The sequence below is a fragment of the Ilyonectria robusta genome (genome assembly GCF_021365365.1).
Source record: "Ilyonectria robusta strain PMI_751 chromosome Unknown BGZ61scaffold_11, whole genome shotgun sequence".
Taxonomy (NCBI): domain Eukaryota; kingdom Fungi; phylum Ascomycota; class Sordariomycetes; order Hypocreales; family Nectriaceae; genus Ilyonectria; species Ilyonectria robusta.
Window position 1 is genome coordinate 1 of NW_025764445.1, and position 987646 is coordinate 987646.

The window sequence follows — 987646 nt, forward strand, 5'->3', positions numbered from 1 at the left end:
AGAGTGTCTTGATGAGGCTCGCCCTCCAGGTGGCAATAGCACCTTGGCCATGCGCTGGCCCGGGGCCCAGTTCTCCAAAAGTAGCGTCGAGTATGGCCTTGACCAGTAGTGTGAAGCCAAACAAGACAAACGGGCTTATAAGACATTTTAAGACGAGTGCAAGGTAGTGGTAACCTACTCGCTCTGCTTCTGTGAACCAGTTGACAATGTCACGGATCGGGGTGTGGTTGACGGACGGCCTGTCTATCACCATGCCGAGGAGACCACACATCCAGGGGACAAGCGATAGAAACCCGGCAATAACGCGCAGTGGCAAGGTGAGCAGACACACCAGAGGCCAATGGGGCTTTGCAATCTTGCTCGGCGAGAGATCTCGGTACGCCTCATCCGCATCGTCCGTCTCCCAGCTAGATGAGTTGAGGCCGATGCAAGTGTTAGGTGCCATGGTCGTTCCCGGTGCAATAATGGAAGCCGCTCCAATAGAGCAGTTTTCCCCAATCGCAATCTTATCCAGATACATCGTCGTGTTACCCTCTCCTGCAAATGGTCGGCATATACATCTGTCGAGGACAACATCATCGCCGATATCCAGTAGGTCCCATTCCCCGAGTGCTGCTGCACCAAGACTTACATTCTTGCCAATCTTGGCTCCCATCAAGCGGCAATACAAGCGCTGCGTTGCATCGTTCGAATTGAACATGCCTTTGCCACAAATACTCGTGATCTTTTGGACCATCCACCACCGCGTGTGATAGAGACCCCACATGGGGTACAGACCGCGACGATACCGGCCGATGATGAGCCACTTGCAAAGGATTCCAACAAGGGGGGCAAGACAACGGACGGCAATTCGGGAAATCGTGATGGAGACTATCAGGTTGAGCAACCTGCCGGGAATAGAATCGTTTGTCGGCAGGAGTTGGCTGTATGCGAGCACCACCATAAAAACAGTCCATTGGAATGCCCGTCTCAGTGGGTAGACGATGGCCAGTGGAATCAACTGCACCAACATAAGGCAGGGGTTAGTTGAGCTGTGTGTATTGGTGCATCCAACGACATCGGATTCAGCGTCATCAAACGGCTGCGTCTTGGTCATATTCTCAATGTGAGATGCCACTGCTGCCACAGTGCCATCGTTGAAAACTAAGCCGATCGGTAGGTGGACGTTGAATTGAGCACGCAAAGCAGACATGAGCCGCCCGGCGCGTAGCGAGTCACCACCAAGACTGAAGAAGTCTACATCTTCTGGGATGTCGTTGGGGGGACGCGACAGTGTGTCTGCGAAAGCCTTCTTCACCAATCCCTGAGTGGAGATCCCCAACTTCTCGAGAGATGCAGATAAGAGTTTGTCAAGTTCTTCCTGGAGCCGGTTCTCCATAATATTTCCTGATGTATCTCGCGGAAACGGGTCAGGCATGAGGTGAATCTGGCCGGGCACCATGAAATTATCAATTGACCGTCCGAGCTGGAACCGCAGGTTTCCAATAGCAGTGAGCTCCATAGCCTTCTCAATAACGCTTCCTGGTGCTAGAAAGGCTTCGACTGTGCCGTCTCTGGGGTCCTGTCGACAGTAAACTTGAATGCTAACTGGGACCGAGTTCTGTATTTTCGAAGCCAGGTAGTTGTAGTCGACTGGGCATAGAGAACACCCGATTGAGACAGAGAGGGGCGTATCAGGAGGAGGGCATGATGCCTCCCAATGCCGGCCCAGATACGGTGTCCCATCTGTCAAATCTGGAATCCCGAGCCTTTTCCCGAGTCTGATGCGCAGAACCTTGTTGTTCTTCTTGGGGAGATCGTCCATATAGGTTATCAAGACAGGCCACTTCGCTTGCTGCAAAGACGAACGCAAAGCGCTGTGAAGGGTCTTGAGGTCTACGCGCGGCTTGTTGACTGGTGATACTAAAGCCACTGCTACAACTTCCTGCAAGATGTCGTGGGAAGCTGAGAAGGCTAGAGCTTGGCTGATCCGCCCGCTGATTGGGGAATCAGCCGACATGGACGCTGAGATGATGGCATTCTCAACTTCGAAAGGAGAGATGAGTTCTCCTCCACGGTTGATAACCTCCTTGCTGCGCCCAGTTATATAGAGATATCCATCATCGTCCATATATCCGAGGTCACCAGTATCGAACCAGCCATCCTCATTAAATGGAGATTTGTCAAAGGTGCCATCCGGCTTAAGATATCCTGGGAATACGGGTTCACTGCGTACGCATATTCTTCCGACTTGCCCAGACGATGCCATTGCCTCTGAGCCGTCTAGGATAGCAAGCTCTGGTCCCGTGCTGATGCCGGATGTCCCCTCTCGATCGAGCTGGTAATCCAGAGGTGGGGTAGAAATCGGCATACACCTGGTTCAAAAGTCAGCTGACGAAGAAAAGAGCTATCTCACATCTCTTACTCTGTCATTCCATAGCTGGGGAGAACAACGCAGTCAAATGTATCTCGTAGTTGGCATGCGAGGGACGGCAGGAGACCGCCAGCAGCATTGCATGCTAACCTGATACGGCTATTTTTCAACGCTTCGGGACGTCTAGTAGCCTCACTCAAGATGACTGAGTGCATCGATGGCGAGGCATAGTACCACGTTGGTTTAATGTCTTGGACAGCATCCCAGAAAAGGCTTGGGTCAAAGGCAGAGCAACAAATGGTTGAGCCGCCGGAGAAAATCGGTGCAAATATGTTTCTCACGAGGCCGCCTCTGCATGCAGTTAGAATTTTGAAACCGGGTATCAAGTTTATTCAACTTACATATGATACAGAGGCATCATATTGAGACAGATATCACTTGACGTCAGGCCCCAGGATTCCTTGACAAACACAATGCCAGCTATGATTGAGTGTGTGGTTAATGGGACCACCTTTTTTGTACCGGACGTGCCACTCGTGAACAGAATCATCCCAATATCATCGCCCCGATTGGGCTCTGTCGTGACATTGGAGCCTTCGAGGGTTCCTCCAGCTAGGGTCTGGACGCTGACGTTGTCGCCGCCTGTCCAGTCCACAATAAAGACTTGGATGTTTCGCTCTGAAACCCACGCCTCTCCAAGCTGCAGCTTTTTATAGTCATCGTCCGTAGTGAGAATAAAATCTGCGCCAGCTTGGATAATGTCTGCTTGGAACTGTTCTGGACCCGCCGCTTGATTAATAGGCGCTGCCACATAGTAGCTGGTGACTGCTACACAAGTTGCCGCCAAGAGGGGACCATTCGGAAGTGCGATGCCGACGACTGGCTTCGTTCGACTAGGGCTGACTGGCAACTTAAAGTTGGTTACAAAGTCATGCAACCCACGGTGTGTGATGTAATCCTCCGCAGTCGTAGCTCGCAGGGCAGGCCTCTCATCACAGCCAATAAATTGAGAAAACGAGCCACATGACTGCTTAACTAGTTTCGTCGTAGCATCGATGAGCCAAGCCCACTCAACATTGCGACGTGCCTTGGAATCTTCTGGAAGCAGTTTGAAGAGCCGGGTATGGCACTTGATGAGGTCGAAGGTTGGCCATCGACCAGGAATCTCTGTCAGTAGAAGGTACAGCAGGTGTAGTGGCCGGTGAGAGGATTTCGAGGTTCCTGGAATGGAAGCCAAAATATGGGATTTGTCCAAGCCAGGCTTATGAAGCAATTGGAATTGTTGACTTCCCAGTATTTGTGACGGCGATAGGTCGTAAAGCTGGAGCAAGAGGGGTGAGATACCCTGGATAGGTGGCTCTTGATTCATCTTGACTGGTGATATTGTATTTTGTTCGTTTGGCACGGGTTGATTGCTGTGCGTAATTGAAGAGTAGCCGGTGAACATGTAGCTGATAATGGATAGTAGCACTGGAAAGGGAATATGCCTGACGATATATACTCTTCACCTAGTTCCTGTGGGCCGATATTGCGAGGCCTTATGGAGGATGGAATCGATCGGCGAGCGAGATACTGCGGGTCACTTAAGCACAACACATGCCAGTCTTTGATAAGGAGACTTTTTGTGCTAGGCTTGTGACGTCTTCAATAACCATTAGAGGGAACGGGAAGTGGGAACTCTTCACAGAGCTTCAAGATCGTCCTCTCACTTGCCCACTGACGCCGATCACGATTCCTACGATAGTGTCTGAAGCATAAGGCTTACTCGTGTCCCCAATCTCATAATATTCTGCATTGACGACATGACGCAAAAAGTAATGGCAATCAGGACATGTCTTGGATGAAGTCCACGATCTGCGACTCGAGCTTCCGAGACCAGCGAGTCGATTTCGCCTGTTTGTTAACCTCAAGCCTCACCCCGTCCCGTTGACCCACCTCCCTGGCTCCAAAGAGACCAGTTTCAAATGGGAAAATGTCGATTTTGATGCTGAAGGCAAGACTCTCAAGTTCCAAAATCGAGCTCCAGGAACGATAGGCGGCACTATGTTGCATAGAATTTAAGAGGCATAGTAGACTGTAGCATTAGCTCTTCGGCACTGTTGGCGAGCAAACTGGAAGTAAAAGCAACGCTTCTGAGGGCTCCATGTCTCCCAGATAATGGGTCAGCCACAACAAGCACCAGGTTCCTGGGTTTCGTCGTCCCGGGGAGACGGCGGAACGTGGCCCCACCAACCCAATTACGGGACGTCAGACTCCACAACCGGCTTTGGAATGGGAACGGCCCAGCTTCGCCAGAGAAGCGCCGGCCCTCGGCGTGGTATCGGGTCCACGTTTGCGATGCTCTTTTTACTTGCATTGGGAATGGGATATAACGCGATGATCCATGCCGGCGCTCACCCTGTTGAAGCAACGCGCGTGATTCCATGGCTCCCTGGTGACCAAAGTAGATATGATCGACAATTCAAGCAGAGCCGGAGATAGCAGAGAGCTCCTGGATGCCGATCCAGCGAGATTTGTCGGATATATACGAGGAAAATATCTCCAGGGCGAATCGTAAAAACAGTACACCTCTGTACCAAGGAAGTCGGAGTTCACCCTTGTCTTTTACTCAAAGAATATTCAATCGACAGGGAAAGAGTGAGGTAGTGACACTGCAAGATGACCCAGCACGTTATGCCGTCGGTATTGGTGCTGGTTGGCCGTTGGCTGATATTGATAACTGACCAATGCAGATTCATCCACTTGCCGATGCATTTACCGCGTTCCTGGTGCCCATCACCCTCATCCGAAAATCCCTTGTCCGTAGGCTCCGGACTTAGTTGTCTTAGACCCAGACTTAGTTGTCTTAGACCCAGACTTGGGCTCCCTCTCCCGGAGATTTGCGTCGGCGATGAATGGATTATGATGCGGGATGTCCAAATTTTTACTCTCCGATTGCGATCTGAACTAGGAAACCGAAAAGTTCCCATGATGTCACCAGCTAAACCGCCGAACTTTGAGAAATGCCAACCTACCTACCTGGCCTGGGGTGCAAGATTGGTAAGAGTGGGAACGGCCCTGGGTGAGAATGTGCAAGTTGACAGGATCAATGTCTGATGGGCGTTGAGTTGCATGACTAAATACCAGGTATGTCTGGGTCATGGGAGCTACAGGGTAGCTCGTGCCCAATCTGATGTGCCTCGAAGTGTACTAGACAAATGATCTCCTGATGATTTGGTTGTTATTTCGTACTGTCTTTTGGCGTTCTGATGATATGGTTTGTTTGTTTGTTTGTTTGGAGCTATATGTATTAAATAAATTAATGTGTTTAAACGCATGAGGTATCCATCAATCCCGAGGGCGCGAATGCAGGAGATGGATGCATGGTCCGCTCGAGTGGGTCTTGAGGCTAATGGGGCAAAGTGCTTTCCGTGACTGGCTCGTCGCCTCTTCTTCCACCACCCAAGCACCATCCAACAGAGGTCACTGTCTGCTGCACGCTGAACACCTTCATCAAGATGGCTTCCGCACCACCCATCTCCACGTGCGTGTCATTGCACACCGACACGCTGTGTGAAGATTATTGGCTGACATGCCTATAGTGTCTACGTCCAGAACCTCGAAGAACGCGTCAAGATCGAGACGGTTACCGAGGCCTTGCGAACCATCTTTTCCGAGTTTGGCAATGTTGTCGATATTGTTGCCAAGAAGAACCTCAAGGCTAAGGGTCAAGCTTTTGTCGTCTTTGAGGATGCGGACAGTGCGCTGAAAGCCATTGACGAAGTCCAGGGATTCGAGCTCTTTGACAAGCCCATGAGGTTGGCACTGGCGCGCACCAAGAGCGACAAGACCGTGGCGATGAATGTTGGCGAAGAGGAGTTTGAGACCCACAAGCGACACAGACAGGCGGAGAAAGGTAGGCAATGGTAACAATCCCCAGCGCTTGTAACTGTTACTGACTAGCTACCCTTCTAGACAAGCGGAAGGCCCTCGAGGCAGCCGAGGAACAGAGGCAGCTCAACAAGAGAGGCCCGGGTGCCGCATCAGACATCAGACCGGCCAAGGCTGCCAGACCTTCAGGTTTGAAGTCAACCAGTGCCGCGACCTCGGCCGTTGTCCCCGACGAGTACCTGCCACCCAACAAGATCCTGTTTGTCCAGAATCTTCCGGACGATTACGACATCGAAGCACTGTCTGGTGTATTCGGCCGCTTTGAAGGGTTTAAGGAGATTAGATTGGTGCCGGGACGACGAGGTATTGCCTTTGTGGAGTACGAAGCAGAGCAAGGCGCTATCACGGCGAAGGAGAATACTGCTGGAATGAGTTTGGGCGACAAGCCTATCAAGGTCACCTACCAACGGCAATAATGACCATGAGTTTATAAAAGTGAATACGAAAAGACAGCTTAATCATGCTTACTCCTTTCCTCCTATTGACCCTGTCCCTCCCACACCTGTTGGCGTGGGACATGAAGTGCTGGGTGGATTCATGTTCTACCCATCTGCGTCCATTCAGTCGCTTTGTCCTTCTACTCCTAGGTTCTGATCTGGGGCATCCTCAAAAGATAACATCCTCCTCGTCCTCAGCAGCGAGAATGTCTGATGGCCCAGAATCTTCACTCTGAGGCTTCACGCCTTGAGCCGCCCGCGCTTCTCGCTTGGCCTTCATCTCCGCATCTGCGGCTGCAGTATCGCGCTGTTTTTTGTTTGCAACCTAGGAACAGTTAGCCTGAGGGTATGGAGCGATAAACATGCTCTAGACTCGCCTTCTTCAGTCGGTAAAACTCCTCACGATCCAGCTCGTCAAGCTCTGAGTTGATATACTTGATCGTGTTTTCTGTTCGTGGGATGATGACGTGCTCGATAGCATTGACTTTCCACAATTTCAGTATCTACATTATGAAAGGGCTCAGGCTGGATAACTCACCTCGTCGGTTCACAACTTTGATAACCTCATCGAGAATCACAAAAGCAGTCTGCAAACTTGCCAGCTCAACCAGAGCTTCCACAGCCCGCGCGTAAGTCTCCCTGCATCGCTGAACTTGCTGGCCTCCCTTGCCCAGACCCGTCAGCCCAAAATCGTTGTTGCCTTCGGTGAGGTAGCTCTCAAACGCCGGGAGAAGAACACCCGAAACATTGTCCTGCTTGGTGCGGATTCGGAATCGAGCGGATTTGGCGGACTCCTGGACTTGGTATCCAATGTCGCCGCCCACAGCATAGGTAACTTCGGCGAGTGAGAAAGCAGCAATCTGCATCACACGACCCATCTTGCGCTTGGCTTCGTCGATTCGCCTGGTAATCTCTGTTGCGAGGCACTGTTAGCAAGGAGGCGCGTCTTGGTACCGTTCGTCGCATGGAAACAGACCTCTGAATCGTCTGCGCAGAGAGGACGGATTAGTTTCTCAGAGTCAGACACAGAATTTTGAGGATGCATACTTGGTCAACGCCTCGCTCTTCCTCTTTAGCAAGTTGTGCCCGGTCTCAGCTCCCTTGAGCTTCGCCTTCATGAGGCCCAGCGACTGCCGGGTGGGGAAGACGGCTTCGCGGTCCTGTGCTCAAGGTCAGCTCCTCTCTCGCGCATAGTCGAGGGACGGGAAGTGACAGTACTGCGGCGCCCGACATGTTGACAGTTGAATCACTCGTTGACCAGAGTGTAGCTCGTCCCGGTTATCAAGCGGATGAGGGAGGAATTGGGAGAGCTTCGAGACAACGCTGTGTCGTCACACAGCCAAGGCGCTAAGATAGGTCCCTCGTAGCTATGTAATCAATATCACTGTAAGGGGGCGGGCGCTCCCTGTTGCGCCCAGCCCAGCGCAGTGGAGCTCTGGGCCTTTGGGCCATCTCGGTTGCCGTCCAGCGCGAAACAAATTGGATGGAAAAATAAAACACCCGAAACTTCTTACTCGACTGCCACCGCGTGCACCCGACAACCCCAACAGCGGCAGCGACGGCCACGAACAGTAGTGACAAACCCCAAGATCAAGCCAACGACGGTGAACGGCAACAGCGACGCCCGTGGAACCGAGCGGCGCCTATTCGCGTCTGACCCAGCTCACGACGATGCGCAATTCCGCCTGACCTTGATCCTGTGCCGCCGCTCCCTCGTTGGAGGCCAATGCTGAACTCGCCTACAACCCAACCATCACGATCACAATGGCGCCCATCGCCCTAGCCCTCAACGGGCTGCGCAGGCAGCCTCAACTTCATCTTGTTGTGCGTTCTGTGATAGCGTGTGTTCACTGTACAAATAGCCGCTAACGTCTTCGTGTCCAGTCCAACGAAGACTCCGTTTACGAACAAGACATTCTCCGGGATCCTGGCAGCGTCAAGCCCTGGCTGGCATATATCGACTTTAAGATGCGACATGGCACTGCGGTCGAACAGGCATTCGTCATGGAGCGGGCTTGTGTCCAGCTACCTCGATCCTATAAGCTGTGGAAACTGGTTTGTTTCGCCCTGGCTTATCCTGACTCCAAGGCTATCGCTAATGACTGGTGTAGTATCTCGTATTCCGAGTGAAGCATGTAGCCAAGTTGAACCCCACCATCTTCGCGGCCGAGTACCGCAAGGTCAATGCCCTCTTCGAGCGAGCTCTGATCCTCCTCAATAAAATGCCCCGGATATGGGAAATGTACCTCAAGTTTCTCACTCAGCAGCCACTAGTCACCCTCACCCGCCGAACCTTCGATCGCGCCCTGAGAGCCCTTCCGATCACTCAACACAACCGCATCTGGTCCGTGTACCGACCCTTCGCCAATTCTGCCGCCGGCGAGACTGCCGTGAAGATTTGGAGGCGATATATGCAAGTCCATCCTGAGGATGCCGAGGACTTCATTGAACTTCTTGTTCAGACTGGTCTTTATACAGAAGCGGCAGTGAAGTTCATTGATATCCTCAACAATACCCGCTTTGTCAGCAAGCATGGAAAGGGTCACTTCGAATTATGGAGCGAGATGGTGGACATGCTAGTTGAGCATGCCGCTGAGATCGAAACAGGCTACGAGACGGGAATCGATGCAGAGCGCATTATCAGAAGCGGAATTGCCCGGTTCGCCGATCAAAGAGGCAAGCTTTGGGCTGGTCTTGCAACCTACTGGATCCGACGAGGCAGTTTCGAGCGTGCAAGAGACGTTTTCGAGGAGGGTATTACCACAGTCATGACTGTCCGCGACTTTACCCTCATATTTGAGTCTTACACGGAGTTTGAAGAGTCAATTATTGGCGCCCTCATGGAGGTTGCCTCTGCTCGAGCCGAAAAAGGAGTGGAAGATGAGGAGGCTGATTTCGAGTTGGACATACGGATGATGCGATTCGAACAACTCATGGATCGACGACCCTTTCTTCTTAACGATGTTCTTTTGCGACAGAATCCAAACAGCGTTCCGGAGTGGGAAAAGAGAGTGGCCCTCTGGGGTGAGAATAAGCGGGAGGTGGCCCAAACGTATACCGATGCGATTGCGGCTATCCAACCGAAACGCGCCGTTGGCGCGTTCCACCAGCTCTGGGCCAGTTACGCAAAGTTTTATGAACATGGGGGTGATCTGCGGGACGCCCGAATCATCATGGAAAAGGCTGTTAAGGTTCCCTTCAAGTCTGTTGCGGAATTGGCAGACATGTGGATTGAGTGGGCGGAAATGGAGCTGCGCAATGAGAACTTCGACGATGCTGTGCGAATCATGGCGAAGGCCGTCCAAGCCCCCAAGCGATCCACTGTCGACTACTTTGATGAGACGCTCACGCCTCAACAGAGAGTCCACAAGAGCTGGAAGCTGTGGAGCTTCTATGTTGACCTCGTAGAGAGTGTCTCGACACTGGAAGAGACTAAGAAGGTCTATGAGCGCATATTTGAGCTGCGTATCGCGACTCCCCAAACCGTTGTCAACTATGCGAACCTTCTGGAGGAGCACAAATACTACGAGGAGTCGTTTAAGATTTACGAACGCGGCCTGGACCTCTTCAGCTACCCAGTAGCCTTCGAGTTGTGGAACTTATACCTTACCAAGGCCGTTGACCGCAAGATTGGGATCGAGCGATTGCGCGATCTTTTCGAACAAGCTGTCGAGGATTGCCCGCCCAAGTTCGCCAAGACCATATATCTCATGTATGGTAACCTGGAAGAGGAACGCGGCTTGGCCCGGCATGCAATGAGGATATATGAGCGAGCAACGAGAGCTGTCGCGGACGAAGACCGAGCTGACATGTTCAACTTGTATATCACCAAGTCGGCATCTAACTTTGGTCTACCGTCAACCCGACCAATTTATGAGAGGGCGATTGCAGCTCTTCCGGATAGCGAGGCTAAGGATATGTGCCTTAAGTTTGCAGACATGGAGAAGAGGTTGGGTGAGATCGACCGTGCGCGTGCTATCTATGGACATGCCTCGCAATTCTGCGACCCCCGGACGAACCCTGAGTTTTGGACAAAGTGGGAGCAATTTGAAGTCCAACATGGCAATGAAGATACCTTCAAGGAAATGCTACGGATCAAGCGAAGCGTCCAAGCACAATACAACACAGACGTCAACTTCATTGCATCCCAGGCTTTGGCCCGCAGCCAACGTCGGCCTGGTGCGGACGATGCCGAGGTCTCTGATGCCATGGCAGCACTGGAGAGACAGTCACGGGCACCTCAGGGTTTCGTCGCGGCGAGTACTGGACCCAAAGGGGATCCCTCAGTGCCAACGGCCGTCGTCACGTCGAACCCAGATGCGATTGATATTGACGGTCTTGATGATTAATGCTGCGCACACCAATGGCGGTCGGTTGGGTAGGCGGATAGGTTTCAATAGTACAGGTTCTTTTTCTTTTCAAAATCATTATTCCACGACTTAATCGTCTCCAACGGCCGTGTTACACGCATCCCTCATTTCCCTCCATTCATCTCGGCGATCTTAGCGTGGTACTTCTCATGGTAATTTTTGTCAATATGGCCATCCCGAGAGCTCTGCGTGGCATAGATGGAGCCCTTGCGCTTCTGGAAACGACTTGGGGGCACCTTCGCGGCATCTATATTTCAGATCAGTATCCTGTGAAGTTTTCGGACGTGTGTAGAGGCGGTTACTAACCCCACTCGTCGCTCATCCTTCGGTCCTGTTTGGAGGTCTGCGTAACGGGAGACTCGTTCATGGCGACGGGAGTAGTGTCCGCCACACCCTGCTGTTGGTTGACGGACTGTTCCATGTCTAGAGATGAGGAGTGGTGGATGCGAACTGTACGGACTTGAGTGTAATTATATAAGTGAAGACCGAGTCCCTTCTGGATTACACAAAAGAGCTGTTTGTGGACACGCTCGCAAAGAGCAGTGAGAGCTTGGTATTGGGAAGTTATATATGCATGGCTTGCAGAAACGGATTAGAATAGTGGCATTCAAGGTTTACCCCGCAAAGCTTGAAAGTCGCCCGATGCCTTAGGTTGGTATAGAGGCAAGCACCTCTGCTAGCGGATAAGACTTAGTCGTTGGCTGATGAGGTGGTATCACAGGCCTCGCCAGCGACGAGGTGGCACTGAGCCTCGATCGTCGAGGCGATTGACGTCATTGTGATGGTCACGATGCGGATGTAGCACACCTCCAATGGCGGATGGCGGCAGGTTACTAACCATCCTCTGCCTAGAGGCGAATCGGCAGGTCATGCTTACCTAGGTAGGTCATGTACCGGTAGATGCTAGAGCTATCTATCGGCCGCCGACAAAGCTGCCTGCGCCCCCTTTCTCCAGGCGTGCGTGGTGATATTTATCTACCTTGGGTGCCGTCCCGTTGAGAGATGGTGAACAACATGCTGTACCCCCGCCCGGGGAAGAAAGGAATCACCCTCCTTGGCGGTGTTTGGTGGTATACAGGATGGTCGAAGATGGTGTGTGAGACCAGAGCGTGCTTGATCGAAGAGGTTTGATAATGGCTTCTTATGCGACCCGGGCTGTGAGAGATAAGAGATGGGGAATCTATGGAGGGTCTGTGGTCTCGACGTGGCCCCGATTTGAAGGATACGACGATGGCGGCGAATGGTGAGATGGATTGATGGATGGTTGGACGACGGGTGAGAAGGATGGCAACCATCAACAAAAATGACCTGGGAGTTTGACCCCGGAGGTTCTTCATCTGCCTTGGCACTGCCCGCCACAGGGGAGTGACAACGACGGCCATGGCCGAAGCACGCTGACACAAGTGCGATACGGCTGGCTACTAAGCTACAAGCCTACCTCAGCGTACAACCCAAGCGTTCAAGATGGTAGCGGATGATTGGACCCTACGGAGTCAAGCAATTCGATAGGTCAAAAGACACTGCCGCCGTCGCAATGCGGGGCGTTAAAGAAGGGAGGCCGGCCGAGGGGAAGAGATGTCTTGATGGCAAACGTCAAAGAGATATGGGGCTAAATACTGATGAGAGGTTGAAGGTGAAGGGGTTGTGCCATGTGGCGTGGTTGGCATTGGATGTGATTAGCGATCCTACCTTGGGGGGGGGAAGGGGTCACCACCTAATACTGTTGTCCCAGGGGCCATTCTTGCATATGCTTGATTATCTCGTAGGCATGTTGGCATATTCTTGTTTATACCCTTGAGGAAATGCACACCGAAGGTGCCCAGGTAGGGAACCGGACGAAACCAGACCCGCGCCTTTCTGTAGCAGAGGGGTGTTCGGGAGACGCCCAGTCAATTAGGTGCCGAGCGGCCCCAAGACAAATACATACCGTAAATACCTACCTATGTAAATGTACTAGACATTATTATACTCAGCCTTATTTTTCCCTTTGAGATTTACCATCAGTTACACCGTGTGTAGGCAACACCCACGTTCAAGCATGGTCGGAATGGCCCCATAATTTCCGCGATTCTCCCGCCTATCACTGGCCACACACAGCTTGTGACAAGCAGGAATCTAGGTCTGACTCACACTGTGCTCCTACCTCAACTGACTTCACTGACTTCATCCATCAACCAATCAATCATACCTGCCTGCGTAGGGTAGCTGCGAAATACTGACCTACCTACCTAGCTGACGAGGCACATCGCGGCAACACATAACGTCTTCAACAAGGGGTTTCCCCATTTGAGTCATCTCCAACTTGGGATTTTGAGGCGTTTGAGACTTCCACTTATTCAAGGGGGATGTATGCTTGCTGAGCCTTTATTTTCACCAGCACCACCGACTTGAAATGGACTCGACGAAACGCATTCAGGACTCAGAAACCTTACCGTGAGCAATCACACGGCTGGAACCAACTCAACCATTCTGTCATCAAGAACTGGTGACCACCACAAAACTCTGTCCAAATCTCTCATTTCATGCTCTTGCGCCTGGGTCGCCCGGGTCTGGTCATGAAAAGGAAGCTCGACACTTTCCTCAGAGATAAACCTCTGCAGTCCTCCTTAGCCTCCTCAGCTTCAGCCCCATCCAAGCGGCCAAACAGAGCCCAGTGCCCGCCTATCTCATCAACTATGGCGACTGCTTCGGTTCAGCTAAATCCTCGCGAGCAGCAACTTCGACGCCTGCTTCTCGACGTGGCCAAATCCATTGACGAGGCCGGCCATGCTCCCGAGCCCATCGTGCTGCGCTGGGCTGGCGGCTGGGTCCGTGACAAGCTGCTCAACACTGAAAGCCACGACATCGACGTCGCCATCAACGCTATGACTGGCGTCCCGTTTGCCGAGCACATGTGTGACTACTGTGAAAAGCCCGAGGCCGTCACAAAGCACAGTATCGGGCCTGATGACATTGGTAGCCTGCACAACGTCGCTCGCAACCCAGACAAGTCCAAGCATCTCGAGACTGCTATGGTTAAAATTTTTGGTCTTGATCTGGATTTTGTCAATCTTCGCAGGGAGACGTACACTGAGGATAGCCGCAACCCGCAGATGGAATTCGGAACCGCCCAGCAAGACGCTTTCCGCCGCGATGCCACCGTTAATGCCCTCTTTTACAATCTGCACACCGACCAGGTTGAGGACCTCACTGGAGGTCTCCAGGATATGGCCGCAAAGATTATGAGAACCCCGCTCGACCCTTTCCAGACGTTCATGGACGACCCGCTGAGGGTTTTGCGCCTGGTCCGCTTCGCCAGCCGTCTCCAGTTCACGATTGACCCCGTAACGCGTCAGTTTATGGCCGACCCGAGAGTCCTCGAAGCTCTGCGTGCCAAAATCAGCCGGGAGCGGGTGGGAACAGAGTTGGAAAAGATGCTTAAAGGTAGGTTATCTACGCTCACATATCTAACCGACTATTAGGTAGACTGATGCATGATCAGGTGCCCACCCTCGCGAGTCGCTTCAGCTCATTGATGAACTCGGCTTGTACTATGCTGTGTTTTCCGACCCAACCAAGGAGACCACGGCGTCACCAGATATCTCCAAGTGGCATGTCGCGTACGAGTGCCTGGACAAACTGATTCAGGACAAAACGCCGGATTCTATTGGTCATCTGCTGATCCACAACGAAGATGGCTTCTACTGCTCTTGGAACCTGGCCGCTGTTTCTCCCTGGATGACTGTGGATCATCCGCCAAACCCCAAGAGAAAGGCAAATGCTCCGCCACCTGTCGCAGTAGCCGCTCGAGAAGGCTTTAAGGCCCCTAACAAACTGACCGATATAATCACCGCCTCTTACCGCAACCGCAGCGAGATCTTGTCTCTGAAAAAGGCTGTATGCAGTCGAGAGGCCTTTATTAACGAGCGAGATAGATTTGGCATGGCTATCCGGAGATGGGATGCACAAGTGGGTTCCTGGAGACTTCAGGTCCTGAACGCCATCTTGGTCGAAGTTATGGAAGTTCTTCAGCAATGGTCATCGGAAGACGCAAAGGGTGAGTGGTTGTTATTTTGACACCCGACTGTGGCGATGCAACTAACAGCTCTCTTAGGGCAGACAGAGTTCCTTGCCGGGTGGAAAGATTTCCTGGACCACCTTGCCAAGCTAGATGTGCTTGAGGCTCCTTCGCTAAAGCGCCTACTTGACGGACGGCAGCTGGCAAAGGCGCTGGGAACAAAGCCAGGTATATGGACTGGCAAGGCGCTTGACGTATGTGTCGCATGGCAGCTGCGCCACCCCGAGGAGAATGATCCGGCGGGCGCGATTGAAGAAGTGAGGCAGCGGCGGGAAGAGTTGGGGATACCTTTGCCTTGATCAACTCTGAGGATTTTGATACCATTAAAATGGTCAAATTCTATGTTATCATCTCGCAACCAGGTGTGCTCAGTGTAGGAGTAGGTCGTCTGCTGCCTGAGCGATCATTCACTTTAAAATATACGTTATACCAGTGTAAGCGAGTGAATTGAGAGGTACAAATTAGGAAAGCATTATGCTTCCATGTCGTGTGCTCATTGAAAAGTCGTGGGGTGAGATGCTTGTTGAGTGATTGTGTTTGTCCCGGCTCAGAGGGCACAGTGCAGATACAGTGTTATATACACAGTATGTGTGGGTAAATGCGCGAGACGTCCTAATAATTCGTCTCTGCATGCCTGCCTACCTACCCACCAGTCACCAAACCTGGTTTCCCTCGAGACACACATCAAAGCGAAGCATAGCCTTGACACCTTTTATTCTTTAACCCTAGATATTCTTTCTGGGGATTCCGTCTTCATGCCTAGTTGCGAAGAATGCCCCACGACAGCGGCATCATGTTGGAATCACTGCTGGGTGCGGCCAATCTCAGAAGGGTCCAGTCACTCGCCACCGGTACGTCGCTAGCAAAAGAATGACGCATGAAACCGAAACTAATCATACGCGTCCAAGTACAGAGCGTATAGAGCAACATTCTCTTGACGATATGGCTTCCCGGATACCGGGCTCAATTGCGAACGCGGTACGCAGGAGGCTGCTTTGGCAGGGCCTATGGCCATCCTCAGCCCTCAAGCTCTCTTGTGCCAACATTCAAGTGTACTAAAATTCTGTCATTTTAGGACCTTCATGACGCTGCACTTGAAGTTGTTTTTCATATTTCCCAGCCAAAATTTATTGTTTGGGACAGCGACCAAGCGTCGAATCTGACCAAGGCTGTGAGCGAGAGCCTCCTATCACCAAACACCAGCCTAGGTAGGATCACGTAGTGTCAAGTTGTTCCAAATTCTAACATGTATCTGTAGAACCAGAGACGGTAGCGTTAGTGGCGGAGGCAGGTATTGCGTGCTTACACCTCTTGTCTTTGACATGGTCCTACAGTCTGGACGACTCGACGCTGCTCAAAGTGGTCGCTTTCACTGATCCTCGCGACTCATGGACTACGGTAAAGGCGGCTGGCGTTGCGTCAGGACTGCTCCAGACACAATTATCGAACGTTGGAAAGACAGAATTCATTGTCGGCCCTATCCTGCAAACATTTCTCAAGCCGCTCTTTGCAAAGTCATCATCAAGAGTTACTGCGTCCGGGAGGCCAGCTCACTACCAGGAAACTGCCGAAAGAGGCCGGCAGCCCCCTGCAGCCTCATCATGGAAGGGCCATGCTCCGTGGGCTGTGTCAACCCTGCGCTGGGCTGTCGATGCCTCCGAGGTCGGTCTCCAGCCCTATCTCGCCTAAAACAGTTGCTGACATTTACTACTCAAAAAGTCGAACCTGATGCAAGACCACTGGCATCTCTTCACCCCAGTCTTGCTGACTCTTGCAGAAGACGAGTTGACCGATGTGAAATCCAGGGCCCTGGAGACTTTGGCCGTCTTTGTGGGGAAATGTCCAACTCAAGTACTTCATACGACAGGCATTGGTCTCATTTTCGAAGACGTTGCATTTCCCGCTCTTCTCTATCTCCCCAGTCTCACACCCGAGGAAGAATCCGCAAAACTTCTTGTGCCAGCCTATGATGTTCTGATCAGACTGGCAGAGACTCACCAATCTCCCCAAAGTCTCAATCGTCGACGGCTCTTGGACAAAGCCTTGAGAGAGGGTGTTATTGCAGCGTACTCCCATGCCTCTCAATATGCACGCATCGTCCAAATTCTAATGGACAGTATGGCGTCAATCGTCAAATGTCTTGGTATCTATTCAATCAAGCATCTAAAGGTAAAACCTGTCTCTTTCCAAACATGACGCCCTCTAGTGTCGCTAAAAACGGATGGCTAGAATATTCTCGCGGTCATATCATCAGTCATGGAAGACCCCTTCGCGACAGCATTTCCTCCTGCTATCCTCGCTGCTACTAGGGCTTTGGGTGCAATAATCACTAGTTGCTGGCCGAGAATCAAGGAGGGCGAAAACCTGGAGCAGATCATCCGCGCAATGTCTCTTTGCTGGCTCAACGTGTGTGAAGATGGTACGGGTTCAACACCAGGCACGAATGACGTGAACGCCATATCTCAAGAGCTGATGCAAACATCCGAAATGTTGCAGTCAGTCTGGACCCAAAGCCACTCCAAAACGCCGGAGGGATTGGCGGAGGTTCTGGAAAAAGAACCGCGACTGACTAAACTCTTTCCAAACTTGTCGAGTCAAACTCGAGCAAACGCTTATTGACACAAACGACGAGTCGCGATGCGCGTCCATCATCAATCGAGAGGTTGCTGCTTGAAGAACGACTTTCCGCGCAGCCATTTCCTATAGGCCTTGTATCTTTTCTTCGGCCCGTCCTCTTCAGTTACTGTCAGCGGATTCTCTCCCACCTTGAGCAACTCCGCATATACGTCGATTTCCTCTTCAGTGCCCTTGACGATGAGACCTTCGTCCTGCCAGCCGCCGTTGATGTATTCTTGATACTCCGAAGAATCGATGTCTACGGGGGTGTCGCTAGAGACCACCAGTGGAAGATTCTGAGGATGTTTGATGTACCGTTCATAATCGTCTGCCTCCTGATCCTTGACAGAGGGGTTCAGAGAGTCATGAACCGCCTTGGTAAAGGTCCACTGTGCGGCATTGGACTTTTCTAGGGCAGTAGGCTTTGTCTTGGGGGCGCCCTCGCCGCCTTGCAATGCTTGCGCCGACTCCAACCTGGACGCATCGTCGCCGGCCATTCTCTTTGTCTGAACTGGCTGTAGCCAGCGCAGCGACATGCCTTTCGTCGGAGTTGTGTTGGAAGCCATTGAGGGGGCATCGTCTGCTACCAAGGCTGACCGAGACGAACCCGACGCCACGCCGTTGATCGTCTCCTTCTTTGGTCTCTTCCTGTCACTAGGAACCACGTCACCTTCTGTGCGAACACGAAACGGACTGAGGTCATACCGGCCGTCTTGAGTTGACTTGAGGGGGATGTACTTGATTGTGGAGTTCATCTTGTACGCAAACATTTTGGGGAAGGACGATAGCGTAGCAGGCCGGTAGTACTCAAGCCAGTAGTCGTCAAAGAATTCAATGGGGTGAAAGCGCGCAATGTCCCGGCCAGGGACGTACGGGGGAACCTTTCTCTCATTCAAGTGTGACGGTGTGTACCAATTGATGTAGTTGCGCCTCGTCTTGGCGGACCAGTTCCTGGGGTTAGAGTGGTGCAGATAGTAGTCCGTGGCCAGATCCCAAAGCATGGGCTGCCCCTGAGTGAATATGTAGTTGCCCAGGAACAGGTTATAGGCTTCCTGTCGCTGGCTGTCCAGGAAGGAGTTATTATAGTAGCGCTTGAAGCTCTCAATCATGTCACGGGAGTGACTGGTCCACTGGTTGATCTTGCGATACGTCTCCATAGTGTTGACGAGCTGGGAGCCGCCGTACTGGACCGCAATAGTGTCACCATGGTCGTGCCACATGTGAGTAAAGAGATTGACGGCATCTGTGTCATACTCAACCGATGTATTTTCGAGGATACCGAGGGCGTGCAGCTGGTGGCCCAACGCCCGCTTCCCGATGGCGAACTGAGCCGCGTTGGTGCGATCCAGACAGTCGATGCAATTTGTGCGGGCCACCCCGTTCTGTGCCGTCATGGAGCTCGTGATGCCATCGCCGTTCTGGAAGAAGCCGGTCGTGTTGAGGACTGACTCGGCGATCAGCTCAAGGTTGCCGATGACGTCGCCACCGCGGACCTTGGAAGCTCGACTCATGTCCCATGCCTTGTGGATGATTTTCTTGTCTGCGGGGAGAAACTGATTCAGGTAGTTGATGGCATGCGTATACTCCCCTAAGAGCTTTGACTCTCTGGGCTGTCGTTCTTTGGCCTTGATTAGGTTGACCACGTAGAGTGGAGCGCCATAGCGCTCAAACAGGTTATCAAAATGCAGCGCTGCAACCCCGTAGAATGGATCGACCAAGTTGAGCTCGATCGGAGGCTTTGGGGTAACGCCAGTGTTATCTTGAGTCCAGTAAAGCGGAATGCTGCCTCGGTGTTGGACATAGGAGGTATACTGGGGGCTACAGAAAAGTTGAGGACCAGGAGCATGGAACGAGGTAGTCAGGGACTCAGCGACGATTTGCTCCGTTTCTACATCATTGGCAACATAGCCCTGAAGATAGTTAGCACCATTTGATTAAACACCCCCCCTGCCAGCGTCTTCTATAATAGAACCGCCGTGTAGAAACAAGAAGAGGGGACATACCAGGTCATTAGCTCCTCGCTTCAAAAACCGGGCACCGGCAAAGAACCGAGAGCGTCTCGCAATAACCGTGATGTGAGCGGTACGTCCATATATAGATAGAGCTGTTTCCTGTTAGTAGCCTCGTCTGCACTGTGGCACTGCGGCACAACTCACCGGCCTGGTCAATATATCCATGGATAATAGGGCGACACCAATCGTAGGGGTCTCGGAGGGCCGTTACGGCCGGCTCTAGGAGGTAATTGTTCCACACAAACATTGAGTTGAAGTCGTCATCTGAGGGCGGCAGAATGCCCTGAGCGAGGGCTTCTCGCTCGCGGATGACGTTATGCTGCAGGGTACGGGTGACGTCGTACGAGTAGCTGTAGTAAAAAGACCTAGTCAGATCGAGGTTATTGAGGATACCGAGGAAGCGCTGTTCCTCGGTGTTGCGTGAGTCAGGCTTGAACTTTCCCGGGGTCAAGGGAACCAACTCAGTGCCCTCGATTTGATAAATATAGTGCCCCCCAACCATGGCAACGGTGCTCTTCTTGGTGATGAGGAGCATGTAGTAGGGCCCGGTGAACTTGATGAAGCCAAGCAGGCCCCAGGTGGTGCAGCGTAGCTTGATGCCACCGGTCCCGCGGTTGCCGTCGTCGATAGTGTCCAACAACCGGTTCATCTCTTTGAGGCTGTACACAATTTTGTCATCCGTCATGTTCAGCTCGGCGCCCTCGGTGGTCCGGTCGATCTTGAGAATGCGGTACCGCTTCTCGCTTACATCCACACCGACAATGTAATACCGACTAGCCGTTTCGTAGAGGCTGAACTTGTGCATCTTGTAGATGAGGCGATCGGGCACGCGATCGTCGTCAAAGGTATCTTCGACGGTGCGGGCGGAGGGATCTGGGCTGGTGGTGCGGACAAAGGGCTTGGCTACGGCGGGCTCGTCGTCATTGTCGTCTTCGCCGGCGCGGTTCGCGCCTCCCGCAGCATCTGACGACAGCGGGCTCGCAGCTCCATTGTTTTGTAGCAGAGGAAAGACTGGCGCGTCGCCGTTCGGGTCTGGTGTGGTCGGGATGATAACGGAGGGCGCTGGGCTGAGCGAGTCTGGGACACCAAACTCAGACATGCTGGAGAATGATGACGCATATCCTGCCGCCAAGGGCGGGCTGCGCGACTGTTACCGGAAGCTCTGGAACATACAGGATTTGCACGAGATTCGTGGACAGCGGGCGAAGCTCGTGTGGTGAAGGAGGAGGGAGGTTGGCTCTGGGTTGGCCTTGTCAAGATACTTTGTGAGAGTGAGCTCCAGGTAACTTATCACATGGAGCTCCAGGTATATCACATGCACCCAGTACGTACCTCAACTGGCCCGCATTCAGATGACGTCGCTACAGAGACCCGCCCCGCCAACCAAGCAGCTGCTAAGAGAGACCCCAGTACCTTGACCAACTACCTACCTTATGTAAGCCATTTGCTAGAACGAGGGTTCAATCCTCCAGGTCAATCTAATAATGGATCACGACGTGCACGCCAAACTAAGCCAGGGCCAGTCACCTTTATACCGACATGATCTATATTATTTCATTTGTACAGTCGACTGACGTCTCTCTCTCTCTAATCTGATAGTAGACGACAATGTCTCAGGGCTAGATACTGCCGATGCCATCATTCGCATCATCCAGGCGCATCTGGTGCTCTTTCTATTCGCTCTATGCCATCATCTCGGCCTCCTTTGCCTCCTTCTTCACTTCATCTTTCTCCCTTCCACTCTCTTCTTCCTCATTTTCTTCTTAGTCTTCTTCTTCTTCGTCGTCGTCGTCCTCTTCTTCTTCCTCTTCTGCTTCTTTCTGCTTCTCTGTCGATTCCTCTTTCGCATTCACTTGTGTAGCATCCTTGCGCTCGGATTCGCTCTGCCTGTGCGTCTTTGCGATCTTCTCCTCCTCGGTCAGGGGCTCCTCTAATGCAAGGTCGCTCCGTAAATCTGGCAGGAAACGGTCAATTCGCTTCCAAGTCTCTGACCACAGCTTCTCCTTGGACCCATCTTTCTTCGGCGATACTAGGTATCCACTGCTAGCCATAAACAAGACAACGTTTTTCAAGTTCTCGCGGACTGCTTCCTCCTGCAATGAGTCCCGTTAGTTACTTGAATTATGGAACAAGGGTTGTCGCGCATATTGACTTACCAAGCTGTCGCCTTGACCGCTATTCATGAGACGATCCATAATATCAACAATCTTGACCCAAAGGTCCAACATTCCATCCCACTCAGATAGAAGCACGAGGTATTGCAGGAATACTTTGCACAGGAGTGATGCGGACTGGACCCTCATCTCACTCATTCCATCCCGGTCCGACGAAAATACCTCGGGCTTGAGCAGTCGCAGAATCAAAGGAAACAGAACCTTGCCAAAGATGGCGGTCCACTCCTTGGGATCACTGCAAGTGAGTTCCGGCGAGAGTAGAGATCGCTGCAGGGCTGAGAAGGCGAGTTGTCGCACCTCCCGGCAGGGGTTCGCGCATTGGTTCGTCAACGCTTGGAAGATGGGTAGCCAATAGGCTGACCAGGCTGGAAGCGATACTTTAGCTATTGCAATCACGTCGATGAGAAACATGCAAACCTTCACTGCTCTCAAGTTGAGACTGTTGCATGAGATGGGGGATCCGAGCCGTAAGACTGTACAGAATATCTACAGCCTTAGATCCTCTTGTAACGACCTCGGAATGACTGGCACTAATTAGCTCACATAATCCTAAGCTGGCGGCTGCAGTGAATTTACCGTTTTCCTTCTTGCTTCTTCTGGGGCGTCCTCTGTTGCTGAGAACCCGACCTCTGCAAGGTAGGCTGTTTGGGGTTTGCAGCAGTGGCAAAGTCATTCAGAAGTGAGATGGCTGCCTCATAGTTATCAGCCAAGATAGCCTGAGGGTCACCAGTGATTCCCCTCTCGAGGATTCCAAACACCAATGCGGCCGACTCAGGCCTTCCAGCCAAAGTTCGGAGGATTGCCCAGAAGTCTGGAGACGTCATAATCTCCCGTCTCAACGGGCCAGGTTCATCGATACAGATCGCTAGGCCTGCCAGAGTAAGATCCGAGGTTTTACCCAGCGCATCTTGGGGGAGACTCGAGATTGTGTGGAGGAGAAATGGCACATTGACGAAATCGTGTTCCTTCTCGGTTGTATTAGCATGCTGGTAGCTCAAGTTCCTGGAAAATCATACATAGCTGGTTTTCAAGAGTTTCAGAGCGTAGAAAGTTGCTCTTGAGATGGTGATGGCATGATACTGGCTGGAATCACGGAGAACACCCTGCAGGGTATCAAACACCACCTTGCCCATACTTTCGATAGCTGCGGCGTCTCTCGTCGCGAGCAGAGTACAGAACTCTAGGATATAGGTCACACTGGGGTCGTACTTCGGCAGTCCTTCCGATGGGAGTTGGCTGCTTGTAGGAGATGCAGGCATGTTCTCTTGCTTGACGGTGATTACCGTCGTGTTGTTATCTTCAGGAAGCTGGTCGATCAGCGTTTGTACCACAATTGTGGCAGTCGCCGCATCAAGCTTGCTGCGGTATCGTCAGAGATTGGAATTTAAAATGAAGGAGTTTGACTCACGCAATGTTTTCGAAAACATCCGTCATCTTGCACGAGTTTACGCAATCGATAGTGCACAGAGTACTCTCAAGCTCTTCGTCAGATGGCTCAGGAGGGTCATCGGCAGCATAGCTCGAGATATACGACGTGAAGGCAGAGAAGAACCCAGTTTCCGATGTCCGGGAGACACGATCGATAACTTGGGATGGGGTCTGAAGCGGGATGGCTGGGACGGGTAGAGAGGGGATGGTGCTTGGGGAAAAGGAGGAGATCAGTGAGTTGGTAAAGAGGTTGAGCCATATGCGGATGATCTGAGAGAATTAGTGCCGTACGAAGATGGAGAAGACACGAACTTACATATTTCCAACTGTCATGCAACAAGCTTTCACTGCCGGTGACGACGCGGAAGAGTACCAGTGTTGCAAGTTGGGCGCGGAAGTCCCTACCCAGCTTCACAGCAAGTTCGCTCACCATGACACTACCCTCACCGGCCTGAACCTCAGTATTTAAGGACGTATTGAAGGACGACTCCGTGGCTAGAGTGGACATGTGACTGAGGCAGAAGACGATCTGGTCAAGTGCTTCGGTGTTCTGATACTTGGTGGCGATGCGTGCGCATTCGTCAAAGCCAGTGACAATTCTAGCAAAGACTGCGTCATCGGTAGCGGACATGAAGACATATGACAAAGTTGAGATGATGGGTTTCCAGGTAGTGGCAAACATGTCGGCATCATAAATGTTGGTGTCGCAGAGAATCAGGTTACCCGCAGACTCGGATTTGAGGAGAAGCTCTCTCCAAGCATAGTCAAAGGCATGCTTATTGTCGTGTTCGTCAGGCAAGATAATCTCGTTAGACTTGATCGAATCGAAAATGGTTTGCAGATACTCTGGTGTAAAGTTCTGGCCATTGTTCACGCCTCGAAGGTTTCTGGAGAAATCTTCGAAAGTCATCCGCTTCGAGGCGTTCATGTTCGGATTGTGCTGATCCGTGTTTAGCAAGATGATTGCGTATGTCAGAACATAAACAGCATCATTGTTGGCAACTTCTTCGACGGATTCATCACTGGAGTATTTTTCCGCGAAACGCTCTACAATGGTGGAAATCAGAGGCGACTCGCCAGGTAATCTGAAGGACTCGAGTAGCAATCTCAGAGCCTCGTCAACGCGCTTCCCGGAGAATTCGAAAACGTCCATAAATGCCTTCAAGATCTCCTCATTGCCCCTTTTGGAAAGAAAATCACCCAGGACCTTTTTGGACACACGGGAGGTTCCCTTAAGGAACTTGGCAACAGCAACAGGATCAGCGGCATTTTCGATAATACCCTGCGCTTCTAGGTAGCCCAGGCCGGCCTTGGGCTTCTCATTGAACATGTTCGCTCCCTTGGTGATAATTTTCTTTCGGCGTCTTTGCTCCTTGAGAGCGTCGGGGCTAGGATAGCCATCACGCACAGGTTCTTCGTGAAGTCTCTCAGCGATGAACTGAATGTACCGTAACAAGGCATCGAGACACAGGGGGGGGACACTCGTTGTGCTCCAGGTTGCCGAGTCGGGCAGAGCATTCCTCGACAACAGTCCAATCATGTCCTCACACAAATCGGCTCGGTCCGGGTCGCAGTCATAATTCACAAAGAGCTCAGCCATGAATGTTGGCATCCTGGACAGTACGCCAATACTCTCTACCATGGCCTGGCGGGCATCGGGCTTCCTAGCACCACCTTCAAGGCCCAGCTTTTGGCGGTCCTTGACTTGGACTGGAGTCGCCCGTCCACTACCCGGCTGTGAGGATTGAGGAGGCTTCACAAGCTTAGGCGTCTGAGGGATGCCAGCATACAAGGCGGGCTCGATTCCAGGCTCTCGGGGAATCTCCACTTTGGGGTGCAGACACGCTACCAAGTAAGACAGAAACAGCTCTTGCTGCAGCTTGAGGACACCTCGGCATGTTGCCAGCAGAGTCCCAGCAACAATGAGTGATTCCTGAAGGATGGCCATGTTATCAGACCTGACAAGCTGGAAAAGGTAGCTGCAAAGTCGGTCCTCTGCGATGACAGCAAGAGCAGGGTGTCGAGCGATGAATGGTCCAGAGACCTCGAGTGCAACGTGGATTATCCGCAGAGCCATGACTCTCATAGTATCGGTATGGTGGCGATCTTGAGGATCCAAAAAGTTAACGAGAACCCGAAAGAGCTCCCGTACAGAAGGGAGGGAGTAAGGCCTCAGGTCTAGAGACTCCGTCTCTTCGCTCGGATCGCTGACCGTGACTCCTCCCGCCTCCGTATCGGCCGCGGTGTCTCTGCTAGTTCGCTCCGAGTCTGACACCTCCGCCTTAACGACATCGAGGGCTTTGGGCTCGGCGGATAGAGTGTCGGTATCAGCGGGCGTGGCATCCATTTTGACACTATCAAGATCCTCGTCCACTTGCTGATCTAGAGCTTCAGCATCATCACCAGCTTCGAACTCGAGGTGCTTGACATCTTCGAATATAATCTGGCACATTCGGACCATGGAGGCCTCGGCGGTTCTGCGTAGGACAGGGGAGAAGCGAGGTTGGGAGCAGATGGCAAGACCACGGCCCATCATGTCGCAAACACTCTCATCGCTGAGGATGTCTCCTCCAGGGCCTGACATCATGTCCTCCATCAGGTTTAGAATCATGAGAAGCACAACCTCCACCTGCCCCGAGTCGCTAATATCGAACTGACAATGTGTGACGGCAGCGGAAAGAGACTGCATGGCCAAGGCAAAGCGAGGCGACTCGGGGCAGATGAAACCGTAGGCCAAGAATTTTCTCAGGGCGCCCAAGGCGAGGATCGTAATCGGAGCGGCGGTGCCTTTGGCCTGAATAACGTGGAGGAAAGGCGCAAGGATTGACGGGGCATCGAAGGACCGGATGTCTATACACACAGGTTAGCTTTACCATAGGGCATTTGCGGAACACTGCCAGGGATGCGCACCTTTGACACCAGCGAGCTCATGCCTCAGCTTCCCAAAGCCTGTAATCATAGGGTTGTCCTGCATGCTCTTCCCCTTCTGGCCGCGAAGCCCCCAGCGGTTGGCCAGGCCAATGTCTTTGGCGCTGTCGCCGCTGATGCTGCCGGAGGGGCTCTTGCTCCTCCCACCCAGAGCTGGGCTGGGAGGTCCCAGGTGGACAGGATTCGGGCTGCCTCCAAGAATGGCCGAGACGGACGAGTGTGGGGAGCGGGCATGTTTCTGGATGACGGAGGTGATGGAGATGCACTCAGAGATCACCAGCGAGACGGGGTCGACGGCGACGGAGACGGGGCGGCTTCGGTACTGCATCCTCGGGGGAATAGTGCGGTTCTCGAAGGTCGAGAGCCCGGAAGACTGAGGGCTCTCCATGGTTGTGGGGGGCTGCGCATCGCGACTCATGGTCTGCGGATGCGGCGTGCAGCGCTCAAGGACAGATGTCGGTGTCAAGCGGCCGTGCGACTCGCCTGGGCTCGGAATCGGAGGAGGTTGCGCGAGGAGAGGTGAGGTCTGAGCGGAGGCCGTAATGGACCAGCCTGGCTATTAATGATGGATGGCAAGGGGACAGATACGTCCAGACGACCTGAATACTGTGTCCAGTCGGCCGATGCCAAAGTCAGCTGCTGGTAACGGACTTGGGGTGCTGCCAGTGGTTGAGGTAGCTATCACAGGAAGCTTGGGTCTTTCTCGAAGGTGTCGTCCCAGCCGCGCCCTAATTGGCTGCGTGTCATCGGATCGGCCTGGGAGCCTCGCCGACGCCCCTGCCTGGGAAGGTTGTTCGCCCCTGGATTGTGCTGCACGTCCAGCGGCCACGGGGAGTCGGATACTTTATTCCGGCGCAGTTTAGTGGGGGACATGTAATAGGTGGTGGACCTGCAAGTTCAGCCCAGAGTGGTGGACGAACATGCTCACGCCATCATGTTGCAGAGCACCACTTGCTAACTGGACAAAACTAACTCCATTGAATCAAACATACGCTCCTGTGACCGTTATGAATATAAACCCCATCTCGAGATATGTGATTTGTACTGTTCATTTTCTGTAACCAGTTCCTTGTACCAGACGCCTTGTACGTTGCGAGACAGTGAGTGTTCATCATGTCTCCCGCAAGCCAGCCAGCCGACATTCCTGACAGTAAAAGCCCTCTTCCCAAATCTACCTCCGTCAATCTCCATGCCTTGTATTGTACAAATAGACGCTGCAAAAGGGTAGCCAACCATGACACGAGGAGATCGACTCCTCGTCGGGACCCAGAATCCCTTTAAGCTGCCACCTTGTTTTCCTTTGGTGCATTCACCTTCACCTTCTCATCATTTTGCGCATTTCCTTCCACTTTGTCGGCCTTCTGCGCATTCACTTCTGCCTTGGCTGCTTCCACGGGAGCATCAGGCTTCGCGGCGGCGCCTCCGGGAGCTCTTTCCACCTCTTTTTTACCCTCGGGGGCCTTGTCAAAAGCCTTCTCTCCCACAGGCAGAGCTTTGGCCTGGTCTGCATCCGCCGCCCGTTGCTGGGCTTTGAGATCATTCATCTCTTGCTTGTCCTTTTCCCACTCACCCCTCGTATCGCTGAATTCTTCTTTGATCTTTTGTTCCTTTTTCTTCCTTTCCTCCTCTTCCTTCTCGCGGGCAAGCCTCTCTCGCTCCATCTCCTAGGTCGAGAGTCAATAAACAAGTACATCTCAGGGGGTCATGGTATATCGGAAGCATCAAAGTTGAAACGTACCTCCATGTGTTTGACATCATCCACACTGGGCTCGTATAAATGCCAGATAGTGTAGTGCGGCAGGCCTACGACGGAGTAGCGCATTCTCTTGGCCATCTGTAGTGTGGGTGTCAGTACTGTTGAGCTTCACGAAACCGAAACATGGCATATCGTACCTTTCCAAATCCCTCCGTCTCAGCGTGCTTCTCGAAACTGAAGGCTGGGAAGTGAACACCAGATCGAAAGACCTTAGCTTTTGCCAGGATGCTGACACCTCCAACACCGTCGATCTCCATCTCCATGTCGGGGTCGCCATAGGGATCGCGAAGGTACGCAAGATGGGGTCGCCAAGTAGCGTACTCGGCGTAACCTTCAACGATAACTGCGTCCTCGTCTAGCGTATCGGCCAGGGCCAGGGCCGTCTCTGATTCTTGCCACGAGTTCAAGTCATATGGCTGTTCGCCGCCAAGCCAGTCGGGCAATGGTCGCCACACATCTATAATCGGATTAATACTTCCATAAATACCATGGCGATCATTTAGACTTACTGGGAACAATAACGTCCTTGTTATGCCGCATAAGGTCCTCCAGGATGGTAAATGGGGCCGTCTCTACGTCCACATCTCGCCAGTACACCCAGGAGTGGTAGGGTCGTAGGGCAGCGCTGAGTAGCCAGTTGCGAGCCTGAGCCATCAGCTTTCTTCGGCTAGCTTGTGCAGCAAAGCCATGGCGACTCTCAACGTCCTGGTTGACCTTTTGTCCAAAGTCCTTTTCGATGATGGAAATCTCGCCGTATGGCTGCTTCGGGTCGGGGTCTGCCTGGATCGCTTCCAGGTTTTCTGACAACACCTCCAGGGTTCGGTCTTTGGAGTCGGAGACGAGGAAAGCCAGATCGATCAGATGATGGGGGTAGGTAAAATTATGGAGATGGGAGAAGAACATGGCGAGGTGTGGCTCCGCATCGCGAAGAGGAACGCACAGCAAGATGCGCTCCTCGCGCTCCCAACCACGGGCGGTGCCCTGGACATTAGTCAAGTCATAGTATCGGACCGTCTCGAGCTCGAGGCCGTCGCCGGTGGAGAGAAGGCCGAAGGAAACGAGGGAGGCGACGGGGCTAGACGGCCACAGCCACAGGCTGAAGACGAGGAGGATAACGAAGACTACCCCGAGGCGGGCGAGGAGCTTCTGGCGCCGTCTCTGGGCCGGAGTCGACGCTCGAGGCTGGAATCTATTTGGGAAGTCGAGAGTCAGCAAAGGGCACGGGAACGGAATATACAGCTGGCGGCGGAGTTACCTATGAGGGGACATGTCGAAGGTGTTCCCGCGCGGATAGCCGTTGGAGTAGGCACCAGCATGATGCCGAGGAATCATCTTGGCGTCGGTGGGCAAGGCATAGGAAGGCATTGAACAACCTTTGCGCGGTGACGCCCCAGCGCGTCGTTGGACCACACTCGGCCTTGAACTGGACGAGGGATGAGCTGCGTGCTGCGAGCCTACGTCGTCACAAGGCCAGAGGCCGAAGAAGGAGGGTCGTCGAGACTGGCGACGAATACAGGGGCTGCGCGGCCGGTGGCGATGGGGACGGATCGGTATGTGCGACGGCTTTATTTATTGACGTCGCTGTGTCTGTATCACCGGCGGTATTATCGTCGCAAGTCGTCGGTCGTGGATGGATGTGCTGTCGACCAAGGGCTTGCGAAGCCGAGCAACGGACCGAAGGAGGGTTGGTGGAAGAAAGGTGGCTCTAAGGCGGCGTACCTACCAGGAGTGAGGAACCTCAGCGAATTGACGAAGTGAAAGTGATCCCTGAAACGAAGGTACCTCCCAGGGCGATACGACGGCGCCCTTAGCACGGACTGCTAGGCTCGTCCAGGACATGGCGGTTTTAATTGGATTTCCAGAAGTAGCTTATCCGAAAATGGACCTCCAGTGTGACGTGCGCAACTCCTGACAGTGCAACCGCTCCCTGTGAATTTAAGTAGCACGCTTGGTGCAGACGTCACAACGGATGTATGCTGCATGAAGATCTCGAAGGGAGCCGTTGGCGGTCAGGAGACAGCCCAGGGCTGCCAATTCGTCTTCATGTCCGTACGAATTTGGATGCAAAACGTTCCAGTTGCGCGCAAGTAGCAATTCACTGAAACAGATCTCGCAGGAGACCCGAAACTTGATCTCCCGCCAAACGCGCGACTTTCCATTACTCTCAAACAAAGTCACAGACACCAAGTGAAGAGAGCAAAAGATTTATGAACGAATTTTCTTTTTTGGACTATCGAGAGCGGCGCCCACGGACGAAGTGCCACGCAGACTGAAAAGGCCATGCCCAAGTTGGGTTACAATGTGTCACTACGGGGTCATCAGTATTACCGGTACTTACATCGACGTCCCTTCACGATCCGTTAGCTAATGCCTTGTGTGATTGAGAAAAGAGACGAGCCAAATGGGGTACGTGGATGCGATCAGATAAGCCGTTATACTCAGTCAGCTCGGCCGGCCGCGTCTGTCTACAACCCAAAACGGATTGCAGACAGCCGCAACACGGGAGTCAGAATCACGCGAATTAAGCAACTCCACAACCAGTCATCATCTCTCTTGCGAGAAACTACGGTGCGGGAGGGTGACTTGGCCGAGATGAAGTCGTTGAATGGATAGAACTTGTATCATCATATAGGACCACGTCGGATGAACATCAATATCACATCACGTACTTACATATTGGCTGAATCGTAAAACGAGGGCCGTCAAGCTCAGAAACACGAAGGTGGGTGAATCTATTTCCATGATTAGCCGCAGGCACAGCTAGAAATAAGAAACAAGTGTATGGATGTGATGTGGTATCAGAGATCTTGGTATGGTATATTGGGATCATCACAATGGTTCAGTAGCAGAACTGATTGAAAAGGTTTCTCATCATCGACGTGGGGAGTAGTAGGGAAATTGAATCTGCAATGAGCCACTTACCAAAATGGACGGGCCTTAGCCATGAGTATATGCCGGGATCGCGTTACGATCAACTGTTCCAAGTTAGTCACTGGTCGAGGCGGCAGATGATACTGCTAGAGCAAGACAAGATGCGGTGTTGGAGAAACCTCAGATGGTAGTGCATGTTGTTCAGGCGCTCAGGGATCGCGGGAACAGTGGTGTGAAAGATCATCATAGGAGATGGCGGAAAGGACAGGAGCGGAAAACATACCCGAAGAAGTGCCATGCCAAATCTCAACTATTAGCAAAGGGTTGAGGCCGCACGCGACGAAAGGCCACTTGGAGTTTGCACGAATGTAGTCCTCAACCCAAGTGATGAGCAAGTTGGCGATGAGAGAAGAAAAAAAAGCTGGCTTGTTGTACTTCGCGAAGAAAATTTAAACCATTGAGAGATGGGGCGGACGGCTGACTAATGCAGCTAGGGTAAAGCGGTATACTCGCAATATTGCATCTTTTGCGGACCACCAAGCGAGCTAAGCTGGGACGGCAACCAGCCTCCACTCTACGTAGTGAAAACCATTCTGAAAAGGCTGGATGAGAGCGAGGACTACCAAACAATCGGTAATCATCCAACAATGGCTGATCGTCGACGAGTCAATGGCCCTGGGGGCATAACCATGCCGCCTGTATTTGAGTCAGAAGATCTACCACTCCCAGATCGCTCCCGCCAGGCAAATGGCATTCGGGCTCAATGTAAGAGCCCCCCATCTCACCTCCACGCCTCGAGGACGCTTTTGCGCAGACTAAATAAATACATCAGATCTCAAGACCGGGGTCACACCTTCGGCATCTGGGTCAGCATACCTAGAGATTGAGCCTCGAAATGGTTCTGCCAGCAAAGGCATGAAACTGACCTGTACCGTTCATGGCCCGAGATCTCTGCCGCGATCAGCTCCATTCTCACCACACATGGTCCTCTCAACCCACGTCAAGTTCGCCCCTTTCGCAACCCGACAACGGAGGGGCTACCTTCGAGACTCCAGCGAGCGGGATCTAAGCACTCATCTTGAGACAGCCCTCCGAGGCGCCCTGATTGCGGACCGATGGCCCAAGAGCGGCGTGGATGTGGTTGTGACCATCATCGAAGGCGACCAAGCCCGGCAAGCGGCCGTGGAGCAGGGCATCGAGGAATGGGACATGATGAACGTGTTGGGTGGGTGTATCACAGTTGCAGCGGCGGCTCTCGCCGACGCCGGCATTGACTGTGTGGACACCGTTTCGGGGGGAGTCGCTGCCCTCGTACCAGGGAAGGATGGTGAAGAACCGGTCATGGTGCTTGATCCAGTTCCTTCAGAGCACCATGAGATTTTGGCGGCTTGTTGTGTGGCATATCTCCCATCCCGAGACGAGATCACCAATTTGTGGCTAAAGGGTAGTTTATCGTCAGACGCCAACCTCCAGCGAATGCTTATCGCCCGCGCAGTGCACGCGAGCAAGGGTGGCAGCCAAGCGGTGGCAGCATCTCTTACGGAAGCGGCATTGGCGGGTTGATGAGTGAAGTGGGTTGCTTCAGTTGGCAGTATTGATGCATCACAGGGGCTGGATCAAAGGTGTATAGAGGGACAAGTCAGTATCAGTCTTCCGGGCCTTAGCCTTGAGCACGCAAGACAGCCAAGGAAGCTACTTACGACAATGGCATCAGAGGAGGAAGTAAACCTGGTCACTCCCACGATTGCATCCTGAGCATTAGAGCTACGGCAGAACCTTTCTCGCTGCTGACAAGGCTTCCCGGTCCAGGGTAAAGCCCATTATGGGTTCCACAATACTTGATAGCACGGGGGAAGACCCAGGAGACTGTTTTGTCTATTTGACAACAACAAAAACAACACCGGGGAATAAGAGCAGCAGGAGGAAGGCCGACGATGATGGTGTTATGAGAAAACCCGTGTGATGGTTAGTAGTAGCTTAGAACTCGTCATTCCTTGAAGAGACGTTTGAGAAGGAGACCCAAGCCCGTGGCCGCACTGTGAACGTCTAGAAGTGATTATGACGATGAACAAGTGCAATTAAAAATACAACTGAAGACGACAACACGGGCAACACACACCCATTATGGCCGCGTTAAACGAAATGTGTCGATACGAAGCGGGCATCTGAAGCGTACACTGAACTCAGGTAGAATCTCATCTCCAAGGTCCCATTGTCTGCTGTATGCGGCTTAACGCATGGCCGCCACTAACGGTCATGGGCAAAGCGGCCCAAACCTCCACTCCGCTCCACTGGCGGACAACCACTACGGCAAGGTACCTCAGCTCGCTCAGACTCCTAATAGCGACGCTACAGCAGGTCACCAGTGATACTAATCACTAATTAGGTACCTACCCCAGGCCTGACGTGTTAGCACGTTACTGCGCACGCTACCACCTCTCCCTATCAACAACAAACCCACTCCTCATCGTTCCCCGTCCTCGACTCTATCCGGCATCGCAGGCGGCACGACGCTTCACGATGCCTTCTCCCCAATCCATCGCCCACACCTCGTGAACCATCCAACGATTGCCACGGCCCCAGACATCGCCTCCGGCTCGTCCATCTGCCTGCCTCCCTACCGCAGGCAATCAGCCCGACATCTCATATTCTCTAATTCCCAGCTCCCCACCTCGCCGCCGAAGATCCGAACCAACCCCGTCCAACAGGGCCATGGCCGTCGGGCTCGTGCCGTCAACACCGCCCTCGCCGAGCTTCGCCAACGCCCACGTCAACGCCAGCTCTATTGCCATCTCCAGCTCGTGGTACAATCTCTCCGCCTGGTCCGTCAACGTGACCCGCTATGCGCCGCTTCTCGAAGACCTTGTCTGGGCCGGCCCCCGAATCGTCAAGAAGCTAGGCTCCTACATCGCCCTGCCCGATACTCTCGACTCCCCCGTCAACCACTACGCCCCCGAGGCTACGGAAGCCGCTGCCCTCCTACTCGATCCTGCCCCCGGCTTGCAGAATATCATGGAACCCCTCATCGCCTCAACTGGCGGTAACAGCGGCGGCCTCGACGATCTGGCTGCCGACGTCGCCGAGCGCATTGCCCCCACATCACGCCTGTCTGTAGACGGTGCCCGCGGCCTGGGCAGCGTCTTTGGCTATGCCACAAGCAAATGGGCTCTATGCTGCATTGCCATGGCTGTCATCCTCAACCGGACTCACATCTTCGCTGCTACCCGAAGACGCCTCCGTCTTCGATGGCCTACCCGGCTTCTTCTCCGATTCATCCCTCTCATCATGCTCGTCTGGCAAGCTCGTCAGCTCCTTCAGTCCATTCAGTGCCAGACTTCGTCAGACTTTGCCGAACTACGTTGGGGGAATGCTAGCAAGAGCTCGGATCTCATGTTCTCGCAGACCAGCGTCTTCCTGAACACTCTCAGCTCCACTCTCCTGTTTTCCTCCACCGACGAGCAATCTTGTCTTGCTGTTCACATGATACCTCCCGAAGAGACCGGCTCTGCCCGTGACCTATCGGGCTCGTTATCCCTCCTCTGGCCCCTTTTCGGGACTTTCTGCCTGAGCCAGTTTTTCGAGACTGTCTCTTGTGCAGTCCAGGGTCGGCCTGTTGCCCCCGAGACTGGCATGACACTGTTTGAACAGTCCCTCGCATTTGCCGAAGCCGACGCTGCCATTAGTAACCAGCTGGGTTGGGGTCTGTTCTCGAAGACCCGGCCTGCCGACGAAGGATCATCAGCTCTTGGGAGCGCCATCGCCTTGAGCCGGTCCATGATCATGAAGCGAGTCAACACACCCCCAGAGGTTCTTCTGGTGGCCTTTCTTTCAGCCATGACCCACATAACCAGTCACATCATGGGCATCCTCGACCTGCAAGCCAAGTATCGACTTGTTAGCACTGGGTTTTGGGGACTCTGCTTCATGGGTAGCATCGTGTGGAGCGCCATTTCTTTTGATCTCGACGATCCCTCCTCGCAAGGACTCCTGAGGTTCCCGACAGTCTGCATTGTTGGCTTTGTGCCACATGTTCTCGTCCTTATTGGTATCGCTATGTGTCTGTCTATTTACGGCCTGGCTTTACTCCTCTCTGCTCTGGCCCCTCCGGCAAACCAAGATTCGGCGTCCCTGACCTTCCGTCAACGACTCGCCATTGCCCATGAAAATATGCAGGCCAATGTATCACTGTCGGAGATCCGCATCACTAGGGAGATGGATTTCTATACGGCACTGCTCCGAACTGGCTTCGGCGCTATCACCATGGCAAGCGAGGCTGTCTACCTCAACGAAGATCGAGGTGTGGGCCTGAAACGGCGCACTTGGCTCGAGGAGGAGCGATTCAGAGAGGTTGAGGAGTTGCAAAGAAAGTTCCTCGGAAGTGGCTTACCAGACTCACGGTATGACCAAGTTGGTGCTATTGGCTTGATCCCAGTGAAAGGGGGCCCGGCCATTGCATCTAATGGGTACGCACGAGAACGTGCAGCACAGAAGATTCCCAAGGGACGTAGCGAACGAGGCCTCCGCGTGGGTATTGGGGCTTCCGAGAGGAGTTCACGGTGGCTCATGGCATTGGAGTTCCTACTGAGTATCAACAAGCTCCTGGCCAGATTGGGTGCTAAATCCCTACTATGGTGTCTTGGTGCCATGCGCATTCGATACCAGCCAGCCTGGCTTCTCTGGCTTGCCCGGCACCCTAAGAGTATGAAGAACCAGAAGAAGACCTCGACTCGGAGAGAGAGGCGAGACCAGAGTGGCCCACAGTTTGCATATAATGACAACGGCCGAATTCCGAGAACGGATGGCACAGATGTAGAGGCCGAGTTCAGACGAGTTGGTCGGAACCAGGACGAAGCAGAGCTAGAAAAAGACTTGTACTCATACTGGTTGAAGGGAGGTTGGTGGGGTTCGACTGACACCAGCGGCGACTTTGAGCCCCATCCAGATGATGATGATTTCGATACGACAAGCGTTATCTCTATGTCGACGACGGCCGGTGATACTGACGAGGAGGATGGATGGGAGTCGGATGATGACGATGGGCAAAGAACCCCGACGCAGCGGTCACCACGAACGACTCGCGACAATACACCATTCGTCGATAGCCCGATGCAGATATCGGATCTTGCTCGGCTGCTGCATCCCACCAGCCCAGAAGAACGCGAAGAGGCCAGGACGCTCTCCGCCCATCTCCAGAATGACGGTATTATGACGCGGTCTAGGTTCCGACGGATGGAGCAGCTACAGCGCACTCAGATTCTGACGACGCCTGGGTCCGACCTGCTCCAGCCAGGGCGTCCCTCGGCGCTGCAGAGTCGCACCACCAAGTTGAGCCCGGACGAGGAAGAGCGGCTCTTGGAGCAGCTGCTCCTCTCGCAGCGGCGAGCAGTGCCTCCAGATTCGGGGAACTCGACATCGTGGGAGGACGGCGGCTCTGGATTCGGGAGCGACGGGCCCCAGTGTGTTGTGTGCCAGAGTTCGCCGCGGACCATCATTGTCTGGCCTTGCCGCTGTCTCAGTCTTTGCGATGACTGCCGCGTGTCCTTGGCCATGAACAACTTTGACAAATGCGTCTGTTGCCGCCGAGAGGTCATCAGCTTCAGCCGCATTTTCGTGCCCTAGCTAATACGCAGCCAGCTAGGGAGTACTGCATTTGGGGACGCTGGGGGTACGCTTGGGACGGGTAGTGAAACGATATCGGAACGATGCAATGGGGCCGTTTTTAATTTATTATTTTCCATTTCTTCACTTAAGGAGTTTGGTGGCACATGTCCCCATGAGAACTAGGATGGCGAAGTGTTGATGATGGTCTGTCATGACGCGCAAACACATTGTTGATAGTAGCATTAATCGGGGTTTTACATAGCAGCCCATTCCAGACTGAACGTCCGCACCTGACCGTCCTGTGATGCTTCTGACCCCGGCTCCTGGCCTCCTATCAGAAACGCCTTCTTGACAGCCGTTGCCAGCCTGCCTCCCGCTACGATGTCCAGGATGGGAATCTCCTCGTCCCAGTCGTACTGCGATGCCATATAGTGAGCGTGGAACCTCAGAGGATCTCCGGGGTAGACACTGTATTTGGCCCCGAAGCGGAGGCCGGGCGTCATGTGGTAGCCAGAACTCAACAAGAATCTGCACAGAGGGCCTTCATCAGGCTTGTCGGCCCCGAACATGCGTTCCGTCTCCCGGGAAATGAGAGACCCGCTGGAAGTGGGCGTGACGCCGAAAGATTTGGCTGCACTGTCTTGCTGACGGCTGGAAAACTCTGACGGATTACTGGAAAAAAGGGCATCGTCATCTGCATTGGTGGGAGGCGGTTTCTTTGACCGAGAGGCAGAGACGCCATGACGCTCTGCAAGTTCAGCAGCCTTTTTGGCCTTCTGCTCAGCAAAGACCCTTTGGGCCGTCTGCTTCCGCGTCTTCAGCGAGTCCAGGTAGGCCTTCCTCGCGTCGGGGTCGGGATTCCGCAGCACAGATTGATGAGCGGCTACATCGTCTACGAGATAGGCCACCTTCCGCCTCACGAGCGCCTCAGCCTCCTCTGGGCGTAGCTCCACGGGCAGACCGAGGAAGATGTTTTGTGTGGGCTGCTGGGGAGCAGTCCCTGTGAGGGTGCCGTTGACGCTTTCATTGCGGCGAAGAAATGCGGCAGTGTCCGCGTCAAAAACGAGATATCGCCCGGCGATCTTGGAGATGCGCGCTGGGCCGGGAGCTGGTGCTGTGGCCATTGATTCCTATCAAGAGCGACGCGGGTTAGCTGATGCTCAAGAAATCGCGAGTAGAGAGGTAAGATTGCAGTAGAGACAGAATCATAAGTCGTCTTCGTAATTTATTATGTGTCGTCACAGAAAATCAGGGGATTGACAGATTAATAAGAGTATAATCATTGTGTCATTGTGTCATTGTGCGTACGCCTTTGAGGGGCAACGCGAGGAGAGCGAGCAAGAAAAATATCGGTGACTTACCATTTCGGTTGATGTTGTTGATCGGAGGAAAGAAAGAGAGAAGAGTTGGAGTTCGAGCTGGTCGAGGTATTGGTGAAATTTTCAGCCTGGTGGAGCTTGCTAAGGCACCAAGTTTGAGAGGGGCCGATAAGATAAGGTAAGTAGAGCTCCAGTGTACCATTTCGCCGTTGGTCCTCAGCTGTGGTGGGGTAGCAAAAGTAGGTACCAAATAGGTGCAATGACTGCGCAGCAATTCTGTTGAAGAGACCAGGCATAGATACCACAATCCATGCTTTTTGAGATTGTGGATTGTGGATTGTGGTCTAACATATTCCAATGTGTTTGACAACGTCTCGCCTTTAGAAGTCAAGGCTCTCTTTTTGGGGTTCTTTTGGTTTGGATGCCTTTGCAGCCTCTTCCTCGTCGCCAATGGGTGGGAGGCTGAATGGCTCAATCACCAACCCACTTGAGCTGCTGAGTCTGAACGAAAGGTTCTCCCGAGCCCAAGTGCCCTCCAGGCCACCTCCTTTTTCGTGGAACACCGGGAGGCTATGTGCCCGGAGCATGCCTTGACCTTTGTCTTCATTCCCGGGCTCTCGAGTCACGGGCGCCTGGTGCTGGAGAGGAACGAGCTCAAGCACCCCGTCCGACAGCAACTCCATCCACCTCGTCAGTCCCGTAGACCTCGGAAAGAGGGTTATGGGCAGGGTCACCAGCGCTGTGACCTGTGTGGAAAACTGGCGCAAAAGAGCCCTCAATGCATGCAGGAACTGCAAGACCTCGCGTGGCTGGCTGGCCACAGAGGTATAGAGAGTTGGGGATAGGAGACTCGGAACAATGATCCTGTGGATAGTTGAGGGTGCAGAACTCTTGATCCTTGAGATGACGTCGGCAATGAACTTCTTGAAAGGGGCTTGCGTGGGTGATGACAATGGACCATCCACGGCCGAAGCGTGAAATTGGCCTTTGATGGCGCTGTTTTCGAGGCGTTTGGAGAGATCAAAGGTATGGCAGAAGGGGGTTGCACCTTGACCAGGTCCCCATGAAGCTTGAGGATCTGCCGAAAGCATGGTTAGTTGACAGTAGTGAATTTCGGAATGCGACAAAGAATCGCCATGCACTTGCCTCGGACTGGCACATTGCGCTGTCCCAGGGTCTCGTAGCGCCAGGCAATCTTCATCTTGTCGTCTGAAGATGTCGTGGCTTTGCTGCTCTTCGAGTTGCCCGGTTTTCCGATACCGGGCAGCTCTCGCCGCCACGCATCGCCGAAACCCAAGAGATGGACCTGGTGCCCCTGGACGAGCCCCTCGGCGGCGTAGTAGCGCAGGAGGACACCCCCGAAATCAGTGGTCCCTGTCTCCTCGACAAGCAGGGAAGTTCCCATGGGCATTCCAGCGTGGCCAGCCAGGAGCTGATCCAGAGACTGGGTTCCCGTCGAGGTCGTAAGTCTTCCATCTAGAGGAGATGGTCTCGTACCCGGCGCAAGAGACTTCTCTTGTCTGGTGATGGGCGCAGAGGCCCCGGATGACCCAATTACGACATTGCGCTTGCGGAAGGACATGACGGGTTGTCTCGAAGTCTTCTCAGTCCTCCAACCTATAGCAAGAAACCGAAAGAAAATAAAGATGTGCAACGTAAAGGACTATGTTGGTTATAAGAGGTTTTATCGCAGTTCCATCCTCGATGACTAGAGTGTGGTGTGCGTGCCCCGCTTACACAATACGTCGAGGCCCGAACCTGAACATTATTTTTATGCACATAACCCCACTACCAAATTTTGGGGCGACTCGCGCCAGCCTCTCGAACATTTTCTCCGCCGCCGAGACTGGATCGACTCTCCTTTCATCTCTAATCAACAGCCCTGTCTCCGACGACGACGAAATCGAACAGCTCGCCGTTGCCTCCTCCAGCGGCGTAACCTAAACTCACAGGCTCATCCATAACCACCAGCATCCCAATCGCCCATCATGTCCGGCGGCGGCGACGCTACCCTCTTTGAGGAGTCCTTCACGGTCACCGACTATGACCAATCCAAGTACGACCGTGTGGCTCGTATCTCGTGCACATCAAGCGACTCGCAGACGGTCATGACGCTCGACATCAACATGGAGCTGTTCCCCTGCGCCGTCTCCGACACCCTCCACGTCGTCCTGTCCACTACGCTCTCGCTCGACGGAACAAAGGACGATGACAAGGGCTGGCGAGACGTCGGCAAGGCCGGCGATGCGCCTGCCACCATTGCCGACCTGTACGACTACGTGTGCTACGGCAAGATCTACAAGTTTGAGGAGACATACGACGGAAACACCATGTGCGTTGCCTGGTGGCTGTTTTCCCTTTTGGGTTGACGGCACAGCCTTCCTTTCAACTTTGTTCATGTGCTAACATGGCGATCCCAAACACAGCAACACCTACGTCTCATTTGGCGGACTCCTGATGTCGCTCCAAGGCCCCATCAAGAAGCTCACGCCCCTCCGCGTCGACAACGTCTACCTGCTCATCAAGAAATAAGCGACGGCGCAAACCGTCCACCTTTCGAGGCTCTGCGGCGCCGGGGGTGGGGAAGTGTAGTTTCTACCAGGTCTAGGTCGTGCCAATGATACCCAGCGAGTCAAAACTCGAATCCAACAAAGCATTTTGTTTGAAGAAACTTCCTGTTCCTTACCCCCCTCCCACCAAGCACCGCCGCCGTGCCGAGACCTGTTCCGTCAAGTTGGACGCCAATTGCTCTGGTGCGGGCCGGGAAACGGGATGTCGCGGCGCACCCTCGTCTTGATTTGGTCCAAGTCGGGCTCGTTGTCTTCAGTCATGATGCCGTGGCGGATGAAGAAGTCGAGCGTAACGACGGCGCAGTTGGGCTTGTAGCGGCCCTGGGCGAGGTCACGCTTGATGTGGTCGATGTCGCAGAGCTCAAACTTGGCGACTTCGCCGTCCTTGGGCTGGGGGACGACGTCGGCAGGTAGTTCGAGATCATAAACCCATTGGCACTCGGGGTAAATAAAGCCTCCCTCGCCGATCTTCTCCGCGTCTGTGATGTAGACGTAGGTGACGTTGCCGACGAACTTGGCGCGGCTACGGACGATGGCATCGGGCAAGCTCGCTTCCTCGTCGGCCTCACGGATGACGCACTCAAAGGGATCCTCGGCGGTCATGAGGCCGCCGGCGACGGTGTTGTCGAGCATGCCCGGGAAGGTCGACTTGTCAGCGGCGCGCGTAGGGATCCAGAGCCGGAGGCCATACGGCGCCGACTCGTCCCGGACGTAGGCGATCATGTGGACGCCGTAGCGCATGGTGCCGATGAGGCCCATGGCGGCGCGTTCCATGCTAAAGAGCAACTCGCCCTTGCGGCTGTAGACAGGCCACAGCTCGTTGCGCCAGCCGCGCAGCAGCGGGAACGTCTGGTTCTCGCGCCAGTATGCGGAAACGGCGGCGACGCAGGCAGATCGCTCTTCTTCGGTGGGCTGCTGGAACAGCTTCAAGGTGCGATGCTTGTCGTCAACATCGAGGCTACCCCGGATGTTGACGGGCACCTTGAGCAACTCCTGAACGACACGGTCAAGCACGTAGCCAATGGGGTAGTGGCCGGCCTCATCTTCCCATAGGAGCGTGTAGAGACCTTCATGCATCTGCTTGAAGGCTTCTGGTTTGGTTTCCAGATATGGGAACCTATGGTCATGTTTTAGTTGCATGTCGCGACCGAGGAGCGGGAGAGTAGGTGAGACGCACATGTCAACATCGTCGACGAGGTCGATGCTTGTTTTTACCATCTTGTCCAAAGGCGTGATTTGCTTGTGATTCGTAAAGGTGGTGAACCCCCGTGTAAGTGAAGCACCCGCCAAGGTTGGACGACTGGCTGTAGGGTAGGTGAACTGCAATCGGGGAGTAGGGTGAAAGAATCGAGTGGGAAGAAACGTGCGGCCTTTTCGTTGCAGCTCTGGAGTTTTATAGACAACGAGTTGCAAAAGGCATAATGGAATTGCTTTGGGCGGTCAGTCCAATTTCGGAGACAGGGCAATGGGGGCCGGCTCGCCAGGACAATGACGGAAGTTCTTCTCGGTGAGGACGGATTAGGCAGAAGATCACTTGAAGGGAGGGACATGCAAAGAAACCAAGGGAACTAGTAGAACCGTCATGACTGTTCCATGACCAGAGACCCACGCCCGCGATTGACCCCCAAAAAATAAATACTAGTAGCCCGTCACTCGCAGCCAAGCAGCACTTAATTGATTACCTCGCAAGACGGCGTCTCTTGATGTCTCACCATTTAATTACGTTTACCTGCTGTACTCCGACAGCGCAAAAACCTCAGCCCTATCTACCCTGTAGTGCAAGAGGCAAACCGCTCACCCAATCGTCTCACACCAACCGCAATTGCCGAAACACCAAAAGAACACACGGAAGCAACATCGCCAGGCCTCACCCGTCTTCTCAGCCGCCATGTCCTCGTCTCCCCTCTTTGGCATCGTCCCGGCCGGCCAACCGCTCATCACTGAGCCGGCCTCCTCGCCCTCCCCCACCTCGCTCCTCTACAGCCTCCCCACCACGAAACCCTTCTCGCACATTGTCGTCTTCATGCTCCCCGGCGTCGCCCTGCCGCCAGGCACCGCCGCTGCCATCTACCTGGCCACTGCCTCAGACGCTGCTGGCTCTGCCTCCGGCCCCAACTTCAAGTTCCTCGGCGCCATCGGTCCCGGCAAGGAGAGCGCCATGTTCAAGGTCACGGCCGGCGAGAGCGGCCTGATGATCGGCGTCTCCGTCGAGGCCGAGGAAGTCATCGCCCCCCAGCTGCAGATTCTGGCCGCTAACAAGGCTTCCAACCCCGGCGCCAGCTCCTCGTCCCAGCCCAGCACCGCGGTTCTCGCCCAGCGCATCATCCAGAACGCCTTCAACTTCCTCTCCAGCTTCAGCGGTGCCGCAGGACCCGGCGGCGTCGAGGTCGTGCCACTCAAGGCATTTGAGGACTGGTGGCGCAAGTTTGAGTCTCGCGTTCGCTCAGATCCCAGTTTCCTCGAGAAGCAATCCGATTGACCAGTCTGCCATCCGGATCTGGTGGATGGTCGAGCTGTAATGATAGCGATGCGATGAGGCGTTTGTTTTCACTGGGAGGCATCTATATGCTTGGATAATCTCACAATGTTTTGGCTAGTATTAAAAACTCCGTTGCCTATTGCACATGGCACATGACACATGACAGCGGGACGATGCGTGAAAGAACACCCCCAATAATGTAATAATAGCCCGTATAATGCCCACGGAAGGCTCAAATGCCCGTACATCCTCATGTGTTCAAATAAAGACGTGCTAAGAAATGAACGCCCACCAGAAGGATCCTGGTACATGCGTTCTCACAGGACGCCAATAATCCTTTAGCCCCCGTCACCCAACGCCAAACAAATAGCAAGCACGCCGGCTTGTTCCATTTCAGATCCCATCCAATTTTCAGACCACCTCTTTGGCCGACTCCTGACCAGATCCGATACCATTAGTATCCTAACTGGTCTAGTCCTCTGCCAACGGCGTCATAAATGGGCTCTTTGATCGGATCGGGCTCACGTTCCGACTCCGTCGCCCAGCGTTGATTGTTTGAAGTGATAGCCTCTCCCGGCTCTCGGTTCGCACAACCAGGCCAGAACGGTCCATGGCAGACGGCGGAGGTCGGAGCTCATCCACTCGGCCACTGAACTGGGGAGTCGCCAGCCCTGACGCTCGTCCTTGTCGGGAAGCCTCCTCACTGCTGTCCGAATGCTCATCCTCGTCCGAGTCTACGTCGCCCAGCTCAAAGTCGGACAAGTCACCCTCCTCCATGACCCTCTCGTACGCCGGCGTATTTCGGCCAAAGATCTTGTTAGCCAGCGAGAAACCTCGGCTGGATTTGCGTCCGCCGCTGGAGCGATGGCGACGACGAGCCAGGCTGAACAACCTTCTCCTTCGCTCGGGTTTGCGAAGGATAAATGCCAACACGAGCAGAATGAAAATGAAAGCGAAAACGCCGGACGTGGAGCTTGATGGCTTTTCCAAAAGATCATCCCAATCATCGTCATCGTCGTCGTCGTGGCTGCCCAGGTTCGCAGGAATTGGAACTGATCCAGCAAGCTCGAAATCTTCTGGTTTGCCCGACTCCACGTTGCTTCCGAATCCCACGGGCAGAGCGTCGTTTGACGACGGAGGCACTTGGCCGGCGGCGTACAAAACCATCTTTCCCAAGGTCCAGCTCAGTTCAACACCATCAATCTTGTCCATTGGCCTGAATGGATCGGCGAATCCCTTCTCGTGGTCTGAATCGTCCTTGGTGGAGTTGGACGCGACACCACCTTCCAGCCCAACTCGAGGAATGCCGATTCCGTCGTAGAGCATGTTGATGAGCCATGAAGCCTTGAAGCATGCTTGTCGAGCTTCCTGGGCCTTTTCCTCTGGTGATTTCTTGCGTTTTTCCAAGTCCATGTCATCCTCGATATCCTCCCACTCGCGACTACAAAACTCCATGACATTATTCTGATAAGTGGCGAGATCGTATGCCTTGTGCTTCTTACCAAATACACCATGGGTCGTGTGCCAATACTCGGAGACACCGACGAAATGATTGATGTCGAAGTCAATAGCAGGTACATGTTGGCCGTTGATGAGACACGGTTGATCTTCGCAGGGGAGCTCCTTGTTCAGCAGCGGGTGTGTCTTGCGCAGACACTCATCAAACAAACCGGTTCCGACTAGAATGGGTTCCTTACTCTTGCCGTCGACGGGGTCACCGGTGAGAGTGGTACGCAGGCCCTTGGGCATGCAAGGGTCGGGGAGTTCTTTCTCGCCGGAGTAGGCTTCTTGCAGGCTCTCGACAAAGCGATCGCGAGCCTTGTTGGCGCCAAAACCCAGCCACGTCGAGGTGAAGACTTTGTACTCGGCCGGGGAGCCATCGAGGTTGCGCATACGGACTAGCTTCAGGTCGTTTGCGTGCTTCACTGACTCGGTCGAGTTGGGAGCAAAGGCGATCTGGGCAGAGGCACCACCCATGTCGAGGAAGCCATAAGTATGGTGGTCTTTGCCGTGGTCGTGGTCTTTGGGAGTATCGAAGCCACCGAGCAGGTAGTTTGCGGCGATCCAGCCGTAGAGACCCTCGGTTTCACCAGAGATAACCTGGATATGAGCGTCGCAGTCGGGCAGGATGAACTTGGAGTTCGCGCGGAGGTATGTGCACATGGTCTGGAGCAGGGCGTTCTGCTGGTGGTCGGGGAGGAGTCGCATGCCGGCGGTGGCCATCAGGTAGATGGGAGTCTCGGGGACTTTGTGGTGAGGGACCTCATCGAGGGCCAAGTCGATAAGCTCTTGGAGATGGTCGGGGCCGATCTTGGTGACACTGTCGGCGAAGGAGGAGACGCCGGGGTGGATCTTCTTGCTCTTCTCAAGCTTGATCTCGGGCAGACTCTTCAGCTTTGTGGTGGAGGCATCTTTGGCGGCGGCGGCGTGGTTCTTCCACTTGTAGACATATAGACGTGTTCCAGAGGAACCAGCGTCGAGTATGACGCCATATTGGGCTGTGCGACGAAGAGTCGTCAGTTAGGATATCAGGGAGAAGGGAGGTTGAGAGGCGACTGACATGATTTACCCATGAGGGCAAGTGTTTGGGGGATTCGATCGGGGCGCGGTTGGAAGCTGACGGGAGCTGACGGGATCGATTGATGGCTGTATCGCGGCTGCAGATTGCAGAGAGAAGATGGGAAGATGCCGTCAGGGACTGCGAAAGTAAAGCAACGAACGGCAAGGGTCGGGTTCAAGGTTGAAGGAGTCGGCCAAGGGCGATCTGTTTCGTAACGCGACGAGGGGTGGGTCTCAAGCGCAGTCTCAGGAGTTGACGCCCAGACTTGTTCGAGATGCTAAAATTGGACGTGGGGGGAGAGAAGGAGGAATGTAGCGAGCGAGCAATGGGTGTGGCACGAGCTTGAGCGGATGAGCGAGAGCAAGGGAGGAAGCGATAAAGAAAATTAAGATGAATAGCAGGGGCACGAAAAACGGAGAGATTAGGTGAAGCGAGTGTGAGGCATCGGCCGAGGAGCGAAGGGAATTTGAGTTCGTTACCCAAAACGAAAGTTGGAGGCGGTACTAATTACGGGAGAGGAAAGAGAGGAATCCAAGGTGCAAGTTGGCCGAGTTGGCCAAGTTGGAGGGAAGGACGGGAAGGAACACGAGTCAGCCAAGCCACCGACCAGGCTGAGGGATCGTGGTGTCGAATAGATTTGCCGCATGGAACAGGGGGCACGCAGTCGGTACCAGGTACAGTAGCTCTGTACGGAGTGCTACTCTGCTTTTGTACGGGTACGGGAATGGGTGGGCGATGTGGTCATGGTGATTGATCGACAGCCCGTGTGGGTGGGGAAGGCGAGAAAGCCAGCTCCAAAAGCAGCAGCCGCACCAGCACCAACAGATAAGAAACGCAGACACGGCCAGTCAGAGCCAGACGAGGCCAGCAGGGGGAGGGTTCGTCGTGAAGAAAGGGAAGGTACCGGATTGAGGAGGGATGGGTTCGATTGATTGAGTCACTTTCGTGTCACTGGAGCAATCATTCGAGAGCCGGAGTGGTATGGATGGAGGATTCCATAAATGGAAATATGGCGTGGCTCCGCTCGCTGATGGCGTGGCCCTGTCGTCTTAGTACTAGCAGTACTTCGTACAGTACACTCAGTGCATTCACAGTGCTTCGCGTTGTCTTTTAGGCGGTTTCGCTCGCATGCACTGTCACGTGAATCGCCGCCTCTTACTGGCTGCACCGACAACACGCTGCTTGCAGTCAGCGATGGCGGAGCTTGGGAGCAGCCAATCATTGGCCACACGCGCCAGGGTTCTATTCTTGGCACTCCGCGCCCAGTCGAACCCTCTGCCGCAAACGCCTTCCAGGTGTATGCATGATATCGTCATCATCCGGCCGCGATATCCGCTCCAGCAACAAAACATTCCTGTTGACCCCAGCAACGACGTTAGGTAAGGCTGGGCTGGGCTGGGCTGGTCTCGGCTCGCCTTCGGTGCTCGAAGCAAGTGGCATTTAGCTTCATACCCCACTTCTTCTGTCCCTTGCGGAATTTATTGAACCTATAGCCGCTTCCCGTCGCTGACCGTGTGTTGAAAGTTATGATGTATGATGCATGATGTGTGATGCGTGATGCTATATAGTATATTCGTCGAAATAACATTCCCCCATCTCGCTGTCAATGAATGGACCCCTCAGGAAAAACACAGAAATACAAAGGAAAATGGAAAGAAAAAGAGAAGACTTACAAAAGAAAGAACAAAAGGAAAATAAAACGTGGGAAGAGAAATCGAGAAAATACAACTGGCACCCCTCAATATATACGGGCCCTCCTTTGTCTGGCCCTTATCCGTGAAACATCCCCGGCCTCAGCCATGCCCTCAGAAATAGTCCTTCGGCCGATCTCAGAGTTAATCTTATGGTTGACCCTGGGACTGGTCATTGGCTTGACCATGGGATTGATCTTTAGCTTGATCTTCGGCCTGATTCTGGACCCGATCCTTGGCTTGACCTTTGGCCCATTTTTTGGCTCGAGCCACCATCTTAAGCTTGACCTCACGCTTGATCTCGGCCGTTGCTTCTAAGTTCTGCTTTTCAACAGTGTCATACTCATCCCGGAGCTGAGGGCATTTTTTTTCATACCAACGCAACCGCTCCTTCATCTCCTCCGCCAGAAAGGCCGCCTGTGCTCCTGTCACGCGGTTGTTTGGACCCAGCTCTAGGTAATCCTCGCACACCCACCGCATTCCGTCCACCAGCCGCTGAAGATCTGAATTTTCTCCTCGTAGCGTGTCGCATTTTGTCCGCCAGGTTGATACCTGAGTCTTCATATCCTCCAGCTGCTGCTCCGTCGTCTTAGGAGGGAGGCTGGCAGACTTTGGCTTGATTGCGACATCTGTATTTTCCGTCATGGGCTCAATCATGTCCGATTCCCAGTTTGACTTTCCAGTATAGTCCGGCTCCAAGCACAGCTCCGAAGCCAAGCACTTCCCTTCACTCAAGTCCGGCCATGAACTCAAGCCAAGCCCTGAACCCAAGTCCGACCATGAACTCCAGTCCAGCCATGAACTTGAACTCTCCTCTTGAGTAGAGTCTGGCTCTGAGTCCGGCTCTGAGTCCGAGCTCTCCTCTGAATCAAAGTCCTGCTCTGATGAATCGGAGTTGTAACTGCCGCCGGTATCCAAGTTCGCCATTGTCGACCAGTTGTCTTCCTCCACTTCCGTGTTGTCGACAAGCCCTCTACCCGCGAGGTCCTTGAAGCGATCCCTTCTCCGGAGGCTCGGGTGCGCAGTAGGGCGAGGCCCCAAGGCCTCGCTACGCCTCCCAAGCTGCGTAAAGCTATAGCTTTTTAAGGGACTGGGTTGTTTTACTGGGTGAGACCCCAGGGCTTCATTGCTCCTCCCAAGCCTCGCATGGATCATTCTTTCTCGAAAAGATTGCTGTGCGACTGGAGCGGTTGCCAGCGCTCCACGCATATAGTACTCGGGCACCGTCAGTTGTTGAGGTCGCGATGTGACGGGTTTTGATACTTCTCTGGTCCAGTCTGCGGCCCTGAAACGCCTTCCTAATTCTCCCTTCTCCATCTTGGGGGGCTTCCCGAATCTTCCCGTATTGATGTGTGGGCGCGTCTTTCTCCCCCGCCTTGCGCTTCTAATGGAGAGCAGCCATCCTACTTTGCTAAAACACCTCCTAAACACCGAAAATTCATTTTGAAGCGTCATGTTGTCTCGTGTTGCCTGTCAGATCATTCCTTAGTCGTTTCGTTTCGTTTCGTTTAGGTTTCCGAACCGGTCGGTATGTGCCCTGTTTTAATCGAGGCGCGTGAGCAACGATGGCCGTAACAGTTACTAAGATAAAAGCTACTTGGATAAACAATCACTCTGCAGCCTGCATATTCGCTCTTAAGTACCAAATGTGTAAAACAAATGCCCTTGATTTCGAAGACGGAAGTATTTGAACACTATCGGAGTTCTTTGTTACATTGCCCTTGTGTCACCAACACCACTGTATCTTGGCACGAACAACAAGTCTTTTTAGTTAGCTGTCAAAGGCGTGGTAACACATTACTACTTCTTTCAGCCAGGGTGCTTCATCCCTTGACCCAAATTCTCCATCTCGTGTCCCGAAAGAATACTGCAGAGATTTTTAGGGATCTTGTAGGCCATTCTGGTGACAAACAAACAATAATGATCCTGCCAGATAATATTTTGTTTGCGGGCCATGTCTCCTTGTAGGCCATTCTGGTGACGAACAAACAATAATGATCCTGACAAATAATATTTTGTTTGCGGAACGTGCCTCCTTGTAGGCTCAGAGATGCCGGGTGGAAACATCTAATCCCGGGTTGCTAGTCGACTGACTGACTTTAAGTCCAGAGGTGAGGCCAACTCCTGTCAAACCAACTCGATTGTTCGCAAAACTCGGCGCAGTCGTTCCTCGCACTGCCTCAGACTCTGGGGCCGGCGTTCCGACGAGGGCTGGTAGACTGGAAGTTCTGTTAAGAAGCGACGAACTCGCAAACCCACGACGCCCGGGCTCTCCCATCAGAGCAGAGGATGGATCCGCTGTTACTTGTTAGTCGGGCTCCTTGGAGTATCATTGGGACTACCCACAACGGGAGGCGCCTCCTATCCTGGGCCAATGACTGTCATCCCTGAAAAAAGAGGCATGGGACCGAGGCTGACCGGTGTTCATGCCTGCCATCTCAAGTCTGTGGCTTTGACCAAAAGCAGACGTGGTGTTGCTTCTGTCCACATTAGAATCTCCCACGACGCCAAATACGTGGCTCAGTTGTGGTGTGGCCCGGTGGCTTGAATCCACGGCGTCAGATGCGGCTTGTTGAATGGATCCTATTTCTGCCCTTCTCTTGACCTTGTCGTAGAGCTCCTGCGTATGTAGGAGCTTCCGATTCTTCTCCTTAAACGCTTGGGTAAGGTCCAAATGTTTGCGTTTCAAAGTGACTTGGTCCGCGGCTAGGCCTGCCATCATTAGTTTGGCTCTGGTTAAATCGTGGACGATCGGCTCTCAAGCTCTCAAATGGCACTGACTTGTTATTTTGTGCTGAAGCGACTCTATTTCCGAGTTGGCCTCATTGACAGTCTTTTCGAGATGAAGAGAGAGGTTATTGTACTTGTCATTGAGCGCCTTAGAGACGTGCTGCTCGAAGGAGATACTTGCAGATGTTTGGTAAGTCCAAAAACCAAGCGCTCGTCCAGCACATTCCATTATGGCGCTGGGAGAGAGACCGCACAACACGATTGACTTGTAGTCCTCACTGGGGTTGAGATTTGTAAACATGACGTCGTCGGGGTTGTTGAGTTGGAACTTGCAGACTGGGCATATGCGTTGATCACTCTCTTGATCCTTGATGCCCGCTAGTTGGACGCAATCGAGGCAGAGGATGTGACTGCGAAGGATGGATTAGCAAAGAGAAAAGATGCATCAATAAGCAACACAAACGAGCAGCTAGTCACAAGGACGCGATCGCCCAACTCTTGCCGGCACTGGAGGACGTTGCACGTCAGAGAGTAATCCATGATGCCTGATGTAGCGTGGCCGTGGGCATCGAGTTCGGAACACGGGGATGATGCTCGAGGCTGGATGCTCGAGGCTGGTCCCTCGGTGGCACGAATGCCGATGAAGGTTGCAAAAAAGAGGACAATTCACCAGACCAGGGGATCGGTGGCATTGGTTTGGTCGTGTTAGAGTTTTGTGTGGTCGTGAGGAAGGAGTGCTCGACCTTTGTGCCTGCGTCACCGGGTTGAGCCCCCTTCTCCTGAGCCTGTCTTGGAGATTCTCCGATGGGCGAAGCAGGATATTGCAAGAAACACCATTAAAATCAAGAGACGTTAGTCTTATCATACATTCGTTTTCGCATCATGCACCGAAACCCATTCCTCGGGGAACGGCCTCCCAAGAGGTTGAAATTAATGTACAACCCGAGCCATCCTGCGCGGCATACACCGCCGCGTTATTGAACCAAAAATGTGCTGTCCATGCTAGACCCATCCAAGGAAATTGAACCATGGCCCACCTGCATCATACCATCGTTGCCCATATTGTACATCTCGCTATCTACTGGTAATGTGTCTTGGGACTCTCCCCAGTACATCCCGTCAAGGTCCCATATGCCCTGCTGGTCAAGCATTCCTACCATATCGTCAAGGTCCAATTCTATGGGGGACATGTGCAGACCCGTATCGCCTAGCATCATGCTTGGATCAGTCCCGGCCGAGGACAGGGGACTTTGGTAACAGCACTGGTGTCGGGCCTCGTAAAGTCGCCGGACAACTTCGCGGCTGCGACGAGCTGCCAGCGACCAGTCCTCCATGGCATCGAACAAAGTGAGGGTAGCTTCGATTTGCATTTGCCACTCCGACACGAATGGACTGTTCCATTGCCAATATATGCTTACCAGTGGCACCATGACGGCCTGGTAAAGGAACCAGACGGCGTTCCAGCCGGACATCTGGTTCCGTGCCCACTCACGGGATATTTCATCGATCGTCGCTTTTGCCAGCTCCCGGCAGGTCTCCACAGCCGCGATCTCATGTTCTCCAGCCTGGCTATTGACACCGTTGGAAGCCATGCTGAGGAGGATTGGACGGTGCAGGAGCATGCGTAGATTCTGGTATCGCCACTTCATGACACACCGAGAAAGGTAAAGGGGCTCGGCACAGGGGTCGTTGCTGCGGAGAAGCCATGGGAGATTGTTGTACCAGTTGATAAGCTGACCGTCCATGTTCTTGCGATCTTCAATTTTAAGAAGGGGGGCAACAGCAAGAATATCCTGGACCTGTGTAGCAATCTGGCAGAATTTAATGTTCTCGACAAGGGGGAGGATGCCGACATGCTGTGCAGAATCATGGCCCTAGGCAAATGTGGTTAGCAATGGCAAGGGTATTAGGGGTGTTGCAATATCTACCTCATCAATTCCAACCTCAGGTGGGCGAATGTTGACCTCAGGACCCCATCGACCCAAGGAAGGTCGACCTAGTGTCGTGGTAGCCCATGTATCTAGGCAGATCAAAGACCACCAAGTGCGCCGTCGAACCTCTACCGTCGAACCATCAGTGGATCCAGGGGTCTGGAACTGACGGTGTAGACCCAAAGCGCTGGCGGTTCTGAGTGCAGCACCGAGGACTGCATTCGCCATATTTGGTCGGTTAACATAGTGCAAGTAGTAGCCTCCAAGGAGGGCGAGTGCTTGAACAATTTCAATATGGCTGCTCCCTAAGGAGTCAATGGTGAGATGTTCCATTGCTTTGTGATAGTACTCGATGTGACTGAAGTCATCCGACTTCATGGCCGCAATACTACCCATGGCAAATACCATGTTGAGAAGACCGAGCCAAGGGGAGTCACATCTCTGTCCCCCGAGGCAGTCGGCCCGGAATGAGGGTTCGTCAAGCATTGGTACGAAGACATGCACTCGCTTGAAATATGCATCAATGAGAGTTTGTCCCTTCCACGACCATGGAACTCGGCAGTTCTCTGTGGTGCGAACGATTCGTTGTTGTAAACATGGAAGATTATTCATCGTTTCAAAATTCGTCAGGGGTTGGGATAGGGAGTCTCTTAGTTGCGGCTGAACCTTGAGCATGACGAGTAGAGCTGCTTTAATGGACGATGCGCCAAGATATGATGATGTTTGTCGGTCCATGTTGAGGGAAAGAGCGTTGACATCGTCGGCTTCGACAGGAATGTGGTCTCTGCCACGTCGCTCTTCGTCTGATTCGGAGCCATGGGAAGGCACCTGCTCAAGGAGAGCTAGCCCTGTTTCCGGGCGCAAGGGAATCTCTTGTTTCAATGGGGCAGAGTTGAGAGGAGGTGAAGGCAAGGCAATGGTTGATTCGGTTGTAGGGGGCCCCAATAGGTCAAGTAGTTCCTGACGGGATAGAGGGATAAGAGCGGATGGCTCATGATTGGGATACAGGCGCTTTAGGATAGAGCGACACTCCTCCCGAGATTGGGATAGAGCTTCGAGAGTCCTTTGAATTGTTAGATACATGGAATCCTCAATATGAAGGCGTATGAGCTCACTTTCTCGAGGGAATAACTCGCTGGCGATGCTTGTCGTAGAAACACCGCTTGGGAGCGCGGCTGGAGAGGCATTGGCCGCAGGGTTGCTTGCCATCGCAACGGATTTTGCGCCTTTTACACTCGGCACAGGCATGAGGAGTGGTAATACGCTTGTTACCCGAGCTGCAAGTTTTTGGGCTGTCCGGCGATCCTACTGATGGCCTTTGAGGGGTGATGCCTTGGACTAAAATCGTTTGTCAGTCTTGTTGAATGTCAGGGAGACATCAGAGACTACGGACAGGTGTGGAACATCCCATTACGGGGAGGGATTGAAATCGTCGGAGGCATGGTAGGTGATGAGGGGTGGGTGAGTATTGGTCCCGTGGTAGGAGGCGAAGCATATACAAGGAGAACGTCTTGAGACTCGAGTGTAGAGAAGCAAAAATGAGGAGACAATACATGCTTGGGCCAAGACGTTTCCAAGAAAGGAGCGGCTGGCGGTCCAAAGCTTGGAGCGGCACAAGGCCGAGGGGGGAGTTAGGGGTCACGGGAAATATATAGAGGCAGACTTGATGGTGTTGACGGGGGCTTGGATCGATTTAGGGCCCGAGTGAGAGCCGGAATGCGGAGAAGCGGGAGTGGGCCAGGCCAGGGTCGACGGATGAATTGGAGTTGGGCGCTTGTAGAAAAGATCAATGCCATGTGGGTGGGAGGGTGGTGGACAAGGGGTATGATGAGGAGGACCGTCGAAGGAGGAGACGGGGTGTGTGGAGTAGAAGCTACCCGAGATGGACGGATGTAAGATGAAGCAGGTCGCGGCTAGCGAGCCCGGGCGGGACAGAGCTGGGTGGCAGTTGAAGTCAAGATCGGTCGAGGGTGGCAGGGTGAATCGTATCATCTAGTTACGAGTGCTGAGGCCCCGGTAGCTTCCGTTGCGTGCTGTGGTGATGGTGGGGAGCTCAAAGAAACGTGGGCGACTCGCGAGAGTGGTGGAGGCGAAGTTCAAGGCACAGGCACAGGAACAGTCGGCAAGCCGGCGGGAGAAGGCATCGAAAGGGTGTTGGAAGCCCATGCAGGAGGGATGGCGAGCGTCGAGTTGGCGATTTGAGAGGGGGGGGGAGGGGGAGGGGGAGGGGGAGGGGGGCAGAAGTCGAGAGGGAGGGTCGACAGCTTCGAAGGCCTGGGGAACGTCGATCGACTCTGCGTTGACGGCCCGATGAACGATGAACGGGTCGAATGATGGCTCGAGGGGCCTGATCCATGGCGTTGGCCTGCCGAGAGTAGAATGGAGGAATGACCACTGCCGCTCGACTTGGTCAGGGGGGCCGGGTTAGGAGGAACCCCGGTCTTGGAGGGTCCGGTTCAGGAACTGCCTCCCGGACGTGCTGTTGTTCATCCATGGAAGCGTCAATTCCTGTGCCTGTATCTATACACGTGCGCAGGTTGTTTTTATGCTTGAACGCATCTGCACGTGTATGGACGGCGTGACAATGGCTTACTGTGAGCCGACTCAACGTGGCGATGCGGTGCCGTTGCGTTGTGCGGGCGGTGGGTACAGGTTTAAGTTCTGCGTGTGAGTGGCATCCAATGGGACTGGGCAGGGCGAGTGACGACACTGTCAGATTCGGGCAGGCACCTTCTCTGGAAAGAGGTAGCTTGCCCTGGGAGGCGCATTTCCCAACGTAGCAAGCCTCGGCACCTTGGGGAGGGATAAGGCAGGAACCATCAAGCGCTTCCTTCCTCAGGTGCATGGTTCCTCACGCAGGACGACATGCCTCCTCGCCTCGCGTCTGCGTACCCCAAAACCCCAGATTTACATCCCCGGACTCGCACGCGGTGTGGCGTCAAGCTTCTCCAGACTCCATCGGCGACGATACCCACCGAAGAAATGGACCTCAAGTCCACAACCCCGTCTACTGGCGTCCACTGCCGCCACACCTTATGTTTCAACCCAAGCTTCTGCCGTCTTTGCTGCGTACAAAATCTCGCGACAGGCCCCCGATATTAGCTAGTGTCGGACATTGGGATTTCCGCCAGTGAGGTCCCTGCCTCTTCTGCAACCCGGCAAATGCTGGCATCTTTTGACCCTGGATGGTCGCCGTCCCTGGCATCCTCACCCCGATCATGTTTGTGTCAATCGAAATTGAATAAGCCCTCAACTCTGAGGCGGCATTGCCTTCAAGCCTTCCGGTTAATATTGGATGCAAAGACGCGCCCTTAGTCCCATGATCGAAATCACAAACGGCCACCACGTCACAACTAGCGACTCGGCCCCTCACAACCACAACCACAACGCTCGCCGTCGTCGGCTCGAAATCCACATGTGATCAAGCAAAAGTCTTGGACGATCGGCCCACTCCTGGTTTCCGACCGACTTTCTTCACCCGCATCCCAGGATCTTCGGTCCGTACCAGGCACACTAGAATGCACCCCAGCTTTCGTGCTGCCAATCATCAGCTTTATCCGTGGCCCCCTCTCGTCCGCCCACCCTCAACCTTCTCGTGCTGCTTGACCTGCTCAATCTTCTCCGCATTCTCCACGCTTCCATGTCCATTTGACCGACTCTCTGGGGCCTTTTTACCCACAGCCTCGTATCGGAACTTCTGCCCGGCACAAACCTCATTTACCATCTGGAAGCAGCTATACCGATGCTGCCGAGAGCCAGCCCATCTTTGCTTCGCCCCCGGGCCATCCCGTTGCATTCCCTGCCCAACCTGGTCCAATGCATGTAGTTGAAGGCCATCGTGCCTTGCCTCTGCTTAGCCTTACTGACCTTGAAGCTAGCGTACCGAATCCCGCCGGTTGGCGGCAATTGAGGGCGGTATACCGTGCCCCCTACGTCGATCACCATATGGCATCTCGGGTTCCTTATAATACCACGTAGTCACTTAGCAAAGGCGAATCACACTTCCGCCGCTTCGGCTCCTCGCCGAAATGCCGCTTCTTAACGCCGGCACTCGACCGCCTTTATTCATCCTATACTTGATCGAAGCGGACCCAAAATCTCTCCAGTCAGCCGCACCGCAAGAACCAATATGTGGAGGATGGACCAGCCCCTCGATCCAGATACAGCAACTGGGCCGTCGCCACCTGAGTTGTCGGCCCATCTCGTCATCCATGCGTCCTGCCAGGTGGTGATGATGACCCACATAACAACTTGTAGGTAGACACGTCTGAGTGGTGAGGCCTTGCCGCCGACCTGCACCTCCGAATATTGGCTTCCAAGAACTATTTACTACAATAATTCTTCCGGTGTGATTCTGTGGCACTGCTAGAAATCCCGTCACTGATCATCAGCCACGGCCCATCGCTGCGCCATGGAGTATTCACGCATGTATGTCCGCATCATGTCTCTTCAAAGTGTCCGTTCCTCTCATAATGATATGGCGATTTGTACTTTGCCAGATAGTAATTCCTCAAGATATTCTCATCGAAAGATCGGCGTTCGGTTGGATCTCAGCGTCCACCCTGAATGAACGTATGAGTCATTTCTATTTGCTGTGCGCTCGGCTTCAATTTCGATCCCAAGGTGCCTCGCCCTGCTAAGCGTCTTGGCTTTCTCCCCTGTAAAGTATTCATTGTCGGATGAGGTCTCCGTCCAGAGGAAATCCGCGCACTTTCAGTTGTGGCAGCAGCTAGACTCGTCCGGATATTGCTGCCATCCCACCACATTAGATTTTGCGTTCTGGCGTCAAGATACGACTTGCCCTCCAGGGCCTTGGATCAACAGTGGGACTCGCATGCCGCCATGTCCCAAAGTGATAGACCTCCCGAGGAACCCCCCCTGCATGTCATCCGCCTCCAAGCACGATGACCCCTATGACCGGCACCCCACCTCTTGACACAGTCCCTGGCCTATAAGCGAAGCACCTGGCATCGACTTTCAATGCCGTCGAAGATACAAGTGTTGTCGATTGGGACGTATTGTTTTGTGATGACCTTGATCATCTCCTGGGCTACCATTCCACCAGTGACAGCAGAGATGTTGTGCAGTTCACCACCACCAGCCCGTGAGACCTCCTGAGCCGTCTTGAGGAATCGTTCGCTGCTTTCGGCCCTTGGTGCTTGTTGACTAATGCGTTCCATTATTGCCTGGGGGGAGGCAGTCGTAACATGAGAGGTGGATGCGAGAGCGAGGTAGATGGGAAGAAGAGACAGGGGCATTTCCGGGCCGGCCATGGCGGCAATCTCATCGTTTGCTAGCTCTTGATCTGCAATGACGTGGAAGGTCAGTCGCCGTTGATTTTCGGAACTTCGGGAGGCGCAATTATCGACTCACCCACGACCTGATCCACCCGGACCGCATTTCCTTCCTCGCTGTTGATGAGCTTAATGAAGCGGGCGTTCTTGCAGAACAGCTCAACCTCGGATGAGTCAATTTCTTCGCCGCCTGGAATGCCGTGGGCTGAATCTAGAACCTGTCTGACGTCCTGACGTGCCTTTTCTTTGTAAATATTCTGAAGCTTGATGTAAACACTTGACTGGGCCTTCATATCTGGCAAGCCGCCCGGGACGGGGAGACACCCGTGTTCTTTGTGGAACCGCTTCACAGCCTCGGCGATGATCCAGAAGCTGGATTTTACTTTTGCCTAGCGGAAATGTTAGGGAGCTGCGGTCAAGGGGGTGTTTGTGGGAACACCCACGGGATCCTGATGTTGGTAATCGAAGACCTGCTGGAGGGAGCCGGGGATGGAAGGGACCGTGACGTGCTTCATAACAGCCGCCACCGCCTCCTCAAAGTTCTCCTCTCCTCCTTCCGGGTTGTCTTTTCTCATTGCATCGGATATCGTCTGGCGGAAGGCAGTCTTCTCGGCATATTTTGTCGGATAGGCACCACCATGACTCTGTTGCCACTGATCAAGATGATGGAGCAGAATGACAACAAGAGGCAAATGACCATGCTCATGGTTGTCTAGACTGTCGATATTTTTGGTCATGTCATTTGCAAAGTCAACAAGCTCAGGCCAAGGGGTAAGCAGCCTCAGGTCGGTGGTGGCAGTTTCCTCGGGGTGGGTATCGACGACCGGGAAGGTCCCGGGTAGTGTGGTCTTGAAGTAAGAATAGAAGCCGACGGAGTGAACTGCCATGATCGGAGTGCTGTGTTGACGAGCGTAGTCATGGAGGAGTTGAACTTGGTCCAGGGGCAGAGGTAGCGCGTAGAGGATTATGGTGAATGTCGGGGAAGTGGAGAGCAGCTCTTGGAGGCTGAAGGAGTCCTTGGTGGTAGTCAGCCTTGGAGGGCTTTGAGGATTATATCATCGATGGGGTATGTGATGACATGCCTTGGACTTGGGGTACCAGTTTCCCTGGACCTCGGGGTTGAGTTCGATGAGGAAGTTGGTACATGCCTCGGCCCTCAACTCGCCGAGAGAGGACTCGTCAAGGAAGAAGTTGACGCCGAGATCCTCATGGCGGACCGTGGCTTGGTCGGCAATTGTAAAACTACCGATACCTAGGTATTTTGGGTAAGTATCGAGATGGGTACGGCGGCGGGAGGTGGAGCGGACCTGGGAGAACAAGGTTCTTCAGCGTCTCAACACCAACAGTGCCGGAGCCGGAGTTGACGAGGAGGATGTTGGCAGATTCGAGGGCGGCCTGGCCAGAAGCAGCCCAGAGCCTCAGTTGGCGATCGTATTTCCTCTCTTTCTCGGAGGGGCCTTGGAGGACCGGGGGGGTTTGGACCATGACGTCGGCCATGGTAGCGTCAGGTACGTTGGGATTCCGGAGTAGCGGGGTGATTGAGTTCCGGTGAGTGACTTCCAGTAGGGCTGACAACCCGACGGAGAATTATCGAAGTTGGGGAAGCAGGAAGAAAAGCACTAGACGCACTAGACGCACTGCACAAACAACGTGGGACGCCGTGGAGATTAGGGATTGGAGGATTGCGATGATGGGTTGCTTTCCATAAGTTGACGGGCGTTACAGTAGGCGAACGGCACAGTTTACGAGCAGTGACGGCTGGGAGCTGGGAGCTGAAGTGGAGCTGTGACGTTAGGCAGGCACATCAGGTAGCTCCGTACCGCGCTTTGGTGCGAACCTGGCAGCAAAAGAGGAAAGCGGGTAATTAGCGGGCGTACCGTATGAGAAAACTGGGAAGGACGGTGAATTAGTCAGTCCGTGTCCCGCTGTCTGCAGGGCAGGACGGATAGAACGGTTCAAATGTGGTCCGTGCGAGCGAATGCGAGAGGCGAGACAGCCTCAGTGAAGGAACGCACCAGAGGCGCCAAACGGCAAGAAACGGGTGCTTTCGGTGGGGCGTTCGCTCAAGCACCGCTGCATCGGCTTTGGATTCCTCCATCAACCCAGGGTTTGCCGACATTTCTACATCCTCTTGTTGATCGCCAAGAAGCCCATTGACTCTGTCACACGCTGTTTCATTTCACTGGGAATGTACATGTACATGCCTGCCTCCACTATGACTACACGCACAGTCGATCATTGGCATCAAACACCACCGCCCTTTGTTAACTGCAATTCACTAACACGCCAACGCCAACGCCAACACGCCAACACACGCCAACATGCTCATCCAACACCACACAACCCACTATAACCCACCAGACCAGGATGGTAAGATTTCCCCCAGATGCGACCCACGCTGCAGCCGAATGCGAGCGCCCGCCCACCTCCACAACCTCATTAAGTACCTCCGCGCCCTGCGAATCACTGCAGGTGTCGGAAGTCGATTGCTTGTCGTCTTGGTCGAATCGCGCAAGCGCATGCATGGCTAGCAAGAATCATGCTATCTCCGTCGGAGTTTTTTCATCCTTTCTCGCTCTCTTTCTTTTTCGCTTGTCTTTATTCCGCGGACTTGCCAAATATGCGTTGCGAAACGCAGTCACAGGCGCAACTGTGCAAACAAGACTGGGTTGGGGTCTGATCATTCACTGACTTCGTTCTCGCACTTCCCGTTGTGCCGCATTGCCCGGTCACGGTCATTACTTATAAGACCTCGCCCAGACCTGCTTGAGTTGTTGTTTCTTAAACCTCACACTTCACCACCGAGAATATCAAGAACACAAGCATCGCATCTCTCCTGAATCGCAGTCATGACCTTGGAGCAAGACCAAGGCCCTCTTGGGGATGAGCTCTCCGAGAAGGATCGCTCTACTCCTTCTCCTCCCGTAAACAGCGAAGTCCAAGAGTCGGCAATCCCTGCATTGCGATTCTGGATGTTGAGTGTTGGGTAACTATCTATTGCCTGCCAACACCCTGTTGCTCGATACTAATAGAAACCATATAGCGTCTTACTCGGCTTGTTCCTCTCCATGATCGACACATCCATCGTTGCTACCAGCCTCTACACCATCGGCCTCGAGTTTGAGGCGCTCGAAACTGTCAACTGGGTCGCCCTCGCCTACACCCTATCTTACCTCGGGTGTGCCGTCGTCTTTGCCCGCATCTCCGACATTATTGGGAGACGCAATGCATTCATTGCAGCATATGTTCTCTTCTTTGCCTTCTCGCTTGCTTGCGGCTTTGCTCAGAGTCTAGATCAGCTCATCGCCTTCCGCGTCCTCCAAGGGGTTGGCGGATCTGGTGGGTCTTCCCAGTCTTGGTCCATCTAGATATTCGGTACTAACAACCCAGGTCTGTACTCACTTACCATGATAATGCTTCCCGAAATGAGCCCAAACAATTTGCGACATCACATTGCCGCCCTCGTGGGCATGATTGTGGCCCTTGCTGGGGTCTTGGGTCCAGTGCTTGGCGGCCTTCTCACCCATTACACTAGCTGGAGATGGGTCTTCTGGATCAAGTAAGTCATATATGATTTGGCTCTTGAATTTCACTAATTCTTGGTAGTGGGCCTATATGCCTGGTTTCTCTGGTCATCTTCCTTCTCACCTGGCCCCGCGCAGAATACCTTCCATCACTCGAGCGGCGTGCCTGGAAAGAACTCGATTACGCCGGCTCCTTTCTCGCAATTTCCGCTGCCGTTTTAGTCGTCTTTTCATTTCAGAATGCCGGGTCATCTCCTGACGATGAGTGGCACAAGGCAATCTTTCTTGCTCCCCTGCTTTGTGGGCTATTCGCTTGGGCGTTGCTTGCTGCTTGGCAGTACCTTATCCATTGCCGATTTGAGGACCGTCTCGCTCCCGCTTTCCCATTCACCATCTTCAAAAACCGAGTATACACAGCAGCTGTACTAAACACCATGTTGTTGGGGTACCCTTATCTTCAGCTCATCTACGCTATCCCGGTCCGGATTCAAGTCGTCGGTGGAAAGTCGGCGCTTATGGCGGGTTTGATGCTACTCCCGATGCTAGGAAGCGCTGCCATAGGAAGCGCTCTCAGTGGAAGAATTAATGCGATCAAAAACTATGTGTTTGAGACGCTGCTGGTGGGCTCTTGCTTGATGACGGTAGGGTGCGGTCTTTTGACGACATTATCGCACGAGCTGGATAGCGGAAAACAGCTCGGATTCGTCACATTTTGCGGTCTTGGATTCGGGCTCACTATTGCGGCCTCAACGATGATGTCGACAATTGAGGTACCCATTCGCAACTATGGTATAGTACAAGTCAAATAAACTAGATGAGCCGATGTACTAACCAGCGCTACAGCACCTGCACAAGGGATCCTTTCCCAAGTCCGTCTCCTCGGTGGTAGTTTGGGAATCGCTACGTCGACAGCCGTGCTGCATCAAAAAGTTACCGAATACCTTACGGGTATGCTATCGCCATCGGAGCTGGCTGCAGTCGGCGGGCCCGACTCGCATCTCTCCGACACACAGCTAGAAAGGGTCCACTACGCGTATGCGGAGTCGTTCCGGATGGACATGAAGGTGGCGGCAGGCATTTCGGCAATTGGAGTGATTTCGACTCTGGGTGCGTATCGCCGTCGCCGCTTCCTAATCCAAGAGCAACGGCAAGCTCTAGTAGCCGAGGAGGTTGCTAGACGACGAGGACAATCCGGCGCGGCCACTGTGGACACGCAAATAGGGACCGAAAAAGTCTGATATGACTAAGAGACCTGAAGGTCGGAGAGAGCAGGCCGGAAGGGTTGATGGAGGGTGGAGAGAAAACAGAGTGCGGGCATGGTGACCATCAGATGATTCCAGAGAACCCCGATGAACAGTGGCGCCAAACATTTAGCGTCCCAGGTAGCCATGGCATACCCTGATGAACAATGTGTAAAAGGAATGTAGAACATAGAACATAGAAATAGAGCTGGATTTATATTAGGTTAGAGTTGGATGAGGTGGAACGGTGGCAATGGAAACCTGTTGTACATAGCACGCCAAGGTATTTCCTAAAATATATAAGCAATAGACCGCCGAGAATTTGTTCAAATTGAACACAACAGTTCCGCACCCACGCTTTGCCTTGACCCTCTATTTTCTTGCATTTCGGAGACACTGCCGAGAATGGTGACAGGCAAAGTACTCGTCGGAGCGTTGTTGGCAGCCTCTACAGCTCTGGGGGCACCGACAACTGGCAGGGCGACGGGAGAGATGTCCCAGATTTCAACGAACAAGGACTTGCCCCAAGTCATTTCGGATTTTGATCACTTTCAGATTCATACAAGAAATGAGGGCGAGCCGCAAAAACCGCGACCCAAGGCCGAGTCTGAAGGAAATGCAAAGGCGGGGGATGACAATGCCAAGGATAGGACGAATGATGAAATGGACGACAAGCGGAACCGCAATCCAAAGGATAGGACGACTAACAAGGTCGATGGCCATACGGAGGATAGGAAGAATGACGAAACAAGTGATAAATTGGACGACAAGCTGAACACCAATCCAAAGGATATGACGACTGGCAAGGCGGATAACAAAACGGAAGACAAGCAGAACGACAGTCCAATCCTTATCTCACTCGACACTTTAAGGGATCTTGTGAAGGAAATGGCAGCTGCCAAGATGGATGACAAGACGAACAACCCGACAAGTGGTACGGCAAATGACGTGCAGAACATCAATCTAAACAACGCCACACTTGCCACTTTAAATGATGTGGTCAAAAAGATGTCACAGGGGACGGTGAATGTCACGATGGATGACAAGACGAACAACACGATAGAGGACCCGGCAAATGACGGGCAGAACAGCGATGCAGATTACGCCATGGTCAACGCCTTGGCGGATTTGCTAAAAGAAATGTCAAAGACGAACGATACGGCAGACAGCACGGCAAAAGACAAGAAGGGCAGCAAGGAAGACTACGACAAGGAGCTGGACAAGAAGCTGAAACAAATGTCAACTGACATGATAAGGGACATGGTAAAGAAGAAGCTGGAAGAGGCGGAGGGCAGGATAAACGGCCTCCCAAAGGACCACCCAGACAACAGACCCACGAACTACATTCCCAAGAAACATGTAGGCAGCGGGGCAAAACGCAACCTCACGGAGCTCCTCTTCAACCGGCCGCTCACGTACTCGGAATACACGGCGCGCAACTGGATGTGGCTGCGGTGCCGCACATTCACCAGCAACCAGTTCGACGTGGGCGGCAACTGGCCGGGCCACTTCGGGAGCTGGTTCCTGGGGAAGCTGCACGAGACGAAATGCGCGCCCATCAACTGGCAGTTCGAGTACGTCAACGGCCAGCGCTGGGGCGACGCCTACGTGGCCTTCGACTGGTGGTCGACCGGGTGCGACCAGATCCGCGCCGTCAAGGCGGCCATCAAGGCGGCGGCCAAGTCGGCGACCGAGATGCGGCGCGAGCTGTACATCTACAACTGCGTCGGCTTCAACGACTACCCGTGGTCGTTTGTCGAGATGCGCAAGGGCGAGCCCTTGATGATGCAACGCAACAAGGGCCTGGGCATGGACCCGGCCGCCACGGCGCAGCAGAAGTGGGAGAACGGCGAGAAAGTGCCCGGCTTCCACCCGCTTGTCTCGAATGCGGATGATGATCAGGCGAAGAAGGCGGAGGAGGAGGAGGAGGCCGCGAAGGAGAAGAAGGAGGCCGCCGCCGCGAAGGCTGCCGCGGATGCTGTTAGGGCGGCCACCGCCAATGCCGATGATCCATATTGATGCGCTTGTTGTGTTGTGTTGTATTCTTTTCTATCGTTTCTCTTTCGTCCCAAGTTAATCTAGTCTATTCTACATCGAACCTAAGTTACAAGTTGCACGTCAGTCCAACCGCGGATAAGGCAAGATGCCGGCGCTGTGATAGGGCAATCCCCCGTTGATCCGGAGGGGCAAAACGGGGAATTCAAAGTGCGGGAGCTTCCTCCGCCTGTCGTGCCCCGCCTTGTTCGGCTGGTCACAGTCATTTCTTGAGTAGTCATGGGCCATTTGTCCATTTGTCAACCATTTGCGTATTATCGTCCAGCTCTCATCTCTAATATCTGATCCAATCCCATCTCATCCCTCTCATCCCCTCTCATCCCCGTTCTCCACCTCTCCGTATGAGTCGCCATCTGCTCGCAACCACCCCCACCTTCATCACCACCATCACTCATAACCTCCTCCGCCGTCCACGCCAATCCTTCTCCTCCATCAATTCTCTCACCACCGCTCTCTTTCCCTCGGTTGCAATCGTCTCCTCCATCCGCAAAATGTCATCCTCCGCCGCCGCAAAGCGCCTCACCGGCAAGACCATCGTCGTCACCGGCGCTTCCTCCGGCATCGGCCGTTCCACGGCTCTGGAGTTCGCCCGCACCGCGCCGCAGAATGGCCTGCGCCTTATCCTCACGGCCCGCCGCATCGACACCCTCAAGGAGCTTGCCGCGGAGATTACCAAGGAGGTCGGCGAGGGCGTCAAGGTCCTGCCCTTTAAGCTCGACGTGAGCAGCTCCGCCGAGGTCAAGGCCTTTGTCGGGAACCTGCCCGAGGAGTGGAGGAACATTGATGTTCTTGTGAATAATGCGTATGTCTTCGCACCATCTCAATATCCCGAGATGCAAATACATTTCCAAACCCAACCAGAACGAGTCAAGCACTTACAAGATTCAACTATTACAGCGGTCTCGTCAAGGGCGTGGCTCGTGCCCCCGAAATCGACGAGGATGACATCAACGTCATGTTCCAAACCAACGTTACTGGCCTCGTCAACATGACCCAGGTCGTCCTCCCCATCTTCCTCGCCCGTCCTGATGGTGGCCACGGCGACATCATCAACGTCGGTTCCATTGCCGGTCGCGAACCCTACGCCGGCGGATCCATCTACTGCGCTACCAAGGCCGCTGTTCGGAGTTTCTCTGAGTCCCTGCGCAAGGAGCTCATCGCCAGCCGCGTCCGTGTCATTGAGGTTGATCCCGGCCAAGTTGAGACTGTAACCAGCACCATTCCCCAGCCTATATTTTGCCTACCTAGTCTGACCCTCGTCCCTAGGAGTTCTCCGTTGTCCGCTTCTATGGCGACAAGTCCAAGGCTGATGCTGTCTACGCGTATGTTTCCCATTAACCTATGGTGCTCAGCACAGAAATTTCGCATCTTACTTACAGCCCTCACAGTGGAGTCGAGCCCCTCACCCCCGATGACATCGCCGAGGTTATCGTCTTCAATGCCACCCGCCGAGAAAACGTCGTCGTCGCTGACACTCTTATCTACCCCAACCACCAGGTAAGACTCAATAGCTATCGAGACTCACTCCGTAACTGACAATGGTATCCTCCTAGGCTGGTGCTGGCACTATGCACCGAAAGGTTTAGAATATACAAATGATAATATAGACAAGGAATGCGAATCGTGTACGCACACCAAGCATAGAATCAGAGGAAACGTCAAGAGCCCACACGACCCAACTAAATGTATACTTCAACACCACACGTCCCAAAGGACTCAGAAAATGACGAAAGGCCACGGGATACTCCCCATTAAGGGACAATTGCATTCTCTTGAGATTACCTCAACTCAACACCACCCACCGGCAGTCATGTGCTCGACCTAACTACTGTCTACTCCAGTGCCTCATGCTTGGCAATCAACAAAGAAATGTTCGAAAAATTCTCTTGCCCCCAACCCACTCGCCCAAAAGAGGGCATAGACCAAGCGGTCTGAATTGGGGGCCTTCTAAGAACGAATATTTGATCTACCAACGTTCCGTTAAGAACCCATTCTGAGATGAATCGGGCCCTTGCCGTCAACAAGTGACAGCACCGCTGGGAAGTAGAATCAGAAATTGCTAAAGGCAACTCTGTGTGGGGTAAAGGGGGAAAAGGAATGGAACATAGTCGACTTCACAGACCAGGGCGAGGCTGCAAAAACCAGGACTAACAATCGTAATTCGTCACCTACTTTGCCACGTGTGGTTGTAAACCTTAAGAAATGAATGGTCCGGGCCTTGCCCCTTAAAACCAACCTTTCCTCCGCCAGACGCCTCGCTAAAAAAACCCAAAAAAGGACGGCCATGTAAATCGTCATCAAAAAAGGTAGCACACACATAGACACAAAGTACAGCAGAGAGGGGCTCTCAATCGAACAAGCATCCTCATCCTCTACTCGTAGTGCTGGAACAGTGGGGAGATTGACTCTCCATAGTGGTTCCGTCGGATAGCCTCCGCCAGCAGGAATGACAGATCGAGGATGACGAGCTTCGGAATATTGCGTGCCCTTTCCTTGTCGATGGGGAAGCTGTTTGTAACGACGATGGTGTGGATGCACTCGCATGCTTGCAGCTGCTCAAGACAATCTCCGCCAAAAACACCGTGCGTAGCCATGCAATAGACCTTCTTTGCGCCGCCCCTCTTGACCACAGTCTCAGCGGCGGCGATCCAAGATCCGGCCTTGTCAATCATGTCGTCGACGATGAAGACGGTTCGGTTTTTGACGTCTCCCACCAGGGTGATCATGTGCTCGGCCCCAGTGTTCTCGAAAGCATTGTCCTCTTCGTCAGAGCTGTCAGCAGCGTCACCGGATCCTCCAAGGGACTGGGGCTCTGGGGCGAAGAAGGACGATGCGTGCGACATGACCATGGGGTCATCCTCGGTTACACTAGCGTCGGCAGCAGATTGTGTGGGCGAAGGGAAATCATCCTCGACGATACGGCCATGGACCAGGCGACCATGAGTCACCTCCTGGACCTTGTGGTCATCGTAATCGGCCTCGCCGTTGATTGAAGGGTCGGGTGACCTTGCTGGGGGGGTAATGTTGGGGTCCTCTGCAGACTCAGAAAGACTGAGGTTTGACATGCGAGCAGTAGAGCCTGGGATCGCGCGTCTTGGCGAACCCTGAGAATCTGTCACGATTCGGGAAGGTCTTGTCAGTGTGGCCGCGCTGTTGACCACATCAACTTCGCCAGGGGCCCTTCGAGACATGGGGCGATTGGAATCCAACGCCGGGTGTCGCTCGTTACCATCGAAGTGACTCATAATCATGCTGGCCGTCATGTTACCGCCGCGCCTCCGGTCTGTGGTAACGATGCCAAAGTTGAGCTTGAGGGCATCGGCAAGTGAGGTGACTCGCTTGGTTCCGCCAGCATTCTTGGAGACAACAACAGCCTCGCGCCAGTTGGAGACGTTGTGGCGAATCCATTTGGCGAGGATAGGCTCGGCGTGGAGATTATCGACGGGGCATTTGAAGAAGCCCTGCATCTGAGAGGCGTGGAGGTCGACGGTAATGACGTGCTTAACGCCAGCAACACCCATGAGGTTGGCCAGCATGCGGGCTGTGATGGCACCGCGGTGCGACTTCTTCTTGGACTGGCGGCTGTAGGGAAAGTATGGGAGGACAGCTGCGAACAATGGGTAAGCCGATGGTGTCTCAATTACAGGACGGGCGAGGAGAGCCACGAACCAGTGACTTTGTTGGCAGAGCCGCCCTTGCAGGCAGATATCATGATAAGAAGCTCCATGATGGAGTCGTTGATCCGGGGACTCCCGGACTGGACGACGAAGACATCCTTCTCTCGCACACTGGTCATGATCCTGACGCTTGTCTCGCCCTTGGGAGGTGGTTAGTCTGTCTCTGGATTTGGGACACGAGACTCAATCAAGGCTTGCGACAAGAAGCGCGAGAAGTGAGAAATGCAGGAGAAGCAGCAAAGCAAAGCCGAGGTGGCGGCGGCAGGAAGCTCACATTGGAGAATTGGGTCAGCTCCGCGTTAGCAGGAGTCATGCCCAGGTTCTCACATATTTGGCCGGTGAGAGCTGGGCACGAGTTGCCGGCGAAGATCAGCGTGTTGCGCATCTTGGCCAACCCATGAATCGAGAGCTGGAGAGAAGAGGAAGAAAGGGGAAGGGAAGTGGAAGAGAAGAGTTTGGAAGAAAAAGCTGGGAGTGCTCAGGTGCGGAAGCTATTTTTTTTTCTTACGACTTCGGCAGGGGGCGGGTACATGATACTGTGCAAGCCACAGGTACAAGACACGGTGCACATGGGGACTTCTTTGCTTTTTCTTAGCGGCCGCATTGGGCAGGTCGCAGCCTGGAAGTGAGGGATCTTCGCTGAGCGCGCTGAAGTACACTGTGGCTGGGTCGCACGGGGCTTATCAACGCCGCCTGTCCAGTCAGCGACCGGGTGATACACCGTGCGAAAAGTAATAGCATCAGGTCAGAGCGTGTCACGGCGGGGTTGTCCCGCAAGCGGGGCAAGTCGGAAACTGTGTTGCAGCCTCGCGTTCGTTGATGGGAGGAAGGAACCATTGTGACGGGCGAGCCTTGCCACGCATCAGAACGTGCCTGCCGATGCCAATGGGGTGGCAATCATCGAGCGGAGGCCCAATCGGCATGCGAAAAAGGCGTAGAGCGTGAGAAAAACACTACATTTCTATTCACACTTGACCAGATCAGAAGTCGTTTTGCATCCGCCGTTCCCAACCCCACAATGCTCAATTGATCAATCACAATGCGGTAACCACACCAGTACACATTCAATTTGTGCGCCTAATTGCAACATCTCCAGCGTTTCAACTCGACTTGAACCGAGCGACACCAGGAGATCATGGGGATCCCCCATCTCATCACTACCCTAGAGCCCTACGCCGTCCATGACGTCCTCGACAATAAGTCGGTCGTCATCGACGGCCCTGCCCTCGCCTACCACATCCTCTACATCTGCAACCGAAATGGCGTAGTTCTCCCGTCCTACCGGCTTCTTGGTGACACTGCTGTTACTTGGCTAGACGAGCTCACCAGCCGCGGTGTAACTGTGTAAGTGTAGTGCTTCATGCAGCGCCAACTCACCAACTAACCCTTACGACAGCGAAGCCATCTACTTCGATGGCCACCTCCCGCTCGCCAAGCGTCCTGTTCGCATGGAGAGAATGACCAAGAGCTTTCGCCAGTTAAAGCTTGCACACTCCGCAGACCCAAGAGGACGCTCCCGAAATTACCTCTCCCCTCCCAAATACAAATGCGAAACTTCTGCTCTCTTCTCGCCCAAACCGCCTCCAGGAAGGCCGTTCTTGCCACCCAGTTTTCATGTCCCTGCAGTAATCGACGCTCTCAGGCTCTCCTTACAGTACCGTTCGCAGGTTCGTTTGGTGCCGGGTGAGGCTGATACCTACTGCGCACAACATTTGCTGAACTTAGGTGGTACCGTCCTCACATCAGATTCTGACCTACTTGTCCATGATCTGGGACGTGGCTGTGTGGTGTTCCTCAGAGACATCTACCTTGACGGAGGCTCGAGACTTGCCTGTGCGAGGTTCTCTCCGAGTCACATTTGTGAGAGGCTTGGACTTCCTTCAGACCAAATCTGTCGGTTGGCCTATGAGCGGAAACGTGATTCCCATCTCTCACTTCCCCAGATCTTGCAGGAATGTTCCAAGCCAGTTAGAGATGGTGCCATCTATGATGAATTCCGTCAAGAGTATCTGCATCACGAAACTGCACCCTTGCCTGCTTCTCTCTCTGGAACCACCCTCAAAATCGACTTCTTGGATCCCAGGATATCTGAACTGGTTCTACAATTTGGCACATCGTACAGTACAGAAGTCACCCAACAACACAAAATCTTCCTTCCCATACTGATCGAAGACCCAACCCGTGGAAGCGCTTGGGAACAGAGCACGTCAATTCGACAGCTGGCCTACACTGTCCTCGGATGGATCATTCCCAGCCAATCTTCCTCGGTCCAGGAATACCGAAGAGTGAACAACACGGGGCAAAAGGGGCGGCAGGTACCTCTCATTCCTAAAGGTCCCGCCCACGACTTTGCTCAGGATCTCTTTCGCCTAATGACGGGAATACTGAAAGAGACCCGAGCCGATGTGGAATTGTCGTGGCACATATTTTGTGTTTCGCTCGATATTCGCCACTGCTTCGAGGAAGATAAGCAATCCCATATTCTACAAACCCTCCAGAAGGCTTCGCAAGTCAACTCTAGTAAAGTCTCTTGGGAAACCATCCATTTCGTGGCGCAAGTGCAGGCGGCTTACTATTCTTTCCGCATCCTCCACCAAGTTCTATCACTTGTACCGGCAAAAGAAACTCTACCCGATCTTTACAAGATGCTGGATTCCTTACCACCATTATCCGACTTCCCGGATATTGACACTGTCATCGCGTTCCTGCTCAAGGCAAGCGAGCTCCAAACCCTGAAGCTGGTCACCAAGTTTGTGCCCTTGCCTAAACCTGATGCCCAGGAGTCGAAACGAGCTGCGCCTAAGAAACGTAAAGCTTCTAAGGACAGTGTACCTAGAGTGAAAGCCTCGACAGGTGTAAAATCCCCAGCAGCGAAGAATCCCTTCGCTGTTTTATCCCAAGATGAATAATTTGACAAAATCTGCGTCCTTGGCAAGGCCTAGAAATAGTAGTTAGGAATACAAACCCGATCCTTGATCATCACATCGTTGAAATCTCACTGTGCGTATGCGTGCCCACCATTGAGTGAGACTAACACATGGACTCGCCGGGGGCATAAACAAGACACATGGCAGATCTACAGAGTCTTGCTTTTTACACAAAACTACATGCCCTGATCCAAAAGACAATTTTAACACTCCTCGGATCTAGCAGTTTAGACGAGTGATCTTTTAAGGCTGGTTCTCAGCATCCGTCTCTCATAAAACAAGCTTCGTTTGTTTATAATTTTAGATTTGGAACTTAAAGGTGAGCAGTTGACATCTGAATGTGACCTTTGCTTGCGTGCATGGCAGACACATTGAATTAGGTGAGATCTGGATACAGGAGCTTGTAACTGTGTGCGAGTAACAAAGTTCAATTTGTGTCCCAGTAATGCATAACCTAGCAGTAAACTACTCTACAATACTTTGTCTCTTCCATCCTGGCGTCCTTTTCTGAATCCTGACCGGATACCCCCTGTGCGCCGCCGCCAACCAGCCCAACCCTTGTGGAGACATCACTCAATGGGCACCTGCTAAACCATCCCAACTCCATGAATAGTGTCCAACAGTCGTAAGAAGGGGTCTTTCTCTACCTCACCCTCATTCACATCTCGGAACAAGTTCTCCTGCCAGCTGCCGTTGCCCGTTGCCCTGATGATCCTCCACGCCCGGCGGAACTCATCCCGTACTGATACAATACCATTGTGAGTGACAGTCCGCGCAACATTGTGATCCAACTCGAATGGATCTTCGATGGCAAAGAGGTATCGGTGACGAACTTCCTTGACCTCGGCGCTCTTATTCGCTGAAGCCGCCGGCTTGGGTTGTGTTCCATTTCCGGCACTGCTTGTGGCGGCGGGATTCTGAAGAGGCGCCACCGTTTGGTCTGGTGCAACATTAGCACCCGCACCCTGAAGGACGAGAACCGTCTTGGCACCGGTCCAGCCCTTCTCTTGCTTGGATAAAAGTCCACCCGGAGTTCGTAAGCTAAGCACGTCCCTGCCCCAGTCAAATCCCTTTCCGGAGAAAGAAGTCATCGGTCCCATGAAGGCATAGTACTCGAAGAAGCCACGGAGGAGGTGACCAACACTCTCTGTGTTGTGATTGATTCGGTTCCCACGAGCGAGGTGCAAAATCTCGTCTTCGTTCCGCCAGAATTCGATATTGTGACCTCGACACACGACCGTATTTTCTATCGCAGCTGGGGATAGGTTGGGAGGTCGATGGGGAGCCAACTGTTGAAGATTGGGACACACAAATGGCTTGGCGACATTGACAAGATAGTGGAGAACCATCAAGACGTAGCCATAACTACTCAAGGTTCCGCGGTATCCCGAGTTGATCCCACGAATCTTTGCCCAAACCTTCACGAACAACACCATTGGTCGAACTCGTGGGTCAGTGTGGGAGTAACATCGCAGGAGCAGAGTGTTTTGGAGAGCGAGGTGAGCCGAGAAGTTGATATCGCACTGCACACCAGCACCTGTCTTGGGAAATTCCAAGCGATCTCGGTATCGGTCTCGAGGCTGGTTGGGGGCCATTTTGTGAGGGTCTGGGATCATGCGAATCCTGTCAGCGAGGGCAGCTGTTTCAGTGTTGAGCACAATTATGTATTCTTGAAGATAAGGCGGACCAGGGGCTCTCGTAATGGGGGACCGGAGCAGTTTGATATACTCCTTAATGTCTTCAATGTGGCGTGCTTCGTATAGGTCTTTCTCAAGGGCTCTCTCAAGCTCCCATATCAAATGAAGAATCGCATGTTTTCGTACCATGACAGTGAATGGCATCCAATGGCTCCAGGAATCAATGTACTCTTGCACGCCACGCCGAAGATCCTCTTGATAAATTCCAGCAACATATCGTTTCATAACTGCTTCCAGCAATTCCGGCTTATTGAGGACAGGGAATTCTTCTTCGACGGCCGCGGGGCGTGCAAAGTATGGGGTGCTGTCATCGTCGGCAAGCTCGATATGTTGAGAAATTCCATGGGTGCGGTCGCCGTATTCGTAAGGGGTTTCATGCTGCCCCTGCTCCAAGGTCAAGAACTGAAGTACTGGCAGTCTCTTGAGTTTATCCAAAGCCAACTGGAGTTGTTTCGTAAAGTAAACAGGGTCGTCGCCAAAGCTTGTGGTCATCTGCGCCCCCTCCCAAGTGTTCATGACGTCTTCGGCGTGTGGATTCGCCCTTTTACTTCGAACGCCTCCCTTCTTCCAGAGTTGGACAAGTTCTTCACCCTCAATCTGCGAGAAGACACCTAGGAGAGATCGGTTGCCGGGCGTGTCGTCGAATGAAAGAGACGGGTAGCCGGATAAGCGCTTTCGAAGTTGCGGGTCAGCAAGGCCGAAAAAAAAAGCCCGACATACACGATTCAGAATGTCCCAATCTTGATCAGTGAAGTCGCGACAGTTGGAAATCGTAACATCACGTCCGCCAGCTCTTCGAAGAATCCGCTTGGCTAGGCCATAATAGGATGAAAGAGAGCTCTTGGGTCCTTGCTTGAGTTGGAAGCTTTGCGTCAGCCCGGTGGCTTGGTCGGGCACTGTGAACTCTGTGGGAGATGGTTCACCATCTCCAGCAGATGCTACCTGGGTTTGGTCTTCGTGATCATGAGAAGCGGCGTTATCATGCTCATCATCTTCATGAGTGTCATGGGGTTCGTTATCAAGTCCATTCTCCCATTTGTAACGTTCGTCAAGAAGGTCTTGGCGAAGCTTCTCGGGTGGGTTCCCACACAGCTTGATAATTGGGACCCTAGTTCGTGTCAGAAGCCTCGCACCAAGTCCAGCATTCAGAAATGCTTTTTCAAGAAGACGCGGGATCTGAGAACCGGCGGCATCGGGCGGAGGTGCGGACATGGGAGAGAGAAGGCCGAGGTCCATGTCTGATGCCTTGGTGGCGAAGCCGGACGATAGACTGCCGAAGCATTTAAGCTCGACGGAGGCGGGATGAAACTCAAGAGACGCATCCCGTTCTTGCTCAAACTTGGTAATGGCTTCGCGGCTGATGGCCTCGATATGGCAACGGAAGGCCTCCTTTTCAGCGATCTCTGATAACTCAATCTCGGAGTTGGAGACGACTTGGAAACAAAGGCTATCGAGGAGAGCGGCTTGGGCAGCGACATCTTCTGGCGTGAAATGAGGCTGACGTTTGGAGTTGTAAACCTGTCCGGAGACTGGGTGGTAGATGTGGGCCTGATTCCGAGGGAACGCAATTTGAGGACCGCCGTGATGCGGAGGAGGGCCATTCCATGGTCCTTGGTAATGGGACGGATTCGGGTGACCTTGCTGGGGCAGAGACCGAGGGTGAGAGTTTGTGTACATGTGCCGCTGGTAAGACTGGGATGGCCGCGAATGATGCGAAGTCGGACTGTAGTGCTGACGAGGTTGGGGGGGCTGCTGAGGGCGAGGGTCAATGGGGATAGAGAATTGAGAGTTCATCTGACGTCTCTGAGCCTGGTTGGGCCGTTTGCGCCCCTGTTTGGACTGTTGCGAAGGGCCCTTGGTGTGATCTTCCTTGATGATGCCATCGTCGGACGGACCATTTTGAGGCTGGCAAACGTTTGCAGCAGCGGCCGGCCAAGAGTTTCGAATGGCTTGAGAAGGTCCGGGCGAGGGAGCTTCTTGTCCATCCGAACCGTTTGACAGGTTGAGGTTGCGAAGATGGCCCTCAAGACCAGAGGGCGCGCCGCCTGAGGCAGCTGCCGAGCCTCTCTGGAGGTTGGACGACATGGGAGGCTGGAGAAATGGCAGTAGGCAGACTTCTTGGTGCCGTGGTAACTGAAGCGTTGTGGCTTATGGGCCCTGGTTGCGTCCTCACTGGCTTGCGTTTGATGAGCTCAGTTAAAGTAAATCGATTGCAAGTAGATGCATGCCTTGAGTGTCTAATGGTAGCGACAAGATTGAGGTCTAGCTCGAGAGGCAAAGAAACTGATGCAAGAGGAAGGTCCTAGGACGAAAAATGGTTCGAAGGAGAAATAAAAAGCCTGTTGGGGGACAGGCTGGGGTCGATGCTGCAATATGTCTGAGGCTCCATGTGAGGGAGAGAAACTGGGCTTGACTGAGACACTTGATACCTGTCGGGCGCATCACCTCACTTGCCGCAGGCAGTGAGACTGTTGGTGGGGTGAGTCCAGGTGGAAAGAGAGGCAAGAACCGGAAGGGAATAAGGGCGAGGAAGAAGAAGAAGAAGACGAGGAGGAAAGAGGGAAATCAAACAGAGGGACAGGGCAGGTCCTGGTCAGAGTCAAGCGCGGATGCGAGTGATCGAGGCTGGATGGTTGTTTGCAGATGTCCCGTCATCCCCACACGATGCTATTGCAAACAATGGGATGCTGGCGATGATACTGTGCCGATTCGACCTGGCAAACGGTATGTCGCAACCTGAGCTTGCCAGCTGTTGCGCTGGAATCAGTGAGCAAATACCCCGCAGCGACGGCTCGACGTCACTATGCACGACTGGATTGCGTGCGCAGACAGTCACGCATACTGTGCATCATTTTTGGCGCCCCGTTTTCTTGCAGCTTTCATTTGCTCGCTGCTTGTTGGACAGTGTGGACAAGGGCGGGAAGCGGCCGGCAACAGTAAGCACTTTGGGGCTCGTGCAGAAAGCCACAAGCAAAGTGCCAGTATTCGTACCGGGAGCAAGCATGCGGCGGCTCCCTACCTAAGGTAGTTATTCATAGCCCATTACCCCCTGCTGTTTGTGTTCTGATCGTGATTCCTCCCGCAGCAACCCTCGCCCGGCAAATAGAGCTGCAAGGCAAGCCAAGGCACCAGGCTTAGGCGCCGCATGTACCCATGACCCTCTGAAGCTATCCCCTGCCACCTTTTCCCAAGGCATTTTTTACCTCTGAGGCTGAAGCTCCCCGTACCTGGTACCTCCACAGCCGAAGCACAACCTAGCCATCAGCCACAGTCTCCGCTGGCTTGCTTTCCTTTGTCATCGTCATCCCAGGAGCACCTCTCGCTTTCTTAACTCTGTTTCCTTCAACAAACATCCCCTACAATAGCGATACGACCACCCTCTCCCAGGCCCCCGACGCGCCTGCTCAATTACCGCCTCCGAAGGACGACTGCGATCAGATTGCCCTCGACGAAACCGCCGCGCTCATCCGTCTGCCGCGTCTCCATTCCGTTTCCCACGGCCTTCCAAGGCTCCAGGCGCACCGCTGCTGCCTCACCCTTCGGTTCGGGCGCCTCCTTTCAACACCATCTCGCCAACCAACGGGGTCGCCGTCGACATGAGCGCACCGCCGGCCGGAAACCCCAATGGCGTCCCCAGCCGCCCAAAGGCGAATCCCCTGAGGCCGATGCGCAAGAAGCCTCCCCGTGGTAACCCGCTCGTTGCTTCGCGAAAGCCCGCCCCCAAACCCGCGTTGAAGTCCAAGCCAGGTTCTCAGAATGGCCCAAAGCCCAACCTCGAAGAGAATCGCAAGAAATATGGTGGATGGTCCGAGGCGCCACCTCCTGATTTTACCGATATCCCAATCATGACCACCAAGAAGGCGCTGCTCGATGGCATCCGCTATCACTTGATGAAGTTTTCCCAGGCGAAGCTAGGCGACAAACCCATTGACCCTGCCGACCAGGACGATTTCGCCCGACCCGTTACTCTGCATCGACGTGATGCCCGACAACCCCCACCTGGCAGGGCTGTCAAAGTAGAGGTTCCCGAGCAACCCGCAGTGGACGAACTAGAAGCAGAGAGGATGGCTCAGGCCAAGGCAGATCGAGAGGCCCAACGGGCGGTTGACCAGGCCAAGATTGCCCCTGTTGCCAAGGATCTCAACCCCAAGCGACCGAAGAAGCAAAAGGAAGAGAAGACGAACTTCAACCGAGCACCAAAGACTGTAGCAGCCAAGAAGGAGTCTGACCTAAGATACGAGGAAGCACTTCCATGGCATCTTGAGGATGCGGATGGAAAGAACGTGTGGGTTGGTAGCTATGTCGCCGCCCTTTCCGAGGCAAACGTCGCCTTCATGATTGACACGTCCGTGTTCCGCATGGTCCCTCTTGAGAAGTGGTATCGATTCACATCGAAGCCTCCATTTCAGCCATTCACCATCGATGAGGCAGAAGCGCTCATGAACAAGAAGGTGGACGTTGGCCGCTGGGTCATGAAGGATGAAGAGCGGAGGGCAGGCCAGCAAGACGTGGAAGCGACTCGCCAGGCGCTGTACGGACGTGGGTCGATGATCAAGACGGAAAGTGACACGTTCCGAGCAGCCTCGCGACTGGAGAAGATGGACCATGACGAGATCGACATGTCAGGGGATGAGTTCCAAGACGATGACGAGACTCCCAATTTTGAGCGTAACGTCGATGACGAGGATACCAAGGAATCTAAGGATCGTATCCGTCGCGAGCAACTTGGTGCGAACCTGTTTGGCGACGGTGACGAACAAGAAGTAGACAGGGATTTGAAGGAGCAGCTGAAAGAGGAGCTGGAGCGGGAAAAGTATGGCAAGGCGACCAAGAAGGCCCTCATCAAGCGAGACCGCGAGTTTGTCTACGAAAGCGACAAATCCCAGGATAACCCTTGGAGCAGTTCGGTAAGACTGACTGATGCCAACACGCGCTATGTTGAGATCGTGCTGACTCTATCTAGTCCGAAGACAATTCATCTGATGACGAAGATGAGGACAAGGACAAGGATAAGGAAGATGACAAGAAGGAAGATGATGACAAGAAAGAAGGAAAGGACGGCGAGGGCAAGGACAAGGCCAAGGGCTCAAAGGGCACCTCAACACCACAGGGGAAGAACAAATCTGATCCCACTAAGAAGGGCAAATCTCTCAAGCGACAAGGCTCCCCAGCTCTCTCGGAATCGAGCGGCAACGAGTCTTCGAGAAAGAAGTTGAAGAAGACGGCTACGCCTGCTACAGGGAGTCGTGCGGGCACACCTCTCCCGCAGGGCGCTGCTATGCGGCGGTCTAAGATGGGTGCTGGTTCCGGTAGCGACGGCGAAGCTACTGGTGGTGAAATGTCGGACGGCGCTGGCCCCAAGAAGAAGAAGCTGAAGCTCGTGAGCAGCAGCGCTCGAGGCACCCCCTCAGCGTCGAGAGCTGGTAGTCCTATCCCAACCCAAGGTGGTAAGTGCTTAAATCAGAGAACTTCTGCTGGCGATTTTCTAGACCACATAGCTAACGTTGACTGGTTAGGTGCTTCCCCTGGCCCGTCCGGCTCTGGAATTGAGTCGTGGGAGATTCTGGAAAAGATCCCTGCGGAGGGTATTGTCATAGGTGACTTAATCAAACAATTCCAGGGACGTGTGGGTGAGAAGCCAGGGCAGATGCCCAAGGGAGAGTGGATCAAGCTCGTCAAGCAAATCTGTGAGTATGGCCCGGATAAGCGACTGCGACGCAGAAGATGAGCGGACGATGTATGAGTCGTTCTGGTGTAGAGACAGGTTGCCTTCTTACGTTTCGGCTCTCGAATGGCCCGGCATAGGACAAAGTCCCCGTCGCCCAGAGACGCAATGGGGGATTGAGCGGTATGGAGAGGATGGGCCACGTGAACAGGCCCCAAGCCCATTGTTTTAATACACTTTATTATCTTGCACAAGGAGTTGTCACGACTAGAAGCCCTGTCACACGCGTAGTCAACGTGACATTGTATGCTCCGATGTTCCAAGCGAAGTTCAATAATGGGGTATAACCGTGTCCTACTGTAATCATTCTCCTACTCGTCCATTTGCCATGAATAGTCTAGCCCCTTATTCCTCTCCCGTCGGTTGATGGCCTTGAACCTCTCCCCTTCGAACCCATTGGCGCGGTCAACTCCATCCCACCGGTACCCGGGCTTGATGCCATAGCGGTTGGGCGGAGCTGCGCCTGCGTATACAGGCTTCCGCTTCGATTTCTTGCCCTTGCCGCCCGTGTCCTTTTTCTCGGCCATGAACTGCATCATCGGGTCGTTCCACCGTTCCTTTTCCTTGAGCTCGTCGTTCATCTCTTCGTCGTCGACGGTCCGCGCAAACTTCATCAGCTTGGCGTCCTCTAGCTTCTCACGTCGCTTCCGGGCTTCTTCGAGCTGCACGTCGCCCTTGAGCGCCTCGACGGCCGCCCGTTCCTTCTCTTCTGCCTCGGCGGCTGCGCGGCGAGCCTCGGCGCGTTTCATGGAGATGTCGATGCGTCGGCCGGTGGCGTCTCGGTATACTGTCTCCTCCTCCTTTGCTGATTTGCGGTGGCGCTCGAAGTCCTCGCGTTCTTCTCGTTGCCGTCGTTTTAGCTGGGCGGACACGGCCGCGGCGCTCTGCAGTCCGGCGTGGGTTCCGTCGCTCATCTTTGTCACGCCCCCTCCGTCTTCCACCACTGGCATTTCGTCTTCCGCGTCCTTTGTCGCATCGTTCTCGGCCGCTGCAGACGCGAGGATCGCATCGGCCGCGGCGCTGTCGTCTTTTTCTGCTCCATCTGCGCCTTTGCCGACCGACGTCCAGTTGTTCTTCTTGGCCTTCCGGAACTCTGCGGATCTACCCGTTACTGTTACAGGACCATCTTCAGCTGCATCGTCTCCCTGGGTGTTGGTACCCCAAGCCGAGTCGTCGTCGTCGTTGATGACCAGACCAGCTGGCTCGGCGCCGCGCTTGCGCTTGCGCTTCTTGGAGGGTTTTGGGTCGGCGACCAGGTACCGCGTGGCGAGATAGTCTGCGAGATCCGAGGGCATCGTGGTGGTGTGTGTGACAATGGCGAAGCGTGACCTTGCCGATGATACAAGACTTCAAGATGCTGAAGCTCCTGGCTCACATGCAGTTTATGCAGGTACCGGAATGCGACGTCGGTCGCCCCGGTAGAGCAATGTGGGGGCCCTTGATGGCGCCTTGCTGCACTGGGCAAAGTCGACTACGTCTACGGCCTTATGAGGGAAGACGCGCACCCAAGCTCTCTCGTAGTTGAGGTACGTACCGAATCATCAGCGACGGTCTTGAGTCCACATTGTCGCCCGACTCCTCTGAGAATGATAATTGAGCGCGACCTCTTTCCTTTCCGCTGAGACACAGACCTGCCTGGGCTACGACTTCAGTAATAATATCATGCAGAGCCGGATCTTGGCCTCGTCAGTCAGCTACCTCCCGCCCTCTCCCGCGTGCGCATCGTGAATCCGCTCTGCCCTCAGCGGCATCGCAAACAACCCCCCACGACTCGACCCTCCCCGAAGTCGCCTTCATGCCACAGCCTTTCGAAGATGAAAACCCGCCGACGGAACCGCTCCAGGCATTGCCCATGGCAGCCTCGACCATGAAGTTCCCTAAGACGCGGCACTCAACGTCCACCATTGAGTCGTTGCCCAGCTCCGAGACCTCCCTGCCCTTCCGCCGTTCTAACCCCTCGAGGGCTTCGCTGTACGCATCGACGCTGTCACCCCCTGGCTCGAGGTCCATCTCCCCAGCCGGTCGCGGGTCCCCGTCGCGGGTTCTCTCCAACACCGTTTTCGATTCCCGGCCGCCCCGATCCCCCGCCTCCAATGCCGGAGACAGCCCGGCCGAGCCGCTCAACCTCATTCTCAAAGCGTACGTCCCACACGTATCCATCTACGCCTCTGAGGATACCGAGGCTTTGATGAGCGACAAGGGATTTCAAAATGGTCTATGGGAGCTACTGCGCCCTTTTGGCGAGGATCTACAGGGCAAGGTTACGATTCGAGATAGTAATGGGATGAGCCGGACCACCGAGGACTTCTCGATCCGATTCACGAGATTCGGCCACGATGTTGAGCACCCAGACCCCAAGGTCTCAGGTTTCAAGAATGCTCCGCCACCACAAGGTCAAACTGGGAACCAGGCAAGCACAGCCCGAGATAAGCAGCTTCTAGCCAACGTCGAAGCAGTGGTGGAGCGGCACCTGTCCTACGCCGAGGAGTCGTTTGCAACTGTGCCGCAGGGCCCCTTTTCCGGACAAGGCTCGGATGACGATACGTCGCCATACTACGCACTTTATCTACGGCGACTATTATCGGGATTCCAGATTTCGCCTCATGAGACCTTTGCACACCCTGTGGCTTGTGTCATCGCCATCAGCTCCCGAAACAAGAACCCCATTGAAGAACTTAGAAGGCTATACTCGGAGACTAGTCAGGGAGAGAAGAGGCTTCCCGTATGGGTGGATGGCGATTATCTCCGATACTATGTCCTGATTCACGATGAAGAGAAGGATGATATTACGCGCTCGATGGGACTTTTTGACCAAATGAAGCGTAATCTTGGTCTCCACTGCCACCTCCTGAGACTGAGAAGCAGCGCGAGCGCCGAGACGGATGATGACAGTATACCACTTCCTCGCAGTGATTGGATGTCGGCCACTGAGGAACTGGAAGATATTCGACGAAGTCAGGATGACGAAGACTTTGAGGACCCTACGATGCATATCTTCGAATCTGATGCCACGGCGATCCGGACTTTCGTACGTGAGATGGTGACACAGTCTATCGTTCCTACGATGGAACGACACGTATCCATCTGGAATGATCAGGTTGCTTCAAGACGTAGAGGCATTACGGGGCGGTTCATGAACCTTTCAAGGAAATGGACATTTGGAAGCAGCTCACGTTCCTCTTCGGGCAACTCAAGCAGCTCAAAGGATACCTATAACATGGCGGGATTTTACCAAGCTGAAGCCCCCGAGGCTATCATGAGGAAACTAGCCGACTATGCGTTTATGCTGCGCGATTGGAAGCTGGCCCACTCGACGTATGACCTATTGCGATCCGACTTTAGCGATTCCAAGGCATGGAAGCACCACGCCGCCGCAAACGAGATGGCAGCCGCAAGTCTCCTCATTCTGCCACAGCACTTGTCATCTAAAAACCGTGCGGAGACGATCGACCAGATGCTAGAGGCTGCATTCTATTCCTACAACACTCGCTGCGTTGCTCCGTACGGTGCACTGCGGAGCTTGACGCTTGGTCTAGAATTGCTGCGCCTGCGAGGCGGAACAAGTATTGATGATGCTGGGCGATGGGGAATCCGACTCCTAGAGTCGAAGATCCCTGGAAGCATTGGTGACGCCTTCATGAAGGAACGGCTGGGCATATGCTACGCTTCTAAGCAAGGTGTAGGAAGTTGGCACTGGGGTTCTCGCCGCCGCAAGTCGGCAGCGTGGCACGTTCTAGCCGCCGATGCCTGGCTTCAACAGTCCAAGCACATCCAAGCGCGGCAATGCCTAGACGAAGCCCACCGGCGGTATGCGACTCTACCGCACAAAGCGGCGATCTATAAGTTTGCTGCGGCAGGTGACTTTATGTCGTCTCTCCAGAACAGCCTTGCCGAGTCTCCGGACACGTCAGACAACGAGGAGGGCCCAGCGGACGACGACGATGCCGACATCGACGAGGAGAGCGAGGCGTTGACTGATCTGCGCGCGCGACGGGTTAGCACCGTGGGCATGGTCGGTTTGGAGACGGCGCCTCTACACCGAGACGCCTCTGCAGAAGAGGAAGCGTCCGAGCCCAGCGCACAGAAGGATTTTGATTAATAGGTAACAGATCGCAGCTGGAAGGGCTGAGTGAGAGGGTTTACGAACGCATCATGACAACTTTTGGTAGGATGACGGGAGCCATATAGACAGAGACAGCACTGTAAAGGGAAGGTTTCGGGGCGCTCCAAAAGAGCGTATGTGGCTTGGAGAATACACTATTATTATTGACATATTTCTTCCATCTTTGCCTGGTGTCATCAAGTCGCCGAGCTGTTCAATCTATTGAACATGAACTGGCTTGAACTTGACCCCCGGAATTCTCGGCGCCTGCAGGGGGCTTAGCGGTCTGGCTCTCATCTACTCCACTGATAACCAGCGGATGACGCGCCGTCAAGGCCTAAATTCGCTGCCATATTGTCCCTGACGACAGCCACCCCACCAAAGGTTCGTTTACTTCCGTCCCTTTGTTCACCACCATTTCACCATCTGCCGTTTGGCCATCGCTTTCTACACGTGGACAACCGACTTCAACGCGTCGCCGGAACCAACTCGTTTCTGTTGCTTTCGGTTTGCCGCAGGGAAGCACCGTATTTGTCAAGTTCGGGCCCTGCGCGACTGTGCTGCTTCAACTCCACTACGCATCATGGGCGAGCTTGCCGACTACCTCGTGAATAACGACCCCAGCTTCCGCAAGTAGGCACACGCCCTTCGAACGGCCAAACCATAGCCCGCTGACATCTTCATCTAGGTCTCGATTGCCAGCGCTCTACTCCGACTTCCGACCGCAGCGAACGCTCAACCCCGATGGCTACGCTGCAAACGTCTCGGCCTGGCGGCAGGCGCTCTCTCACATCGCGGCACGCGGCCTCGTCTCACATCGCGGGTCCAGCCCGAATCTCTTCGCCCTTTCGCTCGACGATTCGCTCCTCCGATCACTAGGGAACAAGGAATTCGGTCAGCCGCTCGCGCTCGGCACGGTGGTGCGGGAGGCGACCGCGGAACGGGAGTTCATTCCCCTGCAGGACTTCAACAAGTCGCAGCAGAGTATCTATACCCGCACCTGGGCGGGGGTGCCGTGGGCTGTCATGGGCTGGACCCTTCGCCAGCTAGGTGTCGTGGATCCGTCGAGGGGGGACGACAAGTTGCCCATTGGCCAGTTCGTGGTTGTCAAAAATCTCGAGGACGCAGCTAAGGAGCTGGGCGATCTGACGGCTGACAAGAGCTCCCGATTCGACCGCATATTCACCAAGATGCAGTTCCAAAAGGCATTTACATCCACTCTCGTCAAGGGCCAGCGCCTATCAGAGACAGATTTAGAGGTACTATTAAAGTTTCTCTCGAGGGACAAAGGCGTAATAGAGTACGATGGCCAGACTATCCGGATCAAGGGCTCTGGGGACCAGGGAGGCATCACCGAGGGGGACTCCGCCATAGCTTCCCTCAAGGAACTAACCGAGAGCCTCAAGCATCAAACCGATATCCTGAATACGCGCATCGACGAGCTTGCTCAGGCCGCCAAGGACGCTGTCCGTCGCAAAAACCGTGTCGCCGCTCTGGCTGCCCTCAAATCCAAGAAGACAGCCGAGGCTTCCCTTGCGACACGCTACACCACCCTTAACCAACTTGAGGAAGTCGCCGCCAAGATTGAGCAGGCCGCCGACAATGTCCAGCTTGTCAAGGTTATGGAAGCGTCGGGTGGCGTGCTCAAGAGCTTGAACGCGCAAGTCGGAGGTGCAGATCGCGTTGATGCTGTCATGGATCGTGTCCGCGAGCAGATGAGCGCGGCGGACGAGGTCGGCGCTATCCTGGCCGAGGCGACTGGCGCTGTTGTGGACGAGGGCGAGATCGACGACGAGCTCGAGGCCATGATGGCGCAGGAGCGCGAGAAGGATGTCGAGGTGCTACGCCAGAAGCAAGCCGTCGAGGAGAAGGCCCGAAAGGAGCAGGAAGCCAAGGAGGCGGCCGAGCTACAGAAGAGGCTCGACGAGCTGCCCAAGGTGCCTACCGAGCTACCAGTCGGGGAAAAGGAGGCGACACCGACATCGCGAACGAGCATTGCGAACTTGTCGAACGAGAATGATACACAGGCAGAGAAGGAGGCACAACTTTTGCCAGCAGTATGATCACGCATCTGATGTTCATTATGGGTTAGGATATACGTCGGCGTTTCAGCGGTTTGTGTCATTGGCACGTCATTAGAGTGTACATATATATACATAATCACCTTGACTTGGTATCATTTAATAATCCCATCTTCGTCTGCCCGATCAAAGTGCGCCCCGGACCAGAAGCATCATGGCAACCCATTCGGTCCCTCCGGCGGCCGGACATGCGAGTTACCTTGATAAGAAAACTCTTCAGTTGCAGCGTACGAAGATGGGTCCGTATGCTGAACACTATTGTTCCACGACGAGGCTGGCTGCTGCTGGTGCGTCATGTATGTGTTCGGGTTCGCCTGGTAGGCATAGCTCTCCGCATTGTAACGCGAGGGATAGGCAACCGGGGCAATAGGCTGCCAGGCTGCCTGGGTTGAGGGTTGTATCTGATGATGCGGATCCCAGTGGTTATTTGGAATAGCCTGAGGATATGACAGGCCCTCGAAGACTTGCGGTGGAGGGGCGGGTGCTTCGTAGACCTGGCTCTGTGGAGGCGGCTGTGATATCGCTGGTTGTGATATCACCGGCACAACTGTCGTCTCGACGTTGTTGGCCAACACTTCTGAAGGCGCCGGTGCTGACACCGGGGCTGGCAGTGATGGCTCGGCATTGGAAACCTTCTTCGCTTCTTCCTCTTTAGCTTCTTCCATCTTCTTCTTCGCCTCTAGCCTGCTCTTCCTCGCACTCGCAATCAAATCCTTGAAAGACGAATCGTGCTTCGTCGCCCAGGCAGCGCCATCAAAGTCTTTGTCCTTGATAACTGCCGCACTCTGCGCCGCTCTCCCCGTAACAGGCGCACGCCCACCCTGAGTGCGCTCCCAGATGTCCAGGTCTTGGAGTAGTTCGCCGCGCTTCTTGGGTCGCGCGGCGTCGCAGTTGGCGTTCCAAAGCGTGACCCACTCCTTGTGACGGCGCTCCAGCAGCGCGCGGCTGCCCTGGTTGGAAATGCCGATCTCCGCCATCTTCTTCCGCAGGGCCTGCTCCTTGAACATCGAGTAGCTGAGCGCGGGGAGTCGGTCGGGGGGCTTGGTCTGTTGCCGTTGTAGTTGACTGAAGCCGACGCTGGCGCTAGAACTGCTTTCGGCTGCTGCTCTTCGTGGTTTTGGTGGGGTTGGGCCTGGACAAGACTCGAGGTGCTTAAAGACTTGCCAGTCTTTCATTCGGCTTTGGCATACGGGACAGGGGACGAGGCCGTCTTCTAGAGCCTGTGTTAGCGGATGATTCATGTGTGACGTTCTCTAAGGTTGTCCTACCGGGCCCAGGGACATATTCGTCATCATCTGGAATCTCAACGATTTCGTCGTCTTCAAAAGCTGTCGCATCTGCAACGGGCATGTCTGCCTGCGGTTTCCTCAATCGAGACGATGTCCGTAGTCGCTTGCCCTCTGGTGCATCGTTGGTCTCGTCGTTGTCATCTTCAGCCTTCCGCTTGGCTAGGGAGTTTTCCCCACCGCTCCTGGCTAATTCCAAAGCCACAGTCCTCGCCCTGACAAAAGCGTCGACTGTCTCCTCTATTGACCAGTTACTCCGGAGCTTGAGCTCTTGGTCTGGTGCGCGGCAGAGCGGGCACTTGCTGTCGTTGGACAGCGCCCGTCGGATGCATAACGAGCAGAATGTGTGAGAACACGAGGTGATCATGGGAGTCTTGTAAAAATCCTTGCAGACCTGGCAGCGCAGAGCACTCTCAACGGCAGCGAAGCCGGAGAGCGGCGTTAAAAGCCAGTCGGTCGAATCGGGGACATCGTTTTCGGACATTGGGGCTGTTGAGGATGGAGGATTGGAGGTGGAACGTTGAGGATTATAGACGCCAGAACATGGAATTCGAATTTCCCATGCGTTATCCAACGGCGGAGAGTTGTCGAACTGTGGTGGTAGAGCCGCCGGGAAACCGCTTCATCCAGAGTCAAAACCCGACCCTCGACTCTTTGAGGACGACATCGCGCCGAGACGCGACCCTAGAATGACGCTTGAACTTTCAGCTGAATTCGTTATAGGGATGGCCCCGCTTTTTAGAATGTCACCCGGGGGGAGTCCGAGACAGAGTGTGTCTATATGCATCTAAAGATGCCATTTTATACCCGCTTGGAAGAATAACACGTGAGACCGCGTCCACTCTACGCGTCTCTCTCAAGCTTTCATCGTAATCACTATTTCTCGAGACTTGACTCGCGATCCTCCGCCAAGCTACCTTCTTGTTGCTTAACTTTAGTTCGACCCCGGAAAACCAAGAGGCTCGTTTTGACTTGGTCTATCATGGATGAACACAAGAAATTTCTTACAGATCGTCTGCTCAGTGAGGAGCGGCCGGTATGCATATTCTACACCCCGGACAGACCCTGAACTCATGCAATTGCAGATCACATATCGCCTTCTCAGCAGAGCATTGGATGTCCACGTCAACACTGCCAAAGAGTGAGTTTTTCCGACACACCAACGCACTATGAGTCGGTTTCTGACAGCCGCTGCCTTAGGATGCTATATGACTTCCACAAGTACCAGAATGCTCTGCGCTCTGACTCTGTGTATGCCACCTATCTCGTTTATGGCGCCAAAACCTCGGATAATGCTCAAGCCGATGGGGATGTGGAGATGACCAGCTCCTTGCCCGACAATGATGCCCTCTCCGAGGACGTAGCCACTACGACTCTAACCCTGGCTAGAGAGGAAGAACTCAAAGGTAGACCACACCTTGGCCCCGTGGTCATGACACCATCACTAGCATTTTTCGATATTAACCAAACAAACCCTAGATGTCTTGGCAGATTACAAACAAGTCACTGCTATTCATGTCTACAGCCTGGCGCCTCATCCCCAAAAGGATCTATCCCTTCTCTCCGATGTCTCAACACAACTATCCGAGTACTCGATAAACGAAGACACGGCTGCAGCAGCGAAGAAATACGGAACCATTCCTAACACCCAGATGCGTCGGAGAGACCGAAAGGAATGTTCCAAGGCTACTGCGCCACCATCCAAGCCTGTGAAGCAGGAGCCCGTAGTTCCCAAGCCAACTCCTGCAGCGAAAACCAAACAAAATCCCTTCGCTCCAAAGCCTTCACCTACCGACACCAAACCCGTCAAGCAGGAGGAACCAGAGCCGTCCTCTAAGAATGCAACGCCATCGTCAAGTGCTGGAAAGAAGCCGCCAGCTCTGAAGAAGGGCGGCTCAGGGGGAATCATGCAATCGTTTGCCAGGGCAGCTGCGCTGCCGCCTAGGCCCAAGCCCGCTCCTAAGAAGGAGGAGGATACAGCAATGGCCCTCTCTGACGATGGTGAAGCAGATGACTCTGATCTTCCCGCCAAAAAAGAGACTGCCGATCCCGAGGCTGTGAGAGCGGCGAGGAAAGAACGCGAGGATGCTTTGAGGCGCATGATGGAGGATGACGATGATGAGGAGGACGCCGAAGCGTCTGAGAAGGACGATGAACCAGCCGACGAGGAGATGGAGGAGGCGCCGGAGCCCGAACCCGAACCCGAGCCAGAGGCCAAGAAGGAGGAACAGGAGTCAACCGAGGTGGTATCAAGTAGCGGGGACGGACGGCGCAGGGGAAGGCGGCGGGTGATGAAGAAGAAGCGCATCCTGGACGATCAGGGATACATGGGTAAGTCAACGAGAGGCACTCCCCTAAGCACTCCCCTTCCCCTAATGATGGTTAAATGTTCGGTTTTGCTAACCCTTTTACAGTGACGATTCAAGAACAGGGCTGGGAATCATTCTCGGAGGATGATGCCGCACCACCCGCGAAGAAGCAGGCGGTGGCGGTGACGCAGACGCAGACGCAATCATCAACACCGTCGTCGTCGGCAGGCAAGGCAAAGAAGCCCGCCGGCAAGGGACAGGGGAACATCATGTCCTTCTTTGCCAAGAAGTAGGCGCCAGAGTAGAAAACGTCCAGCGTAGATAGACAATAGCCCCCATTCATCCCCCATATTTACTTGCTGGAGTCTATCATAGCCGCGTCCGACACCGTGTTGGCTAGCTTCTCGTACTTGGCTGGATCGGCCTTGACTCTCTGCACCACGGCACCTAGTCGCCGGATACCCTCGACGAGGTCGTCCTCGGGGACGTAGGCAAAGGTAACTCGGATGGCGCCGTCAAGGTCAACCGTCTTCTCGTCGCCGTGCACCTGGAACATGTTGCCGTTGCCCACAATCAGGTTCTCCTCAACCAAGGAGACATCAGCGATCAGCTTCGCCGACAGGCCCTGAGGGAGCTTCAGCCACACAAAGTAGCCTCCATAAGTGCTGCCGCCAACGAGACCAGCCTCGCGGATAGTGATGCCCTGCGGGGAGAGGTGCTCGTGGATAGCGTCCACGAGGAGTCGGTGGCGGCGCTGCAGGCCAGGGCGCACCGTGGTGGCGAGATAGTCCTGGAGGGCGCCCGACTCGACGAGATCAGACATCATCGCAGCGCAAAACTGGCTGGGCGCGCCGCCGGACTTGGACGAGGCAGTCTGGGCGAGGCCAAAGGAAAAGGCGGGCGAACCCTCGAGCCAGCCAGTTCGCACACCAGGGCCGGCCATCTTGCTAAAGGAACCGTTGCTGACGGCGAAGCCAAAGCCCTTGGGATCTTTGGGGTCACGATCCATGGCAAGATCGATGTCACAGAGTCGCGGGAGCGTCATCTCGGGCGATTCGTCTGAGCGCAGGGAGCCGCTGCTGGTCTCGTTGTTCAGGGGCCATTGGAGGAGGTCGTAGACGTCGTCGCAGATGACTAGGGCGTCGTACTTGCGCGCCAGACGCACGAGGCCTTCGCGCCGGCGGACGGACATGGTCTTGCCGGAGGGGTTGGAGCAGGTGGGCACGACGTATATGACATGGCGGTAGAACTTGCGGTGCTCTCCAGCGTCTTTGAACGGCTGATGTTGGTGTTAGCTGGAGAGGCCATGCAGCAGGTTTACTGCCGTTATTCTTACCTGGGCCTGGGGCTCGTTCACTTCCTCGTCCTCCAGCTTCCGAATCTTGGCTTCGAGCACCTCCAGATCAATGCCTTCCTCGTCCTCGGGAAACGCCCTCAGCCGCCCCGCGAAGCCGGCGTCGTCGAAGATGCCGCAGGCGAGGTGGTAGGTGGGCGCGACCATCCACACGGCCCTTGTGACGGCCGGGTCGGTGAAGCTCTGGAGGATGCAGGCGACGTTCTGGCTGGCGCCGCCGGTGATGCAGATGCGCTCCGGGTCCGCGGCGAGGCCGTAGTGGCCGGCGAGCCAGCGCGCCAGGGCCTCGCGGAGCGGCTGGTAGCCCGGGTCCGGCCCGTACTGCAGCGCCGGCACGTAGACGGCCGGGTCGGCGAGGATGCGCTGCGCGGCCGCCGAGAGCAGCGGCGCGGGGAGGAGCTCCGGCGCGGGCCAGCCGCGGATGAAGTTGATGGCGGGCTTGGGGGCTGTCATGGCGGCGGGGTTCGAGGGGGATTGCGGTGCTGGCGATGGTGATGTCAGAGGTTTGGAGACTTTGTAGTGACGGCGAGAAGAGCAGCAGCCAGTGAAAAGAACAGGATTACGTTTCTTTAAAGATCCAATTGCTCCTCTGGCTTTTCTCGCAGTCTGCGGCAATGGGGCGAGGCAAGCCGGCGCAAGTTGAGACAGCTCACGAGAAGCGCAGCGATGTCGGACTGTGTGGAGGAAGCCTTCAAACATGGTCGCTCATGAAGCCGCCGCCGGCCGCTTATTACTACGGGGAAAACCTGCCAAAACCCAGCGCTGGCTTAACTTGCCCTTTGCGGCATTGGGGCATCGAGCCAAAGGCCGGATTGCAATTGCAACGCCCGAGTGACGACAGCACACAAGGTTAATCGCGGATATTTGTGGATCTCTGGTCTCTCCGCATCTCCAACTTCTCCAAGGTCTGGCCGGCGGCGGAGCGGTTAAAAATCTCCAATGTCATTAATCAATCTAAGCTAATGGCTTGTTCCGTTAACAACCCAACGTCAGCGCCGAACCCAATAGTGGGATGAATAAACCCCTTCCCAATGTCGTGCCGCTTGTTGTGCGTGTTATACAGTTCTTCGGTCGTGTCTGTCTTTGGGGTGCTGTCCCTATCTGCCTCTCGTTGTCTGGCTCCTTCGTCCGATTGGGTGGCTCAGCCATCAACCATGAAACACAAGCCCAACACCTCTGATTTTGTCAGTTTTTACAATTCAACCATGTCTAAAATGCGCCAGGTGTCGTTCCCAGTGTCGTGTCATGCTATGCCGTCTCGTTTCTTCCTTCTCACACCTCGTACGGCTCGGCCCCTTCTCCAAAGATCAAGTATGGCTTCCTCTTGGCCAAGTCCAAAATCGTCACCGCAAACACGCCGTTGGCCCACGCGAACCAACTCCTCGTATATTGTGACATGTACTGCACGTCGATACTCTCGTGGACTAGACCAAGCTTCGCCGAGTCCAGCACGAGGTCCAGGCACTCCTTGATCTCGGCGTCGTCATCAGATGTCTGGGCCTGGATCAGCAGACTCATTGGCCAGGCGTTCCTCAAGCCGATGTGTGGCCCTGCATTTAAACGTCAGCTGTGCCGCATCTCGCATAGAACTCCTTATCCCAAACGTACCTCCAATACCCTTAAAGTCCCTTCCTGTCAGGTAATAGGGGTTGCCTGACTTCTCCAGCAACATCTTCCTCGTGTTCTTATATATAGGATCGCTAGCCTCGCAGAATCCCATAAGAGGCAACGCTAACAGTGACGGGTAGTTGGCATCGTCCATTAGGATCGACGACCCGTACCCATCCACCTCAAAGGCAAACACGTCGCCGTACTTTTTGTGCTTGACGACAGCGTGCTCCAAGATGCCATCTCTCAACGTCTTGCTCCAGTCCTCTAGGGTTTGAGCGAGCTGTGCTTTGCCGGCCGCCTTCAACATTGTGGCCGCTCGCTTGAGCTCCACAGACATCATGGCATTGGCAGGGATGAAGAAGCCCAGAATCGTTGCGTCGTCGCTGGGTCGGAACGCCGACCGGACCAACCCGGTTCCGAAGTTCAAGGGGTTGCCCACACCTTGGAGGTTAAGAGTCTCGGTTCCAAGGTTGGTTTGTCGCTGGAAAGTGTACTCATTGCGCTGGTGTCTACCCGTTTCAGGATCAAACGTTGGCTTGGACTGTTGCTCAAGGACCTGCAACAGTGTATCGACAGCAAGATACCATCTCTTGTTGAGGAATTCGGTTGATTCAGAGTGCTCGTAGAAGTCGTTGGCCAGCGCCAAGAAATGGGCTAGGGAATCCAGCTCGTACTTGCACTCGAAGACGGCGCGGGGCTCATAAACTGGGTGAACTTTGTCGTCCTGGCCGTTGTTCGCGGGGGGGAGGTTGCTGATGGGAGGTGGTTGGAAGGCATTGCAGTAAGGAGATTTAATCACATACTCGGCCTGGGTGTTGATGGCGCCGAGAAGCAGCGTATGGATGGCTGGATCTTTCTTGGCCAGAGGTTGGTAGGGCCGCAGCTGGTTCGTCGAGTCTCGCAGCCACTCGGCAATGATGTCGCCGGTGATGATGAAGGACTGTGGCCCTTCCCAGGCGCCTTCGTCCCGAAACCCGAACCCGTTCATTTTGAAGAAGCCTGATTCTTCCTTGCCCTTTGTGTGGAACTTGACCGTCGTGTCCGTCGTTGAGGGGAACGTGTTCTCGAACAGGCGCGCAAGATCCGGGTCCTGAATGAGCCCCGTCACCTCCTCGATGACTCTCTCGATCTCGGCCGACTGGAAGGTTCGACATTGCGGGCTCGGTCGTTGGTACGGTAGCGCTTTGGGGCCGGTGCTAAAGGGACGACTGGGAGGAGGAGTGGTTAGTTGCAATTGAACGTGAAACTCTGTGACGGTAGACGTACTGTGGAAAGGTAGAGTAGAGAGTGTATTCAGGACATGCGCCAGCCCAGTTGGAGAGCGGTTCCTGGCTCTCATAGGCGCTGGTGAGGCGCACGCCCAAGCCAAGCAGGCCTGCCGCTAACAGCCGGAGCGTCATTGCGACGGTGGCGGCAGGGCGACACTGAGTGCACTGAGCAGACTGTCTGGGGGGAATAGAGGCACGGCAGGTGCTGCAGGTGTATCGAGGATGCGAGAGACCAGCTCGAATCGAATAAGCCCTGGTGTTGAGGGGCTATGCACGGGTCCCGAGATGTGGACAGGGAAACGTGGATGTATGATGTAGGGTTGGAGTTGAAGCTGCAGGCGTTTCGCGGAGACGAGCTTCAACATCACGTAGGAATGGAGCTCTGTACCTGAGACAAGGATGTGGCTCTGCCGCTCTGGCCTGTGACGCCACTAGGGACGCGGGGCCGGCGACAGGGGACATCCTCTCTAAAACGGATGCTGTGCTGGGGTAGTCTGCTCGCTTTCCTACAGATGGAAACTGTCAGTTGCCGGAATAAGTGCACCTTCACCTGGATCCGATGTTCACTATTTATTCTTGATCGCTTCGGGTAATGGCAGTCTCACTTCAAAAGGCCTTTAATGATGGTTGAATGGGGTATCACTTTACAACATACTCGCTCTATATAATCTTTCTTACACAGTCGCCCAAGATCGAAACCGACACTCGCGGCGCAAAAGCACATCACCAGCCCCATGTGCGGCTCGAGGCCGTAAATACTGGCGGCTTCCACTGGATCTTTGTCGCGTCCACTGTCCTCCTTTGCTTTAGCTTCGCTTTCTCTCGCTGCTTGATTAGCTTGTCTGGTATAACAATCTTGTGGTCGCTCTTATGATACACCTGCATCCGCATCGCCTGCAGCGTGTGCTCAACGTCCTGCGTTGTCATGACTAGCGCTGCTGAGATTGCCTCGATTGTCGTCTTTTCTTCTCGTTCGCTGTATCCCATAAGCAGATCCAGAATGTTTTCTGACCAGTACTGTCGATAACTGAGCAGTCCCAAATCCGAGAGCGGCTTTTCTGGAGAACCCAACTTTCCTTCAATCCTGGACAGCTCGTACGAAAATTGGATCAAGAGTCGACCATAGCCCTTGCGCTGGTACTGCGGCAGCGTAAGAATACATGCCACGTTGTAGCCATCCGCGCTCTCCTTTTCCTTGGAAAAGTATCCCACCACATGGCACCCCTTTTCCGTACGTGTAGTCATGACGTAGAACAAGAACGGGTCTACATCGTAGTAAAGCGTCTTGTGATCCAGGAACATCTTTGACAACAAACAGAGGTTGCGACACCATGTCCTCTGCCTCCGACCGTCAATCTCGAAAAAGGAAATCAAGCCGTCTCGGTAAATCTCATTTCCAGGTGGATGTTGCAGTGTGCATTTGCGTCGGTGTCTCGTAAACGCCTTCTCATCCCCATAGTAACCCAGGCAGAACTCGCAGAGGAAGATGACGTCCTCCTGACTGAATATCTCGGGATACGGGGAAAAGTACCATGGATAGAGGTCGTGCTTTCCAAACTGGACTTTGGAAATGTTTCGGATTCGGGAAACTTCGGTCGGGTTTTGCGTCATAGATCCAGAGGTCCGCAGCTTCTCGATTTCCACCTCTCGGCTGAAGTCGTTTGGTTCCTTTTTCACATCCTCCTCCTTGTCATCCATGTCCATATCTTCTGCCGCTGCAGGGGTCGCGCCACCCTCGACACTTGGTCTCGTTTGGGATTCTCCATCTGGACCGACAGAGGCCGACTTTTGTCGAGTTTGCGTTTCCACGAAGTCTGCCAAACTTGTTAGATCAACAGTATATCCGTTCCAGCGGGCACTCACCTGTCCAGGGATGTGGGGTGTTCGCCTCCGAAGCCACTGATTGTTCCCTCTTGCTGGGTCGCTTCTGCGCCTTCTTCGACACCTGGTTCTTTTTGGACTGCGCGGTCGTCGTTGTCTTCTTCGTCTTCGTGTCCTTTGGCTTGTCCTTGTCAGGGTTCGGCCACTCGACGTCGCGCGCGAAATCGATCCTTGCTGCGGGAACCCATTCATCCAGTCGCTTGTTGAAGCTGTCGAAATTGCAGTAGAATTGCATGCCGCTCTTTGTTGTCTTGATACTGAGAATCTCGGCTCGTCGCGGTTGTCCTTCCTTCTCTACCCAGGCGATGCATCCTGTCTGAAGGGTTTCGGGGGTCGCTTTCCCCTTGAGTCGGGGTCCGTCAGACCCTACCGTGGGCTCACCGCCAGGCGTACCGCCAGCCATGATGAAAAAGGCCTGCGCGTTGGCGTTGTTGATGAAAGTTGTGTTGTCGCGTGGAGTTGCGAGATGGATAAAGTGATGAATTTTGGAGGGGTTGGCAGAATCTAGAAGCTGCTGGCTTATCGCAAAGGCGGTGAGCTCTGGATATAGCTTATCAGAGCCCCGGCAGTTGCATAAGACCGGTTAGCGCCTCTCCGGAATGGTGGCCCTCACGAAGTATTTTGCTTCTGTTGTTTGACGACTTATACATGATCTCAGCACAGCTTTGAAGGAGATACCTGGGCTCAACTAGCTTCACCTTAAAGAAGATGGCCGAACTTTCCTCCAACTGGAAGAAGCTTCAGGCAAAAATCAAGGCTGAATCCACATCCAAGGCTGAATCCTCAACCAAGCCATCTCTGAAGCGCAAGTCCGCGGCTCCACCAGCCAACCCTCCATCCAAGAAGGCCAGAAAAGTTGGCGAAACTGCGGCAAAGCAGCCAGTCTCGGCGAAGCGGCCACAGGCAACCACCAAGAAGCAAATGGGCGGAGTTCACAGCACCAAAGTGGAAGATGGACCAAGTACTGTCCCTTCGACATCTCTCGCCTTGTGGGCGGAGGACAATGATGTCTCCGCGGAGGCTCTGGCCGAGGCTTACGGCCTGGGAACGAAGAATAACTCAATGATGAGTGCATCAGAAAAAGACAAGATCAACAGCGGACTCATACAAGGCATCGAGATTGGTAAGTACATCGCCATCGACTGCGAAATGGTGGGTGTTGGACCTGGTGGCCATGAGTCTGCTCTTGCTCGCGTCAGCGTCGTCGACTTTCATGGGCGACAGGTCTACGATTCATATGTGAAGCCGAAGGAGAGAGTCACAAATTGGCGGACCGCTGTGAGCGGAATCAGTCAGAAGAGCATGAGATTTGCCAGAGATTTCGAAGTGGTTCAAAAAGACGTGGACAAGCTTCTCCAAGGCCGAATCTTGATCGGGCACGACATTAAGCACGACCTCGAAGCCCTGATCCTAAGCCACCCGGCAAGGGAAATTCGCGACACCGCAAAGTATCCCCCTTTCAGAAAGTATGGGAATGGAAGGAAACCGGCCTTGAGATTGCTTGCACAACAGATCCTCTCGGTGGAGATTCAGGATGGGGCGCATTCAAGCATTGAAGACGCTCGGGTAACAATGCTGCTCTTCAGGAAGCATAAACCTGGGTTCGATGTTGACCACGCGAACCGTTATGCACCTACGGCACCGGTAGGAGGGACGAAGGGAAGCAAGTCTAAGAAGAAACGCAAAGCATGAATGCCAGAAACAGTAAATATCACACGCCAAGCTATAAGTTCGATCTCGATACCCCTTTAGACTTAGAGACATTAATTTGTCCAAAATTGGAAGTTCCAATAGCACAATTCGAAACACCGGTTATTCTCTCTTCCTTAGAGTGGGATACCGTCCATCAACTCCAAAGCGCCCTCTCGCCCAACAGTGATGATGACATCGCCGAGAGTTTTCGTCACAAACCCCGCCTCACAATAAGTGAAGTAATACTGCAAAGAAATTAGCTTCATGTGGCACTTGATTCCGGTAAAGCATCTTGGGCATGTCCTTACCTCCCACTTTCTTCGGAACACCTCGATCCCCTCTTGGGTCATGTCCGGGTGCTCCTTGGCGAGCGCTGGCCTGATCTTTTCGTCAAAGCTCTCCAAGAACTTTTCCTTCCACAGTCTTAGTGTCTTCACATAATGTCCACCGATGTTCTCAACATTCTCGACAACAAGTGTTCCCTGGGATTGTTGACTGATGTGGTTCAGCAACTGGGTGATGGATGGCAAGTACCCACCCGGGAAAATGTAATGATTGATGAAACTGCAGATGTGTAACTCATGGTTAGTCTCTTTCGTAGGATTTCAGGCCGAATAACTTACTCCTCTGACTTGGAATAAGCCTCGTGGCGACCCTCCGGCATTGTAATGCACTGGAAGACAGCGATGCCTCCATCCTTCTTCAGCAGCCGATCGATGCAGTTGAAGTAGGTAGCAAGGTACTCCTGGCCTACTGCTTCCAACATCTCGATGGAGACAATTTTGTCATATGGCTGCTCAGGAACCGGCATCGCTCGGTAATCCATCAACTTTACCTCGATGTGGCCACTGTAACCTGCGGCATCGATTCTCTCCTCCGCCAAGATCTTTTGTTCCTTGGAAAGTGTGAGGCTAGTAACTCGACAACCGGTTCTTTTGACTGCTTCAATTGCAAACGACCCCCAGCCAGTCCCGATTTCCAACACATGGTCAGTCGACTGGATCCTAGCCCCGTCAATGAATCGGCGCAGCTTGGTGATCTGGGCATCCTCTAACGACTCTTCCTCTCCATCATGGCGTTTCCAGATGGGACAGGAGTATGTCATGTCCGGTGAAAGGAAAGCAGCAAACATGTCATTGCTGATATCGTAGTGCGCCGAGATGTTGAGCAGTGCATTGGAGAGCGTGTTCGTTGATCGGGCTACACTTGAGATTGCCGAAGACATGCTGGAAGCCCAAGTGGTCCCATTGTCCATCTGATTGCGATTTATAATGAACAGCTAATATTAGAGTGTGAGCTGGTCTGAATGGCCTACGCAGGGATGTGAATGCTGAACTGACCTGGAAGAAGGATGTTAGGTCCTTGCACTCGAAATCGCCCAACATGTAGGCTTCGGCGAATCCCATATCGGCAAACAAGAACAACCGCATCCAAAACGCATCGTCCTTGACTACAATCTCAAGTCGTGGAATGGTATCCGCTCGGCGGGGCAATCCGTTCTGTTCGATTGTACTCTCGAGCTTTCCTGATAGTTTTTGGCCGTACACATATCTCGTCCCGGCGGGCTCGTCTACTATCAAGAGAGTTCCCGTTTCGATGCGCGAGAGGACGGACAAGATTGCAGGTTTAGCAATGGCTAAAACTGGTCCCCAGGTCCAACTGCCAATGGACCCCCGAACGACTTCTGCTCCACGAGAGATGGGCTTGCTGATGACAGGGGGCAAAGCCGGCAAAGATACGCCCATTCGAACCATGGTTGAGTGACTTGAGCAGCAGTACCGGTTCAAAGTTTGCGGTAGTTAACAGAGAGGAAGGAAAGAGAGCGGAGACCTGGGACAGCTGTGGATTTAAGCAGAACGGAATTACGGGATCTTGCGTTAGGTTGGAAGGCACAGGGGAAGTGGAAAGTCTGGAAAGGTCCAGATTACAGGCACATGCACCAAGAGCATCTCATGAGCTCACCGCGAGTGGAGAATTCGCTTGTAACATGGGAAGCCGATCTGGGCTGGGAGACGGATCATCCAGTCACATCGTGCATCGATTGCCGATGGCGTTGACTAGAGCATGTTAAGTGATTGTCACATCGTGGGACATGGCTTCATGCAGCGGCTAGCACGGGCGGACTCAGACCCTTTTGAAACCCAGGCAACATGGAGTTCCACTCTGGAAGTGTTCCTACTACTTTATAAGTAAATAGTGAGAAAATCGAGCTGTAGCCGGTTACATTTCTTCCGTGAGGCTCCCTTCTGTCCTCATGGAATGAGGCCGGGAGAGCGGACACCATAAACTTGGTCGCAATGACCCGCTGCCGAGCATATGCAAGGGCATGCAGCTAACCCGCGCCCCAAAAATCCTTTGGCGAGTAGCCTCCGATGGAGACCAGAAATCGTGGATTCTCAAGATCGAACCAAGTGTTGATGTCATCGATCCTCGGTGTCCGAAATTGCCGACAAAGAGCGACTAGGCGGGGGCCCGTTCCGTGACCGCTCAGGGCACATCGACGCCAAATCCGATACAGGACGAGGCTGGTTTGACCATCCATCAGGAACATGTATCAAGATCGAGCTACAGCACTCCGTACTATCCAGATCAATTCATCCTTGCGAACGCGTTTCGTGGCGTTCGTAGAGGATGGACCCTGTAATTAGGCCCTCTCTCTGTGTACCTTAGTCTTATCGGTTGCGGTGACTTATCGGACGAGATAAGAATAAGCGAATCTAATCCACTGAACCACTTAGTTAACGCGTCGCAACGCGTCTCCCTCGCCAGGCCTAAAGTCTTGCAAATCATTGAAACCGCACAACATCATGTCCCAACCAATGCTCTCTCTAAAGGCCAGCGACGAGACGCCCAAGGCTGTGGCAAACATTCTGCCATGCCGCGTTCACCACAATGGGCCCGTTGACCCGGTTTCGGCCTACTGGAAACCAACCATAGCCGACGGTAAGTCGTCGCGATGCCCAAACGTTCAGGCCAGCATTGTCAGAACCACAAACTAATGCGGGCTGTAGATGACACCAAGACCGCGTACTTTCGAGGACGAAAACTTCAAGGAAAGACGATCAAATTACCTACCCAGTGTCGAGGCGTCGTCGTAGAGAGGAAGAACAACGAGGCCCCTCCGGCCGAGGCAGTTGTCGATGTCGACGACGGAGATGACACACCCGAGCGAGTTGGATCCATGCTGGTCACGGCAGAGTTTGATGAGATGGTCGTCTGGGAGCATGAAAACATGAATGATTCCACTGGGGACCCGTACATCAGGGGCATGGAAGAGTGGCTTCAGGTCGCTGATCAGGTAAGGTGTGGTCTTTTGGAGTACGCGGCCTTCGTTCTGACATGAACAGATCCATTCTTTCGCGCAAGAGGACGACACTGCCCAAAAATGACGAAATCGAACCAATAAGCACGAGCACATATTAATACTTTATCGGCGTATGACTCCTCATGAGAGGCTTAGATCCGATGTTTCGGCTCCTATGATCAAGACACCATGGAGATAAAAAAGAAATGGAATATGGCGTTTTGGGCATTTGTTATTTGAGACATAGAAGGCTGTTCATTTCAGTTTCTGACTAGTGGCGGCAAAGGAGGGATATCGTTGCGACAGGTCAGGCTCGCAATACGACAACAGCCTAGAGACAGCATCACACACTTCAAGTCAATCCATTCAGGATATTGCAGGGAAGATTATTTGAGTATGGTATTGATGTAGTGCTCGACTTTGTACAATTTACGCAGTTAGAATATCCTTCAGCGTTGCGCAAATGGCATCTCCTACTTGTTGAGTCCCTGCCTCGCCTCCCATATCTCTCGACCTAATCCCCAAGCCTCCATTGTCCTTGGAATCAAAAACGCGTTGGACGGCCTGCTCGATCGCCGAAGCCTCTTCGACGAGCAGACAAGAATATCTCAGCAGCATCGCTAGGCTGAGGATTTGCGCAACCGGGTTCACCAACCCCTTTCCGGCAATATCGGGAGCGCTTCCATGTACCGGCTCGTAGATGCCATTGCATCGTCCTTCGCTTGGGATTCCAGAGATGCTGGCGCTTGGCAAGGTGCCTAAGCTGCCGACAATTCCGCCCGAAATATCTGAGAGAATGTCTCCAAAGGTGTTGTCGGTGTGGATGACGCCATTGAATCCGCGGGGATTCTTGACCATGAGCATGGCCATGCTGTCGGCGAGTTGATGTCGGAGCTCAATGTCAGGGAACTCATCATCAAAGATCTGCTGTGTAACTCGCCGCCAGAGCCTTCCACTGGCAAGGACATTGGCCTTGTCAGCGCTCCACACAACAGCTGGTCCACCGCCGCCTTTGCTATCGCCATCTCTCCCGAGAATGCGTGCGACACTGGCACTAACACGGGCGCATCGTTGGACCTCGGACGGGGTGTACACCCAGAGATCAGAAGCCTCGCCCTGGGTCTCTACCTTTTCGCCAAAGTAGGCACCGCCGCAGTTCTCTCTGACGACGATGAACTTGGTTCCTTTGACGACATCTGGCTTGAGGGGAGACGCATCGATTAACGATGGGACGAGAATCTCGCAAGGGCGAAGGTTCGCAAAAGCGTTGAGTCGTTTTCGAAGGAGGAGGAGTCCCGTCTCCGGTCCCGGTGAGGAGTCCGCCCATTCTGGGCCGCCAACGCTGCCGAAGAGAACGGCATCGCTGTTTGCGGCCTTTTCCAACACTTCTTCAGTGATGGGAACGCCGTGCCTGTCGATGCTGCTCCCACCGGCGAGGTCAAAGGTTCTCTCAAACTTGAGCGTAGGTCGAAGCTCTTCAACAACATCCAGCACCTTTAAGGCTTCGCCCATGACCTCGGGGCCAACATGGTCGCCTGGGAGGACAAGAATTCGAAAATTTGTGGTAGTCATTGTATATCCTTTGTTGCACACCCGAAGCAGCTGAACCGGTATGCCTTGGAGAGCTCTAGATAGCTTCGAGGGTTATGACGGCCGGCTCCAATTGAGATTGTTGCCGATCGGAGGGCGCCAGGTACGCCGCCATCGGACTCCCCACGATGACCCTTGTCCATACGGTCAGCTCCATACAGTCAGCTGTGTGTGATGGCTTCCCGCAATGGAGTGTCCATTTCATGTTTCCCGCTTCCCCGCCGGAGCGTGCCACTTGTGCCGCCGGACGGGATGACCGTGGAAATTGCCCCGCAATGGCGCTCCTAGTCCAGCATGAAGAGCTAGGGACTCTGGGAGTGAAATACAGATGTCACATTGAGCAAATTGATGGTGTGAATAGAGTATCATCGTTTAATTACTACACTCTGAGTTCACCCAGTCGATTCCGCCATCGTCTCATCTTTACAAATCAACGCCATGGCTTCAGGACGTCTCGACGGTAAGGTGGCCATTATCACCGGCGCCGCCTCAGGATTTGGCAAAGGCATCGCCATCAAATTCGTCAAGGAGGGCTGCAAGGTCCTCATTGCAGACCTCTCGGAAGATGCCGGTCAGGCAGCTGCGCAAGAGCTTGGTTGCAACTTCAAGAGAGGCGATGTCACCAAGAAGGCAGACTGGGAAGACCTCCTGAGCGAGGCCCTTCGTTTGTTCGGACAGCTGGACATTGTGGTCAACAATGCCGGCGCGACATACGCCAACAAGCCGACCGAGGATGTGACGGAGAGCGAGTTCGACCTAGTCATGAACGTTAATGTCAAGTCCATCTTCATGTCGACGGCGGTTCTCTTGCCATATTTCCTCAAGGAGGACCGTCCCGGATCCTTCATTCAGGTGGCATCGACCGCGGCGATTCGACCGCGGCCAAGACTGACTTGGTACAACGCATCCAAGGCCGCCGTGGTCAATGCGACAAAGACTCTGGCTGTCGAGTATGGACCAAAACAGATTCGATTCAACGCAGTCTCCCCCGTCGTTGGGAGCACTGGCATGTGAGTATCTCCTGCGACAGTCCTCCTTGGTCGGTCATGACTCGTTAGCTAACATGGTGGTGTTAGGACGCACTTGTTCTTGGGCAAAGCCGACACGCCTGAGAATCGTGAGGCGTTTGTAGCTACGGTCCCTCTTGGGCGACCGTCCACGCCGGCAGATGTTGCGAATACCTGCTGCTATCTCGCAAGTGACGAGGCAGCTTTTATCACAGGGACCAACATTGAGGTTGATGGCGGGCGATGCGTGTAAGAACAGGACACAGGATTGATGACTTTTCAACGCGTGCAGCAGAACCAAAATGGTGGCATCTAAAAGAAGCTCTGATACATCCACATTACAATTATTCAGATTATTAATTCTGCTTTCTTTCGCCACGACTCGTGGATTCAATCTTGAATGCAGGTTTGCGCCTGGGTGCGCCCACCAGTGACAGCAGTGACACCTGTGACCATCGAGCAATAGCGCTAATGCACCCCGTGTTTGAGCCCCCGCACTTCCTCTGGGCTGCTCGGCCTGGACATTCCCCATCCGAGGCCGATTTAGGAGCCAAAATTGCCATCCATCATCCTTCAAGAACCTCCTCACGACTCCATTCGCATCTCTTCCCAGTCCCTCGCGGCCAAGACACAGCCAATTTGAGCAATCACAACCGCACACGACTGGATCCATCCCCAGCGCAGAATGTTAAGCCCGCCTCACAATCCTGACGCGGTACGCAGCGAAACTCAGCCGTGGCAGTCCATTGAAGAGAAGACTGACAAGACATCCAGCATCCCACCCGCACGGCTCTGTCATGCAACCAATGCGATCGAACCTTTTCTCGTCCCAGTCACCTCAATCGCCATCGCCTGACCCATCTCCCTCCGTCTCGACGCAACACAATCCCGTGCATCTACTGCGACCAGACCTTTTCCAGGAAAGACGTGCTCCTCCGGCATCTGCGCGCCGCCCACGATGTCGACCTCCCCTCCAACAGCTCCCAGCAGAAGTCCTGCTATCGATGCGTGCGCAGGAAGCTCAAGTGCGATCGCGCTCTTCCGTGCCGCTCCTGCGCTGTAGCGGCTGCCACCGAGCCCTGCTCATACCCGCCGACCGACCAGGCCTTTGGTGCTGCATCCCAGCTCCTTGACCAGAGTTACGACGCGTCCACCCCGATGCAGTCTACTAGTGATTCAGGGTCCAGGCAAAACGACCAGTCCGATTTCGCCACGGCATCGCCCGAAACATTTTCCAGCCTCAGCCAACCCTTGGATCCTCTTCTTCTTAATGCCGATCAATTTAGCCCGGTCTTTTCTGGAGGGCCAGCTCTTGCTGGGGAAACCGCCATGTTTGGCCCGTCGATGAACACTAGTGTTCAGTTTGACTTCAGGTGTAGTGGGTTTGACTGGCTAGACTTTGACGCACCCGACGTCGAGCTTGCTATTAACTGTGTTGTCGGCGATGTTGCCATCCCTGCATCCACATCGATCTTGCCTGGATCACTGCCCAGTGTCTCCATTCACGCCATCCCAACAGTTCAAGCGAAATCGCCTGTCCTTCCCTGGCCATTCGAGCAAGGACAAGAAACCGCCTCAGCCAGGTGTCCCCTACCTCCATTACGTGAGGTGCTACAAAACTCCTTGCGGTCGAGCTCGGGGACTAAGACGGCGGCGCTGGAAGGTCTCGTTCAGATCCTATCCGAGCAAAAGCTGCCTAAGCCTGAAGATGTGACCGAACCTAATATGGCATTGGGAATTGACTTGCTTAAGCGACTTCTTGACGTCTATTTCTCAGCCTTTCAAATGATCCAACCAATATTTCATACTCCAACATGGAGTATGGGAAATTGTCCAACTATGCTCCTAGCTCCCATGGCCTGTATTGGAGCCGTCCTGTCAAGCGAGCCCAATTCTGCTGAGCTCTCGGCCTCCATCAGCGACTTTTGCGCTCCGATCATTACTTGGCTGGTGCGTTGTGTTCCTGATGCGCAACTCTCCCAAGCGCTAACATGTTGACAGGGCGTGTCCGACAGCGCAAATTATTCCGATATCTCATACCTGGCGTCTCTATGTCTTCATCAAATCTACTCCCTCGGGTCTGGAAACCGCCAGTTGTACCAAAATGCCGATAGAACCCGTGGCGTATTGATTGGAAGCTTACGAGGACTTGGACTATTGAAGTCCCGTCCAAGCGTGCAGGAAGAGGGAGACATGAACAACTCTATGACCTCACATGGGATCAACTTAGACGCAGAGTGGGTCACCTGGGCAGCTCGAGAAAAGGAAATTCGCATTGCATGGGCATCTTTCGAGTATGACTGCAGCCTATGCACCCTCACCAGTCGTCGAGGTGCTGTCGATCTTAGCGAGCTGCCATCGAAACTACCGTGCATGGACTCACTATGGGAAGCCCCTTCAGCAGCTGCCTGGGTTGCTCTCAAGTCCAGAATGCCATCAAATGCACTTGGAGCATCGGTATCGGGTGTGATAGGTGCAGCCATAGCTGGAACGCCTATTCCTGGGCATCTTTCTGCGTGGGCGAAGCGATTGTGCAGCCAAGTCATTGGGCGCCTTCTTTGGGATTTAAAGCAGCTGGAACTTGTTTCAACCACCGAATATTTTGGCCTTTCCTCTCTGTCAACAGGCCAAAAGCAGTCAAAGGCGTCACTTCTGCACGCTTTAGACTGCCTGCTCGAGACCATGAATCACCCCACCTCGACTGGGGACCTCGTGAGCTACAAGTAGGTTCAATGAATCCTATGGATACCAGCTACTAACCGAATTCAGCATCTCGAGTCTACTCTGTCACTACTCCCATTTGTACACGGCAGATGATATAATGGACATGATTCTCTACATCGTGCGAAGCGTCGCATCACGAGGCTCCACTCAAGACAATGGTGTGGATCTGGCACGCCGCCGTCTCATTTCAGCGCTCGGAAACGATCCTCGAAGAGCCCGCACGCTCGCATGGCACGCTGGCCAGATTGTAGCCGTGGCAAACGAATATTTGGTGTCAGCACCATGTGAGATCATGCGTCTGTTCATGAGTTACATTTTTATCATTGCGTTTGCTCAATACTACCCACGCCCACAACAACCTGGTCGAGGGGCTCAAGTTCGATTAGATCTCCCAAATCACCATGCAGACCAAAAGCGAGCCATCGAGGACTGGATTCAAACCGGAGGACCAGCTAGGATTGGCTCCGCCGAGGACATACTCGCCCAGGGGTCGACGAAAGTGATCATTCAGGACGCCCAGGTCATGCTCCAGCGGTTGAGATCTTGGGGGCTTGCCGAGAAGTTTGCCAAGATTCTGCAATGCTTTGAGAACAACGGAGATTAATTACTCTTGAAAATTAAAACTGAGTGAGTACAATTCATGGTACAATATGCCGATATCCCGAAACACCGTGCCTTCCACTAAACACTCAGAAGATTGCCAGACAGTTCGGTGGACTGCTAACACCTCCTGGCATATTGAGAGGAGAGCTGGACACGAAGAACTCCCATCTGCCCAACTCTTGGCATTTGCGACTCAACTCCTCGAGGTCAAACAACTCGCCGATTGGAAGACCCCACCCAGCAATAAGATACTCGTGCATGAACAAGCCCTGTACCTCGCTTCCGTCAGCTCCCTGGTATGACTTCTGAGGAGGGTAAACCTCGAATGACACAGCATCGCCAGCTACTGCGGCGAACCCTTCATCCCAGATCCACCTGAGCATTTCTTCTGTTCCCTCGACGCCGGCGTGCTGGGGATTTGAACTCTGCGCGTATGCAAGTTTATCAGCAGGGCCCATCTGATTGTCCCACTCCTTGGTCAAGCCAATTCGGATGAAGAGTATGTCTCCTCGCTGGAAGTGGACGCCTTGCTCCTGCGCAATCTGTTTCAAGACGCGGAGTGGAACAGCATGATCTGACAAGGCGCTGTAGTCGATGGAGTTTCTCTGGGCATATGCCACATAATCCAACAACACACCGCGTCCACAGATGCCTTCCTTGGCCCAATGTTGAATACCGATCCGATTATTAGACCGGTCTGATATTTCCATCGCCGTTGTTCCGCCATAAAATAACCTTTGGGAAGGGTTTTCGGGCGTGGGAAATGGCGCAGAGAAGTGACGGAGTCCGTCCCATTGAGATGACTGCTGTGGATTGAAAATGTACACGTCGTCAAAGCCGGCGCCTCCAAGGAGAGATGTGATGTGGTGTTGCGTCGGGGCACGGTTGAAGTTGGCAATGTCGAGTTTCGTGAGGTCCCAATTAAGGGAAACGCGTTGGCCGGTTCTGATGCATGATGCCGCAGCTTTGGCAACGACCTCTGGAGTGAGAAGCACGAGCTTTCCGAGGCCCTCTTCCTTTGATCCTGGTTTGGCATGCCATACTCGGTGTTTGTCCGGAAGGCTGTCGAATTTGATACTGTGAATTGATTCCGGCATTGGATCGACCGGTATTGCTGGAATAGATCCCATCTTCGATCAAGAATAAATGTGGTGGTCGAATAACTTCACTGCGAGTGACTGTTTCTGAGAAGGGACGGGCGATGGGCGAGGGGAGAGGAGCAGAGGTGAAAGTACCGCTTTTGACGAATGCCCCCAAAGTAATCCAAGCTACTCCGCACAACGAAGAAATCGACTAAGATAAGACCCTCCGAAAGAGCTTTACGAGCGGGGGAATCTTGGCGAGGATATTCCCCACACGGAGGGTGCCATCCGCCATTGCTTCAGCCCGGTCACTCGACAATGGACGGAACCGGGAATGTGGAACTGTCAAATGACCTAAGCGAGATCATGGAGTGTGTAAGGCACAGAATGCGTGTGAGTTTTCCTCTAGTGGTGCGTTCCGAACCGTCAAGACAGGTGCTTAGAACGTGTTGTTGATGAGTTTAGTCGGTACAAGAGTCCGAGTTGCAATGGTTACGAGATACTAAGATTGGAACACTAAGGTCCAGAGAATTTGGATTATAGAGATGGCGTAGGAGGTAGATCATACGCTCTAACTATTGCTGAAAACTGAAGAAATTTAAGTAGACAGCGACGCCCATTGTAGTTCAGTGTGTTCTATCCAGCTATTGCCATCAGCTCTTATCTGTGGACAATTTGTCCTCCACTGTCTCCAAAAAGGGCCGGTCATCCTTGGCAATCATGGAGACATCTTGATTCTTCAAGAAATCGTCGAGCTCCTTGCGCTGCGCGTCCGTCACGTCGTTGACATGAACCGCAACATCGTCGCCAAACTGAGCAGAAATCTCTTCAAGCGACAGCTGCGCAGTTTCGGGGAAGAAAAAGTAGACGATCGGAATGAAGAAGATGCACCACACGATGATGACCAGGTAGTACTTCCAGCCGACTTGCTCCATGCCGATTGGCGCGGTTTGGAGGAGGATGATGGTCGAGGCAAACTGGCCGAACATGGAGAACCCCATGCCGATGGGTCTAATTTCTGTGGGGAAGATCTCGGACACGTAGAGATACATGGTCGTGTCGCAGAGTGTACTGATATTCGTTAGTGTTTGGTGCTGAATACGTTGCAAGGCATATTCAACTTACCCTTGGAATGCAAGATATAGGAAGACGAAGAACACTCCCGCTGCGTTGCCGGCTCGATTAGTCGTGCCGCCATATTGTGCAATACACCCAACTAGTCCAGATGTTGTGACGAGGCAGCCGAAGAGTCCGACCATAAACATCCATCGTCGCGAGTTGATCTTGTCATGGAGCCAAGCGCCGAGAGGGTTGTAGATGACGCCAGCAGTGGTCAACCACAGAGCAGAGAGGAGCAGAGGCATGGAGCCCGTCTGGCCAAGGTTGGTGTAAAGGAGGACGGAGTAGTTGTTCTGAGTTGAGCAATTAGTATTTTCCCAACGTTAAGTAATTTGACTTGACTTACAATGACGAGTGGCCCAGCAAACTCAGCACCCCACTGGGTGAGGAATCCAATAATCATCCTCTTTCGGTAACTCTTCTTCTTCAACACCGCCGACCATGGCGTACAGCCAATGGCCTTGAGTTTTTCAGTGTCTAGAGCAATCTGCATCTTGACCTGGTAAAGTTCTTCCTTGGCGACCAGATCATCGGGGTCTTCGGGTGACCTTCGAAGGGCTTGAATGACTTTCCACGCTTGTTCGACTTGGCCTTGCTGCAGGAGCCAACGGGGAGATCGCGGGATCCAGATACTTGTGATGAGGAGTACAAGCGGTGACAGGCACTGTACGCAGAGCGGAAAACGCCAGGCGAAGGAGGGATTCTTGTCAGTGGCAAAGTAGCAAGCGAACCCAAGCCATCCAGAGAGCATGTATCCAAAGACGAGGAATATTGCGTGGTGGCCAACCAGCCAGCCTCGTTTGTTGGGAGGCGCCAGCTCTGAGAGATACATGGGACATGCTGTGACGAGAATTCCGATACCAACTCCTGAAATGACTCTCCCGACTTGAAACATGCTACCTGCTCGTTAGCAGGGTCACAAAGTACTGATGTGAGAAGACTTACGCGAGGTTTGCAGCGCCACCTTGAAGTGCGCCGCCGAGAATTGCGCAAGCCGCACCGATCTGGATGGACATCTTTCGGCCTAGAGCAGTGGCTGCCCACATGACGAAGAGACTTCCCACGGCTCCTCCAGAGCTGTACAGACCATTTGCCGTAGCAATGGCTTGGGCGGTGATGTTGCCATAGCCCTCCTCACCCTGTTGAGGAAGGTTGAAGAAGGCGTACCATCCGGGCTGACCAATGGTACTGCCGATGATGGCAGAGCAATATCCATATGTCTGAGGTGAAAGCCATGTTAGATAGAGCCCTGTTATCACATACTAGAAGGGGATGGCATACAAAGGAACCAAAAGCAACCGCGACGGTGACGAGCCTGTTGTATGGAGTTGTCCGGGCGCGACGGCCTTGAATCTTTGGTTTTGGTGACATGTTGAAACCTGACGTGTTAAGCAGTTGACGCATAGATTAACGCATAGATTGACGAGAAGAGGTCAGCGGTGATGGCCGACTGGCATGGTAAATAAAACCACGTCGTCAAGACTAGCAAAATCTATACCAGCCACAATCATACCGTTCCCCACGGGGCCCCGCGCCCTTGGCCAACCTCGAAGACGCTTTGAGCATAGCTGAGGTTCGACTGGACAGGGTGATACAAGCTAATTTGCCCAAGGCCTCACGAGTCAGCGATAGCTCCGGAGCGTGCCACCTGATGCGTGCCACTGGATCCCCGCAGCTTGAGCTCCGAGAGGGCATCTCCACCTCCGGCTGTGGCACGGCGAGGGCGGAATCATCTCACCACTTCTCGGGATTAAATGATCAAGGCTAGCGTCGTTTGTGACGGGCCTCTCCATCGCTTCGTCGTGCGGAAAGACCAATTAATACAGCTCGTAAGCTGTGTCCACGAGGCCGATTCCCTGCCGTTAAGCCAGCTTAAGCAGCCACTACTACACCATGTCAGCCAGCCACACCGGAACGCTCCCATTCAGCTTGGCCGACAAGAGCCTCGCCCAGTTCGACTGCCAGGTGCACGGCAAATCCGTCCTCGCCAAGTCGGGCAAGCGGTTTGACGTTGTCGACCCAGGCTCAGCCAGAGTATGGGCCTCTTGTCCCGACAGCAGTGATGCCGACGTCGACGCCGCCGTGCAATCCTGCCACGAAGCCTTCAAGGAATATTCCAAATGGACTCCGAGACAACGTGCCCAGTGCCTTCTGAAGTGGCACCAGCTGATCGTCGAGAACCGAGATGATCTCGCCAAGGTTCTCGTTTTTGAGACCGGCAAGCCTCTGGTCGAAGCATACGGAGAAATCGACTATGCCACAACCTTCACGTGGTGGTTTGTCGGGGAGGCTGAGAGAGTCCAGGGCACAACCATCACGTCTGCCACGCCTGGCCGGCGATCCTTCACCATCAAGCAGCCCATTGGCGTCGTTGCTGCTCTGGTCCCTTGGAACTTCCCAATCGCCCTCGTGTTGAGAAAAGCCAGCGCGGCCCTGGCTGCTGGTTGCACCATGGTTGTAAAGCCATCTCCAGAAACTCCCGTCTCTACCTTGTCACTTGCTTGTCTGGCTATACGTGCTGGGTTTCCCCCCGGTGCCCTCAATATCCTGACTACAAGTCTCGAGAACACGCCGTCAGTGGCAGAGGCTTTATGTGTACACCCCCTAGTCAAGAAGGTGACCTTTACGGGAAGCACTCGTGTGGGAAAGCTCATCACAGGGCTGTGTGCAAGGAACCTGAAGAAGGCTACCCTAGAACTAGGTGGAAATTGCCCCTTTATTGTATTCGACGATGCCAATCTCGACCAGGCTATGGGACAGCTCATGAACCTCAAATGGAGACACGCTGGCCAAGCTTGTGTTTCATCGAACAGGCTGTATGTCCAACGTGGGGTGTACGACAAATTCATCGCGGACCTGGTGACGAAAACTTCTGCCCTAAAGGTTGGCCATGGTATGGAAGAGGGAACTACCCTGGGTCCTGTCACAACGCCCCGAGGGCTGGACAAAGCAGAAGAGCTTGTTGGCGATGCACTTTCCAAAGGCGCAAAGATTGTTCTTGGAACAGGCCAAAGGCTACACACATCCTCCGATGCTGGAGGTGGGGCTGCGGGATATTTCATGGCTCCAACTATTCTCTCGAACGTTTCCGACGACATGCTCATGTCCCAAGAAGAAATCTTCGCGCCTGTTTTGGGCGTATCGGTCTTTGACACGGAAGATGAAGTAGTTGAGAGAGCCAACAACACAGCTATGGGACTGACAAGTTATGCGTTTACGAAGAATGTAGACCGCTTGTGGAGGCTATTTGAGAAGCTAGAGGCTGGCATGATTGGACTGGTAAGTTGCATAATGCGTATTCAATATTCAAATTTCATGCTAACTCTCCACCAAGAACACAGGCAATAATTCATCAGCTGAGGCTCCGTTTGGAGGTATTAAGGAAAGTGGATGTGGTAAAGAGAGCGGCAAAGATGTCGCTATTGAGGAGTTTATGGTCACCAAAACTGGAACACTGACCGTGGAGGATCATGTATAAGGCACAAGTAATGGGATTCCATGTAGTCTCAAGATTCTTTTATACCTACAAATCCCGACATGATGCACTACAGCTTTACGAGATTGCTGAGCGGTATGTTTAATATTTGGCTGGCAGCCACACTAAATTTGTCCCCTGCTCAGTAGTCTAAGAATCGTATTTACTCATGCCATATGAGGAACGAAGGTTTTGTAGGATTCTGATACAGTCAGGATTGACAATTCGAGGGGGGAGCTTCTGAACCAGGCGCTGGATCATACGTGGCGCCGGTGGGGCATTGAAGGCCTGAATTGGTGCCATGATGATGGCCAAAATTTCCTTCGTTCGATTTGTAACTGATGCATAAACTGCAATGAAGAGATTTATTAGTTTGATCTAAGTATAGACTTACTTACCAAGTAAATATGATATCTGTCCTAAACCTACGCATTCGGCATCTTACAATGACACGATTCTTTTAGCAGTGGCATGCCGGCTTTCCAAAACTGAGATTCTTGGGAACATATGCATTTCGAAAAGCTGTGGCTGGATTAACTAGGCTGAGCATATCAATTACTGCTGGACAGTCTCTCGCAACTCCTAAGATAGCAGATAGTCCTTGTTAAAATCACGCTAGTTTTCGTAAATCCGCAGCCTACCATCGGCCCATTTCTGAGGCTCCACGTGCCCCCAGCCACCCTTGAAGTCAGCGTCAGCGTTGAGGTAAAATCCACTTCTTCCTCACCTCTCCGCCCGAGAAACATCATGTCTTCGCCTAGCGAAAGCCGCATTATACTGCATTTTGAGGGCATTCCTGAACTCCAAGAAGATTTCGGGTCCTTATCAACGGGATCGGAAAAGCCTCACAAGCCGTTACCATACTATCTGCGCGAGGCCCACTACCAATACACACCAGTTGGAGAGGGGTCAACAAGAGTTCTTTTTCTTCTTGAAGCTGAGTTCTTTCATGATGGCCTCCAGGGCGCTCTGTTAGACGTGCAGCTCTCGGAGAACCTACACGATGATTTGGCATATACGGCCTTATCATATGTTTGGGGCACCGAACGAAATACCCACACTATTTCTATTGGCAACGAGACTCTGTATATTGGTGCAAATCTTGACTCGGCCCTACGCCATTTGCGGAGACGCGACCGACCGTTGCTCATGTGGATCGATGCCATATGCATTAATCAGTCCGATGTCCAAGAACGAAGTTCCCAAGTCCACCAGATGCGCCAAATCTACGAGTGCGCACAGGACACCATCATCTACCTAGGGGACCAGACTGGGGAAAGCATTGGTGTTTCGGCCTGGAACTATCTGGAGCGAAATAGCTCATGGGCGCTTAATGAAAACAAGGATAAGGACTATGGCTTGCCCGCAATAAGGAATGGCGAGATTAGTTCTCGTGGCGACCTCCACGATGTCTACCATGATGTCCTCTCTCGCCTGTGGTTTACTCGAGTCTGGGTCTTTCAGGAAGCTGTCGTATCCAAGGATATCTCTATTCAGTGTGGCCACCGTCGAATCTCTTGGGATGACTTTATCAAGACTGTGATCCTGCAATCGGACGCACACGATCCCTACCGCGAGAGCCTCCGACAGCAGGACAATTTCGAGATGGTGCGCCAAATCTGGCAGGCTCGCATAGCCTTCCATCTAGCCAAGGGCCAGGAACAATGTCTCCCAGCCTGGTACACGGACGCTTCGAACCCAAAAGAAACTAAGACCAACATCTTGGATATGCTCGTACGCGCAAGGAATCTGCGAGCTTCGGATCCTCGTGACAAGATTTTCGCTCTCTTGGGTATCAGTACTGGCTTTGACTGGGAGGCGAGCAGCACAATCGACTACAGCATGTCCACATCCCAAGTTTACTCTACCTTTGCGAGACAATTCATGACCGCAGGCGAAGATTACACCCTTCTCAGTTACTTGAGCAAGGGATCGACGATCCAGTGGTTGGATCGAAGTATAGAGGATTGGAAAATGGAGGCAGAGAGGTACCGGTTGATCTTGGAAAAGTTGGAATCGATCAAAAACCAGGAATTCAATCAAATCCATAACACAAGAAGCGCGGTGCTTGAGGCGCGGCTGTGTCAAGCGCTTCATCAGGAGTCCTTTGCAACTGTTGCATTTCACGAGTGCTCCTCTCAAGTGGATCGATTGTCCTCTCAGCGGGCGAAATACGCTGGAATTGAGCGTATGACATTACCGTCGTGGGTGCCTGACTGGCAGTGCATTCCTTTGGAAGCATCTGAGCCCCGGGCTATCATCGAGACTGTTCTACCACCCGATTCCGACCCAGTGTCCGCCACGGCAAACAGTAGACACTTACTTGATGAGATTGAGAGTTTCCGTACATGGCTGCCAAATGGACAGCTTGCGGTTCACGGTCGAGTGATTGGAAAAGTAAGCAATATTATGTCGCCCACCTCGCTCCTAGGTGAGAACGAAGCAGATTTCGACAATCTCAGAAATGACTGGGAGGAGAACGAGACCTACCAGAAAGAACCGCTCGAAGCCCAGATTCTAACACTATGGGCACACTTCCTTGATGCCACCGCCCATAAGGAGGCTGACAATTGCCTGAACACGGTTGGGAGCCGCACAATAGCATCCAGATTTGATCTTCACAAACGCGCCTACAATATCACGCGGGTGCTCGCCAAGCCACCTGGAACTCAATACCCTGGCATGCATGCACCCATTTCGTTTTTGGATTACATCGATACGAAAACGTGCCCCCCTAAGAAGGGTTCTATCGAGTCCCACCTCGTTGCTAGGGCGCGCAAGTCGGCGGCGTGGTACGATGAACATGAGCCTCCTTCAGGAATCATGAAAGATCGGAGTTCCATCATTGACCAACGACTGCTTGGTGTCTACAACACCTTACCTGAGGATTTAGCACCTTACGATGGTGTCGACAGGCCGCAACCAGAGAAGGCTTGTTCCCAACTCGTGCTACTGCCTCCCACAGCCCAGTTCGGTGACTTGGTCGTGTATTTCCCCGGCTCCAAGCTTCCCTTCCTAGTCCGCCCGATCAAGACGTGTGGAATCATGGAGAGTCAGGTCGAGAGTGAGCTGACTAGCGGCGGGTTGCCTCTCATCGATTGCACCGAGAGATATATGGAGTGCATGATGATTGGTGAGTGTTGGATCAATTGCTTCGCCGAGACTGCAAGTGAACCGAAAAAGTTATCGTTTATATTCGGCATCATCTAGCTAGATAGGAAAGTAAAATCCTCGTCGAGGAGGTGCAATGATCACGTTAAGTTCTATTTTGAAACATTGGAGTCTGCACTCTCGGTCTGAGTCTGCGGACCTTGGTGAAAGTCGGCCCCTCTGCACGAACCGGACACACCCGACAGCTGCCTTTATATCAAGTAGAGACCAACCATGTACGGTAATGTGAGGCGATCACTGATTGAAGTTGCACTCGCGAAGAAGTAAAGCACTCGTCCATTTTACTAAAAGAAAGATCGCACCCTAATTTCCAAGATAAATCGCACACTACAGTTTGCAAAGCCCGTCACCACAAGAGCCCTCGCCTATTCATCCATATAAAGAAATTTGCCCTGTAGCATATCCAATCTGGATTTTCTGTCCCTGCTTCCTTGAACTCGTCTCAATGGTAGTTAGATAGTGACCATTTAAGCAAAGTTCCAGTCCCCAAGCTACATGTTACTTCCAACCTAGAAAAGACTTCTCGATTGGTTCCTTTTCCTCAAATTTTCCGAAGTCAATGTCATTCGTGGCTCGGAGAACGGTTTGGATGTGCCCGGTTGTAAGCCTCGTACCCTCTCCTTCCACTAAGAGCAGAGAGATCTTGACAATGTTCTTGATCTGTCGACCGTTGAGGGGCAGCATAGAAAGCCCGGTGAATTGGTCTTCTGTCAGAGAGCTTTCCACGGCCGAAGATTTCACAAACTGCTTCCAAATTTGCTTCCTCGCCGCAGCGTCGAGATCTGGATAGTGGAGGGTTAGGTGAACCCTGCTCTGGAAGGCCGGATCGATTGCCTCAGGACGGTTGGACGTCAAGAAGAGGATCCCAGGGTAGTATTCCACCATCCTATTTTCATTTAGCGACGGTTTTTGGTTTGCGTTCAATAAAACTTACCGCAGAAACACAGACACAATTTCATTGTGAGTCAAGCTGTTGGTGGATCGTTTTTCAAGAAAGACGTCACACTCGTCCAGCAGCAAGACGGCCTCCCATCTTCGAGTGAAATCAAGTGCCGACTGGAGACGGTTCTCAACGGTGGATGCTTTACTCCCCAGTTCACTAGCACTTAGCACATACAACGGTCGTCGGACTTTGTCAGCTATTGCTTCAGCAGTGAGTGTCTTGCCAGTGCCGGGGTTTCCAACCAAGAGCATCGTCAGCCCCAGGCCTTTTCCTTCGATGAAGTCATCGAATTTCCGGATGCTGGTGGTTTGGCGATCCACAAATGTAAGAACAAGGTCCCTGTAGCCTGCTGGTAGCACCAGATTCGGGAACGCCGAATCATTCCACGCTATCTCTTTAATAGGATCGACGTCGAATGTTGCCATGACCTTGGCCTTTAGCGAGAAGCCTCGGACACGTGAGTTACACAATAGCAGCTGCTCATCGGTCAAGTTTTCTAGAGAATATGAATTAAGCCTTGCTTCGTGATCAGGTAACATGGATTCTTACCTTGCTTCGGCTCGAGGCTATATCCATCCAGATTCTTCCTAGGAAACCCTATCCTGGCAGGTTGGCTCTGGCATTTTACACACAGCACGTTCCTCGGGGCGATGGAAGGAGGCGGAGGATAGAAACGAGGCGGAGGGGGGAAGTTTGGAGGGTGGATGCCCATAGGGATGGTGCATCCTGGAGGGGGCGGAGGCGGAGGGACAAGACAGTGCAGGTCGTCCTCAACTCTTAGTTCCAACGAGAACGCATCAAGCGGAACGAGATATAGAGGCTCTTGAGGCCTCATGTAGGAGAACGAGAAAGCATCGACAATCATTCGACCGTCGACCTGTGTTTTTAACGAGTCAGCAGGTTTTGAATAGCAGGGCCGTAGGCTAACATACATTGCGTTCAATCTTGTCCGGACCTTCATGGTATGTGATCATGCCAGAGTACGCCTTGTAGTGTAAGCCACTAAGGCTGCAGAACTTTTTGCCTCTGGTCATGGCAGCTTTTTCGACCTCTTCCTTGTAAGGGTGGAATTTGGCTGGGTATGTAGACAAGTCGGCAATTGCCTTGGTTCCAGAAAACGCGTTGATCTGTAGGGTGGTGGAAGCGTACCCAAACCTGGAGCCATCCCAGTCGATGAACTTGACGTTGATGGCGAGATGTGGAACTACCGGCTCCGCGACGTATTGGCAGCTCTCAACAAGGAAGAAGCGGTCGTGTCCTTCGTAGGAAGAATACACGCGAACTCCAGGTTCGAATATGGCCCACAGGTGCTGGTAGGTAATGACGAGGTTGTTCTTCAGGTCCTCTATCTCGTCCATCGTTTCCCGCAACTCCAATTCGATGATGTTGTAAAGAAGCTGGGCGAATGGAGCTGCATCATGGCCCTTCTTCTTGTATCGATCAATGGTCTCTGCGAATAGCTTCCATCGATAGTAGAAGGGACGGAATGGCGCCCGGAATACCAGTTTGTTAAGGCCGGTTGTTATGCCATTGTAGCCGTGGAAAACCTCGGCGAGCAAATCCTTGATGACTTGGTTCTGGACAACAACTGAATGGAGCATCAAGGGGTTTCCATCGCCATGATTCTTTGCCATCCGGACGATGAGTGCCTTTTTCTTGTTCTCATTAGCTTGCTTAATCGAGCTCTTGAGATCACCGGGATATTCCTCGACCCAATTCTTGCAGCACGGGCACTTTGCGCGTCCTTCATACAACGTTTGCACGTTATATTCAGACCCGCTCTCCACCACTTCCATAAGCTGCTTAATGGCAGTTGAGTCGGTTCCAGAGCTGCCTTCTAATTTGAAGGCCTCCAAAATTTCGGAAAGCAAACGAGGTGTCTTGGCGTTCAAATGAATGCAATCCGAAGCTTGTTCATCATCGCTCGCCTCAAACTCGGAACAGTTGCTGGAAAGGCTGTAGATTTCGGCCATGTTGGCGGTTTGTGTTGCGAAGCGTTTAGGGAAGAATGGATGATGAGGGAGTTTACTACTGTTATTTATGAGGGAAACTAGACGACGTGGGAATTATGTACAAGTGTCCTTTGCTCAGGTAGTACTGTAGGCAGCAATCACCAGTCGCCTTGGGCATCCAGAGCCTGCATTAGATTGCGCAGTTCGCCCAGAGAGCTTCCCAATCAGAAGAAGGGATGGCAGCTGAGACGTATCAACCGTATCTAGCAGCTACTTTACCGTGTAATGCGACTACCAGAAACATGGGCTTTCACGTGTATTGTATGGTGGGAGACACAAGCCAAAGTGCAACACTGCTGACAATCAAATTAGGCAGACCTCAAGGCAACCAGGCTACGTTTACCTAGTCTTACATGCAGCCATGCAACTTGGTCACGTTGGTCGTGCCTCTCTAGCTTAACCGGTTTCTTAGTGGTACGATACATATAACCCCTCACCACCATCATTACGTGTCATGCTGAGGTGGTATTTGAGGTTGAGAGTGAGGCTGTCTCTGACGACAGTGGTGCTATCAGTGCTTTGAAAGCCTCTGAGAGGTGATATTGTGCTCACCAAAGGCGGAGCTGACGTATCAACACCCAAATGCACACTGACATACTAGCACACCCTCACGGTATCACTTCATAATGACATGAGCTAAGACTTTCAAGGCTCGGCATTCACCGGCAGAGATGGCTGGCCCCAGGGCAAACACTATCCGCGTCTTATTCTTTTCCCACCATTGAGTTTCAAGCACTACAAGCCATAAGTAGAGGTATTGATCGCTGGAATTCATATCAAATAGTTTCATCGTCACATTATTCCACTCTTTGGATACGTCCCCAAATATCTTCATCTCTACCCGATGGTCGAAGTAGTCGTCACACTTGCCTGCTGTACAGTGGGGTTGACCGTGGCTTGTTCTGTCAAAATGGGCTGTACTGCTGATGGCGCTGTGTTGCTATTCTGAGCACTCCCAGGCAACACATTCGTATAGCCTCCAGCATTACTACTATTCTCGAGGGCAGTGGTGTTCCCAGTAACTCTCTGTTCCGTTGCTGGGACCTCTGCTATCTCAGGCTGTTGGATTGGTTGAAGTGTGGGTGACAGCACTTGTGAAGCCCCAGGAGTTTGCCCACCCTGTGCCAGTGGCATCGTATTTGGTTCTTGCTGCCCAGCTTGTGCAGGATAGGCTTGTTGTTCCATTGGTGAAACGGTGTCGAAAGCAATGGGTTGTTGGTTTGATGTTGGTTCGTAAATTGGCGGTTGCGGAATTGGCTGTTGTTGCTGGGTCCCATCAGTTTCTACGGGCTGCTGCTCGAAAGATGGCCGCTGGAATACTGGCTGCTGTTCATATGCGGATTGGCCGTAAACGGGCTGTTGCTGGACCATATCAGCTCCAAGCTGCTGTTGTTGTGCGAAGGCCTGTTGCTGTGCGAAAGCCTGCTGCTGCGCGAAAGCCTGCTGTTGTGCAAATGCCTGCTGCTGCTCAAATGCTTGCTGCTGTGCGTATGCTTGCTGCTGTTCAAATGCCTGCTGTTGTTCGAGTGTAGACTGCTGGTCGTAAACAGGCAGTTCGTAACCTGGTTGTTGGAAAGCCTGCTGCTGGAAAGGCTGCGGTTGATCATATGCAGACTGTACGTCAACTGGATACCCTGCCAGCTCCTGACCTCCATTATTTGCAACGCCATCACCACCGCCATTATCACCAGCAGCAACATTCGCACTACCACCGCCAGCCAACTTACCCGCTTGGGTGGCCACAGCACTTGGTTTCGCCGCATTCTGCGGCTTCCCTAATTTACCCATCTTCTTGCTCGCTAGTCTAACTCCTTGGCCCGTGAGTCTAGCTGCAGCTTTTGTCGCGGATACAATTCCCGCCGCCGACATATCTGCCGCGTTCGCTAATGTGTTCATCGAACTTGGTTGATCCCCTGGCCGATCCCACGATAATAACCCCAAGGCCTCCTGAATGTAGAAGGGCACCAAATCCGGAGTTTTCAGCTGTTTCCATCCACTCGGCAGGGGGTATTCCGGCCTCGTCCATGCACTAGTGCGCGTCCTGGTATTGAAGAAGTACGTGCGTCCATCTGGGGTTTTGCGCTCTTCCCAACCAGGTGGCATCATAGCTTGTGCCAGCATAGCCAATGGCCGCGGTTTGATGTGTGTTTTGAGCCCCGTGTCGTTGTGTGTATACCACGTTCTCCCTGAGACATTCTTACGGATAGTCCACAGTTGTGTCGGGACGGATGTGTTAGGAGGGTGCACACGTCGATCAGAGTCGGTCACGTAATATGACTTATCGTGCGGGTGAGATATGCCTCCTGTGGCAGATGTAATACACCTGGCACAGAAAACAGTTTTGATGTGGCCGGTGCTGCAGACAAGACATGTGTAGATAGACATGTGGGTTGGTATGCCTGTTTGATAAACTGTTAGTATCGTGTTCCTCTCAATATGTAGATGATACTGTACCTTTTTTGCATTGACTGCAAACCTGCAAATTAGAGCTATCCAGCACCAAGCTGCTCCGTCTAACATCGCCACCAGGCTGCGAAATAGGACTCGATAGCGTGTTAGGTGGAGTGGTTATTGTGCCAGACGCTGGAACGCCGACACTACTACTGATACTTGCGTGCCTACTAGATGCCGATGCAGCCACCTGAGGGTTGCCACCATAGCTCATTACCTGTTGTGGATGTGGTGCAGGGCTGGGTGAAGGGGCTTGTTGGATATGGGTCGGGATCCCCTGTTGGACGGGCTTCTGATGGATTGGCATGGTTGAGGCTCTCATGAGTGCGGGGGGGTGTTGTTGCTGCTGATGTTGTTGCTGTAGATGCTGCTGTTGCTGTTGATGTTGCAGTTGTTGTTGATAATGTTGCTGCCGTTGCAGTTCATGTTGTTGCTGCTGCTGAAAATGTTGCTGCTGTTGAGTGTATTGTGGCTGCTGCTGAGCATTTGGAGGGTGAGGCTGGGCATAGACTGGGGCCGCGCCTGGCGCCTGGGTGGGGGGTTGCTGCTGGCCATGTTGGGCCTGCTGTATCTGCTGAACCTGAGGCTGTTGATTGTATTGGGCATGTTGCTGGGCATGGTGGTTCTGCTGGATATGCTGATGCTGGACAAGTTGCGGGTTTGGGACAGGATAGCCCGGCTGCTGCGGTTGAGGCTGCGACGACGGAGGCGGAAGCGGAGGCAGAGGCGAGCCCATCACAGATACAGGACGAGAACGAGGCGTTTGTGTTCCAGGCGGATAGCCGACAGCCTTGCCGCCCACGGCTTTGCGCAGTACAGACGGCGTGCGTGTCGCGAAAGCAGGCTGTTGCAGCGGTGGCTGCGTCTGCGTCTGCGGTGGCGGCAGTGGGCTTGCCATGGCTTCAGCTAACGCAAGGTACGGAGTAGACGAGCGGAGGTTCAATTAGACACGATCCTCGTAGTGTCCTAGAGGGAAAAGGTGGCTTGAGGTGGCTGCTCAGGCGAGTTATTAGCCAATTTCTCTCTTCACATTCTTGGCTCTCTTTCTAGTTTCTGGTGAGCGGCAGCCCAAGGAGCAGATAAGTACCATCGTTACGCGCTGTGCCGCTGAAACGTCCAGTCCCAATTCAGGCCGTATCTCCACCGCGGAATGAATACCGCGGAGTAGTAGCCAATGGCGTGTCGCACCGTCGGCTTGCTCGGAGGCATCCTGGTCATCAGCTGAGGCAGATTTCGAGCCTGAACAGTATCATTTGACACGACACAGACCCCGCATGTACGAGGCTTTCTCGAGGCCTACTACGTCGTATGTGTAAAAAGTCCAGGATCCTTCCACGACTCTATTTCATATACTCCGTAGGGCCTGTACATATATATTGCGTCGGTCAAGTCGGCTGTGTGGTTGATGGCAACTCTTCGGCGGCGTGATCGTGCGGGAGGGATGACGAAATGTCGCTTTAATCGGCCAGCAACTAAGCCTAATGCGAAGCACACCCTCAGCCTTCACTTCAATCCATGGCGGTGTGCGACTCTGTCTGCTCTTCAATTTCGTAGCGAGAATCTTTAAATGGAGAGAATCAGAGTATCCATCAACTGACAAAATAGTCAATCACGGCAACCCGACGACAACAAAGCTCGCTATTGCTGCCTCGCCTATCAGCAGTTGCCCCTCGGATACCTACTTCGATCCAGAATTTAACCTCGCGATAGCCTCTTATCTCTTATCTCTTGTTATTGTCACTGCGATAATGCCAATGCCAGGTAAATACAGACCTCTAGTACCACCTGGGGTATATATTAGCTTAGTCCGACAAGAGCAAATTCTCAGGCTCCCTACAAATAACGGTTTGCAGCAGCTACACATTTCTATGCTGTGATATTCTCCGACTCTGATGACTTGATACCCTTGTTAGATACTGGCGAGTTGATTGGCTATGGCTTTCCCGAGCGGATCGAGTCTTCGGCAAGTCTGCAAAAGACATGCTGACGGCGGAATTTCCGGTATCGGGATACTACATTGTTCCCAGAAGCTCGTAGAAATGAAACCTTCCTCCTCTCAACAACTTGGCATTGTTATTTGGTTGCGTCATTAGCATCGGCACCCTTGGAAAATGACGCCCACCGTAGAGAAGTCGCCCGCCAACGTTGAGGCTGGAAATGCCCATGGATCTGAAGGGGCTGATAACGCTCGGCTGGCCGACCATGAGGTAGGATTAAAACCTCATATTTTCTGCCTTTCGCAATAACATCGCTCAACTCCAATACATTGAACTAATGAATCATCTCCCTTATATCAGGTCACATGGGATAGCCCCGATGATCCCGAAAATCCCTACAATTGGCCATCCCATCGGAAAATCACCGTCGCGGTTGTCTGCTCTGCCAGTCAGCTTGTCACGACCATGTCTGCATCTGGCGCAAGCGTGGGTGTCACAGTAAGTTCCCAAAGTGCCAAGTCTTTGCGACTCGACTGACTCTCATAGTTGACTGGCCCGGTAATGGCGGACATGTATCATGCTAAAGATAGGGCCAAGTCTTTGGCTATTGCTGGATTGCTTCCCTATATAGGACCAGCGTTGGGCCCTATTGTCGTGGTCTAGCTGCTCAGCATTTGTGGTGGCCTTGGCTCTTCTGGATCCTCTCCATCTTTAATGCCGTTTGCCTTGTGTTAGGCTTTTTTGTCATCCACGAGTCATACGCCCCGGTTCTCCTTCGACGAAAAGCCAAGAAACTTACGGCTGCGCCAAATTCATCTGGAGTTTCCACCAGAATCAGGGCCAGAGCCTTCTTCAACGACGTATTCGTCCGGCTCCGTCCCGCCATTTCTCGACCTATCAATCTTTTTATACACCGCCCAATTATTCAGCTCATTGCCATGGCCATGGCCATCGAGTTTGGCATCTACACCTTGGTGCTCTCGACCTTTGCTTCTCTTTGGATTACGCGATACGACCAATCTGAAACGGCATCCAGTCTTCACTACATTGCCATAGCCCTTGGTGCGTTTGCTTGCGCCCAAGTTGGTGGGCGGCTAATGGATTTCATGTGGCGCCGGACGACTGCGGCCCAGCCAGATCAAGAGCCAACTCCAGAATATCGCATTCCATACATCGTGACCGGTTTCATCCCCGCGGTTGCCGGATTGTTTTGGTACGCTTGGTCGGCGCAAAGTGGCTCTCATTGGGCAGTGGTGGATGTTGGCATCTTCTGCTTCACTTGTGGAGCGTTTATGTTCGCCCAAGGAATGACGGCATATCTGGTAGACGAGTTCACCAGTACACGAGCCGCTAGCGCCAGTGCGGCGACTCGGCTTTGGACATACATCCTCGGATTTATCTTTCCCATTTTTGCACCACAACTGTATAAAAAACTTGGCTATGGTTGGGGAAACAGTCTATTGGCTTTCTTATTCGTTGCACTTGGAGCTCCAATCGTCTTGATCATTTGGCTCTGAGGTGGTAGGATAAGAGCCATTGGGAGAACAGCAGAGGATGAGAAGTAACAGTTATAATAACTAGACGGATAGAATAGTGGGCTAAAAGTCCCCAAGATACACATACTATAGAAATTAATGATGTCCTTCCCGCAACGGCATCTCCGAGTTATGCCTATTATACCCCAATCGTATGGGAATCTCGGTGCCGTCTAATTGAAGAGTCATGATAATCGAGATAAAAACGAATATCAATGGGGAAAACTAACCGCCCTGGAAGAACAGGAGAAGCAGGAAGTCGTGGCAAGTGTAAGGTAAGAGAAAAGGAGAGAACTTTGGCATTTTTGCGCAGACTACTACTACATATTCATGCATTAGTTATTGGCCACATAGACGTCATCCAATTTAAAGAGTTTTGGGACCAAGGCACAAGAATAGTTGGAAAGAAGATCCATCGCCGCCTTCGAATAATCAGTGGCGAATACCAAATAAGGTGAATTGAGAGAATGGCGGTGGCGACACAATGGGTATGGCAATCCAGCATTTGAGGACATGCCAGGCTAACTGGGGATATGGGAGTCTTCACCCTTTGTTTTTTAGGACCAGAACCCTGAAGGAGGCTGGTGTTGGTGTGGGATATATTTGGGTTTACGTACTCCTCGCCGTCATGTTGACGTTGCTAGCCATGGGCACATTGTCTTACTCTGCTGTATTCCGTCCACAACGAAAATAGACTCTCGTAGAAGCGAAGGTAGTGCTCTCATAGACTCGAAAAAGAAAAGGGAGCCAAGGAAACTTTCAAAGGACACCTTGAATCCACACTGTCTAGCTCCAAAGAATCAGATAGCGAATCGCCACCCGCTAGCCGGCTAGAATCGAACTAACCATCGCGAGGAGACATATTCTAACATATACGATGCAAGTTTCGATGGCGAACCTCAAGATCTGTCTGACACTCTGATGATCGCCCCTTTTGTGGATGCCGCTTCAGCCGCTGTTCATCCAAGCCACGTCACCGACCCTTGTCACCTCGGAGCGCGTGCCCAAAGGTGATCTCTACGCCAGCTCGTGGACCCGTTTCTAGATATTTAGGACTTTAGAAGGTGCTCATCGTGAAGTTACAAGCTGTTACAGTCCATCTGCCTCGCTTCCCCTATTCATTTCTACTAGCGCAATTTCGTACATGTCAATTTGACGCGTTGCTTAACGCCTCATCGTTTCGCACAGCCTCTAGCCGGCCCGAGATCTTATTGGGGGTCCTGGTTGAATCTCACTGCCACAAGAAAAAAGCGATGGTAACATTTCGAAGGGATGTTGTGGTGGGCTTGCCTCGAGTGTATTGTTCTATCGAGTCATTGTTTCGATTGAGCAGAAATAGTACGACAATAAACCCGCTCTGAATGGTACGCGCCGCCTAGCTTTCATCTATCTCGCCCACGGGTGTCCACTTTAGTTATTTTGAAACTCGCCTATTCCTCTCCAGTCGAAACTTGCGAGGAGGTCCCTTCTCATTCTCCCATAAATTTTTCCGTAATATGGGGAAGCATCGGAGGCTCCACAATAGCACCACACCGCGATTCTGTACCCTGGATTATCCACTCCAAAATGTTTCATGTCTACTGCTCGCTCTACCTAAAACATCGTTCCCGGGTGAGCGGCAGCATAGATTCTAGATATAAAGACGTCAAGGACAAGCTCGTTTGGGATAGTAGACCTTGCCTTCTCTCATCAGCCTCACTAGTCTAAAGCCAGCACTCGCCACCACGTTCGTTCTTAGCAAGCATTCAACCCCAAAAGCTATTCTTGTGAAGCTTTTGAAGATGTTCCGCCTCTCCACTTTCGTTTCCCTTCTAGCCACCGCTGCCTCTGTCAGCGCGACGCTTGACCCGGCCACCAGCAACACCAAGGGCAAATACCCTGCCAGCCCGAACTGCTATGGTTCGTAATTTCGCCTTTGCGATTTAATGACCATATATAGTGCATTTTGACTGACCGCCACATCATTGAAACAGCTACCAAGGTCTCCAATGCTATCCAGGCCGCCGAGTGCGCGTATAACACTCGCGTCTCGGGCACCCAGACCTTCGCCGTCTTTGTGACGGACCACCAGTACGACAGCAACAATGGCGCACCCTATGGCACCTGCTCTGCGTACACTTGCACTGCGCCTACTGACGAAGAGCTTACGTCTGATGATGACTACTGGACTTTCTTCTGGAAGTAAGTAATGACGACCCCGTTGTTGAGTCTATGGCGAGAGAGAACCGGACAAAGGCGAAGATGTCAAAATGTACAAGTACAGAGCTGACGACTTGCAGCGACAATGGCGAGTCCTCCGGTGTCGGTACCACTTGCATCAAGGATCCCACCAACGGTGTTTGCGGATGCGAGAACTCGGATGGCACGTTCATCAGTGGCAGCAGCTCATGCGTTTAAATGCGCAAGGCTGACGTGTTTATGAGGCCTTTCTGGGAGGGGCTAGGGAGTCAGAAAAGAGTGTTACGAAGATAAAATCCTAGATGATTGATACAACTGCAGAATAGTCAGTTAATGAAGATATTTTCTTCTTCTTCATTTGCAATGAGGCCATCGGCGTGTCTTAAATTTGTGACCAATAAGTTCTCCAATGAAACCCTGCTCCGGATCGGCGGCAATTTGGATCCGGGGCGCGGAAACGCTGGACACAGCGGAACCAATAACTCCACCTTCTCCTCATGCACCCATTTCCGGAGCACCTCAGCATGAATCCGACGACGGAGCTTCGGAGGATTCCGCGTGCTCGCCCAAATCCTCCGCCATGATTGCCAGCGAATACCAGTGGCCAACCCTCTCCATCCGCGATGAGATGGCCGAGTTCTGGGACGGCTGGCCCGAGGTTATTGCCCGTACCAGAACTCGAGGCTTCATCAGAGCCACCCCGGATCTCCTGCTAGCTGCCTTTGCGACTGCCGGCATGTTTCTCTTCCTTGTATTTGTAAAAATCTATGGCATCGCCCGTTTTGTCTGGCTACGCATTGTCCCATGGGGCCCATATCACCGAGCCCGCCGAGAGCGCAAACGACGTGATGATGGCTTCCGAACCATGTTCCTCAAACCCGCCGCCAAACGACTCTCGCGACATCCTCTCACGCGGCCGCCCTCGCGCACCGCTGTTTCCGACCCACACGAAAATAAACGAGATCTGTTCTTTAGTCTTCCCGCCGAGATCCGGCATTCCATTCAGCTGTGGGCCTTCGGCGAGCGCACAGTTCATATGGACTTGCGCTTTGAACGGCCTTTGAATCTAGTTGACGAGAAGCCGTATCATTCGTGGGCAATCCATGCAAAAATACACTCCAAAACTCTCTCCGTCAACTCTCACCTAGACACTTCCAAGGAGATGAGATGGAGGTGGTTCAGCTGCGTGTGCCATCGGTACCCGCCCGAGGGTACGCATTTGCCACTGGGGAGAAGACGAAACTATCCTTGGGGACATTTTCGGGAGCCAGACATCGATCACTGTCTTCTGGGTTCTGGGCTGTGCAAGGAATGGCCTGGTGAGTGGCCGATGAAGTGTCAGATCGGCATTATGGGGTGGCTGTTATCATGTCGAAATGCGTGAGTACCTGGTTTCTCATTATCACAACCGTAAACAGAAGTGACGGGAATCTCATAAATATACAACAAGGCCGGAGACTAATTGAACTCAACATCAGTTACGTGGAGGGCACGCATATTTTGTACAGCACCAACACTATTCACATCGCGTCTCCTGCCCTCCTCCGCAGTCTCCAGGACGTCATTCCCGAGCAGAGAGTTTCAGAAATGACATCCCTTGAACTTGTGTGGAAGCCAAAGCAATTGCCGCTTAATCTGGCTTTCACCAGCCAACGCAAGCCCAGTTCACAATCTGAACTTACTTCGACAGGACCCGTTTTTCCGGCACTCGTCTACCTGCGCATCACATTTAAGAGACTGGTCTATGGCGATATGGATGAGGCCACTGGGCTCATCTGGCCTTATGAGAGAAAAACTGTCCTCGCGGAAAAAATACATAACCACCTCCTCCCTACTATCGACCGTCTTCTCGACAGGATCGTGCCACCTACCACAGAAGTCACAATATCATGCTCTAAATGGGACTGGTATGAGGCGATTGACCTCAAACTCATTGAAACGCAAGGGATAGAAAAAACTAAACCGGGGAGGGCAGATATCGAGGGATTGAGGTGTTGGAGGGAGATACCCAGAAAAAGCTTGGATCGAGATGCAACAGAAGCGACGCCGACCACTTCTGATGAGGCCCAGGAAGGAGGGTCTGCAACGAAGAGTCTTCGAGAAGGCTACTGGATTCACATGCCTATCGAAGATGTGCATCTCGACCGAGGAAGTAAGTTGTCATCATTTAACACTTCAGAGAATATCTTGACTGACTGAATACGAAGTAGAATATGACTGGCACCGGCATGAGTTGTACAACCTTGGGGAAAAGCGATATCGATATTGTTGAAATAATAGCAAGGTGTGAGAGCCCTGGTACATTTTATACTCCATATAAAGGCCAAAACGAAATGCTAGCAATATTGGAATTTAGACATACAGGTAGGCATCACATTAAACCATTTGTCCAGACAGGAAACAAAATGAGCGCTGACCTGGCTTGGATTTTTGCTCAGTGCAGTATCACGTGACAACCGCACGCGCCAATTGCTTCCCCGCGTGACGTCTGTAGCGATTAACCTGAGTTCTGCTTAGGCTCCAATAACCGGCATCCTACTCGTTCATCATGGCAACTGCAGAGACCGAAGCGGGTGAGTGGAACTCTCTCGAACTAAAAGCACCACAGGGTTCGCCTGGATCCGATACTAATCTTGCCCGGGTAGAAATACGGAACGAGCTCGAAGAGATAATCGAAGTCCTCGAAGCTGGGAAGGAAGCGAGCACAAGCGCAGGTAGGTCATTTCCAACCACCCGTTACCAATTCACCGGTAATTGCCCCTCACACACGGACTAATATTTGCTGTGGTAGAGCGCGAAGAGCTGCTTCAACGGCTTGTTTACCGCACGAAGTCTGCCACCGACAATGTCCTGCACCCGCTTTTCACTAAGCGCGGAGTATGTGCCCTCGGGCGCTGGGCCTTTGAGAACGGCGCGTCCATTGAGTGGCGTACTGCCCTGAGATGCCTCACCAATGTGTTTCTCCGGTCGGCGCCAACGAGGCAGGTGTTTGTCGACGAGGGCTACGTGAAACAGACAATTAGCCTGATGAAGGTACTGTCACCTCGGCGTTGCGCTGTCCGAGTCGATGTAGTGGCTAATCAGGAGTAGAATGGCGACCCCGACGATGAGTTACTCACTACCAGCATTTTGCTTCACTGCTCAACGGGTACTAGTCTGGATCTTGGTCCCAATTTTGAGCAAGATGACCTCGCGGGCATTGTCAATACGGTAGGGTCTCTCCTTTGCGTTTGTCGGTCTCGGGTACCCGCACTGATACTTTGTAGAACGTATCACGTCACGTCAGAGCGACAACCCCTTCATCCAGTGGTCTTTCAGCATCCGGTACTGCGACACTCGCACTGCTGTCTACCCTGTCGCTACATTACGAGTCACAAGCCTATCGATTCCTTGAATCTCTAACCCCAATCCTGGAAATCCTTAATAACGCCCCCATGCTTTCGCCGCCCCTGCAGCCGCCTGTTTCATCACTAGTCGCCTGTCTTGCCTCTATCCCTATTCAGGCGAGTCAATCATTTCCAGAGTCGGCCGTGGACAAGTTGGCAGACATACTAGAATCGGGCATTCTGGCTTATGGTACGGGGGGGGGGAGGGAGCTCATGTCGCTGTTCATTGCTCTACTTCGCTTGGCGCAATCTGAATCAGTGGCAGCTCAATCACAGCTACGTGCACGCCTTCTACCATCTGACCAAGACTGGGCAAAGCCACTTGGCCAGGGCGACTCTCTACCACACAAGCTCATCCACCTTGCGACCACATCGGCGGCGGCCGAGGTGCGCGGCATTTCTATGGTTGTGCTATTTGAGCTGTCCAACAAAAATGAGTCCGAATTTGTGCGCAACGTGGGCCCCAGCAATGCAGCCGAGTTCCTCGCTTCCAGAGGCCCCAGCTCTCAGAGAGAGATTTGAGCGAGGAAAAGAAGACTGAAGATGATTCCGAAGCACATCCGACCACTAGCCAGAGAGAAAACCTGGAGGTCCGGCCCCTTGCACCAGAGACGGCCGATGGGGAGAAGGGGGTCAAAGTGGCGAGATTACTTCTCTGGTTCGAGAGGTTTGTTGCCCTTCCAAGTTTCATATATCTTCTCCATGCTGATGTTTGATACAGGCTGAAGGCGCACAAATCTTTCAATGTTGAGAACCAGTATCTCAGTTTGAACCCCGGTCATTTGAAGAAGCAACAAGGCTGGCAGTAAGTGAGTGCATGGCAGACGTGAGTAGCTAGTACTGGGAATATCACCACTTACGCTCCTATATTTTCAAATATTATTCCTGCCGCGTCCGATGAAGTACATCACGCAATGATCAAATGCGGCCCTGTGGTCACTGCCGCTATCCATCTCGTGTTGTAGGTCTGGTCGACGCAGTTCACGGAGATGGACTCAGAATTTTAGATAAGGCTACCGACACAAATTTTGCACTCTATTCCGAATAGCTAGATGGATAGATTACCAGATCAGAGGATGTAAGCTCATCGGGGGAAGGACACGGTTGCTCATCAGGCTTCGTCGCAACCTTCTTCATGACGTATTTATTCCACGAAAAAACAACAACAGGAGATATCAAAATGGAGCAAAAAAGTTAATAACTCCTAACCTTCAGGACATTTCAAGCTGAAATCTAACTGTATACTTATTATTGCCGCATTCCCTTCTCCTGGAGTTGCTTGGTCAACTTCTCCTCCTCCTCAAGTAAGTGGTTATCCTGCCCAACTGGGCCTACAGTAGGATACAATGCCTCTAAAGGCACTTCACGAACATTGATAGAGGAGTTATCCTTCGTTCCAATCAGTAGCGTTTCAATAATATTGCCATCGCCATATTGTGGCTCGCTTAGGACACGCATCATAACCGAGGCGCATTGCTCAGGTGTTAGGGTCAGGTCATCGGGGTGCACTCTATCGCGGCAGTATTCGGGGTGAAAAATTGGTGTCTAGAAGCAAGAAGACGTACCAGATTAGCAAGTGATCCAACGCAGGAGATTGGACGCTAAGCGACTGGGAACAAACGAAACGAGGGAGGATAAACGCACATAAACAGCGCCAGGGCAAACAGCTGCATTCCTAATACCCAGGCGTTTTCGCAGTTGGCCTAGAGATCGGACAAAGCTCACAATAGCCGCTTTGCTGGAAAAGTAGAGGGGCGTGTGGAGGGAATGGACATAGCCTCCAAGACTGGCGATCCAGAGCAAGTTGCCCTCAACATCCCGGTTTTGCAGCCAGTAATCAATGGCAATCTGAGCGAGTCGGATAGGCCCCATGGTGTTTACTGCGTATGTGTAATAAACACCCGGTGAGGCGTCTACCTTGTCCCCAGCTAGGGGAGAGATGCCAGGCGCGTTCCAGAACGTGCTGGAGGGGGGCTCGTAGACACCAGCACCGTTGACCACAATATCAATGCGGCCAAATGTTTCGAGAGTCTTCTTCCACAGAGCAGCAATTTGTCCCCAGTCACTCATATCCGTTTTGTGAAAATCGATCGAAGGGGTGGTGGTGTCGTTAGTGGCGTACTTGGCCACGAGTGCCTCGGCTTCAGGTCGAAGCTTTACATCTGCGATCATGACTGAGCAGCCTCCGTCAAGAAGCTGCTGCATAAATGCCAGGGAGATGCCTAGATCTCAGTCAGCTCTCAGTTCATGGCCCCTTGCATATGTATCGTATGCGGGGATTATGCATGATCTATCCACAGGGAAAATTTACCAGATCCAGCACCAGTGACAATGGCATATTTGCCCTTGATATCGTAAGTGGACATGGCGTCAGGTTGAGTACAAGGTGCTACTTCGGGGTGTAGAGAAGTGTGGTGGTTGTGAATAGAGGTGGGATTGAATGACGGATATCATGACTCTAATAAGTCTCTCAAACAGCGGTACAGCCCCACAGACTGACTCTTTCTTCTCGACTACCCACGTAATTTGACCATGCTCCGAACACCGTTCAGGACAGCATGGGTATTAAACCTATGCGGCGTACCTTTTTGGGAGATATCAATAACCAACACTAAGCGCTAATGCGACTTGGCGAGAACTACCAGAGCCGAATGCTACTCGAGTGTCGATCCTTGTTTCACTGCCGAACCATTTCCCCTACGATTTATACGACTACACGACGTGGCGTTGGTTGCTAAGTATATTTTCAAGGATTTAATCAGGCCATAGCAAAGTCGGACTTGTTCCCCGGTTCACTAGCAGGGTCCCCCTACAAAGACTTGGCGCGGCAGGTGGTTCCCGGCTTGACGACAGTTACTTGTTGGTTGCTAATACTGCTGGCCTCTGATCAAGTACCTCTTAATCCGCGTAATGGTACGCAAGGCTATGTCTCCATTTGTTTCGCGTCCATGCCAATGGAATCCTCCAAAGCGACAGGTCTAGGGATCATCCTTCGAACATGGTAAGGGTAGGGATCCTTCCGCGCTGGAAGCAACAACGAAATTCCTCTTTTCTCACCAAATCACATGGTTTTGATCCCACGATAATCTTCGCCGAATGGGTAATACACTAGACATGAGGTTCTTTCCTTGTCGTTGCATTGTTCGTAGCATCTTCCCCTGTAGTTATGAGCCAAGGAGTTTGCCAACAATAAGCGACACTTGATAATCACAGCTCCTCGCCGTTATTCCCAATGCCTCCTGTGGCGCTAGATCTCAAATGAAAAAACTTCTTCGAATATCCCAAATTCCCCGCCGTTCTCGACTTCTTGGCTCACCATGGCGGATTCTACGGAATGGAAAATGGTGAAGCCTGACGGTCTGGCAGCAGCAATTCTCAGCGTAACTGTCATCTTCTCTGTACTCTGCATCGCTGTTGTCGGGCTCCGTGTCAGTGCGAGGGTATCATCAGGAGTTCTTGGGCTTGAAGACTGGCTCATGTGCGTTGGATTTGTGAGTATCAGCGCCAACAGCACACATACGAAAAGCAAGACTGATTAAGGCAGACACTTAACATGGTCCATAATGGAGTTGTTATCTGGGGAACCCTTACAGGTATTGGCACCTACGACTCGAAGATGAATACCGCTACGATGATGGAAGGGGCCAAGGTTTGTGCATTCTACAGGTTTAGTGATTCTTGTTTAGCTGATCCTCTCCTCCAGTCCATCGTGTTCTGGCAACTATTTTATGTCAGCGGATCAGTATTCATCAAAGCTAGCATCTGCGCGACATTGGCACGAATTGCTACGAAGCGGCGATATATATACACTCTCTGGGGGCTCGTTGCTGTGTCGGTCATAACAACGGCGGTTGCCATTTCCGCGGTCTTGATCCGCTGCAAACCGGTAGCAGCGTCATGGAATCCTACTCTGGGAACTTGTATCGATCAATCGATTATCATCGCCTTGACGTATGCGGTCTCGGCAGTTAACATCGTGACGGACTGGTCCGTCGCAATCATCCCGGTGTTCATCCTTTGGAATCTCCAGATGCGGAAAACGTTGAAGAAGATGGTCGCCCTGGTCCTAGGCCTTGGCGTGCTGTAAGTTTCTCGTGTCACAACGATGATATCAGTGGTGTCTCGCTAATCCAGTATTTCAGGGCCTCGATTGCGACCATCATCCGAATGCCGTACACTTCCGTCTATTCAAACACCACCAACCTGCTACGTGTGTCGGGCCCTCTTCGAACTATCATACTATAGCTAACATTTTGTCTCCCCTCCAGACGACATCGGAAACATCATCCTGTGGACTGTGGTTGAATGCGACCTAGGGATTATTGCGGGCTGTATGCCAATGCTCCGATCGTACATCAGAAAGTTCGCCAAGGACGAGAGCTCCTATCAAGGTGGCTCAGGGGATTTGAATCTGGTGACAATTGGGAAGGTTAAGGGTAGACACCACCCAATCCCTGATGCTGAATTTTTGGCAACCGCCGTTGGCGGAGATGACCGTGAGAGCGCCAAGGATGACGAAAGTACAAAGCAAATGATTAGGGTTACAAAGAGGATCGATCAGGTTTCAACCAAAGGGTACGAGCAGGTATAATTCTAGGGCATGGTACTGTGACGTGGAAGTGTACCTTTTAGCTCGAAATAGCCATACTCGCCTGCACGTTCTTGACGGCGCTGTGGATGATAAGCGGCATTCGGTACTCGGATTCTAAACTTGGAGGCATAATCCTATAGTATAGATCTGGGGTCTTCAAAGAAATAGGCCGGGAGAAAAAAAAGGATTGTATGCTGCTGCTGCAACTTGACCGTCGCGCCCCGGAGACTCAACAAGAAAATAGTGTAAAGACTACAAGACTGATGCCTCCCCTCAGACCTTCATAGTCCTGTATTGAAGTTTTGTCTGCGCACCGAGATAGTGGCACCACAGGGGCACGACAACTTTCTCGACCCAAGCCGTCCCTTGATCATGGCCAAAGACCTGAAGCCCGTAGTGAGCACGAGGATCTGCGGTACCGACAGCAGTACCAATCGCCTGCGTTATGACGTTATAAGCAACATTCTCTTCACCTTCTAGCATCCGTGTGTGGATCCACGATAAGCTTAAGATAATTAGAGAGTCAGTGCATGGAGAGAGACGTATCCACTGAAACCTGCTGAGGCGGTGATAAAACAAACTTGGACGAAATTTAGCTCTGTCGAGAAAAGGACAAGATGGCCGCATCTTTCTATCCTTGTCCATTGGTACTCCGTACTTTTCGGATTGCTCGGAGGACTAGGAAAGCAAAGGCTCCACCTCAATCACCGTACAAAACAGAGGTGCTTTAAAAGCTCCGACCATGTCGGACTTCCATCGTACCGTCAACCAATCAGATGCCGGTGTATCTTAAGAACCCCCGAACTCCGACAAGCAAATTGTTGCCGACATCCAACATCCCTTGAACTTTGCTTCATTGACAAGACGGACAATCGTCGAGTTAAAACGCGGCGTAAGCTAGTGGCGCTTACTCGGGGCTGAGTCTCGGTACGACCTCTTCGCAACCAACCGAGCAAGAAAACATGCTGCACACGTCATTAGCTAGCTGTACTCTCTGCAGCGAGCATTGGAGATATAAAGCGTCCCTTCTCGTTTTAACAAGGGCTTTGGAATCTGCATCGAAATTCTCATCAACTTCTCGCGCACTCACTCACATCACGATAAACGTCCATCTTGTTTGAACCAATCCGTTTCTACGCCACGCTCGGGATAAAAATGGAGGTCAAATATTATAAATACGACCCATCTCTTGCTGCTGCCGTCATTTTTATCCTTGGATTTTCAGTATCCTCTTTAATGCACGTCTATCAGATCTGGAAGACCAAGACCTGGTTCTTCATCCCTTTCTTAATCGGTTCTCTTTGTACGTATTTCGATACCCCAAGCCACCCTTCGAATCACAACATCGAGGTTTTACGTCGACTATGCACTGACACTAGCATCGATATAGTTGAAACGGTTGGCTTTATCGGACGGGCCATCGGTGCCAAACAGTCGCCAGACTGGACTTTCGGTCCGTACGTGATGCAATCCCTGCTTCTCCTTCTCGGACCTACCTGTTACGCCGCGTCGATCTACATGATTCTGGGCAGACTCATCCGCCTGCTGGGTGCAGAGAAATACTCGTTGATCAGGCCAAGTTGGTTGACCAAGTTTTTCTTGTTCGGCGACGTGCTCTCGATTGCACTACAGGGCATGGGTACGTGATCATCTTTACCAGCTGCACGAATACACCGATGGCCAGGCAACTCATCTCATCATAGGAGGCGGAAAACTAGTCAACGCAGAAACGGATGACGAGAGGTCTACGGGAGAGTCCATCATTATCGGCGGCCTTGTCGTGCAGATGCTCTTTTTCAGCCTTTTTATGATCGTCACATGCCTCTTTCACGCCAGGGCACGGAAGAACCCAACGTCGACAATGGCCAGCATCGACACCCCTTGGCAAAAGTTCCTTGCCGTGTTGTACGTCACGAGCGTCCTCATCTTGATTCGTTCGGGTTTCCGGTTGATCGAGTACGCCATGGGCCACGACTCAGAGCTACAATCCAAGGAGGTTTACATCTATGTCCTGGATGCGGCGTTGATGTTGATTGCTAGTGCACTTTTCAACATCTTCCACCCATCCAAGTATCTCATTGCAGGCAAGAAAATGGTGGATGGTTCGGACGCAGAGATGCAGCTGACGGATTACGACTCGTCCTATCGGGGTCAGTAGTGGTTTTGCCGCATTCACATCCTGACGGACGGGAGTTTGGGCAGTGTTGTTCCGGGATGACCGCAAGATTTTCTACATAAATCCTTATACATGTATTTTATAGTATGGACATTACATCAATATAAGCAAGCCATTTGGTTTTCCGGCAGGGCAAGCAGGGGCTCGAATCAAATGGCTTCAAAAAACATCATCCAAGTATAGAAAAGGAATGGATTTAAATTACTTTCCCCACTAATGATCGTGCTTGAGTTTATGATTCCTGAGATCCACAACGACGCTCCTTTCCGTCACTGCGTGCGGTTGGTGAATCTCATTAAACTGACACTTCAGCAAAGAGACTAGCCAATATTAGTCGAGACCTCATCGTCAAGGCTCCCCTGCACATACCTGTCGCAGCCGCTCGTGCCGGCATAAGCTAAGCCACAATTGCTGTCGTCATGGCCGACTCCTGCGCCTTGACGCCGTGAATCGATTGTTTGTTGATATGCTTATTTGACGGTCGGTACGTTAGATCAGACTTCTCCGGGTCAAGACGTCAACAATTCCCTCTTCCCCCCCTCCCTTTTCCTTGCCACCCCTCCCAAAGGCCTAAAGGCCTCAAGGAATCTCTTTTCCATGATTCCGGACCGAGTTTCCCGACAATCAAATGCCGGCGTCTCCAGGCCGACTGCCGACCGCTCTCCAGCCCGCACAAAAAAAGAGGCTGGATTGCGACGATGGCATCATAAGTCCAGAACAGGCTGCACACCATGCAAAAGCCGCCGAGTCAAGGTAAGAGTTCATGTTCCGCTCATTATAGGGAAGGGAGTTGGATTTATAATTAATTTCTTCTCAAGTGTGATGAGCATCGGCCAAATTGTGGCAATTGCACCAGATTGGGAATTGAGTGTGAATACTTTGACACAAAATGCTCCAAAAAACATCCGAGGCTTCTCCCCAACCATGATCAAACCCAAAACGAGGCCGCCACCTCGCCAGCACATTCAACACAAACAAATGCGTCCATTGTCTCCGGCCGCTTTATCTCGTCACAAGACCTCTTCTCCACTGGTGTCCGAACACGAGTAGAGCGGCTACTTGACCTTCGTCTATTCCATCACTACCTACAGATGACGACTCAATCGACTGACTTTCAAATAACCTGGGCATTCTGGATTGTGGAAGAGGCAGTTCAATCGCCTCATGTCATGGATGCGCTGCTTGGGTTCTCTGCTTTTCACTTGCGACGTTATGCCAAGTCCGACCAAACTCTCCAGGAGGCAGCACATAAGTACATGGATCGCGCAATACGACATCATAGAGAGCAAATCCAAATTGGCTTCGATGAGAAGAACGCCGTTAGTATTGCTGCGACTTGCGCTCTGGTATCTGTTTACTCAAGCGTGAACCGTTCCTACCTGGCTTCCGGAGTTGGTCTTCAGTCGCCTCTTCATTGGTTTCGTTCATTAGAGATGGGCATTCAAGTGCTTGACCAAGCACAAGCCTTCATACATGATTGGAAAATGAGCCAACAATTTCGAGGACTCACTCAGCTACGGCAGGCCACAATGCAGACAATACCTAGCGACAAATTCCAATTCCTACTTGAGTATGCCGACACTCAGGAGACTGGCAACGATGACGCATTATTAGCTTACCGCCAAGTGTTGACTCTTCTTTCATCGCTCTATTCTAACTTACAGCATGCGAGGCCATTCTTCTTCTTCCTTAAAGTACCCTCCAAATTTGTGGACCTTCTGGCAGCAAAGAATTCCAGAGCACTAGCTATTCTGGGGTACTTCTTCATGGTTGCCAAGAAGTGCCGTGCGTTTTGGTGGATGGACGGAGTTCCTGAACAGGAGTTCGCTGCGATCATGGAGCTTTTGCCAAGTCATTGGTGGCCAGCAATGAGCTGGGCCGTGCAAGAATTTGAACAAAGTCAGGCCGAAGGAATGGGACATCCGGAATGTAGGCGAATTGTGGTTGAATAATTGATCTTACGGTTTAGACATTTTAGAAGTAGACACGACCTCGAATATCTAACATATTGCTACACATGTGTTCTTTGTATCTCGTTCCATGTACTTCCGGAGCAAAAAGATGGTGTAGATGATGTTGCTTTATAGTCCAGTAAAATAGCTTAGTGGCCGGTTAGGATCCTCCCAGTCCAGCTTCCTTCCTAGATCTGACTCAGCCTTGGTATATGTAGTTGCCGTAGTCAAGAGATAGAATGTTAGATGATGTCAAAACTCCCTCATATTTGCCATTATAGGCACTGGGGCACCGCTTTTGTCTACCAAGACTTCATCGTTTGCTTCGTGGCTCGTTTTCGGAACCCTCGCAAGGCTCCAGTCTCTACGGTTTAATAGCAACCTAATTATAGATCGGCAGGGCGTTTTCATACCGAAATACGGAGGCTTGGGTACCCGGGTGAATTCAGCGGACAAACTTTTTAAAGAATTGAAATGAAATGCATGACAGATCGAAGAAAAAAAAACGTAGTCGAATGAACCTAGTCTTCACATTTTTGCCAACCCCGTGGCATAAGTTGTCTTGGGGACAAGAGTATTCGAACAAGGGCGATCCCAGATTATAGGCAGCCGATACCGTATCAAAAATATCAACTATCCTAATTCCAACCAGCATGCGGCATCTGAATCTATATTGTAACCACCAATTTCTCTCCACTGACACCTTCACACATTAGCTCTAGGCCCCTTTCCAACCCACCCAATCCGTCACCCACTTTGTGCACGTGGAGTGTAATTTATACTTTCTATGCTCCAGCAGCTCTTGTAAGGTTTGCATTATATTCTCGCCTCCCTGTAGGTTGGGTAGATCCCGACCCCTGAACATAACCGAGTTCACTCCCGTAGGCACCTTGATCTCTTCGTGTCCGGTCCATACCTGGGCATATTTCTTGGGCCCATTAATTTCAAATGTATCAAAAACATCTGGTTGGGTGCCACCAGCGCCAACGGCGTCAATGATTGCGTCCACGCCTCGAGATCCTGGACTTGCTGACCTCACGTCCATAACTAGTGACGCCGAATTTCGATCAAAGGCCCTGTCAGCCCCAAGCGTGTTAATGATGGTACTGTGGTGCTTTGCGGAGCTAGTTGCCAAGATGGTGCAATCAGGTGCTGCAAGACGAAGAAGTTGGATTGTAGCTGCGCCGAGTGCAGAGCTGCCACCAAGGACCAGAACGGAGGCTGGACTGAATTCTGTAGTTGGCCCGTCTTTGAGAAACGGCAGTGAAGTCCGTAAGCCGATTCCGAGCGCTACTATGCCAGTCATGTAACATACTCTGATTATAGGATGGTATTAGCCCTAGATTCAAATTCCCAGCAGAATCATGCAAAGTACAGACGAGACGGGCAGTAAAGGAGAAGGAAATAGAATAACACATACCCTAAGGTTGCTGCATCTTCAAAGGACCATGTTGTTGGTATCTTGGCCACTGTTCTTTCTTGTACCACGGCAAACGTCTGATATGATCCACTCCGATTTCCAGGCGTAAAGAGTGCGAGCACTCTATCTCCCAGCCAAAAGTCCTTCACGTTGGCTCCAACAGCCTCGACAATACCGGCACCATCCAGACCAGGGACGAGAGGCCATGAAGTGATCCTGTGGCCCTGATCAATCATTTTGCAATCGGCCGGATTTATGGCAATGGCTTTGAGGCGGATTAGAATCTCTGTGGGCTCTAGAATAGCCGGCTTTGCAGTGGTTTCCATCACCAATGGACCGCCTTGTCCTTGGACGAGATACTTGGTGTTTTGCGATGCCATGTTGGGGTTTGTTGCTGAGGGCTCATAAGCACGCGAATGTATTCCTCGATAGCTTAAGAAGATATCAACACCAACGAACTCTTAGGAATGATTTCTCTTGGTTAACACGCCTGTGTCCTCTGAATCGATTGCCGCTACTTATTATAGTTGAAAGTGGAAACGAATGATGTCAATGGCACGGAATCGACACGGAGTTAGTCGTTGCAGTCGGATTTAAATTGGCATATCCCCGTGTCATCAATTCTTACATTCACACAGATCCCAACCAGCCTAATTTGGTCCTAATCAAAGTTGCGATGAATTGCATGTGCTTCGGAGTTGATTATGTTCAAAGAGGTCTCATATCATCGGAATGGTCTTCAACTGACCCTCATTTCTAGATGCTTAGGGCAGTCTCCTGAATGTCTCTAACTAATTACTTTTCTAACGCAAGCATGTCTCAAAAGAAGTTGGTCACAGCCGTGGTGAATTCATCCGGGTTCTGCAATGGTGCGAAGTGGCTCACGCCAGGCAGGATTTGCATCTTGCTACCCTTGATGGCGGCGTGCAACTTCGCTGGCACATCCCGGTTGACCGCCTCCTCGTGCTCAGCTCCGACGATCATGACCTTGCTGCCAGTAATCGTCCCCAGCTGTGCGTCTGAAATCTGCGGCAGCGTGCCCTCCATGGTGCCGACCTTGTTTGCGAAAACGGTGAAGTTGGCACTGGGCTGGAGTTGGGCATATTCGGTGCGGCAACGAGTGACAAACTCTGCAAAGATTGCCGTGTCGGAGAAGGTAGCATTGGTTTGCTCCGGGTTTGCAGAAGCGCCAAAAATGAAGGCCTTGTTGATGGGCTTCGCAAGAGTCGGGTTGATGAGGGCAGCGAGAGTGGTGATGCCACCGTCTGACCAGCCAACTACATTGTACTTCGTCACACCAGCGGCAGCAAGCTGGTCATAGATGTCCTTGGCCATCTGATCGTAGGTGAAGAGATCACCGGAGTTGAACGTTGAGCGGCCGTGGCCTCGGCGGTCAACCGCGATCACATAGTAGCCCTTGGCGATGAGGCGAGAAATGACGGATCCGAAGTAGGCCGAGTAGCCAAGGCCACCGTGGTCCATGACAATGGGAGTGGTGTTGGCCTTCTCATTGTACTTTTGCATCCAGAGGTTAACACCGTTGATGGGAGTCGTCTTGGTGCTGATAGGAGACGGAAGTTCTGGCGTAGGGGGGAGAGTGAGCCAGACCGGGGTGTTTTGGCGGATGGCTAGGGCATTGGCGCCGCTGAAGAGAGCGGTCCAGGCTACAAGCGAAGAGAAGATCATCTTGTTATGAGGAATAAGAAACTTGAGTGGCTGAATTATTCCAGTTGATAGACAATAACTCAATGGGCGAGTGGGCGACTATATACGCATTTTCAATATGAGTGCCGAGCCGTGAAATACGAAGAACGGGAATCAAGGATCACGAATCCCACAGACTCGGCAGGTCCGGAAAAGGCCTAGAAAGTTTAAAATGTTCTAAAACTCCCTAAGACTCAAGAACGGCTGGGGTGCCTTGCATGGTAATTTCGAACACGGCCTTTATGTGGGCTGTGCACGACGCTATTCTCGACGACGGACGTGCATCTCATGCTCCCCTTTCGGTCTCTGAACGATGCTACTACGTAGTAATTCTGATACACCCATGCTCCTTGTGTGTCAATGGCAAGAGGATGCTAGACTACCCATGGAGCAATGCGTCCAAGCCACGTCTAGAAGCCTTCGGGCAGGGCGTCCCCTGGCTATACTAAGTGGGCTAAATACGCACAGCAAAAGCACACGGCAAAACAGCCTTGGTCACCCCGGTCAAGCCGAAGATACCGCAAACCGAGCCCCCGGAACCTGGACTTTCGCCCGACTAAACGAGCGGGGACTCCAACGGCTCTGGAGCAAGCGAAACCGGCACCGGCGACGGCGATGAAAAGAAGCTTCAACTAGCAAATCCCTGAAGTAATGTGACAGGCGGTTAGGGACACTTGGGCTAGCTGGTCGCTAGCGGGGATGTCTCTAGGGTGACCCGGATGGGGTTAAAAGGGGAGGTCAGTGCCGTCACTGGGGGAAATCATCGTTTTTCCTTTCATCAGAGATTCTTCCTAGAAGTCAGAGAGGCCGAAAGGGCTCGAGGCTGCTAGGGAGTCTATTAATTGATTGCCTTCATTTTTGAGAGATTTATTTGAGCCTTCTTGCCGTCACTACGTTCCCTGTCCAACTTCCGTCTTCGACCTCCCTCAGATATCGGGCTGCCGCAGGCCCCATTGATGCCTTGCCAGCGAACCTTCCTGCGACCGACCCGATATTCTATCTCATGAGATGCTTCCCTATCAGGAGACATAAGCCTCAGACTGGCCCGACCTCATACGCGTAATCTGGTGCAGCTTCGGGCTGACCGGCCAAGACGCCTGTGTGACGACTCTCTGTGCATTTCCCCTAGGGTAAGTTAATGAGTTGGGTGTTGTTTTCCGTCCCTTCCTGCTGCTAAAGTAAATGAATGGCCTTTTGTTTTGCTTTTATTTCTTTATGGGTCAATTCTCGCTTACCAAGCGCGTCCCCTAAGTGGTGGAATATAGTGATGCTTGACCGAGTCTCGTGGTTGATGGCCGGGTTCGCATTCGTACGCATTGTGGGGAGGCGGTTCCGCTACGGCAAACGACGGGCAGGTCAAACGCCGCTGACGAATCTCCCTCTACTCCTCACATGAACTGGGCTGCGATAGGAAATAATATTAGGTTTGGAGACTTGTTTTATTTGCTCTTGTTTGTCCTGACAGCACGTCAACTGTTCAGTGACATCATGAATGCGGATGTCAACCCTAGGATGAGCAGGTCGATGTAATCCAATTGCATCACCAATAGTTAAATGAATAACATTCTTCGCACTTATTCTCCATTCATTAAACCCGTAAAATTACCATTATATTCCGAAATACGAACCCCTAGGCTGCAGAGAGCTCAGCAAACGTCCGATCTACCGTATCCTTCACCCTCAGAGCAATCTCTTCAATCTCCTCACTGGTGCTGTTATACGCTGGGGCAAGAAGAACATGATCGCCCAAAATTCCGTCTTTGGTACCGTTTCCCGGGTACAAACTGATACCGAGGTCGTTCAAACCCTTCAGATGCACGGTGTTGGCAATGTTGGCTGACAGCGGGAAGGGCTCCTTGGTCGCCTTGTCGGCAACGAACTCGATCTTGAAATCCACTTAGCGAGGTTTCTACTAATTTTCACTGCGTTTTACTTACCCCCCAAAAGAGGCCTTTGCCTCTGATATTGCCCACGTGGGGATGGCTGTCGAGGTGTGCGTGCAAGAGGCTCTCCAGGTACGCTCCAGTGTTGCGAACATTCTCGACCAGGTTTTCTTCTCGGATGATGCGCTGCACTTCTAGTGCGGCAGCACACGCCACGGGATGCCCTTGGTAGGTGTGGCCATGCGAGAAAGTTCTTGGAGATGAGTTAGCATTGTTCTGGTGTTGAGGGTTGCTGCGGTGTAAATAGCATACCCAGTTCCACTCTCTAAAGCGTCAGCTACCCGATGGTTAATAAGCATTCCAGCGATTGGTGCGTAGCCTCCACCCAATCCCTTTGCCATGGTTTGAATATCAGGAACCACGTCCTCTTGCTCCCAAGCGTGGAGCGACCCGCAACGCCCCATCCCAGACATGACCTCTATCTCAAAGTTAGTAAGCGGCCTTCAGATATAAAGGATAATCATATACGAACCGTCAAGGATGAGTAGAGCCCCATATTTGTCGCATACTTTCTTCATGGCCTTGAAATACCTAGGCACTGCCGGGACGCAGCCAAGGGCCTGAAGTATGCGTTAGTCGGGCAACACACGGAACCAATTCTGTGTTAGGAAACGTACCGCTCCAACCACAGGTTCGGCTACAAAGGCACAAACCGTCTCAGGTCCTAGTTCCTGAAACTTGCTATCCAACTCATTGGCCAATTGCTCGACATACTGCTCTACGGTTTGCTCTGGACCCATCCCTCGATATGCGTTGCAGGGCGACACCCGACCGATGTTGGGTAGGAGCATGTCCACGAAGAGGCTGCGCCGTGAAACGTGGCCGCCCATCGATAGGGCGCCCAGCGTTGTACCGTGGTAAGAGCCTTCTCGAGCAATGAAGTTGATTCGCTTGGGCTGCTGTGGGCTTACTTCCATGTAGTATTGACGAGCCATTTTCATAGCCGCTTCCATTGCTTCTGAGCCTAGAGGGGAAAGAACCGTCAGTCAAAATTCAACACGGCATTCAGGCCGAGAGAACGTACCAGAAGACATGATATATGCTTTGGCCATCGCGCCTCCAGTCCCGCGCACCAGTTCAGCCGCCAGTTCCTCGCCCACGGGGTGACTGAAAAACATAGAATTGCAGTAAGAAAACTTGTCGATTTGGTCGATCATGGCCTGTTTGACCCGCTTGTTGTCGTATCCAATGCATGCCACTGCCGCGCCGCAGGTCGTATCCAGAATCGAATGGCCGTTGGAGAAGGTTAGATGTTTCCCTTTCCCGGATACCACCTGGAGCGGTGCGCTCTTCAAGCTGCGATGGAGGACGGCACTCTTCGGCGGCGAGTCCTGCTTCAGGTCACCAAGCATGCCGTCTCGTTCAGACTCTGGAGTCGGAGGGCCCATCTCGGGTGCGGTAGCGGACACCGTCATCGTTGCTTCTGTGGACGCGTATGACTGTTAGTCGTGAGACGAAGGTAAAACAGCAGTCTGTCAATTACTCAAGGGATGTGTACAGAAGATGAGTCTGAAAGGCGATGACAAGAGATCGACTCTCAAGCCTATATACACAGGTAACCCTTGTGGGTCTCAATCAGCGCTGGACGGCATTACCGTCCGGGGTGATACGGCTGATAACGCTAACTACTGTGTATCTGCCGCCTTTCGATACGATGCCGGAGGTAAATCGAGTCACGCGCACCACGCCGGCTACAGCTCCCATCAATCAGACGGTTGCAACCTGCATGGCTTCGTGCCTTAGTCCTATCAAGGAACAGCGAACCTTGTCTATCGCCTCGTGCCGCTGGCTCGATAATTAACGACGGAGTTGTGTTCGGACGCTGCCTTGATAAGGCGGCGTGTTTGGCGTATTTGGCGGTGTTTTTAACTTCCGCTGTCACCACTTTACGCATTCAGTGTCTCCCGATTGGCTCAGCGCTACACATCGTCCCGGCCTGTCACACCCACGAGCGGCGTCGTGTTCAGCGGTCACCGACACCGGGACGTCCTGGTCGTGGACGCTTGGGCTCGGCTTGGTGCACCCGAAATGAGATAATAGGCTATTTGACTGCCGGTCAACGTGTTTTACGGCAGCTAGTAACGCTCCCGCTGAATCCGCTGGCTTAATTACTACGTAGTACGACAAGTAGTGTGCCTCTCTCCTCAGCGCTGTGAGACCTGATTTGTTCGTATAAAAGAGAGCCAGGGTGTTTTGCCACATCTCTTGCTATCCAAAACCGTAACCCCTGTTCCGGCATCATTTTTAGGCTCGTCTGTTGTCCCAGCCCTTCGTTCCATCCAACTCAAATCTCTCCGAGCCTACGCTCAGTCAACAATGCTGCACATCAAGATTCGCAGGTCAAGGATCCGAAGCCAGGGCCAGCTTAAAAAACGAGTTGGTGACACTTAATTAGGAACTTAATCTAAATTCCAGACCACCCTGACTAACGACTGTGGAGTCGAAATCACGAAGGACTACTGTTCAAACAATAATCATAATTTATCCTTGTCAGATCCAAATCATCATTCATCATTGATGTGAGTAAATAATCGCCAATTACTGCGTTCTTGTGCTTAACCACACTAGCGAGCATGTCGCGGGTCATCGCGCTTTAACGGGGCAGAGTGTGGGAATTCAACAGGAAATGTCTGCTGCGATGACTAGGAATCTGATGCATACTAGGAGTGTGATAAGTTACTACCGGTAGCAGATCTCCTCTTTAAGCATCTAGAATATGTGACGAGTCGGTTTGCACTTTATTTTAGGCATGGCGAAACTATCCTAGAGCGCCCCCGGAACCTCTAGGGCTCTCGAGACATTTTGAAATTGCCGTTTCTCCAACGTATTTCGCAGTCGTTTGCGAGCCAGACCAATACGGGCCTGGGCGTTTATTTCACCGCGAGCGATGAACAGAGGGAACAGTGGTGCCCATTTAAGCATATCCAGGCATATTCAGGAGGTTGTGTCGATAAGGATATCTACCACATGATCCGCGCGAGTGTGGATCTTGGGCTCTACAGGGTGAATGAGGCTTGAATTTGAGTGTAGCTAGAAGGATCGTCGAGGTGTAGCCGACTACGTACCCATCAATCATAGACGATGAGAACGGCATTTTCAAGGCGTAGGCCACATCAACAAGTCCGGTAGAATAAGAATTTATTTTCTTCCAATCCCATTAACAACTGTTTACGCAGTAAAATACAGTAGGCCGGCTGCGACGCCCAAATAACTGACCACGACATTAGTGATAATTTCAAGGGAACTGGTATTGGGTAGAGGCTGCTTTCGTAAGGTCACATACCGATGATGTCGTGATAGGTATAATTACGGAGGATTCATTGACATTGCGAACTGGATTTAAAGGCCTCGGGTCTATGCAGGGTTTCCCCGAGCTGTAGAATGCCGCAGCCAGCAGGGAGATGGTTTTCGTCACTTGCAAGTGGTTGTACCACCATTTTCAGTCACCTGTCCCATCTTCGGAACTTACAAAGGTAAAACAAGCCGCTACGTGGGCTCTCATGCCAGGTGATCAGATTTGAAGGCGCACTGATGGCCACGGCTAGGTTACTATCGCACCGGATGGAGTCTCAAAGGCCGTCACTTTGTCGGGGTTGTCGACGAGGGGCAAGTACCCCGAAGGCAAAGTGAGGAGGGTATCTCAGAGGATAATTGATAATTGACTACACAGCCATGAGCAGAAAGGCAGGTGAAACACGAATGAGCAGGATACCAACGCACCCAAGACGCGGCAACGCTGTGCCCAGCTGCAGCTTAGCCGAGGGGATGAGTTGAACTATTCGCTGTGATTTAGGTGACAGGTTAATATAAAGCTAGGTCGTAGAAGAAATGCCGACGCGAATGTCGAGAACACAGCGGCCGTATCAGGGGCCACGATAGGTCAACGACGTCTCGGCGTATCGGGCGTGTAAGAGCTGTGGAGATGAGTGGGATACGGGCTTATCGGGCGGGGTGCAGATAACACGAACACGCCTGATAAGAGAATCCGGTGTTCGGGGTGTTAGGGAACGTTGCATAGATCAAGCCTACAGCGGCTGCCCAGGTAGGCAAGACATCTATTATTCGCAGGGCTCAGGGGGTAGAAAAGATTGGTTTCCTAGATTGGATAGATTCGATAAGAGCTGTTCAGAGACCTGCTGAGACCTGCTGAGACCCGCTAAGACAGCACCCTCCATGTTCTGGGGCAGCGGGAATAGCAGCACCCCGCTTTGTTTGCGGAGGTGGTGGGCTCGGCTTTGCGGGGCCCGACGGTATCCATACCCATACAAGCAATGCCGAACATGTTGTCGTTTGCCCGTATCTGGCGTGGCTACTAATTAGCTTACGGCCGCTCGTCTCGCCAACACTTGCCGTGTCAAACGCTCCCTGTCGGCCCGAGAATTGACGATTCGCTGCTCCACTTACACCTGCACCCGTGACTGCCTGCGTGCAATCCGCGACTCTCCGCGACTCTCTTCACTCACTTTTGGTCGTTCGTAATCATCTCACATCCCACTCTTCTTCACTTGTCTTCTTTACAGCTTCCAGCTTAAAACTTCGCTGCCATATCAAAAAAGAATGACTGCTCTTCAGGATATGAAGTCGTGGGAGGACAAGGCATCGTGGGCCAGAGCCAACCGCGATGCCTCCCTTGCCAAGGTTGAGCCCAAGCTGGAGGGTGTCCCGGACGAGCTGCCCCTCAGTTCCCAAGACTTGGCCAAGTCTGTTCTAACTCCGCGAGAGATTGAAATCACAGAAAACTACTCTGTCAACGAACTTCTCGCCGTTTTACGCGAGAGGAAGATTTCAGTCGAAGAAGTGACCAGGGCTTTCTTGCGACGCGCCGCCCTCGCACAAGCTGCAGTATGATCATCACTCATCCCCCCACCCCCAAAGTAGAAAGGCTGACAACCCCAGACAAACTGCATCGTGGGTCTCATGTGGGATGAAGCCATTGCTCGAGCAAAGCATCTTGACTCCTTGCCTGAACCTAAGGGCATGCTCTTCGGCCTGCCCATTTCCACCAAAGAACACCACGGCATGGTTGGCCCAGACGTCGTAACCACGGCATCATTCGTGGCTTGGATCGGAAAGAAGCATGGATCAAACATTCTCTATGACACCTTCTGGGATGAGGGTTGTGTCTTTTATGCCAGGACAACTCAGCCTCAAACCATCATGCACTTGGAGACCAACAACAACGTCTTTGGCCGCACTGTCAACCCTTACAACCGCGACCTGACGTCTGGAGGAAGCAGTGGTGGAGAATCAGCACTTCTGGGCATGCGTGGAAGCATATTTGTAAGTCCAGTGCCTCTTTGGAATACTAAGCGCATCTAACAAAAACAGGGCGTTGGTGGCGATATCGGTGGTAGCATCCGATGTCCAGCTGCCCATGTTGGTATCTACGGTTTCAAGTACGCCTCTCATCATTCAAACGGAAGTTATACCGATGCTAACACTCTATAGGCCGACCCTTAAGCGCGTCTCAGTAGCGGGCCAAAGGAGCATCATGGCCGGCAAAGAGACCATCGCCTCAACCGCAGGCCCCATGGCTGTTGACCGTGAAGCACTGGAATTGTTCATGAAAGTCGCTCTTTCATCAGAGCCCTGGCGCATAGACCCCTCTCTCACCGCTAAAGAGTGGACGCCATACAAGTTTACGAAGCCTCTCAAAATCGCTATCCAGTGGTGGGACGGTGTTGTGCAGCCTCACCCGCCCATGACCCGAGCGTTGAAGGAGGTCGCAGAGGCATGCCGGAAGGCAGGCATGGAGGTTGTCGACTGGGACTGCGAGCCCCTGGATCACGCCAAGGCCTGGGACATTATCTCGGCTTTATATTGGCCAGACGGTGGTGAAGAGGCCATTGAGGTACTCAAAGAAAGCGGAGAGCCCATCCTGCCTTTGACGAAGTTCATCATTCAGGAGCAGCCAACCGTCAAGAACCACACCCAGCATGAACTTTGGAAGGTGAGAATTACTTTATTCTTTAGACCCAACCACGTACTGACACTTTCTACAGCTTTGCGTCGAGCGAGATGAGTATCGCACAGCCTACTCCCGCGCCTGGAACGAAACCAGCGCGAAGGATGGAAAGGAGGTGGATGTCATCCTCTGCCCCCCCTCATTCGGAGCCGCGACACCACACGACCAGTCACGGTACTGGGGATACACGGCACACTGGAACCTGCTGGACTACCCCGGAGCCGTGTTCCCCGTCACCACCGTCGACCCAGCCAAGGATCCCAAGGACCTCAGCTACGTGCCCAAGAACGACCAGGACAAATTCGTCTACGACATGTACAGTCCTGAGAAGTACACCAATGCCCCAGTGAGTCTACAGCTCATTGGACGAAGGCAGAACGATGAGAAGGTCCTGGCTGCCCTCGTAGAAATTGAGCATGCTATGGGCCGGAAATAGAAGGGGCATGGGGGCGGTTGCAAGGCGGGTGGATAATGACCCCTAGAACTTGATATCTAGATAGACCAATGCTTAATCTAGACCCATTTTCCTAGAAGGCTCGTCCTAGTTCAATTGTGGGTATTGATGCACTCCAAACGAAACTTGCTTGATAAGAGTTGGATAGACAGGGGGTACCGCTCCCAAGACTTGAAGGTGAATAGATACAACTTACATCGCACATGGCCGTTGTACGTAGGCCAAGGACAAGGAATCCATTCACATAAAGGGCCCCAGACATGAACAGTTATAACAAGTTCACTCGCCCATGTTACAGTACGTTCCTTCACAACAGCGCAGATTACATCCGCGTCCTGGTGCATATCCGTCCACTAGTCGACCCTGGCTGGCAACTCCACATCGACATCCATGTCTATACATCAACCGCGGATCTTTGCCACAATGTCCGACGGCCCCGCAAATCCGACCGTGCTATCGAACAGCATAATGGACGAATTAACAGTGCCTGATAGCTGCGATGCCTGTTCGCAAAGCCTCCGACCGTGTGTCTTTCCAAAGAGCGGTTAGCTCCTCGCTGTCAGTAGCCAAAACATGAAGCTCACGGGGGTATCTGCCGTCTTTGCTCTTCAATCGAGCCCCGCTTGTCTATACGTCGGGTATCCTTTGCCTTTCTCGTCATGACTCTGTTCGCATTTCGTCTTCGGTTATCAGTCCATCCTTGTCCTTCCTCTGCGGGCAACGGAGATCAGCACGCCTTATCCAGGAAACACGCCATGGAATGCCAAGCGCCTATCTAAGAAGTCACTGCCGATCAAGGTGATTATGTGTGCTTACGACAGTCTGGTGTTCATAATCCCACTGGTATTTGAGAGACATTGTCCCACACTATATTACAACGATTCCAACCCAGTTTCCCCCTCTTGTCCACCCCTTCCACACCAGACCTAGGCTCCTCTCTTACAAACCTCGCCTTCTATATTCACAATGAGTACTGAAAAGGACGAAGTTAAACAGGCCTCAAGTGACGTCCCTCCCGAGGCGGAACCTCGTGTCTCCGCCGAAGATGCCACGACCGTAGTCTTTATTGACCCCGAGAAGGAGAAGGCTACTGTCAGAAAGTTCGACCGATATGTTCTCCCCCAGTTTGTGATTATCCAAGTATTGTCGTATCTAGATCGAACAAACATCGGTATGTCTACAATCCTCCCATCCCCGGCCAAGTTTTCCAATGGGTTTACTGATAACGCCTTAGGAAACGCTCGTATTTTCGGGTTCGAGGAAGACTTGAAGTTCAAGGGCAATGACTTTGCCAATCTCACATCTTTGTTCTACGTCACGTTTGTGCTATTCGAAATCCCTTGGGTCCTCGCTGTTAAGAAATACGGTGCCAACTCGGTTATTGCCACTGCTATCGTAATGTGGAGTGTGGTGGTTATCGCCACGGGCTTCATCCATAACTACACCCAAGCCGTCGTCCTCCGTCTCATTTTGGGTTTCACTGAGGGGGGCATCTTCCCCGCCTTGAGCTTCTTGATATCGACCATCTATCCCCGCGAGAGTCAAGGCAAGCGCATAGCGGTTCTGTATGGCTCCACGGCGCTCGCCGGCGCGTTTGGCGGTCTGATCGCATACGCCATCCAGCTTATGGGAGACAGACGGGGTATTAAGGCTTGGAGATGGCTTTTCATCATTGAGGGTGCCGTTTCCATCGTGTTTGGCTTGACATGCTGGGCAACTCTTCCTCGTTCAGCGGAAGAGGCTTGGTTCTTGAAGGGGGACGAGAAGAGGTTGATGAAGGATCGTAGAGCACGCGACATCGCCTACACAGGCTCGGATGAATTCTCGTGGTCCTACGTTTGGATGGCAGTTACAGATACTATGGTCTGGGCTGCCGCTCTCAGTTTATTCTGTGCTGGTGTTCCCCTCTTCGGATTTGGTACTTTCTTGCCTACAATCATCAGGGGCTTGGGGTATGTTCTGTCCACGTTAATGAGCTTCATTGCGCGATTTGCTAACACATGATGCAGCTTTGAGTCTCTCCAGGTCAACTACCTCACGATTCCTGTGTATGTCACAGGCTGTCTCATCCTCGCCGCTGTCACCTTCACGTCCGATCGGTTAAAGAAGCGCGCCGCCGTGGCCGTTTTTGTGCCGTTGATTGTCATTGTTGGCTACGCTATCGCCATTGGAACTCCTGTGGCGGGTGCGGGATTCTTTGCCATGTTCCTATGTTCGGGCGGTAAGGAGTTCGAATCAACTGCCACAGGACCTCATATGCTAACGCCATCTCCAGTATACACATACAACACCCTACTAGTTGCCTGGGTATCAAACAACATCAAGCCAGACCACAAGCGAAGTGCAGCCCTGCCATTCTTCGTCTCCATTGCCAACATATCCGGCGTCGTTTCCGGTCAGGTTTACCCCTCAAGCACCGCGCCTCGGTAATCCCTCCCACCAAACATAATTATCTGGCCAATACTGACCTCCACAGTTACATTCTAGGCAACGCCGTCAGTCTCTCCATGGAGTTTCTGGCCGGATGTGGTATTGTGGTTATCTATTTCATTTTGAGGAGGAGGAACCAGATTAAAGCCAAGCAGAGGGCTGACGGAGTGTCTGATAATGGAGAAAAAGGTGACAAGTCTTTGGATTTCAAGTATATCCTTTGATGAGGCACCATCTACTCCCAGCGTTTGGAGATTATTATAGGTTGCAAACAATAAAGGCACACACGTAGACCACACCCAGTGCCGAGAAATACAGCAACTTATTCAACACAGTCCTAGCATATCTTCCTTTGTCCCAAGCTCTCAACTCAATTCTCATGTCCCAACCTTGCTGCCTGTAGGCACCAGACCTGGATATAAAGGGCCGTTTGCCCTCGATCAAATAAATCACACAAGACCTACTCGCAGAACCATTCCATCTTCGCTGCCACTAACCGCCCACCATTGCCTTGATTATATCCAATACAGACAACAAACCCAAAGGATCAGGAGCCGAACGGACGAAGTCGCGGACGCCAGTTCTCAAACCTAGGGCATACTAAAGGTTTACTCGCGTTGAGCATATGAGCAAAAATGCAGCCAAGAAGGGTTTTACCCTGGGCTTCCCTGCCTACGGAGATGCGCTTCATGATCCTGCAGATACTTACACCGGAAAATCGTGGCTTGGCTGTTTTTGCTTCACTCTGTACAGAATGGCAGGCTATCTGAGAGAAGAAGAGATTCCGTCGGCTGAAGTTGCGATCATCATGCTTAAATGATTTCGAACATATGGTCGTTCGGCAGAGTGGAATCGTCAGGCACATCTAGCTAAGTATGGAATTTGGAAAATATACTTGTAAAAGGTGTTATTGGGAGAAACTAGATTCGTGGGGTTCAAGCAACGAAGCTTTCATCTGTAGAGAAATCTCAAAGCTCTTTTCCATTTTAAGCACTTGGAACTCAACCGATGATGGCTTGACACTCGAACTCAACGCGTATTCTCCCAGCAACTCTGAACACTGGTTCCAGAACTGTTGTTCCGGAGCCGATGACGAGGATCGAGAAGCTATTTTCCAATCCGGCGACCATTCACAGGAAACTACCTCCAATTTGCATTGTCTAAAACACGGTTGGGTTGACAATTAACAAGTTGCTTCTCCAAGTCAATCTATTGCTGCATTGTAACTTTACAAAGCGATCCACTTAGGAATTGAGGAACTCTCCAAAATCCACGCAGTTACCAAATTTGTCCTACGTCGACAATTCCGTCGTCAGTTTACTCCTGGCACAATGTGCCATCTATTGGACAAGCTTCCTCGACTAGAGTCCGTGGTATATGAGCCATGGCGGGCATGGTTCAGAATAGCACAGGAAACGGTGAATGATGAGTGAGCGATCGATTTGATAATTAGAATCTTCTTGCTTCTACCACTTTTTTCAAGCGAAATGATATTGCAATAGTCGGGGTTGCCTTCTTTTCAGGCGTACCCTTTTCGACTCCCATCTCCTGCAGTTGGCGCGGCTTTTGCGTATAGAAGCCTCAACCTCGAACAACTTTACCTCTCGTTTATAGTCAATGCTAGAGACTTCTTTCAGGCGTGTCGGCCACTTTAAACTTGAGATTACTTGCAGTCCCTAGTCTTAACATCGCGGCTGTTCTCATACAGAGAACCACTGTAGGAATGTGGATGAACACATTTGAATTACGCCACCAATCGAATTCTAAGTAAATAGGTACATGTAGGTCTAGGGATTTAATTTACGGCTGAGTTATAATTTAAATAATTACTGGCCCAGATTTGTAGACAACATATCAAATAAATATGATACGTAAGCTTCTATCTCTTAGGGCTATTATAAGTCTTATGAGTATTTTAGATAATTAGGTATGCTATCTCGAAAGAAGAGGTAGGATTCCCATTTCCCGCCTGACTTACCTGCCGCGGGGTGTAAGTGCTAAAGATTAGGCATTAGACACGCTAAAGATTCAGGGCTAAGTGCACTGAAAATTAGGCCCTAGGCGTCCTCATGCAATCAATTAAAGTCGCGTCGCGTAGGGAAGCCCCTCGACGCGTTCATGACGCGCCTTCCCTCGCCAATCAATCTAACTACAAACGTGGCCCACGCACCCAATTCCGCCTCCTCCAGCAAAACTTCCCCCCACAACCCACAACCAAGCATCACCACCCTCGTCACCTCGCCAACCTCTCGAGACACGCAGCGTGTAGAGAGAAGAGGGCACCGAGAACCAACCTCATTCCTCTCACACCACCCGCCCGCCCTTATAGTCGCCATGGCTGCCTCAAGCGATGTCGGCTTCATGATGTCCGACGCCCCCTCGCGCGCCGGCGCCGCGACCCCCCGCCGCAACAACTTTGGATTCCCGTCCTCATCGTCGGCCCGGCCACGGGGCCCGCCTTCGGAGAACATGGGCGGCGCTCCCAGCGATGACGAGGGCGACGGCTTCGCCGACGACCAGGTGCCCCGCGGCTCCAGGATCCCCGATTCCGCCACCATCTCGCGCGTTGAGGATCGGATTGGCATGTTGGTCCAGGACCACTTTGAGGCCTTCATCGAGAAGTGAGTATCTGCATGTGAGGCGTCGTACACGGCGCTGGGTTGTCTACACATATCCCTGGCTAACCATTGACCAACAGCTTCATTGAAGATCCCCTCTCGTCGGGCGCCCCCACTTCCAGCGCCGTCACCACCGACAAGTACTATGTCGCCCAGATCAAGGGCATGAAGCACCTCTCGCTCTCCACCTTCTACCTCGACTACAAGCACCTCGCCTCATGGGAGAATGGCAGTTTGGCCGACGGTGTCATGCGCCAGTACTACCGCTTCCTCCCCTTCCTCACCGCCGCCCTCCACAACATGATCGCAAAGTATGAGCCCCAGTACTTCCGCGAGCATCGCCAGCCTACTGCCTCCAGCAACTTGACCACCTCGGCCGCCAGCAACCTCGGCTCCGCCAGCCAGTCTCAGTCGTCGCACCGCAAGAACGAGAACCAGCAGACCGACAAGCTCTTCTCCATCGCCTTCTATAACCTACCCCTAGTCTCCCGGGTGCGTGCTCTGCGAGCCGCCAACATCGGCCAGCTCCTTTCCATCTCCGGTACCGTCACCCGAACTTCCGAGGTCCGGCCTGAGTTATCACAGGCCACCTTTGTCTGCGAAGCCTGCCGTACCGTCATCCCCAACGTCGAGCAGACCTTCCGATACACCGAGCCCACACAATGTCCCAACAACACCTGCCAGAACCGCATGGCCTGGCAACTCGATATTCGCCACAGCACCTTTGTGGATTGGCAAAAGGTTCGCATTCAGGAGAACAGCTCTGAGATTCCTACTGGCAGCATGCCCCGTACCATGGATGTCATTCTCCGTGGTGAGATTGTCGACCGAGCCAAGGCCGGCGAGAAGTGCATCTTCACCGGTGCCTTGATTGTCGTCCCTGATGTCAGCCAACTTGGTCTCCCTGGCCTGCGCCCAACTGCCATGCGTGATGATCGCAACGCGCCCCGTGGAGCCGATGCTGGTGGTACTGGAGTCAGCGGTCTCAAGGCCCTGGGTGTTCGAGACTTGACGTACCGCCTGGCCTTCCTCGCCTGCATGGTCGCCCCAGATACGACTTCCTCTGGCCAGTCTGCTGCAAGCGGTGCTGCCGATATTGTCAACGCCTTGACCCAGGGCAACGTCAATGAGGGAGGCGAGTCCATCGAGGGTGCCCAGGCTGCGGTTCTCTCCTCCATGAACCCTTCTGAGATTGATGACCTCCGAGCTATGGTCCACGGTGACCATATCTACTCCCGTCTCGTTCAGTCCATCGCCCCCATGGTGTACGGCCACGAAGTTGTCAAGAAGGGTCTTCTCCTCCAGCTCATGTCTGGTGTCCACAAGACTACCCCTGAGGGCATGCAGCTCCGAGGAGACATCAACATCTGCATTGTTGGCGATCCCTCAACCTCCAAGTCCCAGTTCCTCAAGTACGTGTGCTCGTTTGCGCCCCGCGCTGTATACACCAGTGGTAAGGCCTCGTCCGCTGCTGGTCTCACTGCGGCTGTGGTCAAGGATGAGGAGACGGGTGAGTTCACCATCGAGGCCGGTGCTCTCATGTTGGCAGACAACGGCATCTGCGCCATCGATGAGTTCGACAAGATGGACATTGTCGACCAGGTCGCCATCCACGAAGCCATGGAACAGCAGACCATCTCGATCGCCAAGGCTGGTATTCAGGCCACTCTCAACGCCAGAACCAGTATTCTGGCTGCTGCCAACCCCGTTGCTGGCCGCTACAATCGCAAGACCACCCTTCGGGCCAACATCAACATGTCCGCCCCTATCATGTCTCGTTTCGATCTCTTTTTCGTCGTCCTTGACGAGTGTAACGAGCAGGTTGATCGCCACCTTGCCGAGCACATTGTCAGCATCCACCAACTTCGAGACGAGGCTGTTGAGCCCGAGTTCAGTACTGAGCAACTTCAGCGGTACATCCGGTTCGCCAAGACTTTCCGCCCAGAATTCAGTGAAGAGGCCAAGGAAGTCCTGGTCGAGAAGTACAAGGAGCTCCGTGCTGATGACGCCCAAGGCGGCGTGGGCAAGAACTCTTACCGTATCACAGTGCGTCAGCTTGAGAGTATGATTCGTCTGTCCGAGGCCATCGCCAAGGTCAACTGCACTGAGGACATCAGCGCCGAAATGGTTATCGAAGCCTCCAACCTCCTCCGGCAAAGTATCATCTCCGTCGAGCACGACGATGTTGAGATGGATGACGAGGAGACGCAGGAGGATAGCGAGACACTTCTTAGAGCTGCTGATGCCGCGGCTGGCCGCGACCAAGAGGGCGATGCGGAGATGGCAGAGGAAGAGCCACGCGCCGCCGATGGCTCCGTGGCACCCGAGAAGCGCAAGCACACCATTACATATGACAACTACATCAAGATGGTCAACATGTTCGTCCAACGCGTCAACGATGACGAGAGTGGCACTGGCGAGGGCGTCAACGGCGAAGTGCTCATCAACTGGTTCCTCGAACAGAAGGAGGATGAGCTCGACGGCGAGGAGGACTACCACCGCGAGAAGGCACTTTGCCACATGGTGCTCAAGAAGATGGTCAAGGTAAGTCACCACTCCCAATCCCAAGTCATCACAGTAAAGAGTATGATACTAACCCTTGCCAGGAAAACATCCTCATGGCTCTCCGTGGCGACGGCTCCACCGAAGACGCCGGCGAGGGCAGTTCTGCCGCCGCCGCTCAGATCGTCTATGTGCTGCACCCCAACTGCGCGGTGGAGGAGTACTAGGCCACCAGCATCGAGTCCTTGGTGACAAGCAATGATGGCAAAAATCCTAGCCGAAGCGGCCAGTATCTAATGTCGGAGTTGAAACGAGAGTAATGAACATGTAACGGTCACGAGCTGTCTGGGACCAGGGGGGGCGGCGTTCTGGAGTCAGTGGAAATATCACGGGGCATTTTGATGTCTGTTTCTGTCATTCGATAGAGATGCTCGAAGCTATGTCGCAGAAGCGCTAGTAAAGATGATTGGATGGTGGATAGATGTATCTGTAGAGCCACCGGAGGTTCGATAGGTGACGAATATGATGAATCGATAAAGATCCGGGAAAGCACCCAGTGCTAGCACTCGTTCACACCATGTAGTCTATCAGGGCATGTCACATCACATAACCAATATCACAAGAGGAAGATACTCATGGGTTTGAAAAACGTTCCGCGTACTTTGTTGTGGTTGCCAGCGCATTAACTATCTTCAACAGCGTCAGGCTGGCCCTCTCCCCTCTCCTCAATCATCATCCATCATCATCCATCCTCCCGAAATTGTGTCCAGTTCCGGTTTGCAAGTTCCAAAAGTGTCTCCCCGGCTCTCCGCGGTTGTTCCCGAAACACTAACCAGCAGTAGGTCATGATTTCAAAAAGAAGGTCATACCAAGCAAAAGCCAAGGCACCTTTCCTTAAAGATTCGTCGTCGCCGGTGGATACGCCCCTCCTCCTCTTCCCGCAAGTTAGGGGGGTTGGTGGCCGTGCGACTTCGTTTCGTTGTTGTTCGTTCGTTCCAAGAATCGATTAGATCTTCAACAGGGTCTCCTCCCCACTCGGAAAGGGGTTCGAGGCCCTTGTCCTTTCCGTAGGTTCCCACGCCGCGAGCTCGATCGAGTAAGAGAAAAGTAGCCCGTCGAGTTAGGGTCGAGAGGACGTCCTGCAGAGGGGGAGGAATTCAAGAGGTTCGCGAAGAAAAGGGGAAATTAAAAACAAGAAACAATGGTAGAGAAATACTCTCAAAGCGTTGCAAGCCCAAGCCTATTGCAGAACCCAAAACGAGCCGTCGCAAACCCGCGATGCCAAATACGTCATGGAATACACGCACGCTCCAAAGTTGTACACGCTCGCCACAGACTCTTCCGAGGCGAGCAGCCTCCCGGGCGCCAAGATCGGCGTAAGGGATTGTTGACAGTGAGGGTTCTTCCCACATGTTGTATGTGGGACAGGGATCTGAGCACCATGGATGCGTCAGATAGTTAGATTGGATAGACACAGAGTACTCTGCTAATATTATGTAGAATCGCTCAAGTTGATACCGCATCCGACGCCATCATCTTGACGTCTGTTTAGGTAGACAACGAAGGGGGTGTCGCTGGGGCACGGCTCCAGTTCTCAGATCCACGGCTGCGGTAGCTACCACGGCTACCACGACCAGAGGATGATGGAACAGCATGCTCGCCACGAGGGCTCGACCCCTCTCTCTTGCCTCCTCGACGTTCGTGTGTCGATCCACGGTGGCGCGGCCCCGACCGAGTATGGGAGCCTCGCCCGCCACGAGTTGCGGAGAAAGGAACAGTGACAATCTTGGGCTCGGACATGCCGGGGAATTGGATCCTCATGGCATTGCCCCCGCCAACAACCTCGGCAGGAAAGTAGTATGGCTCCATGATAGACGATTGGATCAGAAATTTCTTTGGCAGAGGCTTTGTTTGTGCCAGTGCCGGCTGCCACGCCGCCTCGGGGGCCTTGTGTGGCAGTCTGATCTGGGGGAGTGATCCCATCTCCTGCTCCTCGAAGCACTCCTCGGCCATGGGCTTCGTGATGAGGGCCCGCTGGTTCCCAACAGGTCGTGCGGTTCGGGGGGCTCTGGGAAGCGAAACCGTCGCAGAGTCCGGGTGAGTGGCATGGTCCAACGCGCTCTTACTCGCGGGATCTACGCCAATCGACTTCAGCGGTGGAGACTTTGCGCCGTTCAGGAGGCTGTTGATTCGGCTCTGCCACTTCTCTTGGGTAGCCTCGCCAGCACTGAGAGGGACACGACCAGGGCTAAGAGGGGCTCTGGGGTCCTTGAAGGGAGGCGGGTTAGCCCAGCCAAACGACGTCCGAGGTTGCGTTGGCTGAGAAGCGGTCATGGAAGGAGGCAGCTTCACGATCGGCTGAGGCTTAGGCAGAGAGACGTGAGGGCGCATCACATCGCCCTCGTACACCGGGTGTCCCTCCATTGTGGGGGGTGGGGGGGTGGGAGACTTGGATCGCGCGTCAACGGGAGCGGACTCATTCCGAATATCCCTGGACGGGAAGAACCGTGACGAGCGGCTTGAAGGAGTTGTTCCTTTACCGCCCGTAGGTAGAGCGGCAGTGTTGGTACCGCCGACTCCAATAATTCCGGAATTTGCACCAGCGGGAAGCTCGTCCTGAGGAGGGACAGAGGCATTCGCACCTCCAACCCCAACGATACCGTCATGTGCACCAGGGGGGAGGGAACCCTTATTAGGCTGGTTCTTGGCAATTTCATCTCCAGGACCTCTCCAAGCACCAGGTCGGTGTGCCTGAGTGTCAGGTGGGCCAACAGGCCGTCGAGTCCCATCGCCAGGAGCATGGACTGGACGCCAGGTCTCTTTGATCGCGGGTTGAGCATCCTCCATTGTTAGACCTCGTTCCGCAAGCTGGCGTTCTCGCTCAGCCCTCTCAGCTATTCTCGCTGCGCTCATCTTTTTGTCGTTGTCGGACACTGATGCCACCCACTTGCTCGCAAGATCCGAGCCAGTAGCACCGGCAGCACCGGCAGCACCATACCGCGAGACCCGGGATCCGATGGGAGGGGGGGCTGTGGTCGGCCCTGAGAGGGTGCTTGTCGCGAAGAGCCTGGAGGTGCAATCGGCGAGGGACCCTTGCTGCCCTGCGCAGGGGCACTGCCATCAGTAGGGAGGCGTCCAATGTCGGTGTAAAAGGTTCCGTTTCCAAGGCCTCGGTCATTGTTAGGGGAGCCCCAAACATTGCGGGACGATGGTTGGGACGCTGAATTCCATGTGGATGATGCAAATCGCTCCTGTCGCGAGGCCGAGGCGGCACCCCACAGGTCGGCAGGCTTGGCATCTTGACTCTGGGAAACGCGCCTGGCAGAGCCTGCTTTGTTAGAGGGAGGGGTGGTCTTGGTGTCTGGAGATGGCGTCTCCTCATGAGATGATGCAGCAGCCTTGTCGCCGTCTTGTTGAGACTGGGCAGTGGTTTCAGAAGAGGGCACATTAGCATCCCGTTGCTGAATCTGTGTCGGTTTGGCGGAGTCATCATGTTTCGGCGTGCTCTCCTTCTTTTCCGTCTTCTTCTCCGGAGCAGGACCCAAAGCTTCCAGTTTCTTCTGAATGCGCTCCCGGCGTTCGGCCTCTTCACGGGCTTCCTCCTCTTGGCGCCTCTTCCTGGCAAGTTCGATTCGTTCCCGCATCAACTTTTTCTGATACTCAACTTCATCTACCACGGGTTGCACTGGGGGAGGAGGTCCCGAAACTGCCTCTGGAGGGGGGCCAGCTTGGTGAGGGGTTGCAAAGGCCGTACGGGGAGATGCACGAGGCATCCATCCCGACTGCCTTGGAGGGCCGTGGGCTGAAACTGAGAGGTTGCCTGGAGAAACCGGGCTGTCAACGGAACCTGCGAAGGACGGCCGTCGAGCAGCACCGAGAAGCTCAGGGGGCGGCATGGATCCATCATTGCCCTTACCCATCCGCATAAACGATCCGCTCCCACCACTCACATTGGAGGAACCTCGCCTTCTTCCGAAGGGAACCTCCTGGGAAACTCTGTTGGTTTGGAAGGCGAGAGATGGTTCCGCCGGGTAATCGGAAGGTGGGCGCTGTAGCAGCGACGGATGCCTAGGGTGTTGTTCCATTCGCATGGAACCGCGGCGGTCGGGTGCGGGCTCATAGCGCCCAGAGTGGGAGTTGTAGAGTTCCCTATTACCGTGGGAACCTTCTCCCCTCCAAGCGGATCGGTTGAAATCATCAGCAGCAATCTCCTTGGGAGGAGGAGTCATGCCCTTCAGGTGCGAGTACGATCCACGGACGAGCTGGGCGTGCTCGGTGGCGGGGGATGCCTTCTCTACAGGAGGTAGAGTTGCCCAAGGGGACTTGACAGGAGCGGGTGGTGCCGGTGGTTTGGCAACAAGAGTCGGCTTATCCTGGGAGCCGCTCTTAAGGATGAGACCCTTGCCAGATGCGAGACCACTCGATTTTGGGAGAGGAGATCCCACTGATACTTGCGGAGCTGGGGACCTAGGTTTCTCGAGAGCCCTGGCCTTGGAGGCAACAGAACCATTCTCGGATGCGGGGCCGGGAACAGAGGCGGGGACGTGAATGTGAGCGGGGGCGGGTTCGGGGGTAGGATGCTCATCAGGATGCGGTAGAGTCGTCTTGGTACCATCTCCCCATGTGATGGCATCAGGAGCCCAGTCCTCGTCGTCATCGTCGATATCGGCCCATTTGTTCTGTCCCGCAGCATCCTCCTCCTCGAGGCGACTAGCCATGTGAATACCATACTTCTTCAGTTCCTCGTCGGTAAACTTCTTAGGTTCCGGGGCTGGGGGGGCTATAAAGGTCAAGTCAGCAAGGCTGGATTCGACAAGCCTCAACATGTAACATACGGCGGTTTTTATTCCAGACGGCGCTCGCATCAGGTGCAGATCCGGGTTTTCCTCCGTTAGCAGCCGAAAGGCGAGGAGAGGAATCGCGAGCGCTGCTACCGGTCTTGGCTACCAGTCGGGGTCGAGACGAGAGGGTTGCCGAGCCGGTAGGAGGGGTGCTGGATCCGGTAGGCGGTTTATCGGCGGCGGTAGCAGAGGCGCTACTAGCACTTGCCGCCTTGGCCGCGAGGAAGGTCCTGTTGACAGAGACGGACTTGAAAGTGGCAGGCTTTTTGACGGATGAACCGGTGCGGCCGTGCCCCTTGTCGCCATCTTTACTCTTTGCGTCGGCTCTCGAAGCTTCCGTGTCCGAACCTCCACTCGTACTGACATCGGCGGAATGAATCTGATCGTCGACACTGGTGATGCGTTTGTTCTCGATGTCGTCGATGCTAGGAGTAGCATTCACAGATGAACGGTCGAGGTAGACATTGTGGGTGTCGAGTGGCTGTACAGCCTTGGAACGGTCGCATGGTTAGCAAATGTGCAGCTCGGAAAGGAAGCTAGCCTCGTCGGAAAGCAGCCGGGGGCAGTCGGGTTACGGAGCTCCAGCAAAGGACACAAGATCCCAATAAGAGACTTGAGATGCACCGTGGAGGGGAGGACAGGGAAGAGAGGGGGCGAGGGGCGATGGCGGAGACAAGACTGGGGATGCAACAGGCAGACTCACGAGCTGGGATTCGGAGGCAGGGGCATCGACGGCTCTGTCAACGGCAGCCTCTGTTGCCATCATACGTCGTGAATATGCGCCGTTTCGTGGGGGGGAGTAGCGAAAAGAACCCTCGTGGACTATTCACCGGCTCGGTCGCGTGAGAGTTGTTACTGTTCCTGCGCTAGGAGGCTCGAAGGCGATCCGGGGGGGGTGTGGATGGAATCGTTTGCGCCGCGGGGCGGGGAGGGAGTTCGCTGGCGAGAAGGGCGAGACGAGAAAACCGGAGCGGCAGGGGGAGAGGGCTCGCGTGTATCGGTAGCTATTCGCAACGGGACGGAGGAGGGCGTCGTGTGGATGGGAGAGCCGATCGATCGTCGGGAGGGCGCGGGAGCCGTGGGTTTGTTGGCGAGGCGAAAGGAATGAGGTTATGAGGTGTGAGGTAACGTAAGGACGGTGGTTTCGAGGTACCGGAATTACTGCGGCTGACTGTGCCTTGGTGGTGATCACTGATCAGTCACTGAGCAGGAAGGCCCAGGCCGCGCAGCAGAGCCCAAGAGCCGACTCATCCACAGAGGGAGCCACCTGATTCGGGCCTAGCGTGGCGAATGGGATGGCATGCGTGGTTGGGCAGGGGTGCTTGGGTGCTTCGTACCGCAGGTACCTCCCAATTTCTCGCCTCCAGCCGGCCGAATGACTGCGTCGGCGGAGGATCCCCCAGGTACCTGGAACGTCACTCTCCAGTACGACGGGCGTCGCTAATGGCCCACTAACACCAGCCCCGAGGGCCCAAGCACCGAGGTCTAGCGCCTGGTTGCAGTGGCCACTCCCCTGAGGACACAGCACGCTTTGGAGACTGCTGAGCCACCACCGTCCTGCTGCGGCGGAAGCTTGACGGGGACCTGAACTAACAAGTACCCAACAGCTTGGGATACATCTCACCACCACCAGCATCCGATCATCGCAAGCATCCACTACAAACGACGAAGAGACTAAGTACCTATGTTGTGCATGCTAGAAGACTGTTCAGGCAACAAGACAGGTCGGTTCAGTTGTTACTCATCACTGCCCAGTCAAGTACCATGTGTCATAAAATCAGGTCACTCCTCCCCGAATCGGCGTCCTCGTACAGAAGGAGTCGCGGCATGTAAAATGGCTTTGTCAAACCCAAGGGGATCATTATCTGATTAGCTGTTCAGCCGCCCCAGCTATACTGAGTAGCTCCTCAGATCCCAGTCGTTGTCACCATGCATCAAAAAGCTTCTAAAAATATGTTGGAACGCAGGTTGACTGTCCACCACTCCTCGCATTCCGCGTTCGGAGGATCAGATCTTGCGTTTGTCCCGAATCATCAACCAATATTCATTGCGCCACTGCACCTCAAAGCCGCTACATCTTCAGTGTAGCCAATGGCTCAAATACTCATACAATCAAGCACAGGACACAGATGCGAATCACACAAATGAGCCCAGAGGCAAAGTGGGAGAAATGTCGCATCTTTGCGTGTTAGAGATACATAGGGAAGCTAAGGCGTGCTCAACCACACGATTCGGGAGAATATGTACACGACCATTCGCCCCCTCTTAGACAATCATCCGATTAGCCAGGCCTCACTTCATTTAGTGGGCATTGTTCTTGTGGTGGCCTGGTGGTCAAGGTTAGCCGTGTCCTGTTGGTGGGTTTTCGCAAGGTGCCCGCCGCTTTGTCGCCGACGGCTTCGGAGATACGTACGGAGGTGGAAGTAGTAGTTCTGGGCGTAGCCGATGGCAACGAGGAAGACAATGGCGTGGATGATGGCTGCACGCAGTTAGTATCGACGTCGTCCGGGTTCGGAGGGTTTGAAGGGAGTCGGTACGTCGGCCAGTGGGGTTCTTGCCAAAGTGCTTCTCCTGGTATTTGCCGAGGATGCCCTTGGCCTTGACCTCGGGGGCAGCACCTCGGGGGAGTTTCTCGTAGAAGCTGACAACGCGCTGCATGCGGATAGCATCAGGGGCGCCGCCAATGGCCTGTGGTGGTCGATCTCGTCAGCCTCCAATCTTCATCCCGGCAATAGCTCAGCCCGGCGCCAATTCATCGTCGCTCGGCGACCGGATCGTCCAAAGCATCGCATCGTGTGCATCTCGTCCGTGTATTCAAGCAGGTGATCGCGGTTCATCGGGGGTTGCATACCTTGGGAGAGGCGACCTATATTCATGACCGACGTTAGCAACGGAAGCATTCGGAGGACCGGGGCCACTGCGGCCATAACCGAGGACTCCTTCTCACCTTAGGGGGGATGAGCGTCGAGAGCGCTCGGCGGGTAACGAAGCTCATGATGGCGGGTGGTCGGTGACTGGTAACTCGAAGAATTGCTCAATTGCCGCGTTGGTCCGTCGAGGGTCTGCGTGACGCTCAGTTGCAGGGCTGATGGGGTGGGTTTTCTGTCGAGATGTTTAGCAGCGAGGTTTCCTTGCCGAAAAGCACTCGTCCGCGTTGTCGGCAAAACGTCGCTCCGCTCCAGCCAATCAGCGCCCCCGCGTTCAAGCTTGCTCGACTTCGACAATCGCCGCAACCCACCGTCGTCAGGCAAATAAACGACCACGCCCACGTCCGCCAGCCAGTCCAATTGAGCGCTCATCGCTGCACAATGGCCTCTCTCCGAACCCAGAGCGCGGCTCGCATGCTGCGAAGCGTCGCCTCGCCCCGCGTCGCCCTCTCCGCCGCCCCCCGACGCTTCCAGAGCTCCGTCACCACAGCGGCCCCCGGCACCGTCCCCGTTACTCCCAGCACCACCAACCAGCCCGACTACGATATCCAGGCGGACAAGGCGACCTCGTACACGAGCCCGATACCCCATTGATGCACGCACAAGGAAGTGCTAACCTCTGGCCAGCACCTTTACCCCCGTCCCCAAGTCAGTTCAGACTGGCAGCGAGGAGATCCTCCCTGCTTCGATCATCTCGGGCGCTCCCGTTGAACTCCAGGCCCGAACTGTCCGGTTAGTCAAAGCCCGCCCCCTACTACGACCATCGCACCAGCTATCTAGGCGCTGACGGGAACATATAGCATCTACCAGGAGACCAAGCCCGCAACTCAATCCGGCGAGTGGCGCGGCCAGCGCTGGCGCATGGATTGGGATATTCTCCCCAAGGGCCATCGTTGGGAGAACCAGCTGATGGGCTGGCAGTCATCGGGTGACTTCATGCAGGGCACCCACATCAACTTCCAGAGCAAGGAGGACGCCATCCACTTTGCTGAGAAGCAGGGCTACGAGTACTTTGTTCAGGAGCCCAAGTCGAGGAAGATCAGCCCCAAGGCTTACGCCAACAACTTCCTCTACTCGCCCAAGAAGCTCAAGCACATCAGGACGAAATAGATGGAGTGTGTCGGCACGGGACATCATGTTGTAAATAAACTCTTTCAAGACACAATGGTATCGGTTACAATTACTCAAACACATTTCATGGCGTCAAAATGGACAAACACTCATCGGCCGGGGTTCTCTCACATATGTGCATGCATGGACGATAAAGTATGGCTGGGTTCAAATGTGGTTGACATCAAGTATGGTTGGGATATGTGATCAGTGAAGAGTCCGAATGATGAGTTTGATTCACTCCACAGACAGTGCTCTCCACCTGTTGTTCATAATACATCTAGATATCTTTCCGAAACGCCATAGAGTCCCATCTCCATATTTCCTGCCCCCCATGGACGAACCCAAACGCCAAACATGTATCTAAAAGAAAGAATTCCATCGCTAGCTAAACAATTCGTGAATGCATTGACTTGTATCACCATGTCTGGCAGGAAATTAAGTCGTGATCATTGGTTCGTGACCATTCTCCCCATGGACAGATCGTCGGCTTGGACCATCTGCGTCCTCTCCGTTGAGGCCAATGTCGAGACGATCAGGGAGACTCATGCCCTTGTCCCTGACCGTGTTCTCGGCCCATACCCGCATCTTTACGAGTTGTCGGATGGCAGCCTCCCGTCTATGGGATTGCCTTTTCAGTATGGCTCTATTGACTTTGTCCGCTACTTCCCGACGCAAGTCTGGATGTAGTAGCGCAGAAAGACGAGGCTCAAGGGAGTCTGAAGGGAACAGAAGTAAGGCCATGGTTCGCTCCAGATCTTCTAGGAACTTTGGGTTGGTGGGTGCCCTGGGTCCTAGTTGCTCCGTGGCAAACTTCAAGGCCGGGGCGATATCTCCACCGCTAGCATTGCAGGTGCGAATAAGCTCAACCAGCTGAAGTCGTAACAAGGCAAAGTGTAACGCTTTGTCTTCATCCAGAATCTATGCATCTTGTTAGAACTCTGAGGTTTGATATAACAGTGCATCAAATAAAGGTGTAGGTGTAAGATAATCATAAGAAAGTGGTTGTTCCTCATCAAAGGCCCGAAGGCTCTATGAGTGGTGCATGTAAAACTCGAGTTCTAATCATAAAAAGGGGCTGCCATGTGGAGATGGAAAGAAAAGTTGAAGCTTACCTCGGGATCAAAATCATTTAAGGTCTCAATCGCCAGCTGGATATTTCCACCATGTATGGAGTTTTGGATCTCCTGCCTAGCCTGAATGGAACTTGTGTCCTGATGGGGTTGCAGGTTCGCTTCCTTGGAGAAGTTTGCGGCGGCGTTGGGGTAGCCCTCCATGGTCAGGTAGTCTAGGATCAAGGCGTTGATATCGCTATGAACTCATTAGCAATTGCGGTGACATGATGGCAAAGCAAGTAAATGAGCGAGTATGGTGCGAGTTCAGAAGAAAAGAAGAAGATTGATATCGTGTTTTCCGCATAATATGCTAGGAGAGATTCCCATTGATATAGCGTTCATCACATCACAGGTGGAGTTGAAGGGAAACCCCAACGGGTGGGGGCAACGTGTAGCTTACCTCTTGGGCGACTTGACGTCCTCGACACGCCTGTCGAAGGCATGTTTGAGGGGGGTTGCAGTGGACGCAGAGGATGTCTGGAAGCGGGTAAGTGTCTGGACAGGACCAACGCCGGCGGAAGCTGGCGGATGCAGAGATAAACGTACCATGATTCCAGGATTTGCAAGGGTTCTCGACACCAGCTAGCTCTCAGAGCAGCAAGGGAGGGGGAGAGGATGTATGAGGGGAAGAATAGCCGTAGCCGGGAAGCAGGCCGGACGGTGCTGATTCAGCGCATTTGGGACGTCGACAAGAGAGCCAGTCTCTGAGCAAGAGAGAGCTCGAGCCGGGCGAAGCTGTTGGGGGAGGAGGAAGAAAGCTTTGCAAAGGAAGAGAAGGAGAGTGGAATGTAGAGGAGAAAGAAAGCAGAAGTGATTGGGGCAAAGGAAAAGAGCCGCCGGGTTTTCGTGGGTCCAGGCTGGCAGACGACGCTTGAAGGGGGCTGGTGAGCCAATCATGTGACTGGAATGGCGGGCCACCCGGAGCTTCTGCCCTACGTGGTGCCTGAGGATTCAACTGCGAGGCCGCTATTGTTCCGTGCTCCGTGCTCCACGTTCCACAGGGCACCAAGCTTGGCGGCCACTGGACCACTGGAAGCCCAGTGAGCGGTCAGCGCCGTGTCGTGTGGCAGCCTCCATTCAACCCCCGCCCCGCGTCAGGGCCGCGAACCCGTCACACCTCTGCGGTTAGTTACCGTCAGGCGGCCGGGGATGTATCATGTATGCATGAGGATGCAGAGGAGACGGGAAGACCAGGAGGAAGGCAGCTGCTACAGGTCTCAAATAGGAAAACGTAGTCTCCATCTTCTTCCGCCGTAGTCTGGTTCGTGGATCGTCAGGTCTCAAGCCAGCGAGTCGACGCTGGTCCAGCCAAGCCACAGACTCTGGTCTGACGGTGTCATGAGCACTGCCCAGCTGCCCAGCTGCCCAGCTTGGTCATGGGCTGTTTCAGCAGGCCCTGGCACTAGGTATGCTTATCTCTCGAGACCGTCACGGAGAGTCAGTGAGCACTGGGCAGTGAGGCGTCTAGCTCGCCCGCCCCAGACTCGGCTTCCAGGTAGGTACCTTTGCCCTCACCATCCCCATCCGTACATGTAGGTACCTTAACTTAGCTCTCGCCCGCCGGGTGCCGCCGTCCTGCGATCCATCCATGCCCCATGGCCGATGGGACAAGAGGGTCACCAGGCGGCGTCTCCTCCCTTCTCCATCTTTAACCCCCACAACTGTTTGTTGATATCGGTGCCGTGAATCATCTCCTCTTCTTGCTGGATTTGCTTCGCACACGTAATCTCTCTCCCTCTCCCTCTCTTGCTGTATCCAGACTTCAACCGCTCCCGCAAGCATCGCTCTGCTTGTGGATCTCGGTCCGACCTAAGGCTCGTGCTCACCCGCATCCGCAGCGGCTATAGTCCAGTCTTGGTGACAGGGGCGACAGGGCTACCCTGAAGACGATGCAGACTGTTCACTGCTAAAACCAACTGCCAAATTCTACCTACGCCCTAGTCGCTATCTCCTCCACCTTCTCTAGGATCTCATTTTCTTGTATAATCCCTCGCCTGGGAACATCGCCACCTCAGGAGCCATCAACCATAAGCCGAGAGCCACTACTGCCCAGTATGACCGGACTTGAGAGCCATGTCACGGTTCGGAAGCGGGCTTACTACTCGCCTCCCTGGGCCGACGTTAGCATTATTGGCGTCGCTGGCAGTTCTGGCTCGGGCAAGTCTACGCTGGCCCAGGCCATCGTCAAGAAGCTGGACCTGCCTTGGGTCGTTATTTTGTCAATGGCATGACCCTTCTGCCCAGTTGAATCGGCCGTCTTTGCTTATTATCTACCAGGACTCTTTCTACAAGACGTTGACGCCCGACCAATCTAAGCTTGCCTTTGCTAACGAGTATGACTTTGACTCGCCAGATGTACGACCTTACTCTCATGTCTCATTTACCCCACATGAGAATCTAGAATTGACCTCTTGGGTGCCGTAGGCTATTGACTTTGACATCTTGGTTGAGAGGCTGCGAGATCTCAAGGCCGGGTACGTCCATCTCGAAAATGGACATATACATTAGCTGACACTGCCCTGGACAGAAAGCGGGCAGATATCCCCGTCTACTCATTCGCTAAGCACCAGCGGATGGAACAAACGACTTCTATTTACTCGCCACATGTGCTCGTCTTGGAGGGAATTTTTGCCCTCTACGACCCTCGCGTACTGGAGTTGCTAGACATGGGCGTACGTTGACAACGCTTTAATAATCTCCTCGATGAAGCTGACATGAGTATGACCAACGTCAGATTTACTGTGAGGCTGACGGAGACACTTGCTTGTCACGGAGAAGTAAGTACCTGACGAGCAGCCAATCACATTTCTCGTGAACCAAAACTGAAACGTGGTTGCTATTAGTCGTTCGTGATGTACGAGAGCGGGGTCGTGATATCGAAGGTGTCATCAAGCAATGGTTCGGGTTTGTGAAGCCTAATTTTGAAAAGGTTGTGGAGCAGCATGTGCTCGGTTGAGCTGGATAGAAGAGGCTAACACAGGTAACTAGTTCGTTGAGCCTCAGCGAAAGGTGGCCGACCTCATTGTGCCCAGAGGAATCGAGAACCGCGTGGCCCTCGGTGAGTACTACCCATGGCCGTGACGCTGTTGGGATTACCCGGCTGACTCAGGCCAAGATATGATGGTCCAATTCATTGAGAAAAAACTCTTTGAAAAATCACGACACCATCGAGAGGCCCTATCCCAACTTGAGGCTACGTGTAAAGAGTCGCCACTTTCTGATAGGGTTGTAGTTCTCGTCGAGACGCCTCAGCTCAAGTTTATGAACACGATCCTGCAGGACATTGACACTTGTCCGGAAGATTTTATCTTTTACTTTGACCGGCTGGCTAGCCTCATCATAGAATTGTGAGATACTTTTGCATCGAATACTAGGACCGTTGATCAAGAAAGCTGACAAGACGTATCATTTAGGGCCCTCAACAATGTCCAGTTCAAAGAGGCGATCATCGAGACCCCCACGGGACACAAGTACAGTGGTCTCGCACCCAAGGGCGAGGTTTGTGCGGTGCTTGTGCTTCGGGGTGGCTCGGCGTTTGAGCCGGCGTTGCGGAAGACGATCCCGGACTGTCGGACGGGCCGGGTCCTGATCCAGTCCGACTTTTCCACGGGGGAGCCGGAGTTGCACTACCTGCGGCTGCCGGATGACATCAAGAACCAGGAGAGCGTGCTGCTAATCGATACGCAAATGGCGAGCGGAGGAGCCGCGTTGATGGCGGTGCAAGTGCTTGTCGACCATGGGGTCCCACAAGAGCGCATCGTGTTAGCGACGTACTCGGCCGGCAAGATTGGATTGCACCGGCTCACATCAGTGTTTCCGGATATCACAGTCGTGGTTTGCAATATGCTAGACACGCCAGATGAGCGATGGGTGGAGCAAAGATATTTCCGCTGCTGATGAGTTTGTTGGATCTAGACCTGGATATGGGCTGCATATTTGGTGCTTTGGTTGGTGCGGGCATATCGTTCTACGTCTGTCGATCTTCCTGGTGCGACACCTTCATAGATGTTCGTCCTGGGGCATACTTGCATGATAAATCACAATCAACCCGATAGAAACGTAAACTGTTTGGAGCGGCATCGGACAGAGAATGCGTGACGCGGTAGGTGAGCGGTATAAGAACAACTCCGGTCTGTCCGAGGAACCCGTGATTCCGGAACGTGGACGGAGATGTGGTAGCAAACTGAGCGCCAGTCGCCTCAAGGTCCACATTATCCCATCTCTCGGCCGCTTCGTCGGGTCTGGAAGCAAGGATTGAGTGACTAGATGGCGGCCAAGCTACTGTCGACGCGCGAACGAACCCTTACCGTTCCCAGGAGACGGCCCGTTAAGCAGCCGACCGTTCCGGTAAGGCGCGTCACGTAGTCGATCGGGGATTGCCATGCAGTAATCGATCAATCATCGATGACAACGAAGTAGCAGCATTACTTGACCCTTACATAACTACACAAACCAGTGTGCAAGTGTAATGGATTGCAAGGATCGTCCGGAGCAGCTATGTCGCAAAGGTGGAGCCCGCCGATGATCGGTCGCCGAGCCAAGAGTTTGGCGGCCGTGTTTGGTGAACGACAGCTGCCCTGCAATGACGTAGACGTACTGTAGAATGCTGTGGTGGGCGTGCTCTGGGTGGCCGCCTCAGGGAAGGTACGGATGTCCCATGGTACTTCCCGTCACCATCCATATTCATCCACTACAACGCCACCATTCTCAGCTTCTCACATAATCATCATCCCTCTTGGACTTCTATTCCCCCTCCATTCCCCCTTTTCCTTCCGCTCTCCTTGATCGGTTGCAGGCCATTGATCGCCCGCACCACGAGGCCTCCCTTCCTCCTCGCACGACATGTTGAGTTGGCAGTCGTTCTAAGCTTCCTCTCCCCTGCTCTCCTTCGCTGTACTGCATCGTCAATCATTCAGGTCAATCGAACCCGATTCTCCGCGATCTCAACCAAAATTATGTCGGCCTCCTCGCTCACGGCCATGCGCCTGGCGCGCGCCCGCCAATCTTCCACGGCCATGACCGTATCGCGACTTGCCCTCCCTTCCGTCGCTCTCCGGCCACGATGCCCAGCCCAGCTGCGGAGCTTCAGCAAGCTCTCTGGCGCCTCGACAACAAAGCGCACTCAGACCGCGACAGGCACCATCCGACGACTACCCTCTCAGTTCTTCTTGCGAGCGCTCTCCGGGAAGCCGCTCCCCCAGCGGAAGTCGTGGATCCTCAACTTCTGCTACCGCGGCGCTGCCTGGGTCGGCACATCGCTGACCGTTTTTGGCATCGGCGTCTTCGCCTTCTTCGCCTACGACGCCAGCACCTACAAGGAGCACCCCACTAATGGCGACATTGACGTTTCCAAGATTGCCCTCCACCCTCGCCGTGGCGGCTCCAAGAATTTACCTGTCGCCGAGGTCTACATTGATGACAATGACTGTGAAGAGAAGCGTCGCCTAAAGGAGAAGCCCCGACTTGTCATCCTCGGTGGTGGATGGGGCGGAGTGGCTCTCCTGAAAGAGCTCAACCCAGACGACTATCATGTCACCGTTATCTCGCCTACCAACTACTTCCTGTTCACTCCCATGCTTCCTTCCGCAACCGTCGGAACTCTCGAGATGCGATCCCTCGTCGAGCCGATCCGGCGCATTCTGAGCCGTGTTAAAGGTCACTTCATTCGGGCCAGGGCTGAGGACGTTGACTTCTCCCACAAAATGGTTGAAGTATCTCAGTTGGACGCTCAAGGTAAAGAAACCCGGTTCTATGTGCCCTACGATAAGCTTGTTATCGCCGTTGGATCCGTTACGAACCCTCACGGCGTCAAGGGCCTGGAAAATGCCTTCTTCCTCAAGGATATCAACGACGCGCGCATGATTCGCAACAAGGTCATCCAAAACCTGGAGCTTGCTTGCTTACCTACCACCCCTGATGATGAGCGCAAGCGCCTGCTCTCCTTTGTTGTTAGCGGCGGAGGCCCCACTGGTGTCGAGTTTGCCGCTGAACTTGTTGACCTGCTCAACGAGGACCTGACAAGGCACTTCCCGCGACTCCTGCGAAACGAAATTTCCGTCCATCTCATCCAAAGCCGGAGCCATATCCTCAACACCTATGATGAGACCGTCTCCAAGTATGCCGAGGACCGTTTCGCCCGTGATCAAGTCCAGATCATGACGAACTCTCGAGTCAAGGAGGTCCAGGCAGACAAGATCATCTTCAGCCAGAAGATGGAAGACGGCAGCCTCGTCACCAAGGAGATCCCGCATGGCTTCTGTCTGTGGTCCACCGGCGTGTCACAGAACGGCTTCTGCAAGAAGCTCTCTGACGAGCTGGGTGCTTCCCAAACGAACCGACACGCTCTCGAGACAGACACACATCTCCGCGTCAACGGCGCACCTTTGGGTGATGTCTACGCCATCGGTGATTGCTCTACGGTCCAGAATAACGTGGCCGACCACATAATCACCTTCCTCCGCTCTCTCGCTTGGAAGAGGGGCAAGGACCCGGAGACATTGCAGCTCCACTTCAGTGATTGGCGTGAGGTTGCCCAGGATGTCAGGAAGCGCTTCCCTCAAGCTGTCAACCATCTCAAGCGTCTAGACAAACTCTTTAACGAATTCGACAAGGATCAGTCTGGCACCCTTGACTTTGGCGAGCTGCGTGAGCTCCTCCGCCAAATTGACAGCAAACTTACATCGCTGCCTGCCACCGCTCAACGTGCTCACCAGCAGGGCCAGTACCTCGCCCGCAAGTTCAACCGCATGAGTCGCATGTCCGAAGGCCTCCGCGTCAACGAAATCTACGAGGGTGATGTAGATGCGGCTGTCCACAAGGCCTTTGAGTACCGCCACCTCGGTAGCCTGGCGTATGTCGGCAACTCGGCCGTTTTTGATCTTGGCGAGGGCTGGAACTTTGCTGGCGGTCTCTGGGCCGTGTATGCTTGGCGATCCGTCTACTTTGCCCAGAGCGTGAGCTTCCGTACGCGAATCCTCATGGCCATGGACTGGGCTAAGCGAGGACTGTTTGGTCGAGGTACGTTCCTTTCTGCACTAACCAACATTGATTTCAGAGGCTAACGCCCTTGTCCTAGATTTAATGAGCTTCTAAGTGCATAGATGGCCCAAGAAGTTAAGCAATAACTCCCGGGGGCGTGGGTAATATAAGGTCAGGAGTACGACGCTACGAAAACAGCACTGAAAATTGCAGATTTATGATATTTTCTTCATTTGGGTTTCCACCGGCTAGAAATTTGCGGTTCTATTATTGATATCTATTCCCTTGACTCTTCTTCGTGTATATAAGCATAGAACTGAAGGATGGGCCAGACGGGCAACGAGATCCATGACCGGTATAAACAAAATGACAGTTGTATAAATTTCTTCGCTAAACTCCAGCACGGCTTTTGATGTACTCGTTCTATATCGTGAAATCCTTGTACGTCCACTTCTCGGTATACTTTCGGGCAGCCAGTCTGTGGAAGGGGAGATGGCGACGGCTCTCGACCTTGCCGCGGACGAGCATGCTGCGGTACCGGTCCTTGAGCAGGTTGCCCTCGGGCTTGAGCAGGCGGAGCGATTCTTGCAGCTCGTCGGGCAGGACAAACTCGAGGTCGCCCTCCGGCAGCTTGTACTTGCCGAGCTGCTTGCGCCGCAGCTTGTGCTCCTTGAGGTCGGTGGCGACCTCGTCGTCGGACTCAACGGCGAGGATGAGCTGGCGGTTGCGGTCCTCCTCCTCGACCTCGTCGGCAATCTCCTTGATGCGGTGCTCCTGGCGGCGCTGGGCCTTGATGGCGGCCTTGTGCTTGGCCAGGCGCTCCTCTTCCTTCCGGCGCTTGATGCGGTTGCGCTGGGTCTGCGTCTTCCTCTCCGGTCGCTTGGCCGTTAGCTTGTCGTCCTCGGCGCCGCTCTGGAAGCCTTCCCACTCCGAGTCCTCCTCCCATTCTGATAGGTTGGCCCGGGCCTCGGCGGCCTCTGCCTCAGCCGCCGATTTGGCAGCAGCCTCTTGCTTGAGGCGGTCGGCCTCTTCGGCTGCCAATCGTTTGCGCTCAGCCTCGAGGGCCTTCTCACTCTCCTCCGCCAAACGCTCCTCGTAGTCGGTGAACACGGGATTGTAGCTGTAGCCTCCTGACGGGGTTTGGACGGCGGCAACCTGCTTGCCATTCTCGAGCAGGGAGATGGGGGCCTTCTTCATAGTCTTGGGAGCCTTGGCCTTTTCTTGCTCAGGGATGAAGTCGTTAATGTCGGTCTGCGGCACGGCGACGGGCATGTCCCAGACATCGTAGGTGGCATCTTTGACGTCGACGGTGTTGTCGTGTTGGCCATCGGCGACCCGTTTTAGGCGAGAGAGTTCCTTGTGGGAGACCCAGCCGGTTCGCTGGCGCTTCGCGGGGATGAGGCCGTTGGTGGTCTTGTCGCTAGGGCGCTTGCGCATGGAGACGGCGGGGACAGCGGATCGCTGGGCGAGGATCTCGTCAGCCTTGAGGGTCTTCTTGACATGCTTGGACTTTTTGGCGATGCGCGAGTCGCCCTTGAGGTCGACGGTGAACAGATCTTCGGAGGCCTTTTCCTTGATGACACCACTTTAGACCTGTTAGCGCATTGGAGACCAAGTAATGGCGGAGGAGGGCCTTACCCTCGAATGATTTCTTCATTCAATTCTGCGAGGCCATGCTGCACTTCGCTGACATCGACATTCTTCCGCCACGCTTTCTTGCCTTTTCGGGAGGGCTGGTTGGGCTGCTTCGGGGCCTCGCCAGACCCGATGGTCTTTGACTTTATGACGGGCATTCTTGGGACTGGATCGAATTTCAAAAAGGGAATTGAAATGGTGCCAACAAGAGACTCTGGCTCTTCTTGATGGCGGTCGCAGACGAGATGCAGGTTCAGTTGGTGGTGGGGGACTTGAACATTCTCTTAATTTTTTAGTGGGCCCTCCGAACAGAGCCCCGTTATCCCGTTACGTCCCAGCATTGGCATAAACTGTCGGCGGATTAGCAACTAACCCCGATTTGGGGCTCGGGTATTAGACGGATCGCATAACGGATTGCATAATAAACGGAGCGGTGTTCATATCTGCACGTGCCCGGACTGGGTGGGCCGGAAAGAAGTGCTGTCATGGGCGGGCTCCGGTGATGGAGGTATCCTCCTGCCAATTCTAGGTTCCTCCAGACGACGACATTGACCTCCTTTCCTAGGCCCTTCACTCTCGACATTCGCCTCAACACCCGAACTATCACGGTTAAGTCGCATTTTCCAGCCCTCCAACCAGGCTGGTCCGCGCCGCCTTCTTTTCCCATCCGCTTCCCGCAGCGTGCAACCTTCGACGAACGCGGCCGCCTTCGGTTTGGCGTTGACAGCTGTCCCATCTACCTCTCGTCCCGCGCAGTGGAGTAATTCGACACCACCGCAACAATGGCGCAGGCCGGCGGATCCTACAATAACCCCTTGAAGAAGTTCAAGTATGTGTTTTCCCGCGCGGCGTCTTCACTTCGTGTTGATGGCTAACCGCGGGTATAGGCTGGTGTTTCTCGGAGAGCAGAGTGGTACGTCGAGAACCGACCGACCGAGTTCGGCCCGCGTCGGGAAACATGGCTAATGGCGACATTCGACAGTGGGCAAGACGTCTCTAATTACACGGTTCATGTACGATTCATTCGACAACATGTATCAGGCTACGATCGGTATCGACTTCCTGTCCAAGGTGAGGACGCCCGGACTGCTCGACTCGGCACACGACACGACTAACCTATATGGACCTAGACCATGTACCTGGAGGACCGAACCGTGCGGCTTCAGCTGTGGGATACTGCTGGCCAAGAACGTTTCCGAAGTTTGATTCCCTCATACATCCGAGACTCGAGTGTAGCCGTCGTTGTCTATGACATCTCGAGTACGTTTGCCCCTGACATGCCCCCACCTCTCGGCCCCTCCCTCTTCTCCCCCCCCCGTGGGCCTCCAATCACATACTAATGCCATCTGTTCTTGCAGACGCCAAATCTTTCCAAAATACCAAGAAGTGGATCGACGATGTTCGAGCCGAGCGAGGCAACGATGTGATTATTGTGTTGGTCGGTAACAAGACCGATTTGAACGACAAGCGGGAGGTCACCACGCAGCAGGGTGAGGAGGAGGCCAAGAAGAACAACCTGATGTTTGTCGAGACAAGCGCGAAGCTAGGACACAACGTCAAGAACCTGTTCAAGAGGATAGCACAGGCCCTGCCGGGTATGGAGGGCACCGATGCCGCAGCGCAGGCCTCGAGCCAAAGTAGGTTCTTTCCGTCCGGCGCTCCAACGAGTTTGATACTAACAAGTGCGTGCCTTTCCAGTGATTGATGTCAAGACGAACACGACCCAACCCTCACAAGAGGGCTGCGCATGTTAAACACCCCCACAAGCAAGTTTGGGATTGGAGTATAGGAGTATCCGGGGAAGGTCAACCATGCTAGCGACGTAAACGAGGCCCTGTGCCTCGTTGCACGGGACAGGATATCAAGCATAGCGTGTGGATCTGAGCGCGGGAGCTTGTATAATACAACCGGGACTACGAGCCTACGATCGTTATATAAGACACATTAATGCCTTGTCTTCTTTTCTTTTTCCGGTGCATGGCCGACAGCCAGCCAACCTCTGCAGTGGTGGCGTGGCGCATGCCGACAGGGAACAGGGGGTTCCTCTGTTACACCCATCCTCCCGGGTCTTCAGCATCAAGACTCGAGTCAATTCTAGATCTCTAATTTTGGTATTGCCTCGATTTAATGTGACACGGCTTCTCCAGAATTATTATTGCATGATGTGTCCCTGAGGATCCGAGCTTTCTTTGATTTGTTTCAAACGGCGTTCTGCACCTGCACCTCTCCATTGGCCAGACCAAAGTAGGCGGCAACGGGCTTCTGCGCCTGCAATTGCTTTCCGAGCTTGACGGCCTCATCGCCGTTGAAGCCGTGGAACAGGCCAATCTCGACAATGCCGGGCAGCCTGAGGAGCTCGTCGGCGAGCGCCTTGACCTCCCAGACGCCGTCCTTCCCGCGGCCCTCGACCTCGGCGGTGACGTCCTTAGACAGCAGCAGGGGCGAGAAGGGGGCATCGATAATCCACATGCCGTTGTCGGTGACGCACTCGCCGGCTTTGCTGGGGAGACCGGAGCGGACGGCCGGGGAGGGCGAGCCCATCTCGCGGAGGCGGAGGAGGACGTCAGGGGCAGCAAGGGGGAGGACCTCGATGGGGATGGTCTTCCAGGTGGTGCAGAGGCGGGGGGACTGCTTGCGGTAGTCTTTTGGAAGAGAAGTATCTCGTGTTAGCCTCTCTTACGGAATCATGATAAGTCCCTGCACGGACTTGTAGGACAGCAACTCACCAGCGACAGCAATGAATCTCTTGGCAGCAATGGCAACCAGCTTCTCCTGGAACAAACAAGCACCGCCGCCCTTGATGAGATTCAGGTCCTCATCAACCTCGTCAGCGCCGTCAAAGGCGACATCGAGGGCCACGGGCTTGCCATCGACAACAGGACGCTCATCGAGGTTGGCAAGGGTGAGGCCGGCTTTGCGGATGAGACCCTTGGATTGGCTGCCGGTGGGAATAAAGGTCATTCCACCGTAGAACTCGGGGCCCTTGCTGACGATGGCATCGACAACGTAGACGACGGTGCTGCCGGAACCAATCCCGACATACTTGTACTCGGGGAGGAGGTGGTCGTGGACGGCCTGGAAGGCGGCCGACTTCTTGGCCGACTCCACGAGGGCTGCGGCAGACGACATTGTTCTGTTTCTGGTATCTGAACTTGCTCTGGGACGGGAGCTGAGTCTAGGAGAGAGTGTGCGAAGTTCAAGCACCCCACGTTGGTGGATAGTCTGGTGATGAGGGGTGGTGGGGAGATCAAAAGGTGGAGTGTAGGGTAGGCGATGCTGGACCGGCCTGGTGGTGTGGAACAATGCGGTGCCAGAAACGGAAGCTTGTTGGTAGAGGCCTGATGATCTGACCAGGTAATTGAATGTTTTACGGCTGCTGGCGAGAGGATAGAGGGAATGGTCGCACGGCCGAAATGACGCAGGCACGAGGTCCAAAGACTTTTTGGTGGAGAGAGTCGAAAGCCACCTCATGTGGATAATGCGACTTAGTCGGAGTTGGTCGAACTAATAGCTCAACGCAACCTGTTGTAGACGGGGGGGATTGCACGCGGTGGAGAGACGGTTCGGGATAGGTAGACAAGGCAGTGCTATCATACAGGTACAACAGAGTACAGCGGGTAGAGACAGGGCATCGAATTCCGTCTGTCAAATAGGATTTCCGATGTTGCGGAGTGAGCCCCAGCCGCTAAAGAAAAGGTCTCGCTCAAGGTCGCCGTAACTGCATGTCTAGTGACGTGATGGCTGCACAGCTGCAGCGGTTCCTGTCAGTGGTGGAGCTGAGTCATCCGCCCGCTGACCCATGATCCCATTATTCTTAAGTTAGGTGCTGTCATTTGCACCCCATAAATGGCGATCTCGTCATCCTCGTCCTTAGGGAACATCTCTAGACTAGCTCCCTGTCTGTGCCTGCCAAGCGCAGGAAAAACAGGAGCCTGTGTCACGGCACGTCGGATCTTCTTGGTGGCTGGTCGAGTCTTTATGGTGAGTGTTGGGTCTCCAGGCGCAGGAGTCTCATCTCGGCCCCTCTTCTGGGAGCGCGTTCGGGCTTGACCATCTTCACATGAGGCCCCAGCCCAACCAAAAAAAGACGTCAAGCTGGCAGGTCGACTGCCTCCACGCGGAATATCCTCTTGTAGAGTCTGGAGGCGCATGGTGAGAGGTTGGTGGTGAATGTCCAGAAGTCGGTATGAAGAAGTTTGGAGGTTGTGCGCAGAAAGAATGATAAAGGTAAAGGTAGTGTTTCGTGATGAGAATAAGACTTATGTTCTGTCTTATCACCTATTATTGGAGTGGCTCATTCCTCGTTAAAATGTCAATAATCGTGAATCACTGCTAACATATCCCCTCTCCTTTTACCTCTTCACTTCATCCTCCCTATATCCGCATAGAGCCCATCCATCCTCTCTTCCAGCCCATTGAGGCCCGGTGGGCCATCGGCCTCCAAGAAGTCCATACGTCTATTCACCCCCCTGATTGTCTCCTTCTGGGCCTCCTCAAAAATTGATGAAATATGATCTCTTTGTCTCTGGGGTTCTCCGGGTATCCGTCCCTCAATTGATATAGTTTTGGTCCTCATAGAAGTCTGGGTTCCCGGGAGCCAGATAGATGCCATCCGGGTTGATAATACAATGTATGGATCGCCCCAACAGTGGCGTATCTTAAATAGCTCCCTTTATTGTAGCGTCAACTTAGGGGGTTATCCTTCCAAAACCACTATCACAAGGGCTCCCTTCTCAAATATCTTACTGGTCCTCGACTTATGGCGTTACCGTCCCTTACAGAGACACCCGGGAGGATCTCAGTGGGACTGTACCCCAAGCTCTTTATGCGTCGGCTACCTATTCATACTCCTTAGGACCCCCCCCATGCTCTTTTCCCACCGCTCCGGGTTGTGGACAGCCTTGTTGAGTGCGGATTGCACACGGGCAGCACAAGCGTGTAAGCCTCGCAAAGCCGAGTTTAGAGTGATGTCTTATGGCGCCGCGGGAATTGAATGGTTTCTACGGAGCAGCTGCAAAGGCCTGGTGGAGACTTTTGCTTGGCAGGTATTGCCGCCAGGTTTTGCAGGGGGGTGCTGTCTCGTGGAGGGGCACGTGACAGCCTACCAGATTGCGCCTTGCTCTCGGGCTCGGGAGCCACGGAATGGACGGATGTCCGACACTTGGACAGTGGGGCGCAATACAAGGCTTTGAGTGATCAGACCCTTGCCGCATCATTTCCGTCATCACCGCGCGTTTCGTGGTTTCTTGTCTTCTTCCTCCTGATCTGTTGTTCGAATCTCGTGCCCTTCTCCTACAACCTGCTGCTCACGTTCCGAGAGTGAGAGAGGATAGCGTCTACGCGTGCGAAAGTCGAGCCCAGACACCGCCTTCGTCACCGCCACCATGTCGCGATTTACCAGACTGTACCTGCGGGTGCCTCGGCCAAAGGTAAGGCAAACACAACAGGGGAGAGGCCTCATCCCCTTGGATGGCCTCATCGCCCTGCGCATGTTGGAGGATACGCAGAATGCTAACGAGAACCCGTTTCCTAGACTCTCTTTGGCATGATCAGCCTCCAGACCGGCACCGAGGTCATCTCGCTCGCTCTCGTCTTCAACAAGGTGACCGGCGTCTACGGGCTGCTGGCCATCCTTACCGGCTACCAGCTCTCGCTGCTGCAGCTGTCCACCTACGTTTACTCCATCGGCGTCCTCGTGCTGCTCGCCAACCTGATCCCCCACATCCGAAAACAAAGCCCCTTCGAATGCCTAGCGCTGGCATGGATGTACATTCTCGACACGGCCGTCAACGGACTGTACGCGGCAGCATTTGGTCTGGACTGGTACTTCAAGAGCCAGACCACGGATGGCACGGATACCCAGACCTCGGGCCTGCCCAACTTTGTCGTGGAGGGTGTCGAGGGCTTGCGCCAGGAGGCCGCCATCCACGGAAAGGTGGTTCCACAGGAGACGGCTACAAGCATGTTGCTTATTGTCGGCGCGACTCTGATCCGAGTGTACTTTAGCTTCGTGGTGATGGCGTATGCGAAGCAGGTGCTACAGAAGTACATGCAGCTGATGATCCTCGAGGGCCCTGGAGTGGATGACCTCGAAGGCCCGTTCGCGGAGGACCTGCCGGACGGTGAGGGCCGCAAGGGACGGCTGGGCCGGCTGATGGTGTCGTACGGCCGAGGCTACTGGCTGGATCAGCGAGACACCGACGAGTGGGCGAGGGGCGTAGAGCCCAACAAGCCCGGTTCGCTGGGCACGCTCGTGGGTGAGGTGTAGATGTGATGATGCGATACTGCAGGCTATTGACGGGAGTCGAGGGGTGAGGTTTGGCCGAGTTTCGGCGATGCGACAGGGCAATGCGGTGCTGCTTGCTCGAGGTGCATTGTGCGTGACCACACCCCGTCCACGAGGACCCCGCCAGCTCAGGACGAGGAGCTCTGGATGGGTCATAGGCTATTGACTGCTCGTGAATGGCCCGAGCATTTCACGACCATGACAAGACAAGACCAGGAGAACAAGCCAGCAGGGAAGTGAAGCATATCAGCGGGACCCTTGGTTGGGTGTGAGGGGCAAGACGGGGCGGCTCCAAACGGACACCAGTCCGGGCGGCAAGTGCAACGAGGCACTCGGCCGGCCCCGGGGGAATTGCGGCGAGTGCGGCGAAAGCGCGGCAAGTGAACTGGTAGGCTTTGCGGGCTTATAGGCACGTGGCGGGCGGTGAAAGTGGACTGCGGCATTGCGTGATGCGGCATGCGGCAGAAGAATAATGAGAGGAAGAAGAAAGGACTGCGGCATATGATTGAAGACAGGGGCGTGAAAGGAGCATCGGGGGCGTATGCTTTGTCTTTTTGATTCTTTCTACGGCATATGAATTCGAAGAGAAGCGCAGAGAGCCCAAGGATAGAAAGAGGAGGAAGGGACTGTTAATACCGAGCTGGCATAATTCTCATTGTACCTATTAGTTAGCATACTTATGTATCCAACAAGAAATCACTTGTTAACAATTTGTGCGGGGGTGAAGACGATGGCCAATTTCTCCGAGTATTTCCCGTGCTGTGGCACGTCGAGGACTGACTGTGTGTTGGTGGAGATGGCGGCAAAGGTCGACGGAACTAGGTTGACGTGTGCAACCAATAATGGACTACCATTTAATCAATCAGTCATCCAGTCTTTGCTGAAGTCTTTGTTTCAACCTCCGCATTCGGAGTTGATTCGGAAATAGAAGCCAGGGCGAATATGTGCGCCATTATTATTGTTTGCAGCTGGCAGCTTGAAGAGCTTGAATAGCATTGGCGAGGATTGATGAGTCTCTCAAGGGACATCTGAGAGGATCCCAAAGTGCATGCGTGCAGGCTGTGAGCATCCTGCCGTTGCTGTCTGACTTGTCGTGTCTGCAACCCTCGATGGTGTCATCGTCGCACACCCGGCGGCCGGCCGGTAGTCGGAGCTACGGCCACCCCCGCGCCCAGGGCTCGAATTCGACGACACAGAGGCATTTCCTCGCCCGTCAGCGTGTCAGCGTCTCGCGGGCCGTCGGTGGCCGAGCAAGCGGTGCGCAGCAGGAAGTCGGGGTGGAGTCGATGGTGCACTTCCAGCGAAAGGTTGCAGACACACATGCCGGCGCGGCGATTGGCTGCTGGACCCAAGCTGCCGCAGATCCCAGGCAAATGCCAGCGATGCCATTTGTCATCTCTGGTCGCAGAGACGTGCGCCGAGGGTCCCTGGGTCGCTGCGGCGGGTGCTGCTTGGGGCTCCGTCGCCAGCTGCGGTGCGTGCTGGCTGGGCTTTGGGGTCGTGGTGTGGTGTGGGGCCGTGGCCGTCCGGGGCATGGCATCTCCCGCTAACCGATCACGCAATCGAAGATTCATCAAGCGTCAGAGGCCCTTTGGTTTTTTTCTTGTTGTTTTTGGCTGCTGCTCGCTGAGCGCACCGGGTCGCTGGCATGGCGCGGGGAAAATCTCGGTGGCTCGTTCCAGGGTCCCAATGCCCCCCATAGCAGATAGTAGACCATTGTAGAGCCCCGTGGCGAGGGCGACGAGGGGGAAGGCGTGCCCGAGACGGGACCAGCCCAGCCCGGGTCAAGTATACACGGCACTGGGTCCTCGGCGTCGTCCCTTCCTTGGCCGGACTCGAACCGATCCATAGAGAAGATTCGCTTTAGAAACCAGAGCCAAAAAAATCATTCCAACACCCCCCTCCCCGGAGCCCGCGTGAGCGAAGCCGTCTCTCTTCCGGCCCTCTTGGCTTCCTTCTTCTCCTCCCCTCCCCCTCCTTCCTCTCCTTCCTTCCTCTCCCGCCTTCCATTCATCCCTCACTCCCTTTGCCCTCTGCCTCCTTTCTTCCCTTGTCTGTGTCTGCTCCCCCCCTCCACGAACCCAAAAGGTTACTGTGCGGGAGACCACGACGACGGGACACCATGGACGCCTCACAGCACCAGATTCGCACGCCCGAGGAGGCCGGTAAGCAGCTCCCCATTATCCATCTTCATGACACTGGCACCGTGGTTACCGCTCGGCTTGGTGTATGAGTTGTGTGAGACGGCGGGATGCGCTGCGGAATGCGCTGGGCCGTTGTCCGGAGGCTGCCTCCCTCACGCCCGCGCTCCGGGAGCTTTTTGAGACTCAAGACGGCGGCGGACCGACTCAATCCCCAATTCAACCACCAAGCCGAATTCCGGGCCATTGCCGGTGGAAAATTCCGTTAGAAAGCAGCCCAGCTGACAGTGTCTTCCTGCTCACAGTCGCGAGAATCGCCTACCTCTCCAGCGATGTCATCGTCTCCGTCCAGCCCACCATCGGCACCGACTCCGAATTCTCCTCCCACCTGACGCGATATGCCGGTCGCAAAGACCATGGCCTCGTGGCCCAGAGCGCTGATTCGGTCCCTGAAGTAAGCCAACAAGCTCCAGAGCCCCTCATCTTTGCTCGATATGTTCGGTCCCAAATTGCCCCGCCTTCATGACTAGTTGCCGTCCCTGCATCGGTTCGTCGGCCCCTCCACCATCCCTGCTGTGGTTGTGAGCATGACGCAAGCGCATGGGAAGCACATGGAGTGAAGGCGACGGATTGTGACGGCAATTGGGCTGCAATTGAGTAAGGAAACCCACCAGAGCGCAGACAAACTAACCGCCAACCCTCAGATCCTCGCAGTCCGACACAATGCCGACCCTCTGTTGTCCGCTTTTACACCAATTCGAGCCGGCAAGCTCGTCTCCGTCACCACCACATCCACCATCCTCCTTCCTTCCGTCTCTCACCTTTACAAGCTGGCCAACTACCCCATAGTCCTCCACGTCTCACTCCAGCCCCGCACATTTGCCGATTACTCAGTAATCACCGCCATTCGCAACTCAGGATGGACTTTTGTGCATTCCGAGACCCTCCAGGAGGCCCAGGACATGGCCGTGACTGCCCATGCCCTCGCCATCCGCACCGGCAAGGGTGTCGTTCACTTCTTCGCTCCCTCCACTTCTGCCAACGACAAGCCCATCGCCGTCGAGGACGCTTCCGTCATCCGTGAAGTCCTCGATATCGAGAGTGTCCGGCGATTCCAGGCCGGCGCTGGCACCTCGGCCACTGGCATCTACGCCGATGACGGCCACATTGCCGTCTCTTCGGACCACGACGTTGCCGTGAACGGCGCTACCTCCAAGGTCGATTCCCTCGCAGTTGCAAGCTCCAGCACCTCCAAGGCTCCCTCTGTCGACCCCTCAGTCAAGTCTAGCCGCGCCAGCGAGGCCAGCACCCCCCTCGCGCCCTCGTCAGCTGCCACAACCGTCGAGACCGCCCCTCCTCAAGTCAGCTCCGAGGATGTGTACAGGTGCGCCACCCGCATTTGGGCTCAGATCAAGACTGCCCTCGGCCGATCATACAGTGCCTTTGAGTACTCCGGCCCCGCCAATGCCGAGAACTGCCTCTTCATCTTCGGCTCCGATGCTGGCACCTTTGCCGAGGCCATTGACGGCGCTCGCCCCGATGAGGTCTTCACTAACACCGCTATCTTGACCCCCCGCCTCTACCGACCATGGATTGGCTCCAGGCTCGTAGATGCCATCCCCAAGTCGATCAAGAGAATTGCCGTGCTCGAGCAGATCCACCGCAAGACCACCAAGTGGGGACCTCTCCTCATCGATGTGTTGACCTCCATCCGAAGCGGCCCCGGCGGTGTCGAGACCATTGTCGGTCATCAACTCGGCTACATTGCCCCTGAGACCGTCACCCAGGCCCTCCGTGGTGTTCTCCAGAACCTTACGGCTGAGAAGCCTATCCAGAACCTCGAGGTTGGCAAGAAGAGCGCTTACAAGGAGCCCACTGGCTACGACCTCGAGTCTCCTCAACTGGAGACCGCCTACACCAAAATCCTCGACCAGCTGTTTGGCCAGCGCACCTACATCGCCAATGCCATCAAGTCTTCCACTACTGGCCTGTCCGCCACCGTTGCCGCTAGCCCCGAGTTCGGTTTCGGTTCGCTGTTGGCTCGCAAGGAGCGCCGAAACCAGTTTGTCGCCGAGGTCAAGGAGGCCGCCACCAGCGGCAGCTTCATCACTGATACCCCTAAGAGCTGGCTGGCTCGGTGGGCTTTGAACGCCAACGATGCCACAAAGTCAACTGAGATTGCCGACGATGTCATCTCTCGCCTCGAGACTGACGGATCTGCTATTGCCTCCAAGCTTCTCACTGCCAAGGGCCTGTTCCGAAAGGAGTCGCTTTGGCTAACTGGCTCCGATGCCTGGGCCTACGATCTGGGCAACTCTGGTGTTCACCACGTTCTTGCCTCCGGCGAGAACATCAACATGCTCATCATCGACTCGACCCCCTTCTCCGAGAAGGCTGGTGCCGACGCCAACAGGAGGAAGAAGGACATCGGTCTGTACGCCATGAACTTCGGAAACGTCTACGTCGCCTCCACAGCCGTTTACAGCTCGTATACTCAGGTTCTGCAGGCTATGCTCGAGGCCGACAAGTTCGACGGTCCCTCGGTCGTCATGGCTTACCTACCCTACTTCGGCGAGAATGACTCCCCCCTGACTGTTCTCCAGGAGACCAAGAAGGCTGTTGATGCTGGCTACTGGCCCCTGTACCGATGGAACCCCAAGAACGAGGAGAAGGGAGAGCCCAACTTCTCTCTCGACTCTGAGCTTATCAAGCAAGAGCTCAAGAAGTTCTTAGCCCGCGATAACCAGCTCACTCAGCTCATGAACAAGGAGCCCAAGTTTGCTGCTGCCATCGCACAGGACTTTGGCACTGAGGTGCGAGCACAGCAGAAGCGCAAGGCCAAGGATGCCTACAACCAGCTTTTGGAGGGTCTTCTGGGTGCTCCTCTCACCATCCTCTACGCCTCCGACAACGGCAACGCCGGTACCGTGGCGAAGCGTCTCGCCAACCGTGGTCGTGCTCGTGGCCTGAAGACTTCCGTCATGGCCATGGAGGACTACCCTCTGGAGGACCTCCCCACTGAGGAGAACATCGTCTTCATCTCCTCGACTGCTGGTCAGGGTGAGTTCCCCCAAAACGGTCTTCCCTTCTGGGATGCCATCAAGGACAACACCGATCTCGACCTGGCTTCTGTCAACTACTCTATCTTCGGTCTCGGCGACAGCCACTATTGGCCCCGTAAGGAGGACAGGATCTACTACAACAAGCCTGCCAAGGATCTCGACCGCGTGTTGACCAACCTTGGTGCCAAGCATCTGGCTGATACCGGCCTCGGTGATGACCAGGATCCCGATGGTTTCCAGACCGGGTACTCCGACTGGGAGCCCAAGATCTGGCAGGCTCTTGGCGTCGACCTTGTCGACGGTCTCCCTGACGAGCCCCCGCCCATCACCAACGAGGATATCAAGGCCGCGTCCAACTTCCTCCGTGGTACCATTCTGGAGGGTCTGAGGGATACCTCGACCGGTGCCATCTCCGCGTCTGACCAGCAGCTCACCAAGTTCCACGGTACCTACATGCAGGATGATCGCGACGTCCGAGATGAGCGCAAGGCCCAAGGTCTCGAGCCCGCCTACTCCTTCATGATTCGATGCCGACTGCCTGGTGGTGTTTCCACTCCTAAGCAGTGGGTCCAGATGGACGACATCGCCAACGAGCTCGGAAACGAGACCATGAAGCTCACCACCCGACAGACATTCCAGTTCCACGGTGTTATTAAGAGCAAGCTCAAGCCTGCCATGCAGGCTATCAACCGTTCTCTTATGGACACCCTTGCCGCCTGTGGTGATGTGAACCGAAACGTCATGTGCAGCTCTCTCCCCACCCAGTCCAGCTACCACAGACAAGTCTATGCCAAGTCGATTCACATCAGCGAGCATCTACTCCCCTCTACCAACGCTTACCATGAGATTTGGTTGACCGACGACGACGATAAGAAGGTTCAGGTTGCTGGCGATGCCACACAAGACTTCGAGCCTCTGTACGGCCCCACGTACCTGCCCCGAAAGTTCAAGATCACCATTGCCATCCCTCCCCACAACGATACCGACGTGTATGCCCACGATATTGGTCTGATTGCCATCAAGGGTGAAGACGGCAACCTGGCTGGTTTCAACGTTCTCGCTGGTGGTGGTATGGGTACAACTCACAACAACAAGAAGACCTACCCCCAAACCGGTCGCATGTTCGGTTTCGTCAAGGCCGAGGACATCCACCTGGTTTGTGAGAAGATTATGCTCGTCCAGCGTGACAACGGTGACCGAAAGAACCGCAAGCATGCCCGTCTCAAGTACACCATTGACGACATGACCGTCCCCGTCTTCCGTGCCAGAGTTGAGGAGCTTTGGGGCCAGAAGTTTGAGCAGGAGCGCCCATTCGAGTTCAAGAGCAACGTCGATGTCTTCGGCTGGCAGAAGGATGAGACGGGTCTTAACCACTTCACCCTTTTCATCGAGAACGGCCGTATTGAGGACACTCCTGAGTTCCAGATGAAGACTGGCCTGCGTGAAATCGCCAAGGTCCACAAGGGCGAGTTCCGTCTTACCGGAAACCAGCATCTCATCTTGAGCAACGTTGCCGACGAGGACCTGCCCGCTATGAAGGAGATGATGAAAAAGTACAAGCTCGACAACATCCAGTTCTCCGGTCTCCGCCTCAGCTCTTCCGCCTGCGTCGCTTTCCCCACTTGTGGCCTTGCCATGGCCGAGTCGGAGCGATACCTGCCCGTGCTCATCACCAAGCTCGAGTCATGCCTTGAGGAGAATGGTCTGCGCCAGGACTCTATTGTCATGCGTATGACTGGTTGCCCCAACGGCTGCGCTCGTCCCTGGCTGGCAGAAGTGGCCTTCGTCGGTAAGGCTTTCGGCGCATACAACATGTACCTGGGTGGTGGCTACCACGGCCAGCGCCTCAACAAGCTGTTCCGCCAGAGCATCAAGGAGGAAGAGATTCTCTCTATTATGAAGCCTCTGCTCAAGCGGTACGCCCTGGAGCGTGAGGAGGGCGAGCGCTTCGGTGACTTCTGCATCCGCGTTGGTGTCATCACTGCCACTACCGATGGCCAGAACTTCCATGACAACGTAAGTCCTTGGTTTATTACACCTTCTGTATACATGTGCTAACCCCTATTCTAGGTTCCTGATGATGAGGAAGACGAGGAATAAATGATGACGACAATTGGATGAGTTGGATAAATAGAACAAAAATGAAGGAGGGGTAAAACTAGGCGTCTTGTTATGAGATTGGCATCTTTGTGCATGTTTTTTGTGGTTTACTTGGCCAGGCGCACTGGTTGGAACGCATTCATTCCCCATGTAGGAATATCTAGCATGAAGAAGTCTTTTTACATACTACACATTGAACATAAACTGGTGACTCTGTCCGCATTTCATTTCTTGCCCTAAAGCATACAAATGTTGATACACGACCGATCAAATTTGAACAAGCAATTAAGAAGTTGAAGTAGTGTACTAGGGGTATTAACATCCATTTATTTTAATCTGGCTCCAAGCCCCTTAGTATCAAGCAAGACGTGTAAACCACGTATGCTGATTTCTCATGACAGCACTAGGCATTTCCATCATCGAATGCCGTACATCGTCGCATACACAAACAAGCATATCCGCATCTTGTTCCAACCGCATGAATGCAATGCTAGATCCCTTAAACTCCATGCCAAAGACCATTCGGTATATCCCAACGCCCGCAAAATCCGTAACAGATAAACAATATCAAATGACAAGGTAATGACTCAACTCTTCAATGTGGTGCCCACGCTGCTCATCTTCTCGCTGACGCGATCGCTGACACTTCCCCACCACCTCGGTGCCTTGAGGGTCAATCGGACGCGGCCCTCTACAATCATGTTGATGACATTGAGGACTGCGAAGGTGGTGGAGCCGATGGCGCGGAAGACGGCGAGCGAGGCGACACTCCAGAGGATGAATTTCAAGTAGTAGTTTTCACCAATGCCCTTGCTGCTGTAGATCTCGGAGACAGACATACCGAGGATACCGTTGGAGATCATCCAAGATAGCACCATGTAAGTACGGACGCTCTTGTAGTAGTCTTCTTGCATCTGGGCTTCGCTGGCGGGGGGCTCAGGAACCTCGAGACGATCACGGAGGTTCCGCAGCGCTTCATCGTAGCCGCTATCAATGTCGAGCTGCTCGCTGGGCATGTCCAGTTCGACGGTCTGGCCCTTACCTACGGCGCCACCCAGATCAGTCTTCATGACGTTGTCACCCTTGGTACCCCAGGTAACGTCGTGGGTGTTGCAGAAGGCGTAGACCTGCAGAGTGCAGATATAACTTGGCAAGAGGATAAAGTACTGTGCGAAAGAGGTGATCAGGTGCCATGGGTCCAAGTACATGATCGACATGATGAAATACATTCCAATTGTTGACAGGATAGAAACGATGAGGTTTGTAAAGACGTTATTGCCTATCGATATCTTGTTGTGCTCGGATGTAAGTTGTCGGACAATGATGTAGATGGTTGCGAAGGTCGTGTACACCATGATGACACCATAAACGATCATGCTTATCAGATACAGCTTTTTGGCACCCTGCGGGCGATTACCAAGCGATAGGATAAACTGCGTCGCTATCAAAAGCACACATGAGTAGCGTAGGATGTGAAAGATGACAGTTGCGATGTTGTGACCGAATGGATCGACCTTTTTATCGGTCAAACCGCCAGCAACGAAGTAGAAGGTGAGGTAGAAGTTGGCCAGAGAGAAGTACGTGAAGATAAGTTGGATAAACTGGTAGACGAATTCGATGTGCAGCAAAACCTTGCGTGCTATCGTGTGATCCGTCTGCCAGATTTGCTTGAAGTGAACGAGGGAGTAGACGGCAGCGAAGAAGGCACCGTTGAGCCATCGTCGTCGTTGGGAGATGAACTCGGGTACTGTGTCTAGTAATTGTTAGTGAATTGAACTGAGCCAAGGAGTAATCGGGTGATGTTATCAACTTACCAGGGACATCAGTCTCACCAGTGCACCCCTTGACATACTTCAAGACCCATCTCTCGCCTCGTTTGGCGACCAACTCCCAACAGAGGATACGATCCTCCGCAAGGTACATGTTGGCTGTGAAGACATCGGCGTGTTGTCCGTGGAGCGTCTCACCCTTGAAGTACTGGCTCAGCGGACCGTGTCCCGTCTCGTCGTTCTGCAGTGCGTGGAATCGATACGCACTCAGAGCACCGGGAAGCACGGTGATGTAACCAAAGACAGATTCGAGGGGCTTGTCAAGGATGTTGGACATTTTGTACTCAAAGTTCTGGGACGCGACCAAGGGGTTGAGGAGGTTGACGCCCCATTTGCCCTTCATAGCTTTAATCTCTCCACAGGCACCGGCGACGTTGGAGTCGGTATCAAAGGCCTTCCACAAGTGATAGAGAGAGTTTCCACCAGGTTGTGTTCCTACATCCAGTAGGATGCACACGTTGGGGTTGAGAGCCTGGCCAAATGCATTGAAAAACCATCTGTGTGAGTTGAGCTTGCGCTGGTTCTTCTCCTTCAAACAGAAAATCATCTGGCAAGGAACGATGCCCTTCTCAGCTCCCTTGAACTTGAGGTCCGCATCGAGTGAGACCTGAGTTGTATACTCGTAGACGTGGGCCTGCACAGCACGGTTGTTGACGAAATTCTTGGCGATGCCGTCTTGGTAGACGCCCATTGCTGCGAGAGCGTCAAGGGTGCGAGGATGGATCTTTTCACGGCCGTCTGACACGATGCAAACAACAATCTTCTGCCATCCGGTCTCGCCCCAAGTTCGAGAACGGGTGCGTGAGCAGAAATGAGAGATATTCTTCATGACAGCATGCATCGTGCGGGTAAAGCCGATCTCGTCTTCGTTGTACATGGTAATGCAGATGAATAGTTCTGTCTCACGAGTGGTGCGACCAATGGACTGGCGCAACTTGTATCCTTTGTCGACGAAATCATCGGGATCACAAGTTACAGCCGTGTATCTCATGTGGGTAAACTCGACCTCGTTGCGGCGGGGCAAGAAGCTGTAGAGAATCGTGGGGATTTTGCACTCCAACACGAGCTCACCATTGATGAGTTGAACCTCCCTCTTGGACATCTGGGGCGCCCGAACACCTCGGCGTTCCTGAGCTCCATCCGGAGCTGATCCATAGTGTTCCGCCTTATTATCGAAGTACTCGGGATCCTGGCTTAGGGTCTCTTGAGAATCAGCTGAGAGGTATGAGCTGCGGTGGTCTGGTAGAGGTCGTGCTTCGCTAAGATCGGACTCGGGACCAAAGACGTCGTCGTCATCGAGGTCAGTAAGAGGAATCGACACTGTTGCATCGTCTGCGAAAGTCCGCGAGTCGCGATTGGTGTTTGAGAAGAGTGGCGCAGGAGGTAGCGGCCGGCGAGGACTACCGCCGTATCTGGAGGATGGGGTTCCTGGCCGAGGGCTGCCATCGAGGTCGGAGGGCTCGTACGTGCCGTTGACTGGGGGTGGTCTAGAAAAGTCGGATCTTGGCAAGTCAGACCTAGAGAGATCGGACCTGGAGAGATCGGATCTCGGCAAGTCAGACCTGGAGAGATCGGACCTGGTGAATTCGGACCTGGAGAGATCGGACCTTGACAGATCAGACCTGGAGAGATCGGACCTGGGGAATTCGGACCTGGTGAATTCAGACCTGGTAAAGTCGGACAATCGTGATGAAGGTGTCCACGGTCGTTGAGGGGAGCCATCTCGGCCAGCGAAGGGCACATATGTAGAGTCGGGAGGCGGCATTCGGGGATAATCATCAAGTAAAGAGCCGGTTCTGGATGGCGAGGAGCGAAGACTGGACTGGTAATTCAAGTTCTTTCTCGGTGTGCGGATCCTGACACGTTTTTGTGAGCTGCTGGGGTTCTGTGGTGATGTTGGGTACTTGATTTCTGGTGATAGTGGGTATTTGATCTCTGGTGACAACGGGTACGGTGGTGGCGCTGGAGAGAAGTGGTTCATCGCATGCTGCTGGTGATACTCCTTGCGCCGGTCGCTGGCACCCGCCGGGATCTCTGGAAGATCCCGGGGCATATCTGCGAAGGTGACTTCGCTGACTGGTTTCTGGTCCTGGTTCTGCAACTTTGCAGGAGAAGCACCAGAAAGGCACTTGCTGGGTAGTGTGGATGGAGTGTTGGCGATTGAGAGGGTAGGGTCTGGTGAGAGAGATGGAAGAACTGCAGCTTCCTTGCCGTGCCTCTTCTCCAAGCTATCGGAGTGGTCTGCTTTCGAAGTGTCCACAGTCGTTGCTTGAGCGCCTACGTTCGGGGGCGCTTTCGAAGATGGAGACACAGGGGAAACAGGTAGAGGAATCAAGATTGGCGTTTTGACGGGGAAAGACGCTGTCTTGAGGGGAGACGAAGGAACTGAGAGACAAAGTGGAGCTGGGGGTAGGAATGGAGTTGCTACATACGTGTGGGCATCGTAGGGCTCTTCGACCGACGTCAACAGTCTTACGGCGGCGGGATTTTGGCCGGTGGGTGTGTGATGGAGCTCGTCGTCGTCGTACGGTGGCAGACTGTAGTCCGGCGGCCGCAAGGGCGTGTGCTGCCCGTCCATGGCGTTGACTCGGGTGCTGGAATGTGGTCGCGAGTAAAGACAATGGAGGGGGGATTGGCGATCCGAAGCGAACGAGGGGTGTCTGTGACGGTTTGCGCCGGTATTGCAAAGCTAGAAGAAAGACCGGTAGACCGCCTGCGGATGCGAAACGGTGGGATAGTGTTGTTAGTTGCGAGGGCTCCGCGAGAGGAGTTTTGTAGAATTGGCGCTTCGTGGTGTTTGTTGGGGATGGTCTAAAGAGGCAGATTTGGAGTTGCGAAACCGCGGCAAGGTAGGCAGGCACGTGGAGTGATAGACACTTTCCAAGCCGGTGTGGTCAGTGGGGGGAGGTAGCTCCTCTCCCAGGAAGGAGCTTGGAGCAACCAAACAATGAGATTACGTATGACGGTTGACCCGGCAACATCCATTTTAGGCGAAGAGTCGGTCTCACAGCCTCGCATCGACCCCATCGGGTGTTGAAGGTTGTTTCGAAGACAGGGGTATTAGGTACCACTGTGTTGGTTGGGTGATTGTGACTGGTTGGCATTGTTGGGTCTTCGGTGCCGGAGGGAATGATGCATCCGCTCGTGGCATCTTCAACACCGCCCGACACATCCGTGGGTCGTCTTTTTGGTGAGGATGTCTGCGCTGCAGTGCCAACGGTAATTAGGCTACCCTAAACTTAGGTATCTTGCGGACGCGCTCTGGTCGGCTACAACAAGAACATTTATCGCCGCTTAATAATGAGGGCATGAAACGTGTCTTTTTTGGTCATAGTTACGTCAAGGCACCTGGCTCGTCTTGGTGTGACGTCTCCTAGTATCACCTCGTGAACCGGCCAGAGGTGGTGGTGCAATTGGCGCATCTGCCGTGATTCCCATAGCCATACGAAACTCCCCACGACAGCATCGATTCGTGGGCCAATTGGAAGGGCTGACTGAGGCAGACAGAAAATGCCGAGTAATGCTCGCCTAGACAATGGTTTGGAATGAATTAGCTCTGGAATTTAGAATGCAGGGCTCTTCTTTGACGGCACTGAATTGCTTGCCGAGCAGATGAGGTGGTTAAAGCTTGAGATCAAGGGACCAGCTGATTACCGACTTCGGCTAACTGGAGTAACGTAATTAGCGAGGAAATTGGTACCTGCCTAGTTTCAGGCTGCCAGTGCCTGTACCACAATCCTTACAAAGCTCAGTAATTCTCCGGATGGGCTGAGCGGGCAGGGCTTGTTATGACAGGGGGGTGACGCCCTAGCCGGGCGCTCTCAGTAGAGGAGGTGTCAGTAGAACAAGCTCAGCCACGACAGGTACTCGCCACGACACGGCAGTCAGGCTGAATCAATACCGCCAGCTGTACTGATACGCCTTATGACGATGAAGCTGAGCGTTTTCAAAGACGACCAACTTTATTCATCATGAAACAAAGCTCAGACTCACAGTCTGATGACTACTTACAAATCTAGCTGACTTATCATCGACTTGACGAAACCATGAACGGCGCATCACGCCCCTGCCATACCTGCGTTGCAAGCCACAACCACAATGGACGGCCTCATATTGTAGAGTCGGCCATATACAACCCCGAAGACGGGAATTCGTACTGCTCACGGCATCGATGCACCCTTCCCGGCTGCACCAGGCCCCGGGATGGCTTTTCATTGTGGTGGTGCAAGAACGAGGACCACAAGTCGGGGGCGATGGCTCCATCTAAAGATGCGTCCAACGGGACACCCAACGATCCGCCCCAGCCCCAGGACTGGGTTTGCGGAACTTGTACCGTCCGCGTTGAAGATCTAGACATGGCATACTCCACTGACGGACTGATGTTTTACTCGCAGCACCGATGCAGCGTCTTTGGCTGTGGTGAGTCCCGGTATGACCTCACACCATGGTGCAAACTACACCAGGACGCCAAGGGGCGAGAGGCTGCTGATAACCCAGCACCCAGCCAATCTTTGAGTAATGCAGTGCGGAAATGCCAGGTCTGCGACATCCCCTTCACGGACATGACCAACACCGTCCCGCAGGATGGACCGGGTTGTTGCTCACGGCACCGATGCAACCACCAGGGCTGCTACAAGCCGAGGGCTGGAAATGCTGCCATCTTCAACCTCCATCGGTTCAAGCCCTTTGCGAGTGGAAGGCAAATTTCTAACTTGGCCTGCGCGGAGCACAGCCCGCACACTCCGACGCCCAGCGCAACGCAGTCACATTTTCGACGCTGCGAGGCCTGTGGCGCCTCCATCAAGGACATAAACCTGCCTGCCTTCCCGAGCGGAGTGTGTTATTGCGCACCTCACCGATGCACCCACCCCGGTTGTCCCAAGCCGCGAGTGGAAATATTTGGCGAACTCACCTGGTTTTGTGAGGAGGGCCATTTGTCTACGCCATTGTTGCCATCCCAGCCAGGGACCCGAACAGCAACACCTCCACTTGTGTCACCGATATCACCGAAGCCACCAAAGCCCACGACACCTGATCCTCCGCCTTGCGAAGCATGCGTCAATGCCAAAGCCAAAACAGGATTCGATAGCAAGTGCAGTCGACATCGTTGTACATGGCCTGGATGCAGTTCCCCACGGGCTGATTCCTGGCACTGCTCGTCTCATCTGGGATGGGAAGATATCAGGTTTCCTCCCAAGGCTACTCCCGTTGCTCCCACTCCTCCGACAAAGCAGAGGCATTCACGTGTGCGATCACTGCTCAACTGGAAGCCCCTCCTACGAAACCGTAAAGACAGCCGTTCAGACCCAGACACCTTACCTGAACCTCCGCCCCCTACTGAAACTGAGACGAAGGAGCCCCCAATCAAACAGCCTCCAAGATATTCGACAATAATCCAGGAAGAATGTACCACTCTACTCGAAAAGGAGCAGCACGATGCGGGTTGGCATCAGTGCCATGCTACCGCCTGCCAAGACCGCGTTCTCAGCGAAGAAGTCTGGGTCTGCCAAAAGCATCTAGATCAAGGATTTTACGACCCCGATGACCCACCTGGTTTCATGGACAGTCCTGTTTGACGAGACCGATCTTTTGGAGTGGCCGGAAGGTTTATCATTTGTGGATATCAGGTGATCGTATTTTTGGTAGACGGAGAAGGAGTAGCAAGGTTACGACTCAACCGCTCGTCCTGCTTGAAGGAACACTAAAATGCAACCTTCCTCGATATCCCTTGCGAGACCGACAACGGCGACAGAGCCGCCACCCTGCCAACGCGCGAGACCATCGTGAGAACCTCGTTGGGAAGCAGCCACCAAAGTTTGTGCAGGCTTAGAGGCGCTCCTGCTCACAGTGTTGCGGAGAATGGCCGACGTCGGAGAATCAAGGTCGCGATGTCTCCTGGTGTCTTGTTTGAAGAAAGAGCCAGCCAAGGCCAACTGTCCATTCTAAAAAGCCCATCTCTTCGCTCACCCATCTCGGTGCCAAGCACAATCTCCCAATAACACTCCAGCAGTTCCAGCACAATATCTGGTCACCATGGCCATCTCCACCCAGTATTAAGTTTGCAGCATCCAGGTTCTCACAGCCAACCTTTTGGATCGTTCGGCCTTGCATTTGGAGGTATATAAACTACTTCTCTCCACATCCTCAGACCCCAGGTCTTCACCCCAGATCATCAATCCGAACAATATTTCAACAGCATTTGCATCTCCAGTTCCACTCTAGGCACCATGGCGGCCACATCGAAGTCCATAATGGAGTCGGTGGATGAGATCTCGCGTCCTGAGGATGCTGGTGGGAAGACCCCCGGCTCCAAGACGACAACTGCGTTGTTGCAGAACCCCCTCGCACACCTGAACCATGACGATATCACTGCTGACGTCGATGCCTTTGTCGTCGCTAAGGGCCTGCCCGACTACCGCGATGTCTTTCGCAAGGGAGCACTCCTGGCCAAGGTTCACAACTCTCCCGATGGATTCGAGACTCTTCCTGAGCTATCGGAAAACGACAAAGAGATCCTCCGTTACGAGAATGAACACCGTTGGTCTTCTCAGCCCAAGATGCTCTACTTCCTCTGCGCCTTGTGCGCTGGTTGTGCCATTGTGCAGGGCATGGACCAGACCGTCATCAACGGTGCCCAGGTATGACAACGACACCGATATCTGTTATGATAACATACTGACCTTTGCTCAGTACTTCTACTTTAAAGAATTTGATATCGGCGAAGATCAGGCATTGATGCGGGGTCTCGTCAATGGAGCCCCATATGCCTCTGCCGCTCTGATCGGATGCTGGTTGAACGCTCCGCTGAACCACTACTGGGGCCGCCGCGGCACCATTGCCTTCTCATGCTTCTTCGCTTTCGTGACTGCTATCTGGCAGGCGGTTTCTCCTGGCTGGGTTTCACTCCTCATCGCTCGTTTCGTCCTTGGCTTGGCTGTTGGCGCTAAATCGAGTACCACACCTGTCTACGCTGCCGAGTGCGCTCCCCCGAACATCCGTGGCGCTCTCACCATGATGTGGCAAATGTGGACGGCTTTTGGAATCATGATAGGGTTTGCATCTTCTCTCGCCTTCCAGAATGTGGATTTCCTCGGGGAGACTTCTCAATGGCGCTGGATGATAGGATCAACGGCACTCCCACCTCTGGTCGTCGGTTGTCTTGTCTACCTCTTGCCGGAGAGCCCTCGTTGGTACATGGATAAGGGTGACTTTGAGCGAGCTTTTGTGTCCCTGCAAAAACTCCGTAGCAACGATTTACAGGCGGCACGGGACATGTACCTCGCATGGAAGTTCCTTCAGGTCGAGGAGCAGACTAAGGAGGGCCGGAGCGTCCTCAAGGAGTTCTTCACTGTCCGACGAAACTGGAGAGCTGCGCAGTCTTCGTGGTTCTGCATGTTGATGCAACAGTTCTGTGGTGGTAAGTATCCCTTTGAGCTACATGTGATGAAAATGGAGCTGACATATCCTTTAGTGAACGTCATTGCGTACTACAGTACCGAGATTTTTAAGGGCGCTGGATACTCGCGCTCGCAAGCGTTGCTCGTCTCGTTCGGTGGAGGCGTCATCAACTGGCTCTTTGCTCTGCCCGCGATTTGGACGATTGACACATTCGGACGTCGAAACCTCTTGCTGGTGACCTTCCCCATGATGAGCGCTTGTCTCTTCTGGACCGGACTGAACTTCAGCGTTGAGGCCGAACAAGTCCGCCTTGGCTTATTGGCAACCAGCATTTACATCTTCATGGCTGTTTACTCTCCAGGAATGGGCCCCGTTCCATTCACCTACAGCGCGGAGGCGTTCCCACTGCATATCCGATCCTTAGGTATGGCTTCGGCCACATCCATCACGTGGGCCTTCAACTTCCTGATCAGCTTCACCTGGCCAAAAATGAAGGAAACGTTTGGAGGACACAACGCTTTCTACTGGTACGCGACATGGAACCTGGTGGGCTGGGTCTTTGCATACTTCCTCCTGCCCGAGACCAAGGCGCTTACACTTGAGGAACTGGATCTTGTCTTCAGCGTCCGAAACCGTGACCACGCGCGATACTATGCTCAGCGGTTGACTTGGTACTTCAGGCGGATGCTTGGGCAGGACGTCGATCCCATGCCCCCTCTGTACCAGTTGGAAACAGAGTCGTCGGTGATGGTGGCTGACTCAAAGGGCAGCACTGCGGAGTGACAGCTGCGGTATGGTTGACAGGGACAAGGACAAGGACTGGGACATGGAGGGTGTGCTTCGGAACTTGATTGATCGGGCTCTGGAATACCGGTATTCTTGCAATACCGAGGCACAGCTTGGGCGTCTTGGTAGTGACGGTTAGACTTTATTCCTGCTAGTGTTAGTTTGCAGTATTCAATTACGTTTTTAATAGCCACGGTTCCACTCCGTACTCGAGTGACGTATTTTGACTTGAGTCGCTCCTTGCGTCCGGGTTTCGGGGAGGCGGAGAGTTCTAAGAATTCTTCTGTCAACAAGATGGTGCAAGTTGTGCTGTGCAGCCGAGGTTTCATGAGACAAATTGTGCTTTTGACTCCAACTATGCAGAGGCAATACGGCTAAGAAATACAGGCTCTAACCTCCAAGATGCGAGGCACCGGACCGATTGGGAAGTTTATGCATGTACTATGTCGTCTTGAGGTACTAATTTGTGCCATGGTTGCGAGCTACTTGCATAATGGAGATTGTTAATGAGGTTGTGAAGGTTGGTGGGAACTAGAAATGAGCCGAGGCAACTTTCTGGGACCGGTTTGACATGAGACGGGGCTGATGAAGCCGACAATAGCCTTGCAGCCCACAGGAGGGGGGGAATTTGCTTTCTGCTCCGGATGGTTGGCCGACTTGTATGGTGGTTGGCTCGTTGAAGTGGCTTAATTAGGTCAAAGGTCGACAGTAAACGGTGTGTGGTGTGGAGTTTGTCCTGCGTTGGCGGCATTCTTCAACTTTTACGAAGGACCGTACTCGTACAAACCATGCACATGATCGACGCTGTCACAGCAAATCACTACCATCCTGACGGGACCCATTTCGCTTCTGCAAAAGCCACGCCGACACCAGGCTGAAATGGATGGCCATAGCGACACATTTTCATCCGGGTCGTCCAGAGCAGGATCCTTGAAGCAAGGGTTCGGCCCCGCACACGTTCTAGATCCGCAGCCCGATTATGAGCACACGCACACGGCAGTGATGCTGCATGGCCGGGGAAGCGGGGCGGAAGAGTTTGCGGAGGAGTTGATGGTGTCGCTGCTGTCTGATGGGCGAAGTCTGCGTGAGGCGTTGCCGGGGTGGCGGTGGGTGTTTCCGTCGTCGCGGGAGCTCTGGAGCGCGACGTTCGAGGAGTACATGCCGGCCTGGTTCGAGGCGCACTCGCTGACGGACCCTGAAGCGCGGCAGGATCTGCAGACGGCGGGAATTGAGGAGTCGGTCAACTACGTGCGGAGCGTGCTGGAGGAAGAGAGGTCGAGGGTGGGCGGCCGAGCTGAGAGGCTGGTGTTGGGGGGCATTAGCCAAGGAGGAGCTATCGGCATCTGGACGCTGCTATGCGAGGGCGACCTGGGGAGAGGACCAGGTGGCTTTGTGGGTAGCAGCACCTGGGTCCCGTTTGGGGATAACCTGGAGAGAATCTTGGGGTCATCTGCGTCTGCGTCTGTGGCGGCTTCGGCGGGAGGTGTTGGTGTTGTTGAAGAGTTTGTGAAATCATGCGCTGGCGACGACTCTCACACCCTCACGACATCGAAGGATGCCACTGCGTACGACCCATTTGTCCGCAGAATGATTGCCTCGGACGATGGGAAACCGAGAGCTTCCCCTTCTGGAATTGCTGTGCTTCTCGGACACGGACTGGACGATGCGTACGTGGACGTTAAGCTGGGACGGCAAGCGGCGCGGGTTCTATTGCGGGCGGGACATGGCGTTGACTGGAGGGAGTACTCAGGCGCCGAACAGGAGGGTCACTGGTTCCAGGTTCCTAATCAGATGGATCACATTTGCGATTTTCTGCGCGGGTTTGAGGAGCAGTGAATGTGGCATGTTCATCTCATCTCGTCGTTTCAAGTCATGTCAAGTCAAGCTGCCAACGTGACACTTTGACACTGGGTGTTAGAGCGAGCGCCCATGCTAGGGTAAGGGAACGGCGCAGTGACGGCGCATGGCTGGTGTTGCGACGCCGTTGCGGCGACCCAAGGCTGCGGCACAAAGGGGATGGTGGTGCGGGTAGAACCGCTGTTGCATCCACCACTTGTTCAATATCACCGCCGCAGGCTATAATATAATGTAACTTGTCCGGTCATGCCTGGCCCCTAGAGCTTGCATCGATGGCCTGAGGTCTGCGTGTGAGACCCGACATATCAGGTGGAGTTGGGCTGGGAAGCGACTTGATCGAGCGAGATAAATCGATCTGGCGGTGCTCAACAAGGGGGAAAATGACCAGAGCCAGGATGAGATGATGATGCGCACAAGAGATCGTTCCTGGCCGCTTGACGTGACTTCTCGCTGACAGGGGACCCAAGAACCCCCTGGTGGAAATACTCGCTGAAAGGGGGCGATGCGGCTAGGGTGTGTGGGTTTTGCTCCGTCAGGGCCGAGCCAGGGGAGGTTCTTAGACGGGGAACCGGCCCTGGTGGGCAAAGGGTAAAAGCGAGAGAGGGAAAAGCAAAAACCTAAATGAAAATCTGGGGGATTCATCTCATGGAGCAAGATCTATCCATGCTGGCAACGTGTTTTCCCTGCCCAAAAGCCCGACATGTGAGGTGGATGTTGTGGATTTAGATGTGGGCTGTGAGAGCGTGGAGATGTTTCCTGGCGATTATCAATCGCAACCCTACAGAGGCAAGAGTTGGTGGCCGATCAGTCAATGCTTACTTACTTAGCCCCCATAAAAAACCCGAGGCTTCCATTTGGTGCCAGGGCTTCGTCGCACCTTCCTGCCCCGAGTAGAGTAGCCTGTCTAGCAGGAGCGGGACGGCAGTGCCTCAGGCAACGGCCGAGTAACTGGATTCCATTCTTGATACTTACTTAGTGCCAGACACAAATTAAGATCATCTCCACCAAACACCAGCTCAAGTGATATTCAGTTGATCCAAGAAAGCCACAACCGCCTGAGACATGGTCCACCACCGCCGCCGTCGTCGTCGTCATGGTCGTGTGTCAGACGTTTACTTAACAACAGCGTAGCAGTAAACGCCCGAACCCGCTCCGCTGGGTCCCTCCAAAAACTCGCAACAAAATCCCTGGATAGCGTCTCTGTCAAAGACGCCAAAAATGCTACCGTTTCTTCGCCATTGTCTGTCGTCGACGCACGCTCTGGTGATCATGCACACGAGCACCCTGCAACCAGGCCATGCCCAGAGCATGCCCACGAGGACCCGGTACAGACCCGGGCGAATCATGGGCTGCTCCAAGCAGCCACCCCTGAAGCGTTCCGCTCTCCCCTGGGACCTGGGGCGTTCCTGACGGTGATGCAGGTCGTACGGTGGCGTACGCAAGCTGCTTCACCTAGTCTGCTCAAGCCTCCCCGAAGAAGGTTGCATGCAGAAGCAATGATGTGTGTTTTGGAGTTGACAACCCGGACTCTAGCAGGGAACAATGGGTGCTGAGTAGATCCGGACACTTTTCCCATGGAACTATTGACAGTAATTAATTACATGCAGCAGTGACCGGTCAGTTCCGTATTCAGACAAAATTCCCCGAACCAAAAACCGGAGTCAAAACTCCTCCGTGTATCCTGGCTTCGCAATCCGGCCGTCTCCGCCATCGTCCATAACCGGCTGTAAGGGGGGGACAGAAAACCTAGGCAAGCCAAGGCAATATAAGGTAATTTTCTGTGGCTCTGATGTTTCGTGGCCCGTCGTCCCGACGTTGCAGAGCCGGCTATGTCCACTTCGGGCCTTCTGCTCGTCCTCGTCGAAGGTCCCACGTCCTGACACCAACGAAGTCTCGTCTTTTTTGCCTCGTCCCATTCAGCCACCAAGGCCCCCAACAAGCCGGCGCTCGGGGAACGTTTGGCTCGCATGCCCCCCTGCTTGCCCCTCCGCTTGGATCGCCGTCGAAAATCGCCATCGCGAAAGACTGGGACCCGCCCCCTCGACGTCGTCCACAGTGGCCCCGGACCAAGCCCTCTTCGGCCACGCCCCGAACTGCCCGTCCGGCCCCATGGCCTCGAGTCGGCAATCCATTATATCCATCAGTCTATTGCTCCGATGCACCGCGACGCCTCCCGGCGCTAGTCGGCCCCAGGAGGGCCCACTTCAACCGCTCATGGTCTCCTTCTAGCGTTGGTGCTCACGTCCATCATCGCCGCCCAGAAAGTTCCACCATCATGCGACATGGGCATCTAGGTGCAGTTCCCACCAACGCACACTTGTGGCGCGCGTAGACACCCCATCGACTGAGGCTTTTGTGTGTGTTGACTGGCTCCTCGTACTATTATAGTGTGCGTGGAGACGTGGAGACGTGGAGACCTGTAAGGTCCTGGAAGACCGACACCGTTGGCTCTTAGTTATAATGATGCTTCCGCGTCGCCGGCCCCGTTGTGACTGGCAGTTGCCCTCTTTTGCTATGGTCATTATCAAGACCTCGAGACTACGCTGACAACTGTGTCAACATGCGCAACCCGCCGCCCTCTGTGACCGCTTCCTGGCCAACACCCAACTATGTCAACCCAGTCAGTCGAGGGCCTGCCCTCCTCATTGTTGAGTTAACCATTGGGTCCATCGCCATTGTCACCCTACTGGCCCGTCTCTATGTTCGCATTTTCAAGGTCAACAAGAGCGGCCTCGATGACTGGTTGATGTTGGCTGCAATGGTAAGTCCCCTTTCCCAGCCCTCGGTCCAACCTTGTTCGATGCTCCAAACCAGTACCCCGTGGTTATCCCTCATATCTAACACGGCTGTTTGTTCCACTGCAGATATTCGGCATTGGCGTAACAGTTTGCGTTATTCTTTCAGCTCAACTGTACGGCTGGAATATCCATGTGTGGGATCTTCAGAGCGAGCAGGCTGTGAAGGGTAGACAGGTCTCCATCGCTGCTCAGACACTCTTCCTCTTTTCCTCGGGGCTTGCAAAGGACTCCATCCTAGTCTCCTACCTGCGGATTGCACCCAAGGGCTCGTGGCTCCGCCGCGCAACATACGCCTCCATCGTCCTTGTCACGTCACTTATATTCATCTTCCTCATTGTGCTATGGACGCAATGCAAGTAAGTTTTCTCCACGCATTCACGGCCAATATTCGTGGATTTAGACTGACAGATATCTAGTCCCATGAAGTCGTACTGGACCTTGACAGGGCACGAAGACTGTGCTTTGGAAGGCCCACCAGTGCTGTAAGTTTCTGCGCATCCCATTCCGAGTCATCCCGTGCTGACGTTGTATTAGCGGACAAGCCATCACCACAGTCGCCACCGATTTGCTCGTCTGCGCCCTACCCCTGCCGACCCTCCTCAAACTGAAGCTCCCGCTATCCCAACGAATTGCGCTCATTGTCCTCTTCTCGCTCGGAATCGTTGTCGTCTTCGCCGCGTCCATGCGTGCCTACTGGTCCCACTATGTCACCGAAGAGACCTACGACGTTACTTGGGAGGGATTCTACTTATGGATCTGGACCGCAGTAGAAGCAAATTTGGGAGTCATTTGCGGCAGTATACCGGCGCTGCGCCCGCTGTTCAAGACTATCTTCCGCTCCAAGTCCAGCAGCTACTACAACACCTCGACCGCCTACCGCAGTGGTACTGCCGCCCAGGTGGTGAACAACCCGCATAAGAATGGCCGAAGCTGGGCGGATACACTGCAACGCGGCAGCAGAGGGATCAAGATCCAGGATGACCACATCGACATTGAGGGCGGCACCTTTGAGATGAGGCGTCACAAGGACAGTAATAGCCCGGCATCAACGTTGGAGATGGACACTTGGCCGGCTCGAGAGCACAGGCTCCCTGATAATATGCGTGGGCCACTGAGCCATTGAGCTGACGAGTCAAACGAACTTTGGAATTGGTTGGGATCGGCGTTGCGGTTGATTTTGGGCATCACGAATAGCGCGTCATAGACAAGACGGGGATGATTGAGGAAAAAGCATGTATTTTTAGGTCCTTGGTGGTCGTCTACAGCTACGCCCACCAGTCAAATGCACTATTACTCCCTTTGATCCAACCTCAGCGCCACATCTTGAAACCCTTGATTAACAGGCCTAAGAAGAGCGCTTCCTTAGCCTGAGCCCATGGTATCATGTTGGTGAATGATGGACCCAGAGATTGTCGCTTGCTCTATCCGGTAGGTGGCATGGGAAGAGGTAGTCCGGTTCAACTGCCGGATCCTTCGAGGATCCATGTGACCTCCATCCCCAAACGCTCCTAGTCCAGTCCGATGCAACAAAAATCCGGCCTAGCAGACGATGCCCGGCATGCTGGTATGGAGTTGAATTAGACTGCACCACGGCCCGCAGCGGGGGCGTCTAGTTCGCCCCGGACAGGCCGGAGGCGTCTCGCTTGAGTCGCAAGAGGTAAGTCCAATGGAAAACGTCGGGATCGTTGGGCTTGAGCTTGGGTGTTAGGGTCTTATCGAGGACCTCGACGTCAAAGGGGAGGTCGTCGAGGTCGAAGCGCGATTCTGAGTAGCTAAGAGAGACCCAGATGCCACCGGGGGCTAGACAGTCCCGGACTCCGGCAACCATGCGACGCAGCGGGTCCTTGCCGCCACAAGAGACGGCATCGACGGTGCTCTTGTCAATGACAAGGTCGAATTTTTCCCTTTGGCCAATGTCGAGTTGCGTTGCGTCGTGGACGCCGTAGCGCATTTTGACATCGCCAAAGGATTGTTGTTCCAGCTCACGGCCGCGGTCGACGGCGAGGGGTTCGTAGTCGATGTTGAGGACGTTGGAATAGCCTCGAGCGCGGAAGTGGTTCTGCAAATCGCTGGTGCCGATGCCGATGTGGAGGATGCGGGCCTCTGGGCGCATGGAACGCAGCTGCGGCTCGATGATGCGGAAGAAGTCAGCTGAAGGGAGGAGCCACTCGAAGGATTTTTCGGACGTGAAGCGGTCGCGCCAGTAGCTCTGCTTGTCGAAATCGGCGGGCATGATGTCGGCGAAAGAGCTGAGGAGGGGAGAGGACAAGCAGTCGAGCGGCGGGAGTTGGGGCGCTGAGCCTGTCATGACTGCGAAATCTGTTCTGTACTGGTGACGCTAAAGACGATGGATGTGTAGAAGCTGACTGTGAATAATTAGTGCCAACTGGACTCGACGGAATCCCCTTTTCCTTGTTCCTGACTGGGAAAGGGGGTCCACAGGAACCAGGATGTGATGACGGGCCAACATGGAGAAGGCGGCGGTGGTGGCGGCAGCTGCGGGATCGATCATATTCACATGGATCATGGATTTTTTCCGTCACCGAGCGTCTCGATTCTGCCGCGGATTCGATTGACCCGCTCTTTAGATTAACGGACTATGGATGGTATTGTTAATCCGAAGAGACAGGATTCATCATGTACTTGTTCGCTGACCATGATGGGATGACAGGCGCGTCGTGTGGGGGTAAGGCTGAAACATCGGCCATCGGTTGCAGTGCAATAGAGTATTGATACATTGCAGGCCAAAGTTTCGTTTTAGAGACTGCCGTTGAGAGGCGTTTCGACTGCCGCGCGGGTACGCTAGGGAACACTGTTAATACTCCGTAGGTAGTTCTAGCATGGGCCTAGTTGGCTGTAATGGTTGTTGACTTGACTTCCGTTGAAGCATTCGTCGTTGTGGCGACTGGGAAAAAGTCTTCACCGCACGGCACGCAATACTTGCAAAGTGGAGAGAATTGAAGACGGGCGTGGTTTGAGAATAAAGAGAGGAGCAGCAAGCGAAAGATATCTGGAGATTCTGCTCGCGAGGACCCATCGTTCGTCATCCGGCCTCGTCCTTCTACTTGCCTTGATCCGAAAGTAACAAACTGCGCAGCGAGAGGATGACGTCGATTTTGGGCTGATGGGGACATGATTGGCAGGGGCTTGGGTGGGTATGCGCTTGGCCTTACTAAGGCCGAGTTACAGCGGGACCAACCTATTAATATTGGCCAATCACAGCTGCCATGGCCGCTCCAGCCACACAGACACGAGGCGCGGTTTCAGCTCCGCCTCACGAGTGCCGCGTCAACCCACGGCCAAGACCGCGCATCTCCCCTCCAAGGAATTTAATCACAAGGGACGAGATGACGAAGCGCACCGCACCGCAGTGAGGATTTTCCCTCCGTACATTACCTCGACTCGGACCTGCTTCTACGCACCCTACGATACCCTCCAACCCGTGATTCTCCATCCCTACTGCCGCATAGCTCGTCAGGCAGCCAGTTACCTGGAAACCGAATCCGAACTACCTAAATAAACCCACCCACCACACGGCCGGGCGAGTCTCTCCACTCAACCACCACCACTAACCACCACCACCAATGGCTCCCACAGTATCACAGGCGCTCGCCGCGCCCTTCCGCATCGGCGTCGTCCAGATGGCAGCCGAATCCGAATCCAGCCACGGCCTGCTGCGCCGCGATCTCGCGAATCCGAACCACACCCAGCAGGTCACGCTGGGTGTTATCGCAGCCTACGTCGTCGTCATCGCCATTCTCTGGAACGTCCCGTACGTCCGCATGGTCCTCTGGCCGTTCAAGGTGTGTACAGTGTACCCATGTCTGCTGTGTTGTGCGACACAGTTGGCCATCGTCCAGTCGCTAACCGACAAACTAGATGCTTGTCATTGCCTTTCACGAGTTCGGCCATGCTATCACTGCTGTTCTCACTGGTGGCAAGGTCAAGTCCATCAGTCTCGACCCCAACGAAGGCGGCGTCACCCACATGCTCGGCGGAAAAAGCGCCATCACCCTGCCTGCTGGCTACCTGGGCTCCTCCCTTATCGGCGCCCTCCTGATCTTCTGTGGCTTCAACATTGTGGCGAGCAAGGTTGCCAGCTTCGTTCTCGGCGGCTGCTTCCTCCTCACTCTGTGGTGGGGCAAGCGTGATTGGCTTACTATCATGACCGTCCTCCTTGCTGTCGGCTTGTTAATTGCATGCTGGTTCATCTCCCACGCCCAGGCCCTGCGCTTCGTCGTCCTGTTCATCGGCGTCATGTCCTCCCTCTACAGCGTGTGGGATATCTGCGACGATCTCATTCTTCGTAAAGTGAACTCCTCCGACGCCAGCGTCTTCGCTAAGCGCTACGGCGGCTCCTCGCAGTGCTGGGGTGTCATCTGGTCCATCGTCTCCGTCATCTTCATGGCGGCTGGAATCGTCGCTGGCCTGGCCGCCTTTTCCCAGTCCTTCTCCGAGCAGGAGAAGGATTCTCAGAAGTTCATCCCCACCTGATGAGTGGTGCAGCGTTACGAGATGGCTTTGTGTGGATATTTGACTTGCGTGTTTGTGCGAACGGGAATGTTCGGGGCGTACTTGGGAAACACCAGACTCGGCTCTTTGACTTCAAAGACTAGAGACGGCCGGATGGATTGCAGATGACCACGATAATGAATCAGATAAGAGGCCCAAGGGTGGCTGGATTATTCCTTGGAGGGACGATGCTGTGATGGGATGCCAAGGCATTCCTAGACTGAGAGATTGGATGATACCCTCTGTAACTAAACTACATCGCACTCTGTTGTGAGATGCGATAAGAAATTGCTTTGATCCTTCCATTTGCTCACGTCTTGTCAGTCCTACACCGGAGATAATGTCGATTTTGTGAATGGAATCGGAGAGAACTGCCGGAGCGTCGTCGCGCAAGCACGGAAACACCCTCGTCCTTGACGGAGGACTTGCTCAACATGGACGCTCCGAGAACCCGTCACACACGGCTTGGCCTCGTCCCGCCGAAGAGACAAACATTCATCCACAGATCACCTGGCACTTTGGAAGACTCATCATGATACGTGTCGTCCTTCTCACCAACTTCGTTGTCCGACATGACGGGACGTGATTTACAACGTTGCAGTAGGACGGTCTTTGCCCAACTATAAGAACGGCACTTTGTTCTCAAGGAGGGGGTCGTCTTCTCCCTGTCTGTCAACGTTTTTACACACAACTGAGACACTTGGAACAATATCACTATCCAGCCCTCGCCACAACCATGTCGGACTTCCAGGAAGATGAATACCCTAATGAGGGAGCCACTCTCAGCCTCTGCGGAGACTCGTTCTTCTACAGTGGGCCGGCCATGAGCTGCGGGTAAGATGCCCAGGAGAGAGAGGAGTCTTGCCCCTTTCCACACAATACAACTACTAACTTGGAGTTGTTAGTCGTGTCCAAGACACCATCGGGCTTCCGCATGAACAGGAATACGATCATCGTACGGGCACTGACATCACCAACTACGTCGTTCTCGGACCAAGGAACCACTACTTTCGCTGCACTCGTCCCCGCGAGGGGAATGTCGCAGCCATCAGTAAGTCAACCGTCTCGAGCTTCCGAACAGGACTGACCTGAAACTCTCCGATAGACAACAGCGACCTCGAAGACTACGAGGACTTGGTCGTGTTCCTAGACGAACACGACGTCGAACGCCCAGAGATTCTGTCCCTGGGCGTCAACGGTCACTACTTCATCCGAGCGGAGAACGGCGAGGAGAAATGGGACCTCCCCGCGCAGGTCACGCAGAAGCTCTTCACCCCCACGGCGGCCTCGCCCATCGCCAACGTGTGGCTGGGGTGCGGCGACGCCTTCGTCGCGCAGCGCCAGGACGGCACCAAGGTGGTCGAGCTGCACGGCCAGTATCCCGGGCTGAAGGAGACGCTGGAGAACGGCTGCGTTGTCGCCATGGCCATGAACCTGCAGGACGGCCTGGGCTACGCCGTCCTGTGGGCGAACGGCACCGCGCAGTGCGAGGGCGGCATGCTGAGGATGGACTGCGGCAAGGCACTTGAGCGGTGGTGTGCTGCGAATGGCATCGTGTTGGAGGGTGTCCTGGATAGTTGTGGAGCTCATCCGCCGTTTCCTTCTGGAACTGCAGGTCATTCCTAGAGATGTGGTTCTCTTAATGGAGGATGGTGGTGAAAGGCCAGGCGTATATCCCACAATCCATACATCATCAGTATGGGTATCCAACCTTTTGCCGGTGGATTGTGGTTCAACAGATGCTAGATAGGAAATGCTAGAGATTCTTTTTATCCTGTCTTTGGAGTGATTGGGCTTGAGTGAGAAATTCCATGCCGAATGCGCTAGATCTGTAAATAGCATCATTCTCTTTCATCAAAATGCCTGGTGACGCTGTACTCGACCCATCATTGAACAGTGCACATGCCATGTGTGGCGCACTGTGGCCTAGTTTCCCTCACAGTCCCCTCTCTCAGCCTCAGCTTTTCGCTCAGCCCAATTTGCATCGTCAGACCACTCAACGCCCAACCTGACACACCTCTTTCACTCTTACCATGGCTGAGGCGGTCGGGCTGGCGTCGAGCATCATCGCAATCGTCGAGCTCTCGGCAAAGGTTGGCAAGCTCTGCCTCGATTACTCAAACGCCGTTAGCAATGCAAGACAGGACATTGGTCGCCTCCACGACCAAGTAGATGGCCTCAGCAAGACGCTCCAGGAAGCAAGGCGCGTTATTGGTGGCCCCGAAGGTCAATCGCTCACTGCATCACAAAACCTGCTCGATTCTCTGGATGGCTGCACCTCCGAGCTCGTCGAGCTGCACAAACAGCTAGATCTTGGAAAGCGGGCAAGGGCTATGCGTCGATTTGGACTCCGCGCTTTGAAATGGCCATTTGACATGCAAGAAGTTGTCGGTATCATCTCCAGACTTGAGCGATATGAGCGAACCATCCACCTGGGACTACAGGTTGACCAAACGTAGGGTTCTGCCATTCTCCAATGCGGTACCGCAACTAACACCATCACCACTGCAGTGCTCTTCTTCTTGAAATGAGAGAACAGATGAACAATGCGTCTTTTCAACCAGAGAACAGTATTGGGGCAAAGTTCAAGCCCTGCTTTATCGTGCCGTTCGAACAGGATACTCACTTCGTCGACCGGCCGGAGATAATGCAATGGGTCCAGGAGCAATACGAAGGCCATCACAACCGCATGGCGCTCGTAGGAATGGGCGGCTTCGGGTGAGATTGCCATTTTAAACCAAGATAGAAGAATTTGGGCTAATAGAAAAAAGGAAATCACAGATCGCCATTCAATTCGCACATCAAACGCACTCTAAACTACCAGAGACCAGCGTCTTTTGGGTGCACGCGAGTTCGAAACCAAGGTTTCAAGAAGCATATCGGTTAATTGCAGAAAGACTGCAGATACCAGGCAGAAACAAGCCTCAAGTCAACGAGATGGTATTGGTTAGGGACTGGTTACAGAGAGAAGAAGTTGGTTCCTGGTTGATGATCCTTGATAATGCCGACGATGTCAACCTGTTCTATCCGGGTCTCCACGTGAGGGAATCCGAAGCATCCCGTAGCGCACCCGGTTCAAGTTCTCATGATCTGAGCGAGCAACAACCACTCGCGGCTTTCTTACCCAAGGGAAGCAATGGAACCATTCTGGTCACAACGCGCAGCTTGGACGTTGCCGAGAAATTAACGGGCAGCCATGAGACGATCTATAAACTGTCCACCATGAACGACGCCAATTCTCTCCAACTATTCCGAAACAAGTTAAAAGACAATCTCGACCAAGATACTGCTGGCGAACTCCTTCACGCTTTGAACTACATCCCACTTGCGATAACCCAAGCAGCCGCATACATTAACCGCCGCGCACCTCGAGTAACAGTGAGATCATATCTCGATGACTTTCGAAAGAGTGAGAAGAAGAAAGGAAGTCTTCTAAACCGAGACGCCGGAGATCTTCGACGAGATGAAAGCGTATCAAATTCCGTGGTTGCAACTTGGCAAGTGACCTTTGAACAAATACGTCGCGAAAAGCCATCCGCAGCTGATCTTCTTTCCTTTTTGAGTTTCTTCAACTCACAAGGTATTCCCGAGTTCATGGCTCGCCAATATAACACCGCTGCCACGAATCTGAGAGAAGGCAACGGTGAAGACGAATTCGACGACGACTTGGATGTCCTCCGTGGATACTCACTTGTATCTGTGATGGCTTCGACGGATGCATTTGAAATGCATCCCCTGGTACAATTTTGCACACAGTCATGGCTTTCATCGGCTGGCGATATCGAACTATGGAAGAATGCTTATTTTGAGTCCATGGCAACAGCCTTCCCATCCGGAGAAGTTGGGACTTGGCCAACTTGCCGTCTACTACAGCCTCATCTTGAGTCAATAGTAGAGGGCGAGCCACCACAGAACGATCCTATATCCTGGGTATATTTAGTAGGCAGATGTTCCTATTTTATGCGTAGCGTCGGAAACAACAAAGGATCAGAGTACCTGATCAGAAAAGAGTTGGAAGCGAGCCAACGGTACTTGGGGTCTGAGAATATTCACACTGTGGAGTGCATGGGAAAACTCGCCATGACGCTCTTAACACAAGGAAAACTGAAAGAATCCGAGGAATTGCAACTGAAAGTCCTTGAAATATCCATCCGAGAATTTGGAGATGAGCATCCAAACACAGTGAGAAGAAGATCAAGCCTGGCGATGGTATACAAGTATCAAGGCCGATTGGAGGAGTGTGAACAATTGGGGTCACGGATTGTTGAAATAAGAAAAGAAAACCTGGGAAATAGCCACCCTGACACATTGGATGCTATGCATTTCCTAGCAACAGTCTTTGCAGGGAAGGGCCAATTGAAAGAGGCTGAAGAGATTGAATCGCGGGTAGTAGAAACAGCAAAGGACATCCTTGGAGAGGACCACGCAAACACGCTGACTTACACAGGTAACTTGGGATTAATATATGATAAATTGGGGCGATGGAAGGAAGCAGAAGCGATCCATCGGGATCTTGTCGAAAAATGGACAATGAAGCGAGGGGCGGAGCATCCAACCACGATGAGAGCATATACTCAATTGGCAATGGCGCTATGGCGGCAAGGGTTCCAGAATGAAGGGGAGGAGATGCAAGAAATGGTTCTGGAAAACTATAGGAAGACTCTAGGAGACGACAGTCCCACAACTTTGATCTGCATGGGTCATCTGGCCTGGTTCTGGAGCTGTGGAAGTCGACTGTCCGATGCTCTGGCCTTGATAGAGTGCTGCACGGCCGGATTCAAACGCATTTATGGTGCACATCACCGGTACACTATATGGGCGATGGGCATTATGGATGATTTGAGCAGTGCGATGGGGAGAAATAGTGAGGAGTAAATCGTAAGGTGATTTTTTGGTCTGGTGACCGACTTTCGTCGTCAACCTGCGGAAAAGGCGCTTGGATTTTTTGACAATTTGTTTCACGAAGGTGTTGATATAATCCAAGTCGAGTTTGAATCTCCGTTGATGCTAGGGCTCATTATTGCTGATGGCCTCCTCGAAATCACCATGTCATCGGCATAAATTCTTGTTGCCATCGTCAAAAGGACTCAAATCGCGGTCTTGGCTCTGGACACAGCAGAATTGCGATTCAGGAGGTCATTGATGGGAGCAATTATGTCTCGATTTGTTGTTATTGTGAGTACTGTTGTCTCGACGCATTAGATAATGTAAGTTGTGCGGAGGTGAACGTTGACTACCAGAGCAGAAGTTATAGGCTAGGTACACTGATTTGGCTGAGACTTCAAGTAAACGGATTTGTACCTGTTAGTGAATAATGACATTCAATACAGGTAAAGTCATAACAATTACCGAGTATGTTATCTTATTAGCAATGGCAATAAGAAGACACGGGTCAAATACATGATAGCGTTGGATAGGATTATCACTGAAACCGAGCTTTTGAGTGATCCACGACATCTATATTGAGGTATCAAAGCCCATAACCTCATTTCTTTTTGATGAAGGGATCATCCTTTGACTTTCAGCGAATCGCGGAACCGTTTGCTGCTGCTCAAGGAGATCTGATAATGGCATAAGTTAAGTAGTGGATGGCTGGACACAGATCAGTGTGGATATAAGGGCCCAGCAATGCCGGAAATAACAACGGAGTGACGGAGATAATTATAGAGGAAGAATGGAATCAATATCTATCTCCGGAGTTAAGGCCGAACCATAAGTTGCCTGCATGAACCATGGATACCATGGATGCATACAAATATCACTGTAATGGGCCAATGTTAGGAAGGAAAGCTCCTGTGCATCAGCATCTTGCTCATTAATTTTCCAACCGTCCAATAATTCCCGACTACACTACAGACACAAGATGGGTAAAGTGTGGTTCGTTACAGGTTCCTCGCGCGGCCTTGGTCTCGCTCTGGTCGAGTCAATCCTTGCCTCTGGGGACTCAGTTGTCGCAACAGCTCGAAAGGCAGAGACTCTCAAGCACCTTGTCGACAAATATTCATCTGACCGAGTCTTGGCCGTCCCTCTGGATGTCACAAAGAACGACCAAGTCCTTGAAGCCGTGGCTGCAGCCATCAAGGCCTTTGGCCGTATCGATGTTGTTGTCAACAATGCAGGATACGCAGACTGCGCCTCGGTTGAGGACATGAGCCTAGAGTCGTTCCGCGCGCAAATGGAGACGGACTTTTTCGGAGTCGTCCACGTCAGCAAAGCTGTCCTGCCAGTGATGCGCCAACAGGGCTCCGGACATATCATCCAGATCTCTTCAATAGGTGGCCGGGTTGCAACCCCAGGCTTTTCGGCATACCAGAGTGCCAAATGGGCCATCGGCGGCTTCTCGACATCCCTCTCGCAGGAGGTCGCTCCGTTCGGCATCAAAGTGACGGTTTTGGAACCCGGTGGCATGGAAACGGACTGGGCAGGTTCCTCGTTGGGCATGGGCCCGATTAGTGAGCCTTACAAACAGACGGTGGGCGCATTCTTGGAGTTGATTCCTCAGTCGAAGCCGACCTGGTCTTCTGCCGCCGGCGTTGCGAGCATCGTCCTGAAAGTCGCCGAGGTTGACGACCCGCCACTGCGACTTTTGGCTGGACGTGACACCGTGGAATATGCAAAGATGTGTGCTGAAGTATTGGCCGCCTCGGACGAAAAATGGCGAGATCTGACGATGTCTAGTAATTGATGTGGGTAGCTTAGACTGGGGGTTTACATGGAGATTTCACCACCTGTGCTGTTGGACAAGGGCGGATGGATGTATATGACAATAGTGAAAGTAGATGAACATGAATCTTGAAACCCTGCTTTTATGCGATGATCAATGGCGTTTAGATGTGGTCATATCTCAGGAATGTATTCATCGATACGCGAGTATTCGAATGTCCCAAGGCTCCCCTGATTCATGCGTACCTATTTGAATTAGCGCTTCCATAGAGTTCAAGTGGCAGAATCGTGTACCACCAACTAGTGGTGCTTTTACATTGTTAGAGCCAATTAGTTCACAACTTCGGACCTGTGTCGTGTTGTCTGATGTGTCAACAAACCCCCACTGGGATGTAACCTTCTTCGCCCAGACCGAACCACTGCTGACAAAAGGCTGTACAGTAGGAGTTCTCTATCTCACACTAATACGACTCTAACTAAGTTTAAATCCCGGCTCGTTCCCCCAATCGCAAGGCCTGTGGATGCAATTCATACCTACGTCATGAGGGGTCAGCGCTATCACGAGACACACTTACATGGAGTCCACGAATGATAAATATTGCCGTTTCCCATCAATAATGAGGGGAGGAGAGAGGGGAAACCTAAAACTACATGCTCGAATTTACCGATCTGTAGAACCGCCAGAGACAAAATATCATTACACAATATCATTGACAATGCCTCCCGCCTCCGAGAAAGCGAAGGCGAAACTTGACGCCGTCCTCAACCACCCCGACAGACATAATACCTCTGGTAGGCCGGCAAAAAGAAAACCTTAATTTATGCCACCTTCTTACCATTTGAAAGGCATGACAAACCGCATTGCTGCCACGCGGTATCCTTCTGGTGGCAGCGACGTGACCAACGTCGTCAACCGTCGGCCAAGTCAAAGCAGCCAAAGCTCTAATGGGGCTGGTGGGGGCGGCTTCCGAACCAGGATGAAGGATTTCTTTTCTCTCCCAGCTTATTGACCAAGGGTTTTGATTGGATTAGTGGCCTTTTCTTTGTCGACAAAACAAATTGATGGACCGAAGCCGGTGGCCACTGTAGTCTGTAGGCAAATAGTATTGAGAAGAGAATTCCGGAAGGAAATATCTTGTCTACCAGTATCAATGCTAATGGATTGAATCTATTACAATCCAAACGATGAATATGGCGCGTTGGTTTAAATCCAGTGCTTCTTAATAGCCTCGGCCCGATCATCCATCGTCCCGCCACGGAGGTCCACGGCGTTTCGCCTTAGCAATCGGCCCCGCTCCGCAAGATGCCCCACACCTCTACCGAACATGCACATCAAGACCTCCGCAGTACTAGTTTGCAAAGACCGATTTGCGGTGTATTGGGCTTCGGCTCATAATTAAAACATTTTAAGGCGGCTGCCAAGGGGTCGGAATTACTGGCTGTTAAGGCGGCCACAACTCCGCATCGTTCTCCGCATGGGAATGGGAATGGCGAGGAGAGAGTATTTGCTAATGCGTGTCCGTCTTGAGTATATCAGTTGAATAAACACGCAACATATTCCCGTTAGTATCATTGCTCAGTATCCAAGCATATCTTTCATATCATCCCATATCATCCCACTGGTCTATCCACGAACCCCAAGAAATTATCCAATTCTCACACCCAACCAACAATGGCATCCGTTAAAACCATCTTCCAACTCTCCTCCCAACCCACCTGGTTCGAAAACATATCCATCCGACCAAACGGAATAGTCCTGGCGACTCGTCTTGATATCCCCGAGGTCTGGGCCATTGACACTGTCACTTCGACTGGCTCCTCCCTCATTCAACTGTCGCTCGCTAAGGATGACCCAACCAACGCTCTCACGGGCATCTGCGAACTAAGCCCTGATGTATTTGCCATTGGCGCAGGAGTCTACGACATGATTGGAGGGACTGGACCGAAACATGGTAGCTTCAGTATCTGGCTCGTGGACCTAACGAGTGACAAGCCCCGTGTGTCCAAGATCACTGACACGCCAGAGATTGTCATCAACGGAATGGCGACGTGGGACGAACAAACAATTCTGGTCACGGACTGCCTGAATGGAAAGATCTACAGGCTCGATATTTCTTCTGGCTCATACTCGATTGCCCTCGAGGACAAAACCATGACCCTGCCGCCCAACGCCCCATTCCCAATTTGTATCAACGGCCTGAAGGTCCACCGCACCGCCACGCAGGCCTACGTCTACTACACAAACACGACACGTCAGTCCGTATTCCGCCTGTCTGTCACACCGACGCTCGAGCCGGCCGGTCCCGCGGAGACGCTCGCCTCAGGGCTCCTGCCGGACGACCTTGCCGTGGCACAGGACGGGACCGTGTATGTGTGCACCAACACTACGAACACGGTAGTACGCATCCCACCAAGCGGTGGAGAGGCTGTGGCCGTTGCGGGAAAGGCAAATCATATGGCCGTTGTGGGCTCAACGTCGTGCGTGTTTGGGAAAGGCGAGAAGATGCTCTATGCCGCAACATCGGGAGGCATCATGGCGCCTGTGGATGGAAGGTCGGAGCCGGCCAAGATCGCCGAGGTCAGGCTGGACTGAGAGGCGGAAATGCGAGGATAGATAATCTGTGGATATCATTGTGCACCCAAGGTAGTTAGCCATAATTGCAGGCCCGTCTATCGTTACATGCCCGTTCGGCAGTTTCCCCAACGCCAGGTTTTCCCAATCCATAATCGACAAAAGCCCATCATCATCCTTGCGAAGCCGTGGAAGCTTCGACACACGCTCACCATCTCCCCCGTCGTCCTCGGCCTCCGCCAAACCCGCCGCGGCCACCGCCACCTCCTCCTCCTCCTCCAGACATGCTCTGATCATATCCTCCAAACCCGCCTTGGTTCCCGCCAAACCCGCCGCCAAAGTTGCCACCTTGGTGACCGCCCTGGCCTCCTCCACCACTGCCACCGGCGTTCTGCATGCCTGCGAACATGGCGTTCATCTGGCTGGGGTCCATTTGGCTGGGATCCATACCCGAGGCCATCATCTGCTGCATCATGGCCTGCATCTCTGGGGCCATACCATCCATACCGGCCATGCCACTTTGCGCGCCGCCTTGGCCACCGCCTCCTCCCATCCCCATGCCGCCCATCATCATCATGCTGTTGAAGTCCTCCATCATCTTCTTGTTGTTGGTTGCGAAAACGTCGGCACCGAACTCGCCACGGACGGTCTCCTGCTTGGAGGCGTACAGGGCCCATGTGAACTCGTCGAAGCCGTAGTTGAAGTAGTCGCTAATGTCGGTGCCGGGCTTGCGCCACGGCTTGTCGTTTTCAGGGAGGTCTACACCAGATACCATTAGCTACGTCCTGCGCATTTCAGGGAGGAGAGATGACTGACCTTCGTCAATGTTGACCTGGGTAATGGGCTTGCCTGAGCCGGCGTGGATCGGGTTTGCATTAATGTCAATGGTGGACTTGGACGCCGCGGCTGAGGTCTTGTCGGCGCTGGGCGCAGCGACGTTGAGGGTGCTCGATTGCCTCGACTCGTCCTCCTTCTTAGCAGGTGCCGGCTTTACGGTGACATCTGTTGAAGCGGATCGTTGTGGAATGTTTCGGATATCGCTATACTTGGATTGACTATGGAGAAGCCAAACGTTAGCGTTCTGGTTGTTCTGTCGGCTTTGTCGCAAAGCAGGTTCACGTACGGCGGAGGGGCTGGTTTGCTCCCATCTTTGCGCTCGGTGATGATGTCGATATCCTGAATATGGGTTAGCCAAACGAAAACCCTCTCAAAGCGACGCGCAACGCACCGAATCATCATCATCCTCGTCCATGGCAGCACCCTCATCTTCCTCCTCGCCTTCTTCCAGGTCGTCGAACTTGGGCTTCTTTTCCTCCGTGGTCTCGACCTTGGGCTCCTCAGGCACGTAAAGATCGTCGTCCTCGTCGATATCCATAATGGCGATTCTGGCAATTACCAAACTCTCGTGGTCGAGTAAATGTGCGCAATGCTGGTGTTTGAACTGGGAATCTGGATCGACGTCAAGCTCCGAAAGCTCCAAGGTGCAACAGCAACAAGCAGCTCTTCGGCGCCGAGGTTTCTCCGCGCAGCCACTTCCCTGTCACCGAGACTGACCGAGCCTCACCGTCCGCTCACCGTGGTCTCGGTACCTGGCCCAAGCGCAAATCTGGCGCTCTGCCTTCATTCCGGCGCAGCCTCGCGAAAAGTCGACTTTCAAGACAAGTCGTAAACACTTGGTCAAGTTTTGTTTTGGGTCTGGTCATGTCCTTGATTCGATCAGCAAGCGGCCCAGCAGGCGGTCTTTCCATCAACACCGGTGCGGCCAACGCCTTGTAAGCTCTCTCTCTTCCCGCTACACCAATCTCCCCGACAACAAAGAACCTTGCCGAGCTCCACGCGATAGCTTCCGCAGCCGCAACAACACGACCCATCTGCCCATTGCTAACACTCCGGGACTCTCTCCAGTGGCGCCTCTACCGCACAAACTACTTCCTCGGGCGGACTCTTTGGCTCAGGCTCAACGCCATCCACAACTGCGACCGCGACCGGCGGCACAGGCACCAACACGATGGCGACCACTGGGGGACTGTTTGGCGGCGCTGCGAAGCCGGGCGGGCTCTTCGGGCAGTCGACGACGGGCGCTGCAGCGACGGGAACGGGCGGTCTCTTTGGACAAGCTGCGACGCCGGCAGCGGCTACAGGAACCACAGGAGGCGGTCTCTTTGGAAATACTGCGGCCAACCCACAACAAGCCCAGACGGGAGGCGGTCTCTTTGGCAACGCGGCTGCTGGCACCCAACAACAACAGCCGGCTGGCGGCCTATTTGGCAACAAGCCTGCAACCGGCGGTCTGTTCGGAGGCGCGGCCACTGCTCAGCAGACAGCTCCGGCCAGTGGCGGTCTGTTCGGCCAGTCTACGCAGAACCAACAACAGCAACAACAGCAGCCCCAGCAACAGACTGGTGGACTCTTTGGTGCACAAAACACTCAGGCCAATACAGGCGGTGGTCTCTTTGGACAATCACAGGCAAAGCCGACTGGCGGACTCTTGTAAGTAACAAGTCTGACGTCTTGGGTATCTCGATCACTAACAGCCCAACAGCGGCCAGACCCAACCTCAGCAAACTCCAGTGATGGGCCAGATGGGACAAATGGGACAAATGGGTCAGTCAACGAACCAAGTCTCGGCAGTCCAGATCAACTACGACAACATCCGCCCACGCACCCGCTTCGATGACCTCGCCAAGCCCGTGCAGGACGAGATCGCGCTGCTCGACAAGGGCATCATGCGTGTCATCAAGATGAAGGACGAGATCGGCGAGTTCATGCCGCAACACGAGCGCGACATTAACCAGCTCGGCCGCGACGTCAAGTTTGTCGAGTCCAAGTTCCGCACCGTCCAGGTCGCCCTCAACAACGACATCCAAACCGTCAAGGCCCTACAGGACCTCACAAAGAAGAACGCCGCCGACGCCCGTCTTTGCTTCCGAGGCGCCGACAACCTCAAGCTGCCCACGCACTACCACCAGACCGGGTTGTTCGCCAGCACCACCGCCGCGGCCGACTCGAGCAGTGCGGATGCAGCCTCGACCCACGCCGATGCCCAGGACCTCATCACCTACTTCAACCGCATCTGCGACGACATTGAGAAGTACAAGAGGCGCCTGGACGAGTACCGCGGCGAGATTGAGCGCGATATGCCCGGCGTCGAGAACGGCCTGTATGAGCAGATCCGATCAGTGCGTGACCGCAGCGCCGGAAACGCCATCGTCCAGGACCAGCTCGGCGAGGTCTTGGCCGCACTGCGCGAGACGGGCAACGCCATCGTCGCCCAGGCCGGACAGATTGCCGACACGCGCGAGCGACTGTCACGGCTGCAGGCTGGAATCGTCGACAGCGGCGTCTACGCCATGGGCATGGCGGCTTGAGCACGTCATCTACTAAACCAGTTGGTGTCCGTTAATGGGAACTCTGGGCGGATACACTATATGGACGTTGCAAGCGTCCCTTGTCCTTATATAGTGAGAGCCGAGCTCGAAGTGCCTAGGGATGGACAAGACAGCAAGCGTCAGGGGCGAGGGGGCAGCAGAGGAGGACAAAGCCCTTACGACATGTACGAATACAGCAAAACAACAACATCATCATTCCGTAACCACTTGTGAAATTCTATGGTGGAGGGGGGCAGAAAACGGAGACGTCAATGGGGAGCGAGGATCGAAGATTGGTCTGGATTAGAACCCTGTGGTGGTAGATAGATACCCTCGACATCTCGAGACGAAAAAGACTTTGGAAAGCCAGGGATAATACGAAACGCACACCATGTTTAGTTTGATTGAATTTTTCATTAATCCGCATCGCGCCCCGAGTCGTGGGCGTGGGTATCAAGCTGGGTGCAGGACTGCACGCATATATATACAAGTTTTTGTGATGAACGCCATGGGAACAAGTCGCTGATTGTCTCGATGCACCCTTCTCGTACTGCTTCCATCTTTTCCGTTCGTCGGTTCCAGTTGATGTCCTTCCAGCTTGTTGGTGGGTAGCATCCTAATCCTAGAAGGTTCCCTCGCCGTCGCCGTCATCTCCGTAGTCTTCGCCGAATTCATCGCCGTTGTCAAAGTAGTTCTCGGCGTCGTAGTCGCCGGCATCCTCGTCGTCGTAGGCCTCGTCCTGCTCTTCCTCTTCCATGCCTTCTTCGTCCTCCAATTCGCCGCCCTCGCCGCCTTCGTCGTCCTTCATGGCCTCAAGCCGCTCGAGCAAGTTGCGGCCCTGGCCCTCGTCGTCGCCCTCCATGCCGAAGGCCTCCTCAGCGCTGGGCAGCGCGCTGATGCTGCTCAGCTCCAGGCGGCGGCGCTTGTACGTGCCGGGCTTCGTGGACGCCGCGGCGGAAGCGTCGATGGTGTCGAGCAGCTCGGCGGGGAACAGCTCGCGGCACACGGGGCGGTGTGACCAGTCGGGCAGGGCGCGCTCCTCGCGGACGAACTTGGACGAGTAGGTGGGCACGGCGGTGAAGGGGTCGAGCGAGGCCTTGTTCTTGACATCGTAGCGCGCGTTCATCTGGGCCTGGCCGTAGAGCTTGCGCGGGGCGGTCGGGTCGTTGAGCAAGGTGCGCTTCGAGGTGTACAGGGCGCCGCCGTGGATCTGGTGGCGGAGGAGGAGGAGATGTTGGATGCCGCGCTTCTCGGCCATGGAGAGCGCCTTCTGCGTCGGGACGAGGTAAGGCTGTGGGATTTAGTCAGTATTTTGTTCTATATTTGTGCAGAGACGCCAGAACTCACGGGAAACAGCTCTGAGGGCCGCGCATCAGGCTCATCGCCTGTGTCCCACGGCACATTAGGGCGCCCTCCTCGTCCGCCGCCTCTGCCACCGCGGCCACCTCCTCGACCGCCTCGAGACATTGGGGTTCGGCCGGCGCGGCAGACTCAATTAATGAAGCAAAGAGCGGCAGTTGACTGGGCTGCGCGCACGCTGTGAAGGAGACGGTTGAAGCGGGAGTTTTGATGCGCAAGCTGAGCTGACTGTCAAACGACAACAGTCATTCCGCTGGTGACGGATGGGATTTTTTTGCGGGGTGGAATCGAGGGTCCCTGAGGCAGCGGAATTGACTCCGCTGCCATGACGCCTGCCCCGCAGCCGGCGACCATCTACACCTCGCACCTGCAACCAACACCATCACGAATTATTAATCACGTCTTGCGGAGCTTCTGTTGGCGAGCGTGTGTGATGTCTCAGAGGGTCGTCCCCGAATACAACATGACCGGATCCAGCAACGTGCCCATCTCGGGCCTCGAAGAGCTTCAATCCCACGTCGAGCAGCTCGTCGACGATCCCTCGGCCGCCTTCGACGCCAAGCTGTTTGACGATGTCGAGCTCCAACTCAACGGTTCGTTCCTTGATTTTCCCACTTGCTCGCCGCATTTTCTTCTATAACTCTGCTTACTCGGGGCCTCCAACAGAAACCAACATCCCTCCCCTCCTCCCGACTCTCCTCCCACCCCTCACAGCCATCCTCAAGCAAACAACCCAAGATCCCTCGCCGCTGCTCTCCCTCGCCACAAAGCTCCTCTCTCCGCTCTCCTTCACTCGCTGTCTCACCATCGCCGATCCTAATGCTCTGGTCGCCGCCCTTACCTCTCCGGTTCCCGGCGCGATCCTCCTCGCTCTCGTCATCGTCCACAAGGCCGCCCGCACCCCCGCCGATGCCGCTCTGCTGAGCACCCTGCCCGAGGTCGTCGAGGAGGTGCTGCGCAGGTGGCTCGATAGCTCGGATGTCGGCGTGGCAGAGCGTGCCGGAAAGGTGCTGGGCGATCTGCTCGAGACGGACTGCGATGTCGCTATTGACGGTGTGAATGGCCTCTCCAACGGCGACGGCACACACGGCACCGACCTGGTTAAGCGCCGTGTACCCGGCCACGCTCGGCTTTGGCGTCTCATCCTCCTCGACCGCTCGTTCCTTTCCATCATCGTCTCCCTCTGCGCCTTGGAAAAAACGGACCGCCAAACCACGCTCGCCCAAGGCCGTCTCCTGCGCCTAGTCCCTCGCCTCGTCTCCCTCAACCCGCGCGCCCTCACCCAGACGCCCTTCCCTGACCTCCTCCCCGTGCCGGCACCCCTCGCTGAGAAAGTTGGCCATGGTCTACTGCAGTGGGCAGCGCTGAACATGGTGGACACGTCAGATATACTCATGCACCTAAGCCTTATTGACTTCTACGAAACCTTTGTCAGCGTGATGCGGGTGGCCGGGCAGTCGGCGGACAAGGACAAGGCCGTGCGAGACCTGGTGAGGACTGCTGCCCAAAACGATGAGCAACTGAAGGCCGCCTTGAGAGGCCTTCCCGATCGGACAGTTGAGGAGGAATCGGAGCCGTTGGCAAGATACATCAGCCAGATCCTCGACTAAGCCTTGCACTCATGAGACGTGTATGATAGATACCCACGGGCGGAAAAGAGGAACCATCAAATGGCTAGCAACAACTTTTTAGGACCAGACTTAGACACAAAACCTAGCCAGCCATGACATTGACATGATGACATTGAGGGAAAAAATCAAATAGACCAATATATTGTCACATCCGGTTGAAGCAGCTCGTTACACAACCCCCCAGGCCGGCCACCGCCGCACAACGACCTGGGTATTCTAAAGAAGTACCATAAACCCAACACTCTGCCCCGTTCAACGCCCGGCTCGCCGTCAACAGTCAGCCATTAGCAGTCTGCTGCCGATATCTGGTTCCTCTGGCTTGCCTTCAATCTTACAGCATCCTCCTCGCGTCCGCCTCGCGGTCACCCATGGCCCCATCGTTCCCTCGGCTCACCATCGCGGAGGGCCTCCGGTCAGGCACTCTGCCCATGCCCTCAATGCCAAGTCCGACCTCGCCAACTCGTCGGAGCACCAGCAGGAGAGCGCTACGCAGATCCGGCGTCAGGTCCTTAGTAAGGAGCTCAACAGACAGCGGGTAAAAGTCCGGAATGTGCGACTTGAAGGCGTCGATGGGGAACGTCACGAAGCCCTCCAGCACATCGACTACGACCGGTCGCCAGGCCACAATGTTTCGGTGCTGGCTCTCTTCCTCGAGAGCTGAGTAGCCAGCAATGATATCTTTGCACAGTGGCACCAGCGCTGCCTCCACGTCGGGGCGGCTCTCAAGTCTTTCCGGCGCGTTGTCCGCAAACATTCGGAAGAGGATCGAAATGTAGGTCGCCGCCGAGCCACTTTCCTGCTTCAGCAAGTTGGGCGGCTGCTTCATGAAGCCCTCGCGCCACAACCTCATGCGCAGTTCCTTGTCCTCGTTGAATTTGCGAGCAAACTGGAACGATCGCTTCAGAAGACCCATCAGCCGCAAAAGCTCCGATGAGGGAATGTGTGCGTAGACGGTATCATTGCCAAACAGCTCGTTCACAGTCTCAATCATCAGGAGCTGCAGGACACAACGGGAGATGATGCGGTTGAAGAACCGGCGGCGAGCTGCCGTTACTACGACAGGCTGCTGTTGCAGGTTCGACGTCGGCTTGAACTCCTCCAGTTGTGGGGGAGCGCTTGGCGGCAACTCTTCGTCAGTTGGGCGAGGAGACAAGGGTGGAACAAGCGAGTCGTCGTCTGTAGTAAGATGGGTCTCTTCAACACCATTAATCTTCAGAGATTTCTCATCGACAAGCTCATCGCCTTCACCCCGGGCGCCATTCGCACCTGAGAAATCAAGCCCGTTCGGTGGCGGTTCCAGAGAGGCTGTCGAGTTAATTGCCGTAGCAGTGAACAACTGGTACGCTGTAGTTCTCTCGAACAGCTCGCAGAAAGCTCCCACCAGCTTGGTCCAGTGTTGTGGCTGGAACTTGGTCACATTCTTCAAAATCAGCTGTTGTAGGCAGTTGCTTCCGATTCGAGAGATGGTGTCGTTTTCTTGGCAGATGCAAAGGGCCAAGAGCTCTAGAAACCTGTCTAGCATGTACTCGAGCGCATCAAAGTAATGCGTGAACAAAGTAATCATGTTGCGCAGCGCCTGAATCATGGTTGTCGACAGCCACACCGAAAGCTCTTCGTGGTTGAGAACGTTGGACATCTCAGGTCGAGACCTCAACACCATAAAGATAGGGTAGAGTTGCTGGCGCCAAAGAATATCCCAGAATTCCGGGGGGAAGTCACCACCATACTTAAGAAGGGCCTCGAAGAAGTACTCAAGCGCATTGGAGCGTACCTCGAGATCCTCGCCAGTCATGAGCACATCATGGAATGCAAAGAGCACTGGGAACCAGTAGCCCTCTTCAACAGAGGTGTTGTTGGACCTCGTCCGCTTCAGTGTGTCGGCTGACGCGTCTTCTCCATTGAGAGAACCATTCTTGCCATACTTCACCGACAACGGACACTCTGGCGTCTTGAGCATCGTGGGGATCAGCGACTTCAAAAGCTCAAGAGCCGCCAGGCTCTTCTTCTGGAATTTAAGGTTCTTAGAGAACTCTGTGAGGCAGACAATGAGATCTGTGAAGGCACCTTGAGAGATGACGACACCGAACTTGGTCTTGTACACCTGGTTGACGTTCTCGTAGGCCAGGTTAACGATGCTCTCATGCGGCTCTCGCGCCGCCACGGTGAAGACACCGAACATGGTCCTCCAGCCAGAGCGGATATTGTCTCCGCGAGCTTGAATCATCTGGATCAGACATCGCAGCACCAGGTCCTTGACTGTGACGTTGTTGGAATTGGCGAGGACGTGCTCGAATGGCTTTAGGAAGTTCTTCTGGAACTTAAATCCTGCTAGCTCTTCAATCTCCATGAATCGCATAGACAACTGGCGCAGTGAATCGAGGGCAAAGAACACAATGTTCATGTTGTTGTGGCATCCAACTCGGTTGAAATGTTCACCAAAGACATCCCAAATGTTGCTCCACTCAAACCTGACACGATTCATGTTGTAGTAGCTGATCTCAACAATCTTCTGCAAGCTGTAGGTTCGGGGCGAGTCGTTGGAGCCAGAGACCTTGATCTCATCCCAACTAACCTCAGTCAAAGCTTTAGCAAAGTAAACCATGCTCTCACCACTAAGGGTCGCGGTGTTGGTGAAAATGCGGTCAACAGCGCGGATCACCTCATCCGATCGACTCTCCAACGCGATTTCGGTTGAGAATCCCTTGTGCGGGGCGACGGACCTAGGTCGGGGTCTTCGAGACTGGGTTGATGAACGAGAATCCGAGGTTTCCGTCCTCTGAGGGGGCAAAAACCGGGCCTTAGACACGTCAGGAATAGCACTCTCATCCACACCTCCAGAGATGAGCTGAAGTCGATCCAACTGGCTGATACACATCAGGATATCCTTCCATGAATTACGAAGAATGTTGCCCTCCGTCTGCCCGAGCTCAAGAATGACCTTCAAGGCCTCAATGTTCTTGGCCAGAATTTCCTGAGGGTTGTTCAGGTTGGTCGTGTTCTTCAAGGCGGACATGAATGCCTCCCGGGCGGTGGAGAGGTCGAAAAGGCAGGCAATTCTCGTCGCAAGCTTCATACCCTCAAGACACAGCTTGTTGACCTCTATATTGTGAGACTTCTGGATCTGGCTCGACAGCGTGGAGAAGAAGGACATCCAGGTCACATCAAACATGGGTCCGACGTGCTTGAAGGAGGTTGCTGGGATGTACTTGTTACCAGACTTGGTGGCGTTGCGACGTTGGCTCTTGAAGAGGTTCTTGAACAGCTGCTCTGATCGCAAGGCGATCTCTTCGGATTGCTGCACATACGCCTCTCTCTGCAAGTCACGACCAACGTTGGAAAGAGCCTGACCGAGGCCTGCGGCGATGCCAATTGGTGGGGGAGCGCCAGCTAGTGCGGCAGCGTCACGCTCGCTCTTCAGGACAATTTCGTTGGCAGCAATCTCATCGTAGATCCCGAGCAGATACTCGTCGGGCAAATCAGCATTGTCGTTGATGCCCCGATTGTTCTTGATAAACTCCTCCTTGCTCATTCGCTTAGCAACCTTGACGCTGTGCAAATCGGTGTTGAGCAAAATGACAGAGTAAGCCAGGACGTAGGCCGTATCGGCATTGGCGAAGGCATTAGGGTTGCCCATAACGTATCGCTCGGCAAACTTCAGCATGAATCGATCAATCTTCTGAGCCTCGCCAGGCAATCGGAAGGACTGCAGGAACTGTCGAAGGGCATCGACGAAACGTCTCTTGGCAAATTCCATGGAATCGACAAAAGCGTGCATGACGTCGATGTTCTTCTGGTCACCTTCGCCAAGATACTCTCCAATCTGGGCCTTGTCCAGCTTGTCCTCCTTCAAAAGGAACTCTGCGATGTCCTTGGGGGTATCGCTCGCGATGAAACCATCACGGAGGAAGAGCTTCATTCCCTTCTTGGGCTTGAAGTTAAACTGTGCAATCGCATTTGTGAGAGCTGTCTTCCTGGCCTTGTCCTTTTCCAGTTGATCCGGGTCGTCATCCACCACCGGTGTAGCAGGCACGGGCGTTTCAACGCGAGAAGCGCTGTCACTGATTGTTGGATCGATTGAAGGTCGGATGACATCCAGAGAAGCATTGCTTTCCATGTTGTCTGCTCGCGTGCTATCACTGTCGCCTCGAACCGGGGCCGACCAGTTGACCAAAGACCTCAGGGTTTCAACCAGAGCCTCGAGTGAAAGTCGCTTGATCGCGTACTCCTTGGGGTAATCCGGCTCAGGCTCTGAGTGCGGCGCGATTTGGGCCACAGTAAGGGGGGGTGGCAGAGTCGCCTTCAGCTGCCACTCACTCGCGGGAGAGGTTTTTAGTCTCATTTCCTCGTAGACTTGCTCATGGATGGTAGTAATCATGACGGGTGCAGTGGAAAACTTGGACAGATCTTCAATGATGGTCTGGTAGATGTTGTCGACTGTCTGCTCGCAGTCGTAGTTGAGGTAGATCTCCACGAGAGCTCTCGGGTCAGCACAAAGTCGGTTGAGGATGGTCACGAATTGAAGCTTTTGGGATAGTGGCGCCGTCCTCCGGGCAAGGAGGGCCAGATAGATTTCGTTCAGAAAGACCTCGATTTCTTTCTGTTGAACAAGTTAGCACCCTACCTGAATTAAGGAACAAGAGACAATGAAAGCCTTACCTTGAAGGACGCTCGCATGAACTTGATCATCAACCAGAAGATCTCAGACGAGACATTAAATATTCTGTCCACCGAGCTAGCGCCATTGCGGGTGATACTCAGACAGAGGTAGAACTTGACAGCCTGAAGAAAAGTCGTGGGCTCATTGCTTTTTGAATTCTTAATAGTACAGAGGGGAGAAGTGAAGACGCCAATGTTGTTGTTGAGGAGGGTATGGATGAGATGGAGGGAGATGAGTTTGGAGCGCATAGGCTGGCCGCGCACGTCGTATAGCTGATCCGGGGGCAGGACCTTTGTAGACAAGTTGCAAAAGGAGCGGAACACCAAGTAGGCATCCCGGATGTAAACTTCGTCCTCGGCGTCCAGCGCATCGTCGTCTTCTGAGGGAGAGGAATCGGGGCCCGATTGGTCGTTGGTGGACGCGGTGTCGGTATCCTTCTTCGCAGGCTTCAGCTGGGTGACCATGGTAGGTCCGTCTCCGAGGTTGGAGTCATCGAAGCTCTTTCGGTGCTCCAGGTCCTTGAGGGTCAGCTTGACACCACTCTCCGATGGCTCCGTCGTCCCCGCCTCCGATGGGGGCGCTGGGGACTCGTCGCGATCATGTCCATCATGGGCGCCGTTGCCCGAGTCAATCTGCTCAAAGGTGGCATTGCTGGAGCCGTTCTTGAGGTGATCAAGGTTGATGCGAGCCTCTTTCATGTGTAATCTCGTCTTAACACGCTCAAAGACGGTGCCGACCATTTGTGTCAATGTGCCTTGGGCAACCTGTTGATTTGCGGTGCTACGCGACAGCAGGAAGACATTGTAGACTTGGCGCACGGCCTTGAGCAGGCCGGCACCGTGGACGACGATCTTGTCATTGAGAACAGCAGCGAGCAGGGACTTGACGATCTGTAGTTGGACCTCGACGGCAGTAGTCTCGCCCTGGAAGCAGTTGCAGATGGTATCGATGGCCCGTTCGATCAGGGGCGGGGCGGGTTCGGGGGCTTCGGCGCCATCTTCGGGGGCCTCGGGGAGGCTGCTAGGGACAGAGAAGTAGGAGTAGGAGATGAGCTTGCCGATACAATCGAGAGCGGCAGTGGTCAACTGGACATTGTTGGACCTTGAGGCCAGCTGTAGGGGGGCGAAGACGATTTCGGGGCTGGGGAGTTGGTCCTGCTCCTTGATGGCTTCGAGGGCCTTGGTAGCCGACTCGGCAAGCTGCTTATTGCGCTGGGCATCCTTGGACGAGGCAATGGCCTCGAGCGAGGACACTACAAACTTGAGGGAGCTCATGGGGGAGCGGAGCGAGGATCAACAGCCATTCGGCAAGGGAGAGGTTGCAGGTTGTTCCAAGGTCGAAGTCGAGGCCAGGCCGGAGTTTCCACGTAATTAATAAAGGGGACGGCGGCGATGGTGGCGGCGCGGCGGATCGGGATGGAGCTCAGCTCGAGGGCGGAGCAGCGCGCTGTCCTTTTCTTCCGGCGAAAGCGAAACACGAGGTCGGTTCGTTTGGAGGATCCTAGCTTTCTGCTTCCGGGACAAGCTGGAATTAGAAAAAGGAGAGGAGGGAAAGAATGCTGATGCCTTGTCCAGGACTTGTTGCCGGTCAGCTTTCGAGATGGCAGAAGTGGACAGCGTTCCAAAATGAGCTTGGGTCCTGGCCGGTGCGGGACCCCACGGGCCATGCCTGGACTTTTTGGCTTACTCTGGTTGGGCTTTGGCTTCTATTGACGGCCGGCTAACGTTAGCTTGGCATATGAAGAGTGGAGGAGACGCGAAAGGGGTGGCCGTTTTAGACGGCGGCTTTCAGCTGAGCCAGATGAGGAAATGAAGATTACGGTCGATGGATGACTAAGGTCGCAAGGTGTCAGGGGCAGGCATGGCGAAATCCGCTGACATAAGAGGACATTACATAAGGCAACCTGGAAGGCATCGGAGCGGGAAGATGTGATTATCCACATACGGCCCGATCGCGCTGTGTCCCCAAGAGAGGCCGTGGTTATCAAAGCTGGTGGGGTGGTCAATCCAGCCACGACAATGAGGTACTTTATTATCGTTCGTAGGAAATACCAAGAGGCAGCCAGCAAATACGATGGGGACAAAGGAACTAAAGGAACTAAACGACCATGCCTGTTGGATGCGCACATGCTGCGGCACGAGTGAATATGTACTCAACAGTCCCATCAACAATCAACGGGCAGACACATGCTCTGAATCCGATCCATCGCATTGCCCCGGGGTTCGGTTCATGTCGCGCAAATGATGTCCCGAGCGACTTTTTTTTGTTCCCTGCTGGCGCTCATGTGCATGGTGCGAACTTGGGGCCTCCTCCAGCGGGTCTCTTCTCCAGCAGCGGGCTTTCTTGCAGAGGCATGACCCCCCCAAGAGCCCCCCGACGAACCCCCCCAACGACCGCCAAGGCCCTGAAAGGCGCTGTAAGAATAGCCCGCAGCCCTCTACACCCGCCCCTGGACTCCCAGATAGTGGCTTGCTCTGGCAGGGGTTTGCGCTGTCGTCGCCTCACGCTAGGCCTCAATGTGGCTTAGCACCCCCAAAGCTTCCAAGAAGCCCGGAAGCCGCTGGAGCTCAACGCAACGCGAAAAACTCCACGTCCAACCCCAAGAATTTCCCATCCCCGAACCTCTTCCGTCTCTCTCCTTTGCAAGAGCCTCGACCTCATTCCCTCTTCCTCCTTCCCCCTTCGCTCCGACGATCCCGGCGGCATCCGTCTCCTCCTCAATCGACGTCAATTGCCCCTTTTGCTGTAAGTCTGCGTCTTTTCCGGCCTCCGTGGCGTCATCCCAGTGTTATCCCTCACCGCTGACCACTCCCCTGTTCTGCCATCTAGAGAGACATTTATCCCTCCCCCACGACGCCCAAGATGCTCAGCGCCGCTCTCCGAGGGCGCGCTCTCGCCCCGGCCCAGAACATTCTGCGAACTGGCTTCGCCGCGCATGCCGTGCGCTGCTATGCCTCCTTCCCCAGCCATCAGGTTATCAAGATGCCCGCTCTGTCGCCCACCATGACCCAGGGCAACATCGGCTCTTGGCAAAAGAAGGCCGGCGATGTCCTCGCTCCCGGTGACGTCTTGGTAGAGATTGAGACCGACAAGGCTCAGATGGACTTCGAGTTCCAAGAGGAGGGTGTTCTGGCCAAGCTCCTCAAGGAGTCAGGCGAGAAGGATATTCCTGTTGGCACTGTAAGTCGCCCATCATACTCCAGCGACGCCCCTCCCGGGTGTACTCACCACAGGGAACGCCCGCGATTCCGTCGTCGTTCTTATCACTGACTGGTCAACTCTCACAGCCCATCGCCGTTCTCGTCGAGGAAGGCGCCGATATCTCCGCCTTCGAGTCGTTCACCATCGCCGATGCTGGAGGTGACGCCCCTGCCGCCCCCAAGGCTGAGAAGAAGTCCGAGTCTGCTCCCGCCGCTACCGAGTCGACTCCTGAGCCCGAGCAGTACACCTCCACCGAGGGCCGTCTCGAGACTGCTCTTGACCGTGAGCCCAACATTTCCGCTGCTGCCAAGCGCCTGGCCCGTGAGAACGGCGTCAGTGTCGCCGCCCTCAAGGGCACCGGCAAGGGTGGCAAGATCACCGAGGAGGATGTCAAGAAGGCCGTCAGCTCCCCTGCTTCCGCCGCTCCCAGCGCCACCTACGAGGATACCCCCATCTCTGGCATGCGCAAGGTCATTGCCAGCCGTCTGATCGAGTCGACCCAGACCAACCCCCACTTCTACGTCACCAGCTCCATCTCCGTCAGCAAGCTGCTCAAGCTCCGCCAGGCCCTCAACAGCTCCGCCGACGGCAAGTACAAGCTGTCCGTCAACGATTTCCTCATCAAGGCCATGGCCGTCGCCAGCCGCAAGGTGCCCCAGGTCAACTCCAGCTGGCGCGAGGACAGCATCCGCCAGTTCAGCTCCGTCGATGTCTCCGTGGCCGTTTCCACTCCCACTGGCCTCATCACCCCCATCGTCACCGGTGTTGAGGGCCGCGGCCTCGAGTCCATCTCCAGCAAGGTCAAGGAGCTGGCCAAGAAGGCCCGCGACAACAAGCTCAAGCCCGAGGAGTACCAGGGCGGCACCATCTCCATCTCCAACATGGGCATGAACAGCGCTGTCGACCACTTCACGGCCGTCATCAACCCCCCTCAGGCCGCCATCCTCGCTGTTGGCACCACCCGCAAGGTGGCCATCCCCGCCGAGAACGAGGAGGGTCTTGAGTGGGACGAGCAGATCACCGTCACCGGCAGCTTCGACCACAAGGTCGTTGATGGCGCTGTTGGCGCCGAGTGGATCAAGGAGCTGAAGAAGGTCCTTGAGAACCCTCTCGAGCTCCTCCTCTAAAGTGGACTCATTTGACGGCCACCGTCACACCCTCACGTTTCCCACCAAATCCGGGGTACAAATCCTAAGAATAATACTCGACGATATCGACGTGCTTCTCCTCTAGGCTTATCGTATCCGTTTTACGTAAATAGTTAGGGTCTTAATGGTTATTAGGGAGGTTGAATTGGCACTATTTCTCTCACACTTGCGCGGCGGAGCAACCGGGAGTCATAGTCTCCGTCGCGAGCCGGTTCTAACCTACACTAAGCCTGAGGACCCCCGCAATCGGCCTCTCCACATTGACGGGAAACAGGCGTATATGAAGCAAGAGTCGCACTTGCATGACGCAGGAGGAATCGCTGGCCATCTTTCTTCCATGTACTATTATATCATAAGGAGTCGTCAATTGAAAAGAGGCATCGCTGCGAGCCTGTGCACTGGAGTGAAGACTCTCCGCCCAAGACACCAACACTCAATCGCCGGGAACAGAAACTTGACAATGAGCCTGTACGACGGCAAGACGTTCCGCTCGGCCTCCAACACGGCCAACGGCGAAGTCGGCGCCGAGACGCTCTTCCACTACCACCAGGACGGCAACATTGTGTGGGCCGAGTACGGAGGCGGCTCCATCGTCCGCGGCACGCTGATTGCTACCGTGGCGAGCGCCGATAACAGCCTGGATATGCGATATCAGCATGTCAACCGCGAGGGCGAGCTCATGACGGGGCAATGCCGGTCTAAGCCAGAGGTGTTGGAGGATGGACGGTTGAGAATGCATGAGAAGTGGATGTGGACGAGTGGGGATCGGTCTGAGGGAGAGTCTGTTATTGAAGAGGTTAAGAAGGAGTAATGACGGGAAGGGTGAATGTATAGATCTAAAACTCAAGTCTTCGCATGGCATATTCGGAAAAGGAGAGCAAGGCATATTCGTGGTAGAAGTCATTTACATGGGATTCGTCGGGTTGAATCTTGTCTAATTTCTTGCAACTAGAATGGTTTATCTTGTACGAGTTGGGATTCCTCTAACTCCAATGCAAATGTCTCTATCAATCTTCATAACGATACCCGCTTTACAAACCTTCAAAGTCGACCCGATAGAGTCTCTTCAAGTCTTGCCAAACAGTCCCTGAGGGGACTTTGACTTGGCCACCGCGGCCATGACACCTCCGAACATTGTCATGGCACCTCCAAAGTACGTCACCTCCTCGAACCGCCCATATCTGTCCATCATGGCACCGCTCACGGGTGGTCCCACGAGCGCCGCAAACGAAGCCAGGGCCATACCCACGCCCATGTAAGTGCCAATGTTCTTCGGGTCGTCGGGGCACAGCGTAATCGCCACAGACCCGCCGGAGATGATGGCGCCAGAGGTGAAGCCGAACAGCGTGGCGACCGCAATGATGCTTGCGTTAGTCTCCGCCTCGGGCCAGCAGAAAATAATTATAGATGTAGCTACAGACGCACCGATGAGCGTGTTGATGCGGCCGAACTTGTCGCCCAACACACCTGGGATGACTCGTCCGAATATAGACGCCCCATTGATCATGGCCACCAGGTAGGTCGCCAGACTCTCGTCCATGCCCTTGGTGATGGCATACGTCGGCAGCAGGAACATCGGCACGAACATTCCGATCATGCCGAAGAACATGGACGCGATGAGAAGCACGTACATGGGCTCGCGGAACGAGGACCAGAGCAAGAAGCGCGTGCGGCGCGGCGGCAGACGGGAGCGAATACTCAGGGCGGCGAAGGTGAGGAAGGGCAGCATGATGAAGCCGGTGATGCGAACAGACCAGCCGAATCCGATATCCGTCTTCGTGAGTAGGTTGGAGAGCACAATCGGGAAGATGACGGCTCCGAGCGAGGACCCGGCGATGGCGAGACCCATGGCTGCGCCGCGGTTGCGGTTGAACCACTGCGGGACGGCTGAGAGGGCCGGGAACATGAGCAGGCCGTTGGCGAGGCCTGTGAGGATTCCCTGGGCGAGCATGAATTGCCAGTATGACGTGCAGATACTGGTCATCATGATGGCGAAGACGTATAACACTGCGGCTGGACGGACGAGCTACAGAGTTGCGCATTAGCATCAACCCTCCCGGTGAACAAGACAACATACCCACGCGCCAAAGCGATCAAACAGCGGCCCTCCCACAGCCCCCGTCGCAAATATCAGAAACGCTTGAACGGAACCGATCCAGGCAATGTCGTCGGCGCTGCGCTCAGGCATCTGGTTGAACATGTAGTAGGCCTGGAAGATGCCAAAGACGTTGGTGTAGCCGAGGGTGCAGAAGAAGGCGCCCGCGGAACCGGCAGCGACGAGCCATGCTCTGAGGCCGCCGTCGGGAAACGCTTCTTGGTCTGTGGGTTCTGGTTTCTGGTCGCTTGTGGTGATGCTGGCGTCGTTGAGGTTGTCGGGTGTCTCAGTTGGGGGCTTCTCGGTGGCCATGGTGATGCCGGCTCGTGGAGAGAGTTGAAGTGAGAAACGAACCCCGATTAAAGGTGTTTATTTTCTCTTGTAGATGAACCTCGAATGTTGCTGAAGCTCTGCGTATCATACTGAATCCATGGACTCGATGGCAACCACGGCCTCCTTATACCTTGACTCGAACATGTCGAGTCCAGGGCAGACCTTCATCCTGCCGGCCTTTTCCAATCCAGGCCAGACAATCCCGGCATACTTCTGTCAGATTATTACGCCCCGTGCAGCCAAGACGCCTCTACTCGTAGTTGATGCCACGCCGCGACGATGATTTCGAAGCATGAAGGATGTTGGCGCGTGGGTCGTGTAAGTCATGTCGGTGAATTCCCAGTCCATCTCGGTGAATTACACGCATCCAGCCAATCAGCGGGCGAGCCGACGGCGGTCTTTTGAATTTGCCGGTCCGAGCGAGCGGCCGAAGCATCGTCGTCATCCAGGCAAAGCTCGCTCTTCTGCCAAACGGCGACGGCAATTCAAGTAAAACCCTTGTCCGCAGCTGTTTTTTCTGCGTCGTTGTCGATTCACCGTCGCTCTTTTTCTGCCTCCTGCAGCTGCCTCGTCCGGTTGCGCAAGAGCAAGCATCCGGCCGCCATGTCTCCGTCTCCACCCCTGGCGATCGGCCATCCCAGCTTCTACCTCACGGAGCCGGGACTCAGCCTACCCACTGTTCCCAGCCAAGACCGGGCCGCCGCCGAGACATCGGAGGTTGCTCCGGAGTCGTCGGCTCCGTTGGCTGGGGCTCCGTTGGCTGGGGCTCCGTTGGCTGGGGACGCAACAACAACAAAACCTGCGTCACTGGAAGAACATCATCCACTTACAGCCAAGCCGGAAAAGAAACGCCGGCGTCCCGCCCTCTCATGCGAGCAATGTCGCCGTCGCAAGATCCGCTGTGATCGCGGCCTACCCTGTGTCAACTGCATCAAGTCCAAGATCTCTCCGTGTACCTATGCTCCAACTCATATTCCCGCATCCCGGACCAGAAAGAATCTCAACCATGCCCAAGACGTTGATGCCGTCTCGGCATCGTCCCATGTCCCGGCCAGGTCGGCTCCTGTATTTGAAATACAGAAGCCGCTCCCCGTGCACAACCCTGGCCCAAAGGCACTCTCATCGAGCGTTCCTAGCTCCACAATGGGATCTTCCTCGGACACGTCAACAGTGGATGCTTTGGCTGCTAGGGTGCGTGAGCTAGAGCAGAAACTCGCCGACTCTTTCTTCATCTCTCGCAAGACAGAGGATAAACTAGAACACAATGAGGAACAAGAGGAGGCTCATGCACCCATGAAAGGAACCATATCCAAGACTCGCTTCTTCGGACAAAGCCATTGGATGAACGGCGTAGACATGGTAAGTTTCCCGGGCTCACTCGCACTTGTCCTAATTCAAGTTCCAACACTATCCAGTTCCCATCTATCCTCGGCGCCTTAAGACACGCCGAAGCGCTGAAAATAGGACCGCACCGCATGTTCGTCAAGTGCAAGACCTTGGCACGCACCATCAAGGAGAACCGGATCAGGCCCATCACCTCAGCTCACCTGGGCAAGGCGATCCCCATGAGGGACCTCGCCGACCAGTTGGTTGACGCCTACTTCCGCACCTTCGAGGGCGCCATCCGCATCCTCCATGTCCCGACCTTCCGCGCCGAGTACGAGCGGTATTGGCAGAACCCCAGTGCCGCCAACGACGTCTTCGTCATGCAGATGCAGCTGTGTATGGCCCTCGGCGCGACGGTCCACGACGATCTCTTCTCGCTCCGCGCTACGGCCATGCAGTGGGTTCACGAGGCCCAGCTGTGGCTGCTATTGCCCCCTGAGAAGAGCAGGATGACAATTGCAGGCATACAGATCATGTGTATGCTGGCCATCGCCAAGGCCACTTGCGCTATCGGCCAGGACTTGACCTGGGTCACTACGGGTGGGCTGGTCCGCCAGGCCATGTACATGGGACTACACCGCGATCCCAAACATCTGGCCGACATGTCCGTCTACCGCGCTGAGATGCGCCGGCGACTGTGGGCAACAATCCTCGAGCTGAACCTCCAGTCCTCATACGATGCCGGCGGTCCGCCACTGCTCTCATCCAACCACTATGATACTCGACTACCCGCAAACCTCAACGACGATCAGCTCACCGACGAGTCAGAACGGAACAAAGCGCCGGGCAGCAATCCCGATACCCTCACCGACATGTCCGTTCAACTAGCCCTTCACAAGTCTCAGCCCCTACGACTTGGCATTATCAAACACGTCAACGAGCTTCGGTCCAAGGAGTCGTATCACGAAACTCTACGGCTCAACTCGGAACTCACCAAGGCCTGCCGAAGCCTGACAGAGGCTCTAGCTACCCTCACTTACGCCCAGAAACGAATATCTCGGTCTATCATCACGCAGTTCCACTGCTGTCTAGTCCAACTACTCATTTACCGCTGTTTCCTCTCGTTACATCAGCCCATACTGAGGAGGGCAGCCGAGGATCCCACCATGTACTACTCCCGCAAGGTGTCTCTCGACTCCTCGCTCAAAATCGCCCAGATCTGCAATCTCTCCCATCCGCGGTACCCCTCGGCACCTCCGGGCGCCATGGACTCGATGACGGCATTTGACCGCCTCATTACCAACGGCGCGGGACTCTTCCGCGTGATTCCCGTGCAGACGCTCTTCTCCGTCGCGATGGAACTCATCAAGAAAAAGGAGGAGGAACGAGACTCCCTTGGCAATATTCCTTCCATGGGCAGCAGCGAGTTGCGCCGTGTGCTCGATGCCGCGCTCGTGTGGGCGCAGCGCCGGATCCGGTCGGGCGAGACCAATATCAAGGGGTACTGCTTCACCGCGGCGTGCATTGCGCTTGCGGATAGTATCGAAAAGGGCCTGTCTCAAGATCAAGTTGACCGGGCCGTCGTCGACACGGGCGAGAGTATCAGCGTCAAGAGCTGGGAGCTGTTGAAAGAGGTGGCCGAGCGGGAAGGGGCCAAGATGAATGAAGATGGTTCACCGGCTGGGATGGACCAGGCCGTTGAGACGATGGAAGGCATCGTCGAGATGCCGTTTGACTGGATGGGTGATTTCAACTGGGATTCGATGAGTGATTTTTCTTGGGGACGGCAGGTCCCGCGGCCTTTTGGGGATTTTGACTCTGTAGATCCTTCGGTGGTGTCACAGTTCTGATGGTTGAGATGATATCCTGTATAAAAGTGTTTGTTCGCCGGCGTTAAATAACCATAGACGGAGATGGTTCGGCTTGTCACAATTGATTCAGAGGCTGGATCTTGTATCCCGACAATCCACTCAGCGGAAAATAGCCTATTTTCTCTCTGGAAATACAACTCAACTTAATGTAAATCATTCAAAACCTGCTTCCTTTTAACTTGCAGTGTCATATTCGAAGGATCTGTGTCCGCAATTGCGACGACCGTAACTACAGGGTAGCTTGGACTCAAAACTAATTGCGGGGCGGACGTTCCAACATGAGTCAATCCTCTCACTTCACAAATTAGATCATCACTATCAGCTCTATTATGAAGCCAAATGGTGTGTATTTTCTCTTAACTGACGTAGATCTTTGAATACACCTCACACATATCAAAAATGAGACCCAAGTCAGGTTGCTGGACTTGCAAAGGTGAAACTACCAACTCTTCTACACCCTGAATGCTCCAAAAGTTGCTGTTAACGCCTCTCATGCAGGACGCAAGGTTGGCTGTGATAAGGGCTTACCGCATTGCAGCAACTGTATCCGTATGGGAAGGGAATGCCTGGGTTACGGCCTTCGGCTCGTGTGGCCTGATCGTCCGGATGGGCGACGGTCAAAGACTGAGGTCTTGTACGAGGAACCGCCGAGACCTCGTGCCTCCGAGCAGCAGCGACTATCGTATCGCACTATTGAATTTTTAAACGTCACATTTGACGACATTGAGGTGGTGGAATACGGGTATTTATATCGTCCCTTGATAAAAAGACGCCTCCCCAGCCCAGCACGCAGTCTCAGTCTTCACCCCGTCGTGGATCAGGATGCTATGCTCCTGAGTTATTGTAAGTCTGCCAAACTCTAGAATACAAACGAGTTGAGCCTAAACCGGAAGGAAGATGAAAACCGGATCGCAACAATGATATCAACTACACATACCCGCAACGGCTTCCACCACGACCTCCTCCCCATGGCGCTCACCACCTCATGCCTAGCTTCATCAGCCCTCCGCAACGCCATGCTCGCTATTTCCGCATATCACTCCTACGGCACACTTGCAGCCTTGCCGTATAAGACAAACGCAGTCAGTTATTTGTCTCGGGCTCTGGCCTCCAACTTTGGAGGAACAGAGATCCAGATGGCGGCGTCCATGATGCTCTGCGTGTACAATGTAAGTTGCCACACACCACAAATTGCTACTATTTACAATAAAATTTATTCTGGAGATAGGTGTTTGACGAAGCTGAAGGGAACTGGACCGTCCACCTCAACGGAGCCAAGAAGATGTTGCAGAGTCTCTATACTCAACGGAGGCGACGTCGACTTGACTCTGAGTTTACCCTGACCTGGTTTCTCTATCATGAGGTTCTGGGGTGCTTTACACAGCCCCTGAGGGCGGACGAAGATGAAGGAGACATATTACCTCTAGTTCAAGCGTCCGTGTCTGATGTCACTCTTGTGAGTTTCTTTTCACTTTGCTCGGGTTTACATGGCAGTGTTCTGACGAAGGGATAGATCATCGGGTCACTTGGTTGCTCCCTAGAAACCATCTCCATAATCCACAGGATCAACAAAATGCGGTCAATAAGCGCCAATACTGCTCCCTCTAATCCCTACCCAGCTATCGCAAAGCAACGACTCGCCCTCGACCAACAACTCAACAACCTCACTCAAACTCTCCCTTCCCTCGAAACCTCCGAAGACCCCTCAAAGCAAGCTCGGGTCCTTGCTATTGCAGAACTATACCGCCTTGCCTCTATTTTATATCTCCAACGCGTGTGCCCCATGCCAGCAGACGACGGCAGACGTGCTTTATGTCTGAAGCAGGCATTCGACATACTCAGCAGACTTGAAGTCGCCACGAGCCCATGGCCAGTATTTGTTATTGCCTGTGAAAGCGCACCCTCAGATGAATACCGAATTGCAATTCTTGGGGTGTTGAATCGCATGGACGAGGTGCGGGGAATTGGTAATGTCCGGGTCATGAGAAGTCTGGTGGAAGCATTTTGGAATCAATATGATCTCGCGGGGTTCTGTAAAGGGGCGTGGGCGAGCTGGTGGGACGTGAGTGATACTGCAGTTGCCGAACCGTGGTTCATATGAGAGCGGTATCCGAAAGTCAAGGACAAGACATGATTAATAACGGTACTGGTCTGTAGTTGACAAGTCTTAATTGTGACTACGTGGACTCCCATCCTGGAGGATACACTCCGTCTATGCTATGAACCCAGCCGCTACTAATTTATAAATATATACCCATCACTCATTATCGTTATCATCCTCATAAGCTCCACAATCACTCCCTGTGGACTTGTCGTGCCACCCCGGTCTTGGACTCGCATTCTTGGCCAGCAAGTTCCGCGTGACCTGCAGCGTCCATATCAACGGCCCAATGTCGTCTTCCGACCGGGCATTCAACTTGACCCACGCCCGCACCTGTCGACGCACTTCCTTGTTGCTCGTCACCGTCGCTACGCCGGCTGCCCACCCGTATATGAAGATGGACAGCTTGGAGCTCTTGAAGGCACTGGCTTCGGCAACGTCGAGGGCTACGCGAGGAAGGACGCCGCTGGAGACGGCTTGGGAGATGGCGGGCATATCCCACGGCTCGGGGATAATGTCGATGGGGACTTTTACATCATCGGGGAGTTGGTGGATGGAGAGTTGCTGGAAGCGGTCTCGGATGTCCTTGGTCGACATACTCCGCGTCTCGTCGTCCCAGGGCACCAGCAACCTCGCTCTCTCACGCTCCGTCTCCGTGCCCACGTTACGCAGGACATAGTGGAAGTGATCTGCCGCCTCCGACGTGCACACTAGCCTCCGACCTGCCAACACGGGGTACAGCGTGCGGGCCATCAGTCCCCCGTCGTGGCGGTTCTCCTCCTCAATCTGTGCGCGGGTGGTCGGGGCTTGCCAGAGTTGTGGCTCGAGACTTGCATGTGTGAGATCTGAAATGAGATCGATGAGAATAGTATGGTCTAGGTTGAGGGTAGCAGTAAGATCCTCAAGCTCGTCGCCAACGAGGTTGTCGAGGGCGACATCAAGAGGCGGGGGCGCAGTCGACATGAAGGCGCCCTCCTGGTACTCCATGATGACTTCAACCAGAGGGTCTATATGGACTAGCTGGTCGATAAAGATGTCTATCTCGTCATCTGCGCGACTCAGACTCGACAGTATGAGGCGGATCCGGGGGAAGCGGTAATTGTGACGGTTCATCCTCGCCGCAGCAACCAACCTCCTGACGTACTTGGCCAGAGGCACATCGTCCCATTCATCCTCATCCACGCGATCCCCCAGCTCGTGCTCGCCCCACGACCAGCCGCAGTCGGTCAACTGGCGGGCGAGGCGATCCCGCTGGACCGTCTTGACGGCCAGCCACTCGCGGCCCCCCTCGACGACGTCGACTTCGACGCGGCCCTGCTCCTTGAGGATGCGGTGCATCTTCTGCTTCTCGCGGCCCGCCATGTCGAGCTTGGCCACCTCGCTGCGGCGGTCATCGCGCGACGACCCCTGGAAGGCCTGGTTGACGGTGACGATCCTGCGAGACCGCTTGAGTCGCTCCCACTGGGCGACGCCGCGGCTGACGACGTTGACGCTGGCCTCGAGGCGTCGGTCCTGCAGCTTGAGGGACTCGTCGGCGCAGTTTGGGCCCGCAAGTTCCGCGACGAGCTCCCGGAGGAGAACATGTTCGCGCTGCAGCGTGCGAAGATACGTCGGCAGGCCAGTCGACAGCATCGGGTTGCACTTGGGCTGCAGCCGCGCAATGAGGGCATCGACTTCCCGTACGCAAACATCGACAAGTTCGACGTGGCTCCGCGCTGACTCAAGCATCCGACTTTGACGCTCCGCCGGCTCGGCGCCCGCGTCGTGGGCTTCACTCGCGGCCATGTTGTCGCAGTAGCAGTGTGACAGGTCCGCTCGCAGTTCAGGGTCGTGAAAGAGGAAGGTTTGGAAATTCCATCGTCAGCGCTGTGGGCCTCGAGAAAAATTGAAGGATCACCACCAACGCAGCACTTAAATGCCACATCTTACAGTGGATGCGTGCTCGACAAGGCGTCCACCACAGGGCGCAAGGCACCAGTACGATCATGACATCAATAACAAATCACACGGCTTTGCTACAGCCGATACGAAGAGTCGATATTTTATTCTCGAAAATTCCAATTACATCCATCTTCTAGCTACATCCAGTACATTCCTGTTGCAGCCTCCCATGACTCGATCGCCAACCACTCGGCTGGCATCCGCAACTTCTCGTCGAGACTCAGAACACTGCGAAATGCTAACCCGACCAGGAGTCGGATTCTTCATCACTGTCTCGATTGCGCGCTTTTCATCGGATCTTCGCTTTTATTTACACGCCAAACCGACAAGCCCAGTGCCTGGCATTTTGTCGTTGGCGCATCCCCCAGATCGACTTGGACGCAGATCCCTCGACTGCTCTCACCTCGGCCTGCAGGATTGAAGCATCCGCAACAGACTCTGATGAGTTTGTAGTCGTTGGGGTTTTCGACGCTGTTTCTCTAAAATCTAGGGATTGACCACCTCTATATATAGGTGAATTAATTTTGATTTTACGCCAACGTTTAACTTTGATGGCTACCAAAGTCAACTTTTCCTTCATCGTGACTTACACAGCCATTATTTGCAACCTTGGCAGCCCAGCAAATAAATGATCGCGTAACATATATGTCTACAGTAATTAACCAACGACCCGGAAGGATACCATGCAGACGCCTGGCCATCCCCTGTTTTGAAGATGTTGTGTTGGTCCAACCTTATTTTCCTTCCTCCATACGACATCTTTCCGGCGAATAGAGCCTCGAATTTGGGCATCGCATTAACCTTTTGGTATAAGCTGCTGTATTCTACATAAGCGCATAATATGTACATAGAAAATCGTCAGGTGTCTTTGGGGGCAGCGGCATCCATTGTTTGTGTCCTGGTCCAACCAATAATCCTCCCTCTTCAATTCCCAAATCCAAAAACTCCACCGGGCATGTATATCCCCTGGTAGGTAATAATCTAGATTGACGCAGATACTCGCATGACATTACCGCCCATTAACCTTGCGATATTATGATTTCCACCACACCTTAACAACCTCCTTCTTCCCGTCCGTCGTCTGCGTCGAAGCACGCGGGTCGTTGCCAACCACCACGGATCTTCTTTGGACGGGGTCGGCCCCGAGAGTCCCTGTGCCTCTGCGGACCATGCCTAGGCGCTCCAGTGGCGCGGGGGCCATAGGTCTTTGTTCTCTTGGTCTTCTTTCTGAAGCCATGCTGTCGGTGGATGGTTGCGCGGATGGTATCCTTTCCATCGGCGCCCTCCCTATTGATGTCGGTTCCGACGGCCGCCTTTCTGTAGGGATGATATTCCTCATCGGCGTTGGCTCCGAAGGCCTCCTTTCTCCAACCATCCTGGCTATTGATGTTGGTTCGGATGGCCTCATTTCCGTGGGCATCGTCCCCATCGGCATCGGCTCTGACGGCCTCTTCTCCAAATACGACCTCGGAACAGATGACCTGCGTCTCTCTGAAGGAACCCTCCGCATATAACCCATGTCCACGGACGGCATCTGAGCAGGCAGCGGCTTGTAGATGTTCCTCATATCAGTAGATTTCCCTTTAGATCTCCCCTCAGGCCTCTCCGGGGGTGTTGATCTCTCCGGGGGTGTCGACCTCTCAGGTCTTCTCTCGACGGGTGTCATCTCAATCTCCTCATTGGGCCCGTACTCTCCCTCCGCGCGAGCCCAGATGCCAAAATTACCACCCTCCACCTTGACCGTGCGCCCATCTCGCCTTTTTCGTATCCGAGTCGTCTCCCATCCCATCTCGTAGTATTCGGCCAGCTCACTCTCCCGAAGTCCCTGTTCGACTTCCTTCCTGGGCTGCCACTGCGCTCCGCGAGGCAAGATCCTGAGCAGGTTGCCATCCACGAGGAGGGCAGCCACGGAGGCGATGCTTGTGGGCGATCGAGGCAGACGGTTCTTCGGCATAAACATCCAAGATATGATGTGAAGAACCAAGACAGCGCCGACGATACCCTGCAAGATCCTCGTGGCGACGACGCCCTGCCGGAGCCGGATCCGCTGGAAGACCCAGTTGCCGTTCACCAGCGGCACGGTTTCGGAAACAGACGCGTCAGGCTTGACGCCGCTCATGATGTCCTGCCCATTCACAGTCGGAAACGCTCCAGATGAGGACAAGTGTCGCCGGCTCTTGAAGTTCAACGACTGGGCCCGGATGATACCGTGCTGGCTGAGGATGGCGGATCGAACATCACCGGCCAAGGCGGCCGATGAGCCTCCAAGCGCATCATCTGACACAGCAAATTCGGATGCATTCAACATGGCGAAAAATGCGTCGAGGAGCCCGGTATGGGTCACGTTGATCAAAGACGAATAGTCAAGATCTGGGATAGCCACTTCTGTGTCCTCAACCGTCGTTTCATCTGGAACCGGAGGGTCTGACGAGTCGATTTGCAAGCTGGCGCCATGGAGATTTAAGTCCGTTTCGACTGCTTGGATTGTTTCGTTGCACGCCAAGGCGTTGATGCTGCTAACCGAGATATTGTCGCTGTTCGTGTTAGCCAGCCGGCCCCAGACGTAGATCCAGTCGGAGCATTGCGAGGATGCATTCGTCTTGCCCAAGCCCACGCCAAAGAACACGCCGTTGTCTGAACTGCTGCTATCGCTCTCGGCGGAGGCGTCCGATGTTCCAAGAATGGCGTTGCTATCACTCGCTCCGGCTCTGCGGCAAGTCTCGCCATTGAGGTCGATCTGGAGAGGGTTCACAATGTTGTCATCAGTTGTATACTCGAGCGTGATGTTGGTCGATATTTCGTTGGACAGATACAGCCGACACGTCATGTTAGGCCGGATGGCCGTCAACCTGACTGAAATCTTGGAGTCGTCGCCGGCAGAATCCTCACCCTCCAGGGTGACGGAGGGCACGTTGAGGTCGGCAAAGGTAAAGTTGGGAAACGGAGCACCCCCGACAAGGATCAGGGACGCAGCAAGGGTGTCGTTGTTACAGTCGGTACAGATCGGATCATCAGGAGATGAGGCCAGGCTATTTGCAAAGAAGTCCCCAGTGTGGAGAACCACGCCAGTAGTAGCATCAACTGAAACCGGCTCAAACAGGGCTGCAGATGCAACGGTGAACAGGCCTGCAAGGGATACCGCACAAATTGTTGACAGGGCAGCGAACTCCTTGATCTTCAAGGCCCGCCACAAGGCAACGGGCCTCGAAACGTCGACCAAGTTCAGCGCAATCGTATCGTGGAACTCGCCCTGGCGAGTCAAGTGAGCGAAGGGCGCGAGAACTCTCGCCCACCAGTCCACCTCGCTCATATACAGTGCGATCGAGAGCAGCACCAAAGCCGGCGCCGCGGTCCAGGCCATGTAGGCGTCGTCGTTGTCGATAGTCCTCACCCCGTCAAATCGCTCCGATGCCCGCAGCGCCACCTCGAAGCCGATAATGACGCTTGCGAGGACAATGGCGTAGAGAAGCCTGATGAGCCCGTGGAAGAAGACCGGTTGGCGCCATCGCACCGTAGCAGAACGGCGTAAATGAGCATTCCGGGGCGGTTCCTTGCCGCCAAAGATGTGAAAGTATCCCAAGTTGGGGTCTCCCAGCTTCTCGTGCCCTTCTGCACCAGTGGTGTACTCCGAACCTCCCAACCTCACCCGGATAGCTTCCTCGCTCGCAGCACCCATGCCTCGGAGGCACTCAACAAGGGGGTGGCTATGGGCCACGATGGCGGCCATGTCGACGAGCGCGGCTGGATCTCGCGGAAGAAATCCCTTGGTCGGGGTTCCGAATATGGCTGCGGCGGTGATCAAGAGGCAAACGGCCAAAAACCCAGCCATAAGATGCGTAGGAGGAGACCTCACGATGAGTCGACGCTGGGTGGAGCTTGAAACTGCGGTTGCCGAAGTTGAAGTTGGCTCCGTCATCGAATACCTCGCAATCAACGCTGAGAACTGCGCGTAGTAATCCTTCGCAAGCTGCTCCAACGTCGAACTGTTCTCCAAGGAAGCCAGCTCCGGTGGAGACCCTGACTCCTTGGCTCTCATAGCCAGGGCCGCATACATCGGTTTGTTAGCGAAGAAAACTGCCTCATTCTGGTAGAATTCCGTGGCGGCCGCAAAAGAATTGTCTCCAGTGGTCTCGGTGGTGGTATATGAATTGAATTGAGCAGCTGCAATGTTCCAGGGGTCGACTCCATCGAGGGTCGTGTTTTTTGCACCATTGGCTTGTTGGATCGATAAGAGATTTTCCGCTTCCTTGGAAACTTGCATCTTCATGATTGCGTAGTTTGGCGTGCATAGAAAGGCGGTCGAGCTTAAAAGCTTGCCGCTGAGGGTCGTGGTGGTGCTCGACGATTTCTTCTTGGCATTCGTGATGGCGTCAAGGTCCAGATCCACTGTGCCGGCCATCACGACAATCCGCTGGTCCTCCGTCTTGGTAGATTTATCACAGCTCCCGGCTTGAAAGAGTAGAAATTTCCTCGGGAGATTGTCGTCGCTGGTGGTGATGAATCGAGTACTCCATATAAGCTGGCTGGTGGAACAACCGTTTGTCGACGCCGTTACATTGATCCGAATGGAACCCGCTTGGAATCGCATCGTGCTCAAGGTCAGCGCGGCCGTTTCGCAATCCATGCCACCAATAAATCCATCCACAGTCGCATTCAACGTCGTCAAGTCGTCCCTATCGCTGGAAAACGGTAAGTAGGCAGCTCGAGAAGACACCCCGTTGGGGAGGCTCATGTTGTTTGTTTGTAGGCCGGCCATGGCGAAATATGGCAGAGACCCCACGTTCTCTAGCCCGGTGTTGCTCTGGGCAAAGCCCGCCTCCACAGTGATTGCGGTGCTGCGGTTGGAAACTGGAATCAGCCTGGGTGTTATCATGGCAGTGGAGAAGATGATGACGACTTTGAGAAGCAGGCCGACAACAAAGGTCGCTGCAACCAGCCAATCCTTATTCTGCATGGCTTTCACCATTGCCAAAGGCGGAAATCGTGACACATAATCGAGGAGCAAGGACTTGTCGATGTCTGTGGGGGCCTTTGACATGCGTATCCACGGTGCTGTAACCGCGGCTTGATACTCGACCCTCGCCCAAAGGGCAGCAACAACGACAAAGACGAGGACCACGCCATACTGCCAGAGGAGCCTCGAGGCTTCGTTGGATTTCCGTAGTCCGTCGTTTTGATTTGATATAACCAGCACAGCTTCCAGACCTGCGATTAGAGCAGCGAACAAAAGGACAAACAAGGCCAGAACCCGTCTGTGAAGAAACAAAGGACGCCACGGGAGGTGTATCTCGTTGGGGTCGCCGGCGTCAGAATCAGGCGCATGTATTCCAGATACAGGAGACGTGGGAGACGACCGCTGGGACCTGATGCTCCCCAAGAACGGCCATCGCATCCGGTTAGGGCCCTGCGGCGAATAGCTACCCTCGGACTGCACGGCCGAGCGGGCCAGGCGCTCGGAATCGAAGAAGGAGGTGACGTGGGCGAGCGATGACGTCCCGCTGCGGCCGATGTTGGACGAGGCGATGCGGCCCCGCCACGAGTCGGGCCGCGGCTGCGAGCCGGAGGACCGCCCTCCGGAGCCGGACGCCGTGTTGTCGGACGCCGGGTGCTCGATCTGGACGCCGTGGGTCTCGTGCAGCTGGCGATGGTAGGAATCGACGGGCCTCTTAATCCCGGGAGGCGGGATGTGCGCACTTCGCCCCGCGGTCGGGTCCATGACCGCGAGGGTGTTGGTGGGAGGTGCGTGTGTTCGGTGTAAATAGAGCTATCGTCGGCACCGACTCGTTCGCCCGGTGAGGCTGCGGGATCATGATGGTGATCGAGGGTTCGTCGGTAGTCGTGGATTGTGCTTCCACGACATCACGGCGCCATGGCGGGATATCTCGATACGCTGGATGCTGGGTATGTATATACTGGGTATCCGGCAAGTTGGGGGAAGACGAGACGGTGGTGAGGCTCTTTTTGTTTTTTTGGTCCCCTGGGAGCCCCAAACAGGTTTTCTGGAATCGGCGAGGGTGTGTCTGGCGCTGGGTCAGACGGAACGAAGGGGAAACGCGCGACAATCAAGACGGTCGTGTCAAACGAGTGAACTCAGCCAAGGCCAGGGCTGGGGAAGGATCACGGACGGGTGTCTGTCGAGAAGACGCAAAGGAAGGACAGAAGCCGCTGAAGACGACGATGATGTGAGGAGAGGGCCAAGTTTGAAGCCGACGAGACCAACGAGACCAACGCCAAACAGCCCCGGCCAACAGACGACGAGGCTTCCGTTCACATTCAAGGGCTTCCCATGTCGCTGGCGCGCACAGCCCTCACAAGCACACCCTCGTTTCCCTCTCTCCCCTTTGCACCCTGTCCCATCATCCACTATGCCCTGTCCAAGGTTCCCCGGGAAGCCGGGAGGCCAGGGTCCAATACCGACTGTGTATGGATTGAGGCCGGAGGGCTTCAGCGAGGGGGCGCCGAAGAGGGGAGGTTTGCCCAAAAGGGGAATAATCGCGCCGTCTGTTTGAAACGTGCCAACCCGGGGTGCCAGAGTCCAACCGTCAACGGCCCACGAGCGCTGTCATGTTGGATAGGTGCCGGTATTGGGACTCCTGAGACTTCTAGGACTCCCGGGGCGCCTCGGGAGACAATGGCCGTAGCGGCTTCAACTGCGGTTCATTTTGGTCTGTTCTCGTCGAGATGAAACTCTGGCGGACGGTGGCGGCCGTTGGCGACGCGTCGCATATCCTGGTCATATCCCATAAAAAGCCCCGTCCTGTCTTGGCCTGTCTTGGCCTATCCTGGTCCATACTGACCTATCCTGGCTCTGTATCGTCCAAAAAACCAGTTGTTTTATCCAAGCTTGGCCAGGGAGCCGCTCCGAGTGCCATTTTATTAGAGGAGGGAGGGTCCGAGTGGCAGGATCCTCAGCAATCAGTCAATCAATCATCACTCAGTATAGGAGGCGAGCAAAATGCCATGGCCGTGCTGGATGCTGACTGGCGCGTGTCTTATTGCATCCTGTCATTATTTGGCATTTCCGTCTTGTTCCGTTTCGTCGCTTGACTTTCTTTTGTTTTCGACCTCACGGCGCGAGAAACCCACCGCGCTAGCTTGAAGCAAAGGATTCAATGTCGCATTGTTGGAAATGATGCCATGGCGGAGAGGCAAAAGGAAAACCAACACGACAATAATAAAAAGCAACGGGCTTTTGAGAGGAAAGAAAATCTCAAATTAATCTACATCATGCCTTGGTTCATTCCTTCATGCACTGTTGCCTAGCATGCTTAATTGGCAGACCAACACCAGGCGTTCCTGCCCGTAACAGCCCCGTGCGCGCCTTCCGTCCGCGGCCGGCACCGAGTCCGGGCCCCGGTCCTGTCGACTCTTCGGACCGGCGCAGACGCAAGCGGCGACGGGTTTCTTCTATTGGATGCAGTCTCAAAGATGCATCCCTTTTGGAAAGACACGACGGCACTTCAATGTCCATCTCATCTCAAAACTAACCCAAACCAAATAAATTTCATGGCGTGGCGACCTGGCTTGGATCGACAGGTACGGCTAGGATCTCACGTCCATGATCCGTGCCCTCCCGGGGACGGGACCCGGAGCAATTCCTTCATTTCAACAAGGCACCCCAGTCAACTCTCTCTCGCCAAGTTCAAGTCCAGAGGTCTATCTCCATCCCTCGTTCCACGGACCCGGGATAATCATGATTGGCCCTCGTACAAATGATGCACATCCTCGGTGGGAATCCTTTCAGATTCGCCACTCGTTGTCCCCGATCTGACCCTCTTGCGCTGACCATCTCATTTCCACTCTTCGAAACAAAGTGTCGAAACCTTTAGCATTCATAGATATCCGTCGGCGATGGTGATGTACCATGCACATCGTATGGAATGTCATCGGCACCCAACTTTCCGTCATGTCATCTCTCTTGCATTCGTATCCCCTGTCGATAGCGCCGGTGACTAACGGCTGTTACCGTCGCACTCAATACCTGGCCCTTGTCTCGCTGCGAGTCAATATCCTGTGTACTACGTAGTAAGCCAAGTCACAATGCAAGTGTTGTTGTCGTATGTGCTATGCTGTGCCGTAATGTGCTGTGCTGTGCTGTGCCGTGTCGTTTCGCTAGCCACCTCAATGGCAGCACTTGCATGAATCCAACTCACCATACATCGAACACCTCACCGGAAAGCTGTTGAACAATCTGAACCTATCCACTACGGCGATGCAGCGGCACCTGAATCGAACTCGCGACGATGCCAGCTCTCCAGCTCTCCAACGAAGACGTAGCACCACCTGAGTCCGCCCCGCCGTCATCCGAGACGGAATCAGAGCTATTTTACTGTCCCACAAAGTTCGGCATAATGCCACTCATCACTCATGAAACATGCATTCAGTCGACAAAAGTAAAATGCACCCAACTTTCAACCCATGCTGTCCCATCCACCCGGAGAACGGAATGTTCAAACCACCAATTTAACGACGACACAATACTAGATCTAATGATCACTGTAGATTCCAACTGCGAGTATGTAGGAGCAAAGTTGTGAATACACCCTAAAAACACCTCTACCCTCACTCGCCACAACCCCACCCTACAATCACGAAGCCACCTGATGGGAGTGCATCATACCTACGTACTTAGACTCTTGTTCTAGCACACTCCATCATGTCGGCACATCTTCACTTCAATTCATCCAATCATCCCAGCATCCGAGTCGGTCGCCGAAAACCACATCCCGATCTCCACCTCGCTCACGTCGTCCTCTCCACACCACCACGGCCGACAGCAAAAACCCGACGGTCTCAACTGCCGACACCGGGCGGGGAAAATATAGAATTTGCTCCCCGTCCTCCCTCTCCCGGACACCGCGGAACGCACCCGATGCCGCTCCAACGCAGAAGAAACTCTCGCGGGAGTCCCGGATATGTACCTAGGTATGTACGCAACGCCTTTGTTATAGGGTAGCCTGCGGGTCAATGCTGTGGTGACAGCGGGCTGCCGGCCGGTGTGCTATCCACGTGGTGCATGTCAGGCACAAGTGGGCCTAACAAGGTACGAGTCAGGGGCTGCTGGTCTTGATTGGACACCGGGGAGTCCGTGCGGACTTGTGAAGAACGCTGCTTTACAACTACCGAATAGTGTCTGCATAATGACTCGTTAGTTTCTATCCACATCTTGATCTCTGCTAGTTTATGAAGGCCGTTTCGGCATAATAACCTTCTCCGTTAGTCTCCTTTAGCTGCTACCGACCGTCTGTCGCTAACGGCTGTCCCTGTGGCGCGGTGCTTGGACGTTTTGCTTAACCGTAACTCCATTGCCAGGCGCTTGAAGAGTCAGCTGCATGTGTGAGTTTCTGGCAATCAATGCTTCCTGTGTTGAATGTCATGCTGATGTCATGTACTCCTATTCATGCTCTTTCTCACTTTAGCGACTGTACCAATGCATGCATGGTGACTCGTCATAACTGACAAACCATACGGCTCGGTCCCAGCCGCAACCGTCAACGGTCCATTCCCAACTCCACCGTTCTCTCCACCTACGCACAATGCGACACAATTGTCACAAATACCGCACATAAACTAGTTTCCATCTCTCTAAAGCGGCTTCCATTAATGCCCCATACAAAGGCTGCCAGACCTTACCCTACACCGACCGTGCAAACCAGGCAACGCTGCATTAGTTCTTCCCCGCCCCAACCTGTCGTGGACGCATGAGGGCCTATCATATGCGACTCCGACGAGTTTTTTGTTCATCCCGTCCCGAACCACGACAGGGAAAAATGGCAAAAAAGACGCAGCCTGAAATCTTCTCGTTGGGCGAGGTTGGGGAAGCAAGAGAGGCAAGAAAACTCTGATGGAGGGGGGGCGTGTGTATTGAATGGATACTGTGTGTGACTCAACTGCAGGTGAGTGAATGAGGTTGCTGCGTGCTAGTGCTCTCGATCGAAAGAACATTCAGAAACGATCGCTGGCGATGAGGGGAGGAGGATTTACAGTGCAGGATTTACTCCGCGGTAGGATAATTGGGGAAGTGTGACCTTCAATGAGACTGCGAAGGATTCGTTCATGGGGACTTGGCGATCTACCGGGCATATCTGCCATGTGGCACACAAACCAACAGCCAACAACCAACGACCGACGACGACCAACAGCCAAATTTAATATACACAAGGCTACGCATTGACTGACAGGCATACCGTTGGTTTCGTCGAGATTTCGGTTCGGTTCGCAACGACAATGGTTCATGTAAGCCAAGGGACAACCCTTCGGTTCACTTGGTTCACGCAAATGTCAGCTCGTCAAATGCATGCACGAGCAATTGGTTGTGGAGAATTGGTTTTAGGAGTCCATCAAATTGAAAGCAATATATCATAGTACTATGTATATGTAATGGTAAAAAACAAGAGATCCCGAACCAGTATCCAAGGTGGCCTTACGGCTTCTCATCTGGAGAAACCCATCACCCCAGTTGTATTGTGTTGTGTATCCACGCACCAAAGAACACCAGGTATAGAAAACAACCGCCAAATCTATTCAAATAAGCTCGGATTGCTCCGCGCATAAGGAGCCATTTTATGTCATCAAGACGAGCTTACTCGCCGACGGTGAGGGTGAGGCGGACCTTGCCAGCGGCGAGGTTCAGGCCGACACCATCCTCAGCCTCCATGCCGCCGAGGTAGGCGTTCTCGCCCTTGCCACCGGAGTAGATGGTGGAGCAGGTGCCGGAGCCGCAGACCTTGAGGGCGGGGATGTACTTGGAGTTGGCGGCAGAGACCAGGCAAGAGGCATCAGCACCGGACCAGTCGTCGTTGGAGGTGTTACCGAAGTCGAACTCGAGCCAGGTGCTAGCGAACTGACCAGCGTCGGTGAGCTCAACAGCGGTACCGACACTGCAAGCGCAGCCACCCTGGGAGTTGGCCTCGAAAGCGACGACCTTGGTGCCGCTAGCGGGGAGGGTGAAGGAGATGGCCTCGTTACCGCTCCAGAAACCGTTGATGCCACCATCTTCACCGATCTTGTTGAAGCAGACACAAGCCTGGTCCTTGGCGACGTCGTTGTTGAAGGTGGCGGTGTACTTGTACAGGGAGGCGATGCTCTCCTTGACGGTCATCATGTTGCAACCGTAGTCGTCTTCGGTACCGGTGTTGCCCTTGTAGGCGATCTCCGCGAGGGTAGCACGCTTGGCGGTGCTGCCGCTGCAGAACTCGACGTATTCGCTGCTGGAGCTGTCATCCTCGGTGGCGGTGGATGAGGCGGCAGCGGCCGCGGCGGTAGTAGAGACAGCCTCAGCGGCGACGGCAGCGGCGGTCACGTACTCGATGACAGTGGTAGTGGGCTTGTTGGCGACGACGAAGTTGCCGCGCTTGTGGGCGTTCTGGTGGGCATGGCCACTGGGGTGGGCAGAGACGCCGAGGGCGGCGCCCAGGATGATGACGGAGGAGGAGACCTTCATATTGACGGATTGGGAGTATGAATCGGTTTAGAGTATTCCCTGAATACTGCTGATTTGCCTTGAAAAGAGGGTGAGGGAAGACTGTTGGGAGTCTTGCGTTTTAGAGAGCGTTATGTTAAAGAGTGACTTGTTGGCAAATGGCCGGATTCAAGGAAGGTAGGAAGGAATAGAACACGAGATGGGAAAGGAGGGAGATGAGGGTTAATAAGGCGAGTCGGGGGTGTGCCAGTAGGTATGAGTAGGTGTGTGTGGGTGGTCCGGGAGGTGTGGGCGGACTCTCACATACATAATATGTCTCTGTTGTCGTTCTCCCTGTCTCACTGGGTCGGCCAAGATGGAGAACCCATGGCCACACCCTCCTAGACGGCTGCTCTCATCTCTCCTCCGAGTCTGGTGGATCCCGCTTGGAACCTTGGAAGCCTTCTCACAGGGCATGCGGTGCTTGGCCACCCGGACCTAGAGCTAGCGAATGTCACCACCAAGCACCGGGTGTGGGCCGGGCTCAGCGCCACCTTGGCCACCTTAGGCTCGACCTGGCCCAGCGCGTCCAGGACTTCAAGCGGCCTTGCCCAAGGCGGCAGGCTCAAACCCAAGGGCTTGGACAGGAATGTAACATTCGCCCAGGATGACTGACCGGGGTTTGCCAGGTACCATGGGCGCCCGATTGGCCAGTGGGTTGCGTGGTTCTCTCCCGAGTTGCCTTGGCCCTCCGCTCAACGAGTCGACGACTGCGTCGGCTGCTCCACCAGAGAAGTATCCGTACCAGCCCATCCGATCGCCGCGTCAGCGAGGCAGGACGACAGATCCCAGAGAACTAGACCAGATGAAAGCCGGAAGTGGGCATCTCCAGGCACTCGAATCCATCCGGCGGAGTCTCGATCGAAGCATCCATCCGGGCAGCTTCCCGGTATGAGGCTTCGTAACTGCGTGGCGACGGCAAGTGAACACAGGACGAAACACCGGAAAATCTGGCTAAAAAGAAAAACAAGGTCCGCCACCGCTTTGGGGGGGGGTGCTCGTGCTCAGTTGGGCACCTCCCCCAATTCTCGGGTTGCATTAGAATACTCTCCGCTGCACTGCAGGGGTTGGTGGCCGTCAGCATCTGGCCGACATCTGCTCGATACGTGGACCCAAGCATTCGCACGGGACTGGCCTTGTGACAGCTGAGAGACACGACGATAGCATCGCAATTGGTCGTCCGCATGGTATCAATTGCCGCTCATCGAGCTGCTGTAAGGGGCATGTCGCTGACCGCCTAGACGCCAGGCCGACATGAGCAGTTCACGAATGAGCCAGCGCACCCGACCTCCGTCAAGTCGCATTAACCAGTGAGGGCACGTAGTAGTGTAGTGATTAGCCCGCCGAGAAACGACCATCTACGGTAGCCATCAGATGGATCTGCTTCCTCAGAGGTCGCCCCGCCATCTTCATTGCTTGACTGGATGCTTCTTGACCGTCCGGCCCATGAGCTGGCGTGGCCCTGCGTGGCTCTGCGCATTGCGTCGTGGCCCTCACTCTTCTTCCCCACTCTCTGTCAGTCCACGGTATCCTGGGTGCATCCTGGCGCATCCTAGATCGTTGCGGTGTGCTTGTTCGTTCGTCCGGTCAAAAGAGGATTGTGTCAGTAACGCTGTGCCCACTTCGCACACATAGCAAATCACCTAAATCTCCTTCCTCACTCCCGCCGTCTGGACGACGCGGCCAGTGATGAAACAATAAACAGCAAGCCACTGGCGCGCATCGTGTTCGTTGCGCTCCGGAATGATCGACATGGGCTTTCAGGCGAGGCAGCGGTTAGTGCACGACTGGCTCACAGCCCTGGGGAGTGGAAATGAGAGACAAGCCAGCCTTCATCAGCCATTCATCAGCCAACCTCAGCGATTGAAAGGGGGGCCGGGAGGTATGTTGGCCTCAGGCAGCATCGGCCGGGACGTTGGCCATCCGAATAAAGTAGGCGGTCGGGACGGGCAGAAACAATCCAATTCGGGCCCTCGGGCTTGGCATTGTTCTGCTCCGATCTGACTTTGTGATGATGATAAGGCGGTGTTATGCATTCCATGGCGTGACCCCAAGATTCCTGCTGAATAGTCTGAACAAGATACGGTTTATTAGTCTCCGCATCTCAATCGTGTCTCTTCGATTGTGTTGTTTCATCACATTGTGTATTTTAGGTTTGCCTTTCCGTATCATTCCCTCCCTTTAGGTACAGGTGCAGCATTACCTCTTTGGGCAACAAGGCGAACTCACGATGCTTGGCCAAGGGATACAGATGCACAGGCTATTGACTCCTTGCTTATTATGCTCACTAATCAAATGCCCCTATTATACCAAGATGGCTTGAGCCTATTCATTGCTCTCCCTCTCTCCGCATCCTAGCACATGCTCGCACGCAACCTGGATCATCATAGATCCCTATGGCCATCCTCCTCGCAACGCCCCGTCTGACATACCAGCAACCCAATGGCTCCATGTCTCTTCCCATCTGCATAGTACCCGCTCCAAGAGGCTCCGCTCATCTCCAACCTCCTCTTGCATCTCAACCCTGCATTCATGCAAGCCGGTTGAAAACTACCAAGAATTAGGTTCCAGCTGCAAACGACCCTCGACCCGGCGTCTGATGGTTTCATCGTCAGCCATCTCCCAGCCTCAGCCGACGACATCCGGCTCAAGTGGAGATAACCCCAGCTGATCAGCTCCCTTAGTAAGGATGGCAATGGTCTTGTCTATCGGTACCCCGTATTTAGGAAATACGGCGTGGGGCCGCTTACCCGTCCTACATACGAGTCCACGTTGCTATTTCCAGCCGCCTCTTGGAACCATGCCGCCTGAATCGCTTCCAACCACTCTCGGGAACGTGCTGACACCGTCTCCGCTTGCTTCAACCAAATCCCTACCGTTTTTCATGGCTCGTGCACTGCGTTCCGTGTCCAAGCTTGCAGACCCGGAAAAGGGGAGGCCTGCCGTGGCTGTTCGGGTGCTCTGGCGATCAAGGTCTTACACGGACTGCGCTCACCGAGATTGACCGTCTCCATGTGCCGGGGGCAGAAAGGGGCCGTTCCATGGCATCCCGGCCGACCGTCGCGCGGTGGCAATTCATGGAACCTCATGTTCTGTCCAACGAGGATGCTTCTTTTGGCTCCCGGGTTAAGAATTGCGGATCATGCATATCAACCTATTTCTCGCTTCCTTGTTTCGCTCGCTATTACGTAGCAATCATAAAGTACATGGTGAATCCGCAAATTTAATGGTCCATCCGCGTAACCCGAGGCTGATCGCTATCCACCACCGTTGAACCCCAGTTTATCCATCTTCAATCTCCAATGGATTTTCATGCGCCAAAGCCGCTTCGCTTGCGCCTCGCATTCAGGTAGCTGCTCCACCTCACGGTCAACCAGCCTTTCGATCACTCTCCCCCAACTCTCACCTCTCTGGTCAATCTCTCTAGAGTTTGTCCTGCCGAGCATGGCGGTGTGCCACCTCGATTCTAGAAGTAGCTCCTCATGGCCTCCTCATACCCAGTCCCGCCTTTCAGATCCCGCCCAAATTTGGCGTGTACGTTCAGTACTTGTTTGATGTGCTTCATACTCAATGCCTCGCCCTTGTTAACGGCCAGGTCCTGAGCAGAGCCCACCACGTTCTTGATCTCTCGACCGTTGAGGTCTTGCTTCGATAGCAGGACCAGGTCATCTTCCGTCAGTGGCTTCACCTCAATCTTGCCAAGAGTCTTGACTCGGCCGAGGAACATTTCAAAGATTGTCCTCTTCGCCTTGGCATCTAGGTTATCATATCGGAGAGCAATGTGGATTCGTGACTGGAACGCTTCGTCGAAAGTCTGGGACGCAGTAAGTTAGCAATCGAACGCAACATAGAGCAATGGAAAGACATACCTCGACGCGGTTGGTTGTCAGGAACAGGATGCCCTGGAAGTACTCCAACTGTCGGAGGAATATGCTCACGAGGGCATTGCGATGGATGTTGTGCATATCTCGCTTCTCCAAGAACACGTCCGCCTCATCCAGCAACAGGATGGCGCCCCACGCATGACAGATGTCCAAGATCTTTTGAAGCTCTACCTCAAGGAATCGGGAGTCCGTCCCCAACTCTCCTGCAGAGGCCATGTACAGGGGACACTTGAGAAGCTCGCTGATACCCTCGGCTGTCAGGGTTTTGCCAGTGCCCGGAGGTCCATGGAGGACAGCTAAAGAGCTCTGTCAGCACTTGATGTCCCAAATAAATAACCGTTTGTAGGAGGATAAACTTACTGACGAGGCCCTTGCCCTTGCCTTGGATCACATCATCAATCGTGGTTGCCGCGTGGTACTTGCGAGACTCGACCAACGCTTTGATCAAGTCCTTCGTCCCATCCTCGAGGACGAGCGAGTCCCAAGCCTTTTCGTTCCAACTGATGTCTTTGACACCAGATACAGTAAACTCCAACCATTGCTTCTCTGAGAAGGCAAACCCAAGGACTACAGGAGACGCCATCAAGTACTCTTCATCAGTAAACTCGGGTAGCGACTTGACGCCCTCCTCATCGACCCTGTCTTCTTTGACTGAGCCTTGCCTGTTGGGTAACAAATCGAGACTGTCCTGCTCAGGCCCTTCAGGCATCTCTTCTTTGGGGATTCGCGCCATGTGAATTTCGCCCTTGCGGTCCTTGAAGACCTTGGTGATATACTTGATCTTCTCACCGCCTTCAGAGTCTGAAGATTCACAAGAGCAACAGGCTGCTTCAGAACCGGAACCATCGTCGTCGTCGTCAAGAATATCATGATCCTTGGGTTTGACCATAGAGACACTGTAGTTGGGGTTGATCCGCCGGAAGATGGCTGGGTCTACCATGATCCTGCTCTGCGCGACGTTGAACTTGACAATCGCGTTCTTCTTACGCTTTAGGAAAGCCATTCCCTGATAACTCTTGTAGTGAACACCGCTGAGAGACACAAACTTCTTGCCACGTTCGATCAGGCTCTGGCGAACTTGCTCCTCATTCTGATGGTACTTGAGCGGGTAGCATGGGAGGCTGGTGATCTTTCGAGCGCCGTGGAATTCGGGGATGTCCTCTGAGATGTTGCCGTAGCCAAACTTTTTCCCGTCGTACTCAAAGTACTTTCCATCAACATAGTAAAAGTTACCCTTCATGATACTTGCGTGGAGTTGGGCCATTTCGACCTTGAAGGCACGGGGCTCACTCGGAGAGCCATACGTGGTCATACAAGCCATGGTGTTTGGCTTCCACAGCGCCCACAAGAGGTCAAATGTGATCAAACCACTTTCCAGCATGGGGTAGAGGCTCTCCTTGGTTGCAGCATAGTCTTTGTCGAGGTACTTGAGGAGGACTTTGAGATGTTTTTGCTTTTCATTAAGCCGCTTCTGGTTCTTCTTACGTTCCTGCTTGCTGTCTCCAGCAGGCTTAGTATGCTTGAGGAACTTTCTATGGTCGCGCATGTCTTCCAGATACCTAAAGATGACGAAATTAGCATGGTACTCAAAACATAGGTTGGCCAAAGGGAGGAAATGATTGGCTGGCACTTACAGGAATAGAAGGTTCGGGTCGACCTTGGGGGTCTCGTCCACCAAACTCACTCCAGTGACATCTCCCATGATATCCTGGAGGCACTCACGCAGGAGCTTGCTCTTGATGTCTACCACCGTAGACCGGTATTTTCCCTCCCAGTCAAAGGTCCTGCGGACATGGAAGATGAAGTCATTGTACTGAGAGTCACCCGTAGACTCGGTCGTGTCTTGCAGGGTGTAGTTGTGGATTTTGTTGTCCCACACCCAATCGACGCGTTTGAAGTCGACACCAGACTTCTTCGGCGTCTTCGATTCATCTAGCGAATCCTTGTCCTCTTCTCCCAGACCCGACAGGCTGTTGTTGCTCTGCAGTCGTGGATTTCCTCTCGGAGGTGGGGCACCACGCTTGCGGGCGTGAGTGGAAGTCACTTGAGAAGGGATTTGGGGGGTTTGGATGGTAGGTTGCGGCTGGGCCATGGGGAAAGAGAATTGATAGCCAAACCCACCAGGGGCGAATTGTGAGGCATTGTTTTTCTGGGCCAACTGATGCTGCAGCTGGGCAACCTGAATCCTCAAAGCCTGGAACTCATCCTTTAGGCCGTCCTGTTGAGAAGCCAACTTTTTGGTTTCGCTCACTTCCTCGTCGGAGGAATCTGCAGATTCGTCATCAGAGGAAGAATCGGAATCAGAATCGATAGCCGACGCCTTGGCCCTCTTCTTCTTCTTCTGAATCTTTTTGGCTGCCTTGTTCGAACTCGGTTCCTGCTTTGACTTGGCCTTCTTGGTGGACTTTGGCTTGGACTTGGGCACCTTGACGTGCTTCTTTGACACACTGGACTTTGCTTCAACCTCATCGCCATAATCGGACTCTGAATCGGAAGAATCTACGGCGTCGGAGCTTTCACTGTCGTCCTCATTATCGCTCAGGCTGGCGTCGGCGAGGGTCTTATTGGAGGACCGCTTGGAGGTTTTGGACTTGTCGTGGCGATGTTTCTTGCTGGCAGACTTCTTGCTAGTTCGCTTGGCGGGATCGGATCGACCGGCTCCGGCGGGCTTAGAGTCGGGCTCGGTGGAGCTGGGGTTCGTCTCCACGGGCGTCCGGGCGGAGTCGTCAGTGGCCGTTGTGGAACCAATGGGGTTGGCGTCGTCACGGCGATCTGCCGGCGCGATGGTGGCTTCGGTGGACTCCATCCTTGACGACGAAGCTCTGAGTGGCTGCAACGTCACTTAGCGTGCGGCGTGGCGGCAAGAGGTGGGATGAAAGGAGAGCTGGAATGCCGGAGTTGATGAATGAAGAAGAGAGCAAAATATCTTGATCAGAAAAGCTCCGAGGGAATGTCTTTTTTCAAGTGTGCGTGTGCGTTGTGCTGGTGGAATGCAAATGGAACTGGAGGCCAAGAAGGGTTTGTGGGCTGCCAGCTGTACAAGCGGGTGGGTTGCATCCACCAACGCAGCGTCTTGCTAGCTGGAATGGTTGTTTGCCAGCTGTAGCTCGCCTGTAGGTCGGTCGCCTCAGGATATCAGGCTATCAGGCAGCGATGAGTCTGATCTTAGGCAGATAGAAGCCTGGCTCAACCAACTTGACGCGAATACGAGAGCGAGGTTGGTTATTTGGATACTCGAAATGATGGCCGCGTAAGTGTTGCTAGGAGAGATATTAGCAGCGTGTTCTATGGTGCGGATTCCGCGGGGGGAGCTGAGCATACGTCGTTTTTCGAGATGGATTATTTTCCCGCTCGCCGGTCATGGGATGGGAGAGTGGGAGAGTGGGAGAGGAAGATATGTCGTCGAACCAAACGAGCAAGGGGGCACGGAGAAGACGCACAAGGACGCAGCGGATGGTGAGATGCGATTCGACAGGACAGGGATGACGTTTCGCGAACGTCTTGGTCGAGTGGACAGCCAACGTTGTGATCCGAAAGCAAGTGGGACGAAAGGACACAGAGTTGAAGAAAAAATGTGCGGGATGATGATGGTGGTGCGATGTGAGAGCGAGCGAGCAAAAAGTGAGGATGACAGTCAAAGGGTGCCTGCGAGAGCGGGTGACGGCGAGAGGGAGGGGAGGAAAGTGCAAAGAAGGGCCAGATGAGAGGACAGGTGATGGGTCACGTTTAAATAGAGCAGCTGGGAGACTGAATCTCTGCCGATCGATGAAGGAGGGATTGTGATGGATGAATCACTGAGAGCCTCCCGACGGGTGGTGATGGCGACTTGGATGTGAATGGATGTGCCTGCACGCCTGAGGCGTCGGCCGCGAAACAGCCAGATGCAAGCAGTCGGCCAAACGGCCACAACAAAGGTCACGGGGAGACGCAGAAAGGCCGCAGAGACGGCTATGTGGATGGTCAGGGCTCACAATCAGCCTCACAATCACGGCCGGCAGCCAACAGCCAACGACGGACGGATGGGCGCAAGATTCACTGCATCTGCGGCATCGACTGTCAAGTAACAAGTAACAGGCTCCACCAACGGCATCGCATGGCTCACGTCACACCAGGCATCAGTGCGCGGCCACGGAGATACAAACAGAAAACAAAGAGCGCCCACCGGCGACGGACGTATCGCAATCACGGCAGTAGACAAGCTAGGTCGACGCTCCGCCGAATGGCTCATCATTTAGAGTCAAACACGCCGACATCAGGCAGAGGCGGCCATCATCATCTCACGCCGCACAGTCGAGCCCCAATGAGACGCTGGAAGCCGTTTCTGCAGTGCATTGGTTCACTGTGCTGCATCCCGGTAGTGGGGTTGACCCCGGCGTTCTTTCTGTCAGTGGCCAGCCGTCGCCAGCCGTCGCCTGTAGGCGCCTGCAGGCCGCAGTCATATGGCTAGGCGGCTCACCGGGCGACCCACCTACGGATTAGTTGCCTCACCAGCGGGAACCTCTCAACCCGAGCCTCGTGCGAAATGGAAAAACCACTCCCCAGGTTGTTGCCTGGGGCTAGTCGTCCGACAGTATTTCTCTTTCATGCACGTGGAGCTGGAGCAGCCAGAGATGATTCCTTGTATGTGTTGACGTGCCTACTTTTTTCTACCTACCTACCTATTCCGGTATCATTAGCCTCATCTTACGGACCTAGGTAGCCGTGAGACGTGTCTGTACCTCACCACTAGCTTTTGCCTGTCACGCAATCTCGGCCGCTCCCGAATTTCTCTGGAACAACTCAACTTCGCTCCCATTGCTCTTCCTCTTGCCATCCCAGTTATCTTCAGGCCCATTCGTGTTATGCCGGGGGTTTGATCCAACACACCCGACGGTCCGTACGGCCCCTGGTGGCACTGATGAGCCCCACGACTTGGCCTCGCTGTTTGAGCTGCCTCTTTGACTGGACTCTGAATTGTTAAAGTACGGTCGTAAAGCCGGCAAACAAGCAATAACGATCCCGATGTTGACGTCGAGAATGCCCCACAGCGCTGGAACTACTAATTAGTCCATTCCCTAGTCACGGCGATGAAGTCCAAGGGAGGAATTCTACATACCAATTAAACTGATGGACGCCGAATTACCGACCTGTGACGCCTGAATTGGGACAAAGCGCAAGACGTCAAACACAATATTGATGAGACCAAGGAGGAATGTGCAGTACACCCCGATCTTGAGGGTCATTCTCAAGTTCAGCCCCGTCACGACGAGCCATGGTAGAGTAAATACTGTTGGGTTTTAGTGCCAGTCCCCTTGCTTATATCAACCGGTTGTGTTCAACTTACCCAAGAGATCTCCAACGAGGTGCAAGGCCCAGCCCACCAGAAAGACGTTGTAGCCTCGAACAGGTGGGCATGTTGAGTGGGGGTCCATGTCCCTAACCGGGAAGTATTAACAATTGTTCCAGCCTCGGCTATTTCTGTTGAATGAAAGATGTAATTGACTCACCAGTTCTTCTCAACTGGAATGCAGATGAGAAATAACATCAAGATGCTAGCTACGTAGGCCGTGACGACATAGGCAATCGTTGCCCATAGGAAGATTCTCCGTTTTACCATGAATTTTGGGAATATTTGCAAGTACATAGAAAGGAGTGCCGCCTGGGAGAGGTAAAAAGCTGACCAGAGAGGGACATTTCCCAACCAGAAGATCTAGAGTAAGCTCGCGTCAGCAGTCATACTAATTTTATTCAATGTTGCTCTTCCAGTCACCTTGAAAATTTTGGGAATGTCCTCGGGGTCGCCTTTAAAACCCTCCATATTCGTCTTTACTGAGGGTTCAAGTGCTCCCAGTTGCTGAAGGAGAACGTTCAACGACGTGATGGCGACGCCGGCAACCCATGCGCCGCAGATAAACATGTCGCTAGCCAATAATCTCCTCCGTTGGATCTTGAGACGGAGATACAGACGAGCCATGATGGCACCTGCCGCGATGGCAATTAGTGTCCATCCCGTAGCCTAAGGAGTGTGAGCAACGAGACCAGATGACCGTATTGAAATGATCGAACCTGAACTACCACCGGACGTGGACCAGCTATGTTCATTGTTGTCAGGCAAGAGTTGATTGAGACGAGGTAATAATGCAATTGGCGCTGTGATCGTGAGATGTGATGTGGTGCCCGCACTCAAGGCCGCCTAAGTCGGTGTACAAAATATCGCGCCACGGTGATGAGATAAAACAACCACAAGGAAATACAAGGCACAAATTCTCGGGGATAGGGTCTAAGGCATGGAAACCTTTTTGCGAAAAATATGATCCAGTGTGGCTTGCGTAGGTTCACCCACTTCAATTTGTACTGCGTGTTCTTGGCAGTGTCGATGGAGATACCCCGTAGGTTGGCTAAACAACTTTAATTAAGTCCTTGATTACATATTCTAGACTCGCTCAAGGCTTCACAAGAATGCTTGGCTCTCTTAAACCTTCCTGATTTGGCCCCAGCAAAGGAATTGCGCATTCGGACGTCTCTGTACCCTGCGGGTTGCTGCTTGGAGACTTGATCCGCTCACCTCATCACTTTACTGTTGAAAGAGGATAAGCAAATGAAAAAAAAATTAGCTTCCGGATATGTTTTTATTGAGCAGAAAGAGGAATGGGTTTTGAATTATCGAAAACGAAGTTCTCCGCTTTCTTTGACCTCGACTAATGTCGGCCCCATGAGTGTCCCCGCTTCATTTGTAAGATGAGACAAAGTCGCTACAGCAAAATTGCACAGAAATTACCAAAGCTAGTCCTATACTATCCCCTGGGAGGGATTGGGTGACAGGGCTCGTTTTTTATAGTTAGTTTCTCTAAGTTCACGCGTATTTCGAGTCCGTCTCAAGATTCCTAGCTAATAGCTGTCAAGTCTCGAGCCCGTTCATGCTGTATTTCCGTTTATTTTACTGAGGCGCTATATCATCTCGGCGTATCCTCTCCAACACAACTCTATTTTCTTGGGCCTTACGGTTTTTAGGATTATGGTCGACTGTCTTGTCGTTGAGTATCTAGACTTTCCCGGCTTCTCTGTTGCCGATGCATGCAAATCAGATTTAGTTATCTGACTATAGAGATACTGTCGGTGGTACCTTCCTACGTGTTATAGAAAGTGTTGGATTAACCAGCTGAGCTAACAGTATTGGGTACCCCTATACTATAGCTACCTACTTACTGTTAATCACGTCTAGAATCTAACAGAAAGCATGCTGCTAGGACCGACTATACATGCACACATCTGCATGCACATTGCCAACACAAAAGTGAGTTGTTAAAGAACGAGACGTCGTATGGTCCATGCGTAAATGAAGAATGTTTCATCTCCTCTCTACATATGAGCATGAGGTAGTTGTTGCGATTTGCACCTTTGGGTACCTTATGCATTAACCATTGCTTGGCATCTAGACATGAGAAGGATTTGGGTGACGGACCCTTGCCAGCCCGATGCAGGGTTGAAACACGAATCGGGAAGTAAGAATCGAGGGTGTGTTCCGTTGAAAATCCTACGCGGCCCCCACGGCCAGCCTCTTCTTCTTCTTCTGCCTTCAAATACAATTGCACATCCATCTTCTTAAATAAATCACTCAATTTTTTTTTTCAACCTGGTACACACATTTGCGACATTTGAATGAAGTGAACCCCCGCATTTGACCTCTCACTGGTCCATGGCCAGTCAGTACCATGTTTTTGACCCGTTGAACTGAACTGAACTGAGATTGATAACTAAATCCAGCGCGAATTACCCCTCCGCTAAAAAAACACTCTAGAATTCACGACTTCGGGTTTGCAGGCTGTGACTGGGGGAGAGCGCAGCGAGGGCGGCGCCATTAACATGAGTGCGGATTTCCTCAAATATACACACCATCGGCAATTGCACTACATGCCGGATGCCTGGGGCTGTGGCTGACCTGATGGGGATGCTAATATGGTTCGGTTCTGCGCACAATATGTGATCCGTCAAAGGAGCTAGATGGCCATCTGATGGCCCTCTCTGTTATGGCCCAAGCGAGCGTTCCGTTGGCGATACACAGGCGATGTTTCTCACTTATCCAGTGGGAAACATTGATGCCTGTTTTACGATTTTGTCGACCGAGCGATGGTCGCTGGCCACCACGCTGCTACTGTAATTGGCGGCGTACAGTCGCAAAGAGTAACATTGGAGCGAAAATGCGGGTCAGCAAACAAGAAAGCATCGTCATGTCATCCTGGTGGTAGAAATCAGGGAAACATGGCAGCCGCAAGGGCGGCGGGGTTGACGACACAACAGTCAAAACGAACTGGACATGAAAAGTTCCGGGGAAATATGGGTGCGAATGGGCGCGAATGGGCTGCGGCGTGGACGAATGAAAGACGGCTGGTGAGACTTCCCTTTTGCAGGTGGCTGCGTTGGCGATGCATGTCGACAAACACGGCCGAGACGCAGTGCACACGGGAGGGAGAGGGAGAGACAAGACAAAACGACAGGCCAAACACACCAACAATGGCAGCATCGTGGACCGCGAAGTCGTGGGACCCTCGGGGTGGATCTCGTCATTGAACCATCAGCATGCGACATTGCATTCAAGGCGAAACAGGTCAGTCTGTGCGTGTCGATTCGGACCTTGTCACCACGGAATGAGAACGAGCAGGGAAAATGTTGTATCAATCTGAGCCAAGGTGAGCGATCGGCTAAGACGCAAACAGGGCAGCGGGATGATTGATGGGTACGACATATGATTCTTGGAGCAGGGTGACGCTCGTCCAAGATTTGGTCCTGTTCTCCCTGCTTTTCCTCATGGTGGTAAAGCGGTTGGAGTGATTTCTCGCATGCGCGCGTCACTGATCGGCCTCCTCTCATGCAACAATGCCTGCTGCAGCATTGGTTCGCAAGCTAGGATGCCGTCGAGTTTGAAGGGGCGACGTCATTGAAGCCAATGATCAGTGAACCATCCATGCCAGAGGTTGAAGCAATGGCTCCTGATGGAGGAGAGGAACTGTTCTTCTTATCGCTTTCAGCGCAACACCATTCGATTGTCTTCTCGATGGCTGCCTCCATTCCTGTTTGGGGATGGGATGGCCGGGGTTCTCACACAACCCAGAGCAGGAGAAGAGCCTGGACCAGCTGATCGATAAGAGGGGAACCTCGGAGATCGGACTTCCCTGTCCAGCTGGGTACGTTTTTGCTGCATTTGGCCCCCGTACCTGGTATTTTTCAGGGTGTATTGCTGGATACCCCAGGTATGTAACGCTGACTGCAGCACACTGCCGACAGAGGACGTCACTGGAACTGACTTTCGACTTTAGTGGAAATGGTCTGGAAACGAGAGTTGAGAGTTGACGGACGACATGGCACCATATCGTACTGTACATCTTGGTAGTGGAGAGGCCCCTCTGAAGATGCTCCAACTTGATGCAAGAAACCACCGCCCGCACAGGCCAACGACCCACACCTATCCACTACAACCCACCAACTTACAGGGCCTTTCTCCTGCTCTTGCGCGCCATGACCGCCACCACCTGCCGCCAGCAACCTGTTTTGACCAATGACGCCCCATGACCAACGTCATCGGTGCGTGGACTAGTCTCCCGAGGTAGCTCCTTTGGGGGGAGCTTTCAGCTTGCTTGGGCGTCGGTCTCGTTCGTGCTCTCGCAATTCACTTTCTTCTAGAGAAGAGACGAGACAGACACAACCTTCACTCAATTCTTCCCGAGTCAGGCTCACGCGCTCTCTTTCTCTTCCTGAATCCTCCCCCATCCCTAGCGACGACTGTTCGCTAGACCGCGCGCTTCCCGTTGAGTGTTTGTCTGCGCAGCCTGCACCACAGTCAAGCAGCCTACGGAGCGCCGCTGCTCGTTCGTGACCTTGCATCGCAGGGAGGCTGGTAAACAACCACAGAACCACCATCTCGGACTCTGGCTTCACGCACCCATAATCTTCCTCTGCGCACGTCCACAATGCCGAGAAGCTGGAATCCGCTCAAGGGCTTCTTGGGCCATAGCAACGGCGCCAATGGCTCTGGACTCAATGGCTCCGGCGCAACCGATCGCCATGCCTGGCTACACGAGGAAGAGAGAGCTCGTAAGTTGTCTTCCCATGCATCATCGCCGTCGCGATTCCAGCATATTCTCGACGAACTGGAGTAATCAATGGACGGATACTGACCATACTGCTCGTTAACCCAGTCCTTCCCCACTATCGCAATCAGGATATCGAATCGGTCATCGACCCCAACGAAGTCACCAAGATATGTCTGCGCCTCCGACACCTGATCCGCGAGTGCATTCCCTGTGAGCTTGAAGAGTCCCAAATCACTCGCTCTCACAGCACAATCATCACCAAAAAGGTCATCAAGGCTGCCAAGGAGGCTGGTGGCCACCGGAATGGGGCATGTGTGGTATGTTATCGCCGGCAAACCCGTAATCAATGATATTGGCTAATTACGACGTCTAGGTTTACGCGCTGCTCGTCAACCTGCACTGGTTCAAGCGGGAGGCCCAACTTGAGCTGTGGGATGCCGACCTACACGACCTTCGTGCCATTGCCTGCACCGTCATCGCCAAACAGATGTAAGTCTAATTCCTGAAGGTACTCACTCTGCGTTGCTGACACTGGGTCGCCACAACAGTATTGAGACCGAGGAAAATATGGAATATCTGCTGCACAACGTTCTTCTCCGCCGCTACTCGTTCCTCATCGATAATGTCCCTACTGGGCCCGTAAACGTCATCGAAATGGCCGTCGACCTGCACGCCGTTCGTGTCATCGGCTCCTCAGGCTACCAAAAGTGCATCGCCTACCTCTGGCGCGGCTGGCTCGTCCAGGACGAGAACGACCCCTCTGTGTTCGTCGATTACAAGGACAAGGACAACCGCAGTTTCATTGTCCACATGGACCCCGATCGTATGCGTGCCCCTCGCTACCAGAATGCCGCCCAGGTGGTCTTCTCCCTCATCTACCTTGGCCTCTACACGGCCGCCATCAACTCGGTTAATCCCACCGGTGTCCTGGACGGCGCCGAGATCGCCCTCTACATCTTCACCTTCGCTTATGTCGCCGACGAACTGGTCAAGTTCTACAAGGCGGGCTATCACATCCTTGGTTTCTGGAACGCTTTCAATGGAACCCTTTACTCATTCCTGACTGTATCGCTTGTCTTCCGTATTGTTGGCCTGTCGTATACGAACAACAAGGACGCTCACAAGTACTACAACCAACTCAGCTACAACTTATTGTCCTTTATTGCACCATTGTTCTGGGGCCGTCTGCTACTCTACCTCGACAGCTTCAAGTTCTTTGGCGCCATGCTTGTGGTGCTCAAGGTGATGATGAAGGAGTCTGTCATCTTCTTTGCCCTGCTAGTCATCTTGGTCATTGGCTTTCTACAGGCCTTTATCGGTCTGGACATCACCGAGGACAATGTTGCTGGTGATGTTTGGTTCATCATGGAGTCGATGTTGAAAGCAATTATGCAAAGTCCCGAGTTCGAGGGCTTTGAGTCGTTTGCACACCCGTGGGGACTGATCCTTTACTACTGCTTTACCTTTGTGGTCATGGTGAGTCGGCTAGCAGGCGATATCTCGGATTGGATCAAACTTGCGCTAACTACTACAGATCATTCTCCTCAACATTCTCATTGCCCTCTACAACTCAGCCTACGAGGACATTTACCAGAATGCCGACGACGAATACCTCGCCCTCTTCGCCCAGAAGACGATGCAGTTCGTCCGAGCCCCTGATGAGAACGTATACATTGCGCCGTTCAACATCTTGGAGATTGTCATTTCTGGGTTGCTGGAGTGGTGGATGAACAAGAAAACTTACGAGTTTATTAACGACTGTGTCATGGCCGTCCTCTACTCGCCCATTCTGTTGGTAGCAGCATTCTTTGAGACACGCACGGCGCACGCCATCCGCATCAACCGGTCGCGAGGTGAAGAGGATGACGACCAGGTTCACGAGTGGGAACAACTGGCCCACGAGATGGACTTTGAGGGTTCGGGCTGGGCTAAGACGTGTGAGATGGCGAAGCCCAACGTCGAGGATGAGCCGGCTGTGATTGAAGTTCGCAAGCTACGTGCTGAGTTGGACGATCTGAAGTCGATGCTGTCTGAGATGAGCAAGGCCATCCACGCCCAAGCGGAGCAGACTCAAAACCAGAAGACCGAGGCAGCACCAGTGATCCCAGAGACGGCTCCAAAGGTGACTTCAGAGGCAGCTTCAGAAGCTACTCCAGAGGCGGCCCCAAAAGACGAGCTTTCGGACATGCCAGAGACACCCGCGACGCTAGAAGCACTTGAATCTTCAGATGTGCTGTCGGCATCTGAAGCTACCGAGACCCCGGATGCTGCAGAAGGTAGCAAGACTGGAGGTAAGAAGAAGAAGAACAAGAAGAAGAACAAGGGCGGTGCGGGAGCCTCGGGCTCTGGAGGGCCTGCAGAATAAGAGGCCAGGCTGTGGAGTTTACGGCATGAAACAAGATGAGGGATAGGTTCACGATGACTCGACTTGAGAATGAAGGATGCTATGTGAATCGTTTGGACCTTCGGATTGGCACCATTGGTTTTGTTTGCGCGACAGCGCTTTTGTGTATCTTGGTTGCAGTCTTCTGGTTAGGTACGCAGTTGTTGTTTAATGTTGAACGTGAGAGTCAATTAACCTTCATCTATTACGACACTCTCCTGTAGTCTTATCACATGAAGCTCTGCTCGGCGAATCTTGCTGTGGCGCCGTGCCGGCCTAGTCTAGCTACGATACACTGCGCCGGAGCAGGGCTGCCCTTCAGGAGTGCGCTGGACTTGTGCCCATACGAGGACTCGAGGAGGATGGGGATGCCGCCTGCGAGACCCGCCTTTGATGCAAGCGTCGCGGTGATGCCTTTGTGAGCCCGGATGAAGAGGGAGATTCCGTGGGGATTGGGATTAGTGGTGACGGAAGTTGCATCGGAGGATGTCGAACCGGCTTCCTTGACAACAGCGGAGGTGATGCTCGATTTCGACGGTGTAGAGCCATCAACTTCTGAACTGGAGTAGGTTGTCTTGAAGGAGTAACTATTCGTATTTACGACGGCAAAGCGGTGGTTCTCCCAAACGTGCTATGTCAGGCTCGGGAAGTAGGCGTAAACATGCCTTGAGGATGTGCGAGGCATGCTTGCTCCCGAAAAACGATGGGTCGATCATGTATGCGTTGAAGCTCGAGACGAGGCGAGCGGAGAAGGGAAGCAGGCGAATAAGGGAGAGGAAGATGGGGATTACGCCTCCGGAGATTAAAAGAATTAGGATGTGGGCGAAGTTGGCTGTGATCTTTGTTATTGTGGTGATGGTGTTCATGGCGTTGATGCTCGTTCAGGGGCTGCTGCCATGTTACTCACCGATACGTCTCATGATTGACCTCCATCTCTTCAAACACAACATAGATGTTGATGTTGGCCAAGTAAGCCTCTTCACCCACTGTGACGGTCCGATTCAACATATCTTCCTCCCCTAGAACTTCCGTGGGCGCTACTTTGACTTGCGAAAGCGCCTCCTGGTACGACATATTGGGCTCAGGCCGCACGGTCTGACGACCAGTGATATTCAGAACCCGCCCCTTCTTGTATAAAAGAAGAGGCACGGAAAGCTATTTTTCTCTTCAAGTTGGTATAATCGTATAATCAGCGACGAGAGGCCTGGTTCTGCTCAGCAACTGTATATTCATCTATTCTCCTCATCTTCTCGTCTCTCTTACACCCAACTCCAACCCCAACCCTCGCTCAAATTGAGCAAGATACTCCCTAAACCATCACCACACCTTTTTTCTCAACTGGAGACAACTGCTGTAGCCACATCCCAATATCCCCCTCGCGATCGGTGTCTCCGACAGTCGTCGTTCCGCCATGCCTGATAAAGAGCACGATTAAGCAAGTTTCGAAACACCATCCACTTTTGGCGGCCGCATCGTCTCCCCAGACGGAAAAGAAGGCAGCCATTGGGCGATTGGCACATGGATCTAGTATATTCCGGCACGATAAATATGACCACAATGCCGGTAATCGGTATTTTCACTTACCGCGCATATCGGTCACGAACACCTCGATATCGGATGAGCTAATAAGGGTCCCAGTTATGATTGTTATCATGTATGTATTTAGTCAGAATACGCAACGCGCTATCTCATTATCAACTTTCCTGGCAGAGGGGTAACTAATTGACTTATCCTCCGCGTTTCCGCCAGTGCTCATCGTTCTTCTCTCCTCCCGTTGTGAGTACCATCTAGTTAGATGGAAAGAATTTCCTGAGTTCCATCGTTAGCATGTGAAAACAGAACAATGTAGATAAAAGGGGTCAACTTACGGGAGCAGAGTGTTGTACGCATCCACATCCTTTTGTTCAAAGGTGACGAAGACGACACGCTTCAATTTGGGTCCATCGTCACTGTCCAGAAACTTGCGCACAGTCTCGCAAGCCACCTCGGCCGCTTCCAGCGACGGATAGCCATAAACACCCGTGCTAATGGAGCTGAAGGCAAGTGTCTGGACGCCCTCGCGCACCGCTAGCTCTAGACTGTTCTGGTAGCAGCGGCGCAGCAGCACGTCGGGATCCTCGTCGTAGTAGTACTTAGGTCCAACGGTGTGGATGACGCGCTTGGCGGGCAGGTCATAGCCGTCAGTGATGCGAGCCTCGCCAGTGGGACATCCGCCGAGAGTAGCGCACTCCTTCACGAGCTGAGTTCCAGCAGCGCGGTGGATGGCGCCGTCAACACCACCGCCGCCGAGGAGGGACGAGTTGGCTGCGTTGACAATGGCGTCGAGGCGCAGGCGAGTGATGTCGCCACGGATGAGGCCGACGTGGTCGTTTATGCCAGAATTGGCAGGATATCCATCCGAGGAAGTCGAAGCAGAGGACGCAGCATGGAGGAGAGACTTTTGATAGAGGTCCGTGAGGGTTGGGATTTGGGAGAGACCTCTGGCAGCCATCTTGAGTGTGTGGATCGAGATTGTCACAGAGATTTTGGTTGAGTGTTTTGATGGTGTGTTGGGTGGCGGGTTTGGTGATGTGTTTGAGAAAGAGTTTCAAACCAGAGAATTGTTGTGATCTTTATCGTCGTTTGAAGGCACTCGTGTTCGAGGATCATGGGCGATGAACACGGTTGAGAGCCACGGGGGACAGCAACCCTGTTCACAAGTCACCTGCCGATTGAATACAGCCAGTTTATTCAGCGGTATTGTGAGCAGTAGAATCGGGGATGTCGCCGTTTTCGGCAGAACAGTCAATACAAAGGTTTTCGTCTTCTCTGTTCTGCTCGTTTGTGTTTGGTGGAAACGCACCGGACGAGTCAATTCAGTCGAACAATAGTAGGAAGGGACGAGGCAAACGGTGGCCTGACCGTTTCTTATCTTATCGGCGATGACGACATAAACGGTCACAACCACAAGCCATGCTATCGTGTCTTTTTCGTAATTGTCCTTGTGTTCGAGAAAGAAGACTTTGCGAGCAGTCATTAGCTTAATGGAATACAGCACTTCTCTTGAGACGTCATGATACCAAGCGACACAAAGGATTATGTCTTGACTCCCTAGTCCACTGTGTAGCAACACCATCTAGCCTGCATCTCTAACCCACCCCAAATCACCTCAAACGCCAAGCTTCAGCTACCACTTTCCACCATGTTTTGCCTTCTCTCTTATTTCCGTCCAATTTAGCCCTTTTGGTCTCACCTGCAGCGACACAGCTCCGCTTTCTCTTCAACCCTGCTGACTTAACATCGGCAACCTCCGTATCTAACCCAGAGCCTCCGTCCGTCTCGAGTCCGCTTGAACCATCCGACTCAACGGCCGTGGTATCGTTGCTCTCCTGAGTCGCTGGGCTCGAAGCTACCGAACTCGTCGAGACAGTGTCGTCGTCATCCCACATCAACTTTGCGACAAATGCCGCACCCGGTGGGAAGTTCATGCCATTGTGACCCTTGTTCGCATCGCGGTCCCGGGCAGCGGCCTGTTCTTCCTCGTTTCTCTTTTCGCCCTGCAGCCACTTATCCAACACATCACCATTCTCTTCCTGGCCTTCATCGTCATATTCCACTCCCTCCATCTCGACATCCTGCTGCTCCCACGCGTCGTCCATGTTCCCGAGCTCTCCATCTCCCTGAGGCCCAGGCCGCCCAAGAATAGACTCGCCCTCTCGAGGCCCATCTTGTTCAAATGAACCTACAGCTGAAGATTCGAGCTTTTCTGATACCACGTTCAAGAGGTCTTTTGTGATAGTCGATCGGATCGCAAACGGATGAGGCATGATGCTACCAATAGGCTGTGTCTTATATGGTTTGCTTTTATCCCCTTCATTGACCTGAGCGGCCTGATCAGCCGGGTTGTTGGCTGTCCATGGTGCCTTCTCTCCTTCTTTTTGTGACGGGAATAAGCTAGAACCAGACGCGTAGGGCCCAAAACCGTGGCTGGTGGTGCCGAGGCCTGGTGTTGAGCTGGACATCTGGCTTGTCTGCCCGAACTGCGCTGCCTGGAAGCCTCCAAACGGGACAGCAGCGCTTTGGACGTATGGCTGCGTGATCTGTGGTGTGACTTGTGGCACTTGAAGCGCCTGAGACTCGGCTCTTTGTTGAAGTGTTGGTCCTTTTTGCTTCTGCCTTGCCTTCTTGGTGTTTTTTGCTGCCTGCTCGGCTGCACGATCCCATTTGTTCTTCTCGGCTTCCAACTCCTGTTGCTTCAGCTTTCCAGCGAGGCCTTGCACCGGCCGCGTGTCGAATACGCTCGCCAGTTTTGACCCGCTCGATTTCTTCTCCATCACATCATCCAGCAGGCCAGCCCACCTTTGCATGAGTCCCTGTTCATCCACGTCCGTTTCCGGAAGAACAATCTTGTACGATTCCAGGTTCACCATGATATCGAGCTGTTTCTTAAACTCCTTCAGATTCTCAAGATCCTCACCCGTTAGGTTCAGCATCTCCTGCTTGGCAAAGGGAAACAACCGCTGATGGGCCTGCCGCCGGCATTTGCGAAGCATGGGCACCGTCACCAACAGATCGTGCCAGTTTTCGCCAACTTTCTTATTGTCCATCTCGAGGAGCCTTTGGATGTTGGTGAATGCCGTTGCAAGAGACTGCAACCGCGCTCTCCATTCGCCATCCCAAGGCGGAAAGCAGGCGCGGATGTCGTTCGCCATTTGCATGATAGTAGACAGCGACCTTAAGATGAGAGTTGTCTGGTCTTTCCAGAACTTGTAGTGGCTTTCAAACCCGCGTTTGTAGTGTACCCAGAACTGTGAAGGAAGCTTATAAAGCTCGCATAGCATACTTTCTTGGTGCTCACGCTCAGCCTCGAGGTAGTTTACCAGGTCCATCAACTTTGGGATGATGCGGTCGTTGTGGTCGTTTATACTAATGTTAGAGACGGACTGACGAAAGGTGTAGACGCCGCCATGGCACCTCTGAGACCGTTCATCGGGCCAAGCGCCAGCCGAGGTGGCCAGTTGCATCCACCTCGAGTACTCCTTGTTAAAGCTCGCGAGTTTCTTCTCCTCTGAACTGTTCGACAACCCGATCACGTGGCCTCTGAGCTCTAGGACAAGCATGAGGGCGAATTTAGTTGTCTTTAGCCAGAGCCACTCGGTGGCAGTTCGTGTTTTCTTGTCTTTGAGAAAGCGCTTGGTCATCAGGCCAAAATTACATGCTTCTGAAACGAGCGTCCGTAGATATGTGTTGAGCGTGGATTTGCCCTGCTGGTTGAGGGTGTAGAGGTAGTTGACTATCCACTCCCGGACTTCCCTTGGGCCCAGACCGCTCTCACGGAAGAGTGCGGCGCTGGTCCGACAGGTTTCGGGAGCGAAGAAAATCTTGTGTGGTTTCTTCGAGGGATTCCTCATCGCAGCCATGCCGTACTTCTTGACCGAGATTTGCCAAAACTCCTCGGTAAAGTATTGCTGGACATCGTTGATTCGGAGGAAATGGGCATACTGTTCTGAACGAGGCTTGGGCTCAGAAAGAACATGCAGCATGGCATCAGGCGTTCCATCGGGCCAGTTAACGTGGATAGCCAACCCCGAATAGTCTCCTAGGAGGGATGGGCCTGCCCGCAGGCTCATGTTGGAAGACAACGACCACGAACCACCGCCAAGAACCTAAAGATGAATGGTTAGTTATCGTCTTAGATGCTGTGACGCGTAGAGATGTTTCAAGAGTGAGTTAATTACATGTTGTTCATATGCATGGCCAAGCTCTGAAACGGAATCTTCTTCGAAGCTCGGCTCCATGGACATTGACCATTTCCCCCCAGGATACAGTTCCTCGCGTAGTTCATCGCAAATGCCTTGGAGGACTGGGTCTGAGATTCCATACGCGTCTGGACTGTATAGCCACTTGTAGTGAGAGATGCCCCACCCGTGCTATAATCATTTGTTAGCCTTCAACTCCGGAAGGGACTTTGCATGCATTTAGAAGGAGAATCCCCATCTAATAAACTCACCATGAGTTCATGGACAATGGTCGTGGCAAGGATAAAGCTCGCCATCAGTTTCTCGCTCGTGCTGAAATTTGGTTCCAAGAGCGGCCAGACCAGCTCCGCACATATGCTTATCCTGATGGGCGCGTTCGGATCTTCCAAGGCTGAGCCCGCCGTGACGCCGGCGGGCGCGTTCTCAAAAAAGCGAGTACCGAAGTGATAGTGCCCGCTACGTATATTCAGCTGAAGGCACCTCTCGAGTGCAGCTTCGGTGAAAGCCGAGGCGTTGAAATTGGGATATTGTCGCATCCTTTTGGCAGCTGGCACTAAATCGGGGTCATTCATGTCGACAAAACGCCGAAACTGGAATCTCGGGGTCTCCTCCCTCTCTTCAATTGGCCTCCGGTCGAGCGTATCGTCAATACGAAACCTGTTCGTGACGTCCTTTACGGCGGAGAGGAAGGGATCGTCTGCCCGGAGAAGTCGTGAGGCGAGTTGGAGAGCTGGCTGCATGGCGTCCCAGACCCTGTCATTCTTCTAATCCATCATGTGAGTATCCCTAGCGGCGAAATCAAGGATAGAATCTTACTCGTGGATCATACTCCCCTCGCTCGCCATTAATGTTATATGCAGTACGGGGTTCCGTTTCCTCAAACCCAAGCCAACGTGTGTTAACCCAACGGGACCGATCCAGCAACCTTTTGATGTTAGCCAGCGTTGTAACTGAGGATGGGAGACTCACGGATGCAATGGTCCTTTCAGATTCGATTCGGCATCGCCCATAGTGAAGTAGTCTTCAGCACGCAGCTAAAAACATTGTTAGCAACGCCACTCACACAGATGGCGAATCAGTTCCCGTATTTCTCACGTACCTCATCCATTGTTAAATCTCCAAAGATGATTCCTTGCCAATATTCGTCAACCAGTAGCTCTTCATACACTCGAATGCATGCTTCGTCAGTTTCGCGCATATTGCTCGTGTCGATTCCTTTTTGAGCCATGAAGTCGTCCAGAGAATATCCCTTTTCAGCAGCCAACTCCTCAAGCCGAATGAATACTTGCTTTCCGGTTCGGACATCTCCGCTGGGAAATACTTGTCGGCTCTCGGCCCGAGTTGGGGATGTCCTGGAACGACCGTCAACTCGACCAGGAAATATGCCGAATCTCTTGGCATACTGGGTCGGGTTCTGGATCTGATCTTTTGCAAGCAATGCTGGTCTAACTTGACTCATGAGACCGTTTTTAATGGGGTAGTCGAGATCGTCTCGCCCCGGGCCATTGTCTTCCCAGTCTGGGTCCGTCCAAGCGGGTGCATAGCGAACGTGATCCCAACAGCCTTCCTTGGCGTTTTTGGGAGGCATCAGAACCTTTGGCCATTGTATTCGCCGCACATCCGACAGAAATGGGTCGTGTGGAATCCATGGGTCAGGATTGCTCTCTTCTGATTCATCACTACATTCGGAATAATCCGTGTCATCGGGTATAGAGTCTTCATCTCCCAAGAAGCCAGCCATGGGGTCATTCAGAGGTTGCTTGTGGCCCTCATTGGGCTGATTTGAAGACATCGCGGTGAGTTGTACTGGAAATGTCAATACCGGGGTTGTTGGACAGAAAATAATCCAACACGAGAAGGGGAACAGCACCCTTTTGTGCATTTGTCCCTCAAAGGAGGGTCGCGTTGTCTGTCATTGTTAGAACATGACAGTTCTTCAACAAAGAACAATGTCTGGGATCGGACACCATTGTTACTTATGTCTCATGATTCGAGGACAGTATGGAATGAGATGTTCATTGTTAGAGAGCGAGACAAAAGGCGAACAAGATTGGGTATATTCATTGCACGCTCTGTCCCAGCGTTGATCTACATTGCGAAAACGGACTCAAAATAATATATGATATTTAAAAGCTATTTCTCAGACCTGAGCCCAGGCGAGTACGCGAAGAACACGTAGTATTTCACACCCGAGGAAGATTTTCATAGATTCGGACTTGTCCCTTAATTTTAACAGGGCTTTGTGAGTAAAAGCCTGAATGAACAAAGATTCTTTGAAGCTTCAGCTCTATTTTAATGTAAAATACAACACCAACACTCAACCGTCAAGGTAGGATCTGGAACCATTTAAAACTCAAAGGCCCAAACGAGCGAATTGAGTGTCATGTCAAAGAAATCTACCGTCGTAGGAGAGGTCACAGCGATCTATGATATGGAAGGAAATCGGGACAGGCCCTGAAACTGAGGTTGGCTGCGCCGTCTCTTGTTGTCATGGTTATGCGATGCGGGTTGGGCAGGGGGTAGGCGCAATGCAATGCAGGAGGTTCGGGTCTGAGTCCTGAGAAGTTGAGGTGCTGCTGCTTGATCGGCTTAACCCAATTATTTGCAATGTGAAAAATTATCATGTTGATCCTCTAGTTTGGTGGATAAAATGGACAGGACAGACAGATTCCCAGGCTCGATTTACCGACCTGGAAACGTTGCTGCTCCGTCTTCATATCTAGGCTTCGCACAGCTTGATAGCGAGGGTTGACTTGGGCTGTTGACAGCAGCCATGGTCAGGGATTATCTGCACTGACGCCTGTACGCCTTCTGCATGGGATTGGGAGATGGCGTAGGTACCGCCAGAGAAACAGAAGTGGATGCAACTCCAGATTCAGAGCCGGTCCAAACTGTGCCGGTTTGCTAGAGTAGATCACTCGGCGTAGATGACTCTCGACTGTTTCTGCCGTTTCTGGGTTGGCATGTGGACCATGCAATAGTCGGTGAGGGTCTGAGGCCAAGCATTTGGATACTCCGGGGCCCCGCGAAATAGAACCCACGGTCCATTCCATATCGGAGGATAAGCCCAGGATCTGAGCGCATGTACAATGTGTGAAGCATAGGATATTCGAGCAGTCGCTGGGGTGGTCAGCATTGGTATGACTCCTGTGGAACGAAGTGATGCTGACGAGAGCTCAGCCTCAAGGGCACGGCATTGGCTTCAGTTCAGCACCGCTGCAAGCATGGGAAGCCCTGCAATCTGAGATGCCCAAAATGCATCAATACTATCACCATCACGAGTAGTAGCACATGAGAATAGAAACATGCCTCTTCGTCCAGCACCCGGCGTAAACTTATCCAAACACTATTCGCTGCAACAGTATGGGAACACCACAGTGCGAGCTGGACACGCATCGGTGGTAGGTAGCCACTCAAGTAGATGTGCCGTGGCAACGTGGCGGAGGCAATGATTGGGAATGGCGGATCATGGTGGATAAGCCAGGCCCCACCGACCATCAGCCAAGGATAACTCGCCTCCGGTGATTGGGAAATAATTGGGAGGCAACAGAAGCTACATGAGTTGGCTGCTGGTGCTATGTTAGCTGGTGTCGTCCGGAGTGGCCGTTTCGCCTTGTTGGTTGAGGGTTGAGGGTCAAGTATCGGAATAAAGAGAGGTTGTTCCTCGGCTAGATCGATGCCCCAGATCAGATGCCTTAGATCCTGGGACAAAGCCTCAGGCATCTTCACTTTATGCGAACTACGATGTCCTCGGTTTAGGAAACAGGGAAAGACCCCGGACGGCAGGAGGTCCAGCCAGCCACCCAACCAACCAATGCTGAGGGATATCCGAGCAGTAGCATCGGCATCTTAGCTGAACACACCCAGTACAACACAGTATTCGCAGGTCCCGCAGTCTTGGTCGAGGAAAGTAATTTGTTGGTTAAAAGATGTTTATAAAACATACATAATTTTCCCATGAGCTGGTGCGGGATCTGTGACGGCATTCTGACCATCGCTTGAGGTAATGTGGCGGTTTGGCGACGATTCAGTTCACCACCACCACCACCTCGTACGAATACGAAAAGTTCAGTATTGACCCCACTATGTCTCTTTCTCCGGCTCCATCTCAATATCCGGGCCACTTCATCGCTAATCTGCGACACGCAGACAGCACCGCAGGTATAGCTAGGTCGTCATGGAGACGGCAGAGACTGAGAGTGGATAACTCGGTTTGGAAAGAAGAAAGTGGAGTGCTAGAGAACAACCTCCTAATATCCCAACCGACAACATCCGTAACCTCTTGCCTATTGGGGGATGACACTGCGCTCGCGGTTCAAGGGAGAGGGATGCTAGGATAATAAGAAGCAAACATTTTAGAATTTCAAAAATGTGTACAATAAAGAACCAACGGCCCCGTCGGGGGTCGGAGGAAAAAAAACAAGGGACCAGACTAACAGGGCATAGTTCCCAACTCAACCCTCCTCGCTATCGCTGCGGTTGTGGCTGCTGGCAAGGTTCGCCTCCAACTCCCGACTCTTTTCCCTCTCACAGGCAGAGCAGGAACCCGTATCCCAGTCAAGAACCCATCAATCTCGTCGCCAATGAATTGCAGTATTTGTGCATGGGTCTAGCCGCGAAGGGTGGCATCGAGAGGCTTCACCGCCCTCGCCTCACTGGAAAGCAACCATCTCCCACTACCTATTTTAGGATTAGCGCGCGCTGATAAACCCGATAAGCCTGAGTCGCAGTTTGCCGTCACAGGAGGGAAGTGTACAGTGTGGTACAGTGCATTTAGTTTTGGGCTGCCACGGGCACGACGGGCAGGGAAAGAAAGGGAAGGAGGGGTGGAGGGGGCGGTGGAGGGGGCGGGGCGAGGGGCCTGGAGGGGTAAACGGAAGGAGCGAGAATTTTGGCGGCGCCGAATCTTGGGCGCTGTGGCCAGTGCGAGGGCCAGTGTGAGGACCAGTGTGAGCTTGGTGCTCTCACTGCACTGTGGCTCGCTGACGGCTAACCCCAGTAAAAAAAAAAAAAGTTGTGGATTCCGGAGGAGGCGAGGCACATAACATAAAACTTGTCCCAGGCCTCTCCGAGCTTTTCTCCCCTCTCCCTCCCTTCTTCCTTTCGATCTCATCCTCCCCCATCCATCTTTCTCTACGGTCGTCCTCCTCCAGACGAACCTTTCTCTTCGACGCTCGCGCGTTTTGTTCCTTGGATTATCTCCACTGAACGAACCCGGCCCCTCCTCCAGAGGATCACCATATCGTCACCCCGCCGATAACAACAGAGTCGACCCCTCCATCGATCTCTGTGGGCTTCACGACGATCCGACTTTCTCTTCCTAATACCCCTCCAAAAAAAGAAAAAATCCAAACATCCGCCAAGATGCCTACCGAGAACGCTCAGAGCATCAAGGTCCTGGACGAGCTCTTCCAGAAGCTCACCGTGTCCAAGGAAGCCTCCGCCATCAAGGAGTCTGCCAACGAGCTGGCCTCTTTCATCAACGGTCGCATCGAGGACCAGGCTGTCCCCACCAAGTGAGTATCTTTGCCCCGATCCAGCGCCTCCTTTGCATACTTTGGCTTGTCTGCCTCTCCTCGGCTTCAGTCCTGGCATTTTCCCGATGCTGAGGATGGAGCGCGAGAGATGGCGGTTCATGCTTCACATGCTTCATCTCACACATTCGCCACCCTGTCAATTTTTTCTTCTGCCGGTTAATGCCCTGCTCGCTACCTGCAGCAATCGGCAGTCCAACCCAGCGGCGGCATGCCTGTGCTTGCGTGGAAGCGTGGACTGCCTATTGCCGAGCAGGGCGAGTGGCCGGCTTTCTGCCACGCATTGAATTTTTTTTTACCCCTCCCCCTCACTTCACAGAAAAAAAGCCCCGTTGGGCGACCTTGGGCGCTAATTCACATTCCCCTGCTGCGGCCGCTCGGGCGCCCGGTTCAGCGCCCACAAAAAGTTTTTAGTGGCGACTTTTGGCTAACGAACCCAATTTTGCAGGGTCATCGATGGTCTCAAGAAGGACCTCGCCAGCAAGAAGGATGCTGTCGCCCGTGAGCGTGCCGCCATCGCCATCCAGGCCATTGCCTCCCACGCCGAGGTCTCCGCCTCTATCGAGCCCTACCTTGTCGTCCTCCTCCCCAACGTCCTCGCCGCCGTTGGTGACAAGATTACCGCTGTCAAGAATGCCGCCTCCGGTGCCGTTCTCGCCATTGCTGGCGCCCTGAACGCCAACGCCGTCAAGGCTGCCCTTCCCTCCATCATGGAGTCCATCCGCACCGCCCAGAAGTGGCCCGAGAAGATGATTGCCCTCGACTTCATCGATACCCTCGTCAAGACCTCCCCCGCCCAGCTCGCTTACCGCGTCCCCGAGTTGATCCCCGTCATTTCCGAATCCATGTGGGACACCAAGAAGGAGGTCAAGGAGCGCGCCTACAAGACCATGGAGCAGCTCTGCCAGTTGATTGTCAACAGGGATATTGAGCGCTTCATTCCCGAGCTTATCAAGTGTATCGCCAAGCCTGAGAACGTCCCTGAGACCGTTCACTTGCTCGGTGCCACTACCTTCGTCACTGAGGTTCAGGAGCCCACCCTCGCCCTCATGGTCCCTCTTCTGGATCGTGGTCTCGGTGAGCGTGACACTGGTATCAAGCGAAAGGCTGCTGTCATTGTCGACAACATGTGCAAGCTGGTCGACGACCCCAACATTGTCGCTCCTTTCTTGCCCAAGATGATGCCTGGTCTCCAGAAGAACTACGACAACTTGGCTGATCCCGAGGCTCGTGAGAAGACCAAGCAGGCTCTTGACACCCTCACCCGTGTCGGTAACATCAAGGATGGCGTCATCCCCGAGGCCCGCCTGGACGGTGCTCTCAACGTTGTCGTCCCCAAGGTCGAGGCCGTCCTCAAGCCCAAGTTCGCCAACTACGTCGAGAAGATGGGCCCTGTTGTCCAGTACATCGCCGCCATGGCCGGTCAGCTCGTCGATGAGAAGGAGGCCGAGCTCGCCATCTGGAACGAGAACCTCAAGCCCTACGTTGCTGTCATCTCTGGCATCGACAACGCCGAGTCTCTCGTTGAGGCTCTCCGCCGAGCCGCTCTTCCCAGCGCTGCTGCTGAGGCTGACAAGGAGGAGGACGAGGAGGAGGGTGAGGATCTGTGCAACTGCACTTTCTCTCTCGCCTACGGTGCCAAGATTCTTCTCAACCAGACCCATCTCCGTCTCAAGCGTGGCCAGCGCTACGGTCTTTGCGGTCCCAACGGTTCCGGAAAGTCCACCCTCATGCGCGCTATCAACAACGAGCAGGTCGAGGGTTTCCCCAAGCAGGACGAAGTCAAGACTGTCTTCGTCGAGCACGACCTGGACTCTGCCGATACTGAGATGACCACCATTGAGTGGACCATGAAGAAGCTTGCCGAGGCTGGCGTCACCAACACTCAGGATGATGTCGAGAAGCAGCTTCTCGACTTCGGCTTCACCGAGATGATGATCAAGGGTGAGATCAGCGCCCTCTCTGGTGGATGGAAGATGAAGCTGGCCCTGTGCCGTGCCGTCTTCGAGGCCCCCGATATCCTGCTGCTCGATGAGCCTACCAACCATTTGGATGTCAAGAACGTTAAGTGGCTCGAGGAGTACCTCCAGAACTCCCCTTGCACTTCCATCATCGTTTCTCACGACTCCGGCTTCCTCGACAACGTCTGCCAGCACATTGTCCACTACGAGCGCTTCAAGCTCAAGCGCTACCGTGGTAACCTGAAGGCTTTCGTCGAGCGCTGCCCCTCTGCCAAGTCTTACTACGAGCTCGGCGCCTCCGAGATGGAGTTCACCTTCCCTGAGCCCGGTTTCCTCGAGGGTGTCAAGACCAAGGCCAAGGCCATCCTCCGTGCCACCAGAATGTCCTTCCAGTACCCCGGTACCACCAAGCCCCAGATCACCGACATCTCCTTCCAGTGCTCGCTCGGCTCCCGTATTGCCGTCATTGGCCCCAACGGTGCTGGCAAGTCCACCCTGATCAACGTCCTCACTGGTGAGCTCATCCCTACCCAGGGTGAGATCTACCAGCACGAGAACATCCGTATCGCCTACATCAAGCAGCACGCTTTTGCCCATATCGATCACCACCTGGACAAGACCCCCTCTGAGTACATCCAGTGGCGATTCCAGACTGGTGAGGATCGTGAGACCATGGACCGTGCCAACAAGATCATCACCGAGGCTGATGAGAAGGCCATGGACAAGGTCTTCCGCGTCGAGGGTTCCCAGCGTCGCGTCATCGGCATCAACAGCCGAAGAAAGTTCAAGAACAGCTACGAGTACGAGTGTTCATTCGCCCTGGGTGAGAACATTGGCATGAAGAACGAGCGATGGATTCCCATGATGACCGCTGACAACGCCTGGTTGCCCCGTAACGAGCTCCTGGCCTCTCATCAGAAGATGGTTGCCGATGTCGATATGAAGGAGGCCCTCGCCTCTGGTCAGTTCCGACCTCTGGTCCGAAAGGAGATTGAGTCTCACTGCGCCAACTTCGGCCTCGACGCCGAGCTGGTCTCTCACTCTCGCATGCGTGGTCTGTCTGGTGGCCAGCGTGTCAAGACCGTCCTCGCCGCTTGCTCTTGGCAGCGACCCCATCTTATCGTCCTTGACGAGCCCACCAACTACCTCGACCGTGACTCTCTCGGTGCCCTGTCCAAGGCCCTCAAGAAGTTCGAGGGTGGTGTCATCATCATTACCCACTCTGCCGAGTTCACCAAGGACTTGACTGAGGAGGTCTGGGCCGTCGTTGACGGTCAGATGACTCCCTCCGGCCACAACTGGGTCCAGGGCCAGGGTGCTGGTCCCCGTCTCAAGGGTGACGGCGATGATGAGGAGGAGAAGTTCGACGCCATGGGCAACAAGATTGTCTCCACCAAGAAGAAGGTCAAGCTGAGCTCTTCTGAGGCGCGAAAGAAGAAGAAGGGTAAGTCACATCACACCACAATCAATCAAGCACGACAGATGCTAACAGTTTTACAGAGCGTATGGCTCGCCGCAAGCGTGGTGAGGAGGTGTTCAGCGATGAGGATGATCTGTAAAGAAATCATTTTTCCAACGCCGATACTCGACCATGTTCTGACGACAAACTTCTTTTGATGACCACATACCATATTTCCTTTGTCTTGCGTTGATCAAAAGTTAAGGGTGCGTCTTGGTAATGGATGGACTGCACACTTGGGCTCCCGATAGAGATGGGATGCTCTGTTAGACTTACCACCTGGGGAAAATGGATGGAGGCTGTGTCTGGGATTGGAGGATTCCAGATGTGTTGATTCCTTGGCCTTAGGTGGACTTGGAAGTTGGCAATAGATAGAGCCAAAATAGACTTGATAAGATCATTTTTGACGTGCTGCGTAGTGACGATGTTGTATAGCGGCCGGGGAGGGCTGTGTGTCTACGATGCCGAGTGCTGTATCTTGATGTTGCAATGTTGCTTTGCAGCAGCGCACGACCTGGTGCGCATCAAATTAATGAGGACCGAGGATCGAGAGGGTCCAGAGAGAGTCCAAAAGCTGGTCTGGGCTTGTCTCGGTCTTTCTAGTGGTCTATTTTTGTTAAGCGCTGGGCACATAGGATCATGCCAAGCTGTCTCCACTCTAGCTCGCAATACGAGTGTGATCAGTCCAACTATCCCTGCCGGCTGAAGCTGCACCTAGTCGATGAAACGAGAGCGAATAGCCTAATAATCCTTCCTGCAGGCGCTTTCCTTCAGTCTGCCCAACCAGACCCTGGCAGCAAACGCTGGTCAAACGGGCTCCGCATTCAGTGGCAGCTCGAACCAACAACACACATGAAGTGCAGCGATATTAATACCCGCTGCAGGAGTTGATAGGTTTCGAGGTGCGTTTTCTACTGCGTTCTTCTCTGTCGTTTTGCGAGCCCACTGCCTTTGTATTTTTTGTATGAGAAATGCTGTTCTGAGGGCTGATGAAACTGCCCTGACCGTCACCATGGCCGTTGACAAGGACGCTGAGACACCAGCAATGGACACCAGATCGGGCGGCTGGAAGCCCCTGCTTCTATCGACACCAGTTCTCTTGGGTGTCGCAGCGCTGTCACTAATTCTTTTTGCCGTTATTGAGACTCTTGCGCAATTGAGTCAAGTGCGGGGAGGCCTAGCACTATCCTCGTCTCAAGATGAGATAGCGACATACGCCATGCTCAGCTACCTCTACGTGCCCACCGTCGTTGCGGTTCTTTTCAGCATGCTATGGGGCTGGGTCGATCTCGATATCAAGCGAATCCAGCCATGGATCGAACTCTCCAAGTCGACCGGAGCGACCGCCGAGGATTCAATTCTTCTGGATTATCCCTCCGACTTTATTGCCTTGGCACCGATTCGAGCCGCGAAGCGCAGGTAAGACGCTGTGTTGTAGCTTGGCGAGACTTTGCTAAATTCCACAGGCACTGGCCCGTCTTCCTGTCTGGATTTTCCGTGGTGCTCATCTTTTGGGTCATGACGCCTCTGCAGAGTGCGCTGCTCGGTATATCTACTTCGACGCACACAAGATCCGCCTCGGCAATGAACAGGTCAATGCTGCTGCCAGCCGACGAACAAGTCATCAACATGCGCTATCTCAACATGGCATATGCGATCGGGTGGCTGAACCAGTCATATCCCGCCTTCACGGCCCGGGATTACGCACTTCTGCCCTTCTACGTCAACGACGATGTTGATGATTCTGCATTGTCCAACATTGAGAGAAATTGGACCGCCGAGACAACCAAGTTGTGGGCCGAGTTTACTTGCACACCCGCCACAGTCAAGAAAACAAACAACGGGTCCCGCAACAACCCAATGTACGACTTTCAGGGGAGAGGTTGTAGTGCGCTATTAATGCTCTATGGCTCTGACTTCAATATCACCGTGGCCTACATGGACAACATACCTGACCTAATGTACAATATCAGCAGTTATGACTGCGAAAAGCCTTCGGATACCCTCTACTCTGCCTTAGTCTATTGGTACAAGCAGGAAGAGCGCTCGGCCGACGAAGCACCGGAATTCAACATCACAGCACTACATTGCGACCTGTCTTATCATAAGCAGCAAGTTAGAGCCACGGTTACTTCTCGAGATTTACAACCTGTGGATAGCGCTATGGAGCCGCTTTCCAAGCCGACAGAGCTCAGTTCGGAGGAGCTCTCCCTGATGCCGTACCTGAGGTCGCTACCCCTTTTTCAGACAGCCTCGTACTCGAATACCAGAGACTTTGTGAGCATGCATTTTCCTGAAATGCGGACACTGGAGAGCGCGGAAAACATCAGCGTCTCGCTGAATCCCATCTTCCGCTACTCGCTTGCCGAAAAGGGCCAATCCGTTGAGGTGTTGAAGGACCCATCGAAGCTCCAGGGCCTGGTGCAGGATGTCCACAAGCAACTATTCAGCCTTGCCATGATGGATCGACTCACGGAGGAAAAGACATCGACCAATGACTCGGCGAAATCAGTCTTTCAACTGACAGGCATAGTTGTTAGCAGAGTCTTTGCTGCGGTTTTGGAAGCGCTACTGCTGTTGATTGCCATTGCGGCAGGCCTTGTTCTTTATTATTCGCGGACCTCTGCATGCGCCTTATACACAAACCCGTCCTCGATCGGCCAACTGCTGGATATTGCCCACAACAGCCCAGATGGGGCGAAGGTGTTTCGATCCATGGACACGGCCAACGAGAAACTCCTTGCGAGTAGTCTCCAAGGCAAGAGGTTTCAGCTAGGCGGCGACCGACTCTCAAAACGCAACGAACTGATCACGATGGAAGACGCCGATGCAACACCTTCTGACATGCGGCGCGGCATGCCTCCGAGATGCTACTTCAAGCCCATTAAGCCATGGGTAATGAGGACGGGAACTGGATGTGCTTTCGCAGCAGTTCTGGTGGCTAGCATTGTTGTGCTGTCGGTTTTGAAGGCGATGGAGCAGAAGCAAAACGGTTGGTAACCCCTCTACCATTGTTATTTCTTGACATCACAACTAATCGCCCTCTTAGGCTTACGTCTCCCTTCAAATAACTTTGAGGTCCTACAACTACTCGAGAATTACATCCCGACCGTCATTGCTACACTGCTCGAGTCATTCTGGATTTTCCTGACACGAACAATATGCATCTTCCAGCCCTTCATCGATCTCTGTGAGGGGCATTCTCGGCCAGCGAAGTCCATCGAGGCCACGTATGCCTCAGTCCCACCGCAACTGGCACTCTTCAAGGCAATCAAATCTCGGCACATCATGCTAGCCCTGCTCTGTCTTGCTGCTCTCCTCGCGGATGTGCTAGCTGTCAGTCTGAGTGCAACGTTTAATGAAAAGCCCGTGGTGGTCGAATACGCACAGGAATTCCAGCCTTTATACGAGTCACAATTCAACAATGATGTGATTCAAGAAAACACCGGGGTAGGCAGTCAAGGTTACGGAGACTTCCTAGCTATGACACTGGCGAACATGTCTTACAACTCACCATTATCGCCATGGGTATCAACCGACTACTTCTTTCTACCACATTCCATTGTCAAGGCAGACAAGGCGACACCTAGCGACGACTACACAGTGCGAACCAGAGGGCTCGGGGTCGATGCCAATTGCACATCGATACCAGCTTCGACTTATACTATCCACGAGGTTGATGCTGAGGAAGATGATGAGGGCGACACTTCTTCAGTGTGTGCATTTCGCCCTGATAACCTTTTAAAAAATTTCTTTGCAGCCGCCATCCAGTGGCCATCCAGTGAACCAGCTACAATGATGGATGTCGCTCGCACGACTACTGACGACTTGAGCGTACCTTGCACTCCTCCATTCTCCGTGGCTTGGGCCAGAGCACCGAAGGGAGCAAAGAAAAATGCCACCATGTCTTATAGCTACGCTCAGTGCCAACCAATCTTGAAAACGGCCATGTTCGACGTCACCGTTAACGAGGAGGGCTATGTTCTCGATTACCAGCGTGTCGGCAAGATTGAGTCGACTTTGAACTATACCAAGGCGAGCAACCACACGAAATTGCTCTTCCTGATAATGAACAAAAGTTTCTTACTCACGAACTCAAGGTGGAGAAACAATACCAGCACATCGAGCTGGTTGTCCGAGTTCATCGCCTGGGAGACTGGATCCAGAGATTTCCTTGATCCAAATCTCCCGGTTCCAGACGCAAGCAAGCTTACGCCGGTAATAACCAAACTCTACAGCCGAGCCTTTTCCGCCTTCCTTGGTGTTAAGCCGGATTTTTTGGAGGCGGCAAAGCAAAAGTCGTCTATTACAGGGACGAGATCTGCTTCGGAGACTCGCATCGTTTTGGATAATACTGCTTTTATCATATCCATTACCATACTTTGCATCGATCTTGTCATTGCGTTGGCCTACTATCTGCCGAAAAACCTTTACATCTTACCACGAGTCCCGACGACAATTGGGTCAGTTCTGTCCTATATTGTAACAAGTCGAGCGGTTAAAGACGGAACTCCTCCCTCGGGATGGAAAGACCAAACTTTCAGTTTCGGGAGATATGTAGGGTATAACGGGAAAAGCTATGTGGGCATTGAGTTGGATCCATTCGTCCTACATAGGGACACGTCTTTTAAGAAGACAGGGACTTGATATATGTATTTAGTTTTAGATTTTCTTTATTAACAGTATTAGATTAAACCTGTGTCTTTCTCTTGCCTCTGATTTCATCCCCTCATCATCCGCTATTCACGAACGAAGAAACCCAGAACCAAAAACAAAAGGAGGTTCCACACAAGAAGTGTCATGGGTATAGAACGAAAATGCACGAAAAATGCAAAAAGAAATGATGAGACTGGGATTCGAACCCAGGAGGATTGCTCCACCAGGAATGTAGTTGTCAAGGTTAACCTTAACCTGGCGCCATAACCAACTCGGCCATCTCACCAGATGACTTGTTAGTGGCTCCGTTATTATCATATATGAGCCGAGCCACACCTGAATTTGGATGTTGGGTTGGTGGGGTCATCTCACAACGTCTCGCTGAGGCTGAGCGCTTGTCGAATCCGTATTTAGAAGGAACTTCAGAGGTACCATTCTTTCCCTCAAGGCATTTAATCGATTATTTTCCATTAAATAACAAACATAGTTTCCTCCGTCTTCGCAATGCGCCGGTTCAATTCCAGAGGCAACAACAAGAACGAGATGCAAACCTCGACTCAGCGAAGGGCTACTACCCTATACTATCAAGAGACACTCCAAGGAACTGCGTATTGATCTATAGCGAGCGGTCACGGCATTCGTGCTTTAGATGACTCTGAGTCTGTAGCCATGCCATTACGTAAGTTAAAATCTTTCAGCAAATTTCTCGTTTGGCAACTGGTTTGTGGCGTCAGTGAGTGTCTACCTTCCCTTTGAACCACAGGCTTGGCTGTTCTTGAGCGATCCGAATGACCTCGAAAATACAAATGGTTGGAATCCTTAGAAGTCACCGTGCTGGAGTGTTGAATGACCCACGGGTGGAATGCCATGAGTTTCATCGCAAGATTAAGAGATCATACATCGGTAAGTCCTCGACCGCCATAATACGAGGTAGCGGAAGATTTGTAGTGCCCCCATTTGAATAGGTGGTATTAGCCTCTTCTGCAGATATTGTAGTGTTCCTGAATGTAAAATGGATGCTATTGTGGTTAGGTTCAGCTTGGTGATGGAGAGTGCCTTGTTATAAATATTCCGGCGATCGCAGTGAAGTGTTGGGATCTATACATATAGGAGGCCACCAATATTTCCACTGAGACCTAGCCTTCTGACGGGAAAGAGCCTTTTGTGATCAACCGTGGGTCCCAACAAGCGGCAGCCAAACTGGAGAAGGTCGCAGCATAAATGGGGTGACCGGGTTGCTACTGACGATGCTGACACAGTTTCGGAGAGCCTTGTCGATCAAAGGCTGACGGATGGTGAGATGCCGCTGGGACCAGTGTATTTCTGAGCCCCTGTCGGGATCTGGTGGATTGTGCCGAATTGAAATCAGTAGGGTGCTTATACCAGACCGTGGAGGCTCAGACAACTGCCGGTATGAAGCAGTGAGAGAACCTTTGACGTTCATGTCAATCCTTATTGGCAGAACCCTGCCAGTTGACGCTATGATCCACCGCACTGTATATACTCACCATGCCAGATGATTCCAACATCATCACCGCTTGCTCCGGGTAATTTCTATCAGTTCTTCCAAAGCCACGTCGTCCATCATCCGACATATTCGCATAATCCTCCACCAAACTCTCAATGTCCGGCCTCCACCCGGCCCCACCTCCGACCTCACTCCCGTCGCCCCACCCCGTCAGCCGTTCACCGTCGTCCACTATCTACGGTTCACCACCAACCAGGGTCCCATTCTAATGGCCTAAGTAATCATCCTCGATAACCCCATCGGTCTCGCAACCCTTCCGGGAACACCACCGCCAACGGTCCAAGCATGGTATTCATCTCGGGGCTATAGGGACAACCAAATCTCGCGTCCAACATGACACCACTGATAAGTTGTACCCCACCACCCACTCGCTGCAACTCGGGTGTCGCCCCGCTTCCTCTCGGGCTTCAACTCCCCTGCGCCTCGTCCGCCCTGACTCGCAACGTGGAACGTTCGCCCGGTGATTACGGGACGGTTGCGGTCACGTGGTCGGAATAAGAGCCGGCCGGAACCGATCCTGGCTCTAATAGTAGGCAGCCACCAAGGGTTGCCCTGGCGCCGTCGATCATCCTTCCAACCCCGCGCGGGATGTGGACTCGGCGTCGTTCGGTAGTGCCTGGGCGCACTTCGAGATAATGGATTGGCTAGCTTAATTGTTAGGTTTACCATCAGAAGGTGCCCGGGCGATTGGGCTAGTCTGCATGGAGCATTTCGATGAGAGATACCAATGCGGATGCGGGTGCAGTTTACCCCCGGAGCGTGTGACAAGCCTCAAGCTCTTATCAGTTCCGGGGTACACTATCACCCTGCATCGGCGAGACCGTAGTGCGAGAATGATGGCATGGGTCTATCTCCAATCGACAAAGCTATTGCTGACGCTGTTGCATGGGTAGATGTCATGCCTTGTCATAAGACGGATGACTACGACAGACGTCTTTATTCGCTACGTTATGGGGAGACGCTTCACTCACGGGGGAGGCGTTGGAACGGACATTGATGTGCATTGACAAATTGAGAAACGTCGTCTTCTATCTTGGGTATAATCTCATCAACTATCTCACTAGACGCTCCAATAACATTGTCATGACAACATGTGCGTATATTGAGTACATCTCAAGCTATGCAATAAACTATTTCAAGTAAGCGTGCGAATCCACCATCTATGCGCTAATAGACGCCTGCTTCTTTCGCCTTAGTCCAACCAGCTGACCCATCTCAGTCCAGAATCCCACAGCAGGCTCAGTGAAGGTGGCCTCGTAGGCATCAATGAGGGGGCGCTCCCAAACCAGGTCAACGTCAAGGGGCTTCTTCCAGGTAGTGCGCTTGAGAACCTTCCAGGCGACAAAGAGGCAGGGGGCCACGAGCTGCATGGTGTAGTTGGAGAAGAAGTTCTCAACACTCCAGGGAGTGAAGGAGGCGTAACCGTAGAAGATGACCATAATGGTCTGGAAGGCCAGAGCAATGTAAGTGCCGTAAGGCTGGAAGTAACCAAAGTACGGTAGAGTCTTGCGGTCGAAGCCCTGAGCCTGGCAGGCCCTGTAGTACTGGAGGAAGGTGATGGACATGATGAGGTAGTTGATAAGACCACCGGCCGTCATGATGTTGATGAGCCAGGTAAGCACCTTGGCCGAGCTGTTGCTGAGCTGCAGGAAGGACAGGAAGGGGAACAGCATGACGACGCAGAAGCAGTAGATGGGCACACCCTTGGCAGTGCACTTTCGGAGGAAGGCGGGAGCACGGCCCTCGAGAGCCAGTGAGTACAGGGATCGGGTGGCGCAGTAAGTGTAAGTGTTACCGGCTGAGAAGATGGAGGTGAGCATCAGGGCGTTGACAATGTGGGGGAGAACGCCAATGCCCAAGTTCTCCATGGCGATGACATAGGGCGAGGCAGCGGCGGTGCCACCAGCGATTTCGCCGTCACGGTAGATGCCAGTGAGAGTCTTATCATTCCAGGGAACGACGATGCCCACAGCAAGAGATCCGACGATGAAGAAGAAGCAGAAACGGTAGTAGACCGTCTTGAAAGCAGCCTTGATGAAGATGCTGGGGCGCTTGGCCTCGGCAGCCACCATGGAGATGTATTCAGGACCGACAACGGTGAAGCCGGCGCTCCAGAGGGCAGCGAGGAAGCCCTCGAAGCGGCCGAGGTCGCCCGTGTGGTTCCATTCCGCAAACGCACCGGGGGTCTGCCAGTAGCGGAAACCGTATGCGTCCTTGTCGGGGTTGCCACCAACCATGGTGATGAAGGTAAAGCAGAAGAGGATCAGGATCAAAATGACCTTGCCGCCGGAGAGCCAGAACTCGGCCTCACCGTAGCCACGGACAGCCAAGATGTTTAGAGCACTACATTCACACGGACAGAGTTTAGCATGCGATCTTGTCTTTCACAGGGAGGGGAGGAGCAATTCCCAGAGACGACGGCCGGGGGAAGTCGCGGAGAGCACAGCAACGGCACGTCGAAGACAAAGAAAAGGTGGGATGCATCCTGAGATTCAGGTTCTTACGCGTAGCAAATAATGACACCGGCGCAAACGCCAGCCGTGGGGCCAGGGTTGGTAATGTCACTGTTCCAGAAGGAGAGCACCAGGTTCAGGGCCGTGATCTCAAAGGGGATCAGGATAGCCTCGTAGAAGAAGAAGTTCCAGCCAGCAGTGAAGCCAAGCGCCTCGTCGACCCAGTGGCCGGCGAGACGGATGAATCCACCGGAGACGGGCATGAAGGTGCTCATCTCAGCGATGCTGTTGTTGACGAGGGCGAGGACCAGAGAGTACATGGTGTAAGCGATGAACAAGCTTCCAGGACCGCCCTTGGCGAGGCCACCACCGATACTCACGAAGAGCGCGGTACCAATGGAGCCACCAACGGCGATCAGCTGGATCTGTCGGTTGTTGAGAAGGCGATGGAGGCCATCCGCGTTGTCGCGGGCTTGCCCAGCGATGAGGTCGGGACTGCCAGGGGCAGCGTCGAACTTGGGCGACTTCTCCTCGTCGGACGCCATCTTGTCAGGCAAGTGGGGAGGGAATCACTGGTTGTGTGTTGTCGAAGGGCGATTGTCGAGTTGCGACCGAGTTGGAGGGGGAGGAGAAAGCGGGACGCGGCCAACTGGTGGGAATCGAAGCGAATCGAGTCCGGTCAAGAGGCGAAGCTTGAATCAAATCCAATTGAACAGGACGCTGCAAGCAGTCAAGCAAGCAGATCGGACCTGAATTGGAAGAAGGGTGAGGTGAAAGAGAAACAAGGTTGGGGAGGAGGAAAGGGTAGACGGAGAGGAAAGACTGAGCTTTGGGATGGGCGACATCGAGGATAATAAGTAAAATATCGCATGGGTGGACGAGCAAGTGCAACCCAGCCAGTTCCTTCCCACCTTACCTTACCTTACCCTGCCTTGCCATGCTGATCTCCTGTACGTAGTACGCCGTACCACGCCTTCTCGCGCGGAGGCAAGGTAGGTGCTCCGTAGCAGAGCCAGTGCGATTGCGATTGGGGAGAAGTGGGACAGGCAAGAGCAGAGGGCGGGTGTGGAGACACCGCGGTGCCTTTCATTCCCTCGTTTCGGGCTACGTGCGGCAGAGGTACCCACCGGCGGCGACGGCGCTAGACGGGGTACTTTGTCGCAAGGTACTACGTCGTAGTTTGGGGAGGAGCTTCTTTTGCATCCGAATGTGGCTTGTACCCTGGACATGGCCGCGGCGGATTTGCGTTGCTTGCTGCGTTAAGTTGGTATCCAGGTCCACTCTCCGGGGAGGAGAGGCGGGATTGTTCTGGGCCCATGACGGCGATGTGTGTGATATGAGTCTTGGCGCTGGGCCGTTGTCCTTCGGTGTCACTTATCTTTTGCTGACGCTCCAGGGCGTGCCATGGAAGCGAGCCTCGTGCGCTCCGAGCGTCGTCGTCCCTATCAAGAGTTGATGGTCGGGAAGAGAAATGCCAATAGTTGGAGCTTTGACATACACGATGTTGTCCATAAGGTAGTTACGGAGTAGTCCTTCTAGATGCTCTTATCGCTTTGTTATCTGTTTATCTCTGACTAGCCGTCTTCCGCCTCCAACAACAGCTTCGCCAACTCCACTACCAGTAGTTGCAGAATGTGTTCTCGTCAATTCTTTCCATTGCCACAGAATATGCGGTAAAGGGTTCAGCTCAGCTCAGCCCAGTTCAGCCATCTTTTGATTATGACAAACATGTACTGTCATGCTTCAGCTTTCCTGTCCAGTCCTGTCACGACGCTGGGCTCGGCCTGGGCCAACCAATTAAATGTAACGAGTTTTAGCCAAGGGTATTCGTGTTAGAGCCTTGCCGCCCACCCAGCCCATGCCTCTGTACTCCGTAGACGCGACATAGACACGATGTAGCGCTCATTCGTACCATGACACTGGCCGAGAGACCATGATCCATGATGAGATGGAGACCCCCATGGAGATGGAGACAGACCCCTGCTACACACGGAGGCGTCCTGGAGGCCCATGCCCTGGAGGAGGGGTGTAACTTGGCAAGCCCCCCTCACGTTGTCTCTCTTTCTGGTCCCTCTTTCGTCTTGAGTCGTCCTTCCAATCCTCACCGGCTGGTTGGCTGACGATGAACCCCCCTGCTGCTGAGGGCTGTTGGCCCTGTCATGCCGCCTGTCGTGCCCTGGTTGTGGTGGGAGGCAATGGGCCCGAATTGAGTCAGTTCAAGTTGGAGAAGGCTCTTGACCATTCGTCCAGGCTGGAATTATTGCCACAAGAGGCACTTTCTTGAGGCTCCCGCCGCCGGGTGTGGCGAGCTACTGTAGATTCGAGATAGTGATGACGCCACGAGCGGAAGTGGGAGGTATCCATACCAGCTGCTCACTGTGCCTCCTCCACCCGTTGAAAGTGCCCCGTGGAGTCCCCTGAAGAGAGCCCGAGTTCGTCCTGGGATGCAGCAGCTGTCACGGAGCTCCAGTGGCTCCGACCGCTGTTTAATGCCCTGGAGTGCTTTAGCGCAAGCTGGAGGCCCCCTCATCTTTCACTGAAAGGCCGCTGTAGCCTCTGGGGACGACCTGGTACCAGGTACAAAATAACCTCCTCCGTGCGCAGTGGGCTATCTGGGAGCCTAGCCATCCTGGATGTTTGCTTCCCCACTCTGGGCCAACCAGATCCCCCATGGCAAGGGCCAGGCTGGTGATTTAGCCCGGGGAGTGGTACCATGCGCACATGCACATGTTCATGTACGCAAGGGTTCCGGCGTTCGTTTTGTTGGCTGAAAGGACGCCAAGGGATTCGGGCGATGGTTTGTTTGGTTCGTTTTGGAGTTTGGCTCCAGAATGTGCAAGGAGGTGGAAGAGAAAAAAGAGGATGGGAGGTAGTATGACGTCATAGTCGAGCATTTCCACCACCTGCCCGATTCGTCAGAGAAACAACAGGCGGGCTAGGAAAACGACCAGGCCGACGCCAGGAGGACCGGATATTTTTTCCCTTGGAGTGAAGGCCTTGTATGGATACATTGTAAACGTAAGAGAATGCGAGGTGAGCTGGGTACCTCGTACTCGTGAGATCAGGGCAGTCCCGGCGATGCGGTCCTGGGCACAGAGTACCTACCGGCAGGATCTGGCAATGGTGTCGCGTGCCCCCCCGAGTTGGAGTGATCGCCGCCATAAAACACGACGGGTATGGAGTCAATCAACGTTGGAAGAACGGCAGAGATGGAAGGAATTAGGATTGAAGCTAGGTAGGAAAAGGGGCGCAACATTGGGAGGCTCACCGAGATATTCCCGTGCACAGCGAGGTCCGTTCTCGGTCTACAAGTCGTTCGTCTGCTCTTCCTCAACACGGAAATGTTATGCTATCGGCTCCCGCCAACCCCAGACTGACCGGCTCCATTTCCCGTTTCTTGTCTCGCCACCTATATCTGGCAATCCTGGCCAATCAATTATCTCGCTACCGCTGAATAGGTTTCCATACGTCGGCTTTCACCTTCTGCTCGCTTTGAAGCTGCCTCTATTTTGCAATTGTCTTCAACTATCTTTCCTTGCACCGAGGACAATGGGAAGAAGCCACGGGGCCTAGGTAGGTACCAGGCTACGATGTACACTCAGCTGCCAAGCAAAAGTCTCCACCGGGCCCTCACAGCTGCTCCGTAAAAACCATCCAATTCCCGCGGCGCCATAAGCCTTGGCGCAACTCTCGGCGACGTCACTAACTCCCGTCGGCTCTGTGAGACTTACACGCTTGTGCTGCCCGTGTGCAACACTCACATATTCCCCGGCACCTGAATGTAGAGATGTTCGAGAACGGCAGTCTGAGCATTGTGCCGTCCGCCCATCCAACATCCATCCAGGCCCTAAGCCCAACAGAGTCCGTTGACCCGTCTCATGGGTAAGCCATGTCGATCATCAGACACCACCAGGATGTTGGTGTGGTTGTAGTTGGTGTGGCCTTGGGCTTTCGCCGTCCCAAGCGGGTGCCTGAGGCTGGGGAGAGTCTTCTGCTTAGGTATGTTTCCTCAGGCACCAAGTTCACTTTGCTTTCCTGACCTTCAGCATCCACATTACTCCACCTTCCATCCACTAGCACACTTTTACCCATGTTCGTCCACACAACAGCAGCAAAACCGTCCGGCAATGGATCCAATGATCCGTCGTGAACGTCGAGAAATTGCTCGTAGTTTGGGCCAGGATCCAAGACGGGCTCCACTTGACGGAATTTTCATCGTTCCCCGCAGGGTCTAGCTCCATCGGCGTTGTGCCGTGAGCCCCGTGGTACTGCAACCTGTTCCAGTTCCCCGTCCATTACGGCTTCATCATGGAGTTACCCAAAAGACCAGGTCTCCCTCACGTGCTCATCGATGGCACAACAGGGGAGGTAATCCAGCGATACCCGGCGTCTCGAATGTTACGACTCTGTCTCAGGCATGGGGCACCGGACTGGCCTCATACCCTGGTAGGCACGGTTTGGGCAATCAGGTCCCAACTAGACGGCAGAGCCATCAAAGGCCCAGATTGACGATGGCGCCGCAGCCTGGTTGTCTATTGATCCATGCAGCTGCAAAATGGGTTGTTTGCTTGGTCCTTAAGCTTCAAGATCCATGGCCCGTGGGATAGACATTATGCATGGATGAGGCTAGTCTGCAGTTGCGGGCCAGGCTTGCCTAGGTGGTCAGAGACAAAGGCTGAGGGTGAGCAGCCTGTTTTTCGTATCGTAGCTCGCTAACGCGGCGCCATGTTCTGCGACAGACTGACTACTCTACACGGAGTACGAACAGGGCTACGTGCCACTGCAAAAGAGCCAACATGAACGCCACTGGTGGCGAGGCTCTGATGCATGGCGTTTAACGAAGTAATCATGAAGGTAATGAAGTAGCAGATCGACTGTCATGGACGGGAGTCGGAGACGGTCTACTACGTAGTAGGACGTTGGCATTTGTCACGGAATTGTGTCCCAAAAACCGTCCCGCCGCCCCATTGGTACGTTTGAGATGGTTTCTGCAGCCCGTTCCCCTAACGTTGCAACTAATTACCAGTACCTGGGCGGACTGTACTTCGTACGGACTACATCCTCCACTTTGTCGTCAGCGTCCTATCAACTGATGGCGACCCAAGTCGTCAAGCTTACACCCTGTCCGTGGCAATCTACTCAAGTCGATGGTGGTCTAGGCTCAGCGCAGAGTCTGACAGGATAATAAGTGTGATTGGGAGGCCAGAGCCTTGTTCTGCCAGACCAGGCGGACCATGCGGCCGCAGCAGACGACGTTTCTGAACGGACGACGGACCCCAGAGCAGCGCCCCATCTCACCGGACATTGGCCCGCGAGCGAGCGTAGGCGAACACACGGTGCATCAGGCGATTGTCACCCTCGGATCCACAGGGGGGAAACGTAGCATTGGGTTGCTGACGGGGGTCTGAGATGGACCGAGGATTGGGAGAGAAGTCAAAAAAGAGGCGAAAAGTGAGAAACCTTCATCTCAACAGCAAGGTTTAGGAGGCGACCCCGCAAAAGACGTCAATGCCATTTCTGACAGTTGGAGCAGCAGCCGATTTTTAGGTGTTGCAGGGCATATGGGCTTACGAGGAAGGTTGTCTCTCTGCCGAGGGTTGACTCGTGCGTACGCTTTATTGTTCACACTTTCATTTTGATCTTTGTGCTCGGAAGTGCATTGTTGAGAGTCCTTGGTTGTAAGGCCAACCGAGACATATCTGCACTAACAGGCAGAATGAGTTTGGAGGCACCAGAAACAAAGCGTGAATTACTGATGACGAGCGCAGCCCTTGTCGTCTAGCTTATTCGTTAAGCCTGGCAGGGCAGAAGGAGATTTTCTTGGGCGCTAACCGGCCTCTCTGTTCCAGGGCCTAACTTGAGCCACGACGAGCACGTCTTGGATAGAATTCCGTCCCGAAAACGCAATATCGTGACCCACGGCGAGCCATCAACGTCAGCGACGGCCGGATGGACAGTTTTAGACGACATCACCAGGGGACGGGACGGTGAACGGACCAAGCCTAAGCCCACGACACGGATCTAAAGCCAGATCTATGGAGAAGGCGAGAGCCATTACGTGATGAATAAAAGGACGGGCCCCGTCGAGGAAATGCGCCATCCGTCATCCCCCCCCGGGGAGCCGTTCAATAAATCTGACGCCGGAGCCCTGGGCCAGTTTTCGGGACCGGGGGATCCGCTGGCGACGTGGTAGAAGGCGTTGGATTTGGGTGGTCGCCTTCAGCGCTGCCACACGCTTCGGCGCGCGGCGTAGCGGAGACGGGCGTGAAAATCTAGACGAGCCCAACGCACAAGCGCACACTCTCGCACAAAAGAACGCACAACACACATACATACATTACGTGCGCAGACTCTCGCCCGCGACCAGACGCCCAGAGACGGACCGACGCCTGGATCCACGGGGGGACGAGAACTCGAAGACGCAGCCTGCTCCGCACCGGCCCTTGGCCACAGAGCCCAGTGTGTTGTTGGGTTGACGGTTCTAAGAGAAGCAAGTTTTAACAAATTAACCACATTAACACACGCAACATGTCCACACCTCCGGACGCCGCCCGTCGGTGTGGCACAGCCCTGCGCACCGGGCACTACGCCTCCGTCCTCCTCTCGGCCGCCGCCTCCACCCCGGCCGCAGAGGCGACCACAGATGCCCCGGCTCCGGCCCCGACCCCGGCCCCGGTCTCGGCGGGCCTGATGCAGGCCTTTGCTGCGCGTCTTGCTGCCTCTGCGTCTGGCTCTGCTGGTCATGTCGTCGCCGCTGCTGTCGCGGATGTACCGCAGACCTTTGCTGTCGGGCTCGCCGCCCTCAACGCCTTTCTCCAGGTCAACGTCACAGGTCCTGTCCTCACCGACGCCGCCGCCATCAATGCCCGTCTGACACAAGCGTGGTCTGACGCGCAGCCGGGAGTCGCTGATGCCGCCCTCGACCAGCTGCACAAGGCCTGCCTCCGCGACCTCGAAGTCGACGGCGTCTCGCCCTACGCTTACATCCCGCACCTGGAGCTCTTCGCCCTCGCCAAGTTCATCCTCACCCAGGCGCTGGAGGACGTGGCCGCCGACGTGGTGGAGATCCCCTCCGACGAGGGCGCGCTCAAGCACAGCCTTGCCTGGACGCGGCTCCGCGTCTGCGTGTGGCACTACAAGCTCCTGACGCAGCCGAGTCTCGGCCCCGGGTCCAACTTCACCCGCAGTTCCCAGTGGAGCGACGTGCCGACCCTGGCCACGCAGATCCTTGACAGCATCGATGTCGTCCGCTCGCAAGTCCTCAGCGAGGAGGTGTGGGCGGCCAACGGCTCCTGGAGCCGCGAGGACAAGGTCCAGTTCCTCGTGGAGGCTGCCAACAACTACATCCTCCTCGGCCGGGACGACAAGGCCCGGGAAGCCCTGAAGGAGGCCAGCCAGACGAGTGGTCTGGTGTACGCGCTCTCCGGCGCCCTTGGAAAGAGAACCAAGTTCCAGGAGAAGAGCACGAGTCAGCTCGTCGTCCTGGCAAAGAGTGGTGTCGAGTCACCCGCTGAAGGCGAGGACAAAGAGCAGGACGCCAAGCCCGACGCCCTACCGCTAAACAACGACACTCTCCTCGAAGAGATTCACTTTACCAAGGAAAAAGAAGCGAGTGAAGACCCCAAGACAGTTCTCCCCGAGGCCCTAGCCGACCTTGCACCCGATGACCAGCCCCAACTATCCCCCATCGACCAGATCATTCTCCTCACCGAGGCCACGCTCAAGGATGCATTCTCGCCAGCGGACACTCTGACTTCGGAAGAGGTCCTTCCCTTTGCCGTGCGTGTCATAAGCGACAAGTCGACCAACTGGCAAATCTACACCCAGGCGCTGCTCGTCCGCTCGCGGATAGAGATCCATCGCAGCAGGACCATCGAGCGCGGCGTCTTGCAGTTGCAGGCCGTAGCAGACCAGGTCATGTCCGACACGACATCTGAAGCCCAGCCGGAGACAAATGCCGAAGAGGCCAACACTGACACGCCCGTCATCCAGATCAGCGCTCCCGGCCAGACCGTGTCTAAGCCTACATCCTTCCTCCCTGCCCCCAAGGCCTCCGAGTCTGCTCCGGCGCATATCCGCCTCCAGTACATCCACGCCCTCTCGTCTCCTCCCCGATGGCACCTCGAGTCCGAGCTCGCCTACGCCTGGGCTGGCGTTGGCTCTCTCACCTCTGCTCTCGAAATCTTCAAGCGTTTGCGCCTGTGGGCTGAGGTCGCGCTCTGTCTCGCTAGTAGCGAGGCTACCGAGGATGAGGATGGCCGAGGGAGCGGTGGCGAGGCCAAGGCACAGGGTATCGTCCGATGGCGGCTGTTCCAGCGTACTGGGGAAACAGATGCGTCGGCAGATACCGACGACGAGAACATCGGCGAGGACGTCATGTATCTCAAGGCCGATGACTATACCGGCCCCGAGCGTGATCCGCCGCCGCCCAACGCCCCCCGTCTGTTCTGCATCCTGGGCGAGATCGAGAACGAGCCGGCTCACTACGAACGCGCGTGGGAAATCTCCAAGCACCGCTTCGCCCGCGCGCAAAAGTCGCTCGCCGAGCACTACCTCCAGATCAAGGACTTGGAGAAGGCGCGCGACGCCTACAAGAAGGCCACGGCCGTCAACCGACTGAGCCCCGACATGTGGAGCCGACTCGGCGATATCAGCCTGCGGCTTGGCCAGTTCGACGATGCTGCTGCGGCCTTCAACCGCTCCATCAGCTGCGCGAGCGACACGGCCGGAGGAGAGGATGCCCGGACGTGGAGTAACCTGGGCAGTGCGCTGTGGAGTCTGTACGTCGAGGTGACGTCGAAGCCGCAGGAGCAGGAGCCTGAGAAGACGGAGCCCGTTGCTCTCGCGGACGACGAGGAGGATGACATGGCCGCTACGGTCGTGAAGAAGGATGTTGGCCGCGATCCCGCCACGCTCCTCGCCCAAGCCCTGGCAGCGTACAAGAAGGGCGCCTCCATCGCGCACTCCAACTGGCGCATCTGGGACAACGTCCTCACGCTCGCCGCGCGCATGCACCCGCCGGCCATTGCGGAGATGGTCCTCGCCCTGCGCCACATCATCCTCATCCGCAAGTCCGAGGACGCCCTGGACATCGACGTGCTCAGCGCCCTGCTGCAAGACGTGGTGCTGTCCAAGGAGAAGCCCGCCGGCACCGACATCTACGAGCCCCCGCGCGGCTCGCACGAGCGCCTCGTTACGCGCATCGTCGAGGAGCAGATCGTGCCGCTCATCACCAAGCGCTCCGAGCTGTGGGCGCTCGTGTCGCGCCTGCGCGGCTGGCGTCGCGACCACGTCGGCGCCATCGAGGCGGCCGAACGGGCTTGGCGCGCGGCCATCGGGTCTTCGGGCAGCGGACTGCTCCCCGGCGCGGCGGCGACTTCGGCGGACGAGGCGCGGGACTGGACGGCCGACGCCGGCGCGTGGGCCGTTGTCGTCGAGCGCACCGATGCGCTGGTGTCGGTGCTGGAGAACTGGGGCCCGGAAGTCGAGACCATCGGGCCCAGGTGGAAGGGCAAGGCCCGGCTTGCGGTGCGGAGTGTCATGGGCAAGGGCCGGGAGAGCTGGGAGGGCTCCGATGGGTGGACCGTGTTGGAGGGACTGATGGAGAACCTGAAGAGTTCGTGATGTGGGAGACGTTATGACGGATATGGGTTATGGACTTATGCTGAATGATGGACAGGGGAATGGGAATGGCTGCAATGGGATAGATAAAAAGACAGTGAATGTGAATGAATGCATCATGTCTGGAATCCAACACGCGAGTTTATGGACGTATAATTGTAACAAGGAGACGGACGAATCTCTTGGATCCGCATGTATTCACGACTTGGCAGGCTGGTTGTACACACTCGCTTTGGACATGTCTCCTACACGCTATTATAGTAATTGTACATCGCTTCCCAATTTGAACCTGTCCTTGCGAACGCTTTGCAACTTTTGCAACACCATCATCACATCTTCATCGCATCCGATCATGATACAAAACCGTTTCCTTCATCCAACTTCGTTCCATCCTTGCGCAACACGTTCGAGGAGGCCAACTGAGAGCAAACAAGAACCGAGCATACATCCATCATCTCACGCTCGTCTCTCCTTCAATATGTTAAAGGGCAACTGCTTCTATTTCTTGCCCTTCTTACGGCTAGGGACCACCTTAAAGCCAGCAGCCTGCATGCCCGCCTCGCCATCACGGGGCTGAGTGCTGGCGCCGCCCTTCTTGGCCACCTCGTTCCAGCCGCTGCCGGATGCGCTAGCCTTGGCCTCGGCGGCAGTGGGTTGTTTTTCAATGACGCCGCGCTCGGCAAGTCTCTTGCGTCGGACAAACTCCTCAGCAAAGTGACGGCCATCCATAGTGGTTGAGTTGGCGTAAACAGCATCGGCGATTAGGCTAGTGTCCATGGGGAGGACGTCAAGGGTGGCTTGGAAAGTGGCAACTGAGAGCTAGTTAGTCCATGGCGTCTTTCATAAAAACAAATTAAGAGTAAACTTACTGTCATTGACACCGATAATGCCACGGGACAGCTCCCGGTGAACCCACTTGTTGAACTCGTCCATGGCAGTGCTACCACTATCGGCCTTAACGCTGGAGACGAGAGACATAGGCTTCGACATGGCCTTGACAGGCGAAGTCACAGGCTTGATGCCAGCGGCGCTAACAGAGCGGCCTGGTGTCGATGGACCGGTGGGGACCTTGACCTTACCTCCGGCTCCAACGGTGGCCCAGCCGCTGCCAGGGGGGGGACCAGCGGCGGCGGCGGCGGCAGCAGCAGCCGCCGAAGCGGCATTGGTCAGAGGAGATTGACCAGGCTTTCCAGCGAGTATGGCATAGCTTTTGGAAACGCCCATGGGGGCGCCAGACTGGACGACAACATCCTTGGCCTTCTGCTTGCGGAGTTCTTCCTCGCGCTGGATCTCGGCCAGTGTCTTTTTGCTTGCAGACGTCGCGGGGGGAGCCGAGCCAGCGACAGGGCCCTTGGAAGGACCAGGCTTGGCCCAGGGGCTACCAGAAGGGGCTGGAGAGCCGTGTCCCCAGGTGCTAGTAGCGGGGAGACCGGCATTGTTGGCAGCCGCAAACTTCTCCCGCTCTCGAATGGCAGCAGCTTCCTGCTCTAGGACTGCCTTTCGGAGCGTGGCAGCGGCCTCTTCAGCCTTGGCAGCCTTGCGAGCCTCGGCTTCCTGGATCTCCTTCAGGCTGGGGCCCTTGGGTCCGTCGGTGGCAGGATCCTTGGCCCAGGGGGCCAGAGGTGGTGGCCCAGATGCAGCGGTGTCAGGAGTTCCCGTCTGCGATCGGTTAAACTGGTCGGGGAGGTTGGATCGGGCACGCTGAGCGGTAGGGGCGGGTAGAGGAGTGCCCGATGAAGCGGGAGGAGGAGGGAAAGGCATAGGCATGCCGGGCTCCACGATCTGGGCAGCGACAGCAGCGGCCTGGGCCTGGGCCTGGGCCTGCTGGACCTGCTGGGTGAGTGAGAGGGCATCCTCTGCGGCCTTCCTCTTGGCGGCCCTGGCGGCCTTGCTGCTGAGAACAGGTGGCTCGGGGGACTGCTCGATGTCACTAGGAGTGGATTCGGGTGTGCCCTCCTCCTCAAGCTCCGTCCTGGCGGCCTCCTGGGCCGCCTTGGCGGCTTGCTCAGCCTCGTGCTGCGCTCGGAGGTCCTCAAACTCCTTCAGACGGTCCTTGAAGCCCTCGGAGTCCTCCTGGAGCTCCTCGGTCTCGGGAAGTCCGGTGCGAAGGTTGACATCGAGGGCCGGGGCTCCGATGGGCTGGGGAGCGCCCAAGCCAGCGGCGCCCTGGAGAGTCGCAAGCACCTGGCGCTCAGTTGCGGAAAAGTTGGCCAAGTCATCATCTCGGAAAGGGTCCCCGTTTCCCGAAGCGCCCGGCTGAGAACCATCAAAGAATCCGGAAGGGGGCATAGCACCAATGGGCTGCTGATGGGGCATTCCAATGGGATTGGGCGATGTCATGCTGCCGAAGCTGGGCTGACTTTGGAGGCTGTGGGCGCTAGAATGGTGCTGGAGAGATGGGCCGCCCTGCATCTGGAACTTGGACATGGCTTGTTGGCGCATGACGAACTCGCGCTGCTGAACCATGAGATACTGTTCTTCCTGCTTGCGTCGTTCAAGGTTGTTCTGCTCCTCGGCGGTGAGGGTTCGTCCAAAGCTGGGGAACACGCCGCTCAGAGGAGGAACCACACCAGCAGCACTGGTCGGGGAGAAAGGCCCAGCTTGCGTGGGAGGGCCGTGGGGAATGCCAATCTGAGGAACCAGGAACGGCTCACGCGAGTTGCCTATGCGTCGAATGAGCTGTCCCAACGGTTCAAACTCAGGGTCCTCAACCTTCTTCACTCGCAGGTCAGGCGTGAAGAAGTTGGCTTTATACCAGTCATTCATCTCCAGTCCAGTGAAGGGTCCTTGGACCTGTCCCTGGGGGTCGAGGTATACCCATCGCATCCTGTCGGGCATAACCATCTGACGAACCTGGGCAGAAGGTGGCTCCGCACCGCCTTGGCTTCCACCGAAAGGCAGGCCGCCACCGACAGGGGTGAAAGACTGAGGTGCCGTGGAGGTGGCGCCGGGGTGGCCCGGCTCTGCGGTACTGAAGATACCATGAGATTGGCCAGGGTTGCTCGAGGGGAAAAGTTCCTCAAACACGCCGCGATTGGGTCGCATTGGGCTTTCGGTGTCACGAGAGGGAATGCCAAAGGTACCGCGGCCAATGGCTCCGAGGGGGTTGCTCTGTCGAAGATCAGGCAGGGAATCAGACAGATTGTTGTCATGCTCATGGGATTGCATCTGAGCTTGCATGGCGGCGGGGAACAGCGAGCCCAGCTTGCTTCCGCGACTGATGCTGCCGGTTCCCATCCCTCCAGGACCACCAGGACCAAACACATTGTTGAGGCCAGATAAACCAGGGGACTGAAGCTCGCCAATGGGACTGAACAGGGAGCTACCAAAGGCGCTGCCGAGGTTGGGGCGTTCGCGATCCGGGGTACCGATCGACTGACCAGCAGGGGCGGGCCAACCAGAGAGGGTGCTCAACGACGGATATCCCTTGGCCCCAACGCTAGAAGTCTGGCTGCGGTCGCTTCCATCGAAGGGAACGCCACCAAAGCCGCGGGAAATCGAGCCAAAGTTGGACGGTTGGTCATGAGGATTCGTGCCATGGGGCCTATCGCCGCTGCCATCATCATCGTGGTCGTGACGCTCGGCGGGGGGGCTGCGGTAAGGGTTTGTCTCGGACGGGCTGACTGGACCGTCGTCTCCCAAGTTGAGACCCGACATGCCAAAGTCACCGGTAGAACCCTTGACTGGGGTGCCGAGAGCCCCAGGCCGGTTACCGTGCTGAGCACCGGGGTCGGTATCCTGTGCTCCTCCGAGAACCGCGCTTCCAGACAGGTTATCCTCACCAAAGGGGTCGGTGTCGGTACGAGGGCGAGACCTCCAAGACTGCTGGTTGAGCGGGTTAGGGCTATCGGGGCCCTTGGGACCAATATTCTCGGAGCTATCCTTGGGCATCAGATGGGCTAGGCGACTTCCCCCACCCGGTGCACCGACACGCTTGTCGCCAACGGCGGATGAGGAGGGCATGGCGAAGTTTCCGAAGCCACCAGCTGTGCTGGGCGTTGGTGGGCCCTGGGCCGAAGGTGGCCACATAGAACCCCCCATGCTACCGATTCCGCCAGTGTTGGACCGAATCAGGTTGCCAAATGGAGGCAGCTTTGCAGATCCATCACGAGGGCCCAGCTCCGTATCAGAGTCGTCCGGCTCCGTCTCCTTCAGGTCGGTATTCTTGCGCGGGAACCAGTACGCAGGGTCGTCTCGAGAGAATCGGCCAGCGGTGGGCGAGGCCATGGCGCTAGCGCTGAAGGGGTTCGAGTCGAGCGTCTCGCGTCGACGGGTCCCAGGTCTGGTGGCGGATGAAGGTGAGCTCACACCAAAGGCAGCGGGAGCTCCTTGGGAAAGTGAGGCCTTTCGACCGTTGGCATTGCCCTGGTGGGCTTCTTTGTTCTGGGTCGGGGGCTTGAGAGGAGAGTTAATTTCTGTAGAAAATGCCTGCCAGCTGTCAGCAAAGGATTTCAGCTTGAATGTTTGCGAGCGCACCTCTTTCTCCTCTAACGACAAGTCCTGCAGTCCCATCGGGGTGCTATCCCCAATCTGATCCCAGCAGGCGCCAGGTTCCTGCGGGATGTAGTTATCGTTGGTCTTTCCCCAGCCTCTAGGAGGGTGGCCATTGACGTGGCCCGGATTCCAGCCCGGAATAAACAGTCGAGACGAGGTGTCATGGCCTTTTTGCGGGCGGAACATGTCGAGCAGGTCGTCCTTTGTATAGCGTGCAGGGCCTAACTCTTGGGTCAAGGGCTGTGCCATAGACGTCTCGACACCGGCAAGAAATTGAACGGCATGGTCGATCGAAGTAGGCGGCTGTGAGGAGGGTTGACCCAAGGGAGTGGTAGATGATCGGCGGAAGGTAAGGGTACCGTTAGTCGAACGTCCATCTCGTCTCGCCCTGTAAGAGAATACGGGTTAGTACAGGGTATTCTGCAGTCAATGTGTGCACAACGTGAAGAGGACAAAGCAAAGTTGGTGGCCTCGAGTCGGATGCCGAGAGACATGACGTGTAAGCGCTGCCGAGGCCGAGGGCCCGCATCCGTGAACTAACGCATGAAGATCGGCCAGGCACAAAGGGTTGGCGGTAAACGAGTCTCGAGGCTGTCCAAACACGGCATCACGAAAATCCCACCCAACGCTGCACACAACAAAACTCGAGCGCCATACACCGCACAAAGGGAGTACGGAATACGACAGAGCAGCACAGCAGCGGTGGACGAAACGATCCACAAGACATGAAAAAAAGGGAGTGGCCACTCACCAGTCTCCGCTATTAGCTCCCCTCCCATCAGCTCTCCCACCTCTAGAATCGCGGTTGGTGTTCTGGCCAGCGGCAGCCGAGGCGAAGCTCGAAGGAAGATTGGACGGCATAGTGGGCGGACACTCTGAGTAGCTGCAGCAGCGCGAGTGTTAGTGTTGTGGTGATGTCGCGGGCGAGGACGACGTTGGGATACGCGGGGCGGTTTCACGTATCGTCCGGGGCGAAGAGTCGGGTACGAAGAGACGGGATCTTGCGCACTCAATGGATGACGTACAAATGCTCGAAATCGCCTTGGCTATCTGTCTGTCGGTTCTGCGGTTGGCTTGGGGGTTGCGTTGGCGGACGAGGAGAGGGAACTGGACTGACTCGATCGCAAGGCAACCTGGAGACACAAAGGCACAACACAAACGGGCGGATCGTGCGTAGGGTTACTTTCGAATTATGCGAAAGCAAAGCGACGTGTAAGCGTATTGGTTGAAGCTGAGACGAATAATCGGGCTCGGGAGTGCGACGGTGGTCGGTGGAAGGAAGAGTGTTGTCTTGATCGGGGGTCCGGCGAGGAGCGTGGAAAAAGGCTGTTTTGGGCGTGGTGATGTTAAAACGTTGTTCGATTGTGGTGGTGACTTTGACGTGGAAAAAAATCAAAGCATTGGGAAAAGGGAAAATTGGAGTCTTCTCTGACTCTCTCAGTGGTAGGGTACCTAGGCTCAGGTACCTGTCCACGCCTCCAGGTACCTCCTTCCAGAACCGGGAGCGTCTGGTTGGTTGGTTCTAGCCAGTTCCTCCCCTCGTTTGGCCCCAGCTCAGTGGCCACAGCGCCCCGTCCAACCCATTCAGTGGGCGGCGGCGGCCAGTTTCAGCGGCCTCTCCGCTAGGGTCTGTGAGTGTCCCACTGAGGCGGTCATTACGCCCTCTGCTATTGCCATCGATTGTCCCAGACGTGTCCAATGTTTTTAGTGGTCGACCGTGTCTTCAGCGGCTCGTCAGTGGCCAGCTGCCCGTCAGGTGCCGTAGCGCTAGGCCGGAAGGGGCGCATCCCGGGCTTTAGCCGCGCCTGCACCTCCATAATTCTCCCTTGTCGGGACAAGGTTCTTTCCTTGGGACGAGGGCTGAATCCTAACAAAATGGGGACATTTGACTGTCAATGTTGTGTGTGCGTCACTGCGGGTTCGCTCTGACTGTGCCTGTGTATCCAACCCTGGTGTTTGTCTGCCCTTGTAAGGGATGCACATCACACGCATACTTACGTGGTTGACTGGGCTTTCCCTGTTGTTCGGGTATTGTTGAAATTCGTCGAACAACTAAAAGGGCCGGATATGTTTCCCCAGGTTTGACACGTCTCAGCATTCAATCTACATGGAGCTATGTACCGTGCCACTTCGTGACGCTTACTTTAGTCACGTGCCCCAGGAAAAGCAATGCTTCATTGCCTGCCTACCTATCACGACGCGTCGCCATTCAAGGCACTGAGCTCAGAGGAAGGGCTTGGCTTGAATACTTCAGCCACGAAATGCATGTAATCAATAGTTCAGGGGAATCGATCTTCAACTCGAAAAAGCAAACCGCCTACGCAGGCAAACAGACATACGTGTGCATAGAGACACGGTTGTTATTTCATGACTCAGGTGGCCACCGAAACCATCCTAATTGTTGCCCCTATTGTGCTCCTATTGTTGTTCCCATTGTTGGTCTCGACCACCTACAGGAACTGCACCAAGCTGCTCCTCGCTTGCCACCAACCAAACAAGGCCACGCAGGGGCCCATGACGAGGACTACGACTGGGATGGCACCAACGCAGTTGCCACAAACCGCTTGTGTACATCACCCGCTGTGATCATTTCTAGCCATATGCAAGGGACGCAGTCATCTCATCCTCAAACATGTGCAAGCATGCCGTTTTCTAGCGAGGTTCCAGCGAGAGCCTGATGCGCTCCCGAATCCTCCAGTGCTGATACATCCAATCCCAGCTATCCTCTGTCAGCTGGCTGCTTAGTCCAAATACATATTGTTGGTGCTCACCCAGGTACAGATGTTGCGCACATCATCAAAACCAATACCATCCACGAGAACAGTGTCCACTGGGTATCGGATATCCTCATCACAAGCGGAGCGCTTATCACAGAGTTGCCCACGCCAAATAGAGCACAATAATCCAATTTGTCACCCTGGTAGCATCGGCAGATAGCAGTCGTCATAAAGGTGAAATTGATCGCCGCAAGACACCACCAACCGGCCATCATTGTCAAGGCAAACAGGCGCACAGTCGGGTCGTATGCCCCGATGAAGAGGCGAAACTTCCCGACCACACAGATGCAAACCGTAGCAGCTATTATCTTCACCAAATGTTAGCATTCGTGTCCCGTTCCGTAGCCGAGCCTTAGTTAGGAAGCATGTCATACCCAGAGCAAATTGATCGAGAAGAGAAGCCATGACGCGACGGTACCGCCGATATTAAAGATCGGAAACACGATGTTTCCAGTCGATAGAAACATCATTGTAACGAAAGTCCGGACGATGGGCCCCATGAGGTGTTTCGGAATCCTGTAATCTCTTCCAGAGCTGTAGAGGCCCATGCGAGGCCATCCCCATGGATACCAAGGCATTTTGCGCCGTCCGAAGATTGAGAGTATGGCAACCAAATATGCAAAAGAGGGCTCCGGAGGGATCGCATATTTATAGCTGGGTCCGCAGGACCATTTTGGATAGGACACCTTGACTGTCGCAAACCTTATGAGGAGTACTGGAAGATAGCATCTAGGTTCCAGCATTGAGTGCCGCAACCAAACCCCCGCTTTCTTCTGGTTGACGTGAACCTAACATGATTCCAGGTCACACCTCATTGTTGATCTTCCACGTCGAGACCGAAGCTTGTGTGGAGCATGTCGAGTCGATGGTTTCCAGGAATTGCCGGATGTTGAAGATAGGCCAGCCCATTCAAATTGTAGTCAGGTAGTGTGCCTTGAACTTCTTGTTGGCACGATCTGCGGATCGTAGCATCATCTGGTCACCCAGCACGTCAAATACGAACTTTTTGTCGCCCTTGCCCTCGACCTCCGGCTTATCCTCAACCGGTATCTCGACCCGAAAGACGGTGCCCTCCTTTGGTACCATCTTCAGCCCTCTTTTTTTTGTAATCACCTCGATGACGAATTTGCGATCGCGCACCACTATGCCTTGGATGCCAACTCTGCCGGAGCAGCGACTCCTCACGACCTCAACAGCAGCGCCATGGAACTCCGCACTTGTCAGCTTTGCAGCGGCACCCGGGCCACCAATGTAGACATCATTTCCCAGCAGCTCACGAGCGTACCCCAACCAGAGCTGATTCAGCGGCTCGTAGATTTCGTACTTCTGGTCTTCCTTCCGGATGGTATAGAGGCCCAAGTCGCGGCGCTCGCGCGAGGAAAGAGGTTTCGGCCGCTGTTTTTGCTTGGCCTTCTTATCTTGTCGAGTTTTTCTGCGGGCGGCGCGGGCGTTGATGGTTACTGGTGGGGGTGACGTCGGGCGGAGGATGAGCGAGCGGTGCTGGATCTTTTCGGAATAGATGCGGTTGACGCTGTCGGGGGAATGGGCCCTGGCCAGCAGGTCCTGGGTGGTCTTTTGCGCTGAGATAGACATTGTAGGAGCCGGCGTGGGCGAAGGGAATCGTGGTGTTGGTGTTGGTATCGCAGGTAAAAATAAAAATAAAAAGTTGCCGATGATGATTGTGATGCGATTTCTTCGGTGGAGAAATACTGATCCATGCCTGCCTGCGCGCTGCGCAACAGACCGACATGGCTGTTTTTTTACCCCGGAAAGTTGCACGTGGTCCAAGCTCCTTCAGTGTTCACATGCCACTTGCCACTGCCGCGATTATGGAAGGTGACCCGCTCCGCATAACTTGGCCAGCAGCCAGCCCCACCTCGCGATCTCAACTCCATGTCATGTCCTTGTCGCACTCGCCCAGAGGCCCAAACACGCGAAACTTGGACCGTGCCTGGTCATTTCTGACTCGTGATATCTCGTGACGCGCTGTCTTTCCATGCGATTATTGCTATGGTGTTGCTGAGAAGGAGCGAAGCATCTGACTGTCGAACCACCTTCCCTCGGCCCGAGACCCGGACGCATTGAGACCTTCAGATCTTGAGACGCTCAGACGAGGGAACCATCTCCAGTCATGGCGCGAAGCCCAAATGACGACGCCGGCGATTCGTTGCCCCAAGGCTCCGCTCCCGATCTCCAGATTCTAGGCGACGAGGTCACTCTCCAGCCCAGCGGCTATGTCGAGCCACCAGCCAGGGAGGCGCCAGAGGAAAAGGAGGAGGCATTGATGGATAAGTTTGCCTCGTTCCGCGCTGAACCTTTCCAGTGATGTCCCCCTCTTCTCGTGCGAAGTTTCGCGGCCTCCAATTCCCTCGACATGTCCGCTAACAAGACAATTGACTCCAGGTTCCTCCGCGAGGTCTCCCTCTACGTCTCTGGTCAGGGGTGGCGAGCCTACGATCGCGTCATTGGCCAGCCCGTCTTCTACCCAGGTTTCTCAGAAAACATGACGTCCATGGTGTTATCTGCGCCTCTCCTGCAGCAGCGCATTACCCAGCTCGCCGAGCACCGCGTCACCGTTGAGGAAAGAGAGGGCATGCTACCCAAGGACGGCAAAGACTACCTCATCAAGCGGGCGCAGCGACTTAATGCTATCGAGACTGGCCTGCAGCAGCTAGCTGAAAAGATGATTGATGATATGATCTGCAAAATGGAGAGCAAAACATTCATCCGCGGTGCATACTACCTGGCTACGCAGCTGTTGACAAGAGCCTACCACCAGGGAATCCACGTCTCCAGCGAAGAAGTCTTGAGACTGCGAAAGGTAGCCGAGGTCGCGGCCAAGAAGAAGCAAAGTATCATATTTCTGCCGAGCCATCGATCACATGTCGACTACGTCTCATTACAACTCATATGTTACCGGTTAGGCCTAACACTGCCCGTCGTCGTGGCAGGGGATAACCTGAATATCCCGGTCCTAGGCAGCTTTCTTCAACATGCAGGCGCCATGTGGATCCGCAGGGCCTTTGGAGACGATGTCCTGTATACGACGTTAGTGCAGTCGTACATTGATACAATGTTACAGGAAGGATACAATTTCGAGTGCTTCATTGAGGGAGGACGCTCACGAACCGGAAAACTCCTTCCTCCCAAATTCGGCATTCTCAGTTTCGTTCTTGATAGCATCCTGTCGGGCCGGGTTGAGGACGCCATCATCTGCCCCGTCAGCACTCAGTATGACAAGGTCATTGAGACAGAGGGCTACGTGACCGAGCTCCTGGGAATGCCAAAGAAGAAGGAAAACTTGGCCGACTTCCTCACCGGAGGTTCTTCTGTGTTGTCGCTACGACTGGGACGCGTGGATGTCCGTTTTCACGAGCCCTGGAGTCTGAGGCAGTTCATTGATGAGCAGCTGTCGAAACTACCTAGTGTACCTGCGGGTCTCGACACTGAGCATCATCGGCCGGAGATACGAGCCTTGCGTGAGAAGATTCTGCGAACGATGGGTTACAAGGTTCTGAGTGACATCAACGACGTTTCTGTCGTCATGCCCACGGCGCTCATCGGCACGGTTCTCTTAACATTGCGTGGCCGTGGTGTCGGCAAGCAGGAATTAAACCGCCGCGTCTCCTGGCTCACTGAGCGTGTCCGCGCCAAGGGTGGCCGGGTTGCTCACTTCGGCAACGCACCACTTTCCGATATTATCGATCGGGGTCTCGAGGTCCTTGGCAAGGAGCTGGTTGGTGTTGTTGATGGGCTTGCGGAGCCTACATACTATGCTGTCGACCGCTTCCAGCTATCCTTCTACCGCAACATGACGATCCATCTGTTCATCTACGAAGCCCTCGTCAGCGTGGCTATGTATACAAAGGTGAAGCAAGGTGGTGCGCCGCATATGCAAGATATCAAGTTTGAGGAACTCAAGGCACAGGTCCTCTTTTTGTCGTCCTTGTTCCGCGGCGAGTTCATCTTCTCCAGCGAAGGTCTCGATGTCAACCTTGACAAGACATTGCGCGGACTCGAGACGGACAACGTCGTCCGTCTGGACCGTGACAGCGAGGGTAAAATTACCGTGGTTGGGATTTCAGATGAGGAGAGAAAAGCGGGAAGAGAAAACTACGATTTCTACTGCTTCCTCATCTGGCCATTTATCGAATCGAGCTGGCTGGCTGCTGTTTCGCTCATGGGACTGACCCCGCCGGCGGGCCAGAATGGGGAGATATGGATCGAGCAGGGCAAAGCGCACAACAGCGCCCAACTGGTAAGCAGCTCTATTCCGATGGCACTTGTCTTTAATGAAGCTAACACGACTCCCTTCCAGCTTGGCAAAACACTCTACCATCAGGGGGATCTCTCGTACTTCGAGGCCGTCAACAAAGAAACCCTCAAGAACTCATATTTGCGCTTCGAGCAAGATCAACTTCTTCATGTGGTCAAATCCAAGGGTTTCAAGATCCCTCCTCGCATCCAACTCGATGCATCATGGCGACCGTCCCGCGACTCTCAGACCGGTGCCCTCCTAGCTGAGGGCAAACTATGGGACTTTACAGAGAAGATTGCCAAGTCCCGCCGAGAGGGCAAGAACCGTCGTGACGGCGCCACTGTTAGCAGTCGCGTACTGCGGCTTACGGATGAACTGGGCCAGAAGTTGTTCGAGGAGGCGGCTGAGGCAGAGCGGAGTGGCAAAGGCAAGGTGCCCAGCCGGTTGAATCGTGAAGAGAAGGAAGCTCTGGGCAAGAGTGTCAGGGATGCAAAGAGGAAGAGAGAACAGATGGGAGGAAGAGCACGTCTGTGAGGTGGAAAGCAGCGTGGGCTAGAACTTGTACAATTTCTATGCATTTAGCAGCGAGTCTTTTTTTTTTTTTGTACAATGCATGCGGTAGTGGTTCGCCTCCATGGAACCCGTAGAATTGAGTATTGGGGTTGTTCGACACCATGTCTTGCAACGCCATGCCATATACACACATATATGCTATATAGTCCCAGGTATACACGACCTTTTTTTATGACCGGCCCATCTCCTTTTTATATATTGTCTCATTATCCTTAAACAGGTCTATCCTGCTCGGGGTATTTTCTTTTTTTAATTCATCAACCTCGTTTCACTCATCCTTGGCCTCTTGGGGCGGGAGGATGATGTTGTCAATCAACCGCACCGCTGGGCCTCCACTGTGTCCCAGATCCTCGCCTTCACGCGGTTTTTCCACGGGCAACATCTTGACGGCACCGCTCAGCACAGCGCCGCGAGCAGGGTCCACCTCATCTATCTCTTGCATCGTCTCCGGGTCCGCGAGCGAAAGGTAGTCAAGCTCAAACGAAACACGCTCCTCTGGGGGCAGGTCGGCCTGCACCTGTGCCACGGCCGCGACGAAGTTGTGTGCGGCACCCAGGATGCTATCCCGGTCGCGGCGCCCAGCAGACTTATACATGGCCTCGGCGGTGTGCAGCGCGCCGGGCAGGACGACGGCCACGGCCCGGCGCCGCGGGCCGAGGTACACGTTGCGCGAGCTCAGAGCGAGGCCATCGGATCCGCGCGTAGTCGGGCCAATGACGACGGACATGGGGAGGAGGAAGTCGCTCACCATGCGGCGGATGACGACGGTCTGCTGGACGTCCTTCTGGCCGAAGTAGACGCGCTCCGGCTGCACGATGTTGAAGAGCTTCATGCACACGGTTGCGACGCCGCGGAAGAAGGTCGGTCGACTGGCGCCCTCGAGCACCTCGCCGACGGGCGTGATGGTGACGAAGCTGCCCTTGCTGTCGACTTCCTGGCCGGGGAAGCCCGAGGGGTATATCTCCTCTGTCGTGGGCGCAAACACGGCCGAGATGCGGCCCAGGTTGCCGCCATCGTCGGCAAGCTCCCGGTCGAGTTTGGCCAAGGCCCTGGCGTCCTCGTCCCAGGTGACGGGGTACGAGGAGAGGTCCTCACGGATGCCAAACTGCGCGGGGTTGACATAGACGCTGACGACGACGTGGTGGTTCTCGCGGGCGGCGGCGCGGATGAGCGACAAGTGGCCCTCGTGCAGCGCGCCCATGGTGGGCACGAGGCCGACGGAGCGGTGGTTGATGATGTGCGGCTGGCGCCAGCGACGGACGGCCTCGACGGAGCGAAGCACGCGGATCGGCGACTTGGGGAGGGTCTGCGAGGCGGACCCGGACGAGCACGCCGACGCGAGGGTGCGGAGCGAGGCGCCGGAGGTCGACACGGAGCTCACGACGGCGGCTCCGGCGCGCGGCCGGGCCTGGTGGCGGAGGAGCGCGGGGAGCATTGCGGCGGCGGAGAAAGAGATGAAGAGGGGGGAGGAGTGAAGCAGGAGACGGCGAGGGGATTGAGCTATTTAATAGGGCAGCAGCAGAACCATTGAGGCCATGGCGCGGACCGGCGTGGCTCTCGTGATGGTTTCTGCGGCGGATTTTTGGGGACGGGGTGAGGCGTTGGTTGGAGGATGGAAAGCCGGTGGAGGCCGAGTTACGGAGTTTTGGCAGGGGCGGGTGCTTATCTGATAAGAGCTACCCTGCACCGACCGCCGTTGTCTTGGGGGGGGTTGTTTCGATTCTTGTCATCGTCACTGACAGCTTTAGCATATTTGCGGGTTTTGTGAACTCGTCGATCTTGTTACAGCCGTGATGTGGTTGAGGTTTTTTTTTTAGCTCTAGATAATTGATTCGGTTTCAAGGCCGAAATGGCGATGGGACCTTAACCTGCTGGTGTACTTCGAGTTGGAAGGCATGCGTCATGTTGAGCGTTGTGTCCCATGAACTCATCATAAAGTACCCAGCCTCTATTAGAGCAATCATTATATATGTAGTGGGATATTATCTCCAGCCCGTGTTATATACACCCACCGTCTTTATACCTCTCCAATCTAAATGCCTATGTTCTCTCCCACATCCCATCCAGGCACAACCAATGCCCCCTCTATTAAGTCCGTGGAAAATGCACCTCTGGATCCCCTCAAAGTTCAGCAACAAGACCATCTGCTTAGGCCATGCCGCCAGTGAGGTTCGCGGGGTTCAGCTTCTTCCAGCGAGTACCTAGGCCGATCAAGGTAGTGATGCCGGTCGCGGCAATGGCCATGGCGAAGGTCACCTTGAGTCCTTGCATGTAGCCATCAATAACAAAGGGAAGTTGAGCATCCGAGAAGACATTTCGGATCTCAGTGGCGCCAGTCAGAATGAGCTTTCCCTTGTCGATACCGGGTGCGTGCTTCATGACGTCAAGGATCATCTGGTTGATAAAGGCAGCTTGGGCTCCAGATACGAGGTATGCACCGCCAAGACCTTGGAAGACTGCAAAGATGTTAGAACGTGTCTCATATTGGGATTGGTACGTGGATGGATAATGACTTACAGAGAAGAACACCGGTGGCGGCGGCAAGATCCTTAGGCGAGACGGAACCCTGGACGGCGATCATGGGGATTTGGAAGGCAGCACCCCAGCCGAAACCGGCAACGATCTGGTAGCCGATCCACTTGCCAGTGGTAGTGTTAACGTCGAGAAGGTAGAGAAGACCAGCACCGATACAGGCAAGGGCAGATCCGCCAAGCAAGAGATGCTGGTAGTAGCCCGTGGCAGTCACCAAGCCACCGCTGACGATGGTGGCGATGGTGACGGCGATAATCATAGGCAAGTTTCGCACACCACTAGACGTGGGGCTGGTGCCGTGGACGGACTGGAAGTAGACGGGGAGGTAGTAGATGGCAAGGAAGAAAGAACCGGCAAAGAGGAAGGCGAAGGCGCTCATGACAAAGACGGTTCTCTGCTTGATGATGTGCATGGGGATCATACCGCGATCCTTCTGGAACCACTGGAGAAGACCAAAGGAAATGGAGATGAGGACGAAGCCAACGAGGAGACCAATCACTACAGATGAGTCCCAGGGGTCAGCCTGGCCTCCGTACTGCACGCCCAGGATGAAGCAAACAGTAGAGCCCATCACGAGCACGATGCCCAGGGGGTCCATCTGCAAGAACTTCTCCAAGAGCGGCGCGTCCTCGGGCACAGCAGCTGCAGGGGTCTGGAAAAAGAAGAAGATGATGAGGGCCGAAACTCCTCCGATGGGGAGGTTGATGTAGAAGCACCATCGCCACGACACATGGTCAGTGAAGGCACCACCCAGGAGAGGGCCGATGACACTCGCGACTCCGTATGATGCACCGATGATACCAGTAAAGGCAGGGCGGTTCTTGGGAGGTGCCGAGAAGGCGATGATGGTATAGGCACCGGCCGCAATACCGGCAGCACCAACACCAGCGATGGCGCGGCCAGTGATGAGGGCCTCGGCGTTGGGAGCAGCACCGCAAAGGACAGAGCCGACCTCAAAGATGACGATGGCGATGAGGAAGGAAATCTTGAGCGGGAAGTATTTGTAAATTTTGCCCCCTGCGATGATGGTTAGTCTTCCGGTCGAAAAGGGGTATTCAGGGGCGGAGCGTACAAGTCGATTGGAAGGCGCCGACGGTCATGAAGAAGGCTGCGCCGTACCAGCCAACCTTATCGAGACCCTTGAACTCATCGGTGATCTTGGGGATAGCAGTGGCAACGATGGTCTGTTGGGACAAGAGTTAGCAAATAATGTTGCGGGTTAGGGGTATTGGGTAGCGTACCATGTCGAGAGCGACGAGGAAGATGCTGAGCACGAGGGCCAGGACGATGAAGAACATCTTGAGGCCGGTCGGGTATTCGCTGAGGTCGACCTCATCCTCGGTGCCGTCGAGGGTGGCCTCGCCGTCTGTCGTGGTACCGTCATCCTGTTGCTTCTTCTCCTGAGAAAGGTCCTCGCCTCGGAGCGTGGAGGCTGTAGACACGGGTCGTTCCGGTTCTCTGGGAACCCCGAGGGTTGCTGATTGCTTTTCCATGGTGATTGTTATCTGTGTGGCTTCTGGGGTCCGCGAATAGGGGCTCCTGTGGTGAAATAAGCTTGATCTGGGGTTAGACAAGCCAAATGCTTAAATGGGTGTGCAGTGTGCTTGCTGGTAGGAGGCTGTGGGATGATCTGGGATCTGACTTATCAACACCAAGGGGGGCGAGCGGCCTGTAACTTTATATCTTGTGGCTGCAATGGCGTCTCGATGGATGATACAAAGGATCTGACTGCCCTCCGGGGACTTAACGGGCCCATAACGCAAAATCCGGTGTTTAGACATGTCAACGTGTACAATGATAGGGCGTTGAATGGGCATAACGCTCTGCGGAGCGGAGCCAGTGTGTAGTCTCAGACTCCACCCGCACAAGGTCCGCACATTGTGCATACTATCTCATATCTCGTAAGCATAGTCCGCACAAGGGCGGCAAGCGCTGACCTCGACGGGATAAGCCTCCAGCCAGATGCGGATATTGGATGAGCCATCCTGATGGGAGATGACGGACCTGGGTGGATCGCGCCGACTCAACGCTTGCAGCGGGGTGGCTTGACGCCATTTGACGAATCCCGGACAGCTGGTCCGCCGTCCGGACAAAAGAATGTGACAGCTGTATGCTATTCCCTGTCAAATACTCGGTGACGACGACGACATGGTGGTTGTGCCAAGAAAGGCCTTTTGCTGTGTTGGATACGAATGCAACGTGCTATCGAGGCTTATTGGGACTGCCGCAGCAGCAAGATAACAACCCTAACTCGCGTCACGGCCCCCCTCAAGCATAACGCCTTGGCATAACAAGGCGATCTGGTTCACTCTGAAAGCCTCGTTTCAAAAATTTCTCACGATTTGTGTAAAGCAATGCGAGGACCGTCATCTTGGGGGGAATCATGACTCACTCGCCGGGAGGAATCGCGGAGAGGAATCATCTTACTGCAGAGATGCGGGAAATGTCTGATGACGGCTGGAGTTAGAGGAGATATGGTGGAGGCAGACAATGGTGAGCCACCAGATGTGCGGTGTGAAGACCGATCCGACGACGTTCGGAAGATGCGGACTTAAGGCGCACGCCCGCCCGTGTGGCTGCAGAATTCCATGTGCGACGATTGTGGTTTGGAGTACAGCCCACGTCTTACTGCCTTCGATCGAGTTTGCAGGATTTGCAACGTTCGCGCCGCTTGCACATGCTCCTGGGCGTGTACTTGGTGCAGCCTTTCCAGGCTGAGTCTGGGCCTCAATGGACCAGGAAAGCCCAACGACATGGATCTGGTGCCCACTTGCCCACTTCCGAAGATCTTGGTGGGTTGCAGATCCCATGGGTGGCATGTCTGCTGCCGGTAAAAACCGAATCAATCAGACGTTGTCGGGGTGTCGCAAAGTTCCAAAGTCCGCAACGGACGGGCTGCGGAGGAATGGCGAGCGGGGTGTGAGGCCAGCGCCAACCGGCCGACGGCTCGGAGCAACGCTGCTGACCAAGTGTGACACCTCGAGCAGGATTTAACCAGTTGTCGACGATGATTAATGCTCCGAACTCCGACGAAGGGTGCGTTTGGGTGTGAGAGGGTTTCAACGTCTGGAAGCGTGGTTGGCTGCGTCGAGCAGGTAGCTTGACGCTAATCAGGCGAGGCAAGGATGGCATCCGCTGCGTCATCGTGAGTCTGGTACGAATGGGCGCGTCTGCGTGAGATGGGATTCCTGCGACGACGAGCATCAACCCAACGTCGCATGGGTGCGAGTTTGAGATGTCAAATCACGGGCGGCTGGTGCCTGTGATGGAGACGGAGATGGCTTCGCCACATGGCCGGCCACATGCAACTCAGCCACATCTGATCTTACCTAAGGTACGTACCTACTCATCCCACATCAGCATCCGCACAAGAATGGCAAAGTCATTCTGTACAAAGATCGGTGAGCCCGAGACTCTTTCTCTCCTCGTTCCCTCCGAGCCTTTGCATTCTTCCGTCTCATCGTCTCGGCGACCTCGTTTCCCATCATGACTAATCCCGGATCTGACCCGGTTGCCATGTCCGTTCCGCTCCGGCCCTTTGATATTCCACTTTACGTCACGAGAATTCGCCAAAAGGGCTTAGTCGGGCCGCCGGCGGTGAAGTCGCCATTGAGTCGCCGTGAATACTCGGCGACGGCATAGACATGAAACGAGCGAGCTGGGTGCTGATAACGAAGAATACTCGATTCCATGAATTTTACTTTTGTCGAGAATGCCCAAGGTAAGGAGAGGTGGCGGGCTTAACATGTAGCGGTCTCGCTGTAGCTTCCTTTGTGACTCCAGCTGGGTCTTCTGGGTGAGACAACAGAAGATCAGCACGAGTGAAGACGCAATATTATGAGGATGGATGAAACAATTCGCAGAGCCGCATGTGCATATATTTAAGTCAAATTATATTCGCTTCCTCATCCCCCAATAGCCAGCCAAGGTTATTCACTCTTGAAATAAACAAGGCGAATACGTCCTGGAAGTAGCTGCAAAACACAATGGCGACCCGCTATTCCGCTGTCGACCTTTCCCAGAACAGGCAATGCCGTATGAAGAACAAAGCTACCCTGCGTCCGCTTCCTTGTGCCATCCACTCCCGCAGGGTAAATTTCCTATTCTGGACTTAACCTCCTCCCCACGTTAAAGATGCCGCGGGAACTGTCGTTGCGGAGGAGGCGCCGGCGGCCTGGTGCAGTCACTGTTATGTTCTTTGTAGGAACTCTGTGTTTCTCGTGGCTTTTGTTCTATTTTCTATTTATTTTTACTCGTCGCCGGTCTTTAAACTCGTCCTTGATACCCTGGCATATTCATGTTCGCTTTTCGTCCCACTGTAGCCCTCTACCGAAACATCGCCTCCAAACTCCCGGATTTGAACATGGCTGGACTATTCGTCAATCTCGAGGCGCCCAACGGCGTCAAGTACGCCCAGCCCACCGGGCTCTTCATAAACAACGAATTCGTTCCCTCCTCCTCGGGCCAGACTATCGCCTCCATTGATCCAGCGTCAGTGGCTCCACACCATCCCGGCCTGTTTCTAGCATGCGTCGCTAACTTACACCACCCTTGACAGCACTGAAAAGGAGATTGCTGCAGTTCACGCAGCCAACGCTGATGATGTAGACAAGGCTGTCCGCGCTGCGCACGCCGCCCTCGCAAACCCCGAATGGAAGCAAATGCCTGCTGCGCGGAGGGGCCTGTTGATGTACAAGCTTGCCGAGCGCATTGAGCAACAGCAGGAGATTTTTGCGACGTCTGAGGCTTGGGACAATGGTACCCTTCCTAGCGAATTGCTCATCTCCGCGAGATCGTTCTAACTCTTTCCCACAGGCAAGACTTTTGCTGATGCCATCACCCTGGACCTCCCTGAAGTCGTCAACGTCATCCGCTACTATGCTGGTTGGGCAGACAAGACCCACGGCCAGACTGTCACAGCAAACCCTCAGAAACTCGCTTATACCATTCGCCAGCCTATTGGTGTTGTGGGACAAATCATTCCCTGGAACTTTCCCCTTTCGATGGCGAGCTGGAAGATTGGCCCAGCTCTGGCGTGCGGAAACACAATTGTTCTCAAGGCCGCCGAGCAAACGCCTCTCAGCATCCTCCTCCTGGCCGCTGCGGTCAAGGAAGTCGGGTTTCCTCCCGGCGTTTTCAACGTCATCAATGGCTACGGCCGGGAGGCGGGATCGGCTTTGGTAGAGCACCCGCTGGTCGACAAGGTGGCGTTTACTGGGTCTACTGCGACGGGCACTCAAATCATGAAGATGGCTGCGGCAACCCTCAAGAACATCACGTTGGAGACGGGAGGCAAGTCTCCTCTCCTAGTCTTCGCCGATAGCGACCTCGACCAGGCTGCCAGGTGGTCTCACATGGGCATCATGTCCAACCAGGGTCAGATTTGCACCGCCACCTCTCGGATCCTCGTGGAAGACAGTGTCTACGACGACTTTGTCGCCCGCTTCCTCGAGACGACCAAGACAGTCAGCAAGGTCGGCGATCAGTGGGATCCCGACACGTACCAGGGACCCCAGGTTTCCAAGATGCAGTTCGACAAGATTCTGGAATACATCGAGATTGGAAAGGCAGAGGGCGCCAAGCTCCTCGCTGGCGGCAAGCCCAAGGATGTCAGCGGCAAGGGTTTCTTCGTCGAGCCTACCGTCTTTGGCGAGGTCAAGGACACGATGCGCGTCTTCCAAGAAGAGATTTTCGGGCCGGTCGTGGTCATCAGCCGCTTCAGCTCCGAGGCCGAGGCTCTGGGCTTCGCCAACGACTCCGCATACGGCCTGGGCGCAGCTGTCTTCACCAAGGACATTGAGCGTGCGCATCGAGTTGCGGCCGAGATCCAGGCTGGCATGGTCTGGATCAACAGCAGCCAAGACTGCGAGCCCGGGGTTCCCTTTGGCGGAGTCAAGCAGAGCGGTATTGGACGAGAGCTGGGCGAGGCAGGACTCGAGGCGTATAGCAACATCAAGGCGGTGCATGTCAACCTGGGGGCTCGCATTTAATGGGTGCCTCTGTTGAGGCTTTTTCGCAGTGGACTCGGCGCTAGGCGTATGCAGCATTGGGAAATGTCAATAAGATCGAATAAAGGACCATTCGCAGTACAAAAATTAATTGGAATTGTTGTTTCATGTGGCTTGGCTGTCTGCGTGTGTGGTGTGTGTGGTGTGCGTTGGACCGGCTTACGGCCGGATTCCCCCACGTCATACCATTCACGCCGGAATCGCGACGGCACGCGACACTCTAACTTAACGTATAGCCTTACACCACAACACTTTCTTTTTCGCAAAGACGGAAAACAACCACAAAATGGCCGAGCATGAAATACAAGAAGCGGACCTACCGTCCTACGACGATTCTGCTAACACTGAAGTCATCGTCGAGAACCAGATCCTCGGCCCGGCTACCCTGTATATTGCTGGCCGTTTCGTGCACTCAAGTGACCCGGAAGCGCCGCCGCTGTATGAATTCTCACACTCAGTTGGGTTCTTGAGAGATACAGACCGCACCGTGAAGGTTGAGCGGGTTGATCAGACTGTCAGAGACCACAATGGCACGCCCAAAGTGCAGACTCGCAATCGGCATCTGTTCGACCTGAGACACCCCACTGCCGGCGAGTTTCCCACCTTTGAGTACCACGCCGAGTCAACCTCGCGCCGCGCACTCTGCTCCCTGGGGATAACGACATTCCGCCCCAAGAGCGGGCTGCTCGCGAGCATGGGCAAGGGCAAGGGCAAGGGATACCGGGTGCACCGGGCCGTACGGGGCGCGGACCGGCGGCACGAGGCGCGGGAAACGATGTTCACGGCGGCCCCGTCCCGAGACCGGGCGGTGGGCTTCGAATGGAGCGACGCCGAGGGGCGCTTGCTGGCGCGGGAGGTCGAGACGGACGAGCTCATGAGCCTGGTGGTGACGGCCGAGATGGGCGCGGCCTTGCGGGATGCGCTGGTGGCCGCCTGGGTGCTGAGGGTGTGGTGGGAGCTGGCCAAGGGGAACTACCGGTCGAACCGCTGGGAGGACAGTGAGTGCTTGTTCGACCCGCTCGCTCCTGTCAGCAGGCCGAGGGCGGGAGTGAGATGGATGCGCTGATTGCTGACGACTGAACCTTGCAGCGAAACGGATACTCGGGAAGAGGAATGGGGAATTAAGCGGGTTGAGAAGGCAAGTTGCGGATCCAGGATGATGAACCGATGAGGAGATGATGCTAATATTGGGTCTAATAGTGGTAATTTTGGGGTTCCTTGACGGATGTCTGGCTGTCCTTGGTATTGTATTTGTACGAAACCGAAGTAGTCCCTGTCTATCCTCGATGGTGCTGGAATGGCCTGCCAACATCCACGCTGCTTCAGATCCTGTATTCTGGATTCTGTCCCTCGACTTGACATGATAGAAGAGCTTCATTTGAGCCCCTCTCATTTCTCATTTGCGGAGTTGTGGAACACCGGCGAGTTCCCAAACGGGCAACTGACAAGCTTCTCACCCACATGTCCAGGGACCCCGTGGCATGAAGGTCCTCCTCTCGTCGTATCTCTAAACAACACACCGTAAGCATAACTAGCAGGGATTCACCACTGCCAATTATTAGGCTCAATATATGTCCCATAAGCTGACCTTGCCATCCTTGGCGCCTGCCGCGACCCAGTGCGTTGTCTTTGCTTGGGCGATGCGCCGATCCTTGACGCTTGTGGTGCTTTTGACCAGTGTCCCGGCGCTTCGGAGAGAAATGCCCATTCCCGATGTATCCGAGGATGTAGGTTGCTGTGGGAGTTTTGAACGCGAAGCATCTTGAATTGTAGATGACGCGGGGCTGGAGAGATCGTTCGATGCAGTGGGATCCGAGAAGGCAACGGCGTAACATCCCACCTGATGCCACTTGAGGACTGCCAACTCCTTCATGGTTTTGGCAGAGTACACTCTCACCTTGGAGTCCCAACCAGCGGTGGCAAATATCCGGCCGTCGGATCGCATCTTGAGACTCTGTTGGCCCGAGTGTTTTGTGTTGACGACCTTGAGAGGGTTTTCCCACTCCTTCAACACCCGAGGCGCAGCTTGGCCGCTGTGCGAGGATGCTTGCTTCAACCCGGAAGATAAAAGGGACTGAGGCTGGGTTGGCTCTTCGTCAATTATCTCAACCACTCTTGCGTTGCTTTGTGGGATAGTGATGGTTTCTTGGCGGCTAGTCGGGATGGGATGCTTGGCGATGAGGGAATCCGCCGAGGACGAAAGGAAGAACGCGCGTCCCGGATCGACGTCCAGTGATAAAATTGGCTGTGAGTGAGCTTGAGAGCGATATGTTGTGATCCATTCCCCGTCTGCGTTGAGACGGTGAACCGACGCATATCCGTTTTCGAAGGCGGCGACGAGGGTCACGGCGTCCTGCAGATGGAAGAGGGAGAGGCACATGGCCATTCCATTTTTCTCTCCCGGCCTGATGGTGTGGATTCGAGTTTGAGAGGGCAAAGAGTAAATATCGATCTACTCGCAAAATTAGCGACAGGGCCAAGTTGTTCTGAAGGCGTCACCTACGGCTTCAGACGCGAGGGTGTTGGGCACGGCGATGAGGATTTCGGACGAGTCATCCATATGACCTGGGCTACTTGAACTGGCCGCAAAGGAACAAAAGTTCATCGTGTTGACTTCAAGCAGGTGAAGAATCCAGGGTTGGGTCCGCGGCGTCGGCACGTCCTCGACGGGCAGGGTCTTGCTGAGATTCTCCTCGTCATCGAGGCTGAGTTTCCAGACGATGAGCTTGTGGTCGCGGCCATGACTACAGGTAGTTAGCATCTGGACATGGGGGTGGTAAAATGACTTAATTCTTCTTACGATATGATCTTGTCATTGCCCCAACCTTGGACTCCGAGAATTGCACTCTCATGCGCCCGCCAGACGGCCCTCGGCCTCATGATGGTGAGGTCCCACACGACGACGTAGCCCTCCGCATCGCCGGTGACTAGGCGGCTGTTGCCTCTGATGAACGTTGCCGAGTGGACTTGAGCCTTGTGGCCGCGGAGAATGGCCTTTGGCGAGGGCGCGGAGTCGGCCATTTTTGATGGTGTTTCTGTCACTGCGGTTTAGGAACGGGCGCCCGGAGAGGATTGCTGATATCTACGGTGAGGGCATTTTGCCAAAGCACGTGAGAGCTTTGGGACCCTGAAAAGATTTTGATCTGAAGCAGGGATTGGCTGACGTATTTATGATTCCTCGCGGCAACCTGCTCGACAGTTTTTTGGTCATGGGCTTTTGGTGATGGGTTTGTCAAGGCAGCCCGTGATAGCGAAGCTGGTGCTCTTGGTCGTGTTTCCATCCTCGGTCTAGCGCTATGGTTCACCGACCCAACCAGCTTGAGTCAGGTGACCGCGTCTTTCAGCTGGAAAACACCCATCGCCAGCGGGACAAAACGAGGCACAGATTGAATTTAAGCTTAAATGTCGGCGTTGAGATGTGCGTGTTTCATGGCTTCGACGGGAGATTTTATGGTTTGGTCAGAAGTCATGACTCAAACAAAGAGTGCGCAGCTGGTTGCGACATCCTCTATGAGCTCAGATCTGGGGTGGAGATTCTGATGCATGTCTCAATGCTGAGCCCAACAGCATCCTAATGTATCTCACTTCAGCTCGGCTTGGCCTTGATTGTCTGAGACTGTTGGGCGGCGAGTAAGTGATCTCCTCCCTGATCCCCCGAGCGCATAAGCTTACCTACTAGCAGAGCGCTAGGAAACGCCCACGAGAGTCTAGACACGCTGGACCGCGCCGTGGGGATCTTGGAGGCTGGATTCCCTCACCTGGAAGCGAGGCCGTGACCAACGGGCATTCTCCTCCACCCTCCCTACTCAGCGAAGCCAGGATTTAGCGGCCAGCGGCTGAAGTTTTGCGTCCATGTGGCAGCGCATCGTGCAGTCGGGCTGTTAGAGGCTGGGTGGCGCGAAGCCTTTAGTTTAATCGCCGTCGCGCTCATCAAACGATGCGAGACCGGCCCGTGCTATGAAAAGAGAGCTTTTCCGAAGTCTTGAGCCTCGAATTGATTGTCTTTTGTCGACCGTAGCAAACATAGCAGCCGCGCGTACGCAGCTTCGCCAACATGGTGTTACTCCAGTCGCTCGTTTTCCCGCTGCTGGCCCTTCAGCCGCTGGTCTCGGCCAACGAACTCGTCGAGCGCAAGATCGACTGCTCCAACCCCAAGGTCAAGTCGCTGGTCAAATCAGCCAAGTCCGTGGCCGGCAAGCAGATCAAGACCTTCTGTTCGTCATACCTGCACTACAAAACGAAGACCAAGACCGTTGTCGAGACCTTCACTTGGACTAACGTGGTGGATGAGTTTGTCACCGAGGGCATCGACACCTTTCTGACCTTTGCCACCACGACAATCTCGGCCACCACGACCGTCATTCGCACCATTGGCGTTTATGAAGGCGTCGAGAAGCGTGACGTTGCGGCGAGCGCCGCCCCAGCGCTCAATCCGACCGCCGCCTCGTCTCAGATCACCCAAGCCCCGGCGTACGACGATGCGGAAGCCGACCCAGAAGACCTGCGCCGAGATATCCAAGAACGCGCCCTTCCCAAGAAGCTCAAGCCCGACTACCGTGGACGTGTACTTGGATCCTCCCCGAGAATCGTGAGCGAGGCCTGCAGCTGCCTTGTGAAGAAACCGACGCTGACAACCACAACTAGCTATTTTGCCATTGAAGAGACAGCTACAGCCACGTATACCGTGGCCTCGGACTCTACTTGGACGACGGTATGCCTTCTCCTCTCCTCTCCTCTCCCTTTATCCTATCCAATCCCAAGGCTTAGTATTCTGACAAGGCTTTCAATCATAGTCCACATACACGAATCATGACTACTCGACCATAAGCGTGGTTCACACCAGGACTTTTAGCAAGCCAACGAATTGCGGCACCGAGGCACAGCCAACCTTCTTCGTGCAGATGCGGGACGCCGACCGCAGCAGCACGGATCAATGGGACAACAACTACCTCGCCTTGATGAGCAGTTCCAATTATCGAGGTCAGGCCGGCGACGCCGTCCTCATGGCCGAAGCCTCCAAGAGCCGCGCGGTTCTCGTCACCATCGAGCCGGGCACAGGCTACCTGCGCGAGGTGCGGAAGGGGCGGTACCTCAACACCGACTACTTCAACGATTTCCAGATCATGTTCTGGAACACGCAGGCGTGGATCGACCTACGTGGGTACCGGTACATCAAGTGCGCCATTGTCCAGGTCGGCATTCAGAGAGAGCTCCAGTGCGACGTTGCGGAAGCCGCCTGGGATATCCACGTTTGGCAGACTTGCCCTATTTACTGGGAGTGGTTTGCGACGCCCATGGTTTTGGGAGCAGAGTTCAGCAAGACCACCCCTGAATGTTTTGAGAAGAAGATGTATGTTGTGGATGCGTGTGCCTGAGAGTTTTCGTTGGACATAATATCAGCCGGATCAGCGTGGGACCATGGGGTCGGATGTACTAGAGACCTGTGGTCTTTGAGGACGCCAAATGATCATTCTACTGGATGTGAAGTGGTTACAGATATCTGATTGGACATATTGAAGACACATAGAAATGAATGAATAGAACCTAACGATGAATGCACTGAAATAATGAGATATTCCACACTATGGGGTTTTGTCCATCTATCCCTCTTGAATCCATCTTCCACTCTTGTGTATTCGTTCCGAGGAAAACTCTATACTAGATACTCAATTCCTACTGTACCTATTCATGAAACCGTATGGGCGTGAAGAGTATATAGACAAGGAAATGTTTCGGGGCGCAATGTTAGGAAATTGGCATAGCGGGCGAATCGTCGATGTCTAATTGGAAGACTTCGTAATCAGCCCATCCGCCACCGTTACGGTAACCTGACGAGGCCCTTAAGGTAGCACCAACTTAGACTAATATTGTAATACTCTATTCCTGTTATCCTTAGATGGCGTGTTTTATGACAGCGCGCAATGTGACCAAGGCTGTGGAACAAATACATAGCCGACAGGGCGACCTATGAAACCGAAATGTTTAAGCTGAGGACACCTCGCAGAGCATGCTGGCGAAAGGATCTACTGTGCTCCAGAGATTGTGTACCCCCGGGAACGATTTAGTTGTACCTCTGTCAGTACGGCCATGGCTCCCGGGAATAACGCAAATGTACTCTGCACAGTGGCAGGATATGTTTGGGCTCAGCCGAGTTTGCGCACAGCGCCAGACGCCTTCAATAGCCAAGCAATACGAGGATTTGACACCGTTCTCGACAATAAACGACGCCGATGACGCGGATATTGGTGGAATACGAACGAAAGCCCGCTCGACAAGGACTCGAGGATCGGGTTGAAGATGACACGCAGCCTGCTCAGTTCGCCACAGATGTCGTGCATCGATCAGGCTGCATAACCCACCCGGACACAGCAGGGGAGCTGGAAGCAGCCTTTGCGTCCCTCTGTGATCCCGGGCCGAGTGATTCATATTTATTGGCCATGTGGCTTGGTTTTCGTCTCCGCTGCACTTCCGTAACGCCCAGATTCGAGGCAGAGACAGTTCCCAGCGCCACGGCTGTCGGCGTGTGCGTGTGGGAATCCCGCCTCTCGAATCACAGCGGCGGCTTTGTCGACCGGCGTACAAGCCTGAGAGACATATTGGCCGCACGCACGCACACACACGCGCCAGGATTCGGTTGCAGATGAGACAGGCTTTTCGGCTGGCCTGGACGATGGATGAGGCTCGGCTATTGGGAGTGATGACGGTGTCTTTGACGCCCCGGTTCATTCTCTTGTGGCGGTTGGCCCTGTCGCCTGTGCTGCCAAGTCTGGCGGTGGAGCTTCAGCCTGCGAGGTCATCCTTCTCGTCCAGATGCCGCCGCAATCTACGATGTGTGGACTCACAGGTCTTAGATGTGGCGGGCCGAGATCGAGTTCATCGCGTGGCGCCCACGAGCACCGCAAAGTGAAGCACTTTTCCGGGTATAATCATCTCCCTCGCCGATCCACTCGCCAGATCTCGATATTCTCCCTTATATCTGTATACACCTGGCTTCCTTGAACGAGGGCCAGGCCGACGACGGTGGCCGAGTACCAAGTCCCAGAGGGCATCATCGTACCCGGTGTTAGCCTCGGTGCGGTGATGCATCATGACGAGCTTCGGAGCCAGCAGACACCGACATTCTCACAGAACTGGAACGACCACCCACCGCCGCAATATTTCGTCGCAGATTTGCCCGCTCAGCATGACTTCGTGGACGACTCGCCGTCCAAGCGGCAAAACATGGCAGCCATCCAGACACCGTGGGATCAACAGCTACGTGCTTCTCCGGCCGACGTGTTTCCTCCACCAACTGCTTCAACTACCGCCCAAAAGGCAATAGCCGTGCCAAGATCACCCCCGCCCAAAGCCAAACGGGTGCGGACCGGCTGTCTGACGTGCCGTGACAGGCACCTAAAGTGCGACGAGGCTCTGCCGGACTGTCTCAACTGTCGAAAACGTGGCCGCGCCTGCAAACGAGGAGTACGCCTTAACTTCCTCGACATCAACGTGCACAGCTTAACCTGTGTGCCAACTTCGGAAGAATGGGCAGGTTCGTTGTTTGACTACTAAATGAGTTGCAGGTGTGTTGACTCCGAGTTCATTAGTCCAATTCCACGACGAGTCTCGCGAAATTGCGTCGGAGTATCGAGGCGGGCTCAGACGTTATGCCCCATATGACTCGGAACGAGAACTTCCACGCAACCTTGGAGTCAACCGACATAGTCTAAACGAGCGACGCCATTCGGAACATGGGACGCAGTCCATGGTGCACAACTTCAGCTCGCAGGCCGTTGACAACTCGGACGACGCAAAGGCCTCTGGCACACGGGCTGAATTTGGTCCGAAAACCTTACCTTCAGAAAAGTATTGGGCAAACAATCAGAACCCTGCTACTTTAGGTAGTAGCTCACACTCGAGAACCACAAGCGATGCATCTAATATCGCCACTCCGTCATCTTCAAGTCAGTCCAACGTCGCATATGGGGCACATTCGTTTCAACACCTCGTCGCTGTCAGGAGAAAACCATCTTTCCGTCGAAGGAGTGATGTATCGGCTGCGGCATCTATCCTTCCACAAGCAACCATCACAGCGCCAAACGAGACGAAGCTCCCCATCAACAACTTGCCGAGTGAAAACCCCACGACGCCCGGACGCGAGTTTCTTAGCACTCCAGAAGAGATTGGGTACATGCAAGTCTTTGTCGAAGACGTGTGGGTGTGGATGGACTCATTCGACAAAGAAAAACACTTCAGTCGTCTTATTCCCTTCTATGCCCTCAAATCGACGATGCTCCTCAACGCATTTCTCGCTTGTGGCGTGAAGCACCTCTCCCTGAGCTCCCCAGACGAAAATGACAAGGCGCTCTTCTACTATAACACGGCAACCTCCCAACTTCTCCGCAGCCTTCAAAACCCAGACCGAAACATGGCGGAGTGTGCGATAACTGCGGTGATTCTCAACGTATACGAAATCATGTCGGAGAAACCGGCTCATCGCATGCGGCACATCGGTGGCGCCCGTGCCTTGATCCTCGAGTGTCGATGGGATGCGAGGAGTACGGGAATCGGGGCCGCGTGCTTCTGGCAAAACATTACCATGGAGGTGTTGATATGCCTTTCAGAGAACTGGCGGACGACTTGGAGCCCTGATGACTGGGGTCTGGACCTTAGTTTTTTCAAGGAGGGAGAAGACCAGGTGACGATCGAGCCAGACGAAGTCTTTGTGCACAGGATCATATTTGTCATTGCCAAGATCGTCAACTTTCGAGCAGCGGCCCCTGGATTTGAGGAAATTTCTCCTCAGGATGAACAGCTTTGGCTAAGAGAGCGATTGGGCCGCTGGCATGAGCTTAAGCGGCTCTGTGATCGATGGAACCACCGCTGCCCGAGGACGATGCACCCGTATGGCTATATGAAGCCATCCAAGTCTACGGGTGATTCAGTATTCCCTTACATTTGGTAACTTAATTTCCCAGACCAGAGAGATCGCTCCACCTAACTGATGTGCTATAGGATGATTAAAACTGCGGCAACTCTCGGCCGCTTGCTCTATCACACAGCGCAATGCATTCTCAGCCAGAGCCACCCCTCCAAGCAGATAACCGATTCTGAAGGAATGAGAAACTTGCAGCTACACCACGCGCACCAAGTTTGCGGCATCGCGGCGTCTACCAAGGACCGTGGTGTCATTCCAATGACGATTCGATGTTTGGCCATCGCCGCGCTTGTCCTGTCCGAGTTTCACGAACAAGCAGAAGTGTTAGGAATCCTGGACAGATTCAAAAACCAAGGCGGATGGCATCTTGGCTCAGTCGAACCCGAGTTGAAAAGAGCCTGGGGCTGGGAACGGGGAAGATTTCCGGTGGCATTAGCGACGAGCCAGCCTGACGACCAGCCACCAGCTGGTAGCCATGCAATGCCGCCGCCCGTACGCGCGCCTGCGATGATGCCAATGCCCAACTCGGACTCGCCGGTAACTGCGGTAATGAGAGTATTGACACCTCCCGGGGTTGCCAATCCATGTGTGAATCCGTTGAGCTTCGCAGACTTTCGTTTGCCGAACCATCCGTATCAGAACTGGTATGAGCCACCGAATAGGACAAGCCCGGGGGTAGCAAATGAGTAGAAGAGATGGAAAAGTGATTCTTTGGCATATATGCGGTTAGTATGTTGATATTTTTGGTGGCCAATATGCTCGAATCATTTTGGAAGATAAAGGGCACCCGCTAGAGGCACGGGACTTGGGTTTGCAGTTATTATATCGCTGATTGATGTGAGGGTATCAGCCAAGACAGGCTTTGATCGTCTTCTACGGAGAAGTTGTTGTATTTTGATGGAAAAGCTCAATATATCATGAAGAGCTACCGCCACCCTGTCCCTGCTGAAAGTTCATGCTATATCCCCCCGTCTGCTCATCCTTGACCATCTGGAAGTTCTCCGTGCTCAGTCCAAACGGCTTCAAGATGCCATTGCCCAGAGTCTTGAGTTTTCCCCACATCTCTCCCATCTCGTGCTCCTGCGCGGCCTTGGTGCGCGGCGGCAAGTCGCGCAGCTGGGCGCGAACGATGCGCATGTCCGCGGCGGCGAGGCCCGGCGTTGCGGCCAGCGCGCGGTAGTCCTCCTCGGCGCCCGCGAGGTTCTGCCAGCCGCCGGCCTCAGAGCGGGCGCGGGCGCGACGCATGAGAGACTTGGAGCGAATGCGCTGGATATCGGCGAGGAGCGCCGTGCGGGCTTCGTCGGCGGGAGATGGTGGCGGAGGAGCCGATCGGGATGCACCCGAGCTGATGATTTCCTCTTCGACGTCGTCATCGTCGTCTTTGGACTTGGACTCTTCATTCCCCGCCGCCTTAACCTCCTTCTCGCCCTCCTTTTCTTTTCCCTCTGGGTTCAGCCGGGGATCCTCACGCTCGAGCTTCGCGAGCCCATCGAGAGCTTCGGTCGCAGACTTGATGGCGTCCGTCCACTGCTCGACCTTTAGATGACATGCGGCAATGTTGCTCTGGATGACAGCGCGAGGGTACAGTAGATACTTGGGACATGAGGAAATGGCGTCGTCGTACTTGTCGAGGGCGTCCTGGTACTGTTTTGAAGAAAAAAAGGCGTTGGCCTCTGCTTTGGCAGTGTTTGATTCCTCGAGGAGGGCCTAGGAAGGTGTGAGAGTGGGTTGAGATGAGATGAAGTTTTTGGATAGATCCGATGAAATGATGATAAGAAAATGGGTTGAATTTAAGGAAAGGATAGATGTCCCAAGGAAAAGAAACCCGAAAATTGCATTTGAACAGTGTACGAGAAAGATTGAATGTTGAGATCGCTATCACACCACATACCGCTTCCTCCTCTGGGGAGAACTTCAGTTGCTCACCGTCTGCCTCATCCGCGGCAGCATCTTTCTTCTCTTTCCCCTGGACTTCTTCCTTCTTCGGCGACTTGTTCTTTTCACCGTTGACTGAGTCTGTCGTTGCCTGCGGTTGTGAGGCCATCTCTATTCGCTGTCGCTGTCGCTGTCGCTGTCACTGTCCTCTGCTTGGCCAGACCTACGCTCTGTTTCGGCTCACACGGTCCTCGTTTGCCACTGACTGCCTCTCAATTGGGTATTTAGCTAGGGATTTTCTGCGGTAATAGGATTCAGCGGAGCGTGGGTTGTGGTGAGTTGCGATGATGGTGATACGGCTGCGAGGATGAATGAGGACACTTGGAATTTGTTCCCGGAGTGATTTTTGTGATATTCATTGAGGGGGGAGCCAGCCCCTCTACTGGAACCCCCGCACCCACTAAGAGTTAGGGGATGTGGTGGGGTAATTAGAGGGAGCTTTCAGTGAGGGGTCGTCCGCTGTTCCCCAAGAAATTCCACTGGAACAAGTTTGTTTGCTTGCAACCCGACCACTGTAGCCGCTTGACCCCTCCACTAAGTTACTGACGCGGGACTCGCGGAGGGCGAAGGAGGACTTTCAACCACAAGCCGCGTAGACCTCTATCTGGAGTAAGTAAGAAATAGCAGACTTGTGAGGAGGCTTTCCTAGAATTCGAAATAATTCAAGGTAGTCATAAGCTGTGCAAGGAGTTAATAGTCTCCTAAGAGTTATGGCACTTTCATCGCCTGCGTTGGTAGATCGGCCCCCTACGGTTAAGGATAGTGGCCAATGACCTACTGCCGTCCTGATGGAGCACTAGAGTATTCTATTGCCCCAGGATCAGTCTGTTCAAGATGTTGATGGATATCTCGGGTTGTTTAAACAAGCCACCCACAGGGACATAATTGTCTAAGGGTAGTGGTGAACTGATTTGTATGTCTCCTCGTGCATGATGTATAGCAGCAGCAAGTTGTTCCTTAGAAACCACGCCCTGGGCTTCATGGCCATACTTGGAGAATGCTCAAACGGCACCTAGGTTTTGATGTTGGAAGTTGAACTGGAAACCGCGTCCCAAAATGGTTGGATGAGGGGACTTCGGATTGCTTCTCTATGAGTACATCACGGCGTCTGCCATTGTGGCAACGATGAAGCCCAGGTCACCGTGAGCAGGAACAGCTAGAAGATCATCTGGGAGATAATGGGCGACCACTTTCTTCAAGATGTGCTTTCGGAGTTTGTGAGTTTCCAAATATATTTCTTCCAGAGCCAACCCAGGTTGTCTCCGATGGTTATAAGGGCAACAAGGGACTCAGTATTTTTAGTAGAAAACTCAAAATGAAGTTCGAGTCGGGTTCGGTGAAGGCCGCTGGCTTGGCGGCTCCAAATTGACTAGGGAAACCGGAAAGAATCACAATAGATAAGAAGCTGACGCTAAATGGCCCACGGCCAATAGCAACCTAACGTATTCCAACGTGCCTGCATGCTCGTGTTGGAAATGTTGTTCATTGAGTTGAGTCACTGCAGGGCTAGTTGGTGTAACTCGCAACGTATCACATGCTTCGGCGGGTTCTATTAGGGTGCATTTCTGCCCAATGTGGCTTGCGAGGTGCTTATCGCATCGGTGCGAATGGGAAAACTCGGAATGTTTTTATCTATTGTCTCCGATTACAGCTGATAAGGGAGCCGGTGAAGAGAATTCGAAGTGACGGTGAGCTAGAATGGTGAGCTGAAGTTTACGTCGAGGCGGCTTGAGGTTGTTATCTTATCGCTGCGCCGTTCACGCAGCAAAAGTTGCCCCGCGTTCCCCCGCCACTAGCCATATAAATATCGCGGGATCCCTCCACCTCTCACCTTTGTTGCGCTGCGGGCCGGGACCTTTTCTTAACTAATTCGCCACGTCCTCGGTCTCTCGATTGACTCGCCCTTTCGCCGAACGCATCGCCACCTTCGACTTTCGCCTGCTTCGTGTCGCGACTGCACAACGCCGCAATGGCTCCCCGCACCGAGTACGTTCACGGCGCTCCCCTCTCCCCCCGCGAAGCAGCCGGCTGATAACGGTTTTCGCACAGCTTCCCACCCGTTCGGGCCTGCCTGTTCGACATGGACGGCCTCCTGCTCGATACCGAGGATACGTACAGCCTCTGCACCAACATGATCCTCGAGAAGTACGGCAAGGGCGAGCTTCCGTGGTCCATCAAGGCCAAGCTCCAGGGCCGTCCCGGTCCCGTTGCGAACAAGCTCTTCCACGACTGGGCCGGGCTCCCCATCACTCCCGAGGAGTACGTCGCCCAGAACACCGCCCTCCAGAAGCAGCTGTTTCCTAAGACGAAGCCGCTGCCTGGCATTCCCGAGATGCTCGGTCACCTCGGTCGCACTCGATACTGGGAGGTCAAGGAGGGCGCTGCTGCAGACGACGCCAAGACCAACGGCCGCGACCGTGAGGCTCACCGCGTTCATATTGCCCTCGCCACCAGCTCCCACCTGGGCAACTTCTTGGTCAAGACCAGCCACCTCGAGGAGCTTTTCTCCGTCTTCCCCTCGAACCGCCGCGTTCTTGGCGACGACAACCGCCTGCAGCCCGGCCGCGGCAAACCTCTGCCCGACATCTTCCTGCTCGCGCTAAAGACCATCAACGACTCGCTCCCCGCTGGAGAGCCCCCGATCAAGCCCGAGGAGTGCCTTGTCTTCGAGGACTCGGTTCCCGGTGTCGAGGCTGGCCGTCGCGCTGGAATGCGCGTCATCTGGTGCCCTCACCCCATGCTCAAGAAGGAGTATACCGGCCGCGAGGAGGAGGTCCTTGCTGGCCGCACGGGCGAGGCGGGCGATGTGGACCTGCACCAGCTTGGTGAGGTTGACGATGGCTGGGCTGAGTACATTCCCAGTCTGGTCGACTTCTCCTACGAGAAGTTTGGCATGGTGATTCCTCCCATCGCGGTCGAGGAGGAGCCTTGCATGAAGGAGGCGCCCGAGGAGGTGGTGGCCGTCGCCGCGGATGCTTAGGCATTCATTTCACGCCTTCTCCGCCGTTTGGCCGATGCAATTTCCACTGGCCACATCGACCAAGCAGGGGTCGACACTTGGATGCGCCGTTAATTCTGGATCGGATAAACGGAACGGGTTGGACAAATGGGGAGATAGAAATCAAGACAACGCAAGACAAGGCAAGGAATGGCAAGGCAAGACCATTCATCGCAAGGCAAAAAGCAAAGGCATGGCAAACAAGACATAGACGGTTTGGAGCCCACTTGGCTCAGACACAAGACGATAGACGCAGCAATGAGGCCATCAAGGCATGAAACCATGAAACCCAGTCTCGGACTAAAAGCTTAGCCGGCGGAATCTCCCCATCTCCCCATCTCCGATCGATGCGAGTGTGGGGAGATGGTGAGATGGTGAAATGATGCCATTTCGGGCTGCTCCCTCCAGTGCCCAGTGCCTCCACAGCCTCCCACCACGGTGCCAACTTCACGTGCATGGACCAAGCCCGCACCGTACGACTCGTGCCATCTGACGATCCCTTGGACCTCAGGCCATTCCATACATCATGGCTATATCACGGCGGGAGCTGGCCTCCCATCTCCCAGACGAAACGACGACTCGCAACACGAACAATGGCGACAATTTCCTCTCTACCGTTGCACTTGCTGGCTGATATCCTGCGCATGGTGGCCAATGTTCAGCATCTGCCCGCTGTGCTCCTCAGCCATCGCATCTTCTACACGGCTTTCCTGGACGCTCCATCCCTCCCAGCCGATATCCTGCGACTCCAGCTCCCCGACCATCTCCTCCCTCTCGCCCTGGCCGCATACGCCTCGCAAAAGTCCGTCCGTGACAAGAACGGCCTGGATGCGAACCAGTTCCTGACCGAGTGCTACGACAAGCCGTTCAATGCCCTCGGCGGCCATTACATTACCCTCGACCAGGCGCTTCACATCAGCAGGCTCGACGATGCCCTGACGGAGCTGCGCAGCGAGTTCTGTGAATCCACGTTGCAGAAGCTGTACGGGTTGGGCCGGGATGACCCGATATCTGCCGCCCAACAGCGCCTCTCCGCGGGGGAGCTGTACCGCATATCCCGGGCGCTGTATCGCTTCCAGATATACGGCAACCTCTTCCTGGACCAGGAAGAAGGTGCTGAGCCCAACGAGGCCCAGAAAGCCCTCTTTTTCGATCGTCACTCTCCTTGGGTCAATGAGCAGCTGGTCTGTATCTACGATTACCTCGAGACTCGACTGACTGGTGGTGCGTTGACACTTATACATCCCTATAGGCCTGGGCCTTTTAAAGAAGAACCGCGATTTTGACCTGATTCATCTCAATAGTAATGCTGACCATTCTGTCTGCCACTCCAGCCTGTCGGGAAGTCATCGTGAATGGCTTCCAGTGGGGGGGAAACCTGACAGAATGGCTGACGGAGCGAAGCCAGCTGTTCGATGAACAGCGCTGCGTGAGTGCGCCCGGAATCTGTGACAAATCGAGCAGACAAACACCCATGAGCGTTTTACTGACCATGACTGGCAGCTCTCACTCGGGCTCCCCCGCTTACACCGATTGCTGCAAGCCTCCACCTGCGACGAGTGGCAAGACTCCCTCTCCGAGGCGAGCGCCCTTTGCAAGAGTTGTTTGGAGGACGACCTCGACACCTTCAATCGTGGGAAGAAGCCAGACGCCGCCCATGGTATATGGAAGTCAGAGGAGATGGACAAGCTCGCCCAGCAAGTCGACGCTGACGATGAGACTGATGACCAGCCACGGAAGATTTGGAGCAAAGTATATTATGATAGCATCAACGAGCGATTTAGATTCGGCAGGCATGCTTTTTCGCCGATGAGGTTTGTCTATGGTCTGAGAGGAGTCGGATATGTGATGTGGGACGGCGAGCGAATGGAAGATGAGGTGTGTAAGAAGACGGTCGCGAAGGCATACAGAGGGGAACCTGTTTTCTAAGCGCCCTTTCGGAAGCGGCCGGGCTCTGTGTTTGATTCACTTGAGAGATTTTCGGCCACTCAGTGGCACGACTGCTGAGGCGGCTTGTATATTAGACACATCATCACGCATGGATGGGCCGGGACACGGCTCAGGCGCGGCTTGATGCGGGATTGTAACAGGACTTGGCGGGGTTTTGCATGGGGTTGGGATCGTTGGCGAATACCGGTCTATTTTGGGCATCGATTATAGGAAGCCAGGCATTACAGATTGAATGTGTCATTTTAATTGGACGTTATAGCCTGGTTATAAGGTATCGAGCTCCTAAGGGACCGAATGGATGGATTTCAACCTCAATCTTCGGCAACCTGATACCCTCGAGGTTAAGGCTCAGAACTTGGTTCACCATAAGCCACGCCCACAGGAAAACGCCGTTGGCGCGGTTCGTGATCAAATCCCGAATCGTGGACCGACAAAACGCAAGGGATTTTCGGGGCACTACTACTTCGGAGAGTACCTCTCGCAAGGGGCTCTGAAGATCGAAGGTAAGTGCCAGATTGTCTCGGCGCAGACATTGATGGATCGAGGGCTATTCCGTATACGGTCCGAATTTGAACACTTTGCTGGCTGGACACCACGAGCAAAACCGCCATGGACAAAACCTGTCATCAAACTCCGTGAGAGCTTCTACATCAGCAAGACTGAGCGGCCGGGGATCAGCGAAGAGGGACTTCAAGCAACAAAGCACTGTAGTAATAACTGCCTTACCTAGGTAGGTAGATAGGTAGGTACCAACCTGGGGGTAGCAATTGGAGTATACAAGCTACCTACCTACCCGAGAGCATCCATCTATCCATCCACCTTTCTTCATTAAAATTGCCCCGTTTAGCGTGTACCTAGCAAAAGCTGCGCGTATCGTGTGCATATTGAGCACCTTCAGCGTCAACCAGCGCGAATACCACAAGTCCAGGACACTCAGCGTATGCCACGGTAAACTTGGCATCTGATTTGCGACATGCCCGGATATAAATATGCCCGTCCGAGTGATCGAGTTCAGCCGCACGAGCACCAGGCTGGACCGCAGAGAAACCCCGCTCTTGTGGAGTGCTTGCACGACTTCGCATCTTGCCATGTGCCCGCATTCTAGAATAATATTGAGAGACTCACAATTGCTGAACGGCACTTCCCTCGAGAATACGGCATGGAGCCTGCGCGCCCAAGCACCCGCCTCGGCTTCGAAATCGCTATTATCTGCGCCCTCACGCTGGAGGCGGACGCCGTCGAGGCTCTCTTCGACAACTACTGGGATGATGAGAATGGCCCCTGCTACGATAAGGCTCCAGATGACCCCAACGCTTACTCTACAGGGTCTATCGGCCGTCACAATGTGGTACTTGCCTACATGCCAGGCATGGGCAAGGCGAGTTCTGCAGCCGTCGCGGCCAACTGCCGTGCTAGCTTCCCCAATGTTAAGCTGGCTCTTGTTGTTGGCATTTGTGGTGCCGTTCCCTTTATCCCCGGCAGCAATATCGAGGTCGTCCTCGGCGACGTCATTATAAGCAGTGGAATCATCGAATATGACCTCGGTAGACAACTCCCCGAACGTTTCATACGTAAGAGTACGCTTCTAGAATCATTAGGGAGGCCTAATATAGAAATCCGCGCGCTGTTGGCGAAGCTACAGGGACTCCGCGGCCAAGCCGTGTTGAAAAGAAAGATGGCCAAATATCTTAATCAGCTCCAGGATGTGCCCGCCCTAGAAGCCCACTACCCAGGTGTTGCACACGATAAGCTATTCCATGCGGCATACCGCCACATTAGTGATGGCAAGTCTTGTGAAGAGTGCGGGTGTAACGGCGGGCTGATGTTGCGCCGTCGTTTCGATCAAGGCGTACCGCAACCGGCAGTTCACTTCGGCGTAATGGCGTCTGGCGACACGGTGATGAAGTCTGGAAAAGAGCGCGATGACATCGCACGACGAGAGAGTGTTATTGGGTTTGAAATGGAAGGCGCCGGGGTTTGGGATACATTCCCTTGCATTGTGATCAAGGGTGCTTGCGATTATGCCGACAGCCACAAGACAAAAGCGTGGCAGCGGTATGCTGCAGCCACGACGGCGGCATGCACCAAGGCGTTCTTGGAGTACTGGGTGCCTTCTATGACGACCGGTGCGTACTGGTTTCATCATGTTTATGCGAATACACTTTGCTTACTGTTAGCAACAGGCCATGTCCGCGAACAACCAACATCTCCTGGACAAGTGCTACAAAGTGAGTTGATGCCAGACCACGAACATTCATGGATTTCGGTTTCACATTGGCTGCAGTCCCAATTACAATGGAAGTTATGTTTGGATAATATCACCAAAAGGTTGAACCGATTGTGTGACTGGTCAGTAGCTGATACAGGGCATAGGTGATCTCGACGCGATCGAGACATTCTTCAAATCCATGTCGACGTTTTCAGCCAACTTGCGCAATCGTCTCCTCTACCACCAACCCGACAACTCTCTCGATTGGGTTATACATACGTCTGCTTATCACTCCTGGAGCCGCAATCTGTTCAACAACTCGGCCGTTTTATGGTGCAAATCCGATAAAGCGTCTCCAAAGACAGCCAACATGCCCATAGCCTTGGGCCACCTCTTACTTCAGCAAGGTCTCTCAATCATCCACATCACCAAGGAAACTCCGCATCTACCAGACCTTAGCCTTGCCAGATGTCCGCCGTGTTCAGAACATCTCCACTGCAATGGACGCCCCCCCTGCACCCAAGCCTCGCAACCCAAGTGCAGACATCCCCGCTGCACCGAACGCCCCCATCCCCACTGCCTCGACAGGCCACGCTGTACCAGACGAGACGTGTCGGCACAGTTTTCTTTGCTCCAACAGACCTACATGATCAGTCCCGTGGCTGGGAGTTTCTCTTCATTTGTCAGACGCTCTGACATCCTGTCACGCGATCCAGAGGACGCCTTTGAGACTCACCTGCGTAAACGAGTCGTCAAGGTGCTTCGCAAGCTTCTGGACCAGGACAGAGATAGGCGGTGGGTACTCCTTGTCCACGACGCTAGCTCCTTGCACATGGCTACCAGAATGGCCCTTGCGGGACTTGTTGAGAAATTGCTTAAAGGGCCGAGCGAGGAGAGGGTCAAGAATCTCAAAGTTGCCATCATCGGCGATGAGCCGGAGATGATGGCGTCCATTGCTTACGACTCTCTAGTGATTGATAAGAACACCGAGTACAGGGGTGAGATGCCACTACCATAATCTGTGTATTTCCTTTTTTTTTCTTCTAACGGTCCATTAGAATGCCTCGCCAGTCTGAAATTCGACAACATGGACAACCGACGTGGCCGAATCACCACAGCCACGGTCGGCACGAATCACTGGATATGGCAGAACCCATCCTACCTTGGCTGGCAAGACGAGACATCGTCCGTCATATGGATCGCTGGCAAACCAGGGAGCGGCAAATCCGTGCTGGCCAAAACAATACAAGAGCAGTTGCTGACAACATCGGGCTCAGCAAGGTCACTGATTGCCGCTTGGTTCTACAGTGCCAGAGACAATCTTGTCCTGCACCAGCAAATGTTCTCAGCATTGATGCAACAACTGCTTTCTCAAGAACCTAGTCTGTTTGAGTACGTCAAGGACGTGTACAGATCGCTTCTGCAGCGATACATGACGTATCGTGAAATCAGCTGGCCAGTTGCGAGCCTGAAGAGGGGCATGGCATCCATGCTCCCAAATCTCGCAAAGAAAGGGGCGTCTTGTCTTTTCATAGTCGATGGGCTGGATGAGAGTAACTCCGCCGATACGGGCCAGGACTGCTCACGAGCAGATGCGTTGGATTTCTTGGTTCACCTTACAACACAGGGGCTGCCACTGAAGATTATTTTCCTGAGTCGATTCTCCAATGACATCAACCGCTGTCTGAGGAATCAGCATTATATTTCCATGCATGACGTCAACCGTCCAGATATCGTCTTCCTCATCGAGCGCGGCGTTGAAGATTTATCTCGGAAGCTTGACGGCGACGAGTCTGACGTCGATGATGATTATTCGCCAATGATTACGCCAACAATGTCAACTTCGTCCTCGTTCATTTCGGATCCCGCAACGCGCAAGCGCCAAGTCAGTTTTTTCCAGGAATACTCCAAGCAGGTCAGTTCCGAAAAGGAGTCAATGATCCTGGATATCAAAGCCTACCTAAGAGCCAACGCGAATGGGGTTGTGCTCTGGGTTGTTACCGTCATGGATATACTGAGGAGAAAATGCGAGGAGCCATTTTGCGACCTCAAATCACTCAAAGCGCAACTCGAGAGCCTGCCCCTGGAGCTGACCGAGCTCTACTCTCGCATCGCGGTCCTCCTACTACAAAATTTCAAGGGCAGCCGGAGCACGTTGGAAAAATCCCGCCGCATTTTGATGTGGGTTTCGGTGTCGTCCCAGTACAACTTCCAGCTGCAGGACTTGTTGGAAGTCATTTCGAGCGATTTGAGCAGCGACGAAGCCGTGGAAAGGCCGCACGTCTTGGCAGGACGCACAGGGTGGACATCGGTCAGGCGGCAAATTGAGAAGCTGTGCGCCGCATTTGTTGAGGTCATCCCAGCTCTCCCTCGGACGTATGATGCAGCAGATTCGGAGCCAACCCAGTGGGACATTCTGCAACTTGCCCACGAGAGTGTCAGGACGTTCCTCCAGCATGACGAGAACTCGCTGGGTCTGGGCTTCTCGCAATCTGAAGCCGAACGTGTCGTGCGACAGGAACGAAGGAATTACATGAGACGAACACTTCCAAGACTGGAGCCTATCTTCCATCTACCGACGTTTCAGCCTTCAACTGGAACTGGGATCGAGCAGGAGCTTTGCAGTTACATCGAAATCAGGCCCGTTCTATGCTTCATCCTTTCCACCTTGGAGTTTGAGCTGCAACACATCATGTCTCGACCGAATGGCTAGGACCGTGTCGTCAACATCGTCAACGAGTGCAAGCCCAAGAACAAACAAGAGATGGAGTCTCGTCCCGTCCGACTCCCGTTCTCGCCCGCCAGCGCTTTGCTAGCTGCATGCGGCTTTCTCCAACTCTCAAAACCCAAGAACCCGCAACTGAGCCTCGCGGACGTGGCATATTTCGTGGACAACGCAACTTTCCTCGGCCAGCTCTTCTTCGTGGCCTGCGCTGGAGGCCAGCTCAACGCAGCAAATGTCCTGTCCTTGCTGCTGATTTCGCCGACGGCCGGTATGCCCGAGGAGATTATCATCATGGACGCCATGCGAAGGGCAGCCAGAGAGGAGGAACTATTACAAGAGGTCAGGTTTCTCAGATCCGGTAGGGACTGCGTCTACTGCTGTCCAAACGAAACGCGCGGTCGCATCCGCAAGCCCGATCGAGCCGCAGCCGCGATTTCCCAGGTGTACCGCCACCTCAAGTTCGAGGGGACGTCGGTCAGGTTTCGCAGTCTAGATGGCGGCAATGCCGACTACTCGCTCTGGACCGAAAGCCCGCATTGGTACCGGAAGCTTCACGCCCTCTCAAAAGACAAGGGCAACTACCACAGGACCCCGTTTACCCGTTTGTTCTGGACGGGTCCAAATGGCGGCTTCTTGCTTCGGTTCGAGGGCGACAACGACATTTCCTAGTGGGTCTAGAGTAGAGGTACCAAGCACCGCTGCGGTTGGTTGTTTACTGTGCGGTATTGTCGATGGCAGACGGTGAGTCTTCACGACGATAGTGAGCCATTATTCGAGTATGAACGTTCAGCATCAATTGCAGTCATAAGCCAGTCGTCTTAAATCCCATTCCCATGTTCCCGGTGCCTTCCACTATCGATAGAGTGTGGCCCTGTTCGCCAGAAAACCGAACCCATACGATTTCGTATCATACATGCTGTCTTGGAGCGCAACATGCTAAAAAGCGACGCAGGATAGACAAGTCCCAACCCAACTACACCGTCTTAGAGAGCCTGTAAGAGCTCAAGGCAGGGAGTATGTGTCTCCAGTAAAGATCCAGTCCAAGTCAATGCCAATGTCAATATCTACCGGCCCGGTTGGGGCGAGAAATCCAGGTTGTGGCGGCGGTGGCGGCGACATATCCTGGTGATCTTGTCCTCTGGTACGACTTTCGTCAATCGACGACCGCGTGCGTTTTCTTGACAACGGGTAGTCTTGTGAGTCTGGAGGCGATGGCCTCCGGCCTCGAGCAGACCGGCCTCGGAGCTCCCACTGTCGCTGCAATAAGACGAGAAAGTCCTTGGCCCTCTTGGAGCTCTCCCATGTGGAGCCAAATTCGTCGAGAGCCCTGAAACAGGCGCTGAGGTGCAGCCCGACATCGGTATGTGTGTATCGCTTGAAGCTGGTGACATTGGCAAAGATCAGGAGCAAAGCCGCCGAGCAGACGATTCCGACGCCCTGAATGTTCATTCTACGGAGCGCGTATTGTATTTCGTAGATCTGAAGGAGCTTTGCAATTGCGTAAGCCGATTCTATACACATCATTCGGGCGTGCGACGACCCTGGGCCCTGCGGGGGGCTTGGTTGAGTGTATGTCCTAGACATCCAGGGCCGGTGAGCGTGGATGATGTTTTGGTGATATTGCATGCTATCGGAAGGTTAGTATGAGCTGGCAAAATAAACGGGGTACTTACTGAAGCAAGATGACGTGTGGTAAGTATTGTGTCTCACGGTCGTCCAGATCAATCTGGAGTACCGACGGCAGGTTCGCTTGCCAGTTGAGAAGCGCCTCAACAGTTACGACATTCATTTCCTGAAGCGAACTGGAAGAAATCCTCATATTCCCATATCTATACTCAAGTCAGGATCACGCAGCATCAACAAAGTACAGGGAAGCAGACTTACAGGGCGTAGCCCAGCGGGGCCATAATTTCGCCCAACAGGACTCGTTGCCTGTGTAATTCATTTGTATAGTCTGGCAACGGAGTGTGCTCTTCAAACGAGCGAGGGGACGAATAGGGAATCCACTGGCCAGCGGACTCGGGGCGCGTGTCCCCGCAAGGTTTTGAGACGGTTACATCTTCCATGTTGATCCGGAACGGGCGTCCAAGATAGAAGCTCCACATGCTATTTTTTTGTTAGATGAGCGTTCTTGGGGTGAAGCGTGACTTACTGATCGACTGTGTATGCGCCCCAGAATACATCTCGCCGTAGATTGGCCTCGGCTTGAGTGAGAGATTTCTTGGCGACGTATGGTGTAAGATCGACATGGAGGGCCAGGTCAAAAGCTAAGCGCATGGCCATTCCTACACCATGTTAGACCTGATGGACTTGTTGCTTCAGAGATCGCTTACCGCTATAAAGCCAACCCCGAGCGTCCCTCTTGCACCCAATGTCATGGCTGCTTAGCACAACCATGGCCTGCACTGTTGCAACGCAAGGGTTGTCAAGCTCAATCTCCAGCAGCGCTTTTGCCCTGTCCGCAAAGAAGTCGGACAAAGATTTGGGAAAGGTCACGAATGTCGGGTGGTGGCGAGTCTCAAAGGCCGCACCCAAGGAACATCTTGATCATGTTAGTGGGACTCTTGAGGGGTTTAGGGTAAACTGACATTGCGTTCTGAAGAGCCTCTGAGTAATACGGTGTGTCTTCCTGGCTATCCGTCCAGGTAGTCTTCGCTGCTTCGAACATGGCTCGATTCACGACGTGGAAGGCCGGGTCTTGCCACGTAAAATACAGGTTGACCAGGTGTTTCTCTAATTCAAGCGGCACTGGTTTGCCCATCCCAAGGCAATCGAGATATTCCTGGCCATCGTTCCGAATGGTGCGGTGGATGGTGAGATTGTCCGGCGCGGGCATCTGTACGAGGTTGAAGTTTGACGTAGGCCCGTAGTAGCGAACCTGTCCCCCAGGGCCAATCTGCAATGAACCGATTCGCTCCGAGAGCTGGTCGACGAGTGCCTCGGTGCTCTCTGTGTCGCTCGCGCCCTCGTCGGGGTTTACCGGGCCCGTGGGAAGCCGAATGACGTGCTTAATGGCATCTGAATCTGTTGTTGGAAAGCCCATCATATCTCCAAATGCGCCTGCATCAAGCGGGAACTCTTGCGGGAAGTTGAAACCGGGGTCTCCTGCATTGTTCCAGGTCCAATTAGGAGCGGGGATGTTGGATGAAATGTGATCTTCGGGAGTGGGCTGCCCGACTATATGCAAGTCATCCGATTCCACGGCGTGATTCGAAACTGTTTTGGCCGTTTGGCTAGTAGAAGGAACCACGCCTTCGCTCATCTTTTCCCATGTGGAGAGAGGCCCTGAGACGGGCAGTGGCTGTACTGCTCCGCTCTCGTCATTCTTCTCCTGGTCCGCAGGTGAAGGCTCGCCTGCTTGATGGGGCGATTGAGTAGGTGAATTAGTGGTGTTAGATGAGGGTTTGTTAGCCGCATCCTTGCTGGCATATGTGTGAGTGAGCTTCAGATGGCCCAGCACCTTGACCAAGGCCACCTGCTCATCCTCGGGCATGGGCGGAGGCTGGAGGGAGTTGTCATTGATGAAAGTGCATAGTTGCTCGATGCGGCCTGACAGAAGTTCAATGGCGACTCGCAGAGAAAGCCTAGGGCTCGAGGTCAGTCTCACATTGGCTGCAAAGGGTTGGATGTGCTGGTATACTTTCGCTTGTCGTCGCCGGCTTGGTACCGGCACTCTTTGCCCTTGTTCTTGCAATTTGAACAGGTGGGAGACACGCCGTCACACTGTTTGGGTAGTCAGAGACATATCCGACGGCGCAGTACAAGATGGAGTCGAGGGTTAGAGTCATATAGGTAGGGAGCGCAGCGTACCTTGACTTTGCTCTCTCGGCACGACACGCAGGCGGTGGTGACGTGCTTCCTCCGCGACGAGCCTGACGCAGCGGATGACGGCATCTTGTTGCTTCTGCGTGATTCTCTACAGCGCAACTCGACGCAAGTCTCAAGTGTTCGCCGCAAGGGGCAGAATGACGACGGCGAGACGTGGAGAGTGGAGAGATCCAAGGTGGAAGACTGGGCGGCGACTCCACAGTCTGCTTTGTATGTACGATGGAATTTGTGGGGAGCGGCGTGCGGGGGATTGGGGGAGGCGTCTGACTCGTTGAAGCGAGGTCCCGTGAGCCAAACCAAGTATTCACACGTTAACTAGGGCGTCAAGTGATGACTGGTTTTGCTTTGTTCGCTTTGATCGGTGTGGAACACGTTTCTAGAGTATTGTTGCAATCGCTTGACGAGGATTCTAATTGACAAGACCAAACTCGCTACCAAGTGGTTTCCAGGTTCCAACGCCGCCTTCGGCTCATGACTCCATGTACTAACCACCATGTACCGCCTCTAGTAAATCGGGGCCGATCGAGAGCAGCTGGACAGTAGAAAAACCGATCAGATCCGATGTCGCATGCGGCTTTTTCCCTTGACGCATTCAAATAGCAGGGGTGGTTGCGTCGGTGAAGTACACCATTCAATGAAGGATCACAGGGATGTAAAGGCCGTAAGGCGCAACCACGTCGTTTCAAACATCTGAACTTAACGCCAGGAATTCAGCCTTGCTAGTAGCTCAATATCACTTCCCATACTGTCTCCACTCAACTACTGCAATTTATTGTTCATATTCCAGATTCTAGTTTATTTCTTTACAAAAGTCTACCCGCGTGAATACCGCCAGTAATCAAAATATCATCTGATGTGTGATAGGCGCTGGCATTCGAGAGCAGATAGACCACCGGAACCTTGAGATCAGTTCGGTCTCCCATCCTCCGCATAGGCGGCTCGTTTTGCATAATATCGCCCAGCCAGGGGTATTTCTTGCACAAATCCAGCGTCATGTCAGTAGCCATGTATCTGGATTTCCACATATTAGCACATATACTAGGTCACAGATCAAGAGAAACAGTGTGACTCACCCAGGAGAAATGCTGTTCACACGGATCCCCTTACCAGCGAGCTCCACACCAAGAGCCTTCGCCAGAGCAACGACTGCTCCTTTGCTGGCACAATAGTCGCTGGTGGTCTGTCCCTTGCTAGCGACGTGGGCAGCAATAGAGCCAATCAGCACGATAGAGCCTCCGCGGGGATTGAATTCAGTAGGCTCCTGCTTATCCATCTGGGCCGCAGCCAATTGCGCCGCATAGTATGTCCCCAGGACGTTGATGTTCATACAGCGGGCAACGGACTCGGGGGAGCGCTCAAGGAAAGGTTCATCGGGACAAATTCCTGCCGCAGTGATACTGCAATAAGTTAACACCTGTGGCCGTATTGCCGACAGAGGGAGCCTTACAGGCCATCGATACGTCCAAAGTCTCCCACAACCTGATCAAAGCTTGCCTTGAGCACATCGTACTTGGTCACGTCGGTGCTATCATCAGGACCCGCGTTAGCCAATTACGGTTGTAGATGAGGCAACTTATGTCCTGCGTACCGGTAAAACTCCAGCTTGGAGTTAGGGAACTGCTTTTGGATCTTATAAAAGTGCTCATGGGGCTTCTCCGCGGCGTCGAGGACGGCGACGTTACCGCCGACTTCGACGACCGCAAGAGTAAAAGCTAGGCCCAGACCACGGGCGGCTCCAGTAATGACTACTGTGCGACCCTGGAGTGACAGGAGATCCTGCACAGAGTTCTCAAGGTAACGGTCGGGGTTGTACTCTGGGACGGACATTTTGGAGGCGTCGGGGGAGCTTTGTCAAAGTTGTAAATAATGCAAAGAGAAGGAAGGTTGTGATTCCAACATCAAAATGAAACCAAACATGGGTCTATCTTAACGCAATCGCAGTGGCATCGGTCGGACCCTCATCGTCAGAGTCCCCGCACGAAGCATTTGGCTACCCCGGATTTTGCCTTCCGAATCGTGGGGCAGGTTTCCGGAATTCATGTCGCCAACGCGTCAGCCGTTCTAACGGGTGAAAGGACTCGTGGCGAGATTCAGGATATGGAAAAGAATCCACGGAGATTGAGTTTGGAAAAGAGGCTTTCGGAAGTTGTCTGTTCATCGACGGTTAGCGAAAATGACCGTGTCTCGGAATCTCCTCAGTGCGATATCGGGTAGGGAACCCTGGGTGTATCTGCCTCAGATTGGCAACGCCTGAAGCCAGAGTAAAATAATAAAAATGTTCAGGGTATTCTCCGTTTTCTCGTTTCTTTTGGCACAATTGATCCACTCATGAATATTTCGCGATGCCTTCAACTACTGCCTCCGAGACCAACGGTGCTACCCTGCAGAAGGGCGTCGTCAAGGGCTGGAGACAGCATCTTGACGCAGATGACCACGCCGTTCTTGCTTTGCGCAACCTCGTTTTTGATCTTTGTCTTCAAAATGGCGGTGGTCATGGCGGCTCGGCCATTGGCATGGCTGCCATTGGAGTTGCGCTATGGAAGTACGTGATGCGATACAACCCATCCGACCCAGACTGGTTCGATCGCGATCGGTTTGTGCTCTCCAACGGTAAGACACTTGTCCCCAGAAGTTAGTTGGGTTTGGCTAATCTTTTCTGTCAGGCCATACTTCAATGTTCCTCTATGCCCTCAACCACCTGACCGGCTTCGAGAACTGGACCATGGACGAGCTCAAGGGCTACGGAAGCGCGAAGACGGACGGATACAAGACAATCTGCCATTCACACCCCGAAAGAGAAATTCCCGGTATCGAAGTGACGACAGGGCCCCTTGGACAGGGTGTAGCCAACGCCGTCGGACTCGCCATCGCGTCCAAGAACCTCGCTGCCCGATACAACCGCCCCGGGTTTGATATTGTCCAGTCCCGCATCTACTGCATGGTTGGCGATGGATGTCTAATGGAAGGTGTTGCTCTCGAAGCTATCTCGCTGGCAGGAAGCCTTGAGCTGGATAACCTGGTCATCATCTACGACAACAACCAAGTGACCTGTGATGGTCCCCTTGACTGGATCAACACCGAGGATGCCAATGCAAAGATGCGCGCATCCGGCTGGCACGTCATTGACGTTATGGAGGGGAGTTATGACGTCCAAGCAGTGGTTTCAGCACTGAGGCTGTCAAGTACTGTCAAGGGACAACCTGTCTTCATCAATGTGCGCACCATCATTGGCTTGGGCACGCAAGTTGCCGGCACCGCCAAGGCACACCACGGTGTTTTCGACAAGGAAAGCGTTGCAGAATCAAAGCGCCTTGCAGGCCAGGATCCATCCGTCACTCACACCATCCCAGAGGCATCGCTTGCCTTTTTCAGGGAGCGCAAGACCCATGGCGAGTCAATCAATGCATCTTGGGATAGTCTCGTCAGCAAATACAACCACGCGCACCCAGATGTCGCCCAATCGCTGGACCGGGCTCGCAAGGGCGACAACGGAACGGAGTGGCTGGATATCCTCAGCCAAATCGATAGCTCGCAGTTCAAGGGCTATGCTACCCGTGAAGTAAACGGTGCCCTGATCGAGAAGATTTGGAAAATCCACCCTGCCATGTGCGGAGGCGGTGCCGACTTGGTCACTTCCAACAAGGTCTCATATACTGCCGACGATGTCTTCCATCCCTCGGTCAGCTACGCGGGACGCTTTGTACGGTATGGAATCCGAGAGCATGCCATGGCCTCTATCTCGAATGGCATTGCTGCGTACAACCCAGGCACATTCTTGCCCATCACCGCGACCTTCCTCATCTTCTACCTCTATGTATGTTATTCCATTTACTGGAATCACTGGCCTTCACTGACGTCTTATAGGCTGCTCCTGGAGTTCGGATGGGCGCTATCAGCGAACTGCCCGTGATCCATTTCGCAACGCACGATTCTTTCGCCGAAGGCCAGAACGGCCCAACACACCAGGCCGTGGAAGTTGATTCGCTGTACCGCGCGATGCCAAACCTGACCTATATCCGCCCCTCTGATCCAGAGGAGACAATCGGCGCCTGGATCCTTGCGCTGTCAAAGAAACACGGTCCCAGCATGTTGTCCCTCGGCAGAGATCCGGTTGGGCCAATTCCTTCCACCAGCCGCCTTGGTGTCGCGAAGGGAGCATACGTTGTCAAGGACGTGCCAGAAGCCAAGCTTACTCTAACCAGCTGTGGCACAAACCTCCACTATGCTGTCGCCGCTGCCGAGTTGCTCACCGCGGAGGGTATTGCGACTCGTGTCGTAAGCGCTCCTTGTTTCGAGCAATTCGACAAACAGGATAAGTCCTATCGCGATAGCGTGTACCCACGGGACGGAACTCCTATTGTTAGTGTGGAAGAATACGTCGCGACTACTTGGGCGAGATATGTTACAGCCAGCATTGGCATGACTGGGTACGGATACTCAGCCTCGAACCCGAGCAACTACGAGCGCTTTGGGCTGGATACAAAGGGTATTGTGATAAAGGTGAAGAAGTACCTTGGAGAACTTGATGGTGAGAATGCTAGAATCGCTGGTTGGCGCCAGCTTTAAGTCTGCCTCGTGGCTTTAATTACGCTAGTTGTATGAAATACACGAAATACACGATCTTGAACATAACTCTTCGTAATTTCCAATTCTCCTTGGGAATATTGTAAAGTCCGTGTTAACCCTATCTATAACAAATATTCGAAACGCTTGTCTTAGAGAGTGGCATCATGTCTGCTGTGCACGACGCACTTACCTACCGTAGCATGTAATATCGAGTATTTTTCAGAGTCAGGGACTAACTTAGCGAACCGATATCGGAGAGTTATTTTACCAGAACTGAGACGCAGAGGCATTGTAATCATCGTGGGCGCTGTGTTGAGCCGCATGTCACTTTTGGAAGCTTGTTCCCTGACGGCTGACTTGAATCCGGAGTTTGTGGGGTAGCACTCGGCCAGTGATTTCCGCGAGTAAACCACCACCAAAGCGCATCGGAATTAAACAAATCAACGCCACCGGAAACTCTGGATACTCGTAAGAGCGCAATGGATTCGCCACGAGCCAAGGCCCGAGATGGTGGTCACGATGCTTGGGATTCCACAGCTCGGACGGAAACAGCGTGGACTCCAGGAGACCAATTTCCATGAAGACATGACTGGGAAGAAGTCCGTCTTCGCCAACGTATAACATCCAGCTGGCTCGAATTTCCAACTGGAATCTTCAACAGACTCCCTCTCAACATCTTTGATCATTTCCCGCTGGAACATCTGCGCCTGCGAGAGTTCAAGATGCCGGAATACACACGAGAGCTGAATGCCATCATCATCGGCGCGGGCCCGGCCGGTATCACCATGGCCTACCGCCTCCGGGAGTTGGGATTCGAGGACTTCACCATGTACGACAAGCTCGATGGCGTTGGCGGGACATGGCGAACGAACACGTATCCCGGCTGGTAAGATATGCAAACCGAACCTCTTCGGCGAACACATCTGACAAGGAGGCTAGTGGTTGCGATCTCAAGTCTCATTTGTACTCGTTTAGCTTCAACCCGAACCCCAACTGGTCCAAGGAACTCTGCGAGCAACCTGAGATCCTGCAATGTAAGCACAGGGTGACAGCTGGATCTCTTTCTATACCGGGCTAACGATGTGTTCACAGATATGGAAGACACCGTGGACAAGTTTGACCTGCGCAAGCACGTCCACCCCTCGGTCGAATGCATCGGCGCCAAATGGATCAGCGAAGAGACGAAGTGGGAGGTGCACTTGAAAGACCTGAAGACGGGCATCTCATACTCGAGGAAGGCCTCCGTCTTCGTCTCGGCCGTGGGCGCCATCTCGTTCCCCCGCGACGTCAAGTTCCCCGGCATGGACGACTTCCAGGGCGACATGTTTCACACGGCGCGATGGGATCACGGCGTCAGCTGGAAGGGGAAGCGCGTCGCCGTCATCGGCAACGGCTGCAGCGCCGCCCAAGTCGTGCCGGCGCTCGCCAAGGACGCAGCCTTTGTCAAGCAGTATGCCCGCAGCGGCCAGTGGTTCCACGACCGACCCAACCGCGACTACAGCGAGTTGGACAAGTTCCTCTTCCGCTGGGTGCCCCTGTGGCAGCGCTGGCTGCGTCTGAAGATCTTCCTCGTCGCTGATGAGGAGACGACGACGTACTTTCCAACCCCCGCGGGCGTGAAGCTGCGGACCGAAGTTGAGGAAGAGTCCAAGCGATACATCCGATCCAAGGTCCCCGAGAAGTACGCCAAGTCGCTCATCCCCAACTTCCCGCTGGGATGCAAGCGCCGCATCTTCGACCCCGGCTACCTCGACAGCCTGAACCGGGCCAACGTCGATTTCCTGGCCGAGGGCATTAAGGAGATCACCGAGACCGGCATCATCAGCAGCTCCGGGATCGAGGACGACTTCGACATCATTGTGCTGGCGACGGGTTTCCAGGTGTCGCAGTTCTTGACCCCCATGCACATTGTCGGCTCGACTGGAAAGTCGCTCGAGGATCAATGGAAGGAATGTCGCGGTGCTCAGGCGTATCTGGGCACTCATGTGCACAACTTCCCTAACCTGGCGATTCTCTTTGGCCCCAACACGTTCCCTGCCAACAACTCGGCTCTGTTCGCGTGCGAGACACAGGCCGAGTACGCCATCAAGTCACTCCTCAAGCCTCTGATCGACCGCAGAGCGACAGCCATCGAGGTCAAGCAGGCGGCCGAGGACCGCAAGACCAACGCGATCCACGAGGAGCTGCGCAGCACCGTCTTCGCGGGCGACTGCTCCAACTGGTACATTGGAAACTACGGCCGCAACGCCGCGTCGTGGCCGGGCTTTGCGCGCGGATACTGGTTTGCGACCATGTTTCCCGACTGGTCGGCCTTTAACATGACCGGCTCGAGCCCGATGTGGCCAGTGTATGCTGTTCGGCGCCACCTGAGGACCATGTCGATTTACACCAAGATGTTTGTCCTTTTGTGCGCCATCGGGATGACTCGGGGGAGGCAATCCACGTTGGAGAGTGTGGTGGCGGTTGTTTATACGCTGAAGGATGCTCTGGTGTCGCGACTATTTGCATAGATTTGCTGGTTGTCGTTTGAGGTTCTTGATTGTCGGGCGGGACAAGTTTGTTGGAACCCTTGTAGCACTCATTGTTAGTCGTAAAAATGTTGAATTCAGGTTACCTATTTTAAATTTACCCCATCGTCTGGTTGAAGCGGGAATGTAATTGCGTGAATGTGAATGTGGGGTAATGTGCTCATGTCCCTCCTTGGTGTCGATAGCACTCGATCTCTTTCTGGTTGTCACTCAACTGGGCAATACCAAGGCCGATATTTTTGTCTGTCATGCCATTGTGGGATTCTTGGATATTGTTCATAGTCTTCATACAATTGGCCGTGATTGCGCCTCTTACAACCAAAGAAGACATTTGCAGATTCGTTCATCGACGCAAGTTGGACATGCAGCCAACTCCTCCACATGATCAACTAAGTGCAGCTGCGCAACCGGGCACTGCCGACAATTTCTCGGAGCAAGCTACCCCACATGAAAAGAAGCCTGGATGAGCCAATCGAAAAGATGGCCCATCGACGGCTTGGTAAGACCCCGAAACAAGACCGGCATTCATCGGATCAGGAAGACGTTGCGGTTAGATTTCCCAAACAACCAAGCAACCGACGCCGACTACTGTTGCAGCAAGGTAGGAAACGCACACCTTTGCGACCTGGACCTTTCCCGCTTGGGTATAACGCCATTGCTGCTGGTTCGGAGTTGGTTGCTTCATGTCCTGTCGATTTGACCAAATAATTACCCCATCCGGTTGCTCACCCTCCATCATGGGGCGGATTTGCCACTAGGAGGTGGATTTTTCGCCCCGAGCCAGCTTTGTCATGACTTGTTGTGGGGGACGACGGTGCGCGATTCTCGTCCGGTAGTCCGTCAAGGTTGGGGAGAAGAGGATGGAAGAGAGGGCCGAAAGGGGTGGTGCTTGAGGTTGTAGCAACGGAAAGCTCCCACGCTGGAGTGCATCTCGGATAATGTGGTTTCGGCATCATTGCAACCCTCGTCGTGTGTAGAGTGCGGCATCATGCTCGCGGGGGCACTTGACCCGGCCGGGTTGCAGCCGGGATTCACGATGGCTCACCAAATGCACCTTTCGAGGCCATCTGTCGACAATTGGAGCGCAAAACACTGCCAGTTCGCTCAGTTCCGTAGCAATCATGACACATTCGAGGTGGGGGGGAGGCCGCAGTTGCTCGGGTGCTGCATGGGAAGCTTCCAGCACAGCGCGGCAGATGCTCGAACCATTGGCCCACGGATACCACAGCGATCCAAGAGCACCACGCACCACGCACCACGCAAGAACGCAGCCAACTCCGCAAACCCCAGATGCAACGGGTGCCTCGGGAACCAATAGCTGGCCCAGCCCTGGAACTCATGCCGCACGCGCACCGCGCAGCTTGCTCGCAGAAGCCGCGCAGGAGCAGATTCCCGACAGATGCCGGGTCTCGCCTCGCCACCCAAACCGGCAAGCATAGTGGCCTCCTGGCGAGCTCCGGGGGACCGTTTGGGGCCTCTAGGGGCTTCTAGGGGCCGCCTGGGACCTCTTGGGGTAGCTATTATGAGAGCCCGCCCGCTGGAGCCCCGCTGGAGCCTCGGGATGCGTGCCCCACTCCACGCTCGGCCCGGTTCCGGTTCCGGTCCTGCGGCTTTCAAGTCCCGAAGTCTTCTCCATCCAAGGTGGCCGCTTCATCGTCGCCGTGCTCACACCGGACTGGCTGCTCCCCCGACGTCGGGCGTCATGCCAATGGGGCTGGTGGTTGGCATGTTCGATGCACCTTGTCCGGCGGGGTCGAAATTCTCGCGGCCCCATGTGACGTGATGCAGCGGGAGCAAGCTCCGTCTCGCGGGAGCTTTAGAGCAACCGCAGACCCTTTTCACGACTCGGCCTCCATCTTCTTTTCCTCCCCTTTCTTCATCTCTCCTTCTCCGACTCCCTCTCTGTACTCTGGCGATTTCTTCTTCGTTTTTTTGCACAGACACATACACAATGGCTGCTGAGAAGTACCACACCGAGGCCCTGGCCGGCGTAAGTACTCCCCGTTATGCGCAGAGGTGTCGCGTTGCCCCTCCATCGCCAGAACGTCGTAGCTAACCCGCGATTTCCCACCGCCAGCTCAAGGACTCCAGCCTGTTCATTCAGGATGCCTTCATCGACGGCAAGTGGGTTGCCAAGGAGAACAAGTTCGATGTCTTCGGTTCGTTTCCCACTCGCCCTCGTCGCTGCGCCGCCAGAGAACTAACCGCCATATCCCAGAGCCCTCCACTGCCACCGTCCTCGGACGGGTCGCCAACTGCGCCCTCGAGGACTTCCAGACCGCCATCAAGAGCGCCGAGGTCGCCCAGACCAAGTTCTGGGAGAGCACAACTGGCAACAGCCGAGGCGCCCTCCTGAAGAAGTGGTATGAGCTCGTCATTGCCAACAAGGATGACCGTACGTGAAGATTTCACCCAAAGCTCTCTCAGCCTCCCTCTCCGAGCTTCCCAGACTGACAAACTCCGCAGTCGCCAAGATCCTCAGTCTCGAGAACGGAAAGACCCTCGCCGAGGCCACCGGCGAGGTCGTCTACGCCGCCAACTTCATCTCCTGGTTCGCTGAGGAGGCTACGCGAAGCTACGGCGTTACCATCCCCTCCTCCTCTCCGCACACCACTCTGATGACCGTCCGCGAGCCCGTCGGCGTCTGCGGCATCATCACCCCCTGGAACTTCCCCGCCGCCATGATCACTCGCAAGATCGCCCCCGCGCTGGCTGCCGGCTGCTCCGTCGTCATCAAGCCCCCCTCCGAGACTCCCTACTCCTGCCTGGCCTTCACCAAGCTCGCCATCGAGGCCGGCCTCCCTCCTGCCACCATCCAGGTCCTGCCCACCCGCGACCGAGCGGCTGCTACCGAGCTGGCCACCAACCCTCTCGTCAAGAAGATCTCCTTCACCGGCTCTACCGGTGTTGGTAAGATGCTTGCCAAGCTCGCCGCTGGTACCCTGAAGAAGGTCAGCCTGGAGCTCGGCGGTAACGCCCCCTTCATCGTCTTTGACGATGCCGATGTCGACCTCGCAGTCGAGGGTGCCATGTTCTGCAAGTTCCGTTGCTCCGGCCAGACCTGCGTCTGGTAAGTTGCTCTCATCTCCTCTAGTTATAGCTTATACTAATCAATTGCAGCGCCAACCGACTCTACGTCCAGAAGGGCATTGCTCCCGCCTTCACCGCCAAGCTGGTTGAGAAGGTCAAGGCCCTCCAGATGGGCGGTGGCCTGAACGAGACCACCACCCAGGGTCCTCTCGTCAACCAGTCCTCCGTCAACAAGGTCAAGGAGCACGTCGCCGATGCCCTCTCCAAGGGCGCCAAGGTCGCCGCCGGCGGCACCACCCCCGACTCGCCCGGTTTCTTCCACCAGCCCACCGTCCTGACCGGTGTCACCCAGGAGATGGCCGTCGCCAAGGACGAGACCTTCGGCCCCCTGGCCCCCATCTTCGAGTTCGAGACCGAGGAGGAGGCTCTCCGCCTTGCCAACGACACCGAGTTCGGTCTTGCCGGATACTTCTTCTCCAAGGACATCGGCCGTGTCATGCGCGTCGCCAACAAGCTCCAGGTCGGAATGGTCGGTGCCAACACCGGAAAGATCAGCGCCGCCGAGGCTCCCTTCGGTGGCATCAAGGAGAGTGGATACGGAAAGGAGGGCAGTCTGTACGGCCTTGCAGAGTACCAGAACATCAAGAGCATCACCATTGGCAACTACTAAGGAAAATAAGGAAGCGGGGAATATGTATTCGGCTATGATAATGACGAGGATTAAAAAGCCCACGGGAATGACCGATGGGTGTTGACGATGGTATCGTCATCAAAATAAAATAAAATAACTTAAACCATACCTCCCCTTCCTTGTGATGCCTGGCTTATTTAGTTTGAGGGGCTTATGTGCCATTAACCCGCAGTGGTATCCGTATAGAGCAGCATTTCGCAGAGGAACCGAGATTGAAAGCGAACCCAATGTGTGCATATTTAGCACATTTGATGGGAACTTCCATCCATACGAGGTCTCCACCAGCGCCGCAGATGCCAAAGTCGACTTTCAGGATTGCTAATATAATATGCAATCAGCAATGCGCTGAGAATGACCGCGACGCTAATCGGTCCTATGATAATATGTTAGATTGGTTAAAAAAATTTACAGGACTATTGCTGGCTTACCTCCAATCTTCCAGAGATCTGCGCTTCTTGGGTTCTGATCGTCGCCAGTTATCTCCGACACGTTTTGCCCAAAGTACGAGGTGAAAAATGACAGGGGGAGCTGATCTGGTTAGTTTGTAATCGAGACCAAGCGTGGTCCTGTACTGACAAAGATGATGGTGAAGATGGTGAACAGCATGACGGCTCGGCCCTGCTTGGTGGATGAGCGGACTTCTACTAAATTCGCCGACTTTTGTTTTAGGTCTAGCAAATCTAGAACCTGGTGCAAGCTGTTAGTGACCAATTCACGGTGCTTTTTTCTGTGAGGCCAAGAACTCACCATTTTGTGTGTGTACTTGGCATCGCTCTTCATCCCGCCCAATTCTTTCATGATGGTTCCCAACTCTCGCATCGCTTTCTTGGACAGTTTACCGGCAAGCCCTCGTATCTCCTTCGTATGATTTCCGTGATCGGCATTCAGCCTAACAAACCCATCGCCGTCCTGCGTCACTGAAAAGGACCCGGAACCCTGAAGGTCCATGTGGCCATCGCCTCTCTGGTGCACCAACACATTTGGCCGAACTGTGCGGTCCTCAGCGCCGGGGATGAGGTTATGGAGAGCGCTCCGAAGCGACCCGAGCACTTCTTGTTGCTTTTCCATGAGCCTGTAGAGCATGTTGAGTTCGTCAAGAACGTCAGCCACTTCCAAGACGAGTTTGAGCTCCTTTCTGTCGTTGTACGCTGGGCTTGATAAGCTGATATCCGACTGTTCACGATGGAAGTCTTGAAAGTAGATGGTTTGTCGGGCGCTCTGTATGCATTATGATCAGACACAAGTATCGGGGGATATTATCAACAGGAGCCCACCTTGTTTCCAATGGCCCACCGATAGATGCCTAGCAAATCCCCAAACTTCCTGTTTTCCAGGCCGAACAGAGAAGTCATGGCCTGTTCGACAATCAACGAGTTCAAGTCGTAGACATTTTTGCACTGTCCAGAATGAAATTTTATGCTGGAGTAGAGATCTCTAAACTTGGAGGTGCTCGAGGGGGAATCCGCGCTGAATGTAGAGGGGTCATTGAACTGAAAGTCGTGTGAAGGGAAGAAGGACACTATGAAGTCTGCAGTTATTGTTAGAGCAGCTGACGAAGATCATACACCGGTATAGGAACTTACGCTCATTGAGTACCCAGACCCAGAGCTGATCTACCATGACAATGAGACTGTCTCGCTCCGCCTCGTCTCTTCCATCTTCGGCAATTTTGCTCTGTGATCCGGTCCATTTAGACACAGTCTGGTCTGCGTCCCTTTCTCTGGTGTCACTCAGAGAAGAGTAGTAAAACTGGTCTAGTGATCGTCGAGGATGAAGCGGAGGATCGTGGTTCAGATACTTGGACGAAACACTCTGCTGTAGTCCCTCTCTTGTTGACTCGGGGGAATTAGACACAGCCTCAGGCCCCACATTGTACGTATCTCGCAGCCTTGTAAAGTTTTCATACGTGTCCCAGTTCAGATAGGGAAGCTGCGATATTATTAGTGTAAACATGCAACGGCGTGTATTCGGCGGAAGATGACTGACATAGAGCGAGAGCAAGGGGTGGCTTCTCTTCTCACCACAGGTGTCGCCTGGGTCTAGTTAGATCACTTGCAGACATGGGTTCCAGTCAATGCGAAATCATGAACAGAATAATTGATGCGATATACTTACTAGGGTCCTGTAAATCACAGGATGGTTCCATGAACCGGGAATGAGGTGGAACGTCAAGAGACAGGCTGGGCCTCGCCTTGCACAGCCAAATATTGTCATTAACCCCGCAAGAGTTGGCTGACAATTTTTCAACGCAGCGCTTTGTAAATTATAGGTACGTGTCAGGCCTCAAGTAAGATGACGACGAATTGATTTCAAACGGCTTGACGTACCTTGACCCACGCCATGTTGTTGACTGGCACATGGAGCCATCGAAAAGTGAGAGGGGACCAATCCGCTACTCGTGGTAGTTCAGATTTGCCGAGGATGTCGTCCTCGACTGATAACGTGGAGATTGACACGATAGGAGATCCGTCTTCTCCTGGAGGAAAAGTGAAATCGTGTAGATAGCATACACATTGTGGTAGCGAGTCCGAAGTATCGGGACCCAGAGCGGCCGGATCGGGCGGGTCGAGAGCCATATGCAATGTTGTCCGCGGACTGAAATCCGGGGTTGGAAGAATTGGAGATAAGTTCGCAAGGAGCTAGGCGGAAGGGGAATCGGCCATAAATAGTTCGAGGCAGGACTGGATGCTAGTTTGGCATGCAGACGTGTGTAGTGATGGGCGACCAGGGTCTGGAGAAGATCTACGCCGAGCAGCCAAGTGACTCGCTGACAATTGAACTTGATTTGCTACGGGGGTCTTTTTGAGGCAGCCACAAAACGCCATCCGACCCGGATTGAGAATGCCTGCGTCAAGTCACTATGCTGAAGTTTACCAGGGAAAGCTGTCGCAGAACACGTGCAGTGTGCAGTGGACATAGTGACCTGCGCAACAAGTTCGCCTGCCTCGCATTGTTACTTCTTCCCAGCTCATACGGTATTGCCTCGTGCTTTGTGCAATTTATTAACCGCCATAAAGGGTGGCGTAGCAAGGTACACGACCGTTTGTGACAGGTAACCGGCTTCCTCTGGCTGCTAGCCCCGTGCGGCTGAACTGCAGAAGGTGTGGCTGCTCATACGGAGATGTCCAAGGGAGGTGTTGTGAAGCCGGATCCCGCGTTCAAGGATGGTCGGCCGAGTGGGCTACGAAGTGAGCAGTAGGTAATAAAGAGGCTTTACAAGTATCGGGAATCAAAGGCAAGTCGCGTGCCGATCACCAACCAATTCTGCAATCCATGCCGGTATTCCCATTACTCCGCCTTCACTCGAAGCCCGATTCTGCCTTGCAAACGTTGGGCTAATCGCAACCGCCCCAAATTCCAACTGTGGCGGTTGAGTGGCGGCAATATTCACGGCTGAATGGCTCCAGCTTCAGCCATTAGCACGTGAGGAAAGTGAGTACCCGACTTTCATCCAGGCTGCCATCCACAGACCGTTTCTATCGACATCACTCCTCGTCATATCTGCGCGCAACTTGTCCCATCATGTTTCAATCGAGTCTTTGAGCGTCACCCGACTGAAGCAGCATCATTTCGAACCCACCGTTCTCCATGAGATGTCCCTGACCTTCCACTGTCATTGTCATTCCACGGCCAAAAGGATATGGCACAGCGCCACGAACTGCCTGAAATTGTTCGGGACTCGGAATTATCCACCACCTTCCAGTCCAGCATCACGATACACACCAAACCCTCAAGCCGTCGAAATGCTCCCAACCAAGAACGATGGCGTCATGTCAAGATTCTAGGCCATGGGGGATATGGAGAGGTTTGGTTGCAGCGCAGGCAAAGTTCGGGGTCACCGAAGCTCCGTGCCTTGAAACACATCCGCATCTCTGATCGCGACTCTGGTCCTAGAGGATACATGCGTGAATTGGAGGCTCTAGCCAAATTCTCACAAGATCGGGTATGGTGCCGCTCTGTATATATCGAATACTCACTGTGCTGACGCATTCCTGTTAGTACAATGAATTCTTCGTCGAATTCTATGGGTGGTATATATATAATGGATTCCTCCACATCGCTACCGAGTTTTGCGAACACGGCGACTTGAGGGCATATCTCAAGAATGTTGGAAGACTACCGGAAGACCAGGCGCAGGACATTGCCGCTCAAGTCTTGGGAGGCCTCATCATGATGCACGAAGCAAAGTTCGCCCATAGGGACATAAAACCGGCGGTAAGACTCAATAAACTTCGCTCGTGAACGCACTTCTGACTTTCGCCACAGAACATACTCATCAAAAGCAAGCCCCCCGATGAATGGTGGGTCAAAGTCCGTGACCTTGGACTCAGCAAGCGGACTGAGGGTGAACCTGGCTCTACTACTGTGCGAGGGACTCCTGGTTCCATGGCCCCCGAAACAGCTGGATTTCACGATGACCCCAAAAGTGTGGATCCTTGCTTGGCAGATATGTGGTGCTTTGGCGAAACAGTCTCTCAAATGCTCACTGGTTCTGGGACGTTTAGTAACCTCGCTAACCTGGTTCACTACTCCAAAGGCGATGTTGAGTTTCCTGTCGGGGGTATGAAGGAGGCAAATGCAAGCGATGACGCCGTGTATTTCGTCAAATCGCTCATGAAGTTCAATCCAAACGAGAGGCTCGAAGCAGCCAAGGCACAAGATCATCCGTGGATGACCTCGTTCCAAAACCAGGTACAGGACCTGCAAGAATCAGGTCCTTCTGAGCATCGTCACCACCAAGAGACAGGGCCTCCATATCTCTTCTCGCCTGATCAGTCGACCGAAGCTTCTGCCGCATGGACCGATCTCCCGTCATCTGGTTCGGTGACCGAAGCTTCTGTCGCCGGGAATTCGCCATCTGATCAGTTGACCGAAGCCTCGGCCGCGTGGACAACTATGGAAAACCAAACATCATGGCCAACTCCTGTTACCTCCCCAAGTCTAGACACAAACGTCGAGCAAATCAGCAGAAATTCCCCGACCGAAATCGGCATTCCACCGTCCAGAGCATCAGAAAAGGTGACAGATCTCTTTGTAACAGAGCGTGACAGCCGTGAGGCCGATACAGAGACGCTCAAGCCTAAAAGAGATCCAAATTCCACAATACTCCCTACAAGGTCAAGACTGCCAGGTGTGGACTTTCACCAGACACAAAATCAAAGTCATGGTTTAGAAATCTCCAGCGAATCTAAGCCACAGCCGAGGGAGAAGCGGTCGATACCATCGAATCTACCCGAAATTCAATCAGAAGCGACATTAACCTCCGAGAAGAATGTTCTGCCAGTTATAGTCCCTCCAGAAGTGGAGGCTGATGGTTCACATATTCAGCCTGATAAGACTGGGTCCGAAATGCCAACAACCAAGAAACGATATATTTTTACTACGCCCCACGAATTAAGAGTCAAACCACTCAATATTGATCAACTCTGTGAGAGGATGGAGAGTGAAAAGAAAAAGAACCGCCTCTCTGACTTATTGTTCATCGATAAATTCAAGCGCCCTCGACCTCGAGAAACGAGTCGAAGCATCTCTCCTCCTCCCCTTCCTCCTCCTCCCCCGCCCACTCCAATTCAAGTCAAAATCGAACTCAAAGATTACCCTCGACGTAATTCAACCGGTCAACAAATCACTTCTCCTCCTACTCATTCTGCTCCTCCAATCGAAGTCAAAGATAACAGTCGACTTCGTCCAAGGAGTCAAAGAAGATTTCTACCTCCTCCTCTGCCTTCTGCTCCTCAAATTGAAGTCAAAAATCACCCACCAAGTCGTCCAAGGAATCCAAGGAGTCGAAGAAAATTTCTGCCTCCTCCACCAGCCGAAGTAAAAGATGACAGTTAACATCGTCCAAGGAGTGCAGGAAGAGCTCTCCCTCCTTCTTCCCCCCCTCCCCCTCTACCCCTCCGCCGAGAGAAGTTTGACGCATCCGTCCAGCTTGAGACAAATCGTATCAATTTTATTCCAGGTCAAGCGTACATGCTATGATACAGTGGGGACGCGTAGCTCAGCTATCGCCAAAGGCACAACAATGCAGATCGGTAATGCCGTCTAGGTTTATGTTTCCGAGGCAGCGGAGGGCCGACAAAGTCCGCAAGGAATACATTTCTATTAGACAAGTACCACTTAGTTATTAATTGTTTTCAAAATGTCGAGAATGTATACCCTATCGTAACTATTACTAGCTAGGGCGAGGTAATTGGGGCCTGTGTAAGGTCCCGGTTGTCAGAGCCCACGGTCACCGTAGTAGGCTTCCTTTAACAATTGTTAGCCCAAGGTGTTTGACACCCGTCTCAAGATTCGGCAATGTTGTATGAAAGCCAGCCGAAAAACCTGCGGGACAACCGCCGAGATTTATGCTGTCTAAATCTATCAAAGAAGGTTAGAAAGCCCGCCGATTCTAGCTAACGTATGCTCCCAGAACTGGTTGGGCATTCAATGCCATTTTCTGAGAGTATGTACGCGAAAAATCCTCTGGCAAGGGGGGTAGGAACTTCTTCATGTGGAAGAAAATTCCGTAGGCTGAACGAGGAAGAGTAGGTAACTATAGAGCCATTTGTGGAGAGGACGATAGAGGAGTAAGGAATGGATTCCGGGAACCGATAGAGCCAAACCAAACCAAAAGGAAAGAAAAGGAAAAAGAATAAAAAAAAGAGAAAAAGGAATTACCCATCAAAATATTATTCTCCCAAACAGAAATGCATTTTCTATTCTATCACTCAAGGGATTAACACAAGCCACTACGTCTTGCAAATACTTGGTATTCTAAGGCTCTTCTGAGGCCGTAAGTCGAGAGCCCAGTCTATGCCGTATCTGCAATGTCGATGCGAGCCATGGCGGCTAGAAAGGTCTGTCCGCCGTCCTCATTCTGCTCAACCTTTCCATCCAATGCGTCTTGAACAACCACTGCAAGCCGCTGTATGCCTTCAACGATAACCTCTTCCGAGTTCCACGCCCATGATAGACGCGCTCCACGTCCAAAGCTTGTCCTAGAACGGTGGTCGCTCCCCTCATCACCACGCACTGTAAAAATAGACCCAGGTGCAATTGTGAGAGCCTGTGAGGTCTTGGCCCATGTTGCCAACTCATCGGCGGGAGGCAATCCGTCTGGGAATGTGATGTATAGGAAGTAACCGCCCGCAATCTTCGGCGAGTCTTCGTTGAATTGGTAGGACGAACCGGCATTGAGCTTCACGCCAAGTGGGACGAGATATTTGTCGATAGCAGCAAGTAAGGCGTTGTATCGTCTCCGATAAGTTGGAATGAGCACATTTTCAATATGCTTTGTGAACTCGCCAGTCGTAATCATCTGAGATATCAAGGAAGATGAAAAGTGACCAATACAGCCACCCGAGCTTGACGAACCACTGGTCATATAAGCAAAAGCCAAGAGTTGGAGTAGGAGATAAAGGCTTACACTTTTCCCATATTTTCAACAAACTTGGGAGTCCCCTCCAACCACCCCACACGCATTCCAGGTGCTATGATCTTGGAGAATGAACCATTGCTCACGCTGTTCCCCCACTCGGACTGGCCAGGAAGAGCTCGATCCACATCGACAATCCGAGGAGGTAGCGGTCCAACCTTTTCAAGGGGAGCACTCTCCTCGACTGGCCATCGCAAGGCATCGTAGACGTCGTCTGTGATGATCAGGGCGTCGTGTTCGCGTGCGAGTCGTACTATCTCTTCTCTACGACGCAGACTCATAATTTTGCCACTGGGGTTTGAAAAGGTTGGGACGGCATAGACGATGTGTCTGAAAAGTTTTGGGTAAGTCTTGATCGGTTTTGCCTCAGAGTCACCCTCGGCGTCTGCTTTGGAAATGGCATCCCTGAGAAACTCAATGTCAAGACCTTCTTCATCCTCGGGTACGCCCCGTAACTTTCCAGTCAAGCCTGCATCCTCAATCATCGGGCATGCCATAAAATAGGTTGGCTCTACCATCCACACGCGCCGCGTGTAGATTGGATCCGAAAACCGCAACAGGATGTTGGTCAAGTTGACGGATGCTCCGCCAGTGATACCAACGCGGTCAAAAGTGATATCACCGGCAGTGGGGCGATAGATATCAGTGAGCCAAGAGGCAACGCCCTGTCGTAAGGCATCGCGGCCTAGCTGTGGTCCATATCTGAGGGCTGGCGTAGACGTCTCATTGTTAGCGAGAACAACAGTGGCGGCGTTGAGTAAGCTGTGGTCAGGATGAAGCGCTGGAGTTGGCCAGCCGAGCAGCAAGTTGATAGGCTCATTAGAAGTCATCGTGTCTATAACCATCTAATTCTCGGACATAAATGGCTGGTTCGTGTTATCAGTTCAACCTTGGACTTTAGTTGTGCTCGACGTAAATGCCGCTGCATGGCGTCACCTCGGTCTCGGCTTTATTCATAGGCCTCCGCCGCAGATTGACTAAGCTCGGCCGAGACCCCCACCTCATCTCGAGGTGGTATTAGTCTATATTTTACGCATAATTTCTTTATGTGCATGTATACACAGTTCAAAGTATATTTGGTTTTTTTGTAGTCTTACTCAATATCATCAGATAGATCAAAGCCATACAGTAATCTCAAACAGTAGGAATAAACAATAAGGGCTACACCCAGCACCAGAAGAAACAGTAGCTGAACAATAAGGTTGTTGCCCACCGGTCTCTGCCTGAAGCTTCCATTCAACCCCTCTGACTTCAACCCTATTGTCTACAGTCAACGACCTTGCTATCTGCAGTCAACAACCTTGAGATAGTAACCTTATTCCGAGCAAAGGGATATAAGGGAGACTGACGTCTCCCATCATCAAGGGGCCAACTTCCCTTCTAACACTCATCCCTTATCCCATAACAACCAACTTTAAACATGGCAACAGTTCAAAGTATATAGGAAAGTAATTAAAATAGCCGAAGTTCTTAGCTCTAGGATAGTGCAATAACTAGTCATGGTGAGAGGGAGACCAATAGTGTAGGATTCAATCATGTCACAAAGTCACATTGGAAATACGGATCAAGATATAGGGTCTAGAATAATGTCGTATTAAAAACACAACGCTATTAGTTTAAGCTAGAACCTACTTAGAAATGGGCTTAGCATGGCCACCTCCACTCAGCTTGATGGTGCGTCCCTTAAGCCAGCGGCTCTTGGTAGCGCTAGCGTTGTAGTAGAGAGTATGCCCGTTGCTGTGGATGTTCGACAGAGTGCTGTCAGTGTCGGTGAGGTTCTGGACGGTGGTGGACTTAGTCATGGTCCAGTTGCTGGTGCGGTCGAGAGCGACGTCGAACGAGGCAGCTCCGTATCCGGAGTAGGCGGCGCCGGTCCAGGAGCTGTACGACTTCAGAGTCCAGGAGATGGAGCTGCCGTTGTACGCGACGAGGTCACCAGTCAAGGCAGAATCGACAACCTTGACAGTCACCTCAGCAGGCTGCAAGTTGCTGTTCTCCGTGTAGTCGGCATAATGGTTGAATTCCTGGGTGATCTGAGAATAGTTGGCGGAAACCAAGACACCAGAAGTATGGTTGATCTGGCTGTTGTCGATCAAAACATCGGCGATAAGGTTGCCGAACCACAGACCAGGCATGGTCTTGCCGAGGGTGGTGATCTTGGAATCCTTCAGCTTAAGCTTTGCGCCGGAGAGACGGACCGACGAGCTGAACATGGCAACTCCTCCGAGCAGACCAGCAGTGGCATCACAGTTGACAAGAGTAGCGTTCTGGGCACCATCGCTGAAGACGACAGGGCCGTTGTCGGAGTGCGAGATGACATTCTCGGCGTAGATCGTTCCCAGGGCATAGTAGGTAGCAGAGCCAACACCGGCGGTGTGAGAGACAGAGTCGTAGACGTAGACGTATCCAGCGGGGGAGTCTCCGGAGAAGGCCGAGGAGCGGGTGCCGCCTGAGAAGTGCTTGATGTTGCGGCCGATGATGGTTCCGTTGCCCGAAGCATAAAGTCCGTGAGAGACGGGTCCGCTGGAGTAGAGCCAGGCGTGGTTCAGCTTGACAACAGTGCCTGTGCCATAAGCGTAGACATTGGCAGCACCATTGTGGACGGTGATGTTCACATGCTCCAGAGTAGCAGAGGAGTCGTTGGCCTAAGAGTAGAAGTAAGTATTTGGCAAAATACAAGCCGTGGCAGATAATTGATAAGGGAAACACTGGAGGTAATAAAAGGTTCCAACATACTACATTAAGAGCCGCATTAAAGCCGTAGAAACTGGCCTCGTTGAGGTTGCTAGAGTAGCCAGACTTGACAATGTCGACATGAGAGGCCGTGAGATGAGCACCCTTCGACACGACAACGACACAAGTGTCATTCTTGTCCGTTGAGAATTCTTTATGCTCCACCAACTTGCTGCCCTTTTTGAAAGAGTAGGCCGTGGCCACTATCAGAATAATTAGCCAAGCTGCTCGTTTCGTGCAATGTGAGACTTCATACAGTCCCGAGGCTGGCTTGAAATGAAGGGAATGTCGTAATCGGCCAGGATCGCATCATCGGCTGCCCAGTCTTTGGGGAGGATGGTGTCGGACGGGTCGTTGACGGTGATGGTCGCAACTGCGGCGCGCAGAAACGCTGCAACCAGGACAAGGGAAGAGGCCATTGTGAATCTCAAAGGGGGAAGTAAGTCGGAGCTAGAACTGAGTCGCTGAGTTGCCTGCTTGAGTCCTACAGAAAACTCTCTGAAGTCAACATCTTCCTTTCCTTATATATGAATTGTTGAATCCAGCCATCTACATATTGTTGGAGCGTACGTAAACACCAAGCAGGGATCCAGCATCGGGATGTGGCCGCCCTCGATATAATTTCGGCTCCACGCATTCTACCCCGCAAGATCGACTGATGAAGCGGAGTCGCAAAGATCCATAGACCAATGTAGTAATTATTGGGCACTGGGGTAGTCTATACCGTGCGATCATCTCTGTTTCCCCGCGTTCGGCAGCTTGTTGTCGCTGGTTACCCCAGACTTTGTTCGGGTCGGGCCCGCCTAGTGGAGTGGCGAGGAGTAAAAGAGCGATGCCAAAATAGAGCAATACAGCCGAGTCGTTATAGTGTCTTCATTTTATTTCGGCAAGGGCTAGCTGACGTGTAGCTATGCAGCACAGGTGAGGCGTCCCTGTTTATGTTGTATTGCACGGTCCTTCACCTCATGATACCCAATACATCTGCCGTCAGCTACTCCAAATAGGCAACATGGATCCCCGGAGCACTTCCATTGGCCTCCTTTCAGAGCTGAGCCGTGCGGCACTGTTCTGCCGATCTACGACTTAAGCTCGGTTGTTTCCCAGGATGTGTGACACGGACGTCCATTCTCCGAAGTTCGGATGAACCCTCCCCCACCTTGAAGCCGGGACGCCCTGCAGAAGCTTCATTCTCTGGGGTCACCGTGGAGTTGAAGCTCCCTCGGCAGCAAGGCATCAGTGCGGACCACCCGATGGCATCCAGACCGCTTCGACTAACGAGAACGAGGCCTAACAAGCTGGCCAAGTGGCTGCGGTCGGTTATTGCCTCCCGGGATGGTACTGCGCTCTTTTTTCGACCTTCCCCCCGCTTTCATCAAGAGTCGTCGTCATCATCTAAGTCCTTAATTATCTAGCGCTCTGCCGCTCCCATGACCCCGACGCTAATGTAATTTAATTTTCGCTCTCGGACTCTCCTTTGAGATCCATGGCGGTCTTTGTCGAGAGGATGTAACCCACACCTGTTTACTCCAAACCGACTACATGTACCCTGGTTCAAATAGGGTTCATTGGAAAGGGCAAGATGAATACCGTGGTGATTCAAGAGCGGCTTCGAAAGTCTGAACGTTCAACAAACTCCACAAATCTCATTGACACATATAGTAAAGAAGGTCTATCGGGAAGATCGCCTTGGCTGCTTGGCATCTTCTAGCCGCATTCATGGGGCCGAGTCCCAAAATAGTGGGGTTTCCCGCTAATTCACCAACTCCCTCCCTCTTTCATATTTATTACTGAAATGGTCTTTTCCACTGTCATGGCTCCGAGTAGCAGCAACGACTTACGCTAGGGCAGCGATTACAGATCCAATTTCTCTGTTATCAGTACTGCGGCGTTGGCACCTGGACCGCCCATAAGCTACACGGTACAATACATGCGTACAGCCCCAAGACAAGCCAACAGTTCAGGTTGGTAGCAATGAATCCCTGGCAATTGGCTATCGATGCCATATTTTTTCCCTTTAGGAGGCTCTATTCCATAAATAAACCTCCAATCAACACGATCTTAATGATTATTCGTATGAAAGCGATCGTGAAGTCCTCATTGATCGGGGCTCTCCAGCCGTGTCGGTCGGACAGAATCCCGTCTGCCCCACTTCAATCAACTTATATATTTAGAGGCTTCGGAATTCACGTCCCGAAACCAACGTAAACTTGTCATCGTCGTTGAGAAAGGCCATTCTCATTATGCTTTCAAAGGATCCTCAGCAAGCTGCCACGCGCGGCCTCCTGTCAGAACAGGGCCAGTCTCGCCTCTTTACCCTGTCGCCGCCTCCGTCAATAGAAGCCTTCAAAGCCATCTGCGCCCAAACCACCACTAAGGACCAATACCCGCTAGCGGCCGCGATCGAGAAAAATGTCCCGATTTACAAGCTAGCTCCCTACTCTACAATGACGGAGGACCAGAAGAGGGATCTTCAAGATGAATGGTACCGAGTCCTCCTCCACGGTCCGGGAGTATTTGTGACCAGCGGCCTCTTCACCGACGCGCAGGTCATCGACAAAGCTACAGAGACCTTCTACACAATCATTGAGGAGGAAAAGAAATCGCCCAAGACGCACGGCGATCACTTCGCGGGTGCTGGAAAGAACGACCGCATCTGGAACTCGTTCAGCAAGCATTGTCTCGCTGATCCGGCCTCATTCCTAAGCTACTACTCAAACCCGTACCTTGATCTCATCTCCGGCGCATGGCTAGGTCCCGGCTACCGCCTCACGGCCCAGGCCAACAATGTCAAGCCTGGCTCGGCTGCACAAGTCTCCCACCGTGACTATCATCTGGGCTTCATGTCCGCTGACCGATGCGGCGGATATCCGCGAGCCATGCAGGTGGCTAGCCAGTGCTTGACCCTTCAAGGCGCCGTCGCCCATGTCGATGTGCCCCTCGAGAGCGGACCCACGCGATTGCTTCCTTTCAGCCAGACCTTTTCCGCTGGATACATGGCATACCGTCTCCCAGATTTCAACGACTTCTTCCTAAAGAACTACATCGCCCTACCGCTACGCAAGGGTGATGGCATCTTCTTCAACCCCGGCCTGTCTCACGCTGCCGGAGAGAATGTTTCGACCAACATTAATCGCCTGGTGAACCTCCTGCAGGTCAGCAGCGCTTTTGGCAAGCCAATGGAGACGATCGACGCCCTCCCCCTAGTAGAGAGCAGTTGGGACCATCTCATCACCCTGTACAAAGAGAAGGGACTGTGTGACGAGGTAAAAACGTTCGTTTCCATCGTTGGTGAAGGATATCCCTTCCCCACCAACCTGGACAACAACGCTCCAAAGTCGGACAACATGGCTCCAGACTCCGAGCAGGATATAATCTTCAGCGCTCTTTTGGCTGGCAAGAGCAAGGCCGAGGTTGTCTCTGATCTTGACAAATTCCGGGTTAATTCCAGGGCATAATCCCGAGGTTATATAGCCGCGCAATTTGCTCGTCAAGGAATAGACAAAGAAGGGAAATTGAATTCACATCTTTAATACGTTTCAATAACTTGATGAAACATTTCATATTTACTAGTTGATGTTCTCATCAGTCTTTGCCTCCAAAACTGACCGCGTAGTCGACTTTAAGAATCCCTGGAAACTTTCAAACGCAGTCGCATCGTGGCCCTCCACCCACCGGCACCCAACCGTGACCTGTTCCTTTCCCACTCGGATAAACAGTTTGAAGGCAAACACGCACTTTTTCCCCTCCGTATCCTCAGTTTTCTTGTTATCTTTCCCAACTTGCATCTCTCGCTGCTTTCGCCTACGCCAAGCACGAGCCCATACTTTGTCCACTGTGCGTCCCACGCCTTCCATCCGAGTTCGATCCCACTCCCAAGAAATCATTTCCAGCTTCCCTACTGCAGCGCTGAGGTTGTTTGCGAATTCGCCGACCTTTTCTGGGGTGGGAATCTTGGCTACTTCAACCTCTGTGATATCAGGAAGGATGCTCTTCGATACTGCGGTTGTAATACCACGAGCCACTTCCTGGGTTGGTCGCATGGGCCCGAAGCTCCAGGCAATGGCCCACCGCCGGGTCTTGGATCCCTGCACAAACTCGGTAACGGCGTAGTTGTCGATGCCGTTCTTGCGGAGCTTCTCGATGAACTCCACAATGCTGGTGAGGAATCCGAACATGGCCGTATACCACTGCACACGCTCGCGCAGAATGAGCGACTCCCGCAGAATGCGATCAACGAAACCCACTTCGCCACCGTCGGTGACCATTTCGACTTTTGCTCCTGTACATGCGCTCAGTGGAGGTCGAGACTTTTGTGCAGCACTGTTGGCCATGTCCTCTTCGGATTTATAGAATGGGGGGTTATTCATGGTGAAGTCGATAGTGTCGATGCCGAGGTCATCAAGGGGAATGACTGAGTCCTCTGGTTTTCGCTGCACAACATTGATCCGGTCCTGGAGGTTGTTCAGTGCTACATTTTTCCTTGCAAATTCGAGACTCCTCGTATCGATATCTATAGCGGTTAGAAATGTCTTGCGATCAACGTGGGGGCTCTTACCGGTAGCGATAAAGGACCATGGTCTCTGAGCGCAGCCGAGAAGCGGATAAATGCAGCTTGCCCCAGTGCCAATGTCAAGACCAACCATTTTACGGTCTGGCTTTTCGTAGGTGGTAGTGTCCAGGAGACCTTTGAGCCACAGCAAATAGTTGTGTCTGTTCGTAACCTACGAGAACAGGTATAAGCCATCATATTTCCAGTTGGTGCATGGCAACTTACAGGAGGGCACAGCCTATCATCGGGGAGCTCAATCTGCAAGTCAAAATCCAATTTGAGGAGTGTCTTGGTCAGCTGCATGACACACTTTGGATCGTTGAAGAAGTCGGGTTTCCGTTGGTTCCACCTGAGATTCTGCGTGAGAACAAACGTACGTATCATTCATGAAGACAGTGAGGCATACAGGTCAGCAAAATCTGGATCTAGCTGTGCTAGCTCTTTGAAATCTGGAGGCTTTGAGTACAACTCTGCAAAACGACGGTCTCGGACTGCATCGTCATTTGAGAAAGTGAGACGTGACTCAACCGTCCTTGATTCATCAACGCAGGACTGTTCACGCGAGGATAACGATCCGCCTGGGACCTCGTCCTCATTTTTGCGCTTCTCGGCCATATTGCGACGTGACCGATATCGGCAGACTTGGCAACTCCAGGAACGGTTGGTTTGCTGTATAGGGTGGTGTGAATGCAAGCTGAAGGCGAGTGGAGTTGTGCTTCACAAAATTATGTCGGCCCCATGACAAGTCACAAATGCCACGTGGGCGAATCTTCACCGACCAGAAAAATATTTCAACGGCTCGTAAAATCGAGAAGGCTGTAGAAGCTGATAGGGTTCCAGGCTCTATGTCATGCAGGGTAAATTCTTCGTTATTAGCTGAGGTTAAAAAGATCGAGTGAAATAATCCAACTGAAAATGCAATGACCCAGGCAAGCTTCGTTACAATCATGTCCTCATACTACGATATCTCCGTCGCGGCCTCTGCCTCTACCAAAGCAATACCCGCCATCGCCACCCTTCAAGAAGCTTCATGTCCTTTTCATCAATATCCGAGTCGCCTCGCTCAATCCTGGCGCACAGCTTCTTCACGCGCTTCTGAATCGTTCTAGCAACGCGCAGAGATACTTCATTCGAAAAGACGTAGAGTACGGCAAATACGAAGAATGCCAGCTTGGCGAAATAGCCAGTGCCGAAGACGCCGTCCTTGATGTATTCAAGGAGCCCCTTGGACTTGCGGAATGCATACTCAGTGTCATTGGAAGATGTTTGCGACTCCTCATCGTTTGTTCGACGGAAGAACTTGCGGATGAAAGGGATAAAGGTCGCGCTTGAGAAAGTCGGTCAGCTAATGCACACGCCAGAAATGGCAGATGGGGGCAAGGGAGGGATTGGAATTTACATGGCACCACCGATAATCCACCTGCGCCAGCGATGGCTCTCCGCCTCTTTGGCAATGTCGCGCACCTCGCTTTGGAGGACCTTCAAATCGCTCAGAACGGTGCCCGCTTGGGCTCGAATACGAGTGTCCAGCTCATAAGGCGACATGGCCGAGTCGCCCGTCTTCCGCCGACGCTGGAGGCTGAGGTACTCGCGCAGGCCGAACTGGCAATTCGTCTTGAGAGCCTGGAGTTCCCGGAGGTTCGTTGGAGCAAATGTGGTCGCCATCTGGGTGCTGGGCCGAGGGACCTCAGCCATGCTACCGCCCATGTTGCCACCCGGCTTGCCCTGGTAATTGGGCTGGTAATTGGGAGTCTGTGACTCTGACACCGGGATCATCGGGGGAACAGGGTTTCCGGGCACGGGGATTCCAGGATCGAGAGGAGGACCTGTTGCCGCCATAGCAGGGCCATATTCCTGCGGATTGTAGGGCTGCGTGGTGTAGCCCTGGGGATCGTAGCTTTGTGGGTTGTACGATTGGGGGTTGTACGATTGGGTGGTATAGTTGTTCTGGGGGCTGTAGTTCTGGGGATTATAGCTCTGACTGGTGTAGTCCTGGGGATTGTAACGCGGCTGACTGTACGACTCAGGCTTGGCCTTCGACTGCGATTGAGACTGAGCCGGGGGAGGCGGATATGAGTTGCCTCTGGTAGGCGACGGAGTGCGCATCGGCTGAGGATCCACGGGTCGCATGGGCGACTTGGAGTGGGTGGACGACATGGTGATGGCGGCCCGATGGAATGGGAGGAGTGGGTTTAAGGAAAGAAACGAATTAGGTGAAGGAAGGAAGAAGCTAGGCCAATATACACCGGATTACCGGAAACTAAGAGGTTGATATTCAATGCCCAAGGTCACAATACTGGGAGCTCACCACATGTTGGCGATGCGATGGATGGTGAGAGGCTGGTGGAACAGGGTAAGGCGATTGACAGCGGTAATGACGCTGGCGCTCGGCAAAAGGTGGGGGCGTGGAATTCAATGGGGCTGGGGAAATATATGCGATTTACCGGGGTATATTGATTTACGAAGTCAATTATTCTTCAATCTGGGGACTGTCTGATCTCTGACGTATTGGCTCCGAATAAACCCACACTCTGCCTCGTACTCTTCCTTCAATCATCCCAAGACCCTACTGGTGAAGAGTACTGGTGAAGAGTTCGATACACGCGATGTGCTCCTCCCTCAACGTTGCTCCTCCCCACCGCACGCATCATGCCGCACATAAGATGCTCCTGGACGTCGATATCGAACCTGTTCCACAGTCTGTGAAGCTGCTCCACCAAGTCCCAGCGCGTCGCTCGGAAGACACCACTAAAGGCCTCGAAGAGCACCCTTGTCTGCCACCTGCCCAGCAAGTTATGGACGTCCTGGAAAAGGACCTCGAGAAAGGTCATGATGCGGCTTAGTAACTCATCTGAGCACCCGAGTCCCCGGTCTTGGTCAAGGACGACGCACATAGCGTGTGTGCGCGCTGCCCAGAGTGCCACAGTGGGGGCGCGATCAAGGGCGTCTTCGATCTGCTGCTCGGCCGCTCCAAACATGTCCAGATGCCCAGTACGTGAGAGGCGTTCCATGTGACCAAAGATGAAGCGAAGCACCCAACGGATGATGCGTTCTGGATGCCCGTCAGCCACTGCCCTCCGAACGAAGAGATCCAGGTCAAGGATGCCACGTCGGGTCGCATCCTGCGCTCGTGGGAAGTGCGCGAACAGCAAGTCCCTATTGATGTTAAAGGTGCCTTGGTTCGTGAATCTGTCCCCACGCATTCCGGGCGATATATTGGCGGCCACCATGGTTCGTCGCCTTGGGGGCGCGAACGCTGGACCTCCTGCGGATCGGAGCGCGGCGCCTCCTGGACGGCCAAGACGAGGCCCAAATTGCGAATTGCCCCAATCTGCCGGCCAGAGTCCCGGCTGTCTTGGTTCCGGGTAGTCGTTGTACATTCCTTCGAAATGATGCTCGTCTAGTTGGTCCTCGTCTAGTTGGCCCTCGTCTATTATTGTGCGATATCGTTCGCCGTGGCGAGGGCTGCCGGCGCGAAAGCGAGGATGAGAATGGTTGTCCTGTGGTGCATCCATGATGGCGATGAGAAAGACGATGATGATGCATTCGAAAAAGACGAACTGAACTTGGACTTGGCCTGGCCTTTATACCCGCCAGATTTCGAGCATGATTCATTTTGGGCGGCCGGTTTGTCTTCGCCCAGATGTTTGTGGCGGATGGTGTTGGCAAGCTGCGTGTGTGATGCGAAGATTGCCATGTTGTCACGGCCACAAACACCAAATATTTGGGGATAAAGCTGTGCTTTGCACACACAGTTACTCAAACATATACGGTCTACGTGCTGCCTGACATTATCTGGACGTACAATGTTGAATCATCTGATGAGTGTACGAATAGAGAGAGTCACGGCCGTCAGGAAGCCTCTCCAACCTACACGAGGAGGGCCCACTAATTACTTCATCTGATGTAGCACTTTTCCTGAAACAAGCACGATAGCAAGCAGGTATCGTGGGACTCGTCTGGGTTCTGGACTTGCGGATGACGTCTGAATCTCGAGCTGGGATGAATCCAAATGAGTAAACGTTTGTATGTTAGATGAATGCCTTAAAGAAATCCATAATCGAAGCCCAGAAAGATACACCCAGGGCATCTCAAAGATTCAGGTGGACTCGCCCCATAACGAAACCGTTGCGTTGGTTGTAGCGTTGCTACACGCTCCAGCCAATCATGAGACCGGATCTGATGACTTAGCCGTGCTATTCTTGGTTGCCTCAGCCCACCAACGAGCTGCTCTGGTGTTCTGGCAGGCAGCTCCCCCCCAGTCCTTCGCTCTCTCACACTCCCTCGTCCTCTTCATCTCCCACTTTCTCTCGTCGCACTTCTCCCAGCAGGAATCGACAGAAGCTTGCCAAGGACAATTCTTCTTGCTACGCAAATCTTCATCAGGATGTATTTTCACATCTCCAAGCGGAGCTGCTTTTTTTGGTTCTCTATCTCATCCAGCCATATCCACAATTCGATGTGCCCTGCGAGTGCTGGTTCGCGCCCCAAGAAGAGGGCGAGTCTGCCTTTCAAGTGTGCCCATGCCCACTCCTGAAGGATGATGAATCTTGGTACAAGTGACCTTGCCCTCTCTTTACTGCCTGTGTGCTCCCGGTATCTGCTTGGCTCTCGCTCCCGCTCTCTCGGTCTCTCGGTCTCTCGCTGCCTGCCTCCGAGTATAAGTATCTGCTGTTCCCCCCTCTTCTTCAACCTACCTCGACTCGCTCAGTATCCTCTTCACTCTTCACTCTTCTTTCTCCCTCTTCCATATTATACCTGCTTGACCTTACTCGTCTTATTCCTCTTGTCCTCACAAAGCCCAGCACAGTCACAATCACAGTCATCGTCGTCGTCGCTATCGTCGTCGTAGACATCGCTGCCGCGTACGACAGAGTGTCGCTTGTGCATACCCATCCTCTCTTAAGCTCTTCTTTTGCTTCCACCTCAGGATCTCTGCCATTGGGACCTCTGCCATTGAACCCTCTCCTCCACTCTTACCTCTCGACCTTGCTCGTGTTGGTCTCTCGTCTTGTTGCCTTGCCCTCAGGCATCAGTCATGGAGGTCACACACAAAGTCGAATACAAGATCCGTGACCTGGCTACTCGTGCCGTCACTCTCTTCCCCAACCAGGCCCAGGTCCAACGAGACATCAAGGATATCCCTCTGCGAGTAAGCTCTTCCACCTCCGTCTACAACTTCTCCGACTAACATGTTCCTCTCCAGCCAGGTGTCAATGAGATCTCTGTCGTTGGCCTCAGCCCAACCGTGATCAAAGACTCGATCAAAGTCGAGGGCAACGGCGCCGCTACCATCGTCGGTATCACTGTCGAGTCCCTGCCCAACCGGGAGCTGTTCAACGAAGTCTACCCAGACTCTGACTCTGACAAGTCCGACGATGACGATGATCATTCGGATGATGATGAAGAACCTGAGCAACCCGGGCTATTGGAAGTCACAGCAAAGCTTGTTGAGCTTTGCGACAACCTGAAACGGGCCCAGGATTTCATCCAAAATGCCGACGAACGCGTCAAGATCCTCGATTCCTACTGCCAGTCTCTCGACAAGAGGGAAGGTATAGTCATCCAGGACATTCTTGGCACGTACAAGCAAGAGCGTGAGAAGGCACACGCAGACCGCATGACCGGCTCTATCCAAGAGCGCGAGATCAATTCGGCCATCAATAAGGTGTCAAGGGAGCATGCCAGGCTGCAGAAACTTGACGAAAAGCTCAAGAACAAAGCCTGGAAAGTAAAGGTGAAGGTCCAGAAGATTAAACAAAAGAAGCAGCAGAAGCGCATGGCGCATCAGCAGGATCGACTCAAGGAAAAGGCGCGAGTCCGCGAGGAGCGACGACGCGTCTGGCCCAAGGACTGCTGGACTGTCAATATCCAACTCGAGGTGAATGCCTCCTTCACTCCCATGTCCTCGCGTCGTGGCTCCATTTCAAGTGAAGCCGACTTTGGTCGGAGATCACCCAGCGGGACCATGGAGATTGATGAGCCGGCATCATGCGACTTGGTGTTGTCCTATGTCACGATCTCGGCATATTGGACACCAAGCTATGACCTCCAACTCTCCACGACCAATTGTACGGGCTCTCTATGCTTTGATGCCTCTCTTAACAACACCACGTCGGAGACTTGGGAGAACTGCAAGATCACTCTCTCCACCTCTCAAGCAGCCTTCTGCGGTTCCGACGAGTTGGTGCCCATCCTCCAGCCTTGGCGCATCAAGATGGCGGCGCCGATGGGCATTGGTCCCAACGATGGCGACATCACCAACAGCAAACATGAGGTGCGAGAACGAGCGAAATTCCACAACAGAAGTCGAAACAACTTCCAGGTACCCGGTGCAAGGGCCACCATGTTTAGTGGCGATTCACCGCGCCAGCTTCAGGACTACCAGATGCAGATTATGATGTTGGAGCAGACGAACAAGAAGAGGTTCATGATGGCGAGACAGGAACCGCAAAATCCCCAACTGGGTATGCAGCAGCAAGCCCAACAGCAAGCCCAGCAGCGGCAGGCCCAGCAGCAGCAGATGCAACAGCAGCAGATGCAACAGCAACAGATGCAACAACAGCAGATGCAACAACAGCAGATGCAACAGCCGCAGCAGATGATGCAACAACGAGCGGTGCGCCAACAGGCTCAACAGCAACAGCAACAGGGCTTGTCGCCTCAAGGTCAATTTAACGGTACACCGTCGCATGGCCAGATGCTACCTCCCCAGCATCTTCTGCCCGGGGATGGTTCTTTGGATGCCATCGATATGGGTATGGATTTCCAGTCAGGCCCGGATTTCCAGTCGGCCCTGGATTTCCACGAATCTCTCATTGAGGAAACAGGTCTGACTACGACCTACGACCTCCATGGGCTCAAGACCCTGATTCCCAAGTTCACGCCCACAAAGCAGCGCGTTGCCCGCGTCAAGTTTACCAACGTCTTCTTCGGGCACACCATCGTGGCCAAATACCACGCCATGGCATACCTGAAGGCTAGGGTCAAGAACAACAGCAAGTGGGCCCTGTTGAAGGGTCCCGGAAGCTTGACATTGGATGGCAGTTTCATGGGAAATGTCACAATTCCCCGCTGCAGCTCTGGGGATACCTTTAGCCTTAGCTTGGGTACCGACCCAGCGATCAAGGTTCTGTACCCGAAGGCCGAAGTTCAGAGGTCCACAACCGGCATGTTCCACAAGGAGAATAGCTCCGTGTATAAGCGCAGCGTTACGCTACGCAACACTCGAGCATCGGGTAAGGCTGTCAACCTGCTCATCTTGGACCAGGTTCCAGTGTCCGAGGACGACCGTGTTCGGGTCGACCTCGTCTCTCCAAAGGGTCTGACGACCGATGGGCCGCGCGTGCCCTCCGGCGCTCCTGGGAGCGAAACGGTGGCGGGCAAGGACTGGGGAAAGGGTACCGTTCGCCTCAAGAACAGCGGTCATCTCTGCTGGGAGGTCACCCTGAACCCAGGCAAGTCTGCCAAGCTCGACTTGGAGTACACTGTTTCGCTGCCGTCTGGAGAAGCTGCAGAGGATTGCACGAAGGCGGCTTGATATGGAAGCTCTTGATGGAGGGAGGTCTTTGCTGTTTTCCTTGGTGCGGTCTTAATCACAGCTGGTTTCTAATGGTAAGAAGGAAGGACAATTTGATGTACTCTCTGTTTCGTATTTTTCTTGATTGCATTTGGTCTTCGAGGTATTCACTCAATTTTACGTGGAAACAAAATGTATGCTGGAAGTAGGCATATGTTCAACTCTTTTCATAGTGTTCTTCATCTCAAACTCATTACTAAGTTAGTTACAATTCGCCTCCTCAACCGTGGACTTCTCGAGACGGGGTGTCGTAGGATCTGCCCAGTACCATCTTCAAGGTCCGCCACTCGTCAACCCGGCTTCCTCCTGAGTCTCTTCAAGTTCTATTTTCTTGCAAGCGATACGGACTACGCAAGACATTTCCAGCACCTGAAGGTCCCTGCTGCCTCGCCATTTGGTCTTACCGACAGCCTCAGTCCTCGTCTTCGTCTTCGGCTTCTCTCGCTTCGCGACGAGCTTGACTGCGACGTACATTTTCCTCGATCTCCTTGATATTTCTGATGACGCTTTCTACATCGGCTCTATGCTCGGGCGTCTGACCCCTGGCGATCAGGGCATGATCTTCAGCTGTCAGTAGGGCCCATGAGCCAATGCTGGAGGCTGCGTCTGGGCGAGAGCCGCCAGGCCCGCGGGGCACAGGCAGAGGTGGAGGCGGCATCAGTTCCGCATCAGTTCTATATGCATTTCCAGTACTTCTGGAGTCAGTCATTCGCGGCGGAAAACTCGTCGGGCGGCTGGCAGTAGAGCTAGAACCGGTCTGATAAGCATTATATCCATCATAGGAACTGCCTCCGCCAATTGTAGTTCGACGTGCGCCACTGGCGCTGCTTTCACCGGTCGTTTGTGGCTCAAAATTCGGCTCGGCGGTATCTTTAAGAAGCTGGGCGCACGTGGTACAATAGTCGTACGTATCGTGTTCGAGCGGTGTATTGCATATCGTGCAGGCTTTGGGGCCTTTACTTGCCGCTATATCGGGTGGTGTTATGGGGTCTGGGTCGGGCTCATGGCTATAACCAGACCCAGAAGCTGTCGGGAAAGGGTCATATGCGCCTCTGAAACTGCTTTTGCCGGTCTTCGGAGGCATTGAACCTGTGGGAGGGCCGGCGCAAAGAGGGCCGGCGCAAATGCGTTCCACGCATAGTATGCAGAGGACAACGTTGGTGCCTGTCGGTCCACCGCACCTCTCACAAGTCTTGATTGACTTGTCCATTTTCCGAAGTCGTGTTTGCCGTCTTGGCGCGTTATTTTTCGCAAGTGAGTCTTGGATAATGGGGGTGTGTTGTGTCTAGTTTGCAAGCAGACTACGTAGGCTCGTACAGAGGTAGTAGCACATTTGTACACGTGTGGGCAAGACAAGCATTCACGATGACTATACACAGCAATGAACAGAGACAACTGACCAAGTCCGCCATTCACGAAAGAGCTAATGCTCAAAGTGATAGAATGAAGACGAAGCAATAGGTGAACACATAATTTGGTAGCTTAATCATTGACTGCTGAATGTGATTCCATACCACACTCGAGTTACACGGATCTGGGTAGCTTGGAGCGATATTCCTAGACACGAGTAATTCATTGTCCTTGGAGGTCAGTCTGGTGTCGAGGACGTGATATATGCGATTTCTAGATCCGTTAGTCCTGACGCGCGTGCGTCAGAGCTCAAGGTGGCATGCGGGGCGGTGCTAGGAGCTCCATATGAACCAGAGCTTCCATATGGAAGCGCAGAGCCAGAAGCTCCAAGAGAACTAGAGGTCCCATGGGGAGGAGCATTGTTATAAATACCAAGAGGATCAGACGCCCCATAGGGGTAGGCAGAGCTAGAAGACCCGTATGAAGCGGAAGCTCCGTACGGGAGCGCAGTGCCGGTAGATCCATCTAAACCAGAAGTTCCATATGGTGTCGCAGTATCAGAAGATTCAGATGAACTAGGGGTGCCATGGATAAGCGCAGAGATGGGAAATCCGTATGAAGCGGACGTCCTAGGGGGCAGCGTGGCGTGAGCCAGCGACGGCGAGTTGAGCGTCCGCATTGAATCCGGGCTCGCTGATGTATCTACATTTGGAGGAAGAGGCGGAGGTGGCATGAGGGATAAATTAGAGGTCCCAAAGTCAAGCGAAGTTTTCGGCAGTGTCGAAGATCTGGGTGTTGGCGATCTGGGTGCCGGCTGTGATGCTGGAGTATTTGGTCTACTTACATGCGGAGGTAACGGTGGAGGTGGCATAAGATATGAGTCGACCCGAGATTTCAGAGACTTCCCCGTATCCCCAGATTGTTCGGATTCGTTGCTTGAAAGTGCGCACTCGGCGCAGAAGCTGAAGTTAGCCAACACGCCATCTCTCCCGCACAAGATACATAACCGAACAACTTTCCCAGTCGTGCGTACAATCGCGCAATTGGAACAGTACTCATATGTGCTGGATATGAGTTCTTTTCCACACAACTTGCATGCCGGGGGAGGTTTAACAACCAAGCTGCGCCTGGAAGAAGAAGTCTTTGACGGACCCATGCTCCAAGATTGCAGTTGCTTTGCCGAGGTGGCACGATCTGCTTCGCAAGCGAGTCTAGTAAAGGATGTACCACAATGCTTGTATGGCAGTGCTATATTGAGAAATTAATATGCTGCGTTTGTGTTATGTATTCTGGCTGGAAGAGAGCGAACGATGCTTTGTGAGCAGGCAGCCAGGTGTAATATATGTGGGATCACCGCAAGGTGTCACGTTGGCTCAGCTCACCACAACCCTTGCGAACGAAGAGTGAAGGCTGTGTATCGAGTACCCAGTTCAGAAAATACGTTCGCATAGACTACACAGCGTGTACTCAGAATCTCCGAGTCGCCAGATTGGTCGCATGTAGATCGTTGTAGCAGCTATATCTGAAGCCTGGCGACAGTTCGTCGGGGTCTCCGACAGCAGAACAGTGCACGGAATAACATGATACTGGCTACGTACTCTGAGAGTGCAATCAATTACACCCTTCGTTCTCAAGCAGGTCTTGTTTCAAGGCTTTATCGTGTGTGTGTGTGTGTGTGTGTTGCGTAGGACGAAGAGAAATGTTGATTGTGACACACACATGTGGCCAACATTTACGCACGAGCGAGAAAAGGAAAATATTGGAAAGGTGAAAATGTGTGATCGCTTTAAGTTCGAAACTCACCCATTAGGTCGGTGTTTGCGATGTTGGCTTCTGGTTGGTACTCCGTCACGATAATTAGTGGCGAACAAGAGGTGAAACCTCACTCGTTTGTGAGTCACAGGTCTCGGAAATTTGTCTACACATGAGGCGAAGAAACATGAGAGATTGAACAGACAGTCTGGGCGCAGACTGATTCAGTGGCATTGGAAACCAGGCTATCGTGTATCGCCATTTCAATGCCGACGTAATAAACCATCATAGGGCCCGGCCAATCAACAAACTGCAGGCTTCTTGTCATTGTACATGCTCCAGATCTTCACCAATCTGTTTCCGCTTAAGCATTCTTTACATATCTTCGTCACTTACAATCCCTCAGTGCGTCATAGGTCATTCGTCAATGTCCCAGTTTAGTTCCCCAACTCGTCTCGTCGGGCGAATCACCTTGCTGATCAACTTCTGCAGCTGTCTCTTCTTCCTCAGCGCCCGACGTTCATACGCTGTGAAGGGAATCTCTGTCAGGACGTAGTGAAGCGGCACATCCGCAAATAAGAGCGCCAGCGGTGCCAGGAACTCGTAGGCGTCCGACTGAGGTCCAATAGGTCTCAAACCTCGTGCGGGTCGGAGCAAGTCTGGCATGGTATCCGCGTCCGGGCCTCCTGGGTGAGCTCGAGCCCTGGAATCATAGTCCAGTTTCCAGGTCTCGGCTGAGAAACTCCACTTGGCCAGGCTATCCGGCGTTCGTTCTGGAGTAAAGGTTCTCAAAATCGCATCCAGAAACTCCCGAAGTTGTTCTTCTGTCAACTCCACATACTCCTCTGCCGAGGGGAGGGAAACTATATCCGTCACCACATTATCACCACCGTCCACGTCGCCCTCTTCGAGACTCAAGTCGGTCACTGCGCTCCGCGGTCCCTCGGGTGGTGGTTCCACAAACGCATCACGTTCCGAGGTCTTGTTCGGGGATGCTGGCGCCTCGGCTTCATTCCCACCCACCTCAGACACCTCCGCTTCAGACACCTCCGATTCTGAAGCAGGGGCGTCATTGACGTCTTGATCGGATCTCTTTTCTTGGGATCTCGATTCCTCGATTCCCTCTCCTCCGGTCACCTCCTCATCATGGATGACCACCCTAGGATCAGGCTGGTCGATGTGCCCATACTCCTCCTCTTCACTCTCCGATTCCTCTGCAATATCGGAAAGAATATCCAGACGAACGTCCGTAGTATCATCCCCCCCTTTCATACCCCAAATTGGCTTTGGAGGCTCATGCCCAGGTCCAGGAAACACGACCTGATAAAAGACGTGATACTGGCAGGTCCACATGCGGTATCCCAGCTTCGGCAGTCTCATCATGCAGTTCAAACACAGATCTGTGCTGCAGCAGGTCCTGCAGGTATAGCGTACGCCTGAGATCATCTCCAGACACAGGCGACAGTGGACTTGGTGTTCCAGGAACAGCGGCGTCGTCTCCACTACCTCCACGCTACGCTGCAGGGCAATCTGAGCAAAACTGTACGATGAGAGCTGCAGGCAGAACTTTCCAAGTCGCTCCCATCGGAAGTCACGCGCTTCAAAGTTGTCCAGAAGACTCTCAGCGTCATTGCGGATGGTCTCAATGCAGTGTTCCCAGGATGGCTTGCGCTTTATGTCGATCCGGGTCGAGTCGTTGGCGTTGTTCCCAAACATGTCCCGATTTTCGGTCAGAAACGTCTCAAACTCTGGAGTCTTGGCAGCAGCGATAATCATGCTCGGCATGGGATGGCTTCCAGCCTGCTGCGCAATCTGCAATACGCCTCGCCCAAACACATCGAGTTGGGTCAGATCGGTTCCCTTGTGCTCAAGGAGTATTTTGAGAGACTCCCTCTCTCGGTATCGAATGGCCGCCGCGAGTGGGAAATTGCCAGTCTTGGTACGCCGGTTCGGATCTGCACCGCGATCGAGCAGCGTCTTGATGATCTTGGCAGACCCAAGCGTGACGGCGAAGAAAATTGGTGTCTCACCGTCTGTTCTCGGCCTGTCAATTTCCATGTTTGGATGCTTCTCTAGAACTCTGTCCAAAATCTTGGCCGAGCCACCATCGATGATTCCGGCTGTGAGATTCTGGCCTGTTGTCAGTGTCACATCCCATTCCACACCCTTATCTAGTAGGTAGTCGACCATGTCTTCGCGTCCCTCGAAGCAAGCGTAAAAGAGAGGTGTCCGTCGTTTAGAATCGCGGACGTCCAAGTCTGGGTCCTTGGCAACCGCGAGAATGGCCTCCAAGACCTTGATATCACCACCCTCCGCCGCTGCATGAATCACTGTCTTGCCATTGTTGACCTTGCATTTGAGCTTGTAGTCCGGGTTCGCGCCCTTGGCGAGAAGCAGCTCAACGATCTCGAGTCTACCACCAAGCGCAGCTTGAAGCAGCGGCGTTCCATACCAACCCCACTCAAAGTTGACCAGTTCATCCACGTCGTCGACCATTTCGAAGAAGGTCTCAACGACGTTTACATATCCCACTACACATGCGGTATGGAAAGGGCTTGACTCCCTCGGTAGCTCAGGGAATGGATTTGCGCCTCGCTTCAACAGCTCCACCATAACAGTTTCCTTTTTGGCGGAGGCGGCCAGCTGCAGCGGCGTATTTGATGTACGTTGCCCGCTTCGGATGTTGGGGTCGGCGCCGTGATCAATGAGGCAGTTCACCATGTCTAAATCTCCATAGCCGCATGCAATGCCGAGTGCTGTTTCTCCAGCATCACTCTTCGCATCGACGTCTGGGAAATTTCGACCAGCCAAGAGCATTTTGAGCATGGACATGCTTCCAATATCGGCAGCAATCTGAAGGGGTGACTCAAATCCTGTGCCTTCCGGATTCGCTCCATGAGCGACGAGGACTTCGACCGTAGCAGGTCGGTTTGCATCCGCCGCCACATAAAGGGGCGTACGACCTTGCTCGGCCCTTGCTTCGATGTTGCAACCAGCACGAATTAGTTGTCTGCAGCCTTCCACATTGCCTCTCGCAGCTGCGATATGCAAAGGACCGCTCATATCCGGAACAGGGCATTCCATTCTGGCACCAGCAGCCAGAAGGGCCTTCAATATCGAGTTGTGGCTCAACTCTGCAGCCAAGGCTACCGGGATAGCTTTAGGGGTATTAATTGGCGGATCATCCAAGTTTGCGCCAAGTTTGATCAGCTTCTTAACCACAGTCTCTAACCCACGCCAACACGTATTGTGAATGATGCGCTCTCCATCCCACACTTGGTCAACATCGATGTGCGGCAGCAGAAGCTCTAGGACTTCGTGGCTACCGAGCCTGCTTGCTAAGAAAGCCGGTGGCTGTCCCGTGGTCATTCGGGCTGTGACATCTGGTGAGTATTCAAGCAGAATCTTGGCGTACTCTGCATGGTTCTTCCCAACAGTCACCTCGAGGGGCGAGTGGCCAGAATCGGCGGCGATGTTCGGGTTCGCACCATGCTTGAGGAGCATTTCGACTACTTCTGCTGAGTTGGCATGGAGGGCAGAATAGAGGGCAGTCTGGCCCCATTTGTCGACATCGTCGATATTAGCACCTGCTTCAAGGATGAGGGACACTCCTTTGATCCCGCCTGACGCTGCGGCAAGTATGAGCGGTGTTGCACCATCGTCGTCTGGGAGGTCAATGTTCTCAACATATGGCATCATCACTTCCAGTGCCTTCCCGGTCTGCGCCGCTGCATAATGTACGGCAGTTGTCCCATCCCAAACCTCATTGATCATGGCTTTAAAGTCTGCAAGACTATATCCCGTTGATCTTGGAGCAAGGTAGGGCACATTGCTAAGGAGTTTATGAAACAGTTGTCGCGGAGTGGATTCCAGCGCGTCGAAGAACAATTCTCTGAGAATACAATCGACATCCCATTGAGCAAGCAGTACCAAAGGCGGTTTTGGGGTTAATTCCACAAGGGGCATAGGTTCATTAGCCCGAAGACTTGTTGTTGACGAGCTTGCATCGGAGGACTGCTCGTCATCTTCGCTGGCAGATCCGCGGTCTGATCCGCTGGCTGACTCGCTGTCCGACTCGCTGGCTGACACGCTGAGTGATCTTCTGAACTGCCTTCCAAATGGCCTTGGGATTGACCCGCTGCGTGAGCTTTCATCTGAGTCAGACAGATCTGAGTTGTGCCGAGATACCGCACGAACGATTGGCGAGAATCCCAATGAACTAGATCTCGATGCGGATGTGATCTGGGGCAGCCGTAGGCGAGGCCCTATTGTCCGCGTTGGCATCGCATATGTCTGCCATTTTCTGCCATCGTCGGAGCAGATAAAGTTCCAGAGTTCCCATGCTTTAGGAATTGCGGCAGCCCCGGCATGTCTCCAGTGATATCCCATCCAGGGAGAGGCGTAGTCCATCAATGGGTAGCGCTTGTCGACTTGGTATCTGCGATTTCGTTCACTGCGATACTTGGAGGTGAGCTCCAATACCTCATCCCAATTTTGGCCTGACAGATACTGGAGGCAGATTTCCGCAAAGGCCTCGTGGATCAAGCTCACATCGTAGGTGTTCATGATAAAGTCATACAGGGTCTGGTGTAGAAGCTCGAGTGTGCCCTCACTACCAAACTTGACCAGCCGTTGGCACATCCTTGTCAAATCTCCAATGAGGTCGTAGTTCTTTGTGATATCGGGGTTCTGCATGCGCAGGATTTCTCTGGCCTCTGGCACGTAGAGTGCTCGCTTCGAGATGCAGATAATTTGAATCAGCCTGAACAAGTCCGGCCGTTCGGTCTCCAGCCGATCCATGTCCTGCTGATAAATGGCTTCCATAGTCGAAGGACAACTCGTAACCAGCGTGAAGACCGAATTAGCCCCAGTATCTTTGATAAGCCACAACTCTTTCAAGACCGAGGCTGCAAATAGGAAGCTGCCGTTGGAGCGCTCAACAATGACAGCTGAAACAGAGGTTACAGCAATCGTAGCTATTTGGCGTGCCATGATGATGCGGTCGACTTCCTCGTCCACTACTCGTTGAATGTCGACTTCCACGATTTCGGGCGTGACCTCGACGTGGGAGTTTGCGAGCGCGAATCCACGGATCGAGTCTGCCATGCGCGACGTTATTACCACTTTGAGATTAGGCCTCGAGCCTTCGCGACGAAAGATGCTGTCAAATCCGCGAAGAAGTCGGAGAATAAAATCGTCCTCGCATTGATCAAGCCCATCGATGATGAGGCAAGCGGGAATGCCATTTTGATCCATGACCAATGTCTGCACGACTTCCATCAGGTGGTTGAACCGCTTGTCGAAGTCATTTTCCAGGACGGAGTGGGTTTTCTGGCGATCGGGGATAAAATTCTCCAGCAAGGAGCACAACTTCTGCCGAACCGGCCGTGACATAGTCCTCGGTTTGCTGAGAAGCGATCTGACGACTAGATCTAGGATTGGCGGGTTCACACGGGAACTCTCCAAACTGTCGCAGTAAAATGAGACGACAAGATTTGCTTCGGCATCATCGCTGGTCGGCTCTTCCATGACACCCTGGATGTATTTTGCCAAATTCGACTTGCCGCAGCCCGGACTTCCTGTGATGAATAGAAGAGATCCTTCCTCACTCTCTTTCCAGTCGAGAAATTGGGGGTTATTCAATATCCACTGGCAAGTTTGCCAGTGAGGGGCCTCGCGGTCAAGGCCTCGATTCTCGGCGGTAACTGTCCTCAATTGGCGGGTGTAGTCAACAAACTCCCTTGGATCTTTCACAAATTAGCAAGACTACAGGCAGAACATATATAGTACATACCAATGGTTTCAGTAACATCACGAGGTTTTAATTGGGATACGGTGCTTTCTTGCTGCGCTGGAGTTTCGACGGCAATACGGCTCTGTACCTCTTTCAAGATCTGATTCGCACTCGATCGGATTATTGAGGCTCTCGATGGTTTAAGACCCTTCTGCGCCACCTCGTGCCGACGTCGAGATGGCGCAACCTGACGTGCACGGGGAGGTGTTGGTCTTCACAAGTCAGTATGGTCCAAAATGGGTGGGTGAAGTTGCTTACTCGGCAGCCTCATCGTCTGTCCAGGTTGGGGCCTTGAACAGCTTTTGGGGTGGGGCTGTCGCCTTTCTCACCAGTCTTTGCACCTCACCCCAGAAGAGTTCAAAGCGTGGCTCATCTGGGGAACGAAACTTTGGCAAACCGCCGTGGTGGCAATTGAGGTCGATGTTATCGACGCCTTGCAGTACGGCAGACCATTGTGGGACAATCTGGTCAAGTCAGCGCATGTTCAGACACAAAATCACGTTCGGGCGACCCACGATTTCTCTCGATCCGTTGGGTAGGCGCTGCGGGTGAGACTCATAGCAGCATAGAAGCTCAATGGACCTATGAACATCGATTGTAAACTCCATGTTGATATCTTGTACAGCGGTTGAGAAGGTTTTGAGCTCCTTTGTCAGGTTCGTCGCGATTGGGCTCTGGAACTTGATGAGAGATGCTAGTTTCTGGACAACCACGAGATCCTCGGTCTTTTCGGATCCCATGTGAGGGGTGCCCATAAAGATAATGGACTTTGTGGAATTCTTAATGGCGCCCCAATCGTTGTTCGTTGCACATAACAGAATTGCCTACAAGCTCGGGTTGGTGAATGTTGGATTGAACCGGTGATAGGAAACCTTACTCTCTTGACAACAAGGCCGCCCAGACTGTGAGCAATAAAAATGATGGGGCGGTTCTAGAAACTATCAGACCTATTGGAAACATGGCCCAAAGATTGCGAGACTCACTGGGTTATCCAGTCGCTTCAGCACCAGGTTCCGCAGCAGGTCATTGGCGTGGTGGATGATGCGAGTGTTGGCCACATCACCAAATCGATTGGCGTTGTAACCGAACGACAGGACGCGCACTGAGTCCTCGAGGCGTCCGAGGAACTCGGGTTTGTTAAACCACGGCTCAGTCGTGCCATCAACCTTCCATGTTGTGCGCAGGTTCCCGCCCAAGCCATGGACGAAGACGAGGCTAAGATGCGCGTCAGCTTCCGATGTGGGGAGCTCGCAGTGAGGCCGGACTCACTCTACCAGATCTTGTTGCTCAGTTGATGGCCCGTCTGCGAACACCAGAGGGGTATGCATCTCCTTCAGAATGTATTCGGGCTGGTCATCCTCTTGGGTCGGCGCCTGCACAACCCCATCATTTCAGCCACAACGTCCAACGATCATGCGGGGCATTTTGGATGGGCGCTCACATTGGCGTCGCCAGCCGACCCGGCCGAGGACAAGGACATGGTCTGTCGAAGGCGGCCCATTGCGTCCAGCGCGACGGTTTGTCGTCGAGTCGTGAAGTCGTGAAGTCGTCAATCCGTCATCGCACCCAGAGGGCAGTCGTTGAAGAGAGAATGACTGGGGGAAGTTCGACGGCCGTCGCGCGGCTCCTCGTCGCCTTTTTCTGGAGTCAACCTTGTCCCTGGTAGGATGCGCACCATGCACCATGGGGGCCACAGCCAGGGCTAGAGGAGAAGCTGGTGGTGGGCCAATGCAAGGTAGGCGCGACTACCGCAATCCCAAGTGGATGGGCGACGCATCCAGATCCATGTCCAGAGGCTTGAAGCGGTTTGGCGCCCTCACTGGGCTGTCCAGCTCCAGTGCTTGTGGGTGTTGCGCCTCATCGCCTGCGCCTCCCTCGTTGTTCCAGTTCCCAAAGATGCTCGTTCCTGACATGATGTTCCTAGGGCGCGGTTTGCCGCAGGCAGAAGATATTCATGCCACGCAACTGGTGGCCCTCTCTTCTGTCTCTCTGTTCCTGTCGATGACGATGGTTGGGGAGTCGGGTCGTCCAGCTTCTCCATCTTCGCGGGGTTGAAGCCCAAACATTACCGACCGTCTCAAACAGCGGCCCCCAAACCCCGTCATTCGATCACCGCCCTGGTCACGTTAATAATTCTGCTGGCCGTCGAGGGCACATGGAACCTGGATTATGGGGAATGTCACCCACCACCATCTGGCGCAGTAACGGTCAATGGAGCTGCCTCGTTACCTTAGGCACCGACTTTCCGGCGGAGCCACCGTATCAGCCTTACGAACGTCATCATCACATGGGCGGGCACGTGGGAATTGAGTAACGTGAACATCGTCAAAACACTTCAGCAATAGATCACTTCTATCCAAAGACCCAATCCTACAAATTAGATAGAAGAATTTGCAACAACCAGAGTTTACAGTTACACAACCACAAGCCAACAACGCCAGCCAACAACGCCAGGGATGGACCGCAGTGGAGCCAACAAAGGCTTGTTCCCCTCCATTGCCAAGCCTCATCCCCGTGGCCTACCCTACACCCCGCACGACACCAATCGGCGATATCGCAGTCAAAGAGGATGATTGCAAAAGCGATGTTTGAGCATCTTGATAAATAAGAATAATGCTTAGTAGTTACTACTATTTGTAAAGAATTAGATAGATTATACGAATAGAAACACAGACATTTACCCAAGCGCATAAACTATCACCCACAAAGATCAGGGCAAGGTACCAGGATTAAGCTGAGGGCGCGGGTGGACAAAATCATGCCCGAGTGCGAATAGTAGTGCTCATCTACATTAAATAGATCAAGTATTTTTCCGAGTACTAGTAGACTCTCATGTAACATATTCTCCTCTTACCATAAACACAACTTTAGCAACTGATGGCACGTTGAGTGAACAAAACATGACATAATTCCTCCTACTAAGAAAAGTTGAACTGGGATAATAACTTGATCGCTGTTGAGGGTGAATAACATTGAGCTGCCATTCCTTCTTCTAAACACACCTCGTCATAAGCTTTTTATTACTCCGCTCTGCCAAATCCGACGTCGGTCCGGTCACAAGCTCGTCGTTACTCTCCTAGCAAGTCCCTCCAAGACTCTGCTCGTACGCATACGATTCATGAAATATATATCCAGACCTTGGACTCCCCTGTGTAGTTCATCTATCTGAGGGTGAAGAAGGGTTCCTAAGGAACATGTGTGGTAGACAAGGCGCTCCGGGATTTTCGAGGCTTTGTTCTCGATTCCCTGTATGGCTCCGGGTTTTCTCGACTTGAATGTCGATGCGGCGTAAGAATTTTCCGTAAATCGCCACGTCTCTCGAGGTGTCATATTCGAACGTACTTCTTCTGCACAAAAGTAGTCCGGTGACTCGAAGTGCCGTAGGCTCTGGATGGTCGGCGATACACTCAAACCTGGAAATGGTTTCACTGGCCGCGGCGAGTATAGCTGCCCCGAATTCATCTCTTGGATCAATGCACCAAGTAGCATGGACCTGCACCCAAAGTTGCACCCAATTTCCTTGCGGCATAAACCGTTCATCAAGGCATGTGAATGCTCGACCAACTTTTCAAGGGTATCCTGTCTTATTGAATCAATTGTATCTGTTTTGGTTAGTTCTATATCCAGAGTGCCGGGGTCAACGACGAACCAATGATCAAGGGATGAATAGGAAGGTCGAAGTTAGGCATCGGGCCATCGCTGTGTAGGATCGCTTGTTGCGTTGAGAGTCTGAAAGACACCGAGTCCTCAAACACGAAGGAGATCAAAATCCACCTTGCGAGATCTTTACATATTGCGTTCGGAATGTTTTGGGGTATGTGGCTCAGCCATTGTCTCACAATAAACCAAGTAGCATCATGGCATTGCAAGTCATCTACTATAGTAGAGATGCTGGCTAACATTTTGAACGTTACTTTTTGAGGAAGCATTCGAGTCTTTCCATGGATGATCTTCATCACAATCTCAAAAGCCTCCGGATCAAAGATTGGTTCGAAATTCCAGTGACACAGTCCATCATCTTGTGGAATGGATTCCTTGAATCCTCCCGCAAACATGGCTTGTGCTCGAGGTGAAGCTATCGTTAGGTGTTTCTTGGACACTTGGAAATGGGTTTCGGACCGGATTTCTGTCGTCTTTTTTGCAGATGAAGGATTTTCTATGTGAGAGTTAGCACTCCGTGCTTCTATTTCTACTGGATCGCCAAATAAGTGCCTTTGATTGGACTGGGCTCCGGGTAAGCGTTTACCGCACAATCATCCCTCTTTTCTGAGGGAGCGGTCAAGCTGTCGCACTCAATACTGAGTTCAGTTAGGTGCGGAAGGGTGATGAGAGTATCGCCCATTGGGTCGATAATGATGGATGAGATAGACATATTGGGAAAAAGGGTGCATGACAAAGTGAGAGGACATGCGAGCAGGCTTGAAGTTGAACTGGACGATTGATAGTATGAGCAAGAAAAAAGCAAACTTGCCTGGCGGTACGTCGCTTTTTGATCACGTGCACCCACGAGCCATATTCCCCGCTCTCTGCAATCAATCGTGAGAAGATATTGTCAATTTCTCATCGCAACAACTGCATTTAGCTGAATATTCATATTTTTTTGCGACATTTCTGATTGATTCTTTTTTTGCAACCAGATTCAACCATTTTCCTGGCCACGGTAGGAAATTCTTGAGCGAGACAGCAAGGTCATCGCTCTATCACCACCACGCTCCAAGGCAACGTACACTAGGTGCATCGGTAAATATCGCAGACCAATTTTTTACTACTGCACTTGATCCCATCTGGACCCTTCATGCGTTGATTAATTGCCAGATGACTGCGTGGGGGAATTTTAAATATCAACTCGCGGCGGGAGCTCTACAACGGTGGGAAATCCAAGTATTGGGACATTCTCACCAATGGCACGGCCGGGTAGCTGGCGGGTCTTCTTGGAGATTTCTAGCGAGGTGGCTAACATATTAAAATTAAAATGAAGATTTAGGTGGTATGATCTTGAACACTTCTCAATCCCGACTGTAGGGCAGAGTCTCCTCTCATTGCTCTCCCGCAAGAGGTGATCGACTAGGCAGAGTCGATACTTGCAAGTACTGGTGCAGATGATGATCTCATATAGGTACCTATCGAACACCTTCTACTACCATTTCCGCCTCCTCGGTTCGAATTTCCAGTCTCTACTGACCAGAGATATCTCGTGGGCTGGAGACCGCCTCATCTTCGTCAGTGATGATGCTCTTGGTATCCCCCATAGCCCGGACGCATCAGCTCGCACTTATGTGACCTCCTGACGCAGATGATAATGCATGTCCCGCTTAAGGTCAAGAACCCAAGAAGTCCTGCGATCCTTAGAAACTTGACGACCAAAGTAAACGTGGTTGACGAGACTGTTGCTAAGTCAGAGCACACGTTCAGTGGGAGAAGTCGTTGTCACATCCTCACAATAGACTAACGACAATTGGGCGCCTGAATACGGACTGGACTATGAAGGGCGGTGGGCAGGCCATCGATTCGATATCGTTACGGTCGTAGATGCCACGGAGGGGAATGAATGCGAGTAACACAATGTAGACACGTTGGAAATAGCGATACAACTCACGAACAGGAATGGAAGATGGGCCTAGCCACGGTAGGAGTAACCAAAATTGGAGTAAAACAAGGCATTGTTCATCGTTGGATAACTTTAACATAAAATAAAGAAAATAATAGAGAAGTGAATAAACGTCTGATATTCCGTTTCAAATTTCCTTTGAACTTATTTAATTATTTACTGTATGGTCTGAAGACGGACGGGCACCCATGAGTACCCAATTCCGCACTTCCGATGGATTTGCTGGTGGCTTGATGCATATGCATGGCGCTGTCCACTGCCACACAGAGTGTGGCTTTCTCCATAGCACAGCCTGGTGCGGCTGATTGTCGTTCAAGAGGCCACCAGTCACGTCAGTCTGGGACGATCACAAGGTACAATGATATGCACAATGCTACCCGGGCAGTGCCTTAGGCTTAATGGGTGCCACGAAAGGTGAGATAGCTGAGGCATTAAGTAGTGGCCACTTGAAATCTCATCGCTCCCCAACAATTTATCCTCGACCTCGTTAGGGCTCCTAACTGCTTGAAACACGTGTCCCAAATCCAGCTCTGGTTGGATCGCCGAACCTGGAGTACACAGTCCTTGTGACCCCAAAACCGTCCATTCGATGGTCGCTCTCGTTTAAATCGCTCATCAATTGTTCACACACCGTCAAGACACGTACCAGCACCGCCACGAACCGGCCTCATGTCGGATCCGCTCTCCGTCTCAGCCAGCATCGCTGGTCTAATTTCTATTAGCGATCTTATCTTTAGGGCTGTGTTTAAGTATGCGAGAGCTGCAAAGAATGCTAAGAGCGATATTCAATCACTTGCTGACGAGATCAATGGCCTCGCAACCGTCCTGCGATCTCTCCAGGCGCTGGCTTCCGACCTTGAGTCAGAAGGGGATACTTTCGATCCCACCTTGAGGATCCATTGTCTAAGTCATTGTACGAAGACATTTGATAAAATTGAACGAAGAGTTAAAAGGGCTTCTGATAGCCTTGGCCGCTCTAAATTGGAGGGCATTGTCCGTCAACTGAAGTGGCCGTTTTCCGCTTCCGAAACCAAGGAGCTCTTGGGTGAGCTCTCGCGCCACAAAGAAACTATCACCATCGCCTTATCAGCCGATTCAATGCGCAAGCTACAGCTGTGTCTGTCGAAAGTGGACGAATTGGGCGAGCAAGTTTCTCGTATTGCAGTTATCGCCAAAAGGATCGAGATCAACACACAAATCGATATCAACGCCGACAAGCAGCGCGTTCTGAACTACTTCATGCAGATCAGCCCTCAACCCAACCTTGAAATGAGCATCAGACTACGACATGCCATGACAGGGTTATGGTTGACCGAATCTCTTCCCTTCATTGACTGGTTGGAGAAGCCTGGCTCCAGGCTCTGGTTTAGCGGTATCCCTGGTGCTGGCAAGACAGTCTTGGCGGGTGCGGCCATCCAAGAAGCCCTTACGCACGGCCATACCACTGCTAGGGTTGGTGTTGGGTTCTTCTTCTGCGATTACAAAGATCAATCTACTGGCCAACCCACCAACATCCTTGGGGCTGTGGCATCCCAGCTTTCTCGCCAGAACAACGAGGCTTTCAATATCCTCCGGGACTATTACGAGACCCTAAACCCACCAACTGGGCTTCCACAGACACCCGATCCTGATGAGCTCAGGGCAAGAATCAGCAGCATGTCTGAACTTTTCGACCAGACACTGATCATCATTGACGGGCTTGATGAATGTGGCGATAATACCGAGGAGGTCGTCGATGTGCTTTCTGAGCTGGCACAGTATACCACAAGTGTGTCAATAGCACTGTTTAGTCGGGACCATTACAACATTCGAGTTCGCCTAGAGGGCGAATTTGAACACATCCCAATCGCAGCCCATACACAGGACATCAGGTTATATGTGGGCGCAGAACTGGACAAGAGAACGCGGACGCATCGATTAGAACTCACAAGCATCGCCATGAAAGAAGAAATCATGGAAACACTCGTGAGGCGGGCACAGGGAATGTATGAATCCCGAAGCTCCCAAGTAGAGTTTTTGCTAATTCATTCTAGGTTTCGATGGGTTGTTTGCCAACTGGACTACCTCTGCGACTGCGCCCATGATGAAGAAAGACGGGAAGCTTTGAAGAAGCTACCTCCAGATTTACCCGAGAGCTATCGCCGACTTCTGGAGCGTGTGAATCGCTACTCTTCGAGAGTTCGGACCGTTGTGCAATTGTGCCTTCACTTCATAGCTTTCGCATCACCGAGATTGACAATCCTGCAACTGAGACAAGCTGTCTCGACCCCAGAAATCCTAGGCGCGAGTTTAGACGCGAAAAACTCCGTGTCGGAGGGAGAAATCTCCCGCAGATGCAGCAGTCTTATACGAAAGTCGAAAAATGGAGAGTACTTCGAATTCGCCCACTTCTCAGTGTAGGAATTTCTTCAGAACGAGGCGGCGTTATCCGGAGCCGCCAGCCAATCTAATCTTCATTCTTATTGGATTTCCCAGCCTAGAAGCAACGCGCTTTTAGCAACACAGTGTCTTAGATTCCTTCAGCTAAGGAACTTTGACCAACAACCGAGCAAACTACAAGAATGCCTTGTTATAAAACAGGACAGAGATCAGGAATACCCATTCTATAAGTACTCAGCTTTCGGGTGGCTGAAACTTACCAAGGATGGTATCGATGATCCACTTGTGTTGGATCTTTCACGGTCATTATTTCATTTATCCAAGACGGCACAGTTTTCAAACTGGGCTTTTGAACTCTGTCACTTTGTCAACAGGAGAAAATATTCTCACCACTGTCGTAAGGAATTTCCTGGAATTGTTCTCGACAGCAGCTTTCGGCCTCTACATATGGCTTCTGCGTTAAATTTGCCGGAGATATGCACCGCCTTGCTCAACGATGGCGTGGATTGCACCTCTGAATTGAATGGTGCGACACCGCTTGATCTTGCCATAATGACGTTATACTTCCTACCTGGAGTTGGGACTGAATACGATTCATTCGACCGTGCATGGCTGCATCAAAAAAACCAACCTCTCCTTGCTTCTTCGGAACGACGGAACCAGACGATAAGTTGCCTCATGGAAAAGAGTACCCAAACTCCAGATCCCCTGCTTTCCCTTCGGGCCAAATCTAATTTTTCTCTTGCCTGCTTCCAAAGCAGCCAATTCTACGACTTCAGGCCTGTTGTTAAGCTTCTGTCGCTAGGGGTAATTCCGGAAATGCACGAAATGCCTTTGTTCAGTAAATGTTTGGATCGTGTTTCCGCCGGTGCCGCCTATCCTTATTTGGAAGCGTCCATACTTGAACTGATGCAGTATCTTAATGCTGCATCATGCTGTGAACTTGATTGGGGCGTACAGCTTGCCTCAATAGCGTGGAAATGGGCTCTTAACCAAAAGTTGCCTTTCACAGCTGACCCATTTATCATTGGTTCACGGGTTTCATTATCGAAAAACGCCCTGTTCGCGGGGGCTCTAGGTGCCATCAGCTCTAACAAAGTTCAGGTACTCCAACAATGCCTCGCCGATGGGCGCCTTGACCTATCCAAGACAGGACCTGATGGTCCGCCTCTTCTACACAAGGCTGTGGTGATGGGAGATTGTCGTATCATAACAGTGCTTCTGGATGCAGGCTGTGACCCTTGCATGAAAGACAACAGTGGAGACTCGCCATTGCACTTGGCATTGAGATTTGGTGAAAACAATCTGATGGACGTCATTAAAATATTTGCCAGACGAGGAATTTCTCTCCTATCTACAGACGACGAAGGACGCACAACTTGGCATCTCTGGGCCGAATTAAGGCACATGCCAGTTGGCTTGTTAGAAGATCGCCACACACTTGTTTCCGAGACAACAAGGTCAGAGGCACTCTTGACCAGAACGAATAAGGGTGACACTCCTCTTTCGCTCCTCTTAAAAAGAGAAGACAACTATGCGGACACGAGGGAGAAAATCTACAAGCTTTTGGAATTGTGCGCTACAATCCCAAGCTTTTGGCAATGTCATGATCCCGTATTCGGACTTGCGGCAAGTCTTGGCTCCGAGAACGTTATCCGTTGCCTGATTGAAAGTGGCGCCGTGCCGGGTCCTCCACAACCCGGAGAGTGTACGCCACTACACCGGCTAGGTGAAAGTGTATCTATCAACGCCGTCAAGTTGCTGCAAAGCATGTATAGAGATGCCCACAGGCAAAGATTCGAAGGACGCCTGCCGGTGGAACTATACATCGACACCACACTTAGCAGAAACACTCGCCCTGACGCAGAGATTGTTGAAGTCCTGACATCTTCAAGTGTACTTAATGATAGCAATATAGGTGGAGAAACACTCTGGGAGTTTGTGTGTACTCTCCTGGATCGAGCCGCACACTGGAAAGCCGAATTCCATGCCGGACTGGCAAGGGACTTCGATAGCACCATAGCACTGTGCCTGCGGCTTGGTGTCATGACAGCTTTCGAGGACCAAAGCGCGGAGTCCGGAATGACTACCCTCCTGTTGGGTTGCATTAACAACGAGATCTGGCTCCCAACAAGCTACATATCAGCGGATACACTACTTCAAGGGATACGTTTAACTCGATTTTGGGCGTCAGGAAAAGAAACCGATGTGGCACTGCAATTTCTTCAAGCTGCCATCGAAGAAAGATGTCCTGAGGTTGTCAGCCTGCTTCTTGAACATGGCGTTAATGTTCATCAACGCGTAGGAGGTACTTCAGCAATTTAGTTTGCCTGCCAGCGACCTTTGATACTCCAGCTTTGCGCTTCAGACGACGGAGAGGCCATTATCCATAAACTTTTGGACCATTCGACTAAAGAGGGGCTTAATGATACCCAGTCGGATTCGCCAGGCCCAGGGCTTCTGCATAGGCTAGCAACCAAGGAAGATGCAGCCGATATCCTCTGGCTTGTTGAAGAACTCGTCGAAAGGGGAGTCGACATCAATGGACAAACTCGATGTCCCCCATACGATTCAGCCCTTATGTATCATCTATGGTGCGGGTCTTTCCAATGCGCTGAACTACTCTTGGAAATGGGGTCAGATCCGATGCTCGTACCAAGTGACTCCTCACAGGCAGCTTTGGTGGGGAAATGCGCTTCCTTTCTTCAGAAGCTATTCATGCACGCCGAGAAGAACTTACTCACGATCCCATGGGCGGCAACTTTCGGCCTTGCAGTGGAACTTCAAGGGCAACGGAGAGTTCTTCGGGATGCCAATGCCCTTCACCAGGCCTCAACGTATGGCAGAACAGAAAGTCTGGCATTTTACCTTGACAAGAACCTTATCACCAACGTAAACGCAGGTTGCGAAGAATTATACACACCACTTCATCTCGCGGTCGCTTATGACAGACTGGAAATCATTCAACTTCTTCTCTCCAAAGGCGCTGATCTCATGGCAGAAAGCACGGATGGGAGCACACCACTGCATATGGCCGTACAAGCAGGTCACTTATCTGGCACAAAGATGCTGTTGGAGCATGGCGCGTCAGAATCCTTTGACATCTTTGGAAAGAGCCCACGATTGTATGCCCAGGAAAGTGATGACAACAACATCAAGCAGTGTTTAGAAAAGTTTTGGGGAGCGGAAAGGGGTCAGTCGGCCGTCCATGGCCACAAGACCCGGTCCCAAACGCAAACCAATCTCCTGTCAAAGGCATTTCAGCAGGCAATTGAGGCTAGTGATCTGGAAGATTGCAAAAGACTGGTAGCCAGCGGCTGTCCCATCGATTTGTGGCTTTCAGAATGTCACGGGTGCTCCCCATTGATCTTAGCCCTGGCTAAATCCAGGTTGAAGATCGCACAGTGGCTCTTGGACAACGGGGCCAGTACTTTGAAAGCAACATGTTTGATGCACAAGGTTAAGAGCGTCATTGAGATTGTTGCTGGGGACCCAAATCTCATCGTCCTCTTACCGCGACTCTTAGCAACTTATCTCTCCCAAGGAGGGGAATTGGTTCGTGGAGCCGATTACCCTCTACAGAAAGCAGCCATGTGTCAGAATATCGACTGTCTTGCCACATTGTTACGGGAAGTCGAAAAGAATATTGTCATAATTGCGTTAGTAATGTCGGAAGCGATTTACTTGCGGGTTGGCTAACAAGCGCAATAGGAAAAATAGCCAAATGTCCCCACAGCAAGCAATGTCGACACTTCTCAATCGTCGAGAAACCTTTTCTTTCGCCCAATCAACGATGCATCAACTCACAAAAGGCAGTTGCCTGGTTACTTCGTTGCATCTTGCTTCATTTCATGGAAACAAAGCGGCAGCATCTCTTCTCATCGAGAAAGGGGCAAATGTTGACATGACTGATGACAATGGTTGGACGCCTTTGGGGTACGCCAAGAGCAAAGAAATGGCAGCGCACTTGATTAATTTGGGCGCATCTACAGCGGCAGTCTATAGACCGGGGCCATTTCCGTATCTCATCCCGTGGAGGTGGCGCCAGTCGTTTAGCGAGCTCTTTCCACAATCTTGTGGGGACGATTCACAGGCTTATAGGCTGAATAAGTCGACGATGCTGGACATTTCATGTACAAGATGCCCGATAGCTTGCGAGGAAGCTCCTCTCTCTTCCCAATGCCTTCAAGAACTCAGACAACTCGGCTGCGATTTCACGTCTGAAGACGAAAGAAGCAGAAGTTTGATGCACAGCATCATATCCAGAGAAGACTCATTAGATCTTCTTGCTGAGAGTGACTACGGACTTCACAGAACAAGCGCGTTTCCATGGCATCTAGAGTCATGTCACTATGGATGTCTCGCTTTCTTGAGGTCGAAGTTTCGAGGGTTCCAGCTCACTCTACCACGAGAGACCTTTCGACGAATTCTGAACCTGGAACCGGAGCGTGGGTGGAGTCCCCTCTGTCGTGCTGCATCTCTAAATTTAGTTGATGTCATAGAAAACTGCCTATCAATGGGGGCAGAAATCGACTTCGAAGGATGCCCCTTGGGATCGGCCCTCATGGCCGCCAGTGCTTTCGGAAGTCTAGATTCGGTCAAGCTGCTGGTTCAACGCCAGGCTGCTGTTTTTTATATCGGCAAAAGCGGACCCATGGACATACTTTCACTCACCCAATCCGAAGACATTAGGAAATGGCTACTGGTTGGGCGGTTCACTGAACAGAGCCGGATTGGTGCAGAAACTGACTCCTCGCAATCCCAGTCTGGGGCGCAGCCAGTGTTATGGAGCGGGATTGTCCAGGCAAAAGTCAGGCTTGTTGGAAAATGGCAGAGACAGCCGGGTGAGCCTTCGGTTGACTATGCGAGGGTTCTTGGGAGGATACGAAAGCGAGGCCAAGGCGAGGTTGTATCTGCTTGCCCAGACAGTTTGGTGTATCCCTCACAGGTTGCCCCTGCGTAGCTTAGGAGCACTTTGATGGAGTCCCGTTTTGTGTAGGTGTTAGAATATTACCGCATTCGAGATCTTGGAAGGGCTAGGAACTCTCTTTCTTGATTGACAGCCTTTCTCCATGACAATCGAAGAGATTCGGAACCACGTCGTCCCATATAAGGCTCTGTCTATATTCCAGCTCTAGGTTCAAGATTCTTCCGAGAGTTTCTTGTCTTATTGTAAACTAAGCCTACAATGTTTAACAAGAAATTGATACATAGAACGTGTCACAGTTCGAGGTGCAGGGGAAGTACGTTTGCTATATCAAGTCTGTAGTCGCCATAGAGCACAAGATGCAAGATGAAACGAATCGTCCATTCATGTGATGGAATGCATCAAGGCTACCTTTTACGCCTTCGGATGTGAGATCGCAACACAATTGGGTGATTTCAGAATATCCTTATGAAAGACAAGTTCCTCTTCGTTTCTCTCCATCTGTACGTTCCCCCTTCTTGGCGAGCGATATTCTGAGACATTGGCTAGCTGGTGCAGTCGGAACATACCGGCGACAATATCTCGTGAATGACTTGGCTCCGTTTTTGCGAGGCAGCAGCTTGCTCATCAAGGTCTAAGTCGTTTTTATGAAAGTTAAGCACACTCCCTCTAATACTTCTTTTTATTATGTTTATGAAATCGATCTTATTAATACCTAAATTTAGGCCTAGGCCTAACTACCCTCAAGGTCGTTAGTGTGTTGCACCCTCGATTCCCCACTATCCAATCTCTCTCCCTTCTGCATCATTCGAAGCCATCTTAGCCAGATTGACGACGCGAAAAAGCGTCAGAAGAACCCTACAATCTCGCACGGAAGCAAATATGCAGCATCTTCTTGAACCTGTTGCTGCAGACGCTCTCGAGTATGCGCAGGGTGCGCACGATACGCACGATGCTACTAACGAGATCAACGCCCAACTGAAACGGGCGTTGTCCCTCCAGATCATCTCTCCCTCCTCCTCCTTTGCCGAACGAAACGCCTGCGCACCTGTTGTTTTCCGCAAAATTGGAGGCGGCGCGTGTGGTGCAATTCTCGCTCAAGATGGCAAGCCAACTGTTATTAAGCTCGCGAAGTCCCCGACAGACGAGCTTTGGAACGACTTCGTGATGCATCGTCTCATCGCCGAAACATTCGAAAACTGCGGGATTACGCAAATTGAGATCCCCAAGTGTCACGGATTCATTCCAAGGAGTCATAAGCAGTTCTGGGATAACAACCTCGACCTCACCAACGCGGCTAAGGATATTTGCAACCTTCCGGCCCATGCATTATATGCGGAACGCATTCTTCCACTCCCGAAAACGACCCGAACCCTCCTCATCGAGAAATTCTGCCCCAGAAAAGTGAAGACTGAGGCATTCAATGCTGTCTCCAACAAAGACTGCCTAGTGCGAGTGTACCTTGGGTCTCTCAACGGCAGGAGTATCAACAGGTTTTTCAACTTAAGAAACCTAAAACTTTACCTCAATCACATGATCGAATTGAAGATGGCCGTTGCAGGCATAGCCTCTGACATGGCTACTGCTCTTGCTGCCATGCACTGGGCTGCAAAGACAGACGCTAGGGACGTGGAGTTTGTGCTGGGCAGTTCCACCAAACCTCTGTCAGGGATAACTACGTCGGAGATCGCTGCTTTACCACCGAACTCCTTAGCCGGCCCACAAAGCGGTAACCTTGAAGACTTCCACTATCAGAGCACTGCATTGTGGCTCTTGGACTTCAACCAAGTGCGTCGGATCACCATGGACGAAGCTGGTGTTGCAATGGCTGTGGAGTCATTTCTACTTAATGACCCGTACTATCCGCGGCCTTTTCAACAAATCCCAGTCGCCAAGGCTCTCTGGAATATATTCGTCCAAAAATATCTCGAGGAATCATCGGGACATCTGAGAGAAGAAAGCGGCGATGTGCGTCAGCTCCCAGGCTTATTTCTTAGCGGGGTGATGGAGGCCGAGCGAAAGAAGCTTGTCGACGACAGTGCTTAGGGGGATAACTTTGTAGGCTGCACTAGAAAAAGACATTCCTCGACTAGTTTAGGCAACCTAACGTCCCTAATATATGCATTAAAAGAGAGGCGTTAGGGCTTCCGTTATTGATAAGAAAATTTTAATGAAAATAAAAATAATAAATAGAGTATAAATAGCAAGCCTAAGGCTTGTACATATGGGTATTATTTCCTATCTAAACCTGTATATCAGGTATAGTATTATTAAGTGTATTTGAGACCAATGCTTATGTGCGTGAGTAACGACCTGCGCATGTGGGAATAATAAGGCTCGAGAAGAATAATCCCATACTGAACCTTTTATCATAGAGTAGCCTCGAAAACCGCGTGTGGATGCTAAAGTCTAGCATTTCTGTCTGAATTGCCAGCCGAGTAGAACCCCATTTCTGGTAAGCTGCTGATTCAACACTAGGCCATCACGCTTGGCGTAAAATAGAACACGCCGACATGCTGTCACTGACCTAACCCAAAGCTATTGGAGAATTGCTTCGATAAAAATTGGCGAGAATAACGTACTATTGAAGGTCCGAGTGGTCATTGTCGAGATGCTAGTATCTCAAACGCCGGCCTCCGTCAAATACGGAGGCTAAGGATGCTTGGCAGGCCCACTCAATCAGGACATTTCCGGGATCGGCCTCATGAATTGGCGACGTGCAGATGTGACGCGGGCAAAAGCGAAGACCCGAACCCACACCATCGACCGGGCTCCACCCGCCTAGACTGTGTAGCTCAGCCGGGGCCGGGATGACAACCGCCAATGTTGGCCAAACGTGGAAGTTGATGCATCGACCTAAAGGGGAATGTCGATCAACGGCGGCGTGATGATGGACACACGGCCATTGTAGCGCCGGTATCGCGAAATGCCGCGGTTCGGTTCGGCGTCTTGTCCTAGTTTCGTCTCGCGGGAGGACCTAGGAATGGTGTACGGCACAGAGGACGGACGGTGCCGGTGTGGATCCGCATATTTAATATCGCGCGCGGCCTCCAAGCCAACAAGCAACCAGAATGCCGAAGTCGACTCGGTTGGCCTGGCCCGTCTCGACAGAGTGCACTACGCTGGCCCTGGAACACGGGTGATTTCCATCTGTCCACCCCCTCTCCTCCCTCCGACATGAGGCGCTGGATCTTGTGGCCCGTTCCGGATGTCTGCGTGACGGTGTCCGGCGGCACCGGCCTTGCCCGCGCGACTTGGTGTTTCATGTATTTCCCCTTGTGAGTACTTGAATGAGGTGCACAAAACAGTAGTCTATGAAGAAGCAGTCAGACACATCGGAACAATCCAGCCGATTCTGACTCGTCGTGGTTGACTCAACGACAGGACTGGATACGGAGAAACTGGTTCACGCGCGCCTCGGGTGATGAATTGCCCGGGACTAGGATCACTTCCGTGGCCTGCCTGTCTTCAGATTATGTCTTACCGTCACGTAATGTTGCGGCGACCCGGCGCAGCGCCGCTTTAGGAACCATTGTGACCAGGGCGTGTACTCACCGTGAGCGTGTGCCGCAGACGTAGCCCCTCTGTGGCCCAGCTGTGGCTTGTCGTCATGGCGGTGCGATTTCCCATGCGCTGGTGAGTACAACGATCGCAAGAGCTTCGGCGAGTGACTCAAGAACTCAAAATGTTTGCATCGTGCATCTTTATAGGTGAAAAATGTGCATTCTTATTACTGAGGTTGCAAGAGGTTGCAATCAACAATGGCTATGCTCCTGGATGACTCATGTGATTGGGCTTTCACCACAAGTTGACTCGAAACCCAGTCATGTGACCCAGATGATAACCCCTCCCCCTCCTTCATGGGGCTATCACCAACGGATAAAAAAAACACCACATTGCCCAACGACAAGCGTGAATCGTACCACAGCAAATCGCAAACATGTTGGACATTGAAGATTTCATCGAGGAGCGCGGGGGAAACCCCGAGAAGATCAGAGAGAGCCAGCGTCGCCGAAACGAGTCTGTTGAGCTGGTCGACGAGGTTATTGCCCTGTGGCAGGATGCCCGAAAAGGTGAGTCACGATGAACATTGGGAGCTCTTTGTAGTGGTGCCCTTGCTGAGACCTTTTAAGCTCAGTACGAGGTGACGCAAATCGGCACGCAAATCAACGGTGTCCAGAAGGAGATTGGGCTCAAGAAGCGGGCCAAGGAGGATGCGACCGAGCTACTCCAGCAGAAGGAGGAGTTGACCCAGAAGAAGAAGGCCCAGGAGGAGGCTGCCGCCTCCAAGAACGCCGAGCTGAGGGCCAAGGCCCGCACCGTCGGAAACTACGTGCACGATTCCGTCCATGTCAGCGAGAGCGAGGACAACAACCAAATCGTCAAGACCTGGAAGCCCGAGGGCTTTGAGGAGACCAAGAAGGCGGCCCTTTCTCACCACGAGGTGCTCTGGAGACTTGGCGGATACGACCCCATTCGCGGCGTCAAGCTTGTCGGCCACCGAGGTTACTGCCTCACCGGCTACGGCATGTTCTTGTAGGTTTGGAGAGTCTGGTGGGGAAAGTTGCGATCTGACTGTGAATAGGAACATGGCCCTTGTCAACTACGCCACCGAGCACCTGTTCAACAAGGGTGAGTATTAGAACCGATCCGCCCTGTACCCTCACGGGTTACTGACGAATGTCGTGCCACAGGTTTCACTCCTAACCAGCCCCCTTTCATGCTCGACCGCGAACAGATGGCCAAGACGGCCCAGCTGTCCCAGTTTGACGAAGAGCTCTACCGTGTCTCGGAAGGCAGCGAGAATTCCGACGCCGACCGATACCTGATTGCCACCAGCGAACAGCCCCTCTCATGTCTCCACGCCGACGAGTGGCTCCTGCCCAACCAGCTCCCGATCAAATACTGCGGTTACAGCACCTGTTTCCGAAAGGAGGCCGGCAGCCACGGCCGTGATGCTTGGGGTGTCTTCCGTGTGCATCAGTTCGAGAAGGTGGAGCAGTTTGTGCTCTGCAACCCCGACAACAGCTGGGACCACTTCGACGAGATGATGACCAACTCAGAGGAGTTTTACCAGTCTCTGAAGCTCCCCTACCAGGTTGTTGGTATTGTCTCTGGAGCGCTGAACAATGCGGCTGCCAAGAAGTACGATCTTGAGGCCTGGTTCCCGTTCCAGTCTGAGTACAAGGAGCTCGTCTCATGCTCAAACTGCACGGACTACCAGACCCGAGAGCTGGAGATCCGCCACGGCTCAAAGAAGGGCAAGACCGTTGTTGGAGGTGGACGGAAGGAGTATGTGCATGCTCTGAACGCGGTAAGTTGTCCCAGGCGTCTGGATGTTGTTGGTGAAATATTGGTGCTAATTGAAGTGATTGCAGACCCTTTGCGCGACCGAGCGAACCCTATGCTGTGTCTTGGAGAACTACCAGACGGAGGAAGGCTTGGTGGTACCCGAGGTGCTCCGAAAGTACATTCCTGGCCAGCCCGAATTCCTGCCTTTCACCAGGGAAATGCCCGAGAAGTCTGAGCGAACCGAGAAGAAGGACACTACCAAGAAGGAGAAGGCTCTGCCGGTGCGAGAGACCAAGGCTTAGACGAGGTCATGCCGATGACATAGAGGAAGAAAAAAGACAAGATTAGATGGGAGAGTACGTGAGAGTACATGTGTCGTCATGACGGCCGTGTGAACAATGTGATGATGAATTATGGAGAAAAGCGTTCGTCAATGGGGAAACCCCGGTATCTCGGGAATCGAGAACAATCGTGAGATGGCGCCAGATGGGATAAGGGCGACATGGGTCCGCGGCTAGAGGTCCGCGACAGAGGTCATGGCATGTGGATGTATTGGCCATGACAGTTGCATACCGGGGGATAGCCACACCAGGATGACCACGTGATATCGGCGTCCCGGGTTCATGGCGGAATGTTGACGGCAAAAGCAGCCATAGACTAGTACAAATTGAACAGATCCCGCTCTTCCCCGCCCCATGTCCTAGTGCCAGCCCCGGCCGCCTCCGTGACGGTACGGACGTAGGTGAGGAACCGTGCGTAGCTTGTAGCCGTCCCCAACACCGTTTTTCGAGATTGGTGCTGGCTCGCCCCGGAGACCTTGATCCACCGTTGCGCACGGCGCCGCCCCGTAGCCGTCGTCAGAGGACTTGGGAAGCCCGGAGGTCCGCGCAATGCCATCACCGCGACGTCAGCTATAGCGGCGTGGGATGGAGACGATTGGCGACACGTGCAAAGCCCGGAAATCAGGCTGCACGCGGATTTCCTCTTCCTTTTCGAGGCGGGGGCTGCGTTTGTGCGACGTAGTACATTTCATGGACGGGGGTGGGTTTTTTGGGGTTTGGCACTTACCGTACAGTATGTCCGCTTTGGTGGTTGCACGGTGCTGTGGCTCGGAGAGACGGCCCCACCGCAATTCGTACTGCCGAAGAGCGCGCGCCTCCTATCCCACGTCTGTCGGCTCTGCTCGCGGAGAGCGCCGAATCTCGTGGGAACTTGGCTGGGCGCGTGTGTGAGCAGAGATGAAAGGGGGAAGCAGGTGGGCGAACTCCAAAGCGTCAGGGAGCATGAAAGTGAGCGTGTCGCTGTCTGGCATCGTTCCAACCGCCCGAGATTGGGCGCCTCGTCGGTCGGAGGGGGTGAGCTGGAGTGTGGTGGGAGGAGTGTGTTGCGATGCAGCTCAAGCTCAGCTCCGACGAGGGCTGGCCCATGCCCTGGGCCGACACCCCCTGGCCAAATTGCCTTGTCCTGATTCCTGGGGCTTGCTTTCTTTGGCTGCTCCCTCTGGTCCGTATGTACGAAGGTATGCCATGCCCTGTCCTGCGTCCTGCCATGCGGAGCGAAGCGCGTGCTGGCCACCATCTGCTGCGGTTGCTGCTGCGCGGCATGCCATCCCCATCCCGCCCGGCCAGTGGGTAACCAGGCTGCGACGGAGCGTGCAGCGCCGCTGCCGGTTGGGGTCGCGGAATCCGACCATTCTTGGGTGACTTGCTTCCACGGGCGATTTGCTACACGGTACGTATTTGCAGTCCACCCCGTCCGGAGCGTTGGGGATTGACCGGTGTAGGATGAGGAGGAGTGGGCGCGTCGAGTTTATACCTCCTGGCTTGATGCCGACGTCTGGCCAGGTGCTGCGCGGCGGCGCGGGATTAAGAAGCGACCCGTTGGGGGCGGGGAAGCCCGATGCCTCCGGCTGGCTGGAGGAGCGTATGCGCCGGACCGGAAATCGCCACGACCGAGGAAGAGAGCAGATGGTTAGAAATTATCTCTCGTTTTGATTGAGGTTGGGGCTTCGTTATCATGACATCCGGATGCACGCAATGGTCCCCGAGCCGGCGACGTTGAGCGGACGGCCGACTTGCAAGACTTGGCAGCCCTCCTCTGGACATTAACGGCCCCAGCCGTATCGGAAGACTAGAGTTCCTTGCTCCGTCTAGGACCAACCATAAATGACACGATGGATCAGGGATTATTATTGCAACCCCCCTTCTCCTCCAGTACTCCGTAAAGTAGGGGATACAGCAGATCCCAGCCCGCTGGATCAGCGGACTTTGAGCGCGAGTGTGCTGCGAATCTTGGCTCTGGCCGCCCATCGTGGGGCCTGGGCTGTCACGGACGTGGTCAATGGTGGCTTCGGCCGGCGCATAGCTCGCGCCCCGGAGCTAGAGGGGCGGTACCTGTGGCAGCCTTCCCGGGTCGCGACTGAACGTGTTTACTTCAGTTGGACATTTGGACAAATTATAAGGCAGTCTACTTGAGTTCTTTATTCAACTGACACCAGCAATCCCATCCCAAATTTTGTGCAGGCAGAGGAAGGGGCTCTGGAACGCGGGTGCGCTCGATTCCGAAGCGGCCGATGGGGGGTTCCGCCCGTAGATCGAGTGACAGGAGTGGAGTCAATACGTGCTTCCGGTCGGCGGTGAAAGCATAGGTAACTATAGGCTCTAGGATCAAGGGGACTCTGGGAACCTCGGGCGGACTGGGGAAGCAACATAGGCCGGCGGCACGCACGACTCGGCAGATGGGTGGACTGTACGTGCGACCACCTGCTTCTGGCCTGCCGTTTCGAAGGGCCCTTTCGTTCTGAAGTGGACTATATAGTGAGGTATCCATAAGGACGGCGGAGGATATAACGGACGATTGCCAAGTCTGGAAAATGTCGCACCCCTGGGATAGAGAAGAATGGTATATTTGAGTTTGAGGATCGGAGGCCGAGATCCATGGAGGCGTCTGCCCTAACCCCCGGGAATAGCTATATGCTGCTCGGTACAGCACATCTCACGTCACTCTTCCAGCAGCAGCTCCCAAAACCAGCCGACACACATCCTCCGAGGGTTATGGAGGCGGAGTGGCGGAGATGGCGGAAAGGCAGGCGGCAGTAACATCCGTTAGCACCTCCTAGAGGCTGGGGTAAAGACCTGATGGGCGTTAACAATACACATGATAGGTAGGCGCTGGCGGATTGAAGAAGTAGTGGCAGCCAGCCCTGCGAGGTGTTTTTTTATTTATTTTTTATTTTGGTGCTGGCGTCCGCCGCCGCATTTTCGGGGCCCCTCCGCGTCACCCACCACCACCTCGCCTGCTCCTCCTACCTCCCGAGTGCGCCCCATCCCGCGTGTCCAACACGGCTGCACCACGTGCCCGGGGCCTGGCGAAAGAGGGGGGGGGGGAGGCACTTGAAATAGACGCGAGAGGGGCTGCGATGACGACCCCCTCCCGTTTACACCCAGTCAAAGAACCTGCGAGGACGTCAACTTGAAGCCGGCGACGGGCGGCCTTGGGAATGCCTCATCCGATGTCCCCGATCCGCCCGTGCTTGGCGGGCGGGCGCTGCGAAGGGGGCGGTCGGTAGGGAACGACCCCCACTAAAAACGGGCAGCCTTCCCCCAGGGCACAGCGCTCGTCGCCTGGAAGCCCGGGCTGCACGCCTGCGCAGGGCCCAGCCGCGGCCACTACGGGCCACCACGGCCACTATAACGCCGCGGGCCCCGAGGTGTCCTGGCGTCCTGCTCCCTCTTTTACAGCGCGGCCGCCCCGCTCACACGGCCCACGGCCTACGGGCCCACCCCCCGTGCGCTTCCGTTTTCCCCGTTTTCTCGAGTCCTCTTTTGGGGTGGGAGGGGCCTTCGTGGGCGTCTCTCCTGCCTTGCCCCATCTGCCAGACTCCCGCCTCGCCCGCCTCGCTTTCCCCGTCCTCTCCTCCTCCTCCACCATCCATCCTCTCCCTCTCTCCTCTTCCGCCCGAACATATTCCTCACGCATCAGCTGTTGAGGCGAGAGTCGTCCTCGTTCGCGTCCCGCTTGCCTTTGTTTCCGAGCGGTGCCGGCTTTGTCTCTATTTTGAGATTCTTCTTTCACGTCTCCGGCCTCTGCCGTCGCTGCGTTGCCAGCTCATCTTCCGGCTCGCATCCTCCGTGCGCCTCAGCCCTCTCACTCCCGTCCGCACTCCGCGCAATAAGAAAGAGCACCGTCTCCTAGGCATCCTTCTCCGGACCAGAGTGAATCATCGTCAGGACCGGTCTTCTTCTGCTCCGTGGCATCGCATCGACCCGCGCGTGGTGAGGGAGAAGCTGCTCTTCCGCCGGACCGCAAAACCAACCAAGCGCGCGCGCCTTCCGTTCGGTGTCGCTGAATTCCTGCTTCCTCGCGGCCCCCTCCGGCGCATCTTCCGTCTCCTTTGCGACTCACCCTAATCACCCGCACCGAAGCCCCCCGACTTTCTTTGCTCCGGCTATCTCACTACCTCTAGCCTCACCGCGTGCCGTGTCGACGACGCGACTCACCCTCTCCCGTCGTCGCCGTGTGCGCTCATCCGTTGCCGCTGGTGTCATTTCGTCTCGTCTCATCTTCCGGTCCACCTCCGCCGCCGCCGCCGCGCACACTCACCAACCCACCCACCAAACTCACAGCTCACCTTGCCAAGCGATTTTGCGCCTCCGGACATGTCGTCTGGCGTCGTACGCTCGACCGCCCTTAGGGCCGGCGGCGCTTGTGTCCGCTGCCGCAAGGGCAAGACCAAGTGCGTCTACGAGAACGGCCGGGCTCCGTGCAAGAACTGCGCCAAGGGCATGCACGACTGCTACCTCCCGTCGGAGAGCATGGCCCACCACCACGGCCAGAGCCCTGCGCGCCACGCCAATCCCCATCGACCTCCTCGCGACAGCCTACCGGCCGCCGGGCCCGGTGGTGGTGCTGAGGCGCGACAGGCCGTCGTGGGCTCTGGTGCCGCCCGCCACGTTCAGGCCAACTCGGACAAGTAAGTTACAACTGCTCTTTGCTCTGCCATTTGCCCATCACCCCATTTCCCGTCGTCCCCGAGCCTGTCATCCCGTCCTCAAACATCACGACATCCTCAACATCACCGCACTTTGGTCTCGTCGGTCTGCTGCTGCTTCTTTGGGACGCCTCGGGTCTCGGGAGGTGGATCGGCGGTGCGCGCACCCTCTGTCGCCTGTCTTCCTCTTTCTCTCTCGCTCTCGCTCTTCTCGTCAGTCCGTTTCCTTCGCGTCTCCGTCCGAGTGGCCGGGACGCCTCCTCCACTTGCTCGCACCCCCCATGTCCCAAACCCTGGCCTTGCCCTGCCTTGCTCCCCCATTATCCACTTGCCACACGCCCGCCGGCCGCGTCTCGCACCCAAGTCGTGTGTCCCCGAGTCGCACTGGCCTGTCCTTCCAGCCCACCGCCGTCTTTGCTCCTCGGCTCACGGGGTTGCCCCCGAAATTTTTCGTGTCCTCGTCCTCCTCAAGCCCCAGCCCCTAGCCCGTCCAACCCGCCGAGCATCCCCGAGTCGTCCAGCACTCTGCAGCTCCCGACCGGGCCCTGGGCGGTTGGCGGCTGGCCCCACGCCACGACGGTCCCCTGCTGGGCTATGGTTTGCTTGGGTCACTCTGCCTCGCCATGCCGCTGGTTGCTTTGCTTGTGCGCATGAGCCCCAACCGGGCCTCGTGCCACTTACGTCGATTCCCCTCCCCATCTGCCGCCGCCTTGTCGCGCGGCCTCTACTTCTGCTTGCGCCGGACTTGTTCTGCCGGTTGTTGAGAATGCTTGTGCTAACCCTGTCGCCCCGCCTTCCAGACTGACCCCCGAGCTCATCGCCGAATGTGAGCGTGTCGTTTCCAAGACGTTCCCCGCCTGTGTTGCGTTCCACAAGCCCTCGTTTGTGCAACAGCTCAAGAGCGCGTCTCTCGACGCCGCCCTGGTCTACGGTCTTTTGACCTGCGCCGCTCGGTACGTTCCTGTTCCCGGTTCTCCATTTCGCATTCCTTGCCACTGGACAGAGGACGACGCCGCCCCCACATTGTTCATTTCCCCGTCGTGAGCGTATTGCTGTGCGCTCATTTCCCGCACCCTCGCTCAGTCGCCGCCCGCCGGCTTGTGGATCCACACCGATCGGTGCTACCGTCACCGGCGGGGGCGTTGCGCTGGCTCAAACGCTATGCCTCGATTCAGCCCCGTGCCCGGGTGGCCCGGACTTGAGCCGAGCATTCCCGAATTCGCTAGTCTCCGAATCCGCTCCGTCGCCGCTTGTTGCCCATTTTGAAACAGTCTGAGACGTGCTTCAAGTATCCGGCCGCTAACTCCATCTTTTATAGGAGCTCGCCGAGCCTCATCCGCCGGTATGGCGGCCCGACCGCGGCTGCCGAGACATTCGCCGCCAAGGCGATTGCGCTGATCAACCAAAACCTCGACCATCCCAATCTCGTCGATATTCAGGCTTTGTGCTTGATCATCATCCACGAGTGGGGTTCCCGCAATGCCGTTCGCGCCTACATCTACCTTGGCCAGGCTGCTCGCATGGTTCAGATGTACCGGATTCTTAACAGTCATCACTCGTCTCCCGACGCCGACCAGTTCCTGCGTGATGAGTCGCTGCGACGCACCATCTGGCTGATTTACATCCTCGACTGTCTTTTGACTAGCACACCCGGACGCTACCCTGCCTTGAGCGCCCACGATACCTCGGACGTGTCCCTGCCATGCTCTGATATCAACTTTGCCTTTGGCAATGCCGTCTTCGTCAAGACGCTCCGCCAGCAGCTCGACCCCACAGCTATCCCGCCTAGTCAGGCACCTTCCGCTGAGATTGGCGAGTTTGGCTACATCGTTCTCGCCTCTACCATCTGGCGCGATGTCGTCGGCATGCTAACCACGACGTCCCTCGGTAGCTTCCGTGAAGAAGACTGCTCTGACCTCATCACCAAGATCGAAGGTCTGCGAGCGTCGCTCCCTATGCAGTTCATCGACAAGCCTGGTCAGATCAACCTCCACATGACGATGGGATCTGGCTACACCTTTGCCATGCTGCACTGTCTCCTCCACTGCGCTACCGTTTTCGTTCACCGACGACGCCTGTTGCAGGAGGTGACTGCTCCCAACTTCAACCTGGAGAACTTCCGCCTTAACCCGCGCTGCCACGACATCGTCGACCGCCTCTTTACCTCTTGCCATGGCATAATCTCCCTGCTGACTGCTGTCGAAGCTGGTTCCGAGAAGGATCACATTCCCTGTTTCCCAATCTTCATGCTGTTCTCCTCCTTTACCTCGAGCGCCACCGTGGCATACCTGTCGCTCAAGGGTCTTACCCCCCCTAACGCGGTTGAGACAGCGGCCCACATCGTCAAGGACGGTCTCCGCTTCATGAACGATGGCACCGAGAACTGGCCGCTGATGGGCAGCTGGCTCCGACACCTGACTGTGATGCAGCGCGTCTTGAACAACGACGCCGGTACCACAGGCTCAATCCGACACAGCTCGACCTCCCACGGTCCCTCCAGCGGCATCAAGGATGAGATCTCCTCCAACGCCGATACCAACCCTGACGCCATGGACTACGACCAGCAGACCAACGCTGGAGGCAGCGTCTCGGGACAGGCCCCTGTTCGATCTCTCTCTGAGTCGGTCCGCGGGGACAGTGAGCCTCCTGCTGCCCTTCCTCGACGACCCGGCGTCACCACTATCAATGGTAGCTCAGGCGGTGTTTCCACACCAAACGTGTCGCCTCCTCCCGGCAGCGCGCCTCACACCTCGCTGCACGTTCACGAGACGAAGCCGCAGAGCCCAGACATGTCGAACGGCATGGTGGCGTCGCAGGATGGCCAGACTACCAGCCAAGACATGACTGCGCCCGAACTTTGCCAGGCCTTTGAGCGACAGCTTCTTGATCTTGATGATCTCGCAGCTTTCATGGGTGGCGGCGTCTAAGAAGACGTGATTACGCAGAGTAAAAAAGAGATACGGTTTAAGACATGGGCGTCTAGCGAATCTAGCGAGATTAATGAGGAGTAGGGTGCCGTTTTCTGTTTCTGTTTTTTTGGCGAAATAACAAAAACATGAGGGATGACGAAGCGGGGGTAATGTCTTTGCGGAGAGGGATGTGACGACGAAGAAGCATAAGTGAGAGAAGAGAGATGCGATGTGTAGGATTATTTATCACGGGGGATACCGATATACCCTGGGCCGGGGGCGTTGGGGTGGGAATGTTTAGTTTGGTGCAATGGCAATCGGTACAAGAGGGCATCAAGACGATCTTTGCTTCCCCTTTGCGAGGGGCTGTATCAAATACCAATATCATTTGATTGTATACTGTGCTATATTTGTGAGGAATGTTGAAGGGACAATGTTGGATTGAAAGGATCGGCAGGGTTGTGTCGGTCAACACTCTCAGGTCTACTTTCAGAGGTGCTCAACAACGAGCTATCAGCCGTCAGGCACCACCGAATCACTCATACCGACCCGTTGTGGAGACGACGGATAGAGCTCTTGGCTCTAACTTGCACATTCGATTTGGAGTCTCTTTGCTGTGGATTGATGTTTGTCGCCTGAAGAACCGGACGGGCGGCGCAGGCGGCGACGAAGGCATTACCGAGGATATGGGTCAGATAAGAAGGGTCAAAGATCAAATGATATCTTACCAAGATGGAGATAAGCAAGCAAAAGACCGTACGATCTCGCAGGATCTCACAGGGGTTGGAAGAAAAATCGGGGTGGTCGTGAGGCGAATGTGGGTTCGGCGACGAGACAGGGCTGCGATGACGGAGTGACAGTGGGGACAGGGATGCGGTTGTGTTGACACTCGGATTTTCTTTTTCCCCTTTGGACGCGAATTGTTGTTCTGGTTGGCCTTGGATTATCGGAGACTTTTGTGTTTTCTAGAAGCTTGGCAGAAGCCAGAACAGGTACGTTTGGGATGGGTGCTAATGCGCCAAGTACTGTAGGAAAGCGACGCCAAAATTGTAAGTGGTGGGTGGCGGGATGATGACTTGGAAATGGAAGATGACGAAGCTTCCCCAGCTTTGGCTCATGCGGAGATGGTTTCTGGGGATTCAAGGTTTTTTTTTACCAAAGTGTTAAGATTGCATGGTTTAGGGGTTTCTGATGGGTCGTTCGTGGAGACGACGAGGATGGATGCGGATGTGGATGTGGATTCGGAGTGAGGCGACGGCGATTTGAGGAAGGGAAATGATGGATGGCTTGCTGACTCGCGAAAACACGGACAACGAGCTCGATCTGTCAGTGTACCTCTGCTTCAGTGCAATTCCTCCCTTCTGCAATGTCGCGGTGAACCACGCTGCTCGCGCCCGGCTGACCAGCGACGGGTGACACAAAGCTGATGGTCATGTAAGTCGTCGCAGAAAGAGGAGCACCCACACGTGGAGATGCCGCATTGCCGATATATCCTGAGATGGCCCCGCCTCCCGCGCCTCTCTCCTGCCAAGACGGGGATAGTCCCGGCCGCTGGACCCGCTGCGTTCGGAAGCTTGGGTGCCGGGAATGGTGGGCACCTGGGGAAGCGAGGCGGAGAAGGATTCCATGGGTTCGACTAACAACTTCGGCATTTTTTTTTGGCTGCGAGATTAGAGTGTTTGCGGTCGTGTGGGGTCCCCATTGCGGAGAGGGAGAGGAGGGTGAGGTGAGTTCTTTTGGCGTGAGGGGATGCGCGGGAGAGGGGGAGGCGGTTTGTGTGGCGAGGGGAAACGTTGGAGAGATGTGAGAGGCTCCACGATGACAACGTTGGTGGTTGAGACTTCTGTGAACTGGAGTCTATCGAGACATGGCAATAGTTACTCGCCGCCACAGATTGTTCCCGTGACTGCCCTGACCGACCTCAATCTCCCTCGCTTCCCATCTCATCCACGATAACTAACATCCAAGCTTCGACCAGGCCGCCAGAACACGGAAACGAGTCTTCTAGCGTGGCTGACCCAAACCTTGCAAGTTGCCTCCAACTCTCCCCACGAGAGGCTCAAACCTGCCAACCCCTCGCCCGCCATGTGACGACGCGGCGCAGTGGGGATCGGCACTCTGACCGGAGGAGGGTACTCTGACCGGAGGAGGGTACTCTGACCGGAGGGCAGAATCCCCATCTCAGCGGCGACCCAACCCGCATGGCGAACCAGCCGAATCCCTGCCTCCCAATGCGTCAGGAGTCTGGAACGCAACGAAGCACAGAACGTTTTTTTTTTCGCCACGGCTCCATCCATGCCGAACGATCCCGTCTTTTTCTCTTGACCCAGTCCTCTCCGGTGGGACGTCTGTGCGGCGGGTATGTGAACAAGTCGGAGATGCAATGACTCTCTTCGCGCTGTCTCTGCGCCCGCCGCGTGGACTAGACGGCGGGGGAGGGAGCAACGCTACGGGGAAAGCCGTTGGGGAAAGGGGGACCAGGGACGAGGGTGCGTGATTGGCGACGGGCGATGAAATACGGGTTTGACTATTGGGTCCCTGGGCCTTTGGCGTTGGGGAAGTTGGTTCCCTAGGCTGGGCTGGTCGACCTGGGGTTCGGGGCGTTGCGGAGGCGGGTTGGTGATGCGATCGTCGTCGTGTAAGTGGGGATGGGATGGGACGGGGGAGGAGAGGCGAGGGGGAGAAGTATATCTGCCTGGGCCCTCCCGCTGTGTTGGGTGAGTTGCTTCCTCGGATCATCCCTCGACTTCCTTGTCTTGTCCTGGATCAGACTTGTGTTGACTTCTTCTGAGCACTATATCAGTAGCTTGCCTGTCTTGTCTCGTCTCAAGCGTGACATCACCACCCACGACACTCGACTGTGACACGGGGTAGCAGTCACCTCCCAACACACAACCACCTCCTCCAGCCCGCCATGGGTCACCACGAATACGACACCAAGGCGCCGCACGAGGGCATGACGCCCGGCGAGTACGTCTCGTCGCGCATCTCGACCCTCAAGCCGCCCATGACGCACGTGCCGAACCCCATCAAGCTGCTCCGCATGCTGAGCGGCCAGCAGTGGGCCTTTTTCTTCATCGCCTTTGCGGCGTGGGTATGTCTCCTCGCGTTTGTTGACAGTGTGATGAGTGGTGTGCTGACGGCGTGTTGTAGACGTGGGATGCGTTCGACTTCTTCACCGTGTCGTTGACCGTTACGGACTTGGCCGAGGATTTTGGCAAGACGAAGACGGACATTACATGGGGCATCACCCTCGTGCTCATGTTCCGATCTGTTGGCTCCATCGCGTTCGGTATCGCTAGTGATCGGTACGGACGCAAGTGGCCCTTTGTCGTCAACAACCTTCTCTTCATCGTGCTTGAGCTGGTACGGATATATCTCTGCCACCCTCGAACCTCCTCATAGCTGACTTGTCGTGTGCTTCCAGGGAACCGGCTTCTGTCAGACCTACAACCAGTTCCTCGCCTGCCGAGCCCTCTTTGGCGTCGCCATGGGTGGCCTCTACGGCAACGCGGCCGCCACAGCCCTCGAGGATTGTCCTGAAGAAGCCCGAGGTCTCATCAGCGGTATGCTCCAGCAAGGCGTAAGTCCCCTGATACACACACATCTCACCTACCCCCATCGTTACTGACCTTTCACTTCCAGTACGCCTTCGGATACCTCCTCTGTGCCGCCTTCGCCCGCGGCCTCGTCGACACCACCTCGCACGGCTGGCGCCCGCTCTTCTGGTTCGGCGCCGGCCCGCCCGCCATCTTCATCGTCGTCCGCCTCATGCTCCCGGAGACGGTGGCCTACCGCGAGCGCACGCAGCTGCGCCTGGAAGCCAGCACCAACGCCGGGACGGAAAACGACAGCGTCGGCAAGGTCTTCCTCAAGGAGGGCAAGGTCGCGCTGAAGCACCACTGGCTGCTGCTGGGCTACCTCGTGCTCCTCATGGCCGGCTTCAACTTCATGAGCCACGGCAGCCAGGACCTGTACCCGACCATGCTGACGAACCAGCTGGGCTTCAGCAAGACAAAGGTCACCGTCACGCAAGTCGTGGCCAACCTGGGTGCCATGCTGGGCGGCTCCGTCGTGGGTTTCTGCAGCCAGTCGGTTGGTCGTCGGTTCAGCATCATCTGCTGCTGCATCGGCGGCGGCGCGCTGCTGTACCCGTACACGTTCGTCCGCAGCGATGCCGTCATGGCGGCCGCGTTTTTCCAGCAGTTCTGCGTGCAGGGCGCCTGGGGCGTGATTCCCATCCACCTGATGGAGCTGTCCCCCGGCGCGTTCCGCACGTTTGTCGTCGGAACCTCGTACCAGCTGGGTAACCTGGTCTCGTCGGCATCGTCAACCATCGAGGCGCGCCTGGGCGAGAACTTCCCGCTGGCGCCCAGCGCCGAGGGCGTGAGCCGGTACGACTACGGCAAGGTCATCTGCATCTTCATGGGCTGCGTGTACGCGTACGTGATTGTGCTGACGCTCGTCGGCCCCGAGAACCTGCGCGGCAAGTTTGACGTGGCGCACGACTCTGATGCGCGCGAGGTTGTTGGCGCCGAGGCCATGGAGCACGCGAGGGTGGCGAGGGGATATGCCGAGTCTGAGCCGCGACACAGCGATGTTGAGAAGCCCGAGGTTTCTTATACGCAGTGATTTGAAGCGGTGAGGATGGGGATATGAGGAAATGAAGGAAGAATTGCGTCCATGGTGATTCCAAATGGGTGTATTCGTGGTTCTTGAGAGACAACAGCCAAGGCCAGGGGTTCCAAATCATGTATACCAATTAGGATAGCACATTGTTAGTCATTGACTTGATGCATGAGTTTATTCCACCAGTTTATTCCACTTCCAGGATACCGTCTCTTTCACTGAGTAGCCATCATTCCCCCTCCGCTCAAATGATGCCTCAACCTCCCCTTCTACCCCGCCATCTGTGACCCGCCCCCGCAATAATCCATAGCCACTGCTCCCAACTTGGGTGCGAATTGAGTAATTCGGCCCCTTCGCCCACTCTGGCACGCCCTGTGAATGATTTGCATCATCGCCATATTGCGGATCCGCACCGGAGAGGATGACGTGAGGTGTCAAGACACTGATGGGATGGCCCAATGAGCTCGTGACGAGAGGGGAACTTGACCAAACTGGAGTCGGCCACCAACTGGACGACTACAATCGTTCTCGGCCATTGGCTACAACTGCGGATCTAAGTACTGCCCTGATATCCCGGGCCCTCGGAAACCGATCTTATCGCGGCAGCGCGATGCTCCGAAGCACTCGCGGGGGAGGGATAGCGGGGTAGACGGTTTCGAGTTGGGCTGGTGACGCATCATGGCTCTAATGTGAATGGATCCTCCGCAGGACCGGCCACGGGTATATATATACCAGACGTTGAGAACCTTGAGAGTCAATTTATCGCCACTAATGCTCGCATCTCTATTCAATACGTCCAAACCCCACACCCGACTTCCGGACTCGCCCTAGTTCGACTACTTAAACCGTCAAAATGGTCTTTGTTGGCAGCTGCATGTGTGGAGCGATTGCGTACAAGAGCACCAGTGAGGTCAAATCCGACCCTCAAATTGCGAGGGATCACTAATAAAATACAGGCGAGGAGGCGACTGCGGCCCTGTGCCATTGTCTTGATTGCCAAAAGGTCTTATCCAGCTGAAACTCGGGCATTTGAGCCGTGTTAACCATGACGCAGTGGACTGGTGGCGCCTTTACCTCCAACGCCGTGGTCCCCGCGGACTCGTTCTCCGTCACCAAGGGTCATCTTTCCCACCTCCAACTCTCACGAACTGGTGAGTGCTGACCGTCTCGTAGGCACGCCCAAGCAGTGCGACATCATCGCTGCCTCGGGTAAGATCAACCACCACTTCTTCTGCGGCGACTGCGGCTCCAGCCTGTTCACCAAGCTTGACGTGATGGAGGGCAAGGTCATCATCAAGGCCGGCGGCCTGGACGAGGGCAAGGCCAACTTGAACAACAAGATCGACGTCGAGTTCTATTGCAGGGACCGTGTTGGATACTTGGCTGCTATGGAGGGCGCAAAGCAGGAGCACCTCTTTATTTGAGGCGATGGGAAATGAATAATCACGACTCGTGTGGATTGGCTGCCGGGTATATGCACCCAGATCTAGATCTCTAATCGAGATTTACTCAACCTTTTCAGTCGACCCTAGTAAAGCTGTCAATCGAGCTATTTATAGGCTCAACGTCGTATTTTCTCCAGATTTATTCATTGCCACTCCTCAAGTGAATGCTGCTTCGGAGTTTACCCTGTACCTCCAATTATGTCAGCCTTATCATCTGACATGTGAGACACGACATTCCTTGTCCACGTGAACTCCTTCGCTTGAAACCGGTCAATCATTCCCTTCGCCTTTGTTGTCTGTCCTTACACTGCATATACTGTGACTCGCTCAAACTCACACTGGGTTTGTTACAAATCACGGTAGCAAGAGTCCATTACCTCCGCCTTCGGCCCACCAGCAGCACGCCACGTCGCGCTGATTTGACGTTCCACCACGCTACGGAGTACGGTGGACCTTGGGTTTCTCCGCAACTGTTGAGATAGCGAGAACCAGCATCTGACCTCACGAGAGTTTGGGAGCTTGGTTGGCACTGCGGACGATACCAAGTTGCGAACAAGCGTACGCTATCGAGATTGCTGTGAATAGACGAGGCCGATATCCGGGGAGCCATCCCCAGTACGAAGCGATGACGCGCTCTAGCCCATCTTCAAAGCCCGAGGCGGCCGATTTCGCCTTGCCTCCTTACAACCGCAACGTCACCACAAGCAAGCCCGAGGCTAAGAAATGGGTTGAGACCGGGTTCATCTGGAGCTATGGATTCAACCATGCGGAGTCGGCACGCTGCTTTGAGAAGGCAATCTCCATCGATCCCGAGTGTGCCTTGGCATATTGGGGGCTTGCCTTTGCTCTCGGACCCAACTACAACAAGCCGTGGAATCACTTTGACCAGGAGGATCTCAAGATTACCATCGCGCGAGGCCGCGACGCCTTGGCCAAGGCGAAGTCACTATCTTCGGCGGTCGACCCAGTAGAGCGCGCTCTTATCGACGCCCTCCAGCATCGATTCCCCCAGGATGGCGGGATTGGAAGCCGCCTCGAGTACAGAGCCTGGAACAAGGCATATGCTGAAGCCATGAAGCCAGTCTACGATGAGTTCAAAGACGACCTCGACGTGGCTGTTCTGTATGCTGATGCGCTCATGAATCTCACGCCTTGGGGGTTGTGGGATGTGCGTACCGGGAAGCCGGGACCTGGCTCGCGAGTTTTGGAGACCCAGGATGTTCTCGAGAGGGGCCTGGCCCAAGAAGGTGGCTCCGAGCATATTGGACTTCTGCACATGTACGTCCATCTCACTGAGATGTCTACCGAACCTGAACGCGGCCTCCCAGCGGCAGAGAATCTCCGACGGCTATCAGCAGAGGTCGGCCATCTCGCGCACATGCCGTCGCATCTCGACATTCTCATCGGAGACTACCGACGCGCTATCACTGCAAATGCAAAGGCTGTCCGAGCCGATGAGAAATTCGTCTCCCTCCGTGGAGGCAGTGACTTCTACACCATCTACCGCATGCACGATTACCATTCGCTCATTTACGCTGCCATGTTTGCCGGGCAGTTCAAAGTATCCATAGACGCGGTGGACCAGATGGAAGCCGCCCTTCCTGAGAGCCACTTGCGGATCCAGTCACCGCCCATGGCTGACTGGCTGGAGACGTTCCGATCGGTGCGTCCGCACGTGCTGATCCGGTTCGGACGCTGGCAGGACATAATCGATCTTCCAATACCGGAGGATCAGCAGCTGTACTGTGTGACGACAGCTACGATACACTACGCCAAGGGTGTGGCCTGGTCGGCGACTGGAAACGTCCCCGAGGCGGAGAAAGAGCGAGAGCTTTTTATTCAAGCGAAGGGCCGAGTTCCCCCCAGCCGCATCGATTACCCGAACAAATGCTCTAATGTTTTGGCCGTAGCTGAAGCCATGCTCGATGGAGAGCTAGAGTATCGTCGGGGAAACATCGAGCTGGCATTTGAGCATTTGCGAGAGTCTATCAAGCGGGACGATTCCCTCATCTACTCCGAGCCATGGGCCTGGATGCAGCCGGCCCGCCACGCCTACGCCGCCCTCCTCATGGAGCAGGGCCGCATCAAGGAAGCCGCTGAGGTCTATCGCACCGACCTAGGCCTGAACGACACGCTCTTCCGCGCACGACACCACCCGAACAATGTGTGGGCGCTGCATGGATACCACGAGTGTGCGGTGAAGCTTGGCTTAGAAGGGGAGGCACGCATCATAAAGCAGCAGCTTAAGACGGCTATGGCGTTTGTGGATGTGCCAATTGAGTCGTCTTGTTATTGCAGACGGGACACTGCTGAGGCTGCTAACAGTTGCTGTTCAAAGATTTAGAGATGGAGATAATTTAGAAGTATCGAGGAGCATTATCCAAGAGCCTCTGTGCCAAGAGTCTATCGATGAAATATCTGTGAATGACAGGCCAAATGTGCACATTTGCAATCGTACAGCCATTGCACAAATCCAAAACTCTTCAGTGGTTCACCTCCGTCTCTCTATAAGCTATTCAAAGCAGAAGCACGCTCCTGACTTCTCGCGGTCAACGAGCCATTTCTTGGCCTCGCGCCCCCACTCTGAATTGAACTCATTTTCATCATGCAGTAAATGACCCGTACGGAAATTCCTCATGGTAGCAACCTTGAGGCAAATGCGCTGCTCAATCTCAGGGTCCGATTCTTCACCTACACCCTGAAGCTCCCAAAGACGGCTGAGCATATGCCAAGCCTGCTGATCGCACGACTCCGTAGCGCTATTCTCCCACGGCGGTTGTCGATTCCACAGCAACCGGTAGCCAAGAACTGTGCGCATCGCTTCCATCAAATACATGGCCCTAACACGGACCTTGCGCTCCTTCGCCATATCTTCCAAGGAAGGCCCAGATGCAACACCATTAACGATGCGAAATTCGCCGGTCTCGCTGATCCGGATGGTGCCTGGATATGTAGGGCCCTGGGGCAGCTCTGCAAGCCACTCGGAAACCATCCTTTTAACTGCTTCTGCTGTATACTTTGCCAATACAGGCTTGGGTTGACAGTTAGAGCCTTCCGGGCACCGGTGGGGAAGCCGTTGAGGGATGTCTGGACCGGTATCGGGTGTCATTTGTTCATGAGCCTCGCCCGGAGGGCTCTCAGGGTATGAGCCGACCATTTTGAAGTCCATTTCTTCCGTGATGTCCGGTGTTGAATCTGTTGAGTGTGTGGATTGTTAGATCTCCCAGTTATCTGACCACGAATATAGCGAAGGAGGGTATTTGATCTGGTGCTGGTTGCATAGCTTGTGGGTCGATGGTAGCTTTGGTAGGTGAGCCAAAATGATACTACTGGTTCCCGGCGTTGTATTATAGACCAGGGAGAGAATCCATCATCGCATCGCTGCTGTACCAAATGCATGATTCACAAGTACGGAGAGACTTTGTCTGTATTGAATGCTTGTGCCCCTAAAGAATCCAATACGTGATTGCATAATTATCACCGGCGTTATTCGTGATAGACTCCATTTACGTTGCCCGACGGCGATGGAGTCTATCCTTAGATCTGATTCGCATTGACTTACCAGTTGCTACAAAAAAGTTTTAGGGAAGTGTGCAAGGGACGAAAAGATAAAACATACTGCACCGAGGATTCGCTGGTGTTCGCGTTGCTTTGTGTGTGTGAACCTTGCTTTATAACCTAAATGAAACCGACTCGTCAACATAGTACTTGATCTTTCCTATCATCGCTCCATCCTCTTAACCAAATGTGACATATCCGTTTCTATGCTGGCAGGTTTAGTCAACTCGCCACTATATGCAGCGCCTTTGAGCGCACTCAGTGCATCATGGTCGACGCCCGGTAACAATGACATGAGACCGAGATCGCGCGAGATGGCACGCGGAAGAGGGAGGCCACCGCGCAGACAGCCAGAACCATCTTAACCGGTTGGATAGCAGCAATAGAATGGAGATACAACTATCTCGCAGTGGCGGTGTTGACTTCTTGATAGACTTTGTCGGCAATGGGACCGGGGAGTGATTGTAAATCATCCTTTGGCGAAAAGACGGCTAGGCCAGTCAAAGCAAGTCACTTTTTCGTCACTCATTTCCAAACTCTTGTGTTTTTCAGAACACTTTAGCTTAAGAATAAATTCACGCATTGATTCGCTATCTCAATCCGCTCCCAGACGCTCTAAATTCATTTGCCACATACACCCACAGATATATCAACGACCTGCATTCTTCCTCATCCTCCACCTGTCCGTGAACATAGTTGTCACTCCAGCGGTAGTATCGAATCCTCTCAATACAGGAGAAAATAGAATTGGTATCTTGAACATCCACAAAATTGTCAACAAACTACTCCTTTGTTGGCCTGGCCGAGCTCCGCTCAACAACGACCTCGTCTGGATCGCTTGGAGGGGCAGCAAACCCCGGGTCTTTCCTGTGCTTAATATCCGCCAAGCCATAGATGACAATACTAATAATGCCAATAACTGCAGAAATAACCGAAAACACAAGCGCTACGATTCCACGTGTGGTGAAGCCGGCTGGGATCCACGCAGGCTGTTCATTCTGTCCAGACAAGTCAAAGAAATCTTCCGTGTTCGCTGCTGCATTTCCCTTGTAGGCGACTCCCGCTTCTTTGCAAACTTCGTAGTGGTTATCGGGAATGGTGACTCGCTCCTGGATCTTTTCTGGGGCTTCAATCATGAGCATGGCCAGACCTGAAGACAAATGCCAGTCGATGTGACAGTGGAAAATCCAGACTCCAGGGTTGTCAGCCACGAAGCGGATGACCAAGTATCCCTGCGGAGGGAGCACAATCGTGTCTCTTCTTGAAGGGTACTTTGGGAAGCTGGAATGGTTCTTCGGGTCGTATGGGATAGGGTCACCGTTCAAATAGTCATAAAACGTAGGACCGTAGGGCGGCTGGCGGTCGATGACCTGGAACTGATGGCCGTGGAGGTGAAAAGGGTGAGATCCGCTGTCCGCGTTGTTCAACACCAGTTGAACAACGTCATTGTGCTTGAGGACAACAGGGTGAGTAAAGTCGCCGTAGATGGAGGCGTTCCCAGCCGCGTCGCCAGACGACAGGACTGTGTACAATGCTGGAACCTTGGGGGCCGTGTAGCTAATGTTGTTGAGGAACGCATAGTTGAACCCGGTCATGAGGTTCTTCATGTACACAGTGACATCAATTTCCATGTCTGGGTCCGGGAGTAGTTCCATCTTGTCGTATGGAACGAGCTCAAAGTCGTCAAATGGATTCAGAGTGGTGCTGTCATCGGTTTTGACGACGCCCTGAGGATGCGATGCCTTTTTGTCGTACTCGAGCCAATTGGTGTTGTTCAGTTTGAGGGCATCCGGGATGGTATCAAGAAGACTGGAGTCGGCGACCGTAACAATTGGGTAGTTCTTCTCGGTTGAGTTTTTGGTTGTGAGAAGAATGGCGTAGCGTTGCGCGACAGATATGTAGAGCATGCTGGCCTCCTTTGGCTCTGTATAAACGCCATCGACTTCAACAATCTTGAAGGTGTGGTCCTCAATGTAGAAATATTGGCCAACGAAAGCTCCGTAATTGATCAGCCTGATCAGATATGTCGTGTCTGGCTTCACAGATATACTGGAGTTCATGGTGTCGTTGACTAGAAATGAGCCAGGAATAGGCTCTGCTCCAGAAGGGTTGTAAAGCGACATGAATTTAGCTTCGAGATCTTCCACCAGCTCGTGGTACCAGTCGGTCATGGTGAGCACAATCTCTTCGTCGTAGTCCTTCGCAAAAAATGCCTCGTCGTCGTGGACGATCAATGCCTGTCGATAACCATCCGGATAGCAATATTCAGTATGGCAATGGTACCAGTAGGTGCCGCTCTGGTCGACAGTGAAGTTGTAGGTGATGCTTGAGCCCGGATTCACTGGGCATTGAGTGACCATCGAAGGTCCGTCCATCTCATTCGTGCCGTTCTGGAACATGCCATGGAAATGGATGGAAGCTGACTTGTCGCCAAGCTGGTTGTCCATGTTCACAACCAGCCGGTCCCCCTTGTCGACTTCAATTACAGGCAGCGGCCACTGTCCATTGATGCCGACAACCTTTCGCTCCTGTAAGCCATCGGGGTTTGCGGTGACCCAGGTGACATTGAAGTCGTAGGTGACGGTCTTGGCCTCGCAGCCGCATGCTACGAGGACCAGAAGCAAAAAGAAACCAAGGTAAGACAAGCTGGCCATCTTCCTGCCGATTTCAGAGTAGGTGAAGATGGATGTTCCTGGGGAGGAAGCCGTAAGATTGAGGGCCAGACAGTGTATTCTTTCAGTCTGCGGAATGACAAGCCCAATCTTGACATGTGCTCCCGACGGACAGGATTAAGACTTGAAAGATGCTTGTTCTCACGCACCAAGGCACAACCGGGCAATGAGCTCAAGCTTCAATGGTCCCTTTGGACCCAGAAAAAGCCCCATTATTCTACCCGATTAAACGCTCATGATCGTTTCTAACAATCATCTTATTCCCGCAACCACCAATATCATCCCACATGGATCATTAGGGTCGAAGTGAATGTATACGAGGCGTCGATAGCCCATCCGAACAGCCGTGGGCTGATGGTTCGGCACCGAAAATCCGTGATTTTATGGGGATCGTTATCAAAATCTGATAATCTAAGTGGAGGCTCCGGGAGGAGAATGCCGAACTGTACGCGAACGCATTCGGTTAAGACGGCATCGCGGCATCATCGGCATCAAACTCGCACTTCTACAACCAATCCGAGCCGATATCGATAAAACTTCGCCCAGTGAGTTTCAAATGACGGACCTCGAAATGCGGGCCGAAATCTGATCATCTGATAACTTTGCTGGCGCCTTAATCAAAAAGCTTAGTGTTGGCCAGCGGGATTAAGCATGCCACACTTGAAAATGTACCGACGTACCGGGTCAGGACTTATTCCCTCTACCCTCCCGACTTAAGCCAGAATTGCCTTTCTGCGTAACCCAACATTAATTCAATCCTGCTGGAAATTTCTTTGGATTCTTCCTCCGGTTTCTCGGAATACGACTGAAACCATGGCAAAAAACGTGTTTGCCGTCCAGGTATTCTTCATCGTCTTTAGAGAATGCCTGGAGGCCATCATCATCATCTCTGTCCTCCTCTCATTTCTCAAAAAATGTCTCGGAGGGCCTGACCAAGATCAGGCAGTCTATAAGCGCTTGGTAAAACAAGTATGGGCTGGTGCCCTCTCCGGAATCCTTCTCTGCCTAATCATCGGAGGCATCTTTATTGGTGTCTTCTACGGCTTGGGAACCGACATTTGGGCTAAATCCGAGGATCTGTGGGAAGGCATCTTCTATTTGATCGCTTGCATCATCATCACCATCATGGGTCTTGCTCTGTTGAGAATCAACAAGATGCAAGACAAGTGGAGGGTCAAGATTGCGCAAGCCCTCGACGAGAGGACAAAGGAGTCGAAGAAATCGTGGCTTGGCGACTGGTCTCGGAGGCACGTCATGTTTATCCTGCCATTCATTACAACCCTTCGCGAGGGTGTTGAGGCGGTTGTGTTTGTTGGAGGCGTGTCATTGGGATTGCCAGCTACATCATTTCCCCTCCCAGTTGTCTGTGGCGCGCTTGCGGGGGTCGCTGTTGGCCTTTTCATCTACCGAGGCGGAAACATGCTCTCCATTCAAATATTCTTGATTGCTTCAACGAGTGTTTTGTATCTGATCGCTGCGGGAATGTTCTCAAAGGCTGTTTGGAGTCTCCAGTACCACACCTTTGCGGTCAAAGTTGGAAGCGACGTCTCGGAAGCAGGCAATGGACCGGGATCATACAACATCAAAGAAACCGTCTGGCATGTCAACTGCTGCAATCCCGAAACCGACAACGGATGGGATGTCTTCAACGCGATTCTGGGCTGGCAAAACACTGCCACTTACGGTTCAGTCATTTCGTACAACGTGTATTGGATTTGCCTGGTGTTGGCCATTACCTGTCTGCTATATGAGGAGCGGACCGGCTCACTGCCGATGAAGGAGCCCATCTTGTCGACCCTTTCGAAGGTCCCTGGGCTCCGTGGATATATTCAAAAGAAGCGAGCGACCTCGAATCATGATGTCAATGAGGTTTTCAATCGGGTTCAACAGCAACATATGAGCCCGGATGCCATGTAAAATAATCAGGCTGGATCATGTCGTCCATATTTTGACCTTAATGGTACTATATCAATTTGGCAATAAAAGAAATTCAGTGAGATGTTAGATAAGATTGCATAAACTATCGTAGTGTTGCAGATAAACAAATTGGACTATAGTCGTTTCTTATTCATCGTTTCGGAGACATCGAGGACCCTATTCACCGTACTCTTATCCATTGGTCCTTCCAATGCCCCCAGGCAGGATAGTCTGATTCTCAGATATAGTAGGCTTGTGAATCGTTTATTACACAACAGTCTGATAGATCTAAACGGCGAGTGTAGCGCCTTGCTCAAAGCTGGCCGTCGCCAGCTCAACAAGTCTGATCCCATCTCGGCTATCCTCTGGCCTCACCGGCACTTCGCCTTTACCATCAAGAGCGGCTCCAAGAAGGTCATAGAACTTCACATATGTCTGCGGGGCAACGTTTGGGTAGACAGATTTGTTGAGCTTCCCACTCTCGAAGCGATTTTGAGTTGCGTCTGCGTTTTCCGCGCTCACAGTCAAAATACCTACACTGTTTTTAGCACACACCACTTAATGGGGACGGGGAGAGAAACCAACCGAATTTGCTCTCGTCTTCCTTCCCAAATTCCGGGTCATCCAACTTCATCCCCTCATTAATCTGGGGTTCTTGGGGGTCGATGTGACACTAGTCGAAGTCACGTCAGCTCTGTAAAGGACTGGGACATCAAGAAATAGCATAATACCTTTCTGTAACTCCCCTTCTCTCCGCGAATCCAGAATCTCAACTGCTCGGCTTCTGCACTCAACACGCTTGACTTGAGTGTGACTAGCATGCCGTTTGGATAATGGAGCAAGACCGTAAAAGCGTCGTTGATGCCAGCTGTATGCTGTGATTGCAAGACACCGGTGACCTTGGAAGGCAACCCGAAAAGAACTAGCGTTTGATCAATGATGTGAGTTCCAAGCCCGTGAAGGAGGCTTCCTCCAGGCTGTGAGACCATCTCGGGCCAAAACCCGGGTAGATCTTTCAAGTACAAATCGTAGTGCGATGAAAACTCCACAATTCGACCAAGATGCCCCTCAGCGATGACCTTTTGCAGTGTCAAAAACTCAACGTCCCATCGGCGATTTTGGAAAGGAACGAGAAGTTTTCCTTGGGATTTAGCCAGCTGAATCAGTTGGTCACACTCCTCACTAGTGGGACAGAATGGCTTCTCCACAACCACTGTCGATTCCCAGCGTTAATAACTTCTCTGCATCTCTTTCCCGGGATTTCTCACCATGCTTGCCAGCATTCACAGCTTTCTTGGCCATCTCAAAATGAGTTTCGACTGGAGTGCAAAGTATCACAAGATCAACGTCCTTGTCATCAAGTAATTCATCCGTAGATCTATAGATGATGCACTCCGGGTGTGCCTCCTTTGCGGAATCACCAGAGCGTTGCACGATGGAATGCACGCTAAAAGATGGAGAGGCCGTGAGGAACGGAATATGGAACACATTGGCCGACGTGCCGTAGCCGATAATGCCGGCGTTGTAAACTTTCGATGGCATGGTTGTGGTGATGCTTAGGAAATTGAGGGTTATGAGTTTCTAAGCTCCGCTGAGAGCCCGGGGAGGAGAAAGGTCTATTAATGGTAGCGGTACGGATGTTGGGAAAGCCAAGGAACTAAGCATGCCACTATCCCCGCCGCTGCTTATCAATACGGTCTATTCTACCTAGGATACTCCGGTCAACTTCATTCCGGTGCATGATGACATAGAAGGATAGGCAAAGAGGAGGTGCTGGTTGGTAATCTCATAGGGGACACATCGGCAGTTCGGCGAAGATGTCGGGACAAAGACCAGGCTCGATTCGTTCCTCCATGGACCCGCTCTCAAATTAAAGCGGCGAGGGCAAACCAATTGGATGCAAAAGGTTTGGATCCGGAGTAATGTATAGCCATTCCGGCCTGGGCCCATTTGGACGACTTGATGCTGCTTTTGGCCCCTTGTTTTCGACCTTACATCATCAACACAACCGCAACAATGCCGCGTGGCCACGAATTAACGCCCCAGTTACGGTCTCGCATCTGCGAGCTTCGAACACAGGGCTTTTCGCACGCCAAGATTAAAAAGGCGCATCCAGAGATCCCGCTCGGCACGATCAAATCAACCCTCCGCCGTGAGGCCCACCGCGTTGACAACCAAACCAATCCACGGTCAGGGCGGCCGCGAGCAGTTACGGACGAGACCCGCGATTTGATCAATGCCGTCAAGCAGACGAATCCGAATATCAAGCATAGAGAGCTATTAGATTTGATTGGTAACGTCTGCAAAAAGCGGACCCTCCAAATGATCCTACGTGAAATGGGTAAGCAGAAATAGTTCCAACCGAAACCAGTCTCTCTAACAACTCGGCACAATAGCTCTGGGTTCTAATGCCCAGAATAAGACAAAAAAGACAAAAAGGACGAATGGAGCCGTATCAAATGGACCAATAAATGTACAGGCGCCTGCGGCAAAGGAGCCCGGGCCGTCTGAACCGTCCCAAACACTTGCAAGCAGCTCGTAGAGGGAGACGTCACGGGATTTAAGAGGGAAGGGGGTCGGGTAATTGTCTTAAGCTACCTTTGAACCTGGTAAATATACCAGCTTGATGGCGCCTAAGGAAGGCGTTAATGGTTAGCATGTTATTGATCCATATTCCGTTCTCCTGCTGGATTTCCTCTCGCTGAATCTCGCTGAATGATGACTCTTTCCGCCACACTGCACCCACCCATATATACAACCTGAATCATTAGGCGACGGCTATATGAGATGAGCTTGGGGTCAGGATCATTAGCTATCCTCCACTTTACCAGACATTAATTCGATCAAGATCTGATGGCCACCGATGAAAGTTGAGGTCTATCGTGCGCGTCTATTGCAGCGAGAGGGGAAGCCCTGTATACAATCAACTTCATATGTCTCCTAGAGTCTTAAAAGTGGTGGCTGGAGTGATGGCGGACACAAAATTGTAAGCAGAGTTGAAGCGATTCACTTGGGTTTCTTACTTAAAGCAGCATGAGAATACGCGCCAAATAAGGACTAGTCGCTGAGCCACTACGCGTCATGTCTCACCAGAGAAAGCTCGGAAGGACCGCCGAAATTACCGTCAAGTTTAAACTTCCCCACATCAGATGATGCGAGCTTGCTCCGACACAGAGAATAGCGCCTGATGAGGGGACTTGGTACTTGTACAAGCGACACTTATATAGTGTCCGCGGCTCCGGCCTCCCGTAGACGCTGTGGCTATTTAAATATTTATGTGACCCTGCCAAACATACGTATTCTTTTATTCTTTTCCCGGCCTCAATCACGACTTTATCCAAACTCCATCCCATATTTATCATGGCAGGCCCTGAGTTGCGATGGGGAGTTGTTGGCACCGGCTGGATTGCCGGCATGTTCGTCGACGATATCCTTGCTCCCCGAGCGAGTGGTCCTGCGAAGCACATCCTTGGGGCTGCTGGCACTACGAGCAGCGTTGAGAAGGCCGAAAAGTTCATCGACGCGCACTGGAAAGGCGATGGCCAACGCCCCAAGGCCTACGCTTCGTACCAGGAGGTGTACGACTCTCCTGATATCGACATTATTTACATCGCCACCCCTCACAGCCTCCACAAACAGAACTGCCTAGATGCCATCAAGGCAGGAAAGCACGTACTATGTGAAAAGCCTTTTACTATCAACAGCAAAGAGGCTGAAGAAGTTGTCGCCGCCGCGAAGGCCAAGGGCGTCTTCCTGATGGAAGGTGAGAATATCTGAAATGTTTGTTGTAACCAAATAACTAACAAGTAACAGCGGTCTGGACGAGATTCTTCCCCTTGGCCATTGAGCTGGAGAAGAAAATTCAGGCAGGTGCCATTGGTCGTGTATGGCGCTCCATCATCCAAATCGGCTTCGGAGGCGACTGGGATGCCCTCCCTCAAAGCTCACGCCTCAAGGACCCCGCCCTGGGTGGTGGTGCCCTCCTGGATCTTTGCGTCTATCCTATCAGCTACTCTTCTTTGATCATGGGCCGGGGTCAACTCGGCGAGGATCATCCCGAGTTGAAGGTCACGTCGTCAATGGATATCGTCAACGGTGCTGATGAGGCCGATGTCGTTACGCTGCAATACAAAACGCCCGACAACCATTCACAGACTGCCGTCTGCATTGCGACTGTCCTTGCCGACAGCCCGCCGGACTTTGGGCGAATTGAAGGCAAGGAGGGATCAATTACGCTCTACACTGAGCTGGGGCCTAGTTGCCCTACCGGATTCAGGGTGAAAAATGCCAAGGGAGAGGAGGAGGATTTCCCCTTCAAGCATGCCGAAGGCACTTTTGGATTCATCTATGAGGCAGATGCAGTTGCACAGGATATCGCCGCGGGACGAACGGAAAACGAGAGAATGCCTCTCGCAGAGTCGCTGAGAGTGATGCGCCTGATGGATCAGATTCGAGCACAGAATGGCTTGGTCTATCCCCAAGACAAGCAGTAGGGTGTATTTAAACTTTTCTGGTATCAGAATTTAGTGCAGACTAGGATCCAATGTGCCATACTCTGCACACATCATCTCCATGATTTGGCGCGATAATTTGATATCGGGGCTCTCATCCTCCCAATACTTCATGTGATCGATACCCGATCGCAAAAAATAATCTGCCTGCATCTCCACATTCATGCTCTTTATCAAGCCAACTTTCTTCGCCGAAAGTAAGATCAAAGATGCCACCACAGTCTCGCGGCATCCAAACCATGAACCATGGTGACGGTGGAGGCGGCCGACTGTAACAATCGGATCCAGGCAAGAGTGAACGCACTTTTCCGCGTATGACTGTATGACGTCGCGCAATACAGTGTCGTTGTCTTGTGGATGGACAAAGCGATAAAGAAATGGTCGGTAGAGCAGCTTTTTCAGCCTTGTATATCGGCCCCATGTCATTATATGCAGCTCGGTATATTTATCGGGCGAGAGATTTGAGTCCCAGAACCGGATTGATACTGGAAGCGAGCTCTTCCTATTTAGTTTAGCTTATATTTCGTGACCTGTTATGTTCATCATGTAGCTCACCATCCTTCAAGCTGGGTCTCAAATTCCTCAGCTGCATTGATCATATCCAGAACATTTGTCCGAAGCCACGACGAATTTTCTGCTGTGTAGAAGTGCTTGATTATTCTATGGGAAAGTCGGAGGAGAGATATTTCGGTGAGGTAGTAAAACCAAGATTGCTCATGTAGCAGTGCTTGGTCCACCGAGTCGGATGATGTTGTTGAGGTAGATTGAGGCGAGACAGCCGACAAAGTGCCACTACTGAAGGCATCAAAACTATTGGGGAGAGGGACATTTAACATGTCCGCAGAGGGAGGGGACGGGAACATGTGTGGATAGTTGATTGCAGAGAGGCCTGAGGACGGTAATGGAATTTCGCTGAGAATTTCGCTGCATTCAGACATTAGTTGAACCGATTCTTTGCATTCGGAGACTCGGACGCACTGTTCAGACTTCAGACAACTCCAGTAGAGTCTCTGCTCGAGACTTCTGAGGGATGGTTTTTGGGTGTCGTTCCACTGATTCCCCTCCGAGCTAAACCTCCCTTGACTTTTCAAATACACGACGTAGACTGTTGACGCTTGGATGAATGATTGCCAGGCTTGAAGTGGGCGAATCGTGTACATCAAGTAGATTCCCGACAGGAGATGGCATTGGCAAGCTGCGATGCTTCGATCGAGAAGTCCAAACCGACGACGGGCGGAATGGTAGTACGTCTCTCCGCGGAGCCGAGCCTCGAAATCATCGGATGATGAGCCAATCGGCGTGTTTTCCATTGCGGTGCGTGGGATGAATGGCGTTGCTATGGCGCCTAGGGCAGCCGCGAGAAGCTATAACGACAGCGGTCAGAATGAATTGACTGAAATAATTACCCACATGAATTGACTCAAAATTGCCTTCAGCTGCCGGGTTCACTATAAAGGGATTTGAGAGTGTCATGGATTTGGACTGGGCTTTACTCACCACGAGGCAGGATCTTGTATCCCACAAAGGACCCGTTTCTGCGACTATCCTCGCATCGCCAAGCAAAGTCTTGCCATCTAACACCGGGTTCTTAATGTGCACATGCCTAAGAAATTGATGAATGAGATACACAATGTCGTCAAAGTGATTTAATGGCGGTAGTCTCGCTGTGCCATGCGTGTGCATCAGGGCATCATTGTATCCAGGCTCCTGATCAGCAATGAACAAAGTCTGACTGGACCATTTACCCGCAGAACTATCGGCGAAAATAGGCCACCGGAATACAGAGTCCAATGCCATATACTCTGATGGCTCATCGCACCCCGTAGCAGGCCTTCTCTGATACTGCACTTGATTAGCGTCAGGAGTAAGTGCCACATCTGGGTGGTAGCTGGATGTCTGTTGTTGTGCCCTATGGGGAAACTGGGCTCTAGCTTCAGCAGGGGGCCCTGCAGGTCTCTCATCACGAGGGGGAAGCCTCTCCAATATCTCGTTCAAGGTGCGGAGAATCAGCGGAGTACTTGGATCAGGCCTTCCAAGATGGGACATGCCATGTTAGCCAGGAGGCATGTCTGTGCCAAGGCGAATACTCACAGGGGCCGGTAATTCTGTTCAGGGTAGACGCATTCACAGCCCAGTCGCACGCAGCCGTCGCATTGCGGCCTGTCGTTGGAACACTTCACCTTGCGGCTCTTACACGTGTGGCAGGCTATTGGGGCCCGTTTTCGAACCTGGCGGGCCGGAGATTTATCAGCTGCAGGCCGTTTGCGAGATGACGTGGTTGGTAATGAGGCTTCCACGCTCTGATTGCGGCCGTGGTCCTCGTCGGCCGAATCCAGCTGCGGGGCTTCTTCCATTGAGTGAGACCCGAACGAGACGGATTCAGCAAAAGTCGTATACTTGCTGTAGCTTGATACCGAGCTCGACGGGGAGTCAGCCTTGAGAATGGAATACGGCCGCACGGCAAGCAACCGAAGATGCCGTCGAAGAATCACCCAGCGGCAATTTTATGCACCAAGGTGGAGAAGACGTGCCACAACACCATGGACAAATCGCATCGCCAGTTCCGGCAGAAGTGGGGGCACGACTGACTGACGTGGGCGATTGTCCTCGAGCGGGGAACAGAGACACTCGCACTAACCGCAAGCCACGTCGGCTCCATCGTTTGGTCAGCCGAGTGATATTAACGCGGGGATGGCATCTGGACTGGGCCGGACTCGGGCGTGGACGAGTTACATGCTTGCGGAGTGGCTTTATATAAACCCGGCTTGATGTTTATCAGAGCCATTCATATTCTACAGAAAGCCGAAAATACTCAGTTCTGCTTCACAATTACTACTCCTCGTCCCGAATCATCACTTGCAACTCCATTCAACACAAGACCATGTCTGCAGGAAACCGCATCCTCGGGGTTGGTGTCATCGGCTGCGGAGAAGTAGCGCAAGTTATACACATCCCCACGCTAGGCTTCCTATCAGACCGTTTCCGAGTCACCTATCTCTGCGACGTGTCAGATAATGCCCTGGAGCACGCCAAGAGCAAGGTCGTCGGCGGCGTTGCCAAGACCACGAGGGATCCCAAGGAGCTTTGCGCATCGCCCGACGTCGACGTGGTGTTCGTCGTCAACAGCACCGAATACCACGCCGATCACGCTATTCTCGCCCTGCAAAGCAACAAGTACGTCTTGCTTGAAAAGCCGGCGGCTTTCAATGTCCGTGACCTGCAGAGGATCAAGGCGGCCGAGAAGTCCTCGCAGGGAAAAGTAATGGTGGGATACATGCGGAGATACGCTGCAGCCTTCCAAACCGCCATCAAGGAAATCGGAGGGATTGACAAGATTCTATACGCCCGTGTAAGAGGTGAGTGCAACCCGACCTCACAAACAGCGAATTTCAGCAATAAAGTTAACAAACCCAGACATCATTGGACCCAATTCGGCTTTTGTCTCTCAATCAGGCACCTTCCCGAAGAAGTTCTCGGATTTCCAACAGGAAGACTCCGATGACTTGAAAGCCCGCAACACGGAGAGTGTTGGGATCGGCCTCACTGAGTGTGGTGCGGAGACTTCCGAAGGGAACCGGATTTTCTGGCAGTTCCTTGGAAGCCTAGCCTCTCACGATCTCTCTGCAATGCGAGAGGTTTTGGGCATGCCGGAGGGGGTTTTCGGCGCAAGCGTCACAATGCCATTCTGGAAGTAGGTCACAGCACCTCTTGGTATGGTCCATCTGCTGACAAGTACATAGCGTCCTCTTCAAATACCCTGGTTTCAACGTCAGCTACGAATCTGGCATTGACAACGTCCCTAGATTCGATGCGCATATCACAGTCTACGGAAGCGAAAAGACAGTTCGGATTCAGTACGACACACCATATGTCAAAGGGTTGCCGATTACAGTCCACGTTTCGGAGAATGTCGACGGGGTCTTCAAGGAAACCACTGTGCGGACCACGTATGAGGACGCCTACACTCAGGAGATGAGGGAGTTGTACGACTTGGTGACGTTGAACAAGCCTGTCAAGACTACGATCGAGGATTCTGAGGACGATTTCAAGATCTTCAACATGATTATGAAAGCACTCTAGATGTTGTAATAGGCGTTGTAAGTGGGATTGAATAATGATATATTTAATCCCGGTCACTTGGGGATTTGAGCGAACTCTTTGTCCCTGTAGTAGATCTTGACTTCCAGTATTCTCTTTTCACACCGTCCAACGTGTGAATCCAAGCAGCCGATGTCAATATATAAGTTCATGGCTGTAAATGCGTATTGCTCCTGATCGAATTCCCGCACATGAGAAATCCCCCCATTCCATTAAACCTAGTCAAATATTCCATACAACCTCCGACAAGAGACTTTTCTAATAGGTCAACCACAGCAACGATCCATAGCGTGAACATGGCGATCTGACCCGGTCTTCCTTTCCCAGGGTGGTGCAGGGTAGCCGATAAAGCTTAGTGATGCAGGGGTATCGTATCGCGATGGGGCCTCAAACTCGTCACTAAAATCTCATGTTCCGAGGTTCGGATTCTTCGGACATGTGATCCAATTAACGGTCGTGCCTAATTTCGAATTGTCGATGCTTGAGTAGGCATCTAATCTAGCTGAGCCGGCAGATATTTCGAGTAGTATTTTAATTCGTATAATAGGCAACAAGGAGCTGCCGCGTGACGGAGTTGGATGTCTTGCGTTGGCGTCGAGGGGCGCTTCGATTGGCTTTGAAGTGGTCTGATACTCAAAAGGCTGCTGCAACAAAGACTGTCACCCCTCGTCCCCATGTAATTTCTCGTACGACAAAGGCCCCTCAGTGCGTCATTCGGGGCCGAGTTTCTCCATCGAGTTTCTCTATCGAGTTTTCGTACCAGGCTTAAGCCCGGTTTACAGCAGCTCATTGCGCGGCACCGAGGGACACAGCCCAAGCTCCTCCTGTCTTCTCCACTCTGACACCATGGCCAGAACATGGGCTCCATCATCACATGCAATCAATCTCCCTTGTCTCTCACATGTCATCTTCTTTTTCATTTTGGAACTTGGACTTTACCTTCATCTTTTGACATCGCGATCCGCCACGTCGCCCAGATCTCTTGACGCGGAGATTCCTCAACATCCGCTTCTCTCGGCCTAAACCCGTCCAGCACCACCTCCCGCCATGGCCAACTACAGAACGGGCATAATGCCCATGCACCAAGTGCACAAACCGCCCTTCACCATCGATTCTCCGGGCTATGAAAAGGTCCCTGGTGAAACTATCCCTCGTCGCCATCCTTCAGCCAAGGATGGCCTCATTAGCCGCCCTCACGAGGATATCCACACTGTTTACGACATCGTCCGTCGCAGCGCGCGTCTCTACCCCAATCACCGCGCTGTGGGCTCGCGCAAACTCATCAAGCTCCACAAGGAAATGAAAAAGATACAGAAGAACGTCGACGGTCAAGTAAAAGAGGTCGAGAAGGAGTGGAGGTTCTACGAGCTCTCGGAATATTCTTTTCTCACCTTTAAGGAGTACGAAACCCTTGTCCTCCAGGTTGGTTCCGGCTTGCGCAAGCTAGGCTTGACTCCTGAACATAAGCTGCATCTATTCGGCGCCACGAGGTATGTCATCTCCCACTGCGATAGCTACAATTGCTGCTGGAGCCCAGTGGAATCGTGCTCATTAAAATTCTCAGTGCGAACTGGATCGCCATGTCCCACGCTTGCGCCTCTCAATCCATCTCCATAGTCACAGCCTACGATACCCTCGGCGAGAGCGGGCTCGAACACACCCTCGTTCAGACCCAGTCTAACGCCATGTACATCGACCCTCACCTACTGAAAACCGCGATCAAGCCTCTGAAGCAGTCAAGTATCAAAACCGTCATTATTAATGACAGCTGTATTTTTGCTACGGGCGACGAAATAGCGGATTTCAAGACAGCCAACCCGGAGTTCAATGTCATTACCTTTGAGGAGCTGCGCAAGCTGGGAGAGGAAAATATGGTTGAGCCTGTGCCGGCCAAACCTACAGATCTGTACTGCGTCATGTACACATCTGGCTCTACTGGTACACCGAAAGGCGCCTGTATTACTCATGACGCGCTTATTGCAGGAGGTGAGTCCTATAAGCTCCCACTGCACAACGGACGGACGAGATTGCTAACCCATGTTTTCGTTAGTTGCCGGTATGTATAGCTGCGTCGGTGAATGCGTCAGCGATAAGGAGGTAGTGCTCGCCTACCTACCACTTGCTCATATTCTGGAGATGGCCCTTGAAAACGTGGTTCTATTCTTCGGCGGCTCACTAGGGTATGGTAATCCCAAAACCCTAGCCGATACATCAGTCAAGAACTGCGCTGGAGATATGCGAGAGCTGGGGCCTACAGTTTTGGTCGGTGTTCCGCAGGTCTGGGAGACGGTCAAGAAGGGCGTTATTGCCAAGCTAGAGACGTCTAGCCCGATCATCCGAACCCTCTTCTGGAGCGCTCTTAGCTTCAAGGGATTTATGGCCAGAAACAGGCTCCCCGGAGCTACGTTATTCGACGGCATAGTATTTCGCAAAGTTCGGGAGATGGCTGGCGGCCGACTTCGGTTTACTATCAATGGCGCCAGCGGTATTGCTGATAGCACCAAGAGCTTCCTATCCCTCGTACTCGCCCCTATGATGGGAGGCTATGGTCTCACCGAGACCTGTTCGAGCGGCGCTCTTGGCTGCCCCCTCGAGTATACGCTGGATTCCATCGGCCCCACTCCGGCTTCTATCGAGCTGAAGCTGGTTTCTGTCCCCGATCTAGGATACTCTGCCGATGCCCAGGTGCCGCAGGGCGAGATCTGGATCAAGGGTACCGCGGTCATGAAGGGGTACTATGACAACCAGGAGGAGACGGATAAGGCTCTTACTCCTGATGGGTGGTTCAAGACTGGAGATATTGGCGAATTCGATGCTGACGGCCACATTCGCATTATTGACCGTGCGAAGAACCTCGTTAAAATGCAGGGTGGCGAGTATATTGCCCTTGAGAAACTTGAGTCTGTCTATCGAGGCGCCCAGACTGTCGCCAATGTCATGATCCACGCCGACCCGGAGCATTCTCGGCCAATTGCCGTCATCATGCCGAACGAAAAGGTCCTTGTCAGCATCGCCAAGGGCCTTGGCGTGGACGAGCACAGTCAGCACTCCGACGCCAAGGTTCGCGCCGCTGTGCTTCAGGATCTCCAGACCACTGGCAAGCGGGCCGGCCTTTCTGGAATGGAGATTGTTGCTGGCGTTGTCATCACCGACGAGGAGTGGTTACCTCCAAGTGTACGTTTCCCAGTGGGCTTGTGTCTATTTACATGTGATAATTTACTAACGACCTGCAGGGCCTTGTCACTGCTACGCAGAAGCTGGATCGTAGAGTCATTCGCGCTACGTTCAAGAAGGAGATAGATTCGGTTCTCAAGAACACGCCGTGAGTGAATGATATGGTGAAGAGGAGATATACTGAAGACTAGGGTGGGAATGAATGGCGAAAGTGCCACTGAATATCATATCATTGTACCGAGTGTCGTGTTTGTCAATACTGTAAGATCTAGGCGTTGTCTCAACAAGATATCTAATTCATGTTCCGAGTCATTTTAGCATAAAAGACATAGAACTCGAAACGTTGCATCAGGAGTTTGCCTCCCTGCGCATCTCCCCGCCTGGAGTATTTGAAACCGCGACAAGACAGTCCCCATTTATTTCTCGTATTCTCTACTACGTTGTATTCACAGTGAAGTCTGTTTTTGGTGGGGGCTCCAATGGAATGAGTCAAAGCTCTCGGCGAGGCCGCGTTTGGCACGCCATTACGAAAATTACGACGCGGTTGCGCCTGTAAAAGGTTTAGCAGTACTTAGCGGGAGGCCCCCAACTCTATTGCGAATGCATTAATGGGAATCCCCGTCGATCTGGTTTTGCTCTAGGCTTCCGAGCTTTGCTTTGTTTTCATGTCGTTGATAGCTTCCGAGACGTGGCCGGAACCATCGTCATATCGTCGGCCAGCTTGACTTGCCTCCCGATGATGACAAGCCGGTCCGCAAATCCCCCATCTCCTGCCAGGAACAGTGGAAAGAATGAAGAAGTGACCGACCCATTCACTCACCAAGGCGACTTTGACGACACGGAGAATATCGCGATGCTCCGCCCAGGTTCCGAGGTCGTCGGATTCCGAGGCCTTCGCGCTACCAAGCGACCCTTTCGGAAGCTGGCATTTGGCGTGCTCTCGGGATGGCTGGTCACAGTCGTCCTGTCGGTGTCCATATTTGTGGCACTATATCTCTATTCGAACAAGCCCGTCATGTCGAAGAAGGAGAGACGCGAGTTCAACGCCATCATAACCGGATTGGCGATTGCTCTTGGCTTGGCGATTGCTAGCAACCTCAACGGCATGGTTGGTGACTTGCGGTGGTGGATTCTAAGCCGTCGATACAGATCCCGACGCAAGGTATGTGGCCTCGTCTTGGGGCTGGGTTTTGGCTAACGCAGGGACTTGAAATCTTATACAGGTCGAACTGATTATGGAAGCCGACAGTATGCTGCATGTCATCACATTAGCAGCACGATCTCGCCGTCTCTCAATTCACGCAGCAGCTTTGCTTTGGCTGTTTTTAATCATTGTAGGACGCCCTTCTCCCTTCTCCACCCGACACTGGCTGAAACTCACCATTTTCTAGGGAGCACAAGTTGGCGTGGCTTCATTAGGTCTGTGCTATTCAAACAACACGGCCCAGAAACATGCCTTGTTGGTTCCCGGGAACGTGTCGATTCCGGATATGTCTAGCCTTCAGACCGCCAGGCTTGTATCCGACAAGTCTTCATCACTGAGCGCTCAGCAGTACACGGCAAATAGGTATATATTCATTCATGCAATGCCAGTTTCGAGGGCTCATGCTAATATTCAACACAGCTACGGCACAGTTTCCATTGCGTATGACATGGGGACTATGGACCAGGTCCCAGGTGCTGGAATCATCTGGTTTCCTGGCGACTCGCTCGTGTTTTGCGCAGACACAACGTGTCGCTACGTCTTTCACGAAACGGCTACCGAATCGATATTGAACTCGGCATCCAACCCCACCACTGTTACCACATCACGCAGCATTGATGCATCAGCTATGTGCAACAGCTGGCCTGTTAAAAGTGGTGGCGATGGCACCGAGACCAACATCACCGTCATCACTGACGAGGGCCAGGAGACTGTTTTCATACCCGTCGCAGGCGGCATCAACCAGACAACGTTCGTGACCAATACCTCCGAGTCCTGCGGCGTCGGTTGCAGCTCAATATACGCATTTGAAGCCTCGAGTACTTCGCCATGGTACTACGAATGCAACATTACCGTGGGCAGAGTCGCCAACGCCACTCGCTCAGAGCACAACGTAAGCGCCGACTTGACGACGATAATGTCAGGTGCTATCGCGCTGCAAGGCTACGAAGCCTCGTCCTTGATCAACGTTACAGACATTCAGTACCAAGCGTTTCCGGCCGAGTCGATTTTCGGCACACCGGTCAACGGCAGTGAAGAGAGCCTGTCCTTTCTCCTGGCGCGGTTCACAATCGGCGTCGTCGCAGCCACCGCGGACAACAACAACGACCTTAGCATCGACGGGATGGCACCCGAAGTGGGAAGCGAGCTTGATGTCACACACTGGAACCTCGTCACTGTGATTTTGATTTTACTAGCAGGATTGCAACTTATCCTGGGGGTTGCGAGCGCCCTGGTCGCGAACCGTGTCGTGGTGCCCGACGGCGGCGCCGTGGCCGTGACGCAAGTTCTTCGCGCAATGGCGAGCCAGGACACCATCGCGTTGCGCGGGGGGAGCACGGGTGAATCGCTCCAAGGGCCTGGGCGCAAGTGCTTGTGGATTTATAGAGATACAAAAGTCTCAGAGGGTGTGTATGATCTTCATATGGAGGTGGATAGTTTCAGCGTGAGGGAAAACAGCGATCCGGTTGAGAGACCTTCTGCCACGGCGGTTGGGGACGAATCGGTGTTGAAAAGGGCGGTTGGGCATGAAAATACTAAGCAATCTAAAGGGAAATAGGCTGCAGGAAGCAGTAACGCAGGGTGAACTTTGTCATTTTAAAAGTCATGAATTTCAACTACTATCTCGATGTGGTTGAAACTGCTTCTACGAGTGCAAGGTTCTCTTCGTTTTGAATGATGATACACTACGTGCGGAGGACCTGGAAAAAGGCACTCTGATATTCACACCATGAGGTGTCCGCTGCAGTGCCAAGAGGGGCAGACTGGTCTAGACCCCAGTCGGCTGCATGAGTCTCAGCCTTGTCTTGTCGGTGCCTAAGTCTTCAGAACTTTGCATCCCTACAAACTACACATGCTGGCTCAGCTTTCGTCCGATCGTCCATATACACCTTGTCGAGAACATGGACCAAGTTGCTCAACACAATCCTCTTACCCCGGCTGTCAGCCCTCCAGATGTCGCCGTCTCCGACAGAGGAGGGCCGAAGCTCACAGCCCCGAGCCCTGCCATCATGCCTCACCCCATCGAGTCGTCGGTAGAGGACTTCAAGATGTTCATCTCCTTCGTCTTCAGCGTCTCCATCTTTGGCGCGTCGACATTTGCCGTGGTGGTTGGCCAGATGACCGACCCCGCCGACATCTGGAAGCCAGACCCGCCGCCATTTACCCTGTCGACTATTAGAAATTTTATTGCCATCGCGTGGCTCTGCTTTATTCTCTCCATCGCGGTTGCGGGATACAGTTCCAGCCTGCTTACCATTCAGCGGAATAGGGCACGAGGAAATTATGATGACGACTGGGCGAAGAAGTGGGAGAGCATTGGCATTTTGGCGTCTACCGTGCTTCACTTGCTGCTAGTAACGGCGTTTTTGTTTTTATCTCTGAGTATAGTTCCTTATGCATGCGCAGTTGGATGGGTTGCGGTCGGGTTTTCTGGCATTGCGTGCGTCTTTGTGATCAGTCTATCTGGCTATCAGTTTTGGTGAGTACACTGGCATCCTTGAATAACGGTGACTACATGCTGATCACGTGTACAAAGGACACATCTGAACCGATAGTGAATCAGTCAGAGGTTTTGCCGAAGGGGGCTGGTCATGGCAAACATTAGATAAGTGGAATGGATTTGAAGAGAGTCATAGAAGCATGATAATCAACAATTATCTGGCGCGGTATGGCGAAAATAATGAAAACAAAGATCCTAAAACGTATCAAATCCAACCTCCCAAAACTCCCAGTGGCATTATCATATGTCGGTCATTAATCAGAATCGCTGCTGGAGCTGCTGCTAGAGCCGCCACCGCTTCTGCTCTTGTACTTCTTGTTCTTCTTCGGCTTCTTGTGTCTGTGGCATTTGTTAGTAATCGGGCTACGGCATGTATCCGGAAAAACTCACTTCTTCATCTTGTTCTCTAGAACATTGGCGCCGATAGCACCAGCTGCCGCGGCACCGAGACTGCCCATCAGACCGGTTCCGGCAGTATGGGCGGCCCACGCTGCGGCTCCGCCTCCGACGAGGGTGGCGCCGAGGCCTCGCTCGCCATCAGGGCCGACCTGACCGGGCTGGCCTGGCTGGCCGGGATATTGGCCGGGGGGGCCCTGGTAGCCCTGCTGTGCGCCATATTGGGGGTTGTGTCCGCCCTGCTGCGGCGGGTAGCTTCCTCGCTGGTCGTGGCCCTGCTGCTGAGGAGGAGCGCCGTACGCGGGCTGGCCAGGCGGAGGGGAGTTGTAGCTGGGCTGGGGAGAGTGGGAGGCGTAGCTGGGCTGCTGAGGGGGACCCGACTGATAGCCTCCGTGGCCCTGGGGCGGCCCGTTGTAGCCTTGGTGAGGCTGGGAGTATTGTTGCTGGAGGCGCACGTTAGCATGTTGGCGAGGAGAGAGCGGATCGCTCGGGAATGAAGTCATCCGGGTCGACGAACCTGCTGAGGGTAGCCTTGCTGCTGGCCGTAGCCGTGGTCCTGTTGACCGTATTGCGGCTGCTGCTGATTGTAGCCCTGCTGGTTGTAGCCTTGCTGCTGGCCGTATTGCTGCTGCTGGGGGTAGCCGCCGCCGCCGCCGCCTCCACCGTAGTAATCCTGGGACGACATTCTGCTGGGTGTGGTGTGGATGTGCTGGGAGCGTGCGAACCGATGGACGAGCGATGGATGAATGCGTGATGATCGAAGGGAAGAGGGTTGAAAGAGGAGTAAGCTCGGTAGGTATTATAGCAAATAGCTCAAGGTGTGTCTAGTGTGCCTCAGCTGATTAACCTGAATAACCAGGCGGCACGTCATGGGTCCATGCAGGCGCAGTGACTGCGGCGGCATCGTGCTCCAGCCTCCGGCCTCCAGCGCTTCATCAGCCACATGAGAGCCGAATACCCGCGTTTTGAGGTGGCAGCACGGCGTAGGACACCAGCTACACACACACAAACTGATGGCGAGAATGCCTTGCTTGTGGCTGAGGTGCATGGATTCAGCCCGCATGCGTCCTAGGCCCAGGGTCCCCCGCAGGCGGCATCCCCGAGCGCCGGGAAAAGCCAAGACAGTGACATGCTGCTGGGTGCCAAGTCGCTCTTGGCGATCTGGAGCGAGGTTGTTCAATGGAGCAGAAAAGCTTATGTCGGTGAATAGGTGCGCGAGCCCTATTTCTAGGGTTTACTTTTGGTTATTTGGATTCTTATCTGCACCGTCATTCGGGGTTTGTTATTCTCCAACTTGTCGTCTTTGCTCAGCCCTAACGCCCCCCTGCATCATCACGTCCAAGGCAACCTGCCCCTACGTACGTCTGTTGCGCCATATTGCCACTGCCGCGACATCAAGCTCGTTATTATTTCAGAACATGAGCGCCATTACAGTGCCTAGTGTCTCACAGGAGCATCTCGCGCTGTGCAGTAATTAAGAGCGGCTGAAATGCTTTCCATCACTTTCTTCAAGAGAGGGGGTAAGATGTTGTAGCGGGCCCTCGACCCCTCCTTCGCGCAATCCTGCGGCGGGGTAACCGCTCCCTAGCCTCCGCGGCGGCTCCAAACCAAGCGGCCAGGTGGGCAATGTCTAGTGATCTATGCTTCTCGAAGATATAATGTGAACTTTAAAAGGCTTTTTATTAGAAACCAAGACTAGCATTACATATGGGCTTTTAGCAGATAATCTCTTCCATCTCCTCTCTCTCCTCAACGGCTTTGCTGACCAAGGTAATGCGGGGTATCCAAGCTATTTGCACTTTGTTTGCGCCTTAGCCCTAAGGCAGCATGTCTTACTGCGTCGCCTTCGGCTTCATCTCGCTGGCCTCGCGAGTATTCGTCGCCCTTCATGAATACTGATTTGGCACGGATATCACCAAACGTCAATGCCTTATCCTCCTTCGTCTGCATCTGGCGGGTTCAAAATGACCAACCTCCTTGATCTCCCTACCGAGGTCCTCCAGGAAATATGCAAAGCCTTATCTCCAACCCACATCCATGGATCTCTTCAACACATTGAAAACATGCGGTTCAACAGAGTGCTTATCAGCGCACTCTCCGGGCTTTCTCAAACGTGCTGGACCTTCCGAAATCTAGCCCAGCCGATGCTGTACTATTGCCCCCTTACTGCGGGCAGTGGATTCATCTCCCTCGTTCGAACGCTTTGCGAGCGACCGGATCTCGCGCAAATGGTTCGAGTGCTGAGAGTCAACGGGCCTTGGCATTTGAAACGAGGCCATGTTATTTCTGCAAACGATGTGGCGTTTTTCAACATTGCACTGTCAAAGTGCCGAGGAGTCGACGGGCAACCGATCCAAGTTTCTCAGAACTGGCACTTGACAGTCCGACCCCAGCCTTTGATCCACTCTGAAACCGAACTATTCCAGTATGATCCCCGTATGGCTCTATCCGCGCTGGCTCTGGCACAGATAACCAACGTTTTGCGGCTTGAGGTCGGGGCTTATGATGACGAACCGTTATCTTTTATGTTCTGCCGTCCTGGATCTTTCCCACGCCTTCGGGAGTTATATCTTGAGCACGGAGCCGCACGCAGGGGCGAGGATCTCAACGCTGTGGATAGTCTCCTGCAAGCAGCGCCGGCCTTGAGCTCCTTGGAGGCGTGCCGGATTAATTCTGCTTCAGACTTCATCCGCCACGACAATGTGGTCGAAGTGACGCTGAGAAACAACAACCTGGACTTCGGATCGCTTCAGACAATCATGCGCCAATTTAGGAACTTGCAAACTTTCTCATATCGAGCTTGGAACTTCCCCATGTACGATCTCAACCAGGCCACACCACAGGAGATTTCTCAAGCCCTGCTTATAAGAGCAGACACTCTTCGAAACGTGTCGCTCTGGTTCACGTCTGAGGGTATTCCGCCTGAAAACATGACTGAGACATGGCTCGTGTCAAGTCTCAAGGAGATGCAGCTTCTCGAAAGGCTAGAAGTCGATGGCTGTGGCCTGCACAATTCGAGGGGTCGCAATCCAACCACAGGGGACTTACTGACAGACTTTCTCCCGTCTTCTATCCAGAGCTTGACGATCGACAGTATTTTTGACAAGCAGCTCTCGGATATCCTGAACCTGGCTCGAAAAGCCTCCAGCTGCTTTCCGAGCCTCCGGGACGTTTGCTTGGCAGGCTTGTCGGAGGAGAACCACGACACGATTCGGGTAGCGTTTGAAGCCATTGGAGTCAGAACCGATGTAAAAGTTGGCTCTGTCTCAAAGTTTTATTACCGCAGTTAGCCAGCACAAGCATAAAAGTAACCATACACTGTCTGATAAAGTGTCTCAGAATACGTTTGGTTTGAGTGAGTCCATTTGGCAGAGTAACTCGGGCACTGGAAAGGACATAAAATTTAGCGGGATACAATGGGGTTTCCGAATCAAAAAGACTGATGCTACCATCCCACCATCCCACTCGGTTGGAGTCGCCTGCGGATACAAAAGTGAGGTTATACTTAGGCTGTCGGCGTTCCTCAATCACGTTTCTGACCCCACCAGGTTATTATCGCACCAGATGCCCACCATCCCACCGGCTCATGCCACCAGACTGCAGCATCGGCAGGTGCTTTTAATCCCGGATGCAGTCTCAGAGACCAATAGAGATCCCTGCGTTGCGATTCAGCGTCGTCTGCCTGCGTCAGATCCGCGCCGGCGCTGGCCGCGTGCAACCACCTTGTGGATCACTCGCCATCTGACGCCATCGCGGAGCAATCCAAAGAGTCGCATTGGGGCCATAGCTTCAATTGCGGGGTCGTTCGACAGGCCCGTTGGAACCCACAGACGATGGTGCATTACGTCCGGCTCCGAGTTGGAGGGGTTCGGAGTAGAATGGGGGTTAAACGTGTTGAGGGTGATGGCGATATGATGCTCTCGGACCTTCCAATATCTGGTTCGCGAGAAACGGAAACTTGTAGCAGCTCTATACGCCCTCATTGCTTTCTAGTGCAAACTCGAGAAAATACCAGATCCTAATTGAATTTTCAATCGTTTCTCAATTGCACCCGGCGCTGATCTTATCCCGTTCGGCCGACATCGGTAGTGGTGGTAAGGCGTGATCCTTCAGCAGTTGTCGCAATAATTTCGCCATTACGGAGATTAATAATTCGCTAGTGCAGACGCGGGCAACGACACCTCCTCCGTGGCAGGTCAAGATATAAAGCGAGCCTCAAGGAGATGATTTCAGATCGTAGAAGACACCAAAACATCAACAACTTCAGCATTCAAGATGACTACCGAATTTATTAGCGTCACTTTCCCCAACGCCTCGACGGAGCTTGCCCCGATCCCTGGCGCTGGCATTGACCCTGATTATCTCATCCGCTATGCCCGCTCGCTGGACGACCATGAGTTCAACTACACTCTCATTCCTTACGGCTCGCCCTCGTTTGATCCTTTCACGATTGGCGCAACCATTGTTGCCGTGACCAAGAACATCAAGATCATCATCGCCCTGCGCCCCAACACCGTTTATCCCACCGTTGCCGCCAAGGCGCTGGCAACTCTGGACCAGCTGAGCAAGGGCCGAGTCGTTGTTCATTTTATTGCCGGTGGAAATGACGCCGAGCAGGCCCGTGAGGGTGACTTCCTGAACAAGGATGAGCGATACGAGCGCCAAGAGGAGTACATCAAGATCGTTCGCAAGGTGTGGACGTCGACCGAGGCATTCGACTGGGACGGCAAGTACTACAAGTTCAAGGACTTCAAGAGCACCGTCCGACCCACGAATGGCACCATCCCCGTCTCTGTGGGAGGATCTTCAGACGCCGCCTACCGCCAGGGCGGCGCTCTCGCCGACATCTTCGGCCTCTGGGGTGAGCCCCTCAAGGAGACCAAGGAGCAGATCGACCGCATCTACGCCGAGTCTGACAAGGCTGGCCGTCCCAAGGAGGACCGACCTCGCATCTGGGTGACCTTCCGACCCATCGTCGCCGAGACTGATGATCTCGCCTGGGCCAAGGCCCACCGCACCCTGGACATTCTCAAGCAGAACCGCGAGAAGGGCCAGAGCAGAGTTCCCCTCAACGCCCCCCCGCCTCAGAACGTTGGATCCCAGCGACTTCTCGATATCGCTACCCGAGGCGAGGTTCAGGACCGCGCTCTCTGGTACCCGACTGTTACTGCTACCGGCGCACAAGGTGCCTCAACTGCCCTGGTTGGATCTTACCAGACGGCTGCCGACTCTATCCTGGACTACGTCGACCTCGGTGCTACTCTTATTTCCATCCGTGGTTACGACAACTTGAATGATTCCATCGACTACGGACGGTACATTCTTCCCAAGGTGCGAGCAGGTTTGAAGGAGCGCGAGAACGCCAAGAAGGCGGCTTGATCGACTGGCTTGATCGACATGGCTGTATCAGAATCCAGATCAAGGAGCAAAGATGTAAAACCTAGAATGATTAACAACTATACTCCGTTTCATCGGGAGCGATATTATGAATTTAATGAAAGACAATAACCCATTTGTTCGTCCTTAACCCACATCAAACTGTGACAAAAAGGATAAGATGCATTTCAAGTTAGAGAGCGAAGACCTTTGCCGATTGAGCAACTAGTTAAGTAATGACAGAAGAAGCTTAGATCGCTCTGGCTTGGCAAATGGAATCTAGAAGCTCCTTGGATCAACCACAACACAGATGAGAGATAATGTGAACATGCAGGAGTATTATAAAACGTGTCGGTGATTTAGTGACAAGTTGCGAGAGAGAGATTAAGGTAAACTGCAGCCACGAAATGGAGCATGAACCGTAAGCCTAAAATAATCAATAGACGGCTTTGAAATGCACCCAGAAAAGACCGCGTGAGTTCCATGATAATGCTTCTCATGTTGTCGGAAATGATTCAAGACTGTGAAAGCGCTAAGTTCCTATTAGTCATAAATATGATGAAGAGCAACTATCCGTGATCGCCTCTGCGATCAGACTGGCCGGTTTATGTAAGTAGTAGGATCAGGCTGTTTTACCAAACCACACCGATGCTGGAGCTGATAGACATGTGAATATAAGTAGGCTATTATTCATGGTTTGATGCTGGTTGGTAAGGCAAGTTCCTTGATCGATCGTTACAATGGATATAGTGACCATGCTCGGGCTTTTACCAGTTGGGCAACGGCATTTTCATGATGCAAGTCCTTGCGAGGACTAAGAAGGAACTAGATTCATTATATACAACTCTATCAAGTTCTCAACCTAACCTCGCAGCATACCTTAAACAATTGAACGCTCGACTGCTTCAGTGCGCAGAGATGACCTGTAATGATGCACTTTGCCTACGGAGGTGCATTTGTAGTTTCCCGGACGCACCGCTCGTACATCAGGGCGAGTCTCTCCGAGAGCTCGCTACTACCCAGTCGGCTTCGCCCCCAAGGTTCCGTTTGTTCAATTTTTATCATGCTTTGCTGGATAATATCTAGAAACTCGTGAAAGTAAGTGGCCTGCTTACAGAGTGTATGCAGTTCGGCGAAACACTATCCATAATTCAGGTTAGTTAGGTTACTCTGACCTGAGAGAATACAAACTAACCTTGATGACTGATGACTTGACCCTCGGGTACGTCAAATTTGTATCCTCTTCATTAACCAATTCAAAGAAACAGTCGCTTTTAAAATGACGGTCGGGGTCTTGCTCCACCCTTTCGAGGCAGAAGTGTTGCAACAGTCGCTCGCCTCCTAAGAGCCAGGTAGCGAACTCGAGATACACACAGCCAAGCGACCAGATGTCGAAGGACGAGTTAGGTTTGCTACCGAGCATATCGCCATCAGGTGCTCCATACGTCGGTGACATAGCCATACGTGCCGATGGCACAACACGCAAGCTCGCAGTGCCAAAATCAGATATCTTGAGAGTACCCATGTCATTCAGGTATCTCGGTTTGGAAAACCAGAGGATATTTTGCGTTGAGATGTCGCCGTGGTACCCAAAGAATGGGGGACTGGAACTGGTTTGACCCACTTGCTGGTTCTCAGGCAACGACCCAATGTGATGAATAACTGAAAGTCCCTCGGCGATGCCTTGGCATTGTTCGGCCACCCACAGCATCGTTGTCCTATCGAAGGCTGGTTTAGGTTTTACTTTCTCCCAGTATTCCAATAGATTTGCGTCAGCCCAGTGAAATATCACATTGAACTCCCCATGCTGCTCGTAGGATGCCAAGAGAGATATGAGATGTGGATGAGAAGCCCGATTTAGCATTTTTAGCACCTCGACTTCTTTGTCGAAAGACTTTCGGTTCCTACTGTATAGACGCTTGACAGCAAATCCCTGATGCGGCTCCTGGTGATAGTGTTAGAGGCAGATTCCGATGGCAATGTCAGAAATGGCGGATCATACCTCAGCAGAGTCAAGGTTGTTATGATCGGGGTGTATGAAAACCTTGAATACCCGCGAAAATCCTCCTTCGTTTTCACTTCGAGCGGATACATATGGAAGAATGACGTCCGGTGAAAGCACATAGTGCACGGGAATATTGTCAGAAGCTCTCGAAAAAACGGGGGCGATCATCGTCCATTGCCATTCGGCGAATCGAGACATATCGCTCTGCTTCCATCCTCTCAAGCAACGTAAAGGAAGGTCTGCGGCATGTTTGCGGCGAAGATCAAAGGCTTTGCGTCCATGCTCTCCTCGAGTTTCAATAAGTGGTAGATCCGCATCGCAAACACCTTCTCCGACAAAGTCCCAGATCCGAGAGGATTCGTGGATCAAGACCAAGATGGCGAATATCTTTCGGAACGATTTTTTGAGTCGTTTCGGACGGTCTCCCTGCGATCCAGAAAATACGATCCCGCATATCTCTAAGGCGCAAGACTTGATGTCTTTGGCGTTGCGTGCAGCTGCTCCACCCATCGAGAGGTAACTGCGCCATGTTCTTCTTTCGTCTTTTACCAACTGCTTCTGAACAGACTTCTCGTTGATAAGCCGTAACAATCCCCCCCTCGGAAGAAACGCCATTCTCTGTGTTGGGTTAGATACCATCGCTTGGAACAATTGATTTTGCAGACTGCCATGCAATTTATGGTGACTGTTTTGCGAAGCGGTCGGCACCAGAGCATGGTTGTGGGTGTCGATGATATTTTTGGGGTCTGTTGCTTCGCCGGGACGACTCATGCTCCCCATGGATAGCCTATGCTGCAGTTTCTATTATCCCAGTTAGCAAGGAAATGACTTGGGTCTTGATGTAGAAAGCCACCTTGCCCGCAAATTCCGTCTTATCATCGTCCCATTGGACACGGCGTTGGTATGGAATCTTATGTTGCGCTTCTGTCGGAAGGTCGAAGCCACGTAGCCGTATATCCACATCTTTACCAGTTGCCGATAGAGAGTCAGCCCCTCGAGAAACGACCCCAATGTGAATAGCCCTTGTATTTCCGTTCGAAGTAATGCACGTGAAACCAAACGATTTGTTTGACATGTGGTGGAAATGAAGAGACAATAAGTATGGCATCAACACATCTGGACCGGCAGGAGACGAAGCTGTGGACTCCACAACCCAATAGCTGTCGTGACCAGTGTCTCTGGCCAGGATCATTTCCAGATGTTCACATAGTTCCGCGGCCCCGGCCCGGTGAGACCCCGGAACGATCTTAACGGAGCCCGGGAGATTGATTTCGACATGGTCGATTTTGATGTTCGAAACGACATCGCAACCTGGTGAATCGTTCGGTATCGGATTACTCAACGTGGCATCGGGGGTGAGTTGGACCACTAGGAGTTTGTTCCGAACAATCGCTAGAAGGTCACCAAGAGCGGTTTTAACTTCGCCTCCTGCCTGCTTAGCCATGATATCCATCCACCTCACCACTGCCTCCTTAATTCTAGGAACTGTTACTCCGTTTTCGATTCCCAGCTCGTAAAATGGGCCACCATGTGTAGAGTTCCCAATCGTGTCGTGGCTGAAGTTGATTAACCCCTCCCTACCATGAAGAAGCCAAACCGTGAACTCTAGAATGATGCAGCCAATGGCCCACATGTCATACAGGCGAGACCGAGAAGTATTGATTTCCGGTGGCTCATAGCGTAGAGTGCCTTGCCTGGTAGTTGTCGGCTCGGCTCGCAGTTCGGTCACGGTGGTGTGACGCCTTGCAAGTCCCCAATCACCCAGCTTTAGCGTTCCGATGAGATTATCACTCTTACCCATGAATCTCAAGATATTTTCCGGTTTGATATCTCCATGTCGAACTCCATCTGCGTGTGCCACACAAAGAGCACTGGTAAGACCAAGGAGTTGCTGGATGACTAGTTTGATCAACTCAGGGCTGGGAATCGGGTTCGGGTGAGCCATCCACAGCTCTCGAAGATTCCCACCATCGGCCCATTCAAGCATCAGGTAATGATCTTCGGCACCACGAGCGCCCTTTTTGAATGCAGCCATGGCCTGGACGATGTGCGACTGCTGGAGAGAATGTACCCAATGCATAGCGCCCAATTCCCCAGCCCAATTGTCAACGTGACGAATCTGCTTGAGGGCAAAAAGCTCAGGGTATGGAACTGTCTGTAGAACAAGAGTTAGCATTTGTTATTGTATATGGAGTGCCAAGTTGTTTGCTATTCTGCAGATTCTCACCGATTGCTTCTGATCCTTGAAGTGCGCTTCGTGAACCTTGACCTTGAAAACTCGGCTGAAAGCACCCTCCTTATACTGATCGCTTTTTTCGACAACTGGGATGATGGAACGAGGGCCGAAATCATAGAAGAACCGATCGGTCGAAAACACAGGGGCTAAAAACCTCCATTGGGCTTGGCAAAGATTGTAAAAGGTCACTGGAGTCCACAACTCATACCAGCCTTCCAATTTATCTTTGGATGGCATGAAATGCTCATGATCTAGGTCCGTGATTGGGAGGTCGGTATCTTGTAGGTTGTTGACTTCAAACGATCTCATCGCACGGGATAGAGTCTCCCCTTCGAGACCACTATAGATCGCAATCAGGAACAGTTTTCGGGCCTTGTTGACTATGAAATTGACCAATTGGTCGCTCTCAATCATGTTTGCTGTGCCTATGGCGTCAACGACAGATGTGCGGTCAAGAATGCGGTCGATTGAGCCCTCTGGCAAAAAGTGCTCAGGCCGGTTGTCGAATGTACTCTGGACAAAGTGCTCAAGAATTCTCTGGTAGATTGGTTCTCTGATCTCGGGAGTTTCGACAGCGTCTTGTCCACTAGTTTCCCCTGACGGGAGTACTGAGATTGCCGGAGCTATTTCCTTTGACGCTATTGTGATCTTCTTCAAGCGCCAGTCGTCCTGGAGAATAGAATGCTTTTGGTAGAGGTCTATCGTCTGCCGCACAACATCGTTCAGCTTTGAACAATATTGACTATTCTTTTCCCCGTATTTGAGATGCGCAAGGGTAGCTGTCAGCTCAGCCAGAAATTCTATTTGGACTTCCGTATCTGCTTCAATGGTCAATGGGATGACATTTCTCAGACTGTCCCCGAATCGAGTCGTGAATCGGTTTGTCCTCCTCCCAATCTTGTTCAAACGAAGGGTTGTCACGATCTGGATGTATGGGCCGAGATCGGTTACTGACAAGACCTGATTCAGAAGAGTCTCAGCTGTATCATAGTCTGCCAACCCAATGTGGGTGTCTGCCACGGCCATTTTGACGAGGATACTGTCGAAGCGGTCTCCAAGGTGCGCCTCGTTTCTTGACTGAGTCAGACCCAGTCCCCGAGCCTGATGCCGTTTGCTATCTTGAATCACATTGCTGGAGTTGAATAGCTCGGCAGACAAAAGACCGTAAACAACCGACTCTGTTGGCTTGAAGTTGGGTGCATCATCCGAAGCCATGGCTGCCAAGGATCTTTCGAGAAGAGTACTGCCATTACCCTGATACCCTAAGGCATTGAAGGCAATACCGAGCGAACTTTGAATTGACCAAGGGAATTTTTCAAGCAAATCCTCCTTCTTTGCCGTCGCGGCGAAAACGAGACTGTATGCGGCTCTGCCCATGGTGCTCTCCTTCAATCCCCTCAACCTCCCCTGTTCGAGCCACATATTTGAGACGGAGGAATACCAGTCCGGGATGATATATGCTGATTTCGTGTGAGTGCGCGCAATGGCAAATCCAATGAGAGACCAGAGGAAACTGCTTTCTTGCAGCCAAGGAGTTCCCGTAATCATTTTGTCCAACTTGGCCTCCGTGCCAGTTTCCGCAGAAAGTGCACTTAATGCGCCAGGAAGAAGGTTGAACCATGCAGGGAAATCACCAAATAAGGCGTCCCAGTCGATCATGTCAGTCACGAATCCCAAATGCATTAGATGGAATGGGAGTTCCAATAAAGCACTGTTGAATCGCCGGTCAACGGTGAGTTTGATCCTGTAGTACAGATTTAGCCACTGCCATAAGTTTTCCTGTGAATAGCTGTCAAAATACATACATTAGGGACATGGTTTGAAGATATCCAGACTCAGCTCGCACTAAGTAAGGAATGACGGTGGATTTGAGAATATCGCGGCATCGCAGCGAGACCATTTCCCACATGGGTTCAATGTAAGGCTCAGCCAAACTGACAATGACTAGTCTCGCCAATTGCGATCTTGCTTTCAGCAATAAGTTTGTCGGCATTCTAGGTAGGATGCTTCGTAGTTGCTCAGAAAGGCCCAAATAAACGAGACCGTCTTTGACGTTGGCGACCAGCGTCGATTCGGAGAGCAGTCCCTTCAACTCATCCCCCAGATGTAATGTAACCTGTTCAGTGTTGAGTTCATGCGGGGAGCAACAAAACCACGCGAAAATGTCTGAGGGTAACGTTGGTCCATCCCCGGTATCTTTAGCCATCGGGCCAGGTGGCCTATCTTGCCAGAGGCTGAAGAGGTCGAGTGATCTATCTGAGATACCGCAATTTGCGATGACAACTTCACCCGAATCAGTCCACCTAATGCGCGGTACGAAAGGTCTGAGGAAGACAAATGCAGGCACCTCGGGGCTCCTGCTAGCCCCGAGTAAGAGCACCAACATAGTCGCGGCATCGGACAGAGGTATTCCGTTGCGGAACAAGTTCCCATCTCTGGTCGTTATCGCGCTGGTCGTCGCTGTCTCCGTGGTCGTCAACTTGGTTGTGTTCTTAATGTTCGGAAGTGCCATAATACGATCTGCCGATGAAGACGGCGAGACTTCCAAGTTGGTCTTGATGTGTATCGCCGCTAACCTGCCAACTGGGTTGCTGGTATGTTCTTATTTTGTGTCGGTAGTCTGCTCAATCTTGCCGCGGCGTATGGCGTTCCAACAAGCTATCACGTTCTTGAGGCTTTAATTAGGAACTTGTGATGAATACTGCCAAAGAAAACTCGGATCTGGTCAGTGGCTATCCGCCGATAACTCCGCACTTGTTACGTCATTGTGCTGATGGTGGCTGGACTGAAATGGGTCGTGGCAGTTGATGATTCGGTGGATATGGCACAAGTTGCGTTGGCAGAACAGGGCTGAGAAAACCATTGAAAGCCACGTGAGCAGATAACAACCGGCTGTGTTTTAACAATTAAATAAGGCTCCGAATGTGAGCATTCGTTTCTTTGCCAAGTTGACACGCGATTGCTACGTCAAAGTCGTTGAGACTATCGCCCTGGCCTTATCGGCACCACCGCCGTCACTGTTGCTCGCTTTCACCATGAGGAAGAGTACCAGAACGTGCCGCTTGCAAGGGCTCGGGTCGGATGTCACCGAAGATCGCCTGAACCAACTTGCCGAAGACTTATGCGCGAAGCCGCGAGGGCTCAAGACGTCAGTCAAGGCGTCTCTGAATTCAGTCAGCCAAACTTTTGGGCTATCACACGGTGATCAGTCGCCTGTAATTTTGGGCACCAACTTGACGATACGAGACAACGTTCAGACCGCCACTATCACGTACAATTCTCAGACCAAGAAGCAAAGAGCAACGAAATCCTTTCGACCTTCTAATGAGTGCGCAAATGTGGATGACGAGTTTGAAGGAGTGACGGTGCTCTACGGAGGAAATGAAATGCCTATAGATTTAGAGTAAGTGAACCAAATAGCTTTGGCAACACCCAGATGAGTGAGAATCCTTTCCTAGAAGCACCGAGATCATGGGTAGCAGCCTATATCCAAAGCTCCAGCATAATATTTCCTCTCCTCTGTATTTCTTTTCTCGCCGCTCCGCTTTATCTCCCTTCATTATCTCATTGATCACTCGCCCCTAACCCAAATTCATTCCAAAAGAAGTTCCTTCATCTTCAATACATACCATGACATGGCCATTGGGGCATCGGAATACTCACGCATACTCTACACAGCATCTGTGCCGTTCATGGACTCGATGGGCATGCATTCGATACCTGGATGGCAAAAACTAAGATGTGGCTCCGAGACTACTTGCCCCATGAGTTTCCAAAGAGTCGCATAATGACGTTCGGCTACAACTCAAATTTGATGGATGGCAAAAGTATCAACCATGGGTTGAAAGACTTTGCCGATTCGTTAATTGACGGCCTTAAATTTGTCAGAGCTACCGATGACGAGAAACGCCGTCCAGTTTTGTTCATATGTCATTCGATGGGTGGCTTCGTTAGCCGTCTGGCTGTGACTCGCCACTGGCGTTGGAGAGGAGAAGGGATGAAGTACAAATCAGTAAAGTTTGTCAATTATGGCTTTCTGTTTCTGAGTACACCGCACAGCGGTACTAACCTAGCCAACTTTTCTGACTTGGCCCTTGACTTTGCTTCGTTGATGGCAGGTGTGCGCACGAAACTGGTCGAAGAATTAAGAGTATTCAATCCCTCGTTCCAAGAAGTCATCAACGACTGGCAAACCATCAAACCTCAACCCATTGTCCGTTGTCTTTGCGAAACCAACTTGACGAAGACGACAGTTGGAGACAAACAGGTAATTACTGTCACAGAAATCCATGGCTTGAACCAAAATGCAGGAGAAGATTGTATACTAAGTCAACTTCAGATTGTCACTGCTGTGTCTGCTGGCTTCATGGGCATCACGGCTGAGCCCGTTCCAGGGACTGACCACAATAGCGTCTGTCGATTCGAAACCAAATTTGACAAAGGCTATGCCAAGGTCCTTGACACCATCAAAGAACTTAGGAACGAATTGCTGGAGCAAAGTGCTGAAGTTGTCGAGCGCCCTTCAAATGTACAGGAACCGTCTCAGTAATGGGGTGTCATATTATTTTGATGAGCAAGTTTAACCTGCTGTAGGTTTATATGCCTGGTCATATACCTATCTCAGCACCGTCATTTCCTCCCCAAAACAAGCTGTTCTTTTATAACGAGATATCTCGACAACCATCAGCAGGGTTTGTAGGGAGGAACGCCCTCCTAAATGAGATCAGACGTCATTTAGAAGACAACTACAAGGCCAGCAAGATTGCGCTAACTGGAATGGCGGGAGCAGGGTATGTTATAATCATGATGCCATTCTCTTCTGTATTTGATGTCCGCCGATTGACGACAAGCAACCACAGGAAAACAGAAGTGCTACTTCAGCTAGCAGATGAGTACAGCTCTTCTCACAGTGTGTTCATACTGCCCTCATCTGGAGACCAAGACCTCCGAGGTGCAGTGCAAGATGTTGCCATCATGATTGGTCACGACCTAATGGATGGAAACACACGCCAAGGCCTTCAGCTGCAACATTGGAACAGCTTCAGCCCTGAAATAATTGAGCGGATGTTCATGACATGGGTTGATAGGGGAGCTCGATTCCATCCCTGCATCGTTGTGCTCGATGATCTCCACGGCCTCCACGAAGAACAGCATAGGTCCAACATTGCCTTCAAGAACACGACAGTGCTCACTTCAGCAAGAGATCCCATTGAAGCGAAGAAGATGGGCTTTTTGGTCAAACCAGTATCTTCTCTAGACTTGGACGACATGTTGTCGCTGTTTAAACGCAGGGCCAACGAGGCCGGTCTGTCTTCGGTATCCCATACTCAGCACGATGAGCAGCTGAAACTGCTTGCCTACAACCTAGACTGCCATGCCTTTGGAGTCTGCGCTGCCTCGACAGCTCTATATTTCCTGGGACTCGAGAAACCTTTGCTACCAGATGAACACCTTTTGCAGCATCTTATTGACACTCTACAAAGATCGGGGTCGGAGGTTTACGAACGCTTGCTCAGCGTAGAGCTGCCGGAACACGGAAGTCGCTCTATAGTGAAGCTGTACGAGAGCTCGCTGGAGCGCCTGAGAGACTGCTCTGCATCGCAAGCGCCAGACTTGATGGACTTGCTAGAACTCATGGCTTTCTTACAGCCAGCTCCTTTTTTCACGAATATGCGTCAAAAGATTGATATTTTCGACTTCCTTTCTAAAGTCGATGGTCATCTTGATGATATCACAAGGTCTCATCCGGAACTCCGTCTAAGCAATGTGTTCCGGAGGCAGTCAGGGGAAATACTCCACGCATTTGAAAAGGCATCTTTGGGGATCCGAGTCGGCCGACCCATTCTGATACCGGCTCTTTGGCGGACATGTGTATTACAAACCTGCACAGATGAGAGGAGAGAATTTTGGCTCCGACAAATACTCCTTGTGTGTTTTCACATCGGCCGAGCGAGGAATGTCGGAGAATGCGAATCACTGGCTCCATACACAGAAAACTGCCTTCGAATAGCCAACCGATTCAATATCTACCACGCAAGACTACTTCTGGCCGGTCAGGAACAACTGTCCTGGATCAAACAAACTATACAGAGACCTAAGGAAGTGAATTCTCAGGAATTGGATAACTCAAGCCCAGTCACAACAACGCTGCTTCAGTGAAAGGGCATCGGGAGAAATGAATCCTTGTTTTGACTTGCAGAATGACGGGGCTGGCCAAATAACAGGCAGCCATTCTCGATGACAATTCTTGCTAGAATAATATATCCTATTTGTGTACCGCTGATAGGAGAAGATCTGCGTTCATGCGATATGACCCATGTACCCAACACTCTTTCTTAGCTACAGTTATCTCGATCATTAACGATGTGCACACCTATACACGGTGCATTCGAGCAACCCAATACCGAGTTACCGCAGTTACTTCATTACTCCTGGGCTTTTACATCGCGATGGGTTCAATAATTAAGTGTGGAGATATGGATAGCAAGGGTTTTATCAGCTACTACGAGGTGTGAAGGGAAAGAGTATGCAGGTCATGGAGAGATGCTAGCCTTTTTGCAGTTTCTGTACTTCCTTGTTTTCTAGTCTTTACGGCCTATGGGCAAGTTGCATCGATTAATACAACCATTTTCTCTCAACTGCTAATAAGCTTGACTACCTCCCGTATGACCATATGCTCTCGCTGATTGAGAGGCAAAAGGTAATCTAGTAATGATATGGGATCTTCTTGAATCTAGCATTGAACCCAAATAGCAGAACCCTTTATGAAACACGACCAAGACTACAGGCCTACACCCCATCACAAGAGAGTAGTGCGTTTCGCACCCGCGCTTATTGTTATTTGCGCAAACAAATACATATCTCACTCAATCCTGCTGACAATTATCTAATATCTCAGGTAATACAGTTTTTATAAATCTTAATTTACGTATCTATTTCCTAATAACTCCTTGCTTAGACGTAATTCTTTTTAGCTTTATGAAGTTAGATTTACTAATAAAGATAGCCCTGACGCCCACTAATACGTGTATTGAAGAGACCAAGGCGTTGTGTACCCGCCGAATTATTTTGCTCGTTATTCAGTGCAGTTCCCAGTGCTTACCAATTCTCCTAAAGTTATCCCCAGCACCCAGCCATATCTTGACAGCCCTAAATCTTTCTCCTTTTTAGGACTACAGCTATTCTATACTGTACTTCAGCATCATTGAGGTAATTGTAGGCTGGGCTACTTGGGTTAGTCAATAATTTAAGATAAAGCAAGCACAGTTCCAGCTTGCGCATAGTTAAAAGTCCGCTTCTTCTCCTTACAAGTCTAAACGTGAGTATTGTTAGTATGGCCGTTGGGCTAATGATGAAAAGCCGAGCTAATTACCCGTGAGTGAGGAGGTGTGGGCCGCGTGGCAGACCATCTCCGCTCCGGACGATGCAACGCTTGACCAACGAGAACCGAAAGATTACCTGAAGACGCCCTCTCTGCACAAGTCTTGTGCGGGGAACTTCCGCTTCTTCCCATAAACTGAACCGACGTCAGACTCTATAAGAAGCATATTTTCCTGAAGACTGGCTTTTTTTTTTTATAAAAATCCTTTTTATTTTACCCATCAAAATAACCTCCATAGTGCTTTTAGCATGTCGGCCCCAGAACGTACGTATCCACTGCAAAAGCCTAAAAACCATGTTCCTCCGATTCCTCGATACCAACTTGTTCTCGGAACCGAGACAGACCGGGTACAAACGGCATACATAGGCATTCAACAGCATTCGAAATCCGAGGATGCCACGAATGCACGGATCCAGGCAATCAAGATCATTGAGACGTGGCTCCATGGCCAAGATGGCGTGCGCCCTTCCGCGTCAGAGGCATTCACCCTTCTCGATGGAAACGACGGAAAGAATGCCATTATCTGGGTCTGTTACTGGCGAGACGAAGAAAGTTATAAGAAGAGCATGGGATTATTAAATTTGAGGGCTCTTTATTTCAGCTTACCTGCCGCCGGTCGCAAATCCATCGGCATATGGCAGGAGAGTTTCTCTACTCCGGCACCAAGACTGGAGACCAATTACTCTGGCCTCGACTACCTTCCGGGGCTTGCAAGACTACCAGAAACAAGCACGGCTGAGCATTCTCTCTCAGCATACTGGGGAGCAGCAAGAGATCGAATCCCGGACTCTGCCCATGATCTTTTCGACGGGGTAGACGCAGATCGCACTACAACTGTTCCAGCGGGGCTTGGGCAGCATCTTGTTGGAACCAACCATCATAACCTGGTTCACATTCGCTCCGGCCAGTTCTGGGAGAATTGCGACGCGAAAGAGAGTGCCGCATACGAGGAGAAATTAGAGCCCACACTTCGACAAGGTCTGCAGTATCTCTGGGACAACCCCGAGGAAGGCGGCGCAGTTGGACTGCGGTATCTCCAAAACACGGAGAATACCTCGCCTGAGGCGGATGACGATCGGAAGGAATCATGCGTCGCTGGATTCTTTACTAGTCTGGGGCGTTTGGAGGCGTGGGCAAAGACACATCGATCACACCTCGCGATTTATCGGGGAGCGCTGGCGCATGCCAAAATCTTTGGCGATACGAGGAAGTTTCGAACTTGGCATGAGGTTTCAGTGCTCAATGAGGGAGATGCCAGGTTTGAGTACGTCAACTGCGTGCCGAAGACTGGCGTGATTCCCTTCATCCCACTCGCTGCTCAGGATGATGCGCTATAGAGCAGCAGTAAATTATTAGAAGAAACTCGCTAGCTCAAACTAGGGATGAACTATCTCAAGCCTGGTGTCTCTGCCACTGAACCAGAACTGCAGAACCCCCTCCATCGGAGAACAGATCCACTCCAAATTGTCTGTCCCGTCGTGTGTGTGCTCCACGTCTGTGCCGAACTCAAACTTGACGCCAAACTCCTGATGGAGCCTTATACGACGCTGTGCTGGGTCCGGGAGGGTGAAGCAAACACGTGCAGGGCTGACACAGTGTCTAAAGGGGTCCAATCCAACTCGACATTGCCCAAGAGCTCGGCGTGTACCATCCTGATAGGTAATGAGGATTCCCCTGTGGACCTTGGTATCCTTGTCGTAGAAAGCTTGGGTGGACGCTATGCTCTGTAGAGGTGCCGAAGAGAAGCAAGCATGGTTGATGGGGGCACTAGTCATAGGGGCGAAGGGTTTTATCTCAAAATCCGCATCTTCCCGGGGATCGATACCGAATACCGAAAACAGGCACCACTTAGGGGAATCATGAACAAGTATAGAACTAGGTCCTATCAGAGAGACGAAATCCTCGGTGATTCCGGTATGATGTGGGCCAACAGCGAAATCTCCGGAGCGTAACATGCGAAGCTTTTTTGTTAGAATGGTTCTGGGGCTATTATTCACATAGACGTACCAGAAAGCATGGCCTCCTTGCTACCCCGTATCCTCTCAAGTCGTCCGATCGGATACCAAATGCCAAGATGGGGTCCTTGGGGCTGACAGGGACATACACCCAAGCCGGACGCCGTGGATTGGCTGAAAGCCGCGCGGCGGAAATCAGGGCACAGGGGGCTTGTGGTGTATGGACATGAACACCGACCGTGGAGCAGTATCTGATGAAAAATGTGATACCCGTACAGCGGCGTAAATTGGCAGTGGAAAAACGGGTGCTGTCTGAGGGTACTGGGAAGAGAAGAGACCGTTCTAGAGATGGCGGAGTGGGAGTGTCCCAGATTGTCAAGGGCGGAGAGTTGTCAGAGAATCGGAGACGACCGAGGCCGTACTATCTTCATTAGCCTGTGGATCTGTAGACAAGAATGAAGGTGAGTAAGAACCCTGAATTCCGCTTCAACGCCAACACACTGCTCTGGTGTTGCTATGGCGTATGAATACTCGCCCCGTCGGGAGTTGGCTATCGAGGCTTGTGGAGGGGTGCGGCTAATCTCTTTGAGCCCCTGCGCATCTATTGTGAGATGTATGGTACTGCCCTCGGCCAGGGGGGCATTTGCGGATATGGGATCACTCCCACGAGTCCATTGCTGCAGTTCGACGAGTGGCAGGGATGTTCGACGAGTTGGCTGAGAGTCGGACAGGAAGTCAGCCAGCGCCGCCACAGAGCAATATCTCTCCAGCAAAGGTGGTCGCGAATAGTTCCAAATCATCAGCTGCAGTTCAGGCGGGAGCGTTTGAAACCCCGGCAGATTGTATCTTTTCGGAATCTCGTCTATACAGTCCCAGCGATGGGCGACAGGGTTCAGGATCGAGAGTGGAGCCTTGGGCCAGGGATCTCTCCACGTCGATGCAACCCACAGCCTCTGGAGTCTGTTTGGCGCCGTGCATCGCTTCATGAAGAGGACGAAGCAATCGACGTGGATGGTTGCGGTTTCGGCGGATTCTGCGCATAGTTCGCAGCGAACGGTTCGGCAGAATATCACATTGGCATTTCCTTGGTGGCAAAAGTAGTTGGCTGGGAAGAGGGCGGCGTCGATGTATCTGCAGCGGGGCGCCCCATGGCTGCCGAGAACTGTGGTAGTGGAGTATTAGCTTGGGCTTGTCCGTGTGAAGGAATCCAGAATCCAGTTAATACATACGCGCGCCGATTCGTTGGCGTGCGACAAAGGCTCTGCCACAGGCGCCGCAATGGGAACGAAGCCTAACGTGCGGCGGGTTGTCCTGCATTCTGCTGGCGCTGCATTGGATAACACATCTTCTTTGTTGTAACTGAAGGGAGGCTCGGTGATGGTGTCGCGTTGGAAGCTGCTAGGCGGTATGTGATGGCAGAAACACAGACGCGTAGTCGGGCGACTCCTTGCGTCTGATGTCTCAGGCTGTCACTATTAATTAAAATGAATAAAAAAAACAATCATGTTCTTGGCAGAAGTCACATCTCGAGTACCGGCGGATGACATGGCGTCGATCCACAAGCATATGGAATCAGCCCGGTTCAACGCAGTAATTCTAGCCCGCTACCCCTGGCAGTAATCCACCCTAAAAGCGCGCATCTCCGCGGCCTCCAAGCCTCAGATAGGTACAATGCCGAGCGCGGAATTGTGGTTCCTTGACTGTGTGACTGTGTGATTGTGGGGATGCCGCCAAGTCGAGTGCGGGGTGGTCGGGGTTTGATCCGAACGTCTTGATCTGGGCTTCTTCAGATCAGCCGCCACCCTTGTAAGTTCATTCGTTGCAGTTCGGAACAAATGTGTACATTGTAGACTCGTGTTTCTATTTGCAACTCGCGCCGTCAATCCAGCTTCTCGTAAAGACAATCTTCATATACTCTTCGGGTTCCCTCCACTTGGCGTGACTAATACCCTCCTTTCTATACGTGCCCACCTCCAAGCTCGTCTCGAACCGGGAGTGAGCCGGTCGAACCCGCCTGCAACGCGATTGCACCCAAGTGTTACGTTTGCCGGCTCCAATTCCGCTCCTTGGAACTAAGACTCATTACTCACTTCTCTAGCGAGCAGGACACGTGGAAATGGCGGTTGGGTGACTTTATGTTCTCCGTCATTGGCTGCAAGTCCCCGCCTGTGACAAACTCGCCGCCCTTTGACAGACATGCGGGCGGGGCCCCACGAACAAGATTGTTTCTTATCTGACGATGACAACCCGAGTACGGCCCAACATATAAAGAACACCATCCTCTTGGTCTCAATACAGTTTTATCACATTTCAATCTACCAATTCATCTTTACTAAATACGTCACATCCTCCAGCCAGCCATGCATCTCCGATCAGACCACGCCGAGAAGGACCTCCGCGTCCTCCGAAAACTGATCCGGGAGAACCCCCTCGGTCTGATGACCACTGCAATCCCCTCAACAGAACACGCCTTTCTCCAGACTAGCCACATCCCTTTTGTGCTCGACATCGAAGATGAGTCCAGTGAGACAGAACTCGGACGCCTGCGGTGCCATATGGCGAGGCAGAACCCCCAGAGCAAGGCCATGATGCAGAGCTTGACCGACAACCCGGCGCTGGAAAACGTCATCGAGCAGGACGTCCTCATCATCTTCAACTCTCCGGTCCAGCACTACGTCACGTCAAAGTTCTACACCGAGACAAAGCTCGGCAGCGGCAAGGTCGTGCCCACGTGGAACTACGCCGCGGCCCAAGTCTACGGTCGGGCAAAGGTCTACTACGACGGCAAGTCCGACGAGACGGCAGAGTTCCTGCAAACGCAGATGGTCGACCTCAGCCACCAATCCGAGACTCAGATCATGGGGTACACCGGCGGCGACGCGCCCGTGGAATGGAAGGTCTCCGACGCCCCCAGCAAATACGTCGACCTCCTGAGGAAGGCCATTATCGGGGTTGAGATCACCATAACTAGGTTAGAGGGCAAGTTCAAGATGAGCCAGGAGATGGGCGTCGGCGACAGGGAGGGCGTTGTCAAGGGATTCGCAAAGCTGGAGTCAGAGACGGGACAGGCCATGTCGAAGCTGGTTAAGGAACGGTGGGAGATTAAGGATGCCGCCAAGGCGGCGGCCAACTAGACGGAACCTGTGTTCATTCCACACGGGGAGTTGACGATAAGATGGTTTAACTTGTGGTCGATGGGCGTTTGTGATGGGAATTCAACCTCCCAATATATTGGAATGGAGGACACCGCGATACCAGGGTTTTGGGTCGGATGGTAGCAACATAAATGTTTCCAAGCATTGTATTAATACTCCCAAAGAACTATTCCTTGAATATGAACGTCAGGATCTATCTGTTTGATGTGAGAAGGTTGAAACTGAGCTGGCCTCCTAGAATTTGCAATCAATTGGGGCATTGGCTGCTGTATACCAATCGACACCAATAACTATGAATACACATCTCTCCAATTCTAATTCCTTTACTTCCTCGCGAAACATCACAATCACCCCAGGTAAAGCCGCATGACCTGGGCTGGTATTAAATTGCTGTTCCAGAAGCAGTCACCTGCAGCACTCTGTTGATCAATAGAGACCTTCTCACCAGCAATTCGTGGATTGTTATTCGGCGCCACCGTCTACGCGACGCGCACTTGTGACCCCGAGTCAGACTAATTATCGTGCAGGGGTTGAGCTGACGATATTGCCTGGAATGAGCACTCATCCGAAGCACTCATCCGAAGTATTGCGAGAATACAAAGGCATTCCGACCGAGCTCGGTGGGAATTCAGAACGTATTAAGTAAGTTGAGTCGCATTGGCAGAACTTACCCGATGTACAATTCAGCTGAAGGCGGGCTCATACTTGGGTATAGAGGGCACTCGACAAACACCGTCACATTTCTGCCTCCCAGGAAGTTGAAGATGGCGATGTCCCATGCTGAAATGTACAGGACCCGTAATAGGATGCATCCTCAAATGACCCTGGCCGATGGAAACTAGACCGCGAAGGCCAAACCCCAACAACCTACGAGGGACTCTGCTGCTGGGCTATTCAACATATGCGACAGCGCCATCATCACCGGTAGCCACGGAGCCATAGCCATGGCAGTCGCAAGGGCGCTCTTACAGCACGGCCCTCTGATCTGGCTGTGTTTGACATCAACCTCATCCCGTCTCGTGAAAAAATCCTGGCATTGAAGAACGAATTTCCAAGAGCGAGAATCCAATGCTTTGAAGTCGACGTGGTTGACGACCTTGAGACCAGACGAGCCGTCAATGCCACAGCCGCTGCCTTCAGCTCTCCATCGACGCCCAGGTCTGCTGCGCTGGGATTTCGGGCGCGGCCCACGCTATCTCGAGACCGGCGGCGACACATCCTCGACATCAACATCACGGGGACGTTCCTCTGCGCGTAGGTAGTAGCGAAGTAGATGATCCTGCAGGGCATGGTCGGGCACACGGTCTTCACGACGTCCGCGCCGGCTTCCCCTCAGTCGCAGGTGGCGCACAACTTTAGCAAGGCGGCGTTCTTGATGCTCAAGAGCACGCTGGCGGCCGAGTGTACGCGGTGCAACATCAGCGTCAAAGGAATCAGTCCTGGGTACATTGACACGACGCGCAACACTGGAAATGGGCTTGCGCCAGTGCACAAAGTGAACCGCAATCCATCTGGGTGGTTAGGGATGCCGGAGGTGACTGGGGCTGTGGTGATGCTGCTGAGCAGGTCGGGTTCATACATCAACGGGCCTGATATCGTGGTCCATGGAGGCGGCATCGTCTTCGAGTGGTGGGTTATCCGTCTAGTCTGTTTGGCTCGTTGCAATAATCCCACGATCCCGGTTTCTCCCATACATTGCTATCCCGATTTTGGCTTCGGTGAAGAGCAACACCCCAGGCGCTAGATAATGCAAGCAACATCCACCCACTGCAACTAATGTGCGAGGCCGTCCCTATTTGGACATGAGCGACGCTGGCACGGATCAGAGAGTCATTCTGCAATGGATAGCGTTAGTCTTGTGGCCCAAGACTCAAGACTTGCAGGATGTTGGAGAGACTGCATGAGTATCGTGAATGTGTTGCCCAGTTGAGGTTTGAGGTGGAGAATTCGGGCATTTCCCCAGTCAACAATGGCAATCACGAGAATTTTAGGTTTGAAGCAAATGATTTGTTCAATATCCTCGTCCAAGGAGAATCCACGGTAGGACCTCGTGAAGTGTAGATCGGCACCATTCTGCCACCCCGATGGAGATGGACGATTGGCGACTCAAGACCGACGCGATGCGACGGCAAACTCGGGAATCCAGAATTAGCATTTCCGTCAGTCCACAATTCCAGCATTGCAATCAAGTGACTCTCGATGTTCTCGGTCGCATTTGCTGAACCCGGTAGTGTTGCTTCGACGTCGCGACAAACGACGGCCACGAGCCCAACACGTGGAGTGGGCCATTGGACTGGCTTTCGTTTCGACGTCCACCATCAGTCATGACATAACACCCATCTGGGTGTCGTAGGTTTGTTTACGCACGAACCACTGACAAGATGCGAGAGATTTCTGTTTCCATTTTGAGAACCAGTCAGCTGGGAAGAGCCAAGAGGCTGAAGGGATCAGGTGGCGGCTCATATGGCGAAGCTGACAACCACGACACGGAACGTCCGAAGGCTTCCAGACGAAGTCTCAGCCGTCTCACGCAGCTCCGCGACTCCCCACGCTACCTGTATGCGTAGGATTCACGCCTCCCACCGTCTAATACAGTGCAACATGTCTCCATCCGGTCTATGGCCGTAAGAGCGAGGCTAAGAAGCCACAAGCAACGAATCAGAGCCCCCACGTGTCTCAGCAGGCGACCATGTGGAACCCGGTTCGGGATGGGGCACGCAGCGGGTCCAGCGCGAGTTATGAACCAGGGTCGACAAGTCAAGTGCGACGAAGCGGAAATGTGCTTGACATAAGTCGTCTTTGCATTCGCGATTGCCGCCCAACATGCGCTTTGAGGACCGCGAGCGGGAGGGGCAGAAGAGGGGTGGGTGGGGGTTGACGATTGATTCAGGGAATCCACCGACAACGCGGGAGTTATAAACATCGACGACGCCTCTGGATAGCGGGAACATCTGTTGTTGGAGCCGTTGTTAGGGGCCAAAGAATCCAAACATCTTTACTGTCTTCCTTCCTAAGCCTCAGTCGTTATTGATCACTTTGGCTCATTCCGCCCTCCAACACCACCAATATCCCCTCACGATGGACAAGGCTACTCTGCTCACGGCGTCCAAAGTGGAGCTGGGGGTTTCGGTCAATCCCCGCTCTGACATCATCAGGCTACTGGGCCCTGCCGTGGAAATTGCTCTCCGTTTCCAAAGCCTCCTCAGCTCCATCTCCCTCTTCCTCTGCTTGCGCGCATGGTTCCTCGCCAGTGTCACCGTCGCCAACGTCCTATATGCAAGCAAAGTTGTCGCCCTGCAGGCTTTCATCGCAACCAAGTTTGGCGCATTCCACAGCTATACAATGTCAACCAGAGCCGCTCATGGAGTCTGGAACTCTCAAACCATCCAAAAGTTGCGCAAGAAGCTCTTTTACGAATTTGCCGTCTTTATTCTCGGTGGCGGTAACTGCGTCTTCGTCCTGGTATTCTGGCCCGGGTGGTGGGTGATTGGAGGAGCATCTTGGGGTGTTTGGATGCTCATCGGTTGAGCATCCTTCGTCGAGTCCCGAGTGGACTTGGACCATCAATTATACATAAACGAATCCGACTTCCGAAGCGAATCCAAAGGACAACACCGGTGTACCAAATGACACGGATCCAAACTCTTCATCGCGAGAAGAAAAAAGTGTTTCCACCAGCATCCTTCCGGACCTCTGAGGAATAATCCTTCTCCGGGTCGAATTCCTGCCACACACTAGCCGGATATATGTGTTTGTTCTTCTCGAACCACCTCCGGTCAACCACCTTGGTCAGATTCGGGTCATCAGTCGCGCCCTCGAGGGTGTTGATGTCGGGGAGAGCTCGGAGGGCAGCAGCTTTGGAGGCGGGAGTGGTGAGAGGACTGGCAGCAGGGTCGGTCGGTGCTCGATTTTTCGGGGGATCTGCGCTGTACTCGAACAGCGGCTGGCCACCTGGGCCGAGGGCCTTGTTCATGGCAAAGAAGTAGAAGTCGTAATGCTGCGCAAACAGTTAGAAGACGAACAGGACAATACTAAGCAAGCGGTATGCAACTTACGTGTGGTATGATCACCGTTCCACGGACAAACATCAAGTCGTCAACGCCTACTCTCGCCCATTCCCTACGGGCGTTGGCCTTTTCTCCAACTCCAAGTTCCGCGCCGACCTTCCTGCTCTTGTCCAAGAACACCCATGTGTAGTCGCCCTTCTTAACTCGGACCGTGCCGCCGGGGATGTTTGTGCCATCGTAGAAAACAAACGGTATCGCAATCTCGGTCGCTTTGACGGCCTCCTGGAGGGCCAGGAACTCGCGGCGCAATGTGTCTCGCTCGTCGGCTTCTTTTCGCAGCGCTGCCTTCGTCATGGACTTTGGCACAATTCCCACAGCGGCATTGGCCTTGAACTTCGCCTTGCCTTTGGTTTCGCTGTCGCTCCCGTCGGCGGCGGTGTCTCTCAGCTTCGAGGTCGGTCTCGGTGATGGCGCGTCCTGCCCGTCTTCTTCCTCGTCGTCAAACGAGAGCAGCTTCTTGCCCTGCTTCTTCTTCTTCTTCTTCTTCACGGGACGTGCTCCGTCTCCCGCGTCACTGCCAGCGTTGTCAGGAGTGTCTGTCACGGAACGATCCGGTGTGGACGTGCCTGAGAACGCAGCCTCGTGGGCTTCGCGCTCCTGCTGCTCGAGGACTTCGGCACGGCGCTTGCGGAAGTCGGATAGCGCGACGAGGCCGACCGTGTGCGTGGAGAGTCGTTCATTAGTCGTCTTGTTCTGCGGTGTGAACCGCGATGAATTCTTGTCGGACATTGTGGATCGTAGGAGGTGAATTGCTGTCGTGGGTGGTGGATGATGGTAAAAAGTTGAAATATCCATGGATGCGCAGGCAACTGGCAGAAAACTATCCCGTGATCGGATACAGTGGGCCGCGGCCAGTGGCACTGTATGTATAGCGGAGACTGTCTATCAGGGTACAGTGCTAATTCAAGTTGGTCCCGATCTCACCCCATCAAATGGTTTACTTCCAATTGGAGACCATCATGGTGGTCAATAGGCACATTTATGTATGAAAGAAATTTTCATTCTAGAGGAATTAATTAACACTATCATCATCGACTCTCAGAGTCATTGGCGCACCGATGCCGCCACCAAAGTCTTCAAGGGAGTCTCCCACCCTCTCTCGTCGCCTGTCCAACAAGGGAATTCGTCGTGTCATCAGCGTATCTCTTATAAGCCAAGATGTATCGCTCTTCCGAACTCCAAGTTGCCGTAACGCTCTCCCTGTTCGTAGTTGCATCAGCCCATTTCCGCCACCTCGCCCACAGGTCCCCGTCTTCCCCGCTGCCGGACTCAGGAATCCCATGGCCGCCATCCTTGTAGTGGTCAATCAGGAAAAGGCGTTTTGCCCACGGCACCAGACAGATATCCACGAGACTAAAGCTAGTCCCGAGGAAGAAAGGGCCTTGGGGATCCATCTGCTCAACGAAAGACCGGATGTGGCTCTGAAGCTCCTCTCGCGCTTGGTCAAGAGTGTACTTTTTGGCTGGAGTGTGCTGTAGAAGCTTGTAGAACGCCGGGATGATGCGCGTGCTGATGTGGTCAATCCAGAGCCGACATCGCGCGCGTTCGTATGGGTCTGACGGAAGCAACTGAGGACCGTATACCGCCTTGTCCGAATATGCATCGTCCAGGTATTCGCAAATGATGTTACTCTCAAATAGAGGCCTGCGATCCTGGCCCTCAGCATTCGCAGGCACAGCCAGTGTGGGCACCAGGCCTCTAGGGTTCATCGCCACAAACGCCGCCTCCTTCTTATACGGGTTAATCTCGACGTATTGATGGGGGATCTTCTTTTCACGAAGCGTGATCCAGGATCGTTGGACAAACGGGCAGAACCATCCCCCGTAGAGCTTCAGCGGGTGCTCGGCCGAGTGTTCGGCAGCGAGCTGGGCAGCAGCACCCGTTGTCTCGGGAGGAAGCGAGGTATCGATGTTGGCCATATTCCGCTGACCTTCAAGGTAGTTTTCAAGAAACAGAAATAGGTAACAACCCAACTGCGTATGTGCTCTGGAATGAACCTACACGGTAAATTTATGGAGTGAGTGTGCAGGAGCAAAGTGCGGAGAAAGTCTCGGGGCAGCAACTGGCCAACCATGCCAACAGCCAATGTCGACGTCATGCGAGTCACGCCATTGCCTTCCACACGCCTGGGGACACTGAGCCGAGACCCTACCCACACACATCCTACTACCATAAAATGTCACAGAATCTATTCCAATAGGTAGCCCAGTTAATCACCTTAATAATTGATCTGGGTAGCGCGACTCATCGAAGTACCTAACATAGATGTGCTGTGCTAGGATCAAGTTGTGATACGAGAGATATTTTAGACAAAGAAAACAAATAAATTTGTGTCCACGGAGCTTTCCTCTCTGCATACCTGGAGCATACACTACTCGTTTATCCAGTACTACTTGTCGCCTTCCAACATCACCCAACACATCAGCATTCGCTCCTAACTCACCGATCTCCAATGCCAACGCCCTAGACAGATTTGTTCTCTCAAGGATAGGTCATACCTCTTCTGCATGAAGTCTTTAACGTCAAAGGATCAACATGAATGGGCGATTCGAAACGTCAAACCAAGATCCTACGGGACTGGAAAGCATTCAGCCACTGATCGAGGCCATGTGCAACAAAGCCGGTGTTCCAGGTATTGCCGTCGGCATCATTCATCACGGCAACTTCTATGAATTCTACCATGGCCGCCGAGACGTTGAGGCTGACCTGCCAGTCGACCGAAATACCATTTTCCATGTGGCATCTCTCACAAAAGCGATGACTGCCACCGCCCTGGGCATCCTCGTGGACAGAAATAAGCTACAGTGGACCACTCCTGTTCATGACATCCTTCCCGAAATGTCAAAGGAGACTGATATGTATGCCGCCAAGCTGACCGTGCTGGACATCCTCAGCCATCGGACTGGTAAAGCTTGGGCGGATGCGCTCTACCTCGAGTCCAACAACAGAATCCTTCTCGCCAAGGATCAAGCCATCCCTACATTTGACTATTTGCCCCAGGTGGAGCCGGTGCGGAGCAAGTACATGTATAACAACCACGCCTACAACATCGCAGGATTGGTCATTGAGAGAGTTTCCGGTGTCAGCTGGGATACATTCGTGTCAGAAAACCTCTTCTCTCCTTTGGGTATGACGCGCACATTTACGAGTAACCCAGAGGATGACAACGTCGCTGCCCCTTACAACATCTTGACCGATCGAACTCCTCACCGCCTACCATTTTGCAATGTCTCTAATGAGACTATGATGTTCGCCGGGCAGTCTATCAGGACTAGTATGGCGGACTTGCTAAAATATGCTGGAGCCTACCTGGAGGCTCTAGAGTCTATGATGCCAAAGAACGAAGCCCCTGTCTTTACAGGTGAGTGATCTATGAAGTTTAGTTGCTATTGAAACTAACACAATTTCTTTTAAGTACCGTCATCAGCGTTTCAGCCTTCTTCTCCAGCACCGCCTTTCACAATATCGCCGGTAAACCCAATACGGGAAATAGCAACCATCATCCGACCTCATGTTGCGCGTCCTGTAGATAGCCTATGGGAGCAAACCTACGCCCTGGGTTGGAACAGAACCCAACTTCCTGGGAAGCTGGATTTTGGGTGGAACAAGGATATGCTGGAGCCATTTCCGCTGCTTGGTGAGCGATATCCGGGAAAGCTCGTCATCTGGCACGGAGGGAACATGCCAGGAACGACCAGCGCCATTTGCCTTCTTCCAGAGTCTAAAACTGCAGTCGTGGTTTTGCAAAACTCCCTAGGACTTTGTGACATTGCCGATTGGACATGTCAGGCTATAATCGACAAGCTCATGCTTGGCGAGCCTGCCCAAGACTATCTCTCGCTCGTCTCCAAGTGCGTTGATAGCGGTGTTCAACGAATGGAGAAAGTAGAAATGGCGCTCGAGAAGGAACGCATTGTCGGAACGAACCCGCGTCCCCTTGAAAGATATGAAGGAAGATACTTCAACCGAATCAAGAATTGGTTTATTGATATCAAGGTCACGGATGGGCAACTGTATCTCGAATTCCTCGGCCGAGCAGATGAACGATATCAATTGCGGCATTATCACTACGACACTTTTGCTTGGAATATATCCTACGACGACACTGTGAAACGCGCGCAGTACATCCGCGCGCATGAATACTATCGGTTTGAATTTGAGGCCACGAGTGATGGGGGCATTTCTGGGCTGCGGTGGCGGCATGATAAGGCAGTTCCAGGCGGAGAGCTATTCAAGAAAGAGACTGAACTGTGTGATGGATGAAATCACGACATTGAGTCAATGTTTAGGCTGTGGATAAATGTTAAGAAAATCCAGTGGTTTACGGAGAAAAGACCATGACAAGAGCTTATTGCAGGCAGGTTGTTAATAGAGTGTTGTTATTCGCACACTGTCACGGGCTTCTTTAACGTCTCAGCTGGAACAAAGTACCTACCATACATGTAATGGAAGAGTAAACTAGTCTAGATAGCTATTATTGTGGCTCAAACTAGATCTAAGAGAAAAAAAAAAAATTCAAGTGATAAATATTATGACCCTGCTCCGATATATTACCTTCCGTTTCGTCTTGAACAGTCTAGCGCACGTACGCGGTGTGTGCGCGTATAGCAATGCTCAATTATATCCCGGAAGGCTCCTTGCTAAGAAAGTTCGGAATTTACTCTCTCCTCTGAGTTCCGGTGGTTACTAACATGGAGGAAATTTAAGCACCAAGGGGTCCTCTGAGGACAACTAATTCGGGACGACCGAGTAATACTTAAGATTGAATACTCCCCTGGCCTGTTTTGGCAATAATTAAGATGGCTAAGTCTTTCTCCAAACACATTAATCAAGCCCAGCATGTTGAGATCACAAATCCGTTTGATGTACCTGCGTCAATACCAACCACAACGTGTTGGGTCCCACGGCCAGGCTGGCCGGTGTCTGAACCTCCAACCTGGCGATGTGATCTCCCAAAGCACCCAGTTTGAGCTCCACGCTCTCTTCCTTGTCGGTCCGTAGTTCTACCTGGTCAATTATAGACGTACCGACGAGCTGAGAAATCTCATGCGAATCTAGCAAAGTCGCATGAAGGCCGCGGCCATGGAACCAGTCCTTGTTGACAACCGCCAGGTAAGCTGTAGCCCGCTCGCGCGCCGACTCTGGCGAGCTGGTAGCAGCTGACACGGCGGACATGGGGAGCTGGACAGCCGTGCGAGCAGTGCCCAGAGCTGCCGACACGGGGATCGAGATAATGCCGCCGACAACGCCCATGGCGGCACCAATGATATTTCCACGCTTCGCATTGTTGCCTATGCCCTTGCCCACGTCCTTGGCGTGGGAGACGATGCCCTTGACGAGGCTCTTGGGGCCTTCGCCGACCTGCTTGCCCATGTTTGCAGCATGGCGGAGCGCGCGGTCTGACACCTTGGCCGCGAGGAAGGCGGACACGGTATCGAGAAAGGAATGCCACGTCTCCGCCGGGATGCCGTAGCTGAGGAGCAGCGGGGCGTATGCGGCGAGCAGTGGCGAGGCCGGGCTGGGAGTGACCTGCGGAATCGCAATCGGCCGCTGGCTGGCCGACCCCGATGCAGCTGAATACGGGGGAAGAGGAGTGTCTAGCGGAAAGTTGAAGGGCGACTCGGCCGTCGGGCGAGTTGAATCAGAGTGGCCCGACTTGTTGTCCACGGGGTGTGGTAGAGCCGGCTGGAGCGTAGATGACGCAGGGTCCGTCGGCTCATAAGTTGGAGGCGCATCATCGACGAGCTCTTGGCCGGCCTTGGCCTCTCTTTCTTTCTCGGAAGCCATCAGATCGGAGTTTTAACGCGGGATATTTGGTAATAATAAGAAGAAGTTTACCCAGATAATCAGGCCTCCAGCTTTCGCGCGGATATGCGGCATCTGAAGGATTAAGTGCTGACATAAAAGCGGGGATGAGAACGCAAATGCTCGAATTACCCTGGACTAGATGGGATCGACAGTGGCTTGAAGAGGTGGGCAAACTATGTGAAGATGGCTTGATAAAAAATTAATGATCTGTGGCATATTGTTCAATGGTGGTGGGTGGAGAGGGCGAGCACCTTCTTTGCTAATGGTGTGGAAGTTGGTAGCCGTGCTTCCTCAAGAATCTGCCGTCAAACAACAATCCAGACCTTCTCAAGTCCTGCCACAGACAAACAATGAAAAAATTCTCCCTTGCAAATACCCGAAAGATCTGGAATCCCGTCTCTCGCATAGTGTAAGCTGTTTGAAGGATATTCTTCGACATACAATGCGAGAACAGCCGGCTGAGAACAAACAAGAACGACGTTGGGACAGGGAATTTACCCCGCCAAACAAAGACCAAAATACCAGAACACCATCTATGACGCCTCGACATTCTACCCTTTACACAATTATTGAGATAAATTTAGTTCAGTCTTACGAACCTGAGAAACCATTGCTAATACAGCCAGGCATTATCCCGCCGTGGGGAAGGATATATGGTGACGTAACTGGTATCCCGCGACTATCGCGGCGACCTCAGCACCTCCCTAGGCATCCAAGTCAGACATGGCGTCGGGTACCTGGATCCATGTGAGCTATTTCACAAAGCTTCACGATGCAACATCATGCACGCAATACGGTAGAACGCAAGCGGCCGACCGGGCCCTGGCAGGCACGACACCGGAGGTGGTCCCGGAGCACACGGAAGATGCGCAACTAGTACGAGGCACTTCTTCGCCCGGCTGACGCTGGCGCGGCCGAGTCCAACGTTGCATGGGAAAGCTACGATCGGAGAGACATCGGTGTGACCGGGAGAGACCGTCTTAGTTCACATGGGAGACACAAGCATCGCACCGATCGCCCGTCAACGGCCCAGCCTCCCTGCTCCTCCTCTTCCCCCCTCGAGAGCAGACTTCTTCCCTTGCGGAAGTGGCCCGATGCCATGTTTAGCAACGCGGCGAATGCATGTCGTGGTGACGCGCACGGGGATGGTCCCTGCAGTGGCCCGCTCGTAGGGTGGCACAAGGGCCTATTCCCTTGGATCCCATCGGGCGGTCAAGGCCATCGCCCGTCTGCAGAAGCAGGAGGCCGCCCCAGACCGCTCTCTTGGAATTTTGTTGAGGGCCGTGGTGGCGATGTGGACAATTGGGGAGACGGCAACGCAAGGCGTGGAAGTGGCATTCTTTGTCTCGGGTGCCACGGCGCGACTGTGATTGAGCTGCTCGTAACCCCGCAGAACGATGTCGTGGTCGTCTAGCGTGGTGGAGGGCACTTCTTTCATGGGTCTTGACGGTCTGGCCAACAGCGTGGCGAGAGGCTGGGAGGGGGATTGAGGCTGTTGTCCGGCATTCAAGGCTGAACAAACGAGCCGTGATCTAACGCACAAGAGCCGGCCGAGATGGTTCGGTTTCCCCTCGTTTATGCGGGAGGGTGGATTCACTGATCGCCCGCCCAGCCCAGGATAGATCAAACCGGGTTGTTTTGTAGATGGGGTTCCTGGGCTCGGAGGATTGCTTCTGTGCAGTAGTCTGTGTTCTGATGTGCAGCACCCGCTCCGCCCAGCCTTGCAGTTGGCATCATCACGGGAGGGACTTTGGGAGCTGCCAGGGCAAGCCAAGTCTAACTTAGTCCGCTGACCGTGTCCACGAGGTGGTGGTGCAACGACTACTGACCAACGGCGCCGTGTAAGTGCGAGGTGCGTGTGTGGCGGCATCGCACATGGCAAATACGGTAGGTCGCGGGTTGACCGACATGCGTGGCTATGCCGTGAGCCCAACCGTCGTACATTCTCCCAACGACAGCGGACAAGCTGACGACGACGGACACGCTGCTGGCTGATCCTTTGAAGAGGTGAACAGAGGTTTAGTGATTGCCGCATCCGTCAAAGGTTTTGACGACCCTTGGCGCTGCAGATCCGCTTGGTCTCCCGGCTTGGCTCCCGGGGATCTCCAACCACCCGCCGCGGCCTCTTAGTGAGGCCGTGTGCAAGCTCCACCGCACCGCCGATGATATCGCCGAGTAGCCAAGTTCAGCTCAGCGGTGCGGGGGGACGGAAGCTTCACCTCGGGCGGCACGGAGGGAAAGGGAGCAGCTGGATGTGGTGCGTGCTGGAGGATGGATCAGCAAACGTCGGCGAGAATGAATGCAATCCATGCATGGGATTGGAGCTGTGGAGGCGTGTTTGTTACGGCCTGTACATGTCATCCATCGAGTGGTGCGTCGCTTGCTTACGGAGCAACGGTGCCGGCTGATACGATGATTTCACAGTGTTGATTCTTCATGTCAAGACAGACAATAGACAGCCGGCATTATAAACGGAAGATTTGGTGATCTCGCGTGGAAGAATCTCGCGTGGAAGAATGGCCCTGGTTCAGCCAGGCCAAATCCCTTAGTCTGGTCGGTGCGTTCCCGCTATTGACAGCCCCATCACCACTATAGCATAGCGCATATGTGCCCGGTCTCACTCTAGAAAGGGCGAGGCTCTCACCGTCACGCCACTAAAGACGGTACAGAAGCACACCTGCGGTACACGACGGGATGGTGCAAAAACAGCCAGCAAACCACGCCCAGCTGCAAGCCTCTTTCCCCCCTCTCCTCTCACTACCGGCCATACCCTTGTTTCTGTTCCCTTTCGGTCCCTGGTTTGTTCACCTATTTTAGGATATGCATACGCTTAATGCACGCCAAATGGAGACCAGCCGTCCAACTCCGCTCTGCCGGGGCCGCATTGGGCGTGGACTTGGGGAAATACGAGCTGCGTGCTACGTCACGCCGGGCGGTCCCATCACGCTTCTCGGATGGCGGCCTTGTGTGCGCTGAACGGTTGTCCGACGGTGGCTTCACTAAGAATGCTGTTCAATATTCCGGCGAGTGTGCGTGGGAACATGAGCTAGGGCCGATTATTTAAGAAGGCCTGTCGCCCTTTGGGATAAGCATAAGACATCCATCACAACACCACACCGCCATCACCACACTCCATCCACACTTCTTAGCCAGAAGAATCCAGAACATCACCCTTCGCATTCTATTTAAGAACCATTCACACTCAACCATCACTCTCACACCCCTTCAACGCCGCAAACATGCAGATCACCGCCCTTTTCACCACTCTCCTCCTTGCCACCGGCGCCGTCGCCGCTCCCGCCCTCTCCATCGTCTCCCGCAAGACCGAGTCCTGCATGGCCAGGGGCGCCAAGGTCAGCAGCTGGAACATCCACGACTTCACTTACGAGGCCTCGCACACCTACACCAGCCCCAAGAAGTCCGTCTACTCGTCCAAGGCCAGCTTCACCCTCGAGAACTCGGCCCTCTCCTACAAGGCCACGTGCAAGGGCACCAGTCAGTCCAAGGACTTCCTCAACGGCAGCGTGTCCTACAACTGCAAGTCCGAGACCGGTGACTCGGCCAGCTTCACCTTCGATCACAAGACCGGCTTCCTGGCCATCGACCAGTCCTGGTCTTGCGCCGCCGAGGGCGGTCGCTTCGAGGCCAAGGGCTCCAAGACTCTCAAGCTCGCTTGCAAGGACTCGACCTACAAGAACCCCAACTACACCGAGGGCAAGAGCGGCCTCTACTCTCACCGTCTCACCAGCTGCGAGCCCATCACTACCAAGGTTCCCATCACTGAGATCAGCGCTGTTCTGTGAACGATTGACAAAGCGATGATTAACGACGCGTTCTTTCTACTTCTCTTCTTCTGATCCTTTTGGCCCGCATAACGGCCCTTTTTTAATTCTTTTCTTGCATGAGCAAGCTCGGCGGCGTTTGGAGGCACATTAAATGACAACACCGTGACGACGGACGGATCAATGATCATCATGACACTCTTTATTGAGATGGAGATACCAGGGAAAGAGAAGCGTATCTGGAAATAGACGGGCTCGATACACAGAGCATGAATTCAGGGATAGACCTGATGATTTTTAGACTTCATAAAATAATGTGCATTATCTTCCATCATACCTTACTTACTCTTCGTCAATGTGATTGTGTTGTTCCTGAATGAGCCAACTCACCACCTTGAAGCGACGCGCAATGGTTACGCAGTAGGTTATTATGGTTTATTACAAGTTTTTGCGAATGCTGATCAATTAACCGCTGAGCCAAAAGTCTTGTAGGGTCAGACGGATGATGGCCGTCATGATGAAAGTTGAAGAAATTAGATGATTATTGGGAAGAAAGTTGGTTTCTTAACGGCGGGAGTCGTTTCTCTTATATCTTCTTGCTCGGAATGAGGTTCCTTTTCAATGTTGTCACCTAGAGATAGCTAGATCGTTAACTGCAGACATCAGGGTTGAAGTCAGGAGGGTTGAAGTGAAGTTTAAGGCAAATACCAGTATGCAACAGCCTTATCATTCAGCTACTGTTTCTTCTAGTGCTGGGTGTAGCACTTACTGTTTATCTCGACTGTTTGAGAATATAGCATGGCTTTGATCTATCTGATGATATTGAGTAAAGCTAAAAAGAATTATTAAAAAAATACAATTGCTAGACGGTACGTGGATTCGATAGTTGTTGATTAGGCGGGGATGCCCAACCGGTGGCAACAACATCACCCTGTTAACCATCCAGGCCGGAGAGTAGCGTTCGTATCAACTGCCAAATTTTAAAATGTTTCCATAGAGAACATCATCATTATTCTCACGGCGCTTCTGTACTAGGCTTAAATAACAGCAACTCATGCGATGTGTCCATGCACTTGACTCCAAACTCAGTACACTGCAAGCAGAGATCAAAGTTGCTACTGCTGCAGCTATAGCAATGGAAGAAGCTGCAGCCAGCTGGGATGCATAACAAACAAGCGTCGCAATATGGCTGCTCCATGTCGTAGGGCACGATGGTGACAGTTGCTGGAGTATCTTCATAGGTAATTTTGGTGCCCTGCTTCTCGGCATAATGTCGTAAGAGCTTCGTAATTTGGTGGTGTCCATTCCACTCGGTCCACCAGAAGAGTGTCCGACCAAAGCCGTCTGTTTGATCAACTTGGACGTCGTTAGTCGCGAGCAGAAGCTCTACTGTTTTAGCATGTCCGTTCCTCGCTGCAGCGAACAGGGCTGTTGAGCCGTGCCAGTCCTTTGCACTTGCTGATAGTTTGCTGGCCAACATCGTCATGACAACCTGATGATACCCTGCCCTGGCTGCAAGAAATAAGGGCGTGCGACCACAAGAGTCGTTGGTAGTGGCCCCATGATCGCCCAATCCCCCCATTAATTCTTTCACCACCTCAAGATGCCCAAGTGATGCTGCTGCGTGCAATGCCGTGCGTCCATCCTGATTCTTAATCGTGGCATCGGCTCCCCAGTTGAGAAGTAGCTTAACAATGTCACTATATCCGTGGATCGACGATGTGATGATTGGCGTCCATCCGATATGATTCGTAGCGTTCACATCAGCCCCATGTTCTAATAATACCTGGACCACATCAATACATCCGTGCCGTGCTGCTGTGTGTAGTGCTGTATATCCCTGGTGGGATACGATTGAGCTATCAGCCCCCCAGTCGAGAAGTAGCTTGACAATGTCAGCATATCCGTTGATAGACGCCGAGATCATTGGTGTCAATCCGATATTATTCGCACCATTCAAATCAGCCCCATGTTCCAGTAGGATCTTCACCACTTCAAAATATCCTTCGGAGGATGCTCCGTTTATTGGTGTCCACCCAGAATTCGTCTCCACCGTTAGATCGGCCCCCTTTTCAACAAGTAGCTTCACTACCTCAGAGTGTCCATTGGAGGATGCCACGTATATTGGCGTCCATCCCTCGGTATCTGCAACATTCCGATCAGCTCCCTGGTCGAGAAGTAACTCAGCCACTTTGGTGTGTCCCTTTGATGAGGCCGCATGTAATGGCGTCCATCCCTCGGTGTCTGAAACCATCCAGTCAGCTCCATGGCGGAGAAGTAGCTCCACTACTTCAATGTGACCGCTGGACGAAGCCGCATGTAATGGCATCCATCCGTGGATAGTTGGAACCGTCAAGTCGGCTCCTTTGGCCAGAAGTAACTCAACCACCCCAGTGTGCCCATTGAACGAAGCCGTATTCAACGGAGTCCACCCGTTAGTATCTGTGAACGACAAATCGGCCACCTTGTTAATAAGCAGGTTGACAACGTCGACATGACCTGACTCGGATGCTGCGTGTAGTGGCGTGAATCCCGTGCTTGTGGTAGCCATTGCATCGCCGCCGTAGTCTAGAAGCAGATTCACCACCTGCGTATGTCCTCGATCTGAAGCGGAGTGCAGAGGCGTCCATCCGGCGCTGTCTGTGATTGTTGCGTCGGCCCGCGCCTCCAGTAGTAGATCAACCACGTCCACGTTTCCCCTCTCAGAGGCAATCCCCAATGCTGTTCCGCATGCGTGTTTGCCATCCACTCTACTGTTTCCATTCTTTAGTTGATGCCGTACAACTTCGACCAAGCCAAGTTGCGAAGCATAATGCAGGGGGCTCGCCGGGGTTTCATCCGAACTTTCATACAACTGTAGCGTCTCATTGTTCAAGTCGACCCATTTTCTCCATCGATCCCAATTAGGATTGCGTGTGTCAAACAACCCATTCATGAGATTAACCAAAGTAAAGTCTTTTGATCCACTTGCGGTCGCATGTTCATACCAGACACCTGCCGCGTAATCCCGGAATGATCTCTTGACGTTGCCTTCCTCAAGGGGAAGATCACCTTCCCACCCGTCCTGATAATCAACATAGCGTAGGCAAAAAATAGCGAGTCTGGCGTTTTCCAATGATTCATTGGAGTATTGTAAGTTGTGATTGGCGATCAGGAGTTCCCCTTGAGCTGAAGTGTGGCAGAGAAAATATTGTCTAATCGAGAAATGGGCCAGATGGACCGTCTTCAAGGCAGCGCAGGTTTGTGATGTGGAGTTTCTGATCTCTAGAAGAGATCCACACGGACCAAGAATCTCGCTGTCAATGTATTCTTCATCTACAAAGTCAGGAATCTCGTCGAGGTGTAGTTGATCACGTTCGTTCTCGATGAGTACCGCTTCTGCGATCTCGCAGACAGTAAGGGGACGCAGAGCGAAAGCAGCCCATCGTAACAGAGAATAAGCGCGGTTCCTTTCTTCGACAGGAAGTCGAGACATCCTCGTCCAGTTCCGTTCGTAGAGGTGTTCAAGAAGAGCTGGTGTCTTATCAATGGCATCTTCGAGCTGCTTCTTGTTTTTCCAATTGCGTAGGGAGCTCTCTTGCATCTTTACCCATATGAACTGACCATTGCAGCGGTCTGCCATCTTCAGAGAGATGTCACTCTTCGTGATTTCATCCTTCTTAGACAGTTTTCGGTCGACGATACTTCTAGAGAACAAGAGTACATCGTGTCGAACATCTTGAGGGGAAATCTTGAGCTCGACAAACCCTTTGATATCACTCAAAGCCCGTCGGATTTCAGGCTCGTCACGGCTGACGATCATAATTCGACTGGTAGTATCCGCAATCGCCCGCGAAATTGCCTCAATAAACTTGGCGACAGTGTTCTGACCCGTTCGGTCCTCCCCGATCCACGTGCATTCATCTAACCCATCCAGAACGAAGGTGCAACTCGGCACGGCATGCAAAATGTCTCGGAAGAGCGTAATGATGTTCGTTCTCGTCGCAATTTGTTCGTCTTGAGCCAGCCACATCTTACGGGCCAAGTCGAACGCAGTCTGGTCGCGAGAGATCACCTGGGCTATCCACGACCTTATTGCTGAATATGGGTCGTCACGGCCTTCGGAGTTCGACGATAGGAAAAAATATGCAACAGGTGTCTCCAGCGACGATGAGAGGTGTTCGACAACTCTGGCGCATAGTATGGTCTTTCCGAACCCAGCGGGTGCATTCACCCACAGCAGATTGGCAACTTGCCCTTTCTCGTCGGGTAAAAGCCACCTAGTAAACAGAGGGCGATCTAGAATCCAATCGCACGTGTCGTCTACTCTTTTTTGGGTGGAGTCATTGTAGAGATCAGTGGGAGAATGACGACCCAGCCAGGCGTGCAGATCTCGTCGTGTTTCGGCTGTGCCTGTTAACATGGGGTTATGACTTGTAAAGCAGAACAAACCTTACCTTCAATTTCCTCCTCTATCCTAACCAGAGCCTGTTTGAGCTCGACAAGAGTAGTGCTATCTAGGATGCCTATTCCCTTTAGTAAGATAACGTGATGACCAAGTTGGAGCTCCATTCGAACCTTGCATAGGTCCATATGTCGCTAATTCTTTTTGTGCTGGGTCTGGAGGAATGAGCGTGTGTAGATGTTGCACCAAAGACCCAAACTGTTCGACTTGTGCTGTGCGCTTCCGTTTTCCTCTCAAAGCCCAAGCAATTTTTTGTCGCTTCGATGCTGCCAGTGAACCGCGATTAAGCCAGGCCCGGTTTGGGGTAAATCTCGTTTGGGCAGTGAGCTCAGCGTCCAACAAAAGTTCGTGCTGAGTGAGAGCATCATCGGAATCGCCAGAAATCTGCTTAATAAGGGATAGGAGTTCCTTCGCCATTGCCAACTTTCGGGGATCATCAAGAGCGGGATGATGGTCGTCGGAGAGCTTCCCGTGTTCGACACCGACAACTTGACCCCATTGTTCAAAGCGAAGCCTGTCAGCGTCGAACTGGGCAGCCAGAGCCCGAGAATCAAGTCCAAAGTCCCGATAGGAATCAATGTTTTCGATGATTTCCAGACAGGAAGTAAACAGGCCAGCTAGGCCTGATATTCCGACGGCCAAACCCACTGGCTCCATGGTTTCGATGATGTGTGGTTGACAGCGGCTAAAGGCTGAGCCTCGCGAGCGTTTTGAAGTATTTCAACCCCGTTGCCTTGAATCTTGCGGCCAATAGTAAAACCGACGCCTTAATGAGGCAGCTGGATTGGGCTGACAGCTACAGTGGGATGCACAAAGTTTGCATCCAATCCAGGTAGCTTCTCAATACAATATGCACTAGGTAATTCCCAGCATATGAGTTAGGATATTGATCCCGGTAAAGTATTTATATTCACCTTCGTCTTTATGATTTATTTTTCTTGATTCAAAATTATTTTACCAGAGCACCAGAATACTGGGCTGTTTAGTGAAGTTCTCATGGTACAGGCATTTAGATGCAAACCTTCTGCGCCCTACTGTACCAACAGGGATGATTCGAGGCAATTAACCGCTGACATAGACGTGGCACTGCGTCACTAGTCACCTTACCCAAGTTGTTTTATCAGCCGAGGCAGAACGTTAGGCTGACAGGTTATTGTACTTCTGCACCGACCACCATCTTTAGACTAGGGGGGATCGAAGATGGTGAATGATAATATTCAGTGGTGGGCTATTATTATGGCTCGGGATGAAAGAGAACAGAGTGTCAAATTAAAGAATGCTAAGACAATTAAGACAAGGCTTTTTTGTAACCACGGATTCCTAACAGTGTTTCGGACTACACCGACGGGTTCTACCAACGCGTTGTCTTACAAACCAGTTTGTTATCGACTAGCCTTCTTACACGCCTTCTCAAACTCTTTCAAAATCATCTATGAATATCGGTCAGCATCGTGCGCCTCTTGCATAAGGGGGTCTCAACTTACACTGAAGTCTTGATCCGCCATCGACATGAACGCGGGAGTCTTGTCTAGCTTGAGTTTGGTAACTCGCGGGCTTTTGATCCCGAAAGCCACCCGGGCCAGGAATCGCGCGTCGTCCCGTACGTCCGTTGTCGTCAACACCCGCTGAATCGCAGCCTGGCTTACTGCCTTGGGAGGTGACGGTGGAAGGTGCACCGGCATACCGCTGATACAGAATGTGCAGTGGCCGCACTTCTCCTTTCCATCCGGAAGACTCATTCCAAAATGCTCAGCGATAGAGCGGGCGAAGCATTTTGGCGCCGTGACGAAATTGACAACCTGTTGCACTCTTTCTAGAGCCTGCTGCTCTCGCGTCTCTAGAGTCTCATGAAGCTGGTCTGTCAATTTATCGATCTCAGAAGAAGTCGACGGGAGCTTGCCCAGGACCTTGTACTTTTGCTCCACACCACTAACGGTCAGCTTGATGGCGCCAGTCTCGTTGAGCTGGTTGAGGAGTGAGACAATGTCGTGGCGGCGCAAACCTGTGGTCTGGGATACAGAAGTGAGATCAATGGAGTGAAATTTCTTTGCTTTCTTCGCATTGTCGAGAATGGCCTTGGCTTCGGGTGCCTTGCTGTTCTTTAGGCGGGGGAAGTAACTCGGAGTTGCTTCGAACTTGTACGAACTGTATTCCGGGGTGATGGCGCGAATAAGATTGAACCTCAGTTCCAGAGCGGCGTAGATGGTGCCCAGAGTATTTTGCCGCATGTCAAACTCGGAGGCTTGTGCGTAATGGCTGGTCTTGAACGTGTCGTCCGGGGAAAGCCCAACAACTTCATTGTTGAAAATATCCTTGAGAAGAGCCCGGAGCGAGTGTCGAGATGGTAAGTCACCCCGTGCAAAGCTTTCCTTGATGTAAAAGTCTTCTGGGCAAAGGTAGAGCATACATTGACTCGGCTTACCGTCACGGCCAGCACGGCCAACCTGTTGACAGTACTCTTCAACGGTGTTGGGGAAGTCCCAGTGGACAATGTTGCGAATATCTGTGACTGTGAGTGATTTGCTTCCATAGAATTTATACGGATACCATACCTGATTTGTCAATGCCCATGCCAAAAGCAATAGTCGCAACAACCTATACAATTATCAGCCAGGCGAGGCGAGATAAAGAATACCGGTAGGTTCGGCTCACGATTCGGATCCTGGAGGCCATGAAATCGTCCTGGATTCGTTTCTTCTCTTCTACTTTCATGCCGGCGTGGAAGAAATGAGCACCAAATCCCTTCTTGTTTAGGTCGGCTGCCACTTCTTCAGCTTGCTGGCAGAGAAGTCAGTAAAAAAGCACAGCCTTCGATTCGAGACTGTAGCTGAGTGCACCAACCTTTTGGAGAGTGACATAGACGAGAGTTGAGCCAGAATTTTTCTTGAGAAAGTTCAAGAGCAAGGCGTCTTTGTCTGCATTCACTTTTGTGGGTTGGACTTCCAGTCGAAGACTAAAAACAGTGTCAGAAGGCAATGACGGAGCATTCTATCATGTTTTACTCACTTCGGGCGGTACGGGGATGTTCTGAAGACGCCTTCCTTGGAGATATCGAACGCTTTGCAAATATCGTCGGCGACGACAGGCGTCGCTGTGGCTGTCAAGCAGATAACTCGCTCAGCCTTGATCTCTTGGACAAACCGGGCAACTGTTCTTGTTAGCATCTCAATCGATCATCAGCACATCGAGGCAAATGTTACCTTTCAAGTAATCCGGACGAAAAGAGTGACCCCACTGGTGATTCAGTTGTTAGTGGGAGAAGAGATTTGGTAGATAGAAGCAAAGCATACCTCGGAGATACAATGGGCCTCGTCTACGCCAATCAATCGGACGCCTCCCTTAACTCGCTTCATCATCTGTACAAAACCTTCGTTGTTCAACCGCTCAGGCGCGCAATACAAGAGACGAAGCTCTCCTTTGCGAAGAGAATCATTGATCTCCTGCAGCTCAGGCCAGGTCTTGGTGGAGTCCATACATTCTGCAGGGATGCCCTTCTTTTTGAGAGCGTCAACTTGATCTTTCATCAAAGCAATCAGAGGCGACACCACAATGGTGATGCCCGAGTCGCCTTCATCTCTCTGTTTGCTTTGGCGATCAATCTCCTCGAAAGCAACCGCGGGAATCTAGAATAACGGTCAGTCGTCTAAGTTGACATGTAGAGCCAGAGGAGTAGAAGTTTAGGATGAGTCGGTGTTCACCTGGTAACAAAGGGACTTGCCCGCGCCAGTCGGGAAGATGACGAGAGAATTCTGGCCACCAAGGACTCGATTGATTGCACCTTTTTGTTCATGGCGGAAGGCAGGGTAACCGAATTTCTCAACCAGGATTTTCTGCGCAAGGCGAAGCCTTGACTCGTCGGCAGTCGCATCACTGGGGGAGGTATTCGACCCATGTCGCGCCCTTTTGATCGAGTTCAGAGGCGTGTCGTCATCACCATAGCCCTTTGCTCGCTTGATGCCAGATGTGAGGACCTCTGCTTCCTCGACACCGTCAAAGAGGTCGTCTCCAGAGTCGAATTCGTCCTCAATCATGCTGTGGGGTGCCAGCGATAACTGGCAGCGGCTTTGTACTGGTGTGTCGAGAATGATGGTGGAAGAGGTGATTTCCTGTACAGGGGGCACAGGACGCAGACGCCAAACCGAAATAGAACACAGAAACACCACTGGTACAGGACGTAGATACAGAATTGACGTTTTCGAGACGTTTGCAATTACGTCAAGTGAGGCTGCATTCTCAACGTGTTTCGCGCGACGTCGCTTCCCAGGCAGGCAAGTGGGGCGGGAAGCTTCTGTCGCGAAGTCACGTGGACACCGCACCGTGTGTTACTCCGAGAATCACGACAGTGCGAGGTCTTCTTGGCCGTTGTTTCGTCGGGGATGATGCGGATGGAGGCTGATGTATTTGGTTTACCTGCGGGTTGCATTGCCTGGTGACTTTTTTTTCAGCTTTAGCCAACAGGCGCCTATTATTTTATTGGAAGATGCCCTGGCCTCCATCGATTCCTGAACGGATTCAGATGTGGACTTGGTAATACATGTAGGAAGACATAATTAATTGCCATACCTGGTATCAAAATGTATAAATAATCTAAAAAGCTTTTCACTTCCAAGATACAAAAATTTACAGAAGATATCTGTAGGTCGGCGACAGATCTCCCAGGTCTGCTTTCTGCTCTTCTGTCAGGTTCGGGTCCGGGGTGCTCTCATCCCGCTTCTTATTCTCCCTCCAGCAGGCGAAACCATACAGGATGCAAGCGATGATCGATACAATCGTAAATGCGATGCAGATTGAATAGCCAGGAATGTACTTGGGCCCATCCTTCTTGAGAAACGCGAACACGGCGATGATACCGCCAATGTTGCCAAAGCCAACCTGCCACGCGCTGCCGATTGATCGCCGATGGTGTCCACCGAGATTCATGTTGAACCAGCAAACAATGATGGGCATCGCGGTGTATGCGCCACTTGCGACAAGGAACAGGGCCGCGTACTGGAGCTTCGTATTGTCGTGGACGGCAATGAGAATTCCAAAGCCGACAATGGCAACGCAGATGGCGCCGATGGCAAAAGCGAATCGATGCCTCGTCTTGTCCGACAAGAATGCGATGCACATAGAGAAGCCGAACGACACTGCCCATGGAGGGACACTGTGCAGCTGCGTCTGGATGGCAGAGTAGCCGTAGGTCTGGAGGATGCCCGGCGCAAAATAGGCGTATCCGTAAGCAGGGACGATGAGACCAAAGTACATGAAGCCGCCGAGGATGACCTTGTAATCCTTGAAAATGTTGCCGACGTCCTTGATCGTAATGCTCCTTTCAACGCTGGAGCGGCCTTGGTCTGCCTGGAGACGCGCAGAAACGTAGACCTTCTCTTCTGGCGTGAGCCACTTGGTTTCCTCGGGGAAGTCAGGCAGCAAGAAGTAGAAAAAGAAGCTGACGAAAACCGTGAGGCCGCCTTCTATGATGAAGATCCAGCGCCAGCCCTGGTAACCTCTCAATCCGTCCATCTTGCCGATCGCGGCGGCAAGCAGGCCACCAAAAGCACCGGCGAGAGTAGTGCTGTTAAAGAAGAAGGAGTATCGTCGCTGGGCCTCGTGGCGGCGGTACCACATGCCAATGAGGTAGAAAGCTAGCGGTCGGTTGTTAGTCGGACTGGATGAGACCGAGCAATTGAGGAAAGCGACGTACCTCCTGGGAACATTCCAGTTTCGAATACGCCAAGGAAAAATCGGGTCGCGATCAATCCACTGTAGTTCTTGACGAGACCTTGCATCATGGTGGTGAAGCCGAAGAGGAACATGTTGATGCTCAACCAGACGTGGGGTCGGAATTTCTTCAGCAGGATGTTGGATGGGATCTCAAAAAGGATGTATGGTACGAAGAAGACGACCAGCGCATTGTTGTAGAGGGTACCATCCAACTCAAGCTCGTCGGACAGGCCAAATACGTTGGCATTGGCAATGTTGACTCGGTCTGCACGCGCGCACAGTTAGTCAGTCGCTCATCAGGACGTGACGCCATTGAGGCGGGTGGGAGATCGACCACTAACCAAGAAAGGCGAGGAGATACATGATGCAGAGAAACGGCACGACATGAAAGTCAATCTTGGTCACGAGCTTGCGCTCTGTCGTGTGCGGTGGACATTGGACCTCAATGCCATCAGCGTAGATGTCGTCGACGCTGCCGCCAGGGCGTTCTGGATCAACGCCTTCGCGATTCTCCAGCGAAGGCGACGGCGAGTCACCGCTGACCTTTTCGTCGCTGGGTCCGAGTGCCATGTTGTTCCCCTTTGATCTGGCAGCTTCAATTGAGTCCGGTCAAATTTCACAGAGCGCCTCGGGACGAAGCGAGCGACGGGAATGCGAGGAGGTTGAATAAGAGAAAAATGAGGAGAGTGAGGGGGAGTCGCGATGCCTCGGAGAGTCACACATGCACAGAAATACCTTGTACAGAGTCACACACTACTTTTTACTCATCATCCCGCCTCCCGTTGCTAATCTCCCTTTCGCCAGTGGATCGTCTGCAGATCCGAGGTCGGCACCATGATTTCTGCACTGCAACATGACGGGCAATGGATCACAAGGCCCAGCGATCCCATACAAGTTGGGATTAGATTCCCCGAGCCACCCCGCAAGAATGCTTGACCGGGCATAGCCTGGGCAATGGCCTCGGCGAATTGATCGCCGTGTCAGGAACCAGCTTCCTCGGATGCGCTGTGGAGATGGGGCACAAAAGGTCTTTTCTCCAGTAAAACTTTAACGCAAAGCCCATGGCTTCATGGGTATAACTGGGGCTCCCCATGTCGCTGCGACCGACTTCGGATGCGAGACCTTGAGGATGGAGATTTTCGCGAGTGAGTCGAAGGTCAACTTCACCCCTGTCAATCCAGATGAGCTCCGAAAAAACGCCAAGTTTGTGCGGCTGTTCGGGTTTAAATTAGCTGCTAAAGCCGGCGCCACTGCCGAATCCCGAAAACCCAAGTGGCGTTTTTTCGGTCCGGCGATGGAAGATTGAGGCAGCTGAATTGAAGTTGCGGTGGACGATGTTGATGAATTGTCGTATTCTGTCCAAACATCGGGGCCCATGTTACAGCGCTACAAACGTCGCTGGCCTGTCCCTGACGACAAGGTTGTTTCTGTGGACGCAGCAGTCCTCGCACGTTTTTTTTACCCTGTTCAGGTCAGGCGAAGCAGCGCACACAAGGGACATATGCAAATTCGTCCAACCATGGCAGCATGTCGCCCCATGGGGAAAATCGTCGGGCACTCCCTAACGCCGAGTACAATCTTTGGTCGGACGAAAGGATCTGGCCAAGCCATGCAGTTATCGCCTTATGTTCGTGTTTTTTTTCTGCTCAAATGCTCTGACGTGGGTTGAGTACACCCAAGCCCTATAGGTTAGGAACGGCGGGTTTACGGTACCTTCAAACGACATGCCCTAATGGTGCACAGGTGAATTAAATAGATGAATCGGTATCGCTTCCAGTAGCAGTAGCTTAGTGGCGCGCCAGAGGCCGTGGAATGATCCGTCACATATGATCGGCTCATTACTAATTATATAAGGTGATAGTCGAAGTACAAAACGGACTGAATAATATGTGTTCAAATAAATTAAAATAAGGAGTTTCGGCGAAAGGGGCCCGTTTTATACTCGAGCCAGCAAATACATTTAAACGTTTTGTTGTAGCCCAATGACCTAAAGACTTTCCCATAGCTGAATCCGTTAATGGAGAAGATGATCTTAGGCTTTAAATTTATCATAAGAAGGCTACAAGTTTGTGTAAATAAAAACAGTGACTAGAAAAGTAGGGGTGAACACATAGCATAGCGATCGTTGGCCATAGTAGAATTTCATGCACAGCGCTCCTCTGCTGTATTCACAAGCGGGATGGGTCCAAAACCTCTGTACATACAATGTTGGCGTTAGAATATACGCCACCTATGGATTATTTTGGCCCAGAGCTGTGTGATTGACCCAAGCCTCGTGGTTATTTTATCATCTTACTCCTGTGGTGGCTCTCTGGGCTAAGAGTCGCCGCAAACATGCAGGCAACCCGGCTATGACGGAATGAATCGAGTCTACAACTGAGAAACGGAGCCTGACCGTTTTGGGGAATTTTCTCTGTTGATTCCGTGATTTGGCGCGGTCTTGATGAAGCTGAAAATACGCAGAGGAGTCGGTAAGTAGGTATATGGAAGACAACCTTGAGATACCCGCGCTTCACACCTAGGTTCAGTAGATCATGGGATTTTGGCTCCTGCCGTTTAATTATACAGAATAAGCATTAACTGGCACGTTAAATATTCGGACAAGAATTAATAGTATTGCTGGTTTGAATAGACCGACTCTCTCTGGGTCTGAAAATAGAATGTGGGACAAATGTAACTGAGCTGAACTTTGAATGGTCCCATCGTACCACTAGTGGGAGTTGCCTGGCCATGTGAGATGCACATGATCTTCAAACATGTACCTCCGCAAACTCCGGCTTATCTCCATTTATAATTACAGGTCGAATTGAAAGCAGGCACTTCTCTTTCAAAACCATCAAACACCTAGATTTACTATCCCACAATGCCGACAGCAGGACACAACCAGTACGGGCCGGGGTATAGCGCTACGCAGGTAACGCATCACGAGTGGCGAACAGCAGAGAACAGCGCGGGTCATCTTCTCCCAAGACTGCAGTCAATCGCGAAGGAGACCCCGCAATTGAAGTTGCTGGATGTCGGCGCTGGGTCTGGCACCATCTCTGCGTCTCTTGCAAAGTACATACCCGAGGGCCAAGTCACTGCAACGGACATATCAGATGAGATCCTAGGCCGCGCCAAGTTGCATGCAGACTCCGTTGGCGTGAAGAACATCCAGTTCCAACAAGCCAACGTGTATGAGCTGCCATTCCCTGACTCGACCTTCGACGTTACCCATGCTCACCAGGTGCTTTGCCATTTGGATGCCCCCTCCGATGCGATTCGCGAAATGGTTCGCGTGACAAAGCCTGGTGGCGTGGTTGCCCTTCGCGAGAGTGAAATGAAGATGTGGTGCATTTTCCCCGAACTACCTCCGCTCTTGCGCTTTCACGAAATCGCCGCGAAGACTCTTGTCGCAAACGGCGGCCAAGATAAGGGAGGGCGCCAACTCGTGTCCTGGACCATGAAAGCCGGAGTAGCTCGGGAGGATATCACGGCTAGTTTTGGAACGTGGTGCTACAGCGCCCCAGAGGACAGATTGCCATGGGGTAAGCCCACCCAGGAATATTGCCGGCTTTCGACCAATCACTAACGAAATATCTAGCATCATCGATGATGGAGAGACTGAAAAATGGTCAAATGCGAGGGAAAGCTATCGAGCTAGGCATGGCCACTGAGCAGGAAATGGACGATATGGTTGACGCCTGGGACAAATGGAGCAAGACTGAGGATGCTACTCTCGGAATAATGAATGGGGAAGTTTTGGTGGACAAGAAATGATACTAGTCTACGTAAAAGTCTCACAGCATGCAACATCTTAACATGGTTAAATCGAACACAGTGTCTCCCATTCGCATCCCGTTGCAAGTACTACTACTTTCTACTCATGAACACCATCATAATTTCAAGAAGAAACCAAGAGAATTGTAAGATATTACCTCCTTTTCTCAACTTACGCTGCCGTCACTCGCATGCAAGCACCTAGCCTGGTGGAGCTTACGGCCTTAGTCGCCTTCCAAAGTGGCGCCCAGGCTCCCAGGATCGCCGTGACGCCTGTGCAGAGGATCATCGGTCCATACTTGGTCGCATATCCCAGGGCGTCTCCAGAAATAGAGCTCCCGGCAGCAACAAGAGCACCACTCAGAGGCCCGGCGATAATGAAACCAAGACCTCGCCCACCAAGAAGCATGCCAAACACCAGAGACGTATCAATGGATTCGTTATCCCCCTTGATGTCTTGTAAGGCAGCCGACCACGTAGAGCTGAAGCCACCAGCGAAGAACCCGTAAAATATGACGAAGAGTACCATCGTACTGATGTGGCGACTGAGGCCCCAAAGAAGAAAAACAGGAACAGCACTTCCAAGAGATGACACCAATATTACCTTGGAAGCTGAAACTCGGTCGCCAAGCATGCCGTGGATGAGCGAGCCAGGAACCGACGCCAGGGAAAACAAGGCCAGCAGGATCGGGCCAGTGACAGCTGACAACCCAATCGCGCTGGCATAACTGGCTAGATATGTGCTTGGCATGAGATACCCCAAGGACTGGATAATGATTCCAATCTGCAGCATCCAGAACGAAGCAGATCTGAGGAATGAGAATGAGATTGGCCGGGCCCGAGAGTCGCGGCTGAGTTCGACACGAGGCTTGAGAAATAGCAGTGTTGGGGACGTCAGGACCACAGAGGCGATGGCCCATGAGAGAAGCGTGCTCCGAGGACCAAATCGCCGTAGTAAGGCGCTGAATAAGAAGGGCATTACGACGCCGACAGCCGATTTTCCGGCCCACATGACGCCGTAAGCAAAGCCTTTGCGTTCGACGAACCATTCGTCCATGTAGAGTGAGATGGGGCTGAAGATCAAGCTGCAACCCAGCGCGTAAAACACACCCTGGGTTGCAATCAGGGCGCCAATGTTGCTGGCAAAGGCGGAGGCCGTAAGGCTTGCCACTGTGATGAGAAGTCCCAACGGTCCACACCATCGTCGGAGGCGAGGGTATCGGTTCAGGAGGATGAAGGCCAGTGGCATCATTAGGTACATGATACCAGTCTGAGAGGCCCCGATTGAGGCAATGGCGCTTGGGGAGGCTTCGATATCGCTTTGCGCGGTATAGTACTCCTGGAAGATTCCGAATGCGACGGAATACCCTGTGACTTGTTAGTGATCGACTCAATCCAAATGAGTCGCTGACATGCCCCAGATCGGTGCTTGGGCTACAGTGCAGCAAGCGAGAGCGATGTAGGCTCCACGGCCTCGATCGGTTGGAGGAAGAGCATCAATTGACGCTTGATCTTCATCTTGCCCCGTCGGTCGCTGTTCAGTGAGAGGACCTGGAGCGCGGAGCTCGTCCAACTCGTGGATTACCTGAGACGACATCGTAGCATAGATATGTTTGTAGAGGGAAAAGATGATGTCAAGGAGGGATTTCTTAGAATAGCTCTTTTATTTGATGAAATACGATGACTCTTCGCGGAGAATTTCGCCGAACCGCGATAGAGGATTGGTCTATTCGGATCTCGGCGCTTTCAGATGAGGAGGGGGCGGTCATCCTTCGTCATCCCCGTCCTTAGCTTGGCCAATCAGACGCATCATGATTCCGACATCGCAGAACGAGAAAAGCGAGATCATCAATCCAAAGCTCTCCGGCGAAGGGATCTTGTCGCAGGATGGATTAATGCTCAATATCACCAGATCAATTAAAGTCCTTTAGTAGTTACCAACAATACGAGAACATATTTAGTAATACTCCTAGTGCCGAAGATGCCGCAGCTCATAGAGTTCTTCGTGCATGGTCCTCAACCTTCCTCGCTATTGACAATAAGGTCATCCTGAGCCATAGGAGCGCTCAATCTTTATCCTTCTGCCTCGGATTCAGATGCCTTTTCCTTCTCTGCAAGCTCTCGTCCATGAAGATACCGAATAGTAAAGGCAGTTGCGATAAGACTAAATGCGATGCAAGCCATCGTGACATAACCCTTTGGATAGCGCGGAGCTTCGACTTGCTGCCAGATCAGAAGCGGCAACCATGCCTGAAAAACGTAGGCCATTTCGTTCATGGCTCCGGTAACGAGCGCCCTTTCTTCATTGTCGTCCTTGCAGATTTCGTGGGCCCATGCAAAGGTGAGTCCACTGATTCCGCCGGCGAACCCGGCCATGATAAAAGACGCCCACTTGAGGCCATTTGGGATGTTCCAAATCGATAGACTTATGTTCACGAAGAGGTTGACGCAGCCGGAGAAGACAATTGGGGGCCACCGTGCCCCGCGAAAGATGGTGTCTGATGACCAAGCGTAGATCAAAGTGACGACAATGTCGACGGCTGAGGTGATCGTCGGGTAGATGTTGATGTCGCGAACGCTGTGGCCCTCGCTTTTTAGCCAGAGTTGGAAAGCCGGTTGAGACCCTGTTCCGCAGCCATTGTTGAAGAAGATATATAAAACGGGCAGCGCATAGATATGCCAGCTGGAAAATATCTTCTTTATCTTGGCTTTAGTAAAAGGCGCCCTCTTCGCTCTTCCCTCGAATTCCATACGCTTCTTTGCAAATTCTATCTCCTTTTCAGACAGATACCAAGACTTATCAATCTCTGGTACATCGGGGAGAAAGAAGAAGCTAAGGAGGGCGAGGGGAAGAGAAATGACAGTGTCGATGATGAAGAGCCATTGCCAACCGTGGAAGCCATGCTTGCCGCCGAGCTTATACACGGAGGCCATCAGATAACCCGAGAACATTCCCCCGATGCCGCCGCTAGCATGGAAAATGCAAGACCGTTTTGCAAGCTCGTCTTTGCGATACCACGAGCCGATGACGTATTGCATCCCAGGGTAGAATGCACTCTCAGCGAGCCCGATAAAAAAGCGCAAGGCGTACATCTGGTGGTAGTTGGTACATTTGGCGAGAAGAATAGTCAAGACAGACCAAGTGACCTCACAGCATGGGATCCAGATGGATGGCCGTATGCGAGTGAGCATTAGGTTGCTGTCGGACGTTAGTATGATGTCTAAGTCGATTTCGATTGAAGCAACAACTCACCTCGGGATTTCTCCCAGTACATAGCCAATAGTCCAGCAGGTCTGCATATAGTTGAGCTGGTTGCCGTACATCCCAAGATCTTCTTTCATCCCAGAGGCGAATGCATTGTTGATGTTGATTTGGTTGAGGTTCTTGCTAAAATAGCCAATGCTCGCAAAGGTCAAGATGATGGCGTCAAGCTTGAAGAGAAACTTCCGTTCTTCCGGGGATTTATCGAGAGTATCCCAGATGTAGGATCTCCAGGTCTTTTGTGGTACCCTTTGGATAATACCATCATCGTCTTCCTGGACGGTGACTGTTGGCGGGGTAGAGGACTTGGATATTCCAGGACCATGATCGAATTCAGGCTCGTGGCCAAGATCAGGACTCTTCAGGTCGTATGAAGTCGCCATGAGTGCAAGATTTACGGAAGCCCGTGGAGTAAATATTCCGGGACAAATAAGACTACACAGGCGGTCGTAATCCAAGAAAATATCATTCTTCGTGGATCATTATATGGTATTTGAGGATAACCAAACTTCTTGATTCTTGAAGCAACAGTTTGAAACTCGACGGCCATAATCACGTCGTATTCATCCCACCAGATTGCGTGACAAGAAGTGTTGCGTTGATTTCGGTGAATAGAGGTAAGGATTCCGGTGGGATAAATGATGATCTCCCCATTTCGAGCTCAGTTCCCGCCAGATAGTGCAGTGTAAGGAATCAAGACCCCTGCGAGTCTGACAGGTGTTGGGGCTAGAATCGAGTATGTGACCGAAAAAGCCCTGATCGCCTCCCATCATATGCCCATTATCATGGCAGGGTATTTTTACCGGATGATCTGGATTCATCCGGGAGGCTAGATGTCCGGTTTATGTAGCAACAGCGATGGAGTTTTAAGCAGGCCAAGAGTTTGGGAAGGATTCGGCCTATAGATGAGAATCCGATAGGTCATCACGCAATTAGTCGCGCAGGCAGTGGCAGGGCACATCATCATCCATCCAGATCGCGTCACCGGGTTCCCCATGAGCCAAACTTCGAAACCCATGTTCGTCCCCCACACGCAACCCTGCAATAGTGCCTATCTTATGTCGACTTATCGTCGTGCTACATGATAGACAGCGGGATAATCCAGAAGCGGCATCCCCGCTGTGGGATAAGCATATTTAACCATCTCCACACTGATGGGGCCCCGAGAATAAACTATTCATTATGCTTATGGTTAAAATAGCTCACTGAGCTCCATTCTTTTTATTTCAGGATAACCTTGATGTTCTCTAACCCTAATACTTTCACAAAGATTTATCGTAGGACCCATCAACATGGTCTGAGGCTATCCCCTGTACCGCCATCATCAGGAATTACACCAGCAGCTACAGCGGACTCATTGCACCATCGTTAATCACCAGTAACGTCGCAATTCCAAGACCAAAAGATCCAACCATTGGATCGCTCAAAGGACTGAGCCTGGGCAGCCCTGTAGCTGCGGTACCTGCTGGGTCTCTCGGCCATCGATCTTGAACTCATCGGTATTCTTCAAAGCACTGTTGACTGATAGAGACCACTCAACGACAGCGACGTTACGGCCTATATCGTCGTTACATGATGCCTCGATATATCCAGCTTTGGTGATTGTGATGCGCTTGTCAAAACTTAGACATCGATGTGCGTCAAAGAAAGTGTTATTGATACTTGGAAGGTACGTTCGTGGGTTGCCTGAACCCCAAGACTTACTCTGTTTCTTTCAATACTTTAGATACTCCACAGACTTACTATATTTAAGAAATTACGTACCATGAATTGAATGTGTAGGTGGTCGGCATCGGCGATCTCTAGGACAGTTTCCATGTCTTGGATGCGTTCGTATGCGCCGGGTAGAATTTCTCCACCATATCGGCAGCATTATCCATCCAGGCGCTGACATGAACTGGTTCGTTTAGAACCTCAAGCATGACGACTGTGGTATAGTTATCATGGGTGTGGATTCGCTTCGCCATCCACTCGAGAAGCTTGAGAGCTCTCTCGTAGTATTCAGGCGTGTATAATCTAGGCAACGTAGACTGAATCAATGCATTAGCTTCATAACTTAATGAGGTAAAAACCCAAACACCGGGTTGCATATATGGCAGGTGAATTGCTCATTTGGAGATTCCGACCTAGGAGCCGAGTGGAGATCCATAATGACGTAAAGATTGTGATTTTTACACCAACCAACAATTCGGTCAAGATAAGTAAGGCCGCCAGGGGGAAATAGTCATCATCATAAACAAGGTCTTCACAAGTATAGAAGCCAACTAGGGTTCGGACAGTATTTAGCCCAAGGCTGGAAATCTATATAATATCAGACTCCGTCGTCCAGTCAGCCCAGTATCCCTTGAAGGCCTTGTCTGCTCCAGTCGGGCCGATGGCCTCAACACATGGCCACTCATCATTATATTTGCCGCAACCCATTTCCTTCCAGGAACCTTCAGCCTTCCAAAGTTCGACGATGAACTAAGAAGCAAGGTTGACGCCACACTTAAACATGGGTATCAGCTTTTTAAACTTTGAAAATAGATAAGTAAACAAAAACACAACCATGATTCCGAGCCAATATCCTGGGCCCTTGTCATTAACTTGTTTGTCAATGTGAACAAGTTCCTCAGCTACAAGAATAATCAGACAGATTAAATTACGGCGGGAGTAGTGAGGCTGATCCATAGAATAAATAAATAAATAAACTTTTATTTATATAAGAAATAAATCTTAAGCTAGAAACTGAAGTTAGAAAATTTGTATCTTATCTATTTAAGTATCTCTCTCTTTAAATACTCGAAAATATTTCCTAACCTGCTTTCCCCACCTTTTCCGCTCCTGCTCCGCCTCAATTCTAGCCTTTACAGCTTCTTCCACTTCCTGTTCCCTCTTCCTCGCCTCCTCGGCCGCTCTCAATTCAGTCTCGAACCCGAGTCTGGCCTTTTCTTCCGCCTCTCTCATGGCATCAGCATGTTTCCTGGCGCGCTCTTCTTCAGCCTTCCGCTCCGCGTGAATTCGATTTCTAGCGGTATTTTCCGCCTCGATCTTCGCTTTGTCGACTTGTTTTTGTGCTGTTCGCATGGCTTCCATCCGTTGCTGAAATTCTTCTTCTGCATCTTTTCTTATCTGTCTTTCCCGAGCGCTCCACTTCTCAGTCTCTTCGCGCTTGGTTCTTTCAGCTTGAAACGCTTTGAGCTGTTCATTCAACCGCTCGATCTCCCCTTGACATTCCATTAACTCGACCTTTGTTTTCTCCAGTTCAGAATCCAAGTCACTTCTGGTAGACATAGCCGAATTAGGTCTTGGAATTTCATGGCCGTACCGACCTCCATAGCCGTCTTGCCACTCATGACTGCTGCGTCCACGGGCCTCGTCTCCGAATGAATTATCGTGACTTTTGTTTCCGACTCGAGGATACATGACTCTAAGAGCGAAATTCCTGACGAGATTTTGCAGACGAACATGTTCTGCAATTTGTATGAACTCGTCATCGGACATGCTCTCCAGTGAACTCATTGACTCAGCTCTTGAACCGTGGTTAATGAGTTGCATTTGCTTGTTCTCATCGTTGTCAGAGTCAATGGACCTGTCATCAGTTGTTGCTTGAGACGACGCCGTGTCCCCCGCATCGGCTCCTCCAGACGTGAACTCGCCACCTTCAATTTGCAGCACCGCTGCGGACAAGAGCCCCTCGTTTGACCGATGGACCCTTTTCGATTTGCGATCAGCCTGCTCTGCGTTGAGCAACGTGGTCTTTGTGTTTTGGGTTTCCAGTATCAAGGCGTCAACCTCTTCTTCTATATACTCGCTGCACCTATATTAGTATTTGCTTCAGGTTTCAGCAGTTTTGGAAGATTATACTTACTCCATCTCCCCACTTTCAATGAAACTTAGGGTGTGGAGGAAAAGGTTCAGGGTCAACTTCAGAGAGTCCAAGGCTGCTCGCCGCGAGGATACTTTTGCTTTGGCGAAAAGCCACTTGATTTTCTGCTTGGCCCCGACATCCTTGCCGGCTGGAGACATAAAAGGGATGAGAAATCCCTGGATGTCTTCTATATCTGCCCTGCACAGGGCAACAATCTCATGAGCCACACTCCGAACTTCTCGAGTAACTCTCTGTGATTGTTCCAGGCGTTTTTTCAACTCGTGCAGAATTAAGCCTACAGCCCTCATGTCTGTTGCGATCCCGTTGATTTGAGCACCAGCCTCACCTAATTCGTCTGTGATTGTTGAAATCGCCTTTGCAACTTTAAAGCTGGCTGCGGCGATAGCGCCAAGGCTTGCTATGAGACCGACAACCTCCGCCATTGTGGAGAGAGTGTGACTCGTAGAGCCAACCTGGCGCCGGGTCTGGAGGTGAGTAGGTGCAGAATGTATTGCGAAGCGTTTCGGTATCTGCTGGGTGACCTGAATGGTGTTGTGGGCTCATAAAATTCTCACGGCTCATCAAACCTTTCTAGGGGCTCTCTATATCGTCGCTAGCTGGAACGAAAAGATGCTCGAAGGATAGGCATAATGTTAAGACGGGAGAAGGGTAAAACACCCAACGGCGCCTAATGTGGCGGAGCAACGCGTCAAATGGCTGGGCTGATCTCCTCTGAAGACGGATTGAATTGACTCAGCCACCATCAGGTCACTCTCGGAATTCTGCCTGGGGCATTATTGCATCGGAGAAGCCAGTCCCGATTTGGGGTCTGCACACTGTACGGCAACCACTATCTTGAAAAGGAGGGGGCCGCCCTCACCGTGGTGGAGTGTGGGATATGCTGTAAGATGCACAGCAGGGCGTCCATAGAGGGCCAATGTTAAGTGAGTTGGTGAGAATACATGGTGAATGTATCGCAAGGCGTCCGAAGGCAACCGTCGCAGCCTGGCCGAGGGCATTGTGGCACGCATCATAAAACGGGCTCCTCGCCACCCAGCCCTCGGAGCCTCGCCGTCAAGTCCAGTCAACCTTGCACTTGGCTACAGCGGTATTTTACACATTAACTGCGGCCTGTCGTCTCAAAGCCCAGCTGATCCCACCGAAACATGTCGCACCATCAGCACCCGCCAGAACGCCGGGAACCGCGTCGCCGACGCACGCACTCGAGCCAAGCCGGTTCAAGTTCACAATCTGTCTCGCGCAGGTGGACTTTTAACCCGGATGGGACCCAAGCCAAACTCACCGAAGGCGTGGTTCAAGAGTACTTCTCCTGCTATCGGGGTCTTACTTGGGTGAAGCTGAGGGGCTACTTGGAAAATAAGTGGCCGGGCTGGAACTTTACGGAGACAAAGGTACAGCCCGAACATGTGGTTCGCTCCGAGAATCAGGTTCAATGGCCTCCACATGCACAGAACTGACAGTCTGGCCAATAGATAAGGGATTATTGGGTATTTGATGCTCCAGGCCATCTCACAGAGGTGTGTGATTTGTCGCAAAATAGCGTTTGAGATGAAGAACTGCATGCTAAAATACCATCTCTCTTTAGGAAGACCGGTCCAACATTGCCGCGATGAGGGATGCCAACAGGCAACGCAGACCATCAGTTTCCGACTCGGAATGAGAGTACCAGCACACGGACAAGTTTATGTACTCACTACCAGCGGGATATTCCGGGCTGGGCACGGGGTGGCGTTTGGGCGCATGGCTCGGAGCCTGGTCAGACTGGGGTCTAGCACAGTCGGCGCTGTTGACATTGTCAGGCCTGATTTTAGGCAGACTGAGGGAGGGACACTGCCATAGCGTACAGAGTAATAAATTGTAATTTGTTTCATATTCTCGGTCTGGAACTGCGGAAACGTGGCATCCCATTGCTCGTGCTGGCAGCACGCATAGATATATCTGTCAACCTCATGACGGAAGCATTCCCATCCCCCAACCCGTGAGGCAATTGCTCAACTGCCTTGATCACATCAGGCTGGCTACGAGGCAACCAAAGGAGCGGGGCTTATGCAAGCCTTATCGCGCTGTCACGGGCTAATGTGGTGGAGGGGCGACACACCGGCCCACTGCATCAGCTGAATGTCTTGGCCCGTTGAATGGGGGCGAAAGCCATCACCCGGCCCTTTTGCGGCCCCGGTGCCAGAGCCTCGTTTCAGGAAGTAGAAATATTGGATAGGCTTTCCTCTTCGACAGGGCGCGTAACTTTGCTGAGCCTGGCCCACGCTTGTCACGTTGTCTCCTGCGCCTCCCAACTGTTAAACGAGGCGACGTTCGATTAGAAATAGCCGCTGTTTCCACTGCGATTTAAACGAATTCCCTAGTTTCTCTGAGCAGACCTCAATTTCCTCGCATATCAGATCATGACTCCTCCATCTCTACTGCAATTGCCCAATGACTTCCAAGTCTCCTATCGAGATCGGAACTCGTATCCCTGCAATTACACCCATCGGAGCGTCAGCACTTATCCGAGCGCGTTGGCAGAATTTGCGAAGAAACTAGATGCAGCAGCAGAAGATCTCTGTGAGAAAAACCTGAAATATGTGGACGTTTCTTTCCGCGATCTCAAGGCCGACAATGGAGAGGGAAAGGGTACGTCAGGTTGGCGCGCTGCGGGAATTTAACTCACTGATCAACAATAGATGTGGAAAAGCGCAACATCCACTCTCCCGAAGGTCTCACCAAGTGGCTCGGGATTAAGCACACCGAAAGCTCAGATCCAAATGACTCTGAAGATATAATTTCCGTGGAACGCAAAGACCCCAAATGCCGATTCATGTTAGTGGCTTCTGCTTAGAAATACATTGGATAAAGCCCTAATGCTCGGCAGATACATTTTCGGACAACACACACGAGCTCGCCTAAATATCACACGATCGATGCTTACCGAGATTTTGACATTTCATCAAGTGTCGCCGAACTATCTAGACTTCTTATTTGTTTTCGGACTGCAAAGCGAGCAGCATGATCTGCGGTTTAGCAGCTTCCGCGAGCAAAGTTCGCTGAGAAAGGAATGCAAGTCGTTTGGGATCGAAGGTTTGGCACGGTCTGGCAGACAATACCAACTCTGCTACAATCTGAAAGGCGTGACTGCCAAATACAGGAACCATGAGAACCCGTCGAAGGACGAGTTTTCTATTCGACCGGCGGCGTTCTACCACCGGTTTGACATTGAAAATGGCAATGCGCTCTGGATGGTTACCAAAGGCGGGCTGGATATCCAAGGACGGTTTAAAGAACTGACTGGGAGGAATGCACGCCCCCAAGACAAGTCCTTTGGTAATCCGAATGAGTGTTTCAGCTCAAGTCTGTCAGCGCATCTTCTCTTTTGCCATTGGTCTACCGAAGACTGGCGAGCTTACATTAAATGGCTGGAGTATATCGTGGAAAAGGAGGTTAGTTCGTCCATCTCATGAAGCGCTCGCCGACTTGGAATTGGCACTAATGCCTCAATACAGACTAGGATGGCTGTGCTGGGTCCCATTGGCACAGGGCATCACCATCGCATCTACACAGCGGGAGACATTCAGCAACTACTCACACTAGAGGAAAGAATCAGTGTGGTCATTACTGTCCTGGAGTCAAATGTCGAGGTCATGGATTCACTGAAGCGATTCTACGAGAAGCTGGTCGTGAACAAGGACTTTGACCTGAAAGAAGATTGCAGCTATGACATTGACGTCTTCGCCAGTCAATTGAGCCAAATGATGGACGATTTTAGACTGCAAATCGGTCGGGCGAAGGCCCTGGTTAGGGTGATGAGCAACCGGACGGAGCTGGTGAAGCAACACCGGCTGGAGAGGCTGAACGGGAATTTGGAGAAGGAGGCGATTGTGGTTCGGATTGTGACGATCGTGACGCTTATTTACCTCCCCGCAACATTTGTCTCGGTACGTGCTATGAATCCAGCCTTGCAGGGTCGAGAGGTGGTTTTTGGCCGACGCTAATACTCAATGTTGCAGACGCTGTTCAGCACCGACATCATCAAGTACCAGGGCTCACCACAGGGGAACTATTCTGCGGTGGCTATGCAGCGATGGCTGCAGGTCACTCTTCCACTGACTTTCCTGACTCTCTGTGCTGCGTACCTGGGGAAAAAATGGGCTGAGCGACAGTCTCACCCGACCGTCCTGCAAGAAGATGGAGACAAGGACGGGGATGTGGAGGCGCAAGACAAACAGTCTGGAGATAACAGGTCAGGGTCATACCGGCGGGGAAACGATAGCCAGCTGGATGTCAGCGGTCAGCCGGTCGCTCCTCTCAATCAATGGTGGCAGTGGGCGAAACTTGGGGGCGACAAGGCAGCGCCAGCGTCCTCAAACGAGACATCAACGCTAAAGAGATGGGGGCCAAAGGCATTGGCAAAACGGGCTTTCGGGGCTCCAGTCCCCCTGCTGCCCATAAACAATCAGCCTGCCGCCCAAGGAAGTTGAGAGATGTAGGGGTCTGCAGTCTATTGCGGGATTAGGGCTGGGTATAGATAGCCGAAGTTGAACCGTGTATTTCATGTGATAGAATCGCTAGAATGAGAAAAGAGAAATTCAAGTCCTTGGTGAGACGGCAAGTCCGGCAATTCATCACAGGGCTGATTAGGCAAATGGTGCCCTACTTGTTCTGCAGCCGCTCCTGGTAGAGCCTCCTCACCTTCCAAGGCGTCCAATGGAGGCCTCATTCGGCAACCTCTCCGCCTCAATCTCATGTCCATCTGCATGCGAACTGCATGAGTGAGCAGAAGTGGCCCCGTATAAGCGCCGCACTGTGCTAACATGTGGGATGCCAGCCCCACGGTTCCCATCCCCCGGCAGCCTCGATCCAGGGGACAGTTCTCAGCCGAGTGAGGCTGAACGAGTGATCCAGGCTCTCTTTTGCCTTATTATTGCCTTACTGGTTTAAATGACGCTTCTTTCCCCTCTGTAATCTGCCCAGAATCTGCCCTGACACTCTTCCACGAACACACCGAGCGATGCGACTCCTCCGCCTCTGACGAGCGACGAATTATCTTTGCTGTCGCGGTCGACCACGCAAACGTGGCTGTTCTATCCAGCTCGATCCCTCCCTTTCGGCCAACGAATCTTAAAGGTGCGCTTCCTGCGCCTCGTGCTCACCGACCCGAACGACAAGATGGGTCAACCATCATCGCACGATATCCTCAATGAGTTCCGGGCTCATCTCCGGAGCGAAGGAGTTTGTCGACGCAACTTCGAGAACAAGCCCTTCTACCACCCAGAGCCCATAAAGAGTTGGTTAATGCGGACCGCTCGAGAAGGGGAAGCCCCCAATGTAGGCAAACTACTTTGGGCTGTCTTCGCGCCCTACGCACAATTTGCGCCGGTAACGGCAGATCAGATCGGTCACGACTATCCGCTCGTCCTTGCTATTCTCACCGACATGGACTGTGGGCATATGATCCGCGCTTTTATGACGACAATGCAGGATTATTTCCTGAACATCCCGGACTTGTCTGGGCTATACAAATCTGTCATGGATTCCATGGCGAATGATCATGTCAAGTTACCACCCCGGTACAGGATGGGCGGCTATCGAGCCGTTATTGACGCATTCGATGCGCGTCGATGGGCCTTTGTGCCGGCCTCGCTTCAACTGAAGATGGACAAAAGCATTTGCTACGATAAATGCATTTTGCCCTTTTTCCATATGGAGATTATCAACAAAGGAGGAACTGCAACAGTATACCACTGTAAGGTGCAAGTGGACCTGGTTAAGGACGATTTGGCGAACATCTTGGAGTCCTCTAAGAAGACGGACCCAACATACGGGGATGTAAGTCGATACATTGCACTCATCTCATGAACCGTGTACTAATGTACCTATAGTACTACGAACTGGCGATCAAGTCCTACATGAGCGAATACGCCGACGTATACATGATGGAAAGCACTGCATTCACCGGCATGCAGGGCCAGGAAGGATTGGGAGTCGTCAAGTATCTTGGAGCGTATCATACCGATGGCGGAAATCACCGGGATCATATTATGCTGGAGTACGGTGAGCAAGACCTCGACGAGTACCTGGCCGACACCTGCCCACCAGTTTTGAACAAGGAAATAATCGACTTTTGGGAAAGTCTCTTCAAGGTCGCCCATACCCTCGAAGGAATACACATACTCAACCACAAGGGAGAAGATGGAAATATGCACCTACTCAATGGGTAAGTTCAATAGCCTCCTTGCATGCAGTGGCATTTCTAACATGTTTATACCATAGTTGGCATGGAGACATAAAACCCGAGAACATACTCCATGTCCGTCAGGAATTCAAGCTGGCTGATTTTGGCTTCTCCAAGTTTAAGCAAGCCGACTTTGACATCTCCAAGATCGAAAAGCACATAGCTTCAACACGCCTTCTTGGGGGCACTCGGACTTATGGTAAGAGTTTTCCTCTAGGCATGAAGTAACCAAATGCTGACATTTCAGGGGCGCCGGAGCGAGACACAGTGGGACGGAGCTCACAAACCACAGACACTTGGTCATTTGGTTGTGTGCTCTCGGCTGTGGCAACATGGGTTATACTTGGCCCATCATTTTGCCTCGGTTATGATAGGGTACGCGAAGATGCCATCAAGGACTTACACAGGCGTCGCCAACACGACCCAAGCATCAGCGTTCCCGATTGCGACGACGCGTTTCACGACGGCAGCAAGGTACTTAATGCTGTCACCGAGTGGCATGATCATCTTCGAAACTCCACACGAAGAGCCGACACCATTTCTCGCCATGTGCTCGACCTCGTCGACCAAGGGATGCTCGTTGACGATCCTGAGAAAAGATTGACGTCGGCCAAGTTGTGTGAGAGCTTGGACAAGATCGTTTTGCGTGCGAACGACGAATATCAACAATCCGTGGAAAACGGAACGCTGAAGAAAGAATCAGAGGGGACCTTACAAGCCCTTTTAAAACTTGATTTGCACGCGCCGACCATTGCCAAGTCATTCTCCCAAGCGGAGAAGGAATCCGACTCTGCTATCAACCCCAAACTGCTTCATGAGCAGAACACAACTCTGCCACGGCCCCGTCTCTCCAACCGTGTTCGCAAGTCGGAATACTTTGGCAAAATTGTTATTGCAAAGACAGCAAACCGAGAACAGGTGATCCGGTCTGACTCAAGGATCTCCGACCGAAATGAGACAAGCGAGCAAAGCAGTCGTTCAGAAACCATGCCTATCCGCAAGCCACCCAACCCCATTATACAAACAACACACCATGAACTAGATGCAACGCAGTCGAGGGTGACAGGTAAGGGGATCGAGAGGTCAAGGGGTTATCTATCGATTGACCCCAATGCAACCCGCAAAGAGCTGAACGACTCATACCATCCAGCCATTCCATCACCAATATCTGCCGTGTCGGAGCAAGATTCTGGAGAAGAGGCTGTTCCGCCTACTCCGAGACCACAGTCTGGAATTACCGCAGTTGCGATGGAATACTATCGCCTTATGGAACTGTGGGCGAAATCCAAAGGAGTGTCCTCTTTTTTCTCCAAGATTCCCAAAGATGACTATCTCGATCACCACATTTCGAAAAGAGATATTGTACGTACCCTGAATATCTTATCGTATAGGGATGTTTGTTAACCTTGACTGCAGACATTTGTCGTCGATAACGCCCATAGCATGAAGCTTCACTGGACCAACTCAGAAATGACTCTCTTAACACTGGCCATGAAAATTGGGCCTCTTGACAAGGATGGCCTGGACCTTCGTTATACCATTGGTGAGCACCATGAGTTGAACGACATCAAGAGCTGGAGGATCGAACCCCGGTTCCGGCAATCGATGAGTGACACATACGACCGCATAGACGAACGCGATCAGACAGACATGGCAGCAACGTTGTCGGCAATTTTTGACGAGTACTTGAAGGATTTCAGCAAGAAAAAGACCCTCATCATCCTAACCAACGGGCTTTGGGAAGGATCGGCGCTCACCGAGGACGTCGAGAATGTGATACTCGAGTTCATTGCCAAACTTAAGTCGAAGATAGGTTCGTTGAAACGACGTTGGTTCACTATCCAGTTCATTTCCTATGGGAATGATGAAAAGGCACTACGGCGGCTTCAACACCTTGACGACAATCTGAACGCAAAGTAAGTTGGGCTGTACACTTGTTGATAAAAGCCATTTGAACTAATATGATGCTCTCTTCTAGGTATGACATTGTCGACACGAAGCCCTGGGATTTTCCAGACGTGAATTCACTTATCCTGGGGAGCATCTTACAAAGCGGAGACGACGCAAAGGCGAGGACAGTGGTGTCGACACCATCCATGCAAACCAGCCCCCCACAGAGCGCTAGAAAGAGAAGGAATCGATTTTCAGAAATCTTGAAATCATGAATGCGGCATTCTTCTACATTTTGGGATGCCTTTACCTCGCGGGCGGGGTACATTGGTAATTACATGTCTGCTGGTTTGTACTATTACGGCTTGATCTATTTCCATCACTAGAGGGTCTTTTGGGTAGTTTCTGTTTATTGGGTATAGAGGCATTTGTTCCTAATACGGGCATCCCTCGGGCGTTTTCTGTTCGTTCCCATGTTTGACATGATGTATTCACATGATACCCGTTTTATATCTAATAAACATCTCTTGAGTATAGAGTGTAGAGCCGATCTTGATCGAACGAAGCACACTGCTTGTGAACAGGAAGTTTTTATCCGAGCAGGAAGAGTGGAGGCCGAGCCGACACGGTTCAGCCCTATGTTGTAGATACTCTAGGTGTATATATCAGAGAGCCTGATCAGAAAACCAGTGGGCTAGTCCGTTTACTACAGCCTCCAATAACTCCAATGTTTCGTCCTGGGGGAAAAAAAAAAAGCGCGACAGCGACTGAGCCGTGAGCATATGCAGCCTTGACTAAGGCTCGGTTCAGCTCTGGGCTTGGGTGTGGAAGAGGCTTTCCGGAGATTGCGACGCCTTTATTTTGTATCAGTTCAAGCTAGCTTTATTAGGGACCATCCTCAACAGTTCAAGATCACGTTGTCACGACCTTGATTATTGCTCTTTCAAGAACATATTGTTCTGTCGCCGAGCATATAATGTGGTATCATAGCGCCGTGTTTTCCCCCACGTGGGGCAATTATAGGCCTACAAAATGCACCGGAATTCAACCACGAACACCGAAATGCTCGCTTTGAGTGAAGGTGATGCCCATTGGGTTTCGCCGGAGCCTGGTAGAAGACAAATGAATCAGCGCCATGCCAGCGTAGATTGGGTCCCGTTGACTACCTCACACTCGCGGTTTCATGACTGCCAATCACGTGGAAATATCAAGCATGGAGCATTGAGGAGGGCGAAATATGTTTTTCCGGTCGGCACCGAGATTAACGCGAGCAGCGGCCATCTCGCGCCGATAATAATTTACCGACGCCGCGGAACGCGAGCATCGGCGCCGATATCAAACGCGAAGCGCGACAAGCCGATGCGCCAATCGTTTACCGACACCAGAAAGAGCATCCAACGCCAAGATAGAGTCGACACGAGAATGTCCGGTGCGAATAATCTTCTGATACTTGGAAAAGGACAATCCGGCGCACCCCCAAGGTTCTATATACTGAAGAAGCAGATGCATCGCGGACGGAGCCAGCTTGGCCCCCTGTACGAGGTCATGAAGAAGTCCTTCCAGCGAGCGCTACCCCTTCCAAAGGTATTTCTTCAGGGAACATCGCTTCGTTACTGCCATTGCAATTTCCGCAATTTGCTAGCTTCTTGCTGTTCAGTAAGGGGCCAGATGACTCCATGAGTATCCTGACTTGGGGGGGGAAATAGCGCAACCTCATCCAAGAGAACAGGATGCCACCCTCAACCTGGTGCGTTGATCATTGGTCCCACCAGAGGAATTACTGTATTAGGCTACTTACATCACTGATCAGATCATGCATCCATCACCTGTCGTCTCCACATGCAAATCGGTGTTGTCGGCGGCTAAGTTATCCGCGAGATTCCACCCTTCCTCGTCAGCCACAATTATTGCATCAGCAGAATCACCTCCACACATTGACAGAGAATGCAGGACATTCATACTACCGTCGATTCAACCTCACAATGCGAGACGTCATCTATGAATTCTAGTCGTCCACATGCGATCGCAAACTTCACAGGATGGACTTCAGACGGCCATGCCTCCGATGCAAGAGCTTCGACGAGTTCTGCAGACGAAACCCGCGGCGGAAACATCCCACAACGCGAATTGGCACACGAACTGACACACGAACTGACACACGAACCCAATAACCCCAAGCGACGGAGGGCATGCGGAGCCTGTCGAATATCCAAACTCCGATGCGAACCGGACCCCAATATTATGGCAGGGCCATGCAAGCGATGTCGAAAGTCAGGCCAGGATTGTACCGCAGCAGCATCTTTAAAGGGCAGACAGAAGAAAATTCGCAATCGAGTAGAGGCAATGGAGTTGAAGATTGTTGCCTTGAGAGACACTCTACGCACTCAAGAGTCCAATAATGCAATGCTGGCAGTGGAGAAGTCTTGCTCTGCCAGTAGTTCAGAAGACTCAGACACGGCGAGATCGGAGACTGCCGCGGCATGCGTATGTCGAGATTCTCGTGCATTCGGGGGAAACATCAAGTACCCGGAGCTGGTGTTACCACCAATTCAACCGAGGAACAATGTCGCAGATATCATTGATCGTGGTCTCCTCCCCATGGAGACTGCAACAGAATTATTCGCGCGATACAACAACAAGATGATACAGCATCTACCTGCCGTTATCTTACCATCCACAGTATCAGCTGCTGAACTGCGGAAGACGAAGCCCCTTCTCTTTCTCGCCATCATGACCGCTAGTTCCTCGGAGATCCCAAACCTTCAACGGCAGTTAGTCGAGGAATTACGACGTGAACTTGCTCGGAAAACGATCATCGAAGGAGAGAAGAGCTTAGAGATAGTCCAGGCTCTCCAACTGGCGGTAATATGGTACTGGTTACCTCAGATGTTTGAAGAAATGGACTTCTACCAACTCGTGCACATTGGTACAACGATGGCTATCGATATTGGGTTGGGGAGAGAGCCGGCTGTTGCAAGACCTGTGGCACCATCACCCTTCGGATTCCGAGCTGACTCCTTCCGACGAACTGTCCCACCGGATCCAAAGACCATAGAGTCCAGGAGAGCGTGGTTAACGTGCTATTTCTTAGCAACGAGTTCTTCTATGACACTTCATCGACCAAATTTGATTCAGTGGACACCGTTTACAGCTGAATGTTTCAACATCCTCAAGAACTCATTCGATGCTGCGCCGACGGATAAGTATCTGTGCCATCTTGTTTGGACGCATCACGTCGCGGAGGATATTGTAGTACCATTCCCAATGGACGATGCAATAATGACGCCGAACATCAGCGATACGCGGTCGCAGTATACTCTGCGAGCTTTCGAACATCTCTTGGAAGAATATACCAACGCGATCCGCGAAGAAGTGAGACAACGTAGGTCGCACCTTGCTGGGATACGTCAGAATATCATGCTTACTCGCAATCAGCAACCTTAGTGCTCTCATTACACGTAATCACACTTCGAATGCACGATATTTTACTCCGTGCAGGGATGAAGGAGGAAATGAAAACCCCGTTCGATCTCGAGAGTCTGAAGGACGGAATACTGACCCAGCAATCTTACCTCACAACAACCCAAATCAACTCTCTATCTGCCTGCCTGACCGCTATTGAGGGCGCCTTAACAACTTTCCTTGCCATGGAACTTGACAACATCCGCTGTCTTCCAGTATTCACCTTTGCGAGAGTTGGATATGCGGTCGTCATGCTCATCAGGATATATGTCTCTGTCGTGGCACTAAGCACGAATCTTGGGAAGGCCATCGACAAGGACGGATTGAAGGTCGGCTACTATCTGGACAGCCTCCTTGAAAAGCTCCATGCAACAGCCGGAGATAACAAGAGTCGGGCTGCGGCGCAATTTCTAGTCCATTTTGTGCAGCTCCGGTCATGGTTTTTGGAGCAAGATAATGTTCAACACCCAATAAAACGGGAAGAATCTTGAGGGAGAATTTTAGGGCTTGTTCGGCTCCCAGAGGCGAACGATTCTTTTATGTAATATTTCATCTAGCTCAGAGCGCAGTGCCATTGACGAAAGATTTGAGGTATATTTTTTCTTTGGATTCCTGGGCATTGAATCTCGACTACCTGTCGTACGTGTTCAAGCACGTGTGTACTTACATGTCGATATTTTCTGACAATACTCTGTGCTAATACAAAGCACATGGCACGATATGATATCAAGAGGTTAGGGTGCCCTAGTACACACATACCCAGAGGGGGGACTAGAAGCTCAACAGTGAAAAAGAAAATACTAACAATAGTATCAGCAATACAGACTATATACCCAGTCCATTCAAAGATCAACAATACACTCAGACAGACTAAGGTTTCTAGTCCAACTGGTTACCTTTCCCAATACCTTTATAAGCTGCAGGTAACAGCTGTATCTTGAAAAAGCTAGATCTGCTGGAAAAGCTAGATCTTGGAAAAGCTAGATCTACTGGAAAAGCTAGATCTTGGAAAAGGCAAAATCCTGATGGATATAAACGCTTTGCAGTCCCTCGTGCATTCCAGCCATCCTTGTATCCGCTCACACACCTCGACGAACCACTATCCCAACAGAATAAGATGTGGCACGATATGATATGATAGAAGTATTGGCCTACTCACTCGAAATGTCACACTACTCCTCCTTCCTGACTCCCGTGCGTTCACAGTTGTATAAATTTTGATCGTGTTTCATATAATCAAATTATTGTGCGTAAACTGACTATCTGTGGGCGCCATGCGCTCTCTGCGGCATTTTTCGAGGCCTGACGTCTAGTTCTTCCAGCACATCTCTACCATCTCTCTCGCAGATCTCGTCTGAATGTTCGGGAAGATATCATGCAGGGATACTTCCGGCTTCAGGCCAAACTGGCCTTCGTCGAAATTTCGAAAAGGAGTTCGAAATTTGCAAGCATCTTCTGAAGAGTCTCCTTGGGCATGTGTTCGTATGCATATCAATGGCCAGGAAGCTCAGAAATCCCGCCAGATTTCAAGAGATCAACAGAATTATACGAACCGTTGAATTTGATCCCTGCAGCCTGGGTTAGCGTAGCTCAATGCCCTCCTCAGGATGAGGCATACCGCGGACTTCCTCTGCAATCTTGACGAACTCATTCCAAAAGAGCTTTGTCCCGATAATTTAAGATCCCTTCTCCTAACTCTGCAAAGTCAGCGTTGCTGCAGTAAACTTGGCTACATCCCCGCTATATGTCAAGGCAACGGGTGTAGACCGGTAGAATTGCAGCCCCAGGTACGAACACAAAGCAGGGGTAGTCGCGCGTATTGGTTGTCTACTTTAGTAAATATTAATCGCCAAGTTTTTCTCAATCTATATCAAGTTAGCCGATCTTCCGTTAATTTTGGATCCAAATATGCACTGTGCTGTGCCAAACGACCCGGCGAACCGATGGATCCCCGAAACCCGGACATCACGAGCTAAGAACAGGTCTCGGCATCGGCAGCCATCCCGGAAATTCTTCAAACCCCGGATTTACCCCGCCTTTATGAGTGCCATACTTCCAGTCGAGTTCCTTCAATTGAAGATCAACGTCACAGGAAGGTCATGCAGCGGTTTGGCTGCCGCGTAGGCCAATAGGGACGATTTTACCCTGAGAACTCCGGGTGTCCCGGTGTTCGGCACGACTGATCAAGTATAATAGAAATGCTATCTTAAATTCACAGATTGTTTGAACTATTCCATTCTTCCAAATTTTTCTCCTACATTTAATTGTTGTCCTTGCACTGCAAGCCCAGAATCATGCGTACGGCAGACTACTTCGATTATGTCCAGAATTCGTTCCACGCTCGAGGCTGGTCAGCTTACTGCCAGGTATCCCTATGTATCCACTCTCTGATCGATGTACTGTCCCGAGCGTACTGGCAAATTCTTCTTGCTCTCTTCCTAGGTCTCAGTGGCATACTTCTTCAAACCAGATACCGTCGAGGCCTGAGGAACCTCCCAGGGCCCTTTCTAGCAAGTATCTCGTCGCTACCCCGCGTTGTAACAGCTTTCGGCGGTCACCAGTTTCTCAAGCATGCCGAGTATCACAAAACCTATGGACCGATGGTGAGGGTTGGTCCGAATCACGTTTCGATTGCAGACTCGCAGTGCATCAGCCAGATTTATAGCATTACCTCGAAGTTCTACAAGGTACGGACACGGAAATTCCTACCCAATGCAACATCTACTCATCGATTGTGCAGAGTAATTTCTATATTTTGTTTGATGCAGATACGGGTACAGCCAAAGTTCCAACAGTCTTCTCCGTCCGCGACCAGTCAATGCACAAATCAATGAAACGGCCGATTGCAAATGCCTACTCGATGAGCTCCATGATCGAACTTGAACCCGCCGCCAATGCTTGCACAGAGATTTTCGAGCGGAAGCTTCAGGAAAAGCAGGGTGCACCTATCGATTTGGGGGCCTGGCTCCATTGGTACGCCTTCGATCTAATCACATCGATCACCTTTTCCAACCGACTCGGATTCATGGAGAAGGAGACTGACGTCGACGATATTATCGATTCCATCGAGGGCCGGCTTGCTTATAATTCTGTCGTTGGCCAAGCTCCTTGGTTGCATAATCTCTTGCTTGGTAACCGCCTATTCAAATCCATAGGCACACGATTCAAGGCTGTAGCCAAGTTAAACACGGCGCAATATATTGTGAAATTTGCTGCAGAGCAACTTCTCAGATATAACAATTCCGAGAAGCCAAAAGAGATTCGAGACATGTTGTCCCGGTTCAAAACTATGCAAGACGGTGAAAGTTTGATCTCGGATAACCAGTTGTTGGCCCATGCTGCTTCCAACATGTACGTCAAGACAGCCCCTGGCGGTTTCCAGAGCCTTGTTTTACTGACGCCCTTGGCAGTTTTGCTGGGAGCGACACTACCGCCATCTCTTTGCGAGCGATCATCTATTACCTTTGTCGGAACCCTACTTGCTACGAGAAGGTCCTCGCAGAGATCGATGGCATGGATAGCAGGGGCGAATTTTCTAACCCAGTGACCTTCACTGAAGTGTCAAAGATGACATACTACCATGCGTGCATGAAAGAAGCGATGCGACTCCATCCCTCTTGTGGTCAGATGCTTGAGCGTGTGGTTCCTGAGGGCGGTGCAACGCTAGCCGGGACTTTCTTACCCCAGGGCACCATTGTTGGTGTGAATCCATGGGTGATCGGCAGAGACAAGGCTGTCTATGGAGAGAATGCGAACGACTTTGTTCCAGAACGATGGCTGTACAATGACGCAGTCTCTCTTAAAGCGATGGAGAGAAACTTTTTTGCGGTTTGTTGCCCTTCCACCAAATGTATTTGTCAAGGTTTTGCTAATGCTGCCCTCGCGTTCCAGTTCGGAGCCGGATCAAGGTCGTGTCTGGGCAAGAATGTATCGCTGATGGAGATGTCTAAACTCGTCCCTCAACTGCTCCGTAATTTCCATTTTGAGCTTGAGAACCCCGACGTTGAGTGGAAGTTGACCGGTTACTGGTTCGTCAAGCAAACTGGGCTTATATGCCGAGTGAACCAGCGAAAACAGCTCTTATCTTTTTCTTCTTAATCTTTTCTATTTTATTACCTTCTGCTATACTTAATTAAATACTTAACTTTCCCTTCTTGTTAAAATCCCTGAGCTAGTCTTAGCTGCAGGACCTCCTCTTAACCCGAACTGTAAGGTATCGCAGACTCTCACTGTCGCAGGCCCTATCCGCACTAGGTGTTTCTCCCACCAACAAAATACTGATACTGTTCCCGAGACTTAGTTGACAGTTTCTATTACCTTTACTCGATAAGAAGCTTTTGCGATAGGCTAGATGATTTGACGACACTATTTTATGTGCCGTACTAAATTTGGTGTAGAATTTCAGATGTCGACGTTTAGCAGGAAGATCGACTAGGAAGCCAGTTATCACACTGTCTGAGACATCGCCATCCAGAACGAGATCGCCTTAGAAGACCCTGCACGGTGAGTAAATCATGTTCAGGTAAGTTTATATTCTCAAGCAGAATATGGATTAATATATTAGGGTTATGTTGACTTACAACCCTGCCGATTCTAGGGCAGCTCTGACAGCAATGTAGCACTTTTAGCTCACGTATGCAGCATGGCCTGCCATGATTTGACACGCAGACAGAGCTTTGGGATAGTTAGTACGGCAGAAAAATTCTCAGACAACCCTTCCCTCTGTCTGGCCTGACAGTCTGGTTGATTCTGGCTAGAATATGAACAGCCATTGATCGAGAATGAAGAGCTTGGATATTGACATAACATTGGCTTATTCTTTCCTCCGCAGTGCCGGTGTTTCGAACCTTTCGAATTACGCATGACTTGTCGCCGTATTATGAAGAACTAGCTTCGCGTTCTGTAAGGGTACTGTATGCTTGCAATCCGTGTGAACACGTGTGATGTAGGTATTGGCTCGTTAACCAAAATAGCTCTATCACGTGGATTGACTCAGTTGACTACGTGAATAGCGTGAGGGTAACTTGACTTAAGTGGTTGGAAGAACTATTACCCAAATGGAAGGCCTCCCACGGTGCATCGGACCAAGTACAAAGTCACTAATACAAAACGACAACATTCCTTTCGATACATTCAGAAACTACCTTGCATTCATTGAAAACCCCCTTTCGGCTGCGTTCGCCTCCTCTGCCGATTGTTCGTGACGCGAAAGAAACCTCCTTGCACACTCATTCGCGATTCGTCGCCCGTCAATGTCTCTGCAGCTTGTTGAGCTGCTCATTGGAAACTTGCACTGGAGTTGATGGCCGGCGTGTTTCATGCGTAGTAGATCTTGATGCAGAGCGTGGTGTATACGTGGCGAAGCTTGGTCGTAGATTCAGCTTCGATATCGTGTCAGTGGCGTTCTTGCTGAGCTTTGCCCGGATGTTCGGAGGTCCTATATGGGCTTTTTTGCAGGGACACTTCGCCGTGAGGTAAGACCTGTCACATTTGGCCTTTTGTTGCATCTTGGAGATTCTTTTGCACAGCATCTGAGATGTCTGTCTCGTGTGCTTCGGCGACATGACGACAAGCATGTCGACCTGTATCAGCATGAGGAGGTCGTGAATATACTTTGTACATAACTCAGAGTCGTGCAAGTCGCTGATTCGCTTTATCCAAATGAAGTTAGTTCACCCATGTGACACTAGAGTTTAGATGACAAGGAAAAGGAAGAATGGGCCAGGAGAGGGCTGGGACGAGCGGGCTTGATGGGAGGCAAGTGCCTCATTTGGAGGCCGTACCTTCGTGACTGCGTCCTTTACCATGATAATGTATTCTGCAGAATGCGGATCCGAGTTTTCCTCCACCTGTATGTCGAAAAACGTCGCCACTTTCCTATCTTTAGATTGGTCCCCGTACAAAAAGAACGAGGACCGCTTTTTCTCGAATTCCGTCAGTGAGTCGTGCCCCTCGAGCAACCAGCAGACCATCTCGAGGAAGAGACAGCCAATGGTCCAGATGTCCCACAATCTGGAAACGGTACCTCCGTCGAGATCGCACTCTGGAGGACGATAGTCGGGAGTGTGAGGAATACCCTGATTGGGTAAGTTGGATCGGCTCGCGGTGCCATGAAATTCTCCAATGCCCAAGTCGCTGATGACTAGAGTGCGTCGTTCAATACTACCACCATTCGAGCCATCCCGAGGAGTGAAGCATAGGATATTTTCTGGCTTGATATCTCCATGCCTCCCATATCCTATCGGTGGCTCTTCACCCGCGTCTGGCGTGGGATTGAGTTTGGGGTCATGTAGAACACTCAACGCTTGTATGATGCCGAAAACTTGGTGGGAGAACCATTGCATCACACCGGCGTCAATGCTGCCGTTCTTAGTGATCTGAGACTCGTTCTTGAAGAACTCTTCAAGGTTGCAATCTGCCCAAGGAAAGACAAGATAGTAGTCGCGCTTGTCAACGTCGTATGACGTCAGAAGCGAGATGAGATGGTTGTGTTTGATGCCATTGCGGACGAGCCGATCTAGCATGAGTTTTTCCTGCTTGAAGTGTACTTGGTCAAGTTTCTTGACTGCGAAGTATGTGTAGCTTTCAGGAGCGGAAGTCTTTTGAGACGAGCCTCACATGTCAGTCCGTATCATTGAAGATGATTTGTTTGAGTTGAGTGTATTTACCTTGATAGCTCTTAGGCGCATGCCAAGACCGTGACAGTTGTCGTGCATTTTCCGTCGTTCGACCGTGCCAAAGCCTCCCTTCCTCTCAAACACCTCTGCCTCATCGAGCGGGGCCCAGGGCAGCATGGTGTCGACATGCAATGGATAGTGTTTCGGCGCACCTTTCTCATTGAAGCTAAAGAAAGGGACGAGTAGACGCCACTGGTAGATGTAGAAAAGGTGTTCAAGATAGCGCCATTTCCTGCAACAAGCTCGCACAGTCTTTCCCCCGCTCGTTGGGATGGTGAGGCGACCTTCCTTGCCCTTGAACAGCGGTAGATGTGTATCGCAGAGGTCCTGTTTGATAAACTCTCCAATACATTGAGTGTGATCGAACAGAAGGAGAATTGTGAACAGCTTAAGGCACTCCTTACCAGTGTCTGCCTTCTCCGGCATGATGCTGGCAAGATGCTGTTCGACTTCACCACCGTTGACGCCGCGTAAAATCTCCCCAACCTTTTCCTTTGTCATGAAATTCTCAAGGAGACTGGAAGTCCAGAAACATAAGCCCTTCTGGTTGTCGAAGCCTATCTGCTCGAACTGAAGTTCAAGAGTGTTCGATGCATCCATTTTTTCCGAATTTCTTTTCGCACACAAATGTGTGGCTGGCCTTCTTTTGTCAGTCCTTTGACAAGAATGAGGGATAATTTGCTACCTGTGGAGCGAAAAGTACAGCAGAAAGATGCTCACAGTTGAGTAGGAGGCCTAGCAAAGATAATAAGACGTCTAGGGATCTTGGAGCCAACCAGGTCGATTCCCTGCTATTCATACCTACCGCAATACAACTGCCAAGCTCACCCTGCAGGGCGCAGTGCGGGGAAGTGCCAATTCGCAGCTCAAACCAATATTTGAGCCTCAGCTTACTGCCAACCAGTCTGTCTCCCTTTATCAGCGACCACCTTCATCAGTCCCCGGGCCTTCGGATGTTGCAAAACATGGCACCATTGCCCAGCCATAAGCCAATCTGGGCGGAACACGAGTCATGCAACGAAGATTGGTGTGCTCCTGTTGGTGGCCTTACCACACTGGTGAGTCTGTAAGATTTGCCAGACACACAGCCGTATCACATTTGTCGATGCTGCATAGATCACCTGCAGTCAGGGCCAGACATCACAGCAGTTACCAATCACGTCAAATCAAAATTCCAGGGCTGAGGGAGTGGTGTGCGGCATTAATCGGCCAACCTTGCTTACCACCGCTTCTTGTGGTGACAATGTCCCCTACCTACCTAGACAATGTTATGGTTGCTCAGCTCAGCTATCATCGGCGCTCTTGCCCAATCCTTCCCCCCTCCCCTTGCGTCGCATCCTCTGCCATACAAGCCATTTCAGGTTCAAGCATTACCCGGCCAGCCCACTCGCTCCCTGTATCTTCGCTGCGAGCGGATTTCCGATCTCGGCGGCTGTAGAGACCGGGCTTGTTGTCTCCGCAGCCGGCATATGACTGAAAGTGTTGCTCCTCTTCAACAGTCCCGAACTTTCTCTACTTGTTATCTGCACGTGTGACAAATCTCCCTCCTCGCCTAGGAAAGGTAGGTTCGAAAAAGATTGGGATTTCCGGGGCGAAGTAATAATTCCGAGAAGGTCCTTCTGTAACGACACAGTCGATTAGCAAAGGTTGGAATTCCGCGACTGAGCGCACCGAGTCTCTTCGTCGGGCACTAGGAGGAAGGGGCAAGACGAACCATCTCAATTTCCGTGGAAAGCTTGATAATGTAAACACTATGGCGCATCTACTCCGTGGGGGGGTTCCTGAGTCAGTTCATTGTGGGCACAACGGGCTGTGAAAGATGACTCTTGCCTCAATCTCAACTGTGCCTTCCCCGACAGCCATCTGCACAGCTTTCGCCAACTCTTCGATGCTTGGAACATATCTTGTGTGTAGTTTCAGAACCTTGATAGCGCTGCTCTTTTGTCCCGCGGCGGCTTTGTCGGGCTCTTCGCCTGTAGTACCAGTGGTGTTTTGGGGAATGGGAGGAGACATGTTGCTTGACTGAAGGTCTGCTGGGACGGTAGAGCATCTGAGGAAAGTAGAGAAAAAATTCAGGAAAGCGAACATGAGAAATGCTTATCTAGCCTTGCTCAAAATGGAGCGTCTCGGGGTCTTCCAGGGGAGTGGGATGCTTTTTCAAGTAACCCAGCCGTCGAGCTAGGTGGTGAGAAGAGGCGGAGTCTTTTGGGGCGACTAATTGGACCGACACAATGAAGATATGGCCAAGTCACCGGCACAGTAAGGTCTCATCCGGCCATGAGTACTCAATGAACTGATAGCGTGATCACACTCTCCCTGCTATGTCACATGGTGCTATACCGTCAAGTCCAAAAGCCGAACACCCGTGTCCACCACTACAACACTAGGGTGGATAATTTTCAAGCCCAGAGTTTGCGCTTAGAGAAGCAGTGATTGGGTAGTAACAGAAACGGGAGTCTGAATAGTATTAACCCATCTCTGGGTTGCTGGGGCAGACTAGGATCTTCGGCAAGTTGGTGTGAAGTTGGAGGGTCAGATGACTGATGAGCTGAGCTCCACCCCCAAAAGGAGTGTCTACGAAGGGTATAGAGAGTGACGCGTCTCGGAATGGGTGCAGTGAATAAAAGATGTTGGAGGCTGAGACGGCGGGAGTCGGTACCAGGAATCCCGCAAGGGTTCCCAGTTCCGGCTTATCGAATATGTAGAGCCGAGCCGGCCGAAGATTGTGCCGTTATGTCTATAGCTCTCATGAGTCTTTTAGAGTCATTACGCAATCGAATCACCACTATCTATTGAGTCGGAGGCAACTTTCTGCTCTTGCCGGTCGCGAGTTGGTGTTGAGGACGCCACACTTCGCTGCTCTCCACACACACACTTCCTCTTTTAGGAACCCCGAATTGCAAATTGCAAATTGGTGTATTGTGTAAGCTTATTGTCAGCTCTTGGCTATACTCCCACGAGGGTATTGTGAAATCTGGACTTGGACTGAATGAGGAATCGCCCTCCATCTGCAAGCCATGCCCAGCTACCTACACACGCAGACCTATACCATAGTCCACAACGACTGGTACGAAACGTCACACTGACGACAGATCTTTCAACCTTTAGCTTCTTTCCAGGAAAGGAGGTCTTTCCTCCCTAGGATCAACGACGGGGAGGGAAGAACAGACCGGTGAGATAGGGTCGGTATGGGGGGCGCCACTGAGGCTGACATCTTAACATGATGAGTCTGAGCGGGTCAAGTGGTAGAGCGGAAACCAGTAGTTCCGACTTGTAAGAATGAGGGAAAAAATGCGGCTCTTCCAGAGTGGGAACTTGGGAAAAGGCGGAGCATAAGTAGGCGGCCCATGTCACTGTCGTAACCGCTAGGGCAGCAACGGTCTAGCTGGCTTACCTACCTCCCACTAGGCAGTATATCCATATTCCTCTTCAGCATTCAACACCGGGGTCTTCTTCATGAATTATGGCCGAATTATTGACACAGCACTCCAAGCCAGCGCCACATATCTTCGCTAATAGTGGCTCGGAGGAAATGGCAGTATGTCTTACATCTGAGTCGTAACATCTCGAACCGGCGGAAGATATGCTGACACTCCGCGCGTCTTAGTCCATCGTTGGTGCCAAACCAAAGATGTCGAAATTATGGACAGATGTCACTGTCAATGGAAGCCAAGATGACCAACGATTACATGTCCCACAAACTGGCCAATCGCCAGGGAATGGCTCAGATCAAGGAGACCCAGAGTCTCCAGAGTCGTTAGCATCGCGAGCGCGGTCCGTCTGGTCTAAGGAGCCGCACTCCGCCAAGAGCTCTCTGGGAGGCAGTATTTCAGCCAGGCACCCAAGTACAGCATCTACTCAGCGGTCAAGGGCGCTTAACTACGAGATCCAACACTTAATGGAGGATTGCACGTGGGCCTCAAACTCTGGCAGGTTTCTCCCTGAAGACAAGATCGATATGGCCATCAACCATGAGAGTGTCCAACGTGAGCTCGACATCGGCGAGGACAACGAACAAATACTCTCGAACATTTTCCCGCACAGACGAAAGCTCTTGGCTATCCTCTCCATGATGAGAAAGAGCCAGGCAATTTTCAAGCTCATTGACGAATGTATTATGGATGAGCACCTCCCATTCCAACAAGAAAGAACTCCGGCGCGCAGTCTATCATATCACCCATTAGACCAGGACAGATGCCCGGCTGTGGAAACTAGGGCAATCAAGAGCTTCGAGGACTGGGAAAGTTGGGAACAGGATTCCTTCTTCCGATACCAGTGGCAATTAGTGGTCCCTCACTTTGTCTTAGGCTGCGACATCTCGCCCGAGTTTGAGCACTTGAGACTCCAGCACACTTCAACCATCCTCCCATTTGTTGGGGGACCCGGGAAGAAGGATGATGAGTATGGGGACGACGTAAATTCTATTCGTCAGGTCAGTGACTGTGACGACAGCGACGCTGAGTTGCAATTGAATCTCGAATTTCATGGTGGCTTCTCTATTGTTCGTAAGGTCGGCATCCATTCCGCACATCGAAGATGTGGTCATGGAAAGGTTAGTCTATTCTTTTCTTTTCGTATGATATCTTTTGATTGCGTGTCGTCAAACACCATAGCACTTAGAAGCTCCATGATTGACACGCTCTTTCATCTCAAGGTTTCTTCTCCTCAGGGTGGGTGCGAAAAGGCCTTCTACGCAGTCAAGGTTATTCAGAAGAAATACGACTCGACGAGTGAAGCCGCAGTCAACAACGAAGTCAACAACCTAAAGCGCTTCTTTGACACAGACCACGGGGAGCGCTTGATTAGACTCCTGTTTACATTCGAGTTCGGCAACCAGTTTCACATGATCTTTCCGTGGGCTGACGCGAATCTTGGCCAGTTCTGGAAGCACAAGTTTCCCGACGCCGACATCCCCAAGCGCGGACGTGAACTGGCAGGTTGGGTATCCCGCGAGATGCTAGGCATTGCCGAGGGGTTGCATATGATACACGAAACCAGCGACAAGAGTCCCTCTGACAAAGACTTCGGACGGCACGGTGATATCAAACCCGAGAATATCCTTTGGTTCTTTGACGGAACTCACCATGGAAACCCTGACCACCCAACAGGTGTTCTCAAGATCTCCGACTTTGGCCTCACCGACTTCCACAGCAACCTGTCGAAATCCCTTGTCAGAGCCAGCAAGACTGGAAGAAGTGACACTTACCGGGCACCGGAATGTGAATTTGGTAAATTCATCTCGCCGTCATACGACCTCTGGTCTCTGGGTTGCGTTCTACTGCAGTTCATTACGTGGTATGTTGAAGGTTGGCACGGGGTCGACAAATTTTCCGAACGGCGGCGCATGGAAGACTCTCCAAAGCATCTGCTAGGGGGTAATTTTCTCTCAGAGGACACATTCTTCAACTTTAGAGGAGCGGTCTCGGAGAACCCTGTCGTTGTGAACAAGGCTGTCACAGAGGTTTGTAAAGCCCCCCAATCCCTTTCACCAAAGCCCTCCTGCCCATTGTAGGACCAGTGGTACTCACATGCCCGTTTCTCAGCAAATCGAAATGCTTGTCCAACACGAGAGATGCAGCGACCTTTTTGTCGACGTGTTGGACTTCATCGCAAACAGGCTTCTTATCGTCGACCCTAAGCCGAGAGCGACGTCGGCGGAGGCCCGCGAAAAGTTCGCGAAAATCAAGAAGAAATTCGAAAGCGATCCAGCCTACTCCACGACGAAGTCACAGAGCTCGATGTCTGGTGTTAATTCCAAGAAGGAAAACCTGTCCATTGCTGCTGGCCGAACAAATCAGGCCGACACAATCACGTCAGTGGCAAACCAGGATGGCCTCGCCGATCTAGGCCCTACAGAATCAGATAGGCTTGCCAGATCGAGTCCCATCAAAACAAAACGAGGCATATCAATCTCTAAATGGGCTAAGTCGCTTTGTCGAGTATTTGCTAGATTCTTTGGTTCAGTTCGACGACGCTAGCTTGGTTAGTTTCCAGTTGCTGTTTCGCTTGTCTTTCCCACTCTTCCTCCGTATTATCTCTCCTAGTGTACTGTGATATTGCCTGTTGCTCATTTGATTTCAATATCTCGGAATAATATGGGTTTTAAGTGTGTCCGACAAATGTATCGCTAAATGATAATAACATTGTCTACTTTATTCCCAAGCTTTCCCCGCCAGTCAGAAATGGTCGTACTCGTCGTTGATGGCCTGGAGGAAGATAGTACTGGGGGCTGCTCTGCCAGTAGCTCCTATTAAAGATGTAGAATGAGTTGAAGAAGCTCTGTCAGTGCCGACTTGGCTTCGCCGAGCCAACCACCTTGGGACCGCCCTTCTCGTCGTCACCAGCGCCACCCTCCACCCCTAGGGCCCTGTTGAGCCCCCGGGGTGTCCAATCACGTTTGATGCACAAAGTTTTGAGACCGGTTTTAGAAACGCAAACCCAAAGGGCATCCGTCCATGTACCAGCCGCTTCTGCATCGTTGAAAATGAAGGAGAAGCCGCCAAGGGATGGCCGCGCCTCCAGCTTCCTCATCGTTGGAGGAAGTGTCATGTACACGTCACGACCTGAGATATCGGAAACCCCAGCTTTTGCACTCCTCTGAATCATCTTAAAGTATGCTTCAGCCTGCGTCGACTCCTCAAACTTGAGCTGGACCCGAGGGCTAGGGTCGAACTCGAGGAAGACTTGGATCCGGTTTTTCACGACTTCTGACATGTTGCAAGCGCTAAAAAACGAGTCAGTATTGTAATATCGCTTAAACTTCGGTCAAAAATAAAATAGTGACGATACATGATGGTCAAAATAGTGCGCTTAGATGTCCGCGTATGTGTGCGTTTATGTGTATATCGCCGATTGCTTATGACATGGGATAGACGGATACGCAAAGGCTCCAAGCCCTTAAGTATAGCCCTAGAAAATACGAAAGAGAAAGAAATAACTCAGCCACGTAGCCACGCCATCTTTGCTGGCTGACCACACACAAAACGGAGACCTGCAGAAGAATGCACTGCCTCATCACCCCACCACCTTCTGGTTTGGCTAACGGATCACTACGGCTCCCGATAGGACGAATGGGACCGTACAGTACATACTTAGCGACTCGCCCACCCAAAAACTTTGTAGGGGCCATTCCCACGACCCATCGCCAGCATCGCCTCTTGTGCTGTCAGTGAGGCCGAGATTTAATGCCTGTCGACGATTTGGAGAGCGGAGGCTCAACACGGCCGCCCTCCTCCATTGCTGCCGCCGGTTCCTTCGTCGATGCGGATGCGCCAATCCAGTTGAACGACGACAACATCACCGAATGGGTCATCAACCACCACGCTCCGAACCTGATTGAGGAGCTCGATGAGCCAAACCTGAGTAACCTTTCCGCCTCATGGACGAGTCTTTGCCAGGGTCTGCTTGCCCTTCGCAACGGTTCATCCAAAACCAGTCAGCAGAATGGAGGCCCTGACCAGTCTCGGGTCGGCCAGAACAGGAGGAGATTGAGAATCAGCTTTGCCGAGCTGCAAAGAATGCGAATCCGACAGCTCCAGTGTGAGCTCACCAAAGACGTCATCCAAATGCGCTGCGATGGAACCAACGCCCCAGAATGGGAGACGAGGTTAAAAGAGTACAGTGAGTCGCGTACATCTCATCTCCACTCTATCTATCTCGACCACCATGGTAACCCCGAAACACCACGGTCCAGCCCAGGCACTCAAAGACCACGACTACATGACCGAGTGCAGCCAGCGACCGAGGGATCCCTTCCTAGTCACCGGAGAGTACACGGTCGACGACTACGTCCTGACTAGCATGGCATCGTCGAGAAACGGCCTCCAGAGTGAGAAACTAAGGCGGGTCGCATCGCAACACGTTTGGGAGAAGCGCGAGGAATTCTCCACCATATGCGGCACGCGCAACGAGAATGAACGGATGGCTCAGTTGAATGACTTTCAGAGGCGTCTGCTCGCTGCTGCGATAGGCGGCGTCTTCCTGATCGGACCCATGTGGGTGATGGTGCTCGTGAACTCATCGCTCACCTCGCTCCTCGTCACAACATTTTCCGTCACCTTCTTTGGCCTTGTCATGGCTTCGTCGCTGAAAGACCACAAGGATGTCACAGCGAGCACAGCAGCGTATGCGGCGGTACTGGTAGTTTTCGTGGGGACGAATAGTTCCGCCAGCTCGTGAGCCCGCGCGGTGTGGCGACCGTCTAATTCTGCCTCGAAGAATTTACAGTGCCGACGCGGGCTGCAGGATGTGAGCTGGAGGTGGGTAGGTAGGTATGTAGGTAGGTATGTAGGTAGGTATTGAAGGGTACCTACCTACCTACTGTATTTCATACCCATAAAAGTTATCACCTATATCAGACACAAAGAAATTGGTACGTGCGACCGCCTTTCCCACAGGATGGCCCTGCTCCTTCCTGTCATGTATCACATGCCATGGAAGAGCCAATGCTAATCGTCTGTCTGCATGTTGTGTGAGCTGGCAAGAGGAAAGGCTGGACATGTTAGGCAAACTGAGGCACAGTCATATATGACGCTCGCAGCCCAATACTGCACTCGCAAGCCCTGAAAATTAGGCACCACTGCCTTCAGGCTGAAATGATTCACCGCCAGCTTTCTTGCAGGGCAGCGTTGGAGCAAAGATGATTCATGTTGCATAAATGCAGCCTGGGAGGTCAGCTTTTTCCGCGCATCCCAAGAGCCTTGGACAGCACCTTAGCCACAAGCCGAATTTGTCTTTGAGGCCACGCAAGGGACCCAAATTTATTTAGACATTGGGCCTTCGGATCAACACGTTGTCACATCACCATTTCCGCTGGCATACGGGAGACTTTGTGAACACATGACAGCGAACCCTACTTAAAAGATCATCACAAGCCTGAATGAAACTTCTGAAATCTGAAGCAAATTTTAGCTCTAGAGCACGTTAAAAGGTCAATTACATAGCCTTCTGCTGCCTGTCATAACGCCCATAGCGACCTTAGAGCGACGCCTGTAGTTTACTTATCCTGTAAGGCTATTTATAAAATAGTATCAGACAAATGACTGCGGCTAATGGGTCTACCAGGCTGAGTTGAGATGCGCTACGGCACAGGGAAAAGGACAATAGTCTAGGCCAAAGGAGGCTGTTCCAATTGAGGATAGAAGAAGGTTTATTCTGACAGCCATTACACCCGCATTTCCTGCGGAAGTCGATTGCGTGTTTGACTGCTGTAAGCCCTCGTCATAGTGTCCGTGCTTAGGTAGTTGAAAACGAGGCGTACTAGTCTTGTAAACAGATATGGAGATTCTCTTATACAATTGGCACTGGCTGAGTGTAGTTGCGCGTAATCTTGCTGACTTCTTGCTGCCTCTCAGTTGACTAACTGCAGCACAGTTTAATTTTAATATTTATATACACAATAAATAAAATTTAGCAATATTAAAAAAACACTAACATATACTAAGTTATTATTCAGCTACACTAAAGCCTCCTTAAATCTATTTCTATTATTATATAGAGGCTGGTTAAGCGAGAATAGCAAGATTCAGAATATAAAATAGGGATTCTAAAGCAAGAGTAATATAAAACTGTTCAGTAAATGGCCTCCTGGGAGAGCGAGACCTAAGATTACTCTAACAGCAAATTCTTTTTTCAACGCTGGGAGAGTTGATCTTTCTGCCTCTTATTACTAGCGGCAGAGTTGATTCGTGACGCTTGGGCTTTACCTCGGTGCGTATAAGGCGCCGTGGAGAGCAATGCAGATCACTTCTACTAGAGACTCTCGCCTTTGACCAGGTATTTAAGCTATCAATTATTTATTTATTTTATTAACTTATTGCGTGCTGCATTTGAGAATGGTATGTAGCTGCAGTGAACTGTGTGACTATCGTGTCTATTCTGTGGTCTTGTCTAGGGTAGGCGAGATACTTGGGTGTCACGTTGAGCGATGTAAGTCACACCTCGGCCATTCGATCCTGACACGCTAAACCAAGGTTTTTGCCGCAAGAAAAAGGCTGATACTCAACCACTTGACTGAGGACCTTCTATATCAAGGTTTTGGACCTGCTAGGTGTTAGGCAAAATTAAGTTGCCCTCAAAGAGGCCATCCGTACTGACTAAGAAATCGTGCCATGCTACCAGCCGAACCGAACCGAACCGAGCCTGACATCCCTGTACATATTGTTCGTGAAAGTGATCTCATGAAAGATGAACACGACCAAGCATTTTCTTTTCTACAACTTTTGAGATTTGTATTCTAGGTGCGAATTCTCTTCAAGACCGACAAGATTATGTCAAGCCTCCCAAAGACCCAGTCGGTGGAGAAAGACTCAGCAAGCCCTGATCCTGTCGCCAGCATCCACGATGAGGACTCCTCCGGGGCCAGCCTCGCCCTCGAGCCCGTCCAGACCGGCATGTCATACAAGCCTCCACAGATGAAGACATGGCATCGTCGTCTGGTGATGTTATCTCTGTGTCTGACTCTCTTCCTTGGAGCTCTCGACATTACCATCATTGCGACCGCGCTTCCAACCATCGCCGAACAATTACATGTCACCGCCCAGGAATACGCGTGGATTGGAAGCGGTTACACCCTCGCCACCACGGCGTCGACGCCAGTCTGGGCCAAGCTGTCTGACATTTTCGGCCGCAAGGCAACCATCATGACTACTACAACAATCTTCATGATAGGAAGTCTTATTTGCGCACTAGCGAATTCCAGCACTGTACTTATTGCCGGAAGAGTGGTGCAAGGGCTTGGTGGTGGTGGCTCCCTTGTACTTGTCACGATCATTATCGGGGACCTCTTCAGTCTGGCGGACCGAGCCAAGTACTACGGTCTTACTGGTATTGTGTTCGGTATTGCAAGCGCCGTGGGCCCTGTTTTGGGCGGCGTCTTTACGCAAGCTGTAAATTGGAGATGGTGCTGTAAGTCGACTTCTCCTTACCCTTGTTCCGCGTCCAGAATTTGACTTGAGTCTAGTCTATATTAATCTTCCTTTTGACGGTGTCGCCCTAATCGTTCTGTTCTTCGCCCTCAACGTCGACATTCGAAAGGAGCCAATCCTTGAAGGACTACGTGCATTGGACTGGACGGGCTTCGCCTTGATCATCGGGGGGACAATTTGCTTCCTCTATGGTCTTGAGGCTGGCTCCGGCGGCCTCGCCCCGTGGGGTTCGGCTAAGGTCATCTGCCTAATTGTGTTTGGGCTTCTCATTCTCGCCTTGTTCATGGTGTGGGAAGCCAAATTTGCGAAGAACCCCGTCATTCCGATTCGAATCTTCCAAAAGACGACCAACATCGCCTCTTTCACAGTCTCCTGCCTCCACGCCTTCATCTTCATCTCGTACGACTTCTTCCTGCCCCTATACTTCCAAGTAATTCTGGGCTTCAAACCAATTATTTCAGGCATCACTCTTTTCGCGTTGATTCTTCCGCTGTCGTTTCTGACGTTGATTGGGGGTTTGGTTACACGAAAAACAGGACATTTTCTCATCGTTATAATTGCTGGAACAGTTCTCATGACATTGGGAAATGGCTTGTTTATCAGTCTCGGTACCGACACAAACTGGCCGAAGATCATCATCTTTCAGATACTCGCAGGCAGTGGAGCAGGTGTACTCTTCCAGAGTCCGATGATTGCGTTGCAGAGTCACCTGCATCACAAGGATATGGCTGCCGCCATGTCGGCATACAACTTTCTTCGCAGTCTCTTCACATCCATCTCGATTGTTATTGGAACCGTATTGATCCAACGATCGGTTGGCAGTGGCACCTTAACAACGATCCACGGAGGAGGGCAAACAACGGATAAAAAGGAATATGTGAAAGCATTGCATATCATGTGGGGTTTTTACACTGGGATTGCAGGTTTGATGATCATGGCCGCATGCTTCATCAAGCAGACGCCTACCAAAAAGCAGTCGAGCGAAGCTGCAACTAGCTCCAGCCCTCGACTGGAAGCAGGGCACATCGAGTCGGAGGCTGACGCACCGAATTCGAAAACGGGCGAAGTTCTTAAAGAAAAACCAGAGTCTGGCTAGAATAGATGTAGGTTAGATGGCGTATAGACCTGCAAATAGATTCGGATGGTTGAATCAAAGATCCTAAGCGACGTACCTTCATTCACATGTGCTCGCTCCGCAAGCGTGCTGCATCGTCTGACGTGTCCCTCACCCTCCTACCTATTATACAGTGGCCTTTGATGCCAGCTTTATTTCGGCCGCTTAGCAGTCATCTGGACCGAAATGCACGTGCTGGCACTGGTCCCGTGAAAGTGTTCATGTGCCTGGTTCTAGCGTGGCTCAAAACTGGATTAAAACTCACGACGTGGCCGCCGACTAGGATAATGGAAACTAAGCTTTACACGATGGTCCTCAACCTCGTTTAACCGGAGCAATCACACTGTTTCCTTCTTAAAACCACCGAGTACCGCGTTTCTAATCGCGCCGACTCTCGGCGAAACATCGAATAACCAGGGTCTCCTGGTCATTGCCCTATTAAGGCTACGGATGACGCGGGGAGGATTCGCAGGATCGGGAAACAATCTATCACAGGAAGCAAATTCTCCAGAAAGGCTCATGGTTCCCCTTAATTAATCATACGGTTCGGTTATTAAATGGTTCATCGGTCGTCTTCTCTCCGTATGCGCCCTTAGAGACTGTCATCACCACCAACAATGAAGCTTTCCAATATGAAGCTCTCAATACCAGCTGTCCTCGCTGGGGCAACATCCCTTGTCGCTGCACTCTCTGCGGACGAGTGGTCAAAACAAAGCATTTATCAAGTTCTCACCGACCGGTTTGCGCGGACTGACGGAAGTGTCAGCGCGGCATGTGATGCTTCTCAAGCACAATACTGCGGAGGATCCTTCGTAGGACTTACCAAAAAGCTGGACTATATCCAGAATATGGGATTTACGGCCGTTTGGATATCTCCCATCGTTGCCAACATTGAAGTGCCCGCTAACCAAGGCTTGGGGTAAGTCAGATCTTAGCACAGATTTAAGTATTGGTCTTGGTGGTTAACGCAACCTGCTTCAGCCAAGCATACCATGGTTTCTGGGCCCAGAAGATTTGGTCTATCAACGATCGATTTGGCACCGCGGCTGAGCTCAAGGCGTTGTCGAAGGCCCTTCATGACAGAGGAATGGTAAACATCACACAAAGCTAAGACTTGAAGGGCGCTGATATTATCAAGTACCTCATTGTAGATATTGTCACCAACCACATGGGCTACTATGGGTGCGGTAACTGCGTCGACTACAGCAAATACGATGCTTTCCCAGATGTTCGTCATCATACATTGTACCATCGCTTGCTCTTTTGTGCGCTGACCTATCTCTCAGTCTTCGTACTTCCATAACTTCTGCTTGATCGATTACAGCGATGAGTGGTCGACAAATATACAGACGTGTTGGGAAGGTGACAACACCGTCAGCCTCCCTGATCTACGAACAGAGAATGACAACGTTCGCGGCATTTGGTTCAATTGGATCCAACAGATCGTCTCCAATTATTCGATCGACGGTCTACGAATCGACAGCGCCAAACACATTGAGAAGTCCTTCCACGCACCCTTCGAGAAGGCTGCCAGGGTCTATACAATTGGCGAGGTGCTGAACGGCGATCCTGCTTTCACCTTTCCCTACCAACAGGAGATGAGTGGTGTTCTGAACTACCCCATGTACTACTGGCTTAAGAGGGCATTTGGGAGTACGAGTGGTGACTTTACCGAGCTCGCCGCTGGTATTGAAACGGTCAAGAATGACGCTGTAAACTCAAGCCGCCTGGGGACCTTTATGGAGAACCACGATCAGGATCGATTCCCTTCGGTTACTAGCGACACGGCTCTCAACAAGAACGCCATAGCCTTCACCTTTCTTCAAGATGGAATCCCTATCGTTTTCCAAGGCCAGGAACAGTTTTACACTGGAAATGACCAAACTGGCCGTGCTGCTGTGTGGCTATCGGGGTTCAACACCGCTACGGAGTGGTACATTCTCATCGCGAGCCTTAACCAGCTCCGAAATCAGGCAATCTTCAAGGACAGCTCCTACATCACTTACAAGGCCTGGCTCCCATACACCGATTCCTCGACCATTGTGATGCGGAAGGGCTTCGATGGGAATCAGATCATCTCCGTCTTGAGCAAGACGGGCGATTCTGCTGCGGACAAGACGCTGTCTTTGAGCAACTCTGTGACTGGCTTTACTGCTAATCAGGCTATTTTTGAGATTTTGACTTGCAAGGCCGTGAGTACCGACTCGAATGGAAATTTGAGCGTGACTATTACCAAAGGGAGACCACTCATTTTCTACCCAAAGAGCCAGATATCCGGAAGTGGTATTTGCTCTCAGTAGTACTATTGCTCATGAGGGACCTATTTCCGTCTCTCTTCAAAGCAACATGATTGTATTGCATCGAATTTCATCAACATGTTTTTAAACTGGCTTTTTTTTGTCACGAATTCTTCACAGTGCAATATTTCATGGCCTCGAGGGCAACTGAGTACACCATATCACACTTCATTAGGCCTTAAAGAACCCTCCAATGTGTCACTGCATGCATTGTAATCATTGCAACAGATTGCTGTCCTCCATTCGCCAAAGTACGTACTTCAGAGTCAATCCCATGAACAGCCCATGGCGTTTTGGAGCTAACACACAGCCTGGTACATTGATACGGCACCAAAAGCCAATGATCTGCCGCGTTTTAAAACCCAAGTAGGAATACTCTCTTTACCAACAACTATAGCCGATTACCTGCTCGCATTTCAGTAGTCCGTACTGAGTGCGATCTCCCGCCCCTTTTCCACCGTCTCGGTGAGTTGCTGAACCTTGTTCTGGAGCATGCCAAAACAATCAGATCCCAGGGGAACTCTCAGCTGCTTGGCCATAACGGCTCCCATTCCAGTTGTTGTTACAACCTCAAAAATACGCTGCACTCCCTTCTCGGGGTTTCCTGGTTGCTTCCCATGCATGCCACCAAGGATACCGCCAATGTCAAGGTATCCATCCTTTTTCGCGGCAACGTTCTTGCCCTCAGAACTGGGTTTCAAAAACTCAGTTCTGAAGATTCCCGGCTCAATGAGGTGAACTCGTATGCCAAATGGCTTGAGCTCTTCATTCATGCCCTCGCTAAGCCCCTCCACAGCGAACTTGGAGGCTGCGTAAATCGGGGCGCCATGACCCGCCAGTAGGCCAGCACCGCTAGAAATCTGCAGGATGACACCTGAGCCCTGCTTCCTCATGTGAGGAATCACTGCTCTAGTGCAATTGAGCAGGCCGAAGAAGTTGACATCGAACTGGTAGCGGGCTTCTTTGTCCGAGACCTCCTCGACTGCTCCCATGTGCCCAAAGCCCGCGTTGTTGACGAGCACGTCGATTCGACCGTGTTTGGAAACAGCGGAATCAATGGCGGATGTGATGTCAGATGAAGAAGCAGTGATTTGAAGTTCAATCAAGTCCGCGTTGGGGCTCTCCTGGAGAGCTTGGGGGAACTTGGAAAGGCTGCGGGCCGTGGCTACAACGGTGTGGCCATTGGAGAGCGCAAGCTGGGCGAGGAGCAGGCCGAAACCAGAGTTTGCTCCAGTAATAAACCAGACGAGGTTGGAAGAGGCCATTGCTTTAGTGTGTTTGGTTGGTTTTGACTGAGTTTGTAATATGTAGATAGAGTACTTTGTGGATGTTGGTTACTGGCTCTTTTTAATGTCCTGGATGGTTGACCATCAATACACGGTGGCAATGGCTCACTTTAATACCTCTTCGAAGCTACTTCTAATCACCGTCTCCCCACGATTATTCCGATGTGATGACAGTTTCCCGACGGTACAAGGCCCAGGATAGAACCGCAGACCCTTGCAGCTGACAGATGAGTAAGATAAAATTCCCGATTCCCGTCATCTGGCTGCAAGCTTAAGTCCGACAAATGGCCCTTTTCCCCGCGATATTTCGTCTTGGCGCTGACACGGAGGACATGATTCGACAGCACGGCAAGATAACAAAAAAGGATGGGCGACCTCAAGTCCGACAGAATCTGCATTTCCCGACATATATCGCGTTTAACAACTCAATTGTCTGTGCCATCCCCCCACGCCGGTGAGTAAATCACCACCTCGTATGCGCGACGCCGCCCAGAATGGATCACGACGGGGATAGCGCAAACGCCGCAAAGCGCCGGCGCGGCCGCACGGCGACAGCCTGCATTGCGTGTCAGCGCAGGAAGAAGAAATGCAACCGGCAGTGGCCGTGCAATCACTGTCAAGAACGCAGGATTGCTCACTTGTGCGATTTTGGGGGTTCCAAGACGGCACAACGAGCGCAGTAAACACACCTAACAATCATCATCAGATCATCTGCTCACCTTGATGCGGTAGACCAAGGAGCTCCTCGACCATCGCTCATCCAGAACAGCCAGCTTCAAAGGTTGAGACGACGGCGACAGCGACGGCGATATTGGTGACGACAACGACGACGTCGACATCATCAGACGATTCCATCTTGTTCCCAGATGCAGCCTCCGCCGTTCACATCCTCGGATATGTCAAAAGCGGCATGTTTGAAGCGGTCATGGTAATTAATTTAGTTTCTGCCATCATGATCACCTCCTAATTTTGATGTTCTAGGATACGCAACCATCAAATGACTCCCGAGTGCTAGATTTGCCAGCCTCTGTGTTGCAAGCAACTCGTGCCCTGCCTCCACGCCCATACACGGATATTCTTGTCCAGAACTTCTTCGACAGAGTGAATTACCATTACGGTATATTGCACCAGCCATCATTTGTGACTACCTACACAGAATGGTGGTCCCATCGCCGTGAGCCTCAGTACTCACGGAGCATCTCTGGCATTGCGATGGCGTGTCTCCTACTTCGGATATGCGCCAACTCAACTCAGTTCATCTCCTCTACTACAAAATCTCAGCTAGAATCAGACCTTGGGGACTCGGTCGAAAGCATCAGCAAGGACTACCACGGGGCAGCTGATATACTCAGCGACGTCCTCCCAGCTGGTGCCGGCGGCCTGGTCAACGCCCAGCAGCTCTTTCTCGGGGCTACATGGCTCAAAGCAGAAGCAGAGTTTGTCAAGGCCTGGCATCAGCTGGCTGCCTGCGTGAGACAAGGACAGGAAATTGGTGGGTTCACAAAGCCACACGAGGTATCTGGAAACATGGCTGATGATAGAAATGGTAGGTATCCACCTCGATGACCTACCCGGCGGCATGACTGTATTTGAGAGGGATTTGAGAAGGAGACTATGGTGTGCAGCATATACCTGGGACAAGTGAGTGGTTACCGAGTTTCTTTGTCTGTGTCGCTAATAAAATTGATCTAGATTTATGGCTGTTACATTTCACCGACCACCCATCATCCAACCTGGTGACACAGTTCAACCACCCAACCAGAGTCTCGATAGTTCAGCAACAAATCCCGAAATTCCATCTCCTTCTGCAGCCAAGGTATTTGAAAATCAACTTGCAAGGCACTTGGTGGAGTCAGCACCTGCAACAAATAACTATGTCGACATGCTCGCATTTGCCGAGAGATGGATGCTTTCACTACCACCTGTCTTTGGCGTCGCCGACCCAGACAGGCAATGGGATGCGGAGTACCCGTGGCTGGCCTTCCAGCGTCTACAGTTGCACTCAGTTGGCTACATGACACAACTAATACTTCTCCGGCCCCATATTGTATCACAAGTGGATGCTACTCACGACGAGCAGCCGGAAACGGAGCGATCTCGTTCGGTACACCATGCTGTTGATATTAGTCTAAAGGCCATGGCTGTGAGCAAAGAATTCTTCGATTTGTGTTTTCCAGAAGCGGCCAAATATTTCATGGTGTCCTTCTGCCCCTTCGACAATGCGGCGTCGCTGTGTTCTCTGCTGTTGCACGACACTGAGGGAAATAAAGTACCGAGACGCCTGGAAGTAGTGGCGGCCATTGGAACAGCTCTGTATGTGTCTCACTGTCTGCGAGGGTACACAAAGATGTCCGACGTCACATGGAGTATTCTTACCGCGCTCATATCGCATATCGATTTTCAACCAGCTGAGAAAGACGTACTGGACGAAGCTGCTCGGTCCGGTAAGACTCGTATCAATGGCGTCAATACAACGCAAGTCGAACCCGAGACATCCTCCTCTGAAAATCTCAATTTCATGGTGAATGGCCAACCATCTACGAGTGGCCAATTCGATCTCTTGGACGCATCCTTGGCTATGGAAAACGGAGTACAGGGAATCGACTTGGGAATTCTGGACGGGTTGTGGGACTGGCAAAGTTTGCAATTGGACTTCGTTGGAGATTCTCTTGTCTAAGGCAAGAAATTTGGGTCTATTTCTGGGTAATACTCACTGAAGGCCTCTATCGCCGCTTTCATGATTGTTGGGCAGAGTAACACCGTTAACGCCGCCTGCTGTGGTATGGCACCGCGGAGCATCCAGGCGGAGAGAGTGGACCGGGCGGAGAGAGTGGACAAGGCGGAGTGGATTCCGTCAACTACCAGCGACGGGCCGAGGCTAATTGCCGAATGGATCAAGCCAAGCTTGGCTCAGACGCCTGAAGACTGGGGCCATACTCTTCTGGAGGTTAGCTGCTGGTCCTCACCGTCTCAAGTGGTGCGGGAACATCAAAATGCATTGCATCATGGCATCATCATTCATGTTCATTGGTCTCCCCTTGACCCTGCCACATAACCTAAACTCCGATGTTCCAATAATGCAGTTCGTTTAGAGCCCACTCACCGGATCGCAAGACCCGTGCTGTACGTGAGGGAAAGGCTACTCTGGCGTGATGGAGTGCCCCTCGCAACCACTAGCCCGGCGTTTAGGTCCGGAGTTTAGACAAACGACGATAACGACGACGTACAGACGTCAGGGTAAACGTACTTAAATATCCTCTATGAGCAAGTAGAGGAGTAATTAATCAGCCCCCCCAAGAAATCCAAGCAGTTCTACATATAAAGTACCACCCGCTTCTCGCTATATTTCCCCCCACATCAATCCAGTCCTTCGTTGAGATCAAGCTTCGCTCTCTCACCTCTACTAATAACCGAATTTTCGTACCTCTACCCGAAAACCACTAGCACTATGGCTCTCCCATTCGCCCCCCCTCCCAAGAGTGCTCTGGCCCGATACCGACTGTTGTCGCCCTCGGCTGCCGTCCGAGTTAGTCCTTTGTGCCTTGGCACCATGAACTTCGGCGACGCTTGGTAAGACTTCGTTAAAATCGTGCTTTATTTGAGTAACACTAACTCCGGTACAGGAAGGGGTACATGGGTGAATGCGACCAGGCCACGACTGAGTCCATTCTTGACTTTTATTATGATCAGGTAAGGAAATTTATCCAGACCGCGGAGAGCAATGATACTAACGTTTATAAAGGGAGGTCGGTTACACTGTCTCGAATAATTTACTATGGATCCTGACCAGAGTAGGAAACTTCCTTGATACCGCCAACAATTATCAGTTCCAGGAATCTGAGAAACGGATCGGAGAATGGATGAAGAAGCGAGACAACCGCGATGAAATGGGTATGGTGCCCTCTTACATCTAGTCCATCACAACACTAACATCACAACAAGTCATCGCTACCAAGTACACCATTAACTTCAATGGTGGCCCTCATGAGAAGAACATCATGTCGAACTTTACTGGAAACGGCACCAAGAGCATGTTTGTTTCCATTCGCAACAGCTTGAAGAACCTCCAGACCGACTATGTTGACATTGTACGGCATCGTGGCCTTTAATTCATCCTCATTGCTAATTTCTCACAGCTCTACGTCCACTGGTGGGACTACAGCACGTCCATCCCTGAGCTGATGCAGGCACTCAACCAGCTTGTCATCTCTGGCAAGGTCCTGTATCTTGGCATTAGCGACAGCCCTGCTTGGGTCGTGGCGTAAGTAATTGACAGCTCTTTTAGAGTACACCGGCTCACTTATTTAAACACAGTAAGGCAAATGCGTACGCTAGACAGCACGGGCTCCGGCCATTCTCTGTCTACCAGGGTCTCTGGTCTGCATCCAAGCGTGACTTTGAGCGAGAAATCATTCCTATGTGCAAAGACGAGGGCATGGGCATCGCCCCCTGGGGAGCCTTGGGCGGCGGTAAGTTCAAGACCGAAGAACAGCGGAAGGTGAAGGACGGCCGCCAGGTCGAGGCTACCGAGGCCGAGATCAAGGCCAGCAAAGTGCTCGAGTCGATCGCCAACCGCAAAAACACCATCATCACTAGCATCGCTCTCGCCTATGTCATGCACAAGACGCCGTATGTTTTCCCCATCGTCGGCGGACGAAAGGTGGACCATCTCAAGGGCAACATTGAGGCGCTCAACATCAGCCTGAGCGACGAGGACATTCAAGAGATCGACAATGCTGTCGAGTTTGATCTTGGATTCCCTCACAGCTTCCTCGTCCAGCCTGGGCAGAGCAATGGAACTCAGGATGTTTGGTTGTTGAAGATGGGCGGCACATTCGACTATGTGTCCGACAAGAAGGTAAGCTTAAGGAGTATTGAACATTGCAACACGCAGCTGACCGGTATTAGCCTATCTCACCCGCCAAGGAAGTCAAGGAAGAAGTCAAGGAATAAGGGGGCAGAAAGTCCGCCTTTGAGCCATTATCAGCAATGGTTACCAGATCGCTAATCATTATCGGGCTGGAAGACACGGCAAGCACAGCTCACCTCTAAGATTGTATACCGTGCTGCCTGGCAGTCATTCCTCATATTAGTTATCCTGTACGAAGGTTTCAATTCAGCCGTTTTTCCAGCTATAAATGACAGCATTTGCATGAATTATTCCATCCTAGCTTGGGTCGATGCTTACCAGGTCCTCAATACTGTGCTGTGATAGGCCGAAAGTGGAAGTAAGGTCATTTTGTGGACGCGTAACCATGTATCGACCTACTGGGCACTGATGACGGCGATCCCAGTCCACTTGGAATGTCTTGACTCCTTCGGGCCCCGTTCGAACTTTCTTTTATTGACAAAAAAAAGGGCCCTGCAAATAATGTGCTCACAACGCATCATATGACCGGGTTGGAGGGGACGCGGCCATTTAAACTTCCTGTTGAAGCTCCGCGATCCCAGCATCTACATCAGAACGCTCACCTCCACCTGGGCAATGAAGTTCGATCGATGCCGTCATATGGCCTAGGGTAGACAAAGTCAGCATCATTTGTATGAGTCTTGTGAACGAGCAGACGAGGGAGACCCTGTCCACAACCTCGGGCTTGCCTGCCCGGATGCAATCCACAGCCCTGTTATGGATTGCGACGACCCGGGAACTCAAACACGCTCGTAAAAACGGGCAGTAATTGGGCCACATTTATAGAAACCCGAGACCGAAACCGATGGCGAGGGTTGACATGTGAATCCCTTGTTGTTCAAAGCTGGAGACTATCCCACTATTACGCTGGGATCCGCGATTGTTTTTGAACTTATTTACTGGCCTCTCTATTTTGGGTGGCTTTTATGAGTGTCAGCGTGCTGGCTTTCTGGAGAACATGGCGACCTAGCTGAAGGTCCCAAGGTGAAATGAGACAATGCCATGTTCAAACGTCTTCCTCATGTCGTACTACACTAAAGCCGAGAAATGAGTGCTATGTAGACTATGGGTGTCGGCTCTTCCAGTTCTTAGACTGCCTAGCTATTCAGAGTGTGAATGGACTTAATATTGAACAATGATTAATCACTGCGGAAGAAGTTCGTCCAATCGGTGAGTCGTTAGCCGGCTAGGACGGGCGAAAATGCGACACTCCGGCCTTGGCGAAGACTTGGTTGTATTCTAGGGGGCTTGCATTTCCGTGATCAAGGGTGCGTGGGTCATACCGAATTGTGATATACGAGAATGTGATAAAATCGGATCTGATAAAGTCCCCCAGTTTCCTGTGTCCACATGCAAACCCGTAGTACCTCTTCGCAGGGCCAATTCGTATAGACACCTTGTACGATCTCGTGTTGGGATTCTCCTCAACGCGGCAGCGTAGCGACTTAATAAATTCATTCTTGAACCATTTTTGACGACGCAATACCAGAAAGTGGTAGGGAAAATCCCATCGGTATCGAATGGCCGTCGGCGTTTTTGTGTCGCTCCGCTTCCCGTCTTCGATGGGCTTCCTCTCGGCCCGCTTCAGCCCCCTGCTGACGTCTCCAAGGCATCGCCTTTCTGTATGCTCGCCATTTATTCTTGGTTCACTAATTGCGACGTTTACCCACGTACGCAAGGCTTTTAAGTGCCAGGAGTACCTCTGCTGTGGCGAGACTATGGTGGCGTTTCCCACTAGACATGGGACGCTAAGGGCGATGACGACGAGCTCAGCCGGAATCCTTCCCGAACAACGGCTCGAAGATCCGGCGTCTACTCATGCCAACGAACGGGAGCTTAGTATTTTAGTCGTGGTTTTCAGGCAGCGTCGTAAGACGAATTGAATTGCAACCTGGCCGAATCTCGCAAGCTGCAGCAACTTCTGTCCAGGTGCTTACGATGTCGACAGTCCTTCATAGCGCGGCTAATATCTCTGAAGCAATACATTATGCGATTGAAACTGGCGCGTTGCGGTGTCGATCCATGCCCCCCGGTGTCGGATCAAAAATAAACTCGGCTTATTGAGGCTGATGATCGAATTCACCGAGAATCTTCAAGGGCCAGTGCCGTCATAAGGCGATTTGCAGATGGACCAGCACGGACAAGACCCATAAAAGCGTACGCGTATGCGATGAACCGGTCTGGGGGATGCTTGTCTGTTTCTACAATAGAACGGCTTGTGCCGAACCTGGCGATGTATCCCTTCCATACATCTTCGCACCGACGTGCCGCTAAACTGTACATGGGCATCTCCTCCGCGTTGAAGCTTGAACATCGGAGAGGTCTGGGGTAGAACGGTCGTGGCCACGTCCGACGATGACGAGGCCACGCGCATCTTCTTGGCCCCTTCAGTAGTTGGTAATATCGGCGGTACTCGCTCAAGCCCTGGAATTGACGTCGTGGGGTGGAAGTCAAGAGCTCTTGAGCAGATGGGGTAGGTTGGCGGTGGACAGCAGCACGACTTATAAGATGTAGTTACAATCCATCTAATCAATCGATCCCCTTCAGTTCAACGGTATCAGGCACCTCATCTCAGGATCCAATAATGCATCTGCTCTCCAACCTTCTGCTTTCTCTGGCGGCGTCAGGCACCCTGGCCGCCAAAATCCCCAACGCGAACCAGCAAAAGGTCAAGGCCACGACCACATCGACATCCCAGGCCACTCCGACCGTCTCTCTCGACTACTGCGACGTCGCCGCCGTCGCCGGAAACTCGACCGTCGGGTATTGGAAGTACCAGAACATCCGCTTCGCCAAGGCTCCCACCGGTGACCTGCGCTGGGCCAAACCGCAGTGGCCCGCCGTCGAGACGGAGATCAACACCGGATCGCTTGCGGATGCCGATGTCGACTGCAGCTCCGAGGAGGATTGCCTGTTTCTCGATGTCTGGGCTCCCGCGAACTCGGCGGGCAAAAAGCTCCCCGTCATGGTGTGGACTTATGGCGGAGGCTTCACCGGTGGAAGTAAATCGCAGAACACGCCTGAGGGCCTCTTCGACCTGAGCACCGACTTCGTCTACGTCGCCTACAACTACCGACTGGGAATGACTGGTCTTGCCAACGGACCGACTTTCCTCCACGAGGGCGGTACTTCCAACACCGCCATTTGGGATGTCCAGCATGCGTTCGAGTGGGTTCAGAAGTACATTGGCAAGTTCGGTGGCAACCCGGACGAGGTGACTGCCGTCGGCTTCTCTGCTGGGGGATCGCAGACCCTGTTCCAATTCACTGTAGGAAACCCTGAGGGCGTGGAGATGCAAAGTGATTGCTCATTGACTGACTCTGTTTAGCGATTCGCCGGTCGCGCTGAGCAACTCTTCGCTCGTGCCTATGTCATGTCTCCCGGATTTGTTCCTGGAGCAGGCCATCAGCATGCCGAGGTGGGTTTCTTTTAGACACCAACTTTTCATCCTGTGGCTTTTGCGCTAATACAATGCATAGGCCTTTTGGCAGAACGTCTCTACCGCAGTGGGTTGTACCGACGGCCACCTCGACTGCATGCGCGAGGTCGACTTCGCCACCCTCACCAGCGCCGCGGACGATGTCGTCGACGCATATGACTACCAGTTCCAGCCTCGAGTAGATGGCGAAATAGTTGCCGACACCTGTAAGTCTTGTAACATTATATCACCGGTCATCAATTGCTAAATCCCCCAAGACGAGGCCCAGTTCTACCAGAAGCGCTTCAACTTCACCGGCCCCGTGGTCCTGAGCCACGAGCAACACGAGGCCAACAGCCAGGCCTACTCTGGAGTCGACACCGAGGATGACGTGGCCACCTATCTCCGCATCTTCTTCCCGGCCATCGCGGACGAGGTTGTTGACGAAGCCTTGGCGCTTTACCCCGAGGACGATTACACGAGCGCCGGTCTGCGATTCGCGGACATGAAGCAGCACTTTGACTTGACGGCGCATAACCTGGCCGCTACCCAGGCACTCAACAACAAGACATGGAACGCCATGGTTGCCCTTGACCAGGCTACTCATGGAACTGACCAGAGCTACTACTGTGAGTTCGGCCGATAAAAGTGTGGGCTACATTCTAACCATTCGTAGGGTACAGCACGTACACCTTGTCTTCGGCAAGCAGCTCCAGCTCCAACTCCAGCTCCAGCTCCAGCTCCATCTCAACCGCAACTTCATCTTCCAGCGCCGCAGCTACTGGAGTCTCCTCTTCTAACTCCACAACTGGTGGCCCAGGAGGAGGTGGCGGCATGAGCAGCACTTCTGTAAACTCAACCATCGCCATCACCATGCAAAAATACCTGATGTCTTTTGTCCTTACTGGCAACCCCAACAAGAAGTGGGCGGATGATAAGTTGTACTGGCCACAGTACAACGAGGACACCGCGGCTACGGAGCTAGTCTTCAACACCACCATGTACACCCAGACCGATAGCCTCCTGAACGACCAGGCGCTGTTCTGGAACAAGGCCAAGTGGTATTAGGCCATCTTGCGTACATGGAGTTTATTTCCCTGTAGTTATTTTGAGCTCATTCTGTATTTATAAAAACCATTGCATCATTAGCGACAATCAGGCCTATGCTACCTTCAGCCGAATTTGACTGCATCACAACCGCAATAGATACCACTTTCAAGATACTGACATGCCGAGTCTTCTGAGCATACCAGATCTTTTAGATCTCAAGGGGATGTTTACTTAAATTGGGTGATGACTTTCCTCCCCAGCCAAGACTAATAATGCAGGAGTCGAATGTGCCACAGTGGGATTCATCCTTGGTATTTCAGGCAACGTCAAGCAGCATGAACCCGGAAACTGCATACATTAATACTTCGGGACGTATTGAGCAACAACGATAAGACCCTGAACGTGTAATTATTAATACTCTGTACCGAATAATATCTTCACATCTATCCTTTGCCTAACTGTCGGACTCGTAGAGGCTCCGAATGCTTCCCTCCACATGCTCCACCTTGAGTCTCTCCTCCGGAATATGGATACTCAGCAAGTTTATCCTCCATTCCGGATTCAGTGGTGACCCCTCGGGTCCCAAATCTTGCCAGAAATGCAGCGTGGCATGGTCGGCAGTACCATGAAAGGCGAAATCGGTTGGACAGCGAGAGCAACACCCCTGCACTTCCATGCCACCGGCCTCAAATCCCTCCAGCATCGTGCTTGAGAGGGCGAGGTTCGGGTCCGGTGGAGGCGTTGGTTCAATTGCCCGGAGCGCTTCCAATCGGGCGAAGTCGGAGAAGATGAAGTTTTGGTGCGAGCAGACCGTCAAGTAGCTGATGGCCTTCGCCGAGACGTCCACCCTATTCCTGTGATAGTGGAAGACTCCTAGCATCAAGAACCTCCCTCCAACGATCTTGGGGTAGTATGATTGATGGCACCTAAGATCCACGACGCTTGAGACGCAGTTCATGTGACTCGGGGACAGGACGGCCTCGAGGTACTTCCGGTACCTCCTCTGGATCTTTTCCATGCGTGCGTACTTGAGAGCGAGTTGCACGTGGTGGTGGCAGAGTCGTCGGTCGTAGTTCATGGGGTAGTATTCTTCCCGGAGAGGAGCCCGAGGACAAGAGCTTCTCTTTACCTTTTTCGAGTTGTCGAAAACGCGGAGAGGATGGAGTTTCATGCACAGCTCGCATACCCATCGGTCGGGCAGTTCGCGTGCGATGCTGACGAGGAACTCGACGGCCTCGTCACGGGTGAGGTAGTCAACAGAAAGGCGCAGACGACCAACGGCGAAACGCAGTGAGCGGCAGGTCTGGAGCACGACCATGATGTCGTGTTCAGGCAGCATTTCGACAATCGTGAGGAGTATCTCCACGGGAAGTTGGAGAAGAGGGCAGTCCGCGTTCTGCGCCTTCTGCACATGCTGTACTTCCCGACACTCCCCTTGTGCCAGGGTCGCGGCCTTGATCCTGGCGAGGATGTCGACATCTTTGAAGAGACTCATGGCGATTGTTTTTCTTTGAGGACGGGGTCTGGGTTGTTGGTATGTGAGCAAAGTCCATCCTGTGGTAATCGGGGGTCCTGACCTGTCTTTATATTCCAGCAGGAGCCACCAAGGTCGCACAGTTTTCCATCGCCGTGTGCCCAAGAACCCGTTAACTTCGGTGTCGGCACCTTGTAGCTCAGCCGTGACGATTTTACCGGCCCTTGTTGGTCATGGAGTTGATGAGTGTAGTGTCAAAACGTGGTAACCTTGATGGAGACTTGGCCAACTTGAGAATTTTGAAGAGCATGGCCGCCAATTTCTGCATGGTATTGGTGTGTTAGGTGTTAGGCCAGTACGGTGAATCATGTCACGGGCACAGCCCCCAAGGTTGAAATCCGAAAATTCTGCGTGGTGTCTTTGACCATCAACATGCTGTCTGTCAACATGGCCAGAAACTCGCACGACTTTTTTATCCCAAGACTGCAATAGCACTTGGACTGTAGTGGAATCTCAAGTACTTTACAACAACGTAAGTGATGAAGACTTGGAAAAGGGTTTGGCTATAGGCTACAGAAGCGGTCGATCAAGCTTGAAGCCATGGTTAAATCGTTGTCGCTACGACTCCTACTTCGTTCAGCCGATAAGAAGGCAAAGGCCTTGGCAATTGCCTCTTTGGCAAAATAGGTGTGGAGCCAGATACCCAGATAGATGAATCGTTACATGGGTCTTCATTCCCATGCCCTCCTCCAATGCGTCTATGGTCCAACCAAGCACCCTTATCACCAGGAACAGAGCGTTATTTCCGTAGCACAACTACGCCGCACCCGTCCCTTGTGTGCGCCTACGAAGGCATCACCAATGCCGAGCTGCCTCCAGAGAAAAAAAAACTTTGAGCATTGACTGCAAGGAACGGTTTCACGGCCTCGTGAAAACCCCGATGCTCCACCAACTAACAAAAACCAAAACAACACTGTCAAGCTGAACATCGCCAAAAGGGCTCCACGTCTCCATATTAACGGCTCCGCCGCGATGGATCCGTGTCGTCACAGAAGATAGCATGATAGGCAGGGACAGGCAATATCGCCCGGCCAGGAACCAGATTGAGCGAGACGATTGGCCGCTTCGCCATGTTTGCCCCCTATCGGGCGATCATCCCATGTCCACAAGCGCGCCGGTGATACAGTTAAAACCTGGCTCGTTCCCAGGGCATCCTGGCGAGACAGGGAGTCTTCGATTCCCAGTCTTGTTGCAGAGGATCTCGGTCGTTGTTTCATCGTCACAGTCGCTTCTGTCGTCCTTTGCTTGCTTGCTGTCTTTCGCCTCAGACTTCCTCCTCGCTACACCTCGCGACCATGAGACAGGCAATCGCCATCCCGCTGCTCCTCGCGGCCGCCACCGAGGGCCGCGATATCGCCTCGCGCGCCACCGACTGCAAGGACGTGCATGTCTTCCTGGCCCGCGGCAACAACGAGCCGTACCCGGGCCGCCAGGGCAAGCTGGTCACGGCCATCTGCTCGGGCTTGAGCAGCTGCGACTACGAGGACATCCAGTTCTACAACCCGCTAGAGTCAGTGTACTGCGATTCCGTCTTTGAGGGCGCCGCGAACGGCATTAGCCAGATCACGGCGTACAACAAGGCGTGCCCGGACTCGAAGCTCGTCGTCAGCGGATACTCGCAGGGCGGACATGTGGTGGGCGACATTCTGGGTGGTGGAGGCGGCACCTTTTTCCAAGGCTGCGTCCAGGGCAGCAACGAGGGATTGAACGCAGACTCGGCCCCCGGAAACAAGAGTAAGTGAGACGAGACAATGCTTCACCGGGATGCGACTGACGAAGACGGTGCCGTAGTTGTCGCGGCCCTGATCTTTGGTGATACTCGCCACACGGCCAACCAGCCGTACAACGTGCTGAGCGGCGCTGGAGCGGACGGTCTCTTCCCGCGAACGGCTGCCATGCTTACGAATCTCGTCACGTACGGCGATGCGCTCCACAACTACTGCGTCAAGGAGGATCCCATCTGCGCTGGAGGCGACGTCGTGGCTGACCACCTGAACTACTTTGACGTGTACAGCGACATGGCTGCTGCGTGGGTGCATGAGCGGGTGAATGCCACCGAGGATTCGGCTTCCACTTCGACTTCTGCTTCGAGTACCAAGACCACCAAGACGAAGAGCACGACTACCACGGAGGAGGCTACTACCACAGAGGAGGTTACTACCACGGTGGAGGCCACAACCACTGAGTCTGCTTCCGAGGGGACGACTACCGAGTCCAAGTCCAAGACCCAGAGCGCATCTGCCACCAAGACCAAGTCCGAGACCACCGAAGTTTCATCCACCACCAGCGACGCCTCATCGCAAACCACGGCCGTCACTACAGCATCTTCCGCCTCTGGATCCGGATCTTCCGCGTCCGAGACCACGAGCGCCGCCGCGGCGACGACAAGCGACAGCAGTGCCGGGTCGCGCAATTCTCAGCTCGGCGCTGTCCTGTTCGCTCTCGGCGCTGTCCTAGCGTTTTAATCGCGGCAATGCGAAGCTGAGGGGAGATGATGCGACGGGGCAGAAGAGAAAGGGGAATGTGAGACGATCATGCCAGCTAAAGACCTGCCTTGTATATACCCCAGAGAGGATTCAGTCCTCGAGATGATGATAGAGATGTGCATATAATTCAACGACTGGGACATGAGATTTAAGGATTTTTTAGGGTTGATCGAGGCGCCGAGCGCTAATCTACAATGTTAGCGGTAGGGGGAAATTGACAAATGACTGACCAATCGGGTACCCGTCGTATGTGAGTGATACTTGAAGTAAAGATCGATCTGTGGCTCTACCTACCTAGACAAGCAGCCATTGATCGCATTAGATGAATAAACCAATGTCCGTCTTTCCCGGAAAGGCAATCAGGGCTCTGAGTTCAAGCATGAAACGCAACCACCAAGACCCAATCCGGCATCGCCGAAAGAAAGTCCACAGCACCATCCCAAATCCTTCCACTCTCTTCCAATGCTAACCATTGCACTGAAAGACTGGTATACACTAGCACACAACCAACAAAACCCCACTTCCTGTCCCGGACCAGGCGCGCCCTTCCCTTCACACCGCGATTACAGAATTGCCCCACCAACATCGCATCACAAGGCTTATAAACTCCCCGGATTGCCGCTTCTATTTTCCTTCTAGACTATTGTCCGTCTATAATTGGGTTGAGGGTATCTTCGACGCTACAGAACACCAAAGAAAAACGCCTATCATCCACACAATGGCTACAATTCGACACGCACGCCGGGAGGGTAAGCCCCGCTCTCCGGACCGTGTGGGGAGGTCTCAAGAGCTGCCAGATACTGACTGAGACATAGACGCCCCCGTTATCCTGGAGCTCATCCAGGAGCTCGCCGACTACGAGCGTGAGCCAGATGCCGTCAAGGCCACAGTCCAGACCCTGACAGATACCATTGCGTTCGCACCCTCAGACGCCCCCGACTCGCACATGCCCATCACCGAGCCTATATCGTCGACCCGCCCCGCTAGGTGTCTGTTGCTCATTTCGCCCGAGGGCGAGGCCGTGGGCATGGCGCTGTACTTCTACAACTACAGCACCTGGCGGTCGCGGGCGGGCATCTACCTCGAGGACCTGTACGTGCGGCCCAAGGGGCGAGGGATGGGGTACGGCAAGAAGCTGCTGAGCGCGCTGGCCAAGCAGGTGGTCGCCGTGGGCGGCTTCCGTCTTGATTGGGTGGTTCTCAAGTGGAACGAGCCCAGCATCAACTTCTACAAGAGCCTCGGCGCTCAGGCTATGGACGATTGGGTGGGCATGCGGGTGGAGGGCGAAAGCCTGGCCAAGTTGGCCAGTCTGACTGACTAGACAAGCCGTGCGACGTGCAATAAAACGGGGGACCGGGTTAGAATGGCGTTTCAGGAGCTGTTGCTGGGAGGATCCGGTAGCTTTACGCCCTTGTCATTGACGCCTTCAAAAACGTCGAGCTGGGACTTCCTCGCTGGCCTTAGACCAGATCGTGAAGTGCCCCAAGAGAAATTTTGTTTCAACGACCGCGGGTCCTGCTCCATCACCGGTGTGATTTGCCAGAGCCTCGTGTATGCTCGCCTGTACCATCGTGGAGTGATTTCCCGCCGAGCCAGCTGTGCCTGGTATGGCCCGGTATCTTCCTGACCGGTACGCCGGATTCGCTTCGGGGACTTTTCCCGCTCGACTTGATTGACGTTGTAGCTAGCGTAGCCCTCCCAGTCCCAATCTACCGCACTGGACGTTGATTTATCGTCGTGTAGGAGCTTCCCAGGCGCTCGTCGCTCGGAAATCTTCCAATCCTCGTCGACGTCTTGGGCACCGGCGCTCAGTCGGCCAAGCACCTCCCACTCGTTCTTTTCGAGGGGAACCATCATCTTGGCCGCAGCCTTCTTCCACCATGTGCCCTTTTTAGAGTTGACAAGGTCCTCGACGGGCGGCTTGCCCCAGATGGTGGTCTTGGGGACATATTGGTCTTCTTCGAGATTTCTGATTTCGCGGGAGAGCCAGATGAGGGGGTTGGCCTTCTCCATCGTTCGCTGGCTTGAGAGAAGTTTGAGTAGCTTCGGTTTATCCCAGTCGAGGTGGAAGGCGTGTTTGGGTCTCTTGTCGGAGTTTATAGTCGCCGTTCCATCGAGCTGGCTGGTGGGTGGGCTTTTGTCGCCAGACTTGACCTTTGCCCTGGTGTTGTCGGTCGCATGCAGGAAAGCTTCCAAGTCCTCCGAGTTGTTTGGGCCAGTGTCCGGGAAGACGAAACTCTTCATCAGCTTCCGCCGGCGAATCCCTTGTCTGCCAAAGGCCATACGCATAAAGTTTTGCATCGAGGCTCTGTGACCATCGTTGGCCGACCTCAGGGTGTTGAGCAGTTGGAATGCGCGGGCGCGATGCTTCTGTTGTCGGTCGTCATTCTTGCGGTAGTTTCGGTATCGTTCGCGGATGGTGGAGATGATCGGGGATCGCCACGCGGGGGGGAGATAGGTACATTCACGAAGGAGATGGCGGTACACATGGAGCGGCGGGAGGAAGCTGGAGATGGAGTTGTTTGGTCGCGGCATTGTGATCGATTGAGGAGAAGAAAAGAGGAAGAGGGCGGGTTTCAAGTAAGAGGCAAAAGCCCCAGGATGGAAGGGGACAACTGTTAGGGTAGCTTGAATTGACCAATAAGGGAAAGTTGTAAATTGAGCGATGTGCCTTGTTGCTCAAGCTTGTGAATTTTGGTGTTTAGGATTATCCGTGAACAGCGGCGAAACTTCGGCTGATATGCACAAAGTACTATGACTGGATGTGCACCTCACCTTGCATAATGTTTATGTTTGGCGCAACGAATACTACCTTACCTTTGCATGTTTTGTTTGTTTTCATGCAAAGGGATGATCTAGAAGTAGCTTAAATGTATCTCTTGAGTCAATTCTGTCAAGTTCAATCGTCATCGCACATCCCGACTTGTAGCATAGATAATAATGCGTCCATGTTTGCACAATTGGATGCCGAGTCCATGCCCATGTGGCTCCACTCAAAGCTCAGGTCGAGACGAACACGGCCTTTGAGGCCAGCAACAGTGGTTGCATTAGCGGTCTCACCAACGCGTGCAGGTGCTGAAACCAGTGGTCATGGGCGTCGGCTGCCTGTAACACAGGGCCCTATGACGCTGTATCCAGACGCCTCGGGCGATTTATGCATTCACCGCTGTGCTCGAGGCTTAAGCCCCTCTCGCCCGGACGCGGAGATACCTTGGCCGAGGCCGAAAAGGTGGGACTCGAGTCGAGCGGCGCGGCGCGGGGTTGCGTCACGTATGATTTACGCGCGCGACACGGTGGGAGGGACACGAAATCACGAAACCGACACGTCTCGATTAATTGAACGCATTCCACTTTAACGTGCGTGCGTGAGCGTGGACGTGAGCGACCGTGAGCCAGCGTGAGCGACTTGCTGCAAATCAGAGCCCAGGTACACGAGTGAACCAGTGCGTCGGCAACCTGCAGCAGCACATCACGAAAGCACGATAAATGCCGTGCAGTAGCACACTTGGCTTTCTTGATTCTGCACTCGCCGAGTATTTTCTCCCCAATTGCCTTTTGTGACCCTGCTGCTCTGCTGCCCGCAGTACTCCGAGCATCCAGGCCCGCAACCTAGCCATAATTGGCATTTCTACAGGCCGTTTCAGTGCGCAAGGGCGCTAAACCATTGACTCACAACGTCCCCCGTGCGGCGCTTCCAGCACCCGCAGCGCACCCACAGCGCACCCAAGCGCCCCTCCGCCAGGTGTCTGGGGTACCTGGGCTGTACCTGAGACCCTCTGTATCGTAGGTACCTCGCCTCGACGCAGTTCCCTAGGTTCTGTGGCCCGCTGCAGCGAGCGCCATCCCGGGAGAAGCTCATTTCGCCTCGACGCCATACTCCATCCCAACTCTCGCTTTCACCACCGGTTTTTCTGGCGCACCGCACAAATCCATCCCCGTCCCAACCCTCAATCCCGCAACCGGCCACTCTGCGCATGGGCGACTTTGGATTCTCGTTGCGACTCCCACGAGGCGCCCTTCTTTCCATCACACACTCTCTCTCTGTTCCTTCTCCTGAGCCTTTGAGCCTATTGGACCACGCTTGATGCATATCGCGCCCTCGATTCCGAATACCTACTTTACGCCATCCGACCTAGACCTCGAACCTGGCTCTGACGCTGACTTGACGACGACAAACCCTGCGACGACTATATCCACTTTCCTTCCTTTTCTCCTACCGAGAGCCGTTCCCTCCACAACAAGATGCCATCGGCATCGCAAACTTCACAGCAATCTTTCACAATGAGCCAACAATCACAGCCAGGCCTGTCCGCCTCCTTCCACCGTGGCTACAATGGCGGACCCGAGGGCCCCCAAATCTACTCGGTATGTTTTTTCTCCTATCCCTCTCAAAGGATATCCCCACAGAGGTGACGCAAATTGCTGACTCTATCCCTCCTAACAGGCTTCTTATTCGGGCGTCGATGTCTACGAAATGGAGGTCAACAACGTCGCCGTCATGCGCCGTCGCAACGACTCGTGGCTCAATGCCACACAGATCCTCAAGGTCGCCGGCGTCGACAAGGGCAAGCGCACCAAAATCCTCGAAAAGGAGATCCAAACCGGCGAGCACGAAAAGGTTCAGGGCGGTTACGGCAAATATCAGGGAACCTGGATCAAGTTCGATCGCGGAGTCCAGGTGTGCCGCCAGTATGGTGTTGAGGAGCTGCTGCGGCCGCTCCTGACTTACGATATGGGTCAAGATGGAGGTGTAGCTGGCCGCGGCGACTTCAATACCCCGACCAAGGAACAGGCCATGGCCGCCCAGCGGAAGCGTATGTACAACTCGAGCACCGACGGCAAGCCTAACGGGCTCTCCGGCACCTTCTTCAAGAACATCTCCAGCACCGCTTCCCACGCCGTCGCAGCCATCAGCAAGGCCCGCTTCGACTCTCCCGGGCCCCGAAGCCGCAATGGTCCGACCCGAGCTCCAAGCTTCAGCCGCCAGCCCTCGATGCAGAACAGCCAGAATGGTCAGAATGGCGATGACTTCCCCGGAAACTCTCAGCAGAGCTTCGCCTCCGACTATGGCCAACAGGTTGACTCGGCCTACTCAACCCAGCAGCAGAGCAACCCACCTCCGATGCCAGAGAACGAGCCCCCGAGAAAGCGCCAGCGCGTTACTATGACTCCGGCCGATAGCTTCGGCGGATACGGCCAGAACATGGACATGTACGCCACCGCTTTCCCTGGCTCGCCCACTGAACCCAACGAGTCCTTCATCTATACCCAGAACTCCCTACAGGATCGATCACCGGTCGAGGACGTCAATGGTCCCCTGCAGCCTCTCCCTTACGAAATGTCTCCCGATGTCGAAATGAAGCGCAGCATGCTCATGGGTCTGTTTATGGACGCAACCACGACTGATGCCTCCAAGCACGACATGCTCAGAACATTTACCCCTCTCGAGCTCGACATGCCCATCGACCTTCAAAGCCATACTGCGCTTCACTGGGCTGCCACTCTCGCCCGTATGCCCCTTCTCCGCGCCCTCATCGCTGCCGGTGCTTCGCCATATCGGGTCAACGCTTCCGGAGAGACGGCACTAATGCGCGCTTGTCTGGTGACTAATTCGATGGACCACGGCTCTTTCCCCGACCTCTTGGAAGTTCTCGGCGGCACTGTCGAGGCCCGCGACCAAAAGGGACGGACAGTTCTTCACCACATTGCCGTCACAAGCGCCGTCAAGGGCCGCAATGCGGCCAGCCGCTACTATCTCGAAAGTCTACTAGAGTGGGTCGTCCGACAAGGAAGCGCCCCCAACAGCCAAAATACGCAAGTCAACGGCGCTACTCCCTGTGGTTCGCAGTCGATGATTCCTAAGATGGGCATCGCGCGCTTCATGTGTGAGATTGTCAATGCGCAGGACAGCTCGGGCGATACGGCCCTGAATATTGCTGCTCGCATAGGCAACCGAAGTATCATCTCACAGCTGCTCGAAGTCGGCGCTGACCCCAATATCGCCAACCGCGTGGGTTTGAGGCCCCTGGACTTTGGCATCGGAGGCGAGAATGCGGATGACAAGACGAATGGGGAGGCGACAACAGAGAAAAATGGCGTTGTTGGTTCAAGTCAACGAAGCCGGGAAAGCAGCGACGAAATCATTGCTTGTAAGTCAGCTCATAAACCTTGAAAAGCCACCGACTGACCTGAGATAGCCATCACTCACCTCCTGAGCGAAACTGGGTCCACGTTCCAGCAAGAGATGAAGTCCAAGCAGACTTCTCTCGACACCCTCCACAGCACCCTCCGCACAACCTCGACGCAACTCGGCGAGTCCCGCCGCAGCCTCGAGCACCTCTCCGCAGCCCTCAAGAAGCAGCAGCTTGCCCGGCAAAAGGTGGCCAACCTCTCACACGCCCGCGAGGATGAACAGGTCCGCCTCATGCAAGAGCAGTCGCGCACCTCGCAGCCCAACCCGTCATCCTCCTGGGAGACGGAGCTTTCCGCAATGCTCGAGGCCGCCGAAGACTCATCCGCCAGCGGCGAGGGCATGCTCCCTTCTGCCGCCGTGCTCAAGGCCAGGATCCGCGCCCTCGAGGGCCGCCGCGAGATGACGCGCAAGATGGTCTACGCCCTCAAAGGCCGCAGCCGCGACGTCGAGGTCAAGTACCGTCGCGTCGTCGCCCTGTGCACTGGTGTCCAGGAGGCCGAGGTCGATGCTGTCGTCGACGGCCTGCTCAAGGCTGTCGAGAGCGAGCGCGATGAGCTCGAGATCGGCCGCGTGAGGCGCTTCCTCGGCGGCGTCGAGGGCGTCGTGCACTAGTGATGCAGAGCCATCTGCTTCTCCCTTCTTCTCCCACAAAACCCACCCCCCCGGGCCTTGCGTCTTATGCCTTGGCGCTGGCTCTTCCTACCTATATAATGACTCTTGCAACCCGACCCCCCCCCCCCCCCCCCGTCCGGTGAGTTGGGGATGTCCGGCTTTTTCTGGTTCGTCGTGTATGATTCCGGTGTTCTTTTGATACCCTCCCCGAGCTGAGCCCGCTCGCGGTGGAACAGGATAGGCGTTCTTCTTTTTTTTTGTGTGTGGTTTGCGTTGTTCCCCCTTTTTGTCCCGGGATGCATTTTTGTCGAGGAGCCCCCGTTGGTGAGGAGTGGCTGATATCATAAACCAATGTCTGGTTGTGTATTTTTTTTTGTGTTGGCTGGCTTGGAGCTTGCCCAGAGTACGGTACCTTGGGGATACGATGACTTACTATACGGTGTATATAGTGGTACGGGGAGGAACGTCATGGTTTTATTAGGAGAGATGAGTGTCGTGATGTGACGCTGAAACAATTCAGTTTATCATGTTGATGTCTTCAACTCAGATATTACTTCTGCTCGTGCTTCTGCTTCTTGCCTCTTGTCTGTCACCACTTCTGGCCCTGAGACCAACCGTCGACCTATGTTCTTTACAAGCCTTTCCTTCATCCTTCAACGGTATCGAAAATAGTAGTGTAAGTAACAATTGTCACTCGGGAGACTGCTAGCTCCAGCGCATAGGTCCCAAAGAAAAAGAAAGAAAAACGCCCCAAACGCCATGCAATGCCGTGCTGTCATATACTCGATTCACCTCCCTATCCGTCAATCCCCTGTATCGCTTCTCCATGCAACCAATTGAAGCGCATCTCAGACCACACCGTTCCGGTACACGTCCTCCCAGCGCTCTTCGACACCGCCAATCTTGCCCTTGAGCATTTGGATCTCGACGTCCAGTTCGTCGACGTTGCGCGAGAGGGCGCTGACCTCCTCGAAGCGGCGGGCGCCGTGGGCCGACTTGACCATGTCGTGGACCATGAAGCGCTGCTCCTCGAGGACGACGAGGCGCTCGCGGAGCTCCTTCTCCTCCGTCTCGAGCTGGCTGACGACGGTGCTGCCCTCGCTGGGCGCCTGTGAGGCCGTCTCGGATTCGGACACGAGCTCGGAGTGGCGCAGGCTAGACGCCGAGTGCGTGTTGGAGGCGAGGAGGCGGGACGCGGTCGGCGTGGAGAGGGCCGACGAGGCCGAGGACCGTGAGCGGAGGAGCTGCGGGAGGCTCTTGAGCGGCAACATGTTTGTATGGAGGAAGCCGCTGGCGTAAGTGTAGATGGCCATCTGCAGGCGCTTCTGGGTTTGATGATCGGCTCGAAGGTCGCGGAGGCGCTTTGCAGCGGCGCCGTACTTGGCGAAGCTGTCGACGAGTCTCTTGCGAATCTTGGCCGCCTCCTGGATCTGGGCGTGCGTCGGCGGCGGTCTGTCGAGATCAACCTCGCCACTCTCTTGCTTCTCCGGCTGCAGGGCGAGGAGGGTGCGGTGGAACGACGGGAGAAGCTGTCGAATGCCACGCTCGAACTGGCGTAGCGTCTCGTATGCACGTTGGTCCGGGGGTTTATGCTGGAGAGACGCTGTAAAGTCTCTTGAGGAGAAGATGGTGTGCTTGCAGTCCCTGCACATCCTGATGTCTATGCTCATCTGGCCGGGGGTCGCCGCCGTGGGGGGTTTCTCGGTTGCTGGATTTGATGCTGGATGGTGTTAGTGAGACGAAACGGGCTGAATGAAGTGGTGGACTTACAACCTGCAATATTCAATCCAATTTCGGAGGAACAAGAGGTTTGCAGGTCCGCGCAGACGACCCGGCCGCAGATCCGACAATGATGTCTCCTAAAGGTCCAAGAGCCAAAGTCCTGTTGGCAAAACGGGCACTTGGATACGGTCGAATCCTCCTCCCAAGTGACGACGGACTGTTCAATCAGCTTCCGGGGGTTCTTTTGGCCCGACAAAGAGGTGACGGGTGCTAATAACGACGAATTGGACTGCGTGAGTTTCTCGGGTGGGTTCGCCAAGAGCCTCGTCAGCTTCGTCAAGCGCTTCTCCAGCCTCGATATTTCCAGGTTCTGTCGCTCCACCTTTTTCCTCCTCGCCTGGGCGAACGTGTTTGAGTGGTCGATGAGGACTCCGTTGTGATCGTTGTAGCCCTCTCTTGATTTGTAACAAGTCTCGCAGACTCTCGCCCAATAGCCCCTCACAGGTTCGTGATTCGCGCTCCTGCTCAGCTTCATCTGGTACATGGTGTGCTCTCCGCAAAACAACCTGCCGCACTTTCGGCAATTGATGCTTCCGTTTAGGGGGCCGAGGCCTCGTCCGCACGTTGGGTCGGTACAGAAGTCGTAGTTGGTGGATCTCTGCCAGTGATGGCGGGTGATGAGTTCCTCGGGGTCGATGGGGACTTCGAGTGGCAGTTTGCCAGCGGCGGTCGAGGGAGGCGGCAGAATGGGGATGGATTCGTTGGACTCGAAGACGTCGAGTCCTCGCAGTTTTTGGTTGATGAGCGAGAGGGGCTGGAAGCGCTTGGCCTTGAGGACCTGCTTGTCGAACCAGGTCTTGACCTCGTCCTGTTCCTCGACGGCGAGTTCCTGGTGGTTGTCGTCGATGTGTCGGTTGAGTTGGAGGAGCGTCATCTGAATGGATCATTAGCAACTCGATTATTACAGTAACAGTCCAGACTTACCATCTCTTCATTGCAGATGGGACACACGAGCCCCGCGGAGTCGACCGGGCCACCCTTGCCCGGGACGCCGACGGTGATGCTGACGCCAATGTCCTGGCCCAGCGGCGGCAGCCCAGCGCTAGGAGGCGGCGATAGCGACGACGACGCCATGGACACGGTGCTCTCAGATGGCGCAAGCGGGCTGCCAACGCGCGGCGCACTCGGAGGCGTCGGGGGAGCCAGCCCTTTGCCGCTGCCCAGGATGCGCCCACCACCGAGTTTGCGGCTGGACATGATGGCGACGAGTAGGAGGAAGGAGGTGGGGGCTGGGTCGAGGAAAGGCTGAGCACGACCAGCACTTGGTCGAACTCGGCCTCGAGCTGCAAACCGCCGTTGGCTTTGCAGGAGCAGGAATGGAGAAATTGAGTAGTTGGAGGCGGGAAGATGGGGGCGACGACGACGGTCCACGGTCCAGGGTCGGGATGGCTGGATGCCAGTACGTCGTAGTGCGCAGTAGGCTATGACGGGGCGGGTTCTGGAAGGCCTGGCGACTACCGATAAAGAGGTACTTGCGTAAGCGTGTCCCCGCCGAGGGAAACGAGGTCACCATGTATCAGACTGTCTCCAAAAAGCAAGGCCTTATCGCTTCCCGCCAAACTTGCTTATCGTAACCCTGCTAACCCTGAGCGACCAAGAACATGGGACGGGCAAGGGGCCCATCCGTCATGCTAATAATAATTCCATGCTAAACCATGCAGCCGCCGTCTTTGGCTCCGGCTCTGGCTTCTCCTTGAACATTCTCCCCCAACTCCAACACGCCGCAAAAAATATGGCCAAGTCGTATCCGCCCGTCCAGCCCGGAGGCAGCCTGATTCTGGCATGGCAGATCAAGGGCAAGAAGGTGCTCGTCGTGGGCGGCGGTGAGGTACGTCATGAGACATGGTGACTGCATTGCGGTGCATCACGGTGCAGCACGGCACAGCGAATGAATGCCCCTGCGAATGCCTTCACCCATCCGGCAGCTAATCATCTCTCTCTCGCTCTAGGTTGCCGCCGGCCGAATCCTCAACTGCCTCAACGCCGACGCCCGCGTCACTGTCGTGTGCCCCAAGTCCGGCCTCAACGACGAGGTCGCCTTCCGCATCGCCGAACGCCAAGTCGTCCACGTCGACCGCGTCTTCGAGCCCGAGGACCTCACCGGCGCCGACATGGTGCTCGTGGCCATCGACGACCCGGCCGCGTCCAGCGTCATCTGGAAGCTGTGCAAGGAGCGCCGCGTCCCCGCGAACATCGCCGACGTGCCCCCCGAGTGCGACTTCTACTTTGGCAGCATCCACCGTGACGGCCCGCTGCAGATCATGGTCAGCACCAACGGAAAGGGCCCTCGCCTGGCCGCCGCCATCCGCCAGTTCATCGCCAAGCAGCTCCCCAAGAATGCCGGAAACGCCATCGAGACTATCGGACAGCTGCGCGTCAAGCTGCGGAAGGCCGCCCCGAGGCCCGAAGACGGTCCCAAGCGGATGCTGTGGTGAGTAGTCGACGGCTCCCGAAATACTGGCAGAATATCGCACTAATCATCCGTCTGCTCCAGGATGTCCAAGGTCAGCGATACCTACACCTGGGAGGAAATGTGCGGCCTCACCGAAGAGGACATGGACAACGTCCTCCTTTTCTACCCCGCCAACAAGGTCCCCTCCATGGACGTGTTGATGGCCCTTCGCGGAGGCACCGATGTCAAGAAGCTCGACGTTTTCGACGGTTCGTTCGGTTTCAGCGTGGGAGCATAAATCACAGTCGGTCAGAAAGGCAGACCAGAGCAGACCAGAGCGGCACTCTATGCGTGGCAGGTCGAGGGCGTCGATGGGCATTGTACAAATGATGAATGATTTGGGACACGGGAGCATATTAGCGCTTGGAAAATATTGTTGTGGCTATTAAACAGGCGAACAGGGGATATATCTGTTGTTATATCGTGCTGTATCTTATGTGCGAGTCTTTGAGTTGCTGAAGACTGTTGGGATACGGCGAGGGAGACCCCTCAACAAGGAGGACAAGGCGTCATCGCAGATTACAGCCACTTGTACACAACCATTGTCTGGTCAGGATCACCAGGGTAGTTTGAAAAGCGACATTACTCGATTTGGAATTAACATTGGCATTCTCCTCTCGACTCCACGTCAGCTTGTAGGGGGTAATCGCGTATGGACAGGCGTCAACATGGTTCGGCTAAAGTGTTCCAGCGTAATCTTTATCATTATTATCTGCTAATTCGCAGTGGTTCGTGATACTCATATACGAGGCAGGTCTACCGCCATTCTATGCCATGGCTAGTTTATCCCAGTTGTGCTGATTCGTCTTTTTACTCTTTATTTCTGGATGACCTGGTGGGTAGCAGCGCTCTCCTTCTCGTCGCTGAAGACGTTGATATCCCACTTGGGCTTGTCTGCACAATCCATTAGTCTTTGAGAAATCCTCAGTGTACAATATCGACTTACAGTTCAAGGGGATGTTGAAGCGCAAGGGAGTCTCGCCCAGCTTGTCCAGCGCCGCAACGGCATCGGCGTCAAGCTCAACCTCCTGGAAGTTCTCGCGGATGCGGGAGGGCGTGACCGACTTGGGGATGACGGCGTGGCCGCCGATCTGCGACCAGGCGAGGATGACCTGCGCAGGCGTCACGGTCTTGCCCTGGGCGGCCGACAGGCGCTCGGCGATGGCCTTGACCTCGGGCGTGGCGACCAGCAGGGGCAGGCCCAGCGAGTTGTTGCCAAAGGCCGAGTAGGCCGTAAGCACGATGCCCTTCTTGGCGAGGTACTCGACCAGCGGCAGGTTGGGCAGGCGAGGGTGGCGCTCGACCTGGTTGACGGCGGGGACGACGCCAGACTCGGCGATGACGGTCTCGAGCTGTGGCGGGAGTTTAGCATGAGGGTTTGAGGTTGGTGGACGGGCAAAGACTTACGTGCTCAATGGAGAAGTTGGAGACACCGATAGAGCGGGCCTTGGTCTTGGGCAGCTTGGTAACGGCTGTGAGACGGGTTAGAATCCTAGCTGTAGAAGAGAAGATGGTAGAAGAACGTACCCTTCCAAGTGGCACTGATGGAAACATCACGGTTCAACTCGACATCGGGGCTGTCGGCGGTGGCCTTGGGGAACAGGGCGTCACCAGTCTTGAAGGCAACGGGCCAGTGGATAAGGTAAAGCTGGATATAGAGTCAGGATTTTTACTCAGAATCTCAATTGAGGCACCGTAGCACCGCCACTCACGTCAAGGTAGTCCAGACCAAGCTCCTCCAGGGTATCATCCAGCGCGGCCTCAACCTTCTCGGGCTCGTGGCTATTGTTCCACAGCTTAGAGGTGATGAAGATGTCCTCGCGCTTCAGGCCGGGGACCTCGGCGAGGGCCTTCTTGATGCCCTCGCCGACCTCGCGCTGGTTCTGGTAGATCTTGGCCAAGTCCAGGTGGCGGTAGCCGGCCTTGAGGGCCTCGTAGACGCCGGTGCCGACCTCGCCGGGGGCCGACTGCCAGGTGCCGTATCCCAGCAGGGGGAACGTGGCGCCCGAGTTGAGCTTGACGGTTCGTCCGAGAGACATGGCTGCGTGATGTATGTGTGGGGGAGGGTTTTGGGAGTTGGGGGAGGTTATCAGAGGAAGAGAAGAGGGAGGATTCACTGTCAACCCACAGGGAGGAGCTTTCTTATATATCCCCGTTAGCCCCCTTCCCGCACACCAGCCCGTCGGACGATTACGAATTCACCACGTTACAGCACAGCATCCGGTCTTCATTGACCAACAACACCAGCATGGCAGCTAGCCAGTTGCCCAAGCACCTTGCTGTCCCTGTCCCGACTGCACATCTCGGCTGCAACGACCCCTCCCCCACCAACGAGGCGGCGACTCTCGCGGTAGTTATCTCGTTTACCCCTCTTTGGCGTGTGCCAGTTGGCGAATCGTAGAACCCGCAGTGGAGGAGTGGAGGAACAAACCTCCCAGGAAGAGGGCAATCCCGAACATCGAAGAAGGCCTTTCCGACAACAGGAGCCCGCCCACACATGCCCAGACAGGGCAACCCCGCCGGTGCGAACTTGCGAGACGGTTCGGATGAGATCATTGCCCCGTCGAATGAGCTAAAAAGCCGCGTCTTTAGCGGCACTTGGAGGGGGCGGGCTTAGGCTCTAGGGGCCTCGTTGTGGTGGCACTGGTGGTCGCTGTACCAACCTCAGACGAGCTTCAAGGCCCCTTTGTCGCAATCACTAAGTAACGATTAACCCGTTCAGGACCCAAAGATACCATCCGCTTCGGAATCGTGCCATGGCTCGGTTTCAGAGCCGGCCCCGGAGTCCACGCAGCCATCATGATGCATACCAGCCCCACATGGCGACCGATGACAAATACGCCAGCTTGGGACCTTTGCCTACACGTTGTAACGCCGAGAATACTTGCGAGGGAGTCTCGCCGAGTGAGTCAAAGGCAATGACGCTGGTCCGATCTGGAGTTGAAGTCTGGTGTAATTCGTCTAGAGGGTTGGTATATTTCCACACACAAGCAACTTACATGATCCAATCATCCCATCATCTCCGTGGGAGTCCGGACTCGCCCAAGTTATTCGCTCAGCAACTCCCGCGGTATCTCGGCTGTTGTAAATTGGTCATCCCGAGGACAATTGATAAAGACGATTGGGAATCAAGTTGTGGTTGGCCGGTCCGTAAATTTGTAATCCGAAGCCGAGCGAAGCTTAACTTTAACTTGGGAATGTCGTTTCGACCTTCCTCGGCCAACACACTCCAACGGTCCAAGAACGATCTTTATTACGGCAGTGTCGAAATGATTGAGAAAAGGCCTCGGCATGTGAAGCATGGAAACTTCCAGTCGGCAAGTAGCTGTTTTGATCAGCATCACAGCAAGAAATTATAGTCATCGATTAGGAAATTCCAACTCCGATTAGAACCAAGACAACTTAAGTAATACGCCAGCTAACAACTCCAAATCCAATCAAAAAGCATAGTGATCCCATCGCAAAAGTCTACAGTAAAAGTCAAGCCAAACCCATAGTCACCCCGTCAAAGTAAAAGCGTCCAAACCCCCACCAATCACTTCTGTCGATACCACTTCTTGACAAAGTCCCAAGTCATGCCCCTCTGGCCAAGCCTGAATCCCCAGTCCTTGGTCTTCCCCCGCGCAGCTCCCGCCCTGCTCCCCTCGTGGTTCCTCGCGAGCTGGATGTTGCGCCCCTTGGCCAGCGCCTCCTTGGGCCAACGACACCCGCTCGTCCAGAGGAACACGCCGTGGCTCCCGCCGCGCCCCTGCTCGCGGTAGCCCAGCGTGCCCATCGCCTTGACCAGCTCCGTCCACGACACCTTGGAGCTGTCCTTGCCGTACACGGCGCTGAGCGTCGTCCACACCCGCTTGTGGACCGTCCCCTTGGGCTGGTTGTCCGGTGCCGGTGGTCGGGGTGGCTCCGGCTTGGGTGCGCGGGGCGCCGGTGCCGGCGCCGGCGGGAGCGGCTGCTGATCGGCGGGGAGCGGAGGCAAGACGGCCGGCTGGCGCTCCGGTTCAGGTACCGGTTGGGCTTGGACGCCGAGCTGCCGTAAACCTTCAGCAAGTTCTTGCCCCTGGTCGACTTCCATCTCATCGCCCACTGGCTGCTCCCTGCCGGGCTCAGCTTCCTCTTGTCTTCGCTGGTTCCATCTCTGTTTGCGCATTTGCAACCGCTGCCTGCGGTCTTTTTCCTTCTCTTGCCGCGCCTTGAGAAGTTCCCGCCGGCGTATTTCATTCAGCACATGTTCGTTGAAGCCAGCCGTCACAACCTTTCTCGCCCTCCTGTCCAATCGTCTTCTTACAGCCTCCTTCTGACAATTCTTTTTAACCATCCGCCATGTGGTTAGGGCGTGCCGAACAGGAATCTTTTCCAGTCGATCGAGATCTATGGGGACCTCATCCGGGTGGAATTCGTACTGGTCCCTTCTGACTTCCATGATCTCCTCCAGTCGCTCCAATCTCTCATTCTTAGCACCGTGTTGGGTCGCTTTATTTGTCGGGACAATCTGGTTGCTCAACATCGACGCCCCAAGTCGCTTCAGATCACCTCGAGCTTGTCCAATGGTGACGGTCACTTTGGCATCGAACCCTTGTGCCTCGTCTAGGAATTTCCAGATACGGTTGGTCCGCTTTCCCGGCACATGGGCGTCGTATGGAAACGCATCAAATGCAAAAAAGTTGATGGAACTGTCAACGCAAGCCTTCGAAACAAAATGGGCATACTCCGCTTGCGAAATTACAGCAAATGAAGGAAGAAAATCTTCCAAATGCTGGGCAATCTCGGCCAATACGTCCAGGCTATCAATGGTGTCCGCCACGAGGCTCGAAAAGATTTGTGATGTTTGCTCATCTTCGCAGTCATCCAGATACCTCTGCAGCCGTGCCGTCACCCTCCGCACGCCAACATACAACCGCCCGGTGGGGTGCGCAATGAAGTTGTTCATCAGCTCGCCCACAATCTCCTTCAAGTCGTCGTGTTTAAGGTGTAGTGTGGTTCGATTAGGTTTGCAGGTGCGATTAGGTGCATTATATAGTCCCGTTGGGAATGTGGGCGGGTCACCTTTGTTTTTCGGCGGGACCAAATCGCTGTGCTGAGTGATCCTGGAGTAGTGTTGTAGCATGGGCTCGTACGAGGCGTGGATCAGCTTGGACGAAAACTCCTTCATAAACAGAACAGCGCAGTGTCGAACGATGTAATAAAGTTCCTTGAACTCCCCACTCGCCTTAGTCATTGTGAGATCGACAAAGCTAGTAGCTGGCTGTTTTTGATGTTCTTCTTGCAACTTGCTGTCATAAGCCACCAGTCGCGTCTCGACGAGGGGCCAGATGAAGAATCCAAATACGGCGCTCCTCAAGACGCTCCGTAAACAGTCAAGGTACAAAATGTGGCGATGACTCACTCTGTGGTATTCTTCGATGTGTATTGTCTGAGCGTCACTATAGTCAATAAAAAGGTTTGCCCAGTGGTGTCGTTTCTGCTCGAGAACCGCTTCTAAAAAGTAATCCGGCTCATTGAACAACCTTGTCAGGTGTTGATCCGCTGCGTCGGTCTTTGAGTGGAGGGTCGGCAGATATTTATTAACATTGACGCGTTTAGGAAAAGGTTCGTATTGGCGTATCACGGCCAAGTCTTGCCAGTTCTCTACCCCGTTGGTTGTTTTGAACTTGATCTTTTCAATCATCGCGAGAGCATCCGCTTTAATCCTCTGTTGATGTTCTTCACCAGTCCTTTCGGGGGGCATATCCACAGGAAGACGGTTTATTTTCGTGGCGGTCATTAGTTCCTTGCAAAAGTTATGCAAGAACGAGTATGTGATGGCTTGCGTCTGCATCACCAACCAACCCTCCATGTACCCAAACACATTGCCCGACTGGTAATTTTTTCTGTAAGCTTCTTCGTCAGGCTCATGGCATGCTTTGGGTAATAGTTTTTGGGGCATTATATCCATGCCGAATGCATTGTGAAGTTTGAAACCCCATGGATTCCCGGGTTCGGAATTTGGTTCGACGAATGAAATCATTTTCCAAGTGGCGAAGGCTCCGGCGAGAATCCTACAGCTTCTTCCGAGATACGTGAGGTCGTTGTCTAGCCTCGCAAACTCACAGGGTGCCTTCCTTGCGCGATGGTGGATGAAGGTGAGGAGATTCAGCGGGTTGGTCAGGTCGGCCAGGTTGATGTGCGGTACGAGGTAGCTGGCTCTGACGCGTTCAACATGACCTCGAACGTCAACATTATACCGGAAAGTTCCGTTTGTCCTAACTCGGGGTTCCGGCCAGTCTGGAAACGACGGGAACTTATTCCCAGGATCGTATTCATAGTTTGCACCGTTTCGAAAAATTGGAACACGGGTGAAACCGTCCGCATTGTCCGCTTCGCAAAGGAAGTCCAGGCTGAAGTTATCAAGATCACTAGCGTGGGCACCGGCTATTTCTCCGAGGGGATCCAAAGCAAACCCCGGCAGGATGCCTTCCGGCGGGACTGCATGCTTGGTGTTGTGGTTGTCCCTTGCCGTCCTCCACGCTCTTGTTAGCAAAGGCTCAAGACCAAGGGAGCCCTCCTTCTCGCTCAAGTCGATGATTGATTGCTGGATTTCCAGCTCTTTAGTTGCCACCAGTTGGCTCAGTCCTTTCCATTCCTCAAGAGTCGACTGTGATAGCATTTGTAGATCATTGTACAATTCGTGACGAGGCGTGAACGGATGGACGGGAGGAAACATTGTTGTAGACCCGAACCGATGCCGCAGGAGCACCTTCAAAGTGCTACAAGGAAATTGCGGACCCAAAGGAAATTCATGGTCGGCAGCCTCCTGTTGCACGTCATTTTTGAAGCCTTGGGGACACAAGACGTGCCCAATGTCCGCGATCTGTCGATTTTTTCCCAGGTGCGACGCATGGCACATTTCCCACCAACTCCGTTTCAAAGGCCTGATCTCCTCTATTTTTTCAGGATCGATCTTCGTTGGGTCATTTTCAGGATCGGTCTTCGTTGGGTCGTTTTTAGGCTCGGCCTCTGTGTTGTCAGTTCTTAGTGAAGTCATGACTGCTTGACAAACCGCAATTAACTACGGCGATGAACATGCTCTTGCAGTCAACCCCAGCCCTTTATGCAGACCGGGGCTTAACACAGTCTGCTTTGCAGACAAAGCAGTGGGTTGAACAAAGAGCGAGGTGGTCATTAAGTGAGGAAGGCATATGCCATTGGGCTTTGTCAACTGTTAGAAGCTGGGCGACTGTCACTAACAAAGAAGCAAGAGCTGAGTGATGCACCATTTTGGTGCCATGGGGGTCTATGCTTAGTCTAAGTGAGCAACCCTGTAGAAAATAGAATAGACTCGAAGTAAAACCTGGGATTTGGCATTGTGGCGCCGCATTCACTGTGTCTGGTGATGATCGCCTTGAAGGAGTTATGGTGGTATAGGGTAGCCTACTGGACCTCGACTATCACCCTCTGACAGTCGCGACATTCGTAAGTCTTGATGGTTTCTGTATATGATACAAAATATCAGTCTATATAAACCAAAGGCTTTTATAGTAGGGACATGGCCTATGTTTGGTGTGTACCTGTTTCGACTGGTTGATCGATCGCTTGGAGAAGCTTAGGATGGCGCTGCTGAGTCATCCAACTGCACTGTCCCGCCCACTTTGAATCGACCCCACGTTCTTTGAGCATCGAGTCTCCCTGCAGAAGCCATCCAACGGCACAAGATCACGCGCAAGTCGTTGAGTTTTGTTTCTTTGTCGTATTCACGCGTCATTCTCCCTAGGAACTTCGGTGGAAACTCGAGACTGCATCAATTGCGCAATTCCACTTGTTGCGACGCGCCAGAGCACCGACGCACCCCTCTAAAGCCATCGGCACACCACGTTGATCCGCGACCAACGCCACGACTCGAACCCGAAACGAGACTGGAGCCGAGACTGCGAGACGAAACTGAGAGACGGAGAGAGGACCATCGGCGGATACACAGTGGCCAACGAACCTCCGCCTCCTGCGGGCCTCTTCAACCATGGCGCGACTGAGTGGCGTGGGAACCGAGGCGTCTCCTGCCCCGTCCGACGACAATACCCCAGACTCCCCTCCCTTCTTCAACACTACATTCTCGACGCATCGCGTATCGCCTCTACACGTCAACTCTGAAGGTCTTACTCCAGCGAGACTGGAAGCAATCTCGCGCCGCCTCCGAGACACCCTGGTCGGTGATGTTGTCCGCGGCATCCAAGTCGGAATCCAGGCTACCGAGACGCCATCTGGACAAGTGGGACCGTTGAAGACAGTTCGAGTTCAGTGGTTTCAAGCGAGCACAGTCTTGGGCGGAGATGAAGACAACGAGAATCGGCGGGGCCTCTGGATCGAGATACGACACGAAAACGCTGCATACGCAGGGATTCTTCTCCCCGGCATGTCTGCTTCGCCCCAGCTAAGCAACACCGATACGCAGAACAATTTTCTCCACCTGCCGCTTCTTCTGCTGCGGATGCCCATCGCACTTAAAAATGTGGTGACCGATTGGCTCTCTGCCACGTTTGACTGCCGTGTTAGTCGGATGACAATGGGAACAAAGACCATCTTGGGAGTCTGGGAGAGCTGGATCGAGGCTGTTGGGATTAATAACAGCGGGCCTGATTTTGTCCTTACTTTGGCTTTCAACGTGCCTCTGGCAGCAACCGGCGATACCCCGTTGGAAGATTCAAACGACGAGGCTGCTCAAGACTCACCAACGCCTGGCCTGAGGTCCGTTGAGATTACTATATCACACCAAGACCTCCAGCGATTCGCACGTGCGGGAGCCGGGGTCCAACCCCCGCAAAAAGACATTCCCGGCCCGTGGGAGAATGATTCCCGCGAGCGCCGAAGGCTTGCAGGTGGAAATTCCGATGACGGCTGGGCATGGCGAGCGGGCAGGGATGCTAAGGCGCACCCATTCACCGAAGCCCTAGGCAGATACCTTGCTCACCACCTCGCATTGAACCTGTTTCATCCTAGTGTTCGCGTCACGCAGATATCATGCAGTGGATTTGTTCTGGGACAGAGCCGTCTGAAAATATTGCGGCTCGGCGAGATGACCGATGACCTCTCGCGTGCTGCATGGACGTTTGTGGAGCAACTGGGAGACAGGATAAAAGGAGACCAGCTTCCCCAGCTATTTTCGACCAAGTTTAATGGTTGAGGATGGCGCAATTACACAACATGCGGAGGCGAGCGGGCTTGCTAACCCGTGTACAACTCAATGATACCCATTTGCTTGTTTGCTTGCTTGATCACAATGTTCACCCGGGGGATTTCAAGCGAATTGAAGAATCTTGAATGTGACACTCTGGTCAAGGATGCGTTGTCCTCATGCGTGTGCCACGGTCCCTGTTACGGTACATAAGGTACAGCTCTGCACCGTGGAGCGTTCCCTCTTCACCTGACGTGACAGTCCCTGCTTCAGGTTCCAAAGACATCTGGCCCAGCAACACAGGCCGCTACGCAGCCCGTGTCCTGCGAACTGCAGATGCAAAAAGGTGCTGGGGTGGTCATGCCTCGCTTCTTCGTTTTGACCATTGGGCCAGGATGACAGGCCCATGCCTAATCAAAGCTTGGAAGCGATGCAGCAACCTGGGCGATGCAAGGGCGTCATGACCGAATTAGGGTGCTCAATCCCGACAAAGAAGTCGGCCTCTTGCTGATGTGCGTCATTCTGACTGGATCATTTACGAAAATACCCACGAAGCATGGCCTCTGGGCTGGCCACCTCAACAAGGATTGGATTAAGCATGCTTGCTAGGGCGGCTTTTTTAAGATGATGGTCGCCGACCTTATTGATAAACCGGATACGCCATTCACTGGCTAAGCCTTATGATCCCTGCCAGCGGAGCGGTCAAGACCCTCTTGAGAAACTGGGGTTAGCAAGAAGGCTGAGCTTGCAGGACACATCTCCATCGCTCCCCAAAACGGCTGGTTTGAGGGAAATCTAACTGGATCGTCTAAAACAGGGCTGAGAGGCTTGCATCTTCCGCCCTCCATGGCTTCGTCTGATCATTTGCCTTCGAGATGGCTGCCCAGCCCTCGGTCATGAATCATGGTTGCCCGGCCCCTCTTAGATCAGCCCCCAAATTGTTGGCGGAGGTGTACTTTGCACATGTACCTGTCCTGCATGTATGCCAACAAGGCCCCGGGGACCTTGGCTTGGTGGTAAATTGGACAGACGCAAGCCCAGGCTTGAGACCTGAGACCTTTACCACACCACAAGGTGCTTCATTATTTGATCTACAACCCGCAGGATTGACGATAAGTCAGGCCTTGGGAAAACATTGTGGACATCTGCTTTCGGAGCCATTCTTCGAGTGTTACACTAGAACATCCATGAATAGCAGCATTCAACTTGACTGGACTCGCGGTGGTTTGTGGGGAGGGGCTGAGGTCGCCGACCACAGCACGAGACTTGGGCGGAGAGACGCTCTGGCATCATTGAGTCGACATGGATCATGGATAAGACATTTGGCCCCCACAATGGCGTCCGTGGCCAATTGACTAAGTCGACGACCTGAATCAGCCTCACAAGGACTCAGTTGAAGGGAGCGATCCCCTCAACGCTGTCAATTTTCAGCTTTGGACGACCGGGTCTCTTTGCTGCGGAGAAGCCACCTTGTTCCATTTCTTTCACTGCGCTCTTTCAGGGAATGTCCCTCAAGCGATGCTCCGTGGGGGCCGTTGACTGCCCGGGGGGTCTTCGTGTGCTGAAGCCTGAGTGCTTGGCGTAAGCCGGCTGCCAAGATCTCAAAGTACGGCTGTCCCGAACAAAGAAAAGCCAGCTCCGCGCCGCTCGCTCTCATCTCTCCGCCCGTGGCGGTGGGAGAGCCAAGGCCCGAGAAGTTGCGAGTCCCAAGCCACCAACAGCCTGCGCAATTGTGCCTTGAGGCCACCAACCACGTCCCTAGCTGTGGGGAGCAGAGAGCTGCGAGGGCTGAGGTGGCTACGAGACGCTCCGCCTGATTGGCACTGGTTGAGCACAAGTCTTGGATTGTGACTGATCGTCGTGTTGAGGGGGCCGTTCATTGCATATGTCGGCGGTATCTGGACTGTCCCTCTGACGTTGGATTGGGGCGGGCTCGTCGGTGGCTGCTGAATGGTTGGGGCTGGAGCGAGTGGGTGGGACACAGCCCGACTATGCAGCCATCCATCCATCGTATTTCGTCCGCTCTCGAGAGCTGCAAAAGGCCCTTTGAGAGAGAGCTCTTCTGCGAGTTCCAGGAGCGAGCGTTGATCTGGCATACGCACGGGTACAGCATGTACGAGAATGGATGGCAGCCCATGTCGAGGAAACTCTCTCAACCACAGGCCCAAACCAGGCTCCCCAGCTTCCCAGTAACTTGGCATGCTCCCACCCCGGCAACTTCTCAGTCAAGAACATGCATAGGGGCGGAGTGAAGCCGGCGGTAGGCTGCGCCAGAGGCGTGTACTGCCCCCGGGCCCGGACGAGAGACATGGCGCGCTCAGCTATGTACGCAGTCTGTCCCACTAGCACGTCGAAAGTGCAGCGGGCGTGGCACATCACGACCATCTTCCGGAGGTTCCACCCAATTACACCCATGCCGCCCAGGCTCTGCGTCTCCACGCCGCGGCCGCTATTGGCGATGTTCATCTGCAGGCTGGCCTTGGAACTACGGGGCGCTGTCATCCGCCTGCCGGGGGAGTCTTACCGACTGCGCGTCCGCAATCAAACGAAAGAGCCGCAGCCCCGACGGCCTGCGTCTAAGTTATTAGGGCTGATGCTCCTCGTCCCTCTCTGCTCTTCTGTCCGTCACCCCTGTGCTGACAGAACCTACGCTCGTTAACTATTCTCACCAAGCGGCCTCTTCGGGGACTGCGTCGACTCTTCTCGCCATGTCGGACTCCAACTCTACTGCGTTCAAGTACTTCGGCCTCAATTGCCCTAACGGCGGCGAATTCTACATCTGCGAGGGAGATGCGACCGAGTTCATAGGGTGTTGCACCAGCAACCCTTGCGGAGCCAACAAGGGAGTGTGTCCCAGCGGCAACCTGCGGGCCTCTAGCTTCAACCAGGACGTCTACGCGGACTTGCCCCAGCAGAACTGTTCCAACAGCGCTGGAGTGACCAATTGGTACACATGTGCCTACACCAATCCCCCGTTCATGGGGTGCTGCTCCGAGCCTGCATGCAACAGCGGGTGCGCCAGGAGCAACCTGGTGCCGGCTGTCCTCTCCTCGAATGAGAACAACAAGCTCGATTTTCTAACCCCCGACGGCGACTCGTCCCAGACATCAGCGAGTCCATCGGGAAGTGCCACCTCTACGGGTACGTCGTCGGCATCGGCATCGGCCTCGACATCGGCAGCAGCCTCCGACAGCGAAGGTGGCCTGGGAACCGGTGCGGTCGCGGGCATTGCTGCCGGTTCCGCGGCCGTCGGCGTGCTCTTCTTGGGCTTCTTGATCTGGAAGTTCTGGTGGGCGCCGCGCAAGAGAAAGCAGGAGGGCCAGGTGTTTTCGCCCGTCGCCCGTTCGTCGCACATGCCCGACCAGCCTGGCACTCCGGGGACCTTCTATTCCGGACAGTCACCCATGAGCCACTACCAACGTATGTATTCCTCCGGATGATGTGCAAGACGAGATGTCGCTGACACGATGGAATAGAATCTTTTGCTTCGACTCCCACTGCGGTCGCCCACTACCCCAGCGGAGTGTCCATGGACCAGTACGGCAAAATCTCGCCGCAGACGGCCACCTTTGACCGCCCAATCTCGATGAGCACCTACTCGGACGTCAGCTCCGTCCCCCGGGGGTACGGCCAGCAGCAGCCCTATTCGCCCATGCCCATGATTCCCGTGCAGGAGATGGACGGCACGTCTCACGCTCCGCCGCAGGAGCTGGGTACGGGACACGAGCACATGTACAGCCCTGGCCAGAGTCCTGGGTTGAGCTCGGAAATGACGTATGGCGTCAGCCCGAACCAGAGCCCGAACCCGAACCCGCCGTCAAACCAGCTGGGTATTTCAAACAGATGAGCAAGGTGACGGGTCGGTCATGCCTGGTTGGCGGTATATGAGTGAGTTGGAGCATGAGTGAGTTGGAGCAGTGGAAGGTTGTGGTAATAGGAACAAGAGTTTATACTTGTCACGGGTAGCATTGGCGTTCTGGAAGGACATATATTCGATTATTTGAACATCATTAGAGGATCAATTAAAGGTTTTAACCGGTGGGCCTGTTTTTCGCCACTTGCTTCTCCTACAACCGTCGAATGCGTGATAATGTTGAACATTGGACATAACCACCCCCGGCCATGTAGTCAAGCCTAACCTTGAGATAAAAACATGACGGTCCATGCATGCAGCGTCACGGACCTGATTCTATGTCGAGGGGATGTACATGGGATTGTCTAGGGTGTCAAAACTCACATGATGGTTCCCGCGCGAACGAATCACCTCAACAATCCCCCCAACTCGCTCCTCACCGATAATGCAGGCGACTGTCATAGCAAATGACGGATTGGTCCACCCAAGCCAACACGAATAAGAAAAAAAACCGCTCACAAGTTTCCCCCGGTCCCATATCTCACATTCCTCGGGTCCAGATCCGTGGGGACTCGCCAAGTTTTTGTACCCAACTGGAGCTCAGCCGGACGTCACCCGCCATCTCAGCACAGCCCGGCTTGGCCTGCATCAAGATCGTCATATCCAGACTATGTTTATAAGCTTATTCTGTTAGTGGCGAGACTATCTGTACGCGTAGACTGGTCGACCGGGGGCGTCGAGGAGTCTCTGGACGAGGGACACGTCAACAATTTGGTGGCTGGGGTAGGCTGTGTTTGCGGCCCCTGCGGTGCTGCTGTGGAGGACGGGCAGGAGAGTTTGGGCCAATGGACAGTGGCAAGGTTGGAGAAGTAGTGAGATTATTGAGCAGGTATTTCAGTACTTGGCAGAGTACGTAGCGGTCTTGCTGGTGAGGTGATGCCGGAGACGTCATCCCAGATTGGTGGACTAGTTGATGAAGCCGGGTTGCTGCGCCTCGATACTGGGTCTGCGAAGTTGAGGTCATGCACTATATCCCTAGTACGCGCTCCGTATGGCGCACTATGATGGGCGGATAAATAGCCAGCCAATTGTAGCGGGCTTTGGGGACATGGTTTGCGGTCTCGATTAGAGAGAAAGTAGAAATAAGCATTCGGCCATCAGGAGCCTCATGCACGGAACGGAGGCGGTGGTCTAGCCTTCGGTAAAGTATGATGTAGGCCATGAGTGGTGAAACCGGAAGGCCGGAGTGGTTTTCGAGCATTAAGAGATGCTGTTCGCATGAGATCCTGGATAGGGAGAGCGCGGTGCTGTGGTTTATTGGTGATGCCTGTTGGCCGTGTGTGTAAGTAAGCTACAGTGAGGGCAGTCAGGCAGTCAATGAAGCAACTCGACTATCCTGGATGGACCTATGTAAGAACCGAGGTCAGCTAGGAAGGCCTTGCCACGAGGCAGCTAGCCGAACAGGCGAGCGGCCGCATGACGGAAACTCGTCACAGAGTCAAGGATAGGGTTGGAGTGCATCGCATCATGGGACTCGGCAGGCCGGATGATCGGCACCAAGGAAGGCCAAAGTCACGAAGCTTGTTTTTTTTTCTTTCTGTTCCTTTGTTTGTGCTGCCGAATTCCCGTGCGAGATGTGGATGAGGGGAAGAAGATTTGCAACGTGTCGGCGATGCTGACTGATGGGCATCAATGCGACTTTGTATTTCCAGACGAGATGACGAAATGGCCCATTGTCCGGCTTGGCAAAAGGACCAAGGTCGGGGAGTTTCCAGGGTTCTGGTTCTCTCGCTGTCCCGCGGAGCCGACCTCTGCAGTTGCATCTCCACTCCCGGGCCGCGATCCACAGGCGCAGAAAGTTGCAGGTTGTCTAGCAGCATTTTTCCCACTAGGGTCCCTTTTTTTTTTTTTTGCTTCATACGCAGCAGCATCCCGTTGGGCCAATGGAGCCGGGCGAGCAGGTCACTGGGGGATGCTGAGTAAATTGAGGGCTACCGGGGCGGGGGGGGAGTCGGTCTTGGCGCAGATTTGCACCGAGAAGTTGGTTGGGATGTTGATGAGGAAAAAAGCTGAGGAGGGTTTTTTGTTTTTTGTTTTATCTCCGGGGCATAGCCGGGATGAGACTTGCCGGATCCCGAGATTTGGTGGTTTTTGGGGGAGGGGATGGGGAGGGGATGGGGAGGGGATGGGGAGGGGTCTACAAGCCCTATCGCCTATTTGGCGTGCTGTGTATATCCGGGCGATGCTCTGGAGGGAAGCCATCGCGAGTCTACGCGTCTAGGTACCTACGGAGTACCTGTCTACCCGATCGATCGCCCCTTCCCTCCGCCCCCAGGAACCGGCTGCGGGAGAGATTTGCCAAGAGCTGCCAAAGCGCGCGGCCAGCCACTGTCACTACTCGGGCTTGCTTGGCTTGTTTTGGGGGGGGATGGACGCTGCTGCGGCCGAATGCCAAGCCTCGTGGAGCAGGGATGGGCGTAGTGGCGGGCTCGAACCACCAAAAACACACGCCCTGGGGGGGAAAAAGACTATGTAAACCGCACGACTCGGCGTTTGCGCTTTCCACGGGAATCCATCATCATTCAATCATCTCTCCTTCTGTGTCTCTCCCCAAATGTCACTGCTCACATCAATCAACTCCCCGCGGCCGCCCTGTCTGTCCATCCATCCCGCCCACCCACCACCCGCCCACCCTCACTGACGCTGCTCTCACTACCACTGCCACTGCCACTGCCGCCGCCGCCGCCGCACCCTCACTAAAACCAAACCGCTAAACCACTAAACTGACGACGTAATCTCTCCCGCCGGGGGCCGGGGTTTAGGGAGTTGCACACGGGGCACCGGCACGGCACAACTCTTCGCAGGTTCGTGGGTTGCGACCCAAACAACAACCAGCCAAGAAACCCTGGAAACTGGAAACTGGAAACTGGATCACGCAAAAAAAGGATCAAAACTCGGCCACCACCACGGAAAAACCCCCATCGCACCGCCATGAAGGTCATCGTCACCGGCGCCACCGGCCTCGTCGGCAAGGAGATTGTGCGCCAGTGCCTCGCCGACCCGCGCATCACCAAACTGGTCATTCTGACTCGCCGCGCCGTGTCCATGGACGTGGAGAGCCACCCGAAGACTGATATTGTCATGCATCAGGACTTTTCCAAGTACTCGGAGGATCTGATGAGGCGGTTGGCAGGTGCATCGGCGTGTTTATGGTACGTTTCTATGTCTCTTTGCTTTTATTTCCTGGGATTAAATCGGAGTCTTTTCTGGTTCTCGGTTCCCAGCCTCGTCTCGTCTTGTCTCAGGACTCTCATCATCTCATCTCATCTCTCCTCTCCTCTCACCACACAAAAAAAAACACACAAAACTAAACACATCCAACCCCCAGGGCCATCGGCGGAAGAGCCTACCAAGACGACAACGACAAGGAACTCCTCCACAAGGTCACGGTGGAATTCCCCCTCGCCGCCGCCAAGGCCATGAGCGACTCCATCGCCGCCGCCGCGCCGCCCGGCTCCAAGTTCAGCTTCGTCTTCTGCAGCACCAAGAGCGCCGACCGCCACCCGTCCAAGACGCTGCTGTTCCTCAGCGACGCGCGCCGCCAGCGAGGCGAGGCCGAAAAGGGCCTCTGCGAAATCGCCGACGCCAACCCGGACGCCTTTGCCACCTGGATCCTGCGGCCCAGCGGCATCGCCACCGGGGACGCCCCCAAGAAGCGTCGCCTCGTCGGCAGCCGCTCCAGCGCGGGTATCGAGCCGCCGCAGCTCGCCAAGGCCGTCATCAAGGTCGCCTGCGAGGGCTGGAAAGACCGCGTCGTCGACAATGACGCCCTGCTCAAGATGTAGACCATGGCGGTGTGTGTCGGCATCATAAAACTGCCGGGGCCATTTTTGCCCTTTGTGGAGATGACGAGAAAATGGGAACATGGGAGGATAGGAAGCCCAAGGCATCAAACGCCCAAACACCACCCGCCCATGGCCCGAGAGGGGGAAATGTCCAGCTTTGCGGGCGAGGACTGCATCACGACTGTTACGAATTACTTATAGATTGACCCTGCGGCGTTGGAGACGGCACCTGCGCGCTTCGTTCAACCGTTACATATTGCATTTGAACGAGACGCCATCATCACAACATGGCCATGAGGCTGCACATTACGCTATTCGATAGAGTGCAACATGGATCTAATCCCTTCAAACCGGTTCATTATTGCTCTGTTGAAAGATCGTCCACTATCATGTTGCGTGCCAAGCGCTTAGCTGCACGGGCTGGCTGGGGTGCTTTGCTGGTGTTACCAACTACCGCTGCATGCTCCCCTTGTCTCCCGCGTATTGACTGGTACCGATGTATCGATCTCACGTCCATAAGCCGTGCGGAATTGACTCGTCATTCGTTGAGGTTCCCGAGCTAAGCCTCCGTCTCTTCCTCCCCTCCAGGGCCGGACTCCACAATCACAACCCTCCTGTGTGAGGCGCAGTGTCGGAGCGCTGGGCTTGGCGTGCCGGAAAGTTGATTGCGTACCGCGAGACGCTGCAGATTATGTTCAGCGACGGTGGTTCAATCGTGCTTGAAACGCCCCCGTCGTGTTCCTGGGACTGCGATGGCATCTACTCCGCTGCCACCGGTCCGCTGGCGTTTGTTTCCCGGTTCCCAATCGTACTGTGAGGTGTACTTGGCTGGGATGGGAAGAAGTTGGTCAACCATTGTGGCCAACACAGCGGCCAACAGCCCGCATCGTCGTCCTCGTTGCCGGTGTTGTCCGCTCTCCTCCAGCGCTCCAGCGTGCCCTCCAGTGCCCTCCACGTCGCATACTCCATATCATACGACGCGATATGCAAAATGCGATACATGGCTGAAGTTCCCGGGTCTGTCGAATTGCCAGCAGTTACATTGCTCTCGACGTGCGACTGGGCGGGCTCGGGCGTGAAGCTATGCGGCGTGAGATGAGGGCTCGACCTCGGCGCGTGGCTCGTTGCGCAGACGCAATCGGTACCGTCGCAGATGTCGTAGGAGCTGAAATCCGAGTTGGTCGTCGATTCCCAATCGCCCAAGTCGCCGTATTCGATATGGGAAGGCGCATTGCGCGGGATTGCGAACAAGGGTGTGTACTCGTTGGGGAGACCGGCTGGTGTATTCGAGTTGTCCATCTTGAGAACCGAGCGAGAATCAACTAGATCGAACCACAACGACTGCTAGGTGAAGAAAAGATGAAAACTTCAAACGAATGCCAGAGATGTCCCCGCCAGTGGTCGCAGAAATACTTGTGCGCTGTCTTGCCAACCAAGGTGGAATCGCCCCTGGTACCGAGAGCGTCCCGTGATGCCACGGCCACAACTCAGAGGGCAGATTCCGCTCCGCAAAGGTAGATCTATAGCTGTCCGGGTATATCGAAATCGCCACTTGATAAAGGATCAACTATTTCTCGCGGTCCATGAATCAACGGCTTCTCTTCTCTCCTTCGACAAACACATCCAGCTCGTCATACACCCGCCAAACCACCAGTACTTCCGTGACTTCGAATCAGAGCGCCTTTACTCGCGACGTGCCGAGCCCTGCGTACAATACGGTTAGTTCGGGGTTTCTTCATCACCACATTCATCCCATCACCACTGCACCGCATCCACATCGCCCCTACTCGCAGCCAAACATGATGAACAACTGGCTACTCATTTCCACACTCACATATACCCACAACTCCAGCTGGTGGGCCACTCCGACCAGCGCCGGTCCGAAAGCCGTCTACCTCTGCCTCGGGCTCGTGGGCCTTGTTGCCATTGTCGCCTTGCTGCGAGGGTGCTGTCTGGCCCGAGGTGGGCGGCGCAGCGCGAGAGCAAACGCGTGGGATCTGGAGAGAGCAAACGCGCAGGATAGGGTGCTGCGAGTACCGGCCCCGAGGGCGCAGACACCCGCGAGACCGAAGGGAGTTCGCGGGCAGAACAATGTTGGGACGACTCGGATGGATCGTGGAGCAGCCTCGCGGCCAACGCCCGTCGAAGAGCCGCAAGCTGGTGATATCTCCGTCCCACCGCCGACTTACGAAGCTACAATGCGGTGCCAGGGATACGCAAACGGGGGGCGTTGAATTTATATTCCGTATATAATCAAAGTTCTCTAATCACTGCCAGAAAGGCTTTTCCTCCTCATCAAGTGCAAGATTCGCACATCACGGGTGCCTTCGGTCTGGTGACGGTACCGCGTAACAAACCTTCCATCCGGGTTGGTGAAGAGCAAACGCATGTCTTCACTTTAAAAGGATGCCTCTGCTGCCAGAGCCAATTTATACTCAACCATCTACGTAAAATAATCGGCTCGCATACAAACCGACGCGTGAAAAAGTTCTCAACATTAATACGGCGCCGCAAGTCACACCTCGCAGTACCACACTCCCAGCACTACCACAGTCCTCGGCAACACCACATCCCAGGAATACCTCGAGATGGCCAACATCTGGCAGAGCTTTCATCGCTTCTTTGAATTCTCCTCGGACAAGAAAATCGAGACTTGGGACACAGTCGACGATCCCAATCGGCGGCCCGTCATCGTCAAGCTTCACACCCACACGCCTCGGGATATCCCAAACGAGGAGGCCGAGTATTGGCTGACCAGCGGGTCGCAAATCGTCCTTCTCCTCCTCCTGGCTTGCGTCGTAACAGTCGCCATTTTCTCGTCGTGTATGGCCTTGTGGTCCTGCGCGGCCAGGAGGAAAGCCAGGAGAGACGGCTCGTCGTGGAAGACAGCCGCGCGGAGACTCCAGCGAACACCTCCACGAAAGGAGGACAAGCAAGAACTCAGCCCGACGGACCTTGAGATGCGCGCCGGACTGGCCAGGCCTACTCCTGCGCATTTCAAGGAAGATTACGCACGGAGAGACTCTTTTGGCCAAGACGAGGGGATGGAAAATATGCCCGCTACGGTCCCGCGGTCCATGGTCTAAAGGTGGATGGGATTGAGGTAGACAACAAGGTTGATGAAGCCAAGGTTTGACGGGAAAGAAAATGGATAAATGGCCCCGGGTGCTGCATCAATTTTTCAAGCTTTAGTACACCTTTATAACACTTCTCCTCTCTCCTTGAACAACTTCAACACTCATCCATAAAACAAATTCACTCCATTAATATTTTAAATCTCGGAAAATACCCTGTCCACATCAACAACATGCAGGTCCAAAAGCCAGAAAACTACGGCTACGGCCAGGCCAATTCCAGCCTCTCTTCCAAGCTACTACAAACCGGCACCAAAATCCTTCAACGCAGACCTATTTACAACTCGACCCCCGTGACGGCTAGTCTCCTACTTGGCGTGGTATTGGTCTGCTTTCTTTGCGCATTCGTCGTCACCATGCGCAACCGCCGCCTGCGAAAGGTCGATCGCCTGAAGCAGCAGTACGTGGAGCTTGACGAGCTGGACCGAGAGCTGAACGAGCTGGACCGAGAGTTGGAAAGTGCAACTACTAGGGTGTGGCTACCATAAGAGGAAAGGAGGATGGGGTGTTGGTTGGCTTCTAAAATCAGGGCAGATGGTCTTCTGGTTCATCTTTGGGAGGGATTAATAGAATGGGATGACGGGTGGTGAGGGACTGATGATGTTTAAGTCCAAGTTTTTAGCAGCACGACATTTTGCATTCAGACTCGTAGTTTTGAGCCTTTTTTCTCGGAAGCATTTAACGACGAGAATCTCATGTTTTAGACCAACAGCCTTTGTCATGCATGAAATTTTAAAGAATCAGTATGCAAGCGTGCTCTATGTGCCCTTTCTAATGGATCGCGATCCTAAGATAAAGAAGACTCCAATAGCCCCTGCAAATTAGCTAGACCATGTCTCAAGGATGCTTGATGGGTCAACAAACTCCAACTCTTTTAGCGTCTCTCGCCACAGCGTCTCCTGAAGTGATCGGACAGACTCTTCATACATAATAGGGGGGAATCTATGACATTGTTAATATTTACATCATAAACACAGACAACTGGACTTATGGCTTCACCCTGCCATCGCTCACAAACCCACCATGGCTCTCCGCGCCATACGTGGTGACGGCATGTACATATTGCCGCGCCCCGACTTCTACCGGTCGCGCCATCATTCCAATCATGAGGCCGAACAAAAATCGCTTCAGTTCGAACGGGTGGTCGTCCGTAAACTCGGTGCCATTGCATGCCCCCGGATTGGGGACGTTGATCACGACTTGATCAGCGGGCACATGCTGGCTGAGCTTGTCGACAAACATGAGGAGAAGGAGCTTGGAAGTCTTGTATGCGTTGAACGACTCGAACTCGGCTGCGTTATCCGCCACCTCAAAAGCAGACTGGCAGCTTGGGTCCTTCCAATCCACCCAGTACGCCGCGTCAGATCCGATAAGAGACAAGTATGCCGGGGATTCGGTTTCCCGCTTGGACTTGAGGATTGGGAGAAGGAGGAGTGCCAGGAGAGCAGTCGAGAGGTAATTGACCTGGAATGTCACTTCGTGCTTCGTTTCTTCAGAGCGCTCGTATGTGATTCGGTCCAGCGCTGCGTTCAAAATGGCAATGTCCAACCGAGGCAGGGCCTCGCACCGCTTTGCAAACGCCACAATGGACTTGTACGAACTCATGTCCACGAGCGAGACCTCGATCTTGGCGGACGGAAATTGGCCCTGGAGGGTCTTGGCTGCGGCGTCGCCCTTTGACTGTGAGCGAACGGCGAGGATGAGGTGTGAGAGGTTGAGGCCTAGAAGTTGCCGTGCACAATTGAATCCTAGTCCAGCATTGGAGCCAGTGATGAGTGCTGTTTTCCCCGAGAAATTGACCGACTTGGGAATCGGAGGGACTGTTTGGATGAATTGGCGAGATATGAAGGCGAGAAGACCGGCCTCCCAGGCGGCTTCATGTTGTAGTTTGGCAGACATTTTGAGTGACACCCGCTTTATGAAGTTGGAATTGTCAGAAATCTAGTCTGTTTTCTCCTCTCATATTTATACTGCACTCCTATCTTGCATTCGGTGGAGTTTTCGGACATCTATGTTGTCCGATGGCCGTGTAAAGGAGAAGCCGATAGCGCTTGGCCTCTGATGGAAAGCGGAATCCAAGGTTCGACGCGTGGGCAACGGACGCCGAGACGGACGAAATGAATGACCTTACAAATCAACAATGTTGATCAGCTTTCTCTAGTAATTCTCAGGTTAGTTATTGTGGACTTCTCTGACGTTTTTGGATCCTCGGTTCGTTGATTTTGGTACGTTTTGTTGATCGCGATGTTGCTGATGTTTGCTACGATGCGGCTTACGGTCAAGTTGATCCATTGGATAGTGTTCAAGCAATGATAAAATTGATCAATTAGATATGATATTGACCATTGCTTGTGTCGGTTATCCGGGCCGGTCGGAAGAGGGTTATTAGACCCCCTGGCTAAGGTCACGATATCGATCTAGCAGAGGTTTCGTAATGCAGGGTCATCTTCCAACAAAATACATGGAAAACTTCACTGCAGGGATATATTATGGATAAATCGGCCGCCACTCTTGGAAAGGCAGTTTTTGGCAGGTGCTTAAAGTCCCACATGCTCGGCTGAGTGAGCCTCGGAATTCAGGGGTGCAGCTTGGGGAAATCATCAATGCGAAAGCTCAGGTTCCGTAATACTCCCCATGACGCCACACGGATGAGACGGGTAGATGAATGTCGATTAAAATAAACCCGTGGGCTTTTCGTCGCCAGTGAAAGGTCCATCGGAACGCTGACTATTTTAAAGGATTGAAGGAGCGAAACAAGTGTGATTGGTGAAGGTATTGTTTACTAGGTTTCAGTCGCCCACGTGGACAGCGCCATAGAAGACAATCGAGTTTAGCCTTGGCATAGGCAACAAATCCATACGACTAATGAGGCAGGCGGACCAAACGGATATAATATCCATGTGTGCTGTTAAACTTCTTAGTCGGCCGAGCGAAGGATCAGAAGGATTCCCTCCGATTGAACGACGATCCGTCGACGGACAATGCACGGTACTTTTTTCTTACTTCGCATGACTGTGTTTAATAAGAATTCCTAATGCATTGAGAAGACTCTCTGGGTATTTTGTTAATTTGTTTGGAGGATTACACGACAACCCATATGGGACAGCACTACAACGTTGTCGAGATCGTCCGACAACACTTGGCGATGAAACAGGCCCATGCCGTCAGACGGATTGTTTCATCCGACAGGGGGATAGATGCGGGGATATGTTCCCTAAGATTTTTATCAACCTTTTCTTTAGACTATCTATTGTTCATCACAGGCTGAAATAAAAACATGCGCCAGACTTCTTTCCCGTATGCGAACAGAGAACTTCAAGTCTAACAAACTGAGCATTTGACATCAAAGTCCAAGTTAGCATTGACATTGACTTTTACAGCCTTGAAATAGGCCCGGTTCCTCGGCAGGATGGAGCCTCATCCTTGTCTCCCTTTGGAGCTAGCCGTGCGATTAGGCCATCTTGGCTCCTGGCCCCGTACGGCTGAACACGGCAGGCTGGGGTATGGTCGAGTCGCTGGTCTGGGTTAGATTGAGGCGGCCGCCTCGTATGGTCGATGCTGGATGCAAAGCTGACCGGAAGAGGCAGCTTGCAACAGCTTCAATCCTTCACGAGTTGGCCTGCGACGGACCAGTATTGAGGCATCGACTTATAAACCCGAGGTGATGCCCGTTGAGTTGGTGATGGTATCCTGATATCCACAATCCGTCGTTGATACCTTCTGAACACCCTTCCATTCTTTTCACCATGGCCTCTATTCGCACTCCTCTCGTGGCCGCCTCGGTCCTCCTTGGTCTTGCCTCGGCCCGCAGCGTCCCTACCAACGTGAAGAGCTTCTACGACGCCGTTGTTGCCCAGGGCAAGTGCAACAACGTGCTCGCTGGTGGCTTCTACAGCGAAGACGGCGACTCTGGCGGTTAGTTGCACAGCAAGGGATCATTATCGATGGGATGCTAACACCTACAGACTTCGACTACTGTGGTGACCACATCGATGACTACAACGTCGTCTACCTCCAGGGCAAGAACGGCGCTCTTGTCAACATCGATATTGACTGTGACGGCATCCAGGGCAGCTCCGCCGACGACGGCCGGTGCGGAAGCTCCGGTGACACGCAGTCCATGACCTCGTTCATGGACACGGTCGCGGGATACGGCACGGGTCAGAAGGATCTAGACGCCAACATCCACCCTTATGTCGTCTTTGGCAACACCGGCAGCAAGTCCGGCTGGGCCACCTTTGACCCGCAGGAGCACGGCATCGAGCCATTGAGTGTCATGGCCGTCGTGTGCGGTGACAAGCTGGTACGTGCAAAGCTCGGTTCGTAACTGTCCACTAACAGATACGCAGATCTACGGCGTCTGGGGCGATGAGAACGGCGACGACGGCGAATTCCCCATGGTCGGTGAGGCCTCCATCTCGCTGGCCACGGCTTGCTACGGCACCGATATGAACGGCAACAACGGCCACGCCGAGAACGACGTCCTGTTCATCGCCTTCCCCGGCAGCGACGCCGTGCCCGGAGCCGACGGCGCCACGTGGGACGCCTCGGGCTACGAGACGTTCGAGGAGAGCATCTCGTCGCTGGGAGACAAGTTGATTGAGCGTCTCGGCGGGTCGTCCAGCGGTGACGGTAACAGTGGTGGTAATGGCAGCAGCAGCGATGACTGCTCGTGGTCTGGCCACTGCGAAGGTGCGTCGGATGATGAATCCCTGGCCGTGACTCTGTTGCTTATAGATCGACAGGTGCTACTTGCTCTAGCTATGATGACTGCTCTGATGATTTAATCTGCACCAACTCGAAATGCACTTCCACGTGAGGTTTAGGTCGCCACTAAGACAAGGGTTCGGCATACTACGGCGGCGGGAACCCGCATCGGGAATTGACCGGCCCGGCATTCTTCCGTTTCCACAGCTCGATGTTCCTCCTCGGCGACAGCGGCCCGACTTTGTTCCTCGAATGTATCGGCCCGACCTTTCTGCCGCGGCAACGAATCCTACCCTATAGCAATGGACATGCGTGGAATCTTGGATAGCAGCTAACTGGGTGGCCAATTGTGCATCAGCAGTGTATATTAGGTGATGGCAGCTGGTCTGTATTTAAATTCATAGAAGATATGTATACTAGTTCTGTTCTATATGGAGAGGTGTATGTGCACTTTACTTTCTCAGCTTGTGGCTCGTTGAGGTCGACATGTTTCGTGAAACCCAATTTAAAAGATGACAGCCTTGTATATATCGCATTGTATAATTGACAAGCATTAAGGACCGCTAGGTGTTCAAAGCTCCCATGTTTCATTCTCGGGCCATCGGCGATGCAACTGAAACAGGAGAAGAGGCTGTGTTCGCCAGCTTACAAGCACAGACATGCCCTTTTGGTAGCTTTAGACAAAAGTCCTGCATACAGGGTTGTTGACACAAAGAAGCAAACAAATAATCTTATGAGTATTACTTCTTTGCGTCGAGGGTCAGCCACATATGAACTGTCCTGCAAGGTTGACAATGACATTTCACAGGTTGTATTCTGGGAACTCGGATGGAAGAGGAGCAATAAGGGGCAGAATATAGGGCGGGATCAATACCAGGTGGTAACCATTCGCTTGTACTGGTTCAGAAGCCCATCTAGACGTGGTTCATAAAACGACGTAGTTCTTGGGAGGAATTTGGCGTCATATTGCTTTATGGAGTAGATACTCAGAAATACTCTCAGAACAATACCACCAAACCTGCTTTGTAATTGCTCATGACTCTACCATTTTAATCCGCCCATCAACCACCGGCGCAATACACCTCGTCCAGTCGACGGAAAACGCGCCCTCCTTCAGCGGATCGCAGATGCTCGACTTGACGCCCGTCTTCAGCGCCCAGCGCGTCCAGAACTTGCGCATCAGCAGGATCTCAAAGTCGAGCTGGTCGCCGCCGTCGCGCGCGTCCTCGTCCGAGTCGTCGTCCTCGTCGACCTCGCTGTCGACGTTTTCGTGCACCGGCTTGGCGTTGACCATGAAGCGTCGCTTGAGGAACTTGCTCCACGGGTCGGCCGAGTCCTCCGTCACCTTTGCGCGGTCGGGGACCGGGAGGTACGCGGCGAGGTTGTCCATGCTGGGGAAGCCGTAGGCGCCTTCGCGGATGGGCGAGATGGGTGTTTCGCAGTTTTCAACCACGTTGACCCAGTGGTCGGAGAGGTGTTTCCACTGGCCCACGGTGCGCAGCGCCATAAAGTACTGGCGGAGCATGGCGGAGATGAGGATTCCGTTTTCCTCCTCGATGATTTCCTCTGCCTCTCCACCTTCCGACTTGACCAGAAGGCTGGTGAATCCGTCTAAAAAAATGTTAGCAGCACGCTGTCAAGCTGGATGTCAATGCTCACCCTTCCCCCGTCCCATGTATCCTCTAGTAGCAAGGACATACTTCTTCTCGGGGTCATACGTCACTCCGCCAATCTCCATGGAAAGGATCCTCTGCCCCCTTGGCAGCTTGGGATCAAACTCGAAGCGGATGTTGGACACCTGGGGAAACCGTCCCTCGAGAGCAGGATACTGCGAGACGCCGTTCTCCAGCGCGTCCCAGATGGCCTGTCCCGTGACCCTCAGCAGCACGACGGGGTCCTCGAACGGGAAACACGTGGTGATGTCCTTGATCCGGATCGCGCCAGGGGGGTAAATCTGGTCGGCGCGGATTGTGCCCGCCGCCATGATGGTGCAGTCGGCGTGGTGGTGTTGCCGCATGACGTCGCAGACAAAGTTTCCAATGTTGGACTCCTTCAGGCGGACGGTGCTGAACCGAGCATCCAAGGGCGTGGCCGTCCAACCCACCGGCTTGGCGAGAGACTGGTTGAGCTTCGAAGTTAGTTCACCGACTAGCCTCTGCGTGGGCTCGTCTTCCGCGATGGACGAGGTGACGTCCCGCCGCCAGATGTCAAAGTCCCAGCGCTTGGGGTCGTCCGGCTTCCGGCGGGCCTCGATGTAGCTGAGGTTCTTGAAGTCGGTGCCCGATCGCAGGGCGTGGGTGCCGTTGATGAAGCTGTGGGCATAGTAGTGGTCATGGCCGCCCAGAATGATATCGATGATGCCTTCGGTCTGCTGCGCCAGCTTGTTGTCGTTGGGCTCGCGCATGTGGCTGAGACAGATGATGATCTCGGCGCCCTGCTCCCGCAGCTGCGGGACAATCTCCTTGGCGGTAGCCGTGGCGGACTTGTAGATGAGATTCGGAGGCAAGCTGTTGATCGTCTCCAGCCACTCGCGCTCACCGAGGCCGATGAAGCCAACCTTGATGCCGTTGGAAGTGGTCATCATGTGCGTCTTCTTGGCGTTGCCCATGGGCACGTCCTCGCCCAGGGCGGGATCGAGGACGTTGGCGAGCAGCCAGGGAAAGTCGCACTGGCCCGCGAGATGCTCGTACTGCTTGATGCCAAAGTCAAAGTCGTGGTTCTAGAGGCCGTGTTAGTTCTCCGGATCGGGCCGGGGTGGCTCGACTTACCCACCCCTACGCATGCACAGTCGGTCCCAATCATGTTGAGCACCGGAACCATGTGTTGGCCTAGCGAGTGATCAGTATACCATTGCAGCCAGTTACAGGCTTCATACTGACCCTTGGTCACGCTGCTCTCAAGACTTGGGTTGAAGGCATCCCCCGAGAACAGGGTCAAGGCCTCGGGCTGGCCCTCGTACTGCTTGCCCTCCTGGTACTCCCGGCACAGGGTGATGAACCTCGGCAGGCCGCCGACGGGCTCCGCACTGGACGGGTCGAGGTGATAGACGTCGTTGTAGTGAATAATGCGCACATCGGGCGGCGAATCGGCCGATCCTCCGTCGTCAACCCGCCCTGAGGCGAACGTCACCTGGGGCTCAGCCGTGGGCTCCTTCTCGCGAGCCATGATTGAATTTATGGTCGAGCGAAACCGACTCAATCAAGTTGTCTTTAATACCTGTTATCCAAAACCTCGCAGAAATAAAGAAAAAAGAGTCCAAAACGTGGCCTCTGCTTCTCAGGTTTGCGGAACGAAGCTTTCGGCGACGAGGCGCAGCTCAAGCAACAACCAGCACAGCGCTAACGGCAGCTTGCAGGATCCAACGTCAGACAGCTCACGTGACGCAGAGAATGAGGGCGGACAGCAGCCTATGAAGGGCGAATTTGGGCCGTGTTTGGAGGGTTTTTGTGTATCAGGTAGATTGAACGCGAGCCGGTGAAAGACAGTGTTGAACGTTCCCTGGCAAACACGTCTGCTCTAATCAATCAGAAGCCCGGTATTGTGGGACGGATGACCACTGGGCGGCACCAGGTCCCCCGCGGCAGTTGAAGGGAGCATCCGGAGCCCGCAGTCTAGCGAGCGGCGAGCCAGTGAGGGCGAGGACGGTTGTGAGGGGGAATGTTGGACGACGAGTGCCGTGTGGAGGGAATAAGACGCCGATGATGCGTTGGCGCGCTTCCCGTCGTCGACAAGGTCTTGGGTTTAAACTAGTCGCCGAGGCTGCGTTAAGCTATCATTATTATTAATATTATGGTTCTCATAGGTAGGTGAGAGAGCTATCATTCAGGGCATGGCGGGGTGAGACATGGGGAGAATAGTGAGTGAAGGCAATGAGTGCAGGCAATTGAGGCAATAAGTCAAGAGCATCACCCCCAGTCTCACGTCAACACCTCCAACTCCTCTGGCAATCCCCTCCCTTCAATCCACGCCTTGATGCCCTCCGCAAACAGCTCTGGCTTCTGGAGGTTCCACGTGTGCACCGCCCCTCGCACCACGACCCCCAAGGACCCCTCCACCGGCATCTCCCTCCCCATCCGCCTCACCGCCTCGACGTCATCGACGTTGCCGGCCGCAATGGACAGCGTCTTGACGGGCAGCGCTCGCACGTCGTCCCAGGTCAGCTCCAGCAGCCCCAGGTCCACGTCGCGGATCACATCCCACCGACGGTTCTGCCGCATCTCGCCCAGCAGCGCCTCGTGCCTGCGCATGCCGTGGCGGGCCGCGACCGCGAGGTAGAGCCGGCGGGGGACCGCCTCCAGCAGGAACAGCATCACGTAGAACGTCACGCGCGGGTGGCCGACGACCCACGCCCACCGGCCCTCCATGGGATGGCCCGCCGTGACAAACGCCGACCACACCAGCTCGCGATGGCGCTGGCTGAGCCGCAGCGTGACGAAGGCGCCCATGGAGAGCCCGACGACGTGAGCCCGCCCGCCCTTTGCGTGCTTCCGGATGAGGGCAGCAACGCGGTCGGCCGAGGTGCAGAGGTCAGCGGGGAGGATGTCTCGAGAGCGGGAGTGGCCGCTTATATCGGGGGCGAGTATGTGATAGTCCGTCAGGTGAGGAATCACAAACTCCCACTCGAGGTGTGAATTGAGCAGGCCGTGTAGAAGGACGATCGTAGTGGGCTTGTCGTCATTGAGACTGATGTAGAAGAGCTCTGGGTCGTTCTCCGAGGGTTCGCTCGTCGCCATTCTCGAGGCCTAATCTCGAAGGGATCGTTGGAATTTCGACACAAGTGCTATTCACGGTTAGTATTGGAGTTGAAGATGAAAATGGTTTCTTGGTTTATCTGCGAGCTGTAGATGAAGAAATACATCCAGACCATCAGACCACCAACGCAAGTCCATCATCCACGCCACCATTTCAGCTTTCAGCCGTCGTTCGAGCACGCCGTGACGGACTCTTGCATCAGGAGACTACATGGCAGATCGACTAGATGTACGATTTGAGCTTAGAGGAATCTCAAGTGGCATTTTCCCAGATGTGCTCGGCAATCTATATCTAACTTCGTTATGCTCACTCAGTCGCTCGTCGGTAATGAGCATCCCACTCTGCTTCCCAGCCCTCAGCCCGTCTCATCTCTCACAACCACCCGCAGCCGTGATTTGTCGAGCAAATAAGCATACCTCAATAAGGTTAGCCATATTACCCGGCGGGCGATCACGGTCGCGCGGGCTGGGCAAGCTCCCCGTCTCAATCTCGTATCGTCTCAACACCAAGCCCCGATCCCTAGTTTGACACATGTCGCCGAGATTGAGGGCCAAGCCTTGGCCGCCGCCTAACCCCAATGCGCCGGATTTGCCGTCATTGAGCAAGTTCTCGCTTACTTGGCTTGCATATACCGGCGGCCAGGCAAGGGGATGGAAGAGATTCACGTCTGGGGGGGGGAAAGTCTAGACCGCCTCCAAAACACGCCCACAACATTGAGTGCTGCCAGGCAGCCGCTGCATCACCCGGGCGAGATTCAGAATTTCATCCGCGTTCCGTAGAGGCGATCACACTTGGCGAGTTGTGTGAGGGCGCGGGGTGAGAAGAGCGCCGTTGTAGCAGAAGCCGTTTCAGGGATCCCGATACCACCATATCTCTGGGCCCGCGACCGATGTCGTCTCAACAACGAGAATTTCGCTGTGTGACACGCTGCATTGTGTGAAAACAAGAGGAAACAAGACGAGACACAGCTGCGAACGGAAGCCATCGCAGCCGTGCCATGATCGACTCAACGAGTATCACCTCGCGCGCACCAGGATCGCAGCGATTGGCGCCGCGAACGTCAGCATTCAGGGCCGGGCTGTGTTTCGGCCAGGCACAAACCCGCCTGTCGTGCTGACGGTCGGCAGTTTTCCAGGCGGCACGGCCAGTGGAAAAATTAGGCGGACGGAGAAAAAAAGAGCACCGGTTGATACGGGCGGAAAACATGCAACTTGATGAGCAGATGAAGCCATCACGAAGCGGCGGTGGGCTGACGGCGCTGACAGTCCCTGGACGAGGGCCAGGCACAGGCACCAATGGACGGGGTCCGCTGCAGGGAGGCCAGGCGCTCGGCGGCCGTCAGTGGACAGCGGGCCTGTAGGAGGATGGCGTGCAGGGCTCGAGAGGCCTGAAGCAGCGCGCGGGAGGCCCCTCCACACTGGCCTTTTGAGTCCGGCCCTTTTCGCTGCCCAGCGCCACAGGAGGGGCCCGCCCAACGGCCACCAGCTGCAAGGGGAAGACCGCTGAGAGGCCCCTACGGAGGCGGTGGGGGCCCCCCTGTAACTGCTTGCAGGGTGCCTATTCCCGCCTGGCAGTCCGACCGTTTTCAACTGAACGACCGGAGGAGGGCTCCTAGGAGACTATGCAAGTCGAAAGGGTTACGTATGCCCAGCAGTTGCATATCGTCTTTCATTTTGGACCGACTATGCCTTCAACTTGCTTGCCTAGATTGTGCTCCTTCGCTTCGCCGGGTTAATTAGACAAAAGAGGGCTAAACTCATCCCCCCCTCCTTTGTCTGTGTTTGGCCTGGCAGAAACCCTCAACCCGACATCTTGGTCTTTGGCCCTCCCCATGCTCTCAACCTGAAACGAGCCATCCCACTCAACGACTCCGGATTCCCACCCCTTCTCTGCCCATTCCACAACGCAGCAGCCCTGCGCCGTCGTCGCGCAGCCAATGAGGCGGCTTCGCGCGGCGCATCCCCGCTGCGCTCGGCACTCGACGGCAAGGCGCGCCAAGGCCTCGCAGCGACTCAAGCCAGAAACCCTGGACGCACACAGCTGGGCTCCGCGTGTCGGGCTCGCGAACCGATCTCTTACACCACCCTGCTCGCCGCGATGCCGCTTCCCGTATGGCGGGCGACGCTGTGTGGCTGTGAGGTTTGTGTCACGTCTTGGCATGGCCGGTTGTGCTGCTGCCAAGGTGACATGGCCCGGAACGCGGCCGAGACGGGGGGCGTGGGACTGTGAGACTTGGGACGGAGGACTGACACTCGGTGGCTGGAGATGCCGAGTCGTGCGGTGTCATCGAGTGTCACTGAGTGTCACCCGCGGCTTCAGCGGTCGAGAGTCTGTGTCAAGGAGAAACGAGAAACCGGACGAAGATGATGTCAAACTCGTCTGTGGCTAGGCGCCGTTGTAAGAAGTTGCAGCGCAGCCAACCACAACGTGAAGCCAGAGCTTGTTCAATCCCACCCCCTGGCGCTTCCCGGCCACTGAATTGCTGTGCCCTATCGCCCTGTGGCCCTACTGTATTGCCCTATCTGTAATGCTCATGCGCTGTGCTCCGGTGGAGAGCTCCGCTGCCGACCATGCCGAGTTTGCCTCCCCCCCGGCCGGCCACCAGACCACTCCCGTCACATCCTCAGTCGATCCGACGATGGCTTCCCCATCTGCGTCGCCGTCCAAACACCCCCGTCGCAAGTTTCCCGTTCCAGGGTGCATGCTTGCTGGGCACATGGCTTCCTCTCAACGGCCCCTTGCTTCTGCTGGCCGCTCTCACCGTTCGCCTCGCGGGCCCTATTACCCATTTCATCCCCCCCGACCCGGCTCTGCACATGCACCTCCACGGCGGCTCTCTCTATTCTCTTCACTCTCTCGACTGGGCACCGCAACCTAATCTCGCCATCCCTGGCAGCTTGTCGTCTGCTTTTCTGGTCCCTCCGCCTTGGTTCTGGTACGATTCGAGAGCCCCCTCGCCAGTTGCCCACCGGTTCGCTCGCGGGTCCTCAGTTGAAAGTGGGCTGGTCCCTCTCAGGCCCTGGTGGCTTTTTTATCTTCTCTTCTATCCGGACTTCCACCAGCGATCGTTTCCTGATATTCCCTCTTTTAATCCTCCTTCCGCCGTCGGATCCGGTTTTTCTCCCTAGGGCTTAGCTGCTGTTCGTCGTCGGTTGACTTTCCGCCACTTGCGAATCCCTTCCTTTCATTGATACCCCTGGACGAAAGCGAGCTTCTCGAGCTGTTCTCTCACCTCACTCGCACCACGCCTTTTTCGATTCTCGAGTATACTGAATTATCACCGCCGGACGGAATCCACTCGCTTTTAATCATCTCTGGACCCGAATTGGATTGTGGGAGGAAAACGTCGCTAGCCGCACTTGAATCTGGTACCGTGGAGGAAAAGGAATACCTGATATAAATCTCCCGGAGAAGCCCTCGTAGAGGAACTTAAGACAATGGCTCCGGCCATAACCCTCGCCCTCGCGGCTTCTCTTCTCGCTCTCTCAGCACATGCCTCAACGCCTCTCTCCGGCGGCGCCATTCTCCTCCGCGCCGAGGATGTCATCGGCCGCCCCTATGCCACAGTCCTCAGCTCCTCCCTGCACACCCGCGACGACGCAAACGCAACCACCAGCGCAACCGAGGCCGACACCTCGGGCGTCGTCATCAACAAGGACGGCAGCCTGAACATCACCGCCTGGAACGAGGCCACCAACGCCGCCTGCCAGGGCGCCCTCAGCACCCTGATCCAGAGCACGAATCCCTCCGGCGCCTGCGTGTGCTACAACCTGCCCTCGCTGGACACGCAAACGGGCGTGTTCGAGGCCGACCTGCGGCTGTTCAAGGTGTCGGATTCAAGAGGCGACTTTGCGGGCATCTCCCCGGAGGAAGTCAGCGTGGGATTGTCTTATGTGGGCGCGAGCGTCATGCCCGTCAATGAAAGCGAGGTGTCATCCGCTGGTATGGTGGGCACCGTGGCGAGCATCGCGAAGCGGGCAGTGCCTCAGCTTCTTCAAACGTACATGTTTGTTGGTCAGATCGACCAAGACCGCATGGTGAACAACATGACCATGTGAGTATACCCTCATTCACTTACACGTCTCTTGAGCGCATACTGACTGAGATATCTAGGGCTGCTTTTGAAGCACTGGTGCTACCCACCCTCACCCTCACCGGCACAAACAGCAGCGGCAGCACAGTGCAGACCAACGTCTCCATCAACGAAGCCTCGTTCCTCACGGGCGTCTTCTCCGGCGAAGTCATCCAGTCCGACTTTGGCGCCGCCCAGTCCGCCGTGGACGAGCAGCTCGCGGGCCTCAAGAACGGCACCGTGGCCTTTGTGCTCCCCGGCGTGCAGCTGATGATCTACCCGGTCGGCCTCATCATCACCGGCACGTGGCTGCTCATCGGCGCCGCCGTCGTCGGCTTCGGCACCTACGAGCGCTGGAAGTACGCCGAGATGTACAGGCGCAGACAGGCCGTCTTGATCCCCCGAGTCGCCACGATATGAGCGTGCTACCGACGAGGAAGCACGAGACACGGGGGGGAGCGGGGGTTAATGGAAGGGGGAGTGCATTAGAGATTCTCTGGCGACAGGGAGAAGATATCTTATTTTTACAGCGAAGCGTGACACTTACTACTCTACTATTCTCTTTTACGACATCTTCTCTAGTATTCAGCCAATTTCTTACGGCACTCCATGTCACTAGATGACATCTGGCCCTATAGGGTTTTTACACTATACTAAAACTACCATGCCTTCTTTTCTAGACAATATACAAATCAAGTTAAATCAATCTACCCCTCAATACCCTTCGTGAATGACATCAATGTGCGTTCTACTTCCTAATCGGGAGCTCCCTGTTCTGACATGAGCCTGACATGACCGAACGTGGCGTGGTTGCATGGAACTTGAAACACGTATCGTATGCTGGCTGCGAAACCCGGCAACTCGGCCAGCCGGCTTTCTGGGACACGGGAACCGCATGATATCATGGCAATCGTGAATTCAAATATGGTATCATAGGGTTGTCTAATCTTGAGCAAGGAAATAGGAAAATGCCATAGGAAAATGCCAGGACTCAAGGAAATAAGGAAACCCGTTCATCAAAGCACAGTAGCCGTCTGTCCTGCGCCAAACACCATCTTTCAAGTACCCCAGTTTCGTAAATGCAGATGCGTCAACGCCAATGATGAGCCCAACTTTCTTGTCTACGCCGAAATCGAACCCCGCCTAGTGCGCTCCGCTTCCCTCCACCTGCCCTTGGCCCAGAGGAAGCACTCGGTAAACACCATATACCAGCCGGTGACCATCCAGAAGGAGATGATGACGCCCAATCCGCCCATGAGGCGTGCGTCCACGATGCGTCGGGTGATGTTCTCTCGCATGGCATCGTTCATCATGAGCCAGCCGTAGATGGGGATGAGCTGTTGGGCGTCGAGGCCGACCTTGCTCAGCTGCTGGGTCTGAGGACCCGTCATCTCGCGTTGTCTCTCGGCAATGGTGTCGGCCATGCGCCATGCGACCTTGTTGTTGATCTTCTCCCAGGTCGCTTCGCAAGCGGCAGTTCTCGCCGCGTGGCCCATGTTGGTGCGGAGAGCGTGGTCCTGGCCAAGCTTCATGGCTTTGGTAACGAAGCCGTCGAGGTCGTTGGGGGGGATGAGGAAGCCGTTGTCGCCGTGCTGAACAATATCCGACGGGCCACCTTCATCGCGGGCAATGACGGGGACGCCGCTAGCCATAGACTCAAGGACCACCAAGCCAAAGGTCTCGGTCACGGAGCAGTGCAAAAAGACATCGCCGCTGGCATAGGCAGTGGCCAAGTCCTCTCCAACCTTGAATCCCGCAAAAACGACCTTGCCGCTCTCCCTCAGAGGGTCAAACATTTCGTGTACTTCTCGCTCGACGTCGGCATTTCGGTTGCCGCCCACGATGTAAAGCTTGAAGTTCAAGCCCCTCGCGTCAAGCTCCTTGGCAGCCTTGGCGAGGAAATCGAAACCCTTCTCACCTGCGATGCGGGAGACGGTCACAAAGATGATTTCTCCATTCGGCGCCAGTTGTTTTCGCAGTTCCTCGCTTCTCCTCCTCGGGTTGAACATGTCCGTGTTGACACCGCGGGTCAAAACCTCGAGCTTGTCTTCTTGAACGTTTTGGCCGATAAGGTATCGCTTCACGAATGTCGATGGGTAGAAAATGGTCTTGACCGAGGCATGTCGGAACAAGTAGCTTTGCACAGCCGCGAAGGCGAAAACGGCAAAGTAACTCAGCGGGGCGGGGAAGAGGATGGCGCAGTAGCCGGCAAGATCAGTTTGAAAGTTGCAGATGACGGGGATCTGGTTCTCCTTGGGCTGCTGTCGCAACTGGAGCATGACTTGGAATCCCAAGCTCGCGGGCGAAGCGAGATAGATCAGATCCGGTGGCGCATCGTCACCAAAGGTCTTCGCGTATAGCGTCGAGTTGCGCACTGGGTACACAATGGAGAGTTCCGGGTTGAAAGGGAGAGGATAGCCGGTGACGCGGACCTCGGGTTGCTTGTCGGCAGGCGACATCAAGGGCGATGAAGGCGGCGTGAAGGTGTTGTGCTTGGTGTGGTTATGAGGCGCAACGACAGCGACCTGAGCGCCATGATCGCGCAGATGGGTCACCAACATCAGAGTCGTGCGACTAACACCGTTGACAGGGCCGAACGACTCGGTGCAGAGGAGAATGCGCTTGCCCTTGAGGGCCGAGGGGAACTGGGACAAGTCATGCTTGGGGTAGGGCGAGCTGCCCTGCGGCGGTTTGACAACCATGGCGATGTGTTGCGACGAGGTTGCGAGGGGGAGAAGGGATTAACTGGCTTCTCTGTCTCTGCCATCGAGAGACGCTCCCAAGGCCACCCGGGACGAGGGAACCGTCTCTTTTCTCTGTTTGCACATTGTTATCATGGTTTGGGGACCGGAAAAGGCCTCCCCACGTGGATGAAGACGACGGCACGGGAATGGACAGTGGCAGCTGGGGGAGGCACATGAGACCCCGAGCCTCTAGCCAACGAGGCTGCAATGGGCGCCGCAGTAACCACCACGAGGAGGTGCTGCAGAACGCAGTTCGTCGATCGCGGCACCTGGGCTGGTGGGGGAGGGGCAAGTATGGAGGGGTAGATCTTGATCCAGTCCGACCAGCCGTCCGTTTCCATGTCACGGGAGCCATCAAAGGGAACCAGGGCGGTGTATCAACAGGGGACTGGTGCGTTGGTGTCTGCCTCTCAGGGTCCTGTAAGACGGACGACGCGCTCAGCTGGACGGGGAAAGGCCGTGATAACAGGCAGATAGAGGGCTATCTGGTCATGCGCAACAGCGAGTATCCAGGTCAGATACGGCGGCCACTTGCTCGTCCTTTCCGCCTCATCATCACCGTGATGCCCCGGAACTCACTCGAGTTCGTCTGCGCTCCAGCGGCGACTCCGCCTGTGGAACATGGACTTTCTTCCCATAGCCGCCTCAGCCTGAGAGTTCGACGACGTCTTTTCCCGATCAAGATGCCTCCATCGATTGGCAGGTTGTCTGGCTGGTCACATAGCGCAGGCGAACCCCCTGCGAAGGGAGCGTGTGGCTGGCGAATCAGACGGCGCGTCAAAATCACATTGCCCAGTCAGCCAATCACCTCCAAACCGCCCTGTCGCGCCCTGTCGCCGCAAACCTCGAATGGATATCGGAGTCTCAGCCCTCGTGGCCGCGCTGGTCTGGGCCATTGGCGGTCGTTGTCCGGCACCTCTCAACCAGGTTCAGGACGTGCTGCCGCCTTCGATTCAGAAAAGACCCGTGACCGAAAATCCCCAAGATCCCAAATCCGTCAGCGCAGGAGGTTGGAAAAGTCGCAACGGTTCGGGAAGAGACGGAGCGCCCTTCCATTTTCTGAGCTGAACCGACTGGGCGCCGAACTGGCCTGGGGGGATATTATCAGTGGCGCCTTTGCCCGCCTACGGAAAGATCCCACTCTCACTGGAAAGCGTGGAAATGACCCAGACATGGGTCTGCTCTCAAAGTGCAACATGGGTTAGATCCCGGAATGCTATCTGGCTTCGCTAGGCCAAAGACATTGCGATGAGCGTGAAAGTGACACGAGAGAAATTAATTGAGTTCCGAATGGCGCCCATCCTTGTCATTGCTGTCAGTGTCAAATGTACGATGCACGTGGTGGAGTCACGTGTTGGTCAGTGTAATGCCGTACCTGCATCAGACCGACTGCAACTGTAACCACCCTCAACAGCAAACCTCAAGTAATAGAAGAGGTGCATATTTGACCATGAGATCCTACAGTACGGCAATCCTCTCCTCCACCTCCCAATTGTTGATATGGGCGTCTCACCCCGCGGTTCTTTTCGCAACACCCTCAATTGACAGGGCATGGGCCAATATCCCTACTGGGCTTCCTCGATGGCGTCATCGGCCTGCTTGCGCGTCCCTATGTTGCAATCGCCAGGTTTAGGTTGTTGTTCTTCGTACTGTGCTTTTTCAACTATCGACTCCATCAAGCTAAATTGGAAAGCATCAATATTCCTTACGTGATCGGTGACGAAACGCCATGGCGCACGGCAAAATCTTGCACGCAAAGTGCCATGTTAACCGCGGCGTCTCCGCGCGTGAGAGACAGCTCGGGTGACGGGATACGCGGACCGATCGACCGCAGTTTAAACATGGATCTGTCCGTCCGCCGTGTGGAGACTCGATAGACCTTGTCCTGAGTCTGCCGTCCCGTCTTGGCCGACCAGGTTCTTGACGAGGGCAATACTACTACGTAGTATACTCCATGCTGAATCAATTCATTGATAAGCGGATTCGCGTACAACCAGAAGTCCAAAGAAGCAGGTGAGCAAGCATCTTGAAATAAATAATAAATGGCCTATGCAAGTAGGGCCGTACTTGCACTGACTCATTACAGCCGCCCACTAGCGCATTACCCATGCCTCTATCCAAACGGGATGGCATTGGGGCGGTTGGCCCATCAGCAAAATGCCGAAGTCCATTTTCGATGGTTCCATGGCTCTTTGTGGACCGCATCCATGCACAGGAGATTGATTACTTACCTGGGTAGGTGCTAACGCGACCATGATACATGCCCGCTTGTACTATGTAACTAGTGTGGACAATACTACGGACCATAATGCATAGTTGGGTCAGTATGAGAGGATTTGGTAAGGAGGATTCGCGGCCAGACTTGACCCTTGAATGCACGATCAACGCACCGGCCCATCGTAGCCTCGCTAGTATTCGTTAATTGCCATGCGTGGCTGCAAGTGCCGAGCTGAGTACGCCCAATTCGTTTTCTCTCCATAACGCCATTAGCCGATGCGTTGTCCAACGCCACTCACCAGTTAGTTACTGGAGTTTGCGATGCCCCCATTTAACTATTTGCTCTGAGTCGAGTCAAGCCACGTAACAGGACGGAAATTGGTTTAGCTCCAGGGGTTCTCCATAACTCCGGCAGAAGCGCCAAGAAATGGCAAATGTTCAGATCATACTACATAGTAAATATCTTCAGCTTCAAACCAATTTGCCAATTCCTCCGGCTCAGATATCGTATGTTCTGAGGTTTGTAGCGTGTAGATTTGCTGCAGTGCGGATAATTACAGGGAGTCGATAATCAAGTCCGATAACCGATGCCGCCGATCATGATTCGCTAGGCTCGGGCTTTGTCGCTTGGTTTCAGAGGAATGACACTGTGGCTCGCGCGAGAAAAAATGGTCCTGCCATATTCCTTCCTAATTTCCTTGGCTTTCTCTGTGACAAAAGAAAAAAAGTCTGGTGCCAGGTTTAAGCCTCAGCTGTCAGTCGCCGGTCAGCAACTGCGGCTGAGCCAGGGTGGTGGCGTTGATACAGACCACATTCCAGGGCATCTCGAATCCATCCGTTGCGGAGCCGGCCGAGTAATTCAACGCACTCCAGTCTTGACCCACCGTCCTGCCCTTCCAGGCTCCCTTTCCTCGCGCCTCGGCCAGTTGCCGTAAGGATGACGGGCAGAAGCACAGGCAGCGGCTGGCCCCTGGCCTGGTCAGCGTCCAGGACGCGCCAGCCTAAATCGGCCCAGCCGGCATCGGATTAAAATCCAGGGTAATATATAAGTGGGTAAGGTAGGGACAGATAATTGACTTCGTGGGAGTGGCGGATGTTGCTAAATAAATCTGGGGGGCGTTCGCATGCTTTGGTCGACCTCGGGAGGCGTCCACACTGATATGCCATACGTACGTACTGTACGAATGTATGAATGTATAGCTTCTAGACCGGACCCGCAGCCACAGAACTACGCGTCGCCTCAGCTCGCCCAGTCCGAGTTTTACTGCCTCTAGTGTCTCCCCTTGTGAGCAGTCTTCCTAGGGTTCTGCAATTCGTTGTCTCGTCGACTCATGCCATGTGTCTGTTATGCTTGGCACCGAGACACACGTGTTGACAGAACCCCCCTGTCGTTTTGGTTGATGAAGAAATCTCGGTAGTCTCCCCACCGAATATTATTGCTCACATCCGTCATCCTATCCCAGCCTCAGCTTCAGGAATTTAAAACAAGGTGGCGGCATTCAGCCATCAGGAGACGGACGGAGACGGCGTTCCACCTTCAACTCTTGGCTTCGTGTTTCCTCTTGCGGTGGTATTTTTGGCAACATACGAGCCCACCACCAGGGCGTTACCGCCTCTTCGATCGCCGCGTGATGACCGGACATGTCGGAATCCTGACAATGACACCGAGATATCGGCGTGATGGTGATGCTTCCCCAGGGCACAGTGCAATTACCCACCTTGAAAGCCATACGCGGGATGCAAATGACCGCCCGTGCACCGCAGAAGAAAATGGATCCCCCGGCGCTTTGGGCCAGGCTGGTCGTTTCCCCGTGGAGGGGGAGGTTGGCCAATTTGGGTGTCGTTTGGTGGGATAGACGGGTGGTGGGTTACAGTGCGAATCCACAGTGCCTCCCAGTACATCTGGCCATGTACCCGCAACCTTCCAGCCCGGCTTGTTCCTGAGAGCCGTTCCTACGGCTGATGGAGTTTTCCGACCTAGACCAGCTCAGCCGCAGAAACCCAGCCCTTCTAGTGAGAATGCGGCGGCGGGATGCAGCGAACAAGGCTGGGCCGCGGCCACAGGGCAGCTGGGGGTGAGGCCTGGGCCAGGTTCCATGGGTTTGTCCCACTGCGGAGGGGTGATTCCGACTGTCATCAACAAATCGACATGGCCTGGGCTTCTTCTCTTTGGACGTGTCTCGGTATATAGTACGCGCGCCCACTGTACTATTGAAAACTATTGAAAGGGGAAAACTATTGAAAGGGCGGGCTGTTGAACGAAACCCCGCCACAATTTACAGCCCCCCGAACAGCACTCCTAAGAGTGACAATTATCACGGCTGAATCGTCTAGACTCTGGCTCGATCGCCCGCTAAAAATCCAGGCGCGCCCAGCAAGTACTCGCTACAGGATGATGTCGTTGCCAGGAGCCGCAGGACTGGGCCCGCTGGGACGCCACCGTCAGCGACCCCCTGGACGCCTTGGCTGCTAGCCCCCCTGGCCCCTTAAAAGCTCGAGCCCTGTAAGCGCTGTAAGTGAGTGGTGCGCGGTGGAGCCTTGGAGATAAATGGCACAGAGGTAAGCTTAGTGTCCGAAGGGACGCGAGAGTTGGTTGAGGCTTTCAAACCACGGCATTGGAGTTTTGACACGGTGTCTTTGGTGCTGCATTACGTAATTTGCATTTCAACAAGACAGTTTTGTTCCAGTCGCGCTGAGCCAAGAGAGGACTGCACCGGAAGGGCGAGGGGGGAATGGCAAAAGCGTGTGTTGTTGTTGTTGTTAATGTGGCAGAGACAATCAAGAGAGGCAAGGCCAAAGTACCAACGCCGCTGACACTGTAGGGAGCCGGTACCTGAAGCCAAAGTACCCGCTCCTGGCTGCAACGCGTGCCCCACGCGCCAGGGAATCCAATCCCGGCCCTGGAAAGGCTCTTCCAAGTCCTGACAGAGTAAGGTTGGCATCCCTACCTGGGGCCTTGGTGGGAGTGGTCGGGGTGGGACCTGGCATCAACCCGCCATCACAGCATCATCCCTTGGCGCAGTCCGCTGGCCACTGGCGGGCAGAAACTAATCAGCGACAATGGACCTCACCGCCTTAATTTCTTCCGCCTCAGCGCCCTGGAGGTACCTGACGGCGTGGTTACTGTTGGTACTGGGCCTGCACAGTGCCAGCCGCTGTGCGTGCCTCCCGCCCCTCCACTCCGCCCCCCTTTTCTCTGGCTCTGGTACAACGCTGTTGGGATCTGCGCTACGCTACGCTGGTCTTCTTATCCTCTCCTCGAGCCTCGCCCTCCCGTCCCTGCACCACTCCTCTGCCTCCTTTTTTTCCCTTCTTATTCCACTCGCTCCCCCTCCTCTCGCTCACCTGCTCGTTGCTACTTTATACGCGTAGCTTCGTATCTTCGTTTGCGCGTGTTCTTCCCAGCAACAGTGCCCGTGCGAACCTCCCCCTCCACCCCACTACCCAACCTTCATCATGTCCGCCGTCATCTCCAACGGCGCCGAGGCCAACGCCTTCAAGGGCGATATCAAGGTCGAGAAGATCTGCTGTGTTGGTGCTGGTTACGTCGGTATGTTCCCCGGAAGCTCTTTCACCTGCAATACCCCTCCATCTGGCGAGGCGAGACTCGAGACTCTCTTGTGCCAGTCTCGCCTGCGCAACGCCTCAACCCACCCAGAACGAGCGGTGAAGCGCCAATTGACCGCATCTCGACTGACATCCTTCTCTCAGGTGGTCCCACCGCTGCTGTCATCGCCTTCCAGAACCCTCACATCCAGGTGACCGTTGTCGACCGAGACGTGACCCGTATCCGCCGCTGGAACTCGCTCCACCCTCCCATCTACGAGCCCGGTCTGCACGACATCATCAGAATTGCCCGTGACGGTAGCCGCGAGGCCGCTGTCGCCAAGGAGCCCAGCACCGAGGATGCCGTCACCCTTGCTACTCGACAGCCCAACCTCTTCTTCTCTACCGACATTGCCAAGCACATTGGCGAGGCCGACATCGTCCTCGTCGCCGTCAACACCCCCACCAAGTACCGTGGTGTTGGTGCCGGCAGTGCCACCGACATGACCGCCTTCGAGGCCGTTACCGGTGTTGTTGCTCAGCACGCCCGCGAGGGCGCCATCATTGTCGAGAAGAGCACTGTCCCTTGCCGCACTGCTCAGCTTGTCGCTGACACCGTAAGTCTAAATTCCACCTAGAGGAAGCTCGTGGGATTATCCTAGCTCTAGGAACGCTCGCTGGAAATTTCACATGTCTAACTTGCCCGTCTAGCTCAACATGCACCGCCCCGGTGTCCACTTCGAGATTCTCTCCAACCCCGAGTTCCTGGCTGCCGGTACCGCCGTCGCCGATCTGCTGTACCCTGACCGTATTCTGATCGGTTCCAACCCCACCCCCGCTGGTAAGAAGGCCGCCGAGGCCCTTGCCGGCGTTTACGCTGCTTGGGTCCCCCGCGAGCGCATCCTGACCACCAACGTCTGGTCTTCTGAGCTCGCCAAGCTTGTCGCCAACTCTATGCTGGCCCAGCGTATTTCCAGCATCAACTCCATCTCTGCCCTCTGCGAGCAGACCGGTGCCGATGTCGACGAGGTCGCCCGCGCTGTCGGTGTTGACCCCCGTATCGGCAACAAGTTCTTGATGGCCGGTATCGGTTTCGGTGGCAGCTGCTTCAAGAAGGACGTTCTCAACCTGGTCTACCTTGCCGACACTATGGGTCTCCCCGAGGTCGCCGAGTACTGGCGCCAGGTCGTCAAGATGAACGAGTATGCCCGTGACCGCTTCTCCAACCGTGTCATCAAGTGCCTCAACAACACCCTTGTTGGAAAGAAGGTCACCATCCTCGGCTTCGCCTTCAAGAAGAACACTTCCGATACCCGTGAGGCCCCTGCCCTCGAGATGATCAAGACTCTTCTCGAGGAGCGACCCCGCGAGGTTGCTGTTTTCGACCCCTGCTGCAACCCCCTCGTCATCAAGCAGGAGATCAAGGCCCTTCTTGGCCCTCAGGCCGAGGGTGCCAACATCTCCGTCTACGGCAACGCCTACGACGCCTGCGACGCCAGCACTGCCATCATCATCGCCACCGAGTTCGACGAGTTCCGCAACCAGCCCGCTCCCAAGCCCGCGCCTGCCCCCGTCGAGCCCGCTCCTACGAGCCGCAAGCCCAACCCCAAGGCCGACCCTCGCCCCTTCAAGGCTGAGGTCCCCACCGAGAACGAGCTCCTCGCCCTCCACAAGTACCTCGTCCAGCGCGATGATGTCAAGTCGGCCGATCCCCTCGACCGCTTCAACGTCGAGCCCAGCTGTGAGGATGACTGCCCCGACTGCATCCAGGAGCGCGAGAGCAAGGAGACTGGCTTCGCTACTGGCATGGGCAGCGCCGAGGAGTACAAGCCCAAGGAGCGTGTCGACTGGGTCCGCATCTCCGAGAACATGGCCAAGCCTCGCTGGGTCTTCGATGGCCGTGGTGTCATCGACTCGCGCGAGATGGTCAAGCTGGGCGTCCGCGTCGAGAGTGTTGGTCGCCAGCACCGCTTCTAAGCGACCTGAGAAGGGTCCGAGGGGGCAGGTTTTTGACGGCCGACATTTTGGGTTTCTTAGGTGTATGAATGTGTCGTCTGGCAAACAATTATTACTGTTTTAATAGGCATGAAATGAAGATTTGGACGCGGCCGACGAGACATGTGGAGGAGGCTTGTCAACTGGATGGACAAGGGTGCGAGGCGTGGGAGAATGGGTCCTGGATATAGAACTAGATCTCCAAAGCATGAGTTGGCTTGAAAACACTAGATCAATCAATTGAAGTTAAACTAAACATTGGAAATATTTGTTTGCTTGCGCATTGCCTAGGTTGGAAAATGTTAGGAGAAAGGGAGTGCACAACGGAAGAGTTTGGAGAGCAGACTTTGATCACGGGACTAAACTCGTGGCGGATCATGACATCCTCATCCACGTGGGCTCTGCAAGCACTTAACTCCCGCTTCTTCCCTTGCCACGAGGCGTTTTATTCCGGTGGATGATGATCGCCAGTTGCTTCGCAGTCCATGAGACGCAGGCCGGGATGGGGATGGATTCTGTGCTAGAGGACGGGGAGGCTCGAGCCGTGCCTGTTTCAGAAGACGATCGGCAACGTCTCAGCCATGAGGTGCGACTTCAACCAGCCGACATTCCAGACAGCGCCAAGTAACAGCTCCATGTAAACGCTAGCTCGGCCCCTGGATAGCCCTGCTCTCTAAGGGTTGTCTCGATTCTGCAGTGCCAGTCGCATCCCAGGATATGCAGGGTTGCATTGAGGATGTGAACAGACCCTCGCGCACTAACCATCGCCACCGTTTGTCCACTTGCACGGGGCTGCAATGTGACAGCCACTGCGTGGAGTGGCGGCTGTCAACCCCTTCGGGCGTTTCATCGCACGAGATGCCGTGCCATCCCATACAAAGGCCGTTGGACGACGTCTCCGCGCCAGAATGATCCTCGGAGTTCGCAGATCTCTGTGTGGAATTGTCCTTCCCACATCCCTCATTACGCGCTGAGTTGGTGACAACTTGCTTCAGAAACGAGAGTTACTTTCTTTGAATGGTCATCGCCATCCCCTCGATTCATTCCCTTTGAGGGAGGCTTTCGACGCGGCACGAAGCCAGCCATTCGTTTCCTTTGATGATTGGAGGGCGTGCGCTTGGACGAGAGACGTAAACAACTTGACCATCGACAAACGATCCGTGAGCACATTGAGAGTTTGGATGCATGATCGCTCCATCGTGGACCGGACGATAAACAACACACCCACGACGGGACCAGTCGACGCATCCCACGACCTTTATGAAGACGATCTCGGCAGGCTTGGCCTTGATATCGGGCCTGATGGCCGTTGTGACGGCCGATGCCTTGCCGCCAGAGGACATTCCACTGCAGTGTGTGCCAATCTGTGGCCCAATCGTCGAGCTGACAACGGATTGCGATGTTCACTGGCGGCTAAAGAAACGAAACCCCGACGGCCTCGCTCGACGTGAATGGACCCCGAAGTTGGCGGTGGAACCTCAAGTCGGTGGCCCTTTCCAGCCTACAGCGGGAGTCAGGTCAACCGAAGTTGTTGATAGGTTCGGGAGGAGGAGTTTCTCGATCATCGTTGCGGCGCCAACATCCTTTCCAGTCGAGGCCGCCGCCACGACCGATAGCGACCTCGATCTGCGGCCAGAGTCGACTCTGACACGCATCACTCCCACGATCGAGAAAGCGTCTTTCAGGACCACGCTCGCAGTGTCAACGCGTTCCACCTCCACCACCACTACCACTATCACCTCTTTAATAACCTCAATTACAATTCCCCCTGTCTCAAATTCCATGTCCGACGAGGCCGCCGAGAGTTCGACGACGAGCAGCTGGAACTGGGATGACGACATCCAGGAGCCAAAGGGACAATTGTATACCCAGGGCAACGCGGAAAAAGACTGTGTGTGCCTCAATGAGAGCTTTGATGTGGCCAAAATTACCGCGCTCTGTGCCAGTTGCATTGCACAGGCAGGGTTCCCCGATAATAGTGAGTAGACGCCATCCCTCGTGGCTTGAGCCACCTCTATCAGATCTCCAGGGCTAACATTCTTCAGATATCAACGTTATCATGGAGGGGTGTAACTTTACCGCCTTGACTTACACACCCAGCCAAGACAGCGCGGCCAACAACATCAACGTCAAGGCCGTTCGGCCGTCTTCGGTCGCTTCATCGAACGCTGCATTGAACGCGAGACCGGCCAGTTTCGGGCTAGCGGCTGCGGCCTTGGGGTTTGTCTTTGTTCTGCTCTGATGGTGTGAGTGAGTGACGATATTTTGGCGGTTGTAGATATGTTGTATTTGCACGGGTGGTGGCATCTTTGTGCGCGTCTATACTCTGCTATTTCATGCTGGTCAGGTGTTTTCCTTTTGTATATTCATTCAGCTGGCGTAGATATCCGGCGTTTTTTTGTACGCCTTTTCCTTGGTGTGAATAGGGCCATGTACGTTACGACTTGAACGGTTTGGAGAATATTTGTTGAGCGCTTGAACTACTAAAATGCGAATTCAATTTTGGAGACTGGTACTCCTCCGACCTTGGCTGTCGCTGCCAATGGGAACGTGATGCATCGGCAATATCCGAAGACCGATCAGAAGGATGATATCCTCTTCAGTTGATTAGCTGCCCTTCCAGCCCAGCTGCAACCATCAGCCATCGTGGGCCAGCGTTAAGCCCGATACTCCAGGGTAGGTGGCGTCACTTTTCGGCGAATGCTACCACAGCGGATTACGTGTTCGCATCTACCTTGAACTCTTCGTAAACGAACAAGTAGGCGCACGCGCTGCTCCCCTTGCGGAGTTGCGGAGGAACACACTGCTGCGCGGAATCCCACCAAGGTAGCGGGCAATATTGCGACGCAGGTGTGTCGGACCGGTCGTTAAGTCCGCGCCGGACGCCGGGCGATAGGCCCGGATTTTGCTGACGTCCGCTTTGGGCTACTGGGGGACAGCCTCATTGGGCTGACGGCAGTGGCTTATTATGGGCTTATGAGATGAAGAGCCTATATAGAACGGGCCTGGAGCCAGAAAGATGACGCTGATGAGGAGATAGAAACCTAAGGCCTACTTACCGGTGCTCGCTTGAATTCCACACTGAAAACGAGCAAAATCCTCATCCCATCTCATCGCAAACCGTCAGCTCCAGCGACCAGACATCACCATGCACGTCATCCTCACAGGCGCCACAGGCCTCGTCGGCTCTGCAGCCCTCGATGCCATGATCAAGACCAAGGACATTACCAAGATCTCCATCCTCTCGCGGCGGCCCGTCCCAATGGCCGAGGAGGCCAAGGACCCGCGCATCAACGTCATCCTGCAGAGCGAGTTTGACAAGTACGACTCGGAGCTGCTCAAGCAGCTGCAGGGCGCCAAGGGCTGCGTGTGGGCGCTGGGTATCAGCCAGACAAAGGTCGACGCCGACACGTACGTCAAGGTCACCAAGGACTACGCCCTCGAGGCGGCCAAGGCCTTTGCCACGCTGTCCACGGGGGAGGCTGAGCCGTTCCGCTTCGTCTACGTCTCGGGCGCGGGAGCGACTCAGACGCCGGGCCGCTTCTCGCCCATCTTCGCGCGGGTCAAGGGCGAGACGGAAAAGGCGCTCGCCGATCTAACAGCCTCGACGCCCACGCTGCACGTCGACTCGCCGCGGCCGGCGTTTGTCGATGCCGCGCACCACAAGGCCATCCAGCCGTACATCCCGGACCCGGGCGCGGTGCACAACGTCAGCATGTTCTTTCTCGGCCCGCCGATCCGGGCGCTCATGAAGGGCATGCATTCGCCGACGCCGATGCTGGGCGACTTCCTGACGCAGCTGGCCATGGGCAAGATGGATGGGAGGCTGGAGGGGACGCCCGGCGCGTCGAAGCTGGGGCCGTCGTGGATTGTGGAAAATAATGGCATAAGGAAGTTGATGGGTTTGTGAGAGTCGCCAAGTCGCAGGGGAAGAAGGGGGTCATTCCGGACGTAGTGTTTAATGGAAGCTTGAAGGGGGAAGAGTTCTATGGGTTTGCGGAGGTCAGATCGTCTCAGCTGGAATATAGTGAGATACGACAGGCGCCAAGCATGTTTTGTCATCCATCAAGCGCAGTATGTTTGAGTATGAGCTATAGGAATTATCTACACTCCATTTTGGAAACTCTCAGAGTGATCTTGTAAACGTGTTCGACCAACAAAATGATTGAGAAATGTTATAAGTGGTGCAAGACCCTTGACGATCGAAATAAAATGTTTCATTATGCAGTTCCTCGTTGCCCGGCTTACCTGTCTGGAAAAGAGGGAGACACACGATAGAATGGCACGAAAAGGTTCGAAATGTGGCTAGGAATGCTGTGTTGGTGTTGGTTACTGAGACTGGCAGATGCGATCGAGGCGTTGGCGCTGGCTGCGAGCACTATCAGAACGATGGGTGAGAGCTTGTTGCTACAGCGCCCAAGCGATGCATTGCCAATTACGAGATATTATAATTTGGATGGACCGGTTTGTTCAAAAAATTGCGATTGGGTTACGCCCAGCTTGCTGTACGTGAAAACAGAACGTGTGACGCTGAAGTGGCCAGGGGATGGGTTGTGTAGTAGCCGATGTTTGGGGGATCTACGTCCTGCATACACTGCAGCTGATCCTCGGTCCCTCATTTACAAGAGCCATACACCATATCCCACGGCCAACTACTTGATCTTACTCATGGATCGTACTCATGGATCGTCAAACGCATCCTAATGAAAGACACGTGGTGGGTGGATAAGGGGACATCGGCTAACAATGCGAGGACAACGAATTTGGCGGGTTGAATCATGACGAGACAACCTAACGTCAGTATAGAGCCATAACCGCAGAATGAGACACCGCGCAAGTCCGTCCATCGCCAAAGCCTGATTGCTTGTGGCCTAGGAGATGGTATGTTGATAGTGTGTACGCCAGCATAAACCTCGTGTGGAGATGGCGCGAGGACGCTTCTGGATATCTAAGCAGAGAGTCGATGACTTCAAGGTCAGAAAGAAGGAGGATGCCCCCACGAGAGGCATTCCATACTTGTTTCAACTTCCCCGACTAACCTAACCTACTATGTGTCTACAATGAACTTCAGAGAGGGGAGTCGATATTGCGGGACAAGACATCAACAGAGAATCATCATCTCGTTGCTTGTTACGACCCATAATGGTGCTTCTTGGTATGAGATATTATGAGCCCTGGCATTGCCAACAGCGAGCTGGCTCGTCGAGATATGGTCGATCATCTATATGACGCTATACTTAAGTCCCTGTTTGCTGTTCTCCGTTTGTCATCGACATTCGGCAACTGGCATCTCTAATCTATTTGGCAATTATTTAGCAGTTTAATAGGTAAACTGCTGAAACGATCACCTAAACATGGCCAGACCTGGCTTTCCCAGGCATCCTCCCCTGGGTCAAGGCGGCTGCCATGGGATCTCTCCTGGCGTGACAACTATATCCCGCTCCGCATCGGCTGCTACCTCGAGAACGGTTCCGACTGTACCCTTAAGCTTACCACTCCTGATGGAGGAATCCTGTTTGACAACACTCCCGGAGGTGATCCTTGAAACAATGTATTCGCTCATTTTACAAGATGGCCCCAGATGAATACCCTGATTTCTCGCCTTACGGTATGGAGAACCCGAATCTTGAGCCTCCAAAACAATCTTGTTGAGGCACCCTCCGACTCCGATTCGGGCTCAGGTTCTAGCTTAGGGGGCTCAGGGGGCTCCCCCGAAAACAATGAGCCTCCCCTTGACCTCAAAGCTTCGGTGGACGGGTTGAGCGGCTCAGGCGATGCATCTGGAAAAGACTCTTCGTTTGATACAGGCAATGGAACCGGAACCGGACTTGATTCGGATGCAGATGACAATGAAGACCTCATTCATCTCGCGCCTGGTGTTGGCTCCGAAAACCTTTTCGAAATTGCCGCAGGTGCTGGGGCTGGTTCGGACGGTATAAAAACCCCTGATTTATTGGACTTGGTGGAAAGTGTTGGAGGAGCGGAAAATCTCATTGCTCTCATCACAAACCCCGATAGCGACTCCGATGGCGACGGCACGAGCAGTATCTATGAGCTCTTGAAGGCTGCTGGCGGAGCAGAGAACCTCTTCCACATGGTGGAAGGCCTCGGAGGCGACATGGATGGATTGTCGCAGCTGGTGGACCAGTCGGAGGACCGCAGAAACTGCTCGATCTCTTCGCGGGCCTGGGCGATGAAGACGGGGCCTATTTCCATGCTCAGCTAGACAATGAAGGCCTAGAAATCGACATCGAAATCCCGGGGGTTGGTCACATGGGTATTGGGCCTGCTTCTGAGGGTACCTACTTGAGCTCCTTCTGGGAGGCGGAGGTTAGGTTCCGCAAACGGATCCGACTTGGACCTCGAACCACCGGAGAAGGCGGTGACGGGTTCGGGTGTAAGGGTGTGGTTGGAGGCGCGGTTGGCGTCGTGGGGATGATAGTAGCTGGTATCGTGGACGGGCTTGGCCAAACGGTGAAGAAGTTTCTGTCTCGAAGATGCCGGGGATGGTTTATGAACATAGTTCAGACATTTTCGAGGCTTCTTCCATATCTGTATTGAGCTTGCATGATGATACACTGCCATTTCTTTTGTTGCCTCGAGTTAATCAATGCCTTTGCATCAATCAATTAACCGATTAATGTTCTACTCTTTCACAACGCCGTCTTTCCCAGACAGGACCCGAGGAGGCACATTGACGACTTGTCCAATCCCCCTCCGAATAAGAACCTCCCAGCGGTTCTAACCCAAGGGAGTACGTAGTGTTGACGCTATTGTTTAGTGATCCGTGTAGGGATTTGGGAGCGGAGGTCACACTCGAGGAGTTTGCTGAAGTGGGAGAGCAACAGGGGTGCAGCAAGCCATCTGCATGTCAACGGCGCCTAGACTTGACTGGTTAGAGGATAATTGGGATGCTTACTTTGAGTCTCCTCTCCTCAACACCATCAATCCTGGTCGCACTGACAGCGCATCGACAGATAGGCTTATTCAGTCGGGAATGAAGGGCGTGGTGAGGGGATACAAAGTCGTAATTCTGCGCTGAACAAACAACAAACAGTAATAACAACAGATTTCCCCTAAAAGCGCCACTGCCTCGAGTTGCTGTCAACATGAAGCACCGTGTCAACCCTGAATTAATTCTAATTATATCCGCAATGGGCTGACGGCTACGGTACCCAGCAACCGGCTAATATGCATGCTCCCAGCGTCTTGACCTAATTGCTTCCGGCCTAACGATTGCCCCGAATTACTCTGCAGTCGCCCATCAATTGACTGCCGTGTAAGCTTAAACCTACATTTCAGCTCTGTTGGGCTGAAACTAGGCTTGACGCAGGGACGGAGCGAGGGCCCGGTAGGGCTAGGGCGATGAGGTGCAGGAGGGCGACCTGCCGACTTGGGCAGGCGATACTATAATAAGATATATCACAGCAGATATTGTGTGGTTGGCGCTGTCCAATCGCTTAGAGAAAGTGAACGCCAGCTTTTTCGTTTGCGTTGGAAATGGTTTGCGATGGCAACGTTGTGAGGTCAACATTGGACAGTCAAGCGAGGGAGCGGGACCTTCTTTCGGACAAAATTGAAATGACGAAGGGAACAACCTGGTTTCTCAGGACCCGAACGAAGGAAGCATTGGCACCGGATTGGCAGAGCTAAAAAGCTAAAAAAGGAGAGCATTGATGTTTGACGCCGAGGCGCAACCGTGACATTGGGAGACTTGCAAGAAGTGGAGATTCACCTCTTCAGCTGAAAGAGGAATACTCGAGACGGAGCAGCGTGTGACCTGAGCGACGACTTCACTGGCCAAACTGACTGCGGGATCAATTTAGGACGGCGGATTCGAGTCGCACGGCCGATCTATGCGAAACCCCGGGCGGGTTGCACGATGCTGCGCCCCTAGTTGGCGTGGGCTAGAACGTTGAGATGCAGATGATGGGTCATGGGGACGGCGTGGGACGAGAGGAGGGTCTAATGGTCTAGACGGAAACGAGAAACGAGAAACAAGAAATAAGAAGCAGTGATGAAGGACGGGTAAACGAAACAAAGAGGATCAACCCTGGGTTTAGGGGGATATAAAAAGCCCATCGTGTCCTCTATGAATTGAGCCATCAACTCCAGAAGAGCAGACACTCCAAGCTCCCTGACCTACACCCTCAACTCCACCTCTTACACACTCCTCGCCCACCATGCGCTTCTCCATCGCAGCCCTAGTCTCCCTCCTCGCCGTCAGCGCCCAAGCGGCCGTCAACGAGCCCTGCTACGGCAAGAGTGGCTTCGCCGGCGTGTGCGTGACGACGTCGGCGTGCTCCAAGGCCGGCGGCACCACCATCTCGGGCGCCTGCCCCAAGGACCCGGCCAACGTCAAGTGCTGCTCCAAGCCCAAGTGCGGCTCGGGCGGCGCGGGCAACTGCCGCTGGACGTCGGACTGCGCCGGCAGCAAGGCGAGCAACCAGTGCCCCGGCCCCGGCCAGATGAAGTGCTGCAGCTCCGCCGCCCGCGGCTTCGGCGGCTACAAGGCCCCCAGGATCCCGGCCGTCGGCGCCTGCAAGAGGAACGCCGTCACCGGCGCAAAGAAGATCGTTGCCGCCTTCCCCGGCCGCGTCCGCGAGATCGGCTGTGTCCGTGACTGCACCTGCGGCGCCAGTGGCAGCTCCGACCACTGCTGCGGCCGGGCTACCGACATGATGATCTCTGATCACGGTGGTGTAAGTGCCCTCTTTGGACGTCTCTCACAACCCCACGCTGACGTGTATTCCAGGATGCTACTCTCTCCGGCCGCGAGATTGCCGAGTGGGTCATGAACAACCGCAAGGCCCTTGACGTCAAGTATGTCATCTGGGGCCAGAGGATCTGGACCTACTCCGTCGACAAGAAGACCAAGGCTTGGGCTAGCTGGCGCAGCATGGAAGACCGCGGCTCTCTGACCGCGAACCACTGGTAAGCTGCCCCCCGAGAACATCGTGAAATTTGACCAGAAGACTGACCGGCCGTAGGGACCACGTCCACGTTTCTTACAACAGCTAGATTGGTTGCAGGAACTGTTGAGTGGGGAATTGGTTGGGTAGTGATGACGTTGACACGTTGAATGATATTATCTGTTCTTATATGAATGAGCCTGGCGAGGATGTCAGCCAAGGACAGAAAAGAGTGCACATGAATACCTCCTTGTTTGACCGCTCTGGAATTGGGTCATCTCGCTCCCTGATGTTGACACAGAGTGTGGCACGTGAAGTCACAATCGAGTGTCTGAAGTGTCCATGATTAATATGGAATAAATGCCCCGGTTCTCCAACCGCCGCCAAACCCCTGTCTTCATTGCCTATACGTGATATCATTCAATGTCCATGACCAACTCCCAAAGACTATGCCCCATCTAAGCGCCCACCAATACATTTTTCCTATTCCAAATCGGATAAAACTTTTGAGTAATGCCCCAACCATGACATATATCTTTACATCACAAACGCCTCGCTCACAACCTCGCCTTCATCCGGCGTAACCGCCATCTCTAGTAACTCAGCAGCCGCCTCAATTGTGTCCTCGTCAATCCCTGACTCCATTACCAAATCCTCTTCCACAAAGGCCAGCCTTCCGAGAGCAAGTAGGTATCGCTGGTTCCCACCGTGTGCCGAGGTCAGTTTCTGGGTGATGTCGGCCAAGTTTGCAGTGTGTGGGCCGGTGACAAGCACATGGATGAGGTGAACGCATTGGGAAATGATGCGGTAGAGTTCAGAAGAAGAGTCAGAGGCTGAACGTGTCTCTGACTCGCCTTCACTCGAGAGATTTGGTAGGATGCTTGATGGAATAGGCTGGTCATAAAGTTCGTCTATGGATGAACTCAGACAAATGACTAGGCGAGCAAGGGCGGTGCTATGCGATGCGAGCTGTATTGCGCCAAAAGGATATCGGGCGAACGCTATGAGCGTCCGTAAAGCTGCAAGGCGCACGCTGCGTTTCTCGGCTGGTGTGGTTGCCGAGCGAGGATACTCAGTCAACCTGGTCGCGACTTTGTCAATGATCATGCGTGCGACAAAAGGAGGGTCTTTCTCATCCGTGATGGGGCCGATCGAGCTCGGCAGGGATGAGGTGGCCAGAAGGTCCAGCATGCCAAGGATGTCGGCGAGCTCTTGTTTTGGCGTAAGGAGCATGAGAGGCGTATCAAGCGAGATATGCCTCCAGAAGTGAGCCGCCTTGGATTCGAATCCCGTCTCCGTTTCCATTATCGCGGTGGCGCATGTGAGAGAAGTCGTATAGAGCAGAGATAGGATATCGGTAATGTTGATATGCTCCTCAAGCAATTTGAATCGCTCATCCTTGACACGGTCTTCATCGGGAAATCGATGCCTCCATTCAGCTAGAGTGCATATGGTTGCTTGAGCAACAGGGGCGAGATCTGGAAGAATCCAGGGAGCGACCTCGGTTGCTTGAAGTTGGAACGTAAAGGCTATGAGAGCGACGAGGTACTTGATAGGCTCCCAGTACTGCTCGTCCGCGCAGCGGGTCCATATCTGTACAACCAAGTGGACAAAGTCCACTAACAATTGTATGGGACGTTGAGGGTTGCCCATTACGGGGACCTTCTTGAAGATGTAGGCTGCAAATGACGTGTTGGGTTCCGATGAGAACGAGAATCGAGACAGGACCTCAAAGGTTGGAGGCTGATCCAGGAAGGAGCCATGGTCCAGCACCAGTTGTAAGAACTTGGGATCTGTTAGTCAAGCATCAAGAAAAGAGGGCATTCGCACAAACCTCAAAGGGAAGACTAGGTGGTGCAGCAATCACAATGGGAGGTTGCACTGTGGAAGGCTCCGGTTCCTTGTCAATAACCTGGATGTCATCCATGTGCGTTTCCAGCGCCATAATAGGACTGTCCAGGGCTGGTCGCTTTCGTTTGCCTTTGCTTGGCGTCCTCTCGCCTACATTGGCAGCAACCGACCCGGCATTTTTATTACGACCTTGGCCCTTGCTCGGGCTCAAGACAATGTCCATCTCGTCAAAGCCATCGGCAACGCGCCAAGTCTTGGATGTCTTTTTCGGTGTCGTTAAGCCCGACCCTGTAGCCACAGCAGTATCTTTCCTTCGGGTGCGGTCATTAACCTCTTTCATATCCCTTTGTAGAAACTGCAGCTCGGTGTTGGCATTCTTTTCGGCGACGACGGCGGCTTCGGCGATTCGTTCTTGCCGGCTCAACTGTTCGGCATTGAGCTTCTTCAAGCGAGCGACCTCTGCGTCATGCTGCTGCTGGGCTTTGGAGGAGTTGGTTCGGATGATTGACACCTCGCCACGGGCGGCGTTGAGTTCGGTTTCGAGCGCCCGCAGCCGCTGTTGAAGGGCCGAGACAACATCGCCTGGCTGGCTTTGGGAGGGAATGTAGTGGTTCGGTGCGAGTCCTGGTCGAGCAAACTGGCTTGCCTGAGGCCGATGCAGATTTGACGTTTGAGACTGAAATTGCTGCGATGTGTACAAGGGTTGATTCGTAGCCGCAGCACCGGGCATTCGAGGTGGTGGCTGCCCGGCAGGTTGTCTCTTGGAAGGATGGACAATCGGGTCCCATCGTGGGTTGGGGAGCGGGGGGATGGATCGTCGGGATTCTTGGTGTTGGTGTTGTTGCTGGGAATACTGCTGGAGCGTATTGTCCACCACCGGCCTCCCTACAGGCTCCCCAACATCATTGGTCACCTCTGTGGTATCGAGATCATCGTCTTCGACCCAGATTGCATCTGCGTAGGCGGATTCGGGTTGTTGAGATGGGCCTTTTCGGTGGCCTTGGGTAAGCTGGATAGCATTGTTTTCCAGCTCTTGGAGGGCGTTATCGGGAAGGTCGTCAAGTCCATCGTCGGAAAATTCGTCTAGGTCCATGGCTCATGGATTGGAAAGGTTGGAGCAGCTCCATTGAACGAGGCTGTCCAGGAAGATTGTCAGCCGACGCCTCGTTCGAGAGCCTGACATTGTTTCGCGAGTCCGAGACAGGGCCAGAGGAACGCGTCGCGAGGTCACGTGGGTACTCTCAAGCTGTCCAGACAAACTTGTGGCTGAGCTAGGTGGGAAGCTCGAGTGGTTGTGGCGCAGCAGGTGTGTGTGGATCCCCGCTCCCCTTTCTGTGCTGAAGCATGTGAAAGCTCCAAGTGCGTCATCGACGGCACTGTATCAAGTTCTCTTGGTTGTTTCAGCCAGTGCGGGTATCTTATCTCGGAAGTGCTCTTGATGAAGACGCAGTAAAATATCTCCAATTTCCCCTCACCCCTCAGCCACAGTTTAACGCGTAGAAGCAGCGTGGAAGCGAAGCGAAGACAAGAGGTCCAGGCCAAGGTAGAAAAGTTGTGGGGATTTCTTCTGGGGCATGATGCCGGCTTCCGCGGATTCGCAAATTACCTACGGAGTACGCGCTTGGCGTTTTCATGCCCACAGAAGAAGGATGGAAGAAGATGAGTGTTACGCAGACCTGGTCACTATGCGACGTCACTAGAGGAGCTGCAGATCTGGCATGAGAGTTGCAGAGAGCTGGGAGAGAAGGATGTGTTGTCTTCTGAATGCAACGTGATGCAAGGGTGTATTTATCTGAACCTTTGAAGGACACAAACCTAGCCAGACCGCAACCAATTACTGTAAAAATTCGGGGAACCATTTCCCAGCTTCACTTGGCTAGGTATTCCACGACCATATTCGTCGACTCCGCAGATCTCCCTCAACAGATCTCTCTTCTTGGTTCCACCTTGCGCTTGGCGTGGGCAGTTCAACGGTGACCGGGTACTTGTCTTTTCCGAGTCCCACATCTAATCAGCCCCTGCGTCCATGTCCTTCGGCTCGTGCTCCCAAGTAAGGCCTCGATCCATGGCTTAGCACGTACGTAGCTAAGCCATCGCTCTGGCGGACCAGTCTAAGGGCATCCAGTATCTTTGTGTATCTTATCATCGCCCCCGGCCGGTATTTGGCAGCAACGTCTAGCTGCCGAGCCCGAGTCCAAACTCCGTAGACCAAATCCCGACGCAGCCTTGGTGGGCGCTGTTGAAGTCATCAAGACCCTGATTGGCGGGCGGGTGGAATAAGCACCGATGACGCACTGTAGCATCCGCTGTATTTTAACTACCTCCAGTGCATTCCAGTGCCAATTTGCACGCTGAAACCCCCGGAAACGTCAAGCCACAGCCGCGCGCCCACTGGAAAACTCCGCTCCGCCAGTGCTTTTAGGCTGCTTCAGCCAAGCGCAAGCGTCAGCGCCAGCGTCAGCATCTGCGCAAAACCCACCACCCACATTGGGAAACGGCCATCCTCCAACTTTTCCCATCGTCATCAACCATCTTCCCGACCAACCCTCCCTCTCTTCCGAGCCCGACCGCACGCTCGTGGCTCTCTCGCGGACCGCAGCCCGCTCCCGCTCTTGCCGCCTCGACTCCGAGACGCCGCTCGCCCACTCCGAGATCCTTTCAGCTCAGCTCACCCCCGGCCGCAAGCTCCGGAGTTCCCTTCTCCCTCCCTACCTACTTAATCTTCCGACCCTGCCGTAGTCGCGCGACGCTGTGACTACGAGGACGACCGACGACGCATCCTCATACGACCCCCGCCTAGCAGTAACGCGCGAGACCGGTCGAGACAAGTCGCTAAAACCACGCTGTGACAGCGAAATCGCAAAAAACCCGTCGCTCCCTACACAAACCACCCACCACATCTTCGCAATGGCCCGGTCAAAGAGAGGGGTTAGGTTCCCCAACCGCCAAAATGGCTCCGATGGACGACGATCAAGCTTCAGTGACTTGAGCGATGATGGTCAATCTCCCTCCAAGGGCAAGGCTCAGGCCCAGCTTGCCACTGTCAACGAGGTACGTGTCACTGAGCCCGACGACGGGTTGACGTCCAAAACACCAAACTCCAACATGACGACCCACAACCACCGCAACTCGCGAGGAACCAAGCTGACGATGCGCGCCGTTTCCGCCACACAGAAGCCCCCCACTGCAGCTGATAAACAGGCCGATTACGAGAAGAAAAAGGCCAACTTCATTACTCGCACCTTCTGGAGCTTTGTCATGTTTGGCCTCTTCTTCTCCGCGCTCTTTATGGGTCACATCTACATCATCACCATCATCACGGCCGTCCAAATCGTCTCCTTCAAGGAGGTTATCGCTATCGCCAACGTCCCGAGCCGCGCCCGTTCCCTGCGATCCACCAAGAGCCTCAACTGGTACTGGCTCGCGACTACTATGTACTTCCTCTACGGCGAGACTGTCATCTACTACTTCAAGCATATTGTCCTCGTCGACAAGGTGCTGCTACCTCTGGCTACCCACCATCGCTTCATTAGCTTCATTCTCTATGTCTTTGGTCGGTCATCCTTGGATCTCTTCCTTTTCGCCTGGCACTATTAACACATTTGCTTAGGCTTTGTCTGCTTCGTCGCTTCCCTGCAGGCCGGTAATTACAAATTTCAGTTTACCAACTTTGCCTGGACGCACATGGCCCTGTACCTCATTGTCGTTCAGGCCCATTTCGTCATGAACAACGTCTTCGAGGGCATGATCTGGTTCTTCCTACCCGCCGCCCTCGTCATCACCAACGATATTTTTGCCTACATTTGTGGCATTGCCTTTGGTCGCACCCAACTCATCAAGCTCTCCCCCAAGAAGACGGTTGAGGGCTTCGTTGGCGCCTGGATCATGACCGTTTTGTTTGCCATCCTTCTCGTCAACATCATGATGCGCTCCAAGTACTTCATCTGCCCTGTCAATGTGAGACTCCCTCGCCTGCCTTTCCCCTCGTCATGGACGCGGCTCCTAACCTGATCTAGGACCTTGGTGCCACTATTTTCACTGGCCTCGAGTGCGACCCCAACCCAGTGTTCCACCCCAAGACCTACCAGCTACCCGAGTTCTTTTTCCTTCCTCAGAAGACCAGCTTTTCCGTCACTTTTGCTCCCATGCAGCTTCACTCCCTCGTTCTCGCCACTTTCGCCTCTCTTATCGCCCCCTTTGGCGGCTTCTTCGCCTCCGGCCTGAAGCGCACTTTCAAGATCAAGGACTTTGGTGACTCTATTCCCGGCCACGGTGGCATTACCGATCGCATGGATTGCCAGTTTATCATGGGTTTCTTTGCGTACATGTACTACCACACTTTCATCGCCCTGCACAAGGTCAACCTCGGTATTGTTCTTGAGACGGCCATTACCAGCTTGTCTCCTGATGAGCAGATGGAGCTCGTCAAGAGCATGGGCCGCTACCTTGGCAACCAGGGTATCATGCCCGAGGAGGTAAGCGAACTCATTATCCCATTCTCATCGATGCTAACCGATTACTGTAGTTCGTTGAATGCATTGACAAGTTCATGCCCTTGAAGCGGTGAGACATTCAACATCGTTCCACCTTGGGCGTTTTTTTACACCTTGTTCGATAATAAATGACCGGGCACTACCTCTTCTGCTGGCTTGGCCACATTCTCGGCGTTTTCATTATTTCTTTACTCCATCTCGAGTAAATGGTTGAGAGCTGGGTAGTTCTCAGCATTACGTGGTGGATGAAATGTAAACCGGCAGCGGATGGCGGGGTATTTGGTGCCTCAACGAGCACAACAGCGAATTTAACGAGCAAGATTGCTCTCGGCAGACTGGGGGAAATGTATGCCAGGGTAATTATGGTATCCCCTGTAAGGCAAATCGTCCACAGCTTGATGGGGAAAAAATAAAGCGGACGAGAGAACTTAAGCCGATGTGGAATATCCGCATCGCTTTCTACATGTATTTAATGCGTTCGACGCGTGCTCCATGCTTGTAATATGAATCTCTGGATACTGTTCCAGACTCTAGTCTACTCTAACTCAAATATTTACTTTTATTGAAATATGTTTGCTTTTTTCTTGAGCTGGGTATTGCCGACAAGGAAACGCGACCACCCTGCAAAGTAGTGTTCTGCTTTAGCAATAAATCGTCATTGAAGACGACATATTTTCTCAGGTCTGGCACTACACTTCTGTCTATCAAATTCTCTCAATTACGCCGCATTAAGTCATTGCTCTATCGCTCCCTTCTGGCATCATGTTTTTGGCTTCACCTCCCGCGTCAGCCCATTATTCATACGCCTGTCGCTTCCACCCGCCCTCGGCCTCAAAGATCTTGCCGACCGCCTTACTGACTTTCAAGAGATGTCGGTCCCGATACCGTGGAGCAACCAGAGACACTCCGATGGGCATGCCATTGGCTCCCCGAAACCCCGGGACATTGATGACCGGGTTGTGCAGCGCCTGTCTCGACGTAAGCATACATTCGTACCAGTAAGACGGCTCCTACTGGGTCGCCTGGCAGGTAGAACGCAATGATAGGATGCGAGGGAAAGGGATTTCTTACCGTCCACATGCTGCAGAAGACATGGCTTCCCGTGCTCCTGAGGCCCACCGGCGCCTCGTCCGGGACGCTCGGTGTGATGATGGCTGCATATCGCCCTGCAATCTCGTCCATTCGGGGCCGCAGTGCGGCAATGCCGTCGAATGCAGCAAGTTGCGTCTTGTGGCTGAACTGGTCGACGTTCTCGACATGGCTGACGAGGACGTCGTGGATCTGGTCTTTACCCGCGCGGTACTCGGACAGGAACGCCGTGCGGCCTTCGCTATGCAGGACGACGCGGTACCATTCTTCCATGTTAGCAAAGTCGGTGCCGAGGTCGAGCTCTTCAACAATGGCGCCGTGGGCTTTGAGAAGGATGGCGGCGCGGGCCATGGCATGTCGAGTGCCCTCGCCGGCGTGGCCCCAGACGCTAGTCTTGCAGATGGCGAAGCGGGCGCCTTCAACTCCATGAAACGGGTAGGTCTCTTCTTCATCATCCTCAAGGTCAAAGACATCCGCGAGCAGAACGAGGTCGTCAATACAGCGCGCGTAGAGACCGAGGGTATCTAGGATCAAGGCATAGACCTTCTGGCCCTCGCGCGAGATGGAGTTCCAGGTAGGCTTGAAGCCGTAGATGCCGTTGAAGGAGGCCGGGCGGATGGTGGATCCGCCCGTCTGCGTGCCGAGGGCAATCGGGACTTGGAAGTCGCTGACGGCGGCGCCGGAGCCGGCCGAGGAGCCGCCCGGCGTGCGGGTCGGGTCGTGCGGGTTGCGGGTAGCGGGGCCGATGTGGATGGCGGCGAATTCGGTGGTGGTTGTCTTACCTGCGAATGCGGAATTGGTGAGTAGGTCGGTATTCAGAGCGGGTAAGACAATTACCAAGGATGAGAGCCCCGGCGTGGCGGAGAATTCTGACGGAGGCGGCGTCGACTTTGGGGAAACTTCCCTGGTACAAGGGCGAGTTGTGCTGTGTTGGCATGTCTATCTCAATGTGAGCAACTATTCCCGGCCCGAATATGCATCACGTCGTAGATGCATGTACCTTTGGTGTAAATGACATCTTTAACCGCGATTGGCAAACCGTGCAGTGGGCCTCTCTTGTCTACAGGCACCTTGTCCAACTCTTTGGCCTGCTCAAGGATAAAGTCCTCGTCGAGATACGCCCACGCCCGAACGGCGTCGTTGCGCTGTCGAAGACGCTCAAGGATTGACGTGACATATGCCTCTACAGTGAGGTTGCCGGATCGGATCTCGACGAGAGCCTCAGAGGCTGTAAGACTCCACGGCTTCATCATTTCGAAAGTAGGCTGGATGAAGATTACGAGGACGAAGGTTGGGTTGATGGAGGAGTGTTGTGATGGAGTGAGTGTGTGTTGCTTGCTTAAAAGGAGATTCGCATTGTTTAAATACTTCAATCATATCCATTGATGGAGGCAAGGGCTGGAAGGTCTCGGTCCGTGACGCTGGTAGCCGTTGATTCATTGACTCTCGGCTAATCCGGTCTGCTAAGTGATGTTTTTGATAGAACCGCGGGAACATACGTCTGAGAGTCCTTCAAAGATGCGAGAGGCTCAAAGACTGGCGACTTTCTCGGAAACTGTGCTCAATGATAGGGTAGGCGGGTACCGGCGCAATGCCTCACTAGAGGCCGGGCCGGCGGTCACTCATCCAGTAAGTCTTCAGCTTAGTCTGAGAGGCGCTTTGAGGCTCCTTGTACGACGCACTGCTACCCGAGGCACGTCAGGGTGAGGCCAGGATGTACCCAATGGGTTCTGACACCAGTGTGGGTAATGTAGTAGCCCATCGACCGGGCCGCTGTAACGGGAAAGTGCGGGAAGATGGCCAATAAGGTGTAGCAATGGGGTTGAACACACATTCCAGGGGGAAACGGACCGGCTTGAGCACGGACAGGTTGCGTGAGGATCGAAGACGTTGATAGCAGGGCTCGTGACCGGAGTGAAACGGAGGGGAACATGGCGCGGCTCCGCGGCTAATGAATGGGGACGGAGCATGAGATCAGGCATGGAATGGGGCGGATTTAGAGGAACATAGGGACCTGGGACATGCATGGAGACAGGGACAAGGTGGACGGGGAGACCGGTTCCTTGCATCCTAAATAGCGTAGTGAATAATCACCGAGCGGCCGGTACAATACGGGATTGCTCGTGCGTGCGAGGCGGAGGATAACGTCCCGATGCGTTTCATGGTAGTGCAGCGCTTTGTCCAAGGACCTTCCCAATGAGGAAGCCGGTCGAGTTTCTCTACGAGTAGTGGCTGTTATCTGATGTTATGGCGTCTATCAAGGATGTGGTATGTGGTATTCGACTCGGTTGAGTTAGTTTGTGCTGGGTGTGCTAAGATGAAGAGGGAGTGACAATTGGGTTCGTTGAACAGGGGGTGAGCTGGATCCCGCTTGGACGGTCTAGTGTAGAGGGACATGTTTTCACGGGATGTAGCTAGTCCTTAGTTAGGTTACGGAGGGTTGCTAGCCGTCCAGCTGATGTTGCGCAAGGTGTTACCTCTGATGGGTATTGTTCAATGGGACTCTTGGCTTTTGGATGCTCGTTCGTTGGTTGACGACTGTTGTTTGCCGAGGTCTAACGCTAGAAACCGGGGACGTGGAACGCAAAAGCGACTAGGCTTCAAGCGCTTAGGGTGATCTTCAGGGAATGTAAAGGTTAACTTGGCTTGACAGAGCGATTACAAGACCCCTGTTGTCGGGGATCAACGCTTGATGGCGCGGAGCCGCAACCCCAATCTTAACAACCTTTAGCAACAATTCTCAATCATAACATTAACTCGGGTATAGCGACATCGTTTCTGCTTGCTGCTCTCTTTGTATGTGCCGTATTTGCGTCGTCATCGAAATAATTTTCCTTTTACCCCTCCATTGTGTAACAAGCTTCTCGCCCTACATCATATCGTGTTGCACAACCTCATCGCCAGGAGCAAGCACACGCCGAAAGTGACGGACCGAAAGGTGCAATAGCATGGAGAATCGCTTGAGAGTCTTGGAATGTGTGTATGGGGCTTAGAGCCGTGGGTCTCCTCGTCATTGAACGGTGTGGTTGGGCCCTCGTTCAGCTTCCCTGGCGCCTCTACCTGCAGTAATACGGAAGATCCCCAGCCCTGTGATGCATTTACACCAGCGGCCGTGCAGGAACGTGAGATTTTCCTCGCTAAAAATCCCCGAGACCCTTCGTCTGGGTTTGTGACAGGCCCGTAGAGTCGGTGTGCAGGTTGATCATGTGTCGGTGTGGCCGAGGCGTTCAATGTATGGACGGAGAAGCCATCGATCCATTCATGCAAGGAGAGTAGTGAGGCCTCGATGGCTAGTCACCCGCTACTGGCCATTCGGATTGCGCTGGATGACTCTCCGACTGGCCGTAAACGGGTTAGATGTCTCACTGGTCGCTCGTATGCAGGTACTCTGCGCCGTCCTCATGTCCACGCAGCATGCACCTGCGGTACAGGATTTACAACCCGGCGTCCCCGAAGAGTCGCGTATGGCCCCGTCGAGTTTGCAAATCACTTCCTAATCGTCTTGTCCACGGATGTAGATCTTGTCGTTGGCCCTCTTCTCGCGACACCTGTTGACATGGTACCCACGGTGCTGGAACCACAATGCTTTTTGTGCTGAATTGATGGCTAAAAAGGTCCATCTCCTAATGTCCACGAGGAGTCTGAGAGCATCCACATCGCCCCCAATTTAGAGTCCGTGCAAGAGACAGATAGGTCACTATGAAGCTTGACTAGATCATTAGATCGTAGGATCTTCAAGGCCATCTGAGGAATTGACTGGATCTAGGGAGATGGCCCGAAAAGCCTCGGAGCCCGTCCACCCATAAGCCCCGACGTAGATTGAGGTTTGGCGTCAACGTTTTTCCAGCCCGCCTCATCTCGTTATCTGTTTGTCTGTCCAATATCAATCGGCTAGCAGCCACAACAGCCACAACAGTCACTCAAGCGATGGTTTTGTGGCTGACATTGCAAGTTGATTGGAAACCGATAATCCAGGGCTGATACGGCCAAGGCAGTAGAGAATCTTCTCCTACTTTTGGGCTGCCTGCATATAATTGCTGCCTGACGTCCAGTACGCCGCCACGGCGGTTAGGCGTGAAAGGCGGGCAAAGTCCCAGCTCCGACCAGCCATGCATGCTCTTCAATCCTCTTGACTGCCATCCACTGCAAATATCCCCCCGACGTGAATTGCTCCCTTGCGCATGGCAGACCCATTGTCCGTCGCTGGAAGCGCCGTCGGCGTTATATCGCTGGGCATCACAGTTGCTCAGGGATTGTTTGACTACTACGCGGCATTTCAAGACCAGAAATCCGATGTTGCCCACACGACCAAGAAGCTCTCTCGCCTTCTCGAGTTGCTTGAGAGTTTGCGTCAACTCGAACGACCCCAATCCCAAGCCGACGACCGTGTAATACTCGCGAAGATGGAGTCTTGCATGGAAGATTGCAAGGAGCTCATCGGAGACCTCGAGGCAGAGCTGAACAAGTTCAATCAAGCCCCCCACCAAGGCACCATGGCGGGACTTCGCGCCGCTGGCCGCCGCATCGCGTATCCCTTTCGACAGAGCACACTACAGAAGCTGGATGAGGACGTCGATGACTTCGTGTCCTGTTTATCTCTGGCAATGCAATTACTGCAGCAGAGTGACATCTGCAGAGTGCGGGATGACATCGAGGATACCAAAGCGTTGCTCGACCTAGCAAGAGCTACCCAGGTCTCTTCGGGTATCAGAGAATGGCTCAAGGCTCCGGATGCCACGATCGGCTTCAACGAGGCTGTCAAGAAGAAGCATCCCGGCACGGGACTATGGTTTGTCAAAGGTCCGGACTTCACGGCATGGCTCGAGAAGCCTGGTTCTTTCCTCTGGCTCGTTGGCTTCGCAGGATGCGGCAAGTCTGTGTTGTGCTCTACAGCCATTCAGTTCGCCTTTCGACATCGCCGGGCGAACATACGTATTGGCATAGCCTTCTTCTTCTTCACTTTCAATGACAAGAGCAAACAAGATGCGTCTGCTATGCTCCGTGCCCTTGTACTACAGTTGTCAAGCCAACTTGACGACAACCATACCTTTCTCTCGCGGCTGCACGACAGCTACCGCAACGCCTCACCACCAGATCTCGCTCTTATGGACTGCCTCCATCAGCTCGTACGGGCGTTTGAAGATGTGTACATTGTCCTGGACGCTCTGGATGAGAGCCCGAGGGATAAGCACCGCGAGGCCATGCTGCAGTGTTTGGCCGAGCTGCGCGCCTGGTCCGAGCCCGGCCTGCACCTCATTGTCTCGAGTCGAGATGAGGTCGACATTCGCGAGGAACTAGGCGCGCTGCCCGAGGAGACAATCAAGATGAAAAATGATTCTGTTAATCGGGACATTGCATCCTTCATTTCTGAGCATCTTCGCAACAATCGACGGCTTCGGAAATGGGACGAGCATCATGCTCGGATTGAGACCGCACTCACCAAGCGAGCCCAGGGCGTGTAAGGCCAACCTACACTGAGCCTCACAAGCAACCACTGACCAAAGATAGATTTCGCTGGGTAGAGTGTCAATTCAAAGCGCTGGCCAGCTGTCCACAGAGCGAAGACCTCCTCGAACAGTTGCTCGATTCCCTGCCTCAAACGCTGGACGAGACATACGAACGAATGCTCAGCAATGTCCCATCAACTTCCAGGGATTATGCCCGACAAATGCTGACGTTGCTCTGCTGTGCAAGGCGGCCCTTAACGGTAGCGGAGCTCGTCGATGGAGTCGCCGTCCAACTTGGTGACACGCCAAGGTACAATCCGAAGCGACAACTCAAAAACATTGACGCAATTCAACAAGTTTGCCCCGGGTTCACCGAATTGGATGTGGATCCCAATACCTTAGAAGCTACCGTACGCATCGCTCACTTTTCCGTTCGGGAATACTTGGAATCCGAGCGGATACGGGATTCTAAGAATGCCGTCTTGTTCAGCGTGAGACAGCAATACGCTGATGCGCAGATGGCCTGTATTTGCCTGACAGTCTTGCTTGAACCTGGATTGGTGACGTCCGCGTCGACGCCGCTGCGGCAAGACAACATTGCATTGACACGCTATGCTGCTCGGTATTGGCCGGGCCATTTTCGAGACGGCGTTCAAGACTCCCCGACGGACGTTCAAGCCCTCCAGCTTTTCAAAAGCAAGGAGGGCTTATTCGAAAATTGGGTTACCATATGGAATGTTGATGGCTATAATGGTGAGGCACCTCGCGGGAAGATTCCAACGCCGCTCTACTATGCTTCACTTCTTGGGCTTGATTCAATCGTGTCTATGCTTCTAGATGACACAACCCTTGCTGCTTTACCTCCTATTGGAGATAGATGCTACGCAGATAGTTTACGACAGAAACCGGAATCGTTTGGAAGCAATGAGAATACCGTTCAGATGCTGCTGGAGAAGAGTGCAGACATCAACGCCAAAGGTGGAGAGTACAGAAGCGCTCTACAGGCGGCATCAGAAGGAGGACACGAGAAGATTGTCCAGCTGCTGCTGGAGAAGGATGCGGACGTCAACGCGAGGGGTGAGGGGTTCTACGGAAACGCTCTACAAGCGGCATCGGCAAAAGGATATAAGAAGATTGTCCAGCTGCTGCTAGAGAAGGGTGCGGATATTAATGGGAAAGGTGGATACTATAGAAGTGCTCTACAGGCGGCATCAGTAAGAGGATACGAGAAGATTGTCCAGCTGCTGCTGGAGAAGGATGCGGACGTTAATGTGAGGGGTGAGGAGTTCTACGGAAGCGCTCTACAAGCAGCATCAGCAGAAGGACACGAGAAGATTGTCCAGCTGCTGCTGGAGAAGGGTGCGGACGTTAACGCGAGGAGTGAGGAGTTCTACGGAAGCGCTCTACAAGCAGCATCAGCAGGAGGACACGAGAAGATTGTCCAGCTGCTACTAGAGAAGGGTGCGGACGTCAATGGGAAAGGTGGATACTATGGAAGTACTCTACAGGCGGCATTAGCAAGAGGACACGAGACAATTATCCAGCTGCTGCTAGAGAAGGGTGCGGACGTCAACGCGAGGAGTGAAGAGTTCTATGGAAGCGCTCTACAAGCAGCATCAGCAGGAGGATACGAGAAGATTGTTCAGCTACTACTAGAGAAGGATGCGGATGTTAATGCGGAAGGTGGAGAGTATGGAAGCGCTCTCTCGTGGGCTGCTAGGAACGGAAGGGAGAGGCTAGTTAAGATGCTTCTCGATACAAGCAAGGTCGATGTGGACTCGAGAGATACAAAGTACGGCCAGATGCCTCTCTCATGGGCCGCCGAGAATGGATATGAGGCAGTAGTTAAGATACTTCTCGACACGGGCAAGGTCGACATCGACTCGAGAGATAAGAGCGGCCGGACGCCTCTCTTGTGGGCCGCTGAGAACGGACGCGAGGCAGTAGTCAACATGCTTCTCGACACGGGCAAGGTCGATATTGCTGCAGAAGATGCATGCGGGTTGACTGTATTGTAATTAGCTGCCTTCAATCGCCATATAGAGATGGAGGAACTGCTTATAGTACGGAGGGCCCCGATTATCCCAGACTTCTACGGTCTGCAGGCCTTGTTTTAGGAGCTTATAGATACAGTTGAATATGCTGCTGTGGTCTCTGAACGCATCCTCATTTAGTCTCCAGTATCACACGAGCACGAGTCGCCGAAAGTCGCCAATAATGTTTAGCCGTGCATGACTCGAGCGATCAACCTCAGCTCGTGCTACCCATAGATTCTCAATGTATTAGCGTTCCTTCAATATAAGTATTAAGTGTCGAGATGCGAGAAACGCACTGCTTTTGATCTAAACCTGACGTTGGCAAAGTTTTAGTGAAGGAGTACTACGAAGGGCAAAAGATGAAGCTGGGGCAATTGCCATTCCACGCCTGGTATAAAATGCGGACGTACGCATGAATTGTTACATGGTGACGATCATTATCGCGTCAAAGCTGTGAGCCTCGCTCTCCTTCTTGTTCTCTTCGCCCGGCGTTGCAGTCCGGGGGAGGACATACCCTCATTGATTAGCCACCACCTTATACCGTTACATATCAAGTCCGTTAAGTAATGGGTGTGCCCGAAGACCCAAACCCTCACACTATCCCATCCATCCTGACCCGCCAGATTGGTCGCCAAGGCGCATATCCATAGGTTCTCAGTATACTCTGGCCGAGATATGCCCTCCACACTGAGCGCATAGCCCGCCTCACCTCGTTATCTGTCCAATATCAATCGGCTAGCAGCCACAACAGCCACAACAGTCACTCGAGCGATAGTCGACTCATTCCTAACTGATTTCGGCCTCAGGCAAGAGCGGGGCAGCCGCCTTCTGAACAACCGAGGTGTAAGCGTGGATGCGCGAGAATCCACGGTCTCACTACTGTTGGATAGCTGATGTGACCAAATGATGACCTTGAACTTGTGTGTGTATTGTGTATCTGTTCAAATCCGCCCGCCCCTTCAGGGGCCGGCGGGTCTAGGTTTTCCTTCCTTCTGAATACGGTCTAGCCTGAGCTCCCTGCCTCACGTGACATCATGGAGCCCTGGTGTTCCAACCTTCCAATCTAACATCTACATCCCGGCGTTTTGCGAACTCTCTCTTTTCCCCGCCGCTGCACTACTGCAAGCAGAACCATCAACCATCCAAGTCGATGTTTTCCAAGGCGCCAGAAAGCGTCTCACATATTCTTTTTCTCTTGACTTTCCTTTCCAAGTCGTCGTCCAAGTGCTGCAAGAGCCGTCCAGGCACCACGCAATTGTACTTGTAGTCTTGTGCTCCTTTGGCCATATGACTGAAAACCGCAGATATGCCCTCGACGCTCGCCAAATTTCCAACACATCTTATGCATTGTTGGCCATCGATCTGGCGTGAGAAATCAAGGAGTCGTCCAGCAAGGCCAGCGGCAATACTTGTAGCCACAGATGTTCCAGTCAATTGTTGGCCTATTGAAGGCGGAACCATCACCCCTTCGCCTAGGATGGCAAAGTTCTTGGATTTGCTGGTTTGAGGCGCAGGGTTGATGGACGGCGACACTTTGGCGCGGCCATCTGTGCAGTACATGCATACTACGTCCTGCATTCGCGCTGGGAAAGTGACTTGCCTGATATTGCCGTAGTTCGATGCCGCCGCGAAGACCAAAGTCCCATCGCTCGCGACTCTCTTAATGGCTTTCCGCATATTGGCGTGGTCTTTCTCGAATCCCGATGCAATCGTGATGATATCGGCCTTCCAAACATCCTTTGCATGTTGTATTGCCTGGACACCGATTAGTTACAGACTTTAGTGCATTACTGGCACACCTCACCTCCAACATCAAGTCCTGGGTATCATCATTCGCGTGATTACTCTCAAACACCCGGGCCACATAGACTTCGGCTTGAGCGTAGACCTTGAAGATAAGTTTTACGGAATTTGTACCATGTCCAGTCTTGTCTTGCTTAACGCCATCATTTTTGGAGACAAAGTCTTTGTAGTCTCGTACGTGCTTGGCGTAGGGATCCGTCCCATCAATGCCCGTGTCTATGACTACGACGCGAACTCGCTTGTAGGTTTGATCAACCTCATCAGGCATGGACGAGAGGATGGCGTTTAGGTTGTCTAATTCATCGAACCAATCTTCCGACGAGGCCTGCCCGATGCTGGTTTTGTCAGCTTTGGTTGCATTGGCGGTCATCTAAGACTCCTTACCAGCTTGCCACGGAGCCCTTGAAAGTGGCAGTCTCTATTACTTGGCGAACTTCATCAATTTTTGTGTCGCTTCGTGCAAATTCCAATCAGCTGATGCCCGTTTTCAACGTCGCTTTATGCAACTCACCGAGATGGCACCTTTTGATGCTGATAAGTAACCTGTAGGGACTGTGTGGGTGGCATTTGAACAGTCGGGCGAAGCTTAATCTTATCTGGCTGGCCGTAAAGACCTACAATCGTATGAAGAGGGTCAACTACATGATCTTGGAAAACTTTCCGAAGCTCCTCAACACTGTGCCGATGTTGCATGAATTTTGAAGGCCGTAGGCACTCGCCAATTACAGTCTTCAGTAGTGGAAATGAATCCTCCAATATGTCAGGGTCATCATAGAGCTTGAGGGTTACATAAAGATCCGCGTCGGCGTTGGGTTGTCCATCAGGTGCAAAGCAGTCTGGTCCGAAGTGATCCTCAATGACTGTTCCAAGTTCAATTTCCAACAAGAGGATGCCGAGGGCTTTTATCTTGGGGAATTTGTGAGGCCGAAACACTGCGTCATCAATTTTAGCATCCGGGTTGAACCGTGCTAAAATGAAAGGCTCGTTCAGATATATGCCCGCGTTGCTAGCACTCTTGCGGTGCTCAAACATGAAGTGTATGCTGTCCTTTGACCATTCTGTGCCCATCCAGTCAGTGGAGTAGAATTGCCACACTGACTTGGCCAGAAGGTAAGACAGCAAATACTTCATTTTTCGAGACAGCTTGTGGTTCCTCAAAATGGTGTTCAGGGACACCGAGGGGGAGTTTGGCACCCACGACTTGGCCCCTTCACACCATTCGACAAATTCTAGCTGTTTGTCTGAGACCACAAGAGATAGTTGGTATTGCTCTCTTGCACTGATTCTCTCGCAAAAGTCTGTGGTGTGTATTTCGCCACCGATCAACAGTTGCACGTCTTTTTTTTCTTCGCCCTTAAACTTGGGTTTCCTATGTCTGGTTAGCACTTGGAAGGTAATAATGGATACGCATGCTCAAAAGGTTCATGCCTTTTATTGACTCGGATTCGGGTTTCTCGCCACCGGAAAGATTCCTCGCGTAGTTCGTTGTGCGGATGCGCGAGGAACATCATGTCAAACATCGGCGAGTCGGATTCTTGGTCACTCTCCACTGCCAATCGAAGCCTCCCTGCTATTTCTTTCTTCTGACTTCCTGCGTCACAGAACATGTATTCGGACAGAACCTGGTGGAGAGTTCGGATTGAGCCCGTGAAATCATCGCCAGTCCAGATGTCTTTCTTCGTTTTGGGATCAGGGACTTGGTCTTCAGCCACCAGCGCACCACCGAAGGCTTCAAGGATTTTCAGCAGATCATGCTTCCTCTTTGTTGACTCGGGCCTTTGGCCTGAAGACAACTTTCGAATACCGTCCACGGCACTCTTTCGATTGTTATGGCGGAGCAGATCTAGGCCGGGATACCTTTGTGCAAGGTCGAGACCCTCCTTTCCAGGTCTTAACGGACCTGGCTGGCGTTTATAGGAAAGACTAGATTGTGGCTGGATAGGCCCAATTGTCACTCACAAATGGCCTCCACAGATCTCATTTGGTGTTTGCTTACTTTGCAGATTCTTTCGAGATTACTCAGTAATTTGAGTAAGCGAGTATCAAGCCCTGAAGTCGGTATTTCTTGGCCTTGGAGTTGCTGATTGATTAACCAAAGAGCCGCAGAAAATGATGGACAAAATTGGTCCTCTCCGCTTCCTCGTAAGCCCTGTGATATTGTGGCGAGTCGCTCGGTCACGTCGATTGCAAAGCCGACGAGCAAGGTCTCAGGTGCACCCATTCCGACTCAGGCGATTGCACGGCCGACAACAAGCCGATTTGGCGAGTATTCCCGAGCAGTCAAGAAAATGAAAGGTAAGATTGTTTTCTTCCTTCATCAGGCTCAGCCTCACCACAAGTCATGGGGCCATCGGGTCACGGGACTTGTGCTGCATGATGAGTAAGTGTCATTCTTCGCGTTGGGAGTCAAGAAGAGCCCGTACACTGAAATTACATTCTCTCGTTTCGAAATCTTCGGTTATTATTGTCAGCTTGTATCGTAATGGAGTTAGAAAGCTACCTAGCATTGCGTGAATATGGTAGCGATCCTCCAGCCACGGAAGTCGCACCGGACACAATCCCTTGAGCTCGTACTAAAAATAGCGACCCTGAAATAAACTATCTAATGATGGTTTTCTGACACAATTATTATTTCGTCTCCCTCTTCTTCAGAGTCTATCGCATACACCTCGTTGCTAGGTAATCCTTCATCCAGGAGAATATTTTTTATGTTTTCTACGCCTTCAGGACCTTCATCCATGTTGAATGTCGCGCCCTTGGAGAAAGTCTTCTGTGTCCATACCTTGTCAAAGAAACCTTTGGTGATCTTTGAAAGCCTCACGGCCCAGACAAAATCGTGCGCATATGTTGCAGATATCGAAACGGACTGTCCTGACGAGAGACCACCATCTATGGTAACTTCAGCAATGCCGGCAACTCCTCTGAGCCGTATTAGATAAAATTAACGGAATGGCGCCGAGAGCATGTGGGTGCTTACACTCCTGGACCTCCATGGACACCTCGCTCCCGCCCGTGAGAAGTTGTCTGGGTGGATTTACCACGGACGATCTTGAGCCCAGTAATCATAAAGATTGACCATGTCGGACCAAGCTTGACGGATTCCAAGAACTCGACAATTGGCGCGCTAGCCAGACAAATGTTGACATACGCCCTTGTAGGCTGCACAACGAGGGTGTCTAGCTCATCAATCTGCCAGTAGTTGCCAACAGTCTTCTTCAAAGCAAAACCCAGCGAGGCATTAGCAGTAACACCTGCTGCTGCTGCAATAGGCACCGTAGCTGTCGCGTCTATATTAACGCCACTTTCCTTTTTCTCTTCCCAATCGAAATCGATCGGACGGGTGCGATACACAGGCATGTCGAGGGGAAATGGCTCGGGACCGTTCGAGTTGATCACTTGGTCGAGGTGTTTGAGGTCCTTGATGAAATGACCGAGGCATATTGGCCCAGTTTGTTTGGTTGCGCCATTGTCGCAATTCTCCTGGGGGGGAGGGTAGTGTGTTTGAGGGAGAACGAACCAGCACTTTTCCATCTTATCAGTGATGCGTGTACCTGCTATCAGACGTCACAACTCACAACACACACGGCTACACGTTAAATGCGGCAATATTGACCTCAGCATCAGGAGGAACCGAAAGGAATACGCGGGGTTGTCAGGGATCATTAGTTATCCCGAGAGTGATGCCCCATTGGTTGGTGGACGCCTTCGCTCAGCCCCCGACGTCGATATCAACCGGGAAGCCAGAAGATAAATCCCGCGGTGAGAAAGAATGCATGGCCTGAGGCCACTACTGCTGAGGGAAGCTCAAGTAGCCACACTTCCACAGCCGGCTCCAAAACGATACACAGGCTTCACACACATTCACCTTACAGCCTGGAATGGCTTCCAGCACATACGAGAATGGAACATACAGATGAGCTCTGCCGTCTCACTAAGAAATGTGCTTCTTTATTTACGGCCATGGCCGATCATCCAAAGCTATCCGACGATGACTGGCTTGAGGATCGTGCTGCTGACTTTGCATGGTGGTCACACGGTCTCAAGGCCCAGAAGACGGGCCGAAGCTCTCTCGACTTTCGGTTGAGAAACCGTCTGGACATTCAAAAAGTCATATCCGGTCTTCTGCACAGCTTATTTTCGGCTTTAGAAGAATATTTACATAGTTGTAAGTAAAAACACGCACCCAGCCCACACTCGACGCGATTGGAAGCTCAACTTAACGACCTAGGTGCTGATGAGCGCCAAGAGCTGTCATGCGATGATCCGCCTCCCCATAAGAACGAAACGGATGAAGAGTTATCCGACTCCGGTGACAGCGCGAGCGATTCTCCATGGTCTGAGTTTTCGGATGAAGAGACGAAAGGGAAGGCGAATATAACCCTGGTAGCATCCCCCGACTCTGACGACTCTGGACCTAAATTCTTCATCACAACCAACCTCAATCTGCTCGCGAGGATGTCCATCGCAATCAGGAGGTCGGGTACAAAATTAAGATACTTGAAAGCAGATGAGTATCTGAAGACTCACATGGACGATAACGAGTACATCGAGTTGAGGAAGCATCTTTGCTTCCTAATTCAGGTTGGCCCATACGAGCAACGTCTATTCAACGAACTTGGCCGCCAGGTTTCTGCAGGTCAGCTGTCACGAACAGTCGAAATCGTGATCCGTGCATGGATTTTCGATCCATCCCGAATCACTCCTATTCAGCAACAACTCATCGAGACGAATGTCACGAGGAGGAACCGAATTATTCATGCAAGGCGCATGTTCGACAAGGATGCTTTCCCGACGAAACCTAGAGAAGGTCCGCCCATTTCACAAATATCAGAAGCACCGCTTCCGCCAATTATCCAGCCAGAGCAGGTTGATCGCAATATAAAGAAGCCCAACAGAACCAAATCTCCGGGTCAGCCGTCCTCCCAACACGTTGAGTCAACAAGATCCTGGACTGCGACGGAGCTAGGATCTCGATTTGTCCTGCCTAATATCCTGCCATCTAAAGCAAAAGAGACACTGTCCATTGTGACTAAAATGACGCGGACTGGTTTCAAGCAAGATTACCCACCCTGCCCTACTCACCAGGGTAGCTTTCAATGCCCATACTGCGTGCAGGTGCTCCCTGAAGAGTACCTATCGAAATGGAGATGGAGGTATGCTTCTATTGTGTCTCATAACCTGAGATAGAATCTTTTGTCTTCATCTCTAACTTGGTTTTCACAGGGGACATGTTGCACAAGATTTGAACCCATACTCATGTGTATACGGAGATTGCCCAGATCCTCAAGAGCTCTACGCCACAAAAGATGAATGGATCAAGCATATTACAACCCAACACAGCACCCAGCGTTGGGTTTGCGATCAGTGCACCCTTCGGGGCGATTTAAGTGAAGACCTCGTATTTGATGATGAGACAGACTGGGAACAACACATGAGCACCTGCCACGGAGGCGAATTCATCGATTCTCAACGAGCACTGCTTTTGAGCCTAAGCAGGAGACGACTCACTGAACCAATTCAATGCTCCCTCTGCAGTCGTCCTGCCGGCCCCGTAAGGCCGGATCAGGACGACCACATTGCTGAACATCTGCATTCTTGGGCGCTGATAGCGCTTCCTTGGGACTTACATACGAAGGACCAACACTCCTCCGATTCTCCTGACTTGGGCTCTAGCAATGATCTGGCCAGACTTTCGAATATGAGCGAGTTTTCAGAAGACAATCAAGTTGATGGTGACACGGATATTGAAGAGAACCTCAAACACGAGATCATTAGCTGGGTATATGGAAGTCCCAATCTCGATGCTGCTTTTGCGAACCGCTTCAAAGCTTCAGTTGCTGCACTCAGCAGGTGTCTGCAGGACTGGGTCACGGGTGCTCACCCAGATGAGCAGAACGAGACATTGCTACAACATTTGATGACGATCAACCGGACTGTGACCCAGCTCTCTCGACACTTTCCATCAGACATGGACCTGGACAGTCAGCAAAAGGATGACTCGCATCTGAAGAAGGGGGCAGGCGTTGTCAGCAAGAACCCTCAGCAATCACCCCCCGAGCGTGACGCTGAAACAGATCTAGAGATCAAAATAGAGACAGTTTTGGAATACTTGGACACAATATCTGTCGGAGGCCATCAAGAACAGCCTCATCATTTACACTACGATGACACGAATGACTTTAAAGAAGTCTGGGGGCCGCTTTCGAACACTACATTCTCGAAAGTTGATGGTGAAGACGTACCTATCAGCGACACAGAAAGGGAAGAGCTTCTTTTGCATGACCGCATCCGTGTTGTACAGTCTAAGGACTCTAACGAGCGGCTACTATGGGCTCGCGACGTCCTGATGTGGGAAAAGGTTGCTGAAAGAAACTGGCGCATCGGCATCGATGTATACGCTGAAGATCCCCATGATATAGGGCGCGAACTAAGGGTCGACGCTATGGATATCATCTCTTCTCTGTCCGAGCAGGGACACACAGAGGCACTCTATCTGAAGGGAATGTGTCTCGAGTACGGCCAACTTGGCAATTCAATGGATATAGCTGAGGCATCTGTCAGTTATCGTCAAGCAGCGAGTCTTAGGCATGGGCGTTCTGAATTCCAATTAGGTTGGCTACAAGCGGAATCCGGAGACTGGACCATGGCTCTCAATCATTACGACAAAGCTGTAAACCTAGGAGACTCAGCGGCCATGCTCTCCATAGGTTGGATGTATCTCAATGGATATCACGGTCACACGAAAGATCAAGCGCGCGGGCTAGCGCTGATAAAAGAGGCTGCGGATACTGCCGACGAAGATGCACCCCTCAGCGCCTACATATATGGCATGCTGATAGCTAGACGCCTGGAAGGTATTGAGATCACGGAATCTTCATTTGTGATCAACCCAGATCTAGCGAGAAAGTATATCGCAAAGAGCGCCTACCTTGGATGTGCCCTGGGCCAATTTGCGATGGGGACTGCCTACGAGCAGGAAGAATTCGGTTGTACTTTCGACCCGGGTAAATCGCTTCGCTACCTCCAACTTGCGGCCCGGCGAGGATTGCCAGAGGCGGAGGTTAGCTTGAGTCGATGGTTCCTGCTTGGCTACGGCAATCTGGTACCAAGGAATGAGGCGCTTGCGTTCAAGTACGCGCGGTGCGCTGCGTCGAGTAACCTGCCCGACGCAAAGTTCTTGATGGGCTGCTACTTTGAGTTCGGAATATCTGTTGATCGGGATGTGCAATCCGCAGAGAGATGGTACATTGCTGCTCGCGACCTTGGGCACCAAGGGGCTGCTGAACGACTGCGCGGATGATGATAGAGTCACAATGCCCATCGACCCCATCCACGTTACCAAGAGGGACAGTGGGGTTGCCAGAAACACATTGAGCCGGTGATTCTAATCAGCAAAGATTCATCTTGTTGACCCGGATGTAAACCAGGCGACTAATGCAATGGGTTGGTTGTTATCGTATCTAAAATGTGGGGTTGTTCATAACCTCGATGAAGCCAGATTTGTCAAGGGATCGACCGCCCTGAGCCGTGAAGATTATGAAAAGAAATAATTATGTAGATGAGTAATAATTGCCATCATTTTGGCTTCCAATTCAGATAAATAATGTTACCGACTGTCGTTAAATTTTGAGCGGTAGAGACAGGCAGGGCGGCCGACGTGATGAAGAACACTGATCGTTTAGAAAACTTTAGCCTAAGATTCTTTCTAGAGATCAAGATCACTGAAATTAAAGAAGTATGGACGCATTTGTCGCCACTCGCTCATTTCCAGTCGTGAGGTTGAGAATCTCCCAAGGCTAGTGAGGGACTTGTCTAGAGAGTTGTAAGTTAAGCCATCTCGATACACGCAAGCGGACTTAAAAATCCACCTATACCCTATAATAATAAACAAGGCACAGAAGTCAAGAAATAGGTATACTTGGCCCGCAAACAAGAACTTGACGGGATCCCGTAATTTGCAAAGCTTATGGTTGTATGTGATTTAACGAGAAACAGAAGCAACTTCTACACCGAAATGCCTTGTTCTCGATGAGAATGCTTCAGCCAGTAGGCCTTAACTTGTATATAGTTTCATATCTTTCTTCCTCGCAGATCGTGGAGCCCATCCTCACATATCCCAAGTGTGCAGCCGCTCTAAGCTGATCTATTCTTGCTCCATAGTGCACTGAGTTCACCTGTCCCTTTCACAATTTGGTCCATTTCGAGTCTTACATTTTCAAGCTTTTCCATTCCCTCCCGCGACCCGGAAATCCTTTGAGCATGCTCCCCGGTGAGGTTGGCACTGCATTCAACCACCCGCCTACGCAACTCGGCGAGAATCGCATCGCTCTGTGAGATCAGCTGCTGGTGCCGTGATTGTGTACCTTTGTCAGTTGGCATTGCCATAGTCGCTATTTCTCTTTCGGCGTAATGCTAATCTAACTTCTGTCTGCTCCCTCAAGGTGAGCAAGTTGCCGGCATAAGGTTAAAAAAATATAATTTTATTTATAATTTAAATATTTATTACCTAATACTACTATAATACCTAAATATTAAGCTTTTCAACTTAGAAAAATTAAAATTTATATAAATATATAATTAATTAGCTTAAGAAACTAAGCTCTAATCTTTTCCCTCTTTTATATATTATCTTCTCATCTATCTTATATATCGAAGTTATTATACCTGCTTTAATAATAAGAACTGTAGTCAGCCCGGCTAACCCTACGAGTCCCGCTGTATTGCAGTATATCACACAATATCCGATTTTAGAGGCATCGGATTATCGCCTCGGCCTGAACCGAAGTATCCTTTCAGCACTCAAGCACGTTTAATGCTTTAAGAATGCCGCTGAAGCTGAAGCCAAATTGATCTGGCTTAGTGACCTAGACCGAGTCAATCTAGCGCTGTTAGGTTGCCATACGGTCTCCATCCCAGCGGCAGACCCAGATCTTTCGGCGCAATACATTTTCTTCATCAGTACAGTGGTCGGCTCTATGAAGTATTTTGCCTGTAATATGAGCTCGGATGTTTTATCATTTTCACGGGCCTTGCGAAATGGATTATTGCTGGTGGAATTGGAGCCTATTTGAGTGATAGCCTGGGAAGCAAGGCGCGAGGTCAACGGCTGAGTTGTGTGGTCGATGTGATGTTCTAGCGTCGTGTAGGAATTCGGTTCCTCTACTTGTGGAGCACTGGTGATCTTGCCAATTAGGTTCATGTTGCGAAGACCCCCAATCAAGTCATGACCTTGTGTACGATCAACAGAATTTGTAAGATCATTGGGGGTTGTTTGAATGGTTTTGTTCTCTGCTGGCTGCATCTCTTGGGTCGGGTAGTGATTGGGATTCGCTGCCATGGACCTTTGATCTTGGTACGCAGTTTGCCCGATAGATGAGAACATGGCGGTGCTCCATCGAGCTGTATCCTCAAAAGGGGTTACTGCCCCCGTATTTGAAAGCGAGTCGGGCCGGGCGCTCTCCTGGGATGCCTCAGGATCTACGACTGGCTCTTCAAGCAGCGATTGCACCCAGGGATGCGCACTGGCTTCGCGAACTGTTAGGCGACGGCTTGGATCGGCCAACATAGTTTTTGTGACGAATTCGCAGCAGTCCTGGCTCGCACCCGCCTCCGTCAATACTGATGTAGGGAATGCATGTCCACGGACAACATAGCCGAACAGTTCCTGCATGGTCAAGAAAACATGTGGCAGCATGCCAGGTATCGATGTTACCTACAGCCGGCTTGAGATCCCGATGAGTGAACCCGTTGTCATGCATATACCCTAGACCCTCGACGAGCTGAGAAGCGATATCTTTGACCTGGGCCTCAGGAAAGGACCGGTTCAGATACTTTTGAAGATCGCCGTGCTGAAGGTACTCCATTGTGATAAATACCATATCCGCGAACTCGTACCAGCCGGTGCACTCGACGAAACAGTGGACATACTTTCATAAGGGTCAGCTAACATAGGTACAATCAGTAACATGGGTCGGGTCTGAGGCGCACTTTCCCGTGAGAAAACTTTGCCGCAGCCTCTAACTCCCTCGAGTAGTCAATCGCTGACACCTCGGAGTTCTTGTCCATCTCCTTCACGGCCCGAAGTTTGCCGCTAGCAGGCCCGGCGATGCAGCCTTCGAGCCATACCCGACCAAACGTGCCGTTACCAAGCTCTCGTTCCTTGCGCCATGTCTCTTCGATGCGGATAAGGTCAGAGACGTGGGGAAGATGTTGAGCCATGATCGATTCATGCAGGGTGTAATCCGGTGAGGGGAACTCTACGATGCTGCAAAGGCCGGGTGTTACGAGAGGTCAGAAATAGTAGCAGAAGCAGGCGAGAGAAGGGAACAACTGCAAGGAGGCGGCGGAGATGAGGAGTCACCGCCGCTCAGCCGCACAAGGCTTGCGGAAGGCGTTGGGAGATGAATGTGATTGGGCTGAATCAAACGCCAGCTGTGCTCTTTTACACTACCAAGCTACAACTCCCTCTCGCATTTTGCTTGAAAAAGTAGTACTTGATTTTCTATTTTATAGATTCTGCAACTTGATAAATGTTGGCATTGGCGCACATCTAAAGACGTACCCATTTTAGATCAGCTCGCATGTGCTGGAATACTCCCATCTCTCTTTACCACCCTGTTGGTAATTCGCTTGTTCAAGAATATCATGGGCCACGACCTTTGCAAAGGTTCAAGAGTATTTTGAAGGGGTTGATTCCATCATCTCCCAAATCGAATTCAATGGCCGAATGCGGCTGTATTTAGGTTTATATGCCCAACGATGTAGTCAAATGTTCAAGGTGTATATATGTAAATACAAATATCTCACTACAAGGCTCATGAATCCCTGTTGATTTATTTGCCCTTTTCTTCACCTTCTCCCATCTCTATCGAGTCACTCTGCTGCACTTCTACACTTCCTTGCACCACATTGGGGGCATATGCGATCTTGCCTTCGCCACGACGATTCGGGGGAATCAAGACGTCGAACCACCTGGGAAATAGAACGCCGGCACCAATCAACAATAGACAGATGTGAGCGACTCCGAATCCCAGGATGTGGAGCGGGTCCTCGCGGAGCTCATGGAACGATGGGTAGGAGAAGCCAAAAATGATGGCTAGAGTGGGCGCCGAAATGAAACGAAGAAGAGGACCCCATATCACGGGGATCGTCCAGTTCTTACCAGTCCCAACAATCATGTTGAGATCAAGTCTGAGTTGTTGTCCCTAAAATAGTATTAGTACGATTCCCGGATAGAATTAGCAATCATAGACTTACTGAGTAGAAGGCCAAGTACCAGAAGCGACTGATGTAGACGCTCTTGCTAAAGAATTTGGATGGTGGCTCAGAATCGGGCGTCTTGCCGATAAAGAGTGCAATGAGAGTTCCAGCAATGAAGAGACCAAAGCCAACGCCAGCGCCAACAGGAGCGCCAGCCGCATGCGCAATCGCAACGCCAAAGACCATACCGCCGAAGAAACCCGAGTTGAAGGTGATGAATGAAGGGAGTCCGACCTGGCCTACCACGTCCCTCCAGCGGTATAGGGAAGTAGAGGCTGCGCACTCGCAGAAGACCACAAAGACCAGGGCAACGTCGCTAATCCACCGATCGATTCCGGTGAGGAGGGCATACCCGAACTCTGTGCAGTAGGGAAGCGACATCAAAAAGGAGATGATGACGAGACCCGTGACAACCCACTCGCGTCGCGCCTTGATGCCAGAGTCCATGACTAATGTAACCACAGCGTCCAGCATAGCAAAGGCGGAACTGTATCCAAGGACCATGAGGGTAAAGAACAATGCGAATGCCCAGAAGTTGGCTGCGGGTAGCTCAGTGATGGCAGTCGGTAGGGTGAGGAAGCCAATTGTGAAGGCACCGATTCGTTCGCCGTCGACAGGAGACATCCCCATGTAGCCGATGACACCGAAAGCAGCGAAAGCAGCGAAACCCTCAAAGAGAACGTTGCTGGCGACGATCAAGATAGAGTCCATGACCGCATTAGAGTGCTTTTGGTTGTAGGAGGCATAGGAACTGAAGTATCCGAAGCCAACACCGGTTGAAAAGAAGACCTGGCCAGCTGCAGTCTGCCAGATGTCTCCTTTTGCCAATTTCTCGCCATGCCACTCGCCAAAGTACAGCTTGACTCCGCGACCCGCATTCTCCAGCGAGACCGATCGTCCGACCAGCACAACTGTCATGATGATTGGAAGGCCCATGGTGAAGTAAACGACACGGCCAGTCAAGCCCACCCCTCGGAAGATGGAGATCCAGACGAGGAACCAGGTGAAAGCAGTCCAAGCCACCGTCTCTCCCAACAACTTCACACCCGGATACTCGGTGTAATCAATGACGGAATTGCTCGTCTTATTCCCCGGGATCGCGTCGACGTTGGCGACAACAATCTGGTAGAAGAATTCCTCGCTGCGACCCTCCCAGGGAAGTGGGTTCTTGAATGAGTTTCGGAAGTAGATCATGATCCAGGAGAGGTTCACAACGAAATATGGGCCGACGATAAAGCCTATGTATAAGAGACTAGACCCCAGTCCCTTTAGGCGATGGTTGACGTTGTTGAAGGCGACAACAGATCCACCGTGGTAGGCCTGGCCGATGGCGATCTCCAGGACGAGACACGGAATGGCGATGAGGAAGACGCACATTAGGTATGGGATGAACCATTGCAGGCCATTATTATTGTAGACTTGAGATGGGTATCGGATCAGATTTCCCATACCGGCGCAGCCTCCCATCGCAGCGAGGAGGAATGCCGCTCGAGAAGGCCATTGATCGCGTCCATCTTCGGACTTTTTTGGTGGTGGTGCCAGCCAGTTGCCAACCTTCTTCAGGGCTTGAAGGATGGTGACCATGATTAGGAGGAGATGGCCCAGGGTCAATAGCCCGGACGAATTGATGGACAAGGAAGGTTCAGGTCGAGTGTGTCTGTGGACAAGATTTGGGAGAGGGATCTCGAAGAAAACGTAAGCTCATGCTCCGCAGACTTGAACCTTTCAAGGTTCCAGAAGACGTGACTTACATGCGAGAGTATATACACGAACCCGCAGTAATTAGAGTTTTTTCCAGGATTTACTTTACTGTACGCAAAGGCCAGCAAGGCAAAAAGAAAAGAATCCCGAGTCTCTGGCCCGGGCCGCGCTTTGGGGTCGCACCGGGAACCGCCCTCTTTTTATTCATAATAAATCCCACACCAAGCCAAGCAATCCCAATCCTCGAGAGAGATGGGGGCCGACTGCGCTGCTGCATGCTTGGGGATATGATCGACTTGGTAGTATCCTAGGCGCATCCCGACGTGCTTGGCAACGTGAACAGTTCGTATGATAGAACGATGCGAAGGCTCGCCGACTCCGCTGCCAAGGTGCCGAGCATCTTGGCATTCTGACTTTGGGTGGAGAAAGCTGACGATGGAGGCAGCGAGCGGCCGTGTCCACCTCGGACGGTCGGGAGGCGATTGAGTGTGAAGTACTCAGGAGCTCGGTGCAAGACGGAGGTTTTGTTGGAGGTGGTCCTGGACATGGTCGAAAATAGTCAAGTTGCGCGCGCTACAAGATACACTGGAATTAAGCATAATAAATAAACAATTGCCCTTCACAGTCATTGCCCACTTGGTCACAATTGCGGGCTCCAAAGGGGCAAGCGGCTTCCAAGTGTTGTCGAAGGATGACGGAGCCAACGTTACACTCATGACTAGGCAGAACTTGAACTTGGAGGCGGGACATGTGGCGGCAACGGCGTTAGGGCTGGGGGCATTGCGCCATAAACATGGATTCTGATGTTCCTCGAAAACTGACGAATCCTACGAATAATTAGTGGATAAAGCGACCGTCAAGGATGGAGTCGATATCCCTGAGTCGTCCCCTCATCATGCTGGGTCTGGAGGGATTGGGGAGCAAGGAAGTGTCGCCCACGTTCTACGGGGCTCCAGCCGAATGCCGCTTGATGTTGATCCATTGCCAAGAGCCCTGCTGACCCATTGGACTTGGACGTATTCATCACGCAATTCGTCGAGATGCAGAGGTATCACCTGTTGGTCGCGGAGTCGCCGTGCCAAGTCTGAGCCGTCTTCGACATCATCGGTGCGTCATGGATTGGCAGTCGGGTGAAGATGTGGGAGAGCAACAGAAGAAGTCAGAACGGTTCATGCGTATAATAATAATAAAGAGCGAGGGATCCGATATCTTGCAGGTAAAGTTATAGTTATTGTAGAGGTTGGTCTTAGGAAAGGAACAGCTTATGTTTTATACTGTGCTCAGATTCACAACGTCATGTGCGAGACAATTCAGTAAAAGTGCATGTACTACCACTCTATCAGGGATCAATTTCGTGCAAACGACAGTCTACAGCCATCAACGAGAGTAAATTTTTTTAAGTAAACAGTCGATATTTGTCAAGTTCGATTCAAATTTGCGCGTGAATAACTCCTTCTCCTGCTAATCTACACCGACATCGCGGGTCGGGTCAAAGTTATCAGAGCCCCTAGACTTCCCATTTCGAACGAATTCATTGTTCACAATGAGTGCATTGCTGAAGCGAATAAATTTACAGAAATGATCTCCATGGAAATAGCTACATATCTAAATGTTTGCGGAAGTGTCGTTAGTCGCAGAGCGATCGGTTGCGTCGACGACCGTCAGAGAGATGCCCAAATGCTGGGCAAGAGTCTCCTTGACCTGTTTACACTCATTAAGACGCATGGCACCGTTGTTGACGAGCTGCGCGGGATCCCCAGTCAGTTGAAGAGGGGCATTAGAAGGGCACGCATCCGGAATAATAATTTCCTAGTTGGGGGATGTCAAGTCATGATACGCACCACCGCATGGAATCGGTCTCCGATCGCTTCTTCGAGCAGCTTCGCACCAACAGTGGAGTCGACACCACCTTAGCGGGGTTAGCATTGTTTTTGTGTTACCGTCAATTTGTTTCAAGGGATTTCATAATTCGAGTGATGCTTGGCGTGGAATACAACTCTGGACGACTTACACACACGGCTTCGATTAGCTGGGCGGTAGGGCCAACACTCTTTCGGATACGAGCAATCTCTTCGCCATAGAAGCTGGACATGGTCCAGTTGGGGTTGTCCAGGACGGTAGGATTGACTAGAAAGAACGGGACAGTGAAGTCTCAACTCACCACTACGAATGTCGAGAGATGTCACATACGACTTCCGTACCGCCCCCAAGGCCGTTGAAAAGCCTGTCGGCGTGAGTGGCTCACAACAAATGCAACAGGCGAACACATCACCCAGGGTGATGTTGGCTGTCCAGGATTTATACCAGTCGACTGACATCAGTCATGCAGAATTGTGGCTCACTTTAGTCAACTGCCCAGAATTAACTATGATGGAGGTAGGAGCATTGTCTGAAGAATTGCGGCGTCATCGTTCCCGACTTACAGGGTAGCCAGACTGCGGAATGTTCTCGATCCGGGGCCAACACTGAGGAAGCGCATAAACAGTGCAAACACTTGGGGCTGGGATTAAACTGATGAGTGAGATATTGGAAAATCTGTCATAAACACTATTATCATACCAGCCGATTATTTAATTGATGTCTTGTTTATCCGTGTTCGTTCAGAGCTGGTTGATCTCATCGGGTAATTTGGTAAGCCTGCTGCTGCCTTGACATGGCTCGCGCGGGGTCGGACATCATCTGTCGAAGTTATAAATACTCCGCCACTTAACACAAGATCAAAAGACGTATAATTACATATATCACAGAAGTGTTTAAACCTGCAGTCATGCTCTCTAAATCGACAGAGGTCTACGCCGATCATGGCATGCCCATCGAGTGCGACATTTACACCAGCAGCGATTACCCCGAAGACGCACCTGTCTTTCTCTACTTCCACCCTGGAGGATTGGTAGATTGGGGCCGCGACTGTCTCGCGCCCTGGCTGGTTCAAGTAAAGGCTATTGAACTCTGCTCACTGGAACTCTGATGGCTAATGCGTCTCTGATATAGGCATGTGCGCAGAGGAAATGGCCGCTCATCAGTGCGAGCTATCGCCTGATGCCCCAAGTTGGCGCCCGCGGACTGCTCGACGACGTCACGGCAGCGTATAAGTTTGCACGAGAATGGAATGCGCCTGAGGGAAGAGAACGTCGGGTTATAGTCGGCGGTGCTAGTGGTGGTATGCACCTTGAGATCCCAACATGGCAACGAAGAGGACGGGACTAAACCAACGTAGGATTCTTCACCACTGTATTGATCGCGCATCACTGCACTCCGCCGCCTCTCGCTCTCTTTTCCATCTCGGGGATCGCCACGTTTCGACACCCCTTCTTCAACTCGTCCACTCTTCGTACCCCCGAACCCATCCTGGACGCCGACATGGCACCAGTCATCGCGCTCCCTCTTGTCGTTGGCAAGACGCCAATCGGAAGCCCGACAGCCTTTGTTCTCGAAATGCTTCTGGCCGATGCATCCAAGAACCCGGACTACAAGCAACCTGCTGAGCCGGTAGAACAGCCCAGGACCAAGCTCTATCGGGGCAATCTATACGAGTACTACATCTACAAGAACGCATGGCTAGATTTGGTAGGCGAAGTAGACGTGGGGTATGACTGGGCAAAGGACCCTGCGAACAAGCCACGGGTCGAGAGATGGCCACCCACGGTTATCTTCCACGGGGATGTTGACCCAGATGTTCCCTTGAGCGTCAGCCAGCAGATGCAAGAGTCCTTAGGCGACGAAAAGGTCAAGCTCTTCGTGGTAGAGGGTCAGTCGCATCTGTTTGAGTTGATGAACTTTATCGAGGATGATGGGCCCGGGATGAGCGTTGTGCGAGATGCCATGAACTGCTTGGAGGAGATTGTCGCACAAGCCAAGTGAGATTATCACTGCATGAACCCAAAGACAACGTTTTTATTCATTCTCTGTTGGATGGTGTATCTTCCTTGTCAGACCAACCATCCCATGATCAAGGTTTCCCCTCACGTATGGTCAATAATTTTACTTCTGAATGCCGAACTGACTAAGGAGGTTTCCCCTTGTGATACGACGTCACTCTTTGTCCATATCGTCTTAGTCAGAGGCGGCGGGCGCAGTCTCTGGCCTGCGACCAATGACGGTGTGCCTATTTCAAGTGTCAGCATACGAATCGATGGAATAAGAGAAGAAAAGATTGAGGTGGTCTTTGGCGTACACGTTGTAGTAGGGAAGAGCCTTGGGGTCCTTGATGGCAAGACGCATCTTGCTCACAAGGACGGTGACCTCGTCAAAAGTCCATCCCAGAATCTCGCCAATGGGGAACACGGCGAAGCCATCCAGCGACCGGTCGATGAACATGCCGTTGTAGAGGCCAATCTGTTTGAGCTTGGGGTCGCGGGGCCAGCCGCCGATGGGGACTTTCCACTGGTGGTGCTGGATGTCGACGAAGCCGGCCTCGCGCATCTTCTGCTCCATCTGGTTGTCGCGGGCGATCTTGAAGGTGCGGTTGATCTTCTCGCCGGCCTCCCAGAAGAGGTTGCGCCACTTCTTGAAGATGTGGCCCTCGTCGCCCGACACCTTGGGGTTCTCGCTGCGCGTCTCGAGGTCGATCTCGGTGTTCTCGACCCAGCCGCCCGGCTTCACGTGGCGGAAGGCCTGGCGGTACAGTTTGCTCCAGTCGTCGATGCCGCCGTACAGGTAGCGCATGTGGATGAAGTCGAACTCGTCCCCCTTGAAGGTCCAGTCGAGCTGGGCGTCGTCGATCTGGAAGCTGCAGTTGGGAGGGACCCAGCTGGGCTGCACGGCGGAGATGTCAAAGCCCAGGACTTCGGCGGAGGGGTACTCGTCGGCCATATCGCTGGAAACCGTATTAGAAAGGGTCGATCTGGGAATGGAAACGTCATTACGAACATGGCCCAGATACCGGTACCGGTCCCAACATCGAGAATTTTCTGGGACACGTTAGTTGAACGTGAGAGTGGCTAGGCCATGAAATATACCTGTGGGCTCTCAGTAAGGGGAGACAAGAACAGTTTGTCCCCCATAAGCATCAGGGTAAACTGGTGACTGAATGCCATGGATCAGCATCAGACTATTGACGGCGGTTTGGGGAGAAGCGTACGAGACATCAAGACCCTCAATGTGCTTCTCATCGGTAGGAGCCCTAACACAGCTTAGCATTAAGTAGTGCATTGTACGATGGAAGGCTTACCAGTATTCAGTGGTCTTGGAGGACTGATACTTTCGACCATTGATGTTGCGGTATTCGAGAATGCTCGAGGTGATGGATGCGGTAGAGTCACGCAGGCTGCAATTATCCCGTTAATACAATCCCAGGTAGATGGTGGATAACAAAACAAGTCAAATTTTACCTCTCTGCATCGGCAGCGGAGTCATTGTCATCGTCGAGGTCACCAACAACACGAGGGTCCTTTGTTATGAGATGCCAGTTAGCATATCGTTCCTTTCCACCCTAGAACGATCGGGAGGGATCCGGGAAGGCCTCCGGCGCACCCCCGGCGGTGCCGAGTGTCCCAAGCGTCCGGAGCTCCGGAACTGACTATATGGGTGCGGCAGAAATGACCGGAGATGCCGAGAGCTCCTTCAGCAGGAGGTGGAGGGAAGTGTTCAAAAACGGGTCAGCTAACAAATTGAATCGGGGCCTGCTCCGCGGGCGGCGGCGCCGTGGTCTCCGGCTGCACAGGAGGCTGCTGTTCCTCGGTTCCGGCCATGTTCAGATCTATTTCGGTGGCGTGATATTTCTCACGAGCACGGTAGTGAGTCTGGTCTGTGTGTGGTTGGAACGTGGAAGGGGGAGGAGGATGGCCAGGTCGCAAGGAGGAGTGGGTGGTTTGATGGGTTGGGCGGATCGCAGCGGTTCTATGTAGGATGCACTGCCAATCTGGGATGGAACTACAGGACTGTAGAAGAGATGAAACCACTTGGCAAGACGAACGAATGCAGTGAGCCATGCACATGGATCTTTGGATGGTTGGACGAGCGAGGCAAGCCGATGGATGACATGGCGCACAGCGCGCACCCTGGTCTCGTCGAGCTGCCCGCCCCCATGGTTCAGGCATTTATTGACAAATCCGCCCCTCGCGTTCTTTGTCTGCAGAGGAGCATGCGGGCTTCTGTGTGCAGTCTGCAGGCTCCTGTCGAGTGTCGGGCTGGCCTGGCTTGTTCGTGGGGAGTCGTGATGAGCCGGGATCTAAACATGGAGAGGCTGCAAGCCTTATAAAGCCCGCCCTCACTGTATGTATATATATCTTAACATATATCACCACATCCCAAGTACACGGCATATCTTCAAGCCTTCAATAGCAACCCCCAAGAACCCTTCGATGCTTTTCCACCTCCCACCCCCGTCATCAACCCATCGAAATCTCACCATCTCCATTGCAGCGCCTCCCCGCTTTTCCCCTCGCACCTTTGTTTCCTCATCGCCCTAAAATGCACGCTGACTTGTCCCGCTAACGCAGGCAAGGGCGCCATGAATCACTCCGTCGCCGGGGAGGTGGCCCGCCCGCGGGCGAATTGTCCGCGATCGTGGACCCTCTCCTCGCGAGAGAAGCCAACTGGGATGGACCAACCGCTGGCGTTGAAAACAGCCAAGCCATGCAGCCTGGCAGATGGCGGCCCATGAGGGGATTTTCTAGTCTTCACCTGCATTCTTATTTACATAGCAGCTATCACCTACATGGTAAGCGCTTGGGGGGAGCGCAGGTTTGAGCCATGGCGTTCACTCTGCATTGCATTGTCCAAGACCAACACCGCTATCACAAAGATAAGGATCGCGAAGATAAGGATAATACTGTCTGATCTATTTCAAAAGCCCAAAAGCGCCATGCTTCCATGTGTATCTAGATATATTCGTGATTATGCAGTTTGTCCCCCAGCGGGCTCCCTCTCGCCCTTGTCGATGCCCCTCCATGCCATGTCAATGCAACCCAGTATGGTATCTCCTCCACTCTGCAGCATATGAACCATGACGCCAAGCATGCCATGTGTTCTTCTCGTCACCATTTTTATGCACCCCCCACTAGTCCACCGTCTTAATCCCGCGTTCCACTTCGTCTACGCTCTTCGTTGAGCCGTCTAATAACCTCTCAGTCGGCTCTGCTCTCCACTCAGGCTCTCCTCATACTCCGTCAGCCTCAACGCCTCCTCGACGTCGTTCACAAAGTGCGACTCTCCGCCTGCCAGCGCCACGATGCCGCTGCTCACCATGAGCCGCCACACGGGGTGGTCCGGGCTCGTCGGTCCTCGCGAGAAGAAGACGCGCACGTCACGGTCGTGGTAGTTGCGAACAATTTCCTCGAGCACCTGGGTGCCTGATCCGTCCATGGAAATCACACCGTGGATATCGAAGATGACGTTGCGGTTGGAGTCCTGGCTGCGAAGTCGCGGAAGCGCCGGGTGAGCCTTCGACGTACCGTACAGTTCCAACCGACGCAAGCGCGACTTGAGCTCTCCTGTGTTGGCAAACGTTAGAGGCTCGGGGATCTTCACAATGAGGCATCCCTCGACAAACTCGAGGCTGTTGTCTTCTCCCTCAGCATTCTCGAATCGGTTCGTCCCCGGGATGCGACCAAGAATCTGGATTCGCGGCCGGGTGCTGTGCTTAATAACAAGCAAAATCGACAGTCCGACGCCCAGCGCCATGCCTAGAGTCAGCGAGTAGAACATGGTGGCCAAGAAAATCATGGCCATGAGACCCAGCTCGCTCCATCCCCGGATGCGCAGGAAGAATCCAATGTCATGAGGCGCCTCCTCTATCAGCGACCAAGCCACAACAGAAATCATCGATGATAAAACAGGTTTCTAGCAAATACTGTGAGCTTCAACTTCGTCGAAAGATCGGAGGGACTTACGGGAAGGTAATAGAAGTAGGGCATAAGGAACAAGATGGAGAGAAGAGCAATGAGACTCAAGAAGATTGAGCTCATAGGACTCTTGCCACCAGTACTCTTGTTCACCTTACTTCTACCATAACCGCCAAAAGCAGGAACACTCATGAAGCATCCGCCGACAAGATTGGCGACTCCAAGCGCAATCAGCTCTCGGTTGGCACTGAGCTGGATTCCCTGGATCGTCTCGCTAGAACCAAGACTCTTGGCTGCAACGGACGACTCAAAGAAGCCTAGTAGGGCAATCAGGAAAGACGTTGACATGGCAGTCCGGATGTGCGGCATGTTCTCTAGCTTGAATGGCCAATGGACGGCAAAAAGGTTGCCGTTGGCTGCTTTGACCTCGCCGAGGATCTCGACACCTTGATTTTCCCAGTCAAGTTGCCAGCACATTATGGCGGAGACTAAGACCACGAAGAATCGATCGGGGATATAGGCGACTCCAGGGAACCTGGGCTGCAGGCGCTTCTTCAATTCACTGAAGTTTGTTAGCGTACTCGTCTGAAGAGTTGTCTGGGACCGCAACTAACCGGAAGACCATGATGAAGAGGAAACTAATGGCGGCGATAGCAAATGTCAACCCATGAGTCTGATTGACATTGCGAATCATGAACTGAATTTTCTCGACCGGGCTGCCATGGCTGACACCAACCTCGTCAGCCAGGTCGGTGAGACCCAGTTCCGGAATCAACTGGTCCACAGCAATGACAAAGCCAATGGCGCTGATGAAGCCTCGCAGGAAAGGTCGGCTCAGGACGCTATCCAGGAATCCCAGCCGTGTCAAACCAGCTACCAGAACCGTCGCTCCAGCCATGCCCGTTATGATGCCGCAAATCTGGGCATGTACAAGATCGTTGGCCTCCTTGTCGTTGCCCGAGTCGACGTTTGCCTTGATGACGCTGCCCACCAGGAGCGAACCCGCGGCCTCGGGACCAACCACCATTTGGGGGCAGGAACCGAGCAGTGCATATACGAGAGGATTGAAGGCGAAGGCGTAGAGGCCGTGGATCGCGGGGACGTGGGCGAGGTTGGCAGCGAGGGAGAGAGCCATGGGGAGATAGAACGAGGCCATGGTGATGGCGGCCACCATGTCGCCGCGGAGGTACGACATCTTGTACTGGCTCATCCAGGTCAAGCAGGGAATGTAGTAGGCCAAGTACCTAGAAGCTGATTAGCGAATTTATTCCCATTCCGACAGATGTCTGTAGGACACGCACATCGAGGTCGTATCTTTGAAGCCGGCCTGCTCTGCCAGCATGCGGCTGTGGCCCATCTTCTTGGTCCTGATCCTCTTCTTCAGCCACCGCTTCCAGTCGTCATGTCCGACAATGGTGGTGATGGCACTGTCGAGGACGGGAATGTGAGTACCGGAACCGGCCGTCTCACTGCTCTCCTCGTCGGTGCTCCGCATGGTGACGGACGGGCTCGTGGGTCGCGGGCTGAATGTTCCGTGACGGCAGAGGCCCGGGTGGACGCTCGTTCGGCGGGAAGTGGCGGACTGGTCCTGGATCAAGGGCGTCGACTCGCTGGCGAACATGCCGGGGATGGCGGTGCGGGACGCTGGGCCAGGCGAGGAGGGAGGCGAGGAGAAGGAGTCTCCCGCTGCGTTATTGTCACCGCCATTGTTTATTCGGTCGTCGTAGGATCGGTTCTGGGCGGACAGGGCCTGGCGGAGGGAGCTCGGTTGCGCAGGCCGGTGGTCGTTGGCGGACGAGTTTCGACTGTGGGAAGCCATGATGTCGGTGGGAAGACGACGAAGCCGACGCTGAAGTCGAAGCTGACGTCGTCAATCTTAACCGAAGAGTCGAGCGTCGTTAACGACCTGCGTCCGAAGGGCAGCGGATGGTTGCCGATTCGTGGATTCGTGGTGTTGCGGTGTCGGTGTTGCGTGGCACAGAAATGGACGGCGGGAGGTGACGCGAGACGAGGGAGAACGAGAACGACACAGGGGACGACAAAGGCATGATACCTGGGTAACCGTCGCTTCCACTGACTCTAATCCTCCCACGACGGTGAGGCAAAGCGGAGGGGAAAAAACGAAAAACAAGCTAAGAGACAAACAGCGTCAGAGAGTTTGTCATTCCAAGCCCGGATTTACCTGATCATCAGGCATATTCCCCATGGCGAACAATTTTTGGCCGAGCGGCGGGCGGCGGGCGGCCAAACACGGGGCCGCCTGTGAGATTTGGGCGTTAGGGCGCTGGGGGGGCGTTGGAGAGCCGCAGTTAGCGTGCATAGCGTGTGACATCAGGCCGCCTGCGCCTGCAGCGGGAGGCTTCAGGTGACCACACCCGCTGAAGGCCACTGGCCGTTGGCGAGCCCAATGGCTGCCCTGCAGTTTCTCAGCGGATCCCTGCGCGGTGCACCCATCACCAACAGGGGGATGCGAGGGGGTCCACCCGACATCGGCCGGCTGATGGTCCGGTGGTTGCGAGACACCAGCCAACGGCGTCGCGGAGCAAGGCCACACGCTGCGACTCTACGACTTCTAGTGGGTGGGCGTGGGGTTGCCATGATGACATCTCTTACACCGCAGGAGGCGCTGTGCGATGGGTGTGCAGTCAGGTCCCGGGTGCCGTGGTGCTGGAGCGGGTAGTGTAACCGTCGGTAGGGACACCGAAATGAGTATTGCTGGACATTCCCACAAGCGAGACAGTCTGCTCGGCTCATGTTGTCTCTTGTCCCTCGACAACAAATATACATCCGTAAAGTCATCTGTCTGTCAGATTCAAGTTCATGCAGTCCGGCACGTGTGCACGTCATTCTGGATTGCAACTATCGTTACATAGATACATAATACAAGGCTGCTTTTCACCAATCTACACCTGCTCGTTGACGAACAGTCCCGCCATTCCCTGGCCCGTTCCAATGCACATGCTCGTCAGCAGAATCTTCTTCTTCGTCCGCCTCAACTCGCTCAGTCCCGTCACGATCTGTCGCACACCAGTCGCGCCCAGCGGGTGTCCCAGGGCAATGGCTCCGCCGCGGGGGTTCATCTTCTCCGACGTCAGGCCGAGCTTGTTGCGGCAGTAGACGCCCATGGAGGCAAAGGCCTCGTTGACCTCGACGACGTCGATGTCGTCCAGGGAGATGTTGAAGGTCGTCAGGAGCTTGGGGATGGCGACGGTAGGGCCGATGCCCATGATGCGCGGGGCCAGACCGGCGACGGTGGAGCCGACGTACTTGGCCACGATGGGTTGGCCGAGCTTGATGGCTGTGGATCGCTTCATCAAGAGAACGGCGGCGGCTAGTTGAAGAGTCAGCTTAGTTACACTCGTTAGATTTAAAAATTCCAAGGAAACACTCACCTCCGTCTGTGATCTGGCTGGCATTGCCACCAGTGGTGCAGCCACCCCATTGAGGGAACGCTGATCGGATCTTGGACAGGCTCTCCTTGGTGGTGCCGGGTCGGATGCCTTCGTCCTCAGTCAGGGTCACCTCCTTCCACTCGCCATCGGGACCCTGGATCTTGGTCTTGATGGGCACAATCTCGTCCGCAAACCAGCCTGCATTCTTCGCAGCCTCGGCCTTTTGGAAGCTCTCGGCGGCAAACGCGTCCATGAGGTCTCGGGTGATGCCAAAGTCCTTACTCACGTTCTCGCTGGTCCATCCCATGGGCTGCATGCAGTCCTCGGCCTCTTGGCTTGCCGAGGTGACGGCCTCGTCGAAGGGCTGGTCTAGCTTGTCGCCGCCAACAGTCATGTTCTCGGCGCCCATGGCGATTCCAATCGATATCACGTCGTTGGTGATGGAGTTGGCAATGTCGGCCGTGGCCTTGAGGCCAGAGGAGCAGAATCGGTTCACGGACGAGGCGCCGGCGGTGTTGGGGAAGCCGGCGGCCAGAGCAGCGGCGCGGACCTTGTAGGCGGCCTTGCCATCGGAGACCTGGATGCGACTCTTGGTTAGCAATCTTGCGCAAACCTCAGGAGGCGACATCACATACATTGCCCAGGCAGACATCCTCGACGAGGCTAGGATCCAAGTCGGATCGCTCGCGGACCTCCTTGAGCAGCGCATATAGCATGTACTCTAGGGTTGAATCCTTGAAACCACCCTTCTTGGCCTTGGTGAGCGGCGTTCGAATCGCGAGGGTGATGACGATGTCGTCGGCATTTTTGGATGTGCTTTCAGCGCGGTCAATTCAACTTGTTCGCGCATACTTCCTAGCTTCAACCACGTCTCCTAGAATCCGGGGTAACAGCTAGACAGACCCACGTCTTACTTACATGTTGTTCAGCGACGACCCAGGGGCCAGGTGCTTCAGGATAGAACCAATTCTCTCGACAGCCATGGCGACGACGTATGTGGGGGTATCTTTGGTGGATGGAAGGGAATAAACAAAGGGAGATGCTGGATGGTGAACCGATTGCGGAAGACGCGAAAGAAGAGGTTCAAATCATGGCCCTGAACCGAGGCAGCGAGGAGGGGGACGGGAGCTTTGGCCGCCGTTCAACGCTTCATCATAGGCGCCACGGCAACCTGTCGCGGTACTTACTCCGTCCTTGACCGTTCCGCCGCGCTCTAATGAGTTAGTTGATGCAGCGTGTGGGGTTGGGCCGAGGCACATCTGCTGCACGGCTTGTTTCCCGCGGAAGTATCGGTCTGGGGGCGCCGAGGCCCCGACGCATGCTTACCTAAGTCTCGGTAGTGGCCCGGCTTACCTCATCGGGCTAGGCTCGGATGCCGGTGGGGACGGCCTCCGAAGAGTGGGGACGGTCTCCGATGATGAGCAACCCCTCCGGATCGGCCCTGAACTACTCTTGCTAACTTTGTTGTCATAACTAAGATTGGGGATCAATCAACTCTCTCTTTTAGTCTGGCTTTACCAGTAGAGTCATTCTCAGCATCCAGTTTGGTGGGGTGATTGCCAGGTCCTTTGTAACTAGCTTGACAGATCACGCCAAATGCAATCCATGGGACCATGCCCCCTCTTCTGTGTCACGTAATGCTGCATACACTTGTTGGCAAGCACCAGCGAAAAGGCAGGCAACCAAACAAACAAATAAGCATCGCTTCCTGGTTCTACTGGACAACACCCGCAAGCACACAAAGTTTGGCGCTTCTCTTTGCTTCTGTCTGACGCCGCTCAGCTTCCTGCCGACGGCAAAGTCCGAACTGAGAGTCACGCAAGCACTGGGCCTTTGACTATAAATTCCGGATCAGATCGGTGCTTCATCCTCCATCATCCTCCATCATCCTCCATCAACCCTACTTCTCACTCCCAGTACCTACTTTCTATACTAGCAACGTCTTCTGTAACTCGTTTCTTGGCCTTTCACGAACATTCCCACCGCTAGACGGCACGGCACGCTCCAACCTACCCTCGTAAGACTCCATCTACCAAGCCTTGTCATCTCTGCGCAACGCACCCGCAAGTCATCGTCGCCCACCGACAACACCCATGCGACTGGGTCAAGTATGGCGACACCAAGGTCGAGTGTCGCAACTGCGCCAACACTCGTTCCAACACACGGGCCAGTGGTTTGGCCCAGGCCTGACTGCAGAAACAGGCCATGATGTCCGCTATGCTGAGCATCAATTGTGAGTCCACTACCGCCCCTATGCAAGATGTTTTCTGACTGTATAATCCAAGGTCAAACTAAAGAGGGAACGTTGATGAGAGATGTGAGGAGCCGGGACACCCAAGCCGACAGCCAGCTATCAACACAGATCGACTTAAATCGAGCCACCTTTATATACCCGAATGCGGACAGCTTACTACAAGACGATATTTTCAGAGGCTATATATCACCACCTCACCTAGGCTTATCAGCCGTGGTCTTGGGAAACACTGGGACTTCCCGTCCAACAAATGGGATGCATATGCATCTGGGGTAGCGCACGCCCCGGAGACAGACGACATCGCTTTGGCAATAGGCAGCAATACAACAAGGCCAAATGCGGAGCGGGAAATGCTTTTCCTCTTCCAGATCGCCGCAAGCTTCCAGTTTCTGGGAGGCGCCAGGACTTCCTGGACGTCTATCATAAAACTCAAGTAATAAAATGCTTCCTGCTCTACAGAAATCTATTAACAGTCAACAGGTTGTGGTCCTATCCAGTGACGCTGGGTCTGGAAGGACGGCCTGCCTAGATTCCAGAAGAGTTGCGACCAGCTGCTGCTTGGTACTAGAACTACCTGACGCATTCTGCGCAACGCCAAGGCGTTTCTCCCTTCCACCTCCAACAGCCAACGAAGACCGACAGAGGATATATCGCCCTCCTCTGACTATATCTTCACTCTTTTCCATCTTTCGCTTTCAAACAATTGGAATTTCTAGCATTCGACCTTTCGACTATCCGCGAAATGTCTCCCATGTTCGTCTCCGAGGAGTTACAGAACGGCGAAACCAACCATTTGTCAATACAGGTGCAGCATCCTGATACAAGCCAAGCCTTTTGCCCTCAACGGAGACAGAAGCAAGCCCGCCGTCGCCACTATGGCCTTTGCACTCACCCATGCGGTACAAGTTTTGCCTCTGGCATCCGTGTCCTGACGTCCAGAACTTTACCAACGATGGCAAGCCACCTTTCAGTTCTTTTGCCACAATATCTCTGATGCACTCAATCGTCGACAGATTCCCACCACATCGCCAACCTGCTGCAAGGACCGATGCACTTCGCGATGCTCCTCAACGAGTGTGGGACTGGCAAAACGTTTACGGCAGCGCTGGCGCTGTCATTTGTCATACATTCCAATATTATGAGGACGAACGTACACCCGGGGTCCGTACTGAACGGCGAGCAGGTATACAAGCCGTCCATCATGTTCATGCCGGCCGCCACCGTGAACCAGGCATTCAACGAGCTGACGACTCTTTGGAGGGGCGTCTTGGACGTCTACTGCTTGTATCATTCGCGAGACAATTGCACGAATCCGGAACGCAAGCTTCGGACCCTTGACAATGCGAGTGAGATGCAGAATCTCATGGATAAGCTGGCAAATGAGCATCTATCACCGAAGGTAAGTGCCCAACATCCCATTAAACCCCCCTACTGCCTGGAACTGCAGTTCCTAGAGCCGGCAACATCTGACATAACCCCCTTGGACACACCATACTAACAGTGGAATAGACCGCACGAGTCATCATCCTCACCTCCTATGCAACCAGAATCAGCCGGATCTCCAAGGCGAAGAAAGGCATTGCTATCAACAGTTCACAAATCTCCCGGATGTGGGACCCCGATGCTCAAGTTTCGGACGAAGAACTCCTCACGCGAGAAGAGGAACGACTGATCAACGATTCACCTGAAGACGGGATCCCTTACGGATTAGGTTTAGAGTTAGGGACCAAGTCCTGCCTTTCTTTGTCGCGCGCCATGGTTGCCGGCAAGGTCCTACCCCGTCCACTTGTGGAATCCTAAGCCATTCGACACCTACGCGACCATGCAACAACATAGCACGAAAGTCTCGCTTCACGGCGCAAAGAACATTTTCGGCTAATTCTCCAGCCGGGTTTGCCACCAAGAAAAAGGCCGTTGAAGAAAATATAAAGGAGTCTGAAGAGTACCGGCTGCTGTGAACGAAACAGTTATATCGAAGCCGGCAGAGCAGTCTGTTGAGCAACGGCCTTGCCGCAGATTCACACTCAAGACACAAAGAAACCAAGATGAACTCCCGAACCAGTCGCACCCGTCGGCAATCGGAAACCACAGACAACGAGACAGCCGGTCGGATGAATCATCTGGGCCTCCAACCTCGCACTTCTCTCCATCACAAATCTTCCGAACAGCTGGTCCTGCCAATCGACCCATTTTGTCACCTACCCACGATCGTCACCTATTGTAGGTCTCCCGGGTTTACTGTTTTGGCCTTCCAATAACTCAAGGCTTCAAGCCTGTCCCTGTACGATCTCCGGCCAAAGCTGATGTTGCTTCCTTCTCCACCACTAGATCTTCGGATGGTGTTCTCTTGGATAATATCCGCCGCATCGAAAAGGTTGGCATTCGGCCGATGAACGCCACTGCTCAGCACATTCACCTGCCTAAGTGTTTCTTTCACCAGTTCCCTCGTCGCACTGAGGTGAAGGCAACCATCATCGCGCTCATTTGCCGCACTAACTCCATCTACTGCCGCAATTGCATCAAATCGTATAAGAATACCGTCAACCGGAGACTCCAACCGTCTTCACGATCGATGGGGCCAACTTGTTCACCCAGTCCTAGCCGCGCCTTCGGTTTCGCCGAGACCCAAGCACGAGGACAGCACAGCTGAAGCGGCTCCGCATCCTGTGTCATTCGCTCATCATCGGCGACCTCACGTGTGACATCTGGCTCCACGTCGTGCGATGGAGCATGCTGAAGGTAAGTGGACAGCAAATGTTAAATTACCAAGAATACGGTGGCTAACTGCGCTATCAGCACAGCACACAATGCCCTCCCTTGCACTAGTAATCATATATACTCAGGCCGCCTCGCAGCGCAGACTGTGGACGATCATTTACAACGAGCGATGACTACACTCAATACCGCCTCACATAAGACCCAAAACAACACATCTATATATACCTTACCCAGGCGGTAACAATACCAACGACTCGTCCCTAGTATACTGACGTGGGGAACTTCTGCCAGACGTTCCAAATAACTCTGTCGAGACGTTCAAGCGGAGGATGGCAATCGACTTCAATCACCACACAATCATCTCGACCTTGCCCAATCTGCCCATCATGGTCCGAAGACTGGAAGATGAGAGGACCAACTTGTTCCTTCTCCAGGACAAGAAGGATGGTCTGTGCAAGATGATACAACTTCCTCTCTCGCACAGAGACAAGATCGTGTGGTACAGCGAGTGGACAGTTGGCGATGACGCCACTCAGGCCAAGAATCGACAGAACAATTGGGGGAATAAAATGGCAAGTTTCTGCCAGGCCTACGAAGACGAACAACAGCACAACTTGTTGAATGTCCTCACGACTGACGATGCCAAACCTGCCATGGTGTATATTTGACGAGGAACTTGAGGCATCTAGCGAATTCGGGAGATTCGAGCCGATGTCTAATTCGCCAGCTTGAAATATCAACAACAGCGCCTCGAACGGCGAAGATGCCGACGATGATGGCAACGATGGGGGGTTCGGATCGGGTCGGCGCTCGAATTCTGTCCGCGGAGCTATTTCTAAACAATGAGTCCTGGGGACATGTCCCGAATGTTATTGGACCTAGCTATGAGTTTTTCAACTCTGGACATCGTACATTACATACACCAAAAACACATTTGTCGATGTTGATCATATCATTTAATGACAGTCATGTCAGCTAGCTTACCTCACAAAAAAATTGATCATAAAATCCATTCCTTAGTTCATTAATCACAATGTGGAAGAGCACCCTGATGACATTCTCGCAAATTCAATGCTATTTGTACAGCCAGCCCATTCCTGGTAGCTGGCCATTGGGATATCTAAGCCCTTCTGTCGAGGCAAAACTAACAAAGATACAAAACCACGGTATCAACCGTCATCATCAACATCCGTCGGGATGGATCATGTATTTCTCGTCAAACACAAATTTTCTCTTTCATCCTCCCAAAATCTTTCCAGATTCTTATTTCTTCCTCATTAATTTTGTTTCATTGCAAAAATTGAGAACAATCATGCCTCGGTGGCCGCCAGACCCTGAGGAACAATGACGCTCGGGTGCGCAGATCCATGGCCCCGCGAGTTGCTGTGCTTGCCCAACGAATCGCCGGTATCCTTCCGTGAGAACGACGCCCAGGTCTTGAAGCTGGAGAATGACATGGTGCGACCGAACTTGCGACCCTCCTCGTCGGAACCACCCTGGCCCCAAGATCCGCGCTTGATAGGCGCGTCCTCGAGGAGGCGGAAGTGGCGCTTGGTCAACTTCCAAAGCTCAATGCCGGCAACGAAGACGATGGTGAAGCCCACGGACAGAGCCCACTCCCAACTGATGCCAGTGTGCTTGAAGAACTTGTGGTTGAGGAAGGGAATGTAGACGACGGGGAACACGGACAGGCCGCCGATGACGACGGACCAGAACAGGAACTTATTAGCGTAGATATCCTTGAAGACGGGGAATCGGCTATCGTCGTCGGGGTTGAGGCGGAAGATGGAGCGGCGCAGGCTCTTGAACTCCCAAGCGGAGATCAGGATCAACCACGTCAGCTCAGCGAAGGTGGCGGCACGAGCCTTGAAGACGGGGATACAGGCCTCGGAGTAGCGCTGATTGCACTCCTCGCCGAGGTCACCGCCGTTGGCGCCGTAGATGATGATGCAGAAGGTGGACATGGTGCAGGCGCCCATGATGCAGCCGTACACAATCATGTCAACGATAATTTGGTTGGTAAAGACACCGCGCTTCTTGTCTTGCGGCGGCTTGCGCATGACGTCCTGGCCGGCAGCCTCGCGACCAAGTCCAAAGGCGGGGAAAGAGGAAGTAGCCATGTTGATCCAAATAATCTGAAGCGGCGAGACGGGGAAGACGGAGAATCCGCTCTTGTCGATGAAGCCGAGACCAGCGACCAGGAGGATGACTTCGCCGACGTTAGACGTGAGCAGGTGCAGGACGAATTTCTGGATGTTGTCAAACATGCGGCGGCCCTCGCGGATAGCAGAAACGATGGAGTTGAACTTGTCGTCAGTAAGCACGATCTTGGCGGCGGACTTGGCCACATCGGAACCAGAACCCATGGCAATACCGACATCAGCGCGAGACAGGGAGGGAGCATCGTTGACACCATCACCAGTCATGGCCATGAAGGCACCGCGGCGACGGAGGGCGTCGATCATTCGGGTCTTAGTGTCGGGGGCACAGCGGGCAATAACTAGGGGAAGCTCCTCCATGGCATCAATCTGCTCATCGGTCATCTTGTCGAAGTCGGTGGCCTTTTGGACAATCGACTGGGCAACGTGGTCCGGCAGGACACCCAGGTTCTTGGGGATGATACCGACCTCCTTGGCGATGGCCTTGGCAGTCTCGGGGTGGTCACCAGTGAGCATATGGACGCGGATACCAGCCTGCGAGCACTCAGCAATCGAAGGCTTGGTCTCGCGACGGGGAGGGTCGTAGATTCCAGCAAGACCGAGGAGAGTCAAGTCCTGCTCAACACCAGAACGGAGCTTCTCATCCTCGGCGGGAGAAGAGCCCTGCTTGGCAGTCCAGCGACCAATCCAAGGGCGGTAGGCGATGGCAAGGACACGCTGGCCCTGAGAGGCGAGGGCATTCATCTGGTTGAGTACATGCTCCTTGAGCTCACCGGTGACAACCTGTCGGTCCTTGCCAGTGCCCATGTGCGAGCAGAGATCCAGGACACGTTCAACAGCGCCCTTGGTGAAGACCATGCTGTTCTCGGTGTCGATGATGGAGCCGCTGGCGTCACTGGGGGCATCGTAGATGACGGACATGCGCTTGATGGAGCTGTCAAAGGGGAACTCGGCGGTTTGCTTCCAGCCCTGGCCTTCAAGGGTCTTCTTGCCGTAGGTGAAGCGGTGGGCAAAGACTTGAAGGGCAATCTCGGTGGGCTCACCGGTGGTCTGCCACTTCTCCTCCTCATCGTCGAATCGCACAGTAGCCAGGTTGCAGAGAGCAGTGGAGAGGAGGAAAGCGCGGAGCTCGTCAGTCATCTCGCAGTCGACCTCAGGGACAGGAGCCCTGGCAGCCTTGGAGGGGTTGAGCTTCTCGTCAGGAACATCAAACTTGAGGACAGCGGCAGAACGCTCTCGGTCGTAGTCACGAGGAGGCTCCTCGGTCTCTGGCTCCTGGGGGTCCTGCTTGGAGAAGGTAACCTTGCCCTTGGTGGGGTCGTTGGGGCTCTGCGACTCTCGGACGGTGTATAGGTTGGACGACGGGATCCAGGCCTTGCGGACAATCATGGCGCCCTCAGTCAAGGTGCCGGTCTTGTCGGAGCAAATGTTGGTGACACCGCCGAGGGCCTCGAGGGCGGAGAGATCACGGACGACGACGTTGGCCTTTCGCATGACGGTGACGGCAACAACCATGGTGATGGTCAAGACACTATTTCTCACATTAGCTATTTAGTCATGTAGTGTCGAATGACTGGTAGAGACTTACGCAACAAGAGACTCGGGAATAATGGCAATACCGAGAGAGGTGGCATAAATGATAACCTCGTTTCGCATGTCAAAGTGGTTCACGGCAAAGACGATGATGGCGAGGACGATGGCGCAGCCAAAGAGAACGTAAGCCAGGGCAGAGAGCTTCCTCTGCAGAGGAGTACCTTCGGTAAGACCGAGGAACTTTCCAATGACATCGTAGATACGCTTGGAGAGACCGATGACAGGCTGTCGCTTGCCGTACTTGTGCCAGTTCATGGAGCGGCCAGCCTTGCGCGTCTTCTTGGAAGTAGAGGCGGCAATCTTGCCGACCTCGGTAGCCATACCAGTGGCAGTCACAATACCACGACCGCGACCCTTTCGGACGACGGTGGTGGCGTATGCCATGTTGATGCGGTCACCGATACCAATCTCACCCTCGTCGGTGACAATCTTCTCAGTGCCAGGCTCCACAATGTTGTTATCGGTGATCTTTTCGACGGGAATGGACTCGCCAGTCAGCTGGCCTTCCTCGCAGGCGAGGTTCATGGCCTCAAACAGTCGGAGATCGGCGGGGACGGTGTCACCCATCTTGAGAAGAACGATATCGCCGGGAACGACTTCCGGGCTATTGGAAGGTTAGCATCGCAATCGAACAGGCGTAGGGCTCTGGTGGGACAATGGGGAGAGCTTACTTGGAGATGACCTGAGTCTTGCCGTCACGAAGAACCATGGCACTGGGGGATGACAGAGCTCGGAGAGCATCCATGCGCTTCTCGGCGCGATACTCCTGCCAGAAACCAATGGTGACGTTGAGAATAATGACGAATGCCAGGACACCGCCTTCGATGTAATCCTTGATACCAAAGCTGAGGGCCATGGCAAACACAAGAACCTGTGACTAGTGGTTAGCAATTCATCTCGATCCAGTACCAATTGCGAGCAGGAAAAAAACTCACGATAATCATGGCATTGAGAATCTGCTTGGTCATGATGCTGTACCAAGGGATCGTGCCGCCGACATCAAGTTCATTTTTGGGGTACTTTTGCTGAAGCTCGTTGACCTGGATCGACGTCAGGCCCTTGTCAACATCGGTGCCGAGGGCCTGGGCCGTCTCCTCAGTGGTGAGGAGGAAAGGGTGCTTGGGGAAGTCCGCCATGGCTGCGGTTTGTGGTGTTTACCGGAGCCGGGGAGAGAGGAAGGGAGGGGACGGGAGGGGAATTCGTTTCGTTGTGCCCTCGCTGTAGTTTGTGGTGTTTTGACCGTGTTACCGTCTAATCATGTGGTGGAAGGGGTAAAGATGTGGTGCTAAAGTCTACTCAGACGTCATTGACGTGGAGCAAGATGCGATTGAAGCTCGGCAATGCAAGAGAGCGACTACTGGGTATCAAACACAAGTACTAGTTCGGTACTGTATTGAATTGGCCTTTTCCCGTTTGATGATTTACAACTGGAAGAAGAAAGGACCTTGGCGGAGGGGATGCGGGGTCCCGGTCATATATAGACATTGAGCCCGCCATGCTGCCAATGCCGTTGCCAACTCCCCGTCATGATTTCCAGATGAGGAGCCCACCCGGAGGGGCGGTCTTCTCACGCCCCCGGCGGTCTTGGTGGTCTTGGGGCTCTTGGCACGACTCCATCCCGACGGCGACGGCGAGTCAGAGCTAAGAAGCCGCCGCCTCTGCTTTGCTTGTTCCCCACGGCTTCGACGACACCAACCAGGGGGGGCGAGTCTTGGCTCTTGGCTCTCGGCTCTTGGCTCTCTTGCTATCTGTGGTGGCGGTGGTTGGCGTGGTGGAGGAAGGCCGTTCGGGGGGTCCCGTGACGTCAAGCACGCGGCGCCGCGCTGTCGGCGTCGAGCACCGAAGGAAAAGTCACCAGTGTGGGCTCCCCGGCCTCGGTTGGCGGTGGCGCAACCGGGAAAAGTACGTAGTACGCTTTGGCCGGGACCGGTCTGATGTGCGAGAAAGTGTGTGTGAGGAGACAAAGAACGCCTTGGTGGTGGGTGGTGGGTGGTGAGTGGTGTGCTGGGTGGGGTGCACATGGCGCTTGGCGCTTGGCGCTTGACGTCTTGGGCCAAACATGTGCGAAGCCAAGCAACCGCCGACAGGGAAGAAAGCCAGAAGCTCGCGAGAGCTCGGACAGAGCGCGAGGGTGGGTTGAGGGCGCCAAGACTGGGTTGTGAGGTCATTGGTGTAGGTAGTGTTGGTGTATCATGGGATGAGACGGTTGCGGCGAACTGATACGGCGAGGATACCTCCCCTGCCGTTGCCTTTCGTCATGGCCATGACCCATGGCAATTGGCATCGCTGATTCCTCTTCATTGACGTCGATGCACCGCGAACCCAGGCCGGCCCGGGCCTCCATCTCCGTCTTCCCTGTGCCATGTTCGGTCCCGCGTCGATGCTAGAGCAGCTGACGTTACTAGCAGGCTCTTCCTTACAGATGGAACCCCCCGTGATCCTTCCATGTGCAACGAGGAAATATCCATAATATCCCGGGATGAACCATGCTTCGCTATCTCTCCCGATATCTCTTGCATGCTCCGAGACCATTACCAACACTCACCATTGTCAACTAGCGGGTCCTAAAGTCAATCAACTAGCAATACTTGGGCCTCAACAAACCAACGCCTCACCGAGAGCCAAAGCAATCAAGGTTCAGTTGGCGCATCCACCCCCGACGCCACGAGCCGCATGGCACTTTTTCCTTGGTTTGTCAGTTAGGCACGGAGCAACTTTCTGCAAGTCGTCGGGGCGAAATAGGCGTCCCAGCATCTCAGAGTCGCTCGCTTGGCGGCTGCTTGGCGGCTGCTTGGCGCGTATCTTGGCGCCGCATGTCCAATGGAAGGCCGTGAGCGCCGGTTGCACCACCGCAGGCGGACCCCACAGGCGGCCAGGAGTTGTCTCCGGCATGGAATCGGAGGATCCTGCTCGTAGAAGAACAAGTTTGTTGCCTGCTGCGCGACTGGTGGCGGACCCAGGACGCCACGCCTGGGCAGCTCTTGGCGGGATTCTTGGCGGGCCGACTACGTAATACGTACCCTCTATGAACGGCCTAGAGTCCTCTTGGCCCGGGAGATAATTGGTTCCGCCTGCAAACTCATGGTCGGTAAGGTTGTTGCTTGGCACTACTGAGTAAGCTTATCTTGCCTCCACGGGCCCAATCACGATGCCCAATCGCGACGGCGAGTCCCTCATTGGCCAATGATGGGGGTTTGCCTTTACAGAGGAGGGGCACTTACATCCACGGCGTCTTGGCTTTGCGTTGATGAACTCGTGTTGTGGAAGAGGAAGGAGGGGGGAGGAGAGATTGCGGTACTGATGAGTTGGGAGACAACAAGTGAAACAAACCGGGAAAACTCGGTTTCGGTTTATGGTTGTGGTGTGTGCATGTCTCTCTGTGTGTTTGTCTGTCGGAACTGACCGTTTACAGAAGCCGAGAAATGCCTACACAGTCGTCGACTCCTCCCCGCTCCGCCCCGCGAGGCTCGGGGCAACGGGCTTCCCCATGGCCATGTGACTTGCTCCGCCCTCCGCCCTCCGCCGTCGCGGGCTCTTCTCGGCATCTCCGTCGATATTTTTTGCAATGCCTGCGTATTGCGTATTGCGTATCCCGGTGGTGGCGACAGGGGTTCTCCACCTCCGCCCCCGCGCTCCGCCAACAGGATCAGTCACGTGCTCCGCCGCGGGATCCAGAGGCCCCACTCGTCGCGCCCGCCCCGCTCCTGGCTGCCCCACTCCCTCCTCCTTCCTCCGCGGGAATGGCTCACACTCCGGTGTCCGAGGCGCGGTCCCATCTTGGCCAGTGACTCTCGGTGTCTCTTTCAACCATTCCATTGCTCCATTCGTGCCGTAGGAGAGCGGCACAGGCACTGGCACATGGTCTAGAAAGCTTGCTGCACGTTTGGACGCAAGTATCAAATCATGGCCACTCGCAAGGCGTTTTCGATCCGGTTTCTCGAAAGTGTTGAGGCTAAAGTCTGCACCTCATGTGCTGTTGTACGGTTCGTCTCTGCATTGCATATATCACATTACGCATGCGTAGTATGTACTTGTTGTTTTCAAGCCTTAACCATAAGTAGCCATCAGTCGTTGGTTGGTCGCAATCTCACCCACATGTTATCACATCTTGGGTTTCATTCCGTCAAGCCTCCCCCACTAAATGCTATCTTGACGGTATCTAGGCAGTGACAAAGTGATGGCATCGCGCGACTCGGGCCAATTCGGGGTAATGTCTCCCTCGAATATACGCTTCCTCTTGTCTTTCTGCCACTATTCTCATAACGTAACTACCTATGCGCGGCTCTCTTACCCCGTACCTCTCTTACCCCGTACCCCGCGTCCCAGTCGCATGTGCTAGCACTGTGAACGGAGAGAAACCCACAATCCCGGCGGAACAGACAATGACGGTGAGATCGATCTTCCAGAGCATCGATCTTTGCAATTGCCGGAACGTAGATTCCTTGCTGGCAAGTTGGACCCTTCTCGGCGTCGTCACTTTGAGCAAATCCTCTGTGTGGGGTCATCGCCCAACTGACATGGGGCTGTGTCAACTCATTTCTGCATCGGGCCTGTTGCCTTGAGATTGACGTCGCAAATGTAACCCCGGTTCAACTTCTGATCCTTTTCCCATGAGGAATCAGCTTGGATTTTCACGATGCTGCAAGATGATAATCTTGTACCCTCTCGTCCGGATGGGCTGATCAATTGAGGCTTCGTACACAAGATCGGTACAGGGTAAGTTACCGTCCACCAAGAAAATATGCGATCGACACCCATCTCACATTGATCAACACCGTATTCATTCGCTTTAAGCATCATCTGCTCGCTCCCGCAGTTATCTTGACTCATCACATCCACCCCACTGTGTGATAGTCAGAGATTTCATGCCGCATACAATAAGCCAGCCACTTGACACCCAAAGGCTGCCATTCGCTACATGGCACGCTTAGGCTTTGATCTGAACCACCGCATTTCGTTCCCTGCAGAAGAGCTTACTCCGAGCCGCCCGGTGCCCCACTCCGGCGACTTTACCTGTGAACCTAGCCATGCATCGCATCGTACAATTATTTCCCCTTACCGTGGTCGTAATGCGGGATTGCGATGGTTTTGAGTTTACTGAGAGTTAAGAGTCCAAACTGTCTAATACAACCTTCGCCGGATTTGGCTGGTTTTTGTTCGGTCGTTTCGGCAGAACTGAGAACCAAGGCCTTCCCCGTGCCGCCTCCGTTCCCAACTCCCCGCTGCAGGTGTTTCCGTTATCGCGGAGAACAAGCATCGCCCAACCTCCGCCCGCGTCGCTTAACGCCAACTGTGCAGATCCGAAGAATGTGACCCCGGCCTACGCAAGAATCCTGATTCGTGATTTTTTGCCAAGTGGAATCTCCCTCCGTGCAAGGGCAACGTTAAGCCGCCCTTCACCCACCCTAATGCAAGCCAAGACAGCAGTAAAAAGTGACGACTTCCACGAGAGCTATCTCCCGGGGACCCCCGCACGTTGCAAGTGCGCCTAGCCCAAGTTCTAGTACCATTCCAAGTGGTCCGAAAAAAGAAAACATGACGTGATGTTTTGATCCTCGGTGGCAGCTCCTAACGTAGCCGAAATCTCCCGGCCGGCGGAAAGCGACGGCACGACTTGGCATAGTATATCTCGCCTATGAGAAGTCGTCTTCTGTACGTAAGGGTTCTTGGCTCTCGGCTCTTAACTCTTGGCTTCGGCCTAGTGATACAACCTAGCGTTTGAAAGAGTCTGTGGTTGGAACATGGTTTCTCTCATGGTGGATCTCGCAATGCGCACATCACTTAGCCAACCAACGGTGCTGGAAGATGAAAAGTCTTATCTGAGATATGAGGAGTGCTGTCGGGGGAGTATTACGTATGTCTGCTGTAAGGTTTGTTAGTGCGGACCACACCCAAGAGACAGAAGTGGTTATCGCCAACGGCAAGAATGAGGGGGATAACAAAGCCAACTTGAAGCTTGAGTGAAAGAGATGAATCTGACTATTGATTATAAATGCTGACAAGTGATTTCAACCCCCAAGAGTGTAGATACATTAACAAGAACCGCTGTAACAGCTTGGGTCAATGTAATAGAGCGCTACAAAAGGAGTGCCTGGACTTGAAGAAAGGGAACATTAAGCTTTTTCTGTCTTTGGGTATAGCTACTGAGATGAACTCCAATGGCCGAACGGGTTGATATGGCTAGCAAGAGTCTGATCATCCGTTATAGGGTAGCAAGGTCAGGACTACAAGTCAGGGCGAAGGTATTAGTTTTGCAGCCCTGACACTTCTTCTTGTTTCGAGTCTTTAAGACCCCAAACCCTGCTGCTGCTACGTTGACCAACTTCCTCTTCCCCATCTTACGGGTATTCTTAAGTCGTACCCTATCCAGGTGCATGGAAGTCTAGCGTTGCAACTCCAGTGTCTTCACATGTCTATCACAGTAGCAATGATCATCAACATTGGGACCCCCGCTTTGATTGCCAAGTTGAATTCCACGTTTAATTAAGTTAAATTTGCGCTCAAGCTGTCGCTCTTCTTTGACCTTCCTCGGCAGCATGCTCCAGACCTTTAACGACATCCTCGACCTGAGACAAAAATGGAGAGTGTGAAGCCACCGTATGGAACTTGGCTGCGTTGGGACCTAGCAACTCTGCCATCTGACTCTGCACCGGTAATGGTAGAGCTTTATCTTCATCGCAGAAGAAGTACATGCATTCAATATCCTGCCAAGGCTCGTAGGTAACAGTATCGGTGAAGACAGCTGCTGACTGGTGCTTCAGTGCACTTATGGCCTTCTTCTGCGCTTCTGAGTCCATATCGTGATAGAATATAACCTCTGGTGTATCCGGGTATACATAGTTTTCCTGTGTCGTGGGTTAGTCTTGTTTCAATATCCGTGTTATACATCATTCAACAGCATAGCTAGCCCATGCCGACAACAGCATAGCGGACAGGTGTGAAACATACTTGAAAATTCATCCATGGCAAAAATTGACCACCCAGCATCTCCTTGATACTTTTACCCAGCGGGGTTACGAAGGCGGCCAGATAAACAAACATGATTATGCCGCCAGGCAGTCCCTGCTTGAGGCGTTGTTGGTACCCGAGGCCCTGAACAGCGTTGGCGCCAACAAGTCCACCATACGAATGTACAACAAGTACAATCTGCTTTCCCGCACCAACAAGTCGTTCGGCGGCTGTGCGAAGGGCGGCGGCATCATCTGAGAGTCCCTTGTTTGGTGGCTCAGCGCCGACAGATGGATAATCGACGGCCTCTGTCGACCAACCTCGGGCGTGCAGCGCATCCCGGACAACATCGAAGCAGTCAGCAGTATGCCAAGCGCCAGGGGCTAATAGGATCGTGGGCTTGGAGTCGGCCATGCCTGAATAGTATTAAAGTAATATGATGTACCCGCACAGTCGTGGATCGGTGAAATAGTCGAACTGTGAACGAAAACAATAGAGTTCCTATCGACTACTTATATACAACGATCAGACTCTCGCTCTCCCAGAGGAGACAAGCTAGCCTCCTGGCCATGGTAGCAGTTCATGCGAGAGCTAAACCTTCTGAAGTTAGAGAACAGGACTCGGTTCCATTGAAGTTGTCGGATACCGGGTGATCACGAGGGATGGGATGAGAGCTAGTAAGGTAGCGAGCGACTAACGCGCGAATTCTGGGATATATCAAATAGAGGAGAGTAAGTCCGCCCCTAAAATCGCTACCAGCCTCTGTGAAGCCAGTCTTGACTGAAGCTACTCTATTACGGGTATGGTTGTGGTTGTGCTGGAAAGACGTTGATGCAATGCGGGGTTTGCAAAATCCCGTTACAACTGCCGGCTCCGGGGAGTGTCAGGGGAATACTTCTGATATGTTCTTTAGTCTATGATCAGCTTCCAAATTTTCTTCTTTACCCCATATTAGCATGAGTAAATGCGGGGTAGTTATGCTATCCCCATGGGCCTCCGTTAGTCTCTTCCGCAGAACTAGAGAGGGGTTGCATGCGTTGAATCCGCTTGCCACGACTATCTTTCGCAGAAAGTCAACCAGACCACATGATTTATGGAGATATGAGATTAAGAATAGAACAGCCGTTGAGCGACTGAGGGTTGGAGATGTTATTGGTACTGCCTCAGGATCTGTTTTTAGGACCTAGAACGTCGTAGGCTAACCTACAGACGTCATAGCTCATTCAGGTCTTGCTGACGATCCGCACTAATGAATCAGAGTCCTAGTGATCAGAAAGTATGCTGATGCGGGGTAAGAACATTTGTCGGCTCATGGGCTCGACATTGTGGTCGGGAATGGGGTTGACCATACCCGGTATCCGAAGCTTCACAGAGCTAAAAGCACTAGAGCCGCCCTATTGATCCTGGCTTCGGGAACGGGCTTCCCCAATCGGGAGGCACGTAATAAGAGGTACTTATTGTAGTAATTTTGATGGGATAGGATAAGAAGATACTGTAGCCGTTATTGAGCTGTAGTAGATGAAGGGTAGGGAATATGGAGGTAGAATAGAAATAGTAATTAGGCAATATTTCCATATATAGCACAACCAAGGTAGAAGTATTCTGCCATCGTTTGCTATTCAGACTACAGCCTTTGCATCAACCTTTCCAACGACCTTCTCAGATTCCACTTCCTGGGACGCAGAGTCTTCTGTCACCGCCTCCAAGATCCCCGGACCTTCAAACTTGGCAGAAATCTCCTCGAGGCTCAACCCCTTGGTCTCAACAAAGATGAAGTATGCGATTATTAGGAAAACGAGGTTCCATGACGCGTTGATGAAATAGAACTTCCAGCCCAGGTCTGCCATTGCGTAGGCCATGCAGAAGGATGCCAATAGACTAGAATAATGGTTAGCACAGCGCAAGGACAGATATCAAAGAGAACTAACCCAAATCCAGAATCAAGCATGCGGAAGATTGCGATGCCAGTGGCTCGAAGTTTGTACTGAGAGACCTCTGTAGGGTATAAGCTCGTCATTGGCGTGATTGAAAATGCATAGAAGCCCTGGAAGAGGAAGATGACCGCGATGGTGCCATAAATTCCGCTTTGATTCGTGCTCTCACCATAATCTAGCACAGCATTAGTTAATATTTGGGCTGAATATTATCTGAAAGAAGCCGACTTACGCTTGATCAAGCCACCGATGATGTATAGAGTAACAACCATGCCTGAAATGCCGATGAAAGTCTGTATCCGACGACCGAGGATATCAACCATGAAGCTTCCTAAAACAGCGACGGCAAAGGACCAGCAGTTGATGATGACTTGGATCTGGGTCTGCTTGACTGTGTCTGTGATGCCAGCTTGGTCGAGAATCTTGGTGAGGTAAAATCTGCAATCGCTCGTTAGAGATGCTGGTTGGTAGTGAAGTAGAAGAGAGTCTTACGAGATGATGAAGTTTCCGAACATGTTGATCATGGGACCAAAGGTACAGAGAATAGCCAACCTCTTTCGGTTGGCTGGAGTGGCGATAATCTCTCTCCATGGGTTTCGAGGGTACTCTTGCTCCTCTCGCATCATGACTGTCTTGATCTCGCGCAACGACTCCCAGCCCTGCTCGACATTTTCCATCCCCTTCCCTTGCATGATGACGAGGACCTCGTGCGCTTCATCATCTCGTCGGTTGGCGATGAGCCAGCGGGGGGATTCCGGAACAAACGGTACAAGGGCTACAGCGAGAAGACTTGGCACAAACTGTAGCAGCGAGGGCAACCGCCACGACCAAGTGCTTTCAATGTTCTGGCTTCCGTAGTTGACGATGGCCGACGCGAGACTGCCGACGTAGAAACACGAGAAAAACAAGCCAAGCACTCGACCACGCTTGTGCGCTGGGAGCAATTCTCCGAGCAGGGTTGGAGCCGCGCCGTTGCTTATAGCGGAGCCCATACCGACGATAAATCGTGCAATGATGAACATGGCGATGTTCTGGGCTGCAGCCTGGAGGATGATGCCTACTGCCGTGATGACAGATGCTACGAGGATGGCACGTCGGCGGCCAAAGTAGTCCGGGATGGGCTGCATTAGAAACGCACCAACGATGCCGCCCATCCAAGACGCAGCATTGTTGAGTCCTTCGGTTGCCGTGGTGAGATGGAAATATTCCGAGTACGACGGAAGAATCAGAAGGCCGTTCATAACAGACGCGTCATAGCCGAGGGTCTGGCGATGTGAGTACAGAAACATATAGTATTCTGAGTTTGACTTACCGCTGAATTGACAATAGCCACTCCTAAGAGCAGGGGAGACAACACCCGGAGGTCGGATGTGACCAATTTAGAAACATGCTTGCGCTCAAAAGCAGCCATCTTGTTGGAGGGTCTTGAGGGACGATTGAGAGCAGAGTCCGAGTCGTCGGGCAGGCTGCATGATCAAATCCCCGTCATGCATGCTTCCCAGTCATTTCTTATAGCAAAATGATAGTGTGAGAAGTTGCGATTTGTGATGCGGCTGGAGTGATTGGCGGGCGTTCTAGTTCGGTTGAGTTCGGGTGAGCCTATCTTGGTCCCGGTTTAGCGAGTCAGCGGGTCTAATACCACCTAGCAACACGTCTTATCCAGCGTATCATCGGCATCATTTTAGGAGTCTTACTCTTTGCAGTAATGAGATTTGGGTGAATATACGCATTTTGTTCTAGCACTCCGGCTAATCGCGCGAACTAGCGGAGCCGGAGCAGCTTTATCGGCGGATGCTCCCCGCTGCCTCTTGACTAACAATTGTGCAGCTTCCGTGATGCGAAATGGAATCATCTTCTTTCTCACCGCTCGCTCAATCTCAGACGGGTATGGCACGAAACTGGTCCTTGCCCCATGGTATCCAGCCCGTGGCGATTCCCTCCTCCTCGATACCAATCTTGTACATCTCGCCATCTTCAAAGCATCCAGCACCGCACCTCCTCCATACCCTCAGAATTTGACCCAGCTTTTCAAAAAGCTCCTCGACGCTTAGTTTACCTGGTGAATATTGTTCTCCAATCACAGAAGCTGATTCATCATCATCTCCTTTCTGCCGTGCTATACCCGTAGTAGTGTGTGTTTCTGCGCGGGGTAATATCCAAGTTCGTGGTGGACGAAAGTCTAAGACCGAAGACGAAACGGAAATCTCAACGTCAATTGAGGGTGTCGTAGAAGGCATAGTGTAAGGCAGCGCAATGGAACGTGACGAAGTCCACGGGGCAGGGAGATTGATGCCGGGTAGGAAAAGTAACTGAGGCGATCAACAAGAAATTGGCGGGGCTGCTACGCCCATTTAGATTCTTCTTGAGGGCATGCTTGCTGTTACCTACTTCCCAGCGTAGTATTGCGCCACGCAAGCTGCGGAAACATCTATGGATGTTGTTTACAAAAGACCATAAAGCTCGGTGTTGAGAACAGTGGAACACCGGCAAATAGCATGGATCTTTATCTCAGATAAAGCACTGACCATAACACCCCGCGGGGCCCCAGGATTTGGAGTCCCTGGATGCTGAGTTGACGATCCAGGGGATTGACAGCTGAAAACTGAGCATCCATTCACGGCCTGTTGTATCAAGTATAAAACAGCCATCTAGAGTCACGTGATAGACAACAGCGCTGATAAGGATATCCACAACTGATTAATAAGAGCCTATTCTGGATGGCGGAAACTCGCCCGAGCTCGCCCGAGTCGATTTTGATGTGAATGGCCGGCGGCGAATAAGTCTGCCCCGACCTCGGGAATTGTTCAAATACCTGCGCCATTATCCGACTGCAGGAGATGATAAGATATTTAACACTGGCTCTCGCGTCAATTCGGGGTAAATCTACCGTTCTGCATCAACTGACCCAAACTCCATCCTCCTAATCGATATCTTTCTCTCTTCGCTATGCCTGGACAAGTTAGACACTGGCCCGCTTGGCCCGAATACACGAAGCAGAGAAGTGCTGAGGCAGTGGACCCTGACTTCTTGGCTGCGAAAAAGGCCGTCATCGCCCAATATGGAGCGGATGCACTCAGACAGAGCTGGATTGCTGTGTGCGAAGAGCTGAAGACTGTCACGGAGGAGATCGCCACGAAAGGACAAAGCATCATTCCCGTACTTAACGCAACTGAGCTCCTCCAAAGTGGATTCACTGATGAGCAAAAAGCCGAGGTGAAGTCCATTGGTGCCTTTGTTGTACGGGAAGTGCTGCCCGAGTCTGAGGCTACGGCGCATTATGCAGACCTCCGGAAATATGTTTCCGACAACAAAGACAAAATCAACGGCTGGCCGAAAGAAAGCCCCTCTATGCTGATGCTTTACGACTCTCCTACCCAGAATGCCATCCGCGCGCACCCGAACCACCTTCGTCTTCAGCGCATGCTAAATGAGCTTTGGCATGATTCAACCGCGGAGACGTCACCAGAGCCGCTGATATACCTTGACGGAGCCAGAGACCGACCTCCGAAGCAGGCTTTTCTTGGACTTGGTCCTCACATTGATGCTGGGAGCCTGTGTCGTTGGGCGGATCCGACGTATCGCGAATCGTATGGACACATCCTGGCCGGCAAGCCGGAGTTGCATGACCCATATGACCTCGGGGCCCGGAAGAGCGCAAACCAGGAGTTGTATCCTGGACTAGCACATTCCAGTGTCTTTCGATCGTTCCAGGGCTGGACAGCACTGACAAAGGCGGCCCCGCGAGAGGGATCCCTGCTGATCTATCCCAATGTCTCCACTGCTATTGCATATGTCATTCTCCGTCCCTTCTTCAACCCGCCTAGCCAACCCGAGGATATCATGGATGCCAAGAAGTGGACCCTAGATGAGTCCAGCGGCTGGTTCCCCGGCACATTCAAGACTGAGAGTCAACGTCTCAGCCGTTTGTCTCACCCGCATCTGCGATTGGAGGAGTGTCTCATTCACATGCCAAGAGTGAACCCCGGTGACACTGTTTGGTGGCACGCTGATGTAAGGAGCTGAAGCTTCGTCCAATATGAAAAATACTGACCACGTCGTGTAGGCTTGCCATGCTGTGGACCCCGAGCAAGAGGGTGCGGAAAATGCGTCTGTTGTGTACATCGCGGCGTGTCCCACGACCACAAGCAATAAGGCGTACGTGAAGAAACAACTCGAAGCAACTCGAGCTGGACGGCCGGCGCCCGACTACACCGAAGGCAACGATCTGGACGAGACGACACTGAAGGGTTATGTCGGGCTTGATGGATTCAGTTCAGAGGCTAAGAGGGCCTATGGATTTGACTTGTGAGAGTTTGAGTTAGATGTAAACGTTTCTATTTATGTATGAATATCAAAATTCGACATCTATTCCTGATTCCCATAGGCCATCGCCTGCCAAAGCTCTTCGTAGGATCTTGCCCGCCTTATCCGCAACCATGTTTCGTGACTTTGTCTCATCAAGATAGGAAATAGCCATCCTGAATTCTTCATCAAAATTGACCTCATCTGGGAGGGATGCTGCTTTTGATTCCCGCAGTAGAAATGTCGCCGCGACGAACACATGAAGTGATAATGCCCTAGGGAACAGTTATTAGCAGATGTAGAAGACCCAATAATGCCACAGTTCTTACCATTGCCGTCTCATCGCTGCTGGTTGGTCCCAGTTGTGGGCGATCCATATTATATCCCTTGCTGACCGAATGCATACCGCCCTTGCCCCGTCATGTTGACCTGGGGAATCGAGCCAATCTTTGTGAAGGGCTCGGTGGATTCGCAGTCTGTGATGTAGAAGAACTAGGCTGACATCAAACCTTTGCCATTTGATCCACGGATGCTCCATTTCGAGTTGATCCATGTCTGGAATTTTGCCACCGTCGGGTTGAAGGTGTTCAGGGAGTGAGTTTATCACCTCCGCTAGCTCTTGGTCTGCAAGGTGCACTGTTTCTGCAACGGAACGGCCACCTCTTCGCAAGGACTCGCGGAACCTGTGGTAAACCGTGGATGTGCGAGCCATCATGATGTGGTACTGCACAGGTTGTATGTGGTCCCCCATGGGATCTATTGACGGTAGGGGAACATGAAAATCTGCCTCGTCGACCTGCGGAACGTGATATGGGACACAGAGCCTAATTATCAATGAGACGCAACCATTAATAGATTGAAACAAACTTACCATTCACATATCACTAGAGTCCACCACAGCCTTCGTTGGGCCTCTTTACTCAATGGCATACATGCCGAATCCGAACGAGAGCCATCAAGCCCAAGTGCCTGTGCGATTCGGATGGCGCAGCTCCAAAGATGGTTATTAAGCTCCGAATCGCCAAAGTTATATACACACATGCCGAGGATGGCGATTGTTTGGACGGTGCGGACATTGTTTTTGCGCATAAAATCAGCTCGGTTAAGACAGAGCAATGATGCTTCGTACCAGTTTCGAAGTAGTCTTTGAGGGTCGCCTGAGAAGATGTTGGTACATATTCTAGCCCAAATATTGAAGCTATGGTGACGCTTACCTGGTAGGTTTAATTCCAATGCATAGTCTTCATCTGCCATGAGAAGAGCCGCCTAGAAAGAATGAGCATTGACCTGGGTCTTCATAGAACGAGCGGCATAGGGAACAGTAACCTACTGATAAGACACTGAAATAAACCGAAAGCCATGCGGGATCTAAATCTGATAGAGAAGCTCCGTTCTCGATTGATTCCATGAAACTTGTATGCTCATGTTCGAAGGTCGGATACTCCAGCGCATAGTGAACCCAAGAGTTCCATTTCTTGTCAAATGCGACAAGAGCCTCACTGGATTCTCGACTAGGTAGAATAATGTGAGCCCACTCGAGCTTTTTGTTCGACTGGGGTGGTTGAGGCGGTGGCTCGAGAAGCATCTTTTCCAGAACATCGGGACTCTCCAGTAAATGCTGGGGCTTTCTCCGCCGTGTAGGAAGCGGAGGTTCGGGCCGATCGAGAGCTGTGCTGTTGGCTGCACCTAACGCATTGCGCAACCTGCTGTTTTCTTCCAGAAGCTCCTGGTAGCTAGGCATACTGGATGGATCTTTCGCACTGACATACGACGTCAGCGAGATCTCGATAAGGAAGCGGATGGAGCCAGGGTCCCCAGGACATCACAGCATCCAGGGTTGGACAGACCTAGTAATCATGCCCCGCACCATGACCATCTCTCGGGCACAAGATTCGGCGTCTCCGCGTCGGACGCATGTAGAACAGGGTATCAACTTGTCGCACTTGACCTTGCGAGATGCACAAGACCGGCAGCTGCGTGGAGCTCGTTGCGTGTTGCGGAAGGTGGAAGAGGATGTGTCGCCCGGCATGTTTGCGATTCTCTGGCTCGGCCGAGCACGACCGAAGAGATTACAATGTTCCGTGCTGGGTTCGGTATATGCAATCGGATGTCAATCACAACCCTGGGGCAATCGGCTTGATATGACGATGATCTTTCTTAGAGTGCCGGTGCAGAGAACACCATTTGGACGAATTCGAGTAGCCCGAGTGTGGCTGTTTGCGGCCGTCCAAAGAGCGTCCGGGTCTGGTGTTAGTGGTGATGCAGAAGCCAAATCTCAACCGAAGTCGCCCGAGGTTGTTACAGCTCCTAATCACTCACTTATCTAGGAGAACGAACGGCTTAGTCATGGCCCTTTTCGCCCCAATCCGCTATTAGTTAGTTAGCATTCCTCTAGCTCGGTCGTTGTACGAGATATTCCTTTCAGGCTTCATTGACAGAAGAAGAGTCCAACAATTGTTATACACATTAGTAATTGTTGTCGTCTGAGTCCGAGATCTCCAGTTCCCTTGAGGCTTCTGGAGGTTTTCCTGGCCAAAATATCAATGGACCAGGGTGATAAGAGCTACTCGCTGAACGCGGTGCCATTTGTCCATGAAATTATCAGGGTGCCTGTACTGGAGGCAGATGCCCAAGGAGACTAATGTCAATCAATACCCCGAGGGAAAATGCCACCATCTGCTTGGCTAAGTAATCTATGAATGGCGATCACTTCGGGATGTGGGGTGCATCGGAGGCATTGCTACTCTAAGAAATTATCCCGCTTGTCTGGTAGGTTCATCCCGACGTCTCATTGGAGACTCCTCCATCTCCCCGCACATTGGTAAGGAATCAGGATGGCTCAAGTTTCCAACCTCCAGTTAGATTCCAAATATGACGGGAATACCATCATGTGAGCTCATTAGCGACTCCAGCGTTACATCTCAATTGCCGGTCCTCCATCCCGGGCACACCCATTGCCGTGAACAAGGACGTCTGATTGGAAAGTTGCCCCTCATGAAGACTAGGATGTATGACATAGGTTGACGTTGGTGATCTAATTTGGATATGATGCCGACTTTTCCCTTCACTCTCCAATGTCGATGATGCTTGGCTCTGCTAGAGGCGTGATTTGTTTTAGGCTAGAGTGACAGCCAAGCTTTGGTTGCTTAGTCGGCACACCGACGGGCGACTCTGAGTGTTATCTTGGGACTTGGATAGTACTTGTGCGTAGGTATAAGCTCGGGTTGGTTTGCTAAAGAAACCAGTTTCAATATCCAATGCCACTTGTACCAGAGCTAACATGCATCTCCTACCCTATTCGGCGGGGTTTATCTTCTTGCCACACGCTTTCACGTCCTGAGTTCTGACAGCACTTAAAGGTCCAACTTCCACTCGCATTTCTTTCTCCCCTGTCCCTCTCATCACATCTCCAACGAAGGCACAGTACAATCTGCACAACAAAGAAGACGTCGCCTAAAGTATGGATGAGAATCTCGACGAAAACGCCATCCGCGAGATCGAGGATGAGCTCAATACAAAGATTTACCCCGGCACTGAAATTATGCGAGACGTCGGAAATCACCACTTCGTCAAGGCCGGCGATAGAGTTGGCGAAGCCCAAGTGCTGGTCCCTCAGCCTTCGAACGACCCTCACGATCCGCTGAACTGGAATAAGAAATGGAAGACCATCACTATCATCTGTGGAAGCCTTCTGTCGTTCAGTTTGAATCTGGGACCGCTAGCTAATGCTCCTTTATTTGGTTTGTAAATTGTCATGTTCTATCGAGCTGGCCTAATGACTACAGAGGCCTATATCCACGAATGGGGCTGCAGTCTTGCCGAAGCAATCCAATTCACTGGTGCGATTTCCTCATGCACATTCACATATCAAGCTAACCCGCGTTCTAGGTATCGCCATTCTGGTTCTCGGTTTCAGCAATTTCATCTGGGTTCCAATGTCGACCTGCTTCGGCCGCAGGCCCGTGATGATTTTGAGTTCTCTCATCTGCGCGATATCTTCCATCTGGAGGGCTAGGGCAACAAGTTATGGCTCCTTCATGGGAGCGTCAGTGTAAGCTGATTGATTCAAGAATGATCTAACATGTGCTAAATTCTCCAGTTTGAACGGAATCGGAGCTGGACCTTGCGAGACCGTCATGCCTCAGATCATCGCCGACATGATCTTCCTGCATGACCGGGGAAAATACCAGACCCTTTATTTCACTACATACTTCAGCTCTCTGATGGTAGGCCGGCAACCTTCATAGTAGAGCTCGTATCATTGATAAATTTATTAGATTGGTCCAATCATTGCCGGAGCCATGGCAGATCATCACGGCTGGAGGAGCTTCTGGTGGTGGAATACCGCTCTCCTATTTTTCACCTGTGCTGTCAATGCCTTCTTTTTTCCCGAAACTAGATATCACCGGGAGATGCCCGCAGCTCTTCCAAACCAAACAGCTGGCACGGAGATCGAAAAGCAGAAGAGCAATGAGGGGACTGCAAGCATCAAGGAAGAAGGGGAGGCCGAAAGGGCTGCACCCGCCACCATCAATCCAACTGGGGAGCATACGTGGCTCTCTCGCGGAAAGCCATCAAAGAAGCAGTTTGTCCCTTGGGGAAAGTATCAAGGGAATTTGATACGCGAGCTCTGGCTCCCTTGGTACCTTCACTTCTACCCGATCGTCGAATTCGCGTCATTCGCGGTCTCTTTCACTGCATGTGGATTCCTTCTCGCCAACTTGACGCAGCAGCAAGCTCTCTCGCCGCCGCCATACAACTTCTCCCCTCAGTCAGTCGGGTTCACAAACTTTGCCATTCTCGCGGGTGGTTTGATTGGACTGTTCACTTCGGGACCGTTGTCGGACTGGGTCTCGGACTACTTGACGAAACGAAACAACGGCGTTCGCGAACCGGAGATGAGGCTTGTCACAATGATTCCATATGTCTTCATCATGATTCTAGGTTCTGTGGTCGTCGCGGTTGGATATGATTATCACTGGCCCTGGGAAGCAATCGTGGTGATCGGATACACTTGCTTGGGGATCCAGGTCACAAGTCTTCCAAGTATTGCTTCGACATACGCCATCGACAGCTACAAACCGATCACAGGATCCATGTTTGTCACGATCACCATGTAAGCGCACACATCATTTCTTAGCCACGCAATGCTTATACTTCACAGTAATAAGAACGTCTGGGGTTATGGCTTCAGCAAGTACATCACTCCTTGGGCAGAAAAGGACGGCTTTATTCCTCCGATGCTTACCACGATGGCACTCATTGTGTTTTTCTGCAGTTTTGGAATTTTGTTTTGGTATTTTGGAAAGTACTTTCGAGGCTTGACGAAGGACTCGTTTGTGCATAGGTTGTAACTCATGTCGGAGGTGGATGCTCAGCCAAGTTGTGATACGCAATATTCAGGAAGTGGCCGACCTTAGGAGAAATTGTCTGTTCCCGGTAGGCCTTCCATAATAAACTTCCCATACTATAACCAGTGGAGTAAATTGAATGCCCTTTATTTATTGTAACTGAATGCCTTCGGGGTCGAGCGCTTGTACGTCCTGAATGTGTAGCCCATCCATGCTGCAGTAAATTACTAGACACGCTGGTAGTGGAGATCTAGACCATGAGCGCGTCTCGCGTGGGTCTTTGCTTCCCCGACGTGCGCCACCATTAATGCGAATTGATAAAAACCCTGCTCATAAAACCATATGAAGTGACGCGACCGGCACAGATCAAGGGGCTTATTGTGGCTGTTGCAGCGCGCGGAGGCGGCGGGGCTGGCGAGAATGATGGCCGGCCCATCTACGATACATTATCGGGGACTTGGCTAGGGCATTCTAAACCGAGAATTGAAATACATCGGTACGTGTCTGGAACGGTAAATTAAGTGGATCATCCACTGTGGCTTGCCTTCAGGACCGGGCGACAAATATTGCATCCTCCTTGAGCCTTACGACGGACCACAGAAACATAACATGGATTCTTCATTTCACAGCATTCGCCACGAAACCCATATTGACCAAAGCGGTGTTATATTTTTGAAGAATTTCCAGATACGGTTATTACCGTAGACCAAAATAAAAAAAACTCTGCTCAGGTGTTGGATCAACCAGCCAGTCATGCCGGGAGCGTACAGCTCACCTGAGCACACCAGACGACGACCAGCGAAAGGTCACATGCAAACAAGAGAGAATCACTCGCTCCAGCCCCATGGATATTAAAATTCAGCTATGGGTGCAAAAGGGAACGCCCATCATCATCACCTGGGAAAGGCAGCCTGGCTGGGGAGCGTGCCGACGTCAGTACGTAACCGCATCGAATCGCACACCGACAGACCATCACTGAGAGCGAAAGGGCCCACGAAGATGCAGCTGTTACATCTAGACATCACTATTCATATCATCAGAAAGCCGTATCCATGCTGGCCGAGCATCAAAACCGCCACCGTAAGAGCAGCCACCCGCTGGAACGTAGCGCGCCGTCAAACATTCCGGCGAGTGCCTTCACATCATCACATTCAAGACACGAGTCCCCATCTTCCGTGGTCCCAGTGATTATTATTACCTACCTTAAAATTAATTCACAAAGCCCCCATTCCATCGCGCGGCGTGTATACACCAGCCCCGCGAGTCCAACCATTCCCCCACTCCCACCTACCGCCATCCCCCGGGTCTCGCCTTTGCTCAAGAAGACGGACAAGGTAGACCATGCAATATAGCCATAAGAATGCACACGAAGGGTATAATGCCTATTGATAAAAAAAGAGAAAATCATCCAAGAGTAGAAAGAACAGACCCAGCAACTAGAATGCCCGCGAACAAATAAAAAAAAACCCCGCATGCCCTTGTCCTGATAGCCGTCTGACCGACATCCATTCATGCCCGTTACCCAATCCGCCACAATACCCATTCCCATTCCCATACCCATGTATCTCGTACCAAGCAAATCATCTATGATATATTGCCGCCTCCGTAGGCAAGCACAGTCAAGTCCCAACAGTAAAGAAAAAAAATAAAACAAGAGTGTAGAAAGACAAGATGGAAATCTATGACAACGACAACCCGTATCCGTATCCCAAAAGGAAGTAGTCAACCCCAAATAGAAGATGAAGGAACCAAACACACCGCCCTTCCATGTGCGATCCCAAAATGGATCAATGACAACAGGATGACGATAAGCATGCGCCACTAGCCGGATGCACGTTGGGGATTGTGGAGGGTCAGACCCAACGTCGTGGACACATTTGGCAGGGGCGCGTCGCTATCACCGACCAGCCAGGCCAACAACATGCTGCCTCAGCACGGATCTACCCGCCCAGGTGTGGTTGGGTTGAGTCCCATGCTGTTCCCCGCCGAAGGATGCGCTAGCAGATCGTCGACAAGGTTGAAAAGCTCCGGGCGTAATGTCAGGAGAGCTGCGGTTGACGAACTACCGAGACCGCATGACCACCCATGGCCACCCATCAGGGCGGACTAGGACCGATAAGATGGCCCGGAGCGGGAGAGATTAGCGGTCCATGGTCGAATTAGCGGCCCATGGTCGAAATAGGAGTCTGCATGGCCAGGACTTCCCGGCTTCTTTCCAAGGGTCAGACATGCAGAGAGAGGGAGCGGCGCGTATCGCCTACACCCTCTTGCTCGCAGCGTAGCCCGACGCCACCACCACTGCACCCGCGATGGCGCCATCCATGACAAGAGACGGCCGTGGCTTGTGGCCGGATCGCGAGGCCACAGGATGTCCTCCCAAGTCTTTGATCGCTTTGGGCCATGATGGTGTCCCGGATGCTCCTCTGATTGGTGTGCGCCACAACACCTGACTCGCCCCCGCGACCCTCCACCAAGTGTTCACGAGGCTGCCCAATGCGGTCACTCAGACGTTGGATTCAAGGTCTGGGGGCAGGAACACGAGGCGGGAGGCCGTTTGTGAATGGTCACCCGCTGGGGACGACGGGGACGACCGGGGCGCCGGAGGGCATCTTCACGCCCTCGGAGGGGCCTCGCCGTAGGCTCCCGTATTGTACACGGGCTGGGCGGCCTGCGACGTCAGGCTGGGGTAGGGTTCGGGATATGTTGCGGGCGTGGCGGGATCCCATCGTGGGGGAGTCGCGGTAGTCTGATGATGGCTGATGGGCGTGTGCAGGCCTGTCGTCCCATATGCCCCCGAGGTCCCCGTCCGCGTATCATACGTGCTGACGGCGGGAAGCGGCGTCGTGTTGAGACGCAGCGGCGGCTGTGAGGGACTGACATGGCGGATGCTGGGGCTGAGTGTCCTTGAAGTAGCCGTCGAGTAGCCGGGCGCCGCGGTGTAAGGGGTCCAGTTCGGCTGGGATCCTGAGAGCGACCGAGGGGACGGGATCGAGTCGTGATGCGGAGGAAGCGGGTACTGCGAGTGAGGATCGGTCTGCGCCGAAGCGATGGGCTGGCCAGGCGGCGTGGGAAGCGGCGCATAGGCTGCGGTGACCGGGTTCATCATGCTGGCCGGCGGCAGAGTGCTGCTGGGACTGGCGCTGTACTTGCCAATGATCTTCTTGAGCGCGGGCTCCAGGATCTTCCAGGGGAACACCTTGACGTCCTTCTCGATGTTGCGAGGCTTGGGGTTGGGGAACGCCATGATGATCTTGAAGAACTCCTCGCTCTCGGGCTTGGCCTTGGAGACAGTCAGGGGGTGGAATCCCTCCAGGTTGCGACGGATCCGGTTCTTCTCCTCGACACTGAAGCGGTTGGGGGAGGCAACCAGCTGCTCCAGCAGGTGAATCGTGTCGACCGAGGTGACGTAGCATTCGCTCTTCTCAGCCCACCAGATACACGATATGCAGATGCTGTTGGGCGGGCGCTCGTTGACGGCCACGGGCTGGAAGCTGGCCGTGAGCGTTGATCCGCGCTGGTTCCTCTGGAAGCGCACGATGCGGCGGCGGTTGTCCCACTCCTCCTGGCTCCAGTTCTCGGCCATGGTGTCCAGCTTGCCCTGGATCTTCAGCACCGCCTTGTTGCCGTACATCCCGACCGGGTGGTAGTTGTTGGCGCTGTTGCTGCTGATGGTGCTCGTCCGGATGAGCTGCGGCGCTCCGTTGACCGGCGACGATGGCATCGGCAGTGGCGTCAAGCTTGGCCGTCCCCCCATGGACGCATCCATCCCGACGGGACTCCGCCCCGTGCTCCCCAAGGGGCCCGGGTATGCGGCCCACCTCGGCGCCGGCTGGCGGTGGTAGTGAGGGTCCGTATAACTGCTGGTTCTGTACGTGCTGAGCATGTCGTTGTTTCCTGACGGGAAGTTGTTGGCGTATCCGCCCTGTTGCGACGGGTACTCGTAGCTATTTGTAGCAGGCTCTGAGGGCAGTCCGGGCTCTGCCTTGGGTGAGAGACTCGGCTGATCCAGCGCTGTGGCAGGTGCCCCGTCCTCCTGCTTAGACATCTTGGTTGACCTCGTGATGTCATCCCCGGACCCTTCGAGGTAGTGAAAGGTGCCCACGACGGTCCGCGAAATCTCTTCTCCCGAAGGCCCCTCGTGGAGGAGTGACATGGGCACGTTGGTAGTGCCAGTGCCCGTGACCATGATTTGGGGGACATCTGCGCTGTATGTGTAGGCGAAGCCAGAGCTGTCCTGGACGTCTCTGGTCACTTCCGCAGGGCATTTCTCGCTCCCAAACAGCAGGAAGAAGAAGGACGACATGGAGAGCACCTCATATTGCGACGAGACCTTGATAAAGACCTTGGTACCAAATCCGCCGGACGTGGGCTGGAAGGACAGGACGGTCGACCCTGAAGTCATGTATTGGGCAACTGCTCCATTGTTCGAGGCGAACGACTGTTGATTCAGTTGAGCGAACTTCTCGGTTTGCTGCTGTGCAGAGAAGGGCGGCGCCGGATACTGCTCGTAAGCGGGATCCTGGTACCGCGGCGAGTCGTAACCTGTTGCTGAGGTTCCTGTTAGCCTCTTGTCGCTCGTTCTCTCGACTCTCTTGACACTGGTCGACTCTGGCACGTTCGCAATCATCGCCCCAGAGCGTCCACGCGTGACCACTTGTTCACCCGCGCATCACCACCAGTCCAAACGCCTCCAAACCGAGCGCACTAAACAGCGTCCACAGGGTATCAACTCACCATGCATCGAGGGCAGCTGCGCTTTTCTGTAGGCCGCCATCTCTAAGAGCTGAGGCGGGGAGTCCCCGTGTGGGTCTCCCCCGTTGGCTGCTCGTGCAGCTTCTTCGTAACGAAGCGTGAGCGTCTCGGGCGACTCGAGCCTGTCGTCCACACCAACAATGATTGGCTTTTGGGGATGGTAGTCAGGCTGTGAGGGTCCTTGGTGTCAGTCTTGGGGATGTCTCGAAACGATAGTCTTTGAGTAGGGAAGGAAGTCCACACCACGAAAACACACACAACAGATGGAGATGGAGGGAGACGAGGCGAGACGAGGAAGACGTCGGTCTTGTCACGCGAGTGTTGGAACAGGGTCTGGGTTGCGACTCACCTCGAAAAGCTTGTAGGGCAGACACTGGAACTTGACAGCAGACATTCAAGCTGTCGGGAAGGGGGAGTCGGTGGGAAATGTGTTTTTGAGGGAGAGGAGGTGAAGAATGCAAACCACTGTCTTGGACAGAGGCGGTCGAGGTAGTTAAACACTTGTCTCGACGAGGTCTTACTTGGCGGGGATCACTCGGCCAGGAAGAGGGTCCCTTTGGTCGGAAGCTTTGCTTCTCGGAGATTTGATCTAGCAAGGCGCATACACTAACGTGCAAGCTGACGCTCTTGATATGCTGGGCACTCTTGTCAGTCTCCTCCCTTGAATTGCTTCTGCAACTTTGGCGTGGCGTTGTGAAACAGCCGAGCGAACGGCGGGATTCTTACTGGCGAAGAGGGAGGTGCTCAGAGGGGCGCGCGGCGGTTCCGATCCAGAGCAGAGACACTTGCATTCCAAGAAGGGAGAGGTAGATTGCCCTTTACAGCCCGCGTTGCTTTTCAGCGTGGGCTGATGCTTCTCAACTGGGGTAGCGGGCAGTTTGACGCGGCGGATTGGGGGTTCAGAGCTACCGGGGCATATGCGGCCTCATTGGTTAGGCCTGTTGAGGAGGAACAACAAACGGCGATGGTGGTGGGCGGTCAAGTTCCGGCAAGAGGAATCTGACTGGAGACGTGCAGGATTGTGTGCTGAAGAAAGCCGTGCAGTGCAACCCAAAGAAGCCTGGCAGCTCGGTCAGCACTCAACATCAGGAAGCGGAGAGCATCCTCAACGGTGGAACAGGTTGGCCGTGAAGCTCCGAGAGGCGTCCGGAGGCCCGCTCGGGGGTGCAGCAACGGCACGATTTTTCCCCTGCGTCGAGGAGGATCAAGCAAGCAGACGAGACGTACGTGGCAGCTCAAGCTTGGCTCGAGATTTGATCACCAGAAGGGAGATGAAACTAGCTGTCGAGGAAGTTCTAGCACCGGAGCCATCCAAAGCACTGGTCTGCAAATATCCCGAACCTGTAGGCGGGAAATGATGATCAGTTCATGTCCCTTGATCAAAAAGGCCGGATGACGCTGCGGCCCGTTCAGACGGCTGTTTGCCAAAAAAGACGGAAGACGCGTTGCGTTCTGACTATGGCCCGGGGGGTGGGAAGACAAACAGAGACAAAGCGGAGCTTGGGTAGAGGAGTGTTTGGGGCGGGTAGTGTTGGTTGATCCAGGCTGGCGAGATTCGGCAAAGTCAGAGTCTCGCTCGGGAAGGTTCATGGGGGTGTCGGAGGCAGATGAGAGAAGAGAAACATGAGGGGGCATTTCTTTTTGAGGTTGGGACGGCGTGATGCACGATGCTCTGCCCTGCGTCAAAGAGGCGATAGTGGTGATTCAGATGGACGGCGGAGAGGCGGGGAGGACGAGGACGAGGTCAGGGCAAAGACGAGATGGGATCAGGCCAGTGGAGCGGAACAAGGACGGAGTGGAGCCCGGTCGGTGACGTCCAGCCCTTCGCTGGGACGGAAAACAAGTGCAAATGGGTGACAGAGGGTGTAAACGCGAGGAAGCAATGCCAGGGCGGTAGGAAAGGGAGAGAGAGGGCTCTTGTCTAGTTGCTTTTGGGCCTTGATACTGTCAAGCTTGTGGGATCCTTGTCCGTCGAGCCCACCCCACTCGCAACAGCCAGGCCAAAAGCCGATAGACCAGTAGAACAGGAGACCGGTACGAGGGAGAGACGAACAAGCCCCCCGTCCGGCAATGATCGCATCGGCCATAACCCATGGCGGCCAGCCGATTCCCTGGGGCCGGTGCGCGTGGCATCTGGGGGAGGGCGAACTAGGGATCGGAGGGACGGAGGGAGGGGGGAAGGGGAGGGGAGGGGAGGGAAGGGCCAGGGTCGACCACTTTGGCCGTTGAAATGCCAGATTTCGAGGTGTCTCAGAGTCGCCTGCAAGGGTGAAGGGTAAAGGGCGATGGCAGAGAGCAGCACCATGTACTACATAGTATGTATGCCGTAGTGTAGGGGTGGCGGGGAGGGAGGGGGCATGAGCATCCAGGGCTCGGGAATGGTGGACACGGCGAACTTGTGACGGATGAGGATAAGGGAAGAGCCCCCCAACACGGGAGACGGCCGACCTGGAAGCTCACCAAGTTGTTGGCCCCGATGGGGATGTCGGTGTTCGTGGGGTTGCGAGTATCCCTTCTTCCCCCCCCTCGTCATGCCTCAAGCCGCAAGCCCTGGCATCAATGTGATCATGGCACACACCGTGGAGCTGGCGGCTACGAGACACACAAGCATACGCACACACGCACACACACACTCGGGGACCTTGTCCACACACCCCCTTTGGAGGGAACATGTGCTATGACGGGCATGTCCACGGGGGACCGGCGGGGGGAACAGGCTCGCAACACGACGAAGAGGGTGGGTGCCAGAAGAAAGCGTTGGTGGGACGAGCCAGACGAGCCTCAGCCGGCGCCCAACCCAACCAAACGCTCGACAAGAAAAAGAAGAAGAAAAAGCAAAGAAAAGCGAAAAAAGGAAAAGCTAAAAAGGGGACGTGCAAAGACGAAACAAAACGAACAGCTTTAACGTGCCTGGTGCGGTGCGGTGCGGTGCGATGCAAGTGCAGTGCGTAATGCGCGTGTAAGTCGATCGGGGCGGGCGGAGGGGGGTGGCTGTAGGCGGTCAGCGCTGATTGGAGGCCCGCGGCGACGGGGATCGATAGCGGTGCGCAGGGGTGCCGGTAGTGGACTTGGTAGCGGGTGGTAGGGGGGGGGACGCATGGCGGCACACGGCGCAGGCGGGATCAGCTGGCTGGGCCAGGGTGGTCCCAGGTGTGGCCCAGAGCGTCCAGGGCGCTGAAGGGGGCCGCTGGTGCTGGAGCCCAGTGGACCAGAGAGCGCCCTAAGAGCGCCGGAGAGGTCGAAGGGGGCCCGCGAGGCCACTAACGGCCAGTAACCAGCGCGCGGTTCCAACCGTGCTGGGCCCCGTCCCGTCTTCCGTCCTCCCGTCTCCATCTTCGCGTCCAGCAGCTCCAGCAACTGACACCGACGCTGGGCAGAGAGAGAGAGAGAGAGTTTCCACCAACGTTGCGTCCGTCCTTTGCCTTTCTGCCTCTGCCGCCTGCCGCCTGCCGTCCACCGTTTAAGGGAGGGGGAGGAGGGAGGCTGGCCAAGCTCTCGGGCGGTGGAGCACCCGGGCCTAGAGGAAAGGGAGGGAGGGGAAGGGGAGGGAAGGGAAGCCGCCGTGAACTTACCGTGGTTAAAATGACTGCGCAGCGAGGCCGTCGTCGGGTTCGGTCTGCGTGGGAACTTTCTGTTGCATCACCGGAGACGGCGAAATTGCGATGGAGTAGTTCCCGTGTTGACTGATCTGATCTGCTGCGGATGATCGGTGGGCACGAGCGAGCAAGGTGTGCGCGCGAGATGCCAAAACCCGCCAAATTCAGCCAAATCAGCAGACCGCGTCGTCAAGTTCGCCGCTCCTACTAGGGCCCTGTTTCCTGGGCGTCTGCGTCCTGGAGGTCGGCGTCCAGCTTCTCTGGACCACCGCTCGAGATACACACACCACCACCACCCAGAGGAACTAGGGAGCTAGGGGGTGGGTTGACAGACGCTTTGGGTGGACGTCAGCTCGACCGGGAGGGTCTTGGGCTCGGAGAGCTGGGGTTCCGCGTTCGCCCAGCAGGGATCAGGCCTGAAAGGGTAAAGTCGGTTGATCAAGGGGGGTCCTGTACGTCCAGTAGTCCAGTAGTCCAGGGCAAGGGAAGGACGATCGCTGATCACTTCAACCCGGCACTCTTCTGAGTCAAATCTGTCAACTCCATTCCAAATCAGCCACTCGTTGCTTTTCCCCGTCCCATCTGCACGCAACATCTCGGTCAATCATGACCTGGTCCTGACACCCGTTCTGCCGTGCTGCGACAGGGGACACATCCGTTCGGTCCCCCAGTTCACCGTGTGTACAGCCTCCCTCCGCTAGCTGTGCCAAGCAGCTGCAAACCCCGTCCATCCCGCCTGTGCAGCCACTCCCACTTGAGAGGTTCGAGGTACACCCAGCCAAGAACGGAAAAAGGAAAAAAAGGGAAAACAGGAACGGGACGACTAATCAGAGGCCGATCTTCGGATGGTGCAGCACTGGCGTCACCGCACGCACTCTCGAGGGAGGTATGAACTGATCTCGACTGGGCTGGGAGAGAACAGGAGAGGAGAATGAGGGAGCTGGTGTCATAGAACCGATGGATGGATGGATGGATGGATGCTAGAGCGCCGCTCAGGCTAGCCACAAACCCCAGTCTCGGCAACTCTAGTCATCAAAATTTCCAGATTGGCCCATCAACGTCAGTCAATAGACTGCTCGGCAAGGGTGGGACACCAGGACGGCGGATTTCTCCGTGGTGGCTATGTGGTCATCCAGGCCTCTTGAACAGACCTCCTCACCAAAAGAGGCGTAACGCCAGCTAGACGGGACAAGAGAGGTAGGGAAAATGTCATTGAACGGTGGTGGTGATCAGCCTCCCCCATGTGGGTCGGCAGGAGGGGAGATGATGGATGGATGATGACAGAGAGGGGGCACCATGGCCTCGAAAAGGAAATGCATTACTCACGTATCAAACCACGCTGGACTTCTCGTCACCCTCAAGCTCTGCTGTCGTTCGTTTTGCGGTGTCTTGCCCTGCCTCGATTTCCGAACGTGTGGCGCTCGTTCCTTGCCCGCAGCTGTCAGCAACGGACCTAACTCACGCGAGCCATCGCTCATGTCTCACCCTTACAGCTCTCTCAGATGACGCTTGCACCTCGACTCCCTCTAAGTTTGGCCCCCCGGGATCCGCTTCGAACGCTCGCAGAAACGTTGTCGTCGTGAGTCGGGTTGTTTTTTTCTTTGTACTTTTGGTACAAAGGTGCTTGCCGTGTCGCCGTGGTATCTTGTCGAGAATTGGTTGCTATGGCCGTCACGAACTGGTCGCGACTATGGCAATTGAGTGCAGGCTAGCCACCAGGGAGGGAGCATGTTCTTCAGCGTGGGGAACGCCAGTTATTTTATACAACCTGCCCGTCATTGACAAACGCTCATGAGCAGACTGGCTCCGCCAAGGGTCCTCTTCTCTTCGTGAACATCGGCTTCATTATTGGCCCTGCTTGCGGTTCCGTTGCGCGATGCGGCCAGGCCAGGGGCTCGATTTCGTACTGCCCAGGTACCCGACCCGCCAGTTGTCGGCGGCGCGAGAGATCGAGGTGACCTTGGATGCCCCTGGCCCTGTCCCCTGCCGCCCGATTGAGCAAGCGACGCGGCTCGATCTGGCTGTGCGGCCCTCTGTGGCTCGTGGAAGGTGTCCCGGCCGCCTAGCCAAATTGCGTCTGTCGCCGGGGCGCCTGCGTGGGAGACAACGATGCGATACGGTTGAACAAAGCCTCTACGACCACGCCACCTCGGCTCCTGAGGGACCGCCGGGCTCTGGGGAGGCGGCCTCAGGGTCGGGAGGCCATCGTATCGCATCTCGCGCCGCATTCGCATGTCCCTCGGACGCTGTATCTAGTCTCCTACCTGGCGTTCCATCGGGTCGGGGTGCCATGATCGCGGGGAGCAGAGACACTGAAGCTCGAGGGGGGGCGGGTGTGCGATCTACGCAGGGGACCAGGGTCGTCCGTCGCCAGGGTCGACCCCGTCCGGCTTGGGGGGATCGTCAATGCCTGCAGCGCCCAGACTCCTAGCTCGGCTAGCAGGGCCGCTGGATGGAAGACTCGAGCAAGCTCCTGCAGCCTGGCCATGACATCGTAGGTCCATCATGGATGGGGCGCCGCGGGCCGCACTTATGGAGACGACACTACGACTTTGGCGGGCTGGCGACCTTGGCCCCTCGAGCTGCGTCGGCGATTGTACCGACTTGAGTTAACAGTGACACCCCAAGGTCGGCGGATCAACTGCCCAGAGACGGTATCTTGCCTCTAGATCTCCGGACTGACGCGGACCTTGGTGCTTAGCAGTCGCTAGCCCTCTAGCCCCTAGATCGTCCACCACCAGTATGTCATTTCAATTTGCATCTTTCGATCTCCGTGCAAACATGCGACGACACAAATCACGTCTGTCCCAACATGCCTCAGCCGAGTCGTCTCCCAGTTTCGCAGCTCGATCTTCTCTGTGCTCAATCCTGGCCCTCGTACTAGATGGTTTTCTTTCGGCATGGTTCCGGACAAGGATCCAGGGTCTTCCGTCTTGCACTTGGCCAACCAGACTTGCTTGTCGAGAGTGTCACTGGTCAGCGAGCAAGTAAGATCCCAATGCCTAGTCCCAAAGTCTTGAAGAGATAAAGCAGATACCCGAGTCAATCGCAGAGCCGAACTGGGGGGGGGTATTCACCGCCGCTTGCTTGGTTCGCCAAAGCACTGGCAGAAGCGTTGTCCCGCTCCTCGCCAAAATCCCAACCCACCTTGGCCCTCGTGGACGTGAGGCCCAACTCGAGTCTCAATATCAATTCCATGCATCCCTCGTGCGAAGTTTGGTTTTACTCGAGCGGCGGCTTTAGAAACCACACAGAATGCAGCGATCCGTTTCCAATAATCTCGCTTGATCACTGTCCCACGACATGCTTCGTCCAACCTCACTCTTGGTTGCACCCTTCACCCACGCAGCCGTCCGTCGGTTCAGTGGCACACATGCTTCTTCAGCATGCGAAACGCCGTCCCGGCACACAGGTTCGGTCGCGTCACTTGTGTTAGATCCTGCCCTGGATCATGGGCCCGGCACGATGGGGACAGTCCGTTGGAGCTGCGACGAAACGTCCCAAGGTTGTTCATTCCAGTGGCGGACGGAGTTGTCTGTCCTGGACGCACGACACGTGCATGTCTCAACCACAGACGAAGTAAATGGGCGCCGAACTGTGGGATAAGTGCGTTTAAGTCGGTTGCGGGGTGGATGCCATGAGGTCCTGATGAAGGAATGGATTTTGAACCTCCCGGTTGGTCTTGTTTTGATGCCTGTTTCAGCACCCCTCCAAACCAATGTGAGGTCAGGCGAGGCCCACCAACACAATTCCCATCTTTGGAGTCTTCCATCAGGCTTAGGTTCCAGAGGGTTTTGAAGGATCATGCCGACTTCGGGGCTGTCCTGGCCTGGCTCATGGCCCGCTAGCGCTCACTGCTCACTGCGAGCCGCTCTTGAGTTCAGGAAAGTCTCGCGCGTCCATGCGGTTGAAATTCACACAAAGTCCCAGTCGTTTCCCATGGCAGCACAACTGGCTGGGCTGAATTTTTTTTTTTTGCCGAGACCAGTGTCCAAGAACCCACGAGGGCGGGTATGGCAGGATGGTTGCGCAGGCCCTGCAGCCACCGTCGCAGTTCGGATCATGCCGAGCAGCTCTCACGGCTGGTCGTGTGTGCGCCTGTTTCGTTTCGACGAGAGCATTGGTTGTAGCAGTAGCCCACTGAGGAATCGGTGAAGGGTTGTTGAGGCGCATCCGACGGCGAATCAGCGTTCCCGACCGAGATTCGGTGGTGGTGACGGTGTCCATCGAATGATCCCTTCACGGGTCCATTTTGCTTCTGCTTCCCACAGCGGAATCCAGAATTCAGCCAACGACTCTCGTACAGGCCGTGCGTGGCCACCCACACAGGCTGTGGACCTGCAAGAGGTGATACAAGCGAGCAACGACTGGCCACGGCGAGGCTGGTGACTCTTCGAGATCATGCACGTCAGGTGGCACGCACCTCGCACCTCGCAGATCTCGCGCCTTGCCTAACCCTGCTCGCGTTCAGCCAGTTGCCAGAGGCCCAGCCAGAGGCCCAGCCAGAGGCCCAGATCACACCGCGCGAGCGCCCTGTTGCGGTGACACCCGACCGTGCGTTTGTGCGTTCGTCGTCGAGGGTTCCAATGGGACGGGCTGCTTGGTGTCGCACCGCCATGCCGGGTCGGAAGCCCACGCCGCGAGCCCATCTAGATCGGCGCGTCTTGCGTCTTGCGTCTTGCGCCTTGCGTCCCGTCCAGGCCTCGAGTGGGCTGGTGCGACTGTGATGGGAGAGGCAAGCCCGCTGATGCGATGCCGCGAGCATAGCCTGCCCTGGGTACCTTGCGTCTGGCCGGTCGGCTTGCGGTGACGGCTTGCGGTCGGCTTGCATTCTGGCGTTCTGGCGTCCTGCGTCCTGGCGTCTTTGGCGACCTGGATCTCGGGCCCAGAGGCTTCGCGACAAACCCCCGTTTCCGGATTCCTGCAGGATCTCAGGGCGTGGTTCAGATGCACCTCAACGCGTGCTGGGCGTATGCTGCCATTGACGGTGCGTCTGCTCCGTCTGTGCCTTGGACGCGCGTAATGAGATGCAGCTGCAAAAAGGCGGCGAGGGGCAGAAGCATTGAGGCCTAAGGAATGCATCCCACTTCAACACGGAGGAAAGTCCTGCGCCTTCCAGGGAAGATCCGTTTTCGGTCCCGTAGGTAGATTTAGAGTTGTTTCAACTTCTAATGAGGGAGGCACTAAATCTCGTCACACGAGCCAGAATCGGCCTCGCCTCAAATCTGCCTCAAATCTCCATCTACTGTACTTATTCGTATCCCTAGACTGTATGTTTCGAGAAGACTCAGCATCAGCATCGCCTCTGTCCGCCCGCCCTCACAAACGCACCCCCGATGCATCCATCACCACCACGGCCCTACCGCCAAACGATCCCAACCACACACCCTTTTCTGTTTGCCCAATCACCGGGTGAAGATTCCAAACTCCCGGAGCAAACCCAATGCCCCGTGCGGGGCCTGCCTCGACCGCCTCTTGCTTCTACACATACCTCGAGATCTGGCCACTGAGGTTGCAATGATGGACAGGCGGCACGAATGCTCGAGAAAAGAGGATCCCCCGCATCCTACGTTGGTAATTGGTTGGTGGCCTGATTGAGGCCAGTGTAACCACGACCCCTCCGCAACGCACGCTGAAAGACAAGGAGTCCAAGTCCAACGGCTGGACCAGCCGTGTGACGGCCAAGTGGACTGCAACGAAACTCATGGCCAATCGTGACTTTGTTGGGATGCAAAGAGCGATGGGGATGGGCAAGCGCCCTTTTTCCCTCTGGCTGAGCCTTCACCTTGCATGCCAACATCGCTATCAGAGCTGCAGATGGCAGTTCGACGACGTTCTGCGGCATGCCAAATGTCCGCGACGACCAATACGATGCCATCACCATCGTCTTGGCGCCAAACACTCACTTGACCGCTCATCACTCCAGCCGTCGTCGTTTCAGGGCGCATGCACGATGAGAAGCTACCGGGCCCTAGACCGGATCGGCATGCACCAACTTCGTACGTACAAGACCCCGGTGCATGCCTGGTGCATGAGACCTATTCTGCATCGCGAGCGCACGTCGTCGTCAGACCTTCAAGAAACCGCAATGCCAACGTTGTGGTTGCAACTACCGGGCACTTCACGCTACCTCATCTCGTCCCCAACGTTGACCTCGATCCTGCAGCAACAAAAAGGCCCGTATAACAGTGTGCTGGGTGACCAGTCTGAGCCGGAAGCAGTTCGTCTCGCCCCGGTCGGTGCACATCTCACGGCCTCGAGGCAGTGTGACCCATGACAAGGATATGGCTAGATCGAGGCGCAATGGTTTGGTCGTGCAAATCATCATGTATCGTGAGCGAATCCATCCTGTCTACACCGACCTACTACTCAATATGGGTGATGTGTACCGCCAGCCCATCCCCTTCAATGTTCGACAGGAAAGAGTTCCGAAAAAAGCAAGTTGTCGTTACAACGAAACGTAACTTTTGGAAAAATGAAACACTTTACCAGTGTCAAGGGCCAGTTACGCCGCCTTGCGTCATGGGCTTTCGGCCATCCCGACTGCAACTCATTGGTCAAACCATGTCACATCCCGTGCCGGTGAGGCAGAGGGCCAGGTGTGAGATCCAGATCCCGGCTCCGCTGGCCTGACTATATCACTTGGATTAACTGCACACCCCGCCATCCTGCAGCCACCCACTCAGTTCAGCCGAGTCGTCGTTGCACGATATTCCTGAGCTCGGCAGACGAAAGGCAAGGCGGTAGGCACCACGTACAGAGGGCGTGGCTCCAGTTCGGCGATGGATGTCGCTTGGTCTGCTCAACCAGGAGTACCTCACGACGATTGAGCCCACGTGGCAGGCAGAACGATGACGGTAGCATTTAAAATAAAGAAAAGAAACTTCGCGTCAAGATCTGCATCCCGGCCTAGAACAAAAAAGACGATTACGAGGTCAACTGTGCAGCCAAGCAGTCGATGGATCTGGTGCTCCGGTGCCGCCGTCTGCGAATGGAGCGCACGTACATACATGGCGAGGCCCTCCCCCCACTACGCAGCTAGCAAGGGCCAGGAATGCACCTCCACAGATCTGGAGTTGCTAAATAAGATGGCCAGCCCTGGTCCCCTGTCCGCCAGATCTGCAGATTCCCGCCGGCAAGCCCACGGCCAGACAGGGAGGAAGCGTGGCCCCCGACGGGGACAGAGCGATTGTCCCCTTTTTCCACACTAGAGATGGGACGGGACGGGCTCTGACCCGCCGAGGCGTGGAAGCTTCGCCACAGTTGCACGCAGAAACCCGGGCATTGGGGACCACATCCTGGTCGTGAGAGCGTAGAGGGCCTGACCGAACCCGCTTGGACGAACCCGCTTGGTAATTTGGCCGTCCGGTGAGGTTACCCCAAGCGTTTCGATAGTCTTCGAAGCCGTCGGCCTTGGGGGATAGTGACAGCCGACAAGCAAGGGATGGCAACTAGTCCGCCCCGTTCAATCCACCAACCTCTGGGTGCGATATTCTTCGGACGTCGTCTAGTTGCCAACTTGGTAGCGGTTCGTCGATCGCTATATTGTGCGACAGGCCGCACCAAAGTTAGTATTTGGATTAATAGATTCTCACACCGCAACAGTGACCACCCACCCGATGCACCTTTTTGTCGAGTCAGTCCGGCCGATGTCATTCGGAGAGTGCGCGGGTCCTCTTAGCCTAGGAAAAAGCAAATCCTGGACGTCGATGACTGGCCGAGAGCTTTTTCTCGCCGAGTTGAGGTGTGTACACAGTTGAGGTAGCACCCTGGAGTCGCATTCCCCTCCGATTTAGTCACTGTGCATCCGCGTCTGCTACCCTAGACCGATGCCAAGCTGCTTTCGCTCAATTCTATACTACAAAGGACCTCTCTAAATAATAGAGTTCGTACGTTCAGGCTGATGTGATCTCAAACTCGAATGTCCTGTTACGTCTAAGCGTCAGCGTGATTGAAAACAACCCCAAGAGTTTCACTTCTAGCGGTTCGTTGGGTCGAGGAGCTGATCTTGAATGAGCGGGTGTACGCAACCCTGCATGCATTGAAGCCACCCACCCATGCTGATCTGATAACTAGGATTCTTACCGATGCTGACACGTCGTTTACCTCAAGGGTTTTCCATGAGAAACTACTGTAAGGGTCCAAAACTGCCTGGACAGTCATCCCAACTCTGAGACGACACAAGGTGGTAACAGAGGGATAATGTGGAGAGGTCGCGGAGACTTTCTTTCGCCTTCAATACCAAAAAAAAGAAAAACAATTCTAGAATGGAGCCATGATTTCCTGCATATTCTCCGCTGAGATGCCGATATCTGCGAGACTGCCGGGCTCCCCGAGTCGGGATATCCATGCCACCGGCCTGAGGTCCCACCCTGCGGATTTGTACGTTTTCAATTCACCCGGAATGCGGCGACGGGAAATGGGCACAGCACGCAACAAGCCTGGATACGAATCCTTCCAGCTGGGATAACAGACGAACGCATACCGACGATCCCCCGAGAACAGCGGTGCTATGTGTCGTCATCGTGACTACAGAGCCCAGCATTGATTGACAGCCACGGACATACGATGCCGGTGACCAGCAATTGCGACTGCAGTCTGCAAGTGACGGAGCGCTCTCCTGCAAGGTACTCGTACCCGCAAATGGTCATATTTCTCATTCCTTCGATACCCGCTAACACGACGGTGCCCTTGCATGCACCGCGATTGCATTTGCGACAGCCAATCCAGGCCAGGGCGTCGAGGCACCGGGAGAAGGGTCGCGATGGATCCACGGCCACGGACAGGCAAGGGACGCACCGGCGGCTCGTATGATGCAAGCGGTCGAGCCGAGGCTGGGCGCCGGGCCCAACAATTCTGAAATGTGATGGCGGTGATGTGTGCTCTGTACCAGGATTGTCCTCCAGCAGTCCAGCCGACCAGTCCGTCCCTCGACCTGCATCCCCGTGCAGATGTGCAACGTCCAACTCGGCCGCTCTTTGGCTGCTCGCGCTCGTGACTCGGCACCCTGGCTGAGCTACTTCGTACGAGCATCACAAACGGCGGCCTGAGCGCTCCTCGTCCCAGGGTGCGACTACGACGCTTCTGGGCGTCTGGATGCTTCTCAAAAAGCAAGGTGGCTCTGGACAACCAACCCCAAACGGCGACCTTTTGCAAAAGCAACCTGTCGCTCTGAACTCTACTTCCGCGTAGCTCCCTGCACAACAGGTAGCGCCCTATCAGCTTCTTGGCGGGCTTCTGGAGGCAGTCACTGGCCACCGTCGATCCGTAGTGGGCACCCTGGCAATTTCGCATGACGCGCTGATCGCTCACCGGGGGCGGCAGACCCCTGCCCAGCTGTCAAATGTCAAAGGTGCAGCGGTTCAGCGGTTCAGCGGTTCAGCCCCGTTCAGTTAACGCCGACCCGGAGCACCTCCCGGAGGACCGGCGAACTCCCACCGGACACTAACGGCTATAACCTGTCGATGCTGAACCGGAGAGCGGCTGGGCTCAGGGTGCTCAGGTGAGGCGCTACAATAGGCTCCCAGCGGCCATGTGGCTCAGGCCAGGGCCAGGTTTAGCCCCATGCCAGACGGTGGCGGGTAGGATTCCGCGTGGGGGCTATAAGAGCTGTAGGAGCTGTAGGAGAGTCCCAGCGACTCCCAGGGGCCCCGGCGGGATCAGCGCGAGGGTTTTCGGGGCCCGTTGCAGCGGAGACGACACTGTAAGGCCGTGTCTTGCCTTATGGCCGGCAGTGGAGGTTGGTGAGACACGGGAGTGTCAACCGGGGTGCAAGATCTGGGTTTGGAGTGGCTGACCCTTGGCCGACCAGCCACATGAACCTGCGAGTTTACGGCGATAACTCATCGGAAGCCCGAATAAGGCCGTTATTGTCAGGCGTGGCTAAGCGATAGGCGCTGTTCCCCCCCGTGGCGTAAGGCAACTGCGTGATAGTAGGCTCGGTTGCTAACCGCTCTGCGCCTCGGCGGCTTCGGACGAACTAGCCGTGAGACATCGCCAGAGCATTGACTTGCGGCAACGAACAAGACGACATGCCGCGTGATGGACTAGACTCAATCGCTGGCAATCTGGTGGGGGATCGTTGTGCTCAAGGCATCTCGATGTGCCGTGGGCAATCCGTCGATCAGAACCTCTACGCCACCCCACGACTTCACCGAGAGGCACGTTGGGATCATCACCGCCATTCGACGGCCCGCTCAAGAGAGACACAGGAGTGGCGTCAACTTTTGCCAGACGCTTCCATGGCCAGCAACTGAGACAAATCGTCCAGAAACGTCACAACAGCTGATGCGTGGTGCGCGTTACGGTCTGGAACCCGCCCCGGTCGGAGAAATCCCCTCATCAGACACCCGCCGTAGCCCGTCGCCGTGATTGATAGTCGCTGTCGTGCGCTGGTGGTCTCGGGGGCTTTTTTTTCTCGCGTGAGTCGTCGAGTCTAAGACATACCAGCCATTGTGATGCAGGCGGTTCTGTGATTAGTTGGTACCTTTCTGTGGCCCCAAAGGAGAGACTACGCAAGTTTTTGAACTGGATCGACAAAGCCTCTTGTCCCGTGCCATGGCGTTTTGAACCTGACCGGTGTGGATACTCTAGCGAGTCATTGTATCGCTAGTATTCAGAGTATTTGTATTAATCTGGCTCCCGCTTTGACAACTGTGGCGTTCGAGAGCCACGTTTCCCCGAGGATTCAATCGACGATGCTCTCGGCAAGCCAGGGTACGAGGCTTCAGGAAATCAAGCCTACACGTATGTCGGTGTGAGAGAAGCTGCAGATCACTACCGCGCAGGTAGATCAAGGTACTGCGGTCTCAGCCAAAGCTCACCGGTGTCTTACAATTTTCGGCAGGCGGTCTAATTTGCCCAGATAATGGTATTGTTGAGGATCCTTATGATTTGGGATGATGATATTTAGCATATCGATATGATAGGTTCGGTAAGTGATGCCTTTCTGCAAGGACCACCAAAACGGAGAGACTCGGCATAATACAACAGGCAGATGAATCACAGGACGCGAGTTTTCCCAAAGAAGTCTCTGTCATGCGCTTCTTCACCTCAACAGAATTTTCAGAAGTCATCAACGCCTTTGGGTTCTTGGCAGTGTATATAGCAGTCTCCATTTTAAAGCACGATAGGCGAAGCAAAGATACACTTACGTACCTGAAATTACAACATGATATCAAAGGAAAGATGGAACCAGACGAATTTTGTCTCGTTTCACTGCCGTTTATCTTCTTCGGTGTCTGCTCTTGTTATGAAATATCACCTAATATCACCGAAATGGACCGAGTTTCTTTGCTCCGTAGGGAAAGTCGTTCACATAGCATTGATCATCCAGAGTGTAGTATAACCATAAGAGCACACCATCACCAGAAGGCGTAGAGACTTAAGGACTTCGCCCTGTGTGGTCAAAATTGCAGTGACTAATTCGAAAGAAATAGAGACGTTGTTTCTATCAGCTATAGTTTGGAATACACAAAGTACACATGGATTTTCGTGCTATAATCGGGTGTGATACTGCATCCTGGCTAAGAATAACAATATAGTAGATAGAGTCCAGCGGAAAATATCCCCATTGCGTTGGGTCCAAACGTTGATGAAATCTCCAGAACCGGCAAGAACATATATATATTTTCAATAAGTATTGCTATTTGCATATATATCCACATCTTAACCTTACTACTAATTATCTGTTATTTTCATAAATTAATTTAATAAATTAGACTTGTCGAAGGCTAATTTTTTAATTTTTTATAATTTATTTATTTTATCTATGTTATCTAATTTAATAAAAATGATCGGTATGGATTCCACCCTTTAGGTATTTGTACAGTATTACCTTGGTCCTGCTGAGGCTCTACTGAAGGAGCTTATACATGTGTGCGAATAGTAATACTCTTTTAAATATCTGGAGGAATCAATGGCCTGGTTGGATCGATGAAGTCACTGAGGAGCCGTTCCTTGCAAGCATTATGACACGTGGCCATAGAAACGGTGGTACTTGCCCGGTGTCGTGAATATCGTGGTTGAAGTTGACATCTTTCTCTTTTCAGAAGATTTGATCTGTATTATGGACGGTGCCGGGAGCACGGGCTGGTGACACCTTCCATAATGCAAGAGGTGTGATGGTCGAACTAGTTGAACAACAGGAAGTTGCACGAAGGTTTGTCACGACCCAGAGACCGAAAATAAAGGAATGGTTAATTCATAGTGTGGTCATAATCTTCCGGACCAAACAGGACGCAGGGGACTATCCCAGAAGAAAAGAAAAACGCTGCATTGTGTTCAACGCTTGGGGTTTTGCCCTTACATAAAAACATGGGCTAGGAGTCGCCGGCAAAACCTAAAAAGTCATAGTGTAGAGCACAAATATCTCGACAGATTCACAAAGTACGGCTATCGTGGAAACTAATAGCACTGAGGAACATGTTCATTATTGAAAGACTGAGATACTGAGCATGGTAGTCCTGAGAGTAGACTTAGAGGCCCGGTGAATTCTCCCAGCATGATTGCAACTTCATTTTCTCGGGGTTGGCCAACACGACGAGAGTCTGACTCTCAATGAGCGACAAAGAGCCATGTGATAAAAGAGTGACGTGGAATCGGCTCCTAAATTTCGTGCTTATCATCCAATTTGACTGACTTGCCTTCATCGTCGTCAGACTAGAAGGCGTTCTGCTTCTTACGGATGTCAAAGACCTTGAGAGCCTCTTCAGCAGCCTTGACACCACTGAGGACCATGGCACCGAAGGTTGGACCTTTGGTATGTTAGCTACTGGCATTCGTCACTGACAGAACTAATAGTTTCAACTTACCCATGCGGTTGGCTCCATCGACTTCAGAGAGTTCCATACCACCAACGATCAGACCAGGAACAATCTCACGGGTGTTCTTGACAATGGCATCTTCGGCGGTGTTCATGTCGAGGCCACGCATGCCTCCGAGCTTTTCGATGCGCTGCATGCTCACAAGGCGCTTGACAGAGAAAGCTCCCATGGGGCCATCGTGGCCAGTGGTAGAGACGACGAGAGGAGCATTGATGGTGTTGGGATCCATGCAGGACTGGTCGTCGTGGTGCATGGATACGAGAGTCCAGTTGGTCACGACACCAGAGATGCGGACTCCTTCATCAGACGGGCGAGTCATGAGGTCCTCGACGCAGGTGGCGTTGAACAGCTTGACATTGGGAAGCTGGAGGACCTGGGACATGATGGTCGAGGTGAAGAGCGCGGCATGCTTGACCACGACATAGTTGCCCTCATCTTCGTAGGGAACACCGACCTCACGGAGGAAGGCATCAGCAGGCTTTCGCATGATCATGGCCGAGAAGAGCTGTCCGCCCAACCAGGCACCGCCACCAGGGGACACGGAGGCCTCGATTATGGCAATCTTCAGGTCCGGGCGTTTCTTGCCGAGGACATAGGCAGCGCTGAGACCGCAAGAGCCAGCGCCAATGATGACGATGTCAGACTCGGCGTACTGGTCCAGGTCCTGGAAGTAGCGGCGAGTCATGGCCCGCGAGACCTGGCTCTCGCGGATGGGGGCGAACTTGAAGTTGTCCCACTGACCCATCATTTCATCGACCGTCTTGGTCTTGGAGCCAATGTTCAGGGGTAGCTTGGTTGTAGGGGTCGCAAGCTCGGCAGAGCGCGAGGTAGGCGAGGTGGCAGCTGGGGGAGTCATGTTGGACCTAGGTGTGTTAGGGTCTTCAATCCAAAGGGGGAGGAGAGCATGATCCTTTCGCTGGTATTATCCAGATCAAGTTCAGGGCCGTATATTCTCAGCCACACCCTCCCTGTCCTCAGTCAATGCTCCCTGTTCTGCTGGAGCAGGAGGCATTGACCAAGGACAAGAAGAGCGGGCACCGGCTCACGCAAGTTACATTACCTGAATGATTCAGATCATTTTTGGATAACACACCACCGAAAGGCTCCATGATTGCGACTCCTCGACGAGAAACCCGTACCGGTTGGGGATATTGAATCTAGAGGTGTTACAGGCGTCAGCGCCGACACTGCGCTCACCGTCATGGGACAAACCTTTACTTGTTCAAGGTGATTTGGTGGTTTTGATGAGAATTTTCTTGTTTGTGCGATTGTTGCGAGTGATGGAAGAGGAGAAAGAGAAAACCGCGCAGTCTAGAAGATGTGGCAGAGAATATATATGCCGCAGAAGAGGGGTAATCAGTTCATCCCTCATCATTGTGTCATGGCTATGGTCGGCCCTGGCTCGGGTATAATTTCGACTTATTCACATTGTACCTAGAATAATTGTGGGGTCCGGAATTGAACGCTTTGCCAGCCATATTTGGATGATCCAACCGTACACATGATGTCCGTATACAGTACTTCCTCCATTTTATGTTTCCAGAGGACTAGATTGTGTTCTACGAGGATTTATGGCTACATGTGCAGGTACTGCGGTTCCTTTCACGTCGGAAAACGTGAGTGACGGATGTACTGGACTAGCGTGGTTACGCGATGATTTCTCGGGTGTGCATGCGGCATAATTCGTAGAAGGGAATGGAAGAAACTTGCTTTATTGTTCTGCTTTCTATCTTGAGAAATCGAGCATGCCCGTTCTACAGGCCAACATCCCGGTAACCCTTATCAGCCGAGCTCATGTGGCTTCTCCCATTCCCGTAGCATTTCCAGGTTCTTGTAGTACATTTGAGCCCTGGCCACACCTCAGCATCGAAACTGCTCTGTTTCCTGGTAATTGGGTCAGTTCTACTCGAGGAGCTATTTCACCATTGCGGCGCTGTTCGGCTTCTCAGCCAAATAGCAAATCGGAGTTCTACAATGCCGTGCATGGCCCGGAGGCCAGTACCCATGGAATTGGTATCTCTATTAAGCTCGCTGATTAGGTAGATAACAGACAATAGTACAGTACCTACATTCCCAAACTTGCGGTGCAAAATTTCCTCGCTAGGATGGCCTCCTGCTTACGGCGTGAGCATCCCCTAAGCATCCCCTGAGCGTGCCTGAGAAGTCCACACAACAAGAGCAGAGTTAATTGGAGTGCTGTCTACACACAGACGACATTCTAACTCTATTAGAATATAATTTAGCTTTTTTTAGTATAGTTATATTAAAATGTTAATAAAAGCTAATTGAAAACAGCAATCTTTATTCTATTTATCTCGTCATTATTTTAACATAAACCTTTAAATTTTCTATTTTAATTTTAAATTTAACTCAACCTCTCATTAAGTAGTTTACGTTCTGAAATATGTTAAAACCTATTACTAGTTTACACTCTCTTAAACTTTCCCAAGCAATGGAGCAGACAAGAATAATACCTTGTTGTTAGTAATAAGGTCATTTGGTTTAGTTCCAACAAGTCCCGTCATATTGAAAGCCTTCTGCCATATATCCACGGCGGACTGCGGAGCAGGCGAATTCTTCCAGGCTGCCTCGAGAGCCTCCCAGGCGCTTACTTTTGAGTCACGCGGCAGAGGCGCAAAGTCTGGGCTCTCGTCCTCGTTTGGACGAAACTGCGGCTCTTCGTCAGGCTTGTAGATGTTCTGTTTCATGGCCTGGTCGACGCGGTACGCAGGCATCTCGTCCAGGGAGACTTTTGCAACGGGCGCCTCAATGACGACGCCCATCAACAGCCGCGCCATGCTATCTCCGCTATTGAGTAGTTTGGAGAAGTCACTCCCGGGGCGGGCAGCATTGGGGTCTTCAGATTCCTTGTCTGTTTTGTTTGTTAGCTGGACATGGCTCGGGAGTAGAGCACGAATGGAGTCTTTGTCAAACGTACATGGTCCCCAAAGAGCCTTGGGCACATCTTTCCACGCGGCCTTGGCCTTCCACCCTACACTTTTGAAGTTTCCAGCGCCACTGATGAGCACAGAGAGGGTCGAATCTATGGCGTTGCTGAGACGCATCGGTTTGGCGTGGATCTCGTCGATGGCGATACCCTCGGGGAGTTTGGCCGTTCCGTCGTTGACGGTGACCGACTTTATCGCGTACTGACACTCAATGGTAAAGCTGAACACACCACTTCGGACAAGCCAGGGGTCAGAGGCTTTGATGTCTTTCTTGTTCTCTATCACGAGACCCTTTGTGCACGAGAACAAGTGAGCATCCTTTGTCCCGGCGGCAGATTTGCCCTCGGCCTGGGTGACCAAGTCCCAGAACTCAACGGACGAGGCGGGCTCTGGCAGAGCAGCTCCGTCTTTATCTCCAAAGGCGATGTCAAAGCCAAAGACCCAGAAGTCGACGTGGACGATGCCTTGCAGGGGCGGACCCATGAGGGCAAGGCGGGCGGCGACCTCGATGGCGATGTGGACGGTGACGAACCAGACGTTCATCGAGTAGCGCACGCCGACCGAGACCTTGACCTCGGCGGTGAAGTGGAAGGGCGCGTAGTTCATGAGGAAGTCGGCGGCCGCGTCGAACCAAGCGTACAGGGCGCCGACAGAGAGGGCGGCCCTGATGCGAAGCCCACCCATGCATACCTTGGGCGTGATGGCGAAGTAGGCCTCGCCCGAGACGCTGAGGGAGCTGTTAAGGGCCCAGCTGATTCGGAGGCGGTCCGGACGAGGATAGTGCGCCGGCACGGCAAAGGCAGCGTGGTAGCCGCCGATGGTCATGACCCAGTCGGTCTGGCCAGCCCCGAACCAGTAGTACAGGGCGAAGCCGCCGGTGAGGTGGCAGTTCTTGTGGATGATCCACGAGTTGGGCGAGAGCTGGGCCTCGACCTTCATGATGCTCGCGTCCAAGTCGACGGTGGCCAGGATGCCGAGCTCGATGTGGGCGAACTTGACTTCCGACTTGATGGACGGCACGTCGCACTTGGCGAGGCCGAGCAGGGCCAGCTGGACTCGAGGACTCCACTGTAGGGCTATGACGGCCCTCATCTCAAGCATCTGGAAGGCCGTCACGGTGAGGCCGGCCGCGACGAACATGGCGCCGTCGAGGGGGTTGAAGAAGGGCCCGCGTTGGCCATCCCCGGGGATCAAGGTCCTCACCAGATCCTTGGGCTCGAGCCCCTCGTCGGACGGGCTGAGAAGCGGAAAGGTCGATATATTGCTCAAGGTCGGCAGCGTCAGGTCGACGTTGTAGCCAAAGGCACCCGTGAGGCCAGAGATCTCGGCAAAGCCGGCAATGTTCATGATGGGCCCGCGGAGCATGGCATAGGCAAAGAGGCACTTGAAGCGATTCAGATCGCCTTCCTTTCCGATGACGCCGTAGAACCCGGCTGCCTGGAAGAGCCAGGGCGTGAAGCCAACCTGTAGACCCCCCGCGTACAAGTCGTTGTCGCCTGACTTTTCGTGGAGGAACGCTCCCGCTATCGTCAACGGCGCCTTGTCAAACTTGACGCCTACGCCGCTGATGGAGACGTCGACGTCTTGCCAGCTCAGGCTCTTGAGGTTCTTGACAGACCCGTCGGCCGCCTTGAAGCGCAGACCGAGCGTGAAAGCCATGAGGTCCAGGGCCACGGGTCCAAAGGCGATGGTTGCGTCCATCAGGATGGCCAGCGTGTCCCCTTCGTAGCGGAAGCCTATCTGACTGATGCTGAGGCCACCAGCCGTCTTCTTGTAAGCGCTCTTGCTCGACTGGCTGGGCTTTTCGTCGCCCGGGTTGGGCGGCTGAGGCTCAGATGGCTCCACGGCGCCGCCTTCTGGTGCCTTGGGCTCATCGTCTGAGTCTCCAAGCTTCTTCTTCTTGTCGTCTGACTCCGACTTCCCAAGGGGATAGTCCAACACCACCTTGTTCTTTGCAATGATGACGAAATGGAAGCCACCAAGCATGGCTATGGCAGTCTCTTTCTTCGTACCCGAAGCTTCCCCTGACCCCTCTGTTGGTGGGGGGCTCGGCATGTCGAGCTTGTCATCCAAGGCAGCGAGCTGTTCCTTCGTGACGGCCTGGTTTATCCAAAAGAAGCCGAGCTCGTCAAACGGCTGCTCCAAGTGGTCGAGTATGGGAACGCTTTGGGGCATGGGGATCTTGGTCAGCACCGCCTTGAACAGTCTCAAGACCTTGGGTGCCTTTTTCCCTGAAGCTGGTTCCTCCTCCTTGTCGCTCGAGCCACCCGCCGGAGGGACATGTTTCATTTGGACAAACTCGACCTCAAACCCCATGACGCTTGCCGTCACTGTCAGCTTCGGGCTGTCCGTCTTCTCGTCCTTCTTGACGGTAAACTCAAGCTTGGGCTTCGTGTCCTCGCCACCGAGAATCACCGTGTCAGCTAGAAAGTCTGGCAGGCTAGAGCTGAGGCTGGTGTCGGAAGAATCGACGAGGCTGTTCATGATCTGCCCCAGGGTAACCGGCTCGATGATGTCTTCCTCTGACCCGAGGCTCGCGTAAAACTCCCACTCGCCATTGGCGTGGCATGTGTAGCTCAACCCCAGCGACACTACATCTCCTAGCATCAACCTCCCCTCGCATAAGAGCTCGGTCCCCTGACCGGCGCCTTCGGAAGAGTAGGAGACGCCCAGGTTGACAATACGTATGCCCTTGAGCAGCTCAAAGAGAGTGTCCTGGACGCTGACGGGGAAGAAGCCGTACAGCATACCCAAATTCAAATCCAAAACTTCAGCAGAGACACTCCACTTCCCGCCTGATCCGTAAGAGACACTGCCAGTGAGTGCGCTTGCTGCACAGCCCTCGGGAGCGTCGTACCAACTAGGCAGGGTCAAGCTGAGCCAAAAGTAGAGATCGACCTGCACTTTCCCCTGCTTCCAGTTCCAACTTGCTTCCATGGTGAGCTCCTTGAAGGTGAGAGCAGGCGCACTACTTCCACTGACGATATGGCGACAGTCGGTGATGGTGCCGCTGACAAAGAGAGACTCTTTGTCGACGCGGAAGCCGGCTGCGGTGATGGCGTTGGGGATACCCTGGGGAAGATCCGGAATCTTGGAGCCGCCAGCCATGGAGGAAAAGAGAGTCGTGAGCTCCAAGACCGGGACCGGATTTGGCGTGACCGGTTTGAGGCTTCGAAACTCTTCATAGTCGCTGTATAGGGATAGAGGGATGTTCAGTTTGGACTGCAGCCATAGATTCCCAGATAGGGACCACTGGCTATCCCCCCCGGGCGTGTTTACGTACTCTGCCTCGAAGAGGATGGGAAGATTCTTAGCCGGATTGTCCCCCTGGCCTAGCTTGGCATTCACCTCGAGAGCGAGCGATGCCTTGGAGATGGACTTGTCCGGGCTGAGCGCGATGGTCAATCTGCGGAACCAGATGTTCTGGCTAATGTTCTGGTCGCGGAGCGTGTCCATCATGCTGCTGTTGCCCATGGGGAACAGCTTGGATAGCCATCCGCCCACGACGGAGGTAAAGCTGTCGTCGCTCTTGCTCGTCTTGATGGTGAGCTCGAGAGCCCCCGTGCTGGCGAGCTCGATGCTGACGGTTGGCGAGACCTTTGCCCTGGCCATGGCCGGATCATCGGGTTTGGGGCCCAGCAGCGTCATGACGGCGGTCAGAGTGAGGGACTGGACGGTGACCATCTCCGTGTCTCGTCCCTTCTTGGCCCTGAGGGTGCACGTTTTGCGGAGAATCAGCTGGACGTTGGAGACGTCGAACACGGCCTCGTCGTCCTTGTCTCCCGAAGGAAAGAAGTGGCCCAAGAAGCCGCAGAGGGCGGCAGTGCTGTCCTTTTCCGGGACAAAGGCGAGGCGCAGGATCGTGCGGTAGCTCGCGATAGGGGTCACCCAGACAGCGTTGCGTTTCCCGTCCGACGTGGCAAGGTCCAGGGCCCATCTCAGCCCACGCAAGCCGTCGTTGACAATGGCCATGGTTCGCGTCAGGGGGTTGGCGCTGGGATCGGTTGGGAACAGGGACAAAATCTCCCCGATGGACCAGCTGCTGACGCTTGGATGGCTCGCGGAAGAGTCGAGGCCAAATATCATGGTGCCGTTTCGAGTCCACGGCGAGAGCCCGTCACTCGAGACGACAGCATTCGTCCCCAGAGCCTTGGAGGTCGCCTCGGTGTTGAAGATGAGCCCCTGAGCCGTCTCGATGCGAAGCGCAGGTCCTTGGCCGTTGATGGCCATCTGGGAGCCGCCTAGGCCTTTCCGGATCCAGTTCCCCAGGTAGTCATCTTCGTGCAGAAGCGCCCATCCATCCTCGGGGCTCGACTTGAGCCTCATGGTGCTTGGTTTCATCGATAAGAGAAAGTCGTCGAGCCAGTCGTCGACGCCCAAGACGGCATAGTCGAGCGAGTCAGTCCTGGCTTCGACAGTTGCCTCATATGAGCTGCTTAAGATGCTGAAAGCGTATCGGCCGGGCTCAGAATTGGTCGCCTTGGCAGATACGGATGCTTTGGCAGATACCGATGCTCTGGCAGATACCGATGCTCTGGCAGATGTCGAGGCAACTGAAGCGCCCAGAAGAGGAAGCTGGACACTCTGCATCGTGAAGAGATTGTCCATCTCAGGGTAATCCCCCCACTGTTCTTCAGGCTTCTTCTTCGTCTTCTTCTTGTGAGACTTTACTGCACTTGCGGCTGGCCTCTCCTTCTTCTTCTCTGCTTCAACGAACGCCCTCTTCCCGAGCAAATCCCTGGAGTCTTTTATTAAACGCATCTCCCCGCTCTCCATTACCACGTGTACAAACGAAATTTGGTCGCTGCTTAAGCTTTCGACCGGCTTCTTGAGGTTGCTCGGAGGCTTCGCCTCGTCGTCGCCGTCGACTTCCGATCTGAAGTAGACAGTCTCGATCTGGTCGTCATTTTCCAGCGGCCTCGTTTTCCACACATAATTGACCTGGTTATTCTCTTCGTCAATGCTGTCGGTCAGAGACAGCCGCACGTATATGATCTCGGTGGTGGTTTGACCAGCGTTGTTCCACTGCCAAAGATCTCGGAAGAGGCTGTTCCCAATGCTGGCGAAGTTGATGGCGATCTGTTCAAAGATGGCCTCTTCGCCTTTGCTATCGTGTCTTAAGCAGCTCTCGCGGATGGAGAGCTCCATGTTGTCGGCGTCTGCGATGGATTTGAATTGGTGTTTGAACAACAACCTGAGGTGTTCAGCGTGCTTCTGACGCGCTGCCGAGAGTTCCTTGAACGCTGGTTCCTGTAAGAAGACATCCACATTGATCTTGTTCGGGTCCAGGCCTTCAGCCTCGTGAATAGCTTGCAGCCAGTACGGGTAGCAGGTGACAATGCATGGAGGCACTTTCCCCGGGCCGATCATTTTTCGTTCCGTATAGAAGGCGTACAGCATCATCAAGGTCTCCCAGGCTGGATCCAGGGACTGTCAGTGTCGGGAAAGACGGGTTGGAGATGTAGATGACTCACCGGGATGTCCGTAGTGGTCCGCAGAGGAGAAGATGACGTGCCTGGGCTTGGTGACAAGATACAGTTTGGGAGGGTTCGAGTTTCGAGCGCCATGGTGGCTCGACTTGACGCAGGTGATGTTATAGGGCGTTTTGTTGGGCACGAGGTTCTTCTCGAGCCACTCCGCGATGAGACCCTCGCCCCAGAAGTCGAGGTCGCCGGCAAAGTAATGAGAGACGTGCCAGTTTTTCCAGAGAATGATGGCGGCGATGGACTGCTGGTTCGTCTTTGTGGGCAGCTGGTTGAACAGGGTATCTGTGAGTACCAAGCCCGTCCTTCGCTCCCGCTTCACGAGGCCGATGACGTTGAGGTCGCTGGCCACACAGTACATACCCACTTCGCGCTTTGGTTTATCGCCTATCAGGTCTTTGAATTTGCGGATATCAGAATACACCCATTCAGACGGCTTTTCGTTGGTGAAGAAGTCGTATCCGATGATTCTGGAGCCCACCATTGCATTTGCCAACTTCACGCCGTTGAAGGAGAAGAAACATTCCTTATTATTGCCCGTGATGGTAATACCCTCGCCTGACTTCTGCGTCTTTGGTCCAGCCCACGTGGTGGGCGCGTACACGGTTGTTTTAAACCCCTTTGTACCAACTCCATCATAGTAGAAGCGGGGATAGCGGCCATCCTTAAACTTCCCGCCTTCGTCCAGTTCCCGCTGGAGCAGCCGGTTGATGCCCCTCCAGTGATCCGCATCCCAGTGCGTTATGACGATAGAGCGGAACTGGAGCGGATTTGTAGGGCCAAGGTTGCTGTAGGTTTTCTCAATGTCCTCGATTGTCTTGGCAATATTCCGCGCCGCTGCGTCTCGTGCCAGCCCGCCGTCTATCAGTACGGCCGACGTGGCTATTCGCTCGGTTATAGGGTTTCCGACCGCCTGGCACAGGACATGGATGGCACTATCACCAAGTCCAACATTGATGTGGAAGGATTCGACAATCGTCGTGGTTTGGGTAGCCATTGATGCTTACTACTCGTTGACGCTCACCGTGTAACGTATTGCACTGTTGCAACAAGAGCCAGAGGAGACAGACAGTTTAGCAGGTTGGTGGAATCATGCTACTACCCGACTGACTGCCTACACAATGGTATAGCCTACGGGTCTTTGGACGCTATTGGACTCGGGTATCCTATCCGAGTGACTTGACGGTAGAAACCAGGACGGGGAAGACTATGGAGACAGGAGAAAATAGTCCGGGGAGTACCAAGTTGTGGCTGGCTGAACCAGGGCCACTGCATATGAGCCCTGTGCATATGAAGCCCCTGTATATACATGATGCTAGTGGCGAGCTGAACCGGGACCCCTGTGGATGTAACCCCTCTACATATTTAGCCCGGATGCATATACATGTGATGGTACGAATCCGTACGTGATGAACCCGCATCGACCGGTTTGGGCATGTGGAGACAAACACCACACTATTTGATGCGTCTCAACACGCTTTGGGGATGGCCAACCAAGCCTGGGTGTGCGTCTTTCAGATGCCTGTTGTTCTGCGTGACGAGGTCCGGCTCCTCTTGATGACCGCCCCCGAAACCAGGCAAGAGGCAGTCAGTAAGATCAGGCACTCACCGAATCATGGCCTCTCTACAGACTGAAGACACGCTCCCAGGAGGCCTTCGCTTCCTGACGCTTCAACACGCTCACCAAGTCGCAAAGTCGAGGGCTGCAGCAGCCGCTGCAGTCTCGGCGTCGCTGAAGATAGCTAGCCAAGCTGGGCTCACCGCCGCCGCCACGGAAAACGAGGGAGACGAGAAAGACGAAGAAGAAGAGGCTGGGCTGAAACCACTCCACGATGGCTACCAGAAGCTCTATTCATACTTCCCTCCGCGCCTCGACGGTGGGAAGCAAAGCATCACGGCGACGCAGACCATCTATGCCAGCGGCGCGACCGATAAGCAGGGCCAACTGGGTCCTAAGGAGACGACAAAGTCGTTTCTCGTCCAGGCACCGCAATTCTCACTCCCAGAAGGCTGCGTCCTGTCGGTCAACCCCGCGCCGGGCGGTCTCGCTCCCGCAGAGACGCTGCCTCACGTCGTCTTCAAGGATCCTCATTTGCCTTGGGAGAGGCGCATCGAGGAAGGCGACGCGGCTCGACGAGAGCGCATGCCCTGGCTCGCCCTGCTCGTCTTCAGCCAGGACGAGTTGCAGCTCTCGGACGAGGTGCTGGGGGGGAGTAACTCGCCCTTTGCCGTGACGAGCCTGGCTAAGGACGCCGACGGGAAGCCTGCGACGATCAAGCAGAGTCCCGAATTTGCTCTGAACCTCTCGGGACCCGACATCGCGGCCTTGAACGGGCAGGGCTCCATCATCTCGCCCATCCCCCAGCCGGATGACGCAGCCAGCAAGACGGCAGCTGTGTTTCTGAAGCCAAAGCTGTTCCAACAGCTCATCACCACCTACGAACAAAAGAAAGAGCCTATCGAAGACGGGAAGCAGCTTGTCCGGCCGTCTCCAAAGGAAGGGCAAGCAGCTGCCGACATCTCGCGGTTCAAGTACTTTGCCCACGTCCGCCACGTCAAGACCGCCGGCATGACGGCCTCGGCTCAGTACAAGGAAGGCCTTTTCAGCGTCATCATGTCGCACAGGGCAGGGCCGCTCGAAGCGGACCAAAAGGTGCCCGCCGTAGTACATCTTGTCTCGTTGGAAGGGTGGAAGGACATGGCCTTCCCGCTGCCGCCTACAGCGCAGCGCGTTGCCGTGTCTTCGCTGTATAGTTGGACATACACGGCGTTACCAACCGGCGGCACCAGTCTCAAGGCAGAGTTTACGAACCTCGACAAGGACATCGGCCTCCTGAGAGCGCCAGACGCCCTGCTTGCCAAGATGGAGGCGTCAAAGGACGCGAAGCTCGTCGCGAAGCTTGCCAAGAGAGTCAGGGAGGGATACACGATGCAGCGTCATTGGACGAGGACGGGCGAGGAGACGAGCTGCTACTTCAGAGCTGCCCTCGTGCCCGTGATGCCAGCCGAGCCAACATGGACGGCCATGTCGCAGTGCGGAAGCGATCTACAGATCCTGGACCGCGATACGGGCATGATGGACATCACGTACTCAGCCGCGTGGCAGTTGGGAAAGTCGCTGGCCCTTGCCGACGCCGCCTTCACGACGGCTCTGACGCGGCTGTGGAACGGCTTATACGGCATGTGTCTAGACGGTGCCAAGCGGGACAAGCTTAACGAGGAGAATGCCTTCAAGAGCAGAACCGAGGTTTTGCAGTCTCTCAAGACGTCCATGATGACCCTGAGCAAGATCCAGAGACTCTCGACGGAAGACCGTCAGGGTAAAGACGCGCAGCCCCGAGGCATGCCGGCTGCTCGACGCCCGTTGAAGAAACAAGTCATTGCGCTGGCAGTCGACGATGCCGCGATCCTCGAGAAGAGCGAGGAACGAGCCAAGAGGTATATTCGACGGCTTGCCGGGGCCAAAAACGACGACGGCAAGGAATACTCGGACGGTCCAGATGGGCAGCGCTTCTACAACGAGCTCAACGCGTGCGTCTCGACCGAGTGGAAAATTATACTCGGCTGGATCATGGACCGCATGCATCTCTTTGGTGTGCCGCCGCCCTACCTCCTCGCCGACCCGAGCTTCCTGCCCCAGGAGAGCATCCGGTTCTTCCACATTGATGCCAACTGGCTCGATGCTCTCATCGACGGCGCCCTCAGCCTCGGGAGCCACATGGATAAAAAGGACAGCTACATCCGCCGGAGGATCAAAGGGGCCATCAACACGTATCTCCAGACGACAGACCCGGCCACGGGATTCAGGCCCCAGATACCGACGTACGGGATGCTTCTGAGATCCGTCTTGGTCTCCCGCTTCCCCGACCTCAAGATCGAGGCGCCCATTCCGGAAAACGCCCCAGAGGCAGGAAGAGTGGCGATCCTCAGACAAGAGATGATTGGCGACGGGCTGCTCCTGTGTCTCTTCGACAGGGTCCCCGGCAAGGACGACGAGATGCCCGTCCTGGCCATCACGCAGCCGCCGCATCAGCAGACATTTGCGCTGTGCAATACGCTCACGCCCGACTCGCTCAAGACGAAGTATAGGCGCACCTACACGGTCACGAGGGACGAGTACGACTTTCCGGGCAAGCTGCCCGAGAGGACGCTGCCCGAGAGGACAACGGAGCGCCGCCATGAAGCATCTGGATCTTCGGGCGAGGCTGGGCCGCCCATCTTCCTTTGGGGGGACCAAGGCGATGCCCGATTCCTCCTCGTCGACGCCTGGGCCCAGGACGTCCTGGACGTTCTCCGCAACAAGATGCCGGACGACTTCACCGACGGCATCATGACGTCGGCCGTGGCGGCGTTCCAGCTGGGCGAGCCCATCTATCGCTTCTGCATCGGCAAGACGTCCAGTCTCAAGTCCCTTGAGCCAGACCCGAGCCGTCCACCTCGAGTAAAGGCGTTCCAGCTACTGGACCCTATGCGTAGCAGCGACTCGCAGGAGGCAGCCCAGGGAGTCACCTCTAGTTTGGTCATGCTACAGCATCCAGTAGCCCCAGCAGCCCCAGCATTCCCTCTCATTGCGGCGACGAGCCTCGGGTCTGGCCCGTCCCCTCACTTTCACTACGCACCCCCGCTGCTACACATGTCTTCCCTGGCCCCCTCCCTTGTGGAGATGGCGCAAGCGGTGACCATACCGGGAAACGAGGGAGCTACCGGGGTCAAATTCGCCTACAGAGTGCATGCCATCGAGGCTCCGAATAGCCCGCTTCTGACGGGCAGGGGACCCCTGGACCTCATCTTCACGATACGGCGGTCAGATGACGATCTTCTCTTCAAGGACTATTGGCTCAAGAGCATCAAGCTCGCCGTACCCCGCGGCGAGAAGCGAGACTCGCCCTCGACCGCCAACCTGTTGGACAACTACACGGGGCCCGGGCCGTCGATGCTGAGCAATCTGCGGTTCAACGTGCTCTCCGATACGACGGTGGACACCCTATTCCTCGAGATTCGGCCACGTAGCAGAAAGGCCCGCAAAGACGGTGTCTTCATCGACCGGGTCCGAGAGTGCGGCTTCGTGCTGCCGCTGGTCGACGTTCACGACTATGATCGGACGGTGACGGTGCATTACACGGAGGAATGGTACCACCCGCTCCACTCGCCGGGGCCGAGATCCCATTTCTTCGAGATAGACCTCCTGCCGTCAGGGCCTCAGCTTCGGCCGCAGTAGGTATTGCACTTGATGAGGAATAGTTCATCTACTAGTTCCCAGTGTACTAGTTCCCGGCGGCACCAGGATCCTGCATCGGCACATATCCGCCGGTTTTCTCATAGCCCTAGAATAGATTAGCTCCCGGTCATAGTCGAAACTAGCGGCGTCGAGTATGCCGTGATAATCAATAGTTGACCTGGCTACTGTCCAATCTAAGTTCAATAGGGTCTAGCCAAGTCAAGTAGACCGGATGGTGGGGCGTTTTCCCCGAAACATTCATCCCCATCGACGTGTGATGTACGGAGTAAGTTAGACGATCATCTATTCCATAGCTAGCTAACTGACGCGTCACTTCGCGTCACAGCTAGGGATACTCCGTAGTTTGGTTTCCTTTGCGCCTTCAGCGAGTATGAGACGAATCGAACTATTGAAGTTGTGCATAACGCGCTATTGAAGCTGTGCATAAGACCATCGAGTCGTAAAAACCCACCCCACATCAGTCTAGGCAGGTCGCTTGACCTAAACTACCAAGTCGTTTGCTACGCCTCTAGATAGGTGTGTTGCATTGCTTGTGGGATTCCCTCGGGTGATCCAATCATCGCTTGGAGACAGAGGCATCGCGACAATTACAGACGCTCAGCTCGACACTTTCACGTCAGCCGTGTCACGCTCATTCCAAGAGGTTTAGTCTCTGTACGTACCGGAAACGTGACAATGGCAAAGACGTATCGAAACGGTCGACGATAAAAGCCCCAAGAAACAGCCAAAAAAAATCGACAACAGCCACTGTTTCATCGAGTCTTTCTTCTCCCAACAGTAAACCACCACGCATCAACACAATGACCTCCAACGCCCTCATCTGGAACCCTCTGGCCAAGGCGGACCGCATGTTGGTCTACTACAACAGCTCCAAGGGCAACCTTGGCCTGCGGCAGTGGACAGACGGCGAAGAAGGCTGGGGCCCCGTGTGGGCTGAGAAGGAGGAGAGCACCAAGGGCAACGTCTTGGTCGGTGGAGGGCTCACGGCCTTGCAATGGCGTGACTGGGTGAGTTTCTTGCCACTTGAGCCCATTGCTGTTGAGCCTACAGTTCTAACAGTGCTAATCAACGAACAATAGATCCGAGTCTATGGTATCACGACTGTCAAAGATGCCACGGCAGGCAAGGAGGTCAACTACATCTCCCTCCTCAGCCCTGTCGTCCAGTCTCTGAGCATCAAGACCAACTATAACCGCCTGACGGGTTCGAGCGACGGCAAGGTCAAGGCTTACCTGTACTTCTTCACGTAGGTTGATACACCACATCCCCCCCCCCCTCCCCGGAATCATCGACGCAGTGCTCAACAAGAACCCAACAACAGCTCTGACCCTCCTGTCCTCAACGAACGTTCTCTCGACAATTCCAGCACAAAGCCCTTGAACAAAGGACTCACAATCATGAAATCGCCAGCCGGCCTTAGCAGCATCGCTGCCACCTACTCGCTCAAGACGGCTAAACGATGGGTGTTTGTCCAATTAGAAAACAAGGAAATCGTCGCCCTGAACGGGGCGAGCACTGAGAGTACGTGTTATTCCACCAGCGAGACAGACAGACGGACAGACAATACAGGCAATGCCAGAGTAGTAAACGAGGAGGCTAATAATACTTTTCACCTTGCTAGGCCATACCGTCACGAAAGACGCCAAGCCCGGCACGCCTCTGGCGGCCGTCTCGTTTATTGAAGGCGAAAAGGAGGCCGTGGTGGTGTACTACGTTCGCAACACGGACGGTTTTCTAGCCCGCGCCAGTTCGCTCGACGCAGGCGCTACCTGGTCCGATGTGATACTGGAAGGGGCTGGCGTCCCCACGCAAGAGACGCTGAGTGCTGCTTCCAAGGACTCCTTAAAGAAGATCGCCGTGGTGTTTTCGGCCGAGGACAGCACCGAGACGCAGATCCACGTGGATGAGTGGGAAGCCATCCTTAAAGCCCCTGCCTCTGACAAGCCTTGAGAGGCAATTGGAGAAGGAGAACTTTTGTAACAGGATAGAGCCGTGATGGGGGATAAGCAAACATGCCGTCGTAGTGAGCAACAATCGAGGATGGAGTAGCTACTACTATCCAGGAAAGCCCGCCATAATTTGTCTAAGGCTATGATTATATACCGCTCATCCCTAGGTACCTATCAAGTAAGATAGACCCAGAACAAACTAGAACGTGACACGGTGAGCGTACTATGAGTGACATGTTTGGTTACCTTTCTGTCCACGGCCACGGCAAATGGGTATATAAGTCGGCTCCCCCACGACCATTCTTTTCCTCGCACCTCTCTCTCTCTCTCCCTTCTTTCTCACACTATCCCTCCCCGTCCCAGGCTTCCCACTACACCAGTTACCATGAGTTCCCTGCTACTCCCCGTCAAGTTGGAATGCTTCGTCTTCAACGAGGACGTTTGCAGCGGCGCCGACAACGAGGCCAAGATTGCACCGCTAGCTCAGCCAAATTATGCGCTGCTGCAGTACGACAACCACTTCCTCTCCAACGACGTGCTACGCCATGTCGACCTCCACGCGGCCTCGCCAGCGTCTACAAACATGCGCTTCACCGACCTCGGCACCAACCTGCCTCGCCTGAAGCGCCAGGGCGTCTACGTCCACTGGACAATCCCACGGCCGTACCGAGTAGCGGCCACCCAGACGCAGGAAAAGGCCCCAGCAGGCCTGCCGGAAGGTACTGCTGTCCCAGGTGATAAAGACTATGGCAAGCCCAAGACAAGTCATTCCCACGATCCGACTGTGCCCAGCTACTATGACGTTCCCTCGCGCTGGCTTGTCGTTCGCCACATCGCAGACGATAAATCCATCTTCCCCGAGAGCGCAAGAGGCCTCGTGCCCGAGTTCCGTGCGTGGGTCGTCGAGAGTGACGTCTGCAGGTCCATCGACGACCTAGACCAAGATGTAGACGTGCAGACGGACGTGTCACCGTACATAGCGCCAGAGTCTAGAGTCGACGGTAGTGTCGAGGTCGACATAGAGGCACAGGCAGAGGTCTTTATCGGCCAACGCTTCCCGGCTGAGACGTGGTCTGAGAATGCAAAAACGAACCGAGTCCGTGTCAACTTGTTCAACAGCTCCAACCAGCTCTTCGCCGACTACCAGCCGCACAACGGAAACGTCTTTAGCATGCTGGACCGGTTCGAGTACCAGGATGCCGAGAACAAGGAGCAGTGTCTGACGGCAGCCAAAGCTTCCTACTATGCCATCGGGTGGCAGCCAGACATTAATCGAGACCTCTTTGTCCCTCCAGCAAACCAAGGGGACCAAGATGGTTCAACTCGCCCGTCTAAGCTCCGCTTGCTAAACATGGTGCTCGAGGCCGACGGCCATGCCTCTACAGAAGACTGGAGCAAGGATAAGGAGCCCGGGAGAACCCTCTGCCATGGTGCCATGTACGACGTCGAATGGAACGCTCGGGGAAAGCCCTCCAACGTGCCCGCAGACAAGGCGTGCGCGCACCTCATGAGGAATTCTCCCATCGCCGTGGGGACGACGCCCATGGACGCCATCATGGCCTACGTCTCTGGACACAGCAAGTCTTCCGTCGGTGACGTTCGCGACCTTGAGATGGTTCTGCTCAAGCTGCAGACCCTCCTGCTGGATCGTGATGAGGGCGTCGAGCCGCAACGTCGGGCTGCCGACGTCCTCAGTAACCTCAACTTCCAGCGCGAGGAGGGAGGAAAGAGATATTTCCTCTCGGACCCCAAAGATGATTCCGCGGGGACCACCAGCCCTGGGGACACGTACAAACCGACCGCAGACGAGTTGACGGCGCTGTCGGTCCTGAATGAAAAGCAGCGTCAGATGGATACCCTGTCGCGGTCGCTGAGGAAACGCCAGTGGGATCTGTTTTCTCTCTGGTGGAAGGTACTGACAGACAACAACGCCGCCTTCAATAGCAGCAAGTACAAGACGTCCAGGGAGGGCATCACGAAGCACATTGGGGATCTCCACCGCAAGATCAAGGCCATAGAGGACGAGTTGAATCTGAGTGGTGTCAAGGTGCAGAGTGGCACTTGTCAGCCATTCCACCAAGCCGGAGACCCTACAGTCCTCGTTGCCGGGGTCGAGTCAGGTTGGCCAGTCGACTTTCTCGACCCGCTCAAGGTCAGGCTGCGCCATCAGATTCTGGGGGCCATCAAGGACAACGAGCTTGTTACTCCCACTCTGCCTCAAGATCTTGGAGATATCGTCGAGAGGCTCGACGACGCCTGGAAAACCGACGTGCGGCTCCTCCTGTCTGAATTCCTGGCCCTAAAGTCCGACCAGGACCGGGAGCGCAAGTTCGAGAAGCCCGCACTACGCCCTCTCTATCATGACATAGACCTGAGAACTGTTCCTTTCGAAGATGAGAAGCCAAAGGTGGCGGATGTGGTTCGCTGGCGTGACAGGTGGCACAGCACGCAGCCGTGGTCTCCTCTCTACCTCGAATGGGAGGTGGAATTTGTGCACATCCCCTTTGACTTCTGGGAGTTGGATAATGGCGACTTGACTGCCACTCCAGCCGTGGATCCTAAGCTCCGATACCATATCAAGACCCAGTCTCTCGGCGAGGGAGGCGTCAAGGACACGAGGAAGCTTTCTGGTAGAGTCTTGATGTTGCCGCAGCCAACGAAGTCGCTCCAAGACAAGATTGAGCAGCTCTTTGCCGACACGCCGGCTCCCATGCCCAAAGACATGGCATCCGATCGCAAACTCGTGCTGGCCAACATCGACAAGTTGAGCCTCATATCGGCCCCTCTGGCTGGCTTTACCAACCACCTCATCACCAGACAAGGAGGAACACACGTGAAGCCGACATACCGGCAGCCGAACCGCGACGGAGACGGCGGTAGCCTCCCCCAGGTCATTCCCGAAGCCATCAACAAGGCCAGTCATGGAGAATTCAGCGGAGCCGACTTGATACTGATGGGCCTGGAGACGGATCTGACTCCGTACGGGACGGCCGTCTCGTTCTCGGCCAACGGAGAAAACCCATTCAAGCCTGTCACACACGGTCAGTTCTGCTTCTCCAAGCTCAACATTGTGGACAAGTTTGGCCAGGCCGTGCATGCCATCTCACCCAAGGCCCACGGCGACAAGAAGATCCCCAAACTATACACCAGCGAGTATCTGCGAGCTCAGCAGCTGCTACAGCTGCCCGCTTCAGGCCCGCCCCCTGAGGGTGGGCGCGGCGATGCTTCGCTCGTGAGGAGCGAGTTTGCCCAGATTCCTCCGCAGATCAACCAGCTCGCACGCATCAACGCTGAGTTCGTCACGCTGCATCAGCCTGCAGGCTCGGATTATGCGCCCTACTGGAAGCCGGTTGGACAGGCGGGCGAGCCTGTTTGGGGCTGGGTCATGATCAATTATGCCAACTCTGGCTTGCAGTTCTTTGCCAGTGACGGAAGGTTTTACAGAGAGGTCAGGTTCGGAGGGCCCACGGGCAGCATGGCCTCTCCCAACTGGATGCCAGATCGGACAGGCCTCGATCCCAAGACAGATCCCGCGCTGAAGCAACTAGAAGGGTTGCTTGAGACTCTAAAGGACGAGCACTATCTCAAGGCCTTCATCCGTATCATCAACAAAGCCATGGGGCACATGCTTCCGGCCCCAGGGGCATTTTCCGAATTCATGAGCGCCATTGTCGGCCAGCCCCTTGCTCTGGTCAACATGGGTTGGTCCATCGAGCTCGCTACCGAGGCATACACGAGCCACGCCTCCCTTGGGGGCACTTTCATGCGCAAGAGGCTCACGCCAGACCCAGACTTTGAGGAATCCCACACGCCCGAGGATCAACTGTACAAGTTCCAGGTGAAGCTGGGAGATGAGAAAAAGGCCTACGACGGGCTTGTCGCATACTGGAACGCAAAGCGAGACCCAGTTGTGGGTGACGGCCTCGATCTGGGGACGCTATATACGTACTATATAGAAAAGGAAGAGGGCCAAGTCCCCAATGCTGATGATCCCTCAAGACTAATCAGCAATGCAAACTTTCCCAGCTTCGAGCCCTACTACCTCGACCCCACCGAAGGCAAAGCCGCGGATCATGAGATCCGGCACTGCCGGAAACTGCACGGCTTTGGCGCTCTCATTGACCCCTTCACGGCCGTCCACGGGTACAGCAGCATCCTTCCGGTGCGGGAGCTGAAGCTGTCTCCGTGGATGTGGGAAAAGGCGTTCCGCAACATGAAGGCCTTTTTCCACATGGGGCCGCTGATCATCACGACGGACCTAGTGATGCCCAACGCAAAGCCTCCAGCTGCAGACGGAGAGGAGGTTGCGGCTGCAGAAGTAAAGGCTACGGATCCAAAGCCCAAGCCGGAGCCGTCCAAAGTCAAGCTTCCGACCAACAGCCTGGCGGAGTGGGAGTGGCTACAACCGCACAAGGTAGGCGAGGAAGCCTTTCCCGAGTCGGTGCGCGTCGAGAGCTTCGGCGTTGCCCCCGTGGATCAGACACCCCGGTTTGAGCCGAATCCCTACACTGCTGTCGAGGGATACCTGCGTCTCAAAGGTCCTAGCGTGGCAAAGGAAGCCTCTAAGTGAAGTCGAGTCAGGGAGTTAATTGAGAAAGTAATAAAAGAGGTAGCTCATATGAGGTATTATATATTTGCTAGGAAAGAAACTTGTATAAAAATATCAGCATCTTAGCCGTAATTTTCCTAGTATTAAGCATCTACAGTGTGTGGATAACACAGTGACATCTCAGTAAGAGCTGAACGGGGCTTGGCCACCGGTGAGAGCCGTAGGACGAGTACATGGGCAGCGGGCTCGAGGGCACCGACTTGGTGAAGCGCGCACTAGTTAGACTAGGGAGGAAGCGTGCACCCGGGCATACCCACGGCATATGTTATGGCTGATTTGCAGCTCTTTAAGAGCGTGTCTCTATGGTTTAGGGTGGTATTGTGATGGGGCCAACGGTCGACCTGGAGTTTAATACGGTACGGGAGGCCTGTGCTAGCTTAGGCAGTCCCTACTTAAGGCGTTGAGTCTGCTTGAAAAATAAGACGGCACGCTTTTTCTCTTCTTTGATTAACACAGCATCTTTAGTCTTAGCACGCTCCTTCTACTGCAGCTGTTATAGCAGCTCTTGATATTATTTTTCCTTCCTTTCTTTTCTTGGGAACCCAGAAGCTATTGATCAATTGCTCTAGCTATCTCCCGCTCCTAGGAGACAGCTTTGGTGTTGTCTTTTCCGATCTCTCTTCCCCCTTTAGCCCCTACCCCACGGACGGGTGTGTTCTGCACTAAGGACCTCGCCCACCAACAAAATACCGAGTGGCGAAGCGTTCTCTTAACCTGGCTTGTGTCATTAGGTTGGTGATATTTGCACGTGGAAAGACCTAAGAATTGCAGACGTCTCTCGTTTTGGAGCCCGCTGCGAGCAAATTATGTACTTACCCTCATTGGCGCCAACTCGTTCGCTTTGTTGAACCTACTAGACCACGATCTCTTCCTTATCGTGGTTCACACTCTCATTAGTTGATATTCAGGCGTTAGCAACGGAGACCTCTAGAAGAAGGACCAAGATACATGTAGAAACGGTATTTGAGCAGAGTAGCATGGGGCCTTCTAACGCGGCAAGTTGGGGTGGAGTTTTCCTTAGGCGTCCTCAGGATGTGACGATGACGAGCACGGTCCTTTGGGATCATAAGTGATGCCGGCTCCTCTTCCTCAGCATAATCCTACCCAGAAGCAACAACGCAATAATCCCGTACGGAATCCTCATCTAAGATGGAGTCTTTCATCTTCCGCGCAACCAGAGTAGGTACTACAGCGAATAGATAAACAGGGAAGCAAAGGCGCACAGACACCCCGCAGCAATCCGCCATAATCTGCCCAGTTCTCCTTTGCCTATCCCCATAGTTTGATAGCCCCATGGGAGGACAAACTAGCAAGCCATAGCAAGTAGTACAGCTAGTCACAGTTAGCTGACTTGATTATCATTCGTTTGGGATTGACTTGCATCCTGGTCTTTCACATTCTTGGTGAAAGCAAGCCGAGACCTAATTTGACAAGTTCGGGGTCACTGGCTCGTCCCAGGCATTCGAGAGCCAAATATCGTTCATCCTACCTGTTTGATGATGTTCTCCAGATGTTAAGAAGTTCCTTTCAACTTTTCGTCGGTAAACTTCCTAACCGATCGAATTGCTCTGAGATTCCCATAAATTGTTTCCTAAATGACATTCGAGTTCATCGGTCGCATCCCAAGAACGAAATCGAGTAGTGCGCGGTTTCGATTCGTTCTAGCACTTGAGCTTTGGGGTCGCAAGACAACCGATTGCAATCTCGGAAGCTGATCCGATTTCACAAGTTGCATCAATCAGACGTTTCAGTCCCACTGGGGAGTAGGAGTTCCTAAAGAAGTAGGAGTTCCTAAGAACCCATTGTGATTAATGTTGAGCTTGAACGACCCGTTTCCGGGAGCTGGAACAATCAATTCCCGACCGCTCATGTCCCAGTTCTCAATGCCTGATTCGGAGCGGATTGCGATTCGAAAGGGAACGATTGTAACATCAGGCTTGATTTTCTCAGGTCCACTAGTAAAGAATCTTTCTTGCATTAGGTGGCATCCGGCCATGCTCCCCGAGCTGTTCAGTGGCCTTGACAACCGGAAACCTAGTCTCCTTTGTCCAGGAGTGAATTCATGTCTCAATTGAATCGGCTGTGCTAGCTTCCCAGACCTACCAAAGGTCCTGTGATTCTACGTTTCCGAACTAGTGACGGCGGAGGTAGAGTTTCAGTCCTTCGAGGAATTTGATTCCCCCCATTTCATCCAATATCATCTTTAGCACGCAGCAACCCTTTCATAGCAGTCATCGTCAAACATCCGGTTCGCGCGCAGGGCATATTGCACAATGAGCACCACAGGATGGCTACTATCTAGGTTAACGGCTGTTTGGAGGGGGTTAGCGACATATGCGTCTCCAGGATGTCATCCCGGAAAGATCTTGTCAGTGGCCAACAGAACATGAGAGTTGCAAATCCTTCTTTGAGCCACAAGCTATCCTGGTATCGCCTTGCAACGAGGTTTCTGAGTCACGTATGTGAAATCTCGTGCAGTACCATGTCTATGATTCTCTGCTTCGTGTCTAAGGCAGAATCGTCAGGATCCAGTGGTACGCTGGCTGTCCGAAATATGAAGATGGCTCAATTTTCTATTGCGCTGGCTGAGAAGTCCAGACCGGCAACCGGATTAAGCTTGGGAAGTGGATTCCCCGACTGTAGTGGTGATGAATTCGCCAGCCAAGAGATCACCGGCATCATTACTGGCCCGGATGAGCTTGCTAGACTTTCCATAATACTATTACAGGATGTGATGAAGTTCGAGTAAGTTCACGGAAAGGTTTATCACATCTTTTGCATATGAAAACCTAGACAAGGGTGTCTTCGGGGCTTCATGACGCCCGGGGCTTGATCACCGGCGCCGATGCCTTTGCTTGAAGGGCTGACAAAGTAACGGCCAGACTAAAGGAGCCTGCTGCCAGGTAACGAGCATGGCAGAGGGAAAATAGAATAACTCCCGAGTGATCCGCCAGATGAGCCAGCATCAGCACTTGGCACGGAGATAGTGCTGTAATATCCGTATCGGATGTGCTGACAAACGTCTGAATGGGCTCCGTTTTATATGTCTGATAGCGTCAGCCGAGAGAACTTCGCGTCAGCAATGGCGCTAATTCTCATGCTGTCATCTCTGAAGTAGTTTGATTGCTCGCAAAGCTCGGCGGTCTTTCTCGGTCTCAGACTGTCAACCTGCAATTCCCTGCGTACGTTCGTCTCCTGACATTACGTTCCTCAACCCATGGCTTCGAGCACCCACGCAATTGATGACCACTTCGCCACTAATGGCGTTGCGCCAAGCGGCCTACCCTCTGCGAGTAAACCGGTCTCGGCCGAACGGCGCCTGCAGAATCGCAAGGCCCAAAAGACATACCGTAAGCAATTTCCTACCTAAGTGGAGTTTTGTGCAGTTGCTGAAATATCTGGCAGGGGATCGAAGACGGGCGCGATTGCGAGAGTTAGAGGACAAGGTTGCCCGGCTGGATGGCGTCTATCCATCACAGTCTGATCAGTCTGATGGATATCCACTCTTGTCGGCGACCGGAAACTTGGTGCCACTGTTGGGCAACCCTTCCCCAGCGTCTTCACCCCGTGATTGGCACCCCACGGGATTGAACCCGAGTATCATGCCCAGCTCAGATGGTGATCTCTCCCTGGTTGGCCTTACCACGTGGCTCGACCCGGCGAGACCAGGCGGGTACAGCATCCAGACTTCTTCAAACGCTACGCAGTTCGCCGACTCCTTCTTTCCTGGGCAACTACCAATAGCCAATGCGCATCGAGAATCAATGCTTGAGAATCCTAGCAGCCTTATGGACACTCAATCTGAGAAACCACGGAGTCAAAGAGACATTCTGATCTTTCGGCCTGGTGGAAAGACAGTTTCTGCCCAACTGCGACAGCTCCGACAACGCATTCTGGCCTTGCCGCAGGCAGCACGGGATGAGCTCCGGGACTGGGCCAAGAATGGGAATTTCAGCTTTGTAGACACCTTTCATTACCTCGTAGAAGACGGGAACGGTCACGGCTCACCACTAACCCATCTACATCAACACCCTGGAGCCACGGCGTCCTATTCCCCGTACCGGAACGTCTTGCACATGGCGCGAATATCCTACTTCGCCGCTCTCTTCGCCAATTTAGCTCTCTCGGGTTTGACTTTGCTCTCTTCCTCGACGAGAATAGCAAATCTCCATTTCACGGCGGGCCGCTGGATGGTGGCGCTGATGAGGCCAACGTCCCGCCTAGTCTGCGCCCCATATCGTCACAGCTCTCTATTCCACATCATCCCTACATCGACTCGCTGCCATTTCCTACCTTCCGTCGTCGGATATTGGCTGCTTTGTCGACCGACCCTCCATTACTAGACGAAGACGACCTCTGCATCGATCTAATGGTAAGAGATGGGCTTGTGTGTTGGGGCTCCTGTGATCAAGGGGGGATGGACCGCGGGACGCCCTGGGATAGCTACAGCTGGCAGGCCAAGGGATGGTTCCTTCGTAAGTGGTGGTGGCTTATTGGTGGTAAAGACGGCGAGCTCTGGTCCAGCTCTCGGTGGTGGGCGTCACAAAGGGGGGAGCAGATTACCTCTGCAGATTGAGAGAGTACAAGCTCATGAAAGCTATTTGCAGCAAAAGATCCATCCAAGCTACTCTGGATACTCCTAGTTCGACATTTGGACGAAGTGAAGGTGGGTTGCAGTCGTTTGCCGCTCCAGGTTGCTTACGTTTGCTGCGTGGTGCGAATCGCGTCAGCACCTCCACCGGGAGTCACGAGCCGTACTTTCCCGGTACCGTCTCAACGCATATAAATATTTGGCTCTGGTCTGTCCAAGTATCTGGCCTCTCAAGTCAAGCTCATCCAGTATTCATACGAACCCAAGAAAACTCGCTGATCTCGACACCATGGCACCTTTTGATTTTCACACCACATCCGACACCGCTAGCAATGCCCTCAAAGCTGCCATCGTCGGGAAGACAAGTCAGTTGAGATTTTTTAAGAGCAAATTTCTTCATGTACTAAACTTGCTAACTTGCGATCTGACTATAGTCGTCATAACTGGTGTGAGCCCCAATTCGCTGGGAGCTGACACTGCCCGGAGCATCGTCGCTCAGAAACCCGCTCAACTGATCCTGGCCAGCCAGACAGAGGCTAAGCTACAGGAAGTGATCAAGTCTCTTGAAATTCCAGAGGGAACCACCGTGCGTCCTCTCGTGCTCGACCTCGCTTCGTTGGAGTCAGTCCGTCGAGCCGCCAAAGAGGTCTTGGATCGTGTCACCTCTATCAACGCCTTGATCTGCACCGCCGGAATCATGGCAGTTCCATCATACAGTCAATCAAAGGACGGTATTGAGCTTCAGTTTGCTGTCAACCACTTAGGCCACTTCTCCTTTGTCAATCTCTTGATAGAGAAGCTGATCGCCGGCAACGCTACCGTCGTGACTTACAGTAGCGAGGCACACACACGCGCCAACCCAACCTTTCTGGACGACCTGACCTACGACAATGGCAAGGATTACGAAAAGTGGACCGCCTACAGCAACTCCAAACTCTGCAACATTGCTCATGCAGCCGGGTTAGCAAAGCGATATGGTCCACGAGGCCTTCGTGCTTTCAGTGTGGACCCTGGCATCATCGTCACCACGGCGTTAACTCGAAGTGTACCGCAAGAGGACTTCATTGCCATGGGTAAGAGCCTGTTCACTGATGCCCTTGATGTATGTTTACGACCTTGGACTAACCGCGATTATACAGGATGGGCCGATGCGAACGGTAATCTCAGCTCGGCCATCAAAACGAAGACCTCTGCTGAGGGGTCGTCAACTGGCATCATCGCTGCATTTGATCGCTCTCTCTCCAGTTTGTCACCCACGCCACCTTCGCCACGGAAACTATACTAATATGAGACCGACTAGATGACAATGGCGTCTTCCTAGCTGACGGCAACCTGACCGAAGATGGCCTGCTCCCCACCGCTGTTGAACCTGGACTAGTGGACAAGTTGTGGAAGATCAGTGATGAGTTGGCCAACAAGAGCCTCTAGAAAGTAGTTTTCTGTCTTTGAAGTGGAAGTGTCTCGTTCATGCTGAAGGATCAAGGCGTCTAGACTACATCCATACAAGCCATAGGTATGGAGCTCCTCTTTTGCCTTGCTAGCTTAGTGGTTCGACAGTCCATATATAGATAAGTGCGCCTTTATCTTTGATACACCGAGCGGACTAATTTTTGTTTTTCGTCGCTTTCATAATGACTGAATATGTTTTCAATAATATTGCATGCTAATGTATTTGATGGTATAAATATGGCGGCATCAAAGATGCCGAGAGGCTAGGATAACGTAAATATATGCCGTCGCTGAGAGATCATGCTGAAATTTATGCATTCTGATGGGAAATTTTGGTTATTCAAATCACGTTATCGGTAGTAATGTACAAGCAGATTGTCAAAATCCTTGTTGGTCAACGACGACTTGTCTCTCGCTACGCCATGATGCGCACAGTATATCTCCACAGCCTCGTTCTCGTAGTTCTGACTCAATTGATTCATTTCGCCGGCACATTCGTACTGGCTCAAGTAAAACAATGACCTTGCGAGAATTAACTCAGAGTCTGGTAGTTCTCGGAGCATTTCCACCCCCTTCTTTGCGACATTTCTGTACTCAGATGTCAGCTTTTTTGGTATCCCTCTCCTGAGTATAGTCACTGATCAGACCAATGCCAAACGGGCTGCGCAAGGATATCACTAGAAGGGGACGATGATAACGGGGAATCAAAGGAATCAACATAAACTCACATGGCGTCCTCGTCTTTACCTAGCTGTTTTAGAATCCGCGCATAATTATGAAGGGACAAAGCAGTTCGCTCGTGTTGGCCGCAAACATTCATTCGAATTTCCAAAGCCTGTAGGTAAAAGGCTTCAGCTTCGCCTAGTTTGCCTTGGAGGCGTCGAATATTCCCCAATGTCGTGAAACAACTGTTTGGTCAGACTGAAAAAGTTCATCGGAAATGTAACTTTGAACTTACTCTCCCATCATCGCACTTTCTTTGTCGTGGCCCTGCTTCAGGAGCTCAGTCGATTTTGTTGCGGCATCCCAAGCCTCATCAAGCTTCCCCATATCCAGCAGGGCAAAGGAAAGAGAACCATAGTTGAAAGCTAGATCGTCTCTTAATTTATCGCGGTCTGTTGAGGTGGTGAGTTGATCTTCCAGGAGCGAAAGGGAGTGTTGAAAAGCAGCGTATCCTTCATCGACGCGATTTGCGCTGAGATAGGCAATGCCGACATTCCGTTTCATATAAATCGTCTCTCGATCAATTAATCCTAGACCTTCACGCATCGAAACGGCGTCAAGAAAATGATTCAGGGCCTTGTCAAAACGACAGCGGCCAAGCTCGAGCAATCCAATTGAGTTGGTGATAGCAGAGACAAGTTCCCTGAGATCTTGGATAGCAACTGATGTCGACGACCTGGTGGCGGAAGTACTTGTGGATTCCGAATCACCGCCGACTTCTGGATATTTTTGCAAGCCCTGTTGGGCGATTTCCATCGCGTGGTTTAGTAAGCCCATAGCCTGTTTCCGTGCTCCTCGCTCTTGGAGATACCTGATGTGACATTAGCGCTGAGCTGATTCAAACTTTCCATGGGTTTATCTATCTTACCAAGAGGCTCTTTCAACCAGCCCACCCAACTTGACATATGATGAGATATCCTGTAGGATAGTGCTGGAGAAAAGATCAAGAAGTCGAAGAACATGAGGTAGAGCAAGTTTGCATCCTGCCCAGGAGTTGACTAAGAGGTCATTATCGCCATAACTTGGGAAGAAGTCATCAATGGTATCTAAGACCAGCACGAACATATCAGCTCTCCGCATTGGATCCATGCTTCGAAAAATTTTCGCCTGAATCAGGTTGTGCATGGAGAAACTCTTGCTCTTGGGTCCTCGGGAAATCAGAGACCTGTCAAGAAGTACCATCATTTGTGTATTTATGCTAGTATTAAGTCAGTAAAGATTTAGAATAGTTGAGAAATTAGGGTCAACGAATGAAGGCGAGTATCAACGGTAACTTACTCCTCACCAATTCCTAAGCGATCTTCCATGGTCTTCAATGAAGATTTCAACAAATCCTCTGTGATGCCATCCGGGTCGAAGTGAGATAGCAATTGTACGATAGTGGAACAGGCAGGGCTTAGAGACTTGAGAGTTCTGTCCCAAATCACTGGTACCCCCTCCTAGTGATAATAGTCCGGCTGATTAAACTGGCTCAGCTCAGACCTGACAGCGACAAAAGCCTCCGTGGTGGAAAATCGCATGGCAGCATCGGAGAGTGGGAGATTGAAAGAACGGATGAATCGAACAACTTGAGAAAGAGCCAAAGGCAGGCCGCCACAAGCCTTCGAAATTTGTAACGCATTCGCATCATCCGTTCCATCGGTGGCCTTTGATTCTTCCGGGGCGTTTTCAAGTATGAATTGAGTGCCGTCCTTTGAGCTGAAAGCCCTGAGAACTATGGAGGTTGAAATAGGAGGTTGAATAAGATTTTGGTTTCGCGTGGTTATGATGATAGACCCTCGCGCTGCGGTTGGCCAGTAGTCGTCCAAAGAACTCAAGGACTCAACATTGTCAAGAATCAAAAGCCAGGTATGAGCTAAGAGCCATAATTAGTGAGATATTGAGAAGCTATACATGGAAGAGAAAACAGAGACGGACGGACACACCAGTGTTTCTTAGCCACCTCTTGGTAGCTTCTCGAACCATGCCGAGAGATTCTTGGTTACTAGCACCTTGGACTAGGGCGACTTCGACGGCGATTTGCTCGAATCCTTGCGCAATCTTTGATTCGTTATCTGCTGACACCCAAAATATGGCGTTGAATTCGCTGAAGTGACGGTACGCAAATTGGAGGGCCAGCTGGGACTTGCCAACACCACCCTCACCAGCAATGCTGAATACATTCAGCTTGCGTTCCCTTTCTGGGACCAACATTGTTCCATTTGCTTCAATTCTGTCTCTCGGCCGAAGAAGGATGGGTTCTCAACGTGCGGAATAACTCTGTAAGATGTTGTTGTCGGTGATTCCACGCGGATGGCTCGTGGTGACGACATGGCGGAGATTCTGGAAAGGATGTCTTTGCGGCCCTGCCTGGTCAGCTGTTGGGTAATAATATGTAAGCTAGCGTTTGATTCAGCATCTATCTCTTGCGTGGGAGCCGTGATACTCTCGAGGGAGCGGTTGGATTCGTCTTGGAACCGTTGGCGTTTGCCCGAAATTATTGATACACGGGATATAATGCAACAAAGGTGTGTTTACAGAAAGAAGAAAAGAAGGTGGCTCCCAGGGGGGTGGGGGGCGAAGATTATATACCCCAAGGACCGCGAATCACACGCGGAACCCGGGTGCCAATCATCTATACTCATGGGGGACAGATAGGAATCACACGATTCATGTCAAGAGAGATTCGCTGCCTTCCAATCTCAAGCCCACTTGCCATGTGATAAAGCTTGAACCCAACTTTAACCAGGACAACTTCCTGGAGCACGTCTAAATTGGTCGGTGAAGATGATGTTCACCAGCTGTGCCCAAGGCTGACATGGCTGGCTGCGTTGTGGTCGAGACCACTTGGTGCATCCAGTTGCACTCAAACTTCATTGCCATCACCCCAGTAATTGTCTCGTGTCATGGGAATAGCTGGGATGTTGAGGCCCGACGTCTACTTTATCCACCCATTTCCTCTAGCTAATATAGTGTCCAGCTACGATGCAGCCAACGAGACTATACCATTGATTGCAAAGGAAGAGCTTGGTCCAGAGCCTCAGATTCAAAGATCTCCAACATACACTGGAGGATTTAACCGGGGATTGACAGGCTTGTACCAATCCCGGTACGAGACTGCAGGTGGAACTGAGCAGCGACTTGCCGCCACACCTATGGAACTTCATTTACTTATGCCTCGGAAGCGAAAACACAAGCAACTCCCAAGTTAAGAAATCCAATGCGCAAAGTAGGTAAATTGGTTTGCCCTGATGTTTAGCTAAAGATGCTTGTACCTATATGCGAATAAAAATACTCCAAATGATTGCATTCATCTTTGATCGCCTGCCTACTCAATCTGGATTCTCGACACCCCTGAAATGTCATCAAACCGTTGCACAAAGGGGACACCTTCCGCTTCCTTCTGTGGCGGTCGCCTTCTAACCTGAGCCCTCAAGAGCCCTATCCTCTGGAACGACCCCCCTTTATCCTTGTGAGGCTGCAAAACAAGGTAAATAGCGAGGAGTTTCTGCCCTTGCGCCACTTTCCGCGTCATCTCAAGCAAGTGGACATTTGCCCCCTTTGCGCTGTGCTTCCAAAAGTTTTGAGAATCCGCGTTGAAGAACCACCCCTCACGGAATGTCTCCAGTTTTGACCCGGTCCCGATACTCAGCGATTGTTTTACACCACCTTTGGTCTCCTCAATCTTCATGAAGCTCGTTACCATTTTACCCTCTAGCGTTAGGATTCCTCGTGTGAGAGCCCCGATGAACGAGGGTGGATCTGGCTGACAGTCTATCTTGACCACCTTTGCAGCCATCGTGACGTTCGGATCAGAAATGTCGCTTTGGCACCAGAGAGTGGCCAATCCGCCCGAGACAGAGCCCCAAGACCACGAAGGCGCCTTCTTCAGTTCGTCCGGCCGTTCCCCGTTCTCCATGATGGCCCAACAGAGATCTGCCACGAGAGAATCTTCCCATAGGCCAGCGAGATACCGACCTTTGTAACCCTTTGCCAGAAGCGTGGCCACTCCAGCAGTCGCTGCTAATCGATCCGTGGCATAGGTGAAGTCCAGATTCATCATGCTTTCCACATTCTCATACCATAACTGGCGCCGTTTCCGGACGTCTTTCGTCTCTAAGCCATACTTTGCGGCGCTGAGAACTTGGTTGGTGGAATGATCAGAGCGAGGCGCTGCTGGGATCATGCTGCATTGGCAATGCGTGCTAGAGTGGCATTCCCATACGAGCTCTCTCACGCCAAAGTGCAGGAAGCGGCGAGAAAGGATATGCTCTTGGAAGACCCATCCTCTTTTGGTCAGAGGAAAATGGTCAAATTCGTCGTCTTCAACATCAAAAGGGTGGTCGATTGCCGTCCTGGCGACAAGATGGTACGGACGTCCTTGGGCATCTTTCCCGCGCAGTTCGAGTGCTTCGTCAGTTTTCGACCCCCTTGGAAACAGTCCGATTGAGCCATCCTTTGCGGCCGAAGCGGCGATTGTGAGATCAGCGTTGGAATAGTACGAAGCCATCTTTACTGCCTCCTTCTCCCAGTCAGCTGTAGAATCCTGAATAATGCATAGCGAGTCGATCCAGATAAACTCGACACCAATACGGCAAGAAAAGTCAATGGCGTCCTGAAAAGTAGCCGAAAGCTGCCCCCAGAGAATCTCGTCCATGTGCTTAGCGACGTTTCCCTTCTTTGTGACGATGATCTGCTGTTTTCCCCAGCAATGGCTGAGGCAGATGTAGGGAGCCTGTCGAGATGGTGAGGGCTCACACAGTCGCACTCTGCAACTTCCTGGTTTTGAACCCGCTATAATTTGAACGACCCGCCGAGGTAGAATTCCTTGTGTCAACGTTTTGCAATCTTTGTGGCCTTTTTCGCATTCGCTCATCCATGATTTGACCTGTTCAGCGAGGACAGTCAAATTAGAAGAAGGAAGAGTTCCAGGGAGAAAGATCGGCCATGGACATGGTTTTCCTATGTCAAAGTTAGTAAAGAGAGGTATATGGGATCTAAGGTCCATACCTGGCACTGAATAGATGTGAAGTACTCTACTCTTCCAGCCGTCCTTGACCTTTCGAAGTGGATCTTCTTCTGTTTCGGGAAATTCCTTAGGGGACGCCGATAATCCCAGAATCTCGTTGGAAAATTGGTTCTCATCTCCTCCGAAAAAAGAAATAAAAACACGATAGTATGATGTGGCTACAAAGACCTCTGGGTAGCAGTGTTGCACAGCTTGGTACATGATGTTGCATGTGGTGCACGACCGTGCAGATCGAGAGATTTCTTGCAAGCACGGGGCAAAGCCACGAATAGTGGCAGATTCTTTCTTGATATGAGCATAGTCAAGGTCAAGGCAAATGTTGCACATTTTTATTGGCTTTACGCCGGGCTTGCTTTTGGTCTCTGTCGTGGCATGACTCTTTTGCGGTGAGGGTTGAGGCTTCGCTGGGCTTGAGTGAGCCTTTGGTGTCGCAGGCTGGCTCTTTGACAGAGTAGGCTGAGTCTTTGGAATACTTGGTTGAGCCTTCTTCGCACTGGATTGGCTTTTTGAAGAGCTAGCCTCAATCTTCTTAATGATCGGGAGAGTCTTCTCCGTGGCGGGCTTGAGGGTAGGCGTGTGGGGTTTTGGCGACGGGCGGGGGTCTGCCGGCTTGTCTTTATGGGTGCTGTCTTTCTTCGGTGCCATCTCGAAGTTGGCACGAATCAGATCCTGGGTATGGAGCGTTAAGATAAAATATTTGCTCTTGATTATGGAGGCGCTGGAACCCCCATCTGTTGTGTGAACCTCGTAGGCGAGAGCTGAGATGCGTGATTTACTTGTGCTGATGCGTAGGGTGGCCGCATCGAACTTGTCGCAGGATTGCACAGCCCCTGTCCTGTTACCTGCCTGTAGGTAAGCTATGTGTTGTTTGACTGCAATTGACCTGACAGCCACGAAAGCTGGAGGTGGAGGAAACCTGGGATTTTGCAGGCGTAGGTAGTCATGTATTAATAATGTAGTTCAATTTCTCTCCAACAAAGCTGTCCCTGGGGAAACGATCACTAACGAATAAAAGATGCTCATGACCCGTTTCAGTCCCCCCAGCATCTCACGGCTTCTCCCTCTCTGCTGCTGGCGGGAACTTCAATCCTCTCTTCCCGTCATTCGACTCGGCACTGGGTCCTCTACCTCCTTAGCCATCAGCGGCCGCCAGGCCGCCCAGCCCAGACGCCCCGCCCATTGCCATCTTGCCGGAGGGCTGGTTCTTGCCAACGCCTGGCCGTGTGTCGGACCAGGTCTTGAGCTCGTCGCGTGTTTTTCCCGTGTACTTGAGGATGTCCTCGTCGCTCAGGGGTTTGCTCTTTTTCTGGTCTTGCATGCGCTGGAAAAATGACATCTTCTTGTTGCCCTCGGCAGCGGCATCGCCTGAGGCAGGTCCGGATTGTCCGTTTCCCATGGCTTGGGGGACGATGGGAGATCGTGTTTGTAGGGTAGTCAGTCGGATTGGGGCTTCGGACAGGATATATGCTCCTGGCACGTCAAAACTTGGCAGGATGAACTGGGCCTGTACATTATTCCATTCCAGAACACTTCTTAAATCTTGTCTGAAAGCCAGGCTTTCGGCCGCTGGTTCAGCTGACCCCCCGTGCATGGCGCTATACGGCACCCACCAACTCGGTGATCTTGTGAGCTTCCCCGCGACCTGGAGGGGCAGTGCTGTAGCTGCACCAATTGGGACACGTCCGATGATGAAAACATGTCAACTAATAGCGAGGGACGTCGCCCGACTACTTACTTACAAGGCGCCTTTCCACTCAGTTGCCAGATGCACCACCAATGTGAAGTTCCAGTGCGGACCAACCTCGGCCGCTAGAGTGAGGCTGAGCAGCCCAGCCGCATACTTACCTAGGTAGTCCACTAATAAGGAACACATCTCGAATTGCCGATGGCCTTGGAGAGCAAAGGGTGGTGATAAGCCTCATTCATCGATCAATTATTCTACTGGTCGCAGTAGCAAAAGGCCGAGACTCCAAGGAAGAGGGCCGTCTATCGGAGCGAACATTGCGGGCAGCTTTTCGCAAAGCAGGCCCGGTGAAAGCATGTAAAACTTTTAGAAGACTACTTCTTGGTATTTATCCCCTAATGGCTTGTCATTTTTTATTATCTGCGCTTCTACATGTCTACTGATACTCCTTCTTCGCAACCCTTGCGACAATCTCTTGCAGCATCGTGGCCGCCCACTCGTAGTCGACCAACTCCAAGTAGACCTGCGCGCTGATGCGGGCCCAGTAACGATTGCCGTGCACAAACAGCGACAGGAACGTCTTGTAGTCGCCGATCATGGTGTTCAGCATCCAGTGGAACGCCTTGTCCTCGTCCTCCTTCGCCACCACCGTGTCTCCCTCCTTGCCCTCGGGGCCCTTCTCGCCCGTCCAGATGGGCAGCGCGACGTTGGCCATGGCGCAGTTGCGCATCGTGCCCGTGCTGTTCTCCATGTACTCGGTCTGCAGCTTGGAGGCCACAAGCTCGATGCCCTTCTTGTTCAGGTCCCACAGGTACTCCAGCACCTTGTCCTCGCCGCCGAGCACCTCCTTGCGCCACTTGATGGCGTCCTTGACGCACAGGTACGGCGAGTTGTCCAGCGTGCCGACAAAGTTGAAGTTGGTAATGTACGGCGTCTTGGAGCTCGGCGGCAGCGGCACGTTGCGGGTAACCGTCTTGGGCATGTAGCCGTGGCTGGTCGCCAGCGTGGTGGTAATCAGGTGCTGGTTCCGCTTCGGCACGTAGAAGAGCGCGCAGCCTCGCGGCGCGAAGAGCCACTTGTGGCAGTTGGACGTGAAGAAGTCCGGGTCGGCGGCCTCGAGGTCCAGCTTCACCATGCCGACGCCCTGCGCGCCGTCGACCATGCTGAGGACGCCGAGCTCCTTGCAGGTTTTGATCATGGCCTCCCAGGGGAAGACGACGCCGGGCCGGGAAGAGACGACGTCGAAGGTGCACACGCGCGCTCGCTTGCCCTCGGCCTCGATCTGCTTGACAGTGTCACGGAATTTCTGCAGAATCTCCGAATCATCAAGCGGATAAGACAGCTCGATCTCTCTCGTGGTGACGTTGCCCTCGTAGTAGTCGACGAGATAGTCGGCAATCTTGGCGCAAGCCTCGTAGATGGTCGAGAACCAGACGATGACGTCCTTGCCGTCCGGGTTCCACACCAAGTTGCGGAAGACGGTGTTGACGCCGACGGTGGCGTTGGGGACGAACACGAGAGTGTTCTCAGGCGCATTGACAATCTTGGCAACGGCGTCTCGCGACTCGTCCAATAGCATGGGGTAGTCGTAGCGGATGAAGAGGTCAGGCCGGGCCTCGCTGGCATCCTGATACTCGCGGAGCTTGGTCCGAATGGCAGCGGGATAGGTACCAAATGAGCCTGAGGTTGAGGCGTGAGCCAGGACAATTGAACAGTGTAATGAGGAGATATGTATCGAGACTCACTCACCATGGTTGAGATTCCTCCATTCCGGATCAAACAGGAAGTCCTTCTTTATAGCACTCCCAAAGACGTCACCTTGCGGCTTCGCCCTGAGGGGAAGCTCCTGTGACGAGCCCTGGCCAATTGATCCCATGATTGTAAAGTGCTAGAGGATGTAATTTTGTTCTAACAGCACACTCTATCTTCTAGCTGCGGGGAGGACGACCTCATATACCTTTCAAACGGTTGTCGATGAGTCAATTGCGTAGCAGCTTTTATTGAGTGCCCCACTCACGAGATGTGTCAACAACGCCCTTGTACTACTCCGCCATTGTACTACTCCGCCAGACATTGTATCTGGCGGAGCGCCATGCGGAGCTAGATTGCCCAGGCCGGGAGTAGCCGACTTACCCCGAGATGGCGGTATAAGAAGGTTTCTGTGGACCGCTGTGTATAAGATAACCATTCTGGCATGTCTTAGTCACTAATGGGTGACTGCCACGCAATGCCAAGTCAATTGGTCAGTGGGCTGATGATAGTCGAGTCTTCGTGACAATTCAAGGATGCTCTGAGTCACTATACTGGCCGGGCGCCTTCAAACACCATGTCAATTCGCCAATGTGCTGGGTGAAACTCAAGTTTTCATGACAATTCAAGGTCTGATTGCCGGATCCCAAACGCCTCATCAAGTTATCATATCTGTCGGGCGTCTTCGTCTCGCCTTGCCGACGTCTCTGCGTGCGCAAATACACCATTCCCAAGAATGAATCCCATATGCTCCTGGACGCCGAGGTCCCAATGCTCGCTGATTATCGCCATAAATGACTGCTCCCCTCATCCCTTACATGACCATCGCGTGCCCCAACTCCTCAAAGACATTTCTATCCCCCTTGGCGTAGAGCCCGGGGGCTCATGGACCACGGGGCTGCCCTGGCTTAGACCTGCCAGGGCCAGCGCCGCGTTTGCCTCCTCCGGCCTGCTCCCATGCTTCACCACAATGGTCGTCTCACCTTTGGTTGCCTGCCACCAGGTGGGGGCATGCTAGAGGGCCTTGACCAGCGGGTCGTCAATAAAGAACGCGTTCTTCTTCTTAAAAATAGTCGCGCCCCGCATGTTGACAGAGATCGAGGCCAGTGGTCCTGCCGGAGGGCTTCTGGGCTCCAAGGGTATCGGCTTGCCAAAGCGCGAACCTGTTGAGCTGGGCGGCTGGGGTCTTAGTGGAGGCAGTTCCAACTCAGCCGCGGAAGGTCTGTATGCTTCCGCAGCGGTTCGACGCTTACCAACCGTGGGCATCACCACCTCCTCGCCGTCAATCTTCTTCCGCTTCCTAACACGGGGATTCGACTTGACTGAGTCGAGGATGGAGCTCGTCTGCTCAACGACAAGAGGCTTCTTAGGGGTACTGGTTTGCTCCGTGGGACCAGCAGGTTTCGCGGGCTCGGCCTTGTGACGAGACCGACCGTGATTAGGGTTGAGAGTGGATGGAGGTTTCTTCGGCCTTTCGAGAGCGCCAGGGGCGGACTTGCGAGGTCGCCTGGTCCTGGGCTTGGGCCTCAGGGCCTTCACCTCCGAGTTTATTGGAATGTCGTTAAACGTCGTTATCACCGGTACCGATATTGAAGCTCGGCGCTCCGGTTCCTTTGGTCCTGTAATTCTATGAAGTTCGCTCATAATCTTCATCGTCCAATAGGCCCCAGTGACCTTTGTGTCGCGAAGAGCCACTGGGTTGGCGGGAGGGGGTTTCTTCATCTCCGCCTTGTCGCCATCCTCCGATGCCCCATTAGATTCCCGCTTCTTCTTGGGCTTGGGCGGCTCGGGCTCTTGCCATAGTTTGGGGACTTTGTCCTGCAAGTCGGCAACCCAGGCGTCGCAGTCCCACTCGATCCAGTAGTCGATGACATCTCCCCAGGAGCTTTCAGGCGGCTTGGTGAAGTTGACAAATACAACCTTGCCGCCTCTGGTGTGGACTGCCTTTGCAAACTCACGGACCATGACTTTGAGACCATGTACTCGCAAGCTGGTGCCGAGGATAAGGAGCAAGTCAGGGTTGAGTGCCAGGTCGTGAGTGACAATGGGGCTGATTAGGTGCGAGTTGGGGTGTTCCTCGCCGTAAAGCACAATATCGGGTCTCAGCTTGCCAACGCCCAGCGCTCGCTTTCCCTTCTCCTCGCGGGCGGTGGTTGCACCGACGCAGTGAGGGCACTCGGGCTGCTGTCCCGACATTGTCTCCAGTTCTCGATCACCGTCATCCCATGAACAGACGCGGCCACACAGAAAGCATCTCAAGAGCTCCAAGGATCCATGCAGGAAAACACACTCGACGCCCGATCGTGGCAGTTCCCGCCGAGGGTTCTTTGCTGGCGCTTTGGCGTTGTCAGATGACTGCTCAGGCTCAGGAATCACTGGGGTTTCGGTTCCCTCCGATTGACTTGCTTGAGACTGCTGGCTTGGCTCTGAATCGGAAGTCGGCTGAGATTTATCGGACGAGCTTTGGTCGGTGGTGATGCTCGAGGCTTCTTCGACCATTTTGTTAAGCTGGGCCATGTTGGCGGTTGATCTGCGCGAAAATCGGCCACGGCTGCCGGGACCATCTTTGAGCGATGTTGAAAGGCCAACCTTTTCTTCGATTTGATCAATGTTCTGGGTGTAGCAACGGACAAGCTTCCCTCTGTCTCTGAGGTGGCCGATAAAACGATGAGAGCTGGTGGGCTCTATGTCCTTGACCTTTTGTCGCAATGTTGTGGCAAACGTATAGAAGACGGATGTCCGGAGAGGATCCGACCAAATTGCTGCGTCAAACAGGTCCTTCCCTTTCATATTTGGTAGAGTGTTACGACCAGAGGTGGATGTTTGAGATAAGCTGATTGGATTTGTAGGGGGAGAGTCGTCAACCTCAGAGGGCGATGTGCTGCGGCGACTGGAGTTGTCTTCCAAGGGCGATCCTAGCTCAAAGGGATCGAAGAGAACGGGAGGGGGGCTGGAAAGAGGTGAGCTGGGTGGGATTGCAAGGTCGGCCAAACGAGTTGCGTGGCGCTTTCGAAACCCAGTCGGCGGTACAATAAGATCTTCTGGTGGCGGAGAAGACAACGGGGATGTCATGGCTCGTGCAACGGCGATTGAACGCCTGGTTCTCCTAGGCGTGATCAGAGGCAGGGTATCCATGACGCTGGCGCGGGTCTCCTTGTGTTCTGGTAGTTCGTCCTCCTCCTTAGTTCCCACGCTTGAGTCGTCCTTCTGAAAAGCTTCGAGGTCGAGCTTCACTTGGATTTCTTCTTCAGTTTCGTGTGATTTGTTGCTGGGCTCTGAGATGTTATCGCACGACAACCTCCGTCGTTTACTTTCCCGGCCATTGTCTAAACCGCCCGCTTTGTCGTCGTTATCATTTTCGTTGTCGCTTTGGAGCGCCAGCTCAGCTTGACGCGCCTGGCGCGCAGCCGCATCAAATTGGGCCTGGATCAGCGAGTAGAGGCCGTTTTCGGAGCGAAAGTCCTGCGCAAGTCAGCGTGAGTTCTGTCGTGACTCTGCGAGACCCGGAAACCCTGGATTGGGAAGCGGGGAACAGAGTAACATACAGGAATGCCCGAGTTGGTGCTGATGCCGGCGCCGGTGACGACGACGACCTTGCGCGCCTTGAGCAAGGCATTGGCGATCCCCTGGAGCTCCTCGTGCGAGTCTGGCTGGACGTGCGTGGTCGGCATCGTCTGCGGAGGCGGGCGGAGGCGGGCGAGGAGCAACCCGCCGCGTCGCGCGTTAAGTTGAGGGTTGACCGGAGCGAATCCTCACGGCCTTTGCGGTGCAGTGCGGTGCGGATCGGAGTCTCGCGACGAAAGTCGGGGACGGCGTCCACGGGCTCTAAAGTGTTGCAGAAGACACGGACTGCGTCGACATTGCGCGTCTGGAGAAGTCGAGACCCGAGAGTGGGCGTATTGCGAGCGGCGCGGTTGTGGTCCGACGTTCAAAGACCAGCGGCTGGGGTCATGGAATCGCGGGCAGTAGCAGCGCGACGTCGCAGTGGAGCGGAGAGCCGCTGATTGGCAAGCCGAGGCGAGGAAACGAAACGGAAGCAAAGCGGCTTGACTGCGGTTCGAACAAAGCCTCTGTCGCGAGCGGCGGCTGCTTCGGCGTCTGGTCCTGCGGTGTCAGTGTTGGAGCATGAAAGAGAAGAGGCGTTGACGTTGTGCTCGGCCATCTAGGTCCAAGACGCGATAGGCTGGTGGTGAGCCGGGGCCCTTGTTGATCGGGCGCGGTTGGCGGTGGCCTTTTAGCGCACTGACGCGCTGAACCATCGCTATCGATAAGACTACAGGGCGGCGAGTCCACTGGAGAACAGTGGGCTGTTCCAGGCCAAACTGACTCGAGTGCGTGCTCTTGTTCCAGTGGTGGATAATAGGACTCCGCTACACCAAAACATCACTCAATGAATTGTTTCTAGTCGATTCACGAAACAATGCAAACGGACATAGCAATCCATTGTCTATATTTTACTTCCATTTTAATTCTCTTCCAGATCAGTCCCGTATGTCGCCAGGCTACTCTTTTTATTCTTACATTACTACCAAGTACAAACACACACACTGTTTTCCACCTACAAGTTCACCAAAACATCAAAGAACTTCTGAAAGTCATACGGCACGCCCAGGCCTGTGATGGCATCCCAGCCCTTCTTCGCCGGCCACCCACCAACAAGCCCACCCCTGCGGAAGTTGCACGAAAGGCTCTGGCCTGAGGTGATATCCTGAAGCACATCGCGCACCTCTTTCGAATACAGCTTATTATTCAGCCAGCCCAGCACGGGCTTGCCCTGCTGCACCCGCGCCTCGTTGATCAGCGCAATCATGGCCCCGAGGACGGGCGTGCTCGCGCTGGTGCCGCGCAGGAGGATCGACGTCCCTCCTTGCTTCACCAGGAAATTGCTCCCCACGGCCGAGATGTCCGGCACCGCCCGGAACTTGGGGCTGTAATAGCCACTCATGAACCCGTGGAGCTCGCCGACGTAGCCCTCCACAGCAGCATCCTGCCAATCCGGGCGCTGGAAGTACTGCGAGAAGCCGCCGCCGCTGAAGTCGGCGCCATCGGGAGGATCTCTCGTGTTGGTCACGGCCCCGACGGCTGTCACCCACGGACAGGTCGCCGGGAAGACGGACATGGCGACGTCCTTGTCGCTGCCGTCGTTGGTGCGGCAGTTGGAGTTGCTCGAACCCTTCGCTCCTCCATCTCCAGAAGCGACTAGAACGGTTGTGCCGCGGCCTGTGAGGAGTCCAAAAAGATCGCACACTCGCTTGGCATACGGAAGCGGCACCGAGACCTCGTTGTCGGCGTAAGAGATTGAAAGGACGTGGGGAAGCTTGTTGTCGGGCAATCCAAGGAGATACTGAAGAAATTCCAGGTAGGGTTCGTTGTTGGACTCTTCCTCCGGAAGTGGTTTGCCATCGTCATCCAGCTTGATCCCTCTGCCAGCCGCGAGGTAATAAATGATGTTGGTGGGATAGCCGGCGGCCATGGCGTACTGGACATCAAGAGCTGCCTCTCCGCCCGACTTTGAGAGGTCCTGCAAGTTTTCAGCCCCCTTTATGAGTTCAACAGTGTAGTTGTAGCCCTTTGCGTAGAGGTCTGGGGCCAGCGTCTTGAGGAACAAATCGCTGTCCGCGTAGTTGGCGTATTCTTCGAGAAAGCCTGCAAGTCCCAGACGGATCGACGACTTGTTATCCGGCGGGGTGTAGTTGATGTTGTACAGCTTCCTGAGGCAGGCAGGCGTGACGATTTGGTTGCATGCCGCGGCTCGCTTGTCAAGTTCGCTGCGGTTATCGAGCATTTCAGATGTCATGTCTGTGCTGGCCGTGGTCAACTCCCTTGTTGGTCGCATGAAGTTTGCAATGGGGTGGACGAAGCTAATGGCGTCATGGAGAGCTTCCGGCACGGAGTACTCCTGCGTACGAAGCACGGGTTTTTTATCCTCAAACTGAAAGTAGTTCATGGCCATGTTCAAGAGCGACTCGGCTTCATGAACTGTCGTTTTGACGTGGATCCAGTCCCTGTCTGCGGTGGCCTTTCCTGCCAGGCCATGTTTCTCGAGCCATTCAAGCACACTATCGACATCTCCCTGGTCAGGATCTCGAAGCGACTGGGCGTATTCTTGAGAGAGATGGTTTCCGCAGTTTTCTTCTCTCAAGGCAATTTTCTTTTCGACAGAGTCGATGTTTGGTTGGCGCAATGCAAAAGAGAGCGTCAGCTTTTGGTCAGGATCCGGCGTTGCATCAGTCTTTCGCCAACCGGCTGGCAGAACTGGGGCTTCTTCGAGACAGAGGAGGTTGGCAGAGCCTAGGCCAACTAGAGCCAACGCCGAGAACAAATATCTAGGAATCATGGCGAATGCTTAATGTGAATTGTCCAGATCCCCGAAAGCTAACGGGAGGGCGACGTGCTGTTATTTACATGTCAGGTACCGGCGATCTGCACCTCAACCTATCCCGTGTTTAAGACATTGCACCACCACGGTCCAACAGGCAGAACACGGGCGTTCCAGTTCAATCTCAACTTCGGCAATTCGAGGCGGAATTAACCATATTTTCTTTGGATTTAGGTATGATTCCACGGGCCTTGTCACACTCGCCCGGCAGTTCCCTTGAGGCGTCGTCTCCTAGATGACTCTCATTCTGACGCAGCGGATTCTGGGTCCACCAAAATCCCAAGGAATGAGCCGTTGGCGAGAATGGTATTGTTGGAAAGGGGGATCTACAGAGCTTCAGAGTCTATCGAGGAGTGGTTCCCTTCATCTCGGCGGTTGACGCCATGGACGCGCATCGCAATGTCATTCCGCGACAAGATGTCTCTGCCAGGCAAAAGAAGCGTACGGGAGGCCTAACGGGAAGCCCCGGTTTTGATCAATTTCAGACAGCAGCACGAAGGGGGACGGAAAGCTCCATCACCATGTTCTAGGCAGACAGGTGCATGCATGCACATACTTGAGTATGGATGCTTTGTCATAGGGAAACAAAACCCCAGGACTGGCTGAGCTGAATGGTACGCAACGGGGATATGCGACGGGTGTCAGGCCGTTGCATAACCGTGGGTCTGGGCTGCCGAGGTGATGTCAAAGGTCCATCCGGCTTCGTATCCTTGCATTGGCATCTCCATCAGGGCTCTATCCCTTCCATGTTGCCTCCCCCACGTAAGGTGAGAAGTGACACGAGACCACTGTCGATATTGGGGCATCACGAGGCATCACGGGGATGCTTCGCGTGTAGCTGAAGTTTCCTCCCTCCTCGCCAAGGCGCATTGGATTGTTCGACTCGGCCAATTACTGGAGCTGGAATTGGCGACTTTTCACGTCTTCATCACGTTTGCGCAGGTCTAGACACGCCGAGGGAGCGATTTGGGCGCCTCCCCCACCTTGGACCCCACTGGGCTTGCTGTGGCGGTCCGCTAGTTCCGGCCAATCAGCGGCGGGGTTGGTTTTTCGACACCCGTTAAATGCATCTCAGGCTCGCGTGGGCTGCCCGGTCAGTGGCTGCCTCTGACGTATGCGTCTAAACCAAAACGCTCACCTGACTTGGCACGAGACTTATTGACAAACTCCCCGAGCAACTCCCCGAAGAAACGCATGGTAACACGAGCCTCAACCAACGTCAACATCAGCCGCAGCATTACCCACTGCATCACCCACCGCATCGCCAGCCGAACCAAAGGCAAAGTCTACCGATCGCCCTCGCCAGAATAATCAGCGCGGAGCTGACGGTTTCAGGCAGATCCTGACCCCGGGCTTAGGGACCCCTTACTCCCGAAAAGACCGCGCCTATCCCATCCCGTACCTCGCTAGGTACCACTGCCACCACTCCCCGACCAGTCCTGGCCACATGCTTCGCTCAAAGGCCCCCGCCCCCTCAGGCCAGAGGGGCTTGGCCCTCCATCGCGCCCCAGTTGAAGCTCGACAGACACCGTGATTTGTTCTCCGCCGGATCGCAGCAAATGGCTCTTCCGTAGCCACTCACGCCTGCGATACGCCGCCCTCCCCACCATGCCGCTCCACCCGTCACGGTTCCTCACTCCACCACCGAGGGCCCGAAGGACACTACGACGACCCGGACTGCGCTAGGCCTCACCCGTCCTCGCCCTGCAAATCTCTCCACGACATTGGTCCGGCTTGTCTTTGTACGTTCTTCTCGTTGGTCACTGGAATGCCCTGGTATACCGCCGTTTCCTCTTTGCCCGGGACCAGGCAACTACCACCTGCCGCTGCGTGGTTTCTTGGGATCATCTCACCAATTGTAACGACTCGTGTCCCACGGTGCTGTCTGTCACGGCGCAGAGAACGTGGGATGCTGGGTAGGTACTTCGTAATCCGTACATGGGCTGAAAACCCATTTCCGCCACTGTCCCTTCCTGGCTGTGCGCATCATGCTTGCGGGGAAGTGAGAGAAGTGGGAGTGGGAGGATGCAGCTCCAGAAGCTGCCATGTCTCGATGTTTAAATTTTCTCTCCGTCCCTTCTTTTCCTCCCGTCTTTTCTTTCCGTCATCTCCTCCCACCACCTTCCATCTCCCCCCATCTTGCCATCCTCCATCACTCTCCATCACCCTCCATATTGTCGTCTTCCTCCCTTCTCATCCTCTTTCTCATCCTCATCCTCATCTTCATCTATTCCCCGCTACCTAGCATATCTGTAAAGCTCTGAATATCGAGCATCACCAGTTACTCAAGAACTCAAAATGGCGGGCCCGGAACATCTCAATGTTTTCACTGGGCCGGACTCAGTACGCAAGTACTTTGACCCCGAATTTTCCCCTCCGCTCCCTCTCGTCGAGATTCCCGATTCTATCAATCCCTTCCGTCAAGATGGTGTTCGCATCTATGCCAAGATGATGTCAATTCACCCGGCGACCAACGTCAAGGTCATGCCAGGTTGGTCCTCCCATTGCATCGTAGATGATGTCCAAGTAGCTGATCTTGGATGATGTGTGCTCCAGCCATGAACCTCTTGGAAAAGGGCGTCCAACCTGGAACTACAAAGACTGTCGTCGAGAGTAGCTCGGGCTCAACTGTCATCTCAATGGCCATGGTCGCCCGCGCCTTTCACGGCATTGATGATGTCCACGCCTTTCTCAGCAACAAGACCAGCGAAACGAAGTTGCGTCTGATGCAATTTTTTGGATTGGACGTGTAAGAACTTTCTCATCCCTCTAGTGGAAAATTGCTAACTAGGCATTATAAAGCACTCTGATTGGTGGTCCAGCCCAGCCTACACCCATTGATGAGAGGGGTGGCATCCGCGCTGCTGCTCGCAAGGCCGCTGAGTCTGACTCGGTCTGCAGTCCCAACCAGTACATCAACGACGATGTATGTCTATTCTTCAATCTTAGCTGGCTCCTAACTCTGGTTTGAAGTACTAATGCGGTTTTTAGAACTGGAAATCCCATGTCCGATGGACGGGCCCACAAATTCACCGACAGCTTCCAGAGATCAACGTCATCGTTGCGTCCATGGGAACGTCCGGTAAGTACTAATCTCTCAGTTGAATGGCTTCTCTCTGACACACCTCCATAGGCACTATGACTGGTTTGGGCACCTACTTCAAGGAGGCAAAGCCATCAGTCTACCGCATTGCGTAAGCAAAGATTCTCAATTGCAGCTTCTGAGTGTACTAACCTACTCGCCAGTGTCTGCACCAACGCTGGAGAGCGTGTTCCTGGTCCTCGCGAGTACTCACTCATGGAGGAGGTCAAGTTCCCGTACAAGGCCGCCCATGATGCCCTCGAGGAGGTCGGAGCCAAGGACTCCTACTCCCTCTCTTTAGACCTTTCCCGACAAGGAATTGTCTGTGGTCCTTCCTCGGGCATCACCCTCAAGGGTTTGTTTCAGCGAATCGAAAAGATGAAGCAGGAAGGGACTCTTTCCAAGCTTGCTGGGCCAGATGGAGAGATCAACTGCGTTTTCATGTGCAGCGATCTCCCCTACCAGTACTTGAATGAGTACTTTGATCAGCTGGGACCTGAGAAGTTCCGTCCCCTTCGCAACGAGGTATGTTAAGTCATAGGATAAAGTTGTTCAAGGCTAACGATTATACAACAGAGGCTGAGACGGGTTGATCTCTATCGATATGACGACAGCTGGGAGCTCGAGGCACTCTTTGCTCTGTCTACTTACTTCTCTATTCACCCTCTGGGCACCCATGACACTGTCCTCTCGCTGGCAGACCAACTCGACAAGGTCATGACCGCCAGAGGCAACACGCAGATTCTGGACTTCCGCCGCTCATCCGATTTTGATGCCTTCCACCTTCCTAATTCCGTCAACATCCCCCTTGACACCCTCAGAGACGGCGCCTCCAGAGGCAGCCCTTTCGCCAACCCTGCAGATGACTGCACCATGCTCGAGGAGATTTGGCTCGAGCTCGATGACCTCTTCACCGTCAAGGACAAGAACGGCAAGCGCAACGCCAGCGCCGAGGCCTTGATGGCCGTCCTTCGCGGTAAGAAGGTTCTGACTCTATGCTACGACGGCGACAGTGCCAGAGTCGCCAACAGCGTCCTTCGTGCCAAGGGCGTTGAGGCGGAGAGTATCCGCGGTGGCTACAGTGCCTTGGAGAAGTTGCAGATGCCCTGCAATGACACCTGCAAGGTTGCTGCCCTCCCAGTCTCTGTCGAGGTTTAAGCACGTTTTATTTCAGTATGCCATTCAGAAATCGGACTAAAGATCTGATCGCCTGGCCTTTTCTTCCTTTTTTGACATTTTTTCTATTTCCCGGGGCTAGCTTTATCTCAATCCGGAAGTGCAGTGGGCTTCAGGGATCATGCGTTTCCTTCATCATAAAGCGTCAGAGGGAACTTCAAGTCCAGAAGTACAGTAGGTTTCTGGGACTTGAAGGGATTGGATTTCACGACCAAGAACCACAGAAATTACAATTGTGGGATATATTATGGGATTTTAAGACATTTCTTTTTTATGATCAACGAACAACAAAGACGGACGATTGGGTCTAGAAGAGCAGTGGGCTTCTGAGACACCAAGGGCTTCAACACACCCCAACCAACTCCAGGGGGAGATTTCCTCAAGTCCGGAAGTGCAGTGGGTTTCTGGGACTGGGGCAGCGATTTCAACCATCGGAAAAGTTGGAACGATTGCGGGAGTTTGGGAATTTTCATGACACAACACACGCGAGGTATCATCGCTCCCAAGTGCCAACGCGGTACTAAGCCCACAAGGGCAGAGCATGCCAGAAACAGGAGCAGCTCGTGGCCTCCGAATCGGAGAGTATAGTAACAAGAACTTTCTTGGATGCTGCATTAATTTTCTGTTTGTGAATACCCTGTGATTGTTGTTGTGTGTGTGTAGTTGGGATTGAAGCAGTTGTCTCCCAGGTGTTGATACTTTGGGAGGGTCCAACGATAACTTCTGGTCTGAGCAAACAGAGACAGACTCGGGCTTTTCGACCCCATGAGACACTCACTCCAACCGTAACTAATCTCCTAGGCCAAACCCCGTCTCAAGCAACATTGCCCTGATCTCTCCATTGGAGGCGCCAAGCAGAAACTCCACAGTCCCCTAGTCTCGTAAGTTTTGCCATGACTTGGGAATAGAGTGCAACGGCGCTGAAGTTTCCGGTCGCCGGCCCCACTCCAGCCCGAGTCGTAGGGTCGATGCCTCCGGTTCCCGGACACCGGAGCCGCGTTGCAGGAGGCCGGGGTCTTTTTTCCTCAGATGATCTTAGTAGTGCTGTTTTGGGGGGGCATGCGTTGTAAATGAGTGATTATCGAGTGAGAGGGGCAGAAGTCGTCATGTAGTTGGTGGCGTGGTTTGTGTAGTGGCATGGAGGAGGGAATGTGATGCTTTCAGGCCGAGATGAGTAGGTTCATCTTCGGATGAAGAATATGTCTTTCTAGTATGAGCTATTTAGTCTTCCATTCCTGGGATTCTTGGCAGAGGTCTTAAAGACCCTATTGCAGGATGAATTCGGCTCGCGATGCTTGGCATCAGACCACACCTCTCGTCCAAAGCTGCCCCGAGCCAAGTCCAAGAGTCGATTCTCCTCTCGATCAATCTTGGCAAGATGAGTAGAAGAGCAGCCCATGTTCTGCAGAGTTCAGAGCTTAGAGCCGGTGACATTCCACACACACCCGACTCAGGCGCATGACTTCCATGGGGGACTGGGCATGTCAACCGCGGCAGGCGTTTGCCACGGGACAGTTCCCGCGTTTCACCGTGGCAACGAGGTTTCCCGTGTAGAGGGTGTCCAGAGCGTTCCCGAGTTGGTGGGACGGGTTGTAGATGGCGGGGGTGGTGGTGGTGGTGGTGGCGGCAAGCATCGGGGGGAGGATTAAAGATGGCAGGGCTGGTCCTTTGTTTGAGAGGACGACTTAGACGTGCAGACCTTGGGATCTACAGGGCCTGACGCCTGTTTTAGGGTTGTTCATTGCCAACCCTCCATGGGCTTTGTTTCTAGTGGGCATTGAGAAGAACCATAGCAAGAGATTCTCCGCGGTCTCGATTGAAGTCGGCCGTTATGATGACGACTCTTCTGCATCGTGTCATGGGCCCGGATATACCACCCCGAACGAGGCGTCAGGCTCCAACCCTCAAGCGGGCCGCGATGCTCACGACGGTGTCTCATATTGCCCGTGACTGGCCCGTCCCTCGCCCTGACTCTGCGCCGCCGCACATGGGCGGAAAGAGGAGAGGGGGGACCTGAGGGCAGCGTGGAAGAGAGACACGGACATGAAAATGGACACGGCCATTGGATCGTGTTGGAGCTTGGGCTAGCGGAGGGAGGGTTAGCTGGCTTTTTAGGGTCTTCGAGGGCCTCCAATTGCGCCATGGACGGCCGTCAACACGGGGTCTGGACCCGCCAGCAGGATTTGGGGAGCGACGGTGATGTTTATGCGCCGTCGCCATGTTCAAGTCGTCGAGCTGGGACTAGAGTAACGCAGGATGAGATATCGGTTGGTACAGTACATATGTCCTACGCCAACACTTATCAGCCGTGAAATTGGCAACACCACCACCGAGAGGTCATTTCCAGTTCGCATTTCACCCAAGCTCCCTCGACGGCTGTAGCGCTGGCATGAATCCCGCACAGGTCAATACTTTACCACGAGCCGTAGAGGGTAAAAACCCAGTAAATTTAGGCTGGTTGCAGCGCTGGCCTTTGGCCTGAAAGTGAGTGTGCCGGCGCGATGCTTGCTCGGAGCGCTTGACTCGACGCAGGAATGGTTCGATGGGATGGGAGGAAGTTGTGCGCTATGTGCTAACTAATTAATTATGTAGTTTTATTAGTACGTAGGCTATCGAATTCAAGGTTGACGTGGATGCCACCACGCAGACTTGCCAGATCCATAACGTCCGGCCGAGGCTATTGAATCAATTTAGTGTGCAAGACAAGAATTGGGCAACTCTCCGTTGTCGAAGCTCCATTCTCCAGCCAGCCATGAGTCGATGCGTCATTACCATCTGCATCATGAGCCTTCACAAAGCCACTGCTCTTGGCGAATCAAGCCCCCATCGGCTTGGCCCATCGCCAAGGGTTTTGAGGCCCAGACTCTGCTGAGCGCCGTGGCTGCTCACCGCACCGCTGCATGAGCACTGCCGGACAGGGTGTACTAAGAAACACCACAGAAGCAGCCCACTAAAAACCACAATGGCCACTAAAACCCACTAAAACAAACAAGCCTCTTTGCTGTCAGTTCAGCCCAGCCAAGCCACGGAGCGGAGTCATAATAGGTCATGTCTTCTTGCTGCCGCTCTTCATGAAGAGGTAGATAGGGCAGTCGATGATTTCATCAATTGCGTAGCTTGAGTTGCTCTACATCCATCCACATGAACCATTCCCCAGTCTATCCCTCCCTCGACATCGCCCTCTCAATATTAGTCCACCACCACCACGCACAATCTCCTCAAGATCATCACAAGCGGCCGCCTGAGCTTTTACAGCGCCGACCAAGGGCTGACGGAGGGCGTAGACTAACCCCAAACAAACCCCCCCCATGTCGATCCATTCCTGGCCACAGGGGGGGGGAAGAAAGCGTTGACGATTACGGCAGAGCCACACACACACAAGAGGACGAACAAGGGATCCGAGGAGGCTGAGACAATCCATGAGCCAACTTGTTTTTTTATTCCTCTTGCACCCGTCAAATCCCTGTCTGTCCCCTTCTCCCATGCCCATCCAGATCCCCGGGTCCAACCTTTTCTCGCCCTGCTTGCTGCATTAGTCCCCCCGCCCGGGATGCTTCCCTTTATTCTCACCCTCTATTCCCACATCTCTCCCTCGTCTCACTCCCTTGGAACGCCAGGCTATTACATACGTAGAACCACATCCCCGTAGTGTTCTGGAGATCTGCCCTGTTTCTCTGTTCCCCACGACCCGCATACACGTACGCTCTTTCGCCCTCTTGGCCCAAAGCGGCCCCCTAACCCCTCCTCCGCATTCCTGTGCCTCGTCTTCCTCGCCGCCGGCATGGCATCCCTCGTGCTACTGGCTCGTGGCTTACAGTGGCCGCACGCCTCCGAGGGCGTAGGACACGCCCGGGCAATACCCAGGCGGGTACCCGGCATCCATCGCCCACGATGGAATGGAGTTGCGGAGTCTAGGCGCGTGTGCTAGCGAGCGTCCTATCTCAGGCTATCTGCCTAGGCCAGTGAGGGTGAGGTCCGCGATATGGCACTATCGAACAGACAAAGGTCTGGACCTGTCATTATATGTACCCCTGCACCTCCCTCCCTCGTGCAGGCATTGTTCTGGCCGTTCCCTCCCTCATCAGAACACGAGAACTAATACCTGTGTCTTGTTCCTGAACCGGGCCGGGCTAGTCATTCGTTAGCCCGTGGTTCTGTCTTATTTATGTCTCATCCGTGACGAACCCGATATAACCCTGAGCTCATCCCCGCGACTCTCGTCTTATCAGCCTTCTCTCTCGTTGGACCGACACACTAGAAACTCCAACATGTCCGCCAAGACATCCTCCAAGAAGGAGATGGTAGCAAAGGTGCTAGGCCGCCGCCTCTCCCGGGCCCTCCTCCGAAGCCGCGACTCCAACACGGACGACTCGCCCGTTTCCTCCAGGCCGCAGACTGCTCAGCCTCAACCTCGACCGCGTGAAGATGAAGGTGAACATGAATCGCCGCGCTCAAGCTCCAGCTACACCGTCACCAGCCAGCGCCCAGTAAGCGTCGGCTCCCCGGATGCGAAGCGTCTCTCCCGCCGAGTGTCTCTGCGCCAGCGCATCTGGAGCGCCTCGCCGTCCAACCACTTCGAGGACGACGACGACGACGAGGGCGAGCCCGGATCCGCGGTCGTCACGTCCGCCAACCGACGCAGCGCCTACATCCCACGCCACGCCGCCTCCGACTTCTCTAAGAACGCACGGGGGAACAAAAAGGCCGCCCGCAAGCAGCCCAGCGCCGCGCGTCTGGCCGCCGACGAGGCAAACGACCGCATCAGCAAGCGCTTCAGCACCTTCAACACGCCCCGCGACGACGACGAGCGCACGCTGTGCTCGCTGAACGAGGAGCCCAGGACCGCCGGCGCCAGGGCGTCCATTTCCACGGCGACGTCCCCCCAAAACACCGGGGAGCTGGACGACTTGATCTCGACGCTGCACCGCGAACAGGCCCTGCACGCGCTCAACACGGCGACGCCCGGCGAGAAGCCCGCGGCGGCGCGCAGCCGGCAGAGCGGGGCCTTTTACTCGTGGACGGTGGGCCAGCCCCCGGAGCTCGACGCCGCGGCCGACTCGGACGACAGCAGCGACGACGACGAGTACGGCGTGTACCTGGACCACGGCGAGAGCCGGCGCCGGTCCCGGCAGGCCGACAAGCTGTGGGTCGAGGTCGACGCCGCGAAGCGCCAGAACCGAGCGCCGTCGTTTGACGGGCTCAACACCAACCGCAGCAGCGTCTACTCCAACCGTACGAGCGCCCAGTACAGCCTGCAGCCCAGCCGGAACAGCATGCTGTCGACCAGCAGCAGCAGCACGTACTCGACGCGCAACAGCGTCTACTCCAGCCGCAACAGCCTGTACTCCACCAGCCCGGCCCCGGCCCCGGCCCCGGCTCCGGACGCCCAAGACGCCGGCTGCGGCGAGGACCCCGTGCTGCACCGCAACAGCACCTACCTGGACGAGAAGTCGCAGCCCATCCCCGAGCCGCTGGCCGCGGTCGGCACCAAGCGCTCCTCGGGCTTCAGAAACCCCAACCTCTCCGTCTACATCAGCCCGCCCGTGCTCGACGACGTGCGGACCAAGAGCCCGCGGCGCAGGCCGGCCACGGCGCGGACCCCGACGGTCGCCACCGTCATGGAGCTGTGAACCGCGTCTCCTTAATGATTGTGTTTCGGGAAATGAGCGTTTTGCTGGCGTTAGGGCTGTGGGTGGGAGCATCAAACATATATGCATTAGGATGAGCATGAAACCAGGCGCATGGACATGAGTACAAACAGATCCACGACGGACACATGATATAAGTAGTCCGCTGTCGAAGCAGGACTCGTTCCCTATGATAATTCGATTAATCCTGTATATGGACAGAGAGCACTTGATCGACATTGATACCCTCATTAATTACCTCATTAATTCATTTCTTGTAAACCACGAACCCCGGTGATTCGAGCCCCCGTGAATCATGAAACAATTCTTCAAATAACCTCGCGTGAAACTTGCACGCCAAGTCATCAACTAGCCGTCTCCCTCACTCATCACAAGACAGTCCCGCAAGTCGAACATAGGCATTTGGGCATGGCATTTCCGCGTCTCCGCTGTCTCGACACTGCCATATATACAATCAGAATCAAAAAACGCCAACACCCTCCCATGCACCGACAATGGCCCTGCGGCAGGCCCATGCTCCCGTCGTGTTCCTCCATGCGTGAACAAACTGCCGCTTAGGGCATCAGGATCAAAAACCCCCCCGTGACAATGCTCCCCGACACTCGACAATTAGGATATTGCGACATCCCAGGAAAAAGAAATCCTTGTATCCAAGATGCCCAACAAGAAACAAGCAGGCGATGACGCGTAAATGAGCCCAAATCCATAGTCGTCAATCATGATTAAAAGAGGGCAAGGCGCACCCTGCCCCTCAGTATGGGCAGAGGGATAAATGCCCGTCTCCCCAGCCAATCTCATCAGCCAATCCAACATAATTGCCCCAGGTGCGAATCACTGTGACAAATCGCTCAAGAGTGTAGCAAAAAGCAACTTCAAGAGGGAGCAATAAGCTACTCAGCAAACAGGATAAGCGCGGCTCTGTACCACCCCAGTGTACAAGATGTGATGTGATACTGTAGGTGCAGCAGAAGCAAAGAGGCTGCCGGTTTGCGCAAACGCCCACAATCGGGCCTGCACCTACACGTGCATGACGCCCGCGACACCGCTCCTTGGTTGCGGAATCTGAATCTCCTCATCATCGGAGCTGTCCGCCGCCTCTGCCCCCGCTCGATCAAGCATCCTCTCAATATCTTCATCCCGCAACATCTTTCTGGCCGTTCCGTTTCCAACGCCCAACCCACTGGGTAGCGACAAGGCACCCCTCAAGTGGCTGCTGCCATTCATGCGTCGCCGCGGGGTCCCCCGGTTCGGTGTGTGGTAGGGCTGTTGCGGCGAGTCCAGATCCATTGGTGAGCCGGGAGGCGGAGGCATGCCGGGTGACTTTTCAAACCCGAGTTTCCTGCTTTGATACTGTTGCCGTTGAGAAGACGGCAGCGGTTTCCTGGGCCCTGATGGTAGGGCGTGTCGTCCTGGTTGGTTCCTCACAAGCCCCGAATGCGGTCCCGGCGATCCTGTGGGCGAAAAGGCGTGCTTCAAATTGGCCGAGTTGCCTGGGCTACTCATGAACAATAACGACTCAATGGCATCTTGTTCCCTCACGTTTTGGTGTGGTGAGAATAGGATGGGGTCTACTATATTCCTAGACCTTGATCCGGTCTGCACTGTGGGTTGGGCTGGGGTGTGAGGGGAGGCCGAGTGCGAATGTGACAGGAGAGTAGGGGTATAGTGAGGATTTGAGTTGCGACGCGGGTTCGAGCGCGGAGCAGGCATACTCATCGAGGGCTGGATGGAAGCTGGAGGTCCCAGGGTGGGCTTGCCAGACGCTGTCCTTGGAGGTGAGTTGGATCTTCGAAGCTGGCTGACTGGTTCGTACGGGGAGAGTGCTGAAGCTGTGGGAGCAGAACTGATGGCTAGTCGAGGGCTAGCAGAGGAGCCATGGCGGCGATGGACTGTGGAGGTGCTCGAGGTAGGGGAAGCGGCATGAGAAGCAAGAGACTCGACCTCGTCCAGGGAGTTGGACTGCCAGCCGTGGTTGACCTTGATCATGGCATACGAGAGACGCGTCCGCAGCTCGGCCGACAACTGCAGCGTGTTAGTCCTCTGTGGATGCTCGGCCAAGGACGAACGACTGCGGCATCTACTGCCTTTGCTATTGCAATTGCAGGTCTTGCTATCGCGTCCACGACAAGAACAAGGACGGCCTACCTCTCCAATATAACTCCCCGCCGTGGAAGCCTTGCTAACGGTGCTAGTATTCCGAGAGTGTCGCTTGACAGGGCTTTGGCTCTCGGAGCGAGTCTTGACCTCCCCGTCGGCCATGCGCTTTCTTGAGCCCCAGGCGTCAGTAGCCATCTTGTCCTGGGCGGCGGCGATCTGAGACAGTTGAAGCAGCTGGCTCTCCTGGCTGGACAGGCCGGGCGGACAGGTGCCGGACTCGCTGGCGGGAGGCGTAAAGGCCGGGTCGGTAGAGGCGGTCATGGTGGTATCCTGGGAGTCGGTGGTCGAACGGGGATGGCTCTGGGAGGAGCGGTCGTCGCCGTCGGCCGAGTGCTGTCGCAGCAGCGCGGTCGGGAGAGAGGCAGCACCGGAGGACGGAGGGGCAAAGGTCGGGGCAGGAGCGTCGGTGGCGGAGAGCGGCGAGGCAATCGGGCGGTGGGAGGCTCGCGAGGAGGTCGCGTCGACCGGGGACTGCACCGCGAAATCCCCGCCTACAGGCGCGCGGGCGGTGGTGACGGCGTTGGCGTTGGTGTCGGTGGCATCGCCGCCAGCGTCGTCGGTCCTGAACGACGCCGGGAGCGCGACACGGGCGTGATTGAGGGCGACTCCGCCGAGCGGCCGGTCGGAGGTCATGGCGATGGCGCGGCGGCCTGGTGGGAAGGCGAGGCGGAGCGGCGAGCAACAGCAGTGGGCGAGGTTAGACGAGACGAGACGAGTAGACACAAGCGAGCAGCGCGGGTGTGGGCGCGTTCCAGACCGTCTGTACCCTACCGTCTGCAGTCGACGAGCCCCGAGCGATAGAAGCGTGCGTGGCAGTGTCGTGGTGCCGCAGGCGTCGGCTTTGGGTCTCTATCTGCCGGTGTGGATAGCGACGATGGTTGGTGTTTGGTGTGGAGGAAGCCTGGAGTCCAAATCCAAGTCCAAGTCCAAGTCGAGCCAAGACCCGGGTTGTGAGCGAGCACGAGCAAGGCAGTGTCGTAGCAGCACGAGCGCTGTGGATGGTGGTTTACGCGGTCTAGTCGCGACGGCCCCAGCGCCCTGGGATGGTGGCATGCCACCCTGCCGGCCAATCCCGCGCCCAGGCCTCCTCCAGGGGACGGTGCGCGCTGGGCACCGCTGTAGCCAGCCCGCTGAAGATCGCTGGCCGTTCTGCGCTCCAGGCACCCGGGTAGTCCCCCAGCAGCGGCGTCGCCTTCCCCAGCCTCTCCACGCGACCCTAGAATAAACACCCGCCCGGGTGACGTGCTCTACAGCGCCCTAGGGCCTGAAGAAAAACCCACCCGCGCTTGCTACGGCGGTCGCGTGCCCTGAGGGACTTTCTTTTTTTTTTTCCCTCTCATGGAACCTGGATGGCATGGACATTTCCCACGAATAGACGAGAGTCTGTTCTCTCATACCGACTGTGACACTTGAGCATGGCAAATATTGAAGGTGCTCAGCTATGGGCACCTCGCTTCCCCAAAAACGGCCGAGTGGCGCTGCAGAGTTTTGGGCGAGGCTTTTCCCTTTGGCGGCGAAGCGTGACGACGGGGATGCAACGAGACGGAGACGGAGGAGACACAGATGGAGACACAAATGGAGACACACACAGATGGAGACGCAGACCAGACCGACTGACACCAGAGACGAGTCTGGATTAGGCAGACGAGTTAAGTCCAGGCCATATCTTCCCCTCTTTATCCATTACCCATTATCCTTTATCAATCCACAGGACACCGTTTCTAGATAAACCAGCCTCCGATTCTCCCAGGTTTAGACTACCTAATAAATGCTGAAATTGACCAAAGATGCAAATGCACAAGCCCGCCCCAGTATCCCAGCCCACCTCAGTCGTCAGCGGAAACGTGGGATTATTGCCACTTCTTCCTCGTGTTCTGCGCACGTCCCACCACACAGGACGCACGCCTCATGCACGCCGCCGGCTAAAATCACGCTTCCATCCTCTCGTCCATGACACGAAGTCACGTGCTGTTATGCAAGCCCTGTCTCAGATCCGGGGTGTAGGGTAGATCCGAGACTGGGGGGGGCTCTGCTTGGCATTGGCATTGGTGTAAGATTTCTGTTCCTCTTGCATTTATCTCTCCTTTGTATTTGATTGCCTCCGTATAGTAACCTTGAATTTCCTTTCTTCACTTACATCTGGTTGCTTTTCCAATGCCCAAATACCTATTGGCCAATGTGACTCCATGGCTTCCAAGTTTAATTACAAGGAACAACAATCATCACGGTTTCACCAACACATGCTAACTTCAATGAACTAAATCTCAACGGCAGCACTGTCTCGGATATGTTATACTCAACAGGTCTCGCATGAATCCCAATCTAACCCTAAGAGGTGGGTATCTTTCTCGCTGCCCAAATACCAAGTCTACATGGACTGATCGGCCTCTAAGCTCAACTAAAACACCACTTACACCCGCATCTATCCACACTCTGGCTCATCTCCCGCCTTCCCAGTATGCCCGCGTACTCCTCCGTCTAGAATAACGTCTTCGTTGTCCTTTAGGTCATGCTGAACGCGCTGCCACCGGTTCTTCTTTCTCGACTCCCGCCCCTCCGTTTCGGCCCCTTTGCCCTTGGCGTCAAATACTGGCCTAATGAGGGAGCCCAGCAAGGGGTTTCCGCTGAATGCTCCACCAGCCTTGGCCACGTTCTTGTTCCCCGAAGTTGTTCTAAGCACACCGTAGTCTTCCTCTTCGTCCTCTTCTGGAGTTGCGGGTCGTTCTACAGCCGCCATCTCCCGCACCACCTTGCCTCCAACCAGATCGATGCTTAGCACCTGCGTCCGCTTCTCATATTCTGGCCGGGCATTCCACTCCATCTCTCGCAGAATCTTCTGCTGCCGCTTCAGCTCCCGCGCCCGCTCTTCAGGTGTTGACCACATGCTTCCCGTCCCCTGCAAGGCTCCGCTGACATCAAAGTCGGCCGCCTCGTCTCGCACAGTTGTTCGTTGGGCGTTCTCAGCCTGGAAGTTTAGGAGCTTGTCTCGGTGTGCCCTGGCTTTGGCCTCGGCGTCACTCAGGGATGGACCGTCGTTGCCGCGGGGCTTGGTAAAGGCAGCTGGCGTCTTGGCAACGTCTGCCCGGCGATTGGCTTGTCGGTCTGCAGCCATGCGTTCCCGCCCTCGCTCATCCTTCAGCTCTCGCACCATGGCTTGGACATCATCCGGACTCAACAAAGGGCTCCCGCAGAATGTGCATGGGCCTAACCCTTCCTTCATGCAAATCACCTTGCCGCATGAGAGGCAGTTCGGCGCTGCACCTTGTAGAGGGTGCCTAGTGGCAACGCAGTTGCATTTTCTCGCCTTGGGATTATCCAAACTCGGGTTCGTACTAATCTCGAGCGCACGAATAGCAGCATCCAGATCAGCAATTGCTGTTGAAGCACCAGCCATAGGCAACCCTCCCGAAATCGAAATCTTGGTAGCAGTGCCGCTCGGCTTGGGTGTAGAGCTTCGTGACGTTGGGTTCGATTTGGGCTTCGCCTTTGAGGGTCCATCTGCGATCAGATAACCGGCTGATACATGCTGCTTCGGGGGCGGCTTCGCGGCAGGCTTCGGTGCGGGCTTTGGGGTGTTGGATCTTGATACGTCGTTGCTGCCAGGTGCGCTGGGCCGTTGGGGAATGTAGTCTAGGTCCTGATCCTTCTTGCTATATGTCGAACCAGATGGCACCCCGTAATCGCCGACTTGTCTAGCTTGAGGGGTGTGAATCGCAGCTTTCTTCTTCTTGGGACCTCGCTTCGATTTAGGGACCGCGTCTATTGCTCCATTGTCGGATGAGCTCCCCGCCGCCGCCGCAGCAGCACTGAAGGAGGGGCCTACTGGGGCAGGCTTGGAAGTTTGCCGGCGAGCATTAAATGAAGAGATGAACTCGACAGCCTGGGGCGAGTTGCCGAGGAGATTGTTGAGATGCTCTGCGGCCTCGGGTTTGGAGAGAGTGGCGGCGTAATCGAGGACCTGCTTGAGTTCGTCGTCGGGCAATGGTAGCAGCTTTGAGAGCTGCGAGACCGACATGACGGTGACCTAGGAGTCGATGCTTTGAGATAGGCGGATTGGAGGCTGTTGCTGGTCTGCCCTTATTCGAAGACTCGTGGTTGTGTAGTGGTGATGTCGTTCGTCGTAGAGATGATGTCGCTTCTGAGAGCTGTCCCCCACCAAGAAAAGGCGGCCCCGCCCCCTCCAAAGACGGCTACCCTGTAGTCATTTTCTGAGTCACTCGCCGAAGCAAACCACGGAGGGCCAAGCTGAGGTTTCTAGGCCCTGGAATGTAGGGTTTGTAGCCTGGAATAACAAAGAGCTAGGGGAAGATATGTATATCCCGATCGCGTCGTATTTCATCGGCGAGCTACCCCTGGTTGTGTGGACGGTGCCATGGCGTCTGGCCCGTTTGAACATTATTAGTGTGGCATGTTGGAATGAAAAAAAAAAGTTGGGTTTTCACCCCTGCGAACAGACATATCCAATGCGAGATCTTCTCCAGTGGTCGATTATTATTAGTCTGCCGCAATCGGTGTGACCAAATATCGCAAACCCAGACCTGCATCTGCAGATTAAAATATCTGCCACGTCCTCATGATGGGTGCGTTCCGTCCCCATCCGACTGTGCCGCCCACCAACAATGGAGGCCAGGGAGGTGGGCCCTCGTGGGGTAACAGGGCATGGAAACATTGGAGCTGATGAGCGGTCGTTGGGAGGGATGTGATGGATGGGATGGGATAGGTGCGGATACGTGGACAATGGGCAAGTACACCGTAGCTATAACACAGCGAGACGGGACATGGCGGTCGCGGGTGAAGGGATGGGGATGGTTGGATGGTGGGATGGTGTGAGCTAACTTGTTAGCCGATGGAGGGACGTTTTCAGTGTGGGCGGCATGACGCTCATGTCTAATGCCACTGTCTGATCTGTGCAGGAATTACGGGTGCTGGACACAAATCTGATACATAATTGAACAAATCAGAGCCGCTTTATGGGCCATCCCGCTCCCCCAGCTTTTTTATGTCTTGTTTTAGCCGGAATGTAGCATTTCGTCGCCGGAGGTGGGTGGAGGGGAAAGAGGGAGGAATATTATGGAGTGGATGGTTTGTGTGCTCAACGGATCAATTGAAGGTGACGATGGTGGTGTATTACTTGCCCCTGAAAACATATTAAAGGGCAAAGCAACGATTGTATTTAATAATGAATCAATCCATGATACCCATGCAGAATAATGCATCATGGCTGGTAGGTAAACAAAAACGCGAAGCCCTCACCGAGAATCCCCGGATGCCGTATCCCCGGAGACAGTCCGGGGTCATCTGCGGTGCCCTGCGGACTCGCCCGCGATGGCCACCTCCCATGACGAAACCGCCGAGTGTGCCGTGTGCCCTTGCCCGACATTGCCTATTCACCATGGACCGCCTGACCGGTTCTCACCGTGCTGGCTCCTCTCACTGGCCCCTCTGCTGGCTCCCGTTGCTCCGTGTCTTTGTCGAAATTCCGAACAAGCTCCGCTGCCCACCTTGAGCGCGCTAGGCCGTTGCAGGCGTAGCGGGTGCTCCGATGCCCCAGAAGCGGAGACCCCAAACGCAGCTCCTTCCTGCGTTCAGTGCGTTGCCGTTGCCGGTGGGTGGCAGGTGCGAGGGAAGGCGGGTGGTGGGTGGTGGGTGGTGGGCTCCTTCCACCGTGGGCGTCCTGTGTGCGTCCTGGTGGGCTCCGTGGCTTTTTGTACCTCAGGTCGGTATTTAAACTGCTCATCACCAGCCTCATTTTTTGTCTTCCGCCTCTTCCCTCTTTCCAATTGACCCATCCCCCAATTCTACCTCTACTCCACACAAACAACCGCCAGCATGTTCGCCGCTTCCAAGATCCAGCGACGCGCTTTCACCGCTTCGGCGCGCAACGTAAGTTTCCTCCTTCCTCTGTGCTGCTTGCTGCTTCCTCCCTGCTTCACTGCGTCGTCGCATGAGAGCTTGCCTCTGTTGCACCGGCCCGGTCCGCATCCGGCCACGGTCTGCGTCTTCACCATCCGCCGTCAACATCAAATCAAACCCCACCAATTCGATCCGTCATGACTTGTATAGCTTCATCTCGCTAACACGCACAAACCAGCTTTCCAAGGTCACCGTCCTCGGTGCCGCCGGCGGTATCGGCCAACCCCTCTCCCTCCTCCTCAAGCTCAACCCCCGCGTCACTGAGCTGGCCCTCTACGACATCCGTGGCTCCCCCGGTACGTTCTTCAATCCGCAGCTGCGGCGTCTGTAGTGGTTGGATTTTGACGGCATGGGCTTGTTTTGTGGTATTGCGTGTCTATGAATGGCTCGTCTTAGCCAAAACACCAACCCTTGCCCCTCGCCACCCATCGTGCCATTCTTCTGCACCTCGCCCTAACACAAGCCACTCGGCGCTAACTCTCCTCCCTCAGGTGTCGGTGCCGATATCTCCCACGTCAACACCAAGTCCACCGTCAAGGGCTATGACGCCTCCCCCGAGGGCCTCGCCGGTGCCCTGAAGGACTCCGAGGTTGTCCTCATCCCCGCTGGTGTCCCCCGCAAGCCCGGCATGACCCGTGACGATCTCTTCAACACCAACGCCTCCATCGTCCGCGATCTCGCCAAGGCCGCTGCCAAGCACGCCCCCAACGCTAACCTCCTCATCATCTCCAACCCCGTCAACTCTACCGTCCCCATCTGCGCCGAGGTCTTCAAGAAGGCCGGTGTCTACAACCCCAAGAAGCTCTTCGGTGTCACCACCCTCGACGTTGTCCGCGCTAGCCGCTTTGTCTCTGAGCTCAAGGATACCGACCCCAAGGATGAGAACATCACCGTCATTGGTGGCCACTCCGGTGTCACCATCGTCCCTCTCTTCTCCCAGAGCGCCCACCCCGAGCTCTCTTCCAACGCCGAGCTCGTCAAGCGTGTCCAGTTCGGTGGTGACGAGGTCGTCAAGGCCAAGGACGGTGCTGGCTCTGCCACCCTCTCCATGGCCATGGCCGGTGCCCGCATGGCCGACTCCCTCCTCCGCGCCGCTCAGGGCGAGCAGGGTGTCGTCGAGCCCACCTTTGTCGAGTCCCCTCTCTACAAGGACCAGGGCGTTGACTTCTTCAGCAGCAAGGTCGAGCTCGGCCCTGATGGTGTCAAGGAGATCCACCCCATTGGCCCCGTTGACGCCATTGAGGAGAAGCTCATCGAGGCTTGCCTGGGTGACCTCAAGAAGAACATCGAGAAGGGTGTTGCCTTCGTTGCCGAGAACCCCGGCAACTAAATTTCCCCTCCATGTCGAGAGCGGATTCTAATCTGAGGTGAGAGGAAACTCATCCTGATGAAGGTCCTGGGAAAAAATTGGGGTAGAAGAAGAGATGTGGTTAGGGAAGACAGGACGGCATCAGGGGTATGGTAAACAGCGATACCCTTTTCCATTGTTCTACCACTACCATAGACTTGAATCGGGTCTCTGTACCATAGCAATGAAACAAAAAATCTACCCAAACTAGTTCTATGCTGCTGTGAGGGGTTGCAATTTACTGAACTCGGCACATCTATACACTAAGGTTTATGTACTACTCTGCAGAACACTGCCCACGTCATAAATCGTCACGTCACTTCATTAGTGCACCCAGGTCAAGACATTAAACTGTTAACTAGATACTCATGTTCTGACATGTATGGAAAAGCCAGTGTGATCGTACACCCTCACACCCAAGGGATTCCTCCTGTCCCCCCTACCTGCTCTACAATATGTAATAGAGAAAGATGGAGATTTGTCCGTCTAATACTTCCCAAGTCTAGCCGTCCCAAAGAAAAAACAACCCAGACTCTTTCTCTCAATTCTTCCCCTCTCTAAAGCACAGCCCCACTCAGTTGTTGTAGCTGTTCTTCCATTCCTCAATCTTCTTCCGGCGCGCCTCGACCTTGCGCTCAAACTCGGCCACCTTCTCCATGCGCGCGGCCTCCTCTTCCTCCTCCTTCTTGGCGGCGGCGGCCTTGCGGCGGACGTCTTCGCGCTTGAGCTGGTCGGGGCGGCGCTCGGCGATGTCGCGGGGGCGGTAGTCGCTGAAGAGCTTCTTGAGGACGACCTCGATGATGAAGCACAAGCCGTAGTCGAGGACCATGACGGCGGTCATGTTGCTCTTGAACTCGCTGCTGAAGGGCACCAGCTTCATGCCCTGGTTGATCTCGGGGATGAGCTCCATGGCGCAGGCGAAGGCCAGGCCGGTCACGCCCACGATGCCGTAGTACATGCCCTTGTTCTCGGACAGGGACTCGCGGAAGGGGCGGCCCTGGTAGTTGATGGCAAAGGTCGAGATCTGCTGGATGAGCTGGAGGAGGTAGACGGCGGAGTTGAGCAGCGAGGGAGAGAACTCGGCCTCGAGGTCGACGTCATCGGAACGACTGGGATATGTTAGCAAGGGTTTAAAATGACGCGGTGACTGAAAACTTACGGCTCAAGTCTGTCGCAGAGTCGGGCAATGTAGATGAGAGTGACGATGTGGACGGCGAACTGGCCGAGGATGGAACCGATGATGTAGACGTTGAAGATGTTGGGCTGGGGACGCTCCTTGCTGAGACCCTCGACGACGCGGGCGCGGGAGATGCTGAGGAAGCAGACAGACATGAGCATGCCGCTGATGGTGTACTGGGCATCGCCGAACTTGATGCCCTCGAGGTACAGGACGGACAGGGAGTAGGCGCTGATGAGACAGTTGAGGGCGAGAATCTTGTACATCTGGATGGTGGCCACGAGTGTGCAGCGGCCCTGGCGGATGATGTTGGGCACAGCCATGACGTCGCGGAGCTTGGAGGTGAAGGGCGCGGCGACCGAGGCGTCACCCAACTTGAGCGTGGGTGGCTCGTCATCTCCCATCTCGGCTTCCATCATGCCAGAGGCAAGCTTGTCGGCGAATCCGGCGGCCTTCTTGGTGGCCTCGGCCTGGCGGGGGTTTGCGGCGTTGATGAGGCTCTGGGCACCGGGCGACGTGATGGTCTCGAGAGGGCCGTAGTTTTGCTGGGCAGCGTACTCCTCAGGGGTAATGTTCTTCTTCTTGGCCTCACGCTCGATGGCCTTGAGGAACTGCGGGTTGCCGGGGCCGGGAGGGTACAGGTGGGCAATCATGATGGGAACCGGGGGGGCGGGCTGGTTGAAGCGCTTCATCAGGTCGATCTGCTTCTGATACATCTCCTTCATCTTGGTGTTGCGGCTGTGCTCGGCGATGCGCACGAGGTCGTCCTTGGTTCCGTTGAGAAGCGCGATACCGATGTGAGCCTGCTTGAGAGCGCCGACGTCGTTGGTGCCGTCGCCGGCCATCAGAGTGTAGTAGCCCATGTCCTTGAGTCCGAGAAGAATGTCCTCCTTCTGCTTGGGGGACACGCGGGCGTAGACCCAGGTGTATCGAAGCAGGGAGTTCCAGGCAGGCTGGCCCTTGAACTTGGCGAGGGCGTAGCCGGTAACACAGATATCCTTGGTGCGCAGAATCTCGGGGTCGATGGGCTTGGTAGGGTCGACGTCGATACTGATCTTGTCGTCGACGCTCTTCCACACAAGCCTTTCACCCTTGTTGTCCTCAGGGGCGTCCAGAATGAGAACTTCACGGTCGACGATCTCGACCTCGTGGGCGACGTGTACGGCGGTAAGGGGGTTGTCACCAGTAATCATGACCACACGATGGCTGCTCTCGTTCAACATCTGTACAGCCTCCTTGGCGTCTTCCTTGAGAGGGCAGTGCAGGACCAGGAAACCGGCAAAGGTGAGGTCAGACTCGACCTTTTCACGCTTCAAGTCGTTAACCTTGGCAGAGCCAAGCTCGGAGTCGATGGTAAGCTGCTTATAGGCCAGAGCGAGGACACGAGAACCCTTGCGAGTAAAGTACTTGTACGTCTCCTCGTAGTCGTCGGGAACAACCGAAAGCATCTTCATGATGGTCTCGGGCGCGCCCTTGACACCAGCGAACGTACCCTTGATCTTGTGACCAGTCTTGGAGTCGGTACCGTGAACCATGGCGACGGAGCTCTGGCGCTTGAGGGCAGACGAGAACTGGAATCGACGCTTGATCTGGACGTTGCCGTGAGTGCTGCCAGCCTTGTTGGTGCTTGAGAGGAGGTCGTTTTTGCCGAGGGTCCAGCCGAGAGAGCTCAGGGTCGCCTTTTCCATGGGGTCACCGACAATTTCACCTTCGTCGAGCTTGACAAGGGCGTGGGCAGTGGCCAAAACCAGCTTGGTTTCCATGCTAGTCTCCATGACGGGGATGATGGCAGAGTGGGCGCCGTCAGATTCCTTCTTGTCATTGATCTCAGCGTGGCCGAGGCCAAGTCCAGCAATACCCAAGACGACGAGGTCCTCACCGGTAAGGGTACCAGTCTTGTCAAAGCAGGCAACATCAACGCGGCCGGCAAAGGGAATACGGAAAGGCTCAGTACAGAAGATGGCAAGCTTGGCCAGAGCAGCCAAGCTAGTGTTGACAGCGAGACTCAGTTCCATGGGCAGCTCAGGGGGGACGACGCTGGTGACAATCAAGACACAGTCCAGGAGGAGCTTGGAACGCTTGCGGTCCTTGCGGACACCCTCGTCCCAGACATACCAGGAAGCGGCAATTGCGAAGATCAGAAGGAACAGAATGAAGAAGAGGGCCTCGGCGTTGTTGGCCGAGACACGCTCGGTCGAGTAGATCATGGTTCGGACAAGGTTGCCCTGGGAGGTCTCGAATCCAGTCTTGATGACGATGGCCATGGCACCGTTATCGGGGGGAGTGGGAACGCCGGAAGCAAGCTTGGGTTTCTCCACGTCAGGGTTTCCGTGGGTGATCTGGAGGACCTTGGTGCCGCCCCAGAGGAACGAGTTCTTGTCCAAGCCTTCGGGGTCGAGGGGGGCGTCGGCAGGGCGGAGCTGGACGGAATCCTTGAGGAGAGGAGTACTCTCGCCAGAAAGCATGGCTTCGTTGACGATGGCGGTGCCCTCAACGAGAATCATATCACATGCGACGCCGCTGTCCTCCTTGGTGCGGCCAACAGAGACCAAGTCGCCGGGGAGGAGATGGTCGCTCTGAACCTCAGTCCACTTGCCCAGACGGAACGCCCACATGTCGTAGGGCTTGATGCCCATGCCGCGGAACTCGACCAGGGTGCGCTGACGCTGCCAGACGACGGTGCTCTCGAATGCGACGAGCATGAAGAGGGTGAAGAGCGAGTAATACCAGTATTCATCGAGCATCCACAGACCAACACAGAAGATCTGGAAGACGAAGAAGGGCGCCACGGCGTGCTCCTGGAACAACTCGGTGAAGGTGGGGACGGGAATGTCGAAGGTATTGGGGCCATAGTGCTGCTCGATGCGCTCAAGCTCGGCCTGCTTGGCGATACCCTTGGAGGTCTGGAACTGGCCGATGGTGGGCTTGGGCTCGAGGTCGATGTCGTACTGGAGAGTGGCAAAGACCTTGGTCTCGGGGTCGTAGAGGAAACGGCGCTTCTGGAAGAGGAACGAGAGGTTGACCTTGCCGCCGGCCTGTGAGGTTTGGGGGTTAGTGTGTGACATGAGGGGGAGGAGAAGAGGAGAGTATATCCCACCTTGTCGCGAATCAACTTGACAATGGCGGGGGATCCGGCGTTGGCGATGGGGATAATCTTGATCAACTCGGCATCGTCAATGTTCTTGGCCTTGGACGCCCGGAACTTGCCCTCGAGGTTGACGCTCCAGTGGGTGCTCAGCCAGAACAGCGACTGGATGCTGAAGATGGCACCGCACCACACAAAGGTCCACTCCTGGGCGCCAATGTGCTTCTCGTAGAGTTCATCGGAGAGGTAGTAGCGGAAGAAGATGGGCCAGGCGATGGCGAACGGCCACACGTAGGTGTGCAGGTAGAAGGGCAGCGGACGCAGCAGCTCCGACTGCGTGATCTGCGGGTTGTCGACGAGGGGCGCCATGGTGGCCTCAATCTCGCTCGCGGCGGAGGAGTTGTCGGTCACGGCGGAGAGGATGGAGGAGGGGGATGGGGATTAGAGGAGCGCAATCATCTGACGATGGCGAGTGGACAAGGAAAAGAGGTTGCCAGGAACCCGGAAGCGAAGAAGCGAAGAAGCGAAGAAGCAAACAGGAGTGGGTTTGAGTGGGTTGAGCGGGGATGACGCCGTCGACAGCCTGTCTTCTTCGGTTTGCTGCAAGTCGCACGTCGCGATCCAGTGATCTGTACTTTTCGGCGAGCGGCCACTCAAGGTTCCCGGTTCGCGATTAGTGGACAGAACAGTGGGCGGCGGGCGGTGGGCTGCCAGAAACAGTGGCTTACCAGCGGCGCTTTTACTGGATTGGTACGCTACGTCCCCTGTTCCTCAGTCCCTTCAGGCGTCGGCCGATGCGGGCCGGCTGCCCCGGGGGGCGCTGACACCTGTTGCCAGCTGCCACGTGATGCCGGAGCCCAATCTTAGTCCCGCTGTTCCAACACCATCCATCATCTTCTTCGGCGAGTCATTGAGACGACGGTGTAACATGGCACCACTTCATTCATTTCGACTGCTGTGCGCCAACCCAACGGAATACCGCGTGGATGCATGCACAGATATCACGGTAATGAATGGACTCTGCAAAAGGGTGGCGTTAATTTAACATCAACTTTTTATGTCACATTGTTCAATATCTACATAACCCTGGGTTGGCACCCAAGAGTCGTCAGAAAATACTACACAGCCCATATCCAACAAGAGGCTCTCAACCCCTAGCTGCAATACCCATCGTCGACAGATTCGCTAACAAACTGAACCCACTTGTCATCCTCAGCAAACACAGCCAAAGTGTCACGGCCCGGTCGATACTTGGGCCAGGTGATGCCGTGACCGTCCCGGGGATCCTTCTTTGGGTTCGACAAAAACGAGAGCCACAGAGCTAAAAGGGAAGTCTTGGTCAGCGCAGTTCATATCCGGGAAAGACGTGGGAACATACCCTCCATGCCGTAGCTCACTTCCCACTCAAACTCGGTCGAGTTTCCGCGGTATTCGTAATGCGTCCCGAAAAGGAGAGGGAGTTCCGCTAGTAAACAGTGAGTTCATGTGCAAACGACATCATTAGAACCAAAATGCATACCGCTGTGTGTGGCGCCGATCCAAGGGAGTGGCGAAATGTTGGAAAAGTTACCGGCGTAGTGGTAGCGATACGTATCGTACCCAAACTTGACTCGGTTCCTGACCTGTGTTAGTGTTCTATATTGGGTTAAATCCGCCAGTTCAACTTACTGAATCTCCTTGGAAACGGGGCAGACAATGGCTGCGAGTCCGATCTGCCACTGGCCAGGTGTCATTCCACTCTCGCTATAGGTTCCGAATCCAGCACCCTCATTGGCGTTGACTCCCATGATCCAGGGCTAAGGAACCAAGAAGTTAGTATACTGACTCGCGGAAGATGCTACTAAGAACATACCTCTTTCTTAGACACAAGACCTCGGGCAAGGCGATCGGTCGTGTTTGAGAAGGCCGTCACGTTGTCTCCAACTGGCGAGAAGCCCAGACTGCTGCCAGAGTAGGCATCCTGAATCTCAGTGGCATCGACATCCTGCATACAAGCCAGCTCCTTTGCGGCACTGAGATTGCCACATCCCACCAGCTTGGCCAGAGAGCTGAAGCTACTATGGTTTCCAGCCGCGGCCGTCAGCATGCTTGTCGAGCCAGAGTCGAGAATGAGACCCTTGACGATGAGATCGTTCGGGTACGAGTAGCCGTACATGCCAACAGAAGCGGCTCCGGCGGATTGACCCCAGAGAACCATCTGCTTGGGGTTTCCGCCAAAGGCGGCAATGTTGTCGCGCGCCCACTCTACCACGAGTCGCTGATCCAACAAGCCCACGTTCTTGCTGGCATCAGCGGCATTGGGGAAGCCAAAGACATTGACGCGGTAGTTCATGGTGACCACAATGTGTGACTGCGTTCTCTGAATCCACTTGTCGGGGATCTTGTACAGAGAGTCGGCGCCGCCGCCGGTAAATCCACCGCCGGGGATGTAGATGAAGACAGGCAGCTTCTTCTCGGTTGGGTTGAGAGGCGCGTACACATTGAGGTACAGGCAATCCTCAGACTGTCCGCCGTTGATGAGGAATTCCTGCATGTGCTGCGTGTACACGGTAGGAGTGCTGCTGAGTCTCTGCATGCATGACGGAGCATATGTCGTGGCCTTGATGGCCTTGGACGAATGCTTGGGCTTGGGAGCCTTGAACCGCAAGGCGTCGACTGGAGGCTCTGCGAACGGCACGCCGAGGAATTGGCGCACGGCAGGGGCAGTTGAATTGATGAAACCGGTGAGTTGGCCGCTGGTCGTCTTGACTTTCAAGGCCGCGCCATTGCTGGGCTTTGATGCGTCGACGCCCACCGCGGAGAGGCAGGTCGCCAAGCTGAAGACGTTCTTCCAGTTGAGATGCATTGTTCCAGCCAGCGCCTAGGGCCAGAATCCAGTCGAGAAGATGGTATAAGTGCCTGGTGATCTTGGATGAGACGGACTACTACGATGCCAAGCCGACTGGCCGTTTAAATAGTTTCTACGACATTGCGGAGTGAGACATTCGGCAAGAGTTCACGCGGATCGACATGCAGACTCCACCGGTTCCCCAGGTTTGGAAGAATGTTTACCACAGGACCCTTAATATTCTCAACAACACCCATGGCGGTTCGACGGTATGGTTCGACCTAGTCGAACCCGAGGCATGACAGAGCTCATCTCCGGCATGGGGAAGCGGGAAATCTGCAAGGAAGCCGCATGGGCACGATGCTAGATCGAGGCGCCAACCCCGAGATGCGGGGAAAACAACAGGGGGAGGGAAAAGGGTTTATGCCCAGCACCTCGTGGGCGAAATGCGGGGTTGGGGAAACCATGGCGAGAGACAGGAAACGATTAAACGGGACCGAGGGAGAATTGACAATCAGAGGCCATGTGGCCGGTTGCCGGTTATTAGGCGAACTGTGACGGGACTGGGGGAGTTGCACGTTTCGGTTGGACTCCTCTTATTAGCCTTTGACTCCCCTGTACGCAATTGATGTAACAGTAAACCAATACGAGAAGGACAGAGATGCAGTGTGCAGCATATTATGCCCTTGTTACTTCGTGTTCTCCCCACCATGCATTGGAGACAGGACTTGATGAAGAGTCGGCCAACACTGGCACGTGTGCAAGAGGGAAGTTTGACAAAAGGGTTGCCAAAGTGGAATCAGCCCTTATATGTCTTCTATTTTCTTCTTATCTCCTACGAAACTATCCAGTTTTATTTTCCTATTGCGGTGAGTCACGCCGATTCCTCTATTGTCTAGTGTGTAGTCAGCTTGATCCTTCGTGCGCGCCAGGGACATGTACCACCGTGAATTCTCGAAGCGCGCTTTGCAAAGTGGGTTTCTGAAACGCGGGGAAAAGACAAATTGATAGTGATAGTAACTGAGCTTAACGTCATACTCTGTTTGTCATTGCTTTGGCTGTAAATGTGGTCTAGAACCCGTCATTCTCGTCCATCAGCGCCGTCAAGTTGAATTGGCTAGATCAACGAAAATGGAGGGGTGACGTTATCACTAAAGACGAGCTATTCGTAAGGCTCACCATGTATTCTGTGTCACGTTTCCTGTAAACTACTGAATCTGACGTTTTAATTCTCCAACTTAACTCGCCGGGTTTGGCGTGGCAGGATTGCAGCATCTCGCATCACAGAGGAATGCACGGCGGTACATGGTGGACCTCAGATTGTCGACATTATTAATTTGGATCACGAATTGGCCCGGCGCCGACAATGTACGACCGAGGCCGCTTTTGTCGGAAAGATAAGAAGAAACCATTTTCCGGTGGTGATGGAAATGTATCCAGCAAACCAATCCTCCATCTTTACCTTCAAACCATCTCATCACCGCTATCATCATGACCGGCCTTGTCTATGACCCCGAGTACGCCAAGGCCATTGAGCCCTTCGCGAATGCACCCCGGTCAAACCCTACCACAGCGCTGGAAATGCGAGTTGGCACCGACCTCTTCCTCTCAAGTGTCTTGCCAAAGCTCCCGCCTGGCGACAGAATCCAGCAGACCATCTACACTATCCAGAGCTACGACGGCGCAGAGCTTCAGCTGCGCCGCCTTGCTACCCCGGAGCATATTGCTGCGTCAACGCCCCAACCTGCGGTCCTCGCCATTCATGGCGGTGGCTACATCGCTGGCAATGCCGAGATGTGCACGGGGCTGTACGCCCAGGATGCCCTCGACGGCGATCGTCCAGTCTTTGCCATTGGGTATCGCCTTGCGCCGGAGCATCCCGCGCCGACAGGTGCCGAGGACGCGTTCGCAGCCTTCAAGTACATCTCAGAGCACGCCGCGGAACTAAACATTGACCCCGCGAGAATCGCAGTCAAGGGCGAGAGCGCGGGAGGGGGCATCGCGGCTGCGGTTGCGCTCATGGCTCGAGACCGCGAGTTCAGCCCTGGGCCGGCGAAGCTGATCATGGTCTACCCCATGCTGGACGACAGGACCAACCCCCCCGCGGACTCTGGCTTCCTGAAGCTGGCGACGTGGTCGCCGGAGAAGAACAGATTGGGCTGGGGTGCGTATGTCGGCGAGGACAAGGTGGGCAAGCCAGATGCAGACGTCTCCCCGTATGTGGCGCCGGCTAGGGCGAAGTCCCTGAGGGGCCTGCCCTCCACGTATATTGATGTTGGGACTCTGGATATGTTCCGCGATGAAGGCCTTGAGTTTGCGCAGCGATTGATGCGGGATGATGTTGAGGTCGAGTTCCACCTCTTGCCTGGTGTACCGCACGCCTTTGACATCGTCGCGGTGGGTTCTAAGATACAGCTCAGAGCAGCAGAGGCCAGAGCAGCGGCCTTGAGGTCGTTTTAATTGTTGGGATTGGATGCTGGACCTGTAGTTCCTTCGATAGATAATTAATTCATATCATACTGTGGAAGGTTTCGACATCTGTGAACTCGTCTCAATTATTAGCTCTAAGCAGGCTGTCTCTCAATAAAGCGAGCCCTTACGCCCGTCAGCATTGATAAGAAATAGGACGGAATCTCGTCTTCTGGCGGGATAGACACTTCAATCTCAAACGCCTTGACCAACGCAGGAATGGCCTTGAATACCACCAGCTCAGCCAAGTGGCGACCTGGACACGTCCTTGATCCACCGCCCCAACTGAGGCTGAACCGTTCCATGTTACGGGCCGTCCTTGGGTCAGCATCTATCCAGCGATCCATGCGGAAGTCGTTCGAATCAGACCCGAATACCTCGGCGTTGCGATGCAGTGCGATGGGGTTGCATCCAACGGTTGTGCCAGGCGGGAAGAAGGCGTCGTGGACGTGAAGGCCTCCTTGGGGGACCTTGCGTGGTAGAGACATGCTTATGACGGGGTAGAGCCGTTTGGTCTCTTTAATGAGGGCTTGCGTTAAAGGAAGTCGTATCGCTGTCGAATATTCTGTGGCAGTTGTGGCCTCAAGCACCTCTTCGGTTACTCTGGCCCGGACATCCTCGCGAGATCCAATCATGGCGACGATGGAGGTAAGCGTCGAGGCCATTGTTTCATGGCCAGCACCAAAATTTGTCATTGCCATGCGTCGGAGATATGTGTCCGTGAAGCTGGGCTTGCTTTTGTGCAGCTGGATCAAGTCGGCGATGAGATCCTTCCGGTTGTCTTTGGGCGGGTTTGGTCGCGTGGCGGCATTAACTCGTCGCGATATCTTCTTCCCGACTTCCTGAAGATTAGGTTAGGCGGTCTCAACACATGCAAGAAAAGACTGGTGGCTTACTGGAAAGAAGGGGCGGAAGTTCTTCGGCGTCTTGAAGTTTACTCCCCATGCCGTGCTGAAGAGTCGACCAGCCGTCTTGTGCCAGAACTCAAGCTTCGCCATAGTAGGGAAAAGGCCAAACACGCTCTTTCGCCTCCAGCTATGATATGCGTGTGGACCAGATCCCCAATCCGTCCCATTCTTGAGCATACCGGGAGACCATGAAATGACGATGGCGCTTAGGCATTCTACGGCGATGATGTGCATCCACTCGTTCAGTTCGACCTCGGCACCCTTCAAGCCCTTGAGTTTCGCAATCGAATGCTCCAACACTGAGTCTATAGCGGCTTCGTACTGTATCAAGTTGGATGTTTGGTAGACTGGCCCAATCAGTCGGCGCTGGAGCCGATAACGCTGGATGTCTCGCTCAGAAAGCAGATCTAGAACGTCTGGAAAGTGAGGATCTAACTGCCAGTTGAGTTCAGGCTTGCTCAAGGCTGTGGCCACTGTACATTGAGAGTCAGCTTGAATGGCTATAGACGACTCCACAACTTACAGTAAAAGTCCGACTTTTCAAATCCGCTACCGGTGCCTGGGCTTCATTAGTTGGGATATCCGAGAAGTAGTCGCTCCTAGAAGTTACTTACTGTAAATAGCCTGAAAAGCCTGTTTTGTGTTGAACCAGACTTCATTTGGGCCGACGCGGACGACAGGCCCATATCGACGATGCAAAGTTCTCCCCAAGTGCGCCATGCGTCCATTGCGGGCGTGGTATGCGTGCCAAATACTGGAGATGGCTGCGAGCCTGGGGCCTGGGATGGAAGCCAGCGGATGGAAGACGAGGCGGTAGATGATGATGGTGACGAGCAAGGCGACGAGCGAGACGACAGTGGTTGTAAATGCTTGGAGCAACAGCTTTCCGAGGGCTGCTATCCCGGCATAAAAATGAGTGAGAGGCATGTTGATAATGGCCGAAGCATTACAGAGGTCGTTTACTCTGGATGTTACTCTGGATGGCGACTGCGTGGATGGCCTTGTCCCGGGCGTTGGGCCGACTTCACGGACGACAGGTTCTCATACGAGAGACGTAAAGCGCATAGAAACATGCAAGTCAAACTGCCATTTGATCTGGTTTGAGCATGTTCTCGCCGCTTGTTTGGCGCTGCCGAGATGCACTTCTGTTGGTGAAGTGATTGTGGGCAGATCGAGTTTCTGACTTTGCGCCCACGAAAAGATTGCGGTGGTGGACCCCACATTCACATATTCAGCATTTATCACTAACAGCGTCTCACCCGTACTCTCTGTCTGTCCACCAGTGGCTATTTATGATTAAATTTAATACAGATCAATAACTCTAGATTTCTATGAGTATTTCGTTAATACCTCTCCCTTAATGCTTGGTCGTCTTTAGAATTGGACGGCTCAGTAGAGCTCCGCCATGCCGCATATGATGCAAGTAAGCAAGCCTGATACGCACATTCTTCCCTTTTGGGTGGTGATTTCAGTCTCACTCAGGCCTTGTTCTTTGCATCCTCCTTTTGTTGCAATTTTATCTTCAGCTCCCTTCGCCACTTCATGCCCCAGACCATCAACGCAAGAAGTCCCGGGGTGCAGAGCAAAGCAAGACCCCCAACCAAAGTAAACGCCCACCCCGTACCCATGGCGTCCATCATGGGCACGATCGCTGCCGTCGCTCCGGCGCCGACCAAGCACCGTGCTAGATTATTCGCCGCCGTGGCAGTCCCCGCCTTGCCAGGGTGGATGTCCACAAGCAGAGCGTTGGACGTGTTGTTGAGGCCAACGATGCCGACGCCCAAGAGAGCGCTGATGACGCCCGGCGCTGCTGGATGCGCTTTGGCGTCGACCGCCCAGCCCCATGAAACGAGGGTTACCGCCGTTAGCCCGAGAAGCGGGAACGCAATCTCGAGGCGCGCTCGCTCAATGGGAAACTCGGAGAGGTCTTGCTGGCGGCTGCGGTCATAGGGAATGCCTTGCTTGTCGCAGTGCCGCTTGAAGTTGTAGTTGATCAGAGGGCCGACAACAACAGCGGCAAGGATGGACCCCACTGCGAGCGGCACGTACATTAGACCAACTTCAACTTCGCTGAAGCCATAATTATCTTTGAACAAGGTCGGCATGGCAGTGGCGACGCAGTAGAACCCGGCAAAGACGATGCTGCCGACCCCCAACAGCACCCCAGTCTCCTTCTGGAATAGCATCATCAGAGGCTCCAAGACATTGGGAGGCTTGAACTTGTATTGAGACTTGACCTTGGGAGCATCGGCGGACCCCCGGCCTTTAGTTATGTTGGCTGCCCTCCGTCGGCGTTTCATGATTTGCCATAAAGACCGATACATGGCCGGTGGGGTAATAGACCCATCCCCAACAATATGGCGGCAGGTTTCCGGAAAGAAAACGACGACGAGGGCAATGGTGATTCCGGAAAGGATGACAAGAAACCAGAAGATAGATCTCCAGCCGAGGTATTCTGAAAGAAGGCCGCCGATGATGGGTCCCAGCGCCGGAGCGAGGACGACGGGTACGGTGGTGAAGCCGATGTACTGGCCTCGCTCCGCCGAAGTAATGACATCCGCAACGACAGCAACACAAAGAGCAACTGTACTACTCGATCCCGCTGACTGTAGACACCGAAGCCCGAGAAGTGCGCCGTAGTTGGGGGACAACGCCAGCCCGATGTTTGCGGCGATGTAGATGGCGAAGCAGATGACATAGGCGGGCCGTCGTCCGCCGCTATCAGCCAACGATCCAATGAACATGGGCGTGATGCCCTGGAAAACCATGTACGTCGTGACGGTCAAGTTGACTTGGGAGGCAGTGACGTTGAGATCCTTTGCGATGGCCGTCAAGGCTGGGAAGTAGATCTGGGCGGAGAGGGGAGAGAAGAAGGCGGTGCACGCGGCCGCCAGGACAATAAAGCGCTTTTGCCATGTTGTGAAGATTGAGTAGACAGGAGGAGAAGGTTGCTGGTTTGTTTCGAGCTGTTTCTCGACTTGACCTGGATCGACTTGTTTCTCGGGGTTGTCGTCGCTAGGTGGCTCGAGGCTTTGGCTCTGGCTGGAAGGTTCGCTCATGGTCATGTTAGGGAGGAATATGAGCTAGGATGACCTATGATGCTCTCATTCAAAGAATCTGCAACGGGGATTCCGTTTCATTTATTACATCTACAATGGAACAGTTCTGGAGAAGAACTGCTAAAGTCCGTTGTGACCTAACGTGAACATGCCCACATCGGTGCCGAGTTCGGCAAAATGGTTGGGGGCCTTGATACCGGAGCCTTGCAGCGCTAAAGCAAGGCAGCCATACGGCAAATATGTCATAATAGTTGTGGAGAATGGAGATAGCAGTGGTATTCCCGGTATTTAACAAAAAGAGGGTTAACTGACCTGTGCATGGTGCGATGTTTTGGCCGAAGTGTATCAACGGACCTTGACAACACGGATAAGTAGAGACTAGTATGCCGGCAATACGCAGAGAGTGGAAACGAGGTACTGATCGAAAACAATTCCTAGGAACATGGAGGAAAGTTGATTACCGTGACTCGAAAGTGCTGGGCCATTTCCCGGTCGTGACATTTTTCCCGATTGCGACTGCACGAATACGTACCACTCAACTTACATCTCGGGAGGGAGATCAGATGCAGGTTTGGGTGATAATGCACAAGGTACAGGGGTACTGTCGGCGGCCGGGGTTGTTCCGCTTCCGGGCGATCTGGCCACAGCGGCATGTGAAGGCCCCATAACCATTCACACCGGAGCTCGAAACGTATCATGGACGAGAGCATACCGCTGCACACCTGGCAAGGCTGAGCACGCTGCGAAATAATCATGGTAAGCTGGCAGTGATTCATGGACTGGGGTTGCCGACTGACCCGTTTATCTGCTAGAATATTTCCTACAACTCTGCCCTGCGGCAGAGCAAGTCGCTTCGCGCGGAGCTCTCGACGCTCAACTCCAAAGCCCAAGTTTCGCCCGGCGAGATTGGCAACGTGTCGGCGCTGTTCGCCTCCTTCAACAAGACCCTCGACGAGTACCAGAGCATCGCGCGCCAGGAGATTGTCCCCAAGAAGCAGGAGGAGGCGTTTGAGCGCGTCAAGAAGTTCCGCGAAGACCTGTCCGACTTCCGCAACCAGGTCGACGGGCTGAAGAAGACGCGCGAGGACGCCCTGCACCAGTCCAACCGCGCCGAGCTGCTCGGCCGCCGGCCCTACAATGCCACGCCCGAGAACCCGTACGCCAACGCCACCACCACCACCACCACGCACTCGACGTTCCAGCCGCGGCACCAGCCCCAGGCCAATGGCCCGCTGACGATGGGGTCGGGCGAGGAGGCGCGCGAGGCGCACGCCTTCCGCGAGCAGAACTTCTTCTCCACCACCAACCAGGCGCTGGACGAGTACATTGCGCGCGGCCAGGCGGTGCTGGGCGACCTGGGCCAGCAGCGGGAGATGCTCAAGGGCACGCAGAAGCGGCTCTATAACGTGGCCAACACGCTGGGCGTTAGCGGGGACACGATCCGCATGGTTGAGCGGCGGGCGCGAGAGGACAAGTGGATCTTCTTCGCCGGCGTCATCGTCTTCTTCCTGTTTTGTTGGCTGGTCCTCCACTACCTGCGATAAGTCTGGATTTGGCCAGTTTGAGAGGAACGGGAAAGGGGGAGGGCTACAAGCATCTCTGGCAGCAAAGGGGTGGCATCAGCGCGGTGTTCAGGAGTTCTTTTTTTCTCGTTTCTTTCTTCTTTCTTTGCCATACCACGCACATGGGCGTTTATCCCCTGCTCTCTACTTGGGCTGCTGGGCGTCTGAAAACGAGCGAATCAAAAGTCAAAACCAGGCATTATTCATGATCCTCACCGTCAACCTGTCCGAGCGCTATTGTAAAAAGTACATCCTTGTCCGTCTTGATCTGCACGACCTGGGTGTCGGGCAAGACGTGGTTGCTGGTGCTGAGCTGGCCGCCAATCTCAGTCTGCCAGTCGGTGACGTCCCACTCGAGACCACTCGTGGAGATGATGCTGGGCTCCTTGAGCGGGATGATGCCAACGTGCTTTCCAAAGACGTCTTGCTCGCCATCTTCGCGGACCTGGATGTGGTGCACGCCGGCCTTGAGTAGGAAGGTCAGGCTGGAGCCGGAAAGCAGGTAGATGCGACCCTGGGCGTACACCGGGTCGGTCTGAAAGCGGTACAGGTGATGTAGCTGGCTGAGGCCTTGGTCGACGCGGCCGCCGATGCCGCCCAGGGCGACAATGTCGATGCCCTCCGAGTTCTCCTTGCGGATCCAGTTGATGGCCTTGCCGAAGTCGGTGGATTCCTGGTCCGGGTCGTGGATGATGGTTGCGGGGGAGGGCTGGGAGGAGTAGAAGTCGCGGACCGTGGGGGTGAGGGAGTCGAGGTCGCCGATGATGAGTTGCAGGTTGGACTGGGATGGTTAGAGGGTGTGTCTTGAGTATCATGAGTAGTCATGTGAGGGGTAGACGACATGATGGCTTCAGATGAGCTATATGAGAACCCGAGACGCAGAGCAAAATGAGAAACACATACAAACTTGCCATGAAACGACGACAGCGTGTGCAGGCGGTTAGCTCCTCCGTCGGCAGCCACTCTCATCGAAGCTTCGCGAATGGTTCAGTTTCAGCACTCTGTCCACGACGGACCGACGAGCTACGTACAGTTCTTCCACAGCTTGCGCAGGTTGGACCCGAGCCGCAGCGGCTGGTTGAGCACGAGCAGGGCAAAGTCCTGCGGCGCGTTGTAGTCCTGCAGCAGCTTGGCGGGGCGCCATTCGAACTGGTGCAGCGCGGCCATGTTGGGATGTGGTTCGTGGGATGCGATGCGATGCGACGCAGCTGGGGTGGTGAGGTGAGGGGCAGAGGGACGGCGAGGGGCAGCAAAGGGACCCTGGCGACGATGATGCAGAGGGGAGAGAGAGGTCGCCTCGTTTTATCAGCGCGGGCAAAACGTACGTCTTCCGGAGTGCGAAGTGTGCGGTTCTGGGTCCCGTGGTCTGCTCGTGTAGCGATTAAATAGGTCCGTGGGCGAGGGCGTGGGCGCGTCACCGAGCAGAAAAGCCGCCCTTTGGTTTCCCGTGAGACCAGACGAATGCGTCGTTTCGCCCGCTTTGCGTTGTGGCGGGCGTGAGGTGTGTTGTTTCGGGACCAGCTTCTGGCGCTGGCCGTGCCCGTCTTTCTGCTACTTCATTATATATCGCATCTTGACTGGCAGAGCCCAAAGCAAAAAAAAAAAAGCCACAGACTCGGGGCGGCTCCAGCCAATTCTAAGTTCCGCATGGCCTCCCTCGTTCGCATCGTCATTGTCGCCAGTGGTACGTACTGGGCTTGAGCTTGCTTGCATCCTGGGCGATAAGATAAGCCCTTCTCGTACGCCACCGGCTAATCCGCGGCCGCGATTTCGTCTGTTCTTTTTTTTTTCCCTCAGCCCATCCGGAGCGTCGGGCCAGAGATGGTCCATCCCAGGATCAATTGAAGCCCCACTGCTGACCAATTCCCATTCCCAAACCTCTCGATCAAAGAATCGCCCGCTGCGTCGTCGCCGTCCACCTCTCTCGCCGCCGTCCTTTTCCCTTCCTTTTGTTCGTCAGTTAATTCCTTGTCCCTTCGCCATGTACCGCACAACCCTGCGCTCGGCCTCGAGGCCTGTAATTGCCAGCCTGCGCTCCACAGCCCGCGCCGCTCCCCGACGCTTCAACTCGACCGCCGCGGCGCCCAGCAACAGGCCCGGATCATGGAAGGGCTCTGCTGTGCGATGGGGCCTGGCCTTTGGCGCCGTCTACTACTACAACACCAGCCCCGTCTTCGCTGACGACGCCGCCCGTATGGCCCAATTGCCCCTGGCGCAACCCGGGTCTCGACTGACCTCCCGTTCCGCCGCAGCACAAACCGTTCCCGCCCCCGCCGCCTTCTCCAACGACGACCTGCCGACCGTCGACTCGATTATTGAGGAGAAGCGCAAGCAGATCCAGGCCAAGGCTCCGGAGTCCGCCGAGCCCGCCACCGACGCCCAGAACACCGCTGTCGCCGGCTCGCCCCTAGAAGAGCTCGAAGAGGATGCCGGCCAGCAGGGTGCCTTTAACCCCGAGACTGGCGAGATCAACTGGGACTGCCCTTGCTTGGGTGGCATGGCTGACGGCCCTTGCGGAGAGGAGTTCAAGACGGCCTTTAGCTGCTTCGTGTACTCGGAACAGGAGCCCAAGGGCATGGACTGCATTGACAAGTTCCAGTACGTCCACCTCGATTGACTGTAATCCAACTATACTAACCGTCAATTAGGGGCATGCAAGAGTGCTTCAAGAAGTATCCCGAGATTTACGGTGCCGAGCTTGCCGATGACGAGGACGGTGCTCCTACCCCCGACTTTGGCGATGACGAACCTGCCCCCGATGCTCAAAAGGTCCAGGCCGAGGTTGAGAAGCCTGTGGAGGTCGCTGCCCCCGTGTCAACTGCTGAGACTACCGCCGAGGTGAAGGAGGAGGTTAAGCCGGTTGAAAAGGTTGAGGAGCACGATGGGCCGAAAAAGGAGTAAAATGATCACCACCAGGCATGAGGATGGGTGTACGAACTGTAAAATATACTGGGTCCGTGTGGCGTCAGCGAGGATCTCATCTCTGTACCAACGTTGTATAATGAGAGATACAAAAGGCAGTGGGTCATAATAGAAGGCATCACATCTCAAGGTCGGGGTCTCTTGCGAGCTTTGACATTAACCGTTCATTTCAATACTTGACCAGGTCGCGATAAACTAGAGCCCGCCGTGGTACAATTTGGTATTATCGGAGGGAAACCGCCACAATCAAGGTATGAGCGCGTATATTGAGACTGGCAACAAGACGGTATCAATCAACAGAAACAAAAGCGGAGAGGCCACCCATAAACCGTATCAACACAGGTCCCAGATTCATCAAGCAAAGCTGAGCTCATTCATTGCCACCCCGAGACGCCGCGAGGAGAAGAACTGCGCACTGGTATGTCGAGCGAGTGAGGCTCCTAGGACGAGCCACCCTTCTTGCCCTTGTACAAATACCGGCCGATGAAGGTTTCGACGGCCGCCACACCGGCGACGATGCCCACGCCCAGGCCAACCGCCTGCCCGCTCAGACGGCCGTTCTGGTACAGGCCCCAGGCCTTGTAGCCGAGGAATGCACTGACGCCGACGACGGACGCCAGGTTGACGGCCACGACGGCCGACGCCGTGGTGTCGGACAGGTCGGCAAAGTACGTGGTCAGCCAGTCGTCGGTCTGCTTCGCCTTGGAGGCGGCCTTGCTCTTGGCCTGCTTGGCCTTGGACGCCGCCTTGGCCTCTTCCTCGCGGGCGATGCGGTCGGCCTGGGTCTGGGTCTGGACCTCCTGCTCGAGGAAGTCCGAGTGGACAGTGTGCACACTGGGCAGGTCGACGTCGACGAGGGACGCGGTGGACGCGGACTCGGTGTTGATGATCTCCGCGGGTTGGGGAGCGGCAGCCTAGAAGAGACCGGGTCAATTGCTGCTGGGACGCAAAGCGGCATGCCGTGTAAAACTCACCTCCTCGGGCGTCTGCTTGGGGCCGCTGGCAGTGACGTCGGCGTAGGACACTGCAGATAGGGCAATTAGTACCAAAGTGCGGGGGAAGATTCGATGGTACTTACTGGTGGCGGTGGTGTGATGGAGTGATGGAGAGGGCGGGGGGATGGATGGTCGACTCAATCAACAGGACAGCGACGAGATACGTAGAATTGCGAGACTTTGCGACTGAAGAAGAGAAGTTGGCGACGGGAACTCGGGAACTGGCAGAAAGGTGGTGGTGTGATGTGACGGGACAAGGGAAGTGTGATTGCCAATGTGTGAGTGGAAGGGCGAGTTGGTGCTATTATCTTCATGTGACGCAACACCAACAACGCACCAAAAAAACGCCCACCCAAAAACACAACCCACTGACGAGTCACTCCCCCGCCAAGGCAGGGAAAAACCGATGACGTAGGCGGCTCGCCCCGGCCCACTGGCCCGCCCGGGCAGCGTCCCCGGCAATTAATTCCCCAAGAGCAGGGTTTTTGGCTATGACGGAAGCAGCTGGAAGGAAATGTAGATGGTCATTGTGGGTATGACTTGCCGTTAGCTGATGTAGCCTGCGTTTCCCTTTGTGGTGGGAAGCGTGGTTGTCATCGGCCTAGGGTGGTGGCGTCAATTCTCTTCCATCTGCATAATGCGTCAATTCGACCATCCGATTTGCTGGTGTGTACCTGATCATCCGATCCTGAGCTTTCTATTCGCGCGTAGCTATATTTTTGCTCGGACAAAGATGTATGTTTGTCACTCGGGGTGCACTTAGTGCAGGACACATGTGAGAGGCGGAAAAGATCATCGCCAATTGTAACAGAGGAGACAAGTTGAGTCCGAGCAGGCCAATGCCTTTCCTAGATCTAGGAGGCAATGTCGCATTGCTTACTGATGGCGAACCACAATCACTATCTCAACTATCCTAGGTACTCCTCAACAAAAACATCATTCCCGGACTCGCTTGGTTTCCTCCTGTTCCTGGACAGCTGCCACTGCTTCTCGATTGACCCACCAGTGACTGTTGTTCCCCCGTTGACATCAATACATAATCGGGCATCTAGCACCCGAGTAATTTGCTTTAAATACTCCTTTGATCCTAGTGTCCAAGGACGATAAGTCGAGCACAGCAACAGTTGAACTGGGTCTCCTCCTGATACGATGTCGGGTATGAGCGCCTTGCTGTCTCGCCAGTTCTGTAAGCGAAATGTAGTTGCGCACTACATCGATTAGTAAAGAAAACATAGAATGGTTGGTAAGAGCAATTACGAACCTCATTTAGAACCACCTTGACCTCCTTGCCGAGAATCTTGCGGGTGGCTTTATGAGCATCATCGTAGAACTTGGCGTTCCCCTTCTTCGAGTCAGTTATCGGCACGGAAGAAGGCAGATCCCATAGGAAACTGATGCCCATCTGTCGCAGCCAGGGGATTTCTTTCATCCGATCTTGATGCACCAGGATACAGACGACAATGCCCGTCAGCGGAGAGCCGTTGCATCTGTCGTTGAAATCACCCGAAAACGAGTATGTTGTAAGTTCCTCCATGACGCTTCCAAGAGTCGTCGTCAGTTGGCTGTTCAAAACCTCGCGTGTGTAACTTGACTCGCTATACAAATTCACCCCGATGACAAGCTCGGTACGACCGGTTTGGCGAAGAGCGTAGTCCAGCTTTGGCAGGTCCGAGGCCTCGCCTGCCAGTGCAGTGTGTCTGATGTATGAAGATTCGTATTGATCAGATGGGAGTTGCTCATATATGTCAGGTGTGACAGGCATATCTGCTACCCAGCAGACGATTTTCCGCTGACCAGTGTACAAACGGGTATTGCACAATTCTCGTCGCTTTTGTGGAGGAGGCTTGGGACGGTCCTGGATCTTTCCAATACCTTGCTCGGATCTGAAAACGCCCACGGTACAATCCGACTGCATCGTAATAGAAGAACCCCCATCGGAGCGAGGCATACCGAAGGACGAGCTCGCAGTGCTCAATGAAACAGGCCGTCTCGAGGCCACTGTCTGGTAATTAGGCGGCAGTGTGTCTACAGGAGGTGGTCGATCCCACGTTGTCGACTGCAAGTTGTGGTTGACATAGTAAGTCCTTCCGTCCGGCGCCAACATTTGCTCCCACCCAGGTGGAAGGGGAGGGAGGGGAACGGGAGCGGGTCGGTCCCATGTTGTAGCTTGCGTGGTGTGGTTGACATAGTAAGGACGCCCATCAGGAGTGAATCGTTGCTCCCAGCCAGGTGGAAGGGGGGACAGAGGAACGGGAGCGGGTCGGTCCCAGGTTGTAGCTTGCGTGGTGTGGTTGACATAGTAAGGCCTTCCATCAGGCGTGAATCTTTGCTCCCAGTCAGGAGGAAGAGGGGTGAGGGCATCTGAGGATGCAATCGTTGACAACGTACGTGATGAAGGAACATGAGGACTGGTCGGCGTTGACAGTATGGAGGGCTCCGCACGAGGCATTTGGTCTTCTCCGTAAATTTTTATCGGCTCTGAGACTGTCGATGCCTGCGTTGTTTGTGGAGAAATCACCGACAGTGGAGATGTAGGCGTCGGAATGTATGCCCCGGGCGACTGAGGAGATATCACTTCCGAAGAGCTCGGAGACGGCGATGATGGGCCTGCGGAAGCAACTGGCGATTCCTTGGCTTTTATCAATGGTACTGATGTCGATACCATGTGGAGAGTGTCAAGCTGTGCGGTCAACAGCGCCGTGGGGTCGGGGTTTCGTACAATGACATCGGGCACGTTCCTAATTCCATGCTCGCTTCCAGTATGTGCAATCAGGTGCTTCTTTGACGACGACTTGAGCTTGATTTTACTCCAGTCTAGCTCCGAATCCAGGAGAACCTTGAATGTGATTCCGTTCAGCCCCTCGAGCCAAACTGCCAAGGCTGCGATGTGATCCTCGGGCAGCAAAATGGCCTCCCCAGGTCGAAGATCCGCGTGCTCGCCAACGGTCCAGGCGTATAGGAAACGGCCCGGGTCTTGTTGCCAAGCAATTGCTGCTGAAAAGTTATGGCCGTGGTCTGCGTATATAGACGTGCCGCCATAGGTTGCGAATGGCATCCCCCAAGTGCCGATTTTGATGTGTCGTTCGGGGGTAGTGGCTGAGGATACCCGTGCTTCTCGAACTGCTTGAACAGGTCCGCTTGAATGCCCTGGACCAACTTCATCGTTTTCTTTTCGCACTGCTCATAGAAGGGCTCGGTCTTGCCGATCTGAGATGGTGACTTCTTGAGCAATTTCCAGGGGTGTGGAACGCTCTTCAAGTAGGCAATTGCTTGATCGATGTCCATGTTCCAAGCCGACCTGTGCTCGGGATTGGCCCATCTTGTGTCGTTCATGACTCCGCAGCCGTATCCATAGTAAATGGACATGGGATGACACGCGGCGCAGAACACGAAGGCGCAAGCAACAAGATATTGCAGAATCGGATCGAGGCGACCCAGTTCATAAGCAAGATCATCATCGGAAGTCTCCACTGCCACCTTGACAGCTGCGAGGGCCTGCGGCAATGCGTCGTAGTTGACGACATCTAGCGCCATGAGTCGCTGGCCCAAAGAGGAGAAGACCAAGAAGATCTCGTCCAGCGAGGCTCCCGTTCCACTGGAGGCTCCTGGCCCCCCATTGCGTTTGTTTGACTGCCTCACTTCCCACCAAGTCGCGATCGCAGCACCGGCCTTGATGGCTGAGATGCCGATCTCTATTGAGGCTGTGATAGGGTCTGACATGACTTATAACTGAAGAAGTAAATGCATGGCTGTGGGAAAATCTTCGCTCATGCGAATGAATGGCGGGGTTGTCTCGGGGTCTTGTATTTCGACGGTATCAGCTGAACTTTCAGCTCGGCTCGAGGATGCTACGTCGAGCACACCCATTCAATGCAGCATTCGATAGTGCCATTTCTAGGGTGGCTCAAAACGTCCCCCGGAGAACGTTCTTGTACAAAGGAGAGTCGCTAAGTGTGAAATGGGTCGGTCGCGATTGGGAAATTATCGAAGGATACTTTGCCTGCATATAAATTAGTATAAAAGCTGGACTACTTTCATTTCATTAGCTAAAGGGGTGTTCGAGCTTCATACAAGAAAACACTCATATTTGTAACAGGTTGACTCTCAGGATACTTACATACGACCACACTAGCGAACGTTCAGGGAGGGCGACAAGCTTAAACTAGCGCGAGGCAGAAAAATAAAGTGGATCGCTTCTCAGCTCCAAACGTCGATCCTCTATCCCTCATCCCCAGGTTGACGCTTGAAGTAATTCCGGGTCCGCCTCGCACAGACAGGTTCAGGCTTCACTTTTCGAGCTTGCGATTCACACCCACATCACGACCTTATGCGACCTGAGACGTGTCTCCTGCTTCAATCATCAAAATGAATACCCAATAGGGACGTTGAGGATCACGATCATCTCTTGGCTACTATCCTTATGAGTGAGAAAGATACTACAGAAAAATCTCTTTGCAGTCCTCCAGAGAGTGGCATCCGCACCGATATTGCCGAGTGCCTGGGGCCAAAATAACGATATAGGCACTGGAGACATTGGCCATCGGTCGTTAGTAACATTATACAGGAGCCTAAGAAATAAAATTTGCATCCCCGTTAGTCTTGGTATTTATTCCATATGGTCATTTGCGTTATATTTTATGCAAGATGTATGTTGTTTATCAAGTCAAATTTGTTGATACAGGTAGGCGTAACGCCTGATAATGTACTATTTAATTGTATTCCCCCCCAGCTTTTCTCAATATCGTCACATAGATCAAAGCCATACAGTATTCTCAAACAGTAGAAATAAACAGCAAGTCCTACACCCAGCACCAGAAGAAAGAGTAGATAAATAATAAGATAATTTCATACTGGTCTTTGCCTTAAGCTTCAATTCGACCCTTCTGACTTCAACCCTGCTGTCTGCAGTCAACAACCTTGAGATAGGAACTTTATTCCGAGCAATACTATATAAGAGAGATTGATATCTCTCGTCGTAAAGAGACCAACTTTCTTCCAATAATTATCCAATTTTGTTACGTTTTATTATAGCGACTACTATTACCCGACGCTCCAAGATTCTGCTGATGTAAGACCAGGGTATTATGCGGATTTGTAAGGTATTGCCGATACCCTGATCTCATATCAGCAGAATTATTGTTGATACTGTTGGCTTTTTTTTTACTGTTAAGCTTCCAGTCCCCCCTCTGGGTATGTGTACTCAGGCACCCTAGCCTCTTGATATCAGCAGAATTTTGGGGTGTCAGACGGGTGATAGTAGTCGCCATAATGGAACTTTACGATATTAGATGATTATTAGAAGGGACTATTTGATTGTATATCATAGTATGTTAATTTGCCCGAGGGCTTAGCCGAAGGGACTTGAACCTGTGTGCGAATAGCAATGCTATTGTCAACGACACCAGTGAGGATATCATAACATACGCGGAGGACATACTCCACGCCAACAAGCGATAAATTAGTTGAACCTTTACCATTGAGTGAGGGAGGGAGCAGAGGGCACTAAGAATACACAACCCACCCAGAGGTAGAGCTGTGATGACCGCAATAGTGTTGTGACGGAAAGGTCGGATAGGGTCAGGATCAGAATCCGGATAAATAGCTTGACTCAGCAAAATAGGTGACTTTCTCAGCTGATACCATTTGATCAAATGGATCTCTGAGAGGTCTCAAAAGAACAGGCCAAACAATTGTCAATTGAATGAGATGCTAAAAGGGATGATTCTGTCTAATGGATCCTATGCAAGACCTTCCCAATTTATAGTCCCAATAGGTCAAGATACTGGTCCCTACCCAGTACGGTATTTCCTGTTGAAGGAAGCCGCCGATCCTAGCCCTAGTGGCTGCGAGCGTCTGATCAGATGACCTTTATCTCCAAAGACCGGAAAACCCCGACTCACCATTACGGCTTGGCCGAGATAAACTTTGATGCAATCGCGTCGAAGAAGAGGGAATACCAACATTCGCTGTCCTCAACTTACGAGATTTGTTGTTGAACACTAAAGCAATCATTTGGTTCACATAGGTTTCTCTGACCATTCATGAGATATTTTCTCCAACCATAGTGGTATGAAGCAAACTCTGTTAGATATTTCTGCGGACCTCACCGTGATGTTTGATTTAGCTACTGCGCAGATAGGAGAGAGTCGTTATCAATTCTTTTACCCAAAATGGGTTTCAATGGGCTGCGGTAGTGCGCAATCCTTTGATTATAGCTCAAGTTTAAGAAGTCCTATCTGTGAATTGGACAGGGTATCAATGAGAGGGGACCCCTGAATAACAACATAGGTACACCCGCTCTTCATACAGGATGAAGGAAATCATCTTACAGCCGAATTCAAGGCCTGTTCAAGTTTTTGATCATTATGATGGCGAAGTCAATGCTATATACCTCACCCTTGGCAAACTGAAACCTACACTTGCTAGGAAACCCCAATATATACCCGCTATCGAAATGCGTATGGAGGAGATTACGGGCAAGTTTATCAGAAGTTTCAACCTCAGAAATATGTGAACTAGGGTGGGATGGCTAGTGGATTTCGTGGTGAGATCATCGCCGCACTCAGTTAGTTTCTTACGAAACCTAGAGTCATCCCAGTTTCGCGCTCTACGAACAGTCCAATTAAGCTAACGACTCATCTATTCCTTAACCACGCAGTTGGATAATTTTCTTCATCTGCCAAGTCTGTCAGACGAGCAAATCGGCATCGTGGAACACTCTTGGTCTGGTTGTTGCTGGACCTCCTACCATGGCCAAAATTCGAACCTCTCTTGGCGATCTGGCATTGTGAAACGAATGAATTTTGATGGATGCTTTCAAACTAACCTCAGGGCTGTGTTTGATAGATGTTAAGGCGATACCTCTCTACTAAATTCTCTAATCTTTGCCCCTCTCCACGCTCGTGGTTGTGGAAACCGAGTTTAAGCTCGTCGAACACTCATAACCTTATCTGAGGGAACATCGGGTTTGAGACACTCTGTGCCATACTCATCTTCTTTACGACCTCGAAAAATCACAAGGCCTGCTAGAATCGATGCATTCATGTACCTAGACGGCATGGGTCAGAAAATTATCGAGCTTGCTGCCGAGCTCAGTTTACGATCCAAGTTGTTCAAGGTAGCTGATTTCTACGTAGGAGTTTAATTTTGAAAGTTAAGAATGTCACTTTACTGGGCTCTGTTTATGTATAGTAAATGATGCTTCATACCTTACTTCTCCATAGTCCAGCAGGCTCGGCGTATGCAAATCAGAGCTGCCTTTCTAAGGATCCGATTGGGCGATCTTGTTGTGTGATGGCTAGGCTCCGTAGGTGGCTAGCAACAATTTAGCGTACCATAATCGTCTCTTAACATGCTCTGTGACTTGCAACATCCGGTTAAACTAAGTGCCTAACTAACAGAATCAGCACTTGCTGGGCAAATAGAGGAGTAGTGCTCCGGGGCAGAGACCCCTGCTTCTTGGGCCTCATTTGGCTTAAGGGAGATGAGGTCTGACTTATCCGGGTCAAGGGTAAAATTACTTCCGGCAACGCAATCAAGGATCCGACTGATGTCTCGACCCAGAAGGTCGGCGTTACTTTGAGGGATATTTCAGTTGTAAACGGCAGATGTCATCTGCATAACCTAAGCGATATATCTGATCTTCCTAGCAGATGTCTGCTATATAGAGCAGAAAGAGCATTGGAGACGGAGGGAAACTTGAATCACCAGAAAATGGGTTCCATGAAAACGATTATTGAAGATCATCTAGCACACGAAGTAATGGAAACGTAGTCGGAGGAGCTCCTCATAAACATAAAAGACACGTTGGAAGCCTGTGACTTGAGCCCACCCGACAACCCCCCGGAATCAACAACTACGGTGATGAACCTAGAAAATAGTCCATCGAGAAGAATGAAAACAACAACGATCAAAGAACTAGCAAGATGGGTGTCGTTCTTTCCATTGTGCTGCAAATTTATACAACCTTTCACCTTCGCACCGAGAGAAGATTTTCTCAAAAGAAAGCGATCTCACCAACTTCTAATCACTTCAATTGATGCAATGATCCTGAAGTGATTGGTGAGAGTGGCTATTCTAAAAAGTTGTGGACCATGACAAAGGAGGGGGCATTTTGGCCCTGCGACGCTTGACAGGGCTCTCGGGGCCCGAACGGAATGGACTTACTGGCAGTGTAGTGACAAAGGCGACGAAGACGCCTGTCATGACCATTTGCATTCTAAAGAAGCGCAATGCGGTAGCGTCCTGAAATTCGACATAAATTGAACAGAGAAGAAGTTTACTGCGCGTCTGCCCTTGCTGGACCGTATCCATCCATACTAAGACGCCGCGCTGAAATACGGATGAGAAGCTTGTGTGTTGGGGTAAGGGAAAGGTAAATGAAGGGTGGTGAAGACAGATCTCTATGACAGATTGAGATGAGGAGTTCCAAGTCATACTTCAGATAATAGTTAGGTCGCTGAATTTGTCGGTCAGATCCGACAAACAACCTTGGCGGAAATGAGTTCGGGGAACAAATGAGGCTTGGGATTGAGATTAGTGTGTCGTACGTACTCGGTCGACAGTCCCTTCGAACCAGATGCAGCACAGTCACACCGATTGTGCTACGAGGCAAATCTATTCTCTTCCATCACACTTCAACATCTTTGAATTGACAAGTCAATTTGGTTCGCCTTTGCATCCCTGGGGCAGTGCCAAGTCATCATGCAGAATGTCTCAGCCTGACTTGTCATAAACATAATTGACGGAGAAAGATCACCCCGTGCTATGGTCTAGACGGGCTTCTGTAAGGGTGTATATGCATGCGTCACACGGAAGCGACGGGGCTTGCATGCAGTATTGTAAATAGTGCGCAGGAGAGGCGAATTGGGCATCGAAGGATGGAATAAGGCGTGTTGGATCAGGTGTGATTGCTGAATCGTGTGGAGGAGACAAGAGAAAACGGGCGAACGTGTACAGGCGGTGTGACGAGGCGTTATCCCTCGCATGAAGGATGCTGATAGTGCAAAGACGGCTGAACGTGTGTGGCGGTATTGAAGCCTGTGAAGGGGGAGTTTGATAAATATGCAATGCAACAGCGGGAGAGTACTAGGCGTCGGCCCGATGTTCTTATTGGCAGCACTTTGGCTAGAACGGATGCAGATCAATTGTACTAGAACAATTGACCTCCACGAAACGCTTCATGATGCGCCCTTGTGAGGCTTGCAGTAAAAGCCTCGATTCAACGCCAAGGCCGTTGAATCCATCGCTATAGGACAACGTCCAGAGCCTGATAACCCGCTGTGACGCCACTGACACATAGTTTGCCAATCAGCCTCACATCCGACGCATTGGTGCGGGATTGGTTCGGGCTATCACTCTGTATTACAGAAAGATTACCAATTGTGATGGATGTTGGTGAGCCTGACTTTGGTGGCACTTTTCAAGCTAAGGGAATATGTATTCAAGCGACCGAGTAAACCAGGGATCTCGGGACACTAGGCTTGCTTCTGGAAACCTGCTCTGTCTGCCTTTAATATTATGAACATAAAGACAATAGATGCTTCGACTCAGTATTGCCTCGACCACCAGGGCTGTGAAGGAGACACAACTTGCTGTGGATATCGGTCTTATCCTGCCCGACTATTGGCATGATAAATGCCGCGTACGTCGGGACCGCAGCCAATGGCGATTGAGCATTTCATGATTCTTTGTTGGGAGACTCCTAGCGTTGTCTCAGTAGAAGAACAAACTTGAAAAATGATATCTGACTTGTGAGGACTTCCCATGCTTAGTGTCCACCATGTAATCAGCCCAATGCAGCCACATATTTCTTGGCAGTGTAGCTAGCTTAAAACAAGAACAAAGAATTATCTCCAATCCTTATTGGTAGGTTACACCATTTATCTTGTTGGTGGCGTTGGAAGATATGACAACTGACAAGTGAGTAGTCTGCCGAAAGATTAACAGGGAGGCGAGACCCACATGCAACCATTGCGCCATAGGTGATCAATCACATACATTAAAACTACATAAAATATTGTGATGAAGTTGTACATAACTCCCCGAGCTGAAAAGAGGAGGCTTGTATTGGAGCCAATGGGCAAAAGCCATGGTGGATGATCCTGTGCGCCTCCTCAAGCCATGTTTCATGTGGATGTGCACAATGTGCTGACCTCTGACAACTCATCATGCATGACAATGGGATCAGCCATTGGAGACTTTTATTGACCGGAGAGGAAGCAAGGGAGCTTCCTTGCTCCTATTCTTACGACGACGCGTGACGCTTCTCCCATTTGTAAGGGGTGCATAATGCATCTTCTGTTCATGGGGTGCGATACATTATCCCGATATCTAGATTGACTACATAGTAGACACAATCTGGGGAAGGCTGATGTTGGACCCGCCAGGATTTGAGACACGCGGAACCGGGGATACCATTTTCGGATCCCGATGGTTTGTGGCTTGTTATATTGGTACTCACTTAATGGAGCTAAACCATGTGGTTGCGTGTTGCGAATCAGGACCTCAGCCGTTCTTCGCTATTTATGCCGGCAGATGCGTATGGTAAAGTGAAGGGAGGGAATGTGCGATCTATCATATCGCTCGCGACACATTTTCGTCTCACTCTTAGCATTTTACACACCCCTAACGGGTTGTGTTGTGTTGCGGGACAGTGTAGTGAGATATGTCGGCTGGTTCACAGACTAGAAGAAGTTGTAGTCCAACAATGTGGCACCGCAACTAGACTCGTAGTGAAATGTTGGTGAGAAATTGCAACAAGAATCCATGCTTCACAACAATCACTGAATTCCACTGGGAGCAGCTCCAACTTTCTTGGAAGGGATTTTCGCAAAAGAAAAGAAAGAAAAAGCAAACAGACCGTGTCAGGACTACGCAAAGGATCGGGCTCGCATCTCTCTAGCTGCTTGGCGACCCCCACGGTGGTGTATCCGGTAGCAACCGGTCAGTGAAAATGCATCCAATGAAGGATCTTGACAAGATCAAGGCGTTCTTATCAAGGCGAACTAGTGCTTGGTTTCACCGCTTTCTTTTCCGTGCCCCGCGCTCGGCCAGCCGGCCTGGCAAGCCGGTGCATGCATAGCGAGTCACAGGAACTTGATGCTAGGGTCGATGTGTCTGGATGGTTTCGTTTCTGCAAGTCAGCATAGCCTCCCTGCACCCCGCTCCTAGACATCTACTCGCGGACCATGGGACAGTCGTCGGGGAGCCGGATATGCACGCTTGTCTAGGCGTGCCAGATCGTAGGAAGAGGCACCAATTGGCCGTCGTGAGCTTCCGGCGGGGTTGCTAATGGCGGTGAAGGTCCTTTTCACGGTGATTCGTTGCTTTAGATTGAGAGGAGAGGCGTAACTGACCTGTCACATAGTCTCAGCTGGGATGTTGGCAGGATTAGATACGTTGAGAATCGAAACGAAGATAATCGACTCGGGCAAGACCCGGGCTACACACACCGGTAAGCCACAATGACTTGGCGGCTCACCTCGGATAACCCATTTTGTAATTCTCATCAAGCAAGACAGTTGGTGTAAAGCGCACTTTCCGATGTGGTGGAAGCCCGAGCACTGAAACCAGTACCCTGCCAACCCCCAGCATCTGAATCCCTCTGTGGTTCCCTTCCTGATATCATCCAACGCAGAATATATCGTTTCATTACTCAATTCATGCCAAGCTGTCCCACAGGGAAGACAATCAGCCGGAAAACAATCCTCCGGCTTCGCTCACGATGCGAGTGTACACTCCACACAAGACCGCCGCCCACCACAAGGCGAATGCTGCTGTGGCCGAGTCCGTCGACAACCCAATTGAGCTGCCCATTATCGACTTTGCAGATCTCCAGGGCGATGAAAATACACGTCGCAGCGCCGCGGCAGAGCTTGACCAGGGCTTCCAGACTTACGGCTTCGTGTACCTGGCGAATCATGGCATTCCTCAAGAGATGGTTGACGAGGCGTTTTATTGGGTATGTCACGATTGTATTATCTCGCATGCTAGTAGCATTCCTAACATGGGTACTAGGCTGGAAGATACTTTGAGATTCCTCTTGACATCAAGTTGCTGGCTCGGCGTCCAGATAATCGTCCCTCGCTGAAGTACAATCGAGGTTACGTCCCAGAGAAGACCGATTACGACCTATCAGAGTTCTTGGCCACCGAGAGGACTGGAGGGTTCGAATTGAGTCCCCCAGAGCGTAAGGAGACATTTGAGATGGGCAACCCATCCCTGGACGAGGACAGGCCGAACTACTGGGCCACACACCACGAGCTGCCCGGCTTCAAGGAGTTTCAATACCGCTGGTGGAAGATGTGCATCGCGCTCCAACAGAAGCTACTTGGAGTGTTGGGCGAGGCTTTGGGACTACGAGACGCAAAGTTGCTCCGCAAGCAAGAGGCTCACAATGACAGCCACATGACAATCGCGCACTATCCAAACATGCGCCTCACTCCGCTCAAGTCGCGTCAACAACGCTGGTTCAACCCACACACCAACATGGGCGGCCTGACTCTCATGTTCCAGAACGAAGTCGGCGGGCTCGAAGTACACAACGACAACGTCTTCAAGCCCGTCCGCCCCATTCTAGGTACGATCCTTCTCAGTGTTGGTGAAATGCTCGAGCGACAGACCAACGGCCGGTGGAAGTGCGCCCTCCAGCAAGTCGCTCTCCCAGATTTGCACACGCTGGAGCACGGCTTCAAGCCCAACAGCGACGTCGTCGATAGGTTTTCCATCGCATACCATGGCATGCCCGACCCGGGGATCCGCATCTACCCTTTGCCAGAGTGCCCAGATGGCAAATGGATGCCAAACCTGGGCGACTCACCTTGTCCTCATGACTCTCCTACATCTTACGAGCTGCAGGACAAGAGACTCAAAGAGGAACGATATGGTCCAGGAGGTTTCAAACCTAGGGAGCTTTGTGGTTGTGATGGTTATTACATAGTGTAATGGGGCCAACAGTCCACCTGGAGTTTAATACGGTACGGGAGGCCTATGCTAGCTTGGGCTGTCCCTACTTAAAGCGTTAAGTTAGCTTGAAAAATAAGACGGCACGCTTTTTCCTTCGAATTAATATGACAGCTTGAGTCTCAGTACGCTCCTTCCACTATGGCTGTCGCAGCAGCTCTTAATATTATTTTCTTTTTCTTTCTCTTCTTGGGGATTCTAAAGCAATTGATCAATTGCCCTTACTATCCCCAGCTCCCAGAAGACAGCTTGGTGTTGTTCTTTCTTATTTATCTTCTCCCTCTAGCCCCTACCCTACGGACGGGTGTGGTCTGCACTAAAGGCCTCTCCCACCAAGCTACCCAGGTTCTTCTCTATGTAGTACTGTGTTTTATTGATTAAGAATATGATGCAACTCTCACCCCATTCTTACTTGCATCAAGTCCATCATCCACCACTTTACCTCAACCACGGGGTCATAACTCATCTTTCTCTTGCTATGTAAATTTCTCTTGAAACTAAGCTACGAGCTACAGAAAACTACCTTGCGAGGACGTCTTTCTTGGGTGGCCGCATCCCCACTTCGAGAAGTTCAATTATACCAAGTGCACTCTACGTCAAACTTGTACAAAGGTGTCCATGCGGAATCAGAATAGCACGCAGGTTGTTACAGACCAGCGACTGCTGGCACGTCACGTTTAGCAATTATCTACAGCAGGGTAAATGAATCAGACTTGTGTCATTCCAGCATGGCGTGGTTAAATAGCTCATGGTAGAGCAGCACCAGTCATTGCTTCCTGTAAATACTATTCTGCAGTCATTAAAAACTCATCTGCTCAGTTTATCCCAGTGTAGAATTTATTTGAATTGAAAAACAATAATGGCATATTACCAACCCTTCCAGGGAATCCAAGCCTCACGGACAATATTGTTCTCATCAGCAACGAAGTAGACGAAAAAGGCCGCAGCTGTGATGCAGGCATGGTTGCACCACAAGTTCACCCGCTGACCAACCTTGAAGGCCTCATCGATTGTCTGATCCTTGTCCTCGGTTCCCAAAATCCCATGCTCTTGCGACAGCCGCACAACTCTCCACGATGGATGCCCCACAACTTGGCCAAAGCCCGCGAAGGCACTGGATTCTCGGGACAGTGAGATAACACCCGCGTTAACGAGCGCCTCGTTTCGGGCAGGGTAGACGCTGCAGACCTCCGTTGCCACGTATGTTGCTTGGGCAGCTTCGCTCACTAACCCAGTCGAAACCTGCTGAAGGTCGTTGCAGGGGAAGTTGCCTAGTCAAATAATCAGCCTGAGTGCGCCATCGATGAACCCGCGAACTTTGATCCAAATCGTCGGGTTTGATACTCTGGGCACGATTCTACTCACCTGCATGTAACTCGAGCTTAACATTCGCGGGCACAACGGCCTTCAAGTTCGCTGCCACATGTGCAGTGGGTGTCGAGCCGATGGAGACGACAAGCTCGCGATCAGCCGGAAGCAGCTTGGCAGCGTCGAGAACGCTGGATATTTCCACACCAAGAACATCCTCGGCCTCGTTGCGTGAGCGACCGGCGTATGAATGTCCCGCATGGCAATAGAAGCCGTAGATCTGCACCGCCGATGACGCCTCTGCGCGTTCCACCAAGCTGCGGAGTGCGGGGCCGTCGGTTGCGACACCGGCTCGGTGTGAACCGACGTCTAGCTTGATGAAGATATCCCAAGGCGCTTCTTCGCCTGCTTTCTCTAGGTGAGATATCTGCTGCTCATTGTCGACCATCAGGAGGATGCGCAGTGACTTTCGTAGCTCCGTAAGCCTGGGCAGAATGCCTGGGTAGATGGGAAGGCCGTAAAGGCACTGGAATCGACATTTAGCTGACTGAGCGCGCGGGTACGATGTTGTGGTATATATACCTCATCCAAGATACCCTCTTTGACCAAGGGCAGGGCGCCCCTGATTTCGGCCAGGGTTGACGCAATGATGGACCTGTATTTGCCTCCTGCAAGCATCAATCTCGTTACCTCAATGGTCTAGTAGCGCGATTAGCAACCCTTCAGTGAGATATTATCCGACGGAGCGATTTACCTTGAGTGTCTTGACGTGAGGCCTAAACAGGATGCCATGCTTCTCGACATCGCGATGGAGGGTCTCGATGTTCTGTTTCAGCACGGGCAAGCTGATGACGAACGACGGAGTGGGCAGCTCAGAGGTCGGCTTCCCGATGAAAGAGCTGTAGTTTTCCAGTGCGTAGTCCATTGTCGAGGTGAAACAATATGCGTCAATTGTTTACAGAAGAAGATTGCACGCTTCTTTGACGTCCTGTGGCGCCGGGGATAATAAATGACCGCGAGGTGGCGGGGAAAGCGCTAAATGGAGATCCATCGCAAGAGAGCCCCGCGGACCCGCGGTAAACTAACTTATACAAGTCCGTCAATGCTGAGTCCATTTATACCGCGCCGGAGTTAGAAGATGAAGCCGAGGCCAGCCGTAATCGTCGTTATCCAAACTCGCCCGATCAGACTTTGTGGGCCCTCGACTGCTCCACCACAGGAGTTAACGTGGGACATGCCAATCACAACAGTTGCACCAAACATCGCCACCATGCGTTGATTCGAAGCAGATAAGCGACTCTTGGATACACGTAATATTTAGACAATTCTAGGCAGGTTGTGATACTCGAACAGTTGAATATTCGGTCTTCGGCATGTAAATTCCAAGCCGCAGAAAAGGTTGTGCCTCCCAATTAGAATTCCGTCGTTTCCTTCATCTGTTTCCATTTTTTGTCCATTTACTTGTAGCGACTATATGGAAGAGGGCAACGGCAGGGTGTGAGAACCCCCGGGTGTGCCGCGTTTAATGCGACAAGGAGAATGAAATGAACTTCACAGTGAAATAATATTTAAAGTTGAGAGCACCTTTTGTTGTCACCAGTCACAAAGTGGTTGGCGGACCAAATCACAATCATGCGGCGTCTAATAGGCCTCCCAAAGTATGTTAAATTATTCGATGTAAATATTGACATGTCATAAGGTTACTTGAGGCGGTCAGTCCAATCACTCTGTTTTCACGTGGAACCTGCGTGAGCTGCATATCGCAAGAAATCCCGCACCACTGCCTTTGTCATCTGAACACGTACAAGTAATCGCCACTACATTTCATGGTGCCTATACTGACAGAAATTCCTCAATACAATCCCCCAATCCGTGTGTATCACGAACGACTAGTCTCAATATGAACCCAGCTCAGCTCCCTCTCGACTCTCAACTTCGCCATCTTCGCACAACCCTCTCCTCCAATCCCACCTTGCTCCTCGTCCTCTCTCGCGCCGCGAGGCTAAACGTGCCAAACTGGTACCTTGCCGGCGGTGCCGTTTCCCAGACCATCTGGAACTCTGTCACTGGCCAGCCCCCAGAGACGGGCATCTCGGACTACGACCTCGTGTATTTTGACAATTCCGACGTGTCCTGGGAGGCCGAGGATACCGTCATCCAGGCTGGTAAGAAGCTATTCGCAGATGTGCCGGTGGAGGTGGAGATCCGCAACCAAGCACGAGTGCACTTATGGTATAAGTCAAAATTTGGCTCTCCTTGCCCGGCGCACTCCAGCGTGGAGGCCGGCATTGATTCTTGGATATCGACAAGCGCCATGATTGGACTGAGACTGCTCGAGGATGGTAAATGGAGTGTCTATGCCCCGCGTGGCCTGTCGGACTTTTACAGCTTGGTTGTAAGGCCAAACCCAGTCCTCGGAGGGAAGGAGGTCTATGACAAAAAGGCAGCTAGATGGAGGGCAATTTGGAAGGGGCTGACTGTTGAGCCTTGGCCTGAGACTACAACGACCCCGAAGCTTGATGTATCCGAGTCATGAGTAATGAGTCTGCATGCTCCTTCCAAATTAGTGCCTGAAAATTACAAGGGGGAAGAAGATAGCAGGGGATGCTGATGTTCAAACAAACCAAGAGCATATTGGATCGGAAACGAATGTAATAATATCTGCAATCTGGGCCACTATCAGATATTATGCCTCTGAGACCGTAAGTATTCCCTCAGTCACGAGATGAAATTATTTCAACATCATATCTTGAACGCCCGACGACGCAGAGCATTAGTAAAGATTCGTGCAAGAATATTCCTGGGAGCTACACTTGACAATTAATTACAACCTCCCTCTAGACCCTGAGTTGTATAAATATTCCTCGTCCCTCGCCCGTGACATTGCCTCCTTCCTTCCCGTGAGAGGGAGTTGAGGGCTCCCTGAGGTTCCATTTCTGGCTCTTGCACCAGAGCTTCCACTGAGCGGCAGCCTGAGTCTGCCACTGAAGCTCCAGTCTTGACTGACGGAGAGGAGACTGAGGAATACCACCATTAAATGGTACTCCATAATAAGTCTTTTAATGAGGTTTGCATAGTATTAGCATAACATGCCCGATATCACTAGGACACCCTGAAGACGTCGAAATACAGATACACACACTTGTATGGCGGCAGGTCAGTGGCCACTTTGCATCTCCACAGAGCCGTATGAAGGCTCCCATGGATCAAATGGCCCATAAATCAGGTGATAGAGCTATGCAGACGTTATCTCTATATAGATGAATATCGTGTCTGATCAAAGCTGCGATTGAGTCCCTCTGATCCCACAACAGATACCCTCAAACTCTGAAGATCCTTGATAACTAACTAGAAACTAGCCCAGTTAAATTCTTTTCTAACCAAAAGAATAATTCACTAGTATTTTTCTTATAATTTGAGCCTGTAAATTACCTCAGGTATATATAGCTCGAGAAGCAGGTAATATAGCACATAAAAACCATAGTAACTAAGCGGGATAACAAAGTGAGAGAATTATATTCAAGGCATCTATATTACAAAGTCAAATAAAATCTACATCCAATCCTACATTCCAAAACCGGGCTCACGCAAAGGATATCCACACTTGATTGTCCCGCATGACCCGCCAAATTGCCCATGGGCTTTGTTCGCTTGTTGGCAACGCCCAGATGTATTCAAGCAGAGTAGATGTCGCTCGGATGTTCCCAAGCCCAATAATCAGGAACATTATATCCAAACGAGTCCGCAGCTCATTCCTCCTGCCGTCATCTGCAACGCACGATCCAATAACCCCCAGTGCCCAGCAAAGACTTGTGTTGATGCGGGATGTAGACGGTAGGTGCCTGAGATGTTCAAAGACTTGATCAATGGAATTTTCGACAGTGGAATTAAGTGGTCCTCCTTTCTCTTGGCTCCCCGTAAGAGCCGTCAGGAGGTAAAGATGAATGGCTTGTTTGAAGATTTCCCCACAGAGTGCCACATCGCTCCCCAAGAGTGATGAGGGCTGGAAAGAGAGAATCCGCCTTTGCAATATTGAAAATACGACAAAATCATCTGCTGTGGAAATCTTCGGCTCCTTATCGGCATCTCTTAATCGCTGGCCAAACCGAAATATTTGAGGAAGCAGAAGTAAGAGCTCGAGCCAACTACCGCAAAGCTGGCCGACATAGCCGATTTCTACCAACATTTCGCCTTGTCGCTCTAATTCAGGGTTCAGGAGCAGTCTCGAGCCTGATGCCGGATCCATCGATATCATGCTGATGGATGCGGTATATACGTAGTACTCGATGATGAAATTTCTGAGCTCGTTGCTGATGGTGTTGGAGTCGTTCAGTAGGGTCTCTAAAAGCGGCCCTACGCCTTTGATGTGATCAAATACTGTACCATGAGAGTCTCCTTTCGTGGTCTAGTTTAATTGCAAGTGAGGTTAGATGCTTGACAGGATTAAATACTTTGGGAAGGGGTAGAAGACAAACCTCGGTGAAACACATGATCAACGCACCCACCACAATCCACAGTGAGTTGGTTTCCTGGCCATTGATGAAATCCTGTATGGACTTTCGGAACATGCGTAAGGATTTGTTGTAGTGGCCATGTGCAACACACAGCTTGGTGGTATCTTCTATAGCTCGGTGCGCGGCGCTCTGGCAGAGGAGAAGATCCAATATCACCCCGTTGGCAAAGGAGAGCGGGACCAGCTGGGAAATGAAGGGATTTACATCTGTTGACCCGTTCCCCATACTTAAAGCTGTTCGGGATAGATAATGGCTTAATAGTTCCAGCGAACGGGCGTCTTGGCAGGGGAATGGGGAGACAGTCCTGGGGATTGAGGAAGCGTGTGTAGGGACTAATAGGGCAGCTGCCCCTTGGACCTCACCGAGGCCAATTGGAGCTTCAGCGTTGCTTGTATCTTCGCCGTTGTCGTTGTCATTGTCGGGTGGTAACATGTTTGGTACGACTGTAGGCAGACACGTGCTCTGGAAGTCGGTAAGTGGCAATGACGGTGAATCGTGGGTGTTTAAGTGAGAGGGTGTGTCTGGAAGAAGCCCATAACCAACGATGATGGTTGCCATAGCCACACCCGTTGCACCATCTTCGGCATTCTCTGTGAGTGGCATCAGAGATTCTTGCCCGGTGTCCACACCGAATATCGTGTCTGCAGACGGTGTTCCAGCCCTGGAGGTGCTCTCCTGCTGTGGAACTCGCTTGTTTGGAATGTGAGGTCTTCTGATGCCTGGCGCGGACGTTGGCCAGCGACAATTCAACTTGTTTCGTTTGCAGCCGGAGCAAAGCGGCTTGACCTCGTCGCATTTCTTCTTGCGGCCTCGGCAGGTGAAGCAGCCGGTCTTGACTCTGAACAAGGGTGGGCGGCGGGCGGCATAGGGCTTAAAATGAGGCCTGGTACTCATGTTGTCGGATTGGTGACACTCCAAGGAACTGTACACAGCGTAGCCTTTCTCTTTGGAGTAGGAATAGATCAAGATAGCAACGGAGATTAGCGGAGGATAATGGATGGGAGCTACTCAGCGCCTCCGCATGTTGGGATAAGATAAGAGCACAGGATGATCGCGGGTGACGCTAAACCACCTCTCGCTTAGGGCGATATTAAATGCCAATATCTAGCTAGACCCTTATCATCCTCGAGGTTGTCGTCGGCAGCGTAAATTTATTTCAGGAAGTTTGACAATTTCGCGTTGGCTTTGCTCTACAACCTTGTCCCGTGGGTGACAACTCCTGAGTCAAACAACTGCAATCACTACAAGTCTACAGGCCGTATTTTAATCGCCTCCTTCACCTTAATAGTGACCTGGGTGGCAAGTCGTCTTTCTACTGAACGACGGGAATCCAGCTATACCTGTTTTTTAATTACTCGTGCGACTCGATAATCGGCTTCAAAAATCGTGCCCAACCTTTAGGAGTGTCATCTCCGAAAGACGCTTGCCTACAAGCAGAGTTCCAAATCTAAAAAGCACCATCCGAATAGCGAGAACATGGCCAGAGTGGACAGGGCGGATCTTTCGACTGAAGAGCGATCGCAGCTTGAGGCAGTGGCCATCGCCAGACTACGAGATGCCCGCGACACTTTTAGAGTCAACTATCGGGAACCAGGGTTACCTCCTCGATATGTCATCGGATGCTCATGAAATCAACGCCACACGAAAAGGACCAGTCGGTGCACTGACGTTAGGAAAAATAAACAGTCTTCCAATAGAACTATCAAATGCGTTGGATCGGTGCTTCATACAGAACTTGACTCGGTTTCGTCAGAATCTGAATCATCGGAATCATCTGTCTTCGAATCCCGCCGGCCCAATTTGTTTCTCCATCGATCAGAAAATTCACTTATCCACTCCCTCACAGCCCCAGTCTCAGATCCGTGCCATGCTGTAGCGAGGCAGAAAATGCCAATTCCCAGTGCCAGTGGGGCAGAAATCTCCCAAAACAATGCCTGTGTCTTGCCCCAGTGAGCTTCTGAAGGCCCGCCGTTCATGCTCAAGTATGTCGCGATGAAACTCATCGGGAGGAAGATGACTGTCACAACGGTGAAGACAAGAATTGCACGGTTATGATCATCACTCATAATCTCCATGAGTTCGTTGACACTTTCGATGAGATCTTTGCATTGGTCAAGACTCGAGGAAATCATGTCGAACTGCTCCTGGAGCTCCTCGTCTGTCTTGTCCAGAATGTAGTCCTCGATATCAAACGTCTTTTCTCTTACGGCTTTGGCGGATTCAAGATGCGTTTCCGGGGAAAGCACTGTCCGAAGAGAAGAGACGAGTTTCTGTTGCCACTCTGTGACTTCTCTCAGGCGGGCCAACTCATCGGCCATTGCGCCTATGGCTGGAATTTGACGCTTGCTGGGATGACGGAAAACTTGAGATCCCTACCACATAGCCATGTCAGTCTCCACATCGAACCGGTGGGAAATGAAAACCCATTGAGAATTGACTTTATCACTTGCATGTACTCACATAGTCGGTGCAATAGGCCTGGTACAACTCGGCGGCACTTGCATTGTTCTGAATGGGGTGCTTTAGCAGGTTGCAGATGATTTGCGTTGCAACGCAGTGAGATCCCACAGAAGTGAAGAACTTGACCACATCTTCCTTTCTTTTCGAATTGATGGAGGAGACCAGTGCCCGCTCTGCGTCTTTAGTGAGTGTCTCAGCCGCACGCCCAACATCCTTGAGGAGGTGATACTTTGCTCGAATCTTTCCGTCCAGAACCAAATTGCCCAACTTTTGCTCGTCAATTTCGTAGTTGTAAAACCAATACATCTCATCAAGCAGCATCGGAACTGCACAGACAAATGCGACTATCAGCTCCAAGGATTTGAGCAGTGAGAATGGAATACCCTGGGCTGGTTTCTGGAATTGGCCATCAAAGACCATTGCATCCTGGATATCTCGCAATCGCCTTGTGATATGGACCATAGTATCTCGGCACGTGCGTAAAACCTCAGAACATTCTTCCCCGAGTCTTGAGTCTTTTGCTTCCGAGAGAGGGATGAGATACTCCACCAGTCTTGTCCCCGGCGTGGAACCCGCACAGTGTCTTTTGCGGAGATGGTCGATCGCTGACTCGATATTGTCATAGATCTTTTGGGAGTTGCAGTCGGGACATTTGATACCGTCGAGAGTCGTGTTGAGATACTTGAACCCTGCGATAGGTATTGGCTCGCGGGATAGAACCCATCTAACAGGATAGTAGTTCTCCGGGGGCAGTTTGGGGCTCTAAACACATATAAGTAACTTGCCTAGCACAACATTCCCTGGTAGAAGAGGGGCATCCATACCTCCAACCCATTTGAAAGAGCAGTGTAGTAGCTTGAAATAACGGGGGAAGTAAATTCCTTGAAGGTATACGCCTCAAGAGTCCTGATTGAAGCCGAGAGAAAGCCCTTGTATAGAGAGGCAATCTTGTCCTCGCTGAACCTCAATTTCCTTCCACTACCGTTCTTCGAGTCCTTTTTCGCAAGTTGTAGAATCCTCTTGTCGATGGTGCTGAAGCTGACATTGTCCGACGTGGAAGGCAGGTCCAATGTCGAAAAATTATCTTTCAATTTGGCGATGAACGGATGTTGGCTTTCTTTCAGTGCAGTTTCTGCTCGAGATAAGCACACTCTTATGCTTTCTCGAACAGTACTTTCTTCGTCGTTTGTCTTGTCGTCATTGTCGTCATCCTTGCCAATTTCCAAGATACTCCATCCTAAAAATGGAGGAACCTTTGAGTTCAGTTCAGGAATATCCAAGTCGGAATCTATACAATGGGTTAGTCGATGGACGAATGGCCGCGTCAAAACCTAGTTATAGCCTAGATATGAACCCATCCGTGAATTCAGGTCATGCGTATGTTCTAGGTTGGCTCTTGAGAATTTATGTCGGCATACCTTCGTCTTTAGTCGTAGAGGCTTGTTTCTTGATACCAAAGAAGTCGTTATCCGCAAAAGACACAGTCGTTCGTTGCCGGGAAGCACTTCTTGACCTATTCCCACCCAATATGCTGCTCTTGGAGGCTGCGTCTTTCTTATCAGTCTCAATTTCTCCAGAGAGATGCGAGATTTCATCGTCAAGGACTATTGACTTGATGCTATCTCTGTCAGATTCCGACCCATCCGGTTGGACCCATTCCACAAGCAGTTTAATCATCGACTGCTCTGGTTTTTGAACAAGACGGGACCAACTCTTGGCATTAATGGCTTCTCCGCCAGCAATGACTAGTTCGAAGTCAAGAATCGAATCATCGTCTTCCAGGATTAAGAGCTGGTCTCGAATAGCAGACTGCAGTTTCTGTAATATTTCAGTTAGTATTGCAAGCCTCTCTACTTCCTAGAAACTCATTGGCGCGGGTGATTCAACTCACGTAGAATGTCTGGCATGCTTCAAAGGGAATTTGGAACTGTTGGCCATCTGGATGTGTTACATGGATAGTTCGCTCTTCAACCTGACTCGATCGGGGGTCTCTAATCTCAATGTTATCGCTCAGGTAGGTTTGTCGGCGTTTGCTACCATAGGTAAGGATTCCGACTAAAGAAAGAATTAGTGCCGGAGACAACTTGAGCCATCAACTGCATACCAGAGTCAATTATCAATACCCATGTGTCGCCTATCCAGAGGACCTCATCCGACTGTGCGCCTTCGTGGCTTCTGAAGAGTTGGTTTTTGTCCCGTATCAATGAGGTATCATAGGGATGAGACATCTCATGTAGTCTGCGTGGAAGACATATGCCCGACCTGAGTTGCACGTTGGAGGTTCTATTAAAGGAATCCGCCTGAAGTTGTGGAACAGAGACAAAGAGTGCAGAAGCATTGGTCTTTCCATCAGCGTCTACATCGCATCGTATGACCGTCCCGGTCTTGATATACCAGGTGTTGCGGCTTTTCCCTAGTTTCTTGTCATGCAAAGTCTTGAAAATAGACTCCATTGCGAGACGGACATCCGGGTTGACTGCTAGATCCTCACGATTCAGGGCAATATTCTGAAGTATGATGTTAGATGCACTGGCCGCTTGGTATGTGCTTAGAATCAACCTTACCTCGAATTCGTTCAAGTCCATGACATTGCGGGTAACAGTCCTAAGGAATAGAGTTATAGATATGCCTCTGCGGATTGGGGAATTCAGGGTAAACATACAGCCATCTCATCTGTTCAGTATCATTGCTTGCGAAGTTACTTGTGATGCCGGAGCCAGACTTGGTGAGTTCAAGACAGACTGTTCCTTCGGATGCTTCATCTTGGTATAAGCGAGCTGCACTAAAGGCTTGTCGATCTATTGGCAGTGGGTTCTTTTCCAGAATTGGAAATGTCGGATGACGGATCACTCTGTGACCTCGAGTCTCACTCCTCGAGACGATGATCAGGCCCTGTTCGCGGGCATCAACCCGTGCCTTCTTTTGCAGGTTGCTGCGTTCGCTTATAGTGTCGGAGTGACTGCTGCGGCTTCTTCTGTCGTCTTCAGATGGAGCCGGCGGTCTCCGTTTCGACTGAAATGGGCCGCCTCCAAACTTTGGTGGAGGGCGGGGAGCCCGACCTACAGTGCTGGGGGCTCGAGAACTGACTGTTGAAGGACCTGCGGACGGGCTACTTGGGGGCGGCTGAACTTTGTGTTTCTTCTTCTTGGGTGGCACGCCTGCTAGAAAGGACATCAAACCACTGTCGGGCTGTTTCTTCTTCCTGTTCTTCGAGCGCTTAGGCGGGCCAACCTCTATGATGTTAATAGGCCCATTATGACTGCCACTATCCCATTGCGGGACGGGTGGCCCTGGACGTATGGGAGGGCCTGGAGGCATCGGAAAACCCGGCCGCCTGTGGGTTTGGCCGTGAGACCTCGAGCCCTGCGGTGGCTGAGGAGCGCCGTACGTCGGCTGAGGCTGTCCTCCCGGCCGAAAGCTCTGCTGGGGCAGCGGGGCACCGTACGGCATATTAGTTTGGCCAGCAGTTCTGAAGTTCCGAGGCCTGTTGTCAGGGGGAGGGGGGTTGTCGATAGGCCACATCACCATTGAAACCGACCATCCAGGCTGAACCAACCGCTCCCATATCTGGGGAAGGATAATCTCGCCGTCGGGACCTATTATATCATAATGACCGTCCATGACATGCGGCCCTAGTACGTCGACCTGGAGAAAGGCCTGTTTAATGAGATCTTCCATGCCCTACAAATGCAATCAGATCACGGTGTTCCAGGTTACTAGTGACTCCAAATCTCTTACCTGCCAGGTTTTCACCAGGTCAAATGGAAACGAGAACTTCCTGCCAACTGCATCCTTAAATCGAATGAGCTCCAGGGGAGCCTTTGGTGGCGGTTCCGCCATTGCAATTACTGGATAAGAAGAAATCCGACTCAATGAAGACCTCAGCAGCGAAAGTGTGGAGCATGAGTTTATACGCAGCCGAAATATATGTAGGGGCATCAATTAGCACGCGGGATTTAAAAGATATTGTGCCAATCTCTCATGCATGTCAGACGAGGCGGTATGAGTAGGCAGAATCATAACATCCGTACAACACCCTTGTCTGATGGATGGACGGTCTAACTACCCCTGTGTTCAGCTCGTCAGCTTTTATGTACTGCCTATCTCATTCCCATATTATTCCCGCAACAAAGCCAAAGAATTGAACATGTCATTCTTATTGAGATATAAGAATCACGTATAGTTTTGTGGTGAGCTAAGTGTAATAACCTACCAAGGAGGTGAATACATTGATATAGGGAAAGTACCGTAGTCATAGCACAAGTGTTAAGATAGACCAAAGTGACGTGGGTCACATAGATTCAGTATCTACCAAGCATAGTGCGCCCGGCCCACTCTCAGCCACAACGAGTATTGCGAATGAACATGACCCATTGCTAATTTGAGTAGGGATCGGGCGTGATTATATTCATGTCTTTTTTGCGGCAAATCCATTCAATATCATCGATAACTCCGGTCCATCCACCTTTGCTGATTCCAACGGTGCAGCCCGACCCTTTTCAATTGCCCTCTTGACAGCTCCTGACGTGGCGGTTTTAATACTCTTATAGATTCCCTCAGCTGGATATGCCAAGAGCCCAAACATCGCTATCCACAGTTAATTAGAATCATCACGCCCGTTATTGATTAATGTAGAGAGACGTACCGCTTCCTGGCTTGGTGATGAGGCCTAGGGATCCTTTGCCAACTCCCTTCAAGAGTCCAATAGTACCCTCTGCCTTAGCTCCTTCCATTGGTTTAGTTACAACTCCGGTGATTCCGTGGTAGAAGCCAGATCCAAAGCTCTATAGTTGACAATTAGACTCCAAAAATTCAAAGTTGTACGGGTTCGGTTTTAGAAAAAAGGGACATACCTTGGCAGCAACAACGCCTCCACTCTTCCAATCCTTTACTTTCCCGTGGTCCTCAACGTGGTCCCCATATAGTCGAGGAGTATTCCTCAGGCCTTCCGTAAGTGCGAGAGGCACATCTACCAACATTCCCTTTGTGACGGCGCCGCCCATTCCCACAAACCCTTTTCCAGCTGCCCCAGCAGCTGAGAGACCTGCATGGTTGCCGCCAGTTGATCGGACACGTTTGTACTCCTTGTATGGGTCAATAAAAGTACCTCCCAGGGACGCAGTGAAGTTTGTGATAGTTCCGAGTGTGGATGAGGCACCAGCTGTGAGAGGATCCCAACGTTGAACATCCGTGTCGTATTCGCGAGGTCGAAAACTGCAGCTATTGGTTAGTGCAGTGCACATGCGGTAAATGAAGTGCAAGAACTCACGGTTCGATATCCGAGCGCTTCAGCTTTTTCTCACGAAGAAGGACCTTCAATGCTACATCAGAGAGCTTCATGGTCGTCTTCGACTTGCCCGCGTATGTCCAACGCGCCACACGCGTCGGGAGCAGGTCGCAAGTCATAGAGGAGGGGGGTAAATGACTGTGGAAGAAGTTGACTGCAGCTTCCACACCATTTTCTTGCAACATCCTGGAAGCGATTCCCTGCGCGGCCACCTGTGCATCTTTACTCAGGGCGAATTGGATACCAGCCGTGAGATTGTCGACGTTCAGGGATTTGTGCGGAATTGGATTTGGGCCGGCACCATTGGAGGCAACCACGCCACCCCAGAATGGTTGACTTTGGATTGATGTGTCAGTGTCATAATATTTATGAATTAAATACGGAACTTACTCGCCAAAGAACGGGACAATAATTGTTGGCCGAGCATTGCTGAGCCCGCATGCCGTTGTGCCAGCACCGCCGTGATGAACCACAGCAGATACACGCTTAAAGAGCCATTCTAAAATCTTATCAGTTTTCAAATTCCTCTGAATAGAACAAAAGATTCAGAGACGCACCGTGTGGACAGTCTCCAAGATAGAAAACGTCGTCTGTGTTGGGGCTATTTCCGCCAAGCTTGCTCCAACCCCGGGAGATAATGACCCTCACGCCAGCTCGCCGACATGACTCCAAGATTATTTCTGTATACGCCTTCGGATCTTGGATGACGATGCTTCCGAACCCCACATAGATAGGAGGCGGCCCCAACGCAAGGAAGTTGGCTAGATCTTCAGGTGGTTGGAACGCGGGCTCGTCACGCATAAAGAAGCCACAGATGTCTAATTCCTCAGATTTAACATGATTTCGATTCGACATCCCGATTCCTCACTTACCGATATTGGATCCCCAGTCACTTGGCTTTGGAACGAGCGCTGGAGACCAGCAATAGGTGTAAGGCACTTGGAGGATGCTGAGGATATCTGGGCCCATAGTAGCCGAAAGGGGTTCAAGTTGAAGGTCGTGCGCTCTCCAGCCGTTGATGACATCTCCTAACCTGGACGAATAATTAGTTTAGGGCCACTTAAGATTTTAGAAGTTTGAGGACATACCCTTGCCAGGTCATCAAGTCTACGACACCATAGCTCAAGTAGTTGGACGCCTTTGCATTCATTGAATCGACCTTCAGGTTAGCCAGGGGATGGGGGAAAGCCCGCGTAGCCGTCCACGGCATAGTAAACATGATATGAACGGGAATACCCAGGGCCTGAGCGCAATGGACGTGTGCAAAGCTTGGAGGGTTTGCTATAATGGCATCCGCCACGAAGGATTCGCCAGATATCGGGTCAGGCTCGACGCAAGCCTTCCAGCACCCCTGCAGCATTTCGTGGATCATTTTGCGTTTTCGCGAGATATCTCCGCCGCGAAGGCTCTCTAGGGAGGGGATCAGACCCGGGTTTCTGACCATGTACTGTAGCCGTGTTAGAAGGGTTGACTTTCAAGGCGAAAGAGCAACGTGCCGACATCAGGTCTTCTGGGTCTCCTCCAATCGGGTAGAATTCCAGACCGGATTTAGTGACGAAATCGGCAAAGGTATTGTGTGTTGCTATGCGAACACGGTGATTCCGTCGCTGTAGCGCATTTCCAAGGGCGATGAATGGTTGCACGTCTCCTGTAGCTTGATCAGCGTGATTCCCAATTGCGTTTCAACTTGAAATTAGTCTCACCTCGACTCCCAACCACCTGGATGACGATGTTCAACGGTGGGCATTGTGCTGGATCCGCAGGAGACGGTGCTGAAGCGCTTTCTGGGAGCGCGGGCAAGAGGGCGTTCAGCTCGTCGGGGTGCTTGGACGAGAAGCTAATGTCGATGGTTCCAGCGTCTTGAGAACCGTCAATGCATGTCTCATTCGTGTGGACGAGGCCAAAGGGGGCTTACCAGTGATGGCAGCGGAACTTGTGAGGACAGATCCCTCCAGATGCAATTCATAAGGGGGCGGGGCATCCCAAACATTCTTATCGACACTCTTATCGACATCCTTTTCTTCCGATCCCTGGTCGTAGGGCAAGGCTTTCCGGTGGATGTTGTGATCCATGATGAGATGAGTATGTGTTGGAGTGCGCCTTGCAGTTTGAGCGGGCACGACTTGGCAGGGGAACGTCCCATTTATGTCTGCAGCGATTCAAGACAGAGCAATTAAAATAGACGCTCGTTCATGCCTTGCCCTCGATGACGCCAGGCCCTGACGAATCTGCCCGTGGCCGAGTCTAGTTCGCAACGCCACTAATGCTGGATGCTGGCCGTGCGTTCGCTGAGACCGAGAGTTCGGGTTTGAGTGCGAGGTATACGAGAAATGCGAGAAAGCCCGAATACTCGCCTTCGCTGCGGCGGGGCCGAAACGAGAATCAAGCACGTCTGCAATCATATAATACATGTGTGTTTGTCCCAGTGAATTGATAATTAATTCGACCATCACTCTTTACTACTTCTGTCTTTCCTTTTCTCTCGAGTTCGCTTCCTATCGCCGGTCCTTCAACAGTCCGCCTTCATCTCAACCAGCCGCTTGCTCGGACCTTAGTATTCTAGACCCACCTTAGCATCCATCCCAATACGCAAAACACGATGGACGAAATAATGTCAACCACGCAGGGAATGATCTCTCGCGGGGCCGAATCGGAGCTCGGAGACTTCAGGCTTTACAGATATACCCCGTCTCTCCTGGCGGCTGCCATCTCCGCAGGTGTATTTGCCATCTTGACCAGCCTGCACGCGTGGCGCATGATGAGAGCTCGTACGTGGTACTTCGTCGCATTTACCACTGGAGGCGTCTGTGAGTCTCAATTAAGCCCCCCTTTAAAGTTCTGACGGTCTAACAAGCGGTCTTTTTTCTGCTCTAGTCCAAGTTCTCGGTTACTGCGGTCGAATATGGTCACACTACGATGACATGGCTATCGGAGGCTTCGTTATCCAGGCCATCCTCATTCTCGTCGCACCAGCCCTCTACGCTGCATCCATCTACATGATCCTCGGCCGACTTATTCGAGCGCTGCATGCCCAGCACCTTTCCCTTGTCCCCGTCGAGTGGCTCAGCAAAATATTCGTTACAGGCGACGTCATCTCCTTCACGATGCAGGCCGGCGGCGGTGGCGTCCAGTCCGCCGGGAGCCTAGAACTGTACGAAATTGGAGAGAAGCTCATCATTGCGGGTCTTTGGGTTCAGATCATCATCTTTGGCCTATTCATGGTCACCGCAGTCATCTTCCACTACCGCCTGTCCCGGAGCCTTACATCACGAGCGGCGTCTGGGGAGATCACCTGGGAGCGATATCTCTATGTGCTCTACGGCGCCAGCACTCTCATTCTCGTCCGAAGCGCCTTCCGCGTTGTTGAGTACCTGCAGGGAAACGGCGGGTACCTCATCTCGCACGAGATTTTCCTCTATCTCTTTGATGCGGCCCTCATGGCTGCTGTCATGGCGGTCTTTTTGGTCTGGTATGTCGAGGCGCTTGCCCCTGATGTTTCGTACAAGCAGCAAAACGATCAGGACCTCAGCGAGCATCCATTACGCGATTTCTCTTAGACGTTTCATTTGTTGTAGCAACGGATTCATGATAGAAAAAGGTGTGCCGAGCGGCTCCTTGTGTTCAGTTCTCTTGGCATTGGTTATTCCTGGTTATGTAGATTAATAGACATCCAGCTCAACGACATGAATGATTTGTCCTTCAATTCTAGCTATAATATTTCTCCGTTGACTTCCTGATGGTCTTCCATCCGTAGCCATTGTTCACAAAGCCAAGCGATTGTAACAATAGCGCATCTACATTGCGAGCGGAATTACAAACGACTTGGCGCGGAATTCGAGCAATCTTCAATCTTATCTGTTCGCGGGGGTGGGGTTCAGCGCGGTCCACAGCTACGCGCCTGGGCCGTTCCACCCTAGTAAGACTCGGAGCTGACGCTCACGCTCGCATCTTGATCTCGGAATTGCATCAGCAGGTGTAGTTGCAGAGATTGAGAACTTGGATAATTCTTCCCTAATTTTCATAACACAATGCTGGAAATTTCCCATCATGCCTGCCTGCTTACCACAACGAGTGGAAGCATTCCGTGAGGAAACTCGGCTGTGCTGGTCACTTTGCAAAGTAATTGCCTCCTTGTATCCAACTACATACGAAAATACACCCTTCTATCCATGTGTCTATCTGTGCATACCTGGTCAGCTGCGCTCTCGTTGGTCTCTTCAGGTGCCTGTACTTGGGGTCGTACACCGCAATCAACAGCAAGCGCCGTGCGTTATTCTTCTATATGTATCTTACGCTATTCCTATAGTTTGCCTCCTGATCAAAGCAAGATCCAATATGGATCGTCAGCCTTTCTGACTTTGCAATTTTGGGTTGATTTACAATACAGTACAGCTGATTTGGCTTGATTTTGCAATTGTCGTACGGTTTATGTCAAGCCCCTGCACCAGCGCATGTAAATCAGCTCATGATCACCAGATGAGTACGTTTTCTCCCGCAAAGCTCACAACAGGTGATAAGGTTACGCATCAGTGATATGCGCATTGCTTCTGAAATTTTGACATTCTAGTTGGGGTTTGGGCCGGAAAGGAACACAGCCCAAGCATTGTATACAAAGTAGTCAGTCAAGTATCGGTACAGTATTCAACATGGACTTACCCTACATCAATTGCACGGTCGGATTGGCCAACGTAATCCGGTCCGATGGCTGATGCACGAAACACGTCAAATACCTGAAGGAGAAGCTGCTGCAATATCTGGAAGAGTACAGTAATCGTTGATCAACGTGGAAGATTAGGGGTATTATATATATCGATACAAAGACCAAAGGGTCAAGGCTATTCCCAAGTCGCCAGCACCGCCGCTTCACGCGACCAATGTTCCCAAGCAAGCCCTTTGAGATCCTCGCTAAATGCATTGCAGACCCGAAATCCTAACGCCTCTTGGTAAACTGGTATCTCAACATGCGTCACGAACCAACACGCCAGATCGCTCTTTCTTTTTCCCCCGGTGGGCATAAACACGTCTCTCTTCGCACTTGACGCCCCGTAATTTTTTTGGGTTGTGGAGTTTCGTTGGTCCGTTGACCGTCATGATGTCTTTCTTCCTGTCCAGTGTGCATCCGCGGAGTCCATCTTCGGGTATGTGTAGTCCATCTCTTGTCCGTCTCTTGTCCATCTCGTGTGTTCATCTCTCCAATCCACCCCTTGATCTACCTCCTGATCCACCTCTTGATCCACCTCTTGAAATCCTCTCTTAACCCGCCCTATGATGTGGCTCCCTGAATCGTCTCACCCAATGTTGCCGGACCCGGCTCGGCATCTTGCAAAACACCATGGCCTTGCTCTCGTTGACCAACACGCTTTCTGAAATCTTAACCTGCAGGTCCAGGTCCTCGTCGGCAAAGTCCCGGAAGAAGACGTCGAGGGCCTCCTCCTGCCACCGGAGGGAAGTACGTGACTTGACGGCCTCGACAAGCTCCTCGAAAAGCGGGGGATGAGGCAAGGCCTGACCCTCGCCCTGGGAGGGAGAGCTGACGCTGGGGCCGTTGGATATGACAAGCGGGAGCATGGACGAGTTGAGCGTGGCAGCCGAGGCAATGGCGCGCGATCCGTCGTTAGAGGATGTTCGGCGTCGCTTCTCGGGGGACTCGGGGGGTTGCTGGATCATTGGACCGGTGGAAGAGGGCGGCGTCGACTCGAACGCGCTCGGGGTGCTCGTGGTCGGCAGCTGGCGCTTTCGGTTCTGGGTGATGGTCTCGTCCGGGGGAGTAAGGGCGCTGGAGCTCGCGGTCGGGGCGCGAGGGGGGATGGAGGTCGAGGTTGGTCTCTGCGTGGCTCCGTTGGCGGTCGACGGGGTCGCGGTCGGCTGGATCACGGTCGGTCGCTGGTTGGGGCTCTCGAGGCCCGGGGGGCGGGGAGGAGGTTCGCTCTGGAGGTTGAGGATACTCGTGCCGGGCATCTCTGAGTCTTCGGGGATGGGCCCGTCCGTCCGTCTCCGGGGCTTCATGATGCGCTTCGGAGCGCCCCCGGAGCCGATGACGTCGGGATAAAGGATCTCCATGTAGTCTTCGTGATCGAAGGGGCGCCCTCGGAGGGCTCTGGACAGGGGTTCCCTCTGCGGTAATGTTAGTGACGCGATTCCTTGGTGGAGTGGTCCGGTTGGGTGACCCGGTGTGACTCCGGATGGGCTCTCACCTCAATGTGTGCGGTCCAGGCCTCCTCGGTGGCGGTGACGGTTCTCGTGACGGGGTTGTAGAGGAACTCGGGGTCTTCGCGCAGGCCACGCCACAGGCGAAAGCGCTTCCGGGCATTGTCGCTCTTGTTGATCAGGTGGCTTTTGGTGGGATAGGCGCCATGGCTCTCCTGCAGGGCCTGGGCGGCGCGTTCCCAGGCCTCGGCCTTGAAGCTGCTGTTCTCGCGCAGGCCCAGCTGGACGCTCTCGCACAGGCTGCGGAAGAAGGTGGCCTCGTAGGCGGGGGTCCAGCTGAAGCGCGGCGCTCGGCGATCGCGGTCGACACGGGCGGCGGTGGCCTGGCCGTCGGGGCCGAGCACGTCGCCGTCGTCCTCGGACATGGGAGGGAGTCGCAATTGGGGTTGGTGGAGGAGAGGAGAAGGATGGAGATGGAGAGGAGGGAGGAATGCGGAGGAGGACGGAGGAGCTGCAGCTTGTTGCGTGCGAGGCTAGAGTCGTCTGGACGAGAAGGTACCGTAGCAGCGAGGCTGGCCGCTAGCTCGCCGTGGTGCCGTGGTGTGCCGGGTGTTGTTGTGAGGCGATCCGATCTGATACACACGCAGAGACGTCGTCGTCTTTGGCGCAGTCTCTGTCTCTCTCTCTCTCTCTCGCGCAGCCACTCAGTCGTCAATCTCTCACTCGCTCGCTCGCTCAGCTGCACGCTTGGCCAGGCGAGGCGAGGCAAGGCCGTGGATCGTGGAATCCAATCCAATGGACGGCGTCCCGACTGGGAATGGGCCGTTCGGTGGAGACGGAAAAAACAGAGGTCACCTGGACCATTGTGGATTTTTGTCCGTCACGTGCGCCCAATTGAGCTCAGCGCAGCTCAACGCTCCCTCACCTTGAGCAGGCGATGCGCTCGAAACCCTCACCGTTTTTCTTTTTGCGGCACAAAGTCACCAGTCACAAGGTACTATTCGCCAATCAGAGGTGACTGTTCGCCGATTAACCCCTGCCCCTCAAGTGAAGTAACTTGTCTCCATCGCCAATCCTGTCTCGGGGACAGCCGCTGTTGTCCGACAGCAGAGCAGAGCTACTTGCCGTTCACTGAGTGACGCGCCCACGTTGATATTCCGACATTCCACATTCTGACTCCATAATAAGCAACCCTGGGTTTCTCTCTCCCAACTCGTAAACGTAATACTGCCCTCACTCGCCGGACATGGGACTCCCATCTTGGGCAATTCCAAATTGCACCCTCGTGACCACGGCACTTCTTCTCACTTGTCAACGGTGGATCCTGGATCCTCTCCTCATGCCACTGCGCTCAGACCTTCGTATCGTTCTGTTTTGTGCACGAACCGCTCAGAACAAAAACACTTCATCAGTCGCCCTCTATTGTTCTGTGCAGGCGGCTGGTCATTATGCCTGGCTCCCGATTTCGCTTTAAATATTTCTGCCTTCCACATTCATAGCCGCTATTGCCGCCAAAGTTACCGATCGTCTCCGTTTTCTTGCTTTTTCCGCGCCAAAACCCTTCTCTTCCGGATCGCAACCAAGTTCTACCCATGATGCATATTTAAATCTCACGGATGCAGCAACTTGTTGGATTTAGGAGACCTTAGCTGAACTTTATCTAAGATTGCCGTATTGCTGCTCTGCTGTTGTCGGCGCAGATCATTGCTACATCCATCAAGTTGACCCCCGGAATACCCCCTAGTCTAAATTGATAGTTGAGAAATCGGAAGTTAGAGAGACCAAATAGGAGGGAAATCCAACAGTGGCGTTCGTCAATGTTTCTCGTCCCTGCCTCGTGCTTGCATGTTGTTCAAAGGAACGACAACTCAGACTCAAACCACATCATACTTCGGAACAAGGCCCAATGACTCGGCGACCCGTAAGCCGGGCTAATAGTGAGACATAATTATCTTATCAGATCAATCTATCAACAAGGACCAATCAACTGTACTCTCTCCACTCAAACTGCATCGATAGCCTGGTTTTCTTTCCATAGGATGGTCATGACCCCCTTATTTGGTAGTCGGCAACGTACACATAAGATGGAAAAAGTAGAACATGAAGTAGAACATGTAGCTTGCTCAAAACATGCATACATAGAAAATAGCAAAATTGAAATTGGTTTCTGTACCGGGTTTAAGATCTGTCGTGAGTTATGGAGTTGCATTCATAATTCTCCTGACGAAACAAGCTAAATGTTCGTCCCTGGTCGCACCAGTGAGGCAACGAGGGGAAGACACCCGAACAAAACGCTAACCACCCCGATGTTGGATGGACAGTATGCCTCTCCGGCCAGTTGAAGAAATGCTAGATAATCCTTAATTAGTCGTCTTTCACATTCCAGTAGAGGAAGGAGAGTACTTACTCGCCCACAACACCCAGCTCGCAATGAAGGAGATCCATGAAATCACCCACCCCATTTCCACCACACGGCTGGTAAAACCGTCCCAACGACGCTCGCTCTCTGAATACATTTTCGCGTTGCGGACGTAGAACTCTGAAACCAAGAACGCTCCTAAAACAAAGATGTGAGCCACACCTGTAGCGATCAACGCCCACCCTGCGCCGGCCATCATGAAGCGCAAATGCTTCTGCCATGAAGTCATTTCTACTCCATCGCAGAAAGGGTCTGAAGAGCGAGGTGCGCCAACGAATTTAGTGGCAAATAGGAGAACAACAATTTCGAGAATCGCTTCGGCAATGAAATGGTCGAATAATAGCGTGCTGTATGCCTGGTAGTAGGTATCATTCATCCGTATAGTCATGACGGCGCTAAACCGCGGGCGGGTTATCCAGAGGAGACACAACGAGGAAATGCCGGCCTTGAAGCCGCCGTTGATGATGATTTTAGTAGCTGCCATAGCGAAGAAGATGTGCAGAATGGCCGTTGCGACACCCGGCCAAAATGATGGCCGTCTCCTATATCTTCTACGACCCCAGAGGGAAAGAGAGCGACGGGCGTTGTCAGAGCCGAGAATGAGGCTGGTGATGATCGAGATGATGCCATAAATGAGGAACATCAAAAGGACATTCTTGGAAGAGGGACAATGTACGTTAATATGACGTTGGGGGAGGCTGAGGCCAGATGGGATGAAGCAGTAGCCAGTGTTTTCGACTGTAGAAGTGGCCATTGGTGTCACGTCACCCTCGGCATCCAAACCCTGAATCTCAAATTGTACCGACAATATTTCGGAAGATGAGCTGGGCTAGGATTGAAAGGGAGAGCAAGAATATGTATTCCAGTGGCATGAAAATAGGAGATTTCGTTCATTAATAGTTGTTCTGTGTTCATTAGTTCGGCTCGATGCTTACGAAGGAACCCTTAAATTCTGCCTCGGCGGCGCGCTACAGGGCAGCTACCAGCAGCTGAAGGAGCCACACTGGTATTATCCAGTTATGTGTGGATGCATCCATGCGCCAATGATTCAGCTTGGGCCGTGGCGCTTCCTACTATGCACTACGGAGTAGCCTATTGTGTGTTCTATTAATAGTGGCTGGTAAACTCTTCGTCTGCTATCTAGGCATGACGAAGACGCCGTACAAGGTCACCACACTTGAGACTAGCCAGTGCAAGGACAAAGTGGCTGAACTTTACAGCTGGGGCAAGACGAAATAACACAATACAATCCCCAACGTCCAGGGTCCTGAAACCTCAGCATAGATTCATATTTAGATTATAAAACAACATGGCGATCAGTTGCCTGACCATCCGTGTGCGCTACTAACCGAAAATGGTTTCAAGTCCTGCATGGAGAACAAGACCAATCTAAGTTTCACTGGATTGGAAATGATGCATCTGTAGAATTCTGGGAGACAAAAACCTCGACATCACGCTAGTCGTCCTTTTTTCTTCTTTTGACTGTGGGAATCTCCTAAAGTCCCGACGTAGACGCTCGGGGACGCGCCTCATCACCCCAATGGGATGACACTGTCGAAAGACTGGTGCAATTACCCATAGTAGCAAGGTTGGAAACGGGATAGTTGAATTGAGGATCCGAGGCAAATAAGAGCCTGTGCCAATCCTATAATGCATTGTGAGCGCCTCAAGCTCGCAACTACTGTATCGCGCTATCAATCTAACGGTATTTATTGTGGCTAAAGAACAAATACGTACGAACGACACTCATTATTTGATCTCATTTGTCTTGACTATTAATCTAGAAACACGTAACTTGAGTTATCTCGCATCAACTACCCCCACTATCAAAACCCTGGAGCCGGCTCTACAGGGCAGCAACAGCACCCATAACCAGCACGCCCAAGACGCCCATGGTCCCCATAGCGGCGGCAGCATCAGTACTGGCGGTGGTGCTAACGACGGCGCCCGAGTCAGAGCCCGAGCCCGAGGCAGAGGCAGAGTCAGAGGTAGGCGTGGATGCGGATCCGGATGTGGAGGAGCTGGGGGTGGAAGTCGACTCGGTGTCCGAGGTAGTGGTGACAATCGAAATGGTGCTGGTGTTATCGGTATCGTCAATTGATGAGCTGGGCGAACTTTTGCCAGTCTCAGTGCCGCCGAGGGCTGAGGTAGACGAGGAGGCAGCCGAGCAGAACTCGATGGCGGCAGGGAGAACCGACTCTAAAAGTTGAGAGGCGTATCAGTGATACTGTGCCCCATGTGATAAACTGCTTTACTGTAAAAAGGAATAGAGATATACCAGTGGCCTTATCAGCGCCGCACTCCTTCAAGACACAGGCGAGCGCCTGGTTGTAGATGGCCTCGTAGTTGGACTGGACGCACCAGCAGACGGCATCAGTGGCTGAGCAGTCTGTGGCCTTTTCGGTGCCGTCGTTGAGGCAATCGATGGAGCACTCGGGGAAGTAGTCTTCCTTCTTGACCTCGGCTGCGGTGAAGCTAGTGGCAAGCACCGTGAGGATGAACATTGAAGACTTCATGGTTGGATGCCCTCGGCTGTAATATTGGAGGAAGGGGAGTACGTGGATTAGATGACCGAGGGTAGATTGGGTTCTAAGAAATGGGAGCGAGACACGTAAAAAATGTAGAAGACATGGTCTTCTGCTGGCACATGCAGTTTATAGCTGTCTTGACCCAGGGCCGAAATCGCTCAAGAGCTCATTGCTTGGCGTCGGTCCATATCCGAGGCCTCGCATAAGCGTCAGCACCAGCCATCTAGCTGACTCTGGGGCCCTATAGGCTGTAGTGATTTTACTGCAACGGATGCAGACGACAGTGACTTTGGGCTGGGAGGGACGGACTCAACGGAGCAACAAGCGAAGCCGTACCGCAAAAGGGCCCAACGAGAATGACAGGGGAGGAAGCTCTAAACGAGGTCCAGGGGTTGTAGTCAGCCGATTGGCCGACTGGACCCTCCCATGACCAGATCAATAGTTATCTGATCATCAGATAAGATGCTTCATTGGACTGCCAAGGTCCCACGGCGGACGCTTCTCCACGTTGGACATGGCCCCGGCTACCAGGAGCAGCACAACAGCCCCGTTGACCGCTGTCCCATGTCATGGTTCACACCCACTAAACAGACAAATTTAAGCTTGTTTGGGCTTGGCGAAGAGGGCTGCCTCGGCCTCGCATTGTCACCAATGGATGCTCACCTTTGCGTGAGGCGCTTTCTTCTTTCTGTATAGCCTGTGCTTCTACCCACCACGGATTAGATTTCGGTTCCCGGCCGAGCGAGCCATTTTGAGCAAGTCGTGTAGCGGGGCTGAGTGACTCTCCGTGAATCCTTCGTGGCTTCTCGCTCTCCGATGCTGGTGGTGATGATGCTACCCCTTGCTTACTCGAATCCTGGCCCCGACGCCCGCCAGATCGGTAGCAGCCATGCACATGCCAGCTTCTGCTTGCATGGTATCCAGCCCTATGTACTGCGGAACTGAATTCTGAGCAAATCTATCATTCTGTGGTGCCCTTGAATCCTGGGAACTTCCCCACTTCCATCCATCCCACCAGCCTTGCTACGGGCCGATGGCTCCCTACCCATGCCAAGCTAAAGCCACTTGTGAGCCAGGTAGAGGGTGTGGGATCCAGGTTGCTCAGGTTCCGGTAACGGTAGCAGTAGATGTTCACCTGCCTGTTATAATATCCCTCCCTATGTGTCTGATCATCACTGCCTTCCTCCCTTCTAGCGTCGCAAGCTGCGACACCCCAAGTCTCTTAACCACTTGGCTCGCGCTTCCAGTGCCTGCGATCGATTCCAGGTGATTCATTAAGCGCCCATAATGGGCTTCATTTCCAAGGCTGAGTCGGCTTCGAACGACGCCCGGCCTGCGCTCGATATGATCACCGCCGAGAGCAACGCCAAGAACATGGGTGGCTCAGATGCCGTCCACGACGCCGACACAGACCCCAAAGGCATTCCCGATGCCACAAGCAATTACCAGGCCGGTGTGCGCCAAATCGAGGCCATCACCACCGTCTGGACTAAGCGCAACATGATTGCCGCCTATGGGATGTAAGTGGACGTCCGATGTGGCCTACACTGTCGCAAGACTGTCACCGCAAAAGATCAAACATCTCCCAGACCTCAAATAGCGCATCTGAGCTAATTCAAACAGCATTTGGCTCATCTACTTCATCACGTCCACGCAGGAGGTGGTAACACGCAGTCTCAACCCCTTCGTGACCAGCGAGTTCTCGGCCCATTCTCTCACAGCCGTCACCGGCATCATTTCAAGCTTATTTGGTGGTTTGTCCAAGCTCGTATTTGCCAAGATCATGGATACTTGGGGCCGTCCCCATACTCTCGTCATCACCATGCTTATTTGGACCATCGGTTTCATCTTGATGGCCGCCTGCCCCAACGTCGAGGCATACGTTGCCGCACAGGTCTTTTCCGTCACTGGGTATAACTATTTGACTCCTGCCTGCGTCTTCTCGCCTTCTTACTAACATGACTCTACAGAGCCCAAGGAGTGAGCTACTGCATGACCGTCTTCATCTCTGATACCTCATCGCTGGTTAATCGGCCCCTTATGCTGGCCTTCGCCACCTCTCCTTATATCGTCACTACTTGGATCGGTGGCCCCATGGCAGACAGTATAATCCAGGGTGTTGGCTTCCGGTGGGGCTTTGGCATTTGGACCCTCGTTATTCCCATTGTTGTCTCTCCACTTGCTATTCTGTTCTTTATGAACAGTCATAAAGCTGAGAAGCAAGGCCTCATTGACCCTCGCAAACCGACCATTTCCATCAAGGCTGCACTTGATTGGTGCATCGACGCTGACATTTTTGGCATCGCTATTCTCACTGCCGGAATGACTCTGTTTCTCTTACCGATGTCAATCTACTCCCGTCAGTCTGATGGTTGGAAGTCGCCCATGATCATCGCCATGATCGTCGTAGGTGGTCTATTAATCATCGCCTTCGTTATCTGGGAAAAGGTATTCGCCCCAGTTACCTTCATCCCGTACAGCCTCCTTGCCGACCGAACCGTCTTCTTCGGCGGCCTCATGTTCACCTTTGTCTTCTGGAACTCGGCCATCTGGGGAAGCTACTTCACATCTATGCTATTGGTCGTGTGGAATACTGGCGTCACCCAAGCCACCTATATCAGCAACATATACCGTGTGGGATCTTGCTTCTCGGGCCTCGTAATAGGTTTCCTGATGGTTCGGACTGGTCGGTTCAAATGGGTCAACCTCTACTTCGCCATTCCACTGATGGTGTTGGGTGTTGGCCTCATGATCCACTTCCGCCAGCCTGATACACCCATTGGCTATGTTATCATGACCCAAATCTTTGTTGCGTTTGCTGGCGGTCCCGTTGTACTTTCAGGTGAGATGGCTATGATGGCTCCGTCGGATCATCAGCACATTGCTATTCTCATTGCGATTCTCGATCTCTTTGGAAGCATTGGGACCGCTGTGGGCTCGACTGTTGCTGCGGCTGTCTGGACTGGAACGTTCCGAGACCGGCTCATTGTACATCTCCCCCCGGAAGCCGATATCGATTCTATCTACGGCAGCATGTATACCCAGCTAGCATATAGACAGGGTACTGAGATCCGACACGGAATTGCTCTCGCGTACGGTGACAGTCAGAGATATATGCTCATCACCAGTGTGTGCATCCTCGCCCTCGGTTGGGCCTGCGTCTTCTTCTGGAGAGATATCAAGGTTAGGGGCATCAAACAAGTCCGAGGCAACGTTGCCTAAAGGTGTCAGCGGTGGCTTTTTAACGTGCGACCGGCTGTAAGCAATTAGATCAGCCTAGGATGTTGATAAATATGAAATGTACAATCTTCTATGGGCAGTGAATCATCTCAGCGTTATGCATGTACACTATCTCCACAAAAACACAAGCCGTTGGGTGATGGTTCACGACTACTACCATAAATAGATTGGGGATCAACTCTGCCTGATGAATACGGGATTGTCAAGACGATCCGTATGCAGGTTATAGGTACTGATTATGGGTTGTGATTTCTCTTCGCTATAGACGTAATCCACCAATGGAGTTGTATCCTATGAATTCCTCCTACTATCGAGCCCTATAACCTAGAATTTAATGTCTATCGAGAGCACACGAGTACACTATATGCGTTGGTGATTGAGGTAATGTCTCGACATCCGATTAGCGCCTTGACAGATTTACGGGAGCCTGCAAAGTGCTATAGGCACGTACCGAGGTTGATAGTCACAGGCTCAGAGAAACCGTCGCAAATACAGCTAATCCAGGGTCGGGTCACACCTAAAAAGCCGTAGAGGGCATCCTCAAGACCGTAGACGGAGCAGTCGTTGCACACATCCCCAAAGGTACCATCTCCACCAGGCGCCCGTGGACATTGTGAGTATAAGCAATGTGGAGGGAGGGAAAGATAAAATATCGAGATCTTGCCGTTTGTGTACTTGAGGCAGCCGTACAAATACAACTCGGCATCAACAAGAGTACCTTGACCATCACCATTGTTACACCGGGCAGTGAGAATTCCGGGGGTATTGTCTAGGGCCTCGTCTTCGCAAGATTTAGCCTAGTTAGCGGCCATTGCGGAGACTGCGAAGAGAGAAAGTGTGACAAAGAACTTCATGATGAGGGAAATGAGTAAAAGGATTGATCTGTTGGTCGGTGATTTCATGGAGTGGTCAAGCGGATGGATGGGTGAACCTGGCGGTATCGTGCGATTTTTATCCTTCAAATGGGCACGAGGGAATTGATCACGCTTCTCGAATTATTGAATCGCTAACGTGTTCAATTTGCTCAAGGTAACCCGTCGCAGGGCTGTGGCAGGGTGTAGATCCTACGAGGGATGGAGGTGTCCGATCAAGTCGTCGCCTAAAGTTAGAGCCGGTCGATGGTTCAGTCTCAAGTGGATTCATGGCCGGGAAGTAAGATCACAAGTCTTGAGGACCCGCGCAAATGAATGGGCTGGCATGGGCTCATGCAATCCGCCAGTGCGGAGATGCAAACTGGTTGGATCCCCGCAAGGAAAGATTGGACATGGGGGTTTAACCGGAACCGAAGAGCTGGATGCTGGCCATAATCGCGCGCGATAAGAAGCCGAGCCTACTTGTTTAAGACTGCATTGAGGTTAATAATACACGTTAAACCGGCTGGTGGCCCTCTTGCCGACATCCCTAGTTCCTATTAATAGTGGATGTAAGCAGGATAGCGGGGGTAATAGACGGAACGGTGAGCAAGGGAGATGGAACACGACTTTTAGTGGAAGGCGACAAATTAAGTCGGCTTGGAGAGCCGGGACTTGATTATCGTTGTAGACATTGACCGAGAGGGGTCGGTGCGAAGGGGATGCATTGTCGACGAGAAGTTGTGGACAGGAGTACCTGGATACAAATTTGATGAATCATCCTCGTCGTTTAACTGGGCCAAGGGCCCGGAATTTGGGTAGTGATGTACATGTCTAGTCAATTTGGGAGAGGTCTTGCGATGAGGTTGCTCCCAAAGTTTTGCTCTTGCCAATCGCTATATTCACCATGGGGAGCCGGGTTATTTTTCTTAACTGATCCCTCTCATTGACGCCTTATAGATGATTGCGTAGACATTTATTCTGTGAACCTATTATTAGGCACGGTTCGTCAACACATATAGAGAGCATGGTCACTATAACCCACTATCGTATAGCGGGCTCTAGCAGCTGCAGCCGCCTCTCATGTACTTAGCAGGCTGCAGAGCCGCCCTCACTCTTACACTAAGTTATAGCAGCCGCAACCTCCTTCTTAGAGCAGGCTAAAGTAGCTGCAGCCTTCTGTCTTACAGCAAGCTATAGTAGCAATAGACCTATACCTAGTAGAGGGCAGGCTGTTGTAGCTATAGCTTGCTATAAAGCTTGAAGTTTATAGCCACTGTTGCTTGCGAGAAAAGGTGCGGGCTATAGTGGGCTGCAGTAGCTAGAGCACTATATTTTATAGTGGCCTATAGAGGCAGCAGCCCTATATTCGAGGTTGGTGCCTCATAATGTGCGACCGTAGCATTTGGCGGGGGCGTGGAAATTTTCACCCCGAAACTTCTACTAAAGGGAATTTAGCAAAGTGCAAGAAACTCAGGCGTCCGCTGCCTCCGCGATGACCCTTCTTCGAGCCGTACCGGTTCAATGCAATTGCCCGAGCTTCCAGTATCGCCTGAAATACTATGAATTTGACGTATCGTGCTGGTGTGTAGGGCGGAATGTATTTTCCATCTTTGGCCTCGCTGGCATTCTGTTATTAGGTACTCTTGGTGTAGGTATGCGGGGGGAAGGGTCTGCTTGGAGGGCGACTTGATCCGTTGCGAGACTGGCATCACTAACATGACAGCGTCAGTGAAAATGCTTGTGATGATGATGGAGACTTCCAGATGATGGCGTCGGATACATTTACCAGAAGCTTCGCATTTCTAGCACGTCCAAAAACAGCTAACGGGGTCACGCTGAAAAATATAACCCGCGATAGATATGGTTGCCCAGAGGATAGCTAGGATGGCAGTGCTAATTACAATATTTTAAAAATTCTGTATTATAGAGTGTTCTCCCATCACCCTCTAAAGACGGATTCATTGGCCCAAGATGGACACTAAAATCGTCCCCCATAATGTTGGTAATCTACTGAGGGGGGTTGATCAATGCCTAAAAGGTGATGTCGCACTCTGAATATATGGATCGATCTGGCATTTCCCCGCCTGCATCCTAGAAGGGAATGCCCAACCGCCGGAGGGTTGTATGCTGTCGGAAATTTCTCCGCCTCGATCTCCCTCAAAACCAGGGGGTGTACTAATTTCCCCTCAGCTCACCACTGAGCCCTCGGCAATTCTTTCATATTAACGCAATAGCTCCCCTAGAAGAACATTTTCCAAGTATGGAGGATTACGAGCGAAAACGCGACCTTTCTGAGTGAGAGAGGTATTAATATTGAGCCTTGCCGGTAAGTATGACTTCAAAGCTTGGAATGGTCTTCGTTCAATGAGAATGGACCTCCCCAACCGTGGATCTATCCTCCCATGGCCTATTCTGATAGGAGATTCACGCAACTACAGGAATGTTCGACCTTTTGCTGAGACTCCAGATTATATGTTGTGTGGGATGTGTATGATCGTATCGCAAGCGGAAGGACGGAATCGCGTTTCTTGGAGATATTTGGGAGGAAAGGTGGTAAATTATACGGCGGGGTTCTGCTACTGTGTCTTGGTAAGGCTAGGGATGGTGCTTGATCTAGAATCACATGAGACTAACTATGAACTCGGTATATTCTCCACCTCTAGGTTTCTACACCGGACACCGTTCCGTCAATCGGTTCAATGCCATGAACTCAACGAATCATCCCCTAGACCATTTAATTGAGAGTGGTTTAGCTGTTCCCAGTAATTCCGGCTTCCAGCCGATCTGGATGAGTCAGCAATGTCTGTTAAATCGTCACATAATAACCCTCAGCCCACAAAATATGAGCAGCTGCTTGCATTGCAGGCATCGCAACTCGCGCCAGCGAGTCACTGCACACTACAGCAACTCTTTAATTAACAAGCATCATCTAAACTTCGATAATTTTGTTGCTGGCTCGGAGGCTAGAACCCTTCCGAGTTGGTCCAGGTAGCTGGTGACTCCACTGGTTGGTAGAGGCCCCAAGCGTTACAGTATTGGCTTCATTCAATTACCTAGCATATCAAAGCAACCAAAGTGTTCTCTGTAGTGATTAAACAAGGTGGCCTCTTCCGTTGAGGATTTGTTTCAAACTGGCGAGTTCTTGCAAGACGCTCGGGCGACGGTGAAGCCGTTCCACCTAATGGTGTGAACAATGATCACTTCCCCTTCAGACGTAGCTTCATTCTGTATGTAGGCTTCTGATTGGAGAGGTTTGAAAGCACAAAGGTTCAATTCACGCCCACTGTCTTTGACACTGAGATGGTGAGGCGTAGCTGGGATAAGTCCCAACGAAGTCCCATCAAGCACTGATGAAGCAGAAACAAAGAACAAAACCCCCTTGCATGGCTGAAGAAAATGACTCCTCCTCAACGTAATGACTGGATCGTCTCATGCCAAAGGATTGAGTGGCCATCGTAGCATCGCATACTCTGGTGAATATGCGGCTGTTCCACAGTCATCTCGTTAACATGACAATACACTGTCGTTTTCTTTGTATGCCTCCCTATAAATAGTGTGTTTCTTTAAAGGAAACTTGAGCAGTATGGATTGTGGGGCTAGAATGTCATCATGAAATCTTTTAACCATCACTGTAGCGGCTCCCCTTAGAACATGGCGACAATTTCCTAGCTACACGGTGTGTATGTAGAGAGAGAAATTACCAGGGCGATTGAAAATCAGGGAAACTCGGAGTAGGTTCTCCAGTTCCCATGCACTAGCTGCAGTGTGAACCACGTGTGGGATACTTCAAAGGAATCAAACACCTTTCAACCTTCACACCAACCTTGACGTCATTGTCATCTTTCTGGATCTAGGTTGAATTTGAACTAGCTAAGACATTACTGGAACGTTATAAAGGTTTAATGTAACATAGAATCCCTTGGACCAACCTTGCTCGAGTGTTCTGACGTTTTAAGAATCCGGCTCATTGTTGCGAAACAGTGCTCTCCATAGACAATGGTTTTGATTGATTCCTTTCTTTACGGTGTGTACCCTTTGTAGTGATGATTTGCGTCGGTAGGATACTTTTTAATGGCTTTATAAGCTGGGATGACTGTCAAATAATGCCCGAGTATCTTTTGAGTTCTAATCCCCCGAGCCTCACAGCAGACGCAGACCCAAATCCCAAAATCAACAACGAAAGGGGCAAAGCTCAGCCAACAGGTCATTCAGTTTCCACGATTACATCAAAAATATAAACCACAAGCTCTGAGGGAGAGTCTTTACTTGCCTGATGAGGGTTTCGCCACTGAGGATAGGTTCTTTGCGTCGGGATTGGCTATGGAGGTCCTCTCGGCATCTGACCTTCCCTACAGGAACGAAGGGCAGAAATAGACCATCCCCGTGCATCAAAGTCGACCAGACGCCAAGTAAGTATCCACAAAAACATATCTTTATGTTCCATCCTTTTTCTGTTAAGCAGCAGGCATGCCCGACACTCTCTACACATTACACGGACTAACCCTGAAGCAGACCAAGACGTCGTGGATCAAATCTCCCTGGTCCCCAATGAAATACTCCTTATTATCCTTGAGCATCTCGATTCAGCACGGGATATAAAAAATCTGGCAAACGCATCACGGAGATTTCATCGAGCCCTGGGTGTCGAGTTGTACCTCGTGTGCGGTCGGCGTTTCAACTGGCTTCCTCTATTTATCGGGGCAGAAAGAGGTGACATCAGGCTTCTAGAGTACTGTCTGCAGCTCGAGGCACCAGTAGACACATTATGGATCTGTGACGGTTATCCAACTTACCGACCTCTACTCACGGCTGTTCTTGCCGGGCATCCCAGTGCCGTAACCTGTCTTCTTTCTCACAAGGCCAATCCTAACGGACTTGTGTTACAGGGTATAAATCCTGAGTTCCGCACGCCACTCCACGGATGCATTGATTCGCACCCCTATCTACCGGCCCAGCCCCAGATATTTCGTGCGTTGCTAGCTAGTGGTGCGAATCAACACTCAGGAGACCCCTGCATATTGACCAAAGCTTTCTCCCTCGCATACAATGGTTCGGGAGTTCAGTACTTGTCATTACTTTTGGCATATAAAGCCGACTCCAGCCGACTTTGCGAAAGAAAGAATAGGCCCCATTACTGCTATTTACATCCTTCCCGACTTGGTTCCAAAATTGAGGACAAAGAAAGACGTGTGTTTTGCAAGCCGCCCAACACAGGCAGAGGCGTGGAGAAGGTTGATAGAGCTATAAAGCAGATGGAAAATTGCCAGATAACCCGAGAGTTTTTATCTGATTCTGAGTTTGCAGTAGGTCGCAATTGTTTAATAACTGTCCGCCGTCTTATGGAGTTCGATAAAGCGCTACATGACATGATATTAAATCGGAGATATTTGGCTGAGCTATGGGAACGGCCTCGGCTCGGGGGGGGCAACCTTCTCTCTAGACGGCGGTTGGGCGAGTAATAACAGTAGATAACAGGATGAAATTACAGAGAAGATAATACAGTAACAGTAAAGTTCTATAAAAAGAGTAAAATTAAATAAATAAAAAAATACTTAATATAGCTAAGTTACATTAATAGCTAAAAAGATATTTATACTGAATATATACTCTTTAAATAATTATATACCAAGTACTAATTAGTAAACTGATTTAATTACAGCTCAGTTTACAGTAAAACCAGTAAGAACTATTTGCCGTTCCATCAGTCTATTCCAGGTATATAAAATTAGCCAGGATTCTGCCAGGCCTGACTGCCCAGTCCAGCCTGGGTCTCGTTACAAGCCGGGATATATCTGGGAACTTCAAAGAAATCAAGTACCTTCCAACTTTCACGCCACCTTATTAGCGTCATTGTTAGCTTTCTGAAGCTAGATTAGATTTGATCTAGTTGTAGTATTATTAGAACTAGTTCCCATGTACACATCGACTGAATTGTTATTAGCGTAATGTAATGTTGAATCCCTTTAACTCAGCTTCCTTGAGTGTTCTAATGTTTGAAGAGCCCGTCTCATTGTTACGAGATAATGTTCTTAATAGACAATGGTTTGGATCTTTAGCTTTACGATGTATACCCTTTGTGGTAATGCCCGTCGGTGGGATGCGGTACAGTTATTGTACTGCACTAAGCTGGTGTCAGGGTCTATAAAATGGTAGTATAACCTGCGATAATTCCCAAACAATGTCCGAATACCCTTAAAGCTCTAATCCCCCGGGCCTCGCAGCAGACTCGAATCCTAACTCTACAACGAAAGGTCTAAAGCCTAGCCCACAGGTACTTCTGTTTCCACAAATCAGCCAAAAGAAAAACAGTCATGACGGACAGTATTTCCCAGCTCAGCCATCTTGGAGGTGAGCGCTTGATTCCTACAGATGGGTTGGAGGTGTCAAGATGGACCCCTCACGACAAATCGGAAGTTACAGAGTCTTTATCAGTGAAAATTAACCAAATATCAACGAACTACCAAAATCAACGTACGTTTTTCCGTTAAGCATTAAATATTCACAACTGTTATGCACATCAAATATGCTAACTAAGATATAGACCAAGACGGCGTGGATCGAATCTCTTTACTACCCAATGAAATACTCCTCAATATCCTTCGGCATATTAATTTAATATCGGATATTAGAGGCTTTGTAAATATATCGCGGAGATTTCATCAAGCCCTGAATGTTGAACTGTACCTGAGGTGCAGTCGCCTTCATAACTGGCTTCCTCTATTTGTCGGGGCGCAGAGAGGCGATATAAGGCTTCTGGAGGTCTGTTCCGACCTTGAGGCACCACTAAACATAACATGGCAGGGTGATCAAATGTGGTCTCATGTTTCGATTTATCCGTTTTACCAACCCCTCGTCACGGCTGTTGAATACGGGCAAGTTAGTGCTGTAACGTGGCTTCTTTCCAAAAAAGCCGATCCCAACGGAGGTGCGAGTTCATTTGATGTGGACATAACGCCGCTCAAAGCTTGTCTCCAGATCAGTTCAATGGATGCTCCATCACAAGATACAAAACGCAGCAATGAGAGAGAATTGGCCAGGTACCAGATATTTCGGGCGTTGCTAGCTAGTGGTGCGAATGTAAACCCAGGAAATGTTGGAGTTTACTCTCCTTTGAGCGAAGCTCTCCGCCAAGTGCACGAAGGGCGTGGACTTGGAGGAGGCATCCCGTACTTGGCATTGCTTTTGGAAGGTGGAGCCGATCCGAGCCGATTATGCGAGTTGCGGTCTCGTCCCCATGTCTGTTGGCTCGATCCTTCAACCCTTGGGTCTCGATGCGAGCGTCATGAGGAGTACTATTGTATAGAGGACTCCCTAGACCTTCTTCCAGAGCATATTAATATCATTGTACAGAGGATGGAAGAGTGCGAGATAAATCGAGACCTTTTGTCAGATGATCAGTTTCAGAAAGTTCGCCAATTCTTTTTTACGCTTCGGTTTGTGGCCGAGGAGCGTCAAGCGCGGGACCAAATTACCCGCGTAAGAATTTTAGAATTTTGTGACAGTTTATCTAGAATACTTGGGGTAGAGACCAGATAGCTGGGTTGTCTCTAGGGTGGTCCTGACAAGATTAAAAGGGTCAGCCGGAGCCGTACAGTAGGAGAAACATCGATTTTCCCTTCTTTTAAGATACTTTCGGGAGGTCGGAGAGACTTAAGGTCTCAAGATAGGTAGAGGATCTATTAATTTGTTGTTGTAATTTTTGAGAGATTTATTTGAGCCCAATTGTCAATCGTCATGATCCCGGCTAACCTCTGTCTCCGACCTTCCTTTGGCATCGGGTGGCCACAGACCCAATTAAATCCTTGCCAGCAGAATTTCCTGTGACCCTTTCTTATAAAATGCCTCTCTATCTAAAGACATGGGAATTGCTCTGACCTCATACGCGTAATCTGGTGCAGCGTCGGGCTGACTAGCCAAGACGCCTGTGCGACGACTTTCTGTGTGTGTTTTCCCTAGGGTAGGTTAATGAGTGGAGTGTTGTTCTTACCCCTTTCGGCTGCTAAAATGGCTTGACATGTTTTATTAGTAAAGAGGGATACCCGGCCTACAATAGCTCATAGAATCTGGCTCCTGTTACGCTGGATCTGCGTTACAAGGTCCCGAACACATGCAACCGCAGCTGGAAGGAAAGCTTGGTTACAAGAAGGAGTTGGTTCAGATAATTAATGCATAGGATATAACACAATAAAATCACTAGAAAACGATGCAGACGGAAAGCCATGATGTTTCGGCGTTGGCACAAATTCCGTTCTCACCAACCCGGCGCTCTCCAACTGCCTATGGCAAAGACCTCTTGTCCCCCCACCCCCCCACCCCCTCACATGCTCTCAGACACGGTTTCCAGCCGCTCCTTGATGTAATCCAAGTTTTCGCGCCCAATTTGCATGTCCAGGGTTCCATTGTCCACCACCTCTAACTGCTGATGGACTTGCCCGAGCCCTGCTTGGACATTTTCAGCAGCACATACTATCTCTTGGACCCATCCGATCGTGGTGTCAACTTCGCCCATCGCCTGTTCGACCAGAGTTCGGGCAGATTGAATCTTACCCTCGAACTCGCCCAACATCCCTCCAAATGCCTGCTGTCCCGTGCTTGCCTGACGATGTAACGAGGGCGGAGCCACTGGTCCGGAGATTTCAGATAGAATCGAGTAGACATCAAATGCATTGATGATGACCAACGGGGTGATAATCTGCTCTGCGTCGAGATTGGCCCAGCGACCCAAATCTTCAACCACGATGCAAAACACATTGTGAGCCAGGCTGAAGTCCGCTGCAGTGAATGTGGATGCATCGCCTTGGAAATATTCTTTCAAAATTCTGAGGGCTTCCGGCGTGCAGCACAGGGGCGAGATGGCATATGCGCTGCACACGGCGAGTGCAACGCGGAGGGTAGCTTCATCGCATTGCTGGTCGGGGGCTGCAATGAGCTCCGATCTGGGAATCTCGAGCACTCTCATCGCGAGTTCGATCTTTGAGTGGCATCTCCAGTTAGCAAAGACCTCAGTAGCGGTTATAAGGGACGAGAGGGGGTGATATCATTGATTGTTGCCCATTGGGCGGTTGGCGACGAAATGTCTTGCGTAGAGGTTCCTGGCTCAACAGAGCAAGGCGCAGGTCGTCGTCGATGAGTGCGGCAGTGACAGTAGAAATAGCTGACAGGGTATCATCTAACCTCTATCTGCTTTCTTAAGATAAGCAAGTTAGCAGTATAAAATTCAAAAATTCAATTCAATTCTATTTATATTTTAAATATTTATTAACTTAACTTACTTAAAATTACTATAGTAATATAATATTAAGTTTTTTAACTTAAAAGAATTAAAATCTATATAAATATATAAGTTATTAGCTTAAAAGGCTAAATTCTATTTTTTATATATATTATCTTCTTCTTTATTTTATATGACTGTCGGGTCTAACCCAGAGGTATAGGGTAGGTCCGAGACGTGGGTTTATAATCGAGTAGATCAGGCTGTTACAATGAGTAATATGGGTCACGGTCTGGTAATAGTACAATAGTAGATTCAATGTAACCAAGTATGTTGATAGCTGGTGAGGCTATCTCTATGGAAGTGCTATATGACTGTGTCTATATACTGGGTGTCTGGAGTGGTCTCAGTGATCCTGTCATGAGTCTCATTGATGAGACTGTCGGTCGCATTGCTGAGAGTCGCGGGTGGGTCACTGATACTGGATCATCGTGCATGGACTCCTTGGCCAATGAAAGAAAAGTGGGTACCGTCATGGTTCTGCCGGTTGTGACCGCCTGGTCTCAACCTGGGCCGTGACATTACAAGTGCCAAGCACGCCTGGCCAGCAATAGCTCACAGGCCCAGTCACCGTCGTGCTGGATTTAGTCACTAGATACGGAACGCCTGTCGTTGCAGGAACGAGGAGAAATTGGACATAAAAATGTGATAGTTCAGATAAGAAATGCCTCGAAAGTAACCTGAAAGAATAACTAGAAACTGATACAGACAGAAAATGATGATGTTTTGTGATTTGGGCAAACCCCGTCTTCGTAAACCGCCTGCTCTCCAACTGACCCTGGCAAAAGCCTGTCATCTCCGAACCATATTACAGTCCATCAAGGGTGGATTCGATCTTGCCTTCGAGGCTATCCAAGAGCTCATACCCTTCATGCATTTGCTGGACTCCGTTATTGACATGCGTTGACGATTGATCGTAACGCTCCAGTCTTGTTTGGGCATCTTCGAGGGCACGCTTTCCCGTGTCGAGCAAATCCGCCGCGGTCCTCAATTCCTGCCGCAGGATCATTTTCCAGGCCTGGACGTCTTCGATCTTGCCGAACCGGTCCACCATGTCGTTCATCACACGAATCGCCTGGCTTGCCTCGCCAGATGGTTGATCCTGATTTTCTGAACTGGTGACCTCGGACAGAATTTTGCTCGCATTGAATGCGTTCAAAATAGTCGTAGGCCGGATGGATGACCAGAAGCTAGGGGTGCCAAGCCCACAGCGAAACAAAGTATAAGCCATTTCGGCCTGCGCTCGACCCGTGGTGTTCTCGTAGGCTTCAAAACGCTGCTTGACAAGGCTGAAACCGGGCTTAATGTTGGCGAGCGCCCCAGAGACAGCGATTGCAACACGGATTGTCGCCTTGTCGCAAGGCATGTCAGAGGCTGCGGTGAGCTCCGACATCGGAATCTGCAGAACTCGGAGTGCGAAATCCATCTTTAAGTCAGTTAGCGAAGACCTTGACAACGTAAATGTGGGGCGATGGGGGAAGGGAAGGGGGGAAGGTACCATTGGCTGTGTTTGGTTGGATTGTCTAGTAGGAAACATCTGGCCCCCTTCTCCCTCTTGCGACAGGACACGACTCAATTCGTCCAACAGCTGAGCCGTTACGGGACGAGTTTGGCGTCTCTTTGCCTGTGCCTCCTCGCCGTTCAGGATTGGCGAGGTGTGGGGGAGGTGGGGTTGCATGATGAGTAAAAAAGAAAGGGCGTGAGTTAAAGTAAGGGCAAGAAGTGATCCAAGTGAGGGCAAAAAGCGACCCAAGTGAAGGCAAGGAGTGATCCAAGTGAGGGCGAAGAGTGATCCAAGTGAGGGCAAAGAGCAACCCAGGTGAGGACAAGGAGTGATCCAAGTGAGGGCAAGGAGGGATCCAAGTGAGGGCAAGAAGCGACCCAAAAGGAGTGATCCAAGTGAGGACAAGGAGTGATCCAAGTGAGGGCAAGAAGCAAGAAGCGACCCAAATAAAGGCAAGAAGTGATCCAAGTAAGGGCAAGGAGGGATCCAAGTGAGGGCAAGAAGCGACCCAAAAGGAGTGATCCAAGTGAGGGAAGGAGGGATCCGAGTGAGGGCAAAGAGCAACCCAAGTGAGCACAAGGAGTGATCCAAGTGAGGGCAAGAAGTGGTTGGAGATGGGCCTTAACTGCAAGAAAAGTGTGTGGTGTTGATGAGAATTGAAGAGACAAGCTTCGGGCATGGCGGGCTCTTCTTATACCTAGAGACAAGCCGACCACCAGAGCGTAAAAAGGGTCACGTTTGGCCAGCTTCCGATGAATACTGTCCTGTGGATGAGTCCTTGCCGTGCCAATGACCCGCTGTGGAAGGGCACAGACCGTGAGGTTGCCATTTTCAGACGGATGGCGGGATCTAGAACTCTCTCACCGCAATGGCGCACATGGATCAAGCGGGTTCTGGAAGTCAAGAAACCAACCATTTTGTTCTTAATCGCAAAACGAGGGCTGGAGCCTGAAATTGGCGGACGGTGAAGGGCAATTGGAAACTTGGAGGCGGTCTGACCGTTCTTCCAGAACAAAGAGGTCGTTCGCCAATAGGCCCACCAGCTTCACCGGGCGCGCACCATCTCCAGGGGCTAGCTCTTGGGTCTGTTGCTTCAATTCCATTTGAGCTAAGGGGCCGGGGATTGCTACCAGGCTCCGGAGCATAGGCGCTAGTTGGGCGTGGGTAGGGATGGACGAAAGTTGGTCCTAAGATTGTTTCCTGGCGTTGACATTGTCTTGGCATGTGATGAGTGAGAGGAGGAACAGCACTCCAACGAGACAGGGACTCTAACGAAACAGGGACTCAAACGAAGCGGGGACTCCAACGAAGCAGGGACTCCAAGACTAAACTCCTCACCGGCGCTGGAATAACGTCGTGCGGCACGTGTTGATTCCTTGCAGCTGGGCCAGCGATGAGACGACGACGGGAATCATGAAAAGGGGGGCGGGTGGGAGGGGTCGGCAGTCCCGTAGCGCAGGCCAGTTGCATTGCCTCAGACTCATGGTATGTCGCACAGTGGTAATTAGTGACAGGGGACCACGGTATTCACGGTATTCACAGTATTCATGGTGTTTACGCCACGTCAACCAACAAGACCCCACCCCCCCCCAGTTCGCCCTCCGTCTCCAAAAGCCATCTAATGGGCCTGAGCTCTGTCCCTCTACTACGCTAGAGTCTCAACGGGTCTGGACAGCTTGGCACAATGTTGTCCCTCAGTTTTACGCCAGACCTGCAGATGTGAAGAATGCACTTGGCCACCCCGAAATCTCATACAGCGGGAGGTCGCCCGGATACGTCGAGCTTTTACGGCATTTGCTATCCGTTGGTTTGGTGCGGTTCCCGTCCCGCTGGGTCGCACCCTCCACCACAAAAAAGCGCCGACCGCGAACAGATCGTTGGGACTCTTGAGCTATCGGGAGGCCCGGTCCACTAGCCCGCAGCTAATGGGCAGACCCTGTTCGTAGAAGACGGGAGATCTGACAGATGGCAAGCGTGAGTCAAGAGGGAGGGTACGAGCTAATGTGCTCTATCCTCCGGAACAGGAGGAGGAGATTGTTGCTTGGCATGGCAGTGTTGTGAGCACGGCGACCCGGGCTCACCAACTGCGCCCGAGACCTGCCAACTTCACCTAGGTGGAAGAGATGCTTTGAGCGCACACTGATCTGGATCAGTGTGGCGGTGAGTTCGAACTTCAGAGGCAAATGGATCAGGGTAAAATGAAATGCAGACGCCCGAAAGCCACTGTGCCATTGATTGTGACAGCCGTTGTAGAAAGTCATGGTGGGGGGAGGGGGGGGAGGGGGGGGGCACCGTTCGAACCAGGTACGCAGACACCGGGCCAATTGCTAGTACCGTGCCGGCAGGGTCCCTGCGTGGCTCCAGACCTACCAGAAGCTACCTAAACTGGGATCCTCTGTACATTCCCCGGGGCGGCCTGCTGGATGGGCTACGGCTACGGCTACGGCTACGGCTACCACTGTGGCCACCGCTGTAGACGGAGCTGTTCCTGCTGGTTGAGCTGTTGGCTAGGTATCGGGCGGATAGATTACTGACTGACTTACCAGTCTGCTATTCGAGCTGCTGGTTTGCTGATTTACTGGCCTGGGCCTGCTGGTTTGGGCCTACTGGTCTGGGTCTGCTGGTCTGGGTCGGGCGTTTAGGGCGGCCGGGTGTTTGGGCGGCCGGGCGGGTGGCTGCAGGGCTGTGGCTGGCTGAGGGCTGTTTGCTAAAACAACGGGAGGTTCAGGCTGCGTGTGTGTGGATTCAAGGCGCTTGGGGCTTGCCTCTGGAGGCTAGATTACGTAGTAGGTCGGTTGTTGAGATTGATCCCTGATGATGATGATGATGATGACAGCAGAAGAGACAGAATGGCAAACACCTGCTGGCTTGCCCAAGGCAGGATGTCGCCAGCTCTGAGATTGACCCAACCCTTGAGTACCTTTGGCGGCACCAATCTGGCACCTCTGGCACCCCGCCACTACGACTTTCTACTACGGAGAAAGAATGTTAGTTTTTGAGTCGCCACCAAGCCAACATCGCAGGGAGTGTCTCAGAGATTGGGCCATCGGCACGTGCTGCTGATGGTTTGCTTGGCTAAAGCGAGAGCGAACATCTCCTCCCATCCCATGCTCGGCACTCGTCAGGGTGCTGGTATGTCTCACATGGTGCTTGTCCACCAACAGTCATTCCTCGCCCACTCAGGATGAGTAAGCGCCCTTCGCAGAGGGGGAGATCCCCGCAAGCTACACCGCAGATGGTAAAGTGGCACTGAAGCTCTTGCTCAAGAGGAGGCATGATCTACAGTGGAGGCAGGACCCTGAAGATCTCTCTCCTTGCCCACGCGCGCTACCCATGCCCTTACCAGCCAGTGACGGCCCCGGGCAGCGATGCGCCGATGGCTACTCATGCGCCGATGGCTACTCAATCGCCGATGGCTACTCAATCGCCGATGGCTATGCCCAAAAGGCTCGCTGAAGGCGTAAATTGGGATGCCGCTTCAGTGCGGCTTCTCGCATCCGGGACTCCACCAACTGTCTCAGAGATGCTAGGGTCTTGACTCTGAATACGAGGCCCCAGCTATTGACCCAGCCATTGGGCAGCCCCCTGCCACGCCGCTGCCCAATAGCTGGGTCACTCAGGTGCCGGTCCCGTAGGGCTGGGTGCCGTGGGGGCCCCAGAGCCGCCCATAGAATGACGCATGTCCAGGTTTGCGTTGCCTCCGACATGAGAAAACTCTCGACAGACCCAAATGAAATGCACAGCACCACGGCAACTGATCTGCGCTTGGGGAGCATCATTTGAGCAAGTGGCTGGCGAGCTGAAATATAGCGCCCCCCCCTTTGGGCTCCCGGCTTTTTGCCACCGACTCAGGTGCTCTCTGTCGGAAAGTCGCTGGATGAGAAAAGACAGGTCATATCGCTGACGTAGTTAATATAAGGTGTATTCTGCTCCTGGCGCTATCGATAACGAGGCGCTACAAGCGCTGGTCCGTCATTGGACCCATCCCTACTTGCTGGGACTTACCTGAGGTTGAGCAACCCCGCTATGAGGGAGCCCATGCTGGCCTCCAGAGCGACTGGCGACGGGTCTGGACTGATGGAGGCTTCACTGGCGATTGATCAAGACTGAGCTGCACGGCTGGGACAATATTTTAATTCAAGTAGATTAATAATTAAATAATTATTTAGAGAGCTGAATATACCCTTGTGATTTAAGGGATAATTATCAAGATTTTTATTGTATTGCGTTGTGTTTATTTTTAATTATGCACTAGTACTATTAGGGTATATTTAATCTCCTGTCTACTCCGTCGTTTCTATCTTATCCTCTATCTAATCCCTTATCTAGTCCCCATTTCCTGTTATCTGCTCTGGCTCCACTTGTTATTCGGCTAGTTGGGCCCAACCGGAGATATTCCGACATATTCCCGAACTCTCCGCAAGGCTAGCTCATGCCCTGGCCGATTGAAAACTTTCAGTGCATCCTTGGAGGCACGGCTGTGGTTTTCGAACCGGGCGAAGCAGGTTTCGTCTTAGTGTTGCTACTGGAATTAAATTTGGAATAGCAACAAGTCCAGAATCTGTGCAGAAAGGGTGGGTTGTGGCGGGAGCTGTGGCGAAGGTGGCTGGATGTCTCTTTTAATTGGTAGAGAGAGTAGCTCTACTCCCCACTAGAGGAGGCTTAGTTCTGTCCTGAGCTGAGCCGTACCCGTACCACTGGTGGTGGAAAGAGGACCACATGACCGTGCACGTGTCGGATCTCGTGATCCCGTAATTGGGGTGGCTGACGGTCTGAGTTGGTGGCCTTTGGCACAGGGAACTACACGGTCGCATGAGGCAAAATTAACCTGGTTGAATTGGTGAAAATTACGGCCTTCATATCGTCGTTGTGACTGATTGATTGACTGTGTGTTGATCATCTTGACCGGCGAGGGATTCCCTCATCTGCCGTGCCCCAGACTCCGAATTCTTTAGTCATCCGCCGGACCGGATCCCTGCGTCTGAGAGCACCCGGCGGTGCAAATAAGATGCATTATAAGCATATCTGCACGAGCCACAGCGCCACAAGCTTCCAGCAGCCACAGCAGACCCAGCACCTAAAGCTTCCAGCTGCTACAGCTACTAGAAGTTTAGGGCGCCATGGCTGCGGTAAACTTGCGGCGCTGACTCCGCTGCTTGTGCAGATATACTTACCTACACAACGGATCTTAGCCGCACCGCCACGTCACGTGGGTCTTCTTCGCACCGCCAGCGGTGCAGGTGCCATACCTATTTAGGCAGTCGCATCGGAATTCTTTCCGAGAAATTCAGCACAAGCGGGCGAGCACGTGGTGCAGCCGCAACCTCTCCATGGACTTACAAGAATGCCAAGCTCCGTTACGACATAGCCTCCCTCAGCTGAACTGACCCTGGTCTGCCAACTAAATACATACGAGCACTATATCATGTCTGTCTCCCCGCCGCAACCTTAATATTTTGTTTGTTTCTATTTATCATTGCCCACACTAGTTCGACGATTCTAAAACGATGCAGGTGCTACCAATGCAGCAGCAACACTTCACCCTGCCTGATGGGCAAGCAGTACCCGCCAAACATGTCCCATCAGCTGGCATGTGGTGGTCCAGAATGAGCCTTCGCCTCTTGTCCATCATCTTCAGCATTGCAATCATCGGAGTTTCTGCCTTTTACTACGCCCATTGGACCCTTGGTGCGCTGATCATGATGGGCCCTCCAGTGAGTCAACTCGGGCGTGTTTTGGTCTGTCCACTGCTAAATATCTTCACAGGCACTCGTGGCCTTTCTTTGGGACTGTGTGGACGCTGTTTGCCTTTGCGTGCGTAGTCGCTCCGGCGCGCACCCTAGAGCGTGTCTCATCGTCGATTTATTGTTATTCCTCGCCCTTGGGGCTATGTCAAGTGTGATTGCTTTCACTATCTCAAAACTCGACGACTCAGGCTTCTATTTTGCCTTCTTTCAAGATGGGAGAGGCAAAGAGTATTTGTATATTGTCCTTGTCTTTGGTGTCCTGGCGACGTACGTATTTTACCGGCGGAAACTTAACCCATCCATCCCCAAGGCTATAGCGCATGACTAACAGCTCATACTGCATAGCTTGGTGCACTTAGGAACCATTATCATGGCCTGGTATGAGATTAAAGGCCGCCCTGCTGCTAAGCCACAGATCATCTACGTTCAGGGCAACTTCGTACCCCAGGGTAACCAACAGTCTCAAATGGCCCCTTTGTCGACAGATCCCCCGCCAGCCTACGATGTACAATCTCAGCAAGCCTTCCCGCACCAATTTCAAGATCAAATACGCGTTGCAGAACTGGCAACACCACCCTCGATAGCACAGGAGAAGAAAGCTTAATATCATGGCCCATGCGAGATGAACAGCAAGGACAGGAGGAGCAACTTAATCACCCCAGCACTCCCGAGCTAGTTCTGGAAGTCCAACGACTCTAGGTTTGAATTGGGTTTTCAACAACCACATGAAGACAATGTAAGGTAGCCAAGAGAGATGCAGTTGAAGAATCATAGCTACGAAAGTCAGTAGAATCGAGAACACATCTAAAATACACAAATTTCACTACATCGCAACTGACTGATCCAATGTTTTAGGGGATCGAAAGGGATTGATGAAGGCTTAGATGATTATCATAGATCTACAAATGATGGATAAGTTGGTGTTTGACAATCTCTCTCTTGTACGTATTTCTTTTTGCACTACTCTGAGCTCTAGGGATGACCAGTCCTACTCCTTTGACATTCACTGGGTGTACTGCGCCTCGGCTCTTCAGATTCTCATCATTACTTCAACCCATCAATTGGCACTTAGAGGAGCATTCAACAGCCAATAGGGAGAGCAGCAACACTTGTGGCGGTCTGGAACAAGTCCACCTCCGCGGCGCGACGCCTGGTAAGGCCATCAATGACCTGTCCATTTCCCTTGTTCCATCGAGGAAGCTCCTCCTCGGCGACTGTATTAGGATCCTCTCCATTGTTAAGGCGGCTGATCAGAGTGGAGGATCCTGAAGCTCCACATCCAATGTTGAATGCCCAGCTGACAAGGGCGCCATACTGGTTCGCATTGAGGACTGCCTGGGAGGTCGTATCCAAGGCGATGCATTGTTGAGCGACCTGTGCCAAGGACCATATAGTCAGCCATCGAGTTAAGAGATAAACACAAACGCGATCTCATACCTCAATGTCATCACGAAGTAGCTGCTCGGCATCGGCATCCGATAGTGGGATGTCATAAGGGACCTCGGCACAGTTGGACTGTGTGCAAAGGTGGCCATATCCAACGGTGGGGTTGCCGGTAGCGTCAATGTCTCATCCAAGATTAGCTGCGAAATATTTGCAGTGATCACATTCACTTACAAACATCGGCTTCAAAGCCTTCAAAGCTCTCAATTAGGTTGATGGTGGCCTCATTGACCTCGGGTCCGACGCAGGCAGCTTGGACACTGGAAAAGGCTCCAAAGGAGAGGAGAAGGACGGGAGAAAAGAGAATTGGGAGCATGATTGCGGATTCTAGTTTGAAGTGGTCAAATGCTAAGTAAAGGGTTTTATTTCGACAGCTGCGATGTAGTAACTGTTGCTGATGAAACGATTTCACTGTTTAATGACTCGTCGTAGCGTTATGTACCCGACACTTGAGATGATCCTCTCTCCTTATTACTGTCAAAATCGGGGATAGTCCACCATGACGCCCGTTTAGGAGACGAGCTGAAAAGGAAGGAATGCAGAGACCCCTGTAGATCGGCAAGTGGACCCTGATTAGCCAGGGTTGATCTTACCAGCAAGGGATGGTGTTTTGAGCTTGAAGCCGATTAAGGGAATCCCCTTCAAGTCGTTTGGGCGGACTTTTGTGCTTGAAACTAGCTGAACTGGTCTCCCGCAGATTTTGTGCATGCGTGTGTGCTGCCGACTTAAACCACCTGCCTAATTCTCCGGCTAGGAGTAGGATGCAAGCTGCCAAGGAGCGGAACCATTCCACCCACGTAACCGAGAGATGATCGATCTTCACCTAACAAGGGCAATGAGGTGCATGTAGAATGACATGATGGTTAACTTAGCCTGTGTTAATGCGGCACGGCCTAAAATTGTAGTGGCGATACCACAAAGTCTCGATAAATTGAGACAGTCTAGCGCGACGTAAGGCTACTCTGCTACCTGAGCGTATTGGAGTTGAAATCGGCCCTGGCCACAGATCGACGATATCCGCACTTTGGGGATCGGATTCCTTCTATGATGTCATAATTGGGCAGCCTCTTTGACTTCGCCCCGATCGCCTTGTCAGAAACATGGCTACTTGGCAGAAGTACTCGGCTGTGTATTGTCCCGCCATTACCTGTTCCTTTTTGATACAATGAATCTTTCTTTTCCGTCTAAATGGCGTGCGGTGGAAGATATTTGACATGTCGACATTGTCGCAACTCCGGGGATGATCTCCACTCTAACTCCTTAGGCCCTTCAGTATTCCTCAGGCTGCGGAAGATGAACCTACCATCGCTTGTATGTTTGAATAGGCCATCTAATTTGAATCTAAATAGTTTAGATTTAATTTGTATCTGGGTAGTTTAGTCAGGCGCTGTTTGCCTAGAAGGATTGTCTAATTTCTTTCAAGCTCTTGCGCTGCTTTCCTTGTTCATCAAAGTTGTTTTCACTCAGCCAACCCTCCAGTCCCTGTTTAACCACCGGCCACTCTTCATCTGTAATGCTGAACCAAGCTGTGTCTCTACGTCTGCCTTTGATAACCATGTGCTTCCTGTGTCCAATTAGCGGAGTGGGAATAGAAGCCTGGGACATGCAGCGCTCACCTAAAGATGCCCTCAAACACGAATCCAAGTCTCTCAGCGGCTGAAAGACTCGGCTTGTTTAGGTTGTTTGCCTTCCACTCGACTCGGAGGTAGTTCAGATCCTCAAAGGCATGCTTGAGGATGAGGTAGAACGCTTCTGTCGCCCCACGAGTTTGCTGCAACACCTTTCCAAGGATGATGCTACCGATCTCAATTCTGCGGTGGTCCGGGAAGATCGACATGTAGGTCATCAGTCCAACCGGCTCAGAGTTCGGATCAGACTCTAGGCCAGAAAGAACCGTGAAATAGAGCGGATCGGTCGATGCACTCCATTTGTCGATGGTTTCCTGCCACTCCTTCGTGTCCAGGTACGGTCCACCAAACATGTGTGTCCAGCTTTGGGCATTCTCCTCACCACCAAGATGCTTGAAGTTTGCGACGGCGTGAGATGACTGCAAAGGGACGAGAGAGATGTAGCGCCCGTGGAGTGCAACCTTGGACGGCTTGGTGGACGTCCCCGAGACTAGGGGACCGACAGGCAACGACATTGTTGTTTAATGGAGGGAAATGTCCTGAAAAGACAATTAGATGATGGAAAAAAGTTCACGGCTTAGCCGAGAATCTTGAGGGTCTGGTTTGTTGTATTATGATAGCCGTGAGTCAGACATCGCGATCCTTCTGCGATCCTTCTCCGCTCGGAGACAGCTCGGCAGCCGAGTGGAGTCATCGATGGCGGGTCGTCCCAATAGCGCCGAGTTAGCCGGCCCAGCGATAAATAACCCGTAGATTGCCGAAGCTAAACAAATGACCCTGGGAAACTCTTTGAAATGGAAGGAAATGAATTGAGAGAAAATGAGGGGACTTTGGTTCGATCAACAGTAATGTCGTCGAGGATTGTCAAGTATTGAGACACGGGCTGTAGGGTAGGTAAGCTGGCAACAAACTAATCAGCTTCAGAGATTCTTAAAATGTTAACCTATGAAGCCACGAAAATGAGTCAAATTGCAACGCTGTGGCTAGATGATTTGCGGTGACAGACTGAATGGCTTCTTTAGCTTGGAGTTCATTCGAACGTTGGCGCAAGCTCACGATGAAAGTGAGCCTGCCACCTCGTAGCACTCCTTTTGAGGAACCATGAAGACTTCAAGATAAACGACCGTACAGCTTCCCGCTCCTTTGAACCTGGAGGTCACATCTGGACCTGTATTCTGTAATATATAAAAGAGGTGCCCTCCCAAAAGAATTGTCACTGCCCACATCTTGGCACTGACACATTTCTTGTTCGTCAGCCTCTATTCTTAATTGGCTGAGACTTGGTTATGCTGCAGGCAACATAAATTTACCCCGCCATATTTAGCCATGCAAGTCGGAATGCTGACCTTCTCTGTGCCCGATCCGACTGGATTGCGATGCCCAACCCTTCCTCATCTGCTATGCTACACCATTAAATAAGGACAGAGCTCCAAGCACGCCAATCAGGTTCACACCAGATTCTTGTACCAATCTGCCAGGAGACCCATCATGTACTCCGAGTTCACCACCGCGAGCCTTTTGATCATCGAAACTGAGCCAACCATTTCTGAATGGATCCCCTCGGCGCAACTGCGAGCGTCATTGCTGTCCTCCAACTGTCCTCCGAAGTTGTCACATATATCAACTCGGCCGTTAGCGCTACCACCGAGCGGAGACGTCTTCGTGAGGAGGTGCGAGCATGCGGATACATCCTCCAACAGCTCAAAGACGAAGCCGATGATTCGGAGGCGGGCAAGGCGTGGTCGGAGACCATCAAAGCCCTCGAGGCCCCCGGCGCGCCACTCGCTCGATTGTGGATTGCTCTACGTACCGTCAGAGCAAAGTTACAACCCAAAGAGGGACCGAAAAGGCTTTTAGAACACCTGAAATGGCCGTTCAGCGAGAAAGAGGTGGAAAAGATCATCGCAGCCATCGAGCGGGAGAAGTCGCTGTTGGGGTTGGCCTTGGAAAACGAGTGCCGGAAGCTCATCCAGGAAATCAAGAAGAGTTCCAGGGAACATGAGAGACGGCTGGCGGACTTGGTCGACGCAATCGGCAAGGATTCGAAGCACAGCCATGACCAGCTTGCGGAGTTAAAGGACAACTTGGATACATTACGTGTCCGCCAAGATGATCAACACACCGCCGAGGTCCGCAGAACAATTCTGGACTGGCTTGCTCCGATGGATTACGCGCCTCAGCAAAGTGATTTCATCAATCGACGACAAGTCGGAACTGGAAAGTGGCTGCTGGACTCGGCAGAATTCAAGGCATGGATGGAGACGGACAACGAGACAATATTCTGCCCAGGCATTCCAGGAGCCGGCAAGACAATCCTTACGTCGATTATAGTTCAGGAACTTACAACGAATTTTGTCAGCGACGAGAATATCGGTGTTGCGTACATCTATTGCCACTTCCGGCGGCAAAACCAACAGAGTGCCGACGATCTCTTCGCAAACTTGTTGAAGCAGCTAGCTGATGGACGACGATCTCTACCGGAGGGTGTGAGCTTTCTCTACAACAAATACAAGGACCAGCGGAAGCGACCGTCGCTTGATGAGATTTTGACTACTCTCCAGTATGTCGCCGCTCTGTATTCAAGGGTCTTCATAATCGTTGACGCACTCGATGAATGCCAGACAACCAGTCGGAAGAGCTTCCTCCTCGAGATCTTTGCCCTCCAGGCTAAGTGTAGGGCAAACATATTTGCGACGTCAAGACCTATTCCTGAAGTTACGGAAAAATTTATGGGACTCAAGTCTCTTGAAATTCGTGCCAGTAAAGAAGACGTCGAAAGATATCTGGAGGGACATATTGGCCCACTTTCGGCCTTCGATGAGTGGAGTCAACGCTTACGAGATGAGGTCAAGACCAGGATATCGGACGCTGTCGATGGAATGTACGTTCTTCATATAAGTGTAGGAGCATCGAGGTTGACACTTGCAGGTTTCTCTTGGCACAGATATACCTCAACTCGCTTGATGACAAGACCACTGTAACCGCTGTCAGAATGGCGTTAACGCAGTTACAGAGACAAAATTCAGCGTCAAGCGAAGACCAAAGGCGAGAGGTTTTAGATCTCGCCTACAAGGAGGCTATGGCAAGGATTAATGAGCAGAAACCAGGCTTCCGGCGACTTGCTAACAAGGTTTTGTCATGGATCACCTGTGCCAAGCGGCCCCTCACTACATTGGAGCTTCAACATGCGCTTGCCGTCGAGGTTGGCGATACTAAACTCGACGAAGATAATATTGAGCGGATCGAGAGAATAGTGTCCGTATGTGCGGGGTTAGTCACGGTCGACAAAGAGAGCGGCATCATCCGCCTAGTCCATTATACGACACAGGAATTTTTTGAGCAAATGCAAACACAACTTTTCCCGGATGCCAGGACGTATATTACGACAATTTGCGCCACCTACCTCTCATTCATAGTTTTTCAGAGCGGGCCTTGCCTCACAGATAACGAACTTGAAGAAAGGCTGCAAATAAATCGGCTTTACGACTATGCCGCACACAACTGGGGTTATCACGCATGCGAGGCGTCGACTCTAAGTCAGGCTGTCATGAGATTTCTCGAGAACGAGACTCTGGTCGAGGCATCGACCCAAACTCTGATGGCTTTCAAGACCTCTCCACAGGATTCAAACTATAGCCAACGGTTTCCACGGAGAGTAACTGGACTGCACTTAGCGTCGTACTTCGGCATTGAGCAAGCTGTACCACTCTTACTCGGTCGTAACGGCCTCGACTCGGGTGACAGTTACGGAAGGACGCCGCTATCATGGGCTGCAATCAACAACCACGAACACATTGCGAAGCTGCTACTTGAGAATGGAGCTAAACTTGAAGCGAGATCCACAACAGGTGAGACGGCCTTGGCATACGCCGCTCTCAATGGACATGGACCTGTTGTCATGCTGTTGCTTAGCATGGGAGCCCAAGTAGACGCGAGGTCTGACAGCCAGAGCACACCGCTGCTATATGCCGCAAGAAGAGGGCACCACAACGTCGTTAAAATACTGATTTGCCATGGAGCTCAGATTGACTCGAGAGATGAGGAAAATCTAACACCATTGGGATGGGCCGCACTTGGGGGGGATTTAGCGGTCGTCGAACTTCTGCTCCAGAAGGGAGCTGACACTAGCTTAAAAGATGATGATGGCCAGACGCCATTGTCGCGTGCAGCAGCAAACGGGAATCATGAGGTCGTCAGGGTGCTCCTTGCCTCGGAGAGAGGCAGATTAAACTCAACCGATGACTTGAGCCAGACACCCCTTTTCCTGGCAGCAGAAATTGGACACAGTAAAGTGGTCGGGCTATTACTCGCTGCAAAGGCTGATATGGATATTGAGGACTGCCATGGCCAGACACTACTTATGGTTGCTGCGAAGAACGGACAAACCGATGTGGTCAAGATGTTATTGGAGGATGAGGCCGCGGTAGGTGGAGGCAAACAGCAGTGGTATGCCTTTGAGTTGGCGGTATTTGAAGGGCATGCCGAAACGGAGCGATTGCTACAAGAAAAATGTGCTTTCGAGACTGAGGACTTCTATGGAATCAGGGCGCTGTTCTCATCAGATGAGTTGTAGACGCTCCCCATCTTCTCAGGAGCAGGAGCCTCAGCCGGGCTTATATGGCTCAGCTTCGTAGCGCGATCGGCCGGGATACTGAGGAAACATTTGCAATTTTATCTTGATCTTTTGCCAAGGGAATCATGTTTGTGCCCGCCTGAACTGTCTGAGGCGAGTCGCTCGCCCTTTGTATGGATCCATTAATCACGTTCATGAATTATGGCTTATAGCATGGAGTGAATTTGTTGGCCTACTTATGAGAAATTTGGTCTTCCAATCGTCTATCAACGATCCTCTTCTGTCCTTAGTCTCATGGCTGGTGAACTTCTCAGAGATTGTAGCAAGAATAAGAACATAGTTAGGCAGCAAACACCGGTATATCGACATCTTGTAGGCCGCAACACACCGTATATAATGTTCATGCGACGATAAAGAGAGCGTTATGTTCAATAACTACAATTCCCGTGTCGTTGACTACTTAATAGGACCGGACATACTCTCACCAAGCCTGTACCCCAGCCCTGGAAACAACCTTGCCGACATCCTCATCTCTCTCTCCCTCCAGTACTGACCGAACAAACGCCCCTCCTAGCGCCGGATCTTCGGCTCCGAATTTCTTGTTCGCCTCCTGGTTGCCGCCCAAGCCTGTGGCCAAAAACCCAGGACTGATGCACCACACCTTGACCCCGTCCTCTTTCAGCATACGATGCCACTCTCGCATCATCATGTTCATGCCCGTCTTGCTGCTACGGTAAGCTGGCATGTTCCCGATTGATAGGAGCCCTGTCTTTGGCCACCCAGGTGCTGGGAACTTGTTAATCGGTATGTGACGGTTGTCGCTTCCCTCGAGGGTGGAAGTTCCGCTCGTGATGAACAAGAGGCGCGGGTCCGACGACTGCAAGAGGAGGGGCACGAAGGCGTGGGTAATGACATGTGTACTGGTAGTGTTTAATCGCCACGAGGCGTCCCAGACCTCGCGCATTGTCATGTTGCCCGCAGTGAGGTGCTGATCGAATTGGGCTCCGGCATTGTTGACCAGAGCATCTAAGTGGCCATACTTGGCCTCAATGGTCTTGACGGCCGCTGCAATGGAGGCGTCGTCCTCGATGTCGATTTGAATGGGTGTGATGGTGCTCTTGGTCGACGGAAACTCGGCTGCAAGAGATTGAATCGCAGCGTCGGCCTTGGAGAGGGAGCGACTGCCGAGAAGGATTGTGTACGGGGATGTGGATGTAGCAAGGGCGCGGATAATCTGGTAACCCAGGCCCGTGTTGGCGCCTGTGATGAAGATGGTTTTCAGGGTGGTGGCCATTGTGGAAGCGGAGGATTGGTGTTGACTATGGGGCAGTGATGGAAACTGAGCAGGACTAAATGCTTGGAGTTTATGAGAAGGATAAAGATCAGAGAATAGAGATCAAAGTTATGGAAAGGATATATATTATATACACATATTTAGAGTACAGTAGCGGAACTTTAAGGCCATTCTCGGCCGGTAGACTATCTCCACTCGCAGCCACTTCCCCGTCATCCATCTCTCTCGGCCGCTATCTCCGCACCACTAAGTCTAACTCCGCCCAAATCTGGCTCGCCATTCGGCATTTGTACAGCGAATCTGAACTGTCTAGCAACACTGGTTTCTCATTTTTTTACAGTTATACGTCATTGTGGCTCAAGATCTAGCAATTGCTCCATATATCGCCAAGTCGGGTCCTCCAAAGGCCCAGCCGTGACAGAAAAACCACCAAATGCCCAGGTTTCATCCAATTGGACGGATTGTAGAATGGTTTCGACATCCTCCGAGGCCATCTCTACATCAGGAGCCGAAATGGCAGAGCTCTGGGTTGCAGTAACCTCTCGGTTCCAGACATAACGAACTGTCGCGTCGATAACGGCGACAACCCTCATGGTATCTTTTGCCCTCCTTGACGCCTGCTCCGCGAAGATGGCTCTCGCTTTCTGAAGCAACTCGACATCGGCGTCCGGAGCCTCCCCGCCGTCCTTCATCTTACAGAGCGCCAGGCACAGTGCCGTGGCGCCGAATAAGAAGTCGTGCCAGGTAAGACTGCACATAAACCACATCTCCGTCTCCAATAGCCCTCCGGGGGCGAATTCTTTGTACACATCAATCATATGATGCACGATAGCCTTCGAGGACGACCAGCACGCCGACACACTGTCCGCCCTCCCCAGCACCACATACGGTCTGTGTAGAACGCAGAAGCACTTGTTGTATAGATTCGACACGCACAACCGCGTGACAATGGTCGAAGGCGCATCGACCACCGAGTCCGCCATTTGTCTCGGTCGCAAATACTCTGGTACAGCGGCGTACACCTCGCGCATCTCCTGTTCCAGCACGTTAAGCTCCTCATCTTCAGGCTGCCCTTTTTCGTTATTGACAAAGGTTTGAGGCTCCATCGCTAATACGTGTCTCATTATCTTCTCAAACACTCGCATGCACCGATGCTTCACTATGTAAAATAGTGTCTCGGTTGAATATTCCCTCTCCGGAGGCAATTCGGTCATATCCTCCCGCAAATCGGCGTCAATGATGGCCCGCGGCGTCTTGGTATCCCATGTCGGATACTGCACGCTACTAGGGAGGCCCAAATGAAAAGATATGAGCAAGTCAAGCTGCATGGCTACGGACCATGTTCTTCTGCGCATCTCCGCCTCGAACGGCGTGAACTTGCCGGGTCCGTGGACGTCCGGATCCCTGTGATAGCCCATTTGTGTTGCAACCCGAATCAGTGAGCCGAAGAGCGTCCCGAGATCTGAAGGGAGTTCGAGACACGTGAGACATTGAGCCTGGGCGAAGAGAAGGAGGGCTTCCACGGCCAATGGCTGCGGGCGGAAGTAGAAGCCAAGAGCGAGGCAGTGCGCGGAGGCGAGAGAGAAGTGAGTGCTCGGCGATGAGTCTGGGTTATTTGGAGAGGAGCCGCCGTGGCTTTTGGAGGAAATGTGGCATATGGAGAAGAGAAGAGAAGCCCAGAGTGGAGGCGCGCTGGTCGGGGAGACCCAGAAGGATTGGTAGTGGCGCCGGAACTGGGCGGCATGGATGAATGGCGCAGCGGTGGACTTGTGCCTGAAGTAGGAGGCTATCATTCGGTCGGTTTCTTGTCTAGACGGGAGATAATGGGCGAGGACTTCGGAGAAGGTGAGGAGACCGGAGGGGGCGGCCCCGAAGAGAAGACTGATTCCGGTATCCGAGATCTGTTCCGGAGGTTCCACCTCGGTGTCTTCGGCAACCTCGCAAGTCATTGCTGACCGCAGGGCTTGGATATCTTGCAGCATTGCCGACCAGTGGGTTGAGCCGTTGTAGAACAGGTCGTCGACTGCCGAATCTGTTGGTCCTCCCGATAGACCTGTAGATAGTCCCTGACCAGACGAAGCGGGAGTAGCCTCAGACCGCTGGGTAGCCAGCTGATGCACAAGCTTCTCAAGATGCTCCAGGCGTTCCTCAGCGAGCACACGACGCTGACGTCCATCTTCCAAAATACGGCCAGAGCGATGGTACTCGCACGATGACGAGACTCCTCGTCGAACGCAGCTGCTGCAGGGCGTTGATCGGTCGCATTTCAGTTTGCGTCGTCGACATTCGGTGCAGACCAGGCGCTCACGGTTCCGCGTGATGGCGCGTGTTTGGTTGGATGCCATGGCCTGAGAGGATGATGCGATGAAATTCAATATCCTCCCTATTGCTTCAAACTTCTAAGTAGCAACATCTGCATGGGTCATGGATTTCTTGTTTCGCGTCATGATCGATTCGGCCAAGCATCACGTGTGTGCTTATATAATTCATTTATCTAGGCCAGTCTGTGCCCCTATTCCATTCTTAGAACAAGCACAAGAGCCTTCGTCTCGTAACGCTTGAAGTAATCATCTTCCCAGAGCACCTCATTGCAGGGTTTTCACATTCCAGAGACTACCATGAAATATCTTCCACCCGAAATACTTCTCAAAATTGCATTATGCCTCATCGAAAACCCCTGTTGGGAATTTGATGTAGGGCGACTTATCCCGAATACTTCGCTTGCTTCATACGCAACCGTCTCTCGCTTGTGGCAGAGCATCGTGGAGACGATCACATTCCGCTACTTGGTGTTGAGTCCAACAAAGATTGCTGCTCCTGAAGCCAACAGCTGCCTCGTGCCAACCCGCCTTGGCCATCTCCGCTACATCTGGTTCGAATTCGAATTTCCCGCCCATGACCTCGATGTGTCGACGAATCCGGAGGAAGATTATGACGACCAGTTTGTCTTTACCAGAAGCGTCAGACAGTTCTTCGGCATTCTTGCGCAAATTCCGCCTCGCCCAAAACCCTCCGTCTCACTGGAATTCTTCATATCACCTCCGATGAAGTACTTGATTCCCTGGAACTCAGTGGACAGAGTGGCAGAAGCGACCAAGGTCGCTATGGGCGAAGTCGGCACGACGTATCTCGAGCTGGACTCACATTGGGACCAGGGCATCCCAGACTTACCTGCGATCGCCTATTTTCGAGCGGACTTGGATTCGCGAAGTCTTGTTTTCGCACCATCCTCGATCAACTTAATAACTAGCAAGATAACGCGATTGAAAAAGGTGGAGTGGTGGCTCAGCGATGCTGAGAAGGTAGATGCCAACGTACGCATACACCAAAGAACGAGTAAGTCTTTGAACTGGGCAATGAAATATGCGCACTCGAATTTCGTATATCATGCAAAATTACTCATAAGCTCTCTAGTGTTTGCGCACACCTTAGACAAACTACCAAAGTCGCTGGAAGCCTTCAGGCTCGAATATGTCCGGGAACCCCCGAGGGATAGATACTTCCAGGCTCCCAGCATTGTACCTTCTGATGCTCCAGGCGACATTCTAAGCCAAGCATTTTACAAGTTCTCCCAAAGAGAAGGTCTTAAGGAGTTTTTCCTTAACGCTAGCGTCGACTGGACAATCCTCTGGCCGCGGTCGCAGCAGCCTAACGACAACGCGCATTGGCCCACCTTGACACTGTTCCATATTGAACTGAACGACGTGTTACCGACAGGCCAGTGGATTGAAGTTCGAGACCACAACGAATATTTCGAATCGCGAAGTGATGACGATGATCCACGGTGGAGTAGCGAGATTCCAGGTGAGGAGCACGAAAGAACATTCCCATCAACATTTGACCAGGGCGTCATGAATCAGTTCGCCCTGGCTGCGGGTCGCCGTGCGAGCCATATGCCGAATATAAAGGAGTTCTACGTCTTTCATCACGGAAAAGCGCCTATGGGCATCGGGTTCGTCACACGCACCCTCAAGACCCCTTGCCTGGAGTTTTCGGGACAGGGAGGTGCAGGACCGTCGAGGGCGCTGGAACCGAACGACGAGACTCTCGACGTTTGGCACGACGCGGTCAGAGTGCATGGCTTGGAGTGGAAGGTAGACGTTGTGGGTGACGGCCACGCAAACCTTTTCCACTAGGTTAGGAATATAGACCGAAGGTGAGTGGCACACCTCACGCGTGATACAACGCTATGGGAAGAAGCTATAACAGTCGGAAAGGGCGGAGAAAATGAGGGGATGATGAGAAGGGGTTATATTTAGTGAATCTTTCATATCAATCTAGGAGGAGCCATTTTCAGTTATTCCTAAAAACTAGGGCGATTAATAATCCGTTCGCGTGATCATTGGTTCCGCGAGAAGTGACAGTCGCATGCAGCGGCTAACTGAGGCATGTGGCGTTCAATATTGCCACCAGCTGAATGTTAACCCCGCCCAGCTGAAGCAGAAATACAGGGGCATTGCCAGCTTCTGCCTCCCCAGATTTGGAAACCTCCCTCATCCTTTTCAAGTGCCTCGCCTTCGTCCAAGTGCCCATTCGCTGGATTACAACTTGGTCACACGCCATGGCCACTTCAGTGTACCACCCGATTAAGTCTTCCACTGGCGAGATCCGACTTCTCAGTATCCAACCAGCTGGGTCACTTGTCGACCCGATAATATGCCGTCTTCATCCCCAGCTTCTTTCTCAGAACCCGCAATACGAGGCTTTATCTTATACCTGGGATAAAAAGAAGAGCGAGCCGAAGTTCATAACTCTGAATGGAGAATCTTTCACTGTGCAAGAGAACGTAGAGAGGGCTATCCGGCGGTTAAGACAACGGAAGACGCCCCGGACCGTCTGGATCGATGCAATCTGCATAAACCAGAACGACACAGATGAGCGTAATTGCCAGGTTTTGCTGATGAGAGACATCTACAGCAAAGCCCAGCAGGTGTGCATTTGGCTCGGGGAGCCCACGGAAGGCGGCAAGCTTGCCATCGATTTGCTGAATGGCAACAATTTCACCATAGGCTGGCACCAGTGGATGATCGACAGGAAACACGGCAAGCCGGCATTGCCTTGGCTTCAGACTTTGGGGAATTCCGTGAGCGTACAGAACCGAACACATCTGATCCAAGAGCAGAACACTGGAGAAGTGCGAGAGTTCCTCGACCGCCCGTGGTGGAAGCGAGTCTGGATCGTACAGGAGGTGGTGCTGGCTCGAAACATTGTTGTCATGTGCGGCGCAGACATGGTTCCCTGGGATAAAATTGATGAAGCCACGGCTCGTTACACGAGGCGTTTTGGTCGAGCCAGTTCCCCGTTTGGGATCCACTCCATGAGCGACGTCGTCTTCAACGATGATCGATATTGCACGCTGAGATCTCTTCGACAGAGCTGGGCTCTCTCTTCAAACAGCCTTAGCCTATACGACACCTTGTATAGGTTTCGGGAGCTCCAATGCAGCAATCCCCGCGATCGCATCTACGGGTTTTTGGGAATCATCCCTTCGGAAATCGCCCAGTCCATAACGCCCAACTACCATGTATCGACAGCCAAAGTGTACCGGCAGTTCGCCAGAAAAATCATCGAGGTGACGGCAACACTTGATATACTGAACTGCAAGAGGGAGTGGCACTCTGGAGGTGACTCCAAGCTGGCTGACCAAGCTTACAACCTCCTTGACCAGGCCAAGTATCACGATGTCCAGGCTCGACTCGATGACGGGCCAGATCAAAAATTGCGATATGGTTGGGCACGACTGCCCCTTGGGTGGGAGCGGAGAGTCCAGCAGGGGAAGAATTCATGCTATTTTATCGACCATAATACCGAGAAGCCGTCCCAGACTAGCCCTTTAGAGGCTTTAAAGCCAACCAAAGCCCAGAGCATACCTAACCAGAGGCGCTTGCCAAAGGGGTGGGTAAAGGACTGGGATAATCTAGGTCGTGTATCCGTTGAGTACTGCAAACCGTTGGCCGCTGCACCAGCTGCCACTAAAGAGAGAGACGATGACCTGGTAGGCTTGGAACAAAATCCGTCTTGGGTACCGTGCTGGGCTTTTCCCATGGAGAATGACCCTTATCCGCTCTTGGATTGGACAACCAACGAGCCTAGTCATTGGGCAATGGGAAAGAACAAATTCGTAGACTTGGGCAGTGTTGGATTGGACGATAGCGAGCTATGCCTGAGCGGGATCTTGTTTGACGAGATCAAGGTCATCGGTGCAGCCTGGCATCCGACATCTCGCGCGCCACCAATTTCCCGCCGTGGAATACCGATTCTTGAACAGTGGGAGACGCTCGCTCTCGCTCCACGTGCCGACTGCCCCTACAATGGAGAACGGAGTGAAGCCTTGTGGCGTACCATGATTGCGGACTACGCCGGGGACCGCTCTGCACCCGCAGAGGACTGGTCAATGGTTGAAGTCTGGAATGATCGTGTTGGATGGGGGGAAGAACCTCCAGAGACGCATTCGATGGGAATTCATCAGACGACGAAAGCACAGGGAGCCTACGGCGAGCAGGAACTGAAGATGTTTAGGCACCACGAGGAGATCAACCCAGCGACCGACTCACCGACGGGCTTTAGAGATGCGCTGAGATGGGCGGCGGCGAGGCCAGGCGTCCTGCAAAAGAAGTACAGGAAATACCTGCGGAAAATCCACCGGGCCTGCGCCCATCGCGCTCTTTTTGTCACTGCCAGAGGCTACCTGGGCTTGGCGCCTTGGAACGCGCGGGCTGGAGATAAAGTAGCTGTGCTGGAAGGAGGAAAGACTCCCTTCTTGCTGCGTCCGGCGTCGACGGACGCGTACACTCTGATTGGCGAAGCGTTTGTTTATGGCATCATGGGGGGTGAGGCATGGGCGTGGGAACATGGAAAGCTTGCTGCGAGGATGTTTAGAATTGTTTGAGCTGCAGGCATGACCAAGACATTCACAGCAAGGACTTCTGCTCTTTCTTCAAAGATCAAGATAGCTTAAGATTCGAGAGCCCAAGGAGGGAAACAAGTTTAGCATGGTAATTATGTTGCCGGTCACAGAACACACACCAGATCAGCTTGTGTCTTCACTCTGCCGAGGGATACCAGCGTAAAGTCCAACCTGTAGTCCCACTCGATACGAGGATACAGCGCACAACATGAGGAATGAGCTGATCCGAGACAGTCTAACCGCGCAAGAAACCTATACGACAGTGGGCACGCCAATGACTCTCCCTCTCACCGCGATTCTTTTTTTAGAACCTCGGGGAATGATCCACTCGGCGTCTCCCGAGTGGCGTAGGGCTGAAGTTCCAGCGAAGCACCGCCTTTCCACGTCGCACCCAGCGCGGCAATCCAGAGAAAAGCTCCGATAATTAGCTCTTCCCCTAGCAGGAGGCCCTCCTGTGGCTTGTGTCCAAAAAAAGCGAGAGGCTAGAGCGCGCCGTCCAGAAGCCATAAGCGGCCAAGTCTCAGTCTTGGGTCTAGAACGAGAGGCTTAGACCTCATGGGCCCTCGCATCGCCGCCCCATTTTATCGCCTTGTCCTGTTCGAGGTGCGCCACAGGCCTAAATTTCTAACTATTGCTCGTATTCTCCCGTGGCTCCAATCGGGAAGCGCGCTGTTATGTCAGGCTTTGGCACGATTGGCTGGTATTGTTGTCAGGCGCGCATTAGCAGTCGCCGTCGTCGGGAATCAACGAAGTCGGTGGCTTGTGGTTTCCGAGAGAGGTTATTATTTTCATTCCAGAGGTGACATAGGAGCCATGTATATAAGCTGCTGGGTGCCTCAGTGTAACCATTCTCTCATCAATTCACCACTCCTACATCACCACTTCCACACTGCTTCAACTCAACAAACATCAACAATCCACTCAACAGAAATCCTTCAATCTCGCAAACAACACCCCACACACCAAAAACCTTCAAAATGCAGATGAAGAACATCCTCCTCACTCCCCTTGTGGCCGCCGGCCTGGTGTCCGCCGCTCCCGCCACATCCAACACCTTCGAGGTGCTTGCTCTGCGCCCTGCCACCGGCATTCATTTCACTGGCTTCCAGGCCTCCAACAACAACATCATGCTCAAGATGTCTCAGCAGGGGGCCACCTGCAAAACTGCGACGGATAACCTGGCTACGTTCAAGCTGGTTGACGGCAATCTGTTCCTGTACCACGAGGGTTCGACCCCCCAGCAGCTCTTCGTCGACCGCTCCGGAATGGGCCAGGGCAAGCTTGGCTACACCACGAACGTGAAGGATATCCCCGCTCGATGGGAGCGCAAGGGATGGGCCGTTGACAGCAATGGTGACCTGAAGTTCAGTGGCTCTGGCTTCATTGCCTGCCCCGTCGGCGATGGCACTTGGAGTGTCTGGGTCAACGCTGGCGTCAGCCAACCCGGTGGTGGCCAGGGATGCTTGACTTTGACTGCTCGCCCCATCAAGATCAACAAGCCCAACAGCTGCACCTACACCCAGTAAGCAAAGGGTTTCAATCAAGGTCGGATATTCCCAGGATAGACCAGTCGCGCCTAAAGACAGGATACACATTTCAAGCATGCATTCATAGATAATCAGCGTCATTTAATAATATTCTCCTTACTCTAACTGCGCACTCGCCGTCTCACTAACCAATCTAAGAATATCAAAGTAAAATGCCTTCTATGGTTTTTTTGGGATGACACGGTATTTACAAATGGGCTCGCTGTGATGGCCCTGTAGGCCAGTCTGTCCCCAGCACGATGCTATCCCGAGATATCCGAACGCTGCAAATGGGTTCTATAAACTTTTGGGCAAATTTCCTTAGTAATAAAATACCAACATACTCGGGGGCGAGTCCTAAGCTCGCCAAATCCCAGTTCTGTCCCTAAAGCCGAGTTCCTGCTGCTCTAATAAGCGACGAGAGATGAGTGGACCTCGCTTTGGACTGATTGTCCAAGAAGGGCTGAATTTCAGGATCACAGACCCAAGTCAGGCCAAAGCTTGATGCCGGGGACCTGTCTAACGCCAAATCTACCCCCGGACCCTGGACCCAGGTGGAGATTACCCGGTTTTCCCAAATATCCGGACCCGAGCTTAATGAACAAAGTGCTGCGAGCGTCGCGCGTCAGAACGCTTACACCTGCTGCTCTATCCCTTTGTTGACCTTTCCTCAGGTAATATTGACGTTGTAGTTTCTGAAAGTTCAAGACTGCTAGGCTTGTATTAATGCCAAATCTATTGTTTCGTGTATTGCTCTTTTGCCTGTATTCTTTTCCTGTCAGGTATCCCTTCAACCCAAAATCCCATCCTCGAGTCTCCATCCGTAATTCTCTCAAACCCTTCATTCGTTCTCATTTAACTGGTTTGAGCTTAACCACTCTATCCTACTTGTATCGTTAGGACTCCAATACCCCCGACCCCCTTGCCGATATATCTGGGATCTTTCCTCAAAGGACTTCTGCATCTTGCTATACTCCTCTTCATGATGACACATGTGGCTTGGGTCCTCAGGCGCGAACTCATACAAGTCAAGCATTCCGAGATGATCCATGCGGTCATTGTCCCAGAGGACATATGCTCGCTCTCGAAGCCCGGCTTTAAACTCAGCCATGACCCAAGAATTGCGCGAAATGTACTTATACTCGCTGTGCCAGGCAGAAAATGGTCCGTGGTCTGTGTCCTGCCGAATAGAACGCTCAATCAGAAGCTCCATTTCCTCGTCGGAGATTTCCTCCAAGGTTCCTTCCCAGATTCCGAGATTGTCACAGAACTCAGCAGAACACGCAGACAATGCATTGTGAAGCAAAAGATATATATTTCCAAAAAATATTGGCTTTAACAAGGCCATTTTGGAGTCATATGACTTTTCATTCATCACTTGATGAACGAAGCTGAGCCCTCGCGAAATCTATCGTTTGACTGGTTAGACAAATGTAGCGTGTTATTATATTGAGGAAGTTTGCGTACCGAGCATTGCGTCCACTCATTCTCAGAGCCAATACTCAAATAATCTATGTTATATTCCCCAAACTCAACATCGTGCGCCAGAACATCCCGAGCAGCTGCAGGAAGAATTTAGCCACGCTGATCTGCTTAGTCAGGATCAATGCTTACCATGGGAAAACCTCTTGTCGAGGAAATCATACACGCAGCCAAGTTGTTCGTTTTCCCACGGAGCAACCCGCGAGAAGAACAATCGGGCCTCGGCGCCCCCGATTCTTTCAAGAGTCGTTTGATTTGCACCTCGGTAAACCCGAAAGAATAGTTCGGCACGATAGAAAGCACGGCAAAAACGGAGGTATTCGGTGGATGATAAAGAAACGCTTGTCGGGAAATCTTCCGCTTCTTGACAAAGGAGCTTCCAAGCATCTGTTGCAAAGTCGTTTACCAAGGTATCAATGATCACGTGGATGTGCCCCAGTTCAAGCAAGCCGGAGATAGGAAGCGAATGTAGTTTGTTGGCCATTTGGTCGGGGTGTTCGTATAAATCATGGAGAAGTTGAAGCACAGCGCCGACCGCGGGTAGGAAGGGGTGACGCGACGCTTCAATCAAGGCGACAGAGTAGGGTAACAAGGCCGAGGGGATTCGGCGGCGGAGGATCTCGGCTCCAATACTAGGCCTCTCGTTGTAGCATGCGTAGAAGTAGCGACAAGTAAGAAGCACTGAAGAGATACAGCGCACATCGTCCAAGTTCCGGAAAATGGAAACCACTATCTCGCAGGGAAGGCTAGTGATGCCGGTCATTGCGTCGTCGCGTGATGGATTCCGCAGAGATGTTTGCTGACCGACAAGCGTGATGGCGGGGAGACTTGGAATGAAAGAAGGCGCTTCTTCTGTGCGAAGGGCTGGCGGAGGCGGGATTTCTTTTGCCCGCCAACAGCTGTTATCAGCCCAAGGTGTGTTTTGGGTAAGTATGTCTCATTGTCTCATCCCAGAATAGAACTGTTGGGTCTGGGATACAATTACAACCCCAACAATGCCAAGCCTTACGACCCGAAACGTGGCGTAGTATCACACACCTGATTTGTTCGGCGACTATCGATTCACTATTGTGGTGCAACTTGACCGCCATCGTTTTGGGCAGCAGTGAAGCCAGCCATGGACCTCCTGTAGCCGCATTATCTGCCAAGCATGGGTTCATCTAAGAATAAGATCAAGTCTACCAGCCATGCCGGATGCCCAACCTAAAACGCAGATGAGTAGTACACCCATCCTTGGGGATCTGTTGATTTGCTTGTCCAAAAATGACCCCAGAGATAGGCGATTAGCATTTTGGGCGCACAACTTCCCACGTTCCAAAGCATAAAAGGGCAGCCTTCCGGTGGGTAAATAACATTGCTCAACATCTTTCTTTGCTTCAAATTGATTGCTACAGCCTGGAGCAAGGTCTTCATTGTTCAACGTTTCGTATCCAGGTCCTTCTTTTCACAACATTGTCGTTTTTACGGGGAATATCCAGAGCAGCATGTCGTACCCTGAAGGACACCAGGTCATGGCTCCTCGAGCGGGAACGGCCTCTACTGCCGCAGGATTATGAGTCCTCTCGCTCTCGTTCAGCTTAAGGAATCACTAATGCAGTGCCGTTTTTAACACGCAGCCACGCTGATCGCCGTGATTCCTTCAATACGACATATGAACCAGTCCTCAAGGGCAAATGAGAGTATGTTCAGGAGGCATCACAGGCCTGAGGGCCTCAGCGGAAGCATAACGGTTATCGGCAAGCTCATGAGGCGAGAAGTTGAGCAGGATTTTCGATTGCAATTCAGTCCATGTATCACGGGTTTGATAGGTCATGTACACAAGATAAACTGCGGTTTACCAGCTTTAAGCTTTAAGTCAATGTCTGCTACGGTATTTTTTTGCTCGGGATACCCGGTTTCTATTTATCCCCTTCTGAACGTGCGTCGACGCTAAAGCCCTACCTATTTCTTATCGTCCTTCTTATTCTTCTTCTTGTCCTCCTCCTCCTTCCTCTTTCGTTCGACGCAAACATAGCAGCTACTCGCTTTCATCTTGTCTTTGCCACTTACAGGGTTCGGCTGGCACAGCAAGCCACGCCCGAAACGTCCACAAGGCTCGTTCTCGGTTTTACAGCAGATCCATTTGCCACACTCGTCACAGTCATACGTAGTGATTCTCAGCGTACACATGATGGATGGATTTCTGGCAGGCGTGTTGGGGATTTGATAAGGAAAGTTGATGTTTCCTGATGTTTGATCGCGGTACTGAGGTGGCAGGTTTGTACTAAGTCTGGGGGAATTTAGTCGGAGAGGGATGCGATGTGTGAAATATTTATAGATGATATTTTTTCTTGATTCATTTTCTAATAACAGCATATAATTGAACCCTTCTTGAGGTCAAGATAAACGTCACTTTAATTTCAGGCATGAATCATGACTGCACAGAGTAGACCTCAATCTGTGTCTCGAATCTCGGTCACCTGTGTCATTGCTGGCAAAAAAAAACCACCATCACTGAGCAAAGTCAAAAGATACAAATAATCACCCCGGTAAGTACAAAATATCGAGACACTCAAAAATTAGCCACTCAATCCTCCTGCTTGAGAATCCTCCTCCAACTCTTCGGATACCCCCTGGCAATCCTCCAAGCCTCTGCTTCAATCTGAACAGCAGTCACAAGCTTCTCCCTCCATCCTCCAATAACGTCTTGCATACTTCCCACGTCTGATCCGAACCCCCAGGCCAAAAAGCTTTCGGCCCTAGCTCCACTCGGCTCCTCAAGCAGCCCGACGGCTACATCAACGAGCTCCGGACGGTCATCAACGGCATAAAAGACAGAGGCTGAGCAACGTGAGCAGAAATAACGCTGCACGTCTAGAGAGCTTTCGTATATGGAAAGCGTGCCGAGGCGAGGATCCCGATCGTCGCTGCTAACGGCGGATTTTAAATCGTTTGTTGTCCTAGGAAAGCCTGTGGTGGCGGATTGGCCATTGTTGTTGGCGGGAAATTCCAATTGATGCATCAAAGCAAACGTCCAATTGACGACGTCAGCACCAAACATGGTCCGACAGGAGTTGCATGCGTCAAAGGTGGTTAATAATTTGTGAGTTGTCGGCTCCACGAACCAGGGTCGCTGGTCAGGCTGGATATCGGCGAAATCAGCGTCGCCACGACGGAGGACAAAATTGACGCCTCCACAGTGACAACGAAGGGGAATCTCAACGGGTCCAATCTTATGATTAGCACCAGGGAGGTCCTCAACTGGAGGCCAAGTGTGATGCAGTTCTTCACTGTTGTTTCGCCCAGCCATCCAACGGCGCGGGACGCTCCCATCCTCGTTCGGTTTGTGCATCCAAACGGAGGCGCCTCCATCAATGGTATCGCCCACAAAGATGTGGTCAACAATCTTGATGAAGTTGGCAACAGGACTGTTGGCCAGAGCGCCAGTAAATACACCAAATGCATCTTCTCGGCCCACGGAGTGTTTTTGGTAGAACATGGGAGCTGAGCATGTGCCACAGAACCGGATCGTGAGATTGGCGCTGAACTGGTATTTGCACAGAGACGAACCGCGGATTTCGTCAAATGAACCTGGCCACGACGCGTCACAGGTGTACAGGGCGCCTGTTGAATGGCGACATGAGTTGCAGTGGCAGCATGATGCTTTGAGAGGGAGTGAGGCTCGTAGCACTGTGGCCGTGAATCTGTGAGTTTTGCACAGGCACTGCGCCAAAACGTCGACGGTCTCGGTGGCAGCCATCGCGCTTGGCTGCTATTTCTTGGAGTGGACCGGATTCCGAGGTGATTTGATCTTTTTAAGCGAAAAAAGAATATTCTCGTGAAGTCAGCGCGTTCATTTATAATCACGACGATGTGAAGGTTGGGAAGACAGATTCACTCCATCGTGCAAAGCGTGCGTGCGGGGTTGACACCGAAGATCGACACACTTTCACACGACAAGGGACTTCGACAGCCATAACGCACTGTATCATTGGCTGGTGTGCTATCTGGCGATGGTGCAGCTTGAGGGCCGAAAATGTTTCTCCCTTGTGCACATGTCGGACAATAGAAAGTGATATTGAAATAGTGTTGTATCTTGAACTTGGATCAGGCAACCCCATTCTACAGTCGAATCATTCTTCCGCCACCCTCCAAACCAGTCTCTCGCCGCTTGGTGCACGCTCGCGCAACAAGTCCAGCGCCTTTTGGGCACGCTCAAGCAATGTCTCGGCCTCGACAATTCTCTGCTTGTTGGGCTTGATAATGCCCGACTCCAGCAGGGCGGGCATAATGTCGGGTTGCAGGTGCCATTTGAAGAATTCGTTCTAAAGAAGCAGATTTCAATTAGTAAATTGCTCAAGGAATGTTCTAGGATCATCTTACCTGTTCGTAGAAGAACGTCCTAACACCGATGAGCTCAACACCATCCTTCCACTCGCCAACCAAGAGCGAAGACGGATCCATGCTCAACTCAGGTTCTTGATCATCGGTTGCATCTCTGACGATGGCAGGCATCATTATTGCGACCTTGGTGCCTTTCTGTGCGATGCGGGTCAAGGGTCGAAGCGTGCCTTCAAGCTGCCCAATGCAGTCAATGACATAGGGAATATGGTCGGCTTGGGTACGGATAGCATCCGTGACGTCCGTCTTGCGGTAGTCAAAGCATTTTGTCGCACCATATGCCAGTAGCTCGTCATGGTGTTTCTCGCTCGCTACAGCCAAAATGTTCTTGTATCCCCAGTGGTGCAGGACCTGGACGGTAAAGTTACCGACACTACTAGCCGCGCCCCAGATGAGAATAGGCGCGTCCGCCTCAGGTGGGACATAATTCTCTGGGATAGGCCAGGGTAGCTCAAGACCCAAATCCTGGGTGCTTGTGTGAAATGCTGTCACTAGATTCGCGGGCGCTGTGACTGCCGCCTCCATGGTAAGATTTTCGGGGACGCGGCCCATGAGATTCCGAGGTACCGTGACATATGTTTGAAAGCCCTGCTGCTTTTGCATCTTGCTGGTGAATCCAAACACACGGTCACCAACTACAAGTGGCGCCGAGTTGGGTTGCTTTGCTGCTGGATCGGTGGGCCCAACAGCCACAACGATACCTGCAAAACTACAGCCGAGGATGAATGGATGTATTGTAAGCAGACCACCGTCAGCTTGGTGTAGATCCAATGGCGAAGAGGATGTCCACTGAACTCGGACGACGACCTCACCAGGTTCCGGAGCTTCTGTCTGTACTTCCAGGATTGAGAGGGGGGCTCGCTTTGCGGTGGTGACAACCGCTGGGTGGGTTGTAGGGTAAGGGGCTGCCATTTTTAGAGTGTAAGATGGAATGGTTGTTTGATGGAAGAAGCGATGGTTGAAACTATTGGATTTGGGGATTTGAGATAATCGAAGATGGATTTACTACGTATCTAAATAGAAAATAGAAAATGAGGCGTGCTTGGGGAGGAGACGAGCGACCACCTAGCTTAGACATCTCAGTGATAATAAGCCGGCTTCCTCTTCAGTGCATCCCCGATCATATTTTGACCGATTCACAGAAGATCACTAACCAGAGATTATTAATACAACCCTAAATTGGGCTGTGCGGATAGTGGCTACGTTAACACTCCTCTTGCACAGCTGCACAACTCAAAGTCGCTGTGTCGATTCTGGGTTTAGTCGATGGGCTGCAGCCTGGACCTCGACGCCCAAAAAGTGGACCACATTCGTCATTCTACGAATCAGCTTGCCCTGTTCCACCAGGCAGCTGAGTAATGTCACTCAAAAGTCAGCTCGTCCCAACCCAATGAGGCAATTGCCGAACCGCCATGCCCGTGATAGGTAAACGCCGAACACATGATCCTCCCTCCATTTCCCATTGTCATCTCGAAACCTCATCTTGTTTCGTTTTGTCATCCACCGGTATTTCCAACTTTGGCAACATGTTCATTACGCTGAAAGCTGCCAAGAATGGAGCCAAGCAGACGGGCATGGAGCAGGTCGCACTAAGCCATGCAAACCAAGATGGCACGCATAGCCGCTTCGGGTCAAATCGAAGGGAGGCATGTGTTGGATGCCACAACAAGAAGGTGCGTTATACTGCGTTCCATTTTTCGCACTATGATTTATGAGTATAGACCAAATCTAATCCATCTAATCACAGCTTCGTTGTACTGGTAGTAGAATATCATGCGACAGATGCAACGTCCAACAAATTGCTTGCATCTTTCCCCCTTCCCATGGCCGCCGTCGGGCCCGGAGCAACCGAGTAGCTTCGTCCACCATTTGCCACTCAGGGTTGCAGGGAAATTTGGAAAAGAGTCTCCTTCAGTCTGGCGACCATGGCTCAACAGCTCAGTCAACACATGTGGTCAACCAACCCAGCACCTCGCTACCTAATCTTGACTCTGGGGCAAAGCACGCGGTGAACAACGGTTCTAGCAAAAATACTGTTCATGATGGTTGTCAAGAATCGGTACAACCTCAACCTATCAGCGGATCAGGTCACGGTATTGCATCGACTGGCATTCAGATAGGTCAGCCGCACCCAATGTGCTTCCCGACAGATGTAGTGGCGGCCCAAGTCACGGCCTCAGAACAGACAAGTGCAACATTCATAGGCGACCAGTCAGGTATGTCAAAATCTCCACATGATGTTTAAGATTACGGTTATAGGGTGTGCTGACGTCGCGTTAAAAGCAGATCTCATGATGAGCGAACCTATCCAGGCCCAATCTCTCACTGCAGAAAACCTGATAAGCTCATCATCATTGGATATTTCTCAATTCTTCGCCGACTTCCCTGATACGCCTTGTCTATCAGCCACCAGCTTCACTACATCTAAGGTGCATGAAACTGAGAATTCCAATGGCGCGCTTGCATGCTCTTGCCTGGGAGACGCCCTTGATATTGTGCAAAAGCTTGATGACGATGCCTTTCAGCTAAGGACGCTTGCTTTCGACCATGTTCTGAAACTTCAAAAATGGCTGATATTCCATTGCTGCAAACCTCTCGATTGCGACAAGTGTGCCGACTTGCTTCAGACATACACCATCATACTTATCATTTGCGACAGGGTGGCAGAGATGTTTAAATGCCTATCAAGACGCATAAAACTGCCACTGTCCAACCCGACAGAGGTAGATGATCCCAGGTCTATCGAAACACCGGATATGACCACACCATCATCCTCGGGGATTCTCCCGAGGGACAAAGCTCCCTTGCAGGACGAATCCACTGCGCAGCTATTCGATAGCTTCTCTGGTGACGCTGGGCTTACGACGCCTTGCAATCCGGAGATGTTTTCTCCTGAATTTCGGGCCCAGTACTCCTACGATGAACAATTACACATGATCCGCGTCCTTGCCAAGATCCAGGTTCGGAATTTCAACCAACTCCTGGTGCGCATTAGTGAGTTGCAGCAGACTCAACAGAGCCAAGCAAGATTCGGGAAGATCATGTCTTTGATCAAGCGACTTCAAGAGGCTGGGGCTTCAATGGATGCATCTTTTCAGAGTATGTTGCAGGGCCTTGTGGGCTGAGTTTGGTATACTCTCGATGCGGCAGATGGATATTGAAATTTCCTGTTGATGGTTTGATATTGATGATGACGGTGTGAATGTTTGAAGGATAACCATTTGTACATACATGTGCTTAATCTACTCAATCATAGTTGCAATGAATATACCGAAACTGACGGAAATGTTTTTCATAAAATGAGACTGAGAAGTCCAGATTTAATATTGCAAAGCGCGTAACCCTGGCATTATGCGATCCGCAGTAGAGCTTTTGTGAATATTTATGCGTGCATCCAGCGCGCTGTAGTTTGTCATTTTCCACATTGGGTAATTGCCGATGTTCAGTTAGCGTGTGAGCCCGGATGTCGTCCGAGAAATTTTGGAGGCTAGGCTGAGATTGGATATTGTGTCTCCAGTCTAGGATCGTATCATCATCTGCTAGCGAGTCTGGCTTAAGCAGTCCGGAGATAACCCGTTTTAGCTACGATGACCAATTTTTCACATCCAGAGTACTGGATTCCATTCCATGTAGGGGCGATGTGTAATACCTGTGACGGCCTGTTGTAGGAAAGGCGAGTATTTAAGTTGGAGATGAGGCCGCTTCAACACCTCACATATTAAATTCTCTCAACCGATCAAGAACTCCCTATCTTTAAAAAAAACCCGAAGGCGTCGATAAATATCCATCAATCCTTTGTATAAAAATTTCAACATGGCATCCCACCCGCCTGGAAAATGCTGCATCGTTGGCGTACACCATGAGTAAGTTCCTTTCTCCTTACTGCTTTCAGAGATTTTTGATGCACTTGTTGAACGCGGCTCCGTCTTTCGTTGATGGTATCAAAGTCGGTGTTTGTCATGGAGCTGACAAGCTAATCTCACGCAGAGGCACCCCTACTGGCAAGATGATCAAGGTTGGACACCATGACGCCTACCTTGCGACAGCCTCCTCCCAAAATACCCGTCAAGGTGCTGGTCTACTCTACGTCCCTGACGTGCTTGGAATATGGGATAATAGCAAGCTCCTCGCAGACGAATTCGCGGCCAACGGCTACACTACCCTCATTATTGATCTTTTCAACGGCGATGCAATCGACGTAAATCGCTTCAATGAAGTTGACTTGCCAGACTGGGTGCAGAATGGCCGCAACGGAGCAGGTGGCCACACGACCAAGGAGATCGACCCGATTATGGAGGAAGCCCTGGCGTACATGAAGACGGAGCTGGGCTTTTTGCACATCGGCGCGGTCGGGTATTGTTTCGGCGCCAAGTACGTGCTGCGTCATTATCGGAACGGCATCGAAGTCGGGTTCATAGCGCACCCTTCGTTTGTTGAAGAAGATGAGCTCGCTGCTATTACAGGCCCGTTGTCGATTGCAGCTGCGGAGACGGATTCCATTTTCCCGGCGGAGAAGCGCCACCGGAGCGAGGAGATTCTGAAAGAAAATGGTAGTTTGTACCAGGTCAATCTTTTTTCAGGAGTGGTGCATGGATTTGCGGTGCGATGCGATCTTAGCAAGAAGCACGAAAGGTTCGCCAAAGAACAAGCATTTATGCAGGCTGTTGCATTCTTTAACACGTGGCTAGTTTAGTACAAGTATAGGTATTCATAACTCACTTATCTCGTGCATAAGAGATTCGTCAACGTTCATCCAACATTTCGGAGGAGGCCGGTATGTCTGGCTGTGGCTGATTAACAATGTGGCAGATTATGTGACTGATGGTCTGGCCTATACTGACGTTGTACCTTTCCTGAGGACAGAGAGTATCCAGGCCACGGAGGAATGTCGCATAGCTTAAGAACCCGGGATAAGTTAATAAGAACTTGTTGTGCTTGATTATTTGAGGCCATATACGAGTCCAAGGGGCTATGTGCTCTTTCTATTCCACTAGATCATGCGGGATATACTAGATAGAGAAAATATGCCGCGATGAATTATTCCATATTAACTACATACCTAACGAATATACTGCTAATTTTTTAATAAATAAAATTCTGCGCGAGCATTCAGGCAGCGCTTGAAATAGCAGAATGTGGCTAAAGCTGTGGCTAAAGCTGTGGTTAAAGCTGTGGCGAAGTGTGTGGCCAAGGGTGTGGCGGTTATGGTAGGCCTCCCGCAGAAGTGTAAAAAGTAGCAGAGTTCCGGTGCTTTGTCATCATAATATTTGTTCCAATGACAGTCCATGCTCCCCGGCGTCCTCAATTTTCTTGAGACCTGGATGAAGGGCAGTGCAGCTGCAGCCAATGACATTCAAGGCACTAAGAGGGGAGGGCCTCATTGCGCCGGGCGGGCAGTGCAGCTGCAGCCAATGACATTCAAGGCACTAAGAGGGGGGCCTCATTGCGCCGGGCGGGCAGAGCCTCTTTATATTCCGCAACATGTTCACAAATTTATACCTTGAATATAAGGCAGCAAGGAGTATCGGCGGGCCCGCAAATTCGGGAGATTTCGCTCATTTTGCCGGGCAGCAGTACTTTGTATCACCAGGAGCTATTCACAACTTTGGAGGTGTTTCTTGAGGCCACGCTTCAACAATTCCCACCACGGAACTAAAAAGCTCCTGAAACCTCACCTCTTCAGCTTCTCGCCCAGTCTTGGATTCCATTTCGATCATCCGGGCAGCAATGCACCCCCTTCCCGTTGCGCTCCTTAAATGATCTTGCAGCTTGTCGGCTCGTGTGAAGCCCGCGCTGCAACCCCACGGCGTTCCATCGTCCAGTTCCCCCGCGCACAGGTACTTTTTGTCGCCGGCGTGAATAGCCTCGTGTCTCTTACAATCTGACTGGCGTGTAAAAGTCTTGTTGCATGTACCGCAACGAAATGGCTTGGAGTTTTCGTGGGTTCGCATGTGGTTTCGAAGCGTGGACCGCCGTGTAAACAACTTGGGACAGTGTGGGCAGGGAATGTGCCCTTTTGTTGTGCTTCGCTCCTCCTTTGGCGGAGTAGGGAATTCCATCATCCTGTTGCTCCCCGGATCTGCTCCATGAACCTCAACCAGGTGCTTCTGCAAAGCCTTCTCAGTACCATACCCAAATGTATACATGCTGCAGCCCGTGTCGGTGCATCTGTATGGCCTCTCGTGTTTTTCGACATGCAGGGCTCGTTCTGCATCCCTGGCGAACCCAGCATAAAATCTTACGCAGTTGATTCGAGAACACTTGAACCAGTCCGAGTTCTTGCCATAGTAAGTGCGAAGAAGTGCTAGTTCGTCACCGTCAGACACCGCAACCGCGTTCTCTATCGCTTCCCTGACGTCATTTGTGACCTGTCCAAGGTCCAGTGGATCTTTGAGCGACGGTCCGGTACCGTCCGGTCCGAGTTGCTTCCGGGACGACACAATCGCCTGAGCGAGTTTGACAGAGAAATCGGACTCGTGGAATATCTTGATCTTTTCCATAATGGTAGCTGAGACCGTCAATTCCGTCCGAGAGTCTAACCAATGGAACGTCAGAAACGATTCAAGACACTCGCCCAGGTGGCTGATTTCTTCGTCGCTGCTAAGGCCGGGTAGAGCGGATTGCAAATGAAGAGACCAACAAGCAACGGCGTATTCGAAAAAGGAGTAATGCCCCTTCATTAAGTATTGTTTGATGGCAGAGGGATCTTGGCCTCGACCACATTCGTCCGTGCTCAAGAAGAGAAGGCATGTTTGTGCCAAGTCGCATTCCACTTTGGATGGCTGCAAATACTTTGTCCGAATAAGATGACTTATGGAAGTTAGCAATGTTTTATAGGCCGTGGACACAGATGCGATATCTCACGCTTTGGCCGTTGGGTGAACAAGCTCTACCGAATCGTCCTCCTGGTGTTCCACCAGCGACCAGCACAGGTCTTTCGGGTCGACCCTTAGTTTTCGCATTGCGTGATCTACTTGCTCATCTTCTTCAGAGTCAAAGGCAAAGTATCCCTGGATCTCGTGCCAACGAAGGGGCCTCTTTGCCACCGCCAGAAGCCCGAGAAGTCGGCGAATTGTTTTAGATGGTGCACCGGCATTTTCGCCCACGATTCGACCAAGAATCGTATCATACCTTGTACAAGAATTAGTATGCCACAACATATGATTTCAGGGCTTCTTACAAATCTCCAAGCTCGTCTGGGAAATGGTCTGGCTGAATCTGCGCTAGCAGCTCCTCACGAGTAGGCATTCCATACAAGCACTGCACCACAAGTTTGGCGAATAAAAACATGCCTAAATTTGTTAGACTAAAGAATTTCAGAGGGGACGCTAAATTACCTCTCGCAGAAGACATTATAATGTCCGTTAATGGGTGCACAGCTGGATCAAGCTGACCGTGCTTCTCTTCAATCTTGTCGCGCCAAGAGTCAACATATCGCCTAATGTCCTTGTGGACGTGAGAAGGGAGGATCTTGATCGCTGGAACCATGACCAAATCCTTCTTCGCAATCCCGTCTTCTTGGCTCACAAAGAGACATCGAATGTTACCGTGGTCGTCCTTACCGAGCTTATTTACCCGCTCACTAAACCAGGAGCAAATTTCCTTTCTCTCCTCACGCCTGCACTCGTCTATGCCGTCGATTATGATGTATGTCGTCTTATCAGAGTCCAAAGCAACATCGAGCAGCTCCTTCGCCATTGAGACGTCTCGTAGAATCGCTTCACCGCTCTGCAAGTTTCCTTTTTCGTATAGTTGAAGGAGAAGATCCTCGTCGCCTTTGACTAGCTGACTGAGTAGGCCGCGGGCTACGGCCACAAAATTGTTTCGAGTATCATTCGTCCCCTTACAATAGAAGTAGGCGAGTCTGACTTGATCTTTGTCGACAAGTCCTTGGACTGCGTCAACAATAGTGGAGGCTAAGACGGTTTTACCTAATGCTGTTAGCTCTCGTCCTCTCTCATCCTAATGCCTAATGAGATGAATTAGGTATTACACACCTGCTCCAGGGATGCCATTCAACCAGAGCAACGGAGTAGAACAATAAAAAAGGTCAAACCAGTTATTGAAGCCGCGATCCGCCAGCAACCACTCTCCCGATCCGGGGAACTTATCCTTTGTGCACTTGTCATGCTGGAGTTTTGAGTTGTACGGAGAAAGCCACCGCATGACCTCTGGTAGTCTCTGACGGAGATACTCGTTTTGGAGGCCTTGAAACTTTTCCTCGGCCAATCTTCGCAACGTTTGGGTCTCCTCAAATAGTACTATCGACGCCTGTGACTCCACAAGATGTCGATGACGCCTCATGTTATCTTTGAGTTCCTCCAATTTCAGTGCGAAGCCTCTCCAAACTGCCTGGAACATCTGTTTCCACACTAGCAGAGTTGCTTAGTTTTTGGGAATTCTTTCACGTAAAGGTAATAATGATACTGACTCGGTTTTCGAAAGTGCTTCATCGCGCATGAGTGGAATTCAAGGATGTCTTTGTAAATCAAAGCCAAGACTGTTCTCATGTACTCATTAGAAACGCAATGGGCCCGATACGCTGATAATTGGGGAATGAGTTCTCCTAGTTCAAAGTATGCATCGAGCAGTGAACTCAGAGCCTCTGAAAAGTTGGAAGCGATCTGGAAGTGTTGTCAGGAAGATTCCGAGCTAAGAAAGATGACCAATCATATACCTGTAGTATGAACTTCATTGGGCCCTGTACAAGTATGTGATGTCAGTAGATGCAAAAAAAACATGCATAGGGAGCATAGTCTAACCGACCAGAATGCGAGTGTGCTGGACGACACGCAGAACAACGAAAGCTTGCCGTACCCAGATAAAGGCCAGAGCCTCTGACGCATTCAAGAAGACCTCGATGACCTTTCCATACTGTTCCATGCTCGATAGAAATGGCTCCAGCCTGCGGATCCATTGTTGCCGGCCGCTCGATATTTGCTTCTGCTGGATGCTTGCAATGGTGCTCTTGACGTCGTCAACCGTAGTGTTTTGAAATGTGAGCGCTTGCTGGCTCGTGAGTTTGGCTGTTGTCTTGAACTTATCAAGAAACAGATTGAAATCCTGGTTTGCGTCGCCATTAGGTAAAGGCTGAGTTTTTTTAGGATCAGGCTGTTGTTTCCCCGGACCCGGATGGTTGCCAGAGTGAGGCTGTTTGCTTGTGGTGGATGGTGCCATCGCAATCCAGTGGTGGTGAAAGATAAGAAAGAGTGCCACGATGGCATTTTGCTGCCGTCTTGGGCAGATCGCTTTTTTCCCTACCTTTTCAACCTGCTAAGGTCACGGTTTCAGCGGCCGTTGTGGCTGAGCGTGCATTCGCTAGATGAGTCCAGATGCCAGGCTAAGCCCCATTTGCAGCCGCCCTGGAACCAACGCATCTCTCAATTGAGACCAAGCGCATCGGGTTGGAGGCTGGGGAGAGGCTGGGTCGCCTGAGTTGCGCCTAACGGGACGCCTTGCTGGGTGCCTCGAGTCGGTCGGCCGGAGCCTGGTCTTCTTTGCTGGCGGCAGACTCGAGCTTGCGGGAATAACATCGCTCGCTATTGTTCAACACTCTAATCTCTCGATGCTGTTCAATCGTCGGGAGCAGATTCAATCACGACTCCGCTCAAATGAAACCGCTCAAGCGAAAACTGCCCCCTCATGATGAGAATCCAACTCGATTGCTACAGCCTCTCACACCGCGACATAAGCGACCGTCGCCGCTTCTAGCGGTGCGCCGCTCTGCGGAGGTCGTAACAACATCATCACCCGCGACGCCATCCGAAGTGCCCAGCTCACCAGAGAGAGATCCCTACGAGCTGGGCGAGGTTCTCTTCGGTATAGTGGGTTCATCTTGGAAGACAATGCAGGTATATTGTTAACCGTCAATAGCTCAAGGACATTCAGGTGCTTCTAAAATGGGAGCCCAAGTCTACCGACGAACCTACCAAAATTCCGGCCAAGATCGTCCACACTGGAGAGAATGTTCGCGAATTCACTCTTGATTTCAGTGCCGAACATTGTCTTGTCCGACTTAACACCGGTGGTGCTGTGGGAGTGTTAGAAGCTAGGGCATTGAATGCCCTTGGCGCTCTGGTCGAGGATACCTCCCCAGTCAGATTTGAGGCCTCCATGCCAGAGTCAGAATGGCAAGATATCGCATCTTCCATGGCCAACCACATTCGCAAGGCGAAGCCGATTACTATTCAAATCGACGTCATCGGTCCGCGATACAAAGCTGAGGTGGTTTCGCGGACCCTTGGGGTCGCGAAGCTGTTTTTGCAAAGTCCTGCTGGATGGGGTGTCCTGCCTTATGAAAATCCACAGTGCTTGAATTTACCACTTCCAGTCTCTCGGAAGAATTTCCATGACGGGAATGGGATTCTTCATCTGCATCAGGATAATAAACAGGGCGGTTGCGATTCCGATGGGCAAGATGATACTAATGAAGAGACCATCTCGTTAGACCCAGTGAAGATCTTGAACGGGATCAATCAATACGAGTTCTCAGGACTCGTGGATATTGACTCCCGAATAACAACAGAATTACATCTGTATGCGACGATTTCTGACTGTGCCTTACGTTTTGGGTACTAAAATGGCTACAGATATCAGAAGAAAGGTGTTGAGTTTATCTCCAGACGTGAGTCTGGTCAATCGCTACCGAATCAGACATTATGGGAGCCACTTAACCCCGAACAGAACACGATTGGGTAAGTCACTGCGGCAGCTTGACTCGAATTCCGAAACTTCCAGTTCTGATCTTATAGTTACCGGCACGCCATCACCGGTGCAAAAAGTCGAACAGAAGAGGACAGCCCTGGAGGCATTCTTGCCGATGATATGGGCTTGGGGAAGACTTTGATGATGATAGCAGCGATTCTCGGTTCAAAGGATCGTGCTCAAGAATACATGAGCCAAAATGACGCTGGACCTGTTCATGATTTGAAGCACCAACATCGTCCAATCATTCCCACGAAGTCAACATTGATTGTGGTTCTGTCAGAGCGTAATTATCTTACATCTCGAAAAGATGTTACCACATATGGCTAATCAATCACAGTTCTTCTTGCCAATTGGGTAAAACAGATAGAAAGGTAGGTAGAGGTACCGCCTTGAATCCTTTCTCAGCTAATCCAGAAAGTCACACATCCTGGGGTACGATCAAATACTACAAGTATCATGGAAGAGAACGGACTGACGACCCTTCTCTATTTGGAAAGTATGATATTGTTCTAACAACGTATGGGACTGTTGCTGCAGATTTCAGGAAGCGAAGGGGGACACTGAACAGCGCTCGATGGTATCGGACCGTCCTGGATGAAGGTGCACCCCTCTTGGCATCACTCCTCAAGGCCATCTGCTTATGGTTGAATAGCTCACACGATACGTAATTGGTCGACCAAGCAATTCTCCGCAGTTAATGATATCCCAGCTCATATCAGATGGTGCATGACCGGAACACCGATTCAAAACGGACTCGAGGACTTGGGGTCACTAGTACGGTTTCTGAGAGTGCCCGTCCTAGAAGACATTGGCACCTTTAGAAGACACATCTGTGCCGGGCCTGGGTCAACGAGAACACTGAAGCAGAATCTCCCGAATCTTCATCTCCTGCTGCGCTCCATTTGTCTCCAGAGAACACAGGACCTCCTGGGATTACGTTCAACCACGAAAATCTTCAGACTCGACTTCTTGGAAAACGAAAGAAGCGAATACCTAGCTATGGAGGCGGTGTGTAGAACAGCGATTGACATGGCAGTCAACTCCAAGGCATCGCATCAAAACGTACTGGAGAAGCTTCTCCGTCTTCGCGAGTTCTGCAACGGCATTACGGCCATCACCTCGGATGGCCCAGATGCATTGTTTAGCATCATGGAACAGTCGGGTGAAATCCGATGTGCATACTGCACTGCTGAAATAACGAGTCCAGACGCAGTTGATGGGAGACTTGTTCAACTAACCGAGTGTGGTCGATTTATTTGCACTGACATATCTTGCACTCTGGCATACCAAACTGAAACCGAGAGCGTTTGCCTGGTCTGCAAGGTACCGCACAGGAAGTTCAATCTGTTGACCTCAAGTGAGGACCCAATTCCCGTTCGAGAATCACCTCGATCATACCCATCTAAGCTCCTGCACCTCTTAGATGATGTCAAGTTGCACATGGGTCAAGAGAAATGGTACGAGGATCAATGAATGCCCCCACAAAAGGCCAGGGTAGCGAAACTAATACCGTGCAGCATTGTCTTTTCAGTATGGAAGCGAACTCTCAACTTGGTCGAGGCTCTGTTCACCGAGAATGGAATCAAATATTGTCGAGTGGATGGCTCAATATCTACGACAACCAGGCGCAAGAAAATTCTTCTCGACTTTCAGGAGCAAGATGACATACGAGTTTTGTTAATGACTCTTGGAACCGGAGCGGTGGGGTATGTTATTTTTTATCATAAGCAAGGGGTCACTGACTTTATTAGGCTTAATGACCTCTCCGTTGCTAGCCGCGTGCACCTTATTGAGCCACAATGGAACCCGTCTGTAGAGCGCCAGGCAATTGGCCGAGTGATACGACTAGGCCAAGAACGAGAAGTAAACATCCTTCGTTATATTATGAAAGGTTCAATTGAAGAGGTAAGCCTTGTTGTAGTATCACTAGGAAACAAAAGCTTATACTTGTAGCAGTTGGTAGAAAAGAGGCAAATACAAAAGCTTCAATTAGCATCCGGGGGTTTCAACCTCTCCCAGTTGGCCAAGGACATGGATGCTCTATAAAGGATTTGATGGGACACCTATGATAACAATTAAGATATGTTGAATGGAGTCACGGAATGCATGACGGGACGTGTCTTAAAGTGGGCGTGGAACAGGTCCGACAACCCGGCCAGTTTATATTGAGTCAGCTTTAAAAATAATAAAACCCTACCTAATATGAGAATTTATGACATATGAATAAAGCTGATTAAATAAAATAAAGATCTTACTAGTGATAAATTTAGAATTTTCAAGTTGTCGGAACTTTTGCGCGAATCTGTCCATCGCGAGCTATTCTGCGTTTACGGAAAACAAGGCGGCGGGGGGGACAAGACACGTAACCCATATACTCTGTACTAGACGCACACCACAGTGCGATTGTGGCGCTTTCGTGATGACTCGCATAAGAGGTTGGTAAGTGGAATAATGTACTGTGTCGCGTCTTCGTGTAATTATTCATCTACTGCAAGGGTCGAGGCGATAGATCACCAAAGCTAGCTTCGCCTTGGTCAATCCTTTGTCCTATTTTGGTTTACCCTAGCTTGATGTTTGTTTATCGCCTCATCGGCTAAATCATGAGTCGAGCTATTGAAACAGTGGCGTGCCCAGCCGCGCCACCGAGCGCCACCATAGCTCCCTGGCGCATGGGAAATGAGGACATTAGGAAGAAGCAAGAGTGTGTTCTCTCCGGAAGAAACCAGGCGCCACTGGCCTGTATTTACTGCCCGAAAATAGAGGTCCTCATTTAGAGCAGTGGACGAACTTGTAACTTATGGAAGCACAATCTCCGTTGGAAGCGACAATGAGCACGAACTATGGACTAGAATTACGCTTATTCTAGTCTCTAAGATCAAACGCATCTCGGCTATCTAGATGATTGTTAGCTGAAGTGAGGCCTGGCAATTCCATTTCCACTAGTCTGTCAATATTTGTCTTACTAGCGCACGCCATTCATCCTGGTACCTTTCTTCTTTGGCAACATCAATTCCCTAACTTTACTTATTATAGCCTAGGGCAGGCAGGTTACCAGTTCCTTTTCTCTCAACCGTCGCCACCTCGCATCGCAGCACAGCAACAGTGACTCCTTTTCCCTCGGAAGTTTGTTGATCATATACATCATGAAGTTCCAAACAGTTATTTTGTTATTACTGGCTATCCAAGCTGCAGTCGCGTCCCCTTGCAAGGCGCAATGCAAGTCGGACGGCTGTCTAAACGGTACAGTTGGTCTGAGAATTATTGTGTCCTCGGTTACTAACAGTAATAGGCCTTCTTGCAGCGCAGACTTCCGGCAAAGATGACTGCAGATCTATTTTTTCGGCTACAACGACGCCTATCGTGACCGAGACCTCGACCAGCTCCCAAGTCACCGTCATCCAAACATCGCGTGCCCCGGAAAAGCGCCACGAGTTCAACATTCCAGATTACGCTGCTGCTTGTTCCAACCCAGCGCAATACATCTCAGCATGCTCCTGCGTTGGGGTCACGGCACTCGAGACCACGACGACACCCTCTACCGTGACTAGTACTACCACCCCGACCAGCACCACCACCGAGGCGGAATCTTTCCCAATCTACACAATACTTGTCGTTGCCAACTATCCCACAGAGCAGAGCAGCACCAACATCTATGCCTCGAGCATATATACCGCTGGAATGTTTTGGACGATGTCGTTACAGAGCTCAAGAGATAACGCCGTAGTATGGGCCTTGTATACCAAGGACGGGTCCCTACAGGCGCTCACAGGTTTGGGAACTAGCTCGTACAACCTCTACACGAATTATAATACAGCAGCTGGTATTGTGAGCTCAGGAATCAGCTTGGCGCCAGATACTTATCTTGCTGCCTTCAATAGCCCAAAGGGGGTCTGGTCCATGGATGCGGCACACAACTTGAAGTCTCCCTGGAGCGGTGGAGGGGATGCTGCCTTCTGGGCGTGCAATGGTCGTCTCTATCGAACCGAGCCGAACTACGACTTCACTACAGAATGCACCACCGCCGTCAAAATCACACTCTCGGCTATTATTCTTTAGGACATGTCCAGTACGCCGTTTTTAGAGTTACCACCACTCCACGCCCGCATTTAGAATTTCATTCGACTAGAATTGGTGCAAATACAATAGACAAGACAAAACCAGTTCACCACGCTAACATATTCACACCACGCACTGAGAGAGACGCGACGCGATGTCAGTGCCAAAACTGGCCGGGTCATGAAGTGCGATCTCCTCTCCAAGATCCAGACAATCCCTGACAACATCCCCGTAAATGGAGCCCATGATTCTGAATGATTTTGTCAGCTCAACCATCGCATTCAGAGAAACGCACCAACTTACGTATCTATGTTTGACTTCGAAGCAAGCCCACGAAGTGTTCTCTGAGCAACATACGGTTCCTGTCCATACACGTGTTTGTCCACTGTATCCCACAGCCCAAGCTCAAGGAGCACACAGCCAAGACTGTACAGGTCATATAATCGCCTGTAAGGAAGACTGGCGTCAACAAGCTTGGCAGGATGTTGATAGTTGTCAAATGTCATATTAGTTGCTGCAGTTTTGGCCTCAGGGTCTGTACCATAGTAACCATAATCTACGTGGCCCTGAGGTTTGTAATCGCTTCGAGCGCTATTGAACCCTACCAGAAGGGGGTTGTTCAAGTCGAAGCCTTTTGGGCCAACCGAGACCGGAGAAGTAACATCGTCCTGGACTTCTCCTTTTGGGAAAAGGAGAACACTCTCCGAACGAACGTTCCTATATTACGATTAGATTACCAGGTTCAAACACATCCGATCATAAAATACTCACTTATGAACCCATTCAGCAGCATGTATAATGTGGATGGTGTCCACGAGCTGTTTCGCAATCTTGAACCTTATCCCCAAGCTCAACCCCTTTGGGTAGTATCTGGAGGTATTTTGGATGAGCTCTCTGAGGCTAATGGGCATCCGTCGACGGGAGATTGCGCCAGGTGCCAGGGTTGCAGGTATATTCCCCCGAATGTTACTTGGCGGCATCATGACGACACCCAACCTGCCAGAATGAGCAACATCATCGAGGATCCCATAGCATCCAGGAACCAGCATCTCGCTCGGCTTTGGAGTGGACAGTAAGACGGCCAGTTTCTCCGTATCCCTCCTCTTGTCCGCAAGCTGCGGGTTCTGTATCCACTCGATAAGAACGACGCGTCTCTCACCCGGCCATGGGAAATCGGATAGAAGTGCCAAAGTCGACTTTCCGCTACTTTCCACCCTGTAATTCTCGTCAATGTAGAATTCGCTGGCGCGAAACGCCCTAGGTCTTGCGCTCTGAGATATCTCTCGTTGCAAGACTAGAGATCGGAAATTTGCCATCTTTGCCAAGGCATCGTATTTCTTTGCGCTCGCTGGGTTAGTTGTGCTTTCAGCTTCCTTCTTGTAGACAGCAAAGAATGTCTGTAGCTGGTTGGCCATTAATTGGCCAATTTTGTCATAGACTCCCTTGTCCAGTCGAGCCACCTCTACTCCGGGCCCGTATCGCCACAACACCTCATTATACTCACGGAGTCGACTGATCAAGTCTTCAAGCTTCTTGTCCCTGCTCCATAGAACGAATTTCAATCTTTTAGCCAACGAGAGGTTTTCGGTGCATCTAGCGCGGAATCGCTCTATGTTCTGTGGATGGAGATCTTCGTCAGATTCAAACCGAAATGTCTCCACGTCTTGAACAGTCTATTGTGATTGTTAGCACTATCCTTAGACGGAAACTGAAATAGAACCTTGTTTACTGTGCTGGACACCCGAAATCCATATTTCTCGAGCGATTTGAAGTCATAGAACAGACGAGAAAAGAGTGCAAGGTGTCGTAAGACTTCTTTCGCACTGACCGGGCGCTCCTCTTCGTAGGTTCTGAATTTTGCTTCGCGGGTTCTTTCATCGCCCCACACTTCATACCAAGAGACAAAATGCTATTTGTAATGGTGAGTACAAAGTCGATTGGAGGAAGAAAATGGCAAATCTTCCACCCGCTCTCGTTTCCCATCGAGACCCGAATGACTTACACCATGATGGGTTTCAATTCTTGTCAGCAGCTCCGCCATCTTTCCTTTTGCCTCTATCATGTCTGCGATCATAGTGAACCCCTCTACACGAATTAGCATCTGTATCAAAGTGGCTGGGCGCCTGGCCCTCTCGTACCTCTACAAAGTGGAAGTAAACCCAGGATGCCTGTCACAACCCCAAGTGTTTCAGCCATGTTTCTGGACGATGAGAAGGAACTTTGATATTGTGGGGCGTTGAGAAGCCTGTACAAGGCTCAAATGAGTAGGATCTACAATCCAAGACTGTCTGCTGGCATTCGCTTGGTTTTGAGGTTTAACGTCATCAAGTAAGAATTTGGCTGACGAAAAGAGGGGTCATGCGGCACGGACTTCCGAGTAGATCCGAAAAATCCGGCCCAGACCTGTGTACCAGTCTCACTCACATCATTGGTCAAATCACGGTGCAGGCGGAAAATATATGTGCTGAGGCAATCTATTCGAGTTACCGATGTTCAGCTTAGGTACTCTAGTAATACATTCCTGCTATATCCTCTCCCATCCACTGGATTAATTATAACACCGTCCTCGTCCTCCTAGCCTCAACTGTGGATTCCTATAGGCTCAAGGCCGCTTCATCGTTCGAAAGAAGCCTGCTGTTAACATGCTTTTCATTGGCATTTTCCAGGCTGGCAATTTTTGTCTTCGTATAGGAGGCGAACTCCGGTCCCTGGTCTGAATTTGCATAATAGATATATGCTTGTTGGTCCCCATGGGCCGTTTTTGACTTACAGGTGCCGTGCTCACTCAACCTTTGACTAGACGTAACTTGAAAAGGGTCATCGAAGTTTCGGAAAGCATTTGGCCTTTGCGTAGATTTTTGCAGAAAGGCGTCATAACGATCACGTTCTGTTTGACGAATCCTTGGACCCTATCTAGCGATAGCGCGGAAAAAGTTCCTAGAAGATATCAACAGATCCTTTCGAACCTTGCCCAGAACAGCCCGGAATGAACTGCGTTGAGCAAGTCAGAGCGCGTTTAAGAAGACTATCACCAGCCTGCAGATAGCCTCAGACATAGCTATTTCAGGTTACAGCAGATATTCCCAACCCAGGGGTTCAAATGGTCCCCAGAAATCTCGTGGCGTAATTCCCAGTGGAACTGAATAAAATCCTCCCTAAACTTGGAGTTTGGGTAATTCTAAAAATTCCAAGCTAACTAATCTAACTTCTGCCTGCTCCCTCAAGGTGAGCAAGTTGCCGGCACAAGGTCAAAAAACACAGTTTTATCCACAATTCAAGCATTTCTTACCCAATGCTACCACAATGACCAAATATCAAGCTTCTCAACTTGAAAAATTCCAAGCTGGCATTTATTAGAAATAGTCTCCGGTTCTCAGTGAGATTGACAGCCTAAAGGAGTCTATGAAACCTCCTGGTCTCACATCCAAGACCCTTGCGGCTGCTTATGTTCACCAATCAACCTAAATTGAGGATAACTCCCTTGATCTGCGGCATACCAGAGCAATTGATGGCTATCTTCAATATTAATTGTTCGATGGCGTGCAGTACATGTCCTCCAATACTCTCGGAGATCAGTCTTTCCCTGATGTCTCCTCTCTTATGCCTCATGCTAATCAAAACTAAGTTATCGAACAACGAACTATTTTATTGCATCGTACTGGATCTCTGAGGTTTCAATACCGGCCAGAAGTCAAGATACCTCAGGTTTCCACGAAGACGACATCCGTCATCTTTCGGCTGTGACAACGATGAGCTCGGCGCCAGGAGACAACTATGCATGCAATCTTGGATCCACGGTGAAAATAGGGGAATATTGCAAGATACCCCTTTGGGTGACAAACAGTCCAATGAGTCATTTTCCCTACCCTGGCAAGGTTTCTACGTGTATGCAGCGCTTCTTTCCATGGCGGGAAAGGACCGAAACAGAGCAGGAATTTCACCCACTCATCATCGCTTACCAGACTATGGCATATTTCCTCCACATTCATCCTTTCCCAAACGGAAATAAGAGTATCTAGAGGGTTATATTACACGATTACTTGGTACGAATAGTACTCACAGTCTTTCAACCATGAGAACGGCAAGAGTACATTCATATGATCAAAAACGCGCCTACGTGCAACCCTGATGAGATTTTACATCTATCACTGAAGAGTAAACTATAAATAACGCACAGATTCAAGATATGAGGCCCTAGCTATAGACTAGTTTAGTTCAGAAACACCTCGTCGTATCGTGTAGGACCGTGCTCTTGGAGAATAGATCTCATAAGCAATTAATTGTCTAACAACGGAATTCACAACTCATATCCACCTGCTGGTGATCACCTCCGAGAGGAAATAACAGTGGCGTGACTTTGTTGACACTGCGTTTTGTTGTCCGACAACTACTGCTCGTAATGCGGTGAATTGGCCTTGCATCCGCCGTCAACAAATGGCTTGCCGGTGAGTCACTTCCCTGTGGATCAAAATCAACGCACCGTCTGTTTAGTGATGCCGAGTAGGGATGACGCCGGTGAATCTCTCAATTCGTGAGGCGGCTCCATTCTTCTTCCTGGTTATGGATTGCCACTGGACAACAGGACCCAGAATTCCTTTCTGGTCCTCATCAGCGATGTGGGTTGTGACTGGACCGCTGCCACACTCCTCCTGTTCGAGAGGCGTATGCTCGAATTTATTGAGGACATCACTAATAAACCCGACTAATGGGTCAAGTTCAGCGATCAAGAGATCATTGCAAGGTGGAAGAATGAGGCCATTACGATGCCCTGGGCCTAGCACCTCAAAATACCGACTTCACCGAAAATATGGCTGATGCTGTAAGTCACTGTATTGTCCATATCTCTCACAGGTATCATTTACGGGCCTAGTGCATTAGTGAACTCTAGAAAAGGCCAAAATCTGTGAAAATACAGGTTTCACTCCCGTTATGGACTAATCAACCCGTGCCATCAAGTCAGATAAGCCCATTTCAACGACCTCTGAGCGGCCCTCAAGTCCGCTGCGGCTCCTCTCCCATTACTAAGCTTGAAGATTGGCGCGGACCATTTATTCAAGCACTGTATGTAACAAGCTGTCAGACTTTGCAGATAACAACAGAAAAGGGACTTATTTTGGAAGGTAGGCCCTGAACATTCTGGGTTTGGAGTAGCAAGCTCAATTATGAACCGTCTTTTTAACATTTTGTAGCTTGAAGTCAAAATTCCGATGATATCAATGGAGGAGTACGCTAGAAGTGAAGGCTGGTCCCTTGTTCTGAACCCTTGGTCGAGCTTGCTGGTGATCCACTCCCACAGGTATATTTCCCTCTACACAGGGCGATTTCTTCCTCTGCATCAATCCTTTTGTCAAGAGGTGACTTTGTACATCCTAGCTAACATATGATTCTTCAATTGATCAGCACCGTCTTCATTTTGCTGCCCCCAGTTGTACCAGGTATTCTGCAGCTTTACCCCGAGCCCATCAAGTTCCGAGGCTCGCACACTCGGAGAATGACAAACCTCCGGTCAACGCGTATTTACAACCGTCAAACCCAATGTGGTCCGGCAATGATTGGCCTGTAAAAGCTCGTACGTATGGATTCGGCCGAGGGAGGGCCGTTCGGGTCAGCAGTCTGTCTGCTACTTCGGATCTTTCGGCCCCGCCACCACCACTTCTCCGGAGATCAGCGATCAGCCCACGAATCACATGGCCTCTTCCAGAGTCCAGACGTCACCTCCCACAATGCACCTCCAGTTTTGCCTCTTCTCCAGTATTCCCCCATAGACAGATACTCGGGAGCGTCATCGCGGAGTGCACCTGACTGCCGGGGACGGACCGATTCCCAGGTCGTCGCGTGGCCCCAGACAATGCCAGGATGAGCTCCGACCAAGCCGTTGGGATACAACGGGGCCGTTGGATCACCAGTTGCTCAAGCTTGACAGGATCGTTCGCTCACGAGGTAGACTTTCGGCGTAAATCATGGCATCGTCGGATAGTTAGACCAGCTACTTAAAACAAGACGCACCCCGAGCTGCAAATGTCTTGGACTCTCTTCCACCCATCCAAATACAACAATTTGTATTATCAATCACCACTTGAACCCAATTGACAATCCACAAGGCTATAGCCTCGCCGCTCACCATGGCTCCAAAGTTCCTCACAGTGTACTTTGACGAGCACAACCCCGACACGGAGAAGGGGGCAAATGCGCATGCTCGTCGGTCCCTCTCGGGGCTGGACTACTCGCCATTGCCCCGTATCACAGGGAAGTCTCTCCTCCTCGCGACATTTGTATCTATGGGCGGAATTCTGTAAGTACAAATGCACAACACAAATCGAGAAGATGCAATGATCTGACCAAGCTTGATGCGATGCCCAGCTTCGGTTATGATACCGGCCAGATTTCCGGCTTCCTGGAGATGCCAGACTTCCTGGATCGCTTTGCTCAGACAAACAGCCACGGCGAGCACGCCTTCAGTACGGTCCGCTCTGGCCTCATCGTCGGTCTTCTCTCCATCGGCACCCTCATCGGTGCTCTGTGTGCTGCTCCCATTGCCGACCGCTTCGGCCGCAAGTACTGCATCTCCTTGGCAAACCTCATCATCGCCATAGGTTTCATCATCCAGATCTCCGCCGACCGCGAATGGGTCCAGATCATGATGGGTCGTTGGGTATGTCAAGTCCCGGAGCTCTCCAACTGAGTTGCTGTTTCTAACTTGCTCGAACAGGTTGCTGGTCTCGGTGTCGGCGCCTTGTCTCTCCTTGTGCCCATGTTCCAAGCTGAGAGTTCTCCTCCTTGGATCCGAGGCGCCATGGTTTGCACATACCAGCTCTTCATCACCATCGGCATCTTCCTCGCCGCCTGCTTCAACTACGGCACCGTGACGCACCATCCCAACAGCTCAGCTTCGTGGCGCATCATCATTGGCCTGGGCTGGGTATTCACTCTGGTGCTCGGCATTGGCATCCTGTTCTTCCCCGAGACGCCGCGATTCGACTACAGGCAAGGCCATGTCGACCGCGCCCGCAACACCCTCTGCAGCATCTACGGTGCGGCACCAAACCATTGGGCTATCCATACGCAGATGGAGGAGATTGAATCCAAGCTGCGGGCAGAAAAGGCGGTCAAGGGCAATCCCGTTTCCGAGTTTATCGACATGTTCCGCGCCCCGCGGATGGCCTATCGTATCTTCATCGGTGTCTCTCTGCAGATGTTCCAACAACTCACGGGTGCCAACTACTTCTTGTTCGTCCAGTCTTCGAGCGGCCACTGCTTTATTTGTGCTAACTCAATGACAGTTACTACGGTACCACAATCTTCCAGTCTGTCGAGATCGACAGTTACATCACACAGATCATCCTCAACACCATCAACTTTGTCGTCACATTCATCGGTCTCTATATTGTCGAGCACTACGGTCGCCGCAAGTCCTTGATCACAGGCAGCATCTGGATGTTCATATGCTTCCTCATCTTTGCCTCGGTTGGCCACTTTGCCTTGGACCGCACAACGCCGCAGAATACGCGCAGCGCGGGCATCGCCATGATCGTCATGGCCTGCCTCTTCATCCTCGGCTTCGCTACAACCTGGGGACCCATGATCTGGACCATTATGGCTGAGATCTTCCCTTCGCGCTACCGAGCGAAGGGCATGGCTTTATCGACGGCCAGTAACTGGCTGTGGAATTTCCTGCTCGCCTTTTTCACGCCCTTCATTACCAAGGACATCGATTTCCGCTATGGCTATGTCTTTGCGGGCTGCAATATCCTCGGTGGCCTTCTCGTCTACTTCTTCGTCATTGAGGGCCAGGGGCGCACCCTCGAAGAGATCGATACCATGTATCTCGAACGTGTGAACCCCATGAAGAGCACCAAGTGGGTGGCTCCTCCGCCTGACGAGATGAGTAGAATTCGCAAGGAGGCTGGCACTGATCTCGAAACGGCTCTTCCGGCCACAAGCGACGAGGAGATGCTGCAGCGGGATTCAGGTGCTGAGAATAGCCAAAACGCAAGTCGGAGAAAGGAGGAGCACGCAGGTACCACCCACGAGGAGGACGCCTAAGCAACCCGAAGAAGCGATAATAAAGGAAAGTATATACAAGCAAGAAATACGAAGGGGTGAGCTTACTGAGATTGTCCATATAATGAGCTCACCTGTTATGAATTTATGTTGGGAATGTATCAATAAATCCGGCCTTAAGCGGCGACATGATGGCCGCAAAGAAGGTTGTTCAATTCTACAGTATGATATATAGGTGTGGTTTTCTGGAAATAAAGATCTAAATAAAATTAAATAAAGTTATGTATTATCACTAGGATGTAGAGTTAATAGCTAAGAATTCTGACTTATTATCCAGGGCTAACTTTTATTGGGTTTATGTATTTCATAAACTTTAGGCCCAACCAAGCCAGCCAGGAGCAATCTCAGCCGGTTGCCCGTACTTTGATTTCCCTCAGATGTCTTCTATCTTCTTTCCTGATTGAGTACATTCTTCCCATCACCATAAAGTAGGCTTCGAGGCAATGTACCCCACCTTCTCGTCAAAACGCGCTCCTTCAAACTGCTCGGCGAGATTTTGGTAGGATTTGTTCCGCTTTTCTCCCTTGACCCCAAGCGTGTCGATATGAGAAGCCCAAATTGGGTCGTCCACATCCAACCCATATCCAAAGTTCTTCCAAGTAGTAAGTACCACCATGCCGCTTCCATTGGGTCCATCACAGCATGAAACCGTAAGTTCGGTGTGACAATAAACACATCGCAAACGTTTGCCGTTAATTCTGTGCCAGCTTCTCTGGCCTCTCCAACGCCTATGGTTGCACCGGGTCCCGTGGTTCCAAAGGCAATTGTGTGCACTTCGTGTCGTGAGCTCTGCATCTGGATCATACCCTTTCAGAACGTAATCTAGACTTTCCCAAGCAAAGTGTTGACAGGCGTTCGTCAACTCGGGGTTATCCCCCGGAATGTTCCTCAAAACTGGCACCATAACAGAAGAATCACCCTGCGGGAGACATGGCTGAAGGAAGATCTCTGATTTCACAAAGAGCTCGTCTTTGACAATCTCAGTGCGCACTTGTAATTTGGCTCTGGGTGTTGACTCTGCCACGTACTCCCGGTCGTCATCGAGCACGCTTTGATGATAGAATACGGTGTTGTGCCGGTAGCTCCTCAGAATAGCGGCGACCATGTCGAATCATAATGGCAGCCGGCCCCCAAAGGCTTCCATTCTTTCCGTTCTACGATTCAAGCAAGCGCGTTGCCCTTCCGAACCAGACGGCTCCCGTCCTGGGTCAAATCTGGGAAGGTGGAAGTACTGGCACACAGGGCAGAGAATCTCCCGGATCAGGTACCCGTCGCGCTCCAGCCGCTGTAAAAGCAGGAATTTGTCCGAAGAAGACAGCCTAAGGACATTTCGACCAAGAGCGGAGAAGGCTTGGCGACATGAGAGAGATAGAGCGGCGCAGTCGATGTTGCTGAGATACTGGCGGGTCTTGGAGATTATGCGATGTGAAAACAATATTTGAAGACTGTCGGCATTTGTTGGAAATTTTCCCGCCGTTCCAGATTTTCCAGATATTTGAGCTGCCTTGGCCAGTTCATATGCCTCAGATATCTCAGCTGCTTTCACTCTAAGCCTCTGTCTGAGGCGACGGAAATTCTTCATGGCTGGTGCAACCTAAGAAAGTCACATATGAAGACCAAGGAAAGCGATGAAATGAGGGGACTCCCTTGTCGAGAATTCATTGGAGAAGGGAAATTTCGTTTACGATGAGGAATGCTGATCTCGAGAGATGCTTGGGTTTTATATTTAATCAAGCACCTCTTTGTCTAGCTGGAGGGTTTGGCATCTGAACACTATCTACAGAGATTTAACTTTTTATAAGGTTCCGGTCAGCGATTCGGGTTGTTGAATAGAAGCTGCATGCTGTAGAGTTCAGGCGGAGGATCCGCAAACTCTAACAATTAGGTATAGGCCAGCCCAAGTCAGTAATTTCGATCATCTTAGCTAATGATGTGCTGCTAGATGATGATCGAGATTGGGCTTTTCAGAATGAAGGAATTGCCGCCGAGCCTAAAGAGATGAAACGGGATATCAGGGAGATCTAAAACAGGCAAAGGGGCGTGGTTATCTTATGAAGCCAGTATTAATTATTTTCTCGGTTTGCATGTGCTCTGACAACTCGAACAGCTGCGACGTTGCAATTGAGTACTTATGCCTCTACCGCCGAATCGCAATGAGACGTGAGAACGCCATAGGTATTTCCCTCTGAATGCCAGCCCCTTGATAATCAGTGATTCCATGAGACACACCCGTGAAGTATCCCCGATCTCAAAAAGGGTATCGGCGATCTACTACTACGACTCTGATAACATTACTGACTGTCACCTCGATTTCCGTACTGTGATGGATAATGTGGACTTTCCCAGTGTCGAAGTTGAAGCGAAGGGTATACAAACAGAGCCGGTGGCTGAGCAGACAGTGGTAAGGAACGGAACTGATCGTGATTTGAACAGTGTGGCATGAGATGACTGTGAGCATTCAAGCATGTTGAGTAGTTTACAATCGGGAAGGTGACGGCTTAATGATGTAGTCTTAGGTCTTTGACATTTAGTTTAGGTCTTTCACATGCAGTTTAGATCTTTGACATGTTTCAACAAGTTATCATAACAAATAATAAAACGCGTCTTGATAGAAGCTCAAACGAACCGGGCACGCAGTGCCAATATCTGTACAACCCTTCTAAGTTGAATCCCTCAACTTCCTTTTTGAATAGCCAAATGTATGCTCAGAGATAGAGGGTATAGAACAAGCTATTCCCAAAATTTCCCATTGTTCAACCCAAACCCATCATCAAACCTGTTAAGCAATTGCTATTCGCGCCCACCATCCATGTCTAACCTATCTTCGCGAGATGCAGCACATTATTCCAGTCTTGCCCAAGAACCAAAGGAAACCAATGAAGCGAATAATTGACAGCGCCGCTGTCGAGTAAAGTAGAACTCTGAAGTACATTGGCGTTCGGCTCGTGGCAGCCGGCTGGACGTGTGTTAGTGTGAGTAATACGCAAGAATTTGGCGAGTACTTACTGCGACTCCGAGTGCGGCAAAGTCATCGCTTGTGATGAAAATGACAAGGATGATATTAGAAAGAATCCATGAAACAACCAGGCCAGTTCGGAAGGACTTGTAAGAGTCCTCGAGATCCCGCTTCTCGACCTCATCCTCCTCCTTAAAGGGGGCAAGTGCTCTCCACACGGTTTTCTCAAACTGACTGTCGATGTCTTCCTGTTCCTTTTCGACTTCTTCTATGACAGCCACATTTCCTTCGCCCTTTTGGGTATGAGCAGATGGCAGAGCTTCGGCCTTGTCCGAGCCCTTGGTTCCCCAGGACACGTCATGCCAGTTGTTGAAGGCATAGACCATGAGAATGTTGATGTAGGTCGACATGAGAAGCATGTATTGAGGGAAGGAGTGGAACATGTGCCAGGGGTCCAGGTAGAGGAAGGAGGCGAGGTAGTTGAGGCCGTAGATGGTGATAATGGCAATGATGATGACGCCCGCGGCACCGCCTTTGCTGCCGAAAAAGCTGTCGATGACAGCCTGTCCAGATGCGAAAGAAATTTGATCCTGGATGGGTTCACTGAAAGCCTTGACTACCAGGAATACGGTCAAAACAAGGATGTAAGCCTGGATCAAGCCGAAGACGAAAAAAGAGGCAAGGTAAGTGAACTGGGAGCCCTTTGGTCGATTACCCAAAGCCAGGATGAACTGTAAGATCAGGAACGCCAAGTAGACGTACTTGATCAGCACATTGACAATAGGACTTGCAATATCGCCAAATGGCCAACCATGGTAACCGGACGAGACAACCGGATTACCAACAAGATCCATGATGATTGAGGTGGTGAGATAGTAAGATGCCAGGGAGAACCAGGTGAACAAGACGTTGAGGAAATTGTAGACGAGCTGGATGTGGAGGAAGAATAGTCGGATAATGTTATGGCCCGACTGGTAGAGGCGACCGAAATGCATGAGTGAATAAAGAGATGCAGCGAAGGAGCCGTTCAACCATCTTCGGCGTTGTCCGATGAATTCGGCGGCGCCTTCAGGCACATCTGTCTCGCCCTTTGCGGCCTTGATGTAGGTCAAATGCCATTTCTGCCCTGCCTTGGCCACAAGCTCGAAGCAGAGGATACGGTCCTCTGCCAGGAACATGTTCTTCTTGAAGATGTTCATGCCGTCGATTCCTTTCTTGCCCAGAATTTTGGAAAGCGTATGGTCGCCGTGGAAGTACTGTTCCAGAGGACGGCCCATGATAGCGCGAAATCGGTAGGCGGAAAAGGCTCCTGGGAGGACAGTGACGTACCCAAAGGAGGATTCGAGGGGTTTGTCCAAGACGTTTGAGATCTTGTACTCGAAATTCTGGATAGCGACAAGGGGATTGAGAAGCTTCCGACCGCCCTTGCCCAGCATGGCATGGATTTCTCCGCACGCGCCGCCGAGGTTCTTGTCGTTGTAGAAGCCTTCCCAAAGCGCCAGAAGGGAGCGCGGACTTGGCTTCGTGCCGGCGTCGATGAGGATCGCAACTTCGGGGTTTAGGATCCGACCAAAGGCGTTGAAAAGCCAGCGATGCGAGTTGATCTTCTTGGTGTTTTTCTGCTTGAGACAGAAGATGAACTGGACGGGAGGGAGGTTCTTGGGGTTATCGTCGGAGGGCCGGATGAGTTGCTGGTGTGGAGTGACGGAGATCTGGCTGGTATACTCAAAGATATGAGCTACAGTCTCCTTACCATCAACATCCTTCTTGATAACACCGTCCTGGTAGATGCCGATCGTAGCAAGAACGTCGAAGACATTCTTGTCAACCTTGTCGATACCGTCGAATACAAGACAGACGACAATCTTCTGCCAAGCAGGACCACCCTTATTCCAAAAGGTGGACTTCTTCAGGTTGACAATGTCGCGAATATTCTGCATGACGCCGTGCAGCGTTCGAGCGAGGAGGACTTTGTCCTCGTTGTAGTACGTGATGGCGATGAGGAGCTCGGTGTGTCGGTTCAGCATTCGGGCGCGCAAATCGTATCCGTTCTTGAGGGTAAAGTCGTTTGGGTCGCATGTCGCGGCGGTGTATCGCATCTTCTTAAACTCTTCGTTCTCGCCCTCGGGCCCGCGGTACTGCGGTTGGATGGCGTTCTTGACGGCGCTCGGGACGGGATAGTCGATGCTGAGGACAGAGCCCTTGCCCAGCTTGACCTTTCGGGTCTGCCGGCGTCTGAGACCGCCCTCTCCATTCCCGGGAATAAGTTGCTCTTGCTGTCTCTGGAGCCAGCTCTCCTCGGGGTCGTGGAAGGTTGAATCGGGTCGTCGATGAACAAAGTCAGCGTGGGGGTTGTGCGGGTTGTGCGGGTCGTAGGGACCAACGCCAGGAGCGAGCAGACGAGGAGCTTCAGTGGCGTACGTCTCGGTCAGAGAATACGTCGAGACGGGAGACCCAGGAGGGCTTTGAACGCTGAGACGGTCATACCCAGGGGCGCGCGGATCTATGTTAAGCAGGTGCCGGCTGGATTCGGATGCTTGTTCTTGGGGAGTCATTTGGTACTGCAGAGAAAATTAATCAGAAGGTAATTATCGTGAGTTTGACAGTAGCTTCTACTTACGCCAGCAGGCAGATCCTGCATCGGATGTCCTCCAGCATTTTCTTGGCCGTGGCCGTTGTATGCCATCTTCACCAAAACGCCCTCGGAAACCGCGGATGAGGTGACGATCTGGGAATACGGGCGGAGGGGATGTTTGCTCGTACGTTGGGGCAGTATGACGTCGTATGACGCAGGCGAGAAGTGGAAACAGGTAAAAGACTGAGATCCCTTGCCACGGGTTCACGTTGATCTGTAACGCACCTTGGCGAGCTCCACGGGCAATATCACGGGAGTAAGACGACGGTCGCGAGGAAGAGAAGACGGTGCCTGGGAGAAAAACTGCAGACGGGAAAAGGAAACACGGGCGGACGGTGAATTTGTTCATTTTTAGAAATGCGAGAATCTTCTCCTTTTTGCGGACCCGACGGGTTCCGGCCAAGTTATTTGCTGGCCTGCATGAGCGCGTGAAGGACAAGAAACGGGAACCGACGTCTCAGCCAGACAGATCTCGTTGATCTCGCGGTCGTTTCTTCGTATAAGCTCCACCTGCGGATCCCGCGTGGGCCAACTCGCCTTGCCACCGGGACAGCGAGCCTGTTATTTTTAGAATACGCCATGCACACAGCAGCCGATTTTATGGGCCTTTTTTTCACGGGTATCTCCAGGTCCTGAGCTCTTCGTCAAGGCGGGCTCGCCTGTTCTGCAGGGCTGAAAAGACGCCAAGGTCGCGGGAGTGCCCTTGCAAGACAAACCCAGGCCGCTTGATTGATTCGCGTATAGCAGCCGCTTCCGGCAGTACAGCACTCAGTTCCAAACGGGTCTAAGGCCGCTAGAATGCCTCATGTTCAGCAGTGGAGATTCTACGCCCGACGTGCCACCAACCGCTGAATCCGGAGTCTGGGCATCTGCGTCTCGAGCCACATTCGCCCTCCGTCTTGTTCAATCTTAATAATTCGCCTTGGGGAAGCAGCCTATTTTTAGACCCGGTGACGTGTTATTGGCAAATGATGAGGGCAGATGAGCATCATTGCCTGACAGGAATGGCAACGATATACGGGCGCTGACTGCGCCGTTAATTCCTGCCAACTTTTTTATCCTCGTCGGTGCGACGCACCATTACATCTACTCGCCCGTCAACAATCCACCCGCGATGGCTTCTCAAAAAGTGAGCCTGGACAAGCATTCAGACATCGAGCTTCTCGTCGGCGCAAACGACGACGGGCCCGCGACGTCATTTCAGTGCTGCTCCCGCACGCTGGCACGCTCATCACCAGTATTCAGCCGCATCCTGTACGGGAGTTCTGCTGAAGATATTAATCAGATGGGTAGAACGGGAGAGCGGCTTCTGAAACTACCCCACGATGACCCCGTCCCCTTTGCGATTTTTCTCAACATCATCCACGGGCACTTCGACCGGATTCCGAGAGACACGTCCGTCAAGACGCTGTATGATCTCATTACGTTAACCAACTACCACGACGCCACTCGGACGTTAGCTCCTTGGGCTGATTCTTGGATAGCATCTATCAGCCAGCTATCGAACCACGATAGGAGATCCGTGTTTCAGATACTCTGCATCTCTTGGGAGCTCCGATGCACAAGAGGATTCGCAGAAACTGCACAATACATCTTGATACACTCCAGCAAATCAGGGTTGGCAAGTATCCCTGATGACGGCGGCTTAAAGATTCCCCCAGATATTATTGGTATGTAAATCACTTGCCCGAGTCCCATCTCAGGAAGAAAGCTAAGCGAATTCGAGAACGCATCCGGGCAATACGCCTCCAAACCATTCAGCAATTATTGGGCACAATCGAAGATGCCGTGAGTGGGTTGATTGTTGTCGAAGAGAAGCCTCGCTGGAGTCCAAACTCAAGATGGATAGAATCTCGCAGGTGCGAATCAATCGTATTAGGCTCACTGATGTTTGCTCTCATGGGAGCAGGACTCTGGCCTCTCCCAGACGCCCACGATATCCAAGAGAGCCTCGCTGAGCTACGAGCCAAAATTGCAGGCCTCGTCTTCTACGACATCGGCCCGGATGTGGGCGAGGTCGACGTGGACTACGCTGCATGCAACCCAGGGCCCGGGATACTGGACAAGATCGGCAAGATCATGGCTGAGACGGCGGATCCCGTTAGTAGTTTTCACAGAGAACATTTGAATAAACAAGAGTAACTTTAAAAATAGCCGTCGAAACGGTAGGCCGGTTTCAATTCCACTGCGCATACCAGAATCATGGACAATAACAACGGGAACGTGGCAGCCCAGAGAACCACAGCGTGGACGGAGCCCGCGGAAAGATGAGCAGTGCCAAGAGAAGTAGCGGCATCCAATTGAACTGCTATTGAGTGATGCTGACAGTGGGGAGTCACCATAGCGTGAACTGGTCTGTCATGGTGGCTCTCGCTAGTCTCGACCCGCTGCAGGAGGATGTCATCACTGCAGATGGATATCATCACTGCGCTGCCTGTCAGTGTCGGAATGCGGAAAATTAACAAAATTCAAAAATAGCGAGCTCGCATATCGAGCAAAGGGTTCGTCCAGCCTCTTCGAGATGGCCCAAGTGGAGGAGCAGGCTCAGGCTAGTATTGATCACCCTGTTGCTAATCCACTTTCTCAATTCGCATGAGCCCGTAGAGAGACAGTGCTCGCGCACGGAGTCCTGACAAGCAGCATCCATCATGCGAATCTGGGATGTCGTAGAATTTGGTAGCATTTAGTGTCCTCTTGGGTGGCATTTCGCACCCCGCGCGTCCCGTTTCGCCCCCAGCACGTCATCATCCCGCCGCCTTCATTCTTCCCACCCGCGAAAAAATAACGACTAAAGCAGGGGTAATCAGGGGCGGCGAGTGTCAACTGGCTAAGTATAGGCAAGCTAACCTAGCCTCCAAGTAGGGCGGGCACCTGTCGGTCGTGGCCTGGCACGCAAACTGACGCTGGCCGAAGAACGCAGCTGGGCCACCCGCCGCATCTCATCTGAGGCGGTGCCTAGGCAACTGAACGTCGAAGAGGCTGTTGGCTGTCTTTATTTAGATCGACATGTCCGACGGGAGCGCATTCCCGTAGCGGTGGGCCCATACGAAGGGAAATTTATGCCCATCGCCTTAACGTTGGTTCCCAGAGAAGTTGTATCTGCAGAGTCGTCGTGGTCGGACTTGTATTTAATATCTACGCGACAATCCTTCTCTTTCCACACTCAGCAACAACCAACTATCAACATCCGCTCGCTACAAGTTGCCATCGCTCACTATTCCCATCACCATCGACTTCGCAACGAACCCACCGTCAACATGTCCAAGACCGTTTCTAGCGCCGCCGCCACCTCCACGGCATGCCGCAACCTCTACGACACGCCCGTCCAAGATGCCGCCTGCGCCATGCCGTACGGCGGCAACCACACCAAGATCATGCTGGCATGCTGCAACGACGCCGATGTGGTCAGCTACTACAACGACTGCGGCCTCTACTGTCTCGCCGTCGACCAGACCGTTTCCGACCTCTCTGACTGCTTGTACGGAAAGGGTGCGCCTTGGGGCGATGTTTTCTGCAAGGGCAACAACTCGGCTACCGCTACGGCCACGGGCCAGGTGAAGATTCCTGCCAGTGCGTCGGCGAGCGTCATTTCGAGCGACACTGCTAGCAAGAGCAAGGAATCCGAGGAAGCAGCCGCGAGTGCCACGTCTTCCAAGGGCGCTGCGCCGGGCATGGGGCCTCAGTCTGGTGTCAACACTCTGGGTCTCGCCATTGGAGCACTGCTCCTTTCTGCGACTATGTTTGGAGCTCTGCAGGTTTGAGTGTTGACGGTTAGGTGAGAGGGTGAGATTGTATATTCACTCGTTTAGGTTCTTAATATGTACTCAAATCAAACCTGGCGTTCTGATTATCCTATGTCAAAGAAACACAGCCAAGTCTAGGGAAATAACAGTGTGTCCAGACCCATCTCGTGGCTCCTTGAGTATGAGACCAGCTTGGTTGGTCAATGGGACAGAACTGAAATGGAATAATCCCTTGCGAAATCACATACTCCTACATCTCACTCCCTTCAACCCATTTCGCACTCTTGCCCATTTTACTCACCTCTTCTGCTATCGCCGCTTCAATCGCCCATGTCCACCCCGCGGGCTCGGGGCTACTCTGCGGACTATGCACCCCACTAGCGCCATGCGCATCCCGCGGGTCCCTTTCACCTCTGAGTGAAAATGGCGGGATGCAAACTTGAAGATGTAGGTTGAGTTGTGCGTAGGGTTCTGTGGTTCTAATAAAGATTTGTCCAGCAATTGTCTGTTGTAGCTTCATGATCAAGTTTCCCCTGCTCGGTGCTCCCATCCTGTACCCACCCTGTGTTCCTGCTCAGAAGCATAGCGAGCGAAGCATTTGCCTGACATTTTTGGGGAGACCTCTTTCCAGATCAACAGGCCTCAAGGCATCATTTCCTTGAAACAATTGGTAGCCGTTGCCAAGCAACTTGCGATCCCCATGTTGATAATCGTCCGACTGAGGGACATTTTCCTCCCACCTGTTGACGGGGTATGTTCTAATTCAGAGTGAGTGGAGCCAATTTTAAGATGAGGGTCGTGCGCTCCTAAAAATAGGCTTACTGCAATCACGCACTCGACAATCGCCAGATCCAAGATCTATGCCATTTCTGCAGTCAAAGTCGGGTCAAGGCAACTGTGCTCTTCGGCTTAGATGAGTAACCGACCAGAGTAAAAGCTATTAAAGAATACGATAAAGGCCAACGTGTCGAAGAGTCTTAGTCGCTTTCGTCCTATATTTATACAATTGGGTTTAATTAGAGTAGCCAGGTCATGCCCACCAGCAGCATTCCCTATTTGAAGTCTTGTCGGTCTAGGGTAGGTGATATGCCGCCGAATACAATGTCATTAAGCTCTAACACTCCGTTGTGTCTGGAGACATGATGAAGAATTCAGATCGGATTTATTCTATATGGTTAATTTTATTGTACACAAATAAAATAGAAATTTACTATTGCAGCAGCCTTTAGGATTACCAAGAGAATTTACAAGTAAAGTTCTCAATGTCAACGGTATCATATATATAACAAAGCAAATAAGATCCCAGACTGTAAGCCACATGCCCTTGCACAGTATCTTACGCACCAAGTGAGCCACAGATAAGCCACAGGACCCGAATGCTCCGAAAGGCACGCATGGACCTGTCTCACGTGAAGTGGTAGCGTCGTGCCGCCTCACGCGCCGGAAGAGCGGCACGTCTTCCCCTCATAACCTCGCGTCCCCGCGTTATCCCGTCCCTGTGAACAGATCTTTCTTTTCTCTTGCTTCACATCTCAGCACGTTGACGCCGGCAAATAATCAAAGCTACCTCATCATTTCTTGACGTCACACCGATAGTTCATAAAAGGTTCCGTCGTATCATTAGCCATCATCTACCTTATACGACCCTCAATCATGGCGACCCAGCGACCCCTCAACATACCGTTCGCCTACCGCGCCCTCTTTCTCTACTTTGAGCCATTCGCAGCCTTCGGTGGCTCCGTACTTCTTCACTTTTTCCCTACAATCTTTCTCAACACCATGTCCCTGACTGCCAAGTATGCGCCCGATAACCAAGTCATTTACGATCAGCTTGCCGCGACATACGTCCTCTTCGCATTTAATGAGGCCGTGGTCTTGCGCATCACCAACGACATTCGGGTGTGGAGGGGTATTCTGACGGGAATCTTATTATGCGATGCCATACATCTTTATGGAAGCTGGGCAGCTCTCGGTAGCGCGGTATTCTGGGACCCTCGAACTTGGAGGCCCGAGGATTGGGTAAATCTTGGCAGCCTATGGGGACAAGCATTCGTCCGTCTTGCTTTTATGGCAGGTGTTGGAATTAAGCTCGATACAGCGTCCGAGAAGAGTGATTAGGTGTTGGTGTTCCTTCGCGTGAATCTAGTACGAAACAAACAAGGTAGCTGTGGTCTTGGAGTATTATGACTTCACTATCACACTGAATCACGCGGCAGTCTTGGAATGAAGTTCCTTGTGAAGTAGCCCGAAGTTATTTAAGCACTAGGGAGGCATACAGGTTCAAAACGTAGTGAGAAGCGGTGTGTTTGTTCTCTATTATCGGCCATCGCCACCAAGAAGATGTCAGCAGACATTAGTTATTCCCCTACGCCTCGCATAAATCAAGGCATATTATCCAGACCCTGGTGTTCTGTTTGAGGCCGGTTCCATCTATCGCTGGACTACCTCAACTCGACAGCACTGTACCGTCTTAGTGACCGCTTGAGTGTACCCTCCGCAAGCCACCTGACGACTTCAGCTTGGTTTCAAAAGCATGCTCGCCTACCTTCACTTCCCCCTTCAACAAAGATTGTCGAGCCATATCTCGAACTAGGCAGGTCAAATCACCATCAGTATCTAAAAGCAGTATAAGCCCAGGCATCGACAATCTTGTCAGCTTCGATGAAGCACTCACCAACACCGCTCATGAGTGAAATTGCGACCGGCAAAAGCTGCCTGCCTCCTGTGACCTTGGATGGCTGAGATACTTGGTCGACTGTACGAAAATCAGCTTCATCTCCCGTTGGGCTCTTTGCTGTCCAAACTAACCTGGCACCACGATGCATGGAATTCCTGCTAGACTTGCTTGGTGGTCTTCTCTCAGGGTCCGGCCGCAAGAGCCTGGCCTATCGTCGGGCGCCCTATTGAAGAATTTAGTGGCTAGAACCTCCACCAAAGTAGGAGAAAACACCAACTTTCGGTACTCATCTCGATAGAACGGGGCTAGATCCCCAAAGGGGAACACCATGATGGTATTAAAGCCGTCGCCGCTGAACACCTTATCCCTGAGCCACTTAGAGTACACTGCTTTCTGCTGTTGCGCAACTTCCTCATCGCCAGCTGAGACCTGGCTACCGCGCTTCCTAGACATTTGTCAGCTCTCGAGTAAACCCACCCGTTGGGAGTTTGCTATTTTACCAGCAATATTGGATGACTGGATGGACATATGGTGGATGGAAGTATTTGGACTCAAAGTCTCGTCGAAATTTCAGGAAGTGGTCGTAGTAGCCTTTCCAGAGTAGATTCATGAAGGTCTGGAAATACAAATGGTCAGCGGCACGAACCACGGGGTGATTATGGAACGGGATTTCTCTTACATCTTGAAGGTAGGATCTCAGCGCCAAGCCGTTCCCTGCTGGATCATCTTCTAGCCATCGGTCTGCCAGGTTGATGACAGATCTTTTGATTCCTAGAAAGCTCTCAAGCTTCGTTACTGACGCCTCCATAGCGTCTTTGATTGAGTTATCAGGCCACTGACTCCAATAGTCAACAGGGTACAGGAGTTTTGTTGGCCGCTTGAACAAATCAGTTCCGGAGCATGACAGGTTGATGTGGATATGCACATACAAGCGGTACACTCGAAGTCTGTGCCTTGAATAAACACGCAGAGAGTTCATGGAAGAGTTCTGCATTGCGACAGACAACTCCAGGTGTGTCGATGTTCCTCCAAATCGTTAGCAATCTGATTTGAACTAGGGCCTCGCACAATTACCGAATGATGGGGAGGATTTTGTCCATATTCTTGGGGTCCTGGCTTGGCCTGAGGGCAAACAGACCCATCACTGATGCTGGACCGCGTATGCTCCCACCCGCTGCTATCATTAGCCAGACGATATGACCAAAGGCTGTAGTGACACCCACTGTCAGATCCGATGCCCACGTCCACCCAGTCGTAGCCAGCAATGGCAACACAGGTTCCGGTGCTGCTTCCCCGAGGAGAGAGATAACCGTCGCCACGGGGATTCCATGGGCAGTGATAATCAACCCAATCGGCGGTAGGTTGGTCGCTTGAGGCAAACTGGGTGCATTTTGTCTTGCCAACGATCACTGCGCCAAGCTCAACCAGTCTCGTTACTATGGCAGCCGTCTCTGTGCAAGGTCCATAGAGCTTCTCGAAAGACCTAGATTGGCCTGTGGTTTTAACGCCCTTCAGGTCGATAATGTCTTTCACAGTCACGCGCTGGCCGTTGAGTGGTATCTGTTGTGTCCTCTGGAAGTGCAGTCTCGATGGAACTGGAACCATCAGCTTGCCGTCGCACATGAGGGTTACGGCTTTGAATCTGAAGTTGTCAATATAAGTCAGAAGAGGCGGAGAGATTTCATCCTCTACTTACTTGTCCGACTTCGCCTCGTGGATAGTGGGGAGCTGAAACGCCTCGTACACATCCGGGAACAGCCTCCACGTACGGTAGAGGCAATAATCTTTGGTGAAGTACGGACCTTCAGGGAAATTAACAAATGTCCTAGTTGATAAGACAAAAACAGAAGAGCAGCGGAATTCTTCAAGGACTGATATGATGCTTTTCCAAAATGACGATGGATAAGCAGCGCCCGTCGGAATGGCCAGTATGAGAACGCCTAGAAACTGGCGCTCGAACTCAGTGTCGGCGAGAAATTTAAGCATCTTCGACCGCAGATTTTTGGCACCATCCTCGTGTGTTTCGACCGAAACTACAACTGCTGGGCGGAATTGTAGATGGAGGGGGTGAGGTAGTTCGGTAGGAGCATGGCTGCTGGGAGCGTCAATCAATCCGACATATTGAAGTATAAGTGGAAATGGCTGAGGATCAATGAGATATTTGCCATCAAGCATCGCCTACTTATCGTGAGCAACTAGACTAGGTCTCTATAGGGATCAGAACGGACCATGTGCTGGCCGTCGGGACCGGAGCCATTGATATGAAACAAGGACATGATGGTGAGTTTGTAGGGGCGACGACCCTAGACGATGCCAATAGCTAAAGCAGCTTTTGAAGGATTTGGTGTATGAGCGCTGGGTACGATCGAGGCTACACCTTTGGAAGATTGTAGAGAAGTGTCTGTAGTGAGAGCAGTTTTAAGGGTGGGTGGTAGAGGTCTGTTGGTTGTGAATCTGCTCCTGTGACTGATACAAAGCACAGCATCAATGATGAACGAAGCCCTGACTCACATCAGCTCACGGAAGTATTTCACGGCAAACATCTTGTAAGGTTTTCCAAACGGGGATGAAAAATCTTAAAGCGCAAGGAGACCTTTTATACCGAAAAGTATAGTTCTCTCATAATTCTGCAACAATGAGTAAGGGATATTATCAATTGGGGTGCTGGTGAAGATAAACAGTCTTTATCTGTATTCCATCATTATCCCTCTGTAGCCTTCTGAGACTGACTCATTTGGTTGAACCAATAGTCCTAGAGCAAAGTGGAACTTTCTGTTGAAGGCAGCCTGCTATGGGCTTCTTCCTGGCAAAAGTAAAGACTCCAACGTCCCCTGTACTCCCAAGGATCAAATTTCCCTGACGCACTATCTACTGCTATCCCTTACAATTTGTAAATACTGCTAAATGATACTCTTATTACTAGATGTTGATAAATCTTCCTCCTATCTGTCTATCAGCCTAGCTTACTGCTGTCCTCTTAACCGTAGAACACAGAGGCTATGGATTCATAATTATAGCAGTCGCAACAACAGCATCCATCAAGGTCTGCCAGACAACACAAGAACTATTCCATTTTCTGGTCTCAGCAGAAGGGTTTCTTGCTATCAAGACTCGGCCAAACATCCACTGGCAAAGAAGACTGGCACATTTCTCGAGACATAGTCAACCTCTTCAATGCTGACCACTTGCGCTGCGTCAACTCAGCGCCTTCCTGGAGGACAGCCTCACGGCAATTGAAAAATGTGGGAGATTCTATCTTGTATTCCAAATATCGAAGGAGAAGTATAATAGTACAAAGATACGGCTAGTCTGTACCAGTACACTCTCATAACAGCTTGGGAGCCGATCCTGTCCAACTTACCCCACCCGTAGACTTTCGAGGTAGAGATGTTGGATTTCTAACAGACGAGTTTGAGCGAGACTCAACAATTGTGTTGAGAGTCTTGGTGAAAATACAGGGAATGTCGACCTCTGATTTCAACTGCCTAATGCTTGACGACCGGATGACGCTTCCGACCTGGTCCGTGCTCATCTCGCGCTGACTTGCCTCTTGAATGGCTTCCCCACATATCTTGGCCATCTTCGCCGGGTTTCCTCTCCGACCACGGCCCCGCGATTAACGAAAAAAGCCGCCGTTACGAAGTGAGATATCACGTTGAAGTTGAAGATATTCCTCATCATCTTCACCCTGGACGCCTAATTCTCTTTCTTCCGGCTTCTCTCATTCGCCATGGCCTTCACCGTCCTCTCAGACTCGCACATCAAGCAGATCCTGGGCTCCCTCTCGCCCGCCGACGTCTCCGACCTGGTCGCGTCGCTCGAGAACGCCCTGGTGCAGTACTCGTGCCAGGATGAGAAGAAATACCAGCCGCACCGCGCCGTAATGGCCCGGCCGGACGGTCAAACCACGCTGTACATGCCCGCGTCGACGCCGGATCTCGTGGGCTGCAAGATCGTCGGCATCAGCCCGTCCAAGACGCCCGCCCCGGCCGCCGGCTCCGGCATCCCTCCGCCCGCGCTGAAGAGCGTCTTGACCCTGTGCGATGAGACAGGCCAGGCCATTGGTGCGCTGAATGCCGCTGAACTCACGTCCTTCCGTACGGCCCTGGGGTCGATGCTCATGTACAGGTTCCGCCGCAACACCGAGAATATTGTCGTCTTTGGTGCGGGCAAGCAGGCGCTGTGGCACATTCGCCTCGCCGTTTTGCTCAAGGGCAAGGACATTCGCAACATCACCATCGTCAACCGCTCCGCCGCGCGAACCCAGCAGCTCGTGGACACGCTCAGCGGCAGTGGCCAATCTGACTGGCCTTCCCACATCAACCTCAAGGTCTTTGACGAGCAAAAGGACCGCGAGGCCGCCCTGGAGGCGTTGATTGTGGATTCAGATGTTATTTTCTGCACAACACCAAGCACCCATCCTCTATTCCCCGCTTCGTTCCTCACGTCGGAAAAGGCCACAACCAAGACCCGATTCTTGTCGGCCATCGGCTCATACCGATTGGATATGCAAGAGATTGACCCCGAACTGTTGAAATTGGTCGTCGACCCCTCAAGCGTCTTCGCGAGCTCGGCTTACAAGGGCGGCATCATTTCCGTCGACACGCTGGAGGGTTGCCTGCAGGAGGCGGGCGAGCTGGTCAAAGCCGAACTGTCAAATGACAAATTCCTCGAGATTGGGCGGATACTCGACCCTCAGAGCACCGCCGATCAGGCCGAGTTAAAGCAGTGGCTTGCGAACGGACTGGTGATCTACAAGAGCGTGGGTGTTGCCGTCATGGACCTCGCCATTGGCAAGAGTCTGCTTCACCTTGCCAAGTCGAGGAACATTGGTATTACCTTGGACGAATTTTAGAGAGCAAAATCGAACCATAATGCATAAGAAGAAAAGGTTTCTGCTAATATCTTTGGGTTCGCGTGCTAGCGGGTGCGCTATTGGATCTTTCAGCTCCAGCGACAACACAATGCCCTCTCCATTGCCTACTACGTAGTACCATACATGCTGTAAGCTGAACACGCGCGCGTTCTATACGAGATATTTTAGCTCCTTGGAAGCCACATGGAGCAGCCGAGTGCATTGGCGTTGATCACTTATTACTATGGAGCAACCACGAGGCATTGAATTGGGTTATAGTGGATTCGGGCCAAAGGCTGAAGCCCAGCCGGGCATGTTTGCTTTTTGCAATTTCCACGCGCCAGCCCGTGTTGTGCACGGAATCTGCGGTGCTACATTTGTCCATGTTTCGTCCATCAATTAGGCTGTTCTTCTGAAACCTCAAACGCGAAACACACGCTCAGGTCACGCGAGATGTCTAAGTAGCCCCAATCGATGTAAGTGCATCATCATCGCTCTCGCCGGAGATGAATGCCATCCGGCACTGCAGTGACATGCTGCGCGTATAAATAGGTCGCGTCTTGTGACCTCATCGAACTTGGCCTGTGCTGGCGTCCTGTCCGCCTGCATAAAGGGGAGGTCAAGATGGAGCTAGCATAATTACCGATGATGCACTCCACAGCTCCGAGGATCCGACACTGCCGCAGCTTCTCTCTCGTTCCTTGAATGGTCTGGACCGGACCGCTGGACCTACTATCGCTCGTAAGTGCCGTCTTGGTGTGCGCCCCATGGCGTGGTTATCGCCTGTGATGAACTGCTTCACCGTCAGTGGCGCTCTTCACCGATTTGCCGGGCGATGAGGTTTCATTTTGACGCCTGCCAAGAGAGGAGACGAAATTCTCCGCAAAAGGGAACTAGAACACGGGTATCCTGGGTTCTTTATCCAGTAGTTGTGCATGTCACAAGATAGGGATGAGAACACCTTCGCCGTCGGCAGTTCTGGACCCTCGTTCCTGGCCGGTTCCCCTCCCGAAACACCACACAGATAAACAACGCTAACCGTCATTGTTCCATTGCCGGGCGTAGCGCGTCCTGCCCTCAGCTATCGGTCCGTACCTGCATAAGGCGGTACCCCGTATTTGCTGAAGAATCTAGACTGAAGGCCGGGAAATAACGCCCGAACTGAGCTAGAGTCCGGCAGGCCCCTGGCGGTTCTTAGCGTGATCCCTCGCCCTCACCGGAGAATGGCCCCTATTAGTGGCATCCATGGCGTGAGCTAACGACTGCCTCCCCCAAACGGGCGAGCCGATTGCAATTTCATCTGAAGGGGGGTGGGAGGATTTACGCGAGATGAATAAAAGCGCTGCCTATTCCCCTCCCGCCGCCGCCTCCGTCGTTCTGACGGTTTTGACAGCTTAACAGAGGCTCAGCTTCACATCCGACGTGACGGGAGCTAGATGGGGTTAAAGGGTCACACATGGCTCCAACGTCCCACGTCGTCCTCGCGGCGGCGTCATTGCTCCTGACGAGATATCTCGTTGTCGCTGGTGAGTGCCCCCTATCGCGTCGGCCCGGCGGAGGCTCAGCTAATCGAACCGCCAGACTGCAATGTTTCCTCAAACTACACCATCATCGACGGACCCGACGACAGCAGCGGCATCTCCTCCTGCGGCGCCATCGACGGCTCGCTCTCGCTGCTCTTTGACAGCCACCCCGGCGACTGGCCATCTTCCGAGGCCTCGGTCGACCTAGGATCCGTCAGCTCCGTGGACGGCGACCTTGTGATTTACCCAGACGCAGTGCCGAAAAAGACGGTCGTGACGGCAAAGAAGTTGAAGACGGTGACAGGCGAGCTCGACATCATCAACACCGACGCTTCCAGCACGATTGGGTCCTTTACGGTTTCATTTCCCGCAATTGAGGAAATCACCAGCAACTATGTCTTCAGCGGCGGATACTCGGAGGCGTCCTTTACTCACTCGGACAGCTTGCAGGTTGGGGGGATGATGAGGATATACGGCACGTCCGCCCTGGAGACGCTGAGCTTCGGTGGCCTCCAAACCGTAAAGGGCGACTTTTCCGTCGACACGAACGCGGACTTGAAGGACCTGGAGATGGGCACACTTACCACGGCCGAAAAGGCCTTTAGCATCCAGGAGAACTCTGCCCTGGAGTCGGTGTCGTGCCCCAAACTCACGACCGTCAAGGGAGACATGACCATCTACAAGAACACAGCCATGACGTATTTTGAGCTCTCGGCGCTGCAGTATGCCGGGACCATATCCTTTACATCCAACGGCGAGAACCCCATCGTCTATTTCCCGTACCTCTCCTCCCTTGGCACGGGCAACGACTCGGCCACGTCCACCTTTCAGGATGTGAGCGACATTACATTTTCGTCGCTCCGCAAGGTCCAGGGCGCATTCACCTTCCAGTCCACCAACATGAAGGACCTAACTATTCCCCTTATCCAACTATTAAACGGAAGCATCACAGTGCAGGACAACCCCTCGCTGACGACGCTTGCTCTCCCGCGCGTGACGTACGTCGAGAGCATGTTCATCAGCAGCAACGACAAGCTCACCAACATGACGGCGAACGCGCTGAAGAAGGCCGGCACCATCTCCCTGAAGGGGTCGTTTACGGACGTCGAGTTTTTCGGGCTCGAGGAGGTGACGGGCGACTTCAAGGTGGTGGGCGACGACTCGATGGACTGTAGCTGGTTCGACGCCAACGTCAAGCCGATTGTGACGGGCAAGTATACTTGTGTCGGCAGCCACGACAAGACGGAGCGAAAGTCGAGTACCGGCGGCATCGAAAACACCGAGGGCAACCCGAAGGACTACATGAGATCGGACGGCCAGGACGGGAGCAGCAGCGGAAGTGGAAGCGGAAGCGGCAGTGGAAACAGCGGAAGTGGAAGCTCCGGAAGCTCAGACAGTGGATCATCCTCCGGCGACAGCTCCGGCTCCGGAAAGAACGGCCTCTCATCCGGAGCCATGGCCGGGATCGGCGTCGGCGCCGCGGCGGGCGTCATCCTCGCCCTCGCCGGCCTCGCCTGGTTCTTCTGGCGACGGAGGAAGCAATCCGGCCGGGAGCCAAAACGGGGCGAGAGCCGCGGCAGCGACACGAGCAGCCGGCGCAACGTCTTCGACGGGCAGATGCTGGGCGTGCACACCAAGATCGAGGCGCAGAGCCCGTCGCCGTCGCCGAGCGTCGGCACGCTGAGCTTCGGGCGCAACTCGTTCCTCAACGCGGGCGACGCTGCGACCGAGAAGGGCATCAATGCGTGGAAGACGATCCGCCGGGTCAGCGACTCGTCGTCGGGGGATGGGTCGCACACGATGCGGCTATGATTCTATTGTTGTTGCTGTTGTTTTTTGAGGGAAGGTTGATCAAAAGAAGACGGGCAAGCGGGTTTCGCATACAGAGAATTTTTCTTAATTAGATACCTCACGGCAGGCGCAGTCAATCTCATAGAGTAATTTTTAACTGAATTAACTATTGCCTGAATTGGAGTCTTTGGTGACGGCACAGTATTGCTCATGTGGGGGTTGTAGTCGAGACTGATACCCGGCGGTACGCAGGATAGATGCTCAATCGGTCGAAGCAATTAACAAATCTCAATCATCGTAACATCGTTGGAGACGTCTCAACTCAGACAGTATTCAATTCCTGATTCTCGTCTCGTTATAGCAGCTCTTGGTGCCGTAAACCGCAGTAACTTAGGTGTAACTTAAGCTGGGTGACGTAGATGCTACTAATGCGCTGCGTCTAACGCGGCCCCTCTGTTCAAGTGGATGAATTGACTCCCGTTATCGCACCGTTGGCTCATTTTTGAAACCTGTGCCTGTTTCGCCGCCCCAAGCGAAGGAACCGGCGCCACCTTGATCCTAGGACGGGATACCGCTCTTGGAGTTCGAGCATGCGCTTGTGGAGAATGGCTGAAGATCCTCGAAGCTGGCATGCAATCAGATGGCTTATCACGCATCCTTCTGGCTCTTACAGGGCGAGAATGCCCCACTGTGATGACAGAGTGGATGAGCGTGTGGATGGAAGTGTGGACAACCCCTCACCTTGGAGCTACAACACGAGGTGATGCTACGCGTTCGGACCGGTTACTACGATTCCATCGTTGCTGCGAGAGCTCCAAGGTGTCCTCTTTCGTATATTTAGGTGTAGTCTGGTGTTTGGCATATTCAACTTTCTGCATCCTCGTCTTCCCCTCACTCAGCTCGCAATTGAACATCCAGGACCCGTCTCCTCCTGAAAAGCTCCCCAAGTGAACAAGAACAACCACAATGGCGGCCCCCCAAGAAGCCACCTACCCTCGCCCTGACTTCGAGCGCAGTCCCCTACGCTGGGAATCGCTCAATGGGCCGTGGGACTTTCTCTTTGACGACGACGACAGAGGTCTCTCGGCCAACTGGCACCGCATGAGCCTGCCGGACGAGGTCGGCGTCACCACCACGGCGGCGCTGGACAGCGTCATCCCGACCAACGACTCCATCACGCGCAACATCGTAGGCGACACGCTGAGCCTCATCGAGAACAATACCTTTTCCACGGCCGCGCGAGCGTCTAACTTCAAGACCACCATCACCGTGCCCTTCGTCTTCCAGGCCCCCGCGTCCGGCATCAACGACCGCGGCGTCCACGAGGTGCTGTGGTACGAGCGCGCCATCGCCGACCTGCGCTCCGACGACGAGAAGCGCCAGGGCCATCGCCTGCTGCTGCGCTTTGGCGCTGTGGATTACATCGCCACCGTCTGGGTCAACGGGGAGCACGTCGGTGGCCATCGTGGCGGCCATGTTCCCTTTGAGATTGACGTCACCGACGCCCTCGCCGCCAACCCTGGAGGCGCATCTCACCGGCTGACGGTGCGTGTATACGACTCTGCATATGACCTCACGCAGCCGCGAGGGAAGCAGTACTGGGGCGCAAAGCCCGAGAGCATCTTCTATACTCCCTCTGGTGGCATCTGGCAGTCCGTCTGGCTGGAGGTGGTCCCCGCGGCGCGCATCGCCGACAGTAGCTACGGCACCGTCATCAAGTCCAACGACATCGAGTCTGGAACGCTGCGCAGCACCGTCGCCGTCTTGGGCAGACGTGTTGGTCAGAGCTGCAGCGTTGAAATCGAGGCCAGCTTTGCTGGAGTCCCTGTTGGCAAGTCTTCAAAGCAGGCGCTGGCCCGCGAGAGCGATGCGGTCTTGGTGGAGCTGGACCTGCGTCTGACGGAGGCGCAGAGATCCAGCCTCCCCCAGTCGGTACTCCAGGACGCTCCTTTGGCCGACGACTCCTGCTGGCGGGATGGTGTCGCGCTCTGGTCTCCCGAGCACCCCCAGCTGTACGACTTGGTGATCCGGCTCCTGGACGAGTCTGGAAAGACGCTCGACGAGGTCAAGACAACCACCGGGATGCGATCCATCAACTGGACCAAGGGCGACGGCCTGTGGCGCCTCAACGACAAGCCGTACTTCCAGGCGCTCTGCTTGGACCAGGGCTACTGGCCAGAGACGTTCATGACGCCCCCGACGGCCGACAGCCTCAAGGTCGACATCCAGCTGGCCAAGAAGATGGGCTTCAACGGCTGCAGGAAGCACCAAAAGGTCGAGGACCCCATCTTCTACTACTGGGCCGACAAGCTGGGCTACTTGGTCTGGGGCGAGATGGCCAACGCCTACCAGTTTAGCCAGGAGTATGTCGACCGTTTCAACGCCGAGTGGACTGAAGCTGTCAAGCTTGTCATTAACCGACCGTCCATTGTGACGTGGACCCCGGTCAATGAGAGTTGGGGCTACACTTCTCTCAAGGACAATGTCGACCAGCGTAACCACATCCGTCAGCTTTACTACCTGACCAAGTAAGCCCAGCAATGTGCGATTTGAAAAAAATTAGAACAACTAACACGCACAGGTCTCTCGATAACACCAGGAGCATCAACGACAACTGCGGATGGGAGCACGTCATCACTGATCTTTCGACCTTCCACGACTACAGCGACGGCCCGGAACTCGAAAAGACCTGCGCCAGTCTCGAGGCCATTCTTGACAAAAAGGCGGATCGACTCGTCTTTGTAGCTCCCATTGACGGCGTCGATCCCGGCGCCAAGCACCAGCCCGGTGCGCCAGTGATGAACACTGAATTTGGCGGCGTCAACATCGCGCCGGCCAAGCAACCCGAAACCGACGACGAGAAGCGCGACTGGGGATACACGACTGCGACTGACCCCGAGGACTTACTGAAGCGAATTGAGCGCCTGGTCAAGGGCGTGACGAATGGAGGCCACTGCTGTACCTTTGTGTACACTCAGCTGTAAGGACTGTTCCGTTCGTCGTGAAAGAATTTTTGTATTAATAATTTCTGCAGGGCGGATATTGAGCAGGAGGTCAACGGCGTGTATACGTTTGACCGCCAAGAGAAGCTGGACTCGACGAAGGTCAAGGCGATGATTAATGAGGCGGTGCAGGCGTTCTACGACAGGGTTAACAAGCACTAAGTGGCTGAACGGAACTTGGTAGGGACAAGAGCCGGAGGTTTCTGGTCTAGCCGAGTATGATTGAATGATAATATGCAGAGACCGAAATATAGATGGTCTTTTCAGGTGTTGGGTCCATTTCAAATTATTGTGGTTGTCTTTTTCAGGTCCTGAGCTTTCTGAGGTTGTAAACGTGCAGATGCAGCGCTGGACAAAACATGCGATTTTGGGTAGTATCACCGTACGACGTCTAAACGGTTTCAAATACCTTCCAAACACGGCCAACCACTCCAATAGCGCTGCTGCACCATCCAGAGACACTCGGCATGCTCAAATCCATCATATCACCATGATACATCTGGTGGATCAGCACTCTAGGGTATCATGACTGCGGGGAGCGGACCCAACGCGTCACGTGACCTCACATGAGGATCTCGTGTAGCTCCAAATGCAAGCGCTTCAGGCAATCTCCATCATGTGGCTCGCAGCCTCTTGTTTCCGCTTCCGCCCGCCAGCACCGGTCGTGGCCGCGGTTGGGACACGACGACGCAGCACACGCCCGCAGAGTCGCGCAGCTCCGACGACGGAGATTGACTCTGACCGGGCGGGAGACGAGCCTCGGTGCGATTGAATGTGAGAGCTGGCGCACGAGGACGCCTCTCTCCACTTGCGACGCCTCCATCGCGAACGAAACCTCCATCGCGGACGAAACCTCCACCGCCATGCCCCCTCCCAAACCTCTCCTCCCTCAGCTCGACCCCGGCCACGACGGATCCTCCATCCCGGACACCCTCCGCATCCCCGAGCCGTACGGGACCAACCTCCAGGTGCGCGGCTCGCGCGCCGCGCGCCGCATCTTCCGCGCCATGGGCGTGTGGCCGTGGGACATTGTGCCCGAGTCGCCGCCCAAGATCTGGGCCATCAACCTGCTCGAGGACCTCGCCCTGGTCGTCGAGCACGTCGCCAAGGACCCCAGCGACACCCTCGAGGACCTGCGCAACGAGCTGCGCCGCTCGCTGGCCCGCGACCGCAAGCCTTCGTACGCCGGCAAGCTCATGGCCCAGGATGTCCACGCCGCCAAGAAGCGCTTCGTCAAGGCGTCGCAGTCGTCGCCGGCTCCCGACGACCAGGAGGACAGCGCGGAGCAGGAACCCGTGGAGCGACGGTCGGGTCGAAAGCGTCGCCCGGCCCTCAACAACGCGTCCAATTCGCTGGCCGGCACTGCCGCTTCCCGCCGTCTCTCCTCCCCGGAAGGCAGCGACGACTACATGGCGTCATCCATCACCGTCGCCTCCGACCTGCCGCCGTCTCCTCCGATGCCCCGCCCGATGTCCCGCCCCGTCAAGGCCCTCAAACGGCCCGGCAACACCCTGTCCAGCCCGGCCGACAAGCGGGGTCGCCCCAATTCGCCCGAGGGCTCCCGGCTCTCAGCCGCCCAAAGCCTGATGCTCTTCAGCTCCCCAATGGCGGCCTTCCAGATGGCGCCGCCGTTCGGGCCCAGCGGCTTGGTGAGTGTCTTGTCCGTTCTCAACTGGCATGATCTGACTTTGAATAGCCCCTCCGTAACAGCACCGCAAACTCCAACTCCGTCCGCGCTCTCGATCCTGAAAGCCTCCATGATGCCCTCCAGCCAGCAACGGCTGCCTTCGCCTCCGCCATCGATTCCCACCTCCAATCAATACGCGAGTCCCTCGTCATGGCCCAGAAAGACATTTTCCCCCACCGGACGATACACCAAGAAGCCGTGAGCAAGCTGCGTGCCTGCCAGGACGGCGTGCGGGTGATCCAGGACGACATCGACGAGTCTAAGCAGAACCTCGCACGCCTCCACGAGGAAACAGCGGAGCAGGCTGCGCTGGCACCGCAGCTCCAGGCGCTGCAGGATAACAACATGTCGCTGCCGCCGGAAATTGCGCAGGCCATTCGAAGCTACGATTCGCGTAGGGCCGCAAAGAGCGACGAGGTCAAGAAGCAAGAGTCCACCATCAGCGCCAAGACGGACCAGCTGCACCGCGCGAAGCAGGACCTGGACGCGGCGGAGAAGAACACCAACATGCTCGAGGACGAGATCCAGGGCCTCCAGGCGGCCGTCACGCGCGGCACCGAGGCGGCGCGGCTGGCGCACATGTTTGGCGTGGTGGTGCAGCTGGGGCCCGAGGGACTGGCCAGCATCGAGCGAATATACCCCGAGATCGGCTCGCTGCTGGAGTCGCTGCTGGCCGCCAGAGGAAACGTGATGCAGCTGCCTCTGAAGGAAGAAGATCAATGCGGCATATAGACGATGTGTTTTGGGGTGTTATAATGAGAGGGTTTGAGATGGATCATGTTGATGTTGATGTTGATGTTGATGTTGATGTTGGTCGAGTGCGGCGGGATCCTTCGACGGGCATGGGCAGGAGTTCCCTGACGTAGTCTATACTTACCCTGATAGTACTTAATCTACGTGCGGTACCTATTAATTAGATACTGTTACCTACCTGAATGATACAATGGCAGTGATTTACCCAGCAAAACTGAATTGTAATTTTAGACAAGAGTCCAGAGAGTGTATGGCTATCAATACCAGCCCGTCCTTGCATCAAACAAGCTGGTTCCGTGGTCTAGCTGGTTATGGCATCTCGTTAACACCGAGAAGGTCCCCGGTTCGAGCCCGGGCGGAATCACATTTTTGACGGTCCGCTGTCTTTTTGCCCATCATGCACGCATTCACCCTGTCGATGTGCGGTCATCTCGTTGAATTGTTTTGCTCGCTTGGATTCAGGAGCATTTTGGCTCCGCCTTTACTAGCCCAATTTAACCCCATCATAATTTCGTTGTTTGGATATGTGTTGCGAGAGGTCTGCGTCGAGACACCGCCGTAGAGCATGGATGTCCCAGATATACAGTGGGCTGCACCTTTATATCGCTGCGGATCACGCACCCTGGATTCTTGACTGTGCGCGCACCACATTGATCCGGCGCATGCACCGAGCTGAGTGTGACTAGGATTGTTGAGATCGACTCATCTTCATTTATTTGGATCCTTGATGATTTTTAATACCCTTGCACCTAAACCGGTCCATCGACGCATCGCAGTAACGCCCTTGAGGCATAAGTTAGCCACCACAGTAAACGTCATGTTTGCGAAGGCAACAAGTAATAAAATACATGGCATTGCAAGTAACCTAAAATATGTCCAACTCCTAATGCATTTTACATCATATGTAGGGAGATTCAGTCTTGTCCAAATTCCACCTGTCCATCATAAGTTCATACTTAACCATTTCGCTCGTTCCCAAAAACCCAAAATTGCAGCCCCTATCCATGATAAAAAGAAAAAGGCAAAGAAATGGAGACGTTTGAGCGAGGCAACATTCACCAACGGCCCCACTCCTCTCGCCGGGCATACCTCCATAGTTAACTCATCCCTTCTTTTTTTGTAACCAAAAAAACCAAGGTCGGTGATAGCCTCTCTATACCTCAACAACCACCGTCAATCTTTTGGATGGGCCGGGCATTCCCTTAATGCCGAGGTTTGCGAGAAAAATGGACAAATACACTTAGGGAGAGTATGTGCGGGGGGTTGAATCCAGAGGCAGCTTGGATTAATGCAGTTGTCCATGGGGTTCCAGTCAGGAATTGAAGGGGTTTGTGAGGGCGAATAGACGGTTTGGGGGATTTCCCCAGGGAAGAGTGCCGCAAACTCGTGGGAATCGCCGAAAGGAGCCGCAGCGGGCCTGGTGGGGGCATCAGACGGAGTCTGGATTGATTCGGACCTCAAGGATGACGCCCCAAAGTCGCTCGTCCGTGCCAACATTGGAGGCGACAGGAAGGCATCTGACATGGAGCCGGTCTGGGACCTCCTGTGCACCGAGCTCCAGGGATAAGAGTCGCCGAGGGTAGGAGACGAGGGATTGTGCGACAGCGGCCCGGATAATAAGTCGGCTGCTGGGACATCGGATTGCGAGGACAACATGTGCGACACTTCGAAGGAGTCGCCAGTCGGCGCCGGGGCTGGCGGAGAAACATCCGGAATGTTGTCGCTGGGTGGTACAGGTACAAGTAAAGGTGGCGCCTCAGATGATGAACTGGGCGCCTTTTTCTTCTTCCTTTCCGGTTGGCTGCTCACGACACCCGTTTGCGAGCGAAACGTCGGGTTTTGGCCTGGCACCGTCCTTCCATAGGGTCGAGCGAGCAGTACGTCAATGTCAATGGGTGTTTGGGCGTCAGCGTGTGAGAGCTCCCACGGGAGTGCCAGGGGATCCTGTCCAAGGCTGAGAAACTGTTCCGCCTCGTCCGCAATTACGGGCGAACCGGAACCGGCGGATTCCTTGGAGTCTGGCCGCTGCAACCCGAGGGAGCTTTGTTTCTCATTGCACCGAAGGTGGTCCCAAGGGCCATTGTTGTCGTTGAGATGCTCGCTGACCCGGCCACAGCGCCCGTCGACGGACGAGCTTCGACTGCTGCGGGGTGATGGTTCACTGGAAGAATAGGCACTGCCTAGGGCTGGGCATACCGAGCTGGTGTCTGAGGGTTCGGCTTCTTCCATTGCTACCCGCGGAGGCGTTTGTTTTTTTCGGATGTCTGCAAAAAGATAATCTGGTGATAGGGCTCTGGAGTATAAGAAAGAGCTGGGAGAGCTGTCGGGATGGAGGGAAAAGAGCTCCATGGGACCGCCTCCCTCCAAAGTGCGAGGATTGCCCGATTAGGAAATCTACAACAGACTGGAGCACCGCCCCTGACCGCTTGCTCCCCGTCCCCACAGATGCTCGCCCCATTGGGTCCACGAAAGCTGGGCAAAAGGAAGGCCTCGCGAGTGGCCTGTCTTGTACGAGATTGACCAACTAGAATGCCTTACTCGACTGGGGCCGGGGACCATTGTGTCATTGCCGTGCATGCTGCTGATTGCCCCGACGTTTATTACGGAGAGCCCTGGCAAACGGTGACTTTCCTTGAGCATAAGCTCGATACGATAAAATACGGTATCTCATTGGCATTCCGTAGCAGACGCAGCTTCCAACGAGTCCTGGTGGTAGTAATGCGAAATCCTGCCAAGTCCAACAAGCAAGCTGCTGATTTGCCTTCTCCAGAGTAGTCGCAAGCGCTGAAGGCCAAGGCTGGAGAATATTTTGAATAATGGATGTCGCCTTGACAATCCAGCCTTGATGATGCAAAGCTGCAATCGCTGTTGCAGAGCCACCATGGTGCAGATACATCACCTGTAATTTCACTTTGGAGATCACGACTCACGATACTGCAGATGCGGAGATCAGTCATGTCCACATCTAGCTAGCTGAGCGAGTCCATTCAATAGCTGCGCATCATATCCCGCCAAGCCAGCCCCCGCGACTTGCATATTTCCCCACTGAAACCATTTCCGCCGGGAAACTTTTCTCAATTGGTCTTCAAGGTGTGTGAGAACACTGCGGAGATGCGCAATCGAGTCTGTCGTCGCCTTTCTCCATGCCAAGGAAGGTTGATCCATTGCTCTAATCCTGTGGCCTATGCTTAGCCAAACATGCTTATATTCAAGGCAATTGACCTGCCCAAGAGGAGAAACATTTCTCCTCAGTGGCGTTTTCCTGGTGGATCTGACCTCGCCAATAAGTCTGCGATAGCTGTGCGGGCTGTGTGCTGTGTCAGCAATACTGGTGTAGATGCACAGTGGTGGGGGCAGACGGGATGCCACTAAAAGTGATTTCTCAGGCCACATTTTGCACAGCCTTAGTTGATTCTTTCCCGCACAGCCTGAGTTCAGTTCTTATTGTATTTTCACCAACAGCATGGTAAAGAGGGACCAGGGACAAGTTATACTGGGTGGTGGAATGGGCATGCAGTCATCTGGGGACACTACCTAGAAGGTCTACTTGTACTTGACCACGGAGTTTCTCAGGTGTGATAAGTTAGCCTGAGGAGGCATGGGAGGAATCTACGCAGTGTATTTAATGAGATACTTCCTCCGCTTATCTGGAGGTTCAGGATACCAGCCGGAACTGGTTATCGATTCAACCAGCAATCTTCCTCGCAACCCTTCTCCGCAAGTCGGGCGCTAAATTTTCCGATAAAACGAAAGCGGTTCTAGCCTTACTTTTTGCAAAGGCGACATATCGATTTTATGACTTAGACCTGGTAGGAAAAGGTTAACGAAAGATAATGTCCATTTTTTTCTACATGGAGCGAGACAGCACGCCTGGTGTGTATATCAACGAACCTATGCTGCTGACACAAGTCTGTACCAACTGTGGCTGTGTCCAAATATTGGCTGTGAAGCTGCCAAGGCAGTATCGGCATAAGTGCAAGCAATGCCAAAAAATTGGGGTTGCACTGGCGGTTCTATGCACAGCCTCAATCGAGGCATTCTCGCACAGCCCGAATTCACCTACATATATTTCCTCAATCCTCTATAGCGCAACTTTGACAAACAGCAGCAAATGCCCGGCCAAAGCGTCACACTTCAAGATCTGTCCGACAACATGCGTCTCATCAACACAACCACTTTTGAGCTCGAAGAGTACTTCGGGTCTAATATACCCAAATACGCGATTCTTTCACATGCCTGGGGAAATGAGGAGGTCTCGTTCCAAGACTGGGCAAATCCGACCCGCCGAATTGCGAAGGCGGGATACCTCAAAATCGATTCCGCCTGCCGCCAAGCAAGGGGAGATCGGCTTGGCTACCTCTGGGTTGATACGAATTGCATCGACAAATCTAGCTCAGCCGAGCTAACCGAGGCTATCAACTCCATGTTCACTTGGTATCGCGACGCACGCATCTGCTATGTATATTTGGAGGATGTCCCAGAGAAAAATTTTGAGAACAGTCGCTGGTTTACTCGCGGTTGGACTCTACAAGAATTACTGGCCCCCAGCATAGTCAACTTTTACGACGATGGTTGGACGATGCTGGGTACCAAGCAGAACCTGGCCACGAAAATCTCCAATATCACAGGCATCGAGATGAATTATCTTGTTAAACGCAATGATTTTACATATGCCAGCGTCGCTACAAGAATGGACTGGATTTCCCGTCGAAAAACTACCCGGGAAGAAGACATGGCCTACTGTATGCTTGGAATATTTGACATAAATATGCCCCTTCTTTACGGGGAGGGGCGTAAAGCTTTTATGCGCCTGCAAGAGGAAATCATTAGAGTGTCTAATGACCATACAATCTTTTGCTGGACGTGGGATAAAGAAATTCCCGGGTTCTGCGGCACTATACTATCCGTGTCGCCGTTAGCATTCTCAAACTCGGCCAAGTATAATACCCAGCATGGCCGTGGCCGACCCATCCCGTACTCGATCACGAACGTTGGGCTATCGATTCGGCTTCCCATTCTGAGCGCCTGGTCCTACCATATTGCTATACTCGAGGCAAATCAAGGCGGTGCGCGAGTTGGCATAGCTTTATATGGCTCCCTTGACGTCGGCCGTTTACACAGGATGGGAGCCCAAGAGAGCCCGATGTCTTTACCTGGCAAAGTCAAAGCAAAAGAACATGACCTCGTTATTTTGAGCAGACGAACAGGTTTTAGTCATTACATCCCTTGCCAGCCAATTTGCAACGTCGGTTGTTCTTCTTCTCTTTATCGGGAATGTGGAAATGTTTCACGAGTGTCGAAGCTATCCGCCTGAGCAATTTGACGAGACGAGGAGCATCTTCCAATTCAACGACGACCAAGAGATTTCAGTAGGACTTCTTCGATTCTGTTCAAACAGTCAAAGGGCGGACGATTTGATCATTTTCTTTGGATATATTCCAGCGTCCAAGTCCAAATGGCCGAGGCGGTGCAACTTTCTTTGCCACGTCATGCCTAGCTGGTTCTCAAATCTCAACGAGGGTGAACTAGCTGAAGAGTTTGAGTATATCAAAACACAAATGGCAAGCGGTGGGGATTTGCCTGTTAGGTTTACATCTGGAGTGTGTGCAGCAGTTTTGACCCATTCTGAGGTCAAGCCTATTAAGGAGACACGAGACAGTTCAACAGCCATTATTGATTTAACAGTCAACACCACTTCCCCAACAGAAGAATGGGCCAATTATTGAGGAGAGAAGAAACTTTTCAATGCAGCCTGCCTGTATGGACAGATAATTCTTGGTGTTTGGGTCAATTAGGGTTTCCTTCTCTCACTCGTTCATCACGCGTTGCCTAGGTTATTCCTAAGAAAATTGCATTTCTAGTATATTTATTTTGCATCATGATGAGGGTAAGGGAGCGAAGATAAAAACTAGTCCCACTTTGCATTCTCGTCTCGGCCAGAAATGACAATATTCGATCAAATCCATCTGCTGGCTATCGCATCCTATCAGCGCTGCCTGGCTGGACTGATTGGCCGATACCCGATGGGAGCTCCGGAGGGAGTAGAACGATAGCCCAGCAGGTAATCGGCGGCAGCGAATGCGTCCAACTGTATCGCAACCCTGTCTAGAATTTTATTCGCTGTACCATCCAGCCTTATCTTGGCTTCACTAACCCCAGTCCTTCGTTCCCGGGGTTGGATGGTTCAGGGTTGACGTGAGCCATACCATGTCACCTCTGTCAGCCAACTGCCGCTGCACCATGCATACCAAGTAGGCTTAAACAAAACCCGGTGCCTGCCAAGGCGGGTTCTGCTAGCGATCGACCTAACAGCCGGGGCGGGAACGGGTAGACCGAACTGGAGGGCGTCGAAGTGGAGGGCATCTTGCAGGACACGCGACCGCATTGGGAAGCTGGAAAATCCAATCCCTCCACCCTCCAACGAAGCTCGCCAGTGAGACATCGCCAGCTCCAGGCCAGAGTCACAAGACGAGCGAGCTGACGTTTCTTCGGGGCTATCTCCAGAGTCTAAGAGTCGGAGGGTGGGCCCATTACCCAATAGATACATGTACACATGCTCCCACAAGGATTTCGACGGCCCATGCTTATCGTGTGGGGCGTGGTCGATGATGAACGGGTGGTGTGGCACAAGAGACAATCCCGAGAGACGGTGTTGGATTATTTGTTTGAGTGAAGTTCGAGGCCGGCGTTTCACTGAGAATCTTGGCATCAACGCCCGTCTTGAGCCTCCCGTCATACCACAAATATAGCGGGTTGACACACGCGAGACACGTACAGACAAGCTCCTTCAATTGACTGACACATGAGAACTCAGACATCCGCTTGCAGACCTCGGATGATCTAGCTAGATTAGGCCAAACACAATTCTGGGGAACGCCGCCCTCCGCATTTCGCTGTTCTAGCGAGGGTCCGGTTCTTTGGTCTGGTGGCTGGTGGGCGTCTGTCTGTCTCATCTTTTGCGCGTCCAACTCTGATCTGAACCCTCTTTTTATCTCTGCAAGCTGCTGCTCCTCCCCTGTCCCTGGTCTTTACATCTCTTCGTCCTCGGCCAATTCTCCCCAAGAGCAAAGGAGCACCTCCATTCAATCACGCCCTCCAATCCACCATGGCGTCGGAGCAGGGCCACGTCGACGATGCCGACCAGGCCCTCGCCCGTCTGGGCTACAAGGCCGAGCTGCCGCGAAACCTCAGCATGATGAGCATCCTGGGGCTCTCATTCGCCATCATGGCCGTGCCGTTTGGCCTGTCGACGACCTTCTACATCACCCTCACCAACGGCCAGTCCGTCACCATCCTGTACGGCTGGATCCTCGTCTCCCTCATCTCGCTCTGCATCGCCGCGTCGCTCGCCGAGATCTGCGCCGTCTTCCCCACCGCCGGCGGCGTCTACTACTGGTCCGCCATGCTGAGCACGCCCAAGTATGCCCCCATCGTCAGCTTCATCGACGGCTGGCTGACGCTGGTCGGCAACTGGACCGTCACCTTGTCCATCAATTTCTCCGGCGCGCAGCTGATCCTAAGCGCCATCACCATCTTCAATGAGGACTTTGTCGCAAATGAATGGCAGACCATCCTGTGCTTCTGGGCCGTCATGCTCGTGTGCGCCCTCGTCAATGCCTTCTGCTCGCGCTACCTGGACCTCATCAATAAGGTCTGCATCTACTGGACCGCCGCAAGTGTCGTTATCATTCTGGTGACGCTGCTCACAATGGCCGACACCCGTCGCTCCGGCGAGTTTGTCTTTTCTCACTACGACGCATCCGCCAGCGGCTGGCCAGAGGGATGGTCGTTCTTCGTCGGATTGCTCCAAGGTACGTGCCGCCATTTCACTGATTTAATGCAAATGCAATGCTGACCAGTATCAACAGCCGCATACACCCTCACGGGCTACGGCATGGTCGCTTCCATGTGCGAAGAGGTCCAGAACCCTGAGCGCGAAGTTCCCAGAGCCATCGTCCTGTCCGTCATGGCAGCCGGTGTCACCGGAGTCATCTACCTGATCCCCATTCTCTTCGTCCTGCCAGACGTCCAGATGCTGCTCTCGGTCGCCAACTCGCAGCCAATTGGCACGCTCTTCAAGACCGTCACTGGCTCTGCTGCAGGCGGCTTCGGTCTTCTCTTCCTCATCCTCGGCATTCTCATGTTTGCCGGCATCGGTGCCCTTACCGCCGCTTCTCGCTGCACCTACGCTTTTGCTCGCGACAAGGCCATCCCCGGTTACAAGCTGTGGAGCCGTGTGAACCATCGCCTGGACATGCCGCTGTGGGCTCTCTTCCTCTCCACCATTGTCGACTGCGTCCTGGGCTGCATCTACTTTGGATCCTCGGCCGCCTTCAACTCATTCACCGGCGTGGCCACTATCTGCCTGTCGACCTCTTACGGCGTGCCTGTTCTCGTGAGTCTCGTGCGTCGCCGCGAGGCCGTCAAGAACTCGCCATACCCGCTCGGCAAGTTCGGCCCGTTGATCAACATCATCTGCGTCATCTGGATCGTCTTCGCCGTCGTCATCTTCTGCATGCCCGTGTCGCTACCCGTGGACACTAGCACCATGAACTACGCCTCGGTTGTGTTTGCCGGTTTCGCTGCCATCGCCTTCGTGTGGTATCTTGCCTATGCCCGTAAGAACTTCACTGGCCCGCCTTTGGGCAGGAAGGATGACCTTGCACCCGATGTCACTGTGGGAATGACCATAAATGGCCAAGATGAGAGTTCTAATCAGAGGACCGAAGAAAAAGACAGCAACTAGGGCTGTGTGGGTGCGCGTCCGCTCTTCTTTAAGATACCACGTCGATGGAATACATCGTCAATGCTAGTAGAATTCATATTTGCCATTAATTCACTATAGTCTAAATAATCTGCAATTACTCATATAGATTGTTAATGTCATTCACAGCCTTCCATACATGGATTGCATTGGATTTTGCACGTCTAAATTTCCATCTAGTCCTCACTCTTTTCTGATTCATGGAACCTTCGAGTACTCTGTACAGAGTATTAACAATAAGGATCAGTAAATCTCCGAAGGCGGACCTGTGGCGCACTACTTACATCATCAATCGACGTCATAGCCATAAAATTTCTGATCCTCCATCTCGATTTAAGCTTTTGATTGACAAGGGATTCGGGGGAGTGGCATGTGAATGAGAGTGACTGACCTCATCTTGAGACCACCCTTTCAATGGCGGCATCAGCATTATGTCCAAAGCTTCAAGTTATTATGGGGATATTCGTATTGTGTTTACCATAGGATCAGTTTCCGGGCCAAATTTAGCTGCAATTCCAGCAACATAATTATCCTCGGGAGGTCGTTGGACGCTCCAGCTGTGGTCGCATCGGGCACCCGAAATCACACGCCTCATTTAGTGGTAGTGAATTATGATGTAATCCAGTTGGTGCCATCTACCGCACAAAGTATCTATAGAGGTCATCATACCATGAAGAATGTTGTCCGTCTAAATGATAGGTAAACTGAACATATTTTTGAGCATTCGCTGTCGTGTGATTCAGTTCCCCCAAGGAGGAGGGGTCATTTGACCGAGACGTCGACAAATGATCACTGACTCCTGGGACAAAGTAAAGGAGAATAAAATTTTCACATTGGTGAGCTTCTACAGAAAATGTGATATGTGAGAGGATGCTGTTGAGTGCTGGGCATAGAATGCCTACACCCGAAAGATGAATCATGACCTGGCTAGTGGCTACATATCGACTTTTTTTCAACTTGCTTGCTATTGAAGGGCTCCGGAAGCGAGGGGAACTAAGAATGGTATTTCATGGTTCAATACATATCGAATTTGTTGTTATTAAGTTAAGACGTACTACAATTCAAACTCCGTACATTGTTAACGAAGTCAGTCATATCGACATGACGCAGGTCCAAATAATTTACCCGCAACCTTGAAAGTAGAAACGCCCCTCCAACTGTGGAATTAGGTCACCACATCTCCTTGGAGAGATACATCATGTATTCCAGGACACCTACAGCAAAGTCCCCATGCTCCGCCATGACAGGGCGCATCTTCGTTCTGATTTCATCGTTCTTGATTCTGCTGCCGACAAGGCGACAAACAATGTCCCGCATGGCTGTATCGGTTTCTGGGGTGCAGCGATAGAGCTCGTCGACAACTTCTGGAAAACACTCGGCTTCTTCCCAGACAAGTTCGGCTGCCCGATAAAATCGATCTCTGGCCAGGAGTCGTAGGGCTGGCACGTCATATTTGTCTGCCATGACGTATAAGCGAAGAGGCAAGAATAAATCGTCGCGTTCTTTGGCCAATGCTTGAAGGGCTTCTTTTGGTTCCAAGTTCGACAGCTTTGAGACCAGGTCGTCTGGGGGGACTGTGTCATTTTGACCCTCGCCCTTTTCTTCACCCTCATCCTCAGATTCATCTATGCTCTCTTCGTCGAACTCTTCGTATTCCTCTTCGACCTCGGGTTCCGGGATTTCCCCAGGTGCGTACGTCGGATCATTTAGATCATCATATTCTTCTTCATTCGATGCCAAATTCTTGCCGTTGGAGAGGAATCCAGCAGGGTTGTTTAGGTTTTCTTGAACCTCTTCGGGGCTCATCATGGCAGCAGTAGATGGTTTCTCCCAGGTATTTCCGGTACCGTCAGTATAGTTTCCCTTGTAGAGGAACTCAAGAATGCGTTCCAGGACAGCTGGATCGTCTTCTGGCAGATCAATGGTTTGAGAAGTAGCTTCCTAGAAGAAAGGTTATGAGAAGGCAAGATCAAACCCAGCTTCAAACACTCACTCTGAAGTCGCTGCTGAAGGCCCTATCAAAGAATGAGGACTGGGTGCAGATAATGGCGCGATGGGCCTTGAACTCGCGTCCACCGCAGCGAATGGTCATGTCGGAGAACTTTTCGCTGAAGAGAAGCGTCGATAGCGAAGCATGAACCGAGATCACAGAGGCATCGTGGATGAAGTTGTATTCGCTGTCTCTATGCTCGGATCCTGTTGAGGATACCGATGGCTCCCTGTGTGTCCCCATCATGAGGATAGTTTTCTGAGAGACCACGGATGTCGTGAGAGACGCGTTTTGTTGTTGGATGGTGAAGGAATGCCTCTGCTTTGTTTTGATTGCCGCAACGCGGAATAGTGCGGTAGTTTTGGGTTTGGTGATGGATAGTGCTGTATCGAATGGGTATTGCATGAGCAGGAAGGGGCACATTCGCTTACATAAATAAACTGTTTGGAGTACAAGAGGCGGGCAGTTCAATTTCTTCCGTTAAGAGTTGGGGATGGAATGCTTTTATAATTTGAAGATTATAAACTAATCTAACTTCTGTCTGCTCCCTCAAGGTGAGCAAAGTTGCCGGCACAAGGTCAAAAAAACACACTTTTATCCACAATTCAAGCATTTCCTAACCAATGCTACCATGATGACCAAATATCAAGCTTTTCAACTTGGAATATTATAAGCTGAACTCTCATTCTAACAATCGTTCAACCCGTTTACCAATCATATATACCCTTGTCTTGTCCCGATCCATCGTAGTGGGGAATGTTTTGCCACTGGGAACGAGCCATTCATTATCCCAGACCATACTCAAATCTGGCACGATCGCATCGTCAACGACATTGACGGACTGGTTAAAGGATTCTGAAACAAAATTTAAAATGGTAATATTTATTTAATACTCATTTTCGATGAGACGATCCCACGGGCGGTCAAGGCAGTCGCACAACTTGGGCCTAAATGGGAGAATGATCAGAACTCAGGATGTGAGTTGCTTGCTAAACTCTTCCCAGTCTGTCTCAATAACACCCGTAAGAGTGAAGTCATCGAGATAAAAGCTGCTCGGGATATGACCCCCCTCTGCAAAGGACAAGTTGTTTATCATGTCCTGATCTATCGTCATATTCGGTTGCTGGTCAAAAAAGGTGGCCGCAGCTTCAGCCCAGTCGAATTGGGGTGAGTCGTCTTGTGCCGCAGAAGCCTCTGGTTGTCCGGCGGCGTCGATGCTTAGGGCATGCGTAGACAAAGCGCCTTCCTCAGGCTCGGGGACAGCTGTCGTGCAAACAGATTCTTCTCCGACTGGTACACCCTCATCTTGATCTTGTGGATATGTGATACCTAGGAAGTTGCATATTTGCTCCAGGTCTGCGCGTCGCTTTTCTGCCGCTCTGTTACCTTGTGCAGCTAGGTATTGCATGATGCGAGACGCCTTTGGGATACCAGACACACCGACACTCCGAGTTGGAGTTGAATAGAATGCTTCAACTAGAACGAATACGAAAGCAGCGGAAAATGTAGCATCAAGATCGAAGAAGCCGAAATTTGCTGCGACCTGTCAAAAAGGGATGCACCCTCCGAAGGTAAGGGGACCCACCTATAAGCCGTTGCTCTACCATTTCTTGCAAAACCTCGAGGCTTCTGCTGGCTGCTTCAATGCATGTGTCCAATAATTTCTCGAACAGCGGCAAGTCAACATGCTCCGGCTTTCCTGGGCCTGGCTCAAGTCTCAGCTTTGCAACATGCAGCAGTGTAGGCCGTGTAGCGAGAATTATGCCCTATACTGCGCTCAGCATTAACCCCCGCGAGGATAACGGGCAGGGACCAATACTTGGTAAAGCATCAAGTGCAAAGTTGCCGAGGTTCTTGACATGACGAGATGTTTGGAAAAGTCAATGGCATACTCGACTGGAATCGATTTTGCCACTTCAAGAAGACGTGCAAGTATTTTTTTGACGGAACGGAGATAGTAAGCGACAGAGCGGTTTCTGTGGCCATAAATGGCTGAATTGAAGTCAGCAGGAATCGATATGCATGCTATCAAACTCACCACCCATGGTCTCCCCTGTGACCCTTGCAAGTTTAATATTGACATTTAATGCTCCAGGCGTGCTGAAGCCAGGTGAATCTCCCGGGATGCATGTGCCGATCGCATCATCATGGATCGATAGAGGGTTACCAGTAGCTGCAGCGAGTCTCCTGCTGGATGTTAGTACTGACGCCATCATCGTCTGAAGGTTAATACCTTTCTTGCATGTAAATCGTCCACCATAATCTGACTCTGTGAGATTTTTCTGACCTCATGATATTCCTCGAGCCTCTTTCTCTTGCCAAGCCATTTGCGATGGCGAGTCGCAAAGCTATGCCAGCCTGTGACAAATCCATTAGCCTGATAGATAGTATCGAGGAGTACCGTGCCAGACTCACATAGACGTATGCATCGTCTCTGCAATCGGCGCATTGTAGGAAAAATGTCATCATGCCAATAACTTCAACAGCCTGAATGCCATTCTCACGCAGCGACGAAAACTCAGGAAGGTGTTTCTCGGCTTCGAGGTAAAAGTCTGCCCCCGGAAAGATGACTCCGCTCCTCAACCTCCCCTGTAGTAGCTCGCCAAGTGCAAAGACCATAAGGAGTTCTATGTACCACATATCCTTAGCATGTGTCGGTGATGGAGGTTGCGCATAAGTCATGGATAGTCGATCAGAAAGTGCCCGAGGTTCAAAAAGATGTTGAAGCTTTCCAACAGATCTTAACACAGTGTCCAACAGAGCATGGGCCTCTGAGAGAGAGGGCCACTTCAACTCGCCAGATCTCGATTGACGTTTCAAAGCGGCCATATTGTAAACGTCATCAGCCGGCGTAGGCTCAATATCCGGCGTTGTGGCGGAAAATTGACCATTGGCCGGTGACTTGGTGTGAAGTGATTTAATCTGATCGCCAAAGTGAAGACTTGATGACGTGACAGTGTCAGGGAACAGTGCTGCGAGAGCCCCGAGTTAATAGATGGTTCAGACCAGGGAGCACTTCACGAATATGGTACCCACCATTCTCGTCATCATCTGAATCTCGGCCGGCATCAGGGGAATTTGCCCGAGTATGTGAGGACGCTCTAGAGGGGTCAGAAGCTTCTTGGACGACGACTAGCGAGGCCATGCCCGAGTTCGCATTGGACGGCGGCAATTGCGAAGTGACTGGAGGAGGGATCGACAGACCACTGGTGTCTGCGCGAGGGTCCTCAGGGGGGGAGAATGAATGATCTGGTGAGTCGAAAGCCCCAGGCCTGCACACTGCAGCGGCTGCCCTGACTTCAAGCTCCTCGACGTATTCTACCGAGTACAGCTTCTTCTTGACGGACTCGGGGAATGTGCACAAGATGCCCCGCTTCGTACAGTACCGGCAGGGTGTGGTGCCGGAACATTTGATCTTCCTTCCTCGGCAGGGCTTGCATCTGATCAGGTGTGAGGTCCAAGAAATTGGGCAATGGTGGCAGATGGACCTACGCTGTAGAGGTCCGGGCAGCTTCTACCGTTGGTACAGTTAGCCTTGGCCGCTTTTGCGGGTGTGCTGCTGCATCTGAGTCTGCCATTGGGATCCAGGCGTAGGTACGATTCGTTTCAAGAAGGCGTTCGAGAATTGGCAGTGGTGGTGACGCGAATTTAATGAAGGCTGGGTACAACACACCAAATCAGCAAACGTAGCATGCGGGGAAAGTGAGTGAGATGAGAGGCGAAGATTGCCCCTGTAAATAGTTGGCTTGGGCTGGGAATCCACTTCCCCACAGCAACTCGTCCTCGGCCTTGTTGGAAGCTCGTCACTAGCTCGGTAACTCTTAAATGGTCGGATGAACTCTTGACAGTCGCATAGCATATCAAGATCATGCTAGTTACGATATTTTATGGTGCAGCGAGATAAAGAAAGCCATTCAATTCCACATATATGCAAACGTGTTTCATACCAATTTGACTATGCTATCTTCCCCTTTCTACGATGGACTGTTCTATTCACACCAAGATCATTAATTGGCCCCTACTTCATATCAGCTGACTTGAGGTATGCATAGACATTATCCATGGCCGCTGTGGCCGTCCTGATGACGGTTTCCCTAGTCGTCGCGCCAATGTGCGGTGTGCTCATAACCCTGTCCGTTTTCCACAGCCTCTCGTACCTCTGCAAAGTTGGAGGCTCCTCATCGTGGCAGTCCAGTCCCGCTCCAAACAGCCGTCCATTATTTAGTGCCTCAATTAGTGCTTCCTCATCCACAATGCCTCCGCGAGCAACATTGATGAGGATGGCATCTGATTTCATCGCAGCCAGCTGCATCGCACCTATCAAGCCTCTTGTCTGGTTGTTCAGTGGGATGTGCAGCGTAAGCATGTCCACTTGTGGTAGCATCTCTTCCAAGTCTTGTACTCGGGTGTGGGGAATATCTCCCCACGCATTCGCCGGCGCAAACGGATCGTAGGCAAAGATGCGCGCGTCGAAGGCGGCGCGGAACATGCGGGCTACAGCAGAACCGATAGCACCCATACCAATAATGCCAATTGACTTGTGCTTGAGCATGACTCCAGAGCAATGCTCCTTTCTGACCTCCTCTCCAGCCGCCTGACGAACTGAGATGCTCCGGAGCTGGCGTGCTATAGTCATGGTCAAAGCAAGCACCAACTCAGCGACAGATTCGGCGTTCACCCCCGGGGTATTGCAGATGCGAATCCCCCGTTTCTTGCAGGCCTCTTGATCAATGATGTCGATGCCAGTTCCTTGCTTCCCAATGGCCCGAAGCCTGCAAGCAGCCGCAATATCTTGAGCCGAGATGACCTTTTCTCTCACAAGGATGGCGTCGGCGTTCTCGCGCCAATGTTCAACTTCTGGATCGGTCGGGAGGATGGTGTTGAAGAGAGTCTGGCAATAGCGAATAGAGTCCTCGGGGAAGACTTCTAGGAGGTACATGCTGGGCTTCTTGCTTGGCTTGGGACTGGCGACGCTCGAGGCCTCCAGTGAGTCTGTTCTTGAAGGAGCCATGGCGGGGACTGAAAACAGTGCTGTGATGGTGTTTAAAATAATGCTAAGAATTATACGTGCGATGGGCAAAAATTGAGTATTGAAGCTAAATTTCGTCTCACTTCATGGCGCCCGAACTGAAAGACGGATGAGCCCAACAACGACACCGTGCGTCGCCTTTAAGCTTGAACCGTCCACTATGCACTGACCAATCTTGTTTGGTACGCAGCAACCTGATCAGCAATCGGCAATCGGCAACAACAGATCTTGAGCGGGTAACTGTTTCCGTCGCTGGATGGAGGCACAATCAGGCGGGCGGTGCTCCATGCCGCTGGCACTGAAGTATCATTCACCTCGGCACCATGATGAACGAATAGACGGGGTACGACCCAAGTGCTCAATATCTCGTCAGAGTTAGGAGCCAACTCTCGACCCTCGTCTGTCGAATCTCACCCGTGACCGTGACAAGTGCGGCTTCTACAGCCGTGGCCCATCCCCGCACAAGCGGGACGCCATGGGAACAGCTACTTTGTGGGGAAACAGGGGGAACTGGTTGAGTAAAATGGGCCTTGATTGGCCTTCTCTGGCCCCCGCAGCGGATTGTCAACTCATGAGGGTGCGGCCTTAACTCCCGCAGATAGAATTTCGTCTAGGTCTTGGCCGTTCCGAATCCCGGGGAATGCGGGGAGTAAATTGAACATGGCGACCGAGTCTTTCATCCTTTGTCACTTTCGACTGGTGGGTGGCGTGCGAACCGACCGTGTCAAGAATTAGAGCAACATATAAATCAGATGCCTCCCATGGAAAATGAAAGCCCATAACAGACAGGCCTGAAACTTCCAAGCCGTCAATCCCAAAATATTTTTCTTTTTTCAACATTCGTCGAAGATGGAGGGAAAAACAATCCAAAAACCTACCATGGTCGAGGATGAAGTCGTTGGCAAGGTTCTTGCGGGTGTGCCAGCAGAACTGCACATCGATCCTGCCGAGGAAAAAGCGGTTATTAAGAAGCTCGATCGGGTCATCATGCCCATCATGGCTATTGTTTACTTCTTCCAGTGTAATAACAGTCCCATCCAGTCTGATGTTCACCGCTAACTTGGTCCTCAAGATCTTGACAAGCAGAGTATCAATTATGCTGCCGTCTTTGGTCTTTCCGAAGATTTGAACTTGAGTGGTCAAGAGTTCTCTTGGGCAATCTCGCTCTTCTACTTTGGCCAGTTTTGCTCCGAGTACCCTGCTGCCTACCTGATGAGCAGATTGCCGATCACGACCTTTGTCGGCGTTACTATGTGAGTAACAAAGTCCTATCCAAGACTGTGCACATGACTGACTCTTGTCTGCTTTATTCAGTATATTATGGGGTTCGGTAGAGATGTGTCTTGGCGCCTCCCAGGGATTTGCTAGCTTGGGAGCTACGCGATTTCTCCTGGGCTTTACTGAGGGCGCGGTTGCGCCATCTTTCATGATCATCACTAGCAACTGGTATAAGCGCAGTGAACACACGATCCGAATCTCGTAAGGCTAACCTCGCTAACTTGTGTAAAATGCTAATCATGCAATACAGGACTTGGGTTTCCATGTTTGGTGTCTCCCAAATTGCCGGCGCCCTGATGATGTACGGTATCGGCTCGACCGAGCATGCCATTGCCACCTGGCGAGTCATGTTTATGGTCTGCGGCGGTCTCACAGTCGCAGCCGGCATTCTCTTCGTGGCGTGCATGCCGAAAAATACAAACACGGCATGGTTTCTGAACGAGCGGGAGCGGGAAATCGCTACTAACCGCCTGGCTATCGACAGAGCCACCCGTGATCGGGCCAATTTCGACTGGGCTCAGGTTGGAGAGGCGCTCAGAGATCCGAGGACGGCCCTTTTTGCGGCAACGGCTCTCTTCATCACCATTCCTACACCGATTGTCAAGGTGGGATCCAATAGCAGGGAATTGGCCATACGTATACTAACAGTGAGTGTTCTAGTTCTCCTCTCTCGTCATCAGCGGCTTCGGTTACTCCAAGTTCCAGACCATGCTCGTTGGCCTGCCCAGTGGAGCCATAGCATTCGTATTGGTTTGGATTGGCGGCCTGGGCCCTAGCTATTTCCCTAACACACGCTGCTTCTTCGGTGTGTTCCTAGCTATTGTTCCGATGTTTGGAACTCTGCTGCTACTTCTCCTTCCCGCTAGCAACTCCTGGGGCATTGTCGCGAGCACATGGCTGGCGGCTGCTACTGCTCCGCCCCTTGGCCAGGGAGTAGGTCTAATGGCGTCCAACGTCAAGGGAAACACGAAGAAGTCAGTTGTCAGCGCCGTTTTCTTCATCTTCTACTGTGTTGGATGTATCGTGGGCCCGCAACTATGGCAGAAACAGGACGCTCCGCGATACCGAAAGGGCTGCATCGCTAGCATTGTCAGTTTTGGGTGTCTGGTTATCGCATTCCTCGTCCACTACTTTACGGCTAAGAGGTCTAACAAGAAGCGAGACAAGGCTGCCGAGGAGTTGAACGATGTCGATCTGGCTGGCATGGCAACTGACTCTGACTTGACGGAGCGCCAGGACAAGGGTTTTAGATATAGCTACTGATATCTCGAAGGGTGCACTGGTATGAAAGGATGCATGAAATTTTTACCTTTGGAGCTCTATTTGATTCGGCCCCCCATGGATACCGATAAATTGACATACACTCATGCAATCGCAAAATTCTCCATCACTTGTCTACTACGTCGAGATGGGTCAGGAACAGGGGATAGGGCTGAGCGGAAGAGCAATGCCATTTCCCAATGGAAAACAAAATACTTCGGGACGATACATACACCAAGTTAAACCAGTTGTTCAAACACCGGGACATGGTGATTCGCATGCATGACCGCTTCATGGGTGAGCTTATGACAACATTAACCCGTAATCTGCTGGCTAGAAAATCCCGAGTAATGAAGGAAAGGAACACGCCGTCAGAAAGGCGGAAGTGCTCCATGAAGATCAAGCCGTTGTCTGAAACCCTCCTGTACCGTCACCATCACCGTCGCCATCCACTACATCCTATCCGCTCTCAGATCTTGACGCGGCGCAGCGGCATTCCCGCATGTGAGTTGGCGGCGAACCTTTGACGCTCCAGGATTCCCAAACGCCCAACACCTGGCCGGCTCCCGCAGCTGTTTTGTTAACCCGCCGCAGTCTCGTAGCCGAACGGGCCAGACTTCCGCATCCAACCCTCGCGAGGCTTGGGCTTGATTAGAACGTGGGACTTCAGCTCTTGGACCGAGGTTGCGGAGGCTAGCGCAAGTGCGGCTTCGACATCCGTGGTCCCTTACCCTGGAGCATTCAATACCTCAATTAGGCAATCCAGGGTCTGGCAAGGATACGGCCGGCCGGCTGACCATCTTGTTATATATATACTCATAAAATATCTGAGAGATTACTGACACGAACTTGATAGATATCCATCTCATCATTCATCCATCTGTACTTCCTAGTTTGCCATCGACTTATTTCCAACATGGCACCCAGTTCTGATATTGGGCATTCTCCTCCCACTGTCCCAAGCGCTACGCAACACATCGCTCCCAACAACTTGCTGTCGCTGGCATCACAAGGAAAAATATGCACGGCCTTTGGAATCAAGATCATCCCGGGAGGAGAGATAGTCCAGATTGCCAAGTCAGCTGGCTACGACTCTTTGTTCATCGACCTTGAGCATACAACTCTCACTATTCGCGATGCTGGTCAGCTTTGCTTAGTTGCCAATTCAGCTGGAATAACGCCATTTGTTAGAGTGCCACATGAATGCGGCCTGGGCTTCATGCAAAAAGTCCTGGACGCTGGAGCCATGGGAATCATCGTTCCGCACATCCACACTGTTGGTGGGCAATCCCCCACCTAACCCCGAGAACCAAGTGCTTCAGGAGACCACACTCACTAACAGTCTGCGAAGACGATGCTCGTCGTGTTATCAACGTTTCGAAATATCCGCCAATGGGCCATCGCTCCATCAGCGCTGGATTTTCGCAATTTGAATACGCGCCACTGCCTACTTCCATCATCCAAGCCGAAATGAACTCGACCGGATCCACTGTCTTCATCATGATTGAGACAGCCGACGCCCTCGCCGTTGTTGACGATATTGCGGCTCTTCCTGGATCCGATGTCCTCCTCGTAGGATCTAACGATCTGGCTAGTGAAATCGGAACGTTGCCTGACTGGGACCATCCCAAGTTCATTGATGCTCTGCGCAGCGTGGGAGCTGCGGCTAAGAAACATGGGAAAATTATGGGCATCGCTGGCCTTTATCACCGCCCGGATATCTTATCAAAAGTTATCCATGAGTTTGGAGCCAAGTGGATTGTTGGGGCGCAGGATGTAGGACTGCTTTTAAATAGTGGTGCATCAAACTCAAAGTTACTAAAGAGTTTGTAAAGATATTGAAAGATGAGCATTACTACTTTATGTTAACCTTAGATAGCGACGGTCACCATCTGACTGGAGTCTCTTCTGTTCACATTTGCATATCTTGACACCCCATTTGCACGTATATCCAAGTCCCGGCTTTTTGCTTTACCCTAGATAGATCTCCAACGATCAGTAAAGGTTTGGATATTTAGAGGTTAATTAAATGGTGCTTTTTGAGATCATTTAAAGATTTATTTAGTGAACTTTGAAGATTTCCTTGGGGCCTCCCCGTTCTACTCTATCTCAGTCAACAAGTCAAAGCGATGCAGTGGTTGTAATCAACAGGAGCACCCATTTAGTACCACAACTAATGCTGACAGATGTGGAAAGTTAGATAATGATGTTGTTACGCATTTGACTTGACTCAAGCTCTTAACTTGAAAGTCTCACATTTGTATAAACCCGTGTCTCGGCATTTCTAACATCCGGAGTGAAAATGCAGCAGATACAAATATGAAGTTTCCCTAATCGAGAGATCGTTATTTGATATCTAATATTCAATCTTGAAAGATATTTCCTGGGCTATGGCACCGTTTGTTGAGATTAGTTCGTCGACCTCGAAGGCCACCGCTGCCATTAATCTACAAGAACAATAGGACGGCCAGTGGCAGAAATTGTCAAAACATCAGTTTTTGTGAGGACAAGCTGTGTGAATATCCAGAGCTACTCATGCTATTCATTATAGGCTGGACCTGATAGAGTAAACGTAGTGATACATGTGAAGCACAGCAGACTCGATGTTGAGATCGGGTGTGAGCCGTTTCTTCTCTGCACTTGCCGTTGTGGGATATCCGAGATTAGAGATTGCCTGAGCCATTTTGGCTAGGCGCAGGATCATTCAAACAAATCACTTGCAGGCGCCAAATGCAACATGATCAATCGGATGCTTCCTACTGGCAGAGATTGTTTCCGTTCGGCCTAAGGAGGGTGGGGCCGCGATGGTGTAAGAGCGTGGGGCTTGTTCGTGCTCACGGCGCCGTTGATATGGTGACAGAAGCACGCCAATTGCAACACCAAAATGATGTAACAGGGCACTGCACAAACGTGCTCGGTAGAGTCGGGGTCGCGGCGAGGTACGCGTTGGAAGAGTCGAATAAAGGATTGACGTGGCTCGAAATTCTTTCGTTTGCCTTTGCGCACTGCCATCTTAAATCCGCTGCCAATACACCATGACAATCCGGACCGCGAGCCAGAATGGCACGCTCGGCGTTAAAACTGCCGAGAAAGAGAGCCCGTCGCACGAGTCAGGGACTAGTCTCCCGGCACAGACCCAAAACGGCCTACCGGTCCTGAATGGTGCCAAGGGCCATGCCACTTCGCCATACGACAACCCTCGCCTCACCCTGGTGGATAGATATGTTGATGAACCTCGATCCTTGAGGGTCGCTGTTATTGGGGGTGGTCTCGCCGGTATCCTGGCAGGCGTCTTGCTGCCTAAAAAGGTGCCAGGGATTAAACTCACAATTTACGAGAAGAACGCGGACCTTGTACGTGCAACTCTTACCCATTTACCGGCGCTCGCTCACCATGGAATAGGCCGGCACATGGTTTGAGAATGTTTATCCCGGAGTCCGTTGTGATATCCCCTCGCATGTGTATCAAAGCACGTTTGATGCCAAAACAGACTGGTCCGACCAGTTTGCTCCAGGACATGAGATTCGGGACTACTGGCAGGGCATCGCACGGAAATACGATGTTTATCAGTATGCAAAGCTCAATCACCAAGTCGAAGAGACGACGTGGGACAGCGAAGAGGGTGTGTGGGTGACGACGGTAAAGAACGTCGAGACAGGCGAGGTCACCGTGGATAAGGCTGAGTTTGTCTTGTCCTCAATCGGAAGATTCAACGCGTGGAAACTCCCCGACTACCCCGGCATATCCGACTACAAGGGACTCCTCCGACACGCCTCCAATTGGGATCCGTCCTTTGAGCACAAAGACAAAAAAGTGGCCGTCATCGGAAATGGCGCCAGCGGAATCCAGGTCGTTGCCAATTTGCAAAAGTCGGTGGCGAGATTGGATCACTATGCCCGAAACAAGACCTGGATTGCCGCATCGTGGGCGGGAGATGAGCGGACATTTGGGCCTCAGCTGTACTCTGAGGAGCAAAAGAAGAAGTTTGAGGCTGATCCACAGGCCTATCTAGCGTTCAGGAAGAACCTTGAGGACAGCTACTGGCGTCGCTTTGGATCATTCTTCCGAAATACTGAGGATAATCAAGAGCTTCGCAACAAATTCATCGAGATCATGAAGGAGAGGCTGGTCAAAAAGCCTGAACTGCTGGAACACATCATCCCGGACTTCTCGCCGAACTGTCGTCGCCTTACGCCTGGACCGGGATATCTCGAAGCAATCTCGGAACCCAACGTCGAGTACATCAGGACGCACATCAAGAGATTTACAGAGACTGGTATTGAGACCGAAGACGGCGTGCAGCGGGACGTTGATGCTGTAATTTGCGCCACGGGAGCGAACGTCGATATGGTCCCGCGATTTCCCATCCGCGCTCATGGACAAGACCTCCAAAGCGTCTGGAAGCAAGACGGCGAACACGGCTTCCCATACACATACTTGGGCTTGGCAACGCCTGGATTCCCCAACTTTCTCTTCGTCCATGGTCCCCAGGCGACGGGCCCGTCAGGCACCGTGCCGCAGAGCGTCGAGACCCAGCTGACCTACTACGCGAAATTGCTGCGTAAGGCGTCGCGGGAAGGCATCAAATCTATTACTCCAAAGCAAAAAGCCGCTGATGACTTCACCGAGTTTTCGGATGCCTTCTTCGCGAAGACGGTTCTCACGGACAACTGCAGTTCCTGGTACAATGGCGGCCGACCGGGTGCGCGGATCCATGGACTGTGGCCCGGCAGTGCAGCGCATCTCACGGTGATTCGTCGGGATCCCAGATGGGAAGATTGGGAGTATGAGCACCTCTCGGACTCAGGGAACAGGTTCGCGTGGTACTTCGGCAATGGCTGGACTAGGCTGGAAACTGAGCCAGAATCGGACATGACTCCGTATCTGAAACTCCCCGAGGAGGTAGATCTTAGAGACTTGCACGAGAATTGGTGGGTAGTACCGTAGACCATTGCTCGCTTAGGTTAGATCGGCACCCAATGAATCGGTTTTGATGATAACAGTACGAGTAACTTTGCACGTCATTTCTCTGGCGATGTCGCGACACACGTTGTGCATGTTGTGACAGCCACTACTCGTCTAGGTGCGACAGGGATAATAACCACACTAGTTGATCCTTACCACCACGTTTACCCATCCTTGTATCGCTGTGGGTCATATGCTCGCACCGAGTTATCCGCGCAAGACGTTTGCCATTTGATAGCTTCAAAGCGAGTTGGGTTCGGCATGAATAGCCATATCTTGGCAGAGCTAGGGAGAAGGGAGGTCGTCTAGACGGAAAAGACCACCCTACCTCGTTCTAGATGCCATACGCAATCACTTAACGGTAAAACGTTGGCACTAAATGTCCATGCCGGGTTTATCGAAACCTAGGTGTAAGAGCAACCGGGGCTCGATATGGCGTGCTTTCCTATGCCAAGCGGTCGGGACAGAGCAGGACAAAGAGTAGGCATTGGGGTATGGATGCATATAAGGTAGATGAGCGGCACTCAAATGCGCCAAGAAACCCAGGATCATCAGCCTTGCCAACCTTCCAAATTGTCTCGCCTCTCTTGCAAGACATCTGCAGCCCAAAAGAGCTCTACAGAGGAAAGTCACAATGGCGGTTTCTTCTCGGCATAATGAGAGTGAGGTTGCTCCGCCCAAGGAGCAGCAGCATCCAGGTAAGCTTTAGCCATGGAGAGGTGTGAGTCCACCTATTGACCGTGGATAGTGAGATGGCACAAGTCAACATTTTACAACATCACGATTCTGGGCCTGTGCAACTTTGCGGCGCCTGGAATTTGGGGAGCCATGAACTCCCTGGGTGCTGGCGGTGCAGCATCGCCACGACTGATTAACGCTGCCAATGCCTTGACATTCTGTCTCATGGTTGTTTCTTGCTACTTCGGTAGTGCACTCGTCCGATATATCGGCATCAAGGGGGCCCTGATCTTTGGAACGTATGTGATCTCCATACCCTAGCTCGACTGTTATTGACAAAGTGCAGCCTTGGATACGCCCCGTTTGCTGCGGGTCTCTACACAAACAACAGATTCGGAACTGAATGGCTCACCCTTCTCGGCGCAGCCCTGTGTGGCATTTCCGCCGGTGTCTTCTGGATGGCAGAGGCTGCCATTGCAATTGCGTACCCAGAGCCATGGAACCGCGGAAAGGCACTTGGCTACTGGCTCACATATCGACTGGGAGGTCAGGTCCTGGGAGGTGCCATCAACCTTGGCCTGAATGCAGACCGGAGCGAGGCGGGTAAAGTCTCGTACACTGTCTTCCTCATCTTCATTGCCATCCAGGCTACTGGCCCTCTTGTCGCCTTGTTCCTCAACAAGCCCGAGGAAGTCGAGCGCAAGGATGGAAAGAAGGTCGAGCTGAACATTCTCAACAACCCCTGGGTCGAAATTAGGCACACTACGAGACTGTTCTTCACCAAGAAGTTTCTGCTTGTTGTGCTGTTCATCGGACAGGCTGTGTTTGCCGAAGCCGTCTTCTTCACTTATCTAAGTGGTGGGTTTCCTTTTCCACTCAAGGTAGAAACTCTAGCTGACAACATCTAGCTTGGTTCTCCGTGCGATCTCGAGCCTTGGGATCATTCGTCGCTGGTATCATTGCTGTCACTGCAGGAAACCTCCTCGGGGTAAGTTTGCCCCTGATTCCTCCGCTTGTTGCAAGTCTAACCACTTTACAGCTCTGGCTTGATCGAACTGGTGTCCCCCTTAAGACGAGGACCCGAACTTCTTTCTGGTTTATCGTTACCCTTCAGGGAGGATGGTGGACTTGGGCCACTGTCCTAGTTACCAGGTTCCACCACACCAGACCTACCTACGACTGGTCCAGCCCCGGCTTTGGTGTCGCCTTCGCCATCTTCATCTTGCTCACCATTGGCTTCCAGATGAACTACCTGTTCCTGTATGTCAACTTCCCAATGCCGAACGCACGTTATGCTAACCTCGCACAGCTACTTCATTATTCACAACTTTGCCGATACCCAGGACGAGATCATCCGCTACTCGGCTCTGCTCCGTGGAACAGAGTCCGCTTGGCAAGCTGTTAGCTACGGCTTGACCTCTCTGCCTCTCTTTGCCGAAACTGGTGGAGTTTATTTCAACTTCCTTCTGTGGGGCATTGCGATTTTCCCTGCTTGGCTTGTGTTGAGACACTTTGGAACTTCCAAGGCCATTGGGGATGAGGGGGCTACCTCAGACTCGGCCGGTAGTCAACTGGACGTCTCGAACTCCGTTGAGCGTTCGGAGCAGGTAACAAAATCTTAGACATGGTCGACCAGATTTATCTGAGAGATATGCTGTTCGAGATAAAAACGAGGAGGAAGGATAATTACTTTGGGCTCAAATCCAAGACTAGACTTTCAACAATAGAATTAGAATAGTTATATCTGTTGAACGTAACAATGATACCAAGTCAGTTGAGTACAAGCTCACATTAAGTAGTCCGGTCTACCTGGGTACGCTTGGCAAGAGTAGTTAATAAGTTTTGGGCTGGCTCTACGGAAATCAACTTTACATATGTCTGAAAAGTTCACCTGTACTCATCCACCTCCAAGTTTAGGTATGAGTTTATAAATGTGGTAAAGTAGGCACGTTCGGGCTTAATTCAACCCGTACATCTTGAATGCGCAATTGTAGTCTCCCGAGTGAGATTAAAATAAATTAAATCTTCAATACGGAAATATGGTATTAATTGCAAACACATGGCGAAAGCCAAAATAGAGTAACCATCAGGTTCCACGCTGGCGTGTAGTTCACCATTGTGCCCCGTCAAAAAGTCGTGAGGGACCGAATAATTCTCAGTTGCTTAATCAGAATGCCTCAATTAGTTAGTGTTAATTTGTCAACATTGGCATTCAGGGATTATCCGTCTTCGGATATTTGCAACACCCATCGACAATTGCGCCATTCTACTTCCCCTCATGTTGAAGCACTGCCCTCCACGCTTGTTGACCCACACTGAATACCGAGAGCCACTGTATCCAACCTGCAGGTGCATCTCCCCGCTCATTCGGTACGCACTAGCGGATGCAATGAGATTGTCCGAGTGTATCATAACATCAAGAATCACGCAATTCAGATCCCGACGTACTGCCGATGATGCGGCCTAGTAAAACGACCTTGAAGATAAAGACTGCTTTTCACGATGCGAAGTCCTGGCCAATTTGCTAATTTGAAACTGAATTTCAACATTTTTGGAACAGAATTTAGGTCAACAGCAAGCGACCATGGTATCTCAAGAAGTGAAGCCGCAGGGCAAGAAAAGCCTCATTGTCAATGCCTTTGTGATGATGTGTATGTCGTCGTCCGATAGCATTTTGGCAATCATGAGCTGATCCATTTACTTGCGAATTAGGCAGCGGACATCAGTCACCAGGCCTGTGGCGACACCCCGACGATAAATCTTGGCAGTTCAAGGACATTGAACATTGGGTTGAGCTAGCCAAGCTTCTCGAGGAAGCCAAATTCCACGGCATCTTCATTGCAGACGTTCTTGGTAAGAAAGATGCGCATTAATGTGGCTGAAAGAGACATTGACCAATCTCTCACAGGAGGTTATGATGTCTACAAGAAATCCCTCGATCCCGCTGTCATCTCGGGTGCCCAATGGCCTCTCACAGAGCCGCTTGTTGCTGTTCCGGCCATGGCTGCGGCCACCAAGAACATCGGATTTGGTGTCACGGTATCAACAACCTACGAGCAGCCTTACCATTTGGCCAGACGTCTCTCTACCGTAGACCATCTCACTAAAGGAAGGCAAGTACATCTTATCTCTTCCGCACATCTTACACTAACAATAAACAATAGACTTGGTTGGAACGTAAGAAACTCGACATTATTACTCAGCGTTACCATCTAACGTGCATAGATTGTGACCAGTTACCTAGACTCTGCGGCGAGGAACATGGGCCGCAACGAGCAATTAGATGTGAGTCTTCTCCCGGTCTCCAGAAGCATTTATTAACATGCTACAGCATACCGATCGCTACGAACAGGCAGAAGAATACATGAAGGTCATGTACAAGCTTTTGCAGTCTTCTTGGCGCGATGATGCCGTCAAACTTGACCGCGAGAAGGGCGTGTACACTTCGCCGGAACTGGTTCGTCAGATCAACCACGAAGGAAAGTTCTTTACCGTCCCGGGCCCTCATCTCGTGGACCCCAGCCCCCAACGCACGCCTCTTCTTCTCCAGGCGGGCGCTTCGCGTGCAGGCAAGGCCTTTGCAGCACAGCACGCCGAGGCAATCTTCACGTCGGCGCACGCACCTGCCGTTTGCAAGAAGAATATTTCCGAAATTCGGCAAATAGCGCGGGATGAGTTTGGCAGAGATCCCAGCAAAATCAAGGTTCTCGCCCTCGTTACCCCGATTTTGGGCAGAACAGAGGAGGAGGCATTGGCCAAGTACAACGACTACAAGCAGTATGCCTCGCTCGAGGGTGCTCTGTCACTGTTTGGTGGATGGACAGGAATGGACTTGGACAAATATGGGGATGAAGAAGAATTGAGACAGGTCGAGAGCAACGCTGTCAAGTAGGTTTTCCATGCATGAAGTCGAAGTGATTTCTTCGGTCCTAACGGTACAACAGATCAACTGTCGAAGGCTATGCGAAGTTCTCGCCAGCCAATTCAAAGTGGACCAAGCACACCGTGGCCGAGCATGTCAGCCTTGGAGGAAATGGGCCCTTGTTGGTTGGCACGCCTGCTCAGGTGGCTGACGGCCTTGAGACATGGGTGAACGAAGCTGATGTTGATGGATTCAACTTTGTGAGTGTATTTCCATTTCCGCTTAAGTAAACTCCGCTAATATTTTAGGCCTATGCTGTTTTCCCTCAATCCTTCAAGGATATCATTGAGCTTTTGCTACCCGAGCTTCGGGCTCGAGGTTTGTTCTGGGATGACTATGCTGTTCCCGGGGGTACGTATCGAGAGAACTTCTATGGTACAGAAGGCTCCAAATACCCCCCAGAGGAACACACTGCCGCGAAATACAGATGGGCAGAGGGTGTTGATGCGAAGGATCACCCGATTCCGCAGTAAAAAAGTCGAAACACGGTGGATATTCTCAGAATTCATATCCTACGACGAAGTCTGATTAAGAATGTGAAAATAGTATGCTAGATGATGAGAGTTAAATTCTGACATTATGACTAAAACTGCACCTTTGACATGACCTCGATTATTCTCCTCAGTTTATGGAGCTTATTACGTACCAAAGCACGCTACAGTCTGCTCAATGCGCCCTTGTGGTCGAACACCGACAAATGAGCCGTTGAAATGTCTTGAACTTTTGAAACTCTGTTTCATTGTTAGTATCTTCTTCGGACCTCCATTCACAGCCAAGCACTTACCCAGCTAATCCCATGGTCTTTTGGAACTCCCTGTACAGAAGCTTAATTGACAACTCAACGCCCTCAGTCCCGTTCCACTCAAGACTCAATGTTAGCGCATATTATTCCTCACACAATAGTGATACTGTCAAATAAGGTAGACAGGATGGACCTTACCGCAAGGCCCCAAATAGGAATTCTCCCGGCAAAGCAAAAGTCTGCACCTAGGGCTAGTGCCTTGAAAATATCTGTGCCGCGACGGATGCCACTGTCAATTGCGAGAGGTATGCGGCCCTTGGCGACAGGGGCGCATTCTCTGAGTGCGTCGAGGGTAGCCGGAACGCTGTCAAGTTGGCGCCCTCCATGGTTAGAGATGATGACGCCATCTAAGCCATGTTCGATGACCAGCTCAACATCTTCGGGAGTATAAACTGGAGAGAAGTAAGCATTACTGATCCTGAGTTCCAAATCTTTGTCCGCTTTTCATGCACTTACCTCCCTTGATCCAGATTGGAAGCTTGGTCGTTTCTCTCATGAATCTCACGGCCCTTTCCCATGTAACCGAGGGATCTGTGGATATATTTTCAGAATTCTGTTATATACCAACAGTTCGGTCTAAATCATCTTACCATAAGCAAGGGGGTCTTCCTCCTTTGCTAAACTTCTCATGTCCATACCGGGGGCGAGATTGGGGTATTCGATACCGTCTGGCATACCAAAATTGTTACGACCTTCATTCAATCGGATTCCGTACATAGGAGCATCAACGGTCAGCATAATAGCATCATAACCCGCCACTTTGTACCAGATTAGCGACCGTTCAAAAGGTGGAAATCTGGAGGCTTGGCGCAGACCTTCCGCGCGATGTAATAGACTCTTCATAATCTCCTTGTCCATCAAGAAATTGATTTGCATAAAATACGGGTTGCCCTTTCCGACGGAAATGACATCTTCAAGCGACGTGGTTGCATATGCCGACAGCCCCATGGGGATATTTTGGGCAGCAGCTGCCCGCGACGTGCCAACCTCGCCATCCGCGTGTGCGATTTTGTGCGCTGCCGCTGGGGAAAAGCCGAATGGGAAGGCCACCTTCTTTCCGCAAAGAGTGGTTGAAGGATCGATGTTTGAAACATCTCGGAGGATACGGGGTCTGATTTTGAATCGATCAAAAGCTGCCTCATTGTCTTGCAGGCTTATGTTTCTGTTAGCAGTGCCACGGGTAGCCTCAGCCAAGTTTGGAACTACGTACGTGAGCATATCCATGGACCCATGGTTGTAGTACTCTAGAATGGCTAAGTTAGCGACACCTAGGTCATGACGGTACAAATGAAGTCTATGATATCTCTTACCTCGATACATCCGCGGGAGCTTCTTAGATCCCTTCTCTTTCAAATCTTGGATGCAGAATATCTCATTGTGAGGGCACAGCGGCACTCCGCGGTTGGCCATAGTGGTGAATTAGATGGTGGTGTGTGGAGGCGATGTCTAGAACTGTGGGATGGTGGTGAATGAGGAAAATGGCAACGAGCGTTGCCTTCAAGTACTCGAGCCTTGTATCTCGGAAGCCCATCCGATCTCGCCAATGGCGCCGGTGTCGCTCAAGCCTCGCCAAGAGATAAGCCCACAAGCTCTCTCCGCGTGATGCTCTCCAAGTTCTACCTGTCATTTATTGCCGATATTAAGCACTGCGGGGTCATATTTGGATGTAAGATGCCGCAATATCCGGTCAATGTGCAGCTGGAGTTACTATCGCTCGTCTAATTCGGGTTGAGGTCTGTGTTCAGCGTCAGCGGCGATAGGACACGCAGACGACACATATTCGATGCCGAAAGTGACAGAAACAGATGCTGAGAACGACGAGGACACCAATCGGGACATAAAACCGGTAGAAATTAGAAGCCAAGTCCTCAAAGGCATTTGAATCCCTGGTACTAGTACACGGGAGGCAATTGATTTGGCTGAGTAGACGGTTAGATTATCGAGTCGACTTAGCTACCAATATTTCACGCTCTCGGTAGCTACACCAGTGCTGCAGGGATATTGGGCCAAAGATCGTGGGTAGCTTTGGTGGTATGGTCGCGGTAGAATCCCTCCATGACACCTGCTGACGAGATTGCAAGGCCAATCCAACAAAACACATTTGTGGCCAGATGATCAACTAAATAACAGCCCACGCACCCTTTTAAGCATGTCATTTGTGAAGTGTTGCTCAATCTCTCTCCTATCTACTCGTTAATCTAGAGCCAGTGGGGTCTCCGACCTTTCGTCTTCTTCCCCGCATCACCAAAGCCGACGTGTGCCGTCAAGCATCCAACTGAAATCGGGATGGTCTGTAATTCAAGTCGAACGGCTACAGATCCCCATAATCTCCTCCTCGGTTGTGCTCATTAGTTTTCAGATCACTTTTTTACCCAATCAAGGCGCATGCATGGATTCCGCCGCCGCGTTTTCTTTCAAAATACATTCCCCAGCGTGATTCGATCTTAATCAGATACATCAAATCAATGCAAAGGTTACGGCAGCAGGCTGAAAATCTGAGCAGAGCACCTAACTGGGATTTGCAGTAATCAGTACATCAGGGTCGCTGGCCATTTGCCTTTGCCTCGGGTCCTCAATTCAGACCTTCCGTACACAACCTTGCTGCCCTTGAGAAATAATCTTATCTTGAACCAGAGGATATATCACGGGCGTCTGCCTTCCACTCGCAAGGCTAACTTGGAATCCTTCGATCAATTCCACTTGTTTACTGTTGCACCAAGCACGCCTACCAATCAATCCAAGTACTTTACAAGGACTGCCATCCCATGAATTTCGCAACGCAATACCAAAGAGGTAACGTGCAAGCGCCAGAGCATTACGCGTCAAGTGGATAGAAAGATTTCAGGAGTTCGGGCCTTCGAACAAAAACTTCCGCTTCAAGTAAAGTCCGAGCAGCTGTTTCAAGAATTATCAAGGCAAGGTGGACCCAACACGTCACATTATTCCTGCGCCTCTCTAATTTGGGGGCGTCTCGTTACTGCCGCCCCAGACCGCCAAGCTCGCTGGCAGGGCCATCATAGCTACGGTCGCTTTGGTTATTCACTCCCATCCTTGGAGACGAGTCGTTTACTATCGTTAACCATGCTCAATGCTATGGTATCTGTATCCAACGCCCTAATTATCGCGGCTATTCTGGGCAGCAGTCTTGCGACCGACTCCGCGAGCTGTCCAGAGAAGCGTCCCAATATTGTCTTCATCTTCACAGATGACCAAGATCTGCATCTAAACTCTCTAGATTTCATGCCAAGTGTGCAAAGTGAACTCCTACAGAAGGGAACAAACTTCACAAACCATTTCGCCACGATTTCAAACTGTTGCCCGAGTCGAGCGTCGCTTCTTCGCGGCCAGCATGGTCACAATACCAACATAACGCATGTGACGCCTCCTGGGTAAGTAGTTTCATGGATGGATGCGCAAATCAGCCACGGAACTGTTGTTAACAATCTCCTCCAGCGGAAATTATGAGAAATGGCGTCTCTCAGGCCAAGACAACAACTACCTCCCAATGTGGCTTAGCGGGGCCGGATATCGCACAGAGTGTAAGTCCTATGTGTTCAACAGAGATCAAAGCTGATGGCGTTCACGTGTTCCAGATATTGGCAAGTTCTTGAACGGTTATAGTAGAGAACTTTACCAAGACAATCCTAAAGGCTGGGACTTTGTCGACGCCTTGGTACGTTTTCATGGTTCAGCACCTCATGACAGGCAGCAAGCTGATGGCTCATGATAGATTGATCCGTGGATGTACAACTTCAACACGCCCGTCTTCACCCAAAATGGGGAAACGCCTATTCTCTACCGAGGCTATCACCAGACAGACGTGATCCGGGCCAAAGCGTAAGGGTGCCCTTCCAGATATGTACCAGACGTGATGCACAAGACATACTAATTTGTGACTCAGTATCTCGAGGCTTGAATATCTGACGGAGAGTCAAGACAAACCATTTTACCTAACTATAGCTCCCGTATCACCTCATCTTCAGATCGGCGGAGGTGGACTACCAGTCCCTCTGGCAAGACATGCAAACGCTCACCCAGGTCTCAAGGCACCAAAAGACAAAAATTTCAACCCGGCCCAGAATTATACCGACGGGAAGCCATCGTGGCTCAAGCACCTGGACCGCTTGAATGAAACGCAAATTGCACGGATCAATCTTCACTACCGTCGCCGAATTCAGGCCCTGATGGGCGTTGACGAAATTGTACATGACGTCGTCGAGTTTCTCGAAACGAAAGGCGTGCTGGACAACACATATAGTTAGTACGCTTTTCCTTGAATGCGTTGCTTGCTAACGCGTGTTTATCATCACAGTCATATTCTCCTCAGACAACGGGTACCACTTGGGCCAACATCGCGTTGGTGCCGGAAAGACACTGCCCTACTTGGCTGACACGAACGTCCCATTCATCGTGCGCGGCCCCAACGTGCCACATGGGGAAACTTCACGACTACCGGGTACTCATCTAGATCTAGCCCCAACGTTGCTAGATATTGCCTGTGTCGATCAGACGGATCTTCCGGTCTTTCTAGATGGGCGAAGTCTCCTCGGTGACTGGCATAGCCCGCAAAACAGCACTGGCTCCGCTCACCAAGACTTAATCAACATAGAGTTCTGGGGCCACTCGGTTGTGGAGTTGCCGACCCAGAAGGGCAGCATGAATAACAGCTACAAGGCACTGCGCGTTGTAGGCGAGAACTCGGCTTATTTGTTTACGAGGTGGTGCACTGGCGAGACGGAGCTCTACAACACGTTGGTGAGTGAGTTTAAGGCCCCTGGCGATGGCTTACACCAAGCTTCGGAATCTAAGGAGTGTGATTCAAATAGGACGACCCCTTTGAGCTCAATAACCTCGCCTATGAGCCAAACAATCCTAGCAAGGACACCAAACGACTGATAAACCGTCTGAACGCCCTGCTGTTGGTGACCAAGTCCTGCGAACGCGACAACTGCCGAAACCCGTGGACAGTGCTCCAGAGCAGCCTCGAATCTTATGACGACTACCCCGAATCCGGCGAGATCTTTGCCAGTCTGGAGACGGCCATGGATGAAAAATATGACTCATTCTTCAGTAGTTTGCCGAGCGTACAGTTCAAACAGTGTCTCGAAGTTCAGGTGAGAGACAACGAAGAGCCTTTCCTGCCGGAGTCGTCGCGATCGCTAGGCAATACCTCCCGCAAGCACATTGACTACTACAAATCACCCGCAACGCGTGCGAAGAAGATGGTCCCCAGAAACAAGATTAATCAGGGCACCAAGAGCCAACGGAATACCACTATCGAAAAGATGATGAAGACGGCCCGCAATTTAACTCTAGACGAGCTCGGTCCCGGCAATGGTTCTGGTAACGGATCTCAAAACGATGACGAGTCTGGAAGTTATGAGACTTCGCAGCGGAGTGAACTTATCAGTACTATCGCTGGAATCATCACTGCACTTTTGCTCCTGGCATAGTGACTAGTGTAACTTGAAGGGCATGTACTAATGAGAGTAGGTTCGCAGTGAATACGCGGTTTTATCGTTTTGGACACACGAGCGTGTTGCATGAGACTCGATCGCACGACGAGTGACGAAGTGAAGAGATGATGAATGGATGATTAGAGGATCATAGGGGATAAGGATAAGCATGGGTTGTATTCCAGCAAGACAGGCGGAATTTAGTCTTTACTACAACTATGCCTGCTTCCAAAGTCCCACATCTACAGCCCTGATCTGGAGGGCTAAGAGTCGCGAGTTGCTTCGGCAAAGAGCCAACTTAGCGCCCATGAACCAAAAGTTGAGATGACCGATGTTGCGCCACATATAGAGATCTGGTTTCAATCATCCAACACCACTGGCAATGTTGAGTAGCAGCATCAGTCTCGCGCATAGTATGTATTTCTATCATAAGAAGAGAGTTATTTGTAGAAAAGCACGACGCTGAGTTTGTAGGCAAGTCAATGGAGACGGAAGCCAACACGAATTAGTCGCTTACCCACATGCGTGTCTCTGACAGTGCCTGAAATCCCATCAGTCTGCCTAACAACAGGTTCAGTGAATCCCATAGAAGACCTTAAATCTGCCAGTGACTCCACTCGAATCAGAGCGGCTTGGAATGTGCGACAGTGAGGCAGATTTCACTTTGCAGCGGGGGGCACAGCCCAGAAGGATACTACCAAAATGATGAGATATTTTTTATCCGTGTGACCTGTAGCAAGCCACTCCAGGCTGACTTCAAACACGGCGATAACACACGCATTAGCGTTGGGAAGCGACGCATCTAGTTCTCGTAAGGGTTTAGCGACACGCCACGGCTGAGATATCACGGAATATAACTGGAATATCGTAGACTCTGCCAAGACGCTACTATGCTTGCTTTATTTTTACAGCACTCCGAGACGCCCGGCTGCAGTCAGTCTCTTTCACTTGGCATGTTTATAAATACGAAGCGGGGCACCCGTTTATGAAATTAAGCTCCTGCTGCGATTGTTACGCGTTTGTCATTTGCTCCTTTCGCAATCAAAATGGCGAGTTCATACTCACCAGTATCGAACCCCCAAGAGCAAGAGGCAGTCCAACTCATCCACATCCCCGAGCCAGGCTCTCCGAGAAGGAGTTTCGACAATTCTGTATCAAAGAAAATCACCTCCGCTCCAGAGGACTCAGCCATTTCAGAAAGTCCCACGATTGTGGATGCCGTGTCAGCCAACACGACCGCCCGAAAGAAAACGACGCAGTTAACCACCATTTTATCGGGATGTGCAACAATACTTCTGCCTCTGATTCTTTTGACATTCCTTGGTTTCCTAATTTGGATCAACAACGATCCAATCGATGAGTACTACAATAGATATCAGAACGCACTTACCGTCGTAAGTGCCCAGTCCACGTCCTATTTTACACATTTTCTTAACAATACAATTAGCTGGCATCGGCTTTCCCAATTCTCTTTGCTTTTGTATTAGGCCGTCTTTTTTTCCAAATTGCGTGCTGGAAATTAGAGAACGGCGCTACTCTCGGTGTTCTAGAGCAGCTAATGGGCAGCCGAACCTTTGGTGCAACTCTCGCAACTCATTACCAACTGCGAATTTTCAATTTGTCAGGCTTAGCACTGCTTACTATTTGGTCATTGTCTCCACTTGGAGGGCAATCACTTCTACGCATTCTAAACGTCAATTCTCAAAATTTTAATTCGACGGGTTACTATTTCGACAACACAAGGTCCTTCCCATTTAGTGGCGAGCAATTCTTTGTCGATTCTGCTTATGATAATGCCCTCTTTGCGCCCTCATCGGTTATAGAAGGGCCCATGGATATCTGGGGAAACGTCAAAATCCCATTTTTCCAAGGCACCTCTGTTGGTCTTGACGATGAAGATTGGCGTGAGCTAAGTCGTGAGGACACCCACCAATACTCTTCTCTTGTCGGGATCCCAGCTACCAATATTTCCGCAGGGAATACAACCTTCTCTATTCAATCAAGCTACATTGATCTCGTTTGTACACCATATACGGCAGATTTGCTGAATTCATGCGCATCTTCTTTCTTCCCATACGAAATTGCGTTACATGACACAAGCTTCCCCTTCGGAACTGAAACTGGTCAAATACTCAATGGAACGTGGAACGGTTTTCAGCATAATAGCACAGCGGAACACTTTATTGATTGGAATCTTGCTCTCGATCGATTCGTGGACCGTAGATGGTGGAACAACTCTGTTAGCTTGGGCTCTTTTGAGAATGAGACAGGCATAGAGGCCGAACCAACACATCTACTTTTCCAAGCAAGAATCAACATATCTGCTTGTTCTTCTAATGACGCCAATGGTAATAACGACTACGGGAGAGTTCAGATTGGCAGGACAAAATGTCGTGTTCTTCAAAAATATGTTGAATCACGAGTTAAGTGCTCTCGAAACCTTCATGCTTCTCGAGGGGAATGCAGCGTGATTGCTCAACGAAAATCCAAAAAGGAGCACCCATCCGAAAATTTATCAGTCCTTTCGCATCCGTACTCTTTCTACTATTTATCCGACTTTTTCCCAACATCGATTTCAACACGCTTTCCGCCTATAACAAATCCAACTCTGGTATACCTACGTTCTGGTTCGATAGACGACCTCCAGGACAGATGGGGATTATTGCCATTGCTACAAGATGTTGGAAGTGGCGATCTAAGTATGCGACTTAGCCAGGTAATAAACACCTACATTTTATTATCCCAAGTGGGTTTCCAAATATCCTCGGGGTCCTTCGAAGCGCGTTCTCGCAATAGCATAGGAGAAGTGACGAAAATGGAAACACAGACTACCGATCAACTCTACGTCTATAATATCTCCTGGCAATGGATGGTTGCTTCCTTAGTATCCTGTATAGTACTCTTGTTCGGAGGCGTCTTTGGTGTGCACTTTACCCATTTGGTCAGAGGACCGGAGACACTAGGCTATGTCTCTACTATATTGCGCGATTCGATGTATGTTGACATTCCTCTGGGAACGGAACGTATGGAGGGATACAATTTGTCCAAAGCTATCAAGAACGAGCGCTTTCAGTACGGTGGGGTGGGCTTGAGTCAGGGAGGCGTTTATCGGATGGGAATTGCACGCCCCGAAGATATCAAGAAGAATGTATAGACTGAAACAGGACGGGACATTAGTTAATTCACTTCGTTGAGCAACACAATGTAAGAAAAGGGCCACATCTAGTGGTCCCTTAAATATCCCTCCCGCCAGGGGAGATTGCCTGGAGCAGATACGGAACCTCTTGGAACATAGTCCAACGAGAACCGAGCTGCTAAGCCCCCTATTGCTAGCAATTTATCATCGTCCATTGTGAGTTTTCGCTGTGAGTACGATACAGCAATCCGACGCCAATTATCACGATGTTGTTCGTTGGTTAACCTTGTCGAGTGACGACTCCAAAAGTCAGGTGGATAGAGGAGGGATGGAGCAAGAGAAGACTTATCCTCCTCAAACCGCCAACTGAGTCATGATCAGTTTTCGGACCTCGCATGCCATGTGACCTATCTGTGTGAGCCGCAAATTGAATGAGTCATGGATTGGCCCTCCTGTCAATCGTTCTTGTGCCTCGCAGCGAACATGTCAAGTGACTAAGTTGCAACGGCCTTGTGCCACGGCTAGCTATGGTCGGATTTGCAACACACGAAACGTAATTGTCTCACATCACTACTCATAAGTACACCAATCAAAAATTGGATCAAGTCATCATATTTCGTTTCAATCCAACATTCTCCCCTGTTTTATTCCATTCACCTTATAAGATGAGCTTCCTTGGCAACGAAACGTAGCGCTCGTCTTTCGAATCGAAATTCAATTCGATTCAACCATCGCGTCTGCTCGTGGCAAGATGCCCAACGCCCAACGTGCTTGGATGTTCACGGACTTGAAAGGAGCTGCGTACACAACTCGCTATAAACTCCAAGGCAAGACCTAAATACGTGTATAAACACTATTCCATCTAATCTAATCTTTGATACAACAAGATGTTCCATTGGCTCCATTTTCCCCGTTCGTCTTGGTCTCGATGTCACCCTTCCCGTTAGTTCCGTTTATTTCAGCATCTTCATAGAGAGTGCTCTTGTTGAAGGCCTGGTTTGACGGCGGCACATCATTTGTCGGGTTGTATTGGCAGAAGTTATACGGTTTCAGATGAAACTGAGCGATTTCAGCCGGCATAATTGGGAAGTCTTCCACTCTGGGGTTGTGGGTGAATCCGAAGGTGTGCCAGATGACAATATCGTCGTCGACAACGTAGTCTCGATCCTTGACCCACGACTTAATTCCATGGCCGCCCAGAGACTGGTTTGTGTAGTCGCCGGCAGGGAACAGCTGACGATCTTTGTACTTGGTCACCCACATGGGCGACTCCGCAAACTCTGATCGTCGCCAGTGCCAAGATCCGGGCTGGGCAAGAAGCAACTGAGAGCGAATGGGAACCAGTTTGTATCCGGTAGGTGTCTGGGACACTGGGTTCTCGACACTTGGGTTTACAATCTTGAAGACACGGCCGTCGTAGAGACTGTCTTCCACTGGTCCCGCTCGGTTCACTGTAAATTCTTTGGTGACATAGCCAGTGCCGAGGGGGTTCAGCTTCTCGTCCCAAGGCATCTGCACCGAGTCGGAGTAAACGAAAGAGTTCTTGTGGCCATCGATCGCAGGGTCGATGCGGACGTTGAACAAGTGCTGGTGGTACGGGGCCATGACTCCGTCGGCGACTCTGGTACCCCAGGGAACCTTGGAGTCCTTGTCGATGGGCTGGGTCGAGAGAATACCAGTGGCCCGGGTCTCAAATGAAATCTCGCCAGACTGGTCGAAAATCCAGGCAAAGATGTACTCATAGTTGGCCACAGTGATAATCTGCTGCAGCACAAGCTGTCTTTTTCGCACGACGGTGGCTTTGCCGGTTCGGTGGTTGGTGTGCTTCCACTGGATGCCACTGTCGATCTCGTGGATACAGATGGCGTTGGGCCGTGGAGCAGGAGTGCCGTCGGCTGCCACGACATGGCCGCTGATGTATTTGATTGTGCCCAAGCAGTCACATCCAACTGTTTGGGTTGTGTTAGCAAATTATACCGGACGAGAAAAATGGAAGACTTACGCTGAAGGTTATTAGCAGTCACACCAGCTCCAACATTGCCCAGATCAAAAGCACCCTTTCGATAAATGGGGCCGCGGGGGTCTCCGTATGGCACGAACATCTCCGAGAGCGAAAGTCGGTAGAAGGTGCTTCGGCCCATGAAATGCAGATCGTGAAGAGTAATTCCTATGGCTATATGAGCGAAGGTCAAAATGAATAGACAGCAATGTACCTTCACGCCAGTTAAAGCCGACACGGAAGCGCCACTTCTCCCACTCAATGAGATGGCCCTTGACGGTGAACGATGCGCCCTCAGGCTGAATCACATTATAAGGCTTCATGGTGGTTCGTGGGGCGTTCTTCTGAAGACGATGGTCGTACTCAGGCTCTGCGGGGTCCGTATCCTGCAGAGAGACTGCCTTGCCCTCGGTAGTACTCTCATCAGAACCTAGCGGAAGGCGAACAATCTTGGTAACCTTCATCGCGCAAAGGTCTACAAGCACCATAAAGTCCAGGGGGAATGAGTAATGCGAGGAGTCGGGGTCGTTGTTCTTGGGGTTTTTCAAGTACAAGAAAACCTTCTCCCAGTTAGCATAAAATTCGAGTCTTGTATTAATTGGTGGCTTACCTGTGTCATGCGCGTCTGGGTGTCAATACCGTCAACGCCGTAGTCCCAAGGATCCAGAACAACCGAGGACTTCTCCAGGCCCAGTCGCTTGAACTCGATGTCAACACCCGCGTTTGCCATGACAACATCAGCAGCCTCGTTGAGCTCAGTGCGATCACATGGGCCATGGAAATCACGAGGAAGCTCCTGCTGCTGAACAATCTTGCCGTTGGTCACATCGACCACTGCCTCAAAAAGGCGTGGAGTCTTCTTGATGTACCACATTAGGAAGATTCGGCGCGGAAGGTCAGGACGAGGAATGTTCTTGTGCTCGGCCTCCAGATAGGCTACGAGCTCCTTCTTTGGAGGCTCATCGAGACCCCCTGCCTTGAAGTGAAGCTGGACAGGAGCAAACAGCTTCTTGACCATGTCAGTAGCTGCCTGGATCTCGTCGGCCGTGGCCGGGTCGAGCGGGTGGAGGCCAACAATAGTCATGATCAAGGTGGCCCGGGACCTGAATTGAACTGAATGCTCAAGAGAAGGAAAGATGACTATAGATTGAAGGAGGATGATCTGGCCCAAATGCTTTCCAGAGTTGCAGCTTATATCGTCGGCATCTCGAAAGCCGAGTCAGATGGCCCGTCTCACACGGCCCACGCAGGATCCAGAGTCAGATTCCGCATCTGAGCAAGGCATAACTTATCCATGGCGATAGTTAGTGCCAAATTGGTTTGCTACGTAACCATGTACCAAAAGAGAAGCTATCGCTAATCGCTATCGTGGGCCGAGTCAAACGTGGTGAGCTAGCGCATATCGGAGCCAGCCCCGCCAAATGTGCGGGGAGAGGGCATGACTCGCGACAGATCTACGGATATGCGGTGGAGAGACGGAGAGATAAACAATCCCAGTATCAAGCATGATAGCAATCTTGGAAGACGGTCCAGCTTTCACTCCCCTGTACAGTCAACGTCACCTGTCCCATGAGCTCACGAGTACTCTCACAAGATTCCTTCGGCCATCTCTCCGATCTTCTGTCCCAACATCTTCTCATCGCAGACCCTCTCCGTCCCTCATGTCCACTTCAGAGTCATCCGCAAAGTCGCCCTCTGTCAACGGCGGCAAGGCAAGGAGGATCTGGACGCCAGCAGAGGACGCGGTACTAAAAGCACTTGTCGGCCATTACGGTGACGCTCGCGGCCAGGACGGCAGCTGGAAGGAGATTGCAGCATCGCTTCACAACAGAAGCCCCAAAGTAGGCCCCTGCACCAGCCCGTCAACGCCCTAGAGTTCAGGGGTATTTGAGAGGAACAGGAGCTGACAATATTGTAGGACTGCCGAAAACGGTGGTTCCATTCTCTAGATCCGTCCCTTCGGAAAGGTAGATGGACTGCACAGGAAGACGAAATTCTACTCGGAGCTCACGCTCGGCTCGGGCCTTCATGGCGTGAGATCTGTGAGTCGCGTCTCTTCCGATCATAAACCTTCCAACTAACGATTCGCCTACCAGCTCTATTGATCCCTGGAAGAAAAGACGACCAGTGTTCGAAGAGATATAACGACATACTCAACCCATTAGCCAGAGATCGCCTCATTGATTGGACCCCTCACGAGGACGACCTACTCCGACAAGGCGTGTGTGCGCTTGGCCATCGCTGGTCCGCAATATCATCCAGGATCCCTGGACGCCCACCTCTTACTTGTCGAAACAGGTGGCGGACTCTCTCTCGAAAATCGCAGCTGAGACGGAGCATTCCCAAGGATACAGCATCATCAATTCCGTCCCAGATGTCGGCCAGTGAACCGAGCACCTCGCCAGGGTCTCGGAATACGGCCCTCGCGCCGGAGTCGTTAAACGGAGATGGCCCTGATAAACTTGGCCTAAACTCGCTTTCCTGTGACCTTCTTGGAGGCGACATCGGGGATCGAGGTCAATGTAGTGCCAGTTTCCCCGATCCCGCCTTATACAACTCCTTCTCGGACTCGGCCCATCAGTCAGGGATGGAGCTCCAGATTACCAATGCTGATGCACCGCCTTCCCCCATGGTCTTGAATGGAATCGCTCTCAACACCCCTGGTCACACGACATCTACCTCGAGACATGACTGGTCACAGCTGGCTCGATCACCTCACGCAAACCTCCAGCCAAGGCCGCTCAATACGATGGCTGCTCGGAGCTATCTCCCCGAACCAGCCAGTTGGTCCCCCATCAGCTCGACAGACTATGACGCAGCAGCTCCAACAGCGCCTGTAGGTCAGCCTAATAACCTTTGGCCAAGCACGGCGTCGCTTTCTGAAGACCCCCAGCTCTGGGGACTCCTGGAAGATGACTTTACCCCCGCCCCTCGGACAGATTCATCTCGGTTTACTGGGCAACCACAGCAGGTTATCCATGTGCATCATCACTACCACTACCACATAATGAAGGGCGATCCAAGACATCATGTCGAGGGTTCGAGTAAGGAGTCCATTCCAGAACCAACATTGCATAATACAGGAAGCACATACGAGTAGGATGGAGCGAGCGAGCGAGCTCAGGGATATATGTGGAGAGCGCCAGGCTCTTTTTAAACTCATTTAACTTACACTGGGGGTATTTTTTCCCTCGAGGCGAGACATTTCTAGGGCATCGTTGTATATGTCTCGATAGTTGATGATTCTTCTTCTGTTAGCCAGCGTTGTGACTATCCGCCACATTTATTGATATCTTCGAATCGTGAATAATATGTGGATCTAGCAAGAACACTTTATTACAAAATCAACCAAAACCTCGTCAAATACCCTCTAAATTGGTATAAGTAGTATGCAGCGAAATTCTTATCAATTAAATGCGCCCTCCACGTACTATTCGTTATCATCATGGCCATCTTGTCAGATATGACACAGATCTAGGGTAGGCTCGGGGATCCGGATGCCAGGGTCTCAAGTGGAGTAGCCTCCTCAACGCCTAAGCATTTGTGGCCCTTATTGGTGCAGTGATGCTAAGCCCACAAATTGTCGATAGGCAAAGTATTGATATGACTCGGCCCAAAGTCAACTAAAGAGACTGGGCCCACGCTACGCCAGAATCAGACGGCTACAGTGACTCGGCCTGAGTGGCCTTTGCGTCTGGGGAAGCAGCAGCGCCTTATTAAGACCGGTGTAGCTCCTCGAGATGGATCTAATTCATCACATTGAAGTCGGCGTTCACCTCAGATTGCCACGATGAAGGCCGATTCCCTCAAAGACAACACGCTCCAGCACACCACGACAACCGACAATGGAGAAGTCGAAACCACAGCCCCCGAAAACCCGGGTCTTCAGCGAGGCCTAGCCAGTCGGCATCTCGTAAGTCGTGACGCTCCACTCGGTCCGGGACACGGCTCCAGGGACCAGGCTAATAAACCCGGTGCGTGCAGATGATGTTGGCAATTGGCGGAGTCATTGGCCCAGGCTACTTTGTCGGCATGGGCACCGGCCTGTCAACTGCCGGACCCGCCGGCTTGTTGATCTGCTTTTCTATTGTTGGCGTGCTGCTCTGGGCTGTCATGCAGTCTCTCGGCGAACTGGGCGCCTTTATTCCCATGTCCGGTACGTGTTTGCTTGCTTCCAAGTTTCCAGAGCTTCAGCCGGGACTGGCGTTGTACATAGCTGATACACGAACTACATAGGCTCCTTTACGCACTACACGTCCATGTTTGTGGACCCTGCCGTGGGGTTTGCGCTGGGCTGGAATTACTGGTTTCTGTGGGCTGGTATCATCATCGCTGAATACAGTATGTTGTGGCTCACCCGTTAATTTTCAGGTGCTAACGCTCGAGCCCAGACAATCTTGGCCTCGTTTTGACGTACTGGGACACAGGAATTCCTCGGTGGGGATGGCTTCTCATTTTCTGGTAGGTACAACTTACAAACACCCTCACAACCCAGTCTAACGTTCGCAGGGGCCTCTTCCTCGCCTTCACCTTCCTCGGAGTCAAGTCCTTCGGCGAGGCAGAATTCTGGCTGGCGCTGGTCAAGGTCCTCGCCATCCTGGCCTTCTTCCTGTGTGCAATCCTCATCAGCTCGGGCGTCATCGGCGGCGAGAAGATTGGCTTTAAGTTCTATCACGACCCGGGCCCGTTTGCCGACGGCGTCAAGGGCGTCTTTAAGATCTTTGTCTTTGCAGCGCTCCAGTATAGCGGCACTGAGATGATTGGATTGACGGCTGGAGAGTCGGCGAACCCTAGTAAAGATGTGCCCAAGGCCGTCAAGAGTGTTCTCTGGCGCATTGTGGGTATTTTCCTCATGGGCATCTTCTTCTTGACCATCACTGTCCCGTATGACGACCCTAATCTCCTCTCTGCTACGAGCAAGACGGCGAGATCCCCGTTCGTCATCGCCTTTACCCGCGTTGGCGCCTCGGCCGGAGCCCATGTCATCAACGCCATCATTCTCATCACCATGTTCTCAGCCATCAACGGTTCCCTCTACGTGGGTTCACGCACTTTGTACGGCCTGGCAGACGAAGGTCTGGCACCAAAGATCTTTCGCTGGACGAATAAACGCGGTGTCCCGGTGTACTCGCTCGTGTTTATGAACCTGATTGGATTCCTGTCTCTGCTTAACTTGTCCAGCGGAGCAGGTGTTATTTACACCTGGATTGTTTCGATGACTGGTGTCGCCACCTTCATCACCTGTGAGTCAAACCATTTTCCAACCCATTGACCATAACACCTCTGACGCACACAGGGGGCCTCATTTCCTTTAATCACCTTCGTCTCCGAATGGCTCTGGCCGCACAGAACATCAGCACCGACGTCTTGCCGTTCCAGGCACCCGCCTGGCGCTTCTGCGCCTACCTGGGGCTTGTTGGCAACGTTTTTTTCGTCTTCTTCCAAGGCTGGACATCGTTTGCCCCTTGGGACGTGGAGGCCTTCTTCATGAACTACATTATTGTGTTGGTTTTCATCATCCTAGCCGTTGGGTGCAAGATAGTCCGCAACACAAAGTTTGTTTCGCTCAAGGAGATCGATTTTGGCACCGCGAGGATTTGGAATGCTCACATGGAGCTGAATGCAGCTGACTAACCCCCTGGGCAGTGCTGCATGATGGCTTGCGGATAGGCAAGCTGAGTGGCTAGAGAGCGGTAGTCTAGACCAAGTAGTCGGTACACAATCGCATACACGGCGGCCGGGACGCTTGACATCCAGTCCGCTAGAAGACGGCAATTTCAATGCCTCTAAGCCTGGCAGCTTCATGTACATCAAAGTCAGACGTTCCATGCTTCCACGCCTCATCCAGCATCTCAAAAGTAACTTTGACTAGCTTAAACGAGTCTCGTCGCAGAAAGGCCATGCGGACCTCGTCGAGAGTCTTCCTCCACTCGGGGTGTCGTTTAAGTATTTCAACTTCTAGGCTTGCCGTCACCATCGGATACATCAGCCCGTTGTGGACTAGTAAGTGTTCGTTGTGAGGCAGTTCAAAGGCCCGGTTTAGTGCGTCCATGGATGCGATCAATCGACACAGAATGAGTTCGGTTCCTGGAGCGGCAGATGATGCGCCGGATCCTTTATCATGGCTACTCCTGGACCCCCTCCGCTTCCGCTCCATTCTTTTACGGCGCCGGACCTCGAGGATGCCGCTGAACCGCCAGCTGTCCCAGAGATGGCATTGCAAGTACTCGCCTATTTCACCGGGCCAAGTCCAGAAGCGGTTTTCCGTGTACTCGTCATCGTTGTCGAAGATGCTGGCAAAGATGTCAAGGAGAGACCTGGGCAGGCCCGATACAATCTCGATGCCTCCAAGCCGGCCGTCTTTCAAGCTGTCTTGCAGCCTCCGCAGTAGCTTCCAGATGCCGATGGGAGAATTTACGCGGCCTATCGCCATGCATGGAATGTCCATTACCCCCATGACTTCTAAAGTGTGCCGGATGGGCATGTTGTCGATGGCCACGTGCTCTGGAGACAGCAGCCGCGTCCTCAAGCTATAGGCATCGGCTATGAGATCGATGTACGCCGTCCACGGTTGGGCTTGTAGAAGCTGTAATTTACGTCACTACTAATTCCGTGGGTCGAGCTGCCATTATAGGTTTAGGGCAAAGCAGGCGACAGCAGAGATTACGGTGTAGGAGTGGAAGATATGATAGGATGTTGAAGAGACAAATGAAATGAATAAAAAAGAACGTACGCGTAACGTGCATAATAGCAACCCTGCGCAGAGGGTGGCGGCATGCATGACTTCATGACGACTCGCCAGTTCAAGGCGAAACGTCTGCAGCGCGAGGTCAACATGCTCCATTGACTGGACAGACGGAGTCTCATTGCCATCATCGAGATAGGCCTGAATTGCAGCAGAGATTCTAACCAGAGCTGGACTCTGCAGCGCCATCTCCTCAAAGTGCGGCTGGATCCAGCATGAGGCTTCGGTAGTGTACAGGCGGCGAAGGCCAGAGCTGAGGACTAGAACAGGCTTAGCAGGGATCCTACAGCGGCATTTTGCAGGGCAGGGCGGGCCTACACTTTGTAAACAACTCCCGTTCCATGCCAAGGCCCTCGCTGGAGGGCGATGATAGGTCCGACGGGCTGGAGATGGAGCCCCAGGCGGCCGAGGACGGGGAAGACGTGGAGGCGTCCGCGGAGGAGTCGAGCCGCTGATGAGAGAAGCTGGTGGGCTGTGGATATGAGCTGGAGAGTGAATGTGAGCTGGACAGCGGCTGTGACTGTGAGACTGAAGACACTGCAACCGCTGCAGGCGTCTTATTAGCACATGCAGCCACGTCTGGAATCGACACGCCGGCGAAGCGTCCCCGGACAGCAATGCCGCCCGCCCACCGCAGCGGCGTGGCGTAGCCCTCACACTGGATTCCACGGCGCACGCAGGCCTGGCAGCTGGGGCGCTGCTCGTCGCATTTGCGCTTGCGGCGCTTGCAGTTGAGGCAGCCGCTACGGGATCTGGGCATGGCGATGTTTTGGCGGTGGTGGTGTGGGCGTGTGATATCAACCCCCCCCCCTTTCTCGTGTCTCACCCACTCGCGTCCCCTCCGGATCACGATCCGAGCGTGTGCGTGATGGATGGACCGCGTCGTAGATCCCAGTGGGGCCTGTTGCTTCCCGTCGGTATTCAGTCGGTCGCTAGGGGGTTGAATCGAATCGGGGCCAGGGAGCGCTCCGTACGAACGGGCCGGTGGAGAGAGTTGCAAGGTGTTTGGTCCGGCCCACGCATCGAGGGGCCAGCAGGGCATATTATAGACAAAAGAGGAAGATAATGCCGGGCGCATCGAGGTGCTGTTTCCGGCATGGCGCCGATGCCCTTATCGCCACCAGCGCGGCCGCGGACGAGACAATCCGGCAAGGCGTCGTAGCGAAATGCGGGGGGCCGCAGCGCTTGTCGATGAAGCTTCGCATGGGTTTGCGTTGGATTGTGCCTCGGAGTTGCTATCGGACGGCGCTGCAGTTGGTGATTTCCGCTATCAATCCGGTTCTGGGTATGGATGAGAGAAAAGCTATCTGCGGCATCACCAGATATTGCCTGTCCTTTGCGGCCGATGGACCAACGCGGCAGTACGACGCACTCTCTGAACCAAGCTTAGGCCAGCTGGGCTTATCACTGCAGCTACTTAGTGCCTTGCCCTCGACTGAATCGCAAGTATAATTATAGCCTGGTTTCACCCGGTCTCAGGGGCGTCGAGCCAACAGCGCTGCATCATCTCCCGTCGATCAACACTTAAAGGTTAAAGGCGACGGCGTCGATTGACCAATTTCGTCGACAATATTCCTTTTCATCGCCTTCTTCTAGTCTCTGTAGACGGACCACCAACAAGATGCTGGGCAAAGATATTATTGACACGACCCCCGGCGGGGTCATGTTGGTGCAGCGTAAGTCGAACCACAGATCCATCCATGCACGTCATAACATGAAGTGATTTTTATGCTAACTGCGCATCATTCACAGACGAGGATGCCACAGACGCAGGTGTCTTTGTGCTGGCTCCGACTCCATCTTCCGATCCAAATGAGCCGTTGGTGAGCACTCATCTCCACCTCATCTCTGCATCTGGGGAAACCTCTCTAATCCATGTCTTGTCGCCGGCTAGAACTGGAGCCCATGGCGCAAATATCTCAACTTTGGCCTCACCATGGCCGTCAGCATCGCCGCCTTTACGAACCTGTCCATCCAGACTATTTTCTGGCAGCAGATGGTCGTCGACATGAACGTGTCGTACGCCCAGCTGAGCAACGCCCAGTCTGCGCAGCTGGCAGGCCTGGCCATGGGATGCATCTTCTTTATCCCCTTTACCATCAAGTACGGTCGCCGGTCGACGTACATTATCTCGACGGCTCTGATGGCCACCGTCTCGTGGTGGACGTCCAGGATGAACAGCTATCCTGAGCTCATTGCGACTGCTGTTATTACTGGCCTGTCTGGCGCCGTCAACGAGACTGCCGTGCAGATGACTGTGAGTTTTGATTCTCATTTTTCGTGATTTCTTAGCTGGCGGATTGCACCCACCGAAACCACAACTAACGCCTCCGCAAGATCGCCGACCTGTTTTTCGTCCACCAGCGAGCTACCGCCAACGCGTGTTATTTCACAGCCGTGATGATTGGCTCTTTCCTGACGCCCATGGCCGCAGGCTCTCAAGCTGCTGGCCAGGGTTGGCGATGGTCCCAATACACGCTGTCTATCGCCCTCACCATCATATCTGTCCTCTTCCTCTTCCTCTTCGAAGAGACCAAATACGTCCCGGTTACTTTCAGCCAGGGCGAAGATACCATCGATCCTCCTTCCCCTTCTGCGAACGGGGACTCCAAGGACGCCACAGACAGCAAGGGTAGAGATGTCGCTACCATCACCGTCGACAGCAACTCGTCGATTCCCTTGAACACCTGGCGCCAACGCCTCCGCTGGACAACGACGACCCCCGAGTCTCTCCCCAAGCTCTTCATGATGCCTCTGTACGCCATCACGCTCCCGCACGTCATCTTTACCGCCCTCCAGTTCGCCTCCGGAGTCTGCTGGCTTGTTCTGTACATGACCGTGTCATCCATCGTCTTCACCGCGCCACCTTACAATTTTGACACCGCTGGAGTGGGTTACATGACTCTCGGCCCCTTTGTCGGCAACATTTTTGGAAGCATCTACGGCGGACCCTTTTCTGACTGGTTTATTGTCAAGCTGGCCCGGCGAAACGGTGGCAAGTATGAGCCGGAGATGCGACTCCACCCTCTTATTTTCCCCATGTTTTTCATGGCTGGTGGCATTATGATGTTCGGAATCACGGTTGACCGAGTGAGTCTATGCAATAACTCTAAAATATTGCAACATCTAACAGACATAGGGAATGCACTGGATTTACCCGTCTATTGCCGGTGCCTTCTTCGCATTCGGACTCGGTGCCAACGGCGACATCACTTTCACTCTTGTTATTGACACATACCGCGAGGTAAGCCTCCACATTTATGGAAGAATCAAAGAACCATGTACTGACAGCTCGTACAGCTCACGGCCGAGGCCTTTGTTGGAATTGCCTTTTTCCGCAACGCAGTCTCCGTCGCCGTGCCGTTTTCGCTGACCACGTGGATGACCAACATGGGACTCACCAACATGTGGATTCTTGCCGGTTGCATTGCGTTTGCCATCGCACTTCTCTACATCCCCATGATCATCTGGGGAAAGCGGATCCGCACGGCTCTGGGACCCAGGTACTGGCGCATGGTGGACAAGCGTGCCCAGATTTAAGTCTTGGCTCTGGCTTCGAACCAGTGTACTTTGCCAGTGGTGTATGAAGTGGGGGGTTATTGGAATCAGAATAGTCTCTAAATCAAAGTACTTTCGATCTGACGAGTCAACGTTCTGTGCCAATAATCATGTTTTAATACGGCAGTTTTAAATTGATGCCAAATGAAATATCTCTTGCTGCATCTTTTACTATCTCTACACATCTAAGGCTGGTTGCCCCGGAAAGTTTGTCAACCGGTAGCAGTCAATCACTGGTTTCCCCTCCCACATCGTCATGACTCCCATCGCCACAATGCCATTCATCCAACCATATGGACTCCCGCCCGGCGCCTCAAACTTGATGTTTGTAAAATACTCGACGTCATCCTGAGACACCGTCTTCTTGTCCACTACCTCATTCGCGACCCCAGGCCCAGTGCGGAAGATGCCCGTGGCCTGGACGAGGATGTAAAAGCCATCGTCGGTTCGCAGCGTGTAGTTTGCGTTGAGTCGCCAAAAGGTCTTGTGACATGTTAGCTGGAATCTCTTGTTTGCCGAGGCCCCATAGCAACTCAACACTTGCCTTCTGAGGATTAACTACTTGTGCCCAGTCTGCCCCGCTCTTCTCAACGATGATGCCCTGGATCCGAGGTCCGCTGACGGAACCGCCATGAATTGGAAGCACTATTCTGCTAACACTAGTGCCGTCAACACCAGGGATTTCCGAGATTCCTTCCGAGTCCATGTCGGCTACGATGCGATAGACAAACTCCATGTGTGGCATCCTCATGGGTGGAACCTCGGAACCATGGGCGGAGTAGGCATTGCCCGGCGAGGGGACGTGATCATGCTGCGCCTCCATTGATAGCCGGCGAGGCGTTGAAGTATTATGAATAATAAGACTATCGCCTGTTGTTAGTTGCGGGCAAGGTTTTGAGGGCGACGGGATGTCGCATATTTATCCTCCATATGGATGTTGATGGCCCATCCGAAGCTACTAACATCCACCCGAAGCTTCGGAATACGCATTTCCCCAGATGTTAGCTCGAGATAGCTTTCAAATCCATCTGCCCACCCGACCGCGCGGATTGCGCCTCCACCTTCCAGATCGGGGCATTACTCGCGCCGTCTATCGCATTGACATGACAGGGAACACACCGAATTATCCACCGGAGGGTTAAACGATAACAGACAGCTGTTTGGTGGGGCCTCGGGACCGCCAACGGTTCCGACAGATCGGGGTAGCCCATATAATAGCTAGTTCCAAGGCTCTGCCGCTGTCAGGCCTCCTCTATCATCTCTCCTGCGTCCCGTTGAGATATCCCACGCGTGCCCCAATTTATTTCCCACTCTTATTTTCCAATCATGACGACGACTGACAGTTGGGAGGTCGTTGCGGCCGCGCACCGTGCTAAGCAGCAGGAGGCCATCCCGGCCAAGTGGACACTGAGTGCTGAACAACTAAGCGAGTTGAAGAATGCTGGTGCCCCAACAGAGGGGAGGCTTGTCGAGCTTGATGTCGCTCGGAAGTCAGGGCTTTTGTCTGAGAATGAGCTCAACATCACCGAGAAGTTCACAGCCACCGCGCTCTTGGAAAAGCTGGCGGCCCAGGAGCTGAGTTCCGAGGAAGTGGTGGAAGCGTTCTGCAAGCGGGCCGGTCTTGCTCAGCAATTGGTACGTGTTCGTTGAAGCTGTCCTCATACACGCCGACTAACGTTCTAGACATCATGTCTGACCGAAATCTTCTTCGAGGATGGTCTAGAACGGGCTCGGTATCTCGACAAGCAGTTGAAGGAGACTGGAAAGCCCGTTGGTCCCCTGCACGGCCTGCCCATTAGCCTCAAGGTAAAAGGGTCCCAACGAAACCAAATGCGACCTTAAACTAACAATATAGGACTCCTACACTGTGGCAGGGAAGCACGCTACTGTTGGATATATTGAGTTTCTGAGGCGCCCTGTTCCAACCGCCGACGCGCCCCTCGTAAAGATGCTTCTTGACGCGGGTGCGGTTCTCTACTGCAAGACCAACTTGCCTCAAACCATGATGGTAAGTCATTTCCTAGCCTCCACATATCAGATATGTTAATTACTTACGCGTCATTAGACGGCCGACTCTGAGAACAACATCTTTGGACGAACTCTTAACCCCCACAACACCAAACTTACCGCTGGAGGTTCTACCGGAGGCGAGGGTGCTCTGTTGGCCTTCCGAGGATCTGTCCTCGGCGTCGGAAGTGACATTGCCGGCTCCATCCGAATCCCCTCTGTATGCTGTGGCATCTATGGCTTCAAGCCTACCGCAGATCGCATCCCGTTTTCCGGCCAGGCCGAGTACCCTTTTCCCAAGACGACCCTGCCTGGCGTCCCTCCTGTAGCGGGTCCGATGGCCAACTCTGTTGAGGATCTTGCGACCTTCATGAAAGTTGTACTAGGACAGAGGCCGTGGCGGTATGATTCCACCGCTATAGATATCCCCTGGAGGGCAGCGGAGTCTATCAAGGACGGCGCGCTGGTTGTTGGCGTTATGGCCGAGGATCCTGATTATCCTCTCCACCCACCTGTGAAGCGAGCGTTGGCAAACGCAGCTGCAGCGCTCGAAAAGGCCGGCCACAAGATCGTACACCTACCCGCTGACCCGAAGCGAAGCGCTGGATTTGGTGCGAGAATCGGATTTCAATATTTCAGCATGATGGGCCCTCCCCCTGATGTCATCTCCAAGGAAGTCGGCGAGCCGCTCGTGGCATCTGTGGCCAGGCTTGTGCATCCCTTTACCAACGCGCCGCTGCCGGTTTCGCCAGAGCTGGATATCCCGCGTCAGTTCTCCGACCTGAACGAGGTCCGCGACTCTTATGTCGAGTCATGGCGGGAAGTCTGGGTCGAGAACGACCTGGACGTGGTGTTGGCTCCTGGCGCGGCTACCACTGCTGTTCCCCACGATACCTATGGAAACCCCGTTTACACGTTGATGTGGAACGTTCTTAACGTATGTTCTCACCTTTTAAAATATTTAGGACATTACTGACCAGCCCTGCAGTACCCTGCTGGTATTATCCCCTTCGGTAATTCGTCCAAGCATAGCGATCCCGACTTCCAAAAGGCTACGGCTGTTTTCGATGCCGATTGTAAGTCACCGGTCCAAAGATTAATCCGCGAGACATTTTTTAACGTAAAACAGATGACCCAGAAGTGATGCACGGTGCTCCTTGCACCCTTCAAATTATTGCACCTCGGTTTCGCGATGAGGAGTGTCTGAATGCGATGCGTATTATTGACAAGGATATTAGACCCATTGAAGCATCTTCCCACCTATGATTATAGGGAATGGTGGATTTAGTCCCATAGTGTAAAGACACCGTACATTAGAATAGCAAAAATTAAACCAGTACCTAGATGCATTGCCACGTCAAGTTGGAATTAATTCCACATTACAATTATGCCTCTATGTTCTTCGGGCTTAGAGGAGCTAGTCACCATTGTCTCGTCATGAATGGGTGAAAGGTAGAGTACTTGAAAGCAAATATAAAAGAAACTGATCTCTCTAAATCGATAAAGACTTTGAGCATCTACAATGTGCATTTTGAGACGACAGGGCACACTTTCGCTCTCCTGTACTACGACTCTAGATGCCTACCGATTCTGAAGCTCCTGGTGCAGAGGGCATTGTATCTGGGCTATGAAATGCTGAACTCTCGGTTTTACCCTACGTGCTATGTCATTGTTTAAGTATGGAAATTCGTTGTACTGAGAGTGTAGCGTCAGTGGGTTTATATGTGACAGTCTGGTTGGTATGTAATGGCAGCTTGAAGTAGCAAGATAGTGTTAAATTATGCCCGACCAATCTACATTCTAGAAATCTATACTAAGTACTGAAGATTATTAGATCTTGGAAGATGCCTTACTCTCCCGACCCTTGGTTATCCAGTCGAACCCATCATTCAAGTACATATTCGCGCGCAAATCTCCCGATCGCGCATGGCCTTCAAACTGTTCCACCCTGGCAGCGCGGCCACACAGATGACCCAGCTTTCCGGACTCCTCGCCATTGCGAACCTCTTGGTAGGTGACTGTCCTGAGGAACTTGCCTACCCACAGTCCACCGGTGTATCTAGAAGCGCCGCGAGTGGGTAGAACGTGGTTGGTTCCGATGCACTTGCTGGAGATTAGCTGTTGGTCTTCTAAGGGGAGAATTGACTTACCTTGTCACCATATGATACGCAAGTCATGGGACCCAAGAACAAAGCACCGTAGTGCTGCATCTTCTCCAGCGCGTCCCTGGGGTTCTTTGTGAGAATTTGAACATGCTCGGACGCGAACTCGTCGGCGATCTTGTAAGCTTCATCAATGGAATCGGCCACGATCACCTCTCCGAGGTCTCCCCAAGAAACACTTGCGATGGGGGCCGTCACCAGGGTCTTGAGAAGCTCTCCGCAGAGCTCGATGGTCTTCTTTCCGACCTCTGCAGATGTGGTGATGAGGATGGCAGGGCTGTCTGGGCCATGCTCGGCCTGCGAGAGTAGATCCGTGGCGCACATGAAAGGGTCCGCCGTCTCGTCGGCGACGAGCAGCACCTCCGTAGGCCCGGCGAAGAGATCAATGCCAATCTCGCCATATAGTTGCCGTTTCGCCTCGGCCACAAAGGCATTTCCAGGCCCGGCGATGAAGTCAACCTTGCGGATGGTCTCGGTGCCCACGGCCATGGCGGCCACGGCCTGGATACCACCAAGGATGAAGATCTCGTCGGCGCCAGCGAGATGCATGGCGGCGACGGTGGCGTTGGGGATCTTGCCGGCCGCGGGAGGGGTGCAGCCGATGACATTCGGGACTCCGGCGACCTTGGCCGTGAGAATGGTCATGTGCGCCGAGGCGAGCAGAGCGTATCGGCCTCCAGGAATGTATCTGCAAGTACAAATTAGCTGCATATTAGAAACGACGGATACCGGGTTTCTTACGCGCCGACCGACTCAATCGGGTTGTTTCGCTGTCCCAGGATGACGCCCGGGGCCATCTCCAGCTCAAAGTCCTTGATCGAGTCCTTCTGCGCAACAGCAAACTTGCGGACGTTGGACTGGACCGTCTTGATGTCCTCGATGACCTGGGCAGGCACCTGGGAGATGGCATATTGGATCTCCGACTCGGACAGCTTGAACGACTGCGGCGTCCACTTGTCGAACTTTTCGCTGTAGCGGCGCACGGCGGCATCGCCCTCGGCGCGGATGGTGTCGATGGCGCCTTTGACGATAGTAGGCACGTCGGCCGCGGAGCCGCTGGCAGGCTTCACGGGGGGAGTGGCTTTCTTAAGATATGTGCGAGGCATTGTGTTGGTGGTGTGGGTGTTGCTGCTGGGAGATGCGGCGTGGTGGAGTAGTGGAGAGGGATTGAGGCCTGTGTCCCATTGCTGAGACTATATATGCTGCTGTATCGAGACGATTGCTCCACTGGGATCCGATCACGGGACGATTACCGATTGAAAGCGTCACGAGTTGCAGTCTCGGGTGGCAGCAATGACAATTGCCAATGACAATTGCCGGGAGCGAGGTCGGTCGGGAGTGTTGCCAGCCCTCCGCTCTCCGGCCCCACTCGCCCCGATGGGGGCCAACCTCACACAGCGGGTGTCCCGGTACATCATTTGTGAGTAGGGGTTACATACGTGGGGCGGTTTCAAGCCCGCCTGTAGAGTAGAGTCGATTTTTAATTAGCTTAAAATGCAGGAATTGCAGAGCACTCTATAAGTTAAGATATTAAATATATTATAAATACAATGTTAAGCCAATGACAAGTCGACTCCATCCCACAGGCAGGCTTGAAACCACCGCGCTTAGTGACCTCTAGGCACTAACTGATTAGGTGCCGAGCTTGAAATCACCGCGCTTAGTGAGCTGTAGGTACTGACAGATTAGGTACAGGGCACCCCTCGTGTTAGGTGCGTGCCCCGAGACTACCCGTTGGCTTAGGTAGTGAAAGCAGTCGTACTTGGTGATGGATCCGTTACGGTCAAATTGATCAATGGAATAGTGTTCAAATTGATGATGATGATGATCGTGATGATCCTTCCTTCCCGGACCGGTCAGAAGAGGGGTTATCTGACCCTCCCTTCTGGCTGGTCCGGATATCAATCTGCTGAAGGATTCGTCGTGGTTTGGTGGTATTGTGGTATTGTGCTACTGTCCCGATGTGTAGCTATGTGTAACTATCTGTACTACTCCCATTCATCTCCTCGTCTAATCCACGTACAACCCTCCGTTGACGAATATGTGCGTCCCATTCACCCACCCGGCCCGCTCCTCGCACAAAAAGGCCACGGCGTAGGCCACCTCCTCCGGCTTGCCCATGCGCTTCCCGGCTGGCGTCGCATCAATGGTCGGCTGCAGCACCTTCATGGCCTCCTCGCCGGCCGCCAGGAAGCCCTCGGTCATGGTCGGGCCGGGCGACACGGCGTTGACGGTGCAGCCGTATTTCGGCGGCAGCTCCTTGGCCCAGCAGCGCGTGAAGCTGTCGACCATGCCCTTGGTGCCGGCGTAGATGGTCTGCAGCGGCGGCGGCCCGCGGGCGCTCACGGAACAGATGTTGACGATGCGGCCGCTGCCGCGCGTGAGGTGGGGGAGCACGTTCTGCGTCATGAGGAACGGCCCGCGGGCATTGAGGTTCACGAGCGAGTCCCAGTGCGCCAGCGTCTGCTCCTCCAGCGGCAGGTTGACTGCGAGCGCGGCGCTGTTGACCAGGATGTCGACGCGGCCGAAGGTCCGCACCGCAGCATCCACCAGCGCCTTGGGGCCGTCGACGGTGCCCATGTCGGCGCACACGGCGATGCACTTGGTGGGCATGTTGCTCGCCGCGACGTCGGCTTCGGCCGCTAGGGAGGGGAAGGGATAGTTGATGACGGTGTCGGCGCCGCGGGAGGCCAGCTCCTTGGCGATGGCCAGGCCGATACCGCTGTTGCTCCCGGAGACGATGGCGACTTTGCCGGCAAGCGTCTGGGAGACTGCGGGAGCCAGGACGGCGGGGTCGATCATGGCAGCCATTGTGTGAAGTGGTGAAGGATCTGTAGAGTAGGGGGTGTGTAAGTGGGTGTAGGGTGTAGGTGTAAGTGGCTGTGTGGGGTGCTGACTTGGAAACACGTCCAGACAACTCGTGTAAATTATGACTCTTTATAATACGCTTCTCTGTACCAAAACCGCCTCGTCAACGAGCTGAGGCGTCTCTAGAGGGCCCTGGAGATGCACATTGACGCTACGCCGCCCTCCACACTCTCCGCCCGTCCAGCTTGGCATCATCCTGGGGCCGGGATGCGGGGGATGGAGCGTCTGCAGCTTGACCTCCCCGCATTTCGGGTCGCGGGGCCACATCCCGTAGGGGCATGAGACGTACTGTACCGTGTTGCTGTCTTTGCGAGGGGAGTTGGCGCTGGGTATTTGGTGAGGGGGGTTTGGTGCTAGGAGGTTTGCCATCTAGCAGATGACGGGTCCCGTTCAATTGTCGACGCGGTTTTTCGTCGGCTGTTGGTCGCATGGTCGAGACTTGTGAAGCTATCTTCGATATTGGACTCTGGGGACACATAACGAGACGCAATGCGCCATGACCTCACCATTCTGCGCTCATGAGGTTTCTCTTTTTGCACATCAAACCTCACAAGCGACCGAAGTTTCAAATTATGTCAGAGACAATTCAGTCGATTCTACAAAGGGTTGACTCGTACCATCACGCCGAGCTACTCCAATTCCACACCGTCAACGCCACAAATCTCCCGAGTCAAGACATTTCGATTCAAAGCGAGTCAATGCAAATTAAACGAATTTTGGGGATAATTGAATTGAAAAAATCTATTCATATCCGCCTTTATGGATAGTACATCTAAATCCACTTGGTGGTCAAGTGCAGCCACACCAGACCATTATTCGCCAACCTCGCGATCATCGTGCCAGTGCACCAGCTTCTCTACGAAACCCCACTCCCACGTAGCGTGTCTGATGCGCTTGCCGAAGAAGTAGAAGACGACCCAGAACGAAATAACGGCAGCCGAAATGCCTGCCATTGAGCCGAAAGCTGTCACGTAGCCACTCTTGGCGATCCATGGGTTGGTGTAGAAGGAAAGCAGGAAACCAAAGGCAGCTGTGGAAGGAAGTTAGTAAGACGGATGAGTCAATTCATTGAGTAGCGTTCAACTTACACTTGAAGGCAAACTGCGAAACGGTGACTTCACCAGCCACTGGGCGATAGGCGTCGATGGTATAGACAAGACTGATGTTGGTAGCCTGGACAATGGAAAAGTTCACTGAAACAAAGTTAGTCGTATTCGACCTATCACTTGCATATCAGGGAGACTCACAAAGACCCAATCCAATGGTAGGCACAATCCAGTGCAGAGTCTTGCCAATACCCACTCCGTAAAGCACAAGGGCCAGGGGCCCGGTCACTAGAGATATCATCATGGCAGGCAGACGCATCTCGGGTTCTCGGATACCCCCGTTCCGCTTAGTGAAGTAGTCGGCAACCATATCGCCCAGGTGTCCTCCGAAGAAGACACCAATTAACGAGCTGATGATGGAGGCGATGAAGCAGAGCCCCGCCTGGTAAGCCTTGAAGCCATAGACGGTTTGGAAAGCGCTGGAGAAGTTGGAGGTGATGGCCACGAGGAATCCAATGGTCACAGACATGACCAGGGTTGCCCAGAGCACCGGGGGCAGAGCCAGCAACACAACCGGTCGGATAATGAGTTTCAAAACGCTCTCATTAGTGTAGGTACCGGTGAAGATGCGCAGCTCCTGGACCCACGTGCGCCTCTTGGGGATGTCGGCTTCTTGCTGAGACGCAACTTCCGAGTAGGCAACTTCGGCGTCGTCTTCGTTCTTGGCGGGAGCGCTTAGTTTGTCTGAGCGGGCCTCGGCGGCAGCATTGGCAGCGGCACGTCGATATTGGGTCTCGGGGAGGGTAAAGAAGATCAGGATGGTGCAGGCACCGATCAAAGCGGTCGAGATGTAGTAGATGTAGCGCCAGTGCAGGTGGATGGTGATGAGGCCGGCGATGACGATACCGCCACCAACACCTGCGGACAGCGAAGCAGTGTAAAGACTAAAGAACATTGTTAACAAAATAGTAGATGAATGAATAACAAGAACTTACGCCATGATGGTTCCTCTTTCGTGCAGGAAGAAAATGTCGGAGATGGTCAACGGAGCCAAACACTCAGCTGCGCCGTTGGCAAAGCCCATCAGGATGCGAGCAGCCAACACACTCCCATACGAAGTAGGAGCGCCGGCCCATCCTGCCGTGGCAGTGTACAGAGCAAAGGTGAAGATGTAGAGCGGGCGTCGTCCATACTTGATCATGACGGGCATCCAAATCAAATTTCCCATGCCCTGGAGGAGGGCAGTCGTGGTGAAGAAGTACGAGACCTTGGCGATGCTGCCGCTGAGGCCGAGGTCCGAGTCGCCGAAGAAGTCCATGGCAATCTCGACGATGGCGACCGACGGGCCGGCGGCGAGGAAGTTGCTCAGGAAGATGGTGACGGAGACGAGGCCGGCAATGTATAGGCGATAGGCTTTCGACCTGGATGAGAACTAGTTAGTACCGTGTGATGGGAACAATACTGCATAGGAGGAGTTGTACCAATTGAGGGGATCGTTGGGGTCGCTAGTCGGAGTCGGCACGAGAATGATCTCGTTTGTCTCATGATGGCGGAGCTGGACGTTGCCCAACGTCTCCTTCTTGGAGAGCTTGTCAGCGACGGTGGCGGCGGTCTCCTTCTTGGAGAGCCTGTCGCCGTCGAAATCGGCCGTGGCGGACATGGCGCCGACTTGCAATTGAAATCAATTGCAGAGGACAGAGGCCAATGTGCGTTGTGTGGCGAAGGCGTCGATCGAGATGGATAGGATCTTGGTTCCGTTCAGTTGCACGGCTCCGGGATGGAAAATAAGAATAGGAATGAGAATGAGAGTTGAACCAGGATCGAGATTTGGGGTCAGGACCAAGATTGGGGATTGCCACGGAGGGGGAGTGCCAGGGCGGGTTATGTAGAGACGCGGCCACATCCAGGAGACTTGGGCATTGAGGCTTCGTCCCAATGAAACCGGGCATGAGCGAGATTCTGGACGCCGGCAGACCACCTTGTTTCGCTCTGGCTCTTCCCTGCAAGAGGCGTTCAAGGGCTGAGGTTTGGGGAGCAACTAATTGAGGCGCGGAGTCACAACCAGGGGCCTGGCTGCAGGTGTGACAGCCGGGAGCCGGATATTGGACGCGATGTGGCCGCCCGACGTATCCGAGCGGGACTGGCGCGGAATATGGCGGTGGGACTGCGATGTATTGGGTTTAGGCTACGGGTGAGTGTATTCTGGAGGCTTTGTATGGAACAATTGACTAACAATCCACGGCTCAGGTGGAGGAGGGGGCCCGTTTCCCCGTCTTTCCCCACGGGGTCGATCTCTCCGGGAGCGGCCACCCCCAGATTCCATCGTCAGTCTCCATGTCCATGTCGATTGTGAGGCCGTCTCCGTCAGCAATCTGCCCATTTCTCTCCTTCGGCTTGCATCTTCGGTTGCCGGTCCAGCGGCCCAGAGTTGCTTAAAGAGACTCGCGGCCAGGCTACGACGCTCGCCCTCCTCATCTCCTCATCCAGCCTGATTCGTCACTGTCCATCTCCTCCTCCCGTTGCCCTCTCCAGCTCAATTCAGATTCAGTTCAATCGAGATTAGTTTGTTTCTCCGCACGCATCATGACTTCCACCGCCGACAAGGCTGCCTTTGCGGAGCTGGGCCTGCCGCCGTCCCTGCCCATCGTCTGGCAGGACAGCGTCGTGTATGAGCGCGCGCGCGTTGGCCGCGTCTTCAACTACCGCCGGCCGGAGCGCTACCCGCGTGCTGTCGTCGAGGCCACCTGCGAGGACCACATCGTCGCCGCGGTGCGTCTCGCCAACAAGATCGGATGCCGCGTGTCGGTGCGCTCCGGCGGCCACAGCTGGGCGGCGTGGAGCGTCCGCGAGGGCGCTGTGTTGATCGATCTGGGCAAGTTCTTCCACTTTCACCTCGACAAGGAGACGGGCATCTTGGAGGCGTCGCCCAGCATGACGGGCAGAATGGTCAACGGGCTGCTGGCACCGCACAATCGCATGTTCCCCGGCGGACACTGCCCCGACGTTGCTCTGGGAGGCTTCCTCTTGCAGGGCGGCATGGGATGGAACTGCAAGGTCGGTAGAGGACTACCCCAACTGTCTGAACTTACGCTAACGAGTATCAGAATTGGGGTTTTGCCTGTCAGAAGGTCCTAGCCGTCGATGTGGTGACAGCCGATGGAGAGAAGCTGCACTGTGACGACAAGGAAAACAGCGACATATACTGGGCCGCGCGTGGTGCAGGACCAGGTGAGATGCCCAAGAACTCCCCCGAGATTGAGTAAATCCATTCCTGACGCCAAGTTATCAAGGCTTCCCGGCTATTGTCACTCGCTTCTATCTCAAGACACTCCCGTCCTTTACCCATGTCCGCTCTGCTGCCTATATCTACGATAAGAAGGACTACCGAAAGGCCATGGAATGGATCCTCCGCGTAAGCACCCGTGCCATGTTTCTAGTAGACTCGTTGCTGACTTTCAAATAGATTACTCCCACATTCGACGAGGACACTGAAATCGTGGCTGTTGGCAACCACATCCCCGGCCGCACTGGCGGACACACTACAATCTTGTTTGTGACACTGAAGAATAGCGAGGAGGAAGCACGAGCGGCATTGCAGCCAGCTGAAGACTCAGCACCTCCTGGCCACGTTATCACCTGGTTCATGAAGGAGACGTCACTCCTCAAGGAATATGACGACCAGCATGCCGCAAACCCCAACGGCCACAGATATGCCGTCGACAACGGCTATATCAAGAATGACGCAGATGTGATCTCCGTCATGGAAAAGGCATTCACAACCCTGCCCTCCGAAAAGTCCTTTGCATTGTGGTACGCCATGGGCCCCGGGTCGCGCCGCAGCGCCGCAGCCGGCACGATGCCCGACATGGCACTGTCGATGCAAAGCGACCACTACTTCGCCACGTACTCGATCTGGGAGCACGAGGCGCACGACAGGCTGTGCCAGAGCTGGGTCAAGTCCATCTTCGCCGAGGCCCACGAGCACCTGGAGGGCGCGTACCTGGGCGACGCCGACTTCCAGGTGCGCGGCGCCAAGTTCTGGGGCGACGAGCAGGGCAAGAAGCTCATGGAGATCCGCAGGACGCGGGACCCCAGGGGCGTGGTCGCCGGATACCTGGACGAGGGAGACAAGAGCGGCGTTCAGGGCCTGAGCAACGAGAACCAGATCATGGCAGCGCCGAAGATCTGAAGGATGAGAACCAGATCCCGGCGAAGGCTGGGGTTGGGTATCTGAGCATTTCCGTTACTGATTAGCATTTTAGCAAGGATCCCTATCGATATCAATACCTGTAGACCTATGTAAGATCCACGTCATTTATACGAGTTACAATTTTGCGCTTTGCCGTCTATCTGATGTTCACTGTGACCATGACCAACTATCTACTTGTGAGAGTAATAACTATCTTGGCAATGAAGCAATCCATCAGCTGTGCCGTATTTTGTCCAAGGATCATTTGACTTCTTGCAATTCCCGCAGGATAGTCACAGCTACACGTCAAGTTTACTCCCCTCGAGATTGTCATATCATGCATATTCAAATCTCTCCCGGCTGCAACACGGTCGGTTTCCCTTTGCCACCACGGTGGCAATACAACGCGCCTAAACAAGACATAGTCCCGCTCAAACTTTTCGCCATTAGACGCAGGCAAGGCTACACCTTGCACTGACGGGGAACCCCAGCGGAGGCCGAGGCTTCCCGGGCTGGTTGGCAAGCATTCTCTATCCCTGTTGGCATGGGTGGCTGCTAGATTTTGCCCCCGCCTTGCCCGTCGTTTTGGCATGCAGCCCTGGCTTCTGTGCTGCATGGTAATAGGTAGGCTGTCTGGATGGCTTTGGTCAGTCGTGTGTATCGGGACCACCCCCACATTCCGTTGGTGTTGCTGTCCATTTGTGGCACACGACGGCTTTGGTGCATGTAACCTGGGGATCTACCCACCTCCCACAACCCGTGCCCCCTTCAGAGTGCTAGTAAATGCTTAGTTCTGTGCTGGCTTGGGGGCAGGCTAGTCATTGACAGGCGTGGGAATTTCTGTCGCTGGAGACGTTGCTGTATCACCGCTGCTCTGTGAAACGTCGCAAAGGCTCAATCACTGGAAGATTCAAAATGGCGAGCATAATGTCTCACTCAATCCTTCTAAATGCATTGTAGGGACCAACCATGCTTCTAATCTCGACTGATCGGTTCAGATCCGATTGTATCTCGAGCAAATCCCTTCCCCGAACCCATCTCCGCACCGCCCACATTAAAAACCGGACAGCGCATAAGCTACAATACTAGCCATCCTGGGGTAAGGGACGCGTGGACTTTGTAGGGGTCCATCCACATGAGCGTGCCTCTGAGTCTTGCTGTGTGGCCAACGGATGCCCTGGCTTGACGCAGGGTAGCCCGGGCCTCGCAACACCAGGGCTTTCGCGGCCCCAGTGTTCACCAGGTTCTCCGAGATGGATAGATCTCGTCGGGAGAAGTATCCATAACGAGCACGGAGACTCGGGTGAACCCGTCGACACGTAGCCCGGCGTCCCGAGCATCCCATCACGTCAGGAGCCCGGAAAGCCCATGGCCACGCCTGAGCAACGACCAGATCTTGCTGGCCCTTGTCGTTGATATACTCCTGCAAGTGCCGTCGCTCTGGCCGGGCCTCGCCGGGGTCACCTGCGGCCGGTAGCGCGGGGGAGGAGAAGTGGACGCTATAGGCCCATGGACAAAGCCGCCAAGGGACTTGGGAGTAGTGACGCTGCGGATTGGACGCCCCGGGACACAGGCTCCCTAGCTGGATGAGAGGCTGGATCTGCACGGTTAGCCGAACGCGGGGAATGGGAAATGGGGTTGGGGATGCAGATGGGGATGACGGGGATGACGGGGTAGGGCCTGGATCCGTCTACTTCACCATGATACAAAGTCCGCGTATGGCCGGTGCGTTTCCGCAACTGCGTCGCCTCCCGTCTAACAAGAACATTCCGTTTCAGAGCCTTGGCCTCTTCCCATTGTCCATTGAACACCTCCCTCGCCCACGCTGCATGCCCTGGATATCATACACGCCATGGAGACATCGGCTCAGCAACCGCAGAAAGCCCCCGGCCAGGGCCTGTTCCAGTGCTCAGCCTGCCAGCGCACCTTTACCAGAGTCGATCATCTCGCCCGCCACGTTCGCAGTCGTGAGTCCCTCGCCTTTCCTCCAGCCAAGACCCTGGGGCTAACCAAGCGACGCAGACTTACAGGAACGACCCTTTCAGTGCCAGACATGTAACAAGACGTTCGGGCGGCCGTATGTCCACTCTCACCTCGCACAGCACGTTTTGGTTGAGGCCCTATAATCTCTAACTGCGCTCCAAGAGACCTGCTCAAGCGGCACGCCGCCTGCCACGAGGGAGACGAGAAGAGCGGCAAGCGACAGAAGCGGCAGCACCACCAGTCGCTGCGTGTTTCTCAAGCGTGCAAGCCTTGCGCCACGGCCAAGCTCAAGTGCGACGACGAGAAGCCTTGTGGGAGGTGCACGCAGCGAGGCATCACATGCACCTTTGAGGCGCGCGACAGTGTGAAGCTATCGCGAAGCGAGGCTTCGCAATCCGGTAAGACTTTTATTTATTATTTATTCCGTAGCAGTTTATATTGTCGCGTTTCTTTCTAATCACCTTGGTAATAGAAAATGGCACATCCCCAGTCGCTGGCCAGTCGGGCGAGTCGCCAGTTATGGGGGTTCCCATCGACTCCATCGAACAAGTGGCCACGATGCCGACTCCCAACTCCATGATCCGACGTAAGCGTCTTGTTCCTCATAGCCAATCTTTTTACTCATCTCTCCCACCCACAGACCCTTCAGTCGCACCCCTTGGACTTCCCAGTACATCGCCCTTTGACTTTCCCGAGCACAACATCTCGGGATTTCTTAGAGGCGTCATGACGCCCCATCTCCCCGACGGATCGTGCACCTACGGCCCCCCAGCCTGGCATGAAACCAGTTCAGGCTTCAGCGCTCGGGGTCTTCTCGACTTCACCATGGAGACGGGATTCGACTTTGACGACGCCGACTTTGGCTTCATCGACCAGTTATGTAGCGACCCCAATGCCATCGACACCAACCAGCAGCCCATGGCTGAACAAGCCTTTGACGCGCTGGGCATCGAGACTCCACGCAAACACGTTGCCCTCGGAGCCGAGGCCTACAAGCGATCTTCTCTCAGCGTCTGGGAGCCTACATCGCAAGACACTATCGCGGCGGAACTCGAGGACCTTTCGGCGCTTGGGACTGATCACAGTTCTCCTGAAGGCCGATCGACAATTAATCAATATTACCTCAGAGAGCGGCTGAGTCGACCTACGAGGGACAAGTTTCTAGGGATGATACTAAATCACTGTCGTCTGGAAAAGACCCATTTCGCCATCAAGGCCTTCCCCACACCCGAGGTCTTGGACGATCTGTTGGAAGGCTTCTTCTCCCATCATCTTCACCAAACGGACTCCTACATCCACGCGCCATCTTTTCGACCTAATGCACTAAGGCCAGAACTCCTTGGTGCCATCGTCGCTTCCGGCGCTATCCTGACAGACATCACATCGGTGCATAAGCTGGGGTTTGCAATCCAGGAAGCTGTGCGCACAACGCTCCCCAGCAAATTCGAGGAGTCAAATGCAAGGACTCGACAATTATGGGCTGTGCAGTCCTTTATGTGTGAAATTGAGATTGGGCTCTGGAGTGGAATTAAACGGAAGACGGAGATTGCAGAAAGTCACACGCAAACTCTCTACACGGTATGCTTCAGCCTACACTCATATATGATCAGGACTAACATCTAGCAGATGCTTCGGCGCGGCGGGAGATTCCGGAGGCCGAATAGGGTATTGGAAGCTCCTCTTATCGAAGACACCGGCAAAGTTCTGCACAACAAGTGGCTCGAATGGGTCGAGGAAGAAAGCTACAAACGGTTCGTGTTCCATGCCTTTATCATGGACGCACGGGCAAGTATGGCACTGTTCATCAACCCTGTAATATCTTTTGCCGAACTCAGCACTCCACTGCCAGCCCCGCGAGAGTTGTGGTTGGCAGAGGATGCCGAGCAGTGGAAGACCATCTACCTCAGCAGACCCAGATCGACAGACCCGTATCTTAGCCTCATCGACTTTTTGCGCGGGCCTATCGAGCTTCCGGAGGACTGCGATGTACACCTCTTACAGCTGGTCATCTTGCACGGAATTTGGGGTATGATTTGGCAACAGTCGCAATTGCTCTCAACGCTACGGAGACCGGGCTATACGGACCCTGCCCTCGCGCTTCGACATCAGGAACTCCTTAAAATGCTCCATCACTTCCGAATCAACATTTCAGAATGCCGTGATCCGACTTCTGAGGAGACAACCCTTACTCTTGAACTTTTGCACATGCATCTTCACATGTCGTTCGAAGATATCGAGTTCTTTGCTGGAAAGGGAGATCTGGAGGACGCTCGCCGTGTTCTGCCAACTCTTCAAGACTGGGTGGACGGACCGCAATCTCGTCAAGCTATCTGGCACGCTGGTCAGGTTATCAGGGCAGCAAGGAAGTTTCGTCTGAAGCACATCCGTGGTTTTTTTGCCATTGCTGTATACCACGCCAGTCTTGCGCTCTGGGCCTACAGCATTATGTCTCTGGCCAACGGTTCACAGAACGAAGTGCCCCTGCAAAGCACATTCCCAAATGCGGTTTGTCTGGACGGGCCAGAGACATCCACTGTGCAACGATTCATTACGCTTGGGAAGGGAATCCCGAGCCTCTCATATCCTCAAATCACGGACACCACCACCACAACTCTCGTTCCCCTCTCAAATCAGGAAGCCGTCATCAGCGCCGTTCTTGAGATACTACAGGGCAACTTCCCGTGCAGCCTGCAAGTTGAGACAGCGCCCCCGTTGGTGGAAAATTTGAAGCAACTCTTGCAAGATCTGGGGAGGGCAGCGGTGAGCGTTAAATCATGAGCTAGTTTATGAATATACTAAAACGTGTAATTGAACCACATTTCTCAGCTTACAAGCCACGGGTTGTGATATTATCATCGTGCGATGTCGGTATATTTTGTCAAGGTATAGAACGGCTCACAATGGGTCAAGTTTGAAGAGAAATCTCCCCTCATTCATGTTGCAACGGTGTAAGCAGGTATATGCGGTCAAAGGGACGTACGCTTTCGTGACAATTATGGTACTTCGTGAGATTCGTTTTTGCCAGCCGTCACCGCCTATTATCAGCTCGTCAGCACATTTCAGGCAGATGCTTCCCCGCTCCGGATCCTTCAGCAACAGCTGATTCATCTTTTTATTAATATTGTCTTTGCTTTATGATGGACGGCGGTGATCCAAACTGCAGACACGTTGACATTGTCTGTCTAGACACATCTCTCTTGTCTTGTTTAAGTTGTGGTGCAATCGGTTCTATCGGTTCCATCGAGCCCACCACGCCTCCGTCATGGCCCAACCAAGAAAATGTGACCCCAACGTTGACATCCATCCGGCCGCTAACTTGGCCAGCTTCAGTTAGCTACTTGTCTAGCTCAAGTGATGGCCAAGTGGAGGACGCTTTGCTTCGCGCTGAACACAGACCACGATCGATTCAAGCCACAAATGTCCAAAATACCCAGAATGCCCCGGACTTTAAGAGCAACAAGGAAGTAAGTTTGACTAAATATCCATTCTTATATTGTTGATACTATTGTTGGTGTTTTTTTTTACTGTTGAGCTTCTAGTCCCCCCTCTGGGTATGTGTGTACTAGGGCACCCTAACCTCTTGATATCCATTCTTAAGTTTCATAGGCAAATCTAACCGCTAGTAGGCCAAGCCCTTTGTCTACAAACCCCTGGTGCAACTTGAGTGCATCCGGCTCCTCGATCTTTCTCCAGGCAGCCGGACCGAGGCTCTCCGTGGTCAACTGCGAGTGGTTGACTGGGAGGAATCACATTCGTACGGAGCTTTGTCGTATACCTGGGCGGATGCTGAAGGCGATGCCTCGCTCTGTAGGCGCATACTTCTCGACGATACCTACAGCCCACTGCCAATTACTCTCAGTTGCGACCGAGCCTTGCGTTCGTTGCGCAGGAAAGACTCCAAAATCACCATCTGGGTTGATGCTATTTGTATCAATCAATGGTCTCCCACTGAGAGATCACACCAAGTCTCCCTGATGCACCACATCTACTCTATGGCGAAGACGGTACATATCTACGTTGGGGAGGTAGAACATGGCGCCGACAAAACTGGGTACCAATCCATCACCCAGCTTGAGAGCTTTGAGGCATCTGAAGCAGCCGACCTGGGTTCCGATGAAGTTCCTTCAGAGCCGAACTTTACAAGTTTCTTCGCTCGACCATACTTTTCCCGTTTATGGGTCGTTCAAGAAGTCCTGTTAGCGCGCTCCCTCACCTTGCATTGTGGAGAGCTGGCTGTACAGCTCTCGAGGGACACAATTACCCGGATCGAACAAAAGGGCGTCGACGTTCCATCCTGGATCGGCCTCATCGCACGGATGAAACCTGGTTCTAAGATACCCTCTGGCGAATTAATCAGCCTGCTTCTTGCAACTTCGGAGTGTGGTATGAGTGACTTGCGCGACAAGATCTTCGGCCTGCTTGGGCTGGTTGAAGATACTGATGTCGAAATGCTCAATGCTGACTACGATCTGATGGTTCGGGAAGTGTACATTGGCGTGGCCACCTATTTGTTGCAGAACAGGGGTTGCCACCAGATTCTCGAGATTGCAGGTACTGAAGTGGAAACAAACCTTCGAGAGACTTACGGGATACCTTCTTGGGTTCCTCTTTGGAACTCTGAGACTACCATCTACGGCCTCGACGACAGATCACTTCAATTTTCAGCACTCAAAAATGACTTTGACGTGTATTCACCTTCCAGAATGCACATATCTGAATTTCTGAGGATAAAAGGGGCTGGTAGCATACCTGCCAATCCTGGAGCAGGAGTATTGGCACCATCCAGTCTGCAAATGCAGGTTCATGCCGGCAGCGGCTGCCTTGTCACACTCGGTTATACAGTCATCGAACTGGGCAACCCATTACTGCGGCCCATGGATAGCGCAAGAATCGAGGCGAAGATCGAGAGTGATGAGATCGTCACCGACTTTCACGATTTTGACGGAGGTGCTGTGTTAGCCATTCGCGCTCGTCCGTGGGTGTTGACAATGGCAAGATATTTGAACCAGGGCCCTTTTTACATAATAGGGGTCCTAGGCTGCGAAAGTCTATTCCTTGCAACTAAGTCGAAGCAAGTTGACCATCCAATCACCTATGAGCTGTGTTCTTCATGTGTGGTTGCACTCATCCATGATGTTAAGAACAGTTACTTTGGAAGCAACACTGCAATTGATGAGTTACGTTTGATGGAGACGTGCTACCCGTTGTATCAGCATGCCTTTGACTTTCTTGTCCAGTGGAGGTACATTCTCAATGCTGCGGGACAAGAGAAGGCCGTGTCTGAAGACGTCGAAAAGGCGCTGCCAAATGGCCAACAGTGGGACCTCTCTGACGAAATTGAGAAACATACAACAGTGTGGAATGAACATGGCATGGTCCTGAACCGCGATTTCTCTACCCAGGTCGGAGAAGTCGCCGATCGCGTTCAGTCCACGCTGCACACTCTGCTCGAGTTTTGGGACCAGGAGGCTTTGAAAACTGCACGACAGTTGTGTCATGTCGAATATAATCTTACGGGTTACAGGCCTGAGTTCAAACAATGGTGTAGATCCCGCAGCATTCTGAGCTTGTCAGCACAATCGCGTTTCGTGATAAATCGGTTCTCCCGATCGTCTGGCGGCCAGATACAATGGTCGCAGCTCTTTAAATCGGCACTAGAGACCTGGAGAGATAAAACCAATCTGCTGGCCGAGGTATTTGCGAAACTTCCGGGGGTGGATTTCGTCGTCATCGATGAGGGTCACAAGTCGCGCGTGACTCCTGGCATGGCTGACAGAATATATGATGATGTTCAATCCTACCTGAGCGAGGGCAATGATGAAGAAGACATCATAAGGCTGCTTAGCCAGACTCCTCTAATTGCATCCGCCGACTGGGCCCTTTTTGATAAGACTTTTGAGAGCCTTTGTTGGGGAACTACAACTTACGACAAGGCGGAAAGGCTGGTATTGGGAAGGAAGATGGTAGATGACATGTTACTAAGTAAAAGGAAACTGGCTCCGGTTGTCTTTGTCTGACCAGTTTCTAATTTCACTTTAATTGCCTAATTAGACTAGGAGTCTTATCGTACTATATATTTATGAAGACTTGTTCAGGAACGCAATTTGACGATGAAGACAAGTCGCAGTAGTGACCGCATTCTGAACCAAGAACAGTAGCCTCGCTGGCCTAGCGCATCTCAGAGGCCGTGATATTAGATCATGTGGCGCCTCAGAGCGCTTCAATGGTCTGTAATAAAAGCCCATGTCTCTGCTTCAGACCATTCACTTCAACTGCAAGCTGTTTCAGCAGGTTCTCCCTCTCTTCGTCAGACTCCCTCGGCCTCTGCTCAACCCTTGTCTGATGCTGGAACACCATATCGACATCCCTCTTGATGCTTTCTAAGATACCATTGAAGGGTTTCGTCAATTTATTCTCTGTCGACGTAATCAATTCCTCCATGCTGGTAGAAATCGAAATGCCGAGGTTGGGGAAAAGACTTCCGTCCTCGATGTGGCCTTGGACTATTCCCCTTTGCCTCGCAGCCATTCCGCTCCCTGTTTGATATGTTAGCATTCAACAAACAAGATATAAAGCGACAATGCGCATTTGAAAAGTGAGAGAATGACTGGAAGTTTAACATACCTGACTGGCTGCTGGCAGAACGATAGGAGGGGACCATTTCTTTCAGAATATACGAGTTTGAATTCGACTCTGACGCATATCGACGAATAGATCTGTGAATTGGCGAGTAATTAGAATTCGTGTCGTGTCAAAGGTAGTGGGTTAAACACAGATGTTTGGATGATGACGATAACATACTTCACTTCGCCAACAAAGGTTCTCTCTTCCCGCTTGATCAGATACTCGAGGTTTTGGATCTGGAAGTCAATACTGCTGACGAGAGGAGTGACGCAATCAGACGTGGCGTAGCCTTGATTGATGCCAACACGTTATTGATGATCTCATTGAATCTGTACCCCGGTGTTGTGAACATACCTTGAATCGTCATTTTCAGTCTTTCCAATAGACTTTTCGTAGCGTCCAAAAGAACTGAGAAGACCTCGGGGACTTCATCTTCCACGAGGTCCCATTGGTACTCAAGTTCCATGCGCATCTTCCAGATAATCTTGGCATTCCAATCCTCATGGTCCCGCCCGGCCGTTTGGTGGTTGCCGTTATTTCGGCACCACGCTCGGTACTGGGCTGTCGCAGTGCGGTCAGCGGTTGTGCTTGTTGAATCAGGGTCTGGGTTCAAAGTACTCCAATGCCACTATTAGGGCAGGTTAGCTTTCAAGTTTGTTGACTGTTGAACGTCCCTTTACTTACACTATGCCATTTTCTCCCCTCACCGCTGGCGACTTGCTCCCAATGCTGATCTCTCTTGGCTTCACCCAAGACTCGTGTTAATCACACGCACAGAGACCGGAAACTAATAACGTACCTAGCAAATCCATGATTTGTTCTTGGAAGCATGTATTAAAACCCTCTCGGAATGCCGTGACGGATTTAGGAAACTGAATTTTGTGAGCTTCAAGTGACATATTTATCAACTGCCTATCAACAATACCTCGCGTATGACACTGTTCAAATCGTCATAGATGGATTCAGCCAAATCGACTTCCTCTTCAAGTTGGGTATTTTGGTGGCTGTTGGTCCACAATTCAAGTGAATTGATGAGCGTCGACAGCTTCGACCGCAAGAAATGCTTCGATTCGCCCAATTGAGCGTCTGCAGTCATACTGTGACAAAAGTGGCGAAGGTCTGGGATCCCGCTGGCTATTACACTCTCGGTATTTCCTTTCGGGCAGTACTTCTGGTACATCGTATTGGATACACAGAAGACGTTGAGTGCCCCACCTTCCATGTCAGCGGCGTAGGTGCGTTGTAGACCCTCTTTGACATAATCATTTCTCGCCTGCATGAGAATACGCTCTTGTCTGACATATTGTTAGTCTGGAGTTCGCTGTTAAGTATTGGCAATACTTGTAACTCACCTTCTCTTTGCAGTCTTCTTTGCCACTCTGTCACCTGCAGCCTTTGCAGTTTCAATCTCTTTGTCAAGCTTCTCCATGGTCTCTGGGAGAATCCTCTTATTAGGTCCGCAAAACTCTGTTCTCGCCGTTCGTTGATTGATTTCCTTATTAATATATTAGCCAATCAATACGGCAAGACACCAACCTGGTTTATACCTCCGACTTTGTACAGACAACAGCCAACTTGAAGTTTTTGCCACCCGACTTTTCCCACTCCATTGGGACGTGACGAGATATGACCCAAAATAAAGATGATTTTAGAGACTGGTCAGTAATGGCTCGGGAAATCTTGGCGACGATGAAAATGTTGTCACATTTGATGAGGTAGTCTTGTGTTGCTCGGACTCTCGCCATGTTAGTATCCTGAAGACCTTCGGAAGGTGTAAGCAGAGGAGCTAGTATAATGCATCAACTTTTCATATCATACCAGGCAAGTCCGCAAGGACAACGCCAGTCTTCAAGACCTGAGAGTTGAGATAGACACTGATCCCGCAATGTTAGTTCGATCAGATCTTGGAGAGACGACGACTGCTCTTACCGGATAATTTTGGTGAATGGCCAGTACTTGTCCTGCATGAAAACCTTTGTCTTGTTGCAACACTCTTCTGCGGTTTGGGCCGTAGACACCCAGAAACCGTCATTTCCTCCGCTAGGCCACTCAATATCACTGACCCATTGGAGGACCTGGTTCGTGATTTTCTCCAGCGCACCTTCCGACATATCGCGAAGGAATTCTTTGGTGAATTGACGTTGGTGCCGGAATGCAGATTGAAGAGCAGACCAGGCTTGGTCTGATTCTCGCATATATCTTGCGTAATCTTGTTCTGGAGTCTCATCAGACTCAACACCAGGTAGATACAGCTGCCTGTAGCTCCAGAGGAGTTCAGTCACAAGTTCCTTCATTCCAGAAGCAGAGAGATATTCCACTTCTATCGTGATAGGAGCGACATGCTCCGCCTTTTTCTGTCGATACTCGGTTACAACCGAGGTACATGCAGAACCAATATCTCCCTGTGAGGTGAAGACGTCATCAGAATTGTAGTTTCAAGTGCCCCGGGTGTAGTCAGAGGAAACCTACCGTCTGAGCGATCTCTGGAACGTGAAGCAGTGAGTTGATCAGGCTACTCTTGCCTGCGATATAGTAAGTGCCAATCCATCAATACATGAAGACTGGAAGAAGATGTACCTTCTCCAGAGTCACCCAACACAGCAATTGTTCGGGTGTCGGAGCCTTGGAACTTTCTCAAACCCTTTGCGTCTTCCATCAATCTCCTCAGGTCCGCATCAGACTCGGCTAGACCACACGAGCCCAGTTTTTCCATGGAAGCGAAGGCGTCTTTAGCAATCGTGGAACCATTCTTCAGCGCTGTCTGAAAAACCGGGGTAAAAAAAGAATGTGCGGGTGCCGATTCGGCCTGGGCATCATACGGAGGATTCACGGCTGAAGTTTGAGTGATGGGGGTTGAGACTTCAGATGCACTTCTGAAACGTTGCTGTGTGTTTGGCGTTGTGTCTGGTGGCTGTCCAGGAATCGACGACGGAGGTGATGTGAGTGACAGGGCTCGTGACCTTCCAGCCGATGGAGGGGTGGAAGGGACTGTTAGAGAAATCGACGAGCCAAATACCGAGGCGTGCATGTTAGGATTCGATGCAGTCTGAGAGCCGCTCATCGGGGGACTAGAGTCAAAGCGGAATGGCGACTGAAGCGTAGTAGCAGACAGCTGCGGTGACGTTCCACGAGAAGGCGTCGGTGATGGCAGAGGTGTAACATTGTGGAGCGAATGAAAAGAGAACGACTGCGAAGTAGAGGCCCCAAAGTTGAATGCAGGGCTTGGACTCGTGCTCTGATGTTCTGGTGTGTTCACCGTTGGCGGTGGGAACGGAGGAGGCTTCGAACTGGAGGGCCCAAAGTGAAAGACAGGGCTTGGGCTGCCACGCTGTGGACTGGGAGTGCTCGGCGACGGAGAGTCAGAACCCCCAAAGCGAAGCACAGGGCCTGGGCCACTGCTGTGTTGACTAGGAGTGACCAAAGGCTGAGAATCGGAGCCTCCAAAGCGAAACACAGGACCTGGGCTACTGCTTTGTTGGCTGGGAGTATTCGGCGTTGGTGGTGGGGATGAGAACGAGCCAGACGTCCTTGGATGAACACTTGGCCGCGGCGATTGTTGGCCGAATACGAAGACGTTAGATGAGGAACTGGAGTGGGAACTAAAAGAGCCAGAGGATGGATTGGAGGTCCGTGGAGTGGCCTGGTTGACTGTTGCTCGGCTTCTTGGCTTAGCAAAAACGCGCTTGCTGAGCGACATAGCTCCCAGCTGGGCCGAAGGGGGGTCGGTTGGATCGGACATGGTTGAACTTGGCGCAAATTAGATGTAAAGAGTGGCGAGCGAGCGAGGCGAGAAGATGATAAGAGTAGCAATGGGAAATATGAAAGAGTCGTGATATAGCATATGCAAATTGGAGAGGCAGGCGCAATTTCAGATGAGATGCAAACCCTAAGAATTGAAGATACGTAGGTACGGGAGGGTGACAGAGCGGCATTTAACTGTACCCTCAAACACTCCCGGTCCTCAGCTGGGTGTGATGTGCTCCATTTCGCACGTCAACCAACATCCCGCTGCGTCTCAGTGGATCCGTTCTTCTTCAGGTTTGTATCAGCTGTCCTGCGGGCGAACGAATCTGGGCTGGTAAAACAGTTGTTGGTCCAACATGTTGGATCGAATGAGCCAATCCGTGTCCCGGTTTCGCCCCAGGATCTTTGAGTTCTCACTAGCTACTTGTTGGCTTGCCAATTGTGTCGAAGTCGTCTCGA

The 987646-nt window shown here is 53.1% G+C and overlaps 366 protein-coding genes and 2 non-coding genes across 368 annotated transcripts; 189 read left to right on the forward strand and 179 right to left on the reverse strand.

The window, feature by feature from the left end:
* On the reverse strand, positions 1–3805 carry BGZ61DRAFT_452657 (uncharacterized protein; the record flags this gene model as incomplete). The annotated part of the gene is made up of 3 exons (XM_046245980.1): positions 2755–3805; positions 2405–2704; positions 1–2354 (listed from the first exon to the last, which is right to left on the reverse strand). Coding segments are annotated over exons 1-3 (3700 nt in total), but the record flags the coding sequence as incomplete, so codon positions are not given.
* A 1962-nt stretch (positions 3806–5767) lies between these two features.
* Positions 5768–6738, forward strand: BGZ61DRAFT_452660 (uncharacterized protein). Its single transcript, XM_046245981.1, has 3 exons — positions 5768–5876; positions 5935–6248; positions 6308–6738. Exons 1-3 carry the CDS (start codon positions 5851–5853, stop codon positions 6697–6699), a joined length of 732 nt encoding a protein of 243 aa, XP_046103455.1. The 5' UTR covers positions 5768–5850; the 3' UTR covers positions 6700–6738.
* Positions 6739–8096, reverse strand: BGZ61DRAFT_452662 (vacuolar ATP synthase subunit D). The gene is made up of 6 exons (XM_046245982.1): positions 7939–8096; positions 7768–7880; positions 7697–7707; positions 7259–7633; positions 7098–7204; positions 6739–7045 (listed from the first exon to the last, which is right to left on the reverse strand). Exons 1-6 carry the CDS (start codon positions 7951–7953, stop codon positions 6890–6892), a joined length of 777 nt encoding a protein of 258 aa, XP_046103456.1. The 5' UTR covers positions 7954–8096; the 3' UTR covers positions 6739–6889.
* A 388-nt stretch (positions 8097–8484) lies between these two features.
* BGZ61DRAFT_353326 (uncharacterized protein) lies at positions 8485–11069 on the forward strand (the record flags this gene model as incomplete). The annotated part of the gene is made up of 3 exons (XM_046240508.1): positions 8485–8544; positions 8605–8775; positions 8832–11069. 3 exons carry the CDS (start codon positions 8485–8487, stop codon positions 11067–11069), a joined length of 2469 nt encoding a protein of 822 aa, XP_046103457.1.
* Positions 11070–11194: 125 nt separating this feature from the next.
* Positions 11195–11511, reverse strand: BGZ61DRAFT_532875 (uncharacterized protein; the record flags this gene model as incomplete). The annotated part of the gene is made up of 2 exons (XM_046253926.1): positions 11195–11337; positions 11397–11511. 2 exons carry the CDS (start codon positions 11509–11511, stop codon positions 11195–11197), a joined length of 258 nt encoding a protein of 85 aa, XP_046103458.1.
* Positions 11512–13231: 1720 nt separating this feature from the next.
* Positions 13232–15616, forward strand: BGZ61DRAFT_452669 (uncharacterized protein). Its single transcript, XM_046245983.1, has 3 exons — positions 13232–14513; positions 14572–15126; positions 15184–15616. Exons 1-3 carry the CDS (start codon positions 13613–13615, stop codon positions 15444–15446), a joined length of 1719 nt encoding a protein of 572 aa, XP_046103459.1. The 5' UTR covers positions 13232–13612; the 3' UTR covers positions 15447–15616.
* A 286-nt stretch (positions 15617–15902) lies between these two features.
* Positions 15903–17716, forward strand: BGZ61DRAFT_478408 (uncharacterized protein; the record flags this gene model as incomplete). The annotated part of the gene is made up of 7 exons (XM_046249010.1): positions 15903–15998; positions 16291–16355; positions 16406–16438; positions 16482–16809; positions 16867–17316; positions 17377–17553; positions 17648–17716. 7 exons carry the CDS (start codon positions 15903–15905, stop codon positions 17714–17716), a joined length of 1218 nt encoding a protein of 405 aa, XP_046103460.1.
* An 82-nt stretch (positions 17717–17798) lies between these two features.
* On the reverse strand, positions 17799–20874 carry BGZ61DRAFT_353574 (SacI homology domain-containing protein; the record flags this gene model as incomplete). The annotated part of the gene is made up of 3 exons (XM_046240536.1): positions 17799–19673; positions 19767–19867; positions 19920–20874. The coding sequence occupies 3 exons, from the start codon at positions 20872–20874 to the stop codon at positions 17799–17801; spliced, it is 2931 nt and encodes a 976-aa protein (XP_046103461.1).
* A 429-nt stretch (positions 20875–21303) lies between these two features.
* BGZ61DRAFT_452678 (uncharacterized protein) lies at positions 21304–27048 on the reverse strand. The gene is made up of 8 exons (XM_046245984.1): positions 26288–27048; positions 23694–26227; positions 23358–23647; positions 22966–23308; positions 22526–22914; positions 22367–22473; positions 21932–22314; positions 21304–21868 (listed from the first exon to the last, which is right to left on the reverse strand). Exons 1-8 carry the CDS (start codon positions 26721–26723, stop codon positions 21539–21541), a joined length of 4812 nt encoding a protein of 1603 aa, XP_046103462.1. The 5' UTR covers positions 26724–27048; the 3' UTR covers positions 21304–21538.
* Positions 27049–27582: 534 nt separating this feature from the next.
* Positions 27583–29393, reverse strand: BGZ61DRAFT_353502 (Anp1-domain-containing protein; the record flags this gene model as incomplete). The annotated part of the gene is made up of 5 exons (XM_046240527.1): positions 27583–27969; positions 28044–28139; positions 28199–28518; positions 28571–29250; positions 29317–29393. The coding sequence occupies 5 exons, from the start codon at positions 29391–29393 to the stop codon at positions 27583–27585; spliced, it is 1560 nt and encodes a 519-aa protein (XP_046103463.1).
* A 2113-nt stretch (positions 29394–31506) lies between these two features.
* Positions 31507–32990, forward strand: BGZ61DRAFT_452686 (3' exoribonuclease family, domain 1-domain-containing protein). The gene is made up of 2 exons (XM_046245985.1): positions 31507–31697; positions 31765–32990. The coding sequence occupies exons 1-2, from the start codon at positions 31580–31582 to the stop codon at positions 32493–32495; spliced, it is 849 nt and encodes a 282-aa protein (XP_046103464.1). The 5' UTR covers positions 31507–31579; the 3' UTR covers positions 32496–32990.
* Positions 32991–33174: 184 nt separating this feature from the next.
* On the forward strand, positions 33175–36814 carry BGZ61DRAFT_452689 (uncharacterized protein). The gene has a single exon (XM_046245986.1). It carries the CDS (start codon positions 33645–33647, stop codon positions 36549–36551), a length of 2907 nt encoding a protein of 968 aa, XP_046103465.1. The 5' UTR covers positions 33175–33644; the 3' UTR covers positions 36552–36814.
* Positions 36788–37657, reverse strand: BGZ61DRAFT_353187 (uncharacterized protein; the record flags this gene model as incomplete). The annotated part of the gene is made up of 1 exon (XM_046240491.1): positions 36788–37657. One exon carries the CDS (start codon positions 37655–37657, stop codon positions 36788–36790), a length of 870 nt encoding a protein of 289 aa, XP_046103466.1.
* Positions 37658–38054: 397 nt separating this feature from the next.
* On the reverse strand, positions 38055–39570 carry BGZ61DRAFT_38259 (Elongator complex protein 4). The gene is made up of 2 exons (XM_046242666.1): positions 38999–39570; positions 38055–38930 (listed from the first exon to the last, which is right to left on the reverse strand). The coding sequence occupies exons 1-2, from the start codon at positions 39432–39434 to the stop codon at positions 38233–38235; spliced, it is 1134 nt and encodes a 377-aa protein (XP_046103467.1). The 5' UTR covers positions 39435–39570; the 3' UTR covers positions 38055–38232.
* A 270-nt stretch (positions 39571–39840) lies between these two features.
* On the forward strand, positions 39841–40384 carry BGZ61DRAFT_478416 (uncharacterized protein; the record flags this gene model as incomplete). The annotated part of the gene is made up of 2 exons (XM_046249011.1): positions 39841–40184; positions 40279–40384. The coding sequence occupies 2 exons, from the start codon at positions 39841–39843 to the stop codon at positions 40382–40384; spliced, it is 450 nt and encodes a 149-aa protein (XP_046103468.1).
* A 197-nt stretch (positions 40385–40581) lies between these two features.
* BGZ61DRAFT_353524 (NUDIX hydrolase domain-like protein) lies at positions 40582–41640 on the reverse strand (the record flags this gene model as incomplete). Its single annotated transcript, XM_046240531.1, has 2 exons — positions 40582–41539; positions 41600–41640. 2 exons carry the CDS (start codon positions 41638–41640, stop codon positions 40582–40584), a joined length of 999 nt encoding a protein of 332 aa, XP_046103469.1.
* A 670-nt stretch (positions 41641–42310) lies between these two features.
* Positions 42311–42901, forward strand: BGZ61DRAFT_353517 (uncharacterized protein; the record flags this gene model as incomplete). Its single annotated transcript, XM_046240529.1, has 1 exon — positions 42311–42901. The coding sequence occupies one exon, from the start codon at positions 42311–42313 to the stop codon at positions 42899–42901; it is 591 nt and encodes a 196-aa protein (XP_046103470.1).
* Positions 42902–43292: 391 nt separating this feature from the next.
* Positions 43293–45705, reverse strand: BGZ61DRAFT_38279 (nucleoside phosphatase family-domain-containing protein). Its single transcript, XM_046242673.1, has 2 exons — positions 45462–45705; positions 43293–45399 (listed from the first exon to the last, which is right to left on the reverse strand). Exons 1-2 carry the CDS (start codon positions 45472–45474, stop codon positions 43373–43375), a joined length of 2040 nt encoding a protein of 679 aa, XP_046103471.1. The 5' UTR covers positions 45475–45705; the 3' UTR covers positions 43293–43372.
* Positions 45706–46998: 1293 nt separating this feature from the next.
* BGZ61DRAFT_452699 (uncharacterized protein) lies at positions 46999–48749 on the reverse strand. The gene has a single exon (XM_046245987.1). It carries the CDS (start codon positions 48605–48607, stop codon positions 47303–47305), a length of 1305 nt encoding a protein of 434 aa, XP_046103472.1. The 5' UTR covers positions 48608–48749; the 3' UTR covers positions 46999–47302.
* A 447-nt stretch (positions 48750–49196) lies between these two features.
* Positions 49197–50270, reverse strand: BGZ61DRAFT_353867 (uncharacterized protein; the record flags this gene model as incomplete). Its single annotated transcript, XM_046240559.1, has 3 exons — positions 49197–49450; positions 49499–49864; positions 49934–50270. Coding segments are annotated over 3 exons (957 nt in total), but the record flags the coding sequence as incomplete, so codon positions are not given.
* A 586-nt stretch (positions 50271–50856) lies between these two features.
* BGZ61DRAFT_353162 (fungal-specific transcription factor domain-containing protein) lies at positions 50857–53255 on the reverse strand (the record flags this gene model as incomplete). Its single annotated transcript, XM_046240489.1, has 4 exons — positions 50857–51756; positions 51811–52876; positions 52929–53151; positions 53207–53255. The coding sequence occupies 4 exons, from the start codon at positions 53253–53255 to the stop codon at positions 50857–50859; spliced, it is 2238 nt and encodes a 745-aa protein (XP_046103474.1).
* Positions 53256–56762: 3507 nt separating this feature from the next.
* On the reverse strand, positions 56763–58604 carry BGZ61DRAFT_353372 (uncharacterized protein; the record flags this gene model as incomplete). Its single annotated transcript, XM_046240510.1, has 5 exons — positions 56763–57118; positions 57187–57496; positions 57551–58139; positions 58197–58359; positions 58415–58604. The coding sequence occupies 5 exons, from the start codon at positions 58602–58604 to the stop codon at positions 56763–56765; spliced, it is 1608 nt and encodes a 535-aa protein (XP_046103475.1).
* A 979-nt stretch (positions 58605–59583) lies between these two features.
* Positions 59584–62213, forward strand: BGZ61DRAFT_506448 (major facilitator superfamily domain-containing protein). Its single transcript, XM_046251866.1, has 5 exons — positions 59584–60093; positions 60151–60446; positions 60498–60666; positions 60714–61420; positions 61475–62213. Exons 1-5 carry the CDS (start codon positions 59957–59959, stop codon positions 61867–61869), a joined length of 1704 nt encoding a protein of 567 aa, XP_046103476.1. The 5' UTR covers positions 59584–59956; the 3' UTR covers positions 61870–62213.
* A 298-nt stretch (positions 62214–62511) lies between these two features.
* On the forward strand, positions 62512–63920 carry BGZ61DRAFT_452708 (uncharacterized protein). Its single transcript, XM_046245988.1, has one exon. It carries the CDS (start codon positions 62536–62538, stop codon positions 63889–63891), a length of 1356 nt encoding a protein of 451 aa, XP_046103477.1. The 5' UTR covers positions 62512–62535; the 3' UTR covers positions 63892–63920.
* Positions 63921–64418: 498 nt separating this feature from the next.
* Positions 64419–65513, forward strand: BGZ61DRAFT_353818 (uncharacterized protein; the record flags this gene model as incomplete). The annotated part of the gene is made up of 5 exons (XM_046240554.1): positions 64419–64729; positions 64825–65134; positions 65194–65249; positions 65316–65424; positions 65481–65513. The coding sequence occupies 5 exons, from the start codon at positions 64419–64421 to the stop codon at positions 65511–65513; spliced, it is 819 nt and encodes a 272-aa protein (XP_046103478.1).
* A 786-nt stretch (positions 65514–66299) lies between these two features.
* BGZ61DRAFT_478427 (phosphoribosyltransferase-like protein) lies at positions 66300–67989 on the reverse strand (the record flags this gene model as incomplete). Its single annotated transcript, XM_046249012.1, has 3 exons — positions 66300–67534; positions 67597–67744; positions 67879–67989. 3 exons carry the CDS (start codon positions 67987–67989, stop codon positions 66300–66302), a joined length of 1494 nt encoding a protein of 497 aa, XP_046103479.1.
* A 487-nt stretch (positions 67990–68476) lies between these two features.
* Positions 68477–70588, forward strand: BGZ61DRAFT_506450 (XPG domain containing-domain-containing protein). Its single transcript, XM_046251867.1, has 2 exons — positions 68477–68948; positions 69001–70588. The coding sequence occupies exons 1-2, from the start codon at positions 68740–68742 to the stop codon at positions 70511–70513; spliced, it is 1722 nt and encodes a 573-aa protein (XP_046103480.1). The 5' UTR covers positions 68477–68739; the 3' UTR covers positions 70514–70588.
* Positions 70589–70939: 351 nt separating this feature from the next.
* BGZ61DRAFT_38410 (uncharacterized protein) lies at positions 70940–74491 on the reverse strand. Its single transcript, XM_046242695.1, has one exon. It carries the CDS (start codon positions 74311–74313, stop codon positions 71119–71121), a length of 3195 nt encoding a protein of 1064 aa, XP_046103481.1. The 5' UTR covers positions 74314–74491; the 3' UTR covers positions 70940–71118.
* Positions 74492–75824: 1333 nt separating this feature from the next.
* On the forward strand, positions 75825–77956 carry BGZ61DRAFT_353254 (uncharacterized protein; the record flags this gene model as incomplete). Its single annotated transcript, XM_046240498.1, has 3 exons — positions 75825–77135; positions 77192–77675; positions 77745–77956. The coding sequence occupies 3 exons, from the start codon at positions 75825–75827 to the stop codon at positions 77954–77956; spliced, it is 2007 nt and encodes a 668-aa protein (XP_046103482.1).
* Positions 77957–78129: 173 nt separating this feature from the next.
* BGZ61DRAFT_452719 (Pre-mRNA-splicing factor cwc26) lies at positions 78130–79393 on the reverse strand. The gene has a single exon (XM_046245989.1). It carries the CDS (start codon positions 79246–79248, stop codon positions 78265–78267), a length of 984 nt encoding a protein of 327 aa, XP_046103483.1. The 5' UTR covers positions 79249–79393; the 3' UTR covers positions 78130–78264.
* A 76-nt stretch (positions 79394–79469) lies between these two features.
* On the forward strand, positions 79470–82274 carry BGZ61DRAFT_452720 (cis-golgi transport protein particle complex subunit). Its single transcript, XM_046245990.1, has one exon. It carries the CDS (start codon positions 79749–79751, stop codon positions 82050–82052), a length of 2304 nt encoding a protein of 767 aa, XP_046103484.1. The 5' UTR covers positions 79470–79748; the 3' UTR covers positions 82053–82274.
* Positions 82275–82347: 73 nt separating this feature from the next.
* BGZ61DRAFT_588747 (Snf7-domain-containing protein) lies at positions 82348–84216 on the forward strand. Its single transcript, XM_046256541.1, has 2 exons — positions 82348–82688; positions 82744–84216. Exons 1-2 carry the CDS (start codon positions 82639–82641, stop codon positions 84116–84118), a joined length of 1425 nt encoding a protein of 474 aa, XP_046103485.1. The 5' UTR covers positions 82348–82638; the 3' UTR covers positions 84119–84216.
* On the reverse strand, positions 84217–86183 carry BGZ61DRAFT_391133 (uncharacterized protein). The gene is made up of 2 exons (XM_046242822.1): positions 85405–86183; positions 84217–85349 (listed from the first exon to the last, which is right to left on the reverse strand). The coding sequence occupies exons 1-2, from the start codon at positions 85904–85906 to the stop codon at positions 84289–84291; spliced, it is 1563 nt and encodes a 520-aa protein (XP_046103486.1). The 5' UTR covers positions 85907–86183; the 3' UTR covers positions 84217–84288.
* A 221-nt stretch (positions 86184–86404) lies between these two features.
* BGZ61DRAFT_353896 (DNA polymerase subunit Cdc27) lies at positions 86405–88024 on the forward strand (the record flags this gene model as incomplete). The annotated part of the gene is made up of 5 exons (XM_046240565.1): positions 86405–86458; positions 86508–86563; positions 86623–86828; positions 86902–87753; positions 87837–88024. 5 exons carry the CDS (start codon positions 86405–86407, stop codon positions 88022–88024), a joined length of 1356 nt encoding a protein of 451 aa, XP_046103487.1.
* Positions 88025–88083: 59 nt separating this feature from the next.
* On the reverse strand, positions 88084–89538 carry BGZ61DRAFT_353666 (pyridoxal phosphate-dependent transferase; the record flags this gene model as incomplete). The annotated part of the gene is made up of 2 exons (XM_046240543.1): positions 88084–89010; positions 89068–89538. The coding sequence occupies 2 exons, from the start codon at positions 89536–89538 to the stop codon at positions 88084–88086; spliced, it is 1398 nt and encodes a 465-aa protein (XP_046103488.1).
* A 447-nt stretch (positions 89539–89985) lies between these two features.
* Positions 89986–92290, reverse strand: BGZ61DRAFT_421024 (uncharacterized protein). Its single transcript, XM_046243499.1, has 3 exons — positions 91963–92290; positions 90694–91904; positions 89986–90635 (listed from the first exon to the last, which is right to left on the reverse strand). The coding sequence occupies exons 1-3, from the start codon at positions 92094–92096 to the stop codon at positions 90358–90360; spliced, it is 1623 nt and encodes a 540-aa protein (XP_046103489.1). The 5' UTR covers positions 92097–92290; the 3' UTR covers positions 89986–90357.
* A 299-nt stretch (positions 92291–92589) lies between these two features.
* Positions 92590–94331, reverse strand: BGZ61DRAFT_421026 (acyl-CoA N-acyltransferase). Its single transcript, XM_046243500.1, has 2 exons — positions 93828–94331; positions 92590–93778 (listed from the first exon to the last, which is right to left on the reverse strand). Exons 1-2 carry the CDS (start codon positions 94246–94248, stop codon positions 92688–92690), a joined length of 1512 nt encoding a protein of 503 aa, XP_046103490.1. The 5' UTR covers positions 94249–94331; the 3' UTR covers positions 92590–92687.
* A 126-nt stretch (positions 94332–94457) lies between these two features.
* Positions 94458–95537, forward strand: BGZ61DRAFT_421029 (ribonuclease H-like domain-containing protein; the record flags this gene model as incomplete). The annotated part of the gene is made up of 1 exon (XM_046243501.1): positions 94458–95537. The coding sequence occupies exon 1, from the start codon at positions 94554–94556 to the stop codon at positions 95535–95537; it is 984 nt and encodes a 327-aa protein (XP_046103491.1). The 5' UTR covers positions 94458–94553.
* Positions 95538–95671: 134 nt separating this feature from the next.
* On the reverse strand, positions 95672–97282 carry BGZ61DRAFT_353916 (Mycolic acid cyclopropane synthetase-domain-containing protein; the record flags this gene model as incomplete). The annotated part of the gene is made up of 4 exons (XM_046240567.1): positions 95672–95782; positions 95846–96101; positions 96161–96816; positions 96878–97282. 4 exons carry the CDS (start codon positions 97280–97282, stop codon positions 95672–95674), a joined length of 1428 nt encoding a protein of 475 aa, XP_046103492.1.
* A 987-nt stretch (positions 97283–98269) lies between these two features.
* On the forward strand, positions 98270–99098 carry BGZ61DRAFT_38511 (ribonuclease H2 non-catalytic subunit-domain-containing protein). The gene is made up of 3 exons (XM_046242720.1): positions 98270–98480; positions 98549–98835; positions 98885–99098. The coding sequence occupies exons 1-3, from the start codon at positions 98345–98347 to the stop codon at positions 98924–98926; spliced, it is 465 nt and encodes a 154-aa protein (XP_046103493.1). The 5' UTR covers positions 98270–98344; the 3' UTR covers positions 98927–99098.
* Positions 99099–99239: 141 nt separating this feature from the next.
* On the reverse strand, positions 99240–100607 carry BGZ61DRAFT_452732 (3-isopropylmalate dehydrogenase). Its single transcript, XM_046245991.1, has one exon. It carries the CDS (start codon positions 100411–100413, stop codon positions 99271–99273), a length of 1143 nt encoding a protein of 380 aa, XP_046103494.1. The 5' UTR covers positions 100414–100607; the 3' UTR covers positions 99240–99270.
* Positions 100608–100869: 262 nt separating this feature from the next.
* Positions 100870–101691, forward strand: BGZ61DRAFT_353391 (3-oxoacyl-reductase; the record flags this gene model as incomplete). The annotated part of the gene is made up of 2 exons (XM_046240515.1): positions 100870–101441; positions 101508–101691. 2 exons carry the CDS (start codon positions 100870–100872, stop codon positions 101689–101691), a joined length of 756 nt encoding a protein of 251 aa, XP_046103495.1.
* A 314-nt stretch (positions 101692–102005) lies between these two features.
* Positions 102006–104809, forward strand: BGZ61DRAFT_38525 (fungal-specific transcription factor domain-containing protein). Its single transcript, XM_046242724.1, has 4 exons — positions 102006–102153; positions 102213–103388; positions 103440–104161; positions 104208–104809. The coding sequence occupies exons 1-4, from the start codon at positions 102124–102126 to the stop codon at positions 104764–104766; spliced, it is 2487 nt and encodes an 828-aa protein (XP_046103496.1). The 5' UTR covers positions 102006–102123; the 3' UTR covers positions 104767–104809.
* A 42-nt stretch (positions 104810–104851) lies between these two features.
* BGZ61DRAFT_353960 (uncharacterized protein) lies at positions 104852–105862 on the reverse strand (the record flags this gene model as incomplete). Its single annotated transcript, XM_046240569.1, has 1 exon — positions 104852–105862. One exon carries the CDS (start codon positions 105860–105862, stop codon positions 104852–104854), a length of 1011 nt encoding a protein of 336 aa, XP_046103497.1.
* Positions 105863–106500: 638 nt separating this feature from the next.
* BGZ61DRAFT_353725 (putative MFS sugar transporter) lies at positions 106501–108337 on the reverse strand (the record flags this gene model as incomplete). The annotated part of the gene is made up of 5 exons (XM_046240547.1): positions 106501–106918; positions 106973–107259; positions 107313–107862; positions 107912–108186; positions 108248–108337. The coding sequence occupies 5 exons, from the start codon at positions 108335–108337 to the stop codon at positions 106501–106503; spliced, it is 1620 nt and encodes a 539-aa protein (XP_046103498.1).
* A 356-nt stretch (positions 108338–108693) lies between these two features.
* BGZ61DRAFT_391167 (putative succinate-semialdehyde dehydrogenase) lies at positions 108694–110523 on the forward strand. The gene is made up of 2 exons (XM_046242823.1): positions 108694–110245; positions 110301–110523. The coding sequence occupies exons 1-2, from the start codon at positions 108860–108862 to the stop codon at positions 110442–110444; spliced, it is 1530 nt and encodes a 509-aa protein (XP_046103499.1). The 5' UTR covers positions 108694–108859; the 3' UTR covers positions 110445–110523.
* A 644-nt stretch (positions 110524–111167) lies between these two features.
* BGZ61DRAFT_452740 (heterokaryon incompatibility protein-domain-containing protein) lies at positions 111168–113690 on the forward strand. Its single transcript, XM_046245992.1, has one exon. The coding sequence runs from the start codon at positions 111189–111191 to the stop codon at positions 113649–113651; it is 2463 nt and encodes an 820-aa protein (XP_046103500.1). The 5' UTR covers positions 111168–111188; the 3' UTR covers positions 113652–113690.
* Positions 113691–113932: 242 nt separating this feature from the next.
* Positions 113933–116555, reverse strand: BGZ61DRAFT_588762 (P-loop containing nucleoside triphosphate hydrolase protein). Its single transcript, XM_046256542.1, has 4 exons — positions 115488–116555; positions 115105–115432; positions 114547–115051; positions 113933–114498 (listed from the first exon to the last, which is right to left on the reverse strand). Exons 1-4 carry the CDS (start codon positions 116526–116528, stop codon positions 114111–114113), a joined length of 2262 nt encoding a protein of 753 aa, XP_046103501.1. The 5' UTR covers positions 116529–116555; the 3' UTR covers positions 113933–114110.
* Positions 116556–117218: 663 nt separating this feature from the next.
* BGZ61DRAFT_588763 (uncharacterized protein) lies at positions 117219–120056 on the reverse strand. The gene is made up of 2 exons (XM_046256543.1): positions 119022–120056; positions 117219–118966 (listed from the first exon to the last, which is right to left on the reverse strand). The coding sequence occupies exons 1-2, from the start codon at positions 119914–119916 to the stop codon at positions 117405–117407; spliced, it is 2457 nt and encodes an 818-aa protein (XP_046103502.1). The 5' UTR covers positions 119917–120056; the 3' UTR covers positions 117219–117404.
* Positions 120057–121046: 990 nt separating this feature from the next.
* On the forward strand, positions 121047–122472 carry BGZ61DRAFT_588765 (major facilitator superfamily domain-containing protein; the record flags this gene model as incomplete). Its single annotated transcript, XM_046256544.1, has 4 exons — positions 121047–121225; positions 121316–121453; positions 121502–121527; positions 121587–122472. Exons 1-4 carry the CDS (start codon positions 121130–121132, stop codon positions 122470–122472), a joined length of 1146 nt encoding a protein of 381 aa, XP_046103503.1. The 5' UTR covers positions 121047–121129.
* A 1638-nt stretch (positions 122473–124110) lies between these two features.
* Positions 124111–125004, forward strand: BGZ61DRAFT_452746 (small secreted protein). Its single transcript, XM_046245993.1, has 3 exons — positions 124111–124389; positions 124464–124671; positions 124770–125004. The coding sequence occupies exons 1-3, from the start codon at positions 124272–124274 to the stop codon at positions 124885–124887; spliced, it is 444 nt and encodes a 147-aa protein (XP_046103504.1). The 5' UTR covers positions 124111–124271; the 3' UTR covers positions 124888–125004.
* Positions 125005–125184: 180 nt separating this feature from the next.
* BGZ61DRAFT_518270 (uncharacterized protein) lies at positions 125185–127101 on the forward strand. The gene is made up of 3 exons (XM_046252355.1): positions 125185–126048; positions 126147–126820; positions 126876–127101. The coding sequence occupies exons 1-3, from the start codon at positions 125249–125251 to the stop codon at positions 126938–126940; spliced, it is 1539 nt and encodes a 512-aa protein (XP_046103505.1). The 5' UTR covers positions 125185–125248; the 3' UTR covers positions 126941–127101.
* A 14-nt stretch (positions 127102–127115) lies between these two features.
* On the forward strand, positions 127116–128833 carry BGZ61DRAFT_38608 (guanine nucleotide exchange factor). Its single transcript, XM_046242735.1, has 5 exons — positions 127116–127241; positions 127314–127382; positions 127460–127701; positions 127759–127878; positions 127935–128833. Exons 1-5 carry the CDS (start codon positions 127217–127219, stop codon positions 128574–128576), a joined length of 1098 nt encoding a protein of 365 aa, XP_046103506.1. The 5' UTR covers positions 127116–127216; the 3' UTR covers positions 128577–128833.
* A 469-nt stretch (positions 128834–129302) lies between these two features.
* On the reverse strand, positions 129303–130420 carry BGZ61DRAFT_588769 (uncharacterized protein; the record flags this gene model as incomplete). The annotated part of the gene is made up of 3 exons (XM_046256545.1): positions 129303–129599; positions 129699–130276; positions 130366–130420. 3 exons carry the CDS (start codon positions 130418–130420, stop codon positions 129303–129305), a joined length of 930 nt encoding a protein of 309 aa, XP_046103507.1.
* Positions 130421–131371: 951 nt separating this feature from the next.
* On the forward strand, positions 131372–132645 carry BGZ61DRAFT_532924 (uncharacterized protein; the record flags this gene model as incomplete). Its single annotated transcript, XM_046253927.1, has 5 exons — positions 131372–131545; positions 131599–131703; positions 131758–132137; positions 132197–132264; positions 132323–132645. 5 exons carry the CDS (start codon positions 131372–131374, stop codon positions 132643–132645), a joined length of 1050 nt encoding a protein of 349 aa, XP_046103508.1.
* A 1155-nt stretch (positions 132646–133800) lies between these two features.
* BGZ61DRAFT_478455 (RTA1 like protein-domain-containing protein) lies at positions 133801–134803 on the forward strand (the record flags this gene model as incomplete). Its single annotated transcript, XM_046249013.1, has 3 exons — positions 133801–133948; positions 134036–134284; positions 134349–134803. 3 exons carry the CDS (start codon positions 133801–133803, stop codon positions 134801–134803), a joined length of 852 nt encoding a protein of 283 aa, XP_046103509.1.
* Positions 134804–135309: 506 nt separating this feature from the next.
* Positions 135310–136833, forward strand: BGZ61DRAFT_518272 (uncharacterized protein). Its single transcript, XM_046252356.1, has 2 exons — positions 135310–135574; positions 135640–136833. Exons 1-2 carry the CDS (start codon positions 135419–135421, stop codon positions 136771–136773), a joined length of 1290 nt encoding a protein of 429 aa, XP_046103510.1. The 5' UTR covers positions 135310–135418; the 3' UTR covers positions 136774–136833.
* A 658-nt stretch (positions 136834–137491) lies between these two features.
* On the reverse strand, positions 137492–138652 carry BGZ61DRAFT_588770 (chaperonin 10-like protein; the record flags this gene model as incomplete). The annotated part of the gene is made up of 2 exons (XM_046256546.1): positions 138194–138652; positions 137492–138089 (listed from the first exon to the last, which is right to left on the reverse strand). The coding sequence occupies exons 1-2, from the start codon at positions 138571–138573 to the stop codon at positions 137492–137494; spliced, it is 978 nt and encodes a 325-aa protein (XP_046103511.1). The 5' UTR covers positions 138574–138652.
* A 248-nt stretch (positions 138653–138900) lies between these two features.
* On the reverse strand, positions 138901–139914 carry BGZ61DRAFT_452755 (alpha/beta hydrolase). The gene has a single exon (XM_046245994.1). It carries the CDS (start codon positions 139877–139879, stop codon positions 139013–139015), a length of 867 nt encoding a protein of 288 aa, XP_046103512.1. The 5' UTR covers positions 139880–139914; the 3' UTR covers positions 138901–139012.
* A 1613-nt stretch (positions 139915–141527) lies between these two features.
* Positions 141528–143192, reverse strand: BGZ61DRAFT_353776 (aminotransferase; the record flags this gene model as incomplete). Its single annotated transcript, XM_046240551.1, has 6 exons — positions 141528–141782; positions 141835–142033; positions 142093–142258; positions 142313–142400; positions 142458–142804; positions 142865–143192. The coding sequence occupies 6 exons, from the start codon at positions 143190–143192 to the stop codon at positions 141528–141530; spliced, it is 1383 nt and encodes a 460-aa protein (XP_046103513.1).
* Positions 143193–146415: 3223 nt separating this feature from the next.
* On the forward strand, positions 146416–148241 carry BGZ61DRAFT_494284 (amidase signature domain-containing protein; the record flags this gene model as incomplete). The annotated part of the gene is made up of 5 exons (XM_046250751.1): positions 146416–146682; positions 146737–147120; positions 147169–147236; positions 147289–147790; positions 147843–148241. The coding sequence occupies 5 exons, from the start codon at positions 146416–146418 to the stop codon at positions 148239–148241; spliced, it is 1620 nt and encodes a 539-aa protein (XP_046103514.1).
* Positions 148242–149225: 984 nt separating this feature from the next.
* On the forward strand, positions 149226–150913 carry BGZ61DRAFT_478461 (major facilitator superfamily domain-containing protein; the record flags this gene model as incomplete). Its single annotated transcript, XM_046249014.1, has 5 exons — positions 149226–149430; positions 149494–150211; positions 150269–150480; positions 150535–150685; positions 150736–150913. The coding sequence occupies 5 exons, from the start codon at positions 149226–149228 to the stop codon at positions 150911–150913; spliced, it is 1464 nt and encodes a 487-aa protein (XP_046103515.1).
* A 1987-nt stretch (positions 150914–152900) lies between these two features.
* Positions 152901–156430, forward strand: BGZ61DRAFT_588774 (MCM2/3/5 family-domain-containing protein). The gene is made up of 3 exons (XM_046256547.1): positions 152901–153310; positions 153388–155851; positions 155914–156430. The coding sequence occupies exons 1-3, from the start codon at positions 153024–153026 to the stop codon at positions 156034–156036; spliced, it is 2874 nt and encodes a 957-aa protein (XP_046103516.1). The 5' UTR covers positions 152901–153023; the 3' UTR covers positions 156037–156430.
* A 927-nt stretch (positions 156431–157357) lies between these two features.
* Positions 157358–161413, reverse strand: BGZ61DRAFT_532932 (uncharacterized protein; the record flags this gene model as incomplete). The annotated part of the gene is made up of 4 exons (XM_046253928.1): positions 157358–158850; positions 158901–160589; positions 160645–161140; positions 161354–161413. The coding sequence occupies 4 exons, from the start codon at positions 161411–161413 to the stop codon at positions 157358–157360; spliced, it is 3738 nt and encodes a 1245-aa protein (XP_046103517.1).
* A 1538-nt stretch (positions 161414–162951) lies between these two features.
* On the reverse strand, positions 162952–163645 carry BGZ61DRAFT_532933 (mitochondrial F1-F0 ATP synthase subunit F of fungi-domain-containing protein; the record flags this gene model as incomplete). Its single annotated transcript, XM_046253929.1, has 5 exons — positions 162952–162977; positions 163064–163129; positions 163188–163338; positions 163502–163516; positions 163598–163645. The coding sequence occupies 5 exons, from the start codon at positions 163643–163645 to the stop codon at positions 162952–162954; spliced, it is 306 nt and encodes a 101-aa protein (XP_046103518.1).
* Positions 163646–163958: 313 nt separating this feature from the next.
* On the forward strand, positions 163959–164687 carry BGZ61DRAFT_532934 (ETC complex I subunit conserved region-domain-containing protein; the record flags this gene model as incomplete). The annotated part of the gene is made up of 3 exons (XM_046253930.1): positions 163959–164146; positions 164205–164309; positions 164378–164687. The coding sequence occupies 3 exons, from the start codon at positions 163959–163961 to the stop codon at positions 164685–164687; spliced, it is 603 nt and encodes a 200-aa protein (XP_046103519.1).
* Positions 164688–165125: 438 nt separating this feature from the next.
* On the reverse strand, positions 165126–166732 carry BGZ61DRAFT_546147 (CTLH/CRA C-terminal to lish motif domain-containing protein; the record flags this gene model as incomplete). The annotated part of the gene is made up of 4 exons (XM_046255325.1): positions 166349–166732; positions 166203–166279; positions 165803–165998; positions 165126–165608 (listed from the first exon to the last, which is right to left on the reverse strand). The coding sequence occupies exons 1-4, from the start codon at positions 166349–166351 to the stop codon at positions 165126–165128; spliced, it is 759 nt and encodes a 252-aa protein (XP_046103520.1). The 5' UTR covers positions 166352–166732.
* A 716-nt stretch (positions 166733–167448) lies between these two features.
* Positions 167449–169866, forward strand: BGZ61DRAFT_421082 (uridine kinase family-domain-containing protein). Its single transcript, XM_046243502.1, has 9 exons — positions 167449–168027; positions 168080–168157; positions 168227–168276; positions 168330–168474; positions 168537–168579; positions 168646–168731; positions 168791–168860; positions 168918–169149; positions 169216–169866. The coding sequence occupies exons 1-9, from the start codon at positions 167857–167859 to the stop codon at positions 169697–169699; spliced, it is 1359 nt and encodes a 452-aa protein (XP_046103521.1). The 5' UTR covers positions 167449–167856; the 3' UTR covers positions 169700–169866.
* An 891-nt stretch (positions 169867–170757) lies between these two features.
* Positions 170758–172894, forward strand: BGZ61DRAFT_532937 (uncharacterized protein; the record flags this gene model as incomplete). Its single annotated transcript, XM_046253931.1, has 2 exons — positions 170758–172819; positions 172878–172894. The coding sequence occupies 2 exons, from the start codon at positions 170758–170760 to the stop codon at positions 172892–172894; spliced, it is 2079 nt and encodes a 692-aa protein (XP_046103522.1).
* Positions 172895–173203: 309 nt separating this feature from the next.
* On the reverse strand, positions 173204–174573 carry BGZ61DRAFT_478468 (ribosome biogenesis protein Nop53/GLTSCR2; the record flags this gene model as incomplete). The annotated part of the gene is made up of 2 exons (XM_046249015.1): positions 173204–174365; positions 174419–174573. The coding sequence occupies 2 exons, from the start codon at positions 174571–174573 to the stop codon at positions 173204–173206; spliced, it is 1317 nt and encodes a 438-aa protein (XP_046103523.1).
* Positions 174574–174909: 336 nt separating this feature from the next.
* On the forward strand, positions 174910–176343 carry BGZ61DRAFT_38952 (ras family-domain-containing protein). Its single transcript, XM_046242798.1, has 6 exons — positions 174910–175244; positions 175303–175328; positions 175398–175486; positions 175546–175675; positions 175774–176052; positions 176114–176343. Exons 1-6 carry the CDS (start codon positions 175198–175200, stop codon positions 176167–176169), a joined length of 627 nt encoding a protein of 208 aa, XP_046103524.1. The 5' UTR covers positions 174910–175197; the 3' UTR covers positions 176170–176343.
* A 271-nt stretch (positions 176344–176614) lies between these two features.
* BGZ61DRAFT_532940 (ribose 5-phosphate isomerase A-domain-containing protein) lies at positions 176615–177544 on the reverse strand (the record flags this gene model as incomplete). Its single annotated transcript, XM_046253932.1, has 2 exons — positions 176615–177057; positions 177142–177544. The coding sequence occupies 2 exons, from the start codon at positions 177542–177544 to the stop codon at positions 176615–176617; spliced, it is 846 nt and encodes a 281-aa protein (XP_046103525.1).
* A 1163-nt stretch (positions 177545–178707) lies between these two features.
* Positions 178708–179784, forward strand: BGZ61DRAFT_39023 (uncharacterized protein). Its single transcript, XM_046242810.1, has one exon. The coding sequence runs from the start codon at positions 179044–179046 to the stop codon at positions 179605–179607; it is 564 nt and encodes a 187-aa protein (XP_046103526.1). The 5' UTR covers positions 178708–179043; the 3' UTR covers positions 179608–179784.
* Positions 179785–179799: 15 nt separating this feature from the next.
* On the forward strand, positions 179800–180683 carry BGZ61DRAFT_353377 (Inositolphosphorylceramide synthase subunit Kei1-domain-containing protein; the record flags this gene model as incomplete). Its single annotated transcript, XM_046240512.1, has 2 exons — positions 179800–179844; positions 179949–180683. 2 exons carry the CDS (start codon positions 179800–179802, stop codon positions 180681–180683), a joined length of 780 nt encoding a protein of 259 aa, XP_046103527.1.
* A 1700-nt stretch (positions 180684–182383) lies between these two features.
* BGZ61DRAFT_452789 (uncharacterized protein) lies at positions 182384–188190 on the forward strand. The gene is made up of 4 exons (XM_046245995.1): positions 182384–182866; positions 183148–183296; positions 183547–187920; positions 187975–188190. Exons 1-4 carry the CDS (start codon positions 182824–182826, stop codon positions 188002–188004), a joined length of 4596 nt encoding a protein of 1531 aa, XP_046103528.1. The 5' UTR covers positions 182384–182823; the 3' UTR covers positions 188005–188190.
* Positions 188191–188221: 31 nt separating this feature from the next.
* BGZ61DRAFT_452793 (class 2 chitin synthase) lies at positions 188222–192823 on the reverse strand. Its single transcript, XM_046245996.1, has 3 exons — positions 192266–192823; positions 189819–191689; positions 188222–189757 (listed from the first exon to the last, which is right to left on the reverse strand). The coding sequence occupies exons 1-3, from the start codon at positions 192409–192411 to the stop codon at positions 188592–188594; spliced, it is 3183 nt and encodes a 1060-aa protein (XP_046103529.1). The 5' UTR covers positions 192412–192823; the 3' UTR covers positions 188222–188591.
* An 883-nt stretch (positions 192824–193706) lies between these two features.
* On the forward strand, positions 193707–195735 carry BGZ61DRAFT_39075 (uncharacterized protein). The gene has a single exon (XM_046242819.1). The coding sequence runs from the start codon at positions 193880–193882 to the stop codon at positions 195407–195409; it is 1530 nt and encodes a 509-aa protein (XP_046103530.1). The 5' UTR covers positions 193707–193879; the 3' UTR covers positions 195410–195735.
* Positions 195736–196084: 349 nt separating this feature from the next.
* On the forward strand, positions 196085–198014 carry BGZ61DRAFT_353465 (uncharacterized protein; the record flags this gene model as incomplete). Its single annotated transcript, XM_046240523.1, has 3 exons — positions 196085–196471; positions 196524–197250; positions 197305–198014. The coding sequence occupies 3 exons, from the start codon at positions 196085–196087 to the stop codon at positions 198012–198014; spliced, it is 1824 nt and encodes a 607-aa protein (XP_046103531.1).
* Positions 198015–198896: 882 nt separating this feature from the next.
* On the forward strand, positions 198897–199853 carry BGZ61DRAFT_532945 (Alpha/Beta hydrolase protein; the record flags this gene model as incomplete). The annotated part of the gene is made up of 1 exon (XM_046253933.1): positions 198897–199853. One exon carries the CDS (start codon positions 198897–198899, stop codon positions 199851–199853), a length of 957 nt encoding a protein of 318 aa, XP_046103532.1.
* Positions 199854–200936: 1083 nt separating this feature from the next.
* Positions 200937–202103, forward strand: BGZ61DRAFT_478476 (uncharacterized protein; the record flags this gene model as incomplete). Its single annotated transcript, XM_046249016.1, has 3 exons — positions 200937–200973; positions 201006–201375; positions 201485–202103. The coding sequence occupies 3 exons, from the start codon at positions 200937–200939 to the stop codon at positions 202101–202103; spliced, it is 1026 nt and encodes a 341-aa protein (XP_046103533.1).
* A 214-nt stretch (positions 202104–202317) lies between these two features.
* BGZ61DRAFT_452798 (uncharacterized protein) lies at positions 202318–203908 on the forward strand. Its single transcript, XM_046245997.1, has 4 exons — positions 202318–202635; positions 202739–203028; positions 203089–203154; positions 203207–203908. Exons 1-4 carry the CDS (start codon positions 202435–202437, stop codon positions 203793–203795), a joined length of 1146 nt encoding a protein of 381 aa, XP_046103534.1. The 5' UTR covers positions 202318–202434; the 3' UTR covers positions 203796–203908.
* A 373-nt stretch (positions 203909–204281) lies between these two features.
* On the reverse strand, positions 204282–204905 carry BGZ61DRAFT_353048 (S-adenosyl-L-methionine-dependent methyltransferase; the record flags this gene model as incomplete). Its single annotated transcript, XM_046240477.1, has 1 exon — positions 204282–204905. The coding sequence occupies one exon, from the start codon at positions 204903–204905 to the stop codon at positions 204282–204284; it is 624 nt and encodes a 207-aa protein (XP_046103535.1).
* A 1408-nt stretch (positions 204906–206313) lies between these two features.
* BGZ61DRAFT_353663 (peptidase M50B-like-domain-containing protein) lies at positions 206314–207166 on the forward strand (the record flags this gene model as incomplete). The annotated part of the gene is made up of 2 exons (XM_046240541.1): positions 206314–206475; positions 206552–207166. The coding sequence occupies 2 exons, from the start codon at positions 206314–206316 to the stop codon at positions 207164–207166; spliced, it is 777 nt and encodes a 258-aa protein (XP_046103536.1).
* A 754-nt stretch (positions 207167–207920) lies between these two features.
* On the forward strand, positions 207921–208810 carry BGZ61DRAFT_532949 (uncharacterized protein; the record flags this gene model as incomplete). Its single annotated transcript, XM_046253934.1, has 3 exons — positions 207921–208018; positions 208090–208235; positions 208290–208810. The coding sequence occupies 3 exons, from the start codon at positions 207921–207923 to the stop codon at positions 208808–208810; spliced, it is 765 nt and encodes a 254-aa protein (XP_046103537.1).
* Positions 208811–209169: 359 nt separating this feature from the next.
* BGZ61DRAFT_518294 (uncharacterized protein) lies at positions 209170–212059 on the forward strand (the record flags this gene model as incomplete). Its single annotated transcript, XM_046252357.1, has 3 exons — positions 209170–209639; positions 209696–209902; positions 209956–212059. Exons 1-3 carry the CDS (start codon positions 209218–209220, stop codon positions 212057–212059), a joined length of 2733 nt encoding a protein of 910 aa, XP_046103538.1. The 5' UTR covers positions 209170–209217.
* Positions 212060–212896: 837 nt separating this feature from the next.
* On the forward strand, positions 212897–214032 carry BGZ61DRAFT_452806 (uncharacterized protein). Its single transcript, XM_046245998.1, has one exon. It carries the CDS (start codon positions 213048–213050, stop codon positions 213867–213869), a length of 822 nt encoding a protein of 273 aa, XP_046103539.1. The 5' UTR covers positions 212897–213047; the 3' UTR covers positions 213870–214032.
* Positions 214033–214389: 357 nt separating this feature from the next.
* BGZ61DRAFT_452807 (uncharacterized protein) lies at positions 214390–215030 on the forward strand. Its single transcript, XM_046245999.1, has 2 exons — positions 214390–214639; positions 214694–215030. Exons 1-2 carry the CDS (start codon positions 214423–214425, stop codon positions 214855–214857), a joined length of 381 nt encoding a protein of 126 aa, XP_046103540.1. The 5' UTR covers positions 214390–214422; the 3' UTR covers positions 214858–215030.
* A 459-nt stretch (positions 215031–215489) lies between these two features.
* On the forward strand, positions 215490–216353 carry BGZ61DRAFT_391243 (uncharacterized protein; the record flags this gene model as incomplete). The annotated part of the gene is made up of 1 exon (XM_046242824.1): positions 215490–216353. A coding segment is annotated over exon 1 (834 nt), but the record flags the coding sequence as incomplete, so codon positions are not given.
* Positions 216354–216627: 274 nt separating this feature from the next.
* Positions 216628–217794, reverse strand: BGZ61DRAFT_532953 (Fip1 motif-domain-containing protein; the record flags this gene model as incomplete). The annotated part of the gene is made up of 4 exons (XM_046253935.1): positions 216628–217178; positions 217236–217474; positions 217543–217595; positions 217648–217794. The coding sequence occupies 4 exons, from the start codon at positions 217792–217794 to the stop codon at positions 216628–216630; spliced, it is 990 nt and encodes a 329-aa protein (XP_046103542.1).
* A 517-nt stretch (positions 217795–218311) lies between these two features.
* On the forward strand, positions 218312–220014 carry BGZ61DRAFT_39201 (uncharacterized protein). The gene is made up of 2 exons (XM_046242841.1): positions 218312–218909; positions 218962–220014. The coding sequence occupies exons 1-2, from the start codon at positions 218428–218430 to the stop codon at positions 219785–219787; spliced, it is 1308 nt and encodes a 435-aa protein (XP_046103543.1). The 5' UTR covers positions 218312–218427; the 3' UTR covers positions 219788–220014.
* A 395-nt stretch (positions 220015–220409) lies between these two features.
* Positions 220410–221254, reverse strand: BGZ61DRAFT_532955 (DNA-directed RNA polymerase III, subunit Rpc31; the record flags this gene model as incomplete). The annotated part of the gene is made up of 2 exons (XM_046253936.1): positions 220410–221078; positions 221135–221254. 2 exons carry the CDS (start codon positions 221252–221254, stop codon positions 220410–220412), a joined length of 789 nt encoding a protein of 262 aa, XP_046103544.1.
* Positions 221255–221609: 355 nt separating this feature from the next.
* On the forward strand, positions 221610–222756 carry BGZ61DRAFT_353097 (uncharacterized protein; the record flags this gene model as incomplete). The annotated part of the gene is made up of 2 exons (XM_046240482.1): positions 221610–221739; positions 221813–222756. The coding sequence occupies 2 exons, from the start codon at positions 221610–221612 to the stop codon at positions 222754–222756; spliced, it is 1074 nt and encodes a 357-aa protein (XP_046103545.1).
* Positions 222757–223108: 352 nt separating this feature from the next.
* On the reverse strand, positions 223109–228708 carry BGZ61DRAFT_532957 (uncharacterized protein; the record flags this gene model as incomplete). Its single annotated transcript, XM_046253937.1, has 2 exons — positions 223109–227374; positions 227434–228708. The coding sequence occupies 2 exons, from the start codon at positions 228706–228708 to the stop codon at positions 223109–223111; spliced, it is 5541 nt and encodes a 1846-aa protein (XP_046103546.1).
* Positions 228709–230296: 1588 nt separating this feature from the next.
* On the forward strand, positions 230297–231762 carry BGZ61DRAFT_532958 (dihydrolipoamide acetyltransferase component; the record flags this gene model as incomplete). The annotated part of the gene is made up of 2 exons (XM_046253938.1): positions 230297–230614; positions 230722–231762. 2 exons carry the CDS (start codon positions 230297–230299, stop codon positions 231760–231762), a joined length of 1359 nt encoding a protein of 452 aa, XP_046103547.1.
* A 481-nt stretch (positions 231763–232243) lies between these two features.
* Positions 232244–232594, forward strand: BGZ61DRAFT_353318 (uncharacterized protein; the record flags this gene model as incomplete). The annotated part of the gene is made up of 1 exon (XM_046240507.1): positions 232244–232594. One exon carries the CDS (start codon positions 232244–232246, stop codon positions 232592–232594), a length of 351 nt encoding a protein of 116 aa, XP_046103548.1.
* A 255-nt stretch (positions 232595–232849) lies between these two features.
* Positions 232850–234190, reverse strand: BGZ61DRAFT_353872 (major facilitator superfamily domain-containing protein; the record flags this gene model as incomplete). The annotated part of the gene is made up of 2 exons (XM_046240562.1): positions 232850–233809; positions 233861–234190. The coding sequence occupies 2 exons, from the start codon at positions 234188–234190 to the stop codon at positions 232850–232852; spliced, it is 1290 nt and encodes a 429-aa protein (XP_046103549.1).
* Positions 234191–234664: 474 nt separating this feature from the next.
* BGZ61DRAFT_452820 (uncharacterized protein) lies at positions 234665–237551 on the forward strand. The gene is made up of 2 exons (XM_046246001.1): positions 234665–235570; positions 235627–237551. The coding sequence occupies exons 1-2, from the start codon at positions 234815–234817 to the stop codon at positions 237385–237387; spliced, it is 2517 nt and encodes an 838-aa protein (XP_046103550.1). The 5' UTR covers positions 234665–234814; the 3' UTR covers positions 237388–237551.
* Positions 237552–237706: 155 nt separating this feature from the next.
* BGZ61DRAFT_452824 (fungal-specific transcription factor domain-containing protein) lies at positions 237707–239553 on the forward strand. The gene is made up of 5 exons (XM_046246002.1): positions 237707–237841; positions 237907–238251; positions 238306–238577; positions 238637–238864; positions 238922–239553. The coding sequence occupies exons 1-5, from the start codon at positions 237808–237810 to the stop codon at positions 239507–239509; spliced, it is 1467 nt and encodes a 488-aa protein (XP_046103551.1). The 5' UTR covers positions 237707–237807; the 3' UTR covers positions 239510–239553.
* A 112-nt stretch (positions 239554–239665) lies between these two features.
* On the reverse strand, positions 239666–241294 carry BGZ61DRAFT_353664 (uncharacterized protein; the record flags this gene model as incomplete). Its single annotated transcript, XM_046240542.1, has 1 exon — positions 239666–241294. One exon carries the CDS (start codon positions 241292–241294, stop codon positions 239666–239668), a length of 1629 nt encoding a protein of 542 aa, XP_046103552.1.
* Positions 241295–242214: 920 nt separating this feature from the next.
* BGZ61DRAFT_452827 (uncharacterized protein) lies at positions 242215–247065 on the reverse strand. Its single transcript, XM_046246003.1, has one exon. It carries the CDS (start codon positions 246840–246842, stop codon positions 242484–242486), a length of 4359 nt encoding a protein of 1452 aa, XP_046103553.1. The 5' UTR covers positions 246843–247065; the 3' UTR covers positions 242215–242483.
* A 3041-nt stretch (positions 247066–250106) lies between these two features.
* Positions 250107–250680, forward strand: BGZ61DRAFT_478496 (uncharacterized protein; the record flags this gene model as incomplete). Its single annotated transcript, XM_046249017.1, has 3 exons — positions 250107–250375; positions 250407–250597; positions 250631–250680. 3 exons carry the CDS (start codon positions 250107–250109, stop codon positions 250678–250680), a joined length of 510 nt encoding a protein of 169 aa, XP_046103554.1.
* Positions 250681–251713: 1033 nt separating this feature from the next.
* BGZ61DRAFT_39389 (uncharacterized protein) lies at positions 251714–253300 on the reverse strand. Its single transcript, XM_046242882.1, has 2 exons — positions 252765–253300; positions 251714–252725 (listed from the first exon to the last, which is right to left on the reverse strand). The coding sequence occupies exons 1-2, from the start codon at positions 252891–252893 to the stop codon at positions 252033–252035; spliced, it is 822 nt and encodes a 273-aa protein (XP_046103555.1). The 5' UTR covers positions 252894–253300; the 3' UTR covers positions 251714–252032.
* Positions 253301–256377: 3077 nt separating this feature from the next.
* Positions 256378–259601, reverse strand: BGZ61DRAFT_353268 (uncharacterized protein; the record flags this gene model as incomplete). The annotated part of the gene is made up of 4 exons (XM_046240500.1): positions 256378–256725; positions 256781–257091; positions 257156–258354; positions 258430–259601. 4 exons carry the CDS (start codon positions 259599–259601, stop codon positions 256378–256380), a joined length of 3030 nt encoding a protein of 1009 aa, XP_046103556.1.
* A 1808-nt stretch (positions 259602–261409) lies between these two features.
* On the reverse strand, positions 261410–263099 carry BGZ61DRAFT_452838 (uncharacterized protein). Its single transcript, XM_046246004.1, has 6 exons — positions 262841–263099; positions 262545–262790; positions 262282–262484; positions 262119–262210; positions 261891–262061; positions 261410–261824 (listed from the first exon to the last, which is right to left on the reverse strand). Exons 1-6 carry the CDS (start codon positions 262874–262876, stop codon positions 261535–261537), a joined length of 1038 nt encoding a protein of 345 aa, XP_046103557.1. The 5' UTR covers positions 262877–263099; the 3' UTR covers positions 261410–261534.
* A 3640-nt stretch (positions 263100–266739) lies between these two features.
* Positions 266740–269227, forward strand: BGZ61DRAFT_353375 (uncharacterized protein; the record flags this gene model as incomplete). Its single annotated transcript, XM_046240511.1, has 6 exons — positions 266740–266863; positions 266968–267179; positions 267236–267351; positions 267411–268338; positions 268397–268960; positions 269039–269227. The coding sequence occupies 6 exons, from the start codon at positions 266740–266742 to the stop codon at positions 269225–269227; spliced, it is 2133 nt and encodes a 710-aa protein (XP_046103558.1).
* BGZ61DRAFT_588810 (uncharacterized protein) lies at positions 269159–270319 on the reverse strand (the record flags this gene model as incomplete). The annotated part of the gene is made up of 2 exons (XM_046256548.1): positions 269159–269805; positions 270153–270319. 2 exons carry the CDS (start codon positions 270317–270319, stop codon positions 269475–269477), a joined length of 498 nt encoding a protein of 165 aa, XP_046103559.1. The 3' UTR covers positions 269159–269474.
* A 571-nt stretch (positions 270320–270890) lies between these two features.
* On the reverse strand, positions 270891–271853 carry BGZ61DRAFT_39471 (uncharacterized protein). Its single transcript, XM_046242903.1, has 2 exons — positions 271114–271853; positions 270891–271054 (listed from the first exon to the last, which is right to left on the reverse strand). Exons 1-2 carry the CDS (start codon positions 271734–271736, stop codon positions 271033–271035), a joined length of 645 nt encoding a protein of 214 aa, XP_046103560.1. The 5' UTR covers positions 271737–271853; the 3' UTR covers positions 270891–271032.
* Positions 271854–272388: 535 nt separating this feature from the next.
* BGZ61DRAFT_532971 (uncharacterized protein) lies at positions 272389–276775 on the reverse strand (the record flags this gene model as incomplete). The annotated part of the gene is made up of 6 exons (XM_046253940.1): positions 272389–274890; positions 274963–275154; positions 275235–275747; positions 275800–275908; positions 275953–276017; positions 276083–276775. 6 exons carry the CDS (start codon positions 276773–276775, stop codon positions 272389–272391), a joined length of 4074 nt encoding a protein of 1357 aa, XP_046103561.1.
* Positions 276776–280046: 3271 nt separating this feature from the next.
* BGZ61DRAFT_39494 (uncharacterized protein) lies at positions 280047–280923 on the reverse strand. The gene has a single exon (XM_046242908.1). The coding sequence runs from the start codon at positions 280618–280620 to the stop codon at positions 280117–280119; it is 504 nt and encodes a 167-aa protein (XP_046103562.1). The 5' UTR covers positions 280621–280923; the 3' UTR covers positions 280047–280116.
* Positions 280924–281597: 674 nt separating this feature from the next.
* On the forward strand, positions 281598–284337 carry BGZ61DRAFT_452849 (elongation factor 3). Its single transcript, XM_046246005.1, has 2 exons — positions 281598–283922; positions 283979–284337. Exons 1-2 carry the CDS (start codon positions 281645–281647, stop codon positions 284035–284037), a joined length of 2337 nt encoding a protein of 778 aa, XP_046103563.1. The 5' UTR covers positions 281598–281644; the 3' UTR covers positions 284038–284337.
* A 645-nt stretch (positions 284338–284982) lies between these two features.
* Positions 284983–288584, forward strand: BGZ61DRAFT_353025 (uncharacterized protein; the record flags this gene model as incomplete). The annotated part of the gene is made up of 3 exons (XM_046240474.1): positions 284983–285356; positions 285404–286929; positions 286987–288584. 3 exons carry the CDS (start codon positions 284983–284985, stop codon positions 288582–288584), a joined length of 3498 nt encoding a protein of 1165 aa, XP_046103564.1.
* A 194-nt stretch (positions 288585–288778) lies between these two features.
* BGZ61DRAFT_t129 lies at positions 288779–288879 on the reverse strand. Its single transcript has one exon. It is a non-coding gene; the product is annotated as a tRNA-Leu (tRNA).
* Positions 288880–291281: 2402 nt separating this feature from the next.
* BGZ61DRAFT_353051 (amino acid permease/ SLC12A domain-containing protein) lies at positions 291282–293119 on the reverse strand (the record flags this gene model as incomplete). The annotated part of the gene is made up of 2 exons (XM_046240478.1): positions 291282–292464; positions 292626–293119. The coding sequence occupies 2 exons, from the start codon at positions 293117–293119 to the stop codon at positions 291282–291284; spliced, it is 1677 nt and encodes a 558-aa protein (XP_046103565.1).
* A 6145-nt stretch (positions 293120–299264) lies between these two features.
* Positions 299265–302198, forward strand: BGZ61DRAFT_353143 (uncharacterized protein; the record flags this gene model as incomplete). The annotated part of the gene is made up of 1 exon (XM_046240486.1): positions 299265–302198. One exon carries the CDS (start codon positions 299265–299267, stop codon positions 302196–302198), a length of 2934 nt encoding a protein of 977 aa, XP_046103566.1.
* A 495-nt stretch (positions 302199–302693) lies between these two features.
* On the reverse strand, positions 302694–307550 carry BGZ61DRAFT_478508 (uncharacterized protein; the record flags this gene model as incomplete). Its single annotated transcript, XM_046249018.1, has 4 exons — positions 302694–303007; positions 303065–306623; positions 306672–307077; positions 307441–307550. The coding sequence occupies 4 exons, from the start codon at positions 307548–307550 to the stop codon at positions 302694–302696; spliced, it is 4389 nt and encodes a 1462-aa protein (XP_046103567.1).
* A 1758-nt stretch (positions 307551–309308) lies between these two features.
* Positions 309309–310292, reverse strand: BGZ61DRAFT_39635 (uncharacterized protein). Its single transcript, XM_046242955.1, has 3 exons — positions 309841–310292; positions 309461–309774; positions 309309–309408 (listed from the first exon to the last, which is right to left on the reverse strand). The coding sequence occupies exons 1-3, from the start codon at positions 310207–310209 to the stop codon at positions 309342–309344; spliced, it is 750 nt and encodes a 249-aa protein (XP_046103568.1). The 5' UTR covers positions 310210–310292; the 3' UTR covers positions 309309–309341.
* An 83-nt stretch (positions 310293–310375) lies between these two features.
* BGZ61DRAFT_494327 (Rof/RNase P-like protein) lies at positions 310376–311599 on the reverse strand (the record flags this gene model as incomplete). The annotated part of the gene is made up of 2 exons (XM_046250752.1): positions 310376–311046; positions 311587–311599. 2 exons carry the CDS (start codon positions 311597–311599, stop codon positions 310376–310378), a joined length of 684 nt encoding a protein of 227 aa, XP_046103569.1.
* Positions 311600–311694: 95 nt separating this feature from the next.
* On the forward strand, positions 311695–314412 carry BGZ61DRAFT_39644 (acyltransferase-domain-containing protein). The gene is made up of 2 exons (XM_046242958.1): positions 311695–313724; positions 313785–314412. Exons 1-2 carry the CDS (start codon positions 311841–311843, stop codon positions 314256–314258), a joined length of 2358 nt encoding a protein of 785 aa, XP_046103570.1. The 5' UTR covers positions 311695–311840; the 3' UTR covers positions 314259–314412.
* Positions 314413–314565: 153 nt separating this feature from the next.
* On the reverse strand, positions 314566–315732 carry BGZ61DRAFT_478512 (uncharacterized protein; the record flags this gene model as incomplete). Its single annotated transcript, XM_046249019.1, has 1 exon — positions 314566–315732. The coding sequence occupies one exon, from the start codon at positions 315730–315732 to the stop codon at positions 314566–314568; it is 1167 nt and encodes a 388-aa protein (XP_046103571.1).
* Positions 315733–316445: 713 nt separating this feature from the next.
* On the reverse strand, positions 316446–318322 carry BGZ61DRAFT_353053 (major facilitator superfamily domain-containing protein; the record flags this gene model as incomplete). Its single annotated transcript, XM_046240479.1, has 4 exons — positions 316446–316753; positions 316815–317846; positions 317902–318013; positions 318071–318322. The coding sequence occupies 4 exons, from the start codon at positions 318320–318322 to the stop codon at positions 316446–316448; spliced, it is 1704 nt and encodes a 567-aa protein (XP_046103572.1).
* Positions 318323–319194: 872 nt separating this feature from the next.
* BGZ61DRAFT_39667 (uncharacterized protein) lies at positions 319195–320077 on the reverse strand. Its single transcript, XM_046242963.1, has one exon. It carries the CDS (start codon positions 320031–320033, stop codon positions 319557–319559), a length of 477 nt encoding a protein of 158 aa, XP_046103573.1. The 5' UTR covers positions 320034–320077; the 3' UTR covers positions 319195–319556.
* A 1115-nt stretch (positions 320078–321192) lies between these two features.
* Positions 321193–322819, forward strand: BGZ61DRAFT_353100 (aldehyde dehydrogenase domain-containing protein; the record flags this gene model as incomplete). The annotated part of the gene is made up of 3 exons (XM_046240483.1): positions 321193–321320; positions 321388–321587; positions 321645–322819. 3 exons carry the CDS (start codon positions 321193–321195, stop codon positions 322817–322819), a joined length of 1503 nt encoding a protein of 500 aa, XP_046103574.1.
* A 117-nt stretch (positions 322820–322936) lies between these two features.
* On the forward strand, positions 322937–324230 carry BGZ61DRAFT_39676 (uncharacterized protein). Its single transcript, XM_046242964.1, has 3 exons — positions 322937–323835; positions 323927–323975; positions 324038–324230. Exons 1-3 carry the CDS (start codon positions 323124–323126, stop codon positions 324057–324059), a joined length of 783 nt encoding a protein of 260 aa, XP_046103575.1. The 5' UTR covers positions 322937–323123; the 3' UTR covers positions 324060–324230.
* Positions 324231–324401: 171 nt separating this feature from the next.
* BGZ61DRAFT_353163 (WD40-repeat-containing domain protein) lies at positions 324402–325858 on the reverse strand (the record flags this gene model as incomplete). Its single annotated transcript, XM_046240490.1, has 3 exons — positions 324402–325289; positions 325341–325581; positions 325638–325858. The coding sequence occupies 3 exons, from the start codon at positions 325856–325858 to the stop codon at positions 324402–324404; spliced, it is 1350 nt and encodes a 449-aa protein (XP_046103576.1).
* Positions 325859–326891: 1033 nt separating this feature from the next.
* Positions 326892–332444, forward strand: BGZ61DRAFT_532984 (uncharacterized protein; the record flags this gene model as incomplete). Its single annotated transcript, XM_046253941.1, has 5 exons — positions 326892–327548; positions 327631–328187; positions 329848–330368; positions 330424–331777; positions 331832–332444. The coding sequence occupies 5 exons, from the start codon at positions 326892–326894 to the stop codon at positions 332442–332444; spliced, it is 3702 nt and encodes a 1233-aa protein (XP_046103577.1).
* A 225-nt stretch (positions 332445–332669) lies between these two features.
* Positions 332670–333798, reverse strand: BGZ61DRAFT_494335 (uncharacterized protein; the record flags this gene model as incomplete). Its single annotated transcript, XM_046250753.1, has 2 exons — positions 332670–333461; positions 333646–333798. The coding sequence occupies 2 exons, from the start codon at positions 333796–333798 to the stop codon at positions 332670–332672; spliced, it is 945 nt and encodes a 314-aa protein (XP_046103578.1).
* Positions 333799–335658: 1860 nt separating this feature from the next.
* Positions 335659–336669, forward strand: BGZ61DRAFT_494336 (HAD-like domain-containing protein; the record flags this gene model as incomplete). Its single annotated transcript, XM_046250754.1, has 2 exons — positions 335659–335675; positions 335739–336669. 2 exons carry the CDS (start codon positions 335659–335661, stop codon positions 336667–336669), a joined length of 948 nt encoding a protein of 315 aa, XP_046103579.1.
* A 611-nt stretch (positions 336670–337280) lies between these two features.
* BGZ61DRAFT_494337 (uncharacterized protein) lies at positions 337281–338616 on the forward strand (the record flags this gene model as incomplete). The annotated part of the gene is made up of 3 exons (XM_046250755.1): positions 337281–337911; positions 337992–338116; positions 338191–338616. The coding sequence occupies 3 exons, from the start codon at positions 337281–337283 to the stop codon at positions 338614–338616; spliced, it is 1182 nt and encodes a 393-aa protein (XP_046103580.1).
* A 1180-nt stretch (positions 338617–339796) lies between these two features.
* BGZ61DRAFT_546224 (nucleoside phosphorylase domain-containing protein) lies at positions 339797–341014 on the forward strand (the record flags this gene model as incomplete). Its single annotated transcript, XM_046255326.1, has 2 exons — positions 339797–340763; positions 340821–341014. 2 exons carry the CDS (start codon positions 339797–339799, stop codon positions 341012–341014), a joined length of 1161 nt encoding a protein of 386 aa, XP_046103581.1.
* A 3337-nt stretch (positions 341015–344351) lies between these two features.
* Positions 344352–347552, reverse strand: BGZ61DRAFT_452886 (fungal-specific transcription factor domain-containing protein). The gene is made up of 8 exons (XM_046246006.1): positions 347382–347552; positions 347212–347294; positions 346160–347155; positions 345905–346113; positions 345724–345856; positions 345456–345677; positions 345245–345400; positions 344352–345198 (listed from the first exon to the last, which is right to left on the reverse strand). The coding sequence occupies exons 1-8, from the start codon at positions 347463–347465 to the stop codon at positions 344574–344576; spliced, it is 2508 nt and encodes an 835-aa protein (XP_046103582.1). The 5' UTR covers positions 347466–347552; the 3' UTR covers positions 344352–344573.
* A 650-nt stretch (positions 347553–348202) lies between these two features.
* Positions 348203–349226, reverse strand: BGZ61DRAFT_353069 (short chain dehydrogenase; the record flags this gene model as incomplete). The annotated part of the gene is made up of 4 exons (XM_046240480.1): positions 348203–348410; positions 348473–348796; positions 348847–348924; positions 348988–349226. The coding sequence occupies 4 exons, from the start codon at positions 349224–349226 to the stop codon at positions 348203–348205; spliced, it is 849 nt and encodes a 282-aa protein (XP_046103583.1).
* A 515-nt stretch (positions 349227–349741) lies between these two features.
* Positions 349742–352127, forward strand: BGZ61DRAFT_546228 (Transketolase, thiamine diphosphate binding domain-containing protein; the record flags this gene model as incomplete). The annotated part of the gene is made up of 4 exons (XM_046255327.1): positions 349742–349772; positions 349827–350009; positions 350063–351213; positions 351264–352127. The coding sequence occupies 4 exons, from the start codon at positions 349742–349744 to the stop codon at positions 351963–351965; spliced, it is 2067 nt and encodes a 688-aa protein (XP_046103584.1). The 3' UTR covers positions 351966–352127.
* Positions 352128–352687: 560 nt separating this feature from the next.
* On the forward strand, positions 352688–354475 carry BGZ61DRAFT_353547 (monooxygenase; the record flags this gene model as incomplete). The annotated part of the gene is made up of 3 exons (XM_046240535.1): positions 352688–352851; positions 352905–352999; positions 353058–354475. 3 exons carry the CDS (start codon positions 352688–352690, stop codon positions 354473–354475), a joined length of 1677 nt encoding a protein of 558 aa, XP_046103585.1.
* Positions 354476–356135: 1660 nt separating this feature from the next.
* BGZ61DRAFT_452890 (Aldehyde/histidinol dehydrogenase) lies at positions 356136–358322 on the forward strand. Its single transcript, XM_046246007.1, has 5 exons — positions 356136–356483; positions 356571–356652; positions 356712–356888; positions 356960–357563; positions 357614–358322. Exons 1-5 carry the CDS (start codon positions 356445–356447, stop codon positions 358191–358193), a joined length of 1482 nt encoding a protein of 493 aa, XP_046103586.1. The 5' UTR covers positions 356136–356444; the 3' UTR covers positions 358194–358322.
* A 131-nt stretch (positions 358323–358453) lies between these two features.
* Positions 358454–360790, reverse strand: BGZ61DRAFT_532994 (uncharacterized protein; the record flags this gene model as incomplete). Its single annotated transcript, XM_046253942.1, has 7 exons — positions 358454–358587; positions 358643–358742; positions 358791–358901; positions 358962–359432; positions 359489–359742; positions 359798–360143; positions 360542–360790. 7 exons carry the CDS (start codon positions 360788–360790, stop codon positions 358454–358456), a joined length of 1665 nt encoding a protein of 554 aa, XP_046103587.1.
* Positions 360791–361854: 1064 nt separating this feature from the next.
* Positions 361855–362903, forward strand: BGZ61DRAFT_353018 (kinase-like domain-containing protein; the record flags this gene model as incomplete). Its single annotated transcript, XM_046240473.1, has 3 exons — positions 361855–362157; positions 362214–362429; positions 362481–362903. Coding segments are annotated over 3 exons (942 nt in total), but the record flags the coding sequence as incomplete, so codon positions are not given.
* Positions 362904–364896: 1993 nt separating this feature from the next.
* On the reverse strand, positions 364897–366541 carry BGZ61DRAFT_391346 (pyridoxal phosphate-dependent transferase). The gene is made up of 2 exons (XM_046242825.1): positions 365626–366541; positions 364897–365575 (listed from the first exon to the last, which is right to left on the reverse strand). The coding sequence occupies exons 1-2, from the start codon at positions 366477–366479 to the stop codon at positions 365011–365013; spliced, it is 1419 nt and encodes a 472-aa protein (XP_046103589.1). The 5' UTR covers positions 366480–366541; the 3' UTR covers positions 364897–365010.
* Positions 366542–367262: 721 nt separating this feature from the next.
* BGZ61DRAFT_532997 (uncharacterized protein) lies at positions 367263–368786 on the reverse strand (the record flags this gene model as incomplete). The annotated part of the gene is made up of 3 exons (XM_046253943.1): positions 367263–368279; positions 368371–368570; positions 368624–368786. 3 exons carry the CDS (start codon positions 368784–368786, stop codon positions 367263–367265), a joined length of 1380 nt encoding a protein of 459 aa, XP_046103590.1.
* Positions 368787–370575: 1789 nt separating this feature from the next.
* BGZ61DRAFT_452895 (uncharacterized protein) lies at positions 370576–371890 on the forward strand. The gene has a single exon (XM_046246008.1). It carries the CDS (start codon positions 370608–370610, stop codon positions 371820–371822), a length of 1215 nt encoding a protein of 404 aa, XP_046103591.1. The 5' UTR covers positions 370576–370607; the 3' UTR covers positions 371823–371890.
* An 11-nt stretch (positions 371891–371901) lies between these two features.
* On the reverse strand, positions 371902–373790 carry BGZ61DRAFT_452896 (uncharacterized protein). The gene is made up of 4 exons (XM_046246009.1): positions 373323–373790; positions 373142–373265; positions 372923–373088; positions 371902–372877 (listed from the first exon to the last, which is right to left on the reverse strand). Exons 1-4 carry the CDS (start codon positions 373529–373531, stop codon positions 371934–371936), a joined length of 1443 nt encoding a protein of 480 aa, XP_046103592.1. The 5' UTR covers positions 373532–373790; the 3' UTR covers positions 371902–371933.
* Positions 373768–375260, reverse strand: BGZ61DRAFT_452899 (uncharacterized protein). Its single transcript, XM_046246010.1, has 2 exons — positions 374316–375260; positions 373768–374243 (listed from the first exon to the last, which is right to left on the reverse strand). The coding sequence occupies exons 1-2, from the start codon at positions 375071–375073 to the stop codon at positions 373904–373906; spliced, it is 1098 nt and encodes a 365-aa protein (XP_046103593.1). The 5' UTR covers positions 375074–375260; the 3' UTR covers positions 373768–373903.
* A 205-nt stretch (positions 375261–375465) lies between these two features.
* Positions 375466–376296, reverse strand: BGZ61DRAFT_494354 (uncharacterized protein; the record flags this gene model as incomplete). Its single annotated transcript, XM_046250756.1, has 1 exon — positions 375466–376296. The coding sequence occupies one exon, from the start codon at positions 376294–376296 to the stop codon at positions 375466–375468; it is 831 nt and encodes a 276-aa protein (XP_046103594.1).
* A 1658-nt stretch (positions 376297–377954) lies between these two features.
* BGZ61DRAFT_353414 (uncharacterized protein) lies at positions 377955–380456 on the forward strand (the record flags this gene model as incomplete). Its single annotated transcript, XM_046240518.1, has 2 exons — positions 377955–378068; positions 378123–380456. 2 exons carry the CDS (start codon positions 377955–377957, stop codon positions 380454–380456), a joined length of 2448 nt encoding a protein of 815 aa, XP_046103595.1.
* Positions 380457–380907: 451 nt separating this feature from the next.
* BGZ61DRAFT_478536 (uncharacterized protein) lies at positions 380908–381705 on the reverse strand (the record flags this gene model as incomplete). The annotated part of the gene is made up of 1 exon (XM_046249020.1): positions 380908–381705. The coding sequence occupies one exon, from the start codon at positions 381703–381705 to the stop codon at positions 380908–380910; it is 798 nt and encodes a 265-aa protein (XP_046103596.1).
* An 871-nt stretch (positions 381706–382576) lies between these two features.
* BGZ61DRAFT_478537 (uncharacterized protein) lies at positions 382577–383110 on the forward strand (the record flags this gene model as incomplete). The annotated part of the gene is made up of 1 exon (XM_046249021.1): positions 382577–383110. The coding sequence occupies one exon, from the start codon at positions 382577–382579 to the stop codon at positions 383108–383110; it is 534 nt and encodes a 177-aa protein (XP_046103597.1).
* An 812-nt stretch (positions 383111–383922) lies between these two features.
* On the reverse strand, positions 383923–390354 carry BGZ61DRAFT_39965 (ankyrin repeat-containing domain protein). Its single transcript, XM_046243014.1, has 4 exons — positions 389907–390354; positions 389650–389855; positions 389392–389603; positions 383923–389344 (listed from the first exon to the last, which is right to left on the reverse strand). The coding sequence occupies exons 1-4, from the start codon at positions 390144–390146 to the stop codon at positions 384015–384017; spliced, it is 5988 nt and encodes a 1995-aa protein (XP_046103598.1). The 5' UTR covers positions 390147–390354; the 3' UTR covers positions 383923–384014.
* BGZ61DRAFT_306218 (uncharacterized protein) lies at positions 390263–390509 on the reverse strand (the record flags this gene model as incomplete). The annotated part of the gene is made up of 2 exons (XM_046238739.1): positions 390263–390322; positions 390375–390509. Coding segments are annotated over 2 exons (195 nt in total), but the record flags the coding sequence as incomplete, so codon positions are not given.
* Positions 390510–392169: 1660 nt separating this feature from the next.
* On the reverse strand, positions 392170–393822 carry BGZ61DRAFT_421254 (uncharacterized protein). The gene is made up of 3 exons (XM_046243503.1): positions 393604–393822; positions 393041–393547; positions 392170–392993 (listed from the first exon to the last, which is right to left on the reverse strand). Exons 1-3 carry the CDS (start codon positions 393761–393763, stop codon positions 392446–392448), a joined length of 1215 nt encoding a protein of 404 aa, XP_046103600.1. The 5' UTR covers positions 393764–393822; the 3' UTR covers positions 392170–392445.
* Positions 393823–395668: 1846 nt separating this feature from the next.
* On the forward strand, positions 395669–402341 carry BGZ61DRAFT_494356 (ankyrin repeat-containing domain protein; the record flags this gene model as incomplete). Its single annotated transcript, XM_046250757.1, has 7 exons — positions 395669–395912; positions 396165–396870; positions 397033–397306; positions 397400–398185; positions 398294–399686; positions 399747–401037; positions 401090–402341. 7 exons carry the CDS (start codon positions 395669–395671, stop codon positions 402339–402341), a joined length of 5946 nt encoding a protein of 1981 aa, XP_046103601.1.
* A 1112-nt stretch (positions 402342–403453) lies between these two features.
* On the forward strand, positions 403454–404364 carry BGZ61DRAFT_452913 (zinc finger protein-domain-containing protein). Its single transcript, XM_046246011.1, has one exon. The coding sequence runs from the start codon at positions 403473–403475 to the stop codon at positions 404349–404351; it is 879 nt and encodes a 292-aa protein (XP_046103602.1). The 5' UTR covers positions 403454–403472; the 3' UTR covers positions 404352–404364.
* A 1881-nt stretch (positions 404365–406245) lies between these two features.
* Positions 406246–407899, forward strand: BGZ61DRAFT_353837 (uncharacterized protein; the record flags this gene model as incomplete). The annotated part of the gene is made up of 5 exons (XM_046240555.1): positions 406246–406378; positions 406439–406841; positions 406891–406937; positions 407000–407619; positions 407684–407899. The coding sequence occupies 5 exons, from the start codon at positions 406246–406248 to the stop codon at positions 407897–407899; spliced, it is 1419 nt and encodes a 472-aa protein (XP_046103603.1).
* A 492-nt stretch (positions 407900–408391) lies between these two features.
* On the reverse strand, positions 408392–409318 carry BGZ61DRAFT_40095 (uncharacterized protein). Its single transcript, XM_046243045.1, has one exon. The coding sequence runs from the start codon at positions 409173–409175 to the stop codon at positions 408627–408629; it is 549 nt and encodes a 182-aa protein (XP_046103604.1). The 5' UTR covers positions 409176–409318; the 3' UTR covers positions 408392–408626.
* A 2937-nt stretch (positions 409319–412255) lies between these two features.
* Positions 412256–415514, forward strand: BGZ61DRAFT_353288 (uncharacterized protein; the record flags this gene model as incomplete). Its single annotated transcript, XM_046240504.1, has 3 exons — positions 412256–412569; positions 413388–413540; positions 413906–415514. 3 exons carry the CDS (start codon positions 412256–412258, stop codon positions 415512–415514), a joined length of 2076 nt encoding a protein of 691 aa, XP_046103605.1.
* A 1976-nt stretch (positions 415515–417490) lies between these two features.
* On the reverse strand, positions 417491–418325 carry BGZ61DRAFT_40158 (uncharacterized protein). The gene has a single exon (XM_046243060.1). The coding sequence runs from the start codon at positions 418233–418235 to the stop codon at positions 417678–417680; it is 558 nt and encodes a 185-aa protein (XP_046103606.1). The 5' UTR covers positions 418236–418325; the 3' UTR covers positions 417491–417677.
* Positions 418326–418410: 85 nt separating this feature from the next.
* On the forward strand, positions 418411–420128 carry BGZ61DRAFT_533009 (sugar transporter family protein; the record flags this gene model as incomplete). Its single annotated transcript, XM_046253944.1, has 4 exons — positions 418411–418590; positions 418650–418862; positions 418924–419079; positions 419142–420128. The coding sequence occupies 4 exons, from the start codon at positions 418411–418413 to the stop codon at positions 420126–420128; spliced, it is 1536 nt and encodes a 511-aa protein (XP_046103607.1).
* A 704-nt stretch (positions 420129–420832) lies between these two features.
* BGZ61DRAFT_452925 (Mss4-like protein) lies at positions 420833–421703 on the forward strand. The gene is made up of 4 exons (XM_046246012.1): positions 420833–421030; positions 421082–421128; positions 421180–421243; positions 421299–421703. The coding sequence occupies exons 1-4, from the start codon at positions 420979–420981 to the stop codon at positions 421547–421549; spliced, it is 414 nt and encodes a 137-aa protein (XP_046103608.1). The 5' UTR covers positions 420833–420978; the 3' UTR covers positions 421550–421703.
* Positions 421704–422195: 492 nt separating this feature from the next.
* Positions 422196–423914, forward strand: BGZ61DRAFT_478545 (TPR domain protein; the record flags this gene model as incomplete). Its single annotated transcript, XM_046249022.1, has 1 exon — positions 422196–423914. The coding sequence occupies one exon, from the start codon at positions 422196–422198 to the stop codon at positions 423912–423914; it is 1719 nt and encodes a 572-aa protein (XP_046103609.1).
* Positions 423915–423989: 75 nt separating this feature from the next.
* BGZ61DRAFT_40177 (uncharacterized protein) lies at positions 423990–424826 on the reverse strand. Its single transcript, XM_046243067.1, has one exon. It carries the CDS (start codon positions 424737–424739, stop codon positions 424083–424085), a length of 657 nt encoding a protein of 218 aa, XP_046103610.1. The 5' UTR covers positions 424740–424826; the 3' UTR covers positions 423990–424082.
* Positions 424827–425691: 865 nt separating this feature from the next.
* On the reverse strand, positions 425692–428107 carry BGZ61DRAFT_452927 (Cupredoxin). The gene has a single exon (XM_046246013.1). It carries the CDS (start codon positions 427780–427782, stop codon positions 425911–425913), a length of 1872 nt encoding a protein of 623 aa, XP_046103611.1. The 5' UTR covers positions 427783–428107; the 3' UTR covers positions 425692–425910.
* A 305-nt stretch (positions 428108–428412) lies between these two features.
* BGZ61DRAFT_452928 (high-affinity iron permease-like protein) lies at positions 428413–429879 on the forward strand. The gene has a single exon (XM_046246014.1). It carries the CDS (start codon positions 428614–428616, stop codon positions 429715–429717), a length of 1104 nt encoding a protein of 367 aa, XP_046103612.1. The 5' UTR covers positions 428413–428613; the 3' UTR covers positions 429718–429879.
* A 126-nt stretch (positions 429880–430005) lies between these two features.
* Positions 430006–431285, reverse strand: BGZ61DRAFT_506553 (uncharacterized protein; the record flags this gene model as incomplete). Its single annotated transcript, XM_046251868.1, has 4 exons — positions 430986–431285; positions 430449–430930; positions 430303–430390; positions 430006–430250 (listed from the first exon to the last, which is right to left on the reverse strand). Exons 1-4 carry the CDS (start codon positions 431257–431259, stop codon positions 430006–430008), a joined length of 1089 nt encoding a protein of 362 aa, XP_046103613.1. The 5' UTR covers positions 431260–431285.
* Positions 431286–433077: 1792 nt separating this feature from the next.
* BGZ61DRAFT_352978 (uncharacterized protein) lies at positions 433078–434210 on the forward strand (the record flags this gene model as incomplete). The annotated part of the gene is made up of 2 exons (XM_046240469.1): positions 433078–433480; positions 433531–434210. 2 exons carry the CDS (start codon positions 433078–433080, stop codon positions 434208–434210), a joined length of 1083 nt encoding a protein of 360 aa, XP_046103614.1.
* Positions 434211–434240: 30 nt separating this feature from the next.
* BGZ61DRAFT_533018 (uncharacterized protein) lies at positions 434241–435538 on the reverse strand (the record flags this gene model as incomplete). Its single annotated transcript, XM_046253945.1, has 3 exons — positions 434241–434730; positions 434784–435152; positions 435207–435538. The coding sequence occupies 3 exons, from the start codon at positions 435536–435538 to the stop codon at positions 434241–434243; spliced, it is 1191 nt and encodes a 396-aa protein (XP_046103615.1).
* A 777-nt stretch (positions 435539–436315) lies between these two features.
* Positions 436316–436582, reverse strand: BGZ61DRAFT_353486 (uncharacterized protein; the record flags this gene model as incomplete). The annotated part of the gene is made up of 1 exon (XM_046240525.1): positions 436316–436582. The coding sequence occupies one exon, from the start codon at positions 436580–436582 to the stop codon at positions 436316–436318; it is 267 nt and encodes an 88-aa protein (XP_046103616.1).
* Positions 436583–436866: 284 nt separating this feature from the next.
* Positions 436867–438521, forward strand: BGZ61DRAFT_40211 (uncharacterized protein). The gene is made up of 3 exons (XM_046243077.1): positions 436867–437584; positions 437643–437919; positions 437969–438521. Exons 1-3 carry the CDS (start codon positions 437110–437112, stop codon positions 438306–438308), a joined length of 1092 nt encoding a protein of 363 aa, XP_046103617.1. The 5' UTR covers positions 436867–437109; the 3' UTR covers positions 438309–438521.
* A 636-nt stretch (positions 438522–439157) lies between these two features.
* On the forward strand, positions 439158–441910 carry BGZ61DRAFT_588850 (long-chain acyl-CoA synthetase). The gene is made up of 4 exons (XM_046256549.1): positions 439158–439816; positions 439891–440312; positions 440377–441500; positions 441560–441910. Exons 1-4 carry the CDS (start codon positions 439374–439376, stop codon positions 441650–441652), a joined length of 2082 nt encoding a protein of 693 aa, XP_046103618.1. The 5' UTR covers positions 439158–439373; the 3' UTR covers positions 441653–441910.
* A 443-nt stretch (positions 441911–442353) lies between these two features.
* BGZ61DRAFT_353586 (uncharacterized protein) lies at positions 442354–444262 on the forward strand (the record flags this gene model as incomplete). The annotated part of the gene is made up of 4 exons (XM_046240538.1): positions 442354–442662; positions 442724–442834; positions 442892–443067; positions 443125–444262. 4 exons carry the CDS (start codon positions 442354–442356, stop codon positions 444260–444262), a joined length of 1734 nt encoding a protein of 577 aa, XP_046103619.1.
* Positions 444263–444713: 451 nt separating this feature from the next.
* BGZ61DRAFT_353841 (uncharacterized protein) lies at positions 444714–445187 on the forward strand (the record flags this gene model as incomplete). Its single annotated transcript, XM_046240556.1, has 1 exon — positions 444714–445187. The coding sequence occupies one exon, from the start codon at positions 444714–444716 to the stop codon at positions 445185–445187; it is 474 nt and encodes a 157-aa protein (XP_046103620.1).
* Positions 445188–445425: 238 nt separating this feature from the next.
* Positions 445426–446251, reverse strand: BGZ61DRAFT_40242 (uncharacterized protein). The gene has a single exon (XM_046243089.1). It carries the CDS (start codon positions 446101–446103, stop codon positions 445591–445593), a length of 513 nt encoding a protein of 170 aa, XP_046103621.1. The 5' UTR covers positions 446104–446251; the 3' UTR covers positions 445426–445590.
* A 990-nt stretch (positions 446252–447241) lies between these two features.
* Positions 447242–449190, forward strand: BGZ61DRAFT_40246 (uncharacterized protein). Its single transcript, XM_046243091.1, has 2 exons — positions 447242–449093; positions 449149–449190. Exon 1 carries the CDS (start codon positions 447526–447528, stop codon positions 448888–448890), a length of 1365 nt encoding a protein of 454 aa, XP_046103622.1. The 5' UTR covers positions 447242–447525; the 3' UTR covers positions 448891–449093; positions 449149–449190.
* A 273-nt stretch (positions 449191–449463) lies between these two features.
* On the forward strand, positions 449464–451112 carry BGZ61DRAFT_452940 (luciferase-like domain-containing protein). Its single transcript, XM_046246015.1, has one exon. It carries the CDS (start codon positions 449876–449878, stop codon positions 450977–450979), a length of 1104 nt encoding a protein of 367 aa, XP_046103623.1. The 5' UTR covers positions 449464–449875; the 3' UTR covers positions 450980–451112.
* Positions 451113–451809: 697 nt separating this feature from the next.
* Positions 451810–454107, reverse strand: BGZ61DRAFT_40258 (kinase-like domain-containing protein). The gene is made up of 4 exons (XM_046243094.1): positions 453840–454107; positions 452979–453782; positions 452172–452921; positions 451810–452116 (listed from the first exon to the last, which is right to left on the reverse strand). The coding sequence occupies exons 1-4, from the start codon at positions 453942–453944 to the stop codon at positions 451919–451921; spliced, it is 1857 nt and encodes a 618-aa protein (XP_046103624.1). The 5' UTR covers positions 453945–454107; the 3' UTR covers positions 451810–451918.
* A 237-nt stretch (positions 454108–454344) lies between these two features.
* Positions 454345–456243, reverse strand: BGZ61DRAFT_352966 (kinase-like domain-containing protein; the record flags this gene model as incomplete). Its single annotated transcript, XM_046240467.1, has 2 exons — positions 454345–455136; positions 455209–456243. Coding segments are annotated over 2 exons (1827 nt in total), but the record flags the coding sequence as incomplete, so codon positions are not given.
* Positions 456244–458151: 1908 nt separating this feature from the next.
* BGZ61DRAFT_391426 (uncharacterized protein) lies at positions 458152–459367 on the forward strand (the record flags this gene model as incomplete). Its single annotated transcript, XM_046242826.1, has 2 exons — positions 458152–458620; positions 458896–459367. Coding segments are annotated over exons 1-2 (840 nt in total), but the record flags the coding sequence as incomplete, so codon positions are not given.
* Positions 459368–459416: 49 nt separating this feature from the next.
* On the forward strand, positions 459417–461478 carry BGZ61DRAFT_452944 (uncharacterized protein; the record flags this gene model as incomplete). The annotated part of the gene is made up of 4 exons (XM_046246016.1): positions 459417–459484; positions 459557–459745; positions 459811–460007; positions 460077–461478. Coding segments are annotated over exons 2-4 (1590 nt in total), but the record flags the coding sequence as incomplete, so codon positions are not given.
* A 1368-nt stretch (positions 461479–462846) lies between these two features.
* Positions 462847–463935, forward strand: BGZ61DRAFT_353843 (heme-containing dehydratase protein; the record flags this gene model as incomplete). The annotated part of the gene is made up of 1 exon (XM_046240558.1): positions 462847–463935. One exon carries the CDS (start codon positions 462847–462849, stop codon positions 463933–463935), a length of 1089 nt encoding a protein of 362 aa, XP_046103628.1.
* A 19-nt stretch (positions 463936–463954) lies between these two features.
* Positions 463955–465998, reverse strand: BGZ61DRAFT_40273 (uncharacterized protein). Its single transcript, XM_046243095.1, has 4 exons — positions 465783–465998; positions 465027–465715; positions 464606–464974; positions 463955–464559 (listed from the first exon to the last, which is right to left on the reverse strand). The coding sequence occupies exons 1-4, from the start codon at positions 465868–465870 to the stop codon at positions 463975–463977; spliced, it is 1731 nt and encodes a 576-aa protein (XP_046103629.1). The 5' UTR covers positions 465871–465998; the 3' UTR covers positions 463955–463974.
* Positions 465999–466913: 915 nt separating this feature from the next.
* Positions 466914–467687, forward strand: BGZ61DRAFT_354054 (putative FMN-binding domain-containing protein; the record flags this gene model as incomplete). Its single annotated transcript, XM_046240575.1, has 1 exon — positions 466914–467687. The coding sequence occupies one exon, from the start codon at positions 466914–466916 to the stop codon at positions 467685–467687; it is 774 nt and encodes a 257-aa protein (XP_046103630.1).
* Positions 467688–467907: 220 nt separating this feature from the next.
* On the reverse strand, positions 467908–469233 carry BGZ61DRAFT_518361 (uncharacterized protein). Its single transcript, XM_046252358.1, has 2 exons — positions 468678–469233; positions 467908–468598 (listed from the first exon to the last, which is right to left on the reverse strand). Exons 1-2 carry the CDS (start codon positions 468996–468998, stop codon positions 468392–468394), a joined length of 528 nt encoding a protein of 175 aa, XP_046103631.1. The 5' UTR covers positions 468999–469233; the 3' UTR covers positions 467908–468391.
* Positions 468566–469369, forward strand: BGZ61DRAFT_546334 (uncharacterized protein; the record flags this gene model as incomplete). Its single annotated transcript, XM_046255328.1, has 1 exon — positions 468566–469369. A coding segment is annotated over exon 1 (388 nt), but the record flags the coding sequence as incomplete, so codon positions are not given.
* Positions 469370–470786: 1417 nt separating this feature from the next.
* BGZ61DRAFT_494377 (uncharacterized protein) lies at positions 470787–471236 on the forward strand (the record flags this gene model as incomplete). Its single annotated transcript, XM_046250758.1, has 1 exon — positions 470787–471236. The coding sequence occupies one exon, from the start codon at positions 470787–470789 to the stop codon at positions 471234–471236; it is 450 nt and encodes a 149-aa protein (XP_046103633.1).
* A 118-nt stretch (positions 471237–471354) lies between these two features.
* On the reverse strand, positions 471355–472504 carry BGZ61DRAFT_353276 (XAP5, circadian clock regulator-domain-containing protein; the record flags this gene model as incomplete). Its single annotated transcript, XM_046240501.1, has 2 exons — positions 471355–471705; positions 471764–472504. 2 exons carry the CDS (start codon positions 472502–472504, stop codon positions 471355–471357), a joined length of 1092 nt encoding a protein of 363 aa, XP_046103634.1.
* A 249-nt stretch (positions 472505–472753) lies between these two features.
* Positions 472754–473817, reverse strand: BGZ61DRAFT_452955 (glutathione S-transferase). Its single transcript, XM_046246017.1, has one exon. The coding sequence runs from the start codon at positions 473692–473694 to the stop codon at positions 472852–472854; it is 843 nt and encodes a 280-aa protein (XP_046103635.1). The 5' UTR covers positions 473695–473817; the 3' UTR covers positions 472754–472851.
* Positions 473818–474310: 493 nt separating this feature from the next.
* BGZ61DRAFT_478566 (beta-lactamase/transpeptidase-like protein) lies at positions 474311–476038 on the forward strand (the record flags this gene model as incomplete). Its single annotated transcript, XM_046249023.1, has 2 exons — positions 474311–475136; positions 475191–476038. The coding sequence occupies 2 exons, from the start codon at positions 474311–474313 to the stop codon at positions 476036–476038; spliced, it is 1674 nt and encodes a 557-aa protein (XP_046103636.1).
* A 506-nt stretch (positions 476039–476544) lies between these two features.
* Positions 476545–478145, reverse strand: BGZ61DRAFT_40322 (uncharacterized protein). Its single transcript, XM_046243101.1, has 3 exons — positions 477835–478145; positions 477614–477770; positions 476545–477550 (listed from the first exon to the last, which is right to left on the reverse strand). Exons 2-3 carry the CDS (start codon positions 477653–477655, stop codon positions 476624–476626), a joined length of 969 nt encoding a protein of 322 aa, XP_046103637.1. The 5' UTR covers positions 477656–477770; positions 477835–478145; the 3' UTR covers positions 476545–476623.
* Positions 478146–478306: 161 nt separating this feature from the next.
* On the forward strand, positions 478307–478997 carry BGZ61DRAFT_478568 (uncharacterized protein; the record flags this gene model as incomplete). Its single annotated transcript, XM_046249024.1, has 2 exons — positions 478307–478459; positions 478503–478997. The coding sequence occupies 2 exons, from the start codon at positions 478307–478309 to the stop codon at positions 478995–478997; spliced, it is 648 nt and encodes a 215-aa protein (XP_046103638.1).
* A 1825-nt stretch (positions 478998–480822) lies between these two features.
* Positions 480823–481386, forward strand: BGZ61DRAFT_478569 (uncharacterized protein; the record flags this gene model as incomplete). The annotated part of the gene is made up of 1 exon (XM_046249025.1): positions 480823–481386. One exon carries the CDS (start codon positions 480823–480825, stop codon positions 481384–481386), a length of 564 nt encoding a protein of 187 aa, XP_046103639.1.
* Positions 481387–483334: 1948 nt separating this feature from the next.
* BGZ61DRAFT_421335 (ankyrin repeat protein) lies at positions 483335–483694 on the reverse strand (the record flags this gene model as incomplete). The annotated part of the gene is made up of 1 exon (XM_046243504.1): positions 483335–483694. A coding segment is annotated over one exon (360 nt), but the record flags the coding sequence as incomplete, so codon positions are not given.
* Positions 483695–484390: 696 nt separating this feature from the next.
* On the reverse strand, positions 484391–486466 carry BGZ61DRAFT_391457 (ankyrin-1; the record flags this gene model as incomplete). Its single annotated transcript, XM_046242827.1, has 2 exons — positions 484391–485605; positions 486290–486466. Coding segments are annotated over 2 exons (1392 nt in total), but the record flags the coding sequence as incomplete, so codon positions are not given.
* Positions 486467–487191: 725 nt separating this feature from the next.
* BGZ61DRAFT_533036 (P-loop containing nucleoside triphosphate hydrolase protein) lies at positions 487192–489840 on the reverse strand (the record flags this gene model as incomplete). Its single annotated transcript, XM_046253946.1, has 9 exons — positions 487192–487239; positions 487294–488312; positions 488362–488404; positions 488462–488587; positions 488651–488762; positions 488816–488957; positions 489010–489043; positions 489100–489432; positions 489508–489840. The coding sequence occupies 9 exons, from the start codon at positions 489838–489840 to the stop codon at positions 487192–487194; spliced, it is 2190 nt and encodes a 729-aa protein (XP_046103642.1).
* Positions 489841–490429: 589 nt separating this feature from the next.
* On the reverse strand, positions 490430–492085 carry BGZ61DRAFT_478572 (major facilitator superfamily domain-containing protein; the record flags this gene model as incomplete). The annotated part of the gene is made up of 3 exons (XM_046249026.1): positions 490430–491436; positions 491496–491780; positions 491857–492085. The coding sequence occupies 3 exons, from the start codon at positions 492083–492085 to the stop codon at positions 490430–490432; spliced, it is 1521 nt and encodes a 506-aa protein (XP_046103643.1).
* A 2244-nt stretch (positions 492086–494329) lies between these two features.
* On the forward strand, positions 494330–495336 carry BGZ61DRAFT_452963 (S-adenosyl-L-methionine-dependent methyltransferase). The gene is made up of 2 exons (XM_046246018.1): positions 494330–495042; positions 495099–495336. The coding sequence occupies exons 1-2, from the start codon at positions 494379–494381 to the stop codon at positions 495272–495274; spliced, it is 840 nt and encodes a 279-aa protein (XP_046103644.1). The 5' UTR covers positions 494330–494378; the 3' UTR covers positions 495275–495336.
* On the reverse strand, positions 495337–497043 carry BGZ61DRAFT_506570 (major facilitator superfamily domain-containing protein; the record flags this gene model as incomplete). Its single annotated transcript, XM_046251869.1, has 3 exons — positions 495337–496642; positions 496691–496792; positions 497019–497043. The coding sequence occupies 3 exons, from the start codon at positions 497041–497043 to the stop codon at positions 495447–495449; spliced, it is 1323 nt and encodes a 440-aa protein (XP_046103645.1). The 3' UTR covers positions 495337–495446.
* A 304-nt stretch (positions 497044–497347) lies between these two features.
* On the reverse strand, positions 497348–499190 carry BGZ61DRAFT_494387 (pantothenate transporter liz1; the record flags this gene model as incomplete). The annotated part of the gene is made up of 3 exons (XM_046250759.1): positions 497348–498473; positions 498528–498822; positions 499109–499190. The coding sequence occupies 3 exons, from the start codon at positions 499188–499190 to the stop codon at positions 497348–497350; spliced, it is 1503 nt and encodes a 500-aa protein (XP_046103646.1).
* Positions 499191–499959: 769 nt separating this feature from the next.
* On the reverse strand, positions 499960–500354 carry BGZ61DRAFT_478576 (uncharacterized protein; the record flags this gene model as incomplete). The annotated part of the gene is made up of 2 exons (XM_046249027.1): positions 499960–500247; positions 500301–500354. The coding sequence occupies 2 exons, from the start codon at positions 500352–500354 to the stop codon at positions 499960–499962; spliced, it is 342 nt and encodes a 113-aa protein (XP_046103647.1).
* Positions 500355–501269: 915 nt separating this feature from the next.
* Positions 501270–503127, reverse strand: BGZ61DRAFT_452967 (uncharacterized protein). Its single transcript, XM_046246019.1, has 2 exons — positions 502387–503127; positions 501270–502329 (listed from the first exon to the last, which is right to left on the reverse strand). The coding sequence occupies exons 1-2, from the start codon at positions 502827–502829 to the stop codon at positions 501294–501296; spliced, it is 1479 nt and encodes a 492-aa protein (XP_046103648.1). The 5' UTR covers positions 502830–503127; the 3' UTR covers positions 501270–501293.
* Positions 503128–503552: 425 nt separating this feature from the next.
* Positions 503553–504067, forward strand: BGZ61DRAFT_478578 (uncharacterized protein; the record flags this gene model as incomplete). Its single annotated transcript, XM_046249028.1, has 3 exons — positions 503553–503798; positions 503880–503924; positions 503993–504067. 3 exons carry the CDS (start codon positions 503553–503555, stop codon positions 504065–504067), a joined length of 366 nt encoding a protein of 121 aa, XP_046103649.1.
* A 739-nt stretch (positions 504068–504806) lies between these two features.
* On the forward strand, positions 504807–506876 carry BGZ61DRAFT_533042 (uncharacterized protein; the record flags this gene model as incomplete). The annotated part of the gene is made up of 5 exons (XM_046253947.1): positions 504807–505035; positions 505086–505221; positions 505274–505838; positions 505902–506333; positions 506406–506876. 5 exons carry the CDS (start codon positions 504807–504809, stop codon positions 506874–506876), a joined length of 1833 nt encoding a protein of 610 aa, XP_046103650.1.
* A 1205-nt stretch (positions 506877–508081) lies between these two features.
* On the forward strand, positions 508082–511025 carry BGZ61DRAFT_452974 (kinase-like domain-containing protein). Its single transcript, XM_046246020.1, has 6 exons — positions 508082–508224; positions 508278–508612; positions 508669–508829; positions 508878–509992; positions 510047–510546; positions 510609–511025. Exons 1-6 carry the CDS (start codon positions 508099–508101, stop codon positions 510793–510795), a joined length of 2424 nt encoding a protein of 807 aa, XP_046103651.1. The 5' UTR covers positions 508082–508098; the 3' UTR covers positions 510796–511025.
* Positions 511026–512518: 1493 nt separating this feature from the next.
* BGZ61DRAFT_353518 (uncharacterized protein) lies at positions 512519–514473 on the forward strand (the record flags this gene model as incomplete). The annotated part of the gene is made up of 2 exons (XM_046240530.1): positions 512519–513902; positions 513956–514473. The coding sequence occupies 2 exons, from the start codon at positions 512519–512521 to the stop codon at positions 514471–514473; spliced, it is 1902 nt and encodes a 633-aa protein (XP_046103652.1).
* A 1803-nt stretch (positions 514474–516276) lies between these two features.
* Positions 516277–518080, forward strand: BGZ61DRAFT_352952 (putative P450 monooxygenase; the record flags this gene model as incomplete). The annotated part of the gene is made up of 4 exons (XM_046240466.1): positions 516277–516669; positions 516723–517333; positions 517393–517810; positions 517874–518080. The coding sequence occupies 4 exons, from the start codon at positions 516277–516279 to the stop codon at positions 518078–518080; spliced, it is 1629 nt and encodes a 542-aa protein (XP_046103653.1).
* Positions 518081–518922: 842 nt separating this feature from the next.
* Positions 518923–521259, reverse strand: BGZ61DRAFT_588874 (kinase-like domain-containing protein; the record flags this gene model as incomplete). The annotated part of the gene is made up of 3 exons (XM_046256550.1): positions 518923–519633; positions 519766–520581; positions 520651–521259. 3 exons carry the CDS (start codon positions 521257–521259, stop codon positions 519232–519234), a joined length of 1827 nt encoding a protein of 608 aa, XP_046103654.1. The 3' UTR covers positions 518923–519231.
* A 3031-nt stretch (positions 521260–524290) lies between these two features.
* BGZ61DRAFT_546396 (kinase-like domain-containing protein) lies at positions 524291–526171 on the forward strand (the record flags this gene model as incomplete). Its single annotated transcript, XM_046255329.1, has 3 exons — positions 524291–525031; positions 525122–525211; positions 525314–526171. 3 exons carry the CDS (start codon positions 524291–524293, stop codon positions 526169–526171), a joined length of 1689 nt encoding a protein of 562 aa, XP_046103655.1.
* A 536-nt stretch (positions 526172–526707) lies between these two features.
* Positions 526708–527575, reverse strand: BGZ61DRAFT_588876 (uncharacterized protein). Its single transcript, XM_046256551.1, has 3 exons — positions 527449–527575; positions 526983–527383; positions 526708–526906 (listed from the first exon to the last, which is right to left on the reverse strand). The coding sequence occupies exons 2-3, from the start codon at positions 527371–527373 to the stop codon at positions 526836–526838; spliced, it is 462 nt and encodes a 153-aa protein (XP_046103656.1). The 5' UTR covers positions 527374–527383; positions 527449–527575; the 3' UTR covers positions 526708–526835.
* Positions 527576–527643: 68 nt separating this feature from the next.
* BGZ61DRAFT_40521 (uncharacterized protein) lies at positions 527644–528972 on the forward strand. The gene is made up of 2 exons (XM_046243135.1): positions 527644–528279; positions 528353–528972. The coding sequence occupies exons 1-2, from the start codon at positions 527844–527846 to the stop codon at positions 528835–528837; spliced, it is 921 nt and encodes a 306-aa protein (XP_046103657.1). The 5' UTR covers positions 527644–527843; the 3' UTR covers positions 528838–528972.
* Positions 528973–530927: 1955 nt separating this feature from the next.
* BGZ61DRAFT_494389 (major facilitator superfamily domain-containing protein) lies at positions 530928–532680 on the forward strand (the record flags this gene model as incomplete). Its single annotated transcript, XM_046250760.1, has 3 exons — positions 530928–530950; positions 530993–531564; positions 531620–532680. The coding sequence occupies 3 exons, from the start codon at positions 530928–530930 to the stop codon at positions 532678–532680; spliced, it is 1656 nt and encodes a 551-aa protein (XP_046103658.1).
* A 650-nt stretch (positions 532681–533330) lies between these two features.
* Positions 533331–534998, forward strand: BGZ61DRAFT_506573 (glycoside hydrolase superfamily; the record flags this gene model as incomplete). The annotated part of the gene is made up of 4 exons (XM_046251870.1): positions 533331–533617; positions 533680–533788; positions 533837–533926; positions 533985–534998. The coding sequence occupies 4 exons, from the start codon at positions 533331–533333 to the stop codon at positions 534996–534998; spliced, it is 1500 nt and encodes a 499-aa protein (XP_046103659.1).
* Positions 534999–535411: 413 nt separating this feature from the next.
* On the reverse strand, positions 535412–536260 carry BGZ61DRAFT_494391 (uncharacterized protein; the record flags this gene model as incomplete). The annotated part of the gene is made up of 1 exon (XM_046250761.1): positions 535412–536260. One exon carries the CDS (start codon positions 536258–536260, stop codon positions 535412–535414), a length of 849 nt encoding a protein of 282 aa, XP_046103660.1.
* Positions 536261–536775: 515 nt separating this feature from the next.
* Positions 536776–538958, forward strand: BGZ61DRAFT_533053 (fungal-specific transcription factor domain-containing protein; the record flags this gene model as incomplete). Its single annotated transcript, XM_046253948.1, has 5 exons — positions 536776–536960; positions 537014–537209; positions 537263–537773; positions 537832–537922; positions 537974–538958. The coding sequence occupies 5 exons, from the start codon at positions 536776–536778 to the stop codon at positions 538956–538958; spliced, it is 1968 nt and encodes a 655-aa protein (XP_046103661.1).
* Positions 538959–539560: 602 nt separating this feature from the next.
* On the forward strand, positions 539561–541438 carry BGZ61DRAFT_452983 (NADP-dependent oxidoreductase domain-containing protein). The gene is made up of 7 exons (XM_046246021.1): positions 539561–539851; positions 539905–539971; positions 540073–540172; positions 540224–540369; positions 540418–540542; positions 540596–541139; positions 541190–541438. The coding sequence occupies exons 1-7, from the start codon at positions 539730–539732 to the stop codon at positions 541232–541234; spliced, it is 1149 nt and encodes a 382-aa protein (XP_046103662.1). The 5' UTR covers positions 539561–539729; the 3' UTR covers positions 541235–541438.
* Positions 541439–543774: 2336 nt separating this feature from the next.
* Positions 543775–545676, forward strand: BGZ61DRAFT_353888 (esterase; the record flags this gene model as incomplete). The annotated part of the gene is made up of 5 exons (XM_046240564.1): positions 543775–544458; positions 544519–544608; positions 544670–544835; positions 544887–545241; positions 545379–545676. 5 exons carry the CDS (start codon positions 543775–543777, stop codon positions 545674–545676), a joined length of 1593 nt encoding a protein of 530 aa, XP_046103663.1.
* A 380-nt stretch (positions 545677–546056) lies between these two features.
* BGZ61DRAFT_518384 (uncharacterized protein) lies at positions 546057–547422 on the reverse strand. The gene is made up of 2 exons (XM_046252359.1): positions 547236–547422; positions 546057–547181 (listed from the first exon to the last, which is right to left on the reverse strand). The coding sequence occupies exon 2, from the start codon at positions 547151–547153 to the stop codon at positions 546113–546115; it is 1041 nt and encodes a 346-aa protein (XP_046103664.1). The 5' UTR covers positions 547154–547181; positions 547236–547422; the 3' UTR covers positions 546057–546112.
* Positions 547423–548035: 613 nt separating this feature from the next.
* Positions 548036–550050, forward strand: BGZ61DRAFT_452987 (Alpha/Beta hydrolase protein). The gene is made up of 2 exons (XM_046246022.1): positions 548036–548926; positions 548984–550050. The coding sequence occupies exons 1-2, from the start codon at positions 548488–548490 to the stop codon at positions 549655–549657; spliced, it is 1113 nt and encodes a 370-aa protein (XP_046103665.1). The 5' UTR covers positions 548036–548487; the 3' UTR covers positions 549658–550050.
* A 224-nt stretch (positions 550051–550274) lies between these two features.
* On the forward strand, positions 550275–551024 carry BGZ61DRAFT_40579 (acetyltransferase-like protein). The gene is made up of 2 exons (XM_046243142.1): positions 550275–550427; positions 550494–551024. Exons 1-2 carry the CDS (start codon positions 550397–550399, stop codon positions 550997–550999), a joined length of 537 nt encoding a protein of 178 aa, XP_046103666.1. The 5' UTR covers positions 550275–550396; the 3' UTR covers positions 551000–551024.
* Positions 551025–551049: 25 nt separating this feature from the next.
* BGZ61DRAFT_533059 (uncharacterized protein) lies at positions 551050–552213 on the reverse strand (the record flags this gene model as incomplete). The annotated part of the gene is made up of 1 exon (XM_046253949.1): positions 551050–552213. The coding sequence occupies one exon, from the start codon at positions 552211–552213 to the stop codon at positions 551050–551052; it is 1164 nt and encodes a 387-aa protein (XP_046103667.1).
* A 1746-nt stretch (positions 552214–553959) lies between these two features.
* BGZ61DRAFT_533060 (start control protein cdc10) lies at positions 553960–556483 on the forward strand (the record flags this gene model as incomplete). Its single annotated transcript, XM_046253950.1, has 3 exons — positions 553960–554043; positions 554123–555827; positions 555876–556483. The coding sequence occupies 3 exons, from the start codon at positions 553960–553962 to the stop codon at positions 556481–556483; spliced, it is 2397 nt and encodes a 798-aa protein (XP_046103668.1).
* Positions 556484–557261: 778 nt separating this feature from the next.
* BGZ61DRAFT_40599 (FYVE zinc finger-domain-containing protein) lies at positions 557262–559672 on the reverse strand. The gene is made up of 3 exons (XM_046243147.1): positions 559190–559672; positions 558257–559139; positions 557262–558203 (listed from the first exon to the last, which is right to left on the reverse strand). Exons 1-3 carry the CDS (start codon positions 559460–559462, stop codon positions 557332–557334), a joined length of 2028 nt encoding a protein of 675 aa, XP_046103669.1. The 5' UTR covers positions 559463–559672; the 3' UTR covers positions 557262–557331.
* A 325-nt stretch (positions 559673–559997) lies between these two features.
* Positions 559998–560955, forward strand: BGZ61DRAFT_353189 (uncharacterized protein; the record flags this gene model as incomplete). Its single annotated transcript, XM_046240492.1, has 3 exons — positions 559998–560093; positions 560215–560696; positions 560760–560955. 3 exons carry the CDS (start codon positions 559998–560000, stop codon positions 560953–560955), a joined length of 774 nt encoding a protein of 257 aa, XP_046103670.1.
* A 579-nt stretch (positions 560956–561534) lies between these two features.
* BGZ61DRAFT_533063 (NADP-dependent glycerol dehydrogenase) lies at positions 561535–562756 on the reverse strand (the record flags this gene model as incomplete). The annotated part of the gene is made up of 5 exons (XM_046253951.1): positions 561535–561611; positions 561664–562069; positions 562125–562189; positions 562245–562365; positions 562430–562756. The coding sequence occupies 5 exons, from the start codon at positions 562754–562756 to the stop codon at positions 561535–561537; spliced, it is 996 nt and encodes a 331-aa protein (XP_046103671.1).
* Positions 562757–564155: 1399 nt separating this feature from the next.
* On the reverse strand, positions 564156–567600 carry BGZ61DRAFT_546428 (uncharacterized protein; the record flags this gene model as incomplete). Its single annotated transcript, XM_046255330.1, has 2 exons — positions 564156–567071; positions 567123–567600. The coding sequence occupies 2 exons, from the start codon at positions 567598–567600 to the stop codon at positions 564253–564255; spliced, it is 3297 nt and encodes a 1098-aa protein (XP_046103672.1). The 3' UTR covers positions 564156–564252.
* A 1107-nt stretch (positions 567601–568707) lies between these two features.
* Positions 568708–569868, forward strand: BGZ61DRAFT_533065 (kinetochore complex Sim4 subunit Fta1-domain-containing protein; the record flags this gene model as incomplete). The annotated part of the gene is made up of 1 exon (XM_046253952.1): positions 568708–569868. One exon carries the CDS (start codon positions 568708–568710, stop codon positions 569866–569868), a length of 1161 nt encoding a protein of 386 aa, XP_046103673.1.
* A 661-nt stretch (positions 569869–570529) lies between these two features.
* Positions 570530–571247, forward strand: BGZ61DRAFT_40646 (uncharacterized protein). Its single transcript, XM_046243156.1, has one exon. It carries the CDS (start codon positions 570735–570737, stop codon positions 571212–571214), a length of 480 nt encoding a protein of 159 aa, XP_046103674.1. The 5' UTR covers positions 570530–570734; the 3' UTR covers positions 571215–571247.
* A 435-nt stretch (positions 571248–571682) lies between these two features.
* BGZ61DRAFT_40648 (uncharacterized protein) lies at positions 571683–572464 on the reverse strand. Its single transcript, XM_046243157.1, has one exon. The coding sequence runs from the start codon at positions 572359–572361 to the stop codon at positions 571849–571851; it is 513 nt and encodes a 170-aa protein (XP_046103675.1). The 5' UTR covers positions 572362–572464; the 3' UTR covers positions 571683–571848.
* Positions 572465–572594: 130 nt separating this feature from the next.
* BGZ61DRAFT_281010 (uncharacterized protein) lies at positions 572595–573604 on the forward strand (the record flags this gene model as incomplete). The annotated part of the gene is made up of 2 exons (XM_046238458.1): positions 572595–573279; positions 573336–573604. Coding segments are annotated over 2 exons (954 nt in total), but the record flags the coding sequence as incomplete, so codon positions are not given.
* Positions 573605–576703: 3099 nt separating this feature from the next.
* On the forward strand, positions 576704–577557 carry BGZ61DRAFT_353538 (uncharacterized protein; the record flags this gene model as incomplete). The annotated part of the gene is made up of 2 exons (XM_046240534.1): positions 576704–576924; positions 577101–577557. 2 exons carry the CDS (start codon positions 576704–576706, stop codon positions 577555–577557), a joined length of 678 nt encoding a protein of 225 aa, XP_046103677.1.
* A 661-nt stretch (positions 577558–578218) lies between these two features.
* BGZ61DRAFT_40668 (uncharacterized protein) lies at positions 578219–578998 on the reverse strand. Its single transcript, XM_046243162.1, has one exon. It carries the CDS (start codon positions 578854–578856, stop codon positions 578317–578319), a length of 540 nt encoding a protein of 179 aa, XP_046103678.1. The 5' UTR covers positions 578857–578998; the 3' UTR covers positions 578219–578316.
* BGZ61DRAFT_40669 (uncharacterized protein) lies at positions 578999–579892 on the forward strand. The gene has a single exon (XM_046243163.1). The coding sequence runs from the start codon at positions 579141–579143 to the stop codon at positions 579789–579791; it is 651 nt and encodes a 216-aa protein (XP_046103679.1). The 5' UTR covers positions 578999–579140; the 3' UTR covers positions 579792–579892.
* BGZ61DRAFT_40670 (uncharacterized protein) lies at positions 579893–580838 on the reverse strand. Its single transcript, XM_046243165.1, has one exon. It carries the CDS (start codon positions 580551–580553, stop codon positions 579993–579995), a length of 561 nt encoding a protein of 186 aa, XP_046103680.1. The 5' UTR covers positions 580554–580838; the 3' UTR covers positions 579893–579992.
* Positions 580839–580864: 26 nt separating this feature from the next.
* On the forward strand, positions 580865–581179 carry BGZ61DRAFT_478608 (uncharacterized protein; the record flags this gene model as incomplete). Its single annotated transcript, XM_046249029.1, has 1 exon — positions 580865–581179. The coding sequence occupies one exon, from the start codon at positions 580865–580867 to the stop codon at positions 581177–581179; it is 315 nt and encodes a 104-aa protein (XP_046103681.1).
* A 333-nt stretch (positions 581180–581512) lies between these two features.
* BGZ61DRAFT_353005 (uncharacterized protein) lies at positions 581513–582590 on the reverse strand (the record flags this gene model as incomplete). Its single annotated transcript, XM_046240472.1, is given in 3 exon segments — positions 581513–581633; positions 581665–581672; positions 581691–582590. 3 exon segments carry the CDS (start codon positions 582588–582590, stop codon positions 581513–581515), a joined length of 1029 nt encoding a protein of 342 aa, XP_046103682.1.
* Positions 582591–584437: 1847 nt separating this feature from the next.
* BGZ61DRAFT_353386 (family 75 glycoside hydrolase) lies at positions 584438–585510 on the forward strand (the record flags this gene model as incomplete). The annotated part of the gene is made up of 4 exons (XM_046240514.1): positions 584438–584606; positions 584657–584994; positions 585041–585383; positions 585437–585510. The coding sequence occupies 4 exons, from the start codon at positions 584438–584440 to the stop codon at positions 585508–585510; spliced, it is 924 nt and encodes a 307-aa protein (XP_046103683.1).
* A 921-nt stretch (positions 585511–586431) lies between these two features.
* Positions 586432–588563, reverse strand: BGZ61DRAFT_533072 (Metallo-dependent phosphatase-like protein; the record flags this gene model as incomplete). Its single annotated transcript, XM_046253953.1, has 4 exons — positions 586432–587009; positions 587058–588117; positions 588171–588226; positions 588278–588563. The coding sequence occupies 4 exons, from the start codon at positions 588561–588563 to the stop codon at positions 586432–586434; spliced, it is 1980 nt and encodes a 659-aa protein (XP_046103684.1).
* Positions 588564–589315: 752 nt separating this feature from the next.
* Positions 589316–590131, reverse strand: BGZ61DRAFT_533073 (Alpha/Beta hydrolase protein; the record flags this gene model as incomplete). Its single annotated transcript, XM_046253954.1, has 1 exon — positions 589316–590131. The coding sequence occupies one exon, from the start codon at positions 590129–590131 to the stop codon at positions 589316–589318; it is 816 nt and encodes a 271-aa protein (XP_046103685.1).
* Positions 590132–591636: 1505 nt separating this feature from the next.
* BGZ61DRAFT_453013 (uncharacterized protein) lies at positions 591637–592620 on the forward strand. Its single transcript, XM_046246023.1, has one exon. It carries the CDS (start codon positions 592087–592089, stop codon positions 592537–592539), a length of 453 nt encoding a protein of 150 aa, XP_046103686.1. The 5' UTR covers positions 591637–592086; the 3' UTR covers positions 592540–592620.
* A 967-nt stretch (positions 592621–593587) lies between these two features.
* Positions 593588–594642, forward strand: BGZ61DRAFT_478613 (uncharacterized protein; the record flags this gene model as incomplete). Its single annotated transcript, XM_046249030.1, has 2 exons — positions 593588–594204; positions 594264–594642. The coding sequence occupies 2 exons, from the start codon at positions 593588–593590 to the stop codon at positions 594640–594642; spliced, it is 996 nt and encodes a 331-aa protein (XP_046103687.1).
* Positions 594643–595343: 701 nt separating this feature from the next.
* BGZ61DRAFT_352980 (family 4 glycosyltransferase) lies at positions 595344–596924 on the reverse strand (the record flags this gene model as incomplete). Its single annotated transcript, XM_046240470.1, has 1 exon — positions 595344–596924. One exon carries the CDS (start codon positions 596922–596924, stop codon positions 595344–595346), a length of 1581 nt encoding a protein of 526 aa, XP_046103688.1.
* A 94-nt stretch (positions 596925–597018) lies between these two features.
* Positions 597019–598238, forward strand: BGZ61DRAFT_40723 (uncharacterized protein). Its single transcript, XM_046243174.1, has one exon. It carries the CDS (start codon positions 597113–597115, stop codon positions 598169–598171), a length of 1059 nt encoding a protein of 352 aa, XP_046103689.1. The 5' UTR covers positions 597019–597112; the 3' UTR covers positions 598172–598238.
* Positions 598239–602230: 3992 nt separating this feature from the next.
* On the forward strand, positions 602231–605061 carry BGZ61DRAFT_453021 (uncharacterized protein). The gene is made up of 3 exons (XM_046246024.1): positions 602231–602733; positions 602895–603346; positions 603441–605061. The coding sequence occupies exons 1-3, from the start codon at positions 602640–602642 to the stop codon at positions 604704–604706; spliced, it is 1812 nt and encodes a 603-aa protein (XP_046103690.1). The 5' UTR covers positions 602231–602639; the 3' UTR covers positions 604707–605061.
* A 923-nt stretch (positions 605062–605984) lies between these two features.
* Positions 605985–606966, forward strand: BGZ61DRAFT_494410 (uncharacterized protein; the record flags this gene model as incomplete). The annotated part of the gene is made up of 2 exons (XM_046250762.1): positions 605985–606702; positions 606770–606966. 2 exons carry the CDS (start codon positions 605985–605987, stop codon positions 606964–606966), a joined length of 915 nt encoding a protein of 304 aa, XP_046103691.1.
* A 508-nt stretch (positions 606967–607474) lies between these two features.
* BGZ61DRAFT_453023 (uncharacterized protein) lies at positions 607475–608847 on the forward strand. Its single transcript, XM_046246025.1, has one exon. The coding sequence runs from the start codon at positions 607873–607875 to the stop codon at positions 608632–608634; it is 762 nt and encodes a 253-aa protein (XP_046103692.1). The 5' UTR covers positions 607475–607872; the 3' UTR covers positions 608635–608847.
* A 1231-nt stretch (positions 608848–610078) lies between these two features.
* BGZ61DRAFT_478619 (uncharacterized protein) lies at positions 610079–611285 on the forward strand (the record flags this gene model as incomplete). The annotated part of the gene is made up of 3 exons (XM_046249031.1): positions 610079–610258; positions 610306–610657; positions 610789–611285. 3 exons carry the CDS (start codon positions 610079–610081, stop codon positions 611283–611285), a joined length of 1029 nt encoding a protein of 342 aa, XP_046103693.1.
* A 1622-nt stretch (positions 611286–612907) lies between these two features.
* On the forward strand, positions 612908–613745 carry BGZ61DRAFT_353266 (uncharacterized protein; the record flags this gene model as incomplete). Its single annotated transcript, XM_046240499.1, has 3 exons — positions 612908–613426; positions 613480–613658; positions 613715–613745. 3 exons carry the CDS (start codon positions 612908–612910, stop codon positions 613743–613745), a joined length of 729 nt encoding a protein of 242 aa, XP_046103694.1.
* Positions 613746–614173: 428 nt separating this feature from the next.
* BGZ61DRAFT_533081 (uncharacterized protein) lies at positions 614174–616580 on the reverse strand (the record flags this gene model as incomplete). Its single annotated transcript, XM_046253955.1, has 2 exons — positions 614174–615421; positions 615471–616580. 2 exons carry the CDS (start codon positions 616578–616580, stop codon positions 614174–614176), a joined length of 2358 nt encoding a protein of 785 aa, XP_046103695.1.
* Positions 616581–618394: 1814 nt separating this feature from the next.
* On the forward strand, positions 618395–620046 carry BGZ61DRAFT_353380 (cytidylyltransferase family-domain-containing protein; the record flags this gene model as incomplete). Its single annotated transcript, XM_046240513.1, has 4 exons — positions 618395–618538; positions 618662–619040; positions 619098–619444; positions 619504–620046. The coding sequence occupies 4 exons, from the start codon at positions 618395–618397 to the stop codon at positions 620044–620046; spliced, it is 1413 nt and encodes a 470-aa protein (XP_046103696.1).
* A 532-nt stretch (positions 620047–620578) lies between these two features.
* Positions 620579–622319, reverse strand: BGZ61DRAFT_391539 (amidase signature domain-containing protein; the record flags this gene model as incomplete). The annotated part of the gene is made up of 4 exons (XM_046242828.1): positions 620579–620948; positions 621052–621851; positions 621907–622008; positions 622070–622319. 4 exons carry the CDS (start codon positions 622317–622319, stop codon positions 620775–620777), a joined length of 1326 nt encoding a protein of 441 aa, XP_046103697.1. The 3' UTR covers positions 620579–620774.
* Positions 622320–625250: 2931 nt separating this feature from the next.
* Positions 625251–628384, forward strand: BGZ61DRAFT_311812 (ankyrin repeat-containing domain protein; the record flags this gene model as incomplete). Its single annotated transcript, XM_046238818.1, has 2 exons — positions 625251–626527; positions 626578–628384. Coding segments are annotated over 2 exons (3084 nt in total), but the record flags the coding sequence as incomplete, so codon positions are not given.
* Positions 628385–629463: 1079 nt separating this feature from the next.
* Positions 629464–632643, reverse strand: BGZ61DRAFT_588907 (uncharacterized protein). The gene is made up of 6 exons (XM_046256552.1): positions 632352–632643; positions 631784–632289; positions 630867–631724; positions 630740–630808; positions 630357–630690; positions 629464–630307 (listed from the first exon to the last, which is right to left on the reverse strand). The coding sequence occupies exons 1-6, from the start codon at positions 632574–632576 to the stop codon at positions 629687–629689; spliced, it is 2613 nt and encodes an 870-aa protein (XP_046103699.1). The 5' UTR covers positions 632577–632643; the 3' UTR covers positions 629464–629686.
* A 179-nt stretch (positions 632644–632822) lies between these two features.
* BGZ61DRAFT_453034 (uncharacterized protein) lies at positions 632823–634073 on the reverse strand. Its single transcript, XM_046246026.1, has 3 exons — positions 633931–634073; positions 633333–633877; positions 632823–633276 (listed from the first exon to the last, which is right to left on the reverse strand). The coding sequence occupies exons 2-3, from the start codon at positions 633710–633712 to the stop codon at positions 632958–632960; spliced, it is 699 nt and encodes a 232-aa protein (XP_046103700.1). The 5' UTR covers positions 633713–633877; positions 633931–634073; the 3' UTR covers positions 632823–632957.
* A 182-nt stretch (positions 634074–634255) lies between these two features.
* On the forward strand, positions 634256–637655 carry BGZ61DRAFT_352973 (uncharacterized protein; the record flags this gene model as incomplete). The annotated part of the gene is made up of 4 exons (XM_046240468.1): positions 634256–634517; positions 634602–635508; positions 635579–636290; positions 636369–637655. The coding sequence occupies 4 exons, from the start codon at positions 634256–634258 to the stop codon at positions 637653–637655; spliced, it is 3168 nt and encodes a 1055-aa protein (XP_046103701.1).
* A 1492-nt stretch (positions 637656–639147) lies between these two features.
* Positions 639148–640573, reverse strand: BGZ61DRAFT_533088 (kinase-like domain-containing protein; the record flags this gene model as incomplete). The annotated part of the gene is made up of 4 exons (XM_046253956.1): positions 639148–639219; positions 639258–640019; positions 640072–640281; positions 640343–640573. 4 exons carry the CDS (start codon positions 640571–640573, stop codon positions 639148–639150), a joined length of 1275 nt encoding a protein of 424 aa, XP_046103702.1.
* A 614-nt stretch (positions 640574–641187) lies between these two features.
* BGZ61DRAFT_353429 (uncharacterized protein) lies at positions 641188–643198 on the reverse strand (the record flags this gene model as incomplete). The annotated part of the gene is made up of 2 exons (XM_046240521.1): positions 641188–641559; positions 641612–643198. 2 exons carry the CDS (start codon positions 643196–643198, stop codon positions 641188–641190), a joined length of 1959 nt encoding a protein of 652 aa, XP_046103703.1.
* A 1722-nt stretch (positions 643199–644920) lies between these two features.
* On the reverse strand, positions 644921–645407 carry BGZ61DRAFT_533090 (uncharacterized protein; the record flags this gene model as incomplete). The annotated part of the gene is made up of 2 exons (XM_046253957.1): positions 644921–645124; positions 645327–645407. 2 exons carry the CDS (start codon positions 645405–645407, stop codon positions 644921–644923), a joined length of 285 nt encoding a protein of 94 aa, XP_046103704.1.
* Positions 645408–646082: 675 nt separating this feature from the next.
* On the forward strand, positions 646083–647176 carry BGZ61DRAFT_494420 (Alpha/Beta hydrolase protein; the record flags this gene model as incomplete). Its single annotated transcript, XM_046250763.1, has 3 exons — positions 646083–646247; positions 646307–646475; positions 646533–647176. 3 exons carry the CDS (start codon positions 646083–646085, stop codon positions 647174–647176), a joined length of 978 nt encoding a protein of 325 aa, XP_046103705.1.
* Positions 647177–647368: 192 nt separating this feature from the next.
* BGZ61DRAFT_533092 (S-adenosyl-L-methionine-dependent methyltransferase) lies at positions 647369–649005 on the reverse strand (the record flags this gene model as incomplete). The annotated part of the gene is made up of 8 exons (XM_046253958.1): positions 647369–647420; positions 647490–648131; positions 648185–648225; positions 648274–648340; positions 648396–648437; positions 648486–648581; positions 648646–648704; positions 648922–649005. The coding sequence occupies 8 exons, from the start codon at positions 649003–649005 to the stop codon at positions 647369–647371; spliced, it is 1083 nt and encodes a 360-aa protein (XP_046103706.1).
* Positions 649006–649944: 939 nt separating this feature from the next.
* On the reverse strand, positions 649945–653303 carry BGZ61DRAFT_453043 (sulfate transporter family-domain-containing protein). The gene is made up of 4 exons (XM_046246027.1): positions 652401–653303; positions 651714–652343; positions 651148–651661; positions 649945–651097 (listed from the first exon to the last, which is right to left on the reverse strand). The coding sequence occupies exons 1-4, from the start codon at positions 652916–652918 to the stop codon at positions 650372–650374; spliced, it is 2388 nt and encodes a 795-aa protein (XP_046103707.1). The 5' UTR covers positions 652919–653303; the 3' UTR covers positions 649945–650371.
* Positions 653304–654002: 699 nt separating this feature from the next.
* Positions 654003–655474, reverse strand: BGZ61DRAFT_354045 (Thiolase, N-terminal domain-containing protein; the record flags this gene model as incomplete). Its single annotated transcript, XM_046240574.1, has 4 exons — positions 654003–654430; positions 654492–655068; positions 655127–655307; positions 655410–655474. The coding sequence occupies 4 exons, from the start codon at positions 655472–655474 to the stop codon at positions 654003–654005; spliced, it is 1251 nt and encodes a 416-aa protein (XP_046103708.1).
* Positions 655475–656883: 1409 nt separating this feature from the next.
* On the forward strand, positions 656884–657679 carry BGZ61DRAFT_40940 (uncharacterized protein). Its single transcript, XM_046243221.1, has 2 exons — positions 656884–657178; positions 657226–657679. Exons 1-2 carry the CDS (start codon positions 656996–656998, stop codon positions 657562–657564), a joined length of 522 nt encoding a protein of 173 aa, XP_046103709.1. The 5' UTR covers positions 656884–656995; the 3' UTR covers positions 657565–657679.
* BGZ61DRAFT_40934 (uncharacterized protein) lies at positions 657613–658840 on the forward strand. Its single transcript, XM_046243216.1, has 2 exons — positions 657613–658144; positions 658255–658840. Exons 1-2 carry the CDS (start codon positions 657794–657796, stop codon positions 658543–658545), a joined length of 642 nt encoding a protein of 213 aa, XP_046103710.1. The 5' UTR covers positions 657613–657793; the 3' UTR covers positions 658546–658840.
* On the forward strand, positions 658791–659395 carry BGZ61DRAFT_478634 (uncharacterized protein; the record flags this gene model as incomplete). Its single annotated transcript, XM_046249032.1, has 2 exons — positions 658791–658965; positions 659010–659395. 2 exons carry the CDS (start codon positions 658791–658793, stop codon positions 659393–659395), a joined length of 561 nt encoding a protein of 186 aa, XP_046103711.1.
* A 1378-nt stretch (positions 659396–660773) lies between these two features.
* Positions 660774–664351, reverse strand: BGZ61DRAFT_353246 (P-type Na+-ATPase; the record flags this gene model as incomplete). The annotated part of the gene is made up of 4 exons (XM_046240497.1): positions 660774–663153; positions 663211–663819; positions 663887–664086; positions 664151–664351. The coding sequence occupies 4 exons, from the start codon at positions 664349–664351 to the stop codon at positions 660774–660776; spliced, it is 3390 nt and encodes a 1129-aa protein (XP_046103712.1).
* Positions 664352–664493: 142 nt separating this feature from the next.
* BGZ61DRAFT_40955 (uncharacterized protein) lies at positions 664494–665538 on the reverse strand. Its single transcript, XM_046243224.1, has one exon. It carries the CDS (start codon positions 665381–665383, stop codon positions 664637–664639), a length of 747 nt encoding a protein of 248 aa, XP_046103713.1. The 5' UTR covers positions 665384–665538; the 3' UTR covers positions 664494–664636.
* A 1103-nt stretch (positions 665539–666641) lies between these two features.
* Positions 666642–667942, reverse strand: BGZ61DRAFT_546480 (uncharacterized protein; the record flags this gene model as incomplete). The annotated part of the gene is made up of 2 exons (XM_046255331.1): positions 667507–667942; positions 666642–667174 (listed from the first exon to the last, which is right to left on the reverse strand). Exons 1-2 carry the CDS (start codon positions 667718–667720, stop codon positions 666642–666644), a joined length of 747 nt encoding a protein of 248 aa, XP_046103714.1. The 5' UTR covers positions 667721–667942.
* A 1773-nt stretch (positions 667943–669715) lies between these two features.
* On the reverse strand, positions 669716–670577 carry BGZ61DRAFT_353360 (Alpha/beta hydrolase fold-1; the record flags this gene model as incomplete). The annotated part of the gene is made up of 2 exons (XM_046240509.1): positions 669716–670060; positions 670164–670577. 2 exons carry the CDS (start codon positions 670575–670577, stop codon positions 669716–669718), a joined length of 759 nt encoding a protein of 252 aa, XP_046103715.1.
* Positions 670578–671782: 1205 nt separating this feature from the next.
* Positions 671783–673508, reverse strand: BGZ61DRAFT_546483 (general substrate transporter; the record flags this gene model as incomplete). Its single annotated transcript, XM_046255332.1, has 5 exons — positions 671783–672041; positions 672092–672272; positions 672330–672535; positions 672590–673362; positions 673410–673508. The coding sequence occupies 5 exons, from the start codon at positions 673506–673508 to the stop codon at positions 671783–671785; spliced, it is 1518 nt and encodes a 505-aa protein (XP_046103716.1).
* Positions 673509–674838: 1330 nt separating this feature from the next.
* Positions 674839–676426, forward strand: BGZ61DRAFT_421440 (uncharacterized protein). The gene is made up of 2 exons (XM_046243505.1): positions 674839–676108; positions 676161–676426. The coding sequence occupies exons 1-2, from the start codon at positions 675044–675046 to the stop codon at positions 676404–676406; spliced, it is 1311 nt and encodes a 436-aa protein (XP_046103717.1). The 5' UTR covers positions 674839–675043; the 3' UTR covers positions 676407–676426.
* On the reverse strand, positions 676427–678648 carry BGZ61DRAFT_453054 (uncharacterized protein). Its single transcript, XM_046246028.1, has 6 exons — positions 678247–678648; positions 677730–678159; positions 677614–677665; positions 677271–677556; positions 676729–677223; positions 676427–676674 (listed from the first exon to the last, which is right to left on the reverse strand). The coding sequence occupies exons 1-6, from the start codon at positions 678426–678428 to the stop codon at positions 676449–676451; spliced, it is 1671 nt and encodes a 556-aa protein (XP_046103718.1). The 5' UTR covers positions 678429–678648; the 3' UTR covers positions 676427–676448.
* A 1211-nt stretch (positions 678649–679859) lies between these two features.
* On the forward strand, positions 679860–681753 carry BGZ61DRAFT_533101 (major facilitator superfamily domain-containing protein; the record flags this gene model as incomplete). The annotated part of the gene is made up of 6 exons (XM_046253959.1): positions 679860–680139; positions 680185–680238; positions 680288–680450; positions 680499–680625; positions 680677–681515; positions 681564–681753. 6 exons carry the CDS (start codon positions 679860–679862, stop codon positions 681751–681753), a joined length of 1653 nt encoding a protein of 550 aa, XP_046103719.1.
* A 2462-nt stretch (positions 681754–684215) lies between these two features.
* On the reverse strand, positions 684216–686833 carry BGZ61DRAFT_41054 (uncharacterized protein). Its single transcript, XM_046243244.1, has 2 exons — positions 686485–686833; positions 684216–686298 (listed from the first exon to the last, which is right to left on the reverse strand). The coding sequence occupies exons 1-2, from the start codon at positions 686522–686524 to the stop codon at positions 684362–684364; spliced, it is 1977 nt and encodes a 658-aa protein (XP_046103720.1). The 5' UTR covers positions 686525–686833; the 3' UTR covers positions 684216–684361.
* A 7325-nt stretch (positions 686834–694158) lies between these two features.
* Positions 694159–694929, reverse strand: BGZ61DRAFT_518422 (uncharacterized protein; the record flags this gene model as incomplete). Its single annotated transcript, XM_046252360.1, has 2 exons — positions 694159–694428; positions 694522–694929. The coding sequence occupies 2 exons, from the start codon at positions 694927–694929 to the stop codon at positions 694159–694161; spliced, it is 678 nt and encodes a 225-aa protein (XP_046103721.1).
* A 3431-nt stretch (positions 694930–698360) lies between these two features.
* On the reverse strand, positions 698361–699536 carry BGZ61DRAFT_546488 (uncharacterized protein; the record flags this gene model as incomplete). Its single annotated transcript, XM_046255333.1, has 2 exons — positions 698666–699536; positions 698361–698539 (listed from the first exon to the last, which is right to left on the reverse strand). Exons 1-2 carry the CDS (start codon positions 699390–699392, stop codon positions 698361–698363), a joined length of 906 nt encoding a protein of 301 aa, XP_046103722.1. The 5' UTR covers positions 699393–699536.
* Positions 699537–702758: 3222 nt separating this feature from the next.
* On the reverse strand, positions 702759–703778 carry BGZ61DRAFT_352910 (thiazole biosynthetic enzyme variant 5; the record flags this gene model as incomplete). Its single annotated transcript, XM_046240464.1, has 2 exons — positions 702759–702853; positions 702911–703778. 2 exons carry the CDS (start codon positions 703776–703778, stop codon positions 702759–702761), a joined length of 963 nt encoding a protein of 320 aa, XP_046103723.1.
* Positions 703779–705297: 1519 nt separating this feature from the next.
* BGZ61DRAFT_391574 (uncharacterized protein) lies at positions 705298–707856 on the reverse strand (the record flags this gene model as incomplete). Its single annotated transcript, XM_046242829.1, has 2 exons — positions 705298–705794; positions 705861–707856. 2 exons carry the CDS (start codon positions 707854–707856, stop codon positions 705358–705360), a joined length of 2433 nt encoding a protein of 810 aa, XP_046103724.1. The 3' UTR covers positions 705298–705357.
* A 4049-nt stretch (positions 707857–711905) lies between these two features.
* BGZ61DRAFT_453074 (uncharacterized protein) lies at positions 711906–712392 on the forward strand. The gene has a single exon (XM_046246029.1). The coding sequence runs from the start codon at positions 712157–712159 to the stop codon at positions 712382–712384; it is 228 nt and encodes a 75-aa protein (XP_046103725.1). The 5' UTR covers positions 711906–712156; the 3' UTR covers positions 712385–712392.
* A 528-nt stretch (positions 712393–712920) lies between these two features.
* On the forward strand, positions 712921–716858 carry BGZ61DRAFT_453075 (uncharacterized protein). The gene has a single exon (XM_046246030.1). The coding sequence runs from the start codon at positions 712969–712971 to the stop codon at positions 716569–716571; it is 3603 nt and encodes a 1200-aa protein (XP_046103726.1). The 5' UTR covers positions 712921–712968; the 3' UTR covers positions 716572–716858.
* Positions 716859–717392: 534 nt separating this feature from the next.
* BGZ61DRAFT_533107 (uncharacterized protein) lies at positions 717393–718542 on the forward strand (the record flags this gene model as incomplete). Its single annotated transcript, XM_046253960.1, has 4 exons — positions 717393–717599; positions 717672–717838; positions 717890–718113; positions 718214–718542. The coding sequence occupies 4 exons, from the start codon at positions 717393–717395 to the stop codon at positions 718540–718542; spliced, it is 927 nt and encodes a 308-aa protein (XP_046103727.1).
* Positions 718543–718896: 354 nt separating this feature from the next.
* On the forward strand, positions 718897–723164 carry BGZ61DRAFT_518428 (uncharacterized protein). The gene has a single exon (XM_046252361.1). It carries the CDS (start codon positions 718927–718929, stop codon positions 723109–723111), a length of 4185 nt encoding a protein of 1394 aa, XP_046103728.1. The 5' UTR covers positions 718897–718926; the 3' UTR covers positions 723112–723164.
* A 3203-nt stretch (positions 723165–726367) lies between these two features.
* BGZ61DRAFT_533110 (uncharacterized protein) lies at positions 726368–727814 on the forward strand (the record flags this gene model as incomplete). The annotated part of the gene is made up of 4 exons (XM_046253961.1): positions 726368–726500; positions 726556–727207; positions 727270–727522; positions 727794–727814. The coding sequence occupies 4 exons, from the start codon at positions 726368–726370 to the stop codon at positions 727812–727814; spliced, it is 1059 nt and encodes a 352-aa protein (XP_046103729.1).
* A 216-nt stretch (positions 727815–728030) lies between these two features.
* Positions 728031–729169, forward strand: BGZ61DRAFT_421458 (uncharacterized protein; the record flags this gene model as incomplete). The annotated part of the gene is made up of 4 exons (XM_046243506.1): positions 728031–728106; positions 728176–728814; positions 728881–728985; positions 729042–729169. The coding sequence occupies 4 exons, from the start codon at positions 728031–728033 to the stop codon at positions 729167–729169; spliced, it is 948 nt and encodes a 315-aa protein (XP_046103730.1).
* A 371-nt stretch (positions 729170–729540) lies between these two features.
* On the reverse strand, positions 729541–732106 carry BGZ61DRAFT_533112 (uncharacterized protein; the record flags this gene model as incomplete). The annotated part of the gene is made up of 7 exons (XM_046253962.1): positions 729541–729778; positions 729919–730098; positions 730149–730724; positions 730782–731111; positions 731192–731352; positions 731401–731768; positions 731839–732106. 7 exons carry the CDS (start codon positions 732104–732106, stop codon positions 729541–729543), a joined length of 2121 nt encoding a protein of 706 aa, XP_046103731.1.
* Positions 732107–733220: 1114 nt separating this feature from the next.
* Positions 733221–735248, reverse strand: BGZ61DRAFT_353980 (heterokaryon incompatibility protein-domain-containing protein; the record flags this gene model as incomplete). The annotated part of the gene is made up of 2 exons (XM_046240572.1): positions 733221–734854; positions 734903–735248. 2 exons carry the CDS (start codon positions 735246–735248, stop codon positions 733221–733223), a joined length of 1980 nt encoding a protein of 659 aa, XP_046103732.1.
* An 805-nt stretch (positions 735249–736053) lies between these two features.
* BGZ61DRAFT_533114 (uncharacterized protein) lies at positions 736054–736512 on the reverse strand (the record flags this gene model as incomplete). The annotated part of the gene is made up of 1 exon (XM_046253963.1): positions 736054–736512. The coding sequence occupies one exon, from the start codon at positions 736510–736512 to the stop codon at positions 736054–736056; it is 459 nt and encodes a 152-aa protein (XP_046103733.1).
* Positions 736513–737041: 529 nt separating this feature from the next.
* Positions 737042–738481, reverse strand: BGZ61DRAFT_478654 (pyridoxal phosphate-dependent transferase; the record flags this gene model as incomplete). Its single annotated transcript, XM_046249033.1, has 2 exons — positions 737042–738285; positions 738355–738481. 2 exons carry the CDS (start codon positions 738479–738481, stop codon positions 737042–737044), a joined length of 1371 nt encoding a protein of 456 aa, XP_046103734.1.
* An 887-nt stretch (positions 738482–739368) lies between these two features.
* On the reverse strand, positions 739369–744691 carry BGZ61DRAFT_494440 (uncharacterized protein; the record flags this gene model as incomplete). Its single annotated transcript, XM_046250764.1, has 5 exons — positions 739369–741816; positions 741900–742028; positions 742925–742968; positions 743008–744378; positions 744415–744691. 5 exons carry the CDS (start codon positions 744689–744691, stop codon positions 739369–739371), a joined length of 4269 nt encoding a protein of 1422 aa, XP_046103735.1.
* Positions 744692–747031: 2340 nt separating this feature from the next.
* On the forward strand, positions 747032–748973 carry BGZ61DRAFT_352990 (tryptophan synthase beta subunit-like PLP-dependent enzyme; the record flags this gene model as incomplete). Its single annotated transcript, XM_046240471.1, has 7 exons — positions 747032–747224; positions 747290–747482; positions 747536–747659; positions 747725–747815; positions 747867–747927; positions 747980–748340; positions 748392–748973. The coding sequence occupies 7 exons, from the start codon at positions 747032–747034 to the stop codon at positions 748971–748973; spliced, it is 1605 nt and encodes a 534-aa protein (XP_046103736.1).
* Positions 748974–750198: 1225 nt separating this feature from the next.
* Positions 750199–751054, reverse strand: BGZ61DRAFT_478658 (uncharacterized protein; the record flags this gene model as incomplete). Its single annotated transcript, XM_046249034.1, has 3 exons — positions 750199–750393; positions 750435–750651; positions 750918–751054. 3 exons carry the CDS (start codon positions 751052–751054, stop codon positions 750199–750201), a joined length of 549 nt encoding a protein of 182 aa, XP_046103737.1.
* Positions 751055–753259: 2205 nt separating this feature from the next.
* Positions 753260–754621, forward strand: BGZ61DRAFT_478659 (uncharacterized protein; the record flags this gene model as incomplete). The annotated part of the gene is made up of 1 exon (XM_046249035.1): positions 753260–754621. One exon carries the CDS (start codon positions 753260–753262, stop codon positions 754619–754621), a length of 1362 nt encoding a protein of 453 aa, XP_046103738.1.
* Positions 754622–755656: 1035 nt separating this feature from the next.
* On the reverse strand, positions 755657–757429 carry BGZ61DRAFT_494442 (uncharacterized protein; the record flags this gene model as incomplete). Its single annotated transcript, XM_046250765.1, has 2 exons — positions 755657–756661; positions 756785–757429. The coding sequence occupies 2 exons, from the start codon at positions 757427–757429 to the stop codon at positions 755657–755659; spliced, it is 1650 nt and encodes a 549-aa protein (XP_046103739.1).
* A 1468-nt stretch (positions 757430–758897) lies between these two features.
* Positions 758898–760954, reverse strand: BGZ61DRAFT_453092 (putative zinc finger motif, C2HC5-type-domain-containing protein). Its single transcript, XM_046246031.1, has one exon. The coding sequence runs from the start codon at positions 760809–760811 to the stop codon at positions 759219–759221; it is 1593 nt and encodes a 530-aa protein (XP_046103740.1). The 5' UTR covers positions 760812–760954; the 3' UTR covers positions 758898–759218.
* Positions 760955–762625: 1671 nt separating this feature from the next.
* BGZ61DRAFT_353075 (lactate/malate dehydrogenase) lies at positions 762626–764039 on the forward strand (the record flags this gene model as incomplete). Its single annotated transcript, XM_046240481.1, has 3 exons — positions 762626–762679; positions 762888–763005; positions 763201–764039. The coding sequence occupies 3 exons, from the start codon at positions 762626–762628 to the stop codon at positions 764037–764039; spliced, it is 1011 nt and encodes a 336-aa protein (XP_046103741.1).
* Positions 764040–764631: 592 nt separating this feature from the next.
* On the reverse strand, positions 764632–768688 carry BGZ61DRAFT_353149 (uncharacterized protein; the record flags this gene model as incomplete). Its single annotated transcript, XM_046240488.1, has 3 exons — positions 764632–765166; positions 765217–768269; positions 768332–768688. The coding sequence occupies 3 exons, from the start codon at positions 768686–768688 to the stop codon at positions 764632–764634; spliced, it is 3945 nt and encodes a 1314-aa protein (XP_046103742.1).
* Positions 768689–769473: 785 nt separating this feature from the next.
* BGZ61DRAFT_354069 (Alpha/Beta hydrolase protein) lies at positions 769474–771164 on the reverse strand (the record flags this gene model as incomplete). Its single annotated transcript, XM_046240578.1, has 5 exons — positions 769474–769640; positions 769698–769784; positions 769839–769936; positions 769988–770115; positions 770172–771164. The coding sequence occupies 5 exons, from the start codon at positions 771162–771164 to the stop codon at positions 769474–769476; spliced, it is 1473 nt and encodes a 490-aa protein (XP_046103743.1).
* A 1473-nt stretch (positions 771165–772637) lies between these two features.
* BGZ61DRAFT_353688 (Alpha/Beta hydrolase protein) lies at positions 772638–773606 on the forward strand (the record flags this gene model as incomplete). The annotated part of the gene is made up of 1 exon (XM_046240544.1): positions 772638–773606. The coding sequence occupies one exon, from the start codon at positions 772638–772640 to the stop codon at positions 773604–773606; it is 969 nt and encodes a 322-aa protein (XP_046103744.1).
* A 104-nt stretch (positions 773607–773710) lies between these two features.
* BGZ61DRAFT_478666 (cytochrome P450) lies at positions 773711–775450 on the reverse strand (the record flags this gene model as incomplete). Its single annotated transcript, XM_046249036.1, has 4 exons — positions 773711–774457; positions 774512–774996; positions 775047–775082; positions 775138–775450. 4 exons carry the CDS (start codon positions 775448–775450, stop codon positions 773711–773713), a joined length of 1581 nt encoding a protein of 526 aa, XP_046103745.1.
* Positions 775451–775833: 383 nt separating this feature from the next.
* Positions 775834–777828, reverse strand: BGZ61DRAFT_506623 (major facilitator superfamily domain-containing protein; the record flags this gene model as incomplete). The annotated part of the gene is made up of 2 exons (XM_046251871.1): positions 775834–777506; positions 777780–777828. The coding sequence occupies 2 exons, from the start codon at positions 777826–777828 to the stop codon at positions 776002–776004; spliced, it is 1554 nt and encodes a 517-aa protein (XP_046103746.1). The 3' UTR covers positions 775834–776001.
* A 330-nt stretch (positions 777829–778158) lies between these two features.
* On the forward strand, positions 778159–779238 carry BGZ61DRAFT_41517 (uncharacterized protein). Its single transcript, XM_046243344.1, has 2 exons — positions 778159–778338; positions 778395–779238. The coding sequence occupies exons 1-2, from the start codon at positions 778336–778338 to the stop codon at positions 779124–779126; spliced, it is 735 nt and encodes a 244-aa protein (XP_046103747.1). The 5' UTR covers positions 778159–778335; the 3' UTR covers positions 779127–779238.
* Positions 779239–779343: 105 nt separating this feature from the next.
* BGZ61DRAFT_533129 (thiamine pyrophosphokinase) lies at positions 779344–780311 on the reverse strand (the record flags this gene model as incomplete). The annotated part of the gene is made up of 3 exons (XM_046253964.1): positions 779344–779925; positions 780048–780118; positions 780176–780311. 3 exons carry the CDS (start codon positions 780309–780311, stop codon positions 779344–779346), a joined length of 789 nt encoding a protein of 262 aa, XP_046103748.1.
* Positions 780312–780915: 604 nt separating this feature from the next.
* On the forward strand, positions 780916–782202 carry BGZ61DRAFT_453105 (uncharacterized protein). Its single transcript, XM_046246032.1, has 3 exons — positions 780916–781336; positions 781397–781742; positions 781793–782202. Exons 1-3 carry the CDS (start codon positions 781126–781128, stop codon positions 782043–782045), a joined length of 810 nt encoding a protein of 269 aa, XP_046103749.1. The 5' UTR covers positions 780916–781125; the 3' UTR covers positions 782046–782202.
* Positions 782203–783535: 1333 nt separating this feature from the next.
* Positions 783536–786781, reverse strand: BGZ61DRAFT_546521 (uncharacterized protein; the record flags this gene model as incomplete). Its single annotated transcript, XM_046255334.1, has 4 exons — positions 783536–784269; positions 784323–785338; positions 785450–786198; positions 786240–786781. 4 exons carry the CDS (start codon positions 786779–786781, stop codon positions 783970–783972), a joined length of 2607 nt encoding a protein of 868 aa, XP_046103750.1. The 3' UTR covers positions 783536–783969.
* An 8005-nt stretch (positions 786782–794786) lies between these two features.
* Positions 794787–796006, forward strand: BGZ61DRAFT_353497 (uncharacterized protein; the record flags this gene model as incomplete). The annotated part of the gene is made up of 2 exons (XM_046240526.1): positions 794787–795023; positions 795080–796006. 2 exons carry the CDS (start codon positions 794787–794789, stop codon positions 796004–796006), a joined length of 1164 nt encoding a protein of 387 aa, XP_046103751.1.
* A 721-nt stretch (positions 796007–796727) lies between these two features.
* BGZ61DRAFT_506628 (putative serine dehydratase domain-containing protein) lies at positions 796728–798440 on the reverse strand. The gene is made up of 4 exons (XM_046251872.1): positions 798087–798440; positions 797915–798031; positions 797390–797858; positions 796728–797295 (listed from the first exon to the last, which is right to left on the reverse strand). The coding sequence occupies exons 1-4, from the start codon at positions 798255–798257 to the stop codon at positions 796892–796894; spliced, it is 1161 nt and encodes a 386-aa protein (XP_046103752.1). The 5' UTR covers positions 798258–798440; the 3' UTR covers positions 796728–796891.
* A 628-nt stretch (positions 798441–799068) lies between these two features.
* BGZ61DRAFT_453111 (uncharacterized protein) lies at positions 799069–800175 on the forward strand. The gene has a single exon (XM_046246033.1). It carries the CDS (start codon positions 799233–799235, stop codon positions 799866–799868), a length of 636 nt encoding a protein of 211 aa, XP_046103753.1. The 5' UTR covers positions 799069–799232; the 3' UTR covers positions 799869–800175.
* Positions 800176–800915: 740 nt separating this feature from the next.
* Positions 800916–802740, reverse strand: BGZ61DRAFT_353714 (fungal-specific transcription factor domain-containing protein; the record flags this gene model as incomplete). The annotated part of the gene is made up of 3 exons (XM_046240546.1): positions 800916–801737; positions 801808–802241; positions 802422–802740. 3 exons carry the CDS (start codon positions 802738–802740, stop codon positions 800916–800918), a joined length of 1575 nt encoding a protein of 524 aa, XP_046103754.1.
* A 775-nt stretch (positions 802741–803515) lies between these two features.
* On the reverse strand, positions 803516–804221 carry BGZ61DRAFT_41621 (uncharacterized protein). Its single transcript, XM_046243380.1, has one exon. The coding sequence runs from the start codon at positions 804162–804164 to the stop codon at positions 803571–803573; it is 594 nt and encodes a 197-aa protein (XP_046103755.1). The 5' UTR covers positions 804165–804221; the 3' UTR covers positions 803516–803570.
* BGZ61DRAFT_41624 (uncharacterized protein) lies at positions 803977–808240 on the reverse strand. Its single transcript, XM_046243384.1, has 9 exons — positions 808045–808240; positions 806969–807987; positions 806871–806910; positions 806411–806813; positions 806198–806361; positions 805725–806124; positions 805131–805594; positions 804297–805068; positions 803977–804218 (listed from the first exon to the last, which is right to left on the reverse strand). The coding sequence occupies exons 1-9, from the start codon at positions 808144–808146 to the stop codon at positions 804154–804156; spliced, it is 3429 nt and encodes a 1142-aa protein (XP_046103756.1). The 5' UTR covers positions 808147–808240; the 3' UTR covers positions 803977–804153.
* Positions 808241–808714: 474 nt separating this feature from the next.
* BGZ61DRAFT_533137 (uncharacterized protein) lies at positions 808715–811665 on the reverse strand (the record flags this gene model as incomplete). The annotated part of the gene is made up of 11 exons (XM_046253965.1): positions 808715–808893; positions 808952–809090; positions 809160–809520; positions 809576–809929; positions 809984–810092; positions 810151–810411; positions 810466–810626; positions 810682–811029; positions 811094–811241; positions 811297–811452; positions 811509–811665. The coding sequence occupies 11 exons, from the start codon at positions 811663–811665 to the stop codon at positions 808715–808717; spliced, it is 2373 nt and encodes a 790-aa protein (XP_046103757.1).
* A 527-nt stretch (positions 811666–812192) lies between these two features.
* On the forward strand, positions 812193–813242 carry BGZ61DRAFT_588950 (RTA1 like protein-domain-containing protein; the record flags this gene model as incomplete). The annotated part of the gene is made up of 2 exons (XM_046256553.1): positions 812193–812400; positions 812468–813242. 2 exons carry the CDS (start codon positions 812193–812195, stop codon positions 813148–813150), a joined length of 891 nt encoding a protein of 296 aa, XP_046103758.1. The 3' UTR covers positions 813151–813242.
* A 1107-nt stretch (positions 813243–814349) lies between these two features.
* On the reverse strand, positions 814350–816563 carry BGZ61DRAFT_506633 (Myb/SANT-like DNA-binding domain-containing protein). Its single transcript, XM_046251873.1, has 2 exons — positions 815788–816563; positions 814350–815707 (listed from the first exon to the last, which is right to left on the reverse strand). The coding sequence occupies exons 1-2, from the start codon at positions 816163–816165 to the stop codon at positions 814847–814849; spliced, it is 1239 nt and encodes a 412-aa protein (XP_046103759.1). The 5' UTR covers positions 816166–816563; the 3' UTR covers positions 814350–814846.
* Positions 816564–817973: 1410 nt separating this feature from the next.
* On the reverse strand, positions 817974–818913 carry BGZ61DRAFT_533140 (uncharacterized protein; the record flags this gene model as incomplete). Its single annotated transcript, XM_046253966.1, has 2 exons — positions 817974–818089; positions 818148–818913. 2 exons carry the CDS (start codon positions 818911–818913, stop codon positions 817974–817976), a joined length of 882 nt encoding a protein of 293 aa, XP_046103760.1.
* A 1092-nt stretch (positions 818914–820005) lies between these two features.
* On the reverse strand, positions 820006–820675 carry BGZ61DRAFT_478680 (uncharacterized protein; the record flags this gene model as incomplete). The annotated part of the gene is made up of 2 exons (XM_046249037.1): positions 820006–820358; positions 820438–820675. The coding sequence occupies 2 exons, from the start codon at positions 820673–820675 to the stop codon at positions 820006–820008; spliced, it is 591 nt and encodes a 196-aa protein (XP_046103761.1).
* A 1386-nt stretch (positions 820676–822061) lies between these two features.
* Positions 822062–823909, forward strand: BGZ61DRAFT_353482 (major facilitator superfamily domain-containing protein; the record flags this gene model as incomplete). The annotated part of the gene is made up of 3 exons (XM_046240524.1): positions 822062–822207; positions 822311–822598; positions 822658–823909. The coding sequence occupies 3 exons, from the start codon at positions 822062–822064 to the stop codon at positions 823907–823909; spliced, it is 1686 nt and encodes a 561-aa protein (XP_046103762.1).
* A 9189-nt stretch (positions 823910–833098) lies between these two features.
* BGZ61DRAFT_588952 (uncharacterized protein) lies at positions 833099–833740 on the reverse strand (the record flags this gene model as incomplete). Its single annotated transcript, XM_046256554.1, has 1 exon — positions 833099–833740. One exon carries the CDS (start codon positions 833738–833740, stop codon positions 833099–833101), a length of 642 nt encoding a protein of 213 aa, XP_046103763.1.
* Positions 833741–834685: 945 nt separating this feature from the next.
* Positions 834686–836148, reverse strand: BGZ61DRAFT_453118 (uncharacterized protein). The gene is made up of 4 exons (XM_046246034.1): positions 836132–836148; positions 835982–836088; positions 835551–835901; positions 834686–835478 (listed from the first exon to the last, which is right to left on the reverse strand). Exons 3-4 carry the CDS (start codon positions 835728–835730, stop codon positions 834861–834863), a joined length of 798 nt encoding a protein of 265 aa, XP_046103764.1. The 5' UTR covers positions 835731–835901; positions 835982–836088; positions 836132–836148; the 3' UTR covers positions 834686–834860.
* A 5014-nt stretch (positions 836149–841162) lies between these two features.
* Positions 841163–841907, forward strand: BGZ61DRAFT_533145 (uncharacterized protein; the record flags this gene model as incomplete). Its single annotated transcript, XM_046253967.1, has 3 exons — positions 841163–841270; positions 841323–841570; positions 841649–841907. 3 exons carry the CDS (start codon positions 841163–841165, stop codon positions 841905–841907), a joined length of 615 nt encoding a protein of 204 aa, XP_046103765.1.
* Positions 841908–842383: 476 nt separating this feature from the next.
* BGZ61DRAFT_478685 (lysozyme-like domain-containing protein) lies at positions 842384–843062 on the reverse strand (the record flags this gene model as incomplete). The annotated part of the gene is made up of 3 exons (XM_046249038.1): positions 842384–842677; positions 842741–842871; positions 842921–843062. The coding sequence occupies 3 exons, from the start codon at positions 843060–843062 to the stop codon at positions 842384–842386; spliced, it is 567 nt and encodes a 188-aa protein (XP_046103766.1).
* Positions 843063–843900: 838 nt separating this feature from the next.
* Positions 843901–844996, reverse strand: BGZ61DRAFT_453120 (acyl-CoA N-acyltransferase). Its single transcript, XM_046246035.1, has 2 exons — positions 844363–844996; positions 843901–844310 (listed from the first exon to the last, which is right to left on the reverse strand). The coding sequence occupies exons 1-2, from the start codon at positions 844887–844889 to the stop codon at positions 844142–844144; spliced, it is 696 nt and encodes a 231-aa protein (XP_046103767.1). The 5' UTR covers positions 844890–844996; the 3' UTR covers positions 843901–844141.
* A 928-nt stretch (positions 844997–845924) lies between these two features.
* BGZ61DRAFT_546539 (uncharacterized protein) lies at positions 845925–847433 on the forward strand (the record flags this gene model as incomplete). The annotated part of the gene is made up of 2 exons (XM_046255335.1): positions 845925–847255; positions 847388–847433. The coding sequence occupies 2 exons, from the start codon at positions 845925–845927 to the stop codon at positions 847431–847433; spliced, it is 1377 nt and encodes a 458-aa protein (XP_046103768.1).
* A 1836-nt stretch (positions 847434–849269) lies between these two features.
* BGZ61DRAFT_453124 (uncharacterized protein) lies at positions 849270–850315 on the reverse strand. Its single transcript, XM_046246036.1, has one exon. The coding sequence runs from the start codon at positions 850239–850241 to the stop codon at positions 849429–849431; it is 813 nt and encodes a 270-aa protein (XP_046103769.1). The 5' UTR covers positions 850242–850315; the 3' UTR covers positions 849270–849428.
* A 273-nt stretch (positions 850316–850588) lies between these two features.
* BGZ61DRAFT_478689 (uncharacterized protein) lies at positions 850589–852586 on the reverse strand (the record flags this gene model as incomplete). Its single annotated transcript, XM_046249039.1, has 1 exon — positions 850589–852586. One exon carries the CDS (start codon positions 852584–852586, stop codon positions 850589–850591), a length of 1998 nt encoding a protein of 665 aa, XP_046103770.1.
* A 196-nt stretch (positions 852587–852782) lies between these two features.
* On the forward strand, positions 852783–854557 carry BGZ61DRAFT_453127 (uncharacterized protein). Its single transcript, XM_046246037.1, has 2 exons — positions 852783–853577; positions 853656–854557. Exons 1-2 carry the CDS (start codon positions 852860–852862, stop codon positions 854375–854377), a joined length of 1440 nt encoding a protein of 479 aa, XP_046103771.1. The 5' UTR covers positions 852783–852859; the 3' UTR covers positions 854378–854557.
* Positions 854558–854988: 431 nt separating this feature from the next.
* On the forward strand, positions 854989–857076 carry BGZ61DRAFT_293922 (heterokaryon incompatibility protein-domain-containing protein; the record flags this gene model as incomplete). The annotated part of the gene is made up of 1 exon (XM_046238606.1): positions 854989–857076. A coding segment is annotated over one exon (2088 nt), but the record flags the coding sequence as incomplete, so codon positions are not given.
* An 844-nt stretch (positions 857077–857920) lies between these two features.
* On the forward strand, positions 857921–858999 carry BGZ61DRAFT_518464 (uncharacterized protein; the record flags this gene model as incomplete). The annotated part of the gene is made up of 2 exons (XM_046252362.1): positions 857921–858670; positions 858915–858999. Exons 1-2 carry the CDS (start codon positions 858126–858128, stop codon positions 858997–858999), a joined length of 630 nt encoding a protein of 209 aa, XP_046103773.1. The 5' UTR covers positions 857921–858125.
* A 386-nt stretch (positions 859000–859385) lies between these two features.
* Positions 859386–860962, reverse strand: BGZ61DRAFT_41692 (uncharacterized protein). The gene is made up of 3 exons (XM_046243395.1): positions 860289–860962; positions 860142–860236; positions 859386–860082 (listed from the first exon to the last, which is right to left on the reverse strand). Exons 1-3 carry the CDS (start codon positions 860917–860919, stop codon positions 859516–859518), a joined length of 1293 nt encoding a protein of 430 aa, XP_046103774.1. The 5' UTR covers positions 860920–860962; the 3' UTR covers positions 859386–859515.
* Positions 860963–862525: 1563 nt separating this feature from the next.
* On the reverse strand, positions 862526–864037 carry BGZ61DRAFT_453134 (Mss4-like protein). The gene has a single exon (XM_046246038.1). The coding sequence runs from the start codon at positions 863893–863895 to the stop codon at positions 862723–862725; it is 1173 nt and encodes a 390-aa protein (XP_046103775.1). The 5' UTR covers positions 863896–864037; the 3' UTR covers positions 862526–862722.
* A 231-nt stretch (positions 864038–864268) lies between these two features.
* BGZ61DRAFT_546561 (chaperonin 10-like protein) lies at positions 864269–865448 on the reverse strand (the record flags this gene model as incomplete). Its single annotated transcript, XM_046255336.1, has 2 exons — positions 864269–864460; positions 864519–865448. The coding sequence occupies 2 exons, from the start codon at positions 865446–865448 to the stop codon at positions 864269–864271; spliced, it is 1122 nt and encodes a 373-aa protein (XP_046103776.1).
* A 580-nt stretch (positions 865449–866028) lies between these two features.
* On the forward strand, positions 866029–867823 carry BGZ61DRAFT_421539 (uncharacterized protein). Its single transcript, XM_046243507.1, has 3 exons — positions 866029–866209; positions 866284–866752; positions 866820–867823. Exons 1-3 carry the CDS (start codon positions 866063–866065, stop codon positions 867659–867661), a joined length of 1458 nt encoding a protein of 485 aa, XP_046103777.1. The 5' UTR covers positions 866029–866062; the 3' UTR covers positions 867662–867823.
* A 319-nt stretch (positions 867824–868142) lies between these two features.
* BGZ61DRAFT_588965 (dienelactone hydrolase) lies at positions 868143–869434 on the forward strand. The gene is made up of 2 exons (XM_046256555.1): positions 868143–868399; positions 868524–869434. Exons 1-2 carry the CDS (start codon positions 868350–868352, stop codon positions 869227–869229), a joined length of 756 nt encoding a protein of 251 aa, XP_046103778.1. The 5' UTR covers positions 868143–868349; the 3' UTR covers positions 869230–869434.
* Positions 869435–870088: 654 nt separating this feature from the next.
* On the reverse strand, positions 870089–873723 carry BGZ61DRAFT_518469 (uncharacterized protein). The gene is made up of 8 exons (XM_046252363.1): positions 873354–873723; positions 873214–873237; positions 872968–873160; positions 872534–872908; positions 871874–872467; positions 871717–871828; positions 871401–871667; positions 870089–871346 (listed from the first exon to the last, which is right to left on the reverse strand). The coding sequence occupies exons 1-8, from the start codon at positions 873711–873713 to the stop codon at positions 870134–870136; spliced, it is 3138 nt and encodes a 1045-aa protein (XP_046103779.1). The 5' UTR covers positions 873714–873723; the 3' UTR covers positions 870089–870133.
* Positions 873724–874080: 357 nt separating this feature from the next.
* On the forward strand, positions 874081–877430 carry BGZ61DRAFT_41715 (SNF2 family N-terminal domain-containing protein). Its single transcript, XM_046243401.1, has 10 exons — positions 874081–874360; positions 874410–875071; positions 875126–875230; positions 875288–875526; positions 875581–875614; positions 875662–875843; positions 875896–876700; positions 876761–876949; positions 876995–877148; positions 877200–877430. Exons 1-10 carry the CDS (start codon positions 874148–874150, stop codon positions 877287–877289), a joined length of 2673 nt encoding a protein of 890 aa, XP_046103780.1. The 5' UTR covers positions 874081–874147; the 3' UTR covers positions 877290–877430.
* Positions 877431–878386: 956 nt separating this feature from the next.
* Positions 878387–879299, forward strand: BGZ61DRAFT_533161 (uncharacterized protein; the record flags this gene model as incomplete). The annotated part of the gene is made up of 2 exons (XM_046253968.1): positions 878387–878483; positions 878533–879299. The coding sequence occupies 2 exons, from the start codon at positions 878387–878389 to the stop codon at positions 879297–879299; spliced, it is 864 nt and encodes a 287-aa protein (XP_046103781.1).
* On the reverse strand, positions 879212–881619 carry BGZ61DRAFT_453145 (uncharacterized protein). The gene is made up of 6 exons (XM_046246039.1): positions 881438–881619; positions 881302–881384; positions 881020–881208; positions 880071–880972; positions 879603–880016; positions 879212–879549 (listed from the first exon to the last, which is right to left on the reverse strand). The coding sequence occupies exons 1-6, from the start codon at positions 881493–881495 to the stop codon at positions 879423–879425; spliced, it is 1773 nt and encodes a 590-aa protein (XP_046103782.1). The 5' UTR covers positions 881496–881619; the 3' UTR covers positions 879212–879422.
* Positions 881620–885421: 3802 nt separating this feature from the next.
* BGZ61DRAFT_354065 (uncharacterized protein) lies at positions 885422–887342 on the forward strand (the record flags this gene model as incomplete). The annotated part of the gene is made up of 4 exons (XM_046240577.1): positions 885422–885591; positions 885660–885951; positions 886009–886526; positions 886580–887342. The coding sequence occupies 4 exons, from the start codon at positions 885422–885424 to the stop codon at positions 887340–887342; spliced, it is 1743 nt and encodes a 580-aa protein (XP_046103783.1).
* Positions 887343–889890: 2548 nt separating this feature from the next.
* On the reverse strand, positions 889891–893333 carry BGZ61DRAFT_421553 (family 2 glycosyltransferase). The gene is made up of 3 exons (XM_046243508.1): positions 892937–893333; positions 890367–892877; positions 889891–890316 (listed from the first exon to the last, which is right to left on the reverse strand). The coding sequence occupies exons 1-3, from the start codon at positions 893000–893002 to the stop codon at positions 890179–890181; spliced, it is 2715 nt and encodes a 904-aa protein (XP_046103784.1). The 5' UTR covers positions 893003–893333; the 3' UTR covers positions 889891–890178.
* Positions 893334–893605: 272 nt separating this feature from the next.
* Positions 893606–895102, forward strand: BGZ61DRAFT_453153 (uncharacterized protein). The gene is made up of 2 exons (XM_046246040.1): positions 893606–894621; positions 894678–895102. The coding sequence occupies exons 1-2, from the start codon at positions 894066–894068 to the stop codon at positions 895091–895093; spliced, it is 972 nt and encodes a 323-aa protein (XP_046103785.1). The 5' UTR covers positions 893606–894065; the 3' UTR covers positions 895094–895102.
* Positions 895103–896208: 1106 nt separating this feature from the next.
* On the forward strand, positions 896209–896712 carry BGZ61DRAFT_494478 (uncharacterized protein; the record flags this gene model as incomplete). Its single annotated transcript, XM_046250766.1, has 1 exon — positions 896209–896712. The coding sequence occupies one exon, from the start codon at positions 896209–896211 to the stop codon at positions 896710–896712; it is 504 nt and encodes a 167-aa protein (XP_046103786.1).
* A 1463-nt stretch (positions 896713–898175) lies between these two features.
* Positions 898176–899113, forward strand: BGZ61DRAFT_453156 (uncharacterized protein). The gene has a single exon (XM_046246041.1). It carries the CDS (start codon positions 898348–898350, stop codon positions 898810–898812), a length of 465 nt encoding a protein of 154 aa, XP_046103787.1. The 5' UTR covers positions 898176–898347; the 3' UTR covers positions 898813–899113.
* Positions 899114–899303: 190 nt separating this feature from the next.
* On the reverse strand, positions 899304–902951 carry BGZ61DRAFT_533167 (amidase signature domain-containing protein; the record flags this gene model as incomplete). Its single annotated transcript, XM_046253969.1, has 11 exons — positions 899304–899449; positions 899503–899594; positions 899649–899816; positions 899872–899987; positions 900051–900248; positions 900301–900397; positions 900446–900545; positions 900595–901013; positions 901068–901549; positions 901600–901674; positions 902733–902951. 11 exons carry the CDS (start codon positions 902949–902951, stop codon positions 899304–899306), a joined length of 2112 nt encoding a protein of 703 aa, XP_046103788.1.
* A 150-nt stretch (positions 902952–903101) lies between these two features.
* On the forward strand, positions 903102–904226 carry BGZ61DRAFT_533168 (uncharacterized protein; the record flags this gene model as incomplete). Its single annotated transcript, XM_046253970.1, has 1 exon — positions 903102–904226. The coding sequence occupies one exon, from the start codon at positions 903102–903104 to the stop codon at positions 904224–904226; it is 1125 nt and encodes a 374-aa protein (XP_046103789.1).
* A 1223-nt stretch (positions 904227–905449) lies between these two features.
* On the forward strand, positions 905450–907712 carry BGZ61DRAFT_391683 (uncharacterized protein). The gene is made up of 2 exons (XM_046242830.1): positions 905450–905752; positions 905808–907712. Exons 1-2 carry the CDS (start codon positions 905683–905685, stop codon positions 907559–907561), a joined length of 1824 nt encoding a protein of 607 aa, XP_046103790.1. The 5' UTR covers positions 905450–905682; the 3' UTR covers positions 907562–907712.
* Positions 907713–908290: 578 nt separating this feature from the next.
* BGZ61DRAFT_41801 (family 2 glycoside hydrolase) lies at positions 908291–910829 on the forward strand. The gene is made up of 3 exons (XM_046243421.1): positions 908291–910068; positions 910122–910520; positions 910575–910829. The coding sequence occupies exons 1-3, from the start codon at positions 908507–908509 to the stop codon at positions 910702–910704; spliced, it is 2091 nt and encodes a 696-aa protein (XP_046103791.1). The 5' UTR covers positions 908291–908506; the 3' UTR covers positions 910705–910829.
* A 576-nt stretch (positions 910830–911405) lies between these two features.
* On the forward strand, positions 911406–912961 carry BGZ61DRAFT_353289 (uncharacterized protein; the record flags this gene model as incomplete). The annotated part of the gene is made up of 2 exons (XM_046240505.1): positions 911406–912191; positions 912239–912961. 2 exons carry the CDS (start codon positions 911406–911408, stop codon positions 912959–912961), a joined length of 1509 nt encoding a protein of 502 aa, XP_046103792.1.
* A 311-nt stretch (positions 912962–913272) lies between these two features.
* Positions 913273–913346, forward strand: BGZ61DRAFT_t128. Its single transcript has one exon. It is a non-coding gene; the product is annotated as a tRNA-Val (tRNA).
* A 486-nt stretch (positions 913347–913832) lies between these two features.
* Positions 913833–915416, reverse strand: BGZ61DRAFT_453165 (uncharacterized protein). Its single transcript, XM_046246042.1, has one exon. The coding sequence runs from the start codon at positions 915329–915331 to the stop codon at positions 914156–914158; it is 1176 nt and encodes a 391-aa protein (XP_046103793.1). The 5' UTR covers positions 915332–915416; the 3' UTR covers positions 913833–914155.
* Positions 915417–917135: 1719 nt separating this feature from the next.
* On the forward strand, positions 917136–918085 carry BGZ61DRAFT_494484 (heterokaryon incompatibility protein-domain-containing protein; the record flags this gene model as incomplete). The annotated part of the gene is made up of 2 exons (XM_046250767.1): positions 917136–918010; positions 918046–918085. 2 exons carry the CDS (start codon positions 917136–917138, stop codon positions 918083–918085), a joined length of 915 nt encoding a protein of 304 aa, XP_046103794.1.
* Positions 918086–919704: 1619 nt separating this feature from the next.
* BGZ61DRAFT_421572 (amino acid/polyamine transporter I) lies at positions 919705–921912 on the forward strand. The gene is made up of 2 exons (XM_046243509.1): positions 919705–920793; positions 920851–921912. Exons 1-2 carry the CDS (start codon positions 920088–920090, stop codon positions 921726–921728), a joined length of 1584 nt encoding a protein of 527 aa, XP_046103795.1. The 5' UTR covers positions 919705–920087; the 3' UTR covers positions 921729–921912.
* Positions 921913–922916: 1004 nt separating this feature from the next.
* BGZ61DRAFT_353506 (BTB/POZ protein) lies at positions 922917–923979 on the reverse strand (the record flags this gene model as incomplete). Its single annotated transcript, XM_046240528.1, has 2 exons — positions 922917–923687; positions 923740–923979. The coding sequence occupies 2 exons, from the start codon at positions 923977–923979 to the stop codon at positions 922917–922919; spliced, it is 1011 nt and encodes a 336-aa protein (XP_046103796.1).
* Positions 923980–924652: 673 nt separating this feature from the next.
* On the reverse strand, positions 924653–927422 carry BGZ61DRAFT_391699 (uncharacterized protein). The gene is made up of 8 exons (XM_046242831.1): positions 927229–927422; positions 926773–927176; positions 926152–926708; positions 925970–926094; positions 925775–925923; positions 925550–925728; positions 925322–925502; positions 924653–925272 (listed from the first exon to the last, which is right to left on the reverse strand). Exons 1-8 carry the CDS (start codon positions 927312–927314, stop codon positions 924707–924709), a joined length of 2247 nt encoding a protein of 748 aa, XP_046103797.1. The 5' UTR covers positions 927315–927422; the 3' UTR covers positions 924653–924706.
* Positions 927423–927754: 332 nt separating this feature from the next.
* BGZ61DRAFT_353767 (D-isomer specific 2-hydroxyacid dehydrogenase) lies at positions 927755–928747 on the reverse strand (the record flags this gene model as incomplete). The annotated part of the gene is made up of 1 exon (XM_046240550.1): positions 927755–928747. One exon carries the CDS (start codon positions 928745–928747, stop codon positions 927755–927757), a length of 993 nt encoding a protein of 330 aa, XP_046103798.1.
* An 897-nt stretch (positions 928748–929644) lies between these two features.
* On the forward strand, positions 929645–931306 carry BGZ61DRAFT_353695 (major facilitator superfamily domain-containing protein; the record flags this gene model as incomplete). The annotated part of the gene is made up of 5 exons (XM_046240545.1): positions 929645–929786; positions 929838–930018; positions 930080–930244; positions 930294–930648; positions 930704–931306. The coding sequence occupies 5 exons, from the start codon at positions 929645–929647 to the stop codon at positions 931304–931306; spliced, it is 1446 nt and encodes a 481-aa protein (XP_046103799.1).
* A 389-nt stretch (positions 931307–931695) lies between these two features.
* BGZ61DRAFT_494510 (HpcH/HpaI aldolase) lies at positions 931696–933136 on the forward strand (the record flags this gene model as incomplete). The annotated part of the gene is made up of 3 exons (XM_046250771.1): positions 931696–931727; positions 932267–932583; positions 932655–933136. The coding sequence occupies 3 exons, from the start codon at positions 931696–931698 to the stop codon at positions 933134–933136; spliced, it is 831 nt and encodes a 276-aa protein (XP_046103800.1).
* A 1202-nt stretch (positions 933137–934338) lies between these two features.
* On the forward strand, positions 934339–936250 carry BGZ61DRAFT_421579 (uncharacterized protein; the record flags this gene model as incomplete). Its single annotated transcript, XM_046243510.1, has 2 exons — positions 934339–934656; positions 934706–936250. The coding sequence occupies 2 exons, from the start codon at positions 934339–934341 to the stop codon at positions 936248–936250; spliced, it is 1863 nt and encodes a 620-aa protein (XP_046103801.1).
* Positions 936251–936902: 652 nt separating this feature from the next.
* On the forward strand, positions 936903–938568 carry BGZ61DRAFT_353945 (major facilitator superfamily domain-containing protein; the record flags this gene model as incomplete). The annotated part of the gene is made up of 6 exons (XM_046240568.1): positions 936903–936966; positions 937017–937245; positions 937293–937804; positions 937855–937934; positions 937986–938206; positions 938256–938568. 6 exons carry the CDS (start codon positions 936903–936905, stop codon positions 938566–938568), a joined length of 1419 nt encoding a protein of 472 aa, XP_046103802.1.
* Positions 938569–939384: 816 nt separating this feature from the next.
* Positions 939385–941443, forward strand: BGZ61DRAFT_453173 (luciferase-like domain-containing protein). Its single transcript, XM_046246043.1, has 8 exons — positions 939385–939597; positions 939659–939799; positions 939855–940059; positions 940111–940123; positions 940172–940231; positions 940278–940834; positions 940891–941068; positions 941117–941443. The coding sequence occupies exons 1-8, from the start codon at positions 939531–939533 to the stop codon at positions 941339–941341; spliced, it is 1446 nt and encodes a 481-aa protein (XP_046103803.1). The 5' UTR covers positions 939385–939530; the 3' UTR covers positions 941342–941443.
* An 80-nt stretch (positions 941444–941523) lies between these two features.
* Positions 941524–943121, reverse strand: BGZ61DRAFT_546576 (FMN-dependent dehydrogenase; the record flags this gene model as incomplete). The annotated part of the gene is made up of 8 exons (XM_046255337.1): positions 942981–943121; positions 942881–942914; positions 942486–942823; positions 942261–942428; positions 942127–942201; positions 941809–942062; positions 941653–941729; positions 941524–941599 (listed from the first exon to the last, which is right to left on the reverse strand). Exons 1-8 carry the CDS (start codon positions 943078–943080, stop codon positions 941524–941526), a joined length of 1122 nt encoding a protein of 373 aa, XP_046103804.1. The 5' UTR covers positions 943081–943121.
* A 1642-nt stretch (positions 943122–944763) lies between these two features.
* Positions 944764–947587, forward strand: BGZ61DRAFT_546591 (arylsulfatase; the record flags this gene model as incomplete). The annotated part of the gene is made up of 7 exons (XM_046255338.1): positions 944764–945059; positions 945124–945209; positions 945264–945343; positions 945401–945507; positions 945581–945927; positions 945983–946425; positions 946497–947587. The coding sequence occupies 7 exons, from the start codon at positions 944764–944766 to the stop codon at positions 947121–947123; spliced, it is 1986 nt and encodes a 661-aa protein (XP_046103805.1). The 3' UTR covers positions 947124–947587.
* A 986-nt stretch (positions 947588–948573) lies between these two features.
* On the forward strand, positions 948574–950280 carry BGZ61DRAFT_546594 (uncharacterized protein; the record flags this gene model as incomplete). The annotated part of the gene is made up of 1 exon (XM_046255339.1): positions 948574–950280. A coding segment is annotated over one exon (1707 nt), but the record flags the coding sequence as incomplete, so codon positions are not given.
* An 849-nt stretch (positions 950281–951129) lies between these two features.
* BGZ61DRAFT_478727 (copper amine oxidase) lies at positions 951130–953345 on the reverse strand (the record flags this gene model as incomplete). The annotated part of the gene is made up of 4 exons (XM_046249040.1): positions 951130–952211; positions 952265–952429; positions 952476–952821; positions 952872–953345. The coding sequence occupies 4 exons, from the start codon at positions 953343–953345 to the stop codon at positions 951130–951132; spliced, it is 2067 nt and encodes a 688-aa protein (XP_046103807.1).
* A 577-nt stretch (positions 953346–953922) lies between these two features.
* On the forward strand, positions 953923–955361 carry BGZ61DRAFT_494497 (uncharacterized protein; the record flags this gene model as incomplete). Its single annotated transcript, XM_046250768.1, has 4 exons — positions 953923–954102; positions 954180–954303; positions 954358–954744; positions 954778–955361. 4 exons carry the CDS (start codon positions 953923–953925, stop codon positions 955359–955361), a joined length of 1275 nt encoding a protein of 424 aa, XP_046103808.1.
* Positions 955362–956051: 690 nt separating this feature from the next.
* BGZ61DRAFT_353842 (amino acid permease) lies at positions 956052–957533 on the forward strand (the record flags this gene model as incomplete). Its single annotated transcript, XM_046240557.1, has 5 exons — positions 956052–956174; positions 956246–956417; positions 956498–956602; positions 956653–956722; positions 956771–957533. 5 exons carry the CDS (start codon positions 956052–956054, stop codon positions 957531–957533), a joined length of 1233 nt encoding a protein of 410 aa, XP_046103809.1.
* A 489-nt stretch (positions 957534–958022) lies between these two features.
* Positions 958023–959766, reverse strand: BGZ61DRAFT_533187 (uncharacterized protein; the record flags this gene model as incomplete). Its single annotated transcript, XM_046253971.1, has 3 exons — positions 958023–958847; positions 958995–959266; positions 959325–959766. The coding sequence occupies 3 exons, from the start codon at positions 959764–959766 to the stop codon at positions 958023–958025; spliced, it is 1539 nt and encodes a 512-aa protein (XP_046103810.1).
* Positions 959767–960478: 712 nt separating this feature from the next.
* Positions 960479–962650, forward strand: BGZ61DRAFT_391719 (major facilitator superfamily domain-containing protein). The gene is made up of 6 exons (XM_046242832.1): positions 960479–960682; positions 960759–960829; positions 960901–961263; positions 961344–962096; positions 962146–962250; positions 962307–962650. Exons 1-6 carry the CDS (start codon positions 960628–960630, stop codon positions 962544–962546), a joined length of 1587 nt encoding a protein of 528 aa, XP_046103811.1. The 5' UTR covers positions 960479–960627; the 3' UTR covers positions 962547–962650.
* A 91-nt stretch (positions 962651–962741) lies between these two features.
* BGZ61DRAFT_494501 (uncharacterized protein) lies at positions 962742–963387 on the reverse strand (the record flags this gene model as incomplete). Its single annotated transcript, XM_046250769.1, has 2 exons — positions 962742–963047; positions 963109–963387. 2 exons carry the CDS (start codon positions 963385–963387, stop codon positions 962742–962744), a joined length of 585 nt encoding a protein of 194 aa, XP_046103812.1.
* Positions 963388–963837: 450 nt separating this feature from the next.
* Positions 963838–965908, forward strand: BGZ61DRAFT_453178 (amidase signature domain-containing protein). Its single transcript, XM_046246044.1, has 6 exons — positions 963838–964199; positions 964248–964370; positions 964420–964572; positions 964630–965508; positions 965560–965647; positions 965701–965908. Exons 1-6 carry the CDS (start codon positions 963891–963893, stop codon positions 965835–965837), a joined length of 1689 nt encoding a protein of 562 aa, XP_046103813.1. The 5' UTR covers positions 963838–963890; the 3' UTR covers positions 965838–965908.
* Positions 965909–966343: 435 nt separating this feature from the next.
* BGZ61DRAFT_518496 (histidinol dehydrogenase) lies at positions 966344–968008 on the reverse strand. The gene is made up of 3 exons (XM_046252364.1): positions 967475–968008; positions 966722–967421; positions 966344–966674 (listed from the first exon to the last, which is right to left on the reverse strand). The coding sequence occupies exons 1-3, from the start codon at positions 967837–967839 to the stop codon at positions 966402–966404; spliced, it is 1338 nt and encodes a 445-aa protein (XP_046103814.1). The 5' UTR covers positions 967840–968008; the 3' UTR covers positions 966344–966401.
* A 693-nt stretch (positions 968009–968701) lies between these two features.
* BGZ61DRAFT_391730 (uncharacterized protein) lies at positions 968702–969542 on the reverse strand. Its single transcript, XM_046242833.1, has one exon. The coding sequence runs from the start codon at positions 969533–969535 to the stop codon at positions 968744–968746; it is 792 nt and encodes a 263-aa protein (XP_046103815.1). The 5' UTR covers positions 969536–969542; the 3' UTR covers positions 968702–968743.
* Positions 969543–970413: 871 nt separating this feature from the next.
* BGZ61DRAFT_353749 (major facilitator superfamily domain-containing protein) lies at positions 970414–972307 on the reverse strand (the record flags this gene model as incomplete). The annotated part of the gene is made up of 5 exons (XM_046240548.1): positions 970414–970631; positions 970690–970794; positions 970849–971591; positions 971643–972068; positions 972129–972307. The coding sequence occupies 5 exons, from the start codon at positions 972305–972307 to the stop codon at positions 970414–970416; spliced, it is 1671 nt and encodes a 556-aa protein (XP_046103816.1).
* Positions 972308–973230: 923 nt separating this feature from the next.
* BGZ61DRAFT_478736 (uncharacterized protein) lies at positions 973231–974836 on the forward strand (the record flags this gene model as incomplete). The annotated part of the gene is made up of 4 exons (XM_046249041.1): positions 973231–973701; positions 973752–973875; positions 973938–974059; positions 974111–974836. The coding sequence occupies 4 exons, from the start codon at positions 973231–973233 to the stop codon at positions 974834–974836; spliced, it is 1443 nt and encodes a 480-aa protein (XP_046103817.1).
* A 1852-nt stretch (positions 974837–976688) lies between these two features.
* On the forward strand, positions 976689–982836 carry BGZ61DRAFT_588995 (uncharacterized protein; the record flags this gene model as incomplete). Its single annotated transcript, XM_046256556.1, has 7 exons — positions 976689–976803; positions 976859–976913; positions 976982–977217; positions 977292–977405; positions 977460–978397; positions 978446–979579; positions 980446–982836. 7 exons carry the CDS (start codon positions 976689–976691, stop codon positions 982834–982836), a joined length of 4983 nt encoding a protein of 1660 aa, XP_046103818.1.
* Positions 982837–983029: 193 nt separating this feature from the next.
* On the reverse strand, positions 983030–986471 carry BGZ61DRAFT_353751 (uncharacterized protein; the record flags this gene model as incomplete). Its single annotated transcript, XM_046240549.1, has 14 exons — positions 983030–983351; positions 983440–983535; positions 983621–983732; positions 983798–984004; positions 984062–984071; positions 984128–984186; positions 984243–984315; positions 984369–984738; positions 984796–984938; positions 984991–985205; positions 985262–985317; positions 985373–985845; positions 985913–985965; positions 986021–986471. 14 exons carry the CDS (start codon positions 986469–986471, stop codon positions 983030–983032), a joined length of 2640 nt encoding a protein of 879 aa, XP_046103819.1.
* Positions 986472–987646: the final 1175 nt, after the last annotated feature.

Excerpts from the sequence above, each read along its gene's own strand:
- BGZ61DRAFT_40646 (XM_046243156.1), top strand. The coding sequence starts at position 570,735 with ATGGCTGCCCAGCCCTCGGTCATGAATCATGGTTGCCCGGCCCCTCTT.
- BGZ61DRAFT_588774 (XM_046256547.1), top strand. The coding sequence starts at position 153,024 with ATGGCTGCCTCAAGCGATGTCGGCTTCATGATGTCCGACGCCCCCTCG. Across the intron at positions 153,311-153,387 it reads TTTGAGGCCTTCATCGAGAA|CTTCATTGAAGATCCCCTCT; the intron begins GTGAGTATCTGC and ends ATTGACCAACAG. Across the intron at positions 155,852-155,913 it reads TGCTCAAGAAGATGGTCAAG|GAAAACATCCTCATGGCTCT; the intron begins GTAAGTCACCAC and ends AACCCTTGCCAG.
- BGZ61DRAFT_421440 (XM_046243505.1), top strand. The coding sequence starts at position 675,044 with ATGCCTGGACAAGTTAGACACTGGCCCGCTTGGCCCGAATACACGAAG. Across the intron at positions 676,109-676,160 it reads CTGTTTGGTGGCACGCTGAT|GCTTGCCATGCTGTGGACCC; the intron begins GTAAGGAGCTGA and ends CACGTCGTGTAG.
- BGZ61DRAFT_391683 (XM_046242830.1), top strand. The coding sequence starts at position 905,683 with ATGGCTCCAACGTCCCACGTCGTCCTCGCGGCGGCGTCATTGCTCCTG. Across the intron at positions 905,753-905,807 it reads GAGATATCTCGTTGTCGCTG|ACTGCAATGTTTCCTCAAAC; the intron begins GTGAGTGCCCCC and ends TCGAACCGCCAG.
- BGZ61DRAFT_40177 (XM_046243067.1), bottom strand. The coding sequence starts at position 424,739 with ATGGACTTCAAAATGGTCGGCTCATACCCTGAGAGCCCTCCGGGCGAG.
- BGZ61DRAFT_453118 (XM_046246034.1), bottom strand. The coding sequence starts at position 835,730 with ATGCAACCCCACCTCCCCCACACCTCGCCAATCCTGAACGGCGAGGAG. Across the intron at positions 835,479-835,550 it reads CCAACCAAACACAGCCAATG|ATGGATTTCGCACTCCGAGT; the intron begins GTACCTTCCCCC and ends ACTGACTTAAAG.
- BGZ61DRAFT_452686 (XM_046245985.1), top strand. The coding sequence starts at position 31,580 with ATGGCTGATCGTCGACGAGTCAATGGCCCTGGGGGCATAACCATGCCG. Across the intron at positions 31,698-31,764 it reads AAATGGCATTCGGGCTCAAT|ATCTCAAGACCGGGGTCACA; the intron begins GTAAGAGCCCCC and ends TAAATACATCAG.
- BGZ61DRAFT_518361 (XM_046252358.1), bottom strand. The coding sequence starts at position 468,998 with ATGCCCTGCAGGATCATCTACTTCGCTACTACCTACGCGCAGAGGAAC. Across the intron at positions 468,599-468,677 it reads CCAGATCAGAGGGCCGTGCT|CCCAGCAGCAGAGTCCCTCG; the intron begins GTAAGAGCGCCC and ends TATGTTGAATAG.
- BGZ61DRAFT_452789 (XM_046245995.1), top strand. The coding sequence starts at position 182,824 with ATGGACGCCTCACAGCACCAGATTCGCACGCCCGAGGAGGCCG. Across the intron at positions 183,297-183,546 it reads GCGCTGATTCGGTCCCTGAA|ATCCTCGCAGTCCGACACAA; the intron begins GTAAGCCAACAA and ends GCCAACCCTCAG. Across the intron at positions 187,921-187,974 it reads GCCAGAACTTCCATGACAAC|GTTCCTGATGATGAGGAAGA; the intron begins GTAAGTCCTTGG and ends CCCCTATTCTAG.
- BGZ61DRAFT_453153 (XM_046246040.1), top strand. The coding sequence starts at position 894,066 with ATGGCTTCTCAAAAAGTGAGCCTGGACAAGCATTCAGACATCGAGCTT. Across the intron at positions 894,622-894,677 it reads GATTCCCCCAGATATTATTG|AACGCATCCGGGCAATACGC; the intron begins GTATGTAAATCA and ends AGCGAATTCGAG.
- BGZ61DRAFT_40258 (XM_046243094.1), bottom strand. The coding sequence starts at position 453,944 with ATGTGGATATACGGCTACGTGGCTTCGACCTTCCGACAGAAGCGCAAC. Across the intron at positions 453,783-453,839 it reads TGATAAGACGGAATTTGCGG|AAACTGCAGCATAGGCTATC; the intron begins GCAAGGTGGCTT and ends CTGGGATAATAG. Across the intron at positions 452,117-452,171 it reads TCAAGTCATCAGTCATCAAG|TGTTTCGCCGAACTGCATAC; the intron begins GTTAGTTTGTAT and ends AATTATGGATAG.
- BGZ61DRAFT_39023 (XM_046242810.1), top strand. The coding sequence starts at position 179,044 with ATGTATGGATCGCCCCAACAGTGGCGTATCTTAAATAGCTCCCTTTAT.
- BGZ61DRAFT_453074 (XM_046246029.1), top strand. The coding sequence starts at position 712,157 with ATGTCCTCGATTGTCTTGGCAATATTCCGCGCCGCTGCGTCTCGTGCC.
- BGZ61DRAFT_39471 (XM_046242903.1), bottom strand. The coding sequence starts at position 271,736 with ATGGCTGCCAGAGGTCTCTCCCAAATCCCAACCCTCACGGACCTCTAT. Across the intron at positions 271,055-271,113 it reads GCGTACAACACTCTGCTCCC|GAAATTCTTTCCATCTAACT; the intron begins GTAAGTTGACCC and ends GATGGAACTCAG.
- BGZ61DRAFT_452849 (XM_046246005.1), top strand. The coding sequence starts at position 281,645 with ATGTGCAAGCTGGTCGACGACCCCAACATTGTCGCTCCTTTCTTGCCC. Across the intron at positions 283,923-283,978 it reads GGCGCGAAAGAAGAAGAAGG|AGCGTATGGCTCGCCGCAAG; the intron begins GTAAGTCACATC and ends ACAGTTTTACAG.
- BGZ61DRAFT_518496 (XM_046252364.1), bottom strand. The coding sequence starts at position 967,839 with ATGCCTCGCACATATCTTAAGAAAGCCACTCCCCCCGTGAAGCCTGCC. Across the intron at positions 967,422-967,474 it reads CCGATTGAGTCGGTCGGCGC|ATACATTCCTGGAGGCCGAT; the intron begins GTAAGAAACCCG and ends TTGTACTTGCAG. Across the intron at positions 966,675-966,721 it reads GCGTATCATATGGTGACAAG|TGCATCGGAACCAACCACGT; the intron begins GTAAGTCAATTC and ends ATCTCCAGCAAG.
- BGZ61DRAFT_39676 (XM_046242964.1), top strand. The coding sequence starts at position 323,124 with ATGGCCGAGCATGAAATACAAGAAGCGGACCTACCGTCCTACGACGAT. Across the intron at positions 323,836-323,926 it reads GTCGAACCGCTGGGAGGACA|CGAAACGGATACTCGGGAAG; the intron begins GTGAGTGCTTGT and ends TGAACCTTGCAG. Across the intron at positions 323,976-324,037 it reads GAATTAAGCGGGTTGAGAAG|TGGTAATTTTGGGGTTCCTT; the intron begins GCAAGTTGCGGA and ends TGGGTCTAATAG.
- BGZ61DRAFT_41692 (XM_046243395.1), bottom strand. The coding sequence starts at position 860,919 with ATGACCGGCATCACTAGCCTTCCCTGCGAGATAGTGGTTTCCATTTTC. Across the intron at positions 860,237-860,288 it reads CGACAAGAGGTTTTCCCATG|CTGCTCGGGATGTTCTGGCG; the intron begins GTAAGCATTGAT and ends TTCTTCCTGCAG. Across the intron at positions 860,083-860,141 it reads ATGAGTGGACGCAATGCTCG|ATTTCGCGAGGGCTCAGCTT; the intron begins GTACGCAAACTT and ends GTCAAACGATAG.
- BGZ61DRAFT_40322 (XM_046243101.1), bottom strand. The coding sequence starts at position 477,655 with ATGCCGCATATCCGCGCGAAAGCTGGAGGCCTGATTATCTGG. Across the intron at positions 477,551-477,613 it reads CTGGAGGCCTGATTATCTGG|AAAGAAAGAGAGGCCAAGGC; the intron begins GTAAACTTCTTC and ends ATGGCTTCCGAG.
- BGZ61DRAFT_452896 (XM_046246009.1), bottom strand. The coding sequence starts at position 373,531 with ATGGCCGAGAAGCGCAAAAATGAGGACGAGGTCCCAGGCGGATCGTTA. Across the intron at positions 373,266-373,322 it reads GATCCAGATTTTGCTGACCT|GTGGAACCAACGGAAACCCG; the intron begins GTATGCCTCACT and ends GCAGAATCTCAG. Across the intron at positions 372,878-372,922 it reads ATGGTCCTTTATCGCTACCG|ATATCGATACGAGGAGTCTC; the intron begins GTAAGAGCCCCC and ends TAACCGCTATAG.
- BGZ61DRAFT_40669 (XM_046243163.1), top strand. The coding sequence starts at position 579,141 with ATGAATCAACGGCTTCTCTTCTCTCCTTCGACAAACACATCCAGCTCG.
- BGZ61DRAFT_421024 (XM_046243499.1), bottom strand. The coding sequence starts at position 92,096 with ATGACGCTCCGGCTGTTAGCGGCAGGCCTGCTTGGCTTGGGCGTGCGC. Across the intron at positions 91,905-91,962 it reads CTCTACTCTACCTTTCCACA|TCGTCCCTTTAGCACCGGCC; the intron begins GTACGTCTACCG and ends TCCTCCTCCCAG. Across the intron at positions 90,636-90,693 it reads GGACTTTAAGGGTATTGGAG|GGCCACACATCGGCTTGAGG; the intron begins GTACGTTTGGGA and ends GTTTAAATGCAG.
- BGZ61DRAFT_453043 (XM_046246027.1), bottom strand. The coding sequence starts at position 652,918 with ATGGCTTCCCACAGTCGAAACTCGTCCGCCAACGACCACCGGCCTGCG. Across the intron at positions 651,662-651,713 it reads CTCTTCATCATGGTCTTCCG|TGAATTGAAGAAGCGCCTGC; the intron begins GTTAGTTGCGGT and ends AACAAACTTCAG. Across the intron at positions 651,098-651,147 it reads CCTACTTCTATTACCTTCCC|AAACCTGTTTTATCATCGAT; the intron begins GTAAGTCCCTCC and ends AGTATTTGCTAG.
- BGZ61DRAFT_588850 (XM_046256549.1), top strand. The coding sequence starts at position 439,374 with ATGGCCAACTACAGAACGGGCATAATGCCCATGCACCAAGTGCACAAA. Across the intron at positions 439,817-439,890 it reads CATCTATTCGGCGCCACGAG|TGCGAACTGGATCGCCATGT; the intron begins GTATGTCATCTC and ends TAAAATTCTCAG. Across the intron at positions 440,313-440,376 it reads TGACGCGCTTATTGCAGGAG|TTGCCGGTATGTATAGCTGC; the intron begins GTGAGTCCTATA and ends TGTTTTCGTTAG.
- BGZ61DRAFT_452740 (XM_046245992.1), top strand. The coding sequence starts at position 111,189 with ATGTCTTCGCCTAGCGAAAGCCGCATTATACTGCATTTTGAGGGCATT.
- BGZ61DRAFT_452925 (XM_046246012.1), top strand. The coding sequence starts at position 420,979 with ATGGTCTTTGTTGGCAGCTGCATGTGTGGAGCGATTGCGTACAAGAGC. Across the intron at positions 421,031-421,081 it reads GATTGCGTACAAGAGCACCA|GCGAGGAGGCGACTGCGGCC; the intron begins GTGAGGTCAAAT and ends AATAAAATACAG. Across the intron at positions 421,129-421,179 it reads ATTGTCTTGATTGCCAAAAG|TGGACTGGTGGCGCCTTTAC; the intron begins GTCTTATCCAGC and ends ACCATGACGCAG.
- BGZ61DRAFT_38511 (XM_046242720.1), top strand. The coding sequence starts at position 98,345 with ATGTCCCAACCAATGCTCTCTCTAAAGGCCAGCGACGAGACGCCCAAG. Across the intron at positions 98,481-98,548 it reads GAAACCAACCATAGCCGACG|ATGACACCAAGACCGCGTAC; the intron begins GTAAGTCGTCGC and ends TGCGGGCTGTAG. Across the intron at positions 98,836-98,884 it reads GGCTTCAGGTCGCTGATCAG|ATCCATTCTTTCGCGCAAGA; the intron begins GTAAGGTGTGGT and ends TGACATGAACAG.
- BGZ61DRAFT_453021 (XM_046246024.1), top strand. The coding sequence starts at position 602,640 with ATGTCCGCCGTCATCTCCAACGGCGCCGAGGCCAACGCCTTCAAGGGC. Across the intron at positions 602,734-602,894 it reads TGTTGGTGCTGGTTACGTCG|GTGGTCCCACCGCTGCTGTC; the intron begins GTATGTTCCCCG and ends TCCTTCTCTCAG. Across the intron at positions 603,347-603,440 it reads CTCAGCTTGTCGCTGACACC|CTCAACATGCACCGCCCCGG; the intron begins GTAAGTCTAAAT and ends TTGCCCGTCTAG.
- BGZ61DRAFT_39201 (XM_046242841.1), top strand. The coding sequence starts at position 218,428 with ATGGCGACCACTGGGGGACTGTTTGGCGGCGCTGCGAAGCCGGGCGGG. Across the intron at positions 218,910-218,961 it reads AAGCCGACTGGCGGACTCTT|CGGCCAGACCCAACCTCAGC; the intron begins GTAAGTAACAAG and ends ACAGCCCAACAG.
- BGZ61DRAFT_452746 (XM_046245993.1), top strand. The coding sequence starts at position 124,272 with ATGTTCCGCCTCTCCACTTTCGTTTCCCTTCTAGCCACCGCTGCCTCT. Across the intron at positions 124,390-124,463 it reads TGCCAGCCCGAACTGCTATG|CTACCAAGGTCTCCAATGCT; the intron begins GTTCGTAATTTC and ends TCATTGAAACAG. Across the intron at positions 124,672-124,769 it reads TACTGGACTTTCTTCTGGAA|CGACAATGGCGAGTCCTCCG; the intron begins GTAAGTAATGAC and ends GACGACTTGCAG.
- BGZ61DRAFT_452662 (XM_046245982.1), bottom strand. Across the intron at positions 7,205-7,258 it reads CAAAGTTGTGAACCGACGAG|TCAATGCTATCGAGCACGTC; the intron begins GTGAGTTATCCA and ends AATTGTGGAAAG. Across the intron at positions 7,046-7,097 it reads AGTTTTACCGACTGAAGAAG|GTTGCAAACAAAAAACAGCG; the intron begins GCGAGTCTAGAG and ends AACTGTTCCTAG.
- BGZ61DRAFT_518428 (XM_046252361.1), top strand. The coding sequence starts at position 718,927 with ATGAGTTCCCTGCTACTCCCCGTCAAGTTGGAATGCTTCGTCTTCAAC.
- BGZ61DRAFT_452678 (XM_046245984.1), bottom strand. The coding sequence starts at position 26,723 with ATGAGTCGCGATGCGCAGCCCCCCACAACCATGGAGAGCCCTCAGTCT. Across the intron at positions 22,915-22,965 it reads AACTCTTGAAAACCAGCTAT|GAACACGATTTCGTCAATGT; the intron begins GTATGATTTTCC and ends ACAACCGAGAAG. Across the intron at positions 22,315-22,366 it reads TCAACTTGAGAGCAGTGAAG|CCTGGTCAGCCTATTGGCTA; the intron begins GTTTGCATGTTT and ends TATCGCTTCCAG.
- BGZ61DRAFT_452708 (XM_046245988.1), top strand. The coding sequence starts at position 62,536 with ATGGACGACAAGCGGAACCGCAATCCAAAGGATAGGACGACTAACAAG.
- BGZ61DRAFT_40521 (XM_046243135.1), top strand. The coding sequence starts at position 527,844 with ATGCCTGTCGACGATTTGGAGAGCGGAGGCTCAACACGGCCGCCCTCC. Across the intron at positions 528,280-528,352 it reads GACGAGGTTAAAAGAGTACA|CCCAGGCACTCAAAGACCAC; the intron begins GTGAGTCGCGTA and ends ACCACGGTCCAG.
- BGZ61DRAFT_421254 (XM_046243503.1), bottom strand. The coding sequence starts at position 393,763 with ATGTCTATCTCATCCATCATTATCGACCCAATGGGCGATACTCTCATC. Across the intron at positions 393,548-393,603 it reads GGAGCCCAGTCCAATCAAAG|AAAATCCTTCATCTGCAAAA; the intron begins GCACTTATTTGG and ends ACTCTCACATAG. Across the intron at positions 392,994-393,040 it reads TATTCATCCCTTGATCATTG|ATACAATTGATTCAATAAGA; the intron begins GTTCGTCGTTGA and ends TAACCAAAACAG.
- BGZ61DRAFT_38259 (XM_046242666.1), bottom strand. The coding sequence starts at position 39,434 with ATGTCCTTCCGCAAGCGCAATGTCGTAATTGGGTCATCCGGGGCCTCT. Across the intron at positions 38,931-38,998 it reads GCGCAATGTGCCAGTCCGAG|ATCCTCAAGCTTCATGGGGA; the intron begins GCAAGTGCATGG and ends TGCTTTCGGCAG.
- BGZ61DRAFT_39389 (XM_046242882.1), bottom strand. The coding sequence starts at position 252,893 with ATGAAGGTCTCCTCCTCCGTCATCATCCTGGGCGCCGCCCTCGGCGTC. Across the intron at positions 252,726-252,764 it reads CCAACAAGCCCACTACCACT|GCTGTCTCTACTACCGCCGC; the intron begins GTCATCGAGTAC and ends GTCGCCGCTGAG.
- BGZ61DRAFT_518272 (XM_046252356.1), top strand. The coding sequence starts at position 135,419 with ATGATTCCGGACCGAGTTTCCCGACAATCAAATGCCGGCGTCTCCAGG. Across the intron at positions 135,575-135,639 it reads GCAAAAGCCGCCGAGTCAAG|TGTGATGAGCATCGGCCAAA; the intron begins GTAAGAGTTCAT and ends TTTCTTCTCAAG.
- BGZ61DRAFT_453092 (XM_046246031.1), bottom strand. The coding sequence starts at position 760,811 with ATGTCGGTCTCGCAGCTCTCAAAGCTGCTACCATTGCCCGACGACGAA.
- BGZ61DRAFT_40723 (XM_046243174.1), top strand. The coding sequence starts at position 597,113 with ATGGACAGTGGCAGCTGGGGGAGGCACATGAGACCCCGAGCCTCTAGC.
- BGZ61DRAFT_452895 (XM_046246008.1), top strand. The coding sequence starts at position 370,608 with ATGCTTTCAAAGGATCCTCAGCAAGCTGCCACGCGCGGCCTCCTGTCA.
- BGZ61DRAFT_40579 (XM_046243142.1), top strand. The coding sequence starts at position 550,397 with ATGGCTACAATTCGACACGCACGCCGGGAGG. Across the intron at positions 550,428-550,493 it reads TCGACACGCACGCCGGGAGG|ACGCCCCCGTTATCCTGGAG; the intron begins GTAAGCCCCGCT and ends ACTGAGACATAG.
- BGZ61DRAFT_452660 (XM_046245981.1), top strand. The coding sequence starts at position 5,851 with ATGGCTTCCGCACCACCCATCTCCAC. Across the intron at positions 5,877-5,934 it reads TCCGCACCACCCATCTCCAC|TGTCTACGTCCAGAACCTCG; the intron begins GTGCGTGTCATT and ends ACATGCCTATAG. Across the intron at positions 6,249-6,307 it reads ACACAGACAGGCGGAGAAAG|ACAAGCGGAAGGCCCTCGAG; the intron begins GTAGGCAATGGT and ends CTACCCTTCTAG.
- BGZ61DRAFT_452798 (XM_046245997.1), top strand. The coding sequence starts at position 202,435 with ATGCGCAACCCGCCGCCCTCTGTGACCGCTTCCTGGCCAACACCCAAC. Across the intron at positions 202,636-202,738 it reads GGTTGATGTTGGCTGCAATG|ATATTCGGCATTGGCGTAAC; the intron begins GTAAGTCCCCTT and ends GTTCCACTGCAG. Across the intron at positions 203,155-203,206 it reads TTGGAAGGCCCACCAGTGCT|CGGACAAGCCATCACCACAG; the intron begins GTAAGTTTCTGC and ends ACGTTGTATTAG.
- BGZ61DRAFT_452838 (XM_046246004.1), bottom strand. The coding sequence starts at position 262,876 with ATGAACATAGCTGGTCCACGTCCGGTGGTAGTTCAG. Across the intron at positions 262,791-262,840 it reads CACGTCCGGTGGTAGTTCAG|GCTACGGGATGGACACTAAT; the intron begins GTTCGATCATTT and ends CACACTCCTTAG. Across the intron at positions 262,485-262,544 it reads ACATTCCCAAAATTTTCAAG|ATCTTCTGGTTGGGAAATGT; the intron begins GTGACTGGAAGA and ends AGCTTACTCTAG.
- BGZ61DRAFT_41715 (XM_046243401.1), top strand. The coding sequence starts at position 874,148 with ATGAAACCGCTCAAGCGAAAACTGCCCCCTCATGATGAGAATCCAACT. Across the intron at positions 876,701-876,760 it reads CACATGGGTCAAGAGAAATG|CATTGTCTTTTCAGTATGGA; the intron begins GTACGAGGATCA and ends AATACCGTGCAG. Across the intron at positions 876,950-876,994 it reads CTTGGAACCGGAGCGGTGGG|GCTTAATGACCTCTCCGTTG; the intron begins GTATGTTATTTT and ends TGACTTTATTAG.
- BGZ61DRAFT_453165 (XM_046246042.1), bottom strand. The coding sequence starts at position 915,331 with ATGGAGCTCTTTTCCCTCCATCCCGACAGCTCTCCCAGCTCTTTCTTA.
- BGZ61DRAFT_452963 (XM_046246018.1), top strand. The coding sequence starts at position 494,379 with ATGCCGACAGCAGGACACAACCAGTACGGGCCGGGGTATAGCGCTACG. Across the intron at positions 495,043-495,098 it reads AGAGGACAGATTGCCATGGG|CATCATCGATGATGGAGAGA; the intron begins GTAAGCCCACCC and ends CGAAATATCTAG.
- BGZ61DRAFT_40599 (XM_046243147.1), bottom strand. The coding sequence starts at position 559,462 with ATGTCCAGCCGCAAACTCGGTGGTGGGCGCATCCTGGGCAGCGGCAAA. Across the intron at positions 559,140-559,189 it reads CCATCTGCAATGAAGAGATG|ATGACGCTCCTCCAACTCAA; the intron begins GTAAGTCTGGAC and ends TGATCCATTCAG. Across the intron at positions 558,204-558,256 it reads AATTGGATTGAATATTGCAG|CATCAAATCCAGCAACCGAG; the intron begins GTTGTAAGTCCA and ends AACACCATCCAG.
- BGZ61DRAFT_41801 (XM_046243421.1), top strand. The coding sequence starts at position 908,507 with ATGGCGGCCCCCCAAGAAGCCACCTACCCTCGCCCTGACTTCGAGCGC. Across the intron at positions 910,069-910,121 it reads CAGCTTTACTACCTGACCAA|GTCTCTCGATAACACCAGGA; the intron begins GTAAGCCCAGCA and ends TAACACGCACAG. Across the intron at positions 910,521-910,574 it reads ACCTTTGTGTACACTCAGCT|GGCGGATATTGAGCAGGAGG; the intron begins GTAAGGACTGTT and ends TAATTTCTGCAG.
- BGZ61DRAFT_421082 (XM_046243502.1), top strand. The coding sequence starts at position 167,857 with ATGACCGGACTTGAGAGCCATGTCACGGTTCGGAAGCGGGCTTACTAC. Across the intron at positions 168,028-168,079 it reads GGGTCGTTATTTTGTCAATG|GACTCTTTCTACAAGACGTT; the intron begins GCATGACCCTTC and ends ATTATCTACCAG. Across the intron at positions 168,861-168,917 it reads CGAGAACCGCGTGGCCCTCG|ATATGATGGTCCAATTCATT; the intron begins GTGAGTACTACC and ends ACTCAGGCCAAG.
- BGZ61DRAFT_452820 (XM_046246001.1), top strand. The coding sequence starts at position 234,815 with ATGTCTCCGTCTCCACCCCTGGCGATCGGCCATCCCAGCTTCTACCTC. Across the intron at positions 235,571-235,626 it reads GGATGAACGGCGTAGACATG|TTCCCATCTATCCTCGGCGC; the intron begins GTAAGTTTCCCG and ends AACACTATCCAG.
- BGZ61DRAFT_453013 (XM_046246023.1), top strand. The coding sequence starts at position 592,087 with ATGAGGCGGCTTCGCGCGGCGCATCCCCGCTGCGCTCGGCACTCGACG.
- BGZ61DRAFT_518469 (XM_046252363.1), bottom strand. The coding sequence starts at position 873,713 with ATGGCACCATCCACCACAAGCAAACAGCCTCACTCTGGCAACCATCCG. Across the intron at positions 871,668-871,716 it reads CCAGACGAGCTTGGAGATTT|GTATGATACGATTCTTGGTC; the intron begins GTAAGAAGCCCT and ends TTCTTGTACAAG. Across the intron at positions 871,347-871,400 it reads GTTCACCCAACGGCCAAAGC|TCATCTTATTCGGACAAAGT; the intron begins GTGAGATATCGC and ends AACTTCCATAAG.
- BGZ61DRAFT_452890 (XM_046246007.1), top strand. The coding sequence starts at position 356,445 with ATGGCTGCTGAGAAGTACCACACCGAGGCCCTGGCCGGC. Across the intron at positions 356,889-356,959 it reads CATTGCCAACAAGGATGACC|TCGCCAAGATCCTCAGTCTC; the intron begins GTACGTGAAGAT and ends CAAACTCCGCAG. Across the intron at positions 357,564-357,613 it reads TCCGGCCAGACCTGCGTCTG|CGCCAACCGACTCTACGTCC; the intron begins GTAAGTTGCTCT and ends AATCAATTGCAG.
- BGZ61DRAFT_506628 (XM_046251872.1), bottom strand. The coding sequence starts at position 798,257 with ATGGACTACGCACTGGAAAACTACAGCTCTTTCATCGGGAAGCCGACC. Across the intron at positions 798,032-798,086 it reads CTCACGTCAAGACACTCAAG|ACCATTGAGGTAACGAGATT; the intron begins GTAAATCGCTCC and ends TCGCGCTACTAG. Across the intron at positions 797,859-797,914 it reads AAGAGGGTATCTTGGATGAG|TGCCTTTACGGCCTTCCCAT; the intron begins GTATATATACCA and ends TGTCGATTCCAG.
- BGZ61DRAFT_39494 (XM_046242908.1), bottom strand. The coding sequence starts at position 280,620 with ATGAACCGCCATCTCTCGCGCTCCATCCTCAGCATCGGGAAAATGCCA.
- BGZ61DRAFT_40670 (XM_046243165.1), bottom strand. The coding sequence starts at position 580,553 with ATGCGCAGGAGTAGGCCTGGCCAGTCCGGCGCGCATCTCAAGGTCCGT.
- BGZ61DRAFT_391346 (XM_046242825.1), bottom strand. The coding sequence starts at position 366,479 with ATGGTTATAGACACGATGACTTCTAATGAGCCTATCAACTTGCTGCTC. Across the intron at positions 365,576-365,625 it reads GTTGAAAATATGGGAAAAGT|TGGTTCGTCAAGCTCGGGTG; the intron begins GTAAGCCTTTAT and ends TTATATGACCAG.
- BGZ61DRAFT_452669 (XM_046245983.1), top strand. The coding sequence starts at position 13,613 with ATGCTCTTGCGCCTGGGTCGCCCGGGTCTGGTCATGAAAAGGAAGCTC. Across the intron at positions 14,514-14,571 it reads GTTGGAAAAGATGCTTAAAG|GTGCCCACCCTCGCGAGTCG; the intron begins GTAGGTTATCTA and ends ATGCATGATCAG. Across the intron at positions 15,127-15,183 it reads GTCATCGGAAGACGCAAAGG|GGCAGACAGAGTTCCTTGCC; the intron begins GTGAGTGGTTGT and ends CAGCTCTCTTAG.
- BGZ61DRAFT_452719 (XM_046245989.1), bottom strand. The coding sequence starts at position 79,248 with ATGCCCTCGGATCTCGCAGACTATCTCGCCACGCGGTACCTGGTCGCC.
- BGZ61DRAFT_40242 (XM_046243089.1), bottom strand. The coding sequence starts at position 446,103 with ATGACTTCATTCCCGAGCGATCCGCTCTCTCCTCGCCAACATGCTAAC.
- BGZ61DRAFT_40211 (XM_046243077.1), top strand. The coding sequence starts at position 437,110 with ATGTCTGCAGGAAACCGCATCCTCGGGGTTGGTGTCATCGGCTGCGGA. Across the intron at positions 437,585-437,642 it reads TCTATACGCCCGTGTAAGAG|ACATCATTGGACCCAATTCG; the intron begins GTGAGTGCAACC and ends TAACAAACCCAG. Across the intron at positions 437,920-437,968 it reads GTCACAATGCCATTCTGGAA|CGTCCTCTTCAAATACCCTG; the intron begins GTAGGTCACAGC and ends ACAAGTACATAG.
- BGZ61DRAFT_452974 (XM_046246020.1), top strand. The coding sequence starts at position 508,099 with ATGGAGATTATCAACAAAGGAGGAACTGCAACAGTATACCACTGTAAG. Across the intron at positions 508,225-508,277 it reads CGGACCCAACATACGGGGAT|TACTACGAACTGGCGATCAA; the intron begins GTAAGTCGATAC and ends ATGTACCTATAG. Across the intron at positions 508,830-508,877 it reads TGGGGGCACTCGGACTTATG|GGGCGCCGGAGCGAGACACA; the intron begins GTAAGAGTTTTC and ends CTGACATTTCAG.
- BGZ61DRAFT_38525 (XM_046242724.1), top strand. The coding sequence starts at position 102,124 with ATGTTAAGCCCGCCTCACAATCCTGACGCG. Across the intron at positions 103,389-103,439 it reads CTCCGATCATTACTTGGCTG|GGCGTGTCCGACAGCGCAAA; the intron begins GTGCGTTGTGTT and ends ACATGTTGACAG. Across the intron at positions 104,162-104,207 it reads GGGGACCTCGTGAGCTACAA|CATCTCGAGTCTACTCTGTC; the intron begins GTAGGTTCAATG and ends AACCGAATTCAG.
- BGZ61DRAFT_506448 (XM_046251866.1), top strand. The coding sequence starts at position 59,957 with ATGACCTTGGAGCAAGACCAAGGCCCTCTTGGGGATGAGCTCTCCGAG. Across the intron at positions 60,094-60,150 it reads TTCTGGATGTTGAGTGTTGG|CGTCTTACTCGGCTTGTTCC; the intron begins GTAACTATCTAT and ends GAAACCATATAG. Across the intron at positions 61,421-61,474 it reads GGTACCCATTCGCAACTATG|CACCTGCACAAGGGATCCTT; the intron begins GTATAGTACAAG and ends CCAGCGCTACAG.
- BGZ61DRAFT_452827 (XM_046246003.1), bottom strand. The coding sequence starts at position 246,842 with ATGCGATGGCCGTTCTTGGGGAGCATCAGGTCCCAGCGGTCGTCTCCC.
- BGZ61DRAFT_453105 (XM_046246032.1), top strand. The coding sequence starts at position 781,126 with ATGTACCGCACAACCCTGCGCTCGGCCTCGAGGCCTGTAATTGCCAGC. Across the intron at positions 781,337-781,396 it reads CTTCGCTGACGACGCCGCCC|CACAAACCGTTCCCGCCCCC; the intron begins GTATGGCCCAAT and ends GTTCCGCCGCAG. Across the intron at positions 781,743-781,792 it reads GACTGCATTGACAAGTTCCA|GGGCATGCAAGAGTGCTTCA; the intron begins GTACGTCCACCT and ends ACCGTCAATTAG.
- BGZ61DRAFT_40648 (XM_046243157.1), bottom strand. The coding sequence starts at position 572,361 with ATGACAGCGCCCCGTAGTTCCAAGGCCAGCCTGCAGATGAACATCGCC.
- BGZ61DRAFT_421553 (XM_046243508.1), bottom strand. The coding sequence starts at position 893,002 with ATGGCATACAACGGCCACGGCCAAGAAAATGCTGGAGGACATCCGATG. Across the intron at positions 892,878-892,936 it reads TGCAGGATCTGCCTGCTGGC|TACCAAATGACTCCCCAAGA; the intron begins GTAAGTAGAAGC and ends TTTTCTCTGCAG. Across the intron at positions 890,317-890,366 it reads TTGCCGCACTCGGAGTCGCA|CCGGCTGCCACGAGCCGAAC; the intron begins GTAAGTACTCGC and ends ACACACGTCCAG.
- BGZ61DRAFT_452886 (XM_046246006.1), bottom strand. The coding sequence starts at position 347,465 with ATGCCGTCATCCGCTGCGTCAGGCTCGTCGCGGAGGAAGCACGTCACC. Across the intron at positions 347,295-347,381 it reads GCCGAGAGAGCAAAGTCAAG|TGTGACGGCGTGTCTCCCAC; the intron begins GTACGCTGCGCT and ends CTACCCAAACAG. Across the intron at positions 346,114-346,159 it reads GAGGCTCTTCAGAACGCAAT|ATGTTCCTTGGGTGCGGCCT; the intron begins GTCAGTTTACCC and ends AACATGATCAAG.
- BGZ61DRAFT_38608 (XM_046242735.1), top strand. The coding sequence starts at position 127,217 with ATGGCAACTGCAGAGACCGAAGCGG. Across the intron at positions 127,702-127,758 it reads AGACAATTAGCCTGATGAAG|AATGGCGACCCCGACGATGA; the intron begins GTACTGTCACCT and ends AATCAGGAGTAG. Across the intron at positions 127,879-127,934 it reads TCGCGGGCATTGTCAATACG|AACGTATCACGTCACGTCAG; the intron begins GTAGGGTCTCTC and ends GATACTTTGTAG.
- BGZ61DRAFT_506633 (XM_046251873.1), bottom strand. The coding sequence starts at position 816,165 with ATGTCCGAGGACGACGGCGACGTGCTCGGCCCCGACGGCCAGGCCACC. Across the intron at positions 815,708-815,787 it reads CCTGGACCGCACACATTGAG|AGGGAACCCCTGTCCAGAGC; the intron begins GTGAGAGCCCAT and ends ACATTACCGCAG.
- BGZ61DRAFT_41054 (XM_046243244.1), bottom strand. The coding sequence starts at position 686,524 with ATGGCGGCCTACAGAAAAGCGCAGCTGCCCTCGATGCATG. Across the intron at positions 686,299-686,484 it reads GCAGCTGCCCTCGATGCATG|CAACAGGTTACGACTCGCCG; the intron begins GTGAGTTGATAC and ends CAGGAACCTCAG.
- BGZ61DRAFT_453145 (XM_046246039.1), bottom strand. The coding sequence starts at position 881,495 with ATGGCTGAAACACTTGGGGTTGTGACAGGCATCCTGGGTTTACTTCCA. Across the intron at positions 881,209-881,301 it reads GAATTGAAACCCATCATGGT|CATTTTGTCTCTTGGTATGA; the intron begins GTAAGTCATTCG and ends CATTACAAATAG. Across the intron at positions 880,017-880,070 it reads GCTGCTGAATGGGTTCATAA|GAACGTTCGTTCGGAGAGTG; the intron begins GTGAGTATTTTA and ends ATCGTAATATAG.
- BGZ61DRAFT_452955 (XM_046246017.1), bottom strand. The coding sequence starts at position 473,694 with ATGGCCAACATCGATACCTCGCTTCCTCCCGAGACAACGGGTGCTGCT.
- BGZ61DRAFT_518270 (XM_046252355.1), top strand. The coding sequence starts at position 125,249 with ATGATTGCCAGCGAATACCAGTGGCCAACCCTCTCCATCCGCGATGAG. Across the intron at positions 126,049-126,146 it reads CTGTTATCATGTCGAAATGC|TTACGTGGAGGGCACGCATA; the intron begins GTGAGTACCTGG and ends ACTCAACATCAG. Across the intron at positions 126,821-126,875 it reads TGTGCATCTCGACCGAGGAA|TAGAATATGACTGGCACCGG; the intron begins GTAAGTTGTCAT and ends CTGAATACGAAG.
- BGZ61DRAFT_452824 (XM_046246002.1), top strand. The coding sequence starts at position 237,808 with ATGAGACCCAAGTCAGGTTGCTGGACTTGCAAAG. Across the intron at positions 237,842-237,906 it reads AGGTTGCTGGACTTGCAAAG|GACGCAAGGTTGGCTGTGAT; the intron begins GTGAAACTACCA and ends CCTCTCATGCAG. Across the intron at positions 238,252-238,305 it reads TGCTATGCTCCTGAGTTATT|ATGAAAACCGGATCGCAACA; the intron begins GTAAGTCTGCCA and ends ACCGGAAGGAAG.
- BGZ61DRAFT_452940 (XM_046246015.1), top strand. The coding sequence starts at position 449,876 with ATGACTACCGAATTTATTAGCGTCACTTTCCCCAACGCCTCGACGGAG.
- BGZ61DRAFT_453023 (XM_046246025.1), top strand. The coding sequence starts at position 607,873 with ATGCACGTCATCCTCACAGGCGCCACAGGCCTCGTCGGCTCTGCAGCC.
- BGZ61DRAFT_40668 (XM_046243162.1), bottom strand. The coding sequence starts at position 578,856 with ATGGACAACTCGAATACACCAGCCGGTCTCCCCAACGAGTACACACCC.
- BGZ61DRAFT_588747 (XM_046256541.1), top strand. The coding sequence starts at position 82,639 with ATGGGCGAGCTTGCCGACTACCTCGTGAATAACGACCCCAGCTTCCGC. Across the intron at positions 82,689-82,743 it reads AACGACCCCAGCTTCCGCAA|GTCTCGATTGCCAGCGCTCT; the intron begins GTAGGCACACGC and ends ATCTTCATCTAG.
- BGZ61DRAFT_40273 (XM_046243095.1), bottom strand. The coding sequence starts at position 465,870 with ATGCAGGACAACCCGCCGCACGTTAGGCTTCGTTCCCATTGCGGCGCC. Across the intron at positions 464,975-465,026 it reads GCGTTGAAGCGGAATTCAGG|TACGGCCTCGGTCGTCTCCG; the intron begins GTTCTTACTCAC and ends TAATGAAGATAG. Across the intron at positions 464,560-464,605 it reads CAAGGAGGCCATGCTTTCTG|CTTCGCATGTTACGCTCCGG; the intron begins GTACGTCTATGT and ends CTAACAAAAAAG.
- BGZ61DRAFT_452987 (XM_046246022.1), top strand. The coding sequence starts at position 548,488 with ATGAGACAGGCAATCGCCATCCCGCTGCTCCTCGCGGCCGCCACCGAG. Across the intron at positions 548,927-548,983 it reads CTCGGCCCCCGGAAACAAGA|TTGTCGCGGCCCTGATCTTT; the intron begins GTAAGTGAGACG and ends ACGGTGCCGTAG.
- BGZ61DRAFT_452983 (XM_046246021.1), top strand. The coding sequence starts at position 539,730 with ATGGCTCTCCCATTCGCCCCCCCTCCCAAGAGTGCTCTGGCCCGATAC. Across the intron at positions 540,173-540,223 it reads AGACAACCGCGATGAAATGG|TCATCGCTACCAAGTACACC; the intron begins GTATGGTGCCCT and ends CATCACAACAAG. Across the intron at positions 541,140-541,189 it reads ACTATGTGTCCGACAAGAAG|CCTATCTCACCCGCCAAGGA; the intron begins GTAAGCTTAAGG and ends GACCGGTATTAG.
- BGZ61DRAFT_391167 (XM_046242823.1), top strand. The coding sequence starts at position 108,860 with ATGTCAGCCAGCCACACCGGAACGCTCCCATTCAGCTTGGCCGACAAG. Across the intron at positions 110,246-110,300 it reads AGGCTGGCATGATTGGACTG|AACACAGGCAATAATTCATC; the intron begins GTAAGTTGCATA and ends CTCTCCACCAAG.
- BGZ61DRAFT_452689 (XM_046245986.1), top strand. The coding sequence starts at position 33,645 with ATGGCCGTCGGGCTCGTGCCGTCAACACCGCCCTCGCCGAGCTTCGCC.
- BGZ61DRAFT_421539 (XM_046243507.1), top strand. The coding sequence starts at position 866,063 with ATGTTCATTACGCTGAAAGCTGCCAAGAATGGAGCCAAGCAGACGGGC. Across the intron at positions 866,210-866,283 it reads TTGGATGCCACAACAAGAAG|CTTCGTTGTACTGGTAGTAG; the intron begins GTGCGTTATACT and ends ATCTAATCACAG. Across the intron at positions 866,753-866,819 it reads ATTCATAGGCGACCAGTCAG|CAGATCTCATGATGAGCGAA; the intron begins GTATGTCAAAAT and ends TCGCGTTAAAAG.
- BGZ61DRAFT_38952 (XM_046242798.1), top strand. The coding sequence starts at position 175,198 with ATGGCGCAGGCCGGCGGATCCTACAATAACCCCTTGAAGAAGTTCAA. Across the intron at positions 175,245-175,302 it reads AACCCCTTGAAGAAGTTCAA|GCTGGTGTTTCTCGGAGAGC; the intron begins GTATGTGTTTTC and ends CCGCGGGTATAG. Across the intron at positions 175,329-175,397 it reads GTTTCTCGGAGAGCAGAGTG|TGGGCAAGACGTCTCTAATT; the intron begins GTACGTCGAGAA and ends GACATTCGACAG.
- BGZ61DRAFT_421572 (XM_046243509.1), top strand. The coding sequence starts at position 920,088 with ATGGCGTCGGAGCAGGGCCACGTCGACGATGCCGACCAGGCCCTCGCC. Across the intron at positions 920,794-920,850 it reads CTTCGTCGGATTGCTCCAAG|CCGCATACACCCTCACGGGC; the intron begins GTACGTGCCGCC and ends CAGTATCAACAG.
- BGZ61DRAFT_40246 (XM_046243091.1), top strand. The coding sequence starts at position 447,526 with ATGCCTTATCCTCCTTCGTCTGCATCTGGCGGGTTCAAAATGACCAAC.
- BGZ61DRAFT_588876 (XM_046256551.1), bottom strand. The coding sequence starts at position 527,373 with ATGTCAGAAGTCGTGAAAAACCGGATCCAAGTCTTCCTCGAGTTCGAC. Across the intron at positions 526,907-526,982 it reads TGGTGACGACGAGAAGGGCG|GAGCTACTGGCAGAGCAGCC; the intron begins GTCCCAAGGTGG and ends CATCTTTAATAG.
- BGZ61DRAFT_40095 (XM_046243045.1), bottom strand. The coding sequence starts at position 409,175 with ATGGTGGCCAGCACGCGCTTCGCTCCGCATGGCAGGACGCAGGACAGG.
- BGZ61DRAFT_391719 (XM_046242832.1), top strand. The coding sequence starts at position 960,628 with ATGCTGGGCAAAGATATTATTGACACGACCCCCGGCGGGGTCATGTTG. Across the intron at positions 960,830-960,900 it reads CCGATCCAAATGAGCCGTTG|AACTGGAGCCCATGGCGCAA; the intron begins GTGAGCACTCAT and ends GTCGCCGGCTAG. Across the intron at positions 962,097-962,145 it reads TCGGAATCACGGTTGACCGA|GGAATGCACTGGATTTACCC; the intron begins GTGAGTCTATGC and ends TAACAGACATAG.
- BGZ61DRAFT_453124 (XM_046246036.1), bottom strand. The coding sequence starts at position 850,241 with ATGGCCACCACCCTGAAAACCATCTTCATCACAGGCGCCAACACGGGC.
- BGZ61DRAFT_39644 (XM_046242958.1), top strand. The coding sequence starts at position 311,841 with ATGTCCGCTAACAAGACAATTGACTCCAGGTTCCTCCGCGAGGTCTCC. Across the intron at positions 313,725-313,784 it reads CGCACAACAGCGCCCAACTG|CTTGGCAAAACACTCTACCA; the intron begins GTAAGCAGCTCT and ends ACTCCCTTCCAG.
- BGZ61DRAFT_453034 (XM_046246026.1), bottom strand. The coding sequence starts at position 633,712 with ATGCCTGTGTATCGCACCCGTCCGATCGATTTCGATTGGGAAGAGAAA. Across the intron at positions 633,277-633,332 it reads GTCCATGGAGGTCCAGGAGT|AGGAGTTGCCGGCATTGCTG; the intron begins GTAAGCACCCAC and ends AATACGGCTCAG.
- BGZ61DRAFT_453178 (XM_046246044.1), top strand. The coding sequence starts at position 963,891 with ATGACGACGACTGACAGTTGGGAGGTCGTTGCGGCCGCGCACCGTGCT. Across the intron at positions 964,200-964,247 it reads CCGGTCTTGCTCAGCAATTG|ACATCATGTCTGACCGAAAT; the intron begins GTACGTGTTCGT and ends CTAACGTTCTAG. Across the intron at positions 965,648-965,700 it reads GGCTGTTTTCGATGCCGATT|ATGACCCAGAAGTGATGCAC; the intron begins GTAAGTCACCGG and ends AACGTAAAACAG.
- BGZ61DRAFT_452927 (XM_046246013.1), bottom strand. The coding sequence starts at position 427,782 with ATGGCCAGCTTGTCTTACCTTGGTTTCTTTTTGCTTCTGGTCCTCGTA.
- BGZ61DRAFT_588763 (XM_046256543.1), bottom strand. The coding sequence starts at position 119,916 with ATGGCAAGCCCACTGCCGCCACCGCAGACGCAGACGCAGCCACCGCTG. Across the intron at positions 118,967-119,021 it reads TTGCAGTCAATGCAAAAAAG|GCATACCAACCCACATGTCT; the intron begins GTACAGTATCAT and ends TTTATCAAACAG.
- BGZ61DRAFT_453111 (XM_046246033.1), top strand. The coding sequence starts at position 799,233 with ATGAACCCAGCTCAGCTCCCTCTCGACTCTCAACTTCGCCATCTTCGC.
- BGZ61DRAFT_452806 (XM_046245998.1), top strand. The coding sequence starts at position 213,048 with ATGGGTAAAGTGTGGTTCGTTACAGGTTCCTCGCGCGGCCTTGGTCTC.
- BGZ61DRAFT_40940 (XM_046243221.1), top strand. The coding sequence starts at position 656,996 with ATGGGATGCATATGCATCTGGGGTAGCGCACGCCCCGGAGACAGACGA. Across the intron at positions 657,179-657,225 it reads ACGTCTATCATAAAACTCAA|GTTGTGGTCCTATCCAGTGA; the intron begins GTAATAAAATGC and ends AACAGTCAACAG.
- BGZ61DRAFT_453127 (XM_046246037.1), top strand. The coding sequence starts at position 852,860 with ATGAAATATCTTCCACCCGAAATACTTCTCAAAATTGCATTATGCCTC. Across the intron at positions 853,578-853,655 it reads ACGCATACACCAAAGAACGA|TGTTTGCGCACACCTTAGAC; the intron begins GTAAGTCTTTGA and ends TAAGCTCTCTAG.
- BGZ61DRAFT_453120 (XM_046246035.1), bottom strand. The coding sequence starts at position 844,889 with ATGTCGTTGCCTGTCGGTCCCCTAGTCTCGGGGACGTCCACCAAGCCG. Across the intron at positions 844,311-844,362 it reads GTGTTTGAGGGCATCTTTAG|GAAGCACATGGTTATCAAAG; the intron begins GTGAGCGCTGCA and ends AATTGGACACAG.
- BGZ61DRAFT_41624 (XM_046243384.1), bottom strand. The coding sequence starts at position 808,146 with ATGGCGGAACCGCCACCAAAGGCTCCCCTGGAGCTCATTCGATTTAAG. Across the intron at positions 807,988-808,044 it reads ACCTGGTGAAAACCTGGCAG|GGCATGGAAGATCTCATTAA; the intron begins GTAAGAGATTTG and ends TTGCATTTGTAG. Across the intron at positions 806,911-806,968 it reads ACTGAACAGATGAGATGGCT|GACTGTTACCCGCAATGTCA; the intron begins GTATGTTTACCC and ends TCTATTCCTTAG.
- BGZ61DRAFT_452899 (XM_046246010.1), bottom strand. The coding sequence starts at position 375,073 with ATGTCGTCCACCCACTCCAAGTCGCCCATGCGACCCGTGGATCCTCAG. Across the intron at positions 374,244-374,315 it reads TGGATTATCGGTGGTGCCAT|CGCGACCTTTATCCCTTTCA; the intron begins GTAAATTCCAAT and ends GACTTTCTCAAG.
- BGZ61DRAFT_452807 (XM_046245999.1), top strand. The coding sequence starts at position 214,423 with ATGGAGTCCACGAATGATAAATATTGCCGTTTCCCATCAATAATGAGG. Across the intron at positions 214,640-214,693 it reads CGACAGACATAATACCTCTG|GCATGACAAACCGCATTGCT; the intron begins GTAGGCCGGCAA and ends ACCATTTGAAAG.
- BGZ61DRAFT_506450 (XM_046251867.1), top strand. The coding sequence starts at position 68,740 with ATGGGGATCCCCCATCTCATCACTACCCTAGAGCCCTACGCCGTCCAT. Across the intron at positions 68,949-69,000 it reads ACCAGCCGCGGTGTAACTGT|CGAAGCCATCTACTTCGATG; the intron begins GTAAGTGTAGTG and ends CCCTTACGACAG.
- BGZ61DRAFT_452732 (XM_046245991.1), bottom strand. The coding sequence starts at position 100,413 with ATGACTACCACAAATTTTCGAATTCTTGTCCTCCCAGGCGACCATGTT.
- BGZ61DRAFT_518384 (XM_046252359.1), bottom strand. The coding sequence starts at position 547,153 with ATGAGTCTCTTCAAAGATGTCGACATCCTCGCCAGGATCAAGGCCGCG.
- BGZ61DRAFT_40934 (XM_046243216.1), top strand. The coding sequence starts at position 657,794 with ATGCACTTCGCGATGCTCCTCAACGAGTGTGGGACTGGCAAAACGTTT. Across the intron at positions 658,145-658,254 it reads ATGAGCATCTATCACCGAAG|ACCGCACGAGTCATCATCCT; the intron begins GTAAGTGCCCAA and ends ACAGTGGAATAG.
- BGZ61DRAFT_41621 (XM_046243380.1), bottom strand. The coding sequence starts at position 804,164 with ATGGCCGATGAGTTGGCCCGCCTGAGAGAAGTCACAGAGTGGCAACAG.
- BGZ61DRAFT_453075 (XM_046246030.1), top strand. The coding sequence starts at position 712,969 with ATGGCCTCTCTACAGACTGAAGACACGCTCCCAGGAGGCCTTCGCTTC.
- BGZ61DRAFT_421026 (XM_046243500.1), bottom strand. The coding sequence starts at position 94,248 with ATGGCTGGCGGTACGCCTGGCGGTGAGCCCACGGTAGGGTCTGACGGA. Across the intron at positions 93,779-93,827 it reads CACCCCACATCCCTGGACAG|ACTTCGTGGAAACGCAAACT; the intron begins GTGAGTGCCCGC and ends CAAGTTTGGCAG.
- BGZ61DRAFT_39635 (XM_046242955.1), bottom strand. The coding sequence starts at position 310,209 with ATGCTGGAACCTAGATGCTATCTTCCAGTACTCCTCATAAGGTTTGCG. Across the intron at positions 309,775-309,840 it reads TCTCGATCAATTTGCTCTGG|ATAATAGCTGCTACGGTTTG; the intron begins GTATGACATGCT and ends CATTTGGTGAAG. Across the intron at positions 309,409-309,460 it reads TGCGCAACATCTGTACCTGG|CTGGGATTGGATGTATCAGC; the intron begins GTGAGCACCAAC and ends GACAGAGGATAG.
- BGZ61DRAFT_588762 (XM_046256542.1), bottom strand. The coding sequence starts at position 116,528 with ATGGCCGAAATCTACAGCCTTTCCAGCAACTGTTCCGAGTTTGAGGCG. Across the intron at positions 115,052-115,104 it reads TAGCCTCGAGCCGAAGCAAG|AAAACTTGACCGATGAGCAG; the intron begins GTAAGAATCCAT and ends CATATTCTCTAG. Across the intron at positions 114,499-114,546 it reads ATTGTGTCTGTGTTTCTGCG|GATGGTGGAATACTACCCTG; the intron begins GTAAGTTTTATT and ends AAATGAAAATAG.
- BGZ61DRAFT_453156 (XM_046246041.1), top strand. The coding sequence starts at position 898,348 with ATGGCGACCCAGCGACCCCTCAACATACCGTTCGCCTACCGCGCCCTC.
- BGZ61DRAFT_452755 (XM_046245994.1), bottom strand. The coding sequence starts at position 139,879 with ATGATCTTCTCTTCGCTTGTAGCCTGGACCGCTCTCTTCAGCGGCGCC.
- BGZ61DRAFT_39667 (XM_046242963.1), bottom strand. The coding sequence starts at position 320,033 with ATGCTCGTCGTCGCAGGAATCCCATCTCACGCAGACGCGCCCATTCGT.
- BGZ61DRAFT_40158 (XM_046243060.1), bottom strand. The coding sequence starts at position 418,235 with ATGATCCGAGGAAGCAACTCACCCAACACAGCGGGAGGGCCCAGGCAG.
- BGZ61DRAFT_452793 (XM_046245996.1), bottom strand. The coding sequence starts at position 192,411 with ATGGACGGGCAGCACACGCCCTTGCGGCCGCCGGACTACAGTCTGCCA. Across the intron at positions 191,690-192,265 it reads GAGCCCTACGATGCCCACAC|GATCCGCACACCGAGAAAGA; the intron begins GTATGTAGCAAC and ends AAAACGTGTCAG. Across the intron at positions 189,758-189,818 it reads TGGTGAGACTGATGTCCCTG|ACACAGTACCCGAGTTCATC; the intron begins GTAAGTTGATAA and ends AACAATTACTAG.
- BGZ61DRAFT_40955 (XM_046243224.1), bottom strand. The coding sequence starts at position 665,383 with ATGACCTCACAACCCAGTCTTGGCGCCCTCAACCCACCCTCGCGCTCT.
- BGZ61DRAFT_391699 (XM_046242831.1), bottom strand. The coding sequence starts at position 927,314 with ATGGCAGACTCAGATGCAGCAGCACACCCGCAAAAGCGGCCAAGGCTA. Across the intron at positions 927,177-927,228 it reads GCTGCCCGGACCTCTACAGC|ATGCAAGCCCTGCCGAGGAA; the intron begins GTAGGTCCATCT and ends ACACCTGATCAG. Across the intron at positions 925,273-925,321 it reads GGTAGAGCAACGGCTTATAG|CAAATTTCGGCTTCTTCGAT; the intron begins GTGGGTCCCCTT and ends GACAGGTCGCAG.
- BGZ61DRAFT_588965 (XM_046256555.1), top strand. The coding sequence starts at position 868,350 with ATGGCATCCCACCCGCCTGGAAAATGCTGCATCGTTGGCGTACACCAT. Across the intron at positions 868,400-868,523 it reads ATCGTTGGCGTACACCATGA|AGGCACCCCTACTGGCAAGA; the intron begins GTAAGTTCCTTT and ends AATCTCACGCAG.
- BGZ61DRAFT_391730 (XM_046242833.1), bottom strand. The coding sequence starts at position 969,535 with ATGATCGACCCCGCCGTCCTGGCTCCCGCAGTCTCCCAGACGCTTGCC.
- BGZ61DRAFT_452928 (XM_046246014.1), top strand. The coding sequence starts at position 428,614 with ATGGCAAAAAACGTGTTTGCCGTCCAGGTATTCTTCATCGTCTTTAGA.
- BGZ61DRAFT_588907 (XM_046256552.1), bottom strand. The coding sequence starts at position 632,576 with ATGGGTGCACCTGAGACCTTGCTCGTCGGCTTTGCAATCGACGTGACC. Across the intron at positions 631,725-631,783 it reads CGAATCCGAGTCAATAAAAG|GAAACCCAAGTTTAAGGGCG; the intron begins GCATGAACCTTT and ends AACCAGACATAG. Across the intron at positions 630,691-630,739 it reads AAGGGCTCCGTGGCAAGCTG|CATCGGGCAGGCCTCGTCGG; the intron begins GTAAGGAGTCTT and ends TGACAAAACCAG.
- BGZ61DRAFT_452720 (XM_046245990.1), top strand. The coding sequence starts at position 79,749 with ATGCCACAGCCTTTCGAAGATGAAAACCCGCCGACGGAACCGCTCCAG.
- BGZ61DRAFT_452913 (XM_046246011.1), top strand. The coding sequence starts at position 403,473 with ATGCATCGTCTCATCGCCGAAACATTCGAAAACTGCGGGATTACGCAA.
- BGZ61DRAFT_452967 (XM_046246019.1), bottom strand. The coding sequence starts at position 502,829 with ATGGCGGAGGTTGTCGGTCTCATAGCAAGCCTTGGCGCTATCGCCGCA. Across the intron at positions 502,330-502,386 it reads ATTGAAAGTGGGGAGATGGA|CGAGTATATAGAAGAAGAGG; the intron begins GTAAGTATAATC and ends ATATAGGTGCAG.
- BGZ61DRAFT_452699 (XM_046245987.1), bottom strand. The coding sequence starts at position 48,607 with ATGACGCTTCAAAATGAATTTTCGGTGTTTAGGAGGTGTTTTAGCAAA.
- BGZ61DRAFT_453173 (XM_046246043.1), top strand. The coding sequence starts at position 939,531 with ATGGTATCTCAAGAAGTGAAGCCGCAGGGCAAGAAAAGCCTCATTGTC. Across the intron at positions 940,232-940,277 it reads GCCGCAACGAGCAATTAGAT|CATACCGATCGCTACGAACA; the intron begins GTGAGTCTTCTC and ends AACATGCTACAG. Across the intron at positions 941,069-941,116 it reads ATGTTGATGGATTCAACTTT|GCCTATGCTGTTTTCCCTCA; the intron begins GTGAGTGTATTT and ends CTAATATTTTAG.
- BGZ61DRAFT_39965 (XM_046243014.1), bottom strand. The coding sequence starts at position 390,146 with ATGGGCACCCCTCACATGGGATCCGAAAAGACCGAGGATCTCGTGGTT. Across the intron at positions 389,604-389,649 it reads ACAGACGATGAGGCTGCCGA|ACCAACACCTCCCCGTGCAC; the intron begins GTAAGCAACTTC and ends TGACTTGTGAAG. Across the intron at positions 389,345-389,391 it reads TGATGTTACTGAAACCATTG|ATCCAAGGGAGTTTGTTGAC; the intron begins GTATGTACTATA and ends AATTTGTGAAAG.
- BGZ61DRAFT_453054 (XM_046246028.1), bottom strand. The coding sequence starts at position 678,428 with ATGCCGGGCGACACATCCTCTTCCACCTTCCGCAACACGCAACGAGCT. Across the intron at positions 677,557-677,613 it reads ATTGGAATTAAACCTACCAG|GCGACCCTCAAAGACTACTT; the intron begins GTAAGCGTCACC and ends ACATCTTCTCAG. Across the intron at positions 677,224-677,270 it reads ACTCTAGTGATATGTGAATG|GCTCTGTGTCCCATATCACG; the intron begins GTAAGTTTGTTT and ends ATTGATAATTAG.
- BGZ61DRAFT_391133 (XM_046242822.1), bottom strand. The coding sequence starts at position 85,906 with ATGTCCGAAAACGATGTCCCCGATTCGACCGACTGGCTTTTAACGCCG. Across the intron at positions 85,350-85,404 it reads CGAATATGTCCCTGGGCCCG|AAGACGGCCTCGTCCCCTGT; the intron begins GTAGGACAACCT and ends CACAGGCTCTAG.
- BGZ61DRAFT_39075 (XM_046242819.1), top strand. The coding sequence starts at position 193,880 with ATGAACGGCGCATCACGCCCCTGCCATACCTGCGTTGCAAGCCACAAC.
- BGZ61DRAFT_38410 (XM_046242695.1), bottom strand. The coding sequence starts at position 74,313 with ATGTCGTCCAACCTCCAGAGAGGCTCGGCAGCTGCCTCAGGCGGCGCG.
- BGZ61DRAFT_453134 (XM_046246038.1), bottom strand. The coding sequence starts at position 863,895 with ATGGCTGCCACCGAGACCGTCGACGTTTTGGCGCAGTGCCTGTGCAAA.